Below are 1,153,433 nucleotides of genomic sequence, written 5' to 3'. Positions count from 1 at the left end.
TAGAAACTTTTACTTTAATATAGTCGGATTAGCCGTCTTTCCCTTTATCGTTTGCCCTTTTAAAGGCTTGTTCAAGAAATCCTTTCCGGTCTCCAGGTAGCTCCACTAAAAATAAAAAGAAAATCTGTACAAACAAGGAACAATTTCTGGGATATAGTATTTAGTGGAAGCAAAATGCAGAGTGGGGTCATAATATGCATTCATTGAGGACAAGCCAGGGGGTATAAAACTCCATTATATGTTTTTTTTAAAAAAGATTTTATTTATTTATTTGACAGAAAGAGAGAGAGATCACAAGTAGGCAGAGAGGCAGGCGGAGAGAGAGAAGGGGAAGCAGGCTCCCCACTGAGCAGAGAGCCCGATGCAGGGCTCGATCTCAGGACCCTGAGATCATGACCTGAGCCAAAGGCAGAGGCTTTTGAGCCACCCAGGTGCCCCTCCATTGTATGTTTATGCGAACATAAACTGTGTCTAGAAAGATAGGGAAAAGCTCTTACCTCAGTGAATATGTCTGGAGATGGGAACCAAGGGGAAAGGAGAAGCAGGAAAGAGACAGACTTTTCACGAGAAACCCTCTTCTATCACTTCAGTATTTCCCCGGGTCATACATACCACCATTCAAAAACCAGTTTAAACTTTTTTAACTAAAGAGAAGTGTGCTCTGTCCTGGATGAGGCCAAGGAATCTTCGCCTTTCCCCTGTCTCAGCCATCCATTCCTGTGTGATTTATTTCCACAGCAAGCAAAGCTGGATGCCCAACTCCGGGAGAAAGAATTTTATAGGGCCATCCCCAGCTCTACACCCAAGCTAGAGGATGGATACCCCGCCTTCAGAAGACCCCACATGACCGCCAAAGACCTGGGACAGCCCGGCTTCTTCCCCCCGCAGGACCAGGACCGAGTGGCCACAGAGGAGGACGAGTGCAGGTTCACCAGTATCTGCCATTCCGTGTACCCCGTTTCCCACGCCCTGTACCTGGCCCGGGGTACCCCTAACCGGGTCCGCCAGAGTGCTGGCTTTCCATGCCTCCTGGAGCCCGAGCTCCAGCCTGCACCTGAGGAGGGCAAGGGCTACTTTCTACTACCTGGCTGCCTATGTCCCTATCACCATAAAGTCAAGTTCCCTATCTTGAACCGATGGGGGCCCTTGATGCCATTTTACCAGTAGGAAGGGGGAGAGCGCCCTCAGGGGCCCTAGGGACATCCTCCCTCTCACAAGGCAATTCCTGCATGGCACTTGGAGAATAGACAGGAGGGCTGAAAATAAAACCCTGGAAAGACAGCACTGCGCGTGCTTGTTCTACCTGGTTCCCTGGCCTGCGCTGGGACAGCATCCACCCCCTCCCACCACCTGCAGAAGGGAGGGGCGGATGGGGGTTGTGGAAGTGGGGAGGGAGAAAAACTGGTGTGTAGGGAGGCTGGAATTTGTAGGATATCTCATGACAACGAAGAGTCCTGCTGGAAAGATTCTTGTAGCTTTAGGCATTTACTTACAAAATGGGACCATGCGATTTCCTACAGTTGTCTCAAGTTGTGCGAATGCTGTTGGGGAGCTTCCCTGTGTGTTTCGTTGGCTCACCACACCCACCCTGTAGCAATCAGCAGTAACCGTCTCGAGGGCATCCTTTTATACTTTCCTTCTTGCTCAGCGGAGCTTTGATCAACACATCCACACATGCGTGAGTTAGGGAGCCGCTGGAGCTGCGGAAGCAAGGAACCTAGGTGCAGTGGCTTGAACCACACCCTAGTTTCTTCCTCGTCTACCAGTTCAGAGATAGGCAGCCGAGAGGGGGGTGGGGCACCACTGCTGTGGCTCCCATCTCTGTGTCCCTGGCAGCTACCATAAGCTAAATTGTGTCCCCCCTCCCCAAAATTCATAGGTTGAAGCCTTGACCCCCAATGTGACTGTATTTGGAGAAAGAGCTTTTAGGAGGCAATTAAGGTTCAATGAGGTCATAAGGGTGGGACCCTGTTCTGATAGGATTGGTGGACACACACACACACACACACACACACACACACACGAACAGCCAAATGAGGACACAGCAGGGAAGGCAGCCATCTGCAAGCCAGGAAGAGAAGCCTCACCAGAGACCAGCCTCAGCCAGACCTTGATCGTGGACTTCCAGCCTCCAGAACTGTGAGAAAATAAATTCCAGTTGCGGAAGCCCACTGGCCTGTGATGTTTTGTTATGGTGGTCCAAGCTAAGATAGGGACCCATTCAGTTATCAACATTTTCCTGTGAGCAGAAAGCAAGAAACACCCAGATGAATACAGGTGGATTCCCTTTTAGGGGTGCAAGACAGACATGATATTCGTCACTTTCAGTCCTGTCCTCTTGGCTAGAGCGCAGCACCTGGTCCCAACAAACTGCAGGGAAGGCTGGGAAACTCACCTTTAAGCCATGGGCACAGCAACAAATGAGAAGTTTGTAGAATAGAAGGAGAGGATTATTCGGACGGAAGACTCTATTTTTGCCACAACACATGAAAAGGCTTTTTCCGTGGGAATCACCCTACACTCCGAGGCTCCCCTAGGAGATCTTGTTAAAATGCAGGTTCTGAGTCAGTTGGTCTTTTCCATTGAACTGATGGATCTTGATTTATGAAACTATTTCCTTACTGGGAGGAGGCAGTTATGCTTTTCCAATTTCTTTCCTGCAAATTATGCAGCAATAACAATTCATGAGCATATACCCTTACTAGCAATGCTTTTATTTCTGTAAGTCAGAGTCTTCCAAGTGCTGGGTCAAATGGGGTAGATGCTTGGTGCTCATAGATAACACCAGAACAGCCCTCTTCCTCCTCCCCATCTCCTCACCAGCGCATGGATATTAACAATCTTTTCGGTTTTTGCCAATTTCATAAATGGGAAATGGTACCTCATCACGGCTTCGATCTGCGATTACTTGGCCACTAGTGAGATACAGGATCTATTTGATCTAATTAGCCACTGGGTTTTTGAGTCACATTTTTGGCCCTGAATTCTCTTTTGTCTTACCAATTTATAGGAATTTTTTTCACATGGCCCTGTTAGCTCTTTATCTAGCACGTGTTCCAAACATGTTCTGTCTTAACTTTTAAATACATGATTTAAAATATATAATTTGAACTTTTTTTTTCCTAACATAAAATTAATACTTTCAGTAGCAAATGATATAGTGAAGAAAGGTGTGAAGAGGGGCGCCTGGGTGGCTCAGTGGGTTAAGCCTCTGCCTTGGGCTCCAGTCATTATCCCAGGGTCCTGGGATAGAGCCTACATTGGGGCTCTCTGCTCAGCAGGGAGCCTGCTTCCCCCCTCTCTCTCTGCCTGCCTCTCTGCCTACTTGTGATCTCTGTCTGTGGAATAAATAAAGAAAAATCTTAAAAAAAAAAAAAAAAGAAAGAAAGGTGTGAAGATGAGAAAGAAATCACCCCTAAACCCACTCAGTGACAGCCACTGTTAACCTTTTGATGCCCAGGGTGCCAGGTAACAGTCAGATCTTTGGGCTGCTGAGCCAGACAAAGGTGGGATTCCACCCATGCCCGAGTTTACATCTCAGCAGCTGAGGGGTATTCTAGAAAGTTATTTCATGTCTCTGATCAACCATGTCCTCCTCAGCAGAAGCACTAGTAACAGTCCTCCCTTTTGAGCGGACCCTGTTCGCACAGCATCTGAGATACAGTCAGTGTTCAGGGAGACCTTTCATAGGCATTGTTACAGATCTCGTACTGAATATGTAATTTCAAATCCTGCTTGGTCTTTGTGGCACTAACTGTAAACATTGCCACTCAACCTCAGAACTTTATAAATATCCTTGCACAAACGTACCATAATTACTGTTGTTAGACATTCAGGTTGTTGCCAATTATGTATTTTTCTCTTACAAATTAGGCTACAGAATAAACTTTTTTTCTGTAATTAGGTGGAAAAAAAAGCAAGGTAACTGCGTCCAGGTGTATGGGTATAGTCTCAATGAGTATTACCAACTCGCTTTCTTTCTTTTTTTTTTTTTTTTAAATTTTATTTATTTATTTGACAGACAGAGATCACAAGTGTGCAGAAAGGCAGGCAGAGAGAGGAGGAAGCAGGCTCCCCACCGAGCAGAGAGCCGGATGTCGGGCTCAATCCCAGGACCCTGAGATCATGACCTGAGCCAAAGGCAGAGGCTTTAACCCACTGAGCCACCCAGGTGCCCCACCAACTCACTTTCTAAACAGGCATTAGCTTTACTATTAAGGAATCATTTCTCTTTTTTTTTCTTTTTTTTTAAGATTTTATTTATTTATTTGATAGACAGAGATCACAAGTAGGCAGAGAAGCAGGCAGAGAGAGAGGAGGAAGCAGGCTCCCAGCTGAGCAGAGAGCCCCATGCGGGCCTCGATCCCAGGACCCTGGGATCATGACCTGAGCCGAAAGCAGAGGCTTTAACCCACTGAGCCATCCAGGTGCCCTAAGGAATCATTTCTTAGGTGTTATGATGGCATTTTGGTTATGTCAGAGAGACTTCATTTTGAAATATTTACAGGAGAGATAATGTCTGAAATTTACTTTAAAATGCTGTAGCAGGAGGCGCCTGGGTGGCTCAGTCAGTTAAGCATCTCTCTTTGGCTCAGGTCATGATCCCAGAGTCCTGGGAGCGAGTCCTACATCAGGCTCCCTGCTCAGGGGGGGAGCCTGCTTCTCCTCCTCCCTCTGCCTGCAGCTCCTCCGGCTTGTGCTCTCTGTGTCACATAAATAAAATTTCTACTAAATAAATAAAATGATGTAGCAAAAACAGTGTTATTAGAACAAGGGAATAAATAAAATAAGATCAGCAACACAACAAAAGCTGTAGCTGATGATGGGTGCAAAGAAGTCCATTATTCTACTCACTCCACTTTGGCATATGTTTGAAATTTCCCATCATAGACATTAAAGCAGGAAAGAAAAGAGATAAAAAGAGAGATGCACCCCTTTGGAGAAAGGCTAGCCATTTATAAGATGCTTAATTTATACTATCCTCGTCATCCTTGCTACTCTCAGTGAGAAAGAAAAGGAAGGAAGGAAGGAAAGAGGAAGGAAGAAGGGGGGAGGAGGGAAGAGGGGAAGGGAGGGACGCAGGGAGAAAAAGAAAGTCTGTTCGTTGCATCGTCTAGTCTCTGGTCCCTGACGAGTCTGAATAATTTCCTTCCATCGCTTGTAAAGTGCTTTCTTACTAGTGTGCAGTCCCTTCTCCCTTAACCTGTTCCAACCTATCCATAATGTCTTCCCCGATGTCTGCAAGAGTGTCGGTGAGTGAAAGTTCATTACTTTTCAAATGTTTGTTGACAAATGACATTTTTTTTGCAGCGCTGGGTCATGTGGATCATAGTTATTTCCACAAAATGATTTAGTTGAGGTGAAAACATTCCTAACAACACCCACTCTTTATAGAGCACTCACCCGAGGCCGGGCTCTGCGGCATACATCACACACATCGTTTCGTCCTCACACAGTGATGAAGAAACAGAGGGTCAGGGAAGTTAAGTACCCTCCCAAAGCCACACATGGCAAAGCCAGAATGTGAATCCCAGATTTATCTGATCCTAGCCCCAATGGCTCAGTCATTTTTAGAAAGTTGCATGCCCTTTTTGTTCTACATAAATCATGGACAGCCCTTTCATATGATAGGTGTCTTGCTCCCTCCTGTCCAAGTTTCCTGGATTAACCATGCCTTTGGGGGGGGGGGGGACAATAGCCCAAACTAGAATATGCGCAGATGCAGAGCTCCCTCTAGATTCTGAATCCGAGGTGTTCAGGAGGTCACAGACCCCATCACAGACTTACAAGGGTTGCGACCGGCCTGGGTTAAGATCTGAAATGGGGCACACAGGTCCCATGGCTCCATGGGAGCCAAGGGATGCAGCAGGAAGGTTAGCTGGGATCTGGGCCTCTTGGGGCAGAAGACAGGGAGGGACTGGCTCCAGCCACGAGAATGAGTGGAGACCCCGACACGCCGCCCTCCAGACGCTGGCCACCCTGTCCACAGAAAGGCTCAAGGTGACCCTGAGCTGTGTCTGGGCTAGAGCCACTGAGGTCCAGAGAGCCCGCCTCCGAAATCTTTCTGGGGCTGGGCCCTCCACCAGACTCCGCCGCAGCCTGGCTCCTCTGTTGGCATCCAGGAGCGCCCCCCGCAGGTTCTCCCCATATCTGCCCCGTCCCGCCCCCCAGAGGAATCGGTGAGCACGTGATTCATCATTCCTCAGGGTGCTTAACCGGGCTCTGGGGCCCTTCCGGGCAGGCCAGGGCCTTCCTAGCCGGCTACCCGCGCACACTCATCGGCCGCGTCTGCCCCTGTGCACCTGCTGGTTCTTCCTGTCCGCTAGAAAACTCTTTCTTCGGCTTTCTCCCAGCTGAATTCCTGTTTCCTTGGCAAAGCCTGTCCGGACTTTCAGCCTGTCCCTCAATTTGCCATTCCCGGGAGTCCCAGGTCCTGTCATTCCTACATCTCTCAGAGGGGTGCTGTAGGGATTACCGGACCCTCCACCTCCGGCCTGGCAGAGGAGCTCAATTCTTGCTAGAAGGTTTTCATTTTCACTTTTATTGTCTTTAAAATGAATCCGGTTTTATTTCTCTCAGAGTGTGTCTTAGTTATCTTTGTTGCTGCTGGAACCTGGCATACAGTAGAGGCTCAATAAATACTGAAGAAATGAAGGGGGTACCAGAGGAAGGGCTTTCCAAGGGGAAGCCCAGCAATCAGGAGGCCCCAGGCTTGACCTCCTGGCATTTTCTGTAGCAGCTCTCCTCACTCTTACCCCAGGCAGCTTCCGGCTCCCTGCAGGGTGTGTGCCCGCCTGGGGAAGCTCTCAGTACCCAGTGATGTCAGGTAAAGTTACCTCAGTGACATTTCTGAAGGTGGCCCACAGCTTTGCCCATTGAATTCTTCTCTTAACCAGATGGAGTCACCTTTGGGAAGACTGCCAGTCTGTGGAAACTCCAAATTGGGTTTGGGCCACCCCCTGTATGTTCCCAGTCCAACTCTGGCCTAGTGCAATAACTGTGTTTATTTATTTAAATAGATTTTTAAGATATTTTATTTATTTATTTGAGAGAAAGAGGGAGAGAGAGAGAGCGCGCGTGCAAGGGAACGAACACAAGCAGGGGGAGAGGCAGGTAGAGGGAAAAGCAGGCTAAGGGAGCCCCATATGGGACTCGATCCCAGAATCCTGGGATCAGAATCTGAGTTGAAGGTAGTTGCTTAACCGACTAAGCCACCCAGGTGCCCCCAATAACTGTGTTTAATCAGTGGATTCAGGAGAAGCCTGCTTTGGTCAGTGGACATTGTAATAGTCTCAGAAGATTCCTAGCTCCTTGTCCAGTTTATTCCTGGGGCAGAACATGGCTGCATGCCAGGAACCACGCCATCTATCTTCACTCCTCTTGCAATTTTTAAAAAAGATTTTATTTATTTGGCAGAAAGAACAAGAGACACAACTAGGCAGAGCAGAGGAGGGAGAGGGAGAAGCAGGCTCCCCACTGAGCAGGGAACCCAATGTGGGGCTTGATCCCAGGACCCTGGGATCATGACCTGAGTCGAAGGTAGTTGCTTAACCAACTGAGCCACCCAGGCGCCCCTCCTCTTGCATTTCTTAGGGTACCTGAAACATCTCAACATAAGGGAGAAAGCACAGACTTTGGAGCAAGGGCTGTGGTGTGGACTCCTGGTCCCATGGGGCGTCCCAACCTGCGTCCGGCTCAGCACAGACCTTTTCTTACTAAAAACCTACCACAAACATGGAGTTAACACAGCTGTTGACCCCATTTTATAGCTGAAGAGAATGAGGGCTCAGGTGATTCTCCTGAATGTCACAGGATTTGGAGCTAGGCTTCTTCCATTCATGAAATCTCACTTCCATAAAGACCTTCCATTTTATCATCTGTAAAAAGAGGGTAATTATGATCATCTCACACGGTACAAACTAGAATGTGCATGAGTAGATTTAAAAAAAAAATTGCTTTAAGGTTAACAAAGTGCACCTTTCAATTATTCACATAAAAGACAAGGAGTTGACACCTGTTTTGCAGCACTTGCTAGTGGATTTGCCCCCACCCCCCACCCAGCACCGTGCCCCACCCCAGCCTGAAGTCAACCTGAAGGGATGTTTTTGTCATTCCTTGGCCTGGGGAGGAGCCCTGATTCCTGATTCTGAGGCTGCAGAAACAGGATTGGGAGGCTCCAAGATAATGCTGGCAGCCCTCACATGTGTATATTCTTCAGAGTTGACAAAACACAGCCATAGATGGTATCTCCCAGCAATCTCATTTCATCTCGTGACACAGGAAATCTTACCCCCATTTCGCAGAGGGGACAAGTAGCTAAGGCTGAGTGGGGAGGCAGACCCCAGGCTCGCACTGCACGGTGCCTTTTCTAGAACAAGCAGCCATGCACCACGGATCACTAGCTCTGAAAGACTGCCTTGCATCCGAGCGCCTTGGCAAAATGATGATTCCTTGTCTCCGCCAGGTTTGGATGGGGCCGGGGTTGGGGGCTCACAGGGTCTGGCGCAAAATCCAAGAATCTGTATTTTTACCCAGTTCACATGGAGGTTGGGTCGCTGGTGCTCCATGGATCACACTTTGAGAAGCGGCAGAAGAGGATGTGGAATTCTTGCGAGTCTTCGGGCAGACACCAGTAAATTGCTGCAGGCGATCAACAGAACTAGGAGTGGGTGTGGGAGGGGTGGGTGTGTGGGGCCAGGGTAGATCAGAGCAGGTGCGCAGGTTAAAATATCTCCAGAATGTCTGGGCCAAGTACCATGCCAGAATGTGTTTATTAATTTCCAAACATTAAAATATATAAATATATATTCTACTTATGTGAAGTACCTCAAGTACTCAAAACAGAGACAGAGAGTAGAAGGGTGCCCACGGCTGGAGAGGGAGTGGGAGGCACAACAAAGTGAATGTACTTACTGCTACTGGATTATACACTTAAAAATGGGTGAAATAGGGGCGCCTGGATGGCTCAGTGGGTTAAATAAAGCCTCTGCCTTTGGCTCACGTCATGATCCCAGGGTCCTGGGATCTAGCCTCGAATCAGGCTCCCTGCTGGCTAGGAGCCCGCTTCCTTCTCTCTCTCTCTCTGTCTACCTCTCCGCTTACTTGTGATCTCTCTGTCTGTCAAATAAATAAATAAAATCTTTTAAAAGATGGGTGGAACAGGGACACATAGGTGGCTCAGGTCCTGATCCCAGGGTCCTGAGATGGAGTCCTGCCATTGGGCTCCCTGCTCAGTGGGGAACCTGCTTCTCCCTCTCCCTCTCTCTGCCAACCCCTGCTTGTGTTCTCGCTTTCTGTCCAATAAATAAAATCTTTAAAAAATGGGTGAAGTGGTCAATTTTATGTTATGTGTATAATTTATCACAATAAATATATATACATGTACAAAAGGGAGCTTCTCTAAGTATGACCCCAAACCTGGAAACTATAAACTTAAAGAAATCAATACATTGCCTACATAATAATCAGAATTTCTGCATGGAAAAATTATCATACACAAAATCAAAAGGCAAAGAACAAACTGGGAAAATATTTGCAATACAAATGACAAAAGCATCTGAATTCCTTGTCTACCAAGAAGAAAAAGACCAACCATGCAGAAGAAAAAAAAATACTTTTTAATTCAATCATTTGCTCTTTCAGTAAATATTTGTTTAACACATATGCGCCCTACACAATTCTAAGTGATGGGAATGTAGCAACAAACAAACAAACATACATACATAATATTAAGATGAGGAGATTCAATACCAGTTGGGGGAAATGACAATCAACTAACCCAGGAAAGTATGTAATATGTTGGAAAAGAATGAGTGATACCGAGAAAAGGAGAGCAGGCGGGGCGTGGAGGGCAAGAGAGCTGTGCCGTAGGGCATAAGTTAAGTGGCCCGTCAGAGCCGGTCTCACTGTGAAGGTGATATTTGAGCAAAGCCCCGAGGGGGAGAGGAATCTTCTCACGGTGATGAGTGGGGCCAAATGACCAGGAAAGACCCCGAAGGGTCAGATCGGGGAGGCCGTCAGGGCAGCAGAATGAGGTCTGGGAAGTCAAAGGCTCCCGCACAATTGTCTGCAGATGGGGGAGTGGGTGCAAAGGCTCTGAGTCTCTTCTCTCACGAGGGATGGGAGCCACGAGGAGGTAATGAGGAAAGGGATGACATAACCCCATTTTTAGTTGTTGTCGTTTTTTTTTTTCCCAAAGATTTTTATGTACATATTTGAGAAGGGGGAGTTGGGGAGAGATTCAGAGAAAGAGGGAGACACAGACTCCCCGCTTAGCAGGGAGTCCCTCGTGGGGCTCCATCCCAGGACCCCGAGATCAAGACCCGAGCCAAAGGCAGACACTTAACCAACTGACACCCCCACCCCCCAGTTTTTAGGTTTAAAGAGAGACTTTGGCCACTGGATTACCGAAAGACTGAGAGAGACAAAGGCAGAGGCAGAGAAATGGATTAGGGTAATTGAGGCAGGAGGTGCTGATCATTGGGACCAGAGCATCAGCTGTGGAGGTAATAAGTGGTTGGTTTTGGGATGCCTTTGAAGGGACAGCCAACGGAATTTATTAACAGATTGGCTGGGGGGCACATGAAAGAAAGAGAAGCCTCAAGAGGACTCCGTGTTTTGGACTTGGGCAAAGTGGAAAGGTGAGCTGCTTTTCTTTGAACTGGAGATGATGATAGTTGAAATGGGTTTTGGGGTAAGATCAGTTTGGATTCCGCCACATTAAGTTAGAAATGCCTCTAGGACATCCAAGTGTAGATTTGAGGAGGCAGTTTGCTACATGGAAGAGGTCAGGACCAGCTGGAGATAGAAACTTGGCAGTTAAGAGCTTATGGGTGGTATTGAAAACCAGGAGACCTGACATCATTGCCAAGGTGTGGAAGTAGTCCAAGGACCGAGGTCTGGAGCAGGTCAGGATGGAGAAGTCAGGGGGGTGGGGAAGAGCTTCGAGGAGGGAGGAAGTCCAGAGCAATGTGGTGTTCTGGAAACCAAGTGAAGAGAGGTGTCAGGGAGGGAGGGAGACGTCATAGGATCCATGGGGTCAGCTGCTGCCCCAAGGCCAGGAGGCAAGACCTCCAAGGATTCCTGCTGGATGCTGTGAGGGTATGGATGAATTGGCAAGGACCCTGAGTGAGGGAAAAAGGCTGGCAAGAGAGAATGAGACAGAAGAAATGGAAGAACTGAGTATAGAGAACTGTTGAAAAGCCTTGCGGTAAAGGGTGGTGGGGGGAGGGGAGAAGAAAAATGGGCAAAGACATGGAAAGTTCACAGACAAAGAAATACATGTGGCTTCTAAACACATAGAAGGATGCTGTACTTCATAATCAAATAACCAGAGAGATGTCATTTTATACTTTATACTTAGTATACTTTATACTTACTAGATTAGGGGAAGTTAAAAGTTGATACTATATTGTTGGAAGGGCAGAGAAGCCAACCATCATCCCTTGTTTTAGGACTTGAAATTGGCACAGCCTTACTGGTTGGCAAAAATGTATTTACGGAGGAGCCTGGGTGGCTCAGTGGGTTAAAGCCTCTGCCTTTGGCTCAGGTCATGATCCCAGGGTCCTGGGATGGAACCTCGCATCAGGCTCTTTGCTCAGCGGGGAGACTGGTTCCTCCTCTCTCTCTGCCTGCCTCTCTGCCTACTTGTGATCTCTCTCCCCGTCAAATAAATAAATAAAATATTTTAAAAAAAGAATTCACTTTAAAATAAAAACTTATACATTGAGGTCATATCGTGCAGAATCAGAGGGGACTTTCAGGTGACCTAACCCAGTGGTTCCCACAGCCCAAGTCCATGGTCAGCTGGCATCAGAATCACCTCAGCGTTGTGAAGATGCAGAGGAGATGTGCGGAGTCGCATATCGTGGCCCCGTCTGGTGACACGGAAAATAGCTCCTGAGGCCATTCTGAAACACAGGCATGCTGTGGGCACTGTGCTCACTGCCATGTACAGTTCCCCAGAGAAACCAAGGGCCTACAAAGGTCAAACGCTGCTCTGGGGGCTGGTTTCCCCACTGGGAACAGTCAGGCAAGAGGATCCTAGGAAGCATCCCTATCAGTAAGAAGAGACCCTTGACAAAACAATGTAACAGTTTGCACGAACTATCTTACAGAAGATAACTAAAGCCCTTAACAACCCTAGGAGGGCAGGCACTATTCCTATCCCCGTTTTACAGATGAGAAAACAGAGGCACAGAAAAGTCACAAGCAAGTGAATGGCTAAGCTCGGATTTGGAACCCAACAGTCTAGCTTTCAAGGTTATAAACATGATGAAAAGAAAAAAGAAAAGGATTCAGACAGCGTGGAAGAGCATGTCTGGCATGGTGGTTGACGTAGACCTCCCCACGACCTGATAGACAGGAGAAGCTCTGCGGCTTGAGAGACTCAGGGGCAAACACGAGGCTGTCTGATGGAGAAGATGGCTGGGTGCGCTCACGGGACAGAAACAGGCCAGGGCCCAGCGAGAAGGACAGACTGAGGGAACATCTGATCACCTTAAAGCAGCATTCCTCTCCTGGTGTGAGCACTCTTGAGGTGGCAGTGCTGTTCTTTAGGAAATTCTTCCTTGGGCTGAGCTTCGCTGATTTCCCCCAACAGCCATTTTCTCTTCTGTATTAAGAGAACCCCTAAGTCTTTTCAGCGGGGCCATGGCCACCTGGGCTAAAGACTGCATTTCCCAGCTTCCGTGGCTTCTCTGGGGGCTGGTTTCCCCACTGGGAAATGAAGCCACCTAAGTTTCAGCCAAGGGGCCCTAAGCAGAAGTGATGTGTGCATCTTCCCCTCCTCTATCCTGGAGCTTAGGCAGGTCTCGAGCCCGATGAACCTTGTGGGTGGGAAGACAAGAGAGAAGGAGTTTGGATGCCTGTGGTACACGGCAGCTCCATCAGCTCTGGAAGGTCTCATGGGAGAAAAACAAACCACCAGTCAACCCTGACTGAACATTAGACTCACCTAGGGGAGCTTTAAACAAATATTGCCTGTTCCCTCTTCCTCAACTCCTGATTTAATCAGCCTGAAGTATGGCTTGAGCATTAGATATTTTTAAAAGTTCCCAGCCACGGTTCAGAACCGATGGTTTATAACACCTAAACCTGTATCTGAACTAGTCCCAGCTTGGATGGGTTTGGGCTCTTTTTTTTTTTTTTTTTTAAAGATTTTCTTTATTTGCCAAAGAAGAGAGACAGCAAGAGAGGGAGCACAAGCTGGGGGAATGGGAGAGAGAAGCAGGCTTCCTGCTGAGCAGGGAGCCCGATGTGGGGCTTGACCCCAGGACCCTGGGATCATGACGTGAGCCGAAAGCCGACACTCAATGACTGAGCCACCCAGGTGCCTCTTGGATGGGTTTGGGCTCTTAAACAGCTGTGCCCAGGGACACCTGGGTAGCTCAGTGAGTTAAGCCTCTGCCTTGGGCTCAGTTCACGATCTCAGGGTCCTGGAATAGAGCCCTGCAACGGGCTGCCTGCTCAGCGGGGAGCCTGCTTCGTCCTCTCTCTCTGCCTGCCGCTCTGCCTACTTGTGATCTTTCGCGCTCTCTCTCTCTGTCAAATAAATAAATAAATCTTTAAAAAAAAAAAACAAAAAACCTGTGCCCAGGGGACAGTCACATTGCTTTTGCTGGATGGTCTTGAAATCTGACGTCAGGTGACACGCCTCCCCCTAAAGTCATCTTGTTCACCCTTCACTGGGCTGAGGGCTGATCAGGAGGAGAGTCAGAGACGGTAATCCTGAGATCTAATCTAGGAAGCTGGAGTTTTGGAAGAGGGGAAGTTTCGTGTGCACAGAGGGAGGAGAGAAGAGGTGATGATCAGAGAGGCTGGGGAGCTGGGCAGCTTGAGGGAAGGCGAGGGGACCCAACATTATTCCCGAGCAGGGTGATCACAGGGTGGTTATTCAGGGTTGAGGCTTGGCTGGTCAGCTGGTGGAGGGCCTTGTATGCCAAGCTCATGAATTCCAATTTTAAACTAAGGATGACCAGGAACCTTCAGAGGAGAGTAAGCAGGAAATAAATCGCATGGCCAGATTTGTGCTATAAAACATTCTGTCCCATCAGTGTGAAAATTGGAGGTGGGAGCAGTTCTGAGGTCCAGTGAAAGGAGATATATAGTGAAGGGAGAATGCAGCCTACTTGGGTCTGAAGTTTTGCCAGAGGCCTCACATTGTCAATTTACTTTAAGCTTTCATCATCCTAGAGTTCTGAGTGAATGCCCTTATACTGTTTCCAGCTTGGTTCTCCCCCAACCTGCACTGGCCCAGATTTTAGGGATCTGGAGGAGGGTTATAGTTTCCTCTAGAATAGCCCATTTCCCTCAGGAGTTGCTCTAGAGATACTAGCAGAATGGCCCTACTGCATTTTGTCCTGTTGGTACAGCCCAGAGTTCCAGCATGTTCTCTCAGCAGTCAGGCTTGAGCTGTAGGCTACAGGAAGAAAGTTGAACTATATCTAAAACCACGCAAATCTCTATTGCAAATATGAGATTTGCACATATTAATGTGCATATGGACGACTTGGGGCTCCTGGATTCTGGAATGTGGATTCTGACCCAGCAGGTCTGGGGCGGAACCTGAGACTCTGCATTTCTGCTGATGCTCCCAGCCCAGTACCACACAAGGCCTGCTCTTCTCGGCCTTGACTACACCGGGGAGCCACCTGGGAGCTTTAACAACTCCCAGTACCTGGGCCCCTCACCCAGTGGTTGAGTTCTAGGGCTGGCTGTTGGCATTTTTTAAAGAGGATCCAGTTTTTTAAAATTGCTATCAAGATCGAGAAGAGGTGCTTTACAATCACCTAGGGAGCTTTTTAAAAATGTAGATTTTAGGGTAAGGGCTCCTGGAGATACCCCTGGCAGGTGAATGATACTTACACTTGGAAGCTCCCAGCACCGACCCCCTTCCCCTGCTCCCCGCTCGCCCCCCACCCATGAAGATGCCGGATGGCAGTGATTCCCAAGAAAAGGTGTGGGGGTGCTGATTCTCAAAATTAGCAAGCGCCCCAATGGACCCCAGGCTCCTACTGCCGCAGGGCAACAAGGAGTAAATCACATTTAAAGAAATAATCCCCTTAGTTGCCTTTCCCCCTAAGGTTAACAGATCGGTGTGATTATTTCTGTAAACAGATCCCAGAAGTAAAATTGCTGCATGAAGAAGAACCAGCTCTCAGATGAAGGTAGACACCGACCAAAAAAGTCATTGAAATGCATCTCAGGTAAATCTTTTTTCCATCTAGTGTTGGAGAAAACGAGATCCCGTTGTGGTTGTCATTTGTATTTCGCTGATGAGTAGTGACGTTGAATTCTTTTCATTCATTCATTCATTCATTCACTCATTCATTCATTCATTCATTCAAACCTATTTCCGACTCACCTCTGATTTGCCTGATTAACCTCAACGGGGGTAACTCCTTAGACTAACTCCCAGTTTCCTCCCGTATAAAACAGGGGCGGTCACATCTCCCAAGGTCGCTGTGAAGCTTAGGTGCGATTTCATGAATGCGCAGTGCCCGCTACAGAACTGGGTATGCGGCAGGCGGCCCAGAACCGCGTGCCTTGGAAAGCCATCAGGGACCGGTGCTCCCGCCGCGCCGGCGGCCGCAGTCCCGGGGCGCAGCTGCTCCGCTGGGGGGCGCCGGCGGGCAGAGGTCCCCTGTCGGGAGACCCGCGGCTCCCGCCACCTCCTCGGGCTCCCGCGCAGCCCCTTCCTCCGCCGCACGCCGCCTCCCCACCGCGCTCGCTGCCCAGTCCGCGCTCCGGCCGCGGCCGCACGAAGGGACCCCCAAACCCCGAGTCCTCGCGGGGGAACCGGGAGCCCCAGCCTTCCCTCGGTGTCTTGTCGCCCCCGCGTGGCCAGTATGAGCGCCTCTTCCTCCCGGGGCTCGTTCCGCCCGACATTTCCTGGCGCCGCTCCCGGCTGCGCGCGAGCCAGACGTCCCCGGCCCAGCCCGGAGAATCCCGGGCGCGTCCACATGTCTTTGATCTCCAGACCCCCTGGCCACACTGCGCCCCGGCTCCCCGCGGAGGCAATCGAGGGTAGACTCGCAGGCTGCCCCGTTGATCCGCTCCTTGGGGTCAAAGTCCTGAAGAAGGCAGGAATTAGCAAACCCTAGCCCCTCGCCCGGCTCCACAGGCAGCCCCGAACTCCTCAGAGTAACAAAGGACGCTCCTTGGTTGGTTTAATAATAACCAGACTTTCACATCTGCATGACACGGTATCCCCACGTGATCAAATGCCAGCCTCTCTAGTCCTTGTTCCAGCATATTCAGTATCTGCATTTCTGTGCAACGGTTTATCTTTCTTTCTTGACCTCCTGTTTCCTTCCTTTCTGCTCCCTGAGTACCCAACAGTAATTAGCCGGCGTATCTCTCTGTATCTTTCCCTCGGGTCTTAAAATCATCGAATTGCATATAGGCACGTATCTGCGTGATCCTGTCCTCACCGTAAGTCTTGCCCAATTATGCCCATTTTGGAGTTCAGGACACGGAGGTCGTGATTTATCTACTAACTGGGTGCTTACTACTTCCCAGGTTCTGTGCTAAACTTTATTATATCTCTTACCAGAATCTTCACCACTTGTTATTTGCTGTTGAAACAGTGCAAGGAAAATTGTAAACAAGTAAATAGGCATGTGGCCATCAGCGATGCCAAAACCGGGTGAGGTCTTGTCACCTGTCACTCCTCCAAATGCGCTCTGGATTGAAGGGAATTGTTATGCTAAGAAGGTGGTGGGATGCTGCCTTATTACGTGCTCCCCGCTGTTACTCTAGTTATTTTGATAATTGTGTTCCTTCCTCACATGCAAAACAGCAATGTAAAGATCTGAGTTGCAGAGGTCCTAGCAGAATTAAGTGATACCATGTTAAATCCTTCTAGATTATAGAGCGGGTACAACGATGAGATCAATGAACATACTGTAAATGCTGCCTATTGGTTTCCTTTTTCTTGTCTTGTTCATTTGATATTATTAATCCTGAAAGTAGTACATCTGTTGGAAGAAAAAGAATATTGTTATAAAGTTAATTGAAGTGAATAATCTCCCCTCCCCCCTCCTCCAACCCCCACCCCCTGAAGTTAACCAGGGTGGCATTGCGGAAGGTGCAGATACTTCTAAAGTTTTATGCCTATGGAAATACTTCCTTTACTCTGATACAGAGGCTGTTAGATTTGGTAGCACTCCTGCCACTCCCACGTCTCTGCCACCTGCAGATTTGTCATTCATCTGCTTAATAGATTGTTCATAATCCCACTTATGCTGCTGACTTGTCTGCATATATCCATAGTATGAATGTATCGTATCCTTACTTATGTGGCCATGATCCTGAGTATTTCTTTAAATGGAGACAGAGAACATCTTTTCCGCTTCATTCCTTCTCAGTATCAAACGTTCTCCCTGCCTCTGGGCAGATGTGTGACCTTTCTGGAGAGTGAACATTTTCCCAGAGTCCTCCTGGGGGCCCCTGAGCCCTGTGCCAGCAAATGATACTGTTCTTTCTCCTCTTCCCGCCCGCATTCTTGCTCCTAGCAGGACAGGAACCAATCCCAAAGTTGCTGCCGACCTGACAATGCTCTCTGGGTGCTCTTTAAAAGCACATGTCCTTTCAGATGGAGGCAGATGGCGAGCCATGCCCTGAAGCACCCCCTTTGGAGAAATCCTTCAGGATGCAATATTTCAGAGCAGTGGCAAAGGATCCTCCTCTGGGCTGTTGGGGGCCAGCGCCACCGGTATGGCTGGACAAAGGACATCTCTCAGCTCCCACTGACCTGGCTCTGGGGCCTCTTATCTCGCTGATTCACCGACTCCAGCTAATTCTCCCTCCAGTCAATCCGCTTCCTCATTGCCACAGTAATTCTGGCAATCTTCTGATATCATGATGTCCTTTTTCAGCTCAGCAACTTGCGATGACTTCCGGTTTCCTCCAGAATAAAGCCCCAGGTTTTTACCGCGGAGTCCTGGGAAACTCGTCATATTTCAAAGTGCACCTCTGTGCCCACCCTCGTTCTTCTGGATTCTATCCAAGGTCTTGCACCCTAAATCGGGGAGCCAGCTTCTCCTTGACCTGTGTTCAGTTACTGCCAGGGTCTTGGCTTTTCTGTCTCAAAAATGATCTTCAAAATCATCTATTCTCTCCACTCCCACCACGGAGAGCTCTCTTCTTCCTTCCTCCCCTTCCTCACAAGCCTTTCCTCTGGGCTGTTCCTGCTGCCTTCCTCCATCTTTTCTTAGTGAGCCTCTGCGGCTCCCCAAAAGGGGGGGTGCTCAGGGAGGGCTTAGGGATGCCAAGACTTGTTGGAAGCAGTCGGGCACATATTGCCCCATGTTTATTGTTTTAAGTCGCTTGTCCACTTGAATTTAAAACCCGCTTATGGCAAAAGCATCATGAGACATAATGCGGTTGAATTTTATCGTATTTGGTAGGTTTTTGTCAGTCACCTGTGGATCCACGTTGTGTTGTTTTCATAATGTGTTGTCTGTTTGGAAGAGGGGAATGCCTTTACAGGTGAGAGAATGTTTGTTTTATCTCAGACCTCACCTATTTGGGGTGTGTGTGTGTGTGTGTGTGAGAGAGAGAAGAGGAGCCCCCTGGGGGCAGCTACCTTAGGTGCATGAATAGAATATGGATAAGGAAGTGTCCTTAAGCAGTGCCTCATAAATTTAGCTATGGAAGGAGCAAATTGTCCCCAGAGATGGACCAGAAAAATCCAGCATTTTCTGCTTAGTCCTTGACTTTTCCAGGAGTAGGACCAAGTCCCTCTATGGCTCGTGGTTAGATTGGAAACTTGTTCCATGTCCACGTTCTTATAGAAATAGAATTACTTTTGGTGCAAACGCATCCAGAGAAAAGTTATGTGTGAGAAACAATATGGAAAAAGAAAACCACCCCCAGTATCATTAATGTCTGCTTCTCAGCCTACCTCTGGGAGGCAGAGGGCAGAGTGGGTAGCTGACTTTCAAAGTTCTCAAGGTCCTCCCGACCTTGGGACCAGCACTCTCTTCAGTACTGTCTCCTTCCATGAAGGCGGAGCCTAGAAGCTGGAAGCTGTGCGGGTGCTTTCTCCTGGCAGCCTGTCAGTAGGCCTGCAGGGCTCTTCCACCGCATTCCACCCCCTGTGGACCTGGCTGGAGGTGCTGGATGCCAAGCCCCACAGTGACAGCTGAGGAAGGAGCCAAAGGGGGCCCCCTATCAGGCAGAGCCCCATTGTGCCAAGTGTCCCAGGCTATTATTGTTCCTCTCATTTAAATTAAAGCCTAAGGCTTCATTCCTTTAGGAGACTTCCAGGGTGTGAGACTTGTGTTTTTAGCATTAGGATTGTTCAACTCTCTTTTCCCCCATTTTTGTCAAATTTTTATTGCAGTGACCGGTACATTTCTTTCCTTCCTCATCTGATCACTTTCCGAGGGCTGTAGCTAGATGTTCTCTGAATTCACCCCCTGGGCTTTATCATCAGGCAACGAAGCTTTAGGCTACATGTCGGGGTGACAGAAGGTGCGCCCCTACCCTCCAGGGCCTTTGCTAGTAAGAAGGCTGATCTGTACCAGAGGTCAGGCTCATCTGCAGCCGACTGATGGTAAGTGTTATTAAGCACAATGTGCTAGAAGGAGAGGCAAATGTGGAGGCAAGGGGGCTCGGAAAAGTACCTAAAAAGCAACAACCCGAAAGGTGTGGAGTCAGGAGACAGGGTTCTGGGGGAGAATGCAGGGGACTCTGTCCTGGCTACGCTGAGGACCTGCTAGGGCCCGTTGGCCCAGCCCCTCCATTTCCCATGCCTGCTTTCCTGCTGGTAGCCAGCAAAGGTGCACACAGAATTAAAATGAAAGTAGGCCTGGGATGCCTGGGTGGCTCTGTCAAGTTGAGGTGAAGCGGCTGACTTTAGTAGGTTTTGGCTCAGGTCGTGAAATGGCCTCCTGCCTTGGGCTCCAGGCTCAGCGGGGGTTGGCTTGACATTCTCTCTCTCCTTCTGCCTCTGCCCCTCCCCCTGCTCACATTCTCTAGAAAATAAAATAAATAAATCTTAAAAAAGGGGGAGGCAGATTTTGTCATAAAAGAAATTTGCAAATCCTCAGACAGCTTGGTGCATGAGAGTAGGCAAAACCCTGACTGGAAACTGGAATATCTGTGTTTGGGTCCCAGTTCTGCTCTGGCTTTGTGGTCCCGGGCACATCGTAGCATCCTTTCTGGGACCCGAGTTTCACCAGAAGGGTAATAATGACACCTGCCACGGCCAGCTTCAAGGTTGTGACTGAGAGAGCCTGCAGCTGGGACCGAGAGGGGCAGGCTGGGAAGAGAGTGATTGGTCTCTTCCCAGAGTCAAGAGGAAAGGGGTAATGGGACCTGAGGCTGACCATGAGATGAAGAGAGAGGGAGATGGGCTGGCCGGAAGCCAAGTGGAACCCCGGCAGGAAGACCGCGTCCAATCTGTACCTGCAAAGCAGGGTCTGAGTAGAGGGCACAGACACCTGTGATGTATTTTTCCAGCTTACACACTGCTCATGACCGTTGCAGGGCAGGTGTGACTTGTGTGTAAAATGGTAGTCATCGTGCATTTTCGTCTCGAAAAGTTGTGTCGGGCTGGTGAGTGCCTTGCCGGCCCATTAGGCCACATGCCTCCATGGGGGATGTGCCAGACATGCTGTGACGTCAGCACAGCTGGCATTGTCCCAGCCTTGGTCTCTGCAAGGTCTCCCTTCGGGGCGGGGTCCTCTTTCTGTCCCCAGTTCGGGGCATAGAATAGGCACCAAGCAAACATCTCCTGGTTATGAGTCCAGTGACTTTTGAAAAAGACTGGGTTTTGTTAAGTCTTGGGGAAAGAACAGAGAAGGCACATCTGCTTGGAATAGGTGAGGAAAAGTTTTCTTGAAAGTAGGGTTATGACCCTTCCGAGACCCGTGACCCGTTTTGTAACTTTGAAAAACTACCACTTGGGGCTAATTCCCCCAAAATAAGCATCAACTATAAATATTTTTTAAAAGTTTTATTAAATCATTTAGACTTGAAAGAAGTCACAATACTTAATGCACTTATGTGTGCTCTGTACACCACCAACCCAAATGGATTGAGTTCAGAATTTTTATAAATAAAAAATAAACATATTTACAGTGAAAAATAAAAACATGTTAGCAAGTTAGAGGATGAAACTGTTATCTATGATCAGTTTTGGGAAAGTAACTACCTACAGGATTACACATAAACATTTAAGATTTCATTAGGTTTAAAAAGTTCATAATTGAAGAAGTTAGTTGTAATATATGATTCATGTCTTACTACGGCTTTTTACTTCCCCAAACCAAACTTTTGGCCAATTTACACAAAAAGCTTCATTTTCCCTTTATTGGAGGTAAAAGTACAAAAAAGGTCTTCAATTCTCCCTAGAACCATCTAAGGAATAAAGTTATTTAATGCTGCAAATATCACTATAAAACTAGCTATGGACATAAACCATTATACAATTTGTGCTACTCGTCCTCCAAAATAGTGCAGATTCTTTCTTCCTTTACACACCAGGACAAACATGGAGTCAGCTTTTTTGGAAATTAGTTTCAAAATCATGATTTCAAAAAGATGATTTCAAAATCATCATCTTGCCTCTAGAAAGCGTATTTCTAGAACAATGTAGTTACCACATGTAGGAACTTTCTTCTGTGCTATAAAAATATTTCCCTTTTAATTCTCTTTTTTTGTTTCAGGGATTGTTTCTATCTCCCCAGGCAAAGGTCAGGGCTATCAAGCTTGGCCAGCCAGTTTCAAGAGACCATTGAAGAAAAAGGACCACATATGATTTACGGATAGCCCTCCCTTGGAGTTCAGCAGTTCAGAGTTGGCTCAAATTAGGTCATGCCCCCAAATCCAGTTTAAATATGACTTAGAAAAAGTAGTCCAAAATAAAATTGAGCAAAGAACAAAATTTTCAAGTTCACAATTTTGGAGAGCCACATTCCCCGGACAGTATTCTGTGTCACCTGCTAGGGGTGCGAGCGTAAGTTAAGGCTAATTGCTTGGCAAAGGGCTCTAGGAGCTGCTGGACTGTCTTGAATGTTTTGTTCCTGATGAACTCATGGAGCGAGACCTCTGTCTGAGTACTGTTTTTCCTGGAAGCTCCAAGTCTTCAAATACAGCATTTTCAATGATGGTGGTAGCTTCTGGCCGTTCCATGGGGGATGGAGAGAGCATGTCTTGAACCATCACATACTGAAATATAATAAGCGTTTTGAAATGAAGGGCCAGGTTTAGACCATGAAATAGTCTGCTAAATTAGGAGTCAGAACAATTTTTCTCTAAATGTGTTAGGTTGCAGGCCAGTTTCTGATGCAGCTTCTCAACTTTGCCATTAAAGTACAAAAGCAGCCATAGAAAATAAGTAAGCAAATGGGTACGGCTGTGTCCCAATGAAACTTTATAAAATTAGACAACAGGCTGCATTTGGCCTGTGGGACATAGTTTGTCAATCCCCGCTCCAAATAAACATAGACCATTTTGTGGTAATTGGTTGTTTTTTCTAACATATAACAGTTTTAAATCATATCCTTTTAACACAGACATAATCTGATTTTAAAAATAATTCTATCTTATAACTGTGTTATATAACTTACAACAAATCTATAATCATGTGAATGTACAATTATCTCAATAAAAATTTTAATTAAAAATAATCATGCCAGAGATCAGTACTTAACCTCTTTCCTTGATTTTTTTTGTTTTTTTTTTTTTGAGCCCTTCTTAATGTAACATATATTCTTATAAGCCTCCTTGGAAACTGAGTCATCAGTTTTGCAAAATATGTAACAAAGTAATTTTTAATAAAATATATTTCATCTTAGCTTAGTGTACCTCTGTATTATAAAGTACTTCTTAAAAAATATTTTATTTTCTTTTAAGTAGGCTCAACACCAAGTGAGGACTTAAACTCACAACCCTGAGATCAAGAGTCGCTCACTCTACTGACTGAGCCAACCGAGAGCCCCTATAAAGTTCATTTTTCTAATGCAATCCTTTATTATACTTACAATCCTGAAAGATAAATTTAGACTGTTCCCAACTTGATAATTAACAGGCAGTCTAACTTGCCTCAGTTTAATTATTTACAAAAATTCAGAATGGATCTATGTGTAAATTATAAAATGATGTGTTTGTGGACCAAATATATTATAGAATAAAAATGACAAAAGTAACAAAAACAAACTTCAAAGGCTCATTATACACAATTTTTGCCATCAAGACCAGTTTAATTTACTCTTCTGAGCCATTTTACTGCGTTGTTCCAAGCGCTTTAGCTCCAGTCAATGGACAGTAGTGAAAACCCCTCCTTTGTAAAGAAAGAAGCCTGTTTTTAAGATCCTTCCCAAATTCACTAAAATAGAGAAATCAGTGGCATAGCCACAGCAGCGGCTCGATTCCCCTGAATGTGCTAGGAGTTCAACCTTACTGAAGCAAAAGGATACTACAATCTACACATCACTCAGCGGGGACCACAGAGCACCAGGACAAGGACTCCGCCGAGGACCCTGGGCCCGGGTTCCCATCTGTGATTTTAGCAAGTTGCGTGCTCTTGGGATCAGGTCCTTCTCCTCCCTACGCCTCTGGCTTCCTCATTTGTAAAATGGGAAACTGATGAATTAACTGCTAAGAATCCTTGAAGTTCTAAATTTGATTCTCAAGAAAATGAAAGATTAGAATCATACAAACCTCACGAGGATATTTTTGAGTAAACAGTGGTGGAAATTTGAGATTTCTTACATCAGTTAAGATCTACAAAGAAAGAAAAGTGTTAACTTTTAAATGTTTTAAATGTAGATCCATTTATTTAAAATTATTTTTTGATACTCTAATGGAATGATGAAGAAGAAAGGTTGAATATTAAACAGATGGAAAACTTACCAACAGCTTTTCCTGACCTCATAATCTACACAGTGTTTCCTGAGCACAGATCTACATGCCACCAAATCATCAAAATCCAGAAAACACTTCATATATAATTATGCTTGAATTGTACATATTATACTGATGCCTGGATTTTAACTGAGAATGGACTGATTTGTGTAAAAAAAAAAACTTATTCATGAGTATACAATTTGTGCCCTTAAGTGAGTAATTTTTTCTATTAGTATCTAGCCTCTTTGTATTGTATATGAAAGAGTATATGCTTTCTTCCTCTTTCTCTCTCTCTCTCTCTTTTAAATAATCTCTCTGCCCAACATGGAACTCAAACTCATGATCCTAAGATCAAGACTCACATGTTCTTCTAACTGAACCAGCCAGGTACCCCTCTTTTTCTTCTTCTTCTTCTTTTTTGAGTCAAACACACACACACATAGACACAGACACACACACACACCTCAAATCAATTGTGCTAATTACTGAGTATAAAACTAAGCTTTTGAAAGTTCATTAGGAAATCTTCATATATATTATCATTCTCTTTATGTTCCAGAAGAAAGAGACAATACTTAAAGCATATAAATACACATAACTGAGATTCTCAGAGAAAATACTGAATCCATGTAAAAAGAATGAAATGTTATAAAAAGGAACAATCTTGGTCATTAAAACTGGATTGTTAAAATACAAAATTAGGAAATTGGAATAAATTAAGGAACTCTTGCAAAGAACAGTACATAGAGAGACAAACAAATGGGAAGTAGGAGAAAAAAAGATTAGGCATTTATAGGATTAAGTCAGGATTCCAGAAAAATAAAACAGAAAAAGTGGAGAAGAATTTATCAAAAACTAACACAAGAAATTTATTAAAACGGAGAGTCACATCTTCTAACTGAAGGGACCTACCTGTTTAAGTACAATAAATGGGGAGGGGGAGACCAATGAAAGGACTAAATGTCATAACAGCGCTGATAAAGGGAGAGCCCTAAGAGCTTCCAGAAGGGAAAACAAAACAGTTCCAAAGATCTCATGTCAAAGAATGAGGCACCAGCTCTTCAACAGCATGAGTTTCGGGGAGGGGCAGAGGCAGAGGGAGAATCAGACTCCCCCGCTGGGCAGGGAACCCAATGAGGAGCTCGATCCCAGGGCCCTGAGATCATGGAGTGAGTTGAAGGCAGACGCTTAACTGACTGAGCCACCCAGGGGCCCTCCATGTTTGATTTTCTAAGTAACAGTCAAACTGCTTCCATAGCAGCTGTACCATTTTACATTCGTACCGGCAATATATGGGGCTTCCAATTTTCTGCGTCCTTGCCAACACTACTTCTTTTCTGTTTTGTTTCGTTACAGCTGTCCTAAACGCTGTGAAGTAGCATCTCATTGTGGTTTTGATTTGTATTTCCCTAATGAATAATGATGTTGTGCTTACTGGCCATTTGTGTATCTTCTTGGGAGAAATGTCTAGTTAAGTCCTTTAATCATTTTTTAATTGGGTTGTTTGTCTTTTTGTTGAGTCATAATAGTTCTTTTTATGTTCTGGGTTACTAGGCTTTATCAGATATGTGGTTCATGAATGTTTTTCCCATTCTGTATGTTGTATTTTTATTTTCTTGATAGGGTTCTTTGATGCACTTATAACTACATAAATTTTGATGCTGTATGATTCTGATATTTTACATATATTGGGCCCATTTCATATCCTTCTAGAAGCTTTTAGAATGTTTTGATATTTAGTCATTCTGGTTTTTAAATTTTCTTCTTTTTTTCCCCATTTATTGGATGGAGCACCTGGTAGATCCCTTTGGTTAGAACATATGAGCCCTTCAGTTCTATATGAATACTACATCCTCTTCTGCTATGGACAGGAGTCAAATAAGAAGTAAAATTGATACAGAAAGGGTGATAAGCGCATAAACTTTGAAAATATTGGAGATATATACCTGGGACAAAGGTTAGAACTGTTGAGAGTGACCTGTGAACAATGGGGTAAATGTGACTGGCCTCCTTTTATAAGACTTTTAGGAGTCTTCCTCAAAAGCCAAAAGCCATGGTCATGGTTTATTTTGAGAGAAAAAAAAACCCCAACTAATTATGTTTATTTTGTCAGTTTTTAAGTGTATGAGTGTATAGTCACTTGCCTTCTAGAAAATTCTTCTCTGACCAATGACTACCATGTCACTTCCTCTCCAGCTCCATTACCCTGAGGTTCCCCTCGCTTTCCACTTATTACAAATTTACCGAGTGCAGGATTTTGTATGAAGTGACAACAAGGAACAAACAAGTGATTTTTGAAGACTGAGCTTGAAATGGAAGCAAACAGTCTACAAACCCTCCCTATAATGCTCACATGAATTCTTCCACTTGCAGTGAACTACTCTGCTGGTATTAAGAATGACTAACTCTTCTTTTAAAACGCTTTCTTTTGTAAATTTAAGAATATTTTCTTTTTCTACCTGTTTTGAATGGGGGGACGGAACTTACCCTGACTCTCTCCATCTGAGTGCCAAATGGGTACAGCAATTCAAACAGAATGAGGCCTAAAGAAAAGATGTCCACTTTATGAGAGTAGTTGTTTCCATGAATCTGAAATACCACATAAAGAAGAAATATTAGAAAAAAATTAAGACAGATCATACAAATTGGTAACACTGCATTAGTGAAACCCAAAGTTTGACCTAGTTACTTCCTGGGTTTAGATGTAACTGTTCAGGTAAAAAAAAAAAAACGTTAGCAAAGAGTTAATGATCTCTGCAGCCTCTTTTCTTTAACTCACTACAGCAAGAGTAATTAAACTACTCAGCATTACAGAAGGAAAGCCCAGGTACTGCTCAGAGATATGCATCAGTAAAATAGGCCCCGCAGAAACCTGGAGCCTTGCAATGCTAAAAAAAGTTTGTGGGAGCCAGTAAAAGCTGCTCCACTGCCCCCGAGGTGAAGATTTTCAAAGCCAACACTATCTAAAGCAGATCTCTCATTTCTAATCATCTTAGACCTCACCCATTTTTATGAGAAAATCTTCATTACTCCAAACCACTCATCAACTGCGGTTAGCCCTCATTAACGCACTTAATTATGGACTACTTTGCATTCTTAGTTGTATTTTACATGTGTCTATTTCTTATTGTTCACAACCAGATTATAAAGTCCTGGAGGGAAGGAACTGCCTCTTTTGTGTTCCCATCATCCTGCACTGGGCTAAGTATAGAGAAAGACCTCAATAAAAACTTACTTGTTAAGATGAACAGAAGAATTACAGCCCAACTACTCTATTAAACAAAGCCTCATTCAAATTAAAAGTGACCTCCTGGGACTTAGAAGAACTCTTTTATTTGTGAAAATTACCCTAGGCACAGAACTTCATATTTGGCAAACGTTAGAGAAGGGCATCACTTTGAAACCACTCCAAAGAGGCATTTCTTAATGGGGGGACTCCAAGCCCTCCTCCACCTCCTACCTCTGCCACCTCCTGTCTAAAGGGTAGTTGACACCCGTCTCCCTGGCTCCTTCTGCCGGCCAGCCCACCTCTGTGTGCACAGAGTATCAGATCCAAAGTTTCAATGAGCACATCAATGGCATGACCTTCCCCTCTAAAAAGTATGCTCAAAGACAGAGCTTACAGAGGTATGGTGAGAAGCACACCCTCATACAGTATTTGGAAAATCTAAACTAACACACCTTCCTGAAAAGCAACTTGGCAATAAACGCTGACTTTCATTTAATAGTCCTATTTAATCTCATCTGCCCAAAGGTAGTGGAAAAGTGGAGAGAGATTAGTACATAGGGAGAGTTATTTAGGTGACGCTCTTAAGGGCAAAGTTTGTAAGTAACTAAAAATGTCCAAATCAAATGTTGAATACATTCCTCAAAAGAGAGAATACTGCACACCAAAAACTATTCTCTAAAAACATGATAGGAAAGGCTTGATTTTAATATCCAAAGTTTTCTGGACCAGAATCCCAATTTTGTTTTCCAAAATAAGGTATGTGTAAACACATGTTGTAAGATGTGTATACATATACTAGAAAGAACTAATGATGACTGGTAATGTTTTAGAGATGTTTTTAAGTAAGGGATTTTTATTTTTTTCTTTACACATTTCTATATTTCTTACATAGAGAATAGATTATATATAATGAGAAGTATTTTATTTTATAAAATTTTATTTATTTATTTGACAGAGAGAGATCACAAGTAGGCAGAGAGGAGATAGGGGGAAGCAGGCTCCCCGCTGAGCAGAGAGCCAGATGATGCAATGAGGACTCCATCCCAGGACCCTCAGATCATGACCCGAGCCGAAGGCAGCGGCCTAACCCACAGAGCCACCCAGGCACTCAAGAGGCCTTTTATTTAGTCATTCCCATTTTCATAATACTTAAGAGTGTAAAGGTGTACTTCCAGCCTCTTGAATAATTAGGAAAAAATAAAATCATACTATTAAAAGCACATTAGTGTTAATTCTGATCTGTGCCTATGTAGAAAAATTGGAAAATACAGACAAGTCCAAAATATCTTTCAAAGCCTCCTACACAGAAGCAGTGGCTGATGACATTTTCTGGCTCTTCATTCTGATCTTTTCTTCCTATGCACAGAAACATATATTTATAGTATTTTCACATTTCATACAGTTTTAATTTCTCCTTTCACCAAGTCCTGGTCACACCATTTGACCGGGATGATTCAGTTACGGGGCCAACAGCTTTCTCTTCCTCCTTAAGCCAGTCTGGATACCTTTGGTTGTGAATGATCAACTATGTTTAATAACAGTCTCATAAATTGAAATCTCTGCTACATGTATCCTTGCTAACTTCTAAATTTACTTGTGGTTTTTCCCTTTAAGTAGATTTGCTACAGAGGGTATCTTTTTTGACTTAGGACACTTAAAATCTACCATCATGTGGCTTTATCATTCCACTGGTATCAGTTCTTTCTTTTTAAAAAGATTTTATTTATTTGACAGAGAGATAGACAGAGAGAGCACAGGTAGGCAAAGAAGCAGGCAGAGGGAGAGGGAGAACCAGGCTCTCCATTGAGCAGGGAGCCCAATGAGGGGCTCAATCCCAGGACCCTGGGATCATGACCTGAGCCGAAGGCAGATGCCCAACTGACTGAGCCACCCAACTGCCCCTTATACTCACTTTCAATAGGTAACACATTCACCTGGTTCACAAAGCAGCATGTATTTTTCCCTCCCACCTGTGCCTCAAATGCCCAGTTCCCACCCCCACCAGCTACTTCTCCTCTGCACAAAACCATGTTACTTGCACATCCTCCCAGAGTTCCTTTATATAAACATAAGCAAAATACACATTTATCTTTTCCTCTTTTACACAAAAGGTTGCATACTATGCACATTATTCCTGAACTTGCTTTTTTTACTTAAAAGATTCTTTTTAACTCTTATCTATTTAATAATGCTTGATTTCTTCAGACGTGAGTAGCTTTGTGGCCAGATTCATGCAGGAATTTTTTCTTCAAAATTACACATGTTGCTTTATTGTCTTCTAGCACTGAGTGCTATAGGAAAAAGCTAAAAAACCTTCTTTTCCTACCTCAATACTTATATCATTTGTCTTTTAGCTTTGCAATTCAAGATGTCTAACTATGGGGCTCTTTATATTCTTTTTGTTTTTGTATTTTAATAGTAAATCTATCACAAAAGAACCTCATTTTGTATGTAAAGACTCTTGATATATGAACAATATCCATTTATTATTAATTTTGAAATTTCCACTACAAACCCTATTTCTCAAAGAACACATTTGTAAACAGAACTTTCCATTTTGAAAATGTGCTCCCACAAACATCATGTTTTGAGTCTCACAAATCTGGTAAGTGCATCTAAAATTTTTTTAATTAAAAAAACATTAAACAGAAAGAATAAACACTTGGATAATGTAAAAACTCAAAGAGTAAAAAAGGATATTGCATAACAGTAAAATAAAATCCTTCTTTTCAAAGGCAATTCCTATGACTGGTCTGTGATAGAACCTTCCAAAGATAATCTAACCCATAGATTCTCAAAGTTTGGTCTACAGATTCCTGAAAATCCTAACATCTTTTTGGGAGGTCTGCAGGGTCAAGGCTATTTCATAATAATACAAGGCAGGATTTATCCTTTCTGTGTGCTAACATGGGTGCTGCTGGAACCTTAGCGGGAAGCAAGGCAGCAACACCAAACTGTAGTACTAGTAAGGGTGCTTCAACGCTATATACTCACAGTTAACAACAAAAAAGACAGTTTCAATCAAAATGTCTTTGCTGAAGCAGTAAAAATCCTTAATCTGATTACATCTCGACCCTTAGATATACATCTTTATAATATTCTGCATGACAAAATGGCAGGTGTTCATAAAGCATTTCTTCTGCTCCATATCCAAGCATAGTGCTTGTCTCAAAACAAAGCAACTGTGCAATTGTTGGAATTACAATTTAAATCAGTCACTTTTCTCATTCGTTCACCATTTTGACTTGAAGCAACAATTGATGATGAACTATGGTTATTCTGACTTGGATACTCTGCAGACATTTTCTTAAAGATGAACAAAGTGAGAATGGCATTTCAAGGAAAACTGAACGGTATTTGTAGCCAATGATAAAAATTGAGCTTTGACATGAAATCAGAATTTTGGAAAAGTCATGGGGAACCGGATCACTTCTTAATACCTAAAGCCTTTCTGGTGAGATTGGTGGTGATATTAATCAAAGTGACTTTTTTTTTTTTTAAATACTGTATAATGAATTGTGACAATTTTTGGAAAAGTTGCATAACTTAGGGAACCAAGAGTTCTCAAGTTACCGATGCACAATGTTACAAAATTGTGCAAGGGTGAGAGATCCATTCACAGTGCAAAAAAGACCAAAGGATGTTAAAGTAACAGAATATAGTGATAGTGTTTTGGATTCCACACAGCAAATCACTTTTTTTTTTTGAAGCTTTTATTTCCACACAGCAAATCACTTTTTTTTTTGAAGCTTTTATTTATTTATTTATTTGACGGAGAAAGAGAGCAGAAGTGAGGGGGGGTGGCAGGCAGAGGGAAAAGAAGACTCCTTGCTAAGCAGGGAGCCAGATGTGGGGCTTGATCCCAAGACCCTGGGATCATGACCTGAGCTAAAGGCAGGCAGATGCTTAACTGACTGAGCGACCCAGGCTTCCTGGGCAAATAACTTTTAAGAAACTATCACTTACTGAGTCTTGATGCACTATCAAAGACAACCCAAATTACCTGAACATGCTATTAAATATTCCTCCCTTTCCAACTATCTATCTGTGTGAGGTCAGCTTTTCTTCATTTACTTTAGCCAATATAACACACCAACAGATTAAATGTAAAAGCCGATATGAGAAGCTAGCTCTTTTTGCTGTTCTTGTTTTAAGTAGGGTCCATGCCCAGTGTGGAGCCCAATGAGGTGCTTGAACTCGACCCTGAGATCAACACCAGAGCTGAGATCAGAGGTAGATGCTTAACCGACTGAACCACCTAGGCTCCCAGAGAATTCGCTCTTTTAAGTGAGAGATTAAAGAGATTTATAAAAATGTAAACAAATGTGGGCACCTGTGTGGCTCAGTGGGTTAAGCCACTGCCTTCGGCTCAGGTCATGATCTCAGGGTCCTGGGATCAAGTCCCGCATCAGGCTCTCTGCTTGGCAGGGAGCCTGCTTCCCCTTCTCTCTCTCTGCCTGTCTCTCTGCCTGCTTGTGATCTCTCTCTCTGTCAAATAAATAAATAAAATCTTTTTAAAAAAATGTAAACAAATGTCACTCTTCTTGCTAATTTGTTTTTATATTGTAGAATATTTTTCATAAAAATACCTTTAAGATGTGATAGGTTTAATATTATTTTTAATAAATAAAATTTTTATGAAATTCTCAATTTTATCCTCTAATACAGCAAATTTTTTTTAAAAAAAGATTTTATTTATTTGTTTGACAGATAGAGATCATAAGTAGGTGGAGAGACAGGCAGAGAGAGAGGAGGAAGCAGGCTCCCCACTGAGCAGAGAGCCCAATGTAGGGTTCGATCCCAGGACCCTGGGATAATGACCTGAGCCGAAGGCAGAGGCTTTAACCCACAGAGTCACCCAGGTGCCCCTAAAGCAAATATCAATAGATGAAATCCCATATGAAAACCTCTTGGGTTCCCAATCATGTTTACAAGTATAAACAGGTATGGAGACCAAAAAGTTTTGAGAACCGCTAACATAGAAACATATATAAGCTTGTGAACATCATTAGCTGGCTGGGCATGCTTCTCTGATGCTCCCAGGATGCCCTGCTCCCACCACTCTTCCAGGCTCTGTCCTGTTCACAGCACTTTTTCTTTGGAGACTAAGCATCCCCACAAGGCAACATATCCCAACTCATCTACCTCTATTTCCTGCCATGGTACATTCTAGAAGTTGCTTGTGATTATTGGAATGAGCAGCTCAGTACAGGACCTCTGGCTTTAGCTGGCTCTTTTCTACATAGTTTACAAGAAGAATTGGTGTTAAATTTGGGAGAGAGGCATTCAAAGTCTTTTTCTGAATTCGGGTTGCTGTCAGGTTCTGGTTCAGGGGTGAGTGCATGTTTTATGCACTGTGATTTTCTTAATCCATCCCCAGTTCAGGCTCTAGAAATTGCACCCTAGCTGTGCTACCTATGAACCCTACTACCAATTTTCATAATTTTCAGATTTTATCTTACTGGGTATTTTAAGAAGAATGTGGATGGAGATTTATGGGGCACATCTAGCTTGGAGCCATGCTAACCAAAGATCCATTGTTAATTCAGAAGGAAAGGAAAAAACTTGCCTGCTCTGGGCTCATATACAGCTTGGTCCCCACTTGTCCTGTGTGTCTGGCATATGCTGGCATCGGGGTCAGAACCATCTGCTCTTCCTCGTCCTGGTCCATTTCGGTCACTAATCCAAAGTCTCCAACCTTGACCACATTGTCCACTGTAAAGAATATATTGGAAGGCTGGAAAAAAATAAGACAGACAATAGCATGATAGGTGTGCATGAAGAAGGAGAGAAAGTAAAGAGAACTGAAATAACTACAGAAGAGAAATACAAGAAACCAGATGTTCTCAAGCATTAAACAGACTAATTAGAAAATAAAAGCAATCCTTCAATGCTGAGTAAGTATTGTTAGAGTAAGGAAAAGGGAAGGGTAGCAGAGGAAATGCGCATTTACTGAACATCTATTTAAACTCTTACAGATTCACATTCTCTGGGGCCTAGTCATCAATCTCAGTATTCTTTACACTCTCCTTTGGCAAGCTCTTTATGTTTATAACCGAAACCATGATATAATAGTAGTAATAATAGTAAATGCATACAGAGCACTTGTAATGTGCCATGAGCTGTTTTTAAGCAGTTTACTAGTTTAATTCATGTAATACTTACAACCCTATTAGTCTCTTAGACCCTCATTTTACAGCTGTGAAAACTGAGGCCCAGAGAAGTTAAAGTGTCCAAGGGTATCCACCTAGCAAGTGGTAGAGCAGGATTCGAACCCAAGTGGTCTGGCTCCAGAAGAAAAAGACTTCTGGTTCACTGCCACAGAACCAGCATTCAGTGAAGTCCTTGCCCTACGGTAGCCATCACTTCTATTTGATGAATGAATGAAACAAACTGGCCTTTTGTTTGTGTCTGAGGGTGGGAAGTAGGCTACCAAGGGGAATAAGAGCTCCTCACTACAACCTTGTGCTGCCTCTTTTATACCCGTATGCTTACCTACACTCCCAGACCTGTCCCGAGTTCTACACTCTCATATGTAACTGTTTATATGACATATCCAGCTAGATTTCTCATGGGCCCTCAAACCTCCCTGCGTGAAATAGATCATCTTTCCTTCAGCGCCTACTCTAACTGTGGCTAACATAACCACCATTCAGAGCTCTTAAAATAAAGAAAAAAGAGAGCCATTCAGCTCATGAAACTGAATTTCATCTGGCTTCAAATACTGCCAGACAAAAACCATTTTATTCTCAAACTCCAAAATACAGTTCTATAGTGCTGGCTTTGAAGCAATTAAGTTATTGCATATAACCAAAATCTATAGTAATAACCTCCTGCTCTCCCATAGATGATCTCATGTGAGAGAAAACACAGACTGTGATGCCTTAAATTTCACATTCCCTCCTCTCCCCTACCTTCTGGTGTCAGTTGTTAGTTACTAAACACCGTAATAGATATTTTTGGGTGTGGGGGGGGTTCTCCAGCATCTACCCCCTGTGCTTCCACCAGAAATACCCTGACTTGACTTTGAGAACTCCCTTTTCCCCAACTGTGCAGCAACCTCATGCTTCAGCTGGACGTTATCCCGAGGTTACATCCAGAGGTTAGAGAAGTCAATCAGCACGATTCCATCCCCTGGCCAGGAGACTGATTTAGAGGTGGGTATGTATCCTTGGCTTAGCAATTAGAAGGAAACCCAGGACTTCTGATTGATACTGGGGGAGAGAGATACTTTTTTCCCATTCCCTTTTCTCTCCATACCTATCTACCCAACCACCTCTAGAAACTTGTAATGTGTAGTCCTGAGAATGCTGGCAGCTATCCTAGGCCAGTGAAGGGAGAGCATGCCTGAAAATGGAAACAAGAGACAGTGATGGGACAGGGGACAGCTTCCGACTTCATCACTTGATCCTAGATAAAGGATCCTGGAAAGCTGAGTTATATGGACCAATAAATTTCTTTTGGGCTGCAAGCAAAAGATTATTCAAATAAAATGATATGAGTATATAGACTATGTCAGGCATTTGGACAGGAATGTAACAGGGGAACAAAATAAACAGAGAAACACAGAACTGAAGGATAAATAATACAAGTGTGATGAGAATTTAAATAAGAAATACCAGGCTCTATGAGGACTCAACGTACTTAAGGAACTGTGAAAAGCCCAGCGTGAAGCCCAGCTAGAGTGAAGGGAAGAGACTGGAAGGACCTGGAGAATCAGAGGCGGGAAAGTGCCAATGACAACGATTGAACAAGGTATAAAACGGGGGAGGGCCAGAAGGTTTTACATGGAGCTCGGAGACTTGGGTCAGAGTGAACAGAATGCAGAGCTATTCAAACTGGGAACAGAAATCTTGGAGGTAATTTTTCTGGTACCCTAGAAATTGTTAAAAATAATGTATCTTTAAAAAGGAATCAAACTTTTTGGTTCCTAGAAAAAGTAGGGGAAAATTAATTTTCTTCCTAGAATTTTTTTGGTGCAGAGACAAACACAGAAAAAAATCTGTATAGACAATGTTGTAGCATTTGACAAATATTCACTAATAGCTCATTAACTTTATAAAATCAGCAGAAGGATACTCATTATCAGTGAAAACATAATTACATTGTCTTTCAACTTGGCATTTTGTATGTATAGTAAGGGCTAAGCACAAAATGAATGTGTAAATCAGTTAATAGTTTCTCACCAAATGATAAATGTTTACTATAGTCATATAGCTAGCACCCTCTCATGTTAGTATCTGGCTTTCTGGAAGTCAGTTGTGTTCTCTTTTCCAACCAAAAGAAATCATCTCTGAACCTTTCCTTCAGTGCAGAATAATACCTGTCAGTCAGTTTAGGTCCACATCAAAATCACGGAAGTACAGTAATTATATAATAATTCAATAACAGTTACTCTGGAAAATAGGAACTAATTCTAATTCTTGTCCCCCTTATTCCAAACTCAAGAATTAAAGGTGTACAGCTGATATGAGAAATCAATGTCCAAGTAGCTACTTTGGTGCCTGAAACAAAGTTTTTGGTTACATGAAACAAAACTGAAAATACTTCAATAATTTAAGCTACTTCCATCGGAAAAGTACTTATATATTCACTGTACATTTACTGATGATCACTATGAGCATATGAAATACGGCAGAAATTAGTCAAGTCAGAGTTCCATATAATTGTTTCAGAAACACATACCCAGGAAATACTGAGTATTTTAGTAAGAATCTTATATAATTTAGCATATCACATTGCCACAATATTCAATATTGTATATACTGAAAACAGAATAAAAGGCTTTAGAGCTGCAAACAGTAACCTGGCTATTTGCTTTCTTTCTCCATCCAGCTTCACATGCCCTTCCCCAGGGCCTAAATAGTTCAAGAATAGGGGCAAAAAGCCTGGCGATTTGCTCCAGTTCAGAGCTGGCTATTGAAGGAAACTATGTGTCTCCTTCCACTTGGGTCCCCTTCACCACGCTACCTTGGCGCCCTCGGGAACTTAAGTCAGGGTTACCCAAACTCCTAGGAAAAACAGTCTATCTGCTGTTCATGGTGGCTTTGTCTTTTTTAGCTGGAGGACAGGGAACCCATCACAGGAGAGAAGACATGCTCTGCCTGAAGGTTTCAAACCACAAGACTTCCTTCTGCAGCAGGTTCCCTGGGCCTCTGCTCCCCTCTCTGATACCCTTCCTCTCCTTTGCTCTTCAGGGCCCTTCGGTTCAAATCTGACAACTATCGAAAGTACTGCTCTCAATCACAGAGGGTCAGACCGAACCCCTTGGGTGATGTTCCACGAGTACAGACCTTGAGGTCCCTGTGCATGAGCCCTTTACTGTGGAGAAACTCCACCGCCTCCGCGATCTGCAGGAAGATGAGCAGACACACGCTTCTTTCCCTCTCCTCTAGGGTGCACCGGCTGTTCAGCCAGTCTTTGAGGTTTTCCTTTCTGCAGAGCTGCATCTGAATGTAAAGATACACCTTCGGGGAACTGGGCTGGAGTTTTTCTGCGGTGTTTTTAGTGAGATCTAAACTTAAAGTGGTGGGTCTGGGAGGAGAAACAGAGAATGTAGGTTCAGAAGAAGACTGGCTACTGGAAGGCTGGAGGGCAGTTAGTTTATTAGTGCAGTGGTTGCTCAGATGCAGTCGCTTCGTTCTGAGTTCTTCTTTACTGGACGCGTTATCACAGCCAGAATCTTCAAATACTATAGAAGAGGATGTTCTCTCCCTTGACCTTTCATAAGGAGAAGTTCCAGAAGGACACAGTTCGAAGGAGTGACCCTCGTCATGGCCGTCCAGAGTACCATCTCCCGCGTCGCAGTCTGTAAGGCAGCTGTCCCGGAGGTTGCACGCGGCATCCGCGGACTCACTGCTGTCCCCGTGGTCCGTTCCTAAAAATTCCAGCGGAGAGAACTGGCTCTCGGAAGAACTCGTCTGGCCACAGGAAATCCCTACTGAAAAAGACCTCCTTTGTGAAGAAGGAGCTATGATTTCAATATGTTCCTTTGTAGAGAAAGGATCCATTCGGCGTATCTTAACTGATGGGGCATCCATTGGACTAGGAGAGCTGAGCGGCCAGTCTGTGCTGAAGGTGGGACAGACACAAAGGGAAGAGAGGACATATGTGCTGATTAAATGATCTGAACCACAATCTTTATTCCAAAAGCTTTATCTATATGAAAGCCAGTACCAAATGACATACAACACACAGAAGAAATAAAAAACATACTATGGGAGACAAAGAACATTATATGCCTTTCATTGCTTCTAAAAAATTTCAACTGGAAAGCTTAATTTTAGACTTGAAACAGTTACGTGGGACTGTCATGCCAGAGCAGCCAGAGCATTTATGCAAAACACAAAGCCCTGAGAGACAGCCAAGGAAAGGACTCCTTAGGGGCCACAGTTCCGAAGCCCTTGTCTGAATTAGGGCAGTAGTGACCAGGGCCCTCAGCCATGGGGCCACCTCACTTGGATCTTCCATGGTTTGGTTACTGACTGTGTCTGTAAATTTCATCTGGACAAGTTACTACATGTGGATCTAGGGCTGTGTTCCGTATTTTAGGCAGGAATTTTACTGCCAATTATTTGGTAAACAGCCTATATGCAGCCTGCTTCCTCTCTGTTCTCATTTACTCATTTTTAAAAGAGCCTTCCTTCCTATAGCAGAGCATACTTAATATGGGCATTATCTTTAAGTATTTTTAACTGCAAATAGCTTTAAACTAGTTTTTTTTTTTAATTGTGTCAAGGTAGTCACCATAAAATATATCATTAGTTTTTGATGCAGTGTTTCAAGACTGTTTGCTTTAAATTAGTTTAATAGTTTTAAAGGAGTTGTACACTGTTAACTACTGAGAAACTGAAAATTGAAAATAAAAAAATGGTGACAAAAGCAGACAGAACCTCTTAAAGAGAAAAGCCACTGTAAATCCCTTAGCAAATTACAATTCATACAGCCCTATCTACAAATAATTTTTAAAATTCATAGTCTAAAATATAAACTTTTCTTCATTTTAAGTAAACTTTTCAATTAACAAGTGCCTTTAGAATGTTCCAAAACATGACAGAGAACAGCATTTTTTTCTTAAAACAAATAAGCTAAACTCTTCCCTAGTTATAGAGATGAATTTTGTTCACATAAGCAAAAAAACTAGCTTCAAAAAAAGTACTAGATTTTAAGTCTATGTCTAACCAAGTTACCTTTCATCTTTCAGCCAAATTTCATCCATTTTTTCTTGCCACTTTTCTGGTGGGGCTTCCAACCAAGCATTGAAATACCTAACAATCCCTGGATGGTCAAGCTTGGCTAAGGCTTTAACTTCCCGCATTACCTTTTCCCGAGCCAACTCCCTGAAATACAGAGAAAAAGACAACACCGAAGGTCACTCTTACTGGAAAAAGTAATCATATTTTTGGTGAGAGATAAGAAAATAAAATTCTCTCTTGAATCTAAAACTAGAAACAGATGACTTAGCCCTAGTGGCACAATTCTAAAAAGCCATACAGTTAAGTTTTAAAAACATGTATTTTAGGATTTTTTTTTCTTTTTATAGATATAAGTGCTATGAACACATTGCTTCATTCAAAAAAACTTTCCTGGATGACTAAAAATGAACGACTACAGACCATTAAAGATATAAAGACCACTTCTTAATGTTTGTCAATTCAATAGGGGGATGAATAGGTATAAGTGAACTATTCAGAAAAGAGAGCTCAGGAGGACAGCTCAGGAGGATGGAGAATAACCCTACTTGGTACATATGTAACTGGTGCATATTGCCATCCAAAAAACCTGTACTAGCATGTTTATTTGTTCAAAGCAAGCCTCAAATACTGAATATCACAGACAATGAAGTCTAGTTAGAAAAGCACCCAGATTTGATTTTCTGCTTTGATAATTTTTCTGGTAGATCTAATCTCACATTTCTAGGGATCCCACTAACTCTTCTCTATATCACCTTCAAGTGCTTTTCCTTGAGCCTTTGTTAGGTCATTTTGTGTAGTGCCATCCCTCTGCTACACTCTGTCGTGTGAGTGACAGCCTACTCTTCAATACCCAGCACAAATGTCATTACCTCCAAAAAGCGTGCCTCCTTCAATTTCAGTTACATCTGCACTTTTTCAAGAGAAGCTATTTACTATCCTAAGCCCCCAGGTCACAACCATTGTTGCACTGCAGTTGTTTGCATATATATTCAAAAGCCTCAAAGAGTCATTCGTTCTTGGAGGCAAAAACTTTGCTTAATTTCATATCCTACGTGGTGCCTGCATATATGGATACTTAAAGTACTCAAAAATTATATACCAAGGAAAAGAATTAGTCCCAAGGAGAATTAGTACATAAAATCCTCCCAGGCTTGTGTCCCTGTTGGACAGACTGATTAACTACCAGTTACAAAGACAACAAAGCAATCAGTGCACATTTAATCAAGAATCAATAGGAACTTACGGGCGCCTGGGTGGCTCAGTCAGTTAAGCGTTTGTCTTCGGTTCAGGTCATGATCAGGGTCCTGAGACTGAGCCCCATATCAGGTTCCCTGCTTAGTGGGGAGTATGCTTCTACCTCTCCCTCTGCCCCATCCCCCTGCTCTTGCTCTCTCTCCCTCCCTCCCTCTCTCTCAAATGAATAAATAAAAAATCTTTTTAAAAAATCAATAGGAGCTTTCTAAAATAGATGGAGAATGCATTACTCAAAGCCCATCATCTTAAGCATGAAACAGTTCTGAGTTAGAAATGCTACTTCTAGGAATCTATCCTATGAAAACAGATGTGGTCAAAAATTTATATAAAAGATGGACACTACAAAGTTGTTTTTAACTGCAACAAATTTGAAACACAAATATTTAACAATAAGAAACAGCTAAACAAAATATTTCCCATATATCAACTGGACTATTATCCAGCCATAAAATACTTTATTTCAGCATGTATACTCTTAGCCTATTGTTGACATGGAAATTGCCAAGGATACAATAAAGGAAGCAACAGATTAAGCTGTACTGTATTGTTAACTATGCTACTAACTAGGTAAATTTATGATCAGAAAAAAATAAAAGGAAATACCCCAAAATGGTAATAGTGAGCATTACTAGGAAGAGAAGACACAGAAGATTTTTAATATTTTTCCCTATTTTCCACAATACATGGGTTATTTTTAAATGGTGCTACATAGTAAATATGAGAGTCATCATAATCCACTTTGGAAAAGTCCTGAGTGTTTAAGAATCAAAAAACAAGGGCATATTTTTTTAAGTCAAGGCAAAGCAATCTAAGTACATCACCCCTTTTCGACGGCTGGTTACTTGGTGGCGCTTAGAAGCTAAGGTTCAGAAGGTCAGAAACAATGTTTTCTATATGTACAGACTATAGCAAGAAGGACATATTGCCTATGAGATGAGCAATATGGCGCAAGTTGCAAGCCCACTAACAACACCCTCCCTTACCTGTTGGGGAGGCGGATTCTCTTGATAGCATAATTGCAGTCATCTACTTTGTTTCTGGCTTCAAAGACGACTCCAAATCCACCACGACCCAAGCACTGAACTGGTTCAAAATCTGTTAGATAGCTTAAAAAGAAAAAAAAAAAAAGGAAATTTCATAAGGTAATAGTTCAATCTTACTTTATGATAGGTATATAAAGAGTACATAGACTCAGTAAGTCTCATAAAGCTTATTTTAATAAATTGTAGTTTAAATTCGACTACTAGCATTCTTTGCTCTTCTGTTTAAATAAATGAAGCAAACCTATTCTAACTTCTTTGTAGGAAATTTATAAAAAATAAAAAAGCTACTGTTTATTGGGATTGTTTTTACAGCAACTGTACTACTGTTCTAACCTGTCCAGCACTTTCCATCACCTACCAAAATATTCTACCCTTCCTTCTCTAAACTTCTGCCTTCTGTCGCATTCTGCACTCAATTAGAAAAACACAGCTTAGGGGCATCTGGATGGCTCAGTCAGTTAAGCATCCTGCTCCTGGCTTTGGCTCAGGTGCTGATCTCAGGGTCCTGGGATCAAGCTCATGTCAGGCTTTGCATTCAGTGGGGAATCTGCTTGAGGACTCTCTCTCTCTCTTTCTCTCCCTCTGTCTGTCCCCCCACTCCTCACTGCCTTCTGTTGCGTGCACACTCTTTCTCAAATAAATAAATAAATCTTAAAAAAAAAAAAAGAAAAAGCACAGTTTAATTTTATGTCAGTCTCTATAAATTCTATTAAAAAAATGTAATCAATCCTATTAAATATTGTTCTTTTCTTTTAGCCAGAAATCTTTCTAGTAACCAAAGCTGTGTGGAATCAGCTGGGTGGCTTCAAGAGTCAGTGTGCTCACCACCAGAGGAATTCAGACAGAAGCTAACTCCGCATCTGTGACTTACAGGCTGACACACACATTGTAGCCGCATCTCCCTTCCGCACCTGACTTCTTCACTCTGCGCTCCAGATTCCAGCCGATTGTACCAGGCTCTCTCCCAGCTTTGGGGCTTTTGCTTCTGAGATGCTCTACTGAGATGGCCTATTTCTTAGTACTTAATGAACCTCTGTTTTCCCTTTATTCTGGAACCTTCCTAGACCTGTCTCAATGTTCTCATAGCACTTTGCACATAGTTTTTTGAACTATTTAAACATAATCTCAATAGCTTGCAGCTATTTGTGGAAAGCTCGCTCTCCCTGCTGCCTCTGTATTGTGGGGGCCTTGAGTGCAGGAAGGCATTCATACTTCTTTTTGTACTTCCAGAACTTGGCCTTACCTGTCAAGTGGAAGGTCTAACAAATCTCAGTCAGATAATAAATGAAAAAATAAATGAACACATGCACGCTCTAGAAGTTGTTCTTCCAGCCATATGGGGGAGAGTTGAATTCGATTATCTTTATTGTCTCTCAAAAGGCTAAGTTTATTACTTTAGGATTTGCACACTCATTCATTTAGTAGTTGGCTCAGCTGGTTACAGCACAGAGCTGAGGAGAGGCAATCGATCCCAATCCTCTGTGGGCCAATTACCTTCACAGAGAATGAAGAACGATAATCTGCGTCCCTAAAAATAGCTAGTCAAGGCACTTCGGTACAGATCCATCTCCCCAACTACATAGCTCATGAAATTCACATCCTACTCCTGCAGGGCCAATTGCATTATTGTCCTATATTAAAGAAAATAAATACGTCTTCTAAAAAGAGAGACATCTTATATATGATTATAGACTCTATAAAATGAAGTATCATCTTGTCGAAGGTCCCAACTCACAATGACCAAGTTCAGACTTGAATTCATGACTGAACCTAGAGCTCAGGTTCTTTATGATGCCCACCATATAGCAGGCATTCAATAAACATTAGGCATTAGCATAGAGCCACCTGGATTTGAAAAACAATCAGCTGTACTCGCCACATTGAATAAAGTGAAAGGAAAACTAAATTGAATTCAATTGCAGAGTACATTATTCCAGTTCTCCTCACAAGAGCCTTACAGATGTAAGTTTATTCACTCCACCTACTCCTCCCTGTCTTTCCCTAAATCTTCCTTAACTCACAATTTAAGGTTCAATGAAAATGTGACCTCACGTACAATGCCCTCTTGAATCATTACAACCAGTGCCTAAGTCACTTAGTTTGCTGCTTTTTTTAGCTGTTTGTTTAGTCCAGTATTATCTTCCCTCATAGACTTTAAGCCCCTCTGGCACAGGCCCAGTCTTTTTATTTCTCCCAAAGCCAGAAATGAAAGTCCTGCACTCGGATGTTCAGAGTAAATGCTGAATAAAATGCTGAATGACCCGTGAATGGCTTCGGTGGCGGATTACCGCGTGAGAGTTGTCAGGTCCCTAGTTTCTCCCTCTCTCTGCCTGCTGCTGTTGCCGGCCACTGACATAATTAGTTACAGCATCTTTATCAGAAAGGGTTCTAAATCCTTTGCCATTTCTTAGTCACCTGGTAAATTCTGCTCTGGGAAACTTGTAGCCAAAACAAATGGATTACAGTCAATTCTCAGCTTGTGATAATACAGTATGAATGCAGCTTAGATAAATTATGTCTACACATCATCTAAGTATCACATATTTTTTCACTGTAATTTTCAATCTTTTCTGTCATAAAACCATTACCCTAGATATTAAGCAGTAAGGTTCTGTATCTCTTCCTTGTCCCCATATCACCAAGCACTAAGTATGATATCAAAACAAAGGGAAAATATATAAAAACAAAGGGAAAATGTAGGAGTAAACCATGTAATATGAAAAGGGAAACACAGCTCCACTTCCTGTACCACAAAGCATGAAAACCTGACCAATGCTAACAGATTCTCTACTTTTATTTTACCTTCAAATTATTTGAATTGCCTACTTTTTATGTGACTCACCTCCCTCTTCTAATTTAAAAATGACCTACTGGTGTATTTCCCCCCATTTTTCTACGTCTTATCTAGACAGAATAAAGACTAAATAAATAATTGAAGATTAAGTAACATATAGAGATTTAATCACACTCTAATAACACAATAATAATTTGGTTCTGTTCATACCAAGCCCAGTACACAATACACCTTTGATAATAAAGTTATGTGAATAAGAACTTAATTTTGAACTTCTATAACACTATTTTTATACCTCTTAGGATACATATCACTGTGAATAAATTTAAGTTACTTCAGGGCTAAGTCTTTGTTTTACTTCCCTGGATATTGACACATTAAAGGAAAAGTTAAACAAGATCTTGATGATCAAGAGGTCATTTCTTCCCTGATTCAAGCAGCTGTCACACGAAGCTGTAGCAAACACGTACATACTTTATATATGACAAGACTCTTACCGTGATACATATCCAGAATTTTTTATGTCATTCCAGCTACTGTCCTTAGCTTCTCCATTGACAGAATCATATTTACTTTCAGTTTGGCACTGAGTTTCAGATTCCTTCCTTTGCTAACAAGGTGGGGGAAAAAAATCACTATCAAAACTGAACTGCAGTTAGCTAACAATCTTAAGCTATAAAATAACATTTAAAAAATAAATAACAGGGACAAAAAGAAAAGTATTATAAGAACACAGAATACAGCATTTCCCTTGTCAGTGAGAAGTGAAATGGGAGGGGTATAGGCCAGATGGGAAGAGGTTGAGAAGAGAGGGTGGTAAGTCAGGAGAGATGAGAGGATGGGTAACACTGACTTCATGGTGAAACTTAAGTAAATGTCCCCTTAGCCCCCACCACACACACTATTCTCCCAACACTCTGAAATACATTAGATTCTGAAAAATGTCTTACTCTGTGAGGATGAGGATGGAAAAGTCTACGCACAATAAAAGTTGTTGCTATGATACAAAACAGAATAGTTCCAACTATTTCTTTCCACCAGTGTAAGAGGAGGACAGGATCCTTTTTGCGAATGTTCTTGCTGTAATTTGGGTTATCGAGGAATCGGACTGTGATCTGTGTGCTCCGTTTGCTCCTCTCCCTCTTGTAATATGGTAGATAATAACCATTATCTTCAAAAACAAACATAAAAATACATATAAAAACAAAAAACAAACACAAAAACATAAAAGATTTTTTTTTAAAAAGATAAACCAATACACAGTCTCCTTTAGTTGTTAAAAATTATCTGTTTTCCCGTCACTTCTATTACTAATTCCTTTTATTAAAGTTTCATCTCTTCCTTAGCACTTTTCAATAGCCTCATTACCCTACTTTTTCTTTTTTCCTACACAAACATATTTTCCTTTATCCCATAGCATCATAGATTTTTTTTTGTACTAATTAATAAGACTAGCAAAAAACCTTAAGGGCCACCTTATTTGTTACCTCATTAATAATCCAGTTCTTTAAATGCAAGAAAGAATTAGTACTCAATCTTTCTTCAAGGTTTTTAAGCTTTACTCTCATTAGGCATTAATGATATACAAATTTTACCATAAATTATTCTTTGCAAACTCAGAAGAAAATTGCTCTAACAGTCTCCTTGGTTCATTTTAAGCTGTCAAAAGGAGGATGTCCTAGAAAGCAGCCTGACTGTTTGGCTTCTATTTTGTAGTACCTGGACAGACTACATAATTCTCTCTTATCCTGTATTTGGATCAGCATCAGATAAAGACTGTTGCTTCTAGGTCAGAGTCCTGTGTTTCTGTCAATTGGAAAATTTTACAATAACTTCCCATTACTGGCATCTAAGGTGAACTCTTAAGGAGTCTCTTTTTGTCTAATGCAGACTGACAATTTTTTTTTTATATCTAACTATTCAAAGTCCTTCCATGGCTGAATGCATCCTAACCTTAAATACCCTGGAATGTATTTCCGGTCAAATTTCACCTACTCTTGACTTTTGCACTAATTTCTCTTGTTGGAGGACAAAATTAAAACCCCCTCATTTTATAGTGTTTTCATTTAGCATTATAGGAAACACCTATTTTCTTCATTACTCAGGCTTATATTATACAGATTACATTAGACAGGCTGATAACTAAAAGAAAGCTAATCACAAGAATTAATGCTTACTGAACACTTACTATTTGCCAGACACAGTGCTAGTTAAGATTATACGTACATTATCTCATTTAGAAGTTATAGCAATCGAATAAATAAATATCAGGATTACTATCCTTGCTTTACAGATGAAGGAACCACGAGGCAGTAAGTTAGGTGTGCCCAACCTAGTATGTGGCAAAACTGGGATTTGAACCCTGGCACTCTAACTCTGGAACTTACACCTTTGGCCACCATTCATACCATTCCTCCGAGGATATTTTCGACCTTCCAAATGACTACCGTTCATTTGAATTCTACTAATTAATTTCAAATTAATAAATAAACTAAGAGGAAAAATGAAACTCATCATTTTCAATGCAAGCTTCATCACACTTACCATATGGGTACTGCAAGATTGAAAGTGCGCCATTACTGTACTCTTCATGAGAAAACTTATCGTTACTAAGACATTTGTCAAATTCATCAGACCCTACCAAGACAGGAGTTCTGGAAGGAGAATCTAAAAGAAAATGGTAAAATCTTAACTGTTAAAACTTCAGTGAAAATGTAGGTACTTCATTCATTCAAAAAAACAGGTTTTCAATCACAGTTCTGTTCAAATATGTTAAGTAAATGGCTCAAGGTTCCTTCCCCTTGAAAAGCAATCTTTTAGTGGGTTAAAGCCTCTGCCTTTGCCTCAGGTCATGATCCCAGGGTTCTGGGTTGAAGCCCTGCATCAGGCTCCCTGCTGAGCAGAGAGCCTGCTTCCTCCTCTCTCTCTGCCTGTCTCTCTGCCTACTTGTGATCTCTGTCTGTCAAATAAATAAATAAATAAAATCTTAAAAAAAAAAAAAAAGGCAGTCTTTTAGAGAAGATGAGTCATTTAAATAAGTAATTAAAATAGGATGTGACATATGCGATCAAAACCATATGCAAGCTATGGAAAGATAACCGAAGGAAATGATAGCTTACTATTTGACTTCAACTCATTTATTTTTTATTTTTTTAAAGATTTTATTTATTCATTTGATAGAGAGAAATCACAAGTAGATGGAGAGGCAGGCAGAGAGAGAGAGAGGGAAGCAGGCTCCCTGCTGAGCAGAGAGCCTGATGTGGGACTTGATCCCAGAACCCTGAGATCATGACCTGAGCCGAAGGCAGCGGCTTAACCCACTGAGCCACCCAGGCGCCCTGACTTCAACTTATTTAAATGTCTCAAAGCATATGATGTAATAACCAGATAATGTTTCATAAATATTCTTAAAAATTTTTTTTATTGAATAACAAAGAGAGAGAGCATGTGAGCGAGTACAGGGGGTGGGGAGAGGGAGAGGGAGTGAGAGAATCTCAGGCAGGCTCCATGCCCAACACAGAGCCCAAAGTGGGCTCAATCCCAGAACTCTGAGATCATGACCCAAGCCAAAATCAAGAGTTGGAAACTCAACCAACTGAGCCCCTAGTGCCTTTGTTTCATAAACATGAAACAGGTGCCCCTGTTTCATAAATATATTTTTTTAAAGATTTTATTTATTTATTTGACAGAGAGAGAGAGCTCATAAGTAGGCAGAGAGGCAGGCAGAGAGAGAGAGAGAGAGAGAGAGAGGAGGAAGCAGGCTCCCTGCTGAGCAGAGAGCCCTATGCGGGGATTGATCCCAGGACCATGAGACCCATAAATTCTTAATATGTTAAGAGCTAAATGATACATAGTCATAGTCAGCAAATGGCTAAGAGTGTTTCTATGTTGTCTAGAGAAATACTTTATTAACACTGATTTCTTTAGAAGCAGCTGCTGTTTTAATGAAATCAATCTGTAAAAGATCATTCAAATTCTCCGACATCTGAAATACCTACCTAGTGTGTCAGAAAATACAGAGTATATAAAAGTTGTAATCTCTGTGGTATTCAATACTAGGACAAAGACAGTCATGATAAGGCCTCTGAACATCTCAATAATACTACAAAAGTTCATAATTCACTTACGAATTAAGGGTTTCCATTTGATTGTTGGCAAAGGCATAATTGCATACTCATTATTGACAGATTCCAAGGCCTTGGGACTTGTAGGAAACTTTTCTGAAATTCTGACTGATGACTGCAGATACAACTGACCTCGGAACATTCCTGAATCAATGAGAACATTGTCAATTATATTTAGAATCAAGCACCAATTTTTTTCAAAAAGGTTAATTTTCATTTAGTACAGTTAGATTCATTCATTATTTCTTCATGTGCTTCATAAGACTTTTCAAAGAAGAATCAAGCCTCAAATACTCGAATGCAACTCAAAGGTTATTTAACAAAAATAGGAAAGGAAAGTTATACATAAGTTACAATGTTTCTCACTATATAGTAATTGTCAATAGTTACTGGAACTTCCAGTAAGGAAGTTCAAATAAATCACTGGACACTTATAAAACTAACAGCTTAGATGAAGTAACTTTCTTTTTAAGGAAACCAAAACACCTGTTATTCCAGAAGTACTGCTAACACATCAGTTAAATACTATCACGATACATGTGTGACATGTTATTCTTCCAAATGCTTGCATTTCATTGAGATTGAGGAGTGGGTAGCACACTGACAGAGCTTAAAAGAATTTTATGAGTATCTGACCACCAACACTAGTGCAAATAATGAGACTCAAAAGTTTGCAAATTTTATTTTGTAAAGGCCTCCAATTGCCCAAGCACATAAGAAGTTTGTTACTATTTTTCAGATAAGTTGTAAATATACACAGAAAAAAAAAAACCCATAATCTTTAAGCGGGGGCAAATTGACGTAGATGCAAATACAAACGTAGAAAGTTTTAGAATCTAAGGATATATGAGTAATTCACAGCATGTTGTATCATGGAAACATTTCTAAGACTTTCTAATAGGGTCTTAGAGGAAAAGAATATACCAGAGTAATTCAAAGTTTCAGAATTGGATAAATGAAAAAAACCCAGTAGGTATGGAAATCAAAGTATAAATCTTAAGGGCAATCTAAGCCAGGGAATGTATTTAGGAATTAAAACTGCTATAGGCATACTTGAGGTAGAAAAGAACAACGCAGGAGTAAAATTAAGTGTCATTAAGTCCTATCACTACATAAGAGACATCTACTCACCCAAGTAAACGCTGTTTTCTGTGGCTCCTCGAGCAGCTTCTACAATGTCTTCTTCATCTTCTAAAACTTCATTGTTAGATGCATAACTTGTATCATCAAAAAGACTGATAGGAATGACTTTTCCATCCTTAACCAACCAAGCAGATGCAATGGGAGTACAAAACTAAACAAAAATAGAAAAGAAATTTTACATTATTTCAAGCAGTATTTATGTAGTTCAACTCCTAAAATGGCATTTAAAAACCACAAGTTTTAAAATTTTTTCCAGATTTCCCATGTATAACTAATAAATAAAAATGTATATATTTACAGTATAAATGCCACATTTTGACATATGTATACATTATGAAATGATTAGCACAATCAAGCACCTAAGTGGCTCAGTCAGTTAAGTATCTGCCTTTGGCTCACATCATAATCCCAGGGCCCTGGGATCGAGCCTTGCATTGGGCTTCTTGCTCAGCAGGGAGCCTGCTTCTCCCTCTCCCTCTGCCTGCCTCTCTGCCTACTTGTGCTCTCTCTCTCTCTCTCTCTGTCAAATAAAATCTTAAAAAAAAAAAATCTACCCTCTTCATTTCACAATGTATATGCATATTAAATTCTCATCTATACACCTCAGCTGGTGTAAGTGTCTGTCCAACTCTTGATCTCAGCTTAGGTCCTGATTTTGGAATCGTGAGTTCAAGCCCTGCATTGAGATCTACTCTAAGCAAATTTCAAATATATAATATAGTATTATTAACTAGAGTCACCACACTGTACATTACATCTTCAGAACTTATTCTTCATGCATAACTGAAATCTTGTACCCTTTGACCAACATCTCTCCATTCTCCTATCACCACCCCCTCCAGCCCTTGGCAACTACCATTCTACTCTCTGTTCTGTGAGTTCAACTTTTTAAAATTCCATGAGTAAGTAAGATCATGCACTATTTATCCTTCTATGCCTGGCTTATTTCACTTAGCATAACATCCTCCAGGTTCATCCATGTTTTTGCAAATGACAGCATTTCCCTCTTCCAGGATGGATAATATTCTACTGTGTACATATACACACCCCATTTTCTTTATCCATTCATTTACTGATGGACACCTGGGCTCCTTCTATATCTTGGCTACTGTGAACAGCAAAGCACTGAACATGGCAGTACAGATATCTCCTTAAGATACCGATCTGACTCCCTTTGACTATCTTCCCAGAAACAGGATGGCTGGATCATAGGGTAGCTCTCTTTTCAATTTTTTGAAAGCACTCTTCTCCCCGGTGGCTGCACCACTTCACACCCCCAGCAGCAGGGCACAGAGATACAAACATCCTCACCAGCACTTGTCTTCTGTGGTCTTTTTCAGAAGAGTCATTCTAATACGTGTGACTTCTTTAAAGTGCTTCTTAAAGCATAGAGAATGGGCTAAGAATCCAAAATGACAGTTTTTTCCCTCTACCCAAAAAGTCTGGTCAAACTGGGAAAGGAAAAAATGTATTTACAGATGTTCAGTGGTCTCTAGTACCTGGTATTCCCATTCCAGATGTCCTCCCTTCTTGTTAAATGCCATAACCTTCCAGTCAGCAACTGAGACCTTTATCACTGTGTCCATCATGGCGGCTTCCTGGTCTTCCACATCTGAAATAATTTTAGACCCTTCTTTGTTCCCACTGGGCTTTAGGGTGCTTTCAATAAATCCGGCTCTAGTTTCCATGTCTGGAATATACCGAAGTTCAAAGTGGCCAACACTGAAATTCCACCTTAAATTTACAAAGGTTTATTTTAGAAATTTACACTTAAGTAAATGGACCAAATAATACAGAACAGTTCTACATTCAAGAAGCGAACACTAAAACGTTGCCATGAGAAAAAAAAACTCAACAGCATTTTCTGAATTGCTCTGCTGGTTTTTGCCACAAGAGGGCATCACTTCGTTCTGATCCTTTAGAAACAATGTTTCTAAGTTACAAACCAAAAATGGCTGTGGGACACCTCAAAAATTAACAAATTACATTTCCAAATCAGAATGATTTTTTCCAGACACACTAAAGTCACCTTAAAATGAGGGTAGCAGCAGTCTGCTTTCTTTACTAAAGTTGTGCACATTTCATTCAAGTGCAAAGAAATTAATACATTCCAATAAACCAATTACACAGCAAGTTGAATGCATCAATTTTGTATTTATATGAAAACATAGCCCTGAAAGGCAATATCACCCAGTGCACCAAGCCTGAAGGTCATACCACCTCAGTTTCAATCTGAGATCTCTCCTGAGATCTGGCAAGTCATAGAACCTTTCTTGTGTTTCAGTGTCCTCATTCATAAAGTGGCAGTAATAAGGTTTCCACTATAATCAATATACAGAAAAATCACTTAACCAATGACAATATAATAACCTGTCATTTAGATATAAAATGGCTTAATAATCCTGACATCTATTTAAAAAATATACTTAAGGAACACTGATCTTAGACCCTAGACTCTTCCCATTCTGGTGATTCAAAATTCTGTTAAGCTGGACATCTGTTTCTATTGGTGGCTGGACACCTAGCAGGCACTCAAATACTTAAGGAAACAAAACCCAATCAGGATAAAGAAGGTCAGGTTGCCAGCAGATGCAAAGCCCTATTCATAGTCCAGTGAACATAGAAATATTTTCTTAACTGAGTTTGAGAAAACAGGAAAGGAAACTGAATTATATTGCATCAGACTAGACAAAAATCTGAAAGTTTGGTTCACTTTCAAAAGATAGAAAGATGAGATCTCAAATGATTTTTACTACAGCAAGTTAAAATTTAAAAAAGTTAAAAAAAAAAAATCCAGCATGTGATTTAGGACCAGCACATGTTATCTAATCATATTGCTTTTTAATCACATATTTAAATGTAAAAATTACATAAAGAATTCATTATTTGAAAAGGGAAACAAAAAGGTACTTGACCAAACTGAAATGCGTTCTAAAAATGGGGTTGTCAAACACACTGTGAAACTACTTACTAGATGGAACTACAGTGTTAGAGACCCACGTTGAAATAAAGCACATTAACTTTGTCTTAAGAGTGCTCTGCATTCAAAGAACTTTGACCAGTGAAGCTGTCACTGTATGGGCCTCACCTGGTTACTGCCTCCAGAGCCTAGAGTGAGAGTTTCAACTTGGAATATGTTAATAATCATGAGACCATTTTTGATTTAAGGCCTACATTTCTCTTAAAAGAGTTGTATGTTTTAAGGACATGAACAGAGTTCAGGAAATCTCCATAAAGAAAAATCAAATAAATCTGGGGCTTGCTGAACTTGTAATTATCAACAGGAACGTTCTCTGAACACATACTTCTCGTTGCCACTGCGAGGTCCGACAGCTCTGACAGTTTTCTGGGAGCGTTGCAGAAGAAGGATGTCTTCTTGTTCCATATCATCATTATCCCATTGGCGACAACCCAAAGCTGAACAGATGTACCTCACCTGAAAAAGACAGAAATAAATTTTGTGAAAAATATAAGTTACAGGAGATCAGAGACATTAAAAGAATCAAGAATCTCTAAGAAATACCCAAGTATTAAGAAGCATCAGTTAGACTACCAACTCCTAAAATAAGTTACTTAGAACCATAAAGGAAACAAGAAATATTTAGTTCAGGGAATGACTTTAAGGATTTAGATAATTTTAGTTTTATTTGGGGCATTTCTATGGAATACATGAAAAGAACAGAACCAGTTGTGATCTCCTAGCAATAATATCATTAATAAAACTCCAGGTGAGTTTAAAAAAATCAGCTTCAGAGTTTCCATTTGATGGAAGTATTAGGTTGTTTAAAGACTTAAACTTTACCAAACAGATATTGTATTTAAAAGTGCCTCCTTCAAATCTTCATTAGAAAGAAAAAGGAATCTTCACATGATCTGAACTAAAATCCTCCCAGAAAAGAGCATACCTGCTAGACTACCAGAAATTTGTAGCAGCACATCAAATCAGAGAACCAGATGATTGGGTTCAATCCCACTGTTTTACAAATGAGAATACTGAAGGCAACAGAGGATCCCAAGACCTCCTCAGTACAACGCTGATGTGGGGAGTGGGGAAGGCAGAAAAGTGTCAGCAAGAGCAAGGAGGGGCTATGGGCCTAACACTTAGATAAGGAATCACTAATGTTCGAAAAATTCAAGGGTCAAAAGTCATTTTTCTACTCTTCCCTGCTTTAGTCTTGTCTATATATAAAATATTCACATATCAAAGTTAAGGGATTAAAAAAGATTTTTACTTTTCTTCAAAGGATGTTTTTAGTTATTCCTAATAAGAGATCTATAGTATAAGACCCAATCTTAGAAGCAGATTATGATTGTATCCTAAAAACTAACGTTAGAGAAAATCTAGGTCTTGATAGTATAACTTTATCATCAGACAGACCTAAGTCAAATTTAACCTCAGACATTTCTGAACTTTTTATAGTCTCAGTTTTCTCATCTGTAAAATGAGTACAATTTTCCTCTTGGATTAGAGGATCAAACTAGATAAATTGGTAGCTATTATTCTTATCAGGATCATTAATATTTGGAGGAGTCCTCATCTGTCCAAATGGAGACAAAAATGTATGACCTTTAAGAATATTGTAAAGATTTCAAAATAATGTATGTAAAATGCAACTGACACACACTAGACATTATTTATTAATTCTCTTCCTCCTGCTATTCCTGGCTCTGCTGTTCATTCTGTTGTCTTGGATACATTTAGTTTCCTTAATAGTATTTTGCTCTTTCTACTTTGCAGTGTTTTTATTAAAACAAATGATATCCTTGGGGAACAAATAATAATTAACCTCAAACAGTAATAGTATAGCTTAATACATTATTTCTTCTATCCCTATTTATTTGATTTCTCCCCAAATAATTCAACATTTTCACTCACCTTTCCACTGTATGCGCTGAGTCCATATGTCGTGAGAGACTTTCCTCCAACCAAAACAACATCATCTCCAAATTTATAAGAAGATTCAAGAAGTGATTCAACTGTAAAAGGAACTGTTTCCATGCTCTCACGGTCCCGATCCCATTGGAAGAGGTCTCCATCCAGAGAAGGAATGATCATCTTATTCCCAAATACCTAAAACAAAATCTAACTTTTAAAGGCATAATAACTTTGAGCCTGACTTTCTCTGGTCTCCTTCAACAGTATGGGAGTTGGGGTAGTTCATCAACTAAAATACAATTTGAAACAATGGCCAGTCTCTCCTGGGGCCTACTAGAATACTAGAATACTCTAGTATTCTCAAACTCTGCTTGCTATGGGTGTCCCATAATGGTAAGCGAGCTGCCAAAAGGAAGTTTTGTGATCAAGTGAGTTCAAGAAGGGGTTATTACAGGAGTTCTTGCAGCAGTTAAGATGCTAACGTATGGGGCACCTGAGTGGCTCAGTTGGTTAGGTCCTGCAGAGAAAGTAACATCTGAGCAAACCCTTAACTTGGGGGAGTTAACCATATCTGGGAAAGAGCCTCTGTGAAGACCTTAAGGTGCAAGACAGTCCTTCACGTTGGAGGAAACACAAGGAACAGGAACAAGGCTATGGGGCAAGGGTGGAGGCATGGAGAGCAAGAGATGATGATTGCTCCAATTCAGGCAATAGCTGTTGCAGGCAGTCAGATTTGGGATATAACAGGAAGGCAAAGCCAACAGGATTTCATGGAGGAGTCCCTGTATAGTATAAGCAAAAGCACAGAGTTCAGGAAAACTCTAAAAAGTTTTTGGCCCTGAACATCTTGTTTCTTGAGAAAGAGTTATTAGTACATGGCTTTGTAACATTGACCTTTTGGCATTTAAAAATACATACATCTTGATTTACTTCAGCTAATGACACAACTATTTCCCTGACCAGGCTCAGAACTTTGGAAAAAAGGAATATAAAGAAGTATGAGTTTAATAAACAAACAAACAAACAAACAAAAAACCCCCCAAAAACAAGGGGCACCTCGGTGCTCAGTCAGTTAAATGTCTGACTCTTGATTTCGGCTCAGGTCATGATGTCAGGGTTGTGAGATTGAGCCCTATGTCCAGCTCTGGGCTCAGCAGGGAGTCTGCTTGAGGTTCTCTCCCTCACTTTCTGCCCCCCTCAAAATAAGTAAATGTTAAAAAGAAAAAGTCCAAAAATGATCTTAACTTTTTTTTACAGTAAAATTTCTCTATGTACTTCTTTGTTTCTCAAGTAGAATCCTATCTTCAAAGGGATACTTACCTGAAAATGCCCATATAGTCACTACAAGTGCTTACACATCCTCCCTTCCCTCTAGCTTGGCCCCACACCTCGGGATTCTCACTGGCTGGCAAAAAACCACTCCTCTCATCCACTTCTTTCATCTTCTAGTTCAAATCCCTGTACCTCCTGCCTGAAATATTATAATAGCCTCTTTACAGTTCTAAACTGGCAGTTTCCTCAATCTAAACTCTACGGTATCTTCTAGATTAATCTCTGAGTCAGAGTTAAGCTTGTTATGACATTATTCAAAAGACTTCAACAATTCTCCATTATCTTCTTATTAAAGACCCCAAATCCCAAGTCTGATATTTTCAAAGTCCTCTAAACATGACCTCAAACAACCTTTTCTTCCTTGTCTTCCACTTTTCCCCAAATGGGCAGAAATCAGGTCTCACCTCTGAGGCGTGATATTTAATATAATATTACTATTATTGTTCATTGATGTCATTGTCAATGTCACCTCTTCTCCCTGGAACACCCTCTGGTACCAACACTGCACACTGAAATCCCAGCTGGCCTTCTAGTTAGCCTCACTTACACTTTTGCTTTCAAGTCTAAGAAAATTTTTAGCAGCATAAGGTTGCTGACAAAGATCTTCCAGTTCCTTAACACTGTACTTACTGCTGTAACTATAAACTGAGATAGCATAACGTTCTCAAAAATTGTTTACTGTGCCTCTACAGTGCCTTTCTACAGTTTTTATACCATGGCTATAAAAGCAATGCACCCAAACTTAGTGCCCACATTTTGTTTTCCAATTCCACTGCCCACTGAAGGAAACAAGGCTCCTCACAGAAATGTCTGATTCCAGGGCTGGGGCATGAGAGGGAAAAGATGAGACTTCAACATCTTATTATTCTAGAGATTAAGGATGTGCACAATAAAGAAGCAAAGGGACACCTGGGTGGCTCAGTTGGTTAAATGTCTGTCTTTAGCTCAGGTCAGGATCTCAGGATCCTGGGACAGAGTCCCACATCAGGTTCCTTGCTCAGCAGAGAGCCTGCTTCATCCTCTGCCTGCCACTACCCCAGCTTGTGCTCTCTCTCTGAAAATAAATAAATAGGGGCGACTGGGTGGCTCAGTGGGTTAAGCCTCTGCCTTTGGCTCAGGTCATGATCTCAGTCCTGGGATTGAGCCAACATCAGGCTTTCTGCTCAGCAGGGAGCCTGCTTCCCCCTTTCTCTCTGCCGGACTCTCTGCCTACTTGTGAGTTCTCTCTGTCAAATAAATAAATAAAATCTTTAAAAAATTAAAAAAAAAAAAGGAAAAAGGAAAAGAAAATATAAAATCTTACAAAAAAAAAAAAAGATAGAAGTACACCACTGACCAAATCTGGAACAACTTAAGTACCAAAATAATAAATTACTGAATTATAAAGTACTAAGGGCCTACTTATAATAAATTGATAAACAAAACATGGCGGAGAAGGGAGGGCTCTTAACTGCAATTAAATGCCTTTAAATATGAAGGGAGGGACGAAGTTGGAAAAATCAAAAATTTGCAAACATTGTAGTAAACACTGTAAGCAAAAATCAGCAATGGTGTTAAATCTAGGAAGGTGGAAAATTTGATGAGGAGTAGGATAACTACACGGTCTTAAAGCATCTGCCCATGGACTGCTTATTAGTTAGACGAAACTAAAAACAGAAACAAACAACAAAAAAACCTAGTAATTATACAGTGGAGAATTTAGATAATACCCTGACCAGATGCTCAAAATCAACATCATCAAAGAGTGACAGATGTGATACCCTGACAGAGGGCACTTCCCCTGTGTAGGATTCTATGCTAAGAATTAACAATCTAGATCTAATCACCAGGGAACACTGGACAAGCACACAATGAAATTTCTTTTTCCTTTTTCTTTTTTTTTTTTTTGTGAGAGGGAGTGCATGTGGGAATGTGCATGCATACATGCGGGGGGGGGTGTGTGTGTGGTGGGGGGCTGTGGGCAGAGGGAAAGGGAGAGAATCTTCAGTAGACTCCATGCCCAGCTCTGAGCCTATCATGGGGCTTGAACTCACGACTCTGAGATCACAACCTGAGCTGAAAGCAAGAGTTGGACATTTAATCTACTGAGTCTCCGAAATGAAGAAATTTCCTTTTCTTTTTAACAAAAGAGTAGAGAGACTGTATTCTTCAGAATGTCAATATCATGAAAGACAAAGTCTGTGGGTAAATCTAGATTAAAAGAGTCTAACAAGACAAATAAATATACTACCTGACTCCAGACCAGAAGGTGTACTGGAAGTTAAGGACACTACAAAAGATATTACGGTGTCCTTTAGGGATATTGTGGGTTTGGTTCCACCTCAATAAAATGAGTCAAATGAATTTTTGGTTTCTCAGTGCCTGTAAAAGTTATGTTTATGCTATACTGTAGTCTATTAAATGTGTGCTAGCATTCTGTCTACCAAATTCTGTCTAACAAATCATGTACACAACTGAATTAAAAAATACATTTTTGTTAAAAAAAATGCCAACCATCATCTGAGTTTTCAGTTAGTCACAAACACTGATCACAGATCACCATAACAAATATAATGAAAAAGTCTGAAATACTGTGAGAATTACTGGTGGTGACAGACAGACGTGAAGTGAGCAAATGCTGTTGGAAAAATGGTGCTGACAGACTTGCTTGATGCAGGGTTGTCACAAACCCTCAATCTGTAAAAATGCAGTATCTGCAGAATATAGTAATACGAGGTATGCTTGTACGAGATAAACTCACAAAATGCAAAATGGATGGCAGATTAAAGTACCAATATAAATTTATGAAGTTGACAACTATGCTGTGATTATGTTAAGAGAATATCTCTGTTAGGAATAGATACTGAAGTATTTGAGAGTAAAGGACCCCAATGGATGGATAGCTGATTTATCTCCAAATGTTTTAGGGGAAAAAATTGCGTAGGAGAGGCTGTGGGAAAGAAAAAGTAAGAAAGAGAGACAACTCAAAAGATAAAGCAAACAAGGTTTGGGTAGGTAAACCTCAGTATAAAATGATTGATCCCCTTTTTTGGGGGGGTATCATTTTTACTTGTGTAACTTTTTGTAGTTTGAAATTATTTCCAAATAAAAGGTTGAAAAGAAAAGGATGGTACTCAAGAGCCATACAAGAGCTCTGTAATTAAACTCAGAAGGCTATATTATGAAAACAAACGTTCATCATAATTCTGGGTATTTGAAGATCACTATTGCTTTTTACTGAAAAAAACATCTGGAGGCACCTGGGTGGCTCAGTGGGTTAAAGCCTCTGCCTTTGGCTCAGTTCATGATCCCAGGGTCCTAGGATCGAGCCCCACATCAGGCTCTCTGCTTGGCAGGGAGCCTGCTTCCCTTCCTCTCTCTCTGCCTGCCTTTCTGCCTACTTGTGATCTCTGTCTGTCAATTAAATAAAATAAAAATCTTTAAAAATTTTTAATAAACTCTAAATGGGATCAATATACTGCCTCATACAGTTTTCACATTACTATCTTATTCTTTGCTTTCTTATTTTGTTTTTTAAAAATTAAAACTTTTCTTTTCATCTTTTGTAGAACGTCCATCTTGAAGTTGTCATTAAGAACCGAGTTAGGTCATTAGTATACATACCCTATGAAAACAGTATGTAGCTAATATGATCTCCCATTTTGAGTTACCTATCAGTGAGAAAATCAAGTATTTACTGCTTCCTACCCTTCATATTATGTTAGGTATTCTTTATTTTATTCACTAGAACAGTAAATTCAAATTATGATAAAGTTAAAAAATAGGTATTTCAGTCATCTGATCATATCAACAATAGTTCTAGTTAAGTACAAACAAGAAAAGCAGGTGTGCATCACTAAAAGAAAGAGGAAGAGGAGTCAGAGGGTCTGTAGGAAACAGATAACATTTATTTTTACTTGTTTCCTCTTCCATTAACCACCTCTTTTCTCCTAAAGCAGTAACAAACAGATCCTTAAGAAACATAATTAAGTGCTGCAAAAACCCCCAAAACTAAAAAACAAACAAAAAGCTGTCAGACTAATATGGACTACAATTCATCTCTGCTATAAGATGGATTTACATGCCTCCAAATGTAAAAGAAAACAAACTTTTGCACAGTTAAAAGTAGGGTTTAGTGCTCACTTTGGCCACACATATACTAAAAAAAAAAAAAATTAGACACATACGTACATACATACATACAGATACGTGGTTTAAACAAGCAAGAAGATTTGACATGATGGACCATACTGAGAAAAGCTGCCTTGTTTATAAAAGTGAAACCTTCAGCAGCATCAACTCGGTGAGAAAAGTGCAAAACCCAAAGCAATAAAAAAGCCTTCTGATTTAATACTTAATTATCATGTCATATTTCTGGAGGATGATTTTAAAAGCTCACTTTGAAATAGCTGCTCTTTGCTAATTGGCTGCTGATGAGTCATCCCCAGGGCTGCTAACCTTTGCACCAATCCTGGTGAAGTCTTTCAGGCTGCATATGTGAAAGCAGATGGCGCTTTTCCTTGACAGCCTCAAGAAATGCTATATGCACTCTGTTCAGGTAGTGAGATGACATCAGCCCTCACCAGAGCATTACCTCACCCTCCCAGCACAGGAATGAGTCACTCAGAGTCAGCTGCAAATCTCTTAGTAGAAAAAAATGTAGGTTACGGTGAAGTGATGCATTTTCACATTCCACTGATTCGTCTCCGTGAGCAGCTGTTTGCTCAGATTCGCTGCTCTGCCTCTCAGGCTAATTGCATGACTTGCTTCCTCTAGCAGTCATTTTTTTAAAATATAAATTCTTGTTATTTTATGGGCTTTTTTTTCCCCCCTCTTCCATTTGTTTTTTCCTGTTCATAATTTTAAAATAAAAGGTTATCGCATTCGTTGGCAAACTCATGCCAAAGAGCCAATCAAGATCTTTATCTCTGCAATCGCAAAGCAGTCTGGTAAAATAATTCAATTTCTATTTCTGAACAAAACCTAAATGGCATAATGAATACCAGTGGCACATGTAATCAGGGAGCACTATTTGAAATTAGAGTGTGAAAATAAAAATTCTATTGCTAAGTGACAGAAGGAACTTCAACTGAGAAAAATGTAGGATGTGCTACTACTAAAATGAATATAATCAGCAATAAATACACAAATTCTTGTAACTGTATAAAATACATTTTTAAAATTTGGTTCTTCCTTCTTTTTCTATGTACCCCCACCCCTCATCATGAGCACATATACTTTTGGGGGTATATCCAACTTTATTTTAACTTATTCTGGACATTCTCAAACATACAAAGTATAAAGAGACAATCCCTCACGCATCTATCACTCAGTTTCAACAAGTAGCAAATTTTGCCAATTGTTTCATCTGTTCTCCATCCACCCAGGACATATATTTGTTTACTAGAATGTTTTAAAGTAAATCCCAGACATCATGCCGTTTCACCTATAAATACTTCAGGGATTCATTGCTGAGAAGTAACTACCATGTAAATATCACATCTAAAAGAACCGAGAGTAATTCCTTAAAATCATCTAATATTTATATTTCCCTGATTGTCTCAAACATATACAATTGGTTTTCTCCAACAAGGAATTCAAACTCTATGTATTAAATTTGATTCTTTTCTGCCCTCGTAGGAGCCCCTCTAACTCCCTCTTTTACGCACTGATTTGCTTGAGAAACCAGAATATTATTTATCTGCAGACTGTCCCAGAGTTTGGCTTTTGCATGTCATTTAACTTGTTCCTTTATCCTCTGTATTTTCTTGAAAGTGTGTTTTCTTATAAGATTACTGCATAGGTGGGACACCTGGGTGGTTCAGTCAGTTGAGCGTCTGTCTTCAGCTCAGGTCATGATCCCAGGGATTGAGTCCCACATCAAGCTCAGCCAGGAGGCTGCTTCTCCCTCTGCCTGCTCTGCCTGCCGTTCCCCCTGCTTGTGCTCTCTCTCTGACCCCCCCCCCCCAAAAAAAGACTACTTCATAGGTAGCACTATACACCTTCTGTTACATCAAAGGCCAGCAAGCTACAGCTTAGAATCCAAACCTGACCCACTGCCTGTTTTGTAAGTAAAGCCTTATAGGGTCACGGTCATACCCATTTATTTATGTATTATCTGCTTTCCCCCACAACTACATAGACCATCAGGCCCACAAAGCCCAAGATACTCACTGTCTAGCCCTTTATAGAAAAAATTTGCCAACCCCTGTGCTATGTCATATTTGTTACTATTAATCAGTAGATTTGGGGAAGTCAGCCTGATCTCTCCATTTTAAAGTGTTCCATCACCTTTTCGCCATCTGACTATCAATTGTTCCTTATTTCAGTAAAGGAACAAAATCATGACATCTAATCCTGTATCTTCCTGCATTTATTAATGAGAGTTTTTCTATAAATAAGAAGTTTCTCTCCTGTAGCCTTGGAAGCTAGATTTACATACACTATTATTTTCTCAAGGGGTGATTCAGACGTTAAATCCTTTCAAATCTAAAGAGTTGCATCCAGTGTTCCCTGACCAGGAGAGAGGGAAAAAGAGTACGCTGGTCTTGAGAGATACAAAAGCCAAGTCCCAAGTACAAGCTAAAAAGCAATAAAGTTAAAAGGGAAGAGAAGGTGAACAAAAGGGGTCATAAACAGCATATGATAAGACTCAGACCTGTCAAGAGTACAGATAAGGAAGAAGGAACAAAGGCTATGAGAAAGGACAGGAAAAAACTATTCTGGAATATTCACTAAAGGGGCACATCTCAAGAACTTGTCCCACCTCAAGAACTCTAAGCATCTCTAGAATAACACAAGAGTTGATGCTTCCAATGATGATCTCAAGGAATAAAAAGATAAAATTCACGAAGACTGGGAAGATGTCAAGTACAAGAAAAGCATTCCACTGGAAGTGTTAAATTGTTGACTTTTATTAGATGGAAATCCCCTTTTCTCTGAACAATTACTTTGCTGGCCATGCTAGCTGTTTTGCTAACATGGGGCTACAGCAGGCATCCAACAAATGAAATGGAGCTGTGTGCACACGGTAATGAGTGCACCTCACCCAGCTTCATTTCTGGGTCCCTGACTCTACATGTCACTTGCTGTGTGACCTTGGACAAAACCAACACTACACTGTTTTATGAAACTCCCCACACTGGGGCGCCTGGGTGGCTCAGTGGGTTAAAGCCTCTGCCTTCGGCTCAGGTCCTGATCCCAGGACCCTGGGATTGAGCCCCGCATCAGGCTCTCTGCTCAGCAGGAAGCTTGCTTCCTCCATTCTCTCTCTCTGCCTGTATCTCTGCCTACTTGTGATCTCTGTCAAGTAAATAAATAAAATCTTAAAAATAAAAAACCTCCCCACATTAACTTACTGTACTTGATCCTCAAATTCAGTCTCCGTGGCTATTTTTTTAAAGATTTTATTTATTTATTTGAAACAGAGAGAGCGAGCGAGCGCAAGGGGAGAGAAGGGGCAGAGGGAGAGGGAGAAGCCGACTCCCTGCTGAGCATAAAGCCCGACACGGGGCTCAATCCCAGGACCTTGAGATCAGGACCTGAGCCAAAGTCAGACACTTAGGGGACTGAGCCATCCAGCTGCCCCTCCATGGCTATTTTCAAAGGTGTGTCTTTTGGTCCCCAGACAGCTGATGTTTCTTCCTCTCTGGGGATCCACAGGCCTCCTGCTTTTCTCCACTCCTATCCCTGTTGTCCCAATTCCTCCAAGGTCAGAACAGAAAGGGATTTTGACATTCTCTGGAATTAAATTAAGACCAAAGGAGGATTTAGGAGTGACTTAAAAACAGGTACAGAAAGGAAGAACAGGAGTATGTTTACATAAGGTGAGTTCTGAGTGCCTGAGAGAGCTCTCCAGGCAGAGACGTTAAGGAGGCATTTGCCTGCACAGGTCTGCAGCTAAGAGGAAAGGTCTGGGCTGGAGAGAAAAATAAGAATTGCTGCTGTCATAGGAACAGAGACACAATCTCCTTGAAAGAGAATAGGGTGAGAAGGTGACCTATACCCAAACTTCTAGAATTCTAAAATTTAAAAATTCTGGCAGAACAATGAGTCAGAGAAAAAAGTGCTTCAAGTGATCGGTTTTAGCAGAATTTTAGGAACTTTCCTATTTTCTTCCAGGTTGCCCCAACTGCTAGTTGGTGTGAATACTTTGCAAAGATTTATAAATATAAATACTTCCATAGTTAGAGATAACTGGCTTGTAATACAAATGCCTCACAAGGAAACCATCTGCTTCATCACAGTCTCATGGAAAGTCTCAAAGCAGTAAAGAATGTCAAGAAACCCTTTCCATTTTGAATGTGGAGGAATCTTTCCCACTTAAAATCTTTCATTGGTTTCCAATGGCTCAGGATAAAATCCCAAATACTCAACACAGCTTCCTAGGCCCTGTTATTAGCTGGCCCTGGCCTCCCTCAACAGGCTCATCTCTCCTACAACCCCCCAGCCCGCACGCTTGTTGCCATCCTCCGGTAATTCTCACCGCCAAGGCCTCCACACAGGCCATTTCCTCTCCCGGAGCAGTCTTTCCCTGCTGCTCTGCCCACCTCTTGCCTGGGCAGCTCCTTCTCCTCATGGGATCTTGGTTGTAAACACTGTCTCTTCTGAGAAGGCTTCTCTGGCCTCCTATCTACATAGGCCAGGCCTCCTTGCTAAGTCTCTTCATTCCACCCACGCATGTGGCCGTTGCCACAACTACATTATTTACACTGTAATTATTCCAGCTGGCTCCACATGATGCTTCATGAGTTCCACGAGGGCAAGGATCACCATGTGTCCTGGGCGCTGCTGTACAGTGCACAGTCCTGCCAGACTCCCACCCCACTAAAAAGGGGTTCCGTTTGGGATATGTTAAGTTCAGGTACCTTTGACACCCCACTAGGGATGTCTAAGAGGCATTAAGTGCTCACGATATGCTAAGCAGCATGCTAAGTCTGCTATATACATGACGTCTTTCAGCAAATCTGGGTAAAGCACATTAAGAATTATAACTATTATTATAGAAAATGCAAATACATAAGTACTGAAGTATTTCAAAAAGCATGAAGCACTGTTGTTCAAGATACTGAATGAAGCCACTCGGGGCAGAACACATAAGAGAGGAGAATAGAGGACGAGGGACAGGCCCAAAGCTCAAAGTCTGGCCAGCTCCAGAAGGACCCAGCAGGGAATGGTAAGCAAGTTGAACCTTATTTTAAATGTAATAGGGAGGCTTTAGGCAGAGGAGAAACAGGTTGATGTAGTCTTTTAACGGCATTCAGATGGCAGCATGGAGACTGCTGAGAGCAGACAACAGAGGAAACAGGGGAGCAATTGGGAGGCCTGTGCAGTGGTCCAAGGGAGGTGGTGGGGGCTTGCATCATGAGGAGCCATGGTGCTGAAGAGAATAAATGGGTCAATGGAATGTTTTGGAGGGAGAGCAAAGGGACTTGTTAATGGAGCAAGTCTGGAAGACAGTGAAATGAAAGGAACTCAAGGATGACTTGTAGGTTTCACCTAAGCCACAGGGAAGACTGAGGTTGAGGTTGCAGATACTGATTTGATGTGACTTTTAAACCTTCCTCTACATAGAGATGTAAAGTCAGCCATCAGCTCTATCAGCAGAGATGTATCTGGAGTATCAACAGCACACAGGTTCTGTTTAATTCCAAGAGCCCAGAGATCATAATTTATTAACCAGTATCCTTTTGAAATACAAAAAATGTTCATAAAATAGTGTTATTCATGATTTTAAAATTTAGAAACAACCTACAACCAACAACATTTTAAGGAACATACAAGTTGTTTCTAAATTTTAAAATTATGAATACGCTATGATGAACATCTTTTATATTCCAGGTTCTTTCTTTAGGAAAGACTGCCAGAAAAGGAACTCCTGGGAATTTTCCCCCAATGTATGGATTTCTTTTTAATTGTAATTTGAAATAATTTTAGATTGAGAGAAAAGTTGCAAATTAGTACAAAGAGTTTCTATAAACCTTTCATCTAGCTTCCCCTAATGTTACCATCTTGAAATTTAGAAATTGGAAGAATGTCATTAATAAATTATAGACTATTTAAATTTCACGAGTATTTTCACTAATGTCCTTTTTCTGGTCCAGGATCCAGTCTAGGGTTACATACTGTATTTTCATATTTTTCTGTTTCCTACAATCTGTAACAGTTCCTTAGTCCTGCTGTTGTTCAAAGCCTTAGACCTTAAGGCTTTTGAAGAGCACCAGTCAGGTGTTTTGTAGAATGTCTCTAAATGTGATTTTGCCCAATGGTTTTTCGTGATTAGATTGAAGTTATGCATTTTTGGCAAGAAAACTACAGGAGTGATGTTGTACCCTTCTCACTGCATTGTATCAGGAGGCTCCTAAGGATGGTAAGTCTTCTTTTCGTTGATGTTAACCTTCATCACTTCGTTAAGGAGATGTCTGGTATCTGCTGGATTTCCCCACTGTACAATTCCTTTTTTTCCCTTGTAAAGAATAAATATTTGAATGATGGGAGATTTTTTAAGACTATGCAAAAAAAAAAAAAAAAAGCATGAAGCATCAGAAAGAGGACAGGGACTTGTCCAAAGATCTAGGTTTGAGTCTTGGCTTTATCATATTGGACAGATCTCTGACCCATTTTGAGCTCTAATTTTGTCATCTGAAAAACAGGAGCTAATAAGAATATTTATTTTATGGGGCACCTGGGTGGCTCAGTAGATTAAGTGACTGACTTTTGATTTCAACTCAGGTCATGATCTGAGTCTTGAGATTAAGCACTGAGTTGGGCTCCACGCAGGGCGTGGAGCTTGCTTAGGATCCGCAACCCCCCTTCACATGCGCGCTCTCTCTAAAATAACATTTAAAAAGAATATTTTACAAGGTTATGTAAAGATTAAATAAGAATGGCTTTGGTATCACTTTATACACTATAAAATAATAATTAAAAAAAAGTTGTTATGTATACGTAATGCTACTCTGAATCTCTAACATAATTCATGTGTATATGCATATATATGTATACTTATTAAAGAAAAAATGTTTGAAACAAAATATAAACTCTTCATTTGAGTAGTTATGAATTCATCATGAACCTTCCTTTATTCTCTACAAGGTAACTTCAGAAAGTAACTATGGTTCATGATCACCAAATTTCAAAAATTGCAAAAAAGCTTTTAGCATTTAAATAGCTTCTCCAAAAGTAAATTCAAGGAGAAAGCAGAAAGCTTAACTATGCCATATCAATTATTTCTTTCCCAACCCTGGATTTACAACACCCCTTTTAAAAAAAACAAAGCCTCAAAGGTAAATAAAGAGGAATTCAATGTAAGGATTAAATACACCAAACTGTACCAGTCTTGATTTACCAGAAATCTCTATCAATCCTAAATGCTCCTTTATCACGTAGAAGTTCTAAAGGATTGTAAACTACTTTATTTATCACAAAGATGAACAATATTAAAGTTAACAGGCATATTTTTGCATATGTTGTTTCCTTAAAAATGATACACTGTGTATTCAACATAAAATGGCTAACTTTTAATAAACAAAAACCAGTAAGTAACTAGATGACTAGATGCCAGAATTGACTTCCTGTGACTTTCAAAGAAAAAAAATGTTCTAGCACTGTACTAAGGAAATACTTTTTTTATTTCCCAGAAAACCTTGAAATTATCATGATAGGGAGAAAAAAGAAAGCTTTTCTGTTGAAAGTAAAGTGTTCCTGGGAATCATACTTCACAAACTAAGGAAGGGGGCACGGTTATCAACTACTAGATGATCTAACGTGAGGGATTATGAGGTCTTTCGGTAGATCTGGGTATTAGAGAAGGCATCCCACGTGATGTGCTTAAGAGGAAATGTAGACTTTTTTTTTTTTTTTCTTAAAAAGGAAATGCTGAAGAAAAAACAAATCCTGAAGCCTTTTGGTTATTTCTTGTCATCAAAGATTGTGAATTAACACCCAGAGCAGTGAGATGCCAAGGAGATAATGACTATTTCATTCATTCTTTTTTTTTTTTTAAATCAAAGATCTTATTTATTTATTTATTTGAGAGAGAGAGAGAGAGAGAGAGAGAGAGCGAGCAGGGGGAGTGGGAGAGACAGAAGCAGGCTTCCTGCAGAGTAGGGAGCCCGATCCCAGGACCCTGGGATCATGACCTGAGCCCATGGGCAGATGATTAACGACTGAGCCACCCAGGCACCCCTGAGCCACCCAGGTGCCCCTATTTCATTCTTTCTTTCCTCAAACTACATTCGACCTATAGAACAAAATACCTCAAAAAGTACTGAGGTAAAAGTTAGTTTTAGACATACTTTTCACATTCACAATGAAAAACACCGATTTTAGTAACTTCCTCTCCCTTCATTTAGATCATTATACATTCATGAAGTAGGTAATATGCATGCGAAGTCAATTTCCTAAAAAATAAGGTCAAATCAATTTCTCATTTAGCAACATGCATGCTAGAGTAAACTGGTTTAGTTCACAGCAATGCTTTCACCCATGCTAAGGGATTAATAAAACAAAATTAAATCAAAGCACTGTTTCATTTCTATAATTAAAAGAAAAGCAATTAACCTAAGCAATTATTTACATATTGCATTGCTACATGACTGAATTGAGAGTGACTTTTCCAAATATATTGCAATCTTCAAGGATAGATCCAAGCCCAAAATGTGCTGGTTTATGCACAAATGAAAAAACTAAAATGACCAGACACCTTTCAGTGTAAATTGGAGAATCTTTAAAACAGATTACGGATCTTCTCTTAATAAAAGCACTATCCTCACCGTCGACTAATGAATTCTTTGTGAGCAAATCAAGTTAACCATTAAGAGTATACCCTTTTCAAAGGCTCTCCTCACCCCCACCTATGAAGGCCCTTCTCAATGAATGCAGTCTGATGAGGGGTGAGGAAGAAGCTGGAAAGCTCTAGCATCATAGTTGTCTGTTTCTGCACCTGTCTGAAATAGAAAGGCGGTGTCCCTAGGGGAGAAACATGCCAAAAATAAAACAAAACCCCAAACTCTAACTATAGACTTATAATAGAGTTGTTTGTTCTTTTTAAGAGGGGGAAGAAAAAGGCATTTTAACAGAAAACTGAAACAAAAGAACAAATATGGTATCTCTAAAGGTATAGGTATTATCTAAGGACAAACTATTCACATGTATATAATTATAACATGCATTCTAAATAAAGATAAGGAAGGTCTCAGTGTTTTTATGAATGTGCTCCAAACACAGAAAAGTGGATAGTTCAAGAATATTATATCTACTTAGATTTGAAGTGTGATCCAAGTGTCACCCACAGACCCCAAAGAAAAACTATGCCAATAATTTACAGAACAAAATTTTAAGACAACCAAGGAGAGGCGCCAGGGTAGCTCAGTTGGTTAAGTGTCTGCCTTTGTCTCAGGTTGCAATTCTGGGGTCCTGGGCTCAAGCCCCACACCAGGCTTCCTGCTCAAAGGGGAGTCTGCTTCTCCCTCTGCCCCTCCCCCTGCTGGTACAAACACACACACATACTCGCTCTCTCTCTTTCCCGCAAATAAATAAATAAAAGCTTTCTCTCCCTCTCTCTCAAATAAATAAACAAAACCTTTAAAAAGAAAATAAGACAACCAATTAAGAACTACAGCCAAACCTCCTCAATGCTTTTTCTAGGTTTAATTTGCATATAAATTACCAGAGGAAAGCAAATCAGATTTCACCTCAGGTGGTCTTCTCAAAAATTAAAAACAAAATACTCAGCTACTATTATGTAAGTATTAGGCTTAAAACCTAGGGCACATCTGTTATAGCTAATGGAGTAAACTTATACACACACACACACACACAGTTTTAGCTTGGTTTATTATCATTATTCTTTTGAGGAAGTTTGTAAATACCTAATCAAGAGGAAAGAGTGGCAAATCAGATCTGTGTCCCAAGATACCTCAACCTTCCAACATCAGACTATTCTAAATATAATGTAAAATGCTTGTTTAATGAAACCATCAATCTCTCTTATCCTCTAGGAATTTATTTTTTCACTGACATAATCAAAACCCCACTAAAGCAACATAATACAGTATTTTATATGCCTTTTGGATCAGAGAAGGTTAAAGATCATATCAGAACAGGCCAGGAGGCAATAACATATGCACCTAATGGTAATTTCTAATGAATTGAGTGCTTTATTTATTTATTTATTTTAAAGATTTTACTTATTTACTTGACACATAGAGAGAGATCACAAGTAGGCAGAGAGGCAGTCAGAGAGAGGGGGAAGAAGCTCCCTGCCGAGCAGAGAGCCTGATGTGGGGCTTGCTCCCAGGCAGAGGCTTTAATCCACTGAGCCACCCAGGCGCCCCAAGTGATTTAGTTTTTAAAAGAATCCTTAAATGTAGTTTAAAAAAAAAGGAAGGGGCGGGTTAATGCCTCTGCTTCGGCTCAGGTCATGATCCCAGGGTCCTGGGATAGAACCCCACATTGGGCTCTCTGCTAGGCAGGGAGCCTGCTTCCTCCTCTCTCTCTGCCTGCCTCTCTGCCTACTTGTGATCTCTATCTGTCAAATAAATAAATAAAATATTTTTTTTTTAAAAAGGGGCGGGGAGTTGAAAACTCCCTCTAGATAGTTTACTTACATGTATCATGTCTCTGATGGTACTTGATCCCTGAAGTTGCAGCAATCTTTAAGATTTAGTACAATCCCATAATTTTACAGAGAAGGAAATTAAAGCTCTGTTGAACTGAAGGATTTAGCTGGGCCATCTAGTCAGTTAATTGAAGAACCCTGACATTCCAGAACTCAAGATCCTGAATCCAAGCTCCTCCTCCATAATCCTACACAGTGTAAGAAGTTCCTGTGTGGCTTTATTATTTCAGCAAAAGTACATGTGATTCATCAGCAACTGCTCTATCATTAATAACTTAAAATTTTTTTTTAATTTATTTATTTATTTGAGAGAAAAAGAAAGATAGCAAGAGAAAGCATGAGCAGGGGCAGGGGAAAGGGAGAGGGAAAAGCAGGCTCCCCACTGAGCAGGGAGCCTAAACCAGGACTGGACCCCAGGACCCTGGGTTCATGACCTGAGCCAAAGGCAGATGCCCAATTAACTGAGCAACCCAAGTGCCCCAGTAACTTAAAAATTTTTATACAGTTGGGGCACCTGGCTGGATCAGTTGGAAGAGCATGCAACTCTTGATCTTGGGGTTGTGATTCAAACCCCATGGGGGTGGTGGAGATTGCTCAATAAATAAAAGTTTAAAAAATTATTACACAGTCTATCAAATCCTTTTCATTAGATTAATAAGTGGCTTTACTAATTGCTCCACAGGGAATATATCTTCCCTGATCTTCTAGGTTTTATCTGTTTCCTCTTCATAGCATTCTTGATGAAAGCATGGAAAGAGCAACATTCTAATACAGAGGTCCCCACGTGGAGCCATGGATCTACCTCCTGTCATCTGGATGGTTTTGCCTTTATCTCTGTACCAAACACTGGGCTTCAGACAGAGAAAATTAACTATTTCTCACAAAAAGTTAGGGCCCTTCATAAAATACCGGATCAGGTGCATTTAAAAAGGTAACATAGCTCTATGCATCATATTCAAGGCATTTCAAATAGCAATTTTTTATCTTCTTTCTGTGGTATTTTAAGATTTTATTTATTTATTTGAGAGAGTGAGAGAAAGTGAGTGAGAGAATGAGTGGGGAGGAGGGGCAGAGGGAAAGGGAGAAACAAACTCCCTGCTGAGCAGGGAGCCCAACTTGGTGCTCCATCCCGGGACCCTGGGATCGTGACCTGAGCTGAAGGCAGACACATAACCGACTGAGCCACCCACGCGTCCTTTTTGCGGTATTTTGTCCAACTTCTGAACACAACTTGTAGATGCTGAGCAACGCATACCTTGCTGAGGAACAGATGACTCAAGCTCACAATACTTTCCTATTCATCTTACACAAATATTCTTATAATATTTCTATCCCATACTAGATCAGCAATTCTCAAACTGTGGTCTGCATATGCTTTTAGAGGTGCACAGAGTTAAGAAGCTTTGCTACTCAGGTGTTATTTGCTTCCTTACTGCAGTGATATTTGCACTGAGGATATAAAAGCAATGGTGACTAGGGGCGCCTGGGTGGCTCAGGCGGTTAAGCGTCTGACTCCTGATCTCAGCTCAGGTCTTGATCTCAGGGTCATGAGTTAAAGCCCCAATGCTGGGCTCCATGCCCTACTTAAAAAAAAAAAAAGAAAAGGAAAGAAAAAGAAAAAGCAATGGTGACTAAAACTGCTGGTGCCTTAGCACGAAAATCAAGAGAATCAAGCACCAAACTAGCAGTCATTGTACTTTTCACTGGTATATACTCAGAGCAAGAAGAAAAAAAAAAAAAGAAAAGAAAAAGGGAAAGAGAAAAGTTTCCCTTAAGAATGTTCTGATGAAGCAATAGAAAGTATTAATTTCATTCTTTCGGGACCTGAGCACACATCTTTTTACTCTTCTGGCATGCCCCCAGAGGATGTACGCAAGAGCACCCTGCCACATACCGAATGAAACACATCTTGTGTGGTCGAGTTGTGAACTGTCTGTTCACAGAGCTCTGTTTCTACTTAAAAAACTGAGGGGAAAAAGATGTTTATGAGACTTGGGTATCTGTCCGGTATTTTTTTCAAAAATATACAAAGTCACCCTCTCACTTGAAGGAAAACAACAGATTATATTTGTGATAAAATTCAAGTTTTCAAGTGAAAATTAGAATTTGGGAAAACCTCTCCCTACCAGCATGAGCTCAACAGTTTTCCAGGACTTAGAGACTTTTCTGATGAGATCAGTGGTAATAATAACAAATTTGATTTTTAAAATATTCTATCTACCAAGAAATAGGTCAACATCTGGAAGATCTGTATAACTTGTTGAATCAACATTTATCAAAGATGTTAGAACATCATGCATGAGTAAAAGGCAAGACAGACATATGGATGTTGATGTAACCCAGTACAGAATGTTCATTGATATGGTTTCAGATCCAACAGTGCAACTAACCTTTAAGAAATTTCCACTTGTTTTGGTATAGTATCAAAAAAGAATGATCCAATCATTCTGAAAAGGCTTCTAAAATACATCTTCCTTCTCTAACTACATATATGCATGTGCCTGGATTTTCTTCTTCATATAGTTCAACCAAAACAACAGCACAACGCATTGAATGCGTTGAAGCAGATATGAAAACCGTTTTCTTCTATTAAACTAGAAACTAAAGAGCTTTATAAAAGTATAAAACAATGCCACCACTCTTCTCACTAAAATATTTTTAAACAAGAAACAATTCTTCATAAAAATATGTTTTTATGCTATCATCAATGGGTTCATTTTTTTAAATGATTTAATAACAAGTCTTTAAAATTTCTTTTTTAATCTCCAACATGATTTAAGTCTAGATAGACATAACCTATGGAAAAAGCTCTTTGGAACTCTCCACAATTTTTAAGAATGTTTAGGGTCCTGGGACATAACAGTCGGAGCCCTGCTCTACTAGATGAGCAGTCTGAGTTTGTGATGCGGAGGTGTACCCACAACGGGGAGATGGCCCCAGAGCAGGCAGAATGGAGCACAGTCAGGCAAGCCCGGGTTCAACTGCAGCTTTATCATCCAGCCAGTCTGCAATTTCAAGCAGATAACTTCTCTGAGCTTCCGTTTCCTCTTCTACAAAATGATACCAACACATCAACCTCAGGAGGATCTTTATGAGGATTATACTGTGTGTAAAGTACATAAGGTGTATATTACAACTCCGAAAACAGTGTTGTTTCAAGAAATGGTCTTAAGAACCTGGCGTAGCAGTAAAGTCTAGTAAACCTGTCATGTTACCCCAGAGGGTCAGTATCTTTAGATTTTCTGTTTTTTTCCCATAAAATAGAAAATGAAAATCTGGATAATGCAAAGAGGCCTCAGGATTCTTCTCCTGCATGGAAGGCGGCCAGTGAGCTTTTCATTTATTGTGTAAGAGTGACACAATGAAACTTCACAAATATGCTTGAGATTCAACATTTCACAAGTGTTCTAGCCAAAGGCTCTGGGGTTTGCAGTGGGTGGAAAGGAGGGCACTTAAAACAAGAGAGCCCTAATAAACCACAGAAAATGGTATGGACTAGGAACAATGAGAAAGTTGAACTGTACTTAAAAAAATGGCTAACATATTTTAAACACACTCAATAGCACTCAAGATATTACAACTATTTGCATCTACTATGTCAAACCATGCAATTTATCTTTTGTCCATGTGTCTATTTTACTTTGCAAACACACACATGCTTTGTACCACTAAGACACACCATAATATTACCTCAGATGTAAACAGCTTATAATCTTCTGATTTTGTTGATCATCTTTTTTATCTAGTTTAAAAAATAAAGCAAAATATGCATACCCAAGCATAATCCCAGCAGAACACAAATCAATGAATGTTTAGCTTAAATGGCAATTCATCTGAATATTATACCTGATTCAAATTTAATAATGTAATTTATAATAAAATTGCTATTTATATTAATTTATATTAATAATTCACAATACAACAGAAGTTCAGTATTCTTCACAGATATTTTCAGCAAACTGTATGGTTTGATAAATAGTAAGTACTCTGAAAGCCTTGTCAGGGCTTAGCATACACAGAGGTGGGCAGTGCTGTTTCCCTAAGAATCTGCTTGGGTGCTCAAGGAAAGCATCCAGGCTGAGTTTACAGAAGAGCAGATGGGGTACTGGTAGCAGTATTCCCATCAGAAAATTCCATCACCACTAATCAGGTCATTCTTAAGTCCCTCATGTTAGGTTTTGTCTTTTTCAAAGTTGATACCAGCTTTTAGTTTTGTTTTGTTTTTAAGTAGGCTCCATACCCAGCATGGAGCCCAATGCAGGGCTTGAACTCATGACCCTGAGATCAAGACCTGAGCTGAGATAAAGAGTTGGATGCTTCTCTGACTAAGCCACCCAGGGGCTTCTAGAAAGCTTTCTGAAAGGGAACAACTGATGATGAGAGAAAAACAACAACAACAACAACACCCAGAGAGAGTGTCCCAGAGGAACAGACTGGTTAGATAGAAGGCTGAGGGTATTCTGGAAAACAGAGGTGACAGCTTCTATGTTAGCAGTTATAACCCAAAAGAGGGACTTACTTAGTTTAATGATTTAAACTAGAGAATAAGGCTCTAGAAGAGGATAGAAACTTCATCTATCAGAGTCCAGATAAAAGGTGAGAAAAATAAACACTCATTTAACCCACCCTGAACCTCAACAGAGTAGGCAGTGTCCTTACTTATTGATGAGGACACTAAAGTTCTGAGGACCTAAGTTGCTGCCCAAGTCTTGAGGTCATGTGTCAGTCGAGTTTTTAGATGCACCAGCTCTCCTTTTGTTTTTGCAAATAATCAAATTCTTAGAAAATTTCATGCTTACAATTAGGATGTATGCTTAAGGCAAAAAGCAGGGAATAATTTATGGGATTTTGCAGTATGTATTTCTAACTAAGATGCAGTTAATAAGTTACTTATATTTGTTTTGTTATTCCTAGGCACCTTGTGATAATAAGGGGGAAGAAATGATGATCAAATTACAGCTCAGATAATGAGCTAAACTGATTGATATAACAGGTAGCATTCTCAGTCACTCATGTATATGATTAACTCATTTAATATTCAAAACCATCCTAAGAAGTAGATGATATCAGCCGCTCATTTTAAAGAAGGGAACTAAGGAACAGAAAAGTTAAGTAGTTGCCAGAAGGTGATCAAGTTCATAAAAGGCAGACTGGCCTCACACTTAGGCCATCAGGCCCTGAGCCCCAGCTGTACCAGCAAATACATACTACGAGTATGAGCAACTGCTCATTGTAGGTTTTTGAACCAAAGTTTAATAGAAAATTCTTACCTCTGGTTTGCTGAGGCTGGATGAAACCAAGGAACCGGATCCCACGTCCAAATCCCACTGTTTTTTACCATGATTCTCAGGATCCAAGGCAGCAATTCGCCCATCTAAAGTGCTGATAATCACTAATGATCTATAAATTTAAAAATCAACAAGACAAAGTTTAAAAGGTATTAATGGTATCAAGCACTTACAGTATACACTGGAAAGAAAACCAGGCCGTCCTCAGACCTCTGGCTGCTGGGGGAGAAGCGCCACCTCCTCACAACACTTGCAGTCTTGCTATCGCTGTTGGTCTAAAGCCCACCAAGACCACTGTAATACGGACTTTATCTGTTTATGTCACTTATAAAAAGCCCCAGACTCCTGCGTCACCACCCGTTCTCACACTGTAATTCCCACATGGAATTCAATATTCCCAGTGCTGTCCTCTTCTTCCTTTCCCCAATCCCTGAAACCGGAAACCATTCACTTGCCTTCTTGCTTGAGTAGAAACCTGGATCTTCCTGAGAACGTCACTTCCAAAGCAAAGAGACCACTTTTCAGACCACCTTCTTTCTCTCCTCTCTACAAATCCTCAGGATCAGATTGCTCCCGCCACTACCCCTCCCAGTAACTGTCTACTGATCCTTGGGTCACTAGCCTCCCTCCTTGAGGATTTCAGCTCCCAGTTTTAACTGTAACTATTAACACAGCCTTTGAGTTTTCATTATCTGTTAACCCTGCCTCATCCACTGCCATGGCAAAGTCCTAGCCCTTGGCATTACCAATTGCCACAACTCCCCTGCCCCACTGAAATTTCAAGCATTCCAGCCCCTGCCACCAATGCCTTTCCAGCTCATTTCCTCTGCTTCCCACTAATCTCTGACCGCCCCAGAGCATACAAGCCATCAATCTGACACTTTTACCCTAAGCTGCACCATCATTAGGCCCTCACTTCTTTTTTTTACTGAGTTTAAATCCCACAGTCCTTCATTCTGACCACTTCCTGGCCCCTCACTCATCACACTTAGCAGAACTCCAACCCTGGTTAAATTCAATGATCTGCATTTTCTCACTCTTGCTTCCGTGCAGTTGAATGTGGCCAAAGGAAAACACAAACATGCTGACTGGACTCACTTTAATCATGGCCACCAATGTGAAAAGGGCTATTAATGCTCCCCCACCATCACAGCATACTACCTTGGTCTATCTACTCAACCAAAGGCCTAGGTTAAACTATGTTATTTCTCCTTTCTCCTGAATTTCCAACACTAGCTCTTCCAAGCTCATTCATCTCAGCAATAATCAAAAGAACGTCACTTCCAAGTCTTTCTTTATACTACCTGGACCCATGCATTCTACCTTTCCTCCAATTACTGCGGGTGAATTGTTCATGGTCCCATGTACTACCCACACTTCTGCCCAGACAGCAGATCCCTATTTGCCAGTCTTCACATCTCTCCTCGTGCTCTTATATCAATTATTTCCCCTCTACCAGAGCATTCCTCTCAATGTTCACACCTGCTATTATTTTCCCCAACCTAAAAACCAAACCAGTTAAACAAAATGAACCATTCTCCCCCCTCTAAGCTTCCAAACCACTCCATTTCGCCTCTGGAACAAAACTCCTTAAAAGAGTTCATAGACTTTCTGTCTCCAAATCCTCTCCCCTTCTTCTGTCTTGAACTATTTCTAATCAAGATTTTGCTTCTGCCACTTCACTTGAAAGGTTCTTGTTGGGGTCATTGAGATGACCTTCATCTTGAAAAATCCCAAGGTAAGGTCTCAGTTCACTTAACCTGTTCTAGCAGCACCTGACCAGCAACATCTCCTGCCTTTCATGTGACATACTCTTTGTGTGGCTTCCAGTACACTGTACTATCCTGATTTTTGTTTCTTAGTTGTAGGCTACTCTTTGTCAGTTTTATTTTCTGGTTCTTCCTCACTGCTTCTGTCTCTCAAAGTGTTCTCTACCCACATGTACTTTTTTTGATGGCCTCATCCAGTCTCATAGCTTAAAATACCATCTATATGCTGGCAACTCTCAAATTTGTATCTCTCCCTAACTCTGGACTTACATACCTAACTGCCTACCAGACTTATAGGGTAGAATGGCTTCTCCAGAATGACTTCTCTAATTCCTCAAACACATTGTGATTTTCCCTCAAGGCCTTTGCAGCTACTATTCCTTCTGTCTGGAACATATTCTCCTAGATATATAACAGGCCCACCCAAAATATCTGTTGAATGAAAGAATGTGTTATACAGTTGTTCTAGGAATTTGTTAGGTATATTTGTCTGCTTCAAAGGCTGTGCAAATTCCAAATTCCAAATACACACATTTATGTTTCACTTTAAGATTAAAAATACAACTTTCATCTTTTCTATTTCACTTGAAATACAATGTATACAAATTCAAAGTGAAGCTATAAGTTGACCAAGACAAAACAGTTCAATAAACTCATTTGAAACCTTTCAAAGAACTTGTTTATTAAATGAATAAATTTATCAAGTAAATAAATAAAATTGTTAATTTACTTCCCCAACTATATACTAATTCTCATTCTGAATTTTTCAAATGGTAACTCTAAGTCTAATTTGTGAAAATAAAGATTTTTGACATATTACAAATTCTAGTAATTTTAGATAACTAACCAAAATAAAAGGAACAACTCAACTACCCTCCCCACACATTACCCTGCTTTCTAAAGAGAGAGAGCAGGAACTAGGCGGGAAGATGGATACTATGAGGAAGAAAATTATTTTATAATGAAGGGCATAAAAAATTCATACCTTAGATGTGCCAATTTACAAATAAATGCAACAGAATCTAATTAAGTTAATGATCCAAGGTTCCGAACCAAGTTAACTCTTTCCTAGTACCACTGTAGAAATGTCTAATTATTCTGTTCAGTAACCATTAACCACAAATAAATGGCTTAATGAAAACCACTCTAATTGAAATAAAACTTAGCATAAGCAGTGTTAACCCATGAAAAATTTAGATCACTGCAACACTTCAGATACTATTTTTTGTTTTAAATTCAGAATGAACATTGTTTATCACCCTAGCCATTCTACTTATAACAACAACAACAAGAAAAACAAAACCCTGTAATTTTTCTGAGTATGTAATTTTTCTGAGCAGAGAATGGTAAAATTCTAGGTCTCATCTTCAAAAGAAAGAAAAATCCAACAATAAAATACGCATATGTGTCTGTGTATATAAAAACTACATTTTAATAAGTCACTTGGAGTTTAACATCTAACGATTCTTTCACGGACAACTTACTGCATTTGAGTCAAGAGTTCTGTTTTTTTAAACAAGATAGTTTTAGATTTTGTACTATATCTAGAGAATAAGTGTAAATTTGAGTAACAAAAGAAATACAAACATAGGGGCAGGAACAATTAAGTATATTATTCTCTTAACTGCTTTTGATACTTAATGTAATCTGGTTCTTAGATTTGAATGGGGTACCCTTAATTCTTTTAACTCTCTTAATGGGAATAAGAGTAAATACCCTACAACTCCATCAGGCATTAAAACAAACAAACAAACAAAAACCCCTTCACTTTCTCGTCTGCTACAAGCTAGCCATAATATTCACTGTGGGCACCTTCCCAAGCATGTCTCTGGAAGGAAGTACCCCTTCTGCTGTGGCTGAAATTGAGCAGCATGACAGGGCGTAAAAGATGCTACGATTTAGACTATTACGTCTAATCACATTCTAAGAGAGAGATGCTCACGGACATACTACCAACTGAGAAAAGTATCAAGTAGACAGACAATGCTGAATGCAGGGATAAACAGAGGATAGCACTGAATGTTCAAAACAAACATCAATCAGAGAAGAAAAATGAACCCCCCTCCCCAAATAGGGAGACTATAAGGCCATTTTATATCCCCACAATCCATTTGCTCCATTTTCAGGTTTCTATGAACAAGATAAAAACCCTTAACATATTCAAGAATTGGCGGGACTGCAGAGGCAGCATTTCCTGTGGAGAGAACTATAGCTCTGAAATCCTACCAGCGCTCACATCCCCATGACTATGCACTTGTTCTGCTCACCGCTTCATTCCACCTGCTTTCTCACAGGTAAGATCTGACTACTTCCCTGGGTCAGTATAACTCAAACTGGCCTGATCATAAAAATTATCTGGGGTGCTTGTTAAAAGCCAGTAAACATTCCTGGGTCCCATCCCCAGATGGGGCTTGGGAGCCAGAGCTTGACAAGTATCCAAGCTGAGTCTTGCAATAAGACCAGGTTGGCCGATACTGACTTACCTCAAAGGACTGTTTCCTTGAGTAAAAGAATAATCTATTACCTGGATGAAGAAGGCCTATTGGCCAACTCTGCCAATAAACTCTTTAGAAACTTCTATCTCTTCCTTACACCTTGCTCTACTTTACAAAGGCATTTGTTTGGATGATTCAACAGTAAGCACTGTTCTCTTACGCATGACCCAATTCTTCAAAGCCATTCTCAAGGTTTTCAACAAACTCCTCCTGCCAGATCCATTCTCCTCATCAAATCTGTCTGCAGCAGCAGCTGAAAAAGTGCTGGGCTCCTTATTCTAGACCTTCTCCTTACTCCAGCTTCTACAAGGCCACTTCCCTTCATCCCATCATTCCTAGCGCTCTCAAACTCCAGGAAGCAGGCCATGGAATTCTGGCTTTAGCCATTGCCCACAGCTTCACCTGTAACATGACAGCTCCCAAACCTATATGGTGTTTACAGTCCACTGACTCTCTCCCCGCTCTAGTTCTGCATTTGCAGCAGGGCATGCTTGTTACCCGACAATGTGTTCAGATAAATCTCCTCTCCTACATAGTTCTCCATGTACTCTGTCACTCAACATTTACATCAGACAACAAGTCTACCTTCTCCCTCACACTCTACATTTAAACAACAGTCAGCTACTATTGATTCTATTTCTGAGGCTTTTGAATCTTGTCCTTCTTCATTACTACTGCCTTTGCCCTAGAATTGATTCTCACTTCTCATCAGAATACCTTCAAAAGCCTTTCTGGCATCTTTTCCTGCCTCAGGTCTCTGTCCCCTCTGCAGTTCCAACAGTTTTGTTTCTATAACAGAAATTCTATAAACTTCTGAAGCTTCCTGTGCTCACAGAATAAAGGCCACACTGCTTGGTATACCACATAGAGCCTTTCATAATCAGGCAAAATCCCCTACCCTACTGCCATACACACACACACACACACACACACACACACACGTTTCTTAAATTTTCAACAAAGTTCCTTTTTAATTTATCCTTTATCTCACATCTTAAACAATTTCATTTTAACCAATAAACATTATTTCTAATGAACTCCCCCATTTCTAGAGAAAATATTTATGTACCAATCAAAATACTGAAGATTTCTGAGAAGACATAGCTAAGATTACTATATTAAGTTCGATATAATTCTAGTTCAAAGCCAAGAAACTTGACTGTTTTATTAGCCTTCTCCTCACTGGATATCCAATTCGTTCAGTTATTTAAAAATACTAACAATCTCATGGATCCCCAATTGTACCTTTGCAGATCCACAGATGTCCAGGAGCCCTGGCTTAGAAATCACTGCTCTGGGCTCTGCTGCGTAGACTGGCCTTGACACTTGACATTCAAGGACTCACTCACTTGATACTTCCATTGTCTTTACTCTCAAACTACTCCTATGTCACTCACTATCCATTCTCGTGTAGTTAATTCTTTAACACAATGATCTCCCTGTCAGACTTAAGGCTCAAGGGCTAGCTCAGCGGCCCATTTATCTACTTAAGGCACCAAACAGTGCCTAGTCCCTAAACGAAGTGCAATAAATGTTTGTTGAATGAAAATGAAACATCTTAGTAGGGCAGACACTATGATACATATAAAAAAAAAAAAAACAGAAGCTGAGAAAGATGTGAAAAGATGTGACTTGCTCAAGTCATGCACCAAATAAGAGGTTTTAGATAGAAGCATGAATTTAGGTTTTTAAACCTCTATCATTCTGTTAACAGTAAGTTTTCATTAAGTAGTGACTACTATATTACTATAATGTGCATTTTGTTCATTCTCATCAAGAAGCCATTTATCCTGTTACTGCTCTGATTTACCCTCAACCGAACAGAAATGACCTTATGCCAACGAAGATCCTATTTTTAAAAAATTGTTCACTCTGACTTAAGTCACCCAGAATACCTGCTTATTTACAATTAAGTTTATCAAGAGTCTGAGAAGTAGATGCTGAATTCTTTGATACAATAATTCTAAAGGAGGCTTACTACTTGTAAAAATTTCCCATGTGAAAGAGAAGCAGGTGACAGGAGAACATTACAGTGAGTGAATAGTTTCTACATTAATAACTGCTTATTTTTAAATTTCTCATTTTCGTTCTTTGGAGAGAGGTGGAGAGGGGAAAAAGCTCTAGAAAATTAAAAATGTGATTTAGTTAAACCCGCTTTTTGATAGATGTAGCCAAGAATCCTCCATCTAAACACATGCTGTTAGTCAAGAAAGCATATGTTCTTGTTCAAAAACCAACTAGTACTAATTGGACTGTACTTCTCAGTCCTCACCTACTAAGTAAATCTTCAAATCAAACTTCCTTTATTTAAACATATCACAAGACTAACCCTGCCCCAAATCAAAACAAACATGTCAAATACTACCAAATAGACTGTGTAACTTTGACATATCAGCTATACCTTAAAGAAATACCATTTAAGTTTTCAATGTTATAGACAACCTGAGCAACATATATTCTTTCTCTATCAGATTAAAACAATTTTGGACACACATTTTCAACTTTGTTCTAGGAAAGATTTTTAATCAAAATGGTCATTTGCAAACAGAACAGTGTGAAAAAATAAAAAACAAAGTTAACCCCCCACACACACATTTAGTTCTGTAACTTACAAGTTCTCCTCCCTGTATTTTAAAATAATTTGTTGCAAAAATGTTCAGTAGCTTTTCTCTCACAAAAAGAGGAAAAAATCAGATGAAAGTTCTCAGGCAGTATTTAAGAAGTGAAGAGGTGTGTTGGAGCTACAGCTCACAGCAGCTGATGAAGACCAAGTCTCTTTCTGCAAAATGCCTAGGTGTGTAAAGGCTTCAGAGTTGGAATAAAGAAAGGAGTCTCCTCAGTCCTCTCACATATCATATCTAGAGCCCAGGTGTCAATAAAGCTAAAAAGACAACTGTAGACAGGAAGGATAATTCATTACTTGCCTCAAGGTTTATTTTGGCTTACAAATTGCCTTGAAAGTTATCCATAAATTCTTCTTTTTTTTAAATTAATTTTTTGAAAGATTTTACTTATTTATTTGACAGAGATCACAAGTAGGCAGAGAGGCAGGTGGGGTGGGGGTGGGTGGGGGAAGCAAGCTCCCTGCTGAGCAGAGAGCCCAATGATGCTGATGTGGGGCTTGATCCCAGGACCCTGATCATGACCTGAGCCAAAGGCAGAGGCTTAACCCACCGAGTCACCCAGGAGCCCCCTGATTCTTCTTTAAATGTGATTTCTAGTTAACTTTAAAAGTCGGGGTCAGAAAAGTGAGCAGTACTGGGACCAGATGACTGAGTTCTCTTTCAACACTGTATGCTGAAATTCTATTATTCAATGGGTATATTAGCTTAAACAAACAAACAAAAAAAGCCTAATTATGAATCTGAGAATCTGAGGGTGACCAGATTCCGTACCACGACTCACAGCCAATCAGTTTGTGAAAGGATAGACAGGAGAGAGAAATAAATGAAATCATCTTACATTTGCAAACCATTTTCATGTTATCTCATTAAATACAAAGAATACAGTTCACAGATGACAAATTAAAGAAACAGCACAGATTAACATTAAATTTAGTAACACTGTTGTTAGAGGGGAATTAGAAGGAGGGCAGGGGGAGGTAGAAATAGGTTACAAATTAGTGTGACAGTTAAGATAAAATTAGTTCTTTACTACTTCTGAGGTCATCAGAGGCAGTCACTATGAAGATGCCCACCCCATAACCCCAAGTAACACTTAGCAATTTGCCGGTCTGCGTTGGAGTCAGGAAACAGGGAATTCTTAACTATGCCAATGTGCACAAATCTAGCAGTGAGGCGAGACTGCAACTTTCTTCCCAGCTTTCCTTAGGGAGCATCCCATTTAAATTTCAACTAAATGTAACGTTCAACAGAAGCACTGACAAGGCCGCTATCAGAAAAAAACAAGTTTATTTTAGCTACTTTTTAAAGAAAAAAATGTTTATTCACTCATTCCCATGCTCTTGATATGTAGAGAAAAGAAGTTAGGATAAAACCAATGAAAACTCCATCAAGGGAAGAAAAATGAACCAGAAAGTCTATATTGCTTCCTGGGCATCAAAAGACAACATGCAAAAAGAGCGACCTTAATTCCCCACCTCCCTCTTTTTAAAACAGTTTTGCAAGTACCATAGTTCTTCACAGCTGTTTGTGAGAAATGCTTGGTTAATTCATGTCTGCTCCCCTAATCCTCTTCCTTTAAACAAACAGGATACTGGTCTGTTATTATGGAACACTGACAGTTTCTGGTTTTTCACTTTTTTAAAGAGCACTTAGGAAGAAGTTTTATAAACTTTGCATATTGATCTTTTGTTGATACTATCAATTTACTTATCCAAGGCTTCTCAAACTTTTCACACTATCTCAAGCTACCAGGCACACCCCTATCTCTTCTTAGAGAATTCTGTTAGCAGAAGATCATTTACGCTCTGCCAGGCCCAACTCTTCTATTTTCACTCTCATTTCTGAAGAGGAAGTAGTCCTCCTGCTTGCCAAGGAGATCCTCTTCAACTACCTCCACTCCCTCCTCCATTCCTTTCTTTTTCAACGAGTCTATGCAGGCTCCTTACTCTGAATGTATACACTTGTCTGCTGTCAGGCTGAATAGGGCCGAAGGAGGAAGTGGGGCTTTAGAAGGAAGAATCCTGACCGTCTTACAATTTGAGGGGTCTCTGCTGCTTGACTTGAATTCTTACGTATGCTCACCTCCAAATCCCTCCTCGTTCTTCTCAGCCCTCACCCGACCCTCCAATCCCGCCAGCTGGATTTCTGTCTCCTCTGCTGGCTCATCTTCTCTAAAATTTAAGGCATTCATTAAGGTCTCATCATGAGCCTTCTCTTTCTCACACGTTCACCTCCTTACCCTGACCCCCCCCTCCAACTACAGTCGGTCTCTTCTACCTGCCTCCCAAATTTCTCCCTCTGGATGGCCTGCCTGTACCTTCAAGTCACGTGTCCAACAAGGAGCCCATGACCTTTTCTTTCCTGCTCTCCTCAATCTCCCCGCTTTCCCATGTGTGCTCCCATCTTCTGACCATCCCAGCTCAATCTGTGGATGGGGGCGTCACTGAGGAGGAATCAGTTCATTTGCTAAGAACCAAGATTCTGCCTCAAATCTTTCAAATCTCTCCTGTCCTAGACCCACTTAACAACAAACTGTAATCAGACCTTGCACCTTGCATTCAAAATACCCTACACAACACTTCTCAAACAATAACTCTCAAACTGTCACGTGCCTGGGAATCATCTGGTAATCCTGTCAAAATGCATATACTCCTTCAGTGGGTCTGGGGCTCGCTGGCTTCTGATTTCTAACACGTCCCAGGTGATGACGATGCTACTGGTGTGAAGACTCGACACATACGATCTGGTCCTAACCTATTGTTCTAGTTTCATCTTCCACAACTCCCTGCCCAACACACATGTGCATGTCTGTATCTCCCTCACATACACAGAGCACACACATGCACACTCACACAGAGGAATACAAACAAAAATGTTCCCTAAACATACTTTCTAGCTTCTGTGCCTCTCTTGCTGTTTCTTCAAGTCCAGTGTCTGCTCATTATGATCCTACTCACATTTCACAAACCAACTCACTCTGCCACAGCCTTCTCTTCCCTTTTTTACCTACTTTACCGCAGACCCCACCCATGGAACACCACAAAAACCTTGGGACAGTCAGGGCACTTCATTTGCATTACTTCTGCTCTGTCCTGTCCTTATGGGTCTCTTCAGTCAATCCTCACTGCTAGGGAACACCCTCCTCCTGGAAGGCAGGGACGTCTGCCTAACCTTTGTTAACCCTGGGGCATCTTGTGGGTTGTCCGTGCCAGTAAGCTCCTGTGGCGGGTGGGTCTGTACTCCAAGAAAAATGAAACATCTCACTTTACTTCATGTAACATACTTCCAGCAGGGGCTTCAGACACTTAAGATAAACAAAAACACTCTTCCAGGAATGTTAATCCCTTAGCAAAATCTATGAAAATATGGTCAAATATGTGCTACTTAAAGGAAAAAAATATCTACACATAAGCATTCATACAGTGCCTAGAAAATTTTGGTACTTATCCAATTTTAGTAGTCACCAGGTATATAGATCAAGGTTCTGATATTTAACTGAAAATCAAATCTAACTTGTTGGGATCTAGCAATTGCTACATTATAAACTTACAATACGTTCTAATCCAGATTCTAGCCCACTCTGGTTTAATTTACCGAATGCTCCTTCTATCCCCCCATTTGTTAGATGGGAGGGACATCACTTTCTCTCCAGTTGTGCTGAGATTAACTGCCTGCAAAATACTTTAGCATTAAAATACCTTACATTTGTGTCCAGATTTTGAAAAGTGTTTAAAAACACGTACCTTGCAGTAACATTTTAAGGAGGCTAAGCAAACTAACCAAGACAACCCTATTTTAAATGTCTAGGTACCTTAAGCCCTCTAAATATCAAAGAACTGCCAAAATTCAAGACCTACCAGCAGCTCTTAAACTTCAGTGCGTTCAAGAACTGCCTGGAGTGCTTGTTAAACTTGCAGATTTCAGGTTCTTGCCCCAAGAAAGTCTAATTCAGTACCACTGGGGTGGGGCCTAAAACACTGTACAGTTAACCAGCACCCCAAGGCGATTCTGATGGAGATGTTCTGCAGATCTCCGTTCGAGAAATACTGCCCTCACCCCCGGTCCAGGGGCCACTACAGGGTTGAAAGGTTGAAATGGAAATGTAGAAATGTCATAGTAAAGTCCCTTTCCCAAACTGATGTCAACCCAGCAGAGATACGAATGACTCATGGAAGAAGGAAAACGGGAGGGAGTCCTTGCAACACGAATAAAGTTCGAAAACAAAAAAAGAGGGAAAGTGACGTTTCTTTCCCATCTTTGCGCTCCATTCTCTGAGCATCCACCCTCCGGACACATTTGAATATGCTGCTTTTGCCTGCGAGCAAGGACCGGAGAAAAGGCCCATCGCTGGCCCGGGGGATGGGAACGCGGCCCCGCGCTTGCTCCCGGGTCACCAGCTGTCCATCCTCTGAGAGAGACCACAGCAGAGGGGGAGGACCCCGAACCCCAGGTCCTCCGCGGCACACGTGCCGTAAACAAGTGGCTCACCTGCCGCGCGGTCGTAGCTCGGCCTCGTCGTCGGGTTCGGGGTCCCGCGGCTCCTGCTCCACCGCGGCCGCCGGCACAGCTTCCGCGTCCTCCACCGTCACTTCGGCCGTAGCCACGGCCCCGGCCGCCGGCACCCGCGCTGCAGAAGTGGGAGCGGCCGCTGCCCCCAGGCCGAACGCCGTCTCTGCCTTCGGCGCGGGTAGGTCGGAGGCGCGCCCCGCGGCCACGGCGCCCGCAGCCAGTCCCAGCAGCAGCAGCAGCAACAGCGCCCGCGCGAGCGTCCCCGGGCGGGTGGCGCGCTCCATCAGCGTCCCGCCCCGCGTGCGAGCATGGAGGTGCAGCCGCCCGCGCCTGCCCCTCTCGCTGCTGGAAGCGCCTGACCAGGACGAGGACGCGCTGGGCACCCTGCCGCCGCCCCGACGGCCTGGACAGCTGAGCGGAGCTCCACCGGCCACGTCTTAGCCCGGCCTCCGCCACCGCCACCTGAGTGACAGCCTCCCTCAGTCATCTCCCATTGAACAAACTTTCCGCGCGTCTCCCCCGTGATTGGCCGCGGCCACCGTCACTCTGGATTCCTAGGCTAGTCCTCTTGGAGAAGGTGGGCTTTCCCCGGATGTCAACATCACGCCTGCCAATCAAATCGTATTGCCGTCTCCCGAGGTTCGGCCCTCTTCCGGACGCGCTTACCAATGAGAATCGCCCCTCCCCTCAATCCCCTCTCCTGATTGGTAGGCTCCGCTGCCCGAATTACATTTCCCTGGAGCAGACTGGTCATCGCTGCGGTTGGCCTCGCCCCTAAAAAATGAGGCGCTAGAGAAGACTCGAAGATCATTGGTAGAAGTGGATGCCCCTCCAAAGGTCTGAGGTAACTTCTTCTTGATTGGTTGGAAGCGGCACTTAATACGTGGCCGAATCTGACTGTGGAAGTGGATGATCCCAGATGAAAGCGGGAGTAGGAGGCGAGTCCCTGGTGGCCGGGAGGCGGCCGATCTTAAAGGAGCTGCCACTGTGGTTCTTCTAAAGCCTGCTCTGTTTGGAAAGGCAAAAGCGAAGCAGGAAACATAAGTGACGGTCCGGGAGGTGTGGTCCCCAGAAGTGGAAGAGACAGGGCGGGCCCAGGAGAGTATCGTGCGTGTGGCCGCGCTGGGGCTGAAATTGCAGCCTGCTAGAGATGTCGGGGACCCACGGAGGATGCATGTACCTGACACGCCCCCTTCCTCGTTACAAAGGGGAAGGAGCCCGGGCCCAGTGCCTTGCCCTCCCTTGTCCGAAGTCACACGCCTAGTGCTCCAGGCTCCCCGACTTGATCCAAGCCTTCCGACCCTGGTCTGGCATGCTTTGCGCCTCACCATAGGGCTCTGACGAAGGCGAGATCAAACTGCAAAAGGCCAAACTGCAGAAAATTTGAATGTTCAACTAAGGCATTGGGACTTTTCATACAGCAGTTAGAGACCCTGAAAATTTTTGAGATGAATGAAACAGCAAAATGCGTCCTTCGGCAATGCGTTCAGAAGAATAACACCAAAGATGAGGAAGCTAGCTGGGAGAGCATTGCCTCATCAAAACTGGAGATTTTTTTTTAGAAGTCACTGACGTACAAACAGGCTCTGATCTCCTCCTCCGAAAGCAAAACAAACAAAAAGCCCCACTTCCTCCTGCACATCCTACCACATCTCCCTTCTCGTCAGAACAGCAAAACTCTCCAGTGTTCTAGTGTCACTGTCGTCGATTCCTCTTCTCTCCCTCTCAAGCACACTACCGTCGGGCTTTCAAGTTCACAATTCCACCAAAACTGCTCTCACTGAAGCCACCATTGCTGAAAAGACAATTCTGTTGTCATCTTTTCAGCTATATTTAACCCAGTAATTCAGTCTTCCCTGCGAAAATGTATTTCCCTGGTTTTTCTGCCCCATGGGCCAGGTCATAACCTTCCTTAGGCATCATTTTAACTGAATTACCTTAAAGGTTATCTACAAATACAGTTACATCCAGAGGTACTGGGGGGGGGGGCGGTTAAGGACTTCATAGGAATTTGGAAATGGGGGAGGGTACTCAGTTCCGCCTCTAACAACCAGATATCTTCACTTCTGTCAAGGTTCTGTTACATTCCCAGTGAAGCCTCTCCTGACTACCTTTTTTTTTTTTTTTTAAGATTTTACTTATTTGACAGAGATCACAAGTAGGTAGAGAGGCAGGCAGAGAGAGAAGGGGAAGCTCTCTGCTGAGCAGAGAGCCGGATGTGGGGCTTGATCCCAGGACCCTGAGATCATGACCTGAGCCGAAGACAAAGGCTTTAACCCACTGAGCCACCCAGGTGCCCCCTGACTACCCTTTTTAAAACTGAAACATGTCCTACATGTCACTTCTTAGTTCATTCAACAGGACAGAGGGGAAAGAGACAAATGGAAGGGAAGATTGCAGTTGCTGTAGATCGAAGGAGATGATTAAGGAAGCAAGATTCCAGAGTATCAGGGGAAACAGAGGCATGTCTTTCATGTTGAAAGTTGAAGAAGTACCCCTACAGAATAGCTTACTTTTTTTTTTTTTTAAGATTTTATTTACTTATTTGTCAGGGAGAGAAAGAGCACAAGTAGAGGGGAGCAACAGGCAGAGGGAGAGGCAAGCAGAGGGAGAAGCAGGCTCCCCGCTGAGCGACGAGCCAGATGGGGGACTCCAGGACCCGAAGGCAAACGCCCAGCCAACTGAGCCACCCAGGCGTCCCAAGAACAACTTACTTTGAAAGAAAATATAGGTGAGAGAGTTCAAACTAGCTGATCATGATTTACTCAATAAAACAGAAAACAAGATTTCCTGCCAAAGTGATATTTAATGGATAATATAAGAAAGGTGTCAAAAAAATTAACAGGAGCTGAAAAACGATTATTGACTATTTGTAATGATCCATTTGAAATTAGCTAGTGTATATATGTTAGTGAACGTAGTCTTCATGTTTTTTTAACTTTTTTAAAAAAATGATCATGGCATGAACAGTAATCTGAGCTAATGAGTTAGGAGTCTGCTTGTCACGTGCAATCGATGTCAAAGTTGTGTTCATTTATTTATTCATTACCACTTAGCAAGTACCATATGAATAAGGATGTTAACAAAAGAGGCATGGTCCCTGCCTTTCTGGAGCTTAACATTTTCTCTAGTTAAGGAGACTGACACTGTTTTAATAATTACATATATATTTATATTTTGAAAACAAAATAAATGCCATGAGGAAAAGGCACAGGCAGAAGAGTTCGGTGGTGGAAAATGCCAGTAAGGACAATCAAGGTTTATACTCTGAAAAAAACATGCGAATATTTCCATTTTGGAAAAAGAAGAGTCATAATCATGAGTCATGGTCAGCTGACTAGGAAAAATAACTTGAAGGGGAGAAGAGAGAACCTGCCAGTTTGGGGACAACATGGAGAGTCATGGTGCCTGCATGGGAGCCATGGACTATGACTGTGAGTTCCTCAGGGAAATTTAGGAGTAGTTGGAACCAGGTAAGATAGCTGATCAATGAGCCTGAGCCGGGAAAAGAAATTGGTGCTTAGGTATCTGAGCCAGTGTTGCCATGGTTAGAATTGAGATTCTAAAACTGAGCATGGTCCGGAAGTAAGCAAAAGAGGTCAGTGATTTCAAATCACAAGACTCGGTCTATTAGCAGAGAAAGTCTATACCTGGTGCTGTCTGAATTTGCTCTCTGTCAAGAGCTTTCCTCAAAGCCCCAGTAAGGGACTTCTGCTTAACTTTCACAGGCCAAGACCATGTCAAATAGTCATCTGGAGCTAAAAAGGAGGCACACTGCCACTCTGAACAAAACTAGGGCTCTGCTGGTGAGGATGAGGGAAAGAATTTGTAATCCACACTATTGCAGTTTAATACATGTACTTGTAGAAAGTGCCTGCCTGAATAAGTTTCAGCAGAGGTACATACCAGACAAGGTAACGGAACATTCCCACCATGCTTGAGAGCTTCCTTGTATCTCCTCACAGGTCCTTCTTCCAGCCCAGGCCCTGGGTAGTCACTGATCTGTCTTTTGTCATAATAGATTTTCTAGAATTTTTAATGTAATTATACAGTTAGACACTTTGTGTCTGGTTTCTTTCACTTCATATAATGTTTTAAAAATCGTTCATGTTCTTATATGTATCAACACTTTCTTCATTTTTATTGCTGAATTGTATTCCATTGCCGGTTGGTATACATTGGGATATTTCCAATTTGGGACTGTTGAGGGTAAAGCTTCTATGAACCTGCATATTCAAGTCTCTATGTAGGTATAGGTTTTTATTTCTTTTGAGTAAAGTGGAATTATTGGCTCATTTGGTTGATGTATGTTAACTTTATCTGAATCCGTCAAGCAGTATTTGTGCTCTGCCTAGATCAATCAATCCCCACATGAAGAGTGTGAGAGTATAAATTTCTGTTGTTTTAAGCCTTGCATTTGGGGATGGTTTCTTTCTTTCTTTCTTTCTTTCTTTCTTTCTTTCTTTCTTTTTTTAAAAAGATTTTATTTACTTATTTGACAGAGAGAGAGAGTTCACAAGTAGGCAGAGAGGCAGGTGGGCCTGGGGGTGGGGCGAGGAGCAGGCTCCCTGCTAAGCAGAGAGCCCAGGGCTCGATCCCAGGACCATGAGACATGACCTGAGCCGAAGGCAGAGGCTTAACCTACTGAGCCACCCAAGCGCCCTGGGGATGCTTTCTTACACAGCATTATTAAGACAATAGTCAATTGATAAAGCACTGTATGTTTCACTGTGTGCCAAACTGTTGGGTGCCTACCCATATAAATTCTTTCCTTTGTAAAAGCTTTGAATTGCAATCATACCTAAAAAAGAGATGTAACTCTCCAATAAGGCAAACTGTGTTCTAAAGTGATTTCATTTCATACCCCTGCTAGTGGTGTCTGAAAGTTCAAGTTGTTTCATATCCTCAACAAATTTAATATTGTTAGTCTTTTAATTTTTGCTTTTCTAGTAAGTATGTGGAGGTATTTCACTGTGGTTTTGGTTTGTATTTCCGTGATGACTAATGATTTTGACCTTCCTTTGATGTGCTTGTGTAACATTTATACTTATATGGAACTCATACCCTTCACCTGGGGGGTGGGGGTCGGTCTAGCCAGAACACGTCTTTTTTTTTAAGAGAGAGAGAGCATGGGTGGCGGGCAAAGGGAGAGAGAAAGAATTTTTTTTTTAAGATTTTATTTCATTATTATTTAGAGAGCAAGCAGAGGAGGGGCCAGGAAAAGAGGGAGAGAGAGTCTCAAGCAGGCTCTACACTCAGAGCAGAGCCTGACTGGGGGCTCAATCCCATGACCCTGAGATGACCTGAGCCAAAACCAAGAACTGGACACTTAACCACCTGAGCTACCCAGGCACCCACAGAACACATCTTTCATATGGCAATGGCAGAAACACAAGAAAGATGATTGGAAGTTTATAGGGCCTCTGAAAACTGGAGTCCGAACTGCAGTATTGCCACTTCTGCTCAGATTCCATGGGCTAAGGTGAGCATATGACCAGGCCCAATATCAACGAAGCAGGAAAATATGTCTTGCCACTAGTGAGAGAAAGTGCAAAATCACATGACAAAGGTCATGGGTATAGGATTTCAGAGAGCAAAATTTCAATCTAGCCCAAGTGCTATGAGAGTAATCAATTATATCTGTGCCTGAGCCTAGCATGAATAATTCACTTCAAAGCAGTATATACAATGGGATCACTCCATGGCTTTTAGAACAGCTCTTGGAGAAGAAAGGAGCAAGGGCTGGTGAGGACATAGAGCAGTTGGAACTCTCATACATTGCTGGCCTGGATGTAAAATGATAAAATTGTTTTGGAAACACTTTGGCTGCTTTTTACACAATTAGACATACACTTACCATATGATCTCACAGCCCCATTCCTAGGTTTTTACCCAAGAGAAAGGAAAGCATATGTTCCCACAAAGACCTATATGAGAATGTGTATAACAGCTTTCCCCGTAATTGCCCAGACTGGAAACACTGATGTCAACTAGTGAATGGAGAAGCAAATGGATGGACAGCCTTGTGATGGAACACTACTTAGCAATAAAGAAGAGCATCACACATACATATTTCAAACCCCTGCTTTCATATGTCTGATAATATCCCTGTAGCCAAAGTATGCCACACAACCACGTCCAAAGTGGAAGGGCAGGAAGCAGAGCCATCACAGTAAGAGACCATGGCTATAGTGGGCATGGGTATTACTACCACAGGAGAGAGAAGACCAGACTTCAGTCGACCACACCTATGATGCGTTACTTGTTCCCTTATCTGGGTGACTGAGTCTACAGAAGTGCCTTAAGGCTTCACCAGGATGGTAACTGATGGTTATCAACTTCGGAATTTACACAGTTGGGTCTAGTCTTGGATGGATATAGATGATCCTTTCTGGTGCCCCTGGAGATCTCTCTAAAAGTGGGATCTACAGGCGTGTATGCATAAATGTAGGAACAAACCCCTACATATATACCCACACATGTGCTACATGTGTGTGTGTACATGTCCAGTTATATGTGGCTTTCCTTCAAAAGAAGCTGAATCTCAGAGATTTTCAGAGGCTAAACTCTTAAGTAGAAAATGGATTTTTTCCTAACTGTTCCATAAATTGCAAAGAATCCTATTTCATGATGATATTAAGATTTTACATTATGCTGAGTAATATCAGTGCCTTTTCTTCAGTCTTACCTTTTCATGATCAAATCCCAGTGGGTCTGCAAGAACAGGAAAGCAGCCAGCATTTCCTTAAATGCATGAAGACCGTTGCACTGGAACATTCTTACTCAAGGGCTTCATTGTCTTTATTTTCTATCTGAAGGAAAGGGAGAGGGTAGTTTTAGTCTCCCAGTTGTATGTAATTCTCCCAATTTAAGACAAAATAGTGACATTAATCAGCACTAATTTTGGAATGCCAAGTAACTTGCTGTGTTCTCTGGGACAATCTGCTTCTTCTCAAATCTCAGTATCTTCTGCGGTCATTTGTCCCAGATGCTCTTCTGTTAATTGCCCCAGGGGCTTTCTTTGGTCCCTTATACCAGGGACTCTCTTTGGTCACTTGGTTTCATTTTTCTATGATGTTATGCCTCTTTTTTCTATAGAGAATATTTATATAACATTACATGGAAAATATATATATATAGGGACGCCCGAGTGGCTCAGTCGTTAAACATCTGCCTTCGGCTCAGGTCATGATCCCGGGATCCTGGGACCTAGCCCCACATTGGGCTCCTTGCTAAGTGGGGTGCCTTCTTCCTCTCCTGCTCCCCCTGCTTATTCTCTCTCTCTCTCTCTCTCTCAAATAAAGAAATCTTTAAAAATATCTAAACAACCGGGTAACAATAAGTAAAGACAAATGCAAGTATCTCTTTATATCACTAGTCATAGCTAAAATTATTTCTCTCATGGGCCCACCAATATATTCTTAATGGTCAGCAAGTACAGAATAAAATATTTTAAATTTTGTGTTTCTATTTGAGTGATAATTTTTTTTAAAGATTTATTTTATTTATTTTGGGGTGTGGGGAAGGACAGATGGAGACAGGCAATCTCAAGACCGGGAGATCATAACCTGAGCTGAAACCAAGAGCTGGATGTTTAACCGACCGTGTCACCCAGGTGCCCCTGGATGATAATTTTTTAAATAAAAATTAAATATAATTATTGCCTCATCTGGCTAAACCTCTTTGACATTTCAGGCCCAAGTTTGCATCTGTGTTTATTGAATTAGCATGAATTTTAATTCTCATAAGCAACAGAAAAAAAAATAAGCTGCATTTTATATATGAAAGATTCATTCCTATCAAAAAACAAAAGCCATGGTTCCTCTGAGAACAAGTGTTCTACATGGCTCAAATAAAGAAAAGTGGTGGGAGAGTCAGATCCTCACACTACACATAATTTTATGAGGCAACCAGACTGAAAACTGTATCTTAGCTGGCAATATTTGAGTAACTGCTTCCAGCTCTGATGTAAGAGCTGCTTTTAGACCAAATATCTCACTGAGAATGATGGTAAATTCGATTAAAAAAAAAAAAACAACTTTGAAGGTATCAGAAAGCAACCAAGGCATTTAGGATCCAAAGGGCTAAGAATAGGAAAGAAAGAAAATGTAATGAGATCGGGATAACATTCTCTATCATTCCCTGCCTGAGACATTTGCTGAATTATAAGCAAAAAGTGCAGGGCCTAAAACCCAAGCAGAGAGGTGCTTCTCAGGGAGCTTTGAGGAGTCTCTGGGCTACCAGAACAAAATGTGGAGTTCAAGGCTAGCAAGAGAGCCAGGATTGGAAATGTTCCTATCCCGGAGAAAAGAGAAATATTGAAAAGTGAGCTGATGTTCCAACTCCTTTCCTCACCAAGGAATTTGCTGATTCCTTAGCTGTGCACCATGCAGGGAAGAGATCAGGAGTCCAAGCAGAAAAAAGCAGATAACAGGCTGATAAATGAAACAATCTCATTGGGCTAGAGAGTCAAAAAGTGGAAGTCAAGACCCAGCAGGGAGTTGGAGCTCTGAAAAACATTTCCAGGTGAGTCTCTAGACACACTATGAAGGGAAATGAGGACAAAGTAGAAATAAATTTGCCTTAAAAAAACCAGCCTTAAAATACTGTATTCCCTAATTGGATGAGGGTGATCTGCCACTACTCTTCTGCCAGAAGAAAGTGTAATTATCTCTGGAGAAAGAAAACATTATATAGAGCTGCTACAATTAGTCATACACAGTGTTTAGCATTTGAACAAAAATCTACAAGTTATGTCAGTAAATAGAACCAAGTGACAGATATTCAGAAGAAAAACACAGAAATAGATCAGATCCACAGGAAACTGAGATATTGATGATATCAGAAACAGGCTATAAAATAATTAATATCCTAAGTGCATGGCTTCTTCCATGTAATTTTGTGGTTGTAAATAGTTAATTTCTTTTTTAGCACTGGCTAATATTCCAAATGTCTGGATGGACCCCAGTTTGTTTAGCCATTCAACCACTGCAGGACATCTTGGTTGCTTCCTGGTTTTGGCAATCATGAATACAGCTGCTATTAATACCCATGTGCAAGTTCTTGAGTAGACACAGGTTTTGAACTCCATTGGGGAAAAGGTAAGAGTTTATTTAGTTTTGCAAGAAACCAGCAAACTGTCTTCCTAAGAGGCTGTATCATTTTGCATTCCCACCAGCAATGAACCAGAGTTTCTGTTGTTCCACATCCTTACCAGACTTTGGTATTGTCAGTGCTTTGGACTTTAGCTGCTGTAATAGATGTGTAATGGTATCTCATTTTAATTTGCATTAGGACATAATTTGCCTAAGGACACATAATTTGAGCATGTTTTTCTTTGCTTGTTTGCTTTCTATATATAGCAAATGGGTGTTTGTTCAGGTTTTTTGCCTTTTTTTTAAATTAAGTTGTTCTTTATTTTAATTGTTGAGTTTTAAGACTTCTTTGTATATTTTGGATAACAGTCCTTTATCAGATATGTCTTTTGCAACTATTTTCTCCCAGTCTGTGGTAAAGTCAACTTTAAGGTAAGAAAGATTTCTAGAAATTCAGGGGACATTTTATAATCATACATGGATCAAAGTACACTCTCTCTCTCCCAACATGGCAGCCCCAGTGAAAAACAAGAATAAGAATGAGAAGACTGTCTACCTAACAGACTTTCTGGTTGAGAATGTGGAACTGGTGGAGGAAAAACCTAGGTCTCTAAACCAGTAAACTGGGTTGATGAAACATATAACCTGGATGGAGATATTTCAGCCACTTGGCACAGTACCAATGACCATGGGTGTAGGATTCTTCCAATTGACCATTCTATCCTGCCCACTGTTCCATGGGCTGCTCAGGAACCCATTGTCGAGCACACCTATCTTCCCAAATATCCACCCTCACTGCTTTTCTAGGAAATGTGCCTTGTGCTGTGACAGAAGACTCTGTTAAGGAATTCTTTGGAAGGTTATATATCAGTGCAATACATTTGCCATGTGAACCCAGCAACCCAGAGAGGCTGAAAGATTTGGATTATGCTAAGTTTGAGGACCTGAGTTGGATTTCCTTGCTAAGTGCCCTGAGCCTCAAATGAAGAGTCTCTAGGTAACAGGAGAATCTGAGTGGATCTTGCTCCTCAGACAGAGGCTGAAAGCAGGAATGATCATTCTTCTGGTGGAGATAGAAATCAGGATTCTGACAAAACAGATACACACTGGAGGGCCCATCCTGCTACAGACAGCTTTGATGACTGCCTTCCTAGAAGAGGCAATGATAGCTTTGGCGACATGTTCAAGATTGTGATTCTGGCCAATATCCTGATGGGCACTGAGATGTGGTACCATGATGGCCCACACCAGAATATGGATTGGTATGGGAGCTGGGATCACTGTGATGACTGAAGCAGTGGAGACTACCACAGAGGCTATGATTCCAGGATATGCAGTGACAGAGAACATTTGGTAGCAGGTACCGTAAGGATAATGTCTATAGAGGAAGAAGGGACCACTATGAAAACAGATATGACAGAAGAAATGATTGGTCATGGAACTCTAGAGATGATATTCTCAAGATGATTATAGGCATGATGATAAAGGTGCCCCCAACAAACTGAGTCTAAAGCCTTGGAGTACTTCCAAGGAGGATGGTTCTTCTGCTAGCACCTCACAACCCATTCAAGTAGCCTGTCTATGGAGAGGCGAAGCCATTTGACACAGGTGCTAGAGAAGGAGAAGTAGAAGAGTAGCTACAGAAGGGACAGGGGGGTGTCAGCTGGATGAAGCAAAGCTAGAATGTCAGCCTCGGGAGAGATTCCAAGCTGGCAAGGTAAAGAAACTCAAGTAAGGGAATGGTTGAGGACAGGAAGTGAATCATCAGAGGCTGGGACCTCAGCCCCAGCTGGCAGAAGTGCACCAAGGAGACAGTGTGAGATGTCTCTAAAAAGCAAACACTCAATTAAGAAGAAGACTGTCACTCTCCAACTTTTAAACCTCCCAAACCCGAACAGCCTCTAAAGGTAATGCCAGCCCCTCCACCAAAGTAGAATACTTGGGTACAGTGAAGTTATAGCCATCCGTTGGATCTCAGAGCTCAGACACAGAGCAGCACCCCCCTGCAAGGGTGAGGTAGTTCCTGCTCAACCATCTGAGAAAGGACCAGCATGGAAAAATGAAAATTAAGTATGTGGGATGAATATACAAAAGGTCAAAGTGGAAACTCCAGCTGTGGTTCAGGATATGAGGGAAGAAGGACCACTGGAAAGAGTCACATAGGAAATATGGCAAAAGAGGTCAGGTCCTCCAATCTGAACCTGAGACGAAGAATCTGAAGAAAATATGGCCTCCAAGGTCAGTTCCAAGTCCAGGTCTGCAAGCAGGCATGCCGCTCTCTCAGTTGATAGTGGAGATAGAAATGAGTGAGAAGGTTACATGGAATAGGTCTCTACATCCTGTGCTTCCTCCTAGTCTCTCACCACCCTGGAACATTCAAGAGCAAATCAAACTTCTGTCTAGAAAAGATAAAATAAAACTCACCATCTCCTGGGAAGAAAAAAAAGAAATAAAGGCTATCAATCTACTAGGATGATTTAATAGTTCTGAGACTGGGAGATTTTCTGGAACTTTTGTTTTAAAACAGGAAGTCCTGTGCACACTGGGATATGTTTGCCACCATTTACAGTCATAAAAGACCAGGGAGTCTGGGTGTCAAACTAAGCAGAGCTCTATCCCAGGACCCTGGGATCACGACCTGAGCCAAAGGCAGAGGCTTTAACCCACTGAGCCACCCAGGCACCCCACGTAATTTAAATCCTTAGGCTGTCACCAGCCCCATAAGCACTGAGACTGCATACTCAGAAAATAATCTTGTCCTCAGAAGCATACAGTGTTCATTTTATATGTTCCTAGGAAAATTGGTATCCCTATGGAGTTGGAGGAACTCCAACTATATGTATCCCCTTTTGCATTCTGCAGCCCTCAGTAGTTGGGGACACACATTTGGTGCTTATGGGATCCATGCAATGAAAAAATAAAATAGAGCGCAAGGAATACCCCAAATGGAAGGACCCTTCAATGTTTTAATGAAAACAGTGGTTGGATAACTTTTGTGCCAGCAATCAGAGAATAGACGGAAGCTCTCTGGGTTCCATGTTTACCCTCTCTTGCATCTCCAGGGACCTACCTCTCACAGAGCATTGATTTCAGATAGCACTCTGTCAGCATTTTCAGGTACTTGTCACCAAGCATGGATAGCACCATGTGCAACGAGTGATCATACATTTGGTCTCTTAACTCCCTCCAACTTGGCACAAGTCAGAGAGTTTTCAAAAAGGTGTTTATGTTCATCTTCAATGTTCTTTCTTAATTCACTCTAATTTGCTATAGTGAATCTATGTTACTATGGGTTTTTTGTTGCTGTTGCTGTATGTTTGTTTTTGTTTTTTGTTTTTCTAGAGAGAGAGAGGTTGGGTGGGGGGCAGAGGGAAAGGGAGAGAGAGAGAGAATCTCACATAGACTCCACTCGCAGCACAGAGCCCAACTTGGGGCTTGATCTCATAACCCTGAGATCATGACCTGAGTCAAAATCAAGAATCGGACACTTAATCAACTGGGCCACCCAGAGGTCCCTACCTGTGTATTTTTTAAGTTAAAGATAAGTTAGAACTTAAGGTCTCCTACAAGAATCCTTCCTTGACTCCTCCTTCACCTTCCCATGGTAGTTTTGGTTCCTTTAGTTTCCATGGAGCCTATACTCACCTCTAGCGCAGCATTTACTATAAGGTATTTTAATCACCTGTTTAATCACCTAGGTCCCCTTTAGACAGTGATTTCCTCAGGGCAGATGCTGTGCCTTTCATAACTGGATCTCTGGGGTTTTGCATAGAGACCGGTGCACAAAAGCTTTCATATTTCTACCTCCCCTAAGTGTCCTGCTTTTCACACCCAACTCAATCAACAACCCCACACCTAATCTCAAAGAGCCCAAAGACTTCTCCTCTTCAATTGGCTAACATGTCTTACTAAGCCCCGAGTACCCAACAATGTGCAATGAATAGGAGAAAATGAGGATTCCAGACAGACTTGATGGGCACACCATCTCAGGAATGCTAGAAGTTAAAGGCAGCAACTCAGGCATGTGATTTAGGTGAGAGCTATATCCATTCTTATGTTCATACCTAATGGAATGAAAGGTAAAGAAAGGAAAGGGGATAGTGAGTTATGGACTAGGACTAGATCTTGATTTTTTTTTTTTAAAGATTTTATCTATTTGACAGAGACACAACAAGAGAGGGAACACAAGCAATGGGAGAGGAAGAGGGAAAAGCAGGCTCTATGTGGGGCTCAATCCTGGGACTCCAGGATCATGACCTGAGCCAAAGGCAAACCTGGCTTGAGGACTGAGCCAGCCAGGTGCCCCTGGAACTAGATCTTGAGACAGGATACAGATTTGGAGCTGGAAAGGCCAGGAAGGTGTGAATCTCTGCTTTGGAAGACAAACTGATGGAGGACAAGCGGAGCATCAAACAAATACTGAACTTGCATAGATTCAATCAGGTATACTTGGCAGAAAGGAAGGGAGGAAGAGGGAAAGTACAAAATGGGGGAGGGTGGGAAGAAAAAAGATACAAGAGAAATAATCATTTAAATAATACAGGTTTTTAAAAAAGATTTATTTATTTATTTGATAGAGAGTGAGTGCAGGGAAGTGGGGGGAGCAGAGGGAGAGGGAGAGAAATACTAAAGCTGATTCCCCACTAAGCACAGAGCCCAACATGAGGCCTGATCCCAGGACCCTGGAGATCACGACCTGAGCCAAAAATCAAGAGTTGGACACTTAACCCACTGAGCCACCCAAGTGTCCCAATAATACAGGTTTTTAATTTTTTTAATGTATAGGTGGTCCTACAGAACATTTCACATAGTGCTGTTCCTGAGGAGCTTGAGAAGGGAGAAGTGACATCTATTTTACGTTTAGTGAGCAGGGATTTAGCTCGACCCCTTGGATTACCAGGCGAGCTTAAAAAAACATATATAGATGCCTGATGTAATTAATTAGTCAGAGGCACAGCCTGGGCTTCAGGTTAAGAGCTCCACAGTGATTTTTTTCCCAATTTAAAAAATTGCGGTAGGGCGCCGGGGTGGCTCGGTGGGTTGAGCCGCTGCCTTCGGCTCAGGTCATGATCTCAGGGTCCTGGGATCGAGTCCCGCATCGGGCTCTCTGCTCAGCAGGGAGCCTGCTTCCTCCTCTCTCTCTCTCTCTGCCTGCGTCTCTGCCTACTTGTGATCTCTCTCTGTCAAATAAATAAATAAAATCTTAAAAAAAATTGCGGTAAAATACATATGACATAAAATTTATCATATTAACCATTTTAAGACTACAGTTCAGTGATAGTAAATATATTCATAATACTGTACAACCATGACAACCATCCATCTCCAGAACTCTTTTCATCTATAAAACCCAAACTCTATACCCATGAAATAACAACTCCCACCTCTCACCCCAGCCCCAGAAAGCCATTATCTTACTTTCTGTCTCTATTATTTTTTTTTCCAACTACATCATATAAGTAAAATCATGCAGTACTTGACTTTTTGGTCTGGATTATTTCAATTACCATAATATACTCATGGTTCATCCATGTCATTAGCATGTGTCAGAATCCTCTTTCTTCTTAAGTCTGAATAATGCTCCATTGTATGTATATAACATATTTTGCTTATCCATTCATCTGTCATTGGACACTTGGGTTGCTTTCTTATTTTAGCCATTGTGAATAACACTTTTATGAACATGGGTGCACAAATATCTCTTTGAGATCCTGATTTCAGTTCTTCCATGAAGATAGCCAGAAGTGGAATTGCTGGATCATATGGTAATTCTATTTTAATTTTTGGAGGAATTCCAAACTGTTTTCCATAATGACTGCACCAATGTATTTTTCCACTAACAGTGCATAAGGGTTCTAATTTCTCCCCATCCTTATTGACACGTGTCATTTTCTGGGTTTTTGGTAGTAGCCATACTAATGGGCATGAGGTGATATCCTGTTATAGTTTTGGTTTGCATTTCTAATGATAGTCATGTCAAGCATCTTTTGATGTGCTTATTGGGCATTAATGTATTGTTTTAGGAAAAATATCTATTCAAGTCCTTTATTCATTTTGAATCAGGTTGTTTATTTTTTGGCCGTTGAGTCTTAGAACGTCTCAATATATTCTGGATATTAACCCTTTATCAGATATGGGATTTACCCATAGTTTCTCCCACCCTGTTGGTTATCTTTTTATTCTGTTGTTGGTATGTTTTGATGCATAAATTTAAAACTTTTTTCATGAAGTCCAATTTGTCTATCTTTTCTTTTGTTGCCTGCACCTTTGAGGTCCTATTTAAGAAATCATTGCTAAGTTGAACATCATGAAGCGTCTGCCTTATGTTTTCTCTTAAGAGTTCTATAGTTTTAGGTCTTACATCTAGGCCTTTGATCCATTGTGAGTTAAATGTTGTAGGTGGTGTTAGGTAAGGGTCCAACTTCACTTTTGCATGCGGATATCCAGTTTTCCCAGCACCATTTGCTGAAAAGATTGTCCTTTCCCTACTGAATGGTCCTGGCACCCTTGCCAGAAACCATTTAACCATATATGCGAGAGTTTATTTCTGGGTTGCCTTTTCTATTCCATTGGTCTATATGTCTGTCTTTATTCTAGTACCACATTGTTTTTGATTACTGTAGCTTTGTAGTAAATTTTGAAATCAAGAAGAGTGAGTAATCCAGCTTTGGACTTCTTTTTCAAGACCCTTCTGACCCTTCACTGTTGCTTGAGATTCCATATGAATTTGAGAATGGTTTCTTTTTCCTGCACAAAATGTCACTGGAATTTTGTTAGAGATTATATTAAATTTGTGGGTCACTTTGGGTAGTATTGGTGTCTTAACATTTTAAGTCTTCCAACCCATGAACACAGGTGTGTTTCTGTCTTTTTTACTTTCTTTCAGTAATGTTTTATAGTTTTTTATACAAGTTTTTACTCAATTCCTAAATATTGTATTCTTTTTATGCTATTGTAAGGGGAACTTTTTTTTTTTTTTTAACTTATTTGGGAGAAAGCACAAGCAAGGGAGTGGCAGGCAGAAGGAGAGGGATAGACAGGATAGACAGACTCCCTGCTGAGTAGGAAGCCGGACATTGGGCTGTATGTCTCAGGACCCAGGAATCATGACCTGAGCCAAAGTCAGGTGCTCAACCAACTGAGCCATCCAGGTGCCCCACAAATGGAACTTTTTTTTGAATTTTCTTTTCAAATTGTTTATTGTGAGTCTATAGAAATGTGACAGATTTTTGTGTGTTGACTTTATATCTTGGTACTTTGATTTATTTAGTTCTAACAGGTTTGTGTGTGCATGTGTGTGTATAATTTTAAGGGTTTTCTCCTTATATGATCATATCATCTGCAAACAGAGATCATTTTACTTCTTCCTCAAGTGATTTTACTGTGCAGCCAGCATTGAGAATCTCTGGAGTTGGTCTTGATTCCTAATTACTACTCTTAGCTGGGACTTCATGGTGTGTTGAGTGTGATTTAGTATTTAAAGACATGTATTTGTCACTCAAAATGACCCCCCCCCCAATTCAAGCCTATAATTTCATCTGGTGTTTTCCAGAGGAAAAATTAACCTGTTCCAGTGTTGACTATGTCTGACTTTTTAGAGTTTATACATCTGTATTCTCTTCTTTGGGGTATTTAAAGGGTTTCAAGTGTGATTTTTAAAAAATTGCCCATTACCCCCTCCTTTAATGCCTCAAAGCTACCACTTTTATTAGTTCCTTATGAATTCTTCTGAACTTGGTTATGGAAAGTCAGCTAATGCAAGTGTTTATTATTTTCCCTGCTTTTAAAAAATACCATGGTCTCTTTATTTTGCACCTTTAAAAAAAGATTTTATTTATTTTAGAGAGAGTGAGCATGGGTGGGAGTGGCAGGAGAGGGAGAAGCCGACTTCTTGCTGTTTAGGGAGCCTGATGCAGGGCTTGATCTTAGGACCTTGGGATCATGACCTGAGCTGAAGGCAGACACTTAACCAACTGAGCCATTCAGGCACCTCTGCATTTTTTTTAAAGATTTATTTATTCATTTTCTAGAGATAGGGAGAGAGAGCAAGTTGGCGGGGGGGCAAAGGGGCAGGGAGAGAATCTTCAAGCAGACTCCCCACAAAGCATGGAGCTGGATGTGGGGCTTTATCCAGGACCCTCCGAGATCATGACCTAAGAATCAGACGCTTAATGGATTAAGTCACGCAGGTGCCCCTGCATCTTTATTTTAAATTTAAGAATTATTTTAGTGGGATGCCTGGGTGGCTCAGTCATTAAGAGTCTTCCTTCTGCTCAGGTCAAGATCCCAGGGCCCTGGGATCGAGCCCTGCATCAGGCTCCCTGCTCAGTGGGGAGCCTGCTTCTCCCTCTCCCACTCCTCTGCTTGTGATCTGTCTCTTGCCATGTCTCACTATGTCAAATAAATTAAAAACTTTTTTCAAAGAAAAAGAATATTTTGGTTTCCTAGCACCTACATCTTTAAATATCAATTTTCACTTAAAGGAATCAGGCATTCTTGAAGAAACAACTCATTCCAGATTTGGGTAAGATATGTGCAAGATGATTTTAAAATAATTTGTTTTATAAAAAAAATAAGATAGCTCTCAAAGACCAGTCAAGGACACAGAGGTTACCTCTGGGAAAAGATGGTACAAGAACAACATCAACAGGATTAAAATTATCAAACGTATTTAAACCCATAATTGCGAAAGATATTCCAAAAATGTGTCACTGTTGAAGGATTTTAGAGAACCTTACTTTAAAACTGCAAAAAGTGAGAGAGTGAGTCAAGCATTTCAGTAAACTATACCATTTCAGTACAAACATGATGAGGGAGGCTTCTCTTTATAGAAGTAGTCTGCTAATGAGGAAGTAATGGTAGAATTCAAACTCTGCAACATTTTGTACCTGTGATGAATTAATGGGTATAGAGCCTAGAGCCAAGGCAATGACATCACAATAGATAAACATCCAGATATAATATACCACCTGATAAAAGTACACAGGACTACTTATCAAGTCACCCTGCTACCAAAGAAATGTTAAAAATCAAACTAAATTGGATCAAACCTATAGCTATAACTACCAGTTTGTGGGAAAGACAAGGGACAGAGGACTATTTTGAATAGCTCCACAGGGTGCAAGTAGCGAAATCCAGATGATGGGAAAAACAAATAAATTACAAGGGGGTAAAAAGAGGTGGAGGGGATCCTATAGATTAAAAGAGATTTCAGAGATATCAACCAGTCACAATGTATGCAACTGTGGAGGAAAAAGTTAACTCAGCAGGCCCAAGAGTGCTACCCTTACAAAGGCCTGCCTAGAAGGATGGCCCTTGACTGGTATCTGGGGAGGGTAAGATTGGGGAGGGTTCTCACCATTCCCTAACTAATAAGAATGGCTCACTGTGCATAAACTATAAAAACAATGTAATCTGTGCCAATACCTGCTTTCTTACTGGGAGTCTGGAATTTTGGTATATGCTAGGCACTAGGTGCCTATATGATCAGTCCTGAGTAAAAACCATGGACATGGAGTCTCTAGTGAGTTTCCCTGGCAGACAGCATTTCACATGTATTGTCACAATTTGATGCTAAATGAAGTGTGTTGTGTGTGACTCCTTTGGGAAAGGATTTTTGGAAGCTTCCTTCTTATTTCCTCTAGACTTCCCTCCATGAGCCTTTTCCCCTTGCTGATTTTGCTTTCTGTCCTTTCTTTGTAATAAATCATAGCTATGAATATGACCATATGCTGAGTCCTGTGAGTCCTCCTAATGAATCACTGAACCCAGGAGTTGTCTTGGGGACGCTAGACACCATACCTTATTTGGATCTTGATAAAACATACAAACAAAAGGGAGGGGGATGAGAAATCAGGGAAATTTGGACCCAATATAATGATCCTGAGGAATTAGTTTTTAGATGCAATAATAGTGTCATAGCTCTGTTTAAGAGATATGCACATATATTGAAATATTTGTGGGGGTGCCTGGGTGGCTTAGTGAGTTAAAGCCTCTGCCTTCGGCTCAGGTCATGATCCCGGGGTCCTGGGATCGAGCCCCGCATCGGGCTCTCTGCTCAGCAGGGAGCCTGCTTCCTCCCCTCTCTCTCTCTCTGCCTGCCTCTCTGCCTACTTGTGATTTCTCTCTCTCTGTCAAATAAATAAAATCTTTAAAAAAAAAAAAAAGAAATATTTGTGGATGGAATAATATGAAGTATGAGTTTTGCTTCAAAATAATCTGGAAGGAAGGCTTGGAAAAGGGTAGAGGTACAGATGTAAAAAGATTGGCCATGAATTAAAGGCTGTTGAAGCTGGAATGTGTGTCTCTGGGACTTCATTGTGCTATTTTGTCTACCTTTGTATATGTTTGAAATTTTGTGCATAAAAAGTTATTTAAAAATATATTTTAGAGTTTTAAAAATTTCAGCTTGAAGATAACTTCTTTGTGGGTTTTTTTTTTTTTTTTTTTTTGTCTTTTGGGTCCCACCCCCCCACTGATGCAGAATATCCCACTATATAGAGTGGTCCCAGTTCTATGTGATTTGCCTTGCCACTGGCTTTAGGACATGACCCTCATGTCACATGCAAGGTCTCTTACAACTGCTTCTCAGCTGAGCTCATAGAGGCTTGTCCCAAATCACCCAAAAGACATAACCATTAACCTGAAAGAACTGTAGTGTTGGACATTCCATACCAGGTGAAAAAATGCAGGATTCTTAGAGGACATCCTATGGGAGGCAACGTGAAGAAAGACAAGCAGTGTGGTAGAGAATGGTTGTTGTTCCCACAGGTGACTCAGGGCTTAGAAACATCCAGAACTATCAAGAATCTGGAGTGGGGCAAATGTGAGTCTGTAACACTATCCTGGCAGGGTCTCCAGGTCTTTGAGAAACTAGAGGGGAATCGTATGGCCAGAGGACAACAGGTCTGTCTCTCCACGGTCTCCAGATTCCATGGTGTGTGCTGTCTTAGGGTAACTGATCCAAGGCTTTGGGAGAATATATTAATCAGGATTCTTCTGTGGCAAGCCACAGAAACCAACTCTAACCACTTTAGGAGAGATTCCTAAAAGGTATATTGTTGTTGGAAGGATGTTGGATATTGGATAGCTCACAGAATTAAAGGAAAAAGCTGAGCAGCCAGTCTCTGAAAGTACAGGAACTGCAGCAGCTTTGGGGGAATCTAGAAAGCTGTCCCCATGGATAATCTCTTAGAGATAAGTCATCAGAACAGAACCACCTCTATCATTGTTTTTTCCTGGTGTCACACCATCAAATTTTATTTTCTCTGGAGAGAGGGATCTTTGACCTAGCTTGCATTATCAGTCCATTCTCAGCTAGAGAAGGGCAAGGCCCCCCTGGTCAAGAGACCTCTCAAGACAGCATTCAATGGGTCGGGGAGGAGTGCATTCCTATGGGAAATCAGAGTTCCTCTATAGCTGATGGGGGATGGATCCTGGGCAAACAAAACAAGAAATGTGTAATACTGAGGAGAGGAGGAACTCTGGGGCAGGGCGTTAGCATGGCCAGTTGTGGGGCTGGAGCTCCAGGAAGATTGGGTGGGCTTTAGCAGGTCCATTTCTTTGGCTATAACCTGGGCCATTGATTTTCTTTTTGCTGGTGTAGCTTGAGGCCAAAGGGCTGCACTAGAGAAACAGATGACCTATGACTGTCCTGCCCTTTCCTGTTCAACAGAGATTTTAAAACACTCTGAACATTAAAAAAAATATGCTGCAGGGGCGCCTGGGTGGCTCAGTGGATTAAGTAATTGCCTTCAGCTCAGGTCATGATCTCAGGGTCCTGGGATGGAGCCCTGTGTCAGATCCCTGCTCAGTGGGGAGTCAGCTTCGCCCTCTCCCTTTTCCCTCTCCCCTTGCTCATGCGCTCTCTCTCTCTCAAATAAATAAATAAAATATTAAAAAAATATATATAGTGCCAGCGAATGAGAGAGGAGAAAGAATGCAAAAGATTCTTGAACAAGAGGGCTTGTTGTAGCTCAAGGCAAGAGATCTGCTATGTGCTGTTGACAAAGACGGTTCCATTCATTGGCCCAGTTAACCATCATAGTGTTCAGTCCATTCCCAGTTCCCCCACAGCACCTACTCTGGCAAATCCTACTGCTTGAGAGGCCTGGGCTGACGCTGAGGGATGTCGCACTATGATGCTGAATTGTGATCATAGAGAATGTAGTGCTCCTGGTCACAAAACCAGAGCATATAAATAAACTCAGGAGAGCGGACTTAGGGAAAGTTAAGGAGGTTATTGAACAGTGAAGTGATTTATCCAGGAAGCTGTGGAATTTCCTTCCTAGGATATCTTGAAATACACAATAAAATAAATTTCTAGCTAAATGTCAATTTCAAGATGGCTGTTCTAGGCATCAACAATTCTAAGGCTTTTTATTCCCTTAAGAGCCAAAATATAAAAATAGAAAATATAATGTGTCTTTTAATTGTAAGTTTGATGCCTCTTTGGGCATGTTATATAATTCCTAGCTTCCACATTCTGAAGCTTGGTTGCTTAGATTTGGAGAACAAGTGACTGTTATCTTTACTCATCAGTTTTCAGAAAGATATATAACCTTTGGCACAGTGGTTATGAGAGGCTCAAGAGACAGCATTAATAAATTCTAATCCGGCTTTATCCACAGTCTCACTGAATCACTCTGGCTAGCTCCTGACTTCTTTCTTAGGAAGCTCCATTTCTTTTTCTTCTTCTTCATTACCCTTTCTCTTCCTATCACTTATACAATTCCTTTGTTCCAGCCAAGGCACTAGTGATATCAGGGACATTATTCAATTTTTTGTTATCTTTGAAGGTGCACAGCAGGAAGAAGAAACTCTTATCCTCCCTGCCTCTTTTTTATGGTTATAGAATAATTTGCATTAATTTTCTTTAAAATGAATGCAGTCAGCCATAGATTTGGCTGATAAAAAGGATCTGGATCAGTACTGATCCAGAACTAGAAAAACAATTCAGTGTTCACACTCTCCATCATGAGCCAGTCAGTGCCATTTCCCTGGGTATAATAGAAAGAGCACTGGTAGTCAGAAAATGAACAAGTCAAGAGATAATCTTGACAGTCCCTTCCCACCCAAAGGTCATTTGGCTCTCCATTTTCATCTCTTTGGGTGGCTAACTCTTCTTGCATGTTGACTCTTGGCAACATCCTGTCCCGTCTCCTATAGCTCAGTGGGTGACGCTGTCCCAGCCAGGGTGTGGGCCCTCTGGCCAACTGCCGTCTCCTTAGCACCTGTGCCCCGCCAGGCGCATGGTAGGCTCTGGATAAGGGACAAGTGGTGACTTGAAGGAGCAGCGTTTGCCTGGACTTGTTCTCCAGCTGAGACCATGGGGACCTCTGCCCTCCTCTGAGCGTGGAGTTTGGAGGACTTCGAGGGAAAAGAGACGCAGAAAAAAGGCCAGCGCCATCCCACACCTCACCCTTTCTCCGACAACCACATGGATTCTGACGTGGATTGCTATCAGCCTGCCAAGTCGGCCCTCTGTTCTATTATAGGAACATAGGCTTCCTCTTCTTTGGCTGCACTTTAAGGTAAAAAGGTGTTTCCATACTCGCCCTTTGCCAACACTCTGTAGCTTCCTCCTTTTGCTTTGAAAGCAGCTTCTTGCAGGGCCTGAATTCCAGAAGCAGGTAGTGTGTGCTTTAATAAACTCTTCCTGTTGGCTTGGTGATTGTGTTTTCAGTAGGGTGACAATCACCTGACCCCAGAGTCCAGCCCCGGCTGTACTCAGAGAGGCCAAGAGTGACTCTGATCTGTATCTGCTTTGCTGAAGGCAGACGTGGCTGTGGCCTGGCCGCTGGGGGGTGGGGCCTGGAGGAACTGGGCCTTTCTTTCCCAGTTTATTCTGGGCGAACTGGCAGGGCCTGGCAAAGCCAGACTGTGCGGTGAAGCAGTGTGCCTTTGGCCACCTCCCTGATGCCCATCTCCCTCTTGGCTAAATTAGAGCGGAGGTGTTGGTTAATAGAAAAAACCTTGGGCACCTGGGTGGCTCAGTGGGTTAGGCCGCTACCTTCGGCTCAGGTCATGATCTCAGGGTCCTGGAATCGAGTCCCGCATCGGGCTCTCTGCTCAGCAGGGGGCCTGCTTCCCGTCCTCTCTTTCTGCCTGCCTCTCTGCCTACTTGTGACCTCTCTCTGTCAAATAAATAAATAAAATCTTTAAAAAAAAATAGAAAAAACCTTGATCCTTGTTCTGAAAGAAGGTACAAAGAAGGGCAGTTTTGATACATGACTCTGGCCTCCCACATTCCTCTGAACTTTTTTTTTAAGTTTAAAGGCCAAGCACAGGGTGCCTGGGTGGTTCAGCAGTTAAGTGTCTGCCTTCGGCTCAGGTCATGATCCCAGGGTCCTGGGATAGAGCCCTGCATGGGGCTTCCTATTCTGTGGGAAGCCTGCTTCTCCCTCTCCCACTCCCCCTGCTTGTGTTCCTGCTCTCACTGTCTCTCTCTATCAAATAAGTAAGTGAAAAAGAAATCTTAAAGGCCAAGCACACCATGAACTTGAAAATGTAACTGGTAGCCTTAAGCAGCTCAGCTTAACTCAGCAGGGAGGAGCAGAGACAACCCCCAACTAAGGGTTCCTAGAGGATGGCAGAGAGAATGTTCTCTCTGAAAGGAAACTTTTGAACCGTAGTACTGTCGTACCAACATGGTACTGTTCTGCACAGGCCTTTGGGTGTTATTTTTCAGTCTAGGAAGATACCAGACACTCCTTTATCGTTTTGTTTTGCTTTGCTTTGCTTTGCTATGTGGCTGAAGGAGGAAACTATAATTGGTCCTCTGTATAACCAAAGCATAGAAATAACCAAAAATAACAAAGAGGGAAACGTTCAGAAAAATCCTTTCCATATAAATTCCAGCTCTTACAACTAGTTCTTAGTTCAGATTAAGTTTCTCAGAGATGTAAGGGCCTCAAAGAACCTAGTAGTTCTCCATATTTCTTATTTAAATCCAGAAGGCCCTTTGCACACACCTGCTAGGACAGGACCTAGCATTGGTCTTTATTGTCCCAACAACCGAATGAAGTCTTCTTTAGTGACTGAAAGATGGGCTGCGCCTTGATGCGTTCCAGCAATGGTGAGTTTGGCTACAGAAGCCCATCTCTGCACAGCAAGTATGGGAAACGTGTCTAGAGAGGAAGGGGCTAGATCACAAAGAATAGAGCTTTTCACATCAGACTGAGGGATTTGTTCTGTAAGCAAAAGAAGCAGAAAGCTGGGGAGTAACAAGAAAAGCATCTTCAAAAGGAGATATCTTGACAATTATTTCATGGGATCTGTGAAACACTAATCCCAAACAATGCTTCTTGAAAATGGGAACAAAGGAGTTTAGGAAAGTCGATCCACTCTAGGCCTGGAATCTCCTGAAGGCCCATAAAGCACATTGTCTTAAAGTCTCTGAGAAGTCACAAGAGACTGACTTGACTCAGGGGAAGAATGTATTGCAGAGAACCTGGTTCCATTTTTCTAGCCAATCTCACAACAAAGAATTTGTAAGCAGCTTCTTTGTACCAGGATACTGTCAATCAACTTAGTGCCAGGCAAATATAACTTGCATGTTGAAACCCCACTAGCAAATGACTTCAGAGTCAAGTTCCAGTGATGGTAATGTTACAAGACGCAACGCTCAGTGCTTCTAACACAAAGTCTTGTTCAAATATTCCTGGTATGCTCATAAGTGTAGTCCCAATGCCCCCTGGGCTTGGCCAGTTCATAGTTCTAGTTAAGTTTCTTTTCCTCTCTGGTATGAAGAACTAAAGGGCTAGAGGGACAATCCCTGCCTCGTTCAGACTCTCCCCCTGTTCTCATGGTCTTCTCCACCAGCTCCTGCTTCTCCCCATGGCCCACTCATTGCCTGCTCACATTCGTGGAGACCTTCCACAAGATTCTTCATCGTTTGCCTCCTCTCTGGCCAGCAAGAAAACTCATTTCAGTGGGATTGCTCCTAGGAGAGTTGCAGGGCCTCTGAGTCACACTTTTCCCCTTAATGCCACACTTCTCCTTTTCTCACAATATAAAACCCACCAGCATGCTGGATGTGTGTGATGGGCAAAATCTGACCTGGTGGAAAAGTCACTTTCTGTATTAGCCAGTGTTTTCCAGAGAAACAGAACCAATAGGATGTGAGTGTGTGTGTATAGAGACAGAGAGAGAGAGAGAAAAACCTGTTTTAAGAAACTGGCTCATGTGTTGTAGGGCCTGGCCAGTCTGAAATTTTTAGGGTAGGCTGGCAGGTGGGAGACTCAGGGAAGAGTTGATGTTGCGGTCACAAGACAGTTTAGAGGCGGAATTCCTTCTTCCTGGAGAGACCACCTCACTCAGTCTTTTCTCGTGTGGCCTTCAACTGATTGGATGAGGCCCACCCACACCATGAAGGATAATCTACTTTACTCAAAGTCTATTGCTTCAGATATTAATCTCATCTAAAATTTATCTCCCCATGATATCTAGACTGGTGTTTGACAAAAAAGTGTGTACAATGGTATAGTCATGTTGACACATGAAATTAACCATCACACCCAGGTGTGCTATAAATTTAGGCCCACTCTGCCAGGCTCCTGGGTCACTTGCAGTGACTTTGCTTTTAGATTTCTTGTCCCTCTCTGCAATCTGGGTCCACACTACAGCCATGGTGATGTGTCAAGTTGACAGAGCCCTTTTCTTAAGTGCATCAAACCAGCTTTAGTTTGCATGGCATTCTGTAGTTTGGTCATTAAAGTCCCTCTTCCAAAGAGCCTTCTTCATTCTTCAAACACTAAAAGCTCTAAGTTCAGTTATCTAAACACTAAATAGAATGACAATGTGGAACTGGAAAGTGAGCAGCTAGCTACCAGACAACAGCAAAGGCAACCACACCATCCAATACTCTGATATTCAGAAGACTGAATTCAGAGCACAGGAAGAGATTTGCAGATGTCGGTGTGCCATGGAGCAGGATGGGTTGTACACAGTCAGGGAATCTGTGTCATGCTCTTTGGGTCCAGAGAAGGGCAGGAAATATCTGTAGCCATAATGATTTGGTTAGGCCTGCCTGGACTCTCAGCCTCAGATTCATTAAGAATTTTCTTTCCCTTTTTCCCTTTCCTTTCTTTTCTTCTTTTTCTTTCTTTCGTCTCCTTCTCCTCCTCCCTCCTCCTCTTCAGCTTCTCCTTTTCCTTCCCTCCTCCTCCTCCTCCTTCTTCTGCTATTTTATGGTTTTACCTACTAAAGATCCTCTAAATTTCACTTCTCTCTTCCCATTCTGAAATCTCACCCTTGCCTTTTTTTTTTTTTTTTCCAGCTTTCCTCTTTAGAGATGCCAGTGCTAGAACTTTTGGAAACCAGGCCTCTGTTACTAAATATACCTGATGTCTAGTCATCCAAATGCATTTTGATACTATTTGTTCATTTGACACAATAAACTAGCCCCAGCATCACAGTCCAAGGTGAAATGTTAACTTTTCTAATTCTGACTACTAACAACGTATAAGAGGGGGTTGGGGGTACTTATGTCTTGTCAAAAATCAAAAGCTTTGGGGTACCTGGGTGGCTCAGTGGGTTAAAGCCTCTGCCTTCGGCTCAGGTCATGATCTCAGGGTCCTGGGATCGAGCCCCGCCTCGGGCTCTCTGCTCAGCTTCCTCCTCTCTCTGCCTGCCTCTCTGCTTACTTGTGATCCCTGTCTGTCAAATAAATAAATAAAATCTTAAAAAAAAAACCCAAAAGCTTTATCTAATCCAAACTGGCCTCATTATGGACTATAGAGGCCATGGCAATGTGAATGCCAGAAAGGTGAAGGGAGATTGCATACAGACTTTGGGAAGTGAACAGCACTGTTCACCTCTGTAGCTCTACTTCCAGTCTTTGTAGGTGGGATGTAACTATCTTTGAATGGAAAAAGCAAATGTACCCGAAGCCAGAAAATATCTTTGAGCAAATGTATTGATATTTATATCCTGTAAAACAAACACCACATGTTTTTGAGTGCCATAATGTTTAAAACGTTTTGTTATAGCATGGGTCTATCTTGGAGCTAAACCAAGGGGTTGAATGCTGTGGAATAGTGGACCACACTGGGCCCCAAGACATGGAGCCCAAGATTCATCATCATAATGAAAATTGTTCTAATCCAAGTGTACAATTACATGTACAATGCATATTCTTAGGAACATGACCAGTCTGAAATCATCTGTAGTCATGAGGAAACAGCATGTCATCAATATCCCATTCACTGCCGAGGCTACTTTAGGGACATGTGTAATGTGGTGGCAATTGTGTTAAGTATCTAAGCAGGAGACTCTAAGGAGAGGATGTAGTCCAATCTGCACCTTGTCTTGGATTGTACTTCTCCTGATAACGTGGGTACTTTAGTATTCAGTACCATTGTGATTTTCATGGCCTCTCTAAATTAATAGTGAGTCCTTGGAATAGTAACATAGCTCTGTGGATTGCTTGAGACCCTTAGCAGGGCTTAGAGAGGGGGTGTTAGCATCTAATCTGTGAGACCAGTGCAAATGCTCAGCACTGTGGCCAAAACACAAAGTGTTTCTCTTTTTCCAGGTTAGTAGTTTTCTGACTTCACCACATATTAGATTTTTAAAGTTCTGATGTTCAGGCTATATCCCAGACCAACAAAATCAGAACCATGGGGAGTGGGAAGCTGGCATCAATGATTTTTAAATCCCACCCAGTGATTCCACTGTGCAGCCAAGTTTGAGAGCCAGGGTCTCGCCAGTACTTCTCAAGCTTCAATATTCATAAAAATTACCTAGGGATTTTGTTAAAAGTCAGATTCTCATTAAATAGGAATAAGGTGTGAGATTCTGCATTTCTAAAAGCTCCCAAGTGGTGCTGTTGTTCTTGGTCCACAGCTCATTGGATTACCAAGGTACCAGAAAATCTGGGTAGGATGCTAAGATTTCCACTAGGGGTAGAGTCAAGAGGAAGTAAGAGCAGATGCAGTGGGTGCTGAGGACTGTGTCCCTCCCTATCTTTTCCAGCCTCTTCTAATGTGCCTTCCTGCACTGTAGAAGCAAGAAATCTAAATACCTCATTTCCCATTGATCTAGGGCTATGAATCTGAGTCCCATCCCACCAATCGGAAACACTCAGGTGATACGTGAATTCAGAACTCAGTGGGGAAGGTGGCAGGATAAGAGGTCCCCATCTTGCTCTGTGGATTGTAGCAAACATTCTAGAGCTGGGGTGGGGTGGCAGCCTCCCAGGGCAGCAGAGCCCCTGGTGGCCCATTTCCTCCACGTGGACCTGGGAATTGTTCCTCAATGCTCAATCTTCCAGATTCTGTGTCTTCAAGCCATCCCACAAGGCTGTAAATTTTTAAATATTCTGAATTAGATCCCTTCTGCGTAAGTTAGCTAGGATGAGTTCTTTGGAACTAAAACTTGGCCAATACACCAAGTATTTAGATTAAGAGATAGCAAATGAGTAACATTGAATGGACTAACAGTAACATCTATAATAATAATTTTAAAAAGCTAGGGTCAAAACAGATGCAGTTTACAAGGGGAGAAGGGGGAGAGAGGCAAAAAATTCTCATGGACATGTCTGATGGCAACCAGGATTCTTTTAAGGACACAAAATCTCCTTTATGTGAAAGTCCCCCATGTTTTGTTTTGTTTTTTGGTAGTCAAAGCCAAAGACCTTTGAACTGGCATCCAACCCCTAAGGACTACTAGAATTATTAAATGTTTATTTGGGGGATTTTGAAAGAATGTCTTTCTAGAAGGTTTGGGGGACTCAGAGCCAACATTGGAGGAAGAGTTGAGAGGTTAAGAAAGAGAAGCTCCCTTGTTTTCCTAGGAGCCTATAGAATGGGAGTCTCCTGAGTTTGGGGTCAAGCTGTACCTCGTGGCCAAGCTACCTTCTCTTTTGTAGTGTGTTGAGTCCTAACCTTAGGGACCAAGGAATGATTGCAAGGCTTCTGAAAACCCACACAATCACTAAGTCTTTGGCCATAGGCTGAATAAACAACGTCACACACAGGTATATGACAATCTAAGAAATATAGAAATGACATGATTAATAAAATAGAGATATATTTAAAAATAGTTGGGGAATTTACAGTAGATTTTTAATTATGAGTTTTGTTAGGTCAACAAATACTAGAATAACAACTACTAACTGGTAGAGGTCTACAGGATGTTTTCTTACATAAGTGAAAAAGAGAGTACTCATACTCAAAAGGTGGGTTTCATTGCCAGTCCTTAATGAAGCAGAGATTGGATGTTGCAGCTGTGATACAGATATAATATGAAGAGTTTGTTCACAGCTGAGCAAGCAGAGGAGAAAGACCGAAGGGTCTGAACAAAGGTACAATGTCATAGCCCAGCTGCCTGCACCTTATGTAGAGATTCTTGGTCTACTGGAGGCTCTCAGTTTTGTTCTTCTTAAGAAGACTCCAGTCTTTGATTCAGGGTCAAGGTGAGAGAGAAATCCCACTTGGAAGCAGTCCGTGGTAGCAGCATAAAGGTGAAAGAACCCAGAAAATTCTGGACCAGAATCCAGTTATTCACTCATTCAATAATCTTGATTATCCACTATATGCCAAGTAAAGCACTAGGCTCTGGGGATATTTGATTCTAGCCCTACCCTTAGGAAGCTCACAGCTGAGTGAGGGAGGCATGCAAATATATGGGCAACCAAATATAATGGTAGAAGCAGCAGAATGGGGTGTTTTCAGTCAGGACCATGCTGAAAGTGATGGTGGCCTAGAAACACAGAGAAAGATTCACTCCTTTATCCTTCATTTTATGCAAACTTCATCTCAGACTAGCCCAAGAGTAAACAAGTGAAAGCTTATCTTTATAGACATCTATCTGTTCTCTCAGAGCCTAACTCTACCCCCACTGAGGTTGGAAGAAAACCATACTAGCCAACAATGCCTTGTGATTAGCCCAGACTAGGTTGACGTGTCCCCCAAGCTCACCTGCCCTCCCCGACTGCTGCCATTCCCAGGTGGCCTCATTCTCAGGCACTGTCACTAGCATAGCTATGAGTCATTATCACGGGATGTTTGTCTCTGCTCCCACCTTGGTCTTGCCAGATCAAACATACTGGCCACGGAGGCAATTAGCCATGGAGCCCTGAGCCTTGCTGACCTTGAAAACTTGGCACAGTCAGTACAGCATATCCATTATTGATTTATAGGCTATGTACCAACTGGCTGGGCTCTGTGCTGGGTCCCTACTCCTCGGCCCCACTGTCCCTCTTTGTTCCCAGCAGTGCTTATCCAGGTGACAGCTTTCTTAGCCCAGGTGATACCCTTGTACAATCCTCCTAACTTATTTTAAACATTTATTTGATGGCTGCTCTTAGCCCTCCTTAGCCATACTAAACCAAATGTTCTTCATAGCAGAATATAGAGCTGGGGGTGCATAGGCAGCTTAGTCATTAAGCATCTGAATGAGGTCTTGGTCTCAGGGTTATGGGATGAAGCCCCGGATTGGGCTCTGGGCTGGGTGTGGAGCCTGCTTGGGATATTTTTCTCTCTCTCCTCTCCTTCTGCCCCTCTTACTTGCTCTCTCTCTAAGAAATAAGTAGATATAATAAATAGTATATCCAGTTTAATACAGTAAACATTAAAAAAAAATGCAGAGGTGTGTAATTCACATGCTCCTTGGCCTCAGAGGGGTGGGAGCTGGGGGTATTGCTGAAGACTGATGATGTATAGTTGGGTGTTTTCATTAGCACAGGCTGACTGGTTCATTGCCTCTGATTCATTTCTGAATTGCTGTCTGTATGCCTACACCCAGTCCAAATGTGAAATGGGGTTTTTGGAAAAGCAGACAGCATGGTCATTTTGGGTGAGGGGGGTCCTACTAAAGTTGATTCTCTCTCTTAGAGCTCTTGCCTTAGCTATCAAAATTCTTACCACTTATCCTGGAGCTGGGGATGCACCATAGGCTCCATTCCTCTCTAGACCCAGACCACTCCCAATGACTTGGGACTTTGGGGATGTGCATCCACCATGCTGGGGAAGGCTGTCTGTTCTTGACTGCCCACCCCCATTCATTTAAAGGCTATAGAAGTTGCATCCTGAGATTCTACTAGAATCTTCCAATGGTTTTCTGCTCAGGTTCTACATCAGGCTGGATGGAAGGAGACAAGCTGCTGCGGTTGGGCAGCAAATGTGCATTCAGGATTAAGAACACTAAAAGCGCTCGTTGCTTTCCTGTTTCTTTCATTTTTCTACCAAATCTCCTCACTCACCTCTTTTCTTCCTGCTTTCAGGTGAGATAGTGTGGAAAGTAATGTTCTATGTGCTAGGCATCTATTTTTGGGGAATTCATCCTGGGTCTACAGACTCTTTGTGAGATCTCAGGCTGGGTGACTCAGCTGCTTTTAAGCCAAAAAGTAGGCTGTGGGACTCCAGGTAAGATTCTGGGTCAGGAGCTGTTCTTGGTGGTGGTCCTCTGTCCTTGCATCATACTCTGTGCCTCAGATGGTGACAAGGGGGTTCTTCCCAGTCTGACAATGTGAGTTTGATTTAAACAGTGTGTGCCTCCTGAATGGTTTCTCCATTTCCCCTCCAGCTACCCTCACTGTCCAGCCTTCCCACAGTAGCCAGGATGGTCTTTTACAACACAAATTGCGTCATGTCCTTCCTCCTGTCAAGACTCTCCAATGATTTCACTTTACCAAGAACAAAATACAAACTCCTTCCCAAGGTCCACAAGACCATGCTCGAACTAGCCCCTGCCTACCGTGACAACCTCGCTTCTTATTCCCCTCCCCTTTCACTCTGCTCCAGCCACACTGAGAGGATTTTGGCTGCACCAATACTTTAAATTTCTCCCTTTCTCAGGGCCTTTGGCACTCAGAGTCTTGACCCCAGACACTTGACACCCAGTGTCTGTAATGCTTTTCTCCAGGACTTTAATGATTTTATTTATTTATTTGAGAGAGAGAGAGGGAACAAGTGCACAAGCAGGCGGCAGCAGGCAGAGGGAGAAGCAGGTTCCCTGCTCTACAAGGATCCCAGACCTCTGGAATCATGACTTGAGCCAAAGGCAGAAGCTTAAACAACAGATCCAACCAGGTGTCCCTCCGAATGACTTCTGGTAGCGTCTCCTTCTCTTCATTCAGGGCTCAGCCCAAATGCTCCTTCCTCAGATTGGCCTTCTTCTGGACTTATTGCATTTACCTAGGCTTTGCTGTCTCAGATTTTCTTGTGGACTCTGTCCCAAGGATTCAAAGTGTAGCTTTACGTCTACCAAATAGCTAGACGTGGTGCCCTGGTCAGCAGGCCACGTTGTACGACTTTATAGCAGGATTTAATCGGAAAACATCCTGCAGTAAGTATACACACACAATCTAGCCATATAGCCTGAACACTTAATATGGCTCTGGTCCCCAGCCCTTTGCTCATATCTGTCATATGAGCCTGGATAAATATTTGATAAACCATTGGGCCAAGTTTAACTGAGTACGTTATTGTATCACATTCAAAGCCCCAGGGCCCGAAAATCTGGGGAAATTGGGCTGTTTCAGAAATTCTTCACAGCAGGAAACAGAGAAAGACTTCATAGTCTAAATATAGCTGGTTACCATCGCCTCCCGTCACCCAATGGGTCCTTCAATAGAGAGGATGGTCTGCCACCTTGCGGTGATTCATAGCAGTGCGCCCTGGTAAACCACCATGAATTTCCGTGTTGACTTAATGACTTGGGCACAGAATCAGAGACGGTAAGAGCCGGGAGAGTCCCTATTTATGACTATATTTCTAACAAGTGAAATAGAGAAACCTGACAAAGATTTAAGCATTTTTTTTTGTTTCAGTTGACACAATGTTACAGTATAATTCAACTTCTATGTTACCCTATGCTCACCACAAGTATGCTAGGGTACAACCCTTTATTGGGGTTGAGGGAGGGGAAATGGAGAAATCATTCAGGAGGCACCCACTGTTTGTGGATCGTATTTGTGATGTCATGTTTAAGAACTCTTTACTAAGTCCTGGGTCCTGAAAACGTTCCCCTATGTAATGGCGGCATTGTGATATGACAGGAACTATACCTTATCCATTGGGATAAACTCCTAAAACCCTTGCAGTTTCCTAAGCAATAAAGAACAATTAGAGCATCTTTTGTCACAGTATTTAGTTTTTGTTCCCAGCTCCTGAGATAGTTGGAGAATGTAAAGGTGAGAGGAATATTTTGTTATTCATTACAATCCCCTTTCATCCATACATGAGGTCAAGTTAATAAGGTGACTTTTAGAAAGTCCCTAAAAATGTGGGGGAGGGGAGTTGCTAAGGAGGGAGGGAAGAAGCTGGTTGCTAAGAGAACCAATCATGTGATTAGAGCATTGGAACTTTCAGCCCGACTCTCACCTCAAGGGAGAGGAGAGGGGCTGGAGACTTGAGTTTGATTACCAGTGGCCAATGATTCAATGAATCATGCCTACGTGATGAAGGTGCCATAAAAAAAATCCCTAAAATAAGGGATTTGGAGAACTTCCAGGTTGGTGAACAGGTGCAGGTGCTGGGAGAGGGGTGCCCCTGGAGAGGGCATGGAAGCTCTGAGCCTTTTCCCACATACCTTGCCCTATACATCTCTTCCTTCTGCTCTTCTGAAATTGTATCCTTTTATAAAAACTAATAATCTACTTAGTAAACTGTTGCCATGAGTTTTGTGAGCTGTTCTAGCATATTACTGAACCTAAAGAGGGGGGTTGTGGGAACTTCTAACATATAGCCAGTGAGTAAGAAGCCCAGGTGAGAGACTGGGCCTTGTGATTGGCCTTGAAGTGAGGGCTGTCTTGTGGGACTGTGCCCTTCACTTTTGGAATCTGTGCTTACTCCAGGTAGATTGTGTTGGAGCTGAGCTGTATTATAGGACACCCAGTTGGTGTCTACATAAGTCAGAGAACTGGTCAGAGTGGGGAAACACCCATACATCTGGTGTCAAAAGTATTGAGAGCCGCAGTAGAGCAGAGAGGAGGAAGGAATTTTCCTTGTAGTGATCTTCTGAAAAATTTTAGTTGTATATTTTACATTTAAATTTATGAACTATTGTGAATTAATTTTTCGTACAAAGTATGAGGGTTAGTGGCATCTGGGTGGCGCAGTTGGTTAAGTATCTGCCTTTGGCTCAGGTCATGATCTCAGGTTCCTGGGACTGAGTCCCACATCAGGCTCCCTGCTCAGTGGAGAGTCTGTTTCTCCCTCTCCCTCTCTGTCCCTCTGCACCACTGGTGCTTGTACTCTCTCTCTCTCTCTCAAATAAATAAAAATTCAATTAAAAAAAACCCCACAACAACAAAGTATGAGGGTTAGGTGGATAGTTTTTTGTTTTTGTTTTTGTCTTTTTTTTTTTTTTTTAAAGATTTTTTTTTTTTTAAAGATTTTATTTATTTATTTGACAGAGAGAGATCACAAGTAGGCAGAGAGGCAGGCAGAGAAAGAGAGGAGGAAGCAGGCTCCCTGCTGAGCAGAGAGCCCGATGCGGGACTCGATCCCAGGACCCTGAGATCATGACCTGAGCCGAAGGCAGCGGCTTAACCCACTGAGCCACCCAGGCGCCCCTGTTTTTGTCTTTTTTGTTGTTGCTGATTGTTTGTTTGCTTAGTGTTATTTGTGGTAGGCTGAATAGTGGCTCCTGAAGGCAGTCCAAATCCTAATAACTGGAACCTGTGATGTTACCTTCTATGGCAAGAGGGATTTTGTAGACGTGATTAAGTTAAGGTTCTTGAGAGGGGGTGATTATCCTGGATTATCCATGTAGGCCAGGTGTATACACAAGGCTTCTAACAAAAGGGAAGCAGAAGATCAGAGTGAGCAGTAGGAGACGTGACGGTGTTGGAGTGATGTAGGAAGGAACCATAAGCCAGGATATGCAGGCAGTCTTTGCCAATGAGTACAAAGACAGGACAAAATATTAGTTCTTCTAACTCATTTCTTTTTTTCTTTCGATTACAGCATATAGTTGGGTGTGATTTTATATGTTAATCATATACATTATATATGTTAAATCATATTTTGATAAACTATAAGCAATGATACAGTTTCTTGGTTGTACTGAAATTTTAACATGCTGATTTTGTCCATTCGTCATCCACCCATTCATCCATTCACCCATCCAAAAACCACATACTGAGTGTGTCTCTGGGGCCTGGGTAAAGAAAGCCCTGAGGATATGAATACAAGAAAGGTAGGCTCCAGGCTCTGAATCAGAGAGCTTGCCCTCTAGTGGGCAAAAGTAGGCATAGGCATACAGTGTGTATCAGTGCGAACATGGGCGGTTTGTTCAGTGAGTGAGCGAGCCCTGAGCTGGGTCTTAGAGGATGAGGTAGGAGTGAGTCAGATGATAGTGAAGGCTGTGGGGGATGGCAGGGTTGTGGAGGGGACACCGTAGGCAGCAGCACAGGCTCCTGTAGAGGTGTGAAGGCAGAACATGGTGCGCTGGGGAAGCCTTGCCCGCTGGCTATCATTGGTGCTTGATCTCTGAAGGTTTTAGAGAGGGAGACAAACCCTGAAGGAAAAGGCAGGGGTCCGCTCATGGAAAGCCCCTGCATATCTTGTGAGGAGATTTGGGACTTATTCTGAACACAATGAGGGGCCGTTGTGAGATTTAGGCAGAGGTAATGCAATCAGATTTGGTTTTTTAAAAAAATTGCTCTGATGTTTGTGGAAGAGAGTTGAAAACGGGTAAAGGAAGAGAGGTTATGAGGTTGCTGTGGTAATCTAGACTTGACAAGTGCCTGAACGGGGGCACGACTGTTGGACATAAAGACAGGGTTGGGGTCAACGGTTACAAGGGAGGTAGGACATATAGGTAGAAAATCCTGGCATGGAATTTGCTTATTCATTCATTACAATGGTTCTTGTTTGTTGGTTGCCTAAATATATCATCTGCAGGGAAAGAGACATTTTCAATGATCTGGTGTTGGTTATGACAGTAATTCAGTAGAATAGCATTGTAAATCAACCTTCCCTTGTTGTGTGTAAAATATCTAGAGTGGAAATTGCTGACAAAAATATTTTAATTCCAGCTCTTTTTTTCCTTTACCACATTGCTCATTCATAGACTGTGTCCCTGACATTAGCAGAGAGTGGTTGCATAGGGTAGATGACAACTCATCTTAATACTGTATTGATTAATGTATTTATAACTCTGTGTGTTTCCAGAAAGAATTTGGAACAGTCTAATTTGAATCACAAACACAATAAGGGTGAACACAATAGATACAAAGCAAAAGATTGATAGTCTTGGTACTCCCATGCACAAGTGGCCATGTCCTTTTTTAACTTCCTAGTGTCCATTTTTTTTTCTCCTACCCAGGAACAGTACCCTAATTTTTTTTTAAAAGATATTATTTATTTATTTGACAGACAGAGATCACAAGTAGGCAGAGAGGCAGGCAGAGAGAGAGAGAGAGAGGGAAGCAGGCTCCCTGTGGAGCAGAGAGCCTGATGCGGGGCTTGATCCCAGGACCCTGAGATCATGACCTGAGCCGAAGGCAGCGGCTTAACCCACTGAGCCACCCAGGCACCCCAGTACCCTAATTTTTTTTCCACCCCTCCTTCCCCTAGTCCCTGGGCCAAGGTGACTCTAGCTCTTCTAAAGAATTTGGGACTCAAACTAAACAAACCCTCCCCACTTCCCACATCTGCCCCTGTTGGTTCTGAGTGGGCATATTCCCTAAATCAGCCTAATTAAAGTAAAGCTGAGGGCTTTTGCTTAGAGGGTAGGAGAGTCTGGAGACACTGTTGGTCACAACTTCAGGGTGTGGGAATGCTACTGGCATCTAGTGAACAAAGGCCGGGGATGCTACTGTTCCTTACAACAAAGAATTGTGTGCTTCAAAATGTCCTAGTGCTGAGTCTGAGAAATCCTGTGCCAATTCCCTGGAGCTTGAGAGAGAAAGCATCTGTGGGAGCTTTGAAGTTGGCATTGCAGGGAAAATTCTGTGCCTCGGTGGAAAACTGCATTGTCTAGACTGTAGAGGACAATCCTCCAGGTTATCTGATCCAGGTCTGTAAACTATAGATAAACCAACAGCAATTCAAAGTCATTCTTGTCCACAGTCATTCTTCTCTATAGACATGCAAAGTCTGCTCTGCCCAGCAGGAGTTCAACTGATATCCCTGTCCCACTGTAGAATAAGTTTATTTTGTCCCCATTGGCATATTCAGTTCAACATCCCAAATCCATGTAAATTTGTAATTTGGAGGGTTTACTTTTCTTTTAAACTGGTTGTAACACCTCACCAGTTTCCTCCTTCATGACAGTAGAACAATGCATTCATTTTTAACCTGTATAAGAATCATACATTACCTTTTTTTAAAGGTGTTATTTATTTATTTGACAGAGAGAGATCACAAGTAGGTAGAGAGGCAGGAAGAGAGAGAGGGGGAAGCAGGCTCCCCGGTGAGCAGAGAGCCCGATGCGGGGCTTGATCCCAGGATCCTGAGATCATGACCTGAGCCAAAGGCAGAGGCTTAAACCACTGAGCCACCCAGGCACCCCTACTTTACCTTTTTTTTTTTTTTTTTAAAGAATTCTCTTAATGGCATCATAGGCCTTTGAGGAATTAAGGGAATGAAAGCACTTCCATTGGAAGATGCTCTGGTCTCAGCAATGGAGGCAGGAACCTGGATTCCCATGGGAGCTTCAGAACAACAGGTGCTTGTCTGTGTGGCCCATTGCTGTATTCCTGGTGCCTAGAGCAGCCCCCAGCATTTGGTAATGCTCCATAAATGGCCTGTCCACAACCGAAGGGACACCTTCTGCTTAGGCTGAGTAGAGCAAGAAGAAAAAGGGAGAGAGAAGACATGTTCTCTGTGAGAACAAAGAAGGGGAGATTTCTTTAAGGAGAGGGGAAAACTAATAACGGGAAGACATTTGTGTTAAATTTCTTAGGGTGCTACCAAATTTGGGACCCCTTACATTGCTGGTGGCTGTTTTGTTTGGTGCATAATTCACGATCCAATCTAGGTAGTTGAGCATAATTTCCAAGAACAGGCGGTGACTTCTCTCCTTACTGGATAGTGTGGCTTTGGGGATAAGTATATTTATTTCAAAAGCTTCTTGCGGTAAAAATTATAGGCATTCATAAGATACGTAAGGTGCAGCACTGCCTATATTTTTGATCCCAGGTGAATATATAAGGGAACAGTACAAGGTAACCTCAAACATACTAGTGACAATAGGAAACATACATAAAGTAGGAAACCCTTATTTAAATCTACTAGCTGTGTTCCACTACTGAAAAGTGAAAGGTCTGTGCTTCTGAGTAGTCTGATCATAGCTCTTACCATCTAGTAGCAGGAAGTTCTCCTGTTAACCAGGAGAAGTACACAAAGATTTCTTGGGAACTGAGTTCTAAGGGAAGTTGTTACAAATGGTTCTGGAACATGCAAAAATTAACCTAGACAAAGAACTTATACCCTTCACAAAAATTAAATCAAAATGGACCATAGACCTAAATGTAAAATGCAAAACTATAAAACTAGGAGATAATATAGGAGAAAATCTGGAGGGCTGTGGCTTTGTAGTGATTCTTTTTTTTTTTTTAAGGTTTCTTTCTTTTTTTTTTTTTTTAAGATTTTATTTATTTACTTGACAGACAGATCACAAGTAGGCAGAGAGGCAGGCAGAGAAAGGGAGAAGCAGGCTCCCCGTTGAGCAGAGAGCTCGATGCGGGGCTCGATCCCAGGACCCTGGGATCATGGCCTGAGCCAAAGGCAGAGGCTTAACCCACTGAGCCACCCAGGCCCCCTGGTAGTGATTCTTTAAATGCAACACCAAGGGCAAGATCCATGAAAGAAAGAATTGATAAGCTGGATTTCATTAAAATTAAAATGTTCTGCTCTATGAAAGACACTGTCAAGAGAATTAGGAGACAAGCCACAGACGGGGAAAACATATTTGCAAAAGACATGTCACATACAGGATCATTGATTAAACATACAAAGAACTCTTAAAACTCAACAATAAGAACACAGACAATCCAATTAAAAAATGGGCCAAATACCGTAAGAGACACCTCACCAAAGAAAAACTACACATGGCAAATAAGCATATGAAAAGATATTCCACGTCATATGTCAATAGGGAAATGCAAATTAAAGCAACCATGAGAGGGGCACATGGGGGGCTCAGTGGGTAAAAGCCTCTGCATTCAGCTCAGGTCATGATCCCAGGGTCCTGGGATTGAGCCCGGCATCGGGCTCTCTGCTCAGCAGGGATCCTGCTTCCTCCCTCTCTCTGCCTGCCTCTCTGCCTACTTGTGGTCTCTGCCTATCAAATAAATAAATAAAATCTTTTGAAAACAAAACAAAAAAACAACCTTTACTTACCATTACATACTGATGAGAATGGTCGAAATCCAGAACACTGATAACACCAAATGCTGGCGAGGATGTGGAGCAACAAGAAATTATCACTCATTGTTGACAGGAATGCAAAATGGTACAGCTACTTTGGAAGACAGTTTGGCAGTTTCTTACAAAATTAAACCTCCTCTTATCATACGATCCAGAAATTATACTCCTTGGTATACAAAAAGGAGCTGAAAATGTGTCCACAGAAGAACCCTGCACAGTGCTTATGGCAGTTTTATTCATAATTACCAAAACCTGGAAGCAAATAAGATGTCCTTCGGTAGGTGAATGGATAAATAAACTGTGGTACATCTAGATACTGGAATATTATTCAGTGTTCAAAAGAAATGAGCTGTCAAACCATGAAAAGACATGGAGGAAATTTAAGTGCATACTAGTAAATGAAAGAAGCCAATCTGAAAAGGCTACATGTATAAAATTGCAACCATCTGATATTCTGAAAAAGGCAAAACTATGGAGACAGTAAAAAGATCAGTGTTTTCCAGGGATTAAGGAGGAGTGAGAGATGAACAAGCAGAGCACAGGATTTTCAGGGCAGTGAAACTACTCTGTGTGATACTTTATCACATGTGTTACTATGGATATATGTTAAACTATGCATTTGTTGGAATCCCTAGACTGTCCAACAACAACAGCGGTTCATAATGCAAGCTGTGGACTCTGGGTGATATGTCAGTGTAGGTTCACCAACTGTAACAAATATATCACTCTGGTGGGGGATGTTTGAGAATGGGGAAAGCTAAGCATATGTGGGGGCAGAGAGTATACATGAAATCTTTGTAACTTCTGCTCAATTTTGCTATGAATGTAAGTCTGTTTTTAAAAGTGAAGTTTATTAAAGTATTATAATCAAAACATCTGAGCCATAAAACCAATACTTAGATTATAATTTAGAAAAAAAAAATGAAGCCTGGGAGAGCCTGGACTTAACTTTAACCAATTTAAGAAAAACATGCTGAGAAAGTTAGCAACTTGTTTTGCTTTTATCCTCTCTGTAATAATAAAAGCAATGCTTATTTCCTGCAGCTTCTTTTTCCATTAGTAGAACTTTATGTCAGGTCACTTAAATGGTAGTCAGGATATATCCTGCTTCCCTAGTGGTGGCGGGGACCAAATGTAGCTGACCTCAGGTCTTTTCCTCTCCTGCTTCCACGCCGCCCATGTGGTGACACCACACCCAGCAGCCTCTGCCAGAAGTCTTTCCTCTCTAAGCGCTGGTTGAACCTTGAATCTAGGAACTCAGCAAGGAAACAGTGTAAAGTCAAGATTTGATGCCTGCGACGTGCTTCATACTTAGCCAACAGCCTCAGAGTTACAGGAAAAACACTTAATGGAATTCGTTTGTTTTGTTGTTTTATCACTGTTTCTTAGCAAAATTATTTCTTAAACTCTCCAAACTGCTTATAAACTAATAATGAGGGGAATTTTTCTGTACCATGCCTGAGGTGGCATAGAGTTGACTGTGGGCAGTTGGAGGATGAGGGAAAGGAGGAGCCAAGGGCTGGTTCCCCGTATTCATTCATTCGGTAAATTTGGGCATCCATTAGTGAAAAAAGTTACGTTTTCTGCTTCTATTCTAGAAGGGGGAAATACAGGCAATAAACAAACAAAAAACCAGATTACTTAACAGGATGATGTTTGAGCAGAATAGGATGATGTGATGGGCCTGAGGTGGGGACTGGGAGGCTGAGGATTGGGGCAGGGGTACTTTATTAAGTGAGCAGGGAAGATGACTGAGCAGGCAGGGACCTAGATGAGGTGAGGAAGCCAACTGTGAGGGTCCCTGGCTAAAAGGTGCAGTCCAGCCTTTCAAAGGGCCCCTCTGCCCTTTCTGGAGAACTCATTTATATACTAAAGTGGCAGAACAGATTGTTTTCTTCCTTTCTTCCTCTTTCTTAAAGTGAGACACAAGTCCATCCCTTCTTTGGGGCTGGGTACTTGGTAGACCAGACTTGCTCTGCTCAAGGCTTCAGAGAAACAAATTCTTGGCGCATATATATATATATATATACACATATACATACATATATATATATGTATGTATATGTGTATATATATATATACACACACACACACACATATATATGTATGTATATATATGCCATTCTGAGCTAAGGAATGGGATAGGCAATTTATAGGCAATAAGGGAGCAGATGATGGGTACTTAGATGTTTGCTCTGCTATACAGGTGTGTCAGATAAAATTTATCATTGAGTAACTCTTATTCTAGGAAAGACACCCAATTTAGATACTTCTAGGCAGTTAAGGGGGGAGCAGTTTCTTTTGAGTCTTCAGGGTCTGGATTGCTTTCGGGTCAAAACGTCCACCTGACAAAGTGGCACATTTTGGAGACACCTATTCTGAATTCCTTCATTAGTCAGCAAGGATTGCCAGGTCTCCGCAGACTTACTTTTTATGTGGGGCGGGGCTCCATCGAGGGATGGTAAGCCATCCAAAACTGTCTGGTGCAGAAGAACGTCTAAGTCTGGGAGTTTAAAACTTTAGTCCTGGGCCTTCAGCTCTAATGATAAGATTTCAGCGTATAACAGCACTCCAGCTGTCTAGGTTTAATTTGCTTCATGCTTATGCACTATTTGCTTGCTAATCTAAGTCGTTAGATCTATAGCAGAACCAGCCTGCTTTCCTTTGCAGACCACTGGCCTTGAGGAATGAAGGCCCAGAAGACAAGGCCTGACTGCATTCTAAAACAGCTGTCACTGACGCCAGCGAGTCTGTTTATGGTCCTATCCACATACGACTAGCTGCCTGGGCACCGGCTTCTCTGCACGCTGCCCCCTTTGCTTTTTCAATGCCTTCCCCTTTAAAACTCTGGCTTCGCCTGATCGCGGAAGATGGTCTTTGAGACATTAGTCTACCATCTTCCCAGGTTGCCAGTATCCTCAATAAAGTAAACTTTCTTTTCCCACCATGACTCGTCTCCTGAATGTTGCTTTTCCAGCGGGGAGCAGCTGAACTTGAGTTCAGAACCCGTCTTCTGTCTAATAACAAGCCCGCCAAACTGCATGTGCATTTCGCTGGGCAGTGTCTACAGAAGTCATTCTCAAAAGGGGGCGACGTCTCCAGAAGAGCGACTGGCCTAAGAACTCGTCCACGGCCATGTTCTTACTTCTGGGAAAAACGACAGGTTCAGCTCTACCATCCCCTTCCCGCTTGCGAGGGCAGACAGAAGTAACCATGGAACCCAGCCAAGGGCACCGTAAACACCCCTGCTGGGCGTCACTATCAGGTTCGGTTCTTGGCTCAGTCCTCCCGGGAAGGCGCGCCCAAGGCCGTCGCGGGCTATTTGCGAGACAGTCGCTCAGGATTGTGGGACTGGTAGTCCCGGCTCGTCCATGGGTTCAGGCTGCCAAAGCCGTAGAACTACACTTCCCAGCAAAGACCTCAGCAGCCGCCGGCGCGGGCAGTTTGCGTCAGCCACCAGACTTCCGGACAAGCCGGGGGCGGGACCGTGGCGGAGGCTGGAGCTTGGCGTCGGGATGCAGCGCCCCGGGCCCTTCAGCACCCTCTACGGGCGGGTCCTGGCCCCGCTGCCCGGGCGGGCCGGGGGCGCGGCCTCTGGCGGAGGCGGGAACAGCTGGGGAGTCCTGGGTTCCCACGTGCAGCCTCCGGGCCGCACGCAGTCCGGGACCCGCGCCGGCGTCGGCAGCACAGGTACCTACGGCGGGGAGGCCAGCAGCGCCTGCCCGGCCCCCTCCACGATGTCCAAGGCCGAGGAGGCCAAGAAACTAGCGGGCCGCGCGGCCGTGGAGAACCACGTGAGGGTGAGCAGCTCCGGGTGTGGGGCTCCGGTCGTCCGCGTGATGGGCTCCTGTTGCGTGTTCCGGGTACTGCCGGAGCCGGGGCGGGGGCCGCGTGAGCGGGAAGAGCGTGTACACTGTATCCGGGTTTAGATCTCCTCCTTTCCTTGCTTCTTAAAGGTCTTTTAGATGTGGGATCGATTGGGGGCGAGTTTCCTAAAAGTTGAGCTTTCTAAACGCTCCTTGTTCGGCGGAGTAACAGTAGAGTAAAAGTAGTGTGCGGTGGTGATGGTGTCTGAGGTGTTTTGAGTGGCGCTGCAAGGGACTTGGCGTGCGTCTTATTAACAAGTGGAAAATGGTGAGTTCTGGGGCTGCCAAGAGATCTTCACTTCTCTTTACTATGCTGGGACGCTGGTGGAGAGCTGGTCTGAAAATCGCTTTGAAATGTCACTCCAAGGAGGTTCTCAGCTGGGCGCGCGTCTGGTCCCGAGTATCCTCGCTAGTGAAAGAGACACAGTCCAGGGAGGGTTTTTAGTAACTCTTGCCTTTGACAGGGCTGGGTGGATACTTGGATTCTGGAGGAAGCTCTTCTTTAAGGTTGGGGCGCAGAGATAAGGTTTAGCTGTTATGGGTGAGGTCGTGGCCCCAGTTAAGAGGCGGGTGTGGTGCTGTTCAGTGGAGTCTCTTAACCTGAGTGGATTTGATGTCGTCAGTCGAATTAATTAACATCAGTCAAGTTAATTATAGAGTTAATTACGGTGCTTCCTCCGAGTCAAGTGGAGTATTTCTGAACTTTGGTGGCGTTTCCTTGACTTTGTTGGCCTTTTGTCTGTTTCTTCGAAAGTGGTTTCAGATTCCCTTTCTTCTCTCTTGAATAGTTCTTTACATTTGTTAATGCTTGGATGTATAGAGTACTTTGCTGCCTTGGTGTTTGATCCTCAAATAGCTTGACTAAGCGGGAGGGACCAGTGTGGTAACCTGTGGATCAGCATGTTCTGTAGCAGGAATGCCGAGGATCCTCCAGAACCCAGACTGAGTGACTCCTGTTCCAGTGCCCTTTCACCAGTTCCATAGCCGTTCTGTTCCAGTGTAGTTTGGTTTTAGGTCTGGTTAGCAGTGGTTTTCTATGGGAATTCGCAGAGACAGTGCAGAATGTATAGTCTGATTCTACTTTTAGGATTCAGTGCCTGAGCTACAAAATTGGGACAGTAAGCTGAAATTTTAAAATGCCTGTATAAAGTAGCTGAGTGAATAAAATCTGTACAATTAGAGAAGCCCCATATCTTAGTATTCCTATTAACCTATTCATATTTGGTGGCATAAGTCTTTCTGACCTTTGTCGTAAGTATTTGCTTACAGAAAAGTCTTCAACCCCGGGGCACCTGGGTGGCTCAGTCGGTTAAGCATCTGCCTTAGGCTCAGATCACATGGGATGGAGCCCTGCATCAGGCTCCCTGCTATGCATGGAGTCCGCTTCTCCCTCTGCCTGCCACTCCCCTTGCTTTTGCTCCCTGTCTGTCAAATAAAAAAAAAAAAATTAAAAAAAAAAGCCCCCACCTCAGGCTAGAGTTACAAAACACTGGATTCCAGCTACATCATTCTATGAAATTACCAGGCAGTCATGGGGAGATCTTCATCGGCCTTTTGGGGGCACCTCTCCCCACTCGCAGTTGCACTTGCTTTCCTTACCGGACTTCTTCCTAAGATGCTAACATTACCTGAATTTTGTGTTCGCTACTCTTAAACATTGGTTTATTCATTTCATTTGTTTACCAATATTTGAGGGCCTAATATGTGTTAGGGAGTTAGTGTGGTGGTGAGAAATGTGGCCGCAGGGAGAGGGAAAAATCAGGTCCTGGATAACTCTGCAAATGGGATAATTATTTCAAATTTATACATTTATTGAACAAAGTCATGTACCTAATTGTTAAGGCTTTGCTAGCTAGCTTCCCTCTCCAGGGCGGTGTCCTTTCCCCATCTAAACCATGTTTTCATCTAGCACTTTGTGTCTTGAAATTGTTTACTCACTTGTGTAAGTTTATTGAGATGGTCATGAGCAAGGTTTTCTTGGTTCCACCTTTGGAATGTTGTTAGACCTGACCTTCCCTTTGACCTGTCACCTTTCCTATTGAGGCTCTCTGTGTGGGCAGAGGGCTACAGTTGCCCTTATCTTTTGAAACTCTCATCTGTTCTTGCCACAGTGGCCCTCAGGTGCCCTCATGCTAATGTCCACATAGAATATCTGAAGTATCTGTTGAAAGCCAGGTACTGGGCCAGATGGAGAGGATACATAGATGAGAGGCTGTGGTTCTCCTCCTGAAGCCCACATTATTCCATCCTTCATGTACCAGAACATTGGAAGATATATACTGGCATATATAGTTTGCATTTTAAGATCACTATACTCTACTTTAAATGTTCTTTCTTGTCCTCTGACCCTGCCAGTTAAAATCATATGTGTCTTTTAGGGTTTAGTTCAAAGACTCTTTTCTCCTTTCAGTTTTTCCTTAGCCTCCTAAGTTGGGGGAGATTTCTTGATTTTGTAGCACTTCACACTTCTTAGGTACTTTATGGTGTCTTTTGTTCTTATCATTTTTATGTTTATCTCTCCTATCCCCCTAAAGAGTAAAGTCCTAGTGGATAGTTAACTTTATCTTCACTCAGTCACAGTGGAGCCTGCCTGGTAAATGTTTGAGTTGTATTTTGTGTGGACACAAATATGGAGGTTGTAAAGTTATTGGTAGCCCTTTGCTTAGGCTCCCTGTACTGTAGGGTTTCCAGTTGCCTAGCCTGTTACTGTTCCATTGTAATGATCACTTCCACATCTGGATGGATGGAAAACTTGGTGAGTTTGCAGTGGAGTCCCTTGGGGAGCCACTCTGAACTCAGATCTGTTTCTAGGAGTAGAGCCACCCAGGATGGGCTACCATGCAGGGCTGTGTTCTCCTGAAGGTCTGTAGCTCCCTTTTTTCTCTTTGGAGCCTACTTTTGTTTTTTGACTGGCTTAGCTTGAAGAAGTTGGTGTGTAGTGACTCCAGTTGGTCAGCAGAAGTATTTCCAAGTTAACCTACTCAACAGAGTGAGGGAAGTTCTGACGTTCCATGTGTGACATGTGATTTAGGGTTGCCCACCAGAAGGGGCCTGCTTCCCCAGCAGAGCTTGCTTGGCAGGGTCTGCTATTGGGACACCTCACAGGCAGCCTTTGGCTAGCTCTGATTTGCTTTGGCTAGGACACCTGATTCCTGGGCCAGTCATTTGATCCCAAGGTAGAAGGACTATGTGGTTGAAATGCTGTGGGCCTGGCAGGTCCCTGCAATTTCCTGGCCTCCCCCAGAAGTCAAGGGAAGAGTTTTGCATAGAGCTTGTCTGACTCACCAAAGTTCATCTGTGTGCCTCTTGCCTGCTGGAAGCATGAGAGTGACATGGGGGTGTGGTAATGAGGATTCTGGCAGTTAGCTTATCATATAGCTAGAGCTGTGGGCTTCAGGTCAGGTGTGAGAGTGAGGTTGAGACTACCTAGCCATTAGTAAATGAAGTACTTTTCTCATTACATGAAGATTTTTACATATTCAGATATTCAGCTATTTTGAACGTTTTGATATGCCATTCACTTATGTGGAAGATCTTGCTGTTAAGGTTTGCCTACGTAGCTAAATGACTATTGGATGCATTGGCTGCTTGAGGGCATCGATTGACTGCAAGGTGGTATTCTGACCTAGAACACAGGCTGCTCTAGGGCCCTTAGGACTGTTTGGTGACTTGGGAACTATGAGCTAGTCAAAGTGATTTCCAAAGCTTTCACACACAGGCTGATGGGTGAAAGCCCTCTGGAGGTGGGGGAGGCCCAGCTAGAAGTGTGTTAGTTGCTGGAGTATTAGCATTTGATTTCTTTTTTGTAGCTCCCTCTGCTTGTTGGTCATTCTTTCTAATCTTTATAGTTTGAGATGTCATCTTAAAAGAAGGTTGATACCAGATAGGGGCCTAGGGGGTGGTATTAGGTATTCCTGTGCCTCTGTCCTGTGTGTAGTGAGGGGTGTTGGCTATAGTTCTGAGTTGTCCCCGGATTTTTCTTCCTCCTACAAAACATTAAAAAACAAAATTCAACTGAGTAAATTTTAAAGTTCTGTTGGCAATGATACATGAATCAGGCAGCATCCAGCCTAACACACAGAAAGGAGCTTCAAAGAGCCATACAAAATGAAAGACTTTTATAGCCAGAGGGGACAGGAACTAAGAAGTTGTACTAGGCATAAGAGCAGGTTGGCTGTTACAAGGTCACTTCCCTTATAGGGGATGTCAGGGGTCTCTCAGGCACTTCACTTGGCTAGTGTTGATCAGACAATTCCTGATTGACTGGCTTAAGATTCCATTTTTGGGGGGAGCCAAAACTGTAATTAAGTCAAGTCTTGGTTTGGTGACCTGAGACTGAACATAAGTAACTCCATCTGGGGCTTTTTGTTTTGTTTTTTTAAGCACTTCCTGCTTCATATCAGGCAAAAGATTTGGTTTACCTACAATGTGTAGTTTAAGTTGGCTTTACAAAAATGATCTGTAGGTGAGTACTAAAAGATTCCTCGCCAACCCCAGGGACAGTCAGAAAGGAAAAACCCCACGATAAATACAGAGCCTGGGTATAGCCTAAGAGTGAAAGCAGAGTTTTCTAGCTTCAGTGACTTTTTATCTAAGCTTAATATCTAGAATGCAGGGGACTGGCCACAGGCACCTTCAGGCTGGTGGCATCACAGGGAAACCTCTGGGGAGACATCAAGCCCCACCATCTACAGCCTCCCTGAAGTCCGCATAAGGGGGAGAGCCTGAAGTAGCCTTGAAAGTTACCTTTTCTTTAGGGTGATGTAGGCCGGCCAGGTCCAAGGAACCAGAGGGGGTCCCATAGTACCAGGCCTCTGCGGGCCCTTGGCTTCACACAGGATCGAAATCACTCGAGCTGGTAGGAAGTGAGAGCAGAGTTTTTTGAATAGCGGGAGTGATAGAGTTTAGCAGACGGAGTGTCTGGAGACTCAGGAAGGAAAGGAGAGTCTTGTCTTTGCTTGTGGGCTGGGGTTTTAAATTGAGGACGGTGGCCTGGTATATGTGCCTGTATGTATGTTCAGTATCCAGGAACTGGTCAAAACTACGTCGAATGCTCAGGGCTTGTCGGTAAGTCACTTAGGCCCTAGAGCCAGGGGCACTGGCATCAAGGAGTCCAGTTAGTGGTCTTGGAAAACACTTTGGGAATGACCCCACCTAGTCACTCCTTAGATGTTATCTGTTGTGCTGCAAGATTGTAAAGATATCATTAACTCCTTAACCTTTACAAGAAGGTCATACTTAATTGTTCCATAGGGTGTGTTTAGGGTGGGGGTGCAGGTCCGTAAGCATAGATGCAGGAAGAGGGGCAAAAAAAAGCAGTTTTCTTTTCATGGGGTCTCTTCAGTTTCCCTGTCTCAAAGGGGATGGCAGAGGTTTTGAAATACCAAATCACATCAACAACTGACCATTTAATGACAGGAGGTCCCTGTTTTGCACAAGCCTGCCTCACAATATGGGAAGAGGGTGAGGCTTAATTAGAATTCTGAGAGAGAGAGTCTTTATCTGCAGTAGGGACAAGGTGTAAGAGATAGAGTATTTGTGAGTATAAAGCACAGGAACCAGGCCTCACCCTACTGAGCCTGCCATTTTAAGAAAGGGGGAAAAGTCCCTAAGGGCCCACTAAGGACCCAGCCGAGGTCAGTTAAACCACAAACAGCAGAACAGGGTGAGGGCGCTGCATTAGGAACTAATGTGGAGCTCACTCAGGTCCTAAGCAACTTCCTGCCAGTCTAAGGCAAAAGATGTAGAAACCAAAGCAGCAGCTACCATTTATTCAGCACCTACCAAGAAGATTTATAAATGATAATTTCAGTCAGATCTCACGACAGCCCATTGTGACCTCAAGACCAATTATCCCCACTTTAAAGATTTTATTTATTAGAGACAGAGAGAGCGCGCACACGTGTCTGTGCCCAAGCTGGGGGTAAGAGAGTGGGCAGGGGAGGGAAGGGAAAGGGGAAGAAGGAGGAGGAGAAGTGGACTCCCTGCTGAGCAGGACCCTGAGATCCTGACGTGAGGTGAAGGCAGCCTTAAAGACTGAGCCACCCAGGCGCCCCTTGTAGAACACTCTTAGCAATGCAAATAACGTCTGTCCATAGAAATGCACATTAATTGTTTTATGAGATTTAACTGATTATTGCCCTTAAGATCTGAACATTTCTTGACTGCATATGAATTTATGGTTCTTGGGTTTTTTCCTGTGGACAGGTTGTAGCAGTTTTGTGATTTTACTTTTTTTTTTTTTTTTTAAATCCTCATTTAACAGTATCATTTGCCCCCCTACAGAACCTCACTTTGAATAAGCAACATTAGGAAGTTCAGCATGCTGAAATAGTTCATGTCAAATTTCTTCGAGTTCCAGCAACTGGTTAACCAATCATTTGGCAAGGGAAAGCCCATAGTGAGATTTTCTTTTGTTATGAACAAGACAACAGGCCCCAAATTGAGTAACTTGTGTTAAGCTCATGTCACCAAAAAGGAGACTTAATTACTGTTTCAACTCTCCCAGAAATGGAATGTTAAATTAGTCAGTCAGGAATGGTCTGATCGGCAGTAGTTAGGTAATCTGCCTCAGAGACCCCTGCCATCCCCTAAAGAAAAGGAACCTGGCAATAACCAGCCTGCCGTTTTGCCTGCTAGGACTTCTTGTTCACACTTCCTCTGGCTCTAAAAGTCTTTCCTTTCAATATAGCTCCTTAGAGCTCCTTTCTGTCTGTGAGATTAGCTGCTGCCTGACTTGCTCAAATAAACTCTTAAAATTATTAATGTGCCTCAGTTTATCTTTGTAACAGGAGGAAGTGGTGATGTTAGGGTCGGACATGAAGGGAGGAGGGTGCTGCTGATAAATGGCTATGGGCACGAGGATAATGTACAGCTCTGATGGGGTTCTGCTCAGGCTGACGTGTCTATAAAATGGGCACAGTACCTGCCTTGCACTCATGTTGGTGAATTGATCTAGAGAGCGGGCTAAAGAGGGAGTAAAATATATTAATGAGTTTTGTCCCCCCCTTTTCTTTTTCTTTCTTTTTTTTTTTTTTTTCAGAATAATCAAGTGCTAGGAATTGGAAGTGGCTCTACGATTGTTCATGCTGTGCAGCGAATAGGTATGTTTATGTTCTTGGGCTGGCTCCTGGATGCTCTGTGTGGGTTGGTGGTTGGGGGGGATGGGGAGGGGGTGGGGCACAGGTTTGTCACCTGTCACTCTGCTCTTCTCTGAGAGGTATTTTTGGGCCTCTTCAAACAACTCTGGGGGATGCCTGGCTTTGTTTACTCTGCTCGTCTTGAGGGGAGGAGCTGGTTTAAGATGAGGTCTCAGCAGAATTGTAGTTATCATCAGTGGTCCTGTGTGTGGCTCCAGGGGCCCTGGGTTCCTCAGGCAATCTCAGACAGATATGCTGAGCTCAGAGCAGGCTTGCCCTGTCCATGACCCTGGAGTGGATTTGAGGCCCCTGAAGTTGGTGGCTGGTTCCTGCAGGTGCGGACTTTGTTCTGATTAGGGTGTCTCCAAGTTTAGGAAAGGCACAGGAATTATCAGCCCCTGTGGCTGTTCAACAGGTTTTACTGCCCTACTTTTGTTTGTTAAAACAAAGCTCAGAGGAGAGGCTTGCCTGACTGCTTATTGCTTCTAGGTGCCAGGGGGCAGTGCTCAGGAGACAAAGTCCAGGAACACTATCTCTTTACAAGAGTGGTTGTGGTGCTGGCCTGAGCCTTTCTGGAATCCTTCTCATTGGCTTAACCCAGGCTTTAGTATTACATACTTTTCTCCCTTAGCATTGAGTGTGTGGAGGATTTTAGGGTACAGGGATTACTGTGGGGTTCAGAATAGTGCCTTTTGAACCTCCCATGTGCAGACCCAATGATTAAAAAGACTTGAAATTTTAATACAATAGTTGTTTCCTTAAGACTTTTTTCCCTCAAGAAAGGTACAAATCCAAGATGAGTAAGTAAACCTTCTTTAACCACCCTCTGGGGCCTACAAATGATATTTTTTTACTAAATGCAAAAGTAAAGTTCTATTTTTTCTGTGAAAGGCAGTATAAGGAAGTAGTTTTAAGACTGGAGCTAGACAGGGTGGGATCATAGCTCACTCTGCCTCCTGTTAGCGATACAACTACATGGTGATTTTAACCTGCCCGTGCCTCAGTTTCCTCATCTGTAAAATGGGAATAATAATTGCAACTCACCTTTTAATTCTAATTGTTACAGTTAAAACAGTTGGCATGTACAGAGGTCTTTGAACACTGCCAGGCACGTAATAGTAGCAAACACGTGACATTGCTCTTTTTTGTAGTTAGTGTTTATTCCTTGAGCTTTCTAGTATCCCTGTCTGCGATGTATGTTCATGAGCTTTTTTTTTTTTTAAGATTTTATTTATTTATTTGACAGAGATCACAAGCAGGCAGAGAGGCAGGAAGAGAGAGAGGAAAGGAAGCAGGCTCCCTGCTGAGCAGAGAGCCCAATGAGGGACTTGATCCCAGGACCCTGAGATCATGACCTGAGCTGAAGGCAGAGGTTTAACCCACTGAGCCACCCATGCGCCCCCGTTCATGAGTGTTTTCACAGAGGTTGAGGACACAGAATGGAAGGCAGCTGTCAGCGGGGGATAGCCTTTCCTTTCTTGTTGGATTTTAGCACATGTGCATGCGACAAGAAATAAAGTGAGGAGAGCGGAAAAACCACCAACACGGCTTTTGTCTCCACAGCTGAAAGAGTGAAACAAGAGAATCTGAACCTTGTCTGCATCCCCACGTCCTTCCAGGTATGTCCTGCTTTCCATTCTGCATCTTGGCACTTGCTGCAGAATCTCCTAGGTCCCTGAGGACGAGGCGTGGCTTTGGGTTGTGCACCAGTGTTGCTCTAGGTGAGAGAGCCAGGAGCAGCAGAGCAGTTTATTTACGGAGGATTGCCCCTCAGAAGTGTGGCTTTAGATGCATTCATTTATTCCCTCGGTGACTATTAATTGTGTTCTGTGTTAGGTGCAGTGTAGTGTATGGGGAGTTTTAACTTAGCTGGTTAGACATTCATTGCTCTAGTATCTGGAAATACATACTTTTCTTGCTACTTAAATATTCTTTTCAACTTGGTATATATAATTCTCCACTGAATGGATGAATGGAAGATGGGTGTTTGCTTAGTTTTTACCTCCTTACTCTCCCAGTTCACATACAGCCTTCTCTCCCACTTTCTATACAGTTAAATTTTGCGGGGGCGTTACTTAGTGCCTACTGAATTGTGATCAGCCAAACTCGGGCCCAGCTATATAGTGTGCTGTGATTACACTTCCTTACCTGCCTGTTACTTCTGTTTCCTGAAAGTTTAGTAAATGTTGCCTTTGTTTTTTTTCATTTGCTTGGTTGTCTGTGTACTCCTTACTAATTCAACCCCAGACTCTACCCAGATGGGAAATCTCACTTCCTTTTGACGCTTCTTTCTGGCTATTCCGCGCCACCTTTTTCATCTTGGCCAAGTCTGTCTGGGTTGTTGGGGTTTAGAATGCTGTGGCAGGTGCACTTGGCTGTTGTCTTGGGGTCTCCTTTTGTGGTCAAGAACTTTCCTTCTTTTCTCTTTTGGATCGTCCTGTTTTTTTGGTCTGTTTTTCCTCATCCCCACCCCCTTTTGTTTTGTTTCCTTCAGTTTTGGTGAAACATATGCTATTCAAGTGCCTGGGATGCAAATTTGTGGACACTTTGGATATCTGAAAATGTCTTTATTCTAGCCTTTCTTTAAGTTGGCTCTTTGACTTAGAGAATTATATGTAAAATCATTTCTGTGGAATTCTGAAGGCATTTCTCTATTGTCACTGTTGTCTTCTAATTTTCACTTTGCTGTTGAGGAGCTTGATGCCATTCTGATTCTTGATCATTTGTATGAAACCTATTTTTAAAATTTTATTTGTTTTTAAAGCCCTAATATGGGGCTTCAACTCAGCAACGCTGAGGTCAAGACCTGAGCTGAGATTGAGTGGGAGGGACACCTAACTGACTGAGCCATCCAGGCGCCCCTAAAACCTGTTTTTTCCCTCTTTGAACCTTTATATGTTTATGTTATCTTTTCTCCATATCCAGTGTTCTGAAATGTCATCATGCTGTGTCTAATGTGTGTTTGTTTTCGTCCATTCTTCTGGGCACTTTCTGGGACATTTCATCCTGGAAACTCACACTCTGATGTGGGGAGTGTTTTTCCATTATTCCTTTAATTTTCTTGCCCTTGTTTTCTCTGGCCTTTCATTTTAGGATGCTTGTTGCATACTTGGTGCTTGTGGCCTGTTTTGTCCCATTATCTTCTTAGCTTTGTCTTTTCTAACCCTTCTATTGAGCTTATTTTACTCTCATGTTTAATTTCAAATAAGGTCCTTTTGTTTTCTGAGACTTCTTTTGTTTAATGGGTTCAACTTTTTGATTTCTTCCCTTGTCTCTGTGAAGTTGTTAATGATAAACTTGTTTTTGTTTTAAGATTTTTTTCTCCTTAAATATGTTTCCTCAAAGTTTTTTTTCTTTACAGTTTGTTGGAATTATAATTTATGTACAGTAAGTTTTGCTCTTTTTTGCACATAATTCATAGTTTTGATCAACCAACCAACACTGTCCAGTATTGTTAGATTGCTTCAGTCATCTCTTATTCTGGCCTTCCTTTACTCTCTGTTCATTTTGAAAATTGGTAGGCTGAGAAGCTGATTGGAGACTAGCTCATAGGATGAAGATGGTCTTTGCTCCAGGCTTGTCTGCCACGCCCTCTTTTTGGGGAACTTCTGATGTCAGATTATTTGTCTGTCTTCTGGCTGCTCGGATTTCTTAGAGAAGTCTGGCAGTGTCCTTTGGGAGGGGTGTATATGACTGCCTGTGTCCTGGGATCCAAGTAGGCAAAAAGGGCTAGAAGGTATCTGTTGTTATGCTGGATCGGAGTTTTCAGTGAAATACCTGTGAGTGTTGGGGAAGAAGTGTCTGACATTTTGTAAAATCTCTTTGGCTCTGGTCTTGATTTTGACTTGTTTTATCAATGGGATGTGACCAGATGGAATGCCAACAGAGAATTGAAAAGTGCTTTTGTGGTGGGGTTGGCCCATCTTGCTGCTGAAACCATTACTCCACCATGTGAACACGCCCAGGCTGCTGTCCTAGAGGATGAGAGGTCAAGCAGCTCCAGGCATGTGAGGCAAGTCATTCTCCACCTGCCAGCCCACTCCAGAGATTTCCCAGTCAGTCCATAGAATCATGACAATTAATATATAGTTGCTCTCTTTTTTTAAAAATAATTAAAAATTATTTTTTATAAAATTTAATTCCAGTTAATATAACAGTTTTATATTACTTTCAGGTGTACATTATAGTGATTGATCAATTCTCTGTATTATTTATTGCTCATAACTATAAGTGCATGTTAATCCCCTACCTTCTCCAGAGAATCAGTGTGCTGCTTTAGGAGTAGTGGAGAAAGATGGAGAGCAGGTTCCTCAGTACCCTTTTAACCAGTGTGCCCTCCTTTACTTGTACTTTCACGTCTGCTTCCTGAAGTTCCCAGTGCCACGTGGCCCTGAATCTTTCAGGAACTTCTTTCTGTGCTTCTTTATTTGGTGTCTTCTTCGCTTCCTGCAGTACTGCCTTTGGATTTGTCTCTCTCATTTTGCCAGTTACCATTCATTGTTCATCAGTGGTCCGCTTTTAAAAGTTTGCTATAATTTTCTCCTCTTTTTGTTTATGTGTTTTGGAAAGTTTCCTTTAGTAGGGTTTTAGGTTTTGGGAAAGAGCTGAGCCAAAGACAGGTATTCACATTGCTATTTTTGGTTCTGTGTTTTTAAAATAACATCCTCCTAGCCCACCTGCATTTTATGGTGGTAAGTGAAAGCATTGTATCCAGACTGGAAAGTGCTGGCCAGTTCAGTAGATTGAGTGAAGTCATTCACAGTTTAAAGGGCTTTTAAAAATTCACTTGTTCAGAGTTACTGTTTTGTTGTGTGTGTTTTCCCCACATACCCACACTTATTTTGTGTTAAATTTGGCTAGATGCAAGCTCCTGAAATGATTGGAGAAGTCAAAATATTTGAGGCTCTACCTTTCAGACAAGTAAACCTTATAGGGATTTAAAGGATTTTTTGGGTAGATTTTTCCTTTAAAGTTGAAAGTTTTTGAAAAAGGACAGTAAAAAAAAAAAAAAAAAAAAACCCAAAAAACCACATTTAAAAGCCGGCTCTCGTCTGGTCTGAAAGCCAAAAACAGTGCTCGTTTTTCATGGTCAGCCTGTAATGCACCTCAGTTAGACGATAGAAGGGAAAAGATAAGCTTTCAGGTTTTATTGTGAATTGTATGAATAACAGGACTGCTGGTCTGTCACATGCCGCTGTCCTTAGTCACCAGAGGCTTCTGGGGGTCCAGCTGTGGTATTGCAATGACAAGGCACTGGTTCCTGTCTCTTTTCTAAGAGCACAAGCTAGTCATTAGCTTTACTGCTCCCTGCACTTTCAAGAGCTGGGAGAGGCAGACAGGGGTGTTTGCTGTGCACCCTCAGGACACCTCTAACCTTGTGAGCTCAAGAGTGTCTGGTATCCAGCAGATGGTAATCTTAGTTAAGCACGTGTGTCTGCATTTGTGCTCACTGAGCCAGTTTTGGCTTGATACCCCCACAATTGGACTGTTGTGTTGAAGTTAGCATATTGGTTTCCTAGCACTGCCATAACAAGGTACCACAGACTGAATGTGGCTTAAAAACCAGAAATTTACTCTCAGTTCTGAAGGCCAGCAGTCCGAGATCAAGGAGTCTGAGCTCAAGTGCAAGATGAAGGGGACTCTGTGGTGTGCCTTTCTCTTGGCTTCTGGTGGTTTCCTGGCTGTCTTTGGCATTGCTTGACTTGTAGGTGCCTTTTCCTTATCCTTCCCTTCATGTCCATACGGCCTTCCTGTGCTGTCTGTCTGGTCCAGATTTCTCCTTCTCCAGACACGGGTCATACTGGATTAGGGCTCAGCCCAATTACTTTGTTTTAACTTGATTACATCTGTGAAGACCCTGTCTCCAAAAAAAGGTCATATTCTGAAGTACTGGGAGTTAGGACTCCAACCTGTTTTGTTTTGTTTTTTCAACACAGTTCAACCCATAACAGGAAAAATGAAGCTCGTGCCGTTTGTGACTCTGGCTTCTCTGTGTGTGCAGGGCCACTCACAGGGGTCCTGTGGGGAGTCCCTGATAGATCTTGAGGTCAATGTCAGGGTTCTTTACATTGTGGGTGAGAATGCAGATTGTTTAAAGCAAAGGCAGATGCTGCCCTTGTGGTGTTGTTGTTGTTGTTGTTGTTGTTTTAAGATTTATTCATTTGAGACAGAGACAGAGCAAGCATGAGTGGGGGGAGGGGCAGAGGGAGAAGCAGACCCCATCCCTCCTGTGCATGCATTGCCTCCCCCGCCCCCCACCCCGTTAGCTGAGCTGGGAGTCTGACATGGGACTCAATCCCAGGACCTGGAGATTATGACCTGAGCTGAAGGTAGACTCTTGGCCATCTGAGCCACCCAGGCTCCCCAAGTTCTTGTATTGCTTATTGTCTGGGAAGATGAGAGCCCCAGGGCTCGCAGAAGTTGGGACAGGGCCTCCCAGCTATACAACATAGACAGCACTTACCTACTGGGCTCTTTGCATGTACCAGGCTTTGGACAGGAAATGGGATGGGTTGGCTCCTGGTGCTGGTGAGGAGGCAGAATTCAGTTGGACATAGTGATCATTGAGGGTATACTGACTGTTAATTACAGGGATGAGGGTCCGTCCTGTGCATGGCAGGTGTTATTCATCGTTTCCAGTGTCCAGTGTGGTATCTGGCTCTTAGGCAGTCTGTGTGTGTTTGTGGGATGAATTAATGCTTTATGAATTATACACAATACATAATGAATTATGAATTAATGTAAATAATTAATGTAAATAAGACATACACTTGTATGTGTCTATTTACAAATATATGGTAGAAAAGTAGAAATAATATTCCTTCTTAAAATTTTTTTATTTTCAAAGATTTTATTTATTTATTTGACAGATCACAAGTAGGCAGAGAGACAGGCAGAGAGAGAGAGAGGAGGAAGCAGGCTCCCTGCCAAGCAGAGGGCCGGATGCGGGGCTCCATCCCAGGACCCTGAGATCATGACCTGAGCCACCCAGGCACCCCTAGATAATATGCCTTTTTGAGGAAGGAAAGCCTACCTCCCTGCTCAGGGAATTGGGGAGGACTTCCTGGAAAGGATGACGTTTGAGTTGTCCATGTGGGGCAGGGGTTTGGGAGAAGGCACACTATTTCAGGTAGAGGAGGAAGGCCAAGATCTCAAAGAACTCCTTTTAAAATTGTTGCTGTTAATAACGTGTTACTATATAAGATGACTTCAGTTTCATTTATTAATGGGCCTGTCTTCTCTGCTTCTTGTCCTTTGACCAATCCCTCTGTTTTTCTTTTCTTCTAATTCCCTTTTTAGCCCCTAGACAGGGCAGGAAGGCAGGAGACTGTATTTCTGGTCTTCACTCTGTGGCTAACTTACTGGAGTGTCCATTTGTTCCTTTAAACAGTGGTTTGTACTAGGTGACTCTTTCTAGAACTAATTCAGAACAATTGGTTATTTACCCAACTATTGCCTCAAATGATGTTGACTGTTGTAAGGTAACAAGAGTTTATAAAGTGTGCTCTCTCCTACTCTGATTACGGTCTAGATGGACAAATGAGACATCCTCATGAAACAGTAACACTGTTCAGTGGTACAGGCAGTCTTTGACCTTAGGAGGTGTTAAATTAAAATGGTCAGTTTATACAGGATATTTTCCTTAGGAATGCTGATATCCAGTTCTTATGTATTATATCTGAATGTGGTTTAGTGTTGTTTTTAAAGTACATTAAATTAATTGGAAATTGTGGTACATCACACAGTTTTATTTGTGTGGTAGACTCGCTCATTGAACTGTGTGCAGTTAGTATCATTTTTCTGACACCATCTGTATTCAATATGTGTTGCTATGGAACACATTACCCCCAAATTTAGCAACTTAAAACAAGCAATGTTTATTATCTCATAGCTTCCAAGGGTCAGGAATCTGGAGTGGGTTTAGCTGGGTGGGTCTCTGCGGAGGTCACAGTTAAGCTGTTGGCCAGGGCTGTGGTCATCTCAAGATCCAGCTGTGGTTCAAGGAGTCACTTCTAAGTTCAGTCATGTGGGTCTTGCAGGCCCTCATTTTTCACAGGCTGTTCAGTAGGGAGCTCTGTGGGTGTCTCCGGGACATGGCCGCTAGTTTCCCCTGGCATGTGATAAGAAAAGAGACAGAGGGAAGAGGGAGGGTAGGAGGGAAGGATCTTGCTAGAACATGCCACCCTTACCTACCCCATGGCCTTCTTTATAAAGTAATCTCAGAAGTATCTTGCATCACCTCTGCTGTGTGCCATTGGTTACACTCAGCAATCCTGGGACTTTGTGGACAGGGATTATCGAAAGGCATGAATACCAAGAGATGGGGAAGGTCACGTTAGAGGCTGCCTTCCAGATATTCCCATTGTTTGGTATGGAATTAGGATGGTTTCTCCAGTACTACTTTTGAGGAAAGTAGACATAGTTCTATTTTCATAGTTCTGCAGTGCCATTTTTTTTTTAAGGGTTTATTTGTTTGAGAGAGGGGGAGAGTGAGCACACACAGGTGCATGCATGAATGGGGGGCGGGGCAGAAAGGGAGGGAGAAGTAGATTCCCCGGTGAGCAGAGAGCCTGATGATGATGCCATGAGGGACTCCATCCCAGGATCCCGGGATCATGACCTGAGCTTAGGGTAGACGCTTAACCAACTGAGCCATCCAGGCACCCCGTAATACCATTTTTACTGTTTTTCCCCGTCATTGTATATTTCTCTTTAGTAAGGATAAAATCACATTTTAAAAAAATTTTTCTGTTTTTAGTCAACATTTTATTTCAGCTTTTTATATGGAAGTTTTCACAGTTCAGAAAGGATGAAGAATAACATAATGAACTTCCAAGTACCCATCACCCAGTTTCAGTAACCATCAGTTCATGGCCAATTTTGTTTCCATCTGTACCCCATTGTCCTCTGTCTTGGTTATTTTGAAACAAATCCCAGTCATAATTTGATTATACATTTTTCATTATGTCTCTTTGAAAAATAGGGAGGTTTTTAAATATCTCAGTAATACCAAAAAATTTAACAATCTTTGGTAACATAAAAACAAATGAAACCATGGTTCAAATTTTCCCTGTTCTCTTATCCTTTAAAAGTATTTTTTATAGTTTGAATCTGGATCACAATGCCCATATATTGCAAATTCCAGGATATTTGTGGTTTTTTCCTTAGAATCTTAGGATTTGGGAATTGAAGATCAACATTGGTCATCTTCATTGACCTTTCATTCATCTCCATTTTTTATATATGACAGAAAATATTTTAAGACACACCTTTGGGGGACTATTGAATGGCTCAGTCCATTAAGCATCTGCGTTCAGCCCAGGTCATGATCCTAGGGTCCTGCTGCATGGGGCTCCTTGCTCAGTGGGGATCCTGCTTCTCCCTCCACCTGCTGCTCTCCCTACTTGTGCCTGCTTGCTCTCTTTCTCTCTCTCTGACAAATAAATAAAAATCTTGAAAAAAAAAAAAAAAAGACATGCCTTTGAAAGAAAGTTTTCCATCCTTTGAGTCCTCTGTGTTTTGTAGGCAGTGACATGAATCTAGATCCTTATCAACTTGGATTTGGTTGGTACAAGGTATATTTATTTATTCCAGCTGTCAGTCCTCTCAGGGCCATGTGGTGTTGGTAACCACACACTTCTCCCATTTTGTCAGCTCCTCTGAAAGGTTAATATTATGAGGCATGTCTCTAAAGTAAATCCTAAGTCTTTCCGAGTGTGGTGTTCGCAATTTGCTGAGTTCCTTCCTTAGCTGTTTGGGGACATCCTGCCTTTGGTATCCTCTGCTCTGTATAGATTCTTTTGCTTATTTTTCTTCATGATAGCCTGGAAATCGCTCTGTATCAATTTAGTTTTTATTTTAGGAATGTTTTGTTTTTGCTTTTTTTTTTTAAATACTGTATTACCATTAGCTTTAGGAGTCCATGGCATTCATTGTCTTAAATAACAGGTCACGGAGAAGGAATTCTTAGCCTGGCACTGGGAGTCTCACTCTATGCTCTTTGCCTCCTTCTGGTTTCCAGGATGAAATTAACTTAGTTTGCCATTCACGGAGCTATAGCTCCTACCTCTTAGTGATTCTAGTTGGATTTGGGAGGGAGCCTTGGTCAGGACTCCAGGTCAAACACTTAGATCCAGAGGAATGCTGAGAATCTTTGCCACGTGCTTAGAGTAAATGATTATGGGCGTTTTTTTTTTTTTTCTTGTTCTCCACAGGCCCGTCAGCTCATTTTGCAGTATGGCTTAACTCTCAGTGACCTGGACCGACACCCAGAGGTAAGGGAGAGAGGGACTGCTGTGTTTTATGTCTCCTTTTTCATGGCTGTCACTTGTGTGGGGGCTCTGGGATATCTTGTTGAATCTAGGGGAAAGGTCAGTGAGTCATACATCCCATTTCTCCTGGGGTTTTGAATATTAAATTTGGCTAAGGTCACGAGAGGAGAGGTTGTTAGTTTCCAGTACATTCCTTGTGGTTTAACCCTGAGAGCTCAGTATGAGCGCCGTGAAGGGGGATTAGACAAACCCAGGGGTGGATTTAGAACTTCCCGTGGTCCTTGTATAGAAGTAGAAGAGTGAGCCAGCTCACGGAGCTTACCAACTAAGTGGAGAAGAGAAGTAATCGTGTGAGGCAGCCATGGACCTTTGAAAACAGATTACAGTGACATGTTACGGCAAAGATGGCTGAACACATGGGTAATCGGGAGGAGACTAGAGGGGTTGAAGGTGAGCAGTGTACTCCTAGCTGGTATCTGCAGAGCTCTTCCTGTACGCTGCGTGTTATGCTGGGTGCTAGGTCTGTGGTCAGCCACTTAATCTCCAGTAGTCTTGAGGACGTATACCATCATCATCCCATTTTACAGGTGTGAAACAGAGAGGGGAAGCCATTTGCCAAAGCCACGCTCCCTGTAACTGGTAGAGCCTGAATATGAATTCAGATGCCTCTGGCGCTGGAGCAGTGCTGCTTAGAAGGGTTTTGTGGGGAGAGGTAAGAGCAGAGCTGTGAAGGCAGGCTGGCCAGGCCAGGAGAGAGCATTCCAGAGACGGTACTAACCTGGTCCACTCACCTGTGTCGTCCTGGAACATGCGGGCCTCTGGGGGTGAGTAAGAACCATGGGAGGGGCTTATTGGGGGATTTCTGTAGAGCCAGAGCAGAGTGAGGCAGTGCTGAGCACTGGAAGGAGTGTGGTTTGGGTGGAAGGTGGGCCTTGAACTCACACAAAGAAGGTTGCAGCCTTCTAGGCCCCAGAGAGTTGCCATGGCATCCGTAGCCTGGCCTCGGGGTTAGTGCAGGGTCGGGGGAAGCAGCGCAGGCTTTCTCTTCAGACAAACGGCAGGATCCGTGAAAGGAAGGAAGCACAGAGAAGCTGAAGCATGGTACACTTTATTTATACCTGTGCCATGTCAAACAACTTGAACTGATTTGTGCCCTGAGATTTTTTCATACTGCTGTTTTCAATAACCATACTTAAGGCTCCCACATTGTCCATGCAGAGTTTGGGCTTCCTTGATTTTTGGATCTTGAAAGATGCATGAACCCAGCATGCATGTCATGAACCCAGTTGTTCCTGACTGCTCTTGTGGTTGATGGTAGAATTTTCTAACAGTGGGAGTGGGCGAGCCCAGACAGATGCTTTGGGGGGTCACAGTGGGGGTGCCTCAGATACTTTCCAATTGCAGATCACATCAAATGTGTGTCAGCTTTATAACTCTTCATTGGGTTTTCTCTGTCTGCTCAGAACTCCTTTCTGGGGCCCCTTGGTTGCTCAGTCATTAAGTGTCTGCCTTTGGCTCAGGTCATGATCCCAGGGTCCTAGGATTGAGCCCCGCGTCGGGCTCCCTGCTCAGTGGGAGGCCTGCTTCTCCCTCTCCCCCTGCTTGTGTTTTCTCTCTCTCTCTCTTGCTGTCCCTCTATCAAATAAATAAATAAAATCTTTAAAAAAACAAACAAAAACTGCCTTTCGTCTTGGTCATATCAGTATGGAGATTTCTGAATCAGTTTTCTTAACCTTTTTTCTGTTGCCCTCCCCTCAGTGAAATTTTAATACCATAGATGTACTGTGTATCTTTTCTGTACTTGGGGGCGATGTCACCCACATTGGGATTGTGTACTCAATAATTCTAGCTCCTCCACAGAGAAGCCCATCAGTGAGAAAAGGGAGTGTAATGTTATGGGTAAGAGCTGGACCCAGGTGTGGTTCCAAACCCCATATTTCTTTCCCGGTGACCTTAGTGGAATAGCTTAACCTCTCAGAGCCCGTTTTTTTATTGCTTAAATGGGAATAACTCTACCTCGCTAATAGGGCTGCTAAGCATCTGATGAGTCTTTACATGTTCAAGCTTTACACAGAGGCCTTAATAGTTTCTGTACCTTTCCTCCCCTTCCCCCAACTCCAACACAGATTGACCTCGCAATCGATGGTGCTGATGAAGTAGATGCCGATCTCAATCTCATCAAGGGCGGTGGGTGAGTGTCATGGGGACTTTCTTGGTAAAGACTAACTGCTGGTTAATCCTCAGCAAAGCAGAGTGGAAGGCAGAATAAACAAATGGCCACTGTGCTCCATGTGAGCTTGTCTTTCTACTAGGAAGTAGATAGCCGATGGCTGTAGAGCCAGCTTGGCATTTCTAGTCGTGAGTAGCAGTCTGCTGACCGGGAACCTGGGTCTCTTTGGTGAGATTATTCATCTTAATGGGTTCTCTGTATCTGCATTCCTCTGCTGATTCAAATTTTAAAAGCTGTGTGACTCAGACCAAATACATTGTTGGGGTGAGTGTATTTGGTCTGTAGGCATTCGTGTGTGATCTTTGCCTTAAAGCTGCTCTTACCCTCTGTGAGCAGTTATATATTCATTCATTCATTTGGAGGACATTGGGTATTTCTTAAATGTTGATTGGTGGATAGGGAATGGTGAGTTGAAGAGAGTAAAGTCCTGCTCTGCTGGTTCTCATAATCCAGCAGACTGTAATGACACAATATATGTTTGAATGTCATCGTGTGTTCCGTCTGTCAAATAGTGGACGGGACAGGTTGTTCAAGGCTTGTCCTCCTCCTGTTACATACCCCTCCATTCATGCCATGCTCATTTGACCTTCCCTGAACATAAATGCATCTTCGATAGGAGTGTACCTGGCCTGATTGGGAACCATTTTTCCCAGACTCAGGCTCATGTTTTCATAGTCCATTGACTAGAAGCAAAGCATCTTAGCTCAGGCTACCTTAACAAAATGCTGTAGACTAGGTGGCTTCAGCAGCAGTTTCTCAATGGTTCTGGAGATTCCTGGCTCCAGTTGGCTGCCTCGTCACTGTGCCCTCAGCGTGGAGAGAGAGCAAGTGAGCGCTCTGGTGTCTTTTTTCTTCTTAAGGACACTGATCCTGTCAGACCAGGGACCCCCTTATAACTGCATTTAGCCATAATTACTTCCTCAGAGGCCTCATTTTCCCAGAGCACATTGGGAATTAGGGCTTTGATACAAAGTTCGGGAGGGATGCAGTTCAGTCCATTGCACAGCATGGTGGAACTGGGGATCTCCTTTAAGAAGTACAGATTAAATTTCTCAGTAAGTGGATTTGGGTTTACTGTCTCTGACCTTAGTTTTCAAATTGAGTTTGTGTCCTGCCTGTGTTCATTTGCCTCTTCCTATCCCCAGAGGCTGCCTGACCCAGGAGAAAATTGTGGCTGGCTATGCCAGCCGCTTCATCGTGATCGCTGACTTCAGGTACAGTGTTGAGTGTCCTGAGCTGTCCACTGGAGGTAGATCAGACCCCAGCCTCATCCCTGTATAGAGGAGGAAATAGAGAAAGGGAGGGGCTGTCTGACTCTCTGAGACTGATGGCTGGGACTGAGAGCAGTGTCTCGGAGGATTTTGTTCTGTTTTCCTGCTGCAGATACAAACTGCTATGTTATGTGTCCATTGGCAGGAGGAGGAGATGGCTTGTCAGTCTGGTGACAAGAGCATGTCCTCATATCCTTGGAGGGAGCTGGAGAGGAAGGACAGGCCCTGCCCACAGGCAGTGACTCAGCATGTCCTGCTTCCTCTGGGCTCACACATGACCTGTGTTGTGTGTGGTCCTTGACCCGGCTCTCAGATCCTCCTTTAAGGAGTCTGGTAGAAGGCGCTTGTGCTGGGTGCTGAGCCTGTGAATTAAAAAAAAAAAAAAATTGTATTTACTTATGAGATATTACAGTTGTAGAAAGAACATAAATAATAAACACCTGTATACCCACAAGCCAGTCATACCCAGTTTTAACATTTTTGTCGTATTTGCTTCAAATACCTTATTTCTTACATAGTAAAACGTAGTGAAAATGTTTGAAGCCCTGTGTGTTTGTCACTGTTCTCTGCCCTTGCCCGCTTGTGATGTCTGAATTTGGTGTTCATCTATATGTACCATTGGGCTTATTTATTTAATTTTTTTGACTTTCTTCCCAGGAAAGATTCAAAGAACCTTGGGGATCAGTGGCACAAGGGAATCCCTATCGAGGTCATCCCAATGGCCTATGTCCCAGTGAGCCGAGCTGTGACCCAGAAGTTTGGGGGCGTGATTGAACTTCGAATGGCCATCAACAAGGCAGTAAGTGGCCAGGGAGGTTTCTCAAGGGCGGTCCAGGTTCTTGGTGTAGTGTCCTCCTCTTTGCCTCAGTAGGGTCCTCTCTTATGTAGCCTGGGTAGTCAGCTTTTATTTTAATCAGGTTATTGGTTCATTTTTAGAGTACTAGCTTTATTAGTTTCTTTTTTTTCCCCTAAAGATTTTATTTTTTATTTTTTTGACAGACAGAGATCACAAGTAGGCAGAGAGGCAGGCAGAGAGAGAGAGGAAGGGAAGCAGGCTCCCCGCCGAGCAGAGAGCCTGACGAGGGGCTCGATCCCAGGACCCTGGGATCACAACCTGAGCTGAAGGCAGAGGCTTTAACCTGAGCCACCCAGGTGCTCCAGCTTTATTAGTTTCTATATTCAAACTCATGTAGCTATTACTACACTTAATGCAGTGCTTGTTCTCTGTAGACGTGGGGGGAATTGATTCTTTCTCTGGGTCCCTGGACTGGCAGGCTTCACAGCAGCTAAAAATGGGCTTTGGGAAGTGCCCCGGGGCAGGAAGTTTTCCAGGTTCCATGGTATAATTTCCCTTTTCTCCTCTTACTTTGTTCTTTTATTGAATGGGACAAGAAATAGAATTTCCTGGGGGATGTGAACCCCTCCTTAGGAATACACTCCAGAGACTTAGTGGAAATGTTTTCTTCAGCTTTTTTCCCCTCCTACACTTAAATAAACAAACTAGCAAAAGTAATAACCTAAAAACTAAGTGTAATTTTAGATAAAACTGTATAACAAGTTTGGAAGATACAGAAGACAAAACAAATGATCTGTAACTCTACCCTGATGCATTTTTATATTGATTTTTTTTTTTTTTTCCTGGTGTTTCTCTGATGTTTGAAAAATCAGTTCTAATCCTTGTGGTTGTACAGAGCTCTGAGTCTGGTCCCCTCTGTAGCTGAAAAGCCTTGAGACTGTTGGGGGGGTGGTTCCCTCTCGAGACCCGGGCGACGCCACATGAGAGCTCCAGCATCCTGCCTTCCTGGGGCCCTTCAGTGAACTCCCACTGTGTTGCCTCCAGCCTGTGGGAGTGGCCTAGTTTCCCTGCCTGTGACTATAGTGTTCTGTCAACATTTGTGGTCCCAAATGCCTTCTCCTGCTCTAGAAATTTTGGATTAATTATCTAAAACTACCCCCTGCCTTTTTTCCTTTTTGGACCCCAGAACACATCTCTGCTTCCTCTTTTGGTGTGAGTGATGGGTACAGTAGCACTGTCTTCTTTTGCGTTATTGGGCACCCAGTGAGAGGCGGTGAGACTGTTGCACCACGTGGATAGTTGGCTTCTGTTGCTGTCGTTTTTCATTCTAACAGCAGCTAAGAACTGTCGAACCCTTCCTGTGAGTCCTCACTGTGGTGAATGCTTACCCATATGGTTTATATGCAAGCTGCCTTTCAATTATGAATCCTTACCCCTTCGTGGAGTTGAGGAATCTGAGGCTCACAGGGCTTAATGGCTTCTCTGAGCCTCCTCTGTATGCATGTGGCTTCAAGACTCAAATTCCGACGCCAAAGCTCCTGCTCATTACTTCTTCATGGCACTGCCTTCTAGAAAGCATGAGTGAGGGGTACTGGCTAGAGCGGGTCAATTAAGATACTTGTCTTTGGGTGTCCCCTTCACTTTCCTGCCTGCCTGTATCTACATCCTCTGTAAATGTGGAAAATTTTACCTTCCAGGGTCCTGTGGTGACGGATAATGGGAATTTTATCCTGGACTGGAAGTTTGATCGGGTGCACAAATGGAGTGAAGTGAACACAGCTATCAAAATGATCCCAGGTGATGTGAGTGGGGTTCGTTGAGTGTAGACACCCAAGCACCTTGTAACTGTCCCCTGCCTCTGACCATAGGAGGCATGATGGGTGTGGGTTTTATAAAACTTGGTTGGAAAGAAAAATTACCTTTGTACCGTGCTTGGAGTTCCTGACATTGTGCCTTTGCTTCCCGCATCGTTTCCCTCCCACCCCCATAGTTACTGCTTACCTAGCGGGCTTATTGGTTATGCATTTCACAAGTCACTTATTTGGGATAGGCTTGGAGCAGATGGAGTGTCAGAGGGGTTTGCCTTGAAAAAGCTTACCCTCTCTGCATAGAGCCTTCCCTTCCAGAAACTTGACTTAGCTCTTTCATTTTTGTGGGCTCTCTACTTGAATAGTGGGGAAAAATGACTCCATTCGCCCATACTCATCAGGTACGTACCACAGGTGCTGCCCTACAGGTGCTGCCCCACATGTTAACAGGGAAAGCTCCCACCCTAGAGCATGGAAGCAGCCTCAGGGAGAGGTCACGTGTACCCTGGGGAAGCTGTGCGTAGAGCCATGCCTACAAAGAAGATGGAGTACACTGAATTTGCTAGAGAAGTACCAAGAGTCTACAGTGCCCTTAGGTTGCTTTCTTTGGGGAATGTGGGAAAGTTCATGGAGGACAGGTGGCTTTTGACCTGTGCCTTAGCACAGTGTAATCTAGACGCTGACTAAATGTTTAAAAATGTCTCGTTTGATTCGCCAGTTGGATGAGATAGTTATAGAGCAACGACTTGCCCAAGGGCTGTGTTGCCAAGAGGGGAGCCCTGAGTTGTCTGCCTCTAGACCTTGAACCTTCAGTCCTTCTTCGGGTGCCAGGTTGAGGAGGGGTGGTGGTATGGCATGAACAACTGGGGTGGGAGAGCTTCTAATGCACGTAGCAGGGATCTGGGTCCATGGGTATGGCTTGGTGGGCAGTGGAGGTGAGTTACGCGTCCAGACCGGAGGAGGTACTGAAAGCCCATGCCAGAGGGTCAGATGGATGAAGCAGTTGTGAGAGACATCAGTCTTAAGGTATTGAGGAAGCAGTTGTGAGAGACAACAGTCTTATGGTGTTGAGAGACCAAGATTCTGACTGGGAAGATTCCATGGTATAGAGTATTGGGCACAGAACTGACTGACTGGCTAATGGGGCAGGTAAGGTCAGTCGAGCAGATTGTAGTGGCTGAGAGTAGGTTCAGGAACAGACTGCCTGGGTGAGGTTCCTGACCCAGCCTCAGTCTGTCAGTGTGAACTTCGTGCAGTTAGTTAACGTCTCCGTGACTCACTTTCTTCTTCTGTAAAAGAAGCTAATACTAGTGCCTACTTCATAGGATTTTTGGATTAAATGAGTTAACATGATGCCTAGTGCATAAAGGAGTGTTTGTTGAATGAATAAATCCCTAGGAAGAAAGCATAGTATTGTTTGTTGAATGAATAAATCCCTGGGAAGAAAGGATAGTATTGTTTGTTGAATGAATAAATCCCTGGGAAGAAAAGATAGAATTGTCACCATTAATTAAATGTGCTAGATTGTAAGTTATCTGTGCTATTTGGGAATGAAAAAGGTATGACTATATGCCCTGTAATAAGGAGCTAATTCTTTTAGCCTTCCTTTAGTCTGCTGTTTAGTCTTCCACTGACAGTCTCATAGCAGAAGCTTTAAGCAAAAAAGAGGAGTTGAATTATGCTTTTTCTCTCATTTAGTATCCTCACTTAATGGAAGAAGTAATGAACCAAGAGGGCAAGAAGAAGAGAAGATGTAGAGGTCACTCTTAGCAAGATGGGAGCATTTGCCCCTGATGATAATGCAGATAAACCCAGGGGATTGTAGAGGAAGCAGCCCAGTTAAGTTGACATGTAAAATTAACCATCATAGTTGTTAAATATTATAATTTTAGACAATGCTGAATTTGATCATTGAAATTTTATTACAGACAGTACGTGCATCTGTAGTCATAAGAAATATGTGTCTCTCATTTCCTTTCCTGTAATATCTATTTTTTGTATTAGGGTAATATTGATCTCCTTCATTTTCCTGGAAGCATTTGTGTAAAAATAGGCATCATTTCTTCTTTAGGACTGTAATAAAATTCACCAGTGAAACCTAAAAAAAAAAAAGGAAGTAGCTCATCTGTGTGGGCGCCGTTCCTCTGTAGGTGGATTTCTTGCAGTGCCCACTAGGTAGCTCTGTTGCTCCTGCTTAGACCTTCTTGGCTTTTTGAGACATTGAGCGGTCCCTTATGAGGAAGTTTCACCTATATTTGCCCTCTGCCTCAGTAAGTGGGAGCTACAGCCTAGAATAGTTGAGAATCTCAGGAATTTAAACCAAAGAAAATGAAAAAAGAAAGGCTAAATGTTAAATCATGTTAACCAGAAGCATTGGTGTGGTTCATTGCCTCTCCTGTTTTCTCTCTTCTTTTCCTGATTTGGTCTCTTATGGTACGGCTGGGCCAAAATCCAGGGAAGGGAAGAAAAATCTGTCTGTCCCTGTTGCCCTGTCCTTGCTCCACATATATTTATGTATGTGAGGGCACTTAGAGGTCAGCTGGACTGGTGCCTGGCTGGTCACTCCTTCCCTCGGATGTTCTACTGGGTTCCACCCAGAGCACAGGGTGTCTGTAGGAGGGCCAAAGCTCATGGATTCTGGGCCCCATGCTCACAGTGAGCCACCTCTGCCCTTTCCACTACTGGTGGTGGTCAGTAACCTAAAGAGGGGGTGCTCTAAGGTAAGACCTTCAGCTCTTGCCTTTCATCTCTGCTCTTTTTCTGAAGCCTTTTCTGAACCTGGTTTGACTTCCCTTGGATCAGGGGGAGCTGTCACCTCGTATTACAGAACTGCTGGAATGGATGGGTCTTTCGTGGCCTCTGTGCTTCTTTTGGGAAGCTGCAATGATGTGCTGGGGACTTAGGTTTCAGCAGCAACTTTCTCTGCTTCATGGCTTTCCCTCAGTGATAGATGATTGTATTTCTTTATATATTGGGAGCCATCTTCGAAGTTTCAATTAAATTTTTTTTTTAAGATTTTTTTTTTATTTGAGAGTGAGTGAGCATGAGAGAGAGGTCATGAGCAGAAGGGAGGGGTAGAAGGAGAAGAAAACAAGACTCCAGCTGAGCAGGGGTCCTGATGCAGACTCGATCCCAGGGCGCTGGGATCATGATGTGAGCAGATGCTCAACTGACTGAGCCACCCAGGCATCCCTTAAAATTCTTTTTAATTGACATTGTTCAGTATTATAAGAATAAGGGCGAAAAGTCTCTTCTTTCCCCCCACCTTTCCCCCTGTCAGATGGTGCTAAGTTGTCCTGCATTGATTGCACCAGTTTACCCCTCTCCTAACAATTTTCCCTACACACTTATCTATCAGACTTGTTTTCCTGATAGTTGAACAGTATTATATCATTGTGGTATTGTGTATATATAAATATTTTCAGTAAATGTTGCTTACAGTTGTGGTTAATTTGCATCACTGGATAGTATTCCATCATATTTATGTGTCTGAAGAAAGATGTTTGTATAGCCATTTACTCTTGATGGCATTGGAGTGTTGCCAGTTTTTAGCTGTTAGGAAAAGTGCTGCTATGAATATGAACATTCTTGTATACATGTCTTTTGATGACCATATGTGTGCCTGCCTTTTGCATATATACCCAGGAGTAGAATTGCTGAATTGTTCAGTATGAATTTGTTCAGCTTTAGAAGATGTACTAACAGATGGTTTTGCCAAAGTGGTTTTGCTAGTGTGTACTCCTACTATCTGAGTGGGAGTGTCTTCGCACTCTAGTCAGATTTCGTTATGTGTTCATTCTGGTGAGTGTGTAGTGGTATCTTGTCATTTTCATTTGCATTCTCTTTTCATTAATTAGTCTGAGCACCATTTCTAATGTTTATTGGCCATTTTACACGGCCTCTTTTGTAAAGTACCTTCTTAAGTTTTTGGTCCATTTTTCTGCTAGGTTGTCTGTCTTACTGATTTGGAGAATTTTTTATGTATTTTGATGCAAGTCTTCTGTTGGATTTGTGCATTGCAAATGTCTTCTTACACTCTGGGGGGAAAAGTTCTAAGGCCAGTCGTATGATTGAGGATAACTAGGTGTGCAAATTGCCAGAGCAGTCTTGAGAAAGAAGAACAAGGCTGATGGTAGCACAATCCCAGATTTCAAGGTATGCAACAAAGTTGTATAATCAAACCAGGATGGTACTGTCACAAAAGTGGTCACATTAATCAGTGGAACAGAAAAGAAAGTTTAGAAATAAACTCATGCATCTATGGGTCAGTTAACCTACGACAAAGAAGGCAAGAATATACAATGGGGAAAAGACAGTCCTTTCTAAAATGGTGTTGGAATGACTGGACAGCTACATGCAAAAGAATGAAACTGGACCACTTTCTTTGTTTTTGTTTTTTTTTTAATTTTTAATTAATTTTTTTATATTTTTTTGTAAACATATAATGTATTTTTATCCCTAGGAGTACAGGTCTGTGAATCACCAGGTTTATACACTTCACAGCACTGACCATAGCACGTACCCTCCCCAGTGTCCATAACCCCACCCCTCTCTCCCAGCCCCCCTCCCCAAGCAACCCTCAGTTTGTTTTGTGAGATTGAGTCACTTATGGTTTGTCTCCCTCCCAATCCCATCTTGTTTCATTTATTCTTCTCCTACTCCCCAAACCCCCCACGTTGCATTTCCACTTCCTCATATCAGGGAGATCATATGATAGTTGTCTTTCTCTGATTGACTTATTTCGCTAAGCCATTGCAAATGGCAAGATTTCATTTCTTTTGATGGTTGCATAGTATTCCATTGTGTATATATACCACATCTTCTTTATCCATTCATCCTTTGTTGGACATCTAGGTTCTTTCCATAGTTTGGCTGTTGTGGACATTGCACATTTGGGTGCACATGCCCCTTCAGATCACTAGTTTGTATGTTTAGGGTAAATACCCAATAGTGCAATTGCTGGGTCATAGGGTAACTCTATTTTCAACTTTTTGAGGAACCTCCATGCTGTTTTCCAGAGCGGTTGCACCAGCTTGCATTCCTACCAGCAGTGTAGGAGGGTTCCCCTTTCTCTGCATCCTCGCCAGCATCTGTCATTTCCTGACTTGTTAATTTTAGCCATTCTGACTGGTGTGAGGTGATATCTCATTGTGGTTTTGATTTGTATTTCCCTGATGCCGAGTGATGTGGAGCACTTTTTCATGTGTCTGTTGGCCATCTGGATGTCTTCTTTGCAGAAATGTCTGTTCATGTCCTCTGCCCATTTCTTGATTGGATTATTTGTTCTTTGGGTGTTGGGTATGCTAAGCTCTTTACAGATTTTGGATACTAGCCCTTTATCTGATATGTCATTTGCAAATATCTTCTCCCATTCTGTCAGTTGTCTTTTGGTTTTGTTAACTGTTTCCTTTGCTGTGCAAAAGCTTTTGGTCTTGATGAAATCCCAGTAGTTCATTTTTGCCCTTGCTTCCCTTGCCTTTGGCGTTGTTCCTAGGAAGATGTTGCTGCGGCTGAGGTCAAAGAGGTTGCTGCCTGTGTTCTCCTCAAGGTTTTTGATGGATTCCTTTCTCACATTGAGGTCCTTCGTCCATTTTGAGTCTGTTTTCGTGCGTGGTGTAAGGAAATGATCCAGTTTCCTTTTTTTGCATGTGGCTGTCCAATTTTCCCAACATCATTTGTTGAACAGACTGTCATTTTTCCATTGGACATTCTTTCCTGCTTTGTCAAAGATTAGTTGACCATTGAGTTGAGGGTCTGTTTCTGGGCTCTCTATTCTGTTCCATTGATCTATATGTCTGTTTTTGTGCCAGTACCATAATGTCTTGATGTGACAGCTTTGTAATAGAGCTTAAAGTCTGGAATTGTGATGCCACCAACTTTGGCTTTCTTTTTCAATATTCCTTTGGCCTTTCGAGGTCTTTTCTGGTTCCATGTAAATTTTAGGATTATTTGTTCCATTTCTTTGAAAAAAAAAAAAAAAAAGGATGGGATTTTGATAGGAATTGCATTAAATGTGTAGACTGCTGTAGGTAGCATAGACATTTTCACAATATTTATTCTTCCGATACAGGAGCATAGAACGTTTTTCCATTTCCTTGTGTCTTCCTCAATTTCTTTCATGAGTACTTTATAGTTTTCTGAGTATAGATTCTTTGCCTCTTTGGTTAGGTTTATTCCTAGGTATCTTATGGTTTTGGGTGCAACTGTAAATGGGATCGACTCCTTAATTTCTCTTTATTCTGTCTTGTTGTTGGTGTAGAGAAATGCAACTGATTTCTGTGCATTGATTTTATATCCTGACACTTTACTGAATTCCTGTACAAGTTTTAGCAGTTTTGGGGTGGAGCCTTTTGGGTTTTCCACATGTAGTATCATATCATCTGCAAAAAGTGATAATTTGACTTCTTTGCCAGTTTGGATGCCTTTAATTTCTTTTTGTTATCTGATTGCTGAAGCTAGGAATTCTAGTACTATGTTGAATAGCAGTGGTGATAATGGACATCCCTGCCGTGTTCCTGACCTTAGCAGAAAAGCTTTCGGTTTTTCTCCATGGAGAATGATATTTGCGGTGGGTTTTTCATAGATGGCTTTGATGATATTGAGGTATGTGCCCTCTATCCCTACACTTTGAAGAGTTTTTTTTTTAATTTTTTTTAAAGATTTTATTTATTTATTTGACAGAGATCACAAGTAGGCAGAGTCAGGCAGAGAGAGAGGAGGAAGCAGGCCCCCTGCTGAGCAGAGAGCCCAACGCAGGGCTCGATCCCAGGACCCTGAGATCATGACCCGAGCCGAAGGCAGCAGCCCAAACCACTGAGCCACCCAGGCGCCCCCAGTCAATGCTTTTTCAGCATCTATTGAGAGTATCATATGGTTCTTGTTCTTTCTTTTATTAATGTATTGTATCACATTGATTGATTTGCAGGTGTTGAACCAACCTTGCAGCCCTGGAATAAATCCCACTTGGTCATGGTGAATAATCTTTTAAATGTATTATTGGATCCTATTGGCTAGTATTTTGGTGAGAATTTTTGCATCTGTGTTCCTCAAGGATATTGATCTGTAATTCTCTTTTTTGATGGGATCCTTGTCAGGTTTTGGGATCAAGGTGATGCTGGCCTCATAAAATGAGTTTGGAAGTTTTCCTTCCATTTCTATTTTTTGGAACAGTTACAGGAGACTAGATATTAATTCTTCTTTAAATGTTTGGTAGAATTCCCCTGGGAAGCCATCTGGCCCTGGGCTGCTGTTTGTTTGGAGATTTTTTTTTTTTCAAAGATTTTATTTGTTTATTTGACAGACAGAGAGGTAGAGAGAGGAGGAAGCAGGCTCCCTGCTGAGCAGAGAGCCCGATGTGGGACTCGATCCCACGACCCTGAGATCATGACCTGAGCCGAAGGCAGAGGCTTAACCCACTGAGCCACCCAGGCGTCCCTTTTTGGAGATTTTTGATGACTGTTTCAATCTCCTTACTGGTTATAGGTCTGTTCAGGTTTTCTGTTTCTTCCTGGTTCAGTTGTGGTAGTTTATATGTCTCCAGGAATGCATCCATTTCTTCGAGATTATCAAATTTGTTGCCATAGAGTTGTTCATAATATGTTCTTATAACTGTTTGTATTTCTTTGGTGTTGGTTGTGATCTCTCCTCTTTCATTCATGGTGATTTTATTTATTTGGGTCCTTTCTCTTTTCTTTTTGATAAGTCTGGCCAGGAGTTTATCAATCTTATTAATTCTTTCAAAGAACCAGCTCCTAGTTTCATTGATTTGTTCTATTTTTTTGGTTTCTATTTCATCGATTTCTGCTCTGATCTCTATGATTTCTCTTCTTGTGCTGGGTTTAGGCTTTCTTTGTTGTTCTTTCTCTAGCTCCTTTAGGTGTAGGGTTAGGTTGTGTATTTGAGACCTTTCTTGTTCCTTGAGAAGGGCTTGTACCGCTATATATTTTCCTCTCAGGACTGCCTTTGCTGTGTCCCAAAGATTTTGAACAGTTGTGTTTTCATTATCATTTGTTTCCATGAATTTTTTCAGTTCTTCCTTAATTTCTTGGTTGACCCATTTATTCTTCAGACGTATGCTGTTTAGTTTCCATGTATTTGGGTTCTTTCCAAATTTCCTCTTGTGATTGAGTTCTAGCTTCAGAGCATTGTGGTCTGAAAATATGCAGGGAATGATCCAAATCTTTTGATACTGGTTGAGACCTGATTTGTGACCCAGGATGTGATCTATTCTGGAGAATGTTCCATGTGCACTAGAGAAAAATGTGTATTCTTTTGCTTTGGGATGAAATGTTCTGAATATATCTGTGATGTCCATCTGGTCCAGTGTGTCATTTAAGGCCTTTATTTCCTTGTTGATCTTTTGCTTGGAAGATCTGTCCATTTCAGTGAGGGGAGTTTTAAAGTCCCCTACTATTATTATATTATTGTTGATGTATTTCTTTGATTTTGTTATTGTTTATATAGTTGGCTGCTCCCATGTTAGGGGCATAGGTATTTAAAATTATTAGATCTTCTTATTGTACAGACCCTTTGAGTATGATATAGTGTCCTTCCTCATCTCTTGTTATAGTCTTTGGCTTAAAGTCTAATTGATCTGATACAAGGATTGCCACCCCAGCCTTCTTCCGATGTCCATTAGCATGGTAAATTGTTTTCCACCCCCTCACTTTAAATCTGGAGGTGTCTTTGGTTCTAAAATAAGTTTCTTGTAGGCAGCGTATTGATGGGTTTTGTTTTTTTATCCATTCTGATACCCTATGTCTTTTGATTGGGGCATTTAGCCCATTAACATTCAGGGTAACTATTGAGAGATAGGAGTTTAGTGCCATTGTATTGCCTGTAAGGTGACTGTTACTGTATATTGTCTGTTCCTTTCTGATCTACTACTTTTAGGGTCTCTCTTTGCTTAGAAGACCCCTTTCCATATTTCCTGTAGAGCTGGTTTGGTGTTTGCAAATTCTTTCAGTTTTTGTTTGTCCTAGAACCTTTTTCTCTCTCCTGTTTTCAATGATAGCCTAGCTGGATATAGTATTCTTGGCTGCTTATTTTTCTCATTTGGTGCTCTGAATATATCATGCCAGTTCTTTCTGGCCTGCCATATCTCTGTGGATAAGTCTGCTGCCAGTCTAATATTTTTACCCTTGTATGTTACAGACTTCTTTTCCCGGGTTGCTTTCAGGATTTTCTCTTTGTTGCTAAGACTTGTAAATTTTCCTCTTAGGTGATGCGTTGTGGACCTATTCTTACTGATTTTGAGGGGGTTTCTCTGCGCCTCCTGGATTTTGATGCTTGTTCCCTTTGCCACATTAGGGAAATTCTCTACAATAATTCTCTCCAATATACCTTCTGCTCCCCTCTCTCTTTCTTCTTCTGGGATCCCAATTATTCTAATGTTGTTTCATCTTATGGTGTCACTTATCTCTCAAATTCTCCCCTCATGGTCCAGTATTTGTTTGTCTCTCTTTTACTCAGCTTCTTTATTCTCTGTCATGTGGTCTTCTATATCACTAATTCTTTCTTCTGCCTCATTTATCCTAGCAGTGAGAGCCTCCATTTTTGATTGCACCTCATTAATAATTTTTTTTATTTCAACTTGGTTAGATTTTAGTTCTTTTATTCTCCAGAAAGGGCTTTTATCTTTCCAGAGATGGTTTCTCTAATATCTTCCATGCCTTTTTTGAGCATGGCTAGAACCCTGAGAATCGTCATTCTGAACTCTAGATCTGACATATTACCAATGTCCATATTGATTAGGTCCCTAGCCTTTGGTATTGCCTCTTGTTCTTTTTCTTTTGTGGTGAGTTTTTCCACCTTGTCATTTTGTCCAGATAAGAATATATAAAGGAGCAAATAAAATACTAAAAGGGTGGCAAAGACCCCAGGAAAATGTGCTTTAGCCAAATCAGAAGAGATCCCAAATCATGGAGGGGAGAAAGGGGATAAAAAGAAGTTCAGAAAAAAAAATTAAAAAAAAAATTTTTTTTTTTTAAAAATATAAAAAAGAAAAAAAAATATATGTTGGACTGGTGAGTAGAACAGGGTCACCCACTTAATTTTGGGAGTATTTTGGTCTCTTAGAAGAAACTACCTCCCAAAAATATAAAGAATGAAAAACATATATAAGGGTAAACACAATGAAGGGATGGAATATTCCTATAAAGATGAAAAAAAAATTTTTTTTTTAATTTCGAAAAAAGGAGTTGATAAAGTTAGTTGGTTGGGAGAATAAAGAAAAAGAAAGTGGGGAGATTTTGCTTGGGCTGGAGACTTGAACAAGTCCGGAACTAGAGTTAGGGCATATTTTGATCTATTAGAAGTTGTACCCCAAATTTTTTAGAAGAAAAAACCCTGTGTGTATACAAAAAATAAAGTTAGATACAATGAAGGATAAAATATGACTATAATAATGAAGGTTCATAAAAGATCATCATTATTATTTTTTTTTAAAGATTTTTTTTATTTACCTGACAAAGATCACAAGTAAGCAGAGACAGGCAGAGAGAGAGAGGTGGAAGCAGGCTCCCTGCAGAGCACAGAGCCCGACGGGGGGCTCGATCCCAGGACCCCGGGATCACGACCTGAGCCGAAGGCAGAGGTTTTAACCCACTGAGCCACTCAAGCGCCCCTATTATTAATTTTTTTAATGAAAGGTATTGTTAAGATAAACTAGTTAAAAATGTTAAAAGAGGAAAGGGTAAAAGTTAAAAAAAAATTAGAAGATAAAAAAAATAAAATTAAAAAAATTAAATTAACTGCAAGATTAGAATTAACTGCGTGGGGAGAAAGCCATGAATTCCCTGCTTTGCTTTCTCCTCCTCTAGGATTCTGCTGTTCTCCTTGGTATGTGAACTTGGTCTTTGCTGGATTTCTTGTTGATCTTCTGGGGGAGGGGCCTGTTGTAGTGATTTTCAAGTGTCTTTGCCCCAGGTGGAATTGCAGGGCCCTTACCAGGGGCCCAGCTAAGTAACCTGCTTGGGTTCACTCTCGGGAGCTTTTGTTCCCCGAACGCTTTCCGTAGAGTTCCTGAGGCCGGGAGTGAATATGGCGGCCTCCCAGTCTCTGGCCTGGAGGAGCTAAGCTTGGGGCCCCACTCCTCAGTGCACCCTCAGAGAAAAGCACTCAATCACCTGTGTCCCTGGCCTCTGGCTGCCCTCTGAGCTCCCCCAGCCTGTGACTGGTTCAAGGTAACCCAGAGCTGAGAGCTCACGCCTCAGCTCTGTCTCTGTGGCCGGCTTCCCCGCTCTAATACATGCGAGCTCTGCAGCACTCAGACACCCCCGATCCTTCTGTGACCCCGCGGGACCTGGGGCCATGCTGACTCCGTGTGGGCTTCACCCCAGTTTAGCCTCTGGAGTGATGTCCCTCAATGGAGCAGACTTTTTAAAAGTCCTGATTTTGTGCTCTGTTGCTCTGTCGCTTGTTAGGAGTCGGCCCCTCCTGCCATGGTCTATCTTCCCGTTGCTTTGGATTCATTTCTCTGCTGGTCCTACCTTTCAGAAAGTGGTCGATTTTCTGTTTCTAGAATTGTTGCTGTTCTTCTCTTCGGTCTCCTGTTGGATTTGTAGATGTTCGCAATGGATTGATAAGCCATCTAGCTGATCTTCTGCTACCTGATGTAGTCTCAGCCTGCTAATTCTATGCCATCTTCTAATTCTTTACCGAAACTGGACCAGTTTTCTTACACCACACAAAAGTAAACTCAAAATGGGTTCCAAGTGTGAGACCTGAAGCCATGAAACTCCTGAAAGAAAATAGGCAGTAAAGATATTGGCTTAAGAACATTTTTTTCTGGATCTTCTCCCCAGGCAAGGAAAGAAAAGCAAAAATAAACTATTGGGACTGTATCAAACTGAAAAGCTTTTGCACAGTGAAGGAAATCATCAGCAAAATAAAAAAGCAGCCTACTGAATGGGAGAGCATATCTGCAAATGCTATATCCAATAAGGACTTAAAATGTAAAATATATAAAGAACTCTTACAACTCAACACAAAAAACCAATAACATAATTAAAAACTGGGCAGAGGACCTCCATAGACATTTTTTCCAGAGAAGACATAATGATGGCTAAAATCACAAGCTGATCAGCATCACTAATCATCAGGGAAAAGCAAATTTAAAACCACAAAGAGATATCACCTTATACCTGTCAGAATGACTAGAATAAAAAAAATAAGAAATAACAATTGTTAAAAAAAAAATCCAAAAAGAAATGTTGGTGAGAATGTGGGGAAAAGAGAACCCTTATTCTCTGTTGGTGGGAAGGGAAATTGGTGTAACTACTGTGGAAAACCATATGGAGGTTCCTCAAAAGATTAAAAAGTATTGTATGATCCAGTAATTCCACTGCTGGGTATTTTACCCAAAGAAAATGAAAACAGTAATTTGAAAAGATGTATGTACCTGTGTTGATTGGAGCATTATTTGCAATAACCAAGATGGGGAGCAGCATCAGTGTCTGTTGACAGATGAATGGATAAAGATTTGGTACATATGTGCAATGGGATTTTACTCAGCCATAAAAAAGAATGAGATCAAGCCATTTTCAACAATGTGGATGGACCTAGAGGGTATTATGCTAAGTGAAGTAAGTCATGGAAAGACAGATACCATATAATTTCACTTACATGTGCAATCTATAAAATAAGACAAATGAACAAACAAAACAACCAGAAACAGACTGTTGGTTGCTTGAGGGGAGGAGAGGGGGATAGGCAAAATAGGTGAAAGGGTTTTAGAAGTCTAAAGTTATAGTTAGAAAATAAGTACATCATGGAGATGAAAAGTATGGAATAGGAAGTATAGTCAGTTATATTGTAGCAACTTTATATGGTGACAGATGGAAACTACATTTACCACTGTGTGGTACTGTACTTCAATTTTAAAGAAAAAAGGACAATAACTAGGAGTGGGGGTTACTTAGAATAGTTATGGAATCTCTGAAGAGATGACTTGTCATCTGATATCTGAAGGACAGAGAAGAACTATCTCCTTGGACATGCTCTAAGATGTAGACCATCAAGCAGAAGAGCATGAGCAAAGGCCCTGAGGCAGGAAAAAAGTTGGCACATTTGGGTATAGTAGAAAGCCAAGAGGGCAGGGGAGAAAGAGATTGCAGGAAGAAATAAAAATAATCTGAATCTCTCTTCATTGTTCTGAGAGAGGAAAGACTTCAGACCTGTCATTTTGTCCTGTACTGCTCATAGCAGTTGCATATGATCCTGTACTGCTCATAGCAGTTGCATATGATCCTTGCCTCTCTGGAGTTGGGAAGCTGAAACTTAATGCTTTTATCCATCCTTCATCCTGCAGGTGTGGTGGACACAGGCCTTTTCATTAACATGGCTGAGAGAGTCTACTTCGGGATGCAGGACGGCTCTGTGAACATGAGGGAGAAGCCTTTCTGTTGACCCTGCAGGAGCAGAGTGTGTTCACCTTGGTGGACATGCCTCTCCAGGAGCCTTTGCCTTAATGTACCTGTGCCAGAGGGAGAGCTGGTGGTGGAGGTGGGGGTGGGGTGGGGGGTTAACTCCAGTCTTCTGAAGTATTGTTATTTAATGTCTTTTTAAAAAGAGAGTTATAAACATATATATTTTTACTATAAAAAATACTCAGTTTTTTTTTTTATTAAAGTAGAACTTGATTTCATGTTTTATATGAAATATTTACCAAAAGAAAAAAAAAAAAAGGAAAGGGACTATCTTTTAAACTTTTAACTTGAGTCTGCTGGTTAAGCTTCTGAATATTGGGTTTGCTGAGAAATGTAAATCAAACCTTTTCTTTAAACTGGTAAAATGAAGGGCCCAGCCAGCAGTGATTCCCTGATGCCTTACTGGAAATGTTAGAGTTTACTTTTCTACCACACTGTTTTGTCGTTAGTTTTTGTTGTGATAACGCACAATCCTCAGATACATATTTTAAGATGAGGTTTACAAAAGTCTGGCGAGTGGAGCAGTGTGGTGTGTAGTGACTCAGAGTGTAAACTGTCAGGGAGAAGATGGGGTTCTTCCAGACGCCTGTCGTGGGAAGCAGTTGGCCAGAAACACTTGCCAGTACTGCCAAAGCATTGCTGTGAAATGTGAAATACTTTTAAATAATTGTTTTTGTTGTTAATATTTTTCCTGTTCCTTTGTTATTACTTGCATGGTTCATCGTCAGAAGTTGTCATTTCCTTACATTGTTTGAGAGTTGAAATAAAACAGTATGGTGCCGTTTTGACTCTGAGTCTTTACTCTTTGCAGTAGTTTTGCAGTAAAATAGGGGTCAGTTTTGTACACCAGTTTACACTGGATCATTGACAAGGAGTGGAACTTACTTGAGAAATCTTGAGCCAAAGACTTGGTAAATATTTCCTTTATAATAGAGCTGGCTTAATGTCAGTTTTATTCCAGAGACTTTTGTCAAACAAAATGTATTTTCTTTGTTAATGGAAGATAACTCAGCTGAACAAGTCACCAGTTATCCCCAGGAGATGTATTAGTCTGACCTTTAGTCCCCGAAGTTAGTGAGCATTAAGCAGGTTCCTTGTATTCCCTCTTTATTCTCACTAATCTCCAGATTGTGTCCCCAGTGGGCATTGTGCCATCCACAAGGCCTCAGAGATGGGGAGAGGGAAGGCTATCATCAGCCCGGTGGTCATTCTGGATGGGACTAGAGTTCATGCTGAGAGCCTTCATATCTCCTGCTCCAGCCTGCACGAGACTCCGGGCAGTCCTTGTGGTCAGCGCGCCCTGGGGTCGCAGCCTTGGACTGTAGCCTCCGTCCCTGCTAATCCAGGGGCCCGAATGAAAGGCAACAGCACTTTAAGGAGGCTCTCTGTTTCTTGCCAAGTTCCTTTTCTTTTTCTTCACTCTCAAGTACTCTTTAAAAATGTTGCCTCGCACTGTGTTAGGAAACGTGTTGTTAGGAGCACTTTGTTTTTGAGCCGCTTCTGGTCTAGATGATAGGTAAGCTCTGCATGAAACGGGTGCTAGATCCTAGCCAAGAGAACTTGATAGAACTAATATTTGAGATCCTTTCAAGCTCTTGTGGCGTGGGTTTAAGTTCAGGGATAAAGATAAACAACAAAGCTAAACTGGGTTTCTGAAAAACACCTGCACACTCCACATCACATGGACATTCTCAGTGGCTTTCAGGGGCGTTCACACCTGTGGCCAGAAGGCAGCCCCTGTGAGTGTTGACGTGAGGTTTTCCTTCTCGCGAAAAAACCCCTGCTATGCTTGAGACACACATACAGACATTTATTCTAGAGGTAAATTCTGATTGAAGGTTCTTCAATGAAATTGTTACCAAATGTGATCTTGCAGGTGATAGATGGAAAAAAATTGCAGGCACATAGTGGATTGGGCACAGGGCAGGCCGCTGCCCATCTGGTGTTTTCGAAAGGTTATGGCCGAGTTAAACAGTCAGGCTTCTGGGAGGCATCAAAGGGGGAAAATCACTTGCATTTGAATAAGATTGACTCAATTTTGGTTTCTGCTAGAGCTCAAAGTTTTGATTCATTTATCAGCCTTTCTCTGAGTTCCCATCACATGCCAATTCTAGTGGGCGCTCGTGGGAGGGAGGGGAGAGGTGCTTAACATCCCTCTCGTGCTCTAGATGCTTCCCTTCCACTGTGGTGGATGAGACAGGTTGACAGGAATGGTGGCGTGGAGCAGTGATGTGAAGGAATTGTCAGCATAGTGGGAAGAGGTGGGCCAGCAGGTGGGAAAAGTGGTTAGGTAACCGGCAACAGCCTCCTGCCTGTTACAGCACTTGGACCCGTGTTATTCTGGGCTTTTGCCTTCATATCTTACAGCCACTCATGGTGTTTGTTCTTTTAATCTGGAGAGTGAGAAACAAGTTCAGTTTAAGTAACTTGTTCAGGTCAGACACTGGGAAGGAGGCCAGGCTTAACTGGCTCTGGTCCTTACTCCTTACTATCAGGATTCTAGATAGTTTGCATTCCTTAATTCTTGTGTCCATCATTTGCAACTTGTTAAATTACTGAAGATAATGAAATTTTGTGTGTGTGTGTGTGTGTCTGTGTAAGCTTGCAACTTGTTAAATTACTGAAGATAATGAAATTGTGTGTGTGTGTGTGTGTGTGTGTGTGTGTGTGTGTCTGTATGAACTTATAGGTAATCCTGTAAGATTAATTTCTGGTTTTGGATGAGCTACCTTTAATGGCAGCAACAAAATACATCAACCTAGAGTGAGCCATGGGAAAGGGCACTTCGGGGATGTCATCTTCTGCCATGACTGACCTCTTCCCTGGTACTTGATTTCTTTTCTCCTTCCCAGGCCTGGGGACGTAGGTAGGCACAGTGGCAACCTGAGGCTTGGCTCACTTGGGAATGGGTGCTGCTCGTGGGTAAGAACTGTGAGTTCCCTTTAGTCAGAAAGACTCTTCAGGAATGCGTAATTGAACAGAGTTGGTTTTATTGACCCATTGCATGAGGGAAGTCACATGCCGTGTGTGGCTGTGGGGTGTCTCAGTCAGAGGGTGTTAAGGCTTTGGGGATTTGGGCTTGTGTCTGGTGCTTTGGAGGAAGGGCCAGGGAAGCAGGGCTCTCCTCTGGATTGGACTGAATTGGAAGCAGGAGAATTTTGTGATTGGGTAAGAAGAATGGAGTGAGGCTAAATCGGCTTTGTAAAGAAGCCACAATCACTCAGCCAGAATATGGGGATGTCTGGTCCTTTTTGTGATTTGGATGCTGCTCACGTTTTGTCTGTGTTGGGATGTAATCATGGAGTCATCCGGTTTTTTGTCTTCATCCGCTATAGTCCCAGAGTGCCCATGTCCAATGGAGTTGTGTGAAATTGTTGATGTTCCACGGGAGAATACCCCACTCGCGGGGTTGGTGCCAGGCCAGCTCATAGCTACACCAAGGCCTGACTATAGCTGGTACAGGGCTACACTTCTCTTTCTTCGGATATGCTTACCCCAGGACCCAGGAGGCCTGTGCATTCTATAACCAACTGTTTTCTCTGATTAAAAAGTATTAAGCACTTGCTGTGTGTATTGGACACTGGGACAAAGGAGTCAGGCCTCAGATACCCATGATGTAGCTCCAGCCTTCAAAGACCTGACTGGTGCCATGACAACCACTTCTCAGAACTCTTCTCAAAGGCCCGTTTGCTCGCTTCCTCTCACACCTAGCAGCTGAGGCGGACCTATTTCGGGTTGCGTCAGCCTTCACTCTCCACTAACCCGCTAATCAGATGATGTTTTTGACATAGGTTCAGTGCCTTTGCTTTTTTAGTAACCACTTTGTATCACAGGACAGCAAAACACTCCAATATAGCCTAGCATTCAAATGTGCCCAGGTTGACTCTGCAGGTAAACATCTGTGATGGCACTTTGAGAAGGGGGAAGTGTGTGTGAATGTGGGAAGTCGGGGGGGGGGAGGGGGGAGGCGGTGGAGCGGGATGGAGAGATCTTCTCTGGAAAGGCAATTCCCGTGTTCTGCGGCCAGCACGGTACGCACACCGATGAAAGGAATAAATTTAGCACTGAAGCCTATTCCCTAAGTCGGGTTGCTGAGAAGCATCTCTCGCAGCAGCAGGAGAGGATACAGCTCCATCTCTGGGAACTGGAGGCCTGGAGGCATCTCTGTCAGCTTTGCCCAGTGGCAGTAAGACCACTTAGTGTCTCCCTGGTGACAGAACTACATTTGAGGGAGATCCCAGGTTCCGGAGTATCCCAGTTCAGAGTTGTGTTCATCCTTGTTTTATTTCAGAAGCTGTTGTGGTGGGTTGGGCCAGGCTGCAGTCACTGATGAGTTCTGAAGGTTCTAGAGCTCCGATCTGATTTTCGCTGTACTTGGCCCATGTTCTTCTGTGCCAGTGGTGCTGCCCTCAATTTCTTGGTGAATCTGCATCAGGTATTCACAAGGTCAGGGCCCACAGGGAGCCGGCATCTGGGGCAGCATAGATGTTATGGTCAGGAACACCACTGCCCAATAGAAATGTGAGCCACATACGGAATTTTAAACGTTCTAGTAGCGACACTAAAGAGGTACAAAGAGACAGATGAGATTAATTTCAGTAAAATCCTTTATTTGACCCAACGTATCTAAAATATTAACTGTTTCAACATGTAATCAATATTTGACATTTTGTTCCAAGTCTTCAAAATATATTTTACTTCACTGTGCATTTTACTTCACATCTCATTTTGGACTAGTCACTTTTCAAGTGTTCCATGGCTGCACTGGTGAATGACTTAACTGTTGGTGAGCACGGTTCTAGAACTCCAGATAACTCTGGTGTTGTCCTTGTTCTGGCTTTCTGAAGCCTCCTTTGATTTCTTGGAACAAGCTGAGAACCTCTTGTGGCCTTGGAGATTTCTTAGAGCCCACAGAGTTGAGTCACATGGAGGGCTCCCCGGCGAGGGAGCCCCAGTTTGACCTGAGACCATCTGTACTTCATCTATGCTTCTTGACCTTGTCAGTAGCCTTAACTCCAGGAAAGAGAACACCATTCTTTCAGCTTCTAAGTTAAATGATTGTTTTAGTTGTGTTGTACTACTTTTTCTGAGATACTCACCAACCTCGGTTTAGAATTTCAGTCTGCCACTTACTAGCTTCTGGAGAAGTTATTTTACCTCTCAGCCTTGATTTCCTCGGAGTAAAATGGGCATAATAATGTTATCTCTTAGGATTGTTTTGAGGATTAATAGAGCTAATTCATGCTAAGTGCTTAGAACAGTTATAGGCCCATAAAACACTTAATAAATGTCAAATTGTTGTTAGACTACTGTGGATTTAATATTTCTAGGTTCCTTGCCAAAAATAATGTGGTGGGGGTGCAGTGGTTGGGAAAACCATGAGCTAGATCACAGGTACATGGAGGTTCACTACTTTCTACTTTTATATGTATGCTATTTCCCATAACATTTTTTCTTACATTTTTCCTTTCTTTCTTTTTTTTTTTTTAGATTTATTTATTTATTTATTTGGCAGACAAAGATCACAAGTAGGCAGAGAGGCAGGCAGAGAAAGGAGGAAGGAGGCTCCCTGTGGAGCAGAGAGCCCAATGCGGGGCTTGATCCCAGGACCCTGGGATCATGACCTGAGCCAAAGGCAGAGGCTTTAACCCACCGAGCTACCCAGGCGCCCCACATATTTCCTTAAAATGTCTTGCCAACTCTTGTCCTGGAGTTTGCTGGAAAAAAAAAATTGTTGCAAAAATTTTATATGCCCCAATGAAATGCCATATAGGTTCACTTGAGATAAGTGTATGTGTGTGTGTTCTGTTTGGAAAGTCAGGGAAACACTGGTACCATAGGTGGTCATTTAGCTGAATCTTAAAAATTTTTAAGTTAAAAATTTTTTTCAGCCTTAGTGAGATAGAAGTTCCATTTATAAATACCCATTTAAAGTGTATAAGTCAGTGTTTTTAGTATATTCACAGTTGTGCAGCCATCACAACCAATTCTACAACATTTTTATCACCAAAGAGAAATCCTGTGTCCATTAGCAGGTACTCCCCACTTTCCCTCCCTGTACCTCCCACTCCCACTCCCAACCCTAGGCAACCATGGAATCACTTCTGTCTCTATCGATGTCCACTCTTCTGGATATTTCATGTAAATGGAATCTTACATGATCTTGTATCTTGCTGCTTTTATTTGGCATAATGTTTTCAAGGTTCACCCATATTGTAGCATGGATCACTACTTCATTCTTTTATTACTGAATGATGTTCCACTGTATGGCTAGACCACATTTTATTTATCCATTCACCAAATGCTGCTGTGAAGAATCACTCAGGTTTCTGTATGGACATTTTCATTGTCTTCTGTCTTTTTATTTGTTGTTTTGGTTTTCCTTTACTATCTTCTTTTGATTTAAATAGATAATTTTAACATAATTTTAAAAATTCCTCTGGTCTTCTTTTGTTTGTTTCTTTTACTGTATATAGTTTACTGACTTTCTCAGTGGTTGTTCTAGTTGCAGAATCTTTTTTTTTTTTTAAAGATTTTATTTATTTGAGAGAGAGACAGTGAGAGAGAGCATGAGTGAGGAGAAGGTCAGAGAGCGAAGCAGACTCCCCATGGAGCTGGGAGCCTGATGTGGGACTCGATCCCAGGACTCCGGGATCATGACCTGAGCCGAAGGCAGTCGTCCAATCAACTGAGTCACCCAGGCGTCCCCTAGTTGCAGAATCTTGAAGGAAGAGCAGAAGCCCAGCAGGCTAGAGGTGGTGGCCAGGGGAAGAGTGAGATGAAAGGAGGCATCCTATGAAGTGGGAACAGAATGTGGGAAGACAAGGGTTATCAAGGACCTGGTGGGTACAGATAACTTCCAGGAGCTGTGTGTGGCTCACCAGGAATGCTACCTCTAGGGAGGTGTTGAGAGAAGAATGGGAGGTAGGGGACACATACTGATGGGCCATGTTCACCACAACTAAGGACTTGGGCCTTAATCCTACAGTGGGGCTTTTTAGGTAGTGGAGATCAGAGTCCTTGTTGGCTTCAGAGAGGAAGGTGGGACAGATGAGGAAGAGTCTGGCCAGGGATATCAGTTATGACTCTATAAGAAGTTGTTCTGGGGAGTTTCCCAGTTTACTGGAAGATTTTCTTTAAGGCTGATGAAATGTTTTCTTTCCAGTGTCTGGATTTGGAGAGATGCTTCCACTGCCAGGAAGCATCCTCTCCTGTGGGCATTTTGTCCCAGGCATTAGGCAGTGTCCATAGTTACCCGAGGGCAGGAACTTTGAAACTTCCTAAATCCAGTTAACCTGAAAGTGTTTCCATTAAAGTGATCCATTGTTTAAGAATCCTACAAACACCATAAGATATAAAATGGAAGTAAGGAATATAAATTCTTTGGAAGGAGACACAATTATCAGTATCTGTAGAGAAAAATCAGTATTTAAAAGCAAATTAAAAAAAGGCAGATACAGAGTTTAACAGGTTTTTTTGGATTTTTCTATCATCTGAACCCCCTATTTCTATTTGGGGAATTCCTCACCGTTGAAACTTGCTTTGGACATATCTCTACCCCCCCCCCCCCACCCCGCCACTGAAGTGGAAATGTCCATTCTTCCCACTCCCTGGCAGCCAGGGCATGGACCAAGGCCTTGCTAATGGGCTGTTCCTGCCCAGGGTTTGCATGTAAAGATAGCGTCTGAGTTATCTATCACTGCATAACAAACTACCACAAAACTCAGCTACTTAAAAAACCACCACCATTCATTCGCACATAGTCCTTTAAGTTGATTACAGCTTGGTGGAGATGACCCATCTCTGCTGCACGTGGCTTTAGCTGGGGCAGTTTGACTGAAGCTGAACTGTCTGGGGAATGCCCGGGCCTCTCACTCTCCATGGGACGTCCTGGGCTTCCTAACAACATGGCAGCTGGATTCTTGGAAGGGGCATTCTTGTGGAAGCTGCAAGCCTTCCTCAGAGATTGTACAATGTCAGTCTCACTTTTATTGCCTAGAGCGAGTCAAAATGCCAGCCCAGATTCAAAGAGGTGGAGAAATAGATTCCACTTCTTGAAGAGGGAAGGAATCGATGCAGAGTTTGCAAGTTGTCAGAGCGAATGACAAAGATACAAGAACAGTTAAATGTTCATTCTGCTGATAGCATCTGGAATTTGGTGGTGGGTGGCAGTAGAGCCAAGAACAACACTCAGGATAGCAGCATCAACACTGGCATTTATTCAGACTATTTTAGGATAGGTTCTTGGTTGTATTTCCAGCTTACGAAGTTCCCTTGCTTCTATTTTTTGAACCTAATTTTCCAGCCTTCCCATCCATTTTGTAGCCACATGATATACTTTCAATAAACCCAGTTTCTGCTTACTTTAGTCAGAGCCAACTCCTGTTGTTAGCATCTAAGAACACTGACTGATGCCCTAGTCGATAAGAGAATCACTAAGAACAACAGATAATTTACAGAAGAGGAAATACACACAATTAATAAACATCTGAAAAATGTTCTGCCTCATTAACAATAAAAACAAAACACATCTACAGTAAAACAGTAACAAGATGACTTTTTTTTTTTAATCTAGGAAATTATCAAATAAAGTTAATGTGATCAGATGTGTCTGGGTGGCTCAGTCATTAAGCATCTGCCTTCGGCTCAGGTCATGATCCCAGGATCCTGAGATTGAGCCCCACATCCAGCTCCCTGCTCAGTGGGAAGCCTGTTTCTCCCTTTCTCATTCCCCCTGGTTGTGTTCCCTCTCTCGCTATGTCTCTCTCTGTCAAATAAATAAATAAAACCTTTAAGATAAAATAAATGAATGTGATCAGATTTGCCAATGGCATAGTGAGATTAACTCTTTTAGACCTCTAGCTGGGTTGTAATTTTTCTTCCTGGGGATTGTTTGGGCAATATTTATCAAGAATCTTTAAATGAATCATTCCTTTTAAATCCTCCAAGAATCTAGTCGAAGCAAACACTTAGAAATGTAGATATAAATGTTGCACAAGGATTTCCATACAATGTTACATTTTAGCAGACAGTGGAAACTCAAATATTGCAAGTCCACTCTGGTGTGACGTAATATATTATGCAGCCATTAAGAAAGGTTTGTAAAGAACTAAAGATAGAGTAGAACTTCTTTAGAATAATACCAGGTGATAAACTAACCCCAAATTATTATTTTTTTAAAGATTTTATTTATTTATTTGACACACAGAGAGAGATCACAAGTAGGCAGAGAGGCAGGCAGAGAGAGAGAGAGAGGGAAGCAGGCTCCCTGCTGAGCAGAGAGCCTGATGCAGGGCTCTACCCCAGGACCCTGAGATCATGATCTGAGCTGACAGCAGAGGCTTTAACACACTGAGCCACCCAGGTGCCTCTTAGCCCAAAATTATTGATGTGATATATAACAGTCAGGATCTAACTTAGAAAGTAAACCAGTCAGTATTTCAAACAAAAGGAATTTGTTAGAGGAAATGCTTCACAGGTGATGGAAAGGCAGAGAAACCAGTCATTATGTAGAAGCAACCAGAATGAGCAGCAGCAGGAGGTCACCTCATCCCCAGGCCTGGAGAAGGTGGTGTTGCCAGAAGTTGGGAAGTTGGTGGAACCATAGAGGAGATGCAGCCCCTAGTGGAAAGTTCCTCCTCGAACCAGAGGGAGGGACAGATATCTTGGCTTATGCCTTCTTCTCACTTTCCAATCTTTTACCAGTGCCTCCTGTTAGCCAAGTCTAGCCAGAAGGCAGTGGGCAATGGAGCCAAGCACAGGGAATGGATCAGAGGGTAGATGGGCAATGACTCGGCCACACAGCATGATCTCGACCAGATACAAATTGTGTGTATTGTATGTTGTTAAAAGTAGTTATTTTTGCTGATGGGATTACATAGGATTTATTTTCGTGTGTTCTTCTGTATGTTCTAAAGAACCCAAGCAATATTAATAAAAAAAATGGCAAGTGTGTGTGTGGGAGATGCCAAATAACAATTTTTTTAAAGATTTTATTTTATTTATTTGATAAAGATCACAAATAGGCAGAGAGGCAGGCAGAGGGTTGGCGGGGGAGGGGGGCTCAGGGCGCGGGGGAGCAGGCTCCCTGCTGAGTAGAGAGCCCTACATGGGGCTTGATCCTAGGACCCTGAGATCATGACCTGAGCTGAAGGTTTAACCCACTGAGCTACCCAGGCGCTCCACCAAATCACATTTTTATAAAAATAAAAAGTATGTAAGTATGGGTCTGATTCAAACAACAGAATTGTGGACATTGGGTCTCCTTCTTTAAGCTCCAGACTTTTGTCGGGTCCTTCCAAGGGTTGGGTGGTCTCCCTCGGTGAGGGCCAGCAGGGGGCGCTCCACCCCAGCACAAGAAGGCCTCCCTGGCTGAGACTGACAAACTGGGATTTCCACGACATTGCTAAGGGGATCATCGCCCTGTTGGCTGGCCAGGGCCCCTGGAGGTTTGCCTCTGCCAGTCTGTCTCAGAGCTGCCTCTTCTTCCCATTAAAGGCTATTGGGAGGACTTGTGAGAAAGCCAGCCACGACCAGAACTCGTGGATCCTTCCTGTCCCTTTGGAGTGTTCCATGTGTGTCCATTGAACCTTGAGCCTTACTGTACTGGTTATGCTTATATGGAGGAACCAGGGGTCACTGGATAGAGCTCTCAGCCCTAAGTGTCGTATATAAATAAATGCACTATGAAACCATGTTGGCTTTTTCCTGAGTGCCTCAAATTCATGAGTGCAAGACTCCACATTTTACAGTTTCTGCTGTTTCTGCAAGCTGTCTTTGCCTAACATGACCCACTCTCAGAGATCAGCCTGGGCCACTTAACCAGCAAAATGCCAGGAGTCGTGAAAGCTGCATTTTTCAGGACATTTCTTTGCAGTTAGGTTGTGTGTCCCCACTGTTGGGTACTTCTGCTCTCTCTTCTTTGTCTGCTGTGCTGGGTACACTTAGGTTTCCCAGCACTGAAAGTGGGCTAGAATTCCTGTCTTCCTGAACTTTCCTTCAGGATTTTTTTAGGCCCATAATTTTTCCCAGACATCTATGCACAGCCTTCAACAGTCATGGGAAATAATTTGAGGGAATGGGGAAGCTTTCCCAGGGAAAAATGGGTCTGACTTTGAGTCGTGGACATTGCAAAAATGTCATGGGGCTCTGATAAGGTGCCTAGAGCCCCGTGAGCAGCTGTCCTGGTCCCTTGACACTAGGGCCCCCACAGTGAATGCTTTCAACCTGCTGCTTGTGCAGAAACTGTGGGGTAAGAGCTGGGTCCTGGAGTCCCCCCAGGACTGCGATTGGTTCTGGGTTGTGTACCCATCACGGTTTGCTGTGTGTGTGTGTGTGTGTGTGTGTGTGTGTGTGTGTACGCGCGCGCGTGCGCGTGGTGTATTGTTGGAAAATCCAAGAGAGGTCTGGTGAAGTGGAGGAATAATTCCATGTAATTCTGGATAGTGAGTCCGTTCCTTCCCTCCCTCTCTAACTGAGAGCATATGCTTTTATTTATTTAACTTCCCTCCCATAACTACAGAACGCTTTATAACTTTAAGCTTTTCTGTTTTGGGAAATGAGATCAAACCTCTTAAAGGAAAAGATTGCTTTGGTGAAATGTATTTAAAGAGAGTATGTAAGAAAAACACAGATACGAGGGGTAAGAGAGGGTAATGGATGTGATTTCAGTTGTGAAAATGAGCACATTTTCATCAATGTAAATTGTTACAGGCATGAAAAATTGAGTCTCTGATTAAGTATCAACGTAGGCTGATAATGTTTGCAAGTGTTGATCTTGGAAATTCTCAAGGTACTTTGCAGAGCCGAGAGTTGTGATTTCTGGGTTGATGGCTCAGATCAGCTCCTTTCTACTAAGTACAGTTTTCTTGGGTTTTATTTAATGCTTTCTTATTTTATATTTCACATACAGTAAAAGTCACCACAGTGAATTCTTGTTTCTTTTTTTTTTTAAAGATTTTATTTATTTATTTGACAGACAGAGATCACAAGCAGGCAGAGAGGCAGGCAGAGAGAGAGGGGAGGAAGAAGGCTCCCTGTGGAGCAGAGAGCCCTATGCGGGGCTCGATCCCAGGACCCTGGGATCATGACCTGAGCCAAAGGCAGAGGCTTTAACCCACTGAGCCACCCAGGTGCCCCGCATTCTTGTTTCTAAAATAGATCACTATTTTATAAGATGTGAGTGTAGTGAGTTTTATATTTCTGTTTAAACATTTTGGGGGGAGAAGAGGAATCCTTTTTCTAAGTAACCTTATAGATTTTGTGTTTAATTGTACCCATGTGGCAAGTACTCAGTATTTATAAATTAATTTAATGGGGCAAAATATATTTTTTGTGTTTTCCTTTCTGTAGGAACCCCACTGGATCATGTCTAATTCTCAGGGTATATCAGAGTGTAAAGTAATGGCAGAGAGTAAATGATCCAAAATATTTATCCTAATAAAAGACTGGTTTCTAGAGCTTATTTTTCTGTATAATTTTCTATAATTGAAATAACCTATACTTTTATAATATGAATTTTATAGTAAGGACAATATTTATTTATTTACTTACTTAATAGTAAGGATAATTTTAAATGAATCCTCAGATTTTTTGTTTTAGAAGTAATTCAAGGGACGCCTGGGTGGCTCAGTGAGTTAAGCCTCTGCCTTCAGCTCAGGTCATGATCTCAGGGTCCTGGAATCGAGCCCTGCATCAGGCTCTCTGCTCAGCAGGGAGCCTGCTTCCTCCTCTCTCTCTGCCTGCCTCTCTGCCTACTTGTGATCTCTCTCTCTGTGTGTCAAATAAATAAATAAAATCTTTATTAAAAAAAGTAAGTCAAGAATTATTTTTCTCTACAAGGAGAGTTTGTACCATGTCTAGCTTGGTATATCTTTTCTAACATACCTGCTTTTGTTTTCAGTCCATTTTTATTAAAAAACCTACATTAGAGCTAAAATACTTGATTAAGAATTTCTTAATCTAGGGGATGTGGAGTGGTAAAGAGAGAATTACTTCCTATGATTATTCCTCATATTATTTGAAGGTTTTACCAAGGACACTTATTACTGTTCCAAATATAAAATGAAAAAGCTTTCAGCAATCAAGGCAGTAAAATATTTTGATCCACTCTAGTCTTTTCATGACTGTAACTCTTCCCCTTTTAAATACTTTTAAGAATGGAACCAGACAAATGGATGTGAGCAATTGGAGAAAAGCACCTTGATTAGCTAAAGCATGGATCTGTCCCCAAATATGCCCCTGTGAATTTATTTAAGACAGCTGGTCCTCAGTCCAGAACAGTGAAACAAATGTATTTCAATGGTTCACATGTCAGTTGGCAATAAAAGATAATTTAAGATTCTGAGAAGTATTTGCTAAGTGGTAAAATTTTACCTTTGCGATCTGTTCACACTGTTGGGAAGTGGTTAGTTTTTAATATTCGTCTGGCTAAGCAACAGAACTTTACTTTGGGTGTTGGGGAGGGTCTCCACGGCTGCGGCATGATCTGACCAGGGTCTGGCACAGAGCTGGCACTCGGGAGGGGTTGGTTGAATCTGAATCTGAAAATAAGACAATGGTTTAATTCTGACTTCGTCCATGCAGCAAGTTGTTGGCAACTTGTTCCCTGCCTTTTTTGGTTCCTGAATATTACTTATGGGAAAAAAATGACATTCTAAAAAAAATTTCCAAGGAAGAGAATTCAAGTCTTGCACTTTAATACTGTAGTCTTAACATTTTTGTTGTCCCCCCCATCTTTGTTCATAAGCACGTAGTTTTTTACATAAAGCTAATTGTAGGGTGTGTGGAATCCCTTGACAAATGCCTCATTGAGTTTTCCATGTTGCCACACAGACCTGAGAAGCCTCCTCCCAAACGAGTATAACTTAGCCCATTGGGTTGGCTTTCCATTATTTCCTTCGCCATTTCTCCTATTGTTGAGCATGTGGGATTTTTCCAATTTTTGGTTTTTAGACTTACAATTATTGAGTTAAAGGGAGTGGAATTTCTGTGGCTTTTGCTATGAGTTACTAAATTCCTCTTCAAAAGTTTATACCAATTTATAGTGCTAATCGAGGGGGTTTCACAAATGTTATTTTTCAACCATGGGAGGGTTGTTTTACAGTTTATTTCCACACCTCTGTATCCCTCCTATACCCAGCCAGCCAAAAAGAGTATCAAGGTGAGGGAGGAAATACGTACATATATGCCTTCATGTATGTTTACTGTGAATGACTAAGCTTCACATACTAAATTCTACAGTATTATCTCATTGAGAAATACAGAAACAACCCACTTAGCTCCAGGCCTCAAGTCTGGCATTAGTTCCTCTTTGGTAGCCTGATTGTGTTAAGTTTTTGTCACAAACCCTGCATAGTAAAATGGAAACTTTGACTTTCTGTTTCTGACCGTGATTGCAGGTGTCTGTCTAGAATGAGGGAGTTGAGGGAAATTGCTTGCACCAGTCTAGTTACCCAACATGGAGTCAGTAAGGAGAGCAGCCCTGTGAGCCCATCGCATGCAGACAAAACAGTTCCATTTCACATCGCTGATGAAGGCAAAAAGGTGCCCCATGTTGTTTCTCATGAAATGAAATTCTGCTTGTAGCCCTGGAAGTTGTTCAGAAGGTTGCATACAGTAAGTTTCCCAAGAGCTTCCTTAAACGTTGTGTGACCACTACTCAACATGGTGTAGAGCATAAGCAGATGTTTTTAATCCTCCTTTTGATTTTAGATGGGAGAGACTCATTTTAGATGGGAGAAATGACTCAGTCAGCATCACGTAGGAGCAGAGCCAGAGCCAAGTGTAAGTCTGCTTTCAAATCCAATGTGATTTTACTAGGTTTTATTTCCATTGAAGACCACTTGAGTCTTGTTTTATTTTAATTAATTAGAGAAAGAGGGTGAGCAAGCATGAGCAGGGAGAGGGGCAGAGGCAGAGGGAGAGAGACAAGCAGAGTCCAGCTGAGCGGGGAGCTTGATGCAGGGCTTGATCCTAGGACCCTGAGATCATGACCTGAGCTGAAGTCAGACATACAGCCAACTGAGCCACCCAGGCGCCCCAAGCCACTTGACTATTTTAAAACATACCATTTGTGGTTAGACGACTGTCTCCCAATTAACATCTGTAGCACAGGGGCGCCTGGGTGGCTCAGTGGGTTGATCCTCTGCCTTCGGCTCAGGTCATGGTCTCAGGGTCCTGGGATCGAGCCCCGCATCGGGCTCTCTGCTTGGCAGGGGGCCTGCTTCCTCCTCTCTGCCTGTGTCTCTGCCTACTTGTGATCTCTGTCTGTCAAATAAATAAATAAAATCTTAAAAAAAAAAAACATCTGCAGCACAGATGAAGGATAGACTAGATCAGTTGCTTTGGTGATTTTGTGCAGTGTTGACACTCGAACTAGAATACTTAGGGATTTCTAGATTTAATTTGTGCTTTCTTCAGACTATATTGTTTGTATAATCTGGATAATCTTCTAATCTTGCTCTTAGATTCTGCTGGTGTATTCTTAATATCTATGTGGGTGAGCACATGTTTTAGCAGTAAGCTCCTGAAGGTCTGTGGAGGCCTGGCACAAGGTGCACACATCTGGGGAGTCATAGGTTAATCTACACGGGGGGCCCAGTCTCTGGCAGCGTATGATCTTAATTTCTCTTTGGCCAATCATCTTCTTTAGGGCAGTATCTCTTTATATGCCTTTTCATTTGGTGAAACTTTGACAGTGTTCTCAAATGAATTTTGCTGGCCTCTTTTCACATTAAAGTGGCTATTTCCACATTGTGGATAGCAAGTAAGATTCAAAGAAAGGATCTTAAAAATTCTTTGAATTGCCATGTAGAAATCATAGCATTTTAGATCTGGAAGGGACCTTCTCAGTCACTCAGTGCAACCCCTCACCTTAGAGACTGGGAGACTGAGGCCTGGTGACATGCTCAAGATTGTTAGCAAGGTGATGGCTTAGGAGGGACTCCAGTCTGCTGCTTTCAAAGACTCACAGCAAGCATCAGATGTTTGTTCTTCTGCAAAAGGGGAGCAGACAAAAGGAAAAATGCTCTAGGTCAGAAATCAGAGGCAAATAATAACTACAGAGCCTCCTATAATTGTAAAGTCCTTTGTAGTTTATAAAGCTCTTATAGATGCAGAAGTATGAAAACATAAAATGAAATTTAGTTGACATTTTATGAAATATATTCTTAATTTGCCAACAGTTTGCCCCCTTTTCATACTTTAGTAACTTGCCATGAAGTTCTGAAGTGACTTCTGAATCATTAAAGAAAGAAAATTGCTAAAGAAAGGAAACCAGATCTACTGGATTTATTCTACTCTAGCCATAATCTTTTAAAATCTATTCCATTTATTTTAGTTAGAGTAACCCATTCCATAAGTGGGGCAGTAAACAGGGAATTTTCTGAGGTCACAACAAATTTTGGCAATTTCCCTAACTGTTGGTATTTTTATTTTATCTTTTTCTAAAGAAATATGTTTTGTGGATTTTTAAAAAATATTTTATTTATTTATTTGACAGAGAGAGCAAGTGAGCACAAGCAGGGGTAATGGCAGAGGGAGAGGGAGAAGCAGGCTCCACGATAAGCTGAGAGCCCGATGTGGGACTGAATCCCATGACCCTGAGCCAAAGGAAGATGCTCAACCAACTGAACCACCCAGGCATCCCATTTTGTGGATTTTGATAACTGCACACAACAGATTTTAAATCATCAAGTAGAGCAAGGGCAAGGTGGTCTGATGACATGGTTTAAACTAAAACTCACAGCATCCTTTGCACTTGAATGGCAGGTTCTTGGTGAGAGGAGGGTGCTAGAGATTGGCCTGTGTATCCTCACTGGGGATCCAAGGACAGGAATGATTGCTCATGCTCCAGAATGAAGAACTGGCAGTGGAGGGTTTTGAAAAATTAGTTAAAGCAATGTTTGCATATAGTTGGATAAAAATAACAAGAGTAGTTACCTTTACTTGGGCCCTTACTGGTGCTTTCACATTGTCATGGTCCTTACAATAACTTCTAAAGAGGTGCTATATTATCTGAAAATTTCAGATGAGGGACGCCTGGGTGGCTCAGTTGGTTGGGTGGCTGCCTTCGGCTCGGGTCATGATCCTGGCATCCTGGGATCAAGTCCTACATCGGGCTCCTTGCTCAGTGGGGGGCCTGCTTCTTTCTCTGTCTCTTCCTGCCATTCTGTCTGCATGGGCTCTCTCTCTCTCTCTCTGACAAATAAATAAATAAAATCTTAAAAAAAAAAAGATGAAAATTTCAGATGAAGAGATTGAGGTTTTGATAGTGTTAGTCTCAAGGCCAGTCAAGTAAATGGCAGAGGTGGATTCAAAGTCATGTCTACTTAGCTCTGAAGTCCATAATCTTTCCTTTGTACTTTTATTATACTCAAGAAACTATGACTAATTTTTTTCTGCTTTTCTTGTCAATTGATTCCAAATCAAATGATTTTCTTTTTTTGGACATGCTGAATAGGGAGTGTGCACTTTTGACTCTTCTGCCTCTAACCTGTGGCTGGACTGGACCTTTTCTTCCTTTCTATTCCTCCTGCTTAATTAGCACAGAGGTGGCCATGGAGGAATTCAGCGAGTCAGAGTATTAAACATTCCCTATCACCAACTTTGCCTTATTTTTCCACTTGGTGTTATGGGGACAACTCTGTAGTAATTGAATTCCCAAATCTTAGGAGGAGAGCACCCCCCCCACCTCTACGGGGTATGAATCAACAACATTTGGTTCCTCCACAGTGGCTGAAGCAACCTGTGACGTGGACCCTCATGCCAGCCCCATAGTGAGAAAACCCTGTTTTCATTTCTTCTTTTGCCAAGCCCATCTGGATAGAACAGGTGCAGGGGTGGGTTCTTAAAATAGAAGCCTGTGTTCCATGTGACGTGGCACTATGGAAGCCCCCTTGCTTTTTCACCTGTTGTTCAGACTGATGACAGGATGAAGATCTGTCCCCTCATCATGGCATCTGCCAGACTTCTGTGGGACCTTTCATTTGTCAGTTGACCTCTCTAGTTTCTTTGCTTGGAAAATACAGGACTTGTTCTTGGTCACCTCAACTAGTGCCCTTCCGAAGCTTTAATATTTTGTATCCATGTTTCTGATTAGAGCTCAGGTTTTTGAATTCACCATTTCTGTCTTATTTTGTTCTCCCAACAATATTATTCTAGCAGGAGTAGCTGGGCCTAAAAATGATTCTTGATGCTTAAAATACATCATCTCACCATCTTGACAATCCATTTACTTTCTATCAGCAACCCTCTCTAAAGAGGTGTCACATACCACTGAAGAGCTTGAATGGGTTTCCATGTATGTGTCTGGGATCACAGGAAACAGTGGGTGATTTGATTTAACATCAGGAAAGTTTATTTTCATGGTAGCTGTTCTTCTTTTTTGGGTTAAGAATTAAAGATTCCTCTCAAAGTTCTAAATCTCAAGGGACTAAATTTTAAGAAATTGGTATTTATAAAACTCCTCTGGTTTTTTTCTGAAAGTCAAACCAGTCCTTGAGTCTCAGTTTTATTTTTTTTTTTTATTTAATTTTTTTTTTTTTTGTAAAGTAGGAATAATATCTCCTTCATGGGTTTGTGAGAATTAGCTGACCAAAGGATAAGGCACTGCTTGGCAAGCATCTCACACATACTAGACATTCAGAAAACGTTTGTTCACCCAGGATCATGAGTTCATTTTTTTTTCTGTTCATGAGTGCTAGCTACTGATTAGCCTTGAGGCTGAAAAATCAGCCCTCTGATCTCAAGGAGCTAGCCGTGTTTTAATGAGATAAAACAAATACGTGTAACACAATTAGAGACCAGCTCAAGTCAAGACATGACCAATTGCTGCCTGGGGACAAAGTACCTAGGGACAAGGTATCCCTAGCTGGGTAGGCACATTCTCTCAGTGATGGTCTGTGAGTCCAGTTTTCAAGGAAAGTGGTATACCAGCATAGCTGGCCATCCTAAGGAAGAGTCAAGACCAAAGGTTATGGGGTCCAACAATGGGGAAAAGGCTAAGAAAATTATGTATTGTCTATAAGAGAGAATGATGCATATCATTCAAAGTGATCATTGTGACCAATATTGCACTGTGTGTTAACTAACTAAAATTTGTATTAAAAACCAAGAAAGTCATAAGGAAGAGAACATACATTTATAGTACCGTACTATATTTATATAAAAAAATTTCACATATATGTGGATCTGCATATTTTACACCTGTGTTGTTCAAGGGTCAACTGTACTTCTGGTGAGAATGTAAATCAGGACAGCCACTTTAGAGGATGATTTGGCAATATTTGGTGAACAATATACATTCTTTATGACTTAGCAATCCTACTCGATCATATTCCTTAAGGAAGTCATAAGATTGTTCACTGCCAAAATTATGGAACAATAGAAATATGGAGGGGTACCTGGGTGGCTCAGTTGGTAGAGCATGTGACTCTTGATCTCAGAGTTGTTGAGTTCGAGCCCCACACTGACCATAGAGTCTACTTTTAAAAATTGTGGAAATAATCCAAAAGTCTGTTGACAGGAGAATGGTGGCACAGATTGTTAAGTTGCCCTCCACTCCTGGGATCTATTTCCCATCCTTTTAAGACCTCTGATTTTTAATTAGATGCATAGCCACTCTGCATAAAATCTTTTTCTCAGTCTCTTTTTCAGATAGATGTGGCCATCTGACTAAATTTTGTTCAGTTAGCTATAAGCAGAAGCTATGGGTTTAATTTCTTCTTTTCCCTTGTTTTTCTCTGTGGCTGGAAAATGTAGCTGGTGGCTGGGGCTGGAGCAGCCATCTTGGCCTGTGAGGTGACTAGAGGAAATGAAATCACTCACAGCAGAACAATAAGAAAAAGCCTGGATTCCTGTCACTACGGAGTGCCATCCCAGTTCTGGGCCACTCATCTCTGGGCTTTTACATGACAGGGAAATAAATGATCATATTAAAAAAAAAAAACCAATGTGGTCAATATGACATCTAAGTAGAAAAGAGAAGTGCTGTGAAATAGTGAGCAAGAGAAGTTAGACACAAAATTGTTGTGACGGTATGGATTACTCCATAGCTTTGTATGAAGATACATAAATACTAGACAAGAATATAATGTGAGGAATCAAAATAATAGATGTGTTAGATTATGGATTTATGGATGAATTTCAAAAACATTCCTTTTAGTAAGGCGTTCACTTTTAACAGTTGACACAGACCAACTATTTTGAATAATTTCCTTCTGAATAATGTTTTGGATTGAATATCATACCAGTCCCTGGGTGAAGTTCCCATCCTTCTCTGGAGCAGGACTTCCTCTGTGATATTCATTGTGATCTCTGTCTTGAGTAGTTTGATTTTTTTAAAGAGAAAAAAGTACAACAAATCCAGTAGATCATGGAGTCCTCTTCCATTTACATTTCTGTAGATCTTCCTTCTCAAATTCCCTGCAACTTGATATTGAACCCAAAGGAAGGGAAAGGGCTTGGGATCTCTGATTTTGAGCTTCAGGGATTTGGCCTGCTATTTATCTACAAAATACCTGGTTTTCCCAAGCATCAGCCAGCCTTATTAGAGGCACATGTCCCTTCAAGAAAAGCCAGTTTACCAACAGTCAACTTGGCAAATGGGTAATTCAGGTAGGGATTTACATTTTATTTTGGCAGATGGACCCTTCATTTTCAAAATAATTCTACATGAATGCCCCTCAAAAATGTATTGACTTTTCAGGAACACATTGATTTTATGCAGTGACTTACCCTGTAGATAGTGTGTATACTTAGACTGGCTCTTCCATAGAATGAGTGAGTGGGTTCTTCTTGTGAAGGGGAAAAATCTGAGGAGATACAACACAGCTCTGACCTTCAGTGGTCTTCCAACTTTCAATTCGATTTAGGTCACATCATTTCAACCCTGTGCAAACCAACCCAGGGCAAGCTAGTCCAGTCTAACCAGTCCAGAAAGCATGTTGGTGTTTGTGTCAGTGAATCTAAGGATTGTCATCTACCTCCCCACCAACCCTGCCCCAAATTAGAAGTTAACAAAGTGGCATGGCTTAGATTGTCCTTCTAGTCTTTCTTGCACCACAGTGAAGCCTGGGGCCCTTTCCCGCTCACTTTGTGTGCCAACTTCTCAAGTTCCCCTTGGCTACATTTGGTTGAGAATGTAGGCTGGAGGAAGGGAACTGGACAGTGAGCCTCAACACCTGGCTTCTAGTCCTGTCTCAACTTCAACTACTAACAGCATTGAGTATGTCAGTCAACCTCTCAAAGACTTAATCTAACTTATTAAAATAAAGAGGGTAGTCTGACTTTTCTGGTACTTTTTCAAGTTCTTGTAGTCCATGAATTCACCTTCAGTTCTTTTATCCAAACTTCTTGGTTAATTCAAACCAAATTCCATCCACTCTGATACTTTTAGTTGGCACTTCTCAAAGCATCAGTGTCCAATTTGGTGCTATTCTAATTTTTCTTTATTTGGGCCCATTTTTGGGGGACAGGGATTATGTTTTTTTCTATAGAGTTCTTGATGACAGGGCTTGTGATATTCATATTCTTATATCTCCTCATGGTGACTCGAACTCTTGGAACCATTGTTGAAACAATATCTTCTTGGTGATTCTCTCATTTATTTTAGGGTCTTTCTCATGTCTGTAACCCATTCCTAACTCAAAAATAAGAAGTTATCAAAATTTAAAATACATTCTAGAAGTTTTATGGATTTGTTTTTAAGAGTTAATGTTGGAAATAATTTCACATACACACATTTCTTTAAAAGATGTATTCTTGGGCACCTGGGTGGCTTAGTGGGTTGGGCCTCTGCCTTTGGCTCAGGTCATGATCTCGGGGTCCTGGGATCGAGCCCTGCGTCAGACTCTCTGCTCAGTGGGGAGCCTGCTTCTCCCGCTCTCTGCCTTCCTCTCTGTCTACTTATGTTCTCTGTCTGTCAAATAAATAAGTAAAATCTTAAAAAATGTATTCTTTTAACTAAATGAGGTTGTTTGATAAATGTGTCTGGACAGAAACACAGAATAATCCTTTACTGTTATGAAAGAGCAATCATTCTAAGTCATTCAGTCCAAATAAGCAGTTCTTTTCTTCAGCTCAGTGACTTCTTGCCTCTGGTCAGAGCACTGTACCCAAAAGTGGACTTATCCTTTCCACTCTGAGTAGAAGCGCCCATTGTGAGCAGCCATCACAGAAGTGAGAATGGCTGTGGTGCTGGGTAGGGAATGGTGTTGGTGCAAATGGATTAGATTACCTGGGATCATAAGAAATGAAACTTCATTTGTAGCTGGCTGGCCTCAGAAGGTGCAGTCTCTTATACCTACATGCAACATGTTTGGGACTGAAGGCAATGTAGAGCAGGCATGCTGTACAAGGACACCAAAAGAACAAGAGGACCATCCTTGAAAATCATGGTTGGAAAGTGGATCGCAAGCACCGCAGGACTTTCAGGAAGACCTGGGTCATCAGATCCAGTGGTGTGGTTCCAGGCAGATGGTTATGTAGAGGAAAAAGAGCAGTGTGCTTGAAATCAGAGGGCTGATAAGAAGAGTTGGCTTTTCCACTTGGGCAAGTTTCTCATTCTTTCTGGTCCTGTTTCTTCATCTGTAAATTGGGGTAGTAATGTCACACTCTGTGAGCTGGCATACCCAAATAAACAAAAACAACCAGACACACAGGAAAACAACCCCTATAATAGTTCTATAGATGTACATCAATCATCAACAATTCATTATTCATTCGCTCACTTCCTTTCACAACAAATGCATGAATAACCACAGCACGGTTCTTTGTGCTAAACACTGCAACAAATAAGCAATTGTATAAAGACCATGGTGTAAAATTTCTAGTTCATGTCCTCAGTAAATAGCAAATGAATCATAAACTGAAGCATGGAAATAAAGAGTGATTTTGTACAGGTCTTCCAGCTGCTATTATGATTCTCAAATGTTGTTTTGGTGCACAGTTTCCAAGGAAAACATTGTTAGTTTCTTTATAATGCACAAAAGGCCCTGACTTTTAGGAGCTTAACTTTTGATGGGAAATAAAGACAGAAATACTTGGAAGTTTACGCAAATCAAACACATAAATGATAGATGGTAAATACTCTGGGTGAAATCATCAGATTACCTCATTATTCACAGATGGTCTTTTAGAGGAGGTGGAATTTCTTTAGATCAGCTGGAAATAGAACAAATTTCATTAATTGTCAGACATACCTTCAGACACGTAGCTAACAAGAGTTACGTGATTAATGGATTTGATGGTCTTACATTTAACATGTGACTCATTATTTTGGAGTATGTCGTGAATCTGACAACATGGATGAAAAGTTATTTGCAGCTGTCATATCAGATAGGTGTGGTAAAAATATAAAATTTAGAAACTTGTTCAATTTTACTTATAAACTCTTACTACAGAATATAGTAATTGAGAAAAGTATATTCCTCTTTCTTATGTTAATTATTAAGGGTTACTTTATTTTTAGGCAATGATGCATATTAAAAACCAAGTTGAGGTTGAGGGTGGAGAGAGCCAGTGGCAGGGGTGAGAGACACTATAGACCAAGGTGTGTATCTGGGGGCAGGTGTGTGTTGGGGCGAGGGCAGTGAGGGTTGGGTTGTGTCATTTTCCACACATGTCTATTTAACTTCTCCTGTTCTAAGAAGTTTGTCTTTTTCTCACCATCAGTTTAGGGGACACTGTTTGTGTCTCAAGGCATTTACAGTCTTAGAAGAGTGGGGAAAGTGTAGGAAGGAGAAGACATGCTAACATGAGGGCAGGAGGTCTTGGACCCATCCAGCCCTGTGGCTGGTGGGGCTCTCTTCACTAGTGTTGCCATCCGAGGAAAGCATTCCATCTCTAGGTGGCTTTTCTGGGTTGTATAGTCAGTGGAGACTCATCGGAACGATATCATCTAGCAATGAGTGCAGACCCGCTGAGTGCAGACCTGCTGAGCAGTCTCTCAACACACAGTAGTTCTCAGGAGCCCATGGCCCCAGGCCTCAGGAGCAAGATCTCTGATTAGATCTCTACAAAGCCTACCCCATTTCTCTATTTCTGTCTTCTCCCTCTTTCTTGTTATTTCCATATCTATTATCTTTTTATTTATTTATTTGTATTTCTTATTTTTTCCATCTCTATTATCTTTTGTCTTTCTTCCAGCTCTCTTTATTATCCTTTTCCCTCTAACCCTCTTGTAAATGTACTTTCATAAACACACTATGGCATTAAATCACAAACATTGATTTGCTAAATAAAATGTTGCACATGCGTGCGCATGCACACACACACACTATTTTCTATTTCTTGAAAAAAGAGAAGACAGAGAATGAAAAAAACCTCTCCAAAATGTAGAAGTCCAGAGCAGATTACAGTTGACCTTTGAACAACATGGGTTCAAACTGTGTGGTCCACTTATATGCAGATTTTTGGGGATGAATACAGTACAGTGCTGTAAATGTACTTTCACTTGTGCTTTTCTTAAGAATACAGTATATAATACATATAGTATACAAAATAGGTGTTAATAAGCTGTTCATGTTATCAGTAAGACTTCTGGTCAACAGTAGGCTATTAGTAGTTAAGTTTTCTAGGAGTTAAAAGTTAGACTTTTTTGGGGCGCCTGGGTGGCTCAGTGGGTTAAGCCGCTGCCTTCGGCTCAGGTCATGATCTCAGGGTCCTGGGATCGAGTCCCGCAACGGGCTCTCTGCTCAGCAGGGAGCCTGCTTCCCTTCCTCTCTATCTGCCTGCCTCTTCATCTACTTGTGATTTCTCTCTGTCAAATAAATAAATAAAATCTTTAAAAAAAAAAAAAGACTTAAAAAAAAAATAAAAGTTAGACTTTTTTGAGTAGATTTTTGACTCTGTGGGTGTTGGTGCCCGTAGCCCTTCATGTTGTTCAAGTGTCAACTCTATTTTTTTGGATCAGTGATCCTCAATCCAGAATTTTCTCATGTCTATATTATTGTCTTTGGTGGACAACAAAAGAAAATATATATTGGAAGCCCATATGTGGAGCTTTGAGTCTGTGGAGAGTACAGTGAAAATTGAATGGGAGTAGAAAGGAGGTTCTTCTCATATTATCCAGGCCCAGGGAACAGATTTGAGCATCTGTATGGGGACTGAGGCTCTTGAAGTTCTCAAGGTGAGTGTTTGTAAGTCATGCTGCTGCCCCAGGGGACAGGGACTTCTGTGTGCTCCTCTTCCTTGTGTACCTTCCACCATCCACCTCCAGTCCCCAGCACACAGACCAGGTGCTCACAAATGTCTACAGAATGAAAGAATCCCAGAATACCTATGGGATCAGAAGTTGCCAGAGACTGGGTCAAATATATTCTGATTCCCAAGTTATTTATCTTTGTGTTTTCTTATCCTCCTCTATTAATAGTTTTTTCTTTGATATTTGTCTTTTTGCACAGTAAAGGGCAACAAACCAGTTCCAGATAGTAGAGGACTTCGGTAAATGGGCTGTTACCTGCCTGCTCTTGAACCAAGTGGGTAAGAAGGCAGGTCTCAGTTGGCATGTAGTCCAAGAAGAATTTATGAAGTCTAAGATCCCAGAGACTTCTTTCCCATAAGGATATGAGACACATGCTCAGCTCACTCTTCTTGCAGCTGGGAAGACTGCTGAATGATTGGTTCCCTTGAAATTGCATGCTGATGACTGGAGAGCACATTTCCTCTCTTTCAGTATGGAACATTGGTCTTTGGGAATTGCACCTCCCACCTGAATCCTACAAAACTTCAGCATTCCACTATGGTACTAGGCAAGCTTGGGGGAAATACACTGAACTGAACTTGATCCTTCAGCCTGTGGGTGCAATACTGTATCAACAAATAGTTCATTCACTTTGTGCCTTAGTTCCTCCATCTTTCAGATGGAAAGATTTTCCTTGCCTTGATATGTCAAATAAGTAAAGAGGAACAGAAAGATTGTGATGTATTATTGCAAAACTGGAGGAAATGAAGGTTTCAGGCCAAATTGATAAAGGCTTCCTTGTGGAATGACTGCAGGGAGAAAATCCATTGAGCTCAGCTATAGAATCCAATAATCTATTAATAATTGAGAAGAAAAAGAGGTCAGATTGAGCATGTACTTTGCTTAATACTCTGTGGCATGCATTGTGCTAAGTGGGTTATGGACAGTGTTTCATTTAACCAACTGAGCCACCCAGGTGCCCGGGACAGTGTTTCATTTAATATTCACAGTGATACAGACAGAGGTTTTACTACTGTTACTTTATTATAAAGAATGAGAGACCAAGAGGGTCTTACTTCCAACATAAGTTATACGTGATGAGTCCCCATGTCAGAGCTCACTGCTGCAAGCTGTGGCTTCCCAGGTAGAGGGCTGGAGCAATGGAGTGATTTATGAGGACACCCTTGGTGTCAGTACGTCCAAGTTCGCTAATATTTGGGCAGGGGGTGAAAGTATAAACCTTCCCTGACCTCCAGCATGTGTTATGTGTGCTTCCTCTGTGGTTCCATAAAGCTCTGAGACACCCCACAATCCATCCATTGCTCTGTGTTGTAATTTCTGCTAACTTGGGCTGGGAGCTCCTTGATGCTGAGGGCTCTCTCTTACTCAGCGTGTTATCTGCAGAACATAGTACAGAGCCAGGTACATGAAGACGCTTATCAGTATCTGTGAATGAATGAAGGTGGGCATCTATATATCCAATCAGATAAACAAGTTTTTTCTGTAGTAGTTAGGGTTGCATGGTGTAGAGGGTGAATGACTAACACTGTCACTTGGGTAAAGACCAGTGGATGGGTAATGGATGTGTAGATGGGTATATGCGTGGATAGAAAGGGGATCTGGTAGAAAAGAGTACTTCTGCCATGGGTGCCAGGAAGTTTACTGAAATATGTTCTGAAATGTTGCTATGACTCATCCCTATTTTTTCTAGGCCTCCTATCCCTTAGATGCCCAAACTGTTCAACATGAATCTTTCTTGCTGCCCTCAAACACTTCCAGGACCTCTGTGGACCTCATAAAGAACCTGGTTGCTCACAATATCTCTCCTAAATGCAGATTGTGTGGGTCCTATCACCATGTTCACACCTCTGAGAGGGTGCTGCTTATTCTGGGTTGACATTTTCCCAGGGGAGAATCCTAGCACTAGAGATGGGGCAGTGGGTTTAGGTGGAAAGATATCAAGCAAAGTTAGGGTCATTGTTACTTCCGGCCCTGTGCTGGACACAGACTTGGCAGGCGCTGTAAGGATCCAGGTGCAGCAGGCTGTAGGAACTACTGGAAGGGTGTGGAGGGCACCACCCAGCCTGTTAGAGGAGGATGGGAGTGAAACCAACAGATGTGCTCAAGGTTCTAATTTCAGTTCCCCAAAAGGTCTTCTCCTTGACCAAAGCAGTGTGACCGTTGCTATGACAGTTGCTATCTTGGTCCCTGGGACTCTCCCTCAAAAGGTGGCATTACTTTTTTAATCTTCTTAGGCCAGTCACCATGAAACTCGATACTAACCCACCTGGGGTGGGGATGGGCAGGGGGGCATGGCTGGGGCCTGAGCACTGTGATGGTCGAAGATGCTGGAGTACTAAGAAGGACCTTTGGTTAATGAGTTATTTTTCCAAACTAGACCAATACTCCCAGTTGTCTTAGGCTTGGTAGACTCTCCATTTTTACTGAGCGTCATGGATTTGTCTCCTGAAATGTCCATATTAGCTCATTGTTGCATCTGATGACAGATGGAAAGAACTCTGGCCTTGAATCTCAGTCTGTCTTCAGGTGACCATGCCATGCCATCCAACCTCTGCTCTTCAGTCTCCTGACCTGACTTCTGAGTTCTTTCCTCACTTAGAGACTCTTCGCCCCTGAGAATAGCAGTTATGAAGGGACCACACTGTTTTTACAGGGCTTTTGATCAGGCTGCCTGAGTTTAAGTCCTGATTTTTGGTATTTACTGATTGTGTGACCTTGGACACAGTATTTACATTTAGTCTTAGTTTCCTTATACTGTAGACTAGCTGCGGGGTTGTTGGAGGATTTAGTGACATGAACTCTGTAAGTGTAGACACATTGTATGCATTGCTATTATTATAGAGTAAAAGCAAGATACAAGCTGGCATGTGTTGAGCCAAAGGAGTATTCCAGAAGGTCTTCTCTTTGTAGTTACTGTTTCCCATCTTGACCATCCATATTTCATTATGGTGTTGTAGGTTGGAGGCTGTTCCTTATCTGTTCTTTTGAGCCCATGGGGAAAATAAAAGCTTGTATATTTTCTTGAGAAAGACTCACTGAGACCGAAGACCTTTGTTCACCATCCAGTCCAATCTTTCTGTTAGTCTTAGAGTTGATTGAGGCCTATTACTGTGACAAATCGGTATTATTGAAAACCTAGACAGAACCTGCCATGTGTAAACTATGAAAAAGATGTGGTGGCTTGGGCATGATAACCCTGGTTTAAGTTACGGTTCTACCTCTTATGAGCTCTGTAATTTTAAGCATGCTACATAATCTTTCTTAGGCTCTTTCCTTATCCATGAGGCAAGGTTAAAAAAAATACCTTAGTGCATGGGGTGAGAATCAAGGTAATCATATAAATGACAGTACCCTAGCAAATGGCAGTATCCTCCTCTCCTCTGCTACCTCTGCTCCATTGCCCCTGTCCACACCATCATCCCTTTTCTTTCTCTCTGCAGAGAATGTTGCTGGCTTCAGGGATACAGACGGTTCCAGAGTTAGGAGGCAGAACCTTCTCTTAAGAGACAAGTAACCACATAGTAGGGATAGTAAGAGCTATTCAAATCCTGAGAAGAGATTGGTAAATGGAAGGATAAAAAGGCTGAGAGGAGCTAAGGGGAGAGACAGGACGGGTCTGTGGGGGTCTTTCCCATGCCAACGTGACTAAGAATTCGGGGAAGGGGTTGGCATGTGGAGCTAGGGGAGAGGAAGTGGCAGATGGTAAGCAGACTCCCTTGTGAACTTCACTCTTCTCCATCTTCTCTTAGCTTCCTCTGCCCAGAGCCTTTACTTGTGTACTTTGGTCCACAAAGTCTTCCTGAATTGCTAAACCTCCACAATCTAAATTCTACACATTTATTGGAGAAGTCATGAACAATTCTCAGCATAATTGAGAACCTCTCTGGATAGTGTGCATGGACACGCCCTTCTCTTCTGTCCCTGGTGAACCATCCCTGTTCCCAGCAAGGAGCAGCACCTCCGCCTGTGCTCCATCCACCCCATCTCACCTACTCAAGGACATTGCTCCAGCGTTTTTCTCTTGTCTCTCTAGCAGCACGGGATTTTTCCTCTCTGCTCATTAGGATTCAAACAGGCTGTCATTTCTCTTCCCCTTCCAGACACTGTCTTTTCCCAACTCTTTCCTCCAAAGAATTAGCCATGCACACTGCTTCCGATTTCTTCCCTCCCATTTTCCTTTGAACCCATTCTGATGTGACTTTTGCCTTTCCCATTCTATAGACGTTGCTTTTATTGAGTTTGCTAATGACCCCCACATATCTAAATCCAAAGGTCCATTTTTGTTCCAGTTGACACAGTTGACAACTGATCAGTTTCTCCTCCATGTAATGTTAACCTCTCTTGGATTCCAGGACAACACGGCTCTCCTGATTTTCCTCCTTCTCTGGCCAGTCCTTTTAAGTGTTCTATCTTGGTTCTTCCTAATCTCACCAAGTTCTTAATGTTAGAGAGCCTCCCAGCTCAGTGCTTGGATTTCTCTAACCCCTTGCTTGCCAGGTATTCTTTCACAGTCTGATGGCCTTTAACACCATCTGTATGGTAATGATCCTACATTTATGCCTCAAGTACTGACTTCTCTCTCCTGCATTACAGGGTCTTTTAAAAAAAATAATTAATTAGACAGACAAAGATCACAAGTAGGCAGAGAGGCAGGCAGAGACAAAGGGAGAAGCAGGCTCCCTGCTGAGAAGATAGCTGGATGAGGGATTTGATCCCAGGACCCTGAGATCATGACCTGAGCTGAAGGCAGTGGCTTAACCCACTGAGCCACCCAGGCACCCCCACGTTACATGGTCTTATATCCAGTTGTCCACCTGTCATCTCTTCTTGGTTGTCTGATATGCATCTCAGACTTAGCCCCTCCAAAATGGAGCTTCCAAAGCTTCTGTAGTCAAGCCAGTGTCTATTGGTATAAGGATGGATGGACAGTAGGTCATGGAATGGAGTTGAAATCTTAGAAATAGACCCAACTTTGTGGTCAATTGATTTTCAACAAAGATAGCAAAGCACTCCAACTGGGGGAAGGGAAGTCTTTGGGGTTAAAATAATTATGACTGGAGACTAAGTTGAAGGAGCCCCTTGAAAGAAATCGAATGGTAGCCAAATGGAGGTATTCTTATGATGGTGACTAATGCTTGCACTGCCCTTGGTATAGACTAGCCTGATGTTTAGCGCTTCATTTGAATTTCATTTAATTTTTACAGGTCTTACAACTAAGACCTTCAGATGAGAAAACTGAGGCACAAAAGTCAAGTAACTTTCTGTTATGACTTGTGAGCATGTTTTCCCAGGAGATTATAGATGAACAATGCTGTGGGAAAATAGCATAATAATTTGTCCATTGCATCTGGCCGGGCTCGTGGTGATGGCTGACTTGGGCCCTAGTGCTAACTCACCTGTGCTTGCCCCATGAGGAGAGAGCGTGGAGCCGCTGGCTTCTGTCCTTGAGATGCCTTCAGGTCCTCCAGTGGCCACTCTGACCACCCATTTAGTTCACTAGAACATTAGGTCCCACCTTGTTCACTTTTATAACAACCCTCCTCCTCCTCCCTACCCACCCCAGCACAGTTTCCTAGGCTGAATGGCACCTTCTGGGAAGATGAAAAGAGAAGAGACCTCAGGAAGATGGCGTGTTTGACCCTCTGTTCTGTGCAGCACCATGAAGACTGGAAGGCAGAATTGTATAGTTTTCCAGAGAGCAGAGTTAGGGAGGTGGGGATTTGTTCCCAGGCCCACCACTGACCCACTGTGGGACTTGCCCTTAGCCGCTCTTCTCTGTATATTGGGTATAAGATATTTCTTGATGTAAACTTATTTTGAAGTATAACATATAGTATATAAAATATACAGAATATATATGTACAGAACAGTGCACAGATTGTTATATAATTGTATAGCCTGACAAATTTCCACAAAGTGGCACACTTCGGCTCTTACTTAACCAAGTTCCAGCCGCCCCTTCTAGTCCAGTCTCGTGCTAGGCATTACCTCAACCCACGCTCAAACGTAATCCCCATCCCAATTTCTAATTGTATTTTTAAGTGGTTTTGAACTTTATATAAATGAAAATATATAGAATATATCTTCTGTGTTAGGTTTCTTTTGCTTATTTATTTATTATTATTTTTTATTATATTCAGTTAGACATTATATAGTACATCATAAGGTTTTTTTCAATTTATTTATTTTCAGAAAAACAGTATTTATTATTTTTTCACCAACATAATAAGGTTTTGATGTAGTGTTCAGTGTTTCATTAGTTGCATGTAACACCCAGTGCTCATCCCAACACTTGCCCTCCTTAATACCCATCACCCGGTTACACCAACTCCCCACCCCCTCCCTCTGTAACCCTCAGTTTGTTTCCTGGAGTCCAGAGTCTCCCATGGCTTGTCTTCCTCTCTGATTTCTTCCCATTCAGGTTTACCTCCCTTCCCTGTAGTCCTCTGCTCTATTCTATGCTTATTGTCATGTTTGTGGGACTCATCTATGCCAGTGGGTATAATTATAATTTAAAAAATCTATCTCTGTAATAGTATTTCAGTGTGTAAACACACTACAGCTTAGTGACCCATTCTATTATTGGTCAGCATGTGGATTATTTCTTTTATAAATGAGGCTGCTCTGGAAGTTTTTACATGGGTTTTTTTGGTGGACAGAGACACAGTCACCTAGGAGTGGGATGGCTAGTTATACTGTATGGAACTCTCTCAGCCTTCTAGAACTTGCCCAACATTTTTAATGAACATTTTTAACTTTACAGTGTAGTGAGACTTAACTTAAGTTTGTATAAAGTGCTCAGTGTGGTCTTTGGCTGATAGAGACATATTCTATTAAGTTGAAGGGCCATAGTGGAATTTAACTTTTCCTTATTGCTTGTTCATTTAGACCATTTTCATGGTCTTGTGATTTTATGTAATGTGACAGTGAATGACTCTTGAGACATGTTTCTTTCTTTTGAAAAATTTGCTTTTGGTAAATTCTCCTGGTAAGTTCAGCTGGATCAAAAAATATGTTACTGTAAGGACTGTCAGCCTTCAAAGGCTGCAGAGAGCCTCTGGAGACGGGTAAAATGAGAAAGCAGGCCATTTATACCATGGCCCAGGGGAGTGGGATGTGAAGACAGGTGGCTTATACCTTTCACAGAGGAGTGTCTTGTCGAAGGCTGTAGGGTAGGGTAGAATGGGGGAAGAGGACTTTTATAAATGACGCCGTATTTTATAGCAACTCAATATTTAGTTTCTTAGAAGATGAACTGGGTAATTGGGAAAAAAAACCCCACCAATGTATAACAACCATTAAATCAGGAAGAACAGGGAAATCACAGGTGCAAAGATTCACTTTATTTATTCGTTTCCCCCAAATATTATTAGCATGGTTAAAGCCAAAGGGGGAGGTAGTAAGGTAGGGAGAGGGGTCTGCAACAGGGGTGGGTCTCTGATGGAGAGGACCAGAGGCCTGATGGGGAGGGCACGGAGGCTGGGACTGAGGGATAGGTGGTGGGGGCTGCTAGGCCACTGACTGGCACTCGCTCCTTTGGAAGCTCTTGACAAGAGGGGAGGACAGGCTCTTGTGAGTGACCTCACAGGAGTACTTCTCATGACTTAGGTACTCCGTACTGGGCATCGTCAAGGTGCTGCTGAGGCTGTAGGTGCTGTCCTTGCTGTCTTGTTCTGTGACACTTTCCAGGATGCCTGTGTTTTTGGTAACACCATCAACCTTCCATTTGACATTGACTTCTCTGGGGTAGAAGCCATTCAGCATGCACACGACAGAGGCACTGCCGGTATGTAACTGGTCCGGAGATGGTTGGAACACAAAGACGGATGGCTGGGCATCATTCCCTAATGAAGGAAGCACAGAGAATGGTCTCTGAGTAACAGGGAAGTTATCCATTTGTGTCTGTTGTTAGCGGGCAGTCCCAGAGCCTGGAAGGGACAGACGGAGCAGCTTATCCTGGGTAGCCATGACGGACTCCAGGAAGCAGACATATCATCTCCACCATCTTCAGTTTTTCTCTAGCTGCTGCCTCTTAAGAAAGTTTTAAATTGTTTTGTTTGAATCTTTGCAGCCATTTTGAGGGCTTTTTGCTTTTCTGACCTCACCTTTCTGACTTCCCCTTATTGCCTCCTGCAGTAAACACGAATGGTTCAGGTAGAGACACAAAGGCCATTTCATCTGAGCCCCTCAGAGTTGAGAAGTGAGAACAGGTCTTGGACACCCCCTGACACAGATCATTTCCCCCATGCCTCTCCCAGAAGTGTGCAGCGAGAGCAAGCTGCCACGTCCCTCCTTGGGTTTTCTCTGAGGGTGTTAGGGCCAGACCCACCCTATAGAGTGACTCCAAGCCCTGAGTCTGTGACTGGGTCGGGGTGCAGCCCCGTCGCCGTCTGTGGTGAGGCCGGCAACTCTCCTGGCTCTCATAGAGGCCTTGAAGGAAGGCAGAGCCCTGGGCTGAAGGCTGTCATCATGTGGGGGAGATTACAGACCAGACCAGGGGGGTCAACGGTAACTTTGGCCACCTGCCTACAAGGAACCGGCTAGCTTCAGTTCTGACCGTGAGCAGCTGCCAGATGGCCTCCTGGAAAGCCCCGCTGTGGACGCTCAGGCCCTCTAGTTGGAGAGCAAGAGCTACCGTAACACAGCCAGAAGCCTTGGTGGAAGAACTCTGCCGATAAGTGTGAGCAGCTTTGTGTAAAGTTAACCTTCATTAACCAAGCACTTCAACATAAGATGCTATAAACTTTTTATATTTTGATTTTTTTTCTCTTTTAACCTTCATTACTGATTTTTTTTTCAGAGAATTTTATAAAATAGCATTGGCAGCAAAATAATATGCATTCTAGAAAAAAAAGGAGGGACATATTCTATGAAAATACTCCTATCTGGGTGAATCCTTGACACCTTGAAAATATCCACCCTGCATTTAAATATTAAACAATTAGTACATTTGACATGGAAATTCTAATAAGACATTTTATTTGATTTCCATGGAATTTAAAATTTGTAAGAGTTTTTAAAAGGCTCTAAGACAGTTTTAAAACAGTTTCAAATACTTACTTAGTTTAAATAGTTCTAAAGGAGTTTTCAGAGTTTTAAAACAGCCCTAAAATGTCCTATTTAATTGTAGCAGACCAAAAATAATCTTTCTTATGCATCACTTCTGAAATCAGCTGAAGTAAACAACAATTACTAAATTACTAAACAACAATAACTAAACTTTTTAGAAGATATGGGATTAAAAATACCCAGATTAATTTTCTATCACAGAAGGGTGGTATTAGGAAATATGTTTATATTAAGTTTTTATTAATGGCATTTGTGTATGATTAGATATTTTGTACAATGAAAATATAATCCTTCCTAAGCTATTACACTTTTGAAAATTAAAAACATGTCACAAATTTATCTTTTCTCTAATGGTGTTTAATGTGACCTCAGTAAAAAGTTGATAGGTCAAATCCAGAGTGGCCAGATGCCCTTAAATTACATTTTTGCTGGTAGGGATTTTGCCCTGAAGGAGTTATATATATTTCTTTCTTTTAGATTGCACTTTTGTTATTTAAATACATTTGATGAGAGGAGATTGAAATGGTTACATGTCATTGAAAAAAATAGTAGCTTTAAGTTTTTTACAAAAAATTTTCATTATGAATGATATAGTAATGAATGTGAATTTTGGTTCTGAAATCTCTGATAAATCAGATTTCTCCCTATTTTTTCTATGTGAACTCAGAGCCCACGACGTTTCTATTCTCTTCTGTTAGCGCCTTGACTTGTATCACTGTGTCGGAAAAGCCGCCACAGTGTAGTGGAAGAGGCCGTGGCACTTAGCCTGTAGGCGCACTGCCACGTGGGCTCTGTGGCCAGGTCACAAAAGTCATTCAGTCATGACAGAAGACCACCACGATGCTTACAGACCACGCAAGTCATGCCGTGGCCTCTTCGGTGGTATTAAAAGATGGCCAGGTAGTAACGAGGGAAATAAAAGATAATAAAAAAAAAATACTAAAAACTATTTAGTATTTTTTTACAAGTCCATGGACATTTAAAACATGCAATTATTTTATTTTCCTTCATTTAAACGAATTTCTTAAAAACCGAATTTGGCGACCACCATCTTTTCACCATATATGATAAGAAATCATTTCACCGTTAGTCTAAGGTAGAAATTGGATTTTTAAAAAGGCGGTATCTCTCAAGATATAGAATCTCTGTAGAATTTCTGAATATTGACAGTTTATCACTCATTTTAGACTCTAAAGAGGACACTGCTGCTGGTTCTCAAACTGTATGTATCTTCTACACAGCAAACAAATGTACTTTTCTAACTTCTTACTGACTTTTCATGCATTCTATTGATTTAATTGTTATCTTATAAAATAACTTATCAGAGGAGAGAAAATAGACTAAGAAATTCCTCTTCTGTATTACACATAACGAGCAAAAATCAACATAACATTTGGCAAAACTCAACAAAAATTAGTTTGCTTTTTCTCTTGGGTGCCAAAGATTCTTTTCTTACTATGCTAATTTTTTCCCTTTTGAATCTTGCAATTTAGATTAAATTAATCTTTTTGTCTACAAATCCATTTCTGCAGCTGAGTTTAACTTTGGAAATTGATGATAAATTTGAAATGGTCTCATGTACTCATCTGCACAAATTTCAACCTTAAGCCTCTAAAAGTCAGTACTGGCATTTAGACCTAAATTTCAAAAAGCAATAGAGAAAAATTACTTACGTTTAATCTCCAGACGTGTCCCTGGGCCAAAGCTGTCCCACTGTATTCGTTTAATTACCTTCCCCTGAGCAAAAACCTCTATTTGCTTCTAAGCTCATTAGGTTGATGGATAGAGCAAAAATCTGGCAATTTAGATGCCATGTCAACTAACTAGCTCCTCGCTCTTTGTTGAGACAAATTGATTTTCAGTACCTTACTCATCTGATTTTCGGAAGAATCCCACTCTCTTTGGAATTGGCCTCAACTCACACCCCACACATGAAAACCCCCAGATTTCACAACTCAACAAGGAAAAGGACTAGAAAAGTGTACTTACGTTTGAGCTCCACCTTGGTCCCCTGGCCGAACGTGAGCCACAGTGAGGGCTCTGACGCTCACCCCTTATCAAAAACCTCCTTCTGACACCCATCATAGAAGAAAGGCCAATGCAGAGAAAAATCTAACTCTTTCTCTCCCATTCTCCCCCGCAAAACCAATTTTCATCACAATCTCAACAGTTTGCTTTGCTGAAAAGTTGGCTATTTTCTAGTTTTCTGCTATTTTACTTTTGGGTCACCAGGAACAGCTCATTTTACCAAAATTCACAAACTTGAACAAATGATGCAACAGGACAAAAACCTCACAAAGAATTGGGGAAAAATGTACTTACGTTTGATGTCTAGTCTGGTCCCTTGGCCGAAAGTGAACCACAGTGATTTCCCTTAACCTCCCTCTGTACAAAAACCCGCCGAGAAACGGTAGCAAGCCTCTCTCCCCTGTTACCCTATTTTGATTTGGAAATCTTAAAAATGAGTCCTCAGCTAGCCTCCAGTAGAACAATTTTCCCTCCCCTGTACCTAATCTGGGAATGAAATTTGTTTTATCCCTGACTTGTAACTAATTAAAACACATGAAAAGGAAAAAAAAAAAAAAAAGCAACAAACCAATTAGAAACAGTGAAGAACCAGTTGAAAAAAATACTTACGTTTTATCTCCAGCTTGGTCCCCTGGCTGAACGTGTACACACAGTAATTCCTCCTAACTTCCCTCCTATACAAAAACTGAGTTTCGTTTTCTGACAATCATGCAAGGCTCTCTTTAGAATATGTAATTGTGCTTGCCAATAGATTTCTGAAACTATCACTTAGATGAATTATTCTCACTCACTCACTGAATTTTGTTCTTCATAGAAAAACATACAACCAATTTTTTGCAACCAATTTTTCAACCAACTTCAATTTTTCAACCAATTTCAAAAACGCAAAACCAAATTTTTGTTTACAGATTTTATCTTTGCCCCAGAGGATGTCAGGGCCTGGTTTCAAAGAGTCAGCTTCTATAGATCCCTTCCCCAGGCATGAGAACCACAAGATACAGACAACTGAGGAAGGAAGGTTTGGATTTTACTCACGTTTGATTTCCACCTTGGTCCCTGCGCCGAACGTCCACCACAGTGATAGCTCCCCATGGTGTCACTGTACAAAAACCCTTCTCACTGAAGGGGAACCGAACCCTTGGTCAGCTGCTGAAGCTTCACGCTTTTCCCAGCAGTTGTGGAAAGCCTAGGGCTTCCCTGACAGAGAGTGTTTCCTTAGGTGAGATCTAAAATCCTAGAAAAGGATATATTTACTTATGTCTGTGGTCTGATGGTCCCTTTCTTTAGCAATATACCATATCTGGACTGTTTCTTATCTATCTATCTATCATCTATCTATCTATCTATCTATCTATCGGAAAGTAGGCTGAATGGAAATTACAAAGAAAAAAAGCAAGTTTTAAAAATTGACCTCTTTTATGCCTTCTCCTAAGGGTGAGGGAGCTGTTGCAGATGATAAACTTCATACAATGTAATTAAGGGATTCTAATTTCTCTCAGTTAAGAATAATTAAAGAATGTTTTCCTATTTGAACCTCTCCTTTGCCATGAAGTTGTTTCAAAAAAGGCAGACTAAATGTATATCATATGAAGGCCCATGATTTAGAGGTATTTTGGTATTAAGCTAGAGATGACCCATGAAACTAAAACAAAGATTAATAGAGATTTTATTTATTTTAGGGTAAGAGTGCGAGCTGGGGGTGGGGAGAGGGGAGAAGGGCAGAGGTGCCGGGAGACGGAAGACTTCTTGCTGAGCTTGGTGTGTGGAGCCCGGTGTGGGGCTTGATCCAGTGACCTCGAGACCCTGAGACCAAGCCCTGAGCTGAAATCAAGAGTCCGACACCCAACTGACTGAGCCACCTGGGTGCCCCTAAAACAAAGATCAGTAGAGTAGAAAGTGAACTTTACTTAGTTGGTCATCTGTTGTTCACCATGTTCAATGAGCTGAACCAAGAGCCTACTGTCTTTGGAGCTTCCAGGGAATCATGCAATGCCATGGTGTTTCCATAGTAACCCCATCAAAGACACTGAAGATCTCATTTCATTTGAAGTGCAGCTCTACTTGTTGTAGTCTTGTTTCCCTCTTAACCTTTCATCCCACCTCAGCATACATGTCTCTTACCATCTTCAATTCCTCACCGTTCTTCTGTGGCTTCCAGCTCTTATAAAACTCTCTCTCTGCTTGGAAACACCTTTGCTCATCTGCATTAGCTTGTGAACAATGAATTCCTTCAAAACTCAACTCAAGAGACCTTCTCTTCTGCTAGGAGATAATCATCTCCTAGCAGAGCACAGAGGCAGATCTAGAAGACCTAATTGTTCTTGTCTGCTCTCAGATTCTTTCTACCTTACTGGAATTGTAAATTGATGTTTCATTTTCTTGTATTAGGAAGATTCAGTCCGTATCTTTACTTGGCAAATGTTCAACAAACATCTGCAGAATGAAGGAGGAAAAAAACACCTAACAATGAATAGTTGAAAATCAATAATGGACCAGAGCTAATAAATTATAATAGATTATAACAGTGAGTTTTACAAGAGAAATCCTAGGTAGGTTTCCATGATTCTGCCACTGAGAGCTTTGCTATTGTCTTTAATAGCAAAATTAGCAGCAGATCTCCCAGATGATGAGGAAAGAGAGGACTCTTGGAGGTAGAGAGGAGAGTAACTGGCAAGTGGACATTTAATGTGCAGAATAGTTTACTGAGGACATAGTCAACATAGATCCTAAAAAAGATAGACTGATACTCTCTGCAGAGATACAAGCAATACCAGTCATTGTACTTGACATTTATGGAGTGTTTAGAAAGTGTCCGACTTTGTACATAAATCATCACGTTTAATTATCCCCCCAAATCTAGGAATTCAAAACTGATATTTTTCCTATTCTGTAGATGAAGAAAGGTGAATGCAGAGACTTTAAGTCACTTCACCATAGCAGTGAGTGGCAGAGCTGGGCTTTGATATCAGAGCTCATGCACTTCATTGACTCTGGGAGTAGAAACATTCAATGCAAGCAGCATGGATGGCAGAAAACCTTGGAGTGGGGGAAGGAAAAAGAAACTCCATAGCCTGTCCTAGGTTGGAAATGAGTAGATGAGTGTGCTCAAATGTGTATACAAGACTGCTCATAGAAATGTTGGTTAAAAATTGAAGAAATGGAAAATAACTGAAATCTTCATTAATGAGAATTTAATTAAGCTAATTATGTTAGAGCTTTGTGATGGGACACTAAACAACCAAAGAGGATGAAGTAGGTTTCTATAGGGTCACAAGAAAGGTGTTCATGAAAATATGGGCCATGGAATGCTTTATTTTGTATGATATTCTGATTCTGTTTTAATGGTTATATATATATATGGATAGAAAAACAGGTTAATTACTGAAGGAAATACAATGAGCCATACTCAGTAGTTATCTGCTGGGCTTACACGGGTGTGTTGTTTGGGAAGAGGAGAGCAGTGACACTTTCTCCCCTTTTGAATATTGCAGATTATCTTGTTTTTAGTAATTAGGTGAATACATTAATTTTGTGGTTTTTCAGGATGCAGATGATTTTAATTAAATTTTGTGGTTTTTCAGGTATTTTGATGCAGAAAGACTGTATAAATTTTGATAAAGAATAAATTAACTTTGCCTACTAGAATTCTCAGTATTCTTGTACAATGTATAAATATGATTTTAAGTGATATACACACATTAAATGATATTCCACTGTAGAATCTAATTGCTAATTGTCAATTACACTTTTTCCTATAATATTTAGATTGAGAATGCAAAAAAGGTTGTTTTCCTGGTTCTGTGTAGGAGACATTCTTATAAACATAGGAGACATATGGGTGACATAGGGGCTGGAAAATGGGAATGATAAAGTAAAGATGACATGGCTCTATAAGGGATTATGTTCCTCAATGAATAATGTGAAATTGGTATCGAATGTGAAATTGGGATTCAGTGTGAAGAGTACAACTGAATGATTGTACTAAGAGAGTATTTGCTACTAATCGAAAGTGCTTATAAGAACCATTGTGGCAAAAACTATTTTATTAATCACATACAGTAGTGATTGATAAGAATGGCTGTTGTGATGTTAGAGCATAACGGGGATCACTGAGAAATGGTTGAGATCCTGGATATGTGTATGGTTCATTATTTGAAGGCAAAGCTTGTCTTTGAAGCATCTGTGACTTTCTGTCAGGATCTACAGTTCTACAAAATGTCCGTGATGGACCTTGACAATACTGATTTTACTGAGGAAAGGCAAAGTGCCAATAAGCTAATCTGAGAGGTTCTTGGGTTTGTATATAAGAGTGATAGAAATAGAAATTTGGGGGCAGTATTCCAACAAACTCATCAATGAAGCTATTCCCCATTTGGTTCCCAAGAAAGTTAGATTCTTAGAATAAATTCTAAACTGCTTGTGGAAGAGAGAGAGAGGAGGGGATAGAGAGAGAATGAGAGAGACACCAAATGCCCACCTGTAAGTCATCCTGAAAACTATTGGTAAACTATCTTATCAGTGTTCTTCACATCTGACATTTCAAGAAGCACAATTTTTGCTTTTCATTTGGCATAATTAGCCAGCTTATTTGGAGTGGTCTACCTTACTTGAAGCAGCAACATATAGTAAGTCAACTAGCTTGTCAGGGACACATGGCATAATTTGCTCTTTGCAAGACTTAATTAAGGGATGGTGGCTTCCTTACCTGGCTCTGGAATATTTGTGTCTGATAATCCATCTTGAAGTCTGTGGTTCAATATTTTTTTCTAGCTCATCAGTCACAGTAGAGTCCAAGGCAGGTGATTCTTTTTACTTCAGCTTGACTCCTCTGTAGGTTGTAATGGCTGTCATTTGTACTTGATTTATGCTGATATCCCACAAGATGAAGACAAAATTCAGGAGTCCACATTCAGTGGTGCCTAGATCTTGATCGATTGCCAGTCTTCCAGCTAGAGTGTGACAGACAGACATCTGTCCTGAATTCCTAAGGGGTAAAGCTGTCCCCATAGCCAAGAGGCAGAGGAGGTCACTTGAGAAATTGCTGCTTCCATGCAGCTTTGGAGCTGTGTCTGTTTCCACTCATCTCTGAAGAAAGAGGAGCTGAGAGAAGCAAAGTCCTTTGCCCAAACATGTGCACGTGTTTGTGCCATAAACATGACCCAAGATTTTGGAGCTCCTCTGGAAAATGTAGGTGCTCGTGTTTTCAAGAAGACATTCAGGCTACAGATATTCTCTGACTTCCTAGAGTGAAAGAGAAAACATCAATAACAATGCTTGGGTGTATTACCCTTGGAGAGGCTCAGCCACCCAGATTTACATATCGAGTGTTGTGGTTTCTGGTTGATTATGCACAAGTGATGAGTCCTTGAACTCTGCTCTAGAGTTCCCTGTCCCTCTTTGTTTGTCCCCTTGACCCTAGCCCTGTGTCCTCTCTCATCCTGCCACTGAGAAATGCATCCTGGCAAACTACTGTGAATGGGCTAGCTCTGGATGCAGTTGTGAAATTGATGAATTCAGGCTTGAATTCATTAGGTGCTTCATACTTTCTTTTTTCTTCTCTGTTGTCAAATCTTCAGGTTCCTCATGGGCAGTCTGTTCTCCCTCGTGGCTCAGGATGTGGTGTGGTATGCAACTGATGAATCACTCAGTTCTACCTCTGAAATTAATAATACAATATATGTTAGTTAAATTGAATTTAAACAAAAAATAAAAAAAAAATGGGATTAAACTAGGCTGACTCTTGACTCTCCCTCCCATCCTAATCAGCATCTACATTTAAGGGATATTAGTCTGGTGCTGGCAAAAGAGGAAGCACCGATCATTCCCTTCTCCATTGTCCTCCCTCTCCCTACTGACCCCAGTGTCCTGATTATCCTGGCTGATACCTAGAGCTCCAAACAAGACAGAAGGATGGGAAGAGGGCAGGCCTAGAGCAAAACAAATACACACAAAAATCAACATGGAAACCCAACTGACTGTAACAAGGAATAATTGGACTTTTATATTTATTTATTTATTTATTTATTTATTTATTTACAGGCTCCCTGCTCAGCAGGGACCAATGCGCGACTCGGTCCTGGGACGCCAGGATCATGACCTGAGCAGTCGTTTAACCAACTGAGCCGCCCAGGTGCCCCAATAATTGGGCTTTAAACTAAATATAATGCATCTGTCCACCACTCACTCAAAATCCCCCTTGTAATGACAGAAGAAATACAAAAATGAGAATAAATTTATTTTGTGGTTGCAGAATCATGAAGGGAGCTATTAGAAAAAAAGACATTTGTGGAAAAATCACAAAGATTTAAATTTTTTTTATAGATTTAAATTTTGAGATTGAATTGATGCAGAAACTGAAATCTAGTATCTTCCATCCCATTGCAAAAATAGGAGGGGTCCTTGACACAGCCAGTACTAGTCTTCCTCACAAAGCCCCGGAAAACGCATACTTCTGAGTTATCAGAGCCTGGGTCTGGGGGTGGGATGGGTATGCCTCCCAAGGGGGGTTAACACCTGGGCTGCCTCCACTGAGCTTGCTTGCATTCACCTTTCAGGCCATGGGGATAGTGATGGAAAAATCCAAAGCAATGGGATAAAAGAAATCTTCCAGGTCACTAGAGGAAAAAGAGAAATGGACATCAGGAAAAGCAAATAAAAAAATCAAGAGGAAAGTACCCGATAAATAGAAATATAAAATAAGATGGTGGGGTGGCTGGGTGGCTCAGTGGGTAAAAGCCTCTGCCTTCGGCTCAGGTCATGATCTCAGGGTCCTGGGATTGAGCCCTGCATTGGGCTCTCTGCTGGGCAGGGAGCCTGCTTCCCCCTCTCTCCCTACCTGCCTCTCTGCCTACTTGTGATCTCTGTCAAATAAATAAATAAAATCTTAAAAAAAAATAAAAAAAAAAAGATTGAAAGACTAAGTCCAAATAGAATAGTTACAGACTATAATAAATGCTAAGTTATGCAGAATTTGTAAATGAGGCGAAAAGATGACTATTGACAAAGATTCTCTCCTTGACCAGACTCTGCTTGGGCTCCTCTGAGCTCTCTTCTCAAGTGGACTCAGAATTTTGTGTTCATCTTTGCATGGTCCAATTTTAGCAAGAATCCTGCTAAGTTAGTTTAACTAGAATCCCCCTTGTTGATATCTGATCGCAGTCTACATCTGACCGGCTTCCTCAGCTTTCCCTGTCCCCAGGCGATGTCTGATCACCTGATCACCCTGGCTTTCTTTCAGCAAGAATCCTGTTAGGTCAGTTTAACCAGATCCTCCCTTAAAACGGGTGTTTTCTCTTAGTCATTTTCTATCCACTGACCCCATATTGCTCCCTGGCTATGACTTCCCACTTCTCCTTGTGTTGGAGGGAGGTCCAATCTCTCCCTTCCACTGCAGAACCTCATTGCGTGGGTCCTCCCACTTTATCCTCTGATCCTACTAGGTCTGCCTTTTCCTCAACTCATGTCTTGAGTAATTGTTCTTTAACACTATGTATCCTTTCAGGGTTATTTGACTTGCTAGGGAAATAAAGTTTTTTACTTTTCTAAATACAACTGATTGATTACAACTGATTAAAAACTAGATTTTATAGTTCTGCTTCTCCCTCTCCCTCTGCCTCCCTATGCCTACTTGTGATCTCTCTCTCTGTGTTAAATAAATAAATAAAATCTTAAAAAAAAAAAAAAAGAAAGAAACACTGAATTAGAGGAAAGAGCACTTTCAGGGGCTAAATTAAACTTGGTAAGTGATACTTAAAAAATGATCAATGATACAACCAAAGATCCCAGACTGTGGAAATGTATTTGCATCAGATTGATTTGTTTTTGTGAATATCTTCTGGGAGTCATGGGATCAAGGAGGTGGGTATGGTGACTGCCAGTTTGCCTAAGCAGAGGAGATGGGTGGGTCTTGGGACTCAAGGAGGGCCTGTCCCTGGGGACTCAGGGATCCGTAGGGGCTGAGAGAGAGGCTCTGGTGGTGGTGGTAGTTGGAGAGGTGGGGAGGGTGAGATCATACCTGACATCATGGATGTCACTGGAAGGGCTGTGCCTCCAAACTTCTAATTATGCTCACACTCACTTATAAGTGTTCATCTACTAGGAACAGTCTGGTCAGGTTGTTGTTATTAAAGGGAATGAAATGCTTTCAGTCTGTGTCCATTTCCTCAAGATTCAGCAAAGAGGGAAGTTTGTTGAGCCTAGCTTGGGTGAGGGTCTCACACCTGGGCTAGGAAAGGGAGGCATCATGACATTCTCACCTGACTGTATCCAGTCAGAATGGAGAAATTCCTCAAGAGGGGAGGTCCATGCGCTCTTAGAAAAGGTAGAAATGCAGTTAGGAAAGGGAATGTTCATTGTTCTTTGTTCCTTCTATTTTGAAGGAACCTAAAGCTTGTGAATTACATTATTTTTATTATAGATGAGTTCTTACTCACCATTGTGCTTTCAGTGACTAACAAATATGTCTGGCATCCAGACACACTTACATACCTATGGAATAAATGAATGAAATGAACAAGATTGTTAGGAGTCAGGGGAGTTTTCTCTTTGCTTTGGCACCCTTTAGCCCTTGGTAGTTTCTGAAACCTTGGAAACTGATGGTGGTGCCTCAAACTGGGATTGTCTTCATGACAGCTGACCCCGAAACCCTGTTAGAATGGAATATTATGCCTCCATCAGAAAGGATGAATACCCAACTTTTGTATCAACATAGGCGGGACTGGAAGAGATTATGCTGAGTGAAATAAGTCAAGGAGAGTCAATTATCATGTGGTTTCCCTTATTTGTGGAGCATAAGGAAGAACACAGAAGACATGGGGAGATGGAGAGGAGAAGGGTGTTGAGGGAAGTTGGAGGGGGAGATGAGTCATGAGAGACTGTGGACTCTGAAAAACAAACTGAAGGTTTTGAAGGGGTAGGGGATGGGAGGTTGGGTGAGCCTGGTGGTGGGTATTGTGGAGGGCACATATGGCATGGAACACTGGGTGTGGTGCATAAACAATGAATTCTGGAGCACTGAAAAGAAATTTAAAAAATAAATAAAAATAAAAAAAAAGAATGAATAGAAAATAGACTTGGTGCTTCCTTGGAGGGGTTTTGTAGGTCATGGACTGTTGGAACTGGAAGAGAGAAACTACATCTAGCTCCATTCATAACAAATGGGAGAAAAGTGGGTCTTTAAGAGAGGAAGAGATTCACTCAGGGCTTACATAGGTAGGGAAGGACTGGGATGGGGGAAGAACCAGACATCTTGCCTCCCATTTAAAGCACTCCCCCATTATATTTCCTGAGGTGCTTGAAAAAATATTTGCAGACCAGGAAAATTCTCTGCATGGTTGCCATCTGGTCCAAGTAGGAGGGGACATTTTAATCCATTTTCTGAAATCCAGTGAAAGAATGAAAAATGACCTCGTGCAACACGGATGTAGGTTTCTTTTTTCAGCATGACAGCTGCTCTAGGGGTCAGTCAGGATACCAAACATAATTTTTAAAGCTGGAAAGAGCTCTTAACTATTTGACTTTTATAACTAAGGAAACCAAGGTGCCCTTAATGATACCAAAGTTGCAGGCATACAGTCAAGGTCTAAACCTTTGCCTTCCAAGAACCAGTTCAGTGATTTTGGCTAAATGTGGCTGATTCAGCCAGTCTGCAGAATGCTTCCAGTTGGTACGAGAATAATCATTAGGATGGTAAGTGTATTAATTAAGGGCAATAATAGCTACTCTAATGGATATGGTCACAAGCTTGAGCAATTTAATGTGTTAGAAATTTATTTTTCCCTTGCATAAAGTTCTGACAGCAGAAGGTAGGGTTCACTTTCACGCTGTCCCTTAGAAACTCAGGCTGACAAAGACCATCTTCAGCCTAAGGTTTCCACTGTGAGTTGCAAGATTACAGATTACAAAAGAAAAAATCAATCTCAGAGTCACTGTCACTGAATTGGGCTGGATCCAGACTGATGTGGAAGCTTGGGGGATGAGGAGCTTTATACATAATAAAGTTCTCTGTTGCCACCAAAGGAGTTGATGGCCATTTAAGGAGAGGGTGAAAATCGAGTGACCACAAACTTTCTGAGTGGGTTACGCAATTACTTTGCTAATGTGGTATTTACCATACTTCCCACATCCTGCGTTATTTCATGGGATTTCGTGATCAGATTCTAATCTGTCTGCTAGAGAATGAACAACTTCAGGTAAGTGACCTCTTCAGGCAAGTGACCTCAGCCAGGTGGTTTGGTATCTCCATTGTGCCTTGATACTGAGTATTCAATGATTGCTCTTTGAATTGAATTTGATAAATGTGTGTATTTGAGAATATATCACATTGAAGAATTTAATTAGGAAAAAATGAGAATTTTTAATGGATTTATCAACAAATGTCTTTTCCTTCCTTTCTTCAGCCCTCCTTTTTTCTCTTTTCTCTCTTTTTCTTTTCTCTCTCTCTCTCTTTTTTTCCCTCTCTTCTCTCTCTCTCTCTCTTTTTTCTCTCTTTTCCTCCCTCCCTCCCTCTCTTTCTTTAAAAAAAAAAAAAAACAACTCCAGGCTGGTATCAGCTGTTTGGTGTTATGCCAATGGCAGTAACATAGTATGAGCTCATGAGATATGACAAAAGTTATGACGATATGTGTCAATCCCTGAAGAAGGTGGAGAATCAGATATCTGGTGAAATATTTTCCAGATGGATTTGGAGTCTCTCCTGCTCAGTGTCCTATGAACTTCATTCCAAAAGGTGCCACAGTCCATTTATATATCCCAGAGCAGTAAGAGAGTGACTAAGGTGGGAGACAAGTTGTAGTATTGAGACTTACATGGAATAATCACACAGAAAGATGATAAATACAGAAAGTCCTTCCTTCTAGATGGATCTTTTCTATTCTAGCCTGAGAGATTACTGCTGAGTATTATAAGTCTTCCCACACAACTTGGACTTGACTCCTCATAATGTTGGCTTCGGGACAGTTGATTGGAGGAAAGGGGGTTGTCCAGCTGTTGTGCAGGTGTTGCATGTGGCTGTATGAGCCACATGCTCCAGTGAGGTTATCCCTGCTCAAGCAGAGGGAGGAAAGTGCTGGAGATCAACACTTTCAATCCAGCACTTTCCTCTGGAGATCAACACAAAGGATAATCTATATGGAAATGGCAATAGGCTCTTGGATGCATAGACTAGGAAGAAAAGTGCATTTACTCCTTAAGTCAGAAACCAAATGGAGCTGATGAAGAAATGTCCAGGATCAGATGGATTTACTGGTGAATTTGACCACACAATTAAAGAAGAATCGATATCCAGCCTTTCCCAACTCTTTAAAAAAATAGGAGAGACTATTTTCAAGCTCATTTTGAGGCCAGCAATGCCATAATACAAAAACCAGACAAACACTGCAAGAAAAGGAAATTACAGGCCAGTATCCTTGATGAATACAGATAGGGAAATCCTCAACAACCTATTAGTAAACTGAATTTCACAATATATGAAAAGCATCATGCACCAAGGTCACATGGGATTTATTCCAGCTTCTTGCTTGGAAAAGAAAGAGTAAAATTGTCTCTGTTTGCAGATGACATGGTCTTAGACAAGAAAACCCTGAAGACTCCACCAAAATACTCTTAGAGCTAATAAACGAATTCGGTAAAGTTGCTGGAAACAAAGTCAATACACAAAAGTCAGTTGTGTTTCTTTTTTTTTTTTTTTTCAGTTGTGTTTCTATACATTCATAATGATCTATCAGAAAGAGAAATTGAGAGAATGGTCTCATTTATAGTCGCATCAAGACGAATCAGTAAAATCCAGAACTATGAGAGAATACCTTTCCGGTGTTTGAGTCAGCCGGAATGTGGTGCTTGTTATGAAAGCCCTGGGACACTCATCCTGGTGGCGAGACCATGAGGGGACCGTGGGACCTGAAGAATGACAGAAAAATGCCTGGCTCTTCTTTTTGTCTTGTAAACCACAGACCAGGCGCTGGAGCAGTTTGCAAACCAGAAACACAAATGGAGATAGATGGCTGCCAACTCTCCTGACAGAAGAGCGAGGAGAAGGGCAACCTAGAAACAGAAGACAGTTAGGCAATGACCGCAGAGTCAGTCAAATGTCACAGAAAGGACTGTAGTGCCACCTTTGCCTGTGCCAGTAAAGGCCAGTGGGGAGCCTAGCTGGCTACTCTTATCAGGCCAAAAGGGGGTGCCCGATCGCCTGTGGGGGTGGTGTCTGAGAGGTCTTAGTGGGGAGCCAGGACTTTCCTCCCTCCTATGTGGTGAGGCGGCAAGGATGTCCATGTCCCAGTGTAAGCAGAAAGCACATGGGGGGTGGAGGGCTCTGGAGCCTCAACAAGGCACTCCTCTCCCTTTGTGTTAGTCCATTCTTCCTTGGGCTGCTCTAACACAATACCATAGATGGGTGGGCGGTTTATTTTATTTTTCTTTTTTTCAACAATTTTTTAAATTTATTTGTCAGAGAGAGAGAGAGAGAGAGCGAGAGCGAGCACAAGCAGGGGGAACAGCATGCAGAGGGAGAGAGAGCAGCAGGCTCCCCACTGATCAGGGAGCCTGATCCAGGACTGGATCCCCAGCCTGGGATCATGACCTGAACTGAAGGCAGACACCTAACTGGCTGAGCCATCCAGGCGTCCCAAGGTGGACAGTTTATAAATAACGGAAATGTAGGTCTCACAGTTCTGGAGGCTTGGAAGTCTGAGATCAAGGTCCTGGCAGATTCAGTGTCTGATGAGGTCCTACTTCTTCCATGGCTGTGGTTTCGCTGTGCCCTCATGTGGTAGAAAAGGGATGGGGGCTCTCTGATTCTTCTTTTATAAGGGCACTAATCCCATTTTTGGGGGCTCTGCCCTTATGACATAATCACACCCAAAGGCCTCCCTCCAAATACAGTCACCTTGGGCATTAGGTTTTCAACATAAGAATTTGTGGGTCGAGGAAGGGGATGGAGAGGAACCTGAGACCTGGGGCAGCAGTTCCATCCCTGAACCCCTGCTCCGGGTTCTGTGTGGAAAAAAAAACACTCCATCATGTTATCAGGCTTCTCTGGTTAGATTCCAACCATGAGTGGTCAGATGAAATTTCAGCTGTTACAACTTTCCATTTTTTTTTTTATTTTAGAGGTTTAATTTTTTTTTTTTTAAATTGTGTTATGTTAGCCACCATAAAATACATAGTCACCATAAAAATTAGTTTTTGATGCAGTGTTCCAAGATTCATTGTTTATGTACCACACCCAGTGCTCCATGCAATAGGTGCCCTCCTTAATACCCACCACTAGGCTCACCCATCCCCCACCCCCTCCCCTCTAAAACCCTCAGTTTGTTTCTTGGAGTCCACAGTCTCTCATGGTTCTCCTTCCCCTTTGATTTCGCCCCCTTCATTTTTCCTTTCCTTCTCCTAATGTCCTCCGTGTTATTCCTTATGCTCCACAAGTAAGTGAAACCATAATGATAATTGACTTTCTCTGCTTGACTTATCTCACTTACCATAATCTCCTCCAGTTCTATCCATGTTGATACAAAAGTTGGGTATTCATCCTTTCTGATGGAGGCAAAATACTCTATTGTATATAAGGACCACATCTTCTTTATCCATTTGTCTGTTGAAGGGCATCTTGGCTCTTTCCACAGTTTGGCTACTGTGGACATTGCTGCTATGTACGTACCCCATATGTACATTGGGGTACTGATGGCCCCTTCTTTTCACTACATCTGTATCTTTGGGGTAAATACCCAGCAGGGCAATTGCCGGGTCATAGGGTAGCTCTACTTTTAATTAACTTTCTAATATTTTCCTTGCATTGAGGATTATAAGTGAGTTTCATCTCTACCTTTCTTTATGTTGAGTCTTTGATTTTAGTTTCAAGATTATCCTAGTCTCATGACATGCTTTATATTTCTAAATAATGGTGGTTTGCCCTCTTTTACTATTTCCTGGGTATGTTTTTTAAAATACAAAGGGTTTGTTTGTTTGTTTGTTTTAGGTTTTGGCAAAACTTAATTAACCATACATTTATCTGGATCTGGATGTTGATTTAAGCAGAGTTACTGTGATGGCAGTGTTTAGAGACAGCCAAGGAAGTTTGAATAAAAACTGGCAATCAGGTAATATTAGATTTACTTTTAGTTTTGTACCATAGTAGTTATTTTAAAAAGTCTTTATCAGTTAGCAATGTACTAAAATTCTTGACTGTGAAATACTCCTGTGTGTGTGTGTGTGTGTGTGTGTTTGTGTGTGTGTATGCACCCACGTGCACGGGTGTGTGTGCATGCGGGGGTGTATGTGATCTATCTTTTTCTATGGTTGGCCATTTCAATAGACATTAAAAATGAAACTAAATAGAAAGGAACTGTGTCACCTTGTCTACTGACTCACCGAAGCCAGAGTGCAGTGGTGAAGTTCTGCCCGTAGATGGCAGTGTTGTGTAAGCCAACACGCCTACATTCATCTAATGGGTCTTTCAGGGATCACTGTTTCTAAGTAGGAAGTATTTCTAGTATTAAAAGCCAGGCCAGATTTTATTGCTTTTAGACAAAAAGTCATGGAAATATTAGAAAAGCAAAAAAATCATGTATATAACAATCATAAATGATTTTTAAAATACGTGATTTATAAGTATTTAGAACTCTTACAGAGAATTTAGGTAGAACAATAAAATAAACCCCCCCTCTAAATATATTACCTCTATATAAAAATTTGGTCTCTTTGTCTCTCTCTCTCTCTTTCCTTCTTTCTATTTCCACCTCTATTTCTCCATCTCATCTACCTATCTGTATTTTTAACATACGTATTTTTTATTTAGCATAATTGTATTATATGTATTATATATAAAAATATATAAACATTTTTTTATATGCACTTTTACCAATGCATTTTTGGGTTTGATATTTTAAAGTTCTATTTATTTATTTTAGAGAGAGAGAGAGAGAGCACAAGCAGAAGGGGCAGAGGGAGAGGGAGAGAATCTCAAGCAGGCTCTGTGCTCAGCAGACGGTGAGCTCTATCTCAAGACCCTGAGATCATGACCTGAGTCAAAACCAAGAGTCAGATGCTTTACCAACTGTATGACCCAGGTGCCCCTTTTGGACCTTGATTTTAGAAAAGTATATCATAAAGACCATCATTATAGTTAGTATAGTTCTATCTATAGAAAGATTAAGAGATTTTTTTTGACTCTAACAATAAGCTGTGTTCCTCAACCAATATCATTGTATTTTAACTTAAGTTGACTTAAGTTATCTAAAATTGTTTTAAGGAGATGCTGTAGAATATGATGTATAGAAATAACACAGTCCCTGTCACTAGGCCAACTTGGCTCAGAATCCTTTCTTACGTGATTATGGACATACTCCTTTTTTTTTTTTTTTTTGAGCTCCAATTTTGTTATTTTAAAAATTCTTGTAATATGAGCATTTTTGTGAAGTAATAAAATCTAAAATAAGACCGTCAATGTAAAAAAGCTAGTTTCCTTTCTCAGCAGGTCAAGGTGACTCTAGAATCTGTGCACAAGTTACTCTATTTATACCTTGCTCCTTCTTCCCAAAATATTTGGGTTTAATTAAAAATTTGTAATGAAAAACAAAACAAAATAAAAATTTGTAATGAAATTAGAAAAATAAGAACAAAAAGGGCAGAAACCACATTGAGATAACCATAAAGATAAAACAGGTGTTTAATGATCCAAAAAAACAAGAAAAAAAGATTGGATTTCATTAAAAGTACAGTTCTGCTCTTCTAAAGTCACAGGTATGGAAATGAGAAGAGAAGCTGCCCGCTGAGAAACCAGTCATTAACCATAAATGTGAGAGAGAACTTGTATGCAGAATGTACAAAGAACTCTCATGGTCAACAGGAAGAAAACAAACACGCCAACAAAAGCTGGACCAAAAATTCTGGGCAGTTTCCTATAAGCTTAAGTCTATACCCACCTTGTGACTGCAGTCCGTTACTGGCTCTCTAAGCAAAATGCAATCCTAGGTTCACACGGAAACCTGGACCCAAATATCTACAGCAACTTCATTCGTAGGAGTAAACAAGGAAACAGCTCAATGTCTCTAAATTGGTAGCTAGATAGGCAAACTGAACGCAGCAGTAAAGAGAATATCCTATTGATGACACATGAAAAGCTGGGGGAATCTCAGTGCATTCTACTAAGTGAAAGAAACCAGACTCGAAAGCCTACACCCCATATGGTTCTGCTTCTGTGACATTCTGGAAGTGGTAAACTAGACAACCAGAAAACAGATCAGCAGTTGACTGGGGCTGAGGAGAGGGAGGGTTGACTACAGAGGGACTCAGAGGAACTTTTAAGGGTGATCGGTCTGTTCTCTGTCTTGAACATGGTTGTGGTTACATAGCTGTGCGCTTGCCAAAATTCATAGAACCATGCACTAAAAAAGGTGTCTAGTTCTACTGTATGTAAACTATATGTCGGTAAATGCCATTAAAATATGCATGATTGTGCATAAAAGCTGATGCTGAGCTTCTTGGAAGCCAATAAAAAAGAAGGAAATGGTCCAACTTACATGCTTCTATCTACAAGACAAATTTCCAGTTCTCAGTGTGACTCAAGGTGTTCCTAGTATCAAAGTTGAAGACAATTTCTCTCTTGGTGACATAGCATAGGAGTTTCACAATGTATAATATTCTAAATAACGCCATAGAAAAATAAATAAATAAATAGCTTCATAGGAATTACAAACGTGGAATGCATATGACTATTTCCTGTACAGCTGTTCACTGTATATAGAGGGCATGAGGTGGTAAGGTTGGTGTGTGGCCTGGGAATCTGGTGCACTATCCACCCAGGGACCTTAGAGGGATTTTTCCTTGGTGAATGCCCCAGAGCCAAGGGGCCACCCCTTAGCCTTGCTTGCTTATAATCTCCTGCTGTTGTTTCAGCCCAGGATGGATTCATCCTCATGCCAGCCCAAAGGCCAATTTATTCATTTATGACCAAAACCCTAACCTTCCAGTAACCCCGATGGTGACATCCTCTGGCCAACAATGGCCTGCTGGTCATTCCCAGCAGGAGAAGGCATCGTGAATTGGCATATCAACACAGAGATTTGATGAGAACACTGTATTTTCTGAGCTGAGTGTGATTCTGGGTAAGCCTTAGACTTCTGAAACGTAGGAATAATATCTCTTGTTTAAAAGGTGCTGTGAGGAGTAAATAAAATAGTATATAGGAATTATTTAGCATAGTGCCTGGGCATATAATAAGTTCTTAGCACATACTGATTATTTTTTTTAATTTTTAAATTTATTTATTTATTTATTTGACAGACAGAGATCACAAGTAGGCAGGCAGAGACAGAGAGAGGGGGAAGCAGGCCCCCTGCCAAGCAGAGGGCCCAACACAGGGCTCGATTCCAGGACCCTGGGACCATGACCCAAGCCGAAGGCAGAGGCCTCAACCCACTGAGCCACCCAGGCGCCCTGCACATACTGATTTTCACTGCTTAGCCTCACTTCCAGCAAATTTGCAGATAGGTGGTTGAACAATAGGTCTTCTGTATTATTCTCCTTTGTAACCAGAGTAATCTTTAAAAATGGGGGGGGGTAGCTAGATGTAATTATTCCCATTTAAAACTCTTCAAAGATTTCACATTGTGGTTTCTAACTGCATGTTCTCCTAGGCCTATACCAGTGTTCTCATTTTTGGCCACCAGGGTCAGAATCTCCTGCGGAACTTTAAAAACTACTGATGACTGTTTTTCACCCTAAGATATGCTGATGAAATTGGTCTGGGTGGTGACTGGGCATCAGGACTTTCTTGGACTCTCTAGGTGATTCCAGTGCAGTATGATCTGACCTCTCTCTACTGTCTAACTGCCTGTCTTCCCGCGCCTCCTCCCCCTTCCTCTCCAACCACCAGGTTTCCTTTCTGATCTGTGTGTTGAGTTCTTTCTCCCTTAGGAGGACCTAGTGCTTCCTCACTGAGCCAGATGCTACCAGCCCTTCCATGCCAACCCCAGATTCCATCTGTTAGGTCAGAACATGGTTTCCTCTTTTATATCAGGAATCTGGAACTTTGGAGGGCTGGGAGTTGAACAGTTAGGATCTTCTGTCACTGGTTGTACTTGGAAACTTGTGCGTCATTAGGTATCAATCATAATAGTCACAGGGCTAATCTGGTCTTCGCAGTGAGGATGTGTAAGTCCGTGGTATTCAAAATTCATCTAGCTCTTTGGAGCCCTTTATGCAGGATCGGGACCAGAGTAAGGCAGGTGAGGCACCAGCTTCAGGCACAAAATTTAAGGAGGTACCAAACAAACAAAAAAAAAGCCCTTCAGTATTTCAGATAAATAACATTTTAATGCAATGTTTAAAAGTCAAAATTTATGCAAAAAATCCACGATGAAAAAAAAATACCAGAATAGTGAGGAAAGACTGGATCTACCTTGTGAATAAAGAAATATCGATGGGGACTGTTTTATTTTGTGGCTATACTGTACTCGAGAGAAGTTAATTCTGCGTGCTTTCTTAAACTAGGGTGATAGGGATTTCCAGAAGAGTAGAATTTGTGAAGAAAATGTTTTGCAGTAAAATGCAAATGGACCACTTGTATGAAGGGGTGCAAAATTTCTATGAAAGATGAAAAGAAGTCAGACTGAAAACTGAGGAAATGTTCCCTCGGAAAGTTTTAGGTGGAGTCTGCAGAATCCTGGAAGATCCGCATTTTATTTATTCTGCCACTAGGTGGGGTCAGTGAGTGGGGTGACGTGATGTGGTCGTAGAGCTTGTCATTAAAGAACATAAGAGTACAAGACATTTGAATTGGAATAACGTGCAGATTAGCTTGTGGCTGTACTTGGCTGCAAATGGGAGGGGGACTTGAAATAATGGAAAGAGCCTAAAGTCTGATGAACTTCGTATATGACTTTACGCAAAACTTTCTTGGCCAAGCACCTATTCCCTAGTAAAAATGAAAATGCCGGGACAGAGGAAGTGTAAGGTTATTTCTAGGTTTAATATTCTGAGATATTTCAGGGGCACCTGGGTGGCTCAGTCGGTTAATTGTCTGACTCTGATTTCGGCTCAGGTCATAATCTTAGGGTCTGGAGATCAAGCCTTGTGTTGGACTTCCCACTCAGTGAGAAGCCTGTTTGGGATTCTCTCTCCTTCTCCCTGTCTCTGCCCCTCCTTCGCCACTCATGATCTCTCTTTCTCTCTCTCCCTATTAAAAAAAAAAAAAAAAGAATTCCGAGATATTTTGAAAGACAAAGGCTCCTGAGCAATCTTCCTCTAATATGTAATGCATGAATATGACCAGCAGAAGGCAGCAAGTGCCCGCAACTCTCCACCACCCTCTGTCCTGTCTAGTTTTTCTAAAGTTGTAATCTTCCAAACTTTCCACCCGCCCAGGGAGGAGTTGTGGTCCTATAAGGGACACTGTGTTCAGTTCAGCACCTGGGTGGCTCAGTGGGTTAAAGCCTCTGCCTTCAGCTCAGTTCATGGTCTTGGGATCCCGGGATGGAGCCCCACACTGGGCTCTCTGCTCAGCGGGGAGCCTGCCTCCCCAACTCTCTTTGCCTGCCTCTCTGCCTACTTGTGATCTCTGTCTGTCAAATAAATAAATAAAATCTTTGGGGGGGGGGAAAAAAAAAGAGCCAGTCCTGAAAGAGATTCTCCTTTTCTTTTTTTAAGTTTTGTTTTGTTTTTACATCTGCAAAGTAAAAAGACATTTTTAAGACATTTTCTTGGCTCCGGGATTTCACTCTCTCTTGGTTTGGCTCCTGTCTCACTGGCCACTCTTTCTTAGTCTCTTGTCAGTTCCTGCTTATCTCCCTCACCTCTCCACATTACCTGACAGGGCCTGGTCCCTGTTCCTCTACTTACACTCATGGCCTTGTGACCTCACACTGGGTCTGAATTCACCCCCATATCCCCGACTGGTTCCCTGAGCTCCAGACTCTCATATCCATTTGCCCAAGGCACATCGCCATCTGGAGTGCTAACAGCACAAAATCCAGTATGTCCAAATCAAAGTCCTGATACCTGTCTCCTCCCCCAAAGTTGCTTTTCCTCACCTTTCCCAACCTCAGTAAATGACATTTCATATTTCTTCTTGCTCAGGTCTTTCATTTTTCTGTCACTTGTCACATCCTGTATGTCATCAAAATGTATTTGTTCGACAGTACCAATACGAGCAGAATCTAACCACTCTTCCTACGGCCATGCCAGGGTCTCTTGACTAGATTACCAAGAAAGTGGACATGTCCTGGGCTGGATGCAAGTAAAAAAGGATGTTAAAATTCAACTTTTTTGGCATTTGCTTTGTAAGATGCCCTAGACGTCTATAATAAGGTAAGTATCAAGTGGGTGAGTTTCTTACATTCCCTGACTCTGAATTGCTTCATGTACCCATGGAATCCAACTGCTTCTGCTGTTCTCACCTTCTTTCCCTGATCTTGCTACTTCAGGCATACTGAGGTGGCTACTGAAAGGCCCTGTTTATCCGGGGTCTCATGCTTCTCCCCTTGGCAAGCTCGATCTATGTGCCCATATGCCGTAGGTGTGACTGTGGAATTTTGTGGACTGCTGGTACGATTTTCCCCACTTCTTGTTTTTTACCAAATCAATGAAGTTAATAGTGAGTGTCCTAGACTCTAAGATCTTCGAAGTAAAACATTTGTATTACACGTATAGAAATTTTGATTTAAAATCTGCACTAAAATACATTCGCTCGTTCTAGAAGAGCCACTGTGCTAGTTCTAGTCATAGTTTGAGTCTATGACTTCTTTTGTAATTCAGGCCAGACTCATTGCTTCTGAGGATTCATAAATTATTCAGAAGATTATCAAAGAATACTCACAGCTTCACGTATAAAATTGATTGGTGACCAATTAATATGCTGGGACATCATGTAGTAGGTAAACTTCTTCTGCATCCCCCCCCCCCCCAATGCAGAAGGGAGACATGGTGTCTCCATTGGGTGGGGGAGTCATCGGGGACCCAAATCTGCCCGATTATTGACTTCAGAGATGAAAAGCCTCGTGGAGAGGCGATAGGGGAGAGAATTTCAAGCAATATTAAAAAGAGCCAATTTGATGGGCTGGCATGATTCCTTGTCCCCTGGGGTTAACTATTCCGGTTTTCCTAAGAATGAGGGTTTCTCAGGGGCTGGGATTTCAGTATTAAATTCGAGAAAGTTCTGTGAAAACCGGGACACTTGGTCTTTGTACGACTCTGTGCTCTTGTGGGGGAGGCCGAGGTTCCGGGAAGGAGAAAGAGACGGAAGTGAAGACAATCAGTTCTCTGTGACCCATAGAGAGCTTTGAGAAAGGAAGAGAAATAGTAAGAATGGTCCATTGAGAGGACATGGGGGGGAGATAGAAATGAGTGTCATGTTTGGAATTTTTACAGTCTTCAGTGGTGGGACACGAGTTGCATGAAGAGTGTTATTAGTCCGTGTCCTCCAGAGAAACAGAGCTAGTAAGTACGCATGGAGAGAGATATTTTGAGAATTGGGTGTGTGGGGACTGGCAAATCCAAAATTGGCGGGCAGGCTGGAAATTCAGGGTAAGGTTGATATTGCAATCTGGAGGTCGAAATCTGTATGTTGGCAGCTCGGGCCCAATTTCTATGTTGCCTCTTGAGGAGGAATTGCTTCTCCTTTGGGAAACCTCAATCTTGGTTCTTAAAGCCTTCAACTGATTGGATGAGAGCCCCCCCCCCCCACACACACACACATTGTGGAGGTGTTCGGTATAGATAAATGTTTTTGTGATTTGTCCCGCATCACTGACCACCTGGGCCTGCATATACACAGGTGGGCTAAGGAATGTTATTTGTGACACTGGCGCTGTGTGAATGACCTTGGGAGCCAACTGTTTAAAATATATTGTCTGGCCTCCAGGAACAGCCCCTCTGTTGTGGATGTCAAGAGCTACAGCCTTGTCTCCCATCCCCTCCTGCGCCAGGCAGGGCTGCCCCCCACCCCCCGCCATGGGACAAACTGGACATGCTGCTTGCTCCAAACTGCACGTAGGTGAACCAATGTTTAATTTCAAACCCTATTATTTGCCTTATAAATATGGCTCTTGTGGGAATGGTCCATTGGAAGTGTCCCCTGAGGAGAGGACGCTCCGCCCAGGCCTCTCAGTTGGGACTCCGGCCTGTGTGTCTCCACCAGGCTTCCCAGCAGCTGAGGTGGGGTGTTGTAAGTATCCAGTATGAGGTAAAGTGGCCTTATTCTCATTTTTGCCTACTATTCTCTTCCTGTATGTGTAGATTCCTTTCCTCTTCAGTTTCTATTTTTTTTCTGTAATAATAATAATAAAGTTTTCTTTCCTTTTTGAAGCAAAACAGGGCTGTGGTGAATCTTTTCTGCAGCACGGGAGACTCTGTGTTGTGATAAGGGCTACTGATGTAGATGTTCATCACATTAAAAAATAACTTGGCAGCAACATCTAAATGGGCATTGACCACTCCACTGGGCGTGGACACATAAAATTAACCATCATCAGAGGTAAATGGAGGGGTGGAGTGATGGGAGAATCGACCCTTTGTGAGGGTGAGGTGTGGATCCCCAGGCAGAGTCTACTTGATACAGGCTCCGTCTGGGTCTAGGAAATGGCTCATGTCACGAAGCAGTGCAGCAGTCACGGCGATCCACGGAACAGCCAGGGTGCCACCTGACAGAGGAAGCCTCAGGCATCTGCCCCACTCAGAGGAAAGATGGCAGAAGTTTTGTAGCTGGACTTGCAGTGCGCCTGAAGCCTCCACAGCCTCTGCACTCCTCACCGGGACTGCGTGTCTTAAGGGAATCCCACCCCTGTCCCCTTCCCTCTGCTTAAGATGAAACAGTAGGAGGAGAAACAGGTGCAGGGAAGTTTATACGGTGCCCAAGCAACCCTGTGCTGACTTCTCAAACCACTGGAGGGAACTGAATTTTCTTGAAGGCAACTAGATTTCACTCATTGGTTAATTCAACACAAAACAGAAATATTGAACTGAAAAGATAGAATAACTGAAAATCAGGATTCAGTTTTCCCTTAGGTCCAATGAGGGTCCCACATGTCTCCCCAAGGGAGGAAATTCTGGGTCTGTCTTCCATCTCTTCCATCTCTCTGGCCCTTGCACAGCTCTGGGACCCAAGCTCAAGTGTTTGCCACTTCCTTACCCATCTGCAGGAGAAAATGGCTTCAGAGCTCCATGTTCCCCAGTCAGCGGTTTTATAAAAAGCTGGGCCCAAATTCTCCACTTTATTTTTATGTCTTCCAATTCTTTTGCCCCTCCTGCCTCCCATTATTTGTTTCCCAGCATATTTTGTTATTTTACCAGGGTTATTGATATGAAGAGCCAAGTTCATCATTTCTGGACACTGAACCCATTTAAAGACATTTTTAAATTGAAAATGGAAGCTCTTCACTCGATCTTGTAGCAGTTTGTCACTTTAGAACTAAGTTGTTCTCAGAGCTTCTGAGTTGACTTTTGTGTGTTCCTGTCATACAACTCTATTTTGGAGTTATTTTTGGCTCCTTACATTTCCACTGGGCACTTTCACAACCCACTGATTATGAGATTTGCTTCTGTTCCCCCTGACTGCTTTGCATAAGCCCCTGCAGGCCCAGACCAGATGCTCAGGCTGTATAAAAGGGGCCTTTGTTACATGAGCTGAGCTGTGTCGGGCAGGCAGGGGGAGCAAGATGGCATCACAGAGGCAGGTCCTCCTCTGCTTGTTGCTGTGGGTCTCAGGTGAGAAACTGAAAAGTGCCACAGTCCTTCTGGACTAGTGTCATTTTAAATAATTTTTTAAGATATATAATGTGAAACACTGGTTATTTCCAAAATAGACCCAACGATGTACTGCCATGTGGTACCATTAGGAAGCACGTTTGCAATGACATATTTCAGTGTGACTGGGATAAAGTGTGTCTGTGTCACCATTTTTCTGATTGCAGGTGCCCATGGGGACGTCACAATGACTCAGTCTCCAGGCTCCCTGGCTGTGTCTCCAGGTCAGCGGGTCACCATGAACTGCAGAGCCAGTCAGGGTGTTAGCAACTACGTAAACTGGTACCAGCAGAAACCTGGGCAGGCTCCCAGGATCCTCATCTATCGTGCATCCAGCAGGGCCACAGGCATCCCAGACCGGTTCAGCGGCAGCGGGTCTGGGACAGACTTCACCCTCACCATCAGCAACCTCCAGGCTGAAGATGTGGGGGACTATTACTGCCAGCATCATTATAGCTCTCCACCCACAGTGCTTCAGCCCCGAACACAAACCTGCTGCCGGGGGCCATGGGTCAGTGAGGCTTTGCTGCACCAGCTGCTTCCTCCCCACTCAGCCCTGAGCAGGGCTTGTAAGATTCCAGCAGAAAATGAAGGGAGTGGACTTCTCCTGCATCTCCCCATACCACTTTTTTTTTTTTTTTTTTAAGATTTTATTTATTCATTTGCCAAAGAGAAGGAGGGAGCACAAGCAGGGGGAGCAGGAGGCAGAGGGAGAAGCAGGCTCCCTTCTGAGCAGGGGGCCCAATGCAAGAATCCATCCCAGGATGCTGGGATCATGACCTGAGCTGAAGGCAGCCACTTAACCGACTGAGCCACCCAAGCATCCCACCTGCATCCTTTTTGTAGGAGGTTAATGAAGATAAATGCTGTGAAGATTGGGATGCTGCCAGGAGTTTTTGTGCCCCAGGTAGCTGGATGTTTCCCAGCATCCCATGGCAAGAGTGAGCCAGGAAGGTCTGTCTTTGGCCTCTGACCAAGGGCCGTGAACTTCACTTCCTGCGGGTCAGTTCTTCCTTTCTGCTCTTCTTGGACTCTGGGACATTTCTCTTTTATTTCCTCATTCTCTTTTCTTCACCCTCCATCACCCTCCCACTCTGAACCTTCCCAGGATGGAACCTTTGAGCTCTCCTATTCAGAATCTCCCACATGGAAGGTAGTGTCCCTCTCTCTTTTTCCTGCCATGGGCCCTGTTTCCCAGCCCTCCTGGGCAGTGTCCTGGACATTCATTTCTGCTCCAGCTCCTTTCCTACCTCCCTTCTCTCTCTCCCAGGTGTACTCATTCTCACAAAGGCAATTCTCGGATTATTTTTTTCTTTTTGATTTTATCTATTTATTTATTGCTGATGGGGAGGGGCTGAGAGAGATGGCAAGACTTTCAGGCAGACACCCTGTTGAGTCAGACCTGACGCCCGCTGTGTCTCACACGCCTGAGATCATGACCTGAGTTGAAACCAAGAGTCAGACGCTCAACAGACTGAGCCACCCAGGCACTCTGATTCCCTCACTCTTCAACCCTCTCACTTTAGGAACACAGGATACTGTGCCTCAACACATTTTTCACCACTTGTCACCTTTTCCTTTAAAGTCGTCCCTTGGGCATTTGGGTCCAGGACCCCAGGACCATGGCCTGAGCTGAAGGCAGAGACTCAACAGACTGAGCCACCCAGGCATCCCTGAGATCCCGAGATGCTCAGCATTTTGTAATGGTGGAGAGCTAGTCATGATTTTCTATTTTTTTTATTTTTTCAATTTATTTATTTTTAGGAAAACGGTATTCATTATTTTTTCACCACACCCAGTGCACCATGCAATCCGTGCCCTCTATAATACCCACAACCTGGTACCCCAACCTCCCATCCCCCTGCCACTTCAAACCCCTCAGATTGTTTTTCAGAGTCCATAGTCTCTTGTGATTCACCTCCCCTTCCAATTTGCCCTAACTCCCTTCTCCTCTCTAACACCCCTTGTCCTCCATGATATTTGTTATGCTCCACAAATAAGTGAAACCATATGATAATTGACTCTCTCTGCTTGACTTATTTCACTCAGCATAATCTCTTCCAGTCCCGTCCATGTTGCTACAAAAGTTGGGTATTCGTCCTTTCTGATGGAGGCATAATACTCCATAGTGTATATGGACCACATCTTCCTTATCCATTCATCCGTTGAAGGGCATCTTGGTTCTTTCCATAGTTTGGCGACCATGGCCATTGCTGCTATAAACATTGGAGTACAGATGGCCCTTCTTTTCACGACTTCTGTATCCGTGGGGTAAATACCCAGGAGTGCAATTGCAGGGTCATAGGGAAGCTCTATTTTTAATTTCTTGAGGAATCTCCACACTGTTCTCCAAAGAGGCTGCACCAACTTGCATTCCCACCAACAGTGTAAGAGGGTTCCCCTTTCTCCATATCCTCTCCAACAAATGTTGTTTCCTGTTTTGTTAATTTTGGCCATTCTAACTGGTGTAAGGTGATATCTCAATGATCATGATTTTCTGATGGCGCACCCAAGGCATGGCCAGGAGAGTGACTGATCAAGATTGAGTGGGGAGAGACAATTGGAGGAGAATCAGCCAAACAACTGAGAGAGCAGGTAATGGAAGGTCATATACTGAGTACTCTGAAACCACTGGGAATTGTGACAGGCTGTGAGAGGCTGTAGGAGGTGGGAACTGAAATATTCCAGAAACCAGGAGAGACTTTGGGGCTGATGTTTGTCTGCAATAAGGAATGATACTAGGAAGGAATGATACTAGAGTGGTGTAGTCTACCTATCTTGATTTCAAACACTGTTCTTCCACTTTATGGGCAGGCCAAGAAGTCTAAAAGTGGCTGAAAGGGGCGACAGAAGCTCGGTGAACAGGCTGCTGGGGAAACACAGAGGACAGGGTGGGGGCTACTGTGAATGTCAGTGGTTTGGTGGGTAAGCGTGGGGGGAGAAGGTGTCCAGGTGGTGAGTCCTTTATCTTTCCCATCTTCCATATTTTTTGTTTGCCTCACTCTTAAACCTGCTTTGCTGTTCTTTCCAAATTTAAAATGTTTTCTAGTGACAAAAGGAGGCTGCTCTTTGCTCCTGGTTTTGCACTAGAAGATTTGTTTTTTGATATTAAAAATATGTTGGGAAGAGAATAATGTGCATTGGTTCCAGCACAAGGATAGACTGAGATATAGTGTTGTCTCCTTCCTGAGCTGTTTTTTTTTCTGGATAAAATTTGAATGGCAAAGTCAGGAAATAGGAATGCTCAGCAGATGGAGACTACAAACATCTGGTAGAGAGGAGGTTCTGCATGGGGACGGCTGTTGGAGGCAATGGGAAGCAAAGTAGGAACCTGAGTGGAGAAGGCCAGACTAGGGCTGTCATGACTAGCATGAGGGCTGAAGTCTGATGTGGGGTCCTGTCATTGTGACAGTACATCCTGATGTTGTAAGACCCAAGTCAGCCATATTGTCTTCAGCTTGCAGGCTGCGGATGGTAGGAGTCAAGTCTGTCCTAGAGCCGCTGCTTCTGAATGGGCGAGCACCCCACTAACTCAGGTGGAAGGGAGGTAAATGAGGGCCTTTAACCCCTGCTGGTGCAGGCCAAGCAGTGCTTCCTGGCCGGGCTCTCACTGGTCCTGCAGCTGATGGAGACTCTCTCCTGGGGAACCGCCAGGGACCTGGCAGCTTGGGAGAGTGTCATGCGCTCACCGGAAGCTGCCATCAGAAGCACACTGGGCTGATGCAGAGATGCTGTGTTTCTGTTAGAGCCAGAGTGGGCCTCCCAAGGTGAGGCCAGGCCCTAAACAAGCCTGTGCGGTTGGTGGCATTCATTTCCTGTCCCCTCCCAATACCACTCTTCTCAGGGAGCATGAGGGTCCCCCTGGGGACATTTTCTCGCCTGCATCATAAGAGCAGGAGCCTGCGGAACTGGCACCATCAGGCTGCCTCTTGCCCTCCCAAGGCTGCTCATACCTTCTCCGTGGAAAAGACCCAGTGAGCAGCATCAGGCCTGTGGTGGAGGCAATAGGGGTGGGAGGTTGATGCAAATCCCCGTGGAGGACGAAGGCAGAGCTGACAGAGTCCAAGGTCGTGGTGGTACCTGGTGGTGCTGCCTGCCGGCCACTCCCTTGGACCCCCTGCCATTGCCTGGCCCTCGCCCTGACAGATGACAAACAACTAGAATGACCCGTTAGGCGATGGTAAGTCACATGTGGCTCAGCCTGCTCCTGTCTGGGAAAAGTCACTGGGAGCCACTTGGGAATGCATTTTGTAGAAGATGAAGAATTAGTTCATGAGAAATTGTTGAGGTGATAGAGGATGTGCTCTACCTTGCGAGCTGGGATTCACACAGGTCTGTCTTCTGGGCTTTGTCATGGTGCCTTCACACTACATGTCAATGTTAGAGGCAGGGTGAATGTGAGTTGGGCACAGGGGCTTCTCGACTCTGAGCGGGAGTGACTGCTCTGCCTGGGAGGGCTTCAGGAAGACAGGACATTGGTTTCCAGGACTGAGCAGATAGAGCCCCGTGCTTATCCACACTCAGGCAAGTTCCTTGATTAGTGTCTGTTCAGGCAAGTTCCTTGATTAGTGTCTGTTCCCAGCCATCACCAAGGTTCCATGCTCAGCCCTCTCACCATTTCCAGGTCCTGAGGACATGTCAGGACTTCATTTGAAGGCCTTTTACTCAGTGGGGCTGGCTTCCTCTCCCCATTGGAGCCAGGCCACCCTAGTTCACTCTTTTATAATCCCACAGCTTTCTCTTCCTGACCATAATCACAATTTGAAATAAATTCTGTGTTAATTCTAGGGATTAAGAGTGTTCCTGAAATAACCTATATCCTCACAGTAGGACAGCCCAGGGTACTCCCCAATGTGTCATCAGACTAGAAGGCAAAGTTTTAAGAAACTGGTCCCCCAATCCCTTGGGACATGCTTGTGCTATACATGGAAATTTCTTTTGACTCCAAGTCCCACAGGGTGTTCTGAGAGCACATGCCGCTTTGGGCAAAACCTTAAGCTCTTCTGAGCTGATTTGCATGTTGTGTCATTAGAAAAAACCCCAGGCTGCTCTTAACATCCTTAAAGGCAGCAGTCAGGGCCTCCGAGGAGCAGCCTCTAGTCCAGTTCTCCAAGATGGGGTCTGGGGCTTCCCTGCTGTGGATCCTTTGCTCTGGGCTCTGGTGAGAGGGGGGCACACAGAGAAATGGTGGGCAAACTCACTGTGGCTTCGATACTTTTGGTATCTCTGGGTTCTTGGTGGCTGGAATTCAAGCATTTGGCATGGGGTTCCAGTTGCCCAGTTCCCTTCCATTTTTTGGTTCCTCAGAATGTTGTCCATGACCCTGACTACAAGGTCATCAGTGCTGTGGATCTCCACTGGGATGCTCTCAGCACCTCTGTCAAATTTGTTGAGTTTCTCATTCTAGGCTGCACTGGGGACATTGTGCTGACCCAGTCTCCAGCCTCTTTGACTATGTCTCCAGGGCAGAGGGCCACCATCTCTTGCAAGACCAGTCAGGAAGTCAGTGACATTTTGGGCATTACACACTGTATTACATGGTATCAACAAAAATCAGGACAGCGTCCGAGAATCCTGATTTATAAAGCATCTAGTGGAGTGTGTGGGGTCCCGGTCCGGTTCAATGGCGATGGGTCTGGGACGGAATTCAGTCTCACGACTGGTCTGGTGGAGGATGGGGAGGCTGCCAGTTATTACTGCCAGAAGAGTAAGGAGACTCCTCTCACGGTGCTCTGGGTGTAAACAAAACCCTCCACAGGTGGCTGCTCAGTTAGGCTCCATTCTTCAGGTGTTTCTCCTCATGACCCAGGGTCTCTGGGTGGTTTGGGTAAAAGGGTCAGACTATGAGAGAGGAGGATCTTGGACTGACATGTGTCTGTGTGTTTGTGTTTTCCACAGAACCTGTTTTATAATTTAATGATCATATGACTGCAGGGCTCACATAGTCACCCTCCATGTTGTTCAGAAACCAAGAACTGAATGTAGTTATCTGTGCTCCTTTGATTCAGGTTTCTCTATCTCTGCATATTTCTCAAAATGACTTCTGTCCTAGATTATTTACTTGTCTTTTTCACCTTGTCCAATTATCATGTCCTTTTTCTATGAAACCCATCATGTATCTGGCCAAGGTCTTTTCTTGTCTTCCTTTTCTGTTTTCTAGAACATTACAGGTAGGCTGAACTCCAGAAGCCTAAGTATGCACAGTGACAAGGATGAAAGGGACAGTTTTCACATCCAATTCCACCCCTACCTTGGCCTCCCTTGGGCTTCTGTATCTTCCCCAGGGGGAGCTGGGAAAACTGACAAATAGTGTCCTGTAACATGTCAGGGTCCTGAGATTCCCATTAGTTTCTAAGCTTGTAACACAGTATCACCACATAGGAATTTTACTGTCCTATTCCTTTTTTACTGCCCCATGAAAAGTTAGCACTAACTTAGTGGATAAAACACACATTGATCATCACATAGTGTCTAGGTGTCAGTCTTCTAGGCAGGGTTTAGCTGGGTTCTCTTCTTGGGGTCTTCCAGGATGAAACCAAGGTGTTGGCCCGACTCCTTTCTCATCCAGAGTCTTGAAGAATTTGTTTCCAAGGTCTTTTCAGGTTGTGGGAAGAATTCTTTTCTTTGTGACTATGTGACTAAAGGTCCTGACCTTTGGTGCTGTAGGCCGGAGGTCACCTCAGTGTCCTAGAGGCCACTCAAAGTTCCTGACATGTGAGATCCTTACTAATCATAGCAGCAAGGGGAAATTCATCCGCAAGGGAGAGATCTTAGTTCCTCCCTTAAGGGCTTCGTCCTGATTTAGTGAGGTCCAGCCAGCATAATCTCCATTTTAATTAACTGAGATTCAACTGATTTGGGATGGTAGTTGCATCTGTCAAATCCCTTCCGCTCTGCAAATCATATGGGCTCGAAGGAAGTTGAGCTCTGCCCACACTGAATGGGAGGGCATGAACCCTGGGCTGTAGGTGTCATGGGCCCCCCCACCCAAGTTCTGTCTGCTACAGCTGTCACACTTACTTAAGGCTTTTTTGTTTGCTTATTTCCATTTTCTTTCTCCCAAGAGTCCCTAGTGCTGAGGACATCAAATAAAAAATCTCCCCAGGTAAATGGATCATGAAGAGCATCGGACCCACACCTCAGGACCATGTTTCCATTCTAGCTTCTCATATTTCTCCTGTTGCTTCCCAACTGAAGAAATAGCCAATATTTCTCTCAGTTTTGTATTTAATTTGTAATAAATGGATAAACAAATAATATTAGACATGTAATTTGAAAAATGCCTGAATTAGGAAAGAAAGAACCATCTCATAGGAATGGCCTATGCTCCTACCCTAAGAATCTAGAAAATAAAGAACAAACAAAATCCAAGCAGGTAGAATGAAGGAAATATAAAAACTAGAGTGGAAATCAATGGAATATATATTTTAGCCCCTCAAAACTTAGGATCCTTTTAAAACCAGCATGGTGTAGAGAGCTAAATGTATTGTCGTGCTAATGAGCCAAGGGCTGTGTATCATTCAGTTTCAGAGGGAAAGGTAAATGTTTTAGCTCAGCCTTATAGGTGGGTGGAGGGCGGTTCTCTTCTCTAGAGGGAGCCAGGGTCTGTCATCCGCTGAACATCCTTGCATATATCTAGGCTCCAGATCACACACTGGGGTTCTAGTTTCCCTCGCTTTGGGGGTTCAGAGGTCTTTACAAAGACCTTAATGTATGGACAAGGGCTCAGTTCAGCAGCGGCCAGGGGAAGAGAGGGCACTCCTGTGGGGGTTGGGATTTGCTGATGGAAATTATGCTCACCAGATTCTTACCACAGAAGAAATTCACCTCCGACACTGCCCCTTTCTTTGGTAATGGGGTTGAATTAAGCTGTGTGGACAGGAACGTGTAAGTGATGCCCTGGTCCAGAGGTCCACATGCCTCCCAAAAGCCCTTGAGAACCTTCCCTCTCCTCTGCCAGCCTAACTTCTCCAGGTGGAAGGATCACAGGGACTTCTAAGCCAGGACTCCCTCACCCACGAGCTGCTGCATTGCTTCTTCCTCAGCAACCACAAAACCCTCTAAATTGGATGTGGGTGGGAACTCTTAACTGTCTTACCAGCCCTGGAGGCCTAAGGTGCAGCCTATTACTGTTGCCAGCAGGGGGCAGCTACCCACCCACAGTGTTGGAGACAGCAACAAAAATTACAGCTGTGTGCCCTGCTGTGCTCCCTTGCATACCCTGAAAGTCATGGTCTCTGCTTCTTAGTCTGGGAGACCTCACTGTGGCCCTCTGTGGTGCCTGGGCATGGCTGATTGTAGAAGATGCTTGACTTTCAGAGGGAAGAGGAGGAACAGCATCTGGAGAATGAGTCGGTTCTCAGTGGGCTCTATTTTGGCGGCAGCCTGGGTCATGAAGGGAAAGGTGCAGGTGTGATGCCATTCCTCCAGAGCATTACTCTTGTTTTGTTTTTGTTTGTCTGTTTAAGATTTTTATTTATTTATCTGCCAGAGAGAGAGCACAAGTAGGCAGAGGGAGAAGTGGTCTCCCCGCTGAGCAGAGAGCCAGACATGGGGCTTGATCCTAGGACCCTGGGATCATGACCTGAGTTGAAAGTGAAAACTTAACTGACTGAACCAACCAGGTGCCCACCACCCACTTAGGTCATTCTTATAACAAAATTACATTCTGCACTACCCCATAAGGCTTTATTTGCTAACGGGATTGGGTTAAACCTGTCTGGACAGGTACCTATAAATAATGCCCTGGACCAGATGTACACACACCACAAAAGCACTGAGAACCTTCCCTCTACTATGCTTGCCTAACTTAGACAAATGGAAGGACCGCAGGGACTTATAAGCCAGGACCTCCTCACTCACACCCTGCTGATTTATATCTTACTCTGGAACAAATAATCCAAAAATTTATATGGAACCAGAGAAGAGCCCCAATCACCAAAGGAATGCTGTAAAAGAAGAGCAAAGCTAAAGGCATCACAATTCCAGACTTCAAGCTCTATTACAAAGCTGTCTTCATCAAGACAGTATGGTACTGGCACAAAAACAGACCCATAGACCCACGGGACAGAATAGAGAAAGCAGAAGTAGACTCTCAACTCTATGGTTAGCTAATCTTTGACAAAGTATGAAAGAATACCCAATGGAAAAAATGTAAATCTCTTCAACAGATGATGTTGGGAAAATTGGATAGCTTCATGCAGAAGAATGAATCTGGGCCAGTTTTTTAGACCGTACACTAAAATAGACTCAAAGTGGGTGAAAGACCTCAGTGTGAGACAGGAATCCATCAAAATCCTAGAGGAGAACACAGGCAGCCACCTCTGTGACCTAGGCCACAGCAACTTCTTGCTGAATGTTTCTTCAAAGGCCAGGGAAACAAAGACAAGAAATGAAGTATTGGGACTTCATTGGGATTAAAAAGATTTATGGCAGAAAAAAGTGGTGGTAGAAATACAAAATAGAGAACCATGAGAAAACAGTTATAGCCTACATTGTACCATTATTGTGCTAGTCAAGGTCAGACAACCAGCTATCCAGAAAAATAAAAGTTTAGAAAGAAGAAATATTTATTTATTTATTTAATATTTTTTAAAGTATAAGGAATTGAGTCAGTGATATTGTAATAGTACTGTATAGTGACAGGTGTGGCCATAGAATAATGTATAAACTTGTTGAATCACTATGTTGTATAGATAAAATAATATAGCCCTGTGTGCCAATGAGGCTAAAACAAAAAATGAGGAAGCACTTAAAATCTGTGATCCAAACATCTTCCATAGGAATCCAAAGAAAAATAAGTTCTGGTTCATGGTCGGTGTTCCAGGAGGTTTCTAAATTCACCTTCTCCTTTGGACACATGGAACCTATAGCTGCACATGGGACAATTCCTACTGTGAGACATCCAGAAACTAGCTAAGGGACTCCTACACATTGGGTTAAAGTGGTCATACCCACATTGAAACACGTGCACAATGCTGGGACACATTCTTGGCATAAAGTCCACCTCCAACAGAACAGTATACCATTGGAAGGAAACTTGTAAACCCCGGTTTCTCCCTGAAGAGCAAAGGGTTTGGACCCAACTTCTAGTGCCCCAACTTGGCAAAACTTCCACCTGAGGAACTGGCCCCCAAACACCTCTATCTGGAAGCCAGCGGGACGTGCACAAAGACGCCCCCAAGACACTAGTAAACAAAGTAACAGGGAGCAGACAGAACAGCCCATCTCCCAGTCTTACCCTCCAAGAAGCCTATTTTCAGATCTTAAAGACTCCTGCCTAACAGTTAGGCTTCCAATTCAGAACACATCTATGGACTGACTGCATTCCTCCCTGGAAATCGGGGAAGCCTAGGTGTGCAATCTGCATTCTCTCTCTGCCCAGCTCCAGGTCCCTGGTGTCTCCCTGGAAAGAGCTTGTGCACTTGTCTGGTGCCCCAGCAGTCCTTGACCACCTGGCTCTGTTGGCTAGCAGGGCTCAAGTTCTCAGACCTACAGGGCTAGAGCAAATAGAGACAAATAAGTATTTGCAGAAATAACACTTGCGTGTTAGAACTGGCAAAGTAATACTGGCAGTACACTTGCAAATATTACAATAAGCTCATGATAAACTTCCAAAAAGATGAGCTTGCAAAAATAATATTTGTGTATTATAATTTTAAATAATACAATAAATTTGTATAATAAATGGTAAGACTTTATTAATTTGATATCTTGACTGAGTATAAGATTTTTCTGGATTGATTTTCTGCAATTTCATTTATTATGGCATCAAAATTTGTACTTTTAGCAAAATCAATTTCCTTATGTATTTGAAAATAACACTGTCTTTTGGCAAATACAAGACCTCAAATAATATTTGATAATTGTTTTTATTTATTTCTTTTCAGCATAACAGAATTCACTGTTTATGCACCACACCCAGTGCTCCACGCAACACGTGCCCTCCATAATACCCACCACCTGGCTCCCCCAACCTCCGACCCCCCTCCTCTTCAAAACCCTCAGTTTGTTTTTCAGAGTCCATAGTCTCTCATGGTTCACCTCCTCTTCCAATTTCCCCCAACTCCCTTCTCCTCTCCATCTCCCTGTCCTCCATATTATTTGTTATGCTCCACAAATAAGTGAAACCATATGATAATTGACTCTCTCTGCTTGACTTATTTCACTCAGCATAATCTCTTTCAGTCCTGTCATGTTGCTACAGAAGTTGGGTATTCATCCTTTCCGATGGAGGCATAATACTCCATAGTGTGTATGGACCACATCTTTCTTATCCATTCGTCTGTTGAAGGGCATCATGGTTCTTTCCACTGTTTGGCAACCATGGCCATTGTTGCTATAAACTTGAGGTACAGATGGCCCTTCTTTTCATTACATCTGTATCTTTGGGGTAAATACCCAGTAGTGCAATTGCAGGGACATAGGGAAGCTCTATTTTTAATTTCTTAAGGAATCACCACACTGTTCTCCAAAGTGGCTGCACCAACTTGCATTCCCACCAACAGTGTAAGAGGGTTCCCCTTTCTCCACATCCTCTCCAACACACATTGTTTACTGTCTTGCTAATTTTGTCCATTCTAACTGGTGTAAGGTGGCATCTCAATGTGGTTTTGAATCTCCCTGATGGCTAGTGATGATGAACATTTTTTCATGTGTCTGATAGCCATTTGTATGTCTTCATTAGAGAAGTGTCTGTTCATGTCTTCTGCCCATTTTTTGACATGATTATCTGTTTTGTGTGTGTTGAGTTTGAGTTCTTTATAGATCCTGGATATCAACATTTTGCAAATATCTTCTCCCATTCTGTGGGCTGCCTCTTAATTTTGTTGACTGTTTCCTTTGCTGCGCAGAAGCTTTTGATCTTGGTGAAGTCCCAAAAGTTCATTTTCACTTTTGTTTCCTTTGCCTTTGGAAACATATCTTGAAAGAAGTTGTTGTGGCTAATATCAAAGAGGTTACTGCCTATGTTCTCTAGGATTCTGATGGATTCCTGTCTCACGTTGAGGTTTTTCTTTTTTTTTTTTTTAAATCATTTTTGAGTGTATCTTTGTGTACAGTGTAAGAGAATGGTCGAGTTTCATTCTTCTACATATAGCTGTCCAATTTTCCCAGCACCATTTGTTGAAGAGACTGCCTTTTTTCCACTGTATATTTCCACTGTATATTTTTTCCTGTCAAAGATTATTTGACTATAGAGTTGAAGGTCCATACCTAGGCTTTCTACTCCATTCCACTGATCTATGTGTCTGTTTTTAGGCCAGTACCATGCTGTTTGGTGTAGTAAAGTTACTTTACCTTACTTTACTACAAGTAAAGCTTGTAGTAAAGCTTTGTAGTAAAGCTTGAAATCAGGTAACGTGATGACCCCAGTATTGCTTTTCTTTTTCAACATTTCCTTAGCAATTTGGGGTCTCTTCTGATTCCATACAAACTTTAGGATTATTTGCTCCAGCTCTTTGAAAAATACTGGTGGAATTTTGATCAGAATGGCATTAAAAGTGTAGATTGCTCTAGGCAGTATAGACATTTTAACAATGTTTATTCTTCTGATCCAAGAGCATGGAATGGCCTTCCATCTTTTTGTGTCTTCTTCAATTTCTTTCATAAGTGCTCTGTAGTTCCTCAAGTACAGATCCTTTACCTCTTTGGTTAGGTTTATTCCCATGTATCTTATGATTCTTTGTGCTATAGTAAATGGAATCGATTCTCTAATTTCCCTTTTTGTATTTTCATTGTTAGTGTATAAGAAAGCCACTGATTTCTGCACATTGGCTTTATATCCTGCCATGTTGCTGAATTGTTGTATGGGTTCTAGTAGTTTGGAGGTGGAGTCTTTTGGGTTTTCCATATGAAGAATCATGTCATCTGCAAAGAGAGTTTGACTTCTTCATTGCCAATTTGAATAGCTTTTATTTTTCTTTGTTTTCTGATTGCTATTGCTAGGACTTCTAATACTATGTTGAACAAGATTGGTGAGAGTGGGCATCCTTGTTGTGTTCCTGATCTCAATGGGAAGGCTGCGAGCTTTTTCCCATTGAGGGTGATATTTGTTGTAGGTCTTTCATAGATAGATTTTATGAAGTTCAGGAATGTTCCCTCTATCCCTATACTTTGAAGCGTTTTAATCAGGAATGGATGCTGAATTTTGTCAAATGCTTTTTCTGCATCGATTAAGAGAACCATGTGGTTCTTCTCTCTTCTCTTATTAATTTGTTCTATCACACTGATTGATTTGTGAATGTTGAACCATCCTTGTAATGCAGGTATGAATCCCATCTGGTCACGGTGGATAATCTTTTTAATGTGCTGTTGGATCCTATTTGCTAGGATCTTGTTGAGAATCTTAGCATCCATCTTTATCAGTGATATTGGTCTGACATTCTCCTTTTTGGTGTGGTCTTTGCCTGGTTTGGGGATCAGTGTAATGCTGGCTTCATAAAAAGAGTCAGGAAGTTTTCTTTCTGCTTCAATTTTTTGAAACAGCTTCAAGAGAATAGGTGTTATTTCTTCTTTGAAAGTTAGAATTCTCCAGGGAATCTGTCAGGTCTTGGGCTCTTGTTTTTTGGGAGGTTTTTGATCACTGCTTCAATCTCATTACTAGATATCGGTCTATTCAGGTTGTCAATTTCTTCCTGGTTCAATTTTGGGAGTTTATAGTTTTCCAGAAATGCATCCATTTCATCTAGGTTGCTTAGCTTATTGGCATATAACTGTTGATAATAACTTCTGGTTATTGTTTCTATTTCCTTGGTGTTAGTTGTGATCTCTCCCTTTCATTCATAATTTTATTGATTTGAGCTTTCTCTCATCTCTTTTGGATTAGTTTGGCCAATGGTTTATCAATCTTATTGATTCTTTCAAAAAACCTGCTTCTACATTGAGAATGATATTTGCGGTGGGTTTTTCATAGATGGCTTTGATGATATTGAGGTATGTGCCCTCTATCCCTACACTTTGAAGAGTTTTGATCAGGAAGGGGTGCTGTACTTTGTCAAATGCTTTTTCAGCATCTATTGAGAGTATCATATGGTTCTTGTTCTTTCTTTTATTGATGTGTTGTATCACATTGACTGATTTGCGGATGTTGAACCAACCTTGCAGCCCTGGAATAAATCCCACTTGGTCGTGGTGAATAATCTTTTTAATGTACTTTTGAATCCTATTGGCTAGTATTTTGTTTAGTATTTTCGCATCTGTGTTCATCAAGGATATTGGTCTATAGCTCTCTTTTTTGGTGGGATCCTTGTCTGGTTTTGGGATCAAGGTGATGCTGGCCTCATAAAATGAGTTTGGAAGTTTTCCTTCCATTTCTATTTTTTGGAACAGTTTCAGGAGAATAGGAATTAGTTCTTCTTTAAATGTTTGGTAGAATTCCCCCGGGAAGCCGTCTGGCCCTGGGCTTTTGTTTGTTTGGAGATTTTTAATGACTGTTTCAATCTCCTTACTGGTTATGGGTCTGTTCAGGCTTTCTATTTCTTCCTGGTTCAGTTGTGGTAGTTTATATGTTTCTAGGAATGCATCCATTTCTTCCAGATTGTCAAATTTATTGCCGTAGAGTTGCTCATAGTATGTTCTTATAATAGTTTGTATTTCTTTGGTGTTAGTTGTGATCTCTCCTCTTTCATTCATGATTTTATTTATTTGGGTCCTTTCTCTTTTCTTTTTGATAAGTCGGGCCAGGGGTTTATCAATTTTATTAATTCTTTCAAAGAACCAGCTCCTACTTTCGTTGATTTTTTCTATTGTTTTTTTGGTTTCTATTTCATTGATTTCTGCTCTGATCTTTATGATTTCTCTTCTCCTGCTGGGCTTAGGGTTTCTTTCTTGTTCTTTCTCCAGCTCCTTTAGGTGTAGGGTTAGGTTGTGTACCTGAGACCTTTCCTGTTTCTTGAGAAAGGATTGTGCTGCTATATATTTTCCTCTCAGGACTGCCTTTGTTGTGTCCCACAGATTTTGAACCGTTGTATTTTCATTATCATTTGTTTCCATGATTTTTTTCAATTCTTCTTTAATTTCCCGGTTGACCCATTCATTCTTTAGGAGGATGCTGTTTAGTCTCCATGTATTTGGGTTCTTTTCAAACTTCCTTTTGTGGTTGAGTTCTAGCTTTAGAGCATTGTGGTCTGAAAATATGCAGGGAATGATCCCAATCTTTTGATACCGGTTGAGTCCTGATTTAGGACCGAGGATGTGATCTATTCTGGAGAATGTTCCATGTGCACTAGAGAAGAATGTGTATTCTGTTGCTTTGGGATGAAATGTTCTGAATATATCTGTGATGTCCATCTGGTCCAATGTGTCGTTTAAGGCCTTTATTTCCTTGCTGATCTTTTGCTTGGATGATCTGTCCATTTCAGTGAGGGGAGTGTTAAAGTCCCCTACTATTATTGTATTATTGTTGATGTGTTTCTTTGATTTTGTTATGAATTGGTTTATATAGTTGGCTGCTCCCACGTTGGGGGCATAGATATTTAAAATTGTTAGATCTTCTTGTTGGACAGACCCTTTGAGTATGATATAGTGTCCTTCCTCATGTCTTATTATAGTCTTTGGCTTAAAATCTAATTGATCTGATATAAGGATTGCCACTCCTGCTTTCTTCTGATGTCCATTAGCATGGTAAATTCTTTTCCACCCCCTCACTTTAAATCTGGAGGTGTCTTCGGGCTTAAAATGAGTTTCTTGGAGGCAACATATAGATGGGTTTTGTTTTTTTTATCCATTCTGATACCCTGTGTCTTTTGACAGGGGCATTAAGCCCATTAACATTCAGGGTAACTATTGAGAGATATGAATTTAGGGCCATTGTATTGCCTGTAAGGTGACTGTTACTGTATATGGTCTCTGTTCCTTTCTGATCTACCACTTGTAGGCTCTCTCTTTGCTTAGAGGACCCCTTTCAAGATTTCCTGTAGAGCTGGTTTGGTGTTTTCCAATTCTTTCAGTTGTTGTTTGTCCTGGAAGCTTTTAATCTCTCCTTCTATTTTCAATGATAGCCTAGCTGGATATAGTATTCTTGGCTGCATGTTTTTCTCATTTAGTGCTCTGAAAATATCATGCCAGCTCTTTCTGGCCTGCCAGGTCTCTGTGGATAAGTCAGCTGCCAATCTAATATTTTTACCATTGTATGTTATAGACTTCTTTTCCCGGGCTGCTTTCAGGATTTTCTCTTTGTCACTGAGACTTGTAAATTTTACTATTAGGTGACGGGTGTGGGCCTATTCTTATTGATTTTGAGGGGCGTTCTCTGAACCTCCTGAATTTTGATGCTTGTTCCCTTTGCCATATTGGGGAAATTCTCCCCAATAATTCTCTCTAGTATACCTTCTGCTCCTCTGTCTCTTTCTTCTTCTTCTGGAATCCCAATTATTCTAATGTTGTTTCATCTTATGGTGTCACTTATCTCTCGAATTCTCCCCTCGTGGTCCAGTAGCTGTTTGTCCCTCTTTTGCTCAGCTCCTCTATTCTCTGTCATTTGGTCGGGGAATGCAAGCTGGTGCAGCCACTCTGGAAAACAGCATGGAGGTTCCTCAAAATGTTGAAAATAGAACTGCCCTATGACCCAGCAATTGCACTATTGGGTATTTACCCTAAAGATACAAACGTAGTGATCCAAAGGGGCACGTGCACCCAAATGTTTATAGCAGCAATGTCCACAATAGCCAAACTATGGAAAGAACCTAGATGTCCATCAACAGATGAATGGATCAAGAAGATGTGTTATATATACACAATGGAATACTATGCAGCCATCAAAAGAAATGAAATCTTGCCATTTGCGACAACATGGATGGAAATAGAGCATATCATGCTTAGCGAAATAAGTCAAGCAGAGAAAGACAACTATCATATGATCTCCCTGATATGAGGAAGTGGTGATGCAACATGGGGGCTTAAGTGGGTAGGAGAAGAATAAATGAAACAAGATGGGATTGGGAGGGAGACAAACCATAAGTGACTCTTAATCTCACAAAACAAACTGAGGGTTGCTGTGGGGAGGGGGTTTGGGAGAAGGGGGTGGGATTATGGACATTGGGGAGGGTATGTGCTTTGGTGAGTGCTGTGAAGTGTGTAAACCTGGTGATTCACAGACCTGTACCCCTGGGGATAAAAATATATGTTTATAAAAAATAAAAAATTATATTAAAAAAAAAACAAAAAAACTGCTTCTAGTTTCATTGATACATTCTACTGTATGTCTGGTTTCTATCTCATTGATCTCTGCTCTAATATTGATTATTTCACTTCTTGTGTGTGGAGTTGGCTTAATTTGTTGTTTATTCTCCAGTTCTTTAAGGTGTAGAGACAGCTGGTGTGTTTTGGATTTTTCAGTTTTTTTTTGTGGAAGGCTTGGATGGCTATGTATTTCCCCCTTAGGACTGCCTTTTCTGTATCCCATAGGTTTTGGACTGAAGTGTCTTCATTCTCATTGTTTTCCATGAATTGTTTCAGTTCTTCTTTGATCTCCTGGTTGAGCCAAGCATTCTTAAGCAAGGTGGTCTTTAGCTTCCAGGTGTTTGAGTTCCTTCTGAACTTTTCCTTGTGATTGAGCTCCAGTTTCAAAGCATTGTGATCTGAGAATATGCAGGGATCAATCTCAGTCTTTTGGTATCAGTTGGGTCCTGATTTGTGACCCAGGGTGTGGTGTATTCTGGAGAAGGTTCCATGTGCACTTGAGAAGAATGAGTATTCTGTTGTTTTAGGGTGGAATGTTCTGTATATATCTATGAGGTCTATCTGGCCCAATGTGTCATTCAATGCTCTTGTTTCTTTATTGATTTTCTGCTTGGATGATCTGTTACTGAGCGAGGCATGTTAAGGTCTCCTATTATTAATGTATCCATATCAATATGACTCTTTATCTTGATTAACAGTTCTCTTATGTAATTGGCTGCTCCCATATTGGGGGCTTGGATATTTACAATTGTTAGATCATCTTGGTGGATAGTCCCTTTAAGAATTCTGTAGTGTCCTTCTGTATCTCTGACTAGAGTCTTTAGTTTAAAATCTAATTTATCTGATATGAGAATCACTATCCAAGACTTCTTTTGAGGCCCATTGGCATGAAAGATGCTTCTCCATCCCTTCACTTTCAGTCTGGGTGTATTCTTAGGTTCGAAATTGGTCTCTTGTAGACAACATATGGATGGATTCTGTCGTTTTATCCAATATGCAACCATGTGTCATTTTATGGGCGCATTTAGGCCATTCACATTGAGAGTGATTATTGATAGATATGGTTTTATTGACATCGTGTTACCTTTGAAGTCTTTCTGTAGATTGTCTCCATATTTCTGTTCAACGATATTCTTAGGATTTTTCTCTTTTATAGACCCCCCCCCCTTAATATTTCCTGCCATGTCGGCTTGGTGGTCACATACTCTTTTAAGCCTTGCCGGTCTTGGAAACTCTTCATCTCTCTATCCATTTTGAATGTCAGTCTTGCTGGATAAAGTATTCTTGGATGCATGTTCTTCTCATTTAGTACCCTGAACACATCTTCTCAGCCCTTTCTGGCTTGCCAGGTTTCTGTGGACAGGTCTGACATTATTCTGATGGGCTTTCCTATGTATGTTAGAAGCTTCATTGTCCTAGCTGCTTTTAAGAGATCCTGTCTACAATTACGATTCCTCATTCTTACTATCAGGTGTCTTGAGGACTTTCAAAATTCTATAATCTTGGGGGGAGACCATTCTGCTTTTAGTACATGAACACTAGTTCCATTCACGAGATTGGGAAAATTTTCATGAAGAATTTGTTCCACTATATCTTCTAGACTTCTTTCCTTCTCCTCCCCTTCAGGGATTCCAATAATTCTGACATTGGAACATTTCATGGTGTCATTTATTTCCTTAATTCTGTTTTCATGGCTTCTAAGCTGTTTTTTTCCAGGCTTCCTCTTGATCCTTTCTCTCTGTTTTTCCTCCAGATGACTAATTCTATCTTATGTCTCAGTTACCCTAGCTTTTAGAGAATTTAGATTAGAATTGAACTCATTGAGAACATTATGAACATCATCCCTGGTGGCTTTCAGTTCTGCCCTAATCAATTTCATTTTGTCATCCATGGCTTTCTCCAACTTAGCTATTGCCTGAATAATTGTTAGTCTGTATTCCCTTTCTGACATATTGTCTATGTCCATAGCCATTAGCTCTGTTGCAGAAGGCACAGCCTCTGAATTTTTCTTCTGTTGGGCATTCCTCCTCCTAGTTATTTTGGTGAGAGATGGCTGAACGGATGTAGCTGAATGTATCAGACTGTGGTGCACCCTGGAACGCTTCTGAGCAATCAAGAGTCCCCCCCACAAATAAAAGACAAAAGAAAGAGAGAAAAAAGAAAAAGAGGGGGGAAGAGAGAGAGAGTGAGAGACAGGAAAAAAAAAAGAAAGATAAAATAAAAGAGAAGGCCCAGCCCAAATGGGCCCCAAGGTAAGATTTACAAAGTATACAAACAAAAACAGGCAAACAAAAAGACTGATGAAAGTAGATGACAAGAGAGAGGAAAAAAAAATATATGTGTATATATACATATATATAATATATAATATATATCATATATAAATATATATGTATATATTGTATATGTATATATATATATATATATAAAAGCAAAACACACAGCCTTTTTGCAATATTCAATAATTTTTAATTTTGAAAAGTTTGTTTTCTGATGCAAAAGAAGAAAAAACCCTGAGTTTGGAATATTTTATTGTCTGTGATGACATTATAATGCCTTTCTGATTATTTTGAACTATAAATTTTGATATGTCTAGACATGATGAACCATTTCTAAAAAAATGACTTAACTGTTCACACAAATTAGTTTTTTTTTTTTTTCAAAGATTTTATTTATTTATTTGACAGAGAGAGAGATCACAAGTCGGCGGAGAGTAAGGCAGAGAGAGAGAGAGAGAGAGAAGCAGGCTCCCGCTGAGCAAAGAGCCCGATGCGGGGCTCGATCCCAGGACACTGAGATCATGACCTGAGCCGAAGGCAGCGGCTTAATCCACTGAGCCACCCAGGCGCCCCTCACACAAATTAGTTTTGTGTGAATCTGATTTAATATTAGATACAAATGTATACAATACTTAATGTTTCTTCTGACATTTCTTGCAATATGTAGATATAAAACATGAAACTGACAGTAGCTCCATAATTTGCATACACTTCAAAACACCTGTTTCATAATTCTATCTCTGTTCCTTCAATTACAACTAATTTGAAAATTGTCTTATTAAAGATTGGTTAGTATGGAGCTTCATATAAAATAGTGCTCTTCATCAAATGTGACAATATTTAAATTTAACATTTACTTCTAGGACTGTGGCTACTTAGTTTACATTGCCGTAGCAGTTTTCAAAACCGAGATCCTAAAATCCCTGAAGAGTTCTCATAATTCTTTTATGACATATCAGTATCCTATGCTCTGCTCCACACAACACTGTTGCAATCTCATAGATTATATTCCCTTCCTTGTACCTTCATCCCTGTGACCCACTCATTCCATAACTGGAAGCCCGTTCGTCCCAATCTCCTTCACACATTCTTCCCCTCCTGCCTGTTTCCTTCTCCTCAGGTAACCCCCAGTATGGTCTCCCTATTCATGGGTCTTTCTGCTTTTTCTTTTTTTTTTGCTTTCTGTTTTAGATTCTACACATAAATGAAATCATATGATGTTTGTCTTCCTCTGGACTTACTTCACCTCACATAATACCCTACTGGTCCATCCATGTTGTCCCAAATGGCTCGACTTCATTCTTCTTATGGCTGAGTAAAATTTCATTGTATATATGGACATTGTCTTTACAGGATTAGGAGCTTATATCTGCTATGGTATTCCAAGTCTGTTTGGGATCTTGAAGAAAAAGTCATACTAATTGCTCTCAGCCATATTTCCTGTGGGGTTAGTGTGTATAGAATGTTATCTAGTGAACATCGTACAAGAACAGTTAGTGTAACTGGGAAAGAAGAAATTCAGAAAGTGGGAAAATAAACAATAATAAATTCTGAAGGATATCAAATAGTATCCTACTGAAAATATCACAGAAGTTCTTAGCTCAAAAATGTATGTACTTGTGTTGCCACAAATATGCCTCAGGTTTCTGACCCTCAGGCTGAGTAGTTGTCCCTGACCCATGCACACAAGCCGGGAGGGTCAGGGTGAGGTTCAGGATGGTTGTCCTGGCAGCTCACCGCTCATCCACAGGATGATCACATCCCTTCTGGAGCTGGTTGTGCCCCACTGAGGCTGTTGGCACAAGACGGGACTCAGTCCAGAGCACTCAGCTGCACGTTGCTGTGCATTACTGCCCTGAGTTCCCTTGCACCTGCCTCTGACAACAGCTCAGAGCCTCTGCTGGGGCTGCTCCCTGCTCTGGCTACATACGTGCCCAGACAGAGAGGTTTGTGTCCGGGCCTGAACCACTGTGGGAGGAGCATGTGTATTTTGATAACAGTAATAAACTCCCACATCATCAGCCTCCACCCTGCTGATTCTCAGGGTGAAATCTGTCCCTGATCCACTGCCACTGAACCTGTCTGGGACCCCAGTGAAACGGTTGGAAACCTTGTAGATTAGGCCCTGTGGGGACTGGCCTGGCTTCTGCAGGTACCAATGCAAATAGGTGTTTCCATCACTGTGTACGAGGCTCTGACTGGCCTTGCAGGAGATGGAGGCTGGCTCTCCGGGGGTGACGGGCAGCAAGAGTGGGGTTTGAGTCAGCACGACCTCCCCACCAGATCCTAAAATAATGAGAGACAAATACAGATTATAGAGCAACATTATAAGCCATTTTTGTGATTTTAAATTTCATTTATATGAGGCTAAATCATATTTTGTAATTTGATTCCTACCCTAAATATATCCAATCTCCATAGATAATTGAAGAATTTCAGGGCACAGAATGGCCACAAGTTTTTTTTTTTTTTTTTTTTTTTTTTCAGCATCTCACTAAAGCACTGTTCTATGTTCCCTTTAATTTCTCATTTTTTCACAGATCTTAAAATTAAATACCCCTTGCTGGAGGGCAATCTCACCTCTGGACAGAGCACACATAGGGACTACCAGCACCCAGACAGCTCACCCTCCCCACCCCAATCTCCTTCCTCATCCTCCCTGTGCTCTTACCTGGGACCCAAAGCATCAGTAGCCCCAGGAGCTGAGAAGGGAACCTCATTTTGAGAAGCTGAACTGGTGAGTCCTCATAAGTAAACACAAGCTCTGAACTGACTTTTATCTCAGACTTCTAAGGCAAGGTCCTCCCCAGGGGACAATATGCAAATTCTGTGGTGCCTGTGGCAGAGTGGAAAGCGGCCAAAGTCAGGGTACTGGCCCCTCTCCTGAGAGAGCAGTAACTTAAAATGTCTTCTGTGTTTGGAAGAAACTTAACAGAGACAAATTCCATACTGCTTGTGTGGGAAGCAGCATCTCCCTGCAATAATCAGGATTTGTGGCAGGACACAGTGCTTATAGCCCTGCCTTCTGAGAAAGCTCCAGAGACTCTGATGATACAGGTATACATGTCAGAGTCCATGTCTGGCAGGTGAATGGCCATTCCGTCAGCTAATGTCCAGAAGGAAACAGGTCGCACTCCCACTCCAGCTGACTGGCCAGTGATCTCCAGACCCCAGGATGAACTATAGCCTCTGGGATGTGCTCTTTCCAGGTTAATGACTTTAGACAATTTAATAATGATTTTAAGTGAATTAAAGTAACCCAGGACCAGGTGAATTATCTATTCTTTGAGAAGATGAAAGGGAGAGGGACTTGACAGGTAGAAAGGAATCTCTCACTTACAGGAGGAGAACTCATAGTCCTGCAGAAGAGAATAGGAGATAAGACAGAATTTTATGCTTCAGGCAGTGAGTTTGAAATTTGTGGTAACCGTTTGTTACAATGTAGTGTGTATCCTGTCATACTTCTGTCTCCCTCCCCAGAGAAACTGATAGATGGATAGGTGGATAGTAGGCAAGACAAAGAGATGATAGACACATACTCACCATATGATGCATATTAGATAAGGTAGACACACTCACACACATACCATATCAAACAAAGAGATTTCTTAAGTCAACATTGCCTAAGAGGATGGACAGAATGAGTAATGTTTCCCATTTCCCACACAGAGGCTTCCTCATCATGTGTATTCAGTTTCTGTCAGGGGGTCTGGTTCCTTGTTAGCTCTATGAGAGAAGTTGTTGTCTCTCACTTGGCTTTTATGTTCAGCATCCATAGCTCTGAGTCTATAGTTGAAAATGAGATTCTGTAGGTGAGAATAACAAGGACTGGGATAAAATTTCTAATAATTTAGCATCACCCATACCTATCATGGATATTTTCTGAGGTCTTTGGTGAACCACAGATACTGTGAAACACAGTGCGGGGTCAGAGCTGCCCCAGGCATCAGTTTACCAACCATCCTTCATTAAAGGATGATGATTCTGCCTGTGTCAGCCTGATGTAGGTGTTAGTCAATCGTTGGTGAGATTTGTGTCAACCTCAAAGTACTTCACAACTCAAGTCACTGTCAGGAAAAAGAATCCTGGAGAACCTGAAGGAATAGAATTTGTAGTTCTGTTAGATCTCAGGTAATTCAAATCCAAGGTCATACTGAATTGAAGAGTTACAGAATACATGCAACTCCAGGCAAGGTTACACAACAAATCTTGGTCTGAGTATCTCCTAGGAAATCCCAGTAGAGTGAGATTTTGTACCATAGTTGGAAGAATTATTATGTAAAAATGATACTGAAAGTAAACCCTGAACTCTATGGAGGGACTTGGGTGCTGATGAAAAGTTGTGATAGAACTAGGATTGATAGCCCATGTCCCGTATGTAACTAAGTGTCATTTTATTTACTCTTCCATGTGTTTTCTCCCTTGATCTTTTCTTAGAGTGTTAGCCAATGCAATCCTGAATCTTACTCTTGAACATGCCGGCCCAACTCATGAATCCTGCTAGTGAGTGATTCAGAAAGCTTACCTACTAATATGAGAAAAATCAGGAAAAAACAAAAAGGAAAATATAAGATAATATTATAAATCTTAAGATGAGTTTGAAAACTATTAATTACACATGTTAAATTAAGAATCATAGTATCTAACACTATGTCAAATGTAATAAAAAAATCAGAATCACATTACCCATTTTCATGTGTGAAACCTCAATGTATGGAAATTTGGCTGAAAATTATTCATCCATCATGTTTATTTACTGTGTATCAGTTTTGAAACTATTTTTTGTACAATGTATTCCTAAGAGTGCTTGAACTTCAAAAACATTACTATTTCCTACAAAACTTAACATGAAAACTTTAAAAGTCTCCTTTTGTGTTTGGTTGTTTATCTCATAATTTCTTGCCCCGAAATACTGAAAAAATGCAAAACCTTCTAAAAGTTCTGTATTTTTAATTTTTTATTTATTTTTATTTTTTTTCATTTATTTATTTTCAACATAACAGTATCATTATTTTTTCACTACACCCAGTGCTCCATGCAATCTGTGCCCTCTATAATACCCACCACCTGCTACCCTGACCTCCCACCCCACCCCCGCCACTTCAAACCCCTCAGATTGTTTTTCAGAGTCCATAGTCTCTCGTGATCCACCTTCCCTTCCAATTTACCCCAATCCCCTTTTCTCTAACTCCCCATGTCCTCCATGCTTTTTGTTATGCTCCACAAATAACTGAAACCATATGATAATTGACTCTCTCTGCTTGACTTATTTCACTCAGCATAATCTCTTCCAGTCCCGTCCATGTTGCTACAAAAGTTGGGTATTCGTCCTTTCTGATGGAGGCATAATACTCCATAGTGTATATGGACCACATCTTCCTTATCCATTCATCCGTTGAAGGGCATCTTGGTTCTTTCCACAGTTTGGCGACCATGGCCATTGCTGCTATAAACACTGGGGTACAGATGGCCCTTCTTTTCACTACATCTGTATCTTTGGGGTAAATGCCCAGGGGTGCAATGGCAGGGTAATAGGGAAGTTCTATTTTTAATTTCTTGAGGAATCTCCACACTGTTCTCCAAAGAGGCTGCACCAACTTGCATTCCCACCAACAGTGTAGGAGGCTTCCCCTTTCTCCACATCCTCTCCAACACATGTTGTTTCCTGTCTTGCTAATTTTGGCCATTCTAGCTGGTATAAATTGATATCTCAATGTAGTTTTAATTTGAATCTAAAAGTTCTTTTTTTAACAGAGAAGGCTTTGAAATTTTCCTCTGCTACCTATAGACTGAAGAAAGACTGTTCATATTTCCTAAGAGGAGTCTATCTCTCCTGTGTATGGAGGAACTTTGTTGTACCCTGGACAATAAAATGACTTCGTCAGTGTTGGTCACTGCACACCACACAGAAATCATTGGCATCTCTAAGGGATATAAGAAAAACCCCCATGAGGTCCAGGTGGGGAACAGGACTCTGGGAGTCTCTCTAATTCTGACCACCATCACCTCATTGAGCAAGGACTTATGCAGGTGGATTTTGTCTCTTGGCCAGGTAACATCCCTTTAGAATCCATAAAGGTGGAAGCCAGTGCATCATTTGTGTCCCTTGGGTCAGTTCTCTTGCTGATTTGTTTGTGTGAGTCCATTTATTCTGGGGATAGGGTGTGTGGGTGGGGAGTGCAATGCTGTTATCCATTCTGTAGAACTTGATCTATACATTTTCTCAAGCCAGACAGCACAAACTTACAATGCTTTGGTGAAGTTGAGAGACAAGAGACCTGTGTCTTGACTGAGCCAAAACCAACTCCTCAGTGCCATAGCAGAAGGAGTGTTCCCAACAGGAAGTGTTGGGTAGATTTTTGGGACCTGTGAGTGAAATGGATCACCTTTTTTAGAGAATCTGCAAATATTCACCCACTAGAGGATGAACTCACAGAGAATAGTTTTGGCTCCAGGCGACTCCCATATATATGTGAATCTGTTGATCTTCTGACTTATAAGTTATTTGAAAGCCCTGATCTCTGAATACGTAATCTGAATTCCTTCCAAATATTGTCATTTCTTTTCTTTGCACTTTTTGGAATAACTAATAGAGAACTCAATTTTCTAGAGCTGAGATTCACATCAGTCCTGTGAAGAAATGGGAGCAATGTCTTATGTCGGCTGTGAAGATTATTCCTATATTGATGCTAATCCTTGGACAGGGCCCAGTCACTACACTCTAATTGGGGAAGTGAGACAGAAGTTCCCTTTGACCACAGGCCTCCTCATAATCCCTCATTTTAATAAACTCTTAACTCTGTGTAGCAGTTTGCATCCCCCACCAAAAGTGTCTCCTGTGAGGGATGAAACTTCTGTCCTGAGGATTCTCAAGGAGTCCTATAGCTTTCTTGTCAGTTAAAAAATATTCTTCCACTGCTTTAATTTGAGATAGATTGTTTGTTTGTGTGTTTGCTTTTTCTCTGTGGACAGCTTGTTCCCTTGTCTCTTCCACCAGAGCACTGTCTTTCCCTATGTGTCCTTCTAACAGAGATCTCTCTCATCAGGGCAGAGAGATCACATTCAGAGCTCAAGCTTTAAGCCCCGAGTTCCTTAGGGAAAATAAGAAGCAAAATTTTCTCCATACATCTATGGGAAAACCTTAAGGTCTTTCCTTTGAGAACTGGCCTTCCCCTGAGTCAATGTGTTTGAGAGTAGGAATTGACTTAGGTCTAGGAACTGAGTCAGAAGCTGTGACTTAAGCTTCAGCAACCCTGAGCTAGAGTTTTCCAGTTAGAGAGACAAAATATCTGAGGGTCAGCACGTTGATTTAAATTCTCATAACATGTGTTCAATTATCTACTGCCACATTCTCCTTTTCTGACATCATTTTTGTCCCTGTGCATTTTGGAAAATGGACAGCTTTTGCCTATGCAGGTTTTTCTGGCCATGTGGTATGTTCTATTCTCTAACGTCACTGGTCACAGGCATTGTTCCCTGGAAAGCAGACTCACATCGAGTATAGCATGTGTGACACTGGCTGGGGAATGTTCTTGACATCACTATCTGTGGAAGGAGAATGCAGGATTGTGCAGAGGGGGAGTGGAGCTCGGATACAGTAGGACAAAAGGCTAAGCCAGTCCCCCAGGGGGTGAAGCCCTGTGGTCACCCTCCAGAGTGGACCTAACTGGGGACACATGGGTCAAATCCTTACCTGGGATATCATCGCTTCCTCTCCTGCTGTACCTTCATGCAGGCGTGATGCACCTGCAGAGGCACAGGCCTTTTCATCATGGTTCCTCCTTTCTCCTCAGATTCCCTCACTTTCACCTTTATTTTTGTTCTTTATGAAATGTATGGAGAGTCTATCAGACTATTTTTGTCATCACTCTGGGACTCTGGTTTTTTATTAGAGGAGTTTTTAAAGTTTGTGACAGGAAAGAAAAAGGACTTTAGCTTTGTTCAGGGAAGACCTCAAATCTGGGTCTATATCCATTCCATGTGTATGTTTAGGGAGGAGACTGATGTCTCCGCACATTGTGGAGAATGTGTCCCCAGTGTCGCAGACCCTGAGCACAAGGAGCCACCTGGAGATGGAGAAGCTCCAGTGCACAGAAGCCAGGTGGTGATCCCTGACCAGCTGTGTGGAGGACACCAAGCACTTTCAAGATGGAGTTTCCTCAGGGGCACAGCCTCCTGGCTCTGGGTCTGCTCTCAGTGGCTTGTGTCCACACTTCATCCTCCAGAGCAACTGCCTATGACTCTGCAGGGTGGCATGGAGACCCCTGCTTGATAAGGACTAGCCCATCAGGAGTGTCATCATCTAATGGGAGTGAAGACAGGACCTCTGTCTCTGACCAGCTGTAGACACGGGGTTCCATGATTCCCTGCTCAGGTGTAATTAGTTTGCTAGAGCAGCTCACATCACTTAGATATACACCTACTTATGTTTCCCAGGTTATTAAAAAATATGATAAAGACTCAGATGAAGAGTTAGATGGAGAGATACACAGCAGGGATTGGGAGGATCCTGAGTGTAGTAGCTTCTGTCCCCATGGCATTGGGATGTGTCACCCTCTGCTTGTTGATGTGTTCACCAACCTGGGAGCTCTCTGAACCCTGCTCTATTTAGATCTTATGGAGGCTGTGCCAAAGAAAGAAGTAGGCTTTGTTTATATTCAAATAATTACCTTCACACTTTGTCATTCAGGCTTTACAGTCTAATTTCTTTGCGATGAGGAATAACGGCAGGAGATTGAAATCTTATATTTGGGCACCTCTTTAAATACATTTCTGGTTTGCGGAAATGTTCTTGTGCCTCTAGGATTTTCCAAGCCTTGCTTCTAGGACGGTGCCAGCTTCATTCACAGCTGCTAGAATGGTGTGGGGAAGGGACTATCCTGCCCGTGTCCCAGTCATCTTGGCCAAGGTTTCCCTGTACAGGAAATGACTACATGTGTCTTCAAGCATATCCAATCCTGTGGCTGACATGGAAGAAGGAAGAACACATCTGTGTCCGGACCATGCAGTTTCTGTTCTAAGTGAATCTGTTTTGGTCCTCACCTTGCTGAGCGGCTCTTCATGCATCCCAGCCAGAGTGGACTGGTGAGGTGGGGCAGGTCGGATTTCAGAGCAAGTTGGGATCTCTGTCTCTGCTGCTGTGCTTTCTGCTGCTCTGTGCTCCACCTGAGAAGAGGAGGGTGGAAGGGAAATGATTCTCCCAGTGTCCTTGCCATGGAAGCTGGGATTGGGAGTCACAGAGGGTCTCATGATGATAGACATGTGCCTGAGAGACTCTTTCTCCAAGAAACTGATCCTTTATCCCAAAGTGCCTCCCCTGAAAATCCAAATAGATACACACATTCGTGTGGATTATATTAAGTCCTGTATTTGTGTTCACTTTTGCATAGCTAATGAAATCACAGATTGCCCAAATGGGAAATTGAATTTTAGTAATGGAGACAAACATAGAGCAAACATTTTTTAAGGAAAATTTATTGCGTTGGCAATTAGAAATAAATGGTAAGCTGAACGTGGGTATGAGAGGACATGTATTGTTACCTACCAGGGTCCATGCACCATACAGACCCAATGATAGTAAAACTTTGCTAAGAGAGAACAAGGAGACCCGAATAAATAGAGAAATATTATGCTTTCATGCATCCAAAGACTCAATATGTCTGTCTCAAGAAATTGATCCTTAGTTTCAATGTACTTCCAATAAATACCCAGTTACTCATTTTGCACATTATAAAACGTATAGGGAATTCTAAGCTAAAAAGAACCAAGACAATTCTGAAAAAGAACAATGTTGAGAGAATACCCTATTGACTAGTAAGACTTATTTAAATACACATGGGGCTCCTGGGTGGCTCAGTTGGTTATGCATCTGCCTTTTTACTCAGGTCCTGGGAAGGAGAACTGGGTCTGGCTCCCTGCTCAGTGGGGAGTCTACTTCTCCCTCTGCCCCTCCCCTGCCAGCTCATGTTCACTCACTCTCAAATAAATAAATGAAATCTCTTTTTGAAAAGATATATTTATAGTCACAGTAGTATGCAACAAAGATATAATAGAGACCAGGGGAATGAAACATAGTCCATGAACAGACATATATCTCTGGGGACACTTAATTTGTGACGCATGACTCCTAGGACAATTAACAAAGGAATGTTCTTTCTAAGAACATGTAGTGGGATGGTTCAAGTGGACATTCATACCAAAAGGGAAATGAAATCTGATCTCCTACTCTGTATCATGTCCAAGAACCCGATCCAGCTAGATTATAGAACTAAAGTACAGTGATAAACTTAGAAAAATAGTAAGTAGTAATGTATTCATCAATTTGAGGTATGAAATGGCTTTTCAGATAAGACATGAAGAGTACTCAATATGAAAGATTGGTAATTTGGGCAGCATCGAAATTATCACAGGTTTCAAAACTACTACTCAGATAAAGCACAGAGAGGATAAAGATGTTTGCAAAACTCATAATTGAAGCAGCCATTCCATTCTAGATCAATAACTGGTTGTTTCCAGTTTGGAGTTGTCATAAGCAACGCTGTCATGTCATTCCTTGAGCACACACACTCTCAATTCTGTTGGGTATATCAGAGTTAAAAAGTACTGAGTCCCAGGGTGTACGTATATTCCTCATTTGTAGATGACCACAAACAGCTTTCTGACATGAATGTGCCAATACACATTTCAGCAGCATGAAACGTGAAATGTCCACTAGCTCTTCAGCCTCAGCACAACTTAACCTTGGTGGTTAGCTCAACTTTAGCTCATGTGGTTGTGCCATAGCAACAACACAGTGAGATTTTCATGGGCAGTTCCTGCATTACTGATCAAATTTATTCCCTTTGTATGCAATTACTTACCATCTTTGCACAAATAATTCCATATTGTGGCTTCCCCCCCTTAATTGTACTAGTCATTTCTCTAGGCTTATTAGAAGCTATTTGATGATTATGTATGTTGCAGATATCTGGGGCTTCCCTGGTTCAATCTGTGTCCTAACTGAGGCAGATCTCCCTCCAGAGCACTGACCCAGGCACTGACACGGGCTCTGGAGAGCAGGGTGGGTTGCAAAGGACCATCTGGGCTTTCAGCTCCCGAGACCATTTGCTTCCTCTTCTCTGCCCTTGACAACCCATTTCCAGATGGTGATGGCAGAGGATGCTGAAGGCTCAGTCTAAGGGAAGGATTTCTCTCCTGTGTCCTCCTGCCTTACCTATCACTTAAACTCCTCCAGATGGTGTTTGGCCCAAGCCCATTGAGAAGAAAACAGAAGCCATTCAACTTTCGCTTTCCCAACCTTTATGTATATTTCAAGGAAGCAGTTTTATCATTGCTACCCCAACTCCCACATAAATGGTCATCACATCAGGAGTTAGAGCTTACTGACAGTCAGACATTATCCATCCAAATGTCCTGATATTATCAGAGAAGTCCCTGAGTCACCCCATTAGGGCTGGGGACAAAGCTACATTGCTTATGGAAGTGTGAAATTGATCCTGTTCACTTAACTTCCCCTTGTCTCAGTTTCCATGTCTTTGAAACTGTGACAACAATGGTTCTGTTTGCAGTTGAAACAAAAGTAAGGTATTTGGCACTGTATCAAACATATAACATATATTAGTTTTTATTTTATTATTATCACTACTATTATGTCACAAGACTTCCATACTATTCCTATGAGTGAAAAAATTAATTGTAATGTATTTATGTGATAGTGCACTATTCAGCAGGAAAAGAATGAATTATGGCCACACCAACAACAGAGATGAAGTTCAAAGAACACGTTGATCCAAAGAAGCAAGACATCAAAAAAGTATATACTGTATAATTCCACTATATGAAGTTCAAAAACAGAGAATATCTGCTCAATATGGATAGAAAACAGAAGATGGGTGGCCTCTCATGGTATGTATGTGGGGAATGGGCATGGAATTGACAGGGAAGGTGACTGAGGGAGCTTTTCGGATGCTAGAGACAGTCTCTGTCTTGACCTGCTTTTAGTTGTACTAATTTTTTTTAATGAATATAGTTAAATAATGGGTAGAAATTATGGAGTCAAAATAACAGATTCTTTTTCCATCTTCTTCCTTTATAACCACTGGCATGTCAAATAACATAAACTCTGAGAACTCCTGATCTCTCATCTCTAGAGGATTATTGTGAGATGCATTGCGCTAGATGAATGAGTCCTGCGTACAGTATTCGATACACAGTAAGTCCTCAAGATTTCACTCGATGGCAGTTGACAGAGTAGTTGTTGATGTTTATTAGTTTTATTAGTGGTAGCAGCATGACAGTGGTAGTGTCCAAAGTATTAGTACTAACGTTCGTAGTACTAGTATTTGCAATACTAGTATTAGTCATAGCAGTATTATTATTATTAGTAGTAGTATTAGTAATAGTAGTGTTTGCTTGGATGCTTCTCCCTTTTTTTTGCCTACTTCTCAGAGTGTTTATCAGAGATAGGATCAAGGTCTATTCCGTGGATGAATTCCGTTGCAGGCCTGCAAGAGAGATTTCATTTTAGAATTCCTGAGGTTTGGGATTTGTGTCATCAAGAAAGGAAGCTTTCAAAGGACAAAGTCCCTTGATCCTTGAGCCCTGCAAGCCCTTCCCCAAAGCAGCTTCTGCCGGGGTGATCAGACCCGGAACAGAACGCAGCTGCTGTAACTACCGGGAGCACATCCCACCCAGCCCGGGGACGGTTTCTGCTCTGTGCTGTAACATGGTGGGAGGAAGGATATGAATCTGCTAGCAGTAATAACTGGCAGCATCCTCAGCCTCTACTGCACTGATTTTGAGGATGAATTCTCTGTCCAGCTGAATCACAGAGAACCGGTCTGGGACACCAGACTTGAGGTTTCAGCATCATAGGTGAGATGCTTAGGAGCCTGGTCTGGTTTCTGCTGATACCAGCTCAGATATTGCTGACACTCTCATTGGTCCTGCATGTGATGGACACGTCCTGTCTCAGGGACATAGAGCGGAAGGCCGGAGACTGGGTCAGCCCCATGTGCCCTTGGACAGCTGGGTTGGAAGCAAAACACAAAGTCACCATTGTTTACCAGGTTCAACTACATGTTGAATCCCAGAAGATTCTGGAAGCCCTGGTCCCCTAATCTGAGAACTCCTGGGATTCTGAGGGGAGGGGAGACCCCGGGTCAGGGATCCACAGGGAGGATCCCTGGGGAGATCCCACAGTCAGGAGGGCAGGACTCCCATCATCTTGGGGATGTCACTATACTCCCCTTCTCACCTGGGAAGCAGGCCAGCAGAAGGCAGAGGCTTGGGTCAGAACTCCCATGTTTGATCTGAAGCCTAGTCTGAGGCTCTTTTTTGCCCCGAATGTCTGAGCAGCCTCTTCATGAAGATGCTGAAGAGCAGAGATGGGCTCTGGGGGAAACATGCAAATCACTGAGGGGTTGGGCAGGTCCGCGGCAGGTGCAGAACCAAAGGCTCTTGGGGGATCACACAGATGCAGGGTTCACGTCTTGTCCCAGAGGAGCTTCTCCACGCTGTTTGTCAGAAAAAAAATCGTCTCTGTATTTTGTGATCCTTGTTTGTCCTCAGAGTCTAAGAGTTTGTGATTATAACATGGGGTCTTCCCCCTAAGAATGAGGAAAGAAAAGACGTTGATTCTCTAAGACCTAACCTTTCCTATGATTACACACTTTTGACTGTGGGTTACCCAGGACATCATGCTGTAGAAAGGCCTGGAAGGCTCCATCTTCATATCTTACCTTAAATAGATGCTGTGAGCCCTGGGGGAGAAGAGTGAAAGATCTGATGTCTGGGAAGCAAACCCCCTACCCCCATACAGATCCAGTGTTATCCTTAATACTATTACTTTTTTATTCTCATAAATGACCCTAAGTTGTATGAAATGTATGTGGTGGAGCCTAAATTCTGCCTCCATCCTTAGTCTATGAACTGTTCTTACTTGAAAATTAGAAATGTGTGTAAAAGTGTATTACATATCTTTATCTCATCTACCTTTGTGATTGAAAAGGTTTTATTCAGAACCCACCATATTACAATTACATCAGTAGGTCATCTGGGCTCACATGGGCTCCCAGGATCATCACCCGCTTGGTTCAAGATAAAATGTCCCAGAACTGTTCTTCCCAGAAGACATCTACAGAGTTGCCCAGGTGGGAAGTGGGTTATTATGAATCAACCTTCCCAAGAATTCCCTGCACAGATGCGGAGCTCTCTTAACTATCTCCACGTGATTTAAAATCAGGCAAAAAGCAAACCACCATTTTATTCATATAAACTACCTAATGTTGAAGTATTTTTACCTTCTTGGTAATTCCTAATATTCTTGAAATGTACTATATCTGGTCACCATATTCTTATAATATAAGGGGAAGAAAATATTAAAATGTTATTTACATTTATGCATTTATGTGTATAGGTGACATTGATTTATTTATTCTTTTTCATGTTATCTTTTCATATCTTCATATCAACATTAACTTTTTATAAAAAATGTTGAAAGGTTATTCTCCATATGATCTAATCTAAAAGAAATAGTTCATGGGATTTAAACATATTTGTAAAGCCAATGTGTACCAAACAGAACCATTCTTATTCTGATGCACTTAAGGGGAAAAAACGGTATCTAAGAATAGGTAATACTTTCAGTTCTAAAATAAATAAGTCTAAGTCATAGGGATGTAAGGTACAGCATAGAAAATATAGCCAATGATATTTAATAAGTTTGTATGGTGACAAATGGTAATTTTTTATTTTTTAATTTTTTAAAAATTTATTTTTTTCAGCGTAACAGTATTCATTGTTTTTGCACCGCACCAAGTGCTCCGTGCAATCCGTGCTCTCTCTAATACCCACCACCTGGTTCCCCCAACCTCCCACCCCCCACCCATTCAAAACCCTCAGATTGTTTTTCAGAGTCCATAGTCTCTCATGGTTCAAATCCCCTTCCAATTTCCCTCAACTCCCTTCTCTCCATCTCCCCATGTCCTTCATGCTATTTATTATGCTCCACAAATAAGTGAATCCATGTGATAATTGACTCTCTCTGCTTGACTTATTTCACTCAGCATAATTTCTTCCAGTCCCATCCATGTTGCTACAAAAGTTGGGTATTCGTCCTTTCTGATGGAGGCATAATACTCCATAGTGTATATGGACCACATCTTCCTTATCCATTGGTCTGTTGAAGGGCATCTTGGTTCTTTCCACAGTTTGGCGACCGTGGCCATTGCTGCTATAAACACTGGGGTACAGATGGTGCTTCTTTTCACTACATCTGTATCTTTGGGTAAATACCTAGTAGTGCAATTGCAGGGTCATAGGGAAGTTCTATTTTTAATTTCTTGAGGAATCTCCACACTGTTCTCCAAAGAGGCTGCACCAACTTGCATTCCCACCAACAGTGTAAGAGGGTTTCCCTTTCTCCACATCCTCTCCAACACATGTTGTTTCCTGTCTTGTTAATTTTGGCCATTCTATCTGGTGTAAGGTGGTATCTCAATGTGGTTTTAATTTAAATCTCCCAGATGGCTAGTGATGATGAACATTTTTTCATGTGTCTGACAGTCATTTGTATGTCTTTATTGGAGAAGTGTCTGTCCATATCTTCTGCCCATTTTTTGATATGATTGTCTGTTTTGTGTGCATTGAGTTTGAGGAGTTCATTATAGATCCTGGATATCAACCTTTTGTCTGTACTGTCATTTGCAAATATCTTCTCCCATTCCGTGGGTTGCCTCTTTGTTTTCTTGACTGTTTGCTTTGCTGTGCAGAAGCTTTTGATTTTGATGAAGTCCCAAAAGTTCATCTTCGCTTTTGTTTCCTTTGCCTTTGGAGACATATCTTGAAAAAATTTGCTGTGGCTGATATCGAAGAGATTACTGCCTATGTTCTCCTCTAGGGTTCTGATGGATTCCTGTCTCACGTTGAAGTCTTTTATCCATTTAATAAGTTTGAGTTTATCTTTGTGTATGGTATAAGAGAATGGTTGAGTTTCATTCTTCTACATATAGCTGTCCAGTTTTTCCAGCACCATTTATTGAAGAGACTATCTTTTTTCCACTGTATATTTTTTCCTGTTTTGTCGAAGATTAATTGACCATAGAGTTGAGGGTCCATATCTGTGCCCTCTATTTTGTTTTACTGGTCTATGTGTCTGTTTTTATGCCAGTACCATGCTGTCTTGGTGATCACAGCTTTGTAATAAACCTTGAAATCAGGTAACGTGATGCCACCAGTTTTATTTTTGTTTTTCAACATTTCCTTAGAGATAACCTTTTATTTCTCTTTGTTGTCTGATTGCTGTTGCTAGGACTTCTAAAACTATGTTGAACAAGAGTGGTGAGAGTGGGCATCCTTGTCGTGTTCCTGATCTCAATGGGAAGGCTGCAAGCTTCCCATTCCCATTCTCAAATATCATTGAGGATGATATTTGCTGTGGGTCTTTCATAGATAGATTTTATGAAGTTCAGGAATGTTCCCTCTATCCCTATACTTTGAAGCATTTTAATCGGGAACGGATGTTGGATTTTGTCAAATGCTTTTTCTGCATCAATAGAGAGGACCATGTGGTTCTTCTCTCTTCTCTTATTAATTTGATTGATTTGCGAATGTTGAACCATCCTTGTAACCCAGATATGAATCCCATCTGGTCATGGTGGATAATCTTTTTAATGTGCTGTTGGATCCTGTTTGCTAGGATCTTGTTGAGAATCTTAGCATCCATATTCAATAGGGATATTGGTCTGAAATTCTCCTTTTTGGTAGGGTCTTTGCCTGGTTTGGGGATCAAGGTAATGCTGGATTCATAGAAAGAGTCTGGAAATTTTCCTTCTGCTTCAATTTTTTGAAACAGCTTCAAGAGAATAGGTATTATTTCTTCTTTGAAAGTTTGTTAGAATTCACCAGGGAATAAATCAGGTCCTGGGCTCTTGTTTTTTGGGAGGTTTTTGATCACTGCTTCAATCTCGTTACTAGATATCGGTCTATTCAGGTTGTCAATTTCTTCCTGGTTCAATTTTGGGAGTTTATAGTTTTCCAGGAATGAATCCATTTCATTTAGGTTGCTTAACTTATTGGCATATAACTGTTGATATTAACTTCTGATAATTGTTTCTACTTCCTTGGTGTTCGTTGTGATCTCTCCCTTTTCATTCATAATTTTATGAACTTGGGCTTTCTCTCTCTTTTTTTGGAGTAGTGTGGCCAACGGTTTATTGATCTTATTGATTCTTTCAAAAATCCAGCTTCTAGTTTCATTGATACATTCTACTGTATCTCTGGTTTCTACCTCATTGATCTCAGCTCTAATCTTGATTATTTCCCTTCTTATGTGTGGGGTTGGTTTGATTTGTTGTTGATTCTCCAATTGTTTAAGGTGTAGAGACAGCTGGTGTGTTCTGGATTTTTCAATTTTTTTGAGGGATGCTTGGATGGCTATGTATTTCCCCCTTAGGACCGCCTTTGCTGTATTCCATAGGTTTTGGACCGAAGTGTCTTCATTCTCATTGATTTTCATGAATTGTTTAAGTTCTTCTTTGATCTCCTGGTTGATCCAAGCATTCTTAAACAAGGTGGTCTTTAGCTTCCAGGTGTTTGAGTTCCTTCTGAACTTTTCCTTGTGATTGAGCTCCAGTTTCAAAGCATTGTGATCCGAGAAAGTGCAGGGAACAATCTCAGTCTTTTGGTATCAGTTGAGTCCTGATTTGTGACGCAGTATGTGGTCTATTCCATGTTCACTTGAGAAGGCTCCATGTGCACTTGAGAAGAATGAGTATTCGGTTGTTTTAGGGTGGAATGTTCTGTATATATCTATGAGGTCTATCTGGCCCAATGTGTCATTCAATGCTCTTGTTTCTTTATTGATTTTCTGCTTGGATGATCTGTTACTGAGAGAGGCGTGTTAAGGTCTCCTATTATTAATGTATTGATATCAATATGATTCTTTATCTTGATTAGCAGTTCTCTTATGTAATTGGCTGCTCCCATATTGGGGGTTTGGATATTTACAATTGTTAGATCATCTTGGTGGATAGTCCCTTTAAGAATTCTGTAGTGTCCTTCTGTATCTCTGACTACAGTCTTTAGTTTAAAATCTAATTTGTCTCATATGGGAATCGCTATCCCAGACTTCTTTTGAGGCCCATTGGCATGAAAGATGCTTCTCCATCCCTTCACTTTCAGTCTGGGTGTATCTTTAGGTTCAAAATGGGTCTCTTGTAGACAACATATGGATGGGTCCTGTCATTTTATCCAATCTGCAACCCTGTGCCATTTTATGGGTGCATTTAGGCCATTCACATTGAGAGTGATTATTGATAGATACGTTTTTATTGGCATCATGTTACCTTTGAAGTCTTTCTTTCTGTAGATTGTCTCTATATTTTTGTTCAATGCTATTAATAGGATTTTTCCTCGTTTATGAAACCCTCCTTAATATTTCCTACAGTGTCGGCTTGGTGGTTGCATAGTCTTTTAAGCCTTGCCAACAAATGGTAATTCTTAACATGGTGAACATAGCATAAGGTATAGAAATGTTCAATCACTACATTGTATACCTGAAACTAATGTTGCATATTAACCATAAATAAATAATAAATATATGAAATAGGTAATAGATTTCTGCTCTTTCTGTGGCTGTTGCAGTTCTACAACCTTGGTCTTAAATGTTGCGTTTACTTTTATTTGTCTATTAAGCTTCCATAGAAGTTTTAAAATCAACTTGCTCCTAATAGGTTAAGAAAATTAAAAAAATGAATGACTAAATTATGTTTCCATCAAAGACAGTATTTTGTCTTTCTCTTTGTTTTCTATGATACTGAAAACCTATGGAATTGTACAGGGCTTTAGGAACCAAGGAAATAAATCAGGGCCCCTTCCTTATAGATGTCATACAATGCTAGATCCATATCCCTGATCAGGGCCCTGGGTAGGTTGTTTTACTGATGTGTTTACATTAAAAATCAGCAGTTATGGGTTACCTCAGTGGCTCGTTCAGTTAAGTGTCAGACTCTTGATTTCAGCTCAGGTCATGATCTCAGGGACGTGATATCAAGCTCTGCATTGGGCTCTGCATGGAGTGTGGAGACTGCTTAAGATTCTCTCTCCTTCACTCCCTCTGCCCTTCTCCCTGGCCCACCACCAGAATTTTTAATTTTATCACTAATCTGAATTAATAATTCTATTAGTGCACTTGTCAACCTTAAACAAAGAACAACCAGTTATTTTACTAGCAAAATAAGCTTACTTGAGAAAAGGAGAAGCATTGCAATTCCAGACAAACCAAACTATGGCAAACTGCTGCCTAGTCTGAAGAGGCAAAAGGAAGGTCTGCTTTTATTATGCATTAATAGGAGATTGGGGAGGATTGTTTTGAAAAAAATGTTCACTGGATAAAAACAGTTTGAGGTTGTGGTAGTTTCTCATTGGCTGCAAGCAGTGGTTGTTGCTTGTGGGGAGAGATTATTCTTCTTTTTCTTAAAAGCAGGAAGTGAATTCCTATGTGAAAAATGTCCTCCCTTGTCGAGATAATTCTTACATTTCTTCTTCCCATTGGTTATGCAGACTCTAACCATGGAATGGTACGTGTAGGAGAACTTCCCAGCTTAGATGAGGTTTCCTTTACTCTTTTTTATCCAACAAAGTCAATATTGTTTGTCAAGGATAATAACGACAGGGCAGGTGCGTCTATGACTACCATTGGTAGCACCCTTCTGTTAACAAGCATATAATAGCTGTGTTCTTCTCAATGGCAGCAGGGCATTACCGTTCTTATTGCCATGTGCTTGTTGCCATGTCACTTCTTTAAAGAGTCACATGGAAACCTGAATATAGAATATCATCTTTGTCATGATTAGGAGATATCATATTTCCCCCTCCCTTTTTTTGTTTGATCAGAGTTCCTATTTGAGGGCTCTGAGCAATAGGGATGAAATCAAGAGATATTTGTTAAGAAGCAGAGGCTGGGGACTCAGGAGTGCTCTGTACAGTAGCTGGGTTTGTGTACTGCACAAATGTGCCCAGCTGATGAAATTAATAGGGCTGAAATGATATGTTTCCTCTCAGAAGGCTGAGTATTGTCCTTTATGTCTCACTTGAGGACAAGTGATATTACCCATGAATTGATTTTTCAGTCAGTCTGTTTTATGTTTGTTGATTAGTAGTTTCATTTAGTTGTTATTTTCTCTGTAAATTACAAGAGCTGTGACCTATGTTATGATAGTATTAATAGATTTCACCATAAAATAAAAAAAAGTTTGGATAATGTCTTATAACTGGAATTCATGACAGGAATGTGGACATAGAGATAATGGGGCTTTCATGGGATGTAATGGCTTATAGGAAAAAATAACTCCATTCAAACCTCCACTGAGTGAGAAAACATATATTCAGATAAGTATAACAATTGGTGTATGATATAGAAACAAAGATTGTAAGGAAAATTGCTCAAGCCAGGTTAGTACTGTATCTGATCCTGGACACTAGTTTTTTATGTGGAGTTACTGGAGTCATATTAATCCATTTAATTCATAAGATAATTGCATAAACACATCAAAAATGTATCTACATGTATTCATATTATACATATATACATATATATGCATATGGACATACATTCACATATATAATTTATTTACTTTAGATTTAATGAAATTTAATAAGTCTGAATTATCTACAGAATTTGTCACCATTACTTTAAGTAATCTTAGTTAGATGTTTCTACAATGGCATGAATTTTACACTTTTATTTCAAATATTTCAAGAAAACATTTCTTTGTTTTGTATCTTCTTATGAATGGATTTCCAAGTATTCCTTTATATGCCATTGTGTTTAATAAAACCTGTCAATTTCTATGCAAAGATGTGTAAAAACTGCATTAGTCAGATTTTACAAACTGCTTTAACAAACCAGTCAAGAACTCAGTGGCTTGCTATACTAAGCATTTGTTCCTATAGTCATGGATGTTCATGTTGACAATAATTAGGTTAATGCACACAGGGCTCAGTTGTGTGGTTCTTCTGCAGGGAGATGAATGGTTCTCCAGTCTATGGACTGTGGTTGATCTGGGGCCAGTGAGAGTGTGGAGACTACCCATGGCACATCATTCTTACGGCAAGCTGTAGGAGGGTGATAGAAGCCATGAAACAAACAAATCCAAGTCCAGTTATTCTGACAGAATTGCATACAATTTTGATTTATTCTTACTGTGGCCTTTGTAATTCTTTAAATTTGTACAAATCATTATTCTATTTATTTTTTAGGTTATGTGGTCATGTTGTTTCCAAATAATTATATTTTTCCATATTTGCAGTCTAAAAAGAAGTTTGTAATCATATTTGTATGAATTGAGAAAGTAAGGGGCTCCTGGGTGCTCAATGTGTTAAAGCCTCTGCCTGTGGCTCAGGTCATGATCCCATGATCCTGGGATCAAGCCTGCATCGGGATCTCTGCTCAGCAGGGAGCCTGCCTCCTCCTCTCTCTCTGCCTACCTCTTTGCCCACTTGTGGTCTCTGTCTGTCAAACAAATAAAATAAAATCTTAAAAAAAATAGAAAATAAATTTGGAGGGTTTTTTGACTTGTGGCCTTAATTCAACAGGTAGCTGTCAATAGAAATGTCTTAAATGAAAATAGGAAATTAAAGAAATACTAGTTTAGGGGAAGTAAAAATGCTGTACAACAGAGCATTTTAAACCTTACACAGCTCTCCTGCCATCTTGTTAAAATGGAGAGCCATGTGAGTAGGTATCCGTTGCAAACAGCTATTTCGCATGTGTCACAGCTTTCAGGGTTCTGTTGATGCTCTCGTTTATAAGGAATTTAAAGCAACAAGGTATTCTTTTATTATTTTTTAAAAAGATTTTATTTATTTATTTGATAGACAGAGATTACAAGTAGTCAGAGAGGCAGGCCCAGAGAGAGGAGGAAGCAGGCTCCCACCAAGCAGAGAGCCCAATGTGGGGCTCAATCCCAGGACCCTGAGGTCATGACCTGAACCGAAGGCAGAGGCTTTAACCCACTGAGCCATCCAGGCACCCAAGCAACAAGGTATTCTTATATTAAGAAAAAACAATGCTTCATCCACATTTAGTTTCTTTTTTTTTAATCACAAAAGTTCTTCATTGTCAAGTTATTTCTATATACATGACACAATTTCCTCACTCTTCTGTTCCCTCAGTCACTTAACAAAATCTTCTTGTTATGACCTAATGATGGTAGCTAGAAGCATATTCAAACATATTCAGGGCCTTCCCCTAACTGGGCAACTTCTGAGAGATGTGAAAACAGTGACCATCCCAGGCTGTCTTCTGTCAACTCCCCGTCACCACCGTCACTTCTGGAAGCACATTTCCCAAAGCCCCCTTTCCTCTATGGTTCCCTATGGAGTTGCTCACAAGGCACCTTACCCTAGATCTGGAGGTCAGAAGAGGAGGATTCAGTGCCTTCCATCAGCACCTGCAGGCAGGTGAGTGATAAGTGAGGGACCAGAGAATCACCTGGGGAGGGTCTGCGGGGGCTAGAGTATCAGCGTCTCCATCACTGGCCTTCCTAGACAGGCCTGAGGACCATGTGGTTAAGCAGCCACATGGCTGCTTAAATTTTCTGACTTATGGGGGATCATTAAGGAATCACAGTTTCTAGTGTCTATTTCCCTTATTATATCCCCAGACCTTTGAAAGAGTGACGTTCAGACATTATGTCCTTTTTTTTTTTTTTTAAAGATTTTATTTATTTATTTGACAGAGAGAGATCACAAGTAGGCAGAGACGCAGGCAGAGAGAGAGAGAGAGGAGAAGCAGGCTCCCTGCTGAGCAGAGAGCCTGATGCGGGACTCGATCCCAGGACCCTGAGATCATGACCTGAGCCGAAGGCAGCGGCTTAACCCACTGAGCCACCCAGGCGCCCACATTATGTCCTTATAGGAAGCAATTCCTGCTTAGAATATCTAGAGTGGCTTCTCTTTTGCTGTACAAACCCCGACAGATGCCATCACCACACTCCTAAGGTGTAATGATCTGGGGGAAAGTGAGTCAGTCAGGGGGCTGAGGAGCCTCCTTGCCCTTCTCCCAAAGCCCCCCACTGACCTCATTAGAGGGGCTGCCTCTGAGAAACTGAGCAGTTGCAGGCATCAGAGGAGCGGGGGAGGGGGCAGCCCAGCCCCTCACATCTGCTTCCCTGGTGGTTTATGTTCTGACTTGTAACACTTTGGGCGGCTAGCTGTTAGACTGCAGGCAGTAGTAGGTCCCAGCCTCTTCAGGGTCCAGGCTGCTGATGGTGAGAGTGATGTCTGTCCGAGATCCACTGCTGCTGAACTGCAATGGGACCCCAATTTCCAACTTGGATGCTGCATAGATCAGGAGCTTAGGAGCTCTCCCTGGCTCCTGTTGATACCAGGCTAACTACTTGTTAATGTTCTGACTGGCCCGGCAGGTGATGGTGACTCTTTCTTGTAGAGCCATGGACAGGACAGCAGGAGACTGGCTCAGCACACTCTCACCATGGGAGGCTGAAACCACACAGCAAACATCAGCAGCATGTCAGGATGTGTACGTGGAAGTCACCAGTATCTAGTTAGGTAGGACAGAGAATACTATTTATTTTTTTAAAAAGCCCAATACATCTGTGGAAGGATTCCCAATGAAGAAAGAAAATCAGGGAAGGAAAATCATACCCCCGTTTTAACCTCCTTTGTCCAAATATTCTCACCTGGAACCCAGAGGAGCAGAGAGGGTCAAGAAGCTGTGATGGAGTAACTATCTTGCTGCTTTTGGTGGGTCCAGTATGTTCATGCCACACACCCAGAGACTCTGTTATAAGACTCTGGGAGGCAGAAACACTTCAGATCTAAGAGGATGAAAATATGCACATTATGAGGCATTTGTTTTGCTTAAGTACTTAAAAATTAAGTTTGTCAGAAGAATCCCTCATTGGGCCCCATACTTCTCTGGGTGTGTTAAGTCTCCCTCTTCTGGCCATGTGGAGGTTTTGAAAGTGCTTACCCCATGCTGGGCCAACTACAAGGTCTACCAGCAGGGGGCATGGCATATGAGGTAATGCAGTCCTCTGGTGGACTTTGCTTTCACTGGCAGTGAAGAGTGGGTCACATCCTCAGTCTCAGCCCGGGGCTATGTTAACTCCCTGCTCTCAGCTACAGTGCATTGTATAAACATCCCCCTGAGCATCCCGACAGGCCATATTCTATCAATTACATCCTGTTAATTACGATGAGTGAGAAATGGTGAGGACTTCGCTAACTTGCAAAAACACATGTGCTCCAACAGTGGGATGCAAACCCTACAAAAATTCATGAGGCCCCCCTTCCTGGTGGCTATTTCAGGGGTCCGGACATCTGAGGAATGTGGGCACATCCTCTCTGAGGTAAAGGACAAGTACTTGTAACTTGTACCTCTGACCTCTGAGGTTGAAACACAGCACCTTGTTGGTAAAGGACAAGTACTTGCATCTTGTTCCTCTGAACACTGAGGTTGAAGCCAGTATCTTTTTGAGTGTTGAATGTTGAGACAACACATTCCACACTTGGATAAGATATACAATTCCTGATAAATTAGTTTATCAGCTAATTTTGAAGTCCCTAGTTTAGAGGGGGTGCAGAGCCAGGAGGGGCTCTGTATCAGGTTTAGGTCACAATGCAAGTGGCCCTATCATGTGGGCCCTATGACCTCTTGTGTCATTGGGTGGCATGTGCATCTGTGTGCAGGAAGGAGGGTGACACTATGGCAAGCCCTGGTGAAGACTCATAGCATAGACTTCCTGGTTCTTTGGTAAGACTTGGCCCTTCTCAAATACAACCTATTCACTGTTCAGCAAGTAGTTTCTAGTGTAGCACAGACCCCGATAGACTTGTGTACCCCATATCAATTAACTGTGTGCAGAATTGTTCGTCCTAAACCAGGCATGTCAGACACACCAGATTGTAAGATTGGGTGGAGCCCAGCATCGGTCAACTCAGGAAGGAGAAAGTATTTTCTTTAGCATTGGAGCCAAGCAGATTCAGCAGGCACACTTAATTTATGGGACAAGAGTTTCAGATCTCGACAATACTCACCACTCTTGCCCAGACACCCCTGCACGAACTCCTATTTTCAGCCTCATGAGGCTTTATATTTAATGCATTTTCTTATTACTGCATTCTTGCTGCTCCAGGGGCAAAGGGTCTACCACTCCCCAAATTAGCTAATTCCCAGAGGCAGTAAAAGACTTGCCCAAGAGCATACATTTGATATGCAAGCCAGAGAATCCTGAGCCCCAATCCTACTCTCTTCCTTTCAATGAGAGGCACAATTTGTGACAATTCTCTCTATCCAGATCCTCCTGGGTACCAGAGGACAAGGGGCACACCTATAGTGTGCAGCCTGCTGAAATTTTCAAACTCTCCAATCTTATGTCTAAGTAGTTTGTTTAATTTGCTTCTCCATACTTCTCATGAAATACACAGGAAAAATACAGGCCAGCAGTATTTTTCTCTGTCTGCTCTTCTCACCTTGGTACTGCCTGTGTAGCCGTGTGGCATGCTATATGTTCTGTTTCCAGGGGACTATGCGTATAATAAAAATTTCTTACTGCATTGTAATAGCTTTCCTGTCTTTGTTTCTTACCACATCTGATTAAAGACACACGGCCTGCCAAGCACTAATAGAGAAAGGACTCCAGGTTCTGCCCAGGTTCGCATGATATGTTGCTGTAAGTTAAACTGGAAAGCTCCCATACCATACCTTATTGAAATAAGATGGTTAGTTAGTAGACACTCAAGGAGCACAAGTGGTCATTGACTTAATGTGGCTGGGGAAGTGGCCTGACGTAGGGGCACGGATGCCGTATGGGGGGCTGGCTAGGAAGGGTCTGAAGGAGGAGAGTGAAAGGATAATGGAGGAAAGATCAGAGGCCAGAAATTACCCGGTCTAAACAAAAAAGAGAAACTAAGCTAAAAACCAAAAATAAGAAAACCACCAAATCAAAACCACCACCAACAAAATCCTACAGTATCTGGGATACATGGGACCAAACAAAAGATCTAACATTTGTGCCACTGGACTCCTAGAAAGAGTGAGGAGAGAGGATGAAGATGAAAAATATTTTGAATAAGTAATTGCTGAAAAATTTTCACATTCAGCAGACCCCCAACAGCATAAACCTGAAGAAATACATGTCAAGACAGCATCTGAAAACTTCTGAGCAGTAAGGAAAAAGGAAAAAAATATCATAGGCTGAAAGAGAAAAATCACATTTACCCAGAGAGGAAAACACCTTGAATGACAGAGGATTTCTATTCAGAAACCATGGGGGCCAGAAGGCAATGATGTCACCATTTTTTTTCCTAGATATAATTGACATCTAACATTGTATAAGTTTAAGTTTTACAGTGTGATAAGTTGATCTATGTCTATATTGTGAAGTGGTTACCAACATTAAGATAGTTAATGCCACCTTTGCTTCGCATAATTTTCCTTCTTGTTTTACTTATTTACTTTTTGTGGTGAGAATATTGAAAGTCTAGTCTCTTAGTAACCTTCCAGTACAATATAATCTTGTTAACTACAGTCTCCATGCTGTACAAGAGACCATCAGAAATTATTTTATATATGAAAGTTTGTACCCTGTGATCAACATCTCCCCTATTTATCTCACCATTTAACCCTGGCAACCACCAATCCATTCTCTGTTTCTATGTATTTGGGTTTCTTAGATTCCACATGGAAGTGATATTATACATAATATCTTTCTCTGTCTTCCTTATTTCACTTAGCATATTACTTTCAAGTTTCATCCATGTTGTCCCAAATGGCACGATTCCCTTCCCTTTCATGGATGAGTAGTATTTCATTGTGCGCGTACACATGTATAACACGGCTTCTTTATCCATTTATCCATCAATGGACACTTAGGTTGTTTCTGTATCGTGGCTGTTTTAATTAATTCTGCAATGGGCGCAGTGGTGCATGTATTTTTTCAAAGACCCAGAAGTGGAATAGCTGGATCATAGGGTATTTCTATTTATATGTTTCTGAGGAAACTCCATACTGTTTTCCATAGTGGCTGCACCAGTTTACATCCCCAACAACACCTGAGAGTGTTTCTCCTTATCCTCTCCATATCTTCTTTCTCCATATCCTCTATAACCTTTGGTATTTCTTGTTTTTTGTTTTTGCTTTTTTTTATAAATAGATATTAAATTTTATCAAATACATTTTCTGCATCTGTTGAGACAATTTCAAGATTTTTACCCTTAATTTTGTTAATGTGACATATTATGCTGATTGATTTATGGATATTGAACCATCCTTGTATCTCTTGACTAAATCCTTCTTGATCATGGTATATGATCCTTTTAATGTATTGTTGAATTTAGTTTGCCAATATTTTGTGGAGGATTTTTGCCTCTGTGTTCATAAGAGATATCAGCCTCTAGGTATAGCCCTTCTGTTCTGGATGCCAAGAGCTACAGCCTTGTCTCCAATCCCCTCCTGCTCCAGGCAGGGCTGGCCCCCAGAATGGGATCCAGGAGGGGAGGCAGATGCGCATAGCTTAGGCTCCCTGAAAATACAGACACATGATAAGGTGGACATGCAGCTTGCTCCAAACTGCACATAGGTGAAAAAATGTTTAAATTCAAACCCTATTATTTGCCCCATTAATTTATGGCTCTTGTGGGGATGGTCCATTGGAAGTGTCCCCTGAGGGAAGGACACTCCGCCCAGGCCTCTCAGTCTGGACTCCTGCCTATGTGTCTCCACAGGACTTCCCCAGCTGGTGAGGTGGGGTGTTGTAAGTACCTCATATGAGGTCAAGTGGCCTTATTCTCATTTGTTGCCTACTATTCCCTTCCTATATGTGTAGATTCCTTTTCCCTTCTGTTTCTATTGGTTTTTCTATAATAATAAAGTTTTCTTTCCTTTTTGAAGCCGAAACAGACCTGTGGTCAATCTTTTGTGCAGCACAGGTGGGGTCTCTGTGTTGTGATAAGGGCTACTGATGTAGATATTCATCACACTAAAAAATACCTTGGCAGCAACATCTAAATGGACATTGACCACTCCACTGGTTGCCCTGGCCTACTTCCGTTGACACATAAAATTAACTATCAACAGGGGCAAATTGAGGGGCGGAGTTTGGGGAGAATCGACCCTTTGTGAGGGTGACATGTGGCTCCCCAGGTAGGATCTACATGATTCAGGCTCTACCTGGGTCTTAGGAAATGGCTCATATCACGAAGTGGTGCAGCAACCACAGCGACACATGGAACAGCCAGGGTGCCACGTGACAGAGGAAGCCTCAGAGGAAAGACGGCAGAAGTTTTGTAGCTGGACTTGCAGTGCGCCCGAAGCCTCCACAGCCTCTGCCCTCCTCATAGGGACTACATGCTCTGCGTCTTAAGGGAATCGCACCCCTGCCTCTGTTTAAGAAGAAACAGCAGGACGAGGAACAGGTGCAGGGAAGTTTATATGGTACCCAAGCAACCCTGTGCTGACTTCTCAATCCACTGGAGGGAACTGAAATTTCTTGAAGGCAACTAGATTTCATTCATTAGTAAATTCAACACAAAACAGAAATATTGAACTGAAAAGATAGAATAACTGAAAATCAGGGTTCAGACTTCCCCTAGGTCCAATGAAGGTCCCACATGTCTCCCTTAGTGAGGAAATTCTGGGCCTGTCTTCCATCTATTCCATCTCTCTGGCCCTTGCACAGCTCCAGGACCCAAGGTCAAGTTTTTACCTCATCCTTACCCATCTGCAGGAGAAAAATGGCTTCAGAGCTCGATGTTTTCCAGTCAGTTTTTATAAAAGGTTGGACCCAAAGTTCTCCACTTTCTTTTTGTGACTTCCAATTCTTTTGCCCCTCCCTGTCTCCCATTATTTGGTTCCCAGCCTATTTTGTTATTTTATCACATTTAAAAAAATTATTTATTTATTTGACAGAGATCACAAGTAGGCAGAGAGGCAGGCAGAGAGAGCAGGGAAAGCAGGCTTTCCACTGAGCAGAGAGCCTGATGCAGGGCTTGATCCCAGGACCCTGAGATCATGATCTGAGCGAAAGGCAGAGGTTTAACCCACTGGCCACCCAGGTGCTCCTTACCACAGTTTTTGATATGAAGAGCCAATGTCATCATTTCTGGAAACTGAACCCATTTAAAGACATTTTTAAATTGAAAATGGAAGCTCTTCATTCAATCTTGTAGCAGTTTGTCATTTTAGAACTAAGTTGTTCTCAGAGCTTCTAAGTTGACTTTTGTCTGTTCGTGTCATACAACTCTATTTTGGAGTTAGTTTTGGCTCCTTACATTTCCACTGGGTACTTTCACAATCCACTGCTTGTGAGATTTGCTTCTGTTCTCCCTGACTGCTTTGCATAAGCCCCTGTAGGCCCAGACCATGGGCTCAGGCTGTATAAAAAGGGCCTTTGCTATGTGAGCTGAGCTGCGTCAGGCAGGCAGGGACAGCAAGATGGCGTTACAGAGGCAGGTCCTCCTGTCCTTGTTGCTGTGGGTCTCAGGTGAGAAGCTGAAAAGTGCCAAAATCCTTCTGGAGTAGTGTCATTTTAATCAACTTTTTAAGATATATAATGAGAAACACTGGTTATTTCCAAAATAGACCCAATGATGTACTGCCATGTGGTACCATTAGGAAGCACATTTGCAATGATATATTTCAGCGTGACTGGGATAAAGTGTGTCTGTATCACCATTTTTCTGATTGCAGGTGCCCATGGGGACATTACGATGACTCAGTCTCCAGGCTCGCTGGCTGTGTCTCCAGGTCAACGGATCACCATGAACTGCAGAGCCAGTCAGGGTGTTTATAGCAATGTAGCCTGGTACCAGCAGAAACCTGGGCAGGCTCCCAGGCTCCTCATCTATGCTGCATCCAGCAGGGCCACGGGCATCCCAGACCGGTTCAGCGGCAGTGGGTCTGGGACAGACTTCACCCTCACCATCAGCAACCTCCAGGCCGAAGATGTGGGGGACTATTACTGTCAGCAGTATTATAGCTATCCATCCACAGTGCTTCAGCCTCGAACACAAACTGCTCCCTGGGGCCACGGGTCAGTGAGGCTCTGCTGCACCAGCTGCTTATTTCCCGCTCAACCCTGAAACTGTCTGTTCCCCTATCTGCCTGAGAAGTCACTTCTCCTGACTTACTGCTTGCAGGACTTGTAAGGCCCAGCAGAAAATGATGGGGACTTGATGCCCGCTCTGTCTCACATGCCTGAGATCATGACCTGAGCCAAAACCAAGAGTCGGACGATCAACAGACTGAGCCACCCAGGCGCTCTGATGCCCTCACTCTTCAACCCTGTCACTTTAGGAACATGGGATGCTGTGCCTCAGCACCTTTTTTCCACCACTTGTCACCTTTTTCTTTAAAGTCTTCCCTTGGGCATTCAGGTGTAATCTTGTGACTGAAGGAAATCAGGGCTCTAAGTGTGCCATAACTTGAGTCCCATGTAAATGAGCATGTCCCAGTCTGTGTGAATATGGAGACATTTTGAGCATCTTAGTATTATTTCCTCACCTCCTTCTGAAATATAGGGGTTGATGCACTTTAGCTTTGGGAAAGATAGCAGCAAACCTGGTCAGTGTGCTCTAAATACCTTTACCTACAAAACAGCTTCTCTTAATAATTAGAAATCTACTTCAAGGATCACTGTTAAAGGATCCATTTCTCTCATTCAAGGTATGTTTTCTGAGGGCTTCCTCTGAGTCCAGAGCAAAGACATCTGCTTTCGTCCCAGCTGGGAGAGCCAGGCGAAAATCAGCGACATCAGTATACATTTACTGTGTTCTGTTGGAGGGGCTATAAAGAAAAATGAAGGAAGAAAGGGAATAAAAGAGTAAGGGAATAAGTGAGTAAGAGTGAGCAGAAGCTTAAAATCAGATGATGTATTAAAATATTATCATACTGAGAATATCACAAACTTTGTTAGGTCAAAAATGTATGTAATTGTGTTGCCACAAATATGCCTCAGGTTTCTGACCCTCATGCTGACTAACTGTTCCTGACCCCCACACACAAGCCAGGAGTGTCAGGTTGAGGTTCATGGCAGCTCTGCCTGCCAGCTCACTGCTCAGCCCACAGGCTGATCATGTCCCTTCCCCAGCTGGTTGTGCCCCGTTGAGACTATTGCTGCCAAGGGACCAGGATCTGGTCCACAGCACTCAGCTGCACGTTACTGCCCTGAGTTCCCCAGCACCTGCCTCTGACACCAGCTCAGAGCCTCTGCTGTGCCCGCTCTCTGCTCAGGCAACAAACGTGCCCAGTGGGGACCGCCAAACAGAGAGGTTTGTGTTTGGGGCTGAACCACTGTGGGAGGAGCATGTGTACCTTGATAGCAGTAATAAACTCCCACATCATCAGCCTCCACCTTGCTGATTCTCAGGGTGAAATCTGTCCCTGACCCGCTGCCACTGAACCTGTCTGGGACCCCAGTGTAACGGTTGGAAACCTTGTAGATCAGGCCCTGTGGGGACTGGCCTGGCTTCTGCTGGAACCAACTCAAGTACGTGTTTCCATCACTGTGTACGAGACTCTGACTGGCCCTGCAGGAGATGGAGGCCGGCTCTCCGGGGGTGACGGACAGTGAGAGTGGAGTCTGTGTCAGCACGACCTCCCCGCTGGATCCTACAACAATGAGAGATAAGTACAGGTTATGGAGAAACATTATGAGCCATTATTATGAATTAAGATTTCATTTATATTAGGCTAAATCACATTTTGTGATTAGATTCCTACTGTAAATATATCCAGTTTCCATGGATAACCCGAGAATTGCAGGGCACCGAGTGGCCACAATTTTTTTTTCAGCATCTTACTAAAACACTGTTCTTTGTTCCCTTTAATTTCTCATAATTTTCATGGATTTCAAAGTTAAATTCCCCTCTTAGAGGGCAATCTTACCCCTGGACAGAGTACAGATAGGGAGTAACAGCACCCAGATAGCTCACCCTCCCCACCCCAATCTCCCATCTCCTCCCTCCTCTGCTTTTACCTGGGACCCAGAGCATCAGCAGCCCCAGGAGCTGAGAAGGGAACCTCATTTTGAGATGCTGAACTGATGAGTCTTAGTAAGTAAACACAAGTTCAGAGCTGACCTTTATGTCAGACTTCCAAGGTAAGGTCCTCCCCAGAGGACAATATGCAAATCTTGTGGTGTGTGTGGCAGAGAGGAAAGAGGTCCCTCTCCTGAGAGAGCATTAACTTAAAATGGCTTCTGTGTTTGCAGGGAAACTAACAGAGACAAATTCCCTACTGCCTATGTGGGAAGCAGAATCTCTGTGATAATCAGGATCTGTGGCAGGACACAGTGGTCATAGCCCTGCTTTCTGAGAAAGCTCCAGAGACCCTGACTATATAGGCATGCAAGTCCAAAGGCCATTTCTGGCAGGCGAATGGCCATCCTGGCTGGATTCCTGTCAGCTAATGTCCAGGAGGAAACAGATCCCACTCCAGCTGATTAGCCCGCAATCTCCAGATCCCAGAATAAACTGGAGAGAGATCAGGAGTCTCTGGGATCTGCTGTTTCCAGGTTAATGGTTTAGGCAATTTATTAATGAGTTATTAATGAATTAAACTCACCTTGGGACCTCATGAATTATCTACTCTTTGAGAACATGAAAGTGAGAGGAGCTTGACAGGTAGAAAAGAATCTCTCACTTACACAAGGAGAACTCATAGTCCTGCAGAAGAGAATAGGAAAGAAAACAGAATTATAAGCTTCAGGCAATGTATGAAGTATGTGGTAACTGATTGTTACAGTGCATTGTGTCCCCAGAGAGACTGATAGTAGGCAAGACACAGATGATAGAACATACATACCATATGGTACATATTAGATAAGGTGGACACACTCACACACACACCATATCAAACAGAGTGATTTCTTAAGTCAACACTGTCTACGTGGATGGACAGGATGAATATTGTTTCCCCTTCCCATACAGAGGCTTCCTCATCATGTGTAACCAATTTCTGTTAGGGGGTCTTGTTCCTTGTTGGACAATAAAAGTGACTTCATCAATGTTGGTCACTGCACACCACACAGAAATGATCAGCATCTGTAAAGGATGTAAGAAGAACCTCCATGAGGTCCAGGACTCTAGGAGTCTCTAATCTTGACCAACATCACCTTAAGGAGCAGGGACTTATACACAGGGGGTTTGTTGCACTTTTCTCTCTTTGCTAGGGGAAGTCCCTTTGGAATTCATAAAACTGGAAGCCCATGTGTCATTTGTGTCCCTTGGGATGATTCTCTTGCTACTTTGTTTATATGAGTCCATTATTCTGGGGTCAGGGTGTGTGGGTGGGGAGTGTGATGCTATTATACATTCTGTAGGACTCGATCTATACATTTTCTCAGCCAAACAGCAGAAACTTAATAATGCTTTGTTGAAGTTGAGAGACAACATACCTGTGTCCGGACTGAGTCCAAATGGAAGTTCTCTCTGCCATACAACAGAGGGAGGGTCTCCAACAGGAGGTCTGTTGGGTAGATTCTTGGGACCTGTGACTGATATGGGTCACCGTTTCTAAATAACTGCAAATACTCACCCACTAGAGGATGAATGCACAGAGAGTAATTTTGGCTCCAGGCAGCTCACATATATATGTGAATGTGTTGATCTTCTGACTTTTTTAGTTATTTTTGAACCTTGTGAAGCAGGTCACTTATGAGAGTCAATGATCAAGATATTTCAAAGCCCTGGTCTCCATATACGTCATCTGAATTCCTTCCCAATATTGTCATTTCTCTTCTTTGTTCTTTTTGAAGAAGTAAATAACTAAATGACTTTTGTAGGACCGAAATTCATGTGAGTCCTTTGAAGAAATGAGAGCAATGTCTTATGTCGTATGTGAAGGTTATTCTTGTATCGATGCTAATCCTTGGTCAGGGCCCCCAGTCACCACACTCTAATCGGAGAAAGTGAGACAAAAGTTCCCTTTGAGCAGAGGCCACTTCAAATCCCTCTATTTAATAAACTTTTAACTCTGTGTAGCAATTTGCATCCCCAACCCCATAGTGTCTCCTGTGAGGGATGGAACTTCTGTCCCGAGGAGTTCTCATGGACTCCTACAGCTTTCTTGTCAGTTCACAAATACTCTTCCCCTGCTTTAATTTGAGATGGACTGATTCTTTGTTTTTGTATTTTCTTTTTCTCTGCAGAAAGTTTGCTCCCTTGTCTCCCACACCAGAGCACTGCTTTCCCCAATATATCCTTCTAACAGAGAGTTCTCTCATCAGGGTAGAGAGGACACATTCTGAGCCCCAAGTTCCTTAGGGAAAATAAGGAAGCAAGATTTTCTCAGTACATCTATGGTGAAACCTTAAGGTCTTTCCTTTGAGAACTGGCCTTCCCCTGAGACAATGTGCTTGAGAGTAGGAACTGACTTGGGTCTAAGAACTGAGTCAGAAGCTGTGACTTTAGGCTTCAGCAACCCTGAACTAGAGTTTGCCAGTTAGAGAGACAAAATACTCTGAGGGTCAGCATATTGACTTAATTTCTAATAGATGTGCTCAATTATCTACTGCCACATTCTCTCTTTCTGACATCATTCTGTCCCTGTGCATTTTGGAAAATGGACAGCTTCTGCCTGTGCAGGTTATTCTGACCATGTGGTCTGTTCTACTCTCTGACGTCACTGGTCACACTCATTGTTCCCCGGAAAGCAGACTCACATCGAATATAACATGTGCAGTACTGGCTGGGGAATGTTCTTGACATCACCACCTCTGGAAAGAGAATGCAGGATTGGGCAGAGGTGGAGTGGAACTTGGATGCATTAGAATAAAAGGCTAAGCTAGCTCCCTGTGGGATGCAGCCCTGCAGTTGTCCTCCAGAGTGGACCTGCCTGGGGATACACGGGTTAGATCCTTCCTGAGGGTATCATCGCTTCCTCTCCTGCTGTACCATCATGCATGCGTGATGCACATGTAGAGGCACAGGTATTTCCATAGTCGTTCCTCCTTTCTCCTCATTTTCCCTCACTTTCATTTTTATTTTTATTTTTATTTTTATTTTTTTTTATTTTTTTTTTAAGATTTTATTTATTTATTTGACAGAGAGAAATCACAAGTAGATGGAGAGAGGCAGGCAGAGAGAAAGAGAGGGAAGCAGGCTCCCTGCTGAGCAGAGAGCCCGATGCGGGACTCGATCCCAGGACCCTGAGATCATGACCCGAGCCAAAGGCAGCGGCTCAACCCACTGAGCCACCCAGGCGCCCCATTTTTATTTTATTTTTATTTTTATTTTCACATACATTCTTTATGGAATGTATAGAGTCTATCACATTATTTTTGTCATCACTCTGGGACTTTGGATTTTTATTGAAGAAATTTAATTTTTAATTTTTATTTTTATTATAATAAATATATATTATATTATATTATATTATATATTTTATTATAATAAATATATTTTATTTTTTTGATTTATTTATTTGATTTTTTGATTTATTTTAATTTTTATTGAAGGAATTTTTAATGTTTCTGACAGGAAAGTAAAATGACTTTGGCTTTGTTTTTTTTTTTTAATTTTTAATTTTTTATAAACATATATTTTTATCCCCAGGGGTACAGGTCTGTGAATCACCAGGTTTACACACTTCACAGCACTCACCAAAGCACATACCCTCCCCAATGTCCATAATCCCACCCCCTTCTCCCAAACCCCCTCCCCCCAGCAACCCTCAGTTTGTTTTGTGAGATTCAGAGTCACTTATGGTTTGTCTCCCTCCCAATCCCATCTTGTTTCATTGATTCTTTTCCTACCCACTTAAGCCCCCATGTTGCATCACCACTTCCTCATATCAGGTAGATCATATGATAGTTGTCTTTCTCTGCTTGACTTATTTCGCTAAGCATGATACGCTCTAGTTCCATCCATGTTGTCGCAAATGGCAAGATTTCATTTCTTTTGATGGTTGCATAGTATTCCATTGTGTATATATACCACATCTTCTTGATCCATTCATCTGTCGATGGACATCTAGGTTTTTCCATAGTTTGGCTATTGTGGACATTGCTGCTATAAACATTCGGGTGCACGTGCCCCTTTGGATCACTACGTTTGTATCTTTAGGGTAAATACCCAATAGTGCAATTGCTGGGTCATAGGGCAGTTCTATTTTCAACATTTTGAGGAACCTCCATGCTGTTTTCCAGAGTGGCTGCACCAGCCTGCATTCCCACCAACAGTGTAGGAGGGTTCCCCTTTCTCTGCATCCTCGTCAGCATCTGTCATTTCCTGACTTGTTGATTTTAGCCATTCTGACTGGTGAGAGGTGATATCTCATTATGGTTTTGATTTGTATTTCCCTGATGCCGAGTGATATGGAGCACTTTTTCATGTGTCTGTTGGCCATCTGGATGTCTTCTTTGCAGAAATGTCTGTTCATGTCCTCTGCCCATTTCTTGATTGGATTATTTGTTCTTTGGGTGTTGAGTTTGCTAAGTTCTTTATAGATTCTGGACACTAGTCCTTTTTCTGATATGTCGTTTCTTCTCCCATTCTGTCAGTTGTCTTCTGATTTTGTTAACTGTTTCCTTTGCTGTGCAAAAGCTTTTGATCTTGATGAAATCCCAATAGTTCATTTTTGCCCTTGCTTCCCTTGCCTTTGGCGTTGTTCCTAGGAAGATGTTGCTGCGGCTGAGGTCAAAGAGGTTGCTGCCTGTGTTCTCCTCAAGGATTTTGATGGATTCCTTTCGCACATTGAGGTCCTTCATCCATTTTGAGTCTATTTTTGTGTGTGGTGTAAGGAATTGGTCCAATTTCATTTTTCTGCATGTGGCTGTCCAGTTTTCCCAGCACCATTTATTGAAGAGGCTGTCTTTTTTCCATTGGACAGTCTTTCCTGCTTTGTCGAAGATTAGTTGACTGTAGAGTTGAGGGTCTATTTCTGGGCTCTCTATTTTGTTCCATTGATCTATGTGTCTGTTTTTGTGCCACTACCATGCTGTCTTGATGATGACAGCTTTGTAATAGAGCTTGAAGTCCGGAATTGTGATGCCACCAACGTTGGCTTTCTTTTTCAATATCCCTTTGGCTATTCGAGGTCTTTTCTGGTTCCATATAAATTTTAGAATTATTTGTTCCATTTCTTTGAAAAAGATGGATGGTACTTTGATAGGAATTGCATTAAATGTGTAGATTGCTTTAGGTAGCATAGACATTTTCACAATATTTATTCTTCCAATCCAGGAGTATGGAACATTTTTCCATTTCTTTGTGTCTTCCTCAATTTCTTTCATGAGTACTTTATAGTTTTCTGAGTATAGATTCTGTGCCTCTTTGGTTAGGTTTATTCCTAGGTATCTTATGGTTTTGGGTGCAATTGTAAATGGGATTGACTCCTTAATTTCTCTTTCTTCTGTCTTGCTGTTGGTGTAGAGAAATGCAACTGGTTTCTGTGCATTGATTTTATATCCTGACACTTTACTGAATTCCTGTATCAGTTCTAGCAGTTTTGGAGTGGAGTCTTTTGTGTTTTCCACATATAGTATCATATCATCTGCGAAGAGTGATAATTTGACTTCTTCTTTGCCGATTTGGATGCCTTTAATTTCCTTTTGTTGTCTGATTGCTGAGGCTAGGACCTCTAGTACTATGTTGAATAGCCGTGGTGATAATGGACATCCCTGCCGTGTTCCTGACCTTAGCGGAAAAGCTTTCAGTTTTTCTCCATGGAGAATGATATTTGTGGTGGGTTTTTCATAGATGGCTTTGATGATATTGAGGTATGTGCCCTCTATCCCTACACTTTGAAGAGTTTTGATCAGGAAGGGATGCTGTATTTTGTCAAATGCTTTTTCAGCATCTATTGAGAGTATTATATGTTTCTTGTTCTTTCTTTTATTGATGTGTTGTATCACACTGAGTGATTTGCGGATGTTGAACCAACCTTGCAGCCCTGGAATAAATCCCACTTGGTCATGGTGAATAATCCTTTTAATGTACTGTGGAATCCCATTGGCTAGTATTTTGTTGAGTATTTTCGCATCTGTGTTCATCAAGGATATTGGTCTATAGCTCTCTTTTTTGATGGGGTCCTTGTCTGGTTTTGGGATCAAGGTCATGCTGGCCTCATAAAATGAGTTTGGAAGTTTTCCTACCATTTCTATTTTTTGGAACAGTTTCAGGAGAATAGGAATTAGTTCTTCTTTAAATGTTTGGTAGAATTCCCCCGGGAAGCCGTCTGGCCCTGGGCTTTTGTTTGTTTGGAGATTTTTAATGACTGTTTCAATCTCCTTACTGGTTATGGGTCTGTTCAGGCTTTCTATTTCTTCCTGGTTCAGTTGTGGTAGTTTATATGTTTCTAGGAATGCATCCATTTCTTCCAGATTGTCAAATTTATTGGTGTAGAGTTGCTCATAGTATGTTCTTATAATAGTTTGTATTTCTTTGGTGTTAGTTGTGATTTCTCCTCTTTCATTCATGATTTTATTTACTTGGGTCCTTTCTCTTTTCTTTTTGATATTCTGGCCAGGGGTTTATCGATTTTATTAATTCTTTCAAAGAACCAACTCCTAGTTTCGTTGATTTGTTCTATTGTATTTTTGGTTTTTATTTCATTGATTTCTGCTCTGATCTTCATGATTTCTCTTCTCCTGCTGGGCTTAGGGTTTCTTTCTTGTTCTTTCTCCAGCTCCTTTAGGTGTAGGGTTAGGTTGTGTAACTGAGACCTTTCTTGTTTCTTGAGAAAGGCTTGTACCGCTATATATTTTCCTCTCAGGACTGCCTTTGTTGTGTCCCACAGATTTTGAACCGTTGTATTTTCATTATCATTTGTTTCCATGATTTTTTTCAGTTCTTCTTTAATTTCCCGGTTGACCCATTCATTCTTTAAAAGGATGCTGTTTAGTCTCCATGTATTTGGGTTCTTTTCAAACTTCCTTTTGTGGTTGAGTTCTAGCTTTAGAGCATTGTGGTCTGAAAATATGCAGGGAATGATCCCAATCTTTTGATACCGGTTGAGTCCTGATTTAGGACCGAGGATGTGATCTATTCTGGAGAATGTTCCATGTGCACTAGAGAAGAATGTGTATTCTGTTGCTTTGGGATGAAATGTTCTGAATATATCTGTGATGTCCATCTGGTCCAGTGTGTCATTTAAGGCCTGTTTGTCATTCTTTTGCTCAGCTTCTTTATTCTCTGTCATTTGGTCTTCTATATCACTAATTCTTTCTTCTGCCTCATTTATCCTAGCAGTGAGAGCCTCCATTTTTGATTGCACCTCATTAATAGCTTCTTTGATTTCCACTTGGTTAGATTTTAGTTCTTTTATTTCTCCAGAAAGGGCTTTTATATCTCTCGAGAGGGTTTCTCTAATATCTTCCATGCCTTTTTCGAGCCCGGCTAGAACCTTGAGAATTGTCATTCTGAACTCTAGATCTGACATATTACCAATGTCTGTATTGATTAGGTCCCTAGCCTTCGGTACTGCCTCTTGTTCTTTTTTTTGTGTTGAAGTTTTCCGTCTTGTCATTTTGTCCAGATAAGAGTATATGAAGGAGCAAGTAAAATACTAAAAGGGTGGCAACAACCCCAGGAAAATATGTTTTAACCAAATTAGAAGAGATCCCAAATCGTGAGGGGGGAGAAAGGGGATAAAAAGAGGTTCAAAAAGGAAGAACGAAATAAAAAAGAAAAGAATTAAAAAAAAGAAATCAAATAAGAATATAAAGAAGAAAAAAATATATAAGATAAAGTAGTTAAAAAACACTAAAAAAGGAAAAAGGTAAAAGTTAAAAAAAATTTAACCAGAAGGCGAGAAAAAAACCAAAAAATGAAAAAGAAAAAAATTAAATTAACTGCAAGACTAAAAAAAATCACAGGGAAAAAGCCATGAGTTCCGTGCTTTGCTTTCTCCTCCTCTCGAATTCTGCTGCTCTCCTTGTTATTGAAACCGCATTCCTTGGTAGGTGAACTTGGTCTCAGCTGAATTTCTTGTTGATCTTCTGGGGGGGAGGGGCATGGTGTAGTGATTCTCAAGTGTCTTTGCCCCAGGCAGAATTGCACCGCCCTTATCAGGGGCCAGGGTGAGTAATCCGCTCTGGTTTGCTTTCAGGAGCTTTTGTTCCCTGAGTGCTTTCCGTAGAGTTCCAGAGGACGGGAATACAAATGGCGGCCTCCTGGTCTCCGGCCGGAGGAGCTGAGAGCCCAGGGCCCCACTCCTCAGTGCGCCCTCAGAGAACCGCGCCCAGTTACTCCCGTCTGCCTGACCTCCGGCCGCGCTCCGAGCTCACCGAGCCTGCGATCGGTTCAAGGTAACACGGAGCTGTGAGCTTACTGTCGGCTCTGTCTCTGTAGCCGGCTTTCCCGTTCCAATACCCGCAAGCTCTGCGACACTCAGACACCCGGGATCCTTCTGTGACCCTGCGGGACCTGAGGCCACGCTGACCCCGTGTGGGCTTCACCCCGGTTTAGCCTCTGGAGTGATGTCCCTCAGTGGAACAGACTTTTAAAAGTCCTGATTTTGTGCGCGGTTGCTCCGCCGCTTGCCGGGAGCCGGCCCCTCCCCCTGGGGTCTATCTTCCCGTTGCTTTGGATTCACTTATCCGCCAGTCCTACCTTTCAGAAAGTGGTTGTTTTCCTGTTTCCAGAAAAGGGGATCTGCCGATGGATTTTCAGGTGTTTGCAATGTTTAGATAAGCTATCTAGCTGATCTCCGGCTAGCTGAAGTAGTCTCAGCCTGCTACTTCTCCGCCATCTTGACTCATCCCCGCCTTGTCATGATTTTCTGATGGTGCACCTAAGGCATGGCCATGAGAGTGACTGATCAAGACTGGGTGGGGAAGAGACAATTGGAGGAGAATCAGCCAAACAACTGAGAGAGCAGGTAATGGAAGGTCATATACTGAAACCACCAGGAATTGTGACAGGCTGTGAGAGGCTCTAGGAGGCGGGAGCTAAAATATTCCAGAAACCAGGAGAGACTTTGGGGCTGGTGTTTGTCTGCCATAAGGGGTGATCCTAGAGTGACGTAGTCTACCTATCTTGATTTCAGACACTGTTCTTCCACTTTATAGGTAGGCCTAGAAGTCTAGAAGAGGCAGAAGGGGGCGACAGAAGCTTGGTGAGCAGGCTGCCAGGGAAACACAGAAGCTCAGGACACTTTTAGAAGAGGCAGGGTCTACTGTGCATCTCAGTGGTTTGGAGGGCGAGTATTGAGGGAGCAGGTGTCCAGGTGGTGAGTTTTCTCTCTCCTGTGTTTCATATTTTTTGTTTCCCTCTCTCTTATAATCTGTTTTTCTGTTCTTTCCAAATTTAAAATGTTTTCTCGTGACTAAAGCAGCCTGCTTTTTGTTCCTGGTTTTGCACTAGAAGTCTTTTTTTTTTTTTTTTTAATGTTAAAAATATGTTGGGGAAAAATGATGCGCATTGTTTCCAGCACAAGGATGGACTGAGATCTAGTGTTTACTCCTTCATGAGATTTTTTTCTATGGATTAAAATTTGAATGGCAAAGTCAGGACCTTGATCTGGATGGATCTACAGATTTTTACATCTTTCTACATATAAACGCAATCATATGATATTTGACTTTTTCTGGACTTACTTCACCTCATAATACCCTATTGGTCTATCCATGCTGTGCCAAATGGCTAGATTTCATTCTTTTTATGGCATAGTAACATTTCATTGTATATATGGACATCATCTTTACAGGATTAGGAGCTTATTCTGCTATGGGTTTACAAGTCTGGGAGCTTGAAGAAAAAGTTTACTAATCATTCTCAGCCATATTTCCTTTGAGGTTAATGTGCATAGAATGTTATCAAAAGAATACAGCACAAAGACAGTTAGTGTAACTGGGAAAGAAGAAATTCAGAGAGTGGGAAAATAAGCAATAATAAGTTATGAACAATATCAAATATTATCCTACTGAAAATATCACAAGCTTTGTTAGATCAAAACTGTATGTAATTGTGTTGCCACAAATATGCCTCAGGTTTCTGACCCTCAGGCTACCTGTTCCTGACCCCCACACACAAGCCAGGAGTGTCAGGTTGAGGTTCATGGCAGCTCTGCCTGCCAGCTCACTGCTCAGCCCACAGGCTGATCATGTCCCTTCCACAGCTGGTTGTGCCCCACTGAGACTATTGCTGCCAAGGGGCCAGGACCTGGTCCAGAGCACTCAGCTGCACATTACTGCCCTTGAGTTCCCCAGCACCTGCCTCTGACACCAGCTCGGAGCCTCTGCTGTGCCGGCTCCCTGCTCAGGCAACACACGTGCCCAGTGGGGACCGCCAAACAGAGAGGTTTGTGTTTGAGGCTGAACCACTGTGGGAGGATCATGTGTATCTTGAAAACAGTAATAAACTCCCACATCATCAGCCTCCACCTTGCTGATTCTCAGGGTGAAATCTGTTCCTGATCCGCTGCCACTGAACCTGTCTGGGACCCCAGTGAAACGGTTGGAAACCTTGTAGATCAGGAGCTGTGGGGACTGGCCTGGCTTCTGCAGGTACCAGTGCAAATAGGTGTTTCCATTACTGTGTACGAGGCTCTGACTGGCCCTGCAGGAGATGGAGACTGGCTCCCCGGGGGTGACTGACAGTGAGAGTGGGGTCTGTGTCAGCACGACCTCCCCGCTGGATCCTACAACAATGAGAGATAAGTACAGGTTATGGATAAACATTATGAGCCATTATTATGAATTACAATTTCATTTATATTAGGCTAAATCATATTTTGTGATTGGATTCCTACTGTAAATATATCCAGTTTCCATGGATAACCCGAGAATTGCAAGGCACCGAGTGGCCACGATTTTTTTTTTTTTCAGTATCTCACTAAAACACTGTTCTTTGTTCCCTTTAATGTCTCATAATTTTCACGGATTTCAAAGTTAAATTCCCCTCTTAGAGGGCAATCTCACCCCTGGACAGAGCACAGATAGGGAGTAACAGCACCTAGTCAGCTCACCCTCCACACCCCAATCTCCCATCTCCTCCCTCCTCTGCTTTTACCTGGGACCCAGAGCATCAGCAGCCCCAGGAGCTGAGAAGGGAGCCTCATTTTGAGATGCTGAACTGATGAGTCCTAGTAAGTAAACACAAGTTCAGAGCTGACCTTTATGTCAGACTTCCAAGGTAAGGTCCTCCCCAGAGGACAATATGCAAATCTTGTGGTGTGTGTGGCAGAGAGGAAAGAGGTCCCTCTCCTGAGAGAGCATTAACTTAAAATAGCTTCTGTGTTTGCAGGGAAACTAACAGAGACAAATTCCCTACTGCCTGTGTGGGAAGCAGGATCTCTCTGTGATAATCAGGATCTGTGGCAGGACACAGTGCTCATAGCCCTGCCTTCTGAGAAAGCTCCAGAGACCTTGACTATACAAGCACGCATGTCCAGAGGCCATCCTGCCTGGATTCCTGTCAGCTAATGTCCAGGAGGAAACAGATCCCACTCCAGCTGATTAGCCCGCAATCTCCAGATCCCAGGATAAACTGGAGAGAGACCAGGAGTCTCTGGGATCTGCTGTTTCCAGGTTAATGGTTTAGGCAATGTATTAATGAGTTATTAATGAATTAAACTCACCCTGGGACCTCGTCAATTATCTACTCTTTGAGAACATGAAAGTGAGAGGAGCTTGACAGGTAGAAAAGAATCTCTCACTTACACAAGGAGAACTCATAGTCCTGCAGAAGAAAATAGGAAAGAAGACAGAATTATAAGCTTCAGGCAATGTATGAAGTATGTGGTAACTGATTGTTACAGTGCATTGTGTACCCTGTCATAGTTCTGTCTCCCTCCCCAGAGAGACTGTTAGTAGGCAAGACACAGATGATAGAACATACATACCATATGGTCCATATCAGATAAGGTGGACACACTCACACACACACCATATCAAACAGAGTGATTTCTTAAGTCAACACTGTCTAAGTGGATGGACAGGATGAATAATGTTTCCCCTTCCCATACAGAGGCTTCCTCATCATGTGTAACCGATTTCTGTTAGGGGGTCTTGTCCCTTGTTAGTTCTGTGTGAGAAGCTGTTGTCTCTCACTGGATTTTATGTTCAGTTCACAGTTCTGAGTCTATAGTTGAAAATGAGATTCTGTAGGTGAGAATAGCAAGTATTGGGATAAAACATCTAGTAATTTGGCGTGACCCTTACCCATGATGGAAATTTTCTGAGGTCTTGGTGAACCACAGTCACTGTGGAACAGGATGCGCGGTCTAAGCTGCCCCAGGCATCAGTTTACCAACCATCCTTCATTTAAGGCTGGGATATAACCTGATGCTTCTGTGTGTGTCAGCCTGATGTAGTTGTTAGTCAGGTGTTGGTGAGTGTTGTGTCAACCTCAAATTACCCAACAACTCAAGTCACTGTCAGGTACACAAAATCCTGGAGAAACTGCAGGAATAGCATTTGTAGTTCTGTTAGATCCCAGGTAAATCAAATCCAAGGTCACACTGAATTGAAGAGTTACTGAATACATGCAAGTCCAGGTAAGATCACACAAGAAATCTCCATCTGAATATCTTCTAGAAAATCCTCCTAGAGTGTGATTTTGTACCATAGTTAGAAGAATTACTATGTAACAATGGTAGTGTTAGTAAACCCTGAACTCAATGGAGGGATTTGGGTGCTGATGACAGGTTGTGAAAGAACTAGGACTAATAGCCCCTGTCCTGTATGTTACTGGTTGTCATTTCGTTTACTCTTTCATGTGTTTTATCCCTTGATCTTTTCTTAGAGTGCTAGTCACGCAATCCTGAATCTTACTCTTGAACATGCCAGCCCACCTAATGAATCCAGCTGGTGAATGATTCAGAAAGTTAAACCAGTGGAAATGAATAAAATCAGAAAAACACCCCAAACGGACAATAAAAGATAATATCATAAATCTTAAGGTGAGCTTGGAAACTATTCATTACACATGTTAAATTAAGAATCACAATATCTAACACTTTGTGTTAAATATACTAAGGAAATCAGAATCACATTACCCATCACCATATGTGAAACCTCAGTGTGTGGAAATTTGGTTGAAAATTATTCATCCATCTTGTTTATTTACTGTGTATCCATTTTGAAACTATTTTTTTGTACAACGTATTCCTACAAATGTTGAACTTCAAAAATATTTCCTACAAAACTTAACATGAAAACTTTAAAAGTCTCCTTCTGTGTTTGGTTGTTTATCTCATAATTTCTTGCCCTGAAATACCTAAAAAATGCAAAAACCTTCTACAGCTTCTTTCTTGACACAGAAGGCTTTGAAATTTTCCTCTACTACCTGTAGACTGATGAAAGACTGTTCCTAATTCCTAAGAGGAGTCTTTATCTCCTGTGTATGTAGGAACTTTGTTGTACCCTGGACAATAAAAGTGACTTCATCAATGTTGGTCACTGCACACCACACAGAAATGATCAGCATCTGTAAAGGATGTAAGAAGAACCTCCATGAGGTCCAGGACTCTAGGAGTCTCTAATCTTGACCAACATCACCTTAAGGAGCAGGGACTTATACACAGGGGGTTTGTTGCACTTTTGTCTCTTTGCTAGGGGAAGTCCCTTTGGAATTCATAAAACTGGAAGCCAATGTGTCATTTGTGTCCCTTGGGATGATTCTCTTGCTACTTTGTTTATGTGAGTCCATTATTCTGGGGTCAGGGTGTGTGGGTGGGGAGTGTGATGCTATTATACATTCTGTAGGACTCGATCTATACATTTTCTCAGCCAAACAGAAGAAACTTAATAATGCTTTGTTGAAGTTGAGAGACAACATACCTGTGTCCGGACTTCCAAATGGAAGTTCTCTCTGCCATACAACAGAGGGAGGGTCTCCAACAGGAGGTCTGTTGGGTAGATTCTTGGGACCTGTGACTGATATGGGTCACCGTTTCTAAATAACTGCAAATACTCACCCACTAGAGGATGAATGCACAGAGAGTAATTTTGGCTCCAGGCAGCTCACATATATATGTGAATGTGTTGATCTTCTGACTTTTTAGTTATTTCTGAACCTTGTGAAGCAGGTCACTTATGAGAGTCAATGATCAAGATATTTCAAAGCCCTGGTCTCCATATACGTCATCTGAATTCCTTCCCAATATTGTCATTTCTCTTCTTTGTTCTTTTTGAAGAAGTAAATAACTAAATGACTTTTGTAGGACCGAAATTCATGTGAGTCCTTTGAAGAAATGAGAGCAATGTCTTATGTCGTATGTGAAGGTTATTCTTGTTATTCCTTCTAACAGAGAGTTCTCTCATCAGGGTAGAGAGGACACATTCTGAGCCCCAAGTTCCTTAGGGAAAATAAGGAAGCAAGATTTTCTCAGTACATCTATGGTGAAACCTTAAGGTCTTTCCTTTGAGAACTGGCCTTCCCCTGAGACAATGTGCTTGAGAGTAGGAACTGACTTGGGTCTAAGAACTGAGTCAGAAGCTGTGACTTTAGGCTTCAGCAACCCTGAACTAGAGTTTGCCAGTTAGAGAGACAAAATACTCTGAGGGTCAGCATATTGACTTAATTTCTAATAGATGTGCTCAATTATCTACTGCCACATTCTCTCTTTCTGACATCATTCTGTCCCTGTGCATTTTGGAAAATGGACAGCTTCTGCCTGTGCAGGTTATTCTGACCATGTGGTCTGTTCTACTCTCTGACGTCACTGGTCACACTCATTGTTCCCCGGAAAGCAGACTCACATCGAATATAACATGTGCAGTACTGGCTGGGGAATGTTCTTGACATCACCACCTCTGGAAAGAGAATGCAGGATTGGGCAGAGGTGGAGTGGAACTTGGATGCATTAGAATAAAAGGCTAAGCTAGCTCCCTGTGGGATGCAGCCCTGCAGTTGTCCTCCAGAGTGGACCTGCCTGGGGATACACGGGTTAGATCCTTCCTGAGGGTATCATCGCTTCCTCTCCTGCTGTACCATCATGCATGCGTGATGCACCTGTAGAGGCACAGGTATTTCCATAGTCGTTCCTCCTTTCTCCTCATTTTCCCTCACTTTCATTTTTATTTTATTTTTATTTTTATTTTCACATACATTCTTTATGGAATGTATAGAGTCTATCACATTATTTTTGTCATCACTCTGGGACTTTGGATTTTTATTGAAGAAATTTAATTTTTAATTTTTATTTTTATTATAATAAATATATATTATATTATATTATATTATATTATATATTTTATTATAATAAATATATTTTATTTTTTTGATTTATTTATTTGATTTTTTGATTTATTTTAATTTTTATTGAAGGAATTTTTAATGTTTCTGACAGGAAAGTAAAATGACTTTGGCTTTGTTTTTTTTTTTTAATTTTTAATTTTTTATAAACATATATTTTTATCCCCAGGGGTACAGGTCTGTGAATCACCAGGTTTACACACTTCACAGCACTCACCAAAGCACATACCCTCCCCAATGTCCATAATCCCACCCCCTTCTCCCAAACCCCCTCCCCCCAGCAACCCTCAGTTTGTTTTGTGAGATTCAGAGTCACTTATGGTTTGTCTCCCTCCCAATCCCATCTTGTTTCATTGATTCTTTTCCTACCCACTTAAGCCCCCATGTTGCATCACCACTTCCTCATATCAGGTAGATCATATGATAGTTGTCTTTCTCTGCTTGACTTATTTCGCTAAGCATGATACGCTCTAGTTCCATCCATGTTGTCGCAAATGGCAAGATTTCATTTCTTTTGATGGTTGCATAGTATTCCATTGTGTATATATACCACATCTTCTTGATCCATTCATCTGTCGATGGACATCTAGGTTTTTCCATAGTTTGGCTATTGTGGACATTGCTGCTATAAACATTCGGGTGCACGTGCCCCTTTGGATCACTACGTTTGTATCTTTAGGGTAAATACCCAATAGTGCAATTGCTGGGTCATAGGGCAGTTCTATTTTCAACATTTTGAGGAACCTCCATGCTGTTTTCCAGAGTGGCTGCACCAGCCTGCATTCCCACCAACAGTGTAGGAGGGTTCCCCTTTCTCTGCATCCTCGTCAGCATCTGTCATTTCCTGACTTGTTGATTTTAGCCATTCTGACTGGTGAGAGGTGATATCTCATTATGGTTTTGATTTGTATTTCCCTGATGCCGAGTGATATGGAGCACTTTTTCATGTGTCTGTTGGCCATCTGGATGTCTTCTTTGCAGAAATGTCTGTTCATGTCCTCTGCCCATTTCTTGATTGGATTATTTGTTCTTTGGGTGTTGAGTTTGCTAAGTTCTTTATAGATTCTGGACACTAGTCCTTTTTCTGATATGTCGTTTCTTCTCCCATTCTGTCAGTTGTCTTCTGATTTTGTTAACTGTTTCCTTTGCTGTGCAAAAGCTTTTGATCTTGATGAAATCCCAATAGTTCATTTTTGCCCTTGCTTCCCTTGCCTTTGGCGTTGTTCCTAGGAAGATGTTGCTGCGGCTGAGGTCAAAGAGGTTGCTGCCTGTGTTCTCCTCAAGGATTTTGATGGATTCCTTTCGCACATTGAGGTCCTTCATCCATTTTGAGTCTATTTTTGTGTGTGGTGTAAGGAATTGGTCCAATTTCATTTTTCTGCATGTGGCTGTCCAGTTTTCCCAGCACCATTTATTGAAGAGGCTGTCTTTTTTCCATTGGACAGTCTTTCCTGCTTTGTCGAAGATTAGTTGACTGTAGAGTTGAGGGTCTATTTCTGGGCTCTCTATTTTGTTCCATTGATCTATGTGTCTGTTTTTGTGCCACTACCATGCTGTCTTGATGATGACAGCTTTGTAATAGAGCTTGAAGTCCGGAATTGTGATGCCACCAACGTTGGCTTTCTTTTTCAATATCCCTTTGGCTATTCGAGGTCTTTTCTGGTTCCATATAAATTTTAGAATTATTTGTTCCATTTCTTTGAAAAAGATGGATGGTACTTTGATAGGAATTGCATTAAATGTGTAGATTGCTTTAGGTAGCATAGACATTTTCACAATATTTATTCTTCCAATCCAGGAGTATGGAACATTTTTCCATTTCTTTGTGTCTTCCTCAATTTCTTTCATGAGTACTTTATAGTTTTCTGAGTATAGATTCTGTGCCTCTTTGGTTAGGTTTATTCCTAGGTATCTTATGGTTTTGGGTGCAATTGTAAATGGGATTGACTCCTTAATTTCTCTTTCTTCTGTCTTGCTGTTGGTGTAGAGAAATGCAACTGGTTTCTGTGCATTGATTTTATATCCTGACACTTTACTGAATTCCTGTATCAGTTCTAGCAGTTTTGGAGTGGAGTCTTTTGTGTTTTCCACATATAGTATCATATCATCTGCGAAGAGTGATAATTTGACTTCTTCTTTGCCGATTTGGATGCCTTTAATTTCCTTTTGTTGTCTGATTGCTGAGGCTAGGACCTCTAGTACTATGTTGAATAGCCGTGGTGATAATGGACATCCCTGCCGTGTTCCTGACCTTAGTGGAAAAGCTTTCAGTTTTTCTCCATGGAGAATGATATTTGTGGTGGGTTTTTCATAGATGGCTTTGATGATATTGAGGTATGTGCCCTCTATCCCTACACTTTGAAGAGTTTTGATCAGGAAGGGATGCTGTATTTTGTCAAATGCTTTTTCAGCATCTATTGAGAGTATTATATGTTTCTTGTTCTTTCTTTTATTGATGTGTTGTATCACACTGAGTGATTTGCGGATGTTGAACCAACCTTGCAGCCCTGGAATAAATCCCACTGGGTCATGGTGAATAATCCTTTTAATGTACTATGGAATCCCATTGGCTAGTATTTTGTTGAGTATTTTCGCATCTGTGTTCATCAAGGATATTGGTCTATAGCTCTCTTTTTTGATGGGGTCCTTGTCTGGTTTTGGGATCAAGGTCATGCTGGCCTCATAAAATGAGTTTGGAAGTTTTCCTACCATTTCTATTTTTTGGAACAGTTTCAGGAGAATAGGAATTAGTTCTTCTTTAAATGTTTGGTAGAATTCCCCCGGGAAGCCGTCTGGCCCTGGGCTTTTGTTTGTTTGGAGATTTTTAATGACTGTTTCAATCTCCTTACTGGTTATGGGTCTGTTCAGGCTTTCTATTTCTTCCTGGTTCAGTTGTGGTAGTTTATATGTTTCTAGGAATGCATCCATTTCTTCCAGATTGTCAAATTTATTGGCGTAGAGTTGCTCATAGTATGTTCTTATAATAGTTTGTATTTCTTTGGTGTTAGTTGTGATTTCTCCTCTTTCATTCATGATTTTATTTACTTGGGTCCTTTCTCTTTTCTTTTTGATATTCTGGCCAGGGGTTTATCGATTTTATTAATTCTTTCAAAGAACCAACTCCTAGTTTCGTTGATTTGTTCTATTGTATTTTTGGTTTTTATTTCATTGATTTCTGCTCTGATCTTCATGATTTCTCTTCTCCTGCTGGGCTTAGGGTTTCTTTCTTGTTCTTTCTCCAGCTCCTTTAGGTGTAGGGTTAGGTTGTGTAACTGAGACCTTTCTTGTTTCTTGAGAAAGGCTTGTACCGCTATATATTTTCCTCTCAGGACTGCCTTTGTTGTGTCCCACAGATTTTGAACCGTTGTATTTTCATTATCATTTGTTTCCATGATTTTTTTCAATTCTTCTTTAATTTCCCGGTTGACCCATTCATTCTTTAAAAGGATGCTGTTTAGTCTCCATGTATTTGGGTTCTTTTCAAACTTCCTTTTGTGGTTGAGTTCTAGCTTTAGAGCATTGTGGTCTGAAAATATGCAGGGAATGATCCCAATCTTTTGATACCGGTTGAGTCCTGATTTAGGACCGAGGATGTGATCTATTCTGGAGAATGTTCCATGTGCACTAGAGAAGAATGTGTATTCTGTTGCTTTGGGATGAAATGTTCTGAATATATCTGTGATGTCCATCTGGTCCAGTGTGTCATTTAAGGCCTGTTTGTCATTCTTTTGCTCAGCTTCTTTATTCTCTGTCATTTGGTCTTCTATATCACTAATTCTTTCTTCTGCCTCATTTATCCTAGCAGTGAGAGCCTCCATTTTTGATTGCACCTCATTAATAGCTTCTTTGATTTCCACTTGGTTAGATTTTAGTTCTTTTATTTCTCCAGAAAGGGCTTTTATATCTCTCGAGAGGGTTTCTCTAATATCTTCCATGCCTTTTTCGAGCCCGGCTAGAACCTTGAGAATTGTCATTCTGAACTCTAGATCTGACATATTACCAATGTCTGTATTGATTAGGTCCCTAGCCTTCGGTACTGCCTCTTGTTCTTTTTTTTGTGTTGAAGTTTTCCGTCTTGTCATTTTGTCCAGATAAGAGTATATGAAGGAGCAAGTAAAATACTAAAAGGGTGGCAACAACCCCAGGAAAATATGTTTTAACCAAATTAGAAGAGATCCCAAATCGTGAGGGGGGAGAAAGGGGATAAAAAGAGGTTCAAAAAGGAAGAACGAAATAAAAAAGAAAAGAATTAAAAAAAAGAAATCAAATAAGAATATAAAGAAGAAAAAAATATATAAGATAAAGTAGTTAAAAAACACTAAAAAAGGAAAAAGGTAAAAGTTAAAAAAAATTTAACCAGAAGGCGAGAAAAAAACCAAAAAATGAAAAAGAAAAAAATTAAATTAACTGCAAGACTAAAAAAAATCACAGGGAAAAAGCCATGAGTTCCGTGCTTTGCTTTCTCCTCCTCTCGAATTCTGCTGCTCTCCTTGTTATTGAAACCGCATTCCTTGGTAGGTGAACTTGGTCTCGGCTGAATTTCTTGTTGATCTTCTGGGGGGGAGGGGCATGGTGTAGTGATTCTCAAGTGTCTTTGCCCCAGGCAGAATTGCACCGCCCTTATCAGGGGCCAGGGTGAGTAATCCGCTCTGGTTTGCTTTCAGGAGCTTTTGTTCCCTGAGTGCTTTCCGTAGAGTTCCAGAGGACGGGAATACAAATGGCGGCCTCCTGGTCTCCGGCCGGAGGAGCTGAGAGCCCAGGGCCCCACTCCTCAGTGCGCCCTCAGAGAACCGCGCCCAGTTACTCCCGTCTGCCTGACCTCCGGCCGCGCTCCGAGCTCACCGAGCCTGCGATCGGTTCAAGGTAACACGGAGCTGTGAGCTTACTGTCGGCTCTGTCTCTGTAGCCGGCTTTCCCGTTCCAATACCCGCAAGCTCTGCGACACTCAGACACCCGGGATCCTTCTGTGACCCTGCGGGACCTGAGGCCACGCTGACCCCGTGTGGGCTTCACCCCGGTTTAGCCTCTGGAGTGATGTCCCTCAGTGGAACAGACTTTTAAAAGTCCTGATTTTGTGCGCAGTTGCTCCGCCGCTTGCCGGGAGCCGGCCCCTCCCCCTGGGGTCTATCTTCCCGTTGCTTTGGATTCACTTATCCGCCAGTCCTACCTTTCAGAAAGTGGTTGTTTTCCTGTTTCCAGAAAAGGGGATCTGCCGATGGATTTTCAGGTGTTTGCAATGTTTAGATAAGCTATCTAGCTGATCTCCGGCTAGCTGAAGTAGTCTCAGCCTGCTACTTCTCCGCCATCTTGACTCATCCCCGCCTTGTCATGATTTTCTGATGGTGCACCTAAGGCATGGCCATGAGAGTGACTGATCAAGACTGGGTGGGGAAGAGACAATTGGAGGAGAATCAGCCAAACAACTGAGAGAGCAGGTAATGGAAGGTCATATACTGAAACCACCAGGAATTGTGACAGGCTGTGAGAGGCTCTAGGAGGCGGGAGCTAAAATATTCCAGAAACCAGGAGAGACTTTGGGGCTGGTGTTTGTCTGCCATAAGGGGTGATCCTAGAGTGACGTAGTCTACCTATCTTGATTTCAGACACTGTTCTTCCACTTTATAGGTAGGCCTAGAAGTCTAGAAGAGGCAGAAGGGGGCGACAGAAGCTTGGTGAGCAGGCTGCCAGGGAAACACAGAAGCTCAGGACACTTTTAGAAGAGGCAGGGTCTACTGTGCATCTCAGTGGTTTGGAGGGCGAGTATTGAGGGAGCAGGTGTCCAGGTGGTGAGTTTTCTCTCTCCTGTGTTTCATATTTTTTGTTTCCCTCTCTCTTATAATCTGTTTTTCTGTTCTTTCCAAATTTAAAATGTTTTCTCGTGACTAAAGCAGCCTGCTTTTTGTTCCTGGTTTTGCACTAGAAGTCTTTTTTTTTTTTTTTTAATGTTAAAAATATGTTGGGGAAAAATGATGCGCATTGTTTCCAGCACAAGGATGGACTGAGATCTAGTGTTTACTCCTTCATGAGATTTTTTTCTATGGATTAAAATTTGAATGGCAAAGTCAGGACCTTGATCTGGATGGATCTACAGATTTTTACATCTTTCTACATATAAACGCAATCATATGATATTTGACTTTTTCTGGACTTACTTCACCTCATAATACCCTATTGGTCTATCCATGCTGTGCCAAATGGCTAGATTTCATTCTTTTTATGGCATAGTAACATTTCATTGTATATATGGACATCATCTTTACAGGATTAGGAGCTTATTCTGCTATGGGTTTACAAGTCTGGGAGCTTGAAGAAAAAGTTTACTAATCATTCTCAGCCATATTTCCTTTGAGGTTAATGTGCATAGAATGTTATCAAAAGAATACAGCACAAAGACAGTTAGTGTAACTGGGAAAGAAGAAATTCAGAGAGTGGGAAAATAAGCAATAATAAGTTATGAACAATATCAAATATTATCCTACTGAAAATATCACAAGCTTTGTTAGATCAAAACTGTATGTAATTGTGTTGCCACAAATATGCCTCAGGTTTCTGACCCTCAGGCTACCTGTTCCTGACCCCCACACACAAGCCAGGAGTGTCAGGTTGAGGTTCATGGCAGCTCTGCCTGCCAGCTCACTGCTCAGCCCACAGGCTGATCATGTCCCTTCCACAGCTGGTTGTGCCCCACTGAGACTATTGCTGCCAAGGGGCCAGGACCTGGTCCAGAGCACTCAGCTGCACATTACTGCCCTTGAGTTCCCCAGCACCTGCCTCTGACACCAGCTCGGAGCCTCTGCTGTGCCGGCTCCCTGCTCAGGCAACACACGTGCCCAGTGGGGACCGCCAAACAGAGAGGTTTGTGTTTGAGGCTGAACCACTGTGGGAGGATCATGTGTATCTTGAAAACAGTAATAAACTCCCACATCATCAGCCTCCACCTTGCTGATTCTCAGGGTGAAATCTGTTCCTGATCCGCTGCCACTGAACCTGTCTGGGACCCCAGTGAAACGGTTGGAAACCTTGTAGATCAAGAGCTGTGGGGACTGGCCTGGCTTCTGCAGGTACCAGTGCAAATAGGTGTTTCCATTACTGTGTACGAGGCTCTGACTGGCCCTGCAGGAGATGGAGACTGGCTCCCCGGGGGTGACTGACAGTGAGAGTGGGGTCTGTGTCAGCACGACCTCCCCGCTGGATCCTACAACAATGAGAGATAAGTACAGGTTATGGATAAACATTATGAGCCATTATTATGAATTACAATTTCATTTATATTAGGCTAAATCATATTTTGTGATTGGATTCCTACTGTAAATATATCCAGTTTCCATGGATAACCCGAGAATTGCAAGGCACCGAGTGGCCACGATTTTTTTTTTTTTCAGTATCTCACTAAAACACTGTTCTTTGTTCCCTTTAATGTCTCATAATTTTCACGGATTTCAAAGTTAAATTCCCCTCTTAGAGGGCAATCTCACCCCTGGACAGAGCACAGATAGGGAGTAACAGCACCTAGTCAGCTCACCCTCCACACCCCAATCTCCCATCTCCTCCCTCCTCTGCTTTTACCTGGGACCCAGAGCATCAGCAGCCCCAGGAGCTGAGAAGGGAACCTCATTTTGAGATGCTGAACTGATGAGTCCTAGTAAGTAAACACAAGTTCAGAGCTGACCTTTATGTCAGACTTCCAAGGTAAGGTCCTCCCCAGAGGACAATATGCAAATCTTGTGGTGTGTGTGGCAGAGAGGAAAGAGGTCCCTCTCCTGAGAGAGCATTAACTTAAAATAGCTTCTGTGTTTGCAGGGAAACTAACAGAGACAAATTCCCTACTGCCTGTGTGGGAAGCAGGATCTCTCTGTGATAATCAGGATCTGTGGCAGGACACAGTGCTCATAGCCCTGCCTTCTGAGAAAGCTCCAGAGACCTTGACTATACAAGCACGCATGTCCAGAGGCCATCCTGCCTGGATTCCTGTCAGCTAATGTCCAGGAGGAAACAGATCCCACTCCAGCTGATTAGCCCGCAATCTCCAGATCCCAGGATAAACTGGAGAGAGACCAGGAGTCTCTGGGATCTGCTGTTTCCAGGTTAATGGTTTAGGCAATGTATTAATGAGTTATTAATGAATTAAACTCACCCTGGGACCTCGTCAATTATCTACTCTTTGAGAACATGAAAGTGAGAGGAGCTTGACAGGTAGAAAAGAATCTCTCACTTACACAAGGAGAACTCATAGTCCTGCAGAAGAAAATAGGAAAGAAGACAGAATTATAAGCTTCAGGCAATGTATGAAGTATGTGGTAACTGATTGTTACAGTGCATTGTGTACCCTGTCATAGTTCTGTCTCCCTCCCCAGAGAGACTGTTAGTAGGCAAGACACAGATGATAGAACATACATACCATATGGTCCATATCAGATAAGGTGGACACACTCACACACACACCATATCAAACAGAGTGATTTCTTAAGTCAACACTGTCTAAGTGGATGGACAGGATGAATAATGTTTCCCCTTCCCATACAGAGGCTTCCTCATCATGTGTAACCGATTTCTGTTAGGGGGTCTTGTCCCTTGTTAGTTCTGTGTGAGAAGCTGTTGTCTCTCACTGGATTTTATGTTCAGTTCACAGTTCTGAGTCTATAGTTGAAAATGAGATTCTGTAGGTGAGAATAGCAAGTATTGGGATAAAACATCTAGTAATTTGGCGTGACCCTTACCCATGATGGAAATTTTCTGAGGTCTTGGTGAACCACAGTCACTGTGGAACAGGATGCGCGGTCTAAGCTGCCCCAGGCATCAGTTTACCAACCATCCTTCATTTAAGGCTGGGATATAACCTGATGCTTCTGTGTGTGTCAGCCTGATGTAGTTGTTAGTCAGGTGTTGGTGAGTGTTGTGTCAACCTCAAATTACCCAACAACTCAAGTCACTGTCAGGTACACAAAATCCTGGAGAAACTGCAGGAATAGCATTTGTAGTTCTGTTAGATCCCAGGTAAATCAAATCCAAGGTCACACTGAATTGAAGAGTTACTGAATACATGCAAGTCCAGGTAAGATCACACAAGAAATCTCCATCTGAATATCTTCTAGAAAATCCTCCTAGAGTGTGATTTTGTACCATAGTTAGAAGAATTACTATGTAACAATGGTAGTGTTAGTAAACCCTGAACTCAATGGAGGGATTTGGGTGCTGATGACAGGTTGTGAAAGAACTAGGACTAATAGCCCCTGTCCTGTATGTTACTGGTTGTCATTTCGTTTACTCTTTCATGTGTTTTATCCCTTGATCTTTTCTTAGAGTGCTAGTCACGCAATCCTGAATCTTACTCTTGAACATGCCAGCCCACCTAATGAATCCAGCTGGTGAATGATTCAGAAAGTTAAACCAGTGGAAATGAATAAAATCAGAAAAACACCCCAAACGGACAATAAAAGATAATATCATAAATCTTAAGGTGAGCTTGGAAACTATTCATTACACATGTTAAATTAAGAATCACAATATCTAACACTTTGTGTTAAATATACTAAGGAAATCAGAATCACATTACCCATCACCATATGTGAAACCTCAGTGTGTGGAAATTTGGTTGAAAATTATTCATCCATCTTGTTTATTTACTGTGTATCCGTTTTGAAACTATTTTTTTGTACAACGTATTCCTACAAATGTTGAACTTCAAAAATATTTCCTACAAAACTTAACATGAAAACTTTAAAAGTCTCCTTCTGTGTTTGGTTGTTTATCTCATAATTTCTTGCCCTGAAATACCTAAAAAATGCAAAAACCTTCTACAGCTTCTTTCTTGACACAGAAGGCTTTGAAATTTTCCTCTACTACCTGTAGACTGATGAAAGACTGTTCCTAATTCCTAAGAGGAGTCTTTATCTCCTGTGTATGTAGGAACTTTGTTGTACCCTGGACAATAAAAGTGACTTCATCAATGTTGGTCACTGCACACCACACAGAAATGATCAGCATCTGTAAAGGATGTAAGAAGAACCTCCATGAGGTCCAGGACTCTAGGAGTCTCTAATCTTGACCAACATCACCTTAAGGAGCAGGGACTTATACACAGGGGGTTTGTTGCACTTTTGTCTCTTTGCTAGGGGAAGTCCCTTTGGAATTCATAAAACTGGAAGCCAATGTGTCATTTGTGTCCCTTGGGATGATTCTCTTGCTACTTTGTTTATGTGAGTCCATTATTCTGGGGTCAGGGTGTGTGGGTGGGGAGTGTGATGCTATTATACATTCTGTAGGACTCGATCTATACATTTTCTCAGCCAAACAGAAGAAACTTAATAATGCTTTGTTGAAGTTGAGAGACAACATACCTGTGTCCGGACTTCCAAATGGAAGTTCTCTCTGCCATACAACAGAGGGAGGGTCTCCAACAGGAGGTCTGTTGGGTAGATTCTTGGGACCTGTGACTGATATGGGTCACCGTTTCTAAATAACTGCAAATACTCACCCACTAGAGGATGAATGCACAGAGAGTAATTTTGGCTCCAGGCAGCTCACATATATATGTGAATGTGTTGATCTTCTGACTTTTTAGTTATTTCTGAACCTTGTGAAGCAGGTCACTTATGAGAGTCAATGATCAAGATATTTCAAAGCCCTGGTCTCCATATACGTCATCTGAATTCCTTCCCAATATTGTCATTTCTCTTCTTTGTTCTTTTTGAAGAAGTAAATAACTAAATGACTTTTGTAGGACCGAAATTCATGTGAGTCCTTTGAAGAAATGAGAGCAATGTCTTATGTCGTATGTGAAGGTTATTCTTGTTATTCCTTCTAACAGAGAGTTCTCTCATCAGGGTAGAGAGGACACATTCTGAGCCCCAAGTTCCTTAGGGAAAATAAGGAAGCAAGATTTTCTCAGTACATCTATGGTGAAACCTTAAGGTCTTTCCTTTGAGAACTGGCCTTCCCCTGAGACAATGTGCTTGAGAGTAGGAACTGACTTGGGTCTAAGAACTGAGTCAGAAGCTGTGACTTTAGGCTTCAGCAACCCTGAACTAGAGTTTGCCAGTTAGAGAGACAAAATACTCTGAGGGTCAGCATATTGACTTAATTTCTAATAGATGTGCTCAATTATCTACTGCCACATTCTCTCTTTCTGACATCATTCTGTCCCTGTGCATTTTGGAAAATGGACAGCTTCTGCCTGTGCAGGTTATTCTGACCATGTGGTCTGTTCTACTCTCTGACGTCACTGGTCACACTCATTGTTCCCCGGAAAGCAGACTCACATCGAATATAACATGTGCAGTACTGGCTGGGGAATGTTCTTGACATCACCACCTCTGGAAAGAGAATGCAGGATTGGGCAGAGGTGGAGTGGAACTTGGATGCATTAGAATAAAAGGCTAAGCTAGCTCCCTGTGGGATGCAGCCCTGCAGTTGTCCTCCAGAGTGGACCTGCCTGGGGATACACGGGTTAGATCCTTCCTGAGGGTATCATCGCTTCCTCTCCTGCTGTACCATCATGCATGCGTGATGCACCTGTAGAGGCACAGGTATTTCCATAGTCGTTCCTCCTTTCTCCTCATTTTCCCTCACTTTCATTTTTATTTTATTTTTATTTTTATTTTCACATACATTCTTTATGGAATGTATAGAGTCTATCACATTATTTTTGTCATCACTCTGGGACTTTGGATTTTTATTGAAGAAATTTAATTTTTAATTTTTATTTTTATTATAATAAATATATATTATATTATATTATATTATATTATATTATATATTTTATTATAATAAATATATTTTATTTTTTTGATTTATTTATTTGATTTTTTGATTTATTTTAATTTTTATTGAAGGAATTTTTAATGTTTCTGACAGGAAAGTAAAATGACTTTGGCTTTGTTTTTTTTTTTTAATTTTTAATTTTTTATAAACATATATTTTTATCCCCAGGGGTACAGGTCTGTGAATCACCAGGTTTACACACTTCACAGCACTCACCAAAGCACATACCCTCCCCAATGTCCATAATCCCACCCCCTTCTCCCAAACCCCCTCCCCCCAGCAACCCTCAGTTTGTTTTGTGAGATTCAGAGTCACTTATGGTTTGTCTCCCTCCCAATCCCATCTTGTTTCATTGATTCTTTTCCTACCCACTTAAGCCCCCATGTTGCATCACCACTTCCTCATATCAGGTAGATCATATGATAGTTGTCTTTCTCTGCTTGACTTATTTCGCTAAGCATGATACGCTCTAGTTCCATCCATGTTGTCGCAAATGGCAAGATTTCATTTCTTTTGATGGTTGCATAGTATTCCATTGTGTATATATACCACATCTTCTTGATCCATTCATCTGTCGATGGACATCTAGGTTTTTCCATAGTTTGGCTATTGTGGACATTGCTGCTATAAACATTCGGGTGCACGTGCCCCTTTGGATCACTACGTTTGTATCTTTAGGGTAAATACCCAATAGTGCAATTGCTGGGTCATAGGGCAGTTCTATTTTCAACATTTTGAGGAACCTCCATGCTGTTTTCCAGAGTGGCTGCACCAGCCTGCATTCCCACCAACAGTGTAGGAGGGTTCCCCTTTCTCTGCATCCTCGTCAGCATCTGTCATTTCCTGACTTGTTGATTTTAGCCATTCTGACTGGTGAGAGGTGATATCTCATTATGGTTTTGATTTGTATTTCCCTGATGCCGAGTGATATGGAGCACTTTTTCATGTGTCTGTTGGCCATCTGGATGTCTTCTTTGCAGAAATGTCTGTTCATGTCCTCTGCCCATTTCTTGATTGGATTATTTGTTCTTTGGGTGTTGAGTTTGCTAAGTTCTTTATAGATTCTGGACACTAGTCCTTTTTCTGATATGTCGTTTCTTCTCCCATTCTGTCAGTTGTCTTCTGATTTTGTTAACTGTTTCCTTTGCTGTGCAAAAGCTTTTGATCTTGATGAAATCCCAATAGTTCATTTTTGCCCTTGCTTCCCTTGCCTTTGGCGTTGTTCCTAGGAAGATGTTGCTGCGGCTGAGGTCAAAGAGGTTGCTGCCTGTGTTCTCCTCAAGGATTTTGATGGATTCCTTTCGCACATTGAGGTCCTTCATCCATTTTGAGTCTATTTTTGTGTGTGGTGTAAGGAATTGGTCCAATTTCATTTTTCTGCATGTGGCTGTCCAGTTTTCCCAGCACCATTTATTGAAGAGGCTGTCTTTTTTCCATTGGACAGTCTTTCCTGCTTTGTCGAAGATTAGTTGACTGTAGAGTTGAGGGTCTATTTCTGGGCTCTCTATTTTGTTCCATTGATCTATGTGTCTGTTTTTGTGCCACTACCATGCTGTCTTGATGATGACAGCTTTGTAATAGAGCTTGAAGTCCGGAATTGTGATGCCACCAACGTTGGCTTTCTTTTTCAATATCCCTTTGGCTATTCGAGGTCTTTTCTGGTTCCATATAAATTTTAGAATTATTTGTTCCATTTCTTTGAAAAAGATGGATGGTACTTTGATAGGAATTGCATTAAATGTGTAGATTGCTTTAGGTAGCATAGACATTTTCACAATATTTATTCTTCCAATCCAGGAGTATGGAACATTTTTCCATTTCTTTGTGTCTTCCTCAATTTCTTTCATGAGTACTTTATAGTTTTCTGAGTATAGATTCTGTGCCTCTTTGGTTAGGTTTATTCCTAGGTATCTTATGGTTTTGGGTGCAATTGTAAATGGGATTGACTCCTTAATTTCTCTTTCTTCTGTCTTGCTGTTGGTGTAGAGAAATGCAACTGGTTTCTGTGCATTGATTTTATATCCTGACACTTTACTGAATTCCTGTATCAGTTCTAGCAGTTTTGGAGTGGAGTCTTTTGTGTTTTCCACATATAGTATCATATCATCTGCGAAGAGTGATAATTTGACTTCTTCTTTGCCGATTTGGATGCCTTTAATTTCCTTTTGTTGTCTGATTGCTGAGGCTAGGACCTCTAGTACTATGTTGAATAGCCGTGGTGATAATGGACATCCCTGCCGTGTTCCTGACCTTAGCGGAAAAGCTTTCAGTTTTTCTCCATGGAGAATGATATTTGTGGTGGGTTTTTCATAGATGGCTTTGATGATATTGAGGTATGTGCCCTCTATCCCTACACTTTGAAGAGTTTTGATCAGGAAGGGATGCTGTATTTTGTCAAATGCTTTTTCAGCATCTATTGAGAGTATTATATGTTTCTTGTTCTTTCTTTTATTGATGTGTTGTATCACACTGAGTGATTTGCGGATGTTGAACCAACCTTGCAGCCCTGGAATAAATCCCACTTGGTCATGGTGAATAATCCTTTTAATGTACTGTGGAATCCCATTGGCTAGTATTTTGTTGAGTATTTTTGCATCTGTGTTCATCAAGGATATTGGTCTATAGCTCTCTTTTTTGATGGGGTCCTTGTCTGGTTTTGGGATCAAGGTCATGCTGGCCTCATAAAATGAGTTTGGAAGTTTTCCTACCATTTCTATTTTTTGGAACAGTTTCAGGAGAATAGGAATTAGTTCTTCTTTAAATGTTTGGTAGAATTCCCCCGGGAAGCCATCTGGCCCTGGGCTTTTGTTTGTTTGGAGATTTTTAATGACTGTTTCAATCTCCTTACTGGTTATGGGTCTGTTCAGGCTTTCTATTTCTTCCTGGTTCAGTTGTGGTAGTTTATATGTTTCTAGGAATGCATCCATTTTCTCCAGATTGTCAAATTTATTGGCGTAGAGTTGCTCATAGTATGTTCTTATAATTGTTTGTATTTCTTTGGTGTTAGTTGTGATCTCTCCTCTTTCATTCATGATTTTATTTATTTGGGTCCTTTCTCTTTTCTTTTTGATAAGTCTGGCCAGGGGTTTATCAATTTTATTAATTCTTTCAATGAACCAGCTCCTACTTTCGTTGATTTGTTCTATTGTATTTTTGGTTTTTATTTCATTGATTTCTGCTCTGATCTTCATGATTTCTCTTCTCCTGCTGGGCTTAGGGTTTCTTTCTTGTTCTTTCTCCAGCTCCTTTAGGTGTAGGGTTAGGTTGTGTAACTGAGACCTTTCTTGTTTCTTGAGAAAGGCTTGTACCGCTATATATTTTCCTCTCAGGACTGCCTTTGTTGTGTCCCACAGATTTTGAACCGTTGTATTTTCATTATCATTTGTTTCCATGATTTTTTTCAATTCTTCTTTAATTTCCCGGTTGACCCATTCATTCTTTAGAAGGATGCTGTTTAGTCTCCATGTATTTGGGTTCTTTTCAAACTTCCTTTTGTGGTTGAGTTCTAGCTTTAGAGCATTGTGGTCTGAAAATATGCAGGGAATGATCCCAATCTTTTGATACCAGTTGAGTCCTGATTTAGGACCGAGGATGTGATCTATTCTGGAGAATGTTCCATTCCAACAGAATACACATTCTGTTGCTTTGGCATGAAATGTTCTGAATATATCTGTGATGTCCATCTGGCCCAGTGTGTCGTTTAAGGCCTTTATTTCCTTGCTGATCTTTTGCTTAGATGATCTGTCCATTTCAGTGAGGGGAGTGTTAAAATCCCCTACTATTATTGTATTATTGTTGATGTGTTTCTTTGATTTTGTTATTAATTGGTTTATATAGTTGGCTGCTCGCACATTGGGGGCATAGATATTTAAAATTGTTAGATCTTCTTGTTGGACAGACCCTTTGAGTATGATATAGTGTCCTTTCTCATCTCCTATTATAGTCTTTGGCTTAAAATCTAATTGATCTGATATAAGGATTGCCACTCCTGCTTTCTTCTGATGTCCATTAGCATGATAAATTCTTTTCCACCCCCTCACTTTAAATCTGGAGGTGTCTTCGGGCTTAAAATGAGTTTCTTGGAGGCAACATATAGATGGGTTTTGTTTTTTTATCCATTCTGATAGCCTGTGTCTTTTGACAGGGAATTTAGCCCATTCACATTCAGGGCAACTATTGAGAGATATGAATTTAGTGCCATTGTATTGCCTGTAAGGTGACTGTTACTGTATATGGTCTCTGTTCCTTTCTGATCTACCACTTGTAGGCTCTCTCTTTGCTTAGAGGACTCCTTTCAATATTTCCTGTAGAGCTGGTTTGGTGTTTGCAAATTCTTTCAGTTGTTGTTTGTCCTGGAAGCTTTTAATCTCTCCTTCTATTTTCAATGATAGCCTAGCTGGATATAGTATTCTTGGCTGCATGTTTTTCTCGTTTAGTGCTCTGAAAATATCATGCCAGCTCTTTCTGGCCTGCCAGGTCTATGTGGATAAGTTAGCTGCCAATCTAATATTTTTACCATTGTATGTGTTTTTTTTTTTTTTATTAGATTTTATTTATTTGACAGACAGATCACAAGCAGGCAGAGAGAGAGAGAGGAGGAAGCAGGCCCCCCGCTGAGCAGAGGGCCCGATGTGGGGCTCGATCCCAGCACCCTGGGACCATGTCCCGAGCCGAAGGCAGAGGCTCAACCCACTGAGCCACCCAGGCGCCCCGATTTACCATTGTATGTTACAGACTTCTTTTCCCGGGCTGCTTTCAGGATTTTCTCTTTGTCACTGAGATTTGTAAATTTTACTATTAGGTGACGGGCTGTGGGCCTATTCTTATTGATTTTGAGGGGCGTTCTCTGAACCTCCTGAATTTTGATGCTTGTTCCCTTTGCCATATTGGGGAAATTCTCCCCAATAATTCTCTCCAGTATACCTTCTGCTCCCCTCTCTCTTTCTTCTTCTTCTGGAATCCCAATTATTCTAATGTTGTTTCATCTTATGGTGTCACTTATCTCTCGAATTCTCCCCTTGTGGTCCAGTAGCTGTTTGTCCCTCTTTTGCTCAGCTTCTTTATTCTCTGTCATTTGGTCTTCTATATCACTAATTCTTTCTTCTGCCTCATTTATCCTAGTAGTGAGAGCCTCCATTTTTGATTGCACCTCATTAATAGCTTTTTTGATTTCCACTTGGTTAGATTTTAGTTCTTTTATTTCTCCAGAAAGGGCTTTTATATCTCTCGAGAGGGTTTCTCTAATATCTTCCATGCCTTTTTCGAGCCTGGCTAGAACCTTGAGAATTGTCATTCTGAACTCTAGATCTGACATATTACCAATGTCTGTATTGATTAGGTCCCTAGCCTTCGGTACTGCCTCTTGTTCTTTTTTTTGTGTTGAAGTTTTTCGTCTTGTCATTTTGTCCAGATAAGAGTATATGAAGGAGCAAGTAAAATACTAAAAGGGTGGCAACAACCCCAGGAAAATATGCTTTAACCAAATTAGAAGAGATCCCAAATCGTGAGGGGGGAGAAAGGGGATAAAAAGAGGTTCAAAAAGGAAGAATGAAAAAAAAAAAAAGAAAAAAAAAAGAAAAGAATTAAAAAAAAGAAAACAAATAAGAATATAAAAAGAAAAAATATATATAAGATAAAGTAGTTAAAAAACACTAAAAAAGGAAAAAGGTAAAAGTTAAAAAAAATTTAACCAGAAGGCGAGAAAAAAATTAAATTAACTGCCAGACTAAAAAAAATCACAGGGAAAAAGCCATGAGTTCCGTGCTTTGCTTTCTCCTCCTCTGGAATTCTGCTTCTCTCCTTGGTATTGAAACTGCATTCCTCGGTAGGTGAACTTGGTCTCGGCTGAATTTCTTGTTGATCTTCTGGGGGGGGGGGGCTGTTGTAGTGATTCTCAAGTGTCTTTGCCCCAGGCAGAATTACACCGCCCTTACCCGGGGCCGGGGTGAGTAATCCGCTCGGGTTTGCTTTCAGGAGCTTTTGTTCCCTGAGCACTTTCCGTAGAGTTCTGGAGGACCGGAATACAAATGGTGGCCTCCTGGTCTCCGGCCCGGAGGAGCCGAGAGCCCAGGGCCCCACTCCTCAGTGCGCTTTCAGAGAACAGCGCCCAGTTACTCCCGTCTGCCTGACCTCCGGCCGCGCTCCGAGCTCACCGAGCCTGCGACCGGTTCAATGTAACACGGAGCTGTGAGCTTACTGTCGGCTCTGTCTCTGTAGCTGGCTTTCCCGTTCCAATACCCGCAAGCTCTGCGACACTCAGACACCCCCGATCCTTCTGTGACCCTGCGGGACCTGAGGCCACGCTGACCCCGTGTGGTTTTTGCCCCGGGTAGCCTCTGGAGCGATGTCCCTCAGCGGAACAGACTTTTAAATGTCCTGATTTTGTGCGCGGTTGCTCCGCCGCTTGCCGGGAGCCGGCCCCTCCCCCCCCCCCCCCCCCCCCCCCCCCGGGGTCTATCTTCCCGTTGCTTTGGATTCACTTCTCCGCCAGTTCTACCTTTCAGAAAGTGGTTGTTTTTCTGTTTCCAGAAAAGGGGATCTGCCGATGGATTTTCAGGTGTTTGCAATTTTTAGATAAGCTATCTAGCTGATCTCCGGCTAGCTGAAGTAGTCTCAGCCTGCTACTTCTCCGCCATCTTGACTCATCCCCGCCTTGTCATGATTTTCTGATGGTGCACCTAAGGCATGGCCATGAGAGTGACTGATCAAGACTGGGTGGGGAAGAGACAATTGGAGGAGAATCAGCCAAACAACTGAGAGAGCAGGTAATGGAAGGTCATATACTGAAACCACCAGGAATTGTGACAGGCTGTGAGAGGCTCTAGGAGGCGGGAGCTAAAATATTCCAGAAACCAGGAGAGACTTTGGGGCTGGTGTTTGTCTGCCATAAGGGGCGATCCTAGAGTGACGTAGTCTACCTATCTTGATTTCAGACATTCAGACACTGTTATTCCACTTTATAGGCAGGCCTAGAAATCTAAAAAGGCAGAAGGGGGCGACAGAAGCTTGGTGAGCAGGCTGCCAGGGAAACATAGAAGCGCACTTTTAGAAGAGACATGGGCTACTACGCATTTCAGTGCTTTGGAGGGCGAGTATTGAGGGAAAAGGTGTCCATGTGGTGAGTTTTATCTCTCCTGTGTTTCATATTTTTTGTTTGCCTCTCTCTTATAATATGTTTTTCTGTTCTTTCCAAATTTAAAATGTTTTCTAGTGACTAAAGCAGCCTGCTTTTTGCTCCTGGTTTTGCACTAGAAGTCTTTTTTTTTTTAATGTTAAAAATATGTTGGGGAAAAAATGATGCGCATTGTTTCCAGCACAAGGATAGACTGAGATCTAGTGTTTTCTCCTTCATGAGATTTTTTTCTGTGGATTAAAATTGAATGGCAAAGTCAGCACCTTGATCTGGAAGACAGATTTCTACATATTTCTACATCTTTCTACATATAAACGAAATCATATATTGTTTGCCTTTCTCTGGACTTACTTCACCTCATAATACCCTATTGGTCCATCCATGCTGTGCCAAATGGCTAGATTTCATTCTTTTTATGGCAGAGTAAAATTTCCTTGTATATACGGACATCGTCTTTACAGGATTAGGAGCTTATTCCTGCTATGGGTTTACAAGTCTGAGAGCTTGAAGAAAAAGTTTTACTAATCCTTCTCAGCCATATTTCCTTTGAGGTTAATGTGTATAGAATGTTATCAAAAGAATACAGCACAAAGACAGTTAGTGTAACTGGGAAAGAAGAAATTCAGAGAGTGAAAACAAGCAATAATAAGTTATGAACAATATCAAATATTATCCTACTGAAAATATCACAAACTTTGTTAGATCAAAAATGTATGTAATTGTGTTGCCACAAATATGCCTCAGGTTTCTGACCCTCAGGCTGACTACCTGTTCCTGATCCCCACACACAAGCCAGGATTGTCAGGTTGAGGTTAATGGCAGCTCTGCCTGCCAGCTCACTTCTCAGTCCACAGGCTGATCATGTTCCTTCCCCAGCTGGTTGTGCCCCGCTGAGGCTGTTGGCACCCAGCGGCCAAGTCCCGGTCCAGAGCACTCAGCTGCATGTTACTGCCCTGAGTTCCCCAGCACCTGCCTCTGACAACAGCTCAGTGCCTCTGCTGTGCCCACTCCTCACTCAGGCAACACACATGCCCAGTGGGGACCTCAAAACAGAGTGGTTTGTGTTTGGAGCTGAACCACTGTGGGAGGAAAATGTGTATCTTGAAAACAGTAATAAATTCCCACATCGTCAGCCTCCACCCTGCTGATTCTCAGGGTGAAATCTGTCCCTGACCCACTGCCACTGAACCTGTCTGGGACCCCAGTGAAACGGTTGGAAACCTTGTAGATCAGGAGCTGTGGGGACTGGCCTGGCTTCTGCCGAAACCAACTCAAGTACGTGTTTCCATCACTGTGTACGAGACTCTGACTGGCCCTGCAGGAGATGGAGGCCGACTCTCCAGGGGTGACGGACAGTGAGAGTGGAGTCTGTGTCAGCATGACCTCCCCGCTGGATCCTACAACAATGAGAGATAAGTACAGGTTATGGAGAAACATTATGAGCCATTATTATGAATTAAGATTTCATTTATATTAGGCTAAATCACATTTTGTGATTAGATTCCTACTGTAAATATATCCCGTTTCCATGGATAACCCGAGAATTGCAGGGCACCAATGGCCACAATTATTTTTCAGCATCTTACTAAAACACTGTTCTTTGTTCCCTTTAATTTCTCATAATTTTCATGGATTTCAAAGTTAAATTCCCCTCTTAGAGGGCAATCTTACCCCTGGACAGAGCAAAGATAGGGAGTAACAGCACCCAGATAGCTCACCCTCCCCACCCCAATCTCCCATCTCCTCCCTCCTCTGCTTTTACCTGGGACCCAGAGCATCAGCAGCCCCAGGAGCTGAGAAGGGAACCTCATTTTGAGATGCTGAACTGATGAGTCCTAGTAAGTAAACACAAGTTCAGAGCTGACCTTTATGTCAGACTTCCAAGGTAAGGTCCTCCCCAGAGGACAATATGCAAACCTTGTGGTGTGTTTGGCAGAGAGGAAAGAAGTCCCTCTCCTGGGAGAGCATTAACTTAAAATGGCTTCTGTGTTTGCAAGGAAACTAACAGAGACAAATTCCCTACTGCCTGTATGGGAAACAGGATCTCTCTGTGATAATCAGGATCTGTGGCAGGACACAGTGTTCATAGCCCTGCCTTCTGAGAAAGCTCCAGAGACCCTGACTGACAGGCACGCATGTCCAGAGGCCATTTCTGGCAGGTGAATGGCCATCCTGCCTGGATTCCTGTCAGCTAATGTCCAGGAGGAAACAGATCCCACTCCAGCTGATTAGCCCGCAATCTCCAGATCCCAGGATAAACTGGAGAGAGATCAGGAGTCTCTGGGATCTGCTGTTTCCAGGTTAATGGTTTAGGCAATTTATTAATGAGTTATTAATGAATTAAACTCACCCTGTGACCTCGTCAATTATCTACTTTTTGAGAAGATGAAAGTGAGAGGAGCTTGACAGGTAGAAAAGAATCTCTCACTTACACAAGGAGAACTCATAGTCCTGCAGAAGAGAATAGGAAAGAAGATAGAACTATATGCTGCAGGCAGTGTATGAAGTTTGTGGTAACTGATTGTTACAGTGCATTGTGTACCCTGTCATAGTTCTGTCTCCCTCCCCAGAGAGACTGATAGCAGGCAAGACACAGATGATAGAACATACATACCATATGGTACATATTAGATAAGGTGGACACACTCACACACACACCATATCAAACAGAGTGATTTCTTAAGTCAACATTGTCTAAGTGGATGGACAGAATGAATAATGTTTCCCATTTCCCAGAAAATAATGTTTCCCCTTCCCATACAGAGGCTTCCTCATCATGTGTAACCAATTTCTGTTAGGGGGTCTTGTTCCTTGTTAGTTCTGTGTGAGAAGCTGTTGTCTCTCACTGGATTTTATGTTCAGCCCCACAGTTCTGAGTCTATAGTTGAAAATGAGATTCTGTAGGTGAGAATAGCAAGTATTGGGATAAAACTTCTAATAATTTGGCGTCACCCTTACCCATGATGGAAATTTTCTGAGGTCTTTGGTGAACCACAGTCACTGTGGAACAGGATGCATGGTCTAGGCTGCTTGGGGCATCAGTTTACCAACCATCCTTCATTTAAGGCTGGGATATAACCTGATGCTTCTGTGTGTGTCAGCCTGATGTAGTTGTTAGTCAGGTGTTGGTGAGTGTTGTGTCAACCTCAAATTACCCAACAACTCAAGTCACTGTCGGGCACACAAAATCCTGGAGAAACTGCAGGAATAGAATTTGTAGTTCTGTTAGATCTCAGGTAAATCAAATCCAAGGTCACACTGAATTGAAGAGTTACTGAATACATGCAAGTCCAGGTAAGATCACACAAGAAATCTCCATCTGAATATCTTCTAGAAAATCCTCCTAGAGTGTGATTTTGTACCATAGTTAGAAGAATTACTATGTAACAATGGTAGTGTTAGTAAACCCTGAACTCAATGGAGGGATTTGGGTGCTGATGACAGGTTGTGAAAGAACTAGGACTAATAGCCCCTGTCCTGTATGTTACCGGTTGTCATTTTGTTTACTCTTTCATGTGTTTTATCCCTTGATCTTTCCTTAGAGTGCTAGCCATACAATCCTGAATCTAACTCTTGAACATGCTGGCCCACCTAATGAATCCAGCTGGTGAATGATTCAGAAAGTTAAACCAGTGGAAATGAATAAAATCAGGAAAAACCCCAAATGGACAATAAAAGATAATATCCTAAATCTTAAGGTGAGTTTGGAAACTATTCATTACACATGTTAAATTAAGAATCACAATATCTAACACTTTGTGTTAAATATACTAAGGAAATCAGAATCACATTACCCATCACCATATGTGAAACCTCAGTGTGTGGAAATTTGGTTGAAAATTATTCATCCATCTTGTTTATTTACTGTGTATCCGTTTTGAAACTATTTTTTGTACAGCGTATTCCTACAAATGTTGAACTTCAAAAATATTTCCTACAAAACTTAACATGAAAACTTTAAAAGTCTCCTTCTGTGATTGGTTGTTTATCTTATAATTTCTTGCCCTGAAATACCTAAAAAATGCAAAAACCTTCTACAGCTTCTTTCTTGACACAGAAGGCTTTGAAATTTTCCTCTACTACCTGTAGACTGATGAAAGACTGTTCCTAATTCCTAAGAGGAGTCTTTATCTCCTGTGTATGTAGGAACTTTGTTGTACCCTGGACAATAAAAGTGACTTCATCAATGTTGGTCACTGCACACCACACAGAAATGATCAGCATCTGTAAAGGATGTAAGAAGAATCTCCACGAGGTCCAGGTGGGGTCCAGGACTCTAGGAGTCTCTAATCTTGACCAACATCACCTCAAGGAGCAAGGACTTACATAGGGAGGGTTTGTTGCACTTTTGTCTCTTTGCTAGGGGAAGTCCCTTTGGAATTCATAAAACTGGAAGCCAATGTGTCATTTGTGTCCCTTGGGATGATTCTCTTGCTACTTTGTTTATGTGAGTCCATTATTCTGGGGTCAGGGTGTGTGGTTGGGGAGTGTGATGCTATTATACATTCTGTAGGACTCGATCTATACATTTTCTCAGCCAAACAGCAGAAACTTAATAATGCTTTGTTGAAGTTGAGAGACAACATACCTGTGTCCGAACTGAGTCCAAATGGAAGTTCTCTCTGCCATACAACAGAGGGAGGGTCTCCAACGGGAGGTCTGTTGGGTAGATTCTTGGGACCTGTGACTGAAATGGGTCGTTTTTAAAGAACTGCAAATACTCACCTACTAGAGGATGACCTCACAGAGAGTAATTTTGGCTCCAGGCAGCTCACATATATATGTGAATGTGTTGATCTTCTGACTTTGTTAGTTATTTTTGAACCTTGTGAAGCAGGTCACTTATGAGAGTCAATGATCAAGATATTTCAAAGGCCTGGTCTTCATATACATCATCTGAATTCCTTCCCAATATTGTCATTTCTCTTCTTTGTTCTTTTTGAAGAACTAAATAACTAAATGACTTTTGTAGGACCAAAATTCATGTGAGTCCTTTGATGAAATGAGAGCAATGTCTTATGTCGTATGTGAAGGTTATTCTTGTATCGATGCTAATCCTTGGTCAGGGCCCCCAGTCACCACACTCTAATCGGAGAAAGTGAGACAAAAGTTCCCTTTGAGCACAGGCCACTTCAAATCCCTCTATTTAATAAACTTTTAACTCTGTGTAGCAATTTGCATCCCCAACCCCATAGTGTCTCCTGTGAGGGATGGACCTTCTTTCCTGAGGAGTTCTCATGGACTCCTACAGCTTTCTTGTCAGTTAACAAATATTCTTCCACTGCTTTAATTTGAGATGGATTGTTTCTTTGTTTTTGTATTTTCTTTTTCTCTGCAGAAAGTTTGCTCCCTTGTCTCCCACACCAGAGCACTGCTTTCCCCCATGTGTACTTCTTACAGAGAGCTCTCTCTTCAGGGCAGAGAGGACACATTCTGAGCCCCAAGTTCCTTAGGCAAAATAAGGAAGCAAGATTTTCTCAATACATCTATGGTGAAACCTTAAGGTCTTTCCTTTGAGAACTGGCCTTCCCCTGAGGCAATGTGCTTGAGAGTAGGAACTGACTTGGGTCTAAGAACTGAGTCAGAAGCTGTGACTTTAGGCTTCAGCAACCCTGAACTAGAGTTTGCCAGTTAGAATGACAAAATACTCTGAGGGCCATCATATTGACTTAATTTCTAATAAGATGTGCTCAATTATCTACTGCCACATTCTCTCTTTCTGACATCATTCTGTCCCTGTGCATTTTGGAAAATGGACAGCTTCTGCCTGTGCAGGTTATTCTGACCATGTGGTCTGTTCTACTCTCTGACGTGACTGGTCACACTCATTGTTCCCCGGAAAGCAGACTCACATCGAATATAGCATGTGCAGCACTGGCTGGGGAATGTTCTTGACATCACCACCTCTGGAAAGAGAATGCAGGATTGGGCAGAGGTGGAGTGGAACTTGGATGCATTAGAACAAAAGGCTAAGCTAGCTCCCTGTGGGATGCAGCCCTGCAGTTGTCTTCCAGAGTGACCTGCCTGGGGACACACGGGTTAGATCCTTCCTGAAGATATCATCGCTTCCTCTCCCGCTGTACCATCATGCACATGTGATGCACCTGCCAGAGGCACAAACCTTTTCATAGTGGTTCCTCCTTTCTCTTCAGATTCCCTCACTTTCATTTTTATTTTAATTTTATTTTCACATGCATTCTTTATGGAATGTATAGAGTCTATCACATTATTTTTGTCATCACTGTGGGACTTTGGATTTTTATTGAAGAAATTTAATTTTTAATTTTTATTTTTATTATAATAAATATATATTTATATATATATAATAAAATATATTTATTTTATTTTTTGATTTATTTATTTATTTTATTTTTTTGATTTTTTATTTATTTTTATTTTTATTGAAGGAATTTTAAAAGTGTCTGACGGGAAAGAAAAATGACTTTAGCTTTGTTAAGGAAAGACCTTCAATCTGGGTCTATATCCATCCTATGTGTATGTTTAGGGAGGAGACTGCTGTCCTTGCACATTGTGGAGGGGGTGTCCCCACTGTCCCAAACACTGGGCACAAGGAACCACCTGGGGATGGAGAAGCTCCAGTGCACAGTAGCCAAGTGGCGGTACCTGACCAGTGTGTGGAGGACACCAAGCACTTTCAAGAGGGAGTTTCCTCAGGGACACAGCCTCCTGTCTCTGGGTCTGCTCGCAGTGGCTTTTGTCCATACTTCATCCCCCAGAGCCGCTGCCTGTGGCTCTACAGGACGGCATGGAGACCCTAGCTTGAGAAGGACTAGCCCGTCAGGAGTGTCATCATCTAATGGGAGGGAGGGCACTGAGAAGGAGCCCCTGTCCTCGACCAGCTGCAGACACGGGGTTCCATGATTCCCTCCTCAGGTGTGATTAGGTTCCTAAAGCAGCTCACAGAACTCAGAGAATCACCTACTTGTGTTTATCAGTTTACTAAGGGATATGAGAGGGGATCCAGTTGAAGAGGTAGATGAAGGGATACACAGGGTGAGGACTGGGAGGATCCCTTTGAGCCCCCAATGGGAAGAATTTCCGGGGACAGCAACTTTAAGTAACTGAAGTACTGTAGTTAAGTACTGTTTCCCAATCCCCACATTCTCCTCCATTTTTTAAAGGAATTATCTGTGGTTGAGATTATTTCCTTCTTACCCCTCCCACCACAAGGCCATAGAATATCTTGTCACATGGGTTTGAATGCTACAATATTTGTACAGTTGACCTACCTTAAAGGACAAAGAGTCTATCATGAGCATCGAGACCCTCCTTGTGTTGAGACAAGAACACTGGGGTCAGCCCTGAAAGGCCAAGTTGCTGTGTGTGGGGTTGGCATGCATGCATCCAGTGCTGCTGAACCTCCTTCCCTGGGGTTACTCTAGTAAGGTGCTAGTAAGGTCCTAGTGTGGGGGCTCAAGATGGTGGGTTTTGGTTTCGTTTTATGGTGCCCGAATAGCTCTATAATTGATGTGATTGGAAGTTACTGCTTTCATGACCCTTTCCGAGATCAGAAGAATTGGAAATGGAAACCAGATATGTTTTCCTGGATCTGATCTTCCTACTCTGTACTCTTATCTCAATATATTCTGCAATGTATTTTCTTGTATAGGGTTAAAGATTTGGGGTTTTATGTTTAAAAGTGGAGCCTATTTGAATGATGTTTTTTATGTATGTTGCATGAAAATGGATATCCTTTGTCCATAGGGAACACTGTACATGAGCAGTTAGTGTAACTGGGAAAGGAAGAAGGTGAGAGAGTGGAAATGGAAAACATACTAATTTCTGAATGATACCAAATATTATTCTGTTGAAAATGTCACAAAATTTGTTAGCTCAAAAATGTATGGAACTTCTCGTTGTGCCATGAATGGCTCAGGTTTCCGATGCTCACGCTGGGTAACTGTCCCTGACACACGCACACAGGTCGGGAGGAGCAGGGTGAGGTTCAGGGCAGCTCTCCCTGGCAGCTCACCCCTCAGCCCAAGGCTGATCATGTCCCTTCCAGAGCTGGTTGTGCCCCACTGAGGCTGTTGCTGCTAAGGGGCCAGTACTTCGTCCAGAGCACTCAGTGCATGTTACTGCCCTGAGTTCCCCAGCACCTGCCTCTGATGACAGCTCAGAACCTCTGCTAGGCCAGCTCCCTGCTCAGGCAACACACTTGCCCAGTGGGGATCACCAAACAGAGAGGTTTGTGCTGGGGGCTGAACCACTGTGGGAGGATCATGTGTAAATTGTCCACAGTAATAAACTCCCACATTATCAGCTTCTACCCTGCTGATTGTCAGGGTGAAATCTGTTCCTGATCCACTGCCTTTGAACCTGTCTGAGACCCCAGTGACGGTTTTGGAAACCTCATAGATGAGGAGCTATGGTGACTGGTCTGGCTTTTGCAGGTACCAACTCAAATAGGTTTTTCCATTACTGTGTACAAGCCTCTGACTGGCCCTGAAGGAGATGGAGGCTGGCTCTCTGGGGGTGACGGACAGTGAGAGTGGGGTCTGAGTCAGTACAACCTTCCCGCTGGATCCTAAAATAATGGGAGATAAGTAAAGGTTATGGAGAAACATTATGAGCCATTATTAAGAATTTAAATTTCATTTATATTAGGCTAAATCACATTTTGTGATTTGATTCATACTTTAAATACATCCAAATTCCATGGATAACCCAAGAATTGCAGGGCATAGAGTGGCCACATTTTTTTCCTTCAGTATCTCACTAAAGCACTGTTCTTCATTCCCTGTAGTTCCTCATAGCTTTCACTATCTCAAAACTAAATTCCCCTATTTGGGGACAATTTCACCCCTGGACAGAGCACACATAGGGACTACCAGCCCCCAGACAGCTCACCCTCCCCACCCCAATCTCCTTCCTCATCCTCCTTCTGCTCTTACCTGGGACCCAGAGCATCAGCAGCCCCAGGAGCTGAGAAGGGAACCTCATTTTGAGAAGCTGAACTGATGAGTCCTAGTAAGTAAACACAAGCTCAGAGCTGACCTTTATGTCAGGCTTCCAAGGTAAGGTCCTCCCCAGGATACAATATGCAAATTCCATGGTGGGTGTGGCAGAGAGGAAAGAGCCAAAGGCAGGGTGCAGGTCCCTCTCCTGGGAGAGCAGTAACTTCTGTGTTTGGAGGAAGCATAACAGAGACAAATTCCCACTGCCTTCATGGGAAGCAGAATCTCCCTGTGATAATTGGGATCTGTGGCAGCACACAGTGCTCATACCCCTTCCTTCTTAGAAAGCTCCAGAGACCCTGTCGATACAGGCAGGTATGTCCAGAGTCCATTCTGGGAGGTGAATGGCCATCCTGCTTGGATTCCTGTCAGCTAGGAGGAATCAGGTCCCAGCCCTTCTCCAGCTGATTGACCAGCAATCTCCAGATCCCAGGATGAATTGGAGATCGTTCAGGAGTCTCTGGGATTTGGTGCTTTCAGGTTAATGGTTTAAAACAATTCAGTTATGATTTAAAATGAATTAAACTCATCCCGGGCCTCCTGTATTATACTCTATGTGAAGATGAATGTATAAAATCTACAGGAGTAGGAAGGAATCTCTCACTTGCAAGTAGGGATCTCATAGTCCTGGGGAAGAGAATAGGGACAAAGACAGAATTTATGCTTTTGGCAGTGAGGATGCCCTTTGTGGTAGCCATTTGTTACAATCTGGTGAGTATTGATCATACTTCTCTCTCTATCCCCACAAAGACACACAGACAGACATTCAGATGAGTAGATACACACACATACTCCATAACAATAAATTTCTTAGAGAAGCACTTCAAAGAGGATGGGACAGAAGAATGTTTCATTTTGTAATGTTTCCTCTACATTATCTTTTTCCTATGATCTGCAGAAGACCCCTTCCCATATAGAGGTTTCCTCATGATGTGTAAACAGTTGCTATCAGGGGTTCTGGTTCCTTGTTAGCTCTGTGTGAGAAGTTGTGTCTCTCCCTTGGGTTTTATGCTTGGCATCCACAGCCATGACTCTGCAGTTCAAGAAGACATTCTGTAGGTGAGAATAGCAGGAACTGAGTAACCGTTTGAATGTCTAGAGGTCACCTATACCTATGACAGACATTTCCTGGAGTCTTTGGTGAATCACAGTCACTGTGGAGTAGGGTGCAGGGTCAGAGCTGCTTGGGGCATCAGTTTACAAAGTGCAGGGACATAACCTGACAATTCTGTGTGTGTCAGCCTGATGGAGGTGTTAGTCAGTTTATTGTGAGAATTGTATCTACATGTATGTTTATTGTACATATATATACATATGGACGTACATTCACATATATATGAATGAACTTTAGATTTAATCACATTTGATAAGTCTGAATGATCTACACAATTTGTCACTATTACTCAAAGTAATCTCAGTTAGATGTTTCTACAATGGGGTGTATTTTACACCTTTAATTCAAATATTTTTAAAAACATTTCGTTGTTTTGTACCTTCTTATGGGTTTCCAAGTATTCCTTTTTATGCCATTGTGTTTAATAAAAGTTGTCAATTTCTATGTGAAGATGTGTAAAAATTGTACTAGTGTGATTTTACACACTATTTTAACAAACCAGTAAAATCTCAGTGGCTTGTCATCCTATGCATTTGTGTCTGTAGTCATGGATGTTCATGTTGACAGTAATTTGGATAATGCACACAGGGCTCAGCTCTGAGGTTCTTGTGCAGGGAGATGAATGGTTCTCCAGTCAAGGACAGTGGTTGATCTGGGACCAGGACAGAGGGTGGTGACTCCCATGGCACATCCTTCTCATGGCAAGCTGTAGGAGGGCACAGAAGCCAGAAAACAAGCAAGTCTAAGTCCAGTTATCCTGCCAGATCTGCCTATAATGTTGATTTATTCTTACTGTGGTCTTTGTAATTCTTGAATTTCTACAAATCACTATTCTATTTAATTTTTCAGATACATGGTCATGTTGTTTCCAAATAGTTATGTTTTTCAATATTTTCAGTCTACAACGAAGTTTGTAATTTAATTTTGTATGAATTAGAAAGTTAAATTGGAGGGGTTTTCAACGTGTGGCTTTAATTGAACAGGTAGCTTTCAATAGAAATTCCTTACACGAAAATAGAAAATTAAAGAGAGCCTACTTTAGGATAAGTAAAAATGCTGTACAACAGAGCATCTTAAAGCTTAAACAGCTCCCTGCCATCTTGTTAAAATGGAGAGCCATGTGAGCAGGGTCAGGTGGAGACGGCTATTTTGCATTGTCACAAGACTTCAGCGTTGTTGATCATGCTCTCATTAATTGAGAATTTTAAGCAGCAAGGTATTCTTAGACTAAGAAAGAACAATGCTTCATCCACATTAAGTTTTTTTTAATCATGGAAGTCATTCATTGTCAAGTTATTTCTTTTTTTTTTTTTAAAGATTTTATTTATTTATTTGACAGAGAGAGAGATTACAAGTAGGCAGAAGGGAGAGGAGGAAGCAGGCTCCCTGCTGAGCAGAGAGCCCGATGCGGGACTCGATCCCAGGACCCTGAGATCATGACCTGAGCCGAAGGCAGCGGCTTAACCCACTGAGCCACCCAGGCACCCTGTCAAGTTATTTCTATGTACATGACACAATTGCCTCATTCTTCTGTGCCTTCAGCCACTTAACACAATCTCCTTATTATGAATTGAGACTAATGGTGGTAGCTAGAAGCATATGCACACATATTCTGTGGCCTTCCCCTAACTGGCCAACTTCTGAGAGATACAAAAACAGTGACCATTCCAGGCTGTCTTCAGTCAGCTCCCTGTCACCACCATCACTTCTGGAAGCACATTTCCCAGAGCCCCCTTTCCTCTATGGTTCCCTAGGGAGTTGCTCAGGAGGCACCTTACCCTAGATCTGGAGGTCAGAAGAGGAGGATTCAATGCCTTCTGTCAGCACCTGCAGGCAGGTGAGTGATAAGTGAGGGACCAGAGAATCACCTGGGGAGGGGCTGCAGTGGCTAGAGCATCAGCCGCTCCATCCCTGGCCTTCCTAGACAGGCCTGAGGACCACATGGTTAGGCAGCCTATATCTCCAATGGTATAAATTCTCTAACTTATGGGGGATCACTGAGGAATCAATGTTTCTAGTCTCTCTCTCTCTTATTATATCCCCAGGCCTTTGAAAGAGTGTTGTTTAAGCATTGCATCCTTATAGGAAGCAATTCCTGCTTGGAATATCTAGAGTGGCTTCTCTTTTGCTGCATAAACCCCAACTGATGCCTTGACCCACACTCCTTGGGTGTAATGATCCGGGGGCAAGGGAGTCAGTCAGGAGGCCGAGGAGCCTCCTTGCCCTTCTCTGAGAGCTCCAGTGACCTCCAAAGTGGGGCTGTCTCTGAGAAACTGAGCAGGTGCAGGCATCAGGGGAGCAGCAGGGGCAGCCCAGCCCTTCACATCTGCTGTCCTGGTGGTTTATGCTTTGACCTGTAACACTGTGGGCAGGTAGCTGTTAGACTGCAGGCATTAGAAGGTCCCAGTATCTTCAGGCTCCAGGCTGCTGATGGTGAGAGTGATTCTGCCCCAGACCCACTGCTGCTGAACCACGATGGGTCCCCAGTTTCCAACTCGGATGCTGCATAGATCAGGAGCTTAGGAGGTCTCCGTGGCACCTGCTGATACCAGGCTAACTACTTGTTAATGTTCTGAATGGCCCGCCCGGTGATGGCGACCCCTTGTTTTAGAGCCATGGACAGGACGGCAGGAGACTGGGTCAGCACAATCTCGCCATGGGAGGCTGAAACCACCCAGGAAACATCAGCAGAGGTTCAGGATATGTACATGGAAGTCACCAGTATCTAGTTAGGTAAGACAGAGGATACTACTTATTTTTAAAATAAGCCAAATTCATCTGTGGAAAGATTCCCAATGAAGAAAGAATATTGGGGATGGAAAATCATACCCCCACTTTAACCTGCTTTGTTCAAATATTCTCACTGGAACCCAGAGGAGCAGAAGGCCAAGAAATGTGTAGGAGTTACCATCTTGCTGCTTTTGAATGGTCCAGTGTGTTCATGCTACACACCCAGAGACTCTGGTATAAGTTTCTGAGAGGCAGAAACACTTCAGATCTAAGAGGATGAAGATATGCAAATTATGGGGCATTCGTATTGCCTAAGTACTCAAAAATCAAGTTTGTCCAAAGAATCTCCTCACTGGGCCCCACTCTTCTCTGGGTGTGTTAAGTCTCCCTCTTCTGGCCAAGTGGAGGTTTTGAATGCACTTACCCCATGGTGGGCTAACTACAATGTCTACCAGCAGGGGGCATGGCATGTGATGTAATGCAGTCCTCTGGTAGAATTCCCTTTCACAGGCATTGAAGAGGGGGTCACATCCTCTGTCTTGGCCCAGCACTATGTTAGCTCCCTGCTCTCTGCTACTTTGTGTTGTGTTGTATAAACATCCCCCAGAGCAAACCGCCAGGCCATACTCTATCAATTACATCCTGTTAATTGTACACCATGAGTGAGAAATGGTGAGGACTTCCCTAACTTGCAAAAATACATGTGCTCCAAAAGTGGGATGCAAACCCTACAAAAATTCATCTGGCCCCCTTCTCTGGTGGCTATGTCGGGGGTCCAGATATCTGAAGAATGTGGGCACATCCTCTCTGAGGTAAAGGACAAGTACTTGTAACTTGTACCTCTGACTACTGAGGTTAAAACACAGCACCTTATTGGTAAAGGACATGTACTTGTATCTTTTACCTCTGAACACCGAGGGTGAAACACAGCACCTTGTTGAGTGTTGAGACAACACAATACAAACTTGGATAAGCCACACCATTCTGTTTTTCAGCTAGTTTTGAAGTCACTAGTATAGAGTGGGTGCAGAGCCAGGAGGGACTCTGTATCAGGTTTAGATCACGATGGAAGTGGCCCTATCACATGGGCCCTATGACCCTTCCTACTGTTGGTTTTATGTTCATCTGTTTCCAGGAAGGATGTTGTAGACACTCTGGCAAGACCAGATGAAGACTCATAACTGCATAACCTCCCGGGCTCTTTGGCAAGACTTGGCCCTTCTCAAAAGCAACCTATCACTGTTCACCAAGTAGTTCCCAGCATAGCTTAGGCCCTAGTAGACCTGTCCACAACTCATCAATTAACTGTGTGACAGAGCTGTTGTCCTAAACCAGAAATGTCACACCAGATTGTAAGAATTGGTGGAGACCAGCAGCAGTCAACCTCAGAAAAGAGAAAGTATTTTCTTTAGTATTGGACCCAAGCAGATTCAGCAGGCACACTTAATTTATGAGACAAAAGTTTCAGATCACCACAATATTCACCACTTTTGCCCAAACACCCCTGCATAAGCTCCTTTTTTCAGCCTCATGAGACTTTATATCTAATGCATTTTCTTATTTCTTATTTTCTTATTTCTGCATTCTTATTGCTTCAGCCAGGAAGGGACTGCCTCTTCCAAAATTCGCTAATTCCCAGAGGCAGAGGCAGTAAAAGACTTGCCGAAGGGCATATGCTTGATATGCAAGCCAGACAATCCTGAGCCCTAATCCTCACTCTCTTCCTGTCAATGAGAGCAGCAATCTGTGACACATCTACCACTCATCCCCCTGGGTACCAGAGGACAAGGGGCACAGCTATAGTCCGCAGCCTGCTGAAATTTTCAACCTCTCCAATCTTATGTCTAAGTAGCTTGTTGACTTTGCTTCTCCATTACTTCTCATGAAATATGCAGTAAAAAATATAGGCCAGCATTACTGCCCTCTGTCTGCTCTTTTCACCTCAGTACTACCTGCGTGGTCGCTTGGCATGCTGTGTGTTCTGTTTCCAGGGGAATATGTGTATAACAAAACCTTTTTACTGCATTGTAATAGCTTTCTTGTCTTTCTTTCCTAAGACATCTGATTAAAGACACAGGGCCTGCCAACCAGCTAACAGCAGAGAAAGGACTCCAGGTTCTGCCCAGGTTGGCATCATATGTTGATGTAAGTTAAACTGGACAGCTCCCATACCATCCTGCCATGAAATACGATGTTTTTTAGGTAGATGCTCAAAGAGCAGAAATGGTCATTGACTTAATGTGGTTGGGGAAGTGGCCTGAAGTAATAATATGGATGCCCTACGGGGTGGCTGTCTAGGAAGGGTCTGGAAGGAGGAGAGTGGAAGGATAAAGGAGGAAAGATCAGTCACAAGAAATGACCCAGTCTAAAGCAAAAAGAGAAACTAAGCTAAAAACAAAACAAAACAAAACCCCCAATTCAAAATCAACAATAACAAAACCCCACAGTATCTGGGATACATGGGACCAAGCAAAAGATCTGACATTTGTGCCACTGGAATCCTAGAAAGAGTGGGGAGAGAGGCTGGAGATGAAAAATATTTTGAACAAGTAATTGCTGAAAATTTTCACATTTACCAGACGCCCAACAGCATAAACCTGAAGAAATATATGTCAAGACACATCGAATTATCATTTCTGAGCACTAAAGAAAAAGGAAGAATAGCACAGGATGAAAGAGAAAAATCACACCTCCTGAGAGAGGAATACACCTCGAATGACAGAGGATTTCTCCTCAGAAACCATGGGAAGGAAGGAAATGATGTCAACGTTTTTTGTTTTTGTTTTTGTTTTTTTCTAGATAGAATTGACATATAACATTGTGTAAGTTTAAGTTTTACATAATGTGATATATTGCTCTACGTTTATATTGTGAAATGGTTACCAACGTAAGGAGAGTTAGAGCAACCGTCACTTCACATAATTACCTTTTTGTTTTACTTATTTACTTTTGTGTGGTGAGAACATTGATGGTCTCGTCTCTTAGTAACGTTCCAGTACAATATAATACTGTTAACTACAGTCACCATGCTGTACATGAGATCAGCAGAAATTATTTCATATGCAGAAGTTTGTACCCTGTGATCAAATCTCCCCTACCTCTCTCACCACCCAGCCCCTGGCAACCACCAATCTAGTCTCTGTTTCTATGTATTTGGCTTTTTTAGATTCCACATGGAAGTGATATTATACATAATGGCTTTCTCTGTCTTCCTTATTTCACTTAGCATATTACTTTCAAGTTTCATCCATGTTGTCCCAAATGGCAAATTCCCTTCGCTTTCATGGCTGAGTAGTATTTCATTGCGTGCGTACACATGTATAGCACATCTTCTTTATCCATTTTTCCATCATTGGACACTTAGGTTGTTTCCATATCGTGGCTGTTTTAATAATGCTGCAATGGGCTCAGTGGTGCATATATATTTTAAAATACCCAGTAGTGGAATAGCTGGATCATAGGGTGGTTCTATTGTTAAGTTTTTGAGGAAACTCCATACTGTTTTCCATGGTGACTGCACCAATTTTCATCCCCAGCAACAACACGTGAGGACATTTCTCCTTATCCTCTCCATAACCTCCTTCTCCGTATGCTCTATAACCCTTGGTATTTCTTGTGTTTCTTTTTTTTTTCTTTTTTTGTGTTAATAGGTACTGAATTTTGCATCTGCTGAGACAATCTTATGAATTTTACCCTTAATTTTGTTAATGTGATCTATCATGCTGATTGATTTATGGATACTGAACGATCCTTGCATCTCTGGAATAAATCCTTCTTGATCACGCTGTATGATCCTTTTAATGTATTGCTGAATTTGGTTTGCTAATATTTTTAGAGGATTTTTGCATCTATGTTCATCAGGGATATGGCCCTTGTGTTCTGGACGCCAAGAGCAACAGCCTCACCTCCCATCCTCTTCTTGTCCAGGCTGGGCTGGCCCCCAGAATAGGATCTGGGAGCGGAGGCAGGTGCACATAACTCGGGCTCCTTGAAATTACGGAAACATGATAATGTGGACATGCAGCTTGCTCCAAACTGTACCTAGGTGAATAAATGTTTAATTTCAAACCCTATTATTTGCCCTATAAATATGGCCCTTGTGGGGATGGTCCACTGGAAGTGTTCCCTAAGAGGAGGACGCTCTGCCCAGGCCTCTCAGTCAGGACTCGGGCATGTCTGTCTCCACGGGGCGTCCCCAGCTGCTGAGGTGGGGTGTTGTAAGTACCCGCTACGAGGTAAAGTGGCCTTATACTCATTCGTATACTCATTTGTATGCTTATACTAATAGTATACTCCTACTATTCCCTTCCTGTATGTGTAGATTCCTTTCCTCTTCTGTTTCTATTGGTTTTTCTATATTGATAATAAAGTTTTCTTTCCTTTTTGAAGCTGAAACAGGGCTGTGGTGAATCTTTTGTGCAGCACAGGAGGAGACTCTGTGTTATCACAAGGGCTACTGATGCAGATGCTCATCACACTAAAAAATACCTTGGCAGGAACATCTAAACGGGCACTGACCACTCCACTTGGCACCCTAGCTTACTTAAGTTGGCACATAAAACTAACCACCATCAGAGACAAATTGAGGGGCCGAGTGTTGGGCAAACAGACTCTGTGAGGGTGAGGTGTGTACCCCCAGGGATGGTTTACTTGATACAGGCTCTACTTGGGTTTAGGAAAAGGCTAATGTCACGAAGTGGTGCACCAGCCACGGGGAGCCACAGAACAGCCAGGGTGCCACCTGACAGAGGAAGCCTCAGGCATCTGCCCCACGCAGAGGAAAGATGGCAAAAGAATTGTGGTTGGACTTGCAGTGCACCCGAAGCTTCCACAGCCTCTGCCCTCCTCACCGAGACTGCGTGTCTGGCGTCTTAAGGGAATCCCACACCTTCCTCCTTCCCTCTGCTTAAGATGGAACAACAGGAGGAGGAACAGGTGCAGGGAAGTTTATATGGTGCCCAAGCAACCCTGCGCTGACTTCTCAAACCACTGGAGGGAACTGAATTTTCTTGAGGGCACCTAGATTTCATTCAATGGTTAATTCAACACAAATCAGAAACATTGAACTGAAAAGATAGACTAACTGAAAATCAGGATTCAGTCTTCCCTTAGGTCCAATGAGGGTCCCACATGTCTCCCCAAGGGAGGAAATTCTGGGTCTGTCTTCCATCTCTCATCTCTCTGGACAGTGCACAGGTCCAGGACCCAAGCTCAAGTGTTTGCCACATCCTTACCCATCTACAGGAGAAAAATGGCCCAGAACTCAATATTTTCCAGTCAGAGGTTTTATAAAAATTTGGGCCCAAGTTCTCCACTTTTTTTTGTTTTGTACCTTCCAATTCTTTTGCCCCTCTCTGCCTCCCATTATTTGTTTCCCAGAATATTTTGTTATTTTACCAGGGTTATTGATATGAAGAGCCAAGTTCATCCTTTCTCAAAACTGAACCTGTTTAAACACATTTTTAAATTGAAAATAGATGCTCTTCTTTCGATCTTGTAGCAATTTGTCATTTTAGAACTTCTTAGTTGCTCTCAGAGCTTTTTCGTTGACTTTTGTGTGTTTCTGTTGTAAACTCTATTTTGGAGTTATTTTTGACTCCTTAGATTTCTGTTGGGCACTTTCACAAACCACTGCTTATGAGGTTTGCTTCTGTTCCCCCTGACTGCTTTGCATAAGCCCCTCCAGGCCCAGACCAGAGGCTCAGGCTGTATAAAAGGGGACTTTATTATGTGAGCTGAGCTGCATAGGGCAGGCAAGGGCAGCAAGATGGCATCAGAGAGGCAGGTCCTCCTCTGCTTGTTGCTGTGGGTCTCAGGTGAGAGGTTGAAAAGTGCCATAATCCTTCTGGAGTAGTGTCAACTTAAAGAACTTTTTAAGATACATAATGGGGAACAGTGGTTATTTCCTGTGAGGGTCAGCCTCACAGTCAGGGTCAGGGTTAGGTTTACGGTCAGGGTCGTGGTCAGTGTTACGAACAGGGTCAGGGTTACTGTTAGGGTCAGGGTCAGGGTCAGGGGTAGGGTCAGGGTCACGGTCAGGTTAGGTTGAGGTTCAGGGTTAGAATTACGTTTAGGGTTAGGGTTAGGGTCAGGCTCACAGTCAAGGTCAAAGTTAGGTTTAGGGTCAGGGTCAGGGATCGGGTCAGTGTCAGTGTTAGTGTCAGGGTCAGGGTCAGTGCTAGGGTTAGGGTCAGGCTCACAGTCAGGGTTAGGGCTAGGGTTAGGGTTAGGATTAGGGTTAGAGTCATGCTCACGGTCAGGGTCAGGGTTAGGTTAAGGGTCAGGGTCAGAGTTCGGGTCAGGGTCAGTCTTAGGGTTCGTGTAGGGTCAGGGTTAGGGTCAGGGTCAGGGTAGGTTTAGGGTTCGAGTAGGGTCACAGTCAGGGTCCGGGTCAGGGCTAGGCATTAGTGTTAGGGTTAGGGTTAGGGTTAGCCTTAGGGGTAGTTTTAGGGTTAGGGTGAGGTTTCGGGTTAGGGTTCAGGGTTAGGATTTTAGGTTAGGGTTCGGGGGCGCATTCAGGTTCAGGGTTAGGGTTATGGGTTCGGGTTCGGGCTCCGGTTCAGATTCGGCTTCGTATTAGGGTTCTGGTTCGGGTTAGGATTAGGCCCTGCAAGGCGGCCCGGGGCTGGTCCATCTGTCCTCCCAGTGCTGACCTTCCTTCCCCTTGGCCCTCTGTCATCCTGGATCCTCTCCACCTCCTCCTGAAACTATTATGAATGTCCCCAGGAGTAGGGTGGCAGGAGTGGGGTTCAGGAGGGCCTGCGCGATCCTGTGCCCCAGGCAACACTGAGAAAGTAGCCCCAGGACATTGTGTCAGGAGGACTGGGATGAGGATCCCCTCCATCTCCTTGGGCATGAACACTGTTCCATTCCCTGCTGTCTCCACCACTGCTGTGCCAACTCCTACTGAAAACACATCTGTGACCAACTGAGCTAGAGTTTCAGGGGGTGAGTCCCAGGCTGAGCCCTGCTAGGTGATAGGTGCCCCAGTGGCCTGGGATCGGTGCCACTCACTGTTGTCCCAGACGGGGGTGCCTGTCCCGCTTCTCTCCAGGGGCCTGCGTTGGACCTCTGCTTCCTCACATCCTGCCCAGGGCTGCTGGTCCCCAGACCAAACATCTGCCAGTCTGAGGGTGACCAGCTCTGCCTCCCCAGCGTTTCCTTTGCCTGCATCCTTCCCTGGGAGCTCCTGCATCTCCTGACATATACTCCCTGGGTGCCTCTCCTCCCCCTTGACTTGCACATCCTTAGTCTCTGTCCCTGTCTCTGTCCCTGTGGGACCCAGTGACTTGGAGCATGGATTGGAGCAGATCCATGGGAGACCTTTCTCTGGCGTAGGGTTGTGAGCGATGCTTTTGCCCTCTGTGGTGTGTCTTCCAGCTTTCTGCATTTCCCTGGTTCCCGTGTGGGCCCCAGGAGGAAACAGGCGTATCTTGCCTGGGGACCAACTGTGGTGTCCTAGCAGGAACAGGGGCCTTGGCCCTAGGACTGTGCCCAGAATTCCTAAAGGGGTCCCTAGGATGACACCTCCTCTGTAATCCTTTGGGCATGTCAACATCCAATAAGGGAAATTCTATGTCAAACAGACAGAAGAAAGAAAAACAAAACCAAACCAAACCCCAAACAAGGGCCTCTTAAAATAGGTGCAGGCACAAAGGCACCTATTGAGGAATTCCACTTCCAGAAACCTCCAGAACACGTGCAGGAACAGAAAGAGAAAGCAGCTTGGGGTTGCGAGGGGCCAGGCTGGGGGAACAATGGGCAGGAGGGCTTGGGCTCAGGATCTCCTTTGGGGAAGGAGCTATCCTGCAACGATGTTCTGTGGTGTGGTGGCACAGCGTTGGGAAGGCACTTCATGCTCATGACATGTTCAAGGGAAAACAAGAACTTTTATTTAAAATAAATAATACACAGCATACAGGAGATGGATAGCGACTAGAATGGGGATTACTTACTGGAGCGGAAGAACAGAAGGGGAGGGTCTGAAACATTCTGGGGGGATGTCGGGGTCAGGGGATGGAACTGACGGCATTTTTATGGGGAGATCTCCCCGCAGAGTGGTGGGCTCTAGATGCGGGTCTGCGATCCCCGCAGGAGAAGGTGTAGGGGCAGGGGTTGGGCTAGGGGTGGGGAGAGGCTCAGCAGGAGCCTCCCAGAGCAGGAGCTGGGTCAGAGACAGGAACAGGAGCACAGGCAAGGGCAGGGAAAGGAGCAGGAGCCAATGATAGGGACGGGGTCTGGGGCGGGAACAGGGGCCTAGGCAGGAGCAGGGGAAGGGGCAGTGGTCCTGGCATGGCCAGGGGATGGGATGGTGGCAGTTGAAGGGGAAGACGCAGGGGCAGGGGCTGGGTCTGGGGCAGGGGGTGGGTCTGGGGCAGGAACAGCGGCGCAGGCAGGGAAAATGGAGGCCTTCCTGGCAGGGGCAGGGTCAGGGGCAAGGAGAGGGGTAGGACCTGGGTCTGGGGCAGGTGCAGGGACAGTGGCCCTGGCAGGGAAAAGAAAAAGGACAGGGGCAGGGGCAGGGGCAGGAGCAGGAACTGAGGCAAGTGCATTGGTGATGACTGGTTCAGGGTCAAGGGCAGGAGCTGGGTCTGGGGCAGGAACAGGGGCACAGGCAGGGAAAGTGGAGGCCTTCCTGGCTGGGGCAGAGGCAGGGGCAGGGGCAGGGGCCAGAAGAGGGGTAGGACCTGGGTCTGGGGCAGGTGCAGGGGCAGTGGCCCTGGCAGGGAAAGCAGAAGGGATAGGGGCAGGGGCAGTGGCAAGGGCAGGGGCAGAAGCTGGGGCAAGTGTAGGGGTGATGGCCGGTGCGAGGTCAAGGGCAGGAGCTGGGTCTGGGGCAGGAACAGGGGCACAGAGAGGGGTCGGGGAAGGGGTGGGGCCAAGGGAGGATCTGGGTCAAGGGCCAGAACAGGAGCACAGGCAGGGGCAGGGCAAGTGGGATCGGCGGGAGCAGGTGTGGGGGCAGGAGCAGGAGCCAGCTCTCCCTGGACAGCATCAGCATCTCCGTGGGCAGGCGCCCGGGCACCTGTAGGCTCCAGGTCTCCTGCTGAAAGGACACCAGACACCATCTCCCCCTCCGGAGTTGCTGAAGTTGGGAGTGGGTCTAGCTCCTCTGCTGGAGTAGCTGTGAGAGGAGACAAGGTCACCCGCAGGCCTGTGTCTCCCTGTGGCTTTGCAGAGAAGGAGCACAGCCTAGGGCCTCCCGGAGAAGCCGCAGCCACCAAGGAACCCTCCTTGGGACATGTCCCCGACTTCAGCCCACCCCCTGGGTGCTCTGAGCCAAGTCGTGGCTCCTGGCCCCACACCAGCCTGTGGGGGCTTCTCCTGGTGGGGCCCAGCACCGACCCATCCCCACACAGCCACGGGCACCCCATCCCAGCCTTCTCACCCTCGGACTTGGCTTCCATGGGCTCCATGTCCAGGACCGCAGTCCAATGGAGTAGCACGGGTAGTGGTCTGGGAGGTGGCGGAGACCTTCCCAGGACCGGGGACTCCGGGGTCTGGGAGGAGTGCGTGTCTTCCTGCCTCCTTCCTCGTTCATCCGTGGCCTGCCACGGCAGAGACAGGAAGTGTGCAGGAGGCCTCACAGCCCTGCCCGGCCATAACCACCGTCCTCCTGCCCAGTGCCCCTGCTTCTCCCAGATCCCACGCAGACCTGTGTGTGCACAGCCCCGCAGCTGGTTCAGTGGCCCGTCCCTGCAGGGTCTCAGGATAAACCCTGGGCAGAAGGGTGCAGCCCCCATACCCCGTCCCACCTAGTCAACCTTAACCTGGGGTGTGAACATGACCTGCCCACCAGGCATCTGACCCCTCATCAACCTGCTCCTGCTCGGGGCGTCTCCATTTCGATGAGCTCCCCTTTCACACACACACACACACACACACACACACACACACACTCACACACGGGGATGAGACCTAGGCCTACACGGGTCGGTCAGAAGGTGTGGGGCTGTCTGACTCTGAGCCTTCCGGTGTCACCTTTGGATTCTTTTTGCCAAAGGGCCAGAGGCGTCCGGGAAGCCTGACACGACCTGCCCAGTGAGGGGACGTGTTTGGCGGGCGAGCTCTCCTCTGCCTGCATCCTGTGGGCTTCGGTAGGCAGCACCAGAACATGTCGCTTCCTTCAGGATCTGCCCAGAAATGAGCTGGGCAGGGGTGTTTACTCTGGAATGTGGGTGCCTGGATACGTGGGTTCCAATTCCATTGGGCTCTGTTGTCAGGGAAGTGAGGTCACCACTGCCTGGGGGCTCCTTACCCGACTTCCTGCTCCCACAGGGCTCCCTGAGGGCGCCCCTCCCCCAGCTGCTCAAGGCTCACCCTCCACCCCATGCCCTGTCCATCCAGTGACCCCCACACAGCCTCCCCACGGCCCCTGGGAGGCCTGGGTGCAGCTGTTGTCCCCGCTGGGAGGGCACAGAGCTGGGTTCAGACCGGGCTCCTGCTCCTGCCCAGGCCTGTGAGCCCGCACACACCCTGTGCCTCTCAGGGCCTCCCCAGTCTCCCTGTCTGCACACTGGGGGTGTTCTGGCTTCTCCTTCTAGGGATGCCATCAGGGGTAGGACCCCTGCATGCATTCTATCCCCGCTCTCCCAGGAGGCTGTTGCACACTCTTGGCCAGGCTCGGCTGAGCCAGGGGCGGGGCGGGGGCATGGAACACAGCCCAGAGGGGCCTGGATCTGCTCTGGGATCCAGGCAAAGCCACCCTCCTCCTACCTGTGTCCCATCCCCCGTGGCAAAGTTCCAGTGCATGGCTTCTGACCTTGGTGACACAGACCTCCCAGGCTCCCATTAGGTTGAGGTCCAAGGGACTCGTCTTCACCCATGTGCTGGCAAGCCCCCACAGGGGTCCCCGGGCATTCCCAAATCTGTCCTCCCAGGGTGGATGGCCCGTGGGACAGAGAAGAGGACAAAATGTTTGGCTGTCATTTCCCAGCTGATTGAGGAAAGTCTGGGACTTCTCCTGGTTCCGTCTCTCCTGTGTTCAGTGTCTGTCTCTGTCTTTGTCTTTGTCTGTGTGTCTGCATCTGTCTCTGTGTGTGTGTGTCTCACAGGAGCAGGATCTGTGGGCTCCAGGGGTGATGGGAGAAACCTCCGAAGTCTCCCTTGTCCCTGTTTCCCTCTCCTGTGCTGGTGCTTGATTCCTTGCTAAGTAAGGCCTTCTCACCCTGAGCAGAGCACTGACTCTGGAACCTCTTCCCAATGGGGACCCTGAGACTGCACCAAGGAGGGTCCTGACCTTGGTCCCCAGGCCAGGGGTCTAGTGCTCTGCCACATTCTGCAAGCCCACAATGTCAGCCCCCCGAGTCCCCAGGCTATCTTCTGCTCAGAAGGACCTCGAGGGAGTAGAAAGCATTTTCCCAAGACTGGGAGCACAGTGGGTCAGGGATAGCGATTCAAGGCCAACAGGCTCTTCTCCAAGCCTGTGGGAGACTAGGGACACCCTGTCTCTGTGGCCCCACTGACAGAAGAGTAAGGGGAGGCCTTCAGTGTTGTAGCCCTGTCCACACTGAGGGGTACCTCTTTGTACTTCCTGTAGTCCAGGGTGGTGATGGACAACAGGCCCTAGACCCTGTCCCCACACAGTGCCCTGGCAAAGCCCCTGGACCCTTGGGGACCCCTCGACCATCAGCCTGTCCTGTCTCCCCTCCCCATGCTTTGGATCTCCATCCTTGTCAGGAGTCCTAATGCCCCTGACCCCATGGCCCAGCTGTCTCCAACCTCTTTTTTCTTTCCCCCTGGTTACCCACCAATTTCCCAGGGTGTCTCCTCCTCTGACCCCTAGCTGGGCAGAATGGGTGTGTGTGTGTGTGTGTGTGTGTGTGAGTGAGGGTGTATGTGTGCACATGCACGCTCAAACACATATGCCTCTCGGTGTCTGGGGATGCCTGAGGTCATGTCCCCACATGGGATGGGGTGGGTAGCTCTCCCCAAGGATCTGTGGAGCTCTCACCCTCAAAGCAAACCTCATGGGAGGGTCAGGGATTGCCTAGGACTGGAGGGAAGCTCTGCTCCTTGGACTCTGTAGCCGTCTTTTGTCCTGGGCCAGTCTCTGCCTCCCTTGAGCCCAGTCCCTGAGGGTTGGACATGGAAATGCCTTGAACCTGGCCGTTCCTCCAGGGGTAGGTGGAGGTGGAGGAAAGGTGCACCAGGCACACAGACCTCCATTCCGAGAGGGCCAGGTGTGCACAGGAGACCTGCACACAGCACCTGTACTATGATCCAGCCTTGTGGTGGATGTGTACGCGCTTTCCCTGACTGGTCCCCCATGTTCCCTCACCACTGCCAAGTGATCCGTGGCCCCAAAGTCTGCTGAGCACCGGAACCGTGCCTCTCCTGGGAAGCAAGGCTCAGGGTGCCAGGCCAGGCGGTTTGGACATCTGGGGATGCAAAGGTCATCGAATACCCCCCACCCAGCTGGCCTGTTATTCAGAATCCCTCCCAGGGTCCCGCTCAAGGCGGGATTGATCTAGAGGACTTGGAGACATCAGTGGAGGCCAAATCAGGGCAGGGAGGTCAGTGGGCCCCTTCAACTTCTCTCTCCCTCTGCTAGGTCTTCATGGTTGCTCCCTGGGACAGAGGTCCAGCCTGTCCTTGAATATAGCCCTGGCTTGAGTCAGTGGGTGGGAAGGAGGACAGGGAAGTTTAGGGTTTGATTGAGTGGTTTGGTTTAGTGTGAGGGTTATAGTTAGGGTTATGGCAGAGTCAGGGTCAGGGTAGGGCCAGGGTTAGGTTTAGGCTAGGGTTAGGTTTAGGGACTGGATCAGGGTCAGGGTAGGGTCAGGTCAGGGCTAGGGTTAGGTTTAGGTTCAGTGTCAGGGTCAGGGTACAGTTAGGTTCTAGTTAGGGTCGGGGTCTGGGTTAGGGTTAGCGTCAGGGTCAGGGTTAGGGTCAGAGTTAGGTTTTGGGGTCCGGGTTAGGGTTAGTTTTAGGTTTGGGGTTAGGGTAGGGTTAGATAGGGTTAGAGTTTAGGTTAGGGTAAGGGTATGGATTAGGGTTAGGTTAGAGTTAGGATTAGCTTTAGGGTCAGGGTCCATGTTAGAGTCAGGGTCAGGGTTAGATTTTGGGTTTTCGTGGTACCATTAAGAAGCACATTTGCAATGACATATTTCAGTTTTACTGGGATAAAGTGTGTCTGTATCACCATTTTTTGATTGCAGGTGCCCATGGGGACATCACGATGACTCAGTCTCCAGGCTCCCTGGCTGTGTCTCCAGGTCAACGGGTCACCATGAACTTCATAGCCAGTCAGAGTGTTAACAACTGTGTAGCCTGGTACCAGCAGAAACCTGGGCAGGCTTCCCGGATCCTCATCTATCGTGCATCCAGCAGGGCCACGGGTATCCCAGACCGGTTCAGCGGCAGTGGGTCTGGGACAGACTTCACCCTCACCATCAGCAACCTCCAGGCCGAAGATGTGGGAAACTATTACTGCATGCAGCATTATACCTTTCCAACCACAGTGCTTCAGCCTCGAACACAAACCTGCTCCCTGCGGCCGAGGGTCGGGGAGGCTTTGCTGCACCAGCTGTTTCCTCCCCACTCAGCCCTGAGCGTATGCGTTCCCCTATCTGCCTGAGAAGTCATGTCTCCTTACTTACTCCTTGGAGTGCTTGTAAGGCCCAGCAGAAAAAGAAGAGATCAGGCTTTTTCTGCATCCCCCACCCCTTTTTAAAATAAAGATTTTATTAATTTGACAGAGATAGAGAGAGAACACAAGCACGGGGAGCAGGAGGCACAGGAAGCAGGGTTAGGGTTAGGGTTAGCAGCGGTGGATCTGGGACTGAATTCAGTTTCACGATTGATCCCATGGAGGATGGTGATGCTGCCAGTTATTACTGCCAGCAGAGCAAGGAGACTCCTCCCGCAGTGCTCTGGGTGTAAACAAAAGCCTCGCAGGTGGCTGCTCAGTGAGTCTCAACCCCTCACCTGTTCCTACTCATGACCCAGGGTCTCTGGGTGGTTTGGGTAAGAGGGTCAGACTATGAGAGAAGAGGATCTCCAACTGACATGTGTCTGTGTGTGTGTTTTCCACATAAACTGTTTTATAATTTAATGATCATGTGACTATGGGGCTCACATAGTCACTCTCCCTGTTGTTCAGAAACTAAGAGCTGGATGTAGTTATCTGTGCTCCTTTGAATCAGGTTTCTCCATCTCTGTGTCTTTCTCAAAAATGACTTCTTCTGTCCTAGATATATTTACTTGTCCTTTTCTCCTTGTCCAATTTTGATGTCCCTTTTCTCTGATACCCATTATGTATCTGGCCAAGGTCTTTTCTTGTCTTCTTTTTCTGTTTTCTTGAACATTAGGGGTAGAGTGAACTCCAGAAGAAGCCTGAATGTGCACAGTGACAAGGAAGAAAGGGTCAGTTTTCACCTCTAACACCCCCTCTACCTTGGCCTCCCTTGGGCTTCTGTATCCTCCTGAAGGGGAGCTGGGAAAGTGACAAATAGTGCCCTGTAACATGTCAGTGTCCGCAGATTCCCATTAGTTTCTATGATTGTAAAGGTGTCTCACCACATAGAAATTTTATTGTATTCTTTTTTATTGCCCCACAAAAAGCACAAACTTAGTGGCTAAAACATCTGTTGATCATCACATAGTTTCTAAAAGTCAGGTTTCTGGGCAGGGTTTAGCTGGGTTCTCTTTTTGGGATGTTCTAGGATGAAACCAAGGTGTTGGCCAGACTCCCTTCTCATCCAAAGGTTTGAAGAATCTGTTTCCAAGGTCATTTCAGGTTGTGGGAAAAATTCTTTTCTTTGTGACTATGTGACTAAAGGTCCTGACCTTTGGTGGCTGCAGGCCAGAGGTCACCTCAGTGTCCTAGAGGCCACTCAAAGTTCCTGACATGTAAGATAATAACGAATCATACCAACAATGGGAAATCCATCCAGAAGAGAGAGAGCTTACTTCCTCCCTTAAGGGCTTCATTCTGATTTAGTGAGGTCCCACCAGCATAATCTCCATTTTAATTAACTCAGAATCAGCTGACTTGGGATGGTAGTTACATCTGCCAAATCCCTTCCCCTCTGCAAGATTGCATGGGCTCGAAGGAGGCCCCGGGCTCTTCCCACACTGAATGGGAGGGCATGAACCCTGGGCTGTAGGTGTCAGCCCCCCCCCCCCAAAGCTCTGTCTGCTACAACTGTCCCGCTTACAGAAGACTTTTTTGTTTGCTTATTTCCATTCTCTTTCTCCCAAGAGTCTCTGGAGCCTAGGACATCAAGTACAAAATCTCCCCAGGTAATGGATCATGAATAGCATCAGACCCACCCCTCAGGGCCATGTTTCCCTTCTAGCTTTTCATATTTCTCCTGTTGCTTCCCAACTGAAGAAATAGCCAATGTTTTCCTCGGCTTCATGTGAGATTTGTAATAAATGGATAAACAAATAATATTAGACATGTAATTTGAAAAATGCCTGAATTAGGAAAGAAAGAACCATCTCATATGAATGACCTAAGCTCCTACCCTAAGAACCTAGAAAATAAAGAGCAAACAAAATCCAAGCAGGTAGAATGAAGGAAATATAAAAATTAAAGTGGAAATCAATGGAATATATATTCTAGCCCCTCAAAACTTAGGATCCTTTTAAAACCAGCATGGTGTAGAGAGCTCAATGTATTGTCGTGCTAATGAGCCAAGGGCTGTGTATCATTCAGTTTCAGAGGGAAAGGTAAATGTTTAAGCTCTGCCTTATAAGTGGGTGGAGGCAGGTTCTCTTCTGTAGAGGGAACCAGTGCCTGTCATTCGTGGAACATCCTTGCATATATCTAGGCTCCAGATCACACAATGAGATTCTAGTTTTCCTATGCTTTGGGGGTCAGAGGTCTTTAGAGAGACCTTAATGTATGGACAAGAGCTCAGTTCAGCAGCGGCCAGGGAAAGAGGAGGTGCACCTGTGGGGTTTGGGATTTGCCGATGGAAATTATGTACAGCAGATTCTTACCACAGAGGAAACTCACTCCCACACTGCCCCTTTCTTTGGTAATGGGGTTGAATTAAGCTGTCTGGACAGGAACGTGTAAGTGATGCCCTGGTCCAGAGGTCCACCCGCCTCCTACGGGCCCTAAGAACATTCCCCCTCCTCTGCCTGCCTAGCTTCTACAGGTGGAAGGACCACAGGGACTTCTCAGCCAGGACCTCCTCACCCACCCGCTGCTGAATTGCTTCTTCCTCTGCAACCTCAAAACCCTCAGAATTGGATCTGGGTGGGAGTTCTTAACTGTCTCACCATCAGAAACCCTGGAGGCCTAAGGTGCAGCCCATTACAGTTACCAGCAGTGGGTAGCTACCCACCCACAGTGTTAGGGACAGCAAGGAAAACTCCAGCCGTGGGCCCAGCTGTGCTCCATCAGATACCCTGAAGATCATGGGCTCTGCTTCTGAGTCTGGAAGACCTCACTGGGGCCCTCTGTGGTACCTGGGCTTGATTGACTGTAGAAGATGCTTGGCTTTCAGAGGGAAGAGGAGGAACAGGGTCTGGAGAATGAGTCAGTTCTCAATGGGCTCCGTATTGGTGGCAGCCTGGGTCGTGAAGGGAAAGGTGCAGGTGTGATGTCATTCCTCCAGAGCATTACTCTGGCTTTGTTTTTGTTCGTTTATTTAAGGTTTTTATTTATTTATCTGTCAGAGAGAAAGAGAGAGCATAAGTAGGCAGAGAGGCAGGCAGAGGAAGAAGCAGGCTCCCTGCTGAGCAGAGAGCCAGACATGGGGCTTGATTCTAGGACCCTAGGATCATGACCTGAGTTGAAAGTGAACACTGAACTGACTGAACTACCCAGGTGCCCACCCCCTGGGGTCATTCTTAAAACAATGAGAATGTTTTAAGAGATCATTCTTAAAACAAAGTTACTTTCTGCACTGCCCTGTAAGGCTTTCTTTGCTAAAGGGATTGAATTAAACCTGTTTGGACAGGAGCCGATAAATAACACCCTGGTCCAGATGTACACACACCTCATAAAAGCACTGAGAACCTTCCCTCTATTATGCCCTCCTAACTTACACAAATGGAAGGACCGCAGAGATTTATAAGCCAAAACCTCCTCACTCACACCCTGCTGATTTGTATCTTCCTCTGGAACAAATAATCCAAAAATTTATATGGAACCAGAAAAGACCCCTAAGAGCCAAAGGAATGTTGTGAAAGAAAAGCAAAGTTGGCGGCATCACAATTCCAGACTCTAAGCTCTATTACAAAGCTGTCATCATCAAGACAGTATGGTGCTGGCACAAAAACAGACATATAGATCCATGGAACAGAATACAGGAAACAGAAATGGACCCTTTACTCTATGGTCAAGTAATCTTCGATGAAGCATGAAAGAATACCCATTGGAAAAAATGAAAATCTCTTTAATGAAAGATGTTGGGAAAATTGGACAGCCACATGCAGAAGAATGAGACTGGACCAGTTTCTTAGACTGTACGCAAAAATAGACTCAAAATGGATGAAAGACCTCAGTGTGAGACAGGAATCCATCAAAATCCTAGAGGAGAACACGGGCAGCAACCTCTGTGACCTCAGGCACAGCAACTTCTTGCTGAATGTTTCTCCAAAGGCCAGGGAAACAGAGGCAAACAGTGAACTATTGGGACATCATTGGGATTAAAAATCTTTCTGGTAGAAATAAAGTAGTGGTAGAAACAGGAAAAAGGGAACCATGAAAAAACAGGGATAGCCTACATTGCACTATTATTGTCTAGTCAATATTGGACAACCAGCTCTCCAGAGAAATGAAAGTTCAGAAATAAGAAATTTTTATTTATTTATTTAATATTTTTTATAGCATAAGGAATGGAGTCAATGGTCCTGTAATAATAATGTATGGTGACAGATATGGCCATAAAATAATGTATAAACTTGTTGAATCACTATGTTGTACTGCTGAAAAAGGTTAGCCCTATGTATTAATGATGCTAAAACAAGAAAGGAGGAAATTTTAGAATCCTTGATGTAAAAACATCTTCCATAGGAATCCAAAGAAAAAGAAGTTCTGGTTCAGGATCGGTGTTCCAGGAAGCTTCTGAATTCACCTCCTCCCATGGATACGTGGAACCTACAGCTACACATGGGACAACTCCCACTGTGAGATATCCAGAAACTAGCTGAGGGACTCCTACACATTGGGTTAAAGAAGTCATACCCACATTGAAACACGTGCACAATGCTGGGACACATTCTTGCCATGAAATCCACCACCAACAGAATAGTGTACCATTGGAAGGAAACTTGTAACTCCCAGCTTCTCCCTGAAGAACAAAGGATTTGGACCCAACTTCTAGTGCCCCAACTTGCAAAACTTCCACTTGAGGAACCGGCGCCCAAACACCTCGATCTGGAAGCCAGTGGGGCAGTGCATGGAGACTCCCCAAGAAAACAGGAAACAAAGAAACAGGGAGCAGACGGAACCACTCATCTCCCAGTCTTTCTCTCAAAGAAGCCTATTTTCAGATCTTAAAGGCTACTGCCCGACAGGCTTCCAATTGAGAACACATCTATGGGCTGACTGCATTCCTCCCTGGAAATCGAGGAAGCCTGTGTTTCCACTCTGCATTCTCTCTCTGTCCAGCTCCAGGTCCCTGGTGTCTCCCTGGAAAGAGCTTGTGCACTTGTCTGGTGCCCCGGCAGCCCTTGACCACCTGGTTCTGTAGGCCAGCAGGGTTGAAGTTCTCAGACCCACAGGGCTAGAGCAAATAGAGACAAATAAATATTTGCAGAAATAATACTTGCGTGTTAGAATTGCAAATAATACTGGCAATAAAGTTGCAAATATTACCATAAGCTTGTGATACAGTTCCAGACAGATGAACTTACAAGAATAATATTTGTGTATTATAATTTTAAATAATACAACAAATATGTATAATAGATGGTAAAACTTTATTAATTTGATATTTTAACTGAGTGTAAGATCTTTCTGGATTGCTTTTCTGCAATTTCATTTATTATGGTATCAAAATTTGTACTTTTAGCAAACTCTCTTTCCATATATAATTGCAAATAACACTGTCTTTTGTCAAATACAAGACCTGAAATATTTTTCAATAATTTTTAATTTTTTTTTTAAAGATTCCATTTATTTATTCGACAGAGAGAGATCACAAGTAGGCAGAGAGGCAGGCAGAGAGAGAGAGAGAGGAGGAAGCAGGCTCCCTGCTGAGCAGAGAGCCCAATGCGGGACTTGATCCCAGGACCCTGAGATCATGACCCGAGCCGAAGGCAGCAGCTTAACCCACTGAGCCACCCAGGCGCCCTCAATAATTTTTAATTTTGAAAAGGTTTTTTCTGATATAAAAGAAAAAAAAAACCCTGAGTTGTTTGGAATATTTTAAAGTCTGTGGTGACATTACGATGCCTTTCTAATTAATTATTTGAAGTATAAATTTTACTATGTCTAGACATGATGAACCATTTCTAAAAAAATGACAACTCTTCACACAAATTAGTTTTGTGTAAATCTGATTTAATATTCGATACAAATGTATACAATGATATCTTAACGTTTCTTTGGTCATTTCTTGCAATATATAGACATAAAACATGAAACTGAAAGTAGCTCCATAATTTGCATGCACTTCGAAACACCTGTTTTTTACATTCCACTTCTATCCCTTCAATTACAACTAATCCTAAAATTGTCCTATTAAAGATTGTTCAGTATGAAGCTTCATATAAAATAGAGTTCTTCATCAAATCTGACAATATTTAAATATAACATTTACTTCTAGGACTGTGGCTACTTAGTTTACATTGCTATAGCAGTTTCCAAAACCGAGATCCTAAATTCCCTGAAGCATTCTCATAATTCTTTTTTGACACATAGGTATGCTATGCTTTGCTTATTGCATGTGTACCTACCGTCTCTCTCCGCACAACACTGTTCAAAAATCATAAACTACATTCCTTTCTTGTACCTTCATCCCTGTGACCTGCTCATTCCATAACTGGAAGCAGGTTCCTCCCAATCCCCTTCACACATTCTTCCCCTCCTGCCTGTTCCCTTCCCCTCAGACAACCACCAGTTTGGTCTCTGTATTCACGGGTCTTTCTGCCTTTTTTGTTTGTTTGTTTTGCTTTCTGTTTTAGATTCTACATATAACTGAAATCATATGATGTTTGCCTTTCTCTCGACCTACTTCACCTTACATAATACCCTACTGGTTCATCGATGTTGTCCCAAATGGCTAGATTTCATTCTTCTTATGGCTGAGTAAAATTCCATTCTGGAATATATGGACATTGTCGTTACAGGATTAGGAGCTTATATCTGCTATGGTTTTACAAGTCTTTTTGGGAGCTTGAAAAAAAAGCTCTCAGCCATATTTCCTGTGGGGGTAGTGTGTACAGAATATTATTTAGAGAATATAGCACAAAAACCGTTAGTATAACTGGGAAAGAAGAAATTCAGAAAGTGGGAAAATAAGCAATAATAAATTGTGAATGATATCAAATATCATCCTACTGAAAATATCACAAACTTTGTTAGCTCAAAAATGTATGTAATTGTGTTGCCACAAATATGCCTCATGTTTCTGATGCTCAGGCTGAGTAATTGTCCCTGACTCATGCACACAAGCCAGGAGGGTCAGGGTGAGGTTCAGGGTGGCTGTGCCTGCCAGCTCACTGCTCAGCCCACAGGATGATCATGTCCCTTCCACAGCTGGTTGTGCCCCGCTGAGCCTGTTGGCACCCAGGGGTCGGGATTCTGTTCAGAGCACTCAGCTGCATGTTACTGTCCTGACTTCCCCAGCACCTGCCTCTGATGCTAGCTCAGAGCCTCTCTGTGCCCGCTCCCTGCTCAGGCATCACACATGCCCAGTGGGGACCACCAAACAGAGAGGTTTGTGTTTGCGACTGAACCATTGTGAGAAGATACTGTATACCTTGCTGACAGTAATAAACTCCCACGTCATCAGCCTCCACCCTGTTGATTGTCAGGGTGAAATCTGTCTCTGACCCGCTACCACTGAACCTGTCTGGGACCCCAGTGAAATGGCTATAGATCAGGAGCTGTGGGGATTGGCCTGGCTTCTGCAGGTACCAATGCAAATAGGTGTTTCCATCACTGTGTACAAGGCTCTGACTGGCCCTGTAGGAGATGGAGGCCGGCTCTCTGGGTGTGACAGTCAGTGAGAGTGGGGTCTGTGTCATCACAACCTCCCCACTGGATCCTACAATAATGAGAAATAAGTACAGATTATGGAGACACATTATAAGCCATTTTAATTATTTTAAATATCATTTATATTAGGCTAAATCATATTTTGTGATTGGATTCCTAGTCTAGGGCTAATTTCCATGGATAACCCAGGAATTGCAGGGCACAGAGTGGCCACATTTTTTTCCTTCAGCATCTCACTAAAACACTGTTCTTTGTTCCTCTGGCATCTTTGTAATCTTAACAGATCTCAATATTTAATACCACTTGTTGGAGGGCAATCTCAATCCTGGACAGAGCACACATAGGGAATAATAGCACCCAGACAGCTCACCCTCCCCACCCCAATCTCCCATCTCATTCTCCTTCTGCTTTTACCTGGGACCCAGAGCATCAGCAGCCCCAGGAACTGAGAAGGGAACCTCATTTTGAGAAGCTGAGCTGATGAGTCCTAGTAAATAAGCAAGCTAGGAGCTGACCTTCATGTCAGACTTCCAAGGCAATGTCCTCCCCAGGGGACAATATGCAAATCCCATGATGGGTGTGGCAGAGTGGATAGAGCCAAAGGTAGGGTGCAGGTCTCTCTCCTGGGAGAGCAGTAACTTAAAATGTCTTCTGTGTTTGGAGGAAACCTAACAGACAAATTCCCTACTGCCTGCACAGGAAGCAGGATCTCCCTGTGATAATCAGGATCTCTGGCAGAACACAGTGCTCATAGCTCTGCCTTCTGAGAAAGCTCCAGAGACCCTGATGATACAGGCAGGCATGTCCAGAGTCCATTTCTGGCAGGTGAATGGCCATCCTGCTTCGATTCCTGTCAGCTAAAGTCCAGGAGGAAACAGGTCCCATTCCCACTCCTGCTGAAAGGCCATCAATCTCCAAATCCCAGGATGAACTAGAGTCTCTGGGATATGCTGTTTCCAAGCTAATGGTTTAGGCAATTTATTAATGATTTATTAATGAATTAAACTCACCCTGAGACCTCGTGAATTATCTAATCTTTAAGAAAGTGAATGTGAGAAGAATGTGACAGGTAGAGAAGAATCTCTTACTTACAGGAGGAGAGCTCATAGTCCTCCAGAAGAGAATAGGAGAGAAGACAGAATTATATATGCTTGAGACAGTGAGTATGAAGTTTGTGGTAACCATTTCTTACAACCTGGTGTGTATCCTGTCATAATTCTCTCTCTCTTCCCAGAGAGACAGATAGATGGATATATAGACAAGACAGACAAGACAGACAGATGATAGACACATACATACCATATGGTGCATATTAGATAAGGTTCACACACACACATCCATATCTAACAAAGAGATTTCTTTTTTTTTTTTCAAAGAGATTTCTTAAGTCAACATGTTCTAAGAGGATGGACAGAATGAATAATGTTTCCCATTTCACAGAAAACAATGTTTCCTCTTCCCATACAGAGGCTTCCTCATTATGTGTAAGCAGTTTCTGTCAGGGGGTCTGGTTCCTTGTTAGCTCTATGTGAGAAGTTGTTGTCTCTCACTTGGCGTCTGCAGCTTTGAGTCTGTAGTTCAAAATGAGATTCTGTAGGTGAGAATGGAAGGACTGGAATAAAACTTGTAATAATTTGGCATCACCCACACCTATGATGGACATTTCCTGAGGTCTTCAGTGAAACATAGTCACTGTGGAATAGGGTGCGGGGTCAGAGCTGCCCAGGGCATCAGTTTACCAACCATCCTTCATTAAAGTAGGGACATAGCCTGATGCTTGTGTGTGTGTCAGCCTGATGTAGGTATTAGTCAGGTGTTGGTGCAAATTGTGTCAACCTCAAATTACCTTACAACTCAAGTCACTGTTGGGCAAACAAAATCCTGGAGAAACTGAAGGAATAGAATTTATAATTCTGTTAGATCTCAGGTAAATCAAATCCAAAGTCATACTCAATTGAAGAGTTACTGAATAATTGCAACTCCAGACAAGGTTACACAAAAATCTCGGTCTGAATATCATCTAGGAAATCCTCCTAGAGTGTGGTTTTGTGCCATAGTTGGAAGAATTATTATGTAAAAATGATACTGAAAGTATACCCTGAACTCTCTGGAGGGACTTGGGTGCTGATGACAAGTTGTGATAGAATTAGGACTAATAGCCCATGTCCTGTATGTTACTAGTTGTCATTTTATTTACTCTTTCATGTGTTTTCTCCCTTGATCTTCATTAGATTGCTAGCCATGCAGTCCTGAATCTTACTCTTGAACATGCCAGCCCACCTAATGAATCCTGCTGGTGAATGATTCAGAAAGTTAAACCACTGGAAATGAAAAAACAATCTGGAAAAAAACAAAAAAATAAAATATAAGATAATATTCTAAATCGTAAGATGAGTTTGAAAAACTATTCATTACACATGTTAAATTAAGAATCACAGTATGAAACACTATGTGTCAAATATAATAAAAAAAGTCACAATCACATTAGCTATTATCATGTGTGAAACCTTAATGCATAGAAATTTGGCTGAAAATTATTCATGCATCATGTTTATTTACTGTGTATCAGTTTTGAAACTATTTTTTGTATAATGTATTCCTAAGAATGCTTGAACTTCAAAATATTATTATTTCCTACAAAGCTTAACATGAAAACTTTAAAAGTCTCCTTTTGTGTTTGGTTGTTTATCTCATAATTTCTTACCTTGAAATACCTAAAAAATGCAAAACTTTCTAAAAGTTCTTTCTTGACAGTAAAGGTTTTGAAATTTTCCTCTGCTACCTGTAGACTGAAGAAAGACTGTTCCTAATTCCAAACAGGAGTCTTTATCTCCTATGTATGTAGGGACCTTGTTGTACCCTGGACAATAAAAGTGACTTCATCACCGTTGGTCACTGCACACCACACAGAAATCATCAGCATCTGTAAGGGATGTAAGAATAACCTCCATGAGGTCCAGGTGGGGAAGAGGACTCTAGGAGTCTCTAATCTAGACCACTGTCACCTCAATGAGCAAGGACTTATGCAGATGGGTTTTGTTGTACTTTTGTCTCTTTGCCAGGGGACATCCCTTTTGAATCTATAAAACTGGAAGCCAGTGTGTGATTTGTGTCCCTTGGGGCAGTTCTCTTGCTGCTTTGGTTATGTGAGTCCATTATTCTGGGGTCAGGGTGTGTACATGAGAAGTGTGATGCTATTATACATTTTGTAGGACTTGATCTATACATTTCTCAGCCAAACAGCACAAACTTATATTGCTTTGGTCAAGCTGATGAACAACTGAGTTGTGTCTGGACTGAATCCAAACAGAGGTTCTCTCTGCCACCCAGCAGAGGGAGTGTCCCCAATAGGAGGTGTTGGGTAGACTCTTGGGACCTGTGACTGAAATGGGTCACCTTTTCTAAAGAACTGCAAATATTCACCCACTAGAGAATGAACTCACAGAGAATAGTTTTGGCTCCAGGTGACTCCCATGTATATGTGAATGTGTTGATCTTCTGACTTTATAAGTTACTTGAAAGCCCTGATCTCTGTATATGTAATCTGAATTCCTTCCCAATATTGTCATTTCTTTTCTTTGCACTTTTTAAAATAAATAAATAAGTAAAAAATTTTCTAGAGCTGAGATTCATGTGAGTCCTGTGAAGAAATAGGAGCAATGTTATTTTGGCTGCAATGGTATTGCTGTATCGATACTAATCCTTCGGCAGGGTCCCTAGTCACCACACTTTAATCAGGGAAGGAGAGACGGAGGTTCAGAAGTTCCCTCTGAACACAGGCCCCCTCATAATCCCTCATTTTAATAAACTCCTAACCCTTTGTAGCAATTTGCATCCCCAACTCCAAAGTGTCTTCTGTGAGGGATGGAACTTCTGTCCTGAGGAGTTCTCATGGACTCCTACAGCTTTCTTGTCAGTTAACAAATATTCTTCCACTGCTTTAATTTGAGATGGATTGTTTCTTTGCTTGTGTGTTTGCTTTTTCTCTGTGGACATCTTGTTCCTTGTCTCCTCCACTAGAACACGGCCTTCACCCATGTGTCCTTCTAAAAGAGAGCTCTCTCATCAGGGCAGAGAGGTCACATTCAGAGCTCAAGCCTTAAGCCCAGAGTTCCTTAGGGAAAATAAGGAAGCCAGATTTTCTCAATAAAGCTATGGCAAAACCTTAAGGTCTTTCCTTTGACATATGGCCTTCCCCTGAGTCAATGTGCTTGAGAGTAGGAACTGAACTGAGTCAGAAGCTGTGACTTTGGGCTTGAGGAACCCTGAGCTAGAGTTTTCCAATTAGAGAGATAAAATACTCTTAGGGTCAGCACATTGAATTAATTTCTCATAACATGTGCTCAATTCTACTGCCACATTCTCTCTTTCTGACATCATTCTGTCCCTGTGCATTTTGGAAAATGGACAGCTTCTGCCTATGGAGGTTATTCTGAACATCTGGTCTGCACTACTCTTCGACATCAGGGGTCACAGGCATTGTTTCCTGGAAAGAGACTCACTATAGCATGTGTGACACTGGCTGGGGAATGTTCTTGATGTCACCACCTATGGATAGAGAATGCAGGATTGGGCAGAGGGGGAGTAGGGCTAGGATGCAGTAGAACAAAAGCCTAAGCCAGCCCCCCGGGGGGATGCAGCCCTGTGGTCGCCCTCCAGAGTGGATCTGACTGGGACACAAGGGTCAGATCCTTACCCGGGATATCATCGCTTCCTCTCTTCCTGTACTTTCATGCAGGCGTGATGCACCTGCCAGAGGTGCAGGCCTTTTCATAGTGGTTCCTCCTTTCTCCTCAGATTCACTCACTTTCACCTTTATTTTTGTTTTTTATGGAATGTATGAGGAGTCTATCACATTATTTTTGTCATCATTCTGGGACTTTGGATTTTTAATGAAGGAATTTTTAAAGTTTGTGACAGGAAAGAAGAATGACTTTAGCTTTGTTCAGGGAAGACCTCAAATCTAGGTCTATATCCATCCCATGTGTATGTTTCGGGAGGAGACTAATGTCCCCGCACATTGTGGAGAAGGTGTCACTACTGTCACAGACACTGGGCACAAGGAGCCATGAGGGGGTGGACAAGCTCCAGTGTACAGAATCCAGGTGGCAGTTCCTGACCAGCTGTGTGGAGGACACCTAACACTTTCAAGGGGACTTTCCTCAGGGCACAGCCTCCTGGCTCTGGGTCTGCTCTCAGTGGCTTGTGTCCACACTTCATCCTCCAGAGCAGCTGCTTGTGGCTCTGCAGGATGGCATGGAGACCCCCAATTGAGAGGGACTAGCCCATTGGGAGTGTCATCATCTAATGGGAGTGAAGAAGGGACCTCTCTCTCTGACCAGCTATAGACATGGGGTGCCATGATTCCCTCCTCAGATGTGATTAGTTTGCTAGAGCAGCTTACATCACTTCGAGATATACTTAGTTATGTTTACCAGATTATTAAAAAATATGATAAAGACTCAGATGAAGAGCTTGATGGAGAGATATACAGTGGGGACTGGGAGGATCCTGAATGCAGCAGCTTCTGTCTCCATGGAGCTGGGATGTGTCACCCTCCCTGTGTGGATGTGTTCACCAGCCTGGGAGCTCTCTGAACCCTGCTCTATTGAGATCTTAGGGAGCCTGTGCCAAAGAAAGAAGTAGGCTTTGTTTATATTCAAATAATGACCTTCACAGTTCTTCATTCAGGGCTTTACACTCTAATCTCTTTGTGATAAGGAATAATGGCAGGAGATTGAAATCTTATATTTTGGCACCCCTTTAAGTACATTTCTGGTTTGCAGTATTCTCATGCATCTAGGATTTTTTCCAGCCATGCTTCTAGGATGTTTCCAGCTTCATTTGCAGCCACTAGAATGGTGCAGGGGGGAACCATCCTGTCCGTGTCCTGGTCAGCTTGGCCGAGGTTGTCACTGTGCAGGAAATGACTACATGTGTCTTCAGCACATGCAATCCTGTGGCTGACATGGAAGAAGGAAGATCACATCTGTGTCCGGACCGTGCAGTTTCTGCTCTAAGTGAATCTGCTTTGTTCCTCAACTTGCTGAGCGGCTCTTCATGTGTCCCGGCCAGAGCAGACTGGTGAGGTGGGGCAGGTCGGATCTCAGATCTCTGTCTCTGCTTTTGTGTTTTCTGCTGCTCTGTGCTCCACCCGAGAAGAGGAAGGTGGAAGGGAAATGATTCTCCCAGTGTCCTTGCCATGGAAGCTGGGATTGAGATTCACAGAGGGTCTCATGACATTAGACATGTGCCTGAGAGAATCTTTCTCCAAGAAACTGATTCTTCATCCCAAAGTACCTCCTCTGAAAATCCAAATATACATACACATTCGGTGGATTAGATTAAGTTCTGTATTTGAGTTGAGTTTTGCATAGCTAATGCAATCACAGATTGTCCAAATGGGAAATTGAATTTTAGTAATGGAGACAGACATAGAGCAAACATTTTTTAAGGATAATTTACCGCATTGGCAATTAGAAATAATTTGTAAGCTGAACGTGCATATGAAAGGACATGCATTGTTACCTACCAGGGTCCACACACCATACAGACCCAAAGATAATAAAACTTTGGTAAGAGAAAGTAAAGGAGACCTGAATAAACGGAGAAATATTACATTTTCATGCATCCAAAGACTCAATATGTCTGTCTCAAAAATTGATCCTTAGTTTCAGTGTACTTCCAATAAACACCGTTACTTTTTTTGCACATTATAAAACGTATAGGGAATTCTGAGGTAAAAAGAACGAAAACAATTCTGAAAAATAACAATGTTGAGAGAATAATCTATTGACTAATAAGACTTATTTAAATACACATGGGGCTCCTGGTTGGCTCAGCTGGTTAAGCATCTGCTTTTTTGCTCAGGTCCTGGGAAGGAGAACTGGGTCTGGCTCCCTGCTCAGTGGGGAGTCTGCTTCTCCCTCTGCCCCTCCCCTGCCAGCTCATGTTCACTCACTCTCAAATAAACAAATGAAATTTCTTTTTGAAAAGACGTATTTATAGTCACAGTGATTAGGGAACTGTAGTATGCAACAAAGATAGAAGAGAGACCAGGGGAATGGAACATAGTCCAGGAACAGACATATATCTATGGGGACACTTAATTTGTGACACAGGACTCCTAGGACAATTAACAAAGGAACTTTCTTTCTAATATAGTGGGATGGTTCAAGCGGACATTCATACTGAAAGAGAAATGAAATATGATCCCCTACTCTTATCATGTCCAAGAACCCAATCCAGCTAGTTTATAAAACTAAAGTATAGTGATAAAGCTTAGAAAAATAGTAAGTAGTAATGTATTCATCAATTTGAGGTATGAAATGGCTTTTCAGATAAGACATTAAGGATACTCCATATGAAAGATTGGTAATTTGGGTAGCATCAAAATTATCACAGGTTTCAAAACTACCACTCAGATAAAGCAGAAAGAAGATAAAGATGTTTGCAAATAACATAATTGAAGCATCCATTCCATTCTAGATCAGTAACTGGTTGTTTCCAGTTTGGAGTTGTCATAAGTAACGCTGTCATGTCATTCCTTGAGCACGTACACTCTCAATTCTGTTGGACATATCAGAGTAAAAAAGTACTGAGTACTGGTATGTGCATGGGGGGTGGGCATGGAATTGACAGGGAAGGAGACTGAGGGAGGTTTTGGGATGCTAGAGACAGTTTCTGTCTTGACCTGTTTTTAGTTGTACTAATTTTTTTTTAATGAATGTAGTTAAATAATAAGTAGAAATTATGGAGTCAAAATAACAGATTCTTCTTCTGTCTACTTCCTTTAGAACCACTGGCATGTTGAGTAATGTGAACTCTGAGAACCCATGATTTATCATCTCTAGAGGATTATTGTGAGATGCATTACAGTGGATGAATGAGTTCTTTGTACAGTATTTGATACATAGTAAATCCTCAAGATTTCTCTCAATGGCAGCTGACAGTGTAGTTGTTGATGTTTATTAGTTTTATTAGTGGTAGTAGCATGACAGTAGTAGTGCCTGAAGTATTAGTACTAATGTTCATAGTACTAGTATTTGCAATACTAGTATTAGTCATAGCAGTATTAGTAATATTAGTAGGGTTTGCTTGGATGTGGGTTCCCTTTTTTTTATTTTTTTAAATTTTTTATTTTTTTATAAACATATATTTTTATCCCCAGGGGTACAGGTCTGTGAATCACCAGGTTTACACACTTCACAGCACTCACCAAAGCACATACCCTCCCCAATGTCCATAATCCCACCCCCTTCTCCCAAACCCCCTCCCCCCACCAACCCTCAGTTTGTTTTGTGAGATTAAGAGTCACTTATGGTTTGTCTCCCTCCCAATCCCATCTTGTTTCATTTATTCTTCTCCTACCCACTTAAGCCTCCACGTTGCATCACCACTTCCTCATATCAGGGAGATCATATGATAGTTGTCTTTTTTTGCCTACTTCACAGAGTGTTTATCAGAGATAGGATTCAAGGTCCATCCCATGGATGAATTCCGTTGCAGGCCTGCAAGAGAAATTTCATTTTTAGAATTCCTGAGGTTTGGGATTTGTTTCATCAGAAAAGGAAGCTTTCAAAGGACAAAGTCCCTTGATCATTGAGACCTGCAAGCCCTTCCCCAAAGCAGCTCCTGCCGGGGTGATCAGACCCAGAGCAGAACGCAGCTGCTGTAACCGCAGTGAGCACAGCCCACTGCTCCCCTCACCATCACCACCCATGCTGGGGACAGTTTCTGCGCAGGGCTATGGCACGGTGGGAGGTAGGGTATAATCCTGCTGGCAGTAATAACTGGCAGCATCCTCAGCCTCTACTGAGCTGATATTGAGGATGAATTCTCTGTCCAACTGAATCGCAGAGAACCGGTCTGGGACTCCAGACTTGAGGTTATCAGCATCATAGATGAGAAGCTGAGGAGCCTGGCCTGGTTTCTGCTGATACCAGCTCAAGTAATCGCTGACGCTCTCTTTGGCCCTGCAGGTGATGGACACGCCCTCTCTGAGGGACACCGAGAGGAAGGCCGGAGACTGGGTCAGCCCCGTGTGCCTGCGGACAGCTGTTTGGAAGCAAACACAAAGTCACCATTGTTTACCAGGTCCCACCCCATGTTCCTCCAGGAAGATTCTGGTGGCCTTGGTCCCCTAATCTGAGAGCACCTGGGTATCTGAGTGGAGGGGAGACCCTGGGTCTGGGATCCACAGGGAGGATCCCTGGGGAGATCCCACCATCTGGAGGACAGGACTCCACCATCTTGGGGATGTTCCCTGCACTCCCGTCCTCACCTGGGATGCAGGCCAGCAGAACACAGAGGAGTTGGGTCAGGACTCCCATGTTCGATCCAAGGCCCAGCCTATGGCTCTTTTTTGCCCTGAATGTCTGAGTAGCCTCTTCGTGAGGATGCCGAGGAGCAGAAATGGGCCCTGGGGGAAACATGCAAATCACTGAGGAGTTGAGCAGGTCCTACGCATGTGCAGAACCAGTGCCTCTTGGGGGATCACACAGATGCAGGTTTCATGTCCTGACCTCGAGGAACTTCTCTGGGCTGTTTGTCAGAAAAAGACGGTCTCTGTATTTTGTGATCCTTGTTTGTCCTCAGAGTCCAAGAGTTTGTGATTAGAACAGGGGGTCTTTCTTTTAAGAATGAGGAGAGAAAAGTAGATGACTCTCCAAGACCTAAACTTTCCTATGAGTACACATTTTTGACTCTGGGTTACCCAGGACTTCATGCTCTAGAAAGTCCAGGGAGACCCCATACCTCCTTACCTCAGATCGATGCTGTGAGATCCAGGGGAGAAGAGGGGAAGAGTTGATAGTTGGGGAAACAAACCCCCCAACACCATACAGATCCAGAGTCATCCTTAGCTCCATTTCTTTTTTTATTCTCATAAATGACCCTAAGTTTTGGTGAAATGTATCTGGCAGAACCTAGACTATGACTCCATTCTTAGTCTATGAACTATTCTTACCTGAAAATTAGAAATGTGTTTAAAAGTGTGTTACATATTTTTATTTCATCTGCTTTTGTGATTGAAAGGTTTTATTTGGAACCCCTTATATTACCATTACAATAATACATCATCTGGTCTAACTGGGGCTCCCAGCATCATCACCCGCTTGGTTCAACATAGAATGCCCCAGAGCTGCTTTTCCCAGAAGACATCTACAGGGTTGTCCAGGTGGGAAGTGGGTTATTGTAAATCACCTTCAATGCTGAATACCTTGTGATTTTTTATTGGAGCTGTACATTGTAAGCCTGTGGGATTATTTGGAGTGAGACGGATCTGTTTGTCTAATTTTTTTTTAGGTCAAGATCCACAGCACCTCAGATGTCCCCTCTGCCACTGGTAGCCTCTCAGGAACCACAGTTGCTCCCATACGGTTGCTCAGAGGGTGGTTATAAATGTCCCTGTGTCCAGACACAGCCCTGAAGGTGAATTTCCATCATAGCGCATAACCAGCACTGGGGGATGAACCCTTACACTCCTGACCTCAGAATGTCAGGGAAATCTGTCCTCCCTCTCAGCGGTTCTAGGGCTGAGAGGACCAGTGCTCTGTGTTCTGTCACTGCATTTCACTCATGAGTCAGAGGCTGTATTGTGTTCAACCTTCCCAAGAATTCCCTGCACAAATGCCAGGCTCTGTTAATTATGTCCACATGATTTAAAATCAGGCAAAAAGAAAACCACAATTTTATTCATATAAACTACCTAATGTTGAAGTTATTTTTACCTTCTTGCTAATTCTTAATATTCTTGAAATTTACTATATCTTGTGACCACATATTTATTATATAAGAGGAATAAAATATTAAAATTTTACCTACATTTATGCATTTATGTTTATAGGTGACATTGATCTATTTATTCTTTTCCATGTTATCTTTTCATATCTTCATATCAACATTAACTTGTTATAAAAAAATGTTGAAAGATCCTTTACCTCTTTGGTTAGGTTTATTCCCAGATATCTTACGGTTCTTGGTGCTAGAGTAAATAGAATCAATTCTCTAATTAACCTTTCTGTATTTTCATTATTAGTGTATAAGAAAGCCACTGATTTCTGTACATTGACTTTGTTTCCTGCCACATTGCTGAATTGTTGTATGAGTTCTAGTAGTCTGGGGGTGGAGTCTTTTGGGTTTTCCATATAAAGAATCATGTCATCTGCAAAGAGAGAGAGTTTGACTTCTTCATTACCAACTTGGATACATTTTTTTTTAAAGATTTTATTTATTTATTTGACAGACAGAGATCACAAGCAGGCAGAGAGGCAGGCGGAGAGAGAGAGGAGGAAGCAGGCTCCCTGCCCAGCAGAGAGCCCGATGCGGGACTCGATCCCAGGACCCCGAGATCATGACCTGAGCCGAAGGCAGTGGCTTAACCCACTGAGCCACCCAGGCCCCCCAACCAACTTGGATACATTTTATTTCATTTGTTGTCTGATTGCTGTTGCTAGAACTTCTAATACTATGTTGAATAAGAGTGGTGAGAGTGGGCATCCTTGTCATGTTCCTGATCTCAACGGGAAGGCTGCAAGCTTTTTCCCATTGAGGGTGATATTTGCTGTGGGTCTTTCATAGATAGATTTGATGAGGTTCAGGAATGTTCCCTCTATGCCTATACTTTGAAGCGTTTTAATCAGGAATGGATGCTGGATATTGTCAAATGCTTTTTCTGCATCAATTGAGAGGACCATGTGGTTTTTCTCTCTTCTCATATTAATTTGTTCTATCACATTGATTGATTTGTGAATGTTGAACCATCCTCGTAGCCCAGGGATGAATCCCACCTGGTCATGGTGGATAATCTTTTTAGTGTGCTGTTGGATACTGTTTGCTAGGATCTTGTTGAGAATCTTAGCATCCATGAAAGATTATTCTCCATATTATCTAATCTAAAAGAAATAGTTCATGGGATTCAAACATATTTGTGAAGCAAATGTATACCACACAGAACATTTTATTCATACTGTGATGCACTTAAGGGGAAAGAGCTGATCAAAGAGTAGGTAATATTTCCAGTTGTAAAATAAGTCATGGGGATGTAAGGTACAGCATAGAGAATATAGCCAATGATATTTAATAACTGTATCGTGACACATGGTGGTTATCGTGGTGAGCATTTCATAAGGTATAGAATTGTTCAATCACTACGTTGTATACTTGAAACTAACGTTGTATGTTAGCCATAAATAAATAATAAATAAATAAAATAGGTAATAGATTTTTGCTTTTTAGATTTCTTTGGCTGTTCTTAAATGCTGCCTTTATGTTTATTTGTCCATTAAACTTCCAAAAAAGTTTTAAAATCCACTTGTTCCTAATAGGTTAAGAAAATTAAAAAAATGAATGACCAAATTATGCCTCCATCAAAGACAGTGTATTGTCTTTCTCTTTGCTTCTATGATACTGAAAACCTATGGAATTGTATAGGGCTTTAGGAACCAAAGAACTAAATCAGGGCTCCTTCCTTATAGATGTCATATAATGGTGGATTCATATCCCTGACCAGGGCTTTACTGACGTGTTGACATTAAAAATCAGCAGTGATGCGGCGCCTGGGTGGCTCAGTCTGTTCAGCGTCAGACTCTTGATTTCAGCTCAGGTCAAAATCTCAGGGACCTGACTTCAAGCTCTGCATGGGGCTCTGTATGGAGTGTGGAGATGGCTTAAGATTCTCTTTCCCCCTCTCCCTCTGCCCTTCTCCCTGGCCCCCTACAAATAATTTTTAATTTTATAATTATTCTGAATTAATAATTCTACTAGTGCGCTTGTCAAACTTAAACAAAAAATAGCCAGTTATTTTATTAGCTAAAGAAGCTTACTTGAGAAAAGGAGAAGAATTGCAATTTGGGTCAAAGCAAATTATGGCAAACCACCGCTGAGTCTGAAGAGGCAAAAGGAAGGTTGGCATTTATCATGCATTAGGAGTAGATTGGGGAGGATTGTTTTGAACAAATGCTCACTGGAGAAGGAAGGTTTGAGGTTGTGGTGGTTTCTCTTTGGCTGCAAACAATGGTTGTTGCTTGCCCGGTGAGATCATCCTTCTTTTTCTTAAAAGCAGGAAGTGAATTCCTACGTGAAAAATGTCCTCCATTGTCGAGAGAATTCTTACATTTTTTCTTCCTGTTGGTTACCCAGACTCTAACCATGGAATGGTATGTGCAAGAAAACTTCCCAGCTTAGATGAGGTTTCCTTTATTCTTTTGTATCGAACAAAGTCAATATTGTTTGTCAAGGAGAATAACAGGAGGGTAGGTGCATCTGGGACTACCATTGGTAGCAGCCTCCTGTTAACAAACACGTAATAGCTGTGTTCTTCTCAATGACAGCAGGGCATTACAGTTGTCATTGTTCTGTCCTTGTTGCCATGGCACCTCTTTACAGAGTTGCATGGAAAATCTAAATATAGAGTATCTTCTTTGTCATGATTAGGAGATTCCATATTTCTTCCTCCCTTTTTTTCTTTGAAGCTATTCTTCAATGGAGATCATGAGCAGAGCTCCTATTTGAGGGCTCTGAGCATTCGGGATGAAATCAAGAGATATTTGTTAAGAATCAGAGGCTGGGAATTCAGGAGTGCTCTGTAGGATAGCACAGTTTGTGCACTGCTAACGGGAATTAATGTGCCCAGCTAAAGGGAATTAATAGGGCTGAAAGGTAGCTTTGCATATTTGTTTGCTGAGCCAGGTGAACAGAATTTTGTTAGTAGGATGTGCATCCATATGGTTCATTAGTACATGGACAGATCTTCTCTTGGTGAGCCTCTGGAATTGGACAGATGTCATCCTCAAAGCACTGACTCATTCTTTTGTGATAGGATATTCACTACAGCTTAGCACCAATCTCCCCTCAGGCTTGTACAACTCCATATGAAATTTGAGGGGGACAATGGGACAGAAAGAAGTCTTCTCATCTTCAAGCTCTGTCTTTAAAACAGAAAGAAGCACTTCATGGTTTTATCACAGTGACAGGAAACTCAACATTTAGAAGCAGGACATCTGAATTCTAGCTGGAGAGTCACATACAGCATATCATATAGGAAGCCAGTCTTAGTATTGTGTTTGTTCTGAATCTGATTGTAAGAAGAAGTCTCATAGCTGAGACACTGAATTCAGCCTGGCTAGAAAAGCAAAATCAGGCATTGGCAAACTATGGTTCATGGACTCCATCAGGCCCACTGCCCGCTTTTGAGGGACTTCTATGCTAAAAATTGATTTTTAAGTTAAATGGCTGAAAAGAGTGAAAAGCAGATTAATATTACGTGACACAAGAAAAGTAGATAAAATTCAAATTCAGGGCCTTATGTGTAGATACAGTTATTCTCTTTCACATTAGTATTGACTATAACTACTCTTATAATGTAAAGGTGCATTGACCCTCAGACACCAGGTTCTAAAATGTGGAAAGTACCTTAAGGAGAAGACAGGGACATGGGCATTTCCATCTAGCTGCTAGTCACATTTGCCAATTCTCAAAAGTTAAAGAAGGAAGTGATATCTTATTCTCCCATAAATTTGCAGGGAATATATAGTCTGTTGGAACTTGAGGCCAATGAGAATGAACTTGCCATTTTCCAAAATTCTGTACAATTGAGGAGCTTCCATGTAATATTCAATAGAAATGAATCAACTCTCAATGTAATAGTAAGCTAAGTCTTCCTTTGGCTCACATTGTGAACCCAGGGTCCTGGGATTGAGCCCCGCATCAGGTTCCCTGCTCAGTGGAGAGCCTACTTCTCCCTCTTTCCCCTGCTCGTGTTCTCCTTTGCTCTTTTTGTCTCTAATAAATAAATAAAGTCTTAAAAAATAGTGAGCCAAGTTACACATCTCAACAAGACTTTCCCAAATTCTATATATGAGGCAGGGGTGGCTTAGCTGGTTAAGGGTCTGCCTTCAGCTCAAGTCATGATCCCAGAGTCCTAGAATCAAGCCCTGGATCAAGCTTCCTGTTTGGTGGAGAGCCTGCTTCTCCCTCTTCCTCTGCCTGCCACTCTACCTGCTTGTGCTCTCTCTCTCTCTCTGTTAAATAAATAAAATATTTAAAAAAGATTCTGTACATGACTTCCCGGTGATACATGTGCTCAATTTCTATCATGTGAACTGGTATTAGTATTTGGCAGTACCAATCTGTGTGCAAGATATTTATAAAGATATTTGAAAGGCAGAGAGAGAGAGAGCAGAAAAAGAAAATTATTAGCAAAGAATGCATTGTTTAAGGGAAAGTTGCCCTCCTAAAAGGAATGAAAGGGGTCTATAAGTGGATTGGCTACTAGTTTTGACCAGGAAATTCCAGTTCAACTGGTTGAAGATCACATTCCTGGGGGTGAAGTTGCATTTAGTTGAGGAGTTAAGTCTAGGTTTGCTAATACAGAGCCTTAGCATAAGTGACACCATTTTGGTCCCGTGGGCTTTTTGTTTTGTTTCTGTTTTGCTTAACAATTTTTTTATAAAGAAAGAATAGAGAAAGCGAAATTATCTAAGAGCCATAAATGTATGCCTGACTTGTGTAGTTATTGTGAAAGAGCTTCCTCAGTATTTCTGTCCTCAGGGTTACCTCAGGTCTTTTTGTGTGGAAGGTTCTGGAAAGGCTAAACCACATTGGCTTGGCACTTTTCGCTGCAGGTGCCATTAAGACTCTGACTATTCAATGCATTCCTGTAGAGTGGTTCTTGGCACAGAGAGAGGGGAGGAGCAACATACAGCCAGAGGGGTTCACATCTCTGGAGTGGAGTCCAGGCAGCACTGTCTGAAGCACATAGCTTTCTGATTTGCCAGATGGCCTTTGCCAGAGCAATAGCTTTTCTGATTATGGAAAATGCTAGGGTATTTGAGGGACTGAAACAGGGAGTTGCCTGAGCCTGCTCATCTGGTCTTTCTACACATTTTTGATTTACCCAATTCATGATAATAAATACCTTTCTGCTTGAATTAGCCCTAACGTCTTCTTTTATCAAATGGCTCAATCCCAGAACATGTGCTAGTAAGACCACCACCTTTCATTATATGAATCCGTACCCTTGAGCCTACACATGGACTTCCATCTCTGATGTCATGATGTTTGTTCTTTAGACTTCCTGGGAAAGCTGGGAAGGGTGACTGTCCTAGTCTGTTTGGGTTGTTACACCAGAAAAAAACTTAGCCTTGGCAGCTCGTAAACAACAGAAATATATTTCTCATAGTTCTGGAGACTGTGGAGTCCAAGATCAGGTTGCTGGCCAATTTAGTATGTGGTGAGGACTCACATTCCGCTTCTCAGATGGTGCCTTCCTGCTGTGTCTGGACATGGTTGAAGGGATCAGGGAGATCAGTGGGGTCTCTTTTTAAAGTGATAGTCCCATCCTATATGCTCCATCCTCATGACCTAATCACCTACCAAAGGCCCAACTGCTTAATATGATCATCTTGGAGGTTAAGATTTCAACCATATGAATCTGTGGGGAACAGATCATCAGACCATACCAGGAACCAACATCTACCTATAGGATCAAGTAATTATTGACAGCCTTCTGTTTGATAATGGCCCTTCGATCAGCAGTCACTGGGAAGCTATTATTTTCAATCCTGACTCATTTTTTTGTTCTTTCTAAAATGACTTTGACTTCAATCTTTTGATCTTATTGTTTACCAGGTCTGATAATTTGTCAAAACCAGTAGTCTATGGCAGTGAATTGACCATTTCTGCTGCATCAAACATAACCTTTGAATTTAATGTACTGTTGTGATTTCCTTTTCTCAAAATCATCCTTGGGAAGAGCAGCAAAGTGGCATCATACCAGCAAAATTCTCTGACAAACCTCAGGCATAAATTTGTCCCCAATTCCAGAAATATTTCATAAAAATAAGAAAATATCTGGGTTCATCTGGAACTGAAAGCTCTTATTTTTGTATCTCTAGGTAACTGAGTAGTCATTATTTCACTCCTGGTAATAAACGTTTCATTCTGTCTCCATGTCTTTTTCCCTTACCTGGGAAAGTGGGAGATGAGGTAGTTCATATATGCCCCGAAGGTCTGTGCACTGGGGTTCTCTGTTAAAAGTTCTTAGGACATTGGTTGACTTGTTTCACCCTTGGTTTCTTTTGGCTACAGAACAACCTGTTAAATTGTTCCAATTTCATCCAAGTTTCTTCAGTGTTAATTATGTATAAAAAGGGGGGGATGATTACCTTAGAAACAGTCTAAAATATTTAACACATTGACTATGCATCTATAAATTGTAAATTTATCTTTTAATTCACCAACAAGGCTAAAGAAATCATTCAACTGATATTTTAGAGACATGCCAACTGTTAATAAAACAAATAATAAGGAGCGCCTGGGTGGCTTAGTGGGTTAAAGCCTCTGCCTTTGGCTCAAGTCATGGTCCCGGGATCCTGGGATTGAGCCCCACATCAGGCTTTCTGCTCAGCAGGGAGCCTGCTTCCCTTCCTCTCTCTCTGTCTGTATCTCTGCCTACTTGTGATCTCTGTCAAATAAATAAATAAAATCTTTAAAAAAATAATAATATTTGTAGGATGAAATTGAGATGGTAGCATGTATTGTTAAATGATCAAACTTGATAACTTCCCCTCCCCAAGATTCTGATATGTTTCCTCTCAGAAGGCTGAGTTCTGCTCCTTATGCCCCACTTGAGGACAAGTGATATTACCCATGAATTCATTTTTCAGTCAGTCTGTTTAATGTTTAATGTTGGTAGTTTCATTTAGTTGTTTTTTTCTCTGTAAATTACAAGAGCTCTGACCTATGTTATGAGAGTATTAATAGATTTCACCATAAAATGAAAAAAAAAAGATTGGATAATATCTCATATCTGGAATTCATCACATGAATGTGGATGTAGAGATAATAAAGCTTTCATGGGCTGTAATGGTTTGTGGGAAGAAATAACCCCATTCAAACCATTGGGACCTTCACTGAGTGAGAAAACAGTTCAGATAAGTATAACAATTCAGATAAGTATAACAATTAGTATATGATTTAGAAACAAAGATTTTAAGGAAAATTCCTCAAGCCAGGTTAGTACTATGTCTGGTCCTGGACACGAGTTAGTTATTTATGTGGAATTACTGGACTCATATTAATCCATTTAATTCATAAGATAATTGTATAAACACATCAAAAATGTATCTACATGTATGTATATTATACATATATGCATATATATGCATATATATGCATATTGACATATACAATTTTATTCAGATACTTTAGATTTAATCACACTTAATAATTCTGAATGATCTAAAGAACTTTTCATCATTAAAGTAATCTTAGATGTTTCTACAATGGGGTGAATTTTACACTTTTTATTGAAATACTTTTAAAACATTTCTTTGTTTTGTATTTTCTTATAAATGGATTCCCAAGTATTCCTTTTATAAATGCAATTGTGTTTAATAAGACCTATCAATTTCTATGAGAAGATGTATAAAATCTGTATTAGTCAGATAAAATATGAGTAATACGGATTTTACACACTATTTTGACAAACCAGTCAAAAACTCAGTGGCTTGTCATACTAAGTATTTGTTTCTATAGTCATGGATGTTCATGTTGACAATAATTTTGATAATGCACACAGGTCTCAGTTGTGTGTTTGTTCTGCAGGGAGAATAGACTGCGGAATGGTTCTCCAGTCTACGGATTGTGGTTGATCTGGGGCCAAGACAGAGTGTGGTGACTACCCATGGCACATCATTCTCATGGCAAGCTGTAGGAGGGTAGAGAAACCACAAAACAAGCAAATCTAAGTCTAGTTATTCTGACAGAATTGTATATAATTTTGCTTTATTCTTACTGTGGTCTTTGTAATTCTTTAAATTTCTACAAATCATTATTCTATTTAATGCTTAAGATACACGATCATGTTATTTCCAAATAATTATATTTTTCCAAATTTATAGTCTAAAAAGAATTTTGAAATTCAATTTTGTATGATTTTGAATGTAAAATTGGAGGTGTTTTCAACATGTGGCTCTAATTCAAGAGATGGCTTTCAATAAAATGTCTTAAATAAAAATAGAAAAGTAAAGACTACTTTAGGGAAAGTAAAAATGCTCTACAACAGAGCATCTAAACCTTACTCAGCTCCTGCTATCTTGTTAAAATGGAGAGCCTTATGAGTAGGTATCAGGTGGAGACAGCTATTTCACATTTGCCACTAGCTTTCAGGGTTGTTGATGATGCTCTGGCTTATAGAGAATTTTAAGACACAAGATATTTTTATAGTAAGAAAAAAGTGCTTCATCCACATTTAGTTGTTTTTTTTTTAATCATGAAAGTCTTTCACTGTCTAGTTATTTCTATATACATGACACAATTACCTCATTCTTCTGTTCCCTCAGTCACTTAACAAAATCTCCTTGTTATGACCTAATGATGATAGCTAGAAGCATATTCACACATGTTCTGGGGCTTCCCCTAACTGGTCAACTTCTGAGAGATGTAAAAATAGTGACCATCCCAGGCTGTCTTCTGTCAGCTCCCCGTCACCACCGTCACTTCTAGAAGCACATTGCACAGAGCCCTCTTTCTTCTATGGTGCCCTATGGAGTTGCTCAGGAGACACCTTACCCTAGAACTGGAGGTTAGATGATGAGGATTCAATGCTCTCCATCAACACCTGCAGGAAGGTAAGTGGTAAGTGAGGGACCGGAGAATCACCTGGGGGAGGTTCTGCAGCGGCTAGAACATCAGCCGCTCCATCCCTGGCCCTCCTAGACAGGCCTGAGGACCACGTGGTTAGGCAGCCTGTATCTCCAATGGTAAAAATTCTCTGACTTATGGTGGATCATCAAGGATCACTGTTTCTAGTGTCTGCTTCCCTTATTACTATATCCCTAGGCTTTTGAAAGAGTGACATTTAGACATTACTTCCCTAGAGGAAGCAATTCCTGCTTGGAATACCTAGAGTGGCTTCTCTTTTGCTGTACAAACCCTGGCAGATGCCATCACCCACACTCCTCAGGTGTAATGATATGGGAGAAAGGGAGTCAGTCAGGAGACCGGGGATCCTCCTTGTCCTTCTCCCAAAGCCCCCATGACATTCAAATTGTGGCTGCCTCTGAGAAACTGTCTGAACATGTGCAGGCATCAGAGGAGTAGTGGGGGCAGCCCAGCCCCTCACTTCTGCTTCCCTGGTGGTTTATGCCGACCTGTAACACTGTGAGCGAGTAGCTGTTAGACTGCACGCAGTAGTAGATCCCAGCATATTCAGGCTCCAGGCTGCTGATGGTAAAATGAAGTTTGTCCCACCACTGCCACTGAACCATGACAGGACCCCAGTTTCCAGCTTGGATGCTTCATAGATCAGGAGGTTAGGAGCTCTCCCTGGCACCTGCTGATACCAGTCTAACTACTTGTTAATATTCTAACTGGCCCAGCAGTTGATGGTGACTCCCTCTTTTGGAGCCATGGACAGGATGGCAGGAGACTGGGTCAGCACATTCTCTCCATGGGAGGTTGAAACCACCCAGGAAACATCAGCAGAGTTTCAGGATATGTACATGGAAGTCACCAGTATCTAGTTAGGTAAGACAGAGAATACTACTTATTTTTAAAATAAGCCAAATTCATCTGTGGAAAGATTCCCAATGAAGAAAGAAAATCAGGATGGAAAATCATATCCCAACTTTAACCTGCCTTGTCCAAATATTCTCACCTGAAGCCCAGAAGAGCAGAAGGCCAAGAACTGTAATGGAGTCACCATCTTGCTGCTTTCGATGGGTCCAGTGTGTTCATGCCACACACCCAGAGACTCTGTTATTAGACTCTGAGATCTAAGACACTTCAGATCTAAGAGGAAGTAGATACGCAAATTATGGAACATTCTTATTGCTTAAGTACTCAAAAATTAAGTTTGTCAAAAGAATCCCCCCAATGGGCCCCATTCTTCTCTGGGTGTGTTAAGTCTCCTTCTTCTGGCCATGTGGAGGTTTTGAAAGTACTTACCCTATGCTGGGCCAACTACAAGGTCTACCAGCAGAGGGCATGGCAGATAATGTAGTGCAGTCCTCTGGTGACTTCGCTTTTACTGCAGGGAAGAGCAGGTCATATCCTCAGTCTCGGCCCAGGGTTCCGTTGACTCCCTGCTCTCTGCTACAGTGCGTTGTATAACCATCCCCCAGAGCATCCCGCCAGACCGTACTCTATCAATTACATCCTGTTAATTGCACACAATGAGCAAGAAATGGTGAGGACTTCGCTAACTTGCAAAATTACATATGCTCCAACAATGGGATGCAAGCCCTACTAAAATTCATGTGGCCCCCAACCCTGGTGGCTATGTCGGGGTCCAGATATCTGGGGAATGTGGGCACATTCTCTCCAAGGTAAAGGACAAGTGATTGTATCTTGTACCTCCAACTACTGAGGTTGAAGCACAGTATCTTGTTGAGTGTCGAGTGTTGAGTGTTGAGACAACACATTCCACACTTGGATAAGCTACACCATTCCGTTTATCAGCTAATTTTGAAGTCACCAGTGTAGAGTGGATGCAGAGTCAGGACGGACTCCATATCAAGCTTAGGTCTCGATGTAAGTGGCCCTATCATGTGGTCCCTATGACCTCTCCTATCATTTGGTGGTACATGCATCTGTGTCCAGGAAGGACGTTGTGGACACTATGGCAAGCCCAGATGAAGACTCGTAGATAGCACAGACTTCTCGGTTCTTCATCAAGATTTGGCCCTTCTCACAAATGCCTTATTCACTGTCCAATGAGCAGTTCTCAGCATCGCACAGGCCCCGGTATACCTGTCCACGGAATATCAGTTAACTGTGTGACGGTGTTGTTCATCCTAAACCAGAAACATCAGACACACCAGATTGGGTGGAGCCCAGCAGCAGATAATCTCAGAAAGGAGATAATATTTTCTTTAGTATTGGACCCAACCAGATTCAGCGGGCACACAATTTATGGGACAAGTTTCAGATCACCACAATACTCACCACTCTTCCCAAACACTCCTGCATGACCTTATTTTCAGCCACATGAGGCTTTATACTTAATCTGTTTTCTTTCTTTCTTTTTTTTTTTTTTAAAGATTTTATTTATTTATTTGACAGAGGTCACAAGTAGGCAGACAGGCAGGCAGAGAGAGAGAACCAGAGAACAAGAGAGAGAGAGAGAGAGGAGGAGGAAGCAAGCTCTCCACTGAGCAGAGAGCCCGATGCTCGATCCCAGGACCCTAGGATCATGACCTGCAAAAGGCAGAGGCTTTAACTCACTGAGCCACCTAGGCACCCCCTTAATCCATTTTCTTATTTCTGCATTCTTGCTGCCCAAGCCACGCAGGGGTCTCCTCTCCTACTATTATCTAATTCCCAGAGGCAATAAAAGACTTGCCCAAGGGCGTACGTTTGATATGCAAGCCAGACAATCCTGAGTCCAAATCCTACTCCTTTCCTGTCAATGAGACCAGCAATTGTGACATTTCTTTCTACCCACATCCCCCTGGGTACCAGAGGACAAGGGGCACACCTATAGTCCGCAGCCTGCTGAAATTTTCAAACTCTCCAATCTTATGTGTGAGTAGTTTGTTGACTTTGCTTCTCCACTACTTCTCATGAAATACGCAGTAATAATACAGGCCAGCAGTACTCTCTCTGCCTGTGCATCTCACCTTGTTACTGCCTGTGTCGCTGTGGGGCATGCTGTGTGTTCTGTTCCCAGGGGACTATGCATATAATAAAAACTTCTTACTGCATTGTAATAGCTCTGCTGTCTTTGATTCTTACCACAACTCATTGAAAACACAGGGCCTCCCAACCAGGAAATAGGGAGAAAGGACTCCAGGATCAGCCCTGGTTTGAATCATATGTTGATGAAAGTTAAACTGAACAGCTCCCATACCACTGTGTAATGAAATAAGATGGTTTTTTAGCAGACTCTCAAAGAGCACAAATGGTTATTGACTTAATGTGGCTAGGGAAGTAAGGACACGGATGGCCTACAGGGTGGCTGGCTAGGAAAGGCTTGGAAAGAAGAGAGTGGAAGGTAAAGGAGGAAAGATCAGAGGCAAGAAATTATCCACTACATATCCTTTTTCTCCATATCCTTATAACTTTGGTATTTCTTGGGTTTATTTATATATTTATAAATAGATACTGAATTTTATCCAATACTTTTTCTGCATCTGTTGAGACAATCCTATGATTTTTACCCTTTAGTTTGTTCATGTGACATTCATGCTAATTTTTATGGATATTGAATAATCTCCTTGCATCTCAGGAATAAATCCTACTTGATCATGGTGTATGGTCCTTTTAATGTATTGTTGAATTTGGTTTGCTAATATTTGGTGGAGGATTTTTGCATCTATGTTCATCAGGGATTTCAGCCTCCAGATACAGCCTTTCTGTTCTGGACACCAAGAGCTACAGCCTTGTCTCCCATCCCCTCCCGCTCCAGGCAGGGCTGGCCCCCCAGAATGGGATCCAGGAGGGGAGGCAGACACACATAGCTCGGGCTCCTTGAAAATACAGACACATGACAATGTGGACATGCAGCTTGTTCCAAACTGCACGTAGGTGAACAAATGTTTAATTTCAAACCCTGTTATTTGCCCTATAAATATGGCCCTTGTGGGGATTCCATTGGAAGTGACCCTGAGGGGAGAACACTCTGCGCAGGCCTCTCAGTCAGGACTCCAGCCTGGTTGTCTCCACGGGGTTTCCCCAGCTGGTGACGTGGGGTGTTGTAAGTACCCAATAGGAGGTGAAGTGGCCTTATTCTCATTTCTTGCCTACTATTCCCTTCCTGTATGTGCATATTCCTTTCCTCTTCTGTTTCTGTTAGTTTTTCTATAATAATTAGAAAGTTTTCTTTCCTTTTTGAAGCCGAAACTGGGCTGTGGTGAATCTTTTGTGAGCACGGGAGATAAGGGCTCCTGATGTAAATGTTAATCACGCTAAAAAATACCTTGGCAGCAACATCTAAACTGGCATTGACCATGCCACGAGGCACCCGAGCCTACTTTTGTTGACACAAAAAATTATCCATCATCTAGAACAAATTCAGGAGAGGAATGATGGGTGAATTGACCCTTGGTGAGGGTGAGGTGTGGATCCCCAGGCAGGGTCTACTTGATAGAGGCTCTGTCTGGGTTTAGGAAATGGCTCATGTCATGATGCAGTGCAGCAGCTATAGGGACCCACGGAACAGCCAGGGTGCCACCCGACAGAGGAAGCCTTAGGCACCTGCCCCACTGAGAGGAAAGTTGGCAGAAGTGTTGTGGTTGGACTTGCAATGCACCTGAAGCCTCCACAGCCTCTGCCCTCCTCACTGGGACGGCATGCTCGTTGTCTTAAGGGAATCGCACCCCTGCCCCCTTCCCTCTGTTTAAAAAGGAACAGCAGGATGAGGAACAGGTGCAGGGAAGTGTATATGATACCCAAGCCACATTGTGCTGACTACTCAAACCACTGCAGGGAACTGAATTTTCTTGAAGGCACCTAGATTTCATTCATTGGTTAATTCAACACAAAACAGAAATATTGAATTGAAAAGATAGAATAACTAAAATTCAAGATTCAGTCTTCCTGTATGCCCAATGAGGGTCCTACATGTCTCCCCGAGTGAGGAAATTCTGGCCTGTCTTCCATCACTCATCTCTCTGGATCTTGCACAGCTCCGGGACCCGAGGTCAAGTGTTTCCCACATCCTTACCCATCTGCAGGAGAAAAATGGCTTCAGAGCTAGGTTTTTTTTTTTTTTTTTTTTCCAGTCAGATTTTTTATAAAAAGTTGGGCCCAAAGATCTCCACTTTCTTTTTGTGCCTTCCAATTCTTTTGCCCCTTCCTGCCTCCCTTTATTTGTTTCCCAGCATGTTTTTTTATTTACCTCAGTTACTGAAATGAAGAGCCAAGCTCACCATTTCTGGAAACTGAACCCATTTAAAGATATTTTTAAATTGAAAATGGAAGCTCTTCATTCGATCTTGTAGCAGTTTTTCATTTTAGAACTGGTAATTTGTTCTCAGAGCTTCGAAGTTGACTTTTGTGTGTTCCTGTTATACAGTTCTATTTTGGAGTTATTTTTGGCTCCTTACATTTCCACTGGGCACTTTCACAACCCACTGCTTATGAGATTTGCTTCTGTTCCCCCTGACTGCTTTGCATAAGCCCTTGCAGGCCCAGACCAGTGGCTCAGGCTGTATAAAAGGGGCCTTTGTTACAGGAGCTGAGCTGCATTGGGCAGGCAGGGGCAGTAAGATGACGTCACAGAGGCCGGTCCTCCTCTGCTTGTTGCTGTGGGTCTCAGGTGAGAAGCTGAAAAGTGCCATAATCCTTCTGGAGTAGTGTCATTTTAAACAACTTTTAAAGATACATAATGAGAAACCGTGGTTATTTCCAAAATAGACCCACTGAGGTACTGCCATGTGGTACCATTAGGAAGCACATTTGCAATGACATATTTCAGCATGAGGGGGATAAATTGTGTCTGTATCACCATTTTTCTGATTGCAGGTTCCCATGGGGAAATCACGATGACTCAGTCTCCAGGCTCCCTGGCTGTGTCTCCAGGTCAACGGGTCACCCTGAACTGCAGAGCCAGTCAGAGTGTTAGCAACTATGTAAACTGGTACCAGCAGAAACCTGGGCAGTCTCCCAGGCTCCTCATCTATTATGCATCCAGCAGGGCCACGGGCATCCCTGACCGTTTCAGCGGCAGTGGGTCTGGGACAGACTACACCCTCACCATCAGCAACCTCCAGGCCGAAGATGTGGGAAACTATTACTGCCAGCAGTATGATAGCTTTCCGCCCACAGTGCTTCAGCCTCGAACACAAACCTGCTCTCTGGGGCCGTAGGTCTGGGAGGCTTTGCTGAACCACCTACTTCCTCTTCGCTCAGCCCTGACCATGTGCGTTCCACTATCTGCTTGAGAAGTCACTTCTGACTTACTCCTTGCAGGGCTTGTACGGCTCAGCATAAAATGAAGAGATCGGGCTTTTCCTGCATCCCCCACCCCTTTAAAAAGATTTTATTTATTAATTTGTCAGACAGAGAGGGTGCACAAGCAGGGGAAGAAGGAGGCAGAGGGAGAAGCAGGCTCCCTTCTGAGCAGGGAACCCAATGCGGGACTCCGTCCCAGGATGCTGGGATCATGACCTGAGCTGAAGGCAGCCACTTAGCCGACTGAGCCACCCAGGCATCCATCCTGCATCCCTTTTTGTGGGAGGTTAGTGAAGACAAATGCTGTGAAGATATCTTAGGGATGGTGCCGGGGGGTTTTGTACCCCAGGAAGCTGCATGTTTTCCAGGGTCCCACAGGAAAGAGTGAGCCAGGAAGGTCTGTCTTTAGCCTCTGACAAAGGGCCGTGAATGTTACACCCTGCGGGTCAGTTCTCCCTTCCTGCTCCTCTTGGACTCTGGTACATTTCTCTTTTATTTCCTCATTCTCTTTTCTTCACTCTCCATCACCCTCCCACTCTGAACCTTCCCAGGATGAAACCTTTGAGCTCTCCTATGCAGAATCTCCCACGTGGAAGGTAGTGTCCCTTTCGCCTTTTCCTTCCATGGGCCCTGTTTCCCAGACTTCCTGGGCAGTGTCCTGAACGTTCATTTCTGCACCAGCTCCTTTCCTATCTCCCTTCTCTATTTCTCCCAGGTGTACTCATTCTCACAAAGGTAATTCTCTCATTTTTTAAAAACTATTTTATCTATCTATTTAATGTGGGGTGGTAGTGGCCGAGGGAGATGGTGAGACTCTCAGGCGGACACCCTGTCCAGTGGGGACCTGTGTGTGGGAACTCTTAAGGTCTCACCATCAGAGGCCTGTAGGCCAAAGGTGCAGTCCATCACTGTTGCCAGCAGGGGGCAGCCACCCACCCACAATGTTAGAAACAGTAGCAATAACTCCATCTGTGGGCCCAGCTGTGCTCCCTTGGATACCCTGAATGTCATGGACTCTGCTTCTGAGTCTGGGAGACCTCACTGTGGCCCTCTGTGGTGTCTGGGCTTGGCCGACTGTCAAAGATGCTTGGCTTTCAGAGGGAAGAAGAGGAACAGGTTCTGGAGAATGAGTCTGTTCTCAGTGGTCTCAGTTTTGGGGGCAGCCTGGGGCATGAAAGGGAAGGTGCAGGTGTGATGCTATTCCTCCAGAGCATTACTCTTTTTTGTTTTTGCTTTCTTGTTTAAGATTTTTTTTTTTTTTTTTTTTTGTCAGAGAGAGAGCATAAGTGAGCAGAGCAGCAGGCAGAGGGAGAAGCAGGTTCCCTGCTGAGCAGAGAGCCAGACATGGGGCTCGATCCTAGGACCCTGGGATCATGACCTGAGTTGAAAGTGGGCACTTAACTGACTGCACCCTTGTGCCCACCTCCCCACTTAGGTGATTCTTGTAACAAAGTTACTTTCTGCACTACCCCATAAGGCTTTCTTTGCTAATGAGATTGAATTAAGCCTGTCTGGACAGAGACCCATAAATAATGCCCTGGACCAGATGTACACACATCTCACAAAAGCAATGAGAACCTTCCCTCTCCTCTGCTCCACTTCCTTATACAAATGGAAGGACTGCAGAGACTTTTAAGCCAGGACCTCCTCACTCACACCCTGCTGATTTGTATCTTCCTCTTGAACAAATAATCCTAAAATTTATATGGAACCAGAGAAGACCCCCAATAGCCAAAGCAATGTTGAAAAAGAAAACCAAAGCTGGTGGCATCACAATTGCAGACTTCAAGCTGTATTACAAGGCTGTCATCATCAAGACAGTATGGTACTGGCACAAAAACAGACATAATACCCATTAACAGAATAGAGAAACCAGAAATGCCCCTCAACTTTATGATCAAGTAATCTTCAACAAAGCCAGAAAGAATACCCAATTGAAAAAGAGAAAATCTCTTCAACAAATGGTGTTGGGAAAATTAGACAGAAATTATGCAGAAGAATGAAACAGGACCAGTTTCTTAGACCGTACACAAAAATGGACTAAAAAATGGGTGAATGACTTCAATGTGAGGCAGGAACCCATGAAAATCATAGAGGAGAACACAGGAAGCAACTTCTGTGACCTCGGCCACAGCAACTTCTTGCTAGATATGTCTCCAAATACCAGGGAAACAACGGCAAAAAATGAACTATTGGGACTTCATTGGGATTAAAAAGCTTTTTGGTAGAAAAAAGTGGTGGTAGAAATACAAAAGAAGGAACCATGAGAAAACAGTTAAAGCCTACGTTGCACCATTATTGTGCTAGTCAAGGTTGGACAACCAGATATCCAGAAAAATAAAAGTTTATAAAGAAGAAATATCTATCTATCTATCTATCTATTTAATATTTTTAAAGTGCAAGGAATCGAGTCAGTGATATTGTAATAGTACTGTATGGTGAAAGATGTGGCCATAGAATAATGTATAAACTTGTTGAATCACTATGTTGTGTAGATGAAATAGTAGAGCCCTGTGTGTCAATGAGGCTAAAACAAAAAATTAGGAAATGCTTAAAATCTGTGATCCAAACATCTTCCATAGGAATCCAAAGAAAAAGAAGTTCTTGTTCAGCGTCCATGTTCCAGGAGGCTTCTGAATTCACCTCCTCCTATGGACACATGGAACCTACAGCTACACATGGAACAACTTCCACTGTGAGACATCCAGAAACTAGTCAAGGGACTCCTAAACATTGGGTTAAAGAGGTCATAGCCACATTGATCACGTGCACAATGCTGGGACACATTTTTGCCATAAAGTCCACCTCCAACAGAACAGTATACCATTGGAAGGGAACTTGTAACTCCCAGTTTCCCTCTGAAGAGCAAAGGGTTTGGACCCAACTTCTAGTGCCCCAACTTGCAAAACTTCCACCTGAGGAACCGGCCCCCAAACACCTCAATCTGGAAGCCAGAGGTGTAGTGCACAAAAAGCCCCCAAGAGAATAGTAAAGAAAGAAATAAGGAGCAGATGGAACCGCCCAACTCCCATTCTTAGCCTCAAAGAAGCCTCTTTTTAGATCTTAAAGGCTCCTGCCTAACAGTTAGGCTTCCAATTCAGAACACATCTATGGACTGACTGCATTCCTCCCTGGAAATCGAGGAAGCCTGTGTTTGTACTCTGCATTCTCTCTCTGCCCAGCTCCAGGTCCCTGGTGTCTCCCTGGAAAGAGCTTGTGCACTTGTCTGGTATCCTGGCAGCCCTTGACCACCTGGCTCTGTTGTCCAGCAGGGCTGAAGTTCTCAGACCCACAGGGCTAGAGCAAATAGAGACAAATAAGTATTTTCAGAAATAATACTTGTGTGTTAGAACTGGCAAAGTCATACTGGCAATAAACTTGCAAATATTGCAGTAAGCTCACAATAAACTTCCAAACAGATGAACTTGCAAGAATAATATTTGTGTATTATAATTTTAAGTAATACAATACATGTGTATAATAGATGGTAAGACTTTATTAATTTGATATATTGACTAAGTATACGATTTTTCTGGATTGCTTTTTTGCAATTTCATTTATTATGGCACCAAAATTTGTACTTTTAGCAAACTCAATTTCCATATGTATTTGAATATAACAGTGTCTTTTGGCAGATACAAGAACTCAAATAATATTCAATAATTTTTAATTTTGAAAAGAAGATGGAAAAGAAGATAAAACCCTGAGTTTGGAATATTTTATTGCCTGCAACATTATGATGCCTTCTGATTAATTATTTTGAACTATAAATTTTGATATGTCTAGACATGATGAACCACTTCTAAAAAAATGACTTAACTCTTCACACCAATTAGGTTTGTGTAAATCTGACTTAATGTTAGATACAAATATGTACAATATCTTAATGTTTCTCCTGACATTTCTTGCAATATGTAGATATAAAAAATGAAACTTACAGTATCTCCATAAGTATCACACACTTCAAAATACCTGTTTCATGCATTCTATCTCTTTTCCTTTAATTACAACTAATCTTAAAATTGTCTTATTAAATTGTTTTGTATGAAGCGTCATATAAAATAATGCTTTTCGTCAAATGTGACAATATTCAAATTTAACATTTACTTCTAGGACTGTGGCTACTTAGTTTACATTGCCATAGCAGTTTTGAAAACCGAGATCTTAAATTCCCTGAAGGTTTCTCATAATTCTTCTTTTTAAAAGATTTTGCTTATTTATGAAGTATACAAACAAAAACAGACAAACACAAAGACTGATAAAAGTATATGACAAGACAAAAAAAATATATCCAAATAAAGGAAGAACCTCATCAAAAAGAACCCCATGTGTAAGATTTATATACTGAATAGACCTATATCTAGTAACGAGATTGAAGCAGTGATCAAAAATCTCCCAAAAAACAAGAGCCCAGGATCTGATGGATTCCTTGGGGAATTCTACCAAACTTTTAAAGAAGAAATAACACCTATTCTCCTGATGACGTTTCAAAAAATTGAAGCAGAAGGAAAACTTCCAGACTCTTTCTATTCTCCTGAAGATGTTTCAAAAAATTGAAGCAGAAGGAAAACTTCCAGACTCTTTCTATGAAGCCAACATTACCCTGATCCCCAAACCAGTCAAAGTCCCTATCAAAAAGGAGAATTTCAGATCAATATCACTAATGAATATGGATGCTAAGATTCTTAACGAGATCCTAGCTAACAGGATCGAACAGAACATTGAAAAGATTATCCACCATGACCAGGTGGGATTCATCCCTGGGCTACAAGGATGGTTCAACATTCGCAAATCAATCAGTGTGATAGAACAAATTAATAAGAGAAGAGAGAAGAACCACATGGTTCTCTTAATCGATGCAGAAAAAGCATTTGACAAAATTCAGCATCCGTTCCTGATTAAAACGCTTCAAAGTATAGGGATGGATGGAACATTCCTGAACATCATAAAATGTATCTATGAATGACCCACAGCAAATATCATCCTCAATGGGAAAAAGCTTGCAGCCTTCCCATTGAGATCAGGAACACGAAAAGGATGCCCACTCTCACCACTCTTGTTCAACATAGTATTAGAAGTCCTAGCAACAGCAATCAGACAACAAAGAGAAATAAAAGGTATCCAAATTGGCAATGAAGAAGTCAAACTCTCTCTCATCATAGATGACATGATTCTTTATATGGAAAACCCAAAAGACTCCACCCCCAAACTACTAGAACTCATACATCAATTCAGTAACGTGGCAGGATACAAAGTCAATGTACAGAAATCAGTGACTTTCTTATACACTAACAATGAAAATACAGAAAGGGAAATTAGAGAATCAATTCCATTTACTCTAGCACCAGAACCATAAGATACCTGGAAATAAACCTAACCAAAGAGGTAAAGGGTCTGTATTCGAGGAACTACAGAACACTCATGAAAGAAATTGAAGAAGACACAAAAAGATGGAAGACCATTCTATGCTCTTGGATCGGAAGAATAAACATTGTTAAAATGTCTATACTGCCTAGAGCAATCTATACTTTTAATGCCATTCCAATCAAAATTCCACCAGTATTCTTCAAAGAGCTGGAGCAAATAACTCCCAAATTTGTATGGAATCAGAAGAGACCCCGAATCACTAAGGAAATGTTGAAAAACAAAAATAAAACTGGGGGCATCATACTACCTGATTTCAAGCTTTACTACAAAGCTGTGATTACCAAGACAGCATGGTACTGGCATAAAACCAGACACATAGACCAGTGGAACAGAGTAGAGAGCCCAGATATGGACCCTCAGCTCTATGGTCAAATAATCTTCTACAAAACAGGAAAAAATATACAGTGGAAAAAAGACAGTCTCTTCAATAAATAGTGCTGGGAAAACTGGGCAGCTATATGTAGAAGAATGAAACTCGACCATTTTCTTACACCGTACACAAGGATAAACTCAAAATGGATAAAAGACCTCAACGTGAGACAGGAATCCATCAGAGTCCTTGAGGAGAACATAGGAGGTAATCTCTTCGATATCAGCCACAGCAAATTCTTTCAAGATATGTGTCCAAAGGCAAAGGAAACAAAAGCAAAGATGAACTTTTGGGACTTCATCAAAATCAAAAGCTTCTGCACAGCAAAGGAAACAGTCAAGAAAACAAAGAGGCAACCCACGGAATGGGAGAAGATATTTGCAAATGACAGTACAGACAAAAGGTTGATATCCAGGGTCTATAAAGAACTCCTTAAACTCAACAAACACAAAACCGACAATCATATAAAAAAATGGGCAGAAGACATGAACAGACACTTCTCCAATGAAGACCTACAAATGGCCACCAGACACATGAAAAAATGTTCATCATCACTAGCCCTCAGGGAGATTCCAATTAAAACCACATTGAGATACCAACTTACACCAGTTAGAATGACCAGAATTAGCAAGACAGGAAACAACATGTGTTGGAGGGGATGTGGAGAAAGGGGAACCCTCTTCCACTGTTGGTGGTAATGCAAGTTGGTGCAGGTTCTTTGGAGAACAGTGTGGAGATTCCTCAAGAAATTAAAAATAGAACTTCCCTATGACCCTGCAATTGCACTCTTGGGTATTTACCCCAAAGATACAGATGTCGTGAAAAGAAGAGCCATCTGTGCCCCAAAGTTTATAGCAGCAATGGTCACGGTCACCAAACTGTGGAAAGAACCAAAATGCCCTTCAATGGACGAATGGATAAGGAAGATGTGGTCCATATACACTATGGAGTATTATGCCTCCATCAGAAAGGACGAATACCCAACTTTTGTAGCAACATAGATGGGACTGGAAGAGATGATGCTGAGTGAAATAAGTCAAGCAGAGAGAGTCAATTATCATATGGTTTCACTTATTTGTGGAGCATAACAAATAGCATGGAGGACATGGGGAGTTGGAGAGGTGAAGGGAGTTGGGGTAAATTAGAAGGGGAGATGAACCATGAGAGACTATGGACTCTGAAAAACAATCTGAGGGTAATAATTTGTACAGAATGTTACCTAGAGAACATAGTAGAAGGACAGTTAGTATAACTGGGAAATAAGAAATTCAGAGAGTGGGAAAATAAGCACTAAAAAATTATGAAGGATGTCAAATATTATCCTACTGAAAATATTATATAAGGACTGGGGGTGGGAGGTCGGGGTACCAGGTGGTGGGTATTATAGAGGGCACAGATTGCATGAAGCACTGGGTGTGGTGCAAAAATAATGAATACTGTTATGCTGAAAGTAAATAAAAAATAAATAAAAAAAGATTTTGTTTATTTATTTGACAGAGATCACAAGTAGGCAGTGAGGCAGGCAGAGAGAGAGAGAGGAGGAAGCAGGCTCCCCGCTGAGCAGAGAGCCTGAAGCAGGACTCCATCCCAGGACCCAGGGATCATGACCTGAGCTGAAGGCAGAGGCTTTAATCCACAAAGCCTCCCAGGTGCACCATCATAATTCTTTTTCGACATATCGGTATGCTATGCTATGCTCATTGCAAGTGTAGCTACCGTCTCTCTGCACAACACTGTTGTAATATCATAGACTATATTCCCTTCATTGTACCTTCATCCCTGTGACTTGCTCATTTCATAACTGGAAGCGTGTTCCTCCCAATCTCCTTCACACATTGGACCCCTCCTGCCTGTTCCCTTCCCCTCAGGCAAACACCAGTTTGGTCTCCTTATTTACAGGGCTTTCTGCTTTTGTTTTATCTTTGTTTTGCTTTCTGTTTTAGATTCTACATATAAATTAAATCATACGATGTTTGCCTTTCTCTCAACTTACTTCACCTCACATAATACCCTACTGGTCCATCCATGTTGTCCCATATGGCTGGATTTCATCTTTCTTATTGCTGAGTAAAATTTCATTGTATATATGGACATTATCTTTACAGGTTTAGGAACTTATATCTGCTATGGGCTTCCAAGTTTGTTCGGGAGCTTGAACAATAAAGTTTACTAATTGTACTCACCCATATTTCCTGTGGGTTTAGTGTGTATAGAATGTTACCTAGAGAACATAGTAGAAGAACAGTTAGTATAATTGGGAAAGAAGAAATTCAGAGAGTGGGAAAATAAGCACTAAAATATTATGAAGGATGTCAAATATTATCCTACCGAAAATATTACAAACTTTGTTAGGTCAAAAATGTATGTAATTGTTGCCATAAAATATGCTTCAGGTTACTGATGTTCAGGCTGAGTAATTGCCACTGACCCATGCACACAAGCCAGGAGGGTCAGGGTGAGGTTCAGGGCGTCTCTCATACAGTTCACCGCTCAGCCCTCAGAATGATCACATTCCTCTGGAGCTGATTGTGCCCTGCTGAGGCTGTTGGTGCCCAGAGGACAGGACTTGGTCCAGAGTACTCAGCTGCACGTTACTGCCCTGACTTCCCCAGCATCTGCCTCTGACACCAGCTCAGAGCCTCTGCTGTGCTGGCTCCCTGCTCAGGCAACACACGTGCCCAGTGGGGACCCCCAAACAGAGAGGATTGTGCTCGGGGCTGAAACACTGTGTGAGGACCATATGTACCTTGCTGATGGTATAAACTCCCACATCGTCAGCGTCCAACCTGCTGATTCTCAGGGTGAAATCTGTCCCTGACTCGCTGCCATTGAACCTCTGGGACTCCAGTGAAATGTTTGGAAATTTCATAGATGAGGAGTTGTGGGGACTGGCCTGGCTTCTGCAGGTACTAACTCAAATAGGTGTTTCCATTGTTGTGTATGAGGCTCTGACTGGCCCTGCAGGAGATGGAAGCTGGCTCTCTGGGGGTGATGGGCATCAAGAGTGGGGTCCATGTCAGCACTACCTCCCCATTGGATCCTAAAATAATGAAAGGTAAGTACAGGTTGTGGAGAAACATTATGAACCATTATTATGATTTTAAATTTCATGTATATTCGGTCAAATCGTATTTAGTGATTGCAATCCTACTCTAAATATATCTGAATTCCATGGATAATCCAAGAATTTCAGGACACAGAGTGGCCACAATTTTTTTTTTTTCAGCATCTCACTAAAGCACTGTTCTTTGTTCCTATCTTTCTTCATGGTTTTCATGTATCTCAAAATTAAATACCTGTAGCTGGAGGGCAATCTCACCCCTGGACAGAGCACAGATAGGGATTAACAGCACCCAGACAGCTCACCTTTCCCACCGCAGTCTCCCATCTCCTCCCCCTCTCTGCTCTTACCTGTGATCCAGAGCATCAGCAGCCCTAGGAGCTGAGAAGGGAACCTCATTTTGAGAAGCTGAACTGATGAGTCCTAGTAAGTAAACACAAGCTCAGAGCTAACCTTTATGTCAGCTTTCCAAGGCAAGGTCCTCCCCAGGAGATAATATGCAAATCCCGTGGTGGGTGTGGCAGAGAGGAAAGCGCCAAAGTCAGGGTACAAGTCTCTCTCCTGGGAGAGCAGTAACTTAAAACATCTTCTGTGTTTGGAGGAAAACAAACAGAGACAAGTTCCTTACTGCCTGTGTGGGAAGCAGGATATCCCCATGATAATCAGGATCTGTGGCAGGACACAGTGCTCATAGCCCTGCCTTCTGAGAAAGCCCCAGGGACCCTGACGATAAAGACATGCGTGTCCAGAATCTGTTTCTGACAGGTGAATGGCCATCCTGCCTGGATCCTGTCAACTAATGATCAGGAGGAAACAGGTCCCACTCCCACTCCAGCTGATTTTCCAGCGATCTCCAGATCTCAGGATGAACTGGAGATAGAACAGGAGTCTCTGGGATCTGCTGTTTCCAGGTTAATGGTCTTGGACAATTTAGTAATGATTTAATAAAGAATTAATCTCACCCTGGGGCTTCGTAAATTACACTCTATTAGAAGATGAAAGTGAGAAGAACTTGAGAGGATCAAAAGAATCTCTCACAGGAGGACAACTCAGTCCAGCAGAAAGAGTAGGAGAGAAGACAGATTTTTATGTTTCAGGCAGCGGGTAGGAGTGTGATAACCATTTGTTATGACCTGTGTGTATTCTTTCATGTTTCTCTCTCTCCCCCACAGAGAGAGAGATAGATAGGTAGAGAGGTAGGCAGATAGTTAGGGACACACACACTGTAAGGCATATGTGATACCTTTCACTAAAATAGGGACATAAACTGATGGTTCTTCATAGGTCAGCTTGATGTTATGTCATATTGAATCATTTGTGAGAATTGTATCAAATTCAAACTACCTCAGAACTCAGGTCACCATTCTGCAAACAAAATCCAAGAGAAACTAAAGAATACGGTGTTTATTTCTACTAGATCATCCATAATTTAAATCTGAAGTCATACTGAAGTGAAAAATAATTGAATACATACAGTTTCAGGCTTGATTAACAATAAAGCTCAGTCTGAGTATCTTCTAGGAAGTTAGATTTTTTTTTTTGTAAAATCTAAATGAGCTATTGTGTAAAAATGGTATCAGAAGGAAAGCCTGATTTCAGGATGGAGACTTGGGCATTGAAGACAAATCATGGAAGAAGTAGAAGTAGAAAAGCTCATGTTCCATAGTTGACTAGCTAGCATTTTATTTGCCCTTTATTTGTGATTTCTGTGCTAGCCAGTGCAATCCTGAATCTTTTTTTTTTAAATTAAATTTATTTATTTATTTTCATAAAAACAGTATTCAGTATTTTTTCACCACACCCAGTGCTCCATGCAATCTGTGCCCTCTATAATACCCACCACCTGGTACCCCAACCTCCCCCCCCCACCACTTCAAACCCCTCAGACTGTTTTTCAGAGTCCATAGTTTCTCATGATTCACCCTCCCCTTCCAATTTACCCCAACTCTCTTCTCCTCTCTAACACCCCTTGTCCTCCATGATATTTGTTATGCTCCACAAATAAGTGAAACCATATGACAGTTGACTCTCTCTGCTTGACTTATTTCACTCAGCATAAAAACATGGATGGGAGTGGAAGAGATTATGCAACCCTGAATCTTACTCTTGAAAATGCCAGTCTTCCTAATGAATCCTGCTAGTGAGTGAATTCAGGAAGATAAGCCAGTGAAAATGAAAAAAAAAAATCATGACAAAAGCAAATGGAAAATACAAAACAGTATTGTAAATCTTAGGGTGAGTTTGAAAAACGATTATTACAGATGTTAAAGTAAGAATTACATTATCTAGTGCTGTGTGTCAAGTACTCTAAAAGAAATAATCAGAATCACATTACCCACTATGGTATGTGAAACCTCAATGTGTGGATATATGGGCAGAAATTATTCTTCTGTCATGTTTATTTTTTGTGTATCAGGTGAAAGTTTTTTTTTTTCCCCACAAAGTATTCTTAAGAATGCCTCAATTTCAAACATATAAATATTTCCTTCAAAACACAACATGAAAATGTTACAAGTCTCCTTTTATGTTTGGTTACATATCTCAGAATGCCTTGCCTAAAATATCTAGAAAATGCAAATTCTTATAAAGATTTATTTTTCATCTAAAGTCTTTGACATTTTCCTATACTCCCTGTAGACTGAAGGAAGAACATTCCTAATTCTGACCAGGAGTGTTTGTGCCCCTCATGTTTACAAACTAGGTTGTATCCTGGACAGTAAAATGGACCTGCAATGAGCAGGTTGTGGCACACTACACAGAAATTACAAGCATTTGTAAGGGGTGCACGATGGACCTCCATGAGGTCCAGATGAAGAAAATGACTCTAGAGTCTCTAATCTTGACCACCATCACTTGAATGAGGAAGGACTTACACAGGTGGGTTTTATTGCACTTTGGTCTCTGTGCCCAGGGACGTCTCTTTGGAATCTATAAAACTGGACGCCAGGGTGTGGTTGGTGTCCCTTGGGTGGTTCTCTTGATGCTTCTTATGTGAGTCCATTATTCTTGGATCAAGGTTTGTGGGTGGGGAGTGTTCCTATTATATGTTCTGTAGAACTGTTGGGTCCATTATCAAAGGATCAAGACTGAGACAAAGTGAAAGTTATGCAAAGCCTTATTCAACAAAATCTAGAACTTAATATTCACGAAGGTGTGTTACTGAAACATAATTTTTTTTTTCTAGAATAACCCCCATTTTTCAGAGATAGCCAAATCATGACTAATTTATTTGAAAAATAATTCCAGTTTTAACAAATTTGGCCTAATTATTTACATAAACTCAGCAAGAACAGTGATTGATCACATAGATTTTTTAGAATATGCTTTGCTGGAACTTTTTATAAGGAATCTCTAGGTTGAAATTGTAATAGCCTCTCCAGGCCAGAAGCCAAGCCAATTACTTGCCATCAGATATGCCTGCAATACCAGTCAACTTGGGTGAATCCTCTTTCTGATGTCCCCAAAGTATCTTGAGTTTTTTGCACCTGCCAGGAAGTGACATTCTTTACTCACCTGGTGAGTTCACCTGGGAACTCTGTAAGCAAGGTATCAGGCCAACAGTTTCAAGGGGTTTATGGCTCCAGGTTTTATAAAGTCAACCTTAGTTCCTTTAAGCTATCTGGTCATATCTGAGTCTTTCTCAAATATGATGTTCCAGTCAAAGCCTTGGTAAAATAACCAGCATTTCCAATGGTGTCCTGTTACAAGGAGAACAGATTCTTATTGAACTTATGCAAATGACTGATTGCCATGGAAGAAAGAATACTTGCTGAGACCTTTTGATCTTTAGAGGATTCAGATAGAGAAAAAAGCTGAATGCTTTGATTTGTTTAAAAATGAATATTTTTACATCTCTGTTCCACCATTTTTCATTGTTCTCTTTTAAATCTATAAACCAAGGCAAATAAAGGACACATTCCCCAAGCCTTCTATGACTTACTAAAGACTCTCAAGTCTAGTTTTTATTATTTTATTTCAAGTTCCGGTGCAACCAGACATTTTTATTTTAAGACAAAACTACTTATTCTCTTAGGCCCCCTTTTTGTGTGTGTGTGTATAGGATTTCTAAACTTACTATCAGTTATCAGTCAACTGCCGTTTTTCTGTTTTTTTTTTTTTTTTTTAGACAACATTAAAACTTTTTTTTAGCCTTATTTTTTATATATATATATATATATTTTAATATAATTTTTATTTTTTATAAACATATATTTTTATCCCCAGGGGTACAGGTCTGTGAATCACCAGGTTTACACACTTCACAGCACTCACCAAAACACATACCCTCCCCAATGTCCATAATACCACCCCCTTCTCCCAAACCCCCTCCCCCCAGCAACCCTCAGTTTGTTTTGTGAGATTAAGAGTCACTTATGGTTTGTCTCCCTCCCAATCCCATCTTCTTTCATTTATTCTTCTCGTACCCACTTAAGCCCCCATGTTGCATCACCACTTCCTCATGTCAGGGAGATCATATGATAGTTGTCTTTCTCCGCTTGACTTATTTCGCTAAGCATGATACGCTCTAGTTCCATCCATGTTGTCGCAAATGGCAAGATTTCATTTCTTTTGATGGCTGCATAGTATTCCATTGTGTATATATACCACATCTTCTTGATCCATTCATATGTTGATGGACATCTAGGTTCTTTCCATAGTTTGGCTATTGTGGACATTGCTGCTATAAACATTCGAGTACACGTGCCCCTTTGGATCACTACGTTTGTATCTTTAGGGTAAATACCCAATAGTGCAATTGCTGGGTCATAGGGCAGTTCTATTTTCAACATTTTGAGGAACCTCCATGCTGTTTTCCAGAGAGGTTGCACCAGCTTGCATTCCCACCAACAGTGTAGGAGGGTTCCCTTTTCTCCGCATCCTCGCCAGCATCTGTCATTTCCTGACTTGTTTATTTTAGCCATTCTGACTGGTGTGAGGTGATATCTCATTGTGGTTTTGATTTGTATTTCCCTGATGCCGAGTGATATGGAGCACTTTTTCATGTGTCTGTTGGCCATCTGGATGTCTTCTTTGCAGAAATGTCTGTTCATGTCCTCTGCCCACTTCTTGATTGGATTATTTGTTCTTTGGGTGTTGAGTTTGCTAAGTTCTTTATAGATTCTGGACACTAGTCCTTTATCTGATATGTCGTTTGCAAATATCTTCTCCCATTCTGTCAGTTGTCTTTTGATTTTGTTAACTGTTTCCTTTGCTGTGCAAAAGCTTTTGATCTTGATGAAATCCCAATAGTTCATTTTTGCCCTTGCTTCCCTTGCCTTTGGCGTTGTTCCTAGGAAGATGTTGCTGCGGCTGAGGTCGAAGAGGTTGCTGCCTGTGTTCTCCTCAAGGATTTTGATGGATTCCTTTCGCACATTGAGGTCCTTCATCCATTTTGAGTCTATTTTTGTGTGTGGTGTAAGGAAATGGTCCAATTTCATTTTTCTGCATGTAGCTGTCCAATTTTCCCAGCACCATTTATTGAAGAGGCTGTCTTTTTTCCATTGGACATTCTTTCCTGCTTTGTCGAAGATTAGTTGACCATAGAGTTGAGAGTCTATTTCTGGGCTCTCTATTCTGTTCCATTGATCTATGGGTCTGTTTTTGTGCCAGTACCATGCTGTCTTGATGATGACAGCTTTGTAATAGAGCTTGAAGTCCGGGATTGTGATGCCACCAACGTTGGCTTTCTTTTTCAATATCCCTTTAGCGATTCGAGGTCTTTTCTGGTTCCATATAAATTTTAGAATTATTTGTCCCATTTCTTTGAAAAAGATGGATGGTACTTTGATAGGAATTGCATTAAATGTGTAGATTGCTTTAGGTAACATAGACATTTTCACAATATTTATTCTTCCAATCCAGGAGCATGGAACATTTTTCCATTTCTTTGTGTCTTCCTCAATTTCTTTCATGAGTACTTTATAGTTTTCTGAGTATAGATTCTGTGTCTCTTTGGTTAGGTTTATTCCTAGGTATCTTATGGTTTTGGGTGCAATTGTAAATGGGATTGACTCCTTAATTTCCCTTTCTTCTGTCTTGCTGTTGGTGTAGAGAAATGCAACTGATTTCTGTGCATTGATTTTATATCCTGACACTTTACTGAATTCCTGTATAAGTTCTAGCAGTTTTGGAGTGGAGTCTTTTGGGTTTTCCACATATAGTATCATATCATCTGCGAAGAGTGATAATTTGACTTCTTCTTTGCCGATTTGGATGCCTTTAATTTCCTTTTGTTGTCTGATTGCTGAGGCTAGGACCTCTAGTACTATATTGAATAGCAGTGGTGATAATGGACATCCCTGCCGTGTTCCTGACCTTAGCGGAAAAGCTTTCAGTTTTTCTCCATTGAGAATGATATTTGCGGTGGGTTTTTCATAGATGGCTTTGATGATATTGAGGTATGTGCCCTCTATCCCTACACTTTGAAGAGTTTTGATCAGGAAGGGATGCTGTACTTTGTCAAATGCTTTTTCAGCATCTATTGAGAGTATCATATGGTTCTTGTTCTTACTTTTATTGATGTGTTGTATCACATTGACTGATTTGCGGATGTTGAACCAACCTTGCAGCCCTGGAATAAATCCCACTTGGTCGTGGTGAATAAACCATTTAATGTACTGTTGAATCCTATTGGCTAGTATTTTGTTGAGTATTTTCGCATCTGTGTTCATCAAGGATATTGGTCTATAGCTCTCTTTTTTGGTGGGATCCTTGCCTGGTTTTGGGATCAAGGTGATGCTGGCCTCATAAAATGAGTTTGGAAGTTTTCCTTCCATTTCTATTTTTTGGAACAGTTTTAGGAGAATAGGAATTCGTTCTTCTTTAAATGTTTGGTAGAATTCCCCCGGGAAGCCGTCTGGACCTGGGCTTTTGTTTGTTTGGAGATTTTTAATGACTGTTTCAATCTCCTTACTGGTTATGGGTCTGTTCAGGCTTTCTATTTCTTCCTGGTTCAGTTGTGGTAGTTTATATGTTTCTAGGAATGCATCCATTTCTTCCAGATTGTCAAATTTATTGCCGTAGAGTTGCTCATAGTATGTTCTTATAATAGTTTGTATTTCTTTGGTGTTAGTTGTGATCTCTCCTCTTTCATTCATGATTTTATTTATTTGGGTCCTTTCTCTTTTCTTTTTGATAAGTCGGGCCAGGGGTTTATCAATTTTATTAATTCTTTCAAAGAACCAGCTCCTACTTTCGTTGATTTGTTCTATTGTTTTTTTGGTTTCTATTTCATTGATTTCTGCTCTGATCTTCATGATTTCTCTTCTCCTGCTAGGCTTAGGGTTTCTTTCTTGTTCTTTTTCCAGCTCCTTTAGGTGTAGTGTTAGATTGTGTACCTGAGACCTTTCTTGTTTCTTGAGAAAGGCTTGTACTGCTATATATTTTCCTCTCAGGACTGCCTTTGTTGTGTCCCACAGATTTTGAACCGTTGTATTTTCATTATCATTTGTTTCCATGATTTTTTTCAATTCTTCTTTAATTTCCCGGTTGACCCATTCATTCTTTAGAAGGATGCTGTTTAGTCTCCATGTATTTTGGTTCTTTTCAAACTTCCTTTTGTGGTTGAGTTCTAGCTTTAGAGCATTGTGGTCTGAAAATATGCAGGGAATGATCCCAATCTTTTGATACCGATTGAGTCCTGATTTAGGACCGAGGATGTGATCTATTCTGGAGAATGTTCCATGTGCACTAGAGAAGAATGTGTATTCTGTTGCTTTGGGATGAAATGTTCTGAATATATCTGTGATGTCCATCTGGTCCAGTGTGTCGTTTAAGACCTTTATTTCCTTGTTGATCTTTTGCTTGGATGATCTGTCCATTTCAGTCAGGGGAGTGTTAAAGTCCCCTACTATTATTGTATTATTGTTGATGTGTTTCTTTGATTTTGTTATTAATTGGTTTATATAGTTGGCTGCTCCCACATTGGGGGCATAGATATTTAAAATTGTTAAATCTTCTTGTTGGACAGACCCTTTGAGTATGATATAGTGTCCTTCCTCATCTCTTATTATAGTCTTTGGCTTAAAATCTAATTGATCTGATATAAGGATTGCCACTCCTGCTTTCTTCTGATGTCCTTTAGCATGGTAAATTCTTTTCCACCCCCTCACTTTAAATCTGGAGGTGTCTTCGGGCTTAAAATGTGTTTCTTGGAGGCAACATATAGATGGGTTTTGTTTTTTTATCCATTCTGATACCCTGTGTCTTTTGACAGGGGCATTTAGCCCATTAACATTCAGGGTAACTATTGAGAGATATGAATTTAGGCCATTGTATTGCCTGTAAGGTGGCTGTTACTGTATATGGTCTCTGTTCCTTTCTGATCTACCACTTGTAGGATCTCTCTTTGCTTAGAGGACCCCTTTCAAGATTTCCTGTAGAGCTGGTTTGGTGTTTGCAAATTCTTTCAGTTTTTGTTTGTCCTGGAAGCTTTTAATCTCTCCTTCTATTTTCAATGATAGCCTAGCTGGATATAGTATTCTGGGCTGCATGTTTTTCTCATTTAGTGCTCTGAAAATATCATGCCAGCTCTTTCTGGCCTGCCAGGTTTCTGTGGATAAGTCAGCTGCCAATCTAATATTTTTACCATTGTATGTTACAGACTTCTTTTCCCGGGCTGCTTTCAGGATTTTCTCTTTGTCACTGAGACTTGTAAATTTTACTATTAGGTGACGGGGTGTGGGCCTATTCTTATTGATTTTGAGGGGCGTTCTCTGAACCTCTTGAATTTTGATGCTCGTTCCCTTTGCCATATTGGGGAAATTCTCCTCAATAATTCTCTCTAGTATACCTTCTGCTCCCCTCTCTCTTTCTTCTTCTTCTGGAATCCCAATTATTCTAATGTTGTTTCATCTTATGGTGTCACTTATCTCTCGAATTCTCCCCTCGTGGTCCAGTAGCTGTTTGTCCCTCTTTTGCTCAGCTTCTTTATTCTCTGTCATTTGGTCTTCTATATCACTAATTCTTTCTTCTGCCTCATTTATCCTAGCAGTGAGAGCCTCCATTTTTGATTGCACCTCATTAATAGCTTTTTTGATTTCAACTTGTTTAGATTTTAGTTCTTTTATTTCTCCAGAAATGGCTTTTATATCTCTCGAGAGGGTTTCTCTAATATCTTCCATGCCTTTTTCGAGCCCGGCTAGAACCTTGAGAATTGTCATTCTGAACTCTAGATCTGACATATTACCAATGTCTGTATTGATTAGGTCCCTAGCCTTCGGTACTGCCTCTTGTTCTTTTTTTTGTGTTGAATTTTTCCGTCTTGTCATTTTGTCCAAATAAGAGTATATGAAGGGGCAAGTAAAATACTAAAAGGGTGGCAACAACCCCAGGAAAATATGCTTTAACCAAATTAAAAGAGATCCAAAATCGTGAGGGGGGAGAAAGGGGATAAAAAGAGGTTCAAAAAGGAAGAAGTAAAAAAAAAAAAAGAAAGATAAAAGAGAAGAAAAAAAAAAGAAAAAGAAAAGAATTAAAAAAAAAAGAAAACTCCTAAGAAAAATATAAAAAAGAAAAAATATATGTATTAGATAAACTAGTAAAAAATCGTTAAAAAAGAAAAAGGTAACAGTTAAAAAAAAATTTTTTTTACCCGAAGGCAAAAAAAAAAAAAGAAAAAAAATGAAAAAGAAAAAAATTAAATTAACCGCAAGACTAAAAAAAATCACAGGGAAAAAGCCATGAGTTCCGTGCTTTGCTTTCTCCTCCTCTAGAATTCTGCTGCTCTCCTTGGTATTGAAACTGCACTCTTTGTTAGGTGAACTTGGTCTTGGCTGGATTTCTTGTTGATCTTCTGGGGGAGGGGCCTGTTGTAGTGATTCTCAAGTGTCTTTGCCCCAGGCGGAATTGCACTGCTTTACCCGGGGCCGGGGTGAGTAATCCGCTTGGGTTTGCTTTCAGGAGCTTTTGTTCCCTGAGCGCTTTCCGTAGGGTTCCGGAGGACGGGAATACAAATGGCGGCCTCCTGGTCTCCGGCCCGGAGGAGCCGAGAGCCCAGGGCCCCACTCCTCAGTGCGCGCTCAGAGATCCGCGCTCAGTTACTCCCGTCTGCCTGACCTCCGGCCTAGCTCCAAGCTCACCAAGCCTGCGACCGGTTCAAGGTCACCCCGATCTGCGAGCTTACTGTCGGCTCTGTCTCTGTAGCCGGCTTTCCCGTTCCAATACCCGCAAGCTCTGCAAAACTCAGACACCCCCGATCCTTCTGTGACCCTGTGGGACCTGAGGCCACGCTGACCCCGTGTGGTCTTTGCCCCGGGTAGCCTCTTGAGCGATGTCCCTCAGCGGAACAGACTTTTAAAAGTCCTGATTTTGTGCGCGGTTGCTCCGCCGCTTGCCGGGAGCCGGCCCCTCCCCCCAGGGTTTATCTTCCCGTCGCTTTGGATTCACTTCTCCGCCGGTCCTACCTTTCAGAAAGTGGTTGTTTTTCTGTTTCCAGAATTGCTGTTCTTCTTCTCTTCGATCTGCTGATGGATTTGCAGGTGTTTGCAATCTTTAGATAAGCTATCTAGCTGATCTCCGGCCAGCTGAAGTAGTCTCAGCCTGATACTTCTCCGCCATCTTGACTCCTCCTCAAAACTTTTTATAAAAAACTTAAAGGCATTTTTCTTTTGGTAGTCTAGAATACATGGAGTCATTTCATGTATTTATCATTCTGATGTGCTACATTTTAAAATTCATTTTAATCTTAGTCCATCCTGACTATACCTAAAATTTCTTTTTTGAAGATTTTCCTTCACAAAACTTTTACAACGTTTTTTGCATCTAAGTTTTGTCCCAAGCCTTTTTTCATTGTTGTTCAAAACAATTATCTCATTTAGGAAAAAAATACCTTTTATCTTTAACAAAATGTATTTCCATTTCTTTTTTTTTTTGTATCTCTACTTTTTGCATATAAGGTTGTTTTTCTTACTTCCATAAGTCTTAGTGACAGCAGAATTTTTTATTCTTAGACACATTTTAGTCTCTAGTGATTGCTAAGTATTAAACAATTGTGAACACTTACAGTAGAATTCTGTAGATGGCAAATTCATGAATCAGTTAAGCAGAAAACATGTTTACCGATAGATTTAAATATTTTTTTGCAGTAAGAAGTCAAAAGCACAAACCTGGTTCCAGTAATTAATGCTTTAGTATTTTATCCTATTTGGTTAAGACTAGATGTCCAACAAATTTTATTCCATTTTTCATCTAAGCAAACCTTTAAAGTTTCAGGTTACCAAAGACTTTGAAAGCTACCCATAACAATTACCCATTAAAACTTTGAGGCAGACAATTAACCATCAGTTATTTCTTTGCTAACAGATTTTAACAAATAACATGAGCTTATTTGACCTTCAGTAAACTTTGAAGTTTCACATTTACTGCTGTAACTTTAAAGACATGTCTACTTTAATTAAACCAACAAACTTAACTTAGTTTAAATACTGATTTATGTTTCACCTGGACCCACTCCACTTTGAATGTTTACCTGAGATATGGGTGGGAAGATCTGAAGTGGGGCGTTAGGTCCAGAGGGTGCTCTTTCTGTTCCTTGACAGTGAAGAGAGAAGGAGCCATGGTGCAAGAAGCACCAAGGATGGTCTAGCGGTCAGTTATGCAGACTGCACCCAAGCTGGTGCAGAAATAGAAGGGGGAGACAGAAGAACAAAGTGCTGACAGAAGGCCCTGCCAGCAAGGGGGAGGGGCTAGGTAGTCTAGGTAGGGTCAGAGAAGGCAAAGAACTTCCCTGAAAGAAAGGGAGTTTTGGCAGCTGCTTGGGAATATTCCTTAAAGTCTCTGTCTCGAGTTAGACTAACTACAGTTGGCTCCAGTTATAGCCATTAACAGAAGAAATTTTCAAGGAAGAAGTCCCACATCTATTAGGAGGAACAGAGAGATGAAAGTCAGAGTCCCCTTACTCTCTGTTTGCCATTTCTTCAAACACAACAAACAACACAACAGACAAAAAAAGACAAGACACGGACAACCACAGACCCAGCAGCCCTTACCCAGAACCTGCTGTTGGTGGGGATTTTCTTGGTCCCCTACAAACATTTGCCAGTGGGGATTTTCTCTGTCCCCTAGAAATGCTTGATGGTGGAGATTTTCTTGGTCCCCTAGAAATGAGCAACAACAGACAACAAAAAGACAAGACAAATACACAGACCCAGTGGCCCTTACCCAGAACCTGCCACTGGTGGGGATTTTCTCAGTCCCCTGACCGCTTAGGGGGGCTTGAACCCTTGGCGATCTACCAGAAGAGGGATGGAGCATCCCCGCATCCACTCCAGCCCTGGGGAGCATGGCTGCATCCAGCTTCTCCCCGGTGAACCATACCCTGGAACTCTTCAACCAGACAGACAGACCGAATATCACAATAAAATCTGGAGATCTTACCTCCAGAGGCTTTTCCCAGAAATTCTGATGCTGGCTCAATTCTCGTCATTTGAATCCAGACGAGCCCTCAAATGTTGCGTCCATTATCAAAGGAATAAGACTGAGACAAAGTGAAAATAATGCAAAGCCTTATTCTATGCCAAGCATTAGAAGTTAGACTGACTGGCCAGGGGAACGAGGCAGAGACAAAGTGAAAGTTATGTAATGGTTTATTCTATGCCATACATTAGAAGTCAGAGTGTCTGGCCAGGGCCGCCTCTGAAGAGAGAGATGACCCCTTGGTCTTACAGGCTAGTTTTTATAGGGCACCACCGCAGACCTTTACATATGTGGCTTTGGCTGATTTGATGTCTCCTACCTGGGTGTTTTAGTAATGGTTACCCAGAACCGATACAACAAAATGGCCTTGTTTTAGGTATGTGTTAAAGCAATTGTTATCCGGAACCGGTATCAGTAACGGCTGCGTCATTTATTAAACAATAAAATGGCTACCAAGGCAACATGGAGTCACTATGGCTAAGTAGGCACAGGCAGGCCTTAGGAATTTAACAGGTTTAACGTGGAATCGGCCCCAACAGAACTTGATCTATAAATTTTCTCAAGCCAAACCACTCAAACTCATAGTGCTTTGGCCAAGTTAATGGACAACAGACCTGTATCCTGACTGAGCCCAAATGACGGTCTTTCTGAGAAAAAATGAGCTTATCCTTGCCTGCGAACTGAGATGAAGCCATCCAACAGAGGGAGCTTCCCAACATGAGGTCTGTTAAGCAGCTTCTTGGGACCTGTGACTGTAATAGATTCCCTTTTCCAAAGAACTGCAAATTATCACCCTCTAGAGGATGAACACACAGAGAATAATTTGGTGCCAGGCAGCTCATGTATACATATGAATGTGTTGATCTTCTGACTTTAAAAGTCATTTCTCAACCATGGGAAGCAGGTCATTTCTGAGCTTCAATGATCTCGATCCTTCAAAGTCCTGATTTCTGTATGTGTAATTTGAATTCCATCTGAATATCATCATTTCTTTTCTTTGTTTTCCCTTGGAATAAATATATATGTAAATACTTTTTGTAGAGCTGTCTGAGATTCTGCTGAGTCCTGGGGAGATATGGGAGCAATGTCTTAAGTTGACTGTATCAGTTATTCTCATATCAGTTGTAATCCTTGGGTAGGACTCCCAATCACCCCAGTCTAATGGAAAGTGAGACAGGCCACCTCATAATCCCTCCATTGTAATGAACTCTTTCCTTTGTGTAGCATTTTGCATCCCAAACCCCAAAGTGTTTTCTGTGAGGGATGGAATTTCTGTCCTGAGGAGTTCTCATGAAGTCCTACAGCTTTCTCTTCAGTTAAAATATTTTTCCACTGCTTAAATGTGAGATAGCTTGATTATTTATTTATGTGTTTGCTTTTTCTCTGTGGAAGTTTGATGCACGAGAGAGATAAAGAGGAAAGAAGACTAAAGGGGGCAGGGAAATGTATGATCCTTATTGAAATTGTCTGTTCTGTGCATAGAGAGTTATGAGTTGAGTGTACATTTGCACAATGTTAACGTATCATGTCAATGTTCTCTTTATTCATGGGTCAGTTCGTGTTTGTGGGTTTTTTATATGTTTGTTTTGCTTATAGATTCTACATAAAACTGAAGACATATGGTATTTGATTTATCTGTCTGACTTGTTTTGCTTAGCATTATACTTTTTAGGTCCATCCATGTGGTTGCAAATAACAAGATGTCATTTCCTAGGCTGAGTAGTATTTCAATATATATATATGTATATGCCACCTATTTACAGAATTCGTAGCTTATATTTGCTATGAATTTACAACAGTCTATTTGGGTGCTTGACCACCAAAGAAATTTTTTTGAAGGTAATATTTTAATACTATTTTTTATCTTTATGTTTTTATTTTTAATTTTTTTATAAACATATAATGTATTTTTATCCCCAGGGGTACAGGTCTGTGAATCACCAGGTCTACACACTTCACAGCACTCACCATAGCACACACCTTCCCCAATGTCCATAACCCCACCCCCCTCTCCCAAAGCCCTTCCCCCCAGCAACCCTCAGTTTGTTTTGTGAGATTAAGAGTCACTTATGGTTTGTCTCCCTCCCAATCCCATCTTGTTTCATTCATTCTTCTCCTACTCCCTTAGCCCCCCGTGATGCATCTCCACTTCCTCATATCAGGGAGATCATATGATAGTTGTCTTACTCCAACTGACTTATTTCGCTAAGCATGATACCCTCTAGTTCCATCCACATTGTCGCAAATGGCAAGATTTCATTTCTTATGATGGTTGCATAGTATTCCATTGTGTATATATACCACATCTTCTTGATCCATTCATCTGTTGATGAACATCTAGGTTCTTTCCATAGTTTGGCTATTGTGGACATTGCTGCTATAAACATTCCGGGTGCACGTGCCCCTTTGGATCACTACGTTTGTATCTTTAGGGTAAATACCCAGTAGTGCAATTGCTGGGTCGTAGGGTAGTTCTATTTTCAACATTTTGAGGAAGCTCCAAGCTGTTTTCCAGAGTGGTTGCACCAGCTTGCATTCCCACCAACAGTGTAGGAGGGTTCCCCTTTCTCCGCATCCTCACCAGCATCTGTCTTTTCCTGACTTGTTAATTTTAGCCATTCTGACTGGTGCGAGGTGATATCTCATTGTGGTTTTGATTTGTATTTCCCTGATGCCGAGTGATGTGGAGCACTTTTTCATGTGTCTGTTGGCCATCTGGATGTCTTCTTTGCAGAAATGTCTGTTCATGTCTTCTGCCCATTTTTTGATTGAATTATATGTTCTTTGGGTGTTGAGTTTGCTAAGTTCTTTATAGATTTTGGACACTAGCCCTTTATCTGGTATGTCGTTTACAAGTATCTTCTCCCATCTGTTGGTAGTCTTTTGATTTTGTTAACTGTTTCCTTTGATGTGGAAAAGCTTTTGATCTTGATGAAAACCCAATAGTTTATTTTTGCCCTTGCTTCCCTTGCTTTTGGCAATGTTCCTAGGAAGATGTTGCTGCAGCTGAGGTCAAAGAGGTTGCTGTCTGTGTTCTCCTCAAGGATTTTGATGGATTCCTTTCTCACGTTGAGGTCCTTTATCCATTTTGAGTCGATTTTTGTGTGTGGTGTAAAGAAATGGTTCAATTTCATTTTTCTGCAGGTGGCCGTCCAATTTTCCCAATAGCATTTATTGAAGAGGCTGTCTCTTTTCCATTGGACATTCTTTCCTGCTTTGTCGAAGATTAGTTGGCCATAGAGTTGAGGGTCTATTTCTGGTCTCTCTATTCTGTTCCATTGAACTATGTGCCTGTTTTTGTGCCAGTACCATGCTGTCTTGATGATGACAGCTTTGTAGTAGAATTTGAAGTCCAGAATTGTGATGCCACCAACTTTGGCTTTCTTTTTCAATATTCCTTTGGATATTCAAGGTCTTTTCTCATTCCATATAAATTTTAGCATTATTTGTTCCATTTCTTTGAAAAAAATGGATGGTATTTTGATAGGAATTGCATTAAATATGTAGATTGCTTTAGGCAGCATAGACATTTTCACAATATTTGTTCTTTCAATCCAAGAGCATGGAACATTTTTCCATTTCTTCGTGTCTTCCTCAATTTCTTTCATGAGTACTTTATAGTTTTCTGAGTATAGATTCTTAGCCTCTTTGGTTAGGTTTATTCCTAGGTTTCTTATAGTTTTTGGTGCAATTGCAAATGGGATTGACTCCTTAATTTCTCCTTCTTCTGTCTTGTTGTTGGTGTAGAGAAATGCAACTGATTTCTGTGCATTGATTTTATATCCTGACACTTTACCGAATTCCTGTATAAGTTCTAGCAGTTTTTGAGTGGAATCTTTTTGCTTTTCCACATTTAGTATCATATCATCTGCAAAGAGTGATAGTTTGGTTTCTTCTTTGCCGATTTGGATGCTTTTAATTTCTTTTTGTTGTCTTATTGCTGAGGCTAGGACTTCTAGTACTATGTTGAATAGCAGTGGTGATAATGGACATCCCTGCCATCTTCCTGACCTTAGCAGAAAAGCTTTCAGTTTTTCTCCATTGAGAATGATATTTGCGGTGGGTTTTTCATAGATGGCTGATAATATTGAGATGTGCCCTCTAACCCTACATTTTGCAGAGTTTTGTTCAGGAAGGGATGTGGTACTTTGTCCACTAATTTTTCAGCATCTATTGAGATTATCATATGTTTCTTGTTCTTTCTTTTATTAATGCATTGTATCACATTGATTGATTTGCAGATGTTGAACCAAACTTGCAGCCCTGAAATAAATCCCACTTGGTTGTGATGAATAATCCTTTTAATGAACTGTTGAATCCTATTGGCTAGTATTTTGGTGAGAATTTTTGCATCTGTTTTCATCAAGGATTTTGTTCTGTAGTTCTCTTTTTTGTTGGAATCCTTGTCTGGGTGGGGATCAAGGTGATGCTCGCCTCATAAAATGAGTTTGGAAGTTTTCCTTCCATTTCTATTTTTTGGAACAGTTTCAGGGGAATAGGAATTAGTTCTTCTTTAAACGTTTGTCATAATTCCCCTGGGAAACCGTCTGGCCCTGGGCTTTTGTTTGTTTGGAGATTTTTGGTGACTGTTTCAATTTCCTTACTGGTTGTGGGTCTGTTCAGGTTTTATATTTATTCCTGGTTCAGTTGTGGTAGTTTATATGTCTCTAGAAATGCATTCATTTCTTCCAGATTGTCAAATTTGTTTGCGTAGAGTTGCTCATAGTATGTTCTTATAATTGTTTGTATTTCTTTGGTGTTAGTTGTGATCTCTCCTCTTTCATTTATGATTTTATTTATTTGGGTCCTTTCTCTTTTCTTTTTGATAAGTCTGGCCAGGGATTTATCAATCTTATTAATCCTTTCAAAGAGCCAGCTCCTAGTTTAATTGATTTGTTCTATTGTGGGTTTTTTTTTTTTTTTTGGTTTCTATTTCATTGATTTCTGCTCTGATCTTTATTATTTCTCTTCTCCTGCTGGGTTTAGAGTTTCTTTCTTGTTCTTCCTCCAGCTCCTTTAAGTGTAGGGTTAGGTTGTGTACTTGATACCTTTCTTGTTGAAAGGCTTGTACTGCTATATATTTTCCTCTCAGGACTGCCTTTGCTGTTACCCACAAAATTTGAACCATTGTGTTTTCATTATCATTTGTTTCCATGAATTTTTTCAATTCTTCTTTAATTTCCTGGTTGACCCATTCATTCTTTGGAAGGATGCTGTTTAGTCTCCCTGTATTTGGCTTCTTTCCAAATTTCCTATTGTGATTGAGTTCTAGCTTCAGAGCATTGTGGTCTGAGACTATGCAGGGAATGATCCCAATCTTTTGATACCGGTTGAGTCCTGATTTAGGACACAGAATGTGATCTATTCTGGAAAATGTTCCATGTGCACCAGAGAAGAATGTGTATTCTGTTGCTTTGGGATGAAATGTTCTGAATATATCTGTGATGTTCATCTCGTCCAGTGTGTCATTTAAGGCCTTTATTTTCTTGTTGATCTTTTGTTTGGATGATCTGTCCATTTCAGTGAGGGGAGTGTTAAAATCCCCGACTATTATTGTATTATTGTTGATGTGTTTCTTTGATTTTGTTATTAATTGTTTTATATAGTTGGCTGCTCCCATGTTAGGGACATAGATATTTAAAATGGTTAGAACTTCTTGACGGACAGATCCTTTGAGTATGATATAATGATGATATAATGTCCTTCCTCATCTCTTACTATATAGTCTTTCGCTTAAAGTCTAATTGATCTGATGTAAGGATTGCCACCCCTGCTTTCTTCTGATGTCCATTAGCATGGTAAATTGTTTTCCACCCCCTCACCTTATATCTGGAAGTGTCTTTGGGTCTGAAATGAGTTTCTTGTAGGCAACATATAGATGGGTTTTGTTTTTTTATCCATTCTGATACCCTTTGCCTTTTGATTGGGGGCATTTATCCCATTAGCATTCAGGGTAATTATTGAGAGATATGAATTTAGTGCCATTATATTGCCTGTAAGGTGACTGTTACTGTATATTGTCTCTGTTCCTTTCTGATCTACTACTTTTAGGCTCTCTCTTTGCTTAGAGGACCCCTTTCAATATTTCCTGTAGAGTTTGTTTGGTGTTTGCAAATTCTTTCAGTTTTTGTTTGTCCTGGAAGCTTTTTATCTCTTTTTATCTCTCCTTCTGTTTTCAATGATAGCCTAGCTGGATATAGTATTCTTGGCTGCATGTTTTTCTCATTTAATGCTCTGAATATATAATGCCAGTTCTTTCCAGCCTGCCAGGTCTCTGTGGATAAGTCTGCTGCCAACCCAATATTTTTACCATTGTATGTTATAGACTTCTTGTCCTGGGCCACTTTCAGGAATTTCTCTTTGTCACTAAGATTTGTAAATTTTAGTATTAGGTGATGGAGTGTGCGACCTATTCTTGTTGATTTTGAGTGGGGTTCTCTGCACCTCCTGGATTTTGATGCTTGTTCCCTTTGCCATATTAGGGAAATTCACTCCAATAATTCTCTCCAATATACCTTCTGCTCTTCTCTCTCTTTCTTCTTCTTCTGGAATCTCAACTATTCTAATGTTGTTTCGTCTTATGGTGTCACTTATCTCTTGAATTCTTCCCTTGTGGTCCAGTAGCTGTTTGTCCCTCTTTTGCTCAGCTTCTTTATTCTCTGTCATTTGGTCTTCTATATCACTAATTCTTTCCTCTGCCTCATTTATCCTAGCAGTGAGAGCCTCCATTTTGGATTGCACCTCATTAATAGCTTTTTTTATTTCAACTTGTTTAGATTTTAGTTCTTTTATTTCTCCAGAAAGGGCTTTTATATCTCCCAAGAGGGTTTCTCTAATATCTTCCATGCCTTTTTTGAGCCCGCTAGAACCTTGAGAATCGTCATTCTGAACTCTATATCTGACATATTACCAATGTCCTTATTGATTAGGTCCCTAGCCTTTGGAACTGCCTCTTGTTCTATATATTTTTTTGTGTGTGTGGTGAATTTTTCTGCCTTGTCATTTTGCCCAGATAAGAGTATATGAAGGAGCAAGTAAAATACTAAAAGGGTGGCAAAGACCCCAGGAAAATATGCTTTAACCAAATCAGAAGAGACCCCAAATCAAGGGGGGGAGAAAGGGGATGAAAAGAGGTTCAGAAAAAAAAAAAAACAATTAAAAAAAGAAAACGAATAAAGAGAAAATATAAAAAAGAAAAAATATATATGTGATAAACTAGTTTAAAAATGTTAAATATAAAAGGGTTAAAGTTAAAAAAATTTAGCAGCAGAAGAAAAAAAATTGAAAAAAAAAAAAAACAAATTAAGTTAACTGTAAGACTAATGAATCATGGGAAGAAAGCCATGAGTTCATTGCTTTGCTTTCTCCTCCTCTGGAATTCCGCTGCTCTCCTTGGTATTGAACCTGCACTCCTTGGTAGGTGAACTTGGTCCTGGCTGGATTTCTTATTGATCTTCTGGGGGAGGGGCCTATTGTAGTGATTCTCAAGTGTCTTTGTCCCAGGCAGAATTACACCATCCTTACCAGAGGCCACTGGAGTTCACTTTCGGGAGCTTTTGTTCCCTGAACACGTTCCGTAGAGTTCCAGAGGACGGGAATGAAAATGGCAGCCTCCCAGTCTCCTGCCCAGAGGAGCTGAGAGCTTGTGGCCCCACTCAGTGCGCCCTCAGAGAATAGAGCCCGGCCTCTGGTCATGCTCTGAGCTCACCCAGGCTGCGGCTGGTTCAAGGTAACCCTGAGCTGAGAGCTCACTCCTCAGCTCTGTCTCTGTAGCCAGCTTCCCCGTTCTAATACCTACAAGCTCTTGGACACTCAGACACCCTAGATCCTTCTCTGACCCTGCGGGACCTGGGACGACGCTGAACCCGTGTGGGTTTCACCCCTGTTTAGCCTTTGGAGCGATGTCCCTCAGCAGAACAGACTTTTAAAAGTCCTGATTTTGTGCTCCATTGCTCCGCCGCTTCCTGGGAGCCGGCCCCTCCTGCTGCGTTCTATCTTCCCGTCGCTTTGGATTCACTTCTCTGCCAGTCCTACCTTTCAGAAAGTGGTTATTTTCTGTTTCTAGAGTTGCGGTTCTTCTTCTCTTCAATCTCCCATTGGATTTTTAGGTGTTTGCAATGTTTAGATAAGATATCTAGCTGATCTCCTGCTACCTGACATAGCCTCAGCCTGCTACTTCTCCGCCATCTTGACTCCTCCCTCCTTAATGCATTTTCTTATTTCTGCATTCTTGCTGCTCCAGCCAGGAAGGGACTTCCTCTCCCCAAATTAGCTAATTCCCAGAGGCAGTAAAAGACTTGCCCAAGGGCATATATTTGAAATGCAAACCAGACAATCCTGAGCCCCAATCCTTTCTCTGTTCCTTTCAATGAGACCAGCTATTTGTGACATTTCCCTCTACCCAAAGCCCCCCTGGGTACCAGAGGACAAAAGACACAGCTATAGTCTGCAGCCTGCTGAAACTTTCAAACTCTCCAATCTTATGTCTAAGTAGCTTGTTGACTTTTCTTCTCCATTACTTCTCATGAAATATGCAGTAAAAAATACAGGTCAGCAGTACTTCTCTCTGTCTGCTCTTTTCACCTCGGTACTACCTGTGTCGCTGGGTGGCATGCTGTGTGTTCTGTTTCCAGGGGACTATGCGTATAATAAAAACTTTTACTGCATTGTAATAGCTTTCCTGTCTTTGTTTCTTACCACATCTGATTAAAGACACAGGGCCTGCCAACCAGCTAATAACAGAGAAATGATTCCAGGTTCTGTCCAGGTTTATATGATATGTTGATGTAAGTTAACCTGGACAGCTCCCATACTATCCTGCAATGAATTAAGATGTTTGGTTAGCAGATGCTCAAAGAGTCCAAATGGTCTTTGACTTAATGTGGCTGGGGAACTCGCCTGAAATAAGGAAAAGGATGTCCTATGGGGTGCCTGGCAAGGAAGGTTCTGGAAGGAGGAGAGTGGAAGGATAAAGGAGGAAAGATCAGAGGCAAGAAATTACCCAGCCTAAACCAAAAAGAGAAAGTAAGATAAAAACAAAACAAAACAAAACAAAAACCTCAATTCAAAACCAACAACAACAAAACCCCACAGTATCTGGGATACATGGGGCCAAAAAAAGATCCAACATTTGTGCCGCTGGAATCCTAGAAAGGGGGAAGAAAGAATGGAGACAAAAAAATATTTTGAACAAGTGATTGCTGAAAAATTTTCACATTTATCAGACCCCCACCAGCATAATTCTGAAGAAATATATGTCCAGACACATCGTACTAAAATTTCTGAGCACTAAAGGAAAAGGGAAACATATCATAGGCTGAAAGAGAAAAACCACACTTACCCAGAGAGGAAATCACCTTGAATGACGGAGGATTTCTATTCAGAAACCATGGGGGCCAGATGGAAATGACATCAGCATTTTTTTTCTAGATATAATTGACATATAATATTGTGCAAGTCTAAGTTTTACACAATGTGATAATTTGATCTATGTTTATATTGTGAAATGGTTACCAATATAAGGATAGTTAATGCAACCTTCACTTCACATAATTATCCTTCTTGCTTTACTTACTTACTTTTTTGTGGTGTGAACATTGAAGGTCTAGTTTCTTAGTAACCTTCAAGTACAATATAATACTGTTAACTACAGTCTCCATGCTGTATAAGAGACCATCAGACCATTATTAATTTTTTTTTCTCAAGATTTTATTTGTTTGACAGAGAGAGATCCTAAGTAGGCAGAAAGGCAAGCAGAGAGAGAGAGAGAGAGACAGGGAGGAGGAAGCAGACTCCCTGTCTAGCAGAGAGCCCGATGTGGGACTTGATCCCAGGACCCTGAGATCATGACCTAAGCTGAAGGCAGAGGCTTTAACCCACTGAGCCTCCCAGGCAGCCCCAGAAATTATTTTATATATAGAAGTTTGTACCCTGTGATCAACATCTTCTCTATGTATCTCACCACCCAACCCCTGGCAACCACCAATCTATTCTCTTTTTCTATGTATTTGGCTTTTTTAGATTCCACATGGAAGTGATATTATACATAATATCTTTCTCTGTCTTCCTTATTTCACTTAGCATGTTACTTTCAAGTTTCATCCATGTTGTCCCAAATGGCAAAATTCCCTTCCATTTCATGGCTGAGTAGTATTTCATTGTGTGCCTACACATGTATAGCACATCTTCTTTATCTATTTATCCATCAGTGAACATTAGGTTGTTTCCATATCGTGGCTGTTTTAATAATGCTGCAATGGATCCAGTGGTGCATATATATTTTCAAATACCCAGAAGTGGAATAGCTGGGTCATAGGGTGGTTCTATTTTTAAGTTTCTGAGGAAACTCCATACTGTTTTCCATGGTGACTGCACCAATTTACATTCCCAGCAACAACACCTGAGGGTATTTCTCCTTATCCTCTCCATATCCTCTTTCTCTTATCCTCTATAATACTTGGTATTTCTTGTTGTTGTGGTGGTTGTTGTTTTTGTCAATACATATTGAATTTTATCAAATAGTCTTTCCGCATCTGTTGAGAAAAATCTTATGATTTTTACCCTTAATTTTGTTAATGTGACATGTCATGCTGATTGATTTAGGGATATTGAACCATTCTTGCATCTTGGAATAAATCCTTCTTGATCATGGTATACGGTCCTTTTAACGTATTGTTGAATTTGGTTTGCTAATATTTTGTGGAGGATTTTTGCCTCTATGTTCATCAGGAATATGGCTCTTCTGTTCTGGACACCAAGAGCTACAGCCTTGTCTCCCATCCCCTCTTTCTCCAGGCAGGGCTGGCCCCCCAGAATGGGATCTGGAAGGGGAGGCAGATGCACATAGCTTGGGCTCCTGGAATATACAGAAAATGACAATTTGGGCAAGCAGCTTGCTCCAAACTGCACATAGGTGAGCAAATGTTTAATTTCAAACCCTATTATTTGCCCTATAAATATGGCCCTTGTGGGGATGATCCACTAGAAGTGTCCCCTGAGGGGAGAATGCTCCACTCAGGCCTCTCAGTTGGGACTCCAGCCTGGCTGTCTCTACGGGGCTTCCCCAGCTGGTGAGGTGGGGTGTTGTAAGTACCTGATATGAGGTAAAGTGGCTTTATTCTCATTTCCTGCCTACTATTCTTTTCATGTATGTGTAGATTCCTTTTGTCTTCTGTTTCTATTGGTTTTCTATAATAATAATAAAGTTTTCTTTCCTTTTTGAGCCAAAATAGGGCTGTAGTGAATCTTTTGTTCAGCATGAGTGGGGACTCTGTGTTGTGATAGGAGCTACTTATGTAGTTGTTCATCACACTAAAAAATACCTTGGCAGCAACATCTCAATGGGCATTGACCGCTCCACTGGGCGCCCTAGCCTACTTAAGTTGACACATAAAATTAACCATCATTAGAGGCAAATTGAGGGGTGGAATGATGGGCAAATCTACACATTGTGAGGGTGAGGTGTGGATCACCAGGTAGGGTCTGCCTGATACAGACTCTATCTGTGTTTAGGAAATGGCTCATGTCACGAAGAGGTGCAGCAGTCACGGGGACCCATGGAACAGCCAGGGTGCCACCTGACAGAGGAATACTCAGGCATGTGCCCCACTCAGAGGAGAGATGGAAGAAGTGTTGTGGTTTGACTTGCAGTGCTCTTGAAGCCTCCACACCCTCTGCCCTCCTCACCGGGACTGCATGCTCGGTGTCTTAAGGGAATCCCACTCCTGTCCCCTTCCCTTTGTTTAAAAAGGAACAGCAGGATGAGAAACAGGTGCAGGGACGTTTATATGGTGCCCATGCAGCACTGCGCTGACTTCTCAAACCCCTGGAGGGAGCTGAATTTTCTTGAAATCACCTAGATTTCACTCATTGGTTAATTCAACACAAAACAGAAATATTGAATTGAAATATTGAGCTGTAAAGATAAAATAATGAAAATTCAAGATTCAGTCTACTCTTAGGTCCAATGAGGTTCCCACATGTCTCCCTGAGTGAGGAAATTCTGGACCTGTCTTCCATCTCTAAGCTCTCTGGTCCTTACACAGCTTAGGACCAAGATCAAGTATTTGCCTCATTCTTACCCATCTGCAGGAGAAAAATGGCTTCAGAGCTTGCTGTTTTCTAGTCAGAGGTTTTATAAAAAGTTGGGACCTTCCAATTCTTTTGCCCCTCCCTGCCTCCCTTTGTTTGTTTCCCAGCATGTTTTGTTATTTTACCAGGATTATTGATATGAGCAGCGAAGCTCATCATTTCTGGACACTGAATCCATTTAAAGATATTTTAAAATTGAAAATGGAAGCTCTTCATTTGATCTTGTATCAGTTTGTCATTTTAGAACTAAGTTGTTTTTAGAGCTTCTAAGTTTTCTTTCGTGTGTTCCTGTCATACAACTCTATTTTGGAGTTATTTTTGGCTCCTTACATTTCCACTGGGCACTTTCACAACCCACTGCTTATGAGATTTGCTTCTGTTCCCCCTTACTGCTTTGCATAAGCCCTTCCAGGCCCAGACCAGAGGCTCAGGCTGTATAAAAGGGGCCTTTGTTACATGAGCTGAGCTGTGTCAGGCAGGCAGGGGGAGCAAGATGGCATCACAGAGGCAGGTCCTCCTCTGCTTGTTGCTGTGGGTCTCAGGTGAGAAACTGAAAAGTGCCACAGTCCTTCTGGAGTAGTGTCATTTTAAATACTTTTTTAAGATATATAATGAGAAACACTGGTTATTTCCAAAATAGACCCAATGATGTACTGCCATGTGGTACCATTAGGAAGCCCATTCACCTTGACATATTTCAGCATGAGGGGGATAAATTCTGTCTGTATCACCATTTTTCTGATTGCAGGTGCCCATGGGGACATCACGATGACTCAGTCTCCAGGCTCCCTGGCTGTGTCTCCAGGTCAACGGGTCACCCTGAACTGCAAAGCCAGTCAGAGTGTTAGCAACTATGTAAAATGGTACCAGCAGAAACCTGGGCAGTCTCCCAGGCTCCTCATCTATTATGCATCTGGCAGGGCCTCGGGCATCCCAGACCGTTTCAGCGGCAGTGGGTCTGGGACAGACTACACCCTCACCATCAGCAACCTCCAGGCCGAAGATGTAGGAAACTATTACTGCCTGCAGTATGATAGCTTTCCGCCCACAGTGCTTCAGCCTCGAACACAAACCTACTCCCCAGGGCCGCAGGTCAGAGAGGCTTTGCTGCACCAGTTGCTTCCTCTTCGCTCAGCCCTGAACATGTGTGTTCCACTATCTGCTTGAAAAGTCATTTCTCCTGACTTACTCCTTTTAAAGCTGTAAGGCCCAGCAGAAAATGACGGAGTCAGACTTTTCCTGCATCCCCCACTCCTTTTTTAAAAAAGATTTTATTTATTAATTTGTCAGACACACAGAGAGAGAGAGATAGAGCGCACAAGCAGGAGAAGCAGGAGGCAGAGGGAGAAGCAGGCTCCCCACTGAGCAGGGAGCCCAATGCAGGACTCAATTCTAGGATGCTGGGATCATGACCTGAGCTGAAGACAGACACTTAATGGACTGAGGCACCCAAGCATCCCTTTTTGTGGGACGTTAGGATGACAAATGCTGTGAAGATGTCTTAGAGATGCTGTCAGGAGGTTTTGTGCTTTAGGAAGCTTTGTGTTTCCCAGGGTCCCACGAAAGAAGTGAGCTAGGAAAGTCTGTCCTTAGCCTCTGACAAAGGGCCATGAACTTTCTACCTGGCAGATCAGTTCTCCCTTCCTTCTCCTCTTGGCTCTGGGACATTTCTCTTCTATTTCCTTATTCCCTTTTCTTGACCCTCCAACACCTTCCCACTCGGAACCTTCCCAGGATGAAACCTTTGAGGTCTCCTACTCAGAATCCCCCCTGTGGAAGGTAGTGTCCCTCTCACTTTTTCCTTCCATGGGCCCTGTTTCCCAGCCTTCCTGGGCAGTGTCCTGCACATTCATTTCTGCTCCAGCTCCTTTCCTACCTCCCTTCTCTCTCTTCTCCGTTTCTCCCAGGCTTACTCATTCTTACAAAGGCAATTCTCTCCTTCTCTCTCTCTCTCTTTTTAAAGATTTTATCTATCTGTTTATTGCTGGTGGGGAAGGGCCATGGGAGATGGCGAGACTTTCAGACAGACACCCTGTTGAGTGGGGAGCTGATGCCTGTTCCATCTCACATGCCTGAGATTATGACCTGAGCCAAAACCAAGAGTCAGATGCTCAAAAGACTGAGCCATACAGGCGCTCTAATTCCCTCACTCGTTTTAACCCCGTAACTTTAGGAACATGGGATACTGTGCCTCGGCACCTTTTTTCACCACTTGTCATCTTTTTCTTTAAAGTCATCCCTTGGGTATTCAGGTCCAGGACCCCAGGACCATGGCCTGAGCTGAAGTAGAGCCTCAACCAACTGAGCCACCAAGGTGCCCCTGAGATGCTCAGCATTGTAATGATGGAGAACTTGTTATAATTTTCTGATGGCACACCTAAGGCATGGCCATGGGCGTGACTGATCAAGATTGGGTGGGGAAGAGACAATTGGAGAAGGGTCAGCCAAACAATGGAAGGGTCATATACTGAACACAGTGAAACCACCAAAATTGTGACAGGCTGTGAGAGGCTGTATGAGGCGGGTGCTAAAATAATCCAGAAACCAGGAGAAACCATGGGGCTTGTGTTTGTCTGCAATAAGGAGTGATACTAGAGTGGCATAGTTTACCTATCGTGATTTTTTTTTAATTTTTTATTTTTTATAAACATATATTTTTATCCCCAGGGGTACAGGTCTGTGAATCACCAGGTTTACACACTTCACAGCACTCACCAAAGCACATACCCTCCCCAATGTCCATAATCCCACCCCTTCTCCCAACCCCCCTCCCCCAAGCAACCCTCAGTTTGTTTTGTGAGATTAAGAGTCACTTATGGTTTGTCTCCCTCCCAATCCCATCTTGTTTCATTTATTCTTCTCGTACCCACTTAAGCCCCCATGTTGCATCACCACTTCCTCATATCAGGGAGATCATATGATAGTTGTCTTTCTCTGCTTGACTTATTTCGCTAAGCATGATACGCTCTAGTTCCATCCATGTTGTCGCAAATGGCAAGATTTCATTTCTTTTGATGGCTGCATAGTATTCCATTGTGTATATATACCACCTCTTCTTGAACCATTCATCTGTTGATAGACATCTAGGTTCTTTCCATAGTTTGGCTATTGTGGACATTGCTGCTATAAACATTCGGGTGCACGTGCCCCTTTGGATCACGACGTTTGTATCTTTAGGGTAAATACCCAGTAGTGCAATTGCTGGGTCATAGGGCAGTTCTATTTTCAACATTTTGAGGAACCTCCATGCTGTTTTCCAGAGTGGCTGCACCAGCTTGCATTCCCACCAACAGTGTAGGAGGGTTCCCCTTTCTCCGCATCCTCGCCAGCATCTGTCATTTCCTGACTTGTAGATTTTAGCCATTCTGACTGGTGTGAGGTGATATCTCATTGTGGTTTTGATTTGTATTTCCCTGATGCCGAGTGATATGGAGCACTTTTTCATGTGTCTGCTGGCCATCTGGATGTCTTCTTTGCAGAAATGTCTGTTCATGTCCTCTGCCCATTTCTTGATTGGATTATTTATTCTTTGGGTGTTGAGTTTGCTAAGTTCTTTATAGATTCTGAACACTAGTCCTTTATCTGATATGTCGTTTGCAAATATCTTCTCCCATTCTGTCAGTTGTCTTTTGATTTTGTTAACTGTTTCCTTTGCTGTGCAAAAGCTTCTGATCTTGATGAAATCCCAATAGTTCATTTTTGCCCTTGCTTCCCTTGCCTTTGGTGTTGTTCCTAGGAAGATGTTGCTGCGGATGAGGTCAAAGAGGTTGCTGCCTGTGTTCTCCTCAAGGATTTTGATGGATTCCTTTCGCACATTGAGGTCCTTCATCCATTTTGAGTCTATTTTCGTGTGTGGTGTTAAGAAATGGTCCAATTTCATTTTTCTGCATGTGGCTGTCCAATTTTCCCAGCACTATTTATTGAAGAGGCTGTCTTTTTTCCATTGGACAGTCTTTCCTGCTTTGTTGAAGATTAGTTGACTGTAGAGTTGAGGGTCTATTTCTGGGCTCTCTATTCTGTTCCATTGATCTATGTGTCTGTTTTTGTGCCAGTACCATGCTGTCTTGATGATGACAGCTTTGTAATAGAGCTTGAAGTCCGGAATTGTGATGCCACCAACGTTGGCTTTCTTTTTCAATATCCCTTTGGATATTCGAGGTCTTTTCTGGTTCCATATAAATTTTAGAATTATTTGTTCCATTTCTTTGAAAAAGATGGATGGTACTTTGATAGGAATTGCATTAAATGTGTAGATTGCTTTAGGTAGCATAGACAATTTCACAATATTTATTCTTCCAATCTAGGAGTATGGAACATTTTTCCATTTCTTCGTGTCTTCCTCAATTTCTTTCATGAGTACTTTATAGTTTTCTGAGTATAGATTCTGTGTCTCTTTGGTTAGGTTTATTCCTAGGTATCTTATGGTTTTGGGTGCAATTGTAAATGGGATTGACTCCTTAATTTCTCTTTCTTCTGTCTTGCTGTTGCTGTAGAGAAATGCAACTGATTTCTGTGCATTGATTTTATATCCTGACACTTTACTGAATTCCTGTATAAGTTCTAGCAGTTTTGGAGTGGGGTCTTTTGGGTTTTCCACATATAGTATCATATCATCTGCGAAGAGTGATAATTTGACTTCTTCTTTGCCGATTTGGATGCCTTTAATTTCCTTTTGTTGTCTGATTGCTGAGGCTAGGACCTCTAGTACTATGTTGAATAGCAGTGGTGATAATGGACATCCCTGCCGTGTTCCTGACCTTAGCGGAAAAGCTTTCAGGTTTTCTCTATTGAGAATGATATTTGCGGTGGGTTTTTCATAGATGGCTTTGATGATATTGAGGTATGTGCCCTCTATCCCTACACTTTGAAGAGTTTTGATCAGGAAAGGATGCTGTACTTTGTCAAATGCTTTTTCAGCATCTATTGAGAGTATCATATGATTCTTGTTCTTTCTTTTACTGATGTGTTGTATCACATTGACTGATTTGCGGATGTTGAACCAACCTTGAAGCCCTGGAATAAATCCCACTTGGTCGTGGTGAATAAACCTTTTAATGTACTATTGAATCCTATTGGCTAGTATTTTGTTGAGTATTTTCGTATCTGTGTTTATCAAGGATATTGGTCTATACCTATCTTGATTTTAAACAAACTTCCAGTTTTAGGCAGAACTAGAAGTCTCTAGAAGTAGCTGAACAGGGTGATCGAAGCCCGGTGAGCAGGCTGTTGGGGAAACAAAGAAGCTCAGGTCACTTTTAGAAGAGATGTGGGCTACTGTGCATCTCAGTGGTTTTGTGGGGAGCGTCAGGGGAGAATGTGTTCAGGTGGTGAGTCCTTTATCTCTCCTGTCTTCCATATTTTTTGTTTGCCTCCCTCTTAAACCTGCTTTGCTGTTCTTTCCAAATTTAAAACGTTTTCTAGTGACAAAAGGAGGCTGCTCTTGCTCCTGGTTTTGCACTAGAAGTCTTTTCATGTTAAAAATATGTTGGGAAAAAAATGATGTGCATTGGTTCCAGCACTAAATAGACTGAGATCTAGTGTTTTCTCCTTTGTGAGATGTTTTTTCTGGATTAAAATTTGAATGGCAAAGTCAGGAAATAGGAATGCACAGCATATGGTGATTACAAACTTCCAGCAGATAGGAGGTTCTGCGTAGGGACTGCTGTTGGAGGTTATGGAAACATCATAAGGACCTGAGTGGAGAGGGCCAGACTAGGGCTGTCATGACTAGCAGGAGACTCAGAGAGGGCTGAATCTGATGTGGGTTCCTGTCATTATGACAGTACATCCTGATGTTCTAGGACCAAAGTCAGCCATATTGTCATTAGCTTGCAGGCTGTGGATGGTAGGAGTCAAGTCTGTCCTAGAACTGTTGCCTCTGAATGGGCAGGCACACCATTAACTGAGGTGGAAGGGCAGTAAGTGAGGGCCTTCTGTCCGTGCTGGTGCAGGCTAAGCAGTGCTTCCTGGCCATGTGGTGGGGGCTCTCACTGGCCTTGCAGCTGATGGAGACTCTCTCCTGGGGAATGGCTAGGGACCTGGCAGCTTGGGAGAGTGTCATGTGCTCACTGGAAGCTGCCATCATAGGCACACTGGGCTGACGCAGAGATGCTGTGTTTCTGTTAGAGCCAGAGTGGGCCTCCCAAGGTGAGGCCAGGCCCTAAACAAGTCTGTGAAGTTGGTGGCATTCATTTCCTGTCCCCTCCCAATACCACTCTTCTCAGGAGCACGACATTTGCCCCTGAGGGAACTCTCAACTTGGGGACCTTCTTTCACCTGGACCGTAAGAGCAAGAGCCTGAGGATCTGGCACCATCAGGCTGCCTCTTGCCCTCCCAAGGCTGCTCATACCCTCTCCATGGAAAAGACCCAGTGAGCAACATCAGGCCTGTAGTGGAGGCCATAGGGGTGGGAGGTTGATGCAAATCCCCATGGAGGATGAAGGCAGAACTGGCAGAGTCCAAGGTCGTGTTGGTACCTGGTGATGCTGCCACCAGCCACTCTCCTGAGCTGCCTGCCCTTGCCTGGCCCTCCCCCTGACAGATTGTTTATTTATGTGTTTGCTTTTTCTCTGTGGATGTTTGATGCACCTGAGAGATGGAGAGGAGAGAAGACTAAAGGGGACACGAATATTGTTGATCTTTATTGAAATGGTCTGTTCTGTACATAAGAGAGGTGTGAGTTGAGTGTACATTTGTACAATGTTAACTAATCATGTCAATGTTTTCTTTATTCATGGGTCAGTTTGCATTTGTGGCTTTTTTATTTGTTTGTTTGTAGATTCTCCTGATAAATGAACGCCTATGATATTTGTCTTTCTCAGTCTGAATTTTCCTTAGCTTTATACTTTGTAGGTTCATCCATGTTGTTGCAAATAACAAGATATCATGCCTTTGGCTGAGTGGTATTTCAATATGTGTATGTATATGCCACCTACTTCTCAACAGAAGAAGGAGCTTATATTTGCTATGAATTTACAACAGTCTATTTGGGTGTTTGACCACCAAACAATTTTTCTAATTTTTCTCACGTGTATTTCCTGTCGGGATAGGGTGTATAGAATGATATCCAGACAACACTGTAACAGAGCCATTACTTTAATTGGGAAAGCAGGTGCTCATAATTGGGAAAATAAAAAGTAATAAATTCCAAATGATGACAAATAGTCTCTTAATAAAAATATAGCAAACATGTTTAGCTCCAAATGTATGTAATTGTGTTTTCACATAAATGGCTCAGGTTTCTGATGCTCAGGCTGAGTCACCATCCCTGACCCATACGCAGACTAGGAGGGTCAGGGTGAAGTTCAGGGAGGTTGTCCCTAGCAGCTCACCACTCAGCCGGTAGGTGACCATGTCCTTTCTAGAGCCGGTTGTGCCCCACTGTGCCAGTGAACCTGTCTGGGACCCCAGGGAAACGGTTGGAAACCTTATAGATGAGGAGCTGTGGCGACTGGCCTGGCTTCTGCAGGTACCAGTGCAAATAGGTGTTTCCATCACTGTGTACAAGGCTCTGACTGGCTCTGCAGGAGATGGAGGCTGACTCTCTGGGGGTGATGGACAGTGAGAGTGGGGTCTGTGTCATCACGACCTTGCCATCTGATCCTGAAATAATGAGAGATAAGTACAGGTTGTGGAGAAATATTATAAGCCATTTTTATAATTTTAAATTTCATTGATAATAGGCTAAATCATATACTGTGAGTTGATTCCTCCTCTAAATATTTCCAGTCTCCATGGATAACCCAAGAACTGCAGGGCACAGAGTGACCTCACTATTTTCTTTCAGCATCTCACTAAAGCACTGTTCCTCATTCCCTGTAGTTTCCTCATAATATCCACTGATCTCAAAACCAAGTCCCCCTATTTTAGGTCAATCTCACCCCTGGACAAAACACACATAGGGACTAACAGCACCCAGACAGCTCCCCCTTCTCATTGCAATCTCCTTCTTCATCCTCCTTCTGCTCTTACCTGGGACCCAGAGCATCAGCAGCCTCAGGAGCTGAGAAGGGAACCTCATTTTGAGAGGCTGAACTGATGAGTCCTAGTAAGTAAACACAAGCTCAGAGCTGACCTTTATGTCAGACTTCCAAGGCAAGGTCCTCCCCAGGAGAAAATATGCAAATCCCCTGGTGGGTGTGGCAGAGAGGAAAGCGCCAAAGTCAGGGTACAGGTCTCTCTTCTGGGAGAGCAGTAACTGAAAACGTCTTCTGTGTTTGGAGGAAAACAAACAGAGACAAGTTCCTTACTGCCTGTGTGGGAAGCAGGATCTCTCTGCAATAATCGGGACCTGTGGCAGGACACAGTGCTCATAGCCCTGCCTTCTGAGAAAGCTCCAGAGACCCTGAAGATACAGGCACACATGTCCAGAGTCCATTTCTGGCAGGCAAATGGCCATCCTGCTTGGATTCCTGGCAGCTAATGTCCAGGAGGAAACAGCTCCCTCTCCCACTCCAGGTGATTGGCCGGCGACCTCCAGATCCCAGGATGAACTGGAGATGGTTTTGGGGTCCCTGGGATCTGCTGTTTCCAGCTTAATGATTTATTAATGAATTAAACTCACTCAGAGCCCTCGTGAGTTATCTACTCTTGGAGAAGATGTGTGTGAGAAGAACGTGACAGGTATAAAGGAATCTCTCACTTACAGGAGGAGAGCTCATAGTCCTGTAGAAGAGAACAAGAGGGAAGACAGAATGTTATGCCTCAGGCGGTGAGTATGAAGTTTGTGGTAACCATTTGTTACAACCTGGTGTGTATCCTGTCATACTACTCTCTCTCTTCCCAGAGAGACAGATAGATGGATAGATAGACAAGACAGACAGATGGATAGACACATACACACCATATAGTATATATTAGATAAGGTACACGCGCATGTGCACGCGCGTGCGCACACACACACCCCAGAACAAAGAGATGTCTTAACTCAGCATTGCCTATGAGGATGGACAGAATGAACAGTGTTTCCCATTTCCCAGAAAAGAATGTTTTCCCTTCCCACACAGAGACTTCCTCTTCATGTGTAACCAGTTTTTGTCAGGGGTCTGGTTCCTTGTTAGTTCTGTGTGAGAAGTTGTGTCTCTCACTGGCTTTTATGTTCAGCATCCACAGCTTTGAGTCTGTAGTTCACAATGAGATTCTGTAGGTGAGAATGGCAAGGACGGGATAAAACTTCTAATAATTTGAGGTCACCTGTACCTATGACGGACATTTTCTGGCGTCTTGGGTAAATCACAGTCACTGTAGAAGAGGGTGCAGGGTCAGAGCTGCTTGGGGCATCAGTTTACCAACCATCCTTCATTAAAGTTGGGACATAACCTGATGCTTCTCTGTGTATCAGCCTGATGTAGGTGTTAGTCAGGTGTTGGTGAGTGTTGTGTCAACCTCAAATTACCTCACAACTCAAGGCACTGTCAGGCAAACAAAATCCTGGAGAAACTGAAGGAATAGAATTTGTAGTTCTGTTAGATCCCAGGTATTTCAAATCCAAGGTCATATTGAATTGAAGAGATACTGAACACATGCAAGTCCAGGCAAGAATACACAGCAAATCTCGGTCTGAATATCTTCTAGGAAATCCTCCTAGACTGCGATTTTGTACCTACCATAGTTGGAAGAATTATTATGTAAAAATGGAACTGAAAGTAAACCCTGAACTCTATGGAGGGACTGGGATGCTGATGATAGGTTGAGATAGAACTAGGACTAATAGCCCATGTCCCGTATGTTACTAGCTGTCATTTTATTTACTCTTTCATGTGTTTTCTTCCTTGATATTTTCTTAGAGTGCTAGCCATGCAATCCTGAATCTTACTCTTGAAGATGCCAGCCCTTCTAGTGAATCCTGCTGGTGAATGATTCAGAAAGTTAAGCCCCTGGAAATGAAAAAAAAAATCCGGAAAAAAAGCAAAAAAAAAAAAAAGATAATATTAAAATCTTAATATGAGTTTCAAAACTATTCATTGCACATTTTAAATTAAGAATTACATTACCTGGGTGGCTGGGTGGATCAGTCGGTTGGTTAGGTAGCTGCCTTTGGCTCAGGTCATGATCACAGGTTCCTGGGATCCAGTCCCACATCAGGCTCCCTAGTCCGCAGAGAGCCCGCTTCTCCCTCTCCCTCTGCCTACTGCTCCGCCAACTTGGGCTCTCTCTCTCTGTCAAATAAATAAATTTAAAAAATCTTTTTTAAAAATTTAAAAAAATAAAAAAGAATTACATTACCTAACACTGTGTGTCAAATATTCTTAAAAAAAAAAAAAATCAGAATGACATTACCCATTATCCTATGTGAAACCTCAGTGTGTGGAAATTTGGCTGACAATTATTCATCTGTTATGTTTATTTACTGTGTATCAGTTTTGAAACAATATTTTGTAAAATGTATTCCTAAGAATCTCTGATTTCAAAAATACTAACATTTCATACAAAACTTAACATGTAACCTTTAAAAGTCTCCTTTTGTGTTTGGTTGTTTATCTCATAATTTCTTGCCCTGAAATACCTAAAAAATGCAAAACCTACTAAAAGTTCTTTCTTGACAGAAACGCTTTGAAATTTTCCTCTAGTGCCTGTAGACTGAAGATTGTTCCTAATTCCTCAGAGGAGTATTTATCTCCTCTGTATGTAGGAACTTTGTTGTACCCTGGACAATAAAAGTGACTTCATCAATGTTGGTCACTGCACACCACACAGAAATCATCAGCATCTGTAAGGGATGTAAGAATAACCTCCATAAGGTCCAAGTGGGAAACAGGACTCTAGGAGTCTTTAATCTTGAGCACCATCACCTCAATTAGCTAGGACTTACACAGGTGAGTTTCATTGCACTTTTGTCTCTTTGCCAGGGGATGTCCCTTTGGAATCCATAAAAGTGGAAGCCAGTGTGTCATTTGTGTCTCTTGGGTCAGTTCTCTTGTTGTTTTGTTTATGTGAATCTATTTATTCTGGGGCCAGGCTGTATGAGTGGGAGTGTGATGCTGTTATACATTATGTAGGACTTAATCTATACATTTTCTCAAGCCAGACAGCACAAACTTACAATGCTTTGGTGAAGTTGAGGGACAACAGACCTGTGTCCTGACTGAGCCAAAATGCAAGTTCTCAGTACCACCCAGCAGAGGGAGTGTCCCCAACAGGAGGTGTTGGGTAGATTCTTGGGACCTGTGACTGAAATGGTTCACCTTTTCTAAATAACTGCAAATATTCACCCACTAGAGGATGAAATCACAGAGCATAGTTTTGGCTCTGGGAGGCTCCCATATATATGTGAATGTGTTGATCTTCTGACTTTATAAGTTATTTGAAAGCCCTGATTTCTGTATACGTAATCTGAATTCCTTCCTAATATTGTCATTTCTTTTCTTTGCACCTTTTGGAATAACTAATAGGGAAATAAATTTTCTAGAGCTGAGATTCATGTGAGTCCTGTGAAGAAATGGGAGCAATATCTGATGTCGGCTGTGAAGGTTATTCCTGTATCGATGCTAATCCTTGGGCAGGGCCCAGTTACCACATTCTAATCGGGGAAAGAGAGAGAGAAGTTCCCTTTGACCACAGGCCACCTCATAATTCCTCATTTTAACAAACTCTTAACTCTGTGTAGCAGTTTGCACCCCCAACTCCAAAATATCTCCTGTGAGGGATGGAACGTCTGTCCTGAGGATTCTCAAGAAGTCCTACAGCTTTCTTGTTAGTTAAAAAATATTCTTCCACTGCTTTAATTTGAGATGGATTGTTTCCTTGTTTGTGTGTTTGCTTTTTCTCTGTGGACAGCTTGTTCCTTGTCTCCTCCACTAGAGCACTGCCTTCCCCCATGTGTCCTTTTAACAGAGAGCTTTCTCTTCAGGGCAGAGAAGACACATTCAGAGCTCAAACGTTAAGCCCTGAGTTCCTTAGGGAGAATAAGGAAGCAAGATTTTCTCCATACATCTATGGCAAAACCTTAAGGTCTTTCCTTTGAGAACTAGCCTTCCCGTGAGTCAATGTGCTTGAGAGTAGGAACTGACTTAGGTCTAGGAACTGAGTCAGAAGCTGTGACTTTAGGCTTCACCAACTCTGAGCTAGAGTATTCCAGTTAGAGATACAAAATATCTGAGGGTCAACACATTGGCTTAATTTCTCATAACACGTGCTCAATTGTCTACTGCCACATTCTCTCTTTAAATCATTCTGTCCTTGTGAATTTTGGAAACTGGACAGCTTCTCCCAATGCAGGTTGTTCTGACCATGTGGTCTGTGCTACTCTCTGATGTCACTGTTCGCAGGCATTGTTCCCTGGAAAGCACTCATGTCGAGTATAGCATGTGCAACACTGGCTGGGGAATATTCTTGACATCACCATCTGTGGAAGGAGAATGCAGGATTGTGCAGAAGGGAAGTGGAGCTGGGATGCAGTAGAACAAAAGCCTAAGCCAGTCCCCCAGGGGGTGAAGCCCTGTGGTCGCCCTCCAGAGAGGACCTGACTGGGGACACACGGGTCAGATCCTTACCTGGGATGTCATCGCTTCTGCTCCTGCTGTACCTTCATGAAGGTGTGATGCACCTGCAGAGGTGCAGCCTTTTCATAGCGGTTTCTCTTTTGTCCTCAGATTCCCTAACTTTCACCTTTTTTTTTTTTTCTTTATGGAATGTATGGAGAGTCTACCAGACTATTTTTGTCATCACTCTGGGACTTTGTTTTTTTATTAGAGGAATTTTTAAAGTTTGTGACAGGAAAGAAAAAGACTTTTGCTTTGTTCAGGGAAGACCTCAAATCTGGATCTATATCCATCCCATGTGTATCTTTAGGGAGGAGACTGATGTCCCCACACATTGTGGAGAAGGTGTCACCACTGTCGCAGACCCTGAACACAAGGAACCACCCAGGGGTGGATAAGCTCCAGTGCACAGAAGCCAGGTGGTGGTCCCTGACCAGCTGTGGGGCACTGCCTCCTGGCTCTGCATCTTCTCAGTGGCTTTGTGTCCACATGTCATCCTCCAGAACAGCTGCCCCTGGTTCTGTAGGGTGACATGGAGACTCCCACTTGAGAAGGACTAGACCAAAAGGAGAGTCATCATCTAATGGGAGTGAAGACAGGACCTCTGGGGTTTCATGATTCCCTCCTCAGGTGTGATTAGTTTGTTAGAGCAGCTCACATCACTTTGAGATACACCTACTTATGTTTCCCAGGTTATTAAAAAATATGATAAAGGTTCAGATGAAGAACTAGATGGAGAGATAAGCAGTGGGGATTGGGAGGATCCTGAGTGTAGAAGCTTCTGTCCCCATGGCGTTGGGATGTGTCACCCTCTGTTTGTTGATGTTTCACCAGCCTGGGAGCTCTCTGAACACTACTCTATTGAGACCTTATGAAGGCTGTGCCAAAGAAAGAAGTAGGCTTTGTTTATTTTGAAATAATGACCTTCACACTTCTTCACCAGGCTTTACACTCTAATTTCTTTTTTTTTAATTTTTAAAATTTTTTTAATGATTTTATTTATTTATTTGACAGACAGATCACAAGTAGGCAGAGAGGCAGGCAGAGAGAGAGAGAGGAGGAAGCAGGCTACCCGCTGAGCAGAGAACCCGACGTGGGGCTCCATCCCAGGACCCTGGGATCATGACCGGAGCCGAAGGCAGAGGCTTTAACCCACTGAGCCACCTAGGCACCCCTACACTCTAATTTCTTTGCGGTAAGGAATAACAGCAGGAGATTGAAATCTTATATTTTGGCACCTCTTTAAATACATTTCTGGTTTGCAGTATTCTAGTGTCTCTAGGATTTTCCAGCCTTGCTTCTAGGACGGCCCCAGATTCATTCGCATCTGCTGGAATGGTGCAGAGAGGGACCATCCTGTCCATGTCCCAGTCATCTTGGCTGAGGTTTCTATGTACAGGGAATGCCTACTACAGGGAATGCGTCTTCAAGCATATCCAATCCTGTGGCTGATATGGAAGAAGGAGGAAGAACACATCTGTGTCTGGACCATGCAGTTTCTTCTCTAAAGTGAATCTGCTTTGGTTCTCACCTTGCTGAACAGCTCTTCATGCATCCCGGCCAGAGTGGACTGGTGAGGTGGGACAGGTCGGGTCTCAGAGCAAGTTGGGATCTCTGTCTCTATTCTCTGCTTTCTGCTGCTCTGTGCCCTGCTGAGATGAGGAAGGTGGAAGGGAAATGATTCTCCGAGTGTCCTTGCCATGGAAGCTGGGATTGGGAGTCACAGAGGGTCTCATGACCTTAGACATGTGCCTGAGAGAACCTTTCTTCAAGAAACTGATCCTTCCTCCCAAAGTACCTCCTCTGAAAATCCAAATACATACACACATTTGCATGGATTATATTAAGTCCTGTATTTGTGTTGACTTTTGCATAGCTAATGAAATCGCAGATTGTCCAAATGGGAAATTGAATTTTAGTAATGTAGACAGACATAAAGCAAACATTATTAAAGGATAATTTATTGCTTTGGCAAGTAGAAATAAATGTAAGCTGAACATGCGTATGAGAGGACATGTATTGTTACCTACCTGTATGGTCCACGCACCATACAGACCCAACGATAATAACACTTTGCTAAGAGAAAGTAAAGGATACCTGAATAAATGGAGAAATATTACACTTTCATGCATTTGAAGACTCAATATGTCTATCTCAGCACACTGATCCTTAGTTTCACTGTACTTCCAGTAATAACCCAGTTACTTTATTTTGCACATTGTAAAATGTATGGGGAATTCTGAGCTGAACGGATCCAAGACAATTTTGAAAAGTAAAGTGTTGAGAGACTACTCCATTGTCCATTAAGACTTATTTAAATACACATGGGGCTCCTGGGTGGCTCAGTCAGTTAATTATCTGACTTTTTGCTCATGTCTTGATCTCAGGGTCCCAGGAAAGAGACCTGTATCTGGCTTTCTGCTCCGTGGAGAGTCTGATTCTCCCTCTCCTTCTGCCCCTCCCCCCACAGCTTTTACTCACTCTCTCTCAAATAAATAAATGAAATCTTTTTTTGAAAAGACTTATTTATAGTCACAGTAATTAGGGCACTATAGTATTGCCATAAACACATAAGAGAGACCAAGGGAATGAAACATAGTCCACAAACAGACACATATCTATGGGCATGCTTAATTTGTGACATGTGGCTCCTAATTAACAATTAACAAAGGAATGTTCTTTCTATTATAGTGGGATGGTTCAAGTGGACATTCCTACTGAAAGAAAAATGAAATCAGATCCCCTACTCTGTGTCATGTCCAAGAACCCAATCCACCTAGATTATAGAACTAAAGTCAGTGATAAAGGTTACAAAAATAATAAGTAGTAATATATTCATCAATTTGAGGTATGAAATGGCTTTTCAGATAAGACATGAAGAGTACTGCATATGAAAGATTGGTAATTTGGGTGGTATCAAAATTACCCCAGGTTTCAAAACTACCACTCAGATAAAGCACAGAGGGGATAAAGATGTTTGCAAATACCATAATTGAAGCATCCATTCCATTCTAGATCAGTAACTGGTTGTTTCCAGTTTAGGGTTGTTATAAGCAGCGCTGTGATTACATTCCTTGAGCACGTACACTCTCAATTCTGTTGGGTATATCAGAGTTAAAAAGCACTGAGTCCCAGGGTGTGCATATATTCCTCATTTGTAGATAATTACAAACAACTTTCCGACATGAATGTGCCAATACAGATTTCAGCAGCAGCACGTGAAATGTCCACTAGCTCTTCAGCCTCACCACAACTTAACCTTGGTGGTTTGCTCAACATTAGCCCCTCTGGTTGTGTCGTAGCAACAACACAGTGAGATTTTAATGGGCAGTTTCTTCATTACTGATCAAATTTCCTGGCTTTGTATATTATTACTTAACATCTTTGCCGAAGTACATGCTTATTGTGACTCTTTTCCCCCCTTACTTGTACTAGTTATTTTTCTAGGCCTATTAGAAGCTATTTGATGATTATATGTGTTGCAGATATCTGGGGCTTCCCTGGTTCGATCTGTGTCCTAACTGAGGCAGATCTCCCCCCAGAGCACTGACCCAGGCATTGATATGGGCTCTGGACAGCAGGATGGGCTGCAAAGGGCCTTCTGGGCTTTCAGCTCCCGAGACCATTCCCTTCCTCTTCTCTGCCCTTGAGCAGCCCATCCCCAGGTGGTGATGGCCGAGGATGCCAAAGGTTCAGCCTGCGGGAAGAATATCTCTCCTGTGTCCTCCTGCCTTACCTATCACTTAAACTCCTCCAGATGGTGTTTGGCACAAGCCCATTGAGAAGAAAACAGAAGCCATTCAATTCTCGCTTTCCCAATCTTTTTGTACATTTCAAGGAAGCCGTTTTATCACTGCTACTCCAACTTCCAAATGAATGGTCATCACATCAGGAGTTAGAGCTTACTGACAGTCAGACATTATCCATCCAAAGGTCCTGATATTATCAGAGAAGTCCCTGAAGTCACCCCATTTGGTTGGGGACAAGGCCGCATTGCTTATGGAAGTATGATATTGATCCCGTTCACTAACTTCCCTTTGTCTCAGTTTCCATGTCCTTGAAACTGTGACAACAATGGTTCTGTTTGCAGTTTAAACAAAAGTAAGGTATTTAGCACTGTATCAAACATACAATGTATTTTATTTTTTTATTTTATTATTATCAGTACTGTATTCAGTGTTCCCATAATCATGGTCAGCATAGGTATACTGAAGAACCTCACAGAGAGACACGTGAAAGAAAAAATTAGAACTAATCCAAGTATGTCTCATCCACAACCACATTAGGATCTAGGGCTGTTTTTCAGCAACCCACTCTCAATTCCTAAGCAGAATTATTTTGTCTTGATCTATATTAATTTCTCAGCGTTTCAGTCAAGCCTACCAGTCCTGTTCATTGTGTTTCTTTTTACCACCCAGTATCAAAACCTCACCCAAAATAGGTTAAAACATCATGGGTTGTTCTTCTTTCTTACATAATCCTTATATTGTCTTTTTCTTCTTTTCTCTAGTTCTTTAATACTTGACCCATGACTCACAGGAAGGGAAAATTACCCCCATCGCGTTGGAGGACCTGCTGTAGCATACTTTCAGGTTTCTGGGCATCAGACCTCTATAAAATGTCACACTGAGAAATATCCCCCAGGGCAGTATTTTATAAAATGATGGATTTTATCTGTTCATGGGCTAAGGAATGAGTGTCATGATCATATGTTTTAATAATAAAAGCTTGATTAAGAGATTAAATAGAGTATAATAGAATAGAAAACAAAAGCATGTTGTATGGATCGATGGCAAGAATAGCTTCATGGATATTTTCTCTATTAGACAGATGCTGTGTAATGTGTGCAAAGATCATCCAAAAATAAAAGGGACACTGTCTTAAGAAATGCCTGAAATACACGGAGGTTTGGCTACTTTTCTAATTATGTCACAAGATTTCTGCACTATTCCTATGAATGAAATTGAGACGTATATATGTAGAGTGAACTATTCAGCAGAAAAAGAATGAATTACAGCCACACCAACAACAGAGATGAAGTTCAAAGAACACATTGATCCAAAGAAGCAAGACATCAGAACAGTATGTACTGTATAATTCCACTTATATGAAGTTCAAAAACAGAGAGTATCTGCTCAATGTGGATAGAAAACAGAAGGGAGTGGCCTCTAGTAGTATGTGTGTGGGGGGTGGGCATGGAATTGACAGGGAGGAGCCTCAGGGAGCTTTTGGGATGCTAGAGACAGTCTCTGCTTTGCCCTGTTTTTAGTCATGCTATTATTTTTTTAATGAATGTAGTTAAATAATGAGTAGAAACTATAGAGTCAAAATAACAGATTCTTTTTCCGTCTTCTTCCTTTACAGCCACTGGCATGTTGAGTAATGTATACTCTGAGAATCCCTGACTTCTCAACTCTAGAGGATTATTATGAGATGAATTGTGCTAGATGAATGAGTCCTTTGCACGATATTTGATACACAGTAAGTCCTCAAGATTTCACTCGATGGCAGCTGACAGTGTAGTTGTTGATGTTTACTAGTTTTATTAGTGGTAGCAGCATGACAGTAGTAGTGCCTGCAGTATCAGTACTAACGTTAGTAGTACCAATACTAGTACTAGTCGTAGCAGTCTTAGTAGTATTAGTAGTGTTTGCTTGGATGTGGATTCCCTTTTTTTGCCTACTTCACAGAGTGTTTATTAGAGATAGGATTCAAGGTCCATGCCATGGATCAATTCTGTTGAGGCCTACAAGAGAAATTTTATTTTAGAATTCCTGAGGTTTGGGATTTGTGTCATCAAGAAAGGAAGCTTTTGAAGGACAAAGTCCCTTGATCCTTGAGCCCTGCTAGCCCATCCCCAAAACAGCTCCTGCCTGGATGAACAGACCCAGAGTAGAACGCAGCTGCTGGAACCATCCTGAGCACAGCCCACTGCTCCCCCTGCGGTCCCCACCCAGCCCACAGAAGGTTATTGCTCGGGGCTTTAACACTGTGGGATGAAGGATATAATCCTGCTGGCAGTAATAATTGGCAGCATCCTCAGCCTCTACTACGCTGATTTTGAGGATGAATTCTCTTTCTAACTGAATGGTGGAGAACTGGTCTGGAACACCATACTTGAGGTTATCAGTGTCATAGATGAGATGCCTAGGAGCCTGGCCTGGTTTCTGCTGATACCAGCTCAAGTAATCCTGACGATCTCGTTGGCCCTGCAGGTGATGGACTCGCCCTCTCTCAGGGACAGGGAGAGAAAGCTGGAACCTGGGTCAGCCCCTCATGCCTGCAGGAAGCTGGGTAGGAAGCAAACACAAAGTCAACATTGTTTATCAAGTCCCACTCCACATTCCTCCCAGAAGATTTTCATGGCCCTGGTCCCCTAATCTTAGAGCACCGTGGTTTCTGAGAGGAGGGGAGACTCAGGGTCAGGAATCCACAAAGAGGATCCCTGGGGAGATCCCACAGTCAGGAGGGCAGGACTCCCACTGTCTCCGGGATGTCCCCTGCACTCCCCTCCTCACCTGGGAGGCAGGCCAGCAAAAGGCAGAGGAGTTGCGTCAGGACTCCCTTGTTTGATCAGAGGTCCAGCCTGAGGCTCTTTTTTTTTTTTTTTTTTTAAGATTTTATTTATTTATTTGACAGAGAGAGATCAGAAGCAGGCAAAGAGGCAGGCAGAGAGAGAGAGAGAGAAGGAAGCAGGCTCCTGGCTGAGCAGAGAGCCCGATGTAGGGCTCGATCACAGGACCCTGCGATCATGACCCGAGCTGAAGGCAGCGGCTTAACCCACTGAGCCACCCAGGTGCCCCCTGAGGCTCTTTTTTGCCTCGTGTCTGAGCAGCCTCTTCATGAAGATGCTGAAGAGCAGAAATGGGCTCTGGGGGAAACATGCAAATCACTGAGGGGTTGGGCAGGTCGGAGACATGAGCAGAACCAGTGCCTCTTGGGGGATCACACACACTCAGGGTTCGCGTCCTGTCCCAGGGCAACTTCATCCCGCTGTTTGTCAGGAAAAAAAGTCTCTATTATAAGGGCTTACTTAGCCAGAGCGAGCCATTTTGTTGTTTATGCAGTAAACTTAGATTGAACCTGCCCCTTCCCCCCAAGAGAAAAGCGCTTAGAAACAGAACTGGTGAAATATGACTGACCAGCCCCTGATAATGGAGCCCACATACAAGGACATGTCCGGCCAGGTGGAAACGTCCAATCAGTAAAAGCACACGTATTACCTCCCTACCCACCAAGGATGAGCCAGGCCAGGTGGAAACATCCAATCAAGGGAAAGTGCACGTATTACCCACCAAGGAGTGTGAGCCCCACGTATCAGGTGCCAGACAAAGGCGCCCATTCCAGCCAAGGTCATAGGCTGAATTAAATGACTATGATGGGGTGAATTGGATTTCAATTGGCCACCTGTGTGTGGCCAGGCTCAAACACATGGCCTTTACTCTATAAAAGTTAGTCTGTGAGACTGGGAGGGGTCGCCTCTTTGCAGGAGGTGGCCCTGGCCGGTCAGTTCGATTCTCGATGCTTGGCGCGAAATAAAGCTTTGCTTGACCTTCGCTTCGTATCAGTCTCGTCTTTTTGTCTACGGACCCTTTCATCTGTATTTTATGCTCCTTGTTTGTCCTCAGAGTCTAAGAATATGTGATTAGAACAGGGGGTCTTCCTCCTAAGTGTGAGAAATGAAAAGAAGATGACTCTCTGCGACCTAACCTTTTCTATGAATACACACTTTTGACTGTGGGTTTTCTGTGACATTATGCTCTCTCTAGAAAGGCCTGTAAGGCTCCATCTTCATACCTTACCTCGAATAGATGCCGTGAGCCCCAGCGGAAAAGAGGGAAGGAGCCGATGCCTGGGAAGTGAGCCCCCCACCCACATGCAGATACAGTGTTATGATTCATACCATTATTTTTTTATTCTCATAAATGACCCTCAGTTTGGTTGAAATGTATTTGGTGGAAATTAGATGCTTACTCCATTCTTAGTCCATTAACTGTACTTGAAAATTAGAAATATGTGTAAAGGTGTGTTATGTACCTTTATCTCATCAAGCTTTGTGATTGAAAAGGTTTTATTTGGAAGCCATTATATTACGATTACTTCAGTAGATCATCTGGGCTCACTGGGGCTCCCAGTATCATCACCCACTTTGTTCAACATAAAATGTCCCAGAGATGCTCTTCCCAGAAGACTTCTGCAGGGTTGCCCAGGTGGGAAGCGGGTTATTGTGAATCACCGTCAATCCTGAATACCTTGTGATTTTTTATTTGAGCTTTACATTGTAAGCCTGTGGGATTCCTTGGAGTGAGACGGGTCTGTTTGTCCGATTTTTTCTTAGGTCAAGATCCACAGCATCTCAGATGTCCGCTCTCCCACTGGCAGCCTCTCAGGAACCACAGTTGATCCCATACAGTTGCTCAGACGGTGGCTGTCCATGTCCCTGTGTTCAGACACAGATTTCCCATCATAGCACACAACCAGCACTGGGGGATGAACCTTGACACTCCAGACGTCAGAACGTCAATAGTTCTAGGGCCAAGAGGACTAGTGTTCTGTGTTCTGAGAGTGCCTTTCGCACATGAGTCAGAAGCTGTATCGTGCTCAACCTTCCCAAGATTTCCCTGCACAAACGCCAAGCTCTCTTAACTATCTCCACGTGATTTAAAATCAGGCAAATAGAAAACCACCATTTTATTCATATAAACTACCTAATGTTGAAGTATTTTTACCTTCTTGGTAATTCCTAATATTCTTGAAATTTACTATATCTTATCACCATATTCTTATAATATAAGGGGAAGAAAATATTAAAATGTTATCTACATTTATGCATTTATGATTATAGGTGACATTGATCTATTTATTCTTTTTCATGTTATCTTTTCATATCTTCATATCAACATTAACTTTTTATAAAAAATGTTGAAAAGTTATTCTCCATATGATCTAATCTAAAAGAAATAGTTCATGGGATTCAAACATATTTGTAAAGCCAATGTATACCATACAGAACCATTCTTTTTTTTTTTTTTAAGATTTTATTTATTTATTTATTTATTTATTTATTTATTATTTAAATAATTTTATTTTATTCATGAAGATGCTGAAGAGCAGAGAGAGACAGGGGGAGAGAGCGAGCACAGGCAGACAGAATGGCAGGCAGAGGCAGAGGGAGAAGCAGGCTCCCCCTGAGCAAGGAGCCCAATGTGGAACTCAATCCCAGGACACTGGGATCATGACCTGAGCCGAAGGCAGCTGCTTAACCAACTGAACCACCCAGGCATCCCACATACAGAACCATTCTTATTCACCTTGTGATGCACTTAAGGGGAAAAAAACTGTATCAAAGAATAGGTAATACTTTCAGTTCTAAAATAAGTAAATTTAAGTCATAGGGATGTAAGGTACAGCATAGAGAATATAGTCAATGATATTTAATAAGTTTGTATGGTGACAAATGGTAATTCCTGTTTTTAAAATTTTTTAATTTTTAAAAAAAAATTATTTTTTTCAGCGTAACAGTATTCATTGTTTTTGCACCGCACCCAGTGCTCCATGCAATCCATGCCCTCTCTATTACCCACCACCTGGTTCCCCCAACCTCCCACCCCCCACCCCTTCAAAACCCTCAGATTGTTTTTCAGAGTCCATAGTCTCTCATGGTTCAAATCCCCTTCCAATTTCCCTCAACTCCCTTCTCCTCTCCATCTCCCCATGTCCTCCATGCTATTTATTATGTTCCACAAAGAAGTGAATCCATGTGATAATTGACTCTCTCTGCTGCACTTATTTCGCTCAGAATAATCTCTTCCAGTCCTGTCCATGTTGCTACAAAAGTTGGGAATTCATCCTTTCTGTTGGAGGCATAATACTCCATAGTGTATGTGGACCACATCTTCCTTATCCATTCATCTGTTGAAGGGCATCTTGGTTCTTTCCACAGTTTGGCAACTGTGGCCATTGCTGCTATAAACACTGGGGTACAGATGGCCCTTTTTTTTTCACTACATCTGTATCTTTGGGGTAAATACCTTGTAGTGCAATTGCAGGGTCATAGGGAAGTTCTATTTTTAATTTCTTGAGGAATCTCCACACTGTTCTCCAAAGAGGCTACACCAACTTGCATTCCCACCAACAGTGTAAGAGGGTTCCCCTTTCTCCACATCCTCTCCAACACATGTTGTTTCCTATCTTGTTAATTTTGGCCATTCTAACTGGTGTAATTTGGTATCTCAATGTGGTTTTAATTTGAATCTCCCTGATGGCTAGTGATGATGAACATTTTTTCATGTGTCTGATAGCCATTTGTATGTCTTCATTGGAGAAGTGTCTGTTCATATCTTCTGCCCATTTTTTTTTATATGATTGTCTGTTTTGTGTGCATTGAGTTTGAGGAGTTCTTTATAGATCCTGGATATCAACCTTTTGTCTGTACTGTCATTTGCAAATATCTTCTCCCATTCCGTGGGTTGCCTCTTTGTTTTTTTGACTGTTTCCTTTGCTGTGCAGAAGCTTTAGATCTTGATGAAGTCCCAAAAGTTCATCTTCGCTTTTGTTTCCTTTGCCTTTGGAGACATATCTTGAAAGAAGTTGCTGTGGCTGATATTGAAGAGGTTACTGCCTATATTCTCTTGTAGAGTTCTGATGGTTTCCTGTCTCACATTGAGGTCTTTTATCCATTTTTGAGTTTATCTTTGTGTACGGTGTAAGAGAACAGTCAAGTTTCATTCTTCTACATATAGGTGTCCAGTTTTCCCAGCACCATTTATTGAAGAGACTATCTTTTTACCACTGTATATTTTTTCCTGTTTTATTGAAGATTATTTGACCATAGAGTTGAGTGTCCATATCTGGGATCTCTACTCTGTTCCACTGGTCTATGTGTCTGTTTTTATGCCAGTACCATGCTGTCTTGGTGATCACAGCTTTGTAGTAAAGCTTGAAATCAGGTAACGTGATGCCCCCAGTTTTATTTTTATTTTTCAACATTTCCTTAGCGATTCGGGGTCTCTTCTGATTCCATACAAATTTTTGGATTATTTGCTCCAGCTCTTTGAAGAATACCGGAGGAATTTTGATCCAAATGGCATTAAAAGTGTATATTGCTCTAGGCAGTATAGACCTTTTAACAATGTTTATTCTTCTGATCCAAGAGCATGCAATGGTCTTCCATCTTTTTGTGTCTTCTTCAATTTCTTTCATGAGTATTCTGTAGTTCCTCGAGTACAGATCCTTTACCTCTTAGGTTTATTCCCAGTTATCTTATGATTCTTAGTGCTAGAGTAAATGGAATCGATTCTCTAATTTCCCTTTCTGTATTTTCATTGTTAGTGTATAAGAAAGCCACTGATTTCTGTACATTGACTTTGTATTCTGCCACATTACTGAATTGCTGTATGAGTTCTAGTAGTTTGGGGGTGGAGTCTTTTGGGTTTTCCATATAAAGTATCATGTCATCTGTGAAGAGAGAGAGTTTGACTTCTTCATTGCCAATTTGAATGGTTTTTAATCTCTTTGTTGTCTGATTGCTGTTGCTAGAACTTCTAATACTATGTTGAACAAGAGTGGTGAGATTGGGTACATTGTCAGGTTCCTGATCTCTCCAGGAAGACTGCAAGCTTTTTCCCATTGAGGGTGATATTTGCTGTGGGTCTTTCATAGATAGATTTTATGACATTCAGGAATGTTCCCTCTATCTCTATAGTTTGAAGTGTTTTAATCAGGAATGGATGTTGGATTTTGTCAAATGCTTTTTCTGCATCAATTAGGACCATGTGGTTCTTCTCTCTTCTTTTATTAATTTGTTCTATCACATTGATTGATTTGCGAATGTTGAACCGTCCTCATAGCCCAGGGATGAATCCCACCTGGTCATGGTGGATAATCTTTTTAATGTGCTATTTGACCCTGTTTTCTAGGATCTTGTTGAGCATCTTAGAATCCATATTCATCAGTGATATTGGTCTGAAATTCACCTTTTTGGGAGGGTCTTTGCCTGGTTTGGGGATCAGGGTAATGCTGGCTTCGTAGAAAGAGTCTGGAAGTTTTCCTTCTGCTTCAATTTTTTGAAACAGCTTTAGGAGAATAGGTGTTATTTCTTCTTTGAAAGTTTGGTAGAATTCCCCAGGGAATCCGTCAGGTCCTGGGCTCTTGTTTTTTGGGAGGTTTTTGATCCCTGCTTTAATCTTGTTACTAGATATCGGTCTATTCAGGTTGTCAATTTCTTCCTGGTTCAATTTTGGGAGTTTATAGTTTTCCAGGAATGTATCCATTTCATCTAGGTTGCTTAGCTTATTAGCATATAGCTGTTGATAATAACTTCTGATGATTGTTTCTACTTCCTTGGTGTTAGTTGTGATCTTTCCCTTTCATTCATAATTTTATTAATTTGGGCTTTCTCTCTTTTCTTTTGGATTAGTGTGGCCAATAGTTTATCGATCTTATTGATTCTTTCAAAAAAGAACAGCTTCTAGTTTCATTGATATGTTCTATTGTATCTCTGGTTTCTACCTCATTGATCTCTGCTCCAATCTTGATTATTTTCCTTCTTATGTGTGGAGTTGGTTTGATTTGTTGTTGATTCTCCAGTTCTTTAATGTGTAGAGACAGCTGGTGTATTCTGGATTTTTCAATTTTTTTTTGAGGGAGGCTTGGATGCCTATGTATTTCCCTCTTAGGACTTCCTTTGCTGTATCCCATAGGTTTTGGAACAAAGTGTCTTCATTCTCATTGTTTTCCATGAATTGTTTCAGTTCTTCTTTGATCTCCTGGTTGATCTAAGCATTCTTAAGCAAGGTGGTCTTTAGCTTCTAGGTGTTTGAATTCTGTCTGAACTTTTCCTTGTGATTGAGCTCCAGTTTCAAAGCATTGTGATCTGAGAATATGCAGGGAATCATCTGAGTCTTTTGGTATTGATTGAGTCCTGATTTGTGACCCAGTATGTGATCTATTCTTGAGAAGGTTCCACCTGCACTTGAGAAGAATGAGTATTCTGTTGTTTTAGGGTGGAATGTTCTGTATATATCTATGAGGTCCATCTGGTCCAATGTATTATTCAATGCTCTTTTTCTTTATTGATTTTCTGCTTCGATGATCTATATCTGAGAGAGGCATGTTAACATCTCCTACTATTAATGTATTCATATCAAAATGACTCTTTATCTTGATTAACAGTTTTCTTACGTAATTGGCTACTCCCACATTGGGGGCATAGATATTTAAAATTGTTAGATCATCTTGGTGGATAGTCCCTTTAAGAATGATGTAGTGTTCCTCTGTAGTATTTAGCTTAAATCTAATTTATCTGATATGAGAATCGCTACCCCGGCCTTCTTTTGAGCCCCATTGGCATGAAAGATGCTTCTCCATCCCTTCACTTTCAGTCTGGGTGTATCTTTAGGTTCAAAATGGGTCTCTTGTAGACAACATATGGATGGGTCTTGTCGTCTTATCCAATCTGCCACCCTGTGTCATTTTATGGGTGCATTTAGGCCATTCACATTGAAAATGATTATTGATTGATACGTTTTTTTTTTTCTGCCATGTTTTGTGCCTTGTTAATATTTTTTTTTAATATAATTTTTTATTTTTTATAAACATATATTTTTATCCCCAGGGGTACAGGTCTGTGAATCACCAGGTTTACACACTTCACAGCACTCACCAAAACACATACCCTCCCCAATGTCCATAATACCACCCCCTTCTCCCAAACCCCCTCCCCCCAGCAACCCTCAGTTTGTTTTGTGAGATTAAGAGTCACTTATGGTTTGTCTCCCTCCCAATCCCATCTTGTTTCATTTATTCTTCTCCTACCCACTTAAGCCTCCATGTTGCATCACCACTTCCTCATATCAGGGAGATCATATGATAGTTGTCTTTCTCCGCTTGACTTATTTCACTAAGCATGATACGTTCTAGTTCCATCCATGTTGTCGCAAGGCAAGATTTCATTTCTTTTGATGGCTGCATAGTATTCCATTGTGTATATATACCACATCTTCTTGAACCATTCATCTGTTGATGGACATCTAGGTTCTTTCCATAGTTTGGCTATTGTGGACATTGCTGCTATAAACATTCGAGTACACGTGCCCCTTTGGATCATTACGTTTGTATCTTTAGGGTAAATACCCAATAGTGCAATTGCTGGGTCATAGGGCAGTTCTATTTTCAACATTTTGAGGAACCTCCATGCTGTTTTCCAGAGAGGTTGCACCAGCTTGCATTCCCACCAACAGTGTAGGAGGGTTCCCCTTTCTCCGCATCCTCGCCAGCATCTGTCATTTCCTGACTTGTTGATTTTAGCCATTCTGACTGGTGTGAGGTGATATCTCATTGTGGTTTTGATTTGTATTTCCCTGATGCCGAGTGATATGGAGCACTTTTTCATGTGTCTGTTGGCCATCTGGATGTCTTCTTTGCAGAAATGTCTGTTCATGTCCTCTGCCCATTTCTTGATTGGATTATTTGTTCTTTGGGTGTTGAGTTTGCTAAGTTCTTTATAGATTCTGGACACTAGTCCTTTATCTGATATGTCGTTTGCAAATATCTTCTCCCATTCTGTCAGTTGTCTTTTGATTTTGTTAACTGTTTCCTTTGCTGTGCAAAAGCTTTTGATCTTGATGAAATCCCAAGAGTTCATTTTTTCCCTTGCTTCCCTTGCCTTTGGCGTTGTTCCTAGGAAGATGTTGCTGCGGCAGAGGTCGAAGAGGTTGCTGCCTGTGTTCGCCTCAAGGATTTTGATGGATTCCTTTCGCACATTGAGGTCCTTCATCCATTTTGAGTCTATTTTCGTGTGTGGTGTAAGGAAATGGTCCAATTTCATTTTTCTGCATGTGGCTGTCCAATTTTCCCAGCACCATTTATTGAAGAGGCTGTCTTTTTTCCATTGGACATTCTTTCCTGCTTTGTCGAAGATTAGTTGACCATAGAGTTGAGGGTCTATTTCTGGGCTCTCTATTCTGTTCCATTGATCTATGGGTCTGTTTTTGTGCCAGTACCATGCTGTATTCATGATGACAGCTTTGTAATAGAGCTTGAAGTCCGGGATTGTGATGCCACCAACGTTGGCTTTCTTTTTCAATATCCCTTTAGCTATTCGAGGTCTTTTCTGGTTCCATATAAATTTTAGAATTATTTGTTCCATTTCTTTGAAAAAGATGGATGGTACTTTGATAGAAATTGCACTAAATGTGTAGATTGCTTTAGGTAACATAGACATTTTCACAATATTTATTCTTCCAATCCAGGAGCATGGAACATTTTTCCATTTCTTTGTGTCTTCCTCAATTTCTTTCATGAGTACTTTATAGTTTTCTGAGTATAGATTCTGTGTCTCTTTGGTTAGGTTTATTCCTAGGTATCTTATGGTTTTGGGTGCAATTGTAAATGGGATTGACTCCTTAATTTCCCTTTCTTCTGTCTTGCTGTTGGTGTAGAGAAATGCAACTGATTTCTGTGCATTGATTTTATAACCTGACACTTTACTGAATTCCTGTATAAGTTCTAGCAGTTTTGGAGTGGAGTCTTTTGGGTTTTCCACATATAGTATCATATCATCTGCGAAGAGTGATAATTTGACTTCTTCTTTGCCGATTTGGATGCCTTTAATTTCCTTTTGTTGTCTGATTGCTGAGGCTAGGACCTCTAGTACTATGTTGAATAGCAGTGGTGATAATGGACATCCCTGCCGTGTTCCTGACCTTAGCGGAAAAGCTTTCAGTTTTTCTCCATTGAGAATGATATTTGCGGTGGGTTTTTCATAGATGGCTTTGATGATATTGAGGTATGTGCCCTCTATCCCTACACTTTGAAGAGTTTTGATCAGGAAGGGATGCTGTACTTTGTCAAATGCTTTTTCAGCATCTATTGAGAGTATCATATGGTTCTTGTTCTTACTTTTATTGATGTGTTGTATCACATTGACTGATTTGCGGATGTTGAACCAACCTTGCAGCCCTGGAATAAATCCCACTTGGTCGTGGTGAATAATCCTTTTAATGTACTGTTGAATACTATTGGCTAGTATTTTGTTGAGTATTTTTGCATCTGTGTTCATCAAGGATATCGGTCTATAGCTCTCTTTTTTGGTGGGATCCTTGCCTGGTTTTGGGATCAAGGTGATGCTGGCCTCAAAAAATGAGTTTGGAAGTTTTCCTTCCATTTCTATTTTTTGGAACAGTTTCAGAAGAATAGGAATTAGTTCTTCTTTAAATGTTTGGTAGAATTCCCCCGGGAAGCCGTCTGGCCCTGGGCTTTTGTTTGTTTGGAGATTTTTAATGACTGTTTCAATCTCCTTACTGGTTATGGGTCTGTTCAGTCTTTCTATTTCTTCCTGGTTCAGTTGTGGTAGTTTATATGTTTCTAGGAATGCATCCATTTCTTCCAGATTGTCAAATTTATTGGCGTAGAGTTGCTCATAGTATGTTCTGATAATTGTTTGTATTTCTTTGGTGTTAGTTGTGATGTCTCCTCTTTCATTCATGATTTTATTTATTTGGGACCTTTCTCTTTTCTTTTTGATAAGTCGGGCCAGGGGTTTATCGATTTTATTAATTCTTTCAAAGAACCAGCTCCTACTTTCGTTGATTTGTTCTATTGTTTTTTTGGTTTCTATTTCATTGATTTCTGCTCTGATCTTTATGATTTCTCTTCTCCTGCTAGGCTTAGGGTTTCTTTCTTTTTCTTTTTCCAGCTCCTTTAGGTGTAGGGTTAGATTGTGTACCTGAGACCTTTCTTGTTTCTTGAGAAAGGCTTGTACCGCTATATATTTTCCTCTCAGGACTGCCTTTGTTGTGTCCCACAGATTTTGAACCGTTGTATTTTCATTATCATTTGTTTCCATGATTTTTTTCAATTCTTCTTTAATTTCCCGGTTGACCCATTCATTCTTTAGAAGGATGCTGTTTAGTCTCCATGTATTTGGGTTCTTTTCAAACTTCCTTTTGTGGTTGAGTTCTAGCTTTAGAGCATTGTGGTCTGAAAATATGCAGGAAATGATCCCAATCTTTTGATACCGGTTGAGTCCTGATTTAGGACCGAGGATGTGATCTATTCTGGAGAATGTTCCATGTGCACTAGAGAAGAATGTGTATTCTGTTGCTTTGGGATGAAATGTTCTGAATATATCTGTGATGTCCATCTGGTCCAGTGTGTCGTTTAAGGCCTTTATTTCCTTGCTGATCTTTTGCTTGGATGATCTGTCCATTTCAGTGAGGGGAGTGTTAAAGTCCCCTACTATTATTGTATTATTGTTGATGTGTTTCTTTGATTTTGTTATTAATTGATTTATATAGTTGGCTGCTCCCACGTTGGGGGCATAGATATTTAAAATTGTTAAATCTTCTTGTTGGACAGACCCATTGAGTATGATATAGTGTCCTTCCTCATCTCTTATTATAGTTTTTGGCTTAAAATCTAATTGATCTGATATAAGGATTGCCACTCCTGCTTTCTTCTGATGTCCATTAGCATGGTAAATTCTTTTCCACCCCATCACTTTAAATCTGGAGGTGTCTTCGGGCTTAAAATGTGTTTCTTGGAGGCAACATATAGATGGGTTTTGTTTTTTTATCCATTCTGATACCCTGTGTCTTTTGACAGGGGCATTTAGCCCATTAACATTCAGGGTAACTATTGAGAGATATGAATTTAGGGCCATTGTATTGCCTGTAAGGTGGCTGTTACTGTATATGGTCTCTGTTCCTTTCTGATCTACCACTTGTAGGATCTCTCTTTGTTTAGAGGACCCCTTTCAAGATTTCCTGTAGAGCTGGTTTGGTGTTTGCAAATTCTTTCAATTGTTGTTTGTCCTGGAAGATTTTAATCTCTCCTTCTATTTTCAATGATAGCCTAGCTGGATATAGTATTCTGGGCTGCATGTTTTTCTCATTTAGTGCTCTGAAAATATCATGCCAGCTCTTTCTGGCCTGCCAGGTCTCTGTGGATAAGTCAGCTGCCAATCTAATATTTTTACCATTGTATGTTACAGACTTCTTTTCCTGGGCTGCTTTCAGGATTTTCTCTTTGTCACTGAGACTTGTAAATTTTACTATTAGGTGACGGGGTGTGGGCCTATTCTTATTGATTTTGAGGGGCGTTCTCTGAACCTCCTGAATTTTGATGCTTGTTCCCTTTGCCATATTGGGGAAATTCTCCCCAATAATTCTCTCTAGTATACCTTCTGCTCCCCTCTCTCTTTCTTCTTCTTCTGGAATCCCAATTATTCTAATGTTGTTTCGTCTTATGGTGTCACTTATCTCTCGAATTCTCCCCTCGTGGTCCAGTAGCTGTTTGTCCCTCTTTTGCTCAGCTTCTTTATTCTCTGTCATTTGGTCTTCTATATCACTAATTCTTTCTTCTGCCTCATTTATCCTAGCAGTGAGAGCCTCCATTTTTGATTGCACCTCATTAATAGCTTTTTTGATTTCAACTTGGTTAGATTTTAGTTCTTTTATTTCTCCAGAAAGGGCTTTTATATCTCTCGAGAGGGTTTCTCTAATATCTTCCATGCCTTTTTCGAGCCCGGCTAGAACCTTGAGAATTGTCATTCTGAACTCTAGGTCTGACATATTACCAATGTCTGTATTGATTAGGTCCCTAGCCTTCGGTACTGCCTCTTGTTCTTTTTTTTGTGTTGAATTTTTCCGTCTTGTCATTTTGTCCAGATAAGTGTATATGAAGGGGCAAGTAAAATACCAAAAGGGTGGCAACAACCCCAAGAAAATATGCTTTAACCAAATTAGAAGAGATCCAAAATCGTGAGGGGGGAGAAAGGGGATAAAAAGTGGTTCAAAAAGGAAACAATAAAAAAAAAAGAAAAAAGAGAAAAAAAAAAGAATTTTTTTTTTAAAAAAGAAAACACCTAAGAAAAATATAAAAAAGAAAAAAAAATATATGTATTAGATAAACTAGTAAAAAATCGTTAAAAAAGAAAAAGGTAACAGTTAAAAAAAAAATTTTACCCGAAGGCAAAAAAAAAAACAAAAAAAAAAGTAAAAAGAAAAAAATTAATTTAAATTAACCGCAAGACTAAAAAAAATCACAGGGAAAAAGCCATGAGTTCCGTGCTTTGCTTTCTCCTCCTCTAGAATTCTGCTGCTCTCCTTGGTATTGAAACCGCACTCTTTGGTAGGTGAACTTGGTCTTGGCTGGATTTCTTGTTGATCTTCTGGGGGAGGGGCCTGTTGTAGTGATTCTCAAGTGTCTTTGCCCCAGGCGGAATTGCACCGCTTTTACCCGGGGGCCGGGGTGAGTAATCCGCTTGGGTTTGCTTTCAGGAGCTTTTGTTCCCTGAGCGCTTTCCGTAGAGTTCCGGAGGACGAGAATACAAATGGCGGCCTCCTGGTCTCCAGCCCGGAGGAGCCGAGAGCCCAGGGCCGCACTCCTCAGTGCGCCCTCAGAGAACAGCGCCCAGTTACTCCCGTCTGCCTGACCTCCGGCCGCGCTCCGAGCTCACCGAGCCTGCGACCGGTTCAAGGTCACCCCAAGCTGCGAGCTTACTGTCGGCTCTGTCTCTGTAGCCGGCTTTCCCGTTCCAATACCCGCAAGCTCTGTGACACTCAGACACCCCCGATCCTTCTGTGACCCTGCGGGACCTGAGGCCACTCTGACCCCGTGTGGGCTTTGCCCCGGGTAGCCTCTGGAGCGATGTCCCTCAGCGGAACAGACTTTTAAAAGTCCTGATTTTGTGCGCGGTTGCTCCGCCGCTTGCCGGGAGCCGGCCCCTCCCCCCAGGGTCTATCTTCCCGTCGCTTTGGATTCACTTCTCCGCCGGTCCTACCTTTCAGAAAGTGGTTGTTTTTCTGTTTCCAGAATTGCTGTTCTTCTTCTCTTCGATCTGCTGATGGATTTGCAGGTGTTTGCAATCTTTAGATAAGCTATCTAGCTGATCTCCGGCTAGCTGAAGTAGTCTCGGCCTGCTACTTCTCCACCATCTTGACTCCTCCTCCCGATTGATACGTTTTTATTGACATCATGTTACCTTTGAAGTCTTCCTATCTGTAGATTATCTCTGTATTTCTGTTCAATGCTAATCCTAGGATTTTTCCTCTTTTATAGAACCCCCCTTAATATTTCCTGCAGTGTCGGTTTGGTGGTTGCATAGTCTTTTAAGCCTTGCCAGTCTTGGAAACTCTTTATCTCTCCATCCATTTTGAATGTCAGTCTTGCTGGATAAAGTATTCTTGGCTGCATGTTCCTCTCATTTAGTGCCCTGAATATATCTTGCCAGCCCTTTCTGGCTTGCCAGTTCTCTGTGAATAGGTCTGAGGTTATTCTGATGGGCTTTCCTCTGTAAGTAAGGAGCCTCTTTGTCCTAGCAGTTTTCAAGAGATTGTATTTAAAAATTATGATTCCTCAATTTGACCATCAGGTGCCTTGATTTTTTTTGGAATCTATAATCTTGGGTGGAGACCATTCTGCCTCTAGTACATGAATGCTGGTTCCATTCACGAGATTCGGAAAATTTTCATGAAGGACTTGTTCCACTATATCTTCTAGACTTCTTTCTTTCTCCTCCCCTTCAGGGATTCCAATAATTCAGATGTTGGAACGTTTCATTTATTTCCCTGATTCTGTTTTCATGGCTTCTAAGCTGTTTGTTCCAGGCTTACTCGTGATCCTTTCTCTCTATCTGTTTGTCCTCCAGACCACTAATTCTATCTTCTGTCTCAGTTCCCCTAGGTTTTAGAGAATTTAGATTAGATTGGAACTCATTGAGAGCATTGTGAACACCATCCCTGGTGGCTTTCAGTTCTGCCCTAATCAATTCCATTTGGTCATCCATGGCTTTCTCCAACCTAGCTATTGCCTGGATAATTGTGAGCCTGAATTCTCTTTCTGACTATTGTCTATGTTGATAGCCATTAGTTCTGTTGCAGAAGGCCCATCCTCTGTATTTTTCTTTTGTTGGGCATTCCTCCTCCTAGTCATTTGATCAGAGATGACTGAACAGATGTAGCTGGATGTACCGACTGTAGCGCAGTCATGGTGCACCCTGGAACGCTTCTGAGAAATCAGGATTCCCCACCCACACGAGAGAAAAAAGAAAAGAAAAAGAGAGAGAGAAAGAGAGAGAGGAAAAAAAGGGAAGATAAAAGAGAAGGTTCAGCCCAAATGTGCCCCAAGGTAAGATTTATGAAGGATACAAACAAAAACACACAAAAAAAAGACTGATAAAAGTATATGACAAGAGAAAAAAAAAAAATATATATATATATATATATATATATATATATATATATATATATAAGCAAACAAAGGAAGAGCCTCGTCAAAAAAACCCCCAAGTATAAGATTTATATACTATCAGGGCAAACACAAAAACACAGAAACACTGGAGAAAAGAAAGATGGGAGAGTGGTGATAAATTCTCAATGTGGGTGAGGAAGCTTGTTTTGATTCTTGCTGGATGTATCTTGATATCTTTGTTAAAGGATTCAACTTTCTTAAAATAAAGGGGGATTAAAAATTGGTTTACCTATAGGAGTAGTATTGATTGGGGAAAGGGGATTACTTGAAGTTTAATTCTATATGAATATTAGAAAATAAAAATAAAAAAGCAATAAACTAGACTAAACTAAACTAAAATTAAAAATTTAAAGAAATAAAAATGCAAAAGAAAAACACAGGTGTATGTACCAAAAAGTTCAGGTTAGAAGGTTATTATGGAATTTGATGTACTGGACATCATACTGTGATGGTAAATAGGTTAATAAATTATCTATATATAAAAAAATAATGAACCAGAATAGTGGGAACGAGTTAAAAATAAAAGTTGTCCTATGAAGTAGTGGTGGTTGTTCTCTTATAGTCTTTTTTTTTTTTTTTTTTTTCCTGGTTGGTTTTCTGGGGGAGGGGCCTGCCACGTGGGTTTTCAGTCAATGATGTTCCCTGAGTTAAGTTCTCCTCCTTCCTCAAGGGGATGTGCTCTGAGAAAACCGGTTTTTTTTTTTTTTTCAGGCTTTTGTTCTCTGGAGGTTTTTATGATTGTTCAGTTTCTTTTCTCTCGCCCTGACCTCTTTTGATGGTTTTTGTAGGTTTAGAGGAACGAAAACTGCACCCTGACCTCCCTCTCAGAGAGAAGCCTCTGTGGGTGCGGCAGAGCCCATATAAATTCCCCCTTAGCTGCTGGCAGAGCAGGTTCCAAGTTGCGGTCTCACGGGATACAGGATCTTCTGCTTGTACCCAAAGCCATGACTGCCAGAGAGGTTCCAAGCAGTGATTGCACACTGAGGTTTTTGCACTGGCCCGGGCTGGGAGTGCCTGATCTTTCTGGGTCTAAGAGCACGGGGCTTGCGCGCACATCTCTCAGGGGAGGGTTTGGGTCGTGCACACATCTCAGGCTCTGATAGCAGGGCATGGGTATGAGAGTACCAGGCTGGGCCTTCGCACACCTCTCTCAGGGGAGGGTGAGGGGCACGCACATCTCAGGCTCTGTAGGACAGCTCAGCATTCTGCTGTCTGGCAAGGCTCCCAGCCCTGGCCCAGGAGCCGGACCCCAGGCATTCTTGGGCACGCTGGCAGCTCAGGGATCAAGACCTGGTTTCTCTGCAGCACTCTCTCTGGCTCAGTGACAGGGTAGGCTCTCCTGGGTCTGGGGACTTAAGCCCCTGTCTCTAGCCACCCCGATTCTCATACCCCTCCCCCCCATGATCCTTTGACCTTTTTGAGTGCTTTCAACCAGTCTCCAAGTTAATGCTGGTCCCCAGATGCAGGGCACTCTCGTATTAGGGGTATTACTTTCCAATCGGTCACCTCTGGTGGATCCCTCCCCCTTTTGCTTATCTTACAATCAGTCCGACGTTCCCACTCCACTTTACCTGCCCACTGGCATCTTCTGCCCCTGTAGAGATCCAGACGTGGATAATTCTGATCTCAGGCTGATTTCATGGGTGACTGGAGTTCTTTGGTAGGTAATCAGCTCACTTTAGGGTACAGGTTGAAATGGCGCCCCTCCTACTTCCCCATCATCTTGTCTCCCCGAGTCCACTTGTTAATGTTCTGACTGGTCCGACAGGTGATGATGACTCCTTTTTTTGGAGCCATGGACGGGATGGCAGGAGACTGGATCAGCACATTTTCTCCATGGGAGGCTGAACCCACACAGCAAACATTAGCAGAGTCTCAGGATATGTACATGGAAGTCACCAGTATCTAGTTAGGTAGGACAGAGAATACTACTTATTTTTAAAATAAGCCAAATTCATCTGTGGAAAGATTCCCAATGAAGAAAGAAAATCAGGATGGAAAATCATACCCAAATATTCTCACCTGGAACCCAGAGGAGCAGAAGGCCAAGGACTGTGATGGAGTCACCATCTTGCTGCTTTCAGTGGGTCCAGCGTGTTCATGCCACACACCCAGAGACTTTGTTATTAGACTTTGAGAGGCAGAAACACTTCAGATTTAAGAGGAAGAAAATATGCAAACTATGGGGCATTCATATTGCTTAAATACTCAAAAATTAAGTTTGTCAGAAGAATCCCCCACAGGGTCCCATTCTTTGCTGGGTGTGTTAAGTCTCCGTCTTCTGGGCATGTGGAGGTTTTGAAAGCGCTTACCCCATGCTGGGCAAACTACAGGGTCTACCAGCAGGGGGCATGGCATATGATGTAATGCAGTCCTCTGGTGGACTTTGCTTTCACTGGCAGTGAAGAATGGGTCACATCCTCAGTCATGGCCCAGAGCTACCTTAACCCACTGCTCTCTGCTCCAGTGTGTCGTATAACCATTCCCAGAGCATCCCGCCAAGCCATACTCTATCAATTACATCCTGTTAATTGCACACGATGAGCGAGAAATGGTGAGGACTTCGCTAACTTGCAAAAACACATTTGCTCCAATAGTGGGATGCAAACCCTACAAAAATTCACGTACACCCCCCCCGGTGGCTATGAAGGGGGTTCAGATATCAGAGGAATAAGGCATATCCTCTCCGAGGTAAAGGACAAGTGCTTGCATCTTGTACCTCCAACCACTGAGCTTGAAGCACAGTATCTTGTTGAGTGTTGAGTATTGAGTGTTGAGACAACACATTCCACGCTTGGGTAAGCTACACCATTCCGTTTATCAGCTAATTTTGAAGTCACCAGTGTAGAGTGGACACAGAGTCTGGAGAGACTCTGTATCAGACTTAGGTCTCAATGCGAGTGGCCCTATCATGTGGGCCCTAGGACTTCTCCTATGATTTGGTGGTACATGCATCTGTATCCAGAAGGATGTTGTGGACACTCTGGCAAGCCCAGATGAAGACTCATCTTCATCTTGGCCCTTCTCAAGAACAAACTCTTCACTGTTCAACAAGTAGTTCCCAGCATAGCACAGGCCCTGGTAGACCTGTCCACGGAACATCAGTTAACTGTGTGACAGAGCTGTTTGTTCTAAACCAGAAATGTCAGACACACCAGATTGGGTGGAGCCCAGCAGCAAACAATCTCAGAAAGGACATAGTATTTTCTTTAGTATTGGACCCAGGCAGATTCAGCAGGCACACTTAATTTATGGGACAAGAGTTTCAGATCACCACAATACTCACCACTCTTGCCCAAACACCCCTGCATGAGCTACTATTTTCAGCCTCATGAGGCTTTATACTTAATCCATTTTCTTATTTCTGTATTCTTGCTGCCCCAGCCACAAGGGACCTTCTGTCCCAAAATTAACTAATTCCCAGAGGCAGTAAAAGACTTGCCCAAGGGCATACATTTGATATGCAAGCCAGACAACCCTGAGTCCAAATCCTATTCTTTCCCTCTCAATGAGAGGTGCAATCTGTGACATTTCCTTCTACCCAAATCCTCCTGGCTACCAGAGGGCAAGGGGCACACCTATAGTCCGCAGCCTGCTGAAATTTTCAAACTCTCCAATCCTATGTGTGAGTAGTTTGTTGACTGTGCTTCTCCATTCTTCTCATGAAATACGCAGTAATAATACAGGCCAGCAGTACTTCTCTCTGCCTGTGCGTCTCACCTCGGTACTGTTCGTGCATCTTGGGCATGCTGTGTGTTCTGTTCCCAGGGGACTATGCATTTAATAAAAACTTCTTACTGCATTGTAATAGCTCTCCTGTCTTTGTTTCTTAGCACAACTCATTAAACACACAGGACCTGCCAACCAGCAAATAGTGAGAAAGGACTCCAGGATCAGCCCTGGTTCGAATAATATGTTGATGTAAGTTAAACTGAACAGCTCCCATACCATTCTGTAATGAAATACGATGTTTTTTTTAGTAGGTGCTCAAAGAGCACAAATGGTCATTGACTTAATGTGGCTGGGGAAGTGGCCTGAAGTAAGGACATGGATGCCCTACTGCGTGACTGGCTAAGAAAGGTCTGGAAGGAAGAGAGTGGAAGGATAAAGGAGGAAAGATCAGAGGCAGAATTATCCACTCCCTATCCTCTTCCTCCATATCCTTTATAACCTTTGTTTTTTTTTTTTTTTTTGATAAATAGATACTGAATTTTATTAAATACTTTTTCTGCATCTGTTGAGACAATCCTATGATTTTTACCCTTAAGTTTGTTAATGTGACATTCATGCTGATTGATTTATTGATATTAAAGGATCCTTGCATCTCTGAAATAAATCCTACTTGATCATGGTGTATGATCCTTTAAATGTATTGTTGAATTTGGTTTGCTAACATTTGGTGGAGGATTTTTGCATCTATGTTCATCAGGAATATGGCCCCTTCTCTTTCTGACACCAAGAGCTACAGCCTTGTCTACCATCCCCTCCTGCTCCAGGCAGGCCTGGCACCCCAGAATGGGATCTGGGAGGGGAGGCAGATGCATATAGCTTAGGCTCCTTGAAAATACAGAGACATGATAATGTGGACATGCAGCTTGCTCCAAACTGCACATAAGTGAACAAATGTTTCATTTCAAACTCCGTTATTTGCCTTATAAGTATGGCCCTTGTGGGGATTCCACTGGAAGTATCCCCTGAGGGGAGGTTGCTTCACCCAGGCCTCTCGGTCGGGACTCCAGCCTGTCTCCGGGGCTTTCCCAGCTGGTGAGGTGGGGTGTTGTAAGTACCCGATACGAGGTACAGTGGCCTTATTCTCATTTCCTGCCTACTATTCCCTTCCTGCATGTGCATATTCCTTTCCTCTTCTGTTTCTATTAGATTTTCTATAATAATAATAGAGTTTTCTTTCCTTTTTGAAGTCGAAACAGGGCTGTGGTGAATCTTTTTGCAGCATGGGAGATGAGGGCTCCTGATGTAAATGTTCATCACACTAAAAAATACCTTGGCAGCAACATCTAAACTGGCATTGACCACCCCACTAGGCGCCCTAGCCTACTTCCCTTGACACATAAAATTAACCATCATCTAGAGCAAATTCAGGAGCAGAGCGATGGGAGAATCGACCCTTTGTGAGGGTGAGGTGTGGATCCCCAGGCAGGGGTACTTGATACAGGCTCTGTCTGGGTTCAGGAAATGGCTCATGTCATGAAGCAGTGCAGCAGCCACGGGACCCATGGAACAGCCAAAGTGCCACCTGTCAGAGGAAGACTCGGGCATGTGCCCCACTCAGAGGAAAGATGGCTGAAGTATTGTGGTTGGACTTGCAGTGAGCCCGAAGCCTCCACAGATTGCCCTCCTCACGGGGACTGCAGGCTCATTGTTTTAGAGAACCCCACCCCTGCCCCCTTACTTCTGTTTGAGAAAGAACAGCAGAATGAGGGACAGGTGCAGGAAGTTTATATGGTGCCCAAGCAACCCTGCCCTGACTTCTCAAACCCCTGGAGGGAACTGAATTTTCTTGAAGGCACCTAGATTTCATTCATTGGTTAATTCAACATGAAACAGAAATATTGAACTGAAAAGAGAGAATAACTGAAAATCAGGATTCAGACTTCCCCTAGTTCCAATGGGGGTCCCACATGTCTCTCGAGTGAGGAAATTCTGGGCCTGTCTTCCATCTATTCCATCTCTCTGGCCCTTGCACAGCTCCGGGACCGAGGTCAAGTGTTTGCCACTTCCTTACCCATCTGCAGGAGAAAATGGCTTCAGAGCTCAATGTTCTGAGTCAGAGGTTTTATAAAAAGTTGGGCCCAAAGTTCTCCACTTTCTTTTTGTGCCTTCCAATTCTTTTGCCCCTCCCTGTCTCCCATTATTTGTTTCCCAGCATGTTTTGTTATTTTACCAGGGTTATTGATATGAAGAGTCAAGTACATCTTTTCTGGAAATTGAACCCATTTAAAGACATTTTTCAATTGAAAATGGAAGCTTTTGATTTGATCTTGTAGCACATTGTCATTTTAGAGTTTCTAAGATGTTCCCAGAGCTTCTGAGTTGACTTTTGTGTGTTCCTGTCATACAACTCTATTTTGGAGTTATTTTTGGCTTCTTACATTTCCACTGGGCACTTTCAGAACCCACTGCTTGTGAGATTTGCTTCTGTTCCCCCAGACTGCTTTGCATAAGCCCCTCCAGGCCCAGACCAGCGGCTCAGGCTGTATAAAAGGGGCCTTTGCTCTGTGAGCTGAGCTGTGTCGGGCACGCTGGGGCAGCAAGATGGTGTCACAGAGGCAGGTCCTCCTATCCTTGTTGCTGTGGGTCTCAGGTGAGAAGCTGAAAAGTGCCATAGTCCTTCTGGATTAATGTCATTTTATACAACTTTCTAAGATACATAATGAGAAACACTCATTATTTCCAAAATAGACCCAACGATGTACTGCCATGTGGTACCATTAGGAAGCACGTTTGCAATGACATATTTCAGTGTGACTGGGATAAAGTGTGTCTGTATCACCATTTTTCTGATTGCAGGTGCCCATGGGGACATCACGATGACTCAGTCTCCAGGCTCGCTGGCTGTGTCTCCAGGTCAGCGGGTCACCATGAACTGCAGAGCCAGTCAGGGTGTTTATAGCAATGTAGCCTGGTACCAGCAGAAACCTGGGCAGGCTCCCAGGCTCCTCATCTATGGTGCATCCAGCAGGGACACGGGCATCCCAGACCGGTTCAGCGGCAGTGGGTCTGGGACAGACTACACCCTCACCATCAGCAACATCCAGGCTGAAGATGTGGGAAGCTACTACTGCCAGCAGGGTTATAGCTCTCCACCCACAGTGCTTCAGCCTCGAACAGAAACCTGCTCCCTGGGGCTGAGGGTCAGGGAGACTTTGCTGCACCAGCTGCTTCCTCCCCACTCAGCCCTGAACATGTGAATTCCCTTCTCTGCCTGAGAAGTCACTTCTCCTGACATACTCCTTGCAGGGCTTGTAAGTGCCAGCAGAAAATGAAAAGAGCTGACTTTTCCTGCATCCTCCAACCTTTAAAAAAAGATTTTATTTATTCATTTGCCAGAGAGAGGGAGAGCACAAGTGGGGGGAGCAGGAGGCAGAGGGAGAAGCAGGCTCCCTTCTGAGCAGGGAGCCCAATGCAGGACTCTTTCTCAGGATGCTGGGATCATGACCTGAGCTGAAGGCAGCCACTTAACCAACTGAGCCACCCAGACATCCCTCCTGCATCCCTTTTTGTGGGAGGTTAGTGAAGACAAATGCTGTGAAGATGTCTTAGGAATGCTGCTGGGGGTTTTTGTGCCCCAGGAAGCTGCATTTTTCCCAGAGTTCCATGGCAGGAGTGAGCCAGGAAGGTCTGTCTTTAGCCTCTGACAATGGGCTGTGAACTTTCCACCTGGCATATCAGTTCTCCCTTCCTGCTCCTCTTGGACTCTGGGACATTTCTTTTTTATTTCCTTATTCTCTTTTCTTCACTGTCCATCACCCTCTCACTCTGAACCTTCCCAGGATGAAACCTTTCAGCTCTCCTATTCAGAATCTCCCACGTGGAAGGTAATGTCCCTCTCACTTTTTCCTTCCATGGACCCTGTTTCCCAGCCTTCCTGGGCAGTGTCCTGCACATTCATTTCTGCTCTGGCTCCTTTCCTACCTCCCTTCTCTCTCTTCTCCTTTTCTCCCAGGTGTACTCATTCTCACAATGGCAATACTCTTATTATTTTTTAATTAAGACTTTATCTATCTATTTCTGGGGAGGAGTGGCCCAGGGACATGGAGCGAATCTCAGGCAGACACCCTGTTGAGTTGGGAACCTGTCACTTGCTCCATCTCACATGCCTGAGGTCATGACCTGAGTCAAAACCAAGTGTCAGACCCTCAACAGACTGAGCCACCCAAGAACTCTGATGCCTTTGTCTTCAATCCTGTCACTTCAGGAACATGGGATGCTGTGCCTCAGCACCTTTTTCCAACCTTATCACCTTTTTCTTTAAAGTCGTCCTTTGGGCATTCAGGTGTAATCTTGGGACTGAAGGAAATCATGGCTCTAAGTGTGACATAACTTGAGTCCCTTGGAAAACATTTCATGAACATGTCCAATTCTGTGTGGAAATGGAGAATTCCTGAGCATCTTATTATTTCCTCACCTTCTTCTTAAATGCATCGGTTGATGAACTTTAGCTTCAGGAAAGACCACAGCAAACCTGGTCAGTGTGCTCCAAATGCCATACTCCAAATTACGTACAAAACAGCTTCTCTTAATAATTAGAAATCTATTTCAAGGATTGCTATTAATGGATCCATTTTTCTCATCCAAGTATGTTTTCTGAGGACTTCCTCTGTGTCCAGAGCAAAGACATGTGGTTTCACCCCAGCTGGGAGAACCAGGTGATAATCAATGGCATCAGTAAACTTTACTACATATTGTTGGAGGGGCTATAAAGAAAAGTAAAGAAAGAAAGGGAATAAAAGCTTGCTGAGTAAGGGTGATCAGAAACTTAAAACCAGATGATGTATTTGTTAGCTAGTGTTATGTGAAAAATCACCCACAAAATATAGTGGCTTAAAATGGTAACATGTTTGTTGCTGTCATGTTTATTGGTTGGCTGTGCAGTTCTGCTAATATGGGTCCAGGCTTGATTGATCTTGATTGATCTTGGCTGGCTTGCTCCTGTGCTTAAAGTTGTCAGACTGATGCTCCTGATGTAGAAAGGCTCACATTTCTTTCCTCTCTTTCACATTTCTGTTGGGGGCGCTGACCATCTTGACCTAGGAAATAGGAAATGGCATACTTAACTTTAAGTGAGGATGGAGGAAGAGCTGTTAGAACCTGAAGAAGGAAAGAGAAAGAGTGAAGACTGATGAGGCCAGGGAAGTAAAGTAAGATTGTGGGTCAGGGTGAAGGGCCTCAGGAGGTGAATGGTCATGAATCAAAGTTTAGCTGTGGGGATTGTTTTTTGTTTTCCTCCAGCAGGTATGTGGAGGTTTGGGACTTTGTACATGAAATGAAACAATGGAAGGCTGAGGAAGATCTTGCGTATAGGGGGTTGTTATAAAGAAGGATCTTGGAATTCAGCTGAGGAAGGAGGGAAATGAGACATGAAGGGCTTAAAGACAAGAAAATATCGGAAGGCCAATAGATTCACTAAAAGCTAATTTTCAGAAAACAGTAAAATTATGACTCTCATTGAGAGATAGTAATGACGAACAGGGGGGGTTGAATTATTTTACTCATACGCTGTGAGGGAACTCGGAAGATGTAACTGGTTCAAAGGAAAAGTCAAAGACACAGATATATATGGAGTAAAGGAATGAACTGCAGAGAGTGGCAAGCTGGTTTTCCAAGGTGAGTTAAGACATCAGTTAAGTCACTACCAGACAATACAGAATCATCCATCTTTCAGTTACCAACAGTTTCTAAAGAGTTGCAAGATAGCTCAAAGACAATGACCAGGGTTGGACCCTGTTTAACTGGAAGGTATGCTACAGATGCCAAAATTTCTATGGAAATGCAACATGCATTTTTTCCTATAGATTTCAGGTCTTACTGTAATGAAAGCCAGAAATTATTGGTGGTGGCATACCCAGTGGATTGTACTGCAGAGTTCTTAGAATGGGTCAAGGCTGAGATACTCAACATTTTTTAAAAAACCTTTATTTATTTATTTATTTATTTATTTATTTGAAAGAGAGAGAGAGTGAGTGATCATATCTGAGCTCATGAGCAGGGGGAGACAGAAAGGGAGAGAGAAAAGCAGACTCCCCGCTGAGCAGGGCTCCATCCCAGGACCCCAGGATCATGGCTTGAGCTGAAGGCAGAGGCTCAAATGACTGAGCCACCCAGGTGCCTCCAAGATGCTCAGCATTGGGGACGCCTGGGTGGGTTAGTTGGTTAAGCAGCTGCCTTTGGCTCAGGTCATGATCCCAGCGTCCTGGGATCGAGTCCCACATCGGGCTCCTTGCTCGGCAGGGAGCCTGCTTCTCCCTCTGCCTCTGCCTGCCACTCCGTCTGCCTGTGCTCGCTCGTGCTCCCTCTCTCTCTCTGATAAATAAATAAAATCTTTAAAAAAAAAAAAAGATGCTCAGCATTGTATTGTTGGAGAACTTGTCATTATTTTCTGATGATGCACCTAAGGCATGGCCACGAGAGTGACTGATCAAGATTGGGTGGGGAAGAGACGATTGGGGGAGAATCAGCCAAACAACTGAGAGAGCAGGTAATGGAAGGTCATATACTGAAACCTCCAGGAATTGTGACAGGCTATGAGAGGCTCTAGGAGGTGGGAGCTAAAATATTCCAGAAACCAGGAGAGACTTTGGGGCTGGTGTTTGTCTGCCACAAGGGGTGATCCTAGAGTGGCATAGTCTACCTATCTTGATTTCAAACACTGTTCTTCCACTTTTTAGGCAGGCCTAGAAGTCTAGAAGAGGCAGAAGGGGGCGACAGAAGCTCAGTGAGCAGGCTGCCAGGGAAACACAGAAGCTCAGCGCACTTTTAGAAGAGACAGGGTCTACTGTGCATCTCAGTGGTTTGGAGGGCGAGTGTTGAGGGAGAAGGTGTCCAGGTGGTGAGTTTTATCTCACTGTGTTCCATATTTTTTGTTTGCCTCACTCTTATAATCTGTTTTGCTGTTCTTTCCAAATTTAAGATGTTTTCTAGTGACTAAAGCAGCCTGCTCTTTGCTCCTGGTTTTGCACTAGAAGTCTTTTTTTTTTTTTTTTTTTAATAAAGTTAAAAATACGTTGGGGAAAAAATGATGTGCATTGGTTCCAGCACAAGGATAGACCAATATCTAGTGTTTTCTCCTTCATGATATTTTTTTCTCTGGATTAAAATTTGAATAGTAAAGTCAGGACCTCGATCTGGAAGCCAGGTTTCTACATATTTCTGCATCTTTCTACATATAAAGGAAATTATATGATGCTTGCCTTTCTCTGGACTTACTTCACCTCACAATACCCTATTGGTCCATCCATGTTGTGCCAAATGGCTAGATTTCATTCTTTTTATGGCTGAGTAACATTTCATTGTATATACGGACATCGTCTTTACAGGATTAGGATCTTATTCCTGCTATGGGTTTACAAGTCTGGGAGCTTGAAGAAAAAGTTCACTAATCCTTCTCAGCCATATTTCCTTTGAGGTTAGTGTGTATAGAATGTTATCAAAAGAATACAGCACAAAGATAGTGTAACTGGGAAAGAAGAAATTCAAAGAGTTGGAAAATAAGCAATAATAAATTATGAACAATATCAAATATTATTCTACTGAAAATATCACAAACTTTGTTAAGCTCAAAAATGTATGTAATTGTGCTGCCACAAATATGCCTCAGGTTTCTGACCCTCAGGCTGAGTAATTGTTCCTGACCTCTACACACAAGCCAGGAGTGTCAGGTTAAGGTTCATGGTAGCTCTGCCTGCCAGCTCACTGTTTAGCCCACAGGCTGATCATGTCCCTTCCACAGCTGGTTGTGCCCCTCTGAGACTGTTGCTGCCAAGGGGCCAGGACTCGGGCCAGAGCACTCAGCTGCACGTTACTGCCCTGACTTCCCCAGCACTTGCCTCTGACGCCAGCTCAGAGCCTCTGCTGTGCCCGCTCTCTGCTCAGGCAACACACGTGCCCAGTGGGGACCACCAAACAGAGAGGTTTGTGTTCGGGCCTGAACCACTGTGGGAGGAGCATGTGTACCTTGCTCGCAGAAATAAACTCCCATATCGTCAGCATCCACTCTGCTGATTCTCAGGGTGAAATCGGTCCCTGACCCGCTGCCACTGAACCTGTCTGGGACCCCAGTGAAACGGTTGGAAACCTTGTAGATCAGGCCCTGTGGGGACTGGCCTGGCTTCTGCAGGTACCAGTGCAAATAGGTGTTTCCATTACTGTGTACGAGGCTCTGACTGGCCCTGCAGGAGATGGAGGCGGGCTCTCTGGGCGTGACTGACAGTGAGAGTGGGGTCTGTGTCAGCATGACCTCCCCAATGGATCCTACAACAATGAGAGATAAGTACAGGTTATGGAGAAAAATTATGAGCCATTATTATGACTTACCATTTCATTTATATTAGGCTAAATCATATTTTGTGATTGGATTCCTACTGTAAATATATCCAGTTTCCATGGATAACCCGAGAATTGCAGGGCACTGAGTGGCCACAATTTTTTTTCAGCATCTCATTAAACACTGTTCTTTGTTCCCTTTAATTTCCATTAATTTTCACGGATTTCAAAACTAAATTCCCCTCTTAAAGGGCAATCTCACCCCTGGACAGAGCACAGATAGGGAGTAACAGCACCCAGACAGCTCACCCTCCACACCCCAATCTCCCATCTCCTCCCTGCTCTGCTCTTACCTGGGACCCAGAGCATCAGCAGCCCCAGGAGCTGAGAAGGGAACCTCATTTTGAGATGCTGAACTGATGAGTCCTAGTAAGTAAACAGAAGGTCAGAGCTGACCTTTATGTCAGACTTTCAAGGTAAGGTCCTCCCCAGGGGACGATATGCAAATCTTGTGGTGGGTATGGCAGAGAGGAAAGAGCCAAAGGCAGGGCTCAGGTCTCTCTCCTGGGAGAGCAGTAACTTAAAATGGCTTCTGTGTTTTCAGGGAAACTAACAGACAGATTCACTCCTGCCTGGAAAGCAGGATCTCTCTGTGATAATCAGGATCTGTGGCATGACACAGTGGTCGTAGCCCTGCCTTCTGAGAAAGCTCCAGAGACCTTGACTATACAAGCACGCATGTCCAGAGGCCATCCTGCCTGGATTCCTGTCAGCTAATGTCCAGGAGGAAACAGATCCCACTCCAGCTGATTAGCCCGCAATCTCCAGATCCCTGGATAAACTGGGGAGAGATCAGGAGTCTCTGGGATCTGCTGTTTCCAGGTTAATGGTTTAGGCAATTTATTAATGAGTTATTAATGAATTAAACTCACCCTGGGACCTCGTGAATTATCTACTCTTTGAGAACATGAAAGTGAGAGGAGCTTGACAGGTAGAAAAGAATCTCTCACTTACACAAGGAGAACTCATAGTCCTGCAGAAGAGAATAGGAAAGAAGACAGAATTATAAGCTTCAAGCAGTGTATGAAGTTTGTGGTAACCGATTGTTACAATGTGGTGTGTATCCGGTCATAGTTCTGTCTCCCTCCCCAGAGGGACTGATAGATGGATAGGTGGAGAGCAGGCAAGACACAGATGATAGAACATACATACCATATGGTACATATTACATAAGCTGGACACACTCACACACACAACATATCAAGCAGAGTGATTTCTTACGTCAACACTGTCTACGTGGATGGACAGAATGAACAATGTTTCCCATTTCCCAGAAAATAATGTTTCCCCTTCCCATACAGAGGCTTCTTCATCATGTGTAACCGATTTCTGTTAGGGGGTCTCGTTCCTTGTTAGATCTGTGTGAGAAGCTGTTGTCTCTCACCTGATTTTATGTTCAGCATCCGCAGCTCTGAGTCTATAGTTGAAAATAATTTTCTGTAGGTGAGAAGAGCAAGTATTGGGATAAAACTTCTAATAATTTGGCTTCACCCTTCCCTATGCTGGAAATTTTCTGAGGTCTTTGGTGAACCACAGTCACTGTGGAACAGGATACGTGCTCTAAGCTGCCCCAGGCATCAGTTTACCAACCATCCTTCATTTAAGGCTGGGATATAACCTGATGCTTCTGTGTGTGTCAGCCTGATGTAGTTGTTAGACAGGTGTTGGTGAGTGTGTGTCAACCTCAAATTACCCAACAACTCAAGTCATTGTCAGGCACCCAAAATCCTGGAGAAACTTTAGGAATAGAATTTGTAGTTCTGTTAGATCCCAGGTAAATCAAATCCAAGGTCACACTGAATTGAAGAGTTATTGAATACATGCAAGTCCAGGCAAGATTACACAACAAATCTCCATCTTAATATCTTCTAGAAAATCCTCCTAGAGTGTGATTTTGTACCATAGTTAGAAGAATTATTATGTAACAATGGTAGTGTTAGTGAACCCTGAACTCTATGGAGGGATTTGGGTGTTGATGACAGGTTGTGAAAGAACTAGGATTAATAGCCCATGTCCTGTATGTTATTGGTTGTCATTTCATTTACTCTTTCATGTGTTTTCTCCCTTGATCTTTTCTTAGAGTGCTAGCCACGCATTCCTGAATCTTACTCTTGAACATGCTGGCCCACCTAATGAATCCTGCTGCTGAATGATTCAGAAAGTTAAACCAGTGGAAATAAATAAAATCAGGAAAAACCAAACGGACAATAAAAGATAATATCATATATGAGGAAGTGGTGATGCAACATGGGGGCTTAAGTGGGTACGAGAAGAATAAATGAAAGAAGATGGGATTGGGAGGGAGACAAACCATAAGTGACTCTTAATCTCACAAAACAAACTGAGGGTTGCTGGGGGGAGGGGGTTTGGGAGAAGGGGGTGGTATTATGGACATTGGGGAGGGTATGTGTTTTGGTGAGTGCTGTGAAGTGTGTAAACCTGGTGATTCACAGACCTGTACCCCTGGGGATAAAAATATATGTTTATAAAAAATAAAAAATTATATTAAAAAAAAAAGATAATTTCATAAATCTTAAGATGAGTTTGGAAACTATTCATTACACATGTTAAATTAAGAATCACAATATCTAACATTGTGTTAAATATACTAAGGAAATCAGAATCACATTACCCATCACCATATGTGAAACCTCAGTGTGTGGAAATTGGGCTGAAATTATTCATCCATCCTGTTTATTTGCTGTGTATCAGTTTTGAAACTGTTTTTTGTACAACATATTCCTACAAATGTTGAACTTCAAAAATATTTCCTATAAAACTTAACATGAAAACTTTAAAAGTCTCCTTCTGTGTTTGGTTGTTTATCTCATAATTTCTTACCCTGAAATACCTAAAAAATGCAAAACCTTTCTACAGCTTCTTTCTTGACACAGAAGGCTTTGAAATTTTCCTCTGCTATCTGTAGACTGATGAAAGACTGTTCCTAATTCCTAAGAGGAGTCTTTATCTCCTGTGTTTGTAGGAACTTTGTTGTGCCCTGGACAATAAAAGTGACTTCATCAATGTTGGTCACTGCACACCACACAGAAATCATCAGCAAAAGATGTAAAGGATGTAAGAAGAACCTCCATGAGGTCCAGGTGGGGTCCAGGACTCTAGTATTCTCTAATCTTGACCAACATCACCTCAAGGAGCAAGGACTTACACAGGGGGGTTTTGTTGTATTTTTGTTTCTTTGCCAGGGGAAGTCCCTTTGGAATTCATAAAACTGGAAGCCAGTGTGTCATTTGTGTCCCTTGGGATGATTCTCTTGCTACTTTGTTTATGTGAGTCCATTATTCTGGGGTCAGGGTGTGTGGGTGGGGAGTGTGATGCTATTATATATTCTGTAGGACTCGATCTATACATTTTCTCAGCCAAACAGCAGAAACTTGTAATGCTTTGTTGAAGTTGAGAGACAACATACCTGTGTCCGGACTGAGTCCAAATGGAAGTTCTCTCTGTCATACAACAGAGGGATGGTCTCCAACAGGAAGTCAGTAGAGTAGATTCTTGGGACCTGTGACTGAAATGGGTCACCTTTTCTAAATAACTGCATATACTCACCCACTAGAGGATGAACTCACAGAGAGTAATATTGGCTCCAGGCAGCTCACATATATATGTGAATGTGTTGATATTCTGACTTTTTTAGTTATTTCCAAACCTTGTGGAACAGGTCACTTATGAGATTCAATGGTCAAGATATTTCAAAGGCCTGGTCTCCATATACGTCATCTGAATTCCTTCCCAATATTGTCATTTCTCTTCTTTGTTCTTTTGAACAAGTAAATAACTAAATGACTTTTGTAGGACCGAAATTCATGAGTCCTTTGAGGAAATGAGAGCAATGTCTTATGTCATATGTGAAGGTTATTCTTGTATCGATGCTAATCCTTGGTCAGGGCCCCCAGTCACCACACTCTAATCGGAGAAAGTGAGACAGAAGTTCCCTTTGAGCACAGGCCACTTCAAATCCCTCTATTTAATAAACTTTTAACTCTGTGTAGCAATTTGCATCCCCAACCCCATAGTGTCTCCTGTGAGGGATGGAACTTCTGTCCTGAGGATTCTCAAGGACTCCTACAGCTTTCTTGTCAGTTAACAAATACTCTTCCACTGCTTTAATTTGAGATGAACTGTTTCTTTGTTTTTGTATTTGCTTTTTCTCTGCAGATAGTTTGCTCCCTAGTCTCCTACACCAGAGCACTGCTTTCCCCCATGTGTCCTTCTAACAGAGAGCTCTCTTTTCAGGGCAGAGAGGACACATTTTGAGCCCCAAGTTCCTTAGGGAAAATAAGGAAGCAAGATTTTCTCAATACATCTATGGCAAAACCTTAAGGTCTTTCCTTTGAGAACTGGCCTTTCCCTGAGTCAATGTGCTTGAGAGTAGGAACTGACTTGGGTCTAGGAACTGAGTCAGAAGCTGTGACTTTAGGCTGCAGCAACCCTGAACTAGAGTTTGCCAGTTAGAGAGACAAAATACTCTGAGGGTCATCATATTGACTTCATTTCTAATAAGATGTGCTCAATTATCTACTGCCACATTCTCTCTTTCTGACATCATTCTGTCCCTGTGCATTTTGGAAAATGGACAGCTTCTGCCTGTGCAGGTTATTCTGACCACGTGGTCTGTGCTACTCTCTGACATCAGTGGTCACACTCATTGTTCCCCGGAAAGAAGACTCACATCGAATATAGCATGTGCAGCACTGGCTGGGGAATGTTCTTGCCATCATCACCTCCGTAAGGGAGTGCAGGATTGGGCAGAGGTGGAGTGGAACTTGGATGCATTAGAACAAAAGGCTAAGCTAGCTCCCTGTGGGATGCAGCCCTGCAGTTGTCCTCCAGAGTGGACCTGCCTGGGGACACACGGGTTAGATCCTTCCTGAGGGTATCATCGCTTCCTCTCCCGCTGTACCATCATGCACGCGAGATGCACCTGTAGAGGCACAGGCCTTTCCATAGTGGTTCCTCCTTTCTCCTCAGATTCCCTCACTTTCATTTTTATTTTATTTTTATTTTTATTTTCACATACATTCTTTATGGAATGTATAGAGTCTATCACCTTATTTTTGACATCACTCTGGGACTTTGGATTTTTATTGAAGGAATTTAATTTTTAATTTTTATTTTTATTATAATAAAATATATTTATATCATGTTATATATTTTATTATAATAAATATATTTATTTTTATTTATTTGATTTATTAATTTGATTTATTTATTTGATTTTTTATTTATTTTTATTTTTATTGAAGGAATTTTAAAAATTTCTGACAGGAAAGAAAAATGACTTTAGCTTTGTTAAGGAAGACCTCCAATCTGTGTCTATATCCATCCTATGTATATGTTTAGGGAGGAGACTGTTGTCCTTGTACATTGTGGAGGGGGTGTCCTCACTGTCCCAAATACTGGGCACAAGGAACCACCTGGGGATAGAGAAGCTCCAGCGCACAGTAGCCAAGAGGCGGTACCTGACCGGCTGTGTGGAGGACACCAAGCACTTTCAGGAGGGAGTTTCCTCAGGGACACAGCCTCCTGTCTCTGGGTCTGCACGCAGTGGCTTGTGTCCACACTTCATCCCCCAGAGCCGCTGCCTGTGGCTCTACAGGACGGCGTGGAGACCCTAGCTTGAGAAGGCCTAGCCCGTCAGGAGTGTCCTCATCTAATGGGAGTGAAGGGCACTGAGAAGGAGCCCCTGTCCTCGACCAGCTGCAGACACGGGGTTCCATGATTCCCTCCTCAGGTGTGATTAGGTTCCTAAAGCAGCTCACAGAACTCAGAGAATCACCTACTTGTGTTTACCAGTTTACTAAGGGATATGAGAGGGGATCCAGTTGAAGAGGTAGATGAAGGGATTCACAGGGCGAGGACTGGGAGGATCCTGAGACATGGTGAGGAGGAGTTTGGTAGTTTTTAGGATCCCTTTGAGCCCCCAATGGGAAGAATTTCCGGGGACAGCAACTTTAAGTAACTGAAGTACTGTAGTTAAGTACTGTTTCCCAATCCCCAAATTCTCCTCTATTTTTTAAAGGAATTATCTGTGGTTGAAATTATTTCCTTCTTACCCCTCCCACCCCAAGGCCATAGAATATCTTGTCACATTGGTTTGAATGCTACAATATTTGTACAGTTGACCTACCTTAAAGGACAAAGAGTCTATCATGAGCATCGAGACCCTCCTTGTCTTGAGACAAGAACACTGGGGTCAGCCCTGAAAGGCCAAGGTGCTGTGTGTGGGGTTGGCATGCACCCAGTGCTGCTGAACCTCCTTCCCTGGGGTTACTCTAGGAAGGTGCTAGTAAGGTCCTAGTGTGGGGGCTCAAGATGGTTGGTTTTGGTTTCGTTTTATGGTGCCCAAATAGCTCTATAATTGATGAGATTGGAAGTTACTGCTTTCAGGACCCTTTCTGAGATCAGAAGAATTGGAAATGGAAACCGGATATGTTTTCCTGGATCTGATCTTCCTACTCTGTACTCTTATCTCAATATATTCTGCAATGTATTTTCTTGTAGAGGGTTAAAGATTTGGGGTTTTATGTTTAAAAGTGGAGCCTATTTGAATGATATTTTTTATGTATGTTGCATGAAAATGGATATCCTTTGTCCATAGGGAACACTGTACATGAGCAGTTAGTGTAACTGGGAAAGGAAGAAGGTGAGAGAGTGGAAATAGAAAACATACTAATTTCTGAATGATACCAAATATTATTCTGTTGAAAATGTCACAAAATTTGTTAGCTCAAAAATGTATGGAACTTTTTATTGTGCCATGAATGGCTCAGGTTTCTGATGCTCACGCTGGGTAACTGTCCCTGACCCATGCACACAGGCCGGGAGGAGCAGGGTGAGGTTCAGGGCAGCTCTCCCTGGCAGCTCACCACTCAGACCGCAGAATGATCATGTCCCTTCTGGAGCTGGTTGTGCCCCACTGAGGCTGTTGCTGCCAAGGGGCCAGGACTCGGTCCAGAGCACTCAGCTGCATGTTACTGCCTGAGTTCCAGCACCTGCCTCTGACAACAGCTCAGAGCCTCTGCTGGGTCAGCTCCCTGCTCAGGCAACACACTTGCCCAGTGGGGATCACCAAACAGAGAGGTTTGTGATGGGGCTGAACCACTGTGGGAGGATCATGTGTAAATTGCCCACAGTAATATACCCCCACATCATCAGCTTCTACCTTGCTGATTGTCAGGGTGAAATCTGTTCCTGATCCGCTGCCCTTGAACCTGTCTGGGACCCCAGTGAAGGGGTTGGAAACCTCATAGATGAGGAGCTGTGGTGACTGGTCTGGCTTTTGCAGGTACCAACTCAAATAGGTTTTTCCATTACTGTGTACAAGGCTCTGACTGGCCCTGCAGGAGATGGAGGCCGGCTCTCCGGGGGTGACGGACAGCGAGAGTGGGGTCTGAGTTAGTACGACCTTCCCGCTGGATCCTAAAATAATGGGAGATAAGTAAAGGTTATGGAGAAACATTATGAGCCATTATTAAGAATTTAAATTTCATTTATATTAGGCTAAATCATATTTTGTGATTTGATTCATACTTTAAATGCATCCAAATTCCATGGATAACCCAGGAATTGCAGGGCATAGAGTGGCCACATTTTTCTCTTTCAGTATCTCACTAAAGCACTGTTCTTCATTCCCTTTAGTTTCTCATAGCTTTCACTATCTCAAAACTAAATTCCCCTATTTGGGGACAATCTCACCCCTGGACAGAGCACACATAGGGACTACCAGCACCCAGACAGCTCACCCTCCCCACCCGAATCCCCTTCCTCATCCTCCTTCTGCTCTTACCTGGGACCCAGAGCATCAGCAGCCCCAGGAGCTGAGAAGGGAACCTCATTTTGAGAATCTGAACTGATGAGTCCTAGTAAGTAAACACAAGCTCAGAGCTGACCTTTATGTCAGACTTCCAAGGCAAGGTCCTCCCCAGGATACAATATGCAAATCCCGTGGTGGGTGTGGCAGAGAGGAAAGAGCCAAAGGCAGGGTGCAGGTCCCTCTCCTGGGAGTGCAGTAACTTCTGTGTTTGGAGGAAGCATAACAGAGACAAAATCCCACTGCCTTCATGGGAAGCAGGATCTCCCTGCGATAATTGGGATCTGTGGCAGCACACAGTGCTCATACCCCTTCCTTCTTAGAAAGCTCCAGAGACCCTGACGATACAGGCGGGTGTGTCCAGAGTCCATTTTGGGAGGTGAATGGCCATCCTGCTTGGATTCCTGTCAGCTAGGAGGAAACAGGTCCCAGCCCTTCTCCAGCTGATTGACCGGCAATCTCCAGATCCCAGGATGAATTGGAGATGGTTCAGGAGTCTCTGGGATTTGGTGCTTTCAGGTTAATGGTTTAAAACAATTCAGTTATGATTTAAAATGAATTAAACTCATCCTGGACCTCCTGTATTATACTCTATGTGAAGATGAATGTAAAAAACCTACAGGGGTAGGAAGGAATCTCTCACCTACAAGTAGGGATCTCATAGTCCTGGGGAAGAGAATAGGGACAAAGACAGATTTATGCTTTTGGCAGTGAGGATGCTCTTTGTGGTAGCCATTTGTTACAATCTGGTGAGTATTGATCATACTTCTCTCTCTCTCCCCACATAGACACACAGACAGACATTCAGATGAGTAGATACACACACATACTCCATAACAATAAAGAAATTTCTTAGAGAAGCACTTCAAAGAGGATGAAACAGAAGAATGTTTCATTTTGTAATGTTTCCTCTACATTATCTTTTTCCTATGATGTGCAGAAGACCCCTTCCCATATAGAGGTTTCCTCATGATGTGTAAACAGTTGCTATCAGGGGTTCTGGTTCCTTTTTAGCTCTGTGTGAGAAGTTGTGTCTCTCCCTTGGGATTTATGCTTGGCATCCACAGCCATGACTCTGCAGTTCAAGAAGACATTCTGTAGGTGAGAATAGCGAGAACTGAGTAACCGTTTGAATGTCTAGATGTCACCTATACCTATGACAGACATTTCCTGAGGTCTTCGGTGAATCACAGTCACTGTGGAGTAGGGTGCAGGGTCAGAGCTGCGTGCGGCATCAGTTTACAAAGTGCAGGGACATAACCTGACAATTTTGCGTGTGTCAGCCTGATGGAGGTGTTAGTCAGTTGATTGTGAGAATTGTATCTACATGGATGTATATTGTACATATATATACATATGGACGTACATTCACACATATATGAATGAATATATATGAATGAACTTTAGATTTAATCACATTTGATAAGTCTGAATGATCTACACAATTTGTCACTATTACTCAAAGTAATCTCAGTTAGATGTTTCTACAATGGGGTATATTTTACACCTTTAATTCAAATATTTTTAAAAACATTTCATTGTTTTGTACCTTCTTATGGATTTCCAAGTATTCCTTTTTATGCCATTGTGTTTACTAAAAGCTGTCAATTTCTATGTGAAGATGTGTAAAAACTGTACTAGTGTGATTTTACACACTATTTTAACAAACCAGTAAAATCTCAGTGGCTTGTCATCCTATGCATTTGTGTCTATAGTCATGGATGTTCATGTTGACAGTAATTTGGATAATGCACACAGGGCTCAGCTCTGAGGTTCTTGTGCAGGGAGATGAACGGTTCTCCAGTCAAGGACAGTGGTTGATCTGGGGCCAGGACAGAGTGTGGTGACTACTCATGGCACATCCTTCTCATGGCAAGCTGTAGGAGGGTACAGAAGCCAGAAAACAAGCAAGTCTAAGTCCAGTTATCCTGCCAGATCTGCCTATAATGTTGATTTATTCTTACTGTGGTCTTTGTAATTCTTGAATTTCTACAAATCACTATTCTATTTAATTTTTCAGATACATGGTCATGTTGTTTCCAAATAGTTATATTTTTCAATATTTTCAGTCTACAACGAAGTTTGTAATTTAATTTTGTATGAATTAGAAAGTTAAATTGGAGGGGTTTTCAACGTGTGGCTTTAATTGAACAGGTAGCTTTCAATAGAAATTCCTTACACGAAAATAGAAAATTAAAGAGAGCCTACTTTAGGATAAGTAAAAATGCTGTACAACAGAGCATCTTAAAACTTAAACAGCTCCCTGCCTTCTTGTTAAAATGGAGAGCCATGTGAGCAGGGTCAGGTGGAGACGGCTATTTTGCATGTGTCACAAGACTTCAGCGTTGTTGATCATGCTCTCATTAATTGAGAATTTTAAGCAGCAAAGTATTCTTAGACTAAGAAAGAACAATGCTTCATCCACATTAAGTTTTTTTTAATTATGGAAGTCATTCATTGTCAAGTTATTTCTATGTACATGACACAATTTCCTCATTCTTCTGTGCCCTCAGCCACTTAACAAAATCTCCTTATTATGAATTCAGACTAATGGTGGTAGCTAGGAGCATATGCAAACATATTCTGCGGCCTTCCCCTAACTGGCCAACTTCTGAGAGATACAAAAACAGTGACCATTCCAGGCTGTCTTCAGTCAGCTCCCTGTCACCACCATCACTTCTGGAAGCACATTTCCCAGAGCCCCCTTTCCTCTATGTTTCCCTAGGGAGTTGCTCAGGAGGCACCTTACCCTAGATCTGGAGGTCAGAAGAGGAGGATTCAATGCCTTCTGTCAGCACCTGCAGGCAGGTGAGTGATAAGTGAGGGACCAGAGAATCACCTGGGGAGGGGCTGCAGTGGCTAGAGCATCAGCCGCTCCATCCCTGGCCTTCCTAGACAGGCCTGAGGACCACGTGGTTAGGCAGCCTATATCTCCAATGGTATAAATTCTCTAACTTATGGGGGATCACTGAGGAATCAATGTTTCTAGTCTCTCTCTCTCTTATTATATCCCCAGGCCTTTGAAAGAGTGTTGTTTAAGCATTGCATCCTTATAGGAAGCAATTCCTGCTTGGAATATCTAGAGTGGCTTCTCTTTTGCTGCATAAACCCCAACTGATGCCTTGACCCACACTCATTGGGTGTAATCATCCGGGGGAAAGGGAGTCAGTCAGGAGGCCTAGGAGCCTACTTGCCCTTCTCCCAAAGCCCCAGTGACCTCCAAAGTGGGGCTGCCTCTGAGAAACTGAGCAGGTGCAGGCATCAGGGAAGCAGCAGGGGCAGCCCAGCCCCTCACATCTGCTGTCCTGGTGGTTTATGCTCTGACCTATAACGCTGTGGGCAGGTAGCTATTAGACTGCAGGCAGTAGAAGGTCCCAGTATCTTCAGGCTCCAGGCTGCTGATGGTGAGAGTGATTCTGCCCCAGACCCACTGCTGCTGAACCACGATGGGACCCCAGTTTCCAACTTGGATGCTGCATAGATCAGGAGCTTAGGAGGTCTCCCTGGCACCTGCTGATACCAGGCTAACTACTTGTTAATGTTCTGAATGGTCCGCCCGGTGATGGCGACCCCTTCTTTTAAAGCCATGGACAAGACGTCAGGAGACTGGGTCAGCACAATCTCACCATGGGAGGCTGAAACCACACAGGAAACATCAGCAGATTTTCAAAATATGTACATGGAAGTCACCAGTATCTAGTTAGGTAAGACAGAGGATACTACTTATTTTTAAAATAAGCCAAATTCATCTGTGGAAAGATTCCCAATGAAGAAAGAATATCGGGGATGGAAAATCATACCCCCACTTTAACCTGCTTTGTCCAAATATTCTCACTGGAACCCAGAGGAGCAGAAGGCCAAGAACTGTGTAGGAGTTACCATCTTGCTGCTTTTGATGGGTCCAGTGTGTTCATGCCACACACCCAGAGACTCTGGTATAAGATTCTGAGAGGCAGAAACACTTCAGATCTAAGAGGATGAAGATATGCAAATTATGGGGCATTCGTATTGCCTAAGTACTCAAAAATTAAGTTTGTCCAAAGAATCTCCCCACTGGGCCCCATTCTTCTCTGGGTGTGTTAAGTCTCCATCTTCTGGCCAAGTGGAGGTTTTGAATGCACTTACCCCATGCTGGGCCAACTACAATGCCTACCAGCAGGGGGCATGGCATGTGATGTAATGCAGTCTTCTGGTAGAATTCCCTTTCACAGGCATTGAAGAGGGGGTCACATCCTCTGTCTTGGCCCAGCACTATGTTAGCTCCCTGCTCTCTGCTACTTTGTGTTGTATAAACATCCCCAGAGCAAACCGCCAGGTCATACTCTATCAATTACATCCTGTTAATTGTACACCATGAGTGAGAAATGGTGAGGACTTCCCTAACTTGCAAAAATACATGTGCTCCAACAGTGGGATGCAAAGCCTACAAAAATTCATCTGGCCCCCTTCCCTGGTGGCTATGTCGGGGGTCCAGATATCTGAAGAATGTGGGCACATCCTCTCCGAGGTAAAGGACAAGTACTTGTAACTTGTACCTCTGACTACTGAGGTTAAAACACAGCACCTTGTTGGTAAAGGACATGTACTTGTATCTTTTACCTCTGAACACCGAGGGTGAAACACAGCACCTTGTTGAGTGTTGAGACAACACAATACAAACTTGGATAAGCCACACCATTCTGTTTTTCAGCTAGTTTTGAAGTCACTAGTATAGAGTGGGTGCAGAGCCAGGAGGGCCTCTGTATCAGGTTTAGATCACGATGGAAGTGGCCCTATCACGTGGGCCCTATGACCCCTCCTATTGTTGGTTTTATGTGCATCTGTGTCCAGGAAGGATGTTGTGGACACTCTGGCAAGACCAGATGAAGACTCATAGCATAACCTCCCGGGCTCTTTGGCAAGACTTGGCCCTTCTCAAAGGCAACCTATCACTGTTCACCAAGTAGTTCCCAGCATAGCTTAGGCCCTAGTAGACCTGTCCACAGCTCATCAATTAACTGTGTGACAGAGCTGTTTGTCCTAAACCAGAAGTGTCACACCAGATTGTAAGAATTGGTGGAGACCAGCAGCAGTCAACCGCAGAAAGGAGAAAGTATTTTCTTTAGTATTGGACCCAAGCAGATTCAGCAGGCACACTTAATTTATGGGACAAAAGTTTCAGATCACCACCATATTCACCACTTTTGCCCAAACACCCCTGCACAAGCTCCTTTTTTCAGCCTCATGAGACTTTATATCTAATGCATTTTCTTATTTCTTATTTTCTTATTTCTGCATTCTTATTGCTTCAGCCAGGAAGGGACTGCCTCTTCCAAAATTCGCTAATTCCCAGAGGCAGAGGCAGTAATAGACTTGCTGAAGGGCATATGCTTGATATGCAAGCCAAATAATCCTGAGCCCTAATCCTTACTCTCTTCCTGTCAATGAGAGTAGCAATCTGTGACACATCTACCACTCATCCCCCTGGGTACCAGAGGACAAGGGGCACAGTTATAGTCTGCAGCCTGCTAAAATTTTCAACCTCTCCAATCTTATGTCTAAGTAGCTTGTTGACTTTGCTTCTCCATTACTTCTCATGAAATATGCAGTAAAAAATATAGGCCAGCATTACTGCCCTCTGTCTGCTCTTTTCACCTCAGTACTACCTGCGTGGTCGCTTGGCATGCTGTGTGTTCTGTTTCCAGGGGAATATGTGTATAACAAAACCTTTTTACTGCATTGTAATAGCTTTCTTGTCTTTCTTTCCTAAGACATCTGATTAAAGACACAGGGCCTGCCAACCAGCTAACAGCAGAGAAAGGACTCCAGGTTCTGCCCAGGTTGGCATCATATGTTGATGTAAGTTAAACTGGACAGCTCCCATACCATCCTGCCATGAAATACGACGTTTTTTAGGTAGATGCTCAAAGAGCAGAAATGGTCATTGACTTAATGTGGTTGGGGAAGTGGCCTGAAGTAATAATATGGATGCCCTACGGGGTGGCTGGCTAGGAAGGGTCTGGAAGGAGGAGAGTGGAAGGATAAAGGAGGAAAGATCAGTCACAAGAAATGACCCAGTCTAAAGCAAAAAGAGAAACTAAGCTAAAAACAAAACAAAACAAAACCCCCAATTCAAAATCAACAATAACAAAACCCCACAGTATCTGGGATACATGGGACCAAACAAAAGATCTGACATTTGTGCCACTGGAATCCTAGAAAGAGTGGGGAGAGAGGCTGGAGATGAAAAATATTTTGAACAAGTAATTGCTGAAAATTTTCACATTTACCAGACGCCCAACAGCATAAACCTGACGAAATATATGTCAAGACACATCGAATTATCATTTCTGAGCACTAAAGAAAAAGGAAGAATAGCACAGGATGAAAGAGAAAAATCACACCTCCTGAGAGAGGAATACACCTCGAATGACAGAGGATTTCTCCTCAGAAACCATGGGAAGGAAGGAAATGATGTCAACGTTTTTTGTTTTTGTTTTTGTTTTTTTTTCTAGATAGAATTGACATATAACATTGTGTAAGTTTAAGTTTTACATAATGTGATAATTTGATCTACGTTTATATTGTGAAATGGTTACCAACGTAAGGAGAGTTAGAGCAACCTTCACTTCACATAATTATCCTTTTTGTTTTACTTATTTACTTTTTTGTGGTGAGAACATTGATGGTCTCGTCTCTTAGTAACCTTCCAGTACAATATAATACTGTTAACTACAGTCACCATGCTGTACATGAGATCAGCAGAAATTATTTCATATGCAGAAGTTTGTACCCTGTGATCAAATCTCCCCTACCTCTCTCACTACCCAGCCACTGGCAACCACCAATCTAGTCTCTGTTTCTATGTATTTGGCTTTTTTAGATTCCACATGGAAGTGATATTATACATAATGGCTTTCTCTGTCTTCCTTATTTCACTTAGCATATTACTTTCAAGTTTCATCCATGTTGTCCCAAATGGCAAATTCCCTTCGCTTTCATGGCTGAGTAGTATTTCATTGCGTGCGTACACATGTATAGCACATCTTCTTTATCCATTTATCCATCATTGGACACTTAGGTTGTTTCCATATCGTGGCTGTTTTAATAATGCTGCAATGGGCTCAGTGGTGCATATATATTTTAAAATACCCAGTAGTGGAATAGCTGGATCATAGGGTGGTTCTATTGTTAAGTTTTTGAGGAAACTCCATACTGTTTTCCATGGTGACTGCACCAATTTTCATCCCCAGCAACAACACGTGAGGACATTTCTCCTTATCCTCTCCATAACCTCCTTCTCCGTATGCTCTATAACCCTTGGTATTTCTTGTGTTTCTTTTTTTTTTCTTTTTTTGTGTTAATAGGTACTGAATTTTGCATCTGCTGAGACAATCTTATGATTTTTACCCTTAATCTTGTTAATGTGATCTATCATGCTGATTGATTTATGGATACTGAACGATCCTTGCATCTCTGGAATAAATCCTTCTTGATCACGCTGTATGATCCTTTTAATGTATTGCTGAATTTGGTTTGCTAATATTTTTAGAGCATTTTTGCATCTATGTTCATCAGGGATAGGGCCCTTCTCTTCTGGACGCCAAGAGCAACAGCCTCACCTCCCATCCCCTTCTTGTCCAGGCTGGGCTGGCCCCCAGAATGGGATCTGGGAGGGGAGGCAGGTGCACATAACTCGGGCTCCTTGAAATTACGGAAACATGATAATGTGGACATGCAGCTTGCTCCAAACTGTACCTAGGTGAATAAATGTTTAATTTCAAACCCTATTATTTGCCCTATAAATATGGCCCTTGTGGGGATGGTCCACTGGAAGTGTTCCCTAAGAGGAGGACGCTCTGCCCAGGCGTCTCAGTCAGGACTCGGGCATGTCTGTCTCCACGGGGCATCCCCAGCTGCTGAGGTAGGGTGTTGTAAGTACCCGCTACGAGGTAAAGTGGCCTTATACTCATTCGTATACTCATTTGTATGCTTATACTAATAGTATACTCCTACTATTCCCTTCCTGTATGTGTAGATTCCTTTCCTCTTCTGTTTCTATTGGTTTTTCTATATTGATAATAAAGTTTTCTTTCCTTTTTGAAGCTGAAACAGGGCTGTGGTGAATCTTTTGTGCAGCACAGGAGGAGACTCTGTGTTATCACAAGGGCTACTGATGCAGATGCTCATCACACTAAAAAATACCTTGGCAGGAACATCTAAACGGGCACTGACCACTCCACTTGGCACCCTAGCTTACTTAAGTTGGCACATAAAACTAACCACCATCAGAGACAAATTGAGGGGCCGAGTGTTGGGCAAACAGACTCTGTGAGGGTGAGGTGTGTACCCCCAGGGATGGTTTACTTGATACAGGCTCTACTTGGGTTTAGGAAAAGGCTAATGTCACGAAGTGGTGCACCAGCCACGGGGAGCCACAGAACAGCCAGGGTGCCACCTGACAGAGGAAGCCTCAGGCATCTGCCCCACGCAGAGGAAAGATGGCAAAAGAATTGTGGTTGGACTTGCAGTGCACCCGAAGCTTCCACAGCCTCTGCCCTCCTCACCGAGACTGCGTGTCTGGCGTCTTAAGGGAATCCCACACCTTCCTCCTTCCCTCTGCTTAAGATGGAACAACAGGAGGAGGAACAGGTGCAGGGAAGTTTATATGGTGCCCAAGCAACCCTGCGCTGACTTCTCAAACCACTGGAGGGAACTGAATTTTCTTGAGGGCACCTAGATTTCATTCAATGGTTAATTCAACACAAATCAGAAACATTGAACTGAAAAGATAGACTAACTGAAAATCAGGATTCAGTCTTCCCTTAGGTCCAATGAGGGTCCCACATGTCTCCCCAAGGGAGGAAATTCTGGGTCTGTCTTCCATCTCTCATCTCTCTGGACAGTGCACAGGTCCAGGACCCAAGCTCAAGTGTTTGCCACATCCTTACCCATCTACAGGAGAAAAATGGCCCAGAACTCAATATTTTCCAGTCAGAGGTTTTATAAAAATTTGGGCCCAAGTTCTCCACTTTTTTTTGTTTTGTACCTTCCAATTCTTTTGCCCCTCTCTGCCTCCCATTATTTGTTTCCCAGAATATTTTGTTATTTTACCAGGGTTATTGATATGAAGAGCCAAGTTCATCCTTTCTCAAAACTGAACCTGTTTAAACACATTTTTAAATTGAAAATAGATGCTCTTCTTTCGATCTTGTAGCAATTTGTCATTTTAGAACTTCTTAGTTGCTCTCAGAGCTTTTTCGTTGACTTTTGTGTGTTTCTGTTGTAAACTCTATTTTGGAGTTATTTTTGACTCCTTAGATTTCTGTTGGGCACTTTCACAAACCACTGCTTATGAGGTTTGCTTCTGTTCCCCCTGACTGCTTTGCATAAGCCCCTCCAGGCCCAGACCAGAGGCTCAGGCTGTATAAAAGGGGACTTTATTATGTGAGCTGAGCTGCATAGGGCAGGCAAGGGCAGCAAGATGGCATCAGAGAGGCAGGTCCTCCTCTGCTTGTTGCTGTGGGTCTCAGGTGAGAGGTTGAAAAGTGCCATAATCCTTCTGGAGTAGTGTCAACTTAAAGAACTTTTTAAGATACATAATGGGGAACAGTGGTTATTTCCTGTGAGGGTCAGCCTCACAGTCAGGGTCAGGGTTAGGTTTACGGTCAGGGTCGTGGTCAGTGTTACGAACAGGGTCAGGGTTACTGTTAGGGTCAGGGTCAGGGTCAGGGGTAGGGTCAGGGTCACGGTCAGGTTAGGTTGAGGTTCAGGGTTAGAATTACGTTTAGGGTTAGGGTTAGGGTCAGGCTCACAGTCAAGGTCAAAGTTAGGTTTAGGGTCAGGGTCAGGGATCGGGTCAGTGTCAGTGTTAGTGTCAGGGTCAGGGTCAGTGCTAGGGTTAGGGTCAGGCTCACAGTCAGGGTTAGGGCTAGGGTTAGGGTTAGGATTAGGGTTAGAGTCATGCTCACGGTCAGGGTCAGGGTTAGGTTAAGGGTCAGGGTCAGAGTTCGGGTCAGGGTCAGTCTTAGGGTTCGTGTAGGGTCAGGGTTAGGGTCAGGGTCAGGGTAGGTTTAGGGTTCGAGTAGGGTCACAGTCAGGGTCCGGGTCAGGGCTAGGCATTAGTGTTAGGGTTAGGGTTAGGGTTAGCCTTAGGGGTAGTTTTAGGGTTAGGGTGAGGTTTCGGGTTAGGGTTCAGGGTTAGGATTTTAGGTTAGGGTTCGGGGGCGCATTCAGGTTCAGGGTTAGGGTTATGGGTTCGGGTTCGGGCTCCGGTTCAGATTCGGCTTCGTATTAGGGTTCTGGTTCGGGTTAGGATTAGGCCCTGCAAGGCGGCCCGGGGCTGGTCCATCTGTCCTCCCAGTGCTGACCTTCCTTCCCCTTGGCCCTCTGTCATCCTGGATCCTCTCCACCTCCTCCTGAAACTATTATGAATGTCCCCAGGAGTAGGGTGGCAGGAGTGGGGTTCAGGAGGGCCTGCGCGATCCTGTGCCCCAGGCAACACTGAGAAAGTAGCCCCAGGACATTGTGTCAGGAGGACTGGGATGAGGATCCCCTCCATCTCCTTGGGCATGAACACTGTTCCATTCCCTGCTGTCTCCACCACTGCTGTGCCAACTCCTACTGAAAACACATCTGTGACCAACTGAGCTAGAGTTTCAGGGGGTGAGTCCCAGGCTGAGCCCTGCTAGGTGATAGGTGCCCCAGTGGCCTGGGATCGGTGCCACTCACTGTTGTCCCAGACGGGGGTGCCTGTCCCGCTTCTCTCCAGGGGCCTGCGTTGGACCTCTGCTTCCTCACATCCTGCCCAGGGCTGCTGGTCCCCAGACCAAACATCTGCCAGTCTGAGGGTGACCAGCTCTGCCTCCCCAGCGTTTCCTTTGCCTGCATCCTTCCCTGGGAGCTCCTGCATCTCCTGACATATACTCCCTGGGTGCCTCTCCTCCCCCTTGACTTGCACATCCTTAGTCTCTGTCCCTGTCTCTGTCCCTGTGGGACCCAGTGACTTGGAGCATGGATTGGAGCAGATCCATGGGAGACCTTTCTCTGGCGTAGGGTTGTGAGCGATGCTTTTGCCCTCTGTGGTGTGTCTTCCAGCTTTCTGCATTTCCCTGGTTCCCGTGTGGGCCCCAGGAGGAAACAGGCGTATCTTGCCTGGGGACCAACTGTGGTGTCCTAGCAGGAACAGGGGCCTTGGCCCTAGGACTGTGCCCAGAATTCCTAAAGGGGTCCCTAGGATGACACCTCCTCTGTAATCCTTTGGGCATGTCAACATCCAATAAGGGAAATTCTATGTCAAACAGACAGAAGAAAGAAAAACAAAACCAAACCAAACCCCAAACAAGGGCCTCTTAAAATAGGTGCAGGCACAAAGGCACCTATTGAGGAATTCCACTTCCAGAAACCTCCAGAACACGTGCAGGAACAGAAAGAGAAAGCAGCTTGGGGTTGCGAGGGGCCAGGCTGGGGGAACAATGGGCAGGAGGGCTTGGGCTCAGGATCTCCTTTGGGGAAGGAGCTATCCTGCAACGATGTTCTGTGGTGTGGTGGCACAGCGTTGGGAAGGCACTTCATGCTCATGACATGTTCAAGGGAAAACAAGAACTTTTATTTAAAATAAATAATACACAGCATACAGGAGATGGATAGCGACTAGAATGGGGATTACTTACTGGAGCGGAAGAACAGAAGGGGAGGGTCTGAAACATTCTGGGGGGATGTCGGGGTCAGGGGATGGAACTGACGGCATTTTTATGGGGAGATCTCCCCGCAGAGTGGTGGGCTCTAGATGCGGGTCTGCGATCCCCGCAGGAGAAGGTGTAGGGGCAGGGGTTGGGCTAGGGGTGGGGAGAGGCTCAGCAGGAGCCTCCCAGAGCAGGAGCTGGGTCAGAGACAGGAACAGGAGCACAGGCAAGGGCAGGGAAAGGAGCAGGAGCCAATGATAGGGACGGGGTCTGGGGCGGGAACAGGGGCCTAGGCAGGAGCAGGGGAAGGGGCAGTGGTCCTGGCATGGCCAGGGGATGGGATGGTGGCAGTTGAAGGGGAAGACGCAGGGGCAGGGGCTGGGTCTGGGGCAGGGGGTGGGTCTGGGGCAGGAACAGCGGCGCAGGCAGGGAAAATGGAGGCCTTCCTGGCAGGGGCAGGGTCAGGGGCAAGGAGAGGGGTAGGACCTGGGTCTGGGGCAGGTGCAGGGACAGTGGCCCTGGCAGGGAAAAGAAAAAGGACAGGGGCAGGGGCAGGGGCAGGAGCAGGAACTGAGGCAAGTGCATTGGTGATGACTGGTTCAGGGTCAAGGGCAGGAGCTGGGTCTGGGGCAGGAACAGGGGCACAGGCAGGGAAAGTGGAGGCCTTCCTGGCTGGGGCAGAGGCAGGGGCAGGGGCAGGGGCCAGAAGAGGGGTAGGACCTGGGTCTGGGGCAGGTGCAGGGGCAGTGGCCCTGGCAGGGAAAGCAGAAGGGATAGGGGCAGGGGCAGTGGCAAGGGCAGGGGCAGAAGCTGGGGCAAGTGTAGGGGTGATGGCCGGTGCGAGGTCAAGGGCAGGAGCTGGGTCTGGGGCAGGAACAGGGGCACAGAGAGGGGTCGGGGAAGGGGTGGGGCCAAGGGAGGATCTGGGTCAAGGGCCAGAACAGGAGCACAGGCAGGGGCAGGGCAAGTGGGATCGGCGGGAGCAGGTGTGGGGGCAGGAGCAGGAGCCAGCTCTCCCTGGACAGCATCAGCATCTCCGTGGGCAGGCGCCCGGGCACCTGTAGGCTCCAGGTCTCCTGCTGAAAGGACACCAGACACCATCTCCCCCTCCGGAGTTGCTGAAGTTGGGAGTGGGTCTAGCTCCTCTGCTGGAGTAGCTGTGAGAGGAGACAAGGTCACCCGCAGGCCTGTGTCTCCCTGTGGCTTTGCAGAGAAGGAGCACAGCCTAGGGCCTCCCGGAGAAGCCGCAGCCACCAAGGAACCCTCCTTGGGACATGTCCCCGACTTCAGCCCACCCCCTGGGTGCTCTGAGCCAAGTCGTGGCTCCTGGCCCCACACCAGCCTGTGGGGGCTTCTCCTGGTGGGGCCCAGCACCGACCCATCCCCACACAGCCACGGGCACCCCATCCCAGCCTTCTCACCCTCGGACTTGGCTTCCATGGGCTCCATGTCCAGGACCGCAGTCCAATGGAGTAGCACGGGTAGTGGTCTGGGAGGTGGCGGAGACCTTCCCAGGACCGGGGACTCCGGGGTCTGGGAGGAGTGCGTGTCTTCCTGCCTCCTTCCTCGTTCATCCGTGGCCTGCCACGGCAGAGACAGGAAGTGTGCAGGAGGCCTCACAGCCCTGCCCGGCCATAACCACCGTCCTCCTGCCCAGTGCCCCTGCTTCTCCCAGATCCCACGCAGACCTGTGTGTGCACAGCCCCGCAGCTGGTTCAGTGCCCCGTCCCTGCAGGGTCTCAGGATAAACCCTGGGCAGAAGGGTGCAGCCCCCATACCCCGTCCCACCTAGTCAACCTTAACCTGGGGTGTGAACATGACCTGCCCACCAGGCATCTGACCCCTCATCAACCTGCTCCTGCTCGGGGCGTCTCCATTTCGATGAGCTCTCCTTTCACACACACACACACACACTCACACACACACAGGGGAGGAGACCTAGGCCTACACCTGACGATCAGAAGGTGTGGGGCTGTCTGACTCTGAGCCTTCCGGTGTCACCTTTGGATTCTTTTTGCCAAAGGGCCAGAGGCATCGGGGAAGCCTGACACGACCTGCCCAGTGAGGGGACGTGTTTGGCGGGCGAGCTCTCCTCTGCCTGCATCCTGTGGGCTTCGGTAGGCAGCACCAGAACATGTCGCTTCCTTCAGGATCTGCCCAGAAATGAGCTGGGCAGGGGTGTTTACTCTGGAATGTGGGTGCCTGGATACGTGGGTTCCAATTCCATTGGGCTCTGTCGTCAGGGAAGTGAGGTCACCACTGCCTGGGGGCTCCTTACCCGACTTCCTGCTCCCGCAGGGCTCCCTGAGGGCGCCCCTCCCCCAGCTGCTCAAGGCTCACCCTCCACCCCATGCCCTGTCCATCCAGTGACCCCCACACAGCCTCCCCACGGCCCCTGGGAGGCCAGGGTGCAGCTGTTGTCCCCGCTGGGAGGGCACAGAGCTGGGTTCTGACCGGGCTCCTGCTCCTGCCCAGGCCTGTGAGCCCGCACACACCCTGTGCCTCTCAGGGCCTCCTCAGTCTCCCCGTCTGCACACTGGGGGTGTTCTGGCTTCTCCTTCTAGGGATGCCATCAGGGGTAGGACCTCTGCATACATTCTATCCCCGCTCTCCCAGGAGGCTGGTGCACACACTTGGCCAGGCAAGGCTGAGCCAGGGGCGAGACGGGGTCATGGAACTCAGCCCAGAGGGGCCTGGATCTGCTCTGGCATCCAGGCAAAGCCACCCTCCTCCTGCCTGTGTCCCATCCCCCGTGGCAAGGTTCCAGTGCATGGCTTCTGACCTTGGTGACACAGACTTCCCAGGCTCCCATTATGTTGAGGTCTAAGGGCCTCGTCTGCACCCATGTGCTGGCCAGCCCCCACACGGGTCCCCGGGCATTCCCAAATCTGTCCTCCCAGGGTGGATGGCCCGTGGGACAGAGAAGGGAACAAAATGTTTGGCTGTCATTTCCCAGCTGATTGAGGAAAGTCTGGGACTTCTCCTGGTTCCGTCTCTCCTGTGTTCAGTGTCTGTCTCTGTCTTTGTCTTTGTCTGTGTGTCTGCATCTGTCTCTGTGTGTGTGTGTCTCACAGGAGCAGGATCTGTGGGCTCCAGGGGTGATGGGAGAAACCTCTGAAGTCTCCCTTGTCCCTGTTTCCCTCTCCTGTGCTGGTGCTTGGTTCGTTGCTAAGTAAGGCCTTCTCACCCTGAGCAGAGCACTGACTCTGGAACCTCTTCCCAATGGGGACCCTGAGGCTGCACCAAGGATGGTCCTGACCTTGGTCCCCAGGCCAGGGGTCTAGTGCTCTGCCACATTCTGCAAGTCCACAATGTCAGCCCCCCGAGCCCCCAGGCTATCTTCTGCTCAGAAGGACCTCGAGGGAGTAGAAAGCATTTTCCCAAGACTGGGAGCACAGTGGGTCAGGGGTAGTGATTCAAGGCCAACAGGCTCTTCTCCAAGCCTGTGGGAGACTAGGGACACCCTGTCTCTGTGGCCCCACCGATAGAAGTGTAAGGGGATGCCTTCGGTGTTGTAGCCCTGTCCACACTAGGGGTACCTCTTCCTACTTCCAGTAGTCCAGGGTGGTGATGGACACCAGGCCCCAGACCCTGTCCTCACCCAGTGCCCTGGCAAAGCCCCTGGGCCCCTTGGGGACCCCTCGACCATCAGCCTGTCCTGTCTCCCCTCCCCATGCTTTGGATCTCCATCCTTGTCAGGAGTCCTAATGCCCCTGACCCCATGGCCCAGCTGTCTCCAACCTCTTTTTTCTTTCCCCCTGGTTACCCACCATTTTCCCAGGGTGTCTCCCCCTCTGACCCCTAGCTGGGCAGAGTGGTGTGTGTGTGTGTATGTGTGTGTGTGTGTGAGTGAGGGTGTATGTGTGCACATGCACGCTCAAACACATATGCCTCTAGATGTCTGGGGATGCCCGAGGTCATGTCCCCACATGGGAGGGGTGGGTAGCTCTCCCCAAGGATCTGAGGAGCTCTCACCCTCAAAGCACACCTCATGGGAGGGTCAGGGATTGCCTAGGACTGGAGGGAAGCTCTACTCCTTGGACTCTGTACCCGTCTTTTGTCCTGGGCCAGTCTCTGCCTCCCTTGAGCCCAGGTTCCCAACTGACCCTGAGGGTTGGACATGGAAATGCTTGAACCTGGCCGTTCCTCCAAGGGTAGGTGGAGGTGGAGGAAAGGTGCACCAGGCACACAGACCTCCATTCCGAGAGGGCCAGGTGTGCACAGGAGACCTGCACACAGCACCCCGTAGTATGATCCAGCCTTGTGGTGGATGTGTACGCGACCATGGCGATGTCCCTGACTGGTCCCCCATGTTTCCTCACCACGGCCAAGTGCTCCATGGCCCCAAAGTCTGCTGAGCACCGGAACCGTGCCTCTCCTGGGAAGCAAGGCTCAGGGTGCAAGTCCAGGCGGGTTGGACATCTGAAGATGCAAAGGTTATCGAGTACCCCCCCCCCCCAGCTGGATGGAATTCAGAATCCCTCCCAGGGTCCCGCTCAAGGCGGGGTTGAGCCAGAGGACTTGGAGACATCAGTGGAGGCCAAATCAGGGCAGGGAGAACAGTGGGCCCCTTCAACTTCTCTCACCCTCTGCTAGGTCTTCATGGTTCCTCCCTGGGACAGAGGTCCAGCCTGTCCTTAGATATAGCCCTGGCTTGAGTCAGTGGGTGGGAAGGAGGTCAGGGAAGTTTAGGGTTTGATTGAGTGGTTTGGTTTAGTGTGAGGGTTATAGTTAGGGTTATGGCAGAGTCAGGGTCAGGGTAGGGCCAGGGTTAGGTTTAGGCTAGGGTTAGGTTTAGGGACTGGATCTGGGTCAGGGTAGGATCAGGTCAGGGCTAGGGTTAGGTTTAGGTTCAGGGTCAGGGTCAGGGTACAGTTTAGGTTCTAGTTAGGGTCAGGGTCTGGGTTAGGGTTAGCGTCAGGGTCAGGGTTAGTGTCAGCGTCAGGGTCAGGGTTAGGGTCAGAGTTAGGTTTTGGGGTCAGGGTTAGGGTTAGTGTTAGGTTTGGGTTTAGGGTAGGGTTAGACGTGGTTAGAGTCTAGGTTAGGGTAAGGGTAAGGGTATGGGTTAGGTTAGAGTTAGGATTAGGTTTAGGGTCAGTGTCCGTGTTAGGGTCAGGGTCATGGTTAGATTTAGGGTTTGCGTGGTACCATTAGGAAGCATATTTTCAATGACATATTTCAATGTGCCTGGGATAAAGTGTGTCTGTATCACCATTTTTCTGATTGCAGGTGCCCATGGGGACATCACGATGACTCAGTCTCCAGGTCGCTGACTGTGTCTCCAGGTCAGCGGGTCACCATTAATTGCAGAGCCTGTCAGAGTGTTAACAACTGTGTAGCCTGGTACCAGCAGAAACCTGGGCAGGCTCCAAGGCTCCTCATCTATGTTGCATCCAGCTGGCCACGGGCATCCCAGACCTGTTCATCGGCAGTGGGTCTGGGACGGACTACATCCTCACCATCAGCAACCTCCAGGCCAAAGATGTGGGAAACTATTACTGCATGCAGCATTATACCTTTCCAACCACAGTGCTTCAGCCTCAAACACAAACCTGCTCCCCGTGGCTGAGGGTCAGGGAGACTTTGCTGCACCAGCTGTTTCCTCCCCACTCAGCCCTGAGCGTATGCGTTTCCCTATCTGCCTGAGAAGTCACGTCTCCTTACTTACTCCTTGGAGTGCTTGTAAGGCCCAGCAGAAAAAGAAGAGATCAGACTTTTTCTGCATCCCCCACCCCTTTTTAAAATAAAGATTTTATTAATTTGACAGAGATAGAGAGAGAACACAAGCACGGGGAGCAGGAGGCACAGGAAGCAGGGTTAGGGTTAGGGTTAGCAGCGGTGGATCTGGGACTGAATTCAGTTTCACGATTGATCCCATGGAGGATGGCAATGCTGCCAGTTATTACTGCCAGCAGAGCAAGGACACTCCTCCCACAGTGCTCTGGGTGTAAACAAAAGCCTCGCAGGTGGCTGCTCAGTGAGTCTCAACTCCCTCACCTGTTCCTCCTCATGACCCAGGGTCTCTGGGTGGTTTGGGTAAGAGGGTCAGACTATGAGAGAAGAGGATCTCCAACTGACATGTGTCTGTGTGTGTGTGTTCCACATAAACTGTTTTATAATTTAATGATCATGTGACTATGGGGCTCACATAGTCACTCTCCCTGTTGTTCAGAAACTAAGAGCTGGATGTAGTTATCCGTGCTCCTTTGAATCAGGTTTCTCCATCTCTGTGTCTTTCTCAAAAATGACTTCTTCTGTCCTAGATATATTTACTTGTCCTTTTCTCCTTGTCCAATTTTGATGTCCCTTTTCTATGATACCCATTATGTATCTGGCCAAGGTCTTTTCTTGTCTTCTTTTTCTGTTTTCTTGAACATTAGGGGTAGAGTGAACTCCAGAAGAAGCCTGAATGTGCACAGTGACAAGGAAGAAAGGGTCAGTTTTCACCTCTAACACCCCCTCTACCTTGGCCTCCCTTGGGCTTCTGTATCCTCCTGAAGGGGAGCTGGGAAAGTGACAAATAGTGCCCTGTAACATGTCAGTGTCCTCAGATTCCCATTAGTTTCTATGATTGTAAAGGTGTCTCACCACATAGAAATTTTATTGTATTCTTTTTTATTGCCCCACAAAAAGCACAAACTTAGTGGCTAAAACATCTGTTGATCATCACATAGTTTCTAAAAGTCAGGTTTCTGGGCAGCGTTTAGCTGGGTTCTCTTTTTGGGATGTTCTAGCATGAAACCAAGGTGTTGGCCAGACTCCCTTCTCATCCAAAGGTTTGAAGAATCTGTTTCCAAGGTCATTTCAGGTTGTGGGAAAAATTCTTTTCTTTGTGACTATGTGACTAAAGGTCCTGACCTTTGGTGGCTGCAGGCCAGAGGTCACCTCAGTGTCCTAGAGGCCACTCAAAGTTCCTGACATGTAAGATAATAACGAATCATACCAGCAATGGGAAATCCATCCAGAAGAGAGAGAGCTTACTTCCTCCCTTAAGGGCTTCATTCTGATTTAGTGAGGTCCCACCAGCATAATCTCCATTTTAATTAACTCAGAATCAGCTGACTTGGGATGGTAGTTACAGCTGCCAAATCCCTTCCCCTCTGCAAGATTGCATGGGCTCGAAGGAGGCCCCGGGCTCTTCCCACACTGAATGGGAAGGCATGAACCCTGGGCTGTAGGTGTCAGCCCCCCCCCCCCCAAAGCTCTGTCTGCTACAACTGTCCCGCTTACAGAAGACTTTTTTGTTTGCTTATTTCCATTCTCTTTCTCCCAAGAGTCTCTGGAGCCTAGGACATCAAGTACAAAATCTCCCCAGGTAATGGATCATGAATAGCATCAGACCCACCCCTCAGGGCCATGTTTCCCTTCTAGCTTTTCATATTTCTCCTGTTGCTTCCCAACTGAAGAAATAGCCAATGTTTTCCTCGGCTTCATGTGAGATTTGTAATAAATGGATAAACAAATAATATTAGACATGTAATTTGAAAAATGCCTGAATTAGGAAAGAAAGAACCATCTCATATGAATGACCTAAGCTCCTACCCTAAGAACCTAGAAAATAAAGAGCAAACAAAATCCAAGCAGGTAGAATGAAGGAAATATAAAAATTAAAGTGGAAATCAATGGAATATATATTCTAGCCCCTCAAAACTTAGGATCCTTTTAAAACCAGCATGGTGTAGAGAGCTCAATGTATTGTCGTGCTAATGAGCCAAGGGCTGTGTATCATTCAGTTTCAGAGGGAAAGGTAAATGTTTAAGCTCTGCCTTATAAGTGGGTGGAGGCAGGTTCTCTTCTGTAGAGGGAACCAGTGCCTGTCATTCGTGGAACATCCTTGCATATATCTAGGCTCCAGATCACACAATGAGATTCTAGTTTTCCTATGCTTTGGGGGTCAGAGGTCTTTAGAGAGACCTTAATGTATGGACAAGAGCTCAGTTCAGCAGCGGCCAGGGAAAGAGGAGGTGCACCTGTGGGGTTTGGGATTTGCCGATGGAAATTATGTACAGCAGATTCTTACCACAGAGGAAACTCACTCCCACACTGCCCCTTTCTTTGGTAATGGGGTTGAATTAAGCTGTCTGGACAGGAACGTGTAAATGATGCCCTGGTCCAGAGGTCCACCCGCCTCCTACGGGCCCTAAGAACATTCCCCCTCCTCTGCCTGCCTAGCTTCTACAGGTGGAAGGACCACAGGGACTTCTCAGCCAGGACCTCCTCACCCACCCGCTGCTGAATTGCTTCTTCCTCTGCAACCTCAAAACCCTCAGAATTGGATCTGGGTGGGAGTTCTTAGCTGTCTCACCATCAGAAACCCTGGAGGCCTAAGGTGCAGCCCATTACAGTTACCAGCAGTGGGTAGCTACCCACCCACAGTGTTAGGGACAGCAAGGAAAACTCCAGCCGTGGGCCCAGCTGTGCTCCATCAGATACCCTGAAGATCATGGGCTCTGCTTCTGAGTCTGGAAGACCTCACTGGGGCCCTCTGTGGTACCTGGGCTTGATTGACTGTAGAAGATGCTTGGCTTTCAGAGGGATGAGGAGGAACAGGGTCTGGAGAATGAGTCAGTTCTCAATGGGCTCCGTATTGGTGGCAGCCTGGGTCGTGAAGGGAAAGGTGCAGGTGTGATGTCATTCCTCCAGAGCATTACTCTGGCTTTGTTTTTGTTCGTTTATTTAAGGTTTTTATTTATTTATCTGTCAGAGAGAAAGAGAGAGCATAAGTAGGCAGAGAGGCAGGCAGAGGAAGAAGCAGGCTCCCTGCTGAGCAGAGAGCCAGACATGGGGCTCGATCCTAGGACCCTAGGATCATGACCTGAGTTGAAAGTGAACACTGAACTGACTGAACTACCCAGGTGCCCACCCCCTGGGGTCATTCTTAAAACAATGAGAATGTTTTAAGAGATCATTCTTAAAACAAAGTTACTTTCTGCACTGCCCTGTAAGGCTTTCTTTGCTAAAGGGATTGAATTAAACCTGTTTGGACAGGAGCCGATAAATAACACCCTGGTCCAGATGTACACACACCTCATAAAAGCACTGAGAACCTTCCCTCTATTATGCCCTCCTAACTTACACAAATGGAAGGACCGCAGAGATTTATAAGCCAAAACCTCCTCACTCACACCCTGCTGATTTGTATCTTCCTCTGGAACAAATAATCCAAAAATTTATATGGAACCAGAAAAGACCCCTAAGAGCCAAAGGAATGTTGTGAAAGAAAAGCAAAGTTGGCGGCATCACAATTCCAGACTCTAAGCTCTATTACAAAGCTGTCATCATCAAGACAGTATGGTGCTGGCACAAAAACAGACATATAGATCCATGGAACAGAATACAGGAAACAGAAATGGACCCCTTACTCTATGGTCAAGTAATCTTCGATGAAGCATGAAAGAATACCCATTGGAAAAAATCAAAATCTCTTTAATGAAAGATGTTGGGAAAATTGGACAGCCACATGCAGAAGAATGAGACTGGACCAGTTTCTTAGACTGTACGCAAAAATAGACTCAAAATGGATGAAAGACCTCAGTGTGAGACAGGAATCCATCAAAATCCTAGAGGAGAACACGGGCAGCAACCTCTGTGACCTCAGGCACAGCAACTTCTTGCTGAATGTTTCTCCAAAGGCCAGGGAAACAGAGGCAAACAGTGAACTATTGGGACATCATTGGGATTAAAAATCTTTCTGGTAGAAATAAAGTAGTGGTAGAAACAGGAAAAAGGGAACCATGAAAAAACAGGGATAGCCTACATTGCACCATTATTGTCTAGTCAATATTGGACAACCAGCTCTCCAGAGAAATGAAAGTTCAGAAACAAGAAATATTTATTTATTTATTTAATATTTTTTATAGCATAAGGAATGGAGTCAATGGTCCTGTAATAATAATGTATGGTGACAGATATGGCCATAAAATAATGTATAAACTTGTTGAATCACTATGTTGTACTGCTGAAAAAGGTTAGCCCTATGTATTAATGATGCTAAAACAAGAAAGGAGGAAATTTTAGAATCCTTGATGTAAAAACATCTTCCATAGGAATCCAAAGAAAAAGAAGTTCTGGTTCAGGATCGGTGTTCCAGGAAGCTTCTGAATTCACCTCCTCCCATGGATACGTGGAACCTACAGCTACACATGGGACAACTCCCACTGTGAGATATCCAGAAACTAGCTGAGGGACTCCTACACATTGGGTTAAAGAAGTCATACCCACATTGAAACACGTGCACAATGCTGGGACACATTCTTGCCATGAAATCCACCACCAACAGAATAGTGTACCATTGGAAGGAAACTTGTAACTCCCAGCTTCTCCCTGAAGAACAAAGGATTTGGACCCAACTTCTAGTGCCCCAACTTGCAAAACTTCCACTTGAGGAACCGGCGCCCAAACACCTCGATCTGGAAGCCAGTGGGGCAGTGCATGGAGACTCCCCAAGAAAACAGGAAACAAAGAAACAGGGAGCAGACGGAACCACTCATCTCCCAGTCTTTCTCTCAAAGAAGCCTATTTTCAGATCTTAAAGGCTACTGCCCGACAGGCTTCCAATTGAGAACACATCTATGGGCTGACTGCATTCCTCCCTGGAAATCGAGGAAGCCTGTGTTTCCACTCTGCATTCTCTCTCTGTCCAGCTCCAGGTCCCTGGTGTCTCCCTGGAAAGAGCTTGTGCACTTGTCTGGTGCCCCGGCAGCCCTTGACCACCTGGTTCTGTAGGCCAGCAGGGTTGAAGTTCTCAGACCCACAGGGCTAGAGCAAATAGAGACAAATAAATATTTGCAGAAATAATACTTGCGTGTTAGAATTGCAAATAATACTGGCAATAAAGTTGCAAATATTACCATAAGCTTGTGATACAGTTCCAGACAGATGAACGTACAAGAATAATATTTGTGTATTATAATTTTAAATAATACAACAAATATGTATAATAGATGGTAAAACTTTATTAATTTGATATTTTAACTGAGTGTAAGATCTTTCTGGATTGCTTTTCTGCAATTTCATTTATTATGGTATCAAAATTTGTACTTTTAGCAAACTCTCTTTCCATATATAATTGCAAATAACACTGTCTTTTGTCAAATACAAGACCTGAAATATTTTTCAATAATTTTTAATTTTTTTTTTTAAAGATTCCATTTATTTATTCGACAGAGAGAGATCACAAGTAGGCAGAGAGGCAGGCAGAGAGAGAGAGAGGAGGAAGCAGGCTCCCTGCTGAGCAGAGAGCCCAATGCGGGACTTGATCCCAGGACCCTGAGATCATGACCCGAGCCAAAGGCAGCAGCTTAACCCACTGAGCCACCCAGGCGCCCTCAATAATTTTTAATTTTGAAAAGGTTTTTTCTGATATAAAAGAAAAAAAAAACCCTGAGTTGTTTGGAATATTTTAAAGTCTGTGGTGACATTACGATGCCTTTCTAATTAATTATTTGAAGTATAAATTTTACTATGTCTAGACATGATGAACCATTTCTAAAAAAATGACAACTCTTCACACAAATTAGTTTTGTGTAAATCTGATTTAATATTCGATACAAATGTATACAATGATATCTTAACGTTTCTTTGGTCATTTCTTGCAATATATAGACATAAAACATGAAACTGAAAGTAGCTCCATAATTTGCATGCACTTCGAAACACCTGTCTTTTACATTCCACTTCTATCCCTTCAATTACAACTAATCCTAAAATTGTCCTATTAAAGATTGTTCAGTATGAAGCTTCATATAAAATAGAGTTCTTCATCAAATCTGACAATATTTAAATATAACATTTACTTCTAGGACTGTGGCTACTTAGTTTACATTGCTATAGCAGTTTCCAAAACCGAGATCCTAAATTCCCTGAAGCATTCTCATAATTCTTTTTTGACACATAGGTATGCTATGCTTTGCTTATTGCAAGTGTACCTACCGTCTCTCTCCGCACAACACTGTTCAAAAATCATAAACTACATTCCTTTCTTGTACCTTCATCCCTGTGACCTGCTCATTCCATAACTGGAAGCAGGTTCCTCCCAATCCCCTTCACACATTCTTCCCCTCCTGCCTGTTCCCTTCCCCTCAGACAACCACCAGTTTGGTCTCTGTATTCACGGGTCTTTCTGCCTTTTTTGTTTGTTTGTTTTGCTTTCTGTTTTAGATTCTACATATAACTGAAATCATATGATGTTTGCCTTTCTCTCGACCTACTTCACCTTACATAATACCCTACTGGTTCATCGATGTTGTCCCAAATGGCTAGATTTCATTCTTCTTATGGCTGAGTAAAATTCCATTCTGGAATATATGGACATTGTCGTTACAGGATTAGGAGCTTATATCTGCTATGGTTTTACAAGTCTTTTTGGGAGCTTGAAAAAAAAGCTCTCAGCCATATTTCCTGTGGGGGTAGTGTGTACAGAATATTATTTAGAGAATATAGCACAAAAACCGTTAGTATAACTGGGAAAGAAGAAATTCAGAAAGTGGGAAAATAAGCAATAATAAATTGTGAATGATATCAAATATCATCCTACTGAAAATATCACAAACTTTGTTAGCTCAAAAATGTATGTAATTGTGTTGCCACAAATATGCCTCATGTTTCTGATGCTCAGGCTGAGTAATTGTCCCTGACTCATGCACACAAGCCAGGAGGGTCAGGGTGAGGTTCAGGGTGGCTGTGCCTGCCAGCTCACTGCTCAGCCCACAGGATGATCATGTCCCTTCCACAGCTGGTTGTGCCCCGCTGAGCCTGTTGGCACCCAGGGGTCGGGATTCTGTTCAGAGCACTCAGCTGCATGTTACTGTCCTGACTTCCCCAGCACCTGCCTCTGATGCTAGCTCAGAGCCTCTCTGTGCCCGCTCCCTGCTCAGGCATCACACATGCCCAGTGGGGACCACCAAACAGAGAGGTTTGTGTTTGTGACTGAACCATTGTGAGAGGATACTGTATACCTTGCTGACAGTAATAAACTCCCACGTCATCAGCCTCCACCCTGTTGATTGTCAGGGTGAAATCTGTCCCTGACCCGCTACCACTGAACCTGTCTGGGACCCCAGTGAAATGGCTATAGATCAGGAGCTGTGGGGACTGGCCTGGCTTCTGCAGGTACCAATGCAAATAGGTGTTTCCATCACTGTGTACAAGGCTCTGACTGGCCCTGTAGGAGATGGAGGCCGGCTCTCTGGGTGTGACAGTCAGTGAGAGTGGGGTCTGTGTCATCACAACCTCCCCACTGGATCCTACAATAATGAGAAATAAGTACAGATTATGGAGACACATTATAAGCCATTTTAATTATTTTAAATATCATTTATATTAGGCTAAATCATATTTTGTGATTGGATTCCTAGTCTAGGGCTAATTTCCATGGATAACCCAGGAATTGCAGGGCACAGAGTGGCCACATTTTTTTTCCTTCAGCATCTCACTAAAACACTGTTCTTTGTTCCTCTGGCATCTTTGTAATCTTAACAGATCTCAATATTTAATACCACTTGTTGGAGGGCAATCTCAATCCTGGACAGAGCACACATAGGGAATAATAGCACCCAGACAGCTCACCCTCCCCACCCCAATCTCCCATCTCATTCTCCTTCTGCTTTTACTTGGGACCCAGAGCATCAGCAGCCCCAGGAACTGAGAAGGGAACCTCATTTTGAGAAGCTGAGCTGATGAGTCCTAGTAAATAAGCAAGCTAGGAGCTGACCTTCATGTCAGACTTCCAAGGCAATGTCCTCCCCAGGGGACAATATGCAAATCCCATGGTGGGTGTGGCAGAGTGGATAGAGCCAAAGGTAGGGTGCAGGTCTCTCTCCTGGGAGAGCAGTAACTTAAAATGTCTTCTGTGTTTGGAGGAAACCTAACAGACAAATTCCCTACTGCCTGCACAGGAAGCAGGATCTCCCTGTGATAATCAGGATCTCTGGCAGAACACAGTGCTCATAGCTCTGCCTTCTGAGAAAGCTCCAGAGACCCTGATGATACAGGCAGGCATATCCAGAGTCCATTTCTGGCAGGTGAATGGCCATCCTGCTTCGATTCCTGTCAGCTAAAGTCCAGGAGGAAACAGGTCCCATTCCCACTCCTGCTGAAAGGCCATCAATCTCCAAATCCCAGGATGAACTAGAGTCTCTGGGATATGCTGTTTCCAAGCTAATGGTTTAGGCAATTTATTAATGATTTATTAATGAATTAAACTCACCCTGAGACCTCGTGAATTATCTAATCTTTAAGAAAGTGAATGTGAGAAGAATGTGACAGGTAGAGAAGAATCTCTTACTTACAGGAGGAGAGCTCATAGTCCTCCAGAAGAGAATAGGAGAGAAGACAGAATTATATATGCTTGAGACAGTGAGTATGAAATTTGTGGTAACCATTTCTTACAACCTGGTGTGTATCCTGTCATAATTCTCTCTCTCTTCCCAGAGAGACAGATAGATGGATATATAGACAAGACAGACAAGACAGACAGATGATAGACACATACATACCATATGGTGCATATTAGATAAGGTTCACACACACACATCCATATCTAACAAAGAGATTTCTTTTTTTTTTTCAAAGAGATTTCTTAAGTCAACCTGTTCTAAGAGGATGGACAGAATGAATAATGTTTCCCATTTCACAGAAAACAATGTTTCCTCTTCCCATACAGAGGCTTCCTCATTATGTGTAAGCAGTTTCTGTCAGGGGGTCTGGTTCCTTGTTAGCTCTATGTGAGAAGTTGTTGTCTCTCACTTGGCGTCTGCAGCTTTGAGTCTGTAGTTCAAAATGAGATTCTGTAGGTGAGAATGGAAGGACTGGAATAAAACTTCTAATAATTTGGCATCACCCACACCTATGATGGACATTTCCTGAGGTCTTCAGTGAAACATAGTCACTGTGGAATAGGGTGCGGGGTCAGAGCTGCCCAGGGCATCAGTTTACCAACCATCCTTCATTAAAGTAGGGACATAGCCTGATGCTTGTGTGTGTGTCAGCCTGATGTAGGTATTAGTCAGGTGTTGGTGCAAATTGTGTCAACCTCAAATTACCTTACAACTCAAGTCACTGTTGGGCAAACAAAATCCTGGAGAAACTGAAGGAATAGAATTTATAATTCTGTTAGATCTCAGGTAAATCAAATCCAAAGTCATACTCAATTGAAGAGTTACTGAATAATTGCAACTCCAGACAAGGTTACACAAAAATCTCGGTCTGAATATCATCTAGGAAATCCTCCTAGAGTGTGGTTTTGTGCCATAGTTGGAAGAATTATTATGTAAAAATGATACTGAAAGTATACCCTGAACTCTCTGGAGGGACTTGGGTGCTGATGACAAGTTGTGATAGAATTAGGACTAATAGCCCATGTCCTGTATGTTACTAGTTGTCATTTTATTTACTCTTTCATGTGTTTTCTCCCTTGATCTTCATTAGATTGCTAGCCATGCAGTCCTGAATCTTACTCTTGAACATGCCAGCCCACCTAATGAATCCTGCTGGTGAATGATTCAGAAAGTTAAACCACTGGAAATGAAAAAACAATCTGGAAAAAAACAAAAAAATAAAATATAAGATAATATTCTAAATCGTAAGATGAGTTTGAAAAACTATTCATTACACATGTTAAATTAAGAATCACAGTATGAAACACTATGTGTCAAATATAATAAAAAAAGTCACAATCACATTAGCTATTATCATGTGTGAAACCTTAATGCATAGAAATTTGGCTGAAAATTATTCATGCATCATGTTTATTTACTGTGTATCAGTTTTGAAACTATTTTTTGTATAATGTATTCCTAAGAATGCTTGAACTTCAAAATATTATTATTTCCTACAAAGCTTAACATGAAAACTTTAAAAGTCTCCTTTTGTGTTTGGTTGTTTATCTCATAATTTCTTACCTTGAAATACCTAAAAAATGCAAAACTTTCTAAAAGTTCTTTCTTGACAGTAAAGGTTTTGAAATTTTCCTCTGCTACCTGTAGACTGAAGAAAGACTGTTCCTAATTCCAAACAGGAGTCTTTATCTCCTATGTATGTAGGGACCTTGTTGTACCCTGGACAATAAAAGTGACTTCATCACCGTTGGTCACTGCACACCACACAGAAATCATCAGCATCTGTAAGGGATGTAAGAATAACCTCCATGAGGTCCAGGTGGGGAAGAGGACTCTAGGAGTCTCTAATCTAGACCACTGTCACCTCAATGAGCAAGGACTTATGCAGATGGGTTTTGTTGTACTTTTGTCTCTTTGCCAGGGGACATCCCTTTTGAATCTATAAAACTGGAAGCCAGTGTGTGATTTGTGTCCCTTGGGGCAGTTCTCTTGCTGCTTTGGTTATGTGAGTCCATTATTCTGGGGTCAGCGTGTGTACATGAGAAGTGTGATGCTATTATACATTTTGTAGGACTTGATCTATACATTTCTCAGCCAAACAGCACAAACTTATATTGCTTTGGTCAAGCTGATGAACAACTGAGTTGTGTCTGGACTGAATCCAAACAGAGGTTCTCTCTGCCACCCAGCAGAGGGAGTGTCCCCAATAGGAGGTGTTGGGTAGACTCTTGGGACCTGTGACTGAAATGGGTCACCTTTTCTAAAGAACTGCAAATATTCACCCACTAGAGGATGAACTCACAGAATAGTTTTGGCTCCAGGTGACTCCCATGTATATGTGAATGTGTTGATCTTCTGACTTTATAAGTTACTTGAAAGCCCTGATCTCTGTATATGTAATCTGAATTCCTTCCCAATATTGTCATTTCTTTTCTTTGCACTTTTTAAAATAAATAAATAAGTAAAAAATTTTCTAGACCTGAGATTCATGTGAGTCCTGTGAAGAAATGGGAGCAATGTTATTTTGGCTGCAAAGGGTATTGCTGTATCAATACTAATCCTTCGGCAGGGTCCCCAGTCACCACACTCTAATCAGGGAAGAAGAGACAGAGATTCAGAAGTTCCCTCTGAACACAGGCCTCCTAATAATCCCTCATTTTAATAAACTCTTAACCCTTTGTAGCAATTTGCATCCCCAACTCCAAAGTGTCTCCTGTGAGGGATGGTACTTCTGTCCTGAGGAGTTCTCATGGACTCCTACAGCTTTCTTGTCAGTTAACAAATATTCTTCCACTGTTTTAATTTGAGATGGATTGTTTCTTTGCTTGTGTGTTTGCTTTTTCTCTGTGGACATCTTGTTCCTTGTCTCCTCCACTAAAACACGGCCTTCACCCATGTGTCCTTCTAACAGAGAGATCTCTCATCAGGGCAGAGAGGTCACATTCAGAGCTCAAGCCTTAAGCCCAGAGTTTCTTAGGGAAAATAAGGAAGCCAGATTTTCTTAATAAAGCTATGGCAAAACCTTAATGTCTTTCCTTTGACATATGGCCTTCCCCTCAGTCAATATGCTTGAGAACAGGAACTGACTTAGGTCCAGGAACTGAGTCAGAAGCTGTGACTTTGGGCTTGAGGAACCCTGAGCTAGAGTTTTCCAATTAGAGAGATAAAATACTCTTAGGGTCAGCACATTGAATTAATTTCTCATAACATGTGCTCAATTCTACTGCCACATTCTCTCTTTCTGACATCATTCTGTCCCTGTGCATTTTGGAAAATGGACAGCTTCTGCCTATGGAGGTTATTCTGAACATCTGGTCTGCACTACTCTTCGACACCAGGGGTCACAGGCATTGTTTCCTGGAAAGAGACTCACTATAGCATGTGTGACACTGGCTGGGGAATGTTCTTGATGTCACCACCTATGGATAGAGAATGCAGGATTGGGCAGAGGGGGAGTAGGGCTAGGATGCAGTAGAACAAAAGCCTAAGCCAGCCCCCCGGGGGGATGCAGCCCTGTGGTCGCCCTCCAGAGTGGATCTGACTGGGACACAAGGGTCAGATCCTTACCCGGGATATCATCGCTTCCTCTCTTCCTGTACTTTCATGCAGGCGTGACGCACCTGCTAGAGGTGCAGGCCTTTTCATAGTGGTTCCTCCTTTCTCCTCAGATTCACTCACTTTCACCTTTATTTTTGTTTTTTATGGAATGTATGAGGAGTCTATCACATTATTTTTGTCATCATTGTGGGACTTTGGATTTTTAATGAAGGAATTTTTAAAGTTTGTGACAGGAAAGAAGAATGACTTTAGCTTTGTTCAGGGAAGACCTCAAATCTAGGTCTATATCCATCCCATGTGTATGTGTCGGGAGGAGACTAATGTCCCCGCACATTGTGGAGAAGGTGTCACTACTGTCACAGACACTGGGCACAAGGAGCCATGTGGGGGTGGACAAGCTCCAGTGTACAGAATCCAGGTGGCAGTCCCTGACCAGCTGTGTGGAGGACACCTAACACTTTCAAGGGGACTTTCCTCAGGGCACAGCCTCCTGGCTCTGGGTCTGCTCTCAGTGGCTTCGTGTCCACACTTCATCCTCCAGAGCAGCTGCTTGTGGCTCTGCAGGATGGCATGGAGACCCCCAATTGAGAGGGACTAGCCCATTGGGAGTGTCATCATCTAATGGGAGTGAAGAAGGGACCTCTCTCTCTGACCAGCTATAGACATGGGGTGCCATGATTCCCTCCTCAGATGTGATTAGTTTGCTAGAGCAGCTTACATCACTAGTTATGTTTACCAGATTATTAAAAAATATGATAAAGACTCAGATGAAGAGCTTGATGGAGAGATATACAGTGGGGACTGGGAGGATCCTGAATGCAGCAGCTTCTGTCTCCATGGAGCTGGGATGTGTCACCCTCCCTGTGTGGATGTGTTCACCAGCCTGGGAGCTCTCTGAACCCTGCTCTATTGAGATCTTAGGGAGCCTGTGCCAAAGAAAGAAGTAGGCTTTGTTTATATTCAAATAATGACCTTCACAGTTCTTCATTCAGGGCTTTACACACTAATCTCTTTGTGATAAGGAATAATGGCAGGAGATTGAAATCTTATATTTTGGCACCCCTTTAAGTACATTTCTGGTTTGCAGTATTCTCATGCATCTAGGATTTTTTCCAGCCATGCTTCTAGGATGTTTCCAGCTTCATTTGCAGCCACTAGAATGGTGCAGTGGGGGACCATCCTGTCCGCGTCCTGGTCAGCTTGGCCGAGGTTGTCACTGTGCAGGAAATGACTACATGTGTCTTCAGCACATGCAATCCTGTGGCTGACATGGAAGAAGGAAGATCACATCTGTGTCCGGACCGTGCAGTTTCTGCTCTAAGTGAATCTGCTTTGTTCCTCAACTTGCTGAGCGGCTCTTCATGTGTCCCGGCCAGAGCAGACTGGTGAGGTGGGGCAGGTCGGATCTCAGATCTCTGTCTCTGCTTTTGTGTTTTCTGCTGCTGTGACCCACCTGAGAAGAGGAAGGTGGAAGGGAAATGATACTCCAAGTGTCCTTGCCATGGAAGCTGGGATTGGGATTCACAGAGGGTCTCATGACATTAGACATGGGCCTGAGAAAATCTTTCTCCAAGAAACTGATTCTTCATCCCAAAGTACCTCCTCTGAAAATCCAAATATACATACACCTTCGGTGGATTAGATTAAGTTCTGTATTTGAGTTGAGTTTTGCATAGCTAATGCAATCGCAGATTGTCCAAATGGGAAATTGAATTTTAGTAATGGAGACAGACATAGAGCAAACATTTTTTAAGGATAATTTACCGCATTGGCAATTAGAAATAATTTGTAAGCTGAACGTGCATATGAAAGGACATGCATTGTTACCTACCAGGGTCCACACACCATACAGACCCAAAGATAATAAAACTTTGGTAAGAGAAAGTAAAGGAGACCTGAATAAACGGAGAAATAGTACATTTTCATGCATCCAAAGACTCAATATGTCTGTCTCAAGAAATTGATCCTTAGTTTCAGTGTACTTCCAATAAACACCCAGTTACTTTTTTTGCACATTATAAAACGTATAGGGAATTCTGAGGTAAAAAGAACGAAAACAATTCTGAAAAATAACAATGTTGAGAGAATACTCTATTGACTAATAAGACTTATTTAAATACACATGGGGCTCCTGGTTGGCTCAGCTGGTTAAGCATCTGCTTTTTTGCTCAGGTCCTGGGAAGGAGAACTGGGTCTGGCTCCCTGCTCAGTGGGGAGTCTGCTTCTCCCTCTGCCCCTCCCCTGCCAGCTCATGTTCACTCACTCTCAAATAAACAAATGAAATCTCTTTTTGAAAAGACGTATTTATAGTCACAGTGATTAGGGAACTGTAGTATGCAACAAAGATAGAAGAGAGACCAGGAATGGAACATAGTCCAGGAACAGACATATATCTATGGGGGCACTTAATTTGTGACACAGGACTCTTAGGACAATTAACAAAGGAACTTTCTTTCTAATATAGTGGGATGGTTCAAGCGGACATTCATACTGAAAGAGAAATGAAATATGATCCCCTACTCTTATCATGTCCAAGAACCCAATCCAGCTAGATTATAAAACTAAAGTACAGTGATAAAGCTTAGAAAAATAGTAAGTAGTAATGTATTCATCAATTTGAGGTATGAAATGGCTTTTCAGATAAGACATTAAGGATACTCCATATGAAAGATTGGTAATTTAGGTAGCATCAAAATTATCACAGGTTTCAAAACTACCACTCAGATAAAGCAGAAAGGAGATAAAGATGTTTGAAAATACCATAATTGAAGCATCCATTCCATTCTAGATCAGTAACTGGTTGTTTCCAGTTTGGAGTTGTCATAAGTAACGCTGTCATGTCATTCCTTGAGCATGTACACTCTCAATTCTGTTGGACATATCAGAGTAAAAAAGTACTGAGTACTGGTATGTGCATGGGGGGTGGGCATGGAATTGACAGGGAAGGAGACTGAGGGAGATTTTGGGATGCTAGAGACAGTTTCTGTCTTGACCTGTTTTTAGTTGTACTAATTTTTTTTTAATGAATGTAGTTAAATAATAAGTAGAAATTATGGAGTCAAAATAACAGATTCTTCTTCTGTCTACTTCCTTTAGAACCACTGGCATGTTGAGTAATGTGAACTCTGAGAACCCGTGATTTATCATCTCTAGAGGATTATTGTGAGATGCATTGCAGTGGATGAATGAGTTCTTTGTACAGTATTTGATACATAGTAAATCCTCAAGATTTCTCTCAATGGCAGCTGACAGTGTAGTTGTTGATGTTTATTAGTTTTATTAGTGGTAGTAGCATGACAGTTTAGTGCCTGAAGTATTAGTACTAATGTTCATAGTACTAGTATTTGCAATACTAGTATTAGTCATAGCAGTATTAGTAATATTAGTAGGGTTTGCTTGGATGTGGGTTCCCTTTTTTTTTTTTTAATTTTTTATTTTTTTATAAACATATATTTTTATCCCCAGGGGTACAGGTCTGTGAATCACCAGGTTTACACACTTCACAGCACTCACCAAAGCACATACCCTCCCCAATGTCCATAATCCCACCCCCTTCTCCCAAACCCCCTCCCCCCACCAACCCTCAGTTTGTTTTGTGAGATTAAGAGTCACTTATGGTTTGTCTCCCTCCCAATCCCATCTTGTTTCATTTATTCTTCTCCTACCCACTTAAGCCTCCATGTTGCATCACCACTTCCTCATATCAGGGAGATCATATGATAGTTGTCTTTTTTTGCCTACTTCACAGAGTGTTTATCAGAGATAGGATTCAAGGTCCATCCCATGGATGAATTCCGTTGCAGGCCTGCAAGAGAAATTTCATTTTTAGAATTCCTGAGGTTTGGGATTTGTTTCATCAGAAAAGGAAGCTTTCAAAGGACAAAGTCCCTTGATCATTGAGACCTGCAAGCCCTTCCCCAAAGCAGCTCCTGCCGGGATGATCAGACCCAGAGCAGAACGCAGCTGCTGTAACCGCAGTGAGCACAGCCCACTGCTCCCCTCACCATCACCACCCATGCTGGGGACAGTTTCTGCGCAGGGCTATGGCACAGTGGGAGGAAGGATATAATCCTGCTGGCAGTAATAACTGGCAGCATCCTCAGCCTCTACTGAGCTGATATTGAGGATGAATTCTCTGTCCAACTGAATCGCAGAGAACCGGTCTGGGACTCCAGACTTGAGGTTATCAGCATCATAGATGAGAAGCTGAGGAGCCTGGCCTGGTTTCTGCTGATACCAGCTCAAGTAATCGCTGACGCTCTCTTTAGCCCTGCAGGTGATGGACACGCCCTCTCTGAGGGACACCGAGAGGAAGGCCGGAGACTGGGTCAGCCCCGTGTGCCTGCGGACAGCTGTTTGGAAGCAAAACACAAAGTCACCATTGTTTACCAGGTCCCACCCCATGTTCCTCCAGGAAGATTCTGGTGGCCTTGGTCCCCTAATCTGAGAGCACCTGGGTATCTGAGTGGAGGGGAGACCCTGGGTCTGGGATCCACAGGGAGGATCCCTGGGGAGATCCCACCATCTGGAGGACAGGACTCCACCATCTTGGGGATGTTCCCTGCACTCCCGTCCTCACCTGGGATGCAGGCCAGCAGAACACAGAGGAGTTGGGTCAGGACTCCCATGTTCGATCCAAGGCCCAGCCTATGGCTCTTTTTTGCCCTGAATGTCTGAGTAGCCTCTTCGTGAGGATGCTGAGGAGCAGAAATGGGCCCTGGGGGAACTGAGGAGTTGGGCAGGTCCTAGGCATGTGCAGAACCAGTGCCTCTTGGGGGATCACACAGACGCAGGTTTCATGTCCTGACCTCGAGGAACTTCTCTGGACTATTTGTCAGAAAAAGACGGTCTCTGTATTTTGTGATCCTTGTTTGTCCTCAGAGTCCAAGAGTTTGTGATTAGAACAGGGGGTCTTCCTTTTAAGAATGAGGAGAGAAAAGTAGATGACTCTCCACGACCTAAACTTTCCTATGAGTACACATTTTTGACTCTGGGTTACCCAGGACTTCATGCTCTAGAAAGTCCAGGGAGACCCCATACCTCCTTACCTCAGATCGATGCTGTGAGATCCAGGGGAGAAGAGGGGAAGAGTTGATAGTTGGGGAAACAAACCCCCCAACACCATACAGATCCAGAGTCATCCTTAGCTCCATTTCTTTTTTTATTCTCATAAATGACCCTAAGTTTTGGTGAAATGTATCTGGCAGAACCTAGACTATGACTCCATTCTTAGTCTATGAACTATTCTTACCTGAAAATTAGAAATGTGTTTAAAAGTGTGTTACATATTTTTATTTCATCTGCTTTTGTGATTGAAAGGTTTTATTTGGAACCCCTTATATTACCATTACAATAATACATCATCTGGTCTAACTGGGGCTCCCAGCATCATCACCCGCTTGGTTCAACATAGAATGCCCCAGAGCTGCTTTTCCCAGAAGACATCTACAGGGTTGTCCAGGTGGGAAGTGGGTTATTGTAAATCACCTTCAATGCTGAATACCTTGTGATTTTTTATTGGAGCTGTACATTGTAAGCCTGTGGGATTATTTGGAGTGAGACGGATCTGTTTGTCTAATTTTTTTCTAGATCAAGATCCACAGCACCTCAGATGTCCCCTCTGCCACTGGCAGCCTCTCAGGAACCACAGTTGCTCCCATACGGTTGCTCAGAGGGTGGTTATAAATGTCCCTGTGTCCAGACACAGCCCTGAAGGTGAATTTCCATCATAGCGCACAACCAGCACTGGGGGATGAACCCTTACACTCCTGACCTCAGAATGTCAGGGAAATCTGTCCTCCCTCTCAGCGGTTCTAGGGCTGAGAGGACCATGCTCTGTGTTCTGTCACTGCATTTCACTCATGAGTCAGAGGCTGTATTGTGTTCAACCTTCCCAAGAATTCCCTGCACAAATGCCAGGCTCTGTTAATTATGTCCACATGATTTAAAATCAGGCAAAAAGAAAACCACAATTTTATTCATATAAACTACCTAATGTTGAAGTTATTTTTACCTTCTTGCTAATTCTTAATATTCTTGAAATTTACTATATCTTGTGACCACATATTCATTATGTAAGAGGAATAAAATATTAAAATTTTACCTACATTTATGCATTTATGTTTATAGGTGACATTGATCTATTTATTCTTTTCCATGTTATCTTTTCATATCTTCATATCAACATTAACTTGTTATAAAAAATGTTGAAAGATCCTTTACTTCTTTGGTTAGGTTTATTCCCAGATATCTTATGGTTCTTGGTGCTAGAGTAAATGGAATTAATTCTCTAATTTCCCTTTCTGTATTTTCATTATTAGTGTATAACAAAGCCACTGATTTCTGTACATTGACTTTGTTTACTGCCACATTGCTGAATTGTTGTATGAGTTCTAGTAGTTTGGGGGTGGAGTCTTTTGGGTTTTCCATATAAAGAATCATGTCATCTGCAAAGAGAGAGAGTTTGACTTCTTCATTACCAACTTGGATACATTTTTTTAAAAAAGATTTTATTTATTTATTTGACAGACAGAGATCACAAGCAGGCAGAGAGGCAGGCGGATTGAGAGAGGAGGAAGCAGGCTCCCTGCTGAGCAGAGAGCCCGATGCGGGACTCGATCCCAGGACCCCGAGATCATGACCTGAGCCGAAGGCAGTGGCTTAACCCACTGAGCCACCCAGGCGCCCCAACCAACTTGGATACATTTTATTTCTCTTTGTTGTCTGATTGCTGTTGCTAGGACTTCTAATACTATGTTGAACAAGAGTAGTGAGAGTGGGCATCCTTGTCATGTTCCTGATCTCAACGGGAAGGCTGCAAGCTTTTTCCCATTGAGGGTGATATTTACTGTGGGTCTTTCATAGATAGATTTGATGAGGTTCAGGAATGTTCCCTCTATCCCTATACTTTGAAGCATTTTAATCAGGAATGGATGCTGGATATTGTCAAATGCTTTTTCTGCATCAATTGAGAGGACCATGTGGTTTTTCTCTCTTCTCATATTAATTTGTTCTATCACATTGATTGATTTGTGAATGTTGAACCATTCTCGTAGCCCAGGGATGAATCCCACCTGGTCATGGTGGATAATCTTTTTAGTGTGCTGTTGGATCCTGTTTGCTAGGATCTTGTTGAGAATCTTAGCATCCATGAAAGATTATTCTCCATATTATCTAATCTAAAAGAAATAGTTCATGGGATTCAAACATATTTGTGAAGCAAATGTATACCACACAGAACATTTTATTCATACTGTGATGCACTTAAGGGGAAAGAGCTGATCAAAGAGTAGGTAATATTTCCAGTTGTAAAATAAGTCATGGGGATGTAAGGTACAGCATAGAGAATATAGCCAATGATATTTAATAACTGTATCGTGACACATGGTGGTTATCGTGGTGAGCATTTCATAAGGTATAGAATTGTTCAATCACTACGTTGTATACTTGAAACTAACGTTGTATGTTAGCCATAAATAAATAATAAATAAATAAAATAGGTAATAGATTTTTGCTTTTTAGATTTCTTTGGCTGTTTTAGTTCTACAATTTTGTTCTTAAATGCTGCCTTTATGTTTATTTGTCCATTAAACTTCCAAAAAAGTTTTAAAATCCACTTGTTCCTAATAGGTTAAGAAAATTAAAAAAATGAATGACCAAATTATGCCTCCATCAAAGACAGTGTATTGTCTTTCTCTTTGCTTCTATGATACTGAAAACCTATGGAATTGTATAGGGCTTTAGGAACCAAAGAACTAAATCAGGGCTCCTTCCTTATAGATGTCATATAATGGTGGATTCATATCCCTGACCAGGGCTTTACTGACGTGTTGACATTAAAAATCAGCAGTGATGCGGCGCCTGGGTGGCTCAGTCTGTTCAGCGTCAGACTCTTGATTTCAGCTCAGGTCAAAATCTCAGGGACCTGACTTCAAGCTCTGCATGGGGCTCTGTATGGAGTGTGGAGATGGCTTAAGATTCTCTTTCCCCCTCTCCCTCTGCCCTTCTCCCTGGCCCCCTACAAATAATTTTTAATTTTATAATTATTCTGAATTAATAATTCTACTAGTGCGCTTGTCAAACTTAAACAAAAAATAGCCAGTTATTTTATTAGCTAAAGAAGCTTACTTGAGAAAAGGAGAAGAATTGCAATTTGGGTCAAAGCAAATTATGGCAAACCACCGCTGAGTCTGAAGAGGCAAAAGGAAGGTTGGCATTTATCATGCATTAGGAGTAGATTGGGGAGGATTGTTTTGAACAAATGCTCACTGGAGAAGGAAGGTTTGAGGTTCCTTTGTGGTGGTTTCTCTTTGGCTGCAAACAATGGTTGTTGCTTGCCCGGTGAGATCATCCTTCTTTTTCTTAAAAGCAGGAAGTGAATTCCTACGTGAAAAATGTCCTCCATTGTCGAGAGAATTCTTACATTTTTTCTTCCTGTTGGTTACCCAGACTCTAACCATGGAATGGTATGTGCAAGAAAACTTCCCAGCTTAGATGAGGTTTCCTTTATTCTTTTGTATCGAACAAAGTCAATATTGTTTGTCAAGGAGAATAACAGGAGGGTAGGTGCATCTGGGACTACCATTGGTAGCAGCCTCCTGTTAACAAACACGTAATAGCTGTGTTCTTCTCAATGACAGCAGGGCATTACAGTTGTCATTGTTCTGTCCTTGTTGCCATGGCACCTCTTTACAGAGTTGCATGGAAAATCTAAATATAGAGTATCTTCTTTGTCATGATTAGGAGATTCCATATTTCTTCCTCCCTTTTTTTCTTTGAAGCTATTCTTCAATGGAGATCATGAGCAGAGCTCCTATTTGAGGGCTCTGAGCATTCGGGATGAAATCAAGAGATATTTGTTAAGAATCAGAGGCTGGGAATTCAGGAGTGCTCTGTAGGATAGCACAGTTTGTGCACTGCTAACGGGAATTAATGTGCCCAGCTAAAGGGAATTAATAGGGCTGAAAGGTAGCTTTGCATATTTGTTTGCTGAGCCAGGTGAACAGAATTTTGTTAGTAGGATGTGCATCCATATGGTTCATTAGTACATGGACAGATCTTCTCTTGGTGAGCCTCTGGAATTGGACAGATGTCATCCTCAAAGCACTGACTCATTCTTTTGTGATAGGATATTCACTACAGCTTAGCACCAATCTCCCCTCAGGCTTGTACAACTCCATATGAAATTTGAGGGGGACAATGGGACAGAAAGAAGTCTTCTCATCTTCAAGCTCTGTCTTTAAAACAGAAAGAAGCACTTCATGGTTTTATCACAGTGACAGGAAACTCAACATTTAGAAGCAGGACATCTGAATTCTAGCTGGAGAGTCACATACAGCATATCATATAGGAAGCCAGTCTTAGTATTGTGTTTGTTCTGAATCTGATTGTAAGAAGAAGTCTCATAGCTGAGACACTGAATTCAGCCTGGCTAGAAAAGCAAAATCAGGCATTGGCAAACTATGGTTCATGGACTCCATCAGGCCCACTGCCCGCTTTTGAGGGACTTCTATGCTAAAAATTGATTTTTAAGTTAAATGGCTGAAAAGAGTGAAAAGCAGATTAATATTACGTGACACAAGAAAAGTAGATAAAATTCAAATTCAGGGCCTTATGTGTAGATACAGTTATTCTCTTTCACATTAGTATTGACTATAACTACTCTTATAATGTAAAGGTGCATTGACCCTCAGACACCAGGTTCTAAAATGTGGAAAGTACCTTAAGGAGAAGACAGGGACATGGGCATTTCCATCTAGCTGCTAGTCACATTTGCCAATTCTCAAAAGTTAAAGAAGGAAGTGATATCTTATTCTCCCATAAATTTGCAGGGAATATATAGTCTGTTGGAACTTGAGGCCAATGAGAATGAACTTGCCATTTTCCAAAATTCTGTACAATTGAGGAGCTTCCATGTAATATTCAATAGAAATGAATCAACTCTCAATGTAATAGTAAGCTAAGTCTTCCTTTGGCTCACATTGTGAACCCAGGGTCCTGGGATTGAGCCCCGCATCAGGTTCCCTGCTCAGTGGAGAGCCTACTTCTCCCTCTTTCCCCTGCTCGTGTTCTCCTTTGCTCTTTTTGTCTCTAATAAATAAATAAAGTCTTAAAAAATAGTGAGCCAAGTTACACATCTCAACAAGACTTTCCCAAATTCTATATATGAGGCAGGGGTGGCTTAGCTGGTTAAGGGTCTGCCTTCAGCTCAAGTCATGATCCCAGAGTCCTAGAATCAAGCCCTGGATCAAGCTTCCTGTTTGGTGGAGAGCCTGCTTCTCCCTCTTCCTCTGCCTGCCACTCTACCTGCTTGTGCTCTCTCTCTCTCTCTGTTAAATAAATAAAATATTTAAAAAAGATTCTGTACATGACTTCCCGGTGATACATGTGCTCAATTTCTATCATGTGAACTGGTATTAGTATTTGGCAGTACCAATCTGTGTGCAAGATATTTATAAAGATATTTGAAAGACAGAGAGAGAGAGAGCAGAAAAAGAAAATTATTAGCAAAGAATGCATTGTTTTAGGGAAAGTTGCCCTCCTAAAAGGAATGAAAGGGGTCTATAAGTGGATTGGCTACTAGTTTTGACCAGGAAATTCCAGTTCAACTGGTTGAAGATCGCATTCCTGGGGGTGAAGTTGCATTTAGTTGAGGAGTTAAGTCTAGGTTTGCTAATACAGAGCCTTAGCATAAGTGACACCATTTTGGTCCCGTGGGCTTTTTGTTTTGTTTCTGTTTTGCTTAACAATTTTTTTATAAAGAAAGAATAGAGAAAGCGAAATTATCTAAGAGCCATAAATGTATGCCTGACTTGTGTAGTTATTGTGAAAGAGCTTCCTCAGTATTTCTGTCCTCAGGGTTACCTCAGGTCTTTTTGTGTGGAAGGTTCTGGAAAGGCTAAACCACATTGGCTTGGCACTTTTCGCTGCAGGTGCCATTAAGACTCTGACTATTCAATGCATTCCTGTAGAGTGGTTCTTGGCACAGAGAGAGGGGAGGAGCAACATACAGCCAGAGGGGTTCACATCTCTGGAGTGGAGTCCAGGCAGCACTGTCTGAAGCACATAGCTTTCTGATTTGCCAGATGGCCTTTGCCAGAGCAATAGCTTTTCTGATTATGGAAAATGCTAGGGTATTTGAGGGACTGAAACAGGGAGTTGCCTGAGCCTGCTCATCTGGTCTTTCTACACATTTTTGATTTACCCAATTCATGATAATAAATACCTTTCTGCTTGAATTAGCCCTAACGTCTTCCTTTATCAAATGGCTCAATCCCAGAACATGTGCTAGTAAGACCACCACCTTTCATTATATGAATCCGTACCCTTGAGCCTACACATGGACTTCCATCTCTGATGTCATGATGTTTGTTCTTTAGACTTCCTGGGAAAGCTGGGAAGGGTGACTGTCCTAGTCTGTTTGGGTTGTTACACCAGAAAAAAACTTAGCCTTGGCAGCTCGTAAACAACAGAAATATATTTCTCATAGTTCTGGAGACTGTGGAGTCCAAGATCAGGTTGCTGGCCAATTTAGTATGTGGTGAGGACTCACATTCCGCTTCTCAGATGGTGCCTTCCTGCTGTGTCTGGACATGGTTGAAGGGATCAGGGAGATCAGTGGGGTCTCTTTTTAAAGTGATAGTCCCATCCTATATGCTCCATCCTCATGACCTAATCACCTACCAAAGGCCCAACTGCTTAATATGATCATCTTGGAGGTTAAGATTTCAACCATATGAATCTGTGGGGAACAGATCATCAGACCATACCAGGAACCAACATCTACCTATAGGATCAAGTAATTATTGACAGCCTTCTGTTTGATAATGGCCCTTCGATCAGCAGTCACTGGGAAGCTATTATTTTCAATCCTGACTCATTTTTTTGTTCTTTCTAAAATGACTTTGACTTCAATCTTTTGATCTTATTGTTTACCAGGTCTGATAATTTGTCAAAACCAGTAGTCTATGGCAGTGAATTGACCATTTCTGCTGCATCAAACATAACCTTTGAATTTAATGTACTGTTGTGATTTCCTTTTCTCAAAATCATCCTTGGGAAGAGCAGCAAAGTGGCATCATACCAGCAAAATTCTCTGACAAACCTCAGGCATAAATTTGTCCCCAATTCCAGAAATATTTCATAAAAATAAGAAAATATCTGGGTTCATCTGGAACTGAAAGCTCTTATTTTTGTATCTCTAGGTAACTGAGTAGTCATTATTTCACTCCTGGTAATAAACGTTTCATTCTGTCTCCATGTCTTTTTCCCTTACCTGGGAAAGTGGGAGATGAGGTAGTTCATATATGCCCCGAAGGTCTGTGCACTGGGGTTCTCTGTTAAAAGTTCTTAGGACATTGGTTGACTTGTTTCACCCTTGGTTTCTTTTGGCTACAGAACAACCTGTTAAATTGTTCCAATTTCATCCAAGTTTCTTCAGTGTTAATTATGTATAAAAAGGGGGGGATGATTACCTTAGAAACAGTCTAAAATATTTAACACATTGACTATGCATCTATAAATTGTAAATTTATCTTTTAATTCACCAACAAGGCTAAAGAAATCATTCAACTGATATTTTAGAGACATGCCAACTGTTAATAAAACAAATAATAAGGAGCGCCTGGGTGGCTTAGTGGGTTAAAGCCTCTGCCTTTGGCTCAAGTCATGGTCCCGGGATCCTGGGATTGAGCCCCACATCAGGCTTTCTGCTCAGCAGGGAGCCTGCTTCCCTTCCTCTCTCTCTGTCTGTATCTCTGCCTACTTGTGATCTCTGTCAAATAAATAAATAAAATCTTTAAAAAAATAATAATATTTGTAGGATGAAATTGAGATGGTAGCATGTATTGTTAAATGATCAAACTTGATAACTTCCCCTCCCCAAGATTCTGATATGTTTCCTCTCAGAAGGCTGAGTTCTGCTCCTTATGCCCCACTTGAGGACAAGTGATATTACCCATGAATTCATTTTTCAGTCAGTCTGTTTAATGTTTAATGTTGGTAGTTTCATTTAGTTGTTTTTTTCTCTGTAAATTACAAGAGCTCTGACCTATGTTATGAGAGTATTAATAGATTTCACCATAAAATGAAAAAAAAAAAAGATTGGATAATATCTCATACCTGGAATTCATCACATGAATGTGGATGTAGAGATAATAGGGCTTTCATGGGCTGTAATGGTTTGTGGGAAGAAATAACCCCATTCAAACCATTGGGACCTTCACTGAGTGAGAAAACAGTTCAGATAAGTATAACAATTCAGATAAGTATAACAATTAGTATATGATTTAGAAACAAAGATTTTAAGGAAAATTCCTCAAGCCAGATTAGTACTATGTTTGGTCCTGGACACGAGTTAGTTATTTATGTGGAATTACTGGACTCATATTAATCCATTTAATTCATAAGATAATTGTATAAACACATCAAAAATGTATCTACATGTATGTATATTATACATATATGCATATATATGCATATATATGCATATTGACATATACAATTTTATTCAGATACTTTAGATTTAATCACACTTAATAATTCTGAATGATCTAAAGAACTTTTCATCATTAAAGTAATCTTAGATGTTTCTACAATGGGGTGAATTTTACACTTTTTATTGAAATACTTTTAAAACATTTCTTTGTTTTGTATTTTCTTATAAATGGATTCCCAAGTATTCCTTTTATAAATGCAATTGTGTTTAATAAGACCTATCAATTTCTATGAGAAGATGTATAAAATCTGTATTAGTCAGATAAAATATGAGTAATACGGATTTTACACACTATTTTGACAAACCAGTCAAAAACTCAGTGGCTTGTCATACTAAGTATTTGTTTCTATAGTCATGGATGTTCATGTTGACAATAATTTTGATAATGCACACAGGTCTCAGTTGTGTGTTTGTTCTGCAGGGAGAATAGACTGCGGAATGGTTCTCCAGTCTACGGATTGTGGCTGATCTGGGGCCAAGACAGAGTGTGGTGACTACCCATGGCACATCATTCTCATGGCAAGCTGTAGGAGGGTAGAGAAACCACAAAACAAGCAAATCTAAGTCTAGTTATTCTGACAGAATTGTATATAATTTTGCTTTATTCTTACTGTGGTCTTTGTAATTCTTTAAATTTCTACAAATCATTATTCTATTTAATGCTTAAGATACACGATCATGTTATTTCCAAATAATTATATTTTTCCAAATTTATAGTCTAAAAAGAATTTTGAAATTCAATTTTGTATGATTTTGAATGTAAAATTGGAGGTGTTTTCAACATGTGGCTCTAATTCAAGAGATGGCTTTCAATAAAATGTCTTAAATAAAAATAGAAAAGTAAAGACTACTTTAGGGAAAGTAAAAATGCTCTACAACAGAGCATCTAAACCTTACTCAGCTCCTGCTATCTTGTTAAAATGGAGAGCCTTATGAGTAGGTATCAGGTGGAGACAGCTATTTCACATTTGCCACTAGCTTTCAGGGTTGTTGATGATGCTCTGGCTTATAGAGAATTTTAAGACACAAGATATTTTTATAGTAAGAAAAAAGTGCTTCATCCACATTTAGTTGTTTTTTTTTAATCATGAAAGTCTTTCACTGTCTAGTTATTTCTATATACATGACACAATTACCTCATTCTTCTGTTCCCTCAGTCACTTAACAAAATCTCCTTGTTATGACCTAATGATGATAGCTAGAAGCATATTCACACATGTTCTGGGGCTTCCCCTAACTGGCCAACTTCTGAGAGATGTAAAAATAGTGACCATCCCAGGCTGTCTTCTGTCAGCTCCCCGTCACCACCGTCACTTCTAGAAGCACATTGCACAGAGCCCTCTTTCTTCTATGGTTCCCTATGGAGTTGCTCAGGAGGCACCTTACCCTAGAACTGGAGGTTAGATGATGAGGATTCAACGCTCTCCATCAGCACCTGCAGGAAGGTAAGTGGTAAGTGAGGGACCGGAGAATCACCTGGGGGAGGTTCTGCAGCGGCTAGAACATCAGCCGCTCCATCCCTGGCCCTCCTAGACAGGCCTGAAGACCACGTGGTTAGGCAGCCCGTATCTCCAATGGTAAAAATTCTCTGACTTATGGTGGATCATCAAGGATCACTGTTTCTAGTGTCTGCTTCCCTTATTACTATATCCCTAGGCTTTTGAAAGAGTGACATTTAGACATTACTTCCCTAGAGGAAGCAATTCCTGCTTGGAATACCTAGAGTGGCTTCTCTTTTGCTGTACAAACCCTGGCAGATGCCATCACCCACACTCCTCAGGTGTAATGATATGGGAGAAAGGGAGTCAGTCAGGAGACCGGGGATCCTCTTTGTCCTTCTCCCAAAGCCCCCATGACATTCAAATTGTGGCTGCCTCTGAGAAACTGTCTGAACATGTGCAGGCATCAGAGGAGTAGTGGGGGCAGCCCAGCCCCTCACTTCTGCTTCCCTGGTGGTTTATGCCGACCTGTAACACTGTGAGCGAGTAGCTGTTAGACTGCACGCAGTAGTAGATCCCAGCATCTTCAGGCTCCAGGCTGCTGATGGTAAAATGAAGTGTGTCCCACCACTGCCACTGAACCATGACAGGACCCCAGTTTCCAGCTTGGATGCTTCATAGATCAGGAGGTTAGGAGCTCTCCCTGGCACCTGCTGATACCAGTCTAACTACTTGTTAATATTCTAACTGGCCCAGCAGTTGATGGTGACTCCCTCTTTTGGAGCCATGGACAGGATGGCAGGAGACTGGGTCAGCACATTCTCTCCATGGGAGGCTGAAACTACCCAGGAAACACCAGCAGAGTTTCAGGATATGTACATGGAAGTCACCAGTATCTAGTTAGGTAGGACAGAGAATACTACTTATTTTTAAAATAAGCCAAATTCATCTGTGGAAAGATTCCCAATGAAGAAAGAAAATCAGGATGGAAAATCATATCCCAACTTTAACCTGCCTTGTCCAAATATTCTCACCTGGAGCCCAGAGGAGCAGAAGGCCAAGAACTGTAATGGAGTCACCATCTTGCTGCTTTCGATGGGTCCAGTGTGTTCATGCCACACACCCAGAGACTCTGTTATTAGACTCTGAGATGCAGAAACACTTCAGATCTAAGAGGAAGTAGATACGCAAATTATGGAACATTCTTATTGCTTAAGTACTCAAAAATTAAGTTTGTCAAATGAATTCCCCCAATGGGCCCCATTCTTCTCTGGGTGTGTTAAGTCTCCTTCTTCTGGCCATGTGGAGGTTTTGAAAGTACTTACCCTATGCTGGGCCAACTACAAGGTCTACCAGCAGAGGGCATGTCAGATAATGTAGTGCAGTCCTCTGGTGACTTCGCTTTTACTGCAGGGAAGAGCAGGTCATATCCTCAGTCTCGGCCCAGGGTTCCGTTGACTCCCTGCTCTCTGCTACAGTGCGTTGTATAACCATCCCCCAGAGCATCCCGCCAGACCATACTCTATCAATTACATCCTGTTAATTGCACACAATGAGCAAGAAATGGTGAGAACTTTGCTAACTTGCAAAAATACATATGCTCCAACAATGGGATGCAAGCCCTACTAAAATTCATGTGGCCCCCAACCCTGGTGGCTATGTCGGGGTCCAGATATCTGGGGAATGTGGGCACATTCTCTCCAAGGTAAAGGACAAGTGATTGTATCTTGTACCTCCAACTACTGAGGTTGAAGCACAGTATCTTGTTGAGTGTTGTGTGTTGAGTGTTGAGACAACACATTCCACACTTGGATAAGCTACACCATTCCGTTTATCAGCTAATTTTGAAGTCACCAGTGTAGAGTGGATGCAGAGTCAGGACGGACTCCATATCAAGCTTAGGTCTCGATGTAAGTGGCCCTATCATGTGGTCCCTATGACCTCTCCTATCATTTGGTGGTACATGCATCTGTGTCCAGGAAGGACGTTGTGGACACTATGGCAAGCCCAGATGAAGACTCGTAGATAGCACAGACTTCTCGGTTCTTCATCAAGACTTGGCCCTTCTCACAAATGCCTTATTCACTGTCCAATGAGCAGTTCCCAGCATAGCACAGGCCCCGGTATACCTGTCCACGGAACATCAGTTAACTGTGTGACGGTGTTGTTCATCCTAAACCAGAAACGTCAGACACACCAGATTGGGTGGAGCCCAGCAGCAGATAATCTCAGAAAGGAGATAATATTTTCTTTAGTATTGGACCCAACCAGATTCAGCGGGCACACAATTTATGGGACAAGTTTCAGATCACCACAATACTCACCACTCTTCCCAAACACTCCTGCATGACCTTATTTTCAGCCACATGAGGCTTTATACTTAATCCGTTTTCTTTATTTTATTTTTTTTTAAAGATTTTATTTATTTATTTGACAGAGGTCACAAGTAGGCAGACAGGCAGGCAGAGAGAGAGAACCAGAGAACAAGAGAGAGAGAGAGAGAGGAGGAGGAAGCAAGCTCTCCACTGAGCAGAGAGCCCGATGCTCGATCCCAGGACCCCGGGATCATGACCTGCGAAAGGCAGAGGCTTTAACTCACTGAGCCACCTAGGCACCCCCTTAATCCATTTTCTTATTTCTGCATTCTTGCTGCCCAAGCCACGCAGGGGCCTCCTCTCCTACTATTATCTAATTCCCAGAGGCAATAAAAGACTTGCCCAAGGGCGTACGTTTGATATGCAAGCCAGACAATCCTGAGTCCAAATCCTACTCCTTTCCTGTCAATGAGACCAGCAATTGTGACATTTCCCTCTACCCAAATCCCTCTGGGTACCAGAGGACAAGGGGCACACCTATAGTCCGCAGCCTGCTGAAATTTTCAAACTCTCCAATCTTATGTGTGAGTAGTTTGTTGACTTTGCTTCTCCACTACTTCTCATGAAATACGCAGTAATAATACAGGCCAGCAGTACTCTCTCTGCCTGTGCATCTCACCTTGTTACTGCCTGTGTCGCTGTGGGGCATGCTGTGTGTTCTGTTCCCAGGGGACTATGCATATAATAAAAACTTCTTACTGCATTGTAATAGCTCTGCTGTCTTTGATTCTTACCACAACTCATTGAAAACACAGGGCCTCCCAACCAGGAAATAGGGAGAAAGGACTCCAGGATCAGCCCTGGTTTGAATCATATGTTGATGAAAGTTAAACTGAACAGCTCCCATACCACTGTGTAATGAAATAAGATGTTTTTTTAGCAGACTCTCAAAGAGCACAAATGGTCATTGACTTAATGTGGCTGGGGAAGTAAGGACACGGATGGCCTACAGGGTGGCTGGCTAGGAAAGGCCTGGAAAGAAGAGAGTGGAAGGTAAAGGAGGAAAGATCAGAGGCAAGAAATTATCCACTACATATCCTCTTTCTCCATATCCTTATAACTTTGGTATTTCTTGGGTTTATTTATATATTTATAAATAGATACTGAATTTTATCCAATACTTTTTCTGCATCTGTTGAGACAATCCTATGATTTTTACCCTTTAGTTTGTTCATGTGACATTCATGCTAATTTTTTATGGATATTGAATGATCCTTGCATCTCAGGAATAAATCCTACTTGATCATGGTGTATGATCCTTTTAATGTATTGTTGAATTTGGTTTGCTAATATTTGGTGGAGGATTTTTGCATCTATGTTCATCAGGGATTTCAGCCTCCAGATACAGCCTTTCTGTTCTGGACACCAAGAGCTACAGCCTTGTCTCCCATCCCCTCCCGCTCCAGGCAGGGCTGGTCCCCCAGAATGGGATCCAGGAGGGGAGGCAGACGCACATAGCTCGGGCTCCTTGAAAATACAGACACAGGACAATGTGGACATGCAGCTTGTGCCAAACTGTACATAGGTGAACAAATGTTTAATTTCAAACCCTGTTATTTGCCCTATAAATATGGCCCTTGTGGGGATTCCATTGGAAGTGACCCTGAGGGGAGAACACTCTGCTCAGGCCTCTCAGTCAGGACTCCAGCCTGGTTGTCTCCACGGGGCTTCCCCAGCTGGTGACGTGGGGTGTTGTAAGTACCCAATAGGAGGTGAAGTGACCTTATTCTCATTTCTTGCCTACTATTCCCTTCCTGTATGTGCATATTCCTTTCCTCTTCTGTTTATGTTAGTTTTTCTATAATAATTAGAAAGTTTTCTTTCCTTTTTGAAGCCGAAACTGGGCTGTGGTGAATCTTTTGTGAGCACGGGAGATAAGGGCTCCTGATGTAAATGTTAATCACGCTAAAAAATACCTTGGCAGCAACAACTAAACTGGCATTGACCATGCCACTAGGCACCCGAGCCTACTTTTGTTGACACAAAAAATTATCCATCATCTAGAACAAATTCAGGAGAGGAATGATGGGTAAATTGACCCTTGGTGAGGGTGAGGTGTGGATCCCCAGGCAGGGTCTACTTGATAGAGGCTCTGTCTGGGTTTAGGAAATGGCTCATGTCATGATGCAGTGCAGCAGCTATAGGGGCCCATGGAACAGCCAGGGTGCCACCCGACAGAGGAAGCCTTAGGCACCTGCCCCACTGAGAGGAAAGTTGGCAGAAGTGTTGTGGTTGGACTTGCAATGCACCTGAAGCCTCCACAGCCTCTGCCCTCCTCACTGGGACTGCATGCTCGTTGTCTTAAGGGAATCCCACCCCTGCCCCCTTCCCTCTGTTTAAGAAGGAACAGCAGGATGAGGAACAGGTGCAGGGAAGTGTATATGATATCCAAGCCACATTGTGCTGACTACTCAAACCACTGCAGGGAACTGAATTTTCTTGAAGGCACCTAGATTTCATTCATTGGTTAATTCAACACAAAACAGAAATATTGAATTGAAAAGATAGAATAACTAAAATTCAAGATTCAGTCTTCCTGTACACCCAATGAGGGTCCTACATGTCTCCCGAGTGAGGAAATTCTGGCCTGTCTTCCATCACTCATCTCTCTGGATCTTGCACAGCTCCGGGACCCGAGGTCAAGTGTTTGCCACATCCTTACCCATCTGCAGGAGAAAAATGGCTTCAGAGCTAGTTTTTTTTTTTTTTCCAGTCAGATTTTTTATAAAAAGTTGGGCCCAGAGATCTCCACTTTCTTTTTGTGCCTTCCAATTCTTTTGTCCCTTCCTGCCTCCCTTTGTTTCCCAGCATGTTTTTTTATTTACCTCAGTTACTGAAATGAAGAGCCAAGCTCACCATTTCTAGAAACTGAACCCATTTAAAGATATTTTTAAATTGAAAATGGAAGCTCTTCATTCGATCTTATAGCAGTTTTTCATTTTAGAACTGGTAATTTGTTCTCAAAGCTTCGAAGTTGACTTTTGTGTGTTCCTGTTATACAGTTCTATTTTGGAGTTATTTTTGGCTCCTTACATTTCCACTGGGCACTTTCGCAACCCACTGATTATGAGATTTGCTTCTGTTCCCCCTGACTGCTTTGCATAAGCCCCTGCAGGCCCAGACCAGTGGCTCAGGCTGTATAAAAGGGGCCTTTGTTACAGGAGCTGAGCTGCATTGGGCAGGCAGGGGCAGTAAGATGACGTCACAGAGGCCGGTCCTCCTCTGCTTGTTGCTGTGGGTCTCAGGTGAGAAGCTGAAAAGTGCCATAATCCTTCTGGAGTAGTGTCATTTTAAACAACTTTTAAAGATACATAATGAGAAACCGTGGTTATTTCCACAATAGACCCAGTGATGTACTGCCATGTGGTACCATTAGGAAGCACATTTGCAATGACATATTTCAGCATGAGGGGGATAAATTGTGTCTGTATCACCATTTTTCTGATTGCAGGTTCCCATGGGGAAATCACGATGACTCAGTCTCCAGGCTCCCTGGCTGTGTCTCCAGGTCAACGGGTCACCATGAACTGCAGAGCCAGTCAGAGTGTTAACAACTATGTAGCCTGGTACCAGCAGAAACCTGGGCAGGCTCCCAGGCGCCTCATCTATGGTGCATCCAGCAGGGACACGGGCATCCCAGACCGGTTCAGCGGCAGCGGGTCTGGGACAGACTACACCCTCACCATCAGCAACCTCCAGGCCGAAGATGTGGGAAACTATTACTGCATGCAGCATTATACCTTTCCAACCACAGTGCTTCAGCCTCGAACACAAACCTGCTCCTCGGGGCCGCAGGTCAGGGAGGCTTTGCTGAACCACCTACTTCCTCTTCGCTCAGCCCTGAACATGTGCGTTCCACTATCTGCTTGAGAAGTCACTTCTGACTTACTCCTTGCAGGGCTTGTATGGCTCAGCATAAAATGAAGAGATCGGGCTTTTCCTGCATCACCCACCCCTTAAAAAAGATTTTATTTATTAATTTGTCAGACAGAGAGGGTGCACAAGCAGGGGAAGAAGGAGGCAGAGGGAGAAGCAGGCTCCCTTCTGAGCAGGGAACCCAATGTGGGACTCCGTCCCAGGATGCTGGGATCATGACCTGAGCTGAAGGCAGCCACTTAGCCGACTGAGCCACCCAGGCATCCTTCCTGCATCCCTTTTTGTGGGAGGATAGTGAAGACAAATGCTGTGAAGATATCTTAGGGATGGTGCCGGGGGGTTTTGTACCCCAGGAAGCTGCATGTTTTCCAGGGTCCCACAGGAAAGAGTGAGCCAGGAAGGTCTGTCTTTAGCCTCTGACAAAGGGCCGTGAATGTTACACCCTGCGGGTCAGTTCTCCCTTCCTGCTCCTCTTGGACTCTGGTACATTTCTCTTTTATTTTCTCATTCTCTTTTCTTCACTCTCCATCACCCTCCCACTTTGAACCTTCCCAGGATGAAACCTTTGAGCTCTCCTATGCAGAATCTCCCACGTGGAAGGTACTGTCCCTTTCGCCTTTTCCTTCCATGGGCCCTGTTTCCCAGCCTTCCTGGGCAGTGTCCTGAACGTTCATTTCTGCACCAGCTCCTTTCCTATCTCCCTTCTCTATTTCTCCCAGGTGTACTCATTCTCACAAAGGTAATTCTCTCATTTTTTAAAAACTCTTTTATCTATCTATTTAATGTGGGGTGGTAGTGGCCGAGGGAGATGGTGAGACTCTCAGGCGGACACCCTGTCCAGTGGGGACCTGTGTGTGGGAACTCTTAAGGTCTCACCATCAGAGGCCTGTAGGCCAAAGGTACAGTCCATCACTGTTGCCAGCAGGGGGCAGCCACCCACCCACAATGTTAGAAACAGTAGCAATAACTCCATCTGTGGGCCCAGCTGTGCTCCCTTGGATACCCTGAATGTCATGGACTCTGCTTCTGAGTCTGGGAGACCTCACTGTGGCCCTCTGTGGTGTCTGGGCTTGGCCGACTGTCAAAGATGCTTGGCTTTCAGAGGGAAGAAGAGGAACAGGTTCTGGAGAATGAGTCTGTTCTCAGTGGTCTCAGTTTTGGGGGCAGCCTGGGGCATGAAAGGGAAGGTGCAGGTGTGATGCTATTCCTCCAGAGCATTACTCTTTTTTGTTTTTGCTTTCTTGTTTAAGATTTTTTTTTTTTTTTTTTTTGTCAGAGAGAGAGCATAAGTGAGCAGAGCAGCAGGCAGAGGGAGAAGCAGGTTCCCTGCTGAGCAGAGAGCCAGACATGGGGCTCGATCCTAGGACCCTGGGATCATGACCTGAGTTGAAAGTGGGCACTTAACTGACTGCACCCTTGTGCCCACCTCCCCACTTAGGTGATTCTTGTAACAAAGTTACTTTCTGCACTACCCCATAAGGCTTTCTTTGCTAATGAGATTGAATTAAGCCTGTCTGGACAGAGACCCATAAATAATGCCCTGGACCAGATGTACACACATCTCACAAAAGCAATGAGAACCTTCCCTCTCCTCTGCTCCACTTCCTTATACAAATGGAAGGACTGCAGAGACTTATAAGCCAGGACCTCCTCACTCACACCCTGCTGATTTGTATCTTCCTCTTGAACAAATAATCCTAAAATTTATATGGAACCAGAGAAGACCCCCAATAGCCAAAGCAATGTTGAAAAAGAAAACCGGGCGCCTGGGTGGCTCAGTGGGTTAAGCCGCTGCCTTCGGCTCAGGTCATGATCTCAGGGTCCTGGGATCGAGTCCCACATCGGGCTCTCTGCTCAGCAGGGAGCCTGCTTCCTCCTCTCTCTCTCTCTCTGCCTACTTGTAACCTCTCTCTGTCAAATAAATAAATAAAATCTTTAAAAAAAAAAAAAAGAAAAAGAAAACCAAAGCTGGTGGCATCACAATTGCAGACTTCAAGCTGTATTACAAGGCTGTCATCATCAAGACAGTATGGTACTGGCACAAAAACAGACATAATACCCATTAACAGAATAGAGAAACCAGAAATGCCCCTCAACTTTATGATCAAGTAATCTTCAACAAAGCCAGAAAGAATACCCAATGGAAAAAGAGAAAATCTCTTCAACAAATGGTGTTGGGAAAATTAGACAGAAATTATGCAGAAGAATGAAACAGGACCAGTTTCTTAGACCGTACACAAAAATGGACTCAAAAATGGGTGAATGACTTCAATGTGAGGCAGGAACCCATGAAAATCATACAGGAGAACACAGGAAGCAACTTCTGTGACCTCGGCCACAGCAACTTCTTGCTAGATATGTCTCCAAATACCAGGGAAACAACGGCAAAAAATGAACTATTGGGACTTCATTGGGATTAAAAAGCTTTTTGGTAGAAAAAAGTGGTGGTAGAAATACAAAAGAAGGAACCATGAGAAAACAGTTAAAGCCTACGTTGCACCATTATTGTGCTAGTCAAGGTCGGACAACCAGATATCCAGAAAAATAAAAGTTTATAAAGAAGAAATATCTATCTATCTATCTATCATCTATCTATCTATCTATTTAATATTTTTAAAGCGCAAGGAATCGAGTCAGTGATATTGTAATAGTACTGTATGGTGAAAGATGTGGCCATAGAATAATGTATAAACTTGTTGAATCACTATGTTGTGTAGATGAAATAGTAGAGCCCTGTGTGTCAATGAGGCTAAAACAAAAAATTAGGAAATGCTTAAAATCTGTGATCCAAACATCTTCCATAGGAATCCAAAGAAAAAGAAGTTCTTGTTCAGCGTCCATGTTCCAGGAGGCTTCTGAATTCACCTCCTCCTATGGACACATGGAACCTACAGCTACACATGGAACAACTTCCACTGTGAGACATCCAGAAACTAGTCAAGGGACTCCTAAACATTGGGTTAAAGAGGTCATAGCCACATTGATCACGTGCACAATGCTGGGACACATTTTTGCCATAAAGTCCACCTCCAACAGAACAGTATACCATTGGAAGGGAACTTGTAACTCCCAGTTTCCCTCTGAAGAGCAAAGGGTTTGGACCCAACTTCTAGTGCCCCAACTTGCAAAACTTCCACCTGAGGAACCGGCCCCCAAACACCTCAATCTGGAAGCCAGAGGTGTAGTGCACAAAGAGCCCCCAAGAGAATAGTAAAGAAAGAAATAAGGAGCAGATGGAACCGCCCAACTCCCATTCTTAGCCTCAAAGAAGCCTATTTTTAGATCTTAAAGGCTCCTGCCTAACAGTTAGGCTTCCAATTCAGAACACATCTATGGACTGACTGCATTCCTCCCTGGAAATCGAGGAAGCCTGTGTTTGTACTCTGCATTCTCTCTCTGCCCAGCTCCAGGGCCCTGGTGTCTCCCTGGAAAGAGCTTGTGCACTTGTCTGGTATCCTGGCAGCCCTTGACCACCTGGCTCTGTTGTCCAGCAGGGCTGAAGTTCTCAGACCCACAGGGCTAGAGCAAATAGAGACAAATAAGTATTTTCAGAAATAATACTTGTGTGTTAGAACTGGCAAAGTCATACTGGCAATAAACTTGCAAATATTGCAGTAAGCTCACAATAAACTTCCAAACAGATGAACTTGCAAGAATAATATTTGTGTATTATAATTTTAAGTAATACAATACATGTGTATAATAGATGGTAAGACTTTATTAATTTGATATATTGACTAAGTATACGATTTTTCTGGATTGCTTTTTTGCAATTTATTATGGCACCAAAATTTGTACTTTTAGCAAACTCAATTTCCATATGTATTTGAATATAACAGTGTCTTTTGGCAGATACAAGAACTCAAATAATATTCAATAATTTTTAATTTTGAAAAGAAGATGGAAAAGAAGATAAAACCCTGAGTTTGGAATATTTTATTGCCTGCAACATTATGATGCCTTCTGATTAATTATTTTGAACTATAAATTTTGATATGTCTAGACATGATGAACCACTTCTAAAAAAATGACTTAACTCTTCACACCAATTAGGTTTGTGTAAATCTGACTTAATGTTAGATACAAATATGTACAATATCTTAATGTTTCTCCTGACATTTCTTGCAATATGAAGATATAAAAAATGAAACTTACAGTATCTCCATAAGTATCATACACTTCAAAATACCTGTTTCATGCATTCTATCTCTGTTCCTTTAATTACAACTAATCTTAAAATTGTCTTATTAAATTGTTTTGTATGAAGCGTCATATAAAATAATGCTTTTCGTCAAATGTGACAATATTCAAATTTAACATTTACTTCTAGGACTGTGGCTACTTAGTTTACATTGCCATAGCAGTTTTGAAAACCGAGATCTTAAATTCCCTGAAGGTTTCTCATAATTCTTCTTTTTAAAAGATTTTGCTTATTTATGAAGTATACAAACAAAAACAGACAAACACAAAGACTGATAAAAGTATATGGCAAGAGAAAAAAAATATATCCTAATAAAGGAAGAACCTCATCAAAAAGAACCCCATGTGTAAGATTTACATACTGAATAGACCTATATCTAGTAACGAGATTGAAGCAGTGATCAAAAATCTCCCAAAAAACAAGAGCCCAGGATCTGATGGATTCCTTGGGGAATTCTACCAAACTTTTAAAGAAGAAATAACACCTATTCTCCTGATGATGTTTCAAAAAATTGAAGCAGAAGGAAAACTTCCAGACTCTTTCTATGAAGCCAACATTACCCTGATCCCCAAACCAGTCAAAGTCCCTATCAAAAAGGAGAATTTCAGATCAATATCACTAATGAATATGGATGCTAAGATTCTCAACGAGATCCTAGCTAACAGGATCGAACAGAACATTGAAAAGATTATCCACCATGACCAGGTGGGATTCATCCCTGGGCTACAAGGATGGTTCAACATTCGCAAATCAATCAGTGTGATAGAACAAATTAATAAGAGAAGAGAGAAGAACCACATGGTTCTCTTAATCGATGCAGAAAAAGCATTTGACAAAATTCAGCATCCGTTCCTGATTAAAACGCTTCAAAGTATAGGGATAGAGGGAACATTCCTGAACCTCATCAAATCTATCTATGAATGACTCACAGCAAATATCATCCTCAATGGGAAAAAGCTTGCAGCCTTCCCATTGAGATCAGGAACACGAAAAGGATGCCCACTCTCACCACTCTTGTTCAACATAGTATTAGAAGTCCTAGCAACAGCAATCAGACAACAAAGAGAAATAAAAGGTATCCAAATTGGCAATGAAGAAGTCGAACTCTCTCTCATCATAGATGACATAATTCTTTATATGGAAAACCCAAAAGACTCCACCCCCAAACTACTAGAACTCATACATCAATTCAGTAACGTTGCAGGATACAAAGTCAATGTACAGAAATCAGTGACTTTCTTATACACTAACAATGAAAATACAGAAAGGGAAATTAGAGAATCAATTCCATTTACTCTAGCACCAGAACCATAAGATACCTGGAAATAAACCTAACCAAAGAGGTAAAGGGTCTGTATTCGAGGAACTACAGAACACTCATGAAAGAAATTGAAGAAGACACAAAAAGATGGAAGACCATTCCATGCTCTTGGATCGGAAGAATAAACATTGTTAAAATGTCTATACTGCCTAGAGCAATCTACACTTTTAATGCCATTCCAATCAAAATTCCACCAGTATTCTTCAAAGAGCTGGAGCAAATAACTCCCAAATTTGTATGGAATCAGAAGAGACCCCGAATCGCTAAGGAAATGTTGAAAAACAAAAATAAAACTGGGGGCATCATACTACCTGATTTCAAGCTTTACTACAAAGCTGTGATCACCAAGACAGCATGGTACTGGCATAAAACCAGACACATAGACCAGTGGAACAGAGTAGAGAGCCCAGATATGGACCCTCAACTCTATGGTCAAATAATCTTCTACAAAACAGGAAAAAATATACAGTGGAAAAAAGACAGTCTCTTCAATAAATGGTGCTGGGAAAACTGGGCAGCTATATGTAGAAGAATGAAACTCGACCATTTTCTTACACCGTACACAAGGATAAACTCAAAATGGATAAAAGACCTCAACGTGAGACAGGAATCCATCAGAGTCCTTGAGGAGAACATAGGAGGTAATCTCTTCGATATCAGCCACAGCAAATTCTTTCAAGATATGTGTCCAAAGGCAAAGGAAACAAAAGCAAAGATGAACTTTTGGGACTTCATCAAAATCAAAAGCTTCTGCACAGCAAAGGAAACAGTCAAGAAAACAAAGAGGCAACCCACGGAATGGGAGAAGATATTTGCAAATGACAGTACAGACAAAAGGTTGATATCCAGGGTCTATAAAGAACTCCTTAAACTCAACAAACACAAAACCGACAATCATATAAAAAAATGGGCAGAAGACATGAACAGACACTTCTCCAATGAAGACCTACAAATGGCCACCAGACACATGAAAAAATGTTCATCATCACTAGCCCTCAGGGAGATTCCAATTAAAACCACATTGAGATACCAACTTACACCAGTTAGAATGGCCAGAATTAGCAAGACAGGAAACAACATGTGTTGGAGGGGATGTGGAGAAAGGGGAACCCTCTTCCACTGTTGGTGGTAATGCAAGTTGGTGCAGGTTCTTTGGAGAACAGTGTGGAGATTCCTCAAGAAATTAAAAATAGAACTTCCCTATGACCCTGCAATTGCACTCTTGGGTATTTACCCCAAAGATACAGATGTCGTGAAAAGAAGAGCCATCTGTGCCCCAAAGTTTATAGCAGCAATGGTCATGGTCACCAAACTGTGGAAAGAACCACAATGCCCTTCAATGGACGAATGGATAAGGAAGATGTGGTCCATATACACTATGGAGTATTATGCCTCCATCAGAAAGGACGAATACCCAACTTTTGTAGCAACATGGATGGGACTGGAAGAGATGATGCTGAGTGAAATAAGTCAAGCAGAGAGAGTCAATTATCATATGGTTTCACTTATTTGTGGAGCATAACAAATAGCATGGAGGACATGGGGAGTTGGAGAGGTGAAGGGAGTTGGGGTAAATTAGAAGGGGAGATGAACCATGAGAGACTATGGACTCTGAAAAACAATCTGAGGGTAATAATTTGTACAGAATGTTACCTAGAGAACATAGTAGAAGGACAGTTAGTATAACTGGGAAATAAGAAATTCAGAGAGTGGGAAAATAAGCACTAAAAAATTATGAAGGATGTCAAATATTATCCTACTGAAAATATTATATAAGGACTGGGGGTGGGAGGTCGGGGTACCAGGTGGTGGGTATTATAGAGGGCACAGATTGCATGAAGCACTGGGTGTGGTGCAAAAATAATGAATACTGTTATGCTGAAAGTAAATAAAAAATAAATAAAAAAAGATTTTGTTTATTTATTTGACAGAGATCACAAGTAGGCAGTGAGGCAGGCAGAGAGAGAGAGAGGAGGAAGCAGGCTCCCCGCTGAGCAGAGAGCCTGAAGCAGGACTCCATCCCAGGACCCAGGGATCATGACCTGAGCTGAAGGCAGAGGCTTTAATCCACAAAGCCTCCCAGGTGCACCATCATAATTCTTTTTCGACATATCGGTATGCTATGCTATGCTCATTGCAAGTGTAGCTACCGTCTCTCTGCACAACACTGTTGTAATATCATAGACTATATTCCCTTCATTGTACCTTCATCCCTGTGACTTGCTCATTTCATAACTGGAAGCGTGTTCCTCCCAATCTCCTTCACACATTGGACCCCTCCTGCCTGTTCCCTTCCCCTCAGGCAAACACCAGTTTGGTCTCCTTATTTACAGGGCTTTCTGCTTTTGTTTTATCTTTGTTTTGCTTTCTGTTTTAGATTCTACATATAAATTAAATCATACGATGTTTGCCTTTCTCTCAACTTACTTCACCTCACATAATACCCTACTGGTCCATCCATGTTGTCCCATATGGCTGGATTTCATCTTTCTTATTGCTGAGTAAAATTTCATTGTATATATGGACATTATCTTTACAGGTTTAGGAACTTATATCTGCTATGGGCTTCCAAGTTTGTTCGGGAGCTTGAACAATAAAGTTTACTAATTGTACTCACCCATATTTCCTGTGGGTTTAGTGTGTATAGAATGTTACCTAGAGAACATAGTAGAAGAACAGTTAGTATAACTGGGAAAGAAGAAATTCAGAGAGTGGGAAAATAAGCACTAAAATATTATGAAGGATGTCAAATATTATCCTACCGAAAATATTACAAACTTTGTTAGGTCAAAAATGTATGTAATTGTTGCCATAAAATATGCTTCAGGTTACTGATGTTCAGGCTGAGTAATTGCCACTGACCCATGCACACAAACCAGGAGGGTCAGGGTGAGGTTCAGGGCGTCTCTCATACAGTTCACCGCTCAGCCCTCAGAATGATCACATTCCTCTGGAGCTGATTGTGCCCTGCTGAGGCTGTTGGTGCCCAGAGGACAGGACTTGGTCCAGAGTACTCAGCTGCACGTTACTGCCCTGACTTCCCCAGCATCTGCCTCTGACACCAGCTCAGAGCCTCTGCTGTGCTGGCTCCCTGCTCAGGCAACACACGTGCCCAGTGGGGACCCCCAAACAGAGAGGATTGTGCTCGGGGCTGAAACACTGTGTGAGGACCATATGTACCTTGCTGATGGTATAAACTCCCACATCGTCAGCGTCCAACCTGCTGATTCTCAGGGTGAAATCTGTCCCTGACTCGCTGCCATTGAACCTCTGGGACTCCAGTGAAATGTTTGGAAATTTCATAGATGAGGAGTTGTGGGGACTGGTCTGGCTTCTGCAGGTACTAACTCAAATAGGTGTTTCCATTGTTGTGTATGAGGCTCTGACTGGCCCTGCAGGAGATGGAAGCTGGCTCTCTGGGGGTGATGGGCATCAAGAGTGGGGTCCATGTCAGCACTACCTCCCCATTGGATCCTAAAATAATGAAAGGTAAGTACAGGTTGTGGAGAAACATTATGAACCATTATTATGATTTTAAATTTCATGTATATTCGGTCAAATCGTATTTAGTGATTGCAATCCTACTCTAAATATATCTGAATTCCATGGATAATCCAAGAATTTCAGGACACAGAGTGGCCACAATTTTTTTTTTTCAGTATATCACTAAAGCACTGTTCTTTGTTCCTATCTTTCTTCATGGTTTTCATGTATCTCAAAATTAAATACCTGTAGCTGGAGGGCAATCTCACCCCTGGACAGAGCACAGATAGGGATTAACAGCACCCAGACAGCTCACCTTTCCCACCGCAGTCTCCCATCTCCTCCCCCTCTCTGCTCTTACCTGTGATCCAGAGCATCAGCAGCCCTAGGAGCTGAGAAGGGAACCTCATTTTGAGAAGCTGAACTGATGAGTCCTAGTAAGTAAACACAAGCTCAGAGCTAACCTTTATGTCAGCTTTTCAAGGCAAGGTCCTCCCCAGGAGATAATATGCAAATCCCGTGGTGGGTGTGGCAGAGAGGAAAGCGCCAAAGTCAGGGTACAAGTCTCTCTCCTGGGAGAGCAGTAACTTAATTAAAACATCTTCTGTGTTTGGAAGAAAACAAACAGAGACAAGTTCCTTACTGCCTGTGTGGGAAGCAGGATATCCCCATGATAATCAGGATCTGTGACAGGACACAGTGCTCATAGCCCTTCCTTCTGAGAAAGCCCCAGGGACCCTGACGATAAAGACATGTGTGTCCAGAATCTGTTTCTGACAGGTGAATGGCCATCCTGCCTGGATCCTGTCAACTAATGATCAGGAGGAAACAGGTCCCACTCCCACTCCAGCTGATTTTCCAGCGATCTCCAGATCTCAGGATGAACTGGAGATAGAACAGGAGTCTCTGGGATCTGCTGTTTCCACGTTAATGGTCTTAGACAATTTAGTAATGATTTAATAAAGAATTAATCTCACCCTGGGGCTTCATGAATTACACTCTATTAGAAGATGAATGTGAGAAGAACTTGAGAGGATCAAAAGAATCTCTCACAGGAGGACAACTCAGCCCAGCAGAAAGAGTAGGAGAGAAGACAGATTTTTATGTTTCAGGCAGTAAGTAGGAGTGTGATAACCATTTGTTATGACCTGTGTGTATTCTTTCATGTTTCTCTCTCTGTCCCCCACAGAGAGAGAGATAGATAGGTAGAGAGGTAGGCAGATAGTTAGGGACACACACACTGTAAGGCATATGTGATACCTTTCACTAAATAGGGACATAAACTGATGGTTCTTCATAGGTCAGCTTGATGTTATGTCATATTGAATCATTTGTGAGAATTGTATCAAATTCAAACTACCTCAGAACTCAGGTCACCATTCTGCAAACAAAATCCAAGAGAAACTAAAGAATATGGTTTTTATTTCTACTAGATCATCCATAATTTAAATCTGAAGTCATACTGAAGTGAAAAATAACTGAATACATACAGTTTCAGGCTTATTAACAATAAAGCTCAGTCTGAGTAGGAAACCCTTCAAGAGTTAGATTTTTTTTTGTAAAATCTAAATGAGCTATTGTGTAAAAATGGTATCAAAAGGAAAGCCTGATCTCAGGATGGAGACATGGGCATTGAAGACAAATCATGGAAGAAGTAGAAGTAGAAAAGCTCATGTCCCATAGTTGACTAGCTAGCATTTTATTTGCCCTTTATTTGTGATTTCTGTGCTAGCCAGTGCAATCCTGAATCTTTTTTTTTTAAATTAAATTAATTTATTTATTTTCAGAAAAACAGTATTCAGTATTTTTTCACCACACCCAGTGCTCCATGCAATCTGTGCCCTCTATAATACCCACCACCTGGTACCCCAACCTCCCCCCCCCCCCGCCACTTCAAACCCCTCAGACTGTTTTTCAGAGTCCATAGTTTCTCATGATTCACGCTCCCCTTCCAATTTACCCCAACTCCCTTCTCCTCTCTAACACCCCTTGTCCTCCATGATATTTGTTATGCTCCACAAATAAGTGAAACCATATGACAGTTGACTCTCTCTGCTTGACTTATTTCACTCAGCATAAAAACATGGATGGGAGTGGAAGAGATTATGCAACCCTGAATCTTACTCTTGAAAATGCCAGTCTTCCTAATGAATCCTGCTAGTGAGTGAATTCAGGAAGATAAGCCAGTGAAAATGAAAAAAAAAAATCATGAGAAAAGCAAATGGAAAATACAAAACAGTATTGTAAATCTTAGGGTGAGTTTGAAAAACGATTATTACAGATGTTAAAGTAAGAATTACATTATCTAGTGCTGTGTGTCAAGTACTCTAAAAGAAATAATCAGAATCACATTACCCACTATGGTATGTGAAACCTCAATGTGTGGATATATGGGCAGAAATTATTCATCTGTCATGTTTATTTTTTGTGTATCAGGTGAAAGTTTTTTTTTCCCCCACAAAGTATTCTTAAGAATGCCTCAATTTCAAACATATAAATATTTCCTTCAAAACACAACATGAAAATGTTACAAGTCTCCTTTTATGTTTGGTTACATATCTCAGAATGCCTTGCCTAAAATATCTAGAAAGTGCAAATTCTTATAAAGATTTCTTTTTCATCTAAAGTCTTTGACATTTTCCTATACTCCCTGTAGACTGAAGGAAGAACATTCCTAATTCTGACCAGGAGTGTTTGTGCCCCTCATGTTTACAAACTAGGTTGTATCCTGGACAGTAAAATGGACCTGCAATGAGCAGGTTGTGGCACACTACACAGAAATTACAAGCATTTGTAAGGAGTGCACGATGGACCTCCATGAGGTCCAGATGAGGAAAATGACTCTAGAGTCTCTAATCTTGACCACCATCACTTGAATGAGGAAGGACTTACACAGGTGGGTTTTATTGCACTTTGGTCTCTGTGCCCAGGGACGTCTCTTTGGAATCTATAAAACTGGACGCCAGGGTGTGGTTGGTGTCCCTTGGGTGGTTCTCTTGATGCTTCTTATGTGAGTCCATTATTCTTGGATCAAGGTTTGTGGGTGGGGAGTGTTCCTATTATATGTTCTGTAGAACTGTTGGGTCCATTACCAAAGGATCAAGACTGAGACAAAGTGAAAGTTATGCAAAGCCTTATTCAACAAAATCTAGAACTTAATATTCATGAAGGTGTGTTACTGAAACATAATTTTTTTCTAGAATAACCCCCATTTTTCAGAGATAGCCAAATCATGACTAATTTATTTGAAAAATAATTCCAGTTTTAACAAATTTGGCCTAATTATTTACATAAACTCAGCAAGAACAGTGATTGATCACATAGATTTTTTAGAATATGCTTTGCTGGAACTTTTTATAAGGAATCTCTAGGTTGAAATTGTAATAGCCTCTCCAGGCCAGAAGCCAAGCCAATTACTTGCCATCAGATATGCCTGCAATACCAGTCAATTTGGGTGAATCCTCTTTCTGATGTCCCCAAAGTATCTTGAGTTTTTTGCACCTGCCAGGAAGTGACATTCTTTAATCACCTGGTGAGTTCACCTGGGAACTCTGTAAGCAAGGTATCAAGCCAACAGTTTCAAGGGGTTTATGGCTCCAGGTTTTATAAAGTCAACCTTAGTTCCTTTAAGCTATCTGGTCATATCTGAGTCTTTCTCAAATATGATGTTCCAGTCAAAGCCTTGGTAAAATAACCAGCATTTCCAATGGTGTCCTGTTACAAGGAGAACAGATTCTTATTGAACTTATGCAAATGACTGATTGCCATGGAAGAAAGAATACTTGCTGAGACCTTTTGATCTTTAGAGGATTCAGATAGAGAAAAAAGCTGAATGCTTTGATTTGTTTAAAAATGAATATTTTTACATCTCTGTTCCACCATTTTTCATTGTTCTCTTTTAAACCTATAAACCAAGGCAAATAAAGGACACTTTCCCCAAGCCTTCTATGACTTACTAAAGACTCTCAAGTCTAGTTTTTATTATTTTATTTCAAGTTCTGGTGCAACCAGACATTTTTATTTTAAGACAAAACTACTTATTCTCTTAGGCCCCCTTTTTGTGTGTGTGTGTATAGGTTTTCTAAACTTACTATCAGTTATCAGTCAACTGCCTTTTTTCTGTTTTTTTTTTTTTTTTTAAGACAACATTAAAACTTTTAATAAAAAACTTAAAGGCATTTTTCTTTTGGTAGTCTAGAATACATGGAGTCATTTCATGTATTTATCATTCTGATGTGCTACATTTTAAAATTCATTTTAATCTTAGTCCATCCTGACTATACCTAAAATTTATTTTTTGAAGATTCCCTTCACAAAACTTTTACAACGTTTTTTGCATCTAAGTTTTGTCCCAAGCCTTTTTTTGTTGTTGTTCAAAACAATTATCTCATTTAGGAAAAAAAATACCTTTTATCTTTAACAAAATGTATTTCCATTTCTTTTTTTTTTTTGTATCTCCTACTTTTTGCATATAAGGTTGTTTTTCTTACTTCCATAAGTCTTAGTGACAGCAGAATTTTTTATTCTTAGACACATTTTAGTCTCTAGTGATTGCTAAGTATTAAACAATTGTGAACACTTACAGTAGAATTCTGTAGATGGCAAATTCATGAATCAGTTAAGCAGAAAACATGTTTACCAATAGATTTAAATATTTTTTTGCAGTAAGAAGTCAAAAGCACAAACCTGGTTCCAGTAATTAATGCTTTAGTATTTTATCCTATTTGGTTAAGACTAGATGTCCAACAAATTTTATTCCATTTGTCATCTAAGCAAACCTTTAAAGTTTCAGGTTACCAAAGACTTTGAAAGCTACCCATAACAATTACCCATTAAAACTTTGAGGCAGACAATTAATCATCAGTTATTTCTTTGCTAACAGTTCAGTTATTTCTTTGCTAACAGATTTTAACAAATAACATGAGCTTATTTGACCTTCAGTAAACTTTGAAGTTTCACATTTACTGCTGTAACTTTAAAGACATGTCTACCTTAATTAAACCAACAAACTTAACTTAGTTTAAATACTGATTTATGTTTCACCTGGACCCACTCCACTTTGAATGTTTACCTGAGATATGGATGGGAAGATCTGAAGTGGGGCGTTAGGTCCAGAGGGTGCTCTTTCTGTTCCTTGACAGTGAAGAGAGAAGGAGTCATGGTGCAAGAAGCACCAAGGATGGTCTAGCGGTCAGTTATGCAGACTGCACCCAAGCTGGTGCAGAAATAGAAGGGGGAGACAGAAGAACAAAGTGCTGCCAGAAGGCCCTGCCAGCAAGGGGGAGGGGCTAGGTAGTCTAGGTAGGGTCAGAGAAGGCAAAGAACTTCCCTGAAAGAAAGGGAGTTTTGGCAGCTGCTTGGGAATATTCCTTAAAGTCTCTGTCTCGAGTTAGACTAACTACAGTTGGCTCCAGTTATAGCCATTAACAGAAGAAATTTTCAAGGAAGAAGTCCCACATCTATTAGGAGGAACAGAGAGATGAAAGTCAGAGTCCCCTTACTCTCTGTTTGCCATTTCTTCAAACACAACAAACAACACAACAGACAAAAAAAGACAAGACACGGACAACCACAGACCCAGCAGCCCTTACCCAGAACCTGCTGTTGGTGGGGATTTTCTTGGTCCCCTACAAACATTCACCAGTGGGGATTTTCTCTGTCCCCTAGAAATGCTTGATGGTGGAGATTTTCTTGGTCCCCTAGAAACGAGCAACAACAGACAACAAAAAGACAAGACAAATACACAGACCCAGTGGCCCTTACCCAGAACCTGCCACTGGTGGGGATTTTCTCAGTCCCCTGACCACTTAGGGGGGCTTGAACCCTTGGCGATGTACCAAAAGAGGGATGGGGCATCCCCGCATCCACTCCAGCCCTGGGGAGCATGGCTGCGTCCAGCTTCTCCCCGGTGAACCATACCCTGGAACTCTACAACCAGACAGACAGACCGAATATCACAATAAAATCTGGAGATCTTACCTCCAGAGGCTTTTCCCAGAAATTCTGATGCTGGCTCAATTCTCGTCATTTGAATCCAGACGAGCCCCCAAATGTTGCGTCCATTAGCAAAAGAATAAGACTGAGACAAAGTGAAAGTTATGCAAAGCCTTATTCTATGCCAAGCATTAGAAGTTAGACTGACTGGCCAGGGGAACGAGGTGGAGACAAAGTGAAAGTTATGTAATGGTTTATTCTATGCCAAACGTTAGAAGTCAGACTGACTGGTGAGGGTTGCCTCAGAAGAGAGCGACGCCCCTTTGGTCTTACAGGCTAGTTTTTATAGGGCACCACCACAGACCTCTACATTTGTGGCTTTGGCTGATTTGATGTCTCCTACCTGGGTGTTTTAGTAATGGTTACCCAGAACCGATACAACAAAATGGCCCTGTTTTAGGTATGTGTTTAAGCAATGGTTATCCGAACCGGTATCAGTAACTGCTGAGTCATTTATTAAACAATAAAATGGCTACCAAGGCAACATGGAGTCACTATGGCTAAGTAGGCACAGGCAGGCCTTAGGAGTTTAACAGGTTTTAACGTGGAATTGGCCCCAACAGAACTTGATCTATAAATTTTCTCAAGCCAAACCACTCAAACTCATAGTGCTTTGGCCAAGTTAATGGACAACAGACCTGTATCCTGACTGAGCCCAAATGAGGGTCTTTCTGAGAAAAAATGAGCTTATCCTTGCCTGTGAACTGAGATGAAGCCATCCAACAGAGGGAGCTTCCCAATATGAGGTCTGTTGAGCAGCTTCTTGGGACCTGTGACTGTTAAAGATTCCCTTTTCCAAAGAACTGCAAATTATCACCCTCTAGAGGATGAACTCACAGAGAATAATTTTGGTGCCAGGCAGCTCATGTATACATATGAATGTGTTGATCTTCTGACTTTAAAATTCATTTCTCAACCATGGGAAGCAGGTCATTTCTGAGCTTTAATGATCTCTATCCTTCACAGTCCTGATTTCTGTATGTGTAATTTGAATTCCATCTGAATATCATCATTTCTTTTCTTTGTTTTCCCTTGGAATAAATGTATATGTAAATACTTTTTATAGAGCTGTCTGAGATCTGCTTAGTCCTGGGGAGAAATGGGAGCAATGTCTTAAGTTGACTGTATCAATTATTCTTGTATCAGTTGTAATCCTTGGGTAGGACTCCCAATCACGCCAGTCTAACGGAAAGTGAGACAGATTATGAGGTGGCCTGTTGTCAGGTGGCCTGTTGTCAGGCCATACCCACCTGACAACAGGCCACCTCATAATCCCTCCATTGTAATGAACTCTTTCCTTTGTGTAGCAATTTGCATCCCCAACCCCAAAGTGTCTTCTGTGAGGGATGGAATTTCTGTCCTGAAGAGTTCTCATGAAGTCCTACAGCTTTCTCTTCAGTTAAAATATCTTTCCACTGCTTAAATGTGAGATAGCTTGATTATTTATTTATGTGTTTGCTTTTTCTCTGTGGAAGTTTGATGCACGTGAGAGATAAAGAGGAAAGAAGACTAAAGGGGGCAGGAAAATGTATGATCCTTATTGAAATTGTCTGTTCTGTACATAGAGAGTTATGAGTTGAGTGCACATTTGTACAATGTTAACGTATCATGTCAATGTTCTCTTTATTCATGGGTCAGTTCGTGTTTGTGGGTTTTTTATTTGTTTGTTTTGTTTGTAGATTCTACATAAAAATGAAGACATATGGTATTTGTCTTTTTCTCTCTGACTTGCTTTGCTTAGTATTATACTTTTTAAGTCCATCCATGTTGTTGCAAATAACAGATGTCATTTCCGAGGCTGAGTCGTATTTCAATATATATATATGTGTATATGCCACCTATTTACAGAATTCGTAGCTTATATTTGCTATGAATTTACAACAGTCTATTTGGGTGCTTGACCACCAAACAATTTTTTTTGTAGGTAATATTTTAATACTGTTTTTTATCTTTATTTTTTTATTTTTAATTTTTTTATAAACATCTAATGTATTTTTATCCCCAGGGGTACAGGTCTGTGAATCACCAGGTTTACAAATTTCACAGCACTCACCATAGCACACACCTTCCCCAATGTCCATAACCCCACCCCCCTCTCCCAAATCCCTTCCCCCCAGCAACCCTCAGTTTGTTTTGTGAGATTAAGAGTCACTTATGGTTTGTCTCCCTCCCAATCCCATCTTGTTTCATTCATTCTTCTCCTACTCCCTTAACCCCCCCATGATGCATCTCCACTTCCTCATATCAGGGATATCATATGATAGTTGTCTTTCTCCGACTGACTTATTTCGCTAAGCATGATACCCTCTAGTTCCATCCACATTGTTGCAAATGGCAAGATTTCATTTCTTTTGATGGTTGCATAGTATTCCATTGTGTATATATACCACATCTTCTTTACCCATTCATCTGTTGATGGAAATCTAGGTTCTTTCCATAGTTTGGCTATTGTAGACATTGCTGCTATAAACATTCGGGTGCACGTGCCCCTTTGGATCACTACATTTGTATCTTTAGGGTAAATACCCAGTAGTGCAATTGTTGGATCATAGGGTAATTCTATTTTCAACATTTTGAGGAAGCTCCAAGCTGTTTTACAGAGTGGTTGCACCAGCTTGCATTCCCACCAACAGTGTAGGAGGGTTCCCCTTTCTCTGCATCCTCACCAGCATCTGTAATTTCCTGACTTGTTAATTTTAGCCATTCTGACTGGTGTGAGGTGATAGCTCATTGTGGTTTTGATTTGTATTTCCCTGGTGCCGAGTGATATGGAGCACTTTTTCATGTGTCTATTGGCCATCTGGATGTCTTCTTTGCAGAAATGTCTGTTCATGTCTTCTGCCCATTTCTTGATTGGATTATTTGTTCTTTGGGTGTTGAGTTTGCTAAGTTCTTTATAGATTTTGGACACTAGCCCTTTATCTCATATGTCGTTTGCAAATATCTTCTCCCATTCTGTCGGTAATCTTTTGATTTTGTTAACTGTTTCCTTTGCTGTGGAAAAGCTTTTGATCTTGATGAAAACCCAATAGTTTATTTTTGCCCTTGCTTCCCTTGCTTTTGGCAATGTTCCTAGGAAGATGTTGCTGCAGCTGAGGTCAAAGAGGTTGCTGCCTGTGTTCTCCTCAAGGATTTTGATGGATTCCTTTTTTATATTGAGGTCCTTTATCCATTTTGAGTCGATTTTTGTGTGTGGTGTAAAGAAATGGTTCAATTTCATTTTTCTGCATATGTCTGTCCAATTTTCCCAATACCATTTATTGAAGAGGCTGTCTCTTTTCCATTGTACATTCTTTCCTGCTTTGTCGAAGATTAGTTGACCATAGAGTTGAGGGTCTATTTCTCGGCTCTCTATTCTGTTCCATTGATCTATGTGCCTGTTTTTGTGCCAGTACCATGCTGTCTTGATTATGACATCTTTGTAGTAGAACTTGAAGTCCAGATTTGTGATGTCACCAACTTTGGCTTTCTTTTTCAATATTCCTTTGGATATTCGAGGTCTTTTCTCATTCCATATAAATTTTAGGGTTATTTGTTCCATTTCTTTGAAAAAAAATGGATGGTATTTTGATAGGAATTGCATTAAATATGTAGATTGCTTTAGGTAGCATAGACATTTTCACAATATTTGTTCTACTAATCCAGGAGCATGGAACATTTTTCCATTTCTTCGTGTCTTCCTCAATTTCTTTCATGAGTATTTTATAGTTTTCTGAGTATAGATTCATAGCCTCTTTGGTTAGGTTTATTCCTAGGTATCTTATGGTTTTGGGTGCAATTGTAAATGGGATTAACTCCTTAATTTCCCTTTCTTCTGTCTTGTTGTTGGTGTAGAGAAATGCACCTGATTTCTGTGCATTGATTTTATATCCTGACACTTTACCAAATTCCTATATAAGTTCTAGCAGTTTTCGAGTAGAGTCTTTTTGCTTTTCCACATGTAGTATCATATCATCTGCAAAGAGTGATAGTTTGACGTCTTCTATGCCGATTTGGATGCTTTTAATTTCTTTTTGTTGTCTGATTGCTGAGGCTAGGACTTCTAGTACTAGGTTGAATAGCAGTGGTGATAATGGACATCCCTGCCATGTTCCTGACCTTAGCAGAAAAGTTTTCAGTTTTTCTCCATTGAGAATGATATTTGTGGTGGGTTTTTCATAGATGGCTTTGATAATATTGATGTATGTGCCCTCTATCCCTACACTTTGAGAGTTTTGTTCAGGAAGGGATGCTGTACTTTGTCCACTGCTTTTTCAGCATCTATTGAGATTATCATATGGTTCTTGTTCTTTCTTTTATTAATGCATTGTATCACATTGATTGATTTGCGGATGTTGAACCAAACTTGCAGCCCTGAAATAAATCCCACTTGGTCGTGATGAATAATCCTTTTAATGAACTGTTGAATCCTATTGGCTGGTATTTTGGTGAGAATTTTCGCATCTGTGTTCATCAAGGATTTGGGTCTGTAGTTCTCTTTTTTGTTGGAATCCTTGTCTGGTTTTGGGGTCAAGGTGATGCTGGCCTCATAAAATGAGTCTGGAAGTTTTCCTTCCATTTCTATTTTTTGGAACAGTTTCAGGGGAATAGGAATTAGTTCTTCTTTAAACGTTTGTCATAATTCCCCTGGGAAGCCATCTGGCCCTGGGCTTTTGTTTGTTTGGAGATTTTAGGTGACTGTTTCAATCTCCTTACTGGCTGTGGGTCTGTTCAGGTTTTCTATTTATTCTTGGTTCAGTTGTGGTAGTTTATATGTCTCTTGAAATGCATTCGTTTCTTCCAGAATTTTCTGCTAAGGACAGGAACATGGCAGGGATGTCCATTATCACCACTGCTATTCCACCTAGTACTAGAAGTCCTAGCCTCAGCAATCAGACAACAAAAAGAAATTAAAATTTGTTTGCGTAGAGTTACGTAGAGTTGCTCATAGTATGTTCTTATAATTGTTTGTATTTCTTTGGTGTTAGTTGTGATCTCTCCTCTTTTATTCATGATTTTATCTATTTGGGACCTTTCTCTTTTCTTTTTGATAAGTCTGGCCAGAGGTTTATCAATCTTATTAATTCTTTCAAAGAACCAGCTCCTAGTTTCATTGACTTGTTCTATTGTGTTTTTTTTTTTTTTTGTTTCTATTTCATTGATTTCTGCTCTGATCTTTATTATTTCTCTTCTCCTGCTGGGTTTAGGGTTTCTTTCTTGTTCTTCCTCCAGCTCCTTTAAGTGTAGGGTTAGGTTGTGTACTTGAGACCTTTCTTGTTGAAAGGCTTGTACCGCTATATATTTTCCTCTCAGGACTGCCTTTGCTGTGTCCCACAAATTTTGAACTGTTGTATTTTCATTATAATTTGTTTCCATGAATTTTTTCAATTCTTCTTTAATTTCCTGGTTGACTCATTCATTCTTTAGAAGGATGCTGTTTAGTATCCCTGTATTTGGCTTCTTTCCAAATTTCCTCTTGTGACTGAGTTCTAGCTTCAGAGCATTGTGGTCTGAGACTATGCAGGGAATGATCCCAATCTTTTGATACTGGTTGAGACCTGATTTAGGATCCAGGATGTGATCTATTTTGGAAAATGTTCCATGTGCACCAGAGAAGAATGTGTATTCTTTTGCTTTGGGATGAAATGTTCTGAATATATCTGTGATGTCTACCTAGTCCAGTGTGTCATTTAAGGCCTTTATTTTCTTGTTGATCTTTTGTTTGGATGATCTGTCCATTTCAGTGAGGGGAGTGTTAAAGTCCCCTACTATTATTGCATTATTGTTGATGTGTTTCTTTGATTTTGTTATTAATTGGTTTATATAGTTGGCTGCTCCCATGTTAGAGACATAGATATTTAAAATGGTTAGATCTTCTTGCCAGACAGATCCTTTGAGTATGATATAATGATGATATAATGTCCTTCCTCATCTATTACTATATAGTCTTTGGCTTAAAGTCTAATTGATCTGATATAAGGATTGCCACCCCTGCTTTCTTCTGATGTCCATTAGCATGGTAAATTGTTTTCCACCCCCTCACTTTAAATCTGAAGGTGTCTTCGGGTCTGAAATGAGTTTCTTGTAGGCAACATATAGATGGGTTTTGTTTTTTTATCCATTCTGATACCCTTTACCTTTTGATTGGGGGCATTTAGCCCATTAACATTCAGGGTAATTATTGAGAGATATGAATTTAGTGCCATTGTATTGCCTGTAAGGTGACTGTTACTGTATATTGTCTCTGTTCCTTTCTTATCTTCTACTTTTAGGCTCTCTCTTTGCTTAGAGGACCCTTTTCAATATTTCCTGTAGAGTTGGTTTGGTGTTTGCAAATTCTTTCAGTTTTTGTTTGTCCTGGAAGCTTTTTATCTCTCCTTCTATTTTCAATGATAGCCTAGCTGGATATAGTATTCTTGGCTGCATTTTTTTCTCGTTTAATGCTCTGAATATATAATGCCAGTTCTTTCCGGCCTGCCAGGTCTCTGTGGATAAGTCTGCTGCCAACTCAATATTTTTACCATTGTATGTTATAGACTTCTTGTCCTGGGCCACTTTCAGGATTTTCTCATTGTCACTAAGATTTGTAAATTTTAGTATTAGGTGATGGAGTGTGCGACCTATTCTTGTTGATTTTGAGGGGGGTTCTCTGCACCTTCTGGATTTTGATGCTTGTTCCCTTTGCCATATTAGGGAAATTCACTCCAATAATTCTCTCCAATATACCTTCTGCTCCCCTCTCTCTTTCTTCTTCTTCTGGAATCCCAATTATTCTAATGTTTCGGCTTATGGTGTCACTTATCTCTTGAATTCTTCCCTTGTGGTCCAGTAGCTGTTTGTCCCTCTTTTGCTCAGCTTCTTTATTCTCTGTCATTTGGTCTTCTATATCACTAATTCTTTCCTCTGCCTCATTTATCCTAGCAGTGAGAGCCTCCATTTTTGATTGCACCTCATTAATAGCTTTTTTTATTTCAACTTGTTTAGATTTAGTTCTTTTATTTCTCCAGAAAGGGCTTTTATATCTCCTGAGAGGGTTTCTCTAATATCTTCCATGCCTTTTTTGAGCACGCTAGAACCTTGAGAATCATCATGCTGAACTCTAGATCTGACATATTACCAATGTCTGTATTGATTAGGTACCTAGCCTTTGGTAGTGCCTCTTGTTCTATATATTTTTGTGTGTGTGGTGAATTTTTCTGCCTTGTCATTTTGTCCAGATAAGAGTATATTAAAGAGCAAGTAAAATACTAAAAGGGTGGCAAAGAACCCCGGAAAATATGCTTTAACCAAATCAGAAGAGACCCCCAAATCATGGGGGGGAGAAAGGGGATGAAAAGAGGTTCAGAAAAAAAAAAACAATTAAAAAAAGAAAACGAGGGCGCCTGGGTGGCTCAGTGGTTAAAAGCCTCTGTCTTCAGCTGGGGTCATGATCTCAGCATCCTGGGATCGAGTCCCATGTCGGGCTTTCTGCTCTGTAGGGAGTCTGCTTGCTCTTCTCTCTCTGCCTGCCTCTCTGCCTACTTGTGATCTCTGTCTGTCAAATAAATAAATAAAATGTTAAAAAAAAAAAAAGAAAACGAATAAAGAAAAAAAACCAAGAATATATATATATATGTATATACATATACATATACATATATATATATATTAGATAAACTAGTTAAAAATGTTAAAAATAAAAGGGTTAAAGTTAAAAAAAATTAGCAAATTAGCAGAAGAAGAAAAAAAAAATAAAAAAAAACCCAAATTAAGTTAACTGTAAGACTAATGAATCATGGGGAGAAAGCCATGAGTTCATTGCTTTGCTTTCTCCTCCTCTGGAATTCCGCTGCTCTCCTTGGTATTGAACCTGCACTCCTTGGTAGGTGAACTTGGTCCTGGCTGGATTTCTTGTTGATCTTCTGGGAGAGGGGCTGTTGTAGTGATTCTCAAGTGTCCTTGCCCCAGGCGGAATTACACCACCCTTACCAGGGGCCAGGCCGAGATATTCGAGATATTCGCTGGGGTTTGCTTTCAGGAGATTTTGTTCCCTGAACGCTTTCCGTAGAGTTCCAGAGGACAGGAATGAAATGGCGGCCTCCCAGTCTCCCACCCAGAGGAGCTGAGAGCTTGGGGCCCCACTCAATGCGCCCTCAGAGAATAGCGCCAGGCCTCTGGTCACGCTCTGAGCTCATCCAGGCTGCGACCGGTTCAAGGTAACCCCGAGATGAGAGCTCACTCCTCGGCTCTGTCTCTGTAGCCAGCTTCCCCATTCTAATACCTACAAGCTCTTGGACACTCAGACACCCCAGATCCTTCTGTGACCCTGCAGGACCTGGGGCCACACTGAACCCGTGTGGGTTTCACCCCTGTTTAGCCTCTGGAGCGATGTCCCTCAGCAGAACAGACTTTTAAAAGTCCTGATTTTGTGCTCCGTTGCTCTGCCGCTTCCTGGGAGCCGGCCCCTCCTGCTGTGTTCTATCTTCCCGTCGCTTTGGATTCACTTCTCTGCAAGTCCTACCTTTCAGAAAGTGGTTACTTTCTGTTTCTAGAGTTGCTGTTCTTCTTCTCTTCTATCTCCCATTGGATTTGTAGGTGTTTGCAATGTTTAGATAAGATATCTAGCTGATCTGCTACCTGATGTAGCCTCAGCCTGCTACTTCTTCGCCATCTTGACTCCTCCCTCCTTAATGCATTTTCTTATTTCTGCATTCTTGCTGCTCCAGCCAGGAAGGGACTGCCTCTCCCAAAATTAGCTAATTCCCAGAGGCAGTAAAAGACTTGCCCAAGGGCATACATTTGATATGCAAACCAGACAATCCTGAGCCCCAATCCTTTCTCTGTTCCTTTCAATGAGACCAGCTATTTGTGACATTTCCCTCTACCCAAAGCCCCCCTGGGTAGAGGACAAGGGACACAGCTATAGTCTGCAGCCTGCTGAAATTTTCAAACTCTCCAATCTTATGTCTAAGTAGCTTGTTGACTTTTCTTCTCCATTACTTCTCATGAAATATGCAGTAAATACAGGCCAGCAGTACTTCTCTCTGTATGCTCTTTTCACCTCGGTACTACCTGTGTCGCTGGGTGGCATGCTGTGTGTTCTGTTTCCAGGGGACTATGCGTATAATAAAAACTTTTACTGCATTGTAATAGCTTTCCTGTCTTTGTTTCTTACCACATCTGATTAAAGACACAGGGCCTGCCAACCAGCTAATAACAGAGAAAGGATTCCAGGTTCTGTCCAGGTTTACATGATATGTTGATGTAAGTTAACCTGGACAGCTCCCATACTATCCTGCAATGAAATAAGATGTTTGGTTAGCAGATACTCAAAGAGTCCAAATGGTCTTTGACTTAATGTGGCTGGGGAAGTCACCTGAAATAAGGACAAGGATGTCCTATGGGGTGCCTGGCAAGGAAGGCTCTGGAAGGAGGAGAGTGGAAGGATAAAGGAGGAAAGATCAGAGGCAAGAAATTACCCAGCCTAAACCAAAAAGAGAAACTAAGATAAAAACAAAACAAAACAAAAGCCTCAATTCAAAACCAACAACAACAAAACCCCACAGTATCCGGGATACATGGGGCCAAAAAAAGATCCAACATTTGTGCCACTGGAATCCTAGAAAGGGGGAAGAAAGAATGGAGACAAAAAATATTTTGAACAAGTGATTGCTGAAAAATTTTCACATTTAGCAGACCCCCAACAGCATAATTCTGAAGAAATATATGTCCGGACACATCGTACTAAAATTTCTGAGCACTAAAGGAAAAGGGAAACATATCATAGGCTGAAAGAGAAAAACCACACTTACCCAGAGAGGAAAACACCTTGAATGATGGAGGATTTCCATTCAGAAACCATGCGGGCCAAATGGAAATGACATCAGCATTTTTTTTCTAGATATAATTGACATATAATATTGTGCAAGTCTAAGTTTTACACAATGTGATAATTTGATCTATGTTTATATTGTGAAATGGTTACCAACATAAGGATAGTTAATGCAACCTTCACTTCACATAATTATCCTTCTTGCTTTACTTACTTACTTTTTTGTGGTGTGAGCATTGAAGGTCTAGTTTCTTAGTAACCTTCAAGTACAATATAATACTGTTAACTACAGTCTCCATGCTGTATAAGAGGCCATCAGACCATTATTATTTTTTTTTCTTAAGATTTTATTTGTTTGACAGAGAGAGATCCTAAGTAGGCAGAAAGGCAAGCAGAGAGAGAGAGACAGACGGGGAGGAGGAAGCAGGCTCCCTGCCTAGCAGAGAGCCCGATGTGGGACTTGATCCCAGGACCCTGAGATCATGACCTGAGCTGAAGGCAGAGGCTTTAACCCACTGAGCCTCCCAGGCAGCCCCCAAAATTATTTTATATATAGAAGTTTGTACCCTGTGATCAACATCTTCTCTATGTATCTCACCACCCAACCCCTGGCAACCACCAATCTATTCTATTTTTCTATGTATTTGGCTTTTTTAGATTCCACATGGAAGTGATATTATACATAATATCTTTCTCTGTTTTCTTTATTTCACTTAGCATGTTACTTTCAAGTTTCATCCATGTTGTCCCAAATGGCAAAATTCCCTTCCATTTCATGGCTGAGTAGTATTTCATTGTGTGCCTACACATGTATAGCACATCTTCTTTATCTATTTATCCATCAGTGAACATTAGGTTGTTTCCATATCGTGGCTATTTTAATAATGCTGCAATGGACCCAGTGGTGCATATATATTTTCAAATACCCAGAAGTGGAATATTTGGGTCATAGGGTGGTTCTATTTTTAAGTTTCTGAGGAAACTCCATACTGTTTTCCATAGGGACTGCACCAATTTTCATCCCCAGCAACAATACCTGAGGGTATTTCTCCTTATCCTCTCCATATCCTCTTTCTCTTATCCTCTATAATACTTGGTATTTCTTGTTGTGGTGGTGGTGGTTGTTTTTGTCAATACATATTGATTTTATCAAATAGTCTTTCCGCATCTGTTGAGACAAATCTTATGATTTTTACCCTTAATTTTGTTAATGTGACATGTCATGCTGATTGATTTAGGGATATTGAACCATTCTTGCATCTCTGGAATAAATCCTTCTTGATCATGGTATATGATCCTTTTAACGTATTGTTGAATTAGGTTTGCTAATATTTGGTGGAGGATTTTTGCCTCTATGTTAATCAGGATTATGGCTCTTCTCTTCTGGATGCCAAGAACTACAGCCTTGTCTCCCATCCCTTTTTTCTCCAGGCAGGGCTGGCACCCCAGAATGGGATCTGGAAGGGGAGGCAGATGCACATAGCTTGGGCTCCTGGAATATACAGAAAATGACAATTTGGGCAAGCAGCTTGCTCCAAACTGCACGTAGGTGAACAAATGTTTAATTTCAAACCCTATTATTTGCCCTATAAATATGGCCCTTGTGGGGATGATACACTAGAAGTGTCCCCTGAGGGGAGGTCGCTCCACCCAGGCCTCTCAGTTGGGACTCCAGCTTGGCTGTCTCTACGGGGCTTCCCCAGTTGGTGAGGTGGGGTGTTGTAAGTACCTGATATGAGGTAAAGTGGTCTTATTCTCATTTTCTGCCTACTATTCCCTTCCTGTATGTGTAGATTCATTTTGTCTTCTGTTTCTATTGTTTTTTCTATAATAATAATAATAAAGTTTTCTTTCCTTTTTGAGCCAAAATAGGGCTGTGGTGAATCTTTTGTTCAGCATGAGCGGGGACTCTGTGTTGTGATAAGAGCTACTGATGTAGTTGTTCATCACACTAAAAAATACCTTGGCAGCAACATCTCAATGGGCATTGACTGCTCCACTGGGCGCCCTAGCCTACTTAAGTTGACATATAAAATTAACCATCATCAGAGGCAAATTGAGGGGCGGAACTATGGGCAAATCTACACATTGTGAGGGTGAGGTGTGGATCACCAGGTAGGGTCTGCCTGATACAGACTCTATCTGTGTTTAGGAAATGGCTCATGTCACGAAGAGGTGCAGCAGTCACGGGGACCCATGGAACAACCAGGGTGCCACCTGACAGAGGAATACTCAGGCATCTGCCCCACTCAGAGGAAAGATGGCAGAAGTGTTGTGGTTGGACTTGCAGTGCTCTTGAAGCCTCCACACCCTCTGCCCTCCTCACCAGGACTGCATACTCGGCGTCTTAAGGGAATCCCACTCCTGCCCCCTTCCCTCTGTTTAAAAAGGAACAGCAGGACGAGAAACAGGTGCAGGGACATTTATATGGTGCCCATGCAGCACTGCGCTGACTTCTTAAACCCTTGGAGGGAGCTGAATTTTCTTGAAAGCACCTAGATTTCACTCATTGGTTAATTCGACACAAAACAGAAATATTGAACTGAAATATTGAGCTGTAAAGATAGAATAATGAAAATTCAAGATTCAGTCTTCCCCTAGGTCCAATGAGGGTCCCACATGTCTCCCTGAGTGAGGAAATTCTGGGCCTGTCTTCCATCTCTAAGCTCTCTGGTCCTTGCACAGCCTAGGACCAAAATCAAGTATTTGCCTCATTCTTACCCATCTTCAGGAGAAAAATGGCTTCAGAGCTTGCTGTTTTCCAGTCAGAGGTTTTATAAAAAGTTGGACCCAAAGTTCTCCACTTTCTTTTTGTGCCTTCCAATTCTTTTGCCCCTCCCTGTCTACCATTATTTGTTTCCCAACATATTTTGCTATTTTACCAGGGTTATTGATATGAACAGTGAAGCTCATCATTTCTGGACACTGAATCCATTTAAAGACATTTTTAAATTGAAAATGGAAGCTCTTCATTTGATCTTGTAGCAGTTTGTCATTTTAGAACTAAGTTGTTCTCAAAAGTTTTCTTTTGTGTGTTCCTGTCTATTTTGAAGTTATTTTTGGTTCCTTACATTTCCACTGGGTACTTTCACAACCCACTGCTTATGAGATTTGCTTCTGTTCCCCCTGACTGCTTTGCTTCTGTTCCCCCTGACTGCTTTGCATAAGCCCCTCCACGCCCAGACCAGAGGCTCAGGCTGTATAAAAGGGGCCTCTGCTGTGTGAGGTGAGCTGTGTCAGGCAGGCAGGGGGAGTAAGATGGTGTCACAGAGGCAGGTCCTCCTCTGCTTGTTGCTGTGGGTCTCAGGTGAGAAGCTGAAATATGCCATAATCCTTCTGGAGTAGTGTCATTTTAAACAACTCTTTAAGAAAATTAATGAGAATCACTCTTTATTTCCAAAATAGACCCAACGATGTACTGCCATGTGGTACCATTAGGAAGCAAGTTTGCAATGACATATTTCAGTGTGACTGGGATAAAGTGTTTCTGTATCACCATTTTTCTGATTGCAGGTGCCCATGGGGACATCACGATGACTCAGTCTCCAGGCTCGCTGGCTGTGTCTCCAGGTCAGCGGGTCACCATGAACTGCAGAGCCAGTCAGGGTGTTTATAGCAATGTAGCCTGGTACCAGCAGAAACCTGGGCAGGCTCCCAGGCGCCTCATCTATGCTGCATCCAGCAGGGACACGGGCATCCCAGACCGGTTCAGCGGCAGTGGGTCTGGGACAGACTTCACCCTCACCATCAGCAACCTCCAGGCTGAAGATGTGGGAAACTATTATTGCCAGCAGTATAATAACTTTCCTCCCACAGTGCTTCAGCCTCGAACACAAACCTGCTCCCTGGGGCTGTGGGTCAGTGAGGCTTTGCTGCAGCAGCTGCTTCCTCTTTGTTTAGCCCTGAACATGTGTGTTCCACTATCTGCCTGAGAAGTCACTTCTCCTGACTTAACTCCTTGTAGAGCTGTAAGGCCCAGTGGAAAATGACGGGGTCAGACTTTTCCTGCATCCCCCACTCCTTTTTTAAAAAAGATTTTATTTATTAATTTGCCAGAGTGAGAGAGAGAGAGAGCACAAGCAGGGGAAGCAGGAGGCAGAGGGAGAAGCAGGCTCCCCACTGAGCAGGGAGTCCAATGCAGGACTCAATTCTAGGATGCTGGGATCATGACCTGAGTTGAAGACAGACATTTAACGGACTGAGGCATTCAAGCATCTCTTTCTGTGGGACGTTAGGGTGACAAATGCTGTGAAGATGTCTTAGAGATGCTGTTAGGAGTTTTTGTGCTTCAGAAAGCTTCATGTTTCCCAGGGTCCCATGAAAGAGGTGAGCCAGGAAAGTCTGTCCTTAGCCTCTGACAAAGGGCCATGAACTTTCTACCTGGCAGATCAGTTCTCCCTTACTTCTCCTCTGGGCTCTGGGACATTTCTCTTCTATCTCCTCATTCCCTTTTCTACACCGTCCAACACCTTCCCACTCGGAACCTTCCCAGGATGAAACCTTTGAGCTCTCCTATTCAGAATCTCCCACGTGGAAGGTAGTGTCCCTCTCGCTTTTTCCTTCCATGGGCCCTGTTTCCCAGCCTTCCTGGGCAGTGTCCTGCATATTCATTTCAGCTCCAGCTCCTTTCCTACCTCCCTTCTCTCTCTTCTCCGTTTCTCCCAGGCTTACTCATTCTTACAAAGGCAATTCTCTCATTCTTTTTTTTTTTTTTTTTTTAAGATTTTATCTATCTATTTATTGCTGGTTGGGAAGGGCCATGGGAGATGGTGAGACTTTCAGACAGACACCCTGTTGAGTGGGGACCTGATGCCTGTTCCATCTCACACTCCTGAGATTATGACCTGAGCCAAAACCAAGAGTCAGATGCTCAAAAGACTGAGCCACACAGGTGTTCTGATTCCCTCACTCGTTTTAACCCTGTAACTTTAGGAACACGGGATACTGTGCCTCAGCACCCTTTTTCACCACTTGTCACCTTTTTCTTTAAAGTCATCCCTTGGGTATTCAGGTCCAGGACCGCAGGACCATGGCCTGAGCTGAAGTAGAGCCTCAACCGACTGAGCCACCTAGGTGCCCCTGAGATGCTCAGCATTGTAATGATGGAGAATTTGTTATGATTTTCTGATGGCGCACCTAAGACATGGCCATGAGTGTGACTGATCAAGATTGGGTGGGGAAGAGACAATTGGAGAAGGGTCAGCCAAACAATGGAAGGGTCATATACTGAACACAGTGAAACCACCAAAATTGTGACAGGCTATGAGAGGCTGTATGAGGCGGGTGCTAAAATATTCCAGAAACCAGGAGAAACCATGGGGCTGGTGTTTGTCTGCAATAAGGAGTGATACTAGAGTGGCGTAGTCTACCTATCTTGATTTTAAACAAACTTCCAGTTTCTAGGCAGAACTAGAAGTCTCTAGAAGTAGCTGAACAGGGTGATCAAAGCTCGGTGAGCAGGCTGTTGGGGAAACAAAAAAGCTCAGGTCACTTTTAGAAGAGATGTGGGCTACTGCGCATCTCAGTGGTTTTGTGGGGAGCGTCGGGGGAGAATGTGTTCAGGTGGTGAGTCCTTTATCTCTCCTGTCTTCCATATTTTTTGTTTGCCTCCCTCTTAAACCTGCTTTGCTGTTCTTTCCAAATTTAAAACATTTTCTAGTGACAAAAGGAACCTGCTCTTGCTCCTGGTTTTGCACTAGAAGTCTTCTCTTTTAATGTTAAAAATATGTTGGGAAAAAAAACGATGTGCATTGGTTCCAGCACAAGGATAGACTGAGATCTAGTGTTTTCTCCTTTGTGAGATGTTTTTTCTGGATTAAAATTTGAGTGGCAAAGTCAGGAAATAGGAATGCACAGCATATGGTGACTACAAACTTCCAGCAGATAAGAGGTTCTGCGTAGGGACGGCTGTTGGAGGTGATGGGAAACATCATAAGGACCTGAGTGGAGAGGGCCAGACTAGGGCTGTCATGACTAGCATAAGACTCAGAGAGGGCTGAAGTCTGATGTGGGGTCCTGTCATTATGACGGTACATCCTGATGTTCTAGGACCGAAGTCAGCCATATTGTCATTAGCTTGCAGGCTGTGGATGGTAGGAGTCAAGTCTGTCCTAGAACTGCTGCCTCTGAACAGGCAGGCACACCATTAACTGAGGTGGAAGGGCAGTAAGTGAGGGCCTTCTGTCCGTGCTGGTGCAGGCTAAGCAGTGCTTCCTGGCCATGTGGAGGGGGCTCTCACTGGCCTTGCAGCTGATGGAGACTCTCTCCTGGGGAACGGCAAGGGACCTGGCAGCTTGGGAGAGTGTCATGTGCTCACCGGAAGCTGCCATCATAGGCGCACTGGGCTGATGAGGAGATGCTGTGTTTCTGTTAGAGCCAGAGTGGGCCTCCCAAGGTGAGGCCAGGCCCTAAACAAGCCGAAGTTGGTGGCATTCATTTCCTGTCCCCTCCCAATACCACTCTTCTCAGGAGCACGACATTTACCCCTGAGGGAACTCTCAACTTGGGGACCTTCTTTCACCTGGACCGTAAGAGCAAGAGCCTGAGGATCTGGCACCATCAGGCTGCCTCTTGCCCTCCCAAGGCTGCTCATACCCTCTCCATGGAAAAGACCCAGTGAGCAACATCAGGCCTGTAGTGGAGGCCATAGGGGTGGGAGGTTGATGCAAATGCCCGTGGAGGATGAAGGCAGAACTGGCAGAGTCCAAGGTCATGTTGGTACCTGGTGCTGCTGCCACCAGTCACTCTCCTGAGCTGCCTGCCCTTGCCTGGCCCTCCCCCCGACAGATGACAAGCAACTAGAATGATCCGTTAGGCGATGGTAAATCACATGTGGCTCAGCCTGCTCCTGTCTGGGAAAAGTCACTGGGAGCCACTCGGGAGGGCATTTTGTAGACGATGAAGAATTAGTTCATGAGAATGTGTTGAGATGATATAGGATGTGCTCTTGTCCTGGGACATGGAGTTCACAATGGTTATGTCTTCCAGGCTTTGTTATGGTGCCTGCACATGACACATCAATGTTAGAGGCAGGGTGAAGGTGAAGTTGGGCACAGGGGCTTCTCCACTCTGAGCAGGAGTGACTGCTCTGCCTGGGAGGGCTTCGAGGGGGAATGACATTGGTTTCCAGGACTGTGCAGATACAGTCCTGGGCTTCTCCACACCAAGACAAGTTCCTTGATTAGTGTCTGTTCCCAGCCTTTACCAAGGTTCCATGCTCAGCCCTCTCACCCTTTCCAGGTCCTGAGGACATGTCAGGACTTCATTTGAAGGACTTTTACTCAGTGGGGCCGACTTCCTCTCCCTATCAGAACCAGGCCACCCTGGTTCACTCTTTTAAAATCTCATGGCTTTCTGTTCCAGACAATATCACAACTTGAAATACATTATTGTGGTAATTCTAGGGATTATGAGTGTTTCTGAAATAACCTGTATCCTCATAGTAAGAGAGCCCAGGGCACTGTCCCACGTGGCATCTCAGACTAGAAGGCAAAGATTTAAGAAACTGTTCTCCAAATACCTTGGGACATGCTTGAGCTATACATGGAAATTTCTGGCAACCCAAAGTCCCACAGGGTGTTCTGTGAGCAGATGTCCCCTTTGCGCACAACTTCAAGCTCTTCTGAGCAATTTTGCATGTTGTGTCATTAGACAAAACCACAGGCTGCTCTCAGCATCCTTAAAGGCAGCTGGTTTGGGCCCTGGGGTAGCAGCCTCTGGTCCAGCTCTCTGAGATGGTGTCCGGGGCTCCCCTGCTATGGATCCTGCTCCAGGTGAGAGGAGGGCACTCGGAGAAATGGTGGGCAAACTCACTGTGGCCACGATGATTATGGTGTCTCTCAGTTCTTGGTGGATGGAATTCAAGCATTTGGTGTGGGGTTCCATTGCCCAGTTACCTTTCGTTTTCTGGTTCCTCAGAGTGTTGTCCATGACTTTGACTACAAGGTCATCAATGCTGTGGGCCTCCACTAGGATGCTCTCAGTACGTCTGTCAAATCTGTTGTGTTTCTCATTCCAGGTTCCACTGGGGACATTGTGCTGACCCAGTCACCAGGCTCTCCAGGGCAGAGGGCCACCATCTCTTGCAAGACCAGTCAGAAAGTCGGTGACATTTTGGGCATTACACACTATATTTCATGGTATCAACAAAAATCAGGACAGTGTCCGAAAATCCTGACTTATAAAGCATCCAATCGAGTGTCTTGGGTCCCAGCCCAGTTCAGTAGCAGTGGGTCTGGCACTGAGATCAGTTTTATGATTGATCTCATGGAGGATGGTAATGCTGCCAGTTATTACTGCCAGCAGAGCAAGGACAGTCATCCCACAGTGCTCTGGGTGTAAACAAAACCCTCCCTAGGTGGCTGCTCAGTGAGGGTCCATCCCTCAGGGTGTCCCTGCTCATGACCCAGGGTCTCTGGGCGGTTTGGGTAAAAGGGTCAGACTATGAGAGAAGAAGGTCTCAAACTGACATGTGTCTGTGTGTTTGTGTTTTCCACAGAACCTGTTTTATAATTTAATGATCATATGACTATGGGGCTCACATAGTCACCCCTCCATGCTGTTCAGAAACTAAGAACTGAATGTAGTTGTCTGTGCTCCTTTGATTCCGGTTTCTCCATCTCTGTGTCTTTCTCAAAAATGACCTCTTCTGTCCTAGATATATTTACTTGTCCTTTTCTCCTTGTCTGATTTTTATGCCCTTTTTCTATGATACCCATCACGTATCTGGCCAAGGTCTTCTCTTGTCTTCTTTTTCTGCTTTCTAGAACATCACAGGTAGAGTGAACTCCCGAAGCCTGAGTGTTCACAGTGACAAAGATTGAAGTGTCAGTTTTCATATCTGTCTCCACCCCTACCTTGGCCTCCCTTGAGCTTCTATATCTTCCCCAGGGGGAGCTGAGGAAACTGACAAATAGTGCCCTGTAACATGTCAGTGTCCTCAGATTCCCATTAGTTTCTATGTTTGTAAGAGTGTGTCACCACATAAAAATTTTACTGTCCTATTCCTTTTATATTGCCCCACAAAAAGTTAGCACAATCTCAGTGGATAAAACTCACATTGATCATCAGATAGTTTCTAGGAGTCAGACTTCTGGGCAGGGTTTAGCTGGGTTCTCTTCTTAGGGTCTTCCAGGATGAAACAATGTGTTAACTAAACTCTCTTCTCATCCAGGGGTTTGAACAATCTGTTTCCAAGGTCAATTCAAGGTGTGGGAAGGATTCTTTAATTTGTGACTATCTGACTAAAGGTCCTGAACTTTGGTGGCTGCAGGCTGGTGGTCACACCAATGTCCTAGAAGCCACTCAAAGTTCCTGACATGTGAGATCCTTACTAAGCATAGCAGCAAGGGGAAATCCATTCTCAAGAGAGAGCTCTTAGTTCCTCCCTTAAGGGCTTCGTCTTGATTTAGTGAGGTCCACCCAGCATAATCTCCATTTTAATTAACTCAGAATCAACTGATTTGAGATGGTAGTTACATCTGCCAATTCTCTTTCCCTCTGCAATATTGCGTGGGCTAGGAGGAATTCACAAGCTCTGTCCACACTGAATGGGAGGGCATGTAGTTGTCATGCCTTCTCCTCCTCCGTCTGTCTGCTACAACTGTTGCACTTACATAAGGCTTTTTGTTTGTTTGTTTGTTTCCAAATTCTTTCTCCTAAGAGTCTGCGGTGTCTAGGACATCAAGTACAAAATGTCCCCAGCTAATGGATCATGGATAGCATCAGACCCACCCTTAAATGCCATGTTTCCCTTCTAGCTTCTCATATTTCTCCTGTTGCTTCCCAATGGAAGAAATAGCCAATGCTTCTCATGGCTTTGTGTTTAATTTGTAATAAATTGATAAACAAAGAATATTAGACATGTATTTTGAAAAATTCCTGAATTAAGAAAGAAAGAACCATCTCAGGAATGGCCTAAGCTCCTTCCCTAGAAACCTAGAAAATAAAGAGTAAATAAAATCCAAGTAGCTAGAATGAAGGAAATTAAAGATTAGAGTGGAAATCAATGGAATATATATTATATATTATAGCCTCTCAAAATGTAGGATCCTTTTAAAATCAGCCTGGGGTAGCAGCTAAATGTCTGGTCGTGCTCAGTTGAGAGGGAAAGGTAAATGTTTTGGCTCAGTTTTCTAGGTGGGTGGAGTGGGTTCTCTTCTCTAGAGGGAGCCAGGGCCTGTCATTTCTGGCCCTTGCATATATCTAGGCTCCAGATCACACACTGGGGTTCTAGTTTCCCTATGTTTTGGAGGTTCAGAGGTCTTTACAAAGACCTTAATGTATGGACAAGGGCTCAGTTCATCAGCCTCCAGGGAAAGGGGAGGTGCACCTGTGGGTACTGGGATTTGCTGATGGAAATTATGTACAGCAGATTCTTACCACAGAGGAAACTCACCTCCCACAGTGCCCCTTTCTTTGGTAATGGGGTTGAATTAAGCTGTTTGGACAGGGACGTGTAAGTGACGCCCTGGTCTAGAGGTCCACCCACCTCCCAAAAGCCCTGAGAACCTTCCCTCTCCTCTGCCCGCCTAGCTTCTACAGATGGAAGGACCACAGGAACTTCTAAGCCAGGACTCCCTCACCCACTCACTGCTGATTTGCTTCTTCCTCTGCAACCACAAAACCCTGGGAATTGGGTGTGGTTGGGAACTCTTCACTGTCTCACTATCAGAGGCTCTGGAGACCTAAGGTGCAGCCCATTACTGTAGCCAGCAGGGGGCAGCCACCCTCCCACAGTGTTGGAGATAGCAACAAAATATCCAGCTGTGGGCCCAGCATGCTTCCTGGGATACCCTGAAGGTCATGGTCTCTGCTTCTGAGTCTGGGAGACCTCACCGTGGCCCTCTGTAGTGCCTGGGCTTGGCTGCCTGTAGAAGACGCTTGACCTTCGGAGGGAAGAGGAGGAACAGGGCCTGGGGAACGAGTCGGTTCTCAGTGGGCTCCATTTTGGCAGCAGCCTGGGTTGTGAAGGGAAAGGTGCAGGTGTGATGCCATTTCTCCAGAGCATTACTCTTGTTTTGTTTTTGTTTGTTTGTTTAAGATTTTTATTTATTTATCTGACAGAGAGAGAGAGCACAAATAGGCAGAGGGCAGGCAGAGGGAGAAGCAGGCTTTCCGCTGAGCAGAGAGACAGTCATGGGGCTCGATCCTAGGACTCTGGGAGGATCATGACCTGAGTTGAAAGTAAACACTTAACTGAACCACCCAGATGCCCACCCCCAACTTAGGTCATTCTTAAAACAAAGTTACTTTTTGCACTGCCATGTAAGGCTTTCTTTGCTAACAGGATTGAATTAAACCTGTCTGGAAAGGAACCCATAAATAATGCCCAGGACCAGATGTACACACACCTCACAAAAGCACTGAGAACCTTCCCTCTACTATGTCCACCTATCTTACACAAATGGAAAGACTGCAGAGACTTATAAGCCAGGACCTCCTCACTCACACCCTGCTGATTTCTATCTTCCTCTGGAATAATTATAAAATTTAAATGGAACCAGAAAAGACCCCCAATAGCCAAAGCAATGTTGTAAAAGAAAAGCAAAGCTGGCAGCATCACAATTCCAGACTTCAAGTTCTATTACAAAGCTGTCATCATCAAGACAGTATGGTACTGGCACAAAAACAGACACATAGACACATGGAACAGAATAGAGAAAACAGAAATGGACCTTCAACTCTATGGTCAAGTAATCTTCGACAAAGCATGGAAGAATACCCAAAGGAAAAAATGAAAATCTCCTTAACGAATGATGTTGGGAAAACTGACCATGTTCTTGCAGAGGAACGAAACTGGATCAGTTTCTTAGACCGTACACAAAAATAGACGCAAAATGGATGAAAGAACTCAATGTGAGACAGGAAATCATCAAAATCCTAGAGGAGAACACAGGCAGCAACCTCTGAGACCTGGGCCACAGCAACTTCTTGCTAGATGTATCTCCAAAGGCCAGGGAAACAAAGGCAAAATATGAACTATTGGGACTTCATCAGGATTAAAAAGCTTTTTTGGTAGAAATAAAGTGGTAGTATAAATAGAAAAAAGAGAACCATGACAAAACAGTGATAGCCAGGGGCGCCTGGGTGGCTCAGTGGGTTAAAGCCTCTGCCTTCGGCTCAGGGTCCTGGGATCGAGCCCCACATCAGGCTCTCTGCTCAGCAGGAAGCCTGTTTCCTCCTCTCTCTCTCTGCCTTCCTCTCTGCCTACTTGTGATCTCTATATGTAAAATAAATAAATAAAATCGTTTAAAAAAAAAAAACAGTGATAGCCTACGTTGCACCATTATTGTGCTAGTCAATGTTGGACAACTAGCTCTCCAGGAAAATGAAAGTTCAGAAAGAAGAATTATTTATTTATTTATTTCATATTTTCACAGCATAAGGAATCGAGTCAATGGTATCGTAATAGTAGTGTATGGTGACAGATGTGGACATATAATAATGCATAAACTTGTTGAATCACTATGTTGTACAACTGAAAAAGGATCGCCCTATGTGTTAATGATACTAAAACAAAATAGAGAACAATTTTTAAATCCTTGATCCAAACATATTCCATAGGAATCGAAAGAAAAAGAAATTCTTGTTCAGCGTCGGTATTCCAGGAGGCTTCTGAATTCACCTCCTCCCATGGACACATGGAGCTTACAGCTACACATGGGACAACTCCCACTGTGAGACATCCAGAAACTAGCCCAGGGACTCTTACACATTGGGTTAAAGAGGTCATACCCATGCTGAAACATGTGCACAAGCTGGGGCACATTCTTGCCACAAACTCCACCTCTAACAGAACCATATACCATTGGAAGGGATCTTGTAACTCCCAGCTTCTCCCTGAGGAGAAAAGGGTTTGGACCCAACTTCTTGAGCCCCAACTTGCAAAACTTCCACCTGAGAAACCAGCCCCAAAACGCGTCCATCTGGAAGCCTTGGGGGCGGTGCATGGAGATCCCCCAAGACGACAGTAAACAAAGAAACAGAGAGCAGTCAGAACCACCCACCTCTCAGTCTTACCCTCAAAGAAGCCTATTTTTATATCTTAAATGCTGACAGTTAGTCTTCCAATACAGAACACATCTATGGGCTGATGGCATTCCTCCTGGAAATCAGGGAAGCTTGTGTTTGTACTCTGCATTTTCTCTCTGCCCGGCTCCAGGTCCCTGGCGTCTCCCTGGAAAGAGCTTGTGCTCTGGTGCCCCGGCACCCCTTGACCACCTGGCTCTGCTGGCCAGCAGGGCTGAAGTTCTCAGACCCACAGGGCTAGAGCAAATAGAGACAAATTAATATTTGCAGAAATAATACTTGTGTTAGAACTGTCAAAATAATACTGGCAATAAACTTGCAAATATTACCATAAGCTTGAGATAAACTTCCAGACAGATGAACTTGCAAGAATAATATTTGTGTATTATAATTTTAAGTAATCCAATAAATATGTATAATAGATGGTAAGATTTTATTAATTGATATTTTGACTGAGTATAATATCTTTTTGGATTGCTTTTTTCTGAAGTTTCATTTATTATGGCATCAAAATTTGTACTTTTAGCAAACTCAGTATCCATATATAATTGCAAATAACACTGTCTTTTGTCAAATACAAGACCTCAAATAATATTCGATAATTTTTAATTTTGAAAAGGTTTTTTCTGATGCAATAGAAAAAAGACCCTGAGTTGTTTGGAATCCTGGAGAAACTGAAGGAATAGAATTTGTAGTTCTGTTAGATCTCAGGTATTTCAAATCCAAGGTCATACTGAATTGAAGAGTTACTGAATACATACAACTCCAGGCAAGATTACACAACAAATTTCGGTCTGAATATCTTCTAGGAAATCCTCCTAGAGTGCGATTTTGTACCATAGTTGGAAGAATTATTATGTAACAATGGTAGTGTTAGTAAACCCTGAACTCTATGGAGGGACTTGGGTGCTGATGACAAGTTGTGATAGGACTAAGAGCCCATGTCCCCTATGCTACTAGCTGTCATTTTATTTACTCTTCCATGTATTTTCTCCCTTGATCTTTTCTTAGAGTACTAGCCAAGCAATCCTAAATCTTATTCTTGAAAATGCCGGCCCTCCTAATGAATCCTGCTGGCGAATGATTCAGAAAGTTAAGCCACTGGAAATGAAAGAAATCAGGAAAAAAAAAAAACCAAAAAAGAAAATATAAGATAATATTATAAATCTTGAGTTTGAAAACTATTCATTACACATATTAAATTAAGAATCACAATATCTAACACTGTGTGTCAAACATACCAAAGAAAATCAGAATCACATTACCCATTATCATATGCAAAATCTCAATGTGTGGAAATCTGGCTGAAAATTATTCATCTATCATGTTTATTTACTGTGTATTAGTTTTGAAACTATGTTTTATATAATGTATACCTAAGAATACTTGAACTTCAAAAATATTACTATTTCCTACAAAGCTTAACATGAAAACTGCAAAGTCTCCTTCTGTGTTTGGTTGTTTATCTCATAATTTCTTACCCTGAAATACCTAAAAAATGCAAAACCTTCTAAAAGTTCTTTCTTGACAGAGGAGGTTTTGAAATTTTTCTCTGTTGCCTGTAGACTGAAGAAAGACTGTTGCTCTTTCCTAAGAGGAGTCTTTATCTACTGTGTATGTAGGAACTTTGTTGTACCCTGGACTATAAAAGTGACTTCATCACTGTTGGTCACTGCACACCACACAGAAATCATAGGTATCTGTAAGGGGTATAAGAAGAACCTGCATGAGGTCCCGGTGGGGACTAAGACTCTAGGAGTCTCTAATCTTGACTGTTGTAACCTCAATGAGCAAGGTCTTATGCAGGTGGATTTTGTTGCATGTTTCGGTCTCTTTGCCAGGGGATGTCCTTTTGCAATCCATAAAACTGGAAGCCAGTGTGTCATTTGTGTCCCTTGGGGTGATTCTTTTACTGCTTTGTTTATGTGAGCCCATTATTCTGGGGTCAGGGTGTATATGTGTATAAGAGGAGTGTGATGCTGTTATACATTCTTTAGGACTTGATCTATACATTTGCTTAAGCCAAACAGCACTAACTTATAATGCTTTGGTGAGGTTGAGGGACAACAGACCTGTGTCCTGACTGAGCCCAAATGGAAGTTCTCTCTGTCACCAGAAAAGGGAGCTTCCCCAACAGGAGTCTGTTGGGTAGATTTTTGGGACCTGTGACTGAAATGGGTCATATTTTCTAAATAACTGCAAATATTCACCTCCGAGACGATGAACTTAAGGGAATAGTTTTGGCTCCTGGCGGCTCACATATATCTGTGAATGTGTTGATCTTCTGACTTTTAAGTTATTTCTGAACCATGTGAAGCAGGTCATTATGAGATTCAAAGATCTAGATATTTCAAAACCTTGATCTCCATATACATAATCTGAATTCCTTCCCAATATTGTCATTTCTCTTCTTTGCACCTTTTGGAATAAGTAAAATAAGTAAATAAATTTTCTAGAGCTGAGATTCATGTGAGTCCTTTGAAGAAATAGGAGCGATGTCTCATGTCAGCTGGGAAGGTTATTCCTGCATTGATGCTAATCCTTGGGCAGGGGTCCTAGTCACCCCAGTCTAATCAGGGAAAGTGAGACAACAGTTCCCTTTATCCACAGGCCACCTCATATTCCCTCATTTTAATAAACTTAACTCTATGTAGCAGTTTGCATCTCCAACCCCAAAGTATCTCCTGTGAGGGATGGAACTTCTGTCCTGAGGAGTTCTCATGAATTCCTACAGCGTTTTTGTCAGTAAACTATCCTTCTACTACTTGAATGTGAGATGGCTTGATTGTTTATTTATGTGTTTGCTTTTTCTCTGTGGATGTTTGATGCACCTGAGAGATGGAGAGGAGAGAAGACTAAAGGGGACACGAATATTGTTGATCTTTATTGAAATGGTCTGTTCTGTACATAAGAGAGGTGTGAGTTGAGTGTACATTTGTACAATGTTAACTAATAATGTCAATGTTTTCTTTATTCATGGGTCAGTTTGCATTTGTGGCTTTTTTATTTGTTTGTTTGTAGATTCTCCTGATAAATGAACGCCTATGATATTTGTCTTTCTCAGTCTGAATTGTTTTCCTTAGCTTTATACTTTGTAGGTTCATCCATGTTGTTGCAAATAACAAGATATCATGCCTTTGGCTGAGTGGTATTTCAATATGTGTATGTATATGCCACCTACTTCTCAACAGAAGAAGGAGCTTATATTTGCTATGAATTTACAACAGTCTATTTGGGTGTTTGACCACCAAACAATTTTTCTAATTTTTCTCACGTGTATTTCCTGTCGGGATAGGGTGTATAGAATGATATCCAGACAACACTGTAACAGAGCCATTACTTTAATTGGGAAAGCAGGTGTTCATAATGTGGGAAAATAAAAAGTAATAAATTCCAAATGATGACAAATAGTCTCTTAATAAAAATATAGCAAACATGTTTAGCTCCAAATGTATGTAATTGTGTTTTCACAGAAATGGCTCAGGTTTCTGATGCTCAGGCTGAGTCACCATCCCTGACCCATACACAGACTAGGAGGGTCAGGGTGAAGTTCAGGAGTTCAGGGAGGTTGTCCGTAGCAGCTCACCGCTCAGCTGGTAGGTGACCATGTCCTTTCTAGAGCCGGTTGTGCCCCGCTGAGGCTGTTGCTGCCAAGGGGCCCAGACTCGGTCCAGAGCACTCAGCTGCACGTTACTGCCCTGAGTTCCCCAGCACCTGCCTCTGATGCCAGCTCAGAGCCTCTGCTGTGCCTGCTCCCCACTCAGGCAACACATGTGCCCAGTGGGGACTGCCAAAAAGAGGTTTTTGTTCAGGCCTGAACCACTGTGAGAGGATACTGTATACCTTGCTGACAGTAATAAACTCCCACATCGTCAGCCTCCACCCTGCTGATTCTCAGGGTGAAATCTGTCCCTGACCCGCTGCCAGTGAACCTGTCTGGGACCCCAGTGAAACGGTTGGAAACCTTATAGATGAGGAGCTGTGGCGACTGGCCTGGCTTCTGCAGGTACCAACTCAAATAGGTGTTTCCATTACTGTGTACAAGGCTCTGACTGGCCCTGCAGGAGATGGAGGCTGACTCTCCGGGTGTGATGGACAGTGAGAGTGGGGTCTGTGTCATCACGACCTCGCCATCTGATCCTGAAATAATGAGAGATAAGTACAGGTTGTGGAGAAACATTATAAGCCATTTTTATAACTTTAAATTTCATTGATAATAGGCTAAATCATATATTGTGAGTTGATTCCTCCTCTAAATATTTCCAATCTCCATGGATAACCCAAGAACTGCAGGGCACAGAGTGACCTCACTATTTTTTTTCAGCATCTCACTAAAGCACTGTTCCTCATTCCCTGTAGTTTCCTCATAGTATCCACTGATCTCAAAACCAAGTCCCCCTATTTTAGGTCAATCTCACCCCTGGACAAAACACACATAGGGACTAACAGCACCCAGACAGCTCCCCCTTCTCATCGCAATCTCCTTCTTCATCCTCCTTCTGCTCTTACCTGGGACCCAGAGCATCAGCAGCCCCAGGAGCTGAGAAGGGAACCTCATTTTGAGAAGCTGAACTGATGAGTCCTAGTAAGTAAACACAAGCTCAGAGCTAACCTTTATGTCAGACTTCCAAGGCAAGGTCCTCCCCAGGAGATAATATGCAAATCCCGTGGTGGGTGTGGCAGAGAGGAAAGCACCAAAGTCAGGGTACAGGTCTCTCTCCTGGGAGAGCAGTAACTTAAAACTTCTTCTGTGTTTGGAGGAAAACAAACAGAGACAAGTTCCTTACTGCCTGTGTGGGAAGCAGAATATCCCCATGATTATCAGGATCTGTGGCAGGACACAGTGTTCATAGCCCTGCCTTCTGAGAAAGCTCCAGAGACCCTGAAGATACAGGCACACATGTCCAGAGTCCATTTTTGGCAGGCAAATGGCCATCCTGCTTGGATTCCTGTCAGCTAATGTCCAGGAGGAAACAGCTCCCTCTCCCACTCCAGGTGATTGGCTGGCGACCTCCAGATCCCAGGATGAACTGGAGATGGTTTTGGGGTCCCTGGGATCTGCTGTTTCCAGGTTAATGGTTTTAGACCATTTATTAATGATTTATTAATGAATTAAACTCACTCAGAGCCCTCGTGAGTTATCTACTCTTGGAGAAGATGCATGTGAGAACAATGTGACAGGTAGAAAGGAATCTCTCACTTACAGGAGGAGAGCTCATAGTCCTGTAGAAGAGAACAAGAGGGAAGACAGAATTTTATGCCTCAGGCAGTGAGTATGAAGTTTGTGGTAACCATTTGTTACAACCTGGTGTGTATCCTGTCATACTACTCTCTCTCTTCCCAGAGAGACAGATAGATGGATAGATAGACAAGACAGATGGATAGACACATACACACCATATGGTATATATGAGATAAGGTACACGCGCATATGCACGCGCGTGCGCACACGCACACACACACACACACACACACACACCCCAGAACAAGGAGATGTCTTAACTCAGCATTGCCCATGAGGATGGACAGAATGAACAGTGTTCCCATTTCCCAGAAAACAATGTTTTCCCTTCCCACACAGAGGCTTCCTCTTCATGTGTAACCAGTTTTTGTCAGGGGTCTGGTTCCTTGTTAGTTCTGTGCGAGAAGTTGTGTCTCTCACTGGCTTTTATGTTCAGCATCCACAGCTTTGAGTCTGTAGTTCACAATGAGATTCTGTAGGTGAGAATAGCAAGGACAGGATAAAACTTCTAATAATTTGAGGTCACCTATACCTACGATGGACATTTTCTGGCGTCTTCGGTAAATCACCGTCACTGTGGAAGAGGGTGCAGGGTCAGAGCTGCTTGGGGCATCAGTTTACCAACCATCCTTCATTAAAGTTGGGACATAACTTGATGCTTCTCAGTGTATCAGCCTGATGTAGGTGTTAGTCAGGTGTTGGTGTCAACCTCAGTGCTGTGTCAACCTCAAATTACCTCACAACTCAAGCCACTGTCGGGCAAACAAAATCCTGGAGTAACGGAAGGAATAGAATTTGTAGTTCTGTTAGATCTCAGGGATTTCAAATCCAAGGTCATATTGAATTGAAGAGTTACTGAACACATGCAAGTCCAGGCAAGATTACATAGCAAATCTCGGTCTGAATATCTTCTAGGAAATCCTCCTAGAGTGCAATTTTGTACCTACCATAGTTGGAAGAATTATTATGTAAAAATGGTACTGAAAGTAAACCCTGAACTCTATGGAGGGACTGGGGTGCTGACGATAGGTTGAGTTAGAACTAGGACTAATAGCCCATGTCCCATATGTTACTAGCTGTCATTTTATTTACTCTTTCATGTGTTTTCTTTCTTGATATTTTCTTGGAGTACTAGCCATGCAATCCTGAATCTTACTCTTGAAGATGCCAGCCCTTCTAATGAATCCTGCTGGTGAATGATTCAGAAAGTTTAGCCCCTGGAAATGAAAAAAAAATCAGGAGAAAAAGCAAAAAAAAAAAAAAAGATAATATTAAAATCTTAATATGAGTTTCAAAACTATTCATTGCACATGTTAAATTTAGAATTACATTACCTGGGTGGCTGGGTGGATCAGTCGGTTAGGTAGCTGCCTTTGGCTCAGGTCATGATCACAGGTTCCTGGGATACAGTCCCACATCAGGCTCCCTAGTCCGCAGAGAGCCCGCTTCTCCCTCTCCCTTTGCCTACTGCTCCGCCAACTTGTGCTCTCTCTCTCTCTGTCAAATAAATAAATTTAAAAAATCTTTTTTAAAAATTTAAAAAAATAAAAAAGAATTACATTACCTAACACTGTGTGTCAAATATTCTTAAAAAAAAAAATCAGAATGACATTACCCATTATCCTATGTGAAACCTCAGTGTGTGGAAATTTGGCTGAAAATTATTCATCTGTTATGTTTATTTACTGTGTATCAGTTTTGAAACAATATTTTTTAAAATATATTCCTAAGAATCTCTGATTTCAAAAATACTAACATTTCATACAAAACTTAACAAGTAACTTTTAAAAGTCTCCTTTTGTGTTTGGTTGTTTATCTCATAATTTCTTGCCCTGAAATACCTAAAAAATGCAAAACCTACTAAAAGTTCTTTCTTGACAGAAAACGCTTTGAAATTTTTCTCTAGTGCCTGTAGACCGAAGATTGTTCCTAATTCCTCAGAGGAGTCTTTATATCCTCTGTATGTAGGAACTTTGTTGTACCCTGGACAATAAAAGTGACTTCATCAATGTTGGTCACTACACACCACACAGAAATCATCAGCATCTGTAAGGGATGTAAGAATAACCTCCATGAGGTCCAAGTGGGAAACAGGACTCTAGGAGTCTTTAATCTTGAGCACCATCACCTCAATTAGCTAGGACTTACACAGGTGGGTTTCATTGCACTTTTGTCTCTTTGCCAGGGGATGTCCCTTTGGAATCCATAAAAGTGGAAGCCAGTGTGTCATTTGTGTCTCTTGGGTCAGTTCTCTTGCTGCTTTGTTTATGTGAATCCATTTATTCTGGGGCCAGGTTGTATGAGTGGGAGTGTGATGCTGTTATACATTCTGTAGGACTTAATCTATACATTTTCTCAAGCCAGACAGCACAAACTTACAATGCTTTGGTGAAGTTGAGGGACAACAGACCTGTGTCCTGACTGAGCCAAAATACAAGTTCTCAGTACCACCCAGCAGAGGGAGTGTCCCCAACAGGAGGTGTTGGGTAGATTGTTGGGACCTGTGACTGAAATGGTTCACCTTTTCTAAATAACTGCAAATATTCACCCACTAGAGGATGAAATCACAGAGCGTAGTTTTGGCTCTGGGAGGCTCCCATATATATGTGAATGTGTTGATCTTCTGACTTTATAAGTTATTTGAAAGCCCTGATCTCTGTATACATAATCTGAATTCCTTCCTAATATTATCATTTATTTTCTTTGCACCTTTTGGAATAACTAATAGGGAAATAAATTTTCTAGAGCTGAGATTCATGTGAGTCCTGTGAAGAAATGGGAGCAATATCTGATGTCGGCTGTGAAGGTTATTCCTGTATCGATGCTAATCCTTGGGCAGGGCCCAGTCACCACATTCTAATCGGGGAAAGAGAGAGAGAAGTTCCCTTTGACCACAGGCCACCTCATAATTCCTCATTTTAACAAACTCTTAACTCTGTGTAGCAGTTTGCACCCCCAACTCCAAAATATCTCCTGTGAGGGATGGAACGTCTGTCCTGAGGATTCTCAAGAAGTCCTACAGCTTTCTTGTTAGTTAAAAAATATTCTTCCACTGCTTTAATTTGAGATGGATTGTTTCCTTGTTTGTGTGTTTGCTTTTTCTCTGTGGACAGCTTGTTCCTTGTCTCCTCCACTAGAGCACTGCCTTCCCCCATGTGTCCTTTTAACAGAGAGCTTTCTCTTCAGGGCAGAGAAGACACATTCAGAGCTCAAACGTTAAGCCCTGAGTTCCTTAGGGAGAATAAGGAAGCAAGATTTTCTCCATACATCTGTGGCAAAACCTTAAGGTCTTTCCTTTGAGAACTAGCCTTCCCGTGAGTCAATGTGCTTGAGAGTAGGAACTGACTTAGGTCTAGGAACTGAGTCAGAAGCTGTGACTTTAGGCTTTACCAACTCTGAGCTAGAGTATTCCAGTTAGAGATACAAAATATCTGAGGGTCAACACATTGGCTTAATTTCTCATAACACGTGCTCAATTGTCTACTGCCACATTCTCTCTTTAAATCATTCTGTCCCTGTGAATTTTGGAAACTGGACAGCTTCTCCCAATGCAGGTTGTTCTGACCATGTGGTCTGTGCTACTCTCTGATGTCACTGTTCGCAGGCATTGTTCCCTGGAAAGCACTCATGTCGAGTACAGCATGTGCGACACTGGCTGGGGAATATTCTTGACATCACCATCTGTGGAAGGAGAATGCAGGATTGTGCAGAAGGGAAGTGGAGCTGGGATGCAGTAGAACAAAAGCCTAAGCCAGTCCCCCAGGGGGTGAAGCCCTGTGGTCGCCCTCCAGAGAGGACCTGACTGGGGACACACGGGTCAGATCCTTACCTGGGATGTCATCGCTTCTGCTCCTGCTGTACCTTCATGCAGGTGTGATGCACCTGCAGAGGTGCAGCCTTTTTATAGCAGTTTCTCCTTTGTCCTCAGATTCCCTAACTTTCACCCTTTTTTTTTTTCTTTATGGAATGTATGGAGAGTCTACCAGACTATTTTTGTCATCACTCTGGGACTTTGTTTTTTTATTAGAGGAATTTTTATAGTTTGTGACAGGAAAGAAAAAGGACTTTCGCTTTGTTCAGGGAAGACCTCAAATCTGGATCTATATCCATCCCATGTGTATCTTTAGGGAGGAGACTGATGTCCCCACACATTGTGGAGAAGGTGTCACCACTGTCGCAGACCCTGAACACAAGGAACCACCCAGGGGTGGATAAGCTCCAGTGCACAGAAGCCAGGTGGTGGTCCCTGATTAGCTGTGGGGCACTGCCTCCTGGCTCTGTATCTTCCCAGTGGCTTCGTGTCCACACGTCATCCTCCAGAACAGCTGCCCCTGGCTCTGTAGGGTGACATGGAGACTCCCACTTGAGAAGGACTAGACCAAAAGGAGGGTCATCATCTAATGGGAGTGAAGACAGGATCTCTGTCTCTGACCATCTATAGACCCGGGGTTTCATGATTCCCTCCTCAGGTGTGATTAGTTTGTTAGAGCAGCTCACATCACTTTGAGATACACCTACTTATGTTTCCCAGGTTATTAAAAAATATGATAAAGGTTCAGATGAAGAACTAGATGGAGAAATACACAGTGGGGATTGGGAGGATCCTGAGTGTAGAAGCTTCTGTCCCCATGGCGTTGGGATGTGTCACCCTCTGTTTGTCAATGTTTCACCAGCCTGGGAGCTCTCTGAATACTACTCTATTGAGATCTTATGAAGGCTGTGCCAAAGAAAGAAGTAGGCTTTGTTTATTTTGAAATAATGACCTTCACACTTCTTTATCAGGCTTTACACTCTAATTTCTTTTTTTTTAAATTTTTAAAAATTTTTTAAAGATTTTATTTATTTATTTGACAGACAGATCACAAGTAGGCAGAGAGGCAGGCAGTTAGAGAGAGAGAAGGAAGCAGGCTACCCGCTGAGCAGAGAACCCGATGTGGGGCTCCATCCCAGAACCCTGGGATCATGACCGGAGCCGAAGGCAGAGGCTTTAACCCACTGAGCCACCTAGGCACCCCTACACTCTAATTTCTTTGCGGTAAGGAATAACAGCAGGAGATTGAAATCTTGTATTTTGGCACCTCTTTAAATACATTTCTGGTTTGCAGTATTCTAGTGTCTCTAGGATTTTCCAGCCTTGCTTCTAGGATGGCCCCAGAATCATTCGCATCTGCTGGAATGGTGCAGAGAGGGACCATCCTGTCCATGTCCCAGTCATCTTGGCTGAGGTTTCCATGTACAGGGTATGACTACTACAGGGAATGCGTCTTCAAGCATATCCAATCCTGTGGCCGATATGGAAGAAGGAGGAAGAACACGTCTGTGTCCGGACCATGCAGTTTCTTCTCTAAAGTGAATCTGCTTTGGTTCTCACCTTGCTGAACAGCTCTTCATGCATCCCGGCCAGAGTGGACTGGTGAGGTGGGACAGGTCGGGTCTCAGAGCAAGTTGGGATCTCTGTCTCTATTCTCTGCTTTCTGCTGCTCTGTGCCCTGCTGAGATGAGGAAGGTGGAAGGGAAATGATTCTCCGAGTGTCCTTGCCATGGAAGCTGGGATTGGGAGTCAGAGGGTCTCATGACCTTAGACATGTGCCTGAGAGAACCTTTCTCCAAGAAACTGATGTTTCCTCCCAAAGTACCTCCTCTGAAAATCCAAATACATACACACATTTGCATGGATTATATTAAGTCCTGTATTTGTGTTGACTTTTGCATAGCTAATGAAATTGCAGATTGTCCAAATGGGAAATTGAATTTTAGTAATGTAGACAGACATAAAGCAAACATTATTAAAGGATAATTTATTGCTTTGGCACGTAGAAATAAATGTAAGCTGAACATGCGTATGAGAGGACATGTATTGTTACCTACCTGTATGGTCCACGCACCATACAGACCCAACGATAATAACACTTTGCTAAGAGAAAGTAAAGGAGACCTGAATAAATAGAGAAATATTACACTTTCATGCATTTGAAGACTCAATATGTCTATCTCAGCACACTGATCCTTAGTTTCACTGTACTTCCAGTAATAACCCAGTTACTTTATTTTGCACATTGTAAAATGTATGGGGAATTCTGAGCTGAAAGGATCCAAGACAATTTTGAAAAGTAAAATGTTGAGAGACTACTCCATTGTCCATTAAGACTTATTTAAATACACATGGGGCTCCTGGGTGGCTCAGTCAGTTAATCATCTGACTTTTTGCTCATGTCATGATCTCAGGGTCCCAGGAAGGAGACCTGTATCTGGCTTTCTGCTCCGTGGAGAGTCTGATTCTCCCTCTCCTTCTGCCCCTCCCCCCAAAGCTTTTACTCACTCTCTCTCAAATAAATAAATGAAATCTTTTTTTGAAAACTTATTTATAGTCACAGTAATTGGGGCACTATAGTATTGCCATAAACACATAAGAGAGACCAAGGGAATGAAACATAGTCCACAAACAGACACATATCTATGGGGATGCTTAATTTGTGACATGTGGCTCCTAAGACAATTAACAAAGGAATGTTCTTTCTATTATAGTGGGATGGTTCAAGTGGACATTCCTACTGAAAGAAAAATGAAATCAGATCCCCTACTCTGTGTCACGTCCAAGAACCCAATCCACCTAGATTATAGAACTAAAGTCAGTGATAAAGGTTACAAAAATAATAAGTAGTAATATATTCATCAATTTGAGGTATGAAATGGCTTTTCAGATAAGACATGAAGAGTACTGCATATGAAAGATTGGTAATTTGGGTGGCATCAAAATTACCCCAGGTTTCAAAACTACCACTCAGATAAAGCACAGAGGGGATAAAGATGTTTGCAAATACCATAATTGAAGCATCCATTCCATTCTAGATCAGTAACTGGTTGTTTCCAGTTTAGGGTTGTCATAAGCAGCGCTGTGATTACATTCCTTGAGCACGTACACTCTCAATTCTGTTGGGTATATCAGAGTTAAAAAGCACTGAGTCCCAGGGTGTGCATATATTCCTCATTTGTAGATAATTACAAACAACTTTCCGACATGAATGTGCCAATACACATTTCAGCAGCAGCACGTGAAATGTCCACTAGCTCTTCAGCCTCACCACAACTTAACCTTGGTGGTTTGCTCAACATTAGCCCCTCTGGTTGTGTCGTAGCAACAACACAGTGAGATTTTAATGGGCAGTTTCTTCATTACTGATCAAATTTCCCGGCTTTGTATATTATTACTTAACATCTTTGCCGAAGTACTTGCTTATTGTGACTCTTTTCCCCCCTTACTTGTACTAGTTATTTTTCTAGGCCTATTAGAAGCTATTTGATGATTATATGTGTTGCAGATATCTGGGGCTTCCCTGGTTCGATCTGTGTCCTAACTGAGGCAGATCTCCCCCCAGAGCACTGACCCAGGCATTGACATGGGCTCTGTACAGCAGGGTGGGCTGCAAAGGGCCTTCTGGGCTTTCAGCTCCCGAGACCATTCCCTTCCTCTTCTCTGCCCTTGAGCAGCCCATCCCCAGGTGGTGATGGCCGAGGAGGCCAAAGGTTCAGCCTGCGGGAAGAATATCTCTCCTGTGTCCTCCTGCCTTACCTATCACTTAAACTCCTCCAGATGGTGTTTGGCACAAGCCCATTGAGAAGAAAACAGAAGCCATTCAATTCTCGCTTTCCCAATCTTTTTGTACATTTCAAGGAAGCCGTTTTATCACTGCTACTCCAACTTCCAAATGAATGGTCATCACATCAGGAGTTAGAGCTTACTGACAGTCAGACATTATCCATCCAAAGGTCCTGATATTATCAGAGAAGTCCCTGAAGTCACCCCATTTGGTTGAGGACAAGGCCGCATTGCTTATGGAAGTGTGATATTGATCCCGTTCACTAACTTCCCTTTGTCTCAGTTTCCATGTCCTTGAAACTGTGACAACAATGGTTCTGTTTGCAGTTTAAACAAAAGTAAGGTATTTAGCACTGTATCAAACATACAATGTATTTTATTTATTTTATTTTATTATTATCAGTACTGTATTCAGTGTTCCCATAATCATGGTCAGCATAGGTATACTGAAGAACCTCACAGAGAGACACGTGAAAGAAAAAATTAGAACTAATCCAAGTATGTCTCATCCACAACCACATTAGGATCTAGGGCTGTTTTTCAGCAACCCACTCTCAATTCCTAAACAGAATTATTTTGTCTTGATCTATATTAATTTCTCAGCGTTTCAGTCAAGCCTACCAGTCCTGTTCATTGTGTTTCTTTTTACCACCCAGTATCAAAACCTCACCCAAAATAGGTTAAAACATCATGGGTTGTTCTTCTTTCTTACATAATCCTTATATTGTCTTTTTCTTCTTTTCTCTAGTTCTTTAATACTTGACCCATGACTCACAGGAAGGGAAAATTACCCCCATCGCGTTGGAGGACCTGCTGTAGCATACTTTCAGGTTTCTGGGCATCAGACCTCTATAAAATGTCACACTGAGAAATATCCCCCAGGGCAGTATTTTATAAAATGATGGATTTTATCTGTTCATGGGCTTAGGAATGAGTGTCATGATCGTATGTTTTAATAATAAAAGCTTGATTAATAGATTAAATAGAGTATAATAGAATAGAAAACAAAACTATGTTGTATGGATCGATGGCAAGAATAGCTTCATGGATATTTTCTCTATTAGACAGATGTTGTGTAATGTGTGCAAAGATCATCCAAAAATAAAAGGGACACTGTCTTAAGAAATGCCTGAAGTACATGGAGGTTTGGCCACTTTTCTAATTATGTCACAAGATTTCTGCACTATTCCTATGAATGAAATTGAGACGTATATATGTAGAGTGAACTATTCAGCAGAAAAAGAATGAATTACAGCCACACCAACAACAGAGATGAAGTTCAAAGAACTCATTGATCCAAAGAAGCAAGACATCAGAACAGTATGTACTGCATAATTCCACTTATATGAAGTTCAAAAACAGAGAGTATCTGCTCAATGTGGATAGAAAACAGAAGGGAGTGGCCTCTAGTAGTATGTGTGTGGGGGGTGGGCATGGAATTGACAGGGAGGAGCCTCAGGGAGCTTTTTGGATGCTAGAGACAGTCTCTGCTTTGCCCTGTTTTTAGTCATGCTATTATTTTTTTAATGAATGTAGTTAAATAATGAGTAGAAACTATAGAGTCAAAATAACAGATTCTTTTTCCGTCTTCTTCCTTTACAGCCACTGGCATGTTGAGTAATGTATACTCTGAGAATCCCTGACTTCTCAACTCTAGAGGATTATTATGAGATGAATTGTGCTAGATGAATGAGTCCTTTGCACGATATTTGATACACAGTAAGTCCTCAAGATTTCACTCGATGGCAGCTGACAGTGTAGTTGTTGATGTTTACCAGTTTTATTAGTGGTAGCAGCATGACAGTAGTAGTGCCTGCAGTATCAGTACTAACGTTAGTAGTACCAATACTAGTACTAGTCGTAGCAGTCTTAGTAGTATTAGTAGTGTTTGCTTGGATGTGGATTCCCTTTTTTTGCCTACTTCACAGAGTGTTTATTAGAGATAGGATTCAAGGTCCATGCCATGGATCAATTCTGTTGATGCCTACAAGAGAAATTTTATTTTAGAATTCCTGAGGTTTGGGATTTGTGCCATCAAGAAAGGAAGCTTTTGAAGGACAAAGTCCCTTGATCCTTGAGCCCTGCTAGCCCTTCCCCAAAACAGCTCCTGCCTGGATGAACAGACCCAGAGTAGAACGCAGCTGCTGGAACCATCCTGAGCACAGCCCACTGCTCCCCCTGCGGTCCCCACCCAGCCCACAGAAGGTTATTGCTCGGGGCTTTAACACTGTGGGAGGAAGGATATAATCCTGCTGGCAGTAATAATTGGCAGCATCCTCAGCCTCTACTATGCTGATTTTGAGGATGAATTCTCTTTCTAACTGAATGGCGGAGAACTGGTCTGGAACACCATACTTGAGGTTATCAGTGTCATAGATGAGATGCTTAGGAGCCTGGCCTGGTTTCTGCTGATACCAGCTCAAGTAATCCTGACGATCTCGTTGGCCCTGCAGGTGATGGACTCGCCCTCTCTCAGGGACAGGGAGAGAAGGCTGGAGCCTGGGTCAGCCCCTCATGCCTGCAGGAAGCTGGGTAGGAAGCAAAACACAAAGTCAACATTGTTTATCAAGTCCCACTCCACATTCCTCCCAGAAGATTTTCATGGCCCTGGTCCCCTAATCTTAGAGCACCGTGGTTTCTGAGAGGAGGGGAGACTCAGGGTCAGGAATCCACAAAGAGGATCCCTGGGGAGATCCCACAGTCAGGAGGGCAGGACTCCCACCATCTCAGGGATGTCCCCTGCACTCCCCTCCTCACCTGGGAGGCAGGCCAGCAAAAGGCAGAGGAGTTGCGTCAGGACTCCCTTGTTTGATCAGAGGTCCAGCCTGAGGCTCTTTTGTGTCTGAGCAGCCTCTTCATGAAGATGCTGAAGAGCAGAAATGGGCTCTGGGGGAAACATGCAAATCACTGAGGGGTTGGGCAGGTCGGAGACATGAGCAGAACCAGTGCCTCTTGGGGGATCACACACACTCAGGGTTCGCGTCCTGTCCCAGGGCAACTTCATCCCGCTGTTTGTCAGGAAAAAAAGTCTCTATTATAAGGGCTTACTTAGCCAGAGCGAGCCACTTTGTTGTTTATGCAGTAAACTTAGATTGAACCTGCCCCTTCCCCCCAAGAGAAAAGCGCTTAGAAACAGAACTGGTGAAATATGACTGACCAGCCCCTGATAATGGAGCCCACATACAAGGACATGTCCGGCCAGGTGGAAACGTCCAATCAGTAAAAGCACACGTATTACCTCCCTACCCACCAAGGATGAGTCAGGCCAGGTGGAAACATCCAATCAAGGGAAAGTGCACGTATTACCCACCAAGGAGTGTGAGCCCCACGTATCAGGTGCCAGACAAAGGCGCCCATTCCAGCCAAGGTCATAGGCTGAATTAAATGACTATGATGGGGTGAATTGGATTTCAATTGGCCACCTGTGTGTGGCCAGGCTCAAACACATGGCCTTTACTCTATAAAAGTTAGTCTGTGAGACTGGGAGGGGTCGCCTCTTTGCAGGAGGTGGCCCTGGCCGGTCAGTTCGATTCTCGATGCTTGGCACGAAATGAAGCTTTGCTTGACCTTCGCTTCGTATCAGTCTCGTCTTTTTGTCTACGGACCCTTTCATCTGTATTTAGTGCTTCTTGTTTGTCCTCAGAGTCTAAGAATATGTGATTAGAACAGGGGGTCTTCCTCCTAAGTGTGAGAAATGAAAAGAAGATGACTCTCTGCGACCTAACCTTTTCTATGAATACACACTTTTGACTGTGGGTTTCTGTGACATTATGCTCTCTCTAGAAAGGCCTGTAAGGCTCCATCTTCATACCTTACCTCGAATAGATGCCGTGAGCCCCAGCGGAAAAGAGGGAAGGAGCCGATGCCTGGGAAGTGAGCCCCCCACCCACATGCAGATACAGTGTTATGATTCATACCATTATTTTTTTATTCTCATAAATGACCCTCAGTTTGGTTGAAATGTATTTGGTGGAAATTAGATGCTTACTCCATTCTTAGTCCATTAACTGTACTTGAAAATTAGAAATATGTGTAAAGGTGTGTTATGTACCTTTATCTCATCAAGCTTTGTGATTGAAAAGGTTTTATTTGGAAGCCATTATATTACGATTACTTCAGTAGATCATCTGGGCTCACTGGGGCTCCCAGTATCATCACCCACTTTGTTCAACATAAAATGTCCCAGAGATGCTCTTCCCAGAAGACTTCTACAGGGTTGCCCAGGTGGGAAGCGGGTTATTGTGAATCACCGTCAATCCTGAATACCTTGTGATTTTTTATTTGAGCTTTACATTGTAAGCCTGTGGGATTCCTTGGAGAGAGATGGGTCTGTTTGTCCGATTTTTTCTTAGGTCAAGATCCACAGCATCTCAGATGTCCGCTATCCCACTGGCAGCCTCTCAGGAACCACAGTTGCTCCCATACAGTTGCTCAGATGGTGGCTGTCCATGTCCCTGTGTTCAGACACAGATTTCCCATCATAGCACACAACCAGCACTGGGGGATGAACCTTGACACTCCAGACGTCAGAACGTCAATAGTTCTAGGGCCAAGAGGACTAGTGTTCTGTGTTCTGAGAGTGCCTTTCGCACATGAGTCAGAAGCTGTATCGTGCTCAACCTTCCCAAGATTTCCCTGCACAAACGCCAAGCTCTCTTAACTATCTCCACGTGATTTAAAATCAGGCAAATAGAAAACCACCATTTTATTCATATAAACTACCTAATGTTGAAGTATTTTTACCTTCTTGGTAATTCCTAATATTCTTGAAATTTACTATATCTTATCACCATATTCTTATAATATAAGGGGAAGAAAATATTAAAATGTTATCTACATTTATGCATTTATGATTATAGGTGACATTGATCTATTTATTCTTTTTCATGTTATCTTTTCATATCTTCATATCAACATTAACTTTTTATAAAAAATGTTGAAAAGTTATTCTCCATATGATCTAATCTAAAAGAAATAGTTCATGGGATTCAAACATATTTGTAAAGCCAATGTATACCATACAGAACCATTCTTTTTTTTTTTTTAAGATTTTATTTATTTATTTATTTATTTATTATTTATATAATTTTATTTTATTCATGAAGATGCTGAAGAGCAGAGAGAGACAGGGGGAGAGAGCGAGCACAGGCAGACAGAATGGCAGGCAGAGGCAGAGGGAGAAGCAGGCTCCCCACTGAGCAAGGAGCCCAATGTGGAACTCAATCCCAGGACACTGGGATCATGACCTGAGCCGAAGGCAGCTGCTTAACCAACTGAGCCACCCAGGCATCCCACATACAGAACCATTCTTATTCACCCTGTGATGCACTTAAGGGGAAAAAAACTGTATCAAAGAATAGGTAATACTTTCAGTTCTAAAATAAGTAAATTTAAGTCATAGGGATGTAAGGTACAGCATAGAGAATATAGTCAATGATATTTAATAAGTTTGTATGGTGACAAATGGTAATTCCTGTTTTTAAAATTTTTTAATTTTTTAAAAAAAAATTTATTTTTTTCAGCGTAACAGTATTCATTGTTTTTGCACCGCACCCAGTGCTCCATGCAATCCGTGCCCTCTCTATTACCCACACCTGGTTCCCCCAACCTCCCACCCCCCACCCCTTCAAAGCCCTCAGATTGTTTTTCAGAGTCCATAGTCTCTCATGGTTCAAATCCCCTTCCAATTTCCCTCAACTCCCTTCTCCTCTCCATCTCCCCTTGTCCTCCATGCTGTTTATTATGTTCCACAAAGAAGTGAATCCATGTGATAATTGACTCTCTCTGCTGCACTTATTTCGCTCAGAATAATCTCTTCCAGTCCTGTCCATGTTGCTACAAAAGTTGGGAATTCATCCTTTCTGTTGGAGGCATAATACTCCATAGTGTATGTGGACCACATCTTCCTTATCCATTCATCTGTTGAAGGGCATCTTGGTTCTTTCCACAGTTTGGCGACCGTGGCCATTGCTGCTATAAACACTGGGGTACAGATGGCCCTTTTTTTTCACTACATCTGTATCTTTGGGGTAAATACCTTGTAGTACAATTGCAGGGTCATAGGGAAGTTCTATTTTTAATTTCTTGAGGAATCTCCACACTGTTCTCCAAAGAGGCTACACCAACTTGCATTCCCACCAACAGTGTAGGAGGGTTCCCCTTTCTCCACATCCCCTCCAACACATGTTGTTTCCTATCTTGTTAATTTTGGCCATTCTAACTGGTGTAATTTGGTATCTCAATGTGGTTTTGATTTGAATCTCCCTGATGGCTAGTGATGATGAACATTTTTTCATGTGTCTGATAGCCATTTGTATGTCTTCATTGGAGAAGTGTCTGTTCATATCTTCTGCCCATTTTTTTTTTATATGATTGTCTGTTTTGTGTGTGTTGAGTTTAAGGAGTTCTTTATAGATCCTGGATATCAACCTTTTGTCTGTACTGTCATTTGCAAATATCTTCTCCCATTCCGTGGGTTGCCTCTTTGTTTTTTTGACTGTTTCCTTTGCTGTGCAGAAGCTTTAGATCTTGATGAAGTCCCAAAAGTTCATCTTTGCTTTTGTTTCCTTTGCCTTTGGAGACATATCTTGAAAGAAGTTGCTGTGGCTGATATTGAAGAGGTTACTGCCTATATTCTCTTGTAGTGTTCTGATGGTTTCCTGTCTCACATTGAGGTCTTTAATCCATTTTTGAGTTTATCTTTGTGTACGGTGTAAGAGAACAGTCAAGTTTCATTCTTCTACATATAGGTGTCCAGTTTTCCCAGCACCATTTATTGAAGAGACTATCTTTTTACCACTGTATATTTTTTCCTGTTTTATTGAAGATTATTTGACCATAGAGTTGAGTGTCCATATCTGGGATCTCTACTCTGTTCCACTGGTCTATGTGTCTGTTTTTATGCCAGTACCATGCTGTCTTGGTGATCACAGCTTTGTAGTAAAGCTTGAAATCAGGTAACGTGATGCCCCCAGTTTTATTTTTATTTTTCAACATTTCCTTAGCGATTCGGGGTCTCTTCTGATTCCATAAAAATTTTTGGATTATTTGCTCCAGCTCTTTGATGAATACCGGAGGAATTTTGATCCGAATGGCATTAAAAGTGTATATTGCTCTAGGCAGTATAGACCTTTTAACAATGTTTATTCTTCTGATCCAAGAGCATGCAATGGTCTTCCATCTTTTTGTGTCTTCTTCAATTTCTTTCATGAGTATTCTGTAGTTCCTCGAGTACAGATCCTTTACCTCTTAGGTTTATTCCCAGTTATCTTATGATTCTTGGTGCTATAGTAAATGGAATCGATTCTCTAATTTCCCTTTCTGTATTTTCATTGTTAGTGTATAAGAAAGCCACTGATTTCTGTACATTGACTTTGTATTCTGCCACATTACTGAATTGCTGTATGAGTTCTAGTAGTTTGGGGGTGGAGTCTTTTGGGTTTTCCATATAAAGTATCATGTCATCTGTGAAGAGAGAGAGTTTGACTTCTTCATTGCCAATTTGAATGGTTTTTAATCTCTTTGTTGTCTGATTGCTGTTGCTAGAATTTCTAATACTATGTTGAACAAGAGTGGTGAGATTGGGTACATTGTCAGGTTCCTGATCTCTCCAGGAAGACTGCAAGCTTTTTCCCATTGAGGGTGATATTTGCTGTGGGTCTTTCATAGATAGATTTTATGACATTCAGGAATGTTCCCTCTATCTCTATAGTTTGTCAAATGCTTTTTCTGCATCAATTAGGACCATGTGGTTCTTCTCTCTTCTTTTATTAATTTGTTCTATCACATTGATTGATTTGCGAATGTCGAACCGTCTTCATAGCCCAGGGATGAATCCCACCTGGTCATGGTGGATAATCTTTTTAATGTGCTATTTGACCCTGTTTTCTAGGATATGTTGAGCATCTTAGAATCCATATTCATCAGTGATATTGGTCTGAAATTCACCTTTTTGGGAGGGTCTTTGCCTGGTTTGGGGATCAGGGTAATGCTGGCTTCGTAGAAAGAGTCTGGAAGTTTTCCTTCTGCTTCAATTTTTTGAAACAGCTTTAGGAGAATAGGTGTTATTTCTTCTTTGAAAGTTTGGTAGAATTCCCCAGGGAATCCATCAGGTCCTGGGCTCTTGTCTTTTGGGAGGTTTTTGAACCCTGCTTTAATCTTGTTACTAGATATCGGTCTATTCAGGTTGTCAATTTCTTCCTGGTTCAATTTTGGGAGTTTGTAGTTTTCCAGGAATGTATCCATTTCATCTAGGTTGCTTAGCTTATTAGCATATAGCTGTTGATAATAACTTCTGATGATTGTTTCTACTTCCTTGGTGTTAGTTGTGATCTTTCCCTTTCATTCATAATTTTATTAATTTGGGCTTTCTCTCTTTTCTTTTGGATTAGTGTGGCCAATGGTTTATCGATCTTATTGATTCTTTCAAAAAAGAACAGCTTCTAGTTTCATTGATATGTTCTATTGTATCTCTGGTTTCTACCTCATTGATCTCTGCTCTAATCTTGATTATTTTCCTTCTTACGTGTGGAGTTGGTTTGATTTGTTGTTGATTCTCCAGTTCTTTAATGTGTAGAGACAGCTGGTGTATTCTGGATTTTTCAATTTTTTTTGAGGGAGGCTTGGATGCCTATGTATTTCCCTCTTAGGACTTCCTTTGCTGTATCCCATAGGTTTTGGAACAAAGTGTCTTCATTCTCATTGTTTTCCATGAATTGTTTCAGTTCTTCTTTAATCTCCTGGTTGATCTAAGCATTCTTAAGCAAGGTGGTCTTTAGCTTCTAGGTGTTTGAATTCTGTCTGAACTTTTCCTTGTGATTGAGCTCCAGTTTCAAAGCATTGTGATCTGAGAATATGCAGGGAATCATCTGAGTCTTTTGGTATTGATTGAGTCCTGATTTGTGACCCAGTATGTGGTCTATTCTTGAGAAGGTTCCACCTGCACTTGAGAAGAATGAGTATTCTGTTGTTTTAGGGTGGAATGTTCTGTATATATCTATGAGGTCCATCTGGTCCAATGTATTATTCAATGCTCTTTTTCTTTATTGATTTTCTGCTTCGATGATCTATATCTGAGAGAGGCATGTTAACATCTCCTACTATTAATGTATTCATATCAAAATGACTCTTTATCTTGATTAACAGTTTTCTTACGTAATTGGCTACTCCCACATTGGGGGCATAGATATTTAAAATTGTTAGATCATCTTGGTGGATAGTCCCTTTAAGAGTGATGTAGTGTTCCTCTGTAGTATTTAGCTTAAATCTAATTTATCTGATATGAGAATCGCTACCCCGGCCTTCTTTTGAGCCCCATTGGCATGAAAGATGCTTCTCCATCCCTTCACTTTCAGTCTGGGTGTATCTTTAGGTTCAAAATGGGTCTCTTGTAGACAACATATGGATGGGTCTTGTCGTCTTATCCAATCTGCCACCCTGTGTCATTTTATGGGTGCATTTAGGCCATTCACATTGAAAATGATTATTGATTGATACGTTTTTATTGACATCATGTTACCTTTGAAGTCTTCCTATCTGTAGATTATCTCTGTATTTCTGTTCAATGCTAATCCTAGGATTCTTCCTCTTTTATAGAACCCCCCTTAATATTTCCTGCAGTGTCGGTTTGGTGGTTGCATAGTCTTTTAAGCCTTGCCAGTCTTGGAAACTCTTTATCTCTCCATCCATTTTGAATGTCAGTCTTGCTGGATAAAGTATTCTTGGCTGCATGTTCCTCTCATTTAGTGCCCTGGATATATCTTGCCAGCCCTTTCTGGCTTGCCAGTTCTCTGTGAATAGGTCTGAGGTTATTCTGATGGGCTTTCCTCTGTAAGTAAGGAGCTTCTTTGTCCTAGCAGTTTTCAAGAGATTGTATTTAAAAATTATGATTCCTCAATTTGACCATCAGGTGCCTTGATTTTTTTTGGAATCTATAATCTTGGGTGGAGACCATTCTGCCTCTAGTACATGAATGCTAGTTCCATTCACGAGATTCGGAAAATTTTCATGAAGGACTTGTTCCACTATATCTTCTAGACTTCTTTCTTTCTCCTCCCCTTCAGGGATTCCAATAATTCTGATGTTGGAACGTTTCATGTCATCATTTATTTCCCTGATTCTGTTTTCATGGCTTCTAAGCTGTTTGTTCCAGGCTTACTCGTGATCCTTTCTCTCTATCTGTTTGTCCTCCAGACCACTAATTCTATCTTCTGTCTCAGTTCCCCTAGGTTTTAGAGAATTTAGATTAGATTGGAACTCATTGAGAGCATTGTGAACACCATCCCTGGTGGCTTTCAGTTCTGCCCTAATCAATTCCATTTGGTCATCCATGGCTTTCTCCAACCTAGCTATTGCCTGGATAATTGTGAGCCTGAATTCTCTTTCTGACTATTGTCTATGTTGATAGCCATTAGTTCTGTTGCAGAAGGCCCATCCTCTGTATTTTTCTTTGTTGGGCATTCCTCCTCCTAGTCATTTGATCAGAGATGACTGAACAGATGTAGCTGGATCTATCGACTGTGGTGCAGTCATGGTGCACCCTGGAACGCTTCTGAGAAATCAGGATTCCCCACCCACACGAGAGAAAAAAGAAAAGAAAAAGAAAAAGAGAGAGAGAAAGAGAGAGAGGAAATAAAGGGAAGATAAAAGAGAAGGTTCAGCCCAAATGTGCCCCAAGGTAAGATTTATGAAGGATACAAACAAAAACACACAAACAGGGGCGCCTGGGTGGCTCAGTGGGTTAAGCCGCTGCCTTCGGCTCAGGTCATGATCTCAGGGTCCTGGGATCGAGTCCCACATCGGGCTCTCTGCTCGGTGGGGAGCCTGCTTCCTCCTCTCTCTCTCTCTCTCTGCTTGCCTCTCTGCCTACTTGTGATCTCTCTCTGTCAAATAAATAAATAAAATCTTTAAAAAAAAACACACACAAACAAAAAGACTGATAAAAGTATATGACAAGAGAAAATATATATATATATATAAGCAAACAAAGGAAGAGCCTCGTCAAAAAACCCCCAAGTATAAGATTTATATACTATCAGGACAAACACAAAAACACAGAAACACTGGAGAAAAGAAAGATGGGAGAGTGGTGATAAATTCTCAATGTGGGCGAGGAAGGTTGTTTTGATTCTTGCTGGATGTATCTTGATATCTTTGTTAAAGGATTCAACTTTCTTAAAATAAAGGGGGATTAAAAATTGGTTTACCTATAGGAGTAGTATTGATTGGGGAAAGGGGATTACTTGAAGTTTAATTCTATATGAATATTAGAAAATAAAAATAAAAAAGGAATAAACTAGACTAAACTAAACTAAAATTAAAAAAAATTAAAGAAATAAAAATGCAAAAGAAAAACACAGGTGTATGTACCAAAAAGTTCAGGTTAGAAGGTTATTATGGAATTTGATGTACTGGACATCATACTGTGATGGTAAATAGGTTAATAAATTATCTATATATAAAAAAATAATGAACCAGAATAGTGGGAACGAGTTAAAAATAAAAGTTGTCCTATGAAGTAGTGGTGGTTGTTCTCTTATAGTCTTTTTTTTTTTTTTTCCTGGTTGGTTTTCTGGGGGAGGGGCCTGCCACGTGGGTTTTCAGTCAATGATGTTCCCTGAGTTAAGTTCTCCTCCCCCCTCAAGGGGATGTGCTCTGAGAAAACCGTTTTTTTTTTTTTTTTTCAGGCTTTTGTTCTCTGGAGGTTTTTATGATTGTTCAGTTTCTTTTCTCTCGCCCTGACCTCTTTTGATGGTTTTTGTAGGTTTAGAGGAACGAAAACTGCACCCTGACCTCCCTCTCAGAGAGAAGCCTCTGTGGGTGCGGCAGAGCCCATATAAATTCCCCCTTAGCTGCTGGCAGAGCAGGTTCCAAGCTGCTGGCAGAGCAGGTTCCAAGTTGCAGTCCCAGGGGATGCAGGATCTTCTGCTTGTACCCAAATCCATGAGTGCCAGAGAGGTTCCAAGCAGCGATTGCACACTGAGGTTTTCGCACTGGCCGGGGCTGGGAGTGCCTGATCTTTCTGGGTCTAAGAGCACGGGGCTTGCGCGCACATCTCTCAGGGGAGGGTTTGGGTCGTGCACACATCTCAGGCTCTGATAGCAGGGCATGGGTACGAGAGTACCAGGCTGGGCCTTTGCACACCTCTCTCAGGGGAGGGTGAAGGGCACGCACATCTCAGGCTCTGTAGCACAGCTCAGCGTTCTGCTGTCTGGCAAGGCTCCCAGCCCTGGCCCAGGAGCCGGACCCCAGGCATTCTTGGGCGCGCTGGCAGCTCAGGGATCAAGACCTGGTTTCTCTGCAGCACTCTCTCTGGCTCAGCGCCAGGGTAGGCTGTCCTGGGTCTGGGGACTTAAGCCCTTGTCCCTAGCCACCCCGATTCTCATACCCCTCCCCCCCCCATGATCCTTTGATCTTTTTGAGTGCTTTCAACCAGTCTCCAAGTTAATGCTGGTCCCCAGATGCAGGGCACTCTCGTATTAGGGGTATTACTTTCCAATCGGTCACCTCTGGTGGATCCCTCCCCCTTTTGCTTATCTTCCAATCAGTCCGACGTTCCCACTCCACTTTACCTGCCCACTGGCATCTTCTGCCCCTGTAGAGATCCAGACGTGTATAATTCTGATCTCAGGCTGATTTCATGGGTGACTGGAGTTCTTTGGTAGGTAATCAGCTCACTTTAGGGTACAGGTTGAAATGGCGCCCCTCCTACTTCCCCATCATCTTGTCTCCTGAGTCCACTTGTTAATGTTCTGACTGGTCCGACAGGTGATGATGACTCCTTTTTTTGGAGCCATGGACGGGATGGCAGGAGACTGGATCAGCACATTTTCTCCATGGGAGGCTGAACCCACACAGCAAACATTAGCAGAGTCTCAGGATATGTACATGGAAGTCACCAGTATCTAGTTAGGTAGGACAGAGAATACTACTTATTTTTAAAATAAGCCAAATTCATCTGTGGAAAGATTCCCAATGAAGAAAGAAAATCAGGATGGAAAATCATACCCAAATATTCTCACCTGGAACCCAGAGGAGCAGAAGGCCAAGGACTGTGATGGAGTCACCATCTTGCTGCTTTCAGTGAGTCCAGTGTGTTCATGCCACACACCCAGAGACTTTGTTATTAGACTTTGAGAGGCAGAAACACTTCAGATATAAGAGGAAGAAAATATGCAAACTATGGGGCATTCATATTGCTTAAATACTCAAAAATTAAGTTTGTCAGAAGAATCCCCCACTGGGTCCCATTCTTTGCTGGGTGTGTTAAGTCTCCCTCTTCTGGGCATGTGGAGATTTTGAAAGCGCTTACCCCATGCTGGGCCAACTACAGGGTCTACCAGCAGGGGGCATGGCATATGATGTAATGCAGTCCTCTGGTGGACTTTGCTTTCACTGGCAGTGAAGAACGGGTCTCATCCTCAGTCATGGCCCAGAGCTACCTTAACCCACTGCTCTCTGCTCCAGTGTGTTGTATAACCATTCCCAGATCATCCCCCCAAGCCATACTCTATCAATTACATCCTGTTAATTGCACACGATGAGCGAGAAATGGTGAGGACTTCACTAACTTGCAAAAACACATTTGCTCCAATAGTGGGATGCAAACCCTACAAAAATTCACGTGCCCACCCCCCGGTGGCTATGGATGGGGTTCAGATATCAGAGGAATAAGGCATATCCTCTCCGAGGTAAAGGACAAGTGCTTGCATCTTGTACCTCCAACCACTGAGCTTGAAGCACAGTATCTTGTTGAGTGTCGAGTATTGAGTGTTGAGACAACACATTCCACGCTTGGGTAAGCTACACCATTCCGTTTATCAGCTAATTTTGAAGTCACCAGTGTAGAGTGGACACAGAGTCTGGAGAGACTCTGTATCAGACTTAGGTCTCGATGCCAGTGGCCCTATCATGTGGGCCCTAGGACTTCTCCTATGATTTGGTGGTACATGCATCTGTATCCAGAAGGATGTTGTGGACACTCTGGCAAGCCCAGATGAAGACTCATCTTCATCTTGGCCCTTCTCAAGAACAAACTCTTCACTGTTCAACAAGTAGTTCCCAGCATAGCACAGGCCCTGGTAGACCTGTCTATGGAACATCAGTTAACTGTGTGACAGAGCTGTTTGTTCTAAACCAGAAATGTCAGACACACCAGATTGGGTGGAGCCCAGCAGCAAACAATCTCAGAAAGGACATAGTATTTTCTTTAGTATTGGACCCAGGCAGATTCAGCAGACACACTTAATTTATGGGACAAGAGTTTCAGATCACCACAATACTCACCACTCTTGCCCAAACACCCCTGCATGAGCTACTATTTTCAGCCTCATGAGGCTTTATACTTAATCCATTTTCTTATTTCTGTATTCTTGCTGCCCCAGCCACAAGGGACCTTCTGTCCCAAAATTAACTAATTCCCAGAGGCAGTAAAAGACTTGCCCAAGGGCATACATTTGATATGCAAGCCAGACAACCCTGAGTCCAAATCCTATTCTTTCCCTCTCAATGAGAGGTGCAATCTGTGACATTTCCTTCTACCCAAATCCTCCTGGCTACCAGAGGGCAAGGGGCACACCTATAGTCCGCAGCCTGCTGAAATTTTCAAACTCTCCAATCCTATGTGTGAGTAGTTTGTTGACTGTGCTTCTCCATTCTTCTCATGAAATACGCAGTAATAATACAGGCCAGCAGTACTTCTCTCTGCCTGTGCGTCTCACCTCGGTACTGTTCGTGCACCTCGGGCATGCTGTGTGTTCTGTTCCCAGGGGACTATGCATTTAATAAAAACTTCTTACTGCATTGTAATAGCTCTCCTGTCTTTGTTTCTTAGCACAACTCATTAAACACACAGGACCTGCCAACCAGCAAATAGTGAGAAAGGACTCCAGGATCAGCCCTGGTTTGAATAATATGTTGATGTAAGTTAAACTGAACAGCTCCCATACCATTCTGTAATGAAATACGATGTTTTTTTTAGTAGGTGCTCAAAGAGCACAAATGGTCATTGACTTAATGTGGCTGGGGAAGTGGCCTGAAGTAAGGACATGGATGCCCTACTGCGTGACTGGCTAAGAAAGGTCTGGAAGGAAGAGAGTGGAAGGATAAAGGAGGAAAGATCAGAGGCAGAATTATCCACTCCCTATCCTCTTCCTCCATATCCTTTTATAACCTTTGGTTTTTTTTTTTTTTTTTTTTGATAAATAGATACTGAATTTTATTAAATACTTTTTCTGCATCTGTTGAGACAATCCTATGATTTTTACCCTTAAGTTTGTTAATGTGACATTCATGCTGATTGATTTATTGATATTAAAGGATCCTTGCATCTCTGGAATAAATCCTACTTGATCATGGTGTATGATCCTTTAAATGTATTGTTGAATTTGGTTTGCTAACATTTGGTGGAGGATTTTTGCATCTATGTTCATCAGGAATATGGCCCCTTCTCTTTCTGACACCAAGAGCTACAGCCTTGTCTCCCATCCCCTCCTGCTCCAGGCAGGCCTGGCACCCCAGAATGGGATCTGTGAGGGGAGGCAGATGCATATAGCTTAGGCTCCTTGAAAATACAGAGACATGATAATGTGGACATGCAGCTTGCTCCAAACTGCACATAAGTGAACAAATGTTTCATTTCAAACTCCGTTATTTGCCTTGTAAGTATGGCCCTTGTGGGGATTCCACTGGAAGTATCCCCTGAGGGGAGGTCGCTCCACCCAGGCCTCTCAGTCGGGACTCCAGCCTGTCTCCAGGGCTTTTCCTGCTGGAGGTGGGGTGTTGTAAGTACCCGATACGAGGTACAGTGGCCTTATTCTCATTTCCTGCCTACTATTCCCTTCCTGTATGTGCATATTCCTTTCCTCTTCTGTTTCTATTAGATTTTCTATAATAATAGTAGAGTTTTCTTTCCTTTTTGAAGTCGAAACAGGGCTGTGGTGAATCTTTTGTGCAGCATGGGAGATGAGGGCTACTGATGTAAATGTTCATCACACTAAAAAATACCTTGGCAGCAACATCTAAACTGGCATTGACCACCCCACTAGGCGCCCTAGCCTACTTCCCTTGACACATAAAATTAACCATCATCTAGAGCAAATTCAGGAGCAGAGCGATGGGAGAATCGACCCTTTGTGAGGGTGAGGTGTGGATCCCCAGGCAGGGGTACTTGATACAGGCTCTGTCTGGGTTCAGGAAATGGCTCATGTCATGAAGCAGTGCAGCAGCCACGGGACCCATGGAACAGCCAAAGTGCCACCTGTCAGAGGAAGACTCGGGCATGTGCCCCACTCGGAGGAAAGCTGGCTGAAGTGTTGTGGTTGGACTTGCAGTGAGCCCGAAGCCTCCACAGATTGCCCTCCTCACGGGGACTGCACGCTCATTGTTTTAGAGAACCCCACCTCTGCCCCCTTACTTCTGTTTGAGAAGGAACAGCAGAATGAGGGACAGGTGCAGGAAGTTTATATGGTGCCCAAGCAACCCTGCCCTGACTTCTCAAACCCCTGGAGGGAACTGAATTTTCTTGAAGGCACCTAGATTTCATTCATTGGTTAATTCAACATGAAACAGAAATATTGAACTGAAAAGATAGAATAACTGAAAATCAGGATTCAGACTTCCCCTAGTTCCAATGGGGGTCCCACATGTCTCTCGAGTGAGGAAATTCTGGGCCTGTCTTCCATCTATTCCATCTCTCTGGCCCTTGCACAGCTCCGGGACCGAGGTCAAGTGTTTGCCACTTCCTTACCCATCTGCAGGAGAAAATGACTTCAGAGCTCGATGTTCTGAAGTCAGAGGTTTTATAAAAAGTTGGGCCCAAAGTTCTCCACTTTCTTTTTGTGACTTCCAATTCTCTTGCCCCTTCCTGCCTCCCATTATTTGTTTCCCAGCATATTTTGTTATTTTACCAGGGTTATTGATATGAAGAGTCGAGTACATCTTTTCTGGAAATTGAACCCATTTAAAGACATTTTCAATTGAAAATGGAAGCTTTTGATTTGATCTTGTAGCACATTGTCATTTTAGAGTTTCTAAGATGTTCCTAGAGCTTCTGAGTTGACTTTTGTGTGTTCCTGTCATACAACTCTATTTTGGAGTTATTTTTGGCTTCTTACATTTCCACTGGGCACTTTCACAACCCACTGCTTATGAGATTTGCTTCTGTTCCCCCAGACTGCTTTGCATAAGCCCCTCCAGAGCCAGACCAGCGGCTCAGGCTGTATAAAAGGGGCCTTTGCTCTGTGAGCTGAGCTGTGTCGGGCAGGCTGGGACAGCAAGATGGTGTCACAGAGGCAGGTCCTCCTATCTTTGTTGCTGTGGGTCTCAGGTGAGAAGCTGAAAAGTGCCATAGTCCTTCTGGATTAATGTCATTTTATACAACTTTCTAAGATACATAATGAGAAACACTCATTATTTCCAAAATAGACCCAACGATGTACTGCCAGGTGGCACCATTAGGAAGCACGTTTGCAATGACATATTTCAGTGTGACTGGGATAAAGTGTGTCTGTATCACCTTTTTTCTGATTGCAGGTGCCCATGGGGACATCACAATGACTCAGTCTCCAGGCTCATTGGCTGTGTCTCCAGGTCAGCGGGTCACCATGAACTGCAGAGCCAGTCAGAGTGTTTACAACTTTGTAGCCTGGTACCAACAGAAACCTGGGCAGGCTCCCAGGCGCCTCATCTATGCTGCATCCAGCAGGGACACGGGCATCCCAGACCGGTTCAGCGGCAGTGGGTCTGGGACAGACTACACCCTCACCATCAGCAACATCCAGGCTGAAGATGTGGGAAGCTACTATTGCCAGCAGGCTTATAGCTCTCCACCCACAGTGCTTCAGCCTCGAACAGAAACCTGCTCCCTGGGGCTGAGGGTCAGGGAGACTTTGCTGCACCAGCTGCTTCCTCCCCACTCAGCCCTGAACATGTGAATTCCCTTATCTGCCTGAGAAGTCACTTCTCCTGACATACTCCTTGCAGGGCTTGTAAGTGCCAGCAGAAAATGAAAAGAGCTGACTTTTCCTGAATCCTCCAACCTTTAAAAAAAGATTTTATTTATTCATTTGCCAGAGAGAGGGAGAGCACAAGTGGGGGGAGCAGGAGGCAGAGGGAGAAGCAGACTCCCTTCTGAGCAGGGAGCCCAATGCAGGACTCTTTCCCAGGATGCTGGGATCATGACCTGAGCTGAAGGCAGCCACTTAACCAACTGAGCCACCCAGACATCCCTCCTGCATCCCTTTTTGTGGGAGGTTAGTGAAGACAAATGCTGTGAAGATGTCTTAGGGATGCTGCTGGGGGTTTTTGTGCCCCAGGAAGCTGCATTTTTCCCAGAGTTCCATGGCAGGAGTGAGCCAGGAAGGTCTGTCTTTAGCCTCTGACAATGGGCTGTGAACTTTCCACCTGGCATATCAGTTCTCCCTTCCTGCTCCTCTTGGACTCTGGGACATTTCTTTTTTATTTCCTTATTCTCTTTTCTTCACTCTCCATCACCCTCTCACTCTGAACCTTCCCAGGATGAAACCTTTCAGCTCACCTATTCAGAATCTCCCACGTGGAAGGTAATGTCCCTCTCACTTTTTCCTTCCATGGACCCTGTTTCCCAGCCTTCCTGGGCAGTGTCCTGCACATTCATTTCTGCTCTGGCTCCTTTCCTACCTCCCTTCTCTCTCTTCTCCTTTTCTCCCAGGTGTACTCATTCTCACAATGGCAATACTCTTATTATTTTTTAATTAAGACTTTATCTATCTATTTCTGGGGAGGAGTGGCCCAGGGACATGGAGCGAATCTCAGGCAGACACTCTGTTGAGTTGGGAACCTGTCACCTGCTCCATCTCACATGCCTGAGATCATGACCTGAGTCAAAACCAAGTGTTGGACCCTCAACAGACTGAGCCACCCAAGAACTCTGATGCCTTTGTCTTCAATCCTGTCACTTCAGGAACATGGGATGCTGTGCCTCAGCACCTTTTTCCAACCTTATCACCTTTTTCTTTAAAGTCGTCCTTTGGGCATTCAGGTGTAATCTTGGGACTGAAGGAAATCATGGCTCTAAGTGTGACATAACTTGAGTCCCTTGGAAAACATTTCATGAACATGTCCAATTCTGTGTGGAAATGGAGAATTCCTGAGCATCTTATTATTTCCTCACCTTCTTCTTAAATGCATGGGTTGATGAACTTTAGCTTCAGGAAAGACCACAGCAAACCTGGTCAGTGTGCTCCAAATGCCATACTCCAAATTACGTACAAAACAGCTTCTCTTAATAATTAGAAATCTAGAGCCGCATCTCCACCTACTCATGGGCCCTGTCCCCGTGCCCTAATAAAATGACGTCTTAAGAATTCTTTCTTTAGTCGTCGGCTCCGAACCTCCTCACCCCACCGAACCTGACTTAGGTTCTGGGACTTCATCATTTTTGGCGAGCCAGCAGGAGTTTTGTGAGTCTTTACATTTGGACTCTGAGCTTCGGTGCAAAATTGGTAGTTAAGATAGAGCGCATTCACCTCTGAGTCTGGACGAAACACAGTTCTTTCTCTTCTGAAACTGGCAGAAAGGGAGCGATCAAGATCACTCGGAAGGGGTAGGAAGCAGGTCTGCTTCAAGTCAAGTTTGTCAACTTCAAATAGACTTGAAACATAGATTTCAAGTCCGTTTTGGACTTGAAAGCTGATAGCTGAAGAGGAGAGAAGACCGAAGAGAAGAAGAACAGCAATTCTGGAAACAGAAAAACAACCACTTTCTGAAAGGTAGGACCGGCGGAGAAGTGAATCCAAAGTGACGGGAAGATAGACCCCGGGGGGAGGGGCCGGCTCCCGGCAAGCGGCGGAGCAACCACGCACAAAATCAGGACTTTTAAAAGTCTGTTCCGCTGAGGGACATCGCTCCAGAGGCTAAACCGGGGCGAAGCCCACGCGGGGTCAGCGTGGCCTCAGGTCCCGCAGGGTCACAGAAGGATCGGGGGTGTCTGAGTGTCGCAGAGCTTGCGGGTATTGGAACGGGAAAGCCGGCTACAGAAACAGAGCCGACAGTAAGCTCACAGCTCGGTGTTACCTTGAACCGATTGCAGGCTCGGTGAGCTCGGAGCGCGGCCGGAGGTCAGGCAGACGGGAATAACTGGGCGCTGTTCTCTGAGGGCGCACTGAGGAGTGGGGCCCTGGGCTCTCGGCTCCTCCGGGCCGGAGACCAGGAGGCCGCCATTTGTGTTCCCGTCCTCCGGAACTCTACGGAAAGCGCTCAGGGAACAAAAGCTCCTGAAAGCAAACCCGAGCGGATTACTCACTACGGCCCCGGGTAAGGGAGGTGTAATTCCGCCTGGGGCAAAGACACTTGAGAATCACTACAGAAGATCACTCCCCCAGAAGATCAACAAGAAATCCAGCCGAGACCAAGTTCACCTACCAAGGAGTGCGGTTTCAATACCAAGGAGAGCAGCAGAATTCCAGAGGAGGAGAAAGCCAAGCACGGAACTCATGGCTTTTTCCTGTGATTTTTTTTTTTTTAGTCTTGCAGTTAATTTAATTTTTTCTTTTTCATTTTTTTTTTTCTTTTTCTTCTCGCCTTTGGGTAAAATTTTTTTTTTTTTAACTGTTACCTTTTTCTTTTTTAACGATTTTTTACTAGTTCATCTAATATATATATTTTTTCTTTTTTACATTTTTCTCAGGTGTTTTCTTTTTTAAAAAAAAATTTTTTTTCTTTTTTTTTCTTTCTTTCTTTTTGAACCTCTTTTTATCCCCTTTCTCCCCACTCACGATTTTGGATCACTTCTAATTTAGTTAAAGCATATTTTTCTGGGGTTGTTGCCACCCTTTTAGTATTTTACTTGCCCCTTCATTTACTCTTATCTGGCCAAAATGACAAGACGTAAAAATTCAACGCAAAAAAAAGAACAAGAGGCAGTACCGAAGGCTAGGGACCTAATCAATACAGACATCGGTAATATGTCAGATCTAGAGTTCAGAATGACAATTCTCAAGGTTCTAGCCGGGCTCGAAAAAGGCATGGAAGATATTAGAGAAACCCTCTCGAGAGATATAAAAGCCCTTTCTGGAGAAATAAAAGAACTAAAATCTAACCAAGTTGAAATCAAAAAAGCTATTAATGAGGTGCAATCAAAAATGGAGGCTCTCACTGCTAGGATAAATGAGGCAGAAGAAAGAATTAGTGATATAGAAGACCAAATGACAGAGAATAAAGAAGCTGAGCACAAGAGGGACAAACAGCTACTGGACCACGAGGGGAGAATTCGAGAATTAAGTGACACCATAAGACGAAACAACATTAGAATAATTGGGATTCCAGAAGAAGAAGAAAGAGAGAGGGGAGCAGAAGGTATACTGGAGAGAATTATTGGGGAGAATTTCCCCAATATGGCAAAGGGAACGAGCATCAAAATTCAGGAGGTTCAGAGAACGCCCCTCAAAATCAATAAGAATAGGCCCACACCCCGTCACCTAATAGTAAAATTTACAAGTCTCAGTGACAAAGAGAAAATCCTGAAAGCAGCCCGGGAAAAGAAGTCTGTAACATACAATGGTAAAAATATTAGATTGGCAGCTGACTTATCCACAGAGACCTGGCAGGCCAGAAAGAGCTGGCATGATATTTTTAGAGCACTAAACGAGAAAAACATGCAGCCCAGAATACTATATCCAGCTAGGCTATCATTGAAAATAGAAGGAGAGATTAAAAGCTTCCAGGACAAACAACAACTGAAAGAATTTGCAAATACCAAACCAGCTCTACAGGAAATATTGAAAGGGGTCCTCTAAGTAAAGAGAGAGCCTACAAGTGGTAGATCAGAAAGGAACAGAGACCATATACAATAACAGTCACCTTACAGGCAATACAATGGCACTAAATTCATATCTCTCAATAGTTACCCTGAATGTGAATGGGCTAAATGCCCCTGTCAAAAGACACAGGGTATCAGAATGGATAAAAAAACAAAACCCATCTATATGTTGCCTCCAAGAAACTCATTTTAAGCTCAAAGACACCTCCAGATTTAAAGTGAGGGGGTGGAAAAGAATTTACCATGCTAATGGACATCAGAAGAAAGCAGGAGTGGCAATCCTTATATCAGATCAATTAGATTTTAAGCCAAAGACTATAATAAGAGATGAGGAAGGACACTATATCATACTCAAAGGGTCTGTCCAACAAGAAGATTTAACAATTTTAAATATCTATGCCCCCAACGTGGGAGCAGCCATCTATATAAACCAATTAATAACAAAATCAAAGAAACACATCAACAACAATACAATAATAGTAGGGGACTTTAACACTCCCCTCACTGAAATGGACAGGTCATCCAAGCAAAAGATCAGCAAGGAAATAAAGGCCATAAACGACACACTGGACCAGATGGACATCACAGATATATTCAGAACATTTCATCCCAAAGCAACAGAATACACATTCTTCTCTAGTGCACATGGAACATTCTCCAGAATAGATCACATCCTCAGTCCTAAATCAGGACTCAACCGGTATCAAAAGATTGGGATCATTCCCTGCATATTTTCAGACCACAATGCTCTAAAGCTAGAACTCAACCACAAAAGGAAGTTTGGAAAGAACCCAAATACATGGAGACTAAACAGTATCCTTCTAAAGAATGAATGGGTCAACCGGGAAATTAAAGAAGAATTGAAAAAAATCATGGAAACAAATGATAATGAAAATACAACGGTTCAAAATCTGTGGGACACAACAAAGGCAGTCCTGAGAGGAAAATATATAGCGGTACAAGCCTTTCTCAAGAAACAAGAAAGGTCTCAGGTACACAACCTAACCCTACACCTAAAGGAGCTGGAGAAAGAACAAGAAAGAAACACTAAGCCCAGCAGGAGAAGAGAAATCATAAAGATCAGAGCAGAAATCAATGAAATAGAAACCAAAAAAACAATAGAAAAAATCAACGAAAGTAGGAGCTGGTTCTTTGAAAGAATTAATAAAATTGATAAACCCCTGGCCCGACTTATCAAAAAGAAAAGAGAAAGGACCCAAATAAATAAAATCATGAATGAAAGAGGAGAGATCACAACTAACACCAAAGAAATACAAACTATTATAAGAACATACTATGAGCAACTCTACGGCAATAAATTTGACAATCTGGAAGAAATGGATGCATTCCTAGAAACATATAAACTACCACAACTGAACCAGGAAGAAATAGAAAGCCTGAACAGACCCATAACCAGTAAGGAGATTGAAACAGTCATTAAAAATCTCCAAACAAACAAAAGCCCAGGGCCAGATGGCTTCCCGGGGGAATTCTACCAAACATTTAAAGAAGAACTAATTCCTATTCTCCTGAAACTGTTCCAAAAAATTGAAATGGAAGGAAAACTTCCAAACTCATTTTATGAGGCCAGCATCACCTTGATCCCAAAACCAGACAAGGATCCCACCAAAAAAGAGAGCTATAGACCGATATCCTTGATGAACACAGATGCGAAAATACTCAACAAAATACTAGCCAATAGGATTCAACAGTACATTAAAAAGATTATTCACCACGACCAAGTGGGATTTATTCCAGGGCTGCAAGGTTGGTTCAACATCCGCAAATCAGTCAATGTGATACAACACATCAATAAAAGAAAGAACAAGAACCATATGATACTTTCAATAGATGCTGAAAAAGCATTTGACAAAGTACAGCATCCCTTCCTGATCAAAACTCTTCAAAGTGTAGGGATAGAGGGCACATACCTCAATATTATCAAAGCCATCTATGAAAAACCCACCGCAAATATCATTCTCAATGGAGAAAAACTGAAAGCTTTTCCACTAAGGTCAGGAACACGGCAGGGATGTCCATTATCACCACTGCTATTCAACATAGTACTAGAGGTCCTAGCCTCAGCAATCAGACAACAAAAGGAAATTAAAGGCATCCAAATCGGCAAAGAAGAAATCAAATTATCGCTCTTCGCAGATGATATGATACTATATGTGGAAAACCCAAAAGACTCCACTCCAACACTGCTAGAACTTATACAGGAATTCAGTAAAGTGTCAGGATATAAAATCAATGCACAGAAATCAGTTGCATTTCTCTACACCAACAGCAAGACAGAAGAAAGAGATATTAAGGAGTCAATCCCATTTACAATTGCATCCAAAACCATAAGATACCTAGGAATAAACCTAACCAAAGAGACACAGAATCTATACTCAGAAAACTATAAAGTACTCATGAAAGAAATTGAGGAAGACACAAAGAAATGGAAAAATGTTCCATGCTCCTGGATTGGAAGAATAAATATTGTGAAAATGTCTATGCTACCTAAAGCAATCTACACATTTAATGCAATTCCTATCAAAGTATCATCCATCTTTTTCAAAGAAATGGAACAAATAATGCTAAAATTTATATGGAACCAGAAAAGACCTCGAATAGCCAAAGGGATATTGAAAAAGAAAGCCAACGTTGGTGGCATCACAATTCCGGACTTCAAGCTCTATTACAAAGCTGTCATCATCAAGACAGCATGGTACTGGCACAAAAACAGACACATAGATCAATGGAACAGAATAGAGAGCCCAGAAATAGACCCTCAACTCTATGGTCAACTCATCTTCGACAAAGCAGGAAAGAATGTCCAATGGAAAAAAGACAGCCTCTTCAATAAATGGTGCTGGGAAAATTGGACAGCCACATGTAGAAAAATGAAATTGGACCATTTCCTTACACCACACACAAAAATAGACTCAAAATGGATGAAGGACCTCAATGTGCGAAAGGAATCCATCAAAATCCTTGAGGAGAACACAGGCAGCAACCTCTTCGACCTCTGCCGCAGCAACATCTTCCTAGGAACAACGCCAAAGGCAAGGGAAGCAAGGGAAAAAATGAACTATTGGGATTTCATCAAGATCAAAAGCTTTTGCACAGCAAAGGAAACAGTTAACAAAATCAAAAGACAACTGACAGAATGGGAGAAGATATTTGCAAACGACATATCAGATAAAGGACTAGTGTCCAGAATCTATAAAGAACTTAGCAAACTCAACACCCAAAGAACAAATAATCCAATCAAGAAATGGGCAGAGGACATGAACAGACATTTCTGCAAAGAAGACATCCAGATGGCCAACAGACACATGAAAAAGTGCTCCATATCACTCGGCATCAGGGAAATACAAATCAAAACCACAATGAGATATCACCTCACACCAGTCAGAATGGCTAAAATCAACAAGTCAGGAAATGACAGATGCTGGCGAGGATGTGGAGAAAGGGGAACCCTCCTACACTGTTGGTGGGAATGCAAGCTGGTGCAGCCACTCTGGAAAACAGCATGGAGGTTCCTCAGAATGTTGAAAATAGAACTGCCCTATGACCCAGCAATTGCACTATTGGGTATTTACCCTAAAGATACAAATGTAGTGATCCAAAGGGGCACATGCACCCGAATGTTTATAGCAGCAATGTCCACAATAGCCAAACTATGGAAAGAACCTAGATGTCCATCCACAGATGAATGGATCAAGAAGATGTGGTATATATACACAATGGAATACTATGCAGCCATCAAAAGAAATGAAATCTTGCCATTTGCGACAACATGGATGGAACTAGAGCGTATCATGCTTAGCGAAATAAGTCAAGCAGAGAAAGACAACTATCATATGATCTCCCTGATATGAGGAAGTGGTGATGCAACATGGAGGCTTAAGTGGGTAGGAGAAGAATAAATGAAACAAGATGGGATTGGGAGGGAGACAAACCATAAGTGACTCTTAATCTCACAAAACAAACTGAGGGTTGCTGGGGGGAGGGGGTTTGGGAGAAGGGGGTGGGATTATGGACATTGGGGAGGGTATGTGCTTTGGTGAGTGCTGTGAAGTGTGTAAACCTGGTGACTGACAGACCTGTACCCCTGGGGATAAAAATATATGTTTATAAAAAATAAAAAGTTAAAATATTAAAAAAAATGCAAAAAAAAATAATTAGAAATCTACTTCAAGGATTGCTATTAATGGATCCATTTTTCTCATCCAAGTATGTTTTCTGAGAACTTCCTCTGTGTCCAGAGCAAAGACATGTGGTTTCACCCCAGCTGGGAGAACCAGGTGATAATCAATGGCATCAGTAAACTTTACTACATATTGTTGGAGGGGCTATAAAGAAAAGTAAAGAAAGAAAGGGAATAAAAGCTTGCTGAGTAAGGGTGATCAGAAACTTAAAACCAGATGATGTATTTGTTAGCTAGTGTTATGTGAAAAATCACCCACAAAATATAGTGGCTTAAAATGGTAACATGTTTGTTGCTGTCATGTTTATTGGTTGGCTGTGCAGTTCTGCTAATAAGGGTCCAGGCTTGATTGATCTTGATTGATCTTGGCTGGCTTGCTCCTGTGCTTAAAGTTGTCAGACTGATGCTCCTGATGTAGAAAGGCTCACATTTCTTTCCTCTCTTTCACATTTCTGTTGGGGGTGCTGACCATCTTGACCTAGGAAATAGGAAATGGCATACTTAACTTTAAGTGAGGATGGAGGAAGAGCTGTTAGAACCTGAAGAAGGAAAGAGAAAGAGTGAAGACTGATGAGACCAGGGAAGTAAAGTATGATTGTGGGTCAGGGTGAAGGGCCTCAGGAGGTGAATGGTCATGAATCAAAGTTTAGCTGTGGGGATTGCTTTTTGTTTTCTTCCAGCAGGTATGTGGATGTTTGGGACTTTGTACATGAAATGAAACAATGGAAGGCTGAGGAAGATCTTGCGTATAGGGAGTTGTTATAAAGAAGGACCATGGAATTCAGCTGAGGAAGGAGGGAAATGAGACATGAAGGGCTTAAAGACAAGAAAATATAGGAAGGCCAATAGATTCACTAAAAGCTAATTTTCAGAAAACAGTAAAATTATGACTCTCATCGAGAGATAGTAATGACGAACAGGGGGGGTTGAATTATTTTACTCATACGCTGTGAGGGAACTCGGAAGATGTAACTGGTTCAAAGGAAAAGTCAAAGACACAGATATATATGGAGTAAAGGAATGAACTGCAAAGAGAGGCAAGCTGGTTTTCCAAGGTGAGGTAAGACATCAGTTAAGTCACTACCAGACAATACAGAATCATCCATCTTTCAGTTACCAACAGTTTCTAAAGAGTTGCAAGATAGCTCAAAGACAATGACCAGGGTTGGACCCTGTTTAACTGGAAGGTATGCTACAGAGATGCCAAAATTTCTATGGAAACGCAACATACATTTTTCCTATAGATTTCAGGTCTTACTGTAATGAAAGCCAGAAATTATTGGTGGTGGCATACCCAGTGGATTGTACTGCAGAGTTCTTAGAATGGGTCAAGGCTGAGATACTCAACATTTTTTAAAAAACCTTTATTTATTTATTTATTTATTTGAAAGAGAGAGAGAGTGAGTGATCATATCTGAGCTCATGAGCAGGGGGAGACAGAAAGGGAGAGAGAAAAGAAGACTCCCCGCTGAGCAGGGCTCCATCCCAGGACCCCAGGATTATGGCCTGAGCTGAAGGCAGAGGCTCAAATGACTGAGCCACCCAGGTGCCTCCAAGATGCTCAGCATTGTATTGTTGGAGAACTTGTCATTATTTTCTGATGATGCACCTAAGGCATGGCCACGAGAGTGACTGATCAAGATTGGGTGGGGAAGAGACGATTGGAGGAGGAACAGCCAAACAACTGAGAGAGCAGGTAATGGAAGGTTATATATTGAATACCCTGAAACCACCAGGAATTGTGACAGGCTGTGAGAGGCTCTAGGAGGTGGGAGCTCAAATATTCCAGAAACCAGGAGAGACTTTGGGGCTGGTGTTTGTCTGCCGCAAGGGGTGATCCTAGAGTGGCATAGTCTACCTATCTTGATTTCAAACACTGTTCTTCCACTTTTTAGGCAGGCCTAGAAGTCTAGAAGAGGCAGAAGGGGGCGACAGAAGCTCAGTGAGCAGGCTGCCAGGGAAACACAGAAGCTCAGCGCACTTTTAGAAGAGACAGGGTCTACTGTGCATCTCAGTGGTTTGGAGGGCGAGTGTTGAGGGAGAAGGTGTCCAGGTGGTGAGTTTTATCTCTCCTGTGTTCCATATTTTTTGTTTGCCTCACTCTTATAATCTGTTTTGCTGTTCTTTCCAAATTTAAGATGTTTTCTAGTGACTAAAGCAGCCTGCTCTTTGCTCCTGGTTTTGCACTAGAAGTCTTTTTTTTTTTTTTTTTTATAAAGTTAAAAATACATTGGGAAAAAATGATGTGCATTGGTTCCAGCACAAGGATAGACCTATATCTAGTGTTTTCTCCTTCATGATATTTTTTTCTCTGGATTAAAATTTGAATAGTAAAGTCAGGACCTCAATCTGGAAGCCAGATTTCTACATATTTCTACATATAAATGATGTTTGCCTTTCTCTGGACTTACTTCACCTCACAATACCCTATTGGTCCATCCATGTTGTGCCAAATGGCTAGATTTCATTCTTTTTATGGCTGAGTAAAATTTCATTGTATATACGGACATCGTCTTTACAGGATTAGGAGCTTATTCCTGCTATGGGTTTACAAGTCTGGGAGCTTGAAGAAAAAGTTCACTAATCATTCTCAGCCGTATTTCCTTTGAGGTTAGTGTGTATAGAATGTTATCAAAAGAATACAGCACAAAGATAGTGTAACTGGGAAAGAAGAAATTCAAAGAGTGGGAAAATAAGCAACAATAAATTATGAACAATATCAAATATTATCCTACTGAAAATATCACAAACTTTGTTAGCTCAAAAATGTATGTAATTGGGGCACCTGGGTGGCTCAGTGGGTTAAGCCTCTGCCTTCAGCTCAGGTCATGATCTCAGGGTCCTGAGTTCGAGCCCTGCATCGGGCTCTCTGCTCGGCAGGGAGCCTGCTTCCTCCTCTCTCTCTGCCTGGCTCTCTGCCTACTTGTGATCTCTCTCTCTCTGTCAAATAAATAAATAAAATCTTTAAAAAAAAATGTATGTAATTGTGTTGCCACAAATATGCCTCAGGTTTCTGACCCTCAGGCTGAGTAATTGTTCCTGACCTCTACACACAAGCCAGGAGTGTCAGGCTAAGGTTCATGGCAGCTCTGCCTCCAGCTCACTGTTTAGCCGACAGACTGATCATGTCCCTTCCACAGCTGGTTGTGCCCCTCTGAGACTGTTGCTGCCAAGGGGCCAGGACTCGGGCCAGAGCACTCAGCTGCACGTTACTGCCCTGAGTTCCCCAGCACCTGCCTCTGACGCCAGCTCAGAGCCTCTGCTGTGCCTGCTCTCTGCTCAGGCAACACACGTGCCCAGTGGGGACCACCAAACAGAGAGGTTTGTGTTCGGGCCTGAACCACTGTGGGAGGAGCATGTGTACCTTGCTGGCAGAAATAAACTCCCATATCGTCAGCCTCCACCCTGCTGATTCTCAGGGTGAAATCGGTCCCTGACCCGCTGCCTCTGAACCTGTCTGGGACCCCAGTGAAACGGTTGGAAACCTTGTAGATCAGGCCCTGTGGGGACTGGCCTGGCTTCTGCAGGTACCAGTGCAAATAGGTGTTTCCATTACTGTGTACGAGGCTCTGACTGGCCCTGCAGGAGATGGAGACTGGCTCTCCGGGCGTGACTGACAGTGAGAGTGGGGTCTGTGTCAGCACGACCTCCCCAATGGATCCTACAACAATGAGAGATAAGTACAGGTTATGGAAAAACATTATGAGCCATTATTATGACTTACAATTTCATTTATATTAGGCTAAATCATATTTTGTGATTGGATTCCTACTGTAAATATATCCAGTTTCCATGGATAACTCGAGAATTGCAGGGCACTGAGTGGCCACAATTTTTTTTCAGCATCTCATTAAACACTGTTCTTTGTTCCCTTTAATTTCCATTAATTTTCACGGATTTCAAAACTAAATTCCCCTCTTAAAGGGCAATCTCACCCCTGGACAGAGCACAGATAGGGAGTAACAGCACCCAGACAGCTCACCCTCCCCACCCCAATCTCCCATCTCCTCCCTGCTCTGCTCTTACCTGGGACCCAGAGCATCAGCAGCCCCAGGAGCTGAGAAGGGAACCTCATTTTGAGATGCTGAACTGATGAGTCCTAGTAAGTAAACAGAAGGTCAGAGCTGACCTTTATGTCAGACTTTCAAGGTAAGGTCCTCCCCAGGGGACGATATGCAAATCTTGTGGTGGGTATGGCAGAGAGGAAAGAGCCAAAGGCAGGGCTCAGGTCTCTCTCCTGGGAGAGCAGTAACTTAAAATGGCTTCTGTGTTTTCAGGGAAACTAATAGACAAATTCACTCCTGCCTGGAAAGCAGGATCTCTCTGTGATAATCAGGATCTGTGGCATGACACAGTGGTCGTAGCCCTGCCTTCTGAGAAAGCTCCAGAGACCTTGACTATACAAGCACGCATGTCCAGAGGCCATCCTGCCTGGATTAATGTCAGCTAATGTCCAGGAGGAAACAGATCCCACTCTAGCTGATTAGCCCGCAATCTCCAGATCCCAGGATAAACTGGGGAGAGATCAGGAGTCTCTGGGATCTGCTGTTTCCAGGTTAATGGTTTAGGCAATTTATTAATGAGTTATTAATGAATTAAACTCACCCTGGGACCTCGTGAATTATCTACTCTTTGAGAACATGAAAGTGAGAGGAGCTTGACAGGTAGAAAAGAATCTCTCACTTACACAAGGAGAACTCATAGTCCTGCAGAAGAGAATAGGAAAGAAGACAGAATTATAAGCTTCAGGCAGTGTATGAAGTTTGTGGTAACCGATTGTTACAATGTGGTGTGTATCCGGTCATAGTTCTGTCTCCCTCCCCAGAGGGACTGATAGATGGATAGGTGGAGAGCAGGCAAGACACAGATGATAGAACATACATACCATATGGTACATATTACATAAGGTGGACACACTCACACACACACCATATTAAGCAGAGTGATTTCTTACATCAACACTGTCTACGTGGATGGACAGAATGAACAATGTTTCCCATTTCCCAGAAAATAATGTTTCCCCTTCCCATACAGAGGCTTCTTCATCATGTGTAACCGATTTCTGTTAGGGGGTCTCGTTCCTTGTTATATCTGTGTGAGAAGCTGTTGTCTCTCACCTGATTTTATGTTCAGCATCCGCAGCTCTGAGTCTATAGTTGAAAATAATTTTCTGTAGGTGAGAAGAGCAAGTATTGGGATAAAACTTCTAATAATTTGGCTTCACCCTTCCCTATGCTGGAAATTTTCTGAGGTCTTTGGTGAACCACAGTCACTGTGGAACAGGATGTGCGGTCTAAGCTGCCCCAGGCATCAGTTTACCAACCATCCTTCATTTAAGGCTGGGATATAACCTGATGCTTCTTTGTGTGTCAGCCTGATGTAGTTGTTAGACAGGTGTTGGTGAGTGTGTGTCAACCTCAAATTACCCAACAACTCAAGTCATTGTCAGGCACCCAAAATCCTGGAGAAACTTTAGGAATAGAATTTGTAGTTCTGTTAGATCCCAGGTAAATCAAATCCAAGGTCACACTGAATTGAAGAGTTATTGAATACATGCAAGTCCAGGCAAGATTACACAACAAATCTCCATCTTAATATCTTCTAGAAAATCCTCCTAGAGTGTGATTTTGTACCATAGTTAGAAGAATTATTATGTAACAATGGTAGTGTTAGTGAACCCTGAATTCTATGGAGGGATTTGGGTGTTGATGACAGGTTGTGAAAGAACTAGGATTAATAGCCTATGTCCTGTATGTTACTGGTTGTCATTTCATTTACTCTTTCATGTGTTTTCTCCCTTGATCTTTTCTTAGAGTGCTAGCCACGCATTCCTGAATCTTACTCTTGAACATGCTGGCCCACCTAATGAATCCTGCTGCTGAATGATTCAGAAAGTTAAACCAGTGGAAATGAATAAAATCAGGAAAAACCAAACGGACAATAAAAGATAATATCATAAATCTTAAGATGAGTTTGGAAACTATTCATTACACATGTTAAATTAAGAATCACAATATCTAACATTGTGTTAAATATACTAAGGAAATCAGAATCACATTACCCATCACCATATGTGAAACCTCAGTGTGTGGAAATTGGGCTGAAAATTATTCATCCATCCTGTTTATTTGCTGTGTATCAGTTTTGAAACTGTTTTTTGTACAACATATTCCTACAAATGTTGAACTTCAAAAATATTTCCTATAAAACTTAACATGAAAACTTTAAAAGTCTCCTTCTGTGTTTGGTTGTTTATCTCATAATTTCTTACCCTGAAATACCTAAAAAATGCAAAACCTTTCTACAGCTTCTTTCTTGACACAGAAGGCTTTGAAATTTTCCTCTGCTATCTGTAGACTGAAGAAAGACTGTTCCTAATTCCTAAGAGGAGTCTTTATCTCCTGTGTTTGTAGGAACTTTGTTGTGCCCTGGACAATAAAAGTGACTTCATCAATGTTGGTCACTGCACACCACACAGAAATCATCAGCAAAAGATGTAAAGGATGTAAAAAGAACCTCCATGAGGTCCAGGTGGGGTCCAGGACTCTAGTATTCTCTAATCTTGACCAACATCACCTCAAGGAGCAAGGACTTACACAGGGGGGTTTTGTTGTATTTTTGTGTCTTTGCCAGGGGAAGTCCCTTTGGAATTCATAAAACTGGAAGCCAGTGTGTCATTTGTGTCCCTTGGGATGATTCTCTTGCTACTTTGTTTATGTGAGTCCATTATTCTGGGGTCAGGGTGTGTGGGTGGGGAGTGTGATGCTATTATATATTCTGTAGGACTCGATCTATACATTTTCTCAGCCAAACAGCAGAAACTTGTAATGCTTTGTTGAAGTTGAGAGACAACATACCTGTGTCCGGACTGAGTCCAAATGGAAGTTCTCTCTGTCGTACAACAGAGGGATGGTCTCCAACAGGAAGTCGGTAGAGTAGATTCTTGGGACCTGTGACTGAAATGGGTCACCTTTTCTAAATAACTGCATATACTCACCCACTAGAGGATGAACTCACAGAGAGTAATATTGGCTCCAGGCAGCTCACATATATATGTGAATGTGTTGATATTCTGACTTTTTTAGTTATTTCCAAACCTTGTGGAACAGGTCACTTATGAGATTCAATGATCAAGATATTTCAAAGGCCTGGTCTCCATATACGTCATCTGAATTCCTTCCCAATATTGTCATTTCTCTTCTTTGTTCTTTTGAACAAGTAAATAACTAAATGACTTTTGTAGGACCGAAATTCATGAGTCCTTTGAGGAAATGAGAGCAATGTCTTATGTCATATGTGAAGGTTATTCTTGTATCGATGCTAATCCTTGGTCAGGGCCCCCAGTCACCACACTCTAATCGGAGAAAGTGAGACAGAAGTTCCCTTTGAGCACAGGCCACTTCAAATCCCTCTATTTAATAAACTTTTAACTCTGTGTAGCAATTTGCATCCCCAACCCCATAGTGTCTCCTGTGAGGGATGGAACTTCTGTCCTGAGGATTCTCAAGGACTCCTACAGCTTTCTTGTCAGTTAACAAATACTCTTCCACTGCTTTAATTTGAGATGAACTGTTTCTTTGTTTTTGTATTTGCTTTTTCTCTGCAGATAGTTTGCTCCCTAGTCTCCTACACCAGAGCACTGCTTTCCCCCATGTGTCCTTCTAACAGAGAGCTCTCTTTTCAGGGCAGAGAGGACACCTTTTGAGCCCCAAGTTCCTTAGGGAAAATAAGGAAGCAAGATTTTCTCAATACATCTATGGCAAAACCTTAAGGTCTTTCCTTTGAGAACTGGCCTTTCCCTGAGTCAATGTGCTTGAGAGTAGGAACTGACTTGGGTCTAGGAACTGAGTCAGAAGCTGTGACTTTAGGCTTCAGCAACCCTGAACTAGAGTTTGCCAGTTAGAGAGACAAAATACTCTGAGGGTCATCATATTGACTTCATTTCTAATAAGATGTGCTCAATTATCTACTGCCACATTCTCTCTTTCTGACATCATTCTGTCCCTGTGCATTTTGGAAAATGGACAGCTTCTGCCTGTGCAGGTTATTCTGACCACGTGGTCTGTGCTACTCTCTGACATCAGTGGTCACACTCATTGTTCCCCGGAAAGAAGACTCACATCGAATATAGCATGTGCAGCACTGGCTGGGGAATGTTCTTGCCATCACCACCTCCGGAAAGGGAGTGCAGGATTGGGCAGAGGTGGAGTGGAACTTGGATGCATTAGAACAAAAGGCTAAGCTAGCTCCCTGTGGGATGCAGCCCTGCAGTTGTCCTCCAGAGTGGACCTGCCTGGGGACACACGGGTTAGATCCTTCCTGAGGGTATCATCGCTTCCTCTCCTCCTGTACCATCATGCACGCGAGATGCACCTGTAGAGGCACAGGCCTTTCCATAGTGGTTCCTCCTTTCTCCTCAGATTCCCTCACTTTCATTTTTATTTTATTTTTATTTTTATTTTTATTTTCACATACATTCTTTATGGAATGTATAGAGTCTATCACCTTATTTTTGTCATCACTCTGGGACTTTGGATTTTTATTGAAGGAATTTAATTTTTAATTTTTATTTTTATTATAATAAAATATATTTATATCATGTTATATATTTTATTATAATAAATATATTTATTTTTATTTATTTGATTTATTAATTTGATTTATTTATTTGATTTTTTATTTATTTTTATTTTTATTGAAGGAATTTTTAAAATTTCTGACAGGAAAGAAAAATGACTTTAGCTTTGTTAAGGAAAGACCTCCAATCTGTGTCTATATCCATTCTATGTATATGTTTAGGGAGGAGACTGTTGTCCTTGTACATTGTGGAGGGGGTGTCCTCACTGTCCCAAACACTGGGCACAAGGAACCACCTGGGGATGGAGAAGCTCCAGCGCACAGTAGCCAAGTGGCGGTCCCTGACCGGCTGTGTGGAGGACACCAAGCACTTTCAGGAGGGAGTTTCCTCAGGGACACAGCCTCCTGTCTCTGGGTCTGCTCGCAGTGGCTTGTGTCCACACTTCATCCCCCAGAGCCGCTGCCTGTGGCTCTACAGGACGGCGTGGAGACCCTAGCTTGAGAAGGACTAGTCAGGAGTGTCCTCATCTAATGGGAGGGAGGCCACTGAGAAGGAGCCCCTGTCCTCGACCAGCTGCAGACACGGGGTTCCATGATTCCCTCCTCAGGTGTGATTAGGTTCCTAAAGCAGCTCACAGAACTCAGAGAATCACCTACTTGTGTTTACCAGTTTACTAAGGGATATGAGAGGGGATCCAGTTGAAGAGGTAGATGAAGGGATTCACAGGGCGAGGACTGGGAGGATCCTGAGACATGGTGAGGAGGAGTTTGGTAGTTTTTAGGATCCCTTTGAGCCCCCAATGGGAAGAATTTCTGGGGACAGCAACTTTAAGTAACTGAAGTACTGTAGTTAAGTACTGTTTCCCAATCCCCAAATTCTCCTCTATTTTTTAAAGGAATTATCTGTGGTTGAGATTATTTCCTACTTACCCCTCCTACCGCAAGGCCATAGAATATCTTGTCACATGGATTTGAATGCTACAATATTTGTACAGTTGACCTACCTTAAAGGACAAAGAGTCTATCATGAGCATCGAGACCCTCCTTGTCTTGAGACAAGAACACTGGGGTCAGCCCCTAAAGGCCAAGGTGCTGTGTGTGGGGTTGGCATGCACCCAGTGCTGCTGAACCTCCTTCCCTGGGGTTACTCTAGTAAGGTGCTAGTAAGGTCCTAGTGTGGGGGCTGAAGATTGTGGATTTTGGTTTCGTTTTATGGTGCCTGAATAGCTCTATAATTGATGTGATTGGAAGTTACTGCTTTCAGGACCCTTTCCGAGATCAGAAGAATTAGAAATGGAAACCAGATATGTTTTCCTGGATCTGATCTTCCTACTCTGTACTCTTATCTCAATATATTCTGCAATGTATTTTCTTGTATACGGTTAAAGATTTGGGGTTTTATGTTTAAAAGTGGAGCCTATTTGAATGATTTTTTAATGTATGTTGCATGAAAATGGATATCCTTTGTCCATAGGGAACACTGTACATGAGCAGTTAGTGTAACTGGGAAAGGAAGAAGGTGAGAGAGTGGAAATGGAAAACATACTAATTTCTGAATGATACCAAATATTATTCTGTTGAAAATGTCACGAAATTTGTTAGCTCAAAAATGTATGGAACTTTTCCTTGTGCCATGAATGACTCAGGTTTCTGATGTTTATGCTGGGTAACTGTCCCTGACTCATGCACACAGGCCGGGAGGAGCAGGGTGAGGTTCAGGGCAGCTCTCCCTGGCAGCCACCACTCAGACCGCAGAATGATCATGTCCCTTCTGGAGCTGGTTGTGCCCCACTGAGGCTGTTGCTGCCAAGGGGCCAGGACTCGGTCCAGAGCACTCAGCTGCATGTTACTGCCCTGAGTTCCCCAACACCTGCCTCTGATGCCAGCTCAGAGCCTCTGCTGGGTCAGCTCCCTGCTCAGGCAACACAAGTGCCCAGTGGGGACCGCCAAACAGAGAGGTTTGTGCTGGGGGCTGAACCACTGTGGGAGGATTATGTGTAAATTGCCCACAGTAATAAACTCCCACATCATCAGCTTCTACCCTGCTGATTGTCAGGGTGAAATCTGTCCCTGACCCGCTGCCACTGAACCTTTCTGGGAGCCCAGTGAAATGGTTGGAAACCATATAGATGAGGAGCTGTGGTGACTGATCTGGCTTTTGCAGGTACCAACTCAAATATGTGTTTCCATCACTGTGTACGAGGCTCTGACTGGCCCTGCAGGAGATGGAGGCCGACTCTCCGGGGGTGACGGACAGCGAGAGTGGGGTCTGAGTCAGTACAACCTTCCCGCTGGATCCTAAAATAATGGGAAATAAGTAAAGGTTATGGAGAAACATTATGAGCCATTATTAAGAATTTAAATTTCATTTATATTAGGCTAAATCATATTTTGTGATTTGATTCATACTTTAAATATATCCAAATTCCATGGATATCCCAAGAATTGCAGGGCACAGAGTGGCCACATTTTTTACTTTCAGCATCTCACTAAAGCACTGTTCTTCATTCCCTTTAGTTTCCTCATAGCTTTCACTATCTCAAAACTAAATTCCCCTTCTTGAGGGCAATCTCACCCCTGGACAGAACAAACATAGGGACTACCAGCACCCAGAGAGCTCACCCTCCCCACCCGAATCTCCTTCCTCATCCTCCTTCTGCTCTTACCTGGGACCCAGAGCATTAGCAGCCCCAGGAGCTGAGAAGGGAACCTCATTTTGAGAAGCTGAACTGATGAGTCCTAGTAAGTAAACACAAGCTCAGAGCTGACCTTTATGTCAGACTTCCAAGGTAAGGTCCTCACCAGGATACAATATGCAAATCTCGTGGTGGGTGTGGCAGAGAGGAAAGAGCCAAAGCAGGGTGCAGGTCCCTCTCCTGGGAGAGCAGTAACTTCTGTGTTTGGAGGAAGCATAACAAAGACAAAATCCCATTGCCTTCATGGGAAGCAGAATCTCCTTGCGATAATTAGGATCTGTGGCAGGACACAGTGCTCATACCCCTTCCTTCTTAGAAAGCTCCAGAGTCCTGACGATACAGGCAGATGTGTCCAGAGTCCATTCTGGGAGGTGAATGGCCATCCTGCTTGGATTCCTGTCAGCTAAAGACCAGGAGGAAACAGGTCCCAATCCTTCTCCAGCTGATTGACTGGCAATCTCCAGATCCCAGGATGAATTGGAGATGGTTCAGGAGTCTCTAGGGTTTGGTGCTTTCAGGTTAATGATTTAAAATAATTTAGTTATGATTAAAATTAATTAAACTCATCCTGGACCTCCTGTATTATACTCTATGTGAAGATGAATGTAAAAAACCTACAGGGGTAGGAAGGAATCTCTCACTTGCAAGTAGGGATCTCATAGTCCTGGGGAAGAGAATAGGGACAAAGACAGAATTTATGCTTTTGGCAGTGAGGATGCCCTTTGTGGTAGCCATTTGTTACAATCTGGTGAGTATTGATCATACTTCTCTCTCTCTCCCCACAAAGACACACAGACAGACAGTCAGATGAATAGATACACACACATACTACATAACAATAAAGAAATTCATTAGAGAAGCACTTCAAAGAGGATGGGACAGAAGAATGTTTCATTTTGTAATGCTTCCTCTACATTATCTTTTTCCTATGATGTGCAGAAGACCCCTTCCCATATAGAGGTTTCCTCATGATGTGTAAACAGTTGCTATCAGGGGTTCTGGTTCCTTGTTAGCTCTGTGTGAGAAGTTGTGTCTCTCCCTTGGGTTTTATGCTTGGCATCCACAGCCATGACTCTGCAGTTCAAGAAGAGATTCTGTAGGTGAGAATAGTAAGAGCTGGGTAACCATTTGAATGTCTAGAGGTCACCTATACCTATGACAGACATTTCCTGGGGTCTTTGGTGAATCACAGTTACTGTGGAGTAGGGTGCAGGGTCAGAGCTGCTTGTGGCATCAGTTTACAAAGTGCAGGGACATAACCTGACAATTTTGCGTGTGTCAGCCTGATGGAGGTGTTAGTCAGTTGACTGTGAGAATTGTATCTACATGTATGTATATTGTACATATATATACATATGGACGTACATTCACATATATATGAATGAATATATATGAATGAACTTTAGATTTAATCACATTTGATAAGTCTGAATGATCTACACAATTTGTCACTATTACTCAAAGTAATCTCAGTTAGATGTTTCTACAATGGGGTGTATTTTACACCTTTAATTCAAATATTTTTAAAATCATTTTGTTGTTTTGTACCTTCTTATGAATGGATTTCCAAGTATTCCTTTTTATGCCATTGTGTTTAATAAAAGCTGTCAATCTCTATGTGAAGATGTGTAAAAACTGTACTAGTGTGATTTTACACACTATTTTAACAAACCAGTAAAATCTCAGTGGCTTGTCATCCTATGAATTTGTGTCTATAGTCATGGATGTTCATGTTGACAGTAATTTGGATAATGCACACAGGGCTCAGCTCTGAGGTTCTTGTGCAGGGAGATGAACGGCTCTCCAGCCAAGGACAGTGGTTGATCTGGGGCCAGGACAGAGGGTGGTGACTCCCATGGCACATCATTCTCATGGCAAGCTGTATGAGGGTACAGAAGCCAGAAAACAAGCAAGTCTAAGTCCAGTTATCCTGCCAGATCTGCATATAATGTTGATTTATTCTTACTGTGGTCTTTGTAATTCTTGAATTTCTACAAATCACTATTCTATTTAATTTTTCAGATACATGGTCATGTTGTTTCCAAATAGTTATATTTTTAAATATTTTCAGTCTACAACGAAGTTTGTAATTTAATTTTGTATGAATTATAAAGTTAAATTGGAGGGGTTTTCAACGTGTGGCTTTAATTGAACAGGTAGCTTTCAATAGAAATGTCTTACATGAAAATAGAAAATTAAAGAGAGCCTACTTTATGATAAGTAAAAATGCTGTACAACAAAGCATCTTAAAGCTCACACAGCTCTCCTGTCATCTTGTGAAAATGGAGAGCCATGTGAGTAGGTATCAGGTGGAGACAGCTATTTTGCATGTGTCATAAGCTTTCAGGGTTGTCGATGATGCTCTCATTAATAGAGAATTTTAAGCAACAAAGTATTCTTATATTAAGAAAAAACAATGCTTCACCCACATTTAGTTTTTTTTAAATTATGGAAGTCATTCATTGTCAAGTTATTTCTATGTACATGACACAATTGCCTCATTCTTCTGTGCCCTCAGTCCCTTAACAAAATCTCCTTGTTATGAATTCAGACTAACGGTGGTAGCTAGAAACATTCAAACATATTCTGGGGTCTTCCCCTAACTGGCCAACTTCTGAGAGATGTAAAAACAGTGACCATCCCAAGCCGTCTTCAGTCAGCTCCCTGTCACCACCATCACTTCTGGAAGCACATTTCCCAGAGCCCCCTTTCCTCTGTGGTTCCCTAGGGAGTTGCTGAGGAGGCACCTTACCCTAGATCTGGAGGTCAGAAGAGGAGGATTCAATGCCTTCTGTCAGCACCTGCAGGCAGATGAATGATAAGCGAGGGACCAGAGAATCACCTGGGGAGGGGCTGCAGTGGCTAGAGCATCAGCCGCTCCATCCCTGGCCTTCCTAGACAGGCCTGAGGACCACGTGGTTAGGCAGCCTGTATCTCCAATGGTATAAATCTCTAACTTATGGGGGATCACTGAGGAATCAATGTTTCTAGTCTCTCTCTCTCTTATTATATCCCCAGGCCTTTGAAAGAGTGATGTTTAAGCATTGCATCCTTATAGGAAGCAATTCCTGCTTGGCATATCTAGAGTGGCTTCTCTTTTGCTGCATAAACCCCAAATGATGCCTTGACCCACGTTCCTTGGGTGTAATGATCTGGGGGAAAGGGAGTCAGTCAGGAGGCCGAGGAGCCTCCTTGCCCTTCTCCCAAAGCCCCAGTGACCTCCAAAGTGGGGCTGTCTCTGAGAAACTGAGCAGGTGAAGGCATCAGGGGAGCAGCAGGGGCAGCCCAGCCCCTCACATCTGCTGTCCTGGTGGTTTATGCTCTGACTTATAACGCTGTGGGCAGGTAGCTGTTAGACTGCAGGCAGTAGAAGGTCCCAGTATCTTCAGGCTCCAGGCTGCTGATGGTGAGAGTGATTCTGCCCCAGACCCACTGCTGCTGAACCACGATGGGACCCCAGTTTCCAACTTGGATGCTGCATAGATCAGGAGCTTAGGAGGTCTCCCTGGCACCTGCTGATACCAGGCTAACTACTTGTTAATGTTCTGAATGGCCCACCCGGTGATGGCGACCCCTTCTTTTAGAGCCATAGACAAGACGTCAGGAGACTGGGTCAGCACAATCTCGCCATGGGAGGCTGAAACCACACAGGAAACATCAGTAGGTTTTCAAAATATGTACTGGAAGTCACCAGTATCTAGTTAGGTAAGACAGAGGATACTACTTATTTTTAAAATAAGCCAAATTCATCTGAGGAAAGATTCCCAATGAAGAAAGAAAATTGGGGATGGAAAATCATACCCCCACTTTAACCTGCTTTGTCCAAATATTCTCACTGCAACCCAGAGGAGCAGAAGGCCAAGAAATGTGTAGGAGTTACCATCTTGCTGCTTTTGAATGGTCCAGTGTGTTCATGCCACACACCCAGAGACTCTGGTATAAGTTTCTGAGAGGCAGAAACACTTCAGATCTAAGAGGATGAAGATATGCAAATTATGGGGCATTCGTATTGCCTAAGTACTCAAAAATTAAGTTTGTCCAAAGAATCTCCCCACTGGGCCCCATTCTTCTCTGGGTGTGTTAAAGTCTCCCTCTTCTGGCCAAGTGGAGGTTTTGAATGCACTTACCCCATGCTGGGCCAACTACAGGGTCTACCAGCAGGGGGCATGGCATGTGATGTAATGCAATCCTCTGGTAGAATTCCCTTTCACAGGCAGTGAAGAGGGGGTCACATTCTCTGTCTTGGCCCAGTGGTATGTTAGCTCCCTGCTCTCTGCTACTGTGTGATGTATAAACATCCCCCAGGGCAAGCCGCCAGGCCATACTCTATCAATTACATCCTGTTAATTGTACACCATGAGTGAGAAATGGTGAGGACTTCCCTAACTTGCAAAAATACATGTGCTCCAACAGTGGGATGCAAACCCTACAAAAATTCATCTGGCCCCCTTCCCTGGTGGCTATGTCGGGGGTCCAGATATCTGAAGAATGTGGGCACATCCTCTCCGAGGTAAAGGACAAGTACTTGTAACTTGTACCTCTGACTACTGAGCTTAAAACACAGCACCTTGTTGGTAAAGGACATGTACTTGTATCTTGTACCTCTGACCACTGAGGGTGAAACACAGCACCTTGTTGAGTGTTGAGACAACACAATTCAAATGTGGATAAGCCACACCATTCCGTTTTCCAGCTAGTTTTGAAGTCACTAGTATAGAGTGGGTGCAGAGCCAGGAGGGACTCTGTTTCGGGTTTAGATCATGATGGAAGTGGCCCTATCACGTGGGCCCTATGACCCCTCCTACTGTTGGTTTTATGTTCATCTGTTTCCAGGAAGGATGTTGTAGACACTCTGGCAAGACCAGATGAAGACTCATAGCATAGCCTTCCGGGCTCTTAGGCAAGACTTGCCCCTTCTCAAAGGCAACCTATCACTGTTCACCAAGTAGTTCCCAGCATAGCTTAGGTCCCAGTAGACCTGTCCAGAGCTCATCAATTAACTGTGTGACAGAGCTGTTTGTCCTAAACCAGAAGTGTCACACCAGATTGTAAGAATTGGTGGAGACCAGCAGCAGTCAACCTCAGAAAGGAGAAAGTATTTTCTTTAGTATTGGACCCAAGCAGATTCAGCAGGCACACTTAATGTATGGGACAAAAGTTTCAGATCACCACAATACTCACCACTTTTGCCCAAACACCCTTGCACAAGCTCCTATTTTCAGCCTCATGAGACTTTATGTCTAATGCATTTTCTTATTTCTTATTTTTGCATTCTTATTGCTCCAGCCAGGAAGGGACTGCCTCTTCCAAAATTCGCTAATTCCCAGAGGCAGAGGCAGTAAAAGACTTGCCCAAGGGCATACGCTTGGTATGCAAGCCAGACAATCCTGAGCCCTAATCCTTACTCTCTTCCTTTCAATGAGACTAGCAATCTGTGACATTTCCCTCTACCACTCATCCCCCTGGATACCAGAGGACAAGGGGCACAGCTATAGTCTGCAGCCTGCTGAAATTTTCAACCTCTCCAATCTTATCTAAGTAGCTTGTTGACTTTGCTTCTCCATTACTTCTCATGAAATATGCAGTAAACATATAGGCCAGCAGTACTGCCCTCTGTCTGCTCTTCTCACCTCAGTACTACCTGCGTGGTCGCTTGGCGTGCTGTGTGTTCTGTTTCCAGGGGAATATGCATATAACAAACCTTTTTACTGCATTGTAATAGCTTTCTTGTTTTTCTTTCCTAAGACATCTGATTAAAGACACAGGGCCTGCCAACCAGCTAACAGCAGAGAAAGGACTCCAGGTTCTGCCCAGGTTGGCATCATATGTTGATGTAAGTTAAACTGGACAGCTCCCATACCATCCCGCAATGAAATACGATGTTTTTTAGGTAGATGCTCAAAGAGCAGAAATGGTCATTGACTTAATGTGGCTGGGGAAGTGGCCTGAAGTAATAATATGGATGCCCTACGGGGTGGCTGGCTAGGAAGGGTCTGGAAGAGGAGAGTGGAAGGATAAAGGAGGAAAAATCAGTCACAAGAAATGACCCAGTCTAAAGCAAAAAGAGAAACTAAGCTAAAAACAAAACAAAACAAAACAAAACCCCCAATTCAAACTATTTTGAACAAGTAATTGCTGAAAATTTTCACATTTAGCAGACGCCCAACAGCATACACCTGAAGAAATATATGTCAAGACACATCAAATTATCATTTCTGAGCACTAAAGAAAAAGGAAGAATAGCACAGGATGAAAGAGAAAAATCACACCTCCTGAGAGAGTAATACACCTCGAATGACAGAGGATTTCTACTCAGAAACCATGGGAAGGAAGGAAATGATGTCAACGTTTTTTGTTTTTGTTTTTGTTTTTTCTAGATAGAATTGACATATAATATTGTGTAAGTTTAAGTTTTACATAATGTGATAATTTGATATACGTTTATATTGTGAAATGGTTACCAACGTAAGGAGAGTTAGAGCAACCGTCACTTCACATAATTATCCTTTTTGTTTTACTTATTTACTTTTTTGTGGTGAGAACATTGATGGTCTAGTCTCTTAGTAACCTTCCAGTACAATATAATACTGTTAACTACAGTCACCATGCTATACATGAGATCAGCAGAAATTATTTCATATGTAGAAGTTTGTACCCTGTGATCAAATCTCCCCTACCTCTCTCACCACCCAGCCCCTGGCAACCACCAATCTGGTCTCTGTTTCTATGTATTTGGCTGTTTTAGATTCCACATGGAAGTGATACTATACATAATGGCTTTCTCTGTCTTCGTCATTTCACTTAGCATATAACTTTCACGTTTCATTCATGTTGTCTCAAATGGCAAGGTTTCCTTCCCTTTCACGGCTGAGTAGTATTTCATTGTGTGCATACACATGTATAGCACATCTTCTTTATCCATTTATCCATCATTGGACACTTAGGTTGTTTCCATATCGTGGCTGTTTTAATAATGCTGCAATGGGCTCAGTGGTGCATATATATTTTAAAATACCCAGTAGTGGAATAGCTGAATCATATAGGGTGGTTCTATTAAGTTTTTGAGGAAACTCCATACTGTTTTCCATGGTGACTGCACCAATTTACATCCCCAGCAACAACACGTGAGGGCGTTTCTCCTTATCCACTCCACATCCTCCTTCTCCATATCCTCTATAACCTTGGTATTTCTTCTTTCTTTTTTTTTCTTTTTTTGTGTTAATAGGTACTGAATTTTGCATCTGCTGAGACAATCTTATGATTTTTACCCTTAATCTTGTTAATGTGATCTATCATGCTGATTGATTTATGGATACTGAACGATCCTTGCATCTCTGGAATAAATCCTTCTTGATCACGCTGTATGATCCTTTTGATGTATTGTTGAATTTGGTTTGCTAATATTTTGTAGAGGATTTTTGCATCTATGTTCATCAGGGATATGGCCCTTCTGTTCTGGACGCCAAGAGCAACAGCCTCACCTCCCATCCCCTTCTTGTCCAGGCTGGGCTAACCCCCAGAATGGGATCTGGGAGCGGAGGCAGGTGCACATAACTCGGGCTCCTTGAAATTACGGAAACATGATAATGTGGACATGCAGCTTGCTCCAAACTGTACCTAGGTGAATAAATGTTTAATTTCAAACCCTATTATTTGCCCTACAAATATGGCCCTTGTGGGGACGGTCCACTGGAAGTGTTCCGTGAGAGGAGGACGCCCGGCCCAGGCCTCTCAGTCAGGAATCGGGCATGTCTGTCTCCACCGGGCTTCCCCAGCTGCTGAGGTGGGGTGTTGTAAGTACCCGCTACGAGGTAAAGTCGTCTTATACTCATTCGTATACTCATTAGTATGCTTATACTAATAGTATACTCCTACTATTCCCTTCCTGTATGTGTAGATTCCTTTCCTCTTCTGTTTCTATTGGTTTTTCTATATTGATAATAAAGTTTTCTTTCATTTTTGAAGTTGAAACAGGGCTGTGGTGAATCTTTTGTGCAGCACAGGAGGAGACTCTGTGTTTTGACAAGGGCTACTGATGCAGATGTTCATCACACTAAAAGATACCTTGGCAGGAACATCTAAACGGGCACTGACCACTCCACTTGGCACCCTAGCTTACTTAAGTTGACACATAAAACTAACCACCATCAGAGGCAAATTGAGGGGCCGAGTGATGGGCAAACCGACTCTTTGTGAGGGTGAGGTGTGTATCCCCAGGTAGGGTTTACTTGATACAGGCTCTACCTGGGTTTAGGAAAAGGCTCATGTCACGAAGTGGTGCACCAGCCACAGGGACCCACAGAACAGAGGAAGCCTCAGGCATGTGCCCCACTCAGAGGAAAGATGGCAGAAGAGTTGTGGTTGGACTTGCAGTGCGTCTGAAGCTTCCACAACCTCTGCCCTCCTCACCGAGACTGCGTGTCTGGCGTCTTAAGGGAATCCCACACCTTCCTCCTTCCCTCTGCTTAAGATGGAACAACAGGAGGAGGAACAGGTGCAGGAAGTTTATATGGTGCCCAAGCAACCCTGCGCTGACTTCTCAAACCACGGGAGGGAACTGAATTTTCTTGAAGGCACCTAGATTTCATTCATTGGTTAATTCAACACAAAACAGAAATATTGAACTGAAAAGATAGAATAACTGAAAATCAGGATTCAGTCTTCCCTTAGGTCCAATGAGGGTCCCACATGTCTCCCTGAGGGAGGAAATTCTGGGCCTGTCTTCCATCTCTCATCTCCCTGGACAGTGCACAGCTCCAGGACCCAAGCTCAAGTGTTTGCCACATCCTTACCCATCTACAGGAGAAAAATGGCCCAGAACTCAATATTTTCCAGTCAGAGGTTTTATAAAAAGTAGGGCCCAAGTTCTCCACTTTTTTTCTCTTTTTGTGCCTTCCAATTCTTTTGCCCCTCCTGCCTCCCATTATTTGTTTCCCAGCATGTTTTTTTATTTACCTCAGTTACTGAAATGAAGAGCAAAGCTCACCATTTCTGGAAACTGAACCGATTTAAAGATATTTTTAAATTGAAAATGGAAGCTCTTCATTCGATCTTGTAGCAGTTTTTCATTTTAGAACTGGTAATTTGTTCTCAGAGCTTCGAAGCTGACTTTTGTGTGTTCCTGTTATACAGTTCTGTTTTGGAGTTATTTTTGGCTCCTTACATTTCCACTGGGCACTTTCACAACCCACTGATTATGAGATTTGCTTCTCTTCCCCCTGACTGCTTTGCATAAGCCCCTGCAGGCCCAGACCAGTGGCTCAGGCTATATAAAAGAGGCCTTTGTTACAGGAGCTGAGCTGCATTGGGCAGGCAGGGGCAGTAAGATGGTGTCACAGAGGCCGGTCCTCCTCTGCTTGTTGCTGTGGGTCTCAGGTGAGAAGCTGAAAAGTGCCATAATCCTTCTGGAGTAGTGTCATTTTAAACAACTTTTAAAGATACATAATGAGAAACAGTGGTTATTTCCAAAATAGACGCACTGAGGTACTGCCATGTGGTACCATTAGGAAGCACATTTGCAATGACATATTTCAGCATGAGGGGGATAAATTGTGTCTGTATCACCATTTTTCTGATTGCAGGTTCCCATGGGGAAATCACGATGACTCAGTCTCCAGGCTCCCTGGCTGTGTCTCCAGGTCAACGGGTCACCATGAACTGCAAAGCCAGTCAGAGTGTTAACAACTATGTAAACTGGTACCAGCAGAAACCTGGGCAGGCTCCCAGGCGCCTCATCTATTATGCATCCAGCAGGGACACGGGCATCCCAGACCGGTTCAGCGGCAGCGGGTCTGGGACAGACTACACCCTCACCATCAGCAACCTCCAGGCCGAAGATGTGGGAAACTATTACTGCATGCAGTATGATAACTATCCGCCCACAGTGCTTCAGCCTCGAACACAAACCTGCTCTCTGGGGCCGCAGGTCAGGGAGGCTTTGCTGAACCACCTACTTCCTCTTCGCTCAGCCCTGAACATGTGCGTTCCACTATCTGCTTGAGAAGTCACTTCTGACTTACTCCTTGCAGGGCTTGTATGGCTCAGCATAAAATGAAGAGATCGGGCTTTTCCTGCATCCCTCACCCCTTTAAAAAGATTTTATTTATTAATTTGTCAGACAGAGAGGGTGCACATGCAGGGGAAGAAGGAGGCAGAGGGAGAAGCAGGCTCCCTTCTGAGCAGGGAACCCAATGTGGGACTCCGTCCCAGGATGCTGGGATCATGACCTGAGCTGAAGGCAGCCACTTAGCCGACTGAGCCACCCAGGCATCCCTCCTGCATCCCTTTTTGTGGGAGGTTAGTGAAGACAAATGCTGTGAAGATGTCTTAGGGATGGTGCCGGGAGGTTTTGTACCCCAGGAAGCTGCATGTTTTCCAGGGTCCCACAGGAAAGAGTGAGCCAGGAAGGTCTGTCTTTAGCCTCTGACAAAGGGCCGTGAATGTTACACCCTGCAGGTCAGTTCTCCCTTCCCGCTCCTCTTGGACTCTGGGACATTTCTCTTTTATTTCCTCATTCTCTTTTCTTCACTCTCCATCACCCTCCCACTCTGATCCTTCCCAGTATGAAACCTTTGAGCTCTCCTATGCAGAATCTCCCACGTGGAAGGTAGTGTCCCTTTCGCCTTTTCCTTCCATGGGCCCTGTTTCCCAGCCTTCCTGGGCAGTGTCCTGAACGTTCATTTCTGCACCAGCTCCTTTCCTATCTCCCTTCTCTATTTCTCCCAGGTGTACTCATTCTCACAAAGGTAATTCTCTCATTTTTTAAAAACTATTTTATCTATCTATTTAATGTGGGGTGGTAGTGGCTGAGGGAGATGGTGAGACTCTCAGGCGGACACCCTGTCCAGTGGGGACCTGTGTGTGGGAACTCTTAAGGTCTCACCATCAGAGGCCTGTAGGCCAAAGGTGCAGTCCATCACTGTTGCCAGCAGGGGGCAGCCACCCACCCACAATGTTAGAAACAGTAGCAATAACTCCATCTGTGGGCCCAGCTGTGCTCCCTTGGATACCCTGAATGTCATGGACTCTGCTTCTGAGTCTGGGAGACCTCACTGTGGCCCTCTGTGGTGTCTGGGCTTGGCCGACTGTCAAAGATGCTTGGCTTTCAGAGGGAAGAAGAGGAACAGGTTCTGGAGAATGAGTCTGTTCTCAGTGGTCTCAGTTTTGGGGGCAGCCTGGGGCATGAAAGGGAAGGTGCAGGTGTGATGCTATTCCTCCAGAGCATTACTCTTTTTTGTTTTTGCTTTCTTGTTTAAGATTTTTTTTTTTTTGTCAGAGAGAGAGCATAAGTGAGCAGAGCAGCAGGCAGAGGGAGAAGCAGGCTCCCTGCTGAGCAGAGAGCCAGACATGGGGCTCGATCCTAGGACCCTGGGATCATGACCTGAGTTGAAAGTGGGCACTTAACTGACTGAACCACCCTTGTGCCCACCCCCCCCCACTTAGGTGATTCTTGTAACAAAGTTACTTTCTGCACTACCCCATAAGGCTTTCTTTGCTAATGAGATTGAATTAAGCCTGTCTGGGCAGAGACCCATAAATAATGCCCTGGACCAGATGTACACACATCTCACAAAAGCAATGAGAACCTTCCCTCTCCTCTGCTCCACTTCCTTATACAAATGGAAGGACTGCAGAGACTTATAAGCCAGGACCTCCTCACTCACACCCTGCTGATTTGTATCTTCCTCTTGAACAAATAATCCTAAAATTTATATGGAACCAGAGAAGACCCCCAATAGCCAAAGCAATGTTGAAAAAGAAAACCAAAGCTGGTGGCATCACAATTGCAGACTTCAAGCTGTATTACAAGGCTGTCATCATCAAGACAGTATGGTACTGGCACAAAAACAGACATAATACCCATTAACAGAATAGAGAAACCAGAAATGCCCCTCAACTTTATGATCAAGTAATCTTCAACAAAGCCAGAAAGAATACCCAATGGAAAAAGAGAAAATCTCTTCAACAAATGGTGTTGGGAAAATTAGACAGAAATTATGCAGAAGAATGAAACAGGACCAGTTTCTTAGACCGTACACAAAAATGGACTCAAAAATGGGTGAATGACTTCAATGTGAGGCAGGAACCCATGAAAATCATAGAGGAGAACACAGGAAGCAACTTCTGTGACCTCGGCCGAAGCAACTTCTGTGACCTCGGCCACAGCAACTTCTTGCTAGATATGTCTCCAAATACCAGGGAAACAACGGCAAAAAATGAACTATTGGGACTTCATTGGGATTAAAAAGCTTTTTGGTAGAAAAAAGTGGTGGTAGAAATACAAAAGAAGGAACCATGAGAAAACAGTTAAAGCCTACGTTGCACCATTATTGTGCTAGTCAAGGTCGGACAACCAGATATCCAGAAAAATAAAAGTTTATAAAGAAGAAATATCTATCTATCTATCTATCTATCTATCTATCTATTTAATATTTTTAAAGCGCAAGGAATCGAGTCAGTGATATTGTAATAGTACTGTATGGTGAAAGATGTGGCCATAGAATAATGTATAAACTTGTTGAATCACTATGTTGTGTAGATGAAATAGTAGAGCCCTGTGTGTCAATGAGGCTAAAACAAAAAATTAGGAAATGCTTAAAATCTGTGATCCAAACATCTTCCATAGGAATCCAAAGAAAAAGAAGTTCTTGTTCAGCGTCCATGTTCCAGGAGGCTTCTGAATTCACCTCCTCCTATGGACACATGGAACCTACAGCTACACATGGAACAACTTCCACTGTGAGACATCCAGAAACTAGTCAAGGGACTCCTACACATTGGGTTAAAGAGGTCATAGCCACATTGATCACGTGCACAATGCTGGGACACATTTTTGCCATAAAGTCCACCTCCAACAGAACAGTATACCATTGGAAGGGAACTTGTAACTCCCAGTTTCCCTCTGAAGAGCAAAGGGTTTGGACCCAACTTCTAGTGCCCCAACTTGCAAAACTTCCACCTGAGGAACCGGCCCCCAAACACCTCAATCTGGAAGCCAGAGGTGTAGTGCACAAAGAGCCCCCAAGAGAATAGTAAAGAAAGAAATAAGGAGCAGATGGAACCGCCCAACTCCCATTCTTAGCCTCAAAGAAGCCTATTTTTAGATCTTAAAGGCTCCTGCCTAACAGTTAGGCTTCCAATTCAGAACACATCTATGGACTGACTGCATTCCTCCCTGGAAATCGAGGAAGCCTGTGTTTGTACTCTGCATTCTCTCTCTGCCCAGCTCCAGGTCTCTGGTGTCTCCCTGGAAAGAGCTTGTGCACTTGTCTGGTATCCTGGCAGCCCTTGACCACCTGGCTCTGTTGTCCAGCAGGGCTGAAGTTCTCAGACCCACAGGGCTAGAGCAAATAGAGACAAATAAGTATTTTCAGAAATAATACTTGTGTGTTAGAACTGGCAAAGTCATACTGGCAATAAACTTGCAAATATTGCAGTAAGCCCACTATAAACTTCCAAACAGATGAACTTGCAAGAATAATATTTGTGTATTATAATTTTAAGTAATACAATACATGTGTATAATAGATGGTAAGACTTTATTAATTTGATATATTGACTAAGTATACGATTTTTCTGGATTGCTTTTTTGCAATTTCATTTATTATGGCACCAAAATTTGTACTTTTAGCAAACTCAATTTCCATATGTATTTGAATATAACAGTGTCTTTTGGCAGATACAAGAACTCAAATAATATTCAATAATTTTTAATTTTGAAAAGAAGATGGAAAAGAAGATAAAACCCTGAGTTTGGAATATTTTATTGCCTGCAACATTATGATGCCTTCTGATTAATTATTTTGAACTATAAATTTTGATATGTCTAGACATGATGAACCACTTCTAAAAAAATGACTTAACTCTTCACACCAATTAGGTTTGTGTAAATCTGACTTAATGTTAGATACAAATATGTACAATATCTTAATGTTTCTCCTGACATTTCTTGCAATATGTAGATATAAAAAATGAAACTTACAGTATCTCCATAAGTATCATACACTTCAAAATACCTGTTTCATGCATTCTATCTCTGTTCCTTTAATTACAACTAATCTTAAAATTGTCTTATTAAATTGTTTTGTATGAAGCGTCATATAAAATAATGCTTTTCGTCAAATGTGACAATATTCAAATTTAACATTTACTTCTAGGACTGTGGCTACTTAGTTTACATTGCCATAGCAGTTTTGAAAACCGAGATCTTAAATTCCCTGAAGGTTTCTCATAATTCTTCTTTTTAAAAGATTTTGCTTATTTATGAAGTATACAAACAAAAACAGACAAACACAAAGACTGATAAAAGTATATGGCAAGAGAAAAAAAATATATCCTAATAAAGGAAGAACCTCATCAAAAAGAACCCCATGTGTAAGATTTACATACTGAATAGACCTATATCTAGTAACGAGATTGAAGCAGTGATCAAAAATCTCCCAAAAAACAAGAGCCCAGGATCTGATGGATTCCTTGGGGAATTCTACCAAACTTTTAAAGAAGAAATAACACCTATTCTCCTGATGATGTTTCAAAAAATTGAAGCAGAAGGAAAACTTCCAGACTCTTTCTATGAAGCCAACATTACCCTGATCCCCAAACCAGTCAAAGTCCCTATCAAAAAGGAGAATTTCAGATCAATATCACTAAAGAATATGGATGCTAAGATTCTCAACGAGATCCTAGCTAACAGGATCGAACAGAACATTGAAAAGATTATTCACCATGACCAGGTGGGATTCATCCCTGGGCTACAAGGATGGTTCAACATTCGCAAATCAATCAGTGTGATAGAACAAATTAATAAGAGAAGAGAGAAGAACCACATGGTTCTCTTAATCGATGCAGAAAAAGCATTTGACAAAATTCAGCATCCGTTCCTGATTAAAACGCTTCAAAGTATAGGGATAGAGGGAACATTCCTGAACCTCATCAAATCTATCTATGAATGACCCACAGCAAATATCATCCTCAATGGGAAAAAGCTTGCAGCCTTCCCATTGAGATCAGGAACACGAAAAGGATGCCCACTCTCACCACTCTTGTTCAACATAGTATTAGAAGTCCTAGCAACAGCAATCAGACAACAAAGAGAAATAAAAGGTATCCAAATTGGCAATGAAGAAGTCAAAATCTCTCTCATCATAGATGACATGATTCTTTATATGGAAAACCCAAAAGACTCCACCCCCAAACTACTAGAACTCATACATCAATTCAGTAACGTGGCAGGATACAAAGTCAATGTACAGAAATCAGTGACTTTCTTATACACTAACAATAAAAATACAGAAAGGGAAATTAGAGAATCAATTCCATTTACTCTAGCACCAGAACCATAAGATACCTGGAAATAAACCTAACCAAAGAGGTAAAGGGTCTGTATTCAAGGAACTACAGAACACTCATGAAAGAAATTGAAGAAGACACAAAAAGATGGAAGACCATTCCATGCACTTGGATCGGAAGAATAAACATTGTTAAAATGTCTATACTGCCTAGAGCAATCTATACTTTTAATGCCATTCCAATCAAAATTCCACCAGTATTCTTCAAAGAGCTGGAGCAAATAACTCCCAAATTTGTATGGAATCAGAAGAGACCCCGAATCGCTAAGGAAATGTTGAAAAACAAAAATAAAACTGGGGGCATCATACTACCTGATTTCAAGCTTTACTACAAAGCTGTGATCACCAAGACAGCATGGTACTGGCATAAAACCAGACACATAGACCAGTGGAACAGAGTAGAGAGCCCAGATATGGACCCTCAACTCTATGGTCAAATAATCTTCTACAAAACAGGAAAAAATATACAGTGGAAAAAAGACAGTCTCTTCAATAAATGGTGCTGGGAAAACTGGACACCTATATGTAGAAGAATGAAACTCGACCATTTTCTTACACCGTACACAAGGATAAACTCAAAATGGATAAAAGACCTCAACGTGAGACAGGAATCCATCAGAGTCCTTGAGGAGAACATAGGAGGTAATCTCTTCGATATCAGCCACAGCAAATTCTTTCAAGATAGGTGTCCAAAGGCAAAGGAAACAAAAGCAAAGATGAACTTTTGGGACTTCATCAAAATCAAAAGCTTCTGCACAGCAAAGGAAACAGTCAAGAAAACAAAGAGGCAACCCACGGAATGGGAGAAGATATTTGCAAATGACAGTACAGACAAAAGGTTGATATCCAGGGTCTATAAAGAACTCCTTAAACTCAACAAACACAAAACCGACAATCATATAAAAAAATGGGCAGAAGACATGAACAGACACTTCTCCAATGAAGACCTACAAATGGCCACCAGACACATGGAAAAATGTTCATCATCACTAGCCCTCAGGGAGATTCCAATTAAAACCACATTGAGATACCAACTTACACCAGTTAGAATGGCCAGAATTAGCAAGACAGGAAACAACATGTGTTGGAGGGGATGTGGAGAAAGGGGAACCCTCTTCCACTGTTGGTGGTAATGCAAGTTGGTGCAGGTTCTTTGGAGAACAGTGTGGAGATTCCTCAAGAAATTAAAAATAGAACTTCCCTATGACCCTGCAATTGCACTCTTGGGTATTTACCCCAAAGATACAGATGTCGTGAAAAGAAGAGCCATCTGTGCCCCAAAGTTTATAGCAGCAATGGTCACGGTCACCAAACTGTGGAAAGAACCAAAATGCCCTTCAATGGACGAATGGATAAGGAAGATGTGGTCCATATACACTATGGAGTATTATGCCTCCATCAGAAAGGACGAATACCCAACTTTTGTAGCAACATGGATGGGACTGGAAGAGATGATGCTGAGTGAAATAAGTCAAGCAGAGAGAGTCAATTATCATATGGTTTCACTTATTTGTGGAGCATAACAAATAGCATGGAGGACATGGGGAGTTGGAGAGGTGAAGGGAGTTGGGGTAAATTAGAAGGGGAGATGAACCATGAGAGACTATGGACTCTGAAAAACAATCTGAGGGTAATAATTTGTACAGAATGTTACCTAGAGAACATAGTAGAAGGACAGTTAGTATAACTGGGAAATAAGAAATTCAGAGAGTGGGAAAATAAGCACTAAAAAATTATGAAGGATGTCAAATATTATCCTACTGAAAATATTATATAAGGACTGGGGGTGGGAGGTCGGGGTACCAGGTGGTGGGTATTATAGAGGGCACAGATTGCATGAAGCACTGGGTGTGGTGCAAAAATAATGAATACTGTTATGCTGAAAGTAAATAAAAAATAAATAAAAAAAGATTTTGTTTATTTATTTGACAGAGATCACAAGTAGGCAGTGAGGCAGGCAGAGAGAGAGAGAGGAGGAAGCAGGCTCCCCGCTGAGCAGAGAGCCTGAAGCAGGACTCCATCCCAGGACCCAGGGATCATGACCTGAGCTGAAGGCAGAGGCTTTAATCCACAAAGCCTCCCAGGTGCACCATCATAATTCTTTTTCGACATATCGGTATGCTATGCTATGCTCATTGCAAGTGTAGCTACCGTCTCTCTGCACAACACTGTTGTAATATCATAGACTATATTCCCTTCATTGTACCTTCATCCCTGTGACTTGCTCATTTCATAACTGGAAGCGTGTTCCTCCCAATCTCCTTCACACATTGGACCCCTCCTGCCTGTTCCCTTCCCCTCAGGCAAACACCAGTTTGGTCTCCTTATTTACAGGGCTTTCTGCTTTTGTTTTATCTTTGTTTTGCTTTCTGTTTTAGATTCTACATATAAATTAAATCATACGATGTTTGCCTTTCTCTCAACTTACTTCACCTCACATAATACCCTACTGGTCCATCCATGTTGTCCCATATGGCTGGATTTCATCTTTCTTATTGCTGAGTAAAATTTCATTGTATATATGGACATTATCTTTACAGGTTTAGGAACTTATATCTGCTATGGGCTTCCAAGTTTGTTCGGGAGCTTGAACAATAAAGTTTACTAATTGTACTCACCCATATTTCCTGTGGGTTTAGTGTGTATAGAATGTTACCTAGAGAACATAGTAGAAGAACAGTTAGAATAACTGGGAAAGAAGAAATTCAGAGAGTGGGAAAATAAGCACTAAAATATTATGAAGGATGTCAAATATTATCCTACCGAAAATATTACAAACTTTGTTAGGTCAAAAATGTATGTAATTGTTGCCATAAAATATGCTTCAGGTTACTGATGTTCAGGCTGAGTAATTGCCACTGACCCATGCACACAAGCCAGGAGGGTCAGGGTGAGGTTCAGGGCGTCTCTCATACAGTTCACCGCTCAGCCCTCAGGATGATCACATCCCTCTGGAGCTGATTGTGCCCTGCTGAGGCTGTTGGTGCCCAGAGGACAGGACTTGGTCCAGAGTACTCAGCTGCACGTTACTGCCCTGACTTCCCCAGCATCTGCCTCTGACACCAGCTCAGAGCCTCTGCTGTGCTGGCTCCCTGCTCAGGCAACACACGTGCCCAGTGGGGACCCCCAAACAGAGAGGATTGTGCTCGGGGCTGAAACACTGTGTGAGGACCATATGTACCTTGCTGATGGTATAAACTCCCACATCGTCAGCGTCCAACCTGCTGATTCTCAGGGTGAAATCTGTCCCTGACTCGCTGCCATTGAACCTCTGGGACTCCAGTGAAATGTTTGGAAATTTCATAGATGAGGAGTTGTGGGGACTGGCCTGGCTTCTGCAGGTACTAACTCAAATAGGTGTTTCCATTGTTGTGTATGAGGCTCTGACTGGCCCTGCAGGAGATGGAAGCTGGCTCTCTGGGGGTGATGGGCATCAAGAGTGGGGTCCATGTCAGCACTACCTCCCCATTGGATCCTAAAATAATGAAAGGTAAGTACAGGTTGTGGAGAAACATTATGAACCATTATTATGATTTTAAATTTCATGTATATTCGGTCAAATCGTATTTAGTGATTGCAATCCTACTCTAAATATATCTGAATTCCATGGATAATCCAAGAATTTCAGGACACAGAGTGGCCACAATTTTTTTTTTTCAGTATATCACTAAAGCACTGTTCTTTGTTCCTATCTTTCTTCATGGTTTTCATGTATCTCAAAATTAAATACCTGTAGCTGGAGGGCAATCTCACCCCTGGACAGAGCACAGATAGGGATTAACAGCACCCAGACAGCTCACCTTTCCCACCGCAGTCTCCCATCTCCTCCCCCTCTCTGCTCTTACCTGTGATCCAGAGCATCAGCAGCCCCAGGAGCTGAGAAGGGAACCTCATTTTGAGAAGCTGAACTGATGAGTCCTAGTAAGTAAACACAAGCTCAGAGCTAACCTTTATGTCAGCTTTCCAAGGCAAGGTCCTCCCCAGGAGATAATATGCAAATCCCGTGGTGGGTGTGGCAGAGAGGAAAGCGCCAAAGTCAGGGTACAAGTCTCTCTCCTGGGAGAGCAGTAACTTAAAACATCTTCTGTGTTTGGAGGAAAACAAACAGAGACAAGTTCCTTACTGCCTGTGTGGGAAGCAGGATATCCCCATGATAATCAGGATCTGTGGCAGGACACAGTGCTCATAGCCCTGCCTTCTGAGAAAGCCTCAGGGACCCTGACGATAAAGACATGCGTGTCCAGAATCTGTTTCTGACAGGTGAATGGCCATCCTGCCTGGATCCTGTCAACTAATGATCAGGAGGAAACAGGTCCCACTCCCACTCCAGCTGATTTTCCAGCGATCTCCAGATCTCAGGATGAACTGGAGATAGAACAGGAGTCTCTGGGATCTGCTGTTTCCAGGTTAATGGTCTTGGACAATTTAGTAATGATTTAATAAAGAATTAATCTCACCCTGGGGCTTCATGAATTACACTCTATTAGAAGATGAATGTGAGAGGAACTTGAGAGGATCAAAAGAATCTCTCACAGGAGGACAACTCAGTCCAGCAGAAAGAGTAGGAGAGAAGACAGATTTTTATGTTTCAGGCAGTGAGTAGGAGTGTGATAACCATTTGTTATGACCTGTGTGTATTCTTTCATGTTTCTCTCTCTACCCCACAGAGAGAGAGATAGATAGGTAGAGAGGTAGGCAGATAGTTAGGGACACACACACTGTAAGGCATATGTGATACCTTTCACTAAAATAGGGACATAAACTGATGGTTCTTCATAGGTCAGCTTGATGTTATGTCATATTGAATCATTTGTGAGAATTGTATCAAATTCAAACTACCTCAGAACTCAGGTCACCATTCTGCAAACAAAATCCAAGAGAAACTAAAGAATACGATGTTTATTTCTACTAGATCATCCATAATTTAAATCTGAAGTCATACTGAAGTGAAAAATAACTGAATATACAGTTTCAGGCTTGATTAACAATAAAGCTCAGTCTGAGTAGGAAACCCTTCAAGAGTTAATTTTTTTTTTGTAAAATCTAAACGAGCTATTGTGTAAAAATGGTATCAAAAGGAAAGCCTGATCTCAGGATGGAGACTTGGGCATTGAAGACAAATCATGGAAGAAGTAGAAGTAGAAAAGCTCATGTCCCATAGTTGACTAGCTAGCATTTTATTTGCCCTTTATTTGTGATTTCTGTGCTAGCCAGTGCAATCCTGAATCTTTTTTTTAAAAATTAAATTAATTTATTTATTTTCAGAAAAACAGTATTCAGTATTTTTTCACCACACCCAGTGCTCCATGCAATCCGTGCCCTCTATAATACCCACCACCTGGTACCCCAACCTCCCACCCCCCCCCCCCGCCACTTCAAACCCCTCAGACTGTTTTTCAGAGTCCATAGTTTCTCGTGATTCACCCTCCCCTTCCAATTTACCCCAACTCCCTTCTCCTCTCTAACACCCCTTGTCCTCCATGATATTTGTTATGCTCCACAAATAAGTGAAACCATATGACAGTTGACTCTCTCTGCTTGACTTATTTCACTCAGCATAAAAACATGGATGGGAGTGGAAGAGATTATGCAACCCTGAATCTTACTCTTGAAAATGCCAGTCTTCCTAATGAATCCTGCTAGTGAGTGAATTCAGGAAGATAAGCCAGTGAAAATGAAAAAAAAAAAAAATCATGAGAAAAGCAAATGGAAAATACAAAACAGTATTGTAAATCTTAGGGTGAGTTTGAAAAACGATTATTACAGATGTTAAAGTAAGAATTACATTATCTAGTGCTGTGTGTCAAGTACTCTAAAAGAAATAATCAGAATCACATTACCCACTATGGTATGTGAAACCTCAATGTGTGGATATATGGGCAGAAATTATTCATCTGTCATGTTTATTTTTTGTGTATCAGGTGAAAGTTTTTTTTTTCCCCTGCAAAGTATTCTTAAGAATGCCTCAATTTCAAACATATAAATATTTCCTTCAAAACACAACATGAAAATGTTACAAGTCTCCTTTTATGTTTGGTTACATATCTCAGAATGCCTTGCCTAAAATATCTAGAAAATGCAAATTCTTATAAAGATTTCTTTTTCATCTAAAGTCTTTGACATTTTCCTATACTCCCTGAAGGAAGAACATTCCTAATTCTGACCAGGCGTTTTTGTGCCCCTCATGTTTATAAACTAGGTTGTATCCTGGACAGTAAAATGGACCTGCAGTTAGCAGGTTGTGGCACACTACACAGAAATTACAAGCATTTGTAAGGGGTGCACGATGGACCTCCATGAGGTCCAGGTGGGGAAAATGACTCTAGAGTCTCTAATCTTGACCACCATCACTTGAATGAGGAATGACTTACCACAGGCGGGTTTTATTGCACTTTGGTCTCTGTGCCCAGGGACGTCTCTTTGGAATCTATAAAACTGGACGCCAGGGTGTGGTTGGTGTCCCTTGGGTGGTTCCCTTGCTGCTTCTTATGTGAGTCCATTATTCTTGGGTCAGGGTTTGTGGGTGGGGAGTGTCCCTATTATATGTTCTGTAGAACTGTTGGGTCCATTATCAAAGGATCAAGACTGAGACAAAATGAAAGTTATGCAAAGCCTTATTCAACAAAATCTAGAACTTAATATTCACGAAGGTGTGTTACTGAAACATAATTTTTTTTTCTAGAATAACCCCCATTTTCAGAGATAGCCAAATCAGGACTAATTTATTTGAAAAACAATTCCAGTTTTAACAAATTTGGCCTAATTATTTACATAAGCTCAGCAAGAACAGTGATTGATCACATAGATTTTTTAGAATATGCTTTGCTGTAACTTTTTATAAAGAATCTCTAGGTTGAAATTGTAATAGCCTCTCTAGGCCAGAAGCCAAGCCAATTACTTGCCATCAGATATGCCTGCAATACCAGTCAATTTGGGTGAATCCTCTTTCTGATGTCCCCAATGTATCTTGAGTTTTTTGCACCTGCCAGGAAGTGACATTCTTTACTCACCTGGTGAGGCTGCTGGGAACTCTGTAAGCAAGGTATCAGGCCAACAGTTTCAAGGGATTTATGGCTCCAGGCTTTATAAAGTCAACCTTAGTTCCTTTAAGCTATCTGGTCATATCTGAGTTTTTCTCAAATATGATGTTCCAGTCAAAGCCTTGGTAAAATAACCAGCATTTCCAATGGTGTCCTGTTACAAGGAGAACAGATTCTTATTGAACTTATGCAAATGACTGATTGCCATGGAAGAAAGAATACTTGCTGAGACCTTTTGAGCTTTAGAGGGTTCAGATAGAGAAAAAAGTTGAATGCTTTGATTTGTTTATAAATGAATATTTTTACATCTCTGTTCCACCATTTTTCATTGTTCTCTTTTAAACCTATAAACAAAGGCAAATAAAGGACACTTTCCCCAAGGCTTCTATGACTTACTAAAGTCTCTCAAGTTTAGTTTTTATTATTTTTCTTTCAAGTTCTGGTGCAACCAGACATTTTTATTTTAAGACAAAACTACTTATTCTCTTAGGCCCCCCTTTTGTGTGTGTGTGTACAGGTTTTCTAAAATTACTATCAGTTATCAGTCAACTGCCTTTTTTCTGTTTTTTTTTTTGACAACATTAAAACTTTTAATAAAAACCTTGAAGGCATTTTTCTTTTGCTAGTCTAGAATACATGGATTCATTTCATGTATTTATCATTTTAAAACTCATTTTAATCTTAGACCATCCTGACTATACTAAACTATACTATACTATACTATACTATAAAATTTTTTTGAAGATTTTCCTTCACAAAACTTTTACAATGTTTTTTTGCATCTAAGTTTTGTCCCAAGCCTTTTTTGTTGTTGTTGTTGTTCAAAACAATGATCTCATTTAGGAAAACAATACCTTTTATCTTTAACAAAATGTATTTCCATTTCTTTTTTTTTTATATCTCCTACTTTTTGCATATAAGGTTGTTTTTCTTACTTCCATCAGTCTTAGTGACAGCAGAATTTTTTATTCTTAGACACATTTTAGTCTCTAGTGATTGCTAAGTATTAACCAATTGTGAACACTTACAATAGAATTCTGTAGATGGCAAATTCATGAATCAGTTAAGCAGAAAACATGTTTACCAATAGATTTAAATATTTTTTTGCAGTAAGAAGTCAAAAGCACAAACCTGGTTTCAATAATTAATGCTTTAGTATTTTATCCTATTTGGTTAAGAATAGATGCCCAACAAATTTTATTCCATTTGTCATCCAAGCAAACTTTTAAAGTTTCAGGTTACCAAAGACTTTGAAAGCTACCTATAACAATTACCCATTAAAACTTTGAGACAGACAATTAATTATCAGTTATTTCTTTGCTAACAGTTCAGTTATTTCTTTGCTAACAGATTTTAACAAATAACATGAGCTTATTTGACCTTCAGTAAACTTTGCTTGAAGTTTCACATTTACTGCTATAACTTCAAAGACTTGTCTACCTTAATTAAACCAACAAACTTAACTTAGTTTAAATACTGATTTATGTTTCACCTGGACCCACTCCACTTTGAATGTTTACCTGAGATATGGGTGGGAAGATTTGGAGTGGGGCATTAGGTCCAGAGGGTGCTCTTTCTGTTCCTTGACAGTGAAGAGAGAAGGAGCCATGGTGCAAGAAGCACCAAGGATGGTGTAGCGGTCAGTTATGCAGACTGCACCCAAGCTGGTGCAGAAATAGAAGGGGGAGACAGAAGAACAAAGTGCTGCCAGAAGGCCCTGCCAGCAAGGGGGAGGGGCTAGGTAGTCTAGGTAGGGTCAGAGAAGGCAAGGAACTTCCCTGAAAGAAAGGGAGTTTTGGCAGCTGCTTGGGAATATTCCTTAAAGTCTCTGTCTAGAGTTAGACTAACCACAGTTGGCTCCAGTTATAGCCATTAACATAAGAAATTTTCAAGGAAGAAGTCCCACGTCTATCAGGAGGAACAGAAAGATGAAAGTCAGAGTCCCCTTACTCTCTGTTTGCCATTTCTTCAAACACAACGAACAACACAACAGACAAAAAAAGACAAGACACGGACAACCACAGACCCAGCAGCCCTTACCCAGACCTGCCGTTGGTGGGGATTTTCTTGGTCCCCTACAAACATTCGCCAGTGGGGATTTTCTCGGTCCCCTAGAAATGCTCGATGGTGGAGATTTTCTTGGTCCCCTAGAAACGAGCAACAACAGACAACAAAAAGACAAGACAAATACACAGACCCAGTGGCCCTTACCCAGAACCTGGTGGGGATTTTCTCAGTCCCCTGACCGCTTAGGGGGGCTTGAACCCTTGGCGATCTACCAGAAGAGGGATGGGGCATCCCCGCATCCACTCCAGCCCTGGGGAGCATGGCTGCGTCCAGCTTCTCCCCGGTGGGCCATACCCTGGAACTCTACAACCAGACAGACAGACCGAATATCACAATAAAATCTGGAGATCTTACCTCCAGAGGCTTTTCCCAGAAATTCTGATGCGGGCTCAATTCTCGTCATTTGAATCCAGACGAGCCCCCAAATGTTGCGTCCATTATCAAAGGAATAAGACTGAGACAAAGTGAAAGTTATGCAAAGCCTTATTCTATGCCAAGCATTAGAAATTAGACTGACTGGCCAGGGGAACAAGGCAGAGACAAAGTGAAAGTTATGTAATGGTTTATTCTATGCCATACATTAGAAGTCAGAGTGACTGGCCAGGGCCGCCTCTGAAGAGAGAGATGACCCCTTGGTCTTACAGGCTAGTTTTTATAGGGCACCACCACAGACCTTTACATATGTGGCTTTGGCTGATTTGATGTCTCCTACCTGGGTGTTTTAGTAATGGTTACCCAGAACCGATACAACAAAATGGCCTTGTTTTAGGTATGTGTTAAAGCAATTGTTATCCAGAACCGGTATCAGTAACTGCTGAGTCATTTATTAAACAATAAAATGGCTACCAAGGCAACATGGAGTCACTATGGCTAAGTAGGCACAGGCAGGCCTTAGGAATTTAACAGGTTTTAACGTGCAATCGGCCCCAACAGAACTTGATCTATAAATTTTCTCAAGCCAAACCACTCAAACTCATAGTGCTTTGGCCAAGTTAATGGACAACAGACCTGTATCCTGACTGAGCCCAAATGAGGGTCTTTCTGAGAAAAAATGAGCTTATCCTTGCCTGTGAACTGAGATGAAGCCATCCAACAGAGGGAGCTTCCCAATATGAGGTCTGTTGAGCAGCTTCTTGGGACCTGTGACTGTTAAAGATTCCCTTTTCCAAAGAACTGCAAATTATCACCCTCTAGAGGATGAACTCACAGAGAATAATTTTGGTGCCAGGCAGCTCATGTATACATATGAATGTGTTGATCTTCTGACTTTAAAAGTCATTTCTCAACCATGGGAAGCAGGTCATTTCTGAGATTCAATGATCTCGATCCTTCAAAGTCCTGATTTCTGTATGTGTAATTTGAATTCCATTTGAATATCATCATTTCTTTTCTTTGTTTTCCCTTGGAATAAATGTATATGTAAATACTTTTTGTAGAGCTGTCTGAGATTCTGCTGAGTCCTGGGGAGAAATGGGAGCAATGTCTTAAGTTGACTGTATCAGTTATTCTTGTATCAGTTGTAATCCTTGGGTAGGACTCCCAATCACCCCAGTCTAATGGAAAGTGAGACAGATTATGAGGTGGCCTTTTGTCAGGCGGCCTGACAACAGGCCACCTCATAATCCCTCCATTGTAATGAACTCTTTCCTTTGTGTAGCATTTTGCATCCCCAACCCCAAAGTGTCTTCTGTGAGGGATGGAATTTCTTCCCGAGGGGTTCTCATGAAGTCCTACAGCTTTCTCTTCAGTTAAAATATCTTTCCACTGCTTAAATGTGAGATAGCTTGATTATTTATTTATGTGTTTGCTTTTTCTCTGTGGAAGTTTGATGCACGAGAGAGATAAAGAGGAAAGAAGACTAAAGGGGGCAGGAAAATGTATGATCCTTATTGAAATTGTCTGTTCTGTGCATAGAGAGTTATGAGTTGAGTGCACATTTGCACAATGTTAACGTATCATATGCCAATGTTCTCTTTATTCATGGGTCAGTTCGTGTTTGTGGGTTTTTTATTTGTTTTGTTTGTAGATTCTACATAAAAATGAAGACATATGGTATTTGATTTCTCTGTCTGACTTGTTTTGCTTAGCATTATACTTTTTAGGTCCATCCATGTTGTTGCAAATAACAAGATGTCATTTTCTAGGCTAAGTAGTATTTCAATATATATATATGTATATGCCACCTATTTACAGAATTCGTAGCTTATATTTGCTATGAATTTACAACAGTCTATTTGGGTGCTTGACCACCAAACAAATTTTTTTGAAGGTAATATTTTAATACTATTTTTTATCTTTATTTTTTTATTTTTAATTTTTTATAAACATATAATGTATTTTTATCCCCAGGGGTACAAGTCTGTGAATCACCAGCACTCACCATAGCCCACACCCTCCCCAATGTCCATAACCCCACCCCCCTCTCCCAAATCCCTTCCCCCCAGCAACCCTCAGTTTGTTTTGTGAGATTAAGAGTCACTTATGGTTTGTCTCCCTCCCAATCCCATCTTGTTTCATTCATTCTTCGACTCCCTTAGCCCCCCGTGATGCATCTCCACTTCCTCATATCAGGGAGATCATATGATAGTTGGCTTACTCCAACTGACTTATTTTGCTAAGCATGATACCCTCTAGTTCCATCCACATTGTCGCAAAAGGCAAGATTTCATTTCTTTTTATGGTTGCATAGTATTCCATTGTGTATATATACCACATCTTCTTTATCCATTCATCTGTTGATGGACATCTAGCTTCTTTCCATAGTTTGGCTATTGTAGACATTGCTGCTATAAACATTTGGGTGCACGTGCCCCTTCGGATCACTGCGTTTGTATCTTTAGGGTAAATACCCAGTAGTGCAATTGCTGGGTCGTAGGGTAGTTCTATTTTCAACATTTTGAGAAAGCTCCAAGCTGTTTTCCAGAGTGGTTGCACCAGCTTGCATTCCCACCAACAGTGTAGGAGGGTTCCCCTTTCTCCGCATCCTCACCAGCATCTGTCATTTCCTGACTTGTTAATTTTAGCCATTCTGACTGGTGTGAGGTGATATTTCATTGTGGTTTTGATTTGTATTTCCCTGGTGCCGAGTGATGTGGAGCACTTTTTCATGTGTCTGTTGGCCATCTGGATGTCTTCTTTGCAGAAATGTCTGTTCATGTCTTCTGCCCAATTTTTGATTAAATTATTTCTTCTTTGGGTGTTGAGCTTGCTAAGTTCTTTATAGATTTTGGACACTAGCCCTTTTTTTTTTCATTTTAAATTTTTTATTTTTTTTATAAACATATATTTTTATCCCCAGGGGTACAGGTCTGTGAATCACCAGGTTTACACACTTCACAGCACTCACCAAAGCACATACCCTCCCCAATGTCCATAATCCCACCCCCTTATCCCAAACCCCCTCCCCCCAGCAACCATCAGTTTGTTTTGTGAGATTAAGAGTCACTTATGGTTTGTCTCCCTCCCAATCCCATCTTGTTTCATTTATTCTTCTCCTACCCACTTAAGCCCTCATGCTGCATCACCACTTCCTCATATCAGGGAGATCATATGATAGTTGTCTTTCTCTGCTTGACTTATTTCGCTAAGCATGACACGCTCTAGTTCCATCCATGTTGTCGCAAATGGCAAGATTTCATTTCTTTTCATGGCTGCATAGTATTCCATTGTGTATATATACCACATCTTCTTGATCCATTCATCTGTTGATGGACATCTAGGTTCTTTCCATAGTTTGGCTATTGTGGACATTGCTGCTATAAACATTCGGGTGCATGTGCCCCTTTGGATCACTACGTTTGTATCTTTAGGGTAAATACCCAGTAGTGCAATTGCTGGGTCATAGGGCAGTTCTATTTTCAACATTTTGAGGAACCTCCATGCTGTTTTCCAGAGTGGTTGCACCAGCTTGCATTCCCACCAACAGTGTAGGAGGGTTCCCCTTTCTCCGCATCCTCGCTAGCATCTGTCATTTCCTCACTTGTTGATTTTAGCCATTCTGACTGGTGTGAGGTGATATCGCATTGTGGTTTTGATTTGTATTTCCCTGATGCCGAGTGATATGGAGCACTTTTTCATGTGTCTGTTGGCCATCTGGATGTCTTCTTTGCAGAAATGTCTGTTCATGTCCTCTGCCCATTTCTTGATTGGATTATTTGTTCTTTGGGTGTTGAGTTTGCTAAGTTCTTTATAGATTCTGGACACTAGTCCTTTATCTGATATGTCGTTTGCAAATATCTTCTCCCATTCTGTCAGTTGTCTTTTGATTTTGTTAACTGTTTCCTTTGCTGTGCAAAAGCTTTTGATCTTGATGAAATCCCAATAGTTCATTTTTCCCCTTGCTTCCCTTGCCTTTTGCGTTGTTCCTAGGAAGATGTTGCTGCGGCAGAGGTCGAAGAGGTTGCTGCCTGTGTTCTCCTCAAGGATTTTGATGGATTCCTTTCTCATATTGAGGTCCTTTATCCATTTTGAGTCAATTTTTGTGTGTGGTGTAAAGAAATGGTTCAATTACATTTTTCTGCATATGGCTGTCCAATTTTCCCAATACCATTTATTGAAGAGGCTGTCTTTTTTCCATTGGACATTCTTTCCTGCTTTGTCGAAGATTAGTTGGCCATAGAGTTGAGGGTCTATTTCTGGGCTCTCTATTCTGTTCCATTGAACTATGTGCCTGTTTTTGTGCCAGTACCATACTGTCTTGATTGTGACATCTTTGTAGTAGAATTTGAAGTCCAGAATTGTGATGCCACCAACTTTGGCTTTCTTTTTCAATATTCCTTTGGATATTCGAGGTCTTTTCTCATTCCATATAAATTTTAGGGTTATTTGTTCCATTTCTTTGAAAAAAATGGATGGTATTTTGATAGGAATTGCATTAAATATGTAGATTGCTTTAGGTAGCATAGACATTTTCACAATATTTGTTCTTCCAATGCAGGAGCTTTCAAAGAGCCAGCTCCTAGTTTCATTGATTTGTTCTATTGTGGTTTTTTTTTTTTTTTGGTTTCTATTTCATTGATTTCTGCTCTGATCTTTATTATTTCTCTTCTCCTGCTGGGTTTAGGGTTTCTTTCTTGTTCTTCCTCCAGTTCCTTTAAGTGTAGGGTTAGGTTGTGTACTTGAGACCTTTCTTGTTGAAAGGCTTGTACCGCTATATATTTTCCTCTCAGGACTGCCTTTGCTGTGTCCCACAAATTTTGAACCATTGTGTTTTCATTATCATTTGTTTCCATGAATTTTTTCAATTCTTCTTTAATTTCCTGGTTGACCCATTCATTCTTTGGAAGGATTCTGTTTAGTCTCCCTGTATTTGGCTTCTTTCCAAATTTCCTATTGTGATTGAGTTCTAGCTTCAGAGCATTGTGGTCTGAGACTATGCAAGGAATGATCCCAATCTTTTGATACCGGTTGAGACCTGATTTAGGACCCAGGATGTGATCTATTCTGGAAAATGTTCCATGTGCAGCAGAGAAGAATGTGTATTCTGTTGCTTTGGGATGAAATGTTCTGAATATATCTGTGATGTCTATCTAGTCTAGTGTGTCATTTAAGGCCTTTATTTTCTTGTTGATCTTTTGTTTGGATGATCTGTCCATTTCAGTGAGGGGAGTGTTAAAGTCCCCTATTATTATTGTATTATTGTTGATGTGTCTCTTTGATTTTGTTATTAATTGGTTTATATAGTTGGCTGCTCCCATGTTAGGGACATAGATATTTAAAATGGTTAGAACTTCTTGACGGACAGATCCTTTGAGTATGATATAATGATGATATAATGTCCTTCCTCATCTATTACTATATAGTCTTTGGCTTAAAGTCTAATTGATCTGATATAAGGATTGCCACCCCTGCTTTCTTCTGATGTCCATTAGCATGGTAAATTGTTTTCCACCCCCTCACCTTAAATCTGGAAGTGTCTTCGGGTCTGAAATGAGTTTCTTGTAGGCAACATATAGATGGGTTTTGTTTTTTTATCCATTCTGATACCCTTTGCCTTTTGATTGGGGGCATTTAGCCCATTAACATTCAGAGTAATTATTGAGAGATATGAATTTAGTGCCATTGTATTGCCTGTAAGGTGACTGTTACTGTATATTGTCTCTGTTCCTTTCTGATCTACTACTTTTAGGCTCTCTCTTTGCTTAGAGGACCCCTTTTAATATTTCCTGTAGAGTTTGTTTGGTGTTTGCAAATTCTTTCAGTTTTTGTTTGTCCTGGAAGCTTTTTATCTCTTTTTATCTCTCCTTCTATTTTCTATGATAGCCTAGCTGGATATAGTATTCTTGGCTGCATGTTTTTCTCATTTAATGCTCTGAATATATAATGCCAGTTCTTTCCAACCTGCCAGGTCTCTGTGGATAAGTCTGCTGCCAACCCAATATTTTTACCATTGTATGTTATAGACTTCTTGTCCTGGGCCACTTTAAGGATTTTCTCTTTGTCACTAAGATTTGTAAATTTTAGTATTAGGTGATGGAGTGTGCGACCTATTCTTGTTGATTTTGAGTGGGGTTCTCTGCACCTCCTGGATTTTGATGCTTGTTCCCTTTGCCATATTAGGGAAATTCACTCCAATAATTCTCTCCAATATACCTTCTGCTCTCCTCTCTCTTTCTTCTTCTTCTGGAATCCCAACTATTCTAATGTTGTTTCGTCTTATGGTGTCACTTATCTCTTGAATTCTTCCCTTATGGTCCAGTAGCTGTTTGTCCCTCTTTTGCTCAGCTTCTTTATTCTCTGTCATTTGGTCTTCTATATCATTAGTTCTTTCCTCTGCCTCATTTATCCTAGCAGTGAGAGCCTCCATTTTGGATTGTACCTCATTAATAGCTTTTTTGATTTCAACTTGTTTAGATTTTAGTTCTTTTATTTCTCCAGAAAGGGCTTTTATATCTCCCAAGAGGGTTTCTCTAATATCTTCCATGCCTTTTTTGAGCCTGCTAGAACCTTGAGAATCGTCATTCTGAACTCTATATCTGACATATTACCAATGTCTTTATTGATTAGGTCCTTAGCCTTTGGTACTGCCTCTTGTTCTATATATTTTTTTGTGTGTGTGGTGAATTTTTCTGCCTTGTCATTTTGCCGAGTTAAGAGTATATGAAGGAGCAAGTAAAATACTAAAAGGGTGGTAAAGACCCCAGGAAAATATGCTTTAACCAAATCAGAAGAGACCCCAAATCAAGGGGTGGAGAAAGGTGATGAAAAGAGGTTCAGAAAAAAAAAAAAAAACAATTAAAAAAAGAAAACGAATAAAGAGAAAATATAAAAAAGAAAAAATATATATATGATAAACTAGTTTCAAAATGTTAAAAATAAAAGGGTTAAAGTTAAAAAAAATTAGCAGAAGAAGAAAAAAAAATTGAAAAAAAAATTAAGTCAACTGTAAGACTAATGAATCATGGGAAGAAAGCCATGAGTTCATTGCTTTGCTTTCTCCTCCTCTGGAATTCTGCTGCTCTCCTTGGTATTGAACCTGCACTCCTTGGTAGGTGAACTTGGTCCTGGCTGGATTTCTTATTGATCTTCTGGGGGAGGGGCCTGTTGTAGTGATTCTCAAGTGTCTTTGTCCCAGGTGGAATTAACCACCCTTACCAGAGGCCAGGCTGAGATATCCACTGGGGTTCACTTTCGGGAGCTTTTGTTCCCTGAACGCTTTCCGTAGAGTTCCAGAGGACAGGAATGAAAATGGCGGCCTCCCAGTCTCCCGCCCAGAGGAGCTGAGAGCTTGGGGCCCCACTCAGTGCGCCCTCAGAGAATAGCGCCCGGCCTCTGGTCACGCTCTGAGCTCACCCAGGCTGCAGCCGGTTCAAGGTAACCCCGAGCTGAGAGCTCACTCCTCAGCTCTGTCTCTGTAGCGAGCTTCCCCGTTCTAATACCTACAAGCTCTTGGACACTCAGACACCCCAGATCCTTCTCTGACTCTGCGGGACCTGGGGCCACGCTGAACCCATGTGGGTTTCACCCCTGTTTAGCCTTTGGAGCGATGTCCCTCAGCAGAACAGACTTTTAAAAGTCCTGATTTTCTGCTTCGTTGCTTTGCCACTTCCTGGGAGCTGGCCCCTCCTGCTGTGTTCTATCTTTCCATCGCTTTGGATTCACTTCTCTGCAAGTCCTACCTTTCAGAAAGTGGTTATTTTCTGTTTCTAGAGTTGCTGTTCTTCTTCTCTTCTATCTCCCATTGGATTTGTAGGTGTTTGCAATGTTTAGATAAGATATCTAGCTGATCTCCTGCTACCTGATGTAGCCTCAGTCTGCTACTTCTCCGCCATCTTGACTCCTCCCTCCTTAATGCATTTTCTTATTTCTGCATTCTTGCTGCTCCAGCCAGGAAGGGACTGCCTCTCCCAAAATTAGCTAATTCCCAGAGGCAGTAAAAGACTTGCCCAAGGGCATACATTTGATATGCAAACCAGACAATCCTGAGCCCCAATCCTTTCTCTGTTCCTTTCAATGAGACCAGCTATTTGTGACATTTCCCTCTACCCAAAGCCCCCCTGGGTAGAGGACAAGGGACACAGCTATAGTCTGCAGCCTGCTGAAATTTTCAAACTCTCCAATCTTATGTCTAAGTAGCTTGTTGACTTTTCTTTTCCATTACTTCTCATGAAATATGCAGTAAAAAAATACAGGCCAGCATAACTTCTTTCTGTATGCTCTTTTCACCTCGGTACTACCTGTGTCGCTGGGTGGCATGCTGTGTGTTCTGTTTCCAGGGGACTATGCGTATAATAAAAACTTTTACTGCATTGTAATAGCTTTCCTGTCTTTGTTTCTTACCACATCTGATTGAAGACACAGGGCCTGCCAACCAGCTAATAACAGAGAAAGGATTCCAGGTTCTGATCAGGTTTACATGATATGTTGATGTAAGTTAACCTGGACAGCTCCCATACTATCCTGCAATGAAATAAGATGTTTGGTTAGCAGATGCTCAAAGAGTCCAAATGGTCTTTGACTTAATGTGGCTGGGGAAGTCGCCTGAAATAAGGACAAGGATGTCCTAGGGGGTGCCTGGCAAGGAAGGCTCTGGAAGGAGGAAAGTGGAAGGATAAAGGAGGAAAGATCAGAGGCAAGAAATTACCCAGCCTAAACCAAAAAGAGAAACAAAGATAAAAACAAAACAAAACAAAAGCCTCAATTCAAAACCAACAACAACAAAACCCCACAGTATCCGGGATACATGGGGCCAAAAAAAGATCCAACATTTGTGCCGATGGAATCCTAGAAAAGGGGAAGAAAGAATGGAGACAAAAACTATTTTGAACAAATGATTGCTGAAAAATTTTCACATTTAGCAGACCCCCAACAGCATAATTCTGAAGAAATATGTGTCCAGACACATCGTACTAAAATTTCTGAGCACTAAAGGAAAAGGGAAACATATCATAGGCTGAAAGAGAAAAACCACACTTACCCAGAGAGGAAAACACCTTGAATGACGGAGGATTTCTATTCAGAAACCATGGGGGCCAGATGGAAATGACATCAGCATTTTTTTTCTAGATATAATTGACATGTAATATTTTGCAAGTCTAAGTTTTACACAATGTGATAATTTGATCTATGTTTATATTGTGAAATGGTTACCAACATAAGGATAGTTAATGCAACCTTCACTTCACATAATTATCCTTCTTGCTTTACTTATTTACTTTTTTGTGGTGTGAACATTGAAGGTCTAGTTTCTTAATAACCTTCAAGTACAATATAATACTGTTAACTACAGTCTCCATGCTGTATAAGAGACCATCCGACCATTATTATTGTTTTTTTTTTTTTTCTTAAGATTTTATTTGTTTGACAGAGAGAGATCCTAAGTAGGCAGAAAGGCAAGCAGAGAGAGAGAGAGACAGGGTGGAGGAAGCAGGCTCCCTGACTAGCAGAGAGCCCGATGTGGGACTTGATCCCAGGACCCTGAGATCATGACCTGAGCTGAAGGCAGGGGCTTTAACCCACTGAGACTCCCAGGCAGCCCCAGAAATTATTTTATATATAGAAGTTTGTACCCTGTGATCAACATCTTCTCTCTGTATCTCACCACCCAATCCCTGGCAACCACCAATCTATTCTCTGTTTCTATGTATTTGGGTTTTTAAGATTCCATATGGAAGTGATATTATACATAATATCTTTCTCTGTCTTCCTTATTTCGCTTAGCATGTTACTTTCAAGTTTCATCCATGTTGTCCCAAATGGCAAGATTCCCTTCCCTTTCATGGCTGAGTAGTATTTCATTGTGTGCGTACACATGTATAACACATCTTCTTTATCTATTTATCCATCAGTGAACATTAGGTTGTTTCCATATCGTGGCTGTTTTAATAATGCTGCAATGGACCACCCAGTGGTGCATATATATTTTCAAATACCCAGAAGTGGAATAGCTGGGTCATAGGGTGGTTCTATTTTTAAGTTTCTGAGGAAACTCCATACTGTTTTCCATAATGACTGCACCAATTTTCATCCCCAGCAACAATACCTGAGGGTATTTCTCCTTATCCTCTCCATATCCTCTTTCTCTTATCCTCTATAATACTTGGTATTTCTTGTTGTGGTGGTGGTTGTTGTTTTTGTCAATACATATTGAATTTTATCAAATAGTCTTTCCGCATCTGTTGAGAAAAATCTTATGATTTTTACCCTTAATTTTGTTAATGTGACATGTCATGCTGATTGATTTAGGGATATTGAACCATTCTTGCATCTCTGGAATAAATCCTTCTTGATCATGGTATATGATCCTTTTAACGTATTGTTGAATTTGGTTTGCTAATATTTTGTGGAGGATTTTTGCCTCTATGTTCATCAGGATTATGGCTCTTTTGTTCTGGACACCAAAAGCTACAGCCTTGTCTCCCATCCCCTCTTTCTCCAGGCAGGGCTGGCCCCCCAGAATGGGATCTGGAAGGGGAGGCAGATGCACATAGCTTGGGGCTCCTGGAATATACAGAAAATGACAATTTGGGCAAGCAGCTTGCTCCAAACTGCACATAGGTGAACAAATGTTTAATTTCAAACCCTATTATTTGCCCTATAAATATGGCCCTTGTGGGGATGATCCACTGGAAGTGTCCCCTGAGGGGAGAACGCTCCACCCAGGCCTCTCAGTTGGGACTCCAGCCTGGCTGTCTCTACGGGGCTTCCCCAGCTGGTGAGGTGGGGTGTTGTAAGTACCTGATATGACGTAAAGTGGCCTTATACTCATTTCCTGCCTACTATTTCCTTCCTGTATGTGTAGATTCATTTTGTCTTCTGTTTCTATTGGTTTTTCTATAATAATAATAATAAAGTTTTCTTTCCTTTTTGAGCCAAAATAGGGCTGTGGTGAATCTTTTGTTCAGCATGAGCGGGGACTCTGTGTTGTGATAAGAGCTACTGATGTAGTTGTTCATCACACTAAAAAATACCTTGACAGCAACATCTCAATGGGCATTGACTGCTCCACTGGGCGCCCTAGCCTACTTAAGTTGACATATAAAATTAACCATCATCAGAGGCAAATTGAGGGGCGGAATGATGGGCAAATCTACACATTGTGAGAGTGAGGTGTGGATCACCAGGTAGGGTCTGCCTGATACAGACTCTATCTGTGTTTAGGAAATGGCTCATGTCACGAAGAGGTGCAGCAGTCACGGGGACCCATGGAACAACCAGGGTGCCACCTGACAGAGGAATACTCAGGCATCTGCCCCATTTAGAGGAAAGATGGCAGAAGTGTTGTGGTTGGACTTGCAGTGCTCTTGAAGCCTCCACACCCTCTGCCCTCCTCACCAGGACTGCATACTCGGCGTCTTAAGGGAATCCCACTCCTGCCCCCTTCCCTCTGTTTAAAAAGGAACAGCAGGACGAGAAACAGGTGCAGGGACATTTATATGGTGCCCATGCAGCACTCCGCAGACTTCTTAAACCCCTGGAGGGAGCTGAATTTTCTTGAAAGCACCTAGATTTCACTCATTGGTTAATTCGACACAAAACAGAAATATTGAACTGAAATATTGAGCTGTAAAGATAGAATAATGAAAATTCAAGATTCAGTCTTCCCCTAGGTCCAATGAGGGTCCCACATGTCTCCCTGAGTGAGGAAATTCTGGGCCTGTCTTCCATCTCTAAGCTCTCTGGTCCTTGCACAGCCTAGGACCAAGATCAAGTATTTGCCTCATCCTTACCCATCTGCAGGAGAAAAATGGCTTCAGAGCTTGCTGTTTTCCAGTCAGAGGTTTTATAAAAAGTTGGACCCAAAGTTCTCCACTTTCTTTTTGTGCCTTCCAATTCTTTTGCCCCTCCCTGTCTACCATTATTTGTTTCCCAACATATTTTGCTATTTTACCAGGGTTATTGATATGAACAGTGAAGCTCATCATTTCTGGACACTGAATCCATTTAAAGACATTTTTAAATTGAAAATGGAAGCTCTTCATTTGATCTTGTAGCAGTTTGTCATTTTAGAACTAAGTTGTTCTCAGAGCTTCTATGTTTTCTTTTGTGTGTTCCTGTCATACAACTCTATTTTGAAGTTATTTTTGGTTCCTTACATTTCCACTGGGTACTTTCACAACCCACTGCTTATGAGATTTGCTTCTGTTCCCCCTGACTGCTTTGCATAAGCCCCTGTAGGCCCAGACCAGAGGCTCAGGCTGTATAAAAGGGGCTTCTGCTGTGTGAGGTGAGCTGTGTCAGGCAGGCAGGGGGAGCAAGATGGTGTCACAGAGGCAGGTCCTCCTCTGCTTGTTGCTGTGGGTCTCAGGTGAGAAGCTGAAATATGCCATAATCCTTCTGGAGTAGTGTCATTTTAAACAACTCTTTAAGAAAATTAATGAGAAACACTCTTTATTTCCAAAATAGACCCAACGATGTACTGCCATGTGGTACCATTAGGAAGCAAGTTTGCAATGACATATTTCAGTGTGACTGGGATAAAGTGTGTCTGTATCACCATTTTTCTGATTGCAGGTGCCCATGGGGACATCACGATGACTCAGTCTCCAGGCTCGCTGGCTGTGTCTCCAGGTCAGCGGGTCACCATGAACTGCAGAGCCAGTCAGGGTGTTTATAGCAGTGTAGCCTGGTACCAGCAGAAACCTGGGCAGGCTCCCAGGCGCCTCATCTATGCTGCATCCAGCAGGGACACGGGCATCCCAGACCGGTTCAGCGGCAGTGGGTCTGGGACAGACTTCACCCTCACCATCAGCAACCTCCAGGCTGAAGATGTGGGAAACTATTATTGCCAGCAGTATAATAACTTTCCTCCCACAGTGCTTCAGCCTCGAACACAAACCTGCTCCCTGGGGCTGTGGGTCAGTGAGGCTTTGCTGCAGCAGCTGCTTCCTCTTTGTTTAGCCCTGAACATGTGTGTTCCACTATCTGCCTGAGAAGTCACTTCTCCTGACTTAACTCCTTGTAGAGCTGTAAGGCCCAGTGGAAAATGACGGGGTCAGACTTTTCCTGCATCCCCCACTCCTTTTTTAAAAAAGATTTTATTTATTAATTTGCCAGAGTGAGAGAGAGAGAGAGCACAAGCAGGGGAAGCAGGAGGCAGAGGGAGAAGCAGGCTCCCCACTGAGCAGGGAGTCCAATGCAGGACTCAATTCTAGGATGCTGGGATCATGACCTGAGTTGAAGACAGACATTTAACGGACTGAGGCATTCAAGCATCTCTTTCTGTGGGACGTTAGGGTGACAAATGCTGTGAAGATGTCTTAGAGATGCTGTTAGGAGTTTTTGTGCTTCAGAAAGCTTCATGTTTCCCAGGGTCCCATGAAAGAGGTGAGCCAGGAAAGTCTGTCCTTAGCCTCTGACAAAGGGCCATGAACTTTCTACCTGGCAGATCAGTTCTCCCTTACTTCTCCTCTGGGCTCTGGGACATTTCTCTTCTATCTCCTCATTCCCTTTTCTACACCGTCCAACACCTTCCCACTCGGAACCTTCCCAGGATGAAACCTTTGAGCTCTCCTATTCAGAATCTCCCACGTGGAAGGTAGTGTCCCTCTCGCTTTTTCCTTCCATGGGCCCTGTTTCCCAGCCTTCCTGGGCAGTGTCCTGCATATTCATTTCAGCTCCAGCTCCTTTCCTACCTCCCTTCTCTCTCTTCTCCGTTTCTCCCAGGCTTACTCATTCTTACAAAGGCAATTCTCTCATTCTTTTTTTTTTTTTTTTTAAGATTTTATCTATCTATTTATTGCTGGTTGGGAAGGGCCATGGGAGATGGTGAGACTTTCAGACAGACACCCTGTTGAGTGGGGACCTGATGCCTGTTCCATCTCACACTCCTGAGATTATGACCTGAGCCAAAACCAAGAGTCAGATGCTCAAAAGACTGAGCCACACAGGTGTTCTGATTCCCTCACTCGTTTTAACCCTGTAACTTTAGGAACACGGGATACTGTGCCTCAGCACCCTTTTTCACCACTTGTCACCTTTTTCTTTAAAGTCATCCCTTGGGTATTCAGGTCCAGGACCGCAGGACCATGGCCTGAGCTGAAGTAGAGCCTCAACCGACTGAGCCACCTAGGTTCCCCTGAGATGCTCAGCATTGTAATGATGGAGAATTTGTTATGATTTTCTGATGGCGCACCTAAGGCATGGCCATGAGTGTGACTGATCAAGATTGGGTGGGGAAGAGACAATTGGAGAAGGGTCAGCCAAACAATGGAAGGGTCATATACTGAACACAGTGAAACCACCAAAATTGTGACAGGCTATGAGAGGCTGTATGAGGCGGGTGCTAAAATATTCCAGAAACCAGGAGAAACCATGGGGCTGGTGTTTGTCTGCAATAAGGAGTGATATTAGAGTGGCGTAGTCTACCTATCTTGATTTTAAACAAACTTCCAGTTTCTAGGCAGAACTAGAAGTCTCTAGAAGTAGCTGAACAGGGTGATCAAAGCTCAGTGAGCAGGCTGTTGGGGAAACAAAGAAGCTCAGGTCACTTTTAGAAGAGATGTGGGCTACTGCGCATCTCAGTGGTTTTGTGGGGAGCATCGGGGGAGAATGTGTTCAGGTAGTGAGTCCTTTATCTCTCCTGTCTTCCATATTTTTTGTTTGCCTCCCTCTTAAACCTGATTTGCTGTTCTTTCCAAATTTAAAACATTTTCTAGTGACAAAAGGAACCTGCTCTTGCTCCTGGTTTTGCACTAGAAGTCTTCTCTTTTAATGTTAAAAATATGTTGGGAAAAAAATGATGTGCATTGGTTCCAGCACAAGGATAGACTGAGATCTAGTGTTTTCTCCTTTGTGAGATGTTTTTTCTGGATTAAAATTTGAGTGGCAAAGTCAGGAAATAGGAATGCACAGCATATGGTGACTACAAACTTCCAGCAGATAAGATGTTCTGCGTAGGGACGGCTGTTGGAGGTGATGGGAAACATCATAAGGACCTGAGTGGAGAGGGCCAGACTAGGGCTGTCATGACTAGCATAAGACTCAGAGAGGGCTGAAGTCTGATGTGGGGTCCTGTCATTATGACGGTACATCCTGATGTTCTAGGACCGAAGTCAGCCATATTGTCATTAGCTTGCAGGCTGTGGATGGTAGGAGTCAAGTCTGTCCTAGAACTGCTGCCTCTGAACAGGCAGGCACACCATTAACTGAGATGGAAGGGCAGTAAGTGAGGGCCTTCTGTCCGTGCTGGTGCAGGCTAAGCAGTGCTTCCTGGCCATGTGGAGGGGGCTCTCACTGGCCTTGCAGCTGATGGAGACTCTCTCCTGGGTAATGGCTAGGGACCTGGCAGCTTGGGAGAGTGTCATGTGCTCACCGGAAGCTGCCATCATAGGCGCACTGGGCTGATGAGGAGATGCTGTGTTTCTGTTAAAGCCAGAGTGGGCCTCCCAAGGTGAGGCCAGGCCCTAAACAAGCCTGTGAAGTTGGTGGCATTCATTTCCTGTCCCCTCCCAATACCACTCTTCTCAGGAGCACGACATTTACCCCTGAGGGAACTCTCAACTTGGGGACCTTCTTTCACCTGGACCGTAAGAGCAAGAGCCTGAGGATCTGGCACCATCAGGCTGCCTCTTGCCGTCCCAAGGCTGCTCATACCCTCTCCATGGAAAAGACCCAGTGAGCAACATCAGGCCTGTAGTGGAGGCCATAGGGGTGGGAGGTTGATGCAAATCCCCGTGGAGGATAAAGGCAGAACTGGCAGTGTCCAAGGTCATGTTGGTACCTGGTGCTGCTGCCACCAGTCACTCTCCTGAGCTGCCTGCCCTTGCCTGGCCCTCCCCCCAACAGATGACAAGCAACTAGAATGATCCGTTAGGCGATGGTAAATCACATGTGGCTCAGCCTGCTCCTGTCTGGGAAAAGTCACTGGGAGCCACTCGGGAGGGCATTTTGTAGAAGATGAAGAATTAGTTCATGAGAATGTGTTGAGCTGATATAGGATGTGCTCTTGTCCTGGGACCTGGAATTCACATGGTTTTGTCTTCCAGGCTTTGTTATGGTGCCTGCACATGACACATCAATGTTAGAGGCAGGGTGAAGGTGAAGTTGGGCACAGGGGTTCTCCACTCTGAGCAGGAGTGACCGCTCTGTCTGGGAGGGCTTCGAGGGGGAATGACATTGGTTTCCAGGACTGTGCAGATACAGTCCTGGTCTTCTCCACACCAAGGCAAGTTCCTTGATTAGTGTCTGTTCCCAGCCTTCACCAAGGTTCCATGCTCAGCCCTCTCACCCTTTCCAGGTTCTGAGGACATGTCAGGACTTCATTTGAAGGACTTTACTCAGTGGGGACGACTTCCTCTCCCTATCAGAACCAGGCCACCCCGGTTCACTCTTTTATAATCTCATGGCTTTCTGTTCCAGACAATATCACAACTTGAAATACATTATTGTGGTAATTCTAGGGATTATGAGTGTTTCTGAAATAACCTGTATCCTCATAGTAAGAGAGCCCAGGGCACTGTCCCACGTGGCATCTCAGACTAGAAGGCAAAGATTTAAGAAACTGTTCTCCAAATCCCTTGGGACATGCTTGAGCTATAAATGGAAATTTCTGGCAACCCAAAGTCCCACAGGGTGTTCTGTGAGCAGATATCCCCTTTGCGCACAACTTCAAGCTCTTCTGAGCAATTTTGCATGTTGTGTCATTAGACAAAACCACAGGCTGCTCTCAGCATCCTTAAAGGCAGCTGGTTTGGGCCCTGGGGTAGCAGCCTCTGGTCCAGCTCTCTGAGATGGTGTCCGGGGCTCCCCTGCTATGGATCCTGCTCCAGGTGAGAGGAGGGCACTCGGAGAAATGGTGGGTCTGGCACTGAGATCAGTTTTATGATTGATCTCATGGAGGATGGTGATGCTGCCAGTTATTACTGCCAGCAGAGCAAGGACAGTCATCCCACAGTGCTCTGGGTGTAAACAAAACCCTCCCTAGTTGGCTGCTCAGTGAGGCTCCATCCCTCAGGGTGTCCCTGCTCATGACCCAGGGTCTCTGGGCGGTTTGGGTAAAAGGGTCAGACTATGAGAGAAGAAGGTCTCAAACTGACATGTGTCTGTGTGTTTGTGTTTTCCACAGAACCTGTTTTATAATTTAATGATCATATGACTATGGGGCTCAGATAGTCACCCCTCCATGCTGTTCAGAAACTAAGAACTGAATGTAGTTGTCTGTGCTCCTTTGATTCCGGTTTCTCCATCTCTGTGTCTTTCTCAAAAATGACCTCTTCTGTCCTAGATATATTTACTTGTCCTTTTCTCCTTGTCTGATTTTTATGCCCTTTTTCTATGATACCCATCACGTATCTGGCCAAGGTCTTCTCTTGTCTTCTTTTTCTGCTTTCTAGAACATCACAGGTAGAGTGAACTCCCGAAGCCTGAGTGTTCACAGTGACAAAGATTGAAGTGTCAGTTTTCATATCTGTCTCCACCCCTACCTTGGCCTCCCTTGGGCTTCTATATCTTCCCCAGGGGGAGCTGGGGAAACTGACAAATAGTGCCCTGTAACATGTCAGTGTCCTCAGATTCCCATTAGTTTCTATGTTTGTAAGAGGGTGTCACCACATAAAAATTTTACTGTCCTATTCCTTTTATATTGCCCCACAAAAAGTTAGCACAATCTCAGTGGATAAAACACACGTTGATCATCACATAGTTTCTGAGTCAGGCTTCTGGGCAGGGTTTAGGTGGGTTCTCTTCTTAGGGTCTTCCAGGATGAAACAATGTGTTAACTAAACTCTCTTCTCATCCAGAGGCTTGAACAATCTGTTTCCAAGGTCATTTCAAGGTGTGGGAAGGATTCTTTAATTTGTGACTATCTGACTAAAGGTCCTGAACTTTGGTGGCTGCAGGCTGGTGGTCACACCAATGTCCTAGAAGCCACTCAAAGTTCCTGACATGTGAGATCCTTACTAATCATAGCAGCAAGGGGAAATCCATTCTCAAGAGAGAGCTCTTAGTTCCTCCCTTAAGGGCTTCGTCTTGATTTAGTGAGGTCCACCCAGCATAATCTCCATTTTAATTAACTCAGAATCAACTGATTTGAGATGGTAGTTACATCTGCCAATTCTCTTTCCCTCTGCAATATTGCGTGGGCTAGGAGGAATTCACAAGCTCTGCCCACACTGAATGGGAGGGCATGTAGTTGTCATGCCCCCTCCTCCCCCGTCTGTCTGCTACAACTGCTGTACTTACATAAGGCTTTTTGTTTGTTTGTTTGTTTGTTTGTTTGTTTCCAAATTCTTTCTCCTAAGAGTCTGCGGTGTCTAGGACATCAAGTACAAAATGTCCCCAGCTAATGGATCATGGATAGCATGAGACCCACCCTTAAATGCCATGTTTCCCTTCTAGCTTCTCATATTTCTCCTGTCGCTTCCCAATGGAAGAAATAGCCAATGTTTCTCATGGCTTTGTGTTTAATTTGTAATAAATTGATAAACAAAGAATATTAGACATGTATTTTGAAAAATGCCTGAATTAAGAAAGAACCATCTCAGGAATGGCCTAAGCTCCTTCCCTAGAAACCTAGAAAATAAAGAGTAAATAAAATCCAAGTAGCTAGAATGAAGGAAATTAAAGATTAGAGTGGAAATCAATGGAATATATATTATATATTCTAGCCCCTCAAAATGTAGGATCCTTTTAAAATCAGCTTGGGGTAGAGAGCTAAATGTCTGGTCGTGCTCAGTTGAGAGGGAAAGGTAAATGTTTTGGCTCAGTTTTCTAGGTGGGTGGAGTGGGTTCTCTTCTCTAGAGGGAGCCAGGGCCTGTCATTTCTGGCCCTTGCATATATCTAGGCTCCAGATCACACACTGGAGTTCTAGTTTCCCTATGTTTTGGAGGTTCAGAGGTCTTTACAAAGACCTTAATGTATGGACAAGGGCTCAGTTCATCAGCCTCCAGTGAAAGAGGAGGTGCACCTGTGGGTACTGGGATTTGCTGATGGAAATTATGTACAGCAGATTCTTACCACAGAGGAAACTCACCTCCCACAGTGCCCCTTTCTTTGGTAATGGGGTTGAATTAAGCTGTTTGGACAGGGACGTGTAAGTGATGCCCTGGTCTAGAGGTCCACCCACCTCCCAAAAGCCCTGAGAACCTTCCCTCTCCTCTGCCCGCCTAGCTTCTACAGATGGAAGGACCACAGGAACTTCTAAGCCAGGACTCCCTCACCCACTCACTGCTGATTTGCTTCTTCCTCTGCAACCACAAAACCCTGGGAATTGGGTGTGGTTGGGAACTCTTCACTGTCTCACTATCAGAGGCTCTGGAGACCTAAGGTGCAGCCCATTACTGTAGCCAGCAGGGGGCAGCCACCCTCCCACAGTGTTGGAGATAGCAACAAAATCTCCAGCTGTGGGCCCAGCATGCTTCCTGGGATACCCTGAAGGTCATGGTCTCTGCTTCTGAGTTTGGGAGACCTCACCGTGGCCCTCTGTAGTGCCTGGGCTTGGCTGCCTGTAGAAGACGCTTGACCTTCGGAGGGAAGAGGAGGAACAGGGCCTGGGGAACCAGTCGGTTCTCAGTGGGCTCCGTTTTGGCAGCAGCCTGGGTTGTGAAGGGAAAGGTACAGGTGTGATGCCATTTCTCCAGAGCATTACTCTTGTTTTGTTTTTGTTTGTTTGTTTAAGATTTTTATTTATTTATCTGACAGAGAGAGAGAGCACAAATAGGCAGAGGGCAGGCAGAGGGAGTAGCAGGCTTTCCGCTGAGCAGAGAGATAGTCATGGGGCTCGATCCTAGGACTCTGGGAGGATCATGACCTGAGTTGAAAGTAAACACTTAACTGACTGAACCACCCAGGTGCCCACCCCCAACTTAGGTCATTCTTAAAACAAAGTTACTTTTTGCACTGCCATGTAAGGCTTTCATTGCTAACAGGATTGAATTAAACCTGTCTGGAAAGGAACCCATAAATAATGCCCAGGACCAGATGTACACACACCTCACAAAAGCACTGAGAACCTTCCCTCTACTATGTCCACCTATCTTACACAAATGGAAAGACTGCAGAGACTTATAAGCCAGGACCTCCTCACTCACACCCTGCTGATTTGTATCTTCCTCTTGAATAATTATAAAATTTAAATGGAACCAGAAAAGACCCCCAATAGCCAAAGCAATGTTGTAAAAGAAAAGCAAAGCTGGCAGCATCACAATTCCAGACTTCAAGTTCTATTACAAAGCTGTCATCATCAAGACAGTATGGTACTGGCACAAAAACAGACACATAGACACATGGAACAGAATAGAGAAACCAGAAATGGACCTTCAACTCTATGGTCAAGTAATCTTCGACAAAGCATTGAAGAATACCCAAAGGAAAAAATGAAAATCTCCTTAACGAATGATGTTGGGAAAATTGAACATGTTCTTGCAGAGGAACGAAACTGGATCAGTTTCTTAGACCGTACACAAAAATAGACGCAAAATGGATGAAAGAACTCAATGTGAGACAGGAAATCATCAAAATCCTAGAGGAGAACACAGGCAGCAACCTCTGAGACCTGGGCCACAGCAACTTCTTGCTAGATGTATCTCCAAAGGCCAGGGAAACAAAGGCAAAAAATGAACTATTGGGACTTCATCAGGATTAAAAAGCTTTTTTGGTAGAAATAAAGTGGTAGTATAAATAGAAAAAAGAGAACCATGACAAAACAGTGATAGCCAGGGGCGCCTGGGTGGCTCAGTGGGTTAAAGCCTCTGCCTTCGGCTCAGGGTCCTGGGATCGAGCCCCACATCAGGCTCTCTGCTCAGCAGGAAGCCTGTTTCCTCCTCTCTCTCTCTCTGCCTTCCTCTCTGCCTACTTGTGATCTCTGTATGTCAAATAAATAAATAAAATCGTTTAAAAAAAAAAACAGTGATAGCCTACGTTGCACCATTATTGTGCTAGTCAATGTTGGACAACTAGCTCTCCAGGAAAATGAAAGTTCAGAAAGAAGAATTATTTATTTATTTATTTCATATTTTCACAGCATAAGGAATCGAGTCAATGGTATCGTAATAGTAGTGTATGGTGACAGATGTGGACATATAATAATGCATAAACTTGTTGAATCACTATGTTGTACAACTGAAAAAGGATCGCCCTATGTGTTAATGATGCTAAAACAAAATAGAGAACAATTTTTAAATCCTTGATCCAAACATATTCCATAGGAATCGAAAGAAAAAGAAATTCTTGTTCAGCGTCGGTATTCCAGGAGGCTTCTGAATTCACCTCCTCCCATGGACACATGGAGCTTACAGCTACACATGGGACAACTCCCACTGTGAGACATCCAGAAACTAGCCCAGGGACTCTTACACATTGGGTTAAAGAGGTCATACCCATGCTGAAACATGTGCACAAGCTGGGGCACATTCTTGCCACAAACTCCACCTCTAACAGAACCATATACCATTGGAAGGGATCTTGTAACTCCCAGCTTCTCCCTGAGGAGAAAAGGGTTTGGACCCAACTTCTTGAGCCCCAACTTGCAAAACTTCCACCTGAGAAACCAGCCCCAAAACGCGTCCATCTGGAAGCCTTGGGGGCGGTGCATGGAGATCCCCCAAGACGACAGTAAACAAAGAAACAGAGAGCAGTCAGAACCACCCACCTCTCAGTCTTATCCTCAAAGAAGCCTATTTTTATATCTTAAATGCTGACAGTTAGTCTTCCAATACAGAACACATCTATGGGCTGATGGCATTCCTCCTGGAAATCAGGGAAGCTTGTGTTTGTACTCTGCATTTTCTCTCTGCCCGGCTCCAGGTCCCTGGCGTCTCCCTGGAAAGAGCTTGTGCTCTGGTGCCCCGGCACCCCTTGACCACCTGGCTCTGTTGGCCAGCAGGGCTGAAGTTCTCAGACCCACAGGGCTAGAGCAAATAGAGACAAATTAATATTTGCAGAAATAATACTTGTGTTAGAACTGTCAAAATAATACTGGCAATAAACTTGCAAATATTACCATAAGCTTGAGATAAACTTCCAGACAGATGAACTTGCAAGAATAATATTTGTGTATTATAATTTTAAGTAATCCAATAAATATGTATAATAGATGGTAAGATTTTATTAATTGATATTTTGACTGAGTATAATATCTTTTTGGATTGCTTTTTTCTGAAGTTTCATTTATTATGGCATCAAAATTTGTACTTTTAGCAAACTCAGTATCCATATATAATTGCAAATAACACTGTCTTTTGTCAAATACAAGACCTCAAATAATATTCGATAATTTTTAATTTTGAAAAGGTTTTTTCTGATGCAATAGAAAAAAGACCCTGAGTTGTTTGGAATCCTGGAGAAACTGAAGGAATAGAATTTGTAATTCTGTTAGATCTCAGGTATTTCAAATCCAAGGTCATACTGAATTGAAGAGTTACTGAATACATGCAACTCCAGGCAAGATTACACAACAAATTTCGGTCTGAATATCTTCTAGGAAATCCTCCTAGAGTGCGATTTTGTACCATAGTTGGAAGAATTATTATGTAACAATGGTAGTGTTAGTAAACCCTGAACTCTATGGAGGGACTTGGGTGCTGATGACAAGTTGTGATAGGACTAAGAGCCCATGTCCCCTATGCTACTAGCTGTCATTTTATTTATTCTTCCATGTGTTTTCTCCCTTGATCTTTTCTTAGAGTACTAGCCAAGCAATCCTAAATCTTATTCTTGAAAATGCCGGCCCTCCTAATGAATCCTGCTGGTGAATGATTCAGAAAGTTAAGCCACTGGAAATGAAAGAAATCAGGGAAAAAAAAAACCAAAAAAGAAAATATAAGATAATATTATAAATCTTGAGTTTGAAAACTATTCATTACACATATTAAATTAAGAATCACAATATCTAACACTGTGTGTCAAACATACCAAAGAAAATCAGAATCACATTACCCATTATCATATGCAAAATCTCAATGTGTGGAAATCTGGCTGAAAATTATTCATCCATCATGTTTATTTACTGTGTATTAGTTTTGAAACTATGTTTTATATAATGTATACCTAAGAATACTTGAACTTCAAAAATATTACTATTTCCTACAAAGCTTAACATGAAAACTGCAAAGTCTCCTTCTGTGTTTGGTTGTTTATCTCATAATTTCTTACCCTGAAATACCTAAAAAATGCAAAACCTTCTAAAAGTTCTTTCTTGACAGAGGAGGTTTTGAAATTTTTCTCTGCTGCCTGTAGACTGAAGAAAGACTGTTGCTCTTTCCTAAGAGGAGTCTTTATCTACTGTGTATGTAGGAACTTTGTTGTACCCTGGACTATAAAAGTGACTTCATCACTGTTGGTCACTGCACACCACACAGAAATCATAGGTATCTGTAAGGGGTATAAGAAGAACCTGCATGAGGTCCCGGTGGGGACTAAGACTCTAGGAGTCTCTAATCTTGACTGTTGTAACCTCAATGAGCAAGGTCTTATGCAGGTGGATTTTGTTGCATTTTTCGGTCTCTTTGCCAGGGGATGTCCTTTTGCAATCCATAAAACTGGAAGCCAGTGTGTCATTTGTGTCCCTTGGGGTGATTCTTTTACTGCTTTGTTTATGTGAGCCCATTATTCTGGGGTCAGGGTGTATATGTGTATAAGAGGAGTGTGATGCTGTTATACATTCTTTAGGACTTGATCTATACATTTGCTTAAGCCAAACAGCACTAACTTATAATGCTTTGGTGAGGTTGAGGGACAACAGACCTGTGTCCTGACTGAGCCCAAATGGAAGTTCTCTCTGTCACCAGAAAAGGGAGCTTCCCCAACAGGAGTCTGTTGGGTAGATTTTTGGGACCTGTGACTGAAATGGGTCATATTTTCTAAATAACTGCAAATATTCACCTCCGAGACGATGAACTTAAGGGAATAGTTTTGGCTCCTGGCGGCTCACATATATCTGTGAATGTGTTGATCTTCTGACTTTTAAGTTATTTCTGAACCATGTGAAGCAGGTCATTATGAGATTCAAAGATCTAGATATTTCAAAACCTTGATCTCCATATACATAATCTGAATTCCTTCCCAATATTGTCATTTCTCTTCTTTGCACCTTTTGGAATAAGTAAAATAAGTAAATAAATTTTCTAGAGCTGAGATTCATGTGAGTCCTTTGAAGAAATAGGAGCAATGTCTCATGTCAGCTGGGAAGGTTATTCCTGCATTGATGCTAATCCTTGGGCAGGGGTCCTAGTCACCCCAGTCTAATCAGGGAAAGTGAGACAACAGTTCCCTTTATCCACAGGCCACCTCATATTCCCTCATTTTAATAAACTTAACTCTATGTAGCAGTTTGCATCTCCAACCCCAAAGTATCTCCTGTGAGGGATGGAACTTCTGTCCTGAGGAGTTCTCATGAATTCCTACAGCGTTTTTGTCAGTAAACTATCCTTCTACTACTTGAATGTGAGATGGCTTGATTGTTTATTTATGTGTTTGCTTTTTCTCTGTGGATGTTTGATGCACCTGAGAGATGGAGAGGAGAGAAGACTAAAGGGGACACGAATATTGTTGATCTTTATTGAAATGGTCTGTTCTGTACATAAGAGAGGTGTGAGTTGAGTGTACATTTGTACAATGTTAACTAATCATGTCAATGTTTTCTTTATTCATGGGTCAGTTTGCATTTGTGGCTTTTTTATTTGTTTGTTTGTAGATTCTCCTGATAAATGAACGCCTATGATATTTGTCTTTCTCAGTCTGAATTGTTTTCCTTAGCTTTATACTTTGTAGGTTCATCCATGTTGTTGCAAATAACAAGATATCATGCCTTTGGCTGAGTGGTATTTCAATATGTGTATGTATATGCCACCTACTTCTCAACAGAAGAAGGAGCTTATATTTGCTATGAATTTACAACAGTCTATTTGGGTGTTTGACCACCAAACAATTTTTCTAATTTTTCTCACGTGTATTTCCTGTCGGGATAGGGTGTATAGAATGATATCCAGACAACACTGTAACAGAGCCATTACTTTAATTGGGAAAGCAGGTGTTCATAATGTGGGAAAATAAAAAGTAATAAATTCCAAATGATGACAAATAGTCTCTTAATAAAAATATAGCAAACATGTTTAGCTCCAAATGTATGTAATTGTGTTTTCACAGAAATGGCTCAGGTTTCTGATGCTCAGGCTGAGTCACCATCCCTGACCCATACACAGACTAGGAGGGTCAGGGTGAAGTTCAGGAGTTCAGGGAGGTTGTCCGTAGCAGCTCACCGCTCAGCTGGTAGGTGACCATGTCCTTTCTAGAGCCGGTTGTGCCCCGCTGAGGCTGTTGCTGCCAAGGGGCCCAGACTCGGTCCAGAGCACTCAGCTGCATGTTACTGCCCTGAGTTCCCCAGCACCTGCCTCTGATGCCAGCTCAGAGCCTCTGCTGTGCCTGCTCCCCACTCAGGCAACACATGTGCCCAGTGGGGACTGCCAAAAAGAGGTTTTTGTTCAGGCCTGAACCACTGTGAGAGGATACTGTATACCTTGCTGACAGTAATAAACTCCCACATCGTCAGCCTCCACCCTGCTGATTCTCAGGGTGAAATCTGTCCCTGACCCGCTGCCAGTGAACCTGTATGGGACCCCAGTGAAACGGTTGGAAACCTTATAGATGAGGAGCTGTGGCGACTGGCCTGGCTTCTGCAGGTACCAACTCAAATAGGTGTTTCCATTACTGTGTACAAGGCTCTGACTGGCCCTGCAGGAGATGGAGGCTGACTCTCCGGGGGTGATGGACAGTGAGAGTGGGGTCTGTGTCATCACGACCTCGCCATCTGATCCTGAAATAATGAGAGATAAGTACAGGTTGTGGAGAAACATTATAAGCCATTTTTATAACTTTAAATTTCATTGATAATAGGCTAAATCATATATTGTGAGTTGATTCCTCCTCTAAATATTTCCAATCTCCATGGATAACCCAAGAACTGCAGGGCACAGAGTGACCTCACTATTTTTTTTCAGCATCTCACTAAAGCACTGTTCCTCATTCCCTGTAGTTTCCTCATAGTATCCACTGATCTCAAAACCAAGTCCCCCTATTTTAGGTCAATCTCACCCCTGGACAAAACACACATAGGGACTAACAGCACCCAGACAGCTCCCCCTTCTCATCGCAATCTCCTTCTTCATCCTCCTTCTGCTCTTACCTGGGACCCAGAGCATCAGCAGCCCCAGGAGCTGAGAAGGGAACCTCATTTTGAGAAGCTGAACTGATGAGTCCTAGTAAGTAAACACAAGCTCAGAGCTGACCTTTATGTCAGCTTTCCAAGGCAAGGTCCTCCCCAGGAGATAATATGCAAATCCCGTGGTGGGTGTGGCAGAGTGGAAAGCACCAAAGTCAGGGTACAGGTCTCTCTCCTGGGAGAGCAGTAACTTAAAACTTCTTCTGTGTTTGGAGGAAAACAAACAGAGACAAGTTCCTTACTGCCTGTGTGGGAAGCAAGATATCCCCATGATAATCAGGATCTATGTCAGGACACAGTGTTCATAGCCCTGCCTTCTGAGAAAGCTCCAGAGACCCTGAAGATACAGGCACACATGTCCAGAGTCCATTTTTGGCAGGCAAATGGCCATCCTGCTTGGATTCCTGTCAGCTAATGTCCAGGAGGAAACAGCTCCCTCTCCCACTCCAGGTGATTGGCTGGCGACCTCCAGATCCCAGGATGAACTGGAGATGGTTTTGGGGTCCCTGGGATCTGCTGTTTCCAGGTTAATGGTTTTAGACCATTTATTAATGATTTATTAATGAATTAAACTCACTCAGAGCCCTCGTGAGTTATCTACTCTTGGAGAAGATGCATGTGAGAACAATATGACAGGTAGAAAGGAATCTCTCACTTACAGGAGGAGAGCTCATAGTCCTGTAGAAGAGAACAAGAGGGAAGACAGAATTTTATGCCTCAGGCAGTGAGTATGAAGTTTGTGGTAACCATTTGTTACAACCTGGTGTGTATCCTGTCATACTACTCTCTCTCTTCCCAGAGAGACAGATAGATGGATAGATAGACAAGACAGATGGATAGACACATACACACCATATGGTATATATGAGATAAGGTACACGCGCATGTGCAAGCGCGTGCGCACACGCACACGCACACACACACACACACACCCCAGAACAAAGAGATGTCTTAACTCAGCATTGCCCATGAGGATGGACAGAATGAACAGTGTTTCCCATTTCCCAGAAAACAATGTTTTCCCTTCCCACACAGAGGCTTCCTCTTCATGTGTAACCAGTTTTTGTCAGGGGTCTGGTTCCTTGTTAGTTCTGTGTGAGAAGTTGTGTCTCTCACTGGCTTTTATGTTCAGCATCCACAGCTTTGAGTCTGTAGTTCACAATGAGATTCTGTAGGTGAGAATAGCAAGGACAGGATAAAACTTCTAATAATTTGAGGTCACCTATACCTACGATGGACATTTTCTGGCGTCTTCGGTAAATCACCGTCACTGTGGAAGAGGGTGCAGGGTCAGAGCTGCTTGGGGCATCAGTTTACCAACCATCCTTCATTAAAGTTGGGACATAACTTGATGCTTCTCTGTGTATCAGCCTGATGTAGGTGTTAGTCAGGTGTTGGTGTCAACCTCAGTGCTGTGTCAACCTCAAATTACCTCACAACTCAAGCCACTGTCGGGCAAACAAAATCCTGGAGAAACGGAAGGAATAGAATTTGTAGTTCTGTTAGATCTCAGGGATTTCAAATCCAAGGTCATATTGAATTGAAGAGTTACTGAACACATGCAAGTCCAGGCAAGATTACACAGCAAATCTCGGACTGAATATCTTCTAGGAAATCCTCCTAGAGTGCGATTTTGTACCTACCATAGTTGGAAGAATTATTATGTAAAAATGGTACTGAAAGTAAACCCTAAACTCTATGGAGGGACTGGGGTGCTGACGATAGGTTGAGTTAGAACTAGGACTAATAGCCCATGTCCCGTATGTTACTAGCTGTCATTTTATTTACTCTTTCATGTGTTTTCTTTCTTGATATTTTCTTAGAGTACTAGCCATGCAATCCTGAATCTTACTCTTGAAGATGCCAGCCCTTCTAATGAATCCTGCTGGTGAATGATTCAGAAAGTTTAGCCCCTGGAAATGAAAAAAAAATCAGGAGAAAAAGCAAAAAAAAAAAAAAAAGATAATATTAAAATCTTAATATGAGTTTCAAAACTATTCATTGCACATGTTAAATTTAAAATTACATTACCTGGGTGGCTGGGTGGATCAGTCAGTTAGGTAGCTGCCTTTGGCTCAGGTCATGATCACAGGTTCCTGGGATCCAGTCCCACATCAGGCTCCCTAGTCCGCAGAGAGCCCGCTTCTCCCTCTCCCTCTGCCTACTGCTCCGCCAACTTGGGCTCTCTCTCTCTCTGTCAAATAAATAAATTAAAAAAATCTTTTTTAAAAATTTAAAAAAATAAAAAAGAATTACATTACCTAACACTGTGTGTCAAATATTCTTAAAAAAAAAAAAAATCAGAATGACATTACCCATTATCCTATGTGAAACCTCAGTGTGTGGAAATTTGGCTGAAAATTATTCATCTGTTATGTTTATTTACTGTGTATCAGTTTTGAAACAATATTTTGTAAAATATATTCCTAAGAATCTCTGATTTCAAAAATACTAACATTTCATACAAAACTTAACAAGTAACTTTTAAAAGTCTTCTTTTGTGTTTGGTTGTTTATCTCATAATTTCTTGCCCTGAAATACCTAAAAAATGCAAAACCTACTAAAAGTTCTTTCTTGACAGAAAACGCTTTGAAATTTTTCTCTAGTGCCTGTAGACTGAAGACTGTTCCTAATTCCTCAGAGGAGTCTTTATTTCCTCTGTATGTAGGAACTTTGTTGTACCCTGAACAATAAAAGTGACTTCATCAATGTTGGTCACTACACACCATGCAGAAATCATCAGCATCTGTAAGGGATGTAAGAAGAACCTCCATGAGGTCCAAGTGGGAAACAGGACTCTAGGAATCTTTAATCTTGAGCACCATCACCTCAATTAGCTAGGACTTACACAGGTGGGTTTCATTGCACTTTTGTCTCTTTGCCAGGGGATGCCCCTTGGGAATCCATAAAAATGGAAGCCAGTGTGTCATTTGTGTCTCTTGGGTCAGTTCTCTTGCTGCTTTGTTTATGTGAATCCATTTATTCTGGGGCCAGACTGTATGAGTGCGAGTGTGGTGCTGTTATACATTCTGTAGGACTTAATCTATACATTTTCTCAAGCCAGACAGCACAAACTTACAATGCTTTGGTGAAGTTGAGGAACAACAGACCTGTGTCCTGACTGAGCCAAAATGCAAGTTCTCAGTACCACCCAGCAGAGGGAGTGTCCCCAACAGGAGGTGTTGGGTAGATTCTTGGGACCTGTGACTGAAATGGTTCACCTTTTCTAAATAACTGCAAATATTCACCCACTAGAGGATGAAATCACAGAGCATAGTTTTGGCTCCAGGAGGCTCCCATATATATGTGAATGTGTTGATCTTCTGACTTTATAAGTTATTTGAAAGCCCTGATCTCTATATACGTAATCTGAATTCCTTCCTAATATTGTCATTTCTTTTCTTTGCACCTTTTGGAATACCTAATAGGGAAATAAATTTTCTAGAGCTGAGATTCATGTGAGTCCTGTGAAGAATGGGAGCAATATCTGATGTCGGCTGTGAAGATTATTCCTGTATCGATGCTAATCCTTGGGCAGGGCCCAGTCACCACATTCTAATCTGGGAAAGAGAGAGAGAAGTTCCCTTTGACCACAGGCCACCTCATAATTCCTCATTTTAACAAACTCTTAACTCTGTGTAGCAGTTTGCATCCCCAACTCCAAAATATCTCCTGTGAGGGATGGAACTTCTGTCCTGAGGATTCTCAAGAAGTCCTACAGCTTTCTTGTTAGTTAAAAAATATTCTTCCACTGCTTTAATTTGAGGTGGATTGTTTCCTTGTTTGTGTGTTTGCTTTTTCTCTGTGGACAGCTTGTTCCTTGTCTCCTCCACTAGAGCACTGCCTTCCCCCATGTGTCCTTTTAACAGAGAGCTTTCTCATCAGGGCAGAGAAGACACATTCAGAGCTCAAACGTTAAGTAAGCCCTGAGTTCCTTACGGAGAATAAAGAAGCAAGATTTTCTCCATACATCTGTGGCAAAACCTTAAGGTCTTTCCTTTGAGAACTAGCCTTCCCGTGAGTCAATGTGCTTGAGAGTAGGACTTAGGTCTAGGAACTGAGTCAGAAGCTGTGACTTTAGGCTTCACCAACCCTGAGCTAGAGTTTTCCAGTTAGAGATACAAAATATCTGAGGGTCAACACATTGGCTTAATTTCTCATAACACGTGCTCAATTGTCTACTGCCACATTCTCTCTTTAAATCATTCTGTCCCTGTGAATTTTGGAAACTGGACAGCTTCTCCCAATGCAGGCTGTTCTGACCATGTGGTCTGTGCTACTCTTTGATGTCACTGTTCGCAGGCATTGTTCCCTGGAAAGCACTCACGTTGAGTATAGCATGTGCGACACTGGCTGGGGAATATTCTTGACATCACCATCTGTGGAAGGAGAATGCAGGATTGTGCAGAAGGGAAGTGGAGCTGGGATGCAGTAGAACAAAAGCCTAAGCCAGTCCCCCAGGGGGTGAAGCCCCGTGGTTGCCCTCCAGAGAGGACCTGACTGGGGACACACGGGTCAGATCCTTACCTGGGATGTCATCGCTTCTGCTCCTGCTGTACCTTCATGCAAGTGTGATGCACCTGCAGAGGTGCAGCCTTTTCATAGCGGTTTCTCCTTTGTCCTCAGATTCCCTAACTTTCACCTTTTTTTTTTTTCTTTATGGAATGTATGGAGAGTCTACCAGACTATTTTTGTCATCACTCTGGGACTTTGTTTTTTTATTAGAGGAATTTTTAAAGTTTGTGACAGGAAAGAAATAGGACTTTTGCTTTGTTCAGGGAAGACCTCAAATCTGGATCTATATCCATCCCATGTGTATCTTTAGGGAGGAGACTGATGTCCCCACACATTGTGGAGAAGGTGTCACCACTGTCGCAGACCCTGAACACAAGGAACCACCCAGGGGTGGATAAGCTCCAGTGCACAGAAGCCAGGTGGTGGTCCCTAATTAGCTGTGGGGCACTGCCTCCTGGCTCTGTATCTTCCCAGTGGCTTTGTGTCCACACGTCATCCTCCAGAACAGCTGCCCCTGGCTCTGTAGGGTGACATGGAGACTCCCACTTGAGAAGGACTAGACCAAAAGGAGGGTCATCATCTAATGGGAGTGAAGACAGGATCTCTGTCTCTGACCATCTATAGACCCGGGGTTTCATGATTCCCTCCTCAGGTGTGATTAGTTTGTTAGAGCAGCTCACATCACTTTGAGATACACCTACTTATGTTTCCCAGGTTATTAAAAAATATGATAAAGGTTCAGATGAAGAACTAGATGGAGAAATACACAGTGGGGATTGGGAGGATCCTGAGTGTAGAAGCTTCTGTCCCCATGGCGTTGGGATGTGTCACCCTCTGTTTGTCAATGTTTCACCAGCCTGGGAGCTCTCTGAATACTACTCTATTGAGATCTTATGAAGGCTGTGCCAAAGAAAGAAGTAGGCTTTGTTTATTTTGAAATAATGACCTTCACACTTCTTTATCAGGCTTTACACTCTAATTTCTTTTTTTTAAATTTTTTTTAAAGATTTTATTTATTTATTTGACAGAGAGAGATCACAAGTAGGCAGAGAGGCAGGCAGAGAGAGAGAGAGAGGAGGAAGCAGGCTACCCGCTGAGCAGAGAACCCGATGTGGGGCTCCATCCCAGAACCCTGGGATCATGACCGGAGCCGAAGGCAGAGGCTTTAACCCACTGAGCCACCTAGGCACCCCTACACTCTAATTTCTTTGCGGTAAGGAATAACAGCAGGAGATTGAAATCTTATATTTTGGCACCTCTTTAAATACATTTCTGGTTTGCAGTATTCTAGTGTCTCTAGGATTTTCCAGCCTTGCTTCTAGGACGGCCCCAGAATCATTCGCATCTGCTGGAATGGTGCAGAGAGGGACCATCCTGTCCATGTCCCAGTCATCTTGGCCGAGGTTTCCATGTACAGGGAATGACTACTACAGGGAATGCGTCTTCAAGCATATCCAATCCTGTGGCTGATATGGAAGAAGGAGGAAGAACACGTCTGTGTCCAGACCATGCAGTTTCTGCTCTAAAGTGAATCTGCTTTGGTCCTCACCTTGCTGAACAGCTCTTCATGCGTCCCGGCCAGAGTGGACTGGTGAGGTGGGACAGGTCGGGTCTCAGAGCAAGTTGGGATCTCTGTCTCTATTCTCTGCTTTCTGCTGCTCTGTGCCCTGCTGAGATGAGGAAGGTGGAAGGGAAATGATTCTCCGAGTGTCCTTGCCATGGAAGCTGGGATTGGGAGTCAGAGGGTCTCATGACCTTAGACATGTGCCTGAGAGAACCTTTCTCCAAGAAACTGATGTTTCCTCCCAAAGTACCTCCTCTGAAAATCCAAATACATACACACATTTGCATGGATTATATTAAGTCCTGTATTTGTGTTGACTTTTGCATAGCTAATGAAATTGCAGATTGTCCAAATGGGAAATTGAATTTTAGTAATGTAGACAGACATAAAGCAAACATTATTAAAGGATAATTTATTGCTTTGGCATGTAGAAATAAATGTAAGCTGAACATGCGAATGAGAGGACATGTATTGTTACCTACCTGTATGGTCCACGCACCATACAGACCCAACGATAATAACACTTTGCTAAGAGAAAGTAAAGGAGACCTGAATAAATGGAGAAATATTACACTTTCATGCATTTGAAGACTCAATATGTCTATCTCAGCACACTGATCCTTAGTTTCACTGTACTTCCAGTAATAACCCAGTTACTTTATTTTGCACATTGTAAAATGTATGGGGAATTCTGAGCTGAAAGGATCCAAGACAATTTTGAAAAGTAAAATGTTGAGAGACTACTCCATTGTCCATTAAGACTTATTTAAATACACATGGGGCTCCTGGGTGGCTCAGTCAGTTAATCATCTGACTTTTTGCTCATGTCATGATCTCAGGGTCCCAGGAAGGAGACCTGTATCTGGCTTTCTGCTCCGTGGAGAGTCTGATTCTCCCTCTCCTTCTGCCCCTCCCCCCAAAGCTTTTACTCACTCTCTCTCAAATAAATAAATGAAATCTTTTTTTGAAAACTTATTTATAGTCACAGTAATTGGGGCACTATAGTATTGCCATAAACACATAAGAGAGACCAAGGGAATGAAACATAGTCCACAAACAGACACATATCTATGGGGATGCTTAATTTGTGACATGTGGCTCCTAAGACAATTAACAAAGGAATGTTCTTTCTATTATAGTGGGATGGTTCAAGTGGACATTCCTACTGAAAGAAAAATGAAATCAGATCCCCTACTCTGTGTCACGTCCAAGAACCCAATCCACCTAGATTATAGAACTAAAGTCAGTGATAAAGGTTACAAAAATAATAAGTAGTAATATATTCATCAATTTGAGGTATGAAATGGCTTTTCAGATAAGACATGAAGAGTACTGCATATGAAAGATTGGTAATTTGGGTGGCATCAAAATTACCCCAGGTTTCAAAACTACCACTCAGATAAAGCACAGAGGGGATAAAGATGTTTGCAAATACCATAATTGAAGCATCCATTCCATTCTAGATCAGTAACTGGTTGTTTCCAGTTTAGGGTTGTCATAAGCAGCGCTGTGATTACATTCCTTGAGCACGTACACTCTCAATTCTGTTGGGTATATCAGAGTTAAAAAGCACTGAGTCCCAGGGTGTGCATATATTCCTCATTTGTAGATAATTACAAACAACTTTCCGACATGAATGTGCCAATACACATTTCAGCAGCAGCACGTGAAATGTCCACTAGCTCTTCAGCCTCACCACAACTTAACCTTGGTGGTTTGCTCAACATTAGCCCCTCTGGTTGTGTCGTAGCAACAACACAGTGAGATTTTAATGGGCAGTTTCTTCATTACTGATCAAATTTCCCGGCTTTGTATATTATTACTTAACATCTTTGCCGAAGTACTTGCTTATTGTGACTCTTTTCCCCCCTTACTTGTACTAGTTATTTTTCTAGGCCTATTAGAAGCTATTTGATGATTATATGTGTTGCAGATATCTGGGGCTTCCCTGGTTCGATCTGTGTCCTAACTGAGGCAGATCTCCCCCCAGAGCACTGACCCAGGCATTGACATGGGCTCTGGACAGCAGGGTGGGCTGCAAAGGGCCTTCTGGGCTTTCAGCTCCCGAGACCATTCCCTTCCTCTTCTCTGCCCTTGAGCAGCCCATCCCCAGGTGGTGATGGCCGAGGATGCCAAAGGCTCAGCCTGCGGGAAGAATATCTCTCCTGTGTCCTCCTGCCTTACCTATCACTTAAACTCCTCCAGATGGTGTTTGGCACAAGCCCACTGAGAAGAAAACAGAAGCCATTCAATTCTCGCTTTCCCAATCTTTTTGTACATTTCAAGGAAGCCGTTTTGTCACTGCTACTCCAACTTCCAAATGAATGGTCATCACATCAGGAGTTAGAGCTTACTGACAGTCAGGCATTATCCATCCAAAGGTCCTGATATTATCAGAGAAGTTCCTGAAGTCACCCCATTTGGTTGGGGACAAGGCCGCATTGCTTATGGAAGTGTGATATTGATCCCATTCACTAACTTCCCTTTGTCTCAGTTTCCATGTCCTTGAAACTGTGACAACAATGGTTCTGTTTGCAGTTTAAACAAAAGTAAGGTATTTAGCACTGTATCAAACATACAATGTATTTTATTTTTTTATTTTATTATTATCAGTACTGTATTCAGTGTTCCCATAATCATGGTCAGCATAGGTATACTGAAAAACCTCATAGAGAGACACATGGAAGACAAAAATTAGAACTAATCCAAGTATGTCTTATCCACAACCACATTAGGATCTAGGGCTGTTTTTCAGCAACCCACTCTCAATTCCTAAACAGAATTATTTTGTCTTGATCTATATTAATTTCTCAGCGTTTCAGTCAAGCCTACCAGTCCTGTTCATTGTGTTTCTTTTTACCACCCAGTATCAAAACCTCACCCAAGGGACGCCTGGGTGGCTCAGTTGGTTAAGCAGCTGCCTTCGGCTCAGGTCATGATCCCAGCATCCTGGGATCGAGTCCCATATCGGGCTCCTTGCTCAGCAGGGAGCCTGCTTCTCCGTCTGACTCTGCCTTCCACTCTGTCTGCCTGTGCTCGCTCTCGCTCACTCTCTCTGACAAATAAATAAAATCTTAAAAAAAAAAAAAACCTCACCCAAAATAGGTTAAAACATCATGGGTTGTTCTTCTTTCTTACATAATCCTTATATTGTCTTTTTCTTCTTTTCTCTAGTTCTTTAACACTTGACCCATAACTCACAGGAAGGGAAAATTACCCCCATCGCGTTGGGGGACCTGCTGTAGCATACTTTCAGGTTTCTGGGCATCAGACCTCTCTATAAAATGTCACACTGAGAAATATCCCCCAGGGCAGTATTTTATAAAATGATGGATTTTATCTGTTCATGGGCTAAGGAATGAGTGTCATGATCGTATGTTTTAATAATAAAAGCTTGATTAATAGATTAAATCAGAGTATAATAGAATAGAAAACAAAAGTATGTTGTATGGCAAGAATAGCTTCATGGATATTTTCTCTCTTAGACAGACGCTGTGTAATGTGTGCAAAGATCATCCAAAAATAAAAGGGACACTGTCTTAAGAAATGCCTGAAATACACGGAGGTTTGGCCACTTTTCTAATTATGTCACAAGACTTCTGCACTATTCCTATGAATGAAATTGAGACGTATATATGTAGAGTGAAGTATTCAGCAGAAAAAAGAATGAATTACAGCCACACCAACAACAGAGATGAAGTTCAAAGAACACATTGATCCAAAGAAGCAAGACATCAAAACAGTATGTACTGTATAATTCCACTTATATGAAGTTCAAAAACAGAGAGTATCTGCTCAATGTGGATAGAAAACAGAAGGGAGTGGCCTCTAGTAGTATGTGTGTGTGGGGTGGGCATGGAATTGACAGGGAGGAGCCTCAGGGAGCTTTTGGGATGCTAGAGACAGTCTCTGCTTTGCCCTGTTTTTAGTCATGCTATTATTTTTTTAATGAATGTAGTTAAATAATGAGTAGAAACTATAGAGTCAAAATAACAGATTTTTTTTTTCCGTCTTCTTCCTTTACAGCCACTGGCATGTTGAGTAATGTATACTCTGAGAATCCCTGACTTCTCAACTCTAGAGGATTATTATGAGATGAATTGTGCTAGATGAATGAGTCCTTTGCACGATATTTGATACACAGTAAGTCCTCAAGATTTCACTCGATGGCAGCTGACAGTGTAGTTGTTGATGTTTACTAGTTTTATTAGTAGTAGCAGCATGACAGTAGTAGTGCCTGCAGTATCAGTACTAACGTTAGTAATACCAATACTAGTACTAGTCGTAGCAGTCTTAGTAGTATTAGTAGTGTTTGCTTGGATGTGGATTCCCTTTTTTTGCCTACTTCACAGAGTGTTTATTAGAGATAGGATTCAAGGTCCATGCCATGGATCAATTCTGTTGAGGCCTACAAGAGAAATTTTATTTTAGAATTCCTGAGGTTTGGGATTTGTGTCATCAAGAAAGGAAGCTTTTGAAGGACAAAGTCCCTTGATCCTTGAGCCCTGCTAGCCCTTCCCCAAAGCAGCTTCTGCCTGGATGAACAGACCCAGAGTAGAACGCAGCTGCTGGAACCATCCTGAGCACAGCCCACTGCTCCCCCTGCGGTCCCCACCCAGCCCACAGAAGGTTATTGCTCGGGGCTTTAACACCGTGGGAGGAAGGATATAATCCTGCTGGCAGTAATAACTGGCAGCATCCTCAGCCTCTACTACGCTGATTTTGAGGATGAATTCTCTTTCTAACTGAATGGCGGAGAACTGGTCTGGAACACCATACTTGAGGTTATCAGTGTCATAGATGAGATGCTTAGGAGCCTGGCCTGGTTTCTGCTGATACCAGCTCAAGTAATCCTGACAATCTCGTTGGCCCTGCAGGTGATGGACTCGCCCTCTCTCAGGGACAGGGAGAGAAAGCTGGAGCCTGGGTCAGCCCCTCATGCCTGCAGGAAGCTGGGTAGGAAGCAAACACAAAGTCAACATTGTTTATCAAGTCCCACTCCACATTCCTCCCAGAAGATTTTCATGGCCCTGGTCCCCTAATCTTAGAGCACAGTGGTTTCTGAGAGGAGGGGAGACTCAGGGTCAGGAATCCACAAAGAGGATCCCTGGGGAGATCCCACAGTCAGGAGGGCAGGACTCCCACTGTCTCCGGGATGTCCCCTGCACTCCCCTCCTCACCTGGGAGGCAGGCCAGCAAAAGGCAGAGGAGTTGCGTCAGGACTCCCTTGTTTGATCAGAGGTCCAGCCTGAGGCTCTTTTGTGTCTGAGCAGCCTCTTCATGAAGATGCTGAAGAGCAGAAATGGGCTCTGGGGGAAACATGCAAATCACTGAGGGGTTGGGCAGGTCGGAGACATGAGCAGAACCAGTGCCTCTTGGGGGATCACACACACTCAGGGTTCGCGTCCTGTCCCAGGGCAACTTCATCCCGCTGTTTGTCAGGAAAAAAAGTCTCTATTATAAGGGCTTACTTAGCCAGAGCGAGCCATTTTGTTGTTTATGCAGTAAACTTAGATTGAACCTGCCCCTTCCCCCCAAGAGAAAAGCGCTTAGAAACAGAACTGGTGAAATATGACTGACCAGCCCCTGATAATGGAGCCCACATACAAGGACATGTCCGGCCAGGTGGAAACGTCCAATCAGTAAAAGCACACGTATTACCTCCCTACCCACCAAGGATGAGCCAGGCCAGGTGGAAACATCCAATCAAGGGAAAGTGCACGTATTACCCACCAAGGAGTGTGAGCCCCACGTATCAGGTGCCAGACAAAGGCGCCCATTCCAGCCAAGGTCATAGGCTGAATTAAATGACTATGATGGGGTGAATTGGATTTCAATTGGCCACCTGTGTGTGGCCAGGCTCAAACACATGGCCTTTACTCTATAAAAGTTAGTCTGTGAGACTGGGAGGGGTCGCCTCTTTGCAGGAGGTGGCCCTGGCCGGTCAGTTCGATTCTCGATGCTTGGCGCGAAATAAAGCTTTGCTTGACCTTCGCTTCGTATCAGTCTCGTCTTTTTGTCTACGGACCCTTTCATCTGTATTTTGTGCTCCTTGTTTGTCCTCAGAGTCTAAGAATATGTGATTAGAACAGGGGGTCTTCCTCCTAAGTGTGAGAAATGGAAAGAAGATGACTCTCTGCGACCTAACCTTTTCTATGAATACACACTTTTGACTGTGGGTTTTCTGTGACATTATGCTCTCTCTAGAAAGGCCTGTAAGGCTCCATCTTCATACCTTACCTCGAATAGATGCCGTGAGCCCCAGCGGAAAAGAGGGAAGGAGCCGATGCCTGGGAAGTGAGCCCCCCACCCACATGCAGATACAGTGTTATGATTCATACCATTATTTTTTTATTCTCATAAATGACCCTCAGTTTGGTTGAAATGTATTTGGTGGAAATTAGATGCTTACTCCATTCTTAGTCCATTAACTGTACTTGAAAATTAGAAATATGTGTAAAGGTGTGTTATGTACCTTTATCTCATCAAGCTTTGTGATTGAAAAGGTTTTATTTGGAAGCCATTATATTACGATTACTTCAGTAGATCATCTGGGCTCACTGGGGCTCCCAGTATCATCACCCACTTTGTTCAACATAAAATGCCCCAGAGATGCTCTTCCCAGAAGACTTCTACAGGGTTGCCCAGGTGGGAAGCGGGTTATTGTGAATCACCGTCAATCCGGAATACCTTGTGATTTTTTTTTTAATTTTTTATTTTTTATATACATATATTTATATATACACAATGGAATACTATGCAGCCATCAAAAGAAATGAAATCTTGCCATTTGCAACAACATGGATGGAACTAGAGCGTATCATGCTTAGCGAAATAAGTCAAGCAGAGAAATACCTTGTGATTTTTTATTTGAGCTTTACATTGTAAGCCTGTGGGATTCCTTGGAGTGAGACGGGTCTGTTTGTCCGATTTTTTCTTAGGTCAAGATCCACAGCATCTCAGATGTCCGCTATCCCACTGGCAGCCTCTCAGGAACCACAGTTGCTCCCATACAGTTGCTCAGACGGTGGCTGTCCATGTCCCTGTGTTCAGACACAGATTTCCCATCATAGCACACAACCAGCACTGGGGGATGAACCTTGACACTCCAGACGTCAGAACGTCAATAGTTCTAGGGCCAAGAGGACTAGTGTTCTGTGTTCTGAGAGTGCCTTTCGCACATGAGTCAGAAGCTGTATCGTGCTCAACCTTCCCAAGATTTCCCTGCACAAACGCCAAGCTCTCTTAACTATCTCCACGTGATTTAAAATCAGGCAAATAGAAAACCACCATTTTATTCATATAAACTACCTAATGTTGAAGTATTTTTACCTTCTTGGTAATTCCTAATATTCTTGAAATTTACTATATCTTATCACCATATTCTTATAATATAAGGGGAAGAAAATATTAAAATGTTATCTACATTTATGCATTTATGATTATAGGTGACATTGATCTATTTATTCTTTTTCATGTTATCTTTTCATATCTTCATATCAACATTAACTTTTTATAAAAAATGTTGAAAAGTTATTCTCCATATGATCTAATCTAAAAGAAATAGTTCATGGGATTCAAACATATTTGTAAAGCCAATGTATACCATACAGAACCATTCTTTTTTTTTTTTTAAGATTTTATTTATTTATTTATTTATTATTTAAATAATTTTATTTTATTCATGAAGATGCTGAAGAGCAGAGAGAGACAGGGGGAGAGAGCGAGCACAGGCAGACAGAGTGGCAGGCAGAGGCAGAGGGAGAAGCAGGCTCCCCACTGAGCAAGGAGCCCAATGTGGAACTCAATCCCAGGACACTGGGATCATGACCTGAGCCGAAGGCAGCTGCTTAACCAACTGAGCCACCCAGGCATCCCACATACAGAACCATTCTTATTCACCCTGTGATGCACTTAAGGGGAAAAAAACTGTATCAAAGAATAGGTAATACTTTCAGTTCTAAAATAAGTAAATTTAAGTCATAGGGATGTAAGGTACAGCATAGAGAATATAGTCAATGATATTTAATAAGTTTGTATGGTGACAAATGGTAATTCCTGTTTTTAAAATTTTTTAATTTTTAAAAAAAAATTTTATTTTTTTCAGCGTAACAGTATTCATTGTTTTTGCACCGCACCCAGTGCTCCATGCAATCCATGCCCTCTCTATTACCCACCACCTGATTCCCCCAACCTCCCACCCCCCACCCCTTCAAAGCCCTCAGATTGTTTTTCAGAGTCCATAGTCTCTCATGGTTCAAATCCCCTTCCAATTTCCCTCAACTCCCTTCTCCTCTCCATCTCCCCATGTCCTCCATGCTATTTATTATGTTCCACAAAGAAGTGAATCCATGTGATAATTGACTCTCTCTGCTGCACTTATTTCGCTCAGAATAATCTCTTCCAGTCCTGTCCATGTTGCTACAAAAGTTGGGAATTCATCCTTTCTGATGGAGGCATAATACTCCATAGTGTATGTGGACCACATCTTCCTTATCCATTCATCTGTTGAAGGGCATCTTGGTTCTTTCCACAGTTTGGCGACCGTGGCCATTGCTGCTATAAACACTGGGGTACAGATGGCCCTTTTTTTTCACTACATCTGTATCTTTGGGGTAAATACCTTGTAGTGCAATTGCAGGGTCATAGGGAAGTTCTATTTTTAATTTCTTGAGGAATCTCCACACTGTTCTCCAAAGAGGCTACACCAACTTGCATTCCCACCAACAGTGTAGGAGGGTTCCCCTTTCTCCACATCCTCTCCAACACATGTTAATTTTGGCCATTCTAACTGGTGTAATTTGGTATCTCAATGTGGTTTTGATTTGAATCTCCCTGATGGCTAGTGATGATGAACATTTTTTCATGTGTCTGATAGCCATTTGTATGTCTTCATTGGAGAAGTGTCTGTTCATATCTTCTGCCCATTTTTTTTTTTATATGATTGTCTGTTTTGTGTGTGTTGAGTTTGAGGAGTTCTTTATAGATCCTGGATATCAACCTTTTGTCTGTACTGTCATTTGCAAATATCTTCTCCCATTCCGTGGGTTGCCTCTTTGTTTTTTTGACTGTTTCCTTTGCTGTGCAGAAGCTTTAGATCTTGATGAAGTCCCAAAAGTTCATCTTCGCTTTTGTTTTCTTTGCCTTTGGAGACATATCTTGAAAGAAGTTGCTGTGGCTGATATTGAAGAGGTTACTGCCTATATTCTCTTGTAGAGTTCTGATGGTTTCCTGTCTCACATTGAGGTCTTTTATCCATTTTTGAGTTTATCTTTGTGTACGGTGTAAGAGAACAGTCAAGTTTCATTCTTCTACATATAGGTGTCCAGTTTTCCCAGCACCATTTATTGAAGAGACTATCTTTTTACCACTGTATATTTTTTCCTGTTTTATTGAAGATTATTTGACCATAGAGTTGAGTGTCCATATCTGGGATCTCTACTCTGTTCCACTGGTCTATGTGTCTGTTTTTAGGCCAGTACCATGCTGTCTTGGTGATCACAGCTTTGTAGTAAAGCTTGAAATCAGGTAACGTGATGCCCCCAGTTTTATTTTTATTTTTCAACATTTCCTTAGCGATTCGGGGTCTCTTCTGATTCCATACAAATTTTTGGATTATTTGCTCCAGCTCTTTGAAGAATACCGGAGGAATTTTGATCCGAATGGCATTAAAAGTGTATATTGCTCTAGGCAGTATAGACCTTTTAACAATGTTTATTCTTCTGATCCAAGAGCATGCAATGGTCTTCCATCTTTTTGTGTCTTCTTCAATTTCTTTCATGAGTATTCTGTAGTTCCTCGAGTACAGATCCTTTACCTCTTAGGTTTATTCCCAGTTATCTTATGATTCTTAGTGCTAGAGTAAATGGAATCGATTCTCTAATTTCCCTTTCTGTATTTTCATTGTTAGTGTATAAGAAAGCCACTGATTTCTGTACATTGACTTTGTATTCTGCCACATTACTGAATTGCTGTATGAGTTCTAGTAGTTTGGGGGTGGAGTCTTTTGGGTTTTCCATATAAAGTATCATGTCACCTGTGAAGAGAGAGAGTTTGACTTCTTCATTGCCAATTTGAATGGTTTTTAATCTCTTTGTTGTCTGATTGCTGTTGCTAGAACTTCTAATACTATGTTGAACAAGAGTGGTGAGATTGGGTACATTGACAGGTTCCTGATCTCTCCAGGAAGACTGCAAGCTTTTTCCCATTGAGGGTGATATTTGCTGTGGGTCTTTCATAGATAGATTTTATGACATTCAGGAATGTTCCCTCTATCTCTATAGTTTGAAGTGTTTTAATCAGGAATGGATGTTGGATTTTGTCAAATGCTTTTTCTGCATCAATTAGGACCATGTGGTTCTTCTCTCTTCTTTTATTAATTTGTTCTATCACATTGATAGATTTGCGAATGTTGAACCGTCCTCATAGCCCAGGGATGAATCCCACCTGGTCATGGTGGATAATCTTTTTAATGTGCTATTTGACCCTGTTTTCTAGGATCTTGTTGAGCATCTTAGAATCCATATTCATCAGTGATATTGGTCTGAAATTCACCTTTTTGGGAGGGTCTTTGCCTGGTTTGGGGATCAGGGTAATGCTGGCTTCGTAGAAAGAGTCTGGAAGTTTTCCTTCTGCTTCAATTTTTTGAAACAGCTTTAGGAGAATAGGTGTTATTTCTTCTTTGAAAGTTTGGTAGAATTCCCCAGGGAATCCGTCAGGTCCTGGGCTCTTGTTTTTTGGGAGGTTTTTGATCCCTGCTTTAATCTTGTTACTAGATATCGGTCTATTCAGGTTGTCAATTTCTTCCTGGTTTAATTTTGGGAGTTTATAGTTTTCCAGGAATGTATCCATTTCATCTAGGTTGCTTAGCTTATTAGCATATAGCTGTTGATAATAACTTCTGATGATTGTTTCTACTTCCTTGGTGTTAGTTGTGATCTTTCCCTTTCATTTATAATTTTATTAATTTGGGCTTTCTCTCTTTTCTTTTGGATTAGTGTGGCCAATTGTTTATCGATCTTATTGATTCTTTCAAAAAAGAACAGCTTCTAGTTTCATTGATATGTTCTATTGTATCTCTGGTTTCTACCTCATTGATCTCTGCTCCAATCTTGATTATTTTCCTTCTTATGTGTGGAGTTGGTTTGATTTGTTGTTGATTCTCCAGTTCTTTAATGTGTAGAGACAGCTGGTGTATTCTGGATTTTTCAATTTTTTTTGAGGGAGGCTTGGATGCCTATGTATTTCCCTCTTAGGACTTCCTTTGCTGTATCCCATAGGTTTTGGAACAAAGTGTCTTCATTCTCATTGTTTTCCATGAATTGTTTCAGTTCTTCTTTGATCTCCTGGTTGATCTAAGCATTCTTAAGCAAGGTGGTCTTTAGCTTCTAGGTGTTTGAATTCTGTCTGAACTTTTCCTTGTGATTGAGCTCCAGTTTCAAAGCATTGTGATCTGAGAATATGCAGGGAATCATCTGAGTCTTTTGGTATTGATTGAGTCCTGATTTGTGACCCAGTATGTGGTCTATTCTTGAGAAGGTTCCACCTGCACTTGAGAAGAATGAGTATTCTGTTGTTTTAGGGTGGAATGTTCTGTATATATCTATGAGGTCCATCTGGTCCAATGTATTATTCAATGCTCTTTTTCTTTATTGATTTTCTGCTTCGATGATCTATATCTGAGAGAGGCATGTTAACATCTCCTACTATTAATGTATTCATATCAAAATGACTCTTTATCTTGATTAACAGTTTTCTTACGTAATTGGCTACTCCCACATTGGGGGCATAGATATTTAAAATTGTTAGATCATCTTGGTGGATAGTCCCTTTAAGAATGATGTAGTGTTCCTCTGTAGTCTTTAGCTTAAATCTAATTTATCTGATATGAGAATCGCTACCCTGGCCTTCTTTTGAGGCCCATTGGCATGAAAGATGCTTCTCCATCCCTTCACTTTCAGTCTGGGTGTATCTTTAGGTTCAAAATGGGTCTCTTGTAGACAACATATGGATGGGTCTTGTCGTCTTATCCAATCTGCCACCCTGTGTCATTTTATGGGTGCATTTAGGCCATTCACATTGAAAATGATTATTGATTGATACGTTTTTATTGACATCATGTTACCTTTGAAGTCTTCCTATCTGTAGATTATCTCTGTATTTCTGTTCAATGCTAATCCTAGGATTTTTCCTCTTTTATAGAACCCCCCTTAATATTTCCTGCAGTGTCGGTTTGGTGGTTGCATAGTCTTTTAAGCCTTGCCATTCTTGGAAACTCTTTATCTCTCCATCCATTTTGAATGTCAGTCTTGCTGGATAAAGTATTCTTGGCTGCATGTTCCTCTCATTTAGTGCCCTGAATATATCTTGCCAGCCCTTTCTGGCTTGCCAGTTCTCTGTGAATAGGTCTGAGGTTATTCTGATGGGCTTTCCTCTGTAAGTAAGGAGCCTCTTCGTCCTAGCAGTTTTCAAGAGATTGTATTTAAAAATTATGATTTCTCAATTTGACCATCAGGTGCCTTGATTTTTTTTGGAATCTATAATCTTGGGTGGAGACCATTCTGCCTCTAGTACATGAATGCTGGTTCCATTCACGAGATTCGGAAAATTTTCATGAAGGACTTGTTCCACTATATCTTCTAGACTTCTTTCTTTCTCCTCCCCTTCAGGGATTCCAATAATTCAGATGTTGGAACGTTTCATGTCATCATTTATTTCCCTGATTCTGTTTTCATGGCTTCTAAGCTGTTTGTTCCAGGCTTACTCGTGATTCTTTCTCTCTATCTCTTTGTTCTCCAGATCACTAATTTTATCTTCTGTCTCAGTTCCCCTAGGTTTTAGAGAATTTAGATTAGATTGGAACTCATTGAGAGCATTGTGAACACCATCCCTGGTGGCTTTCAGTTCTGCCCTAATCAATTCCATTTGGTCATCCATGGCTTTCTCCAACCTAGCTATTGCCTGGATAATTGTGAGCCTGAATTCTCTTTCTGACTATTGTCTATGTTGATAGCCATTAGTTCTGTTGCAGAAGGCCCATCCTCTGTATTTTTCTTTTGTTGGGCATTCCTCCTCCTAGTCATTTGATCAGAGATGACTGAACAGATGTAGCTGGATGTATCGACTGTGGCGCAGTCACGGTGCACCCTGGAACGCTTCTGAGAAATCAGGATTCCCCACCCACACGAGAGAAAAAAGAAAAGAAAAAGAAAAAGAGAGAGAGAAAGAGAGAGAAGAAAAAAAGGGAAGATAAAAGAGAAGGTTCAGCCCAAATGTGCCCCAAGGTAAGATTTATGAAGGATACAAACAAAAACACACAAACAAAAAGACTGATAAAAGTATATGACAAGAGAAAAAAAATATATATATATAAGCAAACAAAGGAAGAGCCTCGTCAAAAAAAAAAAAAAAAAACCCAAGTATAAGATTTATATTCTATCAGGACAAACACAAAAACACAGAAACACTGGAGAAGAGAAAGATGGGAGAGTGGTGATAAATTCTCAGTGTGGGCGAGGAAGGTTGTTTTGATTCTTGCTGGATGTATCTTGATATCTTTGTTAAAGGATTCAACTTTCTTAAAATAAAGGAGGATTAAAAATTGGTTTACCTATAGGAGTAGTATTGATTGGGGAAAGGGGATTACTTGAAGTTTAACTCTATATGAATATTAGAAAATAAAAATAAAAAAGAAATAAACTAGACTAAACTAAACTAAAATTAAAAAAATTAAAGAAATAAAAATGCAAAAGAAAAACACAGGTGTATGTATCAAAAAGTTCAGGTTAGAAGGTTATTATGGAATTTGATGTACTGGACATCATACTGTGATGGTAAATAGGTTAATAAATTATCTATATATAAAAAAATAATGAACCAGAATAGTGGGAACGAGTTAAAAATAAAAGTTGTCCTATGAAGTAGTGGTGGTTGTTCTCTTATAGTCTTTTTTTTTTTTTTCCTTTCCTGGTTGATTTTCTGGGGGAGGGGCCTGCCACGTGGGTTTTCAGTCAATGATGTTCCCTGAGTTAAGTTCTCCTCCCCCCTCAAGGGGATGTGCTCTGAGAAAACCGGTTTTTTTTTTTTCAGGCTTTTGTTCTCTGGAGGTTTTTATGATTGTTCAGTTTCTTTTCTCTCACCCTGACCACTTTTGATGGTTTTTGTAGGTTTAGAGGAACGAAAACTGCACCCTGACCTCCCTCTCAGAGAGAAGCCTCTGTGGGTGCGGCAGAGCCCATATAAATTCCCCCTTAGCTGCTGGCAGAGCAGGTTCCAAGTTGCGGTCCCAGGGGATGCAGGATCTTCTGCTTGTACCCAAAGCCATGAGTGCCAGAGAGGTTCCAAGCAGTGATTGCACACTGAGGTTTTCGCACTGGCCGGGGCTGGGAGTGCCTGATCTTTCTGGGTCTAAGAGCACGGGGCTTGCGCGCACATCTCTCAGGGGAGGGTTTGGGTTGTGTACACATCTCAGGCTCTGATAGCAGGGCATGGGTACAAGAGTACCAGGCTGGGCCTTCGCACACCTCTCTCAGGGGAGGGTGAGGGGCACGCACATCTCAGGCTCTGTAGCACAGCTCAGCGTTCTGCTGTCTGGCAAGGCTCCCAGCCCTGGCCCAGGAGCGGACCCCAGGCATTCTTGGGCGCGCTGGCAGCTCAGGGATCAAGACCTGGTTTCTCTGCAGCACTCTCTCTGGCTCAGTGCCAGGGTAGGCTGTCCTGGGTCTGGGGACTTAAGCCCTTGTCCCTAGCCACCCCGATTCTCATACCCCTCCCCCCCCATGATCCTTTGACCTTTTTGAGTGCTTTCAACCAGTCTCCAAGTTAATGCTGGTCCCCAGATGCAGGGCACTCTCGTATTAGGGGTATTACTTTCCAATCGGTCACCTCTGGTGGATCCCTCCCCCTTTTGCTTATCTTCCAATCAGTCCGGCGTTCCCACTCCACTTTACCTGCCCACTGGCATCTTCTGCCCCTGTAGAGATCCAGACGTGTATAATTCTGATCTCAGGCTGATTTCATGGGTGACTGGAGTTCTTTGGTAGGTAATCAGCTCACTTTAGGGTACAGGTTGAAATGGCGCCCCTCCTACTTCCCCATCATCTTGTCTCCCTGAGTCCACTTGTTAATGTTCTGACTGGTCCGACAGGTGATGATGACTCCTTTTTTTGGAGCCATGGACGGGATGGCAGGAGACTGGATCAGCACATTTTCTCCATGGGAGGCTGAACCCACACAGCAAACATTAGCAGAGTCTCAGGATATGTCCTAGTTAGGTAGGACAGAGAATACTACTTATTTTTAAAATAAGCCAAATTCATCTGTGGAAAGATTCCCAATGAAGAAAGAAAATCAGGATGGAAAATCATACCCAAATATTCTCACCTGGAACCCAGAGGAGCAGAAGGCCAAGGACTGTGATGGAGTCACCATCTTGCTGCTTTCAGTGGGTCCAGCGTGTTCATGCCACACACCCAGAGACTTTGTTATTAGACTTTGAGAGGCAGAAACACTTCAGATATAAGAGGAAGAAAATATGCAAACTATGGGGCATTCATATTGCTTAAATACTCAAAAATTAAGTTTGTCAGAAAAATCCCCCACTGGGTCCCATTCTTTGCTGGGTGTGTTAAGTCTCCCTCTTCTGGGCATGTGGAGATTTTGAAAGCGCTTACCCCATGCTGGGCCAACTACAGGGTCTACCAGCAGGGGGCATGGCATATGATGTAATGCAGTCCTCTGGTGGACTTTGCTTTCACTGGCAGTGAAGAACGGGTCTCATCCTCAGTCATGGCCCAGAGCTACCTTAACCCACTGCTCTCTGCTCCAGTGTGTTGTATAACCATTCCCAGAGCATCCCGCCAAGCCATACTCTATCAATTACATCCTGTTAATTGCACACGATGAGCGAGAAATGGTGAGGACTTCGCTAACTTGCAAAAACACATTTGCTCCAATAGTGGGATGCAAACCCTACAAAAATTCACATGCCCCCCCCCCCCCGGCTATGGATGGGGTTCAGATATCAGAGGAATAAGGCATATCCTCTCCGAGGTAAAGGACAAGTGCTTGCATCTTGTACCTCCAACCACTGAGCTTGAAGCACAGTATCTTGTTGAGTGTCGAGTATTGAGTGTTGAGACAACACATTCCACGCTTGGGTAAGCTACACCATTCCGTTTATCAGCTAATTTTGAAGTCACCAGTGTAGAGTGGACACAGAGTCTGGAGAGACTCTGTATCAGACTTAGGTCTCGATGCGAGTGGCCCTATCATGTGGGCCCTAGGACTTCTCCTATGATTTGGTGGTACATGCATCTGTGTCCAGAAGGATGTTGTGGACACTCTGGCAAGCCCAGATGAAGACTCATCTTCATCTTGGCCCTTCTCAAGAACAACCTCTTCACTGTTCAACAAGTAGTTCCCAGCATAGCACAGGCCCTGGTAGACCTGTCCACGGAACATCAGTTAACTGTGTGACAGAGCTGTTTGTCCTAAACCAGAAATGTCAGACACACCAGATTGGGTGGAGCCCAGCAGCAAACAATCTCAGAAAGGATATAGTATTTTCTTTAGTATTGGACCCAGGCAGATTCAGCAGACACACTTAATTTATGGAACAAGAGTTTCAGATCACCACAATACTCACCACTCTTGCCCAAACACCCCTGCATGAGCTACTATTTTCAGCCTCATGAAGCTTTATACTTAATCCATTTTCTTATTTCTGTATTCTTGCTGCCCCAGCCACAAGGGACCTTCTGTCCCAAAATTAACTAATTCCCAGAGGCAGTAAAAGACTTGCCCAAGGGCATACATTTGATATGCAAGCCAGACAACCCTGAGTTCAAATCCTACTCTTTCCCTCTCAATGAGACCAGCAATCTGTGACATTTCCCTCTACCCAAATCCTGCTGGCTACCAGAGGGCAAGGGGCACAGCTATAGTCCGCAGCCTGCTGAAATTTTCAAACTCTGCAATCCTATGTGTGAGTAGTTTGTTGACTGTGCTTCTCCATTCTTCTCATGAAATACGCAGTAATAATACAGGCCAGCAGTACTTCTCTCTGCCTGTGCGTCTCACCTCGGTACTGTTCGTGCACCTCGGGCATGCTGTGTGTTCTGTTCCCAGGGGATTATGCATTTAATAAAAACTTCTTACTGCATTGTAATAGCTCTCCTGTCTTTGTTTCTTAGCACAACTCATTAAACACACAGGACCTGCCAACCAGCAAATAGTGAGAAAGGACTCCAGGATCAGCCCTGGTTCGAATAATATGTTGATATAAGTTAAACTGAACAGCTCCCATACCATTCTGTAATGAAATACGATGTTTTTTTTAGTAGGTGCTCAAAGAGCACAAATGGTCATTGACTTAATGTGGCTGGGGAAGTGGCCTGAAGTAAGGACATGGATGCCCTACTGCGTGACTGGCTAAGAAAGGTCTGGAAGGAAGAGAGTGGAAGAATAAAGGAGGAAAGATCAGAGGCAGAATTATCCACTCCCTATTCTCTTCCTCCATATCCTTTATAACCTTTGTTTTTTTTTTTTTTTTGATAAATAGATACTGAATTTTATTAAATACTTTTTCTGCATCTGTTGAGACAATCCTATGATTTTTACCCTTAAGTTTGTTAATGTGACATTCATGCTGATTGATTTATTGATATTAAAGGATCCTTGCATCTCTGGAATAAATCCTACTTGATCATGGTGTATGATCCTTTAAATGTATTGTTGAATTTGGTTTGCTAACATTTGGTGGAGGATTTTTGCATCTATGTTCATCAGGAATATGGCCCCTTCTCTTTCTGACACCAAGAGCTACAGCCTTGTCTCCCATCCCCTCCTGCTCCAGGCAGGCCTGGCACCCCAGCATGGGATCTGGGAGGGGAGGCAGATGCATATAGCTTAGGCTCCTTGAAAATACAGAGACATGATAATGTGGACATGCAGCTTGCTCCAAACTGCACATAAGTGAACAAATGTTTCATTTCAAACTCCGTTATTTGCCTTGTAAGTATGGCCCTTGTGGGGATTCCACTGGAAGTATCCCCTGAGGGGAAGTCGCTCCACCCAGGCCTCTCAGTCGGGACTCCAGCCTGTCTCCGGGGCTTTCCCTGCTGGAGGTGGGGTGTTGTAAGTACCCGATACGAGGTACAGTGGCCTTATTCTCATTTCCTGCCTACTATTCCCTTCCTGTATGTGCATATTCCTTTCCTCTTCTGTTTCTATTAGATTTTCTATAATAATAGTAGAGTTTTCTTTCCTTTTTGAAGTCGAAACAGGGCTGTGGTGAATCTTTTGTGCAGCATGGGAGATGAGGGCTACTGATGTAAATGTTCATCACACTAAAAAATACCTTGGCAGCAACATCTAAACTGGCATTGACCACCCCACTAGGCGCCCTAGCCTACTTCCCTTGACACATAAAATTAACCATCATCTAGAGCAAATTCAGGAGCAGAGCGATGGGAGAATCGACCCTTTGTGAGGGTGAGGTGTGGATCCCCAGGCAGGGGTACTTGATACAGGCTCTGTCTGGGTTCAGGAAATGGCTCATGTCATGAAGCAGTGCAGCAGCCACGGGACCCATGGAACAGCCAAAGTGCCACCTGTCAGAGGAAGACTCGGGCATGTGCCCCACTCAGAGGAAAGATGACTGAAGTATTGTGGTTGGACTTGCAGTGAGCCCGAAGCCTCCACAGATTGCCCTCCTCACGGGGACTGCACGCTCATTGTTTTAGAGAACCCCACCCCTGCCCCCTTACTTCTGTTTGAGAAAGAACAGCAGAATGAGGGACAGGTGCAGGAAGTTTATATGGTGCCCAAGCAACCCTGCCCTGACTTCTCAAACCCCTGGAGGGAACTGAATTTTCTTGAGGGCACCTAGATTTCATTCATTGGTTAATTCAACATGAAACAGAAATATTGAACTGAAAAGAGAGAATAACTGAAAATCAGGATTCAGACTTCCCCTAGTTCCAATGGGGGTCCCACATGTCTCTCGAGTGAGGAAATTCTGGGCCTGTCTTCCATCTATTCCATCTCTCTGGCCCTTGCACAGCTCCGGGACCGAGGTCAAGTGTTTGCCACTTCCTTACCCATCTGCAGGAGAAAATGGCTTCAGAGCTCGATGTTCTGAAGTCAGAGGTTTTATAAAAAGTTGGGCCCAAAGTTCTACACTTTCTTTTTGTGCCTTCCAATTCTTTTGCCCCTCCCTGTCTCCCATTATTTGTTTCCCAGCATATTTTGTTATTTTACCAGGGTTATTGATATGAAGAGTCAAGTACATCTTTTCTGGAAATTGAACCCATTTAAAGACATTTTTCAATTGAAAATGGAAGCTTTTGATTTGATCTTGTAGCACATTGTCATTTTAGAGTTTCTAAGATGTTCCCAGAGCTTCTGAGTTGACTTTTGTGTGTTCCTGTCATACAACTCTATTTTGGAGTTATTTTTGGCTTCTTACATTTCCACTGGGCACTTTCACAACCCACTGCTTGTGAGATTTGCTTCTGTTCCCCCAGACTGCTTTGCATAAGCCCCTCCAGGCCCAGACCAGCGGCTCAGGCTGTATAAAAGGGGCCTTTGCTCTGTGAGCTGAGCTGTGTCGGGCACGCTGGGGCAGCAAGATGGTGTCACAGAGGCAGGTCCTCCTATCCTTGTTGCTGTGGGTCTCAGGTGAGAAGCTGAAAAGTGCCATAGTCCTTCTGGATTAATGTCATTTTATACAACTTTCTAAGATACATAATGAGAAACACTCATTATTTCCAAAATAGCCCCAACGATGTACTGCCATGTGGTACCATTAGGAAGCACGTTTGCAATGACATATTTCAGTGTGACTGGGATAAAGTGTGTCTGTATCACCATTTTTCTGATTGCAGGTGCCCATGGGGACATCACGATGACTCAGTCTCCAGGCTCGCTGGCTGTGTCTCCAGGTCAGCGGGTCACCATGAACTGCAGAGCCAGTCAGGGTGTTTATAGCAATGTAGCCTGGTACCAGAAGAAACCTGGGCAGGCTCCCAGGCTCCTCATCTATGGTGCATCCAGCAGGGACACGGGCATCCCAGACCGGTTCAGCGGCAGTGGGTCTGGGACAGACTACACCCTCACCATCAGCAACATCCAGGCTGAAGATGTGGGAAGCTACTACTGCCAGCAGGGTTATAGCTCTCCACCCACAGTGCTTCAGCCTCGAACAGAAACCTGCTCCCTGGGGCTGAGGGTCAGGGAGACTTTGCTGCACCAGCTGCTTCCTCCCCACTCAGCCCTGAACATGTGAATTCCCTTATCTGCCTGAGAAGTCACTTCTCCTGACTTACTCCTTGCAGGGCTTGTAAGTCCCAGCAGAAAAGGAAAAGAGCTGACTTTTCCTGCATCCTCTAACCTTTAAAAAAAGATTTTATTTATTCATTTGCCAGAGAGAGGGAGAGCACAAGTGGGGGGAGCAGGAGGCAGAGGGAGAAGCAGACTCCATTCTGAGCAGGGAGCCCAATGCAGGACTCCATCCCAGGATGCTGGGATCATGACCTGAGCTGAAGGCAGCCACTTAACCAACTGAGCCACCCAGGCATCCCTCCTGCATCCCTTTTTGTGGGAGGTTAGTGAAGACAAATGCTGTGAAGATGTCTTAGGGATGCTGCTGGGGGTTTTTGTGCCCCAGGAAGCTGCATTTTCCCCAGGGTGCCATGGCAGGAGTGAGCCAGGAAGGTCTGTCTTTAGCCTCTGACAATGGGCTGTGAACTTTCCACCTGGCATATCAGTTCTCCCTTCCTGCTCCTCTTAGACTCTGGGACATTTCTCTTTTATTTCCTTATTCTCTTTTCTTTACTCTCCATCACCCTCTTACTTTGAACCTTCCCAGGATGAAACCTTTCAGCTCACCTATTCAGAATCTCCCACATGGAAGGTAATGTCCCTCTCACTTTTTCCTTCCATGGGCCCTGTTTCCCAGCCTTCCTGGTCAGTGTCCTGCACATTCATTTCTGCTCCGGCTCCTTTCCTACCTCCCTTCTCTCTCTTCTCCTTTTCTCCCAGGTGTACTCATTCTCACAATGGCAATTCTCTTATTATTTTTTAATTAAGACTTTATCTATTTCTGGGGAGGAGTGGCCCAGGGACATGGAGAGAATCTCAGGCAGACACCCTGTTGAGTTGGGAACCTGTCACCTGCTCCATCTCACATGCCTGAGATCATGACCTGAGTCAAAACCAAGTGTCGGACCCTCAACAGACTGAGCCACCCAGGAGCTCTGATGCCTTTGTCTTCAATCCTGTCACTTCAGGAACTTGGGATGCTGTGTCTCAGCACCTTTTTCCAACCTTATCACCTTTTTCTTTAAAGTCGTCCTTTGGGCATTCAGGTGTAATCTTGGGACTGAAGGAAATCACGGCTCTAAGTGTGACATAACTTGAGTCCCTTGGAAAACATTTCATGAACATGTCCAATTCTGTGTGGAAATGGAGAATTGCTGAGCATCTTATTATTTCCTCACCTTCTTCTTAAATGCATGGGTTGATGAACTTTAGCTTCAGGAAAGACCACAGCAAACCTGGTCAGTGTGCTCCAAATGCCATACTCCAAATTACGTACAAAACAGCTTCTCTTAATAATTAGAAATCTACTTCAAGGATTGCTATTAATGGATCCATTTTTCTCATCCAAGTATGTTTTCTGAGGACTTCCTCTGTGTCCAGAGCAAAGACATGTGGTTTCACCCCAGCTGGGAGAACCAGGTGATAATCAATGGCATCAGTAAACTTTACTACATATTGTTGGAGGGGCTATAAAGAAAAGTAAAGAAAGAAAGGGAATAAAAGCTTGCTGAGTAAGGGTGATCAGAAACTTAAAACCAGATGATGTATTTGTTAGCTAGTGTTATGTGAAAAATCACCCACAAAATATAGTGGCTTAAAATGGTAACATGTTTGTTGCTGTCATGTTTATTGGTTGGCTGTGCAGTTCTGCTAATATGGGTCCAGGCTTGATTGATCTTGATTGATCTTGGCTGGCTTGCTCCTGTGCTTAAAGTTGTCAGACTGATGCTCCTGATGTAGAAAGGCTCACATTTCTTTCCTCTCTTTCACATTTCTGTTGGGGGCGCTGACCATCTTGACCTAGGAAATAGGAAATGGCATACTTAACTTTAAGTGAGGATGGAGGAAGAGCTGTTAGAACCTGAAGAAGGAAAGAGAAAGAGTGAAGTCTGATGAGGCCAGGGAAGTAAAGTAAGATTGTGGGTCAGGGTGAAGGGCCTCAGGAGGTGAATGGTCATGAATCAAAGTTTAGCTGTGGGGATTGTTTTTTGTTTTCCTCCAGCAGGTATGTGGAGGTTTGGGACTTTGTACATGAAATGAAACAATGGAAGGCTGAGGAAGATCTTGCGTATAGGGGGTTGTTATAAAGAAGGATCTTGGAATTCAGCTGAGGAAGGAGGGAAATGAGACATGAAGGGCTTAAAGACAAGAAAATATGGGAAGGCCAATAGATTCACTAAAAGCTAATTTTCAGAAAACAGTAAAATTATGACTCTCATTGAGAGATAGTAATGACGAACAGGGGGGGTTGAATTATTTTACTCATACGCTGTGAGGGAACTCGGAAGATGTAACTGGTTCAAAGGAAAAGTCAAAGACACAGATATATATGGAGTAAAGGAATGAACTGCAGAGAGAGGCAAGCTGGTTTTCCAAGGTGAGGTAAGACATCAGTTAAGTCACTACCAGACAATACAGAATCATCCATCTTTCAGTTACCAACAGTTTCTAAAGAGTTGCAAGATAGCTCAAAGACAATGACCAGGGTTGGACCCTGTTTAACTGGAAGGTATGCTACAGAGATGCCAAAATTTCTATGGAAACGCAACATACATTTTTCCTATAGATTTCAGGTCTTACTGTAATGAAAGCCAGAAATTATTGGTGGTGGCATACCCAGTGGATTGTACTGCAGAGTTCTTAGAATGGGTCAAGGCTGAGATACTCAACATTTTTTAAAAAACCTTTATTTATTTATTTATTTATTTATTTGAAAGAGAGAGAGAGTGAGTGATCATATCTGAGCTCATGAGCAGGGGGAGACAGAAAGGGAGAGAGAAAAGCAGACTCCCCGCTGAGCAGGGCTCCATCCCAGGACCCCAGGATCATGGCTTGAGCTGAAGGCAGAGGCTCAAATGACTGAGCCACCCAGGTGCCTCCAAGATGCTCAGCATTGTATTGTTGGAGAACTTGTCATTATTTTCTGATGATGCACCTAAGGCATGGCCACGAGAGTGACTGATCAAGATTGGGTGGGGAAGAGACGATTGGGGGAGAATCAGCCAAACAACTGAGAGAGCAGGTAATGGAAGGTCATATACTGAAACCTTCAGGAATTGTGACAGGCTGTGAGAGGCTCTAGGAGGTGGGAGCTAAAATATTCCAGAAACCAGGAGAGACTTTGGGGCTGGTGTTTGTCTGCCGCAAGGGGTGATCCTAGAGTGGCATAGTCTACCTATCTTGATTTCAAACACTGTTCTTCCACTTTTTAGGCAGGCCTGGAAGTCTAGAAGAGGCAGAAGGGGGCGACAGAAGCTCAGTGAGCAGGCTGCCAGGGAAACACAGAAGCTCAGCGCACTTTTAGAAGAGACACGGTCTACTGCGCATCTCAGTGGTTTGGAGGGCATGTGTTGAGGGAGAAGGTGTCCAGGTGGTGAGTTTTATCTCACTGTGTTCCATATTTTTTGTTTGCCTCACTCTTATAATCTGTTTTGCTGTTCTTTCCAAATTTAAGATGTTTTCTAGTGTCTAAAGCAGCCTGCTCTTTGCTCCTGGTTTTGCACTAGAAGTCTTTTTTTTTTTTTTTTTTTTTAATAAAGTTAAAAATACGTTGGGGAAAAAATGATGTGCATTGGTTCCAGCACAAGGATAGACCAATATCTAGTGTTTTCTCCTTCATGATATTTTTTTCTCTGGATTAAAATTTGAATAGTAAAGTCAGGACCTTGATCTGGAAGCCAGATTTCTACATATTTCTACATCTTTCTACATATAAAGGAAATTATATGATGCTTGCCTTTCTCTGGACTTACTTCACCTCACAATACCCTATTGGTCCATCCATGTTGTGCCAAATGGCTAGATTTCATTCTTTTTATGGCTGAGTAACATTTCATTGTATATACGGACATCGTCTTTACAGGATTAGGATCTTATTCCTGCTATGGGTTTACAAGTCTGGGAGCTTGAAGAAAAAGTTCACTAATCATTCTCAGCCATATTTCCTTTGAGGTTAGTGTGTATAGAATGTTATCAAAAGAATACAGCACAAAGATAGTGTAACTGGGAAAGAAGAAATTCAAAGAGTGGGAAAATAAGCAATAATAAATTATGAACAATATCAAATATTATTCTACTGAAAATATCACAAACTTTGTTAAGCTCAAAAATGTATGTAATTGTGCTGCCACAAATATGCCTCAGGTTTCTGACCCTCAGGCTGAGTAATTGTTCCTGACCTCTACACACAAGCCAGGAGTGTCAGGTTAAGGTTCATGGCAGCTCTGCCTGCCAGCTCACTGTTTAGCCCACAGGCTGATCATGTCCCTTCCACAGCTGGTTGTGCCCCTCTGAGACTGTTGCTGCCAAGGGGCCAGGACTCGGGCCAGAGCACTCAGCTGCACGTTACTGCCCTGAGTTCCCCAGCACCTGCCTCTGACGCCAGCTCAGAGCCTCTGCTGTGCCTGCTCTCTGCTCAGGCAACACACGTGCCCAGTGGGGACCACCAAACAGAGAGGTTTGTGTTCGGGCCTGAACCACTGTGGGAGGAGCATGTGTACCTTGCTCGCAGAAATAAACTCCCATATCGTCAGCCTCCACCCTGCTGATTCTCAGGGTGAAATCTGTCCCTGACCCGCTGCCACTGAACCTGTCTGGGACCCCAGTGAAACGGTTGGAAACCTTGTAGATCAGGCCCTGTGGGGACTGGCCTGGCTTCTGCAGGTACCAGTGCAAATAGGTGTTTCCATTACTGTGTACAAGGCTCTGACTGGCCCTGCAGGAGATGGAGACTGGCTCTCTGGGCGTGACTGACAGTGAGAGTGGGGTCTGTGTCAGCAAGACCTCCCCAATGGATCCTACAACAATGAGAGATAAGTACAGGTTATGGAGAAAAATTATGAGCTATTATTATGACTTACCATTTCATTTATATTAGGCTAAATCATATTTTGTGATTGGATTCCTACTGTAAATATATCCAGTTTCCATGGATAACCCGAGAATTGCAGGGCACTGAGTGGCCACAATTTTTTTTCAACATCTCATTAAACACTTTTCTTTGTTCCCTTTAATTTCCATTAATTTTCAAGGATTTCAAAACTAAATTCTCCTCTTAAAGGGCAATCTCACCCCTGGACAGGGCACAGATAGGGGGTAACAGCACCCAGATAGCTCACCTTTCCCACCCCAATGTCCCATCTCCTCCCTCCTCTGCTCTTACCTGGGACCCAGAGCATCAGCAGCCCCAGGAGCTGAGAAGGGAACCTCATTTTGAGATGCTGAACTGATGAGTCCTAGTAAGTAAACAGAAGGTCAGAGCTGACCTTTATGTCAGACTTTCAAGGTAAGGTCCTCCCCAGGGGACGATATGCAAATCTTGTGGTGGGTGTAGCAGAGAGGAAAGAGCCAAAGGCAGGGCTCAGGTCTCTCTCCTGGGAGAGCAGTAACTTAAAATGGCTTCTGTGTTTTCAGGGAAACTAACAGACAAATTCACTCCTGCCTGGAAAGCAGGATCTCTCTGTGATAATCAGGATCTGTGGCATGACACAGTGGTCGTAGCCCTGCCTTCTGAGAAAGCTCCAGAGACCTTGACTATACAAGCACCCATGTCCAGAGGCCATCCTGCCTGGATTCCTGTCAGCTAATGTCCAGGAGGAAACAGATCCCACTCCAGCTGATTAGCCCGCAATCTCCAGATCCCAGGATAAACTGGGGAGAGATCAGGAGTCTCTGGGATCTGCTGTTTCCAGGTTAATGGTTTAGGCAATGTATTAATGAGTTATTAATGAATTAAACTCACCCTGGGACCTCGTGAATTATCTACTCTTTGAGAACATGAAAGTGAGAGGAGCTTGACAGGTAGAAAAGAATCTCTCACTTACACAAGGAGAACTCATAGTCCTGCAGAAGAGAATAGGAAAGAAGACAGAATTATAAGCTTCAGGCAGTGTATGAAGTTTGTGGTAACCGATTGTTACAATGTGGTGTGTATCCGGTCATAGTTCTGTCTCCCTCCCCAGAGGGACTGATAGATGGATAGGTGGAGAGCTGGCAAGACACAGATGATAGAACATACATACCATATGCTACATATTACATAAGGTGGACACACTCACACACACACCATATCAAGCAGAGTGATTTCTTACGTCAACACTGTCTACGTGGATGGACAGAATGAACAATGTTTCCCATTTCCCAGAAAATAATGTTTCCCCTTCCCATACAGAGGCTTCTTCATCATGTGTAACCGATTTCTGTTAGGGGGTCTCGTTCCTTGTTAGATCTGTGTGAGAAGCTGTTGTCTCTCACCTGATTTTATGTTCAGCATCCGCAGCTCTGAGTCTATAGTTGAAAATAATTTTCTGTAGGTGAGAAGAGCAAGTATTGGGATAAAACTTCTAATAATTTGGCTTCACCCTTCCCTATGCTGGAAATTTTCTGAGGTCTTTGGTGAACCACAGTCACTGTGGAACAGGATACGTGCTCTAAGCTGCCCCAGGCATCAGTTTACCAACCATCCTTCATTTAAGGCTGGGATATAACCTGATGCTTCTGTGTGTGTCAGCCTGATGTAGTTGTTAGACAGGTGTTGGTGAGTGTGTGTCAACCTCAAATTACCCAACAACTCAAGTCATTGTCAGGCACCCAAAATCCTGGAGAAACTTTAGGAATAGAATTTGTAGTTCTGTTAGATCCCAGGTAAATCAAATCCAAGGTCACACTGAATTGAAGAGTTATTGAATACATGCAAGTCCAGGCAAGATTACACAACAAATCTCCATCTTAATATCTTCTAGAAAATCCTCCTAGAGTGTGATTTTGTACCATAGTTAGAAGAATTATTATGTAACAATGGTAGTGTTAGTGAACCCTGAACTCTATGGAGGGATTTGGGTGTTGATGACAGGTTGTGAAAGAACTAGGATTAATAGCCCATGTCCTGTATGTTACTGGTTGTCATTTCATTTACTCTTTCATGTGTTTTCTCCCTTGATCTTTTCTTAGAGTGCTAGCCACGCATTCCTGAATCTTACTCTTGAACATGCTGGCCCACCTAATGAATCCTGCTGCTGAATGATTCAGAAAGTTAAACCAGTGGAAATGAATAAAATCAGGAAAAACCAAACGGACAATAAAAGATAATATCATAAATCTTAAGATGAGTTTGGAAACTATTCATTACACATGTTAAATTAAGAATCACAATATCTAACATTGTGTTAAATATACTAAGGAAATCAGAATCACATTACCCATCACCATATGTGAAACCTCAGTGTGTGGAAATTGGGTTGAAAATTATTCATCCATCCTATTTATTTGCTGTGTATCAGTTTTGAAACTGTTTTTTGTACAACATATTCCTACAAATGTTGAACTTCAAAAATATTTCCTATAAAACTTAACATGAAAACTTTAAAAGTCTCCTTCTGTGTTTGGTTGTTTATCTCATAATTTCTTACCCTGAAATACCTAAAAAGTGCAAAACCTTTCTACAGCTTCTTTCTTGACACAGAAGGCTTTGAAATTTTCCTCTGCTATCTGTAGACTGAAGAAAGACTGTTCCTAATTCCTAAGAGGAGTCTTTATCTCCTGTGTTTGTAGGAACTTTGTTGTGCCCTGGACAATAAAAGTGACTTCATCAATGTTGGTCACTGCACACCACACAGAAATCATCAGCAAAAGATGTAAAGGATGTAAGAAGAACCTCCATGAGGTCCAGGTGGGGTCCAGGACTCTAGTATTCTCTAATCTTGACCAACATCACCTCAAGGAGCAAGGACTTACACAGGGGGGTTTTGTTGTATTTTTGTTTCTTTGCCAGGGGAAGTCCCTTTGGAATTCATAAAACTGGAAGCCAGTGTGTCATTTGTGTCCCTTGGGATGATTCTCTTGCTACTTTGTTTATGTGAGTCCATTATTCTGGGGTCAGGGTGTGTGGGTGGGGAGTGTGATGCTATTATATATTCTGTAGGACTCGATCTATACATTTTCTCAGCCAAACAGCAGAAACTTGTAATGCTTTGTTGAAGTTGAGAGACAACATACCTGTGTCCGGACTGAGTCCAAATGGAAGTTCTCTCTGTCGTACAACAGAGGGATGGTCTCCAACAGGAAGTCGGTAGAGTAGATTCTTGGGACCTGTGACTGAAATGGGTCACCTTTTCTAAATAACTGCATATACTCACCCACTAGAGGATGAACTCACAGAGAGTAATATTGGCTCCAGGCAGCTCACATATATATGTGAATGTGTTGATATTCTGACTTTTTTAGTTATTTCCAAACCTTGTGGAACAGGTCACTTATGAGATTCAATGATCAAGATATTTCAAAGGCCTGGTCTCCATATACGTCATCTGAATTCCTTCCCAATATTGTCATTTCTCTTCTTTGTTCTTTTGAACAAGTAAATAACTAAATGACTTTTGTAGGACCGAAATTCATGAGTCCTTTGAGGAAATGAGAGCAATGTCTTATGTCATATGTGAAGGTTATTCTTGTATCGATGCTAATCCTTGGTCAGGGCCCCCAGTCACCACACTCTAATCGGAGAAAGTGAGACAGAAGTTCCCTTTGAGCACAGGCCACTTCAAATCCCTCTATTTAATAAACTTTTAACTCTGTGTAGCAATTTGCATCCCCAACCCCATAGTGTCTCCTGTGAGGGATGGACCTTCTGTCCTGAGGATTCTCAAGGACTCCTACAGCTTTCTTGTCAGTTAACAAATACTCTTCCACTGCTTTAATTTGAGATGAACTATTTCTTTGTTTTTGTATTTGCTTTTTCTCTGCAGATAGTTTGCTCCCTAGTCTCCTACACCAGAGCACTGCTTTCCCCCATGTGTCCTTCTAACAGAGAGCTCTCTTTTCAGGGCAGAGAGGACACCTTTTGAGCCCCAAGTTCCTTAGGGAAAATAAGGAAGCAAGATTTTCTCAATACATCTATGGCAAAACCTTAAGGTCTTTCCTTTGAGAACTGGCCTTTCCCTGAGTCAATGTGCTTGAGAGTAGGAACTGACTTGGGTCTAGGAACTGAGTCAGAAGCTGTGACTTTAGGCTTCAGCAACCCTGAACTAGAGTTTGCCAGTTAGAGAGACAAAATACTCTGAGGGTCATCATATTGACTTCATTTCTAATAAGATGTGCTCAATTATCTACTGCCACATTCTCTCTTTCTGACATCATTCTGTCCCTGTGCATTTTGGAAAATGGACAGCTTCTGCCTGTGCAGGTTATTCTGACCACGTGGTCTGTGCGACTCTCTGACATCAGTGGTCACACTCATTGTTCCCCGGAAAGAAGACTCACATCGAATATAGCATGTGCAGCACTGGCTGGGGAATGTTCTTGCCATCACCACCTCCGGAAAGGGAGTGCAGGATTGGGCAGAGGTGGAGTGGAACTTGGATGCATTAGAACAAAAGGCTAAGCTAGCTCCCTGTGGGATGCAGCCCTGCAGTTGTCCTCCAGAGTGGACCTGCCTGGGGACACACGGGTTAGATCCTTCCTGAGGGTATCATCACTTCCTCTCCTGCTGTACCATCATGCACGCGAGATGCACCTGTAGAGGCACAGGCCTTTCCATAGTGGTTCCTCCTTTCTCCTCAGATTCCCTCACTTTCATTTTTATATTATTTTTATTTTTATTTTCACATACATTCTTTATGGAATGTATAGAGTCTATCACCTTATTTTTGTCATCACTCTGGGACTTTGGATTTTTATTGAAGGAATTTAATTTTTAATTTTTATTTTTATTATAATAAAATATATTTATATCATGTTATATATTTTATTATAATAAATATATTTATTTTTATTTATTTGATTTATTAATTTGATTTATTTATTTGATTTTTTATTTATTTTTATTTTTATTGAAGGAATTTTTAAAATTTCTGACAGGAAAGAAAAATGACTTTAGCTTTGTTAAGGAAAGACCTCCAATCTGTGTCTATATCCATCCTATGTATATGTTTAGGGAGGAGACTGTTGTCCTTGTACATTGTGGAGGGGGTGTCCCCACTGTCCCAAACACTGGGCACAAGGAACCACCTGGGGATGGAGAAGCTCCAGCGCACAGTAGCCAAGTGACGGTCCCTGACCGGCTGTGTGGAGGACACCAAGCACTTTCAGGAGGGAGTTTCCTCAGGGACACAGCCTCCTGTCTCTGGGTCTGCTCGCAGTGGCTTGTGTCCACACTTCATCCCCCAGAGCCGCTGCCTGTGGCTCTACAGGACGGCGTGGAGACCCTAGCTTGAGAAGGACTAGCCCGTCAGGAGTGTCCTCATCTAATGGGAGGGAGGGCACTGAGAAGGAGCCCCTGTCCTCGACCAGCGGCAGACATGGGGTTCCATGATTCCCTCCTCAGGTGTGATTAGGTTCCTAAAGCAGCTCACAGAACTCAGAGAATCACCTACTTGTGTTTACCAGTTTACTAAGGGATATGAGAGGGGATCCAGTTGAAGAGGTAGATGAAGGGATTCACAGGGCGAGGACTGGGAGGATCCTGAGACATGGTGAGGAGGAGTTTGGTAGTTTTTAGGATCCCTTTGAGCCCCCAATGGGAAGACTTTCCAGGGACAGCAACTTTAAGTAACTGAAGTACTGTAGTTAAGTATTGTTTCCCAATCCCCTAATTCTCCTCTATTTTTTAAAGGAATTATCTGTGGTTGAGATTTATTTCCTTCTTACCCCGCCCACCCCAAGGCCATAGAATATCTTGTCACATGGGTTTGAATGTTACAATATTTGTACAGTTGACCTACCTTAAAGGACAAAGAGTCTATCATGAGCATCGAGACCCTCCTTGTGTTGAGACAAGAACATTGGGGTCATCCCCTTAAGGCCAAGGTGCTGGGTGTGGGGTTCCACGCACCCAGTGCTGCTTGTTGAACCTCCTTCCCCAGTGTCACTCTAGTAAGGTACTAGTAAGGTCCTAGTGTGGGGGCTCAAGATTGTGGGTTTTGGTTTCGTTTTATGGTGCCCGAATAGCTCTATAATTGATGTGATTGGAAGTTACTGCTTTCAGGACCCTTTCCGAGATCAGAAGAATTAGAAATGGAAACCGGATCTGTTTTCCTGGATCTGATCTTCCTACCCTGTACTCCTATCTCAATATATTCTGCAATGTATTTTCTTGTATAGGGTTAAAGATTTGGGGTTTTATGTTTAAAAGTGGAACCTATTTGAATGATTTTTTAATGTATGTTGCATGAAAATGGATATCCTTTGTCCATAGGGAACACTGTACATGAGCAGTTAGTGTAACTGGGAAAGGAAGAAGGTGAGAGAGTGGAAATGGAAAACATACTAATTTCTGAATGATACCAAATATTATCCTGTTGAAAATATCACAAAATTTGTTAGCTCAAAAATGTATGGAACTTTTCCTTGTGCCATGAATGACTCAGGTTTCTGATGTTTATGCTGGGTAACTGTCCCTGATTCATGCACACAGGCCGGGAGGAGCAGGGTGAGGTTCAGGGCAGCTCTCCCTGGCAGCCACCACTCAAACCGCAGAATGATCATGTCCCTTCTGGAGCTGGTTGTGCCCCACTGAGGCTGTTGCTGCCAAGGGGCCAGGACTCGGTCCAGAGCACTCAGCTGCATGTTACTGCCCTGAGTTCCCCAGCACCTGCCTCTGACGCCAGCTCAGAGCCTCTGCTGGGTCAGCTCCCTGCTCAGGCAACACAAGTGCCCAGTGGGGACCGCCAAACAGAGAGGTTTGTGCTGGGGGCTGAACCACTGTGGGAGGATTATGTGTAAATTGCCCACAGTAATAAACTCCCACATCATCAGCTTCTACCCTGCTGATTGTCAGGGTGAAATCTGTCCCTGACCCGCTGCCACTGAACCTTTCTGGGAGCCCAGTGAAACGGTTGGAAACCATATAGATGAGGAGCTGTGGTGACTGATCTGGCTTTTGCAGGTACCAACTCAAATATGTGTTTCCATCACTGTGTACGAGGCTCTGACTGGCCCTGCAGGAGATGGAGGCCGACTCTCCGGGGGTGACGGACAGCGAGAGTGGGGTCTGAGTCAGTACAACCTTCCCGCTGGATCCTAAAATAATGGGAAATAAGTAAAGGTTATGGAGAAACATTATGAGCCATTATTAAGAATTTAAATTTCATTTATATTAGGCTAAATCATATTTTGTGATTTGATTCATACTTTAAATATATCCAAATTCCATGGATATCCCAAGAATTGCAGGGCACAGAGTGGCCACATTTTTTTCTTTCAGCATCTCACTAAAGCACTGTTCTTTATTCCCTTTAGTTTCCTCATAGCTTTCACTCTCAAAACTAATTCCCCTTCTTGAGGGCAATCTCACCCCTGGACAGAACACACATAGGGACTACCAGCACATAGACAGCTCACCCTCCCCACCCGAATCCCCTTTCTCATCCTCCTTCTGCTCTTACCTGGGACCCAGAGCATTAGCAGCCCCAGGAGCTGAGAAAGGAACCTCATTTTGAGAAGCTGAACTGATGAGTCCTAGTAAGTAAACACAAGCTCAGAGCTGACCTTTATGTCAGACTTCCAAGGCAAGGTCCTCCCCAGGATACAATATGCAAATCCCGTGGTGGGTGTGGCAGAGAGGAAAGAGCCAAAGGCAGGGTGCAGGTCCCTCTCCTGGGAGTGCAGTAACTTCTGTGTTGGAGGAAGCATAACAGAGACAAATTCCCACTGCCTTCATGGGAAGCAGGATCTCCCTGCGATAATTGGGATCTGTGGCAGGACACAGTGCTCATACCCCTTCCTTCTTAGAAAGCTCCAGAGACCCTGATGATACAGGCAGGTGTGTCCAGAGTCCATTCTGGGAGGTGAATGGCCATCCTGCTTGGATTCCTGTCAGCTAGGAGGAAACAGGTCCCAGTCCTTCTCCAGCTGATTGACCGGCAATCTCCAGATCCCAGGATGAATTGGAGATGGTTCAGGAGTCTCTGGGATTTGATGCTTTCAGGTTAATGGTTTAAAACAATTCAGTTATGATTTAAAATGAATTAAACTCATCCTGGACCTCCTGTATTATACTCTATGTGAAGATGAATGTAAAAAACCTACAGGGGTAGGAAGGAATCTCTCACCTGCAATTAGGGATCTCATAGTCCTGGGGAAGAGAATAGGGACAAAGACAGAATTTATGCTTTTGGCAGTGAGGATGCCCTTTGTGGTAGCCATTTGTTACAATCTGGTGAGTATTGATCATACTTCTCTCTCTCTCCCCACAAAGACACACAGACAGACATTCAGATGAGTAGATACACACACATACTCCATAACAATAAAGAAATTTCTTAGAGAAGCACTTAAAAGAGGAGGAAATAGAAGAATGTTTCATTTGGTAATGTTTCCTCTACATTATCTTTTTCCTATGATGCGAAGAAGACCCCTTCCCATATAGAGGCTTCCTCATGATGTGTAAACAGTTGCTATCAGGGGTTCTGGTTCCTTGTTAGCTCTGTGTGAGAAGTTGTGTCTCTCCCTTGGGTTTTATGCTTGGCATCCACAGCCATGACTCTGCAGTTCAAGAAGACTTTCTGTAGGTGAGAATAGCGAGAACTGGGTAACCGTTTGAATGTCTAGAGGTCACCTATACCTATGACAGACATTTCCTGAGGTCTTCGGTGAATCACAGTCACTGTGGAGTAGGGTGCAGTGTCAGAGCTGCTTGGGGCATCAGTTTACAAAGTGCAGGGACATAACCTGACAATTCTGCGTGTGTCAGCCTGATGGAGGTGTTAGTCAGTTGATTGTGAGAATTATATCTACATGGATGTTTATTGTACATATATATACATATGGACGTACATTCACATATATATGAATGAATATATATGAATGAACTTTAGATTTAATCACATTTGATAAGTCTGAATGATCTACACAATTTGTCACTATTACTCAAAGTAATCTCAGTTAGATGTTTCTACAATGGGGTATATTTTACACCTTTAATTCAAATATTTTTAAAAACATTTCGTTGTTTTGTACCTTCTTATGGATTTCCAAGTATTCCTTTTTATGCCATTGTGTTTACTAAAAGCTGTCAATTTCTATGTGAAGATGTGTAAAAAGTGTACTAGTGTGATTTTACACACTATTTTAACAAACCAGTAAAATCTCAGTGGCTTGTCATCCTATGCATTTGTGTCTATAGTCATGGATGTTCATGTTGACAGTAATTTGGATAATGCACACAGGGCTCAGCTCTGAGGTTCTTGTGCAGGGAGATGAACGGCTCTCCAGCCCAGGACAGTGGTTGATCTGGGGCCAGGACAGAGGGTGGTGACTCCCATGGCACATCCTTCTCATGGCAAGCTGTAGGAGGGTACAGAAGCCAGAAAACAAGCAAGTCTAAGTCCAGTTATCCTGCCAGATCTGCCTATAATGTTGATTTATTCTTACTGTGGTCTTTGTAATTCTTGAATTTCTACAAATCACTATTCTATTTAATTTTTCAGATACATGGTCATGTTATTTCCAAATAGTTATATTTTTCAATATTTTCAGTCTACAACGAAGTTTGTAATTTAATTTTGTATGAATTAGAAAGTTAAATTGGAGGGGTTTTCAACGTGTGGCTTTAATTGAACAGGTAGCTTTCAATAGAAATTCCTTACACGAAAATAGAAAATTAAAGAGAGCCTACTTTAGGATAAGTAAAAATGCTGTACAACAGAGCATCTTAAAGCTTAAACAGCTCCCTGCCTTCTTGTTAAAATGGAGAGCCATGTGAGCAGGGTCAGGTGGAGACGGCTATTTTGCATGTGTCACAAGACTTCAGCGTTGTTGATCATGCTCTCATTAATTGAGAATTTTAAGCAGCAAAGTATTCTTAGACTAAGAAAGAACAATGCTTCATCCACATTAAGTTTTTTTTAATTATGGAAGTCATTCATTGTCAAGTTATTTCTATGTACATGACACAATTTCCTCATTCTTCTGTGCCCTCAGCCACTTAACAAAATCTCCTTATTATGAATTCAGACTAATGGTGGTAGCTAGGAGCATATGCAAACATATTCTGCGGCCTTCCCCTAACTGGCCAACTTCTGAGAGATACAAAAACAGTGACTATTCCAGGCTGTCTTCAGTCAGCTCCCTGTCACCACCATCACTTCTGGAAGCACATTTCCCAGAGCCCCCTTTCCTCTATGGTTCCCTAGGGAGTTGCTCAGGAGGCACCTTACCCTAGATCTGGAGGTCAGAAGAGGAGGATTCAATGCCTTCTGTCAGCACCTGCAGGCAGGTGAGTGATAAGTGAGGGACCAGAGAATCACCTGGGGAGGGGCTGCAGTGGCTAGAGCATCAGCCGCTCCATCCCTGGCCTTCCTAGACAGGCCTGAGGACCACGTGGTTAGGCAGCCTATATCTCCAATGGTATAAATCTCTAACTTATGGGGGATCACTGAGGAATCAATGTTTCTAGTCTCTCTCTCTCTTATTATATCCCCAGGCCTTTGAAAGAGTGTTGTTTAAGCATTGCATCCTTATAGGAAGCAATTCCTGCTTGGAATATCTAGAGTGGCTTCTCTTTTGCTGCATAAACCCCAACTGATGCCTTGACCCACACTCATTGGGTGTAATCATCCGGGGGAAAGGGAGTCAGTCAGGAGGCCTAGGAGCCTACTTGCCCTTCTCCCAAAGCCCCAGTGACCTCCAAAGTGGGGCTGCCTCTGAGAAACTGAGCAGGTGCAGGCATCAGGGAAGCAGCAGGGGCAGCCCAGCCCCTCACATCTGCTGTCCTGGTGGTTTATGCTCTGACTTATAACGCTGTGGGCAGGTAGCTGTTAGACTGCAGGCAGTAGAAGGTCCCAGTATCTTCAGGCTCCAGGCTGCTGATGGTGAGAGTGATTCTGCCCCAGACCCACTGCTGCTGAACCACGATGGGACCCCAGTTTCCAACTTGGATGCTGCATAGATCAGGAGCTTAGGAGGTCTCCCTGGCACCTGCTGATACCAGGCTAACTACTTGTTAATGTTCTGAATGGCCCGCCCGGTGATGGCGACCCCTTCTTTTAAAGCCATGGACAAGACGTCAGGAGACTGGGTCAGCACAATCTCACCATGGGAGGCTGAAACCACACAGGAAACATCAGCAGATTTTCAAAATATGTACATGGAAGTCACCAGTATCTAGTTAGGTAAGACAGAGGATACTACTTATTTTTAAAATAAGCCAAATTCATCTGAGGAAAGATTCCCAATGAAGAAAGAAAATTGGGGATGGAAAATCATACCCCCACTTTAACCTGCTTTGTCCAAATATTCTCACTGGAACCCAGAGGAGCAGAAGGCCAAGAAATGTGTAGGAGTTACCATCTTGCTGCTTTTGAATGGTCCAGTGTGTTCATGCCACACACCCAGAGACTCTGGTATAAGTTTCTGAGAGGCAGAAACACTTCAGATCTAAGAGGATGAAGATATGCAAATTATGGGGCATTCGTATTGCCTAAGTACTCAAAAATTAAGTTTGTCCAAAGAATCTCCCCACTGGGCCCCATTCTTCTCTGGGTGTGTTAAGTCTCCCTCTTCTGGCCAAGTGGAGGTTTTGAATGCACTTACCCCATGGTGGGCTAACTACAATGTCTACCAGCAGGGGGCATGGCATGTGATGTAATGCAGTCTTCTGGTAGAATTCCCTTTCACAGGCATTGTAGAGGGGGTCACATCCTCTGTCTTGGCCCAGCACTATGTTAGCTCCCTGCTCTCTGCTACTTTGTGTTGTGTTGTATAAACATCCCCCAGAGCAAACCGCCAGGCCATACTCTATCAATTACATCCTGTTAATTGTACACCATGAGTGAGAAATGGTGAGGACTTCCCTAACTTGCAAAAATACATGTGCTCCAACAGTGGAATGCAAAGCCTACAAAAATTCATCTGGCCCCTTTCCCTGGTGGCTATGTCGGGGGTCCAGATATCTGAAGAATGTGGGCACATCCTCTCCGAGGTAAAGGACAAGTACTTGTAACTTGTACCTCTGACTACTGAGGTTAAAACACAGCACCTTGTTGGTAAAGGACATGTACTTGTATCTTTTACCTCTGAACACCGAGGGTGAAACACAGCACCTTGTTGAGTGTTGAGACAACACAATACAAACTTGGATAAGCCACACCATTCTGTTTTTCAGCTAGTTTTGAAGTCACTAGTATAGAGTGGGTGCAGAGCCAGGAGGGCCTCTGTATCAGGTTTAGATCACGATGGAAGTGGCCCTATCACGTGGGCCCTATGACCCCTCCTATTGTTGGTTTTATGTGCATCTGTGTCCAGGAAGGATGTTGTGGACACTCTGGCAAGACCAGATGAAGACTCAGAGCATAACCTCCCGGGCTCTTTGGCAAGACTTGGCCCTTCTCACAGGCAACCTATCACTGTTCACCAAGTAGTTCCCAGCATAGCTTAGGCCCTAGTAGACCTGTCCACAGCTCATCAATTAACTGTGTGACAGAGCTGTTTGTCCTAAACCAGAAGTGTCACACCAGATTGTAAGAATTGGTGGAGACCAGCAGCAGTCAACCTCAGAAAGGAGAAAGTATTTTCTTTAGTATTGGACCCAAGCAGATTCAGCAGGCACACTTAATTTATGGGACAAAAGTTTCAGATCACCACAATACTCACCACTTTTGCCCAAACACCCTTGCACAAGCTCCTATTTTCAGCCTCATGAGACTTTATGTCTAATGCATTTTCATATTTCTTATTTTTGCATTCTTATTGCTTCAGCCAGGAAGGGACTGCCTCTTCCAAAATTCGCTAATTCCCAGAGGCAGAGGCAGTAATAGACTTGCTGAAGGGCATATGCTTGATATGCAAGCCAGACAATCCTGAGCCCTAATCCTTACTCTCTTCCTGTCAATGAGAGCAGCAATCTGTGACATTTCCCTCTACCACTCATCCCCCTGGGTACCAGAGGACAAGGGGCACAGTTATAGTCTGCAGCCTGCTGAAATTTTCAACCTCTCCAATCTTATGTCTAAGTAGCTTGTTGACTTTGCTTCTCCATTACTTCTCATGAAATATGCAGTAAACATACAGGCCAGCAGTACTGCTCTCTGTCTGCTCTTCTCACCTCAGTACTACCTGCGTGGTCGCTTGGCGTGCTGTGTGTTCTGTTTCCAGGGGAATATGTGTATAACAAACCTTTTTACTGCATTGTAATAGCTTTCTTGTCTTTCTTTCCTAAGACATCTGATTAAAGACACAGGGCCTGCCAACCAGCTAACAGCAGAGAAAGGACTCCAGGTTCTGCCCAGGTTGGCATCATATGTTGATGTAAGTTAAACTGGACAGCTCCCATACCATCCTGCCATGAAATACGATGTTTTTTAGGTAGATGCTCAAAGAGCAGAAATGGTCATTGACTTAATGTGGTTGGGGAAGTGGCCTGAAGTAATAATATGGATGCCCTACGGGGTGGCTGGCTAGGAAGGGTCTGGAAGGAGGAGAGTGGAAGGATAAAGGAGGAAAGATCAGTCACAAGAAATGACCCAGTCTAAAGCAAAAAGAGAAACTAAGCTAAAAACAAAACAAAACAAAACCCCCAATTCAAAATCAACAATAACAAAACCCCACAGTATCTGGGATACATGGGACCAAACAAAAGATCTAACATTTGTGCCACTGGAATCCTAGAAAGAGTGGGGAGAGAGGCTGGAGATGAAAAATATTTTGAACAAGTAATTGCTGAAAATTTTCACATTTACCAGACGCCCAACAGCATACACCTGAAGAAATATATGTCAAGACACATCGAATTATCATTTCTGAGCACTAAAGAAAAAGGAAGAATAGCACAGGATGAAAGAGAAAAATCACACCTCCTGAGAGAGGAATACACCTCGAATGACAGAGGATTTCTACTCAGAAACCATGGGAAGGAAGGAAATGATGTCAACGTTTTTTGTTTTTGTTTTTGTTTTTTCTAGATAGAATTGACATATAATATTGTGTAAGTTTAAGTTTTACATAATGTGATAATTTGATCTACGTTTATATTGTGAAATGGTTACCAACGTAAGGAGAGTTAGAGCAACCGTCACTTCACATAATTATCCTTTTTGTTTTAATTATTTACTTTTTTGTGGTGAGAACATTGATGGTCTAGTCTCTTAGTAACCTTCCAGTACAATATAATACTGTTAACTACAGTCACCATGCTATACATGAGATCAGCAGAAATTATTTCATATGTAGAAGTTTGTACCCTGTGATCAAATCTCCCCTACCTCTCTCACTACCCAGCTCCTGGCAACCACCAATCTGGTCTCTGTTTCTATGTATTTGGCTGTTTTAGATTCCACATGGAAGTGATACTATACATAATGGCTTTCTCTGTCTTCGTCATTTCACTTAGCATATAACTTTCACGTTTCATTCATGTTGTCTCAAATGGCAAGGTTCCCTTCCCTTTCGCGGCTGAGTAGTATTTCATTGTGTGCATACACATGTATAGCACATCTTCTTTATCCATTTATCCATCATTGGACACTTAGGTTGTTTCCATATTGTGGCTGTTTTAATAATGCTGCAATGGGCTCAGTGATGCATATATATTTTAAAATACCCAGTAGTGGAATAGCTGGATCATAGGGTGGTTCTATTGTTAAGTTTTTGAGGAAACTCCATACTGTTTTCCATGGTGACTGCACCAATTTACATCCCCAGCAACAACACGTGAGGGCGTTTCTCCTTATCCACTCCACATCCTCCTTCTCCATATCCTCTATAACCTTGGTATTTCTTCTTTCTTTTTTTTTCTTTTTTTGTGTTAATAGGTACTGAATTTTGCATCTGCTGAGACAATCTTATGATTTTTACCCTTAATCTTGTTAATGTGATCTATCATGCTGATTGATTTATGGATACTGAATGATCCTTGCATCTCTGGAATAAATCCTTCTTGATCACGCTGTATGATCCTTTTGATGTATTGTTGAATTTGGTTTGCTAATATTTTGTAGAGGATTTTTGCATCTATGTTCATCAGGGATATGGCCCTTCTGTTCTGGACGCCAAGAGCAACAGCCTCACCTCCCATCCCCTTCTTGTCCAGGCTGGGCTGGCCCCCAGAATGGGATCTGGGAGCGGAGGCAGGTGCACATAACTCGGGCTCCTTGAAATTACGGAAACATGATAATGTGGACATGCAGCTTGCTCCAAACTGTACCTAGGTGAATAAATGTTTAATTTCAAACCCTATTATTTGCCCTACAAATATGGCCCTTGTGGGGACGGTCCACTGGAAGTGTTCCGTGAGAGGAGGACGCCCCGCCCAGGCCTCTCAGTCAGGACTCGGGCATGTCTGTCTCCACCGGGCTTCCCCAGCTGCTGAGGTGGGGTGTTGTAAGTACCCGCTACGAGGTAAAGTCGTCTTATACTCATTCGTATACTCATTTGTATGCTTATACTAATAGTATACTCCTACTATTCCCTTCCTGTATGTGTAGATTCCTTTCCTCTTCTGTTTCTATTGGTTTTTCTATATTGATAATAAAGTTTTCTTTCATTTTTGAAGTTGAAACAGGGCTGTGGTGAATCTTTTGTGCAGCACAGGAGGAGACTCTGTGTTTTGACAAGGGCTACTGATGCAGATGTTCATCACACTAAAAGATACCTTGGCAGGAACATCTAAACGGGCACTGACCACTCCACTTGGCACCCTAGCTTACTTAAGTTGACACATAAAACTAACCACCATCAGAGGCAAATTGAGGGGCCGAGTGATGGGCAAACCGACCCTTTGTGAGGGTGAGGTGTGTATCCCCAGGTAGGGTTTACTTGATACAGGCTCTACCTGGGTTTAGGAAAAGGCTCATGTCACGAAGTGGTGCACCAGCCACAGGGACCCACAGAACAGAGGAAGCCTCAGGCATGTGCCCCACTCAGAGGAAAGATGGCAGAAGAGTTGTGGTTGGACTTGCAGTGCGTCTGAAGCTTCCACAGCCTCTGCCCTCCTCACCGAGACTGCGTGTCTGGCGTCTTAAGGGAATCCCACACCTTCCTCCTTTCCTCTGCTTAAGATGGAACAACAGGAGGAGGAACAGGTGCAGGAAGTTTATATGGTGCCCAAGCAACCCTGCGCTGACTTCTCAAACCACGGGAGGGAACTGAATTTTCTTGAAGGCACCTAGATTTCATTCATTGGTTAATTCAACACAAAACAGAAATATTGAACTGAAAAGATAGACTAACTGAAAATCAGGATTCAGTCTTCCCTTAGGTCCAATGAGGGTCCCACATGTCTCCCCAAGGGAGGAAATTCTGGGCCTGTCTTCCATCTCTCATCTCTCTGGACAGTGCACAGCTCCAGGACCCAAGCTCAAGTGTTTGCCACATCCTTACCCATCTACAGGAGAAAAATGGCCCAGAACTCAATATTTTTCAGTCAGAGGTTTTATAAAAAGTAGGGCCCAAGTTCTCCACTTTTTTTTCTTTTTGTGTCTTCCAATTCTTTTGCCCCTCCTGCCTCCCATTATTTGTTTCCCAGCATGTTTTTTTATTTACCTCAGTTACTGAAATGAAGAGCCAAGCTCACCATTTCTGGAAACTGAACCCATTTAAAGATATTTTTAAATTGAAAATGGAAGCTCTTCATTCCATCTTGTAGCAGTTTTTCATTTTAGAACTGGTAATTTGTTCTCAGAGCTTCGAAGCTGACTTTTGTGTGTTCCTGTTATACAGTTCTGTTTTGGAGTTATTTTTGGCTCCTTACATTTCCACTGGGCACTTTCACAACCCACTGATTATGAGATTTGCTTCTTTTCCCCCTAACTGCTTTGCATAAGCCCCTGCAGGCCCAGACCAGTGGCTCAGGCTATATAACAGAGGCCTTTGTTACAGGAGCTGAGCTGCATTGGGCAGGCAGGGGCAGTAAGATGACGTCACAGAGGCCGGTCCTCCTCTGCTTGTTGCTGTGGGTCTCAGGTGAGAAGCTGAAAAGTGCCATAATCCTTCTGGAGTAGTGTCATTTTAAACAACTTTTAAAGATACATAATGAGAAACCGTGGTTATTTCCACAATAGACCCAGTGATGTACTGCCATGTGGTACCATTAGGAAGCACATTTGCAATGACATATTTCAGCATGAGGGGGATAAATTCTGTCTGTATCACCATTTTTCTGATTGCAGGTGCCCATGGGGACATCACGATGACTCAGTCTCCAGGCTCCCTGGCTGTGTCTCCAGGTCAGCGGGTCACCATGAACTGCAGAGCCAGTCAGAGTGTTAGCAACTATGTAAACTGGTACCAGCAGAAACCTGGGCAGTCTCCCAAGCTCCTCATCTATTATGCATCCAGGAGGGCCACGGGCATCCCTGACCGTTTCAGCGGCAGTGGGTCTGGGACAGACTACACCCTCACCATCAGCAACCTCCAGGCCGAAGATGTGGGAAACTATTACTGCATGCAGTATGATAACTATCCGCCCACAGTGCTTCAGCCTCGAACACAAACCTGCTCTCTGGGGCCGCAGGTCAGGGAGGCTTTGCTGAACCACCTACTTCCTCTTCGCTCAGCCCTGACCATGTGCATTCAACTATCTGCTTGAGAAGTCACTTCTGACTTACTCCTTGCAGGGCTTGTATGGCTCAGCATAAAATGAAGAGATCGGGCTTTTCCTGCATCACCCACCCCTTAAAAAAGATTTTATTTATTAATTTGTCAGACAGAGAGGGTGCACAAGCAGGGGAAGAAGGAGGCAGAGGGAGAAGCAGGCTCCCTTCTGAGCAGGGAACCCAATGTGGGACTCCATCCCAGGGATGCTGGGATCATGACCTGAACTGAAGGCAGCCACTTAACTGACTGAGCCACCCAGGCATCCCTCCTGCATCCCTTTTTGTGGGAGTTTAGTGAAGACAAATGCTGTGAAGATGTCTTAGGGATGCTGTTGGGAGTTTTTGTGCTCCAGGAAGCTGTGTGTTTCCAGGAACCCATGGCAGTAGTGAGCCAGGAAGGTCTGTCTTTTGCCTCTGACAACGGGCTGTGAATTTTCCACCTGGCAGATCAGTTCTCCCTTCCTGCTCCTCTTGGACTCTGGGACATTTCTCTTTTATTTCCTTATTCTCTTTTCTTCATCCTCCATCACCCTCTCACTCTGAACCTTTCCAGGATGGAACCTTTGAGCTCACCTATTCAGAATCCCCCACATGCAAGCCAGAGAATCCTGAGCCCCAAACCTACTCTATTCCTTTCAATGAGAGGCACAATTTGTGATAATTCTCTCTATCCAGATCCTCCTGGGTACCAGAGGACAAGGAGCACACCTATAGTGTGCACCCTGCTGAAATTTTCAAACTCACCAATCTTACATCTAAGTAGTTTGTTTACTTTGATTCTCCATTCTTCTCATGAAATACACAGTAAAAAATACAGGCCAGCTATACTTCTCTCTGTCTGCTCTTCTCACCTTGATACTGCCTGTGTCGCCATGTGGCGTGCTGTATATTCTGTTTCCAGGGGACTATGCATATAATAAAAACTTCTTACTGCATTGTAATAGCTTTCCTGTCTTTGCTTCTTACCACATCTGATTAAAGACACACGGCCTGCCAACCACTAATAGAGAAAGGAATCCAGGTTTTGCCCAGGTTTGCATGATATGTTGATGTAAGTTAACCTGGACAGCTCCCATACCATACCTTAATGAAATAAGATATTTATTTAGTAGACACTCCAGGAGCACAAGTGGACATTGACTTAATGTGGCTGGGGAAGTGGCCTGACGTAGGGGCACGGATGCCGATGGGGGTCTGGCTAGGAAGGGTCTGAAGGAGGAGAGTGAAAGGATAAAGGAGGAAAGATCAGAGTCAAGAAATTACCCGGTCTAAACCAAAAAGAGAAACTAAGCTAAAAACACAACAAGAAAACTGCCAAATCAAAACCACCACCAACAAAACACTACAGTATCTGGGATCATGGGACCAAACAAAAGATCTAACATTTGTGCCACTGGAATCCTAGAAAGAGTGGATAGAGATGAAAAATATTTTGAATAAGTAATTGCTGAAAACTTTTCACATTTAGCAGACACCCAACAGTATAAACTTGAAGAAATACATGTCAAGACAGCATCTGAAAATTTCTGAGCACTAAGGAAAAAGGAAAAAAATATCATAGTCTGAAAGAGAAAAATCACAATTACCCAGAGAGGAAAACATCTTGAATGACAGAGGATTTCTATTCAAAAACCAGGAAAGCCAGAAGGCAATGATGTCACCACTTTTTTTTCTAGATATAATTGACATATAACATTGTATAAGTTCAAGTTTTACACAATGTGATAAGTTGATCTATGTTTATATTGTGAAATGGTTACCAACATTAAGATAGTTAATGCCACCTTCACTTCACATAATTTTCCTTCTTGTTTTACTTATTTACTTTTTTGTGGTGAGAATATTGAAAGTCTAGTCTCTTAGTAACCTTCCAGTACAATAGAATCTTGTTAAGTACAGTCTCCATACTGTACATGAGACCATCAGAAATTATTTTATATACGAAAGTTTGTACCCTGTGATCAAATCTCCCCTATTTATCTCACCACCCAACCCTGGCAACCACCAATCTAGTCTCTGTTTCTATGTATTTGTGTTTTTAAGATTCCACATGGAAGTGATATTATACATAATATCTTTCTCTGTCTTCCCTATTTCACTTAGCATATTACTTTCATGTTTCATCCATGTTGTCCAAAATGGCAAATTCCCTTCGCTTTCATGGCTGAGTAGTATTTCATTGTGTGCGTACACATGTATAGCAGAGCTTCTTGATCCATTTATCCATCAATGGACATTTAGGTTGTTTCCATATCGTGGCTGTTTTAAATAATGCTGCAATGGATGCAGTGGTGCATATATTTTTTCAAAGACCCAGGAGTGGAATAGCTGGATCAGGGTAATTCTATTTTTAAGTTTCTGAGGAAACTCCATACTGTTTTCCATAGTGGCTTCACCAGTTTACATCCCCAACAACACCTGAGGGTGTTTCTCCTTATCCTTTCCATATCTTCTTTCTCCATATCCTCTATAACCTTTGGTATTTCTTTTTTTTTTTTTTTTTAATAAATAGATACTGAATGTTATCAAATACTTTTTCTGCATCTGTTGAGACAATCTCAAGATTTTTACCCTTAATTTTGTTAATGTGACATATTATGCATGTTGCTTATAGATATTGAACCATCCTTGTATCTCTTGACTAAATCCTTCTTGATCATGGTATATAATCCTTTTAATGTATTGTTGAATTTGGTTTGCTAATATTTTGTGGAAAATTTTTGCCTCTGTGTTCATAAGGGATATCGTCCTCTAGGTACAGCCCTTCTGTTCTGGATGCCAAGAGCTACAGCCTTGTCTCCAATCCCCTCCTGCTCCAGGCAGAGCTGGCTCCCGGAATGGGATCCAGGAGGGGAGGCAGATGCACATAGCTTAGGCTCCCTGAAAATACAGACACATGATAATGTGGACATGCAGCTTGCTCCAAACTGCACATAGGGGAACACATGTTTAATTTCAAACCCTATTATTTTCCCTATAAATTTATGGCCCTTGTGGGGATGGTCCACTGGAAGTGTCCCCTGAGGGAAGGACACTCTGCCCAGGCCTTTCAGTTGGGACTTCAGCCTATGTGTCTCCATGGGTCTTCCCCAGCTGGTGAGGTGGGGTGTCATAAGTACCTGATATGAGGTCAAGTGGCCTTATTCTCATTTGTTGCCTACTATTCCCTTCCTATATGTGTAGCTTTCTTTTCTTTTCTGTTTCTATTTGTTTTTCTATAATAATAAAGTTTTCTTTCCTTTTTGAAGCCAAAACAGACCTGTGGTCAATCTTTTGTGCAGCACAGGTGGGGACTCTGTGTTGTGATAAGGGCTACTGATGTAGATGTTCATCACACTAAAAAATACCTTGGCAGCAACATCTAAATGGACATTGACCACTCCACTGGTTGCCCTGGCCTACTTCTGTTGACACATAAAATTAACCATCACAGGGGCAAATTTAGGGGCGGAGTTTTGGGAGAATCGACCCTTTGTGAGGGTGACATGTGGCTCCCCAGGTAGGGTCTACGTGATACAGGCTCTACCTGGGTCTTAGGAAATGGCTCATGTCACGAAGCGGTGCAACAGCCACAGTGACACACGGAGCAGCCGGGGTGCCATGTGACAGAGGAAGCCTCAGAGAAAAGATGGTGGAAGTTTTGTAGCTGGAGTTGCAGTGCACCGGAAGCCTCCACAGCCCCTGCCCTCCTCATGGGGATTACATGCTCTGCATCTTAAGGGAATCACACCCCTGCTCCCTTCCCTCTGTTTAAGAAGAAACAGCAGGATGAGGAACAGGTGCAGGGAAGTTTATATGGTACCCAAGCAACCCTGTGCTGACTTCTCAATTCACTGGAGGGAACGGAAATTTCTTGAAGGCAACTAGATTTCATTCATTAGTTAATTCAACATAAAACAGAAATACTGAACTGAAAAGATAGAATAACTGAAAATCAGGGCTCAGAGTTCCCCTAGGTCCAATGAGGGTCCCATATGTCTCCCCAAGGGAGGAAATTCTGGGCCTGTCTTCCATTTATTCCATCTCTCTGGCCCCCACACAGCTCCAGGACCCAAGCTCAAGTTTTTACCTCATCCTTACCTATCTGCAGGAGAAAAATGGCTTCAGAGCTCGATGTTTTCCAGTCAGAGGTTTAATAAAAAGTTGGACCCAAAGTTCTCTACTTTTTGTGACTTCCAATTCTTTTGCCCCTCCCTGTCTCCCATTATTTGTTTCCCAGCATATTTTGTTATTTTACCATGGTTTTTTAAAAAATTTATTTATTTATTTGACAGAGATCACAAGTAGGCAGAGAGGCAGGCAGAGAGAGCGGGGGAAGCAGGCTCCCCACTGAGCAGAGAGCCCGATATGGGGCTCGATCCCAAGACCCTGAGATCATGATCTGAGCCAAAGGCAGAGGTTTAACCCACTGGCCACCCAGGTGCTCCGTACCACAGTTTTTGATATGAAGAGCGAATGTCATCATTTCTGGAAACTGAACCCATTTAAAGCCATTTTTAAATTGATAATGGAAGCTCTTCAGTCAAACTTGTAGCAGTTTGTCATTTTAGAACTAAGTTGTTCTCAGAGCTTCTAAGTTGACTTTTGTGTGTTCCTGTTGTAAACTCTATTTTCGAGTTATTTTTGGCTCCTTACATTTCCACTGGGCACTTTCACAACCCACTGCTTATGAGATTTGTTTCTGTTCCCCCTGACTGCTTTGCATAAGCCCCTCCAGGCCCAGACCAGAGGCTCAAGCTGTATAAAAGGGGCCTTTGCTATGTGAGCTGAGCTGTGTCAGGCAGGCAGGGGGAGCAAGATGGTGTCACAGAGGCCGATCCTCCTCTGCTTGTTGCTGTGGGTCTCAGGTGAGAAACTGAAAAGTGCCAAAATCCTTCTGGAGTAGTGCCATTTTAATCAACTTTTTAAGATATATAATGAGAACACTGGTTATTTCCAAAATAAACCCAATGATGTACTGCCATGTGGTACCATTAGGAAGCACATTTGCAATGACATATTTTAGCATGAGGGGGATAAATTGTGTCTGTATCACCATTTTTCTGATTGCAGGTTCCCATGGGGAAATCACGATGACTCAGTCTCCAGGCTCCCTGGCTGTGTCTCCAGGTCAGCGGGTCACCATGAACTGCAGAGCCAGTCAGAGTGTTAGCAACTATGTAGCCTGGTACCAGCAGAAACCTGGGCAGGCTCCCAGGCTCCTCATCTATGCTGCATCCAGCAGGGCCACGGGCATCCCAGACCGGTTCAGCGGCAGTGGGTCTGGGACAGACTTCACCCTCAGCATCAGCAACCTCCAGGCCGAAGATGTGGGAAGCTATTATTGCCAGCAGTATAAAAACTATCCACCCACAGTGTTTCAGCCTTAAACACAAACCGTCCCCAGGGCTGCGGTTCAGGGAGGCCCTGCAGCAACAGCTGCTTCTTTCCCGCTTAGCCCTGAAACTGTCTGTTGCCCAGTCTGCCTATGAAGTCACTTCTCCTGACTTACTCCTTGCAGGGCTTGTAAGGCCCAGCAGAAAATGAAGGGAGTGGACTTTTCCTGCATTCTCTGAACCCCCCCCCCTTTTAAAAAAAATAATATTTGATTTTTTCTTATGCCCGAGAGAGAGAGCTGAATTAGGGGGAGCAGGAAGCAGGGGGGAAGCAGGCTCACCACTGAGGAGGGAGCCCAATGTGGGACTCCATCCCAGGATGCTGGGATCATGACCTGAACTGAAGGCAACCACTTAACCGACTGAGCCACCAAGGTATCCCTCTTGCATCCCTTTTTGTGGGAGGTTAATGAAGACAAATGTTGTGAAGATGTCTTAGGGATGCTGTTGGGAGTTTTTGTACCCCAGAAAGCTGTGTGTTTCCCTGGATCCCATGGCAGGAGTGAGCCAGGAAGGTCTGTCTTTAGCCTCTGACAAAGGGTTGTGAACTTTCCACTTGGCTGATCAGTTCTCCCTTCCTGCTCCTCTTGGACTCTGGGACATTTCTCTTTCATTTTCTCATTCTCTTTTCCTCACCCTCCATCACCCTCCTACTCTGAATTTTCCCAGGATGAGACCTTTGAGCTCTCCTATTCAGAATCTCCCACGTGGAAGGTAATGTCCCTCTCGCTTTTTCCTTCCATGGGCCCTGTTTCCCAGCCTTCCTGGGCAGTGTCCTGCACATTCATTTCTGCTCCAGCTCCTTTCTTACCTCCCTTCTCTCTCTTCTCCATCTCTCCCAGGTGTACTCATTCTCACAAAGGCGATTCTTTCATTTTTTTTAAAAAAAGATTTTATCTATTTATTGCTGGGTGGAGGGGTTGAGGGAGATGGAGAGAATCTCAGTCAGACACCCTGTTGAGTGGGGACCTGATGCCCGCTCTGTCTCACATGCCTGAGATCATGACCCGATTTGAGACCAAGAGTCGGACGATCAACAGACTGAGCCACCCAGGTGCTCTGATTCCCTCACTCTTCAACCCTGTCACTTTAGGAACACGGGATGCTGTGCCTCAACACCTATTTTCACCACTTGTCACCTTTTTCTTTAAAGTCTTCCCTTCGGCATTCAGGTCTAATCTTGTGACTGAAGATCAGGACTCTAAGTGTACCATAACTTGAGTACCTTGCAAAACAGTTCATGAGCATGTCCAAGTCTGTGTGAAAATGGAGACATTCTGAGCATCTTAGTATTTATTTCCTCACCTCCTTCTGAAATATATGGGTTGGTGCACTTTAGCTTCAAGAAAGACAGCAGCAAACTTGGTCAGTGTGCTCTAAATGCCTTTACCTACAAAACAGCTTCTCTTAATAATTAGAAATCTACTTCAAGGATTGCTATTAAGGAATCCATTTCTGTCATTCAAGGTATGTTTTCTGAGGGCTTCCTCTGAGTCCAGAGCAAAGACATCTGCTTTTGCCCCAGCTGGGAGAGCCAGGCGAAAATGAACGACATCAGTAAACATTTACTGTGTTCTGTTGGAGGGACTATAAAGAAAAGTGAAGGAAGAAAGAGAATAAAATCTTGCCGAGTAAGAGTGAGCAGAAACTTAAAATCAGATGATGTATTAGTTAGCTAGTATCATTTGTTAAATCGCCTACAAAATACAGTGGCTTAAAATGGTAGCATGTTTGTAGTTCTCATGTTTATTGGTTGGCTGCCCAGTTCTGTTAATATGGGCCTAGGCTTGATTAATCTTGAATGATCTTGGCTGGCTTGGTTGTGTACTTAAAGTGGGCAGGCTGGTGCTCCTGATGTAGAAAGGCTCAAATTTCCTTCCTCTTTCACATTTCTGTGTGTGTGAGTTGGGGGGCGCTGACCATCTTGACCTAGGAAATAGGAAATGGCATACTTGGCTTTAAGTGAGGATGGAGGAGAAGCTGTTAGAACCTGAAGAAAGAAAGAGAAAAAGTGAAGATTGACAAGACCAGGGAAGTAAAGTATGATTGTGGGGCAGGGTGAAGAGCCTCAGGAGGTGAGTGGTCATGAATCAAAGTTGGAGCCGTCGGGATTGCTGTGTGTTTTTCTCCAGGCGGCATGTGGAGGTTTGGGACTTTGCTACATGAAATGAAACAATGGAAGGCTGAGGAAGATCTTGCGTATAAGGGGTTGTTATAAAGAAGGATCATGGATTTCAGCTGAGGAAGGAGGGAAATGAGAGTATGAAGGGCTTAAAGACAAGAAAATATAGGAAGGCCAATAGATTCACTAAAAGTTAATTTTCAGAAAACAGTAAAATTATGACTCTCACTGAGAGATAGTAATGATGAACACGTGTTGAATTATTTTACTCATATGCTGTAAGGGAACTCGGAAGATGTAACTGGTTCAAAGGAAAAGTCAAAACACACAGATATATATGGAGTAAAGAAATGTAGTGCAGAGAAAGGCAAGCTGGTTCTCCAAGGTGAGGTGAGACATCCGTTAAGTCACTACCAGACAGTACAGAATCATCCATCTATCAGTTATCAACAGTTTATAAAAAGTTGCGATATAGCTCAAAGATAAAGACCAGGTTTGGACCCTGATTACCTGCAAAGGTACACTACAGAGGAGCCAAATTTTCCATGGAAACACAACATATATTTTTCCTATAGATGTCATGTCTTACTGTAATGAAAGCCAGAAATTATTGGCGGAGGCATACCCAGTGTATAGCACTGCAGAGTTCTTAGAATGGGTCTAGGCTGAGATACTCAACATTTAAAAAAACCCTTTATTTATTTATTTGAGAGAGAGAGAGAGAGAGAGAGAGAGAGAGCAGGCATACCTGAGCTCATGAGCTGGGGGAGATGTAAAGGGAGAGAGAGAAGCAGACTCCCCGCTGAGCAGGGCTCCATCCCAGGACCCCAGGATCATGGCCTGAGCTGAAGGCAGAGGCTCAAATGACTGAGCCACCTAGGCACCCCTGATATGCTCAGCATTGTAATGGTGGAGAACTTGTCATGATTTTCTGATGGTGCACCTAAGGCATGGCCACGCGAGTGACTGATCAAGATTGGGTGGGGAAGAGACAATTGGAGGAGGAACAGCCAAACAACTGAGAGAGCAGGTAATGGAAGGTCATATATTGAGTACCCTGAAACCACCAGGAATTGTGACAGGCTGTGAGAGGCTCTAGGAGGTGGGAGCTAAAATATTCCAGAAACCAGGAGAGACTTTGGGGCTGGTGTTTGTCTGCCGCAAGGGGTGATCCTAAAGTGGTATAGTCTACCTATCTTGATTTCAAACACTGTTCTTCCACTTTTTAGGCAGGCCTAGAAGTCTAGAAGAGGCAGAAGGGGGCGACAGAAGCTCAGTGAGCAGGCTGCCAGGGAAACACAGAAGCTCAGCGCACTTTTAGAAGAGACAGGGTCTACTGTGCATCTCAGTGGTTTGGAGGGCGTGTGTTGAGGGAGAAGGTGTCCAGGTGGTGAGTTTTATCTCACTGTGTTTTATCTCACAGTTTTATCTCCTGTGTTCCATATTTTTTGTTTGCCTCACTCTTATAATCTGTTTTGCTGTTCTTTCCAAATTTAAGATGTTTTCTAGTGACTAAAGCAGCCTGCTCTTTGCTCCTGGTTTTGCACTAGAAGTCTTTTTTTTTTTTTATATAAAGTTAAAAATACGTTGGGAAAAAATGATGTGCATTGGTTCCAGCACAAGGATAGACCTATATCTAGTGTTTTCTCCTTCATGATATTTTTTTCTCTGGATTAAAATTTGAATAGTAAAGTCAGGACCTCGATCTGGAAGCCAGATTTCTACATATTTCTTCATATAAATGATGTTTGCCTTTCTCTGGACTTACTTCACCTCACAATATCCTATTGGTCCACCCATGTTGTGCCAAATGGCTAGATTTCATTCTTTTTATGGCTGAGTAAAATTTCATTGTATATACGGACATCGTCTTTACAGGATTAGGAGCTTATTCCTGCTATGGCTTTACAAGTCTGGGAGCTTGAAGAAAAAGTTCACTAATCATTCTCAGCCATATTTCCTTTGAGGTTAGTGTGTATAGAATGTTATCAAAAGAATACAGCACAAAGATAGTGTAACTGGGAAAGAAGAAATTCAAAGAGTGGGAAAATAAGCAATAATAAATTATGAACAATATCAAATATTATCCTACTGAAAATATCACAAACTTTGTTAGCTCAAAAATGTATGTAATTGGGGCGCCTGGGTGGCTCAGTGGGTTAAGCCTCTGCCTTCAGCTCAGGTCATGATCTCAGGGTCCTTGTGTTTGCAGGGAAACTAACAGAAAAATTCACTCCTGCCTGGGAAGCAGGATCTCTCTGTGATAATCAGGATCTGTGGCAGGACACAGTGCTCATAGCCCTGCCTTCTGAGAAAGCTCCAGAGACCTTGACTATACAAGCACGCATGTCCAGAGGCCATCCTGCTGGATTCCTGTCAGCTAATGTCCAGGAGGAAACAGATCCCACTCCAGCTGACTAACCAGCAATCTCCAGATCCCAGGATAAACTGGAGAGAGATCAGGAGTCTCTGGGATCTGCTGTTTCCAGGTTAATGGTTTAGGCAATTTATTAATGAGTTATTAATGAATTAAACTCACCCTGGGATCTCGTGAATTATCTACTCTTTGAGAACATGAAAGTGAGAGGAGCTTGACAGGTAGAAAAGAATCTCTCACTTACACAAGGAGAACTCATAGTCCTGCAGAAGAGAATAGGAAAGAAGACAGAATTATAAGCTTCAGGCAGTGTATGAAGTTTGTGGTAACCGATTGGTACAATGTGGTGTGTATCCTGTCATAGTTTTGTCTCCCTTCCCAGAGAGACTGATAGATGGATAGGTGGAGAGCAGGCAAGACACAGATGATAGAACATACATACTATACGGTACATATTAGATAAGGTGGACACACTTTCACACACACCATATAAAATAGAGTGAATACTTTTTTCATTTATTTATTTATTTATTTATTTTTAATTTTTAATTTTTATAAACATATATTTTTATCCTCAGGGGTACAGGTCTGTCAGTCACCAGGTTTACCCACTTCACAGCACTCACCAAAGCACATACCCTCCCCAATGTCCATAATCCCACCCCCTTCTCCCAAACCCCCTCCCCCAGCAACCCTCAGTTTGTTTTGTGAGATTAAGAGTCACTTATGGTTTGTCTCCCTCCCAATCCCATCTTGTTTCATTTATTCTTCTCGTATCCACTTAAGCCCCCATGTTGCATCACCACTTCCTCATATCAGGGAGATCATATGATAGTTGTCTTTCTCTGCTTGACTTATTTCGCTAAGCATGACACGCTCTAGTTCCATCCATGTTGTCGCAAATGGCAAGATTTCATTTCTTTTGATGGCTGCATAGTATTCCATTGTGTATATATACCACATCTTCTTGATCCATTCATCTGTTGATGGACATCTAGGTTCTTTCCATAGTTTGGCTATTGTGGACATTGCTGCTATAAACATTCGGGTGCACGTGCCCCTTTGGATCACTACGTTTGTATCTTTAGGGTAAATACCCAGTAGTGCAATTGCTGGGTCATAGGGCAGTTCTATTTTCAACATTTTGAGGAACCTCCATGCTGTTTTCCAGAGTGGCTGCACCATCTTGCATTCCCACCAACAGTGTAGGAGGGTTCCCCTTTCTCCGCATCCTCGCCAGCATCTGTCATTTCCTGACTTGTTGATTTTAGCCATTCTGACTGGTGTGAGGTGATATCTCATTGTGGTTTTGATTTGTATTTCCCTGATGCCGAGTGATATGGAGCACTTTTTCATGTGTCTGTTGGCCATCTGGATGTCTTCTTTGCAGAAATGTCTGTTCATGTCCTCTGCCCATTTCTTGATTGGATTATTTGTTCTTTGGGTGTTGAGTTTGCTAAGTTCTTTATAGATTCTGGACACTAGTCCTTTTTCTGATATGTCGTTTCTTCTCCCATTCTGTCAGTTGTCTTCTGATTTTGTTAACTGTTTCCTTTGCTGTGCAAAAGCTTTTGATCTTGATGAAATCCCAATAGTTCATTTTTGCCCTTGCTTCCCTTGCCTTTGGCGTTTTTCCTAGGAAGATGTTGCTGCGGCTGAGGTCAAAGAGGTTGCTGCCTGTGTTCTCCTCAAGGATTTTGATGGATTCCTTTCGCACATTGAGGTCCTTCATCCATTTTGAGTCTATTTTTGTGTGTGGTGTAAGGAAATGATCCAATTTCATTTTTCTGCATGTGGCTGTCCAATTTTCCGAGCACCATTTATTGAAGAGGCTGTCTTTTTTCCATTGGACATTCTTTCCTGCTTTGTCGAAGATTAGTTGACCATAGAGTTGAGGGTCTATTTCTGGGCTCTCTATTCTGTTCCATTGATCTATGTGTCTGTTTTTGTGCCACTACCATGCTGTTGATGATGACAGCTTTGTAATAGAGCTTGAAGTCCGGAATTGTGATGCCACCAACGTTGGCTTTCTTTTTCAATATCCCTTTGGCTATTCGAGGTCTTTTCTGATTCCATATAAATTTTAGCATTATTTGTTCCATTTCTTTGAAAAAGATGGATGGTACTTTGATAGGAATTGCGCTAAATTTGTAGATTGCTTTAGGTAGCATAGACATTTTCACAATATTTATTCTTCCAATCCAGGAGCATTGAACAGTTTTTCCATTTCTTTGTGTCTTCCTCAATTTCTTTCATGAGTACTTTATAGTTTTCTGAGTATAGATTCTGTGTCTCTTTGGTTAGGTTTATTCTTAGGTATCTTATGGTTTTGGGTGCAATTGTAAATGGGATTGACTCCTTAATTTCTCTTTCTTCTGTCTTGCTGTTGGTGTAGAGAAATGCAACTGATTTCTGTGCATTGATTTTATATCCTGACACTTTACTGAATTCCTGTATAAGTTCTAGCAGTTTTGGAGTGGAGTCTTTTGGGTTTTCCACATATAGTATCATATCATCTGCGAAGAGTGATAATTTGACTTCTTCTTTGCCAATTTGGATGCCTTTAATTTCCTTTTATTGTCTGATTGCTGAGGCTAGGACCTCTAGTACTATGTTGAATAGCAGTGGTGATAATGGACATCCCTGCTGTGTACCTGACCTTAGCGGAAAAGCTTTCAGTTTTTCTCCTTTGAGAATGATATTTGCGGTGGGTTTTTCATAGATGGCTTTGATGATATTGAGGTACGTGCCCTCTATCCCTACACTTTGAAGAGTTTTGATCAGGAAGGGATGCTGTACTTTGTCAAATGCTTTTACAGCATCTATTGAGAGTATCATACGGTTCTTTTTCTTTCTTTTATTGATGTGTTGTATCACATTGACTGATTTGCGGATGTTGAACCAACCTTGCAGCCCTGGAATAAATCCCACTTGGTCATGGTGAACAATCTTTTTAATGTACTGTTGAATCCTATTGGCTAGTATTTTGTTGAGTATTTTTGCATCTGTGTTCATCAAGGATATCGGTCTATAGCTCTCTTTTTTGGTGGGATCCTTGTCTGGTTTTGGGATCAAGGTGATGCTGGCCTCATAAAATGAGTTTGGAAGTTTTCCTTCCATTTCTATTTTTTGGAGCAGTTTCAGAAGAATAGGAATTAGTTCTTTTTTAAATGTTTGGTAGAATTCCCCCGGGAAGCCGTCTGGCCCTGGGCTTTTGTTTGTTTGGAGATTTTTAATGACTGTTTCAATCTCCTTACTGGTTATGGGTCTGTTCAGGCTTTCTATTTCTTCCTGGTTCAGTTGTCGTAGTTTATATGTTTCTAGGAATGCATCCATTTCTTCCAGATTGTCAAATTTATTGCCGTAGAGTTGCTCATAGTATGTTCTTATAATAGTTTGTATTTCTTTGGTTTTAGTTGTGATCTCTCCTCTTTCATTCATGATTTTATTTATTTGGGTCCTTTCTCTTTTCTTTTTGATAAGTCGGGCCAGGGGTTTATCAATTTTATTAATTCTTTCAAAGAACCAGCTCCTACTTTCGTTGATTTGTTCTATTGTTTTTTTGGTTTCTATTTCATTGATTTCTGCTCTGATCTTTATGATTTCTCTTCTCTTTCTTGGCTTAGGGTTTCTTTCTTGTTCTTTCTCCAGCTCCTTTAGGTGTAGGGTTAGGTTGTGTACCTGAGACCTTTCTTGTTTCTTGAGAAAGGCTTGTACCGCTATATATTTTCCTCTCAGGACTGCCTTTGTTGTGTCCCACAGATTTTGAACCATTGTATTTTCATTATCATTTGTTTCCATGATTTTTTCAATTCTTCTTTAATTTCCCAGTTGACCCATTCATTCTTTAGAAGGATGCTGTTTAGTCTCCATGTATTTGGGTTTTTTTCAAACTTCCTTTTGTGGTTGAGTTCTAGCTTTAGAGCATTGTGGTCTGAAAATATGCAGGGAATGATCCCAATCTTTTGATACCGGTTGAGTCCTGATTTAGGACCGAGGATGTGATCTATTCTGGAGAATGTTCCATGTGCACTAGAGAAGAATGTGTATTCTGTTGCTTTGGGATGAAATGTTCTGAATATATCTGTGATGTCCATCTGGTCCAGTGTGTCGTTTAAGGCCTTTATTTCCTTGCTGATCTTTTGCTTGGATGATCTGTCCATTTCAGTGAGGGGAGTGTTAAAGTTCCCTACTATTATTGTATTATTGTTGATGTGTTTCTTTGATTTTGTTATTAATTGGTTTATATAGTTGTCTGCTCCCACGTTGGGGGCATAAATATTTAAAATTGTTAAATCCTCTTGTTGGACAGACCCTTTGATTATGATATAGTGTCCTTCCTCATCTCTTATTATAGTTTTTGGCTTAAAATCTAATTGATCTGTTATAAGGATTGCCACTCCTGCTTTCTTCTGATGTCCATTAGCATGGTAAATTCTTTTCCACCCCCTCACTTTAAATCTGGAGGTGTCTTCGAGCTTAAAATGAGTTTCTTGGAGGCAACATATAGATGGGTTTTGTTTTTTTATCCATTCTGATACCCTGTGTCTTTTGACAGGGGCATTTAGCCCATTCGCATTCAGGGTACTATTGAGAGATATGAATTTAGGGCCATTGTATTGCCTGTAAGGTGACTGTTACTGTATATGGTCTCTGTTCCTTTCTGATCTGCCACTTGTAGGCTCTCTCTTTGCTTAGAGGACCCCTTTCAATATTTCCTGTAGAGCTGGTTTGGTGTTTGCAAATTCTTTCAGTTTTTGTTTGTCCTGGAAGCTTTTAATCTCTCCTTCTATTTTCAATGATAGCCTAGCTGGATATAGTATTCTTGGGTGCATGTTTTTCTCGTTTAGTGCTCTGAAAATATCATGCCAGCTCTTTCTGGCCTGCCAGGTCTCTGTGGATAAGTCAGCTGCCAATCTAATATTTTTACCATTGTATGTTACAGACTTCTTTTCCCGGGCTGCTTTCAGGATTTTCTCTTTGTCACTGAGACTTGTAAATTTTACTATTAGGTGACGGGGTGTGGGCCTATTCTTATTGATTTTGAGGGGCGTTCTCTGAACCTCCTGAATTTTGATGCTCGTTCCCTTTGCCATATTGGGGAAATTCTCCCCAATAATTCTCTCCAGTATACCTTCTGCTCCCCTCTCTCTTTCTTCTTCTTCTGGAATCCCAATTATTCTAATGTTGTTTCGTCTTATGGTGTCACTTATCTCTCGAATTCTCCCCTCGTGGTCCAGTAGCTGTTTGTCCCTCTTTTGCTCAGCTTCTTTATTCTCTGTCATTTGGTCTTCTATATCCCTAATTCTTTCTTCTGCTTCATTTATCCTAGCAGTGAGAGCCTCCATTTTTGATTGCACCTCATTAATAGCTTTTTTGATTTCCACTTGGTTAGATTTTAGTTCTTTTATTTCTCCAGAAAGGGCTTTTATATCTCTCGAGAGGGTTTCTCTAATATCTTCCATGCCTTTTTCAAGCCCGGCTAGAACCTTGAGAATTGTCATTCTGAACTCTAGATCTGACATATTACCAATGTCTGTATTGATTAGGTGCCTAGCCTTTGGTACTGCCTCTTGTTCTTTTTTTTGTGTTGAATTTTTCCGTCTTGTCATTTTGTCCAGATAAGAGTATATGAAGGGGCAACTAAAATACTAAAAGGGTGGCAACAACCCCAGGAAAATATGCTTTAACCAAATTAGAAGAGATTCAAAATCGTGAGGGGGGAGAAAGGGAATAAAAAGAGGTTTAAAAAGGAAGAAAGAAAAAAAAAGAAAAAAGAAAAAAAAAGAATTAAAAAAAAAAGAAAACACCTAAAATATAAAAAAGAAAAATATATATATTAGATAAACTAGTAAAAAGTCATTAAAAAAGAAAAAGGTAACAGTTAAAAAAAATTTTTTTACCCGAAGGCGAGAAAAAAAAACAAAAACTGAAAAAGAATAAAATTAAATTAACTGCAAGACTAAAAAAAAATCACAGGGAAAAAGCCATGAGTTCCGTGCTTGGCTTTCTCCTCCTCTGGAATTCTGCTGCTCTCCTTGGTATTGAAACCGCACTCCTTGGTAGGTGAACTTGGTCTTGGCTGGATTTCTTGTTGATCTTCTGGGGGAGGGGCCTGTTGTAGTGATTCTCAAGTGTCTGCCCTAGGCAGAATTACACCGCCCTTACCCAGGGCCGGGGTGAGTAATCTGTCCGGGTTTGCTTTCAGGAGCTTTTGTTCCCTGAGTGCTTTCCATAGAGTTCTGGAGGACGGGAATACAAATGGAGGCTTCCTGGTCTCCGGCCAGGAGGAGCCGAGAGCCCAGGGCCGCACTCCTCAGTGCGCCCTCAGAGAACAGCGCCAGTTACTCCCGTCTGCCTGACCTCCGGCCGCGCTCCGAGCTCACCGAGCCTGCGACTGGTTCAAGGTCACCCCGAGCTGCGAGCTTACTGTCGGCTCTGTCTCTGTAGCCGGCTTTCCCGTTCCAATACTCGCAAGCTCTGCGACACTCAGACACCCCCAATCCTTCTGTGACACTGCGGGACCTGAGGCCACGCTGACCCCGTGTGGGCTTTGCCCCGGGTAGCCTCTGGAGCGATGTCCCTCAGCGGAACAGACTTTTAAAAGTCCTGATTTTGTGCGCGGTTGCTCCGCCGCTTGCCGGGAGCCGGCCCCTCCCCCCCGGGGTCTAGCTTCCCGTCGCTTTGGATTCACTTCTCCGCCAGATCTCTCTTCCATCTGCCGATGGATTTTCAGGTGTTTGCAGTCTTTGGATAAGCTATCTAGCTGATCTCCGGCTGGCTGAAGTAGTCTCAGCCTGCTACTTCTCCGCCATCTTGACTCCTCCTTCCACAAAACTACTTTTGTGAAGAGTTAAATCATTTTTTAAGAAATGGTTCATCATGTTTAGATACATTAAAATGTATAGTTCAATTACTTAATCAGAAAAGCATTATAATGTTGTCACAGACTATAAAATATTCCAAACAATTCAAAGTTTTTTTTTCTTTTCCATCAGAAAAAACATTTTCAAAATTAAAAATTATAGAAAAATATTTGAGATCTTGTATTTGCCAAAAAACAGTGTTATTTTCAAATACATATAAAAATTGAGTTTGCTAAAAGTACAAAATTTGATGTCATAAGAAATGACATTGCCAAAATCAATCCAGAAAAATCTTATATTCAGTCAAAATATCAGATTAATAAAGTCTTACCATCTATTATACATATTTATTATTATTTAAAATTATAATACACAAATATTATTCTTGCAAGTTCATCTGTTTGTAAGCTTATCACAAGCTTATTGTAATATTTGCAAGTTTATTGCCAGTATTACTTTGCCAGTTCTAACACACAAATATTATTTCTGCAAATATTTATTTGTCTCTATTTACTCTAGTCCTGTGGGTCTGAGAACATCAGCCCTGCTGGCCAACAAAACCAGGTGGTCAAGGGGGGCTGGGGCACCAGACAAGTGCACAAGCTCTTTCCAGGGAAACACCAGGGACCTGGAGCTCAGCAGACAGAGAATGCAGAGCGCAAACACAGACTTCCTTGATTTCCAGGGAGGAATGCAGTCAGTCCATAGATGTGTTCTGAATTGGAAGCCTAACTGCCAGGCAGCAGCCTTTAAGATCTGAAAATAGGCTTCTTTGAGGTTAAGACTGGGAGGTGGGCAGTTCCGTCTGCTCCCTGTTTCTTTGTTTACTGTTGTCCTGGAGGGTCTCCATACACAGCCCTGCTGGCTTCCAGATCAAGTTGTTTTGGGGCCAGTTCCTCAGGTGGAGTTTTTTCAAGCTGGGACACTGGAAGTTGGGTCCAAACCCTTTGCTCTTCAGGGAGAAGCCGGGAGTTACAAGTTCCCTTCCAATGATATAGGGTTCTGTTGGAGGTGGAGTTCATGCAAGAATGTGTCCCAGCTTTGTGGACGGGTTTCAGTGTGGATATGACCTCTTAAACCCAAAGTGTAGGAGTCCCTTGGCTAGTTTTTAAATGTCTCACAGTGGGAGTTGTCCCATGTTTAGCTGCGGGTTCCATGTGTCCATGGGAGGAGGTAAATTCAGAAGCCCCCTGGAATACCGACTCTGAACCAAAACTTCTTCTTCTTTGGATTCCTATGGAAGATGTTTGGATCATAGATTTTAAATGTTTCCTCTTTTTTGGTTTTAGCCTCGTTGACACACAGGGCTCTACTATTTCATCTATACAACATAGTGATTCAACAAGTTAATACATTATTCTATGGCCACATCTGTTACCATACAGTACTATTACAATACCATTGACTCAATTCCTTATGCCGTAAAAATATTAAATAAATAAATAAATAATTCTTCTTTCTGAACTTTTATTTTTCTGGAGAGCTGGTTGTCTGACACTAGCTAGCACAATAATGATGCAATGTCGGCTATCACTGTTTTCTCATGGTTCCATTTTTTCTATTTCTACCACCACTTTATTTCAATCAAAAAGCTTTTTAATTCCAATGAAGTCCCAATGGTTCATTTTTTGTCTTTGTTTCTCTGGTTTTGGAGACACATCTGGCAAGAAGTAACTGTGGTCAAGGTCACAGAGGTTGCTGCCTGTGTTCTCCTCAAGGATTTTGATGGATTGCTGTCTCACATTGAGGTCTTTCATCCATTTTGAGTCTATTTTAGTGTAGAGTCTAAGAAACTGGTCCAGTTTCATTCTTCTGCATGAAGATATCCAATTTACAGAACATCATTCATTGAGAGATTTTCATTTTTTCCAGTGGGTATTCTTTCATGGTTTGTCAAAAATTAGTTAACTGTATAGTTGAGGGTCCATTTCTGGTTTCTCTATACTGTTCCATGGGCCTATGTGTCTGTTTTTGTGCCAGCACCATACTGTCTTAATGATGACAGCTTTGCAATAGAGCTTGAAGTCTGGAATTGTGATGCCCCCAGCTTTGGTTTCCTTTTATAACACTCCTCTGGCTATTGGGAGTCTTTTCTGGTTCCATATAAATTTTAGGATTATTTGTTCCAGAGGAAGATACAAATCAGCAGGGTGTGAGTGAGGAGGTCCTGGCTTATAAATCTCTGAGGTCTTTCCATTTCTCTAAGTTAGGCAGGCATAGGAGAGTGAAGGAGTGTGTACAGCTGATCCAGAGCATTATTTATGGCTTCCTGTTCAGACAGTCTTAATTCAACCCCATTAGTAAAGAAAGCCTTACAGGGCAGTGCAGACAGTAACTTTGTTGTAAGAATGACCTAAGTGGGGGGTGAGACCTGGGTGGTTCAGTCAGTTAAGTGTTCCCTTTCAGCTCAGGTCATGATCCCAGGGTCCTAGGATCAGGCACCATATCCGGCTCTCTGCTCAGTAAGGACCCTGCTTCTCCCTTTGCCTGCTGCTCTGCTTACTTGTGTTCTCTCTCTGACAGATAAATAAATAAAAATCTTAAACAAACAAACAAAAACAAAAAAAAAAAGAGTAATGCTCTGAAGGAATGGCATCACATGTGCATTTTTCCCTTCATGACACAGGCTGCTGCCAAAATGGAGCCCATTGAGAACTGGCTCATTCTCAAGACCCTGCTTTCCTCTTCCCTCTGAAAGCCAAGCGTCTTCGGCAGTCAGCCAAGCTCAGGTACCACAGAGGGCAATGATGAGTTCTCCCAGACTCAGAAGCAGAGATCATGACCTTCAGGGTATCCAAGGGAGCACACTGGGGCCACAGCTGGAGTTTTTGTTGCTGTCTCTAACACTGTAGGTGGGTGGCTGCCCCCTGCTGGCAACAGTAGTGGGCTGCACCTTTGGCCTCCAGGCCACTGATGGTGAGACAGTTAAGAGTTCCCACCCACAGGTCCTCACTCAACAGGGTGTCTGCCTGAGAGTCTCAGCATCTCCCTCGGCCACTACCCCCAGCAATAAATAGATAGATAAAATCTTTTTTAAAAAATGAGAGAATTGCCTTTGTGAGAATAAGTACGCCTCGGAGAAATGGAGAGTAGAGAGAAGGGTGGAAGGAAAGGAGCCGGAGCAGAAATGAATGTCCAGGACACTGCCCAGGAAGGCTGGGAAACAGGGCCCATGGAAGGAAAAAGTGAGAGGGACACTACCTTCCACGTGGGAGATTCTGAATAGGAGAGCTCAAAGGTTTCATCCTAGGAAGGTTCAGAGTGGGAGCGTGATGGAGGGTGAAGAAAAGAGAAGGAGGAAATAAAAGAGAAATGTCCCAGAGTCCAAGAGGAGCAGGAAGGGAAAACTGACCCGCTGGGTGTAAAGTTCACAACCCTTTGTCAGAGGCTAAAGACAGACATTCCTGGCTCACTCCTGCCATGGGACCCTGGGAAACATGCAGCTTCCTGGGGCACAAAAACTCCCAACAGCATCCCTAAGACATCTTCACAGCACTTGTCTTCACTAACCTCCCACACAAAGGGATGCAGGAGGGATGCCTGGGTGGCTCAGTCGGTTAAGTGGCTGCCTTCAGCTCAGGTCATGATCCCAGCATCCTGGGATGGAGTCCCGCATTGGGTTCCCTGCTCAGAAGGGAGCCTGCTTCTCCCTCTGCCTCCTTCTTCCCCTGCTTGTGCACCCTCTCTGTCTGACAAATTAATAAATAAAATATTTTTTTTAAAAAAGAGTGGGGCAAATGGCAAGATTATGTGCTTGGGTGAGTGCTGTGAATTGTGTAAACCTAGTGATTCACAGACCTGTACCCCTGGGGATAAAAATATATGTTTATAAAAAATAAAAAATTAAAAAAAAAAAAAAGAGTGAGGGATGCAGGAAAAGTCCGAACACTTCATTTTCTGCTGGGCCTTACAAACCCTTCAAGCAGTAAGTCAGGAGAAGTGACTTCTCAGACAGATAGCAGAACACACATGTTCAGGGCTGAGCGAAGAGGAAGCAGCTGGTGCAGCAAAGCCTCCCTGACCAGGAGCAGGTTTGTGTTCGAGGCTGAAACACTGTGGGTGGATAGTTATTATACTGCATGCAGTAATAGTTTCCCACATCTTCGGCCTGGAGGTTGCTGATGGTAAGGGTGAAGTCTGTCCCAGACCCACTGCCGCTGAACCGGTCAGGTATGCCCGTGGCCCTGCTGGATGCAGCATAGATGAGGAGCCTGGGAGCCTGCCCAGGTTTCTGCTGGTACCAGTTTACGTAGTTGCTAACACTCTGACTGGCTCTGCAGTTCATGGTGATCCGTTGACCTGGAGACACAGCCAGGGAGCCTGGAGACTGAGTCATCGTGATGTCCCCACAGGCACCTGCAATCAGAAAAATGGTGTTACAGACACACTTCATCCCAGTCACACTGAAATATGTCATTGCAAAAGTGCTTCCTAATGGTACCACATGGCAGTACATCATTGGGTCTATTTTGGAAATAACCAGTGTTTTTCATTATATATCTTAAAAAGTTGATTAAAATGACACTACTCCAGAAGGATTATGGCACTTTGCAGCTTCTCACCTGAGACCCACAGCAACAAGGATAGGAGGACCTGCCTCTGTGACACCATCTTGCTGCCCCTGCCTGCCCGACGCCGCTCAGCTCACATAGCAAAGGCCCCTTTTATACAGCCTGAGCCACTGGTCTGGGCCTGGAGGGACTTATGCAAAGCAGTCTGGGGGAACAGAAGCAAATCTCATAATCAGTGGGTTGTGAAAGTACCCAGTGGAAATGTAAGGAGCCAAAAATAACTCCAAAATAGAGTTGTATGAAGGAACACACAGAAGTCTATTTAGAAGCTCTGAGAACAACTAAGAAGTTCTAAAATGACAAACTGCTACAAGATCAAATAAAGAGCTTCCATTTTCAATTTAAAAATGTCTTTAAATGGGTTTAGTTTCCAGAAATGATGAGGTTCACCGTTCATACATTTACCCTGGTAAAATAACAAAATATGCTGGGAAACAAATAAAGGGAGGCAGGGAAGGGCAAAAGAATTGGAAGGCACAAAAATAAAGAGGAGAACTTTGATCCCAACTTTTTATAAAACCTCTGTCTGGAAAACATCAAGCTCTGAAAGCCATTTTTCTCCTGCAGATGGGTAAGGATGAGGCAAACACTTGACTTCAGGTCCTGGGCCTGTACAAGGACCAGAGAGATGAGAGATGGAAGACAGGCACAGAATTTCCTCACTCGGGGAGATATGTGGGACCCTATTGGACCTAAGGGAAGACTGAATCTTGAATTTTCGTTATTTCATCTTTACAGCTCAATATTTCTGTTTTGTGTTGAATTAACCAATGAATGAAATCTAGGTGCTTTCAAGAAAATTCAGTTCCCTCCAGTGGTTTGAGAAGTCAGCGCAGGGTTGCTTGGGCACCATATAAACGTCCCTGTACCTGTTCCTCATCCTGCTGTTCCTTCTTAAACAGAGGGAAGGGGACAGGGGTGGGATTCCCTTAAGACACCAAGTACACAGTCCCGGTGAGAAGGACAGAGGTTGTGGAGGCTTCGGGAGCACTGCAAGTCCAACCATAACACTTTCGGGTTGCCATCTTTCCTCCGAGTGGGGCAGATGCCTGAGTCATCTTCTGGCAGATGGCACCCTGGCTGTTTTGTGGCTCCCCATAGCCACTACACCATTTTGTGACATGAGCCATTTCCTAAACCCAGATAGAGCCTGTATCAAGCAGACCCTACCTGGGGATCCACACCTCACCCTCACAACGTGTCGATTCACCCATCGTTCTGCCCCTCCATTTGCCTCCCATGATGGTTAATTTTATGTGTCAACTTAAGTAGGCTAGGGCATCCAGTGGAGTAGTCAATGCCCATTTAGATGTTACTGCTAACATATTTTTTAGTGTGATGAGCATCTACATCAGTAGCCCTTATCACAACACAGAGTCCCCTTTCATGCTGCACAAAAAATTCACCACAGCCCTATTTTGGCTTCAAAAAGGAAAGAAAACTTTATTATTATTATAGAAAAACCAATAGAAACAGAAGGGGAAAGGAATCTGCACACACAGGAAGGGAATACTAGGCATGAAATGAGACTAAGGCCACTTTACCTCATAATGGGTACTTACAACCCCCACCTCACCCCCCACCTCACCTGGGGAAGCCCTGTGAAGACAGCCAGGCTGGAGTCCCAACTGAGAGACCTGGGTAGAGCAACCTCCCCTCAGGGGACACTTGCAGTGGACCATCCCCACAAGGGCCATATTTATAGGGCAAATAATAGGGTTTGAAATTAAATATTGTTCACCTACGTGCAGTTTGGAGCAAGCCACATGTCCACATTGACATTTTCTGTATTTTCAAGGAGCCCGAGCTATGCGCACCTGCCTCCCCTCCTGGATCCCATTCCAGGGGGCCAGCCCTGACTGGAGAAGGAGGGAGACAAGGCTGTAGCTCTTGGTGTCCAGAACAGAAGGGTCATATTCCTGATGAACATATATGCAAAAATCCTCTACAAAATATTAGCAAACCAAATTCAATAATACGTTAAAAGGATCAGATACCATGATCAAGTAGGATTTATTCCAGAGATGCAAGGATTGTTCAATATCCATAAATCAATCAGCATGATATGTCACATTAACAAAAATTGGTGTAAAACTCATAAGATTTTCTCAACAGATGCAGAAAAACTATTTGATAAAATTCAGTATGTATTGACCAAAAAAAAAAAAAAAAAGAAAAGAAATACAAAGTATTATAGAGGATAAGAGAAAGAGGATATGAAGAGGATAAGGAGAAATACCCTCAGGTATTGTCGCTGGGGATGAAAATTGGTGCAGTCACTATGGAAAACAGTATGAAGTTTCCTCAGAAACTTAACAATAGAATTACCCTATGATCCAGCAATTCCACTGCTAGGTATTTGAAAATATATATACACCACTGGGTGCATTGCAGCATTATTAAAACAGCCAAGATATGGAAACAACCTAAGTGTCCACTGATGGATAAATGGATAAAGAAGCTGTGCTATACATGTGTACACACACAATGAAATACTACTCAGCCATGAAAGGGAAGGGAATTTGCCATTTGGGACAACATGGATGTAACTTGAAAGTAATATGCTAAGTGAAATAAGGAAGACAGAGAAAGATATTATGTATAATATCACTCCCATTTGGAATCTAAAACAGCCAAATACATAGAAACAGAAGATAGATTGGGTGGTTACCAGGGGCTGGGTGGTGAGATAAATAGGGGAGATGTTGATCACAGGGTACAAACTCTGCATATAAAATAAATTCTGATAGTCTCATGTACAGCATGGTGACGGTAGTTAACAGTATGATATTGTACTTGAAAGTTACTAAGAGACTAGATCTTCAGTGTTCTCACAACTAAAAAGTAAATAAGTAAAACAAGAAGGATAATTATGTGAAGTGAAGGTGGCATTAACTCTCCTTATGTTGGTAACCATTTCACAATATAATCGTAAATCAAATTATCACATTGTGTAAAACTTAAACTTACACAACCTTATACATCTATTCTATCTAGAAAAAAAAATGTTGATATCATTTCCTTCTGGCCCCCATGGTTTCTGAATATAAATCCTCTGTCATTCAAGGTGTTTTCCTCTCTAGGTTAAGTATAATTTTTCTCTTTCAACCTATGATATTTTTTGTCATTTTCCTTTAGTGCTCAGAAATTTTAGTACAATGTGTCTTGACATGTATTTCTTCAGGTTTATGCTGTTGGGGGTCTGCTAAATGTGAAAAATTTTCAGCAATTACTTGTTCAAAATATTTTTTATCTCCATTCTCTCTCCCCACTCTTTCTAGGATTCCAGTGGCACAAATGTCAGATCTTTTGTTTGGTCCCATGTATCCCAAATACTGTGGGGTTTTGTTGTTGTTGGTTTGAATTGGGGGTTTTATTTTATTTTGTTTTGTTTTTAGCTTAATTTCTCTTTTTGGTTTAGAATGGGTCATTTCTTGCCTCCTATCTTTCCTCCTTTATCCTTCCACTCCCCTCCATCCAGACCCTTCCTAGCCAGGCACCCTGTAGGACATCCTTGTCCTTACTTCAGGCCACCTCACCAGCCTCATTAAGTCAATGACCATTTGGGCTCTTTGAGCGTCTACTAACCAAACATCTTATTTCATTACGGGATAGTATGGGAGCTCTCTGGTTTAACTTACATCAATGTATTATGCGAACCTGGGCAGAACCTGGAGTCCTTTCTCTGCTATTAGCTGCTTGGCAGGCCCTGTGTCTTTAATCAGATGTGGTAAGAAACAAAGACAGGAAAGCTATTACAATGCAGTAAGAAGTTTTTATCATACACATAGCCCTCTGGAAACAGAATACACAGCATGCCACCCGGCAGCACAGGTAGTACCGAGGTGAGAAGAGCAGACAGAGAGAAGTACTGCTTGCCTGTATATTTTACTGCGTATTTCATGAGAAGTAATGGAGAAGCAAAGTCAAAAAGCTACTTAGACATAACACTGGAGAGGTTGAAAATTTCCTCAGGCTGCAGACTATAGCTGTGCCCCTTGTCCTCTGGTACCCAGGGGGGTTTGGGTAGAGGGAAATGTCACAGATTGCTGGTCTCACTGACAGGAAGAGAGTAAGGATTGGGGCTCAGGATTGTCTGGCTTGCATATCAAATGTATGCCTTTGGGAAAGTCTTTTACTGCCTCTTGGAATTAGCTAATTTTGGAACAGGCAGTCCCCTCCTGGCTGGAGCAACAAGAATGCAGAAATAAGAAAATAAGAAATAAGAAAATGCATTAGATATAAAGTCTCATGAGCCTGAAAATAGGAGCTTATTCAGGGGTGTTTGGGCAAGAGTGGTGAGTATTGTGGTGATCTGAAACTCTTGTCCCATAAATTAAGTTTGCCCGCTAAATCTGCTTGGGTCCAATACTAAAGAAAATACTATCTCCTTTCTGAGGTTGACTGCTGCTGGGCTACACCAATTCTTACAATCTGGTGTGACATTTCTGGTTTAGGAAGAACAGCTCTGTCACACAGTTAATTGATGTGCCGTGGACAGGTCTACCAGGGCCTAAGCTATGCTGGGAACTACTTGTTGAACAGTGAATAGGTTGTTTTAGAGAAGGGCCAAGTCTTGCCAAAGAACCCGGAAGTCTATGCTATGAGTCTTCATCTGGTCTTGCCAGAGTGTCCACACCATCCTTCCTGGACACAAATGCACATAAAAACAACAATGGGAGAGGTCTTAGGGCCCACGTAATAGGGCCACTTGCATTGTGATCTAAACCTGATACAGAGTCCCTCCTGGCTCTGCTCCGCTCTACACTAGTGACTTCAAAAGTGGTTAAAAACAGAATGATGTAGCTTTTCTAAGTGTGGATTGTGTTGTCTCAACACTCAACCCTTAAGGATGCTGTGTTTCAACCTCAGTGGTCAGAGGTACAAGATACAAGTACTTGTCATTTACCTTGGAGAGGATGTGTCCGCATTCCTCAGATATCTAGACCCCCGACATAGCCACCAGGGAAGGGGGCCACATAAATTTGCATTCCACTGTTGGAACACATGTATTTTTGCAAGTTAGGAAAGTCCTCACCATATCTCGCTCATGGTGTGCAATTAGAATGCAATTGATAGAGTATGGCCTGGTGGGATGCTCTGGAGGATGTTTATACAATGAACTGTAGCAGAGAGCAGGGAGTTAATATAGACCTGGCCGAGTCTCAGGATGTGACCCCCTCTTCACTGCAGCAAAAGGGAATTTCGCCAGAGGAATGCATTAGATCATATGCCATGCCCCTTACTGGTAGACTTTGTAGTTGGCCCAGCATGGGGTAAGTACTTTCAAAACCTCCACATGGGCAGAAGAGGGAGACTTATCACCGCTAGTGAAGAATGGGGCTCCATGGGGGAATTTTTTTGACAAACTTAATTTTTGAGTGCGTAAGCAAAATGAATGTCCCATAATTTGCATATCTTCTTCCTCTTAGATCTGAAGTGTTTCTGCCATTCAAAGTCTTATACCAGAGTCTCTGGGTGTGTGGCATGAATACACTGGACCCATTGAAAGTAGCAAGATGGTGACTCCATCACAATTCTTGGCCTTCTGTTCATCTGGGTTCCAGGTGAGAATACTTGGACAAAGCAGGTTAAAGTGGGGTATGATTTTCCATCCCTGATTTTCTTTCTTCATTGGGAAACCTTCCACAGATGAATTTGGCTTATTTTAAAAATAAGTAGTATTGGGGCACCTGGGTGGCTCAGTGGGTTAAAGCCTCTACCTTTGGCTCAGGTCATGATCCCAGAGTCCTGGGATCGAGCCCTGCATTGGGCTCTCTGCTCAGCAGGAAGCTTGCTTCCCCCTCTCTCTCTGCCTACTTGTAATCTCTGACTGTCAAATAAATAAATAAAATCTTAAAATAAAAAAGTAGTATTCTCTCCTACCTAACTAGATGCTGGTGACTTCCATGTACATATATCCTGAGACTCTGCTGATGTTTTCTGCGTGGTTTCAGCCTCCCATGGTGAGATTGTGCTGACCCAGTCTCCTGCCATCCTGTCTATGACTCCAAAAGAAGGAGTCACCATCACCTGATGGACCAGTGAGAACATTAAGAAGTGGTTAGCCTGGTATCAGCAGGAGCCAGGGAGAGCTCCTAAGCAGCATCCAAGTTGGAAACTGGGGTCCCGTCATGGTTCAGTGGCAGTGGGTCTGGGATAAACTTCACCGTCACCACCAGCAGCCTGGAGCCTGAAGATGCTGGGACCTACTACTGCCTGCAGTCTAACAGCTAACTACACAGTGTTGCAGGTCAGAGCATAAACCACCAGGGAAGTAGATGTGAGGGGCTGGGCTATTCCCGCTGCTCCTCTGATGCCTGTACCCGCTCAGACAGTTTATAAGGAAGTTTATCAGAGGCAGCCCCAATTTGGTCATCACTGGGGGCTTTGGGAGAAGGGCAAGGAGGTTCCTCAGCCCCTTGACTGACTCCCTTTCCCCCAGATCATTACACCTGAGGAGTGTGGGTTATGGCATCCGCTGGGGTTTATACAGCAAAAGAGAAGCCACTCTAGGTATTCCAAGCAGGAATTGCTTCCTATAAGGAAGTAATGTCTCTTTCAAAGGCCTGGGAATATAGTAATAAGGGAAACAGACACTAGAAACAGTGATCCTTGATGATCCACTATAAGTCAGAGAATTTATACCATTGGAGATACAGGCTGCCTAACCATGTGGTCCTCAGGCCTGTCTAGGAGGGCCAGGGATGGAGAGGCTGATGCTCTAGCCACCGCAGACCATCCCCAGGTGATTCTCTGGTGCCTCACTTATCACTCACCTGCCTGCAGGTGTTGATGGAAGGCATTGAATCCTCCTCTTCTGACCTCCAGATCTAGGGTGCGGTGCCTCGTGAGCAACTCCATAAGGAACCATAGAGGAAAGGGGGCTCTGGGAAATGTGCTTCCAGAAGTGACGGTGACAGAGTGGGGAGCTGACAGAAGACAGCTTGAAATGATCACTGTTTTTACATCTCTCAGAAGTTTTCAGTTAGGGGAAGGCCACAGCATATGTTTGAATATGCTGCTAACTATCATCATTAGTTCTGAATTCATAACAAGGAGATTTTGTTAAATGACTAAGGAAACAGAAGAATAAGGAAATTGTGCAATGTATATAGAAATAACGTGACAGTGACGGACTTCTGAGATTAAAAAAAACTAAGTGTGGGTCAAGCATTGTTTTTTCTTAATATAAGAATACGTTGTTGCTATTCTCTATTAATGAGAGCATCATCGACAACCCTGAAAGCCTGTGATACATGCAAAATAGCTGTCTCCACCTGATACCTACTCACATGGCTCTCCATTTTAACAAGATGGCAGGAGAGCTGTGTGAGCTTTAAGATGCTCTGCTGTATAGCATTTTTACTTATCCTCAAATAGGCTCTCTTTAATTCTCTATTTTTGTGTAAGACATTTCTATTGAAAGCCACCTGTTGATTTAAGGCCACAGGTGGAAAACCCCTCCAGTTTAACTTTCTACCTCATACAAAATTAAATTACAAACTTCTTTGTAGACTGAAAATATTGAAAAATATAATTATTTGGAAAAAACAAGACCACATATCTTAAAAATTAAATAGAATAATGATTTGTAGAAATTTAAAGAATTACAAAGACCACAGTAAAAATAAATAGAAATTATATGCAGTTTGGTCAGAATAAATGGACTTGGATTTGTTTATTTTGTGGCTTCTGTACCCTTTACAGATTGCCATGAGAATGATGTGCCATGGGTAGTCACCACACTCTGTCTTGGCTCCAGATCAACCACAATCTATAGGCTAGTGAGCCATTCATCTCCCTGAACAAGAACCATGCAGCTGAGCCCTGAGTGCATTATCCAAATTATCGTCAACATGAACATCCATGACTATAGAAGCAAATGCTTAGTATGACAAGTCACTGAGTATTTGACTTGTTCGTTAAGTAAAATCTGACTAATGCAATTTTTACACATCTTCACATAGAAATCGACAGCCTTTATTAAATCCAATGACATAAAAAGGAATACTTGGAAATCCATTATAACAAGATGCAAAACAAAGAAATGTTTTTAGAATAGACTCAAATGGATGAAGGACCTCAATGTGCGAAAGGAATCCATCAAAATCCTTGAGGAGAACACAGGCAGCAACCTCTTCGACCTCTGCCACAGCAATATCTTCCTAGGAACAACGCAAAAGGCAAGGGAAGCAAGGGAAAAAATGAACTATTGGGATTTCATCAAGATCAAAAGCTTTTGCACAGCAAAGGAAACAGTTAACAAAATCAAAAGACAACTGACAGAATGGGAGAAGATATTTGCAAACGACATATCAGATAAAGGACTAGTGTCCAGAATCTATAAAGAACTTAGCAAACTCAACACCCAAAGAACAAATAGTCCAATAAAGAAATGGGCAGAGGACATGAACAGACATTTCTGCAAAGAAGACATCCAGATGGCCAACAGACACATGAAAAAGTGCTCCATATCACTCGGCATCAGGGAAATACAAATCAAAACCACAATGCGATATCACCTCACACCAGTTAGAATGGCTAAAATCAACAAGTCAGGAATTGACAGATGCTGGCGAGGATGCGGAGAAAGGGGAACCCTCCTACACTGTTGGTGGGAATGCAAGATGGTGCAGCCACTCTGGAAAACAGCATGGAGGTTCCTCAAAATGTTGAAAATAGAACTGCCCTATGATCCAGCAATTGCACTACTGGGTATTTATCCTAAAGATACAAACGTAGTGATCCAAAGGGGCACGTGCACCCGAATGTTTATAGCAGCAATGTCCACAATAGCCAAACTATGGAAAGAACCTAGATGTCCATCAACAGATGAATGGATCAAGAAGATGTGGTATATATACACAATGGAATACTATGCAGCCATCAAAAGAAATGAAATCTTGCCATTTGCGACGATGTAGATGGAATTAGAGCGTATCATGCTTAGCGAAATAAGTCAAGCAGAGAAAGACAACTATCACATGATCTCTCTGATATGAGGAAGTGGTGATGCAACATGGGGGCTTAAGTGGGTAGAAGAAGAATCAATGAAACAAGATGGGATGGGGAGGGAGACAAACCATAAGTGACTCTTAATCTCACAAAACAAACTGAGGGTTGCTGGGGGGAGGGAGTTTGGGAGAAGGGGGTGGGATTATGGACATTGGGGAGGGTATGTGCTTTGGTGAGTGCTGTGAAGTGTGTAAACCTGGTGATTCACAGACCTGTACCCCTGGGGATAAAAATATATGTTTATAAAAAAATAAAAAATAAAAAATTTAAAACTCTGAGACAGACAAAAAAAAAGAAATGTTTTTAAAAATATTTGAATTAAAAGTATAAAATTCACCCCATTGTAGAAACATCTAACTGAGATTAGTGAAAAAAATGTGTAGATCATTCAGACTTATTAAATGTAATTAAATCTAGAGGAGGAGGAGTCAAGATGGCGGAGAAGTAGCAAGCTGAGACTGCTTCAGCTAGCCGGAGATCAGCTAGATAGCTTATCTAAAGATTGCAAACACCTGAAAATCCATCGGCAGAACGAAGAGAAGAAGAACAGCAATTCTGGAAACAGAAAAACAACCACTTTCTGAAAGGTAGGACCGGCGGAGAAGTGAATCCAAAGCGACGGGAAGATAGACCCTGGGGGGAGGGGCCGGCTCCCGGCAAGCGGCGGAGCAACCGCGCACAAAATCAGGACTTTTAAAAGTCTGTTCCGCTGAGGGACATCGCTCCAGAGGCTAAACCGGGGCGAAGCCCACGCGGGGTCAGCGTGGCCTCAGGTCCCGCAGGGTCACAGAAGGATCGGGGGTGTCTGAGTGTCGCAGAGCTTGCGGGTATTGGAACGGGAAAGCCGGCTACAGAGACAGAGCCGACAGTAAGCTCACAGCTCGGTGTTACCTTGAACCGGTCGCAGGCTCGGTGAGCTCGGAGCGCGGCCGGAGGTCAGGCAGACGGGAATAACTGGGCGCTGTTCTCTGAGGGCGCACTGAGGAGTGGGGCCCTGGGCTCTCGGCTCCTCGGGCCGGAGACCAGGAGGCCGCCATTTGTGTTCCCGTCCTCCAGAACTCTACGGAAAGCGCTCAGGGAACAAAAGCTCCTGAAAGCAAACCCGAGCGGATTACTCACCCAGGCCCCGGGTAAGGGCGGTGTAATTCCGCCTGGGGCAAAGACACTTGAGAATCACTACAACAGGCCCCTCCCCCAGAAGATCAACAAGAAATCCAGCCGAGACCAAGTTCACCTACCAAGGAGTGCGGTTTCAATACCAAGGAGAGCAGCAGAATTCCAGAGGAGGAGAAAGCAAAGCACGGAACTCATGGCTTTTTTCCTGTGATTTTTTTTTTAGTCTTGCAGTTAATTTAATTTTTTCTTTTTCATTTTTTTTTTCTTTTTTTCTTTTTCTTCTCGCCTTCGGGTAAAATTTTTTTTTTTTTTAACTGTTACCTTTTTCTTTTTTAACGATTTTTTACTAGTTTATCTAATATATATATTTTTTCTTTTTTACATTTTTCTCAGGTGTTTTCTTTTTTAAAAAAAATTTTTTTTCTTTTCTTTTTTTTTCTTTCTTCCTTTTTGAACCTCTTTTTATCCCCTTTCTCCCCACTCACGATTTTGGATCTCTTCTAATTTAGGTAAAGCATATTTTCCTGGGGTTGTTGCCACCCTTTTAGTATTTTACTTGCCCCTTCATTTACTCTTATCTGGCCAAAATGACAAGACGTAAAAATTCAACGCAAAAAAAAGAACAAGAGGCAGTACCAAAGGCTAGGGACCTAATCAATACAGACATCGGTAATATGTCAGATCTAGAGTTCAGAATGACAATTCTCAAGGTTCTAGCCGGGCTCGAAAAAGGCATGGAAGATATTAGAGAAACCCTCTCGAGAGATATAAAAGCCCTTTCTGGAGAAATAAAAGAACTAAAATCTAACCAAGTTGAAATCAAAAAAGCTATTAATGAGGTGCAATCAAAAATGGAGGCTCTAACTGCTAGGATAAATGAGGCAGAAGAAAGAATTAGTGATATAGAAGACCAAATGACAGAGAATAAAGAAGCTGAGCAAAAGAGGGACAAACAGCTACTGGACCACGAGGGGAGAATTCGAGAATTAAGTGACACCATAAGACGAAACAACATTAGAATAATTGGGATTCCAGAAGAAGAAGAAAGAGAGAGGGGAGCAGAAGGTATACTGGAGAGAATTATTGGGGAGAATTTCCCCAATATGGCAAAGGGAACGAGCATCAAAATTCAGGAGGTTCAGAGAACGCCCCTCAAAATCAATAAGAATAGGCCCACACCCCGTCACCTAATAGTAAAATTTACAAGTCTCAGTGACAAAGAGAAAATCCTGAAAGCAGCCCGGGAAAAGAAGTCTCTAACATACAATGGTAAAAATATTAGATTGGCAGCTGACTTATCCACAGAGACCTGGCAGGCCAGAAAGAGCTGGCATGATATTTTTAGAGCACTAAACGAGAAAAACATGCAGCCCAGAATACTATATCCAGCTAGGCTATCATTGAAAATAGAAGGAGAGATTAAAAGCTTCCAGGACAAACAACAACTGAAAGAATTTGCAAATACCAAACCAGCTCTACAGGAAATATTGAAAGGGGTCCTCTAAGCAAAGAGAGAGCCTACAAGTGGTAGATCAGAAAGGAACAGAGACCATATACAATAACAGTCACCTTACAGGCAATACAATGGCACTAAATTCATATCTCTCAATAGTTACCCTAAATGTGAATGGGCTAAATGCCCCTGTCAAAAGACACAGGGTATCAGAATGGATAAAAAAACAAAACCCATCTATATGTTGCCTCCAAGAAACTCATTTTAAGCCCGAAGACACATCCAGATTTAAAGTGAGGGGGTGGAAAAGAATTTACCATGCTAATGGACATCAGAAGAAAGCAGGAGTGGCAATCCTTATATCAGATCAATTAGATTTTAAGCCAAAGACTATAATAAGAGATGAGGAAGGACACTATATCATACTCAAAGGGTCTGTCCAACAAGAAGATTTAACAATTCTAAATATCTATGCCCCCAACGTGGGAGCAGCCAACTATATAAACCAATTAATAACAAAATCAAAGAAACACATCAACAACAATACAATAATAGTAGGGGACTTTAACACTCCCCTCACTGAAATGGACAGGTCATCCAAGCAAAAGATCAGCAAGGAAATAAAGGCCTTAAACGACACACTGGACCAGATGGACATCACAGATATATTCAGAACATTTCATCCCAAAGCAACAGAATACACATTCTTCTCTAGTGCACATGGAACATTCTCCAGAATAGATCACATCCTCGGTCCTATATCAGGACTCAACCGGTATCAAAAGATTGGAATCATTCCCTGCATATTTTCAGACCACAATGCTCTAAAGCTAGAACTCAACCACAAAAGGAAGTTTGGAAAGAACCCAAATACATGGAGACTAAACAGTATCCTTCTAAAGAATGAATGGGTCAACCGGGAAATTAAAGAAGAATTGAAAAAAATCATGGAAACAAATGATAATGAAAATACAACGGTTCAAAATCTGTGGGACACAATAAAGGCAGTCCTGAGAGGAAAATATATAGCGGTACAAGCCTTTCTCAAGAAACAAGAAAGGTCTCAGGTACACAACCTAACCCTACACCTAAAGGAGCTGGAGAAAGAACAAGAAAGAAACCCTAAGCCCAGCAGGAGAAGAGAAATCATAAAGATCAGAGCAGAAATCAATGAAATAGAAACCAAAAAAACAATAGAAAAAATCAACGAAAGTAGGAGCTGGTTCTTTGAAAGAATTAATAAAATTGATAAACCCCTGGCCCGACTTATCAAAAAGAAAAGAGAAAGGACCCAAATAAATAAAATCATGAATGAAAGAGGAGAGATCACAACTAACACCAAAGAAATACAAACTATTATAAGAACATACTATGAGCAACTCTACGGCAATAAATTTGACAATCTGGAAGAAATGGATGCATTCCTAGAAACATATAAACTACCACAACTGAACCAGGAAGAAATAGAAAGCCTGAACAGACCCATAACCAGTAAGGAGATTGAAACAGTCATTAAAAATCTCCAAACAAACAAAAGTCCAGGGCCAGATGGCTTCCCGGGGGAATTCTACCAAACATTTAAAGAAGAACTAATTCCTATTCTCCTGAAACTGTTCCAAAAAATAGAAATGGAAGGAAAACTTCCAAACTCATTTTATGAGGCCAGCATCACCTTGATCCCAAAACCAGACAAGGATCCCACCAAAAAAGAGAGCTATAGACCGATATCCTTGATGAACACAGATGCGAAAATACTCAACAAAATACTAGCCAATAGGATTCAACAGTACATTAAAAAGATTATTCACCACGACCAAGTGGGATTTATTCCAGGGCTGCAAGGTTGGTTCAACATCCGCAAATCAGTCAATGTGATACAACACATCAATAAAAGAAAGAACAAGAACCATATGATACTTTCAATAGATGCTGAAAAAGCATTTGACAAAGTACAGCATCCCTTCCTGATCAAAACTCTTCAAAGTGTAGGGATAGAGGGCACATACCTCAATATCATCAAAGCCATCTATGAAAAACCCACCGCAAATATCATTCTCAATGGAGAAAAACTGAAAGCTTTTCCACTAAGGTCAGGAACACGGCAGGGATGTCCATTATCACCACTGCTATTCAACATAGTACTAGAGGTCCTAGCCTCAGCAATCAGACAACAAAAGGAAATTAAAGGCATCCAAATTGGCAAAGAAGAAGTCAAATTATCACTCTTCGCAGATGATATGATACTATATGTGGAAAACCCAAAAGACTCCACTCCAAAACTGCTAGAACTTATACAGGAATTCAGTAAAGTGTCAGGATATAAAATCAATGCACAGAAATCAGTTGCATTTCTCTACACCAACAGCAAGACAGAAGAAAGAGATATTAAGGAGTCAATCCCATTTACAATTGCATCCAAAACCATAAGATACCTAGGAATAAACCTAACCAAAGAGACACAGAATCTATACTCAGAAAACTATAAAGTACTCATGAAAGAAATTGAGGAAGACACAAAGAAATGGAAAAATGTTCCATGCTCCTGGATTGGAAGAATAAATATTGTGAAAATGTCTATGCTACCTAAAGCAATCTACACATTTAATGCAATTCCTATCAAAGTACCATCCATCTTTTTCAAAGAAATGGAACAAATAATGCTAAAATTTATATGGAACCAGAAAAGACCTCGAATAGCCAAAGGGATATTGAAAAAGAAAGCCAACGTTGGTGGCATCACAATCCCGGACTTCAAGCTCTATTACAAAGCTGTCATCATCAAGACAGCATGGTACTGGCACAAAAACAGACACATAGATCAATGGAACAGAATAGAGAGCCCAGAAATAGACCCTCAAATCTATGGTCAACTCATCTTCGACAAAGCAGGAAAGAATGTCCAATGGAAAAAAGACAGCCTCTTCAATAAATGGTGCTGGGAAAATTGGACAGCCACATGCAGAAAAATGAAATTGGACCATTTCCTTACACCACACACAAAAATAGACTCAAAATGGATGAAGGACCTCAATGTGCGAAAGGAATCCATCAAAATCCTTGAGGAGAACACAGGCAGCAACCTCTTCGACCTCTGCCGCAGCAACATCTTCCTAGGAACAACGCAAAAGGCAAGGGAAGCAAGGGAAAAAATGAACTATTGGGATTTCATCAAGATCAAAAGCTTTTGCACAGCAAAGGAAACAGTTAACAAAATCAAAAGACAACTGACAGAATGGGAGAAGATATTTGCAAACGACATATCAGATAAAGGACTAGTGTCCAGAATCTATAAAGAACTTAGCAAACTCAACACCCAAAGAACAAATAATCCAATCAAGAAATGGGCAGAGGACATGAACAGACATTTCTGCAAAGAAGACATCCAGATGGCCAACAGACACATGAAAAAGTGCTCCATATCACTCGGCATCAGGGAAATACAAATCAAAACCACAATGAGATATCACCTCACACCAGTCAGAGTGGCTAAAATCAACAAGTCAGGAAATGACAGATGCTGGCGAGGATGTGGAGAAAGGGGAACCCTCCTACACTGTTGGTGGGAATGCAAGCTGGTGCAGCCACTCTGGAAAACAGCATGGAGGTTCCTCAAAGTGTTGAAAATAGAACTGCCCTATGACCCAGCAATTGCACTATTGGGTATTTACCCTAAAGATACAAATGTAGTGATCCAAAGGGGCACATGCACCCGAATGTTTATAGCAGCAATGTCCACAATAGCCAAACTATGGAAAGAACCTAGATGTCCATCCACAGATGAATGGATCAAGAAGATGTGGTATATATACACAATGGAATACTATGCAGCCATCAAAAGAAATGAAATCTTGCCATTTGCGACAACATGGATGGAACTAGAGCGTATCATGCTTAGCGAAATAAGTCAAGCAGAGAAAGACAACTATCATATGATCTCCCTGATATGAGGAAGTGGTGATGCAACATGGAGGCTTAAGTGGGTAGGAGAAGAATCAATGAAACAAGATGGGATTGGGAGGGAGACAAACCATAAGTGACTCTTAATCTCACAAAACAAACTGAGGGCTGCTGGGGGGAGGGGGTTTGGGAGAAGGGGGTGGGATTATGGACATTGGGGAGGGTATGTGCTTTGGTGAGTGCTGTGAAGTGTGTAAACCTGGTGATTCACAGACCTGTACCCCTGGGGATAAAAATATATGTTTATAAAATACCCAACTTTTGTAGCAGCATGGACGGGACTGGAAGAGATTATTATGCTGAGTGAAATAAGTCAAGCAGAGAGAGTCAATTATCATATGGTTTCACTTATTTGTGGAGCATAACAAATAGCATGGAGGACATGGGGAGTTAGAGAGGAGAAGGGAGTTGGGGGAAATTGGAAGGGGAGGTGAACCATGAGAGACTATGGACTCTGAAAAACAATCTGAGGATTTTGAAGGGGTGGGGGGTGGGAGTTTGGGGTACTAGGTGGTGGGTATTATAAAGGGCACGAATTGCATGGAGCACTGGGTGTGGTGAAAAATAATGAATACTGTTATGCTGAAAATAAAAAATAAATTAAAAAAAAAAATGTAATTAAATCTAATATTCATTCATATATATGTGAATGTGTGTCTATATGCATATATATGTATGATATACATACATGTAGATACAGTTCTCACAAACAACTAACCCCTCCATCAGGCTGACACATGCAGAATTGTCAGGTTATATCCCAGCTGTAATGAAGGATGGTTGATAAACTGATGCCCCAAGCAGCTCTCACCCCACACCCTCTTCATAGGACTGTGGTTCACTGAAGACCCCAGAAAATGTCTGTCATAAGTATAGGTGACCGTTAGACATTCAAACGGTTACCCAGCCCTTGCTATTCTCACCTATAGAATCTCTTCTTGAACTGCAGAGTCATGGCTGTGGATGCCAAGCATAAAACCCATGGGAGAGACACAACTTCTCACAGAGCTAACAAGGAACCAGAACCCCTGATAGCAACTGCTTACACATCATGAGGAAGCCTCTATATGGGAAGGGGTCTTCGGAACATCATAGGAAAAAGATAATTGAGAGGAAACATTACAAAATGAAACATTATTCCTCCGCCCCATCCTCTTAGGAAGTGCTTCTCTAAGAAATTTCTTTATTGTTATGGAGTATGTGTGTGTATCTATTCATCTGAATGTCTGTCTGTGTGTCTTTCTGGGGAGAGAGAGAGAAGTATGATCGATAGTCACCAGATTGTAACAAATGGTTACCACAAACGGCATCCTCACTGCCAAAGCATAAATTCTGTCTTTGACCCTATTCTCTTCCCCAGTACTATGAGTTCTTGACTTGCGAGTGAGAGAATCTTTCCAACCCCTGTAGGTTTTTTACATTCATCTTCACATACAGAATAATACAGGAGGCCCCAGGATGAGTTCAATTCATTTTAAATCATTGAATTGTTTTAAACCATTAATCCGAATGCACCAAATCCCAGACACTCCTGAACCATCTCCAGTTCATCCTGGGATCTGGAGATCGCCGGTCAATCAGCCGGAGAGGGACTGGGATTGTTTCCTCCTGGACATTAGCTGACAGGAATCCAAGCAGGATGGCCATTCACCTCCCAGAATTGACTCTGGACACACGTGCCTCTATCATCAGAGTCTCTGGAGTTTTCTCAGAAGGCAGGTCTATGAGCACTGTGTCCTGCCACAGATCCCAATTATCGCAGGGAGATCCTGCTTCCCATGAAGGCAGTAGGGAATTTGTCTCTGTTGGTTTCCCTCCAAACACAGAAGTTACTGCACTCCCAGGAGAGGGACCTGAGCCCAGCCTTTGGCTCTTTCCTCTCTGCCACATCCACCACAAGATTTGCATATTGTCCCCTGGGGAGGACCTTGCCTTGGAAGTCTGACATAAAGGTCAGCTCTGAGCTTGTGTTTACTTACTAGGACTCATCAGTTCAGCTTCTCAAAATGAGGTTCCCTTCTCAGCTCCTGGGACTGCTGATCCTCTGGGTTCCAGGTAAGAGCAGAAGGAGGATGAGGAAGGAGATTGGGGTGGGGAGGGTGAGCTGTCTGGGTGCTGGTAGTCCCTATGTGTGCTCTGTCCAGGGGTGAGATTGTCCTCAAATAGGGGAATTAGTTTTGAGACAGTGAAAGCTATGAGGAAGCTAAAGGGAACGAAGAACAGTGCTTTAGTGAGATGCTGAAAGAAAAAATGTGGCCACTCTGTGCCTTGCAATTCTTGGGTTATCCATGGAATTTGGATATATTAGAGTAAGAATCAAATCACAAAATATGATTTAGCCTAATATAAATGAAATTTAAGTTCTTAATAATAGCTCATAATGTTTCTCCATAACCTGTTCTTATCTCTCATTATTTTAGGATCCAGCGGGGAGGTCGTGCTGACACAGACCCCACTCTCGCTGTCCGTCACCCCTGGAGAGCCGGCCTCCATCTCCTGCAGGGCCAGTCAGAGCCTTGTACACAGTAATGGAAACACATATTTGAGCTGGTTCCGGCAGAAGCCAGGCCAGTCCCCACAGGGCCTGATCTACAAGGTTTCCAACCGTTTTACTGGGGTCCCAGACAGGTTCAGTGGCAGTGGGTCAGGGACAGATTTCACCCTGAGAATCAGCAGAGTGGAGGCTGATGATGTGGGAGTTTATTACTGCGGGCAAGCTACACACAAGCCGCCCACAGTGGTTCAGGCCCGAACACAAACCTCTCTGTTTGGTGGTCCCCACTGCACACATGTGATGCCTGAGCAGGGAGCCAGCACAGCAGAGGCTCTGAGCTGGCTCAGAGGCTCAGAGGCAGGTGCTGGGGAATTCAGGGCAGTAATGTGCAGCTGAGTGCTCTGGACTGAATCCTGGGCCCTGGGAGGCAACATCCTCAGGGGGGTATAACCAGCTCTAGAAAGGACGTGAGCAGCCTGTGGGCTGAGTGGTGGTGACCTGCCAGGGAGAGCCACCCTGAACCTCACCATGGCCCTCCCAGCGTGTGTGCCTGTGTCAGGGATGGTGACACAGGCTGAGCTTCAGAAACCTGAGCCATTTATGTGAAAGCACGTCTATATACATTTGGAGCTAACCATGTTTGTCATATTGTTGGTGAGAGACTATTCAGTGTTGTTCGGAATTTATTATTTTTTATTTTCCCACTTTATGAACCTCCACTTTCCCAGTTTGACTAATGGCTATGTTATGATATTATCTAGATAGTATTCTATACACGCTATCCCCACAGGAAATATGCATGAGAAAACTTAGTAAAATTGTTTGGTGGTCAAGCACCCAAATAGACTATCGTAGTAAATTCATAGCAAATATAAACTTCTCCTTCTGTTGAGAAGTAGTTGGCATTTACATTGAAATACTACTCAGCCAAGGAAATGGTATTTTGTTATTTGCAACAACATGGATGGACCTAGAAACTATAATGCTAAGCAAAACAAGTCAGACAGAGAAAAACAAATACCATATGTCTTTATTTATATGTAGAATCTACAAACAAAACAAACAAATAAAAAACCCACAAACACAACTGACGCATGAATAAATAGAACCTTGACACGATACATTAACATTTTTCAAATGTGCACTCAACTGTTACCTCTCTCATGCACAGAACAGACAATTTCAATAAGGATCAAAGATATTAATGTTCCCTTTAGTTTTCTTTCCTCTTCATCTCTCATGTGCATCAAATTTTCCAGAGAAAAAGCAAACATATAAATAAATAAACAATCAAGCTATCTCACATTTAAGTAGTGGAAGGATATTTTAACTGATGAGAAAGCTGTAGGAGTTCATGAGAAATCCTTAGGACAGAAGTTCCATCCCTTACAGGAGATACTTTGGGGTTGGGGATGCAAATTGCTACACAAAGGAGTTCATTACAATGGAGGGATTATGAGTCAAAGGGAACTTCTGTCTCAACTTTTCCCAATCAGACTGGGATAACTGGGGCCGCAGCCCAAGGATTACAACTGATACAAGAATACCCTTCACAGTCAACATAAGACATTGCTCCCATTTCTCCCCAGGGCTCAGCAGAATCTCAGACAGCTCTACAAAATATATTTACATATATATTTATTCCAAGGATAAACGAAGAAAAGAAATGATGATATTGGGAAGGAATTCAGATTACACATACGGAGATCAGAGCTCTAGAAGGATCTAGATCATTGAAGTTCAGAAATGACCCGCTTCACATCATTGAGAAGTAACCTATAAAGTCAGAAGATTAACACATTCATATGTATTTGTGAGCCGCCTGGCACTGAAATTATTCTCTGTGAGTGCATCCTCTATAAGGTGATAATTTTTTTTTTTAAGATTTTATTTATTTATTTGACAGATAGAGATCACAAGTAGGCAGAGAAGCAGGCAGAGGGAGAGGAGGAAGCAGGGTCCCTGCTGAGCAGAGATCCTGATGCGGGGCTTGATCCCAGGACCCTGGGATCATGACCTGAGCCAAAGGCAGAGGCTTTAACCCACTGAGCCACCCAGGCACCCCTATAAGGTGATAATTTCCAGTTCTTTAGAAAAGGGGACCCATTGGGGCACCTGGGTAGCTCAGTGGGTTAAGTCTCTGCTTTCAGCTCAGGTCATGATCTCAGGGTCCTGGGATTGAGCCTCACGTTGGAATCTCTGCTCAGCAGAGAACCTGCTTCCCCTTTCTCTCTGCCTGCCTCTGCCTACATGTGATCTCTGTTTGTTAAATAAATAAAATAAAAATCTTAAAAAAAAAGAAAGACAGACACAAAGAAAAGATGACCCATTTCAGTTACAAGTTCAAAGAAGCTACTCAACAGACCTCCCATTGGGAAAGCTCTCTCTGCTGGATAGCTTCATTAGCTTCATCTCAGTTCTCAGCAAAGGATAAGCTCATCTTTTTTTTTTTTTTTCATTTGTTTATTTTCAGCATAACAGTATAATTATTTTTTCACCACACCCAGTACTCCATGCAATCCATGCCCTCTATAATACCCACCACCTGGTACCCCGACCTCCCATCCCCCCCGCCACTTCAAACCCCTCAGATTGCTTTTCATAGTCTCTCATGATTCACCTCCCCTTCCAATTTACCCCAACTCCATTCTCTCTAACTCCCCATGTCCTCCATGTTTTTTGTTATGCTCCACAAATAAGTGAAACCATATGATAATTGACTCTCTCTGCTTATTTCACTCAGCATAATCTCTTCCAGTCCCGTCCATGTTGCTACAAAATTTGGGTATTCGTCCTTTCTGATGGAGGCATAATAGTGTATTCCTCAAGAAATTAAAAATAGAACTTCTCTATGACCCTGCCATTGCACTCCTGAGTATTTACCCCAAAGATACAGATGTAGTGAAAAGAAGGGCCATCTGTACCCCAATGTTTATAGCAGCAATGGCCACGGTCGCCAAACTGTGGAAAGAACAAAGATGCCCTTCAACGGATGAATGGATAAAGAAGATGTGGTCCATAGGCTCATCTTTTTTTTCAGAAAGAACTTCCATTTGGGCTCAGTCAGGATACAGGTCTGTTGTCAATCAACCAGGCCAAAGCACTATGAGTTTGATCTATTTGGCTTGAGAAAATTTATAGATCAAGTCCTACAGAATGTGTAACAGAATCACACTCCCCACCCACACACCCTGACCCCAGAATAATGGACTCACACAACTGAAGTATCAAAAGAACTGCCCCAATGGACACAACTCATACCCTGGTTTCCAGTTTTATGGATCCAAATGGATGTCCCTCTGGCAATGAGACAAAAGTGCAGTAAAACACACATGTGTGAGCCCTTGCTCATTCAGGTGACATTGGTCAAGATTGGAGACTCCAGAGTCCTTTTCCCCACCTGGACCTCATGGATGTTCTTCTTACAACCCTTACAGATGCCGGTGATTTCTGTGTGGTGTACCCCGATCTGCTCAATACAGTCCATTTTACTGTCCAGGATACGACCTAGTTTGTAAACATGAAGGACACAAACACTCCTGGTCAGAATTAGGAATGCTCTTCCTTCAGTCTACAAGGAGTACAGGAAAACTTCAAAGCCTTTAGAAGAGAAAGAAATCTTTATAAGATTTTGCATTTTCTGGATATTTTAAGGCAAGGCATTATGAGATATGTAACCAAAAAGAAAAGGAGACATAAAGTTTTCATGTCATTTTGTAGGAAATGGTAATATTTTTGAAATTCAAGAATTCTTAGGAATACCTGTAAAAAAAAAAGAAGAAGAAGAAAACTTTCAACTGATACACAGTAAATAAACATCACAGATGAATAATTTCTGGCCATATATTCACACTCGATAAGGAGAAACGGGATTCTGATTTTTTTTTTTTTTTTTTTTTTTTTTTTTTTTTAGTGTACTTGACACATAGTGGTAGATAATGGAATTCTTCCTTTAACATCTGTAATGAATGGTTTTTCAAACTCACCTTAAGATTTACAGTACTGCCTTGTATTTCCCATTTGGTTTTGTCCTGTTTTTTTTTTTTTTTTCTTTCTTTCTTTTTCACTGACTTATCTTTCTGAATTCACTCACTAGAGGGATTCATTAGGAAGTCTGGCATTCAGTTACTTAAAGTTGCTGTCCCCGGAAATTCTTCCCATTGGGGGCTCAAAGGGATCCTAAAAACTACCAAACTCCTCCTCACCATGTCTCAGGATCCTTCCAGTCCTCGCCCTGTGAATCCCTCCATCTAGCTCTTCAACTGGATCCTTTCTCATATCCCTTAGTAAACTAGTAAACACAAGTAGGTGATTCTCTGAGTTCTGTGAGCTGCTTTAGGAACCTAATCACACCTGAGGAGGGAATCATGGAACCCCGTGTCTGCAGCTGGTCGAGGAAAGGGGCTCCTTCTCTGTACCCTTCACTCCCATTAGATGATGACACTCCTGATGGGCTAGTCCTTCTCAAGCTAGGGTCTCCATGCCACCCTGTAGAGCCATAGGCAGCTTCTCTGGAAAATGAAGTGTGGACATGAAGCCACTGCGAGCAGACCCAGAGCCACGAGGCTGTGCCCCTGAGGAAACTCCTTCTTGAAAGTACTTGGTGTCCTCCACATGGCTGGTCAGGGACTGCCACTTGGCTACTGTGCACTGGATCTTCTCCATCCCCAGGTGGTTCCTTGTGCCCAGTGTCTGGGACAGTGGGGCCACCTTCTCCACAATGTGCAAGGACAGCAGTCTCCTCCCTAAACATACATATGGGATGGATATAGACCCAGATTGGAGGCCTTCCCTTAACAAAGTTGAAGTCAATTTTCTTTCTTGTCACAATCTTTAAACAATCCTTCAAAGTCCCAGAGTGGTGACAAAAATAATATGACAGACTTTCTATACATTCCATAAGAATGTATGTGAAAATAAAAATAAAAGTAAAATAAAAGTGAAAGTGAGGGAATCTGAAAAGAAAGGAGGAACCGCTATGAAAAGACTGGCATCTCTGGCAGGTGCATCACATGTGCATGATGGTACAGCAGGAGAGGAAGCAATGATACCCTGGGTAAGGATCTTACCCATGTGTCCTGGTCAGGTCCACTCTGGAGGGCGACCACAGGGCTGCACCCCCCAGGGATCCAAGTTCCACTCTGCATCTGGCTAATCCTGACTTCTTTTTCTGGAGGTGGTAATGTCAGGAACATTCCCCAGCCATGTTGCACATGTTATACTCTATGTGAGTCTGCTCTCCAAGCAACAATGCCTGTGAACAGTGACGTCAGAAAGTAGCACAGAACATATGGTCAGAATAACCTGCATAGGAAGAAGCTGTCCATTTTCCAAAATACACAGGGGCAGAATGATGTCAGAAAGAGAGAATGTGGCAGTAGATAATTGAGCACATGTTTTGAGAAATTAAGTCATTGTCCTGACCCTCAGAGTATGTTGTCTCTCTAACTGGAAAACTAGCTCAGGGTTGCTGAAGCCTAAAGTCACAGCTTCTGACTCAGTTCCTGGACCTAAGTCAGTGTCTACTCTCAAGCACATTGACTCAGGGGAAGGCCAGGTCTCAAAGGAAAGATTTTGCCATAGATATATTGAGAAAATCTGGCTTCCTCATTTTCCCTAAGGAACAGGGGGCTTAGGGCTTTAGCTCAGAATGTGTCCTCTTGCCGTGATGAGAGAGCTCTCTATTAGAAGGACACATGGGGGAAAGCAGTGCTCTGGCGTAGGAGACAAGGAAGCAAACCTTCCACAGGGAAAAAGCAAACACACAACAAACAAACAGTCCATCTCAAATTAAAGCAGTGGAAGAGTATTTGTTAACTGACAAGAAAGCTGTAGGAGTCCATGAGAACTCCTCAGGACAGAAGTTCCATCCCTCACAGGAGATAATTTGGGGTTGGGGATGCAAACTGCTACAAAGAGTTAAGTGTTTATTAAATAGAGGGATTATGAAGTGGCCTGTGGTGAAAGGGAACTTCTGTCTCACTTTCCCTGATTAGGGTGTGGGGACTGGGGGCCCTCACCAAGGATTAGCATCGATACAAGAATAACCTTCACAGCCAACATAAGACATTGCTCCCATTTCTTCAAAGGATTCACATGAATCTCGGTCCTACAAAAGTCATTTAGTTATTTACTTCTTCCAAAAGAACAAAGAAGAGAAATGACAATATTGGGAAGGAATTCAGATTACATATATGGAGTCAGGGCTTTGAAATATCTAGATCACTGAATCTCATAAATGACCTGCTTTACATGGTTCAGAAATAACTTATAAAGTCAGAAGATCAAACAATCACATATATATGTGAACTGCCTGGAGCCAAAACTATTCTCTGTGCGTTCATCCTCCAGTGGGTGAGTATATGAAGTTATTTAGAAAAGGTGACCCATTTCAGTCACAGGTCCCAAGAATCTACCCAACAGACCACCTGTTGGGGGCACTCCCTCTGCTGGGTAGCAGAAAGAACTTCCATTTGGGCTCAGGCAGGATACAGGACTGTTGTCTCTCAACTTCACCAAAGCATTTTAAGTTTGTGTTGTTTGGCTGAGAGAATGTATAGATCAAATCCTACAGAATGTATAACAGCCTCACACTCTCCACCCACACACCCTGACCCCAGAATAATGGACTCACATAAACAAAGCAGCAGGAGAATTGTTCCAAAGGACACAAACGACACACTGGCTTCCAGTTTTATAGTTTCCAGAGGGATGTCCCCTGGCAAAGAGACGAAAGTGCAATGAAACCCCCCTGTGTAAGTCCTTGCTCCTTGAGGTGACACTGGTCAAGATTAGAGAGTCCTAGAGCCCTGTTCCCCACGTGGACCTCATGGAGGGTCTCCTTACAACCCTTACAGATGCCGATGATTTTTGTGTGGTGTACAGTGACCAACATTGATGAAGTCACTTTTATTGTATAGGGGACAATTAATTTCCTACATACACAGGAGATAAAGACTCCTCTTAAGAATTAGGAATAGTCTTTCTTCAGTCTACAGGAAGCAGAGGAAAATTTCAAAGTCTTCTCTATCAAGAAAGAAGCCGTAGAAGGTTTTTGTATTTTTTAGGTATTCCATAGCAAGAAATTTTGAGATGAACAACCAAACACAAAAGGAGACTTTTAAAGTTTTCATGTTAAGTTTTGTAGAAAGTAGTAATATTTTTGAAGTTCAAGCATTCATAGGAGAACATTGTACAAAAAATAATTTCAAAATTGATATACAGTAAATAAACATGGTGGATGAATAATTTTCAGCCAAATTTCCACACATTGAGGTTTCACATATGGTAATGGGTAATGTGATTCTGATTTCCTTCGTATATTTGACACACAGTTTTAGATATTGTGATTCTTAATTTAACATGTGTAATGAATAGTTTTCAAACTCACCTTAAGATTTATGATATTATCTTATATTGACCTATTTGGTTTTTTCCTGATTGTATTCATTTCCAGTGGTTTAACTTCCTAAATCATTCACCAGCAGGATTCATTAGGAGGGCCAGCATTTTCAAGAGTATGATTCAAGATTGCTTGGCAAGCAAGCAAAGAAAAGACCAAGGGAGAAAACACATGAAAGAGTAAATAAAATGACAACTAGTAGCATACAGGACATGGGCTATTAGTCCTAGTTCTATCACAACTTGTCATCAGCACCCAAGTCCCTCCATAGAGTTCAGGGTTTACTAACACTACCATTATTACATAATAATTCTTCCAACTATGGTACAAAATTGCACTCTAGGACTCAACAGTTCAGCTTCTCAAAATGAGGTTCCCTTCTCAGCTCCTGGGGCTTCTGATGCTCTGGGTACCAGGTAAGAGCAGAGGGGAATGAGATTGGAGATTGCAGTGGGGAGGGTGAGCTGTCTAAGTGCTGTTACTCCCTACGTGTGTTCTGTCCAGGGGTGAGATTGTGCTCCAAGAGGGGAATTTAATTTTGAAATCTGTGAAAATAATGAGAAATAAAAGGGAACAAAGAACAGTGCTTTAGTGAGATAGTGGAAAAAAAAAAAAAAAAACTGTGGCCAATCTGTGCTCTGCAATTATTGGGTTATCCATGGAAACTGGATATATTTACAGTAGGAATCCAATCACAAAATATGATTTAGCCTAATATAAATGAAATTCAAATTCATAATAATGGCTCATAATGTTTCTCCATAACCTGTACTTATCTCTCATTGTTGTAGGATCCAGTGGAGAGGTCATGCTGACAGACTCCACTCTGTCAGTCATCCCGAAGAGCTGGCCTCCATCTTCTATAGGGCCAGTCAGAGCCTCCTACACAGTAATGGGAAGGGAGAACTGATCCACAGGATGTGAAGTTCATGGTCCTTTGTCAGAGGCTAAAGACAGACCCTCCTGGCTCAGTCCTGCTGTGGGACGCTGGGAAACACACAGCTGTCTGGGGCACAAAAACTCCCAAGAGCATCCCTAAGACATCTTCACAGCATTTGTTCTCACTAACCTCCCACAAAAATGGATGCAGGTTGGATGCTTGGGTGGCTCAGTCGGTTAAGTGATTCAGTCGGACAGAGAATTCATCCTCAAAATCAGCGCAGTAGAGGCTGAGGATGCTGCCAGTTATTACTGCCAGCAGGATTATATCCTTCCTCCCACTATGCCATAGCCCCGAGCAGAAACTGTCCCCAGGGAGGGTTGTGATGGTGAGGGGAGCAGTGGGCTGTGCTCACTGTGGTTCCAGCAGCCGCGTTCTGCTCTGGATCTGATCATCCTGGCAAGAGCTGGTTTGGGGAATGGCTTGCAGGTCTCAACAATCAAAGGACTTTGACCTTCAAAAGCTTCCTTTCCTGGTGACACAAATCCCAAACCTCAGGAATTCTAAAAATGAAATTTCTCTTGCAGGCCTGCAAAGGAATTCATCCATGGGATGGACCTTGAATCCTATCTCTGATAAACACTCTGTGAAGTAGGCAAAAAAAAAGGAATCCACATCCAAGCAAACACTACTGATACTACTAATACTGCTATGACTAATACTAGTATTGCAAATACTAGTACTATGAATGCTAGTACTGATACTGCAGGCACTACTACTGTCATGCTACTACCACTAATGAAACTAATAAACATCAACAACTACACTGTCAGCTGCCATCGAGTGAAATCTTGAGGACTTACTATGTATCGAATACTGTGCAAAGGACTCATTCATCTACCACAATTCATCTCACAATAATCTTCTAGAGATGATAAATCATGGGTTCTCAGAGTTCACATTACTCAACATGCCAGTGGTTCTAAAGGAAGTAGACAGAAGTATCTGTTATTTTGACTCCATAATTTCTATTCATTATTCAACTACATTCATTAAAAAAAAATAGTACAACTAAAAACGGGTCAAGACAGAAAATGTCTCTAGCATCCCAAAATCTCCCTCAGTCTCCTTCCTTGTCAATTCCATGCCTAGCCCCCATGGACATACCAGTTCAGTACCTTTTTACTCTGATATACCCAGCAGAATTGAGAGTGTACATGCTCAAGGAATGTCATGACAGCGTTGCTTATGACAACTCCAAACTGGAAACAACCAGTTACTGATCTAGAATGGAATGGATGCTTCAAATATGGTATTTGCAAACATCTTTATCCTCTCTGTGCTTTATCTGAGTGGTAGTTTTGAAACCTGTGATAATTTTGATGCTGCCCAAATTACCAATCTTTCATACGGAGTATCCTTCATGTCTTATCTGAAAAGCCATTTCATACCTCAAATTGATGAATATATTACTACTATTTTTCTCAGCTTTGTCACTGTAGTTTAGTTCTATAATCTAGCTGGATTGGGTTCTTGGACATGATACAGAGTAGGGGATCAGATTTCATTTCTCTTTCAGTATGAAGGTCCACTTGAACCATCCCACTACATTAGAAAGAACATTCCTTTGTTAATTGTCCTAGGAGTCACGTGTCACAAATTAAGTGTCCTCATAGATATATGTCTGTTCCTGGACTATGTTTCATTCCCCTGGTCTCTCTTCTATCTTTGTTGCATACTACAGTGCCCTAATCACTGTGACTATAAATACGTCTTTTCAAAAAGAGAATTCATTTATTTATTTGAGAATGAGTGAACATGAGCCGGTGGGGGAGGGGCAGAGGGAGAGGGAGAAGCAGACTACCCACTGAGCAGGGAGCCAGACCCAATTCTCCTTCCCAGGACCTGAGCAAAAAGGCAGATGCTTAACCAACTGAGCCACCCAGGAGCCCTATGTGTATTTAAATAAGTCTTAATAGTCAATGGGGTATTCTATCAATGTTGTTGCTTTTCAGAATTGTCTTATTCTTTTTAGCTCAGAATTTCCCATACATTTTACAATGTGCAAAAAAAGTAACTGGGTTTTATTGGAAGCACATTGAAACTAAGGATCAATGTGCTGAGATAGACATATTGAGTCTTCAGATGCATGAAAATGTAATATTTCTCCATTTATTCAGGTCTCTTTTAGTTTCTCTTAGCAAAGTTTTATTATCCTTGGGTCTGGATGGCGCATGGCCCCTGGTAGGTAATAATGCATGTCCTCTCATATGTACGTTCAGCTTAAAATTTATTTGTAATTGCCAAGACAATAAATAATCCTTGAAAAATGTTTTCTCTATGTCTGTCTCCATTAATAAAATTCAATTTTCTATTTGCACAATCTGAGATTGCATTAGCCATGCAAAACTCAACACAAATACAGGACTTAATTTAATCCACATGAATGTGTGCTTGCATTTGGATGTTCAGGGAGGTACTTTGGGATGAAGGATCAGTTTCCTGGAGAATAATTCTCTCAGGTACACGTCTAACGTCATGAGACCCTCTGTGACTCCCAATCCCAGCTTCCATGGCAAGGACATTCGGAGAATCATTTCCTTCCACCTTCCTCTTCTCAGGCAGGGCACAGAGCAGCAGAAAGTACAACAGCAGAGACAGAGATCCCAACTTGCTCTGAGACCCGACCTGCCCCACCTCACCAGTCCACTCTGGCTGGGACGCATGAAGAGCCGCTCAGCAAGATGAGGACCAAAGCAGATTCACTTAGAGCAGAAACTGCATGGTCCGGACACAGATGTGTTCCTCCTCCTTCTTCCATGTCAGCCAGAGAACTGGATAGGCTTGAAGATACATGTAGTCGTTTCCTGCACAGTGACAACCTCGGCCAAGCTGACTGGGACACGGACAGGATGGTCCTTCCCTGAACCATTTTAGTGGCTGCAAATGAGGCTGGAGCCATCCTAGAAGCAAGGCTGGGAAAATCCTAGAGGCACGAGAATACTGCAAGCCAGAAATGTATTTAAAGAGGTGCCAAAATATAAGATTTCAATCTCCTGCCGTTATTCCTTATCACAAAAAAATTAGAGTGTAAAGCCTGAATGAAGAAGCGTGAAGCTGATTATTTGAATATAAACAAAGCCTACTTCTTTTGTTGGCACAGGCTCCATAAGATCTCAATAGAGCAAGGTACAGAGAGCTCCCAGGTTGATGAACACATCCACATTGGGTGGGTCACACATCCCAGCACCATGGGGACAGAAGCTGTTGCATTCAGGATCTTCCCAGTCCCTGCTGTGTATCTCTCCATCTAGCTCTTCCTCTGGACATTTACCATATTTTTTCATAACCTGGGAATCATAAGTAGGTGTATCTCAAAGTGGTGTGAGCTGTTTTAACAAACTAATCACACCTGAGGAGGGAATCATGGAACCCCATGTCTACGGTTGGTCAGAGACAGAGGTCCCTTCTTCACTCTCATTAGATGATGACACTTCCAATGGGCTAGTCTTTCTCAAGTGGCAGTCTCGATGCCATCCTGCAGAGCCAGGGAGCTGCTCTGGGGGATGACATGTGGACATGAAGACGCTGAGAACAGACCCAGGGCCAGGAGACTGTGCCCCTGAGGAAACTCCATCTTGAAAGTGTGCTTGGTGTCCTCCACACAGGTGATCAGGGACCGCCATCTGGGTTCTGTGCACTGGAGCTTCTCCAAACCCGGGTGGTTCCTTATGCCCAGGGTCTGTGACAGCGCTGACATCTTCTCCACAATATGCAGGGACATCACTTTCTTCCCTAAGCATACACATGGGATGGATATAGACCTAGATTTAAGGTCTTCCCTGAACAAAGCTAAAGTCCTTTTTCTTTCCTGTCAAAAACTTAAAAATTCCTCTAATAAAAAACCAAAATCCAAAAGTGATGACAAAAATCATGTGATAGACTCTCCATACATTCCATAAAGAACAAAAATAAAAGTGAAAGTGAGGGAATCTGAGGAGAAAGGAGGAACCACTATTAAAAGGCCTGGTTCTCTGGCAGGTGCATCACACATGCAAGATGGTACAGCAGAAGAGGAGGCGATGATATCCCGGGTAAGGATCTGACCCATGTGCCCCCAGTCAGGTCCACTCTGCAGGGCAACCACAGGGATGCATGCCCCGGCGGGCTGGCTTAGACTTTCGTTCTATTGCATCCCATTTCCACTCCCCTCTGCCAATCCTGCTTTCTCTTTCTGGAGGTGGTGATGTCAAGAACATTCCCCACCCAGTGTCACACATGCTATACTCGATTTGAGTCTGCTTTCTGGGAAACAATGCCTGTGACCAGTGACGTCAGAGAGTAGCACAGACCACATGGTCAGAATAACCCACGGGGCAGAAGCTGTCCATTTTCTCCATCTTCCAAAATGGACAGGGACAGAATGATCTCAGAAAGAGAATTTGGCAGTGGAAAATTGAGTACAGGTTATGAGAAATTGACTCAAAGTTCTGACCCTTTAGAGTATTCTGTCTCTCTCACTGGAAAACTCTAGCTCGGCCACAGCTTCTGACTCAGTTCCTAGACCTAAGTCAGTTCCTACTCTCAAGCACATTGACTCAGGGGAAGGCCAGGTCTCAAAGGAAAGACCTTAAGGTTTTGCCATAGATGTATTGAGAAAATCTTGCTTCCTTCTTCTCCCTACAGAACTTGGGGCTTAGGGCTTGAGCTCAGAATGTGTCCTCTCTTCCCTGAGGAGAAAGTTGTATGTTAGAAGGACACATGAGGGGTAGCAGTGCTCTGGTGGAGGAGACAAGGGAACAAGCTCTCCAAAGAGAAAAAGCAACAGACAAAGAAACAATCCATCTCAAATTAAAGCAGTGGAAGAGTATTTGTTAACTGACAAGAAAGCTGTATGACTTCATGAGATCTCCTCAGGACAGATGTCCACCCTCACAGGAAACACTTTGGGGCTGGAGATGCAAAGTGCTACATAGAGTTAAAATTTTATTAAATAGAGGGCTTATGAGGTGGCCTGTGGTCAAAGGGAACTTCTGTCTAACTTTCCCCAGTTAGAGGGTGGTAACTGGGGGCCTTGCCCAAGAATTAGCATCGATACAGGAATATCCTTCACAGCTGACATAAGACATTGCTCCCATTTCTTCACAGAACTCACATGAATCTCAGCTCTAGAAAATTTATTTACTTATTTACTTATTCCAAAAAGTGCAAAGAAAAGAAATGCCAATATTGGGAAGGAATTCAGATTATGTATACAGAGATCAGGGCTCTCAAATAACTTATAAAGTCAGAAGATCAACACATATATATGGGAGCCACCGGGAGCCAAAACTATTCTCTGTAAGTTCACCCTCTAGTGGGTGAATATTTGCAGTTATTTAGAACAGGTGACCCATTTCAGTCACAGGTCTCAAGAATCTACCCAACAGACCTGCTGTTGGAGACCCTCCCTCTGCTGCGTGGCAGAGAGAACTTCCATTTGGGCTCAGTCAGGACACAGGTCTGTTGTCTCTCAATTCACCAAAGCATTATAAGTTTGTGCTGTTTGGCTTGAGAAAATGTATAGATCAAGACCTACAGAACATATAACAGCATCACACTCCCCACCCACACACTCTGACCCCAGAATAATGGACTCACGTAATCAAAGCAGCAACAGAATCATCCCAAGGGACACAAATGACACACTGGCTTACAGTTTTATGGGTTTCAAAGGGACGTTCCCTGGCAAAGAGACAAAAGTGAAACGAAACCCACCTGTGTAAGTCCTTGCTGGTTGAGGTGATGGTGGTCAAGATTAGAGACTGCTAGAGTCCTGTTCCCCACCTGGACCTCATGGAGGTTCTTCTTACAGAGGCTGATGATTTTTGTGTGGGGTACAATGACCAACGGTGATGAAGTCACTTTTACTGTCCAGGGTACAACAATGTTCCTATATACACAGGAGATAATGACTCCTCTGAAAATTAGGAACAGTCTTTCTTCAGTCTACAGGTAGAAGAGGAAAATTTCAAAGCCTTTACTGTCAAGAAAGAACTTTTAGAAGGTTTTGAATTTTTTAGGTATTTCGGGGCAAGAAATTATGAGATAAACAATCAAACATAAAAGAAGACTTTTAAAGTTTTCATGTTAAGTTTTGTATGAAATGTTAGTATTTTTGAAATCAAAGATTTCAAAACTTATACACAGTAAATAAACATAACAGATGAATAATTTTCAGCCAAATTTCCACACATTCAGGTATCACACATGATAATGGGTTAAGTGATTCTGATTTTCTTTAGTATATTTGACACACACACTGTTAGATATTGTGATTCTTAATTTAACATGTGAAATGAATAGTTTTCAAACTCATCTTAAGATTTAAAATATTATCATATATTTTTCTTTTTGTGTATTCCCTGATCTTTTTCATTTCCAGTGGTTTAACTTTCTGAATCATTCACCAGCAGGATTTGTTAGGAGGGCTGGCATCTTCAAAATAAGAGTCAGGATTGCACTGGCTAGCACTGGCTAGCAATCTATGAAAATATCAAGGGAAAAAACACACAAAAGAGTAAATAAAATGACAACTAGTAACATATCAGACATGGGCTATTAGTCCTACTTCCCAACTTGTCATCAGCACCCAAGTCCCTCCACAGAGTTCAGGGTTTACTAACACTACCATTGTTACATAATAATTCTTCCCACTATGGTACAAAATCACACTCTAGGAGGATTTCTTAGAAGATATTCAGACCGAGATTTGTTGTGTAATCTTGCCTGGACTTGCATGTATTCAGTAACTCTTCAATTCAGTGTGACCTTGGATTTGATTTATCTGAGATCTAACAGAACAACTACAAATTCTATTCCTTCAGTTTCTCCAGGATTTTGTTTGCACAACAGTGACTTGAGTTGTCAGTTACTTTGAGGTTGACAGAAATCTCACCAACAATTGACTAACACCTACAACAGGCTGACACAGGCAGAATCGTCAGGGTATGTCCTGACTTTAATGAAGGATGTTTGGTAAACTGATGCCCCAACCAGCTCTGACCATAGTGACTGTGGTTCACCCGAGGCCCCAGGAAATGTCTGTCATAGGTACAGGTGACCTCAAATTATTAGAAGTTTTATCCCAGTCCTTGCTATTCTCACCTACAGAATCTCATTGTGAACCACAGACTCAGAGCTGCAGATCCTGAACATAAAATCCAAGTGAGAACAAAAAAATTCTTACACAGAACTAACAAGGAACCGGAACGCTGACAGAAACTGCTTTCACATGACGAGAAAGCTTCTGTATGGGAAGGGGAAACATTGCTTTCTGGGATATGGGAAACATTATCTATTCTGCCCATCCTCTTAGAACATGTTGACTTAAGAAATCTCTTTCTTTGATATGGTGTGTGTGTGTGTGTGTGTCTGTGTGTGTGTTTACCTTATCTAATATGCACCATATAGTGTGTATGTGTCGATCATCTGTTTGTCTTGTCTGTCTATGTATCTATCCATCTATCTGTCTCTCTGGGAAGAGAGAGAGAAGTATGGCAGGATACACACCAGGTTGTAACAAACTGTTACCACAAACTTCATATTCACTGTCTGAAGCATAACATTCTGTTCTTCTTTCCTATTTTCTGCTGCAGGGCTAGGAGTTCTCCTCCTGTAAGTTTGAGATTCTTCTCTACCTGTCCCGTTCTTCTAAGCTTCAACTTTTCAAAGAGTAGATAACTCACAAGGTTCCAGGGTGAGTTTAATTCATTTTAAACCATTATGAAATTGTCTAAAACCACTAACCTGGAAACAGCAGATCCCAGAGACTCTAGTTCATCCTGGGATTTTGAGATCACCAGCCAGTCAGCTAGAGTGAGAATGGGACCTGTTTCCTCCTGGGCATTAGTTGACAGGAATCCAAATGGGATGGCCATTCACCTGCCAGAAATGGGCTCTGGACACACATGCCTGCATCCTCAGGGTCTCTGGAGCTTTCTCAGAAGGCAGGGCTATGAGTGCTGTGTCCTACCACAGATCCTAATTACCACAGGGAGATCCTGCTTCCCATATAGGCAGTAGGGCATTTGTCTCTGTCAGTTTTCCACCAAACTCAGAAGCCATTTTAAGTTACTGCACTCCCAGGAGAGGTATCTGCACCCTGCCTTTGACTCTTTCCACTCTGCCACACCTACCACAAGATTTGCATTTTGTCCCCTGGGGAGGACCTTGTCTTGGAAGTCTGACATAAAGGTCAGCTCTGAGCTTGTGTTTACTTACTAGGAATCATCAGGTCCGGTTCTCAAAATGAGGTTTCCTTCTTAACTCCTGGGGCTACTGATGCTCTGGGTCCCAGGTAATACCATAGAGGGGGGAGGAGATGGGAGATTGGGGTGGGGAGGGTGAGCTATCTGGGTGCTCTTCCTTCCTATATGTGATCTGTCCAGGGGAGAGATTGCTCTCCATGAGGGGAATTTAATTTTGAGACCTGTGAAAATTATAAGGAAATTAAAGGGAACAAAGAACAGTGTTTTAGTGAGATGCTGAAAAAAAAAATGTGGCTACTCTGTGCTCTGCAGTTCTTGGGTTATCCATGGGAATTGGATATATTTAGAGTACGAATCAAATCACAAAATATGATTTAGCCTAATGTAAGTGACATTTAAAATCATAAAAATGGCTTATAAGGTGTCAAATTAACCTGTACTTATCTCTCATTATTTTAGGATCCAGTGGGGATATCGTGCTGACACAGACCCCACTGTCCCTGTCCATCACCCCCAGAGAGCCGGCCTCCATCTCCTGCAGGGCCAGTCAGAGCCTCCTGCACAGAGATGGAAACACCTATTTGTATTGGTACCTGCAGAAACCAGGCCAGTCCCCACAGCTCCTGATCTATGAGGTTTCCATCCATAAATCTGGGGTCCCAGACAGGTTCAGTGGCAGTGGGTCAGGGACAGATTTCACCCTGAGAATCAGCAGCGTGGAGGCTGGCGATGTGGGAGTTTATTACTGTCAGCAAGATACACATGTTCCTCCACAGTGGTTCAGGCCCTAACACAAAACTCTCTGTTTGGCGGCCCCTTCTGGGCATGTGTGTTGCCTGAGTAGGGAACCAGCATAGCAGAGGCTCTGAGCTGGCGTCAAAAGCAGGTGCTGGGGATGTCAGGGCAGTAACATACAGCTGAGTGCTCTGGACCGAGTCCTGGCCCCTGGGCAGCAACAGTCTCAACGGGACACAACCAGCTCCAGAAGGGACATGATCACCTATGGGCTGAGCAGTGAGTTGCCAGGGACAACCGCCCTGAACCTCACCCTCCCTCCTGCCTTTTGTATGGCTCAGGGATGGTGACTCAGCCTGAGCATCAGAAACCTGAGCCATTTATTTGAAAACACAATTACATCCATTTGCAGCAAAACATGTTTCCTATATTTTCATTAAGAGGCTATATGGTATCATTCAGAATTTATTATTTTTTATTTTCCCACTTTATGACATCTGCTTTCCCAGTTAAACTAACAGCTCTGTTACAGTGTGATCTGGATATCATTCTATACATGATTTCCCCATAAGAAAAACACGTGAGAAAAATTAGTAAAATTGTTTGGTGGTCAAGCACCCAAATAGACTGTTGTTGTAAATTCATAGCAAATATAAGCTCCGAATTCTATAAAGAATAGGTGGCATATACATATATATATTGAAATACTACTCAACCAGGGAAATGATATCTTGTTATTTGCAACAACATGGATGGACCTAGAAAGTATAATGCTAAGTAGAACAATTCAGACAGAGAAAGACAAATACTATATGTCTTCATTTTTATGTAGAATCTACAAACAAAACAAACAAATAAAAAGCCCGCAAACATTAACTGACCCATGAATAAAGAGAACATGGACATGATACATTAACATTGTGTAAATGTGCACCCAACTCATACCTCTCTTATGTACAGTGCAGACAAAAGGATTATACATTTTCATGTCCCCTGTAGTCTTCTTTCCTCTCCATCTCTCACGTGCATCAAACAGAGAAAAAGCAAATGCATAAATAAATAATCAAGCTATCTCACATTTAAGCAGTGGAAGGATATTTTAACTGATGAGAAAGCTATAGGACTTCATGAGAAATTCTCAGGACAGAAGTTCCATCCCTCACAGGAGACACTTTGTGGTTGGGGATGCAAATTGCTACACAAAGAAAAGAGTTCATTACAATGGAGGGATTTTGAGGTGGCCTGTGGTCGGAGGGAACTTCTGTCTCATTTTCCACATTAGACTGGGGTGATTGGGGGTCCTTCCCAAGGATTACAACTGATACAAGAATAACCTTCACAGTCAACATAAATCAGCACATTCATGTGTATACATGAGCCGCCTGGCACCAAAATTATTCTCTGTGAGATCATCCTCTAGAGGGTGATAATTTGCAGTTCTTTAGAAAAGGGGACCCATTTCAGTCACTGGTCCCAAGAAGCTACTCGACAGACCTGTTGGGGAAGCTCCCTCTGCTGGATGGTTTCATCTCAGTTTTCGGGCAAGGATAAGCTCATCTTTTCTCAGAAAGAACCTCATTTGGGCTCAGTCAGGATACAGGTCTGTTGTCCATCAACTTGGCCAAAGCTCTATGAGTTTGAGTGGTTTGGCTTGAGAAAATTTGTACATCAAGTTCTACCGTACGTACAACAGGATCACACTCCCCACCCACACATCCGGACCCAAGAATAATGGATTCACATAACTGAAGCAGCAAGAGCATCACCCTAAGGGACACAACTCACATCCTGGCTTCCACTTTGATGGACTCCTGCACCCTGGGATCATGACCTGAGCTGAAGGCAAAGGCTTAACCCACTGAGACACCCAGGCGCCCCAAAATTCAAGCATTCTTAAGAATACTTGGGGTGGGGAGAATTTCAACTGATACACAGAAAATAAACATGACAGATGAAAAATTTCTGGCCATATATCCACACATTGAGGTTTCACATACCATAATGGGTAATGTTATTCTGATTCTTTTTTTTTTTTAGTGTACTTGACACACAGTGGTAGATAATGTAATTGTTAATTAACATCTGTAATGAATAGTTTTTCAAACTCATCTTAAGATTTACAATACTGTCTTGTATTTTCCATTTGTTTTTGTCGTGCTTTTTTCATTTTCACTGGCTTATCTTTCTGAATTCATTCACTAGCAGGATTCCTTCGGAAGGCTGGCATTTTCAAGAGTAAGATTCAGGATTGCACTGGCTAGCACAAAAATCACAAAAGGGGCAAATAAAATGCTAGCTGGTCAACTATGGGACATGGGCTCTTCTACTTCGACTTCTTCCATGGTTTGCCTTCAACACCCAAGTCTCCATGTTGAGATCAGGCTTTGCTTTTGATACCATTTTTACACAACAGCTCATTTAGATTTTACACAAAATCTAACTCTTGGAAAATTTCCTAGAAGATATTCAGACTGAGCTTTATTGTTAATCAAGCCTGAAACTGTATGTATTCAGTTATTTTTCAGTTCGGTATGACTTCAGATTTAAATTATGGTTGATCTAATAGAAGTACAAACTGTATTCTTGAGTTTCTCTAGGGTTTTGTTTGCAGAATGGTGACTTGAGTTCTGAGGTAAATTGAACTCGATAAAATTCTCACAAATGATTCAATATGACATAACATCAAGCTGACACATGAAGAACCATCAGTTTGTCCCTATTTTAGTGAAGGGTCTCACATATGCCATATGGTGTGTGTGTCCCTATCTGCCTACCTCTCTATCTATCTCTCGAGAGAGAGAAAGAGTAAAGGATATACACCAGGTTGTAACAAAGTATACACATTCCTACTCACTGCTTGAAGCATAAAATTCTGTCTTCTCTCCTACTCTTTTCTGCTGGACTATGAGTTCTCCTCCTGTAAGAGATTCTTTTGATCCTCTGAAAAGATTCTTTTGATCCTTCTCACATTCATCTTCTAATAGAGTATAATTCACGAAACCCGAGGGTGAGATGAATTCTTTATTAAATCATTACTAAATTGTCTAAAACCATTAACCTGGAAACAGCAAATCCCAGAGACTCCCGATCTATCTCAGTTCATCCTGAGATCTGGAGATTGCCGGAAAATCAACTGGAGTGCAAGTGGGACCTGTTTCTTCTTGGTCATTAGTTGACAGGAATCCAGGCAGGATGGCCATTCACCTGCCAGAAATGGATTCTGGACATGCATGTCTTTATTGTCAGGGTCTCTGGAGCTTTCTAAGAAGGCAGGGCTATGGGCGCTGTGTCCTGCCACAGATCCTGATTATTGCAGAGAGATCCTGCTCCCACCAAGGCAGAAATGAATTTGTCTCTGTTAGTTTCCCTCCAAACACAGAAGCCACTTTAAGTTACTGCTCTCCCAGGAGAGGGACCTGCACCCTGCCTTTGGCTCTTTCCACTCTGCCACACCCACCACGGGATTTGCATATCATTGCCTGGGGAGGACCTTGCCTTGGAAGTCTGACATAAAGGTCAGCTCTGAGCTTGTGTTTACTTACTAGGACTTAGCAGCTCAGCTTCTCAAAATGAGGTTCCCTTCTCAGCTCCTGGGGCTGCTGATGCTCTGGGTCCCAGGTAAGAGCAGAGGGTGGATGAGGAAGGAGATGGGGTGGGGAGGGTGAGCTGTCTGAGAGCTGTTACTCCCTATGGGTGCTCTGTCCAGGGGTGAAATTGCCCTCCAGCAAGAGGTATTTAATTTTGAGATCTGTGAAAACCATGAAGAAACTGCCAGGAACAAAGAACAGTTCTTTAGTGAGATGCTGGAAAAAAAATTGTGGCCACTCTGTGCCCTGAAATTCTTGGGTTATCCATGGAATTTGGATATATTTAGTGTAGGAATCCAATCACAAAATATGATTTAGCCTAATATACATGAAATTTAAAATCATAATAATGGTTTATAATGTTTTTCCACAACCTGTACTTATCTCTCATTATTTTAGGATCCAATGGGGAGGTCGTGCTGACACAGACCCCGCTCTTGCTGCCCGTCACCCCTGGAGAACCGGCCTCCATCTCCTGCAAGGCCAGTCAGAGCCTTGTACACAGTAATGGAAATACCTATTTGAATTGGTACCTGCAGAAGCCAGGCCAGTCCCCACAGCTCCTCATCTATAAGGTTTCCAACCGTTTCACTGGGGTCCCAGACAGGTTCAGTGGCAGCAGGTCAGGGACAGATTTCACCCTGAGAATCAGCAGGGTGGAGGCTGATGATGTGGGAGTTTATTATTGCGGGCAACATACACATTTTCCTCCCACAGTGGTTCAGGCCTGAACACAAACCTCTCTGTTTGGAGGTCTCCTTTGGGCACGTGTGTTCCCTGAGCAGGGAGCGGGTGCAGCAAAGGCTCTGAGCTGGTGTCAGAGGCAGGTGTGGGGAAGTCAGGGCAGTAACGTGCAGCTGAGTGCTCTGAACCGAGTCCTGACCTTTGGGTGCCAACAGCCTCAGCGGGGCACAACCAGCTCCAGAGGGAGGTGATCATCCTGAGGGCTGAGCAGTGAACTGCAAGGGAAAGCCGCCCTGAAACTCACCCTGACCCTCCTGGCTTGTGTGCATGGGTCAGCCTGAATGTCAAAAACCTGAGGGATTTCATTTTTCTGCATGTGGCTGTCCAATTTTCCCAGCACCATTTATTGAAGAGGCTGTCTTTTTTCCATTGGACATTCTTTCCTGCTTTGTCGAAGATGAGTTGACCATAGATTTGAGGGTCTATTTCTGGGCTCTCTATTCTGTTCCATTGATCTATGTGTCTGTTTTTGTGCCCCCTGGGGATAAAAATATATGTTTATAAAAAATAAAAAATTAAAAAAATAAAAAGGAGAAGCTAAAAAAAAAAAAAACCTGAGGGATATTTTGTGGCAACTAATTACATACATTTTTGAGCTAACAAAGTCTGTGATATTTTCAGTAGGATAATATTTAATAACCTTCATAATTTATCATTGCTTATTTTCCCACTCTCTGAATTTCTTCTTTCCCAATTATACTAATTGTTCTCGTCCTATGCTCTCTAGGTAACATTCTATACACACTAACCCCACAGGAAATATGGCTGAGAACAATCAGTAAACCTTTTACTTCAAGCTTTCAAACAGACTTGCAAACCCATAGCAGATATAAGCTCCTGATCCTGTAAAGACAATGTCCATATATACAATGAAATTTTACTCAGCCATAATTAGAATGAAATCTAGCCTTATGGGGCAACATGGATGGACCAGTAGGGTATTATGGGAAGTGAATCAAGTTGAGAGAAAGGCAAACATCATATGATTTCATTTATATATAGAATCTAAAACAGAAAGCAAAACAAACAAACAAACAAACAAAAGCAGAAAGACCCATGAATACAGAGACTAAACTGGTGGTTGCCTGAGGGGAAGGGAACAGGCAGGAGGGGAAGAATGTGTGAAGGAGATTGGGAGGAACCGGCTTCCAGTTATGGAATGAGCAGGTCACAGGGATGAAGGTACAAGGAAGGGAATATAGTCCATGACAGTGCAGCAGTGTCGTGGGGAGAGAGACGGCAGCTACGCTTGCAATGAGCAGAGCAGAGCATACCGATGTGTCAAAAAAAGAATGATGAGAATTCTTCAGGGAATTTAGGATCTCGGTTTTGAAAACAGCTACGGCAATGTAAGCTAAGTAGCCACAGTCCTAGAAGCCTAGAAGTAAATGGTAAATTTAAATATTGTCACATTTGATGAAGAGCATTATTTCATATGAAGCTTCATACTAAACAATCTAATAAGACAATTTTAAGATTAATTGTAATTGAAAGAACAGAGATAGGAGGTAATAAACAGATGTTTTGAAGTGTATGCAAATTATGGAGCTATTGTCAGTTTCATGTTTTATATCTACATATTGCAAGAAATGTCAGAAGAAATATTAAGATATTGTATATGTATGTATCTAGCATTAAATCAGATTTACAGAAAACTAATTTGTGGGAAGAGTTAAGTCTTTTTTTTTAGAAATGGTTCATCATGTCTAGACATATCAAAATTTATAGTTAAAATAATTAATCAGAAGGCATAATAATGTCATCACATCGACATTATAAATAAAATATTCCAAACTCAGGGTTTTATCTTCTTTTCCATCAGTAAAAACCTTTTCAAAATTAGAAATTTTGGAAAAATATTTGAGGTCTTGTATTTGCCAAAAGACACTGTTATTTTCAATTATGTATGGAAATTGAATTTGCTAAAAGTACAAATTTTGATGCCATAATAAATGAACTTGCAGAAAAGCAATCCAGAAAAATCTTATATTCAGTCAATATATCAAACCAATAAAGTCTTACCATCTATTATACATATTTGTTGTATTATTTTATTTTATTATTTTTTAATTTTTTCAATTTATTTATTTTCAGAAATGTTGTATTATTTTAAATTATAATACACAAATATTATTCTTGTAAGTTCATCTGTGTGGAACTTTATCGTGAGCTTATTGTAATATTTTCAAGTTTATTGCCAGTATTACTTTGCCAGTTTAACACACAAGTATTATTTCTGCAAATACTTATTTGTCTCTATTTGTTCTAGCCCTGGGGTCTGAGAACTTCAGCCCTGCTGGCCAATAGAGCCAGGTGGTCAAGGGGTGCCAGGGTACCAGACAAGTGCACAATCTCTTTCCAGGGAGACTCTGTCCTGGACAGAGAGAGAATGCAGAAAGCAAACATAGGCTTCCTCTATCTCCAGGGAGGAATGCAGTCAGCCCATAGATGTGATCTGAATTGGAAGCCTGTCAGGCATGAATCTTTAAGATCTGAAAATAGGCTTCTTTGAGAGTAAGACTGGGAGGTGGGTGGTTCCATCTGCTCCCTCTTTCTTTGTTTACTGTTCTCGGGGGAGTCTCCATGCACTGCCCCGCTGGCTTCTGGATGGAGGTATTTTGGGGCCAGTTCCTCAGGTGGAAGTTAGGCAAGTTGGGGAACTTGAAGTTGGGTCCAAACCCTTTGCTCTTCAGGGAGAGGCCAGAAGTTACAAGTTCCCTTCTGTTGGAGGTGGACTTTATGGCAAGAATGTGTCCCAGCTTTGTGCACATGTCTCAATGTGGGTATGACCTCTTTAACCAAATGTGTAGGAGTCCCTCGGCTAGTTTCTATATATCTCATGGTGGGAGTTGTCCCATGTGTACCTGTAGGTTCCACGTGTCCATGAGAGGAGGTTAATTCAGAAGCGTCCTGGAACACTGACTCTGAACAAGAACTTCTTCTTCTTTGGACTCCTATGGAAGATATTTGACCATAGATTTTAAATATTTCCTCTTTCTTTGTTTTAGCATCATTGACACATAGGGCTATCATATTTCAGCTGTACAACATAGTGATTCAGCCAGTTTATACATTATTCTATGGCCATATCTGTCACCATACAGTACTACTACAATACCATTAACTTGATTCCTTATGCTGTAAAAATATCAAATAAATAAATAAGTAAATAAATAGTTCTTCTTTCTGAACTTTCATTTTCTGGAGAGCTGGTTGTCTGACACTGACAATACAATAATGGTGCAATGTAGGCTATCAATGTTTTGTCAAGGTTCCCTTTTTTCTATCTCTACCACTACTTTATTTCTACCAGAAAGATCTTTAATCCTGTTGAAGTCCCAATAGTTCTTTTTTTTTTGCCTTTGTTTCCCTGGCCTTTGGAGAAACATTCAGCAAGAAGTTGCTGTGGCCGAGGTCACAGAGGTTGCTGCCTGTGTTCTCCTCTAGGATTTTGATGGATTTTTGTCTCACACTGAGGTCTTTCATTCATTTTGAGCCTATTTTTGTATACTGTCTAAGAAACTGGTCCAGTTTCATTCTTATGCAAGAAGATGTCCAATTTTCCCAACATCATTTGTTGAAGAGATTTTCATTTTTTCATTGGGTATTCTTTCATCTTTGTCGAAGATTACTTGACCATAGAGTTGAGGGTCCATTTTTGCTTTCTCTATTCCGTTCCGGGGGTCTATGTGTCTGTTTTTGTGCCAGTACCTTACTGTCTTGATGATGACAGGTTTGAAATAGAGCTAGAAGTCTGGAATTGTGATGCCGCCAGCTTTGATTTTCTTTTTCAATATTCCTTTGGCTATAGGGGGTCTTTTCTGGTTTCACATAAATTTTTGAATTATTTGTTCCAGAGGAAGATACAAATCAGCAGGGTGTGAGTGAGGAGATCCTGGCTTATAAGTCTCTGTGGTTCTTCCATTTGTGTAAGTTAGACAGGCATAGGAGAGGGAAGGTTCTCAGTGCTTTTGTGAGGTGTGTGTACATCTGGTCCAGGGCATTATTTATGGGTTCCTGTCCAGACAGTTTTAATTCATCCCATTAGCAAAGAAAGCCTTATGGGGCAATACAGAAAGTAACTTTGTTTTAAGAGTGACCTAATTGGGGGATGGGAAGCTGGGTGGTTCAGTTAGTTAAGTGTCTGCTTTCAGCTCAGGTCATGATCCCAAGGTCCTAGAATTGAGTCCCATGTCTGGCTCTCTGTTCAGCAGGAAGCTTGCTTCTCCCTCTGCCTGCCTCTCTGCCTACTTCTGCTCTCTCTGACAGATAAATAAATAAAAATCTTAAACAAACAAACAAAAACAAACAAACAAAAAAGAGTAATGCTCTGGAGGAATCGCACCTGCACCTTTCCCTTCATGACCCAGACTACTGCCAAAACGGAGCCCACTGAGAACCAACTCATTCTCCAGACCCTGTTCCTCCTCTTCCCTCTGAAAGCCAAGCATTTTCTACAGCCAGTCAAGCCCAGGCACCTCAGAGGGCCACAGTGAGGTCTCCCAGACTCAGAAGCAGAGGCCATGACCTTCAGGATATCCAAGGGAGCACAGCAGGGCACACAGCTGGATTTTTTGTTGCTGTCTCTTAACAGTGTGGGTGGATGGTTGCCCCCTGCTGGCAACAGTAATGGGCTGCATCTTAGGTCTCCAGAGCCTCTGATGGTGAGGCAGTTAAGAGTTCCCACCCACATCCAGTTCCCAGGGTTTTGTGGTTGCAGAGGAAGAAGCAAATCAGCAGCAAGTGGGTGAGCGAGTCCTGTGGTCCTTCCACCTGTAGAAGCTAGGCAGGCAGAGGAGAGGGAAGGCTCTCAGGGCTTTTGGGAGTTGTGTGGACCTCTGCACCAGGACATCACTTACACATTCCTGTCCAGACAGCTTAATTCAACCCCATTACCAAAGAAAGGGGCAGTGTGGGAGGTGAATTACCTCTGTGGTAAGAATCTGCTGTACATAATTTCCATCAGCAAATCCCAACCCCGACAAGGGTGCCCTCTCTTTCCCTGGCCGCTGCCGAACTGAGCCCTTATCCATACATTAAGGTCTTTGTAAAGACCTCTGAACCTCCAAAGTGTAGGGAAACTAGAACCCCAGTGTGTGATCTGGAGCCTAGATTTATGCAAGGATGTTCAGCGAATGACAGACCCTGGCTCCCTCTAGAGAAGAGAACCGGCCTCCACCTACCTATAAGACTGAGCTAAAACATTTACCTTTCCCTCTGATACTGAATGATACACAGCCCTTGGCTCATTAGCATGACAATACATTTAGGTCTCTACCCCATGCTGGTTTTAAAAGGATCCTAAGTTTTGAGGGGCTAAAATATATATTCCATTGATTTCCACTCTAATTCTTGTATTTCCTTCATTCTACCTGCTTGGATTTTCTTTGCTCTTTATTTTCTAGGTTCTTAGGGTAGGAGCTTAGGCTATTCATATGGTTCTTTCTTTCCTAATTCAGGCATTTTTCAAAATACATGCCTAATATTATTTGTTTATCCATTTATTACAAATTAAACACAAAGCTGAGAGAAACATTGGCTAATTCTTCCATTGGGAAGCAACAGGAGAAATATGAGAAGCTAGAAGGGAAACATGGCCCTGAGAGGTGGGTCTGATGCTATTCATGATCCATTATCTGGGGAGATTTTGTATTTGATGTTCTAGGCACCAGAGATTCTTGGGAGAAAGAGAATGGAAATACACAAACAAAAAAGCCTTACGTAAGTGTGACAGTTGTAGCAGACAGAACTTGGGGGGGGGGGCATGACACCTACAGCCCAGGGTTCATGCCCTCTCATTCAGTGTGGGCAGAGCCTGTGACTTCTTTCAAGCCCATGCAATTTGCAGAAGGAAAGGGATTTGGCAGATGTAACTACCATTCCAAATCAGTTGATTCTGAGTTAATTAAAATGGAAATAATGCTGGGTGCACCTCACTAAATCAGGACGAAGCCCTTAGGGAGGAATTAAGATCTCTTTCTTGTGGATGGATTTCCCCTTGCTGGTATGATTAGTAAGGATATCATATGTCAGGAACTTTGAGTGGCCTCTAGGACATTGATATGACCTCTGGCCTGCAACACCAAAAGACAGGACCTTTGGTCAGATAGTCACAAAGAAAAGAATTCTTTCCACAACCTGAAAAGACCTTGGAAACAGATTCTTCAAGCCTCTGGATGAGAAGGGAGTCTGGCCAGCACCTTGTTTCATCCTGGAAGTCCCCAAGAAAAGAACCCTGCTCCCCCTTGGGGAGGATGTTAGGTCCCTTATTAAACAAAATGAGACTGAGACAAAGTGAAAGTTATTTAAAGCTTTTATTTTATGATATAGAAATCAGACTGATCAGCCAGGGAACGAAACTGAAACAAAGTTAAAGTTATGCAAAGCTCTATTCTATGCCAAGCATTAGAAGTCATACTGACCAACCAGGGCTGTCTCTGTAGAGAAAAACCACCCCCAGCTTACAGGCTCAAGAATTGACTGACCGACTGGTCAGGGCCATCTCTGAAGAGAAAGACCCCTCCCAATCTTAAAGGCTACCTTTTACTGGGTGAAACTGCAACCCATATCTTATGATCTCAACCCACTGGGTGTGTCTCTTGTTGATTGGCTAGTTTCATCCAGTCTGATGATGTGTTATTCAAGATTACCCCATACCAGGAACTGTTACAAACAGTACTTTGGGGGAAGGCTTAGTCAATTAACATATTCTGTGTAAATAATAAGATCCTCGTCCTTCCCAAATAGAGTCATTTTGGTTTGGGCAAGACCTTCTCACTGTTACAAACAGTATGTCGTACTGATTAGATGTCTCCATCTGGCCTGACTCATCCTTGTATTCTGAGTTCTGTTATCAGGAACTAGCCGACTACATTTTACTGGTTTCCTGGACTTGTTTCTAAGTAAGTTTCTCTAGAGGGGAGAGTCAGTTTAAGTTTACTGCACAAATAACAAAATGGCTATTTACCCAAGATGAAGTTGCTCTGGCTAAATAGGTCCTTACAGAGAATACAGAAGCCAAAAGGAGGCCAAGGTAGGGGTGGTGATGGATGTGAAACTGACTCAGCACACTCAGGCTTCTTCTGGAGTTCATTCTACCTGTAATGTTCTACAAAACAAAAAAAGAAGACAAGGTAAGACCTTGGCCAGATACATGATGGGTCTCATAGAAAAAGGACCTAAAAATCGGACAAGGAGAAAAGGACAAGTAAATAGATCTAGGACAGAAGAAGTCATTTTTGAGAAAGACAAAGAGATGGAGAAACCTGAATCAAAGGAACACAGACAATTACATCCAGTTCTTAGTTTCTGAACAACATGGGGAGGTTACTGTGTGAGCCCCATAGTCATATGATTGTTAAATTATAAAACAGGTTATGTGGAAAACACGAACACACAGACACATGTCAGCCTGAGATCCTCCTCTCTCATAGTCTGACCCTTTTACCCAAACCACCCAGAGACCCTGGGTCACTAGGAGAAGTACCAAAGGGAGTTGAGCATCAAGGCACAGCTGCCTGGGGAGGATTTTGTTTACACCCAGAGCACTGTGGGAGGCGTCTCCTTCCTCTACTGGCAGTAATAACTGGCAGCATCACCATCCTCCACGGGATCAATCGTGAGACTGAATTCAGTCCCAGATGCATCGCCACTGAATCAGGCCAGGACCCCAGACACTCGACTGGATGCTTTATAAGTCAGGATTCTTGGATGCTGTCCTAATTTTTGTTGATACCATAAAATAAAGTGGGTATGCCCAAAATGTCACCGACTTTCTGATTGGTCTTACAAGAGATGGTGGCCCTCTGCCCTGGAGACACAGTCAAAGAGTCTGGAGACTGGGTCAGCACAATGTTCCCAGTGCAGCCTGGAATGAGAAACACAACAAATTTGACAGAGGTACTGAGAGTATCCCAGTGGAGGCCCACAGCACTGATGACCTTGGAGTCAAAGTCATGGATAACACTCTGAGGAACCAGAAAATAGAAGGGAACTGGGCAATGCAACCCCACACCAAATGTTTGATTCCAGCCACCAAGAACCCAGAGACACTGAAAGCATCGAAGCCACAGTCAGTTTGCCCACCATTTCTCCCTGTGTCCCTCTCTAACCTGGAGCCCAGAGCACCAAGATCCACAGCGGGGGATCCCCAGACCCCATCTATGAGAGCTGGACTACAGGCTGTTCCATGGAGTCCTTGACCAGCTGCTTTTAAGGATATTGAGAACAGCCTGCAGTTTTGTCTAACGATACAACATGCAAATCAGCTCAGAAGAGCTTGAGGTTGTAGAAAAAAGGGACATCTGCTCTCAGAGAACCCTGTGGGACTTGGGGTGGCCAGAAATTTCCATGTATAGCTCAAGCAATCCCAAGGGATTTAGGGACCAGTTTCTTAAATATTTGCCTCCTAGTTTGATGCCATGTGGGGGAGTGCCCTGGGCTGTCCTACTGTGAGGAAATAGGTTATTTCAGGAACACTTTTAATCCCAGAATTACCACAATAATGTATTTCACGTTGTGATTATTGTCAGGAAGAGAAAGCTGTAGTATTATAAAAGAGTGAACTAGGGTGGCCTGGTTCCAATGGAGAGAGGAAGTCGGCCCCCCTGAGTAAGAGACCTTCACATGAAGTCCTGACATGTCCTCAGGACCTGGAAAGGGTGAGAGGGCTGAGCATGGAACCTTGGTGAAGGCTGGGAACAGACACTAATCAAGGAACTTGCCTCAGTGTGGATAAGCCTAGGACTCTATCTGCTCAGTCCTAGAAACCAATGTCCTGTCTTCCTGAAGCCCTCCCAGGCAGAGCAGTCACTCCTGCTCAGAGTGGAGAACCCCCTGTGCCCAACTTCACCTTCACCCTGCCTCGAACATTGACATGTCATGTGCACGTGTTGTGATAAAGCCCAGAAGACAAACCCGCATCTCAGGGGTGCTGCGTGGCTCAGTTGGTTGAGCCTCTGCCTTTAGCTCCAGCCATGGTCATGGGTTACTGGCCCTGAATGCCCAAGGGATGACTTTAAAGAAAAAGGCAACAAGTGGTGAAGAGGTGCTGAGGCACAGTGTCCCGTGTTTCTAAAGTGACAGGGTTGAAGAGTGAGGGAATCAGAGCCCGTGAGTGGCTCATTCTGCTGAGCGTCTGACTCTTGGTTTCAGCTCAGGTCATGATTTCAGGCATGTGAGACGGAGCACGCATCAACAGGGTGTCTGCCTGAGTGTCTCCCCATCTCCCTCAGCCCCTCCTCACTAACAATAAATAGATAGATTAAAAAAAAAAAAGAATGAGAGAATAGACTTTGTGAGAATGAGTACGCCTGGGAGAAATGGAGAAGAGAGAGAAGGGAGGTAGGAAAGGAGCCGGAGCAGAAATGAATGTGCAGGACTCTGCCCAGGAAGGCTGGGAAACAGGGCCCATGGAAAGAAAAAGCGAGAGGGACACTAGCTTCCACGTGGGAGATTCTGAATAGGACAGCTCAAAAGGTTTCATCCTGGGAAGGTTCAGAGTGGGAGGGTGATGGAGACTGAAGAAAGGGGAATAAGGAAATAATAGAGAAATGTCCCAGCTCCAAGAGGAGCAGGAAGGGAGAACTGACCCGCAGGGTGTAACATTCCTGGCCTTTGTCAGAGGCTAAGGACAGACCTTTCTGGCTCACTCCTGCTGTGGGACCCTGGGAAAGATGCAGCTTCCTGGGGCACAAAAACTCCCGACAGTATCCCTAAGACCTCTTCATAGCGTTTGTCTTCACTAACCTCCCACAAAAAGGGATGCAGGAGTTAAGTTAGGTGGTTAAGTGGCTGCCTTCAGCTCAGGTCATGATCCCAGCATCCTTGGATCAAGTTCCGCATCGGGCTCCCTGCTCAGAAGGGAGCCTGCTTCTCCCTCTGCCTCCTGCTCCCCCTGCTTGTGTTCTCTGCCTCTTGGGAAAATTAATAAATACAATATTAAGGAAAAAAAAGGTGGTGGGGGGAGATGCAGGAAAGTCCACTAAGTTCGTTTTCTGCTGGGCCATACAAGCCCTGCAAGGAGTAAGTCAGGAGATGTGACTTCTCAGGTAGATAGGGGGACACACATGTTCAGGGCTGACCGAAGAGGAAGCAGCTGGTGCAGCAAAGCCTCCCTGACCCACAGCCCCGGGGAGCAGGTTTGTGTTCGAGGCTGAAGCACTGTGGGTGGAGAGCTATAATGCTGCATGCAGTAATAGTTTCCCACATCTTCAGCCTGGAGGTTGCTGATGCTGAGGGTGAAGTCTGTCCCAGACCCACTGCCACTGAACCGGTCTGGGATGCCCGTGGCCCTGCTGGATGCATCATAGATGAGGAGCCTGGGAGTCTGCCCAGGTTTCTGCTGGTACCAGGCTACATATTTGCTAACACTCTGACTGGCTCTGCAGTTCATGGTGACCCGTTGACCTGGAGACACGGCCAGGGAGCCTGGAGACTGAGTCATCGTGATTTCCCCATGGGCACCTGCAATCAGAAAAATGGTGATACAGACACCCTTTATCCCAGTCACACTGAAATGTCAGTGCAAATGTGCTTCCTAATGGTACCACATGTCAGTACATCATTGGTTCTGTTTTGGAAGTAACCAGTGTTTCTCATTATATATCTTAAAAAATTACTTAAAAGGACACTACTCCGGAAGCATTATGACCCTTTTCAGCTTCTCACCTGAGACCCACAGCAACAAGGATAGAAGCACCTGCCTCTGTGACACCATCTTCCTGCCCCTGCCTGCCTGATGCAGCTCAGCTCTCCTAGCAAAGTTCCCTTTTATACAGCCTGAGCCTCTGGTCTGGGCCTGGAGGGGCTTATGCAAAGCAGTCAGGGGGAACAGAAGCAAATCTCACAAGCAGAGGGTTGTGAAAGTGCCCAGTGGAAATGTAAGGAGCCAAAAATAACTCCAAAACAGAGTTTACAACAGGAACACACAAAAGTCAACTAAGAAGCTCTGAGAACAATTTAGTTCTAAAATGACAAACTACTACAAGATCAAATGAGGAGCTTCCATTTTCAATTAAAAATGTCTTTAAATGGGTTCAGTGTCCAGAAAGGATGAACTTGGCTCTTCATATCAATAACCCTGGTAAAATAACAAAGTATGCTGGGAAACAAATAATGGGAGGCAGGGAGGGGCAAAAGAATTGGAAGGTACAAAAAGAAAGTGGAGAACTTTGGGCCCAGCTTTTTATAAAACATCTGACTGGAAAACATCAAGCTCTGAAGCCATTTTTCTCCTGCAGATGGGTAAAGACGTGGCAAACAGTTGAGCTCGGGTCCCGGAGCTGTGCAAGGGCCAGAGAGATGGAAGAGATGGAAGACAGGCCCAGTATTTCTTCTCTCGGGGGGACATGTGGGACCCTCATTGGACCTAGGGGAAGTCTGAATCCTGATTTTCAGTTATTCTATCTTTTCAGTTCAATATTTCTGTTTTGTGTTGAATTAGTCAATGAATGAAATCTAGGTGCCAGGTGCCTTCAGGAAAATTCAGTTCCCTCCAGTGGTTTGAGAAGTCAGCACAGGGTTGATTGGGCACCATATAAACTTCCCGCAACTGTTCCTCCTCCTGCTTTTTCTTCTTAAGCAGAGGGAAGGGGGCAGGGGTGGAATTCCCTTAAGACTCAGAGCAGGCAGTCCCGGTGAGGAGTGCAGAGGCTGTGGAGACTTCGGGCGCACTGCAAGTCCAACCACAACACTTCTGCCATCTCTCCTCTGAGTGGGGCACATGCCTAAGGCTTCCTCTATCTGGTGGCACTCTGGCTGTTCCGTGGGTCCCCGTGGCCGCTGAACCTCTTTGTGACATGAGCCATTTCCTAAACCCAGACAAAGCCTGTATCCAGTAGACCCTACCTGGGGATCCACACCTCACCCTCACAATGTGTGGATTCGCCCATCCTTCCGCCCCTCAATTTGCCTCTGATGATGGGTAATTTTAAGTGTCAACAGAAGAAGGCCAGGATGCCCAGTGGGGTGTTCACTGCCAGTTTTGATGTTGCTGCCAAGGTGTTTTTTAATGTGATGAACATCTACATCAGTAGGCCTTATCACAACGCAACGTCCCCAGCCATGCTGCACAAAAGATTCACTACAGCCCTGTTTTGGCTTCAAAAAGAAAAGAAAATTTTATTATTATTATAGCAAAACCAATAGAAACAAAAGGGGAAAGGAATCTCCACATACAGGAAGGGAATAGTAGGCAAGAAATGAGAATAAGGCCACTCTACCTCATAACGGGTATTTACAACGCCCCACCTCAGCTGTGGGGAAGCCTGGTGGAGACAGACAGGCTGGAGTCCCAACTGAGAGGCCTGAGTGGAGCGTCCTCTCCCCAAGGGACACTTGCTGGGGATCATCGCCACAAGGGCCATATTTATAGAGTAAATAATAAGATTTGAAATTAAACATTTGTTCACCTACGTGCAGTTTGGAGCAAGCCACATGTCCACATTGTCATGTGTCTGTATTTTCAAGGAGCGAAGGTATGTGCGTCTGCCTCCCCTCCTGGATCCCATTCTGGGGGACCAGCCCTGCCTGGAGCGGGAGGGGACGGGAGACAAGGCTGTAGCTCTTGGCGTCCAGCAGAGAAGGGCCAGACCTGGAGGCCGATATCCCTAATAAACATAGATGCAAAAATCCTCCACAAAATATTAGCAAACCAAATTCAACAATACATTTAAGGGATCATACACCATGATCAAGTAGGATTTATTCCAGAGATGAAAGTATGGTTCAATATCCATAAATCATTCAGCATGATAGATCACATTAACAAAATTAAGGGTAAAAATCATAAGATTTTTCTCAACAGATGCAGAAAAACTATTTGATAAAATTCAGTATCTATTTACCCCCCCTCAAAAAAAAACCCCAAAAAACAAAAACCATGAAACACCAAAGATTATAGAGGATATGGAGAAGGAGGATATGGAGAGGATAAGGAGAAATGCCCTCAGGTGTTGTTGTTGGGGATGTAAATTGGTGCAGCCACTATGGAAAACAGTATGGAGTTGTTTCCTCAAACACTTAACAATAAAACTACCCTATGATCCAGCTATTCCACTATGGGCTATTTTAAAATATACATGCACCACTGAGTCCATTGCAGCATTATTAAAACAGCCACGATATGGAAACAACCTAAGTGTCCAATGATGGATAAATGGATAAAGAAGATGTGCTATACATGTGTACGCACGCAATAAAATACTACTCAGCCATGAAAGGGAAGGGAACCTTGCCATTTGGGACAACATGGATGAAACTTTGGGACGCCTGGGTGGCTCAGTTGGTTAAGCAGCTGCCTTCGGCTCAGGTCATGATCCCAGCGTCCTGGGATCCAGTCCCACATCGGGCTCCTTGCTCAGCGGGGAGCCTGCTTCTCCCTCTGCCTCTGCCTGCCATTCTGTCTGCCTGTGCTCGCTCTCTCCCCTTCTCTCTCTCTGATAAATAAATAAAATCTTTAAAAAAAAAAAAAAGAAAGAAAGTAATATGCTAAGTGAAATAATGAAGAGAGAGAAAGATATTATGCATAATATCACTTCCATGTGGAATCTAAAAAAGCCAAATACATAGAAATAGAGACTAGATTGGTGGTTACCAGGGACTGGGTGGTGAGATAAATAGGGAAGATGTTGATCACAGGGTACAAACTTCTGAATATAAAATAATTTCTGATGGTCTCATGTACAGCATGGAGACTGTAGTTAACAGTATTATATTGTACTGGAAGGTTACTAAGAGATTAGACCTTCAATGTTCTCACCACAAAAAGTGAATAAGTAAAACAAGAAAGATAAGTATGTGCAGTGAAAGTTGCGTTAACTATCCTTATGTTGGTAACCATTTAACAAAAGATCATTATCACATTATGTAAAACTTAAACTTACACAATGTTATATGTCAATTATATCTAGAAAAAAAAATGTTGACATCATTTCCTTCTGGTCCACATGGTTTCTGAATAGAAATCCTCTGCCATTTGAGGTGTTTTCCTCTCTGGGTAAGTGATTTTTCTCTTTCAGCCTATGACATTTTTTCCCTTTTCCTTTAGTGCTCAGAAATTTTAGTACGATGGGTCTTGACATATATTCTTCACGATTATGCTGTTGGGGGTCTGCTAAATGTGAAAATTTTTCAACAATTATTCGTTCAAAATGTTTTTCATCTCCATCCTCTCTCCCCACTCTTTCTAGGATTCCAGTGGCAAAAATGTCAGATATTTTATTGGGCCCCATGTATCCCAGATACTGTGGGGTTTTGTTGTTGTTGGTTTTGAATTGGGGGTTTTGTTTTGTTTTGTTTTGAGCTTAGTTTCTCTTTTTGGTTTAGACTGGGTTATTTCTTGCCTCTGGTCTTTCCTCCTTTCTTCTTCCACTCTCCTCATTCCAGACCCTTCCTAGCCAAGCACCCCATAGGGCATCCTTGTCCTTACTTCAGGCCACTTCTCCAGCCTCATTAAGTCAATGACCATTTGGGCTCTTTGAGCGTCTACTAACTAAACATCTTATGACATTGCGGGATGGTATGGGAGCTGTCCAGTTTACCTTACATGAACATATCATGCTAATCTGGGCAGAATCTGGAGTCCTTGCTCTGCTAATAGCCGGTTGGCAGGCCTGTGTCTTTAATCAGATGTCTTAGGAAACAAAGACAGGAAAGCTATTACAATGCAGTAAGGAGTTTTTATTATATGCATAGTACCCTGGAAACGGAACACACAGCATACCACCCAGCGACACAGGTAGTACGAAGGTGAAAAGAGCAGATGGAGAGAAGTACAGCTGGCTTGTATTTTTTTATTGCATATTTCATGAGAAGTAATGGAGAAGCAAAGGCAACAAGCTACTTAGACATAAGATTGGAGAGGTTGAAAATTTCAGCAGGCTGCAGACTATAGCTGTGCCCCTTGTCCTCTGGTACCCAGGGGGATGTGGGTAGAGGGAAATGTCACAGATTGCTGGTCTCACTGACAGGAAGAGAGAAAGGATTGGGGCTCAGGATTGTCTGGCTTGCATATCAAACCTATGCCCTTGGGCAAGTCTTTTACTGCCTCTGGGAATTAGCTAATTTTGGTAGAGGCAGTGCCTTCCTGGCTGGAGCAACAAGAATGCAGAAATAAGAAGATAAGAAATAAGAAAATGCATTAAATATAAAGTCTCATGAGGCTAGAAATAGGAGCTCATGCAGGGGTGTTTGGGCAAGAGTGGTGAGTATTGTGGTGATCTGAAACTCTTGTCCCATAAATTAAGATTGCCCACTAAATCTGCTTGGGTCCAATACTAAATACTAAATAATTAAATACTTTCTTCTTCCTGAGTTGACTGCTGCTGGCCTCCACCCAATCTTACAACCTGGTGTGTCTGACATTTCTGATTTAGGAGGAACAGCTCTGTCACACAGTTAATTAATGTGCTGTAATCAGGTCTAACAGGGCCTGAGCTATGCTGGGAACTACTTGTTGAACAGTGAATAGGTTGTTTTAGAGAAGGGCCAAGTCTTGCCAAGGAACCCGGAAGTCTATGCTAGGACTCTTCCACTGGGCTTGCCAGAGTGTGCACACAATCCTTCCTGGACACAGATACAATAACCAAACAACAATAAGAGAGGTCTTAGGTCCCACATGATAGGGCCCCTTGCATCATGACCTAAACCTGATACAGAGCCCATCCTGCCTCTGCACCTACTCTACTTGAGTGACTTTGAAAATGGCTGAAAAACAGAATGGTGTAGCTTATCCAAGTGTGGATTGTGCTGTCTCAACACTCAACACTCAACAAGGGGCTGTGTTTCAACCTCAGTGGTCAGAGGTACAAGTTACAAGTACTTGTCCTTTACCTCAGAGATGATTTGCCTGCATTCCTCAGATATCTGGACCCCTGACATAGCTACCAGGGAAGGGGGCCACATGAATTTTTGTAGGGTTTGCATTCCACTGTTGGAACACATGTATTTTTGCAAGTTAGCGAAGTCCTCACTATTTCTCATTCATGGTGGGCAATTAACAGGATATAATTGATAGAGTATGGTCTGGCGGGATGCTCTGGGGGATGTTTATACAACACACTGGAGCAGAGAGCAGGGAGTTAACATAGTCCTAGGTGGAGACTGAGGATGTGACCCCCTCTTCAGGGCCAGTGAAAGGGAATTCCACCAGAGGACTACATTACATCACATGCCATGCCCCCTGCTGGTAGACCTTGTAGTTGGCCCAGCAGGGGGTAAGCATATTCAAAACCTCCACATGCAATTGCTGGGTCTCCCTGATATGAGGAAGTGGTGATGCAACATGGGGGCTTAAATGGGTAGAAGAAGAATCAATGAAACAAGATGGAATTGGGAGGGAGACAAACCATAAGTGACTCAATCTCACAAAACAAACTGAGGGTTGCTGGGGGGAGGGGGGTTGGGAGAAGGGGGTGGGATTATGGACATTGGGGAGGGTATGTGCTTTGGTGAGTGCTGTGAAGTGTGTAAACCAGGTGATTCACAGACCTGTACCCCTGGGGATAAAACTATATGTTTATAAAAAATTAAAAAATTAAAAAAAAAAAAAAAAAAAAAAACCTCCACATGGCCAGAAGAGGGAGACTTAACACACACAGAAAGAATGGGTCTTGGTGGGGTGATTCTTTTGACAAACTTAATTTTTGAGTACTTAAACAATTGGAATGCCCCATAGTTTGCATATCTTCTTCCTTTTAGATCTTAAGTGTTTCTGCCTCTCAGAGTCTTGTAACAGAGTCTCTGGGTGTGTGGCATGAACACATTGGACCCATCAAAAGCAGCAAGATGGTAAGTCCATCACAGCTTCTTGGTCTTCTGTTCCTCTGGGTTCCAGGTGAGAATATTTAGACAAAGGTGATTAAAGTGGGGGTATGATTTTCCATCCCTGATTTTCTTTCTTCATTGGGAATCCTTCCACAGATGAATTTGGCTTATTTTAAAAATGAGTAGTATTCTCTGTCCTAACTCATTAGATACTGGTGACTTCCAAGTACATATCCTGAGGTTCTGCTAATGTTTCCTTTCTGGTTTAAGCCTCCCATGGTGAGATTGTGCTGACCCAGTCTCCTGCTGTCCTGTCCATGGCTCCAAAAGAAGGAGTCCCCTCACCTGCCGGACCAGTCAGAACATTAACAATCAGTTAGCCTGGTATCAGCAGGAGCCAGGGAGAGCTCCTAAGTTCCTGATCTATGCAGCATCAAGTTGGAAACTGGGGTCCCATCACGGTTCAGTGGCAGTGGGTCGGGGCCAGACTTCACCCTCACCATCAACAGCCTGGAGCCTGAAGATTCTTGGACCTACTGCTGCCTGCAGTCTAACAGCTACCTGCCCACAGTGTTACAGGTCAGAGCATAAACCACCAGGGAAGAAGATGTGAGGGGCTGGGCTGCCCCTGCTGCTCCTCTGATGCCTGCACCTGCTCAGATAGTTTCTCAGTGGCAGCCCCACTTTGGACATCACTGGAGGCTTTGGGAGAAGGGCAAGGAGGCTCCTCGGCCCCCTGACTGACTCCCTTTCCCCCAGATCATTACACCTGAGGAGTTCGGGTTATGGCATCTGCTGGAGTTTGTACAACAAAAGAGAAGCCACTCTAGGTATTCCAAGCACAAATTGCTTCCCATAATGAAGTAATGTCTGAACATCACTCTTTCAAAGGCCTTGAGACATAATAAGGAAGATAGACACTAGAAACATTGATTTCTTGGTGATTCCCAGTAAGTCAGAGAATTTATACCATCGGAGATACAGGCTGCCTAACCACACGGTCCTCAGGCCTGTCTAGGAGAGCCAGGGATGAAGCGGCTGATGCTGTAGCCGCCGCAGCCCCTCCCCAGACGATTCTCTGTTCCTTCACTCATCACTCACCTGCCTGCAGGTGCTGATGGAAGACATTGAATCCTCCTCTTCTGACCTCCAGATCTAGGATAAGGTTTCTTGTGAGCAACTCTGTAGGGAACCATAGGGAAAGGGGGCTCTGGGAAATGCGCTTCCAGAAGTGATGGTGGTGACGGGGAGCTGAGAGAAGACAGCCTGGGATGGTCACTGTTTTTACATCTCTCAGAAGTTGGCCAGTTAGAGAAGGCCCCAGAACATGTTTGAACATGCTTCCAGCCTCCATCATTAGGTCTGAATTCATAACAAGGAGATTTTGTTAAGTGGCTGAGGGCACAGAAGAATGAGGAAATTCTGTCATGTGTATAGAAATAACTTGACAATGAAGGACTTCCGTGATTAAAAAAAACTAAATGTGGATGAAGCATTGTTTTTTCTTAATATAAGAATACCTTGTTGCTTAAAATTCTCTGTTAATGAGAGCATCAACGACAACCCTGAAAGCTTGTGACACATGAAAAATAACTGTCTCCACCTGACACCTGCTCACATGGCTCTCCATTTTCACAAGATGGCAGGAGAGCTGTGTGAGATTTAAGATGCTCTGTTGTACAACATTTTTACTTATCCTAAAGTGGTCTCTCTTTAATTTTCTGTTTTCATTTAAGACATTTCTACTGAAAGCCATCTGTTCAATTAAAGCCACATGTTGAAAACCCCTCCAATTTAACTTTCTAATTCATATAAAATTAAATTACAAACTTTTTTGTAGGCTACAAATATTGAAAAAATATAACTGTTTGGAAACAGCATAATCATGTATCTTAAAAATTAAATAGAATAATGATTTGTAGAATTTAAAGAATTACAAAGACCACAGTAAGAATAAATCAAAATTATATGCAATTCTGTCAGAATAACTGGACTTAGACTTGCTTGTTTTCTGGCTTCTATACCCTCCTACAGCTTGCCATGGGAATGATGTGCCATGAGTAGTCACCACACTCTCACTTGTTCCCAGATCAACCACAATCCGTAGGCTAAAAAAGCACCATGCATCTCCCTGCACAAGAACCACACAGCTGAGCCCTGTGTACCTTATCCAAATTATTGTCACCCTGAACATCAATGACTATAGAAACAAATGGTTAGTATGACAAGCCACTAAGTTTTTGACTGTTTTGTTAAAATAGTGTGTAAAATCTATTACAATTTTTACACATCTTCACATAAAAATTGATCTCTTTTATTAAACCCAATGGCATAAAAAGGAATACTTGGAAATCCATTATAAGAAGATGCAAAACAAGGAAATGTTTAAAAATATTTGAATTAAATGTGTAAAATTTACTCCATTGTAGAGACATGTAACTGAGATTACTTTGAGTAATAGTGACAAATTGCGTAGATCATTCAAACTTATTAAATGTGATTAAATCTAAAGTTCATTCATACATATCCATTCATATATATGTGAATGTATGTCCCCATGCATATATACGTATATATGTATAATATACATACATGTAGATATAATTCTCACAAACAACTGACTAACACCTCCATCAGGCTGACACACGCAAAATCATCAGGTTATGTCCCAGCTGTAATGAAGGATGTTTGGTAAAGTGATGCCCCAAGCAGCTCTGACCCTGCACCCTCTTCCACAAGACTGTGGTTCACCGAAGACCCCATAAAATGTCTGTCATGGGTACACGTGACCGCTAGACATTTAAACGGTTACCCAGTTCCTGCTATTCTCATCTACAGAATATCTTCTTGAACTGCAGAGTTATGGCTGTGGATGCCAAGCATAAAAGCAAAGGGAGAAACACAACTTCTCATAGAGCTAGCAAGGAACCAGAACCCCTGATAGCAACTGTTTACACATCATGAGGAAGCCTCTATATGGGAAGGAGCCTTCTGAGCATCATAGGAAAAAGGTAATGTAGAAGCAAACATTACAAAATGAAATATTATTGTTCTGTCCCATCCTCTTTGAAGTGCTTCTCTAAGAAATTTCTTTATCGTTATGGAGTATGTGTGTGTATCTATTTGTCTGAATGTCTGTCTGTGTGTCTTTCTGGGGAGAGAGAGAGAAGTATGATCGACACTCACCAGATTGTAACAAATGGTTACCACGAAGAGCATGCTCACTGCATAAATTCTGAAACATAATTTCTGTCTTTGTCCCTATTCTCTTCCTCAGGACTATGACTTCTCTACTTGTGAGTGAGATTCTTTCCTACCCTTGTAGGTTTTTTACATTCATCTTCACATAGAGTATAATACAGGAGGTCCCAGGATGAGTTTAATTCATTTTAAATTATTACTGAATTGTTTTAAATGATTAACTTGAAAGCACCAAATCCCAAAGACTCTTGAACCATCTCCAGTTCATCCTCATCCTGGGATTTGGAGATCATCAGTCTCAGCTGGAGTGGAAGTGGGACCTTTTTTCTCCTGGTCATTCATTAGCTGACAGGAATCCAGGCAGGATGGCCATTCACCCCCAGAATGGACTCTGTACATGCGTGCCTGTATCATCAGGGTCTCTGGAGCTGTCTCAGAAGGCAGGGCTATGAGCACTGTGTCCTGCCACAGATCCTGATTATTGCAGAGAGATCCTGTTTCCCACACAGGCAGTAAGGAATTTGTCTCTGTTAGTATCCCTCCAAACACAGCAGGCATTTTAAGTTACTGCACTCCCAGGAGAGGTACCTGCACCCAGCCTTTGGCCCTTTCCACTCTGCCACACCCACCACGGGATTTGCATATTGTCCCTTGGGGAGGACCTTGCCTTGGAAGTCTGACATAAAGGTCAGCTCTCAGCTTGTTTTTATTTACTAGGAGTCATCAGTTCAGCTTCTCAAAATGAGGTTCCCTTCTCAGCTCCTGGGGCTGATGATGCTCTGGGTCCCAGGTAAGAGCAGATGGGGGAGGAGATGGAAGATTGGGGTCGGGAGGGTGAGCTGTCTGGGTTCTATTACTTCCTACATGTGTTCTGTTCAGGGGTGAGATTACCCTCCAAGAGGGAAATTTAATTTTGATATCTGTGAAAATTATGAGGAAACTAAAGGGGAAAAAGAACTGCTTTAGTGAGATGGTGAAAAAAAAAAAAATTGTGGCCACTCTGTGCCCTGAAATTCTTGGGTTCTCCATGGTGATTGAGTAGGACTCAATTCACAAAATGTGATTTATCCCAACATAAATGAAATTTAATATAAGAAATATGGTTTATAATATTTCTCCATAACCTGTAGTTATCTCTCATAATTTTAGGATCCAGTGGGGAAATCATGATGACACAGACCCCACTGTCTCTGTCTGTCACCCCCGGAGAGCCGGCCTCCATCTCCTGCAGGGCCAGTCAGAGCCTCGTAAACAGTAATGGAAACACCTATTTGAGTTGGTTCCGGCAGAAGCCAGGCCAGTCCCCACAGGGCCTGATCTACAAGGTTTCCAACCGTTTCACTGGAGTCCCAGACAGGTTCAGTGGCAGCGGGTCAGGGACAGATTTCACCCTGAGAATCAGCAGGGTGGAGGCTGACGATGTGGGAGTTTATTACTGCGGGCAAGGTACACATGCTCCTCCCACAGTGGTTCAGGCCCGAACATAAACCTCTGTTTGGCGGTACCCACTGGCACATGTGTTGCATGAGCAGGGAGCAGGCACAGGAGAGGCTCTGAGCTGGGGTCAGAGGCAGGTGCTGGCGAACCCAAGGCAGTAACATGCAGCTGAGTGCTCTGGACCGAGTCCCGACCCCTGGGTGCCAACAGCCTAGGCAGGGCACAACCAGCTCTGGAAGGAAAATGATCAGGCTGTGGTCTGAGGGGTGAGCTGCCAGAGAAGGCTGCCCTGAACCTCACCCTGACCCCAGCCTATATGCTTGGGTCAGGGACAGTTACCCAGCCTTAGCATCAGAAACCTGAGCCATTCATGGCACAACGAGAAGTTCCATACATTTTTGAGCTAATGAATTTTGAGATATTTTCAACAGGATCATATTTGGTATCATTCACGAATTAGTATGTTTTCTATTTCCACTCTCTCACCTTCTTCCTTTTTGCAGTTACACTAACTGCTCTGTACAGTGTTCCCTGTGGAAAAAGGATATCCATTTTTATACAACATACATAAGAAACATCATTCAAATAGGCTCCACTTTTAAACATAAAACCCCAAATCTTTAAGCCTGTACAAGAAAATACACTGCAGAATATATTGACGTAGCAGTACAGGATAGGAAGATCAGATCCAGGAAAGCATATCTGGTTTCCATTCCCAATTCTTCTGATCACGGAAAGGTCCTGAAAGCAGTAACTTCCAATCTCATCAATTATAGAGCTATTTGGGCACCATGAAAGGAAACCAAAACCCACAGTCTTCAGGCCCCCACACTAGGACTTTACTAGTACCTTAGTAGAGTAACCCCAGGGAAGGACGTTCAGCAGCACTGGGCACATGCCTACTTCACACATGGCACCTTGGCCTCTCAAGGCTGAACCCAGTGTTCTTGTCTCAACACATGGAGGGGCTTAATGCCCATAATAACCTCTCTTTGTCCTTTAAGGTAGGTCAACTGTACAAAAACTGTAGTGTTCAAAGCAACAGAGCAAGATATTCTGTGGCCTTGGGGTGGGAGGGGGTAAGAAGGAAATAAATCTCAACCACAGATAACTCTAAAATGGAAGGGAATTTGGGGATTAGGAAAAAGTACTTAGCTACAGTACTTCAGTTACTTAATGTTGCTGTGCCTGGAAATTCTTACCATTGGGGCCTCAAAGAGATCCTAAAAATTACCACATTCCTTCTCACCATTTATCAGGATCCTCCCATCCAGCTCTTCAACTGGATCCTTTCTCATATCCCTTAGTAAACTGGTAAACACAAGTAGGTGATTCTCTGAGTTCTGTGAGCTACTTTAGGAACCTAATGACACCTGAGGAGGGAATCATGGAACCCCATGTCTGCAGCTGGTTGAGGACAGGGGCTCCTCCTCTGCTCCCTTCACTCCCATTAGATGATGACACTCCTGACGGGCTAGTCCTTCTCAAGCTAGGGTCTCCATGCCTCCCTGTAGAGCCACAGGCAGCGGCTCTGGACGATGAAGTGTGCACTCAAAGCCACTGAGAGCAGACCCAGAACCAGGAGACTGTGCCCCTGAGGAAACTCCATCTTGAAAGTGGTGTCCTCCACACAGCTTGGTGTCCTCCACACAGCTGGTCAGGGACCACCACTTGTCTACTGTGCACTGGAGCTTCTCCATCCCCGAGTGGTTCCTTGTGCCCACTGTCTGGGACAGTGGGGACACCTTCTCCACCAAGTGCAAGGACAGCAGTCTCCTCCCTAAACATACACATGGGATGGATATAGACCCAGATTGGACGTCTTCCCTTTAACAAGCCTAGTCATTTTTCTTTCCTGTCACAAACTTTAAAAATTCCTTCAATAAAAATCCAAAGTCCCAGAGTGATGACAAAAATCATGTGATAGACTCTCTATACATTCCATAAAGAATGTATGTGAAAATAAAAATAAAATAAAAGTGAAAGTGAGGGAATCCAAGGAGAAAGGAGAAACCACTATGAAAAGGCCTGCCCCTCTGACAGGAGCATCATACGTGCATGAAGGTACAGCAGGAGAGGAAGCGATGATATCCTTGGGAATGTTCTAACCTATGTGTCCCCAGTCAGGTCCACTCTAGTGGGCAACCGCAGGGCTGCACCCCCCAAGGAGCTAGCTTAGGCTTTTATTCTACTGCATCCAAGATCCACTTCAACTCTGTCTAACCCTGCCTTCATTTTCAGGAGGTGGTGATGTCAGGAACATTCCCCAGCTATGTCGCACATGCTATATTCAATGTGAGTCTGCTTTCAATGCCTGGGACCACTGACATCAGAGTGTAGCACAGACCACATGGTCAGAATAACCTGCACAGGCTGAAACTGTTCATTTTCCAAAATGCACAGGGACAGAATGATGTCAGAAAGAGACAATGTGGCGGTAGATAATTGAGCACATCTTATTAGAAATTAAGTCAATGTGCTGACCCTCAGAGTATTTTGTCTCTCTAACTGGCAAACTCTAGTTCAGGGTTGCAGAAGCCTAAAGTCACAGCTTCTGACTCAGTTCCTAGACCCAAGTCAGTTCCTACTCTCAAGCGCATTGATTCAGGGGAAGGTAAGGTCTCAAAGGGAAGACCTTAAGCTTTCACCATAGATGTATTGAGAAAATCTGGCTTCCTTATTTTCCCTAAGGATCTCAGGGCTCAGAATGTGTCCTTTCTGCCCTGATGAGAGAGCTCTCTGTTAGAAGGACACATGGGGAAAAGCAGTGCTCTAGTGTATGAGACAAGGGAGCAAACTTTCCACAGAGAAAAAGCAAATACAAAAAGAAACAATCCATCTCAAATTAAAGCAGTGGAAGAGTATTTGTTAACTGACAAGAAAACTGTAGGAGTCCATGAGAATCCTCAGGATAGAAGTTCCATCCCTCACAGGAGACACTTTGGTGCTGGGGATGCAAATTGCTGCACAGAGTTAAGGTTTTATTAAAATGAGCATTTGCAGTTATTTAGAAAAGGTCACCCATTTCAGTCACAGGTCCCAAGAATCTACCCAATAGACCTCCTGTTGGAGACCCCCCTTCCCTCCCGCTGTATGGCAGAGAGAACTCCCATTTGGACTCAGTCAGGACACAGGTCTGTTGTCTCACAACTTCAACAAAGCATTATAAGTTTCTGCTGTTTGGCTGAGAAAATGTATAGATCGAGTCCTACAGAATGTATAACAGCATCACACTCCCCACCCACACACCCTGGCCCCAGAATAAATGGACTCACATAAACAAAGAGCAGGAGAATCACCCCAAGGGACACATGACATATTGGCTTCCAGTTTTAGGAATTCCAAAGGGACGTCCCCTGGCAAAGAGACAAAAGTGTGACGAAACCCACCTGTGTAAGTCCTTGTTTTGTGAGGTGACATTGGTCAAGATTAGAGACTCCTAGAGTCCTGGACCCCACCTAGACCTCATGGAGGTTCCTCTTACATCCTTTACAGATATCAATGATTTCTGTGTGGTGTGCAGTGAACAACGTTGATGAACTCATTTTTATTGTCCAGGGTACATCAAAGTTCCTACATATGCAGGAGATAAAGACACCTCTTGCAAAATAGGAACAGTCTTTCTTCAGTCTACAGGTAGCAGAGGAAAATTTCAAAGGCTTCTGTGTCAAGAAAGAAGCTGTAGAAGGTTTTTGCATTTTTTAGTTATTTCAGGGCAAGAAATTATAAGATAAACAACCAAACACAGAAGGAGAATTTTAAAGTTTTCATGTTAAGTTTTTTTTTCAATTTATTTATTTTCAGAAAAACAGTATTCATTATTTTTTCACCACACCCAGAGCTCCATGCAATCCGTGCCCTCTATAATACCCACCACCTGGTACCCCAACCTCCCACCCCCCCCCCGCCACTTCAAACCCCTCAGATTGTTTTTCAGAGTCCATAGTCTCTCGTGATTCACCATGTTAAGTTTTGTAGGAAATATTTTTGATGTTCAAGCATTTGTAGGAATACATTGTATAAAAAATAGTTTCAAAACTGATATACAGTAAATAAACATGGTGGATGAACAATTTTCAGCTAAATTTCCACACATTGAGGTTTCATATGTGGTGATGGGTAATGTGATTCTGACTTCCTTAGTATATTTGACGCACAGTGTTAGATATTGTGATTCTTAATTTAACATGTGTAATGAATAGTTTCCAAGCTCATCTTAAGATTTATGATATTATCTTATATTGTTCATTTTGTTTTTTTTCTTAATTTTATTCATTTCCACTGGTTTAACTTTCTGAATCATTCACCAGCAGGATTCATTAGGTAGGCTTGCATGTTCAAGAGTAAGATTCAGGATTGCTTGACTAGCACTCTAAGAAAAGATCAAGGGAGAAAACACATGAAAGAGTAAACAACATGACAACTAGTAACATACAGAACATGGGATATTAGTCCTAGTTCTATCACAACCTGTCATCAGCACCCAAGTACCTCCATAGAGTTCAGGGTTTACTTATAGTACTATTGTTACATAATTCTTCTAACTATGGTACAAAATCGCACCCTAGGAGGATTTCCTAGAAGATATTCAGACTGAGATTTGTTGTATAATCTTGCGTGGACTTGCATATATTCAATAACTTTTCAATTTTCAGTGTGACCTTGGATTTGAATTACCTGGGATCTAACAGAACTACAAATTCTATTCTTCAGTTTCTCCAGTATTTTGTTTGCCTGACAGTTACTAGAGTTGTCAGGTAATCTGCGGTTGACACAACACTCACCAACACCTGACTAACAACTACATCAGGTTGACACACACAGAAGCATCAGGTTATGTCCCAGCCTTAATGAATGATGATTGGTAAACTGATGCTCCAAGCTCCTTAGACCATGCATCCTGTTCTACAGCGACTGTGGTTCACCAAAGACCTCAGAAAATGTCCGTCATAGGTAAGGGTGATGCCAAATAATTAGAAGTTTTATCCCAGTCCTTGCTATTCTCACCTACAGAATTTTATTTTCAACTATAGACTCAGAGCTATGGATGCTGAACATAAAATCAAGTGAGAGACAACAGCTTCTCATAGAGAACTAACAAGGAACCAGACCCCCTAGCAGAAATTGGTTACACATGATGAGGAAACCTCTGTATGAGAAGGGGAAACATTATTTTCTGGGAAATGGGAAAAATTGGTCATTCTGTCGATCCACTTAGACAATGTTGACTTAAGAAATCACTTATTTGTGGAGCATAACAAATAGTATGGAGGACAAGGGGTGTTAGAGAGGAGAATGGAGTTGGGAGAAATTGGAAGGGAAGGTGAACCATGAGAGACTATGGACTCCGAAAAACAATCTGAGGGGTTTGAAGTGGCGGTGGGGGGTGGGAGGTTAGGGTACATGGTGGTGGGCATTATGGAGGGCACGGATTGCATGGAGCACTGGGTGTGGTGAAAAAATAATGAATACTGTTTTTCTGAAAATAAATTAATTAATTTAATAAAAAAATAAAATGTAAAAAGAAAAAAATAATAAAGTTTACAATGGTGGAAGGAAAAAAAGAAAAAAAAAAGGCAACAGCAACAACAGACACAGAGAGACACGTGGAAGAAGGTAATCCTAAGAGATTTATGTTTGCCTCCACTACCTTTTTCTATAAGAGAAAAAGTTTTTGGAATGTCGAAGTGGATTCTGAGAAGACAACATAATCTGAAAGTTGTAGAGTATAGAATGCCCTTCACAAACCATAGCTAGACACCGATGGTATGAACTTCTTCACAAAGGTAACCTCTTATACCATTTGGCCTAAATATATTTGAGAGATGACAATTCTGTTACTACCTTGCCAAAAAGGTTTCAAGGTTCAATAGACAAATTTGTTATTGTTACAGAACATGATCTTGCCTGAAAAGGAAGTGGAATTGTACATTCAGTTGAAATGCATAGAAATTATAGGCTTTGAGGACATCTCAATTCAAATAGTGCCACCAAATTATAGGTGGCCTAATTTGGGGTCATGTTGATTACCTGTCCTAGCATGGTGTGAAAGAAGTAAAAGAGTGATTGAATCCACACAACAATGTGATCCTGTTTCTGGCTGAGTAAATAGGTTTATTTATAGCCTCTACATGCTAGTCCAAGATATTGGATTCCATAGTATACGTAATCAAAATTCAGATAATTCCATATACCCCGCCTCCTTATATGCATAGCCCTGCTATCATCAGCATCCCTTTCTAGAGTGATACATTTGTTGCAATCAGTGAACCCACACTGACCCATCATTTCCACCCCAAATGTACAGTTTACAAGACAGTTCGCTCCTGCTGTGGATAAATCTGTGGGTTTGGACAAATCTACCAAGTGCAACTATTAGAGCATCATACAGAATACTCTCACTGTCCAAAACCCCACGGTGCTCTGCCTATTCACCCCTCCCTCCTCTCTAACACCTGGCTACCATTCAACATTTTACCATCTCCATGGACAGAGGATTATGCCTTTTTGAGCTGAATAATATTCCATCGCCTGGATGCACCACAGTTTATTTAGCCTTTTGCCTTGGGAAGGGCATCTGGTTAAATACAAGTTCTGCAATGTATGAGTCAATCTCCTATATACATTACTGTGCAGGTTTTCCTGTGGACATAAGTTTTCAACTCCTTTGGGCAAATACCAAAAAGTATGATCGCTGAATGATATGGTAAGAGTAAGCTTAGTTCCATACAAAACTGCCAAAAGTGTTTGCCGAAATGGCTACTCCCTTTTTGCATCTCTACCAGCAGTGAATGGCAGTTCTATTCCTCCACGTCCTCACCAGAATTTGGCACTGTGTTCTGGATTTGGGCCACTACAACGGGTATGTAATGTCTTCTCTGATTTGCATTTCCTTAATGACCTATAATGCTGAACATCTTTCCGATGCCTATTTGATACCTGTTTTAACTTTACTGATGAAGTGTCTGTTCAGATCCTTTGCCCACTTTGTAATTGCATCATTTCCTGTTGTTGAGTTTGAAATGTTCTTTGTTAGATGTGTTTTTGCAAATATGTTGTCCCAGTCTGTGATTTGTCTCCTTATACCCCGGATAATGTCTGTCACAGAGTACTTTTCTTTTTTTGCCACCGCATCTTGTTATTTCATATATTAATAAAAAGTATATTACTGTATCATTAATTTTTAAAATACTTTGCTGTTTGTATATAAATAAGACTTAATTCCTTACTATGTTTCTTCATTTTTTGTCCTTAAAAACCTTTTTGTAAGAAGGCACCATAGATTTTATGGGACCACGTGGAAGTCTGTGCACAAAGAGATTAGAAACCCGTAGTTGGAATAAGGACCTGGGAGACTTCCCCACGACATCTCCACCTCCCATTTCCCTACCCCCACTGACCCTGAAAGATGCCATTTGTGATATAAAATCTTCCTGTCTGTCTGACAAAGGGAGATCTCACCAGTCCCTGGGGGTTTGGGGATGGGGATGGGGTGGGGGCACACGGAGGGTTCTATTGTCAGTGTACACAGTGAGATCTTACACCATATTAACTCTAAAGCCTGGACAAAAGACACTCTACCAAAATGGCTGGGAGACATGGAAAATCAGGGGCATTTGATTTTCTTTTCTTATGTGTTTGATCAACTAAGTCTTTTATTTGTAAAACCATCTTATAGTTGAGTTCCTTGTCATTTCTCCCAACCTTTCTGGGCACATTTTATCATTATCCTCCCCTACGACCAACCCACAATCAAGCCTGAGTAGCTCATAGCATGTGATCGATGGATCCCTGAGAACTTAGTTGGTAGGATAAGAGTGGAAGAGAGAGCTTGGACTGTGAACGGTCTAAGATGTTCAAATTTGTCTCCATGTTCTTTACTAGAATCTACCCAAGGATCAGTCACCTATATTGCCTATAAAAAGCAAATTCTTTGCCCAGGTAACCTGCCCTCTGCCTCTCACCTCTACTTTTTTGCTTCCCCCACACAGTTTTGGAGAACAGAGCAAAGCTTAGGCACTCTTCCAGCCTAGTCTTGGCCACAAAGAACTAGAGCTTCAGGTGGGAATGTACCAGCACTTTTCTCCTGACCTGTCTGCTCCTCTGAAATCTTTTTTCTTTAGAACCAGTTTGAATTCTTAGAGCTGTCTCCTCCCTCAGGGATGCATTAATAGCCACTCAGCAAGAAGAGAACTCTGTGGAAAGCAGATTGACTTAGAGCAGAAACTGCACAGTCAGTGGGCAGATGAATTCTTTCTGCTTTTTCCATGTCAGCCATAGGATTGGATAGGGTTGAAGGCACGTGTAGTCAGTCATTCCTGCACAGTGACAACCTTGGCCAAGCTGACCGGGATGTGGAGAAGATGACCACGGTCTATACCATTAGGGTATAGAGGACGGGCTCCCTTCCAGCAGGAACACCAGATCCCCCAGCCTCTATAAGGATGCTGGTTCCCAGAATTCCTGGTTTATGCCTGTGAGATAATGGAAAAAATATATATTTGTCTCTGTCCAAAGTTCCTGGCCCAGGGCTCCCAAAACCTTTGTCATCTCCTAGGACATAAAAACACTAGAAGCATCTTTTATTCCGTGAAGAGGACCTCGAGTGGGCTCCTGGGTGGCCACTGGGCACCAGAAAGACCAAGCCATGATTACAAGCTTGGAACTTGCAGCCACATCACCCATCCTCTAGAGAAAGGGAAAGGGCTAAAATGGAGGTAATAATTGATCATGTCTACGTGAGGAAGCCTCTGTTATATCCCTACAGAGCAGGGATCAGACAGCTCCCATATTTTTGAGCATATGCAGCTGGGGAGTGACACACCCCAGAGTCATGGGGATGAAAACCATTGATCCTCCCAGTCAAGACTGTGAATCTCTCCATCTAGCTCTCCATCTGATCTTTTCTCATATCCCTGAGTAAACTAGTAAACACAAGTAGGTGATTCTCTGAGTTCTGTGAGCTGCTCTGGAAAATTTTTCACACCAGAGGACAGGCTCATGGGAACCCCCACCCACAACTGCTCAAGGGCAGGGGCTTCTTCTTGAGCCCTTCAGTCCCATTAGACAATGAAACTGCTGATGGGCTAGTCCTTCTCTGGCGGGCCTCGATGTCACCCTTAGAGCCATGGCCAGCTGCTCTGGAGGATGAAGTGCAGACACAAAACCACTGAGGGCAGACCCAGAGCCAGGAGGCTGTGCCCCTGAGGAAACTCCATCTTGAAAGTGCTTAGTGTCCTCCACAAAGCTGGTCTGGAGCTGCCACCTGCCAAAGATATTCAGATAAAGCATTTTGTGTAATCATGCCTAGAATTGCATGTATTCAGGTGTTTTTTTTCAATTTCATGCGATATCAGGTTTAAATTACCTGAGATCTAATAGAACTACAAACTCTATTGCTTTAGCTTCTCCAGCATTTGATTGCCTGACAATGAGTTGAGTTGTAAGGTAATTTGAAGTTGACACAATTTGCACCAACACCTGACTAACACCTACATCAGACTGACACAGGCAGAACCATCAGGTTATGTCCCTACTTTAATGCATGATGGTTGATAAACTGATGCCCAGAGCAGCTCTGACTGCACACCCTGTCCCACAGTGACTGTGGGTCACCGAAAACCCAGGAAAATGTCCATCATAGGTACAAGTGGCTGCTACACATTCAAACAGTTACCCAGTTCTTGCTATTCTCATCTACAGAGTCTCTTCTTCAACTGCAGAGTCACGACTGTGGATGCCAAGCATAAACCCATGCGAGAGAAACAACTTCTCACACAGAGCTAACAAGGAACCAGAACCCCTGATAGCAACTGTTTATACATCATGAGGAAGCCTCTATATGGGAAGGGGTCTTCTGAGCATCCTAAGAAAAAAATAATGTAGAAGGAAACATTACAAAATGAAACCGTATTCTTCTGCTCCCATCCTTATAGGAAGTGCATCTCTTAAGAGATTTCTTTACTGTTATGGGGTGTGTGTGCATCTGTCTGTCTGTGTGTCTATCTATCTGGGGAGAGAGAAAGAAGTATGATCAATACTCACCAGATTGTAACAAATGGTTACCACAAATGTCATCCTCACTGCCTGCAGCATAAATTCTGTCTCTGTCCCTATTCTCTTCCCCAGGACTATGACTTTTCTACTAGTGAGTGAGAGATTCTTTCCTACTCCTATAGGTTTTTTACATTCATCTTCACATAGAGTATAATATACGAGGTCCCAGCTTGAATTTAATCCATTATTAAATTATTATTAAATTATCTAAAACTATTAACCTGGAAATAGCAGATCCCAGAGACTCCTGAACAATCTCCAATTCATCCTGGGATCCGGAGATTGCCGGTCAATCAGCTGGAGTGGGAGTGGGACCTGTTTCCTCCCGGACATTAGCTGGCAGGAATCCAAGCAGGATGGCCTTTCCCCTGGCAGATATGGACTCTGGACACTCATGACTGTATTGTCAGGGTCTCTGGAGCTGTCTCAGAAGGCAGGGCTATGAGCACTGTATCCTGCCACAAATGCTGATTACCACAGGAATATTCTGCTTCCCACACAGGCACTAAGGAATTTGTCTCTGTTATATTTCCTCCAAACATAGAAGACATTTTAAGTTACTGCTCTCCCAGGAGAGGGACCTGCACCCTGCCTTTGGCCCTTTCCACTCTGCCACACCCACCATGGGATTTGCATATTGTCCCCTGGGGAGGACCTGCCTTGGAAGTCTGACATAAAGGTCAGCTCTCAGCTTGTATTTACTTACTAGGAGTCATCAGTTCAGCTTCTCAAAATGAGGTTCCCTTCTCAGCTCCTAGGGCTGCTGATGCTCTGGGTCCCAGGTAAGAGCAGAGGGGGGATGATATGAGAGATTGGGGTAGGGCGGGTAAGCTCGCCAGGTGCTAATGCTTCCTATGTGTATTCTGTCCAGGGGTTGGAATGTCCCTCATCTAGGGGAATTTAATTTTTAGACCTGTGACAATTAATAAGAAACTAAGAACAGTGCTCTAGTGAGATCCTAAAAAAAGAAACAAACAAAAAAAGACCACTCCGTGCCCTTCAATGTTGGGTTATTTGTGAATATTAGATATTTTTGGAGTCGACAATAATACTACAAAAAGCTTAAAATCATGAATATGGCTCATAATGTTTCTAATTAACCTGTACTTATCTTATTATTTTAGGATCCAGTGGGGAGGCCGTGCTGACACAGACCCCACTCACCCTGTCTGTCACCTCCGGAGAGCCGGCCTCCAACTCCTGCAGGGCCAGTCAGAGCCTTGTACACAGTAATGGAAACACCTCTTTAAATTGGTACCTGCAGAAGCCAGGCCAGTCACCACAGATCCTGATCTACTTGGTTTCCAGCCGTGTCTCTGGAATCCCAGACAGGTTCAGTGGCAGTGCGTCAGGGACAGATTTCACCCTGACAATCAGCAGGGTGGAGGCTGGCGATGTGGGAGTTTATTATTGTCAGCAAGATGCACATGATCCTCCCACAATGTTTCAGCCCCAAGCACAAACCTCTCTGGTGGTCCCCACTGGGCACATGTGTTTCCTAAGCGGGAAGCCGGCATCATAGAAGCTCTGAGCTGCCATCAGAGGCAGGTGCTGGGGAACTCAGGGCAGTAACATGCAGCTGAGTGCTCTGGACCGAGTCCTGGCCCCTGGGTGCAAACAGCCTCAGTGGGGCACAACCAGCTCCAGGAGGGATATGATCAGCCTGCAGGATGATGGGTGAGCTGCCAGAGACAACCACCCTGAACCTCACCCTGACCCCCCTGGAATGTGTGCAGGGCTCAGGAACAGTTACTCAGTTTGAGCATCAGAAACCTGAGCCACTTATGGGACAACTACAAGTTCCATACATTTTGGAGCTAACAGATTTTGCCATATTTTCACTAGGATAATATTTGGTATCATGCAGAAATTGTATGTTTTCTATTTCCACTCTCTCTCCTTCTTCTTTCCCAGTTACACTAACTGCTCATGTACGATGTTCTCTATGGAAAAAAGGATATCCATTTTCTTACAACAGACACAAAGACCATTGTTCAAATAGGTTCCACTTTTAAACGTAAACCCCAAATCTTTTAAGCTATACAAGAAAATACATAGCAGAATGTATTGAGATAGGAGTACAGGGTAGGAAGATCAGATCCAGGAAAGCATATCTGGTTCTCATTCCCATTTCTTCTGATCAAGGAAAGGTTCCTGAAAGCAGTAACTTCCAATCCCATCACTTATAGAGTTATTCGGGCACCAGAAAACAGAACCAAAACCACAGTCTTGAGACCCCACTCTAGTACTTTATAATCACCAGAGAGTAAGCCCACGGAAGGAGGCTCAGCAGAACCAGGCACATTCCTATATCACACACAGCACCTTGGCCCCTCAAGGCTGACCCCAGTATTCTTGTCTCAATACAAGGAGGGGCTTGATGCTCATAATAACCTCTCCTTGTCCTTTAAGGTAGGTCAACTGTACAAAAATTGTGGCTATGAAAGCAACGCGACAAGATATTCTGTGGTCTTAGGGTATGAGTGGGTAAGAAGGACATAAATCTCAACTATAGAAAATTCCATAGAAAACGGAGGGGAATTTGGGGATAGGGATGCAGTACCTAACTACAGTACTTCAGTTACTTAATGTTGCTGTCCCTGGAAATTCATGTTTTCCCATTGGGGTCTCAAAAGTATCCTAGAAAGTACCAAATTCCTTCTCACCATTTCTCAAGGGAAAAAGATCTCCAGGGTTCAGAAAGTGGCTTCCTAGGAGTCATTCAGTAAAGCAATGAGAATTGTAGTTTGAGAGTCAAAATCTAAATGATTCCACTTTACACTTGATTCCTATAAAATTAAAACCTTCATGTAAATTTTCTCTACTTTCTCCCAGAAGACAACATACAAGTGACTTTGATCATTTCTTTCCTTTATCTTTTTTTTAGATTATTTATTTTTATTTTTTATAAACATATAATATATTTTTATCCCCAGGGGTACAGGTCTGTGAATCGCCAGGTTTACACACTTCACAGCACTCACTAAAACACATACCTTCCCCAATGTCCATAATCCCACCCCCTCCCCCCAGCAACCTTCAGTTTGTGTTTTGAGTTTAAGAGTCACTTATGGTTTGTCTCCTTCCCCATCCCATCTTGTTTCATTGATTCTTCTCCTACCCACTTAAGCCCCCATGTTGCATCACCACTTCCTCATATCAGAGAGATCATATGATAGTTGTCTTTCTCCACTTGATTTATTTGGCTAAGCATGATACACTCTAATTCCATCTACATCGTCACAAATGGCAAGATTTCATTTCTTTTGATGGCTGCATAGTATTCCATTGTGTATATATACCACATCTTCTTTATCCAGTCATCTGTTGATGGACATCTTGGTTCTTTCCATAGTTTGGCTATTGTGGATATTGCTGCTATAAACATCCGGTTGCACATGCCCCTTCGGATCACTACGTTTGTATCTTTAGGTTAAATACCCAGTTCTGCTATTGCTGGGTCATAGGGTAGTTCTATTTTCAACATTTTGAGGAACCTCCAAGTTGCTTTCCATAGTGGTTGCACCAGCTTTCATTCCCACCAACAGTGTAGGAGGGGTCTCCTTTCTCCGCATCCTCACCAGCATCTGTCATTTCCTGATTTGTTAATTTTAGCCATTCTGACTGGTGTGAGGTGATATCTCATTGTGGTTTTGATTTGTATTTCCCTGATGCTGAGTGATATGAAGCACTTTCTCATGTGTCTGTTGGCCATCTGGACGTCTTCTTTGCAGAAATGTCTGTTCATGTCTTCTGCCCATTTCTTGATTGGATTATTTGTTCTTTGGGTGTTGAGTTTGCTAAGTTCTTTATAGATTTTGGACACTAGCCCTTTATCTGATATGTCATTTGCAAATATCTTCTACCAATCTGTCAATTGTCTTTTGGTTTTGTTAACTGTTTTCTTTGCTTTGCAAAAGCTTTTGATCTTGATAAAATCCCAATAGTTCATTTTTGCCCTTGCTTCCCTTGCCTTTGGCGATGTTCCTAGGAAGATGTTGCTGTGGTTCAGGTCGAAGAGGTTGCTGCCTGTGTTCTCCTCAAGGATTTTGATGGAGTCCTTTCTCACATTGAGGTCCTTCATCCATTTTGAGTCAATTTTCGTGTGTGGTATAAGGAAATGGTCCAATTTCATTTTTCTGCATGTGGCTGTCCAATTTTTCCAACACCATTTATTAAAGAGGCTGTCTTTTTTCCATTGGACATTCTTTCTTGCTTTGTCGAAGATTAGTTGACCATAGTTTCTTCCTTTATCTTAACTGAACTTTATAAGCAGAAGTTTATTTTGAGAGAAAAGGGGACGTAGCTTGGTTCGCTTCCAAGCAGAGCTCACTCATTTCCCAGAAGAACTTATAAAGTTCACTTAATATTCTTTAATTTAGATATAATGGTCATATTCCCTGTTTTATTTTTCTTAAGTAGGCAAATACATTAATACTATCACAGAGTCCTCAGAGTTAGGAAGGGGTCTAGGACAGCATTGTCCCTCCCAAGCAGTCAGAAAGGAAGGATGGCTACAGATGCCAAAGTCCAGCTCTCTTCTCTAAAAACTTCTCCAACAGCTCCCTCTTCCACTCAGCTGAGTGTCCTTTACAAAATGCACATTTTGGGGAGGGTAGTGCCTGGATGGCTCAGTTGGCTGAGGTCATGATCTTTGGGTCCTGGGGTAAGGCTTCCTGCTCAGTCAGAGTCTACATCTTTCTCTCTTGCCCCTTCCCCTAAACATGCACACTCACACACACCCACCCTCTTTCTCTCTCTCAAATAAATAAATTCTTAAGATCAAACAAACAAATTAATTAATTAATTAAAAAAAAAAAAAAACAGGCACTTCTTGGTGCCCTGGAGTCTGTGGTAAAGAATGGGCTCCCTTACAGCAGAAGCACCAGGCCCTCCAGCCTGTATAAGGATGCTGGTTCCCAGAATTTTTGATTTATGCCTGTGATATAATAGAAAATATATATTTTCGTCTCTGTCAAAGTTCCTGGCTCAGGGCTCCCAAAACCCTTGTCATCTCCTAGGACATCAAAACACAGAAGCATCTTTTATTCTGTGAAGAGGACCCCGAGTGGGCTCCTGGGTGGCCACTGGGCACCAGAAAGACCAAGCCATGATAACAAGCTTGGAACTTGCAGCCACATCACCTATCCTCTAGAGAAAGGAATGGGGCTAAAACAGAGATAATAATTGTTCATGTCTACGTGAGGAAGCCTCTGTTATATCCCTACAGAGCAGGGTTCAGAAAGCTCCCATATTCTTGAGCACATGCAGCTGTGGGGTGACACACCCAATGCCATGGGGACAAGAACCATTGATCTTCCCAGTCTTGGCCCTGTGAATCTCTCCATCTAGCTCTCCATCTGATCCTTTCTCATATCCCTGAGTAAACTAGTAAACACAGTAGGTGATTCTCTGAGTTCTGTGAGCTGCTATGGAAAACACCTGAGGATAGGTCCATGGGAACCCCACCCACAAGTCGTCAAGGACAGGGGCGGCTTCTCTGTGCCCTTCATTCCCATTAGATGATGAGACTCCTGATGGGCTAGTCCTTCTCCAGCGGGGCATCCACAGTCTCCTGTAGAGCCAAGGGCAGCTGTTCTGGAGGATGAACTGTAGATAGAAAACTACTGAGAGCAGACCCAGAACCAGGAGGTTGTGTCCCTGAGGAAACTCCCTCTTGAAAGTGCTTGGTGTCCTCCACACAGCTGGTCAGGGACCACCACCTGCCAAAGATATTCAGTTCAAGCATTTTGTGAATCATGCCTAAAATTGCATATTTTCAGGATTTTTTTTTTAATTCTGTGTGGTATCTGGCTTAAATTACCTGAGATTTAGTGGAACTACAAACTATTCGTTCAGTTTCTCCAGGGTTTTGATTGCCTGGCAGTGACTTGAGTTGTGAAATAATTTGAAGTTGACACAATTCTCACTATCAACTAACACCGACATATGGCTGACACAGGCAGAATCATCAGGTTATGTCCTAGCTTTAATGAAGGATGGTTGGTAAACTGATGCTCCGAGCAGCTCTGACCCCGCACCCTGTTCCACAGTAACTGTGGTTCACCGAAGACCCCAGAAAAAGTCCATCATAGATATGGGTGACAACAAATTATTGGAATTTTTATCCTAGTACTTACTATTCTCACCTACAGAATCTCTATGTGAGAGACATAGCTTCTCACATCGAGCTAACTAACAATAAACGAGACCCCCTAACAGAAATTGGTTACACGTGATGAGGAAGCCTCTGTGTGGGAAGGGAAAACATTGTTTTCTGGGAAATGGGAAACATTATTCATTCTGTCCATCCCCTTAGACAATAATGACTTGAGAAATCTCTTTGTTTGATATACGATGTGTGTGTGTGTGTGTGTGTGTACCTTATCTAATATGCACCAAATGGTAATGTATGTGTCTATTATCTGTCTGCTTTGCCTACTATTCACTTATCCATCTATCAGTCTCTCTGAAAAGAAAGACAGAAGTATGACAGGATACACACTGCATTATAACAATTTGTTGCCACAAAATTCATACTCACTGTCTGAAGTATACAATTCTGTCTTCTCTCCTATTTTCTTCTGCAGGAGCATGAGTTCTTTTGCATAAGAGAGATTCTTTTCTACCTGTCAAGTTCCTCGCACTTTCATCTTCTCAAAGAGTAGATAATTCAAGAGGTGTTAGCATGAGTTTAATTCATTTTAAATCATTATTAAATTGTCTAAAATTGTTAACCTGGAAACAGCAGATCCCAGAGACTCTAGTTCATCCTGGGATCTGGAAGTCGCCAGACAATCAGCTAAAGTGGAAGTGGGTCCTGTTTCCTCCTGGACATTAGCTGACAGGAATCCAAACAGGATGGCCATACACCTGCCAGAAATGGGCTCTGAACACTCATGCCTGTATCATCAGGGTCTCTGGAGTTTTCTCAGAAGGCAGAGCTATGAGCACTGTGTCCTGCCAGAGATCCTGATTATCACAGGGAGATCCTGCTTCCCACACAAGCAGTAGGGAATTTGTCTCTGTTAGGTTTCCTCCAAACACAGAAGACATTTTAAGTTACTGCTCTCCCAGGAGAGGGACCTGCACCCTGCCTTTGGCTATTTCCACTCTGCCACACCCACAATGGGATTTGCATATTGTCCCCTGGGGAGGACCTTGCCTTGGAAGTCTGCGATAAAGGTCAGCTCTGAGCTTGTTTTACTTATTAGGACTCATCAGGTCAGATTCTCAAAATGAGGTTCCCTTCTCAGCTCCTGGGGCTGCTCATGCTCTGGGTCCCAGGTAAGAGCAGAAGGAGAATGAGATGGGAGATTGGGGTGGGGAGGGTGAGCTGTCTGGGTGCTATTACTCCCTATGTGTGCTCTGTCCAGGAGTGAGGTCGACCTCCAACAAGTGGTATTAAATATTGAGATCTGTTAAGATTACGAAGATGCTACAGGAACAAAGAACAGTGTTTTAGTGAGATGCTGAAGGAAAAAAATGTGGCCACTCTGTGCCCTGCAATTCCTGGGCTATCCATGGAAATTAGCCCTAGACTAAAAATCCAATCACAAAATATGATTTAGCCAATATAAATGATATTTAAAATCATTAAAATGGTTTATAATGTGTCTCCATAATCTGTACTTATTTCTCATTATTGTAGGATCCAGTGGGGAGGTTGTGATGACACAGACCCCACTCTCACTGACTGTCACACCCGGAGTGCCGGCCTCCATCTCCTGCTTGGCCAGTCAGAGCCTTGTACACAGTGATGGAAACACCTATTTGCATTGGTACCTGCAGAAACCAGGCCCGTCCCCACAGCTCCTGATCTACAAGCCATTTCACTGGGGTCCCAGACAGGTTCAGTGGTAGTGGGTCAGGGACAGATTTCACCCTGACAATCAACAGGGTGGAGGCTGATGATGTGGGAGTGTATTACTGTCAGCAAAGTATACAGTATCCTCTCATAATGGTTCAGGCGCAAACACAAACCTCTCTGTTTGTCAGTCCGCACTGGGCACGTGTGATGCCTGAGCAGGAAGCAGACACAGCAGAGGCTATGTGCTGGCATCAGAGGCAGGTGCTGGGGAAGTCAGGACAGTAACATGCAGCTGAGTGCTCTGAACAGAATCCCGACCCCTTGGCGCCAACAGGCTCAGCGGGGCACAACCAGCTGTGGAAGGGACATGATCATCCTGTGGGCTGAGTAGTGAGCTGGCAGGCACAGCCACCCTGAACCTCACCCTGACCCTCCTGGCTTAAGTGCATGGGTCAGGGACAATTACTCAGAGGGTGAGCCTTGAGCAACTGGGGGAGGGGCACCCTCAGGGAGCTCTGGTGGGAGCAGGAAGTCGGGTAAGGAGCCCCCAGGCAGTGGTGACCTCACTTCCCTGACAACAGAGCCCAACGGAATTGGAACCCACGCATCCAGGCACCCACATTCCAGAATAAACCCCCCTGCCCAGCTCATTTCTGGGCAGATCCTGAAGGAAGCGACATGTTCTGGTGCTGCCTACCGAAGCCAACAGGATGCAGGCAGAGGAGAGCTCACCCACCAAACACGCCCCTCAATGGGCAGATCATGCCAGGCTTCCCTGACGCCTCTGGCCCTTTGGCAAAAAAAGTCAAAAGGTGACACCGGGAGGCTCAGAGTCAGACAGCCCCTCACCTTCTGACCGACCCGTGTAGGCCTAGGTCTCCTCCCCGTGTGTGAGTGTGTCTGTGTGTGTGTGTGTGTGTGTGTGTGTGTGTGTATGTGTGTGTGTGTGAAAGGAGAGCTCATTGGGGGTGGAGACGCCCCGAGCAAGAGCAGGTTGATGAGGGGTCAGATGCCTGGTGGGCAGGTCATGTTCACACCCCAGTTTAAGGCTGGCTAGGTGGGACGGGGTAAGACCCAGGTGCGGGGACTATCCTGAGACCCTGCAGTGACTGGCCACAGACCCAACTGCGGGGCTGTGCACACTCAGGTCTGCGTGGGATCTGGGAGAAGCAGGGGCACTGGGCAGGACGACGGTGGGTATGGCCAGGCAGGGCTGTGAGGCCTCTTGCACAATTACTGTCTCCGCCGTGGAACGAGGAAGGAAGCAGGAAGACACGCACTCCCCCTGACCCCGGAGTCCCCGGTCCTGGGAAGGCCTCCGCTACCTCCCAGACCACTGCCCATGCTACTCCATTGGACTGTGGTCCTGGACACGGAGCCCACGGAGGCCAAGTCCAAGGGTGAGAAGGCTGGGATGGGGTGCCTGTGGCTGTGCGGGGAAGGGTCGGTGCTGGGCCCAACAGGGATAATTCCCCACAGGCTGGTGTGAGGCCAGGAGCCAGGACTTGGCTTGGAACACATAGGGCGTGGGCTACAGTCATTGTGACGTCCCCGGGGAGGGTTCCTTGGTGCCTGTGGCTTCTCCGGGAGGCTCAGGGCTGTGCTCCCTCTCTGCAAAGCCACAGGGAGAGGCAGCCCCGCGGGTGACCTTGTCTCCTCTCACAGCTACTCGCGGAGGAGCTAGACCCACTCCCAACTTCAGCAACTCCGGAGGGGGAGATGGTGTCTGGCGTCCCTTTAGCAGGAGACCGGGAGCTGCCAGGTGCCCTTGCGTCTGCCCACGGAGATGCTGATGCTGTCCAGGGAGAGCTGGCTCCTGCTCCTGCCCCCACCCCTGCTGCCACTGCTCCCACTTGCCCTGCCCCTGCCTGTGCTCCTGTTCTGGCCCTTGATACAGAACTCCCCTTGGTCCCACCCCTTCCGCGAACCCTCACTGTGCCCCTGTTCCTGCCCCAGACCCAGCTCCTACCCTGGACCTTGCACCGGCCATCACCCCTACACTTGCCCCAGCTTCTGCCCCTGCCCCTGCCACTGCCCCTGCCCCTGTCCTTTCTCCTTTCCCTGCCAGGGCCACTGCCCCTGCACCTTCCCCAGACCCAGGTCCTACCCCTCTTCTGGCCCCTGCCCCTGCCTCTGCCCCAGCCAGGAAGGCCTCCACTAACCCTGCCTGTGCCCCTGATCCTGCCCCAGACCCAGCTCCTGCCCTTGACCCTGTACCAGTCATCACCAATGCACTTGACTCAGTTCTTGCTCCTGCCCCTGCCCCTGTCCTTTCTCTTTTCCCTGCCACGGCCACTGTCCCTGCACCTTCCCCAGACCCAGGTCCTACACCTCTCCTTGCCCCTGACCCTGCCCCTGCCAGGAAGGCCTCCATTTTCCCTGTCTGCGCCACTGTTCCTGCCCCAGACCCACCCCCTGCCCTAGACCCAGACCTGCCCCTGCGTCTTCCCCTTCAACTGCCACCATCCCATCCCCTGGACCTGCCAGGACCACTGCCCCTTCCCCTGCCCCTGCCTAGGCCCCTGTTCCCGCCCCAGACCCAGTCCCTATCATTGGCTCCTGCTCCTTTCCCTGCCCTTGCCTGTGATCCTGTTCCTGTCTCTGACCCAGCTCCTGCTCTGGATCCTGCACTGGCCACTACTGCTGAGCCTCTCCCCACCCCTAGCCCAACCCCTGCCCCTACACCTCCTCCTGCGGGGATCACAGACCCCCATCCAGAGCCCACCACTCTGCGGGGAGATCTCCCCATAAAAATGCCGTCAGCTCCATCCCCTGACCCCGACATCCCCCCAGAATGTTTCAGCCCCTCCCCTTCTGTTCTTCCGCTACTGTATGTAGTCCCCATTCTAGTCGCTATCCATCTCCTGTATGCTGTGTATTATTTATTTTAAATAAAAGTTCTTGTTTTCCCTTGAACACGTCATGAGCATGAAGTGCCTTCCCAACACTGTCCACCACGCCACAGAACATGGTTGCAGGATAGCTCCTTCCCCAAAGGAGACCCTGAGCCAAAGCCCTCCTGCCCATTGTTCCCCCAGCCTGGCCCCTCACAACCCCAGCTGCTTTCTCTTTCTGTTCCTGCACGTGTTCTGGAGGTTTCTGGAACTGGAATCCCTCAATAGGTGCCTTTGTTTCTGCACCTATTTTAAGAGGCCCTTGTTTGGGGTTTGGTTTGGTTTGGTTTGGTTTGGTTTTTATTTCTTCTGTCTGTTTGACATAGAATTTCCCTTATTGAATGCTGAGACGCCCAATGGATTACAGAGGAGGTGTCATCCTAGGACCCCCTTTAGGAATTCTGGGCACAATCTCGGGTCCAAGGCCCCTGTTCCTGCAAGTGTCGACACGACAGTCGGTCCCCAGGCAGGACACGGCTGTTTCCTCCTGGGGCCCACACAGGAACTAGGGAAATGCAGAAAGCTGGAAGACACACCACAGAGGGCAAAAGCATTGCTCACAACCCTAGGCCAGAGAAAGGTCTCACATGGGTCTGCTCCAATCCATGCTCCAAGTCACTGGGTCCCACAGGGACAGAGACAGGGACAGAGACTAAGCACGTGCAAGTTCAAGGGGGAGGAGAGGCACACAGGGAGAATGTGTTAGGAGATGCAGGAGCTCCCGGGAAAGGTCGCAGGGAAAGGAAACCCTGGGGAGGCAGTACTGGTCACCCTCAGACTGGCAGGTGTTTGGTCTGGGGACCAGCAACCCTGGGGAGAACATGAGGAAGCAGAGGTCGAATGCAGGCCCCCTGGAGAGAAGGGGGACAGGCACCCCTGACTGGGACAACAGTGAGCGGCACCCATCCCAGGCCACAGGGGCACCTATCACCTAGCAGGGCTCAGCCTGGGACTCATCCCCTGAAACTCTGGCTCGGTGGGTCACAGATGTGTTTTCAGTAGGAGTTGGCACAGAAGTGGTGGAGACAGCAGGGAATGGAACAGTGTTCATGGCCAAGGAGATGGAGGGGATCCTCATCCCAGTCCTCCTGACACAATGTCCTGGGGCTACTTTCTCAGTGTTGCCTGGGGCACAGGATCGCGGCAGGCCCTCCTGAATCCCACTCCTGCCACCCTACTCCTGGGGACATTCATAATAGTTTCAGAAGGAGGTGGAGAGGATCCAGGATCACAGAGGGCCAAGGAGAAGGAAGGTCAGCACTGGGAGGACAGATGGACCAGACCCGGGCCGCCTTGCAGGGCTTAATCCTAACCCTAACCAGAACCCTAATACGAAGCCGAATCTGAACCGGACCCCGAACCCGAACCCATAACCCTAACCCTGAACCTGAATGTGCCCCCGAACCTTAACCTCAAATCCTAACCCTGACCCTAACCCGAAACCTCACCCTAACCCTAAAACTACCCTTAACGCTAACCCTAACCCTAACACTAACACTAACAATAATGCCTAACCCTGATGCGGACACTGCCTGTGAGCCTGATTCGAACCCTAACACTAACCCTAAACCAAACCCTAACCCCAAACCCTAACCCTGACCCTAACCCTGACCCTGACCCTAACCCTAACCCTGACCTGGACCCTGACCCTAAAACTAACCCTGGCCCTGACCTGAACACTGACCCTGACCCTGGCCCAGTCCCTAAACCTAACCCTTACCTTAACCCTAACCCTGGCCCTGACCATGACCCTGACCCTGACCCTAACACTAACCCTGACCGTGACCATAACACTGACCACGAACCTGTCCCTAAACCTAACCCTGACCCTGACTATGAGGCTGACCCTAACACTAACCTTAAACCTAAACCTGACCCTAACACTAACGCCTTACCCTGACCAGGACCCTGACTGTGAGCCTGACTCGAACTGTAACCCTACCCTGACCCTGACAATGACCCTAACCCTGACGCTACACGGACCCTAACACTGACCATGACTGAACCCTGACCCTGACCCTCAATCTAACCGTGACCCTGAATGTGAGCATGACCCTACCCTAATCCTAACCCTAACCCTAAACCTAACCATGACTGTGAGCTTGACCCTAACCCTAAACCTACCCTGACCCTGACCCTAACCCTAACCCTGGCCCTGACCCTGACCCTAACTCTAACCCTAACCCTAACTATAACCCTCATCCTAACCCAAAGGCCTCAGTCAAACCCTAACCTTCCCTGTCCACCTTCCCACCCACTGACTCAAGCCAGGACTATATTCAAGGACAGGCTGGACCTCTGTCCCAGGGAACAACCAGGAAGTCCAAGCAGAGGGAGAGAGAAGTTGAAGGGGCCCACTGATCTCCCTGCCCCGATTGGCCTCCACTGGTGTCTCCAAGTCCTCTGGCTCAACCCCGCCTTGAGCGGGACCCTGGGAGGGATTCTGAATTCCAGGCGAGCTGGGTGGGGGGTACTCGATGACCTTTGCATTCCCAGATGTCCAACCCCCCTGGCCTTGCACCCTGAGCCTTGCTTCCCAGGAGAGGCACGGTTCCGGTGCTCAGAAGACTTTGGGACCACGGAGCACTTGGCAGTGGTGAGGGAACATGGGGAACCAGTCAGGGACAGTGCCATGGTCGCGTACACATCCACCACAAGGCTGGGTCACGGTACAGGGGCTGTATGCAGTTCTCCTGTGCACAACTGGCCCTCTCGGAATGGAGGTCTGTGTGCCTGGTGCACCTTTCCTCCACCTCCACCTAACCCTGGAGGAACAGCCAGGTTCAAGCATTTCCATGTCCAACCCTCAGGGACAGTTGGGAACCTGGGCTCAAGGGAGGCAGAGACTGGCCCAGGACAAAAGATGGGTATAGAGTCCAAGAAGCAGAGCTTCCCTCCAGTCCTAGGCAATCCCTGACCCTCCCATGAGGTTTGCTTTGAGGGTGAGAGCTCCTCAGATCCTTGGGGAGAGCTACCCACCCCATCCCATGTGGGGACATGACCTCGGGCATCCCCAGACATCTAGAGGCATATGTGTTTGAGTGTGCATGTGCACACATACGCCCTCACTCACACACACACACACACACACACACACACACACCCTCCACTCTGCCCAGCTAGGGGTCAGAGGGGGAGACACCCTGGGAAAATGGTGGGTAACCAGGGGGAAAGAAGAAAGAGGTTGGAGACAGCTGGGCCATGGGGTCAGGGGAATCAGGACTCCTGGCAAGGACTTTGGAGATTCAAAGCATAGGGAGGGGAGACAGGACAGGCTGATGGTCAAGAGGTCCCCAAGGGGCCCAGGGACTTTGCCAGGGCACTGGGTGGGAACAGGGTCTGGGGCCTGGTGTCCATCACCACCCTGGACTACTGGAAGTAGGAAGAGGTACCCCCCAATGTGGACAGGGCTACAACACCGAAGGCATCCCCTTACTCTTGTGCCGGTGGGGCCACAGAGACAGGGTGTCCCTAGTCTCCCACAGGCTTGGAGAAGAGCCTGTTGGCCTTGAATCTCTATCCCTGACCCACTGTGCTCCCAGTCTTGGGAAAATGCTTTCTACTCCCTCGAGGTCCTTCTGAGCAGAAGATAGCCTGGGGGCTCGGGGGGCTGACATTGTGGGCTTGCAGAATGTGGCAGAGCACTAGACTCCTGGCCTGGGGACCAAGGTCAGGACCCTCCTTGGTGCAGCCTCAGGGTCCCCATTGGGAAGAGGTTCCAGAGTCAGTGCTCTGCACAGGGTGAGAAGGCCTTACTTAGCAAGGAACCAAGCACCAGCACAGGAGAGGGAAACAGGGACAAGGGAGACTTCGGAGGTTTCTCCCATCACCCCTGGAGCCCACAGATCCTGCTCCTGTGAGACACACATACGCAGAGACAGATGCAGACACACAGACAAAGACAAAGACAGAGACAGACACTGAACACAGGAGAGATGGAACCAGGAGAAGTCCCAGACTTTCCTCAATCAGCTGGGAAATGACAGCCAAACATTTTGTCCTCTTCTCTGTCCCACGGGCCATCCACCCTGGGAGGACAGATTTGGGAATGCCCGGGGACCCGTGTGGGGGCTGGCCAGCACATGGGTGCAGACGAGGCCCTTGGACCTCAACCTAATGGGAGCCCCGGGAAGTCTGTGTCACCAAGGTCAGAAGCCATGCACTGGAACCTTACCACGGGGGATGGGACACAGGTAGGAGGAGGGTGGCTTTGCCTGGATCCCAGAGCAGATCCAGGCCCCTCTGGGCTGTGTTCCATGCCCCTGCCCCGCCCCTGGCTCAGCCGAGCCTGTCCAAGTGTGTGCACCAGCCTCCTGACAGAGCAGGGATAGAATGTATGCAGAGGTCCTACCCCTGATGGCATCCCTAGAAGGAGAAGCCAGAACACCCCCAGTGTGCAGACGGGGAGACTGCGGAGGCCCTGAGAGGCACAGGGTGTGTGCGGGCTCACAGGCCTGGGCAGGAGCAGGAGCCCGGTCTGAACCCAGCTCTGTGCCCTCCCAGGGGTACAACAGCTGCACCGAGGCCTCCCAGTGGCTGTGGGGAGGCTGTGTGGGGGTCACTGGATGAACAGAGCATGGGGTGGAGGGTGAGCCTTGAGCAACTGGGGGAGGGGCGCTCTCAGGGAGCTCTGGTGGGAGTAGGAAGTCGGGTAAGGACCCCCCAGGCAGTGGTGACCTCACTTCCCTGACAACAGAGCCCAACGGAATTGGAACCCACGTATCCAGGCACCCACATTCCAGAGTAAACCCCAGCTCATTTCTGGGCAGATCCTGAAGGAAGCGACATGTTCTGGTGCTGCCTACCGAAGCCAACAGGATGCAGGCAGAGGAGAGCTCGCCCGCCAAACAGTCCCCTCACTGGGCAGGTCGAGTCAGGCTTTCCTGACGCTTCTGGCCCTTTGGCACAAAGAATCCAAAGGTGACACCGGGAGGCTCGGAGTCAGACAGCCCCACAGCTTCTGTCCGACCCGTGTAGGCATAGGTCTCATCCCCGTGTGTGTGTGTTTGTGTGTGTGTGTGTGTGTGTGTGTGTAAGAGAGCTCACCGGGGTGGAGACGCCCCGAGCAAGAGCAGGTTGATGAGGGGTCAGATGCCTGGTGGGCAGGTCATGTTCACACCCCAGTTTAAGGCTGGCTAGGTGGGATGGGTTGAGACCCAGGTGCGGGGACTATCCTGAGACCCTGCAGGGACGGGGCACTGACCCAGGTGCGGGGCTGTGCACACACAGGTCTGCGTGGGATCTGGGAGAAGCAGGGACACTGGGCATGAGGACCTTTCTCACAGCATGTAGATAAAAAACATGAAACTGACAGTAGCTCCATAATTTCATACACTTCAAAACACCTGTTTATTACATTCTACCTGTCCCTTCAATTACAACTAATCTTAAAATTGTCTTATTAAAGATTGTTTAGTACGAAGCTTCATATAAAATAGTGGTCTTCATCAAATGTGACAATATTTAAATTTAACATTTACTGCTAGGACTGTGGCTACTTAGCATAAGTTGCTGTAGCAGTTTTCAAAACCGAGATCCTAAATTCTCTGAAGAATTCTCATAATTCTTTTTTGACACATCGGTATGCTATGCTCTGCTCATTTCAAGTGTAGCTACTGTATCTCTCCACACAACTCTGTAGCAATCTCAAAGACTATATTCCCTTGCTTGGACTTTTCATCCCTGTGATTTACTCATTCCATGACTGGAAGCAGATTCCTCCCAATCTCCTTCACACATTGGACCCCTCCTGCCTGTTCCCTTTCCCTCAGGCAACCCCCAGTTTGGTCTCTGTATTTATGGGTCTTTATGCTTTTTTGTTTGTTTGTTTGCTTTGTTTTGCTTTCTGTTTTAGATTCCATATATTAATAAAATCAAATGATGTTTGCCTTTCTTTGGACTTACTTCACCTCCCATAATACCCTACTGGGTCATGTTGTCCCAAATGGTTAGATTTCATTCTTTTTATGGCTGAGTAAAATTTCATTGTATATATGGACATAATCTCTACAGGATTAGGACGTTATATGTGCTATGGGTTTACCAGTCTGTTTGGGAGCTTGAAGAGAAAGATATATTAATGGTTCTCAGCCATATTTCCTGTGGGGTTAGTGTGTATAGAATGTTACCTAGAGAATATAGCACAAAAACAGAGTAATGGGGAAAGAAGAAATTCAGAGAGTGGGAAAATAAGCAATAATAAATTTTGAAGGATATCAAATATTATCCTACTGAAAATATCACAGAATTTCTTAGCTCAAAAATGGAGAACTGGGTGTGGTGGAAAAACAATGAATACTGTTGCGCTGAAAATAAATTTTAAAAAATGTATATAATTGTGTTGCCACAAATATGCCTCAGGCTTCTGACTCTCAGGCTGAGTAATTGTCTCTCACCCATGCACACAAGCCAGGAGGGTCAGGGTGAGGTTCCTGGTGGCTGTCGCTGGCAGTTTACCACTCAGCAGATGGACTGATCATGTCCCTTCTGGAGCTGGTTGTTCCCCGCTGAGGCAGTTTTCTCCCAGGGGTCCGGACTCGGTCCAGAGCACTCAGCTGCAAGTTACTGCCCTGAGTTCCCCAGCACTTGCCTCTGATGCCAGCTCAGAGTCTCTGCTGGGCCCTCTCCCTGCTCAGGCAACACACATGCCCAGTGGGGACCGCCAAACTGAGAGGTTTGTGTTTGGGCCTGAACCACTGTGAGAGGATACTGTATACTTTGTTGACAGTAATAAACTCCCACATCGTCAGCTTCCACCCTGCTGATTCTCAGGGTGAAATTTGTCCCTGACCCACTGCCACTGAACCTATCTGGGACCCCAGTGAAACAGTTGGAAACCTTTTAGATGAGGAACTGTGGGGACTGGCTTCTGCCGGAACTAATGCAAATAGGTGTTTCTATGACTGTGTACGAGTCTCTGACTGGCCCTGCAGGAGAGGGAGGCCGGCTCTCCGGGGGTGACGGACAGGGATAGTGGGGTCTGTGTCAGCATGATAACCCCGCTGGATCCTAAAGTATTGAGAGGTAAGTATAGATTGTGGAAAACTTTATAAGCCATTTTAATAATTGTAGATTTCATTGATGATAGGCTAAATAATATTTTGTGAGTTGATTCCTACTCTAAATATTTCCAATATCCATGGATAATCCAATATTTGCTGGACACAGAGAGACCTTTTTTTTTTTTTTTTTTTTTCAGTTTCTCACTAAAGCACTGTTCTTCATTCCCTTTAGTTTCCTCATAATTTTCCTTGATCTCAAAACCAAATACCCCTATTGGAGGTCAACCTCACTCCTGGACAGAGCACACATAGGGACTAACAGCACCCAAACAGCTCACCCTCCTCTCACCACAATATCCTTACTCATCCTCCCTCTCATCTTACCTGGGACCCAGAGCATCAGCAGCCCCAGGAGCTGAGAAGGGAACCTCATTTTGAGAATCTGACCTGATGAGTCCTAATAAGTAAACACAAGCTCAGAGCTGACCTTTATGTCAGACTTCCAAGGCAAGGTCCTCCCCAGGGGACAATATGCAAATCCTGTGGTGGGTGTGGCAGAGTGCAAAGGGCCAAAGGCAGGGTGCAGGTCCCTCTCCTGGGAGAGCAGTAACTTCAAATGTCTTCTGTGTTTGGAGGGAAACTAACAGAGACAAATTCCCTAGTACCTCTAGCGGAAGCAGGATCTCCCTGTGATAATTAGGATCTGTGGCACGACACAGTGCTCCTAGCCCTGCCTTCTGAGAAAGCTCCAGAGACCCTGATGGTACAGGCATGTGTTTACAGAGTCCATTTCTGGCAGGTGAAAGGCCATCCTGCCTGGTTCCTGTCAGCTAATGTCCAGGAGGAAACTGGTCCCACTCCCTCTCCAGCTGATTGTCCAGCAATTTCCAGATCCCAGGATGAACTAAAGTCTCTAGGATCTGCTGTTTCCTGATTAATGGTTTTAGACAATTTAATAATGACTTAAAATGAATTAAACTCATGCTTGTTATCCGGAACTAGCCGACTACATTTTACTGGTTTCCTGGACTTGTTTCTAAGTAAGTTTCTCTAGAGGGGAGAGTCAGTTTAAGTTTACTGCACAAATAACAAAATGGCTATTTACCCAAGATGAAGTTGCTCTGGCTAAATAGGTCCTTACAGAGAATACAGAAGCCCAAAGGAGGCCAAGGTAGGGGTGGTGATGGATGTGAAACTGACTCAGCACACTCAGGCTTCTTCTGGAGTTCATTCTACCTGTAATGTTCTACAAAACAAAAAAAGAAGACAAGGTAAGACCTTGGCCAGATACATGATGGGTCTCATAGAAAAAGGACCTAAAAATCGGACAAGGAGAAAAGGACAAGTAAATAGATCTAGGACAGAAGAAGTCATTTTTTTTTTTTTTAACTTTTTATTTTTTATAAACATATATTTTTATCCCCAGGGGTACAGGTCTGTGAATCACCAGGTTTACACACTTCACAGCACTCACCAAAGCACATACCCTCCCCAATGTCCATAATCCCACCCCCTTCTCCCAAACCCCCTCCCCCCAGCAACCCAAGTCATTTTTAAGAAAGACAAAGAGATGGAGAAACCTGAATCAAAGGAACACAGACAATTACATCCAGTTCTTAGTTTCTGAACAACATGGGGAGGTTACTGTGTGAGCCCCATAGTCATATGATTGTTAAATTATAAAACAGGTTATGTGGAAAACACGAACACACAGACACATGTCAGCCTGAGATCCTCCTCTCTCATAGTCTGACCCTTTTACCCAAACCACCCAGAGACCCTGGGTCACTAGGAGAAGTACCAAAGGGAGTTGAGCATCAAGGCACAGCTGCCTGGGGAGGATTTTGTTTACACCCAGAGCACTGTGGGAGGCGTCTCCTTCCTCTACTGGCAGTAATAACTGGCAGCATCACCATCCTCCACGGGATCAATCGTGAGACTGAATTCAGTCCCAGATGCATCGCCACTGAATCAGGCAAGGACCCCAGACACTCGACTGGATGCTTTATAAGTCAGGATTCTTGGATGCTGTCCTAATTTTTGTTGATACCATAAAATAAAGTGGGTATGCCCAAAATGTCACCGACTTTCTGATTGGTCTTACAAGAGATGGTGGCCCTCTGCCCTGGAGACACAGTCAAAGAGTCTGGAGACTGGGTCAGCACAATGTTCCCAGTGCAGCCTGGAATGAGAAACACAACAAATTTGACAGAGGTACTGAGAGTATCCCAGTGGAGGCCCACAGCACTGATGACCTTGGAGTCAAAGTCATGGATAACACTCTGAGGAACCAGAAAATAGAAGGGAACTGGGCAATGGAACCCCACACCAAATGTTTGATTCCAGCCACCAAGAACCCAGAGACACTGAAAGCATCGAAGCCACAGTCAGTTTGCCCACCATTTCTCCCTGTGTCCCTCTCTAACCTGGAGCCCAGAGCACCAAGATCCACAGCGGGGGATCCCCAGACCCCATCTATGAGAGCTGGACTACAGGCTGTTCCATGGAGTCCTTGACCAGCTGCTTTTAAGGATATTGAGAACAGCCTGCAGTTTTGTCTAATGATACAACATGCAAATCAGCTCAGAAGAGCTTGAGGTTGTAGAAAAAAGGGACATCTGCTCTCAGAGAACCCTGTGGGACTTGGGGTGGCCAGAAATTTCCATGTATAGCTCAAGCAATCCCAAGGGATTTAGGGACCAGTTTCTTAAATATTTGCCTTCTAGTTTGATGCCACGTGGGGGAGTGCCCTGGGCTGTCCTACTGTGAGGAAATAGGTTATTTCAGGAACACTTTTAATCCCAGAATTACCACAATAATGTATTTCACGTTGTGATTATTGTCAGGAAGAGAAAGCTGTAGTATTATAAAAGAGTGAACTAGGGTGGCCTGGTTCCAATGGAGAGAGGAAGTCGGCCCCCCTGAGTAAGAGACCTTCACATGAAGTCCTGACATGTCCTCAGGACGTGGAAAGGGTGAGAGGGCTGAGCATGGAACCTTGGTGAAGGCTGGGAACAGACACTAATCAAGGAACTTGCCTCAGTGTGGATAAGCCCAGGACTCTATCTGCTCAGTCCTAGAAACCAATGTCCTGTCTTCCTGAAGCCCTCCCAGGCAGAGCAGTCACTCCTGCTCAGAGTGGAGAACCCCCTGTGCCCAACTTCACCTTCACCCTGCCTCGAACATTGACATGTCATGGGCACGTACTGTGATAAATCCCAGAAGACAAACCCGCATCTCAGGGGTGCTGCGTGGCTCAGTTGGTTGAGCCTCTGCCTTTAGCTCCAGCCATGGTCATGGGTTACTGGCCCTGAATGCCCAAGGGATGACTTTAAAGAAAAAGGCAACAAGTGGTGAAGAGGTGCTGAGGCACAGTGTCCCGTGTTTCTAAAGTGACAGGGTTGAAGAGTGAGTGAAACAGAGCCCGTGAGTGGCTCATTCTGCTGAGCGTCTGACTCTTGGTTTCAGCTCAGGTCATGATTTCAGGCATGTGAGACGGAGCACGCATCAACAGGGTGTCTGCCTGAGAGTCTCCCCATCTCCCTCAGCCCCTCCTCACTAACAATAAATAGATAGATTAAAAAAAAAAAAAAAGAATGAGAGAATAGACTTTGTGAGAATGAGTACGCCTGGGAGAAATGGAGAAGAGAGAGAAGGGAGGTAGGAAAGGAGCCGGAGCAGAAATGAATGTGCAGGACTCTGCCCAGGAAGGCTGGGAAACAGGGCCCATGGAAAGAAAAAGCGAGAGGGACACTACCTTCCACGTGGGAGATTCTGAATAGGAGAGCTCAAAGGTTTCATCCTGGGAAGGTTTGGAGTGGGAGGGTGATGGAGAGTGAAGAAAAGGGAATAAGGAAATAAAAGAGAAATGTCCCAGGTCCAAGAGGAGCAGGAAGGGAGAACTGACCCGCAGGGTGTAACATTCCTGGCCTTTGTCAGAGGCTAAGGACAGACCTTTCTGGCTCACTCCTGCTGTGGGACCCTGGGAAAGACACAGCTTCCTGGGGCACAAAAACTCCCGACAGTATCCCTAAGACATCTTCATAGCGTTTGTCTTCACTAACCTCCCACAAAAAGGGATGCAGGAGTTAAGTTAGGTGGTTAAGTGGCTGCCTTCAGCTCAGGTCATGATCCCAGCATCCTTGGATCAAGTTCCGCATCGGGCTCCCTGCTCAGAAGGGAGCCTGCTTCTCCCTCTGTCTCCTGCTCCCCCTGCTTGTGTTCTCTCCCTCTCTGGAAAATTAATAAATACAATATTAAGGAAAAAAAAGGTGGTGGGGGGAGAGGCAGGAAAGTCCACTCCCTTCGTTTTCTGCTGGGCCATACAAGCCCTGCAAGGAGTAAGTCAGGAGATGTGACTTCTCAGGCAGATAGGGGGACACACATGTTCAGGGCTGACCGAAGAGGAAGCAGCTGGTGCAGCAAAGCCTCCCTGACCCACAGCCCCGGGGAGCAGGTTTGTGTTCGAGGCTGAAGCACTGTGGGCGGATAGTTATTATACTGCTGGCAGTAATAGCTTCCCACATCTTCAGCCTGGAGGTTGCTGATGGTGAGGGTGAAGTCTGTCCCAGACCCACTGCCACTGAACCGGTCTGGGATGCCCGTGGCCCTGCTGGATGCATCATAGATGAGGAGCCTGGGAGCCTGCCCAGGTTTCTGCTGGTACCAGGCTACATATTTGCTAACACTCTGACTGGCTCTGCAGTTCATGGTGACCCGTTGACCTGGAGACACAGCCAGGGAGCCTGGAGACTGAGTCATCGTGATTTCCCCATGGGAACCTGCAATCAGAAAAATGGTGATACAGACACACTTTATCCCAGTCACACTGAAATATGTCAGTGCAAATGTGCTTCCTAATGGTACCACATGTCAGTACATCATTGGTTCTGTTTTGGAAGTAACCAGTGTTTCTCATTATATATCTTAAAAAATTACTTAAAAGGACACTACTTCGGAAGCATTATGACCCTTTTCAGCTTCTCACCTGAGACCCACAGCAACAAGGATAGAAGCACCTGCCTCTGTGACACCATCTTCCTGCCCCTGCCTGCCTGATGCAGCTCAGCTCTCCTAGCAAAGTTCCCTTTTATACAGCCTGAGCCTCTGGTATAGGCATGGAGGGGCTTATGCAAAGCAGTCAGGGGGAACAGAAGCAAATCTCACAAGCAGAGGGTTGTGAAAGTACCCAGTGGAAATGTAAGGAGCCAAAAATAACTCCAAAACAGAGTTTACAACAGGAACACACAAAAGTCAACTAAGAAGCTCTGAGAACAATTTAGTTCTAAAATGACAAACTACTACAAGATCAAATGAGGAGCTTCCATTTTCAATTAAAAATGTCTTTAAATGGGTTCAGTGTCCAGAAAGGATGAACTTGGCTCTTCATATCAATAACCCTGGTAAAATAACAAAGTATGCTGGGAAACAAATAATGGGAGGCAGGGAGGGGCAAAAGAATTGGAAGGTACAAAAAGAAAGTGGAGAACTTTGGGCCCAGCTTTTTATAAAACATCTGACTGGAAAACATCAAGCTCTGAAGCCATTTTTCTCCTGCAGATGGGTAAAGACGTGGCAAACAGTTGAGCTCGGGTCCTGGAGCTGTGCAAGGGCCAGAGAGATGGAAGAGATGGAAGACAGGCCCAGTATTTCTTCTCTCGGGGGGACATGTGGGACCCTCATTGGACCTAGGGGAAGTCTGAATCCTGATTTTCAGTTATTCTATCTTTTCAGTTCAATATTTCTGTTTTGTGTTGAATTAGTCAATGAATGAAATCTAGGTGCCAGGTGCCTTCAGGAAAATTCAGTTCCCTCCAGTGGTTTGAGAAGTCAGCACAGGGTTGATTGGGCACCATATAAACTTCCCGCAACTGTTCCTCCTCCTGCTTTTTCTTCTTAAGCAGAGGGAAGGGGTCAGGGGTGGGATTCCCTTAAGACTCAGAGCAGGCAGTCCCGGTGAGGAGGGCAGAGGCTGTGGAGACTTCGGGCGCACTGCAAGTCCAACCACAACACTTCTGCCATCTCTCCTCTGAGTGGGGCACATGCCTAAGGCTTCCTCTATCTGGTGGCACTCTGGCTGTTCCGTCGGTCCCCGTGGCCGCTGAACCTCTTTGTGACATGAGCCATTTCCTAAACCCAGACAAAGCCTGTATCCAGTAGACCCTACCTGGGGATCCACACCTCACCCTCACAATGTGTTGATTCGCCCATCCTTCCGCCCCTCAATGTGCCTCTGATGATGGGTAATTTTAAGTGTCAACAGAAGAAGGCCAGGATGCCCAGTGGGGTGTTCACTGCCAGTTTTGATGTTGCTGCCAAGGTGTTTTTTAATGTGATGAACATCTACATCAGTAGGCCTTATCACAACGCAACGTCCCCAGCCATGCTGCACAAAAGATTCACTACAGCCCTGTTTTGGCTTCAAAAATAAAAGAAAATTTTATTATTATTATAGCAAAACCAATAGAAACAAAAGGGGAAAGGAATCTCCACATACAGGAAGGGAATAGTAGGTAAGAAATGAGAATAAGGCCACTCTACCTCATAACGGGTATTTACAACGCCCCACCTCAGCTGTGGGGAAGCCTGGTGGAGACAGACAGGCTGGAGTCCCAACTGAGAGGCCTGAGTGGAGCGTCCTCTCCCCAAGGGACACTTGCTGGGGATCATCGCCACAAGGACCATATTTATAGAGTAAATAATAAGGTTTGAAATTAAACATTTGTTCACCTACGTGCAGTTTGGAGCAAGCCACATGTCCACATTGTCATGTGTCTGTATTTTCAAGGAGCGAAGGTATGTGCGTCTGCCTCCCCTCCTGGATCCCATTCTAGGGGACCAGCACTGCCTGGAGCGGGAGGGGATGGGAGACAAGGCTGTAGCTCTTGGCGTCCAGCAGAGAAGGGCCAGACCTGGAGGCCGATATCCCTAATAAACATAGATGCAAAAATCCTCCACAAAATATTAGCAAACCAAATTCAACAATACATTAAAGGGATCATACACCATGATCAAGTAGGATATATTCCAGAGATGAAAGTATGGTTCAATATCCATAAATCATTCAGCATGATAGATCACATTAACAAAATTAAGGGTAAAAATCATAAGATTTTTCTCAACAGATGCAGAAAAACTATTTGATAAAATTCAGTATCTATTTACCCCCCCCACCAAAAAAAACCCAAAAAACAAAAACCATGAAACACCAAAGATTATAGAGGGTACAGAGAAGGAGGATATGGAGAGGATAAGGAGAAATGCCCTCAGGTGCTGGTGTTGGGGATGTAAATTGGTGCAGCCACTATGGAAAACAGTATGGAGTTGTTTCCTCAAACACTTAACAATAAAACTACCCTATGATCCAGCTATTCCACTATGGGCTATTTTAAAATATACATGCACCACTGAGTCCATTGCAGCATTATTAAAACAGCCACGATATGGAAACAACCTAAGTGTCCAATGATGGATAAATGGATAAAGAAGATGTGCTATACATGTGTACGCATGCAATAAAATACTACTCAGACATGAAAGGGAAGGGAACCTTGCCATTTGGGACAACATGGATGAAACTTGAAAGTAATATGCTAAGTGAAATAAGGAAGAGAGAGAAAGATATTATGCATAATATCACTTCCATGTGGAATCTAAAAAAGCCAAATACATAGAAATAGAGACTAGATTGGTGGTTACCAGGGACTGGGTGGTGAGATAAATAGGGAAGATGTTGATCACAGGGTACAAACTTCTGAATATAAAATAATTTCTGATGGTCTCATGTACAGCATGGAGACTGTAGTTAACAGTATTATATTGTACTGGAAGGTTACTAAGAGATTAGACCTTTAATGTTCTCACCACAAAAAGTGAATAAGTAAAACAAGAAAGATAAGTATGTGCAGTGAAAGTTGCGTTAACTATCCTTATGTTGGTAACCATTTAACAAAAGATCATTATCACATTATGTAAAACTTAAACTTACACAATGTTATATGTCAATTATATCTAGAAAAAAAAATGTTGACATCATTTCCTTCTGGTCCACATGGTTTCTGAATAGAAATCCTCTGCCATTTGAGGTGTTTTCCTCTCTGGGTAAGTGATTTTTCTCTTTCAGCCTATGACATTTTTTCCCTTTTCCTTTAGTGCTCAGAAATTTTAGTACGATGGGTCTTGACATATATTCTTCACGATTATGCTGTTGGGGGTCTGCTAAATGTGAAAATTTTTCAACAATTATTCGTTCAAAATGTTTTTCATCTCCATCCTCTCTCCCCACTCTTTCTAGGATTCCAGTGGCAAAAATGTCAGATATTTTATTGGGCCCCATGTATCCCAGATACTGTGGGGTTTTGTTGTTGTTGGTTTTGAATTGGGGGTTTTGTTTTGTTTTGTTTTGAGCTTAGTTTCTCTTTTTGGTTTAGACTGGGTTATTTCTTGCCTCTGGTCTTTCCTCCTTTCTTCTTCCACTCTCCTCATTCCAGACCCTTCCTAGCCAAGCACCCCATAGGGCATCCTTGTCCTTACTTCAGGCCACTTCCCCAGCCTCATTAAGTCAATGACCATTTGGGCTCTTTGAGCGTCTACTAACTAAACATCTTATGACATTGCGGGATGGTATGGGAGCTGTCCAGTTTACCTTACATGAACATATCATGCTAATCTGGGCAGAATCTGGAGTCCTTGCTCTGCTAATAGCCGGTTGGCAGGCCTGTGTCTTTAATCAGATGTCTTAGGAAACAAAGACAGGAAAACTATTACAATGCAGTAAGGAGTTTTTATTATATGCATAGTACCCTGGAAACGGAATACACAGCATACCACCCAGCGACACAGGTAGTACGAAGGTGAAAAGAGCAGATGGAGAGAAGTACAGCTGGCTTGTATTTTTTTATTGCATATTTCATGAGAAGTAATGGAGAAGCAAAGGCAACAAGCTACTTAGACATAAGATTGGAGAGGTTGAAAATTTCAGCAGGCTGCAGACTATAGCTGTGCCCCTTGTCCTCTGGTACCCAGGGGGATGTGGGTAGAGGGAAATGTTACAGATTGCTGGTCTCACTGACAGGAAGAGAGAAAGGATTGGGGCTCAGGATTGTCTGGCTTGCATATCAAACCTATGCCCTTGGGCAAGTCTTTTACTGCCTCTGGGAATTAGCTAATTTTGGTAGAGGCAGTGCCTTCCTGGCTGGAGCAACAAGAATGTAGAGATAAGAAGATAAGAAATAAGAAAATGCATTAAATATAAAGTCTCATGAGGCTAGAAATAGGAGCTCATGCAGGGGTGTTTGGGCAAGAGTGGTGAGTATTGTGGTGATCTGAAACTCTTGTCCCATAAATTAAGATTGCCCACTAAATCTGCTTGGGTCCAATACTAAATACTAAATAATTAAATACTTTCTTCTTCCTGAGTTGACTGCTGCTGGCCTCCACCCAATCTTACAACCTGGTGTGTCTGACATTTCTGATTTAGGAGGAACAGCTCTGTCACACAGTTAATTAATGTGCTGTAATCAGGTCTAACAGGGCCTGAGCTATGCTGGGAACTACTTGTTGAACAGTGAATAGGTTGTTTTAGAGAAGGGCCAAGTCTTGCCAAGGAACCCGGAAGTCTATGCTAGGACTCTTCCACTGGGCTTGCCAGAGTGTGCACACAATCCTTCCTGGACACAGATACAATAACCAAACAACAATAAGAGAGGTCTTAGGTCCCACATGATAGGGCCCCTTGCATCATGACCTAAACCTGATACAGAGCCCATCCTGGCTCTGCACCTACTCTACTTGAGTGACTTTGAAAATGGCTGAAAAACAGAATGGTGTAGCTTATCCAAGTGTGGATTGTGCTGTCTCAACACTCAACACTCAACAAGGGGCTGTGTTTCAACCTCAGTGGTCAGAGGTACAAGTTACAAGTACTTGTCCTTTACCTCAGAGATGATTTGCCTGCATTCCTCAGATATCTGGACCCCTGACATAGCTACCAGGGAAGGGGGCCACATGAATTTTTGTAGGGTTTGCATTCCACTGTTGGAACACATGTATTTTTGCAAGTTAGCGAAGTCCTCACTATTTCTCATTCATGGTGGGCAATTAACAGGATATAATTGATAGAGTATGGTCTGGCGGGATGCTCTGGGGGATGTTTATACAACACACTGGAGCAGAGAGCAGGGAGTTAACATAGTCCTAGGTGGAGACTGAGGATGTGACCCCCTCTTCATGGCCAGTGAAAGGGAATTCCACCAGAGGACTACATTACATCACATGCCATGCCCCCTGCTGGTAGACCTTGTAGTTGGCCCAGCAGGGGGTAAGCATATTCAAAACCTCCACATGCAATTGCTGGGTCTCCCTGATATGAGGAAGTGGTGATGCAACATGGGGGCTTAAATGGGTAGAAGAAGAATCAATGAAACAAGATGGAATTGGGAGGGAGACAAACCATAAGTGACTCAATCTCACAAAACAAACTGAGGGTTGCTGGGGGGAGGGGGGTTGGGAGAAGGGGGTGGGATTATGGACATTGGGGAGGGTATGTGTTTGGTGAGTGCTGTGAAGTGTGTAAACCAGGTGATTCACAGACCTGTACCCCTGGGGATAAAACTATATGTTTATAAAAAAGTAAAAATTAAAAAAAAAAAAAAAAAAGAAAAAAACCTCCACATGGCCAGAAGAGGGAGACTTAACACACACAGAAAGAATGGGTCTTGGTGGGGTGATTCTTTTGACAAACTTAATTTTTGAGTACTTAAACAATTGGAATGCCCCATAGTTTGCATATCTTCTTCCTTTTAGATCTTAAGTGTTTCTGCCTCTCAGAGTCTTGTAACAGAGTCTCTGGGTGTGTGGCATGAACACATTGGACCCATCAAAAGCAGCAAGATGGTAAGTCCATCACAGCTTCTTGGTCTTCTGCTCCTCTGGGTTCCAGGTGAGAATATTTAGACAAAGGAGGTTAAAGTGGGGTATGATTTTCCATCCTGATTTTCTTTCTTCATTGGGAATCCTTCCACAGATGAATTTGGCTTATTTTAAAAATGAGTAGTATTCTCTGTCCTAACTCATTAGATACTGGTGACTTCCAAGTACATATCCTGAGGTTCTGCTAATGTTTCCTTTCTGGTTTAAGCCTCCCATGGTGAGATTGTGCTGACCCAGTCTCCTGCTGTCCTGTCCATGGCTCCAAAAGAAGGAGTCACCTCACCTGCCGGACCAGTCAGAACATTAACAAGCAGTTAGCCTGGTATCAGCAGGTGCCAGGGAGAGCTCCTAAGTTCCTGATCTATGCAGCATCAAGTTGGAAACTGGGGTCCCATCACAGTTCAGTGGCAGTGGGTCGGGGCCAGACTTCACCCTCACCATCAACAGCCTGGAGTCTGAAGATTCTTGGACCTACTGCTGCCTGCAGTCTAACAGCTACCCACCCACCTTGTTACAGGTCAGAGCATAAACCACCAGGGAAGAAGATGTGAGGGGCTGGGCTGCCCCTGCTGCTCCTCTGATGCCTGCACCTGCTCAGATAGTTTCTCAGTGGCAGCCCCACTTTGGACATCACTGGAGGCTTTGGGAGAAGGGCAAGGAGGCTCCCAGGCCCCCTGACTGACTCCCTTTACCCCAGATCATTACACCTGAGGAGTCTGGGTGATGGCATCTGCTGGAGTTTGTACAACAAAAGAGAAGCCACTCTAGGTATTCCAAGCACAAATTGCTTCCTATAATGAAGTAATGTCTGAACGTCACTCTTTCAAAGGCCTTGAGATATAATAAGGAAGATAGACACTAGAAACATTGATTTCTCGGTGATTCCCAGTAAGTCAGAGAATTTATACCATTGGAGATACAGGCTGCCTAACCACACGGTCCTCAGGCCTGTCTAGGAAAGCCAGGATGAAGCGGCTGATGCTGTAGCCACCGCAGCCCCTCCCCAGATGATTCTCTGTTCCTTCACTCATCACTCACCTGCCTGCAGGTGCTGATGGAAGACATTGAATCCTCCTCTTCTGACCTCCAGATCTAGGATAAGGTTTCTTGTGAGCAACTCTGTAGGGAACCATAGGGAAAGGGGGCTCTGGGAAATGCGCTTCCAGAAGTGATGGCGGTGACGGGGAGCTGAGAATAGACAGCCTTGGATGGTCACTGTTTTTACATCTCTCAGAAGTTGGCCAGTTAGAGAAGGCCCCAGAACATGTTTGAACATGCTTCCAGTCTCCATCATTAGGTCTGAATTCATAACAAGGAGATTTTGTTAAGTGGCTGAGGGCACAGAAGAATGAGGAAATTTTGTCTTGTGTATAGAAATAACTTGACAATGAAGGACTTCCGTGATTAAAAAAAACTAAATGTGAATGAAGCATTGTTTTTTCTTAATATAAGAATATCTTGTTGCTTAAAATTCTCTGTTAATGAGAGCATCAACGACAACCCTGAAAGCTTGTGACACATGAAAAATAATTGTCTCCACCTGACACCTGCTCACATGGCTCTCCATTTTCACAAGATGGCAGGAGAGCTGTGTGAGATTTAAGATGCTCTGTTGTACAGCATTTTTACTTATCCTAAAGTAGTCTCTCTTTAATTTTCTGTTTTCATTTAAGACATTTCTATTGAAAGCCATCTGTTCAATTAAAGCCACATGTTGAAAACACCTCCAATTTAACTTTCTAATTCATATAAAATTAAATTACAAACTTTTTTGTAGACTACAAATATTGAAAAAATATAACTGTTTGGAAACAGCATAATCATGTATCTTAAAAATTAAATAGAATAATGATTTGTAGAATTTAAAGAATTACAAAGACCACAGTAAGAATAAATCAAAATTATATGTAATTCTGTCAGAATAACTGGACTTAGACTTGCTTGTTTTCTGGCTTCTATACCCTCCTACAGCTTGCCATGAGAATGATGTGCCATGAGTAGTCACCACACTCTCACTTGGTCCCAGATCAATCACAATCCGTAGGCTAAAGCACCATGCATCTCCCTGCACAAGAACCACACAGCTGAGCCCTGTGTCCCTTATCCAAATTATTGTCACCCTGAACATCAATGACTATAGAAACAAATGGTTAGTATGACAAGCCACTAAGTTTTTGACTGTTTTGTTAAAATAGTGTGTAAAAGCTATTACAATTTTTACACATCTTCACATAAAAATTGATCTCTTTTATTAAACCCAATGGCATAAAAAGGAATACTTGGAAATCCATTATAAGAAGATGCAAAACAAGGAAATGTTTAAAAATATTTGAATTAAATGTGTAAAATTTACTCCATTGTAGAGACATGTAACTGAGATTACTTTGAGTAATAGTGACAAATTGCGTAGATCATTCAGACTTATTAAATGTGATTAAATCTAAAGTTCATTCATACATATCCATTCATATATATGTGAATGTATGTCCCCATGCATATATATGTATATATGTATAATATACATACATGTAGATATAATTCTCACAAACAACTGACTAACACCTCCATCAGGCTGACACACGCAAAATCATCAGGTTATGTCCCAGCTGTAATGAAGGATGTTTGGTAAAGTGATGCCCCAAGCAGCTCTGACTCTGCACCCTCTTCCACAAGACTGTGGTTCACCGAAGACCCCATAAAATGTCTGTCATGGGTACACGTTACCGCTAGACATTTAAACGGTTACCCAGTTCCTGCTATTCTCATCTACAGAATCTCTTTTTGAACTGCATAGTTATGGCTGTGGATGCCAAGCATAAAAGCAAAGGGAGAAACACAACTTCTCATAGAGCTAGCAAGGAACCAGAACCCCTGATAGCAACTGTTTACACATCATGAGGAAGCCTCTATATGGGAAGGAGCCTTCTGAGCATCATAGGAAAAAGGTAATGTAGAAGCAAACATTACAAAATGAAATATTATTGTTCTGTCCCATCCTCTTTGAAGTGCTTCTCTAAGAAATTTCTTTATCGTTATGGAGTATGTGTGTGTATCTATTTGTCTGAATGTCTGTCTGTGTGTCTTTCTGGGGAGAGAGAGAGAAGTATGATCGACACTCACCAGATTGTAACAAATGGTTACCACGAAGGGCATGCTCACTGCATAAATTCTGAAACATAATTTCCGTCTTTGTCCCTATTCTCTTCCTCAGGACTATGACTTCTCTACTTGTGAGTGAGATTCTTTCCTACCCTTGTAGGTTTTTTACATTCATCTTCACATAGAGTATAATACAGGAGGTCCCAGGATGAGTTTAATTCATTTTAAATTATGACTGAATTGTTTTAAATGATTAACTTGAAAGCACCAAATCCCAAAGACTCTTGAACCATCTCCAGTTCATCCTCATCCTGGGATTTGGAGATCACCAGTCTCAGCTGGAGTGGAAGTGGGACCTTTTTTCTCCTGGTCATTCATTAGCTGACAGGAATCCAGGCAGGATGGCCATTCACCCCCAGAATGGACTCTGTACATGCGTGCCTGTATCATCAGGGTCTCTGGAGCTGTCTCAGAAGGCAGGGCTATGAGCACTGTGTCCTGCCACAGATCCTGATTATTGCAGAGAGATCCTGTTTCCCACACAGGCAGTAAGGAATTTGTCTCTGTTAGTATCCCTCCAAACACAGCAGGCATTTTAAGTTACTGCACTCCCAGGAGAGGTACCTGCACCCAGCCTTTGGCCCTTTCCACTCTGCCACACCCACCACGGGATTTGCATATTGTCCCTTGGGGAGGACCTTGCCTTGGAAGTCTGACATAAAGGTCAGCTCTCAGCTTGTTTTTATTTACTAGGAGTCATCAGTTCAGCTTCTCAAAATGAGGTTCCCTTCTCAGCTCCTGGGGCTGATGATGCTCTGGGTCCCAGGTAAGAGCAGATGGGGGAGGAGATGGAAGATTGGGGTCGGGAGGGTGAGCTGTCTGGGTTCTATTACTTCCTACATGTGTTCTGTTCAGGGGTGAGATTACCCTCCAAGAGGGAAATTTAATTTTGATATCTGTCAAAATTATGAGGAAACTAAAGGAGAAAAAGAACTGCTTTAGTGAGATGGTAAAAAAAAAAAAATTGTGGCCACTCTGTGCCCTGAAATTCTTGGGTTCTCCATGGTGATTGGATATATTTAGAGTAGGACTCAATACACAAAATGTGATTTATCCCAACATAAATGAAATTTAATATAAGAAATATGGTTTATAATATTTCTCCATAACCTGTAGTTATCTCTCATAATTTTAGGATCCAGTGGGGAAATCATGATGACACAGACCCCACTGTCCCTGTCTGTTACCCCCGGAGAGCCGGCCTCCATCTCCTGCAGGGCCAGTCAGAGCCTCGTAAACAGTAATGGAAACACCTATTTGAGTTGGTTCCGGCAGAAGCCAGGCCAGTCCCCACAGGGCCTGATCTACAAGGTTTCCAACCGTTACACTGGGATCCCAGACAGGTTCAGTGGCAGCGGGTCAGGGACAGATTTCACCCTGAGAATCAGCAGGGTGGAGGCTGACGATGTGGGAGTTTATTACTGCGGGCAAGGTACACATGCTCCTCCCACAGTGGTTCAGGCCCGAACATAAACCTCTGTTTGGCGGTCCCCACTGGGCACATGTGTTGCATGAGCAGGGAGCAGGCACAGGAGAGGCTCTGAGCTGGGGTCAGAGGCAGGTGCTGGGGAACCCAAGGCAGTAACATGCAGCTGAGTGCTCTGGACCGAGTCCCGACCCCTCGGTGCCAACAGCCTAGGCAGTGCACAACCAGCTCTGGAAGGAAAATGATCAGCCTGTGGTCTGAGGGGTGAGCTGCCAGAGAAGGCTGCCCTGAACCTCACCCTGACCCCAGCCTATATGCTTGGGTCAGGGACAGTTACCCAGCCTTAGCATCAGAAACCCGAGCCATTCATGGCACAAAGAGAAGTTCCATACATTTTTGAGCTAATGAATTTTGAGATATTTTCAACAGGATAATATTTGGTATCATTCACGAATTAGTATGTTTTCTATTTCCACTCTCTCATCTTTTTCCTTTTCCAGTTACACTAACTGCTCTGTACAGTGTTCCCTGTGGAAAAAGGATATCCATTTTTATACAACATACATAAGAAACATCATTCAAATAGGCTCCACTTTTAAACATAAAACCCCAAATCTTTAAGCCTGTACAAGAAAATACATTGCAGAATATATTGACGTAGCAGTACAGGATAGGAAGATCAGATCCAGGAAAGCATATCTGGTTTCCATTCCTAATTCTTCTGATCACGGAAAGGTCCTGAAAGCAGTAACTTCCAATCTCATCAATTATAGAGCTATTTGGGCACCATGAAAGGAAACCAAAACCCACAGTCTTCAGGCCCCCACACTAGGACTTTACTAGTACCTTAGTAGAGTAACCCCAGGGAAGGATGTTCAGCAGCACTGGGCACATGCCTACCTCACACATGGCACCTTGGCCTCTCAAGGCTGAACCCAGTGTTCCTGTCTCAACACATGGAGGGACTTAATGCCCATAATAACCTCTCTTTGTCCTTTAAGGTAGGTCAACTGTACAAAAACTGTAGTGTTCAAAGCAACAGAGCAAGATATTCTGTGGCCTTGGGGTGGGAGGGGGTAAGAAGGAAATAAATCTCAACCACAGATAACCCTAAAATGGAAGGGAATTTGGGGATTAGGAAAAAGTACTTAGCTAAAGTACTTCAGTTACTTAAAGTTGCTGTGCCTGGAAATTCTTCCCATTGGGGCCTCAAAGAGATCCTAAAAATTACCACATTCCTTCTCACCATTTCTCAGGATCCTCCCATCCAGCTCTTCAACTGGATCCCCTCTCATATCCCTTAGTAAACTGGTAAACACAAGTAGGTGATTCTCTGAGTTCTGTGAGCTACTTTAGGAACCTAATCACACCTGAGGAGGGAATCATGGAACCCCATGTCTGCAGCTGGTTGAGGACAGGGGCTCCTCCTCTGCTCCCTTCACTCCCATTAGATGATGACACTCCTGACGGGCTAGTCCTTCTCAAGCTAGGGTCTCCATGCCTCCCTGTAGAGCCACAGGCAGCGGCTGTGGACAATGAAGTGTGCACTCAAAGCCACTGAGAGCAGACCCAGAACCAGGAGACTGTGCCCCTGAGGAAACTCCATCTTGAAAGTGGTGTCCTCCACACAGCTTGGTGTCCTCCACACAGCTGGTCAGGGACCACCACTTGGCTACTGTGCACTGGAGCTTCTCCATCCCCGAGTGGTTCCTTGTACCCACTATCTGGGACAGTGGGGACACCTTCTCCACCAAGTGCAAGGACAGCAGTCTCCTCCCTAAACATACACATGGGATGGATATAGACCCAGATTGGACGTCTTCCCTTTAACAAGCCTAGTCATTTTTCTTTCCTGTCACAAACTTTAAAAATTCCTTCAATAAAAATCCAAAGTCCCAGAGTGATGACAAAAATAATGTGTTAGACTCTCTATACATTCCATAAAGAATGTATGTGAAAATAAAAACAAAATAAAAGTGAAAGTGAGGGAATCCAAGGAGAAAGGAGAAACCACTATGAAAAGGCCTGCCCCTCTAAAAGGAGCATCATGTGTGCATGAAGGTACAGCAGGAGAGGAAGCAACAATATCCTTGGGAAGGTTCTAACCCATGTGTCCCCAGTCAGGTCCACTCTAGTGGGCAATCGCAGGGCTGCACCCCCCAAGGAGCTAGCTTAGGCTTTTGTTCTACTGCATCCAAGATCCACTTCAACTCTGCCTAACCCTGCCTTCATTTTCAGGAGGTGGTGATGTCAGGAACATTCCCCAGCTATGTCACACATGCTATATTCAATGTGAGTCTGCTTTCAATGCCTGGGACCACTGACATCAGAGTGTAGCACAGACCACATGGTCAGAATAACCTGCACAGGCTGAAACTGTTCATTTTCCAAAATGCACAGGGACAGAATGATGTCAGAAAGAGACAATGTGGCGGTAGATAATTGAGCACATCTTATTAGAAATTAAGTCAATGTGCTGACCCTCAGAGTATTTTGTCTCTCTAACTGGCAAACTCTAGTTCAGGGTTGCAGAAGCCTAAAGTCACAGCTTCTGACTCAGTTCCTAGACCCAAGTCAGTTCCTACTCTCAAGCACATTGATTCAGGGGAAGGTAAGGTCTCAAAGGGAAGACCTTAAGCTTTCACCATAGATGTATTGAGAAAATCTGGCTTCCTTATTTTCCCTAAGGATCTCAGGGCTCAGAATGTGTCCTTTCTGCCCTGATGAGAGAGCTCTCTGTTAGAAGGACACATGGGGAAAAGCAGTGCTCTAGTGTATGAGACAAGGGAGCAATCTTTCCACAGAGAAAAAGCAAATACACAAAGAAACAATCCATCTCAAATTAAAGCAGTGGAAGAGTATTTGTTAACTGACAAGAAAACTGTAGGAGTCCATGAGAATCCTCAGGATAGAAGTTCCATCCCTCACAGGAGACACTTTGGTGCTGGGGATGCAAATTGCTGCACAGAGTTAAGGTTTTATTAAAATGAGCATTTGCAGTTATTTAGAAAAGGTCACCCATTTCAGTCACAGGTCCCAAGAATCTACCCAATAGACCTCCTGTTGGAGACCCCCCTTCCCTCCTGCTGTATGGCAGAGAGAACTCCCATTTGGACTCAGTCAGGACACAGGTCTGTTGTCTCACAACTTCAACAAAGCATTATAAGTTTCTGCTGTTTGGCTGAGAAAATGTATAGATCAAGTCCTACAGAATGTATAACAGCATCACACTCCCCACCCACACACCCTGACCCCAGAATAAATGGACTCACATAAACAAAGAGCAAGAGAATCACCCCAAGGGACACATGACATATTGGCTTCCAGTTTTAGGAATTCCAAAGGGACGTCCCCTGGCAAAGAGACAAAAGTGCAACGAAACCCACCTGTGTAAGTCCTTGTTTTTTGAGGTGACATTGGTCAAGATTAGAGACTCCTAGAGTCCTGGACCCCACCTAGACCTCATGGAGGTTCCTCTTACATCCTTTGCAGATATCAATGATTTCTGTGTGGTGTGCAGTGAACAACGTTGATGAACTCATTTTTATTGTCCAGGGTACATCAAAGTTCCTACATATGCAGGAGATAAAGACACCTTTTGCAAAATAGGAACAGTCTTTCTTCAGTCTACAGGTAGCAGAGGAAAATTTCAAAGGCTTCTGTGTCAAGAAAGAAGCTGTAGAAGGTTTTTGCATTTTTTAGTTATTTCAGGGCAAGAAATTATAAGATAAACAACCAAACACAGAAGGAGACTTTTAAAGTTTTCATGTTAAGTTTTTTTTTCAATTTATTTATTTTCAGAAAAACAGTATTCATTATTTTTTCACCACACCCAGAGCTCCATGCAATCCATGCCCTCTATAATACCCACCACCTGGTACCCCAACCTCCCACCCCCCACCGCCACTTCAAACCCCTCAGATTGTTTTTCAGAGTCCATAGTCTCTCGTGATTCGCCATGTTAAGTTTTGTAGGAAATATTTTTGAAGTTCAAGCAGTTGTAGGAATACATTGTATAAAAAATAGTTTCAAAACTGATATACAGTAAATAAACATGGTGGATGAACAATTTTCAGCTAAATTTCCACACATTGAGGTTTCATATGTGGTGATGGGTAATGTGATTCTGACTTCCTTAGTATATTTGACGCACAGTGTTAGATATTGTGATTCTTAATTTAACATGTGTAATGAATAGTTTCCAAGCTCATCTTAAGATTTATGATATTATCTTATATTGTTCATTTTGTTTTTTTCTTAATTTTATTTATTTCCACTGGTTTAACTTTCTGAATCATTCACCAGCAGGATTCATTAGGTGGGCTTGCATGTTCAAGAGTAAGATTCAGGATTGCTTGACTAGCACTCTAAGAAAAGATCAAGGGAGAAAACACATGAAAGAGTAAACAACATGACAACTAGTAACATACAGGACATGGGATATTAGTCCTAGTTCTATCACAACCTGTCATCAGCACCCAAGTACCTCCATAGAGTTCAGGGTTTACTTATAGTACTATTGTTACATAATTCTTCTAACTATGGTACAAAATCGCACCCTAGGAGGATTTCCTAGAAGATATTCAGACTGAGATTTGTTGTATAATCTTGCGTGGACTTGCATATATTCAATAACTTTTCAATTTTCAGTGTGACCTTGGATTTGAATTACCTGGGATCTAACAGAACTACAAATTCTATTCTTCAGTTTCTCCAGTATTTTGTTTGCCTGACAGTTACTAGAGTTGTCAGGTAATCTGCGGTTGACACAACACTCACCAACACCTGACTAACAACTACATCAGGTTGACACACACAGAAGCATCAGGTTATGTCCCAGCCTTAATGAATGATGATTGGTAAACTGATGCCCCAAGCTCCTTAGACCATGCATCCTGTTCTACAGCGACTGTGGTTCACCAAAGACCTCAGAAAATGTCCGTCATAGGTAAGGGTGATGCCAAATAATTAGAAGTTTTATCCCAGTCCTTACTATTCTCACCTACAGAATTTTAATTTCAACTATAGACTCAGAGCTATGGATGCTGAACATAAAATCAAGTGAGAGACAACAGCTTCTCATAGAGAACTAAAAGGAACCAGACCCCCTAGCAGAAATTGGTTACACATGATGAGGAAACCTCTGTATGAGAAGGGGAAACATTATTTTCTGGGAAATGGGAAAGATTGGTCATTCTGTCCATCCACTTAGACAATGTTGACTTAAGAAATCACTTATTTGTGGAGCATAACAAATAGTATGGAGGACAAGGGGTGTTAGAGAGGAGAATGGAGTTGGGAGAAATTGGAAGGGGAGGTGAACCATGAGAGACTATGGACTACGAAAAACAATCTGAGGGGTTTGAAGTGGCGGGGGTGGGGGGTGGGAGGTTAGGGTACATGGTGGTGGGCATTATGGAGGGCACAGATTGCATGGAGCACTGGGTGTGGTGAAAAAATAATGAATACTGTTTTTTTGAAAATAAATTAATTAATTTAATAAAAAAATAAAATGTAAAAAGAAAAAAATAATAAAGTTTACAATGGTGGAAGGAAAAAAAGAAAAAAAAAAAGCAACAGCAACAACAGACACAGAGAAACACGTGGAAGAAGGTAATCCTAAGAGATTTATGTTTGCCTCCACTACCTTTTTCTATAAGAGAAAAAGTTTTTGGAATGTTGAAGTGGATTCTGAGAAGACAACATAATCTGAAAGTTGTAGAGCATAGAATGCCCTTCACAAACCATAGCTAGACACCGATGGTATGAACTTCTTCACAAAGGTAACCTCTTATACCATTTGGCCTAAATATATTTGAGAGATGACAATTCTGTTACTACCTTGCCAAAAAGGTTTCAAGGTTCAATAGACAAATTTGTTATTGTTACAGAACATGATCTTGCCTGAAAAGGAAGTGGAATTGTACATTCAGTTGAAATGCATAAAAATTATAGGCTTTGAGGACATCTCAATTCAAATAGTGCCACCAAATTATAGGTGGCCTAATTTGGGGTCATGTTGATTACCTGTCCTAGCATGGTGTGAAAGAAGTAAAAGAGTGATTGAATCCACACAACAATGTGATCCTGTTTCTGGCTGAGTAAATAGTAAATAGTAAATGCTAGTCCAAGATATTGGATTCCATAGTATACGTAATCAAAATTCAGATAATTCCATATACCCCGCCTCCTTATATGCATAGCCCTGCTATCATCAGCATCCCTTTCTAGAGTGATACATTTGTTGCAATCAGTGAACCCACACTGACCCATCATTTCCACCCCAAATGTACAGTTTACAAGACAGTTCGCTCCTGCTGTGGATAAATCTGTGGGTTTGGACAAATCTACCAAGTGCAACTATTAGAGCAACATACAGAATACTCTCACTGTCCAAAACCCCGCGGTGCTCTGCCTATTCACCCCTCCCTCCTCTCTAACCCCTGGCAACCATTCAACTTTTTACCATCTCCATGGACAGAAGATTATGCCTTTTTGAGCTGAATAATATTCCATCGTCTGGATGCACCACAGTTTATTTAGCCTTTTGCCTTGGGAAGGGCATCTGGTTAAATACAAGTTCTGCAATGTATGAGTCAATCTCCTATATACATTACTGTGCAGGTTTTCCTGTGGACATAAGTTTTCAACTCCTTTGGGCAAATACCAAAAAGTATGATCGCTGAATGATATGGTAAGAGTAAGCTTAGTTCCATACAAAACTGCCAAAAGTGTTTGCCGAAATGGCTACTCCCTTTTTGCATCTCTACCAGCAGTGAATGCCAGTTCTATTCCTCCACGTCCTCACCAGAATTTGGCACTGTGTTCTGGATTTGGGCCACTACAACGGGTATGTAATGTCTTCTCTGATTTGCATTTCCTTAATGACCTATAATGTTGAACATCTTTCCGATGCCTATTTGATACCTGTCTTAACTTTACTGATGAAGTGTCTGTTCAGATCCTTTGCCCACTTTGTAATTGCATCATTTCCTGTTGTTGAGTTTGAAATGTTCTTTGTTAGATGTGTTTTTGCAAATATGTTGTCCCAGTCTGTGATTTGTCTCCTTATACCCCGGATAATGTCTGTCACAGAGTACTTTTCTTTTTTTGCCACCGCATCTTGTTATTTCATATATTAATAAAAAGTATATTACTGTATCATTAATTTTTAAAATACTTTGCTGTTTGTATATAAATAAGACTTAATTCCTTACTATGTTTCTTCATTTTTTGTCCTTAAAAACCTTTTTGTAAGAAGGCACCATAGATTTTATGGGACCACGTGGAAGTCTGTGCACAAAGAGATTAGAAACCCGTAGTTGGAATAAGGACCTGGGAGACTTCCCCACGACATCTCCACCTCCCATTTCCCTACCCCACTGACCCTGAAAGATGCCATTTGTGATATAAAATCTTTCTGTCTGTCTGACAAAGGGAGATCTCACCAGTCCCTGGGGGTTTGGGGATGGGGATGGGGTGGGGGCACACGGAGGGTTCTATTGTCAGTGTACACAGTGAGATCTTACACCATATTAACTCTAAAGCCTGGACAAAAGACACTCTACCAAAATGGCTGGGAGACATGGAAAATCAGGGGCATTTGATTTTCTTTTCTTATGTGTTTGATCAACTAAGTCTTTTATTTGTAAAACCATCTTATAGTTGAGTTCCTTGTCATTTCTCCCAAACTTTCTGGGCACATTTTATCATTATCCTCCCCTACGACCACCCCACAATCAAGCCTGAGTAGCTCATAGCATGTAATCGATGGATCCCAGAGAACTTAGTTGCTAGGATAAGAGTGGAAGAGAGAGCTTGAACTGTGAATGGTCTAAGATGTTCAAATTTGTCTCCATGTTCTTTACAAGAATCTACCCAAGGATCAGTCACCTATATTGCCTATAAAAAGCAAATTCTTTGCCCAGGTAACCTGCCCTCTGCCTCTCACCTCTACTTGTTTGCCTCCCCCATCCAGCTTTGGAGAACAGAGCAAAGCTTAGTCACTCTTCCAGCCTAGTCTTGGCCACAAAGAACTAGAGCTTCAGGTGGGAATGTACCAGCACTTTTCTCCTGACCTGTCTGCTCCTCTGAAATCTTTTTTCTTTAGAACCAGCTTGAATTCTTAGAGCTGTCTCCTCCCTCAGGGATGCATTAATAGCCGCTCAGCAAGAAGAGAACTCTGTGGAAAGCAGATTCACTTAGAGCAGAAACTGCACAGTCAGTGGGCAGACGAGTTCTTTCTTCTTTTTCCATGTCAGCCATAGGATTGGATAGGGTTGAAGACACGTGTCGTCATTCCTGCACAGTGACAACCTTCGCCAAGCTGACCAGGACGTGGAGAAGATGGCCACGGCCTATACCATTAAGCTGTTGCAAATGAAGCCAGGGATGTCCCAGGGGGGAGACTGGGAAAATCCTGGAGACATGAGAACACAATATACCAGAAATGTATGTAAAGAGGTGTCATAATAGAAGATGCAAGCAGCGGTCCGGTGCCTCATTCCTCATTTTCATGAAACTAGAGTGTAAAGCATGAGTGAAAGAGTGTGAGTCTCACACTGCTGGATTCTTTCTTTGCTACATGTCTTGGAGGGCACTGGTGGGGGAGGCTGCATTTCTCTGAGGCACACCAGAGCCGGTTTATGGTCCTAAATTCTTTCTCCATCCAAGGATATCTCAGTTATGAGTCTTCTGTCTAATGATTTTGCATTCAGAACTCTCTCTCATTCCCTCCTTTCTGACTTTGTCAATAAATGATCTACGCTTGTATCACAAAAGGGAGTCACACACTGACCACGTCTGATTCCAAATTCAAAAAAGGACACTGCGATCCTTTTCAACTCTGTTGGTTTACAGCTTCCTCATTAATAAAAGGAAATTTATGTTGGCCTTTTGACACTGTGGACATGCTAAATACCGAGAGTTGTTTTGAAATTCTTCCAACCTGCCCTCAGTTAGAAACACTGCATGAAATACTGGACTGTCAGACAAACATGGATCTAGGCATTTCTCATAAAGAAGCTAAGTCACTACGGGGGTAGCTAGATTTTCTCATGATGAGCAAAAACACAAACAAAAAACAACACCTGACTAACACCTACATCAGACTGACACAGGCAGAACCATCAGGTTATGTCCCTACTTTAATGCATGATGGTTGATAAACTGATGCCCAGAGCAGCTCTGACTGCACACCCTGTCCCACAGTGACTGTGGGTCACCGAAAACCCAGGAAAATGTCCATCATAGGTACATGTGGCTGCTACACATTCAAACAGTTACCCAGTTCTTGCTATTCTCACCTACAGTATCTCTTTTTCAACTGCAGAGTCACGGCTGTGGATGCCAAGCATAAACCCATGCGAGAGAAACAACTTCTCACACAGAGCTAACAAGGAACCAGAACCCCTGATAGCAACTGTTTATACATCATGAGGAAGCCTCTATATGGGAAGGGGTCTTCTGAGCATCCTAAGAAAAACATAATGTAGAAGCAAACATTACAAAATGAAACAGTATTCTTTTGCCCCCATCCTTATAGGAAGTGCATCTCTTAAGAGATTTCTTTACTGTTATGGGGTGTGTGTGCATCTGTCTGTCTGTGTGTCTATCTATCTGGGGAGAGAGAGAGAAGTATGATCAATACTCACCAGATTGTAGCAAATGGTTACCACAAATGTCATCCTCACTGCCTGCAGCATAAATTCTGTCTCTGTCCCTCTTCTCTTCCCCAGGACTATGACTTTTCTACTTGTGAGTGAGAGATTCTTTCCTACTCCTATAGGTTTTTTACATTCATCTTCACATAGAGTATAATATACGAGGTCCCAGCTTGAATTTAATCCATTATTAAATTATTATTAAATTATCTAAAACTATTAGCCTGGAAATAGCAGATCCCAGAGACTCCTGAACCATCTCCAATTCATCCTGGGATCCGGAGATTGCCGGTCAATCAGCTGGAGTGGGAGTGGGACCTGTTTCCTCCCGGACATTAGCTGGCAGGAATCCAAGCAGGATGGCCTTTCCCCTGGCAGATATGGACTCTGGACACTCATGACTGTATTGTCAGGGTCTTTGGAGCTGTCTCAGAAGGCAGGGCTATGAGCACTGTATCCTGCCACAAATGCTGATTACCACAGGGATATTCTGCTTCCCACACAGGCACTAAGGAATTTGTCTCTGTTATATTTCCTCCAAACATAGAAGACATTTTAAGTTACTGCTCTCCCAGGAGAGGGACCTGCACCCTGCCTTTGGCCCTTTCCACTCTGCATGGGATTTGCATATTATCCCCTGGGGAGGACCTGCCTTGGAAGTCTGACATAAAGGTCAGCTCTGAGCTTGTGTTTACTTATTGGACTCATCAGTTCAGCTTCTCAAAATGAGGTTCCCTTCTCAGCTCCTAGGGCTGCTGATGCTCTGGGTCCCAGGTAAGAGCAGAGGGGGGATGATATGAGAGATTGGGGTAGGGTGGGTAAGCTCGCCAGGTGCTAATGTTTTCTATTCTGTCCAGGGGTTGGAATGTCCCTCATCTAGGGGAATTTAATTTTTAGACCTGTGACAATTAATAAGAAACTAAGAACAGTGCTCTAGTGAGATCCTAAAAAAAGAAACAAACAAAAAAAGACCACTCCGTGCCCTTCAATGTTGGGTTATTTGTGAATATGAGATATTTTTGGAGTCAACAATAATACTACAAAAAGCTTAAAATCATGAATATGGCTCATAATGTTTCTAATTAACCTGTACTTATCTCATTATTTTAGGATCCAGTGGGGAGGCCGTGCTGACACAGACCCCACTCACCCTGTCTGTCACCTCCAGAGAGCCGGCCTCCAACTCCTGCAGGGCCAGTCAGAGCCTTGTACACAGTAATGGAAACACCTCTTTAAATTGGTACCTGCAGAAGCCAGGCCAGTCACCACAGATCCTGATCTACTTGGTTTCCAGCCGTGTCTCTGGAATCCCAGACAGGTTCAGTGGCAGTGGGTCAGGGACAGATTTCACCCTGACAATCAGCAGGGTGGAGGCTGGCGATGTGGGAGTTTATTACTGTCAGCAAGATACACATGATCCTCCCACAATTTTTAAGCCCCAAGCACAAACCTCTCTGATGGTCCCCACTGGGCACATGTGTTGCCTGAGCGGGAAGCCGGCATCATAGAAGCTCTGAGCTGCCATCAGAGGCAGATGCTGGGGAACTCAGGGCAGTAACATGCAGCTGAGTGCTCTGGACCGAGTCCTGGCCCCTGGGTGCAAACAGCCTCAGTGGGGCACAACCAGCTCCAGGAGGGATATGATCAGCCTGCAGGATGATGGGTGAGCTGCCAGAGACAACCACCCTGAACCTCACCCTGACCCCCCTGGAATGTGTGCAGGGCTCAGGAACAGTTACTCAGTTTGAGCATCAGAAACCTGAGCCACTTATGGGACAACTACAAGTTCCATACATTTTGGAGCTAACAGATTTTGCCATATTTTCACTAGGATAATATTTGGTATCATGCAGAAATTGTATGTTTTCTATTTCCACTCTCTCACCTTCTTCTTTCCCAGTTACACTAACTGCTCATGTACGATGTTCTCTATGGAAAAAAGGATATCCATTTTCTTACAACAGACACAAAAACCATTGTTCAAATAGGTTCCACTTTTAAACATAAAACCCCAAATCTTTTAACCTATACAAGAAAATACATAGCAGAATGTTGAGATAGGAGCACAGGGTAGGAAGATCAGATCCAGGAAAGCATATCTGGTTCTCATTCCCATTTCTTCTGATCAAGGAAAGGTTCCTGAAAGCAGTAACTTCCAATCCCATCACTTATAGAGTTATTCGGGCACCAGAAAACAGAACCAAAACCACAGTCTTGAGACCCCACTCTAGTACTTTATAATCACCAGGGAGTAAGCCCATGGAAGGAGGCTCAGCAGAACCAGGCACATTCCTATATCACACACAGCACCTTGGCCCCTCAAGGCTGACCCCAGTATTCTTGTCTCAATACAAGGAGGGGCTTGATGCTCATAATAACCTCTCCTTGTCCTTTAAGGTAGGTCAACTGTACAAAAATTGTGGCTATGAAAGCAACGCGACAAGATATTCTGTGGTCTTAGGGTATGAGTGGGTAAGAAGGACATAAATCTCAACTATAGAAAATTCCATAGAAAACGGAGGGGAATTTGGGGATAGGGATGCAGTACCTAACTACAGTACTTCAGTTACTTAATGTTGCTGTCCCTGGAAATTCATGTTTTCCCATTGGGGTCTCAAAGGGATCCTAGAAACTACCAAATTCCTTCTCACCATTTCTCAAGGTAAAAAGATCTCCAGGGTTCAGAAAGTGCCTTGCCAAGGGTCATTCAGTAAAGCAATGAGAATTGTAGTTTGAGAGTCAAAATCTAAATGATTCCACTTTGCACTTGATTCCTATAAAATTAAAACCTTCATGTAAATTTTCTCTACTTTCTCCCAGAAGACAACATACAAGTGACTTTGATCATTTCTTTCCTTTATCTTTTTTTTTTAATTATTATTTTTTATTTTTTATAAACATATATTTTTATCCCCAGGGGTACAGGTCTGTGAATCGCCAGGTTTACACACTTCACAGCACTCACTAAAGCACATACCTTCCCCAATGTCCATAATCCCACCCCCTTCTCCCAAACCCCCTCCCCCCAGCAACCCTCAGTTTGTGTTTTGAGTTTAAGAGTCACTTATGGTTTGTCTCCTTCCCCATCCCATCTTGTTTCATTGATTCTTCTCCTACCCACTTAAGCCCCCATGTTGCATCACCACTTCCTCATATCAGGGAGATCATATGATAGTTGTCTTTCTCCACTTGATTTATTTCGCTAAGCATGATACGCTCTAATTCCATCTACATCGTCGCAAATGGCAAGATTTCATTTCTTTTGATGGCTGCATAGTATTCCATTGTGTATATATACCACATCTTCTTTATCCAGTCATCTGTTGATGGACATCTTGGTTCTTTCCATAGTTTGGCTATTGTGGACATTGCTGCTATAAACATCCGGGTGCACATGCCCCTTCGGATCACTACGTTTGTATCTTTAGGGTAAATACCCAGTAGTGCTATTGCTGGGTCATAGGGTAGTTCTATTTTCAACATTTGAGGAACCTCCAAGTTGTTTTCCAGAGAGGTTGCACCAGCTTTCATTCCCACCAACAGTGTAGGAGGGTTCCCCTTTCTTCCCATCCTCGCCAACATCTGTCATTTCCTGATTTGTTAATTTTAGCCATTCTGACTGGTGTGAGGTGATATCTCATTGTGGTTTTGATTTGTATTTCCCTGATGCTGAGTGATATGAACCACTTTCTCATGTGTCTGTTGGCCATCTGGACGTCTTCTTTGCAGAAATGTCTGTTTCATGTCTTCTGCCCATTTCTTGATTGGATTATTTGTTCTTTGGGTGTTGAGTTTGCTACGTTCTTTATAGATTTTGGACACTAGCCCTTTATCTGATATGTCATTTGCAAATATCTTCTACCAATCTGTCAATTGTCTTTTGGTTTTGTTAACTGTTTCCTTTGCTGTGCAAAAGCTTTTGATCTTGATAAAATCCCAATAGTTCATTTTTGCCCTTGCTTCCCTTGCCTTTAGTGATGTTCCTAGGAAGATGTTGCTGCGATTGAGGTCGAAGAGGTTGCTGCCTGTGTTCTCCTCAAGGATTTTGATGGAGTCCTTTCTCACATTGAGGTCCTTCATCCATTTTGAGTCAATTTTCGTGTGTGGTGTAAGGAAATAGTCCAATTTCATTTTTCTGCATGTGGCTGTCCAATTTTTCCAACACCATTTATTAAAGAGGCTGTCTTTTTTCCATTGGACATTCTTTCTTGCTTTGTCAAAGATTAGTTGACCATAGTTTCTTCCTTTATCTTAACTGAACTTTATAAGCAGAAGTTTATTTTGAGAGAAAAGGGGACGTAGCTTGGTTCGCTTCCAAGCAGAGCTCACTCATTTCCCAGAAGAACTTATAAAGTTCACTTAATATTCTTTAATTTAGATATAATGGTCATATTCCCTGTTTTATTTTTCTTAAGTAGGCAAATACATTAATACTATCACAGAGTCCTCAGAGTTAGGAAGGGGTCTAGGACAGCATTGTCCCTCCCAGGCAGTCAGAAAGGAAGGATGGCTACAGATGCCAAAGTCCAGCTCTCTTCTCTCAAAACTTCTCCAACAGCTCCCTCTTCCACTCAGCTGAGTGTCCTTTACAAAATGCACATTTTGGGGAGGGTAGTGCCTGGATGGCTCAGTTGGCTGAGGTCATGATCTTTGGGTCCTGGGGTAAGGCTTCCTGCTCAGTCAGAGTCTACATCTCTCTCTCTTGCCCCTTCCCCTAAACATGCACACTCACACACACCCACCCTCTTTCTCTCTCTCAAATAAATAAATTCTTAAGATCAAACAAACAAATTAATTAATTAATAAAAAAAAAAAAAAACAGGCACTTCTTGGTGCCCTGGAGTCTGTGGTAAAGAATGGGCTCCCTTACAGCAGAAGCACCAGGCCCTCCAGCCTGTATAAGGATGCTGGTTCCCAGAATTCCTGATTTATGCCTGTGATATAATAGAAAATATATATTTTCGTCTCTGTCAAAGTTCCTGGCTCAGGGCTCCCAAAACCCTTGTCATCTCCTAGGACATCAAAACACAGAAGCATCTTTTATTCTGTGAAGAGGACCCCGAGTGGGCTCCTGGGTGGCCACTGGGCACCAGAAAGACCAAGCCATGATAACAAGCTTGGAACTTGCAGCCACATCACCTATCCTCTAGAGAAAGGAAAGGGGCTAAAACAGAGCTAATAATTGTTCATGTCTACGTGAGGAAGCCTCTGTTATATCCCTACAGAGCAGGGTTCAGAAAGCTCCCATATTCTTGAGCACATGCAGCTGTGGGGTGACACACCCAATGCCATGGGGACAAGAACCATTGATCTTCCCAGTCTTGGCCCTGTGAATCTCTCCATCTAGCTCTCCATCTGATCCTTTCTCATATCCCTGAGTAAACTAGTAAACACAGTAGGTGATTCTCTGAGTTCTGTGAGCTGCTATGGAAAACACCTGAGGATAGGTCCATGGGAACCCCACCCACAAGTCGTCAAGGACAGGGGCGGCTTCTCTGTGCCCTTCATTCCCATTAGATGATGAGACTCCTGATGGGCTAGTCCTTCTCCAGCGGGGCATCCACACTCTCCTGTAGAGCCAAGGGCAGCTGTTCTGGAGGATGAACTGTAGATAGAAAACTACTGAGAGCAGACCCAGAACCAGGAGGTTGTGCCCCTGAGGAAACTCCCTCTTGAAAGTGCTTGGTGTCCTCCACACAGCTGGTCAGGGACCACCACCTGCCAAAGATATTCAGTTCAAGCATTTTGTGAATCATGCCTAAAATTGCATATTTTCAGGAGTTTTTTTTTTTTTTTTTTTAAATTCTGTGTGGTATCTGGCTTAAATTACCTGAGATTTAGTGGAACTACAAACTATTCGTTCAGTTTCTCCAGGGTTTTGATTGCCTGGCAGTGACTTGAGTTGTGAAATAATTTGAAGTTGACACAATTCTCACTATCAACTAACACCGACATATGGCTGACACAGGCAGAATCATCAGGTTATGTCCTAGCTTTAATGAAGGATGGTTGGTAAACTGATGCTCCGAGCAGCTCTGACCCCGCACCCTGTTCCACAGTAACTGTGGTTCACCGAAGACCCCAGAAAAAGTCCATCATAGATATGGGTGACAACAAATTATTGGAATTTTTATCCTAGTACTTACTATTCTCACCTACAGAATCTCTATGTGAGAGACATAGCTTCTCACATCGAGCTAACTAACAATAAACGAGACCCCCTAACAGAAATTGGTTACACGTGATGAGGAAGCCTCTGTGTGGGAAGGGAAAACATTGTTTTCTGGGAAATGGGAAACATTATTCATTCTGTCCATCCCCTTAGACAATAATGACTTGAGAAATCTCTTTGTTTGATATACGATGTGTGTGTGTGTGTGTGTGTGTGTGTGTGTGTGTGTACCTTATCTAATATGCACCAAATGGTAATGTATGTGTCTATTATCTGTCTGCTTTGCCTACTATTCACTTATTCATCTATCAGTCTCTCTGAAAAGAAAGACAGAAGTATGACAGGATACACACTGCATTATAACAATTTGTTGCCACAAAATTCATACTCACTGTCTGAAGTATACAATTCTGTCTTCTCTCCTATTTTCTTCTGCAGGACCATGAGTTCTTTTGCATAAGAGAGATTCTTTTCTACCTGTCAAGTTCCTCGCACTTTCATCTTCTCAAAGAGTAGATAATTCAAGAGGTGTTAGCATGAGTTTAATTCATTTTAAATCATTATTAAATTGTCTAAAATTGTTAACCTGGAAACAGCAGATCCCAGAGACTCTAGTTCATCCTGGGATCTGGAAGTCGCCAGACAATCAGCTAAAGTGGAAGTGGGTCCTGTTTCCTCCTGGACATTAGCTGACAGGAATCCAAACAGGATGGCCATACACCTGCCAGAAATGGGCTCTGAACACTCATGCCTGTATCATCAGGGTCTCTGGAGTTTTCTCAGAAGGCAGAGCTATGAGCACTGTGTCCTGCCAGAGATCCTGATTATCACAGGGAGATCCTGCTTCCCACACAGGCAGTAGGGAATTTGTCTGTTAGGTTTCCTCCAAACACAGAAGACATTTCAAGTTACTGCTCTCCCAGGAGAGGGACCTGCACCCTGCCTTTGGCTCTTTCCACTCTGCCACACCCACCATGGGATTTGCATATTGTATCCTGGGGAGGACCTTGCCTTGGAAGTCTGACATAAAGGTCAGCTCTGAGCTTGTGTTTACTTATTAGGACTCATCAGGTCAGATTCTCAAAATGAGGTTCCCTTCTCAGCTCCTGGGGCTGCTGATGCTCTGGGTCCCAGGTAAGAGCAGAAGGAGAATGAGATGGGAGGTTAGGGTGGGGAGGGTGAGCTGTCTGGGTGCTATTACTCCCTATGTGTGCTCTGTCCAGGATTGAGATTGCCCTCCAACAAGTGGTATTAAATATTGAGATCTGTTAAGATTACGAAGATGCTACAGGAACAAAGAACAGTGTTTTAGTGAGATGCTGAAGGAAAAAAATGTGGCCACTCTGTGCCCTGCAATTCCTGGGTTATCCATGGAAATTAGCCCTAGACTAGGAATCCAATCACAAAATATGATTTAGCCAATATAAATGATATTTAAAATCATTAAAATGGATTATAATGTGTCTCCATAATCTGTACTTATTTCTCATTATTGTAGGATCCAGTGGGGAGGTTGTGATGACACAAACCCCACTCTCACTGACTGTCACACCCGGAGAGCCCGCCTCCATCTCCTGCAGGGCCAGTCAGAGCCTTGTACACAGTGATGGAAACACCTATTTGCATTGGTACCTGCAGAAGCCAGGCCAGTCCCCACAGCTCCTGATCTACAAGCCATTTCACTGGGGTCCCAGACAGGTTCAGTGGTAGTGGGTCAGGGACAGATTTCACCCTGACAATCAACAGGGTGGAGGCTGATGATGTGGGAGTGTATTACTGTCAGCAAGGTATACAATATCCTCTCACAATGGTTCAGGCGCAAACACAAACCTCTCTGTTTGGCAGTCCGCACTGGGCACGTGTGATGGCTGAGCAGGGAGCCGGCACAGCAGAAGCTCTGAGCTGGCATCAGAGGCAGGTGCTGGGGAAGTCGGGGCAGTAACATGCAGCTGAGAGCTCTGAACAGAATCCCGACCCCTGGCGCCAACAGGCTCTGCGGGGCACAACCAGCTGTGGAAGGGACATGATCATCCTGTGGGCTGAGTAGTGAGCTGGCAGGCACAGCCACCCTGAACCTCACCCTGACCCTCCTGGCTTAAGTGCATGGGTCAGGGACAATTACTCAGCCTGAGAGTCAGAAACCTGAGGCATATTTGTGGCAACCCCATTACGTACATTTTTGAGCTAACAAAGTTTGTGATATTTTCAGTAAGATGGTATTTGATATCATTCACAATTTATTATTGCTTATTTTCCCACTTTCTGAATTTCTTCTTTCCCAGTTATACTAACTGTTTTTGTGCTATGTTCTCTAAATAACATTCTGTACACACTACCCCCACAGGAAATATGGCTGAGAACGATCAGTAAACCTTTTTTTTCAAGCTCCCAAAAAGACTTGGAAACCCATAGCAAATATAAGCTCCTAATCCTGTAAATACAATGTCCATATATGCAATGAAATTTTACTCAGCCATAAGAAGAATGAAATCTAGCCATTTGGGACAACATCGATGAACCAGTAGGGTATTATGTAAGGTGAAGTAGGTCGAGAGAAAGGCAAACATCATATGATTTCATTTATATGTAGAATCTAAAACAGAAAGCAAAACAAACAAACAAAAAAGGCAGAAAGACCCATGAATACAGACACTAGACTGGTGTTTGCCTGAGGGGAAGGGAACAGGCAGGAGGGGAAGAATGTGTGAAGAAGATTGGGAGTAACCGGCTTCCAGTTATGGAATGAGCAGGTCACAGGGATGAAAGGTACAAGAAAGGAATGTAGTTTATGATTTTCTAACAGTGTTGTGCGGAGAGAGACGGTAGGTACACCTGCAATAAGCAGAGCATAGCATACCGATGTGTCAAAAAAGAATTCTGAGAATGCCTCAGGGAATTTAGGATCTCGGTTTTGGAAACTGCTACGGCAATGTAAACTAAGTAGCCACAGTCTTAGAAGTAAATGCTAAATTTAAATATTGTCAGATAGATTTGATGAAGAACTCTATTTTATATGAAGCTTCATACTGAACAATCTTTAATAGGACAATTTTAGGATTAGTTGTAATTGAAGGGATAGAGGTGGAATGTAAAAAACAGGTGTTTTGAAGTGCATGCAAATTATGGAGCTACTTTCAGTTTCATGTTTTATATCTGTATACTGCAAGAAATGTCTGAAGAAACATTAAGATATCATTGTATACATTTGTATCAAATATTAAATCAGATTTACACAAAACTAATTTGTGTAAAGAGTTGTCATTTTTTTAGAAATGGTTCATCATGTCTAGACATAGTAAAATTTATACTTCAAATAATTAATTAGAAAGGCATTGTAATGTCACCACAGACTTTAAAATATTCCAAACAACTCAGGGTTTTTTTTCTTTTACATCAGAAAAAATCTTTTCAAAATTAAAAATTATTGAAAAATATTTCAGGTCTTGTATTTGACAAAAGACAGTGTTATTTGCAATTATATATGGAAAGAGAGTTTGCTAAAAGTACAAATTTTGATGCCATAATAAATGAAATTGCAGAAAAGCAATCCAGAAAGATCTTACACTCAGTTAAAATATCAAATTAATAAAGTTTTACCATCTATTATACATATTTGTTGTATTATTTAAAATTATAATACACAAATATTATTCTTGCAAGTTCATCTGTCTGGAACTTTATCACAAGCTTATGGTAATATTTGCAACTTTATTGCCAGTATTATTTGCAATTCTAACACGCAAGTATTATTTCTGCAAATATTTATTTGTCTCTATTTGCTCTAGCCCTGTGGGTCTGAGAACTTCAGCCCTGCTAGCCAACAGAGCCAGGTGGTCAAGGGCTGCCGGGGCACCAGACAAGTGCACAAGCTCTTTCCAGGGAGACACCAGGGACCTGGAGCTGGACAGAGAGAGAATGCAGAGTGGAAACACAGGCTTCCTCGATTTCCAGGGAGGAATGCAGTCAGCTCATAGATGTGTTCTGAATTGGAAGCCTGTCAGGCAGCAGCCTTTAAGATATGAAAATAGGCTTCTTTGAGAGAAAGACTGGGAGGTGAGTGGTTCCATCTGCTCCCTGTTTCTTTGTTTACTGTTTTCTTGGGGGGCTCTCCATGCACTGCCTCAGTGGCTTCCAGATCGAGGTGTTTGGGGGCCGGTTCCTCAGGTGGAAGTTTTGCAAGTTGGGACACTAGAAGTTGGGTCCAAACCCTTTGTTCTTCAGGGAGAAGCTGGGAGTTACAAGTTTCCTTCCAATGGTATACTGTTCTGTTGGTGGTGGATTTCATGGCAAGAATGTGTCCCGGCATTGTGCACGTGTCTCAATGTGGGTATGACTTCTTTAGCCCAATGTGTAGGAGTTCCTCAGCTAGTTTCTGGATATCTCACAGTGGGAGTTGTCCCATGTGTAGCGGTAGGTTCCACATGTCCATGGGAGGAGGTGAATTCAGAAGCCTCCTGGAACACCAATCCTGAACCAGAACTTCCTTTTCTTTGGATTCCTATGGAAGATGTTTGGCTCAAGGATTCTAAAAATTTCCTCCTTTCTTGTTTTAGCGTAATTAATACATAGGGCTATCCTTTTTCAGCCGTACAACTTAGTGATTCAACAAGTTTATACATTATTCTATGGCCATATCTGTCACCATACATTATTATTACAGTACCATTGACTCCATTCCTTATGCTGTAAAATACTAAATAAATAAATAAATAAATATTTCTTCTTTCTGAACTTTCATTTCTCTGGAGAGCTGGTTGTCCAATATTGACTAGACAATAATGGTGCAATGTAGGCTATCCCTGTTTTTTCATGGTTCCCTTTTTTCTGTTTCTACCACTACTTTATTTCTACCAGAAAGATTTTTAATCCCAATGATGTCCCAATAGTTCACTGTTTGCCTCTGTTTCCCTGGCCTTTGGAGAAACATTCAGCAAGAAGTTGCTGTGCCTGAGGTCACAGAGGTTGCTGCCTGTGTTCTCCTCTAGGATTTTGAAGGATTCCTGTCTCACACTGAGGTCTTTCATCCATTTTGAGACTATTTTTGCGTACAGTCTAAGAAACTGGTCCAGTTTCATTCTTCTGCATGTGGCTGTCCAATTTTCCCAATATCTTTCATTAAAGAGATTTTCATTTTTTCCAGTGGGTATTCTTTCATGCTTCATCGAAGATTACTTGACCATAGAGTAAAGGGTCCATTTCTGTTTCCTGTATTCTGTTCCATGGATCTATATGTCTGTTTTTGTGCCAGCACCATACTGTCTTGATGATGACAGCTTTGTAATAGAGCTTAGAGTCTGGAATTGTGATGCCGCCAGCTTTGCTTTTCTTTCACAAAATTCCTTTGGCTCTTAGGGGTCTTTTCTGGTTCCATATAAATTTTTGGATTATTTGTTCCAGGCTGGGATGGGGTGCCTATGGCTGTGCGGGGAAGGGTCGGTGCTGGGCCCAACAGGGATAATCCCCCACAGGCTGGTGTGGGGCCAGGAGCCACGACTTGGCTTGGAACACCCAGGGCGTGGGCTACAGTCAATTGTGACGTCCCCGGGGAGGGTTCCTTGGTGCCTGTGGCTTCTCCGGGAGGCCCAGGGCTGTGCTCCATCTCTGCAAAGCTACAGGGAGAGGCAGCCCCACGGGTGACCTTGTCTCCTCTCACAGCTACTCCAGCGGAGGAGCTAGACCCACTCCCAACTTCAGCAACTCTGGAGGGGGAGATGATGTCTGGCGTCCCTTCAGCAGGAGACCAGGAGCTGCCAGGTGCCCAGGCGCCTCCCCACAGAGATGCTGATGCTGTCCAGGGAGAGCTGGCTCCTGCTCCTGCCTCCACACCTGCTCCCGCCGCTCCCACTTGCCCTGCCCCTGCCTGTGCTCCTGTTCTGGCCCTTGATACAGAACCTCCCTTGGTCCCACCCCTTCCACGACCCCTCACTGTGCCCCTGTTCCTGCTCCAGACCCAGCTCCTGCCCTTGACCTCGCACCGGCCATCACCCCTACACTTGCCCCAGCTTCTGCCCCTGCCCCTGTGCCTACCCCTACCCCTTCTCCTTTCCCTGCCAGGGCCACTGCCCCTGCACCTGCCCCAGACCCAGGTCCTACCCCTCTCATTGCCCCTGCCCCTGCCAGGAAGGCCTCCATTTTCCCTGCCTGTGCCCCTGTTCCTGCCCCAGACCCACCCCCTGCCCCAGACCCAGACCCTGCCCCTGCGTCTTCCCCTTCAACTGCCGCCATTGCTTCCCCTGGCCATGCCAGGACCACTGCCCCTTCCCCTGCCCCTGCCTAGGGCCCTGTTCCCGCCCCAGACCCAGTCCCTATCATTGGCTCCTGCTCCTTTCCCTGCCCTTGCCTGTGCTCCTATTCCTGTCTCTGACCCAGCTCCTGCTCTGGATCCTGCACTGGCCACTACTGCTGAGCCTCTCCCCACCCCTAGCCCAACCCCTGCCTTACACCTCCTCCTGCGGGGATCGCAGACCCGCATCCAGAGCCCACAACTCTGCGGTGAGATCTCCCCATAAAAATGCCGTCAGCTCCATCACCTGACCCCGACATCCCCCCAGAATGTTTCAGCCCCTCCCCTTCTGTTCTTCCTCTCCTGTATGTAGTCCCCGTTCTAGTCGCCGTCCAACTCCTGTATGCTGTGTTATTTATTTTAATTTTTTATTTTTTTATAAACATGTATTTTTATCCCCAGAGGTACAGGTCTGTGAATCGCCAGGTTTACACACTTCACAGCACTCACCAAAGCACATACCCTCCCCAATGTCCTTGACCCCACCCCCCCTTCTCCCAGCCCCCCTACCCCCAGCAACCCTCAGTTTGTTTTGTGAGATTAAGAATCACTTATGGTTTGTCTCCCTCCCAATCCCATTTGTTTCATTGATTCTTCTCCTACCCACTTAAGCCCCCATGTTGCATCACCACTTCCTCATATCAGAGAGATCATATGATAGTTGTCTTTCTCTGCTTGACTTATTTCGCTAAGCATGATATGATCTAGTTCCATCCATGGAAACATGGAGGCCCATGTTTTCCCTTGAACACGTGATGAGCATGAAGTGCCTTCCCAATGCTGTGCCACCACGTCATAGAACATGGTTACAGGATAGCTCCTTCCCCAAAGGAGACCCTGAACCCACGCCCTCCTGCCCATTGTTCCCCCAGCCTGGCCCCTTGCAACCCCAAGCTGCTTTCTCTTTCTGTTCCTGCACATGTTCTGGAGGTGTTTGGAAGTGGAATCGCTCAATAGGTGCCTTTCTGTCTGCACCTATTTTAAGAGGCCCTTGTTTGGGGTTTGGTTTGGTTTTCTTTGGTTTGGTTTTTATTTCTTCTGTCTGTTTGACATAGAATTTCCCTTATTGGATGCTGAGACGCCCAATAGATTACAGAGGAAGTGTCATCCTAGGGCCCCCTTTAGGAATTCTGGGCACAGTCTCGGGGCCAAGGCCCCTGTTCCTGCTGGGACACCATAGTCGGTCCCCAGGCAGGACACGGCTGTTTCCTCCTGGGGCCCACACAGGAACCAGGGAAATGCAGAAAGCTGGAAGACACACCGCAGAGGGCAAAAGCATTGCTCACAACCCTAGGCCAGAGAAAGGTCTCCCATGGGTCTGCTCCAATCCATGCTCTAAGTCACTGGGTCCCACAGGGACAGACACAGGGACAGAGACTAAGCACGTGCAAGTTCAAGGGGGAGGAGAGGCACACAGGGAGTATGTGTCAGGAGATGCAGGAGCTCCAGGGAAGGACGCAGGCAAAGGAACCCTGAGGAGGCAGTGCTGGTCACCCTCAGATTGGCAGGTGTCTGGGGACCAGCAGCCCTCGGGAGAACATGAGGAAGCAGAGGTCCAACGCAGGCCCCCTGGAGAGAAGCAGGACAGGCACCCCTGTCTGGGACAACAGTGAGCGGCACCCATCCCAGGCCACAGGGGCACCTATCACCTAGCAGGGCTCAGCCTGGGACTCACCCCCTGAAACTCTGGCTCGGTGGGTCACAGATGTGTTTTCAGTAGGAGTTGGCACAGCAGTGGTGGAGACAGCAGGGAATGGAACAGTGTTCATGGCCAAGGAGATGGAGGGGATCCTCATCCCAGTCCTCCTGACACAATGTCCTGGGGCTACTTTCTCAGTGTTGTCTGGGGCACAGGATTGCGGCAGGCCCTCCTGAACCTCGCTCCGGCCACCCTGAGGAGGACATTCATAAGACTTTCAGGAGGAGGTGGAGGGCATCCAGGATGACAGAGGGCCAAGGAGAAGGAAGGTCAGCACTGGGAGGACAGATGGACCAGCCCCAGGGGACCATTCAGGGCCTAATCCTAACCCGAACCAGAACCCTAATACAAAGCCGAATCTGAACAGGAGCCAGAACCCGAACCCATAACCCTAACCCTGAACCTGAAAGCGAACCCGAACCCTAACCTCAAATCCTAACCCTGAACCCTAACCCGAAACATCACCCTAACCCTAAAACTACCCCTACCGCTAACCCTAACCCTAACCATAAACCTAACACTAATGCCTAACTCTGATCCGGACCCACCTGTGAGCCTGACTCGAACCCTAACCCTACCCTGACTCTGACCCTGACTCTAACCCTGACCTACACGGACACGAACACTGACCCTGACCTGAACCCTGTCCCTGATCCTCAACCTAATTCTGACCCTGACTGTGAGGCTGACCCTAAAACTAATCCTAAACCTAACCCTGACCCCAATCATAACACAGACCCTGACCCTAAACCTAACCCTGACTCTAAACCTAACCCTAACTCCTACCCTTACCCTAACCCTGACCCTAACACTGTCTAACCCTACCCTAACCCCATCCCTAACACTGACCCTAACCCTAACCCTAACCCCAAACCCTAACCCTGACCCTGACCCTGACCCTAACCCTAACCCTGACCCTGACCCTAAACCTAACCTGGCCCTGACCTGACCCTGACCTTGACCGTGAACCAGTCCCTAAACCTAACCCTGACCTTAACCCTAACCCTGGCCCTGACCCTGACTCAGACCCTAACCCTAACCAGAACCCTAACTATAACACTCACCCTAACCCAAAACCCTCATTCAAACCCTAACCTTCCCTATCCTCCTTCCCACCCACTGACTCAAGCCAGGACTATATTTAAGGACAGGCTGGACCTCTGTCCCAGGGAACAACCAGGAAGTCCAAGCAGAGGGAGAGAGAAGTTGAAGGGGCCCACTGATCTCCCTGCCCTGATTGGGCCTCCACTGATGTCTCCAAGTCCTCTGGCTCAACCCCGCCTTGAGCGGGACCCTGGGAGGGATTCTGAATTCCAGGCCAGCTGGGTGGGGGGTACTCGATGACCTTTGCATCCCCAGATGTCCAACCCCCCTGGCCTTGCACCCTGAGCCTTGCTTCCCAGGAGAGGCACGGTTCCGGTGCTCAGCAGACTTTGGAGCCGAGGAGCACTTGGCAGTGGTGAGGGAACATGGGGGACCAGTCAGGGACAGTGCCATGGTCGCGTACACATCCACTACAACGATGGGTCCCAGGACAGGTGCTGTGTGCAGATCTCCTGTGCACACCTGGCCCTCTCGGAATGGAGGTCTGTGTGCCTGGTGCACCTTTCCTCCACCTCCACCTACCCCGGCCAGGTTCAAGCATTTCCATGTCCAACCCTCAGGGACAGTTGGGAACTTGGGAGCAAGGGAAGCAGAGACTGGCCCAGGACAAAAGATGTGTATAGAGTCCAAGGAGCAGAGCTTCCCTCCAGTCCTAGGCAATCCCTGACTCTCCCATGAGGTTTGCATTGAGGGTGAGAGCTCCTCAGATCCTTGGGGAGAGCTACCCACCCATCCCATGTGGGGACATGACCTCGGGCATCCCCAGACATCTAGAGGCATATGTGTTTGAGCGTGCATGTGCACACATACACCCTCACTCACACACACACACACACCACACACACACACACACACACACACACACACACACACCCCACTCTGCCCAGCTAGGGGTCAGAGGGGGAGACACCCTGGGCAAATGGTGGGTAACCAGGGGGAAAGAAGAAAGAGGTTGGAGACAGCTGGGCCATGGGGTCAGGGGAATCAGAACTCCTGGGAAAGAACGAGATCCAAAGCATGGGGAGGAGATACAGGACAGGCTGATGGTTAAGAGGACCCAAGGGGCCCAGGGGCTTTGCCAGGGCACTGGGTGGGGACAGGGTCTGGGGCCTGGTGTCCATCACCACCCTGGACTACTGGAAGTAGGAAGAGGTACACCCCAGTGTGGACAGGGCTACAACACCGAAGGTATCCCCTTACTCTTCTGCCGGTGGGGCCACAGAGACAGGGTGTCCCTAGTCTCCCACAGGCTTGGAGAAGAGCCTGTTGGCCTTGAATCTCTATCCCTGACCCACTGTGCTCCCAGTCTTGGGAAAATGCTTTCTACTCCCTCGAGGTCCTTCTGAGCAGAAGACAGCCTGGGGGCTCAGGGGGCTGACATTGTGGGCTTGCAGAATGTGGCAGAGCACTAGACTCCTGGCCTGGGGACCAAGGTCAGGACCCTCCTTGGTGCAGCCTCAAGGTCCCCATTGGGAAGAGGTTCCAGAGTCAGTGCTCTGCACAGGTGAGAAGGCCTTACTTAGCAAGGAACCAAGCACCAGCACAGGAGAGGGAAACAGGGACAAGGGAGACTTCGGAGGTTTCTCCCATCACCCCTGGAGCCCACAGATCCTGCTCCTGTGAGACACACACACACACAGAGACAGATGCAGACACACAGACAAAGACAGACAGAGACAGACACTGAACACAGGAGAGATGGAACCAGGAGAAGTCCCAGACTTTCCTCAATCAGCTGAGAAATGACAGCCAAACATGTTGTTCCGTTCTCTGTCCCACGGGCCATCCACCCTGTGGATGGATTTGGGAATGCCCGGGGACCCGTGTGGGGGCTGGCCAGCACATGGGTGCAGACGAGGCCCTTGGACCTCAACCTAATGGGAGTCCCGGGAAGTCTGTGTCACCAAGGTCAGAAGCCGTGCACTGGAACCTTGCCACGGGGGATGGGACACAGGCAGGAGGAGGGTGGCTTTGTCTGGATCCCAGATCAGATCCAGGCCCCTCTGGGTTGTGTTCCATGCCCCCGCCCCGCCCCTGGCTCAGCCGAGCCTGTCCAAGTATGTGCACCAGCCTCCTGGGAGAGCAGGGATAGAATGTATGCAGAGGTCCTACCCCTGATGGCATCCCTAGAAGGAGAAGCCAGAACACCCCCAGTGTGCAGACAGGGAGACTGGGGAGGCCCTGAGAGGCACAGGGTGTGTGCGGGCTCACAGGCCTGGGCAGGAGCAGGAGCCCGGTCTGAACCCAGCTCTGTGCCCTCCCAGCGGGGACAACAGCTGCACCCAGGGCTCCCAGGGGCCGTGGGGAGGCTGTGTGGGGGTCACTGGATGGACAGAGCATGGGGTGGAGGGTGAGCCTTGAGCAACTGGGGGAGGGGCGCCCTCAGGGAGCTCTGGTAGGAGCAGGAAGTCGGGTAAGGACCCCCAGGCAGTGGTGACCTCACTTCCCTGACAACAGAGCCCAATGGAATTGGAACCCACGTATCCAGGCACCCACATTCCAGAGTAAACCCCAGCTCATTTCTGGGCAGATCCTGAGGGAAGCGACATGTTCTGGTGCTGCCTACCGAAGCCCACAGGATGCAGGCAGAGGAGAGCTCGCCCGCCAAACACATCCCCTCACTGGGCAGGTCCTGTCAGGCTTTCCTGATGCCGCTGGCCCTTTGGCAAAAAGAATCCAAAGGTGACACCGGGAGGCTCAGAGTCAGACAGCCCCACACCTTCTGACCCACCCGTGTAGGCCTAGGTCTCATCCCTGTGTGTGTGTGTGTGTGTGTGTGTGTGTGTGTGTGTGTGAAAGGAGAGCTCACTGGGGTGGAGACGCCCCGAGCAAGATTAGGTTGATGAGGGGTCAGATGCCTGGTGGGCAGGTCATGTACACACCCCAGGTTAAGGCTGGCTAGGTGAGATGGGTTGAGATCCAGGTGCGGGGACTATCCTGAGACCCTGCAGGGACGGGCCACCGACCCAGGTGCGGAGCTGTGCACACTCAGGTCTGCGTGGGATCTGGGAGAAGCAGGGACACTGGGCAGGAGGACATTTCTCACAGCATGTAGATAAAAAACATGAAACTGACAGTAGCTCCATAATTTCATACACTGCAAAATACCTGTTTATTACATTCTACCTGTCCCTTCAATTACAACTAATCTTAAAATTGTCTTATTAAAGATTGTTTAGTATGAAGCTTCATATAAAATAGTGCTCTTCATCAAATGTGACAATATTTAAATTTAACATTTACTGCTAGGACTGTGGCTACTTAGCTTACGTTGCTGTAGCAGTTTTCAAAACTGAGATCCTAAATTCTCTGAAGACTTCTCATAATTTTTTTTTTGACATATCGGTATGCTATGCTCTGCTCATTTCAAGTGTAGCTACTGTATCTCTCCACACAACTCTGTAGCAATCTCATAGACTATATTCCCTTGCTTGTACTTTTCATCCCTGTGATTTACTCAGTCCATAACTGGAAGCAGATTCCTCCCAATCTCCTTCACACATTGGACCCCTCCTGCCTGTTCCCTTTCCCTCAGGCAACCCCCAGTTTGGTCTCTGTATTCATGGGTCTTTATGCTTTTTTGTTTGTTTGTTTTGTTTTGCTTTCTATTTTAGATTCCATATATAAATAAAATCATATGATGTTTGCCTTTCTTTGGACTTACTTCACCTCCCATAATACCCTACTGGGTCATGTTGTCCCAAATGGTTAGATTTCATTCTTTTTATGGCAGAGTAAAATTTCATTGTATATATGGACATAATCTCTACAGGATTAGGACGTTATATGTGCTATGGGTTTACCAGTCTGTTTGGGAGCTTGAAGAGAAAGGTATATTAATGGTTCTCAGCCATATTTCCTGTGGGGTTAGTGTGTATAGAATGTTACCTAGAGAATATAGCACAAAAACAGAGTAATGGGGAAAGAAGAAATTCAGAGAGTGGGAAAATAAGCAATAATAAATTTTGAAGGATATCAAATATTATCCTACTGAAAATATCACAGAATTTCTTAGCTCAAAAATGGAGAACTGGGTGTGGTGCAAAAACAATAAATACTGTTACGCTGAAAATAAAATTTAAAAAATGTATATAATTGTGTTGCCACAAATATGCCTCAGGCTTCTGACTCTCAGGCTGAGTAATTGTCTCTCACCCATGCACACAAGCCAGGAGGGTCAGGTTGAGGTTCCCGGTGGCTGTCGCTGGCAGTTTACCACTCAGCAGATGGACTGATCATGTCCCTTCTGGAGCTGGTTGTTCCCCGCTGAGGCAGTTTTCTCCCAGGGGTCCGGACTTGGTCCAGAGCACTCAGCTGCAAGTTACTGCCCTGAGTTCCCCAGCACTTACCTTTGATGCTGGCTCAGAGTCTCTGCTGGGCCCTCTCCCTGCTCAGGCAACACACATGCCCAGTGGGGACCGCCAAACTGAGAGGTTTGTGTTTGGGCCTGAACCACTGTGAGAGGATACAGTATACTTTGTTGACAGTAATAAACTCCCACATCGTCAGCCTCCACCCTGCTGATTCTCAGGGTGAAATTTGTCCCTGACCCACTGCCACTGAACTTATCTGGGACCCCAGTGAAACGGTTGGAAACCTTATAGATGAGGAACTGTGGGGACTGGCTTCTGCCGGAACCAATGCAAATAGGTGTTTCTATGACTGTGTACGAGTCTCTGACTGGCCCTGCAGGAGAGGGAGGCTGGCTCTCTGGGGGTGACGGACAGGGAAAGTGGGGTCTGTGTCAGCATGATAACCCCGCTGGATCCTAAAGTATTGAGAGATAAGTATAGGCTGTGGAGAAACTTTAGAAGCCATTTTAATGATTGTAGATTTCATTGATGATAGGCTAAATAATATTTTGTGAGTTGATTCCTACTCTAAATATTTCCAATATCCATGGATAATCCAATATTTGCTGGACACAGAGTGACCTCTTTTTTTTTTTTTTTTTTTTTTTCAGTTTCTCACTAAAGCACTGTTCTTCATTCCCTTTAGTTTCCTCATAATTTTCACTGATCTCAAAACCAAATTCCCCTGTTGGAGGTCAACCTCACTCCTGGACAGAGCACACATAGGGACTAACAGCACCCAGACAGCTCACTCTCCTCTCACCACAGTCTCCTTACTCATCCTCCCTCTCATCTTACCTGGGACCCAGAGCATCAGCAGCCCCAGGAGCTGAGAAGGGAACCTCATTTTGAGAATCTAACCTGATGAGTCCTAATAAGTAAACACAAGCTCAGAGCTGACCTTTATGTCAGACTTCCAAGGCAAGGTCCTCCCCAGGGGACAATATGCAAATCCCATGGTGGGTGTGGCAGAGTGGAAATAGCCAAAGGCTGGGTGCAGGTCCCTCTCCTGGGAAAGCAGTAACTTAAAATGTCTTCTGTGTTTGGAGGAAACCTAACAGAGACAAATTCCCTACAGCTTGTGTGGGAAGCAGGATCTCCCTGTGATAATCAGGATCTCTGGCAGAACACAGTGCTCATAGCTCTGCCTTCTGAGAAAACTCCAGAGACCCTGATGATACAGGTCTGAGTGTTCAGAGCCCATTTCTGGCAGGTGTATGGCCATCCTGCTTGGATTCCTGTCAGCTAATGTCCAGGAGGAAACAGGTCCCACTTCCACTTTAGCTGATTGTCTGGTGACTTCCAGATCCCAGGATGAACTAGAGTCTCTGGGATCTGCTGTTTCCAGGTTAACGGTTTTAGACAATTTAATAATGATTTAAAATGAATTAAACTCATGCTAACACCTCTTGAATTATCTACTCTTTGAGAAGATGAAAGTGAGAGAAACTTGACAGGTAGAAAAGAATCTCTCTTATGCAAAAGAACTCATGGTCCTGCAGAAGAGAATAGGAGAGAAGACAGAATTGTATACTTCAGAGTGGAAAGGGCCAAAGGCAGGGTGCAGGTCCCTCTCCTCGGAGAGCAGTAACTTCAAATGTCTTCTGTGTTTGGAGGGAAACTAACAGAGACAAATTCCCTAGTACCTGTGTGGGAAGCAGGATCTCCCTGTCATAATCAGGATCTGTGGCAGGACACAGTGCACCTAGCCCTGCCTTCTGAGAAAGCTCCAGAGACCCTGATGATACAGGCATGTGTTTACAGAGTCCATTTCTGGCAGGTGAAAGGCCATCCTGCCTGGATTCCTGTCAGCTAATGTCCAGGAGGAAACTGGTCTCACTCCCTCTCCAGCTGATTGTCCAGCAATTTCCAGATCCCAGGATGAACTAAAGTCTCTGGGATCTGCTGTTTCCTGGTTAATGGTTTTAGACAATTTAATAATGATTTAAAATGAATTAAACTCATGCTAGAATCTTGTGAATTATCTACTCTTTGAAAAGATGAAAGTGAGAGGAACTTGGCAGATAGAAAAGAATCTCTTACACAAAGAGAACTCATAATCCTGGAGAAGAGAATAGGAGAGAATACAGAATTGTATGCTTCAGACAGTGATTATGATGTGTGTGGCAACTGATTGTTACAATGTGTTGTGTATCCCGTCATACATCTGTCTCTTTCTCCAGAGAGACTGTTAGATGGATAGGTGGATAGTAGGCAAAACAGACCGATGATAGACACATACATACTATATAGTGCATATTAGATAAGGTTCACCCTCACACACACACCATATCAAACAAAGAGATTTCTCACGATTAAGAAGATGGACAGAATGAATGAATAATGTTTCCTATTTCCCAGAAAACAATGTTTTCCCTTCTCACACAGAGGCTTCCTCATCATGTGTAACAAAATTCTGTTAGGGGGACTGGTTCCTTGTTAGCTGTATGTGAGAAGCTGTGTCTTTCACTTGGCTTTTATGTTCAGCCTTCCTATATCTTGTAGTACAATTTGTAGATAAAAAACATGCCTTCCCAGGTGACCCATGACAGTCTACTTTCTGAACCCCAGATATATTTTTCCCTGCTTAAGTGAGGACAATGAAGTTGGTAGTTTCTAGGATCACTTTGAGCCCCCGGGGAGAGACCATGAATTTAAGGGACAGCACTTTAGGTACCTTAATACTGTACTAATATACTATATCCCAGCCCGAAATTCTTCTCCAATCTCTCGATCAGTGTGTGATGGCTATGTCCTCCTTCTTTCCCACTCCCACCACAGGACCACAGAACGTCTTGTCACTTTGTTTTGACATCTTCAAATTGTCCACCTTTAACCAACCTTTAAGGACAAGGAGGTGTTGTTGTGAGTCTCAAGGCTCGACCTTGTGCTGAGACAAGAACACTAGGAGTAGCCTCAGCAGGGAGATGTGCTGTGTGTGGTGCAGGAATACACCCTTCCCTGCACTGCTGACACAGAAAAGGGAGGTGAGTGTCATAGATTCATGTCTGGAGCTCAGAAAACTCTGTGAATCCAGCTTGTGGAACAGGGACCCCAGCAGTTATATTTGTAAAATTGATGGCTGGTTGATTTGGTTTTGTTTTTTGTTTGTTTATTGTTTGTGTTTTTGCTCGTCATGAGAAAATCTAGCTACCCCCGTAGTGACTTAGCTTCTTTATGAGAAAAGCCTAGATCCACGTTTTTCTGACGGTCCAGTATTTCATGCAGTGTTTCTAACTGCGGGCAGATTAGAAGAATTTCCTAACAACTCTCGGTATTTAGCATGTCCACAGTATCAAAAGGTCAACATGAATTTCCTTTTACTAATGAGGAAGGTGTAATCCAACAGAGTTGAAAAGGATCCCAGTGTCCTGTTTTCAATTTGGAATCAGACGTGGTCGGTGTGTGACTTCCTTTCGTGTTACAAGCATAGGTCATTTATTGACAAAGTCAGAAAGGAGGGAATGAGAGAGAGTTCTGAATGAAAAATCATTAGAATATATAGTTCAACAGAAGACTCATAACAAGACATAACCTTGGATGGTGAAAGAATTTGGGACCACAAACTGGCTCTAGCATGCCTCAGAGAAATACAGCCTCCTCCCATCCCCTCAGCACCCTCCAAGACATGTTGCAGAGAAAGAACCCAGCAGTGTGAGACTCACACTCTTTCACTCATGCTTTACACTCTAGTTTCATGAAAATTAGGAATGGGGCACAGACTGCTGCTTGCATCTTCAATTCTGACACCTCTTTTCATACATTTCTAGTATATCATGTTCTCATGTCTCCAGGATTATTCCAGTCTCCCCCCTGGGACAGCCCTGGCTTTATTTGCAGCAGCTAGAATGGTGCAGGGAGGGGCCATCCTGTCCATGTCCTGGTCAGCATGGCCAAGGTTGTCATCGTGCAGGAAATGACTACCCGTGTCTTCAACCATATCCAATGCTATGGCTGACATGGAAGAAGCAGAAAGAACACGTCTGCCCACTGCCTGTGCAGTTTCTGCTCTAAGTGAATCTGCTTTCCACAGAGTTCTCATCTTGCTGAGTGGCTATTAATGCATCCCTGTGGGAGGAGACAGCTCTAAGAATTCAAGCTGGTTCTAAAGAGAAAAGATTTCAGAGGAGCAGACAGGCCAGGGGGAAAGTGCTGGTACATTCCCACCTGAAGCTCTAGTTCTTTGTGGCCAAGACCAGGCTAGAAGAGTACCTAAGCTTTGCTCTGTTCTCCAAGGCTGGATGGGGGAGGCAAATAAACAGAGATGGAAGGCAGAGAGCAGGACTGGGGGAAAGAATTTGCTCTTTATTAGGCAATCTAGGTGACTGATCCTTGGGTGGATTCTTGTAAAGAACATGGAGACAAATTTGAACATCTTAGACCATTCAAAGTCCAAGCTCTCTCTTCCACTATTATCTCAGCAACCAAGTTCTCAGAGATCCATCGATCACATGCTCTGAGCTACTCAGGCTTGACTGTGGGGTGGTCCTAAGGGAGGATAATGATAAAATGTACCAAGAAAGGTTGGGAGAAATGATGAGGAAGTCAACTACACAATGTTTTTGCAAATAAGACTTAGTTGATCAAACACCTAAAAAATGAAAGATGAAATGCCTTTGATTTTCCATGTGTCCCCGCCATTTTGGCAGATTGTCTCCTGTGCAGGCTTTAGAGTTAATATGGTGTAAGATCTCACTCTGTACACTGACAGCAGAACCCTCCGTGTGCCCCCACAACCCGAACCCCAAACCCGGAAGGAAAGAGACTGGTTGGATATCCCTCTGTCAGACAGACAGAAAGAATTTATATCACAAATAACATCTTTCATGGTCGGTGGGGTGGGGAAATGGGAGGTGGATGTGTGTTGGGGAAGTTTCCCAGGTCCTTACTTCAACTAAGGTTTTCTAATCTCTTTATGCTCAGACCTCTGGGTGGTCCAATGAAATCTATGGTGCCTTTACACAAAAAGGTTTTTAAAAACAAAAAATGAAGAAACATAAGCATAGTAAGGAACTTAATTATATTTGTATACATATATCAATGTATTTTAAAAATCAGTGATACAGTAATCTATTCTTTATTAATTTATGAAATAACAAGATGCAGTGGCAAAAAAAGAAAAGTACTCTGTGACAGACATTATCCGGTGTATAAGGAGACAAATCACAGACTGGGACAAAATATTTGCAAAAACACATCTAACAAAGAACATTTCAAACTCAACAACAGGAAACAATGCAATTAAAAAATGGGCAAAGGATCTGAACAGACACCTCATCAGCAAAGATAAGACAGGTATCAAACAGGCATCAGAAAGATGTTCAACATTATAAGTCATTAAGGAAATGCAAATCAGAGATGACACTACCTACCCATTGTTGTGGCCAAAATCCAGAACGCAGACAGTGCCAAATGCTGGTGAGGATGTGGAGGAACAGAACTAGCATTCACTGCTGGTAGAGATGCAAAAAGGGAGTAGCCATTTTGGGAAACATTTTTGGCAGTTTTGTATAGAGCTAAGCTTACTCTTACCATCTCATTCAGTGACATACTTTTTGGTAATTGCTCAAAGGAGTTGAAAACTTACGTCCACAGGAAAACCTACACAGCAATGTATGTAGGAGATTGACCCAAACATTGCAAAACTTGTATTTAACTGATGCCCTTCCCAAGGTAAATGGCTAAATAAACTGTGGTGCATCCAGACTATGATATATTATTCAGCTCAAAAAGGCATAATCCACTGTCCATGGAGATGGTAAAAAGTTGAATGGTTGCCAGGGGTTAGAGAGGAGGGAGGGGTGAATAGGCAGAGCGCCGTGGGGTTTTGGACAGTGAGAGTATTCTGTATGATGCTCTAATAGTTGCAATTGGTAGATTTGTCCAAACCCACAGATTTATCCACAGCAGGAGTGAACTGTCCTGTAAACTGTACATTTGGTGGGGGTAATGATAGGTCAGTGTGGGTTCACTGATTGCAACAAATGTATCACTCTGGAAAGGGATGTTGATGATGGCGGGGTTGTGCATATGAGGAGGCCGGGGTATATGGAATTATCTGAATTTTGATTACATATACCATGGAATCCAATATCTTGGACTAGGCACAGATAGGCTATAAATAAACTTATTTACTCAGCCAGAAACAGGATCACATTGTTGTGTGGATACAATCACTCTTTTACTTCTTTCACACGTGTTATGACAGGTAATTGACATGACCCCAATTAGGCCATCTGTAATTTGGGGTCACTATTTGAATTGAGATGTCCTCAAAGCCTATAATTTCTATGCATTTCAACGGAATGTACAATTCGGCTTCCTTTTCAGGCAAGACCATGTTCTGTAACAATAACGAATCTGTCTATTGAAACTTGAAAGCTTTTTGGCAACGTAGTACCAGAATTGTCATCTTCCAAATATATTTAGGCCAAATGGTATAAGAGGTTACCTTTGTGAAGAAATTCATACCATCGGTGTCTAGCTGTCGTGTGTGAAGGGCATTCTATGCTCTACAGCTTTCAGATTGTGTTGTCTTCTTGGAACCCACTTTGACATTCCAAGAACTGCCTTCCTCTTGTAGAAAAAGGTAATGGAGGCAAACATAAAACTTTTAGGATTACCTTCTTTCATGTGTCTCTCTGTGTGTGTTGTTGCTGTTGCTTTCTTGAAGTATAGTTAGTACGTAATGTCATATTGGCTTCGGGTGTGCAACCTGGAAATCTGCCATGTGTATAAGTTATACCTGCTCTCACCAAGTGTAGCTACATCTGTGCTCCTGCAACTATTACAATACCATTGACTATCTTCCCTCCACTGGACATTTCAACCCTGTGATTTATTCATTCTGTACCTGAAACCCTGTACTTCTTACTCCCTTCCCCCATCTCCCCATCCTTCCCTGCCCCCTTCCCCTCCAGCCATCACCTGTGGGTTTTCTGTATTCATGGATCTCTTTGTTTCTGTTTTCTTTTGTAATTGTTTGTTTTGTTTGTAGATTACACATATACATGATATCACTGCGTATTTGTCTTACTCTGTGTGATTTATTTCACTTATCATTATAATTTCTAGGTCCATCCACGTTTTTGTAAAAAATAAGATATCCTCATTTCTTTGTCAGTATAATAATTCAGTATGTGTGTATATCTATGTATACTGAATGTACACTATTTTATTTCTTTATGGAATTAGGAGTTTATATGTTCTATGAATTTACAAAGGTCTGTTTGGGTGTTTGACCACCAAACAATTTTATTAATCATTTTCAGCCATATTTCCTGTGGTGAGAGGAAATATAGAATGCTATCCAAGGAACATGATAACAGAACAATTAGTCTAACTTGGAAAGGAGGTTCAGAAAGTGGGACAATAGAAAATAATAAATTCTGAATGATACCAAATATTCTCTTATTGAAAATACAACAAAATTTGTTTGTTCCAAATTCCATTTCATTTGCATTTTCACCAATATGCCTCAGGGTTCTGACTCTCAGGCTGAGTAACTGTCCCTGATCCTCACGCACAGACCAGGAGGGATAGGGTGAGTTTCAGGGCTTCTTTCCCTGGCAGCTCACTGCTAAGCCCACAGGCTGATTATGTCCCCTTTGTTTGGTTGTGCCCTACTGAGGCTGTTGGTGCCCAGGGGCCTGGACTCGGTCCAGAGCACTCAGCTGCACGTTACTGCCCTGAGTTCCCCAGCACCTGCCTCTGACAACAGTTCAGAGCCTCTGCTGGGCCAGCTCCCCGCTCAGGCAACACACATGCCCAGTGGGGACCGCCAAACAGAGAAGTTTGTGTTCAGGGATGAACCACTGTGGGCAAATTTTGTATAGTACCTTGCCCACAGTAATAAACTCCCACATCATTAGCCTCCACCCTGCTGATTCTCAGGGTGAAATCTGTCCCTGATCCACTGCCACTGAACCTGTCTGGGACCCCAGTGTAACGGTTGGAAACCCTGTAGATCAGGCCCTGTGGGGACTGGCCTGGCTTCTGCAGGTACCAATGCAGATAGGTGTTTCCATTACTGTGTACAAGGCTCTGACTGGCCCTGCAGGAGATGGAGGCCGACTCTCCTGGGGAGACAGACAGGGTGAGTGGTGATTGTGTCAGCACAGCTTCCCCACTGGATCCTAAAATAATGAGAAATAAGTACAGGTTATAGAGCAACAGAATGAGCCATTTTTATGATTTCATATTTCAATTGTATTAGGCTAAATTGTATTTCATGTTTGGCTTCCTACTCTAAACATATCCAATTTCCATGGATAACCCATGAATTGCAGAGTGACCTCATTTTTTTTTTTCAACATCTCACTAAAGTTCTTTGTTTCTAGCAGTTTCTTCATGGTTTTCATCGATCTCAAGATTAAATACTTCTTGCTAGAGGGGAATCTCACCCCTGGACAGAGCACCTATAGGAAGTAACAGCACCCAGACACCTCATTCTCCCCACCCCAATCTTTCATCTCCTCCTCCCTCTGTTCTTACCTATGACCCAGAGCATCAGCAGCCCCAGGAGCTGAGAAGGGAACCTCATTTTGAGAAGCTGACCTGATGAGTCCCAGTAAGTAAACACAAGCTCAGAGCTGACTTTTATGTCAGACTTCCAAGGCAAGGTCCTCCCCATGGGACAAGATGCAAATCCTGTGGTGGGTGTGGCAGAGAGGAAAAGGCCAAAGGCAGGGTGCAAGTCCCTCTCCTGGGAGTGCAATAACTTAAAATGTCTTCTGTGTTTGGAGGGATACTAACAGAGACAAATTTCTTTCCGCCTGTGTGGGAAGCAGGATCTCCCTGTGGTAATCAGGATCTATGGCAGGACACATTTTCAGAGCCCTGCCTTCTGAGAAACCTCCAGAGACCCTGATGATAAAGACACGCATTTCCAGAATCCATTTCTGGCAGGTGAATGGCCATTCTGCTTGGATTCCTGTCAGCTAATGTCCAGAAGGAAACAGGTCCCACTTCCACTCCAGATGATTGACCAGTGATCTCCAGATCTCAGGATGAACTTGAAATAGATCAGGAGTCTCTGGGATCTGCTGTTTCCAGGTTTTGGTTTTACACAATTTAGTAATGATTTAATAAATAATTAATATCACCCTGGGGCTTTGTGAATCATACTCTATTAGAAGATGAATGTGAGAAGAACTTGAGAGGATCTAAAAAATCTCTCACAGGAGGAGAACTCATAGTCCAGCAGAAAAGAGTAGGAGAGAAGACAGAATTTTATGCTTCAGGCAGTGAGTGAGAATGTGGTAACCATTTGTTACAACCTGGTGTGTAACCTTTCATGTTTCTCTCTCTCTAGAGAGAGAGAGATAGGCAGATAGTCAGGGACACACACATCATATGACATATGTGAGACCCTTCACTAAAATAGGGACATAAACTGATGGTTTATAAACTGATAGCCTGATGTTATGTCATATTGAATCATTTGTGAGAATTGCATCAAGTTGAAATTAGCTCAGAACTCAAGTCACCGTTCTGCAAACAAAATCTTAGAGAAACTAAAGAATACAGTTTGTACTTCTATTAGATCAACCATAATTTAAAGCCGAAGTCATACCGAACTGAAAAATATCCGAATACATACAGTTTCAGGCTTGATTAACAATAAAGCTCTGTCTGAATTTCTAGGAAATCCTCCAAGAGTTAGACTTTGTGTAAAATCTAAACGAGCTGTTGTGTAAAAATGATATTGAAAGCAAAGCTTGATCTCAGCATGGAGACTTCAGTGTTGAAGACAAACCATGAAAAAGTAGAAGTAGAGGTAGAAGAACCCATGTCTCATAGTTGACCAGCTAGCATTTTATTTCCCCTTCTTTGTGATTTCTGTGCTAGCCAGTGCAATCCTGAATATTACTCTTGAAAATGCCAGCCTTTCTAAGGATTCCTGCTAGTGAATGAATTCAGAAAGATAAGCCAGTGAAAATGAAAAAAAGCATGACAAAAGCAAATGGAAAATACAAGACAGTACTATAAATATTAAGGTGAGTTTGGAAAACGATTCATTACAGATGTTAAATTAAGAATTACATTATCGGGGCACCTGGGTGGCTCAGTGGGTTAAAGCCTCTGCCTTCGGCTCAGGTCATGATCCCAGGGTCCTGGGATGGAGCCCCACATCGGGCTCTCTGCTCAGCAGGGAGCCTGCTTCCTCCTCTCTCTCTCTCTCTGCCTGCCTCTCTGCCTGCTTGTGATCTCTATCTGTCAAATAAATAAATAAAATCTTTAAAAAAAAAAAGAATTATATTATCTACCACTGTGTGTCAAGTACACTAAAAAAAAAGAATCAGAATCACATTACCCATTATGGTATGTGAAACCTCAATATGTGGATATATGGCCAGAAATTATTCATCTGTCGTGTTTATTTTATGTGTATCTGTTGAAAGTTTTTTTTTTCCCCTACAAATTATTCTTAAGAATGCTTAAAATTCAAACATATAACTATTTCCTACAAAACATGGCATGAAAACTTTACAAGTCTCCTTTTCTGTTTGGTTACATATCTTATACTGTCTTACCCTAAAATATCTAGAAAATACAAAATCTTATGAAGAATTCTTTCTCATCTAAAGGCTTTGGAGTTTTCCTGTACTCCCTGTAGGCTGAAGGAAGAGCATTCCTAATTCTAACCAGGAGTGTTTGTGTCCTATGTTGTAACCTGGACAGCAAAACAGACCCCATCAAGGGGGTCATGGCACACCACACAGAAATCACTGGCATCTGTAAGGAGTGTAAGAAGATCTTCCATGTGATCCACGTGGGGAAAAGGACTCTAGAGTCTCTAATCTTGACCACAGTCACCTGAATGAGCAAGGACTTATACGGGTGGGTTTTATTGCACTTTTGTCTCTGTGCCAGGAGACATCTCTTCGGAGTTTATAAAACTGGAAGCCAGGGTGTGATTGGTGTCCCTTGGGTGGTTCTCTTTCTGCTTCAGTTATGTGAGTCCATTATTCATGGGTCAGGGTGTGTGGGTGTGGTGTGTGATCTTCTTATACGTTCTATAGAACTTGATCTATAAATTTTCTCAAGCCAAAACACTGAAACTCATAGTGCTTTTGCCAAGTTGATGGACAACAGACCTGTATCCTGACTGAGCCCAAGTGAGGTTCTTTCTGAGAAAAGATGAGCTTATCCTTGCCTGAGAATTGAGATGAACCCATCCAGCTGGGCAAGCTTCCCCAACAGGAGGTATGTTGAGCAGCTTCTTGGGACCTGTGACTGAAATGGGTCCCCTTTTCCAAAGAACTGCAAATTAACACCCTCTAGAGGATGAACTCAAAGAGAATAATTTTGGCGCCAGGCAGCTCACATATATATATGAATGTGTTGATCTTCTGACTTTAAAAGTTATTTCTCAACCATGTGAAGCAGGTCATTTCTGAGCTTCAATGATCTAGATCCTACAAAGTCCTGATCTCCATATGTGTAATTTGAATTCCTTCCCAATATCATCATTTCTTTTCTTTGTTTTTCCTTGGAATAAATGTATATGTAAATACATTTTGTAGAGCTGTCTGAGATTCTGCTGAGTCCTGTGGAGAAATGGGAGCAATGTCTTATGTTGACTTTGAAGGTTATTCTTGTATCCTTGTAATTGTAATCCTTGGGCAGGATCCCCAATTTCCCCGGTCTAATCATGGAAAGTGAGGCAGAATTTCCCTCTGACCACAGGCCACCTCATAATCCCTCGATTGTAATGAACTCTTTCCTTTGTGAAGCAGTTTGCATCCCCAACCCTAAAGTGTCTCCTGTGAGGGATGGAACTTCTGTCCTGAGGATTCCTCATAAAGTCCTACAGCTTTCTTATCAGTTAAAATATCCTTCCACTGCTTAAATTTGAGATAGCTTGGTTATTTATTTATGTGTTTGCTTTTTCTCTGTGGAAGTTTGATGCATGTGAGAGATGGAGAGGAAAGAAGACTAAAGGGGGCGTGAAAATGTATGATCCTTATTGAAATGTCTGTTCTCTACATAAGAGAGGTATCAGTTGAGTGGATATTTGCACAATGTTAATGTATCGTGTCAATGTTCTCTTTATTCATGGATCATTTTGTGTTTGTGGTTTTTTATTAGTTTGTTTTGTTTGTAGGTTCTACATAAAAATGAAGACATATGGTATTTGTTTTTCTCTGTCTGAATTGTTTTGCTTAGCATTATACTTTCTAGGTCCATCCATGTTGTTGCAAATAACAAGATATCATTTCCCTGGTTGATAGTATTTCAATATATATATGTATATGCCACCTATTATTTATAGAATTTGGAGCTTATATTTGCTATGAATTTACAACAACAGTCTTTTTTTTTTTTTTTTTTAAGATTTTTATTTATTTTATTTGACAGACAGAGATTACAAGTAGGCAGGGAGGCAGGCAGAGAGAGAGAGAGAGAGAGGAGGAAGCAGGCTCCCTGCTGAGCAGAGAGCCCGATGCGGGACTCGATCCCAGGACCCTGAGATCATGACCTGAGCCGAAGGCAGCGGCTTAACCCACTGAGCCACCCAGGCGCCCCTACAACAACAGTCTTTTTGGGCGCTTGACCACCAAACAATTTTACTAATTTTTCTCACATGTATTTCTTATGGGAAAGCATGTATAGAATGCTATCCAGACCACATTGTAACAGAGCCATTAGTTTAACTGGGAAAGCAGATGTCATAAAGTGGGAAAATAAAAAATAATAAATTCTGAATGATACCAATAGCCTCTTAATGAAAATATAGGAAATATATTTAGCTCCAAATGTATGTAATTGTGTTTTCACATAAATGGCTCAGGTTTCTGACGCTCAGGCTGAGTCACCATCCCTGAGCAATCCACAGGGCAGGAGGGGCAGGGTGAGGTTCAGAGTGGTTGTCCCTGCCAGCTCACTGCTGAGCACTTAGGTGATCATGTCCCTTCTGGAACTGGTTGTGCCCCTCTGAGGCTGTTGCTTCCCAGGGGCCAGGACTCGGTCCAGAGCACTCAGCTGCAAGTTATTGCCCTGAGTTCCCCAGCAACTGACTCTGATGCCAGCTCAGAGCCTCTGCTGTGCTGGCTCCCTACTCAGTCAACACACATGCCCAGTGGGGACCACCAAGCAGAGAGGTTTGTGTCCGTGCCTGAACCACTGGGGGAGGAACATGTGTACCTTGCCCGCAGTAATAAACTCCCACATCATCAGCCTCCACCCTGCTGATTATCAAGGTGAAATCTGTCCCTGACCCACTGCCACTGAACCTGTCCAGGACCCCAGATTTATGGATGGAAACCTCATAGATCAGGAGCTGTGGGGACTGGCCCGGTTTCTGCAGGTACCAATACAAATAGGTGTTTCCATCTCTGTGCAGGAGGCTTTCACTGGCCCTGCAGGAGATGGAGGCCAGCTCTCTGGGGGTGATGGACAGGGACAGTGGGGTCTGTGTCAGCACGATATCCCCACTGGATCCTAAAATAATGAGAGATAAGTTCAGGTTAGTTTGACACATTATAAGCCATTTTTATGATTTTAAGTTTAATTTACATTAGACTAAATCATATTTTGTGATTGGATTCCTACTCTAAATATATCCAACTCCCATGGATAACCCAAGAACTGCAGAGCACAGAGTAGCCACATTTTTTTTTTCAGCATCTCACTAAAACACTGTTCTTTGTTCCCTTTAATTTCCTTATAATTTTCACAGGTCTCAAAATTAAATTCCCCTCATGGAGAGCAATCTCTCCCCTGGACAGATCACATATAGGAAGGAAGAGCACCCAGATAGCTCACCCTCCCCACTCCAATCTCCCATCTCCTCCCCCCTCTATGCTATTACCTGAGATCCAGAGCATCATTAGCCCCAGGAGCTGAGAAGGGAACCTCATTTTGAGAAGCTGAACTGCTGAGTCCTAATAAGTAAACACAAGCTCAGAGCTGACCTTTATGTCAGACTTCCAAGGCAAGGTCCTCCCCAGGGGACAATATGCAAATCCCCTGGAGAGTGTGGCAGATTGGAAAGAGCCAAAGGCAGGGTGCAGGTCCCTCTCCTGGGAGTGCATTGACTTAATGGCTTCTGTGTTTGAAAGAAAAGTAACAGAGACAAATTCCCTACTGTCTGTGTTGGAAGCAGGATCTCCCTATTGTAATCAGGATCTGTGGCAGGACACAGTGAGTGCTCATAGCCCTGCCTTCCAAGAAAGATCCAGAGACCCTGAGGATACAGGCATGTGTGTCCAGAGTCCATTTCTGGCAGGTGAATGGCCATCCTGTTTGGATTCCTGTCAGCTAATGTCCAGGAGGAAACTGGTCCCATTCAAACTCCAGCTGATTGGCCAGCAATCTCCAAATTCCAGGATGAACTAGAGTCTCTGGGATCTGCTGTTTCCAGGTTAATGGTTTTAGACAATTTAATGATGATTTAAAATGAAATAAACTCACCCTGGGACCTTGTGACTTATCTACTCTTTGAGAAGATGAAGCTGAGAAGAACGGGGCAGGTAGAGAAGAATCTCAAACTTACAGGAGGAGAACTCCTAGTCCTGCAGCAGAGAATAGGAGAGAAGACAAAATGGTATGCTTCAGGCAGTGAATATGAAGTTTGGGGTAACAGTTTGTTACAACCTAGTGTGTATTCTGCCATACTTCTCTCTCTCTTCCCAGAGAGACAGATAGATGGATAGATAGATAGATAGATAGATAGATAAGACCAACAGGTGATAGACACATGTATACCATTTGGTGGTATTAGATAAGGTATATTAGATAAGGTAAATACACACACACCCCATATCAAAAAAGAGATTTCTTAAGTCAACATGTTCTAAGAGGAAGGACAGAATAAATAATGTTTCCCATATCCCAGAAAACAATGTTTCCCCTTCCCATTCAGCGGCTTCCTCATCATGTGTAAGCAGTTTCTGTCAGGGGTCTGGTTCCTTGTTAGTTCTATGTGAGAAGTTGTTGTCTCTCACTTGGCTTTTCTACTCAGCGTCTGCAGCTCTGAGTTTGTAGTTCACAATGAGATTCTGTAGGTGAGAATAGCAAGGACTGGGATAAAATTTCTAATAATTTGAGGTCACCTGTACCTATGACGGACATTTTCTGATGTCTTGGGTTAACCACAGTCACTGTGGAAGGGGGTGCGGGGTCAGAGCTGCTTGGGGCTTCAGTTTACCAACCATCCTTCTTTAAGGCTAGGGCATAATCTGTTGATTCTGCCTGTGTCAGCCTGATGTAGGTGTTAGTCAATGGTTGGTGAGAATTGTGTCAACATCAAAGTACCTGACAACTCAAGTCACTGTCGGGCAAACAAAATCCTGGAGAAACTGAAGGAATAGAATTAGTAGTTCTGTTAGATCTCAGGTAATTCAAGTCCAAGTTCATACTGAATTGAAGAGTTACTGAATACATGCAACACCAGGCAAGATTACACAACAAATCTTGGTCTGAATATCTTTCAGAATATCCTCCTAGAGTGCAATTTTGTACCATAGTTGGAAGAATGATTATGTAACAATGGTAGTGTTAATAAACCCTGAACTCAATGGAGGGACTTGGGTGTTGATGACAAGTTGTGATAGAACTAGGACTAATAGCCCATGTCCTATATGGTACTAATTGTCATTTTTTTTAATCTTTCATGTGTTTTATCTCTTGAACTTTTCTTAGAGTACTAGCCAAGAAATCCTGAATCTTACTCTTGAAAATGCTGGAGTGATTCAGAAAGTTATACCATTGGAAATAAAAAAAAAAAATCAGGAAAAAAACAAAGGGATAAATATAAGATAATATTATAAATTTTTTTTAAAAGATTTTATTTATTTATTTGACAGAGAGAGATCACAAGTAGGCAGAGAGGCAGGCAGAGAGAGAGAGAGAGGAGGAAGCAGGCTCCCTGCTGAGCAGAGAGCCCGATGCGAGACTCGATCCCAGGACTCTGAGATCATGACCTGAGCCGAAGGCAGCGGCTTAACCCACTGAGCCACCCAGGCACCCATATAAATCTTAAGATGAGTTTGAAAACTATTCATTACACATGTTAAATTAAGAATCACAATATCTAACACTGTGTGTCAAATATACTAAAGAAAATCAGAATCACCTTACATATTATCATATGCAAAACCTCAATGTGTGGAAATTTGGCTGAAATTTATTCATCCATCATATTTATTTACTGTGCATCAGTTTTGAAACTATGCTTTCTAATAATGTATTTCTAAGAATTTCTAAGAATGCTTGAACTTCAAAAATATTACTATTTCTTACAAAGGTGGGTTTCGTTGTGTTTTTGTCTTTTTGCCAGGGGACATCACTTTGGAATCCATAAAACAGGAAGCCAGTGTGTCAATTGTGTTCCTTGGGATGATTCTGTTGCTGCTTTGGTTATGTGAGTCCATTATTCTGGGGTCAGGGTGTGTAGGTGGGGAGTGTGATGCTGTTATACATTCTGTAGAACTCGATATATAAATTTTCTCAAGGCAAGCAGCTCAAACTTATAATGCTTTGTTTAAGTTGAGAGACAACAGACCTGTGTCCTGACTGAGCCCAAATGGAAGTTCTCTCTGCCACCCAGCAGAGGGAGTGCCCCCAAGAGTGTGCTGAGTAGATTTTTGGGAACTGTGACTGAAATGGGTCACCTTTTTTAAAGAACTGCAAATATTCACCCACTAGAGGATGAACTCACAGAGAATAATTTTGGCTCCCGGTGGCTCCCATATATATGTGAATGCGTTAATTTTCTGACTTTATAAGTTAATTGAAAACCCCGATCTCCATATACATAATCTGAATTCCTTCCCAATATTGCCATTTCTTTTCTTTGCACTTTTTAGAATAAGTAAATAAGTAAATAAATTTTCTAGAGCTGAGATTCATGTGAGTCCTGTGAAGAAATGGGAGCAATGTCTTATGTCGGATGTGAAGGTTATTCCTGCATTGATGCTAATCCTTGGGCAGGGCCCCCAGTCACCACACTCTAATCAAGGAAAGTGACACAGAAGTTCCCTTTCACCACAGGGATCCTCAAAATCCCTCATTTTAATAAACTCTTAACTCTGTGTAGCAGTTTGCATCCCCAACCCCAAAGTGTCTCCTGTGAGGAGTGTCTTCTGTCCTGAGGAGTTCTCATGAAGTCCTACAGCTTTCTTGTCAGTTAAAAAAATATTCTTCCACTGCTTTAATTTGAGATGGATTGTTTCTTTGTCTGTGTGTTTGCTTTTTCTCTGTAAAAAGATTGTTCACATGTCTCTTCCACCAGAGCACTGCCTTCCTCCATGTGTCCTTCTAACAGAGAGCTCTCTCATCAGGGCAGAGAGAACACATTCTGAGATCAAGCCTTAAGCCCTGAGTTCCTTAGGGAAAATAAGGAAGCAAGATTTTATCCATACATTTATGACAAATCCTGAGTCCTGGGGTGTGCGTATATTCCTCATTTGTAGATAATTACAAACAACTTTCCGACACAAATGTGCCAATACACATTTCAGCAGCAACACGTGAAATGTCCACTCGTTTTTCAGCCTCACCACAACTTAACCTTGGAAGTTTGATCAACATTAGCCCATCTGGTTGTGATGTAGCAACAACACAGTAAGATTTTCATGGACAGTTCCTTCATTACTGATCAAATTTATCCCCTTTGTATGTAATTACTTAGCATCTTTGCACAAATAATTGCTTATTGTGACTCTTTTTTCCCCCCTTGTACTAGTTATTTTTCTAGGCTTATTAGAGGCTATTTGATTATTGTATGTGTTGCAGATATCTGGGGCTTCCCTGGTTCGATCTGGGTCCAAATTGAGGCAGATCTCCCTCCAGAGCACTGATCCAGGCATTGACATGGACTTGGGACAGCAGGGTGGGCTGCAAAGGGCCTTCTCGGTTTCCAGCTCCCGAAACCATTCCCTTCCTCTTCTCTGCCTTTGAGCAACCCATACCCAGGTGGTCATGGTGGAGGATGCCGAGGCCTCAGCCTGAGGGAAGGGTTTCTCTCCTGTGTTCTCCTGCCTTACCTATCACTTAAACTCCTTCAGATGGTGTTTGGCACAAGCCCATTGAGAAGAGAACAGAAGCCATTCAACTCTCGCTTTCCCAAATTTCTTGTACATTTGAAGGAAGCAGTTTTATCAATGCTACTCCAACTTACACATAAATGGTCATCACAGCAAAAGTTAGAGCTTACTGACAGTCAGACATTATCCATCCCAAGGTCCTGATATTATCAGAGATGTCCCTGAAGTTACCCAGTTTGGGCTGGGGACAAAGCTGCATTGCTTATGGAAGTGTGATATTGATCCCGTTCACTAACTTCCCTTTGTCTCAGTTTCCCTGTCTTTGAAACTGTGACAACAATGGTTCTGTTTGCAGTTTAAATGAAGTAAGGTATTTGGCACTGTATCAAACACATATTTTATTTTTATTTTATTATTATCATGGTCTCATAATCATGGTCATCATAGGTGTACTGAGGAACCTCATAGAATAGCTTCATGACAAACTTAGAACTAATTCAAGTATGTCTCATCCACAGTCACCTTAAGATTTAGGGCTGTTTTTCAGCAACCAAGTCACTATTCCTAAACATAGAATTATTTTGTCTTGATCTATACTAATTGCTCATGGGTTCCATCAAGACTACCAGACCTGTGCATTGTGTTTTTTACCACCCACTATCAAAACCTCACCCAAAAAAGGTTAAAACATCATGGGTTGTTCTTCTTTCTTTCATAATCCTTATATGGTATTTTTCTTCTTTTTTGTAATTCTTTAATACTTGACCCATGACTCACAGGAAAGAAAAATTACCCCCATCACGTTGGGGGACCTGCTGTAGGATACTTTCAAGTTTCTGGGCCTCAGGCCTCTATAAAATGTCACACTGAGAAATATCCCCCAGGGCAGTATTTTATAAAATGAAGAATTTTTTCTGTTCATGGGCTAAGGAATTAGTATCATGATTGTATGTTTTAATAATAAAATCTAAACTAATAGATTAAAACAGAGTATAATATAATAAAATAGAAAACAAAAGTATGTTGCATGCATTGATGATAAGAATAGCTTCATTAATATTTTCTCTATTAGACACATATTGTGTAATGTGTGCAAAGATGATCCAAAAATAAAAGGGACACTGTCTTAAGCAATGCCTGAAATACACTGAGGCTTGCCCACTTTTCCTATTATGTCACAAGACTTCTGTACTATTCCTATGAGTGAAAAAATTAGTTGTAATGTATTTATGTAATAGTGCACTATTCAGCAGGAAAAGAATGAATTATGGCCACACCAACAACAGAGATGAAGTTCAAAGAACACACTGATCCTAAAAAGCAGGCATCCAAACAGTACATACTGTATAATTCCACTTATATGAAGTTCAAAAACAGAGAATATCTGCTCAATGTGGATAGAAAACAGAAGAGGGGTGGCCTCTCGTGGTATGTGTGTGGGGGGTGGGCCTGGGATTGACAGGGAAGGAGACTAAGGGAGGTTTTGGGATGCTAGAGACAGTCTCTGCCTTGACCTGTTTTAGTTGTACTAATTTTTTTTTAATGAATGTAGTTAAATAATGAGTAGAAATTATGGAAACAAAACAACAGATTCTTTTTCCGTCTTCTTCCTTTACAAGCACCAGCATGTTCTTCCTTTACAAGCACTCTGAGAACCACTGATTTCTCCTCTCTAGAGGTTAATTGTGAGATGAATTGCGCTAGATGAAAGAGTCCTTCGTACAGTATTCGATACACAGTAAATCCTCAAGATTTCACTCGATGACAGTTGACAGTGCAGTTGTTGATGTTTATTAGTTTTATTAGTGGTAGTAGCATTACAGCAGTAGTGTCTAAAGTATTAGTACTAATGTTCATAGTACTAGTATTTGTAATACGAGTATTAGTCATAGCAGTATTAGTAGTATTAGTAGTGTTTGCTTGGATGTGGGTTCCCATTTTTTGCTACTTCACAGAGTTTTTATCAGAGATAGGATTCAAGGCGCATCCCATGGATGCATTCTGTTGCAGGCCTGCAAGAGAAATTTCATTTTAGAATTTCTGCTGTTTGGGATTTCTGTCATCAAGAAAGGAAACTTTCAAAGGATAAAATCCCTTGATACTTGAGCCCTGCTAGCCCTTCCCCAAAGCAGCTCCTGCTCCGATGAAGAGACCACAGAAAAAATGTAGCTGCTGGAACCATCCTGAGCACAGCCCACTGCTCCCTCAGCCGTCCCCACCTAGCCAGGGGGTTGGGGCTATAGCACTGTGGGAGGAAGGATATAATCCTGCTGGCAGTAATAACTGGCAGCATCCTCAGCCTCTACTGCACTGATTTTGAGTATAAATTCTCTAAGTGAATCGCAGAGAACCGGTCTGGGAAACCAGAGTTGAGGTTATCAGCATCATAGATGAGAAGCTGAGGAGCCTGACCTGGATTCTGCTGATACCAGTTCAGATAATCCCTGGTGCTATTGTTGGCCCTGCAGGTGATGGACACGCCCTCTCTCAGGGACGCCAAGAGGAAGGCCAGAGACTGGGTCAACCCTGCGTGCCCAGAGACAGCTGCGTTGGAAGCAAAACACAAAGTCACCATTGTTTACCAAGTCCCACTCCACGTTCCTCCCAGAAGATTCTCGTGGCCCTGGTCCCCTAATCTGAGATACTGGAGTTCCGAGGGGAGGGGGGACCATGGGTCAGGGATTCACAGGGAGGATCCCTGGGGAGATCCCACAGTCAGGAGGAGAGCACTCCCACCATCTCGGGGATGTCCCCTGCACTCCCCTCCTCACCTGCAAGGCAGGCCAGCAAAGGCAGAGGAGTTGGGTCAGGACTCCCATGTTCTATTCGTGGTCCAGTCTGATTCTCTTTTGTGCCCCAAATGTCTGAGTAGCCTCTTCAAGAAGATGCTGAAGAGCAGAAATGGGCTCTGGGGGAAACATGCAAATCACTGAGGGGTTGGGCAGGTCCGCGGCAGGTGCAGAACCAGCGCCTCTTGGGGGATCACACAGACGCACGGTTCGCGTCCCATCCCCGAGGAGCTTCTCCCCACTGTTTGTCAGAAAAAAACTGCCTCTGTATTTTGTGATCCTTGTTTGTTCTTAGAGTCAAAGAGTTTTTGATTAGAACAGGGGTTCTTCCTCCTAAGAATGAGAAATGAAAGGAAGATGACTCCCTAAGACCTCATTTTCCTATGAGTACACACTTTTGACTGTGGGTTTTCCCGGACATTATGCTAGAAAGGCCCGTGAGGCTCCATCTTCATACCTTACCTCGAATAGATGTCGTGAGCCCCAGGGGAGAAGATGAAAGGACCTGATGCCTGGGAAGCAACCCCCTCACACTCATACAGATTCAGTGTTTTCCTTGATACCATTGTTTTTTTTTAATTCTCATAAATGACTCTAAGTTTGGGTGAAATGTATTGGTGAAACCTAGATGCTGACTCCATTCTTAGTCTATTAACTATTCTTACTTGAAAATTGGAAATGTGTGTAAAAGTGTGTTACGTACTTTATCTCATCTACCTTTGGGATTGAAAAGGTTTTATTCAGAACTGATTATATTACAATTACATCAGTAGATCATCAGGGCTCAGTGGGTCTCCCAGGATCATCACCCGCTTGGATCAACATAACATGCCCTAGAGTAGCTCTTCCCAGAAGACTTATACAGGGTTGCCCAGGTGGGAAGCAAGTTATTGTGAATCACCTTCAATCCTGAGTACCTTGTGATTTTTTTATTTGAGCTTTACATTGTAATCCTGCAGGATTCTTTGGAGTAAGAGGGATCTGTTTGTCCTATTTTTTTTAGGTGAAATTCCACAGCATCTCAGATACACCCTCTCCCACTGGCACCCTCTCAGGAACCACAGGTGCTCCCATACATTTGCTCAGAGGGTGGCTGTCCATGTCCCTGTGTCCAGACACAGCCCTGAAGGTGAATTCCCATCATAGCACACAACCCTGGAGATCAACCTTTACACTCCTGACCTCAGAACATCAGGGAAATCTGTCCTCCCTCTCAGCGGCTCTGGGGCCAAGAGGACCAGTGCTGTGTGTTCTGCAGGTGCCTTTCGCAGAGGCTGTCAGAGGTTGTATTGTGCTCAACCTTCCCAAGAATTCCCTGCACAAATGCCAAGCTCTCTTAACTATTTCCACATGATTTAAAATCAGACAAAAAGAAAACCATAATTTTATTCATATAAACTACCTAATGTTGAATATTTTTATCTTCTTGCTAATTCCTAATATTCTTGAAATTTTCTATATCCTGCCACCATATTCTTATAATATAAGGGGAAGAAAGTATTAAAATTTTCCCTACATTTATGCAGTAATGTTTATAGGTGACATTGATCTATTTATTATTTTTCATGTTATCTTTTCATATTTTCATATCAACATTAACTTTTTATAAAAAATTTTTGAAAGACTATTCTCCATATGATCTAATCTAAAAGAAATAGTTCTTGTGATTCAAACATATTTGTAAAGTCAATGTACAACATACAGAAACATTTTTATTCATACTGTGATGCACTTAAGGGGAAAAACCTATATCAAACAATAGGTAATACTTCCAGTTCTAAAATAAATAATTCGTGGGGATGTAAGGTACAGCATAGAGAATATAGCCAATGATATTTAATAACTTTGTATGGTGACAGAGGGTAACTCTTAACGTGGTGAGCATTGCATAAGGTATAGAAATGTTCAATCACTATGTTGTATACCTGAAACTAATGTTGTATGTTAACCATAAATAAATAATAAATAAATAAAGTAGGTAATAGATTTTTGCACGTTCTGTGACTGCTGTAGTTCTACAACTTTGTTCTTAAATGTTGCCTTTACTTTTATTTGTCCATTAAACTTCCATAAAAGTTTTGAAATCAACTTGTTCCTAATAGGTTAAGAAAATTAAAAAAATGATTGATCAAAATATGTCTCCATCAAAGACAATATTTTGTCTTTCTCTTTGTTTTCTATGATACTGAATACCTATGAAATTGTACAGGGCTTTAGGAACCAAGGAACTAAACCAGATGTTATACAATGGTAGATTCATATCCCAGACCAGGGCCTTGGGAGGTTTCTTTACTGACGTGTTGACATTAAAAATCAGCAGTGATGCGGCACCTGTGTGGTCAGTCAGTTCAGCGTCAGACTCTTGATTTCAGCTCAGGTCACGATCTCAGTGATGTGACATCAAGCTCTGCATTGGGCTCTGCATAGATTGCGGAGACTGCTTAAGATTCTCTCTCCCCCTCTCCCTCTGCCCTTCTCCCTGGCTCCCTACTAAGAATATTTAATTTTATCATTATTCTGAATTAATAATTCTATTAGTGCACTTGTCAACCTTAAACAAAAAATAGCCAGTTATTTTACTAGCAAAATAAGCTCACTTGAGAGAAGGAGAAGAACTGCCATTTGAGTCAAATCAAACTATGGCAAAGGACCACTGAATCTGAAGAGGCAAAAGGAAAGTCTGCTTTTATTATGCATTAGGAGGAGGTTGGGGAGGACTGTTTTGAACAAATGTTCACTGGAGAAGGACAGTTTGAGGTCGTGGTGGTTTCTCATTTGAGGCAAGTGGTGGTTGTTGCTTGCAGGGAGAGATCATCCTTCTTTTTCTTACAAGCAGGAATTGAATTCCTATGTGAAAAATGTCCTCCCTTGTCAAGATAATTCTTACATTTCTTCTTTCCGTTGGTTACACAGACTTTAACCATGGAATGATATGTGTAAGAGAACTTCCCAGCTTAGATGAGGTTTCCTTTACTCTTTTTTATCCAACCACATCAGTATTGTTTGTCAAGGAGAATAACCACAGGGCAGGTGTTCTATGGCTACCGTTGGTAGCACCCTCATGTTAACAAACACATGTAATAGCTGTGTTCTTCTCAATAACAGCAGGGCATTACGGTTCTCATTGCCCTGTCCTTGTTGCCACGTCACCTCTTTACAAAGTCATGTGGAAAACCTGAATATAGAGTATTTTATTTGTCATTATTAGGAGATACCATATTTCTTCCTCCCTTTTTTATTTGTTTGGAGCTTTTCTTCAATGGAGGTCATGAGCAGAGCTTCTATTCGAGGTCTCTGAACAACAGGGATGAAATCAAGAGATATTTGTTAAGAAGCAGAGGCTGGGGACTCAGGAGTGCTCTGTAGAGTAGCACAGTTTGTGCATTGCACAAATGTGCCCAGCTAAAGGGAATTAATAGCACTGAAAGGTAGCTCTGCATATTTGTTTGTTGAGCCATGTGAATAGAATTTTGTTAGTAGGATGTGCATCCATATGGTTCATTAGTACATGGACAGTTCTTCTCTCAGTGAGCCTCTGGAATTGGACAGACGTCATCTTCAAAGCACTGACTCATTCTCTTGTGATAGCATATTCACTACAGCTTGGAACCATTCTCCCCTCAGGCTTGTACTACTCAAGATGAGATTTGAGGGGGACAACAGGACAGAAGGAAGTCCTCTAGCCTTCAAACTCTGTATTTAAAACAGAAAGAAGCACTTCATGGTGCTATCACAGCGGCAGGAGTCCCGACATTTAGATGCAGGGCATCTGGATTCTAGCTGGAGAATCACGTACAGCGTATCAAATAGGAAGCCAGTCCCAGTACTGTGTTTGTTCTGAATCTCTGATTGTAAGAAGAAGTCTCATAGCTGAGACTCTGAATTCAGCCTGGCTAGAAAAGCAGGATCAGGAATTGGCAAACTATGGTTCATGGACTGCATCAGGCCCACTGCCCGCTTTTGAGAGACTTGTATGCTAAAAATTGCTTTTTCATTTAAATGGTTGAGGAAAGTGAAAAGCAGATTACTACTATGTGACACAAGAAAAGTAGGTGGAATTCAAATTCAAGGCCTTATGGGTATATACAGTTATTCTCTTTAACATTATACGGACTAAGACTACTTTTGTAACGTAAAGGTGTGTTCACTCTCAGACACCAGGTTCTAAAGTGTGTAAAGTACCTTCAGGGGAAAACAGGAATGTGAGCATTACCATCCAGCTGCTAGTCACATTTGCCAATTCTCAAAAGTTAAAGCAGGAAGTGAGATCTTATTCTCCCATAAATTTGCAGGGAATATATAGTCTGTTGGAACTTAAGGCAAATGAGAATGAGCTTGCCATTTTCCAAAACTCTGTACAATTGTGGAGCTTCCTTGTAATAGTCAATGGAAATGAATTAATTCTCAATGTAACAATAAGCTAAATCATCCTTGGGAAGAGCAGCAAAGTGGCATCATACCAGTAAAATTCTCTGACAAACCTCAGGCATAAATTTGGCCCCAATTCCAGAAATATTTCATTTAAAAAAAGGGAAATATCTGGGTTCATCTGGAACTGAAAGCTCTTGTTTTTGTATCTCTAGGTAACTGACTAGTCAGTATTTCACTCCTGGTAATAAATGTTTCATTCTGTCTCCATGTCTCTTTCTTTACCTGGGAAAGTGGGAAATGAGTTAGTTCATATATGCCCCGATGGTCTGTGCACTGGGGTTCTCTGTTAAAAATTCTTAGAACATAGGTTGAATTGTTTCCCCCTTGGTTTCTTTTGGCTACAGAACAACCTGTTAAATTGTTTCAATTTCATCCAAGTTTCTTCAGTGTTAATTATGTATAAAATAAGGGGGGATGATTACCTAAGGAACAGTCTAAAATATTTAACACATTGACTATGCATCTCTAAATTGTAATTTTATCCTCTAATTCACCAACAAGGCTAGAGAAATCATTCAACCATTCAATCATTTTAGAGACATGCCAACTGTTGATAAAACAAATATTAATATTTGTAGAATGAAATTGAAATAGTAGCACGTATTGTTAAATGATCAAACTTGCTAACCACCCCTCCCCAAGATTCTGATATGCTTCCTCTCAGAAGGCTGAGTTCTGTCCCTTATGCTCCACTTCAAAACAAGTGATATTACCCATGAATTCATTTTTCAGTCAGTCTGTTTAATGTTTAATGTTGGTAGTTTTATTTAGTTGTTATTTTCTCTGTAAATTACAAGAGCTGTGACCTATGTCATGAGAGCATTAATAGATTTCACCATAAAGTAAAAAAAAAAAAAAAAAAAAAAAAAAAAGATTGGATAATATCTCATACCTGGAATTCATCACATGAATGTGGACATAGAGATAATAAGGCTTTCACGGGCTGTAATGGTTTGTAGGAAGAAATAACTCTTCATTCAAACCCTTAGGACCTCCACTGAGTGAGAAAAATGTATATTCATATAAGTATACCAATTGGTGTATGATTTAGAAACATTTAGAAAATTCCTCAAGCCAGGTTAGTATTCTGGGCCTGTCTTCCATCTCTTCCATCTCTCTGGCCTTTGCACAGCCCCGGGACCTGAGGTCAAGTGTTTGCTGCATCCTTACCCAACTGCAGAAGAAAAATGGCTTCAGAGCTCAATGTTCTCAAGTCAGAGGTTTTATAAAAAGTTGGGCCAAAAGTTCTCCACTTTCTTTTTGTGACTTCCAATTCTCTTGCCCTTCCTTGCCTCTCATTACTTGTTTCCCAGCAGATTTGGTTAGTGTCAGTGTCATTGAAATGAAGAGCCAAGCCTATCAATTCTGGACACTGAACCCATTTAAAGACATTTTTACATTGAAAATGGAAGCTCTTCATTCAATCTTGCAGCATTTTGTCATTTTAGAACTTCTAAGCTGTTCTCAGAGCTTCTAAGTTGACTTTTGTGTGTTCCTGTCATAAACTCTATTTTGGAGTTATTTTTGGCTCCTTACATTTCCACTGCGTACTTTCACACCCCACTGCTTATGAGATTTGCTTCTGTTCCCCCTGACTGCTTTGCATTAGCCCCTCCACGTCCAGACCAGTGGCTCAGGCTGTATAAAAGGGGCCTTTGCTATGTGAGCTGAGCTGCGTCAGGCAGGCAGGGGCAGCAGGATGGCATCACAGTGGCAGGTCCTCCTGTCCTTGTTGCTGTGGGTCTCAGGTGAGAAGCTCCAAAGTGCCATAATCCTTCTGGAGTAGTGTCATTTTAAACAACTTTTTAAGATATATACTGAGAAACACTGGTTATTTTCAAAATAGACCCAATGATGTAATGCCATGTGGTACCATTAGGAAGCACATTTGCAATGACATATTCCAGTGTGACTGGGATAAAGTGTGTCTGTATCACCATTTTTCTGATTGCAGGTGCCCATGGAGACGTCACGATGACTCAGTCTCCAGGCTCGCTGGCTGTGTCTCCAGGTCAACGGATCACCATGAACTGCAGAGCTAGTCAGGGTGTTTACAACAATGTAGCCTGGCACCAGCAGAAACCTGAGCAGGCTCCCAGGCTCCTCATCTATGCTGCATCCAGAAGGGCCACGGGCATCCCTGACCGGTTCAGCGGCAGTGGGTCTGGGACAGACTTCACCCTCACCATCAGCAACCTCCAGGCTGAAGATGTGGGAAACTATTACTGCCAGCAGTATAATAACTATCCGCTTACAGTGCTTCAGCCTCGAACACAAACCTGCTCCCTGGGGTCACAGGTCAGGGAGGCTTTGCTGCACTAGCTGCTTCCTCTTCCCTCAGCCCTTAACATGTCTGTCCCCCTATCTGCCTGAGAAGTCACTTCTCCTGACTTACTCCTTGAAGAGCTTGTAAGGCACAGCAGAAAATGAAGGGATCGGACTTTTCCTGCATCCCTCACACATTTTTTAAAAAAGATTTTATTTATTCATTTGCCAGAGAGATTGAGAGAGAGAGAGCACAAGCGGGGAAGCAGGAGGCAGAGGGAGAAGCAGGCTCCCTTCTGAGCAAGGAGCCCAATGCCAGACTCCATCAAGATGCTGGGATCATGACCTGAGCTGAAGGCAGCCATTTAACCAACTGAGCCACTCAGGCGTCCCTCCTGCATCCCTTTTTGTGGGAGATTAGTGAAGACAAATGCTGTGAAGATGTTTTAGGGATGTTATTGGGAGTTTTTGTGCCCCAGGGTGCTGCGCGTTTCCCAGCGCCCCACAGCAGGAGTGAGGCAGGAGGGTCTGTCTTTAGCCTCTGACAAAGAGCCGTGAACTTCACATCCTGTGTATCAGTTCTGCTTCCTGCTCCTCTTGGACTCTGGGACATTTCTCTTTTATTTCCTCATTTTCTTTTCTTCACCCTCCCTCGCGCTCCCACTCAGAACCTTCCCAGGATGAGACCTTTGAGCTCTCCTATTCAGAATCTCCCACGTGGAAGGTAGTGTCCCTCTTGCTTTTTCCTTCCATGGACCCTGTTTCCCAGCCTTCCTGGTCAGTGTCCTGCACATTCATTTCTGCTCCGGCTCCTTTCCTACCTCCCTTCTCTCTCTTCTCCATCTCTCCCAGGCGTACTCATTCTCACAAAGGCAATTCTCTCATTTTTTTTTAAAGATTTTATCGATCTATTTATTGCTGGGGGTAGTGGCCAAGGGAGATAACGAGACTCTCAGGCAGACACCCTGTTGAATGGGGACCTATGGGTGGGACTCTTCACTATCTCACCATCAGTGACTTGGAGGCCAAAGGTGCAGCCCATTACTGTTGCCAGCAGGGGGCAGCCACCCACCTACAGTGTTAGAGACAGCAACAAAAACTCCAGCTGTGGGCTGAGCTATGCTCCCTAGGTTACCCGGAAAGTCATGGGCTCTTCTTCTGAATCTGGGAGACCTCACTGTGGCCTCTGTGGTGCCTGAGCTTGGCTGACTGTCAAAGATGCTTGGCTTTCAGAGGGAAGAGGAGAAACAGGGTCTGGAGAATGAGTCAGTTCTCAATGGGCTCCGTTTTGGTGGCAGGCTGGGGTGTGAAGGGAAAGGTGCACATGTGATGCCATCCTTTCAGAGCATTACTCTTTTTTTTGTTTGTTTAAGATTTTTATGTATTTATCTGTCAGAAAGAGAACAGAAGTAAGCAGAGCAGCAGGCGGAGGGAGAAGCAGGGTCCCCGATGAGCAGAGAGCCAGACATGGGACTCTATCCTAGGACCCTGGGATCATAAACTAACTGAAAGTGGACACTTAACTGACTGAAGTACACAGGTGCCCACCCCCCACATAGGTCAGTATTATAACAAAGTTACTTTCTGCACTGCCCCGTAAGGCATTCTTTACTAATGGGATTGAATTAAAAATGTCTGGATAGGAACCCATAAATAATGCCCTGGACCAGATGTTCACACACCTCACAAAAGCACTGAGAACCTTCCCTCTCCTATGCCCACCTAATTTATACAAAAGAAAGGACTGCAGAGACTTATAAGCCAGGACCTCCTCACTCACACCCTGCTGATTTGTATCTTCCTCTGGAACAAATAATCCAAAAATTTATATGGAACCAGAAAAGACCCCCAATAGCCAAGCAATGTTGAAAAAGAAAACCAAAGCTGGCAGCATCACAATTCCAGACTTCAAGCTCTATTACAAAGCTGTCATCATCAAGACAGTATTGGTACTGGCACAAAAACAGACACATAGACCCACGGAACAGAATAGAGAAACCAGAAATGGACCCTCAACTCTATGGTCAAGTAATCTTCAACAAAGTATGAAAGAATACCCAATGGAAAAAATGTAAATCTCTTCAACGAATGATGTTGGGAAAATTGGACATCTTCATGCAGAAGAATGAAAGTGGACCAGTTTCTTGAACAGTATACTAAAATAGACTGAAAGTGGATGAAAGACCTCAATGTGAGACAGGAATCCATCAAAATCCTACAGGAGAACACAGGCAGTAACCTCTGTGACCTCGACCACAATTACTTTTTGATAGATGTGTCTCCAAAGGCTAGGGAAACAAAGACAAAAAATAAACTATTGGGACTTCATTGGAATTAAAAAGCTTTTTGATAGAAATAAAGTGGTGGTAGAAATTAAAAAAAAAAAAAAGGGGGAACCATGAGAAAACAGTGATAGCCTACATTGCATCATTATTGTGCTAGTCAGTGTCAGACAACCAGCTCTCCAGAAAAATAAAAGTTCAGAAAGAAGAATTATTTATTTATTTACTTACTTACTTATTAATTTATTTAATATTTTTACAGCATAAGGAATTGAGTCAATGGTATTGTAATAGTACTGTATGGTGACAGATGTGGCCATAGAATAATGTATGAACTTGTTGAATCACTATGTTGTATAGATGAAATAGTAGAGCCCTGTGTGTCAACAAGGCTAAAACCAAAAAAGAGGAAACATTTAAAATCTATGATCCAAACATCTTCCATAGGAATCCAAAGAAAAAGAAGTTCTGGTTCAGAGTCGGTGTTCCAGGGGGCTTCTGAATTTACCTCCTCCTATGGACACATGGAACCTACAGCTACACATGGGACAACTCCCACTGTGAGACATTTAAAAACTAGCCAAGGGACTCCTACACATTGGGTTAAAGAGGTCATACCCACATTGAAACATGTGCACAAACCTGGGACACATTCTTGCCATGAACTCCACCTCCAACAGAACCCTATACCATTGGAAGGGAACTTGTAACTCCCAGCTTCTCCCTCAAGAGCAAAGGGTTTGGACCCAACTTCTAGTGTCCAAGCTTGAAAAACTTCCACCTGAGGAACTGGCCCCAAAACAACTTGATCTGGAAGCCAGCAGGGCTGTGTATGGAGACCCTCCAGGACAACAGTAAACAAAGAAACAGGGAGCAGACGGAACCACCCACCTCCCAGTCTTAACCTCAAAGAAGCCTATTTTCAGATCTTAAAGGCTGCTGCCTGACAGTTAGGCTTCCAATTCAGAACACATCTATGGACTGACTGCATTCCTCCCTGGAAATCAAGGAAGTCCCAGCCCCCCTTGACCACCTGGCCCTTTGGCCAGCAGGGCTGAAGTTCTCAGACCCACAGGGCTAGAGCAAATAGAGTCAAATAAATATTTGCAGAAATAATATTTGTGTGTTAGAACTGGCAAAGTAATACTGGCAATAAACTTGCAAATATTACAATAAGCTTGTGATAAGCTTTCAAACAGATGAACTTACAAGAATAATATTTGTGTATTATAATTTTAAATAATACAATAAATATGTATAATGAATGGTAAGACTTTATTAATTTGGTATTTTGACTGAGTATAAGATTTTTCTGGATTGCTTTTTGGGAATTTCATTTATTATGGCATCAACCTTTGTACTTTTAGCAAACTCAATTTCCATAGGTATTTGCAAATAACACTGTCTTCTGGTAAATACAAGACCTGAAATATCTTTCAATAATTTTAATTTTGAAAAGGTTTTTTTTGATGGAAAGAAGATAAAAGCCTGAGTTCGGAATATTTTATTGTGTGTGATGACATTATGATGCCTTCTGATTAATTATTTTGAAATATAAATTTTATATGTCTAGATATGATGAACCACTTCTAAAAAAAGTCTTAACTTTTCACACAAATTAGTTTTGTGTAAATCTGATTTAATGTTAGATACAAATGTATACAATATCTTGATGTTTCTTCTGACATTTCTTGCAATGTGTCCATATAAAACATGAAACTGACAGTAGCTCCATAATTTACATACATTTCAAAACTCCTGTTTAATACATTCTATCTCTGTTCCTTCAATTACAACTAATCTTAAAATTGTCTTATTAAAGATTGTTTAATATGAAGCTTCACATAAAATAGTGCTCTTCATCAAATGCAACAATATTTAAATTTAACATTTACTTCTAGGACTGTGGCTACTTAGTTTACCTTGCCGTAGCAGTTTTCAAAACCGAGATCCTAAAATCTCTGAAGAGTTCTCATAATTCTTTTATGACATATCAATATGCTCTGCTCCACACAACACTGTTGCAATCTCATAGATTATATTCCCTTCCTTGTACCTTCATCCCTGTGACCTGCTCATTCCATAACTGGAAGCAGGTTCCTCCCAATCCCCTTCACACATTCTTCCCCTCCTGCCTGTTCCCTTCCCCTCAGAACAACCACCAGTTTGGTCTCCTTATTTACAGGTCTTTCTGCTTTTGTTTTATCTTTGTTTTGCTTTCTGTTTTAGATTCAACATATAAATGAAATCATATGATGTTTGCCTTTCTCTCAACTTACTTCACCTCACATAATACCCTACTGGTCTATCCATACTGTCCAAAATGGCTAGATTTCCTTCTTTTTAAGGCTGAGTAAAATTTCATTGTATATATGGACATCGTCTTTACAGGATTAGGAGCTTATATCTGCTATGGATTTCCAAGTCTGTTTGGGAGCTTGAAGAAAAAGGTTTACTAATTGTTCTCAGCCATATTTCCTTTGGGATTAGTGTGTATAGAATGTTAGCAAGAGAACATAGTACAGTTAGTATAACTGGGAAAGAAGAAATTCAGAGAGTGGGAAAATAAGCAATAATAAATTTTAAAGGTTATCAAATATTATCATACTGAAAATATCACAAACTTTATTAGCTCAAAAATGTATGTAATTGTGTTGCCACAAAAAATGCCTCAGGTTTCTGACACTCAGGCTGAGTAACTGTCCCTGACCCATGCACACAAGCCAGGAGGGTCAGGGTGAGGTTCAGGGCAGCTCTCCCTGGCAGTTCACTGCTAAGCCCTCAGGATGATCACCTCCCTCTGGAGCTGGTTGTGCCCATTGAGACTATTGCTGCCCAGGGATCAGGACTCGGTCCAGAGCACTCAGCTGCATGTTACTGGCTGACTTTCCCAGCACCTGCCTTTGACACAAGCTCAGAGCCTCTGCTGTGCCCATTCCCCACTCAGGCAACAAACATGCCCAGTGGAGACTGCCAAACAGAGAGGTTTGTGTTTGGGGCTGAACCACTATGGGAGGAAAATGTATACCTTGCCTGCAGTAATAAACTCCCACATCGTCAGCCTCCACCGTGCTGATTCTCAGGGAGAAATCTGTCCCTGACCCACTGCCACTGAACCTGTCAGGGACCCCAGTGAAACGGTTGGAAACCTTATAGATCAGGCCCTGTGGGGACTGGCCTGGCTTCTGCAGGTACCAATACAAATAGGTGTTTCCAGTACTGTGTACGAGGCTCTGACTGGCCCTGCAGGAGATGGAGGCTGACTCTCCGGGGGTGACGGGCAGCAAGTGTGGGGTCTGTGTAATCACAACCTCTGCACTGTTTCTTAAAATAATGAGAGATAAGTATAGGTTGTGGAGAAACATTAAAAACCATTATTATGATTTTAAATTTCATGTATTTTAGGCTAAATTTATTTTGTGATTGGACTCCTACTCTAAATATATCCGAATTCCATGGATAACCCAAGAATTTCAGGGCACAGAATGGCCACAATTCTTTTTTTTTTTTTTTTTTTTTTCAGCATCTCACTAAAGCACTGTTCCTTGTTCCTAGCTTTCTTCATGGTTTTCACGGATCTCAAAATTAATTACCTCTTGCTGGAGGGTAATTTCACCCCTGGACAGAGGACACATTGGGAGTAACAGCACCCAGACAGCTGACCCTCCCCACCTCAATCTCCCTTCTCTTCCTCCCTCTGCTCTTACCTGTGACCCAGAGCATCATTAGCCCCAGGAGCTGAGAAGGGAACTTCATTTTGAGAAGTTGAACTGATGAGTCCTAGTAAGTAAAACAAGCTCAGAGCTGACCTTTATGTCAGACTTCCAAGGCAAGGTCCTCCCCAGGGGACAATATGCAAATCCCCGTGGTGGGTGTGGCAGAGAGGAAACAGCCAAAGGCTGGGCTCAGGTCCCTCTCCTGGGAGAGCAGTTACTTCAAGTGGCTTCTGTCTTTGGAGGAATACTAACACAGACAAATTCCTTTCTGCCTTGGTGGAAAGCAGGATCTCCCTGTGATAATCAGGATCTGCGGCAGGACACAGTGCTCATAGGCCTGCCTTCTGAGAAAGCTCCAGAGACTCTGACGATAAAGACATGCATGTTCAGAATCCATTTCTGGCAGGTGAATGGCCATCCTGCCTGGATTCCTGTCAGCTAATCACCAGCAGGAAACAGGTCCCACTCGCACTCCAGCTGATTGATCAACAATCTCCAGATCTCGGGATGAACTGGAGATAGATCAGGAGTCTCTGGAATTTATTGTTTCTAGGTTAATGGTTTTAGACAATTTAGTAATGATTTAATAAAGAATTAATCTCACACTAGGGCTTCGTGAATTATACTCTATTAGAAGATGAATGTGAGAAGAACTTGAGAGGATCAAAAGAATCTCTCACAGGAGGAGAACTCATAGTCCAGCAGAAAAGATTAGGAGAAAAGACAGAATTTTATGCTTCAGGCAGTGAGTGAGAATGTGGTAACCATTTGTTGCAACCTGGTGTTTATCCTGTACTATTGAGAGAGAGAAAGAGAGAGAGGTAGTCAGATAGGAACACACACACACCATATGACATATATGAGACCCTTCACTAAAATAGGGTCATAAACTAATGGTTCTTCATGTGTCAGCTTGACGTTATGTCATATTGAATCATTTGTGAGAATTGTATTGGTTCAAATTACGTCACAACTTAAGTCACCATTCTGCAAACAAAATCCTAGAGAAACTAAGAATACAGTTTGTAATTCTATCAGATCAAATGCGATTTAATTCTGAAGTCATAATGAACTGAAAAATAACTGAATACATACAGTTTCAGGCTTGATTAACAATAAAGCTCAGTCTGAATATCTTCTAGGAAATCCTCTAAGAATTAGATTTTGTGTAAAATCTAAATGAGCTGTTGTGTAATAATGGTATCAAAAGCAAAGCGTGATCTCAGCATGGAGACTTGGGCGTTGAAGACAAACCATGGAAGAAGTAGAAGTAGTAGAGCCCATGTCCCTTGGTTGACCAGCTAGCATTTTATTTGCCCTTTTGTGATTTCTGTGCTAGCCAGTGCAGTCCTGAATCTTACTCTTGAAAACGCCAGCCTTCCGAAGGAAACCTGCTAGTGAATGAATTCAGAAAGATAAGCCAGTGAAAATGAAAACAGCATGACAAAAGCAAATGGAAAATACAAGACAGTATTGTAAATCATAAGGTGAGTTTGAAAAACTATTCATTACAGATGTTAAATTAAGAATTGCATTATCTACCACTGTGTGTCAAGTACACTAAAAAAAAAAAAAGAATTAGAATCCCATTACCCATTATGTTATGTAAAACCTCAATATGTGGATATATGGCCAGAAATGATTCATCTGTCATGTTTATTTACTGTGAATCAGTTGAAAGTTTTTTTTCCCCCCACAAAGTATTCTTAAAAATGCTTGAATTTCAAACATATTACTATTTCCTACAAAATATGATATGAAAACTTTACAAGTCTCCTTTTCTGTTTGGTTACGTATCTCATACTATCTTACCCTAAAATATCTAGAAAATGCAAAATCTTATAAAGAATTCTTTCTCATTTAAAGGCTTTGATGTTTTCCTTTACTCCCTGTAGACTGAAGGAAGAGCATGCATAATTCTAACCAAGAGTGTTTGTGTCCTTCCTGTTGACAAACTATGTTGTATCCTGGATAGTAAAATGGACCCCAACGAGCAGGTCAAGGCACACCACACAGAAATCACTGGCATCTGTAAGGAGTGTAAGAAGATCCTCCATGAGGTCCAGGTGGGGAAAAGGACTCTAGACTCTCTAATCTTAACCATGGTCACCTGAACGAGCAAGGACTTATACAGGTGGGTTTTATTGCAATTTTCCTGTGTGCCAGGGGATGTCTCATTGGAATCCATAAAACTGGAAGCCAGGGTGTAATTGGTGTCCCTTGGCTGGTTCTCTTGCTGCTTTGGTTATGTGAGTCCATTATTCTTGGGTCAGGGTGTGTGGGTGAGGAGTGTGATCCTGTTATACATTCTGTAGAACTTGATCTATAAATTTTCTCAAGCGAAAACACTCAAACTCATAGTGCTTTGGCCAAGTTGATGAACAACTGACCTGTATTCTGACTGAGCCCAAATGAGGTTCTTTCTGAGAAAAGATGAGCTTATCTATGCCTGAGACCTGAGATGAAGCCATCCAGCAGAGGGAGCTTCCCCAACAGGAGGTCTTTTGAGCAGCTTCTTGGGACCTGTGACTGAAATGGGTCCCCTTTTCTAAAGAACTGCAAATTATCACCCTCTAGAGGATGAACTCACAGAGAATAATTTTGGCACCAGGCGGCTCACATATACATATGAATGTGTTGATCTTCTGACTTTAAAAGTTATTTCTCAACCATGGGAAGCAGGTCATTTCTGAGCTTCAATGATCTCAATCCTTCAAAGTCCTGATCTCCATATGTGTATTTTAATTCTTTCCCAATATCACCATTTCTTTTCTTTGTTTTTCCTTGCAATAAATGTATATGTAAATACATTTTATAGAGTGTCTGAGATTCTGCTGAGTCCTGTGGAGAAATGGGAGCAATGTCTTATGTTGACTTTGAAGGTTATTCTTGTATCAGTTGTAATCCTTGGGAAGGACCCCCAGTCACCCCAGTCTAATTGTGGAAAGTGAGACAGAAGTTTCCTCTGACCACAGGCCACCTCATAATCCCTCGATTGTAATGAACTCTTTCCTTTGTGTAGCAGTTTGCATCCCCAACCCCAAAATGTCTCCTGTGAGGGATGGAACTTCTGTCCTGTGGAGTTCTCATGAACTCCTAGGGCTTTCTTATCAGTTAAAATATATCTCCACTGCTTCAATGTGAGATAGCTTGATTATTTATTTATGTGTTTGCTTTTTCTCTGTGGAAGTTTGATGCACGTGAGAGATGGAGAGGAAAGAAGACTAAAGGGACAGAAAAATGTATGATCCTTACTATAATTGTCTGTACTGTACATAAGAGAGGTATGAGTTGGGTGCACATTTGTACAATGTTAATGTATCATGTCCATGTTCTCTTTATTCATGGGTAAGTCCATGTTTGTGGGTTTTTTATTTGTTTGGTTTGTTTGTAGATTCTACATAAAAATGAAGGCATATGGTATTTGTTTTTCTCTGTCTGAATTGTTTTGCTTAGCATTTTACTTTCTAGGTCTATCCATGTTGTTGCAAATAACAAGATATCATTTCTTTGGCTGAGTAGTATTTTAATATATATATGTATATGCCACCTATTCTTTATAGAATTTGGAGCTTATATTTGCTATGAATTTACAACAACAGTCTATTTGGGTGCTTGACCACCAAACAATTTTACTAATTTTTCTCATGTGTATTTCTTATGGGAAAGCATGTATAGAATGATATCTAGACCTCATTGTAACAGAGCCATTAGTTTAACTGGGAAAGCAGATGTCATAAAGTGGGAAAATAAAAAATAATAAATTCTGAATGATACCATATAGCCTCTTAATGAAAATATTGGAAACATATTTAGCCACAAATGTATGTAATTGTGTTTTCAAATAAATGGTTCAGGTTTCTGACGCTCAGGCTGAGTCACCATCCTTGAGCCATACAGAGGGCATAAGGGTCAGGGTGAGGTTCAGGGCGATTGTCCCTGGCAGCTCACTGCTCAGCCCATAGGTGATCATGTCCCTTCTGCAGCTGGTTATGCCCCGCTGAGACTGTTGCGGCCCAGGGGCTGGGACTCAGTCCAGAGCACTCAGATGCATGTTACTGCCCTGAGTTCCCCAGCACCTGCCTCTGATGCCAGCTCAGAGCCTCTGCTGTGCCTGCTCCCTGCTCAGGCAAAACACGTGCCCGGTGGGGACTGCCAAACAGAGAGGTTTGTGTCCGTGCCTGAACCACTGTGGAGGAACATGTGTACCTTGCTCGGAGCAATAAACTCCCACATCGCCATCCTCCACCCTGCTGAGTTTCAGGGTGAAATCTGTCCCTGACCTGCTGCCACTGAACTTGTCTGGGACCCCAGATTTATGGATGGAAACCTCATAGATCAGGAGCTGTGGGGACTGGCCTGGTTTCTGCAGATACCAATACAAATAGGTGTTTCCATCTCTGTGCAGGAGGCTCTGACTGGCCCTGCAGGAGATGGAGGCCGGCTCTCCAGGGGTGAGGGTCAGGGACCGTGGGGTCTGTGTCAGCACAATATCCCTGCTGGATCCTAAAATATTGAGAGATAAGTGCAGGTTAATTTGATACATTATAAGCCATTTTTATGATTTTAAATGTCACTTACATTAGGCTAAATCATATTTTGTGATTGGATTCCTACTCTAAATATATCCGATTTCCATGGATAACCCAAGAACTGCAGAGCACAGAGTAGCCACATTTTTTTTTTTCAGCATCTCACTAAAACACTGTTCTTTGTTCCCTTTAATTTCCTTATAATTTTCACAGATCTTAAAATTAAATTCCCCTCATGGAGGGCAATCTTACCTCTGGACAGATCACACATAGGAAGCAAGAGCACTCAGCTCACCCTCCCCACCCCAATGTCCCATCTCCTCCCCCTTCTATGCTATTACCTGGGATCCAGAGCATCAGTAGCCCCAGGAGCTGAGAAGGGAACCTCATTTTGGGAAGCTGAACTGATGAGTCCTAGTAAGTAAACACAAGCTCAGAGCTGACCTTTATGACAGACTTCCAAGAGAAGGTCCTCCCCAGGGGACAATATGCAAATCCTGAGATGGGTGTGGCAGAGTGGAAAGAGCCAAAGGCAGGGTGCAGGTCCCTCTACTGGGAGTGCAGTAACTTAAAATGGCTTCTGTGTTTGGAGGAAAACTAACAGAAACAAATGCCTTACTGCCTCTGTGGGAAGCAGAATCTCCCTGTGGTAATCAGGATCTGTGATAGGACACAGCACTCATAGCCCTGCCTTCTGAGAAAACTCCAGAGACCCTGATGAGACAGGCATGTGTTTCTAGAGACCTTTCTGACAGGTGACAGGCCATCCTGCTTGGATTCCTGTCAGCTAATGCCCAGGAGGAAACAGGTCCCATTTTCACTCTAGCTGATTGGCTGGTGATCTCCAGATCCCAAGATGAACTAGAGTCTCTGGGATCTGCTGTTTCCAGGTTAATTTAGGTTTTAGACAATTTAATAATGATTTAAAGTGAATTAAACTCACCCTGGGACCTTGTGAGTTATCTACTCTATGAGAAGATGAAGTTGAGAAGAACGGGATAGGTAGAGAAGAATCTCAAACTTACAGGAGAAGAACTCCTAGTCCTGCAGCAGAGAATAGGAGAGAAGACAAAATTTTATGCTTCAGGCAGTGAATATGAAGTTTGGGGTAACAGTTTGTTACAACCTGGTGTGTATCCTGCCATACTTCTCTCTCTCTTCCCAGAGAGACAGATAGATGGATAGATAGACAGAAAAGACAGACAGATGATAGACACATACACACCATATAGTGCATATCAGATAAGGTAAACACACACACACACACACACCCCATATCAAACAAAGATATTTCTTAAGTCAACATGTTCTAAGAGGATGAACAGAATAGATAATGTTTCCCATATCACAGAAAACAATGTTTCCCTTTCCCATAGAGAGGCTTCCACATCATGTGAAAGCAGTTTCTGTCAGGGTTCCAGTTCCTTGCTAGTTCTATGTGAGAAGTTGTTGTCTCTCACTTGGCTTTTCTGTTCAGCATCCACAGCTTTGAGTCTGTAGTTCACATTGAGATTCTGTAGGTGAGAATAGCAAGGACTGGGATAAAACTTCTAATAATTTGAGGTCATCTCTATCTATCATGGACATTTTCTGGGGTCTCGGGTGAACCACAGTCACCGTGGAAGAGGGTGTGAGGTTAGAGCTTCTTGTGGCATCAGTTTACCAGCCATCCTTCATTAAAGTCGGGACATAACCTGACGATTCTGCCTGTGTCAGCCTGATGTAGGTGTTAGTCAATCAGTGGTGAGAATTCTGTCAACCTCAAAGTACCTGATAACTTAAGTCACTGTTGTGCAAAAAAAATCCTGGAGAAAATGAAGGAATAGAAGGTGTAGTTCTGTTAGATCTCAGGTAAATCAAATCCAAGGTCATACTGAATTAAAGAATTACTGAATACATGCAAGTCCAGGCAAGATTACACAACTAATCTCTGTCTGAATATCTTCTAGGAAATCCTCCTAGAGTGCGATTTTGTAACATAGTGGGAAGAATTATTATGTAACAATGGTACTCTAAGTAATCTCTGAACTCTATGGAGGAATTTGGGTGCTGATGACAAGTTGGGATAGGAGTAGGACTAATAGCACTTGCCCATATGTTACTAGTTGTCATTTTGTTTACTCTTTCATGTGTTTTTACCCTTGATCTTTTCTTAGATTGCTAGCCAATGCAATCCTGACACTTATTTTGAACATGCCGGCCCTCCTAATGAATCCTGCTGGTGAATGATTCAGAAAGTTAAACCACTGGAAATGAAAAAAATCAGGGAAAAAAACAGAAAGAAAAATATAAGATAATATTTTAAATATTAAGATGAGTTTGAAAACTATTCATTTCACATGTTAAATTAAGAATCACAATATCTAACACTGTGTGTCAAATATACTAAAGAAAATCAGAATCACATTACCCACTATACTGTGTGACACTTCAATGTGTGGAAATTTGGCTGAAAATTATTCATCTGTTATGCTTATTTACTGTGTATCAGTTTTGAAACTTTGACTTCAAAATTACTAATATTTCATACAAAACTTAACATGAAAACTTTAAAAGTCTTTTTTTGTGTTTGGTTGTTTATCTCATAATTTCTTGCCCTGAAATACCTAAAAATGCAAAACCTTCTAAAAGTTCTTTCTTGACAGTAAGGGCTTCAAAATTTTCCTCTTCTACCAGTAGACTGAAGAAAGACTGTTCCTAATCCTCAGAGGAGTTCCCTGGACAATAAAAGTGAGTTCATCAATGTTGGTCACTGTATACCACACAGAAATCATCGGCATCTATAAGGGATATAAGAAGAACCTCCATGAGGTCCAGGTGGGGAACAGGACTCTAAGAGTCTCTAATCTTGACCACCATCACCTCAACCAGCAAGGACTTACACAGGTGGGTTTCGTTGCACTTTTGTTTCTTTGCCAGGGGACGCCCCTTTGGAATCCATAAAACTGGAAGCCAGTGTGTCATTTGTGTCCCTTGGGACAATTCTGTTGCTGCTTTGTTTATGTGAGTCCATTATTCTGGGGTCAGAGTGTGTGGGTGGGGAGTGTGATGCTCTTATACGTTCTGTGGGACTTGATCTATACATTTTCTCAAGCCAAATAGCACAAACTTATAATGCTTTGTTTAAGTTGAGAGACAACAAACCTGTGTCCTGACTGAGCCCAAATGGAAGTTCTTTCTGCCACCCAGCAGAGGGAGGGTCTCCAATAGAAGGCCTGTTGGGTAGATTGTTTGGTAGATTCTTGGGAATATTTGCAGTTATTTCAGACCCATTTCAGACCCAAAGGGTCACCTTTTCTAAATAACTGCAAATATTCACCCTCTAGAGGATGAACTCACAGAGAATAATTTTGGCTCCAGGGGGCTCGCATATATATGTGAATCTGTTAATCTTCTGACTTTATAAGTTATTTGAAAGCCCTGATACCCATATACATAATCTGAATTCCTTCCCAATATTGTCATTTCTTTTCTTTGCCCTTTTTGGAATATGTAAATAAGTAAATACATTTTCTAGAGCTGAGATTCATGTTAGTCCTGTGAAGAAATGGGAGCAATTTCTTATGTTGGCTGTGAAGGTTATTCCTGTATTGATGCTAATTCTTGGGCAAGGCCCCCAGTCACCACCCTCTAATCAGAGAAAGATAGATAGAAGTTCCCTTTGCCCACAAGCCACCTCATAATCCCTCTATTTAATAAAATTTTAATTCTATGTAGCACTTTGCATCTCCAGCCCCAAAGTGTCTCCTGTGAGGGATGGACATCTGTCCTGAGGATGTCTCATGAACTCGTACAGCTTTTTTGTCAGTTAAAAAATACTCTTCTACTGCTTTAATTTGAGATGGACTGTTTCTTTGTTTGTGTGTTTGCTTTTTCTCTTTGGAGAGTTTGTTCCCTTGTCTACTCCACCAGAGCACTGCCGTCCCCCACGTGTCCTCCTAACATAGAGCTTTCTCATGGCAGAGAAGACACATTCTGAGCTCAACCCTGAAGCCCCATGTTCCATAAGGAGAGGGAAGCAAGATACATAAGGTGAAATACATAAGGTGAAACCTTAAGGTCTTTTGTTTGAGACCTGGCCTTCCCCTGAGTCAATGTTCTTGAGAGTAGGAACTAACATAGGTCTAGGAACTGAGTCAGAAGCTGTGACTGAACTAGAGTTTTCCAGTGAAAAAGACAAAATACTCTAAAGGGTCAGCACTTTGAGTCAATTTCTCATAACATGTGCTCAATTATCCACTGCCACATTCTCTCTTTCTGACATCATTCTGTCCCTGTCCATTTTGGAAGATGGAGAAAATGGACAGCTTCTGCCTATGAGGGTTATTCTGACCATGTGGTCTATGCTACTCTCTGATGTCACTGGTCACAGGCATTGTTCCCCGGAAAGCAGGCTCACATTGAGTATAGCATGTGTGACACTGGGTGGGGAATGTTCTTGACATCACCACCTCCAGAAAGAGAATGCATGATTGGCAGAGGGAAGTGGAGCTGGGATACAGTACCACAAAAGTCTAAGCTAGCCCCCTGGGGCATGCAGCCCTGTGGTCGCCCTGCAGAGTTGGACCTGACTGGGGACACACGGGTCAGATTCTTACCCGGGATATCATCGCTTCCTCTCCTGCTGTACCATTGTGCACGTGTGATGCACCTGCCAGAGAACCAGGCCTTTTCATAGTGGCTCCTCCTTTCTCCTCAGATTCCCTCACTTTCACTGTTATTTTTGTTCTTTATGGAATTTATGGAGAGTCTATCGCATGATTTTTGTCATCACTTTTGGATTTTGGTTTTTTATTAGAGGAATTTTTAAGTTTGTGACAGGAAAGAAAAAGGACTTTAGCTTTGTTCAGGGAAGACCTCAAATCTAGGTCTACATCCATACCATGTGTATGTTTAGGGAGGAGAGTGATATCCCAGCACATTGTGGAGAAGATGTCAGCACTGTCACAGACCCTGGGCACAAGGAACCACCCAGGGTTGAAGAAGTTCCAGTGCACAGAACCCAGATGGCGATCCCTGACCACTTGTGTGGAGGACAACAAGCACTTTCAAGATGAAGTTTCCTCAGGGGGACAGCCTCCTGGTCCTGGGTCTATTCTCAGTGGCTTCATGTCCACACGTCATCCTCCAGAGCAGCTCCCCATGGCTCTACAGGATGGCATGGAGACTACCACTTGAGAAGGACTAGCCCATTGGAAGTGTCATCATCTAATGGGAGTGAAGAAGGGACCTCTGTCTCTGACCAACTGTAGACATGGGGTTCCATGATTCCCTCCTCAGGTGTGATTAGTTTGCTAGAGCAGCTCATATCACTTTGAGATACACCTACTTATGACTCCCAGGTTATGAAAAAATATGGTAAAGGTCCAGAGGAAGAGCTAGATGGAGAGATACACAGCAGAGACTGGGAAGATCCTGAATGCAGCAGCTTCTGTGCCCATGGTGCTGGGATGTGTCTCTCACCCAGTGTGGATGTGTTCACCAACCTGGGAACTCTCTGTACCTTGCTCTATTGAGATCTTATGGAGCCTGTGCCAACAAAAGAAGTAGGCTTTGTTTATATTCAAATAATCAGCTTCACACTTCTTCATTCAGGCTTTACACTCTAATTTCTTTGTGATAAGGAATATCGGCAGGAAATTGAAATATTATTTTAGCACCTCTTTAAATACATTTCTGGCTTGCAGTATTCTTGTGCCTCTAGGATTTTCCCAGCCTTGCTTCTAGGATGGCTCCAGCCTCATTTGCAGCCACTAGAATGGTTCCGGGAGGGACCATCCTGTCCGTGTCCCAGTCAGCTTGGCCGAGGTTGTCACTGTGCAGGAAACGACTACATGTGTCTTCAAGCCTATCCAGTCCTCTGGCTGACATGGAAGAAGGAGGAGGAACACGCCTGTGTCTAGACCATGCAGTTTCTGCTCTAAGTGAATCTGCTTTGGTCCTCATCTTGCTGAGCGGCTCTTCATGCGTCCCAGCCAGAGTGGACTGGTGAGGTGGGGCAGGTCGGGTTTCAGAGCAAGTTGGGATCTCTGTCTCTACTGTTGTACTTTCTTCTGCTCTGTGCCCTGCCTGAGAAGAGGAAGGTGGAAGGAAATGATTCTCCGAATGTCCTTGCCATGGAAGCTGGGATTGGGAGTCACAGAGGGTCTCATGACGTTAGACATGTGCCTGGGAGAATTGTTCTCCAGGAAACTGATCCTTCATCCCAAAGTACCTCCTCTGAACATCCAAATGCAAGCACACATTCATGTGGATTAAATTAAGTCCTGTATTTGTGTTGAGTTTTGCATGGCTAATGCAATCTCAGATTGTCCAAATGGAAAATTGAATTTTATTAATGGAGACAGACATAGAGCAAACATTTTTCAAGGATAATTTATTGTCTTGGCAATTACAAATAAATTTTAAGCTGAACGTACATATGAGAGGACATGCATTATTACCTACCAGGGGCCATGCGCCATCCAGACCCAAGGATAATAAAACTTTGTTGAGAGAAACTAAAGGAGACCTGAATAAATGGAGAAATATTACATTTTCATGCAACCAAAGACTCAAGATGTCTATCTCAACACATTGATCCTTAGTTACAATGTATTTCAATAAAAGCCCAGTTACTTTTTTTGCACATTGTAAAATGCATTCAGAATTCTGAGCTAAAAAGAAAAAGACAATTCTGAAAAGCAACAACATTGAGAAAATACCCTATTGACTATTAAGACTTATTTAAATACACATAGGGCTCCTGGGTGGTTCAGTTGGTTAAGCATCTGCCTTTTTGCTCAGGTCCTGGGAAGGAGAATTGGGTCTGGCTCCCTGCTCAGTGGGGAGTCTGCTTCTTCCTCTCTCTCTGCCCCTCCCCCGCCAGCTCATGTTCACTCATTCTCAAATAAATAAATGAATTCTCTTTTTGAAAAGACGTATTTATAGTCACAGTGATTAGGGCACTGTAGTATGCAACAAAGATAGAAGAGAGTCCAGGGGAATGAAACATAGTCCAGGAACAGACATATATCTATGGGGACACTTAATTTGTGACACGTGACTCCTAGGACAATTAACAAAGGAATGTTCTTTCTAATATAGTGGGATGGTTCAAGTGGACCTTCATACTGAAAGAGAAATGAAATCTGATTCCCTACTCTGTATCATGTCCAAGAACCCAATCCAGCTAGATTATAGAACTAAAGTACAGTGATAGAGCTGAGAAAAATAGTAGTAATATATTCATCCATTTGAGATATGAAATGGCTTTTCAGATAAGACATGAAGGGTACTCTGTATGAAAGATTGGTAATTTGGGCAGCATCAAAATTATCACAGGTTTCAAAACTACCACTCAGATAAAGCACAGAGAGGATAAAGATGTTTGCAAATACCATAATTGAAGCATCCATTCCATTCTAGATCAGTAACTGGTTGTTTCCAGTTTGGAGTGTCATAAGCAACGCTGTCATGACATTCCTTGAGCACATACACTCTCAATTCTGCTGGGTTTATCAGAGTAAGAAAGTACTGAACTGGTATGTCCTTGGTGGGGTGGGCATGGAATTGACAGGGAAGGAGACTGAGGGAGATTTGGGGATGCTAGAGACAGTCTCTGTCTTGACCTGTTTTTAGTTGTACTAATTATTTTTTAATGAATGTAGTTAAATAATGAGTAGAAATTATGGAGTCAAAATAACAGATTCTTCTGTCTACTTCCTTTAGAACCACTGGCATGTTGAGTAAGAGAACCCGTGATTTCTCATCTCTAGAGGATTATTGTGAGATGAATTGTGGTAGATGAATGAGTCCTTCGTACAATATTTGATACATGGTAAGTCCTCAAGATTTCACTCAATGGCAGCTGAGAGTGTAGTTGTTGATGTTTATTAGTTTCATTAGTGGTAGTAGCATGACAGTAGCAGTGCCTGCAGTATTAGTACTAACATTCGTAGTACTAGTATTTGCAATACTAGTATTAGTCATAGCAGTATTAGTAGTATTAGTAGTGTTTGCTTGGATGTGGGTTCCCTTTTTTGCCTACTTCCCAGAGTGTTTATCAGAGATAGGATTCAAGGTCCATCCTGTGGATGAATTCCTTTGCAGGCCTGCAAGAGAAATTTCATTTTTAGAATCCTGAGATTTGGGATTTGTGTCACCAGGAAAGGAAGCTTTCGAAGGACAAAGTCCCTTGATTGTTAAGACCTGCAAGCCCTTCCCCAAAGCAGCTCTTGCCAGAATGATCAGACCCAGAGCAGAACGTGGCTGCTGGAACCACAGTGAGCACAGCCCACTGCTCCCCTCACCATCACAACCCACCCTGGGGACGGTTTCTGCTCGGGGCTATGGCACGGTGGGAGGAAGGATATAATCCTGCTGGCAGTAATAACTGGCAGCATCCTCAGCCTCTACTGCGCTGATTTTGAGGATGAATTCTCTGTCCAACTGAATCATAGAGAACTGGTGTGGGCCACCAGACTTGAGGTTATCAGCATCACAGATGAGAAGCTGAGAAGCCTGGCCTGGTTTCTACAGATATCAGCTCAAGAAATTGCTTATGGTCTCGTTGGCCCTGCATTTGATGGACACGCCCTCCCTCAGGCACACAGAGAAGAAGGCCAGAGACTGGGTCAGTCTGGCCTGCCGACTGACAGCTAGGTGGGAAGCAAAACACAAAGCCACCATTGTTTACCAGGTCCCACCCCATGTTCCTTCAGGAAGATTCTGGTAGCCCTGGTCCCCTAATCTGAGAGCACCTGGGTTACTGAGTGGAGGGGAGACCCCGGGTCAGGCATCCACAGGCAGGATCCCTGGGGAGAGTCCACAGTCAGGAGGAGAGCACTCCCACCATCTCGGGATGTCACCCGCACTCCCCTCCTCACCTGGGAGGCCAGCCAGTAGAAGGCAGAGGAGTTGGGTGAGGACTCCCATGTTCAATCTGAGGCCCAGCCTGAGGCTCTTTTTTGCCCTGAATGTCTGAGTAGCCTCTTCATGAGGATGCCGAGGAGCAGAAATGGGCTCTGGGGGAAACATGCAAATCACTGAGGAGTTGGGCAGGTCTGGTCCCAGGCAGGTGCAGAGCCAGCGCCTCTTGGGGGATCACACAGACGCAGGGTTCGTGTCTTGACCCCGGGGAGCTTCTCTGCACTGCTTGTCAGAAAAAGACCATCTCTGTATTTTGTGATGCTTATTTGTCCTCAGAGTCCAAGAGTTTGTGATTATAACAGGGGGTCTTCCTCCTAAGAATGAGGAGAGAAAAGTAGATGACTCTCCATGACCTAAACTTTTCTGAGTACATATTTTTGACTGTGGGTTACCCAGGACATCATGCTCTAGAAAGGCCAGTGAGGCTCCATCTTCATACCTTACCTCAGATCGAGGCCATGAGCCCTGGGGGAAAAGAGGGGAAGAGCTGATGCTTGGGAAGCAAACCCCCCAACCCCATACAGATCCAGAGTTATCCTTAATACCATTCCTTTTTTATTCTCATAAATGACCCTAAGCTTTGGTGAAATGTATCTGACAGAACCTAGGTTATGACTCCATTCTTAGTCTATGAACTGTTCTTACTTGAAAATTAGAAATGTGTTTAAAAGTGTGTTACATATATTTATTTCATCTGCCTTTGTGATTGAAAGGTTTTATTTGGAACCCCTTATATTATCATTACAATAGTACATCATCTAGGATAACTGGGGCTCCCAGGATCATCACCCGTTTGATCCAACATAAAATGCCCCAGAGCTGCTTTTCCCAGAAGACATCTACAGGGTTGTCCAGGTGGGAAGTGGGTTATTGTAAATCACCTTCAATCCTGAATACCTTGTGATTTTTTTTTTTAAGCTGTACATTGTAAGCCTGTGGGATTCTTTGGAATTAGAGAAGTCTGTTTGTCTAATTTTTTCTTAGGTCAAGATCCACAGCACCTCAGATGTCCCCTCACCCACTGGCAGCCTCTCAGGACCCACAGTTGCTCCCATATGGTTGCTCAGAGGGTGGCTGTCCATGTCCCTGTGTCCAGACACAGCCCTGAAGGTGAATTTCCATCATAGCACACAACCGGCACTGGGGGATGAACCTTTACACTCCGACCTCAGAATATCAGGGAAATCTGTCCTCCCTCTCAGCAGTTCTGGGGCTGAGAGGACCAGTGCTCTGTGTTCTGTGGCTGCATTTCACTCATGAGTCAGAGGCTGTATTGTGTTCAACCTTCCCAAGAATTCCCTGCACAAATTCCAGGCTCTGTTAATTATGTCCACATGATTTAAAATCAAGCAAAAAGAAAACCACCATTTTATTCATATAAACTACCTAATGTTGAAGTTATTTTTACCTTCTTGCTAGTTCTTAATATTCTTGAAATTTACTGTATCTTGTCACCACATTTTTATAATATAAGGGGAAGAAAATATTAAAATGTTATCTACATTTATGCATTTATGTTTATAGGTGACATTGATCTATTTATTCTTTTCCATGTTATCTTTTCATATCTTCATATCAACATTAACTTTTTATAAAAAATGTTGAAAGATTATTCTCCATATTATTTAATCTAAAAGAAATAGTTCATGGGATTCAAACATATTTGTGAAGCAAATGTATACCACACAGAACATTTTATTCATACTGTGATGCACTTAAGGAGAAAAAGCTCTACCAAAGAGTAGGTAATACTTCCAGTTGTAAAATAAATATGTCATGGGGATGTAAGGTACAGCATAGAGAATATAGCCAATGATATTTAATAACTTTGTATGGTGACACATGGTGGTTATCGTGGTGAGCATTTCATAAGGTATAGAATTGTTCAATCACTATGTTGTATACTTGAAACTAATATTGTATGTTAACCATAAATAAATAATAAACAAAATAGGTAATAGATTTTTGCTCATTCTGTGGCTGTTTTAGTTCTATAACTTTGTTATTTTTAAAAAATTTTTAAAAATTTATTTATTTTCAGCATAACAGTATCATTATTTTTTCACCACACCCAGTGCTCTATGCAATCCGTGCCCTCTATAATACCCACCACCTGGTACCCCGGTCTCCCACCGCCCCCGCCACTTCAAACCCCTCAGATTGTTTTTCAGAGTCCATAGTCTCTCATGATTCACCTCCCCTTCCAATTTACCCCAACCCCCTTCTCTCTAACTCCCCATGTCCTCCATGCTTTTTGTTATGCTCCACAAATAAGTGAAGCCATGATAATTGACTCTCTCTGCTTGACTTATTTCACTCAGCATAATCTCTTCCAGTCCCGTCCATGTTGCTACAAAAGTTGGGTATTTCTGATGGAGGCATAATACTCCATAGTGTATATGGACCACATCTTCCTCATCCATTCATCCATTGAAGGGCATCTTGGTTCTTTTCACAGTTTGGTGACTGTGGACATTGCTGCTATAAACATTGGGGTGCAGATGGCCCTTCTTTTCACTACGTCTGTATCTTTCGGGTAAATACCCAGGAGTGCAATGGCAGGGTCATAGGGAAGTTCTATTTTTAATTTCTTGAGGAATCTCCACACTGTTCTCCAAAGAGGCTGCACCAACTTGCATTCCCACCAATAGTGTAAGAGGGTTCCCCTTTCTCCACATCCTCTCCAACACATGCTGTTTCCTGTCTTGCTCATTTTTGCCATTCTAACTGGTGTAAGGTGATATCTCAATGTAGTTTTAATTTGAATCTCCCTGATGGCTAGTGATGATGAACATTTTTTCATGTGTCTGATAGCCATTTGTATGTCTTTATTGGAGAAGTGTCTGTCCATATCTTCTGCCCATTTTTTGATATGATTGTCTTATAACTTTGTTCTTAAATGCTGCCTTTACTTTTATTTGCCCATTAAACTTCCAAAAAAATTTTAAAATCAATTTGTTCCTAATAGGTTAAGAAAATTAAAAAAAAATGAATGACCAAATTATATCTCCATCAAAGACAGTATTTTGTCTTTCTCTTTGCTTTCTATGATACTGAAAACCTATGGAATTGTATAGGACTTTAGGAACCAAGGAACCAAGGAACTAAATCAGGTCTCCTTCCTTATAGATGTCATAGAATGGTCGATTCATATCCCTGATCAGGGCTCTGGAGAGGTTGTTTTACTTACGTGTTGACATTAAAAATCAGCAGTGATGTGGCACCTGGGTGGTCAGTCAGTTCAGCGTCAGACTCTTGATTTCAGCTCAGGTCACGATCTCAGGGATGTGACATCAAGCTCTGCATTGGGCTCTGGGCAGAGTGCGGAGACTGCTTAAGATTCTCTCTCCCCCTCTCCCTCTGCCCTTCTCCCGGGCCCCCTACTAAGAATTTTTAATTTTATCATTATTCTGAATTAATAATTCTATTAGTGCACTTGTCAAACTTAAACAAAAAAATAGCCAGTTATTTTATTAGCAAAAGAAGCTTACTTGAGAAAAGGAGAAGAATTGCAATTTGGGTCAAAGCAAATTATGGCAAATCACCGCTAGTCTGAAGAGGCAAAAAAAAGGTCGGCATTTATCATGCATTAGGAGTAGATTGGGGAGAATTGTTTTGAACAAATGCTTGCTGGAGAAGGACAGTTTGAGGTTGTGGTGGTTTCTCTTTGGCTGCAAGCAATGGTTGTTGTGTGCAGGGTGAGATCATCCTTCTTTTTCTTAAAAGCAGGAAGTGAATTCCTACCTGAAAAATGTCCTCCCTTGTCGAGAGAATTCTTAACATTTCTTCTTTCTGTTGGTTACACAGACTCTAACCATGGAATGGTATGTGTAAGAGAACTTCCCAGCTTAGATGAGATTTCCTTTACTCTTTTTTATCCAACAAAGTCCATATTGTTTGTCAAAGAGAATAATTGGAGGGTAGGTGCATCTGGGACTACCATTGGTAGCAGCCTCCTGTTAACAAACACATAATGGCTGTGTTCTTCTCAATGACAGCAGGGCATTACAGTTCTCATTGCTCTGTCCTTGTTGCCATGTCACCTCTTTACAGAGTTACGTGGAAAACCTGAATATAGAGTATCTTCTTTGTCATGAATAGGTGATACCATATTTCTTCTTCCCTTTTTTTTTGTTTGAAGCTATTCTTCTTTTTAAATTTTTTATTTATTTTCAGCATAGCAGTATTCATTATTTTTGCACCACACCCAGTGCTCCATGCAATCCGTGCCCTCTATAATACCCACCACCTGGTACCCCAACCTCCCTCCCCCCACCCCTTCAAAACCCTCAGATTGTTTTTCAGAGTCCGTAGTCTCTCATCGTTCACCTGTCCTTCCAATTTCCCCCAACTCCCTTTTCCTCTCTAACTCCCCATGTCCTCCACGTTATTTGTTATGCTCCATAAATAAGTGAAGCTATATGATAATTGACTCTCTCTGCTTGACTTATTTCACTCAGCATAATCTCTTCCAGTCCTGTCCATGTTGCTACAAAAGTTGGGTATTCATCCTTTCTGATGGAGGCATAATACTCCATAGTGTATATGGACCACATTTTCCTTATCTTATCTTACACAGTTCTCATGCTATCTTGTTAAAATGGAGAGCCTTGTGAGTAGGTATGAGGTAGAGACAGCTATTTCACATTTGCCACAAGCTTTCAGGATTGTCAATGATGCTCTGGCTTATAGAGAATTTTAAGCAATAAGATATTTTTATATTAAGAAAAAAATGCTTCCATGGGGAGTTAGAGAGGAGAAGGGAGTTGGGGGAAATTGGAAGGGGAGGTGTACCATGAGAGACTATGGACTCTGAAAAACAATCTGAGGGTTTTGAAGGGGTGGGGGGTGGGAGGTTGGGGTACTAGGTGGTGGGTATTATAAAGGGCACGAATTGCATGGAGCACTGGGTGTGGTGAAAAATAATGAATACTGTTATGCTGAAAATAAAAAATAAATTAAAAAAAAAAAATGCTTCATCCACATTTATTTTTTTTTAATCACAAAAGTCCTCCATTGTCTAGTTATTTCTATATACATGACACAATTTCCTCATTCTTCTGTTCCCTCAGTCACTTAACAAAATCTTTTTAAGACCTAATGATGATAGCTAGAAGTATATTCAAACATGATCTGGGGTATTCCCCTAACTGGCCAACTTTTGAGAGATGTAAAAACAGTGACTATCCCAGGCTGTCTTCTGTCAGCTCCCCGTCACCACCATCACTTTTGGAAGCACATTTCCCAGAGCCCCCTTTCCTCTATGGTTCCCTATGGAGTTGCTCATGAGGCACCTTACCTTAGATCTGGAGGTCAGAAGAGGAGGATTCAATACCTCCCATCAGCACCTACAGGCAGGTGAGAGATAAGTGAGGGACCAGAGAATCACCTGGCGAGGGGCTGTGGTGGCTAGAGCATCAGCACCTCCATCCCTGGCCCTCCTAGACAGGCCTGAGGACCATGTGGTTAGGAAGCCTGTATCTCCAATGGTATAAATTCTCTGACTTATAGGGACTCACTGAGGAATCAATGTTTCTAGTGTTATTTTCCCTTTTTATATCCCCAGGCCTTTGAAAGAGTGACATTTAGACATAACTTCCCTATAGGAAGCAATTCCTGCTTGGAAACCTGGAGTGGCTCTCTTTTTCTATATATACCCTGGCAAATGCCATCACCCAGACTCCTCAGGTGTAATGATCTGAGGGAAAGGGAGTCAGTCAGGGGGCTGAGGAGCCTCCTTGCCCTTCTCCCAAAGCCCCCGTGACCTCCAAATTGGGGCTACCTCTGAGAAACTGTCTGAGCAGGTGCGGGCATCAGAGGAGCAGCGGGACAGCCCAGCCTCTCCCATATGCTTCCCTGGTGGTTTATGCTCTCATCTGTGACACTGTGGGCGGGAAGCTGTTAGACTGCAGGCAGTAGTAGGTCCCAGCATCTTCAGGCTCCAGGCTGCTGCTGATGAGAGTGATGTCTGTTCCAGACTCACTGCCACTGAACCGCGACGTGACCCCAGTTTCCAACTTGGATGTTTCACAGATCAAGAGTTTAGGAGCTCTCCCTGGCTTCTGCTGATACCAGGCTAACCACTTGTTAATGTTCTGACTGGCCCTGCAGGTGATGCTGACTCTTTCTTTTGGAACCATGGATAGGATGGCAGAAGACTGGGTCAGCACATTCTCTCCAGGGAAGGCTGAAACCACACAGGAAACATTTGCTGAGTCTTAGGATATGTACTTGGAAGTCACCAGTATCTAGTTAGGTAGGACAGAGAATACTACTTATTTTTATATTTTAGAATACTACTTATTTTTATATTTTTTATGTTTTATTTTTTATAAACATATAATATATTTTCATCACCAGGGGTACAGGTCTGTGAATCGCCAGGTTTATACACTTCACAGCACTCACCTTAGCACATACCCTCCCCAATGTCCATAACCCCACCCCCTCTCCCAACCCCCTACCCCCAGCAACCCTCAGTTTGTGTTGTGAGTTTAAGAGTCACTTAAGGTTTGTCTCCCTCCCAATCCCATCTTGTTTCATTTATTCTTCTCCTACCCCCTTAACCCTCTATGTTGCATCTCCACTTCCTCATATCAGGGAGATCATATGATAGTTGTCTTTCTTCGATTGACAAATATTCTCACCTGGATCCCAGAGGAGCAGAAGGCAAAGAACTGTGATGGACTCACCATGTTGCTGCTTTTAATGGGTCCAGTGTGTTCCTGCCACACACCCAGAGACTCTGGTATAAGACTCTGAGAGGCAGAAACAGTTCAGACCTAAGAGGAAGAAGATATGCAAATTATGGGGCATTCCTATTACTTAAGTACTCAAAAATTAAGTTTGTCAAAAGAATTCCTCCAAGGGAACCCATTCTTTGCTGGGTGTGTTAATTTTCCCTCTTCTGGCCTTGTGGAGGTTTAGAAAGCACTTACCCCATGCTGTGCCAACTACAAAGTCTACCAGCAGGGGGCATGGCATATGATGTAAAGCAGTGAGTGATCTGGTGGACTTCGCTTTCACTTGCAGTGAAGAGCAGGTCACATCCTCGGTCTTGGCCCAGGGTGATGTTGACTCCCTGCTCTCTGCTACAGTGGCTGTATAAACACCCCCTAGAGCATCCTGCCAGGCCATACTCTGTCAATTACATCCTGTTAATTGCACGTCATCAGTGAGAAATATTGAGGACTTCGCTAACTTGCAAAAATACATGTACTCCAACAGTGGGATGCAATCCCTACAAAAATTCATGCGCCCCCCCACCCTGGTGGCTATGTAGGGGGTCCAGATATCTGAGGAATGTGGGCACATTCTCTCTGAGATAAAGGACAAGTGCTCTCATGGTGTACCTCCAACCACTAAGGTTGAAGCACAGTATCTTGTTGAGTGTCAAGTGTTGAGTGTTGAGACAACACATTCCACACTTGGATAAGTTACACTATTCCGTTTATCAGCTAATTTTGAAGTCACTTGTGTAGAGTGGATGCAGAGTCAGGAGGGACTCTGTATCAGGCTTAGGTCTCAATGCAAGTGGCCCTATCATGTGGTCCCTATGACCTCTCCTATCATTTGGTGGTACATGCATCTGTGTCCAGGAAGGACGTTGTGGACACTCTGGCAAGCCCAGATGAAGACTCATAGCACAGACTTTATGGTTCTTCGACAACACTTGGCCCTTCTCACGAACAACCTATTCACTGTTTAACAAGTAGTTCCCAGCATAGCACAGGCCCCGGTAGACCTGTCCACTGAACATCAATTAACTGTGTGACAGAGCTGTTTGTCCTAAACCAGAAATGTCAGACACACCAGATTCGGTGGCGCCTAGCAGCAGACAATCTCAGAAAGGAGATGTATTTTCTTTAGTATTGGAACCAAACAGATTCAACGGGCACACGATTTATGGGACAAGAGTTTCAGATCACAATACTCACCACTCTTGCCCAAACACCCCTGCATGAGCTCCTATTTTCAGCCTCGTGAGGCTTTATACTTAATCCATTTTCTTATTTCTGCATCTTTGCTGCCCCAGCCATGAAGGGACCTCTTCTCCCAAAATTAACTAATTCCCAGAGGCAGTAGAAGACTTGCTAAAGGGCATACGTTTGATATGCAAGCCAGACAATCCTGAGTCCAAATCTTACTCTTTACTTTCAATGAGACCAGCAATCAGTGACATTTCCCTCTACCCAAATCCCAGAGGACAAGGGGCACAGCTATAGTCAGCAGCCTGCTGAAATTTTCAAAATTCCCCAATCTTATGTGTGAGTAGCTTGTTGACTTTGCTTTTCCATTAATTCTCATGAAATACACAGTAAAAAATACAGGCCAGCATTACTTCTCTCTCCCTGTGTGTCTCACCTCGGTACTGCCTGTGTCGCCATGGGGTATGCTGTGTATTCTGTTCCCAGAGAACTATGCATGTAATAAAAACTTCTTACTGCATTGTAATAGCTCTCCTGTCCTTGTTTTTTTTTTTTTTTGTTTGTTTGTTTTTTGTTGTTGTTTTTTTTTTTTTTTACCACAGCTCATTAAAGACACAGGGCCTCCCAACCAGCAAATAGCAGAGAAAGGACTCCAAGGATCAGCCCTGGTTCGATCATATGTTGATGTAAGTTAAACTGAACAGATCCCATACCATTCTGTAATGAAATAAGGTATTTTTAGTAGATGCTCAAAGAGCACAAATGGTCATTGACTTAATGTGGCTGGGGAAGTGGCCTGAAGTAAGAACATGGATGCCCTACGGGGTGGCTGGCTAAGAAAGTCTGGAATGAAGAGAGTGGAAGGATAAAGGAGGAAAGATCAGAGGCAAGAAATTACCCACTCCATATCTTCTTTCTCCATATCCTTTATAAACTTTGGTATTTCTTGGTTTTGTTTTGTTTTGTTTTTTGATAAATAGATACTGAATTTTATCAGATACTTTTTCTGCATCTGTTGAGACAATCCTATGATTTTTACCCTTAAGTTTGTTAATGTGACATTCATGCTGATTGATTTATGGATATTGAAGGATCCTTGCATCTCTGGAATAAATCCTAATTGATCATGGTGTATGATCCTTTTAAAGTATTATTGAATTTTGTTTGCTAATATTTGGTGGAGGATTTTTGCATCTATGTTCATCAGGTATATGGCCCTTCTGTTCTAGATGCCAAGAGCTACAGCCTTGTCTCCCATCCACTCCTGCTCCAGGCAGGGCTGGCCCCCCAGAATGGGATGTGGGAGGGGAGGCAGATGCACATAAATTGGGCTACTTGAAAATATAGAAACATGACATGCAGCTTATTCCAAACTGCATGTGGGTAAACAAATGTTTAATTTCAAACCCTGTTATTTGCTCTATAAATATGGCCCTTGTGGGGATTCCATTGGAAGTGTCCCCTGTGGGGAGAACACTCTGTCCAGGCCTCTCAGTTGAGACTCCAGCCTGGCTGTCTCCACGGGGCTTCCACAGCTGGTGATGTGGGGTGTTGTAAGTACCCAATATGAGGTACAGTGGCCTTTTTCTCATTTATTGCCTACTATTCCCTTCCTGTATGTGCATATTCCTTTCCTCTTCTGTTTCTGTTAGATTTTGTGTAATAATAATAAAGTTTTCTTTCCTTCTTGAAGTCGAAACCGGGCTGTGGTCAATCTTTTGCAGCATGGGAGATAAGGAATACTAATGTAATGTTCATCTCACTAAAAAATACCTTGGCAGCAACATCTAAATGGGCATTGACCACCCCACTAGGTGCCCTCATCTACTTCCATTGACACATAAAATTAACCATCATCTAGAGAAAATTCAGGAACAGAGTAATGGGAGAATCGATGCTTTGTGAGGGTGAGGTTTGGATCCCCAGGCAGGGTCTACTTGATACAGGCTCTGTCTGGATTTAGGAAATGGCTCATGTCACAAAGTGGTGCAGCATCCATGAGGACCCATGGAACAGCCAGGGTGTCACCTGACAGAGGAAGTCTCAGGCATCTGCCCCACTCAGGTGCAAGATTGTGGAAGTGTTGTGCTTGGACTTGTAGTATGCCTGAAGCCTCCACAGCCTCTGGCTTCCTCACCAGGCCTGTATGATCATTGTATTAAGGGAATCCCACCCCTGCCCCCTTCCCTCTGCTTAAGAAGGAACAGCAGGATGAGGAACAGGTGCAGGGAAGTTTATATGGTGCCCAATCAATACTGCACTGACTTCTCAAACCCCTGGAAAGAACTGAATTTTCCTGAGGGCACTTAGATTTCATTCATTGGTTAATTCAACGCAAAACAGAAATATTGAACTGAAAAGATAGAATAACTGAATATCAGGATTCAGACTTCCTCTAGGTCCAATGAGGGTCCAACATGTCTCCCTGTGTGAGGAAATTCTGGGCCTGTCTTCCATCTCTTCCATCTCTCTGGCCCCTGCACAGCTCCAGGACCTGAGCTCAACTTTTTACCTCATCCTTACCCATCTGCAGGAGGAAAATGGATTCAGAGCTTGATATTCTCTAATCAGAGGGTTTATAAAAAGCTGGGCCTAAGGTTCTCCACTTTCTTTCTGTGCCTTCCAATTCTTTTGCCCCTCCCTGCCTCCCATTATTTGTTGCCCAGCATGTTTGGTTATTTTACCAGGGTTATTGATACGAAGAGCCAAGTTTATCTTTTCTGGAAACTGAACCCACTTAAAGACATTTTTAAATTGAAAATGGAAGCTCTTCATTCAATCTTGTAGCAGTTTGTCATTTTAGAACTTCTAAGGTGTTCTCAGAGCTTCTGTGTTGACTTTTGTATGTCCTGTCATACAATTCTATTTTTGACTCCTTACATTTCCACTGGGCACTTTCACAAGCCACTGCTTATGAGATTTGCTTCTGTTCCCCCAGACTGCTTTGCATAAGCCCCTCCACGCCCAGACCAGTGGCTCAGGCTGTATAAAAGGGGCCTTTGCTATGTGAACTGAGCTGCGTTGGGCAGTCAGGGGCAGTAAGATGGTGTCACAGAGGCAGGTCCTCCTATCCTTGTTGCTGTGGGTCTCAGGTGAGAAGCTGCAAAGTGCCATAATGCTTCTGGAGTAGTGTCATTTTAAACAACTTTTTAAGATACATAATGAGAACACTGGTTATTTCCAGACTAGACCCAACGATGTACTGCCATGTGGTACCATTAGGAAGCACGCTTGCAATGATATATTTCAGTGTGACTGGGATAAAGTGTGTCTGTATCACCATTTTTCTGATTGCAGGTGCCCATGGGGACATCACGATGACTCAGTCTCCAGGCTCCCTGGCTGTGTCTCCAGGTCAGCGGGTCACCATGAACTGCAGAGCCAGTCAGAGTGTTAGCAACTATGTAGCCTGGTACCAGCAGAAACCTGGGCAGGCTCCCAGGCTCCTCATCTATCGTGCATCCAACAGGGCCACGGGCATCCCAGACCGGTTCAGCGGCAGTGGGTCTGGGACAGACTTCACCCTCACTATCAGCAACCTCCAGGCTGAAGATGTGGGAAACTATTACTGCCAGCAGGGTAGTAGCCTTCCGCCCACAGTGCTTCAGCCTCGAACACAAACCTGCTCCCCCGGGCCGAGGGTCAGGGAGGGTTTGTTGCACCAGCTGCTTCCTCCCCACTCAGCCCTGAACATGTGAATTCCCTTATCTGCCTGAGAAGTCACTTCTCCTGAAATACTCCTTGCAGGGGTTGTAAGGTACAGCAGAAAATGAAGAGACCTGACTTTTCTGCACCCCCAACCTTTTTAAAAAAGATTTTATTTTATTTATTCATTTGCCAGAAAGAGGGAGAGCACAAGTTGGGGGAACAGGATGCAGAGGGAGAAGCAGGCTCCCTTCAGAACAGGGAGCCGGATGCAGGACTCTTTCCCAGGTTGCTGGGAACATGACCTGAGCTGAAGGCAGCCACTTAACCCACTGAGCCACCCAGGCATCCCACCTACACCCATTTTTGTGGGAGGTTAATGAAGACAAATGCTGTGAAGGTGTCTTAGGGATGCTGTTGGGAGTTGGGAGTTGCTGTTTTCTGCCTCAGGAAGCTGCGTGTTTCCCAGGGTCCCATGGCAAGAGTGAGCCAGGAAAGTCTGTCTTTAGCCTCTGACAGTGGGCTGTGAACTTTCCACCTGGCAGATCAGTTCTCCCTTCCTGCTCCTCTTGGACTCTGGGACATTTCTCTTATTCCCTCATTCTCTTTTCTTCACCCTCCATCACCCTCCCACTCTGAACCTCCAGGATGACACCTTTGAGCTCTCCTATTCAGACACTCCCACTTGGAAGGTAGTGTCCCTCTTGGTTTTTCCTTCCATGGGCCCTATTTCCCAGCTTTCCTGGGCAGTGTCCTGGACATTCATTACTGCTCCAGCTCCTTTCCTACCTGCCTTCTTTCTCTTCTCCATTTTTCCCGGGCTTACTCATTCTCTCACAAAGGCAATTGTCTCATTCTTCTTTTTTTTTTTTTTTAAGTTTTATCTATCTATTTATTGCTGGAGGGTAGTGGCCAAGGGAGATGGTGAGAATCTCAGGCAGAAACTCTGTTGAGTGGGGACTAGACATCCACTCTGTCTCACATGCCTGAGATCATGACCTGAGCCAAAACCAAGAGTCGGACGCTCAAAAGACTGAGCCACCCAGGTGCTCTGATTCCCTAACTCTTCAACCCTGTCATTTTAGGAACATGGGATACTGTGCCTCAGCACCTTTTTTCACCACTTGTCACCTATTTCTTTAAAGTCATCCCTTAGGCATTCAGATCTAATCTTGTGACCGAAGGAAATCACAGCTCTAAGTGTGCCATAAGTTGAGTCTCTTGGAAAACATTTCATGAACATGTCCAATTCTGTGTGAAAATGGAGAAATTATCAGCATCTTAGTAATTATAGCAATTCTGAGCATCTGAGCAATTATTTCTCACCTCCTTCTGAAATACATGGGTTGATGCAGTTTAGCTTCAGGAAAGACCGCAGCAAACCTGCTCAGTGTGCTCCAATCGCATTTGTCTACAAAACAGCTTCTCTTAATAATTAGAAATGCACTTTAAGGATTGTTATTAAGGGATCCATTTCACTCATCCAAGGTATGTTTTCTGAGGGCTTCCTCTGTGCCCAGAGCAAATACATCTCCTTTCGCCCCAGCTGGGAGAGCCAGGCGATAATCAATGGCATCAGTAAACATTTACTGTGTTCTGTTGGAGGGGCTATAAAGAAAAGTAAATGAAGGAAGGGAATAAAAGCTTGCTGAGTAAGAGTGTGCAGAAACTTAAAATCAGATGATGTATTAGTTAGCTAGCTTCATGTGAGAAATCACCCACAAAATACAGTGGCTTAAAGTGGTAGCATGTTCATGGCTGTCTTGTTTATTGGTTGGCTGGGCAGTTCTGCTAATATAGGCCCAGCCTTGATTGATCTTGATTGATCTTGGCTGGCTTGCTCGTGTGCTTAAAGTTGGCTGAACCAGGAAGGTCAACGGATGCTCCTGATGTAGAAAGGCTCACATTTCTTTCCTCTCTTTCACATTTCTGTTGGGGGGGGCAGTGATGACCATCTTGACCTAGGAAATAGGAAATGGCATACTTGGCTTTAAGTGAGGATGGAGGAGGAGCTGTTAGAACCTGAAGAAGGAAAGAGAAAGAGTGAAGACTGACGAGACCAGGGAAGTGAAGTATGATTGTGGAGCAGGGTGAAGGGCCTCAGAAGGTGAGGGGTCATGAATCAAAGTTGGAGCCGTGGGGATTGCTGTGTGTTTTTCTCCAGGAGGCATGTGGAGGGTTGAGAATTTGTACATGAAATAAAACAATGCAAGGTGAGGAAGATCTTGCATATAGGGGGTTGTTATAAAGAAGGATCATGGAATTCAGCTGAGGAAGGAGGGAAATGAGACTATGAAGGGCTTAAAGATGAGAAAATATGAAAATGTCAATAGACTCACTAAAAGCTAATTTTCAGAAAACAGTACATTTATGACTCATCGAGAGATAGAAATGACGAACTCGTGTTGAATTATTTTACTCATATGCTGTGAGGGAACTAGGAAGATGTAAGTGGGTCAAAGGAAAAGTCAAAACACACAGATATATTTGGAGTAAAGGAATGAACTGCAGAGAGAGGCAAGCTGGTTCTCCAAGGTGAGGTGAGACGTCAGTTAAATCACTACCAGACAGTTCAGAATTGTCCATCTATCAGTTATCAACAGTTTATAAAGAGTTGCAAGATAGCTTAAAGATAATGACCAGAGTTGGACCCTGATAACCTGGAAAGGTATGCTACAGAGATGCCAAATTTTCCATGGAAACACAACATATATTTTTCCTATAAATTTTAGGTCTTACTGTAATGAAAGCCAGAAACTTTGGCGGTGGCATACCCAGTGGATTGAGCTGCAGAGTTCTTAGAATGGGTCAAGGCTGAGATACTCAAATTTTTTTAGAAATTTATTTATTTGTTTGTTTGTTTATTTGAGAGAGACAGAGAGAGAATACCTGAGGGCATGAGCAGGGGAGTCGCAAAGGGAGAAGGAGAAGCAGACTCCCCGCTGAACAGGGCTCCATCCAAGGACCCCAGGATCATGGCCTGAGCTGAAGGCAGAGGTTCAACCAAACGAGCCACCCAGGCGCCCCTGAGATGCTCAGCATTGTAATGATGGAGAACTTGTCATGATTTTCTGATGGTGCACCTAAGGCATGGCCCTGAGAGTGACTGATCAAGATTGGGTGGGGAAGAGACTATTGGAGGAGGGTCAGCCAAACAACTGAGAGAGTAGGTAATGGAACAGTCATATACTGAATACACTGTAACCACCACGAATTGTGACAGGCTGTGAGAGGCTCTAGGAGGTTGGACCTAAAATATTCCAGAAACCAGGAGAGACTTTTGGGCTGGTGTTTGTCTGAAATAAGGAGAGTTCCTAGAGTAGCGTAGTCTACCTATCTTGATTTCAAGCACTGTTCTTCCACTTTCTAGGCAGGCCTCAAAGTTTAGAAGAGGGAGAAGGGGGCAACAGAAGGTCTGTGAGCAGCCTGCCAGGGAAACACAGAAGCTCAGGGTCCTTTTTTTTTTTTTATTAATTTTTTTTCAGCATAACAGAATTCATTGTTTATGCACCACACCCAGTGCTCCATGCCATATGTGCCCTCCATAATACCCGCTGCCTAGCTCCTCCCACCCCCACCCCTTCAAAACCCTCAGATTGTTTTTCAGAGTCTATAGTCTCTCATGGTTCATCTCCCCTTACAATTTTCCTCAACTCCCTTATCCTCTCCATCTCCCTATGTCCTCCATGTTATTTCTTATGCTCCACAAATAAGTGAAACCTTATGATAATTGACTCTCTCTGCTTGACTTATTTCACTCAGCATAATCTCTTCCAGTCCCGTCCATGTTGCTACAAAAGTTGGGTATTCATCCTTTCTGACAGAGGCATAATACTCCATAGTGTATATGGACCACATTTTCCTTATCCATTCGTCCACTGAAGGGCATCTTGGTTCTTTCCACAGTTTGGCGACCGTGGCCATTGTTGCTATAAACATTGGGGTACAGATGGCCCTTCTTTTCACAACATCTGTATCTTTGGGGTAAATACCCAGGAGTGCAATTGCAGGGTCATAGGGAAGTTCTATTTTTAATTTCTTGAGGAATCTCCACAGTGTTCTCCAAAAAGGCTTCACCAACTTGCATTCCCACCAACAGTGGAAGAGAGTTCCCCTTTCTCCACACCCCCTCCAACACATGTTGTTTCCTGTCTTGTTAATTTTGGCCATTCTAACTGGTGTAAGTTAAAAATCTCATCTCAATGTGGTTTTAATTAGCCATCAAAAGAAATGAAATCTTGCCATTTGCGACAACATGGATGGAACTAGAGCGTATCATGCTCAGCAAAATAAGTCAAGCAGAGAAAGACAACTATCATATGATCTCCCTGATATGAGGAAGTGGTGATGCAACATGGAGGCTTAAGTGGGTAGGAGAAGAATAAATGAAACAAGATGGGATTGGGAGGGAGACAAACCATAAGTGACTCTTAATCTCACAAAACAAACTGAGGGTGGCTGGGGGGAGGGGGTTTGGGAGAAGGGGGTGGGATTATGGACATTGGGGAGGGTATGTGCTTTGGTGAGTGCTGTGAAGTGTGTAAACCTGGTGATTCACAGACCTGTACCCCTGGGGATAAAAATATATGTTTATAAAAAATAAAAAATTAATTAAAAAAAATCTCCTTGATGGCTAGTGATGATGAACATGTTTTCATGTGTCTGAAAGCCATTTGTATGTGTTCATTGGAGAAGTGTCTGTTCATATCTTCTGCCCATTTTTTGATATGATTGTCTGTTTTGTGTGTGTTGAGTTTGAGAAGTTCTTTATGGATCCTGGATATAAGCCTTTTGTCTGCACTGTCATTTGCAAATATCTTCTCTCATTCCATGGGTTGCCTCTTTTTATTTATTTATTTATTTTTCTGTGCAGAAGCTTTTGATTTTGATGAAGTCCCAAAAGTTCATTTTCACTTTTGTTTCCTTTGCCTTTGGAGACATATCTTGAAAGAAGTTGCTGTGACTGATATCGAAGAGATTATTGCCTATGTTCTCCTCTAGGATTCTGATGGATTCCTGTCTCATGTTGAGGTCTTTTATCCATTTTGAGTTTATCTTTGTGTATGATGTAAGAGAATGGTCGAGTTTCATTCTTCTACATATAGCTGTTCGTGTTCCCAGCACCATTTATTGAAGAGACTGCTGGTTTTTTGAAAGAATCAATAAGATCGATAAACCACTGGCCACACTAATCCAAAAGAAAAGAGAGAAAGCCTGAATTAATAAAACTATGAATGAAAAGGGAGAGATAACAACTAACACCAAGGAAGTAGAAACAATCATTAGAAGTTATTATCAACAGTTATATGCCAATAAGCTTAACAACCTAGATGAAATGGATGCATTCCTGGAAAACTATAAACTCCCAAAATTGAACCAGGAAGAAATCGACAACCTGAATAGACCGATATCTAGTACAGAGATTGAAGCAGTGATCAAAAACCTCCCAAAAAACAAGAGCCCAGGACATGACGGATTCCCTGGGGAATTCTACCAAACTTTCAAAGAAGAAATACAACCTATTCTCCTGAAGCTGTTTCAAAAAACTGAAGCAGAAGGAAAACTTCCAGATTCTTTCTATGAAGCAGGCATTACCCTGATCCCCAAACAAGGGAAAGACCCTACCAAAAAGGAGAATTTCAGACCAATATCCCTGATGAATATGGATTCTAAGATTCTCAACAAGGTCCTAGCAAACAGAACCCAACAGCACATTAAAAGGATTATCCACCATGACCAGGTGGGATTCATCCCTGGGCTACGAGGATGGTTCAACATTCTCAAATCAATCAATGTGATAGAACAAATTAATATGAGAAGAGAGAAGAACCACATGGTTCTCTCAATCAATGCAGAGACAGCATTTGACAAAATCCAGCATCCGTTCCTGATTAAAATGCTTCAAAGTATAGGGATAGAGGGAACATTCCTGAACTTCATAAAACCTATCTATGAAAGACCCACAGCAAATATCACCCTCAATGGGAAAAGGCTTGCAGCCTTCCCATTGAGATCAGGAACAAGACAAGAATGCCCACTTTCACCACTCTTGTTCAACATAGTATTAGAAGTCCTAGCAACAACAATCAGACAACAAAGAGAAATAAAAGGTATCCAAATTGGCAATGAAGAAGTCAAACTCTCTCTCATCATAGATGACATGATTCTTTATATGGAAAACCCAAAAGACTCCAACCCCAAATTACTAGAACTCATACAGCAATTCAGTAACGTGGCAGGATACATAGTCAATGTACAGAAATCAGTGGCTTTCTTATACACTAACAATGAAAATACAGAAAGGCAAATTAGAGAATTGATTCCATTTACTATAGCACCAAGAACCATAAGATACCTGGAATAAACCTAACCAAAGATGTAAAGGATCTGTACTCGAGGAACTACAGAAAACTCATGAATGAAATTGAAGAAAACACAAAAAGATGCAAGACCATTCCATGCTCTTGGATCAGAAGAATAAATATTGTTAAAATGTCTATACTGCCTAGAGCAATCTGGACTTTTAATGCCATTTCGCTCAAAATTCCACTGTTATTTTTCAAAGAGCTGGAGCAAATAATCCTAAAATTTGTATGAAATCAGAAGAGACCACAAATCGCTAAGGAAATGTTGAAAAACAAAAATAAAATTGAGGGCATCACGTTACCTGATTTCAAGCTTTACTACAAAGCTGTGATCACCAAGACAGCATGGTACTGGCATAAAAACAGACACATAGACCAGTGGAACAGAGTAGAGAGCCCAGATATGGTCCCTCAACTCTATGGTCAAATAATCTTTGACCAAGCAGGAAAAAATATACAGTCTCTTCAATAAATGGTGCTTGGAAAATTGGACAGCTATATGTAGAAGAATGAAACTCGACCATTCTCTTACACCGTAAACAAAGAAAAACTCGAAATGGATAAAAGACCTCAACATGAGACAAGAATCCATCAGAATCCTAGAGGAGAACATAGGCAGTAACCTCTTTGATATCAGCCACAGCAACTTCTTTCAAGATATGTCTCCAAAGGCAAAGGAAACAAAAGTGAAAATGAACTTTTGGGACTTCATCAAAATCAAAAGCTTCTGCACAGCAAAGGAAACAGTCAACAAAACAAAGAGGCAACCATGGAATGAGAGAAGATATTTGCAAATGACAGTGCAGACAAAAGGCTTATATCCAGGATCCATAAAGAACTTCTCAAACTCAACACACACAAAACAGATAATCATGTCAGAAAAATGGGCAGAAGACATGAACAGACACTTCTCCAATGAAGACATACAAATGGCTACTAGACACACAAAAAAATGTTCATCATCACTGGCCATGAGGAGATTCAAATTAATTTTTTATTTTTTATAAACATATATTTTTATCCCCAGGGAGATTCAAATTAAAACCGCATTGAGATACCACCTAACACCACTTAGAATGGCCAAAATTAGCAAGACAGGGAACAACATGTGTTGGAGAGCATGTGGAGAAAGGGGAACCCTCTTACACTGTTGGTGGCAATGTAAGCTGGTGCAGCCTCTTTGGAGAACAGTTTGGAGATTCCTTAATAAATTAAAAATAGAGCTTCCCTATGACCCTGAAATTGCACTCCTGGGTATTTACCCCAAAGATACAGATGTCGTGAAAAGAAGGGCCATCTGTACCCAATGTTTATAGCTGCAATGGCCATGGTCGCCAAACTGTGGAAAGAACCAAGATGCCCTGTCGCGGTCGATGCGACAAACCGACCAGGGTAGAGAGGGTAAGAGGATGGTGAAAAGAAATTAAGAGACAAAGAGATGGGGGCAGGAGGAGCACCAAGGATAATGTCCCATAGTGCCAAAGTTTATTTTGCAGAGTTCTGATTTATACCACACAGTAAGGGAATCACCTCCTGTACATCTGGTGCTCGTTTCTATTTTTGCCTGAGAGTAGCTGGCCATGCAGAGATATCAGACAGCCTTGACCTTTGTGGTTTGGACACTTAAGCCATAACTCAATATTCACAAAACATAGGAGCCTTATTAGCTTAGTCTTGAGACAGTAGCTGCAATGGCAACAAGCCAAACCTCACAATGTTCTCATAACAATCACCAGGGAGACACCTGTGAAGGTCCTCAGTTGAAAAGGTTCCCAAGAACTGTTGCTCTATTGGGTTAACCCCTTCTGGGCACGAGGCCCCCAACAATGCCCTTCAATGGATGGATGGATAAGGAAGATGTGGTCCATATACACTATGGAGTATTATGCCATCAGAAAAGATGAATACCCAACTTTTATAGCAACATGGATGGGACTGGAAGAGATTATGCTGAGTGAAATAAGTCAAGCAGAGAGTGTCAATTATCATATGGTTTCACTTATTTGTGGAGCATAACAAATAGCATGGAGGACATGGGGAAATGGAGAGGAGAAGGGAGTTGAGGGAAATTGGAGGGGGAGATGAACCATGAGAGACTATGGACTCTGAAAAACAATCCAAGGGTTTTGAAAGGGCAGAGGGCGGGAGGTTGGGGGAGCCAGGTGGTGGGTATTATAGAGGGTACATATTGCATGGAGCACTGGGTGTGGTGCAAAAAGAATGAATTCTGTTACACTGAAAAGAAATGAACAAAAAAAAAAAAAAAAAAGAAAAGAAAAGAAAAGAAAAGAAAGAATTCCATTATCTAACTCTGTCAAGTACACTAAAAAAAAAAAAAAAAAAAAAGAATCAGAATCCCATTACCCCTTAGTGTATGTGAAACCTCAATGTGTGGGTTTATGGCCAGAAATTATTCATCTGTCATGTTTATTTACTGTGTATCAGATCAGGTGAAAGTTTTCTCCTTCTCCTCCTCCTCCTCCTCCTCCTCCTCCTCCTTCTTCTTCTTCTTCTCCTTCTTCTTTTTTTTTTTTTTTACAAAATTTTCTTAAGAATTCTTGAATTTCAAAAATAATACTATTTCCCTACAAAACAACATAAAGCTTTACAAGTCTCCTTTTCTCTTTGGTTACATATCTCATAATACCTTGCCTTAAAATATTCAGAAAATGCAAAATATTATAAAGATTTCTTTCTCGGGGCACCTGGGTGGCTCAGTGGGTTAAAGCCTCTGCCTTAGGCTCAGGTCATGATCCCAGGGTCCTGGGATCGAGCCCCGCATCAGGCTCTCTGTGCCTGCTTCCTCCCCTCTCTCTCTGCCTGCCTTTCTGCCTACTTGTGATCTCTCTCTCTGTCAAATACATTAAAAAAATCTTTAAAAAAAAAAAGATTTCTTTCTCATCTAAAGACTTTGAAGTTTTCTTGTACTCCCTGTAGACTGAGGGAAGAGCATTCCTAATTCTGACCAGGAGTGTTTGTGTCCTTCATGTTTACAAACTAGGTTGTATCCTGGACAGTAAAATGGACCCTGAAAGCAGGTCAGGGTACACCACACAGAAATCACCTGCATGTGTAATGGGTGTAAGAAGACCATCCATGAGGTCAAGGTGGGGAAGAGTACTCTGGGGTCTCTAATCTTGATCACTGTCACCTGAATGAGCAAGGACTAACACAGGTGAGTTTGATTGTACTTTCATCTCTTTGCCAGGGGGACGTCCATTTGGAATCCATAAAACTAGAAGCCAGGGCATGCCTGTGTAACTCAGTGGGTTAAAGCCTCTGCCTTCGGCTCAAGTCATGATCCCGGGGTCCTGGGATCGAGCCCTGCACTGGGCTCTCTGCTCAGTGGGGAGTCTGCTTCCTCCTCTCTCTCTGCCTGCTTCTCTGCCTACTTGTGATCTCTGTCTGGCAAATAAATAAATAAATAAATCTTAAAACAAAAGCAAAAAACAAACCAAAAAAAAGCAAAACTAGAAGCCAGGGTGTGAGTTGTGTTCCTTAGGGCGGTTTTCTTGATGCTTCTTTTGTGTGAGACCATTATTCTGGGATCAGGGTGTGTGGGTGGGGAGTGTGATGCAGTTATACATTCTGTAGAACTTGATCTGTAAATTTTCTCAAGCCAAACAGCTCAAACTCTTCCTGCTTTGGCCAAGTTGATGGACAACAGACCTGTATCCTGACTGAGGCCAAATGGAAGTTCTTTCTGAAAAAAGATGAGCTTATCCTTGCCTGAGAACTGAGATGGAGCCATCGCCATCCAGCAGAGGGAGCTTCCCCACCAGGAGGTCTGTTAAGTAGCTTCTTGGGATCTGTGACTGAAATGGGTCCCCCTTCCTTTATCTTTTTCTTTTTTAATTTTTATTTTATTTATTTGACAAATAAATAGTACATATCCAGGACCCGGGGCTTGATCCCAGGACCCGGAGATCATGACCTGAGCTGAAGGCAGAGGCTTAACCCACTGAGCCATCCAGGAGCCTCAATGGGTCACTTTTTCTAAAGAACTGCAAATTATCACACTATAGAGGAAGAACTCACAGAGAATAATTTCAGTGCCTGGCGGCTCACAAATACATATGAATGTGTTGATTTTCTGACTTTATAAGTTACTTCTCAACCATGTGAAGTGGGTCATTTCTGAACTTCAGTGGTCTAGATCCTTCAAAGCCCTGATCTCCATATGCATAATCTGAATTCCTTCCCAATATCCTCTTTTCTTTTCTTTGCTTTTCCTTGGAATAAATATACATGTAAATACATTTTGTAGAGCTGTCTGAGATTCTGCTGAGTCCTGGGGAGAAGTGGGAGCAGTGTCTTATGTTGACTGTGAAGGTTATTTTTGTATCAGTTGTAATCCTTGGGCTGGGGCCCAGTCATCCCAGTCTGATTGAGAAAAGTGAGACAGAAGTTCCCTTTGACCACAGGCCACCTCATAATGCCTCCATTGTAATGAACTCTTTATTTTGTATAGAAATTTGCATCCCCAACCCTAATGTGTCTCCTGTGAGGGGTGGAACTTCTGTCCTGAGTAGTTCTCATGAATTCCTACAACTTTCTTATCAGTTAAAATATCCTTCCACTGCTTAAATGTGAAATAGTTTGATTGTTTATTTAGTTATGTGTTTGCTTTTTTTCTGTGGAAAGTTTGATGCACATGAGAGATGGAGTGGAAAGAAAACTAAAGGGAACACTAATATCTTTGATTCTTATTGAAATTGTCTGTTCTGTGCATAAGAGACTTAACAGTTGATTGAGTGCACAATTGAACAATGTTAATGTATTGTGTTAAGGTTCTATTTATTCATGGGTCAGCTTGTGTTTGTAGGTTTTTTATTCGTTTGTTCTGTTTGTAGATTCTACATATAATACGGTATTCGTCTTTTTCTGTCTGACTTGTTTTGCTTAGCATTATACTTTCTAGGTCCATCCATGTTGTTGCAAATAACAAAATACCATTTTTTTGGCTGAGTAGTATTTCCATATATCTATGTATATGCCAACTACTTCTCAACAGAAGGAGGAGCTTATATGTACTATGAATTTACTACAATTGTCTATTTGGGTGCTTGACCACCAAACAATTATACTAATTTTTCTCACACATATTTCCTGTAGGGATAGTGTGTATAGAATACTATCTAGATAACATTGTGACAGAGCCATTAGTCTAACTGGGAAAGTGGAGACTCATAAAGTGGGAAAATAAAAAATAATACATTCTGAAAAATACTGAATAGTCTCTTACTGACAATATGGCAAACATGTTTAGTTCCAAATGTATGTAGTTGTGCTTTCACATAAATGGCTCAGATTTCTGACGTTCAGCCTGAGTAACTGTCCCTGACACGTGCACACAGGCTGAGAGGGCCATGGTGAGATCAGGATGGCTCTCCCTGGCAGCTCACTGCTCAGCCCACAGGATGATCATGTCCCTTCCAGAGCTGGTTATACCCCATTGAGGATGTTGCCTCCCAGGGCCCAGGATTCAGTCCAGAGTACTCAGCTGCATATTACTGCCTGAGTTCCCCAGCACCTGCCTCTGATGCCAGCTCAGAGCCTTTGCTGTGCTGGCTCCCCACTCAGGCAACATATGTGCCCAATGGGGATGGCCAAACAGAGAGGTTTTTGTTGGGGCCTGAAGCACTGTGGTAGAATTATGTTTAACTTGCCCACAGTAATAAACTCCCATATCATCAACCTCCACCCTGCTGATTGTCAGGGTGAAATCTGCCCCTGACCCGCTGCCACTGAACCTCTCTAGGACCCCAGTGAAACGGTTGGAAACCAAGTAGATCAGGCTCTTTGGGGACTGGCCTGCCTTCTGCTGTAACCAGCTCAAATATGTGCTTCCATTACTGTGTACGAGGCTCTGACTGGCCCTGCAGGACACGGACGCTGACTCTCTGGGAGTGACAGACAACAAGAGTAGGGTCTGTGTCAGCATGACCTCCCCGCTGTATCCCAAAATAATGAGATATAAGTACAGGTTATGGAGAAACATTATGAGCCATTATTAAGAATTTAAATTTCATTTATGATAGGCTAAATCGTATTTTGTGATTTGATTCTTGCTCTAAATATATCCAAATTTCATGGGTAACCCAAGAATTGTAGGGCACAGAGTGGCCACATTTTTTTTTTTTTCTTTTAGCATCTCACTAAAGCACTTTACTTCATTTCCTTTAGTTTCCTCATAGCTTTCACTAACTCAAAACTAAATTTCCCTATTTGTGGGAAATCACACCCCTGAACAGAGCACACATAGAGACTAACAGCACCCAGACAGTTCACCCTCCCCACCCCAATCTCTTTCCTGATCTTCCTTCTGCTCTTACCCTGGGACCCAGAGCATCAGCAGCCCCAGGAGCTAAGTAGGGAACCTCATTTTGAGAAGCTGAACTGATGACTCCCAGTAAAGCTTAGAGCTGACCTTTATGTCAGACTTCCAAGGCAAGGTCCTCCTCAGGGGACAATATTCACATCCCTTGGTGCCTGTGGCAGAGAGGAAAGAGTCAAAGGCAGGGTGCAGGGCCCTCTCCTGGGAGAGCAGTAACTTAAAATGTCTTCTGTGTTTGCAGGGAAACTAACAGAGACAAATTCCCTACTGCCTTCACGGGAAGCAGGATCTCCCTGAGATAATCGGGATCTGTGGCAGGACACAGTGCTCATAGCTCTGCCTTCTGAGAAAGCTCCAGAGACCCTGATGATACAGGCATGCATGTCCAGAGTCTATTCTGGGAAGTGAATGGCCATCCTGCTTGGATTCCTGTCAGCTAATGTCCAGGAGGTAGCAGGTCCCAGTCCCTCTCCAGCTGATTGATTGACCAGCGATCTCCAGATCCCAGGATGAACTGGAGATGGTTCAGGAGTCTCTGGGATTTGGTGCTTTCAGGTTAATGGTTTAAAACAATTCAGTAATTATTTAAAATGAATTAAACGCATCCTGGGACCTCCTGTATTATACTCTATGTGAAGATGAATGTAAAAAACCTACAGGGGTAGGAAAGATTCTCTCACTCGCAAGTAGAAAACTCACAGTCCTGGGGAAGAGAATAGGGACAAAGACAGAATTTATGCTTCTTGAAGTGAGGGTGCCCTTTGTGGTAACCATTTGTTACAATCTGGTGAGTATTGGTCATACTTCTCTCTCTCTCCCCACAAAGACACACAGACAGACATTCAGACAAATAGATACACACACATACTTCATAACAATAAAGAAATTTCTTAGAGAAGTACTTCCTAAGAGGAGGACAGAACAATAAGGTTTCCTTTTGTAAAGTTTCCTCTATATTATCTTTTTCCTATGATGCTCAGAAGACCCCTTCCCATATAGAGGCTTCCCCATGATGTGTAAACAGTTGCTATCAGGGGTTCTGGTTCCTTGTTAGCTCTGTGTGAGAAGTTGTGTCTCTCCCTTGGCTTTTATGCTTGACATCCACAGCCATGACTCTGAAGTTCAAGAAAAGATCCTGTAGATGAGAATAGCAGGAACTGGGTAACTGTTTGAATGTCTAATGGTCATCTATACCTATGACAGACATTTTCTGGGGTCTTCAGTGAACCACAATCCTATGGAAGAGGGTGTGGGGTCAGAGCTGCTTGGGGCATCATTTTACCAACCATCCTTCATTAAAGCTGTGACATAACCTGACAATTCTGCGTGTGTCAGCCTGATGGAGATGTTAGTTGTTTGTGAGAATTGTATCTACATGTATGTATATCATACATATATATGCATATAGACATATTCACATATATATGAATGAATATATATGAATGAATGTTAGATTTAATCACATTTAATAAGTCTGAATGATCTACACAATTTTTCATTATTACTCAAAGTAATCTCAGATGTTTCTACAATGGGTTGAATTTTACACTTTTAATTCAAATATTTTTAAAAACATTTCTTTGTTTTGCATCTTCTTATAATGGATTTCCAAGTATTCCTTTTAATGTCATTGGCTTTAATAAAAGCTGTCAATTTCTATGTGAAGATGTGTAAAAATTGCATTAGTCATATTTTACACGCTATTTTAACCAATCAGTCAAAAACTCAGAGGCTTGCCATACTAAGCATTTGTTCCTATAGTCATGGATGTTCATGTTGACAATAATTTGAATAACGCACAGAGGGCTCATCTATGTGGTTCTTCTGCAGGGAGATGAATGGTTCTCCAGTCTATGGACTGTGGTTGATCTGGGGCCAAGAAAGAGTGTGGTGACTACCCATGGCACATCATTCTCATAGTGAGCTGTGGGAGGGTACAGAAACCACAAAACAAGCAAATCCAAGTCCAGTTATTCTGACAGAATTGCATATAAATTTGGTCTTTGTGGTCTTTGTAATTCTTTAAATTTCTACAAATCATTATTCTTTTTAATTTTCAAGATATGTGGTCTTGTTTTTTCTAAATAATTATATTTTTCAATATTTTCTGTCTAAAAAGAAGTTTGTAATTTGATTTTGTATGAATTAGAAAGTTAAATTGGAGGGTTTCGCAACCTGTAGCTTTAATTCAACAGGTGGCTTTCAATAGAAATGTCTTACACAAAAATAGAAAATTAAAGAGAAAATGCTGTACAACAGAGCATCTTAAAGCTTACACAGCTCTCCTGACATCTTGTTAAAATGGAGAGCCATGTGAGTAGGTATCAGGTGGAGACAGCTATTTCACATTTGTCACAAGCTTTCAGGGTTGTCAGTGATGCTCTCACTTATAGAGAATTTGAAGCAACAAAGTATTCTTATATTAAGGAAAAACAATGCTTCATCCACATTTAGTTTTTTTTTTTTTTTAAATCAGGAAAGTCCTTGTCAAGTTATTTCTATATACATGACACAATTTCCTCATTCTTCTGTTCCCTCAGTCACTTAACAAAATCTCCTTGTTATGAATTCAGACCTAATGATGGTAGCTATAAGCATATTCAAACATATTCAGGGCCTTCCCCTAACTGGCCAACTTCTGAGAGATGTGAAAACAGTGACCATCCCAGGCTGTCTTCTGTCAACTCCCTGTCACCACCATCACTTCTGGAAGCACATTTTCCAGAGCCCCCTTTCCTCTCTGGTTCCCTACGGAGTTGCTCACAAGGCACTTTACCCTAGATCTGGAGGTCAGAAGAGGAGGATTCAGTGCCTTCCATCAGCACCTGCAGGTGCTTATCTCTGATAAGTGAGAGATCGAAGAATCACCTGGGGAGGGGCTGCGGTGGCTAGAGCATCAGCGCCTCCATCTCTGGCCTTCCTAGACAGGCCTGAGGACCATGTGGCTAGGCAGCCTATATCTCCAATGGTATAAATTCTCTGACTTACGGGGGATCATTGAGGAATCACTGTTTCTAGTGTCTGCTTCCCTTATTACTATATCCTCAGGCCTTTGAAAGAGTGATGTTTGGACATTACTTCCCTATAGGAAGAAATTCCTGCTTGGAATAGAGTGGCTTCTCTTTTCCTGTACAAATCTCGGCAGACACCATGACACACACTCCTCAGGTGTAATGATCTGGGGGAAAGGGAGTCAGTCAGGGGGCCGAGGAGCCTCCTTGCCCTTCTCCCAAAGCCTCCAGTGATGTCCAAAGTGGGGCTGCCACTGAGAAACTGTCTGAGCAGGTGCAGGCATCAGAGGAGCAGCAGGGGCAGCCCAGCCCCTCACATCTGCTTTCCTGGTGGTTTATGCTCTGACCTGTAACACTGTGGGCAGGTAACTGTTAGACTGCAGGCAATAGTAGGTCCCAGCATCTTCAGGCTCCAGGCTGCTGATGGTGATGGTGAAGTCGGTCCCAGATCCACTGCCGCTGAACCGTGATGGACCCCAGTTTCCAACTTGGATGCTGCATAGATCAGGAGCTTAGGAGCTCTCCCTGGTGCTCCTGATGATACCAGGCTAACGACTTGTTAATGTTCTGACTGGCCCGGCAGGTGATGGTGACTCTTTCTTTTGGAGCCATGGACAGGACAGCAGGAGATTGGGTCAGCATAATCTCGCCATGGGAGGCTGAAACCACACAGGAAACATCAGCAGAGTCTCAGGATATGTACATGGAAGTCACCAGTATCTAGTTAGGTAGGACAGAGAATACTATTCATATTTTTAAAAAGCCTAATTCATCTGTGGAAGGATTCCCAATGAAGAAAGAAAATCAGGATGGAAAACCATACCCCCCTTAACCTGCCTTGTCAAATATTCTCAACTGGAACCCAGAAGAGCAGAAGGTCAAGAACTGTGATGGAGTCACCATCTTGTTGCTTTTGAGGGGTCCAGTGTGTTCCTGCCACCCACCCAGAGACTCTAAGACTCTGAGAGGCAGAAACACTTCAGATCTAAGAGCATGAAGATATGGAAATTATGAGGCATGTGTATTGCTTAAGTACTCAAAAATTAAGTTTGTCAAAATAATCCCCCACTGGGCTCCATTCTTCTCTGGGTGAGTTAAGTCTCCCTCTTCTAGGCATGTGGAGGTTTTGAAAGTATTTGGCCCCATGCTAGGCCAAATACAAGGTCTACCAGCAGGGGGTATGGCATATGATCTAATGCAGTCCTCTGGTGGACTTTGCTTTCACTGGCAGTGAAGAGCGGGTCACATCCTCAATCTCAGCCTAGGGCTATCTTAACTCCCTGCTCTCTGCTACAGTGCATTGTATAAACATCCCCCTGAGCATCCCGCCAGGCCATACTCTATCAATTACATCCTGTTAATTGCACACGATGAGCAAGAAATGGTGAGGACTTCACTAACTTGCAAAAACACATGTGCTCCAACAGTGGGATGCAAACCCTACAAAAATTCATGTGGCTCCCCTCCCTGGTGGCTGTTTCAGGGGTCCAGACATCTGAGGAATGCAGGCAAATCCTCTCTGAGGTAAAGGACAAGTACTTGTAACTTGTAGCTCTGACCACAGAGGTTGAAACACAGCACCTTGTTGATAAAGGACAAGTACTTGAATCTTGTACCTCTGAACACAGGTTGAAGCACAGTATCTTGAGGAGTATTGAGTGATGAGACAACAGAATCCACACTTGGATTAGCTACACCATTCCGTTTGTTTTTTTTTACCTAATTTGGAAGTCACTAGTTTAGAGTCTGTACAGAGCCAGGAGGGACTCTGTATCAGGTTTGGGCTGTGATGGGAGTGACGTTATCATGTGGGCCCTATGACCTCTCATGTCGTTGGGTGGTATGTGCATCTGTGACCAGGAAGGATGGTGTGGACACTTTGGCAAGCCCAGATGAAGATTCATAGCACAGACTTCCCAGTTCTTTGGCAAGACTTGGCCCTTCTCAAATACAATCTATTCACTTTTCAGCAAGTAGTTTCCAGTGTAGCATAGACCCCAGTAGACCTGTGTATCCCACATCAGTTAACTGTGTGACAGAGCTGTTCCTCCTAAAGCAAACATGTCAGACACACCAGATTGTAAGATTGGGTGGAGCCCAGCATCAGTCAACTCAGGAAGGAGAAAGTATTTTCTTTAGTATTGGATCCAAGCAGATTCAGCAGGCACTCTTAATTTATGGGACAAGAGTTTCAGACCTCCACAATACTCACCATTCTTGCCCAGGCACCCCTGCAAGAGCTCCTATTTTCAGCCTCAAGAGGCTTTATATTTAATGCATTTTCTTATTTCTGCATTCTTCCTGCTTCAGCAGCAAAAGAGTAAAAGACTTGCCCAAGAGCATACATTTGATATTCAAGCCAGAAAATCCTTAGCCCCAATCCTACTCTCTTCCTTTCAATGAGAGGTGCAATTTGTGACAACTCCCTCTATCCAAATCCCCCTGGGTACCAGAGGACAAGAGGCACACCTATAGTCTGCAGCCCTCTATAATTTTTAAACTCTCCAATCTTATGTCTAAGTAGCTTGTTGACTTTGCTTCTCCATACTTCTCATGAAATACACAGTAAAAAATACAGGCCAGCTGTACTTCTCTCTGTTTGCTTTTCTCACCTCGGTACTGCCTGTGTTGCAGGGTGGCATGCTGTGTGTTCTGTTCCCAGGGGACTATGCATATAATAAAAACTTCTTACTGCATTGTAATTGCTTTCCTGTCTTTGTTTCTTTTTTTTAATTTATTTATTTTCAGCATAACAGTATCATTATTTTTTCACCACACCCAGTGCTCCATGCAATCCGTGCCCTCTATAATACCCACCACCTGGTACCCCGACCTCCCACCCCCCCACCACTTCAAACCCCTCAGATTGTTTTTTAGAGTCCATAGTTTGTTTCTTAACACATCTGTTTAAAGACAAAGGGCCTCTCAACCAGCTACTAGCATAGAAAGGACTCTAGGTTCTGCCCAGGTTCGCATGATATGTTGATGTAAGTTAAACTGGACAGCTCCTATATCATACCATAAGGAAATAAGATGTTTAGTTAGTAGACGCTCAAGGAGCACAAATGGTCATTGACTTAATGTGGCTGGGGAAGTGGCCTGAAGTAGGGATATGGATGCCCTATGGGGTGGCTGGCTAGGAAGGGTCTGGAAGGAGGAGAGTGAAAGGATAAAGGCAGAAAGATCAGAAGCAAGAAATTACCCAATCTAAACCAAAATGAGAAGCTAAGCTAAAAACAAAATGAAACAAAACCCCCAAATCTAAAACAACAACAACAAAAACTCCTCAGAATCTGGGATACATGGGACCAAACAAAAGATCTAACATTTGTGCCATTGGAATCCTAGAAAGAGTGCAGAGAGAGGATGGAGATGAAAAATATTTTGAGTAAGTAATTGCTGAAAATTTTCACATTCAGCAGACCCCTAACAGCATAAACCTGAAGAAATACATGTCAAGACACACATATGAAAATTTCTGAGCACTGAAGAAAAAGGAAAAAATATCATAGGCTGAAAGAGAAAAACCACACTTACCCAGAGAGGAAAACACCTCGAATGACAGAGGATTTCTATTCAGAAACCATGGGGACCAGAAGGAAATGATGTCAACATTTTTTTTCTAGATATAATTGACATATAACATTGTATAATTGAAAGTTTTACTCAGTTGATCTATGTTTATATTGTGAAATGATTACCAACACAAGGAGAGTTAATGCAACTTCCACTTTACATAATTTTCCTTCTTGTTTTACTTATTCACTTTTTGTGGTGAGAACTTTGAAGTTCTAATCTCTTAGTGACCTTCCAGTACAATATAATACTGTTAACTACAGTCTCCATGCTGTACATGAGACTATGAGAAATTATTTTATACACAGATGTTTGTACCCTGTGATCAAGATCTTCCCTATTTATCTCACCACCCAGCCCCTGGCAACCACCAATCTAGTCTCTGTTTCTATGTATTTGGCTTTTTTAGATTCCACATGGAAGTGATATTATACATAATATCTTTCTCTTTCTTCCTTATTTCACTTAGCATTTTACTTTCAAGCTCATCCATGTTGTCCGAAATGGCAAGATTCCTTTCCCTTTGATGGTTGAGTAGTATTTCATTGTGTGTGTACACATGTATAACACAGCTTCTTTATCCATTTATCCATCAGTGGACATTTAGGTTGTTTCCATATCATGGCTGTTTTAAATCATGCTGCAATGGACTCAGTGGTGCATATATATTTTCAAATACCCAGTAGTGGAATAGCTGGATCATAGGGTGGTTCTATTGTTAAGTTTCTGAGGAAACTCCATACTGTTTTCCATAGTGACTGCACCAATTTTCATCCCCAGCTACAATACCTGAGGGTATTTCTCCTTATCCTCTCCATATCCTCTAAATCCATATCCTCTATAACCTTTGGTATTTCTTCGTGTTTTTTTTTTTTTTTTGATAAATAGATACTGAATTTTTTCAAATACTTTTTCTGCCTCTGTTGAGACAATCTTATGATTTTTACCCTTAATTTTGTTAATGTGACATATCATGCTGATTGATTTAAGGATATTGAACCATCCTTGCATCTCTGGAATAAATCCTACTTGATCATGATATCTTTTAATATATTGATGAATTTGGTTTGCTAATATTTTGTGGAGGATTTTTGCATCTATGTGCATCAGTGATATCGGCTTCCAGGTCTAACCCTTCTGTTCTGGACGCCAAGAGCTACAGCCTTGTCTCCCATCCCCTCGGGCTCTAGGCAGGGCTAGCCCCCAGAATGAGATCTGGGAGGGGAGGCAGATGCACATAGCTTAGGCTCCCTGAAAATACAGAGACATGATAATGTGGGCATGCATCTTACTCCAAACTGCATGTAGGTAAACAAATGTTTCATTTCAAAAACCCTGTTATTTGCCCTATAAATATGGCCCTTGTGGGGATGGTTCATTGGAAGCATCCCCTGAGAGGAGAATGCTCTGCCCAGGTCTCTCAGTCGGGTCTCCAGCCTGGGTGTCTCCACGGGGCTTCCCGAGGTGGTGAGGTGGGGGGTTGTAAGTACCCCATAGGAGGTAAAGTGGCCTTATTCTCATTTCTTGCCTACTATTCCCTTCCTGTAAGTGCATATTCCTTTCATTTTCTATTAGTTTTTCAATAATAATAATAAGTAATAATAATAATAATAATAATAATATAAAGTTTTCTTTCCCTTTTGAAGCCAAAATAGGGCTGTGGTGAATCTTTTGTGCAGCAAGGGAGATGAGGGCTACTGATGTAGATGTTTATCACACTTAATAATACCTTGGCAGCAACATCTAAACTGGCACTGACCACTCACTGGGCACCCTAGCCTACTTCCATTGACACATAAAAGTAACAATCAAAGGGGAAATTGAGGGACGGAGTGATGGGTGAATCAACCCTTTGTGAGGGTGAGGTGTGAATCCCCAGGCAGGGTCTACTTGATACAGGCTCTATCTGGGTCTTAGGAAATGGCTAATTTCACGAAGCAGTGCAGCAGCCAAAGGGACCACAGAATAGCCAGGGTTCCACCTGCCAGAGGAAGACTCAGGCGTCTGCCCCACTCACAGGACAGATGGCAGAAGTTTTGTAGCTGTACTTGCAGTGTGCCCGAAGCTTCCACAGCCTCTGCCCTCCTCACCAGGCCTGCATGCTTGACGTCTTAAGGGAACCCCACCCCTGCCCCCTTCCCTCTGCTTAAGAAGGAACAGCAGGACGAGGAACAGGTGCAGGGAAGTTTATATGGTACCCAAGGAACCCTGCCCTGATTTCTCAAACCCCTAGAGGGAACTGAATTTTCCTGAGGGCACCTGGATTTCATTTATTGCTCAAATCAACACAAACATAAATATTGAACTGAAAATACAGAATAACTGAAAATTAGAATTCAGACTTCTTCTAGGTCCAAGGAGGGTCCCATGTGTCTCCCTGAGTGAGGAAATTCTGGGCCTTTCTTCTGTCTATTCCATCTCTCTGGCCCTTGCACAGCTCTGGGACTCAAGCTCAAGTTCTTACCTCATTCTTACTCATCTGCAGGAGAAAATGGCTTCAGAGCTCGATGTTCCCCATTCTCCACTTTCTTTCCATGGCTTCCAATTCTTTTGTCCTTCCCTGCCTCCCATTATTTGTTTCTCAGCATATTTTGTTATTTTACCACAGCTGTTGATATGAAGAGCCAAGTTCATCATTTCTGGAAACTGAACCCACTAAAAACATTTTTAAATAGAAAATAGAAGCTCTTCATTTGATTTTAGAGCAGTTTGTCATTTTAGAACTTCTAGGTTGTTCCCAGAACTTCTGAGTTGACTTTTGGGTGTTCCTGTCATAAACTTTATTTTGGAGTTATTTTTGGCTCCTTACATTTCAGCTGGGCACTTTCACAACCCTCTGCTTGTGAGATTTGCTTCTGTTCCCCCTGACTGCTTTGCATAAACCCCTCCAGGCCCAGACCTGTGGCTCAGGCTGTATAAAAGGGGTCTTTGCTACATGAGCTGAGCTGCATCAGGCAGGCAGGGGCAGCAAGATGGCCTCACAGAGGCAGGTCCTCCTGTCCTTGTTGCTGTGGGTCTCAGGTGAGAAGCTGAAAGTGCCATAATCCTTCCAGAGTAGTGTCATTTTAAATAATTTTTTAAGATATATAATGAGTAACACTGGTTATTTCCAGACTAGACCCAATGATGTCCTACCATGTGGTACCATGAGGAAGCATGCTTGGAATGACATATTTCAGTGTGACTGGGATAAAGTGCGTTTGTATCACCATTTTTCTGATTGCAGGTGCCCATGGGGACATCACGATGACTCAGTCTCCAGGCTCTCTGGCTGTGTCTCCAGGTCAACGGGTCACCATGAATTGCAGAGCCAGTCAGAGTGTTAACAACTATGTAGCCTGGTACCAGCAGAAACCTGGGCAGGCTCCCAGGCTCCTCATCTATGCTGCATCCAGCAGGGCCACGGGCATCCCAGACCGGTTCAGCGGCAGTGGGTCTGGGACAGACTTCACCCTCACCATCAGCAACATCCAGGCCGAAGATGTGGGGGACTATTACTGCCAGGAGGAATATAACTATCCGCCCACAGTGCTTCAACCTTAAACAAAAACCTCCTCCCTGGGGTCGCGGGTCACGGAGGTTTTGCTGCACCAGCTGCTTCATCTTCGCTCAGCCCTGAACATGTGCGTTCCCCTATCTGCCTGAGAAGTCACGTCTCCTGACTTACTTCTTGAAGGTCTTGTAAGGCCCAGCAGAAAATGAAGAGTCCAGACTTTTCCTTCATTCCCCACCCCTTTAAAAAAAAAAAAAGATTTTATTTATTCATTTGCCAGAGATAGACAGAGCACAAGCAGACGAAGCAGGAGGCATAGGGAGAAGCAGGCTCCCTTCTGAGCAGGGAGCCCAATGCGGGACTCCATCCCAGGATGCTGGGATCATGACCTGAGCTGAAGGCAGACATTTAACCAACTGAGCCACCCAGGCATCCCTCCTGCATCCATTTTTGTGGGAGGTTAATGAAGACAAATGCTGTGAAAATGTCTTAGGGATGCTGTTGGGCGTTTTGTGTCCCAGGAAGCTGTGTGTTTCCCAGGTTCTCATGGCAGGAGTGAGCCAGGAAGCTCTGTCTTTAGCCTCTGACAAAGGGCCATGAACTTTACACCCTACGGATCAGTTCTCACTTCCTGCTCCTCTTGGACTCTGGGACATTTCTCTTTTATTTCCTCATTCTCTTTTCCTCATCCTCCTTCACCCTCCTACTCAGAACCTTCCCAGGATGAAACCTTTGAGCTCTCCTATTCAGAATCTCCCACATGGAAGGTAGTGTCCCTCTCGCTTTTTCCTTCCATGGGCCCTGTTTCCCAGCCTTCCTGGTCAGTGTCCTGCACATTCATTTCTGCTCCGGCTCCTTTCCTACATCCCTTCTCTCTCTTCTCTATTTCTCCCAGGCTTACTCATTCTCACAAAGGCAATTCTCGCATTATTATTTTTTTCATTTTATCTATTTATTGCTGGTGAGGAGGGGCTGAGGGAGATGGTGAGACTCTCAGGTAGATACCCTGTTGAGTGGGGACCTAATGCCCGCTCTTCTGAGATCATGACCTGAACCACGAGTCGGCCACTCAACAGACTGAGCCACCCAGGTGCTTTGATTCCCTCACTCTTCAATCCTGTCACATAGGAACACAGGACACTGTGCCTCCACACCTTTTTCACCACTTGTCATCTTTTTCTTTAAAGTCATCCGTTCGGCACTCAGGTCCAGGAATCCAGAACCATGGCCCAAACTAAAGGCAGAGGTTCAACCAACTGAGCCACGCATTGTCCCTGTGATGCTCAGCATTGTAATGTTGGAGAACTTGTAATGATTTTCTGATGGCGCACCTAAGGCACGGACACGAGAGTGACTGATCAAGATTGGGTGGATCATTTCTGATGATCCAAGAGATGATTGGAGGAGGGTCAGCCAAACAACTGAGAGAGCAGGTAATAGAAGATCATATCCTGAATACAGTGAAACCACCCGGAGTTGTGACAGGCTGAGAGAAGCTCTAGGATATGGGAACTAAAATATTCCAGTAACCAGGAGAGACTTTGGGGCTGGTGTTTGTCTGCAATAAGGAGTGATCCTAGAGTGGCGTAGCCTACCTATCTTGATTTCAAACATTGTTCTTCCACTTTCTAGGCAGGCCTATTAGTCTAGAAGTGGCTGAAGGGGGCTACAGAACCGTCTCTTCTAAAACCACCACCTCAGGGTGGTCTTAGAAGAGACGGTTGGCGCAGGGCTACTGTACATGTCAGTGGTTTGGTGGGTAAGCGTGGGGGGAGAAGGTGTCCAGGTGGTAAGTCCTCTATCTCCCCCGTCTTCCATATTTTTTGTTTGCCACCCTCATATAATCTGCTTTTGCTGTTCTTTCCAAATTTAAAACGTTTTCTAGTGACAAACGTAGCCTGCTCTTTGCTCCTAGTTTTGCAGTAGAAGACTTTTTTTTTTTAATGTTAAAAATATGTTGGGAAAAGAATAATGTGCATTGGTTCCAGCACAAGGATAGACTGAGATATAGTGCTGTCTCCTTCCTGAGCTGTTTTTTTCTGGGTTAAAATTTGAATGGCAAAGCCAGGAAATAGGAGTGCTCAGCAGACAGAGACTACAGACATCCTGTAGAGAGGAGGTTCTGCATATGAGCGGCTGTTGGAGGCAATGGGAAGTGAGGTAGAGGCGTGTGGAGAGGGCCAGGCTAGGGCTGTCATGACTAGAATGAGGGCTGAAGTTTGATGTGGGTCCTATCATTGTGACGGTACATCCTGATGTAAGACTGGCCATATTGTCATCCTGATGAAGTCGGCCATATTGTCTTCAGCTTGCAGCCTGCGGATGGTATGAATCAAGTCTGTCCTAGAGCCGCTGCCTCTGAACGGGAGGGCACCCCATAAACTCAGGTGGAAGAGAGGTAAATGAGGGCCTTCAGTCCGTGCTGGTGCAGGCTAAGCAGTGCTTCCTGGCCATGTGGTGGGGGCTCTCACTGGCCTTGCAGCTGATGGAGACTCTCTCCTGGGGAATGGCCAGGGACCTGGCAACTCAGGAAAGTGTCATGTGCCCACTGGAAGCTGCCATCAGAGACGCACTGGGCTGATGCAGAGATGCTGTGTTTCTGTTAGAGCCAGAGTGAGGCTCACCTCCCAAGGTGAGGCCAGGCCCTAAGCTAGCCAGTGCATTTGGTGGCATTCATTTCCTGTCCCCTCCCAATACCACTCTTCTCAGGGAGCACGAGCATCTCCCCTGAGGGAACTCTCAACTTGGGGACATTCTCTCAGCTGGACCTTAAGAGCAGGAGCCTGAGGATCTGGCACTACCAGCCTTCCTCACGCCCGCCCAAGTCTGTTCAGACCTTCTCTGTGGAAAAGACCCGGTGAGCAGCATCATGCCTGTGGTGGAGGCAATAGAGGTGGGAGGTTAATGTAAATGCCCAGCTGGCAGAGCTTGCAGAGTCCAAGGTTGTGTTGGTACGTGGTGGTGCTGCCTGCTGGCCACTCCCTTCAGCCCCCTGCACTTACCTGGCCCTCCCCCTGACAGATGACAAACAACTAGAATGATCTATTAGGTGGTGGTAAGTCACATGTGGCTCAGCATGATCCTGTCTGGGAAAAGTCACTGGGAGCCACTTGAGAGGGCATTTTGTAGAAGATGAAGAATTAGTTCATGAGAAATTGTTGAGGTGATAGAGGATGTGCTCTTGCCCTGCGAGCTGGGATTCACACGGGTTTGTCTTTTGGGCTTTGTCACGGTACCTGAACATGACACGTCAATTTAGAGGCAGGCTGAACGTGAAGTTGGGCACGGGGGGGGGGGGGGTTCTCCACTCTGAGCAGGAGTGACTGCTCTGCCTGGGAGGGCTTCAGGAAGATAGGACATTGGTTTCTAGGACTGAGCAGATAGAGTCCTGGGCTTATCCACACTGAGGCAAGTTCCTTGATTAGTGTCTGTTCTCAGCCTTCACTAAGGTTCCATGCTCAGCCCTCTTACCCTTTCCAGGTGCTGAGGACATGTCAGGACTTCATTTAAGGTCTTTTACTCAGTGGGGCCCACTTTCTCTCCCCATTGGATCCAGGCCACCCTGGTTCACACTTTTATAACCCCGTGGTTTTCTGTTCCAGACAATAATCACAACTTGAAATACATAATTGTGGTAATTATAGGGTTTAAGAGTGTTCCTGAAATAACCTATAAACTCACAGTAATGGAGCCCAGGGCACTCTCCCATGTGGCATCTCAGACTAGAAGGCAAAGATTTAAGAAACTGGTCCCCAAATCCCTTGGGACATGCTTGAGCTATACTAGGAAATTTCTGGCCACCCAAAGTCCCACAGGGTGTTCTGAGAGCAGGTGTCCCCTTTGGCTACAACCTCAAGCTCTTCTGAGCTGATTTACAAGTTGTGTCATTAGACAAAACCCTAGGTTGTTCTCAAAATCCTTTAAGGTAGCTGGTCAGGACCCCTGAGGAGCAAGCCTCTGGTCCAGCTTTCAGAGATGGGGTCTGGGGCTCCCCTGCTGTGGATCCTGCTGCTCTGGGTTCCAGGTGAGAGGGGGGGCACATGGAAAAATGGTGGGAAAACTCACTGTGGTCACCATGCTTTCAGTGTGTCTGGGTTCTTGGTGACTGGAATTCAAGCATTTGGTGTGGGGTTCCAGTTGCTCAGTTACATTTTGTTTTCTGGTTCCTCAGAGTGTTGTCCTTGACTTTGACTACAATTTCATCAGTGCTGTGGGTCTCCACTGGGATGTTCTCAGTACTTCTGCAAATTTGTTGTGCTTCACATTCCAGGCTGCACTGGGGACATTGTGCTGACCCAGTCTCTAGCTTCTTTGACTGTGTCTCCAGGGCACAGGGTCACCATCTCTTGCAAGACCAGTCGAAAGTCCGTGACATTTTGGGCATGACACACTATATTACATGGTATCAGCAAAAATCAGGACAGCATCTGAGAATCCTGACTTATAAAGCATCCGGTCAAGTGTCTGGGGTCCCGGCCTGATTTAGCGGTGGTGGGTCTGGGACTGAATTCAGTCTCACGATGGATCCTATGGAAGATGGTGATGCTGCCAGTTATCACTGCCAGCAGAGTAAGGAGACTCCTCTCATGGTGCTCTGGGTGTAAACAAGACCCTCCCCAGGAGGCTGCTCAGTGAGGCTCCATCCTTCATATGTTCCTCCTCATGACCCAGCGTCTCTGGACGGTTTGGGTAAAAGGGTCAGACTATGAGAGAGGAAGGTCTCAGACTGACACATATCTGTGTGTTTGTGTTTTCCTCATAACCTGTTGTATAATTTAATGATCATATGACTTCAGGGGTCACATAGTCACTCTCCATGTTGTTCAGAAACTAAGAACTGGATGTAGTTGTCTGTGCTCCTTTGATTCAGGTTTCTCCATCTCTGTGTCTTTCTCAAAAACAACTTCTTCTGTCCTAGACATATTTACTTGTCCTTTTCTCTTTGCCTGATTTTCATGTCCTTTTTCTATGATACCCATCATGTATCTGGCCAAGGTCTTCTCTTGTCTGCTTTTTCTGTTTTGTAGAACATTACAGGTAGAGTGAACTCCAGAAACCTGAGTGTAGACAGTGACAAAGATTGAAGGGTCAGTTTTCATATCTGTCTCCACTCCTACGTTTCTATCATTTGGGCTTCTGTATCCTCCCCAAGGGGAGCTGGGGAAACTGACAAATAGTACCCTGTAACATGTCAGTGTCCTCAGATTACCATTAGTTTCTAAGCTTGTAACAGTGTGTCACCATTTAGGAATTTTACTGTCATATTCCTTTTTTATTGCCCCACAAAAAGTTAGGACAAACTCAGTGGCTAAAATACACATTGATCATCACACAGTTTCTAGGAGTCAGGCTTCTGGGCAGAGTTTACCTGGGTTCTCTTCTTGGGGTCGCCCAGGAAGAAACAAGGTGCTGGCCAGACTTCCTTCTCATCCAGAGGCTTGAAGAATCGGTTTCCAAGGTCTTTTCAGGTTGTGGGAAGAATTCTTTTCTTTGTGACTATCTTACTAAAGGTCCTGACCTTTGGTAGCTACAGGACAGAGGTCATATCAATGTCCTAGTGGCCACTCAAAGTTCCTGACATGTGAGATCCTTAGTAATCATCCCAGCAATGGGAAATCCATCCAGAAGAAAGAGAGTTTAATTTCTCCTTTAAGGGCATCGTCCTGATTTAGTGAGGACCCACCATCATAATCTTCATTTTAATTAACTCAGAATCAACTGACTTGGGATGGTAGTTACATCTGCCAAATCCCTTCCCCTCTGCAAGATTGCATTGGCTCGAAGGAAGTCACAGGCTTTGCCCACACTGAATGGGAGGGCATGAACCCTGCGGTGTAGGTGTCATACCCCCCAACCCTCAAGATCTCTTTGATACAACTATCCCACTTACATAAGGCTTTTTTTGTTTGCTTATTTCCATTCTCTTTCTCCCAAGAGTCTCTGGTGCCTAGGACATCAAATACAAAAGCTCCTCAGGTAATGGATCATGAACAGCATCAGACCTACCCCTCAGGGCCATGTTTCCCTTCTAGCTTCTCATATTTCTCCTATTGCTTCCCAACTGAAGAAATAGTCAATGTTTCCCTTGGCTTTGTGTTACATTTGTAATAAATTGATAAATAATATTAGGCATGTAATTTGAAAAATGCCTGAATTAGGAAAGAAAGAACCATCTCATATGAATGACCCAAGCTCCTACCCTAAGGACCTAGAAAATAAAGAGCAAATAAAATCCAAGCAGGTAGAATGAAGGAAATATAAGAATTAGAGTGAAAATCAATGGAATATATATTCTAGCCCCTCAAAAAACGTAGGATCCTTTTAAAACCAGCAAGGGGCAGAGAGCTACATGTATTGTCGTGCTATTGAGCCAAGGGCTGTGTATCATTCAGTTTCAGAGGGAAAGGTAAATGTTTGGCTCACAAAAAAAAAAAAAAAAAGAAAGAAAGAAAAAGAAAAAAAAAAAAGACTTGTTTTGGCTCCACCTGATAGTTGGATGGGGGCTGGTTCTCTTCTCTAGAGGGAGCCAGTGCCTGTCATTCGTGGAACATCCTTGCACCTATCTAGGCTCCAGATCACACTCTGGGGTTCTAGTTTCCCTATGTTTTGGGGTTCAGAGGTCTTTACAGAGACCTTAATGTATGGAATAAGGTTCAGTTCAGCAGCGGCCAGGGGAAGAGGTAGCACCCCTCTGGGGATTGGGATTTGCTGATGGAAATTATGTACAGCAGATTCTTACTACAGAGGAAATTCACCACCCACACTGCCCCTTTTTTTGGTAATGGTTTTGAATTAAGCTGTCTGGACAGGAACGTGTAAGTGATGCCCTGGTCCAGAGGTCCACATGCCTCCCCAAAGCCCTGAGAACTTTCCTTCTCCTCTGCCTGCCTAGCTTCTACAGGTAGAAGGACGACAGGGACTTCTAAGCCAAGACCCCCTCACCCACCTGCTGCTGAATTGCTTCTTCCTCTGCAACCAGAATACCCTTGGAATTATTTCCAACGGGCATCATTAGGAGAGCAGGTGTTTAGCTGGTGACAGGGCTCAGCCAGCATCATGGATTTTCCAGCTCAAATTATCAGTGTCTTGCTGTTTAGTATCACAGCTGAGAAAAAAGGAAAGCCCAAAACTTACAACCTCTTTGCCATCAGAGCTGGAGTCTAGGACCAGTTTTTTCTTTCTTTGGGTTGAGTCTTTTGGCAAATCTGCATGTTGCATGCTAGGAAGACGTTCCCTTCCTCTCTTTCTGCTTGCTTCCATCTCTTCTGTCTCTCCCATGTGATCTTAGTTTCCAGTGGGGGAACCATCTTGACCCAGTCTCCAGCCTCTCTGGCTGCTTCCCAAGAGAAGAGAGTCACCATCCTCTCAGAGACCAGCTCCAACATAAGCTCCAGCAACTTAAACAGGTACCATCAGAAGCCTGGAGCTTCCCCTAAGCTACTTGTTTACTTCTCAGCAAGCCTAGCTTCGGGGGTCCTGGCTCACCTCAGCAGGCATGGATGTGGGTGGGAACTCTTTAACTGTCTCACCACCAGTAGCCTGGGGGTCTAATGCGCAGCCAATTACTGTTGCCAGCAAGGGCAACAGTGTTAAAGACAGCAACAAAAGCTCTAGCTGTGGGCCCAGCTATGCTCCCTCAGATACCCTGAAGGTCATGGGCTCTGCATCCGAGTCTGGGAGACCGCACTGTGGCCATCTGTGGTGCCCTGGACTTGGCTGACTGTAGAAGATGCTGGGCTTTTCTCAGTGGGCTCCGTTTTGGCGACAGCCTGGTTCATGAAGGGAAAGGTGCAGCAGGTGTGATGCCATTCCTCCAGAGCATTACTCTTGTTTTGTTTTTGTTTGTTTGTTTAGGATTTTTATTTATTTATCTCTCAGAGAGAGAGAGCACAAGTAGGCAGAGAGTCAGTCAGAGGGAGAAGCAGAGTCCCCGTTGAGCAGAGAGCCAGAGATCTGCTGGATCCTTGGACCTTGGGATCATGACCTGAGCTGAAAGCAGACACTTAACTGACTGAACCACCCAGGCGCCCACCCCCAACTTAGATCATTCTTAAAACAAAGTTACTTTCTGCACTGCCCTGTAAGGCTTTCTTTGCTAACAGGATTGAATTAAGCCTGTCTGGACAGGATCCCATAAATAATGCCCTGGACCAGACATACACACACCTCACAAAAGTGCTGAGAACCTTCCCTCTCCTATGGCTGCCTAATTTACATAAATGGAAGGACCACAGAGACTTATAAGCCAGGACCTCCTCACTCACACCTTGCTGATTTGTATCTTCCTCTGGTACAAATAATTCTAAAATATATATGGAACCAGAAAAGACCCCCAAAGCCACAGGAATGTTGTAAAAGGAAGCCAAAGCTGGTGGCATCACAATTCCAGACTTCAAGCTCTATTACAAAGCTCTCATCATCAAGACAGTATGGTACTGGCACTAAAACAGACACTTAGACCCATGGAACAGAATAGAGAAACCAGAAATGGACCCTCAACTCTATGGTCAAGTAATCTTTGACAAAGTATGAAAGAATACTCAATGGAAAAAAATGAAAATCTCTTCAATGAAAGATATTGGGAAAACTGGACAGACACATGCAGAAAGATGAAACTGAACCAGTTTCTTAGACCATACACAAAAATGGACTCAAAATGGATGAAAGACCTTAATGTGAGACAGGAATCCATGAAAATCTTAGAGGAGAATACAGGCAGCAAACTCCATGACCTCGACCACAACAACTTCTTTCTGAATGTCTCTTCAAAGGCCAGGGAAACAAAGGCAAAAAATGAACTATTGGGACTTCATCGGGATTAAAAAGTTTTTTAGTAGAAATAAAGTAATTGTAGAAATAGAAAAAAGGGAACCATGACAATACAGTAATAGCCTACATTGCTCCATTATTGTGCAAGTCAATATCAGACAACCAGCTCTCTAGAAAATGAAAGTTCAGAAAGAAGAAATATTTATTTATTTATTTATTTAATATTTTAACAGCATAAGGAATCAAGTCAATGGTATTGTAATTGCACTGTATGGTGACAGATGTGGCCATAGAATAATGTATGAACTTGTTGAATCACTATGTTGTACAGCTGAAATAGGATAGCCCTATGTGTCAATGATGCTAATACAAAAAAAGAGGAAATATTTAAATCCTTGATCCAAACATCTTCCACAGGAATCCAAAGAAAAAGAAGTTCTTGTTCAGGGTCGATGTTCCAGGAGACTTCAGAATTCACCTCCTCCCATGGACACGTGGAACCTACAGCTATGTATGGGACAACTCCCACTGTGAGACATCTAGATACTAGCTGAGGGACTCCTAAACATTTATTGTATTATTTTAAATTATAATACACAAATATTCTTGCAAGAGAATGGGTTAAAGAGGTCATACCCACATTGGAACACGTGCACAAAGCTGGGACACATTCTTGCTATGAACTCCACCTCCAACAGAACCATATACCATTGGAAGGGATCTTGTAACTCCCGGTTGCTCCCTGAAGAGCAAAGGGTTTTGACCCAACTTCTAGTGCCTCAACTTGCAAAACTTCCACCTGAGGAACCGGCCCCAAAACACCTCAATCTGGAAGCCAGCGGGGCAGTGCATGGAGACTCCCCAAGAGAACAGTGAACAAAGAAACAGGGAGCAGATGGAACCCCTCTACCTCCCAGTCTTACCCTCAAAGAAGCCTATTTTCAGATCTTAAAGGCTGCTGCCTGACAGTTAGGCTTCCAATTCAGAACACATCTATGGACTGCCTGCAATCCTCCCTAGAAATCGGGGAAGACTGTGTTTGTACTCTGCATTCTCTCTCTGCCCAGCTCCAGGTCCCTAGTGTCTCCCTGGAAAGAGCTTGTGCACTTGTCTGGTGCCCCAGCACCCCTTGACCACCTGGCTCTGTTGGCCAGTAGGGCTGAAGTTCTCAGACCCACAGGGCTAGAGCAAATAAAAACAAATAATATTTGCAGAAATAATACTTGTGTGTTAGAACTGAAAAATAATACTTTCAATAAACTTGGAAATATTATAATAAGTTTGTGATAAGCTTGCAAACAGATAAACTTGCAAGAATATTTGTGTATTATAATTTAAAATAATACAATAAATATGTATAATAGATGGTAATACTTTATTAATTTGATATCTTGACTGAGTATAAGATTTTTCTGGATTGTTTTTCTGCAATTTCATTTATTATGGCATCAAAATTTGTACTTTTAGCAAACTCAGTTACCATATGTAATTGCAAATAACAATGTCTTTTGGCAAAATACAAGATCTCAAATATTTTTCAGTAAGTTTTAATTTTGAAAAGTTTTTTTCTGATGCAAAAGAAAAAAAAGCCCTGAGTTGTTTGGAATATTTTATAGTCTGCAATGACATTATGCTGTCTTTCTGATTAATTGTTTGAACTATAAATTTTAATATGTCTAGACATGATGAACCATTTCTAAAAGAAAAGACTTAACTCTTCACACAAATTAGTTTTGTGTAAATTGGATTTAATATCAGATACAAATGTATACCATATCTTAATGTTTCTTCTGACATTGCTTGCAATATAATATGTAGATATAAAACATGAAACTGACAATAGCTCCATAATTTGTATACATTTAAGAACACCTATTTATTACATTCTGCCTCTGTCCTTCAATTACAACTAATCCTCAAATAGTCTTATTAAAGAATGTTTAGTATGAAGCTTCATATAAAATAGTGCTCTTCATCAAATGTGACACTATTTAAACTTAACATTTACTTCTAGGACTGTGGCTACTTAGTTTACATTGCCATAGCTGTTTTCAAAACTGAGATCCTAAATTCCCTGAAGAATTCTCATAATTTTTTTTGACATATTGGTATGCTATGCTCTGCTCATTGCAAGTGTAGCTACCCTCTCTCTCTGCACAACACTGTTCAAATATCATAAACTATTTCCCTTCCTTGTACCTTTCATCCCTGTGACCTACGCATTCCATAACTGGAAGCCCGTTTGTCCCAATCTATGTCACACATTCTTCCCCTCCTGCCTGTTCCCTTCCCCTCAGGCAACCACCAGTTTGGTCTCTGTATTCAGGGGTCATTCTGCTTTTGTTTGTTTTGTTTTATATTTTAGATTCTACATATAAATGAAATCATATGATGTTTGTCTTTCTCTGGACTTACTTCAACTCACATAATAGCCTACTGGTCCACCCATGTTGTCTCAAATGGCTAGATTTCATTCTTTTTATGGCTGGGTAAAATTTCATTGTATATATGGACATTGTCTTTATAGGATTAGCAGCTTATATCTGCTATGGGTTTCCAAGTCTGTTTGGGAGCTTGAAGAAAAAGGTTTACAGTTGTTCTCGGCCATATTTCCTATGGGGTTAGTGTGTGTATAGAGTGTTACCTAGAGAACATAGTACAAGAACAGTTAGTATTGAAAGGGTCCATGGATAAAAGGATGAGACCGATACAAAGCAAAGGTCAAGCAAAGCTTTATTTTGCACCAAGCATCGAGAATCAAACTGACCGGCCAGGGCCGTCTCTTGCAAAGAGGCGACCCCTCCCAGTCTCACAGACTAACTTTTATAGAGTAAAGGCCATGTGATTGAGCCTGGCCACGCACAGGTGGCCAATGGAATTACATTCTACCCCATGATAGTCATCTAATTCAGCCTATGACCTTGGCTAGAATTTGTCTGGAGCCCAAAAGGCGGGGCTCACACTCCTTGTCGGGTAATACGTGCACTTTCCCTTGATTGGACGTTTCCACCTGGCCTGGCTCATCCTGGGCAGGTAGGGAGGTAATATATGCCCTTTCACTGATTGGACGTTTCCACCTGGCTGGACACATCCTTGTATGTGGGCTCTGTTATCAGGGGCTGGTCAGTCATATTTCACTAGTTCTGTTTCTAAGTGCTTTTCTCTTGGGTTGGAAGGGGCAGGTTCAATCTAAGTTTACTGCATAAACAACAAAATGGCTCACTCTGGCTAAGTAGGCTCTAACAGTATAAGTGGGAAAGAAGAAATTCAGAGAGTGGGAAAATAAGCAGTAATAAATTCTGAATGATATCAAATATTATCCTACTGAAAATATCACAAACTTTGTTAGCTCAAAAATGTATGTAATTCCCACCTAATCATGGTGGATAATCTTTTTAATGTGCTGTTGGATCCTGTTGGCTAGGATCTTGTTGAGAATCTTAACATCCATATTCATCAGAGATATTGGTCTAAAATTCTCCTTTTTGGTAGGGTCTTTGTCTGGTTTGGGGATCAGGGTAATGCTGGCTTCATAGAAAGAGTCTGGAAGTTTTCCTTCTGATTCAATTTTTTGAAACAGCTTCAAGAGAATAGGTGTTATTTCTTCTTTGAAAGTTTGGTAGAATTCCCCAGGGAATCCGTCAGGTCCTGGGCTCTTGTTTTTTGGGAGGTTTTCAATATCAGCCACAGCAACTTCTTCCAAGATATGTCTCCAAAGGCAAAGGAAACAAAAGCAAAAATAAACTTTTGGGACTTCATCAAAATCAAAAGCTTCTGCACAGCAAAGGAAACAGTAAAAAAAAACAAAGAGGCAACCCACGGAATGGGAGAAGATATTTGCAAATGACAGTACAGACAAAAGGTTGATATCCAGGATCTATAATGAATTCCTCAAACTCAACACACACAAAACAGGCAATCATATCAAAAAATGGGCAGAAGATATGAACAGACACTTCTCCAATCAAGACATACAAATGGCTATCAGACACATGAAAAATGTTCATCATCACTAGCCATCAGGGAGATTCAAATTAAAACCACATTGAGATATCACCTTACACCAGTTAGAATGGCCAAAATTAACAAAACAGGAAACAACATGTATTGGAGAGGATGTGGAGAAAGGGGAACCCTCTTACACTGTTGGTGGGAATGCAAGTTGGTTCAGCCTCTTTGGAGAACAGTGTGGAGATTCCTCAAGAAATTAAAAATAGAACTTCCCTATGACCCTGCAATTGCACTCCTGGGTATTTACCCCAAAGATACAGATGTCGTGAAAAGAAGGGCCATCTGTACCCCAGTGTTTATAGCAGCAATGGCCACGGTTGCCAAACTATGAAAAGAACCAAGATGCCCTTCAATGGATGAATGGATAAGGAAGATGTGGTCCATATACACTATGGAGTATTATGCCTCCATCAGAAAGGATGAATACCCAACTTTTGTAGCAACATGGACGGGACTGGAAGAGATTATGCTGAGTGAAATAAGTCAAGCAGAGAGAGTCAATTATCATATGGTTTCACTTATTTGTGGAGCATAAAAATATCATGGAGGACAAGGGGTGTTAGAGAGGAGAAGGGAGTTGGGATAAATTGGAAGGGGAGGTGAATCATGAGAGACTATGGACTGTGAAGTGTCGGGGAGTTTTGAGGTTGGGGTATCAGGTGGTGGGTATTATAGAGGGCACAGATTGCATGGAGCACTGGGTGTGGTGAAAAAATAATGAATACTATTTTTCTGAAAATAAATAAATTTAATAAAAAAAATGTATGTAATTGTGTTGCCACAAAATATGCCTAGGGTTTCTGACACTCAGGCTGAGTAATTGTCCCTGACCCATGCGTACAGGCTGGGAGGGTCCGGTTAAGGTTCAGGACAGCTGTCCTGGCAGCTCACCGCTCAGCCCCACAGGATGACACGTCACTTCTGGAGCTGGTTGTGCCCCGCTGAGGCTGTTGGCGTCCAAGGGCCAGGACTCGGTCCAGAGCACTCAGCTGCATGTTACTGCCCTGACTTCCCCAGCACCTGCCTCTGACCACAGCTCAGAGTCTCTGCTGTGCCGGCTCCCTGCTCAGGCAACACACGTGCCCGCCAAACAGAGAGGTTTGTGTTCGGGCTTGAACCACTGTGGGAGGAAAATGTGATTCTTGAAAACAGTAATAAACTCCCACATCATCAGCCTCCACCCTGCTGATTCTCAGGGTGAAATCTGTCCCTGACCCACTGCCACTGAACCTGTCTGGGACCCCAGTGTAACGGTTGGAAACCTTGTAGATCAGGAGCTGTGGGGACTGGCCTGGCTTCTGCAGGTACCAATGCAAATAGGTGTTTCCATTACTGTGTACGAGGCTCTGACTGGCCCTGCAGGAGATGGAGGCCGGCTCTCCGGGAGTGACGGACAGCAAGAGTGGGGTCTGAGTCAGCACGACCTCCCCGCTGGATCCTAAAATAATGAGAGTTAAGTACAGATTATGGAATAAGAGTGTAATCCATTTTTATGATTTTAAATTTTGATTATATTAGGCCAAATCATTATTTTGTGATTGGATTCCTATTCTAAATATATTCAATTTCCATGGAGAACCCAAGAATTGCAGGGCACAGAGTGGCCACATTTTTTTTCCTTCAGCATCTCACTAAAGCACTGTTCTTTTGTCCTTGCAGAGTCTTCATAATTTTCACAGATCTCAATATTTAATACCCCTTTTCGGAGGGCAATCTCACCCCTGGAGAGAACACACATAGGGACTAATAGCACCCAAAAGCTCACCCTCCTCACTGCAATCTCCCATCTCCTCCCAGCTTTGCTCTTACCTGGGACCCAGAGCATCAGAAGCCCCAGGAACTGAGATGGGAACCTCATTTTGAGAAGCTGAACTGTGAGTCCTAGTAAGTAAACACAAGCTCAGAGCTGAACTTTATCTCAGACTTCCAAGGCAAGGTCCTCCCCAGGGGACAATATGCAAATCCTGTGGTGGGTGTGGCAGAATGGAAGGAGCAAAAGACAGGGTGCAGGTCCCTCTCCTGGGAGAGCACTAACTTAAAATGTCTTCTCTGTTTGGAGGAAAACTAACAGAGACAGATTACTGCTTTGTGGCAAGCAGGATCTCCCTGTGATAATCAGGATCTGTGGCAGGACACAGTGCTCCTAGCCCTGCCTTCTGAGAAAGCAGAGTCCATGTCTGACCAGAGTCCATGTCTGGCAGGTGAATAGCTATCCTCCTGGATTCCTGTCAGCTAATGTCCAGGAGGAAACAGGTCCCACTCCCACTCCAGCTGATTGACCAGAGATCTCCCGATCCCAGGATGAACTGAAGATGGTTCAGGAGTCTCTGGGATCTGCTGTTTCCAGGTTAATGGTTTTAGACAATTTAGTAATGATTAATGAAGAATTAAATTCACCCTGGGGCTTTGTGAATATTACTCTAGTAGAAGATGAAAGTGAGAAGAACTTGACAGGTAGAAAAGAATCTCTCACTTACAGGAGGAGAACTCATAGTCTTGCAGAAGATAATAGGAAAGAAGACAGAATTTTATGCTTCAGCTAATGCGTATGAAGATTGTGGTAACCATTTGTTATAATCTTGTGGTATCCTGTCATGTTTCTCTCTCTGTCCCCAGAGTTAGATAGATAAAGAGAGAGAGAGAGAGAGAGAGGTAAGCAGATAGTTAGTGGCACACACACCATATGACATACGTGAGACCCTTCACTAAAAAAGGGACATATACTGATGGTTCGTCACGTGTCAGGTTGACATTATGTCATATCGGATCATTTGTGAGAATTGTATCAACTTCAAATTATCTCACAACTCAAGTCACTGTTCTGCAAACAAAATCCTGTAGAAGAATGGAGTTTGTACTTCTATTGGATCTCCAGTAATTTAAATCCAAAGTCATACTGAATTGAAAAATAACTGAAATTTCAGGCATGATAAGGAGAAAAGTTCAGTCTGAATATCTTCTAGGAAATCCTCCAAGAGTTAGATTTTGTGTAAAATCTAATAGAGTTAGTGTAAAAATGGTATCGAAAGCAAAGCCTGATCTCAGCATAGAGACTTGGTTGTTGAATACAAACTATGGAAGAAGTAGAAGTAGTAGAGCCCTTGTCCCATAGTTGACTAGTTAGCGTTTAATTTGTCCTTTTCTGTGATTTCTGTGCTAGCCAGTGCAATACTGAATCTTACCCTTGAAAATGGCAGCCTTCCTAACAAATCCTGCTAGTGAGGGAATTCAGGAAGATAAGCCAGTGAAAAAGAAAAAAATCAGGACAAAAACAAATGGAAAATACAAGACAGTGCATATCTTAAGATGAGTTTGAAAAACTATTCATTATGGATGTTAAATTAAGAATTACATTATCTAACACTGTGTGTCAAGTAACTAAAAAAAGGATCAGATTTGCATTACCCATTACGATATGTGAAACCTCAATATGTGGATATATGGTTGGAAATTATATATCTGTCATGTTTATTTACTGTGTATCAGTTTAAAGTTTTCTTTTCTTTCTTTATTTTTTTTTTACAAAGTATTCCTAAGAATGCTTGAATTTCAAAAATTATACTATTTCTTACAAAACTTTAAATGAAAATTTTACATGTCTCCTTATCTGTTTGGTTACATATCTCATAATGTCTTGCCTTAAAATAAGTAGAAAATGTAAAATCTTGTAAAGCTTTCTTTCTTGTCTAAAGGCTTTGAAGTTTTCTTGTACTCCCCGTAGACTGAAGGAAGAGCATTCCTAATTCTAAACAGGAGTGTTTGTGTCCTTCGTGTTTACAAACTAGGTTGTATCCTGGACAGTAAAATGGACCCCATTGAGCAGGTCATGGCACACCACACAGAAATGACCAGCATTTGTAAGGAGTTTAACAAGAACCTCCATGAGGTCCAGGTGGGGAAAAGAACTCTAGATTCACTAATCTTGACCACCGTCACCTGAATTAGCAAGGCCTTATACAGGTGGGTTTTACTGCACTTTTGTCTCTTTACCAGCAGATGTCTAATTGGAATCCATAAAAGTGGAAGCCAGGGTGTGATTTGTGTCCTTTGGGGCAATGCTCTTGCTGCTTTGGTTATGTGAGTCCATTATTCTGGGGTCAGGGTGTGTGGGTGGGGAGTATGATTCTGTTATACATTCTGTAGAACTTGATCTATAAATTTTCTCAAGTAAAAAAGCTCAAACTCATAGCGCTTTGGCCAAGTTGATGGACAACAGACCTGTGTCCTGACTGAGCCCAAATGTAAGTTCTTTCTGAGAAAAGATGAGTTTATCCTTGCCAGAGAACTGAGATGAAGCCACCCAGCAGAGGGAGTTTGTCCAACAGGAGGTCTGTTGAGTAGCTTCTTGGTACCCGTGATTGAAATGGATCCCTTTTTCTAAAGAACTGCAAATTATCACCCTCTAGAGGATGAGCATCAGCGGCCCCAGGAGCTGAGATGGGAATCTCATTTTGAGAAGCTGAACTGTGGAGTCCTAGTAAGTAAACACAAGCTCAGAGCTGAACTTTATGTCAGACTTCCAAGGCAAGGTCCTCCCCAGGGGATAATATGCAAATCCCATGGTGGGTGTGGCAGAGTGGAAGGAGCCAAAGACAGGGTGCAGGTCCCTCTCCTGGGAGAGCAGTAACTTAAAATGTCTTCTGTGTTTGGAGAGAAACTAACAGAGACAAATTCCCTACTGCCTTTTGGGAAGCAAGATCTCCCTGAACACAGTGCTCATAGCCCTGCCTTCTGAGAAGGCTCCGGAGAACCTGATGATACAGACATGAGTGTCCAGAGTCCATTTATGGGTGGTGAATGGTCAACATGTTTGGATTCCTGTCAGCTAATGTCCAGGAGGAAACAAGTCCCACTCCCATTCCAGCTGACTGGCAAGTGATCTCTGGTTCCCAGGATGATCTGGAGATGGTTCAGGAGTCTCTGGGGTTTGGCCTTTCAGGTTAATGGTTTAAAACAATTCAGTAATGATTTAAAATGAATGAAACTTATCCTGGGTCCTCTCGTATTATACTCTATGTGAAGATGAATGTAAAAAACCTACAGGGGTAGGAAAGAATCTCTCACTCGCAAGTAGAGAATTATATTCCTGGGTAAGAGAATAGGGACAAAGACAGAATTTATGCTTCTGGCAGTGAGGATGCCATTTGTGGTAACCATTTGTTACATCTGGCGAGTATCGGTCATACTTCTCTCTCTCTCCCCCAGAAAGACACACAGACAGACATTCAAATGAATAGATACACACACATACTCCATAACAACAAAGAAATTTCTTAGAGAAGCACTTCCTAAGAGGATGAGACAGAACAATAATGTTTCATTTTGTGATGTTTGCTTCTACATTATCTTTTTCCTATGATGTGCAGAAGACCCCTTCCCATATAGAGGCTTCGTCATGATGTATAAACAGTTGCTATCAGGGATTCTGGTTCCTTGTTAGCTCTGTGTGAGAAGTTGTGTCTCTCCCTTGGGTTTTATGCTTGGCATCCACAGTCATGACTCTGCAGTTCAAGAAGAGATTTTGTAGGCAAGAATAGCAGGAACTGGGTAACCATTTGAATGTCTAACGGTCACCTATACCTATGACAGACATTTTCTGGGGTTTTCAGTGAACCCCAATCACTGTAGAAGAGAGTACAGGGTCAGAGCTGCTTGGGGCATCAGTTTACCAAGTGCAGGGACATAACATGATTCTGCATGTGTCAGCCTGATGGAGGTGTTAGTCAGTTGATTGTGAGAATTGTATCTACATTTATGTATATTATACATATATATGCATATAGACATACATTTATATATACATGAATGAATATATATGAATGAACTTTAGATTTAACCACATTTAATAAGTCTAAATGATCTACACAATTTGTCACTATTACTCAAAGTAATCTCAGTTAGATGTTTCTATAATGGGGTGAATTTTACACTTTTAAATCAAATATTTAAAAAAAATTTCTTTGTTTTGCATCTTCTTATGAATGGATTTCCAAGTATTCCTTTTTATGCCATCGTGCTTAATAAAACCTGTCAATTTCTATGTGGAGATGTATAAAAACTGTACTAGTCAGATTTGACACACTATTTCAACAAACCATTCAAAAACTCAGTGGCTTCTCATACTAAGCATTTATGTCTATAGTCATGGATGTTCATGTTGACAATAATTTGAATAATGCACATGGGGCTCATCTATGTGGTTTTTCTGCAGGGAGATGAATGGTTCTCTAACCTACGGATTGTGGTTGATCTACAGCCAAGACAGAGTGTGGTGACTCCCATGGCACAACATGCTCATGGCAAGCTGTGGGAGGGTACAGAAACCACAAAGCAAGTAAATCCAAGTCCAGTCATTCTGACAGAATTGCATATAATTTGGTCTTTGTGGTCTTTGTAATTCTTTAAATTTCTACAAATAATTATTACATTTATTGTTTTAGGTTATGTGACCATCTTGTTTCCAAATAATTATATTTTTCCAAATATACAGTCTAAAAAAGCTTGTAATTTAATTTTGTGTGAATTAGGAAGTAAATTTGGAGGGTTTTTTGAGATGTGGCTTTAACTTAACAGGTGGCTTTTAATAGAAATGTCTTCAATGAAAATAGAAAATTAAAGAAAGACTAATTTATGGGAAGTAAAAATGATCTATAACAGAGCATCTTAAACCTTACACAACTCTCCTGCCATCTTGTTAAAATGGAGAGCCATATGAGTAGGTATCAGGTGGAGACAGCTATTTCACATTTGTCACAGACTTTCAGGGTTGTTGATGATGCTCTCATTTATAGAGAATTTTAAGCAACAAGATATTCTTATATTAAGAAAAAAACAATGCTTCATCCACATTTAGTTTTGTTTTTTTTTTTTCCAATCACAAAAGTCCTTCATTGTCAGGTTATTTCTATATACATGACACAATTTCCTCAACCATCTGTTCCCTCAGTCACTTAACAAAATCTTCTTGTTATGACCCAATGATGATAGCTAGAAGCATATTCACACATATTCTGGGGCCTTCCCTTAACTGGCCAACTTCTGAGAGATGTAAAAACAGTGATCATCCCAGGCTGTCTTCTGTCAACTCCCCATCACCACCATCACTTCTGGAAGCACATTTTCCTGAGCCCCCTTTCCTCTATGTTTCCCTACAGAGTTGCTCACGAGGCACCTTACCCTAGATCTGGAGGTCAGAAGAGGAGGAAACAAAGCATTTCATCAGCACCTGCAGGCAGATGAGTGATAAGTGAGGGACTGGAGAATCACCTGGGGAGGGGCTGCCGAGGTTAGGGCATCATCCCCTCCATCCCTGGCCCTCCTAGACAGGTCTGGGGATCACGTGGCTAGGGAGCCTGTATCTCCAATGGTATAAATTCTCTGATTTATGGGATATTACTGATGAATAACCATTTCTAGTGTCTGTTTCTCTTATTACTATATCCCCTGGCCTTTGAAAGAGTGACATTTAGACTTTGCTTCCTTACAGGAAGCAATTCCTGCTTGGAATACCTAGAGTGGCTTCTTTTTTGCTGTACAAACCTTGGCAGATGCCATCACCCACACTCCTCAGGTAAAATGATCTGGGGGAAAGGGAGTCAGTCAGGAGACCGGGGATCCTCCTTGCCATTCTCCCAAAGCTCCCATAATCTCCAAATTGTGGCTGCCTCTGAGAAACTGTCTGAGCAGTTGCAGACATTAGAGAAGCAGTGGGGTCAGCCTAGCCCCTCACATCTGCTTCCCTGGTGGTTTATGTTCTGACCTGTAATACTGTGGGCAGGTAGCTGTTAGACTGTTGGCAGTAGTAGGTCCCAGCATCTTCAGGCTCCAGGCTGCTGATTCTTAGGGTGAAGTCTGTCCCAGACCCACTGCTGCTAATCCTCGACAGGACCCCAGTTTCCAGCTTGGATGTTGCATAGATCAGGAGCTTAGGAGCTCTCCCTGGATCCTGCTGATATCAGGCTAACCACTTGTTAATGTTCTGACTCGCCCCGCAGGTGATGGTGACTCCTTCTTTTGGAGCCATGGACAGGACAGCAGGAGACTGGGTCAGCACAATCTCACCATGGGAGGCTGAAACCACACAGGAAACATTGGCAGAGCCTCATGATATGTACATGGAAGTCACCAGTATCTCGTTAGGTGGGACATAGGATACTACTTATTTTTAAAATATGCTAAATTCATCTATGGAAGGATTCCCAATGAAGAAATAAAATCAGGCATGAAAATCATACCCCCACTTTAATCTGCTTTGTGTAAATATTCTCACCTGGAACCCAGAGGAGCAGAAGGCCAAGAAGCTGTGATGGAGTCACCATCTTGCTGCTTTCCATGGGTCCAGTGTGTTTCTGCCACACACCCAGAGACTCTGTTATAAGACTCTGAGAGGCAGAAACACTTCAGATCTAAGAGGAAGAAGATATGCAAATTATGGGGCATTCATATTGCTTAAAATACTCAATAATTAAATTTATCAGAAGAATCCCCCCCACCAGGACCCATTCTCCTCTGGGTATGTTATCTCCCTCTTCTGGGCCTGTGAAAGTTTTGAAAGTGCTTACCCCATGCTTGGCCAAATACAAGGTCTACCAGCAGGGGGCATGGCATATGATGTAATGCAGTTCTCTGGTGGACATTGCTTTCCCCTGCAGTGAAGAGCTAGTCACATCCTCAGTCTTGGCCCAGGGCTATGTTAACTCCCTGCTCTCTGCTGCAATGCGTTGTATAAACACCCCCCAGAGCATCCCGCCAGGCCATACTCTGTCAATTACATGCTATTAATTGCACATGATGAGTGAGAAGTGGTGAGGACTTCACCTACTTACAAAAACACATGTGCTCAAACAGTGCAATCAAACCCTACAAAAATTCACTTGGGCCCCCACTCTGGTGGCTATGTCAGGGGTCCAGATATCTGAGGAATATGGGGACATCCTCTCTGGAGTAAAGGACAAGTGCTTGCATCTTGTACCTCTGACGACTGACGCTGAAGCACACTACCTTGTTGAGTGTTGAGTGTTGGGACAACACATTCCAAAGTTGGATAAGCTACACCATTCTGGTTATGAGCTAATTTTGAAGTCAGTAGTGTAGAGTGGGTGCAGAGCCAGGAGGGACTGTATCAGGTTTAGGTCTCTATGCAAGTGGGTCCTATGACCTCTCCTATCATTTGGTGGTACATGCATCTGTGTTAGGAAGGACATTGTGGACACTCTGGCAAGTCCAGAGGAAGACTCATAGTATAGACTTCCCGGTTCTTCAGCAAGACTTGGTCCTTCTCACAAACAACCTACTCACTGTTCAACAAGTAGTTCCCAGCATAGCACAGGCCCCAGTAGACCTGTCTACAGCAAATCAATTAACTGTGTGACAGAGCTCTTTGTCCTAAACCAGAAATGTGACACACTAATTTTTTTTAAAGATTTTATTTATTTATTTGAGAGAGAGACAGTGAGAGAGAGCATGAGTGAGGAGAAGGTCAAAGAGAGAAGCAGACTCCCCGTGGAGCTGGGAGCCCAATGCAGGACTCAATCCCAGAACTCCGGGATCATGACCTGAGCCGAAGGCAGTCGGCCAACCATCTGAGCCACCCAGGTGTCCCTGACACACCAGATTTTAAGATTGGGTGGAGCCCAGCAGCAGACAATCCCAGAAAGGAGATAGTATTTTCTTTAGTATTGGATCCAAGCAGATTCAGCAAGCAGACGATTTATGGGACAAGAGTTTCAGATCACCACAATAATTACCACTCTTGCCCAAACACCCCTAAATGAGCTTCTATTTTCAGCCTCATGAGGCTTTATATTTAATGCATTTTCTTATTTCTGCATTCTTGCTGCTCCAGCCAGGAAGGGACTGTCTCTCCCAAAATTAGCTAATTCTCAGAGGCAGTAAAAGACTTGCCCAAGGGCATAGGATTGATATGCAAGACAGACAATCCTGTGTCCAAATCCTTACTCTCTTCTTGTCAATGAGACCAGGAATCTGTGACGTTTCCCTCTACCCAAATCCCCCTGGGTACCAAAGGACAAGGGGCAAAGCTGTAGTCTGCAGCCTGCTGAAATTTTCAAACTATCCAATCTTATGTCTATGTAGCTTATTGACTTTGCTTCTCCATTATCCTTCATGAAATACAGGCCAGCAGTACTTCTTTCTGCCTGTGCTTCTCACCTCAGTACTGCCTGTGTCGCCGGGTGGCATGCTATGTGTTCTATTTCCAGGAGACTATGTGTATAATAAAAACTTTTTACTGCATTGTAATAGCTTTCCTGTCTTTGTTTCTTACCACATGTGATTAAAGATGCAGGGCCTGCCAACCAGCTAATAGCAGAGTAAGGACTCCAGGTTCTGCCCAGGTTCGCATGATATGTTGATGTAAGTTAAACTGGACAGCCCCCATACCATTCCGTAATGAAATAGGATGTTTTTTTAGTAGATGCTCAAAGAGCACAAATGGTCATTGACTTAATGTGGCCGGGAAAGTGGCCTGAAGTAAGGATATGGATGCCGTACGGGGTGGCTGGCTAGGAAGGGTCTGTTAGGAGGAGAGTGAAAGGATAAAGGAGGAAAGATCAGAAGCAAGACATTACCCAGTCTAATCAAAATGAGAAACTTAGCTAAAAGCAAATCAAAGCAAAACAAAACCCCAAAGTCAAAACCAACAACAACAAAACCCTACAGTGTCTGGGATACATGGGACCAAACAGAGGATCTAACGTTTGTGCCACTGGAATCCTAGAAAGAGTGGGGAGAGAGGATGGAGATGAAAAATAATTGGAACAAGTAATTGCTCAAAAATTTTCACATTTAACAGACCCCCAATAGCATAATCCTGAAGAAATATATGTCAAGACACATCGAATTAACATTTCTGAGCACTAAAGAAAAAGGAAAAATATCATAGGATGAAAGAGAAAAATCACACCTACTCAGAGAGGAAAACAGCTCGAATGACAGAGGATTTCTATTCAGAAACCATGGGGGCCAGAAGGAAATGATGTCAACATTTCTTTTTTCTGGATATAATTGACATATAACATTGTGTAATCTAAGTTTTACACAATGTGATAATTTGATCTATGTTTATATTGTGAAATGGTTACCATCATAAGGATGTTTAATGCAACCTTCACTTCACATAATTATCTTTCTTGTTTTACTTATTTACTTTTTTGTGGTGAGAACATTGAAGGTTTATTCTTTTAGTAACCTTCAAGTACAATAGAATACTGTTACCTATAGTCACCATGCTGTACATGAGACCAGCAGAAATTATTTCATATGCAGAGTTTGTACCCTGTGATCAACATCCCCCTATTTATCTCACCACCCAACCCCTGGCAAACACTAAACTATTCTCTGTTTGTATGTATTTGGGTTTTTTAGATTCCACATGGAAGTGATATTATACATAATGTCTTTCTCTGTCTTCCTATTTCACTTAGCATATTACGTTCAAGTTTCATCCATGTTGTCCCAAATGGCAAGATTCCCTTCCCTTTCATGACTGAGTATTATTTCATTATGTGCATTCAGATTTATAACACATCTTCTTTCTTTATCCACTTATCCATCAGTGAACACTTAGGTTGTTTCCCTATCATGGCTGTTTTAATAATGCTGCAATGGACCCAGTGGTGCATATATAGTTTCTCAAATACCCAGAACAGGAATAACTGGATTATAGGGTAGTTCTGTTGTTAAGTTTTTGAGGAAACTCCATACTGTTTTCCATCGTGGCTGCACCAATTTCCATCCCCAACAACAATACCTGAGGGTATTTCTCCTTATACTCTCCATATCCTCTTTCTCCATATCCTCTATAACCTTTGGTATTTCTTGTATTTTGTTTGTTTGTTTGGTTGGTTGGTTGTTTTTGGTTTTTTTTTTTGTTTTTTTTTTTTTTGTTTTTTTTGGTAACTAGATACTGAATTTTATCAAATACTTTTTCTGCATCTGTTGAGATAATCTTGTGATTTTTACCCTTAATTTTGTTCATGTGATATATCATGTTGATTGTTTTATGGATATTGAAACATCCTTGCATCTCTAGAGTAAATTTTACTTGATCATGGTGTATAATCCTTTTAGTGTATCATTGAATTTGGTTTGCTAACATTTTGTGGAGGATTTTTGCATCGATGTTCATCAGGGATATCGGCTTCCAGGTCTGGCCCTTCTGTTCTGGACACCAAGAGCTACAGCCTTGTCTCCCATCCCCTCCTGCTCCAGGCAGGGCTGGTCCCCCAGAATGAGATCTGGAAGGGGAGGCAGATGCACATAGCTTGGCCTCCGTGAAAATACAGAAACATGACAATGTGGATGTTCAGCTTGCTTTAAACTGCACATAAGTGAACAAATGTTTAATTTCAAACTATATTATTTGCCCTATAAATGTGGCCCTTGTAGGGATGATCCCCTGGAAGTTCCCCCTGAGGGGAGGATGCTCCACCCTGGCCTCTCAGTCGGGACTCCAGTCTGGTTGTCTCCACAGGGCTTCCCTAGCTGGTGGGAGGTGGGGTTTTTTCAGTACCTGATATGAGGTAAAGTGGCCTTATTCTCATTTCCTGCCTACTATTCCCTTTCTGTATGTGTAGATTCCTTTCCTCTTCTGTTTCTAGTGTTTCTGTAATAATAATAAAGTTTTCTTTCCTTTATGAAGAGAAACAGGGCTGTGGTCTTTTGTGCAGCAAAAGATATGGGCTACTGCTGTAGATGTTCATCACACTAAAAAATACCTTGGCAGCAACATCTAAACTGGCATTGACCACCTCACTGGGCACTCTAGCCTACTTACGTTGACACATAAAATTAACCATCATCAGGGGCAAATGGAGGGGTGGAGTCATGGGAGAATTGACCCTTTTTGAGAGTGAGGTGTGGATCCCCAGGCAAAGTCTACTTGATACCGGCTCTGTCTGGGTTTAGGACATGGCTCATGTCATGAAGCAGTGCAGTGGATGGGGACCCACGGAACAGCCAGAGTGCCACCTGCCAGAGGAAGACTCAGGCATCTGCCCCACTTAGAGGAATGATGGCAGGAGTGTTGTGGTTGGACTTGCAGTGTGCCCGAAGCCTCCACAGCCGCTGCCCTCCTCACTGGGACTGCCTCACTGGGACAGCATCTTAAGGGAATCCCACCCCTGCCCCTTTCCCTTTGCTTAAGAAGGAACAGCAGAATGAGGAAAAGGTGCAGGAAAGTTTATATGGTGCCCAAGCAACCCTGTGCTCATTTCTCAAACTACCCCTTTTTAAAAAAAGATTTTATTTATTAATTTGCCAGAGAGAGAGAGAGCGCGCGCACAAGCAAGGGAAACAAGAGGCAGAGGGAGAAGCAGCTCCCCACTGAGCAATAAGCCCAATGTGAGACTCTATCCCAGGATCCTGGGATCATGACCTGAGCTGAAGGCAGCCATTTAACCAACTGAGCCACCCAGGCATCCCTCTTGTACCCCTTTTTGTGGGGGGTTAGTGAAGACAAATGCTGTGAAGATGTCTCAGGGATGCTGCCGGGGGGTTTTGTGCCCCAGGAAGCTGCATGTTTCCCAGGGTCCCATGGCAGGAGTGAGCCAGGAAGGTCTGTCTTTAGCATCTGACAAAGGACCATGAACATTACACCCTGTGGATCAGTTCTCCCTTCCTCCTCCTCCTGGACTCTGGGACATTTCTCTTTTAATTCCTCATTCTCTTATTCACCCTCCATCACCAGGATGAAACCTTTGAGCTCTCCTATTCAGAATCTCCCACGTGGAAGGTAGTGTCCCTCTTCCTTTTTCCTTCCATGAGCCCTGTTTCCCAGCCTTCCTGGGCAGTGTCCTGCACATTCATTTCTGCTCCGTCTCCTTTCCTACCTCCCTTCTCTCTCTTCTCCATTTCTTCCAGGCTTACTCATTCTCACAAAGGCAATTCTCTCATTCTTTCTTTTTAAAATATTTTATCTATCTATTTATTGCTGGGGGGTTTGGCTGAGGGAGATGAAGAGAATCTCAGGCAGACACCCTGTTGAGTGGGGACCTGATGCCCGCTCTGTCTCACATGCCTGAGATCATGATCTGAGCCAAAACCAAGAGTTGGACGCTCAACAGACTGAGCCACCCAGGTGCTCTGATTCCCACACTCTTCAACACTGTTCACTTTAGGAACACAGGGTCCTGTGCCTAAGCACCTTTTTACACCACTTGTCACCTTTTTCTTTAAAGTTGTCCCTTGGGCATTCAGGTCTAATCTTGTGACTGAAGGAAATCTCGGTTCTAAGTGTGCCATAACTTTATTCCCTTGTAAAACAGTTCATTAGCATGTCCGTCTGTGTGAAAATGGAGACAGTCTGAGCATCTTAGTATTATTTCCTCAACTCCTTCTGAAATTCATGGGTTGATGAACTTTAGCTTCAGGAAAGACTGCAGCAAACTTGGTCAGTGTGCTCCAAATGCCTTTACCTACAAAACAGGTTTTCTTAATAATTAGAAATCTACTTCAAGAATCGCTATTAAGGGATCCATTTCTCTCATTCAAGGTATGTTTTCTGAGGGCTTCCTCAGTGTCCAGAGCAAAGACATCTGCTTTCACCCCAGCTGGGATAGCCAGGTGATAATCAACAGCATCAGTAAATATTTACTACATCGTGTTGGAGGAGCTATAAAGAAAAGTGAAGGAAGGAAGTATATAAAACCTTGCCAAAGAAGAGTGAGTAGAAAATTAAAATCAGATGATGTATTAGTTAGCTAGTGTCATGTGATAAATCACCCACAAAATACAGTGGCTTAAAATGGTAGCATGTTTGTTGCTGTCATGTTTATTGGTTGGCTGCACAGTTCTGCTAATATGGGCTCAGGCTTGATTGATCTTGATTGATCTTGGCTGGCTTGCTCGTGTGCTTAAAATTGGCGGACTGGTGCTCCTGTTGTAGAAAGGCTCACATTTCTTTCCTCTCTTTCACATTTCTGTGGCAGGGGGCAGACCATCTTGACCTAGGAAATAGGAGATGGGATACTTGGCTTTAAGTGAGGATGAAGGAGGAGCTGTTAGAACCTGAAGAAGGAAAGAGAAAGAGTGAAGACTGACGAGACCCGGGAAGTGAAGTATGTTTGTGGGGCAGGGTGAAGAGCCTTAGGAGGTGAGCGGTCATGAATCAAAGTTGGAGCAGTCGGGATTGCTGTGTGTTTTCCTCCAGCAGATATGTGGAGGGTTGGGACTTTGCTACATGAAATGAGACAATGGAAGGCTGAGGAAGCCTATATCCCTTGCATACAGGGAGTTGTTATAAAGAAGGATCATGGAATTCAGCTGAGAAAGGAGGAAAATGAGACTATGAAGGGCTTAAAGACAAGAAAATATGAAAAGGTCAATAGACTCATTAAAAGCTAATTTTCAGAAAACAGTAAAATTATGACTCTCATCGAGACATAGTAATGATGAACATGGGTTGAACTTTTTTACTCATATGCTGTGAGGGAACGAGGAAGATGTAACTGGTTCAAAGAAAAAGTCAAAACACACAGATATACTTGGAGTAAAGGAATGAACTGCAGAGAGAGGCATGCTCGTTCTCCATGGTGATGTAAGACATCAGTTAAGTAACTACCAGACAGGAGAGAATCATTCATCTGTTACCAACAGTTTATAAAGAGTTGCAAGATAGCTCAAAGATAATGACCAGGGTTGGACCCTGATAACCTGGAAAGGGACACTACAGACATGCCAAATTTTCCATGGAAACACAACATATATTATTCCTATAGATTTCAGGTCTTACTGTAATGAAAGCCAGAAATTATTGGCAGAGGCATACCCAGTGGATTGAGCTGCAGAATTCTTAGAATGGGACAATGCTGAAATACTCAACATTTTTAAAAGAAACATTTATTTATTTGAGAAAGAGAGGGAGAGGGAACACCTGAGGGCATGAGCAGGGGAGTGGCAAAGGGAGAAGGAGAATCAGACTCCCCGCTGAGCAGGGCTCCATCCCAGGACCCCAGGGATCATGACCTGAGCTGAAGGCAGAGGCTCAATGGACTGAACCACTCAGGCTCCCCTGAGATGCTCAGCATTCTAATGATGGAGAACTTGTCATGATTTTCTGATGGTGCACCTAAGGCATGGCCAGGAGAGTGACTGAACAAGATTGGGTAAGGAAGAGAGGATTGGAGGAGGATCAGCCAAACAACTGAGAGAGCAGGTAATGGAAGGTCATATACTGAGTACACTCAAACCACCAGGAATTGTGACAGGCTGAGAGAGGCTCTAGGAAGCGGGAACTAAAATATTCCAGAAACCAGGAGCGAATTTGGGACTGGTGTTTGTCTGCAGTAAGGTGTGATCCTAGAGTGGTCTAGCCTACCTATCTTGATTTCAAACATTGTTCTTCCACTTTCTAGGCAGGCCTAGAAGTCTAGAAGTGGCTGAGGGGGTGGCAGAAGCTCTGTGAGCAGGCTGCTTCTAAAAGCAGCTCAGGGTGCTTTTAGAAGAAACACAGGCTACTGTGCATCTCAGTGGTTTGGAGGGTGAGTGTTGAGGGAGAAGGTGTCCAGACGGTGAGTCCTCTATCTCTCCCGTCTTTTTTTGTTTGTTTGTTTGCCACCCTCATATAATGTTTTGCTGTTCTTTCCAAATTTAAAATGTTCTATAGTGACAAAAGCAGCCTGCTCTTAGCTCCTGGTTTTGCATTAGAAGTCTTTTTTTTTTTTAATGTTAAAAATATGTTGGGGGAAAAATGATGTGCATTGGTTCCAGCACAAGGATAGACCAAGATCTAGTATTTTCTCCTTCATGAGATTTTTTCTCTGGATTAAAATTTGAATGGCAAAGTCAGGACTTGATCTGGAAGCCAGATTTCTACATATTTCTACATCTTTCTACATATAAATGAAATCATATGATGTTTGCCTTTCTCTGGACTTACTTCACCTCACAATACCCTATTGGTCCATCCATGTTGTGCCAAATGGCTAGATTTCATTCTTTTAATGGCTGGGTAAAATTTCATAGTATATATGGACATCATCTTTACAGGATTAGGAGCATATATCTGCTATGCATTTCTAAGTCCGCTTGGGAGCTTGAAGAAAAAGATTTACTAATCCTTCCCAGCCATATTTTTTGTGAGATTAGTGTGTATAGAATGTTATCTAGAGAATATAGCATAAAAACAGTTAGTGTAACTGGGAAAGAAGAAATTCAGATAGTGGGAAAATAAGCAATAATAAATTCTGAAGGATATAAAATATTATCCTACTAAAAATATCACAAACTTTGTTAGCTCAAAAATGTATGAAATTGTGTTGCCACAAATATGCCTCAGGTTTCTGATGCTCAGGCTGAGTAATTCTCCCTGAGCCCTACACACAAGCCAGGAGTGTTAGGTTGACATTCATGGCAGCTATGCCTGCCAGCTCACTGCTCAGCCCACAGGCTGATCATGTCCCTTCTGGAGCTGGTTGTGCCCTGCTGAGGCTGTTGGTGCCCAGAGGTCAGGACTCGGTCCAGAGCACTCAGTTGCATGTCACTGCCCTGACTTCCCCAGCACCTGCCTCTGATGCCAGCTCAGAGCCTCTGCTGTGTCGGCTCCCAGCTCAGGCAACACACGTACCCAGTGGGGACCACCAGACCAAGAGGTTTGTGTTCGGGGCGGAACCACTGTGGGAGGATCATGTGTATCTTGCTGACAGTAATAAACTCCCACATTGTCAGCCTCCACCCTGCTGATTCTCAGGGTGAAATCTGTCCCTGACCCACTGCCACTGAACCTGTCTGGGACTCCAGTGAAACGGTTGGAAACCTTGTAGATCAGGAGCTGTGGGGACTGGCCTGGCTTCTGCAGGTACCAATTTAAATAGGTGTTTCCATTACTGTGTACGAGGCTCTGACTGGCCCTGCAGGAGATGGAGGCCGGCTCTCCGGGGGTGACTGACAGTGAGAGTGGGGTCTGTGTCAGCACGACCTACCCACTGGATCCTACAACAATGAGAGATAAGTACAGATTATGGAAAACCATTATGAGCCATTATTATGAATTTAAATTTCATTTATATTAGGCTAAATCTTATTTTGTAATTAAATTCCTACTGTAAATACATCCCATTTCCATGGAGAACCCAAGAATTGCAGGGCATAGAGTGACCACAGTTCCCCCCCCCAGCATCTCACTAAAACACTGTTCTTTGTTCCCTTTAATTTCTCATAATTTTCTCGGATTTCAAAATTAAATTCCCCTCTTGGAGGGGAATCTCACCCCTGGACAGAACGCACATAGGGACTAACAGCACCCAGACAGCTCACCCTCCACACCCCAAACTCCCATCTCCTCCCTCCTCTGCTCTTACCTGGGACCCAGAGCATCAGCAGCCCCAGGAGCTGAGAAGGGAACCTCATTTTGAGAAGCTGAACTGTTGAGTCCTAGTAAGTAAACACAAGCTCAGAGCTGAACTTTATCTCAGACTTCCAAGGCAAGGTCCTCCCCAGGGGACAATATGCAAATCCTGTGGTGGGTGTGGCAGAGTGGAAAGAGCAAAAGACAGGGTGCAGGTCCCTCTCCTGGGAGTGCAGTAACTTAAAATGGCTTCTGTGTTTGGAGGGAAACTAACAGAGACAAATTCCCTACTGCTTGTGTGGGAATCAGGAAATCCCTGTGATAATCAGGATCTGTGGCAGGACACAGTGCTCATGGCCCTGCCTTCTAATCAAGCTCCAGAAACCCTGACTATACAGGCACGCATGTCCAAAGCCCATTTCTGGCAGGTGAATGGCCATCCTGCCTGGATTCCTGTCAGCTAATGTCCAGGAGACAACAGGTCCCACTCCAGCTGATTGACCGGTGATCTCCAGATCCCAGGATAAACTGGAGAGAGATCAGGAGTCTCTGGGATCTGCTGTTTCCAGGTTAGTGGTTTAGGCAATTTATTAATGAGTTATTAATGAATTAAACTCACCTAGGACCTCATGAAGTGAAAGGAACTTGACAGGTAGAAAAGAATCTCTCACTTACACAAGGAGAACTCATAGTCCTGCAGAAGAGAATAGGAAAGAAGACAGAATATATGCTTCAGGCAGTGTATGATGTTTGTGGTAACTGATTGTTACAATGTGGTGTGTATCCGGTCATAGTTCTGTCTCCCTCCCCAGAGAGGCTGATAGTTGGATAGATAGATAGACAGACAAAACAGACAGTTGATAGACACATACATGCCACATGGTGCATATTAGATAGGGTAAACACACACACACACACACACACTCCATATGAAACAAAGAGATTTTTTAAGTCAACATGTTCTAAAAAGATGGGCAGAATGAACAATGTTTCCCATTTCCCAGAAATAATATTTCCCTTCCCATACAGAGGCTTCCTCATCACGTGTAAGCAGTTTCTGTCAGGGAGTCTGGTTCCTTGTTAGTTCTGTGTGAGAAGTTGTTGTCTCTCACTTGGCTTTTCTGTTCAGCATCCCCAGCTCTGAGTCTGTAGTTCACATTGAGATTCTGTAGGTGAGAATAGCAAGGACTGGGATAAAATTTCTAATAATTTGTGGGACGCCTGGGTGGCTCAGTTGGTTAAGCAGCTGCCTTCAGCTCAGGTCATGATCCCAGCGTCCTGGGATCGAGTCCCATATCGGGCTCCTTGCTCCGCAGGGAGCCTGCTTCTCCGTCTGACTCTGCCTTCCACTCTGTCTGCCTGTGCTCGCTCTTGCTCGCTCTCTCTGACAAATAAATAAAATCTTTAAAAAAAAATTTTCTAATAATTTGAGGTCACCTGTACCCATGTCGAACATTTTCTTGGGTCTTGGGTGAACCACAGTCACTGTGGAACAGGGTGCAGGGTCAGAGCTGCTTGGGACATCAGTTTACCAACCATCCTTCATTAAAGTAGGGTCATAACCTGACGATTCTGCCTGTGTCAGCCTGATGTAGGTGTTAGTCAGTTGTTGGTGAGAACTGTGTCAACCTCAAATTACCTCACAACTCGAGTCATTTGCACAAACAAAATCTTGGAGAAACTGAAGGAATAGAATTAGCAGTTCTGCTAGATCTCAGGTAATTCAAATCCAAGGTCATACTGACTTGAAGAATTATTGAATACATGCAAGTCCAGGCAAGATTACACAACAAATCTCCGTCTGAATATCTTCTAGGAACTCCTCCTAGAGTGCGATTTTTTACCATAGTTGGAAGAATTATTATGTAACAATGGTAGTGTTAGTAAACCCTGAACTCTATGGAGGGACTTGGGTGCTGATGACAAGTTGTGACAGAACTAGGATAGATAGATAGCCCATGTCCCGTATGTTACTAGTTGTCATTTTATTTACTCTTTCATGTGTTTTCTCCCTTGATCTTTTCTTAGAGTGCTAGCCAATGCAGTCCTGAATCTTGTTTTGAAGACGCCTACCCTCCTAATGAATCCTGCTGGTGAATGATTCAGAAAGTTGAACCACTGGAAATGAAAGAAAACAGGAAAAAAACAAAAAGGAAAACATAAGATAATATTATAAATCTTACAACGAGTTTGGAAACTATTCATTACACATGTTAAATTAAGAATCACAATATCTAACACTGTGTGTCAAATATACTAAAAAAATAAGAATCACATTATCCATTATCATATGTGAATCCTCAATATGTTCAAATTTGGCTGAAAATTATTCATCCATCGTGTTTATTATTGAGTATCAGTTTTGAAATTATTTTTTGTGTAACATATTCCTAAGAACTTTTGACTTCAAAAATATTACCATTTCCTACAAAGCTTAACATGAAAACGTTAAAAGTCTCCTTTTGTGTTTGGTTGTTTATCTCATAATTTCTTGCCTTGAAATACCTAAAAAATGCAAAAGCTTCTAAAAGTTCTTTCTTGACAGAGGAGGCTTTGATATTTTCCTCTGCTACCTGTAGACTGAAGAAAGACTGTTCCTAATTCCTCAGAAGGCCATGTGAGAAGGTCATTTATAAGATTCAAAGATCTAGATATTTCAAAGCCCTGATCTCTATATTTGTAATCTGAATTCCTTCCCCAAATTGTCATTTCTTTTCTTTGCACTTTTTGGAATAAGTAAATAAGTAAATAAATTTTCTAGAGCTGAGATTCATGTGAGCCCTGGAAGAAATGGCAGCAGTGTCTTATGTTGGGTAGGTAGGTTATTCCTATATTAATGCTAATCCTTCAGCATGGCCCCCAGGAACCCCAGTTTAATTGAGAAAGTGCCACAGAAGTTCCCTTTGACCACAGGCCACCTCATAATCCCTCTATTTAATAAATATTTCCCTCTATGTAGAAATTTGCATCCCCAGCCCCAAAGTGTCTCCTGTGAGGGATGGAACTTCTGTCCTGAAAAGTTCTCATGAATTCCTACTGCTTAGTTGTCAGTTAAAAGATATAAAGCACAGAGAGGATAAAGATGTTTTCATTCGATGATTCCATTTGAGATCAGTAACTGGTTGTTTCCAGTTTGGGGTTGTCATAAGCAACGCTGTCATGACATTCCTTGAGCACGTACACTCTCAATTCTGTTGGGTATATCAGAGTAAAAAAGTACTAAGTCCCAGGGTGTGTATATTCATTTGTAGATAATTACAAACAACTTTCCGACATGAATGTGCCAATACACATTTCAGCAGCAACACGTGAAATGTCCACTAACTCTTCAGCCTCACCACAACTTAATCTTGGCAGTTTGCTCAACATTAGCCCATCTGGTTGTGCCATAGCAACAACACAGTGAGATTTTCATGGGCAGGTCCTGCATTACTGATCAAATTTACCCCCTTTGTATGTAATTACTTACCATCTTTGCACAAAGAATTGCTTATTGTGGCTCTTTTTTCCCCCTTTACTTGTACTAGTTATTTCTCTTGGCTTATTAGAAGCTATTTGATTATATGTGTTGCAGATATCTGGGGCTTCCCTGATTCAATCTATGTCCTAACTGAGGCAGATCTCCCCCCAGAGCACTGACCCAGGCATTGACATGGGCTCTGGACAGCAGGGTGGGCTGCAAAGGGCCATCTGAGCTTCCAGATCCTAAGATCATTCACTTCCCCTTCTCTGCCCTTGAGCAACTCTTCCCCAGGTTGTCACGGCAGAGGATGCTGAAGACAGCCTGGGAAGGATTTCTCTCCTGTGTCCTCCTGCCTTACCTATCACTTAAACTCCTCCAGATGGTGTTTGACACAAGCCCATTGAGAAGAAAACAGAAGCCATTCAACTCTTGCTTTTCCAACCTTTTTGTACATTTCAAGGAAGCAGTTTTATCACTGCTATTCCAACTTCCACATAAATGGTCATCACATCAGGAGTTACAGCTTACTGACCGTCAGACACTATTCATCCAAAGGTCCTGATATTATCAGAGAAGTCCCTGAAGTCACCCCATTTGGGCTGGGGACAAAGTTGCATTGCTTATGGAAGTATGATATTGATCCCGTTCACTTAATTTCCCTTTGTCTCAGTTTCCCTGTCTTTGAAATTGTGACAACAATGGTTCTTTTTGCAGTTTAAACAAAAGTAAGATATTGAGCACTGTATCAAACACATAGCATATATTATTTTTTCTTTTATTACTATCACTCCTGTGTTCAGTGTTCCCATAATCATGGTCATCATAGATATACTGAGGAACCTCATAGAGAGACACGTGGAAGAGAAACTTAGAACTAATTTAAGTATGTCTCATCCACAGCCACATTAAGATCTAGGGCTGTTTTTCAGCAACCAATTCACTATTCCTAAACATAGAATTATTTTGCCTTGATCTATACTAATTGCTCAGGGGTTCCATCAAGCCTGCCAGACCTGTTCATTGTGTTTCTTTTTACCACCCAGTATCAAAACCTCACCCAAAAAATGTTAAAACATCATGGGTTGTTCTTCTTTCTTACATAATCCAAATATTTTCTCTTTCATCTTTTTTCTAGTTCTTTAATACTTGACCCATGACTTACAGGAAGGAAAAATTACCCCCATCACGTTGGGGGATCTGCTGTTGCATACTTTCAGATTTCTGGGCCTTGGGCCTCTATAAAATGTCACATTGAGAAATATCTCCTAGGACAGTGCTTTATAAAATGAAGGATTTTATCTGTTTTGGGGCTAAGAAATTAGTGTCATGATTGTATGTTTTAATAATAAAAGCTAGACTAATGGATTAAAACAGAGTGTAATATAACAAAATAGGAAAAAAAGTATGTTGTATGGTTGAATGGTAAGAATAGCTTCATGGATATTTTCTCTATTAGACACATGCTGTGTAATGTGTGCAAAGATGATCCAAAAATAAAAGGGACACTGTCTTAAGAAATGCCTGCAATACACTGAGGTTTATGCACTTTTCCTATTATGTCACAGGACTTCTGTACTATTCCTTCAAATAAAAAAATTAATTGTGATATATTTTTGTAATAGTGAACTATTCAGCAGGAAAAAAACGAATTATGGCCACACCAACAATGGAGATGAAATTCAAAGAACACGTTGATCTAAAGAAGCAAGACATCAAAAAAGTATGTACTGTATAATTCCATTTATATGAAGTTCAGAAACAGAGAATGTCAGCTCAACGTGGATAGAAAACAGAAGAGGGGTGGCCTCTCGTGGTATGTGTGTGTGGGCTGGGCATGGAATTGACAGGCAAGTAGACTGAGGGAGCTTTTGGGATGCTAGAGACAGTCTCTGTCTTGATCTGTTTTTAGTTGTACTAATTTTTTTAATGAATATTGTTAAATAATGAGTAGAAATTATGGAGTAAAAATAACAGATTCATTTTCTGTCTTCTTCCTTTACAACCACTGGTATGTTGAGTAACGTAAATTCTGAGAACCCCTCATTTCTCATCTCTAGAGGATTATTGTGAGATGAATTGCTGTAGATGAATGAGTCCTGCGTACAGTATTTGATACACAGTAAGTCCTTAAGATTTCACTCAATGGCAGTTGACAGAGTAGTTTTTGATGTTTATTTGTTTTATTAGTAGTAGCAACATTACATTAGTAGTGCCTGAAGTATTAGAACTAACATTAGTAGTACTAATATTTGCAATACTAGTATTAGTCATAGCCGTCTTAGTAGTATTAGCAGTGTTTGCTTGGATGCGGGTTCCCTTTTTTTGCCTACTTCACAGAGTGTTTATCAGAGATAGGATTCAAGGTCCATCCCATGGATGAATTCCGTTGCAGGTCTGCAAGAGAGATTTCATTTTAGAATTCCTGAGGTTTGGGATTTGTGACATCAAGAAAGGAAGCTTTCAAAGGACAAAATCCCTTGATGCTTGAGCCCTGCAAGCCCTTCCCCAAAGCAGCTCCTGCCCGAATGAACAGCCACAGAGCAGAATGCAGCTGCTGTAGCCACCAGAAGCACAGCCCACTGCTTCTCCCGCCCTCCCCACCCAGCCCTGGGAAGGTTATTGCTCGGGGCTGTAGCACGGTGGGAGGAAGAATATAATCCTGCTGGCAGCAATAACTGGCAGCATCCTCAGCCTCTACTGTGCTGATTTTGAAGATGAATTCTCTGTCCAACTGAATCGCAGAGAACCATCTGGGACACCAGACTTGAGGTTATCAGCATCATAGATGAGATACTTAGGAGCCTGGCCTGGTTTCTGCTGATACCAGCTCAGATAATTGCTGACACTCTTGTTGGCCCTGCAGATGATGTATGCGTCCTGTCTCAGGGACTCGGAGAGGAAGGCTGGAGACTGGGTCAGCCCCGTGTGCCAATGGACAGCTGGGTTGGAAGAAAAACACAAAGTCACCATTGTTTACCATGTCATACTCCATGTTCTTCCCAGAAGATTCTGGTGGCCCTGGTCTTCTAATCTGAGAACGCCTGGGTTTCCGATGGAAGGGGAGACCCTGGGTCAGGGATCCACAGGGAGGATCCCTGCGGAGATCCCACAGTCAAGAGGAGAGGACTCCCACTATCAAGTGGATGTCCCCTGTACTCCCTTCCTCACCTGGGAGACAGGCCAGCAGAAGGCAAAGGAGTTGGGTCAGGACTCCCATGTTCGATCCAAGGCCCAGCCCGAGGCTTTTTTTTTTTTTTTTTAATTTTTAACTTTGCCTCTATTTTTATTTTCTTTTTTTTTTTTAATTTCTTTTCAGCATAACAGTATTCATTGTTTTTGAACCACACCCAGTGCTCTATGCAATCCATGCCCTCTCAAATACCCACCACCTGGTTCCCCCAACCTCCTACTCCCCCGCCCCTTCAAAACCCTCAGATTGTTGCTCAGAGTCCTTAGTCTCTCATGGTTCACCTGCCCTTCCCATTTCCCTTAACTCCCTTCTCCCCGAATGTCTGAGCAGCCTCTTCATGAAGAAGATGCTGAAGAGCAGAAATGGGCTCTGTGGGAAACATACAAATCACTGAGGGGTTGGGCAGGTCAGCAGCAGGTGCAGAACCAGTGCCTCTTGAGGGATCACACAGACGCAGGGTTCATGTCCTGTCCTAGAGGAGCTTCTCCAAGCTGTTTCTCAGAAAAAAACTGACTCTGTATTTCGTGATCCTTGTTTGTCCTCAGAGTCTAAGAGTTTGTGATTAGAACAGGGGTTCTTCCTCCCAAGAATGAGGAAATAAAAGACGATGATTCTCTAAGACCTCACCTTTCCTATGAATACACACTTTTGACTGTGGGTTACCCAGGACATCATGCTCTAGAAAGGCCTATGAGGCTCCATCTTCATACCTTACCTTGGATAGATACCGTGAGCCCTGGGGGAGAATAGGGAAAAAGCTGATGCCTGGGAAGCAAGCCCCCCTCCCCCATACAGATACAGTGTTATCCTTAATACTATTACTTTTTTTATTCTCATAAATGACCCTAAGTTCTGTGAAATATATGTGGTGAAACCTAGATGCTGACTCCATTCTTAGTCTATTAACTATTCTTAGTTGAAAATTAGAAATGTATGTAAAAGTCTTTATTTCATCTGCCTTTGTGATTGAAAAGTTTTACTCAGAACTCGTTATATTACGATTACCTCTGTAGATCATCTGGGCTCACTGGGGCTCCCAGGATCATCACCCGCTTGGTTCAACATAAAATGCCCCAGAGCTGCTCTTCCCAGAAGACATCTACAGGGTTGCCCAGGCAGGATGCAGGTTATTGTGCATCACCTTCCAACCCAAGTACCTTGTGATTTTTTATTTGAGCTTTACATTGTAAGCCTGTAGGATTCCTTGGAGTGAGAGGTGTCTGTTTGTCTTATTTTTTCTTAGGTCAAGATCCACAGCACCTCAGATGTCCCCTCTCCCACTGGCAGCCTCTCAGGACCCACAGTTCCTCCCATACGGTTGCTCAGAAGGTGGCTGTCCATGTCCCTGTGTCCAGACACAGCCCTGAAGGTGAATTCCCTTCATAGCACACAACCGGCACTTGGAGATGAATCTTTACACTCCTGACCTCAGAACGTCAGGGTAATCTGTCCTCCCTCTCAATGGCTCTGGGGCCAAGAGGACCTGTGCTCTGTGTTCTGACTGAGAGTGCCTTTCCAACATGAGTCAGAGGCTGCATCATGCTCAACCTTTTCAAGAATTCCCTGCACAAATGCGGAGCTCTCTTAACTATCTCCATGTGATTTAAAATCAGACAAAAAGAAAACCACCACTTTATTCATATAAACTTCCTAATTTTGAAGTGTTTTTACATTCTTGCTAATTCCTAATATTCTTGAAATTTACTATATCTTGTCACCATATTCTTATAATATAAGGGGAAAAACATTAAAATGTTATCTACATTTAAGCATTTATGTTTATAGGTGACAGTGATCTATTTATTCTTTTTCATGTTATATTTTCATATCTTCAAATCAACATAAACTTTTCATAAAAAATGTAGAAAGATTATTCTCCATATGATCTAATCTAAAAGAAATAGTTCATGAGATTCAAACAAATTTGTAAAGCCAATGTATACCATGCAGAAACATTTTTATTCATCTTGTGATGCACTTAAGGGGAAAAAACTGTATCAAAGAATAGGTAATACTTCCAGTTCTAAAATAAGTAAGTCATGGGGATGTAAGGTACAGCATAGAAAATATAGCCAATGATACTTAATAAATTTGTATGGTGACAGATGGTAGCTCTTAACATGGTGAGCATTGCATAAGGTATAGAAATATCCAATCACTACATTGTATACCTGAAACTCATGTTGTATGTTAACAAAAATAAATAATAAATATATAAAATAGGTAATAGATTTTCATTCATTCTGTGGCTGTTGTAGTTCTACAACTTTGTTCTTAAATGTTGCTTTTACTTTTATTTGTCCATTAAGCTTCCATAAAAGTTTTAAAACCAACTTGTTCCTAATAGGTTAAGAAAATTTAAAAAAATGAATGACCAAGTTATGTCTCCATCAAAGACAGTATTTTGTCTTTCTCTTTGCTTTCTATGATACTGAAAACCTATGGAATTGTACAGGGCTTTAGGAATCAAGGAACTAAATCAGGGCCTTTTCCTTATAGATGTCATACAATGCTAGATTCATATCCCTGATCAGGGCCCTGGGGAGGTTGCTTTACTGACGTGTTGACATTAAAAATCAGCAGTGATGGAGTACCTCGGTGGCTCAGTCAGCTAAGTGTCAGACTCTTGATTTCAGCTCATGTCACAATCTCAGGGACGTGATATCAAGGTCTGCATCAGGTTCTGCACTGAGTGTGGAGACTGCTTAAGATTCTCTCTCCTTTTCTCCTTCTGCCCTTCTCCCTGGCCCCTCACCAGGAATTTTTAATTTTATCATTATTCTGAATTAATAATTCTATTAGTGCATTTGTCAACCTTAAACAAAAAATAGCCATTTATTTTACTAGCAAAATAAGCTTACTTGAGAAAATGAGAAGAATTGCAATTCCAGACAAAGGAAACTATGGCAAACCATGTCTGAGTCTGAAGAGGCAAAAGGAAGGTCCACTTTTATTATGCATTAGGAGATTGGAGAGGATTGTTTTTGAAAAAATGCTCAAGCAGGAAGTGAATTCCTGCATGAACGATGTCCTCCCTTGTCGAGAGAATTCTTACATTTATTCTTCCCTTCTGGTTATGCAGACGCTAACCAAGAAATGGTATGTGTAGGAGAACTTTCCAGCATAGGTGAGGTTTCCTTTACTCTTTTTTATCCAACAAAATCAATATTGTTTGTCAAGGAGAATAACCACAGGGGAGGTGTGTCTATGACTACTGTTCATAACACCCTCCTGTTAACAAGCATGTAATAGCTGTTTTCTTCTCCAGGGCAGCAGGGCATTACCGTTCTCACTGCCCTGTCCTTGTTGCCATGTCACTTCTCTACAGAGTCACGTGGAAAACCTGAATATAGAATAACATCTTTGTCAGGATTAGGAAATGTCATATTTCTCCCTCCCTTTTTTGTTTGAAGCTATTCTTCAATGAAGGTCATGATCAGAGTTCCTATTTGAGGGCTCTGAGCAATAGGGATAAAATCAAGAGGTATTTGTTAAGAAGGAGAGCCTGGGGACTCAGGAGTGCTCTGTAGAGTAGCTCGGTTTGTGCACTGCACTAATATGCCCAGCTAAAGGGAATTAATAGGGCTGAAATGATATGCTTTCTCTCAGAAGACTGAGTATTATCCTTTATGTCCCACTTGAGGACAAGTGGTATTACCCATGAATTCATTTTTCAATCAGTCTGTTTTATGTTTGTTGATTGGTAGTTTCATTTAGTTGTTATTTTCTCTGGAAATTACAAGAGCTGTGACCTCTGTCATGAGCGTATTAATAGATTTCACCATAAAATTAAAAAAAAAGATTGGATAATACCTCATACTTGGAATTCATGACATGAATGTGGACATAGAGATAATGGGGCTTTCATGGGATATAACAGTTTGTAGGAAGAAATAACTCCATTCAAACCGTTAAGAACTCCACTGAGTGAGAAAACATATATTCAGATAAGTATACCAATTATTGTATGATATAGAAACAAAGATTGTAAGGAAAATTCCTCAAGCCAGGTTAGTACCAAATCTGGTGCTGGACACTAGTTACTGGAGTCATATTAATCCATTTAATTAATAAGATAATTGTATAAACACATCAAAAATATATCTACATGTATGCATATTATACATATATACATATATATGCATATGGACATACATTCACATATATAATTTTATTTATTTACTTTAGATTTAATGACATTTACTAAGTCTGAATTATCTACAGAATTGGTCACCATTACTCTAAGTTTTCTTAGTTAGATGGTTCTACAATGGGGTGAATTTTACACTTTTAATTCAAATATTTTTTAAAAAAACATTTCTTTGTTCTGTATATATGTATGAATGGATTTTCAAGTATTTCTTTTTATGCCATTGTGTTTAATAAAACCTGTCAATTTCTATGCGAAGATGTGTAAAAACTGTGTTAGATCTTATACACTGTTTTAACAAACCAGTCAAAAACTCAGAGGCTTGCCATGCTAAACATTTGTTCCTAAAGTCATGGATATTCATGTTGACAATAATTTGAATAATGCACACAGGGCTCAGCTGTGTGGTTCTTCTGCAGGGAGATGAATGGTTCTCCAGCCTACGGATTGTGGCTGATCTGGGGCCAAGACAGAGTGTGGTGACTACCCATGGCACATCATTCTCATGGCAAGCTGTCGGAGGGTACAGAAGCCACAAAACAAACAAATCCAAGTCTAGTTATTCTGACTAAATTGCATATAATTTTGATTTATTCCTACTGTGGTCTTTGTAATTCTTTAAATTTGTACAAATCCTTATTCTATTTATTTTTTAGGTTATGTGGTCATGTTGTTTCCAAATAATTATATTTTTCAATATTTTCAGTCTAAAAAGAAATTTGTAATTTAATTTTGTATGAATTAGAAAGTAAATTTGGAGGGTTTTTTGACTTGTGGCTTTAATTCAACAGGTGGCTTTCAATAGAAATGTCTTAAATGAAAATAGAAAATTAAAGAAAGACTTGTTTAGGGGAAGTAAAAATGCTGTACAACAGAGCATCTTAAGCCTTACACAGCTCTCCTGCCATCTTGTGAAAATGGAGAGCCATGTGAGTAGGTATCAGGTGGAGACAGCTATTTCGCATGTGTCACAAGCTTTCAGGGTTGTCGATGATGATGTTAATAAAGCATTTTAAGCAACAAGGTATTCTTATATTAAGAAAAAACAATGCTTCATTCACATTTATTTTTTTTAATCACAAAAATCCTTCATTGTCAAGTTATTTCTATATACATGACACAATTTCCTCATTCTTCTGTTCCCTCTGTCACTTAACAAAATCTTCTTGTTATGACCTAATGATGATTGCTAGAAGCATATTCAAACATATTCTGGAACCTGCCCCTAACTGGCCAACTTCTGAGAGATGTGAAAACAGTGACCGTCCCCAGCTGTCTTCTGTCAACTCCCTGTCACCAAAATCACTTCTGGAAGCACTTTTCCCAGAGTCCCCTTTCCTCTCTGGTTCCCTATGGAGTTGCTCACGAGGCACCTTACCCTAGATCTGGAGGTCAGAACAGAAGGATTCAATGCCTTCCATCAGCACCTGCAGGCAGGTGAATGATAAGCGAGAGACCAGAGAATAACCTGGGAAGGGGCTGCATCAGGGCCTCCATCGCTGGCCCTCCTAGACAGACCTGAGGACCATGTGGCTAGGCAGCCTGTATCTCCAATGGTATAAATTCTCTTACTTACAGGGGATCACTGAGGAATCACCGTTTCTAGTGTCTACTTCCCTTATTACTATATTCCCAAGCCGTTGAAAGAGTGACATTTAGACATTACTTCCCTATAGGAAGCAATTCCTGCTTGGAATACCTAGAGTGGCTTCTCTTTTGCTGTATAAACCCCAGCGAATGCCATCACCCACAGTCCTCAGGTGTAATGATCTGGGGAAAGGGAGTAAGCCAGGGGGCCAGGAATCCTCCTTGCCATTCTCCCAAAGTCCCCATGACCTCCAAATTGTGGCTGCCTCTGAGAAACTGTCTAAGCAGTTGCAGGCGTTAAAGGAGCAGTGGGGGCAGCCCAGCCCCTCACATCTCATTCCCTGCTGGTTTATGTTCTGACCTGTAACACTGTGGGTGGGTAGCTGTTAGACTGCAGGCAATAGTAGGTCCCAGCATCTTCAGGCTCCAGGCTGCTAATGGTGACAGTGAAGTCTGTCCCAGACCCACTGCTGCTAATCCGTGATGGGACCCCAGTTTCCAACTTGGATGATTCATAGATGAGGAGCTTAGGAGCCCTCCCTGGCTCCTGCTGATGCCAGGCTAACCACTTGTTAATGTTCTGACTGGCCCGGCAGGTGATGCTGACTCCTTCTTTTGGAGCCATGGACAGGATGGCAGGAGACTGGGTCAGCACAGTCTCATGGGATTCAGCCATGGGAGGCTGAAACCACAGGAAATATTAGCAGAGCCTCAGGATATGTACATGGAAGTCACCAGTATCTAGTTAGGTGGGACAGAGAATGCTTTTTATTCTTAAAATAAGCTAAATTCATCTATGGAAGGATTCCCAATGAAGAAAGAAAATGAGGCATAGAAAATCATACCCCACTTTAATCTGCTTTGTCCAAATATTCTACCTGGGACCTAGAGGAGCAGAAGGCCAAGAAGCTGTGATGGAGCCACCATCTTGCTGCTTTCCAGAGACTCTGTTATTAGACTCTGAGTGGCAGAAGCACTCCAGATCTAAGAGGAAGAATATATGCAAATTATGGGGCATTCATATTGCTTAAAATACTCAATAATTAAGCTTATCAGAAGAATACCCCCTCTGGGCCCCATTCTTTTCTGGGTGTGTTGTCTCCCTCTTCTGGCCTGTGGAGGTTTTGAAAGTGCTTACCCCATGCTTGGCCAAATACAAGGTCTACCAGCAGGGGGCATGGCATATGATGTAATGCAGTTCTCTGGTGGACATTGCTTTCACCTGCAGTGAAGAGCTAGTCACATCCTCAGTCTTGGCCCAGGGCTATGTTAACTCGCTGCTCTCTGCTACAGTGCATTGTATAAACATCCACCAGAGCATCCTGACAGGCCATACTCTGTCAATTACATCCTGTTAAGTGCACACCATGAGCGACAAGTGGTGAGGACTTCACTATTCACTATTCACTATTTCACTATTTGGAAAAACACATGTGCTCCAACAGAGGGATCAAACCCTACAAAAATTCGTTTGGGCCCCCTCCCTGGTTGCTGTGTCAGGGGTCCAGATATCTGAGGAGTGCGGCACATCCTCTCTGAGGTAAAGGACAAGTGCTTTCATCTTGTACCTCCCACCACTGTGGTTGAAGCACACTACCTTGTTGAGTGTTGAGACAACACATTCCACACTTGGATAAGTTACATCATTCCATTTATCAGCTAATTTTGAAGTCACTAGTGTAGAGTGGACGCAAAGCCAGGAGGGACTCTGTATCAGGTTTAGGTCTCGATGCAAGTGGGTCTATGACCTCTCCTATCATTTGGTGGTACCTGCATCTGTGTTCAGAAAGGACGCTGTGAACACACTGGCAAGCCCAGATGAAGACTCATCGATAGCATAGACTTCCTGGTTCTTCGGCAGGACTTGGCCCTTCTCAAAAACAACCTATGCACTGTTCAACAAGTAGTTCCTAGCATAGTACAAGTCCTAGTAGACCTGTCCATGGCACATCAATTAACCGTGTGACAGAGCTGATCGTCCTAAACCAGAAATGTCAGACACACCAGATTCTAAGATTGGGTGGAGACCAGCAGCAGACAATCTCAGAAAAGAGATAGTATTTTCTTTAGTATTGGATCCAAGCAGATTCAGCGGGCACACGATTTATAGGACAAGAGTTTCAGATCACCACAATACATAGCACTCTTGCCCAAACATCCCTGCACAAGCTTCTATTTTCAGCCTCATGAGGCTTTATATTTAATGCATTTTCTTATTTCTGCATTCTTGCTGCTCCAGCCAGGAAGGGACTGTCTCTCCCAAAATTAGCTAATTCTCAGAGGCAGTAAAAGACTTGCCCAAGGGGATATGCAAGACAGACAATCCTGTTTCCAAATCCTTACTCTCTTCCTGTCAATGAGACCAACAATCTGTGACATTTCCCTCTACCCAAATTCCCCTGGGTACCAGAGGACAAGGGGCACAGCTATAGTCTGCAGCCCTCTGAAATATTAAAACTCCCCAATCTTATGTCTAAGTAGCTTATTGACTTTGCTTCTCCATTATTCCTCATGAAATACACAGTAAAAAATACAGGCCAGCAGTACTTCTCTCTGTATACTTTTTTCACCTCAGTACTACCTGTGTCGCCGGGTGGCATGCTGTGTGTTCTGTTTCCAGGGGACTATGAGTATAATAAAAACTTCTTACTGCATTGTAATAGCTTTCCGGTCTTGGTTTCTTACCACATGTGATTAAAGATGCAGGGCCTGCCAACCAGCTAATAGCAGAGTAAGGACTCCAGGTTCTGCCCAGGTTCGCATGATATGTTGATGTAAGTTAAACTGGACAGCCCCCATACCATTCCGTAATGAAATAAGATTTTTTTTTAGTAGATGCTCAGAGAGCACAAATGGTCATTGACTTAATGTGGCCGGGAAAGTGGCCTGAAGTAAGGATATGGATGCCGTACGGGGTGGCTGGCTAGGAAGGATCTGTTAGGAGGAGAGTGAAAGGATAAAGGAGGAAAGATCAGAAGCAAGAAATTACCCAGTCTAATCAAAATGAGAAACTTAGCTAAAAGCAAGTCAAAGCAAAACAAAACCCCAAAATCAAAACCAACAACAACAAAACCCTACAGTGTCTGGGATACATGGGACCAAGCAGAAGATCTAACATTTGTGCCACTGGAATCCTAGAAAGAGTGGGGAGAGAGGATGGAGATGAAAAATATTTTGAACAAGTAATTACTCAAAAATTTTCACATTTAACAGACCCCCAACAGCATAATCCTGAAGAAATATATGTCAAGACACATCAAATTAACATTTCTGAGCACTAAAGAAAAAGGAAAAATATCATAGGATGAAAGAGAAAAATCACACCTACTCAGAGGAAAACACCTCGAATGTCAGAGGATTTCTATTCAGAAACCATGTGGACCAGAAGGAAATGATGTCAAAATTTCTTTTTCTAGATATAAATTGACATATAACATTGTGTAAATTTAAGTTTTACACAATGTGATAATTTGATCTATGTTTATATTGTGAAATGATTACCAACATAAGGAGAGTTAATGCAACCTTCACTTCACATAATTATCCTTCTTGTTTTACTTATTTACTTTTTTGTGGTGAGAACATTGAAGGTCTCATCTCTTAGTAACCTTCCAGTGCAATATAGTACTGTTAACTACAGTCACCTTGCTGTACATGAGACCAGCAGAAATTGTTTTATATACAGTAATTTGTACCCTGTGATCAACATCTCCCCTATTTTTCTCACCACCCAGCCCCTGGCAACCACCAATCTACTCTGTGTATCCATATATTTGGCTTTTTTAGATTCCACATGGAAGTGATATTATACATAATATGTTTCTCTGTCTTCCTTATTTCATGTAGCATATTACTTTCAAGTTTCATCCATGTTGTCCCAAATGGCAAGATTCCCTTCCCTTTCATGGCTGAGTAGTATTTCATTGTTGCATATACATGTCTAACACAGTTTCTTTATCCATTTATCTGTCAATGGACACTTAGGTTGTTTCCATATCCTGGTTGTTTTAAATAATGCTTCAATGGACCCAGTGGTGCATATATATTTTCAAATACCCAAAAGTGGAATAGCTGGATCATAGGGTGGTTAAGTTTCTGAGGAAGCTCCTTACTCTTATCCATAGTGGCTGCACTAATTCGCATCCCGAACACCACCACCTGAGGGCATTTCACCTTATCCTCTCCTTATCATCTTTCTCCATATCCTCTATAACCCTTGGTATTTCTTGCCTTTTTTTTTTCTTTTTTGGGGGGTAACTAGATACTGAATTTTATCAAATACTTTTTCTGCATCTGTTGAGACAATCTTATCATTTTTACCCTTAATTTTGTTCCTGGGATGTATCACGCTGATTATTTTATGGATATTGAAACATCCCTTGCATCTCTAAAATATATCTTACTTGATCATGGTGTATGATTCTTTTACTGTATTATTGAATTTGGTTTGCTAACATTTCGTGGAGGATTTTTGCATCAATGTTCATCAGGGATATCGGCTTCTGTTCTGGACACCAAGAGCTACAGCCTTGTCTCCCATGCCCTCCTGCTCCAGGCAGGGCTGGTCCCCCAGAATGAGATCTGGAAGGGGAGGTAGAAGCAAATAGCTCGGGCTCCGCAAAAATGCAGACACATGACAATGTGGATGTTCAGCTTGCTCCAAACTGCACGTAGGTGAACAAATGTTTAATTTCAAACCCTATTATTTGCCCTATAAGTATGGCCCTTAGGGAGATGGTCCCCTGGAAGTGTCCCCTGAGGGGAGGATGCTACACCCAGGCTTCTTAGTTGGGACTGCAACCTGGCTGTCTCCACGGGGCTTCCCCAGCTGGTGAGGTGGTTCTGTTATAAGTACCTGATATGAGGTAAAGTGGCCTTATTCTCATTTCCTGCCTACTATTCCCTTCCTGTATGTGTAAATTCCTTTCCTCTTCTGTTTCTATGCTTCTGTAATAATAATAAAGTTTCCTTTCCTTTAGAAAGTGAAACAAAGCTGTGGTGAATCTTTTGTGCAGCATGGGAGGGGACTCTGTGTTGTGGTAAGGGCTCCTGATGAAGATGTTCATCACACTAAAAAATACCTTGGCAGCAACATCTAAACTGGCATTGACGACTCCACTGGGCACTCTAGCCTACTTACATTGACACATAAAATTAACCATCATCAGGGGCAAATGGCGGGGTGGAGTGATGAGAGAATTGATCCTTTGGGAGGGTGAGACGTGGATCCCCAGGCAGGGTCTACTTGATACAGGTTTTGTCTGGGTTTAGGAAATGTCTCATGTCACGAAGCAGTGCAGGGGCCACGGGGACCCAAGGAACAGCCAGGCTGCCACTTGACAGATGAAGCCTCAGGCATCTGCCCCACTCAGAGGAACGATGGCAGAAGTGTTGTGGTTGGACTTGCAGTGCGCCCGAAGCCTCCACAGCCTCTGCCCTATTCACTGGGACTGCGTGCTTGGTGTTTTAAGGGAATCCCACCCATGCCCTTTTCCCTCTGCTTACGAAGGAACAGCAGGACAAGGAACAGGTGCAGGGAAGTTTATATGGAGCCCAAGCAACCCTGCGCTGACTTCTCAAAACACTGGAGGGAACTGAATTTTCTTGAAGGCACCTAGATTTCATTCATTGATTAATTCAATAACAACAACAACAACAACAACAACAAAAAACAGAAATATTGAACTGAAAAGATAGAATAACTAAAGTTCAGGATTCATTCTTCCCCTAGATCCAATGAGGGTCCCACATGTCGCCCGGAGTGAGGACATTCTGGGCCTGTCTTCCATATCTCATGTCACTGGAACTTGCAAGCTCCAGGGCCAATGCTCAAGTGTTTGCCACGTTCTTACCCATCTGCAGGAGAAAAATGGCTTCAGAGCTTGATGTTTTCCAGTCAGCGGTTTTATAAAAAGCTGGGCCCAAAGCTCTCCCCTTTCTTTTTGTACCTTCCAATTCTTTTGCCCCTCCCTGCCTCACATTATTTGTTTCCCAGCATGTTTTGTTATTTTACCAGGATTATTGATACGAAGAGCCAAGCTCATCATTTCTGGACACAGAACCCATTTAAAGACATTTTTAAATTGAAAATGGAAGCTCTTCATTTGGACTTGTAGCAGTTTGTCATTTTAGAACTAAGTTGTTCTCAGAGCTTCTAAGTTGACATTTGTGTGTTCCTGTCATACAACTTTATTTTGGAGTTATTTTTGGCTCCTTACATTTCCACTGGGCACTTTCACAACCCATTGCTTATGAGATTTGCATCTGTTCTCGCTGACTGCTTTGCATAAGCCCCTCCAGGCCCAGACCAGCAGCGTAGGCTGTATAAAAAGGGCCTTTGCCACATGAGCTGAGCTGCATCAGGCAGGCAGGGGCAGCAAGATGGTGTCACAGAGGCAGGTCTTCCTATGCTTGTTCCTATGGGTCTCAGGTAAGAAGCTGAAAAGTGTCATAATCCTTCTGGAGTAGTGTCATTTTAAACAACTTTTTAAGATATATAATGAAAAACACTGGTTATTTCCAAAATAGACCCAATGATGTACTGCCATGTGGTACCATTAGGAAGCACGTTTGCAATGACATATTTCAGTGTGACTGGGATAAAGTGTGTCTGTATCACCATTTTTCTGATTGCAGGTGCCCATGGGGACATCACGATGACTCAGTCTCCAGGCTCCCTGGCTGTGTCTCCAGGTCAGCGGGTCACCATGAACTGCAGAGCCAGTCAGAGTGTTAGAAACTATGTAAACTGGTACCAGCAGAAACCTGGGCAGGCTCCCAGGCTCCTCATCTATGCTGCATCCAGCAGGGCCACGGGCATCCCAGACCGGTTCAGCGGCAGTGGGTCTGGGACAGACTTCACCCTCACCATCAGCAACCTCCAGGCCGAAGATGTGGGGGACTATTACTGCCAGCAGGGTTATAGCTATCCACCCACAGTGCTTCAGCCTCGAACACAAACCTGCTTCCTGGGGCCGTGGGTCAAGGAGGCTTTGCTGCACCAGCTGCTTCCTCTTCGCTCAGGGCTGTTCCGTTATCTGCCTGAGAAGTCACGTCTCCTGACTTACTCCTTGGAGGGCTTGTAAGGCCCAGGAGAAAATGAAGGGTCGAACTTTTCCTCCATCCCCCACCCTTTTTTAAAAAATGATTTTATTTATTAATTTACCAGAGAGAGAGAGCACAAGAGGGGGAAGCAGGAGACAGAGGGAGAAGCAGGCTCCCCACTGAGCAGGGAACCCAATGAGGGACTCCTTCAAGATGCTGGGATCATGACCTGAGCTGAAGGCAGCCACTTAACCAACTGAGCCACCCAGGCATCCCTCCTGCATCCCTCTTTGCGGGAGGTTAATGAATATAAATGCTGTGAAGTTGTAGGGAAGGTGCCGGAAATTTTTGTGCCCCAGGAAGATGCGTGTTTCCCACGGTCCCACGGCAGAAGTGAGCCAGGAAGCTTTGTCCTTACCTCTGACAAAGGGCCATGAACTTTACACCCCAGGGTCAGTTCTCTCTTCCTGCTCCTCTTGGACTCTGGGACATTTCTCTTTTATTTCCTTATTTCCTTTTACTCACCCTCCATCACCCTCCCACTCTGAACCTTCCCAGGATGAAACCTTTGAGCTCTCCTATTCAGAATCTCCCACGTGGAAGGTAGTGTCCCTCTCGCTTTTTCCTTCCATGGGCCCTGTTTCCCAGCCTTCCTGGGCAGTGTCCTGGACATTCATTTCTGCTCCAGCTCCTTTCCTACCTCCCTTCTCTCTCTTCTCTGTTTCTCCCAAGCTTACTCATTCTCACAAAGGCAATTCTTTTCTTTTTTTTATTAAGATTTCTATTTATTGCTGGGGTGGCATGGCCAAGGGAGATGGAGAGAATCTCAGGCACTCACCCTGTTGAGTGGAGACCTGAAGCCCGCTCCATCTCACATGCCTGAGATCATGAGCTGAGCTGAAACCAGGAGTCAGACACTGAACAGACTGAGCCACCCAGGTGTTCTGATGCCCTCACTCTTAAACTCTGTTACTTTAGGAACATGGGATGCTGTGCCTCAGCACCTTTTTTCACCACTTGTCACCTTTTTCTTTAATGTCATCCCTTGGGCATTCAGGTCTAATCTTGTGACTGAAGGAAATCACGGCTCTAAGTGTGCCATAACTTGAGTCCCTTGGAAAACAGTTCATGAGCATGTCCAAGTCTGTGTGAAAATGGAGAATTTCTTAGCATTTTAGTATTATTTCCTCACCTCCTTCTGAAATACATGGGTTGATGTACTATAGCTTCGGGAAAGACCGCAGCAAACTTGGTCAGTGTGGTCTAAATGCATTTGCCTATGAAACACCTTCTCTTAATAATTAGAAACCTACTTCAAGGATTGCTATTAAAGGATCCATTTCTCTCATTCAAGGTATGTTTTCTGAGGGCTTCCTCTGTGTGCAGAGCAAAGACATCTGCTTTCGCCCCAGCTAGGAGAGCCAGGCGATAATCAATGGCATCAGTAAACATTTACTACATTGTGTTGGAGGGGCTATAATGAAAAGTAATGGAAGGAAGGGAATAAAAGCTTACTGAGTAAGAGTGAGTAGAAACTTAAAATCAGATGATATATTAGTTAGCTAGCACCATTTGATAAATCACCCACAAAATACAGTGGCTTAAAATGGTAGCATGTTTGTTGCTGTCATGTTTATTGGTTGGCTGGGCAGTTCTGCTAATATGGGCCCAGGCTTGATTGATCTTGATTGATCTTGGCTGGCTTGCTCGTGTGCTTAAAGTTGGCTGAACCAGGAAGGTCAACGGATGCTCCTGATGTAGAAAGGCTCACATTTCTTTCCTCTCTTTCACATTTCTAGTTGGGGGAGGGTGCTGACCATCTTGACCTAGGAAATAGGAAATGGCATACTTGGCTTTAAATGAGGATGGAGGAGGAGCTGTTAGAACCTGAAGAAGGAAAGAGAAAGAGTGAAGACTGATGAGACCAGGGAAGTACAGTATGATTGTGGGGCAGGGTGAAGGGCCTCAGGAGGTGAGTGGTCATGAATCAAAGTTGGAGCCATGGGGATTGCTGTGTGTTTTCCTCCAGCAGGCATGTGGAGGGTTGGGACTTTGTACATGAAATGAAACAATGGAAGGCTGAGGAAGAACTTGCATATAAGGAGTTGTTATAAAGAAGGATCATGGAATTCAGCTGAGGAAGGAGGGAAATGAGACATGAAGGGCTTAAAGACAAGAAAATATAGGAAGGTCAATAGATTCATTAAAAGCTAATTTTCAGAAAACAATAAATTATGACTCTCATCAAGACATAGTAATGACAAACACGTGTTGTATTATTTTACTCATATGCTGTGAGGGAACTAGGAAGATGTAAGTGGATAAAGGAAAAGTCAAAAGGAACGAAGTGCAGAGAGAGGCAAGCTAGTTCTCCAAGGAGAGGTAAGATGTCAGTTAAGTCACTACCAAACAGTGCAGAATCATTCATCTATCAGTTATCAACATTTCATAAAAAGTTGCAAGATAGCTCAAAGATAATGACTAGGGTTGGACCCTGATAACCTGGAAAGATATGCTACAGACATGCCAAATTTTCCATGGAAACACAAGATATATTTTTCCTATAGATTTCAGGTCTTACTGTAATTAAAGCCAGAAATTATTGGCAGTGCATACCCAGTGGATTGAACTGCAGAGTTTTTAGAATGGGTCAAGGCTGAGATACTCAACATTTTAAAAAAACATACATTTATTTATTTACATTTTTTTATTTAGTTGAGAGAGAGAGAGTGGGAGAGAACACCCAAGGGCATGAGCAGGAGAGTGGCAAATGGAGAAGGAGAAGCAGACTCCCCACTGAGCAGGGCTCCATCCCAGGACCCCAGGATCATGGCCTGAGCTGAAGGCAGAGGCTCAACCGATTGAGCCACCCAGGCGCCCCTGAGATGCTCAGCATTGTAACGGTGGAGAACTTGTCATGATTTTCTGATGGTGCACCTAAGGCATGGCCCTGAGAATGACTGATCAAGATTGGGTGGGGAAGAGACGATTAGAGGAGGGTCAGCCAAACAACTGAGAGAGCAGGTAATGGAAGAGTCATATACTGAGTACGCTGAAACCACCAGCAATTGTGTCAGGCTGAGAGAGGCTGTAGGAAGCTGGAAATAAAATATTCCAAGAAAAAGGAGAGACTTTGGGGCTGGTGTTTGTCTGCAATAAGGGGTGATCCTAGAGTGGCATAGTCTACCTATCTTGATTTCAAAAACTGTTCTTCCATTTTATGGGAAGGCCTAGAAGTCTAGAAGAGGCAGAAGGGAGTGAGAGAAGTTCTGTGAGCAGGCTGCCAGGGAAACACAGAAGCTCAGGGCACTTTTAGAAGAAAGGCAAGCTATTGTGTATCTCTGTGGTTTAGAGGATGAGGGTTGAGGGAGAAGGTGTCCAGGTGGTGAGTCCTTTATATCTCCTGTCTTCCATATTTTTTGTTTGCCTCCCTCTTATAATCTGTTTCACTGTTCTTTCCAAATTTAAAATATTTTCTAGTGACAAAAGCAACCTGCTCTTTGCTCCTGGTTTTGTACTAGAAGTCTTTTTTTTTTTTAATGTTAAAAATATGTTGGGGGAAAAATGATGTGCATTGGTTCCAGCACAAGGATAGATCGAGATCTAGTGTTTTCTCCTTTGTGAAATATTTTTCTCTGGATTAAAATTTAAATGGCAAAGTCAGGACCTCGATCTAGAAGCCAGATTTCTACATATTTCTACATATAAATGAAATCATATAGTGTTTGCCTTTCTCTGGACTTACTTCACCTCACAATACCCTATTGGTCCATCCATGTTGTGCCAAATGGCTAGATTTCATTCTTTTTTATGGCTGAATAATATTTCATTGTATATATGGACATCGTCTTTTCAGGATTAGGAGCTTATATCTGCTATGGGTTTACAAGTCTGTTTAGGAGCTTGAAGAAAAAGTTTTACTAATCCTTCTCAGCCATATTTCCTGTGAGGTTAGTGTGTATAGAATGTTATCTAGAGAATATAGCACAAAAACAGTTAGTGTAACTGGGAAAGAAGAAATTCAGAGAGTGGGAAAATAAGCAATAATAAATTCTGAAGGATATCAAATATTATCCTACGGAAAATATCACAGAATTTCATAGCTCAAAAATGTATGTAATTGTGTTGCCACAAATAAGCATCAGGTTTCTTTTTTTTTTTTTAAAGATTTTTTTTTAAGATTTTATTTATTTATTTGACAGAGAGAGATCAGAAGCAGGCAGAGAGGCAGGCAGAGAGAGAGAGAAAGAAGCAGGCTCCCGGCCGAGCAGAGAGCCCGATGCGGGGCTCGATCCCAGGACCCTGGGATCATGACCTGAGCCGAAGGCAGAGGCTTAACCCGCTGAGCCACCCAGGTGCCCCTGCATCAGGTTTCTGATGATGGCAAAGTAACTCTTCCTGACCTCTACACACAAGCCAGGAGTGTCAGGTTAAGATTCATGGCAGCTCTGCCTGCCAGCTCACTGCTCAGCCCACAGGCTGATCATGTCCCTTCTGTAGCTGGTTGTGCCCCACTGAGGCTGTTGCTGTCAAGGGGCCCAGACTTGGTCCAGAGCACTCAGCTGTACGTTACTGCCCTGAGTTCCCCAGCACCTGCCTCTGATGCCAGCTCAGAAACTCTGCTGTGCCATTCCCGCTCAGGCAACACACATGCCCAGTGGGGACCGCCAAACAGAGAGGTTTGTGTTCGGGGCTGAACCACTGTGGGAGGCTCATGTGTACCTTGCTTGCAGTAATAAACTCCCACATTGTCAGCCTCCACCCTGCTGATGGTCAGGGTGAAATCTGTCCCTGACCTGCTGCCCCTGAACCTGTCTGGGACCCCAGTGAAATGGTTGGAAACCTTGCCGATCAGGCCCTGTGGGGACTGGCCTGGCTTCTGCCAGAATCAACTCAAATAGGTGTTCCCATTACTGTGTAGGAGGTTCTGACTGACCCTACAGGAGATGGAGGCCAGCTCTTTGGGGTGACGGACAGTGAGACCTCTCAATGGACCCTACAGCAATGAGAGATAAGTTCAGGTTATGGAGAAACATTATGAGCCATTATTATGAATTTGAATTTTATTTACATTAGGCAAAATCATATTTTGTGATTGGATTCCTACTGTAAATATATCCAGTTTCCATGGATAACCCAAGAATTGTAGAGCACAGAGTAGCTACAGTTATTTTTTTCCCCCGCATCTCACTAAAGCACTATTCTTTGTTCCTTTTAATTTCTCATAATTTTCTCGGATTTCAAAACTAAATTCCCATCTTGGAGCACAATCTCACCCCTGGACAGAACACACATGGGGAGTAACAGCACCCAGACAGCTCACCTTCCCCACCACAATCTCCCATCTCATTCCCCCTCTGCTCTTACCTGGTACCCAGAGCATCAGCAGCCCCAGGAGCCGAGAGGTGAACCTCATTTTGAGAACCTGAACTGTTGAGCCCTAGAGTGAGATTTTGTACCATAGCTGGAAGAATTATTATGTAACAATGGTAGTGTTAGTAAACCCTGAGCTCTATGAAGGGACTTGGGTGATGATGACAAGTTGTGACAGAACTAAGACTAATAGCCCATGTCCTGTATGTTACTAGTTGTCATTTTATTTACTCTTTCATGTGTTTTCTCCCTTGATCTCGTCTTAGAGTGCTAGCCAAGCAATCCTGAATCGTTTATTCTTGAAAATGCTGGCCCTCCTAACGAATCCTGCTGGTGAATGATTCAGAAAGTTACACCACTGGAAATGAAAAAAATCAGGAAAAAAACAAATAGGCCAATTTTAGATAATATCATAAATCTTATGATGAGTTTGAAAACTATTCATTACACATGTTAAATTAAGAGTCAGAGTAGCTAACACTGTGTGTCAAATATACTAAGGAAATCAGAATCACATTACCTATTACCACATGTGAAACCTCATAGTGTGGAAATTTGGCTGAAAATTATTCATCCATCATGTTTATTTGCTGTGTATCAGTTTTGAAACTATTTTTTGTACAATGTATTCCTACTAATGCTTGAACTTCAAAAATATTTCCTATAAAACTTAACATGAAAACTTTAAAAGTCTTCTTTTGTGTTTGGTTGTTTATCTCAGAATTTCTTGCCCTGAAATACTTAAAAAATGCAAAATCCTTCTAGAGCTACTTTCTTGACAGAGAAGGCTTTGAAACTTTCCTCTGCTAACTGTAGACTGAAGAAAGACTGTTCCTAATTCCTAACAGGAGTCTTTATCTCCTGTGTATATAGGAACTTTGTTGTATCCTGGACAATAAAAGTGACTTCATCAACATTGGTCATTGCACACCACACAGAAATCATCGGCATCTGTAAGGGATGTAAGGAGAACCTCCATGAGGTCCAGGTGGGGAACAGGACTCTAGGAGTCTCTGATCTTGACCAACATCACCTCAAGGAGCAAGGACTTACACAGGTGGGTTTCGTTGCACTTTTGTCTCTTTGCCAGGGGACTTCCCTTTGGAATCTATAAAACTGGAAGCCAGTGTGTCACTTGGAATGAATCTCTTGCTACTTTGTTTATGTGAGTCCATTATTCTGGGGTCAGGGTGTGTGGGTGGGGAGTGTGATGCTGTTATACATTCTATAGGACTTGATCTATACATTTTCTCAGCCAAACAGCACAAACTTTTAATGCTTTGGTGAACTTGAAAGACAACAGACCTGTGTGTGACTGAGCCCAAATGGAGGTCCTCTCTGCCACCCAGCAGAAGGAGGGTCTCCAACAGGAGGTCTGTTGTGTAGATTCTTGGGACCGGTGACTGAAATGGGTCACCTTTTCTAAATAACTGCAAATACTCACCCACTAGAAGATGAACGCACAAAGAGTAGTTTTGGCTCCAGGCAGCTCCCATATATATGTGAATGTGTTGATCTTCTGACAGTTATTTCTGAACCATGTGAAGCAGGTGATTTATGAGATTCAATGATCTAGATATTTCAAAACCCTGATCTCCGTATACGTAATCTGAATTCCTTCCCAATATTGTCATTTCTCTTCTTTGTTCTTTTGGAAGAAGTAAATAACTAAATGACTTTTGTAGGACCAAGATTCATGTGAGTCCTTTGAAGAAATGGGAGCAATGTCTTATGTCGGCTGTGAAGGTTCTTCTTGTATCGATGCTAATCCTTGGTCAGGGTCCCCAGTCCCCACACTCTAATCGGGGAAAGTGAGACAGAAGTTCCCTTTGACCACAGGCCACCTCAAAATCCCTCTCTTTAATAAACTTTTAACTCTGTGTAGCAATTTGCATCCCCAACCCCAAAGTGTCTCCTGTGAGGGATGGAACTTCTGTCCTGAGGTGTTCTTATGGACGCCTACAGCTTTCTTGTCAGTTAACAAATATTCTTCCACTGCTTTAATTTGAGATGAACTGTTTGTTTGTTGTGTGTTTGCTTTTTCCCTGCGGAAGGTTTGCTCCCTTGTCTCCTACGCCAGAGCACTGCTTTCCCCCATGTGTCCTTCTAACAGAGAGCTCTCTCATCAGGGCAGAGAGGACACATTCTGAGCTCAAGCCCTAAGCCCCCTGTTCCTTAAGGAAAATAAGGAAGCCAGATTTTCTCCATACATCTATGGCAAAATCTTAACGTCTTTCCTTTGAGAACTGTCCTTCCCCTGTGTCAATGTGCTTGAGAGTAGGAGCTGACTTAGGTCTAGGAACTGAGTCAGAAGCTGTGACTTTAGGCTTCAGCAACCCTGAGCTAGAGTTTACCAGTTCGAGAGACAAAATACATTCTGTATTATACAGTCTGAGGGTCAACACATTGACTTAATTTCTCATAATGTGTGCTCAATTATCTACTGCCACATTCTCTCTCTTTTTTTTAAATTTATTTTTTATTTTCAGCATAACAGTATTCATTGTTTTTGCACCACACCCAGTGCTCCATGCAACCCGTGCCCTCTATAATACCCACCACCTGGTACCCCGACCTTTCACCCCTGCCCCTTCAAAACCCTCAGATTGTTTTTCAGAGTCCATAGTCTCTCATGGTTCACTTCCCCTTCCAATTTACCCCAAGCCCCTTCTCCTCTCTAACTCCCCATGTCCTCCATGCTATTTGTTATGCTCCACAAATAAGTGAAACCATATGATAATTGACTCTCCCTGCTTGACTTATTTCACTCAGCATAATCTCTTCCAGTTCCATCCATGTTGCTACAAAAGTGGGTATTCGTCCTTTCTGATGGAGGCATAATACTCTATAGTGTATATGGACCACATCTTCCTTATCCATTCGTCCGTTGAAGGGCATCTTGGTTCTTTCCACAGTTCGGCGACCGTGGCCATTCTCTCTTTCTGACATCATTCTGTCCCTGTGCACTTTAGAAAATGGACAGCTTCTGCCTATGCAGGTTATTCTGACCATGTGGTCTGTGCTACTCTCTGATGTCACTGGTCACAGGCATTGTTCCCCCAGAAAGCAGACTCACATCGAATATAACATGTGCGACATAGCTGGAGAATGTTCCTGACATCACCACCTCTGGAAAGAGAAGGCAGGATTGAGCAGAGGCATAGTGGAACTTGGATGCAGTAGAACAAAAGCCTAAGCCAGCTCCCTGGGGGGTGCAGCCCTGTGGTTGCCCTCCAGAGTGGACATGAGAAGGGACACACGGGTCAGATCCTTACCCAGGATATCATGGCTTCCTCTCCTGCTGTACCATCATGCACCCATGATTTACCTGCCAGAGACGTCGGTCTTTTCATAGTGGTTCCTCCTTCCTCCTCAGATTCCCTCACTTTCACTTTTATTTTATTTTTATTTTTATTTTCACATACATTCTTTGTGGAATGTATAGCGAGTCTATCACATTGTTTTTGTTATCACTCTGGAAATTTGAAGGAATTTTTAAAGTTTGTGACAGGAAAGAAAAATGACTTTAGCTTTGTTAGGGAAGACCTCCAATCTGGGTCTATATCCATCCCATGTGTATGTTTCGGGAGGAGACTGCTGTCCTTGCACATTGTGGAGGAGGTGTCTCCACTGTCCCAGACACTGGGAACAAGGAACCATCCGGGGATGGAGAAGCTCCAGTGTACAGTAGCCAAGTGGTGGTCCCTGACCAGCGGTGTGGAGGACACCAAGCACTTTCAAGATGGAGTTTTCTCAGGGGCACAGCCTCCTGGCTCTGGGTCTGCTCGCAGTGGCATCATGCCACACTTCATCCTCCATCCTGCCACCTGTGGCTCTACAGGACAGTATGGAGACCCTAGCTTGAGAAGGACTAGCCCATCAGGAGTATCATCATCTAATGGGAGTGAAGGGCATAGAGTATGAGCCCGTGTCCTCGACCAGCTGTAGACACGGGGTTCCATGATTCCCTCCTCAGGTGTGATTAGGTTCCTAAAGTAGCTCACAGAACTCCGAGAATAACCTACTGTGTTTACTAGTTTACTAAGGGATATGAGAAAAGATCCAGGTGAAGAGCTAGATGAAGGTATACACAGGGCGAGGACTGGGAGGATCCTGAGAAATGGTGAGAATGAATTTGGTAGTTTTTAGGATCCCTTCCAATGGGAAGTATTTGGTAGTTTTTAGAATCCCTTCCAATGGGGAGACTTTCCAGGAACAGCAACTTTAAGTAACTGAAGTACTGTAGTTAAATACTGTTTCCCAATCCCCAAATTCTCCTCCATTTTTTTAATGGAATTATCTTTGGTTGAGATTTATTTCCTTCTTACCCCTCCCACCCCAAGGGCACAGAATATCTTGTCACATTGCTTTGAATGCTACAATTTTTGTACAGTTGACCTACCTTAAAGCACAAAGAGAGGTTATTATGAGTATCAAGCCCCTCCTTGTGTTGAGACAAGAATACTGGGTTCAGCCGTGAGAGGCCAAGGTGCTGTGTTTGAGGTAGGGATGTGCCTGGTGCTGCTGAACCTCCTTCCACGGGGTTACTCAAATAAGGTACTAGTAAGATCCTAGTGTGGGGGCCTCAAGACTATGGGTTTTGATTTCATTTTATGGTGCCCCAATAGCTCTATAATTGATATGATTGGAAGTTACTGCTTTCAGGACCTTTTCCTTGATCAGAAGAATTAGGAATGGAAACCAGATATGCTTTCCTAGATCTGATCTTCCTACTCTGTACTCCTATCTCCATATATTCTGCTATGTATTTTCTTGTATAAGGTTTAAGATTTGGGGTTTTATGTTTAAAAGTGGGGCCTATTTGAATGATGTTTCTTATGTATGTTGTATGAAAATGGATATCCTTTTTCCACAGGGAACACTGTACAGAGCAGTTAGTGTAACTGGAAAGGAAGAAGGTGAGAGAGTGGAAATAGAAAACATACTAATTCGTGAATGATACCAAATATTATCCTGTTGAAAATATCACAAAATTAGTAAGCTCAAAAATGTATGGAACTTCTCGCTGTCCCATGTATGGCTCAGGTTTCTGATGCTCAGGCTGAGTAACTGTCCCTGATGCACACACATAGGCTGGGAGGGTCAGGGTGAAGTTCACTGTGGCTCTTCCTGGCAGCTCACTGTAAGGGCCTATTTAGCCAGAGTGATTCCATCTGGTTAAACAGTGATTTTGTTGTTTATGCAGTAAAACTGAAACTGACACTGCCCCCCACTCAGGGAACTTACCAGTCCTAGGTAACAAAGCCCCAAAACAAGGGCGGGTCAGGCCAGGTGGAGACATCCAATCAGTGGGACGTGCATACTGTCTCCTTAGCTACCAAGAAGGTGGGTGCCAATTCTGACCAAAGTGATAGGCTAGTTCAAATATCTACTTGGATAAATTGTAATTCAATTGGCCACCTGTGAGTAACCTAGTATGACTGTGCAGCATTCTCTGTGTGTGACAATCTCACTGGCCACCTGTGTGTGGCAGGCCCAACCACATGGCCTTTGCTCTATAAAAGTTAGTCGGTAAGGCAGGAAGGGTCCCCTCTTTGTAAGAGACGGTCGGTTTGATTCTCAATGCTTGCTCAAAATTAAGCTTTGCTTGACCTTCGCTTTGTATCATCACTCCTTTGATCACAGACCCATTATTGGGGGACCTAACACTTAGCACTCAGACCTCAGGCTGGCCATGTCCCTTCCACAGCTGGTTGTGCCCCGCTGAGGCTGTTGGCATCCAGGGGCCCGGACTTGGTCTAGAGCACTCAGCTGCAGGTTACTGCCCTGGGTTCCCCAGCACCTGCCTCTGATGCCAGCTCAGAGCCTCTGCTGTGCCTGCTCCCCACTCAGGCAAGATACATGTGCAGTGGGGACCACCAAACAGAGAGGTTTGTGTTCAGGCCTGAACCACTGTGGAAGGATCATGTGTACTTTGCCCGCAGTAATAAACCCCAACACCGTCACCCTCCACCGTGCTGATTCTCAGGGTGAAATCTGTCCCTGACTCGCTGCCACTGAACCTGTCTGGGACCCGAGTGAAATGGTTGGAAACCCTGTAGATCAGGCCCTGTGGGGACTGGCCTGGCTTCTGCAGGTACCAATGCAAATAGGTGTTTTCATTATTGTGTACGAGGCTCTGACTGGCCTGGCAGGAGATGGAGGCTGGCTCTCCAGGGGTGATGGGCAGGGACAGTGGGGTCTGTGTCATCATGATTTTCCCCACTGGATCCTAAAATAATGAGAGATAACTATAGGTTATGGAGAAATATTATAAACCATGTTTCTTATATTAAATTTCATTTATGTTAGGATAAATCACATTTTGTGAATTAAGTCCTAATTTAAATATATCCAATCTCCAGGGATAACCCAAGAATTGCAGGGCACAGAGTGGGCACAATTTTTTTTTTCACCATCTAACTAAAGCACTGTTCTTTTTTCCCTTAAGTTTCCTCATAATTTTCACATATCTCAAAATTAAATTCCCCTCTTGCAGGGTTATCTCACCCCTGAACAGAACACACATAGGAAGTAATAGAACCCAGACAGCTCACCTTCCCCACCCCAATCTCCCATCTCCTCCCCATCTGCTCTTACCTGGGACCCAGAGCATCAGCATCCCCAGAAGCTGAGAAGGGAACCTCATTTTGAGAAGCTGAACTGACGAATCCTAGTAAGTAAACACAAGCTCAGAGCTGACCTTTATCTGAGACTTCCAAGGCAAGGTCCTCCCCAGGGAACAATATGCAAATTATGTGATGGGTGTGGCAGAGTGGAAAGAGCTAAAGGCAGGGTGCAGGTCCCTCTCCTGGAGCAGTAACTTAAAATGCCTTCTGTATTTGGAGGGATACTAACAGAGACAAATTCCTTACTTACTGCCTGCGTGGGAAGCAGGATCTCCCTGCGATAATCAGGATCTGTGGAAGGACACAGTGCTCCTAGCACTGTCTTCTGAGAAAGCTCCAAAGATCCTGACAATACAGGCATGCGTGTCCAGAGTCCATTTCTGGCAGGTGACAGGCCATCCTGCTTGGATTTCTGTCAGCTAATGTCCAAAATGATACAGGTCCCACTCCCACTCCAGCTGATTGGCCAGTGATCTCTGGATCCCAGGATGAACTGGTGATGGTTCAGGAGTCTCTGGGATCTGCTGTTTCCAGGTTAATGTTTTAAAACAATTCAGTAATGATTTAAAATGAATGAAATTCATCCTGGGACCTCAGGTATTATACTCTGTGTGAAGATGAATGTAAAAAACTTAAAGAGGTGGAAAAGAATCTCTCAGTTACAAGAGGAGAGCTCATAGTCCTGCTCATAGGAGAGAAGACAGAATTTCATGCTTTAAGCAGCGAGTATGAAGTTTGTGGTAACCGTTTGTTATAATATCATGTGTATTTTGTCCTGCTTCGCTCTCTCTCCCCAGAGAGAGATACATAAATAAATAGATAGATAGTGAGAGAGAGAGAGGTAGGCAGATAGTGAGAGATACACACACCATATGGTACATGTGAGACACTTCACTAAAATAGGGACATAAACTGATGGTTCTTCATGTGTCAGCTTAACATTATGTGATATTGAATCATTTGTGAGAATTGTATCAACTTCAAATTACCTCACAACTCAAGTCACCATTCTGCAAACAAAATCCTGGAGAAGGATTTAGATCTCCATTAATTTAAATCCAAAGTCCTACTGACTTGAAAAATAACTGAATACATACAATTTCAGGCATGATATCAGAAAAGCTCAGTCTGAATATCTTCTAGGAAATCCTGCAAGAGTTAGATTTTGTGTAAAATCTAACAGAGTTAGTGTGTTAAAAGGGTATCGAAAGCAAAGCCTGATCTCAGGATGGAGACTTGGATGATGGCAAACCATGGAACAAGTAGAAATAGAAGAGCCCATGTCCCAGAGTTGACTAGCTAGCATTTTATTTGCCCTTTTTTGCAAGTTCTGTGCTTGTCAGTGCAATCCTGAATCTTACTCTTGAAAATGCCAGTCTTCCTAATGCATTCTGCTCTGAGTGAATTCAAAAAGATAAGTCAGTGAAAAAGAAAAAAATCAGGAGAAAAACAAATGGAAAATACAAGACAGTACTGTAAATCTTAAGGTGAGTTTGAAAAACTATTCATTACAGATGTTAAAGTAAGAATTCCATTATCTAACACTGTGTGTCAAGTACACTAAAAAAAAAAAAAAGGATCAGAATCGCATTACCCCTTATCGTATGTGAAACCTCAATGTGTGAATATATGCCCAGAAATTATTCATCTGTCATGTTTATTTACTGTGTATCAGTTGAAAGTTTTCTTCTTCTTTTTTTTTTTACAATGTATTCCTAAGAATTCTTGAATTTCAAAATGATACTATTTCCTACAAAACTTGAGCTGAAAACTTTACAAGTCTCTTTTTCTGTTTGATTACATATCTCAGAATTCCTTGCCTTAAAAAATCCAGAAAATGCAAAATATTATAAAGATTTCTTTCTCTTCTAAAGGCTTTGAAGTTTTCCTGTACTCCTTGTAGACTGAAGGAAGAGCATTCCTAATTCTGACCAGGAGTGTTTGTGTCCTTCATGTTACAAACTAGGTTGTATCCTGGACAGTAAAATGGACCCCATCGAGCAGGTCGGGGCACACCACACAGAAATCACCGGCATCTGTAAGGGTTGTAAGAAGAACATCCATGAGGTGAAGGTGGGGAAAAGGACTCTGAAGTCTCTAATCTTGACCACCGTCACCTGAATGAGGAAGGACTCAGACCAGTGGGTTTGACTGCACTTTTGTCCCTTTGCCAAGGGTCTTCCATTTGGAATCCATCAAACTGGAAGCCAGGGTATGAGTTGTGTCCCTTGAGGCGGTTCTCTTGATGCTTCTGTTGTGTGAGTCCATTATTCTGGGGTCAGGGTGTGTGGGTGGGGAGTGTGATGCTGTTATACATTCTGTAGGACTCGATCTATACATTTTCTCAAGGCAAACAGCTGGAACTCATAGTGCTTTGGCCAAGTTGATGGACAACAGACCTGTATCCTGACTGAACCCAAATGGAAGTTCTTTCTGAAAAAAGATAAGCTTATCCTTTGCTGAGAACTGAGATGAAGCCATCCAGCAGAGGGAGCTTCCCCTATGGGCTATATGTTTAGTAGCTTCTTGGGACCTGTGACTGAAATGGGTCACCTTTTCTGTCTTTCTGTCTTTCTTTCTTTTTTTTTTTTTTAAGATTTTATTTATTTCACAGAGAGACACCCAGTGAGAGAGGGAACACAAGCAGGAGAGGGAGAAGCAGGCTTCCAGCCAAACAGGGAGCCCATGTGGGGCTCGATCCCAGGACCCTGGGATCATGACCTGAGCAGAAGGCAGATATTTAACAACTGAGCCACCCAGGTGCCCCTGTCTTTCTTTCTTTCTTTTTTTTTTTTTTTAATTTTTATTAAAAAAAAAAAAACAGAGATCACATGCAAAGAGGCAGACAGAGAGAAAGGCGAAGCAGGCTCCCTGTTGAACAGAGAGCCCAATGTGGGGCTCAATCCCAGGACCCTGAGATCATGACCAAAGGCAGAGGATTAACCCACTGAGCCACCCAGGAGCCCCAGTGGGTCACCTTTTCTAAAGAACTGCAAATTATCACCCTCTAGAGGATGAACTCACAGAGAATAATTTCAGCACCAGGCGGCTCACAAATTCATATGAATGTGTTGATCTTCTGACTTTATAAGTTACTTCTCAACCATGTGAAGTGGGTCTTTTCTGAACTTCAGTGATCTAGATCCTTCAAAGCCCTGATCTCCATATGCATAATCTGAATTCCTTCCCAACATCATCATTTCTTTTCTTTGTTTTTCCTTGGAATAAATATACATGTAAATACATTTTGTAGAGCTGTCTGAGATTCAGCTCAGTTCTGTGGAGAAATGGGAGCAATGTCTTATGTCGACTGTGAAGGTTTTTCTTGTATCACTTGTAATCCTTGGGCTGGGTCCCCAGTCATCCCAGTCTGATTGGGAAAAGCAGAATTCCCTCTAACCACCACTTCATAATGCCTCCATTGTAATGAACTCTTTCCTTTGTATAGAAATTTGCATTCCCAACCCCAATGTGTCTCCTGTGAGGGATGGAACTTCTGTCATGAGTAGTTCTCCTGAAATCCTACAGCTTTCCTGACAGTTAAAAAATATCCTTCCACTGTTTGAATGTGAGATAGCTTGATTGTTTATTTATTTATGTGTTTGCTTTTTCTCTGTGGAAAGTTTGATGCACATGACAAATGGAGCATAAAGAAAACTAAAGGGGACACTAATATCTTTGATCCTTACTGAAATTGTCTGTTCTGTACATAAGAGAGATAACAATTGAGTGCACATTTGAACAATGTTAATGTATCATGTCAATGCTCTCTTTATTCATGGGTCAGTTTGTGTTTGTGAGTTTTTTATTTGTTTTGTTTGTAGATTCTACATATAAATGAAGACATATGGTATTTGTCTTACTCTGTCTGACTTGTTTTGCTTAGCATTATACTTTCTAGGTCCAGCCATGTTGTTACAAATAACAAGATACCATTTCCTGGACTGAGTAGTATTTCAATATATGTATGTATATGCCACCTACTTCTCTTCAGAAGGAGGAGCTTATATTTGCTATGAATTTACTACAAGAGTCTATTTGGGTGCTTGACCATCAAACAATTTTACAAATTTTTCTCATGTATATTTCCTTTGGGGATAGCATGTATAGAATACTATCTAGATAACATTGTAACAGAGCCATTAGTCTAACTGGGAAAGTGGAGGTTCATAAAGTGGGAAAATAAAAAATAATAAATTCTGAACAACACTGAATAGTCTCTTACTGACAATATGGCAGACGTGTTTAGCTCCAAATGTATGTAGTTGTGCTTTCACATAAATCGCTCAGGTTTCTGACGCTCAGCCTGAGTAATAGTTCCTGACACATGCACACAGGCCGGGAGGGTCAGGGTGAGGTTCAGGGCAGCACTCCCTGGGAGCTCACCGCAAAGCCCACAGGCTGATCACATCCGCTCCAGAGCTGATTATACCCCACTGAGCATGTAGCATCCTAGGTCCCAGGACTCGGTCCAGAGTACTCAGCTGCATGTTACTGCCCTGAGTTCCCCAACACCAGCCTCTGACACCAGCTAAGAGCCTCTGTTGTCCCAACTCCCCTCTCAGGCAGCACATGTGCCCAGTGGGGACCGCCAGACAGAGAGGTTTGAACCACTGTGGGAGGATACTGTGTATATTGCCCGCAGTAATAAACTCCCACATCATCAGCCTCCACCCTGCTGACTGTCAGGGTGAAATCTGTCCCTGACCCGCTGCCACTGAACCTGTCTGGGACCCCAGTGAAACGGTGGGAAATCTTGTAGATCAGGAGCTGTGGGGACTGGCCTGGTTTCTGCAGGTACCAACTCAAATGGGTGTTTCCATTACTGTGTACAAGGCTCTGACTGGCCCTGCAGGGGATGGAGGCTGACTCTCCGGGGGTGATGGACAGAGACAGTGGGGTCTGTGTCAGCACGATATCCCCGCTGGATCCTATAATAATGAGAGGTAAGTACAGGTTAATTTGACACATTATAAGCCATTTTTATGATTTTAAATTTCATTTATGTTAGGCTAAATCGTATTTCGTGATTTGATTCTTGCTCTAAAAATATCCAATCTCCATGGATAACCCCAAAATTGCATAGAGTGGCCACATTTTTTACTTTCAGCATCTCACTAATGCACTATTCTTCATTCCCTTTAGTTTCCTCATAGCTTTCACTATCTCAAAACTAAATTCCCCTATTTGAGGGCAATCTCATCCCTGGGCAGAGCACACATAGGGACTACCAGCACCCAGACAGCTCACCCTCCCCACCCCAATCTCCTTCGTCATCCTCCTTCTGCTCTTACCTGGGACCCAGAGCATCAGCAGCCCCAGGAGCTGAGAAGGGAACCTCATTTTGAGAAGCTGAACTGATGAGTCCTAGTAAGTAAACACAAGCTCAGAGCTGACCTTTATCTGAGACTTTCAAAACAAGGTCCTCCCCAGGGGACAATATGCAAATTCTGTGGTGGGTGTGGCAGGGTGGAAAGAGCCAAAGGCAGGGTGCAGGTCCCTCTCCTGGGAGTGCAGTAATTTAAAATGTTTTCTGTGTTTGCAGGGAAACTAACAGAGACAAATTCCTTACTGCCTGTGTGGGAAACAGGATCTCTGCAATAATCAGGATCTGTGGCAGGACACAGTGCTCATAGTCCTGCCTTCTGAGAAAGCTCCAGAGACTGTGATGATACACACATGAGTGTCCAGAGTCCATTTCTGGCAGGTGAATGGCCATCCTGCCTGGATTCCTGTCAGCTAATGACCGGGAGACAACAGGTCCCACTCCCACTCCAGCTGATTGGCCGGTGATCTCCAGATCCCAGGATGAACTGGAGATGGTTCTCTGGGATCTGCTGTTTCCAGGTTAATGGTTTTAGACAATTTATTAGTGATTTATTAATGAATTAAACTCATCCTGAGACCTTATGAATTTTCTACTCTTTGAGAAGATGAATGTGAGAAGAACGAGACAGATAGATAAGAATCTCAAGCTTACAGGATGAGAACTCATAGTCCTGCAGAAGAGATAAGGAGAGAAGACAGTTTTATGCTTCAGGCAGTGAGGATGAAGTGTGTGGTAACCATTTGTTACAACCTGGTGTGTATCCTGCCATACTTCTCCCTCTCTTCCAAGAGCGACAGACAGATGGATAGATAGACAGGCAAGACAGATAGATGATAGACAAATACACACCATATAGTGCATATTTGATAAGGTAAATGCGCACACACACCCCATATCAAACAAAGATTTCTTAAGTCAACATGTTCTAAGAAAGTGGACAGAATGAATAATGTTTCCCATTTCCCAGAAAACAATGTTTCTCTTCCCATACAGAGGTTGCCTCATCACGTGTAAGCAGGTTCTGTCAGGAGGTCTGGTTCCTTCTTAGTTCTGTGTGAGAAGATGTTGTCTCTTATTTGGCTTTTCTGTTCAGCATCCCCAGCTCTGAGTCTGTAGTTCACATTGAGATTCTGTAGGTGAGAATAGCAAGGTCTGAGATAAAACTTCTAATAATTTGAGGTCACCTATACCCATGACTGACATTTTCTGGGGTCTTGGGTGAATCACAGTCACTGTGGAACAGGGTGCAGGGTCAGAGCTGCTTGGGGCATCAATTTACCCACCATCCTTCATTGAAGTTGGGATATAACCTGATGATTTTGCGTGTGTCAGCTTGAGGTAGGTGTTAGTTGTTGGTGCAATTTGTGTCAGCCTCAAATTACTTCACAACTCAAGTAACTGTTGGGCAAACAAAATCCTGGAGAAACTGAAGGAATAGAATTTGTACTTCTATTAGATCTCAGGCAATTCAAATCCAAGGTCATACTGAATTGAACAGTTATTGAATACATGCAAGTCCAGGCATGATTACACAACAAATCTTTGTCTGAATATCTTCTAGGAACTCCTCTTAGAGTGTGATTTTGTACCATAGTTGGAAGAACTATTATGTAACAGTGGTACTGAAAGTAAACCCTGAACTCTATGGAGTGACTTGGGTACTGATGACAAGTTGTGATAGAACTAGGATTGATAACCCATGTCCTGTATGTTACTAGTTGTCATTTTATTTACTCTTTCATGTGTTTTCTCCCTTGATCTTTTCTTAGCATGCTAGCCAATGAAATCCTGACTCTTATTTTGAAGATGTCTTCCCTCCTAATGAATCCTGCTGGTGAATGATTCAGAAAGTTAAACCACTGGAAATGAAAGAAAACAGGAAAAAAAAAAAGGAAAATATAAGATAATATTATAAATCTTATGATGAGTTTGGAAACTATTCATTACACAGGTTAAATTAAGAATCACAATATCTAACACTGTGTGACAAATACAGTAAAAAAATAAGAATCACATTATCCATTATCATATGTGAATCCTCAATATGTTCAAATTTGGCTGAAAATTATTCATTCATCATGTTTATTTACTGTGTATCAATTTTGAAACTATGTTTTGTTTCCTAAGAACCTTTGACATCAAAAATATTACTATTTCCTACAAAGCTTAACATGAAAACATTAAAATTCTCCTTTTGTGTTTGGTTGTTTATCTCATAATTTCTTGCCTTGAAATACCCAAAAAATGCAAAAGCTTCTGAAAGTTCTTTTTTCACAGAGGAGGCTTTGATATTTTCCTCTGCTACCTGTAAACTGAAGAAAGACTATTCCTAATTCCTCAGAAGGCCATGTGAGGAGGTCATTTATAAGATTCAAAGATCTAAATATTTCAAAGCCCTGATCTCCATATTCATAATCTGAATTCCTTCCCAATATTGTCATTTCTTTTCTTTGCACTTTTTGGAATAAGTAAATAAGTAAATAAATTTTCTAGAGCTGAGATTCATGTGAGTCCTGGAAGAAATGGCAGCAGTGTCTTATGTTGGGTAGGTAGGTTATTCCTATATTAATGCTAATCCTAGGGCATGGCCCCCAGGAACCCCAGTCTAATTGAGAAAGTGCCACAGAAGTTCCCTTTGACCACAGGCCACCTCATAATCCCTCTATTTAATAAATATTTCCCTCTATGTAGAAATTTGCATCCCCAGCCCCAAAGTGTCTCCTGTGAGGGATGGAACTTCTGTCCTGAGAAGTTCTCATGAATTCCTACTGCTTAGTTGTCAGTTAAAAGATATAAAGCACAGAGGGATAAAGATGTTTGAAAATACCATAATTGAAGCATCCATTCCATCCATTCCATTCTAGATCAGTAACTGGTTGTTTCCAGTTTGGGGTTGTCATAAGCAACACTATCATGACGTACCTTGAGCATGTACACTCTCAATTCTGTTGGGTATATCAGAGTAAAAAAGTACTGAGTCCGGGGGTGGCATATATTCATTTATAGATAATCAGAAACAACTTTTGGACATGAATGTGTCAATACACATACTAGCAGCAGCACGTGAAATGTCCTCTAGCTCTTTAGCCTCACCACAACTTAATCTTGGCAGTTTGCTCAACATTAGCCCATCTGGTTGTGCCATAGCAACAACACAGTGAGATTTTCATGGGTAGTTCCTGCATTACTGATCAAATTCACCCCCTTTGTATGTAATTATTTACCATCTTTGCACAAAGAATTGCTTATTGTGGCTCTTTTTTCCCCCTTACTTGTACTACTTATTTCTCTAGGCTTATTAGAAGCTATTTGATTATATGTGTTGCAGAAATCTGGGGCTTCCCTGGTTCTATCTGTGTCCTAACTGAGGCAGATCTCCCCCCAGAGCACTGACCCAGGCATTGACATGGGCTCTGGACAGCAGGGTGGGCTGCAAAGGGCCATCTGGGCTTCCAGCTCCCAAGATCATTCCCTTCCTCTTCTCTGCCCTTGAGCAGCCCATCCCCAGGTGGTGATGCCAGAGGATTCCAAGGGCTCAGCCTGAGGGAAGGGTTTCTCTCCTGTGTCCTCCTGCCTTACCTATTGCTTAAATTCCTCCAGGTGGCCTTTGTCACAAGCCCATTGAGAAGAAAACAGAAGCCATTCAACTCTCACTTTCCCAACTTTTTTGTACATTTCAAGGAAGCCGTTTTATCACTGCTACTCCAACTTCCACATAAATGGTCATCACATCAGGAGTTAGAGCTTACTGACAGTCAGACATTATCCATCCAAATGTCCTGATATAATCAGAGAAGTCCCTGAAATCACCCCCATTTGGTCTGGGGACAAAGCTCCATTGCTTATGGAGAGTGATATTGATCCCGTTCACTTAACTTCCCTTTGTCTCAGTTTCTGAGTCTTTGAAACTGTGACAACAATGGTTCTGTTTGCAGTTTAAACAAAAGTAAGGTATTGAGCACTGTATCAAACACATAGCATATATTATTTTTTTATTTTATTACTATCATTCCTGTGTTCAGTGTTCCCATAATCATGGTTATCATAGATATACTGAGGAACCTCATAGAGAGACACGTGGAAGAGAAACTTAGAACTAATTCAAGTATGTCTCATCCATAGCCACATTATGATCTAGGACTGTTTTTCAGCAACCAACTCACAACTCCTAAACATATAATTATTTTGCCTTGATCTATACTAATTGCTCAGGGGTTCCATCAAGCCTGCCAAACCTGTTCATTGTATTTCTTTTTATTACCCAGTACCAAAACCTCACCTAAAAAATGTTAAAACATCATGGGTTGTTCTTCTTTCTTACATAATCCTTATATTGTCTTTTTCTTCTTTTCTGTAGTTCTTTAATACTTGACCCCTGACTCACAGAAAGGAAAAATTACCCCCGTCATGTTGGGGGACCTGCTGTCGCATACTTTTAGATTTCTGGGCCTTGGGCCTCTAATAAAATGTCAGATTGGAAATATCTCTCAGGGCACTGTTTTATAAAATGAAGGATTTTATCTGTTTTGGGGCTAAGGAATTAGTGTCATGATTGTATGTTTTAATAATAAAAGCTAGACTAATGGATTAAAACAGAGTATAATATAATAAAATAGAAAAAAAAGTATGTTGTATGGTTGAATGGTAAGAATAGCTTCATGGATATTTTCTCTATTAGACAGATGCTGTGTAATGTGTGCAAAGATGATCCAAATATAAAAGGGACACTGTCTCAAGAAATGCCTGCAATACACCGAGGCTTGTGCACTTTTCCTATTATGTCACAAGACTTCTGTACTATTCTTTCAAATGAAAAAATTAATTGTGATGTATTTATATAATATAATAATGTATTTATATAATAGAACTATTCAGCAGGAAAAGAACGAATTATGGCCACACCAACAATGGAGATGAAATTCAAAGAACACGTTGATCTAAAGAAGCAAGACATCAAAAAAGTATGTACTGTATAATTCCATTTATATGAAGTTCAGAAACAGAGAATATCAGCTCAATGTGGATAGAAAACAGAAGAGGGGTGGCCTCTCGTGGTATGTGTGTATGGGCTGGGCATGGAATTGACAGGCAAGTAGACTGAGGGAGCTTTTGGGCTGCTAGAGACAGTCTGTCTTGATCTGTTTTTAGTTGTACTTGTAGGGACCTATTTAGCCAGAGCGACTCCATCTTGGTTAAAAGCCCTTTTGTTGTTTGTGCAGTAAAACTTAAACTGACCCTGCCCCCCCACCCCAGAGAAACTTACTTAGAAGCAAGTCTGGGAAACCAGTAAAATATGGTCAGCTAGTTCCTAATAACAGAGCCCAGAATACAAGGCCAGGTCAGCCAGTTCTTGATAACAGAGCCCAGAATACAAGGACGAGTTGGGCCAGGTGGAGACATCCAATCAGTAAGAAACACACATACTTTTTCCCTAACCACCAAAGAATGTAAACCCCGCTGTTTGGGCGCCAAACTTGAGCACCAATTCTGACCAGAGTAATAGGTTAGGGTAAATTGCAATCTATAGGGTAAATTGTAATTCAAATGGCCACCTGCGTGTGACCTAACAGGATTACAATCTTATTGGCCACCTATGTGTGGCCAGACTTTTGCTCTATAAAAGGTAGTTTGTAAGATGGGGAGAGGTCTCTCTCTTTGGAGGTGGCCCTGACTGGTCATTCAGTCAATTCTTGAGCCTGTAAACTGGGGGTGGTCACTCTCCTCGGACACAGCCCTGGCTGGTCAGTCTGACTTCTCATGCTTAGCATAGAATAGAGCTTTGCATAACTTTCACTTTGTCTCAGTCTCATTGCATTTAATAACAGACCTAACAGTACTAATTTTTTTTAATGAATGTAGTTAAATAATGAGTAGAAATTATGGAGTCAAAATAACAGATTCTTTTTCTGTCTTCTTCCTTTACAACCACTAACAAACATGTTGAGTAATGTGACCTCTAAGAACATCTGATTTCTCAACTCTAGAGGATTATTGTGAGATGCATTGCGGTAGATGAATGGGTCCTTCGTACAGTATTCGATACACAGTAAGTCCTCAAGATTTCACTCGATGGCAGTTGACAGAGTAGTTGTTGATGTTTATTAGTTTCATTAGTAGTAGTAGCATTACAATAGTAGTGCCTGAAGTTTTAGTACTAACATTAGTAGTACTAGTATTTGCAAACTAGTATTAGTCATAGCAGTCTTAATAGTATTGGTAGTGTTTGTTTGGATGCGGGTTCCCTTTTTTTGCCTACTTCAGAGTGTTTATCAGAGATAGGATTCAAGGTCCATCCGATGGATGAATTCCATTGCAGGCCTGCAAAAGAAATTTCATTTAAGAATTCCTGAGGTTTGGGGGTGCCTGGGTGGCTCAGTGGGTTAAAGCCTCTGCTTTCAGCTCAGGTCATGATCCCAGAGTCCTGGGATCCAGCCCTGCATCAGGCTTTCTGTTCAACAGGGAGCCTGCTTCTCTGTCTCTCTCTGCCTGCCTCTCTGCTTACTTGTGATCTCTGTCAAATAAATAAATAAAATTAAAAAAAGAAAAAGAATTCCTGAGGTTTGGAATTTGTGTTATCAAGAAAAGAAGCTTTCAAAGGACAAAATCTCTTGATATTTGAGCCCTGCTAGCTCTTCTCCAAAGCAGCTCCTGCCAGAATGAATAACCACAGAGCAGAATGCAGCTGCTGTAACCACCTCGAGCACAGCCCACTGCTTCTCCTGCCCTCCCCACCTAGCCCTGGGAAGGTTATTGCTCGAGGCTGTAGCACCGTGGGAGGAAGGATATAATCCTGCTGGCAGTAATAACTGGCAGCATCCTCAGCTTCTACTGCGCTGATTTTGAGGATGAATTCTTTGTCCGACTGAATCGCAGAGAACCGGTCTGGGACACCAGACTTGAGGTTATCAGCATCATAGATCAGATGCTTAGGAGCCTGGCCTGGTTTCTGCTGATACCAGCTCAAGTAATCGCTGACGCTCTCGTTGGCCCTGCAGGTGATGGACACGCTGTCTCCCAGGGACACGGAGAGGAAGGCTGGAGACTGGGTCAGCTCCGTGTGCGCGCAGACAGCTGGATTGGAAGGAAATCACAAAGCCACCATTGTTTACCAGGTCCCACCCCATGTTCCTCCCAGAAGATTCTGGCATCCCTGGTCCCTAATCTGAGAGCACCTGGGATTCCGATGGGAGGGGAGACCCTGGGTCAGGGATCCACAGGAAGGATCCCTGGGGAGATCCCACAGTCAGGAGGGCAGGACTCCCACCACCTCGGGATGTCCCCTGCACTCCCCTCCTCACCTGGGAGACAGGCCAGCAGAAGGCAGAGGAGTTGGGTCAGGATTCCCATGTTCAATCCAAGGCCTAGCTTGAGGCTCTTTTTTGCCCCAAGTGTCTGAGCAGCCTCTAATGAAGATGCTGAAGAGCAGAAATGGGCTCTGGGGGAAACATGCAAATCACTGAGGGGTTGAGCATGTCCGTGGCAGGTGCAGAACCAGAGCCTCTTGGGGGATCAAACCAACACAGGTTCGGATCGCATCCCAGGGGAGCTTCACCCCGCTGTTTGTCAGAAAAAAAAGTCTTTGTATTTTGTGGTCCTTGTCTGTCCTTAGAGTCCAAGAGTTTGTGATTAGAACAGGGGGTCTTCCTCCTAAGAATGAAGAAAGAAAAGAAGATGACTCTCTACAACCTAACCTTTCCTATGAGTACACACTTTTGAGTGTGAGTTACTCAGGACATCATGCTCTAGAAAGGCCTGGAAGGCTCCATCTTCATATATTACCATGGATAGATGCCGTGAGCCCCAGGGGAGAAGAGGGAAGGAGCTGATGCCTGGGAAGCAAGCCCCCCACCCCCATACAGATCCAGTGTTATCCTTAATACAATTCATTTTGTATTCTCATAAATGATCTTATGTTTGGGTGAAATGAATTTGGTGAAACCTAGATTCTGACTCCATTCTTAGTCTATTAACTGTTCTTACTTAAAAATTAGAAATGTGTGTAAAAGTGTATTACATACCTTTATCTCATTTACCATTGTGATTGAAAAGGTTTTATTGAGAACCCATCATATAACAATTACAACAGTAGATCATTTGGGCTCATGGGGGCTCCCAGGATCATCACCCGCTTGGTTCAACATAAAATGCCCCAGAGCTGCTCTTCCCAGAAGACATCTACAGGGTTGCCCAGCAGGATGCAGGTTATTGTGAATCACCTTCAATCCTGAGTACCTTGTGATTTTTTATTTGAGCTGTACATTATAAGCCTTTGGGATTCTTTGGAGTGAGAGGGGTCTGTTTGTCCTATTTTTTTCTTAGGTCAAGATCCACAGCACCTCAGATGTCCCCTCTCCCACTGGCAGCTTCTCAGGCCCCACAGTTGCTCCCATACGGTTGCTCAGATGGTGGCTGTCCATGTCCCTGTGTCCAGACACAGCCCTGAAGGTGAATTCCCTTCATAGCACACAACCGGCACTGGGGGATGAACCTTTACACTCCTGACCTCAGAACATCAGGGAAATCTGTCCTCCCTCTCAGCGGCTCTGGGGCTGCGAGGACCAGTGCTCTATGTTCTGCAGGCAACTTTCGCACATGAGTCAGAGGCTGTATCGTGTTCAACCTTTCCAAGAATTTCCTGCACAAATGCCAATGCGCTATTAACTATTTCCATGTGATTTAAAATCAGAGAAAAAGAAAACCACCATTTTATTTACATAAACTTCCTAATGATGAAGTATTTTTACATTCTTGCTAATTCCTAATATTCTTGAAATTTACTATATCTTGTCACCATATTCTTATAAGGGGAAAAATATTAAAATGTTATCTACATTTATGCATTTATGTTTATAGGTGACATTGATGTATTTATTCTTTTTCATGTAATATTTTCATATTTTCACATCAACATTAACTTCCTGTAAAAAACGTAAAAAGATTATTCTCCATATGATCTAATCTAAAAGAAATTTTTCGTGGGATTCAAACATATTTGTGAAACCAGTATATACCATATAGAAACATTTTTATTCATACTGTGACACACTTAAGGGGAAAAAACTGTTTCAAAGAATAGGTAATACTTCCAGTTCTAAAATAAATAATTCATGGGGATGTAAGGTACAGCATAGAGAATATAGCCAATGATATTTAATAACTTTGTATGGTGACAGATGGTAACTCTTAACGTGGTGAACATTGCATAAGGTATAGAAAGGCTCAATCACTATGTTGTATACCTGAAACTAATGTTGTATGTTAACCAGAAATAAATTATAAATAAATAAAATAGGTAAGAGATTTTCCTTCATTCTGTGGCTGTTGTAGTTCTACAATTTTGTTTTTAAATGTTGCTTTTACTTTTATGTGTCCATTAAACTTCCATAAAAGTTTTAAAAACAACTTGTTCCTAATAGGTTAAGAAAATTTAAAAAATAAATGAGCAAAATTATGCCTCCATCAAAGACAGTGTTTTGTCTTTCTCTGTTTTGTCTTTCTATGATACTGAAAACCTATAAATTGTACAGGGCTTTAGAATCTAAGGAGCTAAATCAGGGCCCCTTCTTTATAGACGTCATACAATGGTAGATTCATATCCCTGACCAGGGCCCTGGGAAGGTTGCTTTACTGATGTGCTGATATTAAAAACCAGCAGTGATGGGGCACCTGGGTGGCTCAGTTAAGCATCAGACTCTTGATTTCAGCTCAGGTCAGGATCTCAGGGACATGACATCAAGCTCTGCATCGGGCTTTGCATGGAGTATGGAGACTGCTTAAGATTCTCTCTCTCGCTCTGCCCTTCTCCCTGGCCCCCCACCAAGAATTTTTAATTTTATCATTATTCTGAATTAATAATTCTATTAGTGCACTTATCAACCTTAAACAAAGAATAGCCAGTTATTTTACTAGCAAAATGATCTTATTTGAGAAAAGCAGAAGAATTGCCATTCAGGATAAAGCAAATTATAGCAAACCACTGCTGAGTCTGAAGAGGCAAAAGGAAGGTCTGCTTTTATTATGTGTTAGGAGGAGATTGGGCAGGATTGTTTTGAAAAAATGCTCAGTGGAGAAGGACAGTGTGATGTGGTGGTGGTTTCTCATTGGCTGCAAGCTGTGAATTCCTACATGAAAAATATTCTTCCTCGTTGAGAGAATTTTTACATTTCTTCTTCCCATTGGTTATGCACACTCTAACCATGGAATGGTATGTGTAGGAGAACTTACCAGTTTAGATGAGGTCTTCTTTACTCTTTTTAATCCACCAAAATCAATATTGTTTGTCAAGGAGAATAACCACAGGGCAGGTGCATCTATGACTACTGTTGGTAGCACCCTCCTCTTAACAAATACGTAAGAGCTGTGCTCTTCTCATGTCCTTATGGCCATGTCACCGCTTTACAGAGTCACATGGAAAATAGAATATAGAATATCATCTTTGTCATGATTAGGAAATACCATATTTCTTCCTCCCTTTTTTTTGTTTGAAGCTGTTCTTCAGTGGAGGTCATGATCAGGGTTCCTATTTGAGGGCTCTGAGCAATAGGGATGAAATCAAGAGATATTTGTTAAGAAGCAGAGGCTGGGGACTCAGGAGTGCTCTGTAGAGTAGCTTGGTTGGTGCACTGCACAATTGTGCCCAGCTAAAGGGAATTAATAGAGATGAAAGGTAGCTCTGCATATTTGTTTGCTGAACAATGTGAATAGAATTTTGTTAGTAGGATGTGCATCCATATAGTTCATTAGTACATGGACAGTTCTTCTAGCCTGTGGAATTAGACAGATCTCATCCTCAAAGCACTGACTCGTTCTCTTGTGATAGCATATTCATTATAGCTCGGCACCATTCTTCCCTCAAGCTTGTACAACTCAAGACAAGATTTGAGAGGGATGATGGTACAGAAGGAAGTCCCTTAGCCTTCAAACTCTGTCTTTAAAACAGAAAGAAGCACTTCATGGTGCTGTCACAGTGGCAGGAAACTCGACATTTAGAAGCAGAGCATCTGGATTCTAGCTGGAGAATCATGTACAGTATATCAGATAGGAAACCAGTCCCAGTATTGTGCTTGTTCTGAATCTCTGATTGGCAGATGAAGTCATAATTCCTGCTTGACTCATAGTTGAGACTCTGAATTCAGCCTGGATAGAAAAGCAAGATCAGAAGTCAGCAAACTATGGTTCATGGGCTTCATCAGGCCAACTGCCCACTATTGAGGGACTTATATGCTAAAAATTGCTTTTTCATTTAATTGGTTGAGAAAAATCAAAAACATTAATTTTATGTGATGTAAGAAAAGTAGGTGAATTCTAAATTCAGGGCCTTATAGGTATATACAGTAATACTCTTTCACATTAGTATCGACTAAGACTACTTTTGTAATGCAAAGGTGCGTTGTGTCTCAGACACCAGGTTCTAAAGTGTAGAAAATACCTTAAGGGGAAGACGAGGATATGGGCATTGCCATCTAGCTGCTAGTCACATTTGCCAATTTGTCAAAAGTGAAAGCAAGAAGTGAGTTCTTGTTTTCCCATAAATTTCCCATAAATTTGCAGGGAATATAGAATCTGTTGGAACTTGAGGCAACTGATAACGAACTTGCCGTTTTCCATATTTCTGTGCAATTGAGGAGCTTCCACATAATATTCAGTGGAAATGAATTAACCTCAATGTAATAATAAGCTAAAAGAGTCTCCCTTCAGCTCATGTCATGAACCCAGGGTTCTGGGGTCGATCCCCACGTCAGGCTCCCTGCTCAGTGGGGAGCCTGCTTCTCCCTCTCTCCCCTGCTCGTGATCTCTTTTGCTCTTTTTGTCTCTAATAAATAAATAAAGTCTTAAAAAATAATAAACCAAAATACACATTTCATTAAGACTTTCCTAAATTCCATATGTGGGGTTCCTGAGTGCTTCAGTCAGTTAAGCATCTACCTTCAACTCAGGTCATGATCCCAGGCTCCTGGGATCGAGACCTGCATCAGACTCCCTGCTTGGTGGAGAGCCTCCCTCTGCCTGACGCTCTGCCTGCTTGTGCTCTCTCTCTGTCAAATACATAAGGAAAATCTTTTTAAAAATTCTATATATGATTTCCAAGTGATACACGTACCCAATTACTATCACATGAACTGGTATCAGTATTTGGTAGTACCTATGTGTGTGCAAAAGATATTTACAATGGCCACGATCACCAAACTGTGGAAAGAAACAAGATGCCCTTCAACGGACGAATGGATAAGGAAGATGTCCTTATACACTATGGAATATTATGCCTCCATCAGAAAGGATGAATACCCAACTTTTGTAGCAACATGGAAGGGACTGGAAGAGATTATGCTGAGTGAAATAAGTCAAGCAGAGAGTGTCAATTATCATATGGTTTCACTTATTTGTGGAGCATAACAAATAGCATGGAGGACATGGGGAAATGGAGAGGAGAAGGGAGTTGAGGGAAATTGGAAGGGGAGGTGAACCATGAGAGACTATGGACTCTGAAAAACAATCCGAGGGTTTTGAAGGGGTGGGGGTAGGAGGTTGGGGGAACCAGGTGGTGGGTATTAGGGAGGGCCCAGTTTGCATGGAGCACTGGGTGTGGTGCAAAAACAGTGAATACTGTTACACTGAAAAGAAACAATAAATGAAAAAATGAAAAAAGATATTTACAAAGATGAAATGCATATCATCTCATTGCAGATCAGCTTAACGGATGATGATTTGCAATAGAACTTGATACTAGAGATCATGTACATTGAATGCCACTTACATGAAAGGTTATCCCTACCTAAAAATAATGCTATTCTTCTCATTTGTAGGCCTATATTACAAAAACTCTTATTTAGTTACTATTGCTACATTGTGAAATTAGTAAAAAGTTGTGGAAATTTGTTTTCTCCTTTATTATGTAAGTGCCTGAAATATGTCCTCAGTTGTCCTTTGGCCAAGAAATCCTAAAATGTTTACTATTTGACTATGGATTTAATCTGGTAAACTTTGCCTTTTTACTGGAGAATTAATCTATTTACCATGATTATGGCAATTATATATAATTTATAGATTATTATATTATACACAATATATTATTACATAATATATAATTGCATATAATATACGCATCATATCATACCATATTATTTTATTCTAAGGTCTTGGGAAAGACTACCTGAGGTTTACAACCTGAAACACAGCATATAAATCAAGATCTGAGAGTTAATTTTTTTTTTTTATTATATCCTCGGGGCTGAGTATGAATTAGGAATGAAAAAGAGGAAAGGAACATTACCAGTATGACATAAATAATTTAATCCATTCCCTATATTCTGTCACCCTTTCCAGGCTGTACCACACATACCCTAGGCAAAAATCTAGGTGAAGGGGAAAATAATAAGAAACAGTGGTTTATAACAAACATAACACATCTTATATGCGGTTACCTGTTAGATTTCTTTCTTACTTATCACCTCACATTTGAGGAGAAACTCCAGGAAGGTAAGTCACGGGGTGTTTTATTATTGGGGAAGGACTGTGACACTCTGCCCGTATTATTAAGGCCGGATGTTCCCCATAATTGTCATGTATGAAGTTTGCTTGACTCTTTGCCCTCATTGTCATGTGTTTCTGTGACTTCCTGCTGGAGGGCCTGCTGCATAGGGAGATTGTCTGTTTTGAAGGAGAACAGATATTTCCAGTAAATATCAAGTGTTTGTTAAAACACTTGATAAATTTTTATTTTTTTAATTTATTTTTATTTAAATGTTATTTATTTAATTAATTAATTTATTTTTTTATTTTTATTTGTATTTTTTGTATTGATTAGAACATTTGGATGAAAATACTCTTTTCTTTTTATAAAGACCGTGAGGTCTTCATATTTACTCAGTTGAATTTTTTTTAACAACAAAAGCTGTCAACTTAAAAATGTCTTCTATTTCCTGCATAGAAAATGACATTCTACAGAGTGAGTGATCTGTGTGTAGCTTCTCTTGGTAAATGCAGCAGGGACAATAACCCACTCTGCATAGCTGTTTCCTTGCCATCATGCGCTCAGTTCTAAAAGGGCTTATGGTGAAAAGCTATTGTGGAAGGTGCCTCTTACCCATCTTTGCTGGTGGACCTGGAAGTGTTACTATCCTCCCTTTTGTACATGAAACAGTGCAGCAACATGAGAAGTCGATGGCTCCCTTGGGATCATTTTCTTGCACTTCCAGCCACACGGACAGGGAGTCTATGACAACCATTCAGTGGGGATTGATGACTGTTCTTGGTTGCAAATGTCAAGGCCACTAAGCAGAGAGGGATTTATTATCAATACTGAATTGCTCACAAACTATTGGGAAGGAAACAGCTCCAGGCAAAGTCTCTAGAAATAATGTAAGAATCAAAATACAGATACAACTTGGATAGAGCCCTGTCTCACTATGGGCCCCAGAGGAACTGGGGCACTGCCACCAGGGCTTGGGAGATCAGGCCTTTTGACCTGCAACCATCTCCCTGTTGTTTATGACCTCTGGTTAGTCTTACCCAGCTCCATGGTTGCTGGGCCATTTCTAGCCCAGGCCCCCTTGGGGCTTTCCGTCATAAACATGCATCTCCCCACACTTGAACTCCCACTCCTTGGAATATCAAGGCATGTGTGATCATCTCATATAATGGAAGTGTTTCCTTTATACATAACAGCACATTGACCTCTACCCAAAAGATGGGGGAACCCAACTCCCTTCAGTTTATCTCCCTTCCTAGGGATTCATGATCTTCCTGGAAGAGTCACAGACCTATCTGAATGTCATTCCAACTATTGTTTCAATTATAAAGATGACAATCACCCCAGTAGATTCTTTAAAAATTTTGTTAAAAAATGAAATTCAATCTGGTAAATGTGAAGATCTAAATGGCATTGTTAAACAATCCATGAATTGTCCAGCATCTCCTCCAGCAGGTAGAGGGGAGCTCTGCAGAAAAGAAAAGGTTTTAAAAAGCAGAGAGAGCAGAAAAACAAAAATTATTACCAAAGAATGCATTGTTTTAGGGAAAGTTGCCCTCGGTAAAGGAATGAAAGGGGTCCATCAGTGGATTGGCTACTAGTTCTGACGAGGAAATTCCAGTTCTGCTGGTTAAAGATTGCATTCCTGGGAGCAAAACTGCATTTAGGTGAGGTGTTAAGTCTTGGTTTGCTAAGACACAGCCTTAACATAGTGACACCATTTTGGTCACAAAACAATTTTATTTTGCTTAACAACTTTTTAAAAATGAAAGAGCAGAGAAAGGGAAATTATTTAACAATCATAAATGTACACCTGATTTATGCAGTTATTGTGAAAAAGCATCTTTAGTATTTCTGTCCTCAGGGCTCCCTCAAGGCTTTTTGTGTGGAAGGTTCTGGAAAGGCTAAACCACATTGCCTTGGCACTCTTTCCTGCAGGTGCCATTAAGACTCTGACTATCCAGTGTGATCCTGTAGAGTGGTTTTCAGCACAGAGATAGGGGAGGAGAAACATACAGCCAGAGGGGCTCACTTCTCTGGAGTGGGGTCCAGGCAGCACAGTCTGAAGCACATAGCTCTCTGATTCGCCTGATGACCTTTGTCAGAGCAATAGATTTTCTGATCATAGAAAGTATTAGGGTATTCGAGAGACTGAAACAGGGAGTTGCCTGAGCCTGCTCATCTGGTCTTTCTGCACATTTTTGATTTATCCAGTTCTCGATAATAAATACCTTTCTTCTTGATTAGCCATAATGTCTTCTTTTATCAAATGGCTCAATCACAGAACATGTGCTAGTAATCCCACCACCTTCAGTTAGATAAGTCCACATCCTTGAGCCTACACATGGACTTCCATCTCTGATGTCATGATGTTTGTTCATTAGGCTTCCTGGGAAAGCTGGGAAAGGTGAGTGTCCTACTCTGTTTGGGTCGTTACACAAGAAAGAACCTTAGCCTGGGCAGCTTATAAACAACAGAAATATATTTCTCACAGTTCTGGAAACTGTGGAGTCCATGATCAGGTTGCTGACCAATTCAGTATGTGGTGAGGACTCACATTCTGCTTCCCAGATGGTGCCTTCCTGCCGTGTTTGGTCATGGTTGAAGGGACCAGGGAGCTCGGTGGAGTCTTTTTAAAGCATGAGTCCCATCACGTGTGCTCCTTCCTCATGACCTTATAGCCTACCAAAAGCCCAACTGCATAATATGATCACCTTGGGGTTTAAGATTTCAACATATGAATCTGTGGGGAACAGATGATCAGACCATACCAGGAACCAACACCTACCTATAGGACCATGTAATTATGGACAGCCTTCTGTTTGATAATGGCCCTTTGATCAGCATCCCCTGGGAAGCTATTATTTTCAATCTTGGCCCATTTTTCAGCTCTTTCCAAAATGACTTTGACTCCAATCGTTGATCTTATTTTTTTCTAGGTCTGATAGTTTGTCAAAACCAGTAGTCTATGCCAGTCAATTGACTATTTCTACTTTCATCATATATAACCCTTGAATTTTATGTACTATTTTGATTCCCTTTTCTCAAAATCATCCTTGAGAAGAGCAGTAAAGTGGCATCATACCAGTGAAATTCTCTGACCAAACTCAGACATAAATTTGTCCTCTATTCCAGAGATAATTGATAAAAATAAGGAAATATCCGGGTTCATCTGGAATTGAAAGCTCTTGTTTTTGTATCTCTAGGTAACTGACTAGTCAATATATCATTCTTGGTAATAAATGTGTCTTTCTAAGTCTCCATGTCGCTTACCTTATCTGGGAAAGTGGGAAATGAGGTAGTTCATATATACCCCATTGGTCTGTGCACTAGGGTTCTCTGTTTAAAGTTCTTAGGACATAGGTTGACTTGTTTCACTTTTGGTTTCTTTTGGCTACAGAACAACCTGTTAAATTGTTCCAGTTTCATCCAAGTTTCTTCAGTGTTAATTATGTATAAAATATGGAGGGGTGTTACCTAGGAACAGTCTAAAATATTTAACATATTGACTATGCATCTCTAAATTATAATTTTATTCTCTAATTCACCAATAAGGCCAGAGATATCATTCAACCGATATTTTAGAGACATGCCAACTGTTGATAAAACAAATGTTAATATTTGTAGGACTAAATTGAGATTTTAGCACATGTTGTTAAATGATCAAACTTGATAACTACCCCTCCACAAGATTCTGATATGCTTCCTCTCAGAAGGTTGAGTACTGTCCCTTATGATCCACTTGAGTACAAATGGTATTACCCATGAATTCATTTCTCAATCATTCTGTTTTATGTTTGTTAATTTGTAGTTTCATTTAGCTGTTATTTTCTCTGTAAATTACAAGAACTGTGACCTATGTTATAAGAGTATTAATAGATTTCACCATAAAATGAAAAAAAAAAAGATTGGATAACATTTCATACCTGGAATTCATCACATGAATGTGGACATAGAGATAATGGGGCTCTCATGGAGTATAAGGGTTGCTAGGAAAAAATAATTCCATTCAAAGCCTTTGGACCTCCACTGAGCGAGAAAACATATATTCAGATAAGTATACCAATTGGTGTATGATATAGAAACAAAGATTGTAAAGAAAATACCTCAAGCCAGGTTAGTAGTACTATATCATATTTGGTCCTGGACACCAGTTTTTCATGGGGAGTTTACTAGAGTCATATTAATCCATTTAATTCATAAGATAATTGTATAAACACATCAAAAATATGTATCTACATGTATGCATACTCTACATATATACATATATATATACATATGGACATACATTCACATATATATGAATGAATATATATGAATAAACTTTAGATTTGATCACATTTAATAAGTCTGAATTATCTACAGAATTTGTTACCATTACTCTAAGGAATCTCAGTTAGATGTTTCTACAATGGGGTGAATTTTACACTTTTAATTCAAATATTTTTAAAAACATTTCTTTGTTTTGTATCTTCTTATGAATGGATTTCCAAGTACTCCTTTTTATGCCATCATGTTTAATAAAACTGTCAATTTCTATGCAGAGATATGTAAAAACTGTACTAGTCAGATTTTACACACTGTTTTAACAAACCATTCAAAAACTCAGTGGCTTCTTATACTAAGCATTTGTTCCTATAGTCATGGATGTTCACGTTGACAATTATTTGGATAATGCACAGGGATCAGCTGTGTGGTTCTTCTGCAGGGAGATACACAGTTCTCCAGTCTATGGATTGTGGTTGAACTGGGGCCAAGACAGAGTGTGGTGACTACCCATGGCACATCATTCTCATGGCAAGCTGTAGGAGGGTACAGAATCCACAAAACAAGCAAATCTAAGTCCAGTTATCCTGACAGAATTGCATACAATTTTGCTTTATTCTTACCGTGGTATTTGTAATTCTTTAAATTTATACAAATCATTATTATATCTAATTTTTAAGATACATAGTCACGTTGTTTCCAAATAATTATTTTTCCATATTTGCAGTCTAAGAGAAGTTTGTGATTTAATTTTGTATGAATTAGAATGTAAAATTGGAAGCTTTTTCAACCTGTGGATTTAACCCAACAGGAGGCTTTCAATAGAAATGTCTTAAATGAAGATAGAAAATTAAAGAGAGACTACTTTAAGGGAAGTAAAAATCCTCTACAGCAAAGCATCTTAAACCTTACGCAGCTCCTACCATCTTTTTACAATGGAGAGCCATGTGAGTAGGTATCAGGTGGAGACAGCTATTTCACATTTGTCATAGCTTTCAGGGTTGTTGATGATGTTCTGACTTACAGAGAATTTTAAGCAAAAAGGTATTCTTATATTAAGAAAAAACAATGCTTCATCCACATTTAATTTTTTTAATCACGAAAGTCCTTCATTGCCAAATTATTTCTATATACATGACACAATTTCCTCATTCTTCTGTTCCCTCAGTTGCTTAACAAAATCTCCTTGTTATGAATAAAGGCCTAATGATGGTAGCTAGAAGCATATTGAAACATATACTGGGGTCTTCCCCTAACTGGCCAATTTCTGAGAGATGTAAAAACAGTGACCATCCCAGGCTGTCTTCAGTCAGCTTCCCGTCACCACCACCTCTTCTGGAAGCACATTTCCCAGAGCCCCCTTTCCTCTATGGTTCCCTACAGAGTTGCTCATGAGGCACCTTACCCTAGATCTGAAGGTCAGAATAGGAGGATTCAGTGCCTTCCATCAGCACCTGCAGGCAGATGAGTGATAAATGAGGGCCCAGAGAATCACCTGAAGATGATCTGTGACGGCTAGAGCATCAGTCCCTCCATCCCTGGCCCTCACAGAAAGGTCCGAGGACTATAAGGTTAGGCAGCCTGTATCTCCAATGGTATATATTCTCTGACTTATGGGGGATCACCGAGGAATCACTGTTTCTAGTGTCTATTTCCCTTATTATATCCCCAGGCCTTTGAGAGAGTGACGTTTAGACATTACTTCCTTTCTGGAAGCAATCCCTGCTTGGAAAACCTAGAGTGGCTTCCCTTTTCTGTACAAACCCCAACAGATGCCATCATTCACACTCCTGAGGTCTAATGATCTGGGGGAAAGGGAGTCAGTCAGGGGGCTGAGGAGCCTTCTTGTCCTTCTCTCAAAGCCCCCAATGACCTACAAAGTGGAGTTGCTTCTGAGAAACTGTCTGAGCAGGTGCAAGGAATCAGAGGAGCAGCGGGGGCAGCCCGGCCCCTCACATCTGCTTCCCTGGTGGTTTATGCTCTGACCTGTAACACTGTGGGCGGGAAGCTGTTAGACTGCAGGCAATAGTAGGTCCCAGCATCTTCAGGCTCCAGGCTGCTGATGGTGAGAGTGAAGTCTGTCCCAGACCCACTGCCGCTGAACCGTGATGGGACCCCAGTTATCAACTTGGATGCCTCATAGATGAGGAGCTTAGGAGCTCTCCCTGGCTCCTGATGATACCAGGCTAACCACTTGTTAATGTTCTGACTGGCCCGACAGGTGATGGTGACTCTTTCTTTTGGAGCCATGGACAGGACGGCAGGAGACTGGGTCAGGACAATCTCGCCATGAGAGGCTGAAACCACACAAGAAACATCAGCAGAGTCTCATGATATGTACATGGAAGTCACTAATATCTACTTAGGTAGGACAGAGAATACTACTTATTATAAAACAAGCCAACTTCATCTGTGGATGAATTCCCAATGAAGAAAGAAAATCAGGGATGGAAAATCATACCCCGACTTTAACCACCTTTGTCTAAATATTCTCACCTGGAACCCAGAGGAGCAGAAGGCCAAGAAGCTGTGATGGAGTCACCATCTTGCTGCTTTCGATGGGTCCAGTGTGTTCATGCCACACACCCAGAGACTCTGGTATAAGACTCTGAAAGGCAGAAACGCTTCAGATCTAAGAGGAAGAAGATATGCAAATTATGGGGCATTCATGTTGCTTAAATACTCAAAAACCAAGTTTTTCAGAAGAATCTGCCCACCTGGACATTTTCTTCTCTGGGTGTGTTAAGTCTCCCTCTTCTGGCCTTGTGGAGGTTTTGAAAATGCTTACCCCATGCTGGGCCAACTACAGGATCTACCAGCAGGGGGCATGGCATATGATGTAATGCAGTCCTCCGGTGGAATTCCCTTTCACTGCAGTGAAGAGGGGGTCACATCTTCAGTCGTAGACTGGGGATATGTTAACGCCCTGCTCTCTGCTGCAGTGTGTTGTATAAACAACCCCCAGAGCATCCCGCCAGGCCACACTCTATCAATTACATCCTTTTAATTACACACGATGAGCAAGAAATGGTGAGAACTTCACTAACTTGCAAAAACACATGTGCTACAACAGTGGGATGCAAACCACACAAAAATTCATGTGGCACCCTGCCCTGGTGGCTATGTCAGGGGTCCAGGTATCTGAGGAATGCAGGCACATCGTTGTCAAGGTAAAGGACAAATACTTGTATCTTGTATCTCCGACCACTGAGGTTGAAGCACACTACCTTGCTGAGTGTTGAGTGTTGGGACAACACATTCCACACTTGGATAAGCTACACAATTCCGTTTATTAGCAAATTTTGAAGTCACTAGTTTACAGTGGGCGCAGAGCCAGGAGAGACCCTGTGTCAGGTTTAGGTCATGATGCAAGTGGTCCTATCACGTGGGCCTTATGACCTCTCCTGTCGTTGGGTGGTACATGCATCTGTGTCCGGGAAGGATGGTGTGGATACGCTGGCAAGCCCAGAGGAAGACTCATAGCATAGACTTCTGGGTTCTTTGCCAAGACTTGGCCCTTCTCAAAAACAACCTATTCAGTGTTCAACAAGTAGTTTCCAGCATAGCACCGGCCCTGGTAGACCTGTCCATGGCACATCAATTAACTGTATGACAGAGCTGATTGTCCTAAACCAGAAATGTCAGACACACCAGATTGTAAGATTGGGTGGAGCCCAGCATCTGTCAACTCAGGAAGGAGAAAGTATTTCCTTTAGTATTGGACCCAAGCAGATTCAGCAGGCACTCTTAATTTATGGGACAAGAGTTTCAGATCTCCACAATACTTACCACTCTTGCCAGACACCACTGCACAATCTCCTATCTTCAGTTTCATGAGGTTTTATATTTAATGCATTTTCTTATTTCCGCATTCTTGCTGCTCCAGCCCTGAAGGGAGTGCTTCTCCCCAAATTAGCTAATTCCCAGAGACAGTAAAAGACTTGCCCAAAGGCATACATTTGAGATGCAAGCCAGACAATCTTGAGTCCAAATCCTTACTCTCTTCCTTTCAGTGAGACCAGCAATCTGTGACATTTCCTTCTACCCAAATACTTCCTGGTTACCAGAGGACAAGGGGCACAGCTATAGTCTGCAGCCTGCTGAAATTTTCAAAGTCTCCAATCTTATGTCTAAGTAGCTTATTGACTTTGCTTCTCCATTACTTCTCATGTAATACACATTAAAAAATACAGGCCAGCATTACTTCCCTCTGTCTGCTCTTCTCACCTCGGTACTGCCTGTGTGGCCATGTGGCATGCTGTATGTTCTGTTCCCCGGGGACTATGCATATAATAAAAATCTCTTACTGCATTATAATAGCTTTCCTGTCTTTGTTTCTTACCATATCTGACTAAAGACACAGAGACTCCCAACCAGCAAATAGCAGAGAGAGGACTCCTGGTTCTGCCCAGTTTCGCAGTATATGTTGATGTAAGTTAAACTGGACACCTCCCGTATCATACCATAATGAAATAAGATGTTTAGTTAGTAGATGTTCAAAGAGCACAAATGGTCATTGACTTACTGTGGCTGGGGAAGTGGCCTGAAGTAAGGACATGGATGCCCTATGGGGTATCTGACTAGGAAAGGTCTGGAAGGAGGAGAGTGGAAGGATAAAGGAGGAAAGATCAGAGGCAAGAAATTACCCAGCCTAAACCAAAAAGAGAAACTACGTTAAAAACAAAACAAAGGAAAACCCCCAAATCAAAACCAGCAACAACAAAACCCACAGTATCTGGGATACATGGGACCAAACCAAAGATCTAACAGTTGTGCCACTGGAATCCTAGAAAGAGTGCAGAGAGAGGCTGGAGATGAAAAATATTTTGAACAATTAATTGCTCAAAATTTTTCACATTTAGCAGACCCCCAACAGCATAATCGTGAAGAATATATGTCAAGACACATCGTATTAAAATTTCTGAGCACTAAAGAAAAAGGAAAAAATATCATAGGCTGAAAGAGAAAAATCACACTTACCCAAAGAGGAAAACACCTCGAATGACAGAGGATTTCTATTTAGAAAGCACGGGGGCCAGGAAGAAATGATGTCAACATTTTTGTTTTCTAGATATAATTGACATATAACATTGTGTAAGTTTACATTTTACACAATGTGATAATTTGACCTACATTTATATTTTGAAATGGTTACCAACATAAGGAGAGTTAATGGAACCTTCACTGTGCATAATTAACCTTTTTGTTTTACTTATTTACTTTTTTGTGGTGAGAACATTGAAGGTTTAGTCTCTTAGTAACCTTCCAGTACAATATAACACTGTTAACTACAGTCACCATGCTGTACATGAGACCAGAAATTATTTAATTTTTTAAAAGATTTTATTTATTTATTTGACCGACAAAGATCACAAGTAGGCAGAGAGAGAGAGGAGGAAGCAGGCTCCCTGCTGAGCAGAGAGCCCGATGTGGGGCTCAATCCCAGGACCCTGAGATCTTGACCCAAGCCGAAGGCAGAGGCTTTAACCCACTGATCCACCCAAGCACCCCCAGAAATTATTTTATATGCGGAAGATTGTACCCTGTGATCAAATCTTGCTATTTATCTCACCACCCAGCCCCTGGCAACCACCAATCTATTCTCTGTTTCTATGTATTTGGCTTTTTTAGATTCCACATGGAAGTGATATTATACATAATGTCTTTCTCTGCCTTACTTATTTCACTTAGCATATTACTTTCAAGTTTCATCCATGTTGTCCCAAATGGCAAGATTCCTTTCCCTTTCATGGCTGAGTAGTATTTCATTGTGTGCGTACACATGTAGAACACAGCTTCTTTATCCATTTATCCATCAGTGGACACTTAGGTTGTTTCCATATCGTGGCTGTTTTAAATAATGTTTGAATGGACGCAGTGGTGCATATATATTTTCAAATACCCAGAAGTGGAAGAGCTGGATTATAGGGTAGTTCTATTTTTATGTTTCTGAGGAAACTCCATACTGTCTTCCATAGTGGCTGCACCAATTTATATCCCCAATGACAAAACCTGGGGGCATGTCTCCTTATCCTCTCCATATCCTCTTTCTCCATATCCTCTATAACCCTTGGCATTTCTGGTTTTTTTTTTTTTTTTTTTTTGATAAATAGATACTGAATTTTATCAATACTTTTTCCCATCTGTTGAGACAATCTTATGATTTTTACCCTTAATTTTGTTAATGTGATATAACATGCTGATTGATTTATGGATATTGAACCATCCCTGCTTCTCTGGAATAAATCCTACTTTTCATGGTGTATGATCCTTTTAATGTATTGTTAAATTGGGTTTGCTAATATTTTGTGGAGGATTTTTGCATCTATGTTCATCTAGGATATCAGCCTGTAATTTTTTTTTTCTTGTTACCACTTTTTGGCTTTGGTATCAGGGTAATGCTGGCCTTCTAAAATGAATTTAAGCATTTCTGCTCTTCAATTTTTTTGGAAGTTTGAGACATATAGATAAATTAAATCTCTGAATACTTGGTAGAATTTACCAATCTGTCTGGTCCTGGACTTTTGTTTGTTTGGAAGATTTTTGATTACTGATTTAAAGATGGTATAATTTATGATGAGGAATGGTTTGTGGAAGGCATATGAACATATACAGCTAGTTCAAATGTATAAGCCATCGCTGTGATCAAGTGGCTACAAATATTTTTATTACAGTTTGCTGATATGCTTGTGTAGTATGTGTACATATATATGTGCCTAGTGATCCTTCCCATTTTCTGCACTCATTCCTGAAGAAGATCATGCTCTCTCTCAGGATAGTAATGAAGTGAAAAATAATTGAATTGAAATCCTTTACATATAGTATATGATTTTTAATGGCTTAAAATTTTTAAAAAATGCTTTTGACAATATTAAGAAAATAATGAACTTTTCCCTGGGTAAAGGTTGATATTACCATATTGGCTTGCATTTTTCATGGTTCTCCCTGTTAGAAACAGACCATTTTAAATAATGGTTCTTTTATATTTTCTATGATGAGACTGTGCAGGCCAAAAAATAAAATGGTGTTATTTTCAATTTTGTTGAACTTGTTAGGTTGGTAAAGAGTACAAAATCTTTTTTTTTCCAATTCTAAGAATTTTTTCATTTATTATTATTATTATTATCATTATCATCATCATTATTAGTTTTTGATGTAGTGTTCAATGATTCATTAGTTGCTTATAACACCTGATGCTCATCATGACACATGTCCTCCTTAATACCCATCACCCAGTTACCCCAACCTCCGACCCCCTTCCCTTCTGTAACCCTCAGTTCTGTTCCCAGAGTCCAGAGTCTCTCATGGTTTTTCTCCCTCTCTGATGACTTCCCATTCAGTTTTCCCTCCCTTCCTCTACAGTCCTCTGTGCTATTTTATACTCCACATATAAGTGAAACATGATAATTGTCTTTCTTGCTTGACTTATTTCACTTAGCATAATCCATTCCAGTTCTATCCATGTTGATACAAGTGATAGGTATTCATCCTTTCTGGTGGCTGAGTAATATTCCGTGGTAAAAATGAACCTCATCTTCTTTATCCATTTATCCGTTGAAGGACATCTCATCTCCTTCTACAGTCTGGCTATCATGGACATTGCACTACAAACAATGAGGTGCACCTGCCCTTTCTTTTTACTACATCTGTGTCTTTGTGTAAATACCTAGTAGTTCAATTGCTGAGTTGTAGAGTAGCTCTATTTTTAATGTCTTTAGGAACCTCCATCCTATTTTCCAGAGTGGCTGCACCAGCTTGCATTCCCACCAACAGCGTAAGAGGGTACAAAATCTTTTGGCAAATTTTTAGTTGCAATTACCAGGAACCCCAGCTTGCACTGCATTAAATAGTAAAGGGAATCTGGTTGCTTACGCTAATGAAAAGTCCAGAGTGGAAGGTTTAAAGAAAAGTGATCCTGTCACCTATTATATCAGGAAGATCCAGTTTCTACCTTTCCATTTTGACTTCCATTGCACTAGCTCCATATGAAGGGAAGTTTTAGCATGGATGCCAACAGATCCTGTGTTATATATGTTCCATATACATGGTATTCATTCCTCACATTCTATCAGGAATTCTGAGAGTCTCTCCATGTGGTCCAGCTTCAGTAATGACCATTCTTGACAGATTTCTGGCCACTCCAGTCAAGAAGAGGAATTTGGTGAATGGAGAATCCATTCTTCCCTGGAATTAAGCTGGAAGCAGCTTAATTGACCAAAGCAAATTGACCAAACAGTAACTGAGAGCCTTGGAAGGAGAAATGGGATAGTTTGGAGGAAATAATATAGATATCCTCTCTTCCATCTGGATCTGATGCTCTGAGGTAAGGATTATAGGAGGAAACAGTAAATGGTTCAAGGACAAGTCACTATAATCTGAGGCACATGAAGAATCAGTGCTTACCTCTTATATTCAATAAACTTTTTTTTTCCAAGAAAAAATGGAAAAAGGTAAAATGAAAGATGATTCTCCTCACCAGAAAGGAATATTAAACATACAAAAATGCTCTGATAAAACTGGGCCCAGTTTATCTTTATATATAGTGTTAGAGTATTGATTTTTGTCACCAACCTTTATCTTGGGTAGTTTCATGCTGCAGGGAAATGAGGAATGGAAAGACTATTGTCCATGATCAAGAGATGATTTGGATACTTGACAATGTATGAGACTACAGTTGATTTTATTTTCCCAGAACAAAAGTGTAAACCCACACAGACATGTTCTCTCTTCCTCTGTCTGTCCATGCTGAAGGATGCGATACACTAAATGGACCTGGACATCCACTGCCCCATTCATGCTGAGTGATGATGCCACCCAGAGAGGGGACCTCAGAGAGCAGAAGTGACAGCAGCAGAGATGTTATTTGTTTCTTTCTTATCCATCCTTCCCACTGAAAGAAAAGTGTTATGAGGTTTTGTTTGATTTGTTTTATTAATTTTTTTAGAGAGCAAGTGGAGGGAGGAGAGGCAGAGGGATAGGGAGAGAGAAAACATTTTTTTGTTTGTTTTTGTTTTTGTTTTGTTCTTGCTTTTGTTTTGTTTCTGGGAGAGAGACAATTTTTAAGAATTTATGTATTTGATAGAGAGTGAGAGAAGGAGAGAGAGCACAAGCAGGGGGAACAGCAGAGGAAGAGGGGGAAGCAGCCTCCCTGCTCAGCAGGGAGCCTGATGCAGGACTCGATCCCAGGACCCTGAGATCATGATCTGAGCTGAAGGCAGAGGTTTAACCCACTGAGCCACCCAGGTGCCTGAGGGAAGATAGACTCTGAGCCCAGCACAGAACCTGATACGGTGTTTCTTCTCCCAACCCTGAGATCATGACCTGAACCAAAATCAAGAGTCAGACACTTAGTCAACAGAACCAATCAGGAACCCCTGTTCGATTTGTTTTAAATTCTCTATGCCTAGGAGAGTTTAGGAAGCTGTTGTTTGTGGAATTCTAAAAGGACTGTTGATTTGGAGTCAAGAGAAATGAAGAACTGCTCTGCAGGGCCTGGAGCTGAAGCTATTTCACCTACTGCCCCTAGGAGGAGCTGTGATGCTACAGGCGGGAAGGATTTGGGCTATTCAGACCCTGGTTGACCTAAAGAGCAGGGACAAGGGTGATTCCTAAGTATGTGGTGACACATTTTCTGAAATCGAGTTTGTGCACAGGGAGCTACCAGAGGTCTGTTTTGGACATATGGCGACGCCTTTAAGTTGTCCAAGAGCAACTTCAAGTATGTGTTTAAAATTCAGAGGAAAGTCTGAGATAGCGATGTAAATGTGTACCTACCCTCTATGTTCATTCTGGTGACATGAGTACATTCCATGCACTCACACTATATTTATATCATTTCAGTTAGGTTCTGAAATTATATACTCATGAACACATATATTTTACTACAAAAGTGATTTATGCTTTCAGGTTGACTTTAGCTGGTTTGAAATGGGACAGTTAACAAGAATTTATTAACTGTTTGTTAATAGATATTAACAAGAGTTTACATTTGGGGATTTTGCTATATATTGCTGAGAATCATAGTTTTAAGGTGATTTCTGGGCCTCTTGTAGCATACAATCACATTTCCTGGGGTGTTGATATTTTGTCTCTTTCTTTCCATTCTCTGATTCACAGCTCAGTGAGCAGGCACTTTCATGCTCTCTGATGCTTTGCATAGGCTCCTCGGGTCTTGGGTTGGCTGCTGAGAGCTATATTAATAGGGTTTCTTGGGGATGGGGTCCAGGAGCATCAAACAGGTGACCAGCAGCACGATGGTGTCACAGCTCCAATTCCTCCTCTTTGTGGCACTGGGCATCTCAGGTGAGAGGCTGAGAGGAGAAAGATCTTTATAAAATTGGCAAATGACTTTACAACATGTTATGAATAAAACATTTCATTAAAACAGTTTGATTACTTATGAAAAATAAGGAAACCTACATTTTTAGATACATATTTTAGTATACTAATGAGACAGTGTATGGCCACTGTCCATTTGTGATTGCAGGTGTGTCTGGGGACATTGTGATGACCCAGTCTCCAGCCTCCCTGAACGGGTCTCCAGGAGAACGCATTGCCATGAACTGCAAGTCTAGCCAGAGTCTTCTATACAGCTCCAACCAGAAGAACTACTTAGCTTGGTACCAGCAGAAGCCAGGGCAGGCTCCTAAGCTACTCATCATCTGGGCATCCACCCGGGCATCTGGGGTTCCCGACCGGTTCAGCGGCAGTGGGTCTGGGACAGACTTCACCCTCACCATCAGCAACCTCCAGGCTGAAGATGTGGGGGACTATTACTGCATGCAGCATTATAGCTCTCTGCCCACAGTGCTTCAGCCTCGAACACAAACCTGTTCCCCAGGGCCATGGGGTAAGGGAGGCTTTGCTGAACCAGCTGCTTCCTCCCCGCTCAGCCTTGTTTCTCCCTAAGTTGTAGGATAAGCCTTTGGGGTGAATCATAGAAGAATGTATGAGTCTTAAGGGAAGATTGAGTGGATAAAGCTCTTCTATGTCTCTTGTACCAGGAGGTCATTCTGTGAAGGCTGTAATGACTTGCCATGGGCCCTTGTCTACACCATTCAAAATATTTTGGATCACCTGAATCTGAATTGTCCATACAGATGGGTTTATATTACTGACATGATCATGGCTTCTGCTGCATCTTGCGGAGAAGGGATCAGTGGGCTTCAGAGCAGAATGCTCCCCTGTAACATGACACATCAGCATTCCCTGTAACCCTTTGGCCAGCTGCATAGCTTGCCACCTCAAGACATGATTACTCACTGGTGTTTTTAAGACTGTTCTTTGCTCAGCTTCTCCTCCTTCTACTTGCCAGAGGCTATTAGAAAGGAAAAATGTAAATAGAAAAATAATATCTCACTGGATCCCAGTTGAAGGCTTGCAAAAACATTTGAGGTCCACTGAGAAAGGGCAGGGTTATGTGAATTTCACAGAAGCTGTGTAGACCTCACAGTGGAGAAGAATTCATGGTTCTGTCTCTGAGAGTAGGACTGGATTTAGGTTCTGGGACTTTGAGGATAACCATCATTTTCTGTTTCTACACTATGAAAACACTTGCATATTCTTCTGGATTATTTGGAATGTTTCTCCCCTCCCCAACAATCTGGGCTCTGCTATGAAGACTTAACCATTCCCATTACACAGATCTCAACCATCCATAAGTGTGGAGGGGAATTGGATGCTTACTGAGCATGTAGACATGCTTCATTCTTAAACATCTCAATATCTTAGGCCTTCAACTTAAACCTTTCCTTGGGCTTCATAGCAAGCTGGCTTAACTCCAATCTATTGACTAAAGAGAAACAGTGTGTACAATTATTGTTGTTCTAGATTACTCAGTAAGACTTCAATAGAAGACTCAAAAATTGCATTTGATGTTTCAGTGAAAATATAGCATTTTTCTCCTGTTGGTAGTACAGAAAGTGGATCATCAGCCCATCATGAAGGAACTCATTATTGACAGACCGAGGACATCAGAGCTGATGTGGAAACAGTTTGATCTTACTTTAAGTCATTGACTCAGCAGACTCTGAAATCTACCATTTCTCTGACCCTGTTACTTGTACTGACAGCATTCTATGTGATATTTAAACTTTGGTTCTCTATTATGAAGTAACCTCCATGGGGCAGTAGATTCTACGTAAACAGGTCCCCTTGCTCTATTTTGGTTGATTGCACGTTACCTCACAAACATCAACTGAAGTGTGTCTTATCATGCATTATTGTATCTTCCAAACACTAGAGCAGCTCTCTCCCCTGAGCTAGAGGGAAAGCAGCAGCCCAGTAGCTTGAGTGAAGCCCGTCACTGCCCCTACTCAGCCCTTCCTATTGTAACTAATGTTGTGTGTGGGCACCAGGGGCAACGACCTTTCTTGAAGACAAACAGCTGCAAGCTTAGATGTGTGAACTTCCTTTGTATTCTTCACAACTTTCTCTAAAGTAAGCCAGTGTGGCTCCCTTACAGTGTAGATGCAATGGAAAAGTGGATCAGTTGTCACAAAAGAGCCTCCCTGCCCAGCTGGTCTGTGGGATTGTGTCCAGGGCTATGATCGTGTGGGAGGTGGCTATGACTTTATAGAGAGCACTAAAGAATAACAGAGCTTACCTGCCTATTACTGATGGCTGATGTGTAGGACCTCCAATTCTCTGTGCACACCTGGGGCAGGGCCCTGGGTTGGAAGATGCTTGACAGGTGTCCTGAGTCAAGTCCTGGCTCCTGTTAGTTCCAAAGTTAAGTAGTCAATTTCTCTTTTGTTGTTGTGGGAGTTGGTGATGGTTTTCTCTATGTAGAGATCCTGCCAAAGGTTTTGTTTTCTCAGCAAAGAAAATATCATGTTGAATGAAGAAAATAAGTTAAATAAAGGGATATGGCAATAAATCCATTAAGTCTTTTCAACTGAACCCAAGGACAATTTTCCTGGATTATAATATTTAAACAATCCTAAAAAGACTGTTATTAGTTTTTGTTCTTGACTATTCAGAATAGAATATCTTACCAGTTTATTCTCGGCTGATTTCTTTTACCTTTTTAACCTCTAAGAAATATTTTCAGATATCAGTTATTTTTTTCCCTTCATAGGTAGACTAAATCTAATATCAATGCTATTACTCTGCCCAGTGTCTTTAGGACATGATACTTTTGCTGTAGTAGAACCAGAAGTTCCTCAGTTTGAGATTTCGGTGACAAAGTTTTAATAGTGGCAAGTCAGATGCTGGCTGTTCACTGTGAATGGGAGCCAGCGGAGTGACCCCTCCACATGGGAGGGCTTCGAGGGGGACATGACATTGGTTTCCAGGACTGAACAGATAGAGAGTCCCGGCTTTTCCACACTGAGGCAAATTCCTAGATTAGTGTCTGTTCCCAGCCTTCACCAAGGGTCCGTGCCAGACCTTTCACCCTTTCCAGGTCCTGAGGACATGTCAAGACTTCATATGAAGGTCTTTTACTCAGTGGGGCAGACTTCCTCTCCCCATCGAACCAGGCCACCCTGGTTCACTCTTATAATCCTGCGGCTTTCTCTTCCTGACAATAATCACAACTTGAAATACATTATTGTGTTAATTCTAGGGATTAAGAGTGTTTCTGAAATAACCTATATCCTCACAGTAGAAGAGCCCAGGGCACTCCCCCACATGGCATCTCAGACAGACAAGAGGGCAAGGATTCAAGAAACTGGTCCCCAAATCCCTTGGGACATGCTTGAGCTATACTTGGAAATTTCTGGTGACCCAAAGTCCCACAGGGTGTTCTGAGAGCAGGTGTCCACTTTGGGCACAACCTCAAGCTCTTTGGAGCTGATTTGCATGTTGTGTCATTAGACAAAACCCCAGGCTGTTCTCAACATCCTTAAAGGCATCTTGTCAGGGCCCCCGAGGAGCAGCCTCTAGTCCAGCTCTCTGAGATGGGGTCCGGGACTCCCCTGCTATGGATCCTGCTGCTCTGGGCTCCAGGTGAGAGGGGGGCACACTGAGAAATGGTGGGCAAACTCAACTGTGGCCTCGATGCTTTCAGTGTGTCTGGGTTCCTGGTGGCTGGAATTCAAGCATTTGGCATGGGGTTCCAGTTGCCCAATTCCCTTCCATTTTCTGGTTCCTCAGAGTGTTGTCCATGACTTTGACTACAAGGTCATCAGTGCTGTGGGCCTCCACTAGGATGCTCTCAGTATCTCTGTTAAATTTGTTGTGTTTCTCATTCCAGGCTGCTCTGGGGACATTGTGCTGACCCAGTCTCCAGCCTCTTTGACTGTGTCTCCAGGGCAGAGGGCCACCATTTCTTGTAAGACCAGTCAGAACGTTGGTGACATTTGGGGCATGACACACTATATTACATGGTATCAACAAAAATCAGGACAGCGTCCGAGAATGCTGATTTATAAAGCATCCAGTCAAGCATCTGGGGTCCCGGCCCGCTTCAGTGGCGGTGGGTCTGGGACTGAATTCAGTCTCACAATTGATCCTGTGGAGGATGGGGATGCTGCCAACTATTACTGCAAGCAGAGCAAGGAGACACCTCCCACGGTGCTCTGGGTCTAAACAAAAACCTCCTCAAGTGGCTGCTCAGTCATTTCAATGAAAAAAAAAAAAAAAAAAACAAAAAAAAAAAAAAAAAGCCTTCAACTGCCAGAAATGCCAGCTCTCTGTCTTTCAGATATAGCCTGATCTTCTCACATTAATTTGGATTTTTAACTTCTCCTATTTGCTTGAGCTCACACAAAGATCTCTATAGTTGTTCAGCAACTTAAGAATTGTTATGTAGTGGGGCACCTGGGTGGCTCAGTGGGTTAAAACCTCTGCCTTCATTCGGCTCAGGTCATGATCCCAAGGTCCTGGGATCGAGCCCCGCATCAGGCTCTCTGGATCACTCAGATCCGAGCACTCAGCCCAGGAGCCTGCTTCCCCCTCTCTCTCTGCCTGCCTCTCTGCCTACTTGTGATCTCTGTCTGTCAAATAAATAAATAAAATTTTAAAAAAAATGTTAGTGTAAAAAAAAAAAAGAATTGTGATGTAGTTACTTTTCATTTTTTGATGAAGATTTTTCTATCTTTGCGTCTCTTTTTTAAAAGAAAATCCTCTCATTTTGAAGGAACAAGAATAGGAAGGGTTAGTTAAAGTCTCAACATAAACAAGGGGAGGAAGTGACAATGGGACAACTTCGAAATGACTAAAAAAGAAATCATATGCCTAGAGTTCACTTCTCAGCAAAGCTTTAAATTAACTCCTCCCAGAGTTAATGTAAAGTCAAGACCATTTGGAAATCCATATCTCTAGATACAGGGCCTTTATTCACTAATACCTTAAGGAATTTTTATTACTAATCTTTATGAATCGATGACCAACAATGGGAGAATTGTTTCAGGAGACAAGCAGTGAGTCTATTACTCATCCTTGGGGGTCAGGGAAGATATTTCCATCCATGGTTCCTCATGGTCCCTTCATGGTATCTACTCACTGCACACAGGGATAGATTCATTTTTTTATGAGACTAAAGAATACCTTTCAGCACTTTGCCTTGACCAAATCCTTGCATAAAATCTCTTGCTTCTAGTATTCTCACTTACTCTTTCATAGTTGATATATAACTTTTTGAAAACTATTCTCTAATAGTCACAGATAAAAATGTGACTTCTAGCTAAATATCCCAGAATATTGTTCATCTTGTGACTAAAAATATCATTACTTAATCTGTAGTTATTTAATGAGCCCCATTCTTGCTTCTCAGTGCCAGGATCCTTTTAAAAGGAGAATGAGTTTGAGGGCTAGATAACTTGCTATGCTAAAAACTCAATAGCTATGTGTCCTTCAGTACCAGAGAGAAAGGTCTATTTTGCTGAACCTTCCTGGTGGGTTCTTTTCTCTGGATGGAACCAGTGCCTGTCTTATGTGGAAAGACACACTGAGGATATCTGGATTCCAGGTCACCCACTGGGAAGCTAGTTTTCCCAGGGTCTTGAGGGTTCAGAGGTGTTTGAAGAGAACTCAGTGGATGGGCATGGTCTCAGTTGAGCAACTGCCAAGAAAAGAGGAGGGAGATCTATGGGTTGGGGATTTTCGGATAGAAATTAGGTGACTCCTTCCTTAACAGATTCTTATTGCTAAGGAAATTCACTTCACATAACAGGTCCGTGAAGTTTTCCTTGCTAACAAGTTCAAAGTAAGCCTAGCTGGACATGGACATATAGCTGAGCCAGGTGTATGCACACTTTGTAAAAGCTCAGAGAATCTCCTCTTTCCTATACCCACTTGACTTATACAAAGAAGTGGATGGCATATGTGGACTTATAAGATAGGACCTCCTCACCTACACTCAGATGATTTGCATCTCTTTTGCTCTGAAACCACAAAATTCTCAGAATTGTTTTTAAGAAGTGTTCTCAAGAGAAATGTGTGTTAATCCTATGAAAGAACTCAGCCAACAATAGATTTTCAGGCTCCAGACCTTATTCCTGTGATTGAGAGAAAGTATCTTCTGAGGGGACCTGGAAAAAATTTCGGGAAATTTCTTGTCAGGGACTGGGCCTTCACAGAAAAGGCCATCACTTGTTCAGGTCAAATGGGAAGTACCTGGGGAATCTGGGAGAGGAGATTCCTCTCAATATAGTCACCACTAACTCTCTGCATGAACTTGGGATATTTATGACCCTTCCTGAGCCTCAGCTTCATCCTGGTAAATTGTGTGCAAGTGAACAATGTGTCCTCCACTTCTCTTTAATATCTGACATTTCATGGGGGGAAGCAAAAGAGAGTCTGAGAGCCCACTCAGTTCTCTAGGACCTGAATGAAATAAGGTGCTAATCCTCACAAGCTCCTTTTTCAGGTGGCAAATGGAACAGAGAAAGCTGCAAAAGATGTGTCTCCATGCTTCTGAAGGAAGGAGCTGGTGAGGTCTGTGGTAGAGACTGGATCACTGTGGTTCTCACTGGAGCCTTGCTGAGCAGAGCAAACCGGAGCATCCTCCATTCCAGGCTGCCTATGGAAACAGTAACGTCTATTTAGATCCACTGGCACTGAATTGGGCTGGGATGCCAATGGCCCTGGTGGTTGCACCAAGGATGAGGACCCTGGAAGTCTGCCCAGGTTTCTATTAGTTACCAACACTGACTCACTCTGCAGGTAAGGGCTGTCCTCTCCCCTGCAGACAATGAAAGGGAGGCTACATCTTCATGATTTCTTTGGTGGTATCTGAGATTGGAAATGAAACATGAAAGGTGTGCCTATAATCCGGATCTTAACTGTTATCTTCCTGACAGTGCTAGGATGATTGTTCTATATTGAGGTTTTTTTTTTTTTAAGATTTTATTTATGTATTTGAGAGAGAGAGCATGAGTGCATGAGAAAGGCTAAGAGAGAGGGAGAGGAACAAGTAGGCTCCCCATTGAGTAGGGAACCCAAATTGGGTCTCTCTCCCAGGGTCCAGGGATCATGACCTGAGACGAAGGCAGATGCTTAACTGACTGAGCCCCCCAGGTGTGCCTTTAATGAGCTTTTATGATTGTGCTGACTGAGCAAAAGTCACAGGACCCAACAGCGCAGACAAAGTTTTCACTACATGCAAAATCATCCCATGTTCCTCTCACCTTGGAGTGAGAGTAACAGGAGGCAGATAAACTGAGCTGGGACTTCCAGGGTTCACTCTGTGTCCTAAGTTAGCCTGATCTCCCTGAAAGCACCAACCTAGGCATTGATATGGACTCTGGACAGCAGAGTGGGCTGGGAGCAACATGAGCAGCAGCTGTGGAGGGACACCTGGGCTTCCAGGTGCAAAGACCATTCACCTTTTCTTCTTTACTCTTGAGCAACCCATCCCCAAATGGTCAAATCAGATGTCATGGGCTCAGCCTGAGGAAGAAATTTTTCTCCTGTGCTCACAGAATCGAATCCCTTGTGTCCTCCTGACTCACCCGTCACCTACACTTGGTGAGATAGCATTTGGTACAAGTCTATGGAAAAGAAAATAGAATCTTGTGCTCCCCATCTACTCCCCATCTACTGGTAACATGCCTACACAACTCCCTTGTTCCATGATTAGGTCAGGTTGGATGAAGAATTCCAATGAGAAGAAATCTACCTCCAGATGCAACTTTCCTTTACTTGTTAGACATTTTTCTTGAAGACCCTGAAGTTGCTTCATTCTTTGTAAGGATTAGTAAAAAACCACACTGAACTGGAACCACCTATATGAATGGAGAGACAACCACAAATGCAGAGGTGAGGAGGACAATCTGAGATTGTATCTCAGATCGCAGATACAATTTCCCTGAAGATGGAGGTGGTGCTGCCAGCCAGCACTTGGGTTACATCATCTGGCTCTGATTCTCATTTCCTATAAGTCTGGGAGTTTCCTTAGAGCAGTTATACTCCTTGATTTCTCAGCTTTTCACTTCCTTTCAAAGAAACAGCTTTATTAATGTGACTCTAAGTTCTATAAAAATCTTTTTAGTTTGTTCATGTATCTTGGTTTTTAGATTCCACGTACAAGTAAAGCATATGGTATTTCTCTTTGTCTGACTTGTTTCACTTAGCATAATACCCTTTAAGTCCATCCACGTTGTCACAAATGGTAAAATCTGATTCTTTTTTATGGTTGAGTAACATTCCATTGTATATTCACCACATTTTCCTTACCCATTCATCTATTGATGGACACTTAGGTTGTTTCTATACCATGGTAATTATAAATCATACTGCAATAAACATAGGGGTACATAATACCTTTTTAAATTAGTATTTTTTAAAGATTTTATTTATTTATTTGACAGACAGAATTCACAAGTTGGCAGAGAGACAGGGAGAAGCAGGCTCCCTGCTGAGCAGAAAGCCCGATGTGGGGCTCAATCCCAGGACCCTGGGATCATGACCTGAGCTGAAGGTAGAGGCTTTAACCCACTGAACCACCCAGGTACCTCTAAATTAGTATTTTTGAAAATAGTAAATCTTATAAAAATTCTTTCTTTGTTACAAAAAGGCTTTGAAATTTTCCTTTCTACTTATATACAGAAACCATAATATTTCCAATTCTAAAAAAAGAATCTCTGTCTCCTGCACGATAAAGAATCATGCTGTGGCCTGGGCAGTGAAACTGACCAGGAGTTGACACAAGTAATAAGATTTGGTAAAAAGGTACAAGGCAATCATGTGGGGGAACAGAGCAGTCTCTGTGAGTCTCTATATCTGACCATCATCACTGAATGAGGAAGGACTTATGCAGGTTGGTTTTACTGAAGATTGCCTCAGTTGTCAGAGGATGTTAGTTTGTGTTCAATAAAATGGAAGGCTAGTGTGTAATTTGTCTGAGATCCAGATAGTCTTGGTGCAACTATTTGATCTGTTCTCCTGGAATCAGAGTTTATTAGAGGGAGAGACAGAGAGAGTGGGGTGGGGAGGGGCAGAGAGCCTCTATGTGGAGCTCAACCTCATGACCCTCAGGTCATGACCCTGAGAACACAATCCTGAGATCATGACCTAAGCCGAACCAAGAGCTGATGCTTAACAGACTGGGCCACCGAGGCGCCCCAACAATGTGATACTCTTATACTTTGACCCATAGACTTTATCAGCCACAGAGTCTAACCCACACTGTTTTGGCCACCACTGGAGACACACAGAGGCCTGTTCCTTGATGGGCCCACCTGGAACTTCTCTCTAATTAGAAGGAAGACTTTCTCCTTGCATGAGTACTGAGATCAAGCCATCCAGCCAGAATGAACTTCCCCAACTGCAGGTCACTGGAGTAATTTCCTGAGCTCTGAGACCTCTGTGACCCAAGTTGGTCAACCTTCCTAAATAACTGTACTCACTAGAGGATATACCCAGTAAGTGAAACTTGGGTCAAACAAGACATAAAAGGAGAAATTAGATACTTTTTTAAACCAAAAGAAAACATGGTGTATCAAAATTTCAAAATTTGTGGGTTGCAAGAAGCAGTAAGTCTTCAAACTCATCCATTGCCCTGAGGTCCCCAACCTCTTCCTCTTACACTGACTGAGATAATCTGCTGTGTCTGCTTCCCAGGCAAACAACACGTGTGGGCAGCTGGGCCATGACAAGCAGGGAGTTTGTGTTTGGGGCTGAACCACTGTGGGAGGAACATATATACTTCGCCCGAAGTAATAAACCCCCACATTGTCAGCCTTTACCCTGCTGATTCTCAGGGTGAAATCTGTCCCTGACCTGCTGTCACTGAACCTGTCTGGGACCCCAGTGAAATGGTTGGAAGCCTCATAGATCAGGGACTGTGGGGACTGGCCTGGCTTCTGCAAGTACTAATTTAAATAGGATTTTCTATTGCTGTGCAGGAGGCTCTGACTGGCCCTGCAGGAGATGGAGGCCGGCTCTCCAGGGGTGACCAGCAACAAGAGTGGGGTCTGAGTCAGCATGACCTCCCCGTGGATCCTAAAGTAAAGAGAGAATTGTAGGATTACATGCCAACATTATGAGTCATTTTCAAAATTTTACTTGGTAATTCTTTCAGGCTACATCACTTTCTTGTAACTTTTTTAAAAAGGTTTTGTTTATTTATATGACAGAGAGAGAGCATGAGTGGGGGTCAGTGGCAGAGGGAGAGGGAGCAGCAGACTGCCCTCTGAACAGAGAGCCTGATTTGGGGCTCCATCCCAGGACCCTGAGATCATGACCTAAGCCAAAGGCAGAAGCTTAACTGACTGCCATGCAGGTACACCACACTTTGTGATATTTATTAATAACCCCAAATATCCAATTTCAAAAAAGAACCTAAGATTTGCAGCAAAGTCGAGTCTAAAAGTTGCCTGCCTCACCCCCTTTTCTCTATGTCATAGTCTTACCACAACATGGATCTTTGTTCTTTCTGAAACGTTCCTTGCTCTCCGGGATCTAAACATCACATGCCCCTTCCCAGAGGGTAAGAGGTAGGCTTCTAGCTCTTGGCCATAATAGACATGGAGAGCAGAGTGTCCGTAGTGTGACCCTCCCTGACCCACTCTGCTTTCTCATCTCCCCTCTGTCCTTACCTGGGACCCAGAGCATCAGCAGCCCCAGGAGCTGAGAAGGGAACCTCATTTGGGGAAGTTTATCTGATGAGTCCTGACCAAGACGACAGCTGGTCTTTTATCTCAGTTGCAAAGATTTTATCTGAGCCTTTGTATCTTAGTCCTCCTTTAAGGAACAATATGCAAATCTCCTGGTGGCTACAGCCACTGGGTAAGAGCCAATGGGAGGGTAGGGGCCCCCAGGGGAGCAGAGTAATATAAAATGTCTGTGTTCAAAGGAAAACTCAGAGAGCTAAGGTCTATGCTGCTTGAAGAGTAAAGACACACAGTTTGACATTTCCTTCTTTTCCTCAACCGGTGTTCTATGTCTCTAGAACATTCCCAGTCACATTTATACTTCTTAATAAGGTTGAGTTCCATAAGTAGTTGGTGACTCTTAATCTTTCTCACATTTATTTAAACGAATCTAGGGTTTGTCTTTTTGTTTTAAATTGTGGTAAAAGTAGTGCCAAGGAAAGGGCAGAAATCTTAATTGTGCATCTGAGTTTTACATAAATTCACAGTCCATATTGAAGTGTAGAATATTTCAAATTCTCGAGATGCCTCTCTCCTCCGAGTCCAAACCAACTCTCCGCTAACCCAACCGAGGTAACTATGATTTTGACATGTTTCACAATACTTTGGACTTTTCTTGGACTTCAGCTTCATATAAGTCACAGCAAGCATCCTTTGTGTGTGTGTGTGTGTGTGTTTTATTCTTTTTTCAGTTTATTTTTATCATATGTATGTATGTATGTATTATGTTCAGTTAGTCACTGTATAGTAATCATTAGTTTTTGATGTAGTGTTGAATGGTTCATTAGTTACACATAACATCCTTTTGTTTCCATCCTCTTTCTAGTTTCCTTACGACTTTTGAGTGCTTCCTTTTTTCTTGTGTATTGGAGTTAGCTCCTTCCGTCACTTCTTTGAGTCTGAAGGATTTCCTTTTATGGTTTTTGTTTGCATATCTGCCAGTAATGACTTCTCTTCATTTTTGCTTCTCAGGGGATATTGTTACTTTTCCTTTATTTCTGAAGGATAGTTTTGTGGTTATAAAACTCTTTGTGGATTTTTCTTTTCTCTTGCAGCACTTTAAATCTGTCACTGTTTGTGGTCCCTACCAGTCCCGGTGAAAAGATAGCCAATGTGTTATCGTTTCCCTTAAAAAATGAGTTGGGTTTTTTTCATGTCACTTTCAAGATTTTCTCTTTGTCTTTGATCATTTTTACTCTACTCTGTGTAATGTGAATCTCATGGTGTTTCTCTTGAGCAGATTTCCTTGAGTTTCTTTGTTCTATAGATTAATTATGTTCCATTATGTGTGACATTTTCCCCAATATTCTGCCAATATTTTAAATATTTTGTTTATTTATTTGAGAGAGGGAGAGCGAGACAGAGCACAAGCAGGGGGAGGTGCAGAAGGGGATGGAGAAGCAGACTCCCTAATAAGCAGGTGGCTGGGTATGGATGAGGGGCTGCGTCCCAGAAACTCAGGGTCTGAGCTAAAGGCAGCTGCTTAACCAGCTGAGTCACCGAGGCATTCCTATTCTGCCAGTATTTTAATATTTTATGTTTAAATAACCGGATTTGCTGAAGGATCTTGCTCCAATCCACACCCCACCTGAAGTCCAGTTTTTCCTGGCAATAACCTGTTAGTTTTTGTCACCATCCTTATGTTGTTAAGTGACAGATCAATTGAACTGGGGACAGAAGTGAGCATTCATGGGTAAAAAGACACAGACTCTCCTTCCTTACTCTAAGCTCTAGTTCTTTTTCAAGAATGAGCCCTGCTCCATTTATTTTGTTCTTATGGCAATTTCCTAAAATAAAGAACTGAAATAGATTTTGATGATTTTTCCAGTTGTGCACAGTGCTTGTTTCTTGTTTGTTTTTGCAGAAATGACTCACTAAACTGTTTATTATTGTGTAATTGGGAGTGACTTCAGAACTGGATTTAAAGAGTTATCATAGCCACCTATCATAGAATGAAGGTGTGGACTAACTACTTGTCCCTTGAACAACGCAGGGGTTAATGGTGCCAACCCTCTGTCCCATGCAATTGAAAATGCATGTCTAACTTTAGACTCCCCCCAAACATAACTGCTGATAGCCTAGTGTTGAGCAGGAGCCTTACCAATAACATAGACAGTAGATTAACAATTACTTTGTATGTTACATGTATTATATACAGCATTAAAACAATAAAGAAAGCTAGAGAAAAGAACATGTTATGAAGAATATCATAAGGAAGAGGAAATACACTATAGTACTGGACGGTATTTATAAAAAAAAAAAAAATACCCCAAAACATCCATATGTAAGTAGACTTGAGTGGGCAAACCGATGCTATTCAAGGATTAACTCTAACTAAAGAAGTAATTTTTAAATAGAGAACTTGGACCCCAAGCTCTGAAATTAAGAGAAATGGAATTCAAACACTTGGAATTCTTATGCTCAGAAGTAGGCACTAGCCATTTTTTAACAACTTATGTGTATTCCAGGATGGACAAATAAGTCAACATACTGTAGACAATCAGAGTCCAGGTTGGTGCCACAAGGCACTGGAATTACACCCAGAAAATGAAGCAAAAATAGAGTAACACTTGTGGAAGCCTTCAGTAAGCATTTATGCTCTTTTATTATTTTTATTTTTACTTCTATGCCATATTTATTTTGAAATAATTTTAGACTTAGCTAAAGTCTCAACTATAACAGATAGTTCCTGTGTACTCTTGCCCTAGCTTTCCTTAACAGTATCACTGCACATAACCATGGCATAATTTTCCAAACCCAAAATGAATGATAATGCTATGATATTAACAAATCTAAAGTTATATTTGGATATTTCTGAATTTTACACTAATCCAGGGGAGGTCTGTTCCTGGTGTCATGGGGAAGAGGCGGATGGTCGTTCCTTAGGGATCAGCCAGGCTGAGAGCTGAGGGGGAGAGTCAGTGTGGAACCATCTATGAGCCACCTCAGCCATGTTGTTCTGGACACTGTTTATCCACTGAAAGCAACTCTGGTCAGGATTTGGGTCTAGACCGTGAGGATCTTCCTGACCTCCTTCAAGAGCCCCCCACCCTTTTAACCGCACCCCAGCTTGGTTCTCTGAGAGAAGCAGCTGCTCTGACTGATTCCCCAGAGGAAGCAGCTGTTCAGCTGAGCAGAAGGGCTGACCCCACATGGGAGGGTTGTGTTTAGGGCCATTACAATGTGAAGGTTCCCAGTGAGTGTGCTGTTCACCCAGGTATGAGTGGTGCCTCCAGTCTCCATGCTGGTGATTGTGAGTGTGGACTCTGTCCCTGACCCACCACTACTGAATGGTCTGGGTCCCTAGGAGCCCTGTGGGACACCCTGCAGGTTGAGGATATTAGTGCAAGTTGAGGAACCCGTGCAGGTGGGTGTGTCCAATGCAGGGATGGGACTGAGACTTGCTTTTCAGGCAACACAGACACCCCTTCCATTGCCACAGACAAGATGGATGGAGCCCAAGTAGCACAGCTGCCCATGGGATACTGGAAGAAGAAAGAAACTTGTCATGGAAATGCAAATATGAGGTAATAATTTTGAAGTAAGGAATGAAGTAGTACCAAAATCATATTTTCTCACAAATGTTAGATATTTTATAGACTTTAGTCAAAATTTTGAACACCTCCCCAGAATCAGTTACTGAAATATCACAGTTAGTCTTCGTTCTTAATTGTCTCTGCACTGGATGAGAATAGCCATGACTGTTTCTTCCTGAATATCACTTACTGTAAAAATTATCCCCTATAGTGAACACAGATCCCCAGGGGTGGAAGGTCTGTCCCGGAAAGACCTGGATCTGGGAACCACATGAAAGCATGTCTTCAGCCTGGATGAGCAGGAGCAGAACAAAGATCCATGTCTGTATCTTAGAGGCTGTCAAGGGTCACATGTGTGTCTCTCTGCAAAGGACTCTGCAGTTCAGTCAGCAGTCTAAACTTCAGCTGAAGGTCCCTGCAAGAGAAAACTCGTGGCTCAGGGACTGGTTTGTTCCCAAAAGCCTGGAGATGGTCCAACCATGGGCTCAAGTGGGGCAGGGCCAAGGACTGGGGATAAATATATAAGACTAAGCTCACTTTGTGAAGTTTCAGATACCATCTTAAGGATTATTATGAGAAGGGAAAAGAGTCACAAGATTGTGATTTTTAAATTGGGTATAGAGAGATGTTTCTTCTACCCATTTTTTCTTTCCTGGGTGTAGTTATCATTATACATCTAACCAAAAATATTCTTCCTCGTTGTTTTAATCATTGGCAGTCTGGGTCCACAGTTCCTGAGAAGCTGAGATGCCAGACCACGCCAGTTCTGTGTCTGCATTCAGGAAGTGACTGCCAATGTGAGCAAATGTGAGTGTGATCTACTGGTCTCCAAAACCATGAGCACCAGCCTGGGCAGCAGCTGCAGGTTTGCACTTTGTCATGCTTGCCTGAATGGGGTGCCTTGATCTATGTCCTCTGGAAGCTCATCACTGACTGGACCACACTCCAGAGATCTAGTCTTCTTTCCTTTATTGGACAAACCTTCCTACTCACTGTTCCCCTTCATGTGTATTTTCTGTGTGAGTCAATTCTCCAGACTTTCATTGTGCTTGAAACATTTTGTCATAAAAGGAACCAGTTTAAGTGCCAATTACCCTTTGATTAGATCATTCTGAGTCTTTCTAAATAGGAAATGCCATAGGGCCATAGATAGAGTCAGCTGTATAATGGGCAGTAGGAGGAGCTATAAAACTATTGTATCAGGGACGCCTGGGTGGCTCAGTTGGTTAAGCAGCTGCCTTCGGCTCAGGTCATGATCCCAGCATCGTGGAATCGAGTCCCACATCGTGCTCCTTGCTCAGTGGGGAGCCTGCTTCTCCTTCTGCCTCTGCCTGCCATTCTGTCTGCCTGTGCTCGCTCGCTCTCCCTCTCTCTCTCTGATAAATAAATAAAAAATCTTAAAAAAAAAAACCTATTGTATCATTAAAAAGCTAAACTCTGAAATGGAATGAAAAAGTGATGGTGATGATGATGATGATGATGATGACGGTGACCTAAATTAGTCCGGACTCTCCGCCATTAGTACCAGATAAACCCAGATTCCTCTCTGGGGTCACTTGGTGCAGGTGTCCCCTCTTGTGGCCATGTGTGGAGAGACACTCTGGGGTACTTCCTGTTTAATTGAGTGTCATTTCCAGGGGACAATGTACTTTTTCTTATACAATTTCAAACATGCTTTATTTCTGATGCCTGTGACAAATCATAATTAGTTTCCAGGTACCATACCAGAGAGTGGGAGCATTATATAGGAGATGTAGTTTTCAGTTAGATGTCAATGCTCTATGAACTGGTCTTTCCTCACCACATCTGGGACTCAAGGCCATTCAATAGTTTGGTGCTCAAGACTGACTCATTAGCAATGGAGTCCCTATGGTGTGATCAGGTTTGGGGTTCCCAGCGACTCAGCCAGGCTGAGATTATATCACCTTCTGTTATATTCTCTGGTTGTAACCTGTGGTGTGGTTTCCTTCTTGTCTGTCCCACTGGCCTCCTCTCCCTCACATACCTGGGATGTACTGAGAGCACAGAATGATGGCTGCCCACAATACCCATCTTCAAGCTCTCTTGGATTAGATCCTAGCTTTGCTTTGTTTAGTCATCTCACAGGAGATGGTGCCCAGGGATGATCACGGAGTGGAGGACAACTTCTTCTATCTTCTCTACACTGGGTGCATCCTGGTTTTGGTAGAGGATTAAGTCAAAAAGTATGAGAAGAGTCAAATGATTCCTTCAAACTGTATTGAACGTAATACATTTGGAAGCCTGGGAGCTGCGCCTTCGTACGTTCCTTTGCTCCCTGGTTCCACAAAAGACAAGAAGTCTGCATTATTCAGGGCTTTGCAAGCGTCCTTTGCTTATGTCCCTTCATCACTGGGCTGTTTTACTTCCTCTGCAATGTTCTTTCAATCCTATATCTGGCCCCAATTTCTCACAATGTTTGGCCTGAAAATGAATGAGTGCTCTTACTTTCCATCTGATGATTATGTTCCCTGCAATTCGTGAAGTAACAATCTGGTATTTTTAAATCAGTGCACATCCAACTCTTTTCTTAGATTTTCTTTCCTTGTTTATAACAGATTTCCACCTGGCTTGTCGAAACTTCTACCAGATCACTTGCTAGAGCAGCTCAGTGCTCACACACATTCTCTCTGATCTCTGAATTTCTCTCTAAAACAAGGAAAACAACTGCACTTCCCTCATCCTGGTTGATAACATTTATTTATGTTTTTGAATGTGTGTGCAGTTAATGTGATTCCCGAAGTCAGAGATACACAAAAACAAAGGTTATGATCCTAGATAGGTCACATTCCTGTCCCTTCTATTTCATAGCCATACCACCCCTGTAGGCAACAATCTCACTCTGGTTTATCCTCACAGATTTTTGTTTGTTTGTTTGTTGTTTGTTTTGTTTTTCTTTTCTTCCACCTTGTAAGGAATGTAGGATAATACAGAGAATTGTTTGCACTTTGCTTTTTTCATTTAAAAATAAATCCTGGAAGTCACTCCATATCAGTTCATAGAAATCCTCTTTTTCACGGATAAAATGTATCCCATTGTGTGGATGGGTCATAGTTTTTTCAACCACACTTTTATGTGAGGGAGATTAGTTTCTTGACAGTATTTTTGCAAACAATTACAAACAGTGCTGCAGGGAATAACCTTGTACATCGCATTTGTAAGTGTATCTCCAGGAATTCCTAGAAATGGAATTATAGGTCAAATGGTTAACACACAGATAATTTTATTACTACTGTCATATTCTTTTCTGAAGATACAGTATTCACTTCCATCCCCAGAAGCTATAAATGAGGTGTGTGTTTCCCCACAACTTTGTCTAAATATGTGCTTCGTGTGTTCTTAATTTTCTCAGATCTGATAGATGAGAAATACCATCTCAAAATAGTTATGATTTGCATTGTCTAATAATCAGTGAGATTGAACATACTATGTATACTTAAAAGTTATTTTTGTCCTTTTTTTAATTCTCTGTTCTTTTTTTTCATGTTTCTACATAGATTTTGATTCTTTGCCATCATTATTTTTAAAAATTCTTATAGTTGAGAATATTGATGCTTATTTATATATAATATATTAAAAATAGTTCACTGTAGTCTTCAGTTGTCTTTTGATTTAGTTTAATTTGTAATATTTTATCATGCAATTTTGAGTATCTTTATATAATCTTTTCCATAACAATTCACATAGCACTGATTTGGTGTGTGGTTGCAGGACTGGTTCATTCTTTTCCTAAGTACATTTTTAAATTTTGTATTATTTTCATACACTCTGAGTATTCTAGAGAGTAATGGCATGTGTTTTTGGCTTGTCCTGTCTTTATATGCCTTTGTACCTGAACATATTCCAGAAAATGCATTCATCTTCGAAACTCTAACTTAAATTAGTTAGAAGTACAAAGGTACAAAACTTTGTACCTTCTGAGCATTTGTGTCCATGTTTCATTTGGATGTATAATTTAATTCTACATCATTGTAAATACCACAAGATATTATTATTGTAGACAGTCAAAATTACTGTAGACTTTCCCACATATATACTCCTTGTACTGTTCTTCACTCCTTTTCAATCTCCGAACTTCTGTCTGGACTTCATTTTCTTCTCTCTAAAAGTCGTTGTAGGATTTCTATTCATGTTGGTCTTCTGATGATTCAATTTGTACATTTTTGTTTTTGTAAAATGTATTTATTTTGTCTTCCATTGTAAAGTATATTCCTGTATAGAATCCTTAATTGGCAGATACTTTCTTCCTACACCTTCAAAATTTATTTTATTTTATTTTATTTCATTTTGTCTCCCGCCATCTAATGTTAAGAGCTATATGGTTTTCTTATTGTTGCTCTTTTAAAGATAATTTACCTTATTTTCTAAGAATTACATTTACCCTCTCTGCTTTTTATCTCTTTCCCCATTTTGTATGTGTTTTCTCAGCAATTTCGAAGGGACATTTACCTTATTAAGAGTTCACAGAATTCCTTCAATCTGTGGTCAGTTTTAGAAGTTCCTCAGTCACTACCTCTTTGAATCTTGCCTCTGCCTATACTCTCCTCTCTACTTTGTGAACTTCAGTTATAAATACATTGGACTTTTCCCCCCTGGTGTATCCATTTTGCCTTTTATGACCTTTTGTATGTCTTCCACTGATTTGATATTCCAACCTTACTCTTCCTGTATCATCTTCCTGTTTACCATTTCTCTTTTCAGTTCTGATAAATCTACTGTTAAACTCATCTGTTGAGTTCTTGACTTGGATTATTATTTTTGAATTTCTGTTTGGTTACTTTTAATCATTTCAGGCTGTCTATTAGAATTCTCAATCTTTCAGTGAATGCATTAAGCCTCTAACATCCTCTTACCTCATAGTTGCAACTTTGAGGGCAGAAATCTATTTCTCTTGCCTGTTTATTTTCCTCCTGTACTTATTGATGGAAAACCAGACGGTGTTCTATATACTTACTACTTATGTAGATTTATACACGTATTTGCTGAGAAACATTTTAATGATTTTAGGCTCCAGAATGATTTTTATCAGGACACTTGGGTGGCTCAGTCGGTTAAGCGTCTGCCTTCAGCTCAAGTCATGATCCCACGGTACTGGATCGAAGCTTACATTGGGCTCCCTGCTCAGCAGGGAGCCTGCTTCTCCCTCTCCCTATGCCTGCCTCTCTACCTGCCGCATGCTTGCTCTCTCTCTCACTCTTTGTGTCAAATAAATAAATTTAAAAATAAAAATAAAAGAACGATTTTTATCATGCAGAAAGAAATGACATTTGATTCTGGCAGCCTGAAGTGCTATTGGATGCTGTGTAATCTCTATCCAATCAAGGATTGCACTGTCCCTGAGTCTGGGGTTAGCACTGGCGATGATGCCCTGTTGGCTCTTCCCAGTCCTTCCAGCCCCCCAGGGTGTAGCCCTGCTGCAATTCCAACTGCAGTCTTCAGACTTTGCCAGAATCTTTCCTTCTCTTTGGTCCTTGAGGATTAATTTTCATCTCTGACCGTGTGATATTGTTGGAAAGTTTGTTCAGTGCTGGGACTTCTCAGCCTTTTCTTTATTCCAGACTCTATGCTTCTAATGACCTGTTACTAATCCCAACTCTGCTCATTAGCCAAGGAAGAGCAAAGAAAGAAAAGTGGGGCTCAACTCTATGAGCTTTCCTTCTTTTCCTGTTTTCTTCAGTATTATGTTTTATGGTTTTTCCATGGAGGTGAGACGGACCCCTTTTCCAGTTAAGAAGCATTAATTTGAGACTGATGGACTCCATGTACCAAAAGAATTGAGAGGGTGTTTTTACTCATACAAGGGGCTCCTGGGGAGAGCAGGCTATGCAGGTTACCTTCCATGAGACAGAATGTTGAGTGTTTATCATTGCTGGGGACTGGGATGGGGGAAAGCTTCCTTGCTGGGGCATGAAATTTTCCAGCAAATACACAGATTTGGGCTGAAGGGAAGATAAAATGGACATGTTCCCAATATCAAGACTTTTAATCCTTGGACATAATACGGTTTTCCATTTACCTAGGTTTTGTTTTCTTTGAATAATATTCTGTTAATAATTATTACTAATTATTTTGTTGTTTTTCCTAAATATATTAGATGTTTTTGAGGCATAAAAATAATGGGTTTTCTAATTTTATTTTTAAGCATTTATTTCCTTTATACAGAAATCACATGGTTCTTTGCATGCTGTCTTTGAATTCAGTGATAACTTATTTCTTTTGTTGTTGTTAGTAGTTTCTTTGTAAATTATTTTGAATTTTGTCAGCATACAATCTTTTCATCTTTGAATTATGATATTTTTCATTCTTCCTTTCCAATCCTTTGTTGTCCTTGTTGTTGTCTTATTATACCATCCAGGACCTTTAGAGATGTCCTTTCCTATGAATCTGATCTGATGCCATTGGTGGTGAAATTGTTCCTGAACTGGGGGTGCAGCTAAGTCCAAGGAAGAATCCAGTAATCAGAGCCCAAGTCTTGTGATGGAGTTAGTTTTCTGAACCTCAGGATTTCCCAACAGAACAGAGATGCTGAGACTGAGGAAGCACTACAGCAGCTGCTTATAAAGGAAGCACCTGGTAAAATGAATCATTGAGGTCCTAACAGAGGTTTTTGTCTTATGTTGAATCACGGTGGGTACCCGATATTATACTGATGACAGTGATAAATTGCAGCATCTTCACGTTCCAGGTTGCTGATGGTGAGGGTAAAGTCTGTCCCAGACCCACTGCCGCTGAACCGGGCTGGGATGTCCGTGGCCCTGTTGGATGCACCATAGATGAGGAGCCTGGGAGCCTGTCCAGGTTTTTGCTGGTACCAGGCTACATAGCTGCTAGCACTCTGACTGGCTCTGCAGTTGAGAGTGGCTTTTTCTCCTGGAGACAAAGACAGCAAGGCTGGAGACTGCGTCAACACGATTTCTCCAGTGGCACCTGAGATTGGAAATAAAACAGAAAAGTCAGCCGCATAAACATCTTAACCACTGTCTTCTGGTTTGTTCCTCTGTATTGAGCTTGAGTTATTGTGCTTGCTGAGTCAAGGTGCCAAGTGATAAGACCAAACAACACAGTTTTCACTGATACGCAGAATCATCCCATTTTCCTCTCACCTGGGAGCCAGAGGGACAGGAGGCAGAGGAGCTGAGCTGGGGATATCATGGTTCACTCCGTGCCTTAACTGAGGCAGATCTCCCCCAGGACACTGACCCAGGTATTGATATGGGCTCTGGACAGCAGAGTGGGCTGGGAACAACATGCAAAGCAGGTGGGGAGGGGCATCTGGGCTTCCAGTTGCAGAGACCATTCACTTCTTCTTCCCTGAAGTTGAACAACCCATCCCCAGGTGGTTATGATAGAAGATGCCTAGAGCTCGATCCAAGGGAAGAATTTCTGACCTGTGCTCACAACATTGATTCCTATGTCCTCCCACCCCATTATTCACCTAGATTCAGCGAGATGGTGTTTGGTGCAAGAATGCTGGAAGCGGAAGAGAGGCTGGTGGTCTTATTATGTTCTTTCCATTCTCAATGTGCATGGACGTCTTAGTGCATCACTGGATTGGATTGGATTGAGGGGGTGATCAGAAATTTATCTTCCAGGAATGCCTGGGTGGCTCAGTTGGTTAAGCATCTGCCTCTGGCTCAGGTCATGATCCCAGGGTTCTGGGATGGAGCCTTACATAGGCTGTGCTTGCTTTCTCTCTCTCAAACAAATAAATAAAATCTTTAAAAAAAAAAAAAGAGAGAGAGAGATATTTATCTTGCAGAGGGACCTTTTCTTTGTTCCTAAGTGATCTCAATAGTAGTGAAAAATGACTTGAAAACAAGTCAACAATTGACTTGTTCAATTGTTTTTGAACAATATTCTCAGCAAGACACAAATAATGGAAAAACACCTTATTCTCATAAAGTATCTATTCAATATATTCAACATTCAATATTCAATATTCAATAATATCCCATATAAACATCATACTCGGTGGTAAAATTATTGAACATTTTATTCCTTGTATTGTTAAAGAGACTGAAATGTCCACTCTCATCACTTCTGTTCAAAATGATACTGCAGGTCCTAGACAGTGCAATAAGGAAAAATAAAACAGGAAGAAGAAAGGCAAAGTTACAAAATACAGAAAGGGAGAAGCAAAATATCTTTATTTGTTGATAACAAAATGCATACATAAATTCTTAGAGAACCTTCAAATAAACCACTAGAAATAATTTAACCAGGTGTCCACATACAATGTCAATACATAAATATCTTTTGTGGATTAAGGGAAATTTAATTAAATAGATTTTTTCCATGCTCAAAGAATGGAAAACTTGATATTTTTAAGATTTCAGTTTCCCTCAATTTGACATATAGACTCAATGCAATCCAATTAAAATCTCCTAGAAAGTGAAAAAGGCAATTCCAGAATTTACATGCAAATTCAAAGGACCTAGAATAGTTAAGAAGTTCTTAAAGGAAAAAAATAAAGTCTGAAGACTATAGTACCCAGATTTCCAGACTTCTTATAAAGCTACAGTGATTAAGACAGTTACTGTAGTTACAAAGATAGACAAATAAAAATATGGAAGAGAACAAAAAGTCCAGAGAAAGACTCCATATACATAATGATTTGATTTCTAACAAAGGCATTCAAGTGAGGTATAATTTGCTTTTTGTGTTTTGTTTGTTTATTGTTGTTGTTACAAAGAATGGTAAGGTGCTATTGGATATTGAAATAAGAATAAACTGAGAAATCAAAAAAAGTTTTGACCCATCTAATACCAGGCAAAATTATGAATTATAGGTAGACCACTCTCTATGAGCGAGAGGTAAAAATAATGATGCCTGACGAAACTATAGAAGAATATTGTTAGGCTCTGAAGAGAGGCAGAAACTTATTAAATGGGACAAACATAAACATAGAAAAAGAACACTTGATCAATCTATTCTATAATCAAGAATTCCAAATCATATGTATGTATGTGGACATGTATATATAAACACAGGAAAGCTTACTCCATAGCATTGGTCAACAGGGAAATGCTAATTTGAAAGATGATACCACTAAAGCATAGTTTTATTTTTTAATTTTTCTTTCCTTTTTTATTATTGAGATGAAATTCACATAACAAATCAACTTTTATTTACTTATTATATTTATATGTTATGTTAGTCACCATACAGTACGTCATTAGTTTTTGATGTAGGGTTCCATGATTCATCCCTTGCCTGTAACACCCAGTACTCATTGCAATACATGTCCTCCTTAATACCCATCACCAGGCTCACCCATCCTCCCATGCCCCTCCCCTCTAAAACTCTCAGCTTGTTTCCCAGAGTCCATAATCTCTCACAGTTCATCTCCCCTTCTGGTCTCTCCTCCCTCATTTTTCCCTTCCTTCCTCTTTGGTCCTCTATGCTATTCCTTATGTTCTACATATAAGTGAAACTCTATGATAATTGTCTTTCTCTGCTTGACTTATTTCACTTAGCATAATCCCCTCCAATTCCATTCCATGTTGAAGCAAACGGTGTGTATTCATCCTATCTGGTGACTGAGTAGTAGAAACCATCATATATATGGACCATTCGTCTGTGGAATGGCATCTTAGCTCCTTCCACAGTTTGGCTATTTTGGACATTGCTGCTATGAGCATTGGGGTGCATGTCCCCCTTCTTTTCACTATGTCTGTATCTTTGTGGAAAATATCCAGTAGTGCAATGGCAAGGTCATAGGGAAGCTCTATTTTTAATTTCTTAAGGAATCTCCACACTGTTTTCCCAAGAGTCTGACCCAACTTGCATTCCCACCAACCGTGTAAGAGGGTTCCCCTTTCTCTACACCCTCTCCAACCCTTTTTGTTTCTTGTCTTGTCCACTTTTGCCATTCTAAATGGTGTAAGGTGGTATATCAATGTGGTTTTGATTTGAACTTCCCTGATGGCTAATGATGATGATGAACATTTTTTAATGTGTCTGTTAGTTATTTGTATGTTTTCTTTGGAGAAGTGTCTATCAATTCAGTTGTGTGTTGTTGGATTTTTTAAAGTCTGACAATAAGGGGCGCCTGGGTGGCTCAGTGGGTTAAAGCCTCTGCCTTCAGCTAAGGTCATGATCCCCATGTCCTGGGATGAAGCCCCGCATAGGATTCCCTGCTCAGCAAGGAGCCTGCCTCCTCCTCTCTCTCTGCCTGCCTCTCTGCCTACTTGTGATCTCTCTTTGTCAAATAAATAAACAAAATCTTAAAAAAAAAGTCTGACAATAAGTGGACAGTATTTACAGCTACTGAAACTTTTATTACATGGCTGGTTGAATGTAAACATGTTCACCATTTCGATAAAGTGGTATTTAGTAAAGCCAAGCCTATGCCAACCCTGTGACTCAGGACTTCCATTTCTAGGAATATACCCAAGGGAGGTAGGTGCATAAATCCACAACTGACAGATACATGAATGTTCCAATAAAACTTTATTAATAAAAACTGATGGGGCATATGGGAGGCAGAGTCAGTTAAGTGCTGGACTCCTGGCTTTGGCTCAGGTCATGATCTCAGGGTCCTGGGATTGAGCCCCATTTTGGGCTCAGGGCTCAGGCAGAGTCTGCTAAGGTTTCTCTCTCTCTCTCCCTCTGTTTCTTCCCTACCTGCCACCTGTGCATGCACGTGCATGGGCACTCACTTTATCTTTTTCTTTTTCAAATAAATTAATCTTTAAAAAACAAAAACAACAAAATAAAAACAGAACAAAGTGTTAAATAAAAACGAATAAATTGTGATCTATTTGAATAAAAAAATCATTCTGCAATAAAAAGGAACAAACTACTGCCACACTAATGATGTAGATGACACACAAAAATATGTTGCTGGAGAGAAGCGGGACAACAAAGTACACAGTGTGTGGCCACTTGTGATAAAGTAAAAGATCTGGGAAAATCAGATACATTTTGGTTGAAAACAGAACAGTGGGGGCCTCTGGTGGTGGTGGTGGAAGAAATGTGGACTTGACAGAAGAAGCATGAGGAGACTGGGATGTTGGAGACAGCCTCCATCTGCATGTGTGTAGTGGCTATAGGGGAGCTGTCTGTGTTTATGTTTACCCACTTACACACTTCATAGTCACTTTCCACACACTTTACTGTGTCTACGTCTATCTACTTGTTTTATATGAATGGATTAGCTAATGAGTAGGAATTAGAGAGTCAGAGTATCCGATTCTTCTCCCACCTTCTTCCCTGTTGGCACTGGTCCCTTGAGCAACCTGAGCTCTGAGAACCTCTGATTTCTCATCTCCACAGGAGAATTGTGAGAATAGTGGCACTAGATGGTTAAGTCCTTAATACACTACTTACACATCGTAAAGCCCAGAGATTTCTGTAAATTGCAAATGGCAATATAATTGGTGTTCTGTTGTTTTATTTCATTGACTACAGACTCTTTTTTTTTTCCTAACCCAGTTCTTAGCCTTTAATAAACACCTCCTCTACAGAAGCTATTCAAAAACCATGCTAATGATAAACCTTTTGCAGGCTCTACCTAGGAATCTCATTTTAGAATGAATGGTCGGTTTCATGTTGCCGAGAAAGTTTTTACAAGACTCAAATTCCTTGCAGGCCTGTTCCTGGAGCCCTGAAACCCTGAAATTGAATTGCTTGCCTTTGAATAGTGAACACCACATGTAATGCTTGGAGTTTACTTACTGTGTTGATTTCCATTCTTTCCAGATGTCCTTGACTACAGCAATGATGTGACATAAGGCCATCATAATTCTCTGATAAATACAAGACCTGCCCCTCAAGGTAATGAGTAATAAACCTTATCTTCCCAAATTCCCTGAAGGAAATCAGTTGTCATAGATATCTATGCTCTCATGTTTACTGCAACATTATTCATACTAACAAAGATGTGGAAACAAACAACCATCAGTGAATGAATGGATAAGGACGTTGTGGTATATGAAATATTATTCAGCCATGACAAAGAATGACATCCTGCCATTTGCAAACAATTGGATGGATCTTGAGGTCATTATTGCTAAGGGAGAGAAGTCAGAGAAAGACAACTATTCTATGATATCACTTGTATGTAGAACCTAAAAAAACTGAACTCAAAAAACAGAGTGGAATGGTGTGTCCAGATACTAGGGGAGTAAGGTGGGAAACTTGAGGAAATGTTGCTTAAGAGTATGACCAAGTTAAAAGTAACATGGCCAGTGGTTTTATCAACTCAGAAATTTACTCAGGAATAGGTGAGGATAAGATAAGAATCCTATGACAAATATTAGGCAAGTTAAAGGAGAAAATAGGTCATTTTTAATTAGGGTTTAGGGGGAGGGTTCTCTTGACCAAAATCTCATTGGGGAAGAACAAGAGTCCCATTGGCTACAAGCCGTGGTTCCTCCTGTGCGGTTTCCCACCCTGGGGAAGGGAGGGATCTTCCTTCATCTTTTTTTAAAGCAGGGGATAAAATTCGTGTGTGAAAATTTTCTGCCTTGTCAAAACAATTCTTTTTATTTCCTTTCAGCTGTATTAGATTTTATTGTTTTTTTTAAAGATTTTATTTATTTAATTATTTGACACAGAGAGAGAGAGAGAGAGATCATAAATAGGCAGAGAGGCAGGCAGAGAGAGAGAGAGAGAGAGAGAGGGAAGCAGGATCCCCGCTGTGCAGGAAGCCTGATGAGGGGCTAGATCCCAGGACCCTGAGATCATGACCTGAGCCAAAGACAGAGGCTCAACCCACTGAGCCACCCAGGCACCCCAGATTTTATTGTTTTTAAAAGATTTAATTTAAGTTCCAGTCAAATTTCTGTGTAATATTGGTTTCAGATGTACAAAATGGCAATTCCACATTTCCATACAATACCAGGGTACTCAAAACTGTCAAATAGCAATATGGATTCCACTTGTATTTCTGAGAATGGCCTCACTTGTCTGGCTTTCCTCCTGAGTTTAAATTCCAACTCTACACAAGGCAGGAGGTTCAGATGAACTTTCCTTTAGCTCTTCCCTCTGTCCTGGCTGGTGGTCAGAGCTCACCCATTCTTCCTGACAGACATGTCATGCCCAAGACTTTTTAGCTGACAAGACCATAAAGGATGGTGCTGGGGTACAGCTGAGGTCCTAGGGGTCCAGAACCCACAGCCTCATCTATTCCTTGAGCTCCCCATCATCTTCCTCTTATACTGACAGGGAGAATCTGCTGTGCCTCCTCCCCAGACAAGCAACACGTGTGGGCAGCTGGGCCACAACAAGCAGGGAGTTTGTGTTTGGGGCTGAATCACTGTGGGAGGAACATATGTATGTTGCTCGCGGTAATAAACTCCCATATCGTCAGCCTCCACCCTGCTGATTGTCAGGGTGAAATCTGTCCCTGACCCAGGGTGAAATCTGTCCCTGATCCGCCACTGAACCAGTGAACACTGAAATCTGCCACTGAACCTGTCTGAGACCCCAGAGTGATGGTTGGAAACTGAATAGATCAGGCTCTGTGGAGACTAGCCTGGCTTCTGCAGGAACCAATGCAAATAGGCGTTTCCATTACTTTGTAAGATGCTATGAATGGCTCTGCAGGAGATGGAAGCCGTCTCTTTAGGGGTGACCTGCAGTGAGAGTGGGCTCTATGTTATCACGACATCCCCACTGGATCCTAAAGTAGGAAGAGGGAAAGCTAGGTTATGTGCAAATATTGTGAGAAATTTTCACAATTTCCCATTTGCTTTTTATTTCAGACTAAATGCTTTTTAAGGGATTTTGATTCAGAACTCAAAACTCTCCAATTTCAAAAAAGAACCAGAGATTGGCAGACATAAAGGCATCTCTGGAGGTCATTTAAGCCTTTCCTATCTTCAGTGTTACAGTAGTCACCAGGGTACGCAGAGTGCCTTTTCCTTTGGGACTCTTCCTCTATCACAGATCTAAAGGTCACATGTCATATCCCAGAGGGCAAGACATATCCATCTCACAGGCAAACAGAATTTATGTGGGAAACTGTGGTGCCCTCAGAGTTCATCCTGCCCTCCCATTTCCCTTCCCCTTTGGGCACTCTGTCCTTACCCGGAAACCAGAGCATGAGGATCCCCAGAAGCTGAGCTTTGACAAGTTAAAAGGAGTCCTGGTAGGTCAAAACCAGTTGAGATTTGGTTTTTTTATCTCAGACTGGCAAGGGAAGGTCCTCCATGGGGGACAACATGCAAATCCCCTGTGGGCACAGCCAAATGGAAAGAGCCAGCTAGAGAAGGGTGTGATCTCTCAAGTGAGCAAAGTGACATTAAAGATTGAATAAAACTAATAAAGATATAAGTATGCTGCCTAAGCAGCAGGAGGGACATATTTAAATGTTCCTTCCATTTTCCTGCTAGATTTCTATATCTTCAGCTTTTTCCAGACACATTTTCTTTCTATTTTAAAAAGTTGATCCTGGGGTGCCTTAGGTGGCTCGGTGGGTTAAAGCCTCTGCCTTCGGCTCAGGTCATGATCCCAGGGTCCTGGGATCGAGCCCCACATCAGGCTCTCTGCTCAACAGGGAGCCTGCTTCCCCTTCTCTCGCTCTGCCTGCCTCTGCCTACTTGTGATCTCTGTCTGTCAAATAAATAAATAAAATCTTTAAAAAAAAAAAAAAAGGTTGATCCTGAGTATACACAGCAATCTTGAGGAAGAATAACAAAGCTGGAGGTATCACGATCCTAGACTGCAAACTGTATTGGGCAGCTAGAGTAAACAAATTGATAAGGTATGGACACGAAAATAGACATAAAGGTCAACAGCAATCTCTTTGACATTAGCCTTAGAAACTTTTTCTAGATATGTCTTTTTAGACAAGGGAAATAAAAGCAAAAATAAACCGTTGGGACTACACCAACTGAAAAACACACAGCAGAGGGAACCATCATCAAAACGAAAAGGCAACCTACTAAATGGGAGAAGATATTTGCAAATGATACATCTAAAAGAGGGCTAAAATCCAAAATATATAAGTACTATTATAACTCAACAACCAAATCCCAAATAATTGGATTGAAAGTGGATGAGAACCTGAATAGACATTTTTCAAAAGAAGATTGGGGATGGCCAACAGACACATGAAAAGATGCTCAACACCACGAATCATCAGGGAAATGCAATTCAAAACCACAATGAGATATCTACTTCCACCTATCAGAATGTCTAGTATCAAAAAGATAAGAAAGAATAAGTGTTGGTGAGGATGTGGAGAAAAAGGAGTCCCATGCACTGTTGGTGGGAATGTACATTGGTTCAACCACTGTGAAAAAGAGTAAGGTGTTTAAACAGCATGGAGTCTCCTCAAAAAATTAAAAATGGGAATATCACACACTCCAGTAATTCCATTGTCTTTATCCAAAGACAATGAAAACACCAGTTTCAAAAGATAATATGCAACCCTATGTTTACTGCAGCAGTATTTACGATAGCCAAATACGGAAGCAACCTAAGTGTCCATTGATAAATGAATGCATAAAGGAGAGGTCTTATGTACGTACAATGGAGTATTATTCAGCCATAAGCAACAATGGAATCTTGCCATCTGTGACCACATGGATGGACCTAGAGGATCGTCTGCAAAGTGAAATAAGTTAGAGAGAGAAAGCCCAATAGCGTATGATTAACTTGTATGTCAAATCTAGAAAACAAAACAAATAGACAAACAGCAAAATGTAGAACCCAGACTGATAAATACAGAGAACAAATAAGTGTCTGCCCGAGAGGAAGGAGGTGGAGAGATGGGAGAGATGGGTGAAAGGATGGGAGGTACAGACTTCCAGCTGTGGAAAGATTAAGTCACGGGAAAGAAAGTACAGCCCAGGCAACAGGGTCAATGGTATCACAACAGCATCCTCTGGTGACTGATGGGAGCAACACTGTGGTGAGTAGAGAGTGACGTACAGGTTTTTGAATCACTTTGTGTGTACCTGAAGCTGATGGAACACTGCATGTCAACCAGACTTCAAAGCGTGGGTAAGTAAAAGAAAAGAAAAGAAAAGAAAAGGGAATTCCAAATAGGTAAAGGTGGGAAGAGAGACTGACACCATGGAGTAGCGCAAAAAGAACTCATACTGTTTTCTTATTTTAAATACTCTTGATTACATATTTCAATGTATTTTGAAATCGCTTTAGACTTAAAAGTAAAAAAAAAAAAAAAAAAATCTAAAAAGTATTAAGTTCGTTCCGAATACTCTTTCTCCTGCTTACCCTAATATGAACAGCTTACATAAACTTACTGTAGTTATCTTAGCCGGGAAATTAACATTGATACAATGCTGTTAACTAATTAATAATCCATAATTGGATTCACTGATTTTTCTCTTAAGGCCCTCTTTATGTCCTAGGATAAATTCCAAGAATCTACATGGCATGTGTTGCCATGTCTCCTTACTTTCTTCCGATCTGTGACGATTATCTCAGTTTTACGTATTCTTCATGACCTTGAAACTTTTGCAGTGTGCTGGACAGCTCTTTGGGAATTTGTCCTGCTTATCAGATTTGTTTGATGTTTTCTATTGACTGGAAGAAGATTTTTCAGTTTTGGCAAGAATATTGCAGAAGGAGTATAACCTCAGTGAATCATACCAGGAGTTATCTACGCCAACATTTCTGATTTCCTGGAACAATAAATAAATATGACTACTGAAGTCTTTTTTTGTAACAAAGTCCTGGACAACTGTATTCAGAGGAGCTCATTTAAACATTCTCCTTATTTGGTCATATGCTAAATTTATTGGGAATAGTCTACTTCTGTCTGAGTTTACCAGTGTTTGTGATTGTTTTTAAGATTTTAGTTATTTTTATAGCTTGCAACCCAATAGAGAATATTGAAGAAATAAATTATGTTTGCTCTTAGATGACAAATGTTTCTCTGATGGTCAATTACAACATGGATATTAACAGCCTAGAGAATGTAAAAGAGGAACAGGATTGATGAAAACACAGGACTTATGGAAAATGTGATTTATTAAAATGTGCACCAGAGCACGGCTGCAATTGTGTCAATTATTTGTTTAATACAATTAATGAATAGAATTTTGTATCACTTAACATTCTGGAGAAATAAAAGATTAAAAATTCAGGTACATTATTCACTGAGCTACTCCCAGTTAGGGAGATTGAGACACAAATCCCATGGTAGGATTGATGCTCTATCAGGATTCACAGTTAGGACATTGTTCTGACAATCTCACCTGAAGACTATGTAACCATACCTCTATTGCACTTATTTCTATAATGAGATGATTTTCCAAGGATTTTATTTCTGATCCAATCATGAGACTGTGTCATTTGATGATTGTGCAAGGTAAAAATGAGGGAAAGGTGCAGACATTGTGTACACCAGGGAGGATGGCAGAGCAGGGTCAATCAGACTTATTGGATATAGTGAATCTGACTTGGGCTTTTGGGAAAAAATACTCTCCCTGGGACCCCATCACTATCTATGACTCAGTGGAACATGCACTGAGGCTGGGAGTGTGGCAGTGAGATCAGGGCAGAGCAGATCTTTGCTCTTGGTGCCAAGGAAAGCAGGGGTCATTCCTTCAGGAATTAGCATTGCCCAGAGTTGAGGGGAAAAGAGTCAGCATGGAACCATCTGCGAGCAGCCTCAGCCATACTGTCTTGGACACCAGTAATCTAAAATAGATCTACAGATGCCTGGGATGGTCCAGCTGTGGGGTCAGTTGGTCAGACCCAGTTTGGGGGTGAGTAACGGGAGGCTGCCTTCCCACCCTGAGGTTTCCCACATGGGAATTATTTGAAGAGAAAAAAGTCATGAGGTGATTTTTTATTTGGTCTTGAGAGATGTCCCTTCTGCCCAGTTTTCCATGCTGGATGCAGCTCCTGGTCTAAATCTAACCAAAGCGCCTGTTTCATCAGTCACCCTGTTGGTCACTGAGAGGCTGCGTGCCCAGTTAAGAAGTGTGGGGAAACCAGACTACACAAGTTCTCTCTCTGACACCAATGGTGACTACAGATGTGGGCAAGTGAGTCCGGTCTGGTCGACAGGTCCCCAAAGCCATGGCCATGGGCCCGTGAGAAGCTGCAGGCTTCCCACTGTCTCAGACCTGCATGAGGAGCACCTTGCATGGTGTCCTGATAGCCCATCAGTGACTACTCCATGCTCCTTTCCTTTGCCAGAGGGACCTCTCACCACAAGTCTTTCTCACATGTGTTTCCTATGTGGGTCATTTCCCCAGAAATGCCCGGGACAGTATTTGATGGAGGGAACTTATTTTCTGCTGACTCAAGTATGTCATTTTGGAACCTTCAGTAAATGTTATTTTCCCTGTCTCCATGGAATCTGATGGAAACATGGGCGGCAGGAGGAGAAGTGACATTAACCCTGGGTGAAAAGGGGAATCTCTGAGATGTAATCTTAAGTGGTAAAAAGAAATAATAATGACATCTAAAACCAGTCTGGGCTCTTGGCTAATAGCCAGACACAGCCAGAGCCCCCTCCTGGGATCTTCGTGGTACCTGTGCGCCCTCTTGTGGTCATATCAAGGGAGACACCTGAGGGTGTTCTTTTTCCGTCTTTCTGATACCTTTTTCAGTTAAAGTCAACCTTCTTGTACATTGTCAAACACGATTTCTTTCTGATGCGTGTGCAAATCACAATTACTTTCCAGGCTCTTTGGCAGAGTGTGACCACTGAAAAGCAGTTCAAAAGTGTTTGGTGTCTCCTAACTGTTGAAGAATGGTAGATCCAAGTGCTAAACCCTTTGAATTCAACTCCCTACAGCACTCAGTTCCAAGGAAGGTGACCAGGAGAGAAAATTAAATCTCTCTATTTGTTTTAGAAAGCTTATAGTTCTGTTTAAGATGAGGGGAAAGTCAAAAGAATTTTATGGCTCTAGCAGTAAATATGATAGAACAAAATGGACGAGAAATAGTTTTCAATTATTTTTTCTGAATAATTATAGAAAAATCCTTCCCCCCATCTACTCTTTCTTCTCATGTGTCATAAGCAACCACAGCCCTTAGCACCCAACTTGAAAAGAAAGTCTGTGTGTTAGAATAAGAGAAACGGGATTTACTCCTTTTCTCTTCAGGGTCTCATGTATGCTTTCCTGGGCTTTTAGCACAGATGGTCACTGTGGAATTGGGTGCTGAGCCAGAGCTGCTCAGGAACATTCCTGTCAGGTTTCCTGCCTCCACGCTGTTAGAAAACACATGTGCTGTGTTTGGCCACCAAATTTGGGGTACTTTGTTAAGGGGAAACTCATCACCCAAAATGGAGACTTGAATTGTGAGAAAAAAGAGTAATAGTGAGAAACATGTGATGTTTTCTTTTCTAACCAATCAGTTCTTAAAAATGGCTACTTTCACACAGCAGCCTTTAAGATATTTCAGTTTCAGAGAGTTTTGCTATTTTTCATGAAATTAATGTAAAATCTTTAAGAGTCTCCCATTCTGGCTGGTAGTTTATCTATCTCTTCACCTGTTGCCCTGAAATATATACCACATGTAAAATCTTATAGGAATGGTCAAACAGGCTTTGTGTTTTTCCAATAGGACCTACAGACAGAAAGGGTAATACTCCCAGTTCTAACAACCTGGTCTGGGCTCTGGATGGCAAAATTGCCCATTAGCCTAATTAGTCCCTCCTCCCTAGACACAAATAAAATGATCTAGTCTTGTCTCTGTTTTCAGAGGATATTAGTTTGGATTCAGTGAACCTGGAAGCCGGTGCGAAGTCTGTGTGATGGGGAGATAGTCTTTTATTTATTTATTAATTTATTTGACGAGATCACAAGTAGATGGGAAGGCAGGCAGAGAGAGAGAGGAGGGAGGAGGTTCCCTGCTGAGCAGAGAGCCCAATGTGGGGCTCACTCCCAGGACCCTGAGATCATGACCTGAGCTGAAGGCAGAGGCTTTAACCCACTGAGCCACCCAGGCACCCCAGTCTTGAGGATGGAACTTTGGTGTCTGTTGTGTAGTCAGAGTGTGCCAAGTGGAGAATGTGATACTCTTAAACACTCTGGGCACTGTGTTCTGTAGACTTTGTGAGTCCAAACAGTCCAAACCCACACTGTTTTGTACAAGCTCAGACACACAAAACATCCTGTTCCCTTAATGGACATGTTGCGGAAAATCTGAGGTGACCGAGGAAACCCAAACAGCACATGGAGAGATGGGAGAACACAGCTTTATTAATGCCAGTGGGCTCAGTGGGATCCTACCCAAAGACTGAGCTCCTGAGAGCGTTAGGAGTGAGTTTTTATGGTTACAGGCAATGGGGGATGGTAGCAGGGTGTTTTCATGGTCTCTTAAGGCCTGGACACTTTCCCAGTTCCCCAAGGCCAAATGGCCCTTTCATGTGGAAGTAATAATAATATTTAATTATATTATTAAAATATAATAAACACAAATAAAATAAAATATAATATATATAAAATAAAATATAATAAATAACACAGTGCCCAGAGTGTGTAAGAGTATCACACTCTCCACTTGGCACACTCTGACTACAGAACAGACACCAAAGTTCCATCCTCAAGACTGGGGCGCCTGGGTGGCTCAATGGGTTAAATATTAAATTTAATATTTTATTATAGGTTAAGTAATAATCTATGTGGAGGTATCTCAGGAGAGCGCTAAATCACCTAGGGGCCTGTTTCTCTTTCCCTAGAGCAATATATACTTTTAATGCCATTCCGATCAAAATTCCACCAGTATTCTTCAGAGAGATGGAGCAAATAATCCTAAAATTTGTATGGAATCAGAAGAGACCCTGAATCGCTAAGGAAATGTTGAAAAACAAAAATAAAGCTGGAGGCATCATGTTACCTGATTTCAAGTTTATTACAAAGCTGTGATCACCAAGACAGCATGCTACTGGCATAAAAACAGACACATAGACCAGTGGAACAGAGTAGAGAGCCCAGATATGGACCCTCAACTCTACGGTCAATTAATCTTTGACAAAACAGGAAAAAATATACAGTGGAAAAAAGACAGTCTCTTCAATAAATGGTGCTGGGAAAACTGGACAGCTAAATGTAGAAGAATGAAACTCGACCATTCTCTTACACCGTACACAAAGATCAACTCAAAATGGATAAAAGACCTCAACATGAGACAGGAATCCATCAGAATCCTAGAGGGGACCAATTTCATTTTTCTGCATGTGGCTTTCCAATTTTCCCAACACCATTGATTGAAGAGGCTGTCTTTTTTCCATTGGACATTCTTTCCTGCTTTGTAGAAGATTAGTTGACCATAGAGTTGAGGGTCTATTTCTGGGCTCTCTATTCTGTTCCATTGATCTATGTGTCTGTTTTTGTGCAAGTACCATTTCCTTACACCACACACAAAAATAGACACAAAATGGATGAAGGACCTCAATGTGAGAAAGGAATCCATCAAAATCCTTGAGGAGAAGACAGGCAGCAACCTCTTCGACCTCAACCGCAGCAACATCTTCCTAGGAACATCGCCAAAGGCAAGGGAAGCAAGGGCAAAAATGAACTATTGGGATTTCATCAAGATCAAAAGCGTTTGCACAGCAAAGGAAACAGTTAACAAAATCAAAACACAACTGACAGAATGGGAGAAGATATTTGCAAACGACATATCAGATAAAGGACTAGTGTCCAAAATCTATAAAGAACTTAGCAAACTCAACACCCAAAGAACAAATAATTCAATCAAGAAATGGGCAGAGGACATGAACAGACATTTCTGCAAAGAAGACATCCAGATGGCCAACCGACACATGAAAAAGTGCTCCATATCACTCGGCATCAGGGAAATACAAATCAAAACCACAATGAGATATCACCTCACACCAGTCAGAATGGCTAAAATCAACAAGTCAGGAAATGACAGATGCTGGTGAGGGTGCGGAGAAAGGAGAACCCTCCTACACTGTTGGTGGGAATGCAAGATGGTGCAGCCACTCTGGAAAACAGCATGGAGGTTCCTCAAAATGTTGAAAATAGAACTGCCCTATGACCCAGCAATTGCACTACTGGGTATTTACCCTAAAGATACAAACGTAGTGATCCAAAGGGACACGTGCACCCGAATGTTTATAGCAGCAATGTCCACAATAGCCAAACTATGGAAAGAAACCTAGATGTCCATCAACAGATGAATGGATCAAGAAGATGTGGTATATATACACAATGGAATACTATGCAGCCATCAAAAAATGAAATCTTGCCATTTGCGACAACATGGATGGAACTAGAGCGTATCATGCTTAGCGAAATAAGTCAAGCAGAGAAAGACAACTATCATATGATCTCCCTGATATGAGGAAGTGGTGATGCAACATGGGGGCTTAAGTGGGTAGGAGAAGAATCAATGAAACAAGATGGGATGGGGAGGGAGACAAACCATAAGTGACTCTTAATCTTACAAAACAAACTGAGGGTTGCTGGGGGAGGGGGGTTGGGAGAAGGGGGGGTGGGGTTATGGACACTGGGGAGGGTATGTGCTTTGGTGAGTGCTGATTCACAGACCTGTACCCCTGGGGATAAAAACACATGTTTATAAAAAAAATAAAAATAAAAAAAATAATAAAAAGAATCCTAGAGGGGAACCTAGGCAGTAACCTCTTCGATATCAGCCACAGCAACTTCTTTTCTTATTCAAACAGGACCCGGCATCTGGTCTTTTTCTTCTGCCTCGGCAGGAGCAATAACTTATTGTCTTATCTTAGTCAAATGGGATGGTTATTTGGTCTTTTCTTGGCCTTAGCAGGAGCAAAAGGAGCCACAGACAGAAAGAGGCTGCAGCCCCAAGTCTCCATCTGCCTCAGACAGGAATGGAGTTTCTTTGTGATTAAAGATCCCATTTCATCTTTGTTAGAGAAACTGAGATTGACCCACCCAACAGAGGAGCTCCCACAAGTTGGTGAGCCAGAGGGGATTCCTGTGCCCGAGGCCCCTGGGACTAAATTTGTCTGTCTTTTCAGAATAACTACAATTGTTTACTCATTAGAGGACAACTCCTAGAGTCCAAGGAGGTCTAGGAAAGGTCAATAAATGTGCAAAATTTCCCCCAGAGTGTCTAGATTTTCTCAAAGCATAGGGAGAAACAGGTGTGTTTACATCCCTGCCTTTTCTGAATTTTCAAGTCTTTATTTTTCATCTGCTTCATATAAATCTTCATTCTTATTTGACTTATTTTGTTTCCCTTTTTTGGAAGTAAATATAAAAATTTTATAGAGCTATACAACTCACCCGTTAGATGAGAGAATTATGTGCTGGAAACGAAGGCATTTGTCTCTAAATGTTAGTTCTGCTGTGTACAGACTACCTGGACATAATAAGATAATAATTCCATTGCCTGCCTGGGTGTTATCTGCCTGATAAGTTTTTCACCTCCTCTAAGACCCTGTTCCATGCTCGCCTTTGCAGAAAGGGAAGTCCCTACTCTAAAGGTCTCCCAGAAGCCCCAGCTTCTATAAATTTAGTGATTTTTTTCACAGTCTGTTTGATCTCATAAGCAAGTCTGGTTCCATTATTATTGAAAGGGCCTATTTAGCCAGAACAACTCCATCTTGGTTAAAAGACATTTTGTTGTTTTTGCAGGAAAGCTTAAACTGACCCTGCCCCCCTCCCCGAGAAACTTACTTAGAAGCAAGTCTGGGAAACCAGTAAAATATGGTCAGCTAGTTCCTAATAACAGAGCCCAGAATACAAGGCCAGGTCAGCCAGTTCTTGATAACAGAGCCCAGAATACAAGGACGAGTTGGGCCAGGTGGAGACATCCAATCAGTAAGAAACACACATACTTTTTCCCTAACCACCAAAGAATGTAAACCCCGCTGTTTGGGCGCCAAACTTGAGCACCAATTCTGACCAGAGTAATAGGTTAGGGTAAATTGCAATCTATAGGGTAAATTGCAATTCAAATGGCCACCTGCATGTGACCTAACATGATTACAATCTTATTGGCCACCTATGTGTGGCCAGACTTTTGCTCTATAAAAGGTAGTTTGTAAGATGGGGAGAGGTCGCTCTCTTTGGAGGCGGCCCTGACCGGTCAGTCAGTCAATTCTTGAGCCTGTAAACTGGGGGTGGTCACTCTCCTCGGACACAGCCCTGGCCAGTCAGTCTGACTTCTCATGCTTGGCATAGAATAGAGCTTTACATAACTTGAACTTTGTTTCAGTCTCAGTCCCCTGGCCAATCAGTCTGACTTCTAATACTTGGTATAAAATACAGTTTTAAATAACTTCTACTTTGTCTCAGTCTCATTTCATTTAATAATGGACCTAACAATCATATGATCTCACTGATGTGTGGAATTTGAGAACCAAGGCCGAAGTTCATAGGGGAAGAGGGGAAAAAATCTAGAGCAGGAGACAAACCATAAAGGACTCTTAATCTTGGGAAACTAACTGAGGGTTGCTGGGATGATGGGGTGGTTGGGTGATGGACACTGGGGAGGATATGTGTTGTGGTAAGTGCTGTGTATTGTGTAGGACTGAAGAATCACAGATCTGTACTTCTGAAACAAGTAATACATTATATGTTAACAAGAAAAACAAAAAAAGAAAGCCTGGTTCATGTGAGACATGAGGATCCCAACTTTTCAATTTTACTTGAAGTTGCCTTTGAAAAGAGAATTTGAGGATTGAAAGAGAAAAATTGAAAAGAGAATTAGTATACTAGGAGAAAAAAGAAAATAATTGTCTTTGGATTTTTTAAAAAAGATTTTATCTACTTATTTGAGAGAGAGGTAGTGAGAAAACATGAGCAGTGGAGGGGCAGAAGAAGCAGATTTCCCTCTGAGCAGGGAATCTTATGTGGGGCTGGATCGCAGGACCCAGGGATCATGACCTGGGCCAAAGACAGGTGCTTAATGGACTGAGCCATCCAGGCACCGCTCTTTGGATTATTTTTAATTTAGAAAAGATAGTCTACTTGCAGAAAAATGGAGACTACAAGCTAAGAATCCCCAACTCTATGCCTTTTCCATATTCAGGTTTTTTTTTTCCTTTAATCTTTTTTTTTAAATAAATTAATTTATTTATTTTCAGAAAAACAGTATTCATTATTTTTTCACCACACCCAGTGCTTCATGCAATCCGTGCCCTCCATAATACCCACCACCCAGTACCCCAACCTCCCACCCCACCCCCGCCACTTCAACCCCTCAGATTGTTTTTCGGAGTCCATAGCCTTTCATGGTTCACCTCCCTTTCCAATTTTTCGCAACTCCATTTTCCTCTCTAACACCCCTTGTCCTCCATGTTATTTGTTATGCTCCACAAATAAGTGAGACCATATGATAATCGACTCTCTCTGCTTGACTTATTTCACTCAGCATAATCTCTTCCAGTCCCGTCCATGTTGCTACAAAAGTTGGGTATTCGTCCTTTCTGATGGAAGCATAATCACCTTACACCAGTTAGAATGGCAAAAATTAACAAAACAGGAAACAATATGTATTGGAGAGGATGTGGAGAAAGGGGAACCCTCTTACACTGTTGGTGGGAATGCAAGTTGGTGCAGCCTCTTTGGAGAACAGTGTAGAGATTCCTCAAGAAATTAAAAATAGAACTTCCCTATGACCCTGCAATTGCACTCCTGGGTATTTACCCCAAAGATACAGATGTTGTGAAAAGAAGGGCCATCTGTACCCCAATGTTTATAGCAGCAATGGCCACAGTCGCCAAACTATGGAAAGAACCAAGATGCCCTTCAACAGATGAATGGATAAGGAAGATGTGGTCCATATACACATTCAGGTATTTAAAAAAAATTAAAAAAAAAAACCTTGAAAATGCTTATACAAAATTTGAATAAGAGAATTTTACATCTCTGGAATAAACAAAATCAGATTAAATCATATAAGCTGAGTTTTTAAATCAGCTGAAATTCTTTTTGACCACCTCTTTTTATTTAATTTGTTACCACAAATTGAAAGTTCAGAACAAGAAAGAGATGAGACCTGGATGAAGTACTTAGGGTCCATTCCCTGCCTTCCAGTAAATATACTGTAGACACGTATGGAAATGAAAATGACACGTCTGGAAATGAAATGGTGACTCTCTGACCTATGGGAGCAGCAGCCTCACAGGAGTGAACTTCAAACCCATTGGGTGTTTCCTGAGCAGCCAAGGATAATCCAAAGTGCAAGCTCTGTTTGAAGTTTCAACTGCCCTCACTGTATAGTGCGTCCAGAAATCTGCCTACTGACTCTTCCAAGCACCTACTAGCCATGCAGGGAATAAGGATCAGATGTAAAATAAAATAATAATATAAAATAAATGAAATAAAAAGAAAATGCAAACAAAATAAATGAATTTTGAGTTCCCTAGAGCAGTCACATGCTGAATTTATAAAGTTTAACTAAAAACTACAGGCTTTGGGTGGCTCCGTGGGTTAAGCATCTGCACACGGACCAGGTCATGATCTCAGGGTCTTGGGATCCAGCTCCCTGCTCAGTGGGGAGTCTGCTTCTCCCTTTTCCTCTGCACCCCCCCCCCCAGCTCTTGAAATCTCTCTCTCTCAAATAAATAAATAAAATCTTTTAAAAAAAACCACATGCTACAATAATTTTTTTAGACACTTCTTCGGACACATTTCCTCCATATTTCATATTCTTACCCTCAAAAATGGGGACCAACCCCAACCCATTGAGTGCTCTGTTACATTCTAGAATTCTAGCAGCCCTAAGTAAAATTTGAAACTGATTATTTGCACAAAACATTTTCTCCCGATGGTGAGAGAGGACTAGTGAGGGACCTCATGGAAAGATTAGAGGGTACATCCCTTCCATTGCGTTAATGTCTGTCTTTTTCTTTAAAGGAAGGAATCAGGTCACAGGCATCACTGACTTCTGGGACCAGACAATCCATCTCTAGGAGTGCTGGGAGGACCTGGGACCAGGTGGCAGTGGAGTCAGGAGCTGTGAGTGGGGCCCCGGACAGCAGAGAGTGCTACAGCAGGTTCTGCTGCAGTCCAGGTGGTCATGCCCTTGGGGCCAGTGAGGACACAGAGGACTGGAATGATGATATTAGCCCTCAGGACATATGACACTTGGAGGTCCCTCTGGTTAATAATCATAAAATACACATTCCCTCTGAAACATTTCTGTGATAGACCATCTTGTGGGCCGCAAGTTGTGTCAATACCATTAAATTGATACAAGTCATAAAAAACTATATTCTACAGAAACAGAGGAATATATTCAAAATCAGTAACAGAAAGGTATCACAAAAAGTCAAAAATGTCTGGACACTAAGGAAGAGAACCCTAAATAAAAGTAGGCTCAAGGAAGGAACAAAAAGAAGACTTGCAAGTATTCTGAGGTGAAAGAAAATACCGCATTCCAAAATTTGTGGGGGTCAAGAAAGCAGTGGATTTTTAGCTCTGAATTGATAACAATAACCATGCATATTGGCCAAGAAGGTTCAGATCAATCACCCAAACTGCCAGACTGACATATAAGTAACGGAGGAGAAAATTAGCCTAAAACACAAGAGCCTTTCATGAAGAGATGTGGGACAATGCAAGGAACACGAGCTTGGGCTGTGATACTGGAATGGGATCACTGTCGGAAAAATGCACATGAGCAGCTTTCCAGGAGAGGTCAGAGTGCATGGGATATTGAGTATCTGCTCAGCGTGACTTCAATGACAGGGAAGTCCACTAGGACCTGGAAGTCATATGATTATGGTGGTGGACAGAGGAGACACTCCAGTGAGCTTTCATTTACTCAAAACCAGGAACTTACACTGCAGGCAGCCTTCCCCTCTCTGATGGTCAGTGAGGGTGATCATCCTGGTGAGGTGATGATCCCTTCAGTGTCCTAAAGGGATTAAGTGTCAGTGGTGAGGTGAGGACACTCTAGGGTCTCCTCCCAGTGAAAGGACTGGGGCTTCCGAGCAGCCATGGTCTACAGAACACAGAATGGATGCTCTGGGAAAGTCATGGCGGCCATTCTCTGCAGGTCTGTGGGGTGTGAGCACCCTCAGTGGGAAGGGAGAAAGAGGCTCTGGGAGGCTGTCCTGCTGATATCCTGAACCTGTTTACACAGAAGAGGGTCCAGGGGCTGTGATGAAAAGCTCCATGGCCTCTTCCTCAAAGACTCCACAGCCATTTATATTGAATTTGGGCTAGGCTTGGCCTCTGGTCACTGCTGCTGATCCTGCAGCCCTGAGAGGCTGACCCTCCTTGGGAGGTTTTGTTTGGGCTATTACACTGTAGACTCCCAGGGTGTCCAATTCACAGAGGATGTGCAGCTTCCCCAGACTCCACACCAGTGACTGTGGGACAGAGCCAATAGAATTTGAGAGGGATGTGTGTCTCCACTGAGAATATGTGTAGGAGGACTTGTCATTGTTCCTATGTGTTATAGACTCCTTAATGTAAGCCAATTGTAATGTGTCATTTCCTACTTTCCATTTTTTGACTTTCCAATTAAGAATACATTTTGATTGTATTCATTATGGAATTGAAAACCTTGGAATAGGATAACATGTCTAACAGTTCAGTTAGTTAAGCACAAAAAGGATTTTTTGTCCTTGAAATTCATATACCACTTTACTTATTTATGCCAAGTGATGATATGTAAGTGACATGTCATTATTTGTTCAGACATAATTTTAGAGCATTTTTGAAACAGGATATAGTCAAGGGATATATGTTTTACACAGTTATTATTACATTATTAGTATCATCTTCATTTCTAGGTAATGGCCATGACATGTGAAAACAGTACATTGCTAAAAATAATTTTGTTTTCTTTTTATGGCAAAATAGTACCACAGTTGTCCTCTCAAAAATAATGTGTAGATAAGAAGAATGAAAGTAATCTCCTTCCTGGGAGAATGCTGGACACTTTGGGCAGTCAACCTCTGCAAAAGAAACCAAAACAAACAAGTAAAATGTGGAAGTCATACTATCCTGAGATCAGAGAACTGTGGGAAAAATGAGCATTCAGTGAACTAATTAGATTTCAGACTCAGACAATCTCTTCCTAGTGGAGACCACATTTTCTGACTGTCAGAGACCTGCTCTGAGGGTGCTGGAGAGGAGATGGGGGAGGGGAGCATGAGAGCAAGAGGCTCCCAGGGGAGGATCCCCATAGTCCCACAGGGCTGTGGGGCTTCTAACCTAAGAAGGGGACTGGAACCCTAGGTGAGAAATCAGAACTTTTGAGGAGGGAATTTTCTATCCCTCACAAGGACCAGACACACAATAGACCTCCTGCTGAAGGAAAAGGAAGGACCCAGCTCTCCATGACATTTTTCTTGCTGTCTGCCTTGACCCACTCCAGATGCTGGACCTCCACAGCTGCAGAGGAGAACATCTATCAGTAAGTGGGGGCCTCAAGTTTATAGGCCATTGGTCCAATTATGAGAAGCTTCTTTTCTATTTCAAGAACCCATCTGCCTTCTGAATAGGGATCATGGTGTCTCACTTACAGGCTCCCTCATGCACATTCCAGGATGATGCCTGCTTCTTCCAGTGGGGTCCATCTCACCTCCACTGACAGCCCTTGCTTTTGTGGGCTTTGAGGAGACATCACTGAAGATGGGTCCCTACCTGTATGCCAGGTGGAGGTGGCCATGATAAACTCTGGGCAACCTGATGAGAACCAACTCAGGGGACTATGGCTCTCTGATGAGAGGTCCCCACTCTCAGGCTCCAAGGCTATGACCTTCAGTCTCAGGTCAATTTTTTTTGCTTCCCACATACACAGCCTCTCAGGACTCCCTCTCACCTTCTCCATGCTGGTGATCCAGAGCCATTGTCCTGCTTTCCACTGCAGAAATACAGCATTAACTGCTTAGAAGGCTTTCTTTGTAAATCCTCAAAATGTACCATCTGAAGATAACCCAACTGGATGAGTCAGAACCTCCCCTCAAAAATATCCAAGAAGGAGAAAAACCTACAAACTGGGGTGAGGAGACCCAAGTCTCATTCTCTATGCTGTATCTGACTTTTCTTGACCAATATTTGATTTTAAGAAAACTAGGAGGTTAATAATATATAGAAGGATATGTGGCTGCTTTGGTGCTTAGGATATGAAAAAAGAAGTGAAGACAGGAAGAGAGTAGAATTCTTGACTCTTCCAACTCTTTAGCTTTCTCTGGCCATGGACACGTGTGGCTAACATGCTGGGAGCATCACTTACTATGGTTTCCCATCTTTATGCCTCCAACTCCCACAAACACACACAAACTTAAACTTAGAACTTAGATAAGGAACTGGCCTGGGATAAGGTTTGACATGGATTCTGGATTTCTGATTAATCAAGGGTCTTGGCGGAGAAAACTGCAAGATCACCAATTATGAGATCTGGAAAAAGTACTGTAGATGTACAGAAGGAAGGGCATTTTGTCAGCAGAACTCAATGTTTTGTCAAATTTCAGCAGAGCATCCACCACAGATAAGACACCAAAAAACAAAAACAGAAACAAAATACAAGAAACCCCCCCACACATATATAAACACACACACAAACTTATACCTACACACTTGTCTCAAGTTCCATGAAATTTGCTCATTATGTTGATGAGTGACACAGCCATAGTGACATGGGTGGAGGTCATGTGTATGCCCAATGGCATGAGCCCACTTCCACCATCTCCATTGGGGTAAGACGTAATTATTAAAACCTCTGGGTATCTGAGCTCCCAGAAACAGGGACTAATACCACCATCCACTTATTCCATGAGGATTTCTGCATTGGGAATTAGTGAACTAATTTTGTACCTCTTTTCCATTCCTCTGGAGAGGGTGTGATGCATCAGTCCTGAGATTAGTAATGTTCCAGATACAGTTAAGCCTTCCTGACCCAATGAGGCTTAGCTGCCATCATCATCCAACAGTTCACAGAGTTTCTGGTTTACCCATGAGAAAATTGGTTGGGAAAAGAAACCTACTTTGTAACAAAGATTCATGTAACAATAGACTAGTGACTACAGCATCCATTATTCCTACCATATATGACATCACACAAAGGGGTCTGTTCGGATATGAAATCCTGTAGACTCACACTCTCCTTCAGACATGTTAATGTATTTTGTTAAAGTAACCATGAGTGAAAGAATTAATAGGTTGGGGCACCTTGCTGGCTCAGTCAGTAGAGTATGTGACTCTTATTCTTTGGGTTGTAAGTTAGCCCATGCTGGGCGTGGACATTATTTATAAATAAACAAAAAAAAAATTTGTTAAAAACAAAACAAAACAAAAACACACAAAAAAACACAAAGAATGAATAGGTTTTGAAACCAAGGGGTGGAATTAAGAGCAGGATCTCTATTCATCACAACCAGTGACCAGCTGGGGGAAACCCTGAGTTACCTAAAGCAGTAGAGACACTTCCCTTACCAAGGGAGCCTACCCACCTTTTGTCTGTTACCTTAGAGACAAAGAAATCTTATCATATTTAATCAACTCTATTTTGAGATTTGTGTGTAACAGCCACTTAGATTCTCATTGGATTCTCCTTGGTGTCCCTCTCAGTTCTTTGGGATATTTTGTTTTGAGTGCAGCATCTTTGGGAAACAAGCATCACGTAGGATTCCTCTACCTATCTCAACATGCTGAGGAAGTTTAGCTTTCTCTCCTGTCTGACATCAAAGCAGAAATTCTAAATCACAGAGTTCTGTCAATCATCATGTCAAGATGACCATGGCCCTGCTGAACCTCGGGTCTTCTTACTCTCACTATTTCCTCCCAGTGCTTCTATAATCTCTATCCAACTCATCATATACTTATCAATATTCTAAATTACTTTATTAAGGTCTTAAATTCCATGATCTGTGGACTCCAGGATGCTTGATTTGTAGATGCTTTTTCACATACTGTCAAAGCTTCCAGAACTGACACATTGCATTTAATAGCCCTTGCCGTGATATTCATTATCTTGGAAGAAACAATCATTATCAATACACTTTATTTTCTTAACTAGAAATAAGACCAGTTTTCTCTCAATATAATCACTCTCCCTTCTATAATATGTGGAATGACATAATGATATGAGCAATTATTAGGTCAGAAGTCTCTATGCAGCATTCTTTTCTTTTGATAAGTCTGGCCAGGTGTTTATCAATCTTATTAATTCTTTCAAGGAATGAGCTACCAATTTTGTTGCTCTGTTCTACTGTTCTTTTGGCTTCTATTTCATTGATTTCTATTTTAATCTTTATTATTTTTCTTCTCTTGCTGGATTTAGGCTTTATTTGTTGTTCTTTCTCCAGCTCCTTTAGGTATAAGGTTAGGTTGTGTATTTGAAATCTTTCTTATTTCTTGAGAAAGGCTTGTAGTGCTATATACTTCCCTCTTAGAACCACCTTTGTGGCATCCCAAAGATTTTGAACAGCAGTGTTTTTACTTCCATTTGTTTACATGAATTTTTAAAAATTCTTCTTTAATTTCCTGGTTGGCCCATTCATTCTTTAGTAGGATATTCTTTAGCATCCATGTATTTGAGTTCTTTTCAAGTTTTCTCTTGTGGTTGAGTTCTGCTTTTAAAGCACTGTGGTCCAAAAATATTCAGGGAATGCTGATACCAATGCTGATACCAATCTTTTGGTATCAGTTGAGGTCTGACTTGTGACCCAGGATGTGATCTGGAGAATGTTCAGTGTGCACTAGAGAAGAATGTGTATTCTGTTGCTTTAGGATGGAATATTCTGAATATATCTGTAAAGTCCATCTGGGCCAGTATGTCATTTAAAGACCTTATTTCCTTGTTGATCTTCTGCTTAGATGATCTGTCCATTGCAGTGGGGAGGTGATAAATTCCCCTACTATTATTGCCTTATTATTGATGTGTTTCTTTGACTTTGTTATTAATTGGCTTATATAATTGGTTTCTCCATGGTAGGGGTATAAATATTTACAATTGTTAGATTTTCTTGTTGGATAGACCCTTTAATTATGATACAGTGTCCTTCCTCACCTCTTACTATAGCCTTTGGTTTAAAATCCAATTTGTCTGATATAAAGATTGCCACTCCAGCTTTCTTTTGATGTTCATTAGCATGATAAGTGATTTTATACCCCTTCACTTTCAATCAGGAGGTGTCTTTGAGTCTAAAATGAGTTTCTTGCAGATAGCATGTTGACGGGTCTTGCTTTTTTTTTTTTTTTTTTAACCTAATCTGATACCCTGTATCTTTTATTTGGGGCATTTAGTTCATTTACATTCACAGTTATCACTGAAAGATATGAAATTAGTTCCACTGTATTACCTATGAAGTCACTCTTGCTGTATATTATCTCTGTTACTTTTGGGCTCTCTCTTTGCTTAGAGTATCCCTTTCAATATTTCTTGTAGGGCTGGCTTGGTGATCACAAATTCTTTTAATTTCTGTTTTTCCTGGAAACTTTTTATCACTCCTTCTATTTCGAATGACATCCATTCTTGGTTGCATATTTTCTCATTTAGCACCCTGACTATATCATGCCAGTCCTTTCTGGCCCTGCCAGGTCTCTGTAGATAGGTCTGCTGCCATTCTAATGTTTCTTCTCTTGTAGGTTACAGACCTCTTGTCCAGAGCTTCTTTCAGAATTTTCTCTTTGTCTCTGTGATTTGCAAGTTTCACTATTATGTGTCAGGGTGTTGACCTATTTTTATTGACTTCGAGGGGTGTTCTCAGTGCCTCTTGGATTTTGATGCCTGTTTCCTTTCCCAGATTAGGGAAATTCTCTGCTATAACTTGCTCCAATATACCTTCTGCCCCCTCTCTCTTTCCTGTTCTTCTGGGATCCCAATTATTTTAATATTGTTTCACTTTATGGTATCACTTATCTCTCAGATTCTCCCCTCATGATCCAGTAGTTGTTTATCTCTCTTTTTCTCAGCTTCTTGATTCTCCATCATTTGGTCTTCTATATCATTAATTCTTCTTCTGCCTCATTTATCCTAGCAGTAGAGCCTCCATTTTTTATTGCATCTCATTAATAGCCTTTTTTCTTACAACTTGGTTAGATTTTAGTTCTTTTTTTTTCCTCCATAAAGGGATTCTCCAGTGTCTTCTATGCTTTTTTTCAAGGCCAGATCATTATAATCATTATTCTGAAGTCACTTCCAACATGTTACTTGTGTCCATACTGATTATGTACCTGGCAGTCAGTACTATCTCTTGTTCTCTTTTTTTGAGTTAAATTTTTCCATCTTTTCATTCTGTCCAGAGAAGAATAGATGAACTAGAGAAATGGCAACAACAGCCCCAGAGAAATATACACTAAAATCATAAGAGACCTGAAACCAGGGGAGAAAAAAGAACAAAAGAAAGAGAGAAAGCAAAGAAAAAAAGAGTATAATCAGACAGATGAGCAGAGCAGAGTGATACACTGGATTCTCTGTGCATTTTGGTCTGTTCTTTAGAAAACTAGATTCCAAATGTGTTCAATGTATAAATTTTCTATACGTTTCCAAAAAAAAAAAAAATACGTTAGTCAGGCTCATTTCAGTTAATGACAAAATCATGTGAAAATAATATCTTTAGTGTTCAAAATATTTTCTTACAACAAAGGAGCACCAAATTTATCATGTCTACTGCAGTGTTTCAGTTCAATATACTGAACATCCTTACCATTTATGAGAAAAAAATTCCTGTATACTCTGGCTTTCCTGTGATATACAAAGTTAACATTTGTCTCTATCATTACTTTTTGATGTTTACTTTCAAAGTCCACTCTTGAAATTGAAAGAATCCCCTTTTCACTCAGGAAAATGTAATTGAGAGACATCAAAGACACTTGGCATCAGAATCTTATAATTACTAAGCATTTGAAAATGTTTATTTTTATTTTATCAGAATTAGACATTTTTACTGATTTTTCTCACCCATACTCCCACTGAGGACAGCTTGTATAGAGCTCCCTCTGGAACATATTAATGGAAAGAATAATGTAACTAGTAAAGAATAAGAAATGAGAAAGTAAGAAAATATCAATATTAGCAAATATGATCCTGTGAAAAATACAGCCCACACTATTCATTCCAATAGGCATTCACATTTTCACCACAGATCTATGTCACTTGTCTCATTATTAGAGCAGCTATATTTATTGGAGAAACATGGGCATGGCACAGAAGATTAAGAGGAGCCCTCAGGAGCTCCTTCTTTCAGCATAACTAGTTCTTCATGGGACAGGACCCCCTAAATTCCCTGCTGCTTCTGCCATACAAGGCAAGGTGGCTGTTGGGACCTCAAAGTGTGGAACCTGATCCCCAGCTGCAAGCTGCTCCCCTGGGGCCTCCAGCTCCTTCCTCTCACACAGACTCAGAGAACGTCCTGTGAATTCCCCAGGGAAGCTACTCACTGGGGCAGCCAGGACCCCAGGCAGGAGGTTTGTGTTCGAGCCTGAACCATTGTGGGAGGATTCTATAGATTTTGCCCACAGTAATAAACTCCCACATTGTCAGCCTCCACTCTGCAGATTGTCATGGTGAAATCTGTCCCTGACCCACTGCCACTGAACCGTCTGGAACCCCAGAGACATGATTGGAAACTCTATAGATCAGGCCCTGTGGAGACTGGCCTGGCCTTTGCCGGAACCAACTCAAATAGGTGTATCCATCACTGTGAAGGAGGCTCTGACTGGCCTTTGAAGGAGATGGAGGCCTGCTCTCCAGGGGTGATGGGACAGTGACAGGGGGTCTAGATCATCACGATATCCCCACTGGATCCCAGATAGGGAAAGAGAAGTGCCTGATCAATCCAAATATAGTTCAGTTGTTGTTGTTGTTGTTGTTGTTTCTGTTTTGTTATTTATTTTAACTAAAATACTGCTTTTTTTTTTTTTTACTCTCACTATTTGAGGCTTAAAACATGAAGCAGCTCTGCACATACAATAATGAACCTGAGATTCTTAAAATAGAGAGAAGCCTCTAAACATTGCCCACCCCACCCTCACCTTCTCTATCACAGTCTTCACTAGAGCACAGGTCCTTCACTCTCCCAGATCTACACATCACCTGCCTCAGGCTGGAAGTCAAGTCGCACACCTCCTATAGGCACACAGAGTATGCCTGGAGAGCAGCTGTGCCCCCAAACTCACTATCCTCACTTCAATCTCTTTCTCATTATCCCTCTGTCCTTACCAGGGATCCAAAGCATTAGCAACCCAAGGAGCTGAGCAGGGAACCTCATTCTGAGAAGCTGAACTGAGGGGTCCTGGTAAATCAAAGCAAGATTCAAGCTGGTCTTTTATGTCAGACTTACAAGCAGAGGTCTTCCCTAGGAGACACTATGCAAATCCCCTTCTGGGTACAGCAGTGGGCAAGGGACAGGGAGGAGGAGGGAAGGGCCTACCCTTCAGCAAAGTGAAATAAAAGTTTTTCTGTGTTTGGGAGAAACCCAGTAAAGTCAAGTCCATGCTACATGCAGCAGTGGGAAGAACAATCCCCCTGTGTAATGTGTGGATCTCAGCCAGGACTCCGTGTGTATTGTTCCTCTGCTCTGAGGAAGTGTCCGGGATCTGATCAGATGTGTGTGTCCGGGGTCCATCTCTGGACAGTGAATGCCATGTTGTCCACATTCTTCCACCTAATCTGGGTACAGAGACAGCTCCCACCCCACTAGTTCTGGTCAGTAGCATTTCCCCCATAACAGTTTGGAATTGAGCTAGTTCAAGAGTTTTCTCATAGTCTCTGTCATCAGGTCAAGTGTTAAGAATGATAGATTTGGGTGTTAGAAATGTTCTTTTCCTGAAAATTAATGAATTAAATTTCCTAAATTCACTCAAATCAAAGGAACTTGACAATGAGGAAATGGTGTGTCTATTGCACAGAGACCCACTAGCCTAGTGTGGGATAAAAGAAAAAGTAAAAGAATATTATAACTCAGTCTGTGAATATGAGAACATGATATTCTGGGAAACCAACTGTTACAATATGGTGCATGGTCTGCCATGCTTATCTCTCTCCATATACACATCTAGATACAGAGATAAAATTAATCCAAAAAGTTTTCTCAGAGAAATAATCCCTTGGGGTGATGAGAAATAAGGAAGAGACTAAGGAAGAATAACTTATTTTATATTAATTGTATTTGAGTGGTGCTTTGAAGAACTCTGCCCATACTGACTCTTTGTTATCAAATAGAACCAGGGCCTGTGAGGATATCCCCAGTTCTTGTTAGCACTGTGTGAGGCTCTCACTTGGCCTGTAGGTTGGGTATGCACTACCATGAGTCTGCAATTCAAATGGAGATTGCATTTGTGAGAAGAGCAAAGACTATATCCATTATTTAATACCTCAGGGAACATGGACCCATCTCTGACAAATTCCTGAAATTTGTTTCAATAAGGTCACTATGGAATGGGCTGCTGGGTCAGAGTTGCTCTGGGGTGTCTGTCTACCATACCAGCTTTTATTAAGTAGGGAAATAACCTGATTTTATTTCTGATGTAAGCATATTGCATGATGCAGGTCAGGTTGAACAGAACCCTCCAGAACATTACCACTCATGTCAAATTAGCTGCTTTTGTCCTGAAAATCAAATTTGGGAGCAATTCAAAAAACACATTTTTTCCATCCTATTATATGCTAGTGTCCACCCCAATTTCAGACTTCATTTGTGAAGAACACAAATGGACATATCTTGTCAGGGTTCAACCAGAATTCAACCAACTCAATAAGAATGTATAGAAACAATCCTTAATACATTTAAAATAGTTTTACAGAACTCATAAATTCAATTTATAAGAGATTTCTTTTCTCTTATTTTCTTTCAGGAATTCATTTTCTGATTTCTACCATCAGTGTATTTTATTAGGAAGGCTGGAACTGGAAAGACAGAGACTCCTACCTGCTAATAGAAGCATGCATTTGAGATGGAGAGGAGAAGTGAATTGGGGGAAATTGGAGGGGGAGAGAAACCATGAGAGACTGTGGACTCTGAGAAACAAACTGAGATTTTTGAAGGGGAAGGGGGTGGGGGGTTGGGTGAGCATGGTGTTGGGTATTGAGGGCATGTATTGCATGCAGCACTGGGTGTGGTGCATAAACAATGGATCTTGGAACACTGGGAAAAAAAAAAGAAAAGAAAAGATGCATGTAAATTTGACCCTAAAGAAAGAAAAGAAAAGAAAAGAAAAGAAAAGAAAAAAAGAAAAGAAAAGAAACACATATTTGTATAGATGTCATCAGAAGCTAGAAGGGAGACCTAGAGCCACTCTCCTTATAATGATAAGAAATGATTAGGGCGGGGTGCCTGGATGGCTCAGTGGGTTAAGGGCTCTGCCTTTGGCTCAGATCATGATCCCAGGGTCCTGGGATCAAACTCCACATCAGGGTCTCTGCTCAGTGGAGAGGCTGCCCTCCACCACCTCTCTGCCTACTTGTGATCTCCGTCTGTCCAATAGATAAATAAACTCTTTAAAAAAAAAAAAGAAAGAAAGAAAGAAATGATGAAGGCAAGGAAACCAAAAACCTAAACTACTGTAGCAGAATGAAGGGGTAAGGCATACTATCACTAGTGAAATGTAGGACCATCCACCCCACACCACAGCTTCTCCCAATGACCAGGATTCTTGCCCCAGAGTTCAGAGTCAAAGACTCAACAAAATTCTTGCTCAAATAAGTTCTCAACATCGTTTTAAAATGTTATCCTTAAGGACTTCCCAGGAGACATTCAATCAAAACAGTCCTGAAGAATCTTACGTATTCCTGTAATTGTTCATAACTGGAACTTTATATCCATTGCTTTGAAAAAGTTTTGTTCATACTGGGTGTTATACATATAAGGTATAGCATCATCATGATAAACCCATGGATCCTAGGATAAGGAGAGAGAAGTACAAAGTTCAAACATTCTGAGCCATTTTCATTATGGCCTTCTGTCATTTATTTGATGTGAGATCATTGTGTGTGTGTGTGTGTGTGTGTGTATTTGAGAATATCCCCACAACTATTCAATTTTATGAAGGAACAGATTTTGTAAGGTGCAAAAGGGCCTCTGGGAATCGCCTAGACCATCCTCTCATTTCTTCACTGTGGTGGTCACCAGAGCAAGCTTCTTGCTCCTTTCAGATTCTTTCTTATGTTGACACATCTCAATACTATATGCCCCATCCTTGAAGGAAAGACATCATATCTAACAAGCAGTACTTTCCATCTAAACATGGAAAACAATGGAGCTCCCAGAGCTCATCCTTCCCACCCCATTCTCCTTTCTCATCTCTCTTCTGCTCTGACCTGGGACCCAGGAGCTGAGCAGGAAACCTCATTCTGAGCAGTTGAACAGATGAGGCTTGGTAAGTCCAAGCAATATTTGAGCTGACTTTTTAACTCAGACCTGCAATGAAGGATCCTCTGTAAGGGACAATATGCAAACTCCCAGGTGGGTGGAGCCATGTGGACAGAGCCATGAGAAAGACAAGACTCTCCTGTGAGCATTGTGAAATAAAATATCTTCTTTTGGTAGTATGTTGAGAGGACAAGATGGCGGGGAAGTAGGAGGAGGCACCGTTTCAACCTGTACCCTAAAGTCAGCTGATTACCTACCAAAGAACTCAGATCACCCATGAAATCAGCCTGAGATCAGAATTATACACGTCTGGATCTCTACAGGTGCAGAAGATGCCAGTGAGCAGGTAAAGTGGAGTGGGAACATCGGACTAATATTGAAAGATAAACAAAAGGGGGACGGAGCCACCAGAGGCCACTGATTGGAAAGTAATATCCCTAATACAAGAGTGCCCTGCATCTGGGGACCAGCATTAACCTGGAGACTGGTTGAAAGCACTCAGAATGAGCAAAGGATCATGGGGGGGGGGGATTGTGGGAATCGGGGTGGTTAGGGACAGGGGTTTAAGTCCCCGGTCCTAGGACAGCCTCCCCTGGCACTGAGCCAGAGAGTGCAGCGGAGAAACCAGGTCTTGGTCCCTGAGCTGCCAGCATGCCGGAGAATATGTGGGGTCTGGCTCCTTTGGGGGGCTGGGAGCCTCACCAGAGGGCAGAATGCCCAGCTGTGGTAACAGAGCCTGAGACGCGCATGCCTCTCACCCTCCCCTGAGAGAGGTGTGTGCAACCCCGGCGCTCTTAGAACCAGAAAGACCAGGCACCCCCAGCCCGGGCCAGCAGGAAAATACCAGTGTACAATCGCTGCTTGGAACCTCTCTGGCGGTCTGGAGCTGCCCAGACAGCCGCTGCTGCCATGGTTTTGGGTACAAGCAGAAGATCCTGTGTCCCCAGGGACCGCGACTTGGAACCTGCTCTGCCAGTGGCCAAGGGGGAATTTATATGGGCTCTACAGCACCCACAGGAGACCAGACTGAGGCTTCTCTCTGAGAGGGAGGTCAGAGTGCAGTTTGCTTTCCTTTAAACCTACAAAAACGATCAAAAGCCGTCACGGCGAGAGAAAAAAAAAAAGTGAACAAAGATAAAAACTTCCAGAAAACAAAAGCCTGAAAAAAACAGTTTCCTCAGAGCCCACCCCCTTGAGGGGGGGCAGGAGGACTTAACTCAGGGAACATCATTGACTGAAAACCCTCGTGGCAGGACCATCCCCCAGAAAACCAACCAGGAAAGAAAAAAGAAAAAAAAGACTACAAGAGAACAACCACCACTACATCATAGGACAACTTTTATTTTTAACTCTTTCCCACTATTCTGGTTCATTTTTTTATATAGATAATTTTTAACCTATTTACCATCCCATTGAGATGTCCAATACATCAAATTCCATAATAACCTTCTAACCTGAACTTTTTGATACATACACCTGTGTTTTGCTTTTGCATTTCTATTTTTTTAATTTTTTTTTTTACTTTTAGTTTAGTTTAGTCTAGTTTATTCCTTTTTTATTTTTACTTTCTAATATTCATATAGAGTTAAACTTCAAGGTAATCCCCTTTCCCCAATCAATGCTACCCCTATAGGTAAACCAATTTGTAATCCCCCTTTATCTTAGGAAAGTTGAGTCCTTTAACAAAGATATCAAGATACATCCAGGAAGAATCAAAACAACCTTCCTCGCCCACACTGAGAATTTATAACCACACTCTCATCTTTTTCTTCCACCAGTGTTTCTGTGTTTCTGTGTTTTTCTGATAGTATATAAATCTTACCCTTGGGGTTCTTTTTGACGAAGTTCTTACTTTATTTGCATATATATATTTTTTTCTCTCTTGTCATATACTTTTATCAGTCTTTTTGTTTGTCTGTTTTTGTTTGTATACTTTATAAATCTTACCTTGGGGCCCGTTTGGGCTGAACTTTCTCTTTTATCTTCCCTTTTTTTCCTGTCTCTCTCTCTCTCTCTTTTATTTTCTTTTTCTTTTCTTTTTTCTCTTGTTTGGGTGGGGAATCCTGATTGCTCAGAAGCGTTCCAGGGTGCACCTTGACTCCACCATGGTCAATACATCCAGCTACATCCATTCAGTCATCTCTCACCAAAATGACTAGGAGAAGGAATGCCCAACAGAAGAAAAATACAGAGGATGGACCTTCTGAAACAGAGCTAATGGCTATCAACATAGACAATATGTTGGAAAGAGAATTCAGGCTAACAATTATCCAGGCAATAGCTACATTGGAGAAAGCCATGGATGACCAAACAGAATTGATTAGGGCTGAACTGAAAGAGACCAGGGATGAGGTTCACAATGTTAGGGCAGAACTGAAAGCTACCAGGGATGAGGTTCACAATGCTCTCAATGAGTTCCAATCTAATCTAAATTCTCTCAAAGCTAGGGTAACTGAGACAGAAGGTAGAATTAGTGATCTGGAGGACAAACAGAGAGAAAAGATCAGGAGGAAGCCTGGAACAAACATCTTAGAAGCCACAAAAACAGAATCAGGGAAATAAATGATGCCATGATACGTTCCAACGTCAGAATTATTGGAATCCCTGAAGGGGAGGAGAAAGAAAGAAGTCTAGAAGATATAGTGGAACAAGTTCTTCATGAAAATTTTCCCAATCTCATGAATGGAACCAGCGTTCATGTACTAGAGGCCGAATGGTCTCCACCCAAGATTATGGATTCCAAAAATACAGCAAGGCACCTGATATTCAAATTGAGAAATCATAATTGTAGATACAATCTCTTGAAAGCTGCTAGGACAAAGAGGCTTCTTACTTACAGAGGAAAGCCCATCAGAATAACGTCAGACCTGTCCAGAGACCTGGCAAGCCAGAAAGGGCTGGCAAGATATCTTCAGGGCACTAAATGAGAAGAACATGCAGCCAGCAATACTTTATCCAGCAAGACTGACATTCAAAATGGATGGAGAGTTAAAGAGTTTTCAACTGGCAAGGCTCAAAAGACTATGTAACCACCAAGCCAACACTGCAGGAAATATTAAGGGGAGTTCTACAAAAGAGGAAAAATCCTAAGAATAGCATTGAACAGAAATATAGAGGCAATCGGAAGAAAGAAAGACTTCAAAGGTAACACGATGTCAATAAAAACGTATCTATCAATAATCACTCTCAATGTGAATGGCCTAAATGCACCCATAAAACGACATAGGGTTGCAGACTGGATAAAATGACAGGACCCATCCATATGTTGTCTACAAAGAGACCCATTTTGAACCTAAAGATACACCCAGACTGAAAAAGAAGGGATGGAGAAGCATCTTTCATGCCGATGGGCCTCAAAAGAAGGCTGGGGTAGTGATTCTCATATCAGACAAATTATATTTTAAACTAAAGACTGTAGTCAGAGATACAGAAGACACGACATAATTCTTAAAGGGACTATTTACCAAGATGATCTAACAATTGTAAATATCTATGCCCCCAATATGGGAGCAGCCAATTACATAAGAAAACTGTTAATCAAAATAAAGAGCCATATTGATATGAATAGATTAATAGTAGGAGATCTTAACACACCTCTCTCAGAAATAGATAATCAAAGCAGAAAACAAGAGCATTGAATAACACATTGGACCAGAAGGACCTCATAGATATATACAGAACATTCCACCCTAAAACAACAGAATACTCATTCTTCTCAAGTGCACAGGGAACCATCTCAAGAATAGACCACATACTGGGTCACAAATCAGGACTCAACCGATTCCAAAAGACTGAGATTATTCTCTGCATATTCTCAGACCACAATGCTTTGAAACTGGAGCTCAATCACAAAGAAAAGTTCAGAAGGAACTCAAACACCTGGAGGCTAAAGACCACCTTGCTTAAGAATGCTTGGATCAACCAGGAGATCAAAGAAGAACTGAAACAATTCATTGAAACCAATGAGAATGAAGACACTTCAGTCCAAAACCAATGGGATACAGCAAAGGCGGTCCTATGGGGGAAATACATAGCCATCCAAGCCTCCCTCAAAAAACTTGAAAAATCCAGAACATACCAGCTGTCTCTATACCTTAAAGAACTGGAGAATCAACAACAAATTGAACCAACTCCACACATAAGAAGGGAAATAAGCAAGATTAGAGCAGAGATCAATGAGACATTAACCAGAGATACAGTAGAACATATCAATGAAACTAGAAGCTGGTTTTTTGAAAGAATCAATAAGATCGATAAACCATTGGCCACACTAATCCAAAAGAAAAGACAGAAACCCCAAATTAATAAAATTATGAATGGAAAGGGAGAGATCACAACAAACACCAAGGAAGTAGAAACAATCATCAGAAGTTATTATCAACAGTTATATGCCAATAAGCTAAGCAACCTAGATGGAATGGATGCATTCCTGGAAAACTATAAACTCCCAAAATTGAACCAGGAAGAAGTTGACAACTTGAATAGACCAATATCTAGTAACGAGATAGAAGCAGTGATCAAAAACCTCCCAAAAAACAAGAGCCCAGGACCTGATGGATTCCCTGGGGAATTCTACCAAACTTTCAAAGAAGAAATAACACCTATTCTGAAGCTGTTTCAAAAAATTGAAGCAGAAGGAAAACTTCCAGACTCTTTCTATGAAGTCAGCATTACCCTGATCCCCAAACCAGGCAAAGACCCTACCAAAAAAGAGAATTTCAGACCAATATCACTGATGGATATGGATGCTAAGATTCTCAACAAGATCCTAGCAAACAGGATCCAACAGCACATTAAAAAGATTATCCACCATGACCAGGTGGGATTCATCCCTGGGCTGCAAGCATGGTTCAACATTCACAAATCGATCAATGTGATAGAACAAATTAATAAGAGAAGAGAGAAGAACCACATGGTCCTCTCAATCGATGCAGAAAAAGCATTTGACAAAATACAGCATCCATTCCTGATTAAAATGCTTCAAAGTATAGGGATAGAGGGAACATTCCTGAACTTCATCAAATCTATCTATGAAAGACCCACAGCAAATACCATCCTCAATGGGAAAAAGCTTGCAGCCTTCCCATTTAGAATATCTCTTCTTGGGGCACCTGGGTGGCTCAGTGGGTTAAGCCACTGCCTTCGGCTCAGGTCATGATCTCAGGGTCCTGGGATCGAGTCCCGCATCGGGCTCTCTGCTCAGCAGGGAGCCTGCTTCCTCCTCTCTCTCTGCCTGCCTCTCTGCCTACTTGTGATCTCTGTCTGTCAAATAAATAAATAATATCTTTAAAAAAAAAAGAATATCTCTTCTTGTCATGTCAGAATCATTTTGGACATGTATAATGGGGTCTTGTATTACTTTTTCCTATGAAACACATTAGAACTTCAGAAGTCTCCATTGTGCTTAGCTGTGTATCTCATCATCTCTTGCCCTGAAATGTCCAGGAAATGAAAAGTCTCACAGAAAGTATTTTATGGTCAGAGAAGGACTTTGAAATTTTCCTATACCAACTGTACACTGAAGGCTTCCAAATGCTTTGTTGGAATCCCTGTCTCCCTCATGTCTCCAAAGCACACTGCATCCTGGACAACAAAACTGACCCCATCAAAGCTGGTCACTGCACACAACACAAATAAGTAACAAGCATTTATCACGGGGGTAGAGAAACACCTACCCTGAGGTCCAGGAGGGGAGCAGACTTAGGGAAAGCCTGCATCGCACGTAGCCATTCTACTTTTCCTATCAGGAACAAAATGCTTCTGCATTACTACTGTGACTCTGCAAACATCAAGCTGCTTGAGTGAAGTCAGAGAACAGATACTGAAGTGTGCATATTGGAAGCAGTGGAGGCCCGTCCTATAGTGGCAATGTGAGGGAGTTCAAGTGCAAGGCAAGAAAGCAGCTGGAGGATTGCAGGTCATGTCAGAATACTCACAGCTCACTCGTGGGATGAACAGATGATGGTCCATGCCCTGCTGACTCCCGCAGAGAAATTGTGTTCATGCTACTCAGTATGTCTTTCATGATGAAGTGCTATTTGAGCGAGATGCTAGGTGGGAATGGGATGCAGAGGAAGGCCTGGGGCAATAGGCAGAAGCGTTCAGTCCTCAGGGAGTGGCTAAGGCTCAGGGAACTTGTGGATCCATAGATTTAGTTAGTTGTCATGTGTTTATCATGGTGAAGGCAGACACAATGTACCACACATGTTCCATGGGATCTAGTATCTGGAAGCAGGCAACCATCTCCAATGTTGTTCACTTCCTTAAGCAGAAACGGGATTGTTTTATTTTGTAAATTCAAACCTTCATTTAATTCCCCCATAACTCTATAACTAATATACCATTTAATCAAAATATTATCAGAGCACTATTGTCAATGGGGCATCTGTAAGGCATATATACCTAGGCAATGTGCCTGGAATTTGGAAATAAATTAGTCATCAATTGTCATTTTGATGATGGCAGGACCAACATTTCTTCAGGATTTCCTTTCCCTTTCCTTAAAGCATTTGTGTGATCATGCCATGTGCATTAATGGATTAATCTAGCCTCAGTGTTTTGTAATGTACTACCAAAGTTTTACCCACATATTATACCTGAATTTGAAATAAAAGGCATTTCCAGGTTCAGGTAGGATGGAGTAGATCTTACAGGAACTACACTACCATTACAACAAATGCAGAGGAGAATAACAACAAAAAAAAAAAGTTAAAGTCATGTTTATGATGATATCCGAGAGCCAAAGAAGAAATGAGGACCAGATGATCTACAATTCCAGAGAAAGTGTGTTGTAGGTGGTGAGATGTTCTCCTGTCATTTTATACCCTCGTGGAATTTGCAAAATCTGAAGGTGGGCATATCCTGTGGCTTGGCCCAGGCAGGGGGCTCTGCTGGGGAAGAGAACAGAGCTGAGCTTGGGCAGCTGCAGAAAGCTGCTTTAATAGATAAGCCAGGAGCTGAGACTTGACCCCCAGGGTCAATTTCTCCTGGGAATATCTGCTGGAGTCTGAGATGAGAAATGTGGCTGGGCCTCCAGGCCAGAAAGACAGAGTAAACCTTCCACAGTTCCCTACATTTTCCACCTATAATGCTGCACTGATTGTCCCTATGTCTCAGACATGAACCTTAACCCCTACCACAGCATCCCCTGCCAACCTTCCCACCCCTTGCTCTGTCTCTGTTCACCGTCTTTTTTGTCTATATGGTTTGTCAATGATCATTTTTCTCAAATAATACCAGGTATACACTGGGGGTAGAATCAAATTTTGGAATCTCACCCATGCTCTCCTAGCTTGAATAAGAATTTATGATAAGATCTAAATTTCAAAAGACCATAAAATTCATTAAAAAACACATATGTAAAAACTCTTAACACAGTCTAGGAAATAGTTTTTTGAATATGATGCCAAAAGAATCCAATGGAAAAATCAACAGGTGGGTTCTGTTAGTCTAAAATCTTCTGCACAGCAAAAGATATACTCAACAAAATGAAAAGGCAATCCACAGAATGAGAGAAAACATTTGCAAAGCATATATTAGGTAAGATATGAATACCCAAAATATATTTAAAAAATCATACAATAAATAGCAACAATAATAACAAAATTCTCAATAGCAAATACTCAAAAACAAAAAGCTCAATAGGAACAATAAAAACAAAACTATTTGATTTAAAAAATGGGCTGAGGAACTGAACAGATATTTTTCAAAAAAGAACTACAATGGTCAGCAAGTACCTGAAAAGATGATTCCTAAATCATCAAGAAAATATAAGTGAATAGCACAATGAAATACCACCTACCCCTGTTGGAATGGTTATCATCAAGAGACAAAAGATAACAAGTGTTGGAGAGGATGTGGAGAAAAGGGAACACTTGTACATTGTTGGTAGGAATGTACATTGGTGAAGCTACTATAGGAAAGCATATAAGGTTACTCAAGAAACTGAAAAGAGAACTACCATATGATCTAACAATTACAAGCCTGCCTGTATCTCCAAAGATAAGAAATCAGATTACCAGAGATATCTTTACTCCCATGTTTATTGCAACATTTTTCACATTACCAAAAATATGGAAATGAAACAATGTGAATGTCCCTCAGTGGATGAATGGGTCAGGAGGTTGTGGTATATGTACACGGTACTTATCAGCCATGAGAAAGAATGATGTTCTGCCATTTCAAGAAATTGGATGGACCTTGAGGTAATATGATGAGTGAGAGAAGTCAGAGAAAGATTTCAATGGTATCACCTATGTGTAGAATCTAAAGGAGCTAAACTAAAAAAAAATTTAAAAAGGGGGGTAAGGTGGGAAACTTGGGGAGATGTGGCTTAGGAGTATGGCAAACTTAAAAGTTGAACTGCCAATTATTTTATCAACATAATGAGATTATTCAGGAATAGGAGAGGACAAGAAATCTATGACAAATCCTAGGCAAGTGCAAAGGGACAAAGAGAAGGTCACTTTAAATTATGGTTTAAGAGGATATTGAGAGGGCTATTTTGGCCAAAAGTACTATGGGGAAGAACAAGAGTCCCACTGGCAGCAAGCTGTGGTTCATGTGTTGTTGCCTGCCTGGAGAAGGAGGGATCTTTCTTCATTTTTTTAAAAGCAGGGGATAAAATTCTTGTGTGAAAATATCCTCTCCAATTTTTTTTTTCCTTTCAGCGCTATTAGATTTTATGTTTTTTAAAAGTTTTTCTTTAAATTCCAGTTAACATACAGTGTAATATAAGTTTCAGGTGTACAATATAGTGATTTAACACATCCATACAGTAGCAGGTGCTCATCACAGCGAGTGTACTCCTTGCTCCCCATTGCTATGTCACCCATCCCTCCACCCCTCTGCCCGTTGATAACCATCATATTGTCCTTTATAATTTCAAGTCTGTTTCTTCTTTCACCTTTCTCTCTTTTTCCCCCTTTGTTCATTTGTTTTGTTTCTTCAATTCCACATATGAGTGAAATCATATGGTATTTGTCTTTCTCTGACTGACTTATTTTGCTTAGCATAATACTCTCTAGCTTCATCCCTGTTGTTGCAAATGGCACAATTTTATTTTTCTTTATAGCTGAATAATATTCCATTATATATATATAGATTATATATGTATATATTCCAATATATATTTATATATATATAAATATCCATTGTATATAAATATATACCACCACCACTTCTTTATCCATTCATCAGTTGATGGACACTTTGGCTATTTCCATAATTTAGCTATTGTAAATAATGCTGCTATAAAAATTGGATTGCATGTATCCCTTTGAATTAGTATTTTTGTATTATTTGATTAAATACCTAGTAGTACATTTGCTGGATTATATGATAGTTTGTTTTTAACTTTTGAGGAACCTCTCATTAATGCTCAATAAACAGGATGAAGGAAGACTGTCCATTGCATTCCTCTGTGTTTATAAGGTGTCTTTTTCTTGAAAGGAAAGAACACTGACAGGTTCATTCAACTTCTGGAGGCAACAGTTTCTAAGACATAGTCAAGGAATACTGATGTAGTCCTCAGGCCAGGTGACAGGCAGCTTTGAGTGGCCCAGAGAAGCCCTGGGCTGGGCTCTGCAGTAGGTCAAGCATGCAGTACAAATAGCCAGGACACCTGTACCATGAGGATACAGAAGACTTGAACAACACTATCCACCATTTTCATATCTTTACCATTTAAGATAAACTCCACCAAGCAATAAGAGAATACATACTCTTTTCAAAACATTTGCTGAGATAAATCATACTTGGGGCACCAGATAACTCAATAAGCTTAAATAAATTCAAATCATACAAAGTATATTCTCTAAATCCAAGGGATTTGTACTAAAAATTAGTAATAGGAAGCTACAGAAAAATCTTCAAATACATGGAAACTAAAATAACACCCTACTAAATAAAACCTGGGTCAAAGCAGAAATGAAAATGGTAATCAGATAGTATTTTAAAATAAAGAAAGCATAGCAGATCAAAATTGGTGAGTACAAGAGTGAGAATTTGTCCTGAATTTATAATGCTAACTATGTTATCTACAAAACTTATTTACTGTTCACCTCTGTTTCTACCTTGACACAAGTCAAAGAAGCAGAAATGAAAACAACAACAAAGAGACCTTTGCTCTAGGAAATTTACATTATAGAAATGTGGGATTTGATGTGTACATGTCTGGGTTAGCAGTAGTGAACTCCTATCAATCTGGAAGTAAAGTCATTCATTAGAGACTTCAAAAGTAAGAAGACTGAGTCAACAGGTAAACTGTAAAACTGCTCAGAGACAATTCAGTGATAGGGAAGTCATGATAGGGTTATCACAGAATATCCTTATGGCATTGTACATGTGTGAGTCTCCTGTGAGCTCTGACTTGCTCAAAAGCCAAAACTGACACAGTGCAGACAGCTTTCCATTCTCTGATGATTAGTGAGGATGATGATCCTGGGACAAAGGCACTAAGCAGTGCCTCAAAATGAATAAGTGGAAGTAGGTGATGTGCAGACATACTAGGGTCTCCTCCAAGTGACATGACTGGGCTTCTGAGCAGCATAAGGTCAGAGGGAACCAGAGTGGATGCTCCAGGAAGGTCATTGTGGTCAGTACCTTCAAGGTCTTTGGAACCTAATTGCCCTCAGTGGGGAGGGAGGAAGAGGCTCTGGGAGGCTCTCCTGCCATTGTCCTGGCCCCTGTTTACCAAAAGGAGACCCACTAGTTGTGACAGATGCCTGCATGACCACTACCTCAAAGGCTCCACAGCCATTTCCACCTGACCCTGCCTTCAGATAGATGGTCCATCAATTCTCCTGCCAACCTAAGAGGCTGAAACTCCTTGGGAGGTTTGTGTTCAAGGCTCTAACACTGCAGGGTACTTTGGTGTCTTGCTCACAGAGTATGTGTGGAGTATTTCAAGCTTCCATTCCAGTGAGTATGAGGAAGAAACTGTCCCAAACCCATAATCACTAAAATGGGCTGGAACCCAAGAGTCCAGGTTGCAATTTCATGGAAGAGGAGTTGAGGAGGTTGCTCTGGTTGCTGCTGGAGTCACCTGTGGTTGTGTGTTCATTGCAGTATGGAAGGGTGTCCCTGACCTAGCACAGCATGATGACATTTTCTCTTGAAGGTGCAGAGATGAAAGCTGGGGACAGAGTTATCAGAATGTGGGCACTGGTTTCTAAATGAAGGAAGGAAGCCGAAAGGTTCACAACTGTTTTCTAACTGAAAATATCTTATGAAAACCCTAAAGGGAGTTGACTATTCTCTAGTAAATATATAATGAATATATAATGAATATATATATGAATATATGAATATATAATGAATTTAATTTTTGAAATTTCTTTATAATATAAGATCAACCATGTAGTTGTATACTATAAGGAATTAAAGAAGAGCAAACTAAACCCAACGTTAGCATATGGAGGAGATTACAGAAATTAGAAAATATATTAATAAAATAAAATTAGAATATTGGGAAAATATACTACAGTTTGGTTCTTTTTTTTTTTTAACTTTTTATTTTTTATAAACATATATATTTATCCCCAGGGGTACAGGTCTGTGAATCACCAGGTTTACACACTTCACAGCACTCACCAAAGCACATACCCTCCCCAATGTCCATAATCCCACCCCCTTCTCCCAAACCCCCTCCCCCCAGCAACCCTCAGTTTGTTTTGTGAGATTAAGAGTCACTTATGGTTTGTCTCCCTCCCAATCCCATCTTGTTTCATTTATTCTTCTCCTACCCACTTAAGCCTCCATGTTGCATCACCACTTCCTCATATCAGGGAGATCATATGATAGTTGTCTTTCTCTGCTTGACTTATTTCGCTAAGCATGATACGCTCTAGTTCCATCCACGTTGTCGCAAATGGCAAGATTTCATTTCTTTTGATGGCTGCATAGTATTCCATTGTGTATATATACCACATCTTCTTGATCCATTCATCTGTGGATGGACATCTAGGTTCTTTCCATAGTTTGGCTATTGTGGACATTGCTGCTATAAACATTCGGGTGCATGTGCCCCTTTGGATCACTACATTTGTATCTTTAGGGTAAATACCCAATAGTGCAATTGCTGGGTCATAGGGCAGTTCTATTTTCAACATTCTGAGGAACCTCCATGCTGTTTTCCAGAGTGGCTGCACCAGCTTGCATTCCCACCAACAGTGTAGGAGGGTTCCCCTTTCTCCACATCCTCGCCAGCATCTGTCATTTCCTGACTTGTTGATTTTAGCCATTCTGACTGGTGTGAGGTGATATTTCATTGTGGTTTTGATTTGTATTTCCCTGATGCCGAGTGATATGGAGCACTTTTTCATGTGTCTGTTGGCCATCTGGATGTCTTCTTTGCAGAAATGTCTGTTCATGTCCTCTGCCCATTTCTTGATTGGATTATTTGTTCTTTGGGTGTTGAGTTTGCTAAGTTCTTTATAGATTCTGGACACTAGTCCTTTATCTGATATGTCGTTTGCAAATATCTTCTCCCATTCTGTCAGTTGTCTTTTGATTTTGTTAACTGTTTCCTTTGCTGTGCAAAAGCTTTTGATCTTGATGAAATCCCAATAGTTCATTTTTCCCCTTGCTTCCCTTGCCTTTTGCGTTGTTCCTAGGAAGATGTTGCTGCGGCAGAGGTCGAAGAGGTTGCTGCCTGTGTTCTCCTCAAGGATTTTGATGGATTCCTTTCGCACATTGAGGTCCTTCATCCATTTTGAGTCTATTTTTGTGTGTGGTGTAAGGAAATGGTCCAATTTCATTTTTCTGCATGTGGCTGTCCAATTTTCCCAGCACCATTTATTGAAGAGGCTGTCTTTTTTCCATTGGACATTCTTTCCTGCTTTGTCGAAGATTAGTTGACCATAGATTTGAGGGTCTATTTCTGGGCTCTCTATTCTGTTCCATTGATCTATGTGTCTGTTTTTGTGCCAGTACCATGCTGTCTTGATGATGACAGCTTTGTAATAGAGTTTGAAGTCCGGAATTGTGATGCCACCAACGTTGGCTTTCTTTTTCAATATCCCTTTGGCTATTCGAGGTCTTTTCTGGTTCCATATAAATTTTAGCATTATTTGTTCCATTTCTTTGAAAAAGATGGATGGTACTTTGATAGGAATTGCATTAAATGTGTAGATTGCTTTAGGTAGCATAGACATTTTCACAATATTTATTCTTCCAATCCAGGAGCATGGAACATTTTTCCATTTCTTTGTGTCTTCCTCAATTTCTTTCATGAGTACTTTATAGTTTTCTGAGTATAGATTCTGTGTCTCTTTGGTTAGGTTTATTCCTAGGTATCTTATGGTTTTGGATGCAATTGTAAATGGGATTGACTCCTTAATATCTCTTTCTTCTGTCTTGCTGTTGGTGTAGAGAAATGCAACTGATTTCTGTGCATTGATTTTATATCCTGACACTTTACTGAATTCCTGTATAAGTTCTAGCAGTTTTGGAGTGGAGTCTTTTGGGTTTTCCACATAGAGTATCATATCATCTGCGAAGAGTGATAATTTGACTTCTTCTTTGCCGATTTGGATGCCTTTAATTTCCTTTTGTTGTCTGATTGCTGAGGCTAGGACCTCTAGTACTATGTTGAATAGCAGTGGTGATAATGGACATCCCTGCCGTGTTCCTGACCTTAGCGGAAAAGCTTTCAGTTTTTCTCCATTGAGAATGATATTTGCGGTGGGTTTTTCATAGATGGCTTTGATGATATTGAGGTATGTGCCCTCTATCCCTACACTTTGAAGAGTTTTGATCAGGAAGGGATGCTGTACTTTGTCAAATGCTTTTTCAGCATCTATTGAAAGTATCATATGGTTCTTGTTCTTTCTTTTATTGATGTGTTGTATCACATTGACTGATTTGCGGATGTTGAACCAACCTTGCAGCCCTGGAATAAATCCCACTTGGTTGTGGTGAATAATCTTTTTAATGTACTGTTGAATCCTATTGGCTAGTATTTTGTTGAGTATTTTCGCATCTGTGTTCATCAAGGATATCGGTCTATAGCTCTCTTTTTTGGTGGGATCCTTGTCTGGTTTTGGGATCAAGGTGATGCTGGCCTCATAAAATGAGTTTGGAAGTTTTCCTTCCATTTCTATTTTTTGGAACAGTTTCAGGAGAATAGGAATTAGTTCTTCTTTAAATGTTTGGTAGAATTCCCCCGGGAAGCCATCTGGCCCTGGGCTTTTGTTTGTTTGGAGATTTTTAATGACTGTTTCAATCTCCTTACTGGTTATGGGTCTGTTCAGGCTTTCTATTTCTTCCTGGTTCAGTTGTGGTAGTTTATATGTTTTTAGGAATGCATCCATTTCTTCCAGATTGTCAAATTTATTGGCGTAGAGTTGCTCATAGTATGTTCTTATAATAGTTTGTATTTCTTTGGTGTTAGTTGTGATCTCTCCTCTTTCATTCATGATTTTATTTATTTGGGTCCTTTCTCTTTTCTTTTTGATAAGTCGGGCCAGGGGTTTATCAATTTTATTAATTCTTTCAAAGAACCAGCTCCTACTTTCGTTGATTTTTTCTATTGTTTTTTTTGGTTTCTATTTCATTGATTTCTGCTCTGATCTTTATGATTTCTCTTCTCCTGCTGGGCTTAGGGTTTCTTTCTTGTTCTTTCTCCAGCTCCTTTAGGTGTAGGGTTAGGTTGTGTACCTGAGACCTTTCTTGTTTCTTGAGAAAGGCTTGTACCGCTATATATTTTCCTCTCAGGACTGCCTTTATTGTGTCCCACAGATTTTGAACCGTTGTATTTTCATTATCATTTGTTTCCATGATTTTTTTCAATTCTTCTTTAATTTCCCGGTTGACCCATTCATTCTTTAGAAGGATACTGTTTAGTCTCCATGCATTTGGGTTCTTTCCAAACTTCCTTTTGTGGTTGAGTTCTAGCTTTAGAGCATTGTGGTCTGAAAATATGCAGGAAATGATCCCAATCTTTTGATACCGGTTGAGTCCTGATTTAGGACCGAGGATGTGATCTATTCTGGAGAATGTTCCATGTGCACTAGAGAAGAATGTGTATTCTGTTGCTTTGGGATGAAATGTTCTGAATATATCTGTGATGTCCATCTGGTCCAGTGTGTCGTTTAAGGCCTTTATTTCCTTGCTGATCTTTTGCTTGGATGACCTGTCCATTTCAGTGAGGGGAGTGTTAAAGTCCCCTACTATTATTGTATTGTTGTTGATGTGTTTCTTTGATTTTGTTATTAATTGGTTTATATAGTTGGCTGCTCCCACGTTGGGGGCATAGATATTTAAAATTGTTAAATCTTCTTGTTGGACAGACCCTTTGAGTATGATATAGTGTCCTTCCTCATCTCTTATTATAGTCTTTGGCTTAAAATCTAATTGATCTGATATAAGGATTGCCACTCCTGCTTTCTTCTGATGTCCATTAGCATGGTAAATTCTTTTCCACCCCCTCACTTTAAATCTGGAGGTGTCTTCGGGCTTAAAATGAGTTTCTTGGAGGCAACATATAGATGGGTTTTGTTTTTTTATCCATTCTGATACCCTGTGTCTTTTGACAGGGGCATTTAGCCCATTCACATTCAGGGTAACTATTGAGAGATATGAATTTAGTGCCATTGTATTGCCTGTAAGGTGACTGTTATTGTATATGGTCTCTGTTCCTTTCTGATCTACCACTTGTAGGCTCTCTCTTTGCTTAGAGGACCCCTTTCAATATTTCCTGTAGAGCTGGTTTGGTATTTGCAAATTCTTTCAGTTGTTGTTTGTCCTGGTAGCTTTTAATCTCTCCTTCTATTTTCAATGATAGCCTAGCTGGATATAGTATTCTGGGCTGCATGTTTTTCTCGTTTAGTGCTCTAAAAATATCATGCCAGCTCTTTCTGGCCTGCCAGGTCTCTGTGGATAAGTCAGCTGCCAATCTAATATTTTTACCATTGTATGTTACAGACTCCTTTTCCCGGGCTGCTTTCAGGATTTTCTCTTTGTCACTGAGACTTGTAAATTTTACTATTAGGTGACGGGGTGTGGGCCTATTCTTATTGATTTTGAGGGGCGTTCTCTGAACCTCCTGAATTTTGATGCTCGTTCCCTTTGCCATATTGGGGAAATTCTCCCCAATAATTCTCTCCAGTATACCTTCTGCTCCCCTCTCTCTTTCTTCTTCTTCTGGAATCCCAATTATTCTAATGTTGTTTCGTCTTATGGTGTCACTTAATTCTCGAATTCTCCCCTCGTGGTCTAGTAGCTGTTTGTCCCTCTTTTGCTCAGCTTCTTTATTCTCTGTCATTTGGTCTTCTATATCACTAATTCTTTCTTCTGCCTCATTTATCCTAGCAGTGAGAGCCTCCATTTTTGATTGCACCTCATTAATAGCTTTTTTGATTTCAACTTGGTTAGATTTTAGTTCTTTTATTTCTCCAGAAAGGGCTTTTATATCTCTCGAGAGGGTTTCTCTAATATCTTCCATGCCTTTTTCGAGCCCGGCTAGAACCTTGAGAATTGTCATTCTGAACTCTAGATCTGACATATTACCGATGTCTGTATTGATTAGGTCCCTAGCCTTCGGTACTGCCTCTTGTTCTTTTTTTTGCGTTGAATTTTTACGTCTTGTCATTTTGGCCAGATAAGAGTAAATGAAGGGGCAAGTAAAATACTAAAAGGGTGGCAACAACCCCAGAAAAATATGCTTTAACTAAATTAGAAGAGATCCAAAATCGTGAGTGGGGAGAAAGGGGATAAAAAGAGGTTCAAAAAGAAAGAAAGAAAAAAAAAGAAAAGAAAAAAAATTTTTTTTAAAAAAAGAAAACACCTGAGAAAAATGTAAAAAAGAAAAAATATATATATTAGATAAACTAGTAAAAAATCGTTAAAAAAGAAAAAGGTAAGAGTTAAAAAAAAAATTTTTACCCGAAGGCGAGAAGAAAAAGAAAAAAAAAATGAAAAAGAAAAAATTAAATTAACTGCAAGACTAAAAAAAAAAAATCACAGGAAAAAAGCCATGAGTTCCGTGCTTGGCTTTCTCCTCCTCTGGAATTCTGCTGCTCTCCTTGGTATTGAAACCGCACTCCTTGGTAGGTGAACTTGGTCTCGGCTGGATTTCTTGTTGATCTTCTGGGGGAGGGGCCTGTTGTAGTGATTCTCAAGTGTCTTTGCCCCAGGCGGAATTACACCTCCCTTACCTGGGGCCGGGGTGAGTAATCCGCTCGGGTTTGCTTTCAGGAGCTTTTGTTCCCTGAGCGCTTTCCGTAGAGTTCCGGAGGACGGGAACACAAATGGCGGCCTCCTGGTCTCCGACCCGGAGGAGCCGAGAGCCCAGGGCCCCACTCCTCAGTGCGCCCTCAGAGAACAGCGCCCAGTTATTCCCGTCTACCTGACCTCCGGCCGCGCTCCGAGCTCACCGAGCCTGCGATTGGTTCAAGGTAACACCGAGCTGTGAGCTTACTGTCGGCTCTGTTTCTGTAGCCGGCTTACCCGCAAGCTCTGCGACACTCAGACACCCCCGATCCTTCTGTGACCCTGCGGGACCTGAGGCCACGCTGACCCCGCGTGGGCTTCGCCCCGGTTTAGCCTCTGGAGCGATGTCCCTCAGCAGAACAGACTTTTAAAAGTCCTGATTTTGTGCGCGGTTGCTCCGCCGCTTGCCGGGAGCCGGCCCCTCCCTCCGGGGTATATCTTCCCGTCGCTTTGGATTCACTTCTCCGCCGGTCCTACCTTTCAGAAAGCGGTTGTTTTTCTGTTTCCAGAATTGCTGTTCTTCTTCTCTTCGGTCTGCCGATGGATTTTCAGGTGTTTGCAATCTTTAGATAAGCTATCTAGCTGATGTCCGGCTAGCTGAAGCAGTCTCAGCTTGCTACTTCTCCGCCATCTTGACTCCTCCCCTACAGTTTGGTTCTTTAAAAACAATAAGATGGGGGCACCTGGGTGGCTCAGTGGGTTAAGCCTCTGCCTTCAGCTTAGGTCATGGTCTCAGGGTCCTGGGATCAAGCCTCGCATCGGGCTCTCTGCTCAGGAGGGAGCCTGCTTTCCCCTCTCTCTTTGCCTGCCTCTCTGCCTACTTGTGACCTCTCTCTCTGTGAAATAAATAAATAAATAAAATTTTTAAGAAACAATAAGATTGGCAAATATTTAGCTTGCTGAAGAAAAAAGAGAGAAGACTCAAATTAATGAAATCAAATTTGAAAGTGCAAACATTACTACATTTTACAGAAATAAATGGACAGTAAGGGATATTACGAACCATTGTACATCCACACATGGAATTTTCCATATGAAATGAACAAATTCCTAGAAATATACAAGCTTACAAGAACTGACAATGAAGAAATAGAAGAAAAGCAAAGACCTATAACTGGCTGGAGAATGACTCGGTAATCAAATATGAAAATTGTCAAATACTAACAGAATTCCACTTTCATTTCCAGGAATGGCCTCTCTTCTCTGGCTTTCCCGCTGAGTTTGACTTCCAGCCTTATACAAGGCAGGGAGGATCAGATGAATTTTCATTCAGCTCCTCCCTCTGTCCTGGCTGGTGGCCTAGAGCTCACCTATTCTCCCTGACAAGCATGTCACGTCAAGGTTGTTTCAGGTGACACCCATAAAGGATGGTGCTGCAGTGCAGCCTTATTCATGGTCCAGAGCCTACAACCTCAACCCAGTCCCTTGGGGTCTCCAATGTCTTCTTATACTGACTGAGAGAATCTGCTGTGCCTGCTCCACAGACAACACATGTGGGTAGCTGGGCCACCACAAGCAGGGAGTTTGTGTTTGGGGCTGAATCACTGTGGGAGGATCATGTGTACCTTGCATGCAGTAATAAACTCCCATATCGTCAGCCTCCACCCTGCTGATTCTCAGGGTGAAATCTGTCCCTGACCCACTGCCACTGAACCTGCCCGGAACCCGAAGGAAATGGTAGGAAACCCCATAGATCAGAAGCTGTGGAGACTGGCCTGGCTTTTGCAGGTACCAATACAAATAAGTGTTTCCATCACTGTGTAGTAGGCTCTGACTGGCCCTGCAGGAAATGGAGGCTGGTTCTCCGGGGGTGACGGGCAGGAAGAGTGGGGTCTGTGTCATCACACCTCCCCACTGGACCCTAAAGTAAGAAGAGAGAAGTGCAAGGTTAAGTTCAAACATTCTGGGTAATTTCCATAATTTCCCTTTTGCTCTTTATTTCAGACTAACAGGCCTTTTAAGAGATTTTGATTCAGAACTCAAAACTTTCCAATTTCAAAAAAGAACTAGAGATTGGCAAGACATAGCAGGAGCTTAGAAGTCACCTAAGCCCTCCCCATCTTCAGTGCCATGAAGTCACCAGAGTACATACAGGTCCTTTTCCCTAGGATTCTTCCTCTCCCACAGATCTAAAAGTCACAAGCCCCATCCCAGTAGGAAGATACCCATCTCACATGGAAACAGAATTAATGTGGGAAAGAGCGGTGCCTTCAGGGTTCATCTTGCCCTCCCGTTTTCCTTCCTCCTTGGGCACCTGTCCTTACCTGGAAACCAGAGCATGAGGAACCCCAGGAGCTGAGCAGGGAACCTCATTTTGGCAAGTTAAAGGGATGAGTCCTGGTAGGTCAAGACAAGTTGAGAGTTGACCTTTTATCTCAGGCTGGCAAGGGAGGGTCCTCCCTAGGGGACAACATCCCCTGTGGGTGCAGCCAAATGGAAAGAGCCTCCCAGAGAAAGGTATGACCTCTCATGTGAGCAAAGTGACATAAAAGATTGTCTTTGCTTGGAACAAAACTAATAGAGATGTAATCTATGCTACCTAAGCAGTAGGAGGGACATATTTAAATGTTTCTTTCTGTTTCCCTGTTACATTTCTAGTTCTTCAGCTTTTTCCAGGCCCATTTTACATTTTCATTTTAAAAGGCCAACCCTGAGTAGCCACAGCAATCTTGAGAAAGAAGAACAAAGCTGGAGATGTCACAATCTTAGCCTACAAACAATACTACAAAGCTATAGTAAACAAATCAGTATAGTATTGGCATTAAAATAGTAATAAAGGTCAATAGAACAGAATAGAGAGCCCATAAATAAACCTGTGCTTATATAGTGACTTAATTTATGACAATGGAGGCAAGAGTACACAATGGGGACATCTGTTCAATAAATGGTGTTGGGAAAACATGACAGCTACATGCGAAGGAATGAAATTGGACCACTTTCTTACACCACAGTCCAAAATAAACTTAAAATGGATTGAAGACCGAAGTGTAAAATTTGAAACCATAAAATTCCTTCAAGAAAACATAGGCAGTAATCTCTTTACCATTAGCCTTAGTAACGTTTTTCTAAATACATATTTTTAGACAAAGAGAATAAAAGCAAAAATAAAATATTGGGACTTCACCAAATGAAAAACTTTTGCACAGCAGAGGGAGCCATCAACAAAACAAAAAGGCAACTTACTAAATGGGAAAGGATATTTGCAAATAGTACATCCAATAAGGTACAATATCCAAAATATATAAAGTTCTTTTACTACTCACTACCAAAAATCCCCAAATAATCTGATTAAAAATCAACAAAGAATCTGAATATACATTTTTCCAATGAAGACTGGGGTTGGCCAACAGACACATAAAAAGATCCTCAACATCACATCGGGGAAATGCAAATCAAAACCACAATGCGATATCCCCTTACACCTGTCAGAATGGCTAGTATCAAAAGGAAAAGAATTAACAAGTGTTGGTGGGGATGTGGAGAAAAAAGAACCCTGTGCAATGCTGGTGGGAATGTACATCGGTGAAGCCACTGTGGAAAACAGTATGGAGTTTAAACAGTGAAGAGTTTCCTCCAAAACCAGAAATTAAAATTCTCCGTAAATTAAAAATAGGAATATCATACTATCCAGTAACTCCACTACTTGCTATTTATCGAGACAATGAAAACACCAGTTTGAAAAGATAATATGCAACTATATGTTTATTGTGGTATTATTTATAATAGCTTAATATGGAGCAACATAAGTGTCCATCAATAAGTGAATGGATAAGAAGAGGTGATATACACATACAATGAAATATTACTTAGTCATAAGGGACAAGGAAATCATGCCATCTGTGACCACATAGATGGACCTAGAGGATAGTGTGCAAAGTGAAATAAGTCAGACAGAGAAATCCAAATGCCATATGATTTATTTGTATGTCAAATCTAGAAAAAAAAATGGTAAAATAACAAAATGTAGAACCCAGACTGATAAATACAGAAAACAAACTAATGGCTGCCAGAGAGGCAGGAGGTGGGGAGACAGGAAAGATGAACAAGGGGTGAGGGAGGTACAAGCTTCCAGCAATGGAAAGAATAAGTCACAGGGAAGAAAGTACAGCCCAGGCAATAGGGGCAATGGTATTAAAATAGTGTCCTCTGATGACATATGGGAACTGCACTGCGGTGATCAGAGTGTAATGTACAGGTTCTTGAATGACTGTGGTGTGCACCTGATGCTGATGTCACATTGTAAGCTTCAAAACATAAGTAAATAAAAGAAAATAAAGAGGAATCATAAATAAGTAAAGGAGAGAAAAGAGACTGACGCCATGGACTAGTGGAATAAGAACTAGTACTCTTATGTAAATACTTTTTATTACATATTTCCATTTATTTTGACATCATTTTACACTTAAAAGAAATTTCAAAATTATTAAGATTGCTTCCATCCGCTCTCTCTCCAGCTTTCCCTAATGGGAACAGCTTACATAACCTTACTATAATTATCTTAGCCAGGAAATTAACATTGATACAATGCTATTGATTAACTAATTAATAATCCTTCTATGGTTTCACTAACTTTTCCACTAAAGCCCTTTTTATGTCCTAGGATAAAATCCAAGAACCACACTGCATGTAGTTCCATGTCTCCTTACTTTCCTCCAATCTGTGATGATTATCTCCTTTTTGTGTATTCATGACCTTGAAACCTTTGCAGTGTACTGGACAGTTCTTTTTGGTTTGTCCTGCTCATCGGGTTTGTGTGATGTTTTCTATTGGTTGGAATAAGATTTTCAGTTTTGCAAGAATATTGCAGAAGGAATATAGCATCAGTGCCTCATACTAGGAGTTACCTGTGCCAACATTTCTGATTACCTGGATAATAAATGAAGATGGCTATTGAAAACCTTTTTGTAAAGAAGCCCTGGACAAACACATTCAAAAGAGCTACATTAAACATTCTCCTTATTTGGTCATATGTTGAACTTATTGGGAAGAGTGTATTTCTGTCGGAGTCTACCTGTGTTTTTGTTTTTCAGATTTAGTTATGTTTACACATGCAACCCAATCAACAATATTTAAGAAATAAATGATGTTAACTCTTAATGTCAAATGTTTCTCTGATGGTCAATGACAACTTGGATGTTAATAGCTTGGAGAAAGGAAAAGAGGAATAGGATGGATGAAAACATGGGACTTATGAAAAGGGGATTTATTAAAATACCCACCAATGCTTGACTGTTATTGTGTTGTTCATATAAGTGAAAAGAGTTTTCTACCACCTAATGTGCTGCAGAAATAAAAAATCTAGTTACATAATTCACTGAGCTGCTCCCTACTAGGGAGATAGAGACACAAATTTCATGGTAGGATTGGTGCCCTACCAGGATTCACAAGAGTTAGGACAGTGTTCTGACAATCTCCCCTGAAGACTATGTAATCCTACCTCTAGCACTTTTTTCAATAAAGAGATGATCTTCCACCTGTTATTTCTGATCTGATCAGTGAGATTGTGTCTTTTGATGATTGTGCAAGGTAGAAATGAGGGGAGGCTGCAGATGTTGTGTACAGCAGGGAGGATGGCAGAGCAGGGCCAATCAGACTTACTGGATATAGTGAGTCTGACTTGGGATTTGGGGAAAAAATACTCTCCCTGGGGCCCCAGCACTGCCTATAACACAGTGAATGTGCAATGAGGCTGGGAGTTTGGCAGTGAGATCAGGGCAGAGCAGACCTGTGCTCCTGGTGTCAAGGAGAGCAGGGGTCATTCCTTCAGGGATCAGCATTGCCTGATCCGAGAAGAGAGTCAGCATGGAACCATCTGTGAGCAGCCTCAGCCACGCTGTCCTAAACACTGGTTGTCTAAAGAGAATGTACAGATGCCTGGGATGGTCCAACTGTGGGGTCAGTTGGCCAGAACCATTTTGGGGGTGAATAATGTGAGTCTCCCTTCTCACTCTTAGGGTTCCCACATGTCATGGAGGATCAATATTAAAAGAGAAAAAGTCACAAAGTGACTTTTGATTTGGTCTTGAGAGATGTCCCTTCTGCCCAGTTTTCCATGCTGGATGCAGCTACTGGTCTAAATCTAACCAAAGCCCCTGTTTCACCAGTCACCCTGTTGTTCACTGAGAGGCTGTGCACATAGTTGTGAAGTGTGGGGAAACCAGTCTACACCAGTTCTCTGGTGACTGCGGATACAAGCAAGTGTGAGTCTCGTCAATGGGCTCCCAAAGCCATGGTCATGGGCCTGTGAGAGCCTGCAGGCTTCCCACTTTCTCAGACCTGGGTGAGGAGCACCTTGCATGGTGTCCTGATGGCCCGTCAGGGACTACTCCATGCTCCTTTCCTTTGCCAGAGGGACCTCTCACCACAAGTCTTTCTCATGTGTGCTCTCTGGGTGGGCCATTTCCCCAGAGTTACACTCTGTCCAGGACAGTGTTTGATGGAAGGAACTTGTTTTCTGCTGAATCAAATGTGGTATTTTGGAACCTTCACTAAGTGCTATTTTCCCTGTCGCCATGGAATCTAATGGAAACATGGGCGGCAGGAGGAGATGTGACATTAACCCTGGGTGAAAAGGGGAATCTCTGAGATGTAATAATAAGTGGTAACAAGGAATAATAATAACATTATAACATCAGACTGTGCTCTTGGTTGTTAATGCCAGACACAGCCAGAGTCATCCCGGGATTCCCGTGGTACCCGTGCGCCCTCTTGTGGCCACATGGAGGGAGTAATTCTGAGGGGTTTTTTTCCTGTTGGTGAAAGTATCATTTCTAGGATAAAGTGAACTTCTTTCTTGTGTATTTTCAAACATATATTATTTATGAGGCTTGTAACAAATAATAATTGTTTTCCAGGTTCTTTGGCAGAGTGTGGCAACATGAGGTAGTAATTCATAGTTTTAAGTTCTGAATTGTGATTTCCCCATCATGTTTGGGATCCAAAGACCTCTGAGGCCATCCAAGATTTGGCTGTTCCACAGCTTAGGAAAGGAGTGATTGCAGAGTCACGAGAATCGGAGTCCAGAGCGATTCATTCCCTCTGTGCATATATTGCATTTCATTTTGATCTCTCAGTGTGCTGTCTGGGGCTGACTCCAGACTCTCCCACCGGCTGTCCCACTCCCCTGGGAAGGACTGTGAGCAGAGTGATGGCTGGTCTTCAAGTTCTCGGTCTGAGTGGAACTCACCTTCCCTCCTTTCAGTCTTAGTGGGGCAGGGTGGTGACAGCCCGATGAATATGGAGGGAGGGGACACCCTCTTTTTTGTCTTACACTGATCATATCTGGCAATTTTAAGGAGGTTTAAACCAATATATGCTGAAATCACAACCTGTTTTGCCAAATCTATATTGAATAGAGTCTGAATGTCGAGAGTAGCCCCTTTCTTTGCTGTTTTGCTCCCCAGTTCCACAAAGGTGATGAGCCTGCCATGTTTAGGGCTTTGTGGGTGTCCTCTGCATGTGTCCCTTCACCTCTCAGCTGGTCCCCATCCCCAGTGCTGTCCCAGTACTCCAGCTAGTCCAGCAGGTCTCCCAGTGTTTGGTCTGAAACTGAATGAGTGCTCTGCTCAACCTGTAATGGAGGACCTTACAGTTTATGAAACTATAATTCAGATAATTCAATGAAACCACTGTTTTGAATTTTTTTTATTATGATATGTTAGTCGCCATACAGGACTTCACTAGTTTTCAGTGTAGGGTTCCATGATTTATTGCTTATAACACCCTAGTGCTCATTGCAATACGTGCCCTCTCTAATTCCCATCACAGGTTAACCCACTCTCTTCTCCTCTAAAAACCTCAGATTTTTTCCCAGTGTCCATAGTCTCTCTTACTTCATCTCCTCCTCCAATTTTCCCACTTCATTATCCCTTCTTTCTCCTAATGTCTTCCATTCTATTCCTCATGTTCTACATATGATTGAAACCACATGATAATTATCTTTCTCTGCTTGGCTTACTTCACTTAACATAATCCCTTCCAGTTCCATCCAAGTCAATGTAAATGTTGGGTATTCATCCTTTCTGATGCCTGAATAATATTCCACTGTAAATTATGAACTGCATCTTCTATCTCCATTAGTCTATTGAAGGGCATCTCAGTTCTTTCCACAGTTGGGCTATCATGGGTATTGCTGCTATGAACATTGGTGTATATGTGCTCCTTTTCACTACATCTATATCTTAGCAGTAGTATAATTGCTGGGTCATGGGGTAGCTCTATTTTTAACTTTTTGAGGAAACTCTATCACGTTTTCCAAAGTGCCTGTACAATTTGCATTTCCACCAACAGTGTAAGACGGTTCCCCTTTCTCCACAACTTCTCCCAACATTTGCTGTTTCTTGCCTTGAGGATTTTTGCCATTCCAACCATTCTAAAGTGGTATTCAATGTGGTTTTGATTTGGATTTCCCTAATGGCTAATGATGCTGAACACTTTTTCATGTGTCTGTCAGCCATTCGCATATGTTCTTTGGAGAAATGTCTGTTCATGTCTTCTGCCCATTCTTTGACTTGATTCCTTTTTTTTTTTTTTTTTTGGTATTGAGTTTGAGAAATTCTTCATAGATCTTGGATAGCAGTCCTTTATCTGTAGTATCATTTTCAAATATCTTCTCCCTTTTCATGGGCTGCCTCATATTTTGTGGACTGTTCCCTTTGCTAAAAGAAACCACTTTCCCCATTTTGCAGGAAGACTGTCCATTTGATTATTTATAGGAGATTACCACACACTTTAACAAAGACCTTTGGGAAACTGGTGAACATTCTGTCTAGGTTTTCTCTGTTCCCTGAGTTTCTTTCTGAAAGAAGGAACAGAATTTCATTTTTGAACATTTGTTGTAGATGCATTATGTGGTAAATCCAGATGGAAGTATTGTAGTAATTAATTTACTCTTCAGGCAATCCTATGATTAGGATGATTAATGTCCTCCTGTATGGATGAGAAAATGGACACAGTTGTCTGAGGGCATACTGTTAGCACCCAGGAGCATTCAGAGTCAGAGTTTATACTTGGGCATTCCAGCTCCAGAGCTCACACTGCCCCCTGGATGCTGCTTTCATTTATCCTTAGAGCACCATTTGAAAGTGCAAAAAAATGTAACCTGCTAGTAGGGCTCATTTCCATGTTCACAGATAGGAAGCCAGAGAAGATACAGCTCCTTGTGGTACCAAGGTGCCTGCTGTTCCTTGTACCCTGGGCACAACTTGAGTGCTTCAATTGTGTGTATTGTGACCACTGTTAGTTCGGCAGCCCCAGGAATGCAGGAGGAACAATAAAAATGGCCCTAGGCCGTCATATTCCAGGCCATCCTCTTCCTATACCCATGACTCTCCTGCCAGAAGGAAATATGCCGAGGACATGTCACCATAAGTAAACCAATACCTATGCAGGAAAAAGGAACATCAGTACTCCCCCCTACCCTCCAATCACCAAAACCCTTACCTTATATGGCTGTAAACCTATGCCCTGTCTTAATCCAAATAAAAGTCCCACTCGACCCCTTCCCAGGCGCGACTTCTCCAACTCACCTCTCTTGAGTCACAGAACCTTGCCCGAGGGAGCCTTTAATAAACCTTGCCTTGTGTCTATCTTGCCTGGTGTCCTGTGTATCTCGCCTGTAAAACCTTACAGCTGCTGTTACAGAGGAGCTTGTTTGGGTGTAGAGCTTTGCTTAGAGCCAAAATCTTCTAGCAGTCTCTGTCACTGCATGTTAAAACCAAAGGAGAGTTTTCTGACTTCCAAACCTGGATTTTAAAAATAAAGAAGCAAGTCCAGAAGAACGAGAGCACCTAAAATTATATGCCATATTCCAGAAGACATGAATAGATATTTCTCCATACAGACCCCAAGAAATGCAAGAAAGATGCTCCACATCATTCATCATCAGGGAAATACAAATCAAGACAATGATGAGATAACATCTCACACCTGGCAGGATGGCTAGTATCAGAATGACAAGGAATCCCAAATGTTGGCAAGTATGTGGAGAAAAGTGACCTTGTGCCCTGTTGGTAGGAGTGAAAATTGGTGCAGCCACTGTGGAAACATTGTGGAGGTTCTTCAACAACCTAAACACAGAAGGACCATAAGATCCAGTAATTCCACTGCTGGGTATTTACACGAAGAACACAAAAACACTAATTCAAAAGATACATGTGGCCCTGTGTGTATTGCTTCATTATTTGCAAGCCAAGATATGCAAGCCACACAAGTATACAATCACAGAGGAATGGATGTAGATGTGGTATATGTAAACCATGGTATCATCCTCCATCATAAGAGAGAATGAGATCTTGCCATCTGTAGTAACAGAGATAGAGCTAGAGAGTATTATGCTCAGTGAAATAAGACAGAACCAAATACTACAGGATTTCACTTATTGTGGAATCTAGAAACAAAGCAAATCAATAAGCAAAGAAGCAGAAACACACTCATGACTCCAGAGAACCCACTGATGGTTGCCAGGGGGAGAGTGGTGAGAGGAAGGGTGAAAGAGGTGAAGGGAGTCACGAGGTACAAGGTTTCACTTATAAAATAAAAAGTCAGAGATATGAAAAGTACAGCGTAGGAAATATAATCAGTAATAATGGAATAACACTGGCCCCTGGGGACTACACTTATGTGGTCAGCATTGAATAATGTGTAGAATTGTTGAATGACTATGTTGTACTCTTGCAAAATGTGACAAATTTCATGTCGACTATGCAAACAAGGAGAAAATGAATAGTATTCCTGGACGATTCCACTGAGGACAGCTCAAGTCTGTCCCAGAAGGACAGATATAAATTGTGTTCCAGATAAGTTAAGCCTTCCTGACCAGAAGGCTCAGCTGCCATCACCACCCAAGACTTCACAGAGTTTTGATGGGAGTACTGGTTGGGACAAGGAGTCTACACTGAGAAGAAGATCATGTAATAATAGACTCGTGATTATGGCAACCATTAATGCTACCATATATGACATCACTCAAGGGAGTCTGCTGGGGTATGAAATCCTGTAGCTTCTGGAGACTCTCCTGCAAATGTGCTATGCATTTTGATACAGTGACCATAAGCACAAGATAAATGGGTTTGGGGGCACTTGTAGGCTCAGTGAGGAGAGCATATGACTCTTGATCTTGGGGTTGTAAATTTGATGGGTGTGGAGAAAATGTTTAAATATCTGTCAAAATAAAAGAAGGAATGAGTTTTTAAACCAAGGGCAGAAATTAAGAGCAGGGTCTCTAATCTCTACCCAAGGTGACCAGCTGGGGAAAACCCGAAAGACCTGATGCAGCAAAACCACTTCCCTAACCAAGGGAGCCTTCCCACCCCAGGACAGTTACCTTAGAGACAGAGAAATCTTGTTCTATTCAGTCAACCCTATTTTAAGATTTTTGTGTTTCAGTCAATTTGATTGTGTTCTCATTCTCCTTGGTGTCCTCTCTCACTTTTATGACATCATTTATGTCATTTATAACATCACTTTTTACTATTTTATTTTGAGTACATCACCTTTGAGATACGAGCATCATGTAGGATTCCTTTATCTACGTCAGCACGCTGAGGGAGCTGGACTTTCTCTCCTGTCTGACATTGAAGCAGAAATTCCAGATCACAAGGTTCCATCAATCATGTGGGAGCAAGAAGACTATGACCCTGCTGAGCATCAGGTCTTCCTGCTTTACTGTGTTTGCTCCCAGTCCTGCCATAATCTCTCTCTGTCAAATAAATAAATAAAATCTTAAAAAAAAAAATTCCTGGTCATCAGTGGATGAGCGTATATCCCATCATCTTACCTCACACACATCAGATTCATCAAGGCAATTTCTTAATGGAAAGACATCTGAAGATAATGGTATAACATAAACAAGGACTATTTTTATATCTTTTCAATTTTTTTCTGGTTTGTGTTCAGGAAACTTCCCTTGTACATTCATACAGTCTTTCTCATCATGTAGAATAGGTCTTTTCATGGTTTCCAAGTTCTTTTTTTTTTTTTTTAGATTTTATTTATTTATTTGACAGAGAGAGATCACAGGTAGGCACAGAGGCAGGCAGAGAGAGGAGGAAGCAGGCTCCCTGCTGAGCAGAGATCCTGATGCCTGACTCGATCCCAGGACCCTGAGATCATGACCTGAGCCTAAGGCAGCGGCTTAACCCACTGAGCCACCCAGGCGCCCAGTTTCCAAGTTCTTGTTCCCTCTCTGGGAAAACCCCAGGACCCTGAGATCATGACCTGAGCCTAAGGCAGCGGCTTAACCCACTGAGCCACCCAGGCGCCCAGTTTCCAAGTTCTTGTTCCCTCTCTGGGAAAACCAAAATCTCCCCCCTGACTACTATGTGTCCCAGCCATGGCAGGGAGTCTAGAGTTCCATAGAGATTTCATGTGACAAGAGCAAGAAATGGAGCCGTGGTTTTATATGTCCTGGGGTCACACTACCCTAGGACGGATGTTTTCCTGAGATTTCCTTCAAAGATAGCCACTTCTCAGGGGCATCAGATTACCATACAGTTGGTCATTGAAATAGGGTAGCCAACTGAATATTCTTCTCTTATCAGTGATGTAGGTCATGATGAATTGAACAGCTCGTGAGAAATGGAGCTTATTTTAAATTGCTTCTCAAGGATAGTCGATGTCCTAATAAAAGGGAAAGAAAAAAGGAAAGCAAAAAACAAAACAAAGAAAGAACCCTAGAGCAGTTGAGAAGTAGAGTGTGTACCTCTATGTAAACTTGGGTATCTTAACCCAAAGTCATACAAGATTGCCACGGAACACTAGCAAATAAATAGAGTTCTAGTTAGGCTTCTCAAAAAAAGCTTGCTTTGATTATCTTCTGGGAAATCCTCAGAAATGAGAATTTTTTACAAAAGATTTTATTTCTTAAGCAAGAGAGAGAGAGAGGGAGAGAGAGAGCACAAAGTAGAGGGAGTGGCAGACAGCAAGAGAGGTAGACGCCCTGCTGAGCAAGGTCCCAAGCTGGAGTGGATCCCAGGACCCTGGAATCATGACCTGAGCCCAAGGCAGACACTTAACCAACTGAGCCACACAGGCACCCTGAAAATAAGAATTTTTAACAAGGTTGGAAAATACAGTTGAGTAAAAATGACACAAACTTTTAACTATTGACCTCTATGGTCAGAATCTGGGTAGCCAGTAAGAAATTAACAGTGGGGGGGCAGGGCTCTAATGAGTGTCTCATATTTTATTACTTACAGTTTTATTTTCTTTTTCCTTTCATTGCCTTTTGGAAATTTTGTGTCTCTGGATTTCTTTATTATGCTAACTAATTCAATTTGGGGTCTTCTGATAAGTTTAGACTCCTAGTGAATCACGCTGGAGAACGGAGTCAAAAACATATGCAGCTTGAAAAGAAGAAAAATTAAACACCAGAACAAACATGAAAACAAAAAGAGAACAATATCACAGGTCTTATTTATTTATTTATTTATTTATTTTTAAAGATTACTAATTAATTTATCTATTTGACAGACAGAGATCACTAGTAGGCAGAGGAAACAGGCAGAGAGAGATGGGGAAGCAGGCTCCTCACTGAGCAGAGATCCTGATGTAGGCTGGATCCCAGGACCCTAGGTCAGGACCTGAGCTGAAGGCAGATGCTTTAACCCACTGAGCCACTGAGGTGCCCCAATCTCACAGGTCTTAAACCTAGTATTAAAGGGTTATTCTGTAAGGGTGTGATTAATCACTTTTACCCACTCTCCAGTATGAAATACTGATTTATGGGAAAATGAGTAACAGCAAAAAAGCTGCCATGCTTTCTTCTATTATAAATGAATTTTTAAAATGTCCTTTATACAAATATTTTTAAGATGATTGAATTTCAGAAAGTATTGCTACTTCCTGTGAAAATTAATAGATACCTGTCTTAAAAGTCTGACATTTTAATTGGTTGTTTTATCTCAAAATCTGTAGCCATTAAGAATACAAAAATGCAAAATCTTGAAAGAATATTTCTTTATTCTTTCTTCCTTTCTTTCTTCTTATTAACATATAATGTATCATTTATTCAATCAAAAAAAGGCTTTGAACTTTTCTCTATCTACAGACCAAATGTTCCCAATTCTAGACAGAGGTCTCTCCTATAAGTCAACACATCATGCCAGTGTCTGAGAGTGGGTTGGGACTGAGTTATTGCTGTGAGAGAATTCAGTCACAGGGAAGGTAAAAACTTTACTATAGCATATTCACATGGAAGGTGTATCTAGGTGGAACTCTTACAAACTTTGACTTGCTCAAAAGCCCAAAATCCCTCCAGTGCAGGCAACTTTCTGCTCTTCTGATGATTAGGGAAAGGGATGTTTCACTTGATGTATTAGGCAGCTCAGGCTGCTGTAACAAAATGCCACAGACTGGGTGCTTTCACAAGAGGAAGTTATTTCTCACAGTCCTGGAGGCTGGAGACTTTAAGATGAAAGGGCCAGTCTCTTCAGTTCCTGGTGATAGAACTCTTCATGACTTGTGGCCCATTGCCTCAGGGGCTCTTGTGGTTGGCCCCACCCTCTGAAGCTGAAGAAGCAACAGCATTGACCTGGGGGGCCTTTGTTGGGAGTGGCTGTCTTGACCTTGTCTTATTCTATCCTGGAGTCCCCCTCCCTTTTCTTGAAGGATAGCACATGTGGGCACCCAATAGCTCTATGGTTGCATCCTGTAAAAGCCCTGAAGCCCAACAATCCATCCCACCTCTTTCCCATGTGGTGTAAGCAGGCAATGTCTCTACAGGTATAATCCTATGTGAATCCAGCTTCTGCTGAGATGACTGATTATATCCTGGAGTCACACCCATGTTTCTTCCTCCCATGGAGACTCTCAGTTCACCCTGTGTGTTCTCTTTGGAAACTCTCTCATTTTTTTGCAGTGTGAGTTGGAAAAGATTATTCCAAATAGCCAAGTCCCTGGGTTTGTTCTTTATATTTCCTTTTCTAATTTATTTCTCTGTGTCCATAGTTTACTATAAACAACAAGGGGGACAGACATAAGTTATACCTTCAATACTTTCTGTAGAAACAACCTCTGCTGAATATCCAATTTCATTGTTTGCAAGATCCACCTGCCATATCTCTGCTATTATTAGCTACTGTCAAAGAAGGATCACTATTCAGGGTTCTTGACTGACTCAGTTGAAGAACATGCAACTCTTAATCATTTGGGGTGTGCTGAACTAGAAAGGCAGAAATCTAGTTAGGGTGTTTCCTCACCCCCTCCATGTCCCAAGGCTCTGTGCACGCTCCTTAACATATATCCAGATCAGGGATACTGATCCACACCTCCACTGCTGATTGAGGCTCTGCTGGACCTCCAGGTTCATGTGCGATGTCGTGTTGCATCTCCTTCAAGGCCTCTAGTGATCTCTACTGTGCAACCTCTTGAGAGCCCAGCAAGTTTTCAGAAGCTGTCCTCTGCTGTTGGAGTTGATGGTGAGGCATGACTTCAGGTCCACTTGCACTGAAATGTCATTTGGCCTTGATCATTACATGTAGCAAGCCCTCCCATCCATCATTTTGCTGTGAAGCTGTGGTGGCTCAAGGCTCAGACTAGGAAGCCAGGTAGCTGGCTCTTCAGTTCTATGGTTCCTCCTAAGGACCACAGTAGGTTCCTTTCTAGGTTGCTATCACCAGCCCTCACCCCTGACGAGCATAAGCTAAGAGCAGAGGAATGTCCAGAAGTGAATGTCTGTTATGTCCCTGTTTCCTGAAGCCCACTCATTGATTTAAAGTTTCATTCTTCTGGGAAAGGAAAACAAAAATTCATTCTATTCTTTTTCCTCCAAAGGGAAATTCTATGCTCTACACCTTCCAGCTCATGATTTTTATCTTTATTTATTCATTTATTTGGCACATAATATTCCATTTATGCTATTTGTTGTTGTTGTTGTTGTTGTTGTTTAGGAAAAAACACAAGTTCTGGAATGTCAAGAACTGGCTTTTACCCTCAGCAATAAGTAATGGAAGCAAGTCAGACTTTTAGCATTAGGATATTTGACTGCTCTGTACAGGTCTGTTTAGATGTCCAAACACCACAACATTTACCAGTTGTTCTCAGCCAATTCCTCCAGAGGTGACTTTGGGTCGAATACCTACCTCAACCATCATCTTGGGATGAGAAGAAAAGGAATAAAAAGGAGTATAAAATTGGAAGGAAGGGAAACAGTAATTTCTGAATATAATTAAATATTACATTTTTAAAAGTTTCTTGAAAATGGCTAAACCCCAAAACTTGCTCAACTTCGATTACCAAGACTCTCCCTCAGTTGGGGGATTTATAAATTATTTCTTTCTTTATTTATTTACACTTTTAACTTATTTTTTTAAACAATTTTTATTTAAATTCAATTATTTAATATATGATGTATTACTGGTTTCAGAGGTAGAGGCCTGTGATTCTTCAGTCTTATATAATACCCAAATTTCATTACATCACCCACCTTCCTTATTGTCCAGTGCCACGTTAGACCATCCCCTCCCCTCCCTCCCCTCCCACAATCTTCCGTTTGTTTCCTAGGATTAAAAGTCTCTGATGGTTTCTCTCTCTGTCTGATTTCATCTTGTTTTTAAGATATTTTATTTTCATGCGACTAAATATAAATATATTATATTTATTTGTGACTAAATATAAATTGTAGGCAAGACAGGAGGAAATAGCGTGAGCTTTCCCTCAGTTCTCCCAAGGGTCATGACTGGTTGTTCAGGAGGCAGGTGGGCCCCCCACACCATGGCTGGTTCTTCCAAGCCAGACCATTGCCATGGATGGGGCCTTAACCCATTAGACCTGATGTGAAGGTGAAGTGCTCATCCTATACACATGCACCTGCTCTCCTGAGTCTCCAACATGGTTCTCTTGCACAGACTCAGAGAATCTGCTATGGCTGCTCTTTAGACCAACAACACATGTGGGCAGCTGGGCCACCCCAGGCAGGAGGTTTGTGTTCGGGCCTGAACCACTGTGGGAAGAAATTCTAAGCTTTGCAGGCAGTAATAAACTCCCACATCCTCAGCCTCTACCAGGCTAATTGTCAGGGTGAAATCTGTCCCTGACCCCCTGCCACTGAACCTGTCTGGGACCCCAGGGTAACGGCTGGAGGCCAAGTAGATCAGAATCTGTGGAGACTGGCCTGGCTTCTGCAGGTACCAATACAAATAGTTCTTTCCATTACTGTACAGGAGGCTTTAACTGGCCCCGTAGGAGATGGAGGCCGGCTCTCCAGGGGTGACGGACAGCGAGAGTGGGGTCTGTGTCAGCACAATCTCCCCGCTGGATCCTAAGGGAAGGAGAGTGAAATACAAAGTTCAAACATTATTAGCATTTTCATGTTTCCCTTCCATTATTTATGGTATGTGAGATTATTTCTTTTCTGTGTTATTTTGATGCATATTCCCCACATATTCAATTTTAAGAAGGAACAGATTTTCTAAGGTACAAAGGGTCCCTGGTAGTCACCTATACTACCCTCCCATTTCTATGCCGCGGGGGTCACCAGAACACAGACTTTTCTCCTTTTCCAATCTTCCTTACCCTGACAAATCTCAGTATGTCAAGCCCCACCTTGAGGGAAAGACATACACAACTTACAAGCAGATACCTTCCATCTAAACATGGAGAGCTCACCTTCCCCACCCTATTCTCCTTTCTCATGTCCCCTCTGCTCTTACCTGGGACCCAGAGCATCAGCAGTCCCAGGAGCTGAGCAGGAAACCTCATTCTGAGCAGCTGAACAGATGAAGCTTGGTAAGTCCAAGCAATGTTTGAGCTGACCTTTTATGTCAGACCTGCTAAAAAGGATCCTCCCTAGGGGACAATATGCAAATTCCCAGGTGGGTGAAGCCATGTGGACAGAGCCATGAGAAGGGCAAGACTCTCCTGTGAGCCGAGTGAAATAAAGTATCTTCTTTGTTTGGGGGAAAACCAAGAAAACCATCATCAGGTTGCCAAATGGCATCAGGATCAGATTCTGAATATCCAGCTCAGTATGTGGGAGATGAATGACCATCTTGCTTAGCCCCTTCCAGGCTCATATTGGTAGATGGCTTCTACCATGTTGGTATTGATGGGCAGAGTCTGCAAACACAAGAAGGACATGAAATGGTTGCAAAGTAGTTTGGTATCTCTTCTTACCAGGTTAACAGTTAAAGAATGTTGAACGGTTAGGCACAGTCTTTCCTTCAGATGTAGTGAATTAAACTGCGTGGAAGCATTCAACTTAAAAGAGTAAGACAAGGAGAAAAAAAAAATCTTCCAATAGAGACAGAGAGCAAAGGATCTGTTTAAGACAAAACATAATTTTATGTGTCAGACAGTGAATCTGAAATTCCTGGTAACCAGTTGTTAACATCTGGTGAATATCCCATCATACTTACCTCACTCTATATGTACCAGGTGAATTCAAAAGATTTTTTTAAGGGAAGAACTTCCTTGGGAGCACAGAGCAGAATAAGCAGGGATAATTTTTTAGTATTTTTGTCTGGGGTTTAGAATATCTCTTCTTTTACAGAATCACTTTGGACATGTATAATGGGGTCTTGTATTACTGTTTCCTATGAAATACAACATAAGAACTTCAGAAATTTCCATTGTGCTTGTTGTGTATCTCACCATCTATTGCCCTGAAATGTCCAGGAAATGAAAAGTCTCACAGAAATTATTTTATGTTCAGAAAAGTGCTTTGAAATTTTCCTATACCACCTGTACACTGAAGGATCAAGAATGCTTTGCTGAAATCCCTGTTTCCCTCATGTCTCCAAAGCGCACTGCATCCTGGACAACAAAACTGACCCCATCAAAGCTGGTCACCACACACAACACAATAAGTATGAAGCATTTGTCAGGAGTGGAGAAACACCTACCCTGAGGTCCAGAAGGGGAGCAGGTTTAGGGAAAGCCTGCATCATGCTGTAGACACCCTCCTTATCCTATCAGGAACAAAATGCTTCTGCATTACTCCTGTGACTCTGCAAACATCAAGCTGCTTGCATCAAGAGAAGGAATACTGAGTCAAGTGTATTAAAAGCAGTGCAGGCCTGTGCTACACTGGCAATGTGAGAGAGTTCAAGTACAAGGTAGCAAAAGCAGCTGTAAGATTGCAGGTCGTATCAGCATACTCACAGCTCACTTGTGGGATGTGCAGATAATGGTCCATGCCCTGCTGACTCCCACAGGGAAATCGTGTTCATGCTACTCAGTATGTCTTTCATGATGAACTGCTGTTTGAGCCAGAGGCTGAGTGGAACTGGGATGCAGAGGAAGGCCTAGGGCAACAGGCAGAAGCGTTCAGTCCTCAGGGAGTGACTGAGGCCCAGGGAACTGGTGGATCCACAGATTTAGTTAGGTGTCACATGTTTATCGTGGTGAAGACAGACACAGTATACCACACATGTTCCGTGGGATCTAGTATCTGGAAGCAGGCAACCATCTCCAATGTCGTTTACTTCCTTAAGCAGACATAACATTGTTTTATTTTGTGAGTCCAAACCTTCACTTACTTACCCCATAAATCCATAAGTAATATGCCCCTTCATTTAATCAAAATGTTACTAGAGCACTATTGTCAATGGGGCATCTGTAAGGCATGTATATCTAGGCAATGTGCCTGGAATTTGGAAATACACTAATAATTAATTGCCATTTTGATGATGGCAGGACCAAATCTTTTCAGGGATTTCTTTTTCCTTTCCTTGAGGCATTGGTGTGCTCATACCATGTGCATAAATGGATTGATCTAGACCACCAGTTTTACAACGTACTACCTAAGTCCTACCCACATATTACACCTGAATTTGAAATAAAAGGCATTTCCAGGTTCAGGTAGGATGGAGTAGAGCTCACAGGAACAACATAACATTGCAACAAATACAGAGGAAAACAAAAAAATGTAAAAATCATGTTTATGATGAAATCAGAGAGCCATGGAAGAAGTGAGGACCAGAAGATCAACAATTCCAGAGACAGAAAGTATGTTGTAGGTGATGAGATGTTGTCCTGTTTTTTATATCCTCATGGAAATGCAACATCTGAATGTGGGCATATCCTCTGGCTTGGTCCAGACAGAGGGTTCTGCTGGGGAAGACAACACAGCTGAGCTTGGGCAGCTGCAGGAAGCTGCTTTAATAGATAAGCCAGGACCTGAGACTTTACCCTAGGGTGGATTTCTCCTGGGAACATCTGCTGAAGTCTGAGATGTGGCTGGACCTCCAGGCCAGAAATACAGAGTAAACCTCCCACATTGTCCTGCATTTTCCCCCTCTAATGCTGCACTGATGGTCCCTATGTCTCAGACATGAGCCTTGGCCCCTACCATTGCATCCCTGGCCAAGCTTCCCAGCCCTGGCTCTGCCTCTGGTCACTGTCCTCTTTGTCTACATGGTTTCTCAATGATCATTTTTCTCAAATGATTTCAGACATACCCTGGAGTAGAATGCAATTTTGGACGTTGACCCATGCTCTCCTGGCTTACCTAAGAATGTATGATAGATCTAGGTTAGGAATGAGGTAGGAACTTCACTAAACTTGGAGTCAGGAAAGATATACAGTGTCACTACAAGACCCACCATTTTCCATGTCACTGGCAGTATCAGCAGGGCATGGCCTGGGAGCCCAGGCAGTGGTCCCTTCACTCTGTCATCTCCCAGGAAGTACATCTGACTTTCCGTGTGGATTCAAATCTGGACCTCAACCCCATCAGCATCCCCTCCCCAACACACACGAGCCCCGGAGCTGGTCTTGCTGAAAGAGCTGACCTCCATCACATGTCTTCATAGTTGTGTTATGCCCCTGCGTGAAAACACAAGATTCTGATTACAACAGGCACAACCTTAGCTTTTGTATTTTCTTGTATTCATCCAAATTGTGCTGACTAAGGCATACATTTTATGCTCATTCGTTGTTCCAAATTGTTCTTTATATATAAAATCCAGCTTTGGAATTCAGAAATCTCAGTTGACTTCAACTTGCTGAGATTTTTCAATGACTCTGGTGTTTGGTCTTTGTTTATGAAGTGTTTATTAAGATTATCTAGTTCAAAAATACAGAGTAGAACAATTTTTCTCAGTTCCTCCAATGAGGACAGTAATACACGTCATTGACCATCCCAGCAGGACAGAGATAGGTGCTAGGACAGAGTATATATAGGTGAGAAGGTGAAGAAAGAGAAGACAACAGTGTCTTATTATTTCCAAATACCCTCCTGCTGCTGGATTCTGGCAACTATCAAACCTAACAAAACCAAAAATGTGTATTTTTTTGTGTGTAGCTCCCACCAATCAGACACAATGTTGGGGCTGAATGAAATTAATTGATGAGTGTATGCTTGCAGCAAGGACTAGCATGAGCTTTTACTCAGCTCTCCCTTCTGATGCCTCCAGTTGCTCAGAGGGAAATCGGGCCCCTCCACTCTGCCATGCCAAGGCTGCTGCCATGGAGGAGAAGCAACCTGTGGTGCCTAAGGGGTACCCAGCACAGGGAGGGTCCAGAATCTGCAGCTGCACACAACTCCCCAGAGCTCTCCAAAGCCTTCCTCTTAGATTATGAGAGTCTGTTTTGCTTAGTCCCCAGAGACATAATACATGTGAGCAGCTGGTCCCTCCCCCAAGCAGAGACATGTATGTGGAAGGCTGACCGAGGGTAGGAGGATACTGTGTACCTTGCTGGAAGTGATAAACCCCCACTTCCTCAGCCTCAAAACTGCTGATCCTCTGAGTGAAATCTGTGCCCGCCCGCTGCCACTGCACCTGCCTGGGACCCTGGAGTAAGAGTAGGAAACCAAATAAATGAGGTCGTGTGGAGACTGGCCTGAAGGCTGCAGGAACCAGTGCATTTCCTTCACTGCAGGAATCTCTCTGCCTGTCTCTGCAGGAGATGGAGGCCGCTCTCCAGGGGTGACTGACAAGGAGAGTAGGGTCCCTGTCATCACAATACCCCCATTTTAGTCCTAAAATAATGAGAAATGTGCAAGATGACATACAAATATTATAAGCCATTTTCATCATTTTTTAAAGGATTTTATTTACTTATATGTCAGAGAGAGAGAGCACAAGCAGGGGAGTAGCAGGAAGAGCAGACAGAGGGAAAAGAAAGCTCCCTGCTTCGCAAGGAGCCCAGTGTGGGATACAATCGTAACCCAAGCAGAAAACAGATGATTAACCGACTAAGCCACTCAGGCATCCCCCACTTTCATCATTTTATTTGCTAAATATTTCAGGCTAATTTACTTTTTTGTGAATTTGACTTATATTAAAAATACCCCATTCCAAGTAATTACAAAATTTTTCAGACACAAGGGGGTCTCTAGAATTCTCCTTTTTCAGTGGCACAGGCTTCACCACAGCACAGGCCCTTCATCTTTTAGGTTCTTCTCATTCTCATACATTCAAACATCTCATGCCCCTTCCCAGACACCAAGAAATATGTATTCAAAAGTGTGCAGAGTGAACATGGAGAAAGCACTCAAACATGGTGCACCCCGAGCTCACCTTCTCCACCCATTCTGCTTTCACAGATCCCCCTCTGTTCTTACTTGGGATCCAAGGCATTAGTAGCACAAGGAGAAGAGGAGGGAACCTCCTTTTGAGAAGTTGAACTGAAGCCTTCTGGTAATTCAAAGCAAGGTTCAAACTGTCCTTTTATCTCAGACTTGCAAGAGAGTCCTGCCCAGGGAACAATTATGCAAACCTTCCTCTGCTTGCTTCTTGTGCTTGTGGAGAGAGCCACCAGTGGGTGAGGGGACCACTGATGTAAGCCAAGTGAAGTACAATAGTTTCCTCTTGGAAGAAATCCAGTGGAGATACAGTCTTTGCTGCCAGCAGTAGTGGGAAAAGAATCTTGCTGTCAAAGTCTAATTCTCAGCAAGGACAAAGTGCATATTTCCCCGTCCTCTAAGAAAGCATCAGAAACAATGACAATGTACATATGTGTGTGCTTGTCGGTTTCCTGGAAGTCTTTGGATACTGAGATGCCTAAATTATAATCATAACCGCTATTTCTGCTTCTGTACCTTTGCTTGCTAATCCATGAGGAGATGGAAAATTACCAACAAACTTTCTATAGGCACTCTGTAACCACACAACCCCCGCCCAGAATCGAACCTAGCAGAGTGGCCGCTCCGGGACCCTCACCCGGCTCTGGGCTGAGAGATAACAGCCATCTGGCGCCAGAGAAACCCCCACCCAGAATTGGACATAACAAAGTGACTGCTCCCGGACCCCCCAACCCAGCTTTGGGTATGGGAGATAATAACTATCTGGCACCCCGCTGCTTGACAGGGAGACCCCAGCCAATCCTGAGGTGACACATACCCAGCAGTGCCAACCAAGCAGTTTGAAGAATGACAGCCCTTTGAGCTAACCAATAATCTTTTCCTAGCCTTTTCCAGCTCTGTAGCGCACCAGTCATATTATGGAGTTGCTGTTTAATTTTCCCGCGGTATGTAGTGATTTGTTACAAGATACTATGATGTATGCTAAGTTCCTGCCTCCCCAAATAGTGTATAAAAAGTGCTGTGATCCTGAGCTCAGGACCTCTTAGTGTAACCGGCAACAAGTGCACAGTGGTTCGGGTTTGAACTCGTAATAAACGACCCTTGCTGTTTGGCTTTGACTCTGGACTCTGGTGGTTGTCTTTGGGGGGGTCTCGGAATTTGAGCACAGCAATGCCTTGCTTGGCTTCTTCCAAACTTATCATAAGAAGAAAGCAGCTCCCACGTCCACTGTAAAGAACTGACAGTGGCTTTCCCATTACTGTAATGCTACTGTCTGACTTTCCATCAGTCTGACAGTGTTTCTTTCTCTGTCTACCAATGAACTTGCTCTGTGGCCCAAGGTACAACCGTCTCCTCAAGGAACTTTGAGTAATAAACCTTATCATTCCAAACTCCCTGAAGGAAATCAGATTACCAGAGATAGCTACACTCCCATCTTTGTTGCAACATTATTCACAATAGCAAAGATATACAGACAACCTAAATGTCCCTCTGTGAATGAATGGATAAGGAAGTTGTGGTATAGGCACACAATGGAATACTACTCAGGCATAAATAAAATAACATTCTGCCATTTGCAACCAATTGGATGGACCTTGAAGTCATTACATTAAGTGAGAGAAGTCAGAGAAAGACAAATATTCTATGGCATCACTTATATGTAGAATCTAAAAGAACTAAATTCAGCAAACAGAGTAGAATGGTGTGTCCATGCACTGGAGATGTAGGGTGGGAAACCTGGGGAGATGTTGTTTAGGCGTATGATGAACTTAAAAGTAAAACGGCCAGTATTTGATCAATAAAATGAGTTTACTAGGAATAGGAGAGGTCAAGAAACCTATGACAAATCCTAGGCAAGTCTGAAGAGACCAAGAGAAGGTATTTTTAATTGGGGTATAGGAGGAAACTGGGGATAGTTATTTGGACCAGATGTCACTGGGGAATAACAAGAGTCCCATTGGCAACAAGCAGTGTTTTGTGTAGAATTGCCCACCTTGGGGAGAGGAGGGATTTTTTTTCATTTTTTTTTAAATCAGGGAATAAAGTCCTTATTTGAAAATGTCCTCTCTTGTCAAAATAATTCTTTTTATTCCTTTTATCAATATTAAGTTTTATTCTATTCTTAAGGCTTTTATTGAAATTGCAGTCACCATTCTGTGTGGTATTGGTTTCACATGTACAAAATGACAACTCCACACTTCCATACAATACCAGGTGCTCAACACTGTCAAACACCAACATGGATTCCATTTGTTTTTCCAAGAATGGCTTCAGTGGTCTGGATTTCCTGTTATATTTAATTTCTAACTGTACACAAGGTGGGGCAGTTCAGATGAACTTTTATTCATCTCTTCCCTCTGTCCTCACTGATGGCTCAGAGCTCACCCATTCTCCCTGACAGGCATGTCATACCCAGGATTTTTCAAATGACAAGTCCATAAAGGATGGTGCTGAGGTACAGCTGAGCTCCTTGGGGTGTAGACCTCACAGCACCAAATATTCCTTGAGTTCCCCATTATCTTCCTCTTATAATGACAGGGAGTCCTGTGCCTGCTCCCCAGATAAGCAACATGTGTGGGCAGCTGGGCTACCCCAGCAGGAGGTTTCTGTTCTAGGCTGAACCACTGTGTGAGGATCATGTAAATTTTGCCCACAGTAATAAACCCCCACATCCTCAGCCTCCACCTTGCTGATTCTCAGGGTGAAATCTGTCCCTGACCCGCTGCCACTGAACCTGCCTGGGACCCCTGTGAAACGGTTAGTGGCCAAGTAGATCAGAAGCTGTGGAGACTGGCCTGGCTTCTGCAGGTACCAATGCAAAAAATTGTATCTAGTACTGTGCAGGAGGCTCTGGCTGGCCCGGCAAGAGATGGAAGCCGGCTCTCCCAGAGTGACGGACAGGGACAGTGGGGTCTGTGTCAATACAACTTCCCCACTGGATCCTAAAGGAAGAAGAGAAATTGCAAGGTTAAGTGCAAGCATTGTGGGTAATTCCCATAATTTTCCTTTGCTCTTTATTTAAAACTAAAAGGCCTTTTAAGAGACCTTGATTCAGAACTCAAACCTTTCCCATTTCAAAAAAGAACCAGAGATTGGCAAGACATAACAGAAGTCTCTGGAAATCACCTAAGCCCTCCCAGTCTTTAGTGCCATGAAGTCACCAGAGTCCATACAGGTCCTTTTCCCTCAGGACTCTTCCTCTCTCACAGATAAAAGTCATACACCCCATCCCAGTGGGAAGACATCCATCTCACATGGAAACAAAATTTATGTGAGAAACTGGTGCCCTCAGGGTTCATCCTGCCCTTCCATTTCCCTTCCCCTTTGGGCACCCTGTATACCTGGAAACCAGAGCATGAAGAGCCCCAGGAGCTGAGCAGGGAACCTCATTTTGACAAGTTGAAGGGATGAGTCCTGGTAGGTCAAGACAAGTTGAGAGTTGATCTTTTATCTCAGGCTGGCAAGGGAGGGTCCTCCCTAGGGGACAACATGCAAATCCCCTGTGGGTGCAGCCAAATGGAAAGAGCCAGCCAGATAGGCATATGACCTCTCATGTGAGCAGAGTGACATCACAGACTGTCTTTGCTTAAAGCAAAACTAATGGAGATACAATCTATGCTGCCTGAGAGGTAGGAGGGACATATTTAAATGTTCCATTTCCCTGCTAGATTTCTACATCTTCAGCTGTTTCTAGGCACATTTAACACTTGTATTTTAAAAGGTAGATCCTGAGTAACCACAGAAGTCTTGAGAAAGAAGAACAAAGCTGAAGGTGTCACAATCTTAGACTGCAAACTGTACTATGAAGCTAGAGTAACCCAAACAGTATGGTATTGACATTGAAATAGACATAAAGGTCAATAGAACAGAACAGAGAGTCTGTTTATTATATAAACCTATGTTTATATAATCAATTAATCTATGACAAAGGACACAAGAGTACACAATGGGGGCCTCTCTTCAATAAACACTGTTCAGAAAACTGGACAGGTACATGTGAAAGAATGAAATTACATCACAGACAAAAATAAACTCAAAATGGATTAAAGACCTATGCTGAAGACCAGAAGTTCCAAAATTCCTTGCAGAAAACAGGCAGTAATCTCATTGACATTAGCCTTAGAAACATTTTTCTAGGTATGTCTTCTTAGGCAAGTGTGGAAAAAGCAAAAATGAACTCTTGGGACTATACCAACTGAAAAACTTTTGCACAACAGAGGGAACCATCAACAAAATGAAAAGGTAACCTAGTAAGCAGGAGAAGATATTTGCTAATGATTCATCCAATAAGGGGCTAAAATCCCAAATACATAAAATACGTTTAAAACTAATCACCGAAAAACAAATAATTAAAAATGGACAGAAAATCTGAATAGACATTTTTCCAAAGAAGATCAGGGATGGCCAACAGACACATGAAAAGATGCTCAATATCATAAACCATCAAGGAGATGCAATTCAAAACCACAATGAGATAACCCTTACACCTGACAGGATAGCAAGTGTAAAAAGGAAGAGAAAGAAGAGGGTGGTGAGGATGTGGAGAAAAAGGAGGCCGTGCACTGTTGGTGGGAATGTACATTGGTGCAACCACTTTGGAAAACAGTATGGTGTTTAAACAGCATGGAGTTTTCTCAAAAAATTAAAAATAAGAATGCCACACAATTCAGTAATTCCACTGCTGGGCATCTATCCAAAAGAAAACGAAAACACCAGTTTCAAAAGATAATATGCAACCCTAAGTTTGCTGCAGCTGTATAGTCAAATATGGGAGCAACCCAAGTGTCCATCAATAAATGAATGGATAAAGGAGAGGTCCTATATATGTACAATGGAGTATTACTCAACCGTAACAAACAGTGAAATTTTGCCCTTTGTGACCTCATGAATGGACCTAGATGACATTCTTTTTTTTTTTTTTAAAGATTTTTATTAATTTATTTATTTGTCAGACAGAGATCACAAATAGGCAGAGAGGAGGGAGAGAGAGTGGAGGAAGCAGGCTCCCGGAGGAGCAGAGATCCTGAAGAGGGACTCTATCCCAGGACCCTGAGATCAGGATCTGAGCTGAAGGCAGAGGCTTTAACCCATTGAGCCACCCAGGTACCCCTAGAGGACACTCTGCCAAGTGAAATAAGTCAGACAGAGAAAGCCAAAGCCATATGGTTTTATTTGTAATTCGAATCTAGAAAGGAAAACAAACAGACAAACAACAAAATATAGAACTCAGACTATAAATCCAGAGAACAAATAAGTGTCTGCCAGATAAGAAGGAGGTGGGGAGACAGGAAATATGGGTGAGGGGACTGGGAAATACAGGCTTCCAGTTGTGGAATGAGTAAGTCACAGGGATGAAAGTACAGCCCAGGCAACAGAGTCAATGGTATCAGAACAGTGTCCTATGGTGACTGATGGGAGAAACATTGCAGAGCGTAACAGACAAGTTCCTGAGTCACTCTGTTGTGTACCTGAAGCTGATGGAACACTGCATGTCAACTAGATAGACTTCAAGGTGTGGGTAAGTAAAAGAAAAGAAAAGGGAATTCCAAAGAGGTAAAGGTGGGAAGAAAGATTCACATCATAGAGCAGTACCATAAGAACTCATACTGTTTTCTTATTTTACATATTTCAATGTATTTTGAAATCATTGAAGACTTACTAGAAATTTCAAAAGCATCAAGATCATTTCCATACAATCTCTCCAGCTTTCCTTACTGTGGACAGCTCACATAACCTTACTATAAGTAGCCTTAGCCAGGAAATTAACATGGATACAATGCTATTAATTAATTAATAATCCATATTTAGATTCACTAAGTTTTCCATTAAAGCACTGTGTCCTAGGATAAAAGATTGGAGTCTGGAGATAAAATCCATGAAACTATACTGCATTTCATTGGCATATCTCGTTAGTTCTCTAATCTGTGATGATTACCCCTTTTTGTCTCTTTCATGGCCTTGAAACGTTTGCAGTGTAATGCACAGTTGTTTGGAAGAATGTCCCTTTAAACAGATTTCTTTGATGTTTCTATTGATTGGAAGAAGATTTTCAGTATTGGCAAGAAATGACAGAAGGAATATATCCTCAGTGCATGATACCAGGGGTTATCTATGCCAACATTTCTGATTACAAGGATCAATAAATGACTATGACTGTTGAAACCCTGTTGCACAGATGTACTGAACATATATAATCAAAGGAGCTACTTCAAACACTCTCCTTATTTGGACATATGCTGCCTTTATTGGGAATTGTCAGTCTACTTCTCTCTGAGACTACCTGTGTTTGTGGTTGATTTTCATGTTTTAGTGATTTTTATAGCTTGCAACCCAATAGAGAATATTGAAAAAATGAATTACTTTCACTCTTAGATGACAAATGTTTCTCTGAGTATGGAGGCAGGAAAAGAGGAATAAGATTGGTGAAAACATGGGACTGATAGAAACTGTGATTTAATAAAACACTCACAAATGCATGACTGTTACTGTGTCTATTATTTGGATAAATGAATAGAATTTGGTACCATGTAACATGCTGGAGAAATAAAACATAATAAATTCAGTTACATAATGCAGGGAGCTACTCCATACTAGGGAGACTGAGACACCAATCGTTATTAGGATTGATGCACTATGAGGATTCACAGAGTTAGGACACTGTTCTGACAACCTCCCCTGGAGACTATGTAATCACACCTCTTCTACACTTTTTTCAATAAAGGGATGATTTTCCAACCTTTTATTTCTGATCCAAGCAATGAGATTGTCTTTTGATGATTGTGCAAGGTAAAAATGAGGGGAGGGAGCAGACGTTGTGTACAGCAGGGAGGATGGCAGAGCAGGGCCAATCAGACTTACTGGATATAGTGAGTCTGACTTGGGCTTTAGGAAAAAAATACTCCTCCTGGGGCCCCAGAACTGCCTATAATGCACTGAACATGCACTGAGGCTGAAAGTGTGGCAGTGAGATCAGGGCAGAGCAGAACTGTGCTCTTGGTGCTGAGGAGAGCAGGGGTCATTCCTTCAGAGATCAGCATTACCCAGAGTTGAGGGGAAGAGCGTCAGCATGGAACCATCTACGAGCAGCCTCAGCCATGCTGGCCAAGACACGTTTTATCTAAGGAGGATATACACATGGCGGGATGGTCCAACTGGGAGGTCAGCTGGGCAGGCCAACTTTTGGGATGAATAATGAGGTTTCCCACATGTCATGGAGGATCAGTATTAGAAGAGAAAAAAGTCACAAGGTGATTTTTGATTTGATCTTGAGAAATGTCCCTTCTGCCCAGTTTTCCATGCTGGCTGCAGCTACTGGTATCAACCTAACAAAAGTCCCTGTTTCATCTGTCACCCTGTTGGTCAATGAGAGGCTGTGTGCATAGTTCTGAAGTGTGGAGAAAACAATCTACACTGGTTCTCTCTCTGACACCAATAGTGACTGCGGATGTGGGCAACTTGAGTCTGGTTTGGTCGAAAGGTCCCCAAAGCCATGACCATGGGTGCGTGAGAGCCTATAGCTTTCCCACTTTCTGAGACCTGGATGAGGAGCACCTTGCATGGTGTCCTGATGGCCCGTCAGGGACTACTCCATGCTCCTTTCCTTTGCCAGAGGGACCTCTCACCACAAGTCTTTCTCACGTGTGCTCTCTGGGTGGGCCATTTCCCCAGAGTTACACTCTGTTCAGGACAGTGTTTGATGGAAGGAACTTGTTTTCTGCTGAATCAAATATGTCACTTTAGAACCTTCACTAAGTGCTATTTTCCCTGTCTCTATGGAACCTGACGGAAACATGGGTGGCAGGAGGAGATGTGACATTACCCCTGGGTGAAAAGGGGAATCTCTGAGATGTAATCATAAGTGCCAACAGGAAATCTAACTTCTAAGATGGGTCTGGGCCCTTGGCCATTAATGCCAGACACAGCCAGAGTCATTCAGGGATCCCTGTGGTACCTCTGCGCCCTCTTGTGGCCATGTGGAGGGAGTCATCCCAAGGGTTTTTTCCTTGTCCTTGGACAATACCATTTGTAGGATAAAGTGAACTTCTTTCTTGTACATTTTCAAACATGTCTTATTTCTGAGGCCTGTAACAAATGATAATGGCTTTCCAGGTTCTGTAGCAGAGTGTGGCAACATGAGATAGTGATGCATAGTTATAAGTTCTGAATTGTGATTTCCCCATCATATCTGGGATCCAAAGACCTCTGAGGCCACCCCAGATTTGGCTGCTCCACAGCTTAATAAAGGAGTGACTGCAGAGTCAGGAGAATTGGGTGCCAGAGCGATTCAGTACCTCTGTGCATATATTGCATTTCATTTTGATCTCTCAGCGTGCTGTCTGGGGCTGACTCCAGACTCTCCCGCCAGCTGTCCCACTCCCCTGGGAAGGACTGCGAGCTCAGAGTGATGGCTGCACAGGAAAATTAGTCTTCAAGTTCTCAGTCTGAATGAATCTCGCCTCACTCCTTTCAGTGGTCTTAGTGGGGCAGGGTGCTGACCGCCCAAGGATTGTGGAGGGAGGGGACACCCTCTTTTTTGTCTTACACTGATCATAACTGCCAATTTCAAGGAGGTTTAAACCAATATATGCTGAAATCACAACCTGTTTTCCCAGATCTGTATTGAATAGAGTCTGAGGCCAAGAGTAGCCCGTTTCTTAGCTGCTTTGCTCCCCAGTTCCACAAAGGTGATGAGCCTGCCATGTTTAGGGCTTTGTGGGTGTCCTCTGCATGTGTCCCTTCACCTCTCTGCTCATCCCCAGTGCTGTCCCAGTACTCCAGCTAGTCCAGCAGGTCTCCCAGTGTTTGGTCTGAAATTGAATGAGTGCTCTGCTCAACCTGTAATGGAGGACCTTACAGTTTATGAAACTATAATTCAGACAAATATGAATCAAATATGTCATTTTAGAACTTTAATGAAACCACTTTTTAAAAATTTTTTCTTTCTTTGGTTATGATATGTTAATCCCCATATAGTACTTCATCAGTTTTCGATGTAGTGTTCCATGATTCATTGCATATAACCCAAGTGCTCATTGCAAGTGCTCATTGCAATATGTGCCCTACATAATTCCCATCACCGGCTAACCCATTCCCCCACTCCCTTTCCCTTCAAAACCTCAGATGGTTTCCCAGAGTCCATAGTCTCTCTTACTTCATCTCCTCCTCCAATTCCCCCCTTCATTCTCCCTTCCCTCTCTTAATGTCTACCATGGTATTTCTTAGGAACTACATATGACTGAAACCATATGATAATTATCTTTCTCTGCTTGGCTTATTTCACTTAACATAATCCCCTCCAGTTCCATCCAAGTCAATGTAAATGATGGGTATTCATCCTTTCTGATGGCTGAATAATATTCCACTCTAAATTATGAACTGCATCTTCTATATCCATTTGTCCATTGAAGGGCATCTCAGTTCCTTCCACAGTTGGGCTATCATGGGTATTGCTGCCATGAACACTGGGGTATATGTGCCCCTTCTTTTCACTACATCTATATCTTAGCAGTAGTATAATTGCTGGGCCATAGGGTAGCTCTATTTTTCACTTTTTGAGGAAGTTCTATTATGTTTTCCAAAGTGGCTGTACCAAGTTGCATTCCCACCAACAGTGTAAAACGGTTTCCCTTTCTCCACAACTTCTCCAACATTTGCTCTTTCTTGCCTTGAGGATTTTTTCCATTCTAACTGGTGTAAAGTGGTATTCAATGCGGTTTTGATTTGAATTTCCCTGATGGCTAATGATGCTGAACATTTTTTCATGTGTCCGTTAGCCATTAGTTTATATTCTTTTGGAGAATTGTCTGTTCATGTTTTCTGTCCATTTTTGACTTGATTACTTGTATTCTTGGGGTGTTGAGTTTGAGAAATTCTTCATAGATCAGGGATAGCAGCCCTTATCTGTAGTGTCATTTGCAAATATCATCTCCCATTCCATGGGCTGCTTCTTTCTTTTGTGTATTGTTTCCTTTGCTAAAAGAAACTATGTTCCCCTTCTTTGCAGGAAGATTTTCCATTTGATTGTTTATAGGAGATTACCAAACACCTAACCAAAGGCCTTTGGGAAACTGGATAACTTCTTGTCTAGGGTCTCTCTGTTCCTTGAGTTTCTCTCTGAAAGAGAGAACAGTTTTTCATTTTTGAACATTTGTCGTAGATGCATTATGTGACAAATCCACATGTAAGTATTGTAATAATTAATTTACTCTTCAGGCAATCCTGTGATTAGGATGATTAATGTCCTCCTGTATGGATGAGAAAATGGACTCACTTGTCTGAGATCATACTGCTAGCTCCCAGGAGCATTCAGAGTCAAAGTTTATACTTGGGCATTCCAGCTCCAGAGCTCATAGGGTTATCTCCTGGATGCTGCACTCATTTATCGTTAGAGTGCCATCTGAAAGTCGAAAAAATGTAACCTGCTCGTAGGGCCCATTTCCAGGTTCACAGATAGGATGCTAGAGAAGATACAGCTCCTTGTGGCACCAAGTGACTTGTTGTCCCTTGTACCCTGGGCACAACTTGAGTGTTTCAATTGTGCACATTGTGGCTGCTGTTACAGAGGAGTCATGTGATGAACTGGTTTGAGTGCAGAGCTTTGCCTAGAGTCCAAATCTTCTATCAGTCTCTGTCACTGCACGTTAAAACCAAAGGAGAGTTTTCTGAGTTCCAAACCTTGATTTTAAAAATATTTGTGGAGCATAACAAATAGCATGGAGGACATGGGGAGTTAGAGAGGAGAAGGGAGTTGTGGGAAATTGGAAGGGGAGGTGAACCATGAGAGACCATGGACTCTGAAAAACAATCTGAGGGTTTTGAAGTGGTGGGGGGGTGAGAGGTCAGGGTACCAGGTGGTAGGTATTATAGAGGGCACGGATTGCATAGAGCACTGGGTGTGGTGCAAAAATAATGAATACTGCTATGCGGAAAAAAAAAACTCAAATCCAAAAAAAAGAGAGCACCTAAAATTATATACCATATTCCAGAAGACATGAACAGATATTACTCCATACAGATCCCCAGAAACACAGGAATGATGCTCCACATCATTCACCATCAGGGAAATACAAATCAAGAAGATGATGAGATAACATCTCACACCTGGCAGGATGGCTAGTATCAGAACAACAAGGAATCCCATATATGTTGGTGCGGATGTGGAGAAAAGTGATCCTGTACCCTGTTGGTAGGAGTGAAAATTGGTGCAGCCACTGTGGAAAAGTTGTGGAGGTTCTTCAACAACCTAAACATAGAAGGACCATAGGATCCAGTAATTCCACTGCTGGGTATTTACATGAAGAACACAAAAACACTACTTCAAAAGATACATGTGGCCCTGTGGGTATTTCTGCATTATTGACAATAGCCAAGATGTGCAAGCCACCCATGTGTTCATCCATGCAGGAATGGATGAAATGTGCTATATGTACACCATGGAATCATCCTTGGTCATAAGAGAGAATGAGTTCTTGCCATCTGTAGCGACAGGGATGGAGCTAGAGAGTGTTACGCTAAGAGAAATAAGACATAACCGAATACTACAGGGTTTCACTTCTTGTGGAATCTAGAAGCAAAGCAAATCAATAAGCAAAAAGCAGAAACACACGCATGACTCCAGAGAACCCATTGATGGCTGTCAAAGGGGAAGGGTCAGGAGATGGGTGAAAGAGGTGAAGGGGGTCACGAGGTACAAGGTTTCACTTATAAAATGAAAAGTCAGAGATACAAAAAGTACGACACAGGGAATATAATCAGTAATGATGGAATAACGTTGGCCCCCAGGGACTACACTTATGTGGTCAGCATTGAATAGTATGTAGAATTGTTGAGTGACTATGTTGTACTCCTGAAACATGTGACACATTGTATGTCAACTATGCAAACATGGAGAAAATGAAAGGTTTCCTGGAGGATTCCACTGAGGACAGCTCGCGTCATACTCAGAAGGACAGAGATACTTTGTGTTCTGGATATAGTTAAGCCTCCCTGACCAGTGAGGCTCAGCTGCCATCACCATCCAAGAGTTCACAGAGTTTTGGTTTACCGATAGGAGTACTGGCTGGGACAAGGAGACTACTTTGTGAAGAAGATCATGTAACAACAATAGACTTATGACTATGGCAACCATTAATCCTACCATATATGACATCACTCAAGGGAATCTGCTGGGGTATCAAATGCTGTAGCTTCTGGAGACTCTCCTGCAAACGTGCTATGCATTTTGTTATAGTGATCATGAGCACAAGAAAAATTGGGTTTAGGGGCACTTGCAGGCTCGGTCAGGAGAGCATGTGACTCTTGATCTTAGGGTTATATATTCAATGGGTGTGGAGAATATTTTTAAATATCTGTCAAAATAAAAGAAGGAATGGGTTTTTTTAACCAAGGGCAGAAATTAAGGGCATGGTCCCTATTCCTACACACAGCTGGGGAAAACCCAAGGGACCTGATACAACAGAACCACTTCCCTTCCAAGGAAGACTGCCCACCTCAGAACTGTTACCTCAGAGACAGAGAAATCTTGTCCTATTCAGACAACTCTATTTTAAGATTTTGAGATTTCTGTGTCACAGCCAATTTGATTGTCTTCTCATTCTCCTTGGTGTCCTCTCTCATCATTTATTTTTTAGTATTTTATTTGAGGGCAGCACTTTTGAGATATGAGCATCATGTAGGATTCCTTTATCTACCTCAGCAAGCTGAGGGAGCTGGACTTTCTCTCCTGTCTGACATCGAAGCAGAAATTCCAGATCACAAGATTCCATCAATCATGTGGGAGCAAGATGACTATGGCCCTGCTGAGCCTCGGGTCTCCTTCTCTCACTGTGTTTGCTCCCAGTGTTTCCATAATCTCTCTCCATCTCATCATGTATTTATCAATATTCTAAATAACTTGTGTTTTCTAACTTAATTTCATTTAATTTTTTTTCAGTAATCCAAAATTCTTTCTCTACTTTATTAAGTGTCATAAACTCCAAGATCTGTGGGCTCCAGGCAGCTGAATTTGTAGATGCATTTTTCCACACACCATCAAAGCTTCCAGAATTCACCCATTGCATTAAGTTGTCCTTGACATGATATTCATTATCTTGGAAAAGATGATCATCTCTAATACACTTTATTTTATAAACACTAGGATGCATTGTTCTCTCAATTTCATGACTTTACTTCCATCATATGTGTGATGAGATAACGACATGACCAATTGTGAGGTCAGGGGTCATGTTGCTGCACTCTTGAATGGAATCTATTCCATGCAAAAATTCTATAGATTTCTAAAACATATATCATTTGGGGTAATTTTTGGTTAGTGACCACATCACACGAAAATAATTCATTTATTTTTTGTTCAAAACCTTCTCTTTCTGCATTAGAGAATCAGATTCATTGTCTCTATAGCAGTGTTTAACTTCAATATAGTAAACTCCTTTACCATTTAGGAGAGAAGGAACAATCCATATACTCTGGCTTTTCTTGTGATGTAGAAAGGTAACTATTGTCTCTATTATAACTGTTTGCTGTTTATTTTCAAAGCCCAATTTTGAAATTGCAAGAACCCCCTTTTTACTTGGACAAATGTAATTGAAGGAAATCAAACACAATTGGCATTGAAATCTTATAATAACCAATGATTTGAAATGCTTATTTTGATTTTATCAGAATTCGATATTTCTACTGATTTTTTTCACCCAGATGCTCCCTGAGGGCAGCTTGTGCAGATCGCTTTCTGGACATGTTAAAAGACAGATAGTGCAAGTAGTAGAGAAGTAGGAAAGGAGATGGTGAGAAAATACCAATGTTAGCAAACGATCTGTGGTAAATAAAGCCCACGCTATTTGTTCCAATAGGTATTCATTTTCTGCCACAGATCTATGTCACCTGTCTGGTTACTAGAGAGGCTACGTTAACTTGAGACACTCGGGCAAAGCAGAGAGGATTAGGGGAACCCTCAGGAGCTCCTCCCTTCACCATAACCGGCTCCTCATGGGACAGGACCCCCTAAATTCCCTGCGGCTTCTACCATGCCAGGCTGAGCGACTGTCGGGACCTCAACATGAGGAGCCTGACGCCCAGCTGTGAGCAGCTCCCCCGGGGCCTCCAACTCCTTCCTCTCACACAAACTCAGAGAACACCCTGTGAACTCCCCAGAGAAGCTGCTCACTGGGACAGCCAGGACCCCAGGTGGGAGGTTTGTGTTCGGGCCTGAACTACTGTGGGAGGATACTCTGTACTTTGCCCACAGTAATAAACTCCCACATCGTCAGCCTCCACCCTGCTGATTCTCAGGGTGAAATCTGTCCCTGACCCGCTGCCACTGAACCTGTCTGAGACCCCAGAGAAATGGTTGGAAACCTCATAGATCAGGAGCTGTGGGGACTGGCCTGGCTTCTGCAGGTACCAATGCAAATAGGTTTTTCCATTACTGTACAGGAGGGTCTGACTGGCCCTGCAGGAGATGGAGGCTGGCTCTCCAGGGGTGATGGGCAGGGACAGTGGGGTCTGTGTCATCACAATTTCCCCGCTGGATCCTAAAGTGAAGAGACACAAAGTGTCAAGTTACATAAAATATTGTTAGTGATTTCCATTGTTTCTGTCTCCTTTATTTTAGCTAAAATACAATTTTGTTTTATTCCCATTAAGAGATTTTGAGAATGTACCAAAAACACACAATCACAATAATCAATCTGAGATTTGTCAAGTGGAGAAAGGCCTCTCATCATTGCTAAAACCATCTCCCCCTCCTCTGTCACAGTCCCAACCAGAGCATAGGTGCTGGTTCCTTCTGGAATCTTTCTTACTCTCCCAGATCTAAATTTCACCTTTCCCACCCTGGAGAACAAGGCACACAGAATATACTTGGAGAGAAGTGTGCCCTCACAGCTCACCCTCCACCCCCACTAATTCTCTTCCTCACCCCCCTCTGTCCTTACCAGGAAACCAAAGCATTAGCAGTACAAAGAGCTGAGCAGGGAACCTCATTTTGAGAAGTGAACTGAGGAGTCTTGGTAAGTCCAAGCAAGATTCAAGTTGGGCTTTTATGTCACTCTTGCAAGGGAAGGTCCTCTCTAGGGGACACTATGCAAATCCCCTGCTGAGTGCAACCCTGGGGAAGGGGCAGGAAGGAGGTGGGAGGGGCTTAGCTTTCAGCAAAGTGACATAAAAGGTCTTCTGTGTTGGGAAGAAAATCACAAAACTCATGTCCGTGATAAGTGCAGCAGTGGGAAGAGGAACCCCACTGTGAAAGCGTGGATCTGCTCTGAGGACACAGCGCACATGCTTCTGCCCCTCTCTGAAGGAATCTGACACCCTGACACGTAGACTTCTGTGGCCAGGGTCAGTCTTCCTCAGACGAATGGCCAGCTTGCTCACATTCTTCCACCTCATCTACACAAGGAAACGGCTCCCACTCCACAAGTTCTGGTCATCAGAATTTTCTCCTAGTAACAGCATAGAGTTGAGCTATTTCAAGAATTTTTCTGGTATCCACTGTTATATGGGTTAATTGTTTAAGAATGTTAGAATCATGAGGTGTAAACAGTCTTTTCCTCAGGTCATGGAATTAAATTTTATAGAGCAACCAAGCCAAAAGAAGCTGACACGGAAAAAATAATGTGTCTCTAGAAAGAGCCTAGAGACAAGCATAGACCATAGTAAGGGTGAACAATTCCATGCTTCTGGCTGCGAATATGAAAGTCCGAGAGACGACTATAGTTGTTATACTCCGGGGTACACACACACATATATAGGTACACAACAAGTCAGTCAAAGGGTTTTGAAGGGAATAATTCCCTTGGGATGATTGGACTATTTAAGAAAGGAATGATTTTATGTATAATTTTTTTCTAAGTGTGTTTGAAAAACTCCATACTGCCTCTTTTACATCAAATAGAGCTAAGTTCTATCAGGATATTCTGGGTTCTTATTAGCACTGTGTGAGAACCTGAAGCTCCTGCCTGGCCTGTCTGTGGGGAAGCCATAGCTATGATCCTATAATCCATGAGCAGAGTCCATGTGTGAGAAGAGCAATGACTGTATCCATTATTTTAATACTCAAGGCATCCTGGGCTCATCACTGATATAGTCCTGGGTTTTCACTAAATATGGACACTGTGGGATAAGGCCCTGAGTCAGAGCTGCCCTGGGGTGACCACCTATCTCATCAGCCTTCACTAAAGAGGGAACTCACCTAATTTCTCCTCATGTGCCAGCCTGATGCAGGTCATGTTGAATGGAACACCTCCTGACAAACACTGCCTGTGCCAAATTGCTTCTGTCAGACAAACAAAATTCTGGAGCCATTGAGAAAGCATATTTGGCCTTCTTATTATATTTGAGGTAATTTAAATTCAGAGTCAGGCTGAAGGACCAAGGAAACAAATTAACAAATACAAGTCCAGGTAAGATTCCACAAGAATATGTGGTCAGAATATTGTGAAAGGATTTCCCTTTAAAATGGAACCAGTAAATACGAAATGGAAAATCTCACATGTGGACCCTTGCAACAATGGAAATTGAGAACTGGAGACTAATTTCCATTAAATGCCTGATTTATGGAAGATGGAGATTTCTGTCCTGACCAATGAATATCTTCCACGAATCACTTCCCATCCTTAAGCCAGTGAATTCACTCCTTGGAATGTGGCTGGATTTTCCCTTCCTTGCATTCCTTGCCCATAAGTACAGCTTGCCCCAAACCCTCAACGGACGCACCTGTGGCTTGCTACAGCATGCACTTCTACTCAGTGTCCGGTCCTTTAAGCTTTCCTCAGCTTCCCTCATTGTTTAAGTTGACACTGTCTTCTGGGAAATCCACAAAATAGGTATTAAACACATGCTGAAAAAGACAATGAAGCAACAATTATGTTGACTTTTAAACCGTGAACTCTGTGGTACCAAACACATTTGCTGAAATAAATCCTGGTTGAAGAGTTAGATGTAAAATTCTACATGTCCCATATTCTGCCAGTTCAAAAGATTATTATAGGTTTTTTTTTTAAATTTCCATTATCAACATTTTTGGTTTCTTTGTCCTAGTCATCTCTTATAATGTTCAACAAGGCAATTCTGGGACATACTCCTGCCTTGGGAAGGTACCGATATTAATAAGTCTCTCTATTACAATTATCAGTAACATGTTGCTGTCCTAAAAATTCCAGATCTCTTAATTAATTGTGCCATAAAAGAACTCAGAAAGATAAGCATCTGAAGAGGAAAATAAAGTAACAAACAAAAAGCAGTTTCTATCAAAAATGTTAAAGGAAGTTTTATAGGACTCTTTTAAAATGTATTAAATTAAAAATTATATTTATACACTGTTATTGGTTGAACTGTGTCCCCTCAAAAACCATGTTGAAGGGTTACCCCTATTATTCCAGAATGTGGCATAATTTGGAAAAAAAAAGTCCTTGCAAGTATAATTAATTTCGATGCATCATACTATAGTATGCTGGGCCTCCGTGAATATGATTGATAGCAGAAGGGAAGAAGAAATTTTCCTCTGCCCAAGGTTTTTCTAGCTGGACTAAGAAATTTACATGAGGAAGGTGTGAATTGCATGGAGCACTGAATGTTATATGTAAACAATAAACTTTGGAACACTCATCAAAAACTAATGATCTGCTGTATGATGACTAACATGCCATAATAAAAAAATTTTTTAAAAAGAAATTTGCATGACATAGATTAACAGGAGGGAAAAAAAAAGTAACAACAAAAACAGGAAAAAGCAGGAGAAAATATTTTGTCATGTGTGTGCAGGCACAAAGTAATGAAACTCACACCCTAAGAAATGACCAAGGCAGACAGTTTTCAAACCTTTCAGATAAAGGAAAGAAATCTATGAGGAATTGAAAGGCCAAAGAAAAGTTAACTTTGAGAACTTCAGTTAGTAAGGAATTCTAAGCAAGATTTGGACTATAGTAGTGACTTAGTGAAAAGTAACAAGGGTTGTTTCTACAACCCTCTGGATTCTACATTCCCTATCTATGACAATAAGGATGTCTTTATAGCTCCTGGTCCAGGGAAGAATCCTTCCATATGGGAGATTTATCTCCTGCTTTCAGGGAAACACAGTGTGTCCTCCTTGCACAGGCTGACCCTCAATGAATGATTATTTAAAATACTAATATACCAAAGTGGCACATTTTCAGTAGCCTGCACATAGCTCCTAGGTTGCCTTATCAAAAGAGGAGGAGAAAGAACACAGAGACACACAACTACAGAGAAAGCAGACCACCTGAAGCCAGAGACAGACATCAGACTTATGCTGCCCCAAGTCAAGGAATGCCTGTGGCCACTAGGGCTGTAAAGAAACAAGTTAGGATCCTCTCCCACAGGGTTCAGAGAGGGCAGGGTCTGCCCAACACTTTGATTTCAGACTTCAAGCCTCCAGACCTGTGAGCAAGTACACTTCTGTTGTTTGAGGGCAACAGGTTTGCAGTACTTTGTTAAGGCAGCCCTAGGAAATATGTACCCCCTATCCAACATGAAAATGCAGATTAGGAGAAATTGAATAATAGTGAGAATCCTGTTGGGTTGAATTTTATGATAGGCCCAGTTTTCAGAAACTCCTTTTTACAAAAGTCTATAAGATGCATGAGTTAGGAAGTATTGCTTATTTTGGTGAAATTAGCACAAAACCTTTCAAGTGCTCCAAATTCTTTTTTTTTTACTTTCAGTTTTAATGAGATAGAAATGATATCCAGCACTCTATAGGTTGAAGGTGTACAGCACAGTGACTTGACTTACCGCTATTGTGAAATTGTTGTACTTTTGGAAAGTTGGAGAGGTCCCCAGTCGATGGCCAAGAAAGAATTATTAAGACATCTTTGGTGCAAAAAGGTGATTTTATTAAAGCCTGGGGACAGGACCTTTGGGGAGAAAGACCTGCTGCCCTGGGGTTGTGAGGAGCAACTGATTACATACATTGGGGTTGGGGGACCTAAAGATAAGGGATGTTTCATAAGGGTATTTATATGCTTAAAAGAAGACTTACAGGAAACTGGAGGCCTTGCTTTGTCAAACCAAGTTCGTTTTTGTGTGTAGCAAGGCATTAACATGAAGACAGTTGGGAACTTCCTGGAAGAGCATTGTGCTCTGTCTCCCACAAGTATTGGTCATGGGCTGCAGGCTATATTAATGTTATGTACATTTCCTTCTGCCTTTCATTCCCACATCATATATATATATAATAGAATATTATTCAGGGCGCCTGGGTGGCTCAGTGGGTTAAAGCCTCTGCCTTCGACTCAGGTCATGATCCCAGGGTCCCCGCATCGGGCTCTCTGCTCCTCGGAGAGCCTGCTTCCTCCTCTCTCTTCCTGCTTGCCTCTCTGCCTACTTGTGATCTGTCTGTCAAATAAATAAATAAAATCTTTAAAAAAAAAAAAAAAGAATATTATTCAGCCATAAAAAAGGAAGGAACACCTACCATTTGTGACAACTTAAATGGACCTCCAGGACATTATGCTAAGAGAAATAAATCAGAGAAAGGAAGACAAATAGTGTATGATTTCACTAACAAGTGGATTATAAAACAAAGAAAGAACAAAAACAAAATTAACTCCAAAAAAATCAGATTTGTGGTTACTGGAGATAGGGGCCAGAGGGTAGGGGAATTAGATGGAGGTGGTGAAGAGGTCCAATCTTCCAGGCATAAAGGTGTCTAATTCTAATTGGTTGTTTTTTATGTCATAATCTGCAATCCTAAAATATGTAGAAAACGTAAAATATTTTAAAATTCTCTGTCAGTAAAAGGATGTGAAATGTTTCTCTACTATTGATAGACAAAAAGTACAATATTCATAATTCTAAAAAGAGCCTCTGTCTCTCGCAGACTTAAAAAGTGTACTTTGGCCTGGACAACAAAACCAACCAGCATCCAACACCAGTCACTCCATAGCACCTAGAAATAATAATACTTTGTGCAGGTTGAAAGAACAAGGAACATGAGGTCCAGCTCAGCACCAGTTTCTAGGAATCTCCAATCTCAACCATTGTCCACTGTATGAGGAAGGATTTAGGCAGGTGGGTCTCATTGTACTTTGTCTCTATTTAGTCAGGTGCTGTTCGTCTGAGCTCCATAAAACTGGAAGCCAGTGTGTGACTCTGTGACTTGGGAAGACTGTCTCCTTGGGTCTGAGTCTGATATCCTGCAACCCCCTTATGGAGGACAGAGACTGTGCTACATCTCCCCATTCTGGGCACTGTGTTCTCCAGACTTTGTCAACCCATGCAGCCAGGCCCACACTGTTTTGGAAGAGATTCAAGACATGGAGGCCTGATAACCTCCTGGATCCAAAGGGAGGTTTTTCTCTCTGATTAAAGGGGAGTTTCTTTGTCCCTGAGTGAGATCAACCTGCCCAGCAGGGGAGATCCCTACCCGAAGATGGTCTGGAGTGGATTGCAGAGCCCTGTGTCACTTTTGACTGAGCTGGTTGCTTTGGACAAATAATTGACGATGGTCACCCAAATCCCCCTGCTGGGTGCATTAGTGGGGAAGGGGCAGGGAGGAGGTAGGAGGGCCTAACTTTGAGCAAAGTGACATAAAAGGTCTTCTGTGTTTGGGAGAAACACAATGAAGTCAAGTCCATGCTACCTGCAGCAGTGGAAAGAGCAATCCCCCTGTGTAACGTGTGGATCTCAGCCAGGACTCCGTTTTCATTGTTCCTCCACTCCAAACAAGTGTCAGAGAGCTGATCAGACATGTGTGCCCCGGGTCCATCTCTGGACAGTGAATGCCATATTGCTCACAATCTTCCACCTAGTCTGGGTAAGGAGCAGCTCGCACCCCACTAGTTCTGGAATCTGTGTTTCTCCCAATAGCAATTTACCTTAAGCTACTTCAAGAACTGTATGGTCACTACTATTATCAGGGCAAGTGCTAAGGATGGTAGAATCAGGTGTAAGAAAGAGTCTGTTCCAGAAACCTAGTGAATTAAACTATAGAAATGCACTCAAACTGAGCAGATTTGACAGGGAAGAAACATGTGTCTGTTGCGGAGAAAGCTACTACTCAGTGTGAGACAGCAAAAGAAGGTAAAGGATATTCTATCTCAGGCTGTGAATATAAAACATGGAATTCCGGGAGACCAATTGTTACAATATGGTGGATGGTCTGTCATGCTTATTTCACTTCATATACAGGTCCTATCTAAGGTAGATAGGATTAATCCAAAGATATCTCAGATATGTGATTCCTTTGAGAGGATGGGAAATAAAGAAAAACAAATGATTGTTTATTAATTGTAATTCAATGGTACTTAGAAGAGCTCTGCCCATACTCACTCCTTCTCATCAAGTAGAACCAGGGCTTGGAAGGATATCCCCAGTTCTAGTTAGCTCTCTGTGAGACCCTGAGGCTCTTATCTGGCCTGTAGGTTGGGGTTCCATGACCATGAGTCTATAATACAATGGGAGATTGCATTTGTGAGAAAAGCAACAGATGTCCCCATTGTTTTAATACCTCAGAAAACCTGGACCTGTCACTGGAAATTCCTGGGCTTTCATTTTAAATATGGTCACTATGGAATTGGTTGCTGGGTCAGAGCTGCTCTGCAGTGTCTGCCTACGCCACCAGCCTTTATGAAATAGGGAAATACTCCAGTTTTACTTCTCGTGTCAGACTGATACAAGTCATATTGAATTGAACAATACCTGAATAATAGTGGCCATGTGAAAGTGCTTTTCTCCTGCAAATAAAATTCTGAAGGAGATAACAAGAAAACCCTACAATGCATTTTAATAACTTAGAGCTGATACATACAAAATGCTACTCCATGTTATCTGTTGTGGCCACTGCCATGTGAGCTACATGACAGAGCATATATTGTCACCAGTTTCGACAAACTGGAAAGTTTTAAACCCCATGCAGAAAAAAAGACTACCTTCTCCTTTATTTTCTCCTCAGTTTCATGTCTAATTACCGACTCCTTAGTCGGTAATTGTTAAATGTTCCAGGGGGAGGAAAATAAAATGGCAGAAAAGGAGTATTAAAAAAAGAAAACTGTTGACATTTTGTCCAAATTGTATGATTTACAGTTTTAAGAAGCCCCCATATTAAAACTAAAATCAATAAAATGAAATAAACGACCAGCTCCATGATTGCTATATTGCTATACATTAAAGACAAAAAAAAATACCATAAAAACAAATGTGGAAGGAAAAGAAAGGCTTATCTACAAGAGAACATCAGTTAGAAAAAAAAAAGGAAAACAGGTAGAATGCCAGTTGCTTTCTCAACAGCACTGATGAGATAATGTGTTCTATATTCTAAAAGAAAGACAGTGCTAATCTATATTTTTATACCAAGCGCAGTGATCTTTCAAGAGGGAGGGATTATAAAGCATTTTCTGACATACCTTCCCCAAATCAAATAAACAATTAAGAAGTTACTAATCACTGGATCACCATTAAATGAATTTCAAAAGAATGTACCAGAGGAAGAACAATAGTGAGGGTGGAAAGTTCTACATGAAACAAATTTTTATTGCTAAAAATTTGGTCAACATTTTTAATTTTTTTTAAATTTGGTAATTATGAATAAAATTAGGCATGTCTGATTAGAAGTGCTAAAAAGAAAACAAGGGAAGACAAAAATATGGAATACCAATGATCTACAAGTCAAAAGAATGAGATAATAGAAAATCAGGATTTTTGACACTGAACTTCCAACTCAATCAGACATGAGAGAAACCAGTTGCCATTACATTCACCTTGTCACATAGATGATTTGTGGAGTCTATTTGGGGAACTGCATCACTGTGGGAGGAAGGATGGAAGATGGTGGCATCTTTAGCCTCTGGGCCACTGCTGGAGCACAGGATGGTGCAGAGTTTCACAGCTGTGGGAGATTATTGTATACCTTGTCCAAAGAAATACACCCCAACATCCTCAGCATACACTCTGCTGATTTTCAGAGTGAAATCAATCCCTAACCTGCTGCCACTGAAACTGTCCAGGACCCCAAGGTCCAAGATGGAAGCCAAATAGATCCGACACAGTGGAGACTGGCCTGGATTCTGCATGCACCAAGACAGGTGTTTTCATTACTATGGAGGAGGCTCTGACTGGCCCTGTAGGAGAGGGAGGCTGGCTCTCCAGGGGTGATGGGCAGTGAGAGTGCTGTGTGTGTCATCATGATATTACCCCCAGATCCTAAAATAATGAGGAAAACACAAATGTCACAAAAACATTTTGAGCATTTTCCATAATTTTACCTTAATAATGATTTCATGCTCAAATTTTTTATTGATTTCTCCTCACGTGCCAAAAATATCCAATTTCAAGCACAAAGAGGTCTCCAGAATTCCCCTGCATCAGTGCCTTCTTTCTGCGGCACAGTCTTCACTATATCACAGGTATTTTTTTTTTTTTTAGGTCCTTTTCATTCTCATGACTTAATTTTTGTTAATTATTTCAGGTTAATCATTTTTTTAAAAAATTGATCCTTATCATAATTTAAAAAAACAATTTTTACAAGGCACAACAGTGATTCTTTCTTTTTTAAGGTCTTCATCAGACCTCTGGTCATTGTTTTTTTTTTTTTTTTTTTTTCAGCATTACAGTATTCATTATTTTTGCACCACACCCACTGTTTCTTTTAGGTGGTTCCTAACTTTGCAGGCTAAAGGTCAAATTCTGTTCCCTGGAACGCGAACAATATGCCTTTAATGCATGGTCAGAATACACAAGCAGAGCAGTGGTGTCCCTATAGCTCATCCTCCCCACCCCATTCTTCTCTCTTATTGTCCCTCTGTACTTGCCAGGGACCCAGAGCACGAGGAGCCCCAGGAGCTGAGTAGGAATCCTCATTTTGAGAAACTGAATAGATGAGCCCTGGTAAGTGAAGGCAAGTTTAGAGGTGACCTTTTCTCTCAGACATTTAAGTGAAGGTCCTCCTTAGCGAACATATGCACATCTCCTGTGGGGACGGCAGTGTGTGGAAAGAGACAACAGAAAGGTAAGAGGATGATCTTGAGAGCAAATTCACATAAAGTATGTTGTGGGTTTGGAGGAAAAGCAATAAAGGTACAGTACTTGCTGCCTAAAGAAGTTTGAAGAAAGATCTGACTGTGGAAGTCTTACACTTTTAACTTATTTTTCAAACATTTTTATTTAAATTCAATTATTTAATATAGACTGTATTATTGGTTTCAGAGGTAGAGGCCTGTGATTCTTCACTCTTATATAATACCCAGATTTCATTACATCACCCGCCTTCCTTATTGTCCAGCACCGCATGAGCCCATCCCGCCACCTCCCCTCCCACAATCCTCAGTTTGTCTCCTAGGATTAAAAGTCTCTGATGGTTTCTCTCCCTCTCTGATTTCGTCTTGTTTTTAAAATATTTTATTTTCATGTGACTAAATATAAATTGTAGGTAAGACAGGAAGAAATATGGTGAGCTTTCCCTCAGCTCCCCCAAGGGTCACGGCTGGTCATTCAGGAGGCACATGGGCCCCCAACTCCATGGCTGGTTCTTCCAAACAAGGCCGTTGCCACGGACGGGGCCTTAACACATGATGCCTGATGTGGAGGTGAAGTGCTCATCCTCATACACATACACCTGCTCTCCTGAGTCTCCAACATGGTTCTCTTGCACAGACACCGAGAATCTGCTATGGCTACTCTTCAGACCAACATCTCATGTGGGCAGCTGGGCCACCCCAAGCAGGAGGTTTGTGTTCGGGGCTGAACCACTGTTGGAGGAAATTCTAAACTTTGCAGGCAGTAATAAATTCCCACATCATCAGCCTCCACCCTGCTGATTGTCAGGGTGAAATCTGTCCCTGACCCGCTGCCACTGAACCTATATGGGACCCCGGGGTAACGGCTGGAGGCCAAGTAGATCAGGATCTGTGGAGACTGGCCTGGCTTCTACAGGTACCAATGCAAATAGTTCATTCCATTACTGTTCAGGAGGCTCTTACTGGCTCTGCAGGAGATGGAGGCTGGCTCTCCAGGGGTGACAGACAGCGAGAATGGGGTCTGTGTCAGCACGATCTCCCCACTGGATCCTAAGGGAAGGAGAGAGAAATACAATTCAAACATTCTGAGTATTTTCATGTTTCCCTTCTATTATTTATGGTATGTGAGATAATTTCTTTTATGTGTGATTTTGATGCATATCCACCAAATATTCAATTTTAAGAAGGAACAGATTTTGTAAGGTACAAAGGGGCCCCTGGAAGTCACCTATACTATCTTCTAATTTCTATGCTGCGGGGGATCACCAGGACAAAGACCTTGCTCCTTTCCCAATCCTCCTCACCCTGACAGATTTAATATGTCACACCCCACCTTGAGGGAAAAACATACACATCTAACTAGCAGATACCTTCCATCTAAACATGGAGAGCTCACCTTCCCCACCCAATTCTCCTTTCTCATGCCCCCTGCTCTTACCTGGGACCCAGAGCATCAGCAGCCCCAGGAGCTGAGCAGGAAACCTCATTCTGAGCAGTTGAACAGATGAGGCTTGGTAAGTCCAAGCAATATTTGAGCTGACCTTTTACCTCAGACCTGCAAGGAAGGATCCTCCCTAGGGGACAATATGCAAATTCCCAGGTGGGTGAAGCCATGTGGACAGAGCTATGAGAAGGGTGTGGTTCTCCTGTGAGCCGAGTGAAATAAAATATCTTCTTGGTTTGGGTGAAAACTAAGAAAGCAGTCATCATGTTGTGAAATGGCATCAGCATCAGATTCTGAATATTCAGATCAGCATGTCGGAGATGAATGACCATCTTGCTTAGCTCCTTCCAGGCTAATCTTGGGGAAGAAATGGCTTCTACCACTTGGTACTGATGGGCAGAGCCTTCAAACACAAGATGGACATGAAATGGTTGCAAAGTAGTTCAGTATCTCTTCTTATCAGGTTAACAGTTAAAGAATGTTGGATGAAACAATTAGGCACAGTCTTTCCTTGAGATCTAGTGAATTAAACTGCATGGAAGCATTCAACTTAAAAGAGTGAGAAAAGGAGAAAAAAAATCTTCCAATAGAGACAGAGAGCAAAGGATCTGTTTAAGACAAGAGGAAAGGCAGAAAGAATTTTATGTCTCGGGCAATGAATCTGATATTCCTGGTAACCAGTTGTTATCATCTGGTGAATATCCCATCATACTTACCTCAGTATTTATGTATCAGTTGAATTCAGATATCTTAAGGGAAGAACTTCCTTGGGAGGACAGAGGAGAATAATCAAGGAATAATTTTCTAGTATTTTTAACTGGTATTTAGAATATCTCTTCTTGTACAGAATCACTTTGGACATGTGTAATGGGGTCTTGTATTTCTGTTTCCTATGAAAGACAACATTAGAACTTCAGAAGTTTCCATTGTGCTTGTTGTGTATCTCATCGTCTATTGCCCTGAAATGTCCAGGAAATGAAAAGTCTCACAGAAATTATTTTACGGTCAGAAAAATGCTTTGAAATTTTCCTATACCACCTGTACACTGAAGGATCAAGAATGCTTTGCTGAAATCCCTGTCTCCCTCATGTCTCCAAAGCGCACTGCATCCTGGACAACAAACCTGACCCCAACAAAGCTGGTTGCTGCAGACAACACAAATAAGTAACACACATTAGTCAGGGATGAAGGAAGACCTACCCTGAGGTCCAGGAGGGGATCAGCCTTAGGGAAAGCCTATATTGCGCTTTAGCCACCCTACTTTTCTTAGCAGGAACAAAATGCTTCTGCATTACTCCTGTGACTCTGCAAACATCAACCTGCTTGAGTCACATAAGAGAAGGGATACTGAGTCAAGTGTATTGGAAGCAGTGGAGGCCTGTCCTATAGTGGCAATGTGAGGGAGTTCAAGTACAAGGCACGAAAGCAGCTGCAGGATTGCAGGTTGTGCTCAGCATACTCACAGCTCACTCATGGGATGTACAGATGATGGTCCATGCCCTGCTGACTCCCACAGGGAAATCGTGTTCATGCTACTCAGTATGTCTTTCATGATGAACTGCTGTTTAAGCCAGATGCTGGGTGGAACTGGGATGCAGAGGAAGGCCTAGGGCAACCGGTTAGAGAATTCAGTCCTCAGGGAGTGACTGAGGCCCAGGGACCTGGTGGATCCATAGATTTACTTAGGTGTCACATGTTTATCATGGTGAAGACAGACACAGTGTCCCACACATGTTCCGTGGGATCTAGTATCTGGAAGCAGGCAACGATGTCAAATGTCATTCACTTCCTTAAGCAGACACGGGATTGTTTTATTTTGTGATTTCAAATCTTCATTTACTTCCCCCATAACTCCATAAATAATATGCCCCTTCATTTAATCAAAGTATTCCTAGAGAACTATTGTCAATGGGGCATCTGTAAGGCATACATATCTAGGCAATGTGCTGGAATTTGGAAATACATTGCCCGTCAGTTGTCATTTTGTTGATGGCAGGACCAACATATCTTCAGGGATTTCTTTTCCCTTCTCTTGAGGCATTTGCGTGATCATGGCATGCGTGTTAATGGATGGATCTCTCCCCTGGGTTTTGCAAGGTACAACCTAAGTCTTATCCACATATTATAACTGAATTTGAAATAAAAGGCATTTCCAGGTTCAGGTAGGATGGAGTAGATCTCATAGGAACAATAATAACACTGCAACAAATGCAGAGGAGAACAAAAAAACAAATGTAAAAATCATGTTTATGATGAGATCAGAGAGCCATAGACGAAATGAGCACCAGATGATCTATAATTTCAGAGACGAAAGTGTGTTGTAGGTGGTGAGATGTTCTCCTGTCATTTTATACTTTCATGGAATTTGCAAAATCTGAATGTGGGCATATCCTCTGGCTTCACCCAGACAGGTGGCTCTACTGGGGAAGAGAATACAGCTGAGCGGGAGGCTGCAGGAAGCTGCTTTAATAGACAAGCCAAGAGCCAAATGTTACCCCCAGGGGGGATTTCTCCTGCAAACATCTGCTGAAGTCTGGGATGGGAAATGTGGCTGGGCCTCCAGGCCAGAAAGACAGAATAAACCTCCCTCATTGTCCTGCCTTTACCCCCTGTAATGCTGCACTGATTGTCCCTATGTCTCAGACATGAGACTTGATGACCACTACTGCATCCCTGGCCCACCTTCCTAGCCCTGGCTTTGCATCTGGTCATCATCCTCTTTGTCTACATGGTTTCTCAATGATCATTTTTCTCAAATCATTACAGACATACACTGGGGTAGAATCCCATTTTGGAAGTTCACCCATGCTCTCCTGGCTTACATAAGAATGTATGATAGACCTAGGTTAGGAATGAGGTAGGAACTTCACTAAACTTGGAGTTGTGAAGAACCTAGAGTGCCACCACTAGAGCCATGCCTTTCTGTGACACTGACAGTGTCAGCAGGTCAAGGCCCGGGAGGCCAGGCAGTGGTCCCTTCACTCTGTCATCTCCCAGGAGGTACATCTGACTTCCCATGGGGATTCAAATCTGGACCTCAACCCCACCAGCATCTCCTCCCCGACCCACAGAATCCCCAGAGCCAGGTTTTGTTGGAAGAGCTGACCTCCATCACGTGTCTTCACAGTCACGTTACTGCCCCTGCATGAAAACTTAAGTTTCTGATTGCAGCAGGAACAACCTTGGCTTTTATATTTTCTTGTATTTATTCAAGTTCTGCTGACTAAGGCATACATTTTACACTCACTCATTGTTCTGACTTGTTACTTTATATATAAAAATCCAGATTTGGAGTTCAGAAGTCCCAGGTGACTTTAACATGCAGGAATTGAGAATTTTCAATAACTTCTGCTGTTCGGTCTTTGTTTATGAAGTGTTTATTACGTTTATCTAGTTCAAAAGTACAGAGTAGAATAATTTTTCTCAGTTCCTACAATGAGGAGAGTAATACACATCAGTGACTGTCCCAGCAGGACAGAGAAAGGTGCTAGGACAGAAGGTAATGGAGGAAAAGACAACCATGTCTTATTATTACCAAATACCCTCCTGCTGTTGAATTCTGGCAACTATCAAACCTAACAAAATCAAAAATGTGTATTTTTTGTGTGTAGTCACCAATCAGACACAATGTTGGGGCTGAATGAAATTAACTGATGAGTGTATGCAGTGTGTCGAGGACTAGCATGAGCGTTTACTCAGCTCTCCCTTCTGATGCCTCCAGTTGCTCAGAGGGAACTCAGGCCCCATCCATTCTGCAGTAGGGTCTGCCATGCTAAGGCTATTGCCGTGGAGGAGCCGTAACCTATGGTGCCTAAAGGTACCCAGCACAGACACGGTCTAGAACCATCAGCTGCACATAACTCCCCAGAGCTCTCCAACACCTTCCTGTTAGACTCTGAGAGTCTGTTTTGCTTAGTCCCCAAAGAAGTAAAACATGTGAGCACCTGGTCCCTCTTCCAGGTGAGAACATGTGTGTGGAGGGCTGACCAGAGTGGGAGGATACTGTATACCTTCCTGGAAGTGATAAACCCCCACTTCCTCAGCCTCCACCCTGCTGATCCTAAGGGTGAAATCTGTGCCTGACTTGCTGCCACTGAACCTGCCTGGGACCCCAGAGCAAGAGTAGGAAACCAAATAAATGAGGTCCTGTGGAGACTGGCCTGAAGCCTGTAGGAAGCAGTGCAAATAAGCGTTTTCTTCACTGCAGGTGGCTCTGCAGTCTCTGCAGGAGATGAAGGCTGCCTCTCCAGAGTGACTGATAGGGAGAATAGGGTCTGTGTCATCACAACACCCCCATCAGGTCCTAAAATAATGAGAGAAGTGCAAGATGACATACAAATATTATGAGCCATTTTCATCATTTTTTAAAGGATTTTATTTACTTATTTGTCAGAGAGAGAGAGAGAGAGAGCGCGCACAGCAGGGGAGTAGCAGGAAGAGAAGATAGAGGGAGAAGAAAGCTCCCTGCTGCTCAAGGAGCCTGATGTGGGATTCAATCATGACCCAAGCAGAAAACAGATGTTTAACCGACTGAGACACCCAAGCATCCCCCACATTCATCATTTTACTTGCCAAATAATTCAGGCTAATTTACTTTTTCTGTGAATTTGACTCACATATTAAAAATATCACATTCCAAGAAATTTTCAGACACAAGGGGGTCTCTAGAATTCTCCTGCAACATCCCCTTCTTTCAGTGGCACAGGCTTCACTACAGCACAGGCCTTTCTTCTCTTAGGTCCTTCTCATTCAAATACATTCAAACATCTCATGCCCGTTCCCAGACACCAAGAAATATGTATTCAAAAGTGTGCAGAGTTAACATGGAGAAAGCTTTCAAACATGGTGCTCCCAGAGCTCACCTTCTGCACCATTTCTCCTTTCACATCTCCCACTCCGTTCTTACTTGGGATCCAAGGCATTAATAGCCCAAGAAGAGCAGGGAATCTTCTATTGAGAATTTGAACTGATGCCTTCTGGTAATTCAAAGCAAGGCTCAAGCTGACCTTTTATCTCAGACTTGCAAGAGGGTCCTGCCCAGGCAACAATTATGCAAACCTTCCTCTGCTTGCTGGCTTGCTGCTTGTGGAAAGAGCCACCAGTGGGTGAGGGGACCACTGATGTGAGCCAAGTGAAGTAAAATAGTTTCCTCTTGGAAGAAATCCAATGGAGATACAGCCCTTGCTGCCAGCAGTAGTGGGAAAAGGATCTAGTTGTCAAAGTGTAATTCTAGGCAAGGACACAGTGCATATTTCCCTGCCCTCTAAGAAAGCATCAGAAACAATGACAATGTACATATGTGTGTGTGTGTGTCAGGCTCCTGGAGGTCAATGGATACCTTGCTTGGCACCTTCCAAACTACTCTTGAGAAGAAACCAGCTCCCATGTCCACTGTAAAGAACTGACATTTGGCTTTCTCATTATTGTAATGCAACTGTCTGACTTTCTCTCCCTCTGTCTGTCTGTCTGTC

General features: G+C 42.6%; 6 protein-coding genes, 3 long non-coding RNA genes, 2 pseudogenes and 6 gene segments (V, D, J or C); 8 read left to right on the top strand and 9 right to left on the bottom strand.

The window, feature by feature from the left end:
* SPMIP9 (sperm microtubule inner protein 9) overlaps positions 1 to 1,275 on the top strand; it is a 4,223-nt gene extending 2,948 nt beyond the window's left edge. The window contains exon 4 of the mRNA XM_082745326.1: positions 739 to 1,275. Within this exon, the coding sequence (XP_082601452.1) occupies positions 739 to 1,167 (429 nt within the window). The 3' untranslated portion in view covers positions 1,168 to 1,275. The remainder of the gene's footprint in view (positions 1 to 738) is intronic.
* Positions 1,276 to 21,155: 19,880 nt separating this feature from the next.
* Positions 21,156 to 86,745, bottom strand: EIF2AK3 (eukaryotic translation initiation factor 2 alpha kinase 3). 2 transcript variants are annotated; one of them, XM_082745418.1, is made up of 17 exons: positions 86,113 to 86,745; positions 74,719 to 74,848; positions 53,518 to 53,712; positions 51,947 to 52,077; positions 50,141 to 50,375; positions 48,630 to 48,792; positions 47,502 to 47,642; positions 45,919 to 46,041; positions 44,325 to 44,545; positions 43,872 to 43,984; positions 40,521 to 40,643; positions 38,278 to 38,427; positions 36,382 to 37,159; positions 32,658 to 32,825; positions 26,347 to 26,448; positions 23,674 to 23,736; positions 21,156 to 22,179 (listed from the first exon to the last, which is right to left on the bottom strand). In XM_082745418.1, exons 1-17 carry the CDS (start codon positions 86,415 to 86,417, stop codon positions 22,000 to 22,002), a joined length of 3,321 nt encoding a protein of 1,106 aa, XP_082601544.1. In that variant the 5' UTR covers positions 86,418 to 86,745; the 3' UTR covers positions 21,156 to 21,999. The 2 variants fall into 2 exon arrangements, with proteins under 2 accessions (XP_082601544.1, XP_082601545.1); XM_082745419.1 differs by lacking the exons at positions 21,156 to 22,179; positions 23,674 to 23,736; positions 26,347 to 26,448; ... (8 more) ...; positions 48,630 to 48,792; positions 50,141 to 50,375 and adding an exon at positions 50,687 to 50,962 and having other exon boundaries at positions 86,113 to 86,703.
* A 32,803-nt stretch (positions 86,746 to 119,548) lies between these two features.
* On the top strand, positions 119,549 to 128,501 carry LOC309870887. Its single transcript, XR_014314868.1, has 2 exons — positions 119,549 to 119,684; positions 128,222 to 128,501. It is a non-coding gene; the product is annotated as an uncharacterized lncRNA (long non-coding RNA).
* Positions 128,502 to 129,014: 513 nt separating this feature from the next.
* Positions 129,015 to 167,147, top strand: RPIA (ribose 5-phosphate isomerase A). The gene is made up of 9 exons (XM_082743448.1): positions 129,015 to 129,351; positions 136,460 to 136,520; positions 138,120 to 138,175; positions 146,771 to 146,830; positions 148,954 to 149,018; positions 150,203 to 150,271; positions 150,986 to 151,127; positions 152,822 to 152,921; positions 166,242 to 167,147. Exons 1-9 carry the CDS (start codon positions 129,067 to 129,069, stop codon positions 166,337 to 166,339), a joined length of 936 nt encoding a protein of 311 aa, XP_082599574.1. The 5' UTR covers positions 129,015 to 129,066; the 3' UTR covers positions 166,340 to 167,147.
* A 31,737-nt stretch (positions 167,148 to 198,884) lies between these two features.
* Positions 198,885 to 812,646, bottom strand: LOC309870877 (immunoglobulin kappa light chain-like). The segment is given in 4 exons: positions 812,464 to 812,646; positions 811,956 to 812,257; positions 202,306 to 202,345; positions 198,885 to 199,407 (listed from the first exon to the last, which is right to left on the bottom strand).
* On the top strand, positions 226,031 to 275,847 carry LOC309870878 (immunoglobulin kappa variable 4-1-like). The segment is given in 4 exons: positions 226,031 to 226,354; positions 226,561 to 226,908; positions 275,260 to 275,357; positions 275,564 to 275,847.
* LOC309871930 (immunoglobulin kappa variable 4-1 pseudogene) lies at positions 330,433 to 406,279 on the top strand (annotated as a pseudogene). The gene is made up of 6 exons (XR_014316515.1): positions 330,433 to 330,543; positions 337,888 to 338,214; positions 370,986 to 371,115; positions 371,322 to 371,648; positions 405,525 to 405,654; positions 405,861 to 406,279. The product of XR_014316515.1 is annotated as an immunoglobulin kappa variable 4-1 pseudogene (transcript).
* Positions 332,866 to 334,846, bottom strand: LOC309871932 (uncharacterized protein; the record flags this gene model as incomplete). The annotated part of the gene is made up of 3 exons (XM_082745430.1): positions 334,709 to 334,846; positions 334,116 to 334,275; positions 332,866 to 333,851 (listed from the first exon to the last, which is right to left on the bottom strand). Exons 1-3 carry the CDS (start codon positions 334,841 to 334,843, stop codon positions 332,866 to 332,868), a joined length of 1,281 nt encoding a protein of 426 aa, XP_082601556.1. The 5' UTR covers positions 334,844 to 334,846.
* On the bottom strand, positions 354,601 to 355,199 carry LOC309871931 (immunoglobulin kappa variable 1-9 pseudogene; annotated as a pseudogene). The gene is made up of 2 exons (XR_014316516.1): positions 355,138 to 355,199; positions 354,601 to 354,911 (listed from the first exon to the last, which is right to left on the bottom strand). The product of XR_014316516.1 is annotated as an immunoglobulin kappa variable 1-9 pseudogene (transcript).
* LOC309871929 (uncharacterized protein) lies at positions 470,570 to 472,537 on the bottom strand (the record flags this gene model as incomplete). Its single annotated transcript, XM_082745429.1, has 3 exons — positions 472,400 to 472,537; positions 471,820 to 471,979; positions 470,570 to 471,555 (listed from the first exon to the last, which is right to left on the bottom strand). Exons 1-3 carry the CDS (start codon positions 472,532 to 472,534, stop codon positions 470,570 to 470,572), a joined length of 1,281 nt encoding a protein of 426 aa, XP_082601555.1. The 5' UTR covers positions 472,535 to 472,537.
* On the top strand, positions 508,544 to 674,582 carry LOC309870876 (uncharacterized protein). Its single transcript, XM_082743449.1, has 10 exons — positions 508,544 to 508,846; positions 509,053 to 509,396; positions 537,463 to 537,573; positions 537,780 to 538,127; positions 606,666 to 606,776; positions 606,983 to 607,309; positions 634,471 to 634,600; positions 634,807 to 635,146; positions 674,076 to 674,205; positions 674,412 to 674,582. Exons 3-7 carry the CDS (start codon positions 537,525 to 537,527, stop codon positions 634,521 to 634,523), a joined length of 888 nt encoding a protein of 295 aa, XP_082599575.1. The 5' UTR covers positions 508,544 to 508,846; positions 509,053 to 509,396; positions 537,463 to 537,524; the 3' UTR covers positions 634,524 to 634,600; positions 634,807 to 635,146; positions 674,076 to 674,205; positions 674,412 to 674,582.
* On the top strand, positions 775,010 to 776,913 carry LOC309870886. Its single transcript, XR_014314867.1, has 2 exons — positions 775,010 to 775,147; positions 775,348 to 776,913. It is a non-coding gene; the product is annotated as an uncharacterized lncRNA (long non-coding RNA).
* A 97,516-nt stretch (positions 812,647 to 910,162) lies between the features above and the next one.
* LOC309870879 (immunoglobulin kappa variable 4-1-like) lies at positions 910,163 to 984,109 on the top strand. The segment is given in 4 exons: positions 910,163 to 910,200; positions 910,406 to 910,749; positions 932,934 to 933,063; positions 983,646 to 984,109.
* Positions 947,639 to 949,273, bottom strand: LOC309870885. Its single transcript, XR_014314866.1, has 2 exons — positions 948,125 to 949,273; positions 947,639 to 947,753 (listed from the first exon to the last, which is right to left on the bottom strand). It is a non-coding gene; the product is annotated as an uncharacterized lncRNA (long non-coding RNA).
* On the bottom strand, positions 970,703 to 989,517 carry LOC309870883 (immunoglobulin kappa variable 1-9-like). The segment is given in 3 exons: positions 989,421 to 989,517; positions 977,934 to 977,993; positions 970,703 to 971,021 (listed from the first exon to the last, which is right to left on the bottom strand).
* On the bottom strand, positions 983,650 to 1,021,800 carry LOC309870880 (immunoglobulin kappa variable 1D-12-like). The segment is given in 3 exons: positions 1,021,615 to 1,021,800; positions 1,020,996 to 1,021,415; positions 983,650 to 983,970 (listed from the first exon to the last, which is right to left on the bottom strand).
* Positions 1,021,801 to 1,136,159: 114,359 nt separating this feature from the next.
* LOC309870882 (immunoglobulin kappa variable 2D-29-like) lies at positions 1,136,160 to 1,138,778 on the bottom strand. The segment is given in 2 exons: positions 1,138,739 to 1,138,778; positions 1,136,160 to 1,137,080 (listed from the first exon to the last, which is right to left on the bottom strand).
* Positions 1,138,779 to 1,153,433: the final 14,655 nt, after the last annotated feature.

This window comes from Mustela nivalis (assembly GCF_964662115.1).
Source record: "Mustela nivalis genome assembly, chromosome: 8".
NCBI classification, from domain to species: domain Eukaryota; kingdom Metazoa; phylum Chordata; class Mammalia; order Carnivora; family Mustelidae; genus Mustela; species Mustela nivalis.
This window is presented reverse-complemented; position numbering and strand designations above follow the sequence as displayed.

Bases quoted from the DNA above. Each gene is read 5' to 3' on its own strand.
- EIF2AK3 (XM_082745418.1), bottom strand. From the start codon at position 86,417: ATGGAGCGCGCCACCCGCCCGGGGACGCTCGCGCGGGCGCTGTTGCTG. The intron at 46,042-47,501 runs GTAAGTGAATTA...ATTTTCTTTTAG, and splicing joins CAAATGGAAACCCTTAATTC to ATTCTCCTTCCAGAACTCCT. The intron at 40,644-43,871 runs GTAAGAGTCTTG...TTTCTTTTTAAG, and splicing joins AATTCTGGATATGTATCACG to CTATCTAACAGATTTTGAAC.
- LOC309870876 (XM_082743449.1), top strand. From the start codon at position 537,525: ATGGTGTCACAGAGGCAGGTCCTCCTCTGCTTGTTGCTGTGGGTCTCA. The intron at 538,128-606,665 runs GTGAGGCTTTGC...CCAGTGGCTCAG, and splicing joins CTCCCTGGGGCTGTGGGTCA to GCTATATAAAAGAGGCCTTT. The intron at 606,777-606,982 runs GTGAGAAGCTGA...TTCTGATTGCAG, and splicing joins CTTGTTGCTGTGGGTCTCAG to GTTCCCATGGGGAAATCACG.
- RPIA (XM_082743448.1), top strand. From the start codon at position 129,067: ATGCAGCGCCCCGGGCCCTTCAGCACCCTCTACGGGCGGGTCCTGGCC. The intron at 129,352-136,459 runs GTGAGCAGCTCC...TTTTTTTTTCAG, and splicing joins CCGTGGAGAACCACGTGAGG to AATAATCAAGTGCTAGGAAT. The intron at 151,128-152,821 runs GTAAGTGGCCAG...TTTACCTTCCAG, and splicing joins GAATGGCCATCAACAAGGCA to GGTCCTGTGGTGACGGATAA.